The 1,125,681-nt window shown below is 39.9% G+C and overlaps 3 protein-coding genes, 7 long non-coding RNA genes and 4 pseudogenes across 36 annotated transcripts; 5 read left to right on the top strand and 9 right to left on the bottom strand.

Moving 5' to 3' along the window:
- The first annotated feature begins 46,022 nt into the window (after positions 1–46,022).
- On the top strand, positions 46,023–55,560 carry LOC105475222 (uncharacterized). 2 transcript variants are annotated; one of them, XR_983221.2, is made up of 4 exons: positions 46,023–46,132; positions 51,234–51,353; positions 54,979–55,259; positions 55,392–55,560. It is a non-coding gene; the product is annotated as an uncharacterized lncRNA (long non-coding RNA). The 2 variants fall into 2 exon arrangements; XR_011624279.1 differs by lacking the exons at positions 54,979–55,259; positions 55,392–55,560 and adding an exon at positions 54,256–54,810.
- A 39,406-nt stretch (positions 55,561–94,966) lies between these two features.
- LOC105475221 (uncharacterized) lies at positions 94,967–108,457 on the top strand. Its single transcript, XR_011624278.1, has 3 exons — positions 94,967–95,477; positions 96,969–97,083; positions 108,302–108,457. It is a non-coding gene; the product is annotated as an uncharacterized lncRNA (long non-coding RNA).
- A 2,830-nt stretch (positions 108,458–111,287) lies between these two features.
- Positions 111,288–113,261, bottom strand: LOC105475243 (tyrosine-protein kinase Yes pseudogene; annotated as a pseudogene).
- A 57,606-nt stretch (positions 113,262–170,867) lies between these two features.
- LOC105475220 (large ribosomal subunit protein eL31-like) lies at positions 170,868–171,267 on the bottom strand (annotated as a pseudogene).
- A 75,813-nt stretch (positions 171,268–247,080) lies between these two features.
- Positions 247,081–251,080, bottom strand: LOC139363605 (uncharacterized). The gene is made up of 3 exons (XR_011624277.1): positions 251,033–251,080; positions 248,280–248,452; positions 247,081–247,519 (listed from the first exon to the last, which is right to left on the bottom strand). It is a non-coding gene; the product is annotated as an uncharacterized lncRNA (long non-coding RNA).
- A 65,062-nt stretch (positions 251,081–316,142) lies between these two features.
- LOC105475218 (peptidyl-prolyl cis-trans isomerase A pseudogene) lies at positions 316,143–316,635 on the top strand (annotated as a pseudogene).
- A 14,911-nt stretch (positions 316,636–331,546) lies between these two features.
- On the bottom strand, positions 331,547–342,675 carry LOC105475212 (uncharacterized). Of its 2 annotated transcripts, none has more exons than XR_003016513.2 (6): positions 342,471–342,675; positions 337,181–337,386; positions 333,943–333,971; positions 333,160–333,332; positions 332,665–332,699; positions 331,547–332,560 (listed from the first exon to the last, which is right to left on the bottom strand). It is a non-coding gene; the product is annotated as an uncharacterized lncRNA (long non-coding RNA). The 2 variants fall into 2 exon arrangements; XR_983213.3 differs by lacking the exon at positions 342,471–342,675 and adding an exon at positions 338,726–340,080.
- LOC105475214 (microtubule associated serine/threonine kinase family member 4) lies at positions 341,101–918,392 on the top strand. 25 transcript variants are annotated; one of them, XM_024790800.2, is made up of 32 exons: positions 432,838–434,857; positions 481,617–483,152; positions 500,966–501,119; positions 529,354–529,478; positions 612,104–612,178; positions 640,498–640,529; positions 658,468–658,503; positions 800,953–801,041; positions 836,315–836,384; positions 841,610–841,688; positions 846,431–846,588; positions 848,535–848,610; positions 850,355–850,564; positions 856,736–856,837; positions 860,330–860,462; positions 865,226–865,293; positions 867,630–867,715; positions 876,865–877,073; positions 878,473–878,611; positions 880,519–880,651; positions 881,528–881,693; positions 883,569–883,670; positions 889,118–889,240; positions 889,429–889,541; positions 891,560–891,687; positions 892,035–892,270; positions 896,255–896,455; positions 899,469–899,698; positions 900,295–900,417; positions 908,932–909,068; positions 911,426–911,607; positions 911,958–918,392. In XM_024790800.2, exons 3-32 carry the CDS (start codon positions 500,993–500,995, stop codon positions 915,860–915,862), a joined length of 7,593 nt encoding a protein of 2,530 aa, XP_024646568.2. In that variant the 5' UTR covers positions 432,838–434,857; positions 481,617–483,152; positions 500,966–500,992; the 3' UTR covers positions 915,863–918,392. The 25 variants fall into 25 exon arrangements, with proteins under 25 accessions (XP_011728618.1, XP_011728597.2, XP_011728598.2 ...); XM_011730295.2 differs by lacking the exons at positions 432,838–434,857; positions 481,617–483,152 and adding an exon at positions 341,119–341,791; XM_024790799.2 differs by lacking the exons at positions 432,838–434,857; positions 481,617–483,152 and adding an exon at positions 342,673–350,226.
- On the top strand, positions 373,522–373,673 carry LOC112425457 (U2 spliceosomal RNA; annotated as a pseudogene).
- LOC112425453 (uncharacterized) lies at positions 697,614–701,659 on the bottom strand. Its single transcript, XR_003016515.2, has 4 exons — positions 701,595–701,659; positions 699,463–699,668; positions 698,285–698,329; positions 697,614–697,748 (listed from the first exon to the last, which is right to left on the bottom strand). It is a non-coding gene; the product is annotated as an uncharacterized lncRNA (long non-coding RNA).
- LOC105475217 (mitochondrial import receptor subunit TOM6 homolog) lies at positions 854,873–855,399 on the bottom strand. Its single transcript, XM_011730317.3, has one exon. The coding sequence runs from the start codon at positions 855,367–855,369 to the stop codon at positions 855,145–855,147; it is 225 nt and encodes a 74-aa protein (XP_011728619.1). The 5' UTR covers positions 855,370–855,399; the 3' UTR covers positions 854,873–855,144.
- A 10,216-nt stretch (positions 918,393–928,608) lies between the features above and the next one.
- LOC105475211 (CD180 molecule) lies at positions 928,609–946,135 on the bottom strand. Its single transcript, XM_011730293.3, has 3 exons — positions 945,804–946,135; positions 933,424–933,590; positions 928,609–932,141 (listed from the first exon to the last, which is right to left on the bottom strand). The coding sequence occupies exons 1-3, from the start codon at positions 945,891–945,893 to the stop codon at positions 930,413–930,415; spliced, it is 1,986 nt and encodes a 661-aa protein (XP_011728595.1). The 5' UTR covers positions 945,894–946,135; the 3' UTR covers positions 928,609–930,412.
- An 8,712-nt stretch (positions 946,136–954,847) lies between these two features.
- On the bottom strand, positions 954,848–964,074 carry LOC105475208 (uncharacterized). The gene is made up of 3 exons (XR_983209.3): positions 963,934–964,074; positions 958,373–958,454; positions 954,848–955,894 (listed from the first exon to the last, which is right to left on the bottom strand). It is a non-coding gene; the product is annotated as an uncharacterized lncRNA (long non-coding RNA).
- Positions 964,075–1,013,530: 49,456 nt separating this feature from the next.
- Positions 1,013,531–1,102,910, bottom strand: LOC139363863 (uncharacterized). The gene is made up of 3 exons (XR_011624955.1): positions 1,102,683–1,102,910; positions 1,047,586–1,047,748; positions 1,013,531–1,013,939 (listed from the first exon to the last, which is right to left on the bottom strand). It is a non-coding gene; the product is annotated as an uncharacterized lncRNA (long non-coding RNA).
- Positions 1,102,911–1,125,681: the final 22,771 nt, after the last annotated feature.

Genomic DNA, 1,125,681 nt, shown 5'->3' with positions numbered 1-1,125,681 from the left:
AGTAGTCTCCCTAACGGTCTCCAAGAGTGTGACTTTCGATGTGGAACCCACAGTGATACTGGCCAGTGGCTCCCACAGTGGCTCTTGGTAAGGCTCTCCCAGTGACTGCATGTCCCAGCTTTTCCTTCTCCGGGCCCAGTGGTTTTTGACATCTTCCCAAGGAAGATGGGAAGCATGATCAGTAACAGTGGCTTCAGTCACAGCACCTGCAGTTCTCAATAACTATTCCTTCCAGAAACCCTCTTTGGGGTTCCTGACATCTCTCATGTGTCTCCAGCCTTCTCTAACAGGTGCCAGGTTTCTCTGTAGCTGGGCAGCCATCTGTTAGCATCAAATACACAAATATGTATATTCTTATAATAACCACATCGACAAATGAAACCTGGGTCCCATCATCACTTCTATTCCTAGTCACATATACTCCTTTTGCATTGGACATAGAAGTACCAGTGAATATCACAACCCAGAAAGATCTAACAAATTCTTAACCTATGTTCAGTCAGACTATAGGTTGCATTCTTGTTCACATAGCTGCTTGCTTATTCAAATAGTTGATCCATTCTCCAACCACCCTGATATTTATTGAGCATCTAGTATGTGCCAGGTACCATAACATGGGGGATTAGACCCAATCCTCCAGGTCAAGGTGCTCACGGTCTGGTAGTAATAATGATAATGATAATGATAATAATAATAATACTGGCAAATACTGATAGAATGTTTAGTATGCACCGTTCCTCAGTAGCATGAGATAAATACTATTATTCTACCTGCTTTACAGATGAGATAAGCAAGGCTCAGAGAACTTGAGTTGTCCATATTCACACAGCTAGGCAAGTAAATAGACGACGTTTCATGTCATCAGCCCATAATACAGGGAAGCCCCACGTGCATGGAGCATACTCAGATTAAGGTGTGATTCAAACCTACCATGCTAATATACCCGCATTTAATTCTAATTATCTATGTACTATATACAGACATCTAATTCCAGGATTTTTCAGAGGTAATTAAATGTTAAAAAGAAGGAATACTTGTTTTAAAGAGAACGCCACAGGGAGGCACTAACAATAAAAATGAAGTGTTCATTTCACATGAGAAAAATGTTCAGTTTTAGGGTTAGTGTGACCTGTAATTTACATGTGTCTTCTAGTGCTTCTGGCAAAACTCATCCCTCTTTCTGGAGAAGTGGTCTTTACAGTGATGAATTAGAAAGGGCCAGAAAGATTTGTGATTGCTAAAGAACTCTCAGGAAACCTCTTCAAAATAGGAAAGACCAGACGCTTGGAACCAATTTCCTTCCATGTGGAAGAAGGTCTGCAGACACAGACAGGGGAGAGTCTTGAAGCAGCCGAGCCGCTGTCGACACTGTGGTGCCTGCTGAATGTCACCTCCCTCTGTTATGCTAACACTGGCCGTTTTATTCACCCAAAGGGATGCCAGGTCTCCTTACACTGATCTTTCCATAACTGACAGAGGGCATTTGAACCTAATCGTAGGACCAGCAGCTTGAGATGCTTAATAAATACACACTCTGGCTATAGCCAGATGATGAGGGATGATACCAAATCCCTCATCAGCTCTCTCAATTCAGAGAAGAAGAAAAATCAATACGCTGCAAACCCCCCCAGGTTTCATGGGATTGAAAGAAGTTCTTCTGCTGACATATTCGGCCGTTTGTTGTGCTGTCCTGGAGAGGCAGTCCACGGTTTGCTTTCCGTCGTCTTTTGATATTCCGCTTTGGCGATCAGCTAAGAATCCTCACCATGATGAGAGCTGAATCCTCCTCGTGGTGTTCTTCCACACGCGTTTGGGACATGACAGAAGTTTTTCCTGTCAGAAGGAACAGAGGATGGTGCCAAAAGGAAGCAGCTTCATGAGCTATTGGCAACGATTCCACACTTATCTCTAGAAGAAAAGACTTAGCTTCCAAATGTGCTTTTGCAAAGCAGTAATTCTTCATTGACATCTTCCCAATCATACTTTCCTTAACTACAAATAGTTAACCTTTTTAAGTAATAAAGGACATTTCACTAAAATAATACTTTGTTTGATGCTAAGAGATTTTGGGGCTTTTGTCAATCTGTTTGAACTGAAGTATGAACCACTGTCTCACTTTGGCTTTAATTATAATTCCTTGCCTTCCTGGCCTCTGGCAGATAACGAGGCATTTTCACATATATTTTGCTATTTTATTCTTCAGACAACTCAATCAAGTGATTAGGTCAGGCATTATATTCCTTAGTTTGAAGATAAGAAACTGATGCTCAGAAGGGTTAGGTATATCTGAACCCCCCAAGTGGCAGAGCTGGGATTGGAATCCATGTTTTCTTTGCAGCACATGCAGATATGCAAACGTGTTTGTTTGAGACAGGGCCTCACTCTCTTGCTCAGGCTGGAGTGCAGTGACACAAACACAACTCACTGCGGCTTCGCCCTCCAGAGTGCAAGAGATCCTCCCACATCATCCTCCCATGTAGCTGGGACCACAGGCATGCACCACCATGCCTGGCTATTAAAAACAATTTTTTTTTTTGGAGGAACAGAGTCTCACTTTGTTGCTCAGACTGGTCTCGAACTTGTGGGCTCAGGTGATCCTCCTGCCTTGGTGTCCCAAAGTGCTGGGATTGCAGGCATGAACCACCACACCTGGCCTCAAGCGTGGTTTTTTTTGTATCATATATTCTGATATTTATTTTATTGTATTGGACATATATTTTATTGCTTAGGGTTTCCTATGATTCTCTGAAGATTTCACAATATAGGTATGACCTCCTCAACAAGATTATGAATTTTCTACATGTGGGGATCCAGTCTTGTGAGTACGTGGAGTTCTGTACAGGAATGATGAGGGTGTGGTACATACGACATAGGGAAAGGCACTAGACCAAGAATCCGCAGACTGAGGTTTAACCTTGATGATCCTGCAGACTGGCTCTGGGACAAAAGACAAACTGCTCACCCTCTTTGTGCCTATGAAGTGGGGATCACAAATACTCAATATACAATACAATACACAACAGCGAAAACACAGCTAGACACATAAAATGTTTAATAAACATGCAGTACATTAAATTGTTGTAAGAAGTGGGAACTCACCATGCACATATGAGGTATAATTTGTTAAAAAATTTTCACTATATAAACTTTAAAACACATTCAAAAGTAGGGAGAATAGCATAATGAACCCTCCACACTCCATCTCCTAGGTACAATGATCAACTCAAGGCTTAACTTCTTTCATTTCTACCCCCATCCGTTCCCCACCCACGCTGGGTGACCTTGAAGCAAATCCGAGGCATCATATCTGTATGTTTCCTAGGGCTGCCATAACAGGCGGCTCAAAACAACAGGCATTTATGTCTCCCATCCCTGGAGGCTAGAAGTCTGAGATCAAGGTGTCATAATAGTTGGTTCCTTCTGGGTGCACTGAGGAAGCATCTGCTCACACCTCTCTCCGAGTTTCTTATGGTTGTTGGCAGTCCTTGGGGTTCCTAGGCTTGTAGATGCATCACAACCTGTGTCTTCATGTAGCATTTTCCTTGTGCTGTTGCTGTGTCTCTTCTCTTCTTACAAGATGCCTGTCACAATGCATTAAGGGCCTATTCTACTCCAGTGTGATCTCATCTTAACTAATTATGTCCGTGATGACCTTATTTCCAAATAAGGTCACATTCTAAGGATCCAAGGAAGATGTGAATTTTGAGGGTTACTATTCAGTCCTCTTCAGCTAGAAATATCTCTGCACATGTCTCTAAAAGAAGACTATTGCAATAAAATAAAGCCACAATACAATGATCACACCTCAAAAAAGAGCAACAATTCCCTAATATCATCAGATATCTAATCAGACATACATTTTTCTGAGTTTGTTTAAGTTAGGATCCTCATTATTTGATACATGTCCTAAAGATCTTTTGATCTGCATCACACCTACTTTTGTTTTTCCTTTGCTATACGTTTTGTTGAATAAACTGGATTGTTCATCATAGAGTTTCCCATTTGACTTTTGCTGCTTGCTTTCCAGTGATAACTTCTCAAGGTGATTGATGGCTGATATGGTTTGGTAGTGTCCCCACCCAAATCTCATGTTGAATTGTGATCCCCAGTGTTGGAGGTGGCCCTGGTGGGAGGTGACTGGATCATGGGAGTGGTTTCTAATGGTTTAGCACCATCCCCCTAGTGCTGTTTCGTGCTTGAGTTCTCAGGAGACCTGGTTGTTGGAAAGTGTGTAGCACTTTCCCCTTTCATCTCTCTCTTTCTCTCTCTCCTGCTCTACCATGTGAAGATGTGCCTGCTTCCCCTTTGCCTTCTGCCACGATTGTAAGTTTCCTGAGGCCTCCCCAGTCATGCTTCCTGTACAGCCTGCATAACTGTGAGTCAAACCTCTTTTCTTCATAAATTGTCTGGTCTCAGATAGTTCTTTATAGCAATGTGCAGACTAACACAATGGAGTTTTAAAAAGTCATATGCTAGGTGCAGTTGCTCACACTGTAATCCCAGCACTTTTGGAGGTAGAGGAAGGTGGATCACTTAAGGCCAAGAGTTCCAGACCAGGCTGGCCAACATGGTGAAACGCTGTCTCTAATAAAAATACAAAAATTAGCTGGGCATAGTGGTGTGCACCTGTAAACTCAACTACTTGGGAGGCTGAGGCATGAGAATCACTTGAACCCAGGAGATGGAGGTTGTAGTGAGCTGAGATTGCATCACTGCACTCCTGCCTGGGTGACAGAGTGAGATTCTGTCTCAAAAAAAAAATCATATAAATTCATGGATTTAATAATATTTGATATGTTTTAATACATTGCAATTATTAACCTATTAATACTCAAATAGATCCATCTTTAGCCAGTTGGGCCTTCAGAATGACTCCCGAAGTATTTATTTCTGTCTTTGACATGACCTTAATAATCTTTGGTAGCAGCTCTCTTACTTTGTGGTATGACAAGATGTTCTAGGCTGTCTTATGTTTCCTCCTCCAGACTCAGACTTAGAAATTTAAGAAACCTTTGTTCCTTTTTGTGAGAAAAGATACTTAGAGACCATAATCTGGGCCCTAGGTATGCTGAGCACACTGAGTTAGTCATTGCTTCTAGGCCTCGTCAGAAGATAGAGCTAGGGATTTTTATTTCAGATAAAATACATTATTAGTTCTGCCAGGCATGGTGTCTCACACTTTTAATCCCAGCACTTTGGGAGGCTGAGACTTCAAGTGGGTGGATCACTTGAAGTAAGGAGTTCAAGACCAGTCTGGCCAACATGGTGAAACCCCAATTCTACTAAAAATACAAAAGTTAGCTGGGCATGGTGGCAGGCACCTGTAATCCCAGCTAATCGGGAGGCTGAGGCAGGAGGATCACTTGAACCCGGGAGGCAGAGGTTGCAGTGAGCTGAGACTGCATTGCTGCACTCCAGCCTGGGCGACAGAGTGAGACTTTGTCTCAAGTAAAAAGATATATATATATATATATATATATATATATATATATATATATATACGATCTATCTATCTAATACATAGAAATATATCAAGAAATATATCAAGACAATGGATATATATATCTAAAATTTCTAAAACATACTGTTAATATACATATATATTAGTTCATAGTAATAGTTAAAATTAAAATTTAGAATAAGGGGCTTTTTATTTTTATTTTTATTATTTATTTATTTATTTATTATTATACTTTAAGTTCTAGGGTACATGTGCATAACGTGCAGGTTTGTTACATATGTATACTTGTGCCATGTTGGTGTGCTGCACCCATCAACTCGTCAGCACCCATCAACTCGTCATTTACATCAGGTATAACTCCCAATGCAATCCCTCCCCCCTCCCCCCTCCCCATGATAGGCCCCGGTGTGTGATGTCCGCCTTCCCGAGTCCAAGTGATCTCATTGTTCAGTTCCCACCTATGAGTGAGGACATGCAGTGTTTGGTTTTCTGTTCTTGTGATAGTTTGCTAAGAATGATGGTTTCCAGCTGCATCCATGTCCCTACAAAGGACACAAACTCATCCTTTTTGATGGCTGCATAGTATTCCATGGTGTATATGTGCCACATTTTCTTAATCCAGTCTGTCACTGATGGACATTTGGGTTGATTCCAAGTCTTTGCTATTGTGAATAGTGCCGCAATAAACATACGTGTGCATGTGTCTTTATAGCAGCATGATTTATAATCCTTTGGGTATATACCCAGTAATGGGATGGCTGGGTCATATGGTACATCTAGTTCTAGATCCTTGAGGAATTGCCATACTGTTTTCCATAATGGTTGAACTACTTTACAATCCCACCAACAGTGTAAAAGTGTTCCTATTTCTCCACATCCTCTCCAGCACCTGTTGTTTCCTGACTTTTTAATGATCGCCATTCTAACTGGTGTGAGATGGTATCTCATTGTGGTTGTGATTTGCATTTCTCTGATGGCCAGTGATGATGAGCATTTTTTCATGTGTCTGTTGGCTGTATGAATGTCTTCTTTTGAGAAATGTCTGTTCATATCCTTTGCCCACTTTTTGATGGGGTTGTTTGTTTTTTTCTTGTAAATTTGTTTGAGTTCTTTGTAGGTTCTTGATATTAGCCCTTTGTCAGATGAGTCAAAATTTTTCTCCCATTCTGTAAGTTGCCTGTTCACTCTGATGGTAGTTTCTTTTGCTTTGCAGAAGCTCTTTAGTTTAATTAGATCCCATTTGTCAATTTTGGCTTTTGTTGCTATTGCTTTTGGTGTTTTAGACATGAAGTCTTTGCCCATGCCTATGTCCTGAATGGTACTACCTAGGTTTTCCTCTAGGGTTTTTATGGTATTAGGTCTAACATTTAAGTCTCTAATCCATCTTGAATTAATTTTCGTATAAGGAGTAAGGAAAGGATCCAGTTTCAGCTTTCTACTTATGGCTAGCCAATTTTCCCAGCACCATTTATTAAATAGGGAATCCTTTCCGCATTTCTTGTTTCTCTCAGGTTTGTCAAAGATCAGATGGCTGTAGATGTGTGGTATTATTTCTGAGGACTCTGTTCTGTTCCATTGGTCTATATCTCTGTTTCGGTACCAGTACCATGCTGTTTTGGTTACTGTAGCCTTGTAGTATAGTTTGAAGTCAGGTAGCATGATGCCTCCAGCTTTGTTCTTTTGACTTAGGATTGTCTTGGAGATGCGGGCTCTTTTTTGGTTCCATATGAACTTTAAAGCAGTTTTTTCCAATTCTGTGAAGAAACTCATTGGTAGCTTGATGGGGATGGCATTGAATCTATAAATTACCTTGGGCAGTATGGCCATTTTCACGATATTGATTCTTCCTATCCATGAGCATGGTATGTTCTTCCATTTGTTTGTGTCCTCTTTTATTTCACTGAGCAGTGGTTTGTAGTTCTCCTTGAAGAGGTCCTTTACATCCCTTGTCAGTTGGATTCCTAGGTATTTTATTCTCTTTGAAGCAATTGTGAATGGAAGTTCATTCATGATTTGGCTCTCTGTTTGTCTGTTACTGGTGTATAAGAATGCTTGTGATTTTTGCACATTAATTTTGTATCCTGAGACTTTGCTGAAGTTGATTATCAGCTTAAGGAGATTTTGGGCTGAGACAATGGGGTTTTCTAAATATACAATCATGTCATCTGCAAACAGGGACAATTTGACTTCTTCTTTTCCTAACTGAATACCCTTGATTTCTTTCTCTTGCCTGATTGCCCTAGCCAGAACTTCCAACACTATGTTGAATAGGAGTGGTGAGAGAGGGCATCCCTGTCTTGTGCCAGTTTTCAAAGGGAATTTTTCCAGTTTTTGCCCATTCAGTATGATATTGGCTGTGGGTTTGTCATAAATAGCTCTTATTATTTTGAAGTACGTTCCATCAATACTGAATTTATTGAGAGTTTTTAGCATGAAGGGCTGTTGAATTTTGTCAAAGGCCTTTTCTGCATCTATTGAGATAATCCTGTGGTTCTTGTCTTTGGTTCTGTTTATATGCTGGATTATGTTTATTGATTTGCAAATGTTGAACCAGCCTTGCATCCCAGGGATGAAGCCCACTTGATCATGGTGGATAAACTTTTTGATGTGCTGCTGAATCCGGTTTGCCAGTATTTTATTGAGGATTTTTGCATCAATGTTCATCAGGGATACTAGTCTAAAATTCTCTTTTTTTATTGTGTCTCCACCAGGCTTTGGTATCAGGATGATGTTGGCCTCATAAAATGAGTTAGGGAGGATTCCCTCTTTTTCTATTGATTGGAATAGTTTCAGAAGGAATGGTACCAGCTCCTCCTTGTACCTCTGGTAGAATTCAGCTGTGAATCCATCTGGTCCTGGACTTTTTTTGGTTGGTAGGCTATTAATTATTGCCTCAATTTCAGAGCCTGCTATTGATCTATTCAGGGATTCAACTTCTTCCTGGTTTAGTCTTGGAAGAGTGTAAGGGTCCAGGAAATTATCCATTTCTTCTAGATTTTCTAGTTTATTTGCATAGAGGTGTTTATAGTATTCTCTGATGGTAGTTTGTATTTCTGTGGGGTCAGTGGTGATATCCCCTTTATCATTTTTTATTGCGTCTATTTGATTCTTCTCTCTTTTCTTCTTTATTAGCCTTGCTAGCGGTCTGTCAATTTTGTTGATCTTTTCAAAAAACCAACTCCTGAATTCATTGATTTTTTGGAGGGTTTTTTTGTGTCTCTATCTCCTTCAGTTCTGCTCTGATCTTAGTTATTTCTTGCCTTCTGCTAGCTTTCGAATGTGTTTGCTCTTGCTTCTCTAGTTCTTTTAATTGTGATGTTAGGGTGTCAATTTTAGATCTTTCCTGCTTTCTCTTGTGGGCAGTTAGTGCTATAAATTTCCCTCTACACACTGCTTTAAATGTGTCCCAGAGATTCCGGTATGTTGTATCTTGGTTCTCATTGGTTTCAAAGAACATCTTTATTTCTGCCTTCGTTTCGTTATGTACCCAGTAGTCATTCAGGAGCAGGTTATTCAGTTTCCATGTAGTTGAGCGGTTTTGATTGAATTTCTTAGTCCTGAGTTCTAGTTTGATTGCACTGTGGTCTGAGAGACCGTTTGTTATAATTTCTGTTCTTCTACATTTGCTGAAGAGTGCTTTACTTCCAATTATGTGGTCAATTTTGGAATAAGTGCGATGTGGTGCTGAGAAGAATGTATATTCTGTTGATTTGGGGTGGAGAGTTCTATAGATGTCTATTAGGTCTGCTTGCTGCAGAGATGAGTTTAATTCCTGGATATCCTTGTTAACTTTGTCTCGTTGATCTGTCTAATGTTGACAGTGGAGTGTTGAAGTCTCCCATTATTATTGTATGGGAGTCTATGTCTCTTTGTAAGTCTCTAAGGACTTGCTTTATGAATCTGGGTGCTCCTGTATTGGGTGCGTATATATTTAGGATAGTTAGCTTTTCCTATTGAATTGATCCCTTTACCATTATGTAATGGCCTTCTTTGTCTCTTTTGATCTTTGATGGTTTAAAGTCTGTTTTATCAGAGACTAGTATTGCAATCCCTGCCTTTTTTTGTTCTCCATTTGCTTGGTAAATCTTCCTCCATCCCTTTATTTTGAGCCTATGTATGTCTCTGCATGTGAGATGGGTCTCCTGAATACAGCAGACTGATGGGTCTTGACTCTTTATCCAGTTTGCCAGTCTGTGTCTTTTAATTGGAGCATTTAGTCCATTTACATTTAAGGTTAATATTGTTATGTGTGAACTTGATCCGGCCATTATGATATTAACTGGTTATTTTGCTCGTTAGTTGATGCAGTTTCTTCCTAGCCTCGATGATCTTTACATTTAGGCATGTTTTTGCAATGGCTGGTACCGGTTGTTCCTTTCCATGTTTAGTGCTTCCTTCAGGGTCTCTTGTAAGGCAGGCCTAGTGGTGACAAAATCTCTAAGCATTTGCTTATCTGTAAAGGATTTTATTTCTCCTTCACTTATGAAACTTAGTTTGGCTGGATATGAAATTCTGGGTTGAAAATTCTTTTCTTTCAGAATGTTGAATATTGGCCCCCACTCTCTTCTGGCTTGCAGAGTTTCTGCTGAGAGATCTGCTGTTAGTCTGATGGGCTTCCCTTTGTGGGTAACCCGACCTTTCTCTCTGGCTGCCCTTAAGATTTTTTCCTTCATTTCAACTTTGGTGAATCTGGCAATTATGTGTCTTGGAGTTGCTCTTCTAGAGGAGTATCTTTGTGGTGTTCTCTGTATTTCCTGGATTTGAATGTTGGCCTGCCCTACTAGGTTGGGGAAGTTCTCCTGGATGATATCCTGAAGAGTGTTTTCCAACTTGGTTCCATTTCCCCCCCTCACTTTCAGGCACCCCAATCAGACGTAGATTTGGTCTTTTTACATAATCCCATACTTCTTGCAGGCTTTGTTCATTTCTTTTTCTTCTTGTTTCTTTTGGTTTCTCTTCTCGCTTCATTTCATTCATTTGATCCTCAATTGCTGATACTCTTTCTTCCAGTTGATCGAGTCAGTTACTGAAGCTTGTGCATTTGTCACGTATTTCTCATGTCATGGTTTTCATCTCTTTCATTTCGTTTATGACCTTCTCTGCATTAATTACTCTTGCTATCAATTCTTCCACTTTTTTTTTCAAGATTTTTAGTTTCTTTGTGCTGGGTATGTAATTCCTCCTTTAGCTCTGAGAAATTTGATGGACTGAAGCCTTCTTCTCTCATCTCGTCAAAGTCATTCTCCGTCCAGCTTTGATCTGTTGCTGGCGATGAGCTGCGCTCCTTTGCCGGGGGAGATGTGCTCTTATTTTTTGAATTTCCAGCTTTTCTGCCCTGCTTTTTCCCCATCTTTGTGGTTTTATCTGCCTCTGGTCTTTGATGATGGTGACGTACTGATGGGGTTTTGGTGTAGGTGTCCTTCCTGTTTGATAGTTTTCCTTCTAACGGTCAGGGCCCTCAGTTGTAGGTCTGTTGGAGATTGTTTGAGGTCCACTCCAGGACCTGTTTTCCTGGGTATCAGCAGCAGAGGCTGCAGAAGATAGAATATTGCTGAACAGTGAGTGTACCTGTCTGATTCTTGCTTTGGAAGCTTCCTCTCAGGGGTGTACTCCACCCTGTGAGGTGTGGGGTGTCAGACTGCCCCTAGTGGGGGATGTCTCCCAGTTAGGCTACTCCCAGTTGAGCAGGCAGTCTGTCCCTTCTCAGATCTCAACCTCCATGTTGGGAGATCCACTGCTCTCTTCAAAGCTGTCAGACAGAGTCATTTGTGTCTGCAGAGGTTTCTGCTGCTTTTGTTGTTTAGCTGTGCCCTGTCCCCAGAGGTGGAGTCTACAGAGACAGGCAGGTTTCCTTGAGCTGCTGTGAGCTCCACCCAGTTCAAGCTTCCCAGCGGCTTTGTTTACCTACTTAAGCCTCAGCAATGGCAGATGCCCCTCCCCCAGCCTCGCTGCTGCCTTGCAGTTAGATCGCAGACTGCTGTGCTAGCAATGAGGGAGGCTCCGTGGGCATGGGACCCTCCCGGCCAGGTGTGGGATATAATCTCCTGGTGTGCCCGTTTGCTTTAAGCGCAGTATTTGGGTGGGAGTTACCCGATTTTCCAGGTGTTGTGTGTCTCAGTTCCCCTGGCTAGGAAAAGAGATTCCCTCCCCCTTGCGCTTCCCAGGTGAGGCGATGCCTCACCCTGCTTCAGCTCTCGCTGGTCGGGCTGCAGCAGCTGACCAGCACCGATTGTCCTTGCACTCCCTAGTGAGATGATCCCAGTACCTCAGTTGAAAATGCAGAAATCACCGGTCTTCTGTGTCATTCGCGCTGGAAGTTGGAGACTGGAGCTGTTCCTATTCGGCCATCTTGCTCCATAAAGATAAGGGGCTTTTTTAAAAAACACCAATTGTACATCAATATCTCCTTTCTTTCAAGCTAAAAATCTTGCTTCTTCATGACAACAAAATACCCATCTGTTTTTTTCCCCACAATATGTAAATAATAGTCTTAGAAAAACTATACCAACACCACAACAATCAATAATTTGATTACAGAAAAAGTATGAGATTATTTTTCAGTTCTTTTGTCATTCATTAGGATATGTCCCACCAGAGATGTATGGCCAAATAGCTGGGTTGTAAAGTCAGTTGTGAATCCTCACCTGCCATTTCACTCACTTTCTTTTTCTTTGAGTGATCATAGATATCATTTTTCTGTAAAGAGGCATTGCCCAGTGAGTGTTTTCTACCACCAGGGCAGGCTACCTGACCTACAGACCCAATTCTTCAGCCATCATCAGTATTACTTAAAAAAAAAAGAAGATATTATAATCAAAGAAAGTTGGCAAAGTCTTATGATGGGCTATTTTGTAGCCATTCAGTGTGGTATTTATGAAGAGATTGTGTTGATGTTTGAAAGTGCGTATGATAAAAATGGGGAGAGTGGGTTGTAAAAGTATATACCCTGAAAATGAACTCTGAAATCTGCTATCCATACAATGAAACAAAGACTAGGCATACCTTTGTAAAACATAATATTTTAACATTAAATCTACATGTTTTGCTACTAAAAAAAAAAAAAAAAGCCAATTGTAAAGGTACTTTCATTGCTATTATGCCACCAACTGGATACACATTTAGGTTCATTCATTTCACTTCACTTTTGACTTTTATGTTTTATAAATTTTCATTTTGTTTTATGATTATATGAAATGTATATTTGGTCTGAAAGTGACATCCACAAAATAAGTCCCATTCAATGAAGTCCAAATTCTGTCTCTTCCCTCTCTCTTGTATCCCTTTCTCCTCTTTCCCGTAAGTAACATTTTATTCGTTTTATTTATGGCTGCTGCACCATTTAGATAATACAAGAAACACTTATAAACTATCATTCTCTTTTCTTTATAAAAATATAAATCTTTTAATATTCATCTAGTTTTTTTACTACATTGTTTTTAGTTTGGTCTCTCTCTCTCACTGCTCCGCTCCCCTGACCAGTACATATTTGGTATTTAGGAAAGTTTGAAATTGTATGTTAATGGTTACCTTTATATGAGTACCTTTATATAAAACCCTTTGTTACACCTTTTTTTGCCTATTGTCTGTTGGTTGTCTAGTAAGAGTGATGTTGATATTAGATAGTGATAACTTCATCCTATACACTTCCACCTCCTGATCTGAAGTCCTATCTTTTTACTCCTAGTTAATACCTAAATGTAATTAGTGAGTTTATCCTCCTTTTCATACATGATCCTCATTCTCCCTCCACAGTTGAGAGATGTACATTACTTATGTTGTCAGAGTGTATAGCCATTATGTACTACACTGTCTTCTTTACAGCCACCAATCCTTACGTTGATGTCTTTCCATATATTTAGTAGATGCCTTAGGAATGTTTTAATAGAAACACATTCCTTGAGTTCTTGAATGTTTGTAATTTTTCTATGGCCTTTGTATTTGTGCATCAGTTTGTTCAGATTTCAAATCTATGACAAGATATAAAATCATTACATTTTCTTTCCTTGTGTTGCTTAAATATGTAATTACTTTTTTGCATAAAGCATTATTGTCAAAACGTCTGATGATATTTTGATTTTTCCTTCCCTCAGAAGTGACTTGGTTCTTTGGCCTGGATGCCCAAAGATACTTGTCTTTTCTTTTTTAAAGACAAATTTTACTAGAATACATCATTCTAGGCCAGTATTCCTAGGTATATAGTGATATCTCATTAAGCAGTTTTGTAGTTTCAGGAAAGTTTTATTTTTTTTTTATTTTCACAAAGCTTTACTGAATGGTAGTTTTTAGTATTTGATCTGTTTCATTGCTTTGATTTTGTTTTTCAAGGACTTATACAGTCTTGGGTCTTGTCTGTCTTCTCTAATTGTCAATTTTCTCAAATTTCTTTTACCTCTTCATTTCTTTTTTATTTAAAAAATGTCCTGCCTTCCTTCTTACATTTCCGTTAAGGCATGCTTTTGTGTTACTTATGGCTTAGTCTTTATTTCTGAAATAAACTTTTCTTTTGTTTCTAAGTACTAATCACCTCCTTTTTAAATCTTTTCTTTTCTCATCACCTAATTTATGTGTTTTTCTAATTCTTACTTGTTTCATAGATTCTATTATTTTCTTCCTTTTCGTTTTTAAAATAGTAGGTTACAGTTCACTCTAATTGCCCAAAGGGATGTTGTTCTGATCCTTATTCATATTTTCCTTAGAATAACTTTGAATGGAATCAACTATAATCCCCCCTCCTCAAGTTTTTTTGGTCATTTCTTTAAGTGAAATGAGTTTCCTTGTACTTTGGCAAAAGAAGTGAGGGGCGACTGGGCCAGAATAGTATTTTTAGAACCATAGCTTTGGAGCTTTCTCTTGTGTTGTATTTGTGAAGTGATCAAAACCTTCTGAGATCTGAGACCCCCCACACCCGCTTTTACCTGGGCTTTGTCTTTGCATTTCCCTATTGTTGTTATTCTGTTTGATTTGGACTCTGCTCTCAGCAGTTTCACTTCAGAGTGGGACTTTCTCTTGGAAGGGAATTTTAGTTTATTATTTTTGAGAGTTTACAGAACCCAGACTGTTTAAGCACATCCAAATTTTAAATCTCACTGTGGTCTCCTTGGACATACTGGCAAATTGTAGCTTTGCAGAAACCCTTTCCAGTTTTGGTTACCAATCTCAGGATTTTGGTATTGCTCTTCTTGTTGTTTTGTATGTTCTTATGGATGATTAACAAAAAAATTTCTAAAACATACTGTTAGGACTGCCATCGCTCTATAATCCCCTCACTATAGCTTAGCATTCCTCTTATTATAAATTGAGTACATTTTCTATATATTTAAGAGCCATTTTGCATTCCTTTCACTGTGAACTATGTGTTTATATAGCTTTAGAGCTATTTTTCTTTTTTAAAAATTCAGATAAAATTCACATAAAATATAATTGTTTTCTTAATCTTATTGTAAATTTGTTCCTTGCTAGTGTATAGAAACACAGTTGCTTTTTATATATTCATCTTGTATCAAGGATTTTTAATATGAGATCACCTCATCGCTGAACAGAGAGATAGCTTTAATTCTTTTCTAAAGTGAATGCCTTTTATTCACTTTTCTTGCTCAATTGCCCTGGCTAGAACTTCCATTACAGTACCGTATTAAATGTAGATATGGCTATCCCTATCTTCTTTCTGATTATAGGGGGAAGTTTTCAGTCTTTTACCACTAAGTGTGATGATGGTGTAGGTTTTTATAGATGTCATTTATTAGGTTGAGGAAGTTCTTATCTATTTCTAGTTTATTGAGTGTTTTTTTTTTTTTTAATCATGAAAGGGTGCTGGATTTTGTCAAATGCTTTTTCTGAATTCATTGATATGGTTATGTTATTTTTATTTTTTATTCAATTGATATAATGTATAACAATTATATATTACAATTTATCAATTTATTCAATTGATATTAATTAATTAATTTATTTATTTTTTGAATGTTGAACCAACCTTTATTCCTGCGATACATCCCACTTGACCATGGTGTATAATCCTTTCCATATGCTGTTGGATTCAGCTTTCCAATATTTCACTGAGGATTTTTGTATATTCATAATAGACACTGGTCTGTAGTTATCTTTTTTTTTGTTGTGTCTTTGTCTGTCTTTGTTACTTTGGCCTTATAGAATGAGCTGGAAAGTGTTCCATCCTCTTCTATTTTTTGGAAGAGTTTGAAAAAGATTGGTGCTAATTCTTCTTAAACATTTGGTAGAATTAATCAGTGAAGACATTTAGTCCTGACCTTGTTGGAAATCCTTTGATTACTGATTAAATGTCTTTACTTATTATAGGTCTATTCAGATTTTCTATTTCTTCTAGAGTTAGTTATGGTAGTTTGTGTGTTTCTAGAAATTTTTTCATTTATCTAATTTGCCGACATACAATTATTCATAATATTATTTTATAGTCCTTTTTATTTCTGTAAGGTTGATAGCAATGTGTCCTCTTTCATTCTTGATTTTAGTTTTCTCTTTTTCTTCATCAGTCTAACTAAAAGTTTTTCAATTTCTTGGTATTTTTAAAGAACTAATTTTTGGTCATTGATTGTCTCTGTTGTTTTTCTATGTTCTACTTTGTTTATGCCTGATTTAATCTTTATTATTGGCTTCCTTCTTGCTTTGGGCTTATTTTGCTTTTCTTTTTCTAGTTTCTTAAAATAGAAAATTAAGCTATTCATTTGAGATCTTACCCTTTTTAAAAGCAGGCCTTTAAAGCCATGAATTACCCTCTGAGCACTGCTTCTGCTGCATCTCATAGGTTTTGCTATGTCGTATTTTGGTTTTCATTCATCTCAATTTATTTTCTAATTTTTCTTGAGATTTCTTCCTTGACTCATTGGTTCTTTAGAAGTGTGGTGTTTAATTTCCACATATTTGTGAATTCTTCAAATTTCCTTCTATTGTTGATTTTCAATTTTATTCCATTGTGTTTAGGGAGTATATTTTGTATAATTTCAATATTTTAAAATTTCCTGAGTCTGTTTTGTGGCTTCAAATATAGTCTATCCTGAGAATAATCCAAGTGCTCTTGAGAAAAATGTGTATTTTGCTATTTCTGAGTGAAGTGTTTCATAGATATCAGTTTAAATCTAGTTGATTTATACTGTTGTTCTAGTCATTTTTTTTCTCTGTTGATCTTCTGTCAAGTTGTTCTATTATTAAAAGTGAGTTAGGAAAGCTTCCAACGATTATTGTTGAACTATTGATTTTTCCTTTTAATTCTGTCAATTTTTGTTTTTTTTTTGTGTGTGTTTTAGGGCACCATTGTTGTACACATATATGTTTATAATTGTTACATTGTATTGATGTATTGATCATATTCCCATTATATAAAGTCCTTTGTCACTGTGACACTTTTGGTCTTGAAGTCTATTCTGCCTGATACTAGTATACTCATTTTAACTCTGTTTGCAAGGAGTATGTTTTTCTGTCTTTTAACTTTCAACCTGTGTTTGCCTTTCAAACTAAGTGAATCTCTTGTATATAGCAAATAGGTGGATCATGCTTTTTAGTATCCATTCTGCCAACCTCTGCCTTTCCATTCCATAGTTTAATTTTTACATTTAATGTAATTATTAATAAGGAAAGATTCCCTTCTGCCATTTTTCCATTTGCTTTCTAGTTGGATTATCTATTTTTATTCCTTAATTCCTCCATTATGGCTGTTTTGTGTGTTAAATATATATTTTCTAGAGCACCATTTAGGAATATCCTAATTTTTCTTTTCTTTTTGAAAGATAGTTTGGCTAGAATTCTTGGTTGACATTTTTTTCTTTTAGTACTTTGAATACGTCATACCACTGCCTTCTGGCCTCCATGATCTAATGAGAAATTGTTTTATTTAGAGCACCTTGTATGTGGTGAGTTGCTTCTTTCTTGTTTTCAAAATTTACTCTTCAACTTTCAACAATGATGTGTTTGATTTGTGTCTTGGTATATATCTCTTTGAGTTTATCTTAATTGGACTTTGTTGGCTTCTTAGATGTGGAGATCAATGCTTCTCATCAAATTTAGGAAGTTTTTGGCCAATATTTTTTCAATTATTCTGTCTTTCCTTTTCTCTTCTCTCCTTCTGATACTACTATTATGCATTTACTGGTCTGATTGATGGTGTCCAAAATGTTTCTCAGACTCTTTCCTTTTTCTTTATTTTTTCTTTCTGTTCTTCAGATTGGGTAATCTCAATTGACCTATCTTTCAGTTTACTGAGTTTTTCTTTTGTTTGAAATAATTTGCTGTTGAACCTTTGTTGTAAAACTTCAAGTTTTGTTATTGTACTTTTTAATTCCAGAATTTCTATCTGGTTCCTTTTAATCACTTCTATCTCTTTATTGATATTCTAATTGGCAAGATATTGTTTACATGCTTTCATTTAGTTCTTTATGCATGGTTTTCCTTAGCGCCTTAAACATATTTAAACAGCTGATTCAAAATCTTTTTCTAGGTACTGAGCTACCTCAGAGACAATTTCTACTGATATAGTCCCTCCTGTGTATGGACCATACTTTGTTTCTTTGCATACTTCATAATTTTTTTGTTGGACACTGGAAAATTTTAATATTATAATGTGCAGATTCTGGAAATCAGACTCTTCATCTTTTCCATGTTTTCTTGTTTCTACATGTTGCAGTTATTGTTTTTAGTGGTTTTCCTCAACTAATTTTTTAAAAGTCTGTATTTTTGTCACCTGAGACCACAAAAGTGTATGTTCTGTTACCTTAGTGCTCAGCTAATGGTTGGATACAGAGTTCCTTACATGTTTTGAAATAAAAAAATCGTCCAGTCTTTGTAGAGGAGCACTATGTGTGTGTTGGGGTACAACTTCAATAAACAGCTTTGTTTTAGTCCTCACTTTCTGCTTCTGCAGAGAGTAAAGTCAGTCAGAGGCAAGAGCTTAAGGTATGCTTAGGTCTTTCCGAAACATGTGCCCCGTCCTGTTTGTGTGTGGTCTTCCAGATTACCAGAAATATGTAGGAGTTTTTTGAAGACCTTATTCCCCAATACATATAATTCCTCAGCCTTTTCTTCTAAGTTTTTTTTTGTTAGTCTATTGTTTGCCCCAACTGTTATCCATTGATTCGCATAGCAGCAACTAAAACATTTGCCTGTAAATGTTTTTGATAAATGTCCTTTGGGTAGCAGTTATAGTGCTCAGTGGGTACCAGTTGGGTGATCAATCTGTTCTCTCACTTGTTTCTGGATTTTGAGTCACAGTGAGAAAAATTTTCCCTGTCTGTAATTCTAGAGCAATTTACCAATGCTTTCTTATGGCGTTTGTATAGATTTGCTTTACATTTAAGCCTTTAATCCATTTGGGTTTTAACGTAGTGTGTGGTGAGAGAAATTTATCCAATTTTGTGTCTTTCATATGGCTATCCAGTTATCCTCTCTGCACTTACTATCTTTTCCTACTGATTTGAGATGCCTACTTTATAATGTACCAAATTCCCATGTGCAGTTAGTTCCATGTCTTGGTTTTCTATTCTGTTCCATTGGTTTCTCTAGTCTTGTGCCAATACGACACTGTTTTCCATTATAGAAGCTTTATAATGAAAAAAGTACTGTACTCCCCAAATTGTGTTACTTTTTTAGTTTTTTTTCTTCTTCTTCTGGTTATTCTTGCTTGTTTGCTTTCCAAATGAACCTTGTAATAAACTTGCTTTGTGCCAGAAAAAAATTATGATGATACAGATGGTCGCTGGCTCACAGTGGTTCAACTTACATTTTTTTGACTTTACAATGGTGTGAAAGCAATACACATTCACTAGAAACCATACTTCTAACTTTGAATTTTGATCTCCTAGACTAGCAATATGCAATGAGCTGAAGCTCCCAGTCAGCCATGTGATCATGAGGGCAAACACTCCACACTCTACGAGGTACTACTGTGTTGCCAGTGTTTTTTGGATATTGTGATTTGTGTTTTTGCATCCCATGATGTCTACAAAACATTCATTTTTATTTTTGTTTTGTTTTCCCTCCATTTCCTGGTGATGAGACAAAATATCCATTTTTGACTTACAATATTTTCAAATTACAATAGGTTTATCTGGATGAAACCCCATCCTAAGTCAAGTCTGTATTTTGTACTGGGAGTGTGTTTTGTGTATATATTATCTTCATAAGATCTGATATGCCAAAATGTATGTCTCTGAATTTCTTCAAGTATGCTTTTGAAACTTTAAGGGGTGTTTTGTAGTTTTCCTCATAGAGGTTTTGGGCATTTCTTATTACATTTGCACATAAGTATTTTATTTCATATTTTGATGTCATAGACGGGGGCATTTTCTTCCACTTAACTGATTTTTGTGTCCATATATGAAATCTCTTAATTTTATAATCTGCTGTTTTACTGCGATTTCTAGTAGTTTTTCCATTGATTCTTGGGGTTTTCCAGATATAAAAAATATCAGCTGTTGGGATATATATTTGGTAACTTTGTCAGAATTGTGAAAACCCCATGTTAACAAAGTTCTGGGAGTTAATATTCAGTAATAAGACCCATTAATCAAGTTATTCTCTCATATGCTTCAACATTTTCTAAGATGTTACTTTGATTTTAGGCCTAGATCAGCCTCTTGCAAATATAATTTGTTTTCTCTTTTGCGACAAAGTCTCACTCTGTGACCCAGGCTGGAGTGCAGTGGTGTGATCACAGCTCACAGAAGCCTAGACCTCCCAGACTCAGGTGATCCTCTTACCTCAGCCTCCCGAGTAGCTGGGACTACAGGTGTGCACCACAACACCCAGCTAATTTTTGTATTTTTTGTAGACATAGGTTTCACCATGTTGCCCAGGCTGGTTTTGAACTCCTGGGCTCAAGTGATCTGCCTGTCTCAGCCTTTCAAAGTGCTAGGATTATAGGCGTGCAACATTGTGCCTGGCTGCAAATAGAATTTTTAGAGTAGCATTATCACAACTATCTTAGTCTGTTTGGGTTGCTATAATAAAATACCATAAATTGGTGGCTTATAAACAACAGAAGTTTATTTCTCACAGTTCTTCAAGCCAGGAAGTCCAAGGTCAAGGCTCTGGCATTTTCAGCGTCTGATAAGGGACTTTTTTCTGGTTTGTAGAAGGTGCCTTCAAGTTGTGTCCTCACATGGTGGGTGGGGCAAGGCAGTTATCAGGGGCCTCTTCCCCGCCCCCCGTCAATCCCCCCTTCCACCCCCGAGATGGAGTCTTGCTCTGTCACCCAAGCTAGAGTGCAGTGGCACAATCTCGGCTCAATGCAACCTCTGCCTCCCAGGTTCAAGGAATTCTCCTACCTCAGCCTCCCGAGTAGCTGGGATTACAGGTGCCTGCCACCACACTTGGCTAATTTTTGTATTTTCAGTAGAGATGGAGTTCCACCACGTTGGCCAGGTTGGTCTCAAACTCCTGACCTTGTGATCCACCCGCCTTGGCCTCCCAAAGTGCTGGGATTCACGGGCCTCTTTTATAAGGGCACTAGTTCCACTCATGAGGGCTCTGCCCTTGTGATTTGATTACCTCCCCAAAGCTCCACCTCCTAATGCCATTATATTGGTGACTGGGTTTCAATGTATAAATTTTGGGGGCACTCAAACATTCAGAGCATAGCAATGACCCTTTATATCCTCAAAGACACATATAGACACAATCATACATCATCATCTGTTTTGCTTTTGAGAAATAAATGTATGTATGGGGCTGAATATATTCTACCCAATGAGGTCACCAGGCAAGTTAGTGCAGTATTTTTGAAAATGCTATCAAACCCATCACCTATAATTTGTCAAAGCTGAGGTAATAGTTCCTTAAATTTTGCTAACATTCTTTTAAATGCAATTTTGTGCCTATCATTGCTTTTTAATCATAGTAATCCTATGTCACTACATGCGAGTTTGCTATCCCATTCTAATTCTGAGAAAACAGAGGCTCAGAGGCTAGTCACCTAGCTAGGAGTGGAGCAGAAATCAGAACTCAAATTTCCTAAGTCTTAATGTTCATTCTTTCCAACATACTCAAATACCTGCAAATCCTGCTGCTGCTCTTACAGCCCATTTCTTAGCTGTCCTCAGAGGAATCAGGAAACAGCTGCTCAGCATCCTCTATTGTAATATTCCTTCATATGCATGAATTCTGCGATTTTGTTCCCTTCCAGCTTCCCCTTCAGCAGGTTAAATAGCCCTGATTCTGTTCCTTGTAGAGTTTATCTTCCAACTCTTTTGTCAGTTTTAACAAAGAGGTTGTGACCCTTGGGTTCCTGCTCAACAGAGATCTTCCTCATTATTTTGTAACCTTTATACCTCCTTCCAGGGAGAGTTAAATAAAGCCTGTGGATTTTTGATCTGAATGTCTGGCAGGCGCACGCTCACACAGAAAGGTTTCCAGCAGGGCTTGCTGATGAAAGCCTTACTCCAACTATGGAGTCTCATTCATGGCAAATGAAAGGTGGTGGCACCTCTGCTCATCCCCAAACCCACAAATGGGAACGCTGAAGGTCCAAATTCCAGAGCAAGTCCCATTTTGGCAGGAAGAGAGGTTTTAATGAGAATATTTAGAAACTAGGAACCGCTGGCTAATTACTCCGGGTGAACCATTCTTCTTTGGAAAGGCACCATCCTTTCGGCTTGCTAATCATGAGTAAAAATTACCTCTGACCCAGAATTTCATTACTGCACCTGAGCCAGCCTGAAAACTGGAGAAATTAAATGGCATAAAATAGAAGCAATAAAAGGGAGAATAAACCTTGCATGTTAACAGCTACACGGTGTTCTAGATGCTAAAGCACAAAGCATGTCAAGCACACTTCAGTGGATTTTAAGAAATCCACCAGATGCCACTTGTCCTTCAGCATCCTAGGGCTCTCTTCCTAGCCTCTTCTCTCTGTACCCACAAAAAAGGTGCCCAATTTGGATAATGACAGGGTGCTTTTTATCTTCCATAAACTACTACTTGCTTTTTCTCCTTCAGGGAGTGACACGTGGCTGATATCACTGTCCTTCAGAGGAAATGGATTCAAGAGTCAGAGAAATGGGTTCAAATCAACCTTTCTTGGATGACACCAACATCTGTTATGAAGGGAACCTGCATAGACCTTTGATAAAAGGAAGCTGTGGTACAGTGGAGAAAGCAGTGTTTGGGAATAAAAGGACCTTAGCTGGAATTTTTGCTCTGCCATGAAATAGCTGGATACCTCAAGAAGCACTTCTCTGAGCCTCTAAATAAGAGTTGCAAACTGGATCTGGCCTGTGCATCAGTTTTCACCTGCAGACATCTTTATTTTGGCTAAATGTTTTATTTATTTTGCATAGTCCCCACCACTCCCTGGAGGTCAGACTTAGCTGGCTTCCCACTTTGACATCACCCACCTGGCTCCCCTAGTGTGCTGTCGCTCGTCATTGTGGTAAATCTTCTTAGAATAAGTGTATCTATGTTTCCCTAGTTTGCCGTTGCTCACTTGAGGTTATAATTTCCTAAAGTCGGGAAACTATTTAACTTATTTTCTTCTAGCACAATATTAGGGCCAATTAGTACTTAATAATTACTCATTGATAATATTTGTGTGTGCTAACATATACCCTCCTTTTTTCCCCTTGCCCTTTCTCGCCTTTCTGGGAAAACCTAATGGGGTTAGAAAGCATGTTTGGGGACTGGGCGCAGTGGCTCACGCCTGTAATCCCAGCCCTGTGGGAGGCCGAGGCAGGTGGATCACGAGGTCAGGAGATCGAGACCATCGTAACTAACACGGTGAAACCTGTCTCTACTAAAAGTACAAAAAATTAACTGGGTGTGGTGGCACATGCCTATAGTCCCAGCTACTCAGGAGGCTGAGGTAGGAGAATCGCTTGAACATGGGAGGCGGAGATTGCAGTGAGCCGAGATCATGTCACTGCACTCCAGCCTGGGCAAGACTCTGTCTAAAAAAAAAAGAAAAGAAAAGAAAAAAAAGGAAGAACGCATGTTTGGGGAATGGTCATAAGGTCAGATTTTATTTTACTTGGACTTTCCCTGCTCCAATTTGGACCTTCCGTATATTTAGAGCCACAAATGCACAGGTGTCTGTGTTTGGAAGGAAATTGTTCTGGGTTCTTTTTGTTAATTTATGCTAGCACATTGGGGATTGTGATGAAAGGAGACTAGATGTACAAGTAGAGCAGAGATGATCCCGGAGGTTATCTTGCTCAACACCTTTGTTTTGCAGAGGGAACAACTGAGCCCCAGATAGGGCAAGTGCCTGGTTTCGAACCCCACCCCGAGGGCTAGAGCCCAGTACTCCCTCTGCTGAGCTCCAGCTTCTATGTCTCATCCACTCCAAAGAGGCTGCATTCTGCTTGGGTCTTGGCTCAACGCATTCATGTAAAGCTAATTAAATATTTTAAATTGAATACCTATACTGAGTTGCTAAAATTGCATTTTTAAAAATGGAGGTAGTGATGTGTTCTTGTAGAACTAAAAATCTGTTGGCTAAGTTTATTTTCTCAAAAGATTTATGAGTCAAGTCACAGAAACCAGATGATTAAAGAATGTAACGATTCATTCAATTATCATAAAATTTCTGAGTATTTAATCACATTTTGAGATAATCATTTAGTTATGGTAAATGCTTTTTGCTTACATTTTTCTTTATTTTATTTAGTATGAATTGTTTTATTGTTCCCAAGAGGTTATAACTTTACAATGAGTTAAAATGTTACATTGCATTTTCTTTTATAACATGGAATTCAATTGTGTTGCATCTAATTCACTTGGGTTCACTTAAAGGCTGGATTTTTTAGGTGTTTTTCAAGTTACTAGAAGTATAACTTCTCTTTTTCCTCATTCTCTTTTCCTTTCCTTTTTCTCCTCTTTTTCTTCACCCTTCTTCTTTCTCCTAAATTAAATCCTTTAGCATTCTCTCCTGCTGGTAAAGGTCTACAAAGTTGTAGCATATGACAGCCAGAAGGGGCTGTAGAGATTCTCTTGTCAGGGGTTCCTGACCTGTGGTTCACCCACACGTGTGAAGTCTTAGGTGGGCTTTGGTGAGGAGCCCAAGAACTTTGAAATTGTATGCAAAATTGTGTGTTCATATGCACTTCTCTGGGAAGAGGGTCTATTGGCTTCATCACATTCTCAGAGGGGTCCTTAACCCCAAAGGATAGGTAAGAGTCACTGATGAGTACAACAATGCCTCTAGAAATCCAGATAACTCATTCAGGACCACATGACTATTTAGTGACAGAACCAGGAGTAGAAACTAAGTCCTTTGGATTCCAATACAAGGTTTATTCTGCTACACCAAGAAAGCTGTTTTAATGAAGTTTTATATATAGTTGTTATGGCTCCTTAAATCCATATTTCACGAATGGTCTAGTAATTAGAAACAAATTACTTATAAAATCAGATTAATTAAAACATCTTAACCAACACAGACAAAAATGCTTTCTAAATTCCAGGGGCTTTAATTCCTTTCATATAAAATTTCACACATCTGAGTATGTCTGATATTATATGTAACTGCATACAAATAGAGAGAGTGTGTATGTTGGAGTGGGAAAAGGAGAGAAACCTTCCAAATTAGCAAGTGTTTTCTCCTTCTAACTCATGGGAGTTACTCTTCCTTGGGAGTACCCAGGCTTTCTTGAAATCCCCAGGGTATACATTCTGCTATGTCTTTCTCTTCTATTCAAACAAGTGTAACTGAATGCAAGGGAGAATGAAGCCCTTAACAATTGTGACACCCCTGATAACTGACTGTGAAGCCATAAGGATGCTGAGCACCATTGCCAGGAACCGCAGTCCCATGGAGCACTCTCTTGTGAAGCCTGCAGCCACCAATCCCCTGGTCTCATAAGCCAGAAGAAGACAGTGCTTTCTGCAGTACTTTCTATCAACTCCCTTCTACCACTCCTGATGGACACCTAATCCTGCCTGGGCGCTATGAGCCCTCCCTGTGGGCTGCGTGACCAGGAAGGATCTATGATCCTAGTCTTCACACTCCATTTTCGCAGTTTCATCAGGTAGTAGAGATTTCCAGCTTCATTGTCCACATTAATGTAAATTGTCTTCTTTTCAGGCACAAAGATCAACTCCTTCCCAAATGTTCAGCTCATGGCCAGCTCATTGATTGTTAATGACTATGAATGGATATTAAGATTCGCCTCTCAACCTCTATTTAGTCCTCAGTATGCAGAGAGAAGCTTTTTTTCCCCCTCCACTGGTAATAAAGATGATGATTTAATCTTTTTTTCTCATGCTCTAATAGGATGGAGATGAATCATGCTGAGGCAGTTTAATCACATTTGTTATAATAGAGGCTGTCATTCTTTGGATTCTGTTTTATTAGCAGCATTTAAATATCGACAGTAACTCAAATTGCTGCTCAGTTGGCCTAACAGCATGACATCTGTTTCCAAAAAAAAAAAAAAAAAAAAAAAAAAAAAAAAAAAAAGGATGAAAATAAAGGAAAGAAAGGAAAGAAGGAAAGTAGGAAGAAAGGAAGAAAGAAAAAGTTAACTAAGCCTGTGACAGAGGCCGTTTGAAGCACTGAGCCAGGCTGGGGTCTGCTTGAGAGGGTGCCAGGAGCCAAGGGGCCCAGAGAGGAGTGGCAGGGGGAGGCTGCCTTTGAGGCTGAGTCACTGACCACACACCCTGAGTGATGGGCTCCTGAGACCTTAGGTGTGTGTGCCTCAGGGAGGACACTGAAGTTAGGTCTTCTCTAGAGCTTTTAAGTCTGGCCTTTTTCCTGCTGTGGTTTCCCCTCTGCCCACATAGATCCCAGGGTTATTGGATCTCCATGACTGATGTTTTGAGTGGGTCTTGACACTGCTGAGCTCCTCAGATCCACCCTTTCCCTCAACAATGAGATGATCAGGTGATTTTGCTGCTGCATTTTCCCCACTGGATTCACCATCCCTCTCTGGGCTGTCAGGAGCAGGCAGTGAGTTTTGGCAAGATTAAGACCTCAGCAGCCCACAGAGGTGTGTCTTTCAACTGTCTGGATAGGAAAATTCACTAAGCCTCAGGCTATGGTGGCAACCGTGTGGCATCATGTTCTGGAGCACACAGCACTTGGTGGCAGCCCACTATTCTCAGAGGGTAGAAGGGATGAGTTTTTAATACATCATGACCATTATTTGGTCTGTGAGAAAGACCATCTGCTAGGATCCATTTCCTAGGTGGAGGGAGGAAGAAGGATGCTACGTAGCAGGCAAGTTTCACAGTTGTATTTCCTCGGCCATTAACTTAGAGTCTGAGTTCGAAAATTAGGTATCACTCTGTGAGCCTCCCAGTATGTGAGTGGCCATTATAATATATGAATAAATCTAAGCCCCTCATGGTAGAAACTTCTTTGACTGACTTTTATACATTTTTTGGCAGAAGCATCTTTAAGTGCTTTTCAGACTTTTTTTTTCATTAAGACGGAAAAAATTTTAGATTATCTAGTAGCAATGGTGTGTGTGCGTGTGTGTGTGTGTGTGTGTGTGTGTGTGTAGAGTTTTGGATCTTGATATTGAAAGAGGGACAGTCCTACAGTCTTTCAGGGGCAGTGGTTGGGAGGAAGGCTTGTAAATAAAAGAGACTTCTAGTTTATTTCTTACTAAACCATCTGTACAAACACCCATGGACCTTCATATGATACGAACATTCATATCAGCACCCAAAACTAGACAACCCATGTTAGTCCATTCAGGCTGCTGTAATGTAAATATCAAACAAAATACTGGATGGCTTTATAAACAACTGAAATTTATTTCTCACAGTCTTGGAGGCCGGGAAGTCCAAGGTCAAGGTGCCAGCAGATTCAGTGTCTGATTAGGGTTTATTTCCTAATTTGTAGAGGGTGCCTTCTCACTAGGTCTTCGCATGGTGGAAGGGACAAGGGGCTTCCTGGGCCTCTTTTATAAGGGTGCTAATCCATTCATGATGGCTCTGTCCTCATGACCTAATGACCTCCCAAAGGCCCCACCTCCTAATACCATCACTTTGTGGGTTAGGATTTCAACATGAATTTTGAGGAGATATAAACAATCAGTCCACTACACAACCCAATGGAAGAATCTGGAAGGGACTCGCGGTGCTTTTAAGGCAGATGGGATTGGACTAGAAAAAATCTACTAAAGCTTCAGGTTTTTTTTCCAAAGTAGACTGAAAAAAAAAAGTGTCAAGAGATATTGCCTGTCTCCCTACAATTTGTCCTCTCACTGAAAGAACAGGTCCTATATGAATTGAAAATGATCAGTTTTACCTTTTGGGTACCCCTCTTTGAGGCTGGAAAAAAGATTTTTTCCTCCCAGGTACCTCCCTTACCATCTTTCTACATCTAGGCAGAGACTAAAAAAAAATCTCAAAATCATTTGAGCATATGTGTGAGTGCATGTGTGTGAGAGAGCATGAACATGTAGGTACAATAGCACTATACATTCTGGGAGATGTCATCTTCATGAATAAAGCACTAGGTTAGGAGCAGAGATATGAAGACATTAGCAGAATTCCAGTCGCTCATGAACTCTGTTAGTTCAACTATAAGGGAACAAGCAAGAAGATGTATGTAGATACCTCCACAGTCAGTGAAAGGATTATTAACGAAAACCTTCATGGAACTGAGAATTAGCCTGGGAAACGGGCATATGACACTGTCTTTTGACAAACTCTGTTTAGAGAGATGCTTCATTCAAGGAAGACAGAATGATAACATGGGGCACATAAAAATATTGTGGCTAGCAAAGGAAGGGATATAACATCTGGGCAATTCAGAGGACAATCATACCTTTAAAATCATCACAGGCCGGGCGCGGTGGCTCACGCCTGTAATCCTAGCACTTTGGGAGGCCGAGGTGGGCGGATCACTAGGTCAGGAGATGGAGACCATCCTAGCTAACACGGTGAAACTCCGTCTCTATTAAAAATACAAAAAATTAGCCGGGCGAGGTGGCGGGCGTCTGTAGTCCCAGCTACTCGGGGAGGCTGAGGCAGGAGAATGGCGTGAACCCGGGAGGCGGAGCTTGCAGTGAGCCGAGATCGCGTCACCGCACTCCAGCCCGGGCGACAGAAGAAGACTCCGTCTCAAAAAAAAAAAAAAAAAAAAAAAAGGCGTCGCAGAACACAGCACAGAAGAAAATTTCTCAAAGATTTTGAACTTTCTTAAAATATGCATCAGGGGAGGAAGTCAAAAGTAAAAAACAGCTGGAACAAAGAGGCCGTTGGACAAGATGAAAAAGGAGTTAGATGAATCAAGAGATTGGCTCGTAGCTAGAAGGCAACTGCAGAATTAACGACTAAATTAAAGGCAGCAAAAGCAGAATTGGGGTGAAAAAAAGCAGAGTGCAAATGTCCTACAATCGCCTTTAAAGATATTTTATTAATAATCTAGATTTTACACTTCAGATAAATGAGAAAATTAAAGTGGATAGAAGAGAAGGAGAATGTACTTAATTCTTTATCTCTAATAGGTGAAACTGAAAAAAATACAATTATCTATTAGTTCTGAAAGAGATCTATGGTTAAAGAATTATTTCAGAAGCTTGAAGTTATTTGGTGGCATTAAAAAGCTGATTTTCAAAACCCTGGATAATATAAAAACCAATCAAATAAACATAACACTAAAAAAAAAATAATAATCTAGAGAGTAAAACATAAGATATAGAATAGGAAATAAATTATCCTTACTTAAAGAAATAGGTTCCATGTTCTCATGCTAGGTCGAAAAACATAATCCAACTTTGTATTGCTGAGAAGCAATAGATCTAAAACAAAGTGAAGCAAATGTTTAAATATAAAAGGATAGGTATGTAATGATAATATAAAAACAGGGAAGGAATGTAAATATGAGGTAGAATATAAGGAACAAATTAAACAAGATTATGAGGCATTTTATATTGATAAAATAATATTTTTGACAAAATATGTAACTGTCTTGAACCTTTATGAACTAAATAATATTACTTTAAAATACACACAACAATTGCTTTTGGAAGTAGAAAGAGAATTCAAACATCAATAATAAAAGTTACTTTGTAACATATATAATTGCTATTGTAGAATTTACAATGAATAATTCTGGAATTTATGTATAAAATTTGGTTTGTGAATATAAATAAAAAAACCTTTTCCAGCATCCATGAAAACATAATTAAAACTATTTCAAATAGATCAAGAAAAGTAAGCAAATTTTCCAAAAACTAAGAATTAATAAAACAGAAAATTTAAACAATTATAGAAATTATAAAACACTTCTCTAAATAACTTTTGAGTCTAAATGGAAATAAAAACTGCAAGTACAGATGGAGGAAATAAACATCATCCCAGAGCCTCATTATACCCTTAATTAGAATGTTCCATTTAGGAATTTATGGAATCTTTTCTCTGCATATCATTAAGAAAATACTAGAACAACTATTTTTAGAATGGATTATGTAAGATTTCTTATAGGCAATGGTTATTCTGAGGTTTCTAAATATATCTTCTTCTTCTTTTTTTTTTTGAGGTGGGGCCTCACTCTGTCTCCCAGGCTGGAGTGCAGTGATGCCACCATGGCTCACTGCAGCCTCAACATCCTGGGCTCAGGCGATACTCCCACCTCAGCCTCCTGAGTAGTTTGCACTACAGGCATGCACCACCACATTTGGCTAATTTTTGCTTTGTATATTTCATAGAGACAGGGTTTCACCATGTTGCCCAGGCTGGTCTCAAACTCCTGTGCTCACGGGATCCTTCTGTCTTGGCCTCTCAAAGTGCTGGGATTACAGGTGTGAGCCACCATGCCTGGCTCTAAATAGATCTTCTATGAGGTAGAATAGAGGAGGCAGAGTCGCCCCCTCCCCCAATTAAAAAATTATTTATTTCAATGTGAAAGCAAAATAAGAAACAAAATTTAATTTCCAAAATAAGCAAAAGCAAAAAAAAAAAAAAAAAAAAAAAAAAAAAAGCCCAACAATAAAACAAAATAAAACACTCAATTAAAAAAAAAAGGCCACACACACAACAAACTGAAACAAAACAAGATACCACCACCACCAGCAATATCCTTGTGATCTGGCACAGTGCAAGAACATTTTCCAATCCACACCCTCTCCAAGTCTCCAGTTTGTCATTGTCCCACCACTCTGATTGTTTCACTCATTTAAATGACCTGTGTGGCTCTGTGCATTTGCATTTGCAATCCTTGATAAAGGCTAAGAGTTGAAGAACTTAGATTCTTATTATCTTCTTTTGGGTTAACAGCTATTATGGAGGAGTTTGCACTCACTGAGCCTGCTGGTGGCAAGGCTGGGGCAATCACCCCAGGTGCAAAATAAGTTCAGATGAAGTCTGTATTGGGAAGGCTGTATTTGACAGCAGGGCTCTGTCAAAATGCTAAGGAAAGATCACTGTCCAATCTTGATTGTGAGAAGAGTTAACTACATCTTCCTAAAGCAAAATAGAGAAATGGAAAAATGATTAAGAAATGATTGATAGTAGTTGTAGATTTATTAGAATAGTTTAAATAAGATTTCTTATAGGCCATGGCATTCTAAGTTTCTGAATATATTTTCTAGGTCTACTTCGTTCCTAGGTGTTTTGCATTCATTCATTTATACTTGTCTCATTCGAAAAAGGATTTGAGGCAGTTCCTAAGGCTGTGGCATATTAATAGATGGGAATAGTCAGCCCCAGGGACAAGCAAAAGAGAAGTTTAAGATCAATAATAAGACCGGCTAAATGTCAGTCTGCTTTTTATTATCACAGGCACTGGCAATTCTAAACAATGTCAGTGATAAAATATTCCTCCTTGCTGAGATAGACCACTTCACTATATGTTTTAAATACAGATCATATTTGTATCTATTTAAAATAGGTGTTTGTATTTATTTTAAACTGCATTTCAAAATTGTGTATCATTTCATATAAATTGGAATATAGTTTGTATCACTTCTTCATTTATAATAAAAATTTATTTCCAGTGAAAAATATATGTGATATGCCTAAAGGATAACTGGTTGGATTTGTATAGTACCCAGCCCATGACTTGCTTAGATACATTAAGCTGCCTTTCTCTTCAGAGCATTGATCAACCACCACCATTAGCCTAGCCCCATTTGTGCAGTTTAAGGTTGAGGAAGTAGGAAAAAATAAGATTTTTGGCATATGCCAGTGTTTCAATCCTGCATTTAAAAAATGTCAGGAAATATCACTCTAATTTCTGTTTTTGAAACAGTTGTCATGTATATCTAGTGATTAGCAGGACTGACGTTGTGCCACATTTAGACTCTTAGTAAACTATTTGTTGGATGAATCTTTTCCTAAAACAGTGCATTTCTATAACTTATACCCATATGCATTTAATCCGCTTTAATTTATAACTCAGGCCATTCCAAGTATCTTCTCATTGGTTCTTCTTCATCAGATTAGGATGTTTACCGTCCCTTGTGGTAAGCAAATGTCACCTTCTTCTTCAGGAAGTATTTGCATAGTGTTTCATTTGTGCTCTCTTGCTCCATGAGAGGAAGGGGAGGTCTGCAAACTAAAAACCTTTTCACTCCTTGGTGTCTTGCCACTTTTCAGTTGTTAGGAAGCAGGCCGCACACAGGCAGGTCAATGTCTCCACTTGACGTGGAAATATTAGCAATCTGCTTATGTGACTTTCCTAAGAAGGTGTTAGGCCCGTGACTGTTCTTTGAGAAAACTAAGATAAAGCAACTGTATTTTAACAAAATGTAGTGCTTTCTGCCCACCATTCTCTTCATTTTCAATTATGGACTCCAGTGACACCTTGTTCCTTAAGAAAATTACTCTCCATTACTCAATTTTCAGGTACAAAATGATCTCCATCTAGGTGGGTGTCTCCCGATTCCTTTTGGCAGTGGTGTGTGCCTGACATGGTGGGATGGTGAGGAGGGATGCCAGTGCAGGTTGAAGATGTGGCTCCTGCCAGCTGTAAACCCGCAGAGGTGTATTCTTTTGCTGCAATTCGGTCTTCTTGTAAGTTGTCTGTCACTATCAGGCTCATGAGGAAAGGGACCGAAGAGAAAACAGAAACCAGTCTGAGCCCTCGAGGGTCTTATGTGTGGCGTAGTTCAGGCTAGTGTTACCAGGAGGGGTGAAATTGTTTGCTATTGCCCAGACTCAGAGGGCAAAGACAAGTGTGGCCCAGATTGAGAGGAGTGCAGGAGGGCTGTGGGCTGTGCCCAGGCTCACCCCTGACAATGCTACCTGTTGGATTTATCATGCTGGCCACAGGTTTGGGCAACCAAGCCCAGGTGTTAACATGTAACTTGCATAAATTGTTCAAAGGAGCTTTGGAAAGCATCAGACAAAAGTGTTGCAAGAACAACAACACAACTGAGATAGGAGATAGACAGGGCTACAATATCCTATTTTACAAACCTTCCTGTTCCCTTCTTTACATTTTCAGAGGAAAAAAAAAAAGCACAGAATGCAATTGTTTTATAGCTTGCAGAGGAGTGACTTTGACAAGCTGTGGAAGGCCCACAAAGGACTGGCACTGGGGGATAGAAAGTCCTAATTATCAGAAGGAGAAACAGGTCTAAAGGTTTTTAGACACCTCTTTAGGGGGTAATTATGAATATTACTTGGAATATCTAATATATTCTTGCAGATGTATTCAAATCCACACAATTTTTCTTTGGCCATCTCTCCTTTATTTATGCTCATGTCAGAGTCCTTGAAAACTTGGTTCCCTAGTGTTATCACATAGCCATGGTCCAATAAGGTTATATTAAAGCTATTTAACAACTGGCAGGGCAAACACCAACCAGTCAAATGGCACCCCAGTGAATCAATACAGATGCACACAACTGGCACAACTGTCTTAGTACATGCTGGCTGAGTATCAGCCCTGGGGATGACAAGGTGAGCTGACCTTGGGAACTTCAGAATGTCTTCATGAGCTGCCGCACCTCATCGGAAAACAGGTGTGCTGCTCTTTCCCTGACCATGTCTGTCTATTTCTCTCTCATACAAGAGAAATGAGATTTATCGGAACCAGATTAAGGGTCAGGCATACCAAGGCAACAATCTATAAAAAGCACTAAAACATCACTGGAATAAAAGAGAAATCTTATGCCAGTTAGCTTAGGGCTTCTTAAAAAACTGGTGAAGTATAAATTTCTCTCTTATTGAAATAACCAGTAACCTGAAGTGGAAATATAAGGCACTAATCTATTTTGATATGTGTCTCTGTATGGAGCAAGATTCATGTGCAAACGCAGATTGCACCACCACATCTGAGACCTGCCAGCTGATGATTGCCTGAAGTCTGGGTCAAGTTCAGCTGAGAAATTGGAAGTAAACAAACTATGGTGTATTGCTGTATCCTAGACTTTGTAACAATGGTCGTAGAATTTAGAGATTCCCAATAGTTTGTCACTGGCACACTGAGATGTCACAGATGGGTACACATGTGCTACAAGATATTGTTCCTTTCAGCCCTCAAGGTGGCTGGGCAGGGCCTGCAGCGGCAGAGCTCCTGAGCAGCCTCATATGGGGCTCCTTGGAGGGCAGCCTGAGTGGAGCAGAGTCTGTGGCTGCTCTTTGGTGGCCCTGGGTGACAAGGGAGTTGAGCAACGGCCAGCACTCATGGCTCTAGGTTGATGTGTTGTGGGAGGTCATGGTGCTCCACCACTCAGAGAGCACTTGAGCAGCCGCCTGCTGCAGAGAACATTGATGCTGCCTGTTGTGGGCAAGGGTCCCGCGGAGCTGTTGGAGATTTTGCAGTTTTGGTGCCTAAGGAGTGGATGATTGGATGTGGGGAGGGGTAGAGGTTGTATACAGTTCCTGTGGGCCCAGCTCCAGGTCCTGTTTTAGAGTTAGTCACTCTCTCTATGTATTTTAGTCCCTCTTTTTCTGCATTAGTTGTCTATTGCTGCTGTAACACTACCATAAATTTAGTGGCTTTTAAGAACATAGATTTACTATCATATGGTTCTAGAGGTCAGAGTCTGTAATGGGCTTCACTAGACCAAAATCAAGGTATTGGCCAGGTTGCATTCCTTCTGGAGGCTCTAGGGAAGAAACCATTCCCTTTCCTTTTATAGCTTTTAGAGGACACTTGCATTTGTCGGCTCATGGCCTCTTCCTCTAGCGTCAAAGCCAGCAACCCACCATCTTCAAGTCTCTCTCTGACCCTGCCCTCTGTTTCTGTTGTTGTATCTTCTCTGCGTGACTCTCCTGCCTACCACTTTTCCTTAGAAGGACCTTTGTAGTGACATTGGGTCCACACAGATAATCAGGATAATCTCCCCAGCTTGAGATCCTTAATTTAATCACATCCGTAGGGTCCCTTGCCGTGTGAAACAACATATTCACAGGTCTCGGGGACTGCAGCAGACATCTTTACTGGGCTATTATTCCACCTCTCGCACATGTGATGGCTGCCCTTGTCTGATCTGCAGCTGATTCACCCTGAAGGATGATATTCATGCCCTCTGTTTGAGTGTTATCATTATTTCAAAATACTTGATGTGAATAAGTTTATTGGATTATAAATCTATTCTCATCATTAAAAATATTTCATTATGATATTGGCCAATGGGAAAAAAAGAGTGGTTACATTTTTAAAATATAATTTGAACTGTTATAAATTTTTCAAAAGTTATAAAAATGACTTAAAATTTTGTATTATCATAATTAAGAGAACAAAATTTCTCATTGACGTGACTCACAGACTTGAAGGATCATCATTAAAAACTCTTGATCACAATGCAGCCATTTCAGCTTTAAAATCTGGTATAGGAAAGTTATGTTTGTTACGTTCATGGAAGTAAACTTGAGTTTCTAATTCTAATTTTAAAAAATGTAAAAATTACTGGGAAAGTAATATTCAAATTCAATATTTAACATCTTTCTTAATATTTTATATTTAATTTTTTATCATGATAGCATATAAAACAAAAAAAGTAATGAGGTGTTTTACACCAGGCTCCAAAGAGATATACCCATACCTCCCCAGATTACCTCAGTGTACTCTACAAATATTATCATTTTCTATGTGTGGATAATGTGAAAAAAGGTTGGAGAGAATGGATGTGAGTGACATCATCCTTTGTGACTGTGTAGGACCAACTCATAGCCGTTTTAAAGAAAATTCTACAAAATGATAGACTATTTCAATATAAGATTGATTGCTATGTTTAGAACACATAATAGATCCCTTATTTTGACCATAAAGAAAGAAGTCTATAGCTTTTATTCATAGAATATTAGCCTTTCCTCATGCCTATCAGGAAATGTTGAACAAATTCTTATCACGTGAAGAGGTTCCCAACTATTAGTCTTCTGTGGGTACCCCATGTTTTGGTCTTTCCAAATTATTTCTGAAAGTTTCCTTAGGTCCTTTTTCTTTTTTGGAGACAGGGTCTCACTCTGTTGCCCAGGCTGGAGCGCAGTGGTGGGATCATGGCTCACTGCAGCCTTGAACTCCTGGGCTCAAGTGATCCTCCCACCTCAGCCTCCCAAGCAGCTGGGGCTGTAGGTGTGCACCACCACGCCTGGCTAATTTTAAAATTTTCTGTAGAGATGAGGTCTCCCTATGTTGCTCAGGCTGGTCTTGAATTCCTGTGCTCAAATAATCCTCTCACCTTAGTGTCCCAAAGTGTTGGGATTACAGGAGTGGGCCACTGCACCCAGCCCATCTTTGATTGTAAAATAAATCTATAAATTTCAAATAATTTGAGTCAAAATGTCTGAAGAAATAATATTTTAGGTCAGGCACGGTGGCTCACACCTATAATTCTAAAACTTTGGGAGGCCGAAGCAGGCAGATTGTTTGAGCCCAAAAGTTCAAGACCAGCCCGGGAAACATGGCAAAACTCTGTCTCTATCAAAAAAATACAAAAGTAGCTGGGCATGATAATGTGCACCTATAGTCCTAACCACTTGGGAGGCTGAGGTGGGAGGATGTCTTGAGCCTGGGAGGTGGAGGTTGCAGTGAGCTGAGATTGTGCCACTGTAGTCTAGCCTGGGCAACAGAGCCAGACTCTGTCTCATTAAAAAATAATTTTGTTCTACTACGGATTGCAGTGGACACATTTATGTTTATTAAGAAAGCCAGCAGAAATGACCTCGTAAGCCCATGTCCTATAATGGGGTCCCTGTTCTACTGTGCATGGACACGGAGGAAGGGAAGCGGGTGCTGAAAGTCAGTTTCACGCAGTCCTGGCCACATAACAATGGACCTTGGGGCATGAACAGACACTTCAAAAGAAGGCATACAAGTTACCAACAAGCACATGAAAGAATGCTCAACTTCACTGATCATCAGAGAAATGAAGATAGCCACAGATACCATCTCATACCAGTCAGAATGACTTTTATTAAAAAGTTAAAAAAAAAATACCCAAACAGATATTGGCAGGGATGCAGAGTAAAGGGAACACTTACACACTGCTGGTGACAATGTAAATTAGTTCAACCACTGTGGAAAGCAATTTGGAGATTTCTTGAAGAACTAAGAGTTGAACTACCATTTGACTCAGCAATCCCATTACTGGGTATATATCAAAAAGAAAATAGATCTACCAAAAAGACATTTGCATTCATATGCACATTGCAGCCCTATTCACAATAGCAAAGACATGGAATCAAGTCAAGTGCCCATCGGTGGTGGATTGGATAAAGAAAATGTGTTACATATATACGATGGAATATGATGCAGTTGTGAAAAAGAATGAAGTCATGTCCTTTGCAGCAACATGGATGGAGCTGGAGGCCATTATCCTAAGTGCATTAAAAAAGAAACAGAAAATCAAATACTGCATGTTCTCACTTACAAGTGGGAGCTAAAAATTGGGTATATATTGACATAAAGATGGGAACAATAGACACTGGGGAATGTGACTGTGGCAGGAGGGAGAGGAGAAATGGTTGAAAAATGACTTATTGGGTACTGTGCTTGCTACCTGGATAACAGGTTCAATTGTACTCCAACCCTCAGCATCATACAATGCACCAGATAACAAACCTACACATGAACCCCCTGAATCTAAAATAAAAGTTTAAAATAAAATATCTTTGTAAAGCAAAACAGAACAAACCTTGGTGCTGGAACACTTTCCTACCAAAAGATAAAGAGCCTGCATGGCCTGCGCTGGGCGTATTGGCTTGTGCGGAAATATCTTTCCCTGTTGCAAGCCCAGTGTACGCTCCTTTGTTCATCCTAGGCAGGTGCATCATATGGCACTGAGCCAACCCCGTCGCTGTATGTTTCCTCCGCAGGGAGGGGACCAGGTCCTTCTACTGCGGCAGGGGTGCACATAGCCAGTTGCTCTGTGTGGGCAGTCCGGAGAGATCTGCTGGCCATGGGGGACTGGCACACATTGCTGAAGCAGCTCTTGCTGTGTCTCTTCTCTGTGTAAGTCAAGTGTTGCTCCATCCAGTGCTTGACTGCATCATATTTTCCTTGGCGACTCCAGCACCATAATGCAATGGGCAGAGTGTTAGGACTTGTCTTCCTGGTGGTTGGTATAGTGATCGTCTTTGTTATCTTCTTGGTCTTAGAAATCCTTCTCTGGGATTGGTAACCAGTGCATGGGATTCTCCTCCCCTGGGATTGATAATGGTGAATGACATTCTGCTTAACGTGGGGCACAGTGAGAGCCTCTTTGCTCCCCAAGGAACCCTTGGAAAGAGAGGCCAAGAGGAGCTTCCACAGCAGCACATGAGGATAGGTTGTAGGGAAGGAAGACAGGAGTTACTTGGGTAACCTGTGGCCTTCGTCTGTTCCAGGCATCTGTCCTCTGGTTGGCCACTTCCCAAGCCTACATCTCTCTTCCAGCCCTGTCATTCCTCTGCTCCAGGACCGAGAAGCTAGTGGTCCACACCGAGCTTCTGGCCCCATTTCATCTTGTATATGTGAAGACAAAATTGTGTCCAAGTAGTCTTTCCCTGCTGAAGCTAATGCAAATTTGTTCTCTGCTCTCGATACCTTGTACTCACTGCCCAATGTTGTACCACCTCCCACGCCAGGTCAATGGTTCTGATACCTCTGTTTATGACATAGGGTGACATGCATAATAACTACCTCTTTCATTCTCCTCCTCTGATTTAGAAGGTCAGAATCCCTAAGCAGGGGTCACTTTAGTACTTGGTATGTATTGACAGTAAGTGTTCAACAAATACTCATTGAATGAGTGAATGTATAATGAATGAAGAAATGAATTTTATGGAACAGATGAGATTGCATACTAAATGTTTTAGGGAAAATTGTCAGGAACAGGAATTTACCAAGGACAAAATCTTTGGGTCCCATTTTTCTGATGTGCCCTTTTTAGCTTATATTCTTAGAAGTTAATTATTTATTGAAAAAGTAGTTTATAGTCATTGCATCTATTTTTTTAAAGTTACAGAGAAGTATAAAGAATAAAATAAGAACTATTTATAATCTCTTGTCTTGTCTCAGAGATAATCACTCCTAGTGTTGCTGTATATTTTTCTAGACTTGGTTTTCTAGTCATATATGTGTGTGTGTGTGTGTGTGTGTGTGTGTGTGTGTCTGTTCCTGTGTTGCAATAAAGAAATACCTCAGGCTGGGTAATTTATAAAGAAAAAGGGTTTAATTGGTTCACAATTCTGCAGGCTATACAGGAAGAATGACGCTGGCATCTGTTTGGGTTCTGGTGAGGCCTCAGGAAGCTTTTACTCACAGCAGAAGGCGACAGGGAGCAATGTCACATGTTGACAGTGGGAGCAAGAGAGAGAGCAGGGGAAGGTCCCAGACTCTTTTAAACAACCAAATCTCATGTGAACTAACTGTGCCAGAGCTCACTTATCACCCCCAGGAGATGGTGCTAACCATTCATGAAGGGTCTGCCCCCGTAATCCAATCACCTCCTGCCAGGTCCCACCCCCAACATTGGGAGTCACATTTCAACAGGAGATCTGGAGGGACAAACATCCAAACCATATCAATATGTAGTATATATATGCTTTTTACAAAAACAAAATTCTGCGGTCTTGTTTTATAAGATGTAACCCTTAGCAGTACAAATAAAACAGTGTATTTAAATGTTATGTTAATGTAGATCATCATCCTTCCTATATATTTAGAGTTTATGTATGTATTCACATGAGTGCGTGTGTTTGTGTATATATACACGTGTGTGTGTGTATATATAAATATATATGTATATATGTATGTATATGAAGAATCTTATATGTCAAGATCCCATAACTCTGGCCTCTGGCCAGGCTTCCCTGAGGCAAGGCAGTCAGACAGGCTGGGGCATGTCTTGGCCTCCCTCCCATATGGGCCCTTGAGTGGGTTGGTCACTTAACTTGTAGACTGCCTGTTTTTACCTTGCACCTTTTGTCTGCCTTATAGGATTATTGTAAAGTTAAAGGAGATGAGATACTTTCTGCTTCTCATCTACAACTCCTGATGCCAATAATGATCATCCAGTAAATAAACGTTAATATCCTTCTCCTTTAAACTTTTGTTTTCTTTTTGAGACAGGGTCTCGCTCTGTTACCCAGAGGCTGGAATGCAGTGGCATGATCCTGGCTTACTGCAGCCTTGACTTTCCAGGCTCAAGGAACCTCCCACCTCAGCCTCCAGAGTAGCTGAGACTATAGGCTCACATCACCAGGCTTGGCTAATTTTTGTATTTTTTGTGGAGACAGGGTTTCACCATGTTGCCCAGGCTGGTCTTGAACTCCTAAGCTCAAGCGATCTGCCCACCTTGGCCTCCCAAAATGCTGGGATTATAGGTGTAAACTCTTTGTGAAGAAAACGATTCATGCTTCTAAGTTACGCCTCCTGGCTTTTTTTCTTAAGTAAAAAAGATCCATTTTATGAAGAGATGAACTGAAATTACCATTATTTTGATAGCTATGTCAGAATGTCTCACCACTGCACCTTCACAATTTGCATGAATTACTGGTGCCGCCCAAGGCTAGCTGTCAGGGAACTCAGTACAGCAGCAAGGCGGTTTGTCACATCTTTATGTCTTTCTTCTTTCCCACACAGACACAGGCAGTCAGTTCCAAACACACCATTTTCTAATATGGAGGGCAGCAAACAATAATGGCTAAAAGCAGTTTCAGTACCTTTTCTCCACTACCTGATCATGCACCACCTCCCACCCTCAGGTCAATGGTTCTGATTCCTGTTTACGACCACAGGCTGCTGAGGGAGCCCCATCTTCCGCCTTTCTTATTATGTTAAAGGCCTGTAGTGCTGCTGGGGCAGAGAAGCCCACCAGAAGAATGAATAGTGGCCCAATTTTTCTCAAAGGCCCAGCAGTACGTAATTATTCCAGTAATCCCATGGGCATTCGGATTGAAGTTGTCATCATCCATGACAAATAATTATGAAGTCCCACTTAGGGTTTGGTTTCTAGGTATAACGAATGAGGTGGCAGAAGGTTTTTTGGTAAAAAGGACTGAAATCCATTTAATGCCTGGATGGACATCAGAATTAGGTGAAAGATGAATCATGTGACAGTCAAGGCAAGAAATGATCTTTTCCAAAGTGGATATAAGCACTAGGTTGACAGTCTCCTGATCATTCCTTAGACTTTCTAGGTCCCACAGCCTTGGGACTCTGCAGGTGCCTACTGGGTAAGTGCATGTTAATTTATTGTGTTTAGTATTTTACAATGATAGAAACTGTTCTCTACTTTGGAAATGTGCAAAATAAGTTTAAATGTTGATAGTGTCTAACAATGTCTACATTCGCAGGTGGGGAAGAATTTAGATAATTAAAAACAAATGTGTGAGCAGCCTCTTTAGATGAGCAAGGGTGGCTGTTCAGGTGTCCACCTGTGGACAAAGTATAATAATTTGTCCTCAGGCATAGTTGCTTTGGTGTCCTCTGAATGCATCCATGTCTGGTGGGGAGGGAGAATATTACCTAGCTTCAGTTTAGGCATAAATGAATGAGAACAAAAATGCATAGGCTTTAGCATAGTTTTCAGAAAAGATCAGTGCCTGTTAAGATTTCTAGACTCTTTGATCCTGGGAGGCAGTGGACAGAGAGTGTTGGATAGATAACAATGACACTGCTGCCTCTGTAAATGTCCTCATCTGCAAAATGTCTGGGTTGGACTGTCCAGCTTGAGCTCAGTGCTCCTTTCCTTCCTTGTCCATGGTTACTTCCTCCTTTGGCTCTTTCCCATTTATTTATTCATTTAATATTTACATAGTAAAGAACTGTGGGGCAAGACAGCCCCTGTCCCCCACCCCTCACCCATGTGACTCCAGGGAGTAAGAGAGACAGATAAATGAGCAGATGGTTGCAATCTAGTGGGGTAGGTGACATGCAGCCTGAGAAGGACGGCTGGAAAAAGGCAGGCAAAGGCATTGGGTGTTAGGAGGTAGGAGGAAGGAGATCCTGACGTGATAGGAGAACTTGAGAAGGGTGGAGAGGGAGTATCCCAGGAGAGGCCTGGAAGTGAGGGAACAAGCGAGGTATGTGCTATCAGGGGCACAAAGTCCTTCTATTCTCTAACTGGGGGTCTGCAAAAAGCAGGAAAGTGTATCGTGGAGAGTAGTAAAGAGGTCAGGAAAAGGCAGGACACTGGAGGTTCTTTTCCTTTCTTTTTCTTACTTTTCTTTCTTACTTTGAAACCTCTCCTCTGGCATGGAAATATGGGGACAAATAAATCCCTCCCTCATCCACACCCCCCACCATCCGAGTGCTCTCAGACACGCGGGTCAGGTGGTAGGAGAAGTGATGGTGGGCTTCATTGTCCAGCAGAGCGGTTCTCAAGTGCTTGCAGACATCAGAATTGCCTGGAGAGCTTGCTGAAACACAGACCCCGCAGACCCTCACCCTTGAGTTGCAGTTTCAGCACATCTGGGGTGAGGCCCCCAAATCAGCATTTCTTCCAAGTTCCCAGGGGGTGTGGCTGCTGCCGATGGGTGGCCTTCACTCTAAGACCTGCTCTCGACCCTCCTTGCTCAACCTGTAGTCCCAGAACCAGCAGCATCAGCATGGCCTAGGAGCTTGTTAGAAATGCAGCATCTTGGACTTTACCCCAGACCTCCTGAAACGGAACCTGCACCAAGAAGCTCCCCGGTGGCTCCCATGCACGCGACAGTCGGAGAACACTGCCCTAGATGTCCAGAGCCTTTAGTCCGGCACTTTGAGATGCTTCCCCCAAGCACAAAGCCTTCCAAGAGCTCCTGCTCAAGTCCTGGGCCTGTGGTGCTGAGACAGGACAGTGGCATCTTGGTGCTCAGGCCTCGGGTGTTAGGAGGTAGGAGGAAGGAGATCCTGACGATGAGAGAGAGACCTCCATGGCCACAGACTGCGGGTGACATGTAGCAGGAAACACTTTCTCTTCTTAGGTGCATTCCCACAGCCAGTGAGGGCTCAACAGCACTGGCTGAGCCACATCCTCCTGAGCACACAGAGAGGCAGAGGGCAGGACCCTATTCTGGTTGTAGACCCCACAGCACCAGGCTGGAGAGTCTGCCAGCTTAGGTCCTCCCTGTCTGTCTGGCCCTCTCAGAAATGTGCAGTGTTGGATCTAAAATAATAGAAAGAATGTTTACAGATCAAAAGTAAGAAGACAAACCACCCAATTAGGAAATGGGCAAAAGGTTTGAATAGACATGACAGAGAAGATATATCAAATGCCAATAAGCCCATGATTATATGCTCAATACCACTAGCAGTAAGCAAACATGAATAGAACCATAGTAGTGGGATACCCCTATACTACACCCATTAGAATGGCAAACAAATAAAACAACAGAACAAAATGTTGATCCTAACAAGCATTGGAGAGGAGTCTCAGCAGCATAAAACACCCGAAAGCTTAATAAGAAGGCTACAGTCAGAATCTGTGTGTCTGTTGACTGTGTCAGGACCCCGAATAGACTCAGGTAATTTGCCAGACCTTTATTGGCCCTGTGCTGGTTTCAGAGATGGAGAACAAGAGCAAGACATACATAAGAATTATTAGGCTGGGCACAGTGACTCACGTCTGTAATCTAAGCACTTTGAGAGGCGGAGGTGAGTGGATTACTTGAGGCCAGGAGTTAGAGACCAGCTTGGTCAACATGGCGTTTCTACTAAAAATGAAAAAATTAACCAGTTGTGGTGGCACATGCCTGTAATCTCAGCTTCTCAGAAGGCTGAGGCATGAGAATTGCGTCAGCCTGGGAGATAGAGGCTGCTGTGAGCTGAGATTGCATCACTGCATTCCAGCCTGGGTGACAGAGTGACACTCTGTCTCAAAAAAAAAAAAAAAAAAAAAAAATTAAATGGAGAAATAGAGAGAAATAGAGACATGCAGAAGAACGATGAAAGGGCAGGCATTCATTGTTGGCTGGTGTGGTGACACAGAGCATTTGTGCGAGAGAGAGAGAGAGAGAGAGAGAGAGAGAGTGTGGGAGCGCTCTGCCTGCCCCCTGCATCCTCAGCAGGAAGTGAGGGTGAGAACAGAAGCTCCTTCATTTGCTACCTGGAGCTGCCATTGTTTAGTAGTGTTGTATCATCTTGGTTATTTACGCCTCTACCTCAGTTTCCTTACCTGTAAAATGGGGATAATGCCTATCCCATAGAGTTATAAAATTTTCTGTTAATAAGCTTTATTTTTTAGAGCAGTTGTAGGTTTGTGAAGAAATTTTGCAGAAAGTACAATTTCCCATATACCCCTTCTCTCCCTTTCCTATTTCATATTTCCTCTGGGTTTCGACAAATGCATGTCATGTATTCATCGTCACAGTATCTTACAGAACAGTTTCACCACTCTAAAAATCCCCTGTTCTCCATCTCTTCATTCTTCCCTTCCTTCTTCCCCCACAACTCCTGGCAACCACTGATCTTTTTACCGTCTCTGTAGTTTTGTCTTTTCCAGAACGGCATATAGTTGGAATCACAGTAGGTAGCCTTTTTAGACTGGCTTCTTTCACTTAGAATATGCATTTAAAATTCCTCTATGTCTTTTCATTGCTTGAAAGCTCATTTCTGAATAATACTTCATTATAGATATGGACCAGTTTGCTTATCCATTAATCTACTGAAGGGTGTCTTGGTTACTTCCGGTTTTTTTTGACAATTATGAATAAAGGTACTATAAACACTTGTGTGGAGGTTTTTGTGTCGATATAAGTTTTCAATTCATGGGGGTAAATACCCTAGGAACTTGATTGCTGGAAAGTACAAGCCTATTTTAGCTTTGTAAGAAACTACCAAACTGTCTTCCCAAGTGGCTGTGCCATTTTGCATCCCCACTAGCAATGAATAAGAATGCCTGTTGTTTCACATCCTCACCAGCATTTGGTATTGTCAATGTTTTGGATCTCAGCCATCCGTAGGGTTTCCATAAGCACTGAATAAAATGATGGATGTAAATCTCTGATCACAGGACCTGGTACAGAGGCATTGCTTGATATCCAGCAGCTGTTGTTACTATCTTTGGGTACCTTTTCTCCTTTCTCCATGCCCTTCCTCCTCTCCTTCACCTGCTTTAATCCTCTCTTTTATTTGGGGCACAGTTTTCAGTTTTTAGTCTTTGAAAACTCTTTATCCTCCTCTCTGCCAGCCTCTTCCCCTGAAATCCTTGTCACTTCTAATTAGACTTGTGACATGCATAGTTCAAGAATCACTTGCAGTATTAGTCAGGATTCTACAGAGAAACAGACCAATAGGAGATTATTTATTATCTATCTGTCTGTCTGTCTGTCTATCTATCTATCTATCTATCTATCTATCTATCTATCTATCTATCTATCATCTATCTAGAAATAATTTGTTTTAAGGAATTGGCTGCTCACATGGTGATGGAGACTGGCAGGTCTAAAATCTGCAGTTTGGGCTGCAGACCCAGGGCAGACCTAGGGGAGAGCAGATATACAGTTCAAGTCTGAAGGCTCTATGATGGCAGAATGTCTTCTTGGTCAGGGGAGATCAATCTTTTGTTGTATTCAGGCCTTCAACTGACTGGATGAGGCCCACCCACATTATGGAGGGTTACTGCTTTACTGAAAGCCCACCAATTGAAATATTAATCTCATCAAAAACGCCCTTACAAAAACATCCAGAATAATATTCGACCAAATATGTGGGCATTGTGGCCCAGCTAAATCACATAAAATCGACCATTGCAAGTATGTGGATAGTGTTTTGACATTAAATTAAGAGCAAGAACCTTGTTCTGAACTTTTTCCATCCCAGCCAGCTCTAGCACTGAGGCAGATTCTAAACGGGCATGATAAATATTGGCTGAAAGAAAGCTTGAGGGAAAGAGTCCCTTAGCAACATGGTTTCAGATGTAGTATGGGGAGGGATAAGGTGACTGCCGTATTACCAGATTGATCATTTACATTAAGGCATTCTTGCTTGAAGGAATTCACTACAGAGAATAATTTTGAATTATGTGAAAAATTTACAGAAACTTTAAAGATAATGGTAATTCCAAATGAATTAGGGAGGCAAATTATTAACCTTCGTGATTTTGACTACCTGCCTCCTCTCCTTTTATTCCTTCTTCACTTTGAAAGGATATAAAATAAGAATGAACTGAAACTATACTTGCAGGTGTCCAAGGTTTCTATGGAGACAGATCTTTATAATTATTACTTTGGGGGTTGTTAGGAACTCACCTGTGAGGTACAGCAAGTGGAAAGTTCTGAGATTCTGTGGCTCAGCCAACATGACTATGTAACCAGTCTTGGTCGGTGGCCCAAGGTCTCTCTCCTTTTAGGGTTCAACCTCCAACCTTATTTCCGCTTCCTTCATGTTGGAATTCAAACTGTGAGGTAAATACACCATAGTACAGCTGAAGAAATAAGCAAGCAAAGGCCAAGGGGATCAAAATACACAGGGTAGTGACGGTGGTCAGGCAGATGTTAGCTCACAAGGACAAGAGAACAGAGGCATTTGGATAAATCCAGCCAACAGGAGCAACAACTGCTGTAAATATTGTTGAATCACACACTTTCAGAACTGCGAGGGTTTTTGAGGGAATAAGATATAGCTGGAAGGAACACAAGATCGAAAGTCAGAAATTCTGGGTTCAGAACTTCAATCTGCCATACTTATGTGCAATCTTAGCTAATCCAAGTGGCCTCTCTGAATTTCAGCATGTTCATTTCTATATTTGGAAAATGAGATTTTATAATTATATTTTATCTTCATAGGCTGTTGGAGCAATTGAATGAGCTACCATTTGTGAAGGCTCTATGCCAATATTATTATTGAGCTACCCTCTTTCGTTTTACTAGTGGGGAAGCCGAGATTCAGAGTGGTTAAGTAATTTTTCCAAGGTAGGATATTGATGCTGTAAAGCTTTGTCTTTTCTGTCAGTGCCTTGTTGTTGACTCATGGATGATGAGAATCGCTAACATTCACTGAGCAGTTACTGTGTGCCACAAACTGTGCTAAATGCTTTATGTGTATTTTTTTCTCAGCAAAACCTTATGAATTTGGTACTTGCATCAGTTTCTTACTACTGCATAATAAACCCCCATGTTGAGTGGTTTAAACCAATGCCCATTTATTATCTTACACTTTTGTAGCTTAGAAGTCTGGGCATGGCATGACTGAGTCCTCTGCTCAGGCTCTGATGAGGCTGAAATCAAGATGTTAGCCAAGCTGTGTTTCTTCTTTCTTGGGGTTTTGGGGAGAATCCACTTTGAAGCTCATTCATATTGTTGGTTGAATTTAGTTCCTTGCAGTTATAGGGGTAAGATTTCCATTTCCTTGTTGGCTGTCAGCTCAGTCTTGGAGGCCTCCCACACTTCTTGCCACTGGGCCCCTGTAGGCAGTTAACAACCTGGTCGTTGCTATTTCTTTCAGGCCAGCAGGAGTTCATCACTCAGGCTTTTTTCCTCTGTGTCCAGTTGAAAATGCTCTGCTTTGAAGGAGCTCACCTGATTAGGTCAGACCCACACAGACAATCTCCCTTTCCTAAAGCCAGTCAGTGCCGTATAACATAACCTAATCAAATGAGTGAAATCTATACTATTTATAGTCCTGGAAATTATACACCAGGGAGTATGCATCTTGGGGCCATCTTAGAATCTACCTACCTTGGCACTATTATTAACATGTCCATTTTACAGGTGAAGAAACTGAGAACAGAAGGGTTAAGTAAACTGCCTGAGGCCACACAGTAGTAAATGAAACAGACAGGGATCAAAACTAGGACTGGCTGCTTCCAGAATCCATGCTCTTAGGCCCTCTGTTATGTTATCTCTTGCTGCTGCCAAGACCCATGGGGCTCTTGAGAAGACCCTTTTCTTCGGATCAGGAGAGAATGATAGTGCTCGATCTGACAAATAAATCTCTGTTGGAGATGGCCGTTTACCCATAGGCAGCAAAGTTTACCCATAGTCACCACAGTTTACCCAGTGGCAATGGGGGCCATGAGTATGTTTCTTCTGGTTACTATGCTGCCCTAGGCCAGCAAAAACATTCTGGGGTCCTTAAGTGATGCATGAATCCAGTTTCAGCCAACCTGTTGGGCTACTGCAAGAGCTGGTTATGTCAAATGTCCGTTTCAATGTCTCTAAAGAGGTGTCTTGCAGGTGCTAGTCTCTTTTGCTTCCACCCAGGTAAAGCACATGCACCCCTGTGTACACAGTTCTCTCTCTTTTTCTCCCCCACCCTTTTGAAAGAGGCATCATGTGTGAAGACAACAGGTGTCCGGACATAGTCATAGCACCACCTATAGATGCAGAGGGGAGACGCCCAAGCAGAGCCCATGCTTCATGATGCCCCCCATCACGTAGCCACACACCTGCCATCTCCTCCTTCATGGTCTCTGTGCCTCCCTTCTGATGAGGTGGATCTGGACCTGAATGCTGGGGCTTGGGGGAAGTGGGAGGCTGGCCAAGGAGTGTTTTATTTCTGCAAGGTGGTTCCCTTACTGCTCAGAGGTGAAATAAGCAGGGGAGATACCATGCTTGCGTTTTATAGCCCTTACTGTTGACCACGGGAGAGATTTTGGGGTTGAATGAAATATTCACAGTCACCCACACGTTGGTTTTAGTATTCATCTCCATAGATGTAATCCTTTAAAAACACAACTTAAATTCCTTGGCTTGAATTCCTAAGCTTCTTTACAGAAATCAGGAAGAGAGGGTGTTCTTTGGTTGGAACTCACCGCTGATTAGGGACATGGTATTTGTGTAAGGGTGGGGAGGAGTGGGATTCTTCCATGGAGGCAAGTTCTGGAACCCTCAAAGCAGCACATTCGCAAGCCCAGTGTATAATTTGGAGCTTCCATGTATGCTCTTGACATCTTTCCAAACGAGGTTTGGTAAACTTCTCCAGGATGTTCTTCCTTATTCCTTGGAAGGTGGTTGATATGGTTTGGCTGTCTCCTCACCCAAATCTCACCTTTAATTGTAATGCCCATAATCCTTATGTGTCAAGTGAGGGAACCTGGTGGGAGGTGACTGAATCATGGGGGCAGTTCCCCCATGCGGTTCTCCTGATAGTGAGTGAGTTCTCATGAGATCTGATGGCATTATACGGCAGTTTTCCCTGCTCTGGCTTGCTCTCTCTCACCTGCTGCCATGTAAGACGTGCCTGCTTCACCTTCTGCCATGATTGTAAGTTTCCAGAGGTCTCTCCAGCCATGCAGAACTGTGAGTCAATTAAATCTCTTTTCTTTATAAATTACCCAGTCTCAGGTATGTCTTTAAAGTAGTGTGAACAAGACTAATACAGTGGTCTCAGGAAGATGAGGAGAAAAGACAGGAACTCTGGTAGCATAGTAACAGTTTGTACTTTTGTGGCAAGCATGGTAAATAGTAACAAGAGGAACAATTATTTAATTTGTTTGCTAGGGAGGCTCAAAACAACCAACTAGTCCCTCTAGCTTCATTGAGGGGGTCCACTGGGGAGGCCTCAGGAGACTGGAGACTGGTTAAAAACACTGAGGGGGATGGGCACAGTGACTTACACCTGTAATCCCAGGCTGAGGATGGGTAGATCACCTGAGGTCAGGAGTTCATGACCAGCCTGGGCAACATGGCAAAACTCTGTCTCTAAAAAAAATACTAAAATTAGCCTGGCATGGTGGCACATGCCTGTGGTCCCAGCTACTCCAGAGGCTGAAGCATGAGAATCACTTGAACTCTGGAGGTGGAGGTTGCAGTGAGCTGAGATCTCACCACTGCACTCCAACCTGGGTGACACAGAGAGACTCCATCTCAAACAAACAAACAAAAAACATAAAAAGATGCCGGGTTGGGTAATGGGAAGAAAATGGAAGGAAGGCAAGCAAGTGTAAGGAAGAAAGATGTGGCCTGTGTGTGAACTGGTAGGCAAGGCAAGGGGAAAAGGGACAAACTCCTGTGAGTTGTCCTTTGACCCCATGTGAATGTGTGACCACCAGACAGTAAGTGATGGACTGTGGTATCTTGCCCTTGCAGGGGTTGCCTGTATAACCTGACTCTTGCCTCCTTACACTTCTCTGAGCTCCTCTATTGGATTATAGGAGTTTCTTGCACAAATACTTGAAATAATCTTGAGCATTACACACCCTATGTTATTCTCAAAGACATCATGTGGTCTATATGAACTTGACCTTGGTGGCAGGGGCAGAAAAGCTCCACCCTCAGCCTTCCATGCTCTCTTCTCTTCCCTGGGGGCTTGAAATCCGCAAACCGCCCTCCCTTCCTGTTAGGTCTGCCGGTACTCCCACAGTGGAGGGCATTCACTGGGAGCAGGCAGGGAGCCATTGAACCTGCCTTAGTGAGGCTGCTGGCAGCAGCGAGTGGCTAAGGACAGCCGTGGGCAGCTGCATCATGGCGGCTTTGGTGGCACCAGGCGGGCCTGTAGGCTCCTTGGCTCCCCATGGGCAGCAGCAGCTCCTCCAGCAGGAGCACTGTGTGCAGGTTCTCGTCCACAGGCAGCAGCCACCTGCAGACAGTTGGGTAACCCCTTCACCTTGGTGCTCCTAAGCCCACACCAAACCTTTTCTTTCTCGTGTGTTCTTCCAGGCCTTCTACCACTTCTATAACTAAACATCTGTTTATATCCTTTTCTCCTCAAAATATCCCCAGGGGTTTCATTTTCCTGAGTGAACACCGACCCAGTCAGCAATCTTGCCTGAGTCTAAGATCATTCCCAAAGGGGGCCCAGACTCGCCTGTTTTTGTTCTCTTAGCTTTCAGGTTCGGTGTGACAGCTCCGTGGAGCCTTGCACCTATGGTTAAGAATTGTTAATATCATTGCCTTTTTTGTTTTTTTTTTTCTTAAAGGCAACCAACCAGGAGATTGATGGACATATCAATACACTGTAGTGACTAAAGCTAGGGAAAGTATAGGACAATGTACAGTGATAGAAATTTGGAGCTGAACTCCTCTTGACAGCCTCTGTCCTTCTACTCATCAGGATGTTAGCTGTTACACAAGCTTTGTCAAAAGGTGACAGAATTGTCAGTCAATGATGTGTGATGAACTTGGGCTGACACTGGTTGCTCTACTGATTTTTCTTAAGCTATACTACAGCAGGTCCTCAGATGACGTCGTTTCATTCAGCATCATTTTGTTATAACATTGGTGAGAAAAAAGATCACTTCCTAGCTGAGGCCATTGTCTATGTGGAGTTTGCATGGTCCCCCATGTCTGTGTGGGTTTTCTCTGTGTACTCCGGTTTCTTCCCACATCCTGAAGATGTGTGCATTAGGTGCACCGATGTGTCTAAATAGTCTCAGCTGGAGTGAGTGTAGGTGTGTGTCAGTGCACCCCGTGATGGGATGATGTCCTGGCCAGGGATGGGTCCAATCTTGCAGCCTGAGCTGTTAGGATAGGCTCTGACCATCCGTAACCCTGAAGTGGTATAAGTGGGTGAATAATTATCTTACTCGTTTGTGTTAATATTTCTTTCTTCTTTTTTTTTTTTTAGATGGAGTTTCACTCTTGTTGCCCAGGCTGAAGTGTAGAGCCATGATCTTGGCTCACTGCAACCTCCACTTCCCAGGTTCAAGCAATTCTCCTGCCAGCCTCCTGAGTACTGGGATTACAGGTGCACACCACCACGCCTGGCTAGTTTTTGTATGTTTGGTAGAGACAGGGTTTCACCATGTTGGCCAGACTGGTCTCAAACTCCTGACTTCAAGTAATTCGCCTGCCTTGGCCTCCCAAAGTGCTGGGATTACAGGAATGAGCCACCGTGCCCGGCCTATTAATATTTCTTAAATGGATGTATAGCTCACATTTATTTCCATGTTTAACACTGGAAATGTTTCGGTCTTTATTTAGAAGTTTGGTGATGTTTTTGCAACCAGAAATGTGCCATAGGAATTTAACTCTTGTCTATATCAAATAATCAATGGAAAGTTGTTATCTTTTCTCTTTTTTTTTTAGTGGTGGTTGTTTTTGTTTTGTTTGTTTTGTTTTGTTTAGAGACAAGGTCTCCGTCTGTGGCCCAGGCTGGACTGCAGTGGCATGATCATAACTCACTGTAACCTCAAACTTTTGGGCTTAAGCAATCCTCTTGTCTCAGCCTCCCAAGTGGCTAGGAGGACAGGCGTGTACCACCATGCCCAGCTGATTAATTTTTTTTTTTGAGACGGAGTCTTGCTCTGTCACCCAGGCTGGAGTGCAGTGGCCGGATCTCAGCTCACTGCAAGCTCCGCCTCCCGGGTTCACGCCATTCTCCTGCCTCAGCCTCCAGAGTAGCTGGGACTACAGGCGCCCGCCACCTCGCCTGGCTAGTTTTTTTTGTATTTCTTAATAGAGACGGGGTTTCACTGTGTTAGCCAGGATGGTCTCGATCTCCTGACCTCGTGATCCGCCCGTCTCGGCCTCCCAAAGTGCTGGGATTACAGGCTTGAGCCACCGCGCCCGGCCTAATTTTTTTTTTTTTTGGTAGAAATAGGGTCTTGCTATATTGCCCAGGCTGGTCTTGAACTCCTGACCTCAAGCCATCCTTCTGTGTTGGCCTCCCAAAGCACAGGGGTTAGAGGCAAGATTGGTTTCATTTTAAGGTGCAGTTTCCAAGAACCCACTGATGACATTAAGTGAGGACTTACCACATATTTCACAAAGGGGATGGGTGATATGAATATGATTTACTTTTAGAGAATGAAGCAGGGCATGAGTGATTAAGTGATTTTTTCAAATACATATTTATTTATGTATATTATTTTGAATATATGTTTCAGATGAGGTGATTTTAATTATGAGTGAGACTAATGGCATAAAGACCTTAAAAGGACTTAAGCAAAAAGAGATTTATTGGGCTCACATGATGAGAAGTCCAGAGATGGGTAGGCATCAGTGCTGGCTTAATCCAGGGGCTCTTGCCCCATTTTTGTAAGATGTTCTTGGCTCTGCTGGCTTCTTCTTCCTGGGCTTGTAGCAATGCCTAGAGAAAGAGTTGAAGGGTTGTTTCTACAAGCTTGAGAAGCCCTCAGAAAATCTTTTCTCGTGTCTCCTAGGTCCAAATTCAGTCATTTGCTCTTCTGAAACCAATTACTGGGAAGGCATTGGAATGGTATTACCTTTGGAACATTCTGGAACTGGAAATGAGATTAATTTTCCCATATGGGCTGCATGGAGGAGGATGTTTCCCTGAAGGAAATCAGGGCTTGGTTGGGGTAAAAGAAGATAAAAAGGGGTACCTGGATAATTAAGGCTGTGGAAGAGCAAAGTCCCTTTGCTGTTCTGACTCCAAAAAGCTCCCCATGTTATCTATGTAACTGATGGCTTACAATTTTTATTCATTCAACAAACATTTATTGAGCTGTTAAATCTGTGCTCAGTACAATGCTAAATGCTAGAGATACAAAGAATAATGAAAATATTGTCCTATCCCTCGGGGATTTTACAGTCTAGTGGAGGAGACATATCGGTGAAAAGGTTATTACGAGAAATAGATGAGACAGCTGTTGGATAGAGATAAAGTGAAGTGTTATGAAAACTCAGAGGAAGAAGCAACTAAATCCATGGGTAAGGGGGCTGAGGAGCAGAGGTCTGGGAAGATGGGGGAGGCTGTTCCACTCAGAGGGAACAGCATGTGCAAGGGCATAGAGGCATGGAAGAGGGTGGAATGTTCCAAAAAATAGGACTACCTGTGTGAACATGACACAAGGTGAGCACGTGGGGAATGGTGAGAGATGAACCCTAGGATGCAGGTTATAAAGAGACTTAGACTTCATCCTGTACATGATGGGGAGGGGAAACTTGGCAGGTAGGGAGCCACAGAATAGGACTAGAAAGTGTGTTGTGGTTTCGGTGTGGACAATGAATTATGGGAGGTAAGCCCGAAGGCAGGGAGATTATTTCAATGGCCACGTGAGAAATAAGAGGCAGTGAGGACCTGAACTGAGGGACAGAGGGACTGGAGCAGAGGGGACAAATCCAAGGGAAATTTAGTGGGAAGAACCAGCTGGTCCTGATAACTGCCTGAATAGGGGAGAAGGGGGAGGTTGGGAGGGAGTTGAGAGAGAAGAAGGGATGACGTGAGTCTGGAATGTCTGTTTGAGTGGCCAGATGGTGATGGTGTCAGTAATTGAGGTGGGGACCCCAGGAGGAGGAGGAACAGGTCTAGGGGATGAAGACAAGTTCAGTTGTGGACAATTGAGGACAAAATGCTGCAGCCATTGGTAGCGCTGGATTCCATCTAGGTGGCAGTTCCAGTGGCATCCAGAACTACCAGTCTAGAGATCAGGAGACAGCTCTGGTAGCAAGCAGGGCAGGGTGGGATATTTGAAATAGAGGGCTAGGAAAGACCATTATAAAGAGGAATCATTCAAACAGACACTTGGATGAAATTATGAAGCAAGCCATGCAAATATTTCACACAGGTAGCTAGCCAGCTCTCCAAGCTGCTCTTCCTAATGGCATTAGAGCCGTGGAACGGAGTGTTGGTGGGAAGATGCTCACTGACCAGTAAAGGCATATCCTCCTCTCTCCTCCTCCAGGTCCATGGGGCAGGAGGCTGTTCATCTGTGAACTCCAGTGAGGCTACTGGCCTTGCTGTTGAGTGTGCGGAGGACTACAGGATTCCCCAGACTCCAGCTATGCCCTCTTCTTCCCCCTTCCCACCCCTGATTTTTGAATCCGGCATTAGAACATCCCAGGTCTTCCCTTTAGGGCTTGACTGTAGCCTGTATCTAGCTGCAATGAGCTCCTCTTGGTGCAGATACTGCTTCTGAGCACTAGAGGACTCTCCTGAGCACCCATTAGCCTGGATGAGATCCAAGAAAACATGTCCTCTGAGGATGATTTCTTGTAGGATTGTGGTACAATGGATTAAGCAGGGGTGTCCACTCTTTTGGCTTCCCTGGACCACATTGGAAGAAGAAGAATCGTCTTGGGCCACACATAAAATATGCTAACGTTAACGATACCCAATGAGCTAAAAAAAAAAAAAAAATTACAAAAAAAATTCATAATGTTTTGAATTTGTGTTATCTCATAAATTTATGAATTTGTGTTGGGCTGCATTCAAAGCTGTCCTGGGGGTTGGACAAGCTTGTATTAAAGCATCATACAGCTTATGCAAGCTCAAATTAGATTCTAATTTGGGCTTCAAAACCACCTTATCTGGTAAATGCAATGACTAAGACAAGAAACTCTCACGAAAGTCTTATTTCTTTTGTTGAATGAATGAATGAATGATGAGTACTTTTGCAAAATTCCAGGAGAATTTCCAAAAAGGGATGTGAATAGGAAGTAAAGCAATTGCTGTTTTCCTATACTCAAGGCAAGCCCCATCTGAGTGTTACTTCCTGATGACCCTTCCTGCTGTTACTACTGATTTGGGCAGAGACTTTTACTGGCTTCCTGATAATAAAGCCTCATAGGAGGGAATCTCTCAACAGCAGAAGGCTGTGGCTACTGGAACGCTGAGTTCTCTAAGACACATTGAAAAGATGCTGTCTTGCTACAGTGAAGCCTTACTGTCATGGAATACACTAGACTGGTAAGATAGAGTTTATGCTAGCCAGGTCTGAATGGTACAGTACTAAAAAACAGCAAATTCACTGGGTAAAAAGGGAGAATGTCTACCTTTTTTGGATAAAAAGCATTTTTAAAAATCTTTTTATTTCAAAAGGGAACATGCTGTTCATTCTTCAACGAGGTTATTCTTCAGTGTCATACCGTCTGCTAAGTTGGGTCCGTACCAGGCAATATATCTTAGATTTTTGACCCACAAATGCCATATTCTTGCCGCTACAATTATCTACCGTGTCTAAAGGAAGCAGGTTTATGGTAAGAACCAATTTAAATAAAAATGAAAAATACAGCAGGCCTGAAGATATTCTGTTCTTTTCTGTTACTGCTGCTACCATATTCTGCATTGGATGTGAGTTCTCAAGTTCTGGCCCATGGGGAATGGGCAAACTATACTATGACCAATAGGCGAGTTTGGTGAATTCATTGTTTTTGCCATCCTAAAAATAATAGCCGCGAAGGCTTTCATATCTGCCACCACTAGATGTCACTAGATATCAAGCTTCTTAGAACAACTGCGTTACAGGCTTGAACAACTGCTCCCCTCATTCTATTAATACAGTATTTTAAAACTGTATCTGTACTGTATACATTTTCCACATTGAATCTAGTACATTTAATGTGACATTCATTCCTAGGAATGGAGCTTCATTCTGACCATAAGGCAGCTTACTTTTTGGATAGGAATAACTCCTCTAGCCTCTCCTTAATATGGCAAGTGAATTCAGATTTCCTTCGCTGTTAAAATATCCTGGTAAAGATGTGCATGATTCTGTTTTCACGTTGGCAAAATACTTGTCCTCTGATGGGTTTTGGCTGACTCAGTGCAACGTGACAAAAGTAGAAGCTTGATTGCCTTGCTTGCGATTTAGACTCCTCAGACAGTGTGATATTTTCATAGAGGTCATTTCAGCCATCTGGGGCCTTCAAACAGGGCCACCATGTAAACCATCTGGGATGGGTGAAAAGCCTGTACTGGTTTAGAGACCTCTATAGAAAAGGTCTTTGCTAAAACAAAACCCCTTTCTTTGAAGCCCCTAATCCCTTTATCTTTCTCTAGGCTTCCTTGTCATATTTTCTATGACAGCTCTCAGGGGACTAAAGCCAGCAGAATTTTCTATGCCTGGGGAATATCTATCTCCATCAGTAATTCAGACAGTGGGAAGGAGAACTTGTCGTGTATTCCCAAAGGGGCCCTTCAATTGTGCATTTGATGTTGACGACTTTCTTTGTCATGAAGAATGGAATTCAGGGGTGCACAGATCACACAGTCTAATGCTAAAACTTTGGAGCTTTATGAGGCTTCACAATTTCCAGAGCCCTTTCACATCTACCACCTCACTTCATTCTCACAACAATCTATTAAGGGAGACGGGGTGGGATTTTTATTTCCATTTCACAGGAGAGGAAACAGCAGCTCAGAAAAGTTAAATGGCTTGCCTTAGGTCCCTCAGCTACAAAAGGTGGTGTCATGACCCCCGCTTGCATCTCCAGGCTCCCGGGCTTTGAGACTTTCCTCCTACCATGACACCAAGTGGCTTCCTCTGGTGGAACTGTTAAGGGCCACAAGAAGCGGGCCTCTAGCAAGGCTGCTTCCTCAAAGCTGGTGAAGGATCAGGGATCTGTGGTGGGAGAATTCAGGGCAAGAGCAGAGGAGTCCCTGGTCTCTCTGCTGCCAGCTGCCCATCTTCTCATGGTATCCACCCAAGGCAGACTAAATGATTCGGATAATTGCTTGAATGGCACTGCTTGCTGAAACTGTTATTTAAAAGATGTGAAAAAGATGGAAAGTACAGAGGAAGCCTATAAAAATACCTCAACAATTGCCAGACATTTTGGGTAGAAAAAGTGTTCAAGATATAAAGCTTGTTTCATTTAAAAAAGAATAATTGAGAAGGAGAATTTGAATATTGTTGTCAAGTCAAAATCCAGAGATTATCCTGACCTTGGAGTGGAAGAGAAGATGGACAGGATGGAGTAGACTGAGGCAATGGGAGCAACGGTGCCAGGTGGGATGAACTGCCTACCTTCCCCAACCCTGAGAGTCAGGTGTGGGTGTGGGAGAGTGCTGGGAGAATTCTTTTGTCAATATCAGGAGCTACTGTTTGACTGAACTATATCTATAAAGCATTTTGCTAACCTGATGAAAACCACTAGCTAATCACTAAAATAACCCGTTAATCTGTTGAATGGGATCCCTTTCCTGATGAATAGAGACTTTGAAAAATACTGCTTAATCAATGATGACGACTGAACTAATTTTCCACCACAGCCAATATTTGATTGGATGGAGCTGAAATTTCCTACTTACCAGCCATGGCTGTTGGAAGTAAAGGCACTGGTCTGGTGTTATTTCTGAAAGAGGCCCTACCAGCAAAATCCATGTTTGTGAAATCCTACGCAGCTTGCTTTTCAGGCATATTCTGAAATACAGGTCTTTTCACCAGATGCCTAATTATTTCTTATGTCCAGCCCAAGTGTCGTTTGAAAAACAGGCAGTAATGTTTGCCTTTGATTTCGGCGGTTTGTTTTGTAAGACTAGCCCTTCAGTTTTCATTAGAGCCAGTGGCTCTCAACTTTGGCTGCACCTGAAAATTGCTTGGTGAGCTTTTAAAAATTGCTGACACTTGGGCTTCACTCCTGGATGTTCAGATTTAACTGGTTTGGGGTAGAGCCCAGGCACTGCTTTTTTTTTTTTTTTTTTTTTTTTTTTTTTTTTGCCTTCTACCTAATTTTATTATTATTATTATTATTATTTTACTTTAAGTTCTAGGGTGCATGTGCACAACATGCAGGTTTGATACATAGGTATACATGTGGAATGTTGGTTTGCTGCACACATTAACTCGTCATTTACATTAGGTGTTTCTCCTAATGCTATTCCTTCCCCATTCCCCCATCCCATGACGGGCCCCGGTGTGTGATGTTCCCAGCCCTGTATCCAAGTGATCTCATTGTTCAGTTCCCACCTGTGAGTGAGAACATGCAGTGTTTGGTTTTCTGTCCTTGTGATAGTTTGCTGAGAATGATGGTTTCCAGCTTCCTCCATGTCCCTGCAAAGGACATGAACTCATCCTTTTTTATGGCTGCATGGTATTCCATGGTGTATATATGCTACATTTTTAATCCAATCTATCATTGATGGACATTTGGGTTGGTACCAAGTCTTTGTTATTGTGAAGAGTGCTGCAATAAACATGTGTGTACATGTGTCTTTATAGTAGCATGATTTATAATCCTTTGGGTATATACCCAGTAATGGGATTGCTGGGTCAAATGGTATTTCTAGTTCTAGATCCTTGAGGGATCACCACACTGTCTTCAACAACAATTGAACTAATTTACACTCCCACCAACAGTGTAAAAGCATTCCTATTTCTCCACATCCTCTCCAGCATCTGTTGTTTCCTGACTTTTTAATGATCGCCATTCTAACTGGTGTGAGATGGTATCTCATTGTGGTTTTGATTTGCATTTCTCGGATGGCGAGTGATGATGAGCATCTTTTCATGTGTCTGTTGGCTGCATAGATGTCTTCTTTTGAGAAATGTCTGTTCATATCCTTTGCCCACTTTTTGATGGGGTTATTTTTTTCTTATAAATTTGAGTTCTTTGTAGGTTCTGGATATTAGCCCTTTGTTAGATGGGTAGATTGCAAAAATTTTCTTCCATTCTGCAGGTTTTCTGTTCACTCTAATGGTAGGTTTTTTTTTTTTTTTTTTTTCTTTTGCTATGCAGAAGCTCTTTAGTTTAATTAGATCCTGTTTGTCTATTTTGGCTTTTGTTGCCATTGCTTTTGGTGTTTTAGTCATGAAGTCTTTGCCCATGCCTATGTCCTGGATGGTATTGCCTAGGTTTTCTTCTAGGATTTTTATGGTTTTAGGTCTAACATTTAAGTTTTAATCCATCTTGAATTAATTTTTGTATAAAGTGTAAGGAAGGGATCCCGTTTCAGCTTTCTACATATGGCTAGCCAGTTTTCCCAGCACCATTTATTAATAGGGAATTCTTTCCCCATTTCTTATTTTTGTCAGGTTTGTCAAAGATCAGATGGTTGTAGGTGTGTGGTGTTATTTTTGAGGCCTCTGTTCTGTTCCATTGGTCTATATATCTATTTTGGTACCAGTAGCATGCTGTTTTTGTTACTGTAGCCTTGTAGTATAGTTTGAAGTCAAGTAGCATGATGCCTCCAGCTTTGTTCTTTTTGCTTAGGATTGTCTTGGCAATGTGGGCTCTTTTTTTGGTTCCGTATGAACTTCAAAGTAGTTTTTTCCAATTCTGTGAAGAAAATCATTGGTAGCTTGATGGGGATGGCATTGAATCTATAAACTACCTTGGGCAGTATGGCCATTTTCACAATATTGATTCTTCCTATCCATGAGCATGGAATATTCTTCCATTTGTTTGTGTCCTCTTTTATTTTGTTGAGTAGTGCTTTGTAGTTCTCCTTGAAGTGGTCCCTTACATCCCTTGTAAATTGGATTCCTAGGTATTTTATTCGCTTAATAGCAATTATGAATGTGAGTTCACTCATGATTTGGCTCTCTGTTTGTCTGTTATTGGTGTATAGGAATGCTTGTGATTTTTGCACCTTGATTTTGTATCCTGAGACTTTGCTGAAGTTGCTTATCAGCTTAAGGAGATTTTGGGCTGAGACGATGGGGTTTTCTAAATATACAATCATGTCATCTGCAAACAGGGACAATTTGACTTCCTCTTTTCCTAATTGGATACCCTTTACTTCTTTCTCCTGCCTGATTGCCCTGGCCAGAACTTCCAACACTATGTTGAATAGGAGTGATGAGAGAGGGCATCCTTGTCTTGGGGCACTGGTATTTTTAATAAGCGTCCTAGATGATCTAATGTGCAGTCAGGATTGAGAACCACTGCATTAGAGCAGCTACACTAGGTGAGCTGCTTTAGAGGATGCCCTTCTCACAGGTGTGGGTAACGGAGAAACCCGGTTAGCGTACCTTTCCACTCTAGTTTTCTGTTTCCGTGAAAGAAACTTTATTCAAATAACTTAGTGCAAACATCTACCAATCAATACTTATTTTATTTGAGAGGTAAATCACATTTTAGCACCAAATTGAAATATCTACCATCACTAGATATAATTTGCATGACAATTTAATCCAATGTTTCTCACTGTGGTTTTTTGAGCATTCCTATCAGAATCCTATCAGAATCTGAATGCTTATTAAAATGCAGATTTCTGAGCCCCATTCCAGACCTACCGAATCAATTACCGTGGGTGGAAGCTCAGGAATCTGCATGATAGCAGTTGTTCCAGGAGAGTCAACACTAATGCTTAACTGGTTTTCAGTTAGTATTAACTGTCTTTGTCTTGAGGCAATAGTAAATCTTAGTACTTTTAGCGTTTTCTTTTGTTGTTGCAATTACAAGACTTCTAGCCCTGTGGTCCCCACCATTTCTCCTTCAGAACCATACACTTTTATTTTTTTCCGTATAGGCTGTTGGCTACTGAGAGAGTTGGCCTGATTTTAACCTTTCTGGCATCCTTAACCAACTAAAATGTTCCTTGTATCTTCTCTCAGTTCTGTCACAAAGCAGAAAAAAAAAAAAGAAAAATGAAGTAGCAGCATGATATCACTGATCTGCTTAAGAACCCCGTGATTGTCTATTTTCAATTAGCAGTTTCCCTGCCAGCTGGCCTCTAAGTCGCTCCAAGCTTGCCCTGGTAGCAGGTATCCAGCTGCTTAGTGTTTGCTGATTTATTTGCGTCAAATTGTCCCTTAATAACTGTCTCTCACAGGATCAAACACCTCTGCTTTTGGCACAGTTTTCTCTCAAAAGTTTGGAGTTACAAAGCCAAGCTCTAGCCATGATGTTGAAAACCTATCATTAGAGAGCATGATGTAATTGTGAAGTAGCTGTAAAATGGTTTCTCTATGCATATGAAATATTTCAGATTCCTGCTTTACTATTGTCTGTCTCCTGGTTCTGGCCTAACAGTAAAAAGATTCTGGGTGCCTTTCTCATAATTCTACTATTATATCTTCTTAAAATCAAGTTGCCTTGAATTCAACTCCCAGCCACACTAAAGGATCAATGTGATGACTTTTGAGTGAAAAGACCAATTGAGCATATGCTAAGAGACCGTGTTTCCACACCAAACACATAGCAATGCCAGAAATATTAATAAATTATTCAAAGTAAAATTTAAAAGAACTAAGTTGAAATCTTAAAAATGAGAAACAGTCATTGAAATAAAAAGCTCAGTAGATGGGTTACAGTATAGGTTAGACACAGATAAAGAGAGAATTAATGATTTGGAAGATGGAACTGACACAGTTTTTCATTTGTAATATAGAGAGATCAAGAGATAGAAATATGGCATAAATTAGGAGTCATGGAGGATAGAATGAGAAACTCCAATGTATGTCTAATAGAAACTCTAGGAGCAAAGAATAGAGCTCTGTAAGGAGAGAATAGCAATAATGATAAAAAGCCAAGACTCAAAGAGGCAGTGGCAGAATATCGTCTAAACATGGAGACATGGGTTTCTAGAAAGAAAAATTCAGAATGTCAAGAAGAATTGGAAGAGAAAAAAAAAATCTTTTGGTGAGTTCCATTGTGGTAGAACGGCAGAATATAAAATCCTAAAATCCACCAGAGTTAGCTATGAGCCAACAGCAATCAGACTGACAGCAGACTTTTCATCGGTAATTGTCAGAAGACAATAGATACTACTCTGAAACACTCTAATCCTAGAATTTCATATTCAGCTGTTAGGAACTAACCTAAGCCTAGTCAATCACTGCCTTAGTTTTTGGGTAAATTTTGGTGGCCTACAGTGATTAGTAGTGAGTGAGATTTCCTTCTGCACAATCTTGCCACCAGGTAGGATATTTATAATGAAAGCAAGTATCAGGGTGAATTCTACCATGGTCACAAACATTTTTTGGTAAGCAGGCACACATAATAGTCATGCTTGCTCTTATAAGGTCAATTAAATTATATTTCTCCATTCTTTAGGCATTTCTACTAATGCCTTGCATAAATGACTCTCTAGAGGCAGATGTGATAATATTCTAGAGGCAGGATCAGCTGACTTTCCTGTTGGAAATTAACAGAGTCCTCTATGAAATGGTAGAATGTGTAGAAAGAGAGCCCATTGCTTTGCAGGGAGTTCAGCTGCTGGCTGGACCTAATATTACACCCTGTTCATGTAGAAGTGAAGGAGGTACCTGTACAATATTTCTAACCAATCTGCATAGCTTGACCACCAATTATTTCAACAATGAAAAAATATTTCTAAATCATCATGCCGATTAATGCTGTTCTGTGGTTTCAGACAGCAGTATTTAATGGGCTTGCAGAAGTTGCCTCTGAGGAGTCTCATCTTGAATGGGATCTTTCAATTCTAGTTAACTAACCTTGGAGTGTTTATCATTGATTAGGTGCTTCCAATCTTTACCAACCACAACCATGGATTACAACTAGCATACATTCAGAAATATATGTCATGCTACTTCTTCTGAAATATTTTAAGACAAATTGTAGACTATATAACACCAGCTGGATGATATTTTAAAAGTGATGGAAAAATGAAGATACTTTAGATATGAAAGAACTTGAAAAGTTTACCACTCACAGATAGAAATAATAAAGGATGTGTAAAGCTGGAATAAAAATGAACCAAAAAAAGGGTATGGGATGCAAGAAGCAAACAATAACTTATTTATATGTTTAAAAGCAAAATATTACTAAAATTCTGACATAAAAATAACATAGGTTTATTTAGGAAGGGAGTTAAAGCAAGCTAAAGTTTAGGAGATAGATACAGATACCAAATAACTTTAGACTCAGTTAAAAAAATATCGTTAAGTATGTATTTTAAAATCTAAGGAGTAACCACTAAAAGAGTATACATAGAAAGTGAAACTTTTATTTATTATTTAAAAATATTAAATTGCAAGTTTTATTACTTCAATAACAAATAGATTTAACAAAATAGATTTAATGTTACTAAGGAACAATTCACCCACCTATTTATTGTGCCATAATAAACTTTTATTTTAGATTCAGGGGGTATATGTGCAGGTTTGTTACCTGGGTATATTGCATGAGACTGAGGTTTGGGGTATGAACGATCCTGTCACCCAGGTACTGAGCATATTACCCAATAGTTAGTTTTTCAGTCCTTCCCCCTCCCCAAGTAATCCCCAGTTTCTATTGTTGTCAATCTTTATGTCCCTGAGTACCCAATATTTAGCTCCTACTTAAAAGTAAGAATATGTAGTATTTGGTTTTCTGTTTCTGTGTCAATTTGCTTAGGATAATGACCTCCAGATGCATCCATGTTACTGCAAAGGACATGATTTTTTCTTCTTTCAGCTGCATAGTATTCCTAGTGTATATGTACTGCATTTTATTTATTGAATTCACCATTGATGGGCAACGAGGTTGATTTCATGTCCTTGCTATTGTGAATAGTGCTATGATAAACAAACAAGTGCATATGTCTTTTTGGTAGAGTGATTTGTTTTCTTTATACCCAGTAATGGGATTTGCTGAGTTGAATAGTAGTGCTGTTTTAAATTCTTTGAGAAATCTCCAAACTGCTTTCCACAGTGTCTGAACTCATTTACATTCCCATTAGCAGTGAATAAGCATTCCCTTTTCTCCACAGCCTTGCTGGCATCTGTCATCTTTTTACTTTTTGACAAAAGCTATTCTCACTGGTGTGATATGGTATCTCATTGTGGTTTTGATTTACATTTCTTTAATGCTTAGTGAGGTGGAACATTTTTTCATATGTTTGTGCCTGCATGTATGTTGTCTTTGAGAAGTGTCTGTTCATACCTTTTGCCCATTTTTAAATAGGGTTATTGGTTTTTTGCTTGTTGAGTTGTTTACATTCTTTATAGATTCTGGATGTTAGACCTTTGTTAGTTGATGCATAGTTTGTGAATATTTTCTCCTGTTCTGTAGGATGTCTGCTTACTTTGTTGATAGTTTCTTTTGCTGTGCAGATGCTCTTTAGTTTAATTAGGTCCTACTTGTTAATTTTTGTTCTTGTCGCAATTGCTTTTGAGGGCTTAGTCATAAATTTTTTCCCAAGGCCAATGTTCAGAATGGTGTTTTCTAGGTTTTCTTCTACGATCTTTATAGTTTGAGGTCTTACATTTTTATCTGTAATCCATCTTTAGTTAATTGTTGTATATGGTGACAGGTGGGGGTCCAGTTTCATTCCTCTGCATATGGTTAACCAACAATACTAGCACCATTTGTTAAATAGGAAGTCCTTTCCAATTGCTTTTTTTTTTTTTTTTTTTGGTGACCCAGTCTTGCTCTGTTACCCAGACTGGAGTGTGGTAGCGTGATCTCAGCTCACTGCAGCCTCTGCCTCCTGGGTGCCAGTGATTTTCCTGCCTCAGCTGGGATTACAGGCATGTGCCACCATGCCTGGCTGATTTTTGTCTTTTTAGTAGAGACAGGGTTTCACCATGTTGGACAGGCTGGTCTTGAACTCCTGACCTCAGGAGTAAGTGCTAGGATTACAGGTGTGAGCCACTGTGCCTGGTCCCATTGCTTATTTTTGTCAACTTTGTCAAAGAAAGATCAGATGGCTGTAGTGTGTGCCTTTATTTCTGGGTTCTCTGTTCCATTCCATTGATTTATGTGTTTGTTTTTGCATCAGTACCATGTTTGGTTACTTATGGTGTAGTTTGAAGTCAGGTAATATGATGCTTCCAGCTTTGTTCTTTCTGCTTAGGATTACTTTGACTATTCAGGGTCTTTTTTGGTTCCCTATGAATTGTGTGTATATATATATATATATATATATATTTTTTTTTTTAGTTCTGTGAAAACAACATTGGTAATTTGATAAGAATAGCATTCAGTCTGTAGATTGCTTGGGCAGTATGGCCATTTTAGTGATATTGATTCTCCCAATCCATGCACATGGAGTGTTTTTCCATTTGTTTGTGTCACTGTGATTTCCTTCAGCAGTGTTTTGTAGTTTTCCTTGTAAAACTCTTTTACCAATTTGGTTAGATGTATTCCTAGGTGTTTTATTTTTCTGTGTGGCAATTGTAAAGGGGATTGTGTTCTTTATTTGGCTCTCAGCTTGAACATTATAGGTGTACAGAAATGCTACTAGTATTTGTACATTGATTTCGTATCCTGAAACTTTACTGAAGTAGAACGTAAAACTTCTAAATCAGGGGTAGAAAATAAAGGATTATGAATGTAAAATTACAGAAGAAATGGACTGAAAGACACATGCTAAACTCAGGGCAGTGATTTTCTGGAAGTGAAAGCTTGGGGGTGAAAGTGAAAAAGGAGGGATGAGGCTCATGAATAGACAGCAAATAAAATTGTTAATTCTGCATCATGGTGATATGGAATTCCAAAATATTAATCTTTGCGATTGTTTTTGCATTGTTCAAAAAAAAAAGTCTTAAGGAAACCACATGTTGCAACTGTGGATCAGTTTAAGTGCAGCAGCTTGGAGGAAATCAAAGGCTTGGATAAAAGGCACATGGAATGAGTGCCTTAAAAGCAAGAACCAGCTGTTTCAGTTGTTGTATTAAGTAGGGACTCAATAAACTCTTGTAGGTAGAGGTTCGACTCTGAACATGCATCTACTTTCTTCCTGGGACTCCCAACCCCTGCAAACAGCTATCTTTCTCTGAAGGGTCAAGACCTGTCTTGGGATTCTCTGTTGTTGTCTCCCTTGATCTACTCCTTCTGAGGGCAAGCCCCAGTAGACCCAAAAGTAATTATGGCTCCCTGGCCTAACCTCGGAATGTCTAGCCTTTAGGTATTTTCAAGTCATTTGGGCTCACTGAACCTTATAAACCCTTCTGTTGAAGACTGTTGAATAAATTCCTGGGAATATTTGAGGAAACATCCTCAAAACAATTCCTTAGCACTGCTGGCCTATGCCTGGGATGAGAGTATGCATGCTTCACCTTTGCTACGTGGGGGTGAGCTTCTTGCTCTACTGGGTGTTTGTGGCAGCCTTTCACCTCTTTGTAGAATTGTTGTCATCCTTTCTTTATGACTCCAAGAAAAACTTTACTACTGGAGGAAGAATATTCTACCACTTTGGGATGCTTCCCAAGAAATGGGATACCAAAGGAGTGAACTTCAGGTCACTGGAAGTGGCCAAGCTGGAGGGCAACCTATGGAGACATGGTGAGACTGAAAGGCCTCTCAGGTCCCTTGTACCTCTGAGATTCAAGGATTTTGGGATCATTAGTGCTAACCCCTAGAATCAGGTTAAACCCTAGAAAACATGCTTGGATAGGAGGCCTCTAAGCAACTAACAAATGTTTCATGCAAAGAAGTAACACTATTGATAGAGATTCTGAAGTCAGTTACCTTGTTAGATTAGCAAGGTATTTTCTAATGTGTCTGCGAGGCACCCATTACAGACTATTATACATTTCATCTGTGAATAAAGCTCTGATGCTGCTGCTTCCCCTGCAGTGCAGAACTGACCAGGGGCTCCTCTGATGGAAAGCTATTTGCTTTGCAGTTAGCAAAGGGAATGAAATTCTTTTTGAACTCTTTGATGGGATATCCAGAAATTAAACTTATTCTACTGTCCCTTGAAATGTAAAGTTGCATGGCATCCATTTGGTATTTAGTGTATGCAATCTTGCTTGATGAGTTGTTAGGCACGCAGGTTTTGTTTCCTCAATTTACGTATTACCTTCCAGGGGAGGAGCTGTGTCTTATACTTTGTGTCATTCACAGTGTCTAGCAGGGTATTCTACACATATTGGTGCTCAATGATTGTTTATTAAATCGTTAACATGAGCCAATATAGAGCTTGATAGAAATGATTGAGGTAAGTTTGTTTTAAGGATGATAATCAATGTGTCTCTTCAATAAAGATAACACTTGTCATTGTTTTTGCTCCTTTATCTTCACAGTCCACTTCCATATGTTCTCCTGTGGGTCACAGGACTGTCTATACATCCATACAAAATGAAAAACAGGGGATGACATCCTAGAATGAATTATGGCAAAACAGCTTCAAACCAGCCAAGAAGACCAACAAAATATGGAGGGAAAACTGAATAAAATTAAATACCCAGAGTAATGCCTCCCAAGGCAGACCCCAAAACAAGGATTTGAGCGCATGTAACTCAACTGAGAGTTCACTCCAGAAGCCACTGGTAGTTGGGTGGGGAAGGGAGATGAGAAAGGACACCAGTAAAGGGTGTGTGAAAGCCGGGCACCTGGAGCTGGGGCGTGTGGGAGAACGCTGGGAGACAGTGTGGGACATCCCCTGGGGTCATCGCAGCTGGATATTGATTCAGTGCTTTTATCACTGGTTCAGGATACCTCTGGGGTCGTTAACTCCTTGGCTCTTCCACCTTGCCCTGTGTGTCAGCTGAGTATGTTCCCAAAATCAGAAAAAGAGCCCTCCTCGGTCAGACAGTCACGGGGTTCCCAGTAAGCAGTGTTTGTCATGTTGTGTGGAAGGAGAGCCGGGAGGATGGACAAGTTTCAGGGTGTCACTACAAGTGGCACATATGCGTGCCATGAGGTAATGCTCTGTGCAGCCCGGGAGGGGACTCCTGTGGTGGCAGCCCACATTTCTCCTCCCCTTGGGAACTTGTTTGTCCGTGTATCACTGTACCTGACCATGGCAATTCAGCCTTGGCTCTGAGGTCAGCTTCCTCTGCCACCCTCTTTCCTAAGCATTAGGCCAGGGCCCCCAGCGTTGCTCCTGATGGCCAGGGAGAGCCATTTCTGGGCTTAGCACACTGGGACAACCGAGAGGCGAACAGTGAAAGAAAGGCTGTGTGGCTCTGACCATTTGTTACCTCTGCTGAAATGGTATTTAAGGAGATTCAGCTCCCAGAGGTGTTTGCATTTTAATAGGTGGCTCTCAGTCTAGAAGTCTACAGGTTTCAAAAGAACAGGTGTGATTTGGGCACTATGGCAGTCTATTTGTGGCAGGGCCTCAGGAACATCACACACAAGCAGGAGATCCTGGCTCAGTTCCCTCCCCGATCCTGGCTCCACAGCCTCTACTCAGAGCAGGAGACTGTAGGAAACCCCATTCCCAGGCCACAGAGATGCAATAGTCCCTGTCCCACTGGCCCGTATCCTATCCCATCAACACTGCCTGTCCTCTACTGGGAGGAGGGATCCAGGGGAGAGGGAATTCCCTTCTGGGAGGAGCTGGGCTGGGTGGAAGCCATATAACTTGAAGGGTCTCGGACTACCTGGGTTTGCATCCCTGTCCACTCAGCAGCTGTAGGCCTTTGGAAAAGTTATCTAAACTCCCTATGTCTCAGTTTCTGCATCTGTGAAATGGGATAATAATCGTACCTACCTCACAGGGTATGTGAGGATGAAATGAGTTTTTTTGTGAGAAGTGCTAAGAACTGCTAAGAAGTCCTGGCATAGTAAGTGTTGTGAAATATACAGGCAGGAGTGTGGAGCTGAATAACAGGGGATAGGGGCTCTAACCAGTGGTGGAGTTGACAAGCTGGGTGGCCTTGGAAGGGCCGTTTAACCCGTTAGAATCTCATTTTCTCTTTGTAATATTTATACAAAGTCGTTGTGAGAATTAAGTGAGGTAAGGATGTGAGCTATTGAGCACAGGGTTTGTCCCACATAAAACACCTTGGATCAGTATTGAACTGTAGTAGAAGGTCTCACTGAGGATTTACCCTGTCTTTTGCACAAGAGATGAAGTCACTGTGGTGAAACTGAAAAGGAAACTTTGTCCTTTTTGGATGAGGGTAGGAAGGAGAGAAGATGAGGTAGGCGTGTGGATGGAGTGGAGAGGGAAGGATGAGGGGGGAAGGGGACAAAGGGGAGCTGTAGGAACTTATCCAAAGGAAAAGACATCATTATAATGAAGGGCCATCTGAACCCCTGTGTTTATTGCAGCACTATTCACAATAGCCAACACCTGCAATCAACCTAGGTGTCCAACAACAGATGAGCAGATAAAGAAAATGTGATACATACACACACAATGGACTATTAATCAGCCATGAAAAGAATGAAGTCCTGTCATTTGTGGCACCATGGAGAGAACTGGAGGACATTATGTTAAGTGAAATAAGATAGGAACAGAAAGTTAAACACTGCATATTCTCACTCATATGTGAAAGCTAAAAAAAGTTGATCTTACAGAAATAAGAAGTAGAATAGAGGATACTAGAGGTTGGGAAGGGTTGGGGGAAGAGGGGGATAGGGAGAGATTTGTTAAAGGACACAAAATTATGGCTAGATGAGTTCTAGTGTTCTATACTACTGTAGGATGACTGCAGTTAACAACAACATATAAATAGTTTCAATTAGCTAGAAGCAGGGATATTGAACAGGAGGAGAACCACTGGATTTCAAAGGCTGAAAAGAAAGATCTGCTTGCTTTCTAGGGGTTGGAGGCACAGGGATGTGAATTACAGGGAATTGAAAGAGTCAAAGAGTTCTTGCTATGAAAAACAATTCTGACAGAGAATCCCTGGAATCCTGACACTGGAGGATGACTGAGGAGGGAGGGAGGGAGTATCAGCTAAGAACTGCTGTCCTAGAGCCCTTGCTGGGGAGAGGGGTGCACAGCTTTCACTGAGCTGAGCATTAACGTTGACCATCCTCCCTCAGAGGACCAAAGGTATAGGGCCAGCACAGGGTGGAGGGAACATCTCAGGCTGTGGGGAGTCAGAGTTCAACAGCCATGTTGGTGGCAGCAAGGAACCAGGCAGGAGTGGATTGTTCAGAGACCAGTGCTCTCCTGGCTGAATGTGGGAGGCAGGCTGGCCATTACTATGGGGCTGTGGTTATTAGGAAAATACTGGACTTATTGCTTTATGGTAGGTTGGTGACTGAGGCAGTTTTATTTTATTTTATTTTTTTAGCGAGGCCGGGGGGTAGTGGAGAGAGAGAGAGAGAGAGACAGATTGAGAGATGGATGCATGCTAGCTGTGGCCTGAATTAATGGAGCAAGTCTTTGCTTTGTGTCTTATTGGTAAAGACAGGAGAATTCTTTAGTGCTCTAGAGTTACCTCTTCCCACTGGGGCCTTTGGTCAGGAAAGGCAGCCATTCGAGAAACGCAGACGCTGGACCTGTGGCCCTCCTCACACAGGATACCTACTAACAGGCATTTGTAATGACTTTGAAATTCATGCACTACTTTTCTCATTTAATTCTCATAATAACCCTGCAAATAGGCATTTCTCTCCATTTTAGAGATGAGAAAATTGAAGCCTAGAGAGGTGCAGTCGTTTGCCCGGTCTCAGGATGGAGGAGGTGCTCAAACCCAGGCTGATTCCAAATTCCAGTTTGCTTTCCATATCCCATTCTCCCCCATAGGTTTCACAGTGCCTGTGTGAAGTGCTCCAGCTGTCGGGATTGAATACAATGGCAGTTCTATTGCACACATTTTTCTTTCTTGCCGGGAGTCTAGGCTTCTTTAAGTGCATAAATAATACATAAATTAGTATGTTGAGCTGATTCCCACACTTTTTCAACAGACCTTCAGTTCTTCCTGAGATCAATAAAGCTTAAAAGAAAAAGAAAAAGCCAAGTCAGCTTGTGCGTGGATCCTGGACCTTGCTCTAATACAGACCCCGCTCCTGGAGTGTAAGCCATGCTTGACGGCTCAGCTTTCTTGTCACTAATGAGGTGGGATGTGGTTGTGCATTCAAAATCTAGCAAGGACGAAGTGAGTGCACCACTGATGAAACATGGAGAGAAATTTCTTTCCAAAGGGCTGTGTAAGAGGAGAAGCAGGAGAGGTATGTAAGATTTCTCCTTTGTGCAATGCATCCTCTGAACCACTGTGATGCCACGGGCTGCTGGACTTTCCACAGGGCCCATTAGGGATGATATCACACCGATGGAATGAAAGGGAAAATAACCAAAGACAACAGCAACAGCTCAAAACACCAGAAAAAGCAGCAGCACTCTATCTATCCATCATTGGCCCAACTTGACATCTGGAAAAGAATCCAGAGTAGCTGCCAACCAGATGGCCCCTTGGTCTAAGTGGGAGGAGGTACCTGTCCAGGCACATGCAGCCCTCCACAGGCTGAATTTCAGGCCCCCTTGTGCAGGGAACCCTCTTCCCAGCTGTACATGGTCCTCTGAGCATTTGCATGTAATTCTCTCATCTTTCCAGCCATTCTTCTCTTATTTTCCTTTTTTTAAAGGCTCAGTAGCTACGTTTTTTTTTTTTTTTTTTAGGACCATGAAGCTGCAGCCTCTGACATGATATGTAGATAAAAGATGTCACGGGGATAAGAGCTAGAGAAAGCTTTAACGAGAAGAGCTTAGACCATTTTCAAAGCTCCTCCACAGTGCACGGAGGGGCCCAAAGCTGGCGGAGTGCTGGGTGACACGCTCCCGCTCGCACCAAGGCCTCGCTCTGATGAGCTGGGCAATTGGGAGACTGTTTGAACAGACCAAAGAAAAATATCAAAAGGCAAATTGGAGTCAGGGAGAAAATGAATAGCCCATGATCTCCAAGGGAGATTACAGAGGTAATGACAAAGCAGGCAGGTTTTTAGAGGGGCTGTTATTCCAAGAAAGGTAATTTTGTTCAACTTATGTTTTTTAACGGAAAAGGGGATGAAGAGATCAGCACTAGCTAAATCATCACTGTCAGATAAAAGATAAATCTTTCATTAGGAACCATATCTTTGCATGTCCTTTTGACATTGAAGGATATATTTGATGTAAGGATTTGGGGCTTTATCAAAACTATAGTATTCTAGAATAAACAAAACCACAATGTCAAGTTTTATTGGAGAACGGCCATAAAAAATGAAAAGAACTTTTAAGATTAATAGCACATTTTCCCTATAGGAGCTTTGCTCTTTTTGGTAGTTTTTTAAGATCCATACTCACAGAATGTTTGCATATACAGCAAACATAGGCTTAGATAACAAGAGGAGCTGCCTTTAACCCCTAGAGATTCAGACTCCATCCAGTCTTCCAGTGCCTGCCAAGCTCGAGAAAAGATAAAAGAAAACCTAACCAAGAAAAGACCCTCATGAAACTGTCCTGCTGCTCTGCCTCCTGGGACTTGGTGCTTCCACCAGGTCCCTCCTTGCTTCCTCTATCCCCCCTTCTCATCCGTCCCCTCTCTTACCTGGCCTGGACTAGGCACCTGCCAAGTCTCCCTGGGACTGGCATTGTGCCTATGGCATGGTTCTTGCCTTTGACTTCCCTAAGCCTGTGCCACATCACCACGCAGTCTGTTCCCATCCCCCTGGGGAGAGCTCTGCCACCTGGCTGGTCTCCCAACTCATTACCATCGGCTGCAATTCCCGAGTTTCTTGCCTTTCATCAACCCCTAGCTTCTCTGGACATGATCTTCTGACCAGCCAAGTCTCCTCCTCTTGCCTGTAGCTGTGTTCCCACCTTAATATCTGTCCTACTCTGGTAGACAAATACTTTCCCCAGGTTTCCAAACTCTTGGTCTGGCTTATAAAATGCCACTTATTTAGGAAGAGTTCATGGATCTTCATTTTTGAGCTCTGCCATTAATAGACTCAGAGACCCCCCTCTCCACCCCGTGTTTCTGCTCCATTCTCTGGTGACTTAGACTCCTCATCCTCCACCCAGTGTTTTTTCTCTACCAAGAGTCAGTTCATGCTCCCTTAGAATGTCAGCTTCTATGTGGCCCATTTAGCCACTTTGTCTTCTCTCTCTCTCTCTCTCTTTCCTTCCCCTGCTCTCTCTCTATCTCCCTATCAGTTATAGGTTTACCTTTCAGCTTCCCTTAATTATCGCCTCACTCTCTGATATTTCTGAGAAATTTTATTTCGCAGCTTACACCTTTTATGTATTTATTTTGCATGAGGTTCAAAACATACAAACAAAGCAAAAGACAGAATTCTCCTATGAATTGCTTGTTCATGGGACGGGCGCCTACTTCTACTCTAATCAGTCTGGCTGCAGGTTGTCCATTTACAGAAAGTACTGTGGATGTGACATGGTTTCTACGAAGGTCTTGGGGTGAAGCAGGCACCAGGACATGTCTAGCATTTACCATTTACTATAAAGTAAATAAAGTTCAAATTGAAAAATAATTAAAAGGATCTAGCTATTCCAGGTGGATTAAAAAATGGCCTCAGATCTTTCCAGATTATCCGAGTTCACCAAGTCATCCAATCCTCAGGGAAATAAAATCAATGAAATCAGATTCTGAAATTCTGGAAAAAGAAAACGCACAAACTCAAAACACAAAACAAAACAAAAAACTCTGAAGAGGCAGCTTTGTGCAGTAGAAGGAGTAGTGAATGAGACCCAGAAAACTTGAGTTGGGGTTATCTGTGGCACATTGCATGGGGCATTTTTCTGGGACTGTAGTAGACACTGTGACCCTGCCCTGATCCCAATCACAGGCCCAGGGACCCATCTCCCAGATGCTGTGGGCACTGAGATCTAACAGCTCACAGCTGTTCCTTTCTCTGGGAACCATCCACTTCTGATAACAGCTCCCCACTTTTTGGGGGAAAGCCTACAGCCAGAGCCCTTCAGGCCAAGACTGAACTTTCTCGAGGTCATATCCTTAACCAGCACTTGCTTCTTCCTTATGCTGCTTCTCTTACTCCCTCAGATGTTTTTCCTGAAGAACACTCCCTCAATAAATCATGGGCACCCGAATCCCTGTCTCAGGCTCTGCTTTTAGGGAATGTGTGACCTAAGATAGCAACTCAGTTTACTTCTCTGTGGAGTGAAGTGGGAGGCTGGGTTGATTAGCTCTGAGGTCCCTTCCTACTCCGATATTCCTTGGTTCTTTTTTGTGCATTATCTCACTTCTATTTCCAAAATAGACCAAGCTTAGAAGAAAACTGGTGATAGTATTGGAATAGCTGCATTTCCATGTAGCTTACTACATAACTGACATAAGCTAAGGGTGTCTTAGCTAATCAGATCTCAACACTTCCTTCGGTTACCCCTGGCAATGGGATTTGGAAGTGTTGCAGGGGTGACCACTGTGGCGTGATTTTTATCAGTGTGCTTTATTATACACACACAAAGTTCCTGGCTTTCTGAACCATGCAGACATTTCAGAGTGCTGAGTTCCCGGAATGTGAACCTATTCAGTCACTTCTATCAGCCTGACTTGGTACTTGTCAACACCTAGGCAGATATTTGGAAGTCTCACATGGTGTTCTTCACATAGAACAATTTGTAAGTCATTTACAGCAATAGGCAGACTGTGTTCCAAGTTATTTGTATCTAAAAAATGTTGGTTGCACATGATTGTATTATTTTCAGTCTTGGCTTGGGTCATGGAAAAACTGAAGATGCATTAGATCATCAAAGTTAATGGCACAAACAACCTTGCAAAAGAAAAGATCTTCTCCTAAATTAAATCTTTTATAATTCCTCTATTGGATGGTTAATTCTAACTATCCAGTGTCTCCCCTTTTTTTGTCTTTAAAAGTTACCAGCCTGGGCAACATGGTGAAACCCCACTTCAACAAAAAATACAAAAAAAATTAGCCGGGGGTGGTGGCACGCGCCTATAGTCCTAGCTACTCAGGAGGCTGAGCCTGGGAGGTCAAGGCTGCAGTGAGCCGTGATCATGCCACTGTACTCTAGCCTGGGCGACAGAATGAGACCCGTCTCAAAAAAAAAAAAAAAAGTTAACAGCCTTTGCCAGAACTTTCTCATATGACCATTGCCAAGTAGCCATTAGTGACTTTCATTTAGGAAACCGTATTAAATGAACCGACTGAACATGCAGTTCTTGGTGTGGAACTCAAGATCTGACTGCTTTCTCTTCTACTCACTTCACCTTGTTAGCATAACAAGGCACTCAACACTCCTGTGGCTGAATGAGTTTTGCCATCAGTGGGAGACAATTATTCCCAAAGGGTTCTCTGATTGTTGCTTAGGGAATACTTAGAAATACTTAGAAAGTGCACCCCCAGCAGGGCTCCAAGTCAGCTCACAGTGTTCCTTCCAAACACACAGAACTAGCTGGGGATCATAGCAACGATGAATTCCGAAGTAAGTGGCTTTCTGCTGTTTGTGTCCCCAGATCTGAACAGTCCCGAGCAGAGACCCCTTAGGGAGCTCCCTCTGCCTTGGGCTTTGCTTTGAGCTCTGAATGGGGTCTATGGTGGGAGAAGAAAGGAGGGTGAAGGATTGGCATCTACTTATGGGCTTTGTACTAAGGGCCCTGCCTTATGCCAAAGGGACTGATGGAGTGGACTCAGGGCTCCTTTTACTGTGTGCTGTGTGTCCTCTTCAGTTCATTTTCCTAAAATCCAGCGCTATCCAGCTTCCAGGGTTCAGGAGAGGAATGGTTCGATGGGGACAGGACTGGGAGACAGAAGACCAGGCTCTAAAGACCAGTGTGAGCTTGGCCAAATCAGTTAACCAGCCAGGACTTAGATTTCTTCAACTGAAACAGAAGGGGCCGAGGACAAAATGCCTCTTTCAATCATAGAATTGTGCCATTTTAGACATGATAAAGTATCAGAAATCATCAAGACCAACCTACCAACCTCCTCAATGATGGATGAAGAAATGGGATTGGAAGAGTCACTTCTGCATCTGCCAGGTCTGTGCTCAGAGTCACTCAGCATGGGAACTCTAATCACTGTGACTTCTGACTGTGCACCTGCCAGGTTTGGTGCCCACCCCAAGCTTTGATGATGTTGGTGACCCAGAGTCAGTTTCAGGGTTTAGTTTGAAAGTAAACTTTGGGACTCTCTGGACAGTTTCTGGCACCTAATTTGCATGTACTCTTCTATCCAGTGTAGGTAAAGTGGGTGTATAAGGGGAAATTTTAAAAATGTAGGTTATTGTCAATTTCCTTACATATATGATGTAATTTGAATGTCTCCTTCAAAATTTGAGTATTGAAATTTAATGGCCAATGTGACAGAATTAAGAGATGAGGCCTTGAAGAAGTGATTAGGTCAGCAGGGCTCCTCCCACATAAATGGGATTAAGGCCATTTAAAGAGGCCTCACACAGCAGTGTTAGGCTGTCTTGCCCTTCTGCCTTCCACACGGGAAGATGCAGCATTCTTCCCCTCAGGAGGACACAGCAACAAAGTGCCATCTTGCAAGAAGAGAGATAGGGCCCTCACCAGCTGGCACTTTGAACTGGGACTTCCCAGGCTCTAGGACCATGATAAATAAGTTTGTTCTTTATAAGTTACACAGTTCCAGGTATTTTGTTAAACCAGCACAAAACTGACTAAGACTCCTGAGAAGAAGGTGAGGGGTTCATTGGTACAATACTCGGTTGGGTAGTGGTGGGAGTGGGCACTGGGTGTGTGTCCTACTCAGAGCATAGCACAGTGGAGGTGGAGAGAAGATGAGGAGCATGATGCCTGGTTGGTGATAGAAGGGTATGGGTATTCCTCAGCATACTTCCTGGTGTTACTGATTAAAAGGCTATGGACTACTTCCGTAAAAGAGCTCAGACCTTGGACAGGTTCACTAATTCAATAAGCAGGGACACTACTGTGAGTTGTTTTCCAGGGCTGAGCTGAAAGAACACTTGATTGTCCTACAATGATGGAGTTACAGAGTATGGAGACCCAAGATTAACCTTTCCAAAGCATGCACTGGGAATTACTCTGGGTGTGGCTGTGGAGAAAGGAGAGAAAAACTGAGAAACTCAGAGACAGAGTTTGAAGAGGACTTTGTAAGTGAAGGTTTCTACCATCCCTTGGTAAGTGTGCCACTTTAAGGAAGAAAGGGGCTGGCTCCCATTTGGATCTACACATCCCTGGGGAAGATATCAGAATTTTCCGCTAAAAAACTTAGGAGTTTTAAGATCCATAAAGTCTATGTGGGGAATTGAGTTGGTAGCCAAACCCTTGAATTAAAGCTTGATTTCAGAGTCTCAGTAGGTGTGGGTGAGGTGAGGTGAGGATGGCATGGGTGCCTCACCTAAACAAATGAATCATGGAAAATACCTTGAATCACCTAGCCCCACCTTCCTCCCACTGCAGGAATCCCTCACACAACAGCTCAAACAGATGATCCTGTAGCTTCTGTTTTGGTTCGTCCATTGACAGGAAACTAACAAACCTCTTAACAATGATAGGCTTCAACAACCCACTGTGGGCTGACGTTAATTGTTAGAGGTTGCTTCCTTGCATGAAATTAAATATGCCTCCCCTTGGCCATAGTTCTGCTCTCTAAACAATTATACTGACTTTCAACATACTGTCATTCCAAAGAGAGCTATTCATCCCCCACCTTACTCTTCCCCCACTGTTTTCTTTTCAGGCTAAATCTCCTCAGTTCATCCCCTCGTTGATCACAGAACACACTTCTAGATGTCTCTGGGCGCCTTTGGATGTCTTCTGATTTGTCAACATGAGCTATGACCTGGCCTCTTTCTTCTCTCTGTAAGCCAAGAGGACCATCGCACTGGGCTTTCCTGCATGTGGCAGTTAGGAGTTTTCTGAGCCTTCTTGAATGATTTTTTTTTTGGCAGTCTGGCCTGCCCTGTGCCTAGTGACCATTTGAGGCTGCCCAAAGGTTGGGGGACTTTGCCCAGGTGGGAATAGTCTGACCTGCAAAGCTTCTTTCCCCAAGAAATATAGGGGAACTAGGTTGGAAAAGCCTTGCCTGTCCTCTTCAGGGATCTGTCTATTCCTTAGAATAGTCTGCTCCTCTAATTTTCTCAAACATCATGGCCCCCCTAAGGCCCAAGGCCACAGCACAGAATTAATTTTAGTCCTAAAGAAGAGTAGATAATGATCTGGCATTTCTGATCTCCATCCATCCATCCATCCATCCATCCATCCATCCATCCATCCTAACATCAATCATTTATCAGCATGCACTGAGCACTGACTTTTTCATAGGCAATGAACTAGGAGGGGAAATAGGATCTGTGAGATGCAGTTTCCTGCTGAGGAATCTCTCTTCTCTTCCTGAGCCCCACCCCTCTGTAAGTAGTCAGAGACTCAAAGAAGACTTAAGAAGATCCACGAAGATTAAGGCAGAGCCTCAAGAAAGTCACAATCTAAAGTAAGTTTATAATGAAACATTTTAATGAGAGGTGATATGGTTTGGCTGTGTCCTCACTGAAATCTCATCCTGAATTGTAGTTCTCATAATCCCCACATGTCATGGGAGGGACCCAGTGGAAGGTAATTGAATCATGGGGGCAGTTACCCCCATGCTGCTGTTCTTGTGATAGTGAGTTCTCACAAGATCTGATGGTTTTATAAGGGGCTTCCTCCTTCACTGGGTACTCATTCTCTCTCCTGCTGCCCTGTGAAGAAGTGCCTTCCCCCATGATTGTAAGTTTCCTGAGGCCTCTCCAGCCATGTGGAACTGTGAATCAATTAAACCTGTTTTCTTTATAAATTACCCAGTCTCAGGTATTTCTTTATAGCAGCATGAGAATGGACTAATACAGTAAATTGGTACTGAGGAAGTGATGCGCTGCTATAAGGACACCCAAAAATGTGGAAATGACTTTGAAACTGGGTAACAGGCAGAGGTTGGAACAGCTTGTAGGGCTCAGAAGAAGACAGGAAGATGTGGGAAAGTTTGGAACTTCCTAGAGACTTGTTGAATGGCTTTGACTAGAATGCTGACAGTGATATGGACAATGAAGTCCAGGCGGAGGTGGTCTCAGATGGAGATGAAGAACTTGTTGGGAACTAGAGCAAAGGTGTCTCTTGCTATGCCTTAGCAACAAGTCTGGTGACATTTTGCCCCTGCCCTAGAGATTTGTTAAACTTTGAACTTGAGAGAGATGACATAAGGTAGCTGGTGGAAGAAATTTCTAAGCAGCAAAGCATTCAAGAGGTGACAGAGCATGAGAGTTGGGAAAATTTGCTACCTCATGATGCAATAGAAAAGAAAAACCCATTTTCTGGGGAGAAATTCAAGCCTGCTGCAGAAATTTGCATAAGTAACAAGGAGCTAAATATTAATCACCAAGACAATGTGGAAAATATCCCTAGGGAATGTCAGAGACCTTCACGGCAGCCCCTCCCATCACAGGCCCAGAGGCCTAGGAGCTAAAAATGGTTTCCAGTCCCAGGACCCCACTGCTGTGTGCAGCCTAGGGACTTGGTGCCCTGTGTCCCAGCTGCTTTAGCAATGGCTAAAACAGGCCAAGGTACAGCTTGGGCCATGGCTTCAGATGGTTCAAGCCCCAACCATGGCAGCTTCCACGTGGTGTTGAGCCTGCAGGTGCACAGAAGTCAAGAATTGAGTTTTGGGAACCTCCATCTAGATTTCAGAGGATGTATGGAAATGCTTGGATGACCAGGCAGCAGTTTGCTAGAGAGGAGAGCCCTCATGGAGAACCTCAGCTGTGGCAATGTGGAAGGGAAATGTAGGGTTGAGTCCCCACAGGGAGTCCCCACTGGGTCATTGGCTAGTGGATCTGTGAGAAGAAGGCCATTGTCCTCCAGACCCCAGTATGGTAGATCCACCAACTGCTGGCACCATGTTCCTGGAAAAGCTGCAGACACTCAATGCCAGCCTGTGAAAGCAGCCAGGAGGGGGGTGTACCCTGCAAAGCCACAGGGATGGAGCTGCCTAAGGCCATGGGAGCCCACCACGTGGAGCCCACCATATTTAGAGCATCCACATGACCTGGATGTAAGATATGGAGTCAAAGGAGATTATTTCAGAGCTTTAAGATTTAATTACTGCCTCTTTGGATCTTGGACTTGCATGGGGACTGTAGCCCCTTCATTTTGGCTAATTACTCCCGTTTGGCTAATTACTCCCATTATTTATCCATGCCTGTACCTCCATTGTATCTAGGAAGTAACTAACTTACTTTTGATTTTACAGGCTCTTAGGTGGAAGGGACTTGCCTCATCTCAGATGAGACTTTGGACTTGGACTTTTAGTTTAATGCTGGAATGAGTTAAGACTTTGAGGGAATGTTGGAAGGGCATAATGATGTTTTGAAATGTGAGGACATGAGATTTGGCGGGGGGATCAGGGGTGGAATGATATGGTTTAGCTGTGTCCCCACCCAAATCTCATCTTGAGTTGTAGTTCCTATAATCCCCATGTGTCATGGGAGGGACCCAGTGGAAGGTGATTGAATCATGGGGTCAGTTACCCCCATGCTGCTGCTCTCATCATAGCGAGTTAGTTCTCATGAGATCTGATGGTTTTATAAGGGGCTTCCCTCTTCACTGGGCACTTATTTTCTCTCCTGTCTTCTTGTGAAGAAGTGTCTTCCACTGTGATTATAAGTTTCCTGAGGCCTCTCCAGTCATGCAGAGCTCTGAGTCAATTAAACCTGTGTTCTTTATAAATTAACCAGTCTCAGGTACTTCTTTATAACAGCGTGAGAATGAACTGATACACGGGGGCAAAAGGGAATATCCCCATTACAGCATATACTAAAGGAGATGTAAGAATCTCAGGCAGTAGTATAGGAAAACTGGGGTGGTAGGAAGAAATAGCAAGCTTAGTTCAAAAAGCATTACTTAGATCACCATTATGCCTTTTGTTTAATTGAAGTTTATATACTTAATTTGCTGAAAATTTATACAACTCTAAAAGAGAGTAGGATGTTTTCATATTTATGACAAAGGGGCATGGATTTTTAAAAACGCCAGGAATCCCTGGCTTGGAGCTTATTGGGAAGGGTTGGGCCCCCTTCCCTCACTGCTTCTGTTCTCCCTTTCTCCTGAGATGGATGTAGCTATTTTTACTCTCACTGCTTATGGCTTACAGTTCACTGATTCTGAAGAATGGGGAATCTTTTCTTGACACACCCTATAGATCACCTTCTGGGACATTTTCTACTTCAAGTCTAGCTGCCCATGGTGTGGGGAAGCTGAGGAATAGAAGACAGGTTAGTCAGCAGGAATTGGCATTTTGTTGCTGTGTCCCCTACCCACTGTCTGGCTTCTCTGCAGGCCTTGCCACTTCTGTGCCTGCAAACACCTTGCTTCCTGGACCACCTCAAACCCTTTCCCTTAGTGAAACTGAGTCCAAGCCAAAGGTGGCAGATAGTCTACCCCCACTGCATACCACTGGGATGGTGCTGACATCCCAGAGGATGGTGCCCGTGGATGCAGAACAGTCAGTAGTAATGAAACTCACAGTTGGCTAGGAACTTATTAATAGCAGGCAGGGTTTGCAGCATCTCATTCAACTGCCTTGCACCAGCTGCTGTAGAGGTAACACAGCCCTACCTCTACAGTCCCATCCCTGCTCCCAGAATTTGCTCTATCTTCCAGGCAAAACTTTCCCAGGTCAAATTGCCCAAAGATTTGTCTTATCTAGGTCCTGGGGGACTTTGTTCCTTTAGCGCTGTTTGCTCTAGTCAAGCACCTATCAGTTCCAGGTGGGGTTTTCCTGTGTATATAGTAGGTGCTCAATAAATGTTTGTTGAATAAAAGATATGTTGGGCTGTTAAAAGAAAGCTGTATTGGGCTGATGGCAGGAATGGTTTTTGCCAGGTAGAATTCTTGAATCTCGGAAATGATTTTCATGGCGGGAAATGTTCCCGTGTGTATTAAGAGTGATGAGCTGGTGTAGTTTTACTACTCGGTTCCCTGCAGAGAAGCTGGCAGATCATGTGCATTAGAAAGTCTGGAGGTTGAGAAGGAGAGCCTAGCATGCTGAGTGTGTCCACAAAGAGAGATATTAGTGAGGCATCTGGGTCTGACCAGCTCAGGAACCTCGGAGAAGCAGGTGGGCTGCCTCAGGGGAGGTATCTCACCAACAAAACCCCATCAGTCTCAGTAAGTGGGAGCAGGGCTGGCTCCATAATTTTCAGGGCCCAGTTAAAATGAAAATGCTGAATGCCTTGTTCAAAAATTATAGAATTTCAAGATCGTGATGGCAGATCATTAAACTAATCACAAACTCTTCTAAGTGCAAGGCTTAGTGCAACGGGTCGGGTTACATGGCCCTGGGTGGGAGTCATTGCCTGTCCATATTTCCACTGTAAAGGTAGACCAGTGGTAGTGTTTTGGGAACGTATTTTCAGTCAGCTCCTCTCTGATGCATTCCCTTTTTACTCTTTCCTTGGCCTATTAGCATGAAGCCCGCTTTGCTCTGGTTGCAAACTCACTGTTTGTTCGGCATTATCTCCTTGCTCTGCTATTAGCAGCTAGCAAGTCTGAGGTCCTCCACGGTGAATAACATTATCTGTAATCCTTTCAGAAATGCTTAGCGGTATTTTTACCTCCATTTTACAAATAAGAAAACATATGGTCAGAGACACAAAGTGATTTGGCGAAGGCCACACAATTTGTAAGTGACAGAACCATGATCAGGATGGCTTCAAAAACCCATAGTCTTTCTATTCCCTACCTGTTCTTTGAGGGTACAATTGTGTCTTAATTTCTGTGTCATCTGCAGGGCCTCACACATAGCAGGCTCTCAATACTTTTTCTTATGATAAGAGAAGCAGTCAAAGGTGAAACTTGAAAGAGAGATTTAGGGATCTTGACTCCCAGGTAGCACTCTGTTCACCTGACTGGGGTACCATCCTGTCTATTTCTGAGCATCCTAAAATAAAGATAGTTGCTGTATGTTAGGGGTTTCCTGGATTATGGACCTCCATTGATGTTAAGGGTTTCCTTGCTTGGGCTTGATTTGCACATCTTCCTGCCTCTCATAGGCACTGACCTCATTCCAGCCAACCACATTGTCCTGGGTGTGTTCTCTGACTAAACCTATCTCCTCTCCTGCCCTGGGGAGCTGGGCTGATCATGCAGAAACTTAAGCAATTTGCTCTACTCTCTTTTCCCAAAGACTCAGCCAGAGCAGGTCCCCATCAGCTAGCTCTTTGCTCCCTTTCCCCAGGCTTCACCCTGACCCCCTCAGCTTTCCCAAAGCCCTTCCCAAACAGAAAGTAAGTACAATTGCTATCATCTCTCCAGGAAAGAGAGGAGAGAGCAAGTGAGCACACAAGAAAGGAGACCATTTTTAAATGATGCCAACGAGTCTACTTCCCATTCTTGCAGGGTAGGAGGAACATGGAGGTGAGCAGTATTCCAGGTAAAGTCATTGTGTGTGGCTATGACTCATTTTATGCCTAATCAGAACCCGTTCTAGGTGCCTGCAGGATGTTGGAAGAGCAGGTTTCACCAACATTGTAGATTCATGTAAAATAAAGCTTAATTGCCTTCCTGCTTTCACATGTGCAAGACACACATGTACAGGTGTTTCTTGGCTTATATGTATTAGTCCTTTTTCATGCTGCTGGTAAAGACACACCCAAAACTGGGCAATTTACAAAAGAAAGAGATTTAATTGGACTCACAATTCCATGTGGCTGAGGAAGCCTCACAATCATGGCAGAAGGCAAGGAGGAGCAAGTCACATCTTACATGGATGGCAGCAGGCAAAAAGACAGAATGAGAGCCAAGCAAAACAGATTTCCCCTTATCAAACTATTAGCTCTTGTGAGACTCATTCACTACCATGAGAACAGTATGGGGGAAACTGCTCCCATGATTCAACCATCTCCCACTGGGTCCCTCCCACAGCACGTGGGAATTCAAGATGAGATTTGGGTGGGGACACAGCCAAACCATATCAGCTTATGAAGGGGTTACATCCTGATAAACCCATCATGAGTTGAAAATATTGTAAGTCAAAGTGCAATCAATACACCTAACCTACCAAATATCATAACTTACCCTTGCCTACTTTATACATTCTGGGAACACTTACATTAGCCTACAGTTGGGCAACGTCATTTAACATAAAACTAATTTTATAGTAAAGTGTTGAATATCTCATGTAGTTTATTGAATATCTCCTGAAAGTGAAAAGTAGAATGGTTTTATAGGTACTCAAAGTAGAGTTTCTACTGAACGCATATTGCTTTTGCACCATTGTAAAGTTGAAAAATTGTACATCAAAGCAGCATAAGTCAGACACCTTCTGTACGCTTCGCTGTGCTTGACACACCCACTGTGCCATGGACAGGTCATGTGACCCAGAGCCTTTGCCCTGAAAGATTGTCTACCATTCCCTGCAGCCTGGGACCCTTCATTAGAGTGTCTACCATACCCTGCAGCCTGGACCCTTCATTAGAGCCACCTCTCTCTAAATTATTGCTGCCTTGCCTACATAAAATTCCCCTGAGTCTCTGAGTGTGCCCAATAATTTAAGACTCTCCAATTCAAACTCTTCTCTCATTTTCCTTTGAGTGTGATTAGGTTAGTGCTTTGTGCAGCTTGGGATCTCACTTTGCTGAATTCCTTTTCCACTGGCTTCTGATGAAGAATAAATTGAGAGGGCTGATAGGGATGTTCTGCTGACTCTTGTTGTTTGGGACAAGGGGGTGTGTTGGCAAGTCTCATTTTGAAACTGTCACTTCTTCCAGAATATGCAATAGGACAGATTTTTACATAAATAATGTGGAAAATTGATTGTATGTGCCTGCTGGGCCATAGGGAATTTCCCTTTTGGAATCAAAATTTAAGAGATGCAATTCTGAGAACACTGCAGCTAACTGAAACGTCCATTTGGAAGAGCATATTCTCTTGAGTCCTTCTGTGTGAGCCGGTTCAGGTTTCATGCTATTTTGCCCCCTCTGTTGCTATATTTTGTAACAACAGAGGAAGCGGGGAAAAACCCTGATCTTCTGATGTTTATTTGACTATTGAGGCTAATTGTTCATTTGCTGAAAAAAATAAGAGACCAAGGGTCTCTAAAATACTACATTGTCTGTGTGTGTGTGTGTGCGTGCACATGTGCATATATGAGTATTTTTGCGTGTACATGAGTATATTCTTTGTCCGTGTGTGTTAGAAAGTGAGATGTGAGCATCAAGTTTAAAAATAAAGACAAGAACATTTTATAAAGAATATTCCCCCACCTCTTTTTTTGTCTTTTCTCCCACAAGGCACTGCCTTCCAGCTGTAATTACACCCTGTATTTAACACTTGCGGAGAATCACTTATACATGTCCCTGCATACTCTTGCATCTTCATGTTTATCTTTCAATATATAATTGCGGTAGAAAAACGAAACGGATGATCAGATTTCAGGAGTAAGAAGCAAGCTGAAATCTGAGATCACAGCTCTTTATAAATGTTTGACTCAGGAAAGAGAATTCTATCTGCCAGACTTGGTGCTCAGACAAAGCCTCAAAACACAGGCAGACCTCCGCAGGCCATTAGAAAAACCATTTCTCTGGAATATGTGTCCGTGTAGAGAGGACGAGGAAAAGGTGGTAAAAGCCTGCCTGAGATTGTAGCCACTGGAGACTGCTGATGAAAATTGTGCATAGCTGAAAGAGCAAATCGCTCTAGTTTTTCAGTGATTGCGTTGGATTTTGAAATTAAACCCAGCGGGGCGAACGTACCTGCCTGAGCTTCAAGAGATGTGGCGGGCTGGTGGACTTGTGGGCTTGTGAGCTACGAGCGTCTATGTTTCAAGCTGTGGAGCTCTGTGCCTGTCCCGCTGCAGCATCCGTGTGACTAGAGTCTCAGGACTGGTGATCTCTTTTTAGCTTACAGTAGTAGGCAGAAAGGAAGCAGATTTTACCTGGAGAGTGTGGTGGGGGAAGCTAAGGGCGGTGGCTTAGGTAGTAAATCACAGTTCCTTCTTTTGTTTTTTTCCACATCAGGGAGGCTTTAATCCTACTCTTCAGGCTAAGCTTAGGGGCGATTTAAACTGTTCAAAGTAAAGACCAGCTCTCAGAAGCCTTCAAGATTTCTAATTTGGTTAGAATTTACTTGGTGCTAGGCGGACAGAGGTGCTGGAGTGTCTTCTTTTTAGCAAGAGTTAGGTTTTAAAGTTGGCTTGTGGGGTGAAAATTGCAGGTAGTCACAATTAGGCTTGAAAATCCTTTAACAAAGTATCCGTCAAGCTGCTTAGACTGGGGAAGCGTGGGGAAATTTGTGTGGTTGGAGGGGAGTGCCTGTTCTCCCTCTCCTCCAGACTCACTTGGGGCATTTGCTCTCAGAAAATAGAGTAGGACTGGCAGTATCTAAGTTATTTTTCTCCCAGTCTCATCCAGCCAGCTGGGCATTCTTGAATTTGCTTAAGTTAAATCTATGTAGGATGCAGTTTTACTGCACCAATGGTGGACCAAAGCGAATGTGCATTTGCCTTATTTGGAAGAGGAGTGGGGTGGGCAGAAAACCTGGGATTTCATATCCTCAGCCTGACCCAGGGACCTCTGGCTTCACTGCGACACATTTTCAGGACCTCTAGCTAACAATTAATAGTTAATATATAATACTGAAAATGTGCTAGACATTGGTGAAAAGCACTTATATATATCAACCCATTCGATACCTATGATAATGCTATAACATAAAACTTTATTATCCCATTTTACAGATGAGGAAACCACATTTTAGAGCTCATTCACAGTTTTGTGCCTGAAGTAGCCTATGAAGAAGATGAGTGTCAGGAGTGTGGGTAGAGGCTGTGGAGAGGAACTGGAAATTTCAGCCTCTTTCTTGGGGTCCAATAGGGATGTTGTAAGTGGGAGGATCTTGCACTGCTCATCCACTGGGGCGTGGTGATGCCAGATTCAGCTGCCTTGCTCTCTGTCTCTGGGCTTTTGCACAGGCTGCTCCCTCTGCCTAGCATATTTGTTCCCCCAGTTTCACCCCGGTAACTCTTATTCATCTTGTAATTGCCCTGTGGGTTCTTCTGGTCTGCTGACAGACAAAACCAGTTCACCCAAACCATGGTATAGCAGTAAAGAAAGAGTTTCATTGACGTGAGGTCAACCACATGGGAGACAGAGTTATTACTTAAATCAATCTCCCTAAAAGCTCCGAGGCTAGAGGTTTTCAAGGATAGTTTGGTGGGCAAGGGGCGAGGGAATGGGGAATGTTGATTGGTTGGGGATGAAATCGTAGGAGTGTGGAAAATGGTCGTTATGCACTGAGCCCCCTCTGGGTGGAGGGGGTCACAAGACCAGTTGAGTCATAAGTTGCTGGTCCAGGTGGAGTCAGCCAGTAGTCAGAAATGCAGAAGTCTAAAAAGACATCTCAAAAAGCCAATCATAGATTCTACAATAGTTATGTTATCTACAAGAGTGATGGGAAAGTTACAAATCTTGTGACCTCCAGAACAATGGCTAGTGGTCATTTAACTATGCCTATGTCTTAGCAGAATTATGGCCTTTCATTAGTTTCACAAAGGCAGTTTAGTTTTGGGAAGGGCTGATATCATTCTTTCTTTAAGGTTAAACTATAAACTAAATTGCTTCCGAAGTTGGTTGGTCTATGCTCTGGAATGACCAAGGAGAGCTTAGAGGTTAGAAGCAAGATGGAGTCAACTATGTCAGATTTCTCCTACTGTCATGATTTTGCAAAGTTAGTTTCAGTCTCTCCTGGGCTCCTGTAGCTGGATTAGTGTCTGCCATGCCCCCTTTCACAACCCTCACTCTGTCTCTTTTATTAGACCAGATCCTTTTAGCCAAGGATAAAGACTTTCCACTGCTGTCTCCTCAGCACTCAGCACAATGCCTGGCTCACTGTAGTACTCAGTGAATGCTTGCTAAATGGATGTTGAGTAAGTAAAGAGGACATAATTTCCTGTCCAATTTCTAAAACACAGACACCTCCCACTTGATATCAGTCATCCCCTCCTAAAATCAGATGTTGGACACAAAAATGCTAACCGTAACCTATTTCTTATTATTTGAAATGGGAAAAATTACAAAATGGTACACATCAACCCCCAAATCTTTAGCCAATTTCTGAAAACATAGAAAAATGCCTATATGTAACTAAAAAACTTATATTAGGGTGTAAAATACTTAAAACATTCCTTCATGATCCCAGACCACTAATGTGGTTATTGACAAACAACTGCTTTGAGGGCAGTAAAATCTTCTCTTCCTATGTCATGGCTTTCCTCTCTGGTTTTACTTGCTTCTACAAGTTTTTTTTCCCCTATACTTTCTCAAATTTTGGGGACGTTTTACAATACTAAGCAAAAATCAAGGTAAATTATCCAAGTCTGTGGAAATACGTTTGGAGCAAGCATAGCACAGGCAGAGCGTGGCTTGCAGTGAATATGAAATCCTACCAATTGAATGTGGAATTTGCCTTGTCTTTTCCATACATTGTTTGGTTAAAAATAATGCCCTAGTATGTATGGGTATGTAAATGTATTTTTTTTCCTAAAATTCATACATCACCTGAAAAATGTTCTATCATAGCCAGTGCCTTCCTTTCTTCCTTCTGTTTTTCCTTTCTTCTTTCCCTTTTTCCTTCCTTTCTTTTTTCTTTCAAAGTAATTGAGTCCATAAAATTTGGTTATGACCAAGGAAGGGATCAGAATATGCCATATGACATAAAGATTATTTTGAGTAAAAGGCATTTGAGAATCAACAGATGCAGGAAGAGACTTTCTCTGCACTCCCTCATCTGTCTAAAAGCAGAACCTTCCAAAAATTCTGCTATCATAAATCCTGCTTTAAGGAAGTACCAGGGGGAAAGCTCCCGTCACCAGAGATGAGAAGTTGACACTGGATGCATAAACACACCTTGTTAAAATAAGCCTTATTGTACTATGAGGAATTGATTGATGTGATTGTGGAGGCTGAGAAATCCCATGATCTGCTGTCTGCAAGCTGGGATAGCTGGTAGTATAGTTCTAGTCAGAGGCCACGTCATGCCAGACTCCTATTGACTCCGATAGAAATGGCAACATGTCTGAGAGGCCAAGGAAGAGACCTAGAGACAGAGAACAAGACATAGGGTTTACTGGCATGACTTACATACAGGGATGGTCCAGGGGTGGTGGGCTGGACAGGAGAACAACTACCATTTGTAAAAAGCATGCAGTTTATATAGCATTTTCACTTAGCACCCTCCACCTAGCCACCTTCACCTAGCAACCTCCATTTAACCCAAAACAAAGGGCCTCAGTTCTTTATACAGCTTGTATTCCAAGGGATAGGCCAGGGGTTCAGATGTCCTTTATACATAAGGAGTGAGTCTTTACATTGAATTCCTTAGCTTGAGACTCTGAACACATATTCTTCTTAGACCGTAGGGTCATTCTTAGGGCATGCTTCCCTCTGCCGTAAAGCCCAAAGGCCTGAGCATCAGGAGAACTGATGGCTCTAGCCTAAATTTGAAGGCCTGAGAACTAGAGGAGCTGATGGTGTAAGTCCTAGTCTGCGGGAAGGAGATGAATATTCAGTTCAAGTAGCCAGGTAGAGAGAGTAAATTCTCCTTTCCTCTGCCTTTTTGTTTGGTCCAGACCTTCACCAGATTGCAGGGTGCCCACTTCTGTTGGGAAGGACAGTCTGCTTTACTGAGTCCACTGATTCAAATGCTAATCTCATCTGGAAACACCCTCACAGACACACCCAGAAATGACGTGCAACCAATTATCTAGGTACCCTGTGACCCAGTCAAGTTGACACATAAAATTTACCACTTCACTTGCCTTCCGTTGGTTTCTTTATATATTTCTCAGTCATTTCCCACCATTTGTTGTCCCTTGAAACCCTAACCACTTCTCTTCGTTAAAATGGTATATAAACTCCAAGTTCTAACAGCTTCTTTGAGCCGCTTTCTTTGTGAGCTCTCAAGTACATACATGAATAAACACTGTCTTTTGTTTTATTTTCTTTTGCCAGTCTGTCTTTTGTTGGTTTAATTCACAGATCCCCAAATCACTGAACCTAAGAGGACAGAAGAAAAGTTTTTCTTCCCTGATACTTTAAAAAGGTCCACTTATTTTGAAACAGGACAGGGAACTGTCTTTTGTGAAGATTTATGAATGGTGATGCCAACATGGATCACCTGTCAGTTCTTTAAGGGCCAGAGACCTGTCCCTAACTCTGAAGCCCTGGCCCTGAAGTGGGCTTGGATCCCATTTGAGAAATCTGCCTACATGGCTCTTGGCTCCTGTGGCCATTCCTCCATCTCTCTGGTCTATGGAGATGCCCAAAATTCTTGACTCATCAGTGTGATGAAGACACTACATCTTTTGTTATAAAAGCAAATATCTTACAAAAGCAGAGACATTTAATATTGGTTTTTCCCTTCTTTCACATGGTAACAGAACCCCTGAATTTTAGCTGAACATAGAATGAAGACTACATTTTCCAGTCTCCCTGTCAGTTGGTGTGGCCACATGACTGGTTCTCACCCATGGAATATGAATGGAAGTGATATGTATCATATCTGGGTTATTGATCTTTTTGGAAGCCTGGGGATCAACAAAGATCCCCAACATTGTCATAAAGCAGTTTTTTTCCATCTAGACCTTGTGCAAATTGCTAGAGCTCAAGATTGCACAGCTCACATTTAGTGAAATCGGGAACATGTTCAGCACAGTCCCTGGCATGAAGGAGAAATTCAACGAATACATGTGTTGAGTGAATGAATGGATGAATAAAAGATGTTAGAGATCTAGGTGTTCATGCTGAATGTTGGTCTTCTTTCATTTTTCAGGATGGATGACTTATGAGTCAAAGACAGTCTTAGATCTATTTTCAGTGCCTTCAGGCTGCTGATTGCTGTCACCTGCACCTCTCCATTACCTGTATGAGATCCCTCTAGGTGGTAGCACCCTCCTTATTTTGTGTGTCCACACATGACCCCAATCCTCTCATAGGAGTTTCGCTAATTTGTTGGGGCCTAAAAAGGAACAGACTTGAAACTAAAGCATGTTGTTTTATGGAATTTGCCAACCTGTCTTATATCGTAGCTAGTTTCTTTCTTTTAAAAATGTATTCCATTAATTCAAGCATAGATTATCAAATAAAGGAAGAGAAACTCTCTCCTTGTGTAGCAGGAAGAGGATACAGTGCCTTGGGTATGACAACCTTTTCCCATACAAGGTAAAGTAGAAAGGGCCCATTTGAAGCCTTCCAGAGCTCAGTTACCAAGAAGTGCTGGAGTTCTCAGAGCTTAATTTCCTTGTACCTGGTGTGGCTGCCTTGAACTTTGCTCTCAATTGAATCAGGCCTTAGGGTGCACTAACCCTCTTGCACAATAGATCTAGCCACACAGGGAGAGAGATAAGCCTGATGCTAGCTAACAGAGGCTTTCTAAGCAGCCTATATCCTTAGCACTGCGCCCTTGAATTTTTATCTTTTTTATTTGGAAAAATCTATCACAAGGACATGGGGCTTAATAGCATTGATTGTCTTGATAGTTTGTTGATTAAGTCCAGGAGATGCTGGCATCTGCAAATACATCTTATTAGGTATGATCAGGCAAGTAAATTGTCCCTGCCATCCAGCATGCTGCAATAATTAACTCTAATACCAACAACTAAAAGTTAATCACAGCAGGTGTAAAGCCAGGCTCTCTTTGTCTGCCTGCAAAACCTGTTTCCCACCATGGCTTCATAAGGTATAAGCTCTGAGACTTGGAACAGGTTCTTTATAAAAGAGCCTTACCTTTCTGTAAAGGCATTCCACATAGTATTATTTTAATTTAATTAGGTTTTAAAAAGGTTAACCATGACATTTTAATAGCTTAAGTTTCACATTAATATTCTGAGAACACGGTTTAGGCCAGCCACTTGTGATTCAAAAAGATGTTTTTCTAGAAAATGAATTGACTTTTAGGACAATTACAGAAAAACAGCTTTCATTTGATTAAGATGGGTATCCTGCTATTAAAACGTGTTGTTGAAATGAAATACATATAAGACATTGAAAAACATTAAAACTTTAACTTGATACAATTCATCTTTGAGAGAGGGAGATGGGGCAGTATGTTTATGGAGATTATCTCAAAGGTGGCTAATGTCCTTCAGCAATAGGCAAATTAGTGGACTGTGCTTGTGATGTGCTGTGTGTTGTCAACCTAATGTTTTATTTATTTGCCTGAGAGCCACTGTCTTCATTAGGGAGTTTAGAGAGCAAAGCAAGATGATATTTACTAGCCTGGCAAAGGAACAAGCTCTGTTCATGTTTCTTCTTTTCCTATCATGGCTAATCATTGTTTTTTAAAAATAGCTATTCAATATGCTAATGGATCCTGTGGAAACAGGAATAAACCATAACTTCCCTATAGAGGGAGGAAGGAATAATTCAGTCGTACATGCACATATGGCTACTATGTGCCAAGCATTGTGCTAGCTTTGGGGGCACAGACGCGATGAAGCCAGGGGCCTGCCCTCCAGATACTCCTGACGAGCAGGGAGCTGGCATCGATTATACAATTAACCCTCATTATATAGTGTAATAGGTGTTTCTCTTGCCCCAAAGAAACACAGGGGACAAGTAATTAGTTCAGTCTGGTGTGATTGGAGATGGCTGCAAAAAGCAGGGAGGAGCTGGGACTTGAAAGACTAGATGATTTTGCCAGAGGTAGACTGTTGCTTAAACCAGTGATTCTCAAAGTCGGTGGAAGGTGTGGTGTGTGTGCTTTTGTGTGTGTGTGTGTGTGTGGCACGCACAGAGGTGTGTGTTTTAACCAGCTTTCCAGGTGATTCCGGTCCTAACTAAAGCTCAGAACATGCTCATTCATGGCCCCTTTGGTCAACTGTGAGACATTTGACTTGACAGAGCTTTGGGATTGATGGGGGTGTGGAGGGATGGGATACCAGGCTATGAAGCTGGAAATGTCAAATGAGGTCAAGTTTGAAGCAAGGGAAGGGAAGATATTAATATTTATATTAGCTATCTGTATGTGGGCCTTTGTAATGATGGTTCTGGTGCCAGGTAACAGGAACCAGCTGGAATGAGCTTAAACAAATAGGAAATTTATGAGAAAGATACCATGATATCTCATTGCTATCCAAGGGAGAACTGAACAACCAGGCCCCAGGAAGATTTTTTTTTTTTCTTTCTCTAGTTCAGTATTTCCTTAGGATAGATTTCCAGATGTAAGATTACTGGTTCAGAGAGTATGAACAATTCATGGCTCTTGAGGCATGTGGCCAAATAGCTTCTAAAAGTTTGTAGCAGTATACAAGGCCACCAGCATTGAACATAAACACTGGTTTTACCACATCCTTATCAACATTAATTTTATTGTTTCTAATTTGATAGGGGGAAATGATACATCATTGTTGCTGTTTCAATTGATTGATGACTAATGAAGTCATTAAAATTGTGATTACTGACCAATTGTGTAGTCTTCCTTTCCTGAAAAGGATTTTTTTTTTTTTTTTTTTTTTTAATGAGGAGAGGACCTACTCTACTCTCCAGGGATTCCGAATAACCATAATTCTAGTGAAATAAAGAGGAAATCATATTGGTTTGGGTGGTTCCAGAGCTATCAGCTTAACGATGGTAGCATCATCACTACTATCTTCATTAGCAGCTGAAAAAGGCAAGGTGCCAAGAGGACCTGCCCAAATCCCAGCTCTGCTACTTACAGGCCTCATGATTTGGTGTACGTTTCTGCACTCCTCTGAGCCCCAGTTTCTTCATCTGTAAAATAGGGTTAATGCGTCCTACCTACTTATGTGATATTTTGAAGATCAGAATGAGGTCAGATATTTGAAAATGCTTGATAAACTATAAAGAACTATAAAAATGTAAGCTATTGCTACTGTTATATTGGCTTGTGCAAATGAACAGTCTCCGCGATGTTGCATCAGGTCAGGACTTTTACCTTTGATTGAAAAGTGGAAACTTCAGCCTTTTCACTTCTCACACAGATGGGATTCAATTCATAGACGTAAATTCAGGAGGAGATATTTACTGTGTTTGAGATATTTTTACTCCTGCCAGCAGATGATGGGCTTCGCAAATATGTGGAAGGACCTGACATTTCAGACCTTTTGGGTGCACTATTTTCTCCCCCTGTCCCTCCCTCCCTTTCTTCCTTCCACATGCTGAGCACTGGGAGCAAATAGCGAGCAAGAGGTGAGCCAACCCCCGCTCTCATGGAGCTTATGCGCTTGTTCAGAAGGACATGCTGCCCAGATGTCCTTAGGTTTGGCATGGGTCTTTAGTTGACTGAACAGTGCTTTATAGTTTATGAGGTATGTTCATAGCAATCAATATATTGAGTCTTCCAACTTCATCATGAGGACGACTAAGAGGCATCATATTTTGGAGTCAGAAAGGTCAGGTGTCTTCCCTAAAATCCCATGGCAGAGTCAGTTGTGGGGCCGGGACCTGTGTCCAGTTCCCTGGTGACTAATTTGGTGCCTTTTCCATGACAATACACTCCTCTGTCCTTTTCATTCTCATATTCGCAAGGGGTTAAACTTAGCCCTGCTTTGATGAGGGAATCAAAATGATGGGATTCCCCTGCAGAATCCTAACTCAACTTAAAAGTGGCATGGCTTTTGTGATGTGTGAAATGCTGCTCCAAACGTAATTAAGAAAAGAAAGCCTGGCAGCCAGAAATTAAAAAGCTAAAATAAAAGAGATACCGTCTGAAAAGTCCCCACTGACCTAAAAAGCCAGGTAGCGGGTCCGCTGGGGTCGGAGGGGCGGTTGCTGGGAGGTGGCCATGGCACTGCAGCAACTCAGCTCTGCTCTCTGCTGGAAACATGTCCTACCAGTCAATGGAATTACTGGAGATGCTTCTGAGGGATAAAGGGAGATAAGTGAGCCAGATAGAAAGCTTGCAGAAAATTGAACAAAGCCAGGAGAAGATGAGATGGGCTAAAAAAAGCAGTTCAGGGAACATGGGTAAGAGAAGCCTGCATTCCTTAGCCTGTATTCACTGAGGAGGGAGAGAAGAGGTGCAGTCTACACTACTCGCTGGAGGGGAAGGGTTGGTCTGAGACGTGGGCCTGGGAATGGCAGTTTCGCTCACTCCTCTGAGTCCTCTGCACATCGTGGCTGTACAATAGAATGATTTACTCACCTGACAATCTCCTCCACTGGGCTGTGAACCCTTGCAGGGAAGAACTACCGTGTTCAGCTTTTGTGTCCAGCATCTGGTAGGGTGCCCTGGGCATATCCATGCTAGCAAGCTGGCATCACGGGATTGTGCAAAGCAATGTCTGCTAAATTTCTGTTTAATACGTTACAATTTTCAAGCCTTTGAGATATTTTGAACATGAAATAATAAATGCTACTACCTACCAATATTCCCTGACTTAAGTCAGGGCAGGAGCATGGAGCTAGACTTGGGAAATAATTCTGTCCCATGCATCTGCAGGTGAAACATAGATATGGGACAATTACCCTGTAACCCAGGCTGGGGTGATTTTTTAAAGACCCAAATTTCTGGGAAATGGCTTCATTCTCTGCTTTGGTCTCAGGGAAGAATGGAGTGACTGTTGACTTCTGAATCAGATATGAGCTGTACCATCCTGCTTTCCCATGGACAGAAACAGTCTGCTCTCTGGCTTCACCTTCTGAAGGCTGCAATAGAGGAAGGTAATAATGAGTCTCTTTTCTGTACCTGCCTCCCTACTCTCTTCCTCCATCTTTTACCTTCTCCAGCCTCATCCATACATGAATGCCTGTAACCAAGACAGCAGCTGCCTGAGTGCCTCCAATTTCTCCAGCTTTTTGGGACCACCTTCCAGTTGACAGTGCAATAGAATGGCTTGAATCTTTTTCTTGGGAAGCCTGGTATTCCCTCAATATCTCCAAGAATTATAGATAGTCTTTTGTTGCTTCTCTAGCTCCAAGTCCTTGCTTTTAGTGAATTCTTCATCTTTTCTCCTTGTCTTTCCTCCTGTGTATACTGTCCATTTCTGCACATCATCTCCCCTACAGGGGCACAGCCCCTTCCTTCTCCTTTAATTCTCAGACAACCATACACACAAAGCCATGACCGCTGGCCGAATTTTGGGGTACTGGCTTTACCATTGATTACATTGTCGTATCACATAACAAATGGTTTTCACAAAGTCAGATTAAAAAATACAGATATTAATGGAGCTTCCTCATTTTCATTAGCTCTACTAACCACCATGTTGTTTTGGGTTTTCCACTTTCTTTCCTTCTTCACATCTCTTTTTTTCCTCCCCCAGTTGCTTTTCCCTCCCTTGCAGATTGCCTTTGGAAACAGACTCAGGAGAAGGAAGGGGAGGAACTGAACTGAGCCAACCCCAGTTATTGTTCTGAAATTTACCAATCATGGGGTACATTTGGGAAAAATAACTTCCAAGAAGAGGGATAAAAACCAACATGGCACGTGTGTACATATGTATCAAACCTACACATTGTGCACATGTACCCTAGAACTTAAAGTATTTAAAAAAAAAAAAAAACAGGGTGGAGAGAGGCCAGGAAAATTCTTCACTGGGAAACTATTCTAAACCTGTTGAAATGTGTTAGTTTGTCATTGTCTATTCTCAGCCCAGCCTGACAAGCTTTCATGTCTAAATGTAAAACAGTAGCCAAAAGGAGACTGTGATTTCCAGTGCTTCACTGCTCAGATAGTTTCATAAAGTGGATTCCTTCTGCGCTTTAGCTGCCACTATCACTCTTTAGATGTTAAGTGTCACATGCCAGCCAGCAAGCAGCGCAAACCTTCACTGTTGGCTTTTGTTTTCATTTATTTCATGACAGCTGTCATTTAAAATCAACATTTATTGAGCACCTAATAATAGGCCTGGGGTAGGAATGGTGGAATACACACATTTGATTAAGACATGCTCCCAGCCCTCAAGGGAGTCATGCTGTAGCAGAAAATAAACGTAAGATTGTGTTATGTCCTCTAAATGGCTTTTGAAAAGATTACCCTGCACTACCTGTGAAGTAGGGAAGGCAGATGATGACCTGACTTGAAGAATGACAAAACAGAAACTCAGAGCTAGGAAGTCACTGGTCTAGACTCTCACAGCTAAGAAATGATAGAACCAGAACTAGGACCTGTGGTTTTTGACTTCTGATCTACTCTCCTTCCTTGTATCATAGGTCCACATTGGGTATATCACATTACCAGAAAGAGAAAAGAATGTTCCAAACGTTATTGGATTGGTGCCACATATGGAAGAAACTTACCAGCTCTTGGGAAAAAGAATATGTTGTGGTAGGCAGTAGCTTTCCTCTTCATCTTTTTTCTTAAAAGCCAGTGTCCAAATGCATCAGCCTCCATAAACCACATTGGGATGATTTCCAGGGGAATTGTACTCCAAGGGGTGTTTAGCTTTTTCAGATTAGGTAGGGATAAATTCTTGTTTTATTAAAGTTGTTATCCTATTCATGGGTAGATTTCTAAGCAAATATTACTTATGAGACCTGAATAATTGTTGACACCCCAGAGTTCAATAAACACTTACTGAAGGTACATAATTAGGCAAATTACATGATAAAGTCTATTTCGATATAATTTACTATTTCTTAAAGCTTATTTATCTTCTCCTGGTTAAAGAAAGCACAGTGAGGAAGATGTGAACCATGAGTGTACAAAGTCTGTGAGGTGGTGAAATCCTAGAAAACAGAGAGGAAGAGCAGACAGTAAATCTATTTTCAACATCATCTGAATCAGATTTTCATAGTGAACTGTCATTTTCTTTATGCAAGGCTTTATACATTCCGGAACTGCTGTCAGCCATATTGAAATGTATATGGACTCTGTCTCCAGAGCCACAAAGCAGAGAAAAGAAGCAAACCTTCATGGCTGAGCTGCTGAACAAACAGCTCTGGAAGACTGCCTGCTTCTGACTTGCTGCCTTATTGTTGGGTCAGGTTGATTTGAGGTTTTTGAGTACTTGTAAAACAAAACAACAAAACGAAACAAAACACATTTACCATTTTAATTGTCTCTTTTACTTTACTCTTTCATTAGCACAAACAATTGAGCGTTGGACTATTCTGAGATTTCTGTCTCTGATAGTGTCAAAGTTCTTCTGTAGGACTGTACACAGATTATCCAAACATGTGTAGGTCTTTGCTATGATCACAGAAAAATATATGACGGTTGTGTGTGAGTTGGTGGGAAAAAATTCATGGTGATTTATGTAAATTAATCAGCCCCTAGCATGGTTCCTGGCTTGGATGCTTGATAGTACTTGTTGACTATAGATAAATACTTATTGACTATTGGGCTATAGACCTCTGATAAATGTAGAATAAATTCTTATCTCTCTCTTGAAACCATCACTATGATATTAAACACTTGTCTGCATACGCTTTGTGTGTCTTAAATATGTCTTGTCATATTACTCAGTATTGTTTGATAAATAATTAGGATTGTTTGAGAATAATAATAATCATTACCATCTATTGTTTTGTAGGTGTTAGGATCTGTGCTAAGTATTTTGTATATGTTGCTTCATTTCATCTTATTAGAATTCGATAAGGTAGGCATCATTATCCTCAGCTTAAAAAAGAGGAAATAGAGGCTTTCTTTTGGTGGAAAAGTTCTTAAGAGAATATATTCAAATGTACCAGTCTTATTGTTTGTAATAAATCCTGTAAGCGTCTTCTTTAAGAAATGTTTCTCTACCTTAAGGTCTAAAATATATTCACCTCAATTTTCTTCTAAAAGTTTCAAGTGTTTTGGACATATAAGACTTTAATTCATCTGGGGTTGACTTGAACATGTGGGACCTTTGATCTTATTCCATATGGACAATTATTTTATTTCCAGCTCTATTTAGCTAAGAGCTTCTCCTTTCTCTTCTGACATATCTTGCCAGCTCTGACATACAGCAGTGATCCACATGTGCATCCACACAATGAGATATGCTACAGAAGGTCAAAGCAGCCTACATGCAGAGATATGAATGAATTGGTGCAATATGTGATGGACTAATGAGGAGAGGGTATGAAGAACCAAGAAATGTGATGGATCAAATTCTGTCCATCTGAGGTCCTAGGGGAAAAAACACAACCCCAGATTAAAACAAATTAAATGATTTGCCCAGGCTCACTCGGCTGGGAAAACAGTAGAGCTTCAAAACTGTAAAACCAGTTCATCTGAGTCCAAACGCCAAGGTTTTCCACCCGACAGTGCAGCACAGTCCATTTTATAACCTTCCTTGAAGAGATAACATCTATACTTCCTACTGGTAAACAGAAGACTATGCAGAGTTAGAAGGCTCTAGAAGGTGCCTCCCTCTTGGATCCCTGAGGTCCTCGATCCATTAGCTATCTCCTCTCTCCCCTGCGTCTCCCACCCCCATCTCTTCTAGGCTCCTTTCCACTAACTGATATGCTTGAATTCTTGATTATGCTTGCATATACTTGCATCTTTGTATATACTTGCATCTTGAAGAGAGAAGAACAAACCTTCCTTTGACTGCTTCCCCCTCCCCTCTCAGCACTTGGTATATCTTGTCACATTTCTCACTTGCTTATCCCCCTCTTACACAGAATCCCTGAAGGGCAGGGTCAGCTTTCTTATTCACTGTTGTACATACTACCTAACACAGGACTGGCTTGTAGTAGGCTCTTAATAAATATTTCTCTAATTAATGAATAAAGGTGGTATACTTACATGTTTCGAATCCCCTATTTCTAGTTTTGCCTCATCCTAGACTCTCGAAAGAGTCCTGTTCTGGGACAAGGGAATGTGAAATTGTTCTAGATGGGGAACTGATGATTTAGTAGGCCAGTATTGTGTTCCAGCACACTGCTACCACGTGTTCCAGTTCTAGTAACCACATTCTTGCTTCATTCCTGGTCAATAAGCTTCTTAGCTCAGTGCCAGTAAATAGATCCCTGCTCAGTACCTCTGGCAGCCCAAATACATGGTCCTGCAATGAGTCTTAGTCTTCTTGACTGAGTCCCCTCACCACATGCCCCAACACAGTTTTTCCTCCAGCCTGCAGCCCGTGTACTTCTCCCCAACACACCAACTTCATTCTGCTTTGTGCCTCTTGCAGGGGCCTTCCAGAGAGCTGCCATATCTTATATACCTCCAGAATCCATCTGCTCACTTTTCTTCATGCAAGTGCCCATTCTAACATGTTGCTGAGCCCCAGAAGAATCCAGCCACTGTCCAGGAGGTCCTTAGGATCATTTCAGGCAGAACCACTAAGCCCCAGATTCTTGCTATCCATGAAGGATGGAAAGGTTGTGGGGTGAGTGGGAGGAGTAGGACAGGAAGGCAGAAGGGTAGAAGAAAGGAGAGCCCCAGGAAACTAGTAGTGGTCACAGTCTTGCTGTAGGTCCCACACCCTGTCCGAAGAAGAGACTCTATCACAGGGGGAGTGGGTGGCCCAAGCTGAGGAGGAAGCGTATGTTATTTGTCTTCTATTTCCAGTACCTACTTGGTATAAAAAGCCTGACATAAACAGGTAGTCAGCAGACGTTAGTGGAATGGCAGGAACATATTCTATGTGCAGGCCATATCCCTAACACCCTATGTGACTTTGGACTAATCAATTCACCCTGAGCCTCAAATTTCCCATCTGTTAACTATGGATCATCATGACTCTCATGTCATTTCAAGGGTGAAATTATTTAATGCACTTGGGAATGTGACATCAATAGCCTCCAATATTTGTTCAGCATGTTGCCCTATCAGTAGGAGGTTTTAAATGTACGTATTCCAATGTAAGTATATTTATATATTTTAAAATTACATATTCATTCCACTATATATTTACATAATACATATTTTTAAAGGATTATGCAAAAATAAATAGAAGTTCTAATGTATTCTTCTCATAACATAATGAATGATCTTGTGCACCTCTGGGTTGCATTTATCTTACTTTGGAGATCATGACTTTAACGTCTGATATACACATAAAGGGGAAGACAAAATATTAAACTGTTTTTACTCACAACACTTCTGACTCTGAATGCATGGTCTTTTCCAATGCCACTTTAACTCTCAGGCACAAGCTGGGTGTCCTACAACTCAATTCAGTTTTGACATTATCTACCTTGGGTCATCATCAGATTCCACAAATTAAGGATTTAGTCCCACAAGATTGTCCCCACATTCAGATGCCAGTCACAAGTCCCAGGTTGTCACTGGCACTTCTGACCAATTGGCTGTAAATTCAGAGGGTTCCCACAATACACTCTGCAGGTTCAATAATTTGCTAGAATGACTCACAGAATTCAGGAAAGCACTTTACTTAGTATTAATGGTTTATTATAAAGGACACGATGCATGAACAGCCAAATGGAAGAGAGGCATAGGCCAAAGTATGGGGGAGGGCATGGGCTTTCCATGCCTTCTCCAGGTATGCCACCATCCCAGCACCTCCTTGTGTTCACCAAATCCAAAGATCTCCAAACCTATTTGTTTAGAGGGCTTTTTTTTTTTTTTTTTTTAATGGAGGCATGATTGATTAAATCATTGGCCATTGATGATTGAATCTAACTGTATTAGTCCATTCTCATGCTGCTATAAAGGACTGTCCCAGACTGGATAATTTATAAAGGAAAGAGGTTTAATTGACTCACAGTTCTGCATAGCTGGGGAGGCCTCAGGAAACATACAATCATGGTGGAAGGGGAAGCAAACACGTCCTTCTTCACATGATGATAGGAAGAAGTGCAGAGCAAAAGGGGGAGAAGCCCCTTATAAAACCATCAGATCTCACGAGCACTCATTCATTATCACGAAAAGAGCAGCATGGGGGTAACTGCCCTCAAGATTCAGTTACTTCCCACTGGGTCACTCCTGTGAAGCATGGCGATTATGGGAATTACAATTCAAGATGAGATTGGGTGGGGAGAGAGCCAAACCATATCACCAATCTCCAGCCCTATCCCCTCTCCTAAGGTTCCCAGGTAGGACTGATAGTTTCAACTGTCTAATCCCATGGTTGATTCCTCTGGCAATCAGCCTTCATCCTGAAGCTATTTAGGGGCCCACCAAGAGTCACCTTATTAGCATAAACTCAGGTACAGTTGAAAGGGGCTTGTTATGACTAATAAAAGATATTTCTATTACCCCTATCACTAGGAAATTCAGGGTTTTAGAAGCTCTGTGTCAGGAACCTGGGACAAAGACCAAATATTTATTTCTTATTGTTTCACAGATGTCTACGGATTGCTGCTTATATTAGCATTTTAGTGACAAAACAGTAATGCCACTAAAGTATTGCTCACTGATATTTTTCTAATCAATAAAGTACATTGTATCAATGGTAAAAATATACACCACTCCCTCCATTTCATAGGATTCAGTAAAGTTACTTTCACATTAAATGTTAAAATGCTGATCATAAACATTTATGTTTTTCCTGAGTTGGCTCTCAGCCAGAAAGGGTGGCTCACCACCAGTTTAATGTCACTAGTAGCCACATGTGTTTCCTGGAAATGTAAATTCTTGCACTTATTAAAGCAAAATTCTCCTTAGGGTACTATAAACAGATGTTGTGGAGGCATTACCCACATCAGCAGAGAAAACTTTCCTCTTCTTGCTCCATCAAAGAAGTTACATTGGCGATAAGCTGGGGTTCATTTATTCCTTCACTTAACAAATACTTATGAGTACACGGCACTGGGATAGTCCTTGGAAATAAGAGATTAAACAGGAGTGATATGGTCTTTACCCTTGTTAAAAGAAAAACCTTCAGATAAACATGACAGAGTTTAATTGAACAAAGAATGATTTGTGAATTGGGCATCGCCAAACCAGAACAGGTTCAGAGACATTCTGGCATTGCCACATGGTTGAAGAAGAGTTATAAACAGAAAAAGGAAAGTGACATATAGAAAACAGAAATGAGGTACATAAACAGCTAAATTGGTTACAGCTTGGTGTTTGCATATTTGAACATGATTTAAACAGTTGGCCATCTTTGATTGGCCAAAACTAGGTGATTGGTACAAGAGTAGGTTACAGCCTGTTTACACATCCAGTTGGGTTACAGTTCACTATGTAGGCAGAGACCTTTAGTCTGAAATTAAAATATGTAAGGAGGAAGCTTTAGGTTAAATTTAATTTAACACCTTCAGGGACTTTACACACTGAGGTGAAAGACAACAACATACAAATGAAACAATTACAGATAGAGTTAGTCTATGAAGGAAACACTCTCAGTGCTGAGATAGTGAACTGTGGGGGTAGGCATGGAATCACCTGATGGTCAAGGAAATCTTTTCTGAAGAGGTGACATTTCAGCCTGATCTGAAGGAGGGGAAGCCTTATGAGGAGTATATAATCAGGCCCTGGGACAGAGTGTTGGAAAGCATGAGGTGGGAGAGGGAAAGGTTGGAGAGTGGTAAGCTAAAGGGAGAGAGGCACAATGCACAGCTGAAGAAGAAGATAGAGACCATCCATGCAGGAAGGCAGGGGCCATATGATGCAGGAAGGCAGAGACCATCCAGGCAGGAAGGCAGAGATCATTCAGACAGGAAGGTAGAGCCATCCATGCAGGAAGTTGGAGATCATCTATGCAGGAAGGTAGAGACCACAGGCAGGAGGGTAGAGACCATCCATGCAGGAAGCCAAAGACCATATGATGCAGGAAGGCAGAGACCATCGAGGCACAAAAGCAGAGACCATCCAGGCAGGAAGACAGAGACCGTATGATGCAGGAAGGCAGACAATCCACACAGGAAGGCAGAGGCCATCCATTCAGGAAGGTAGAGACCATCCAGGCACAAAAGCAGAGATCATCCATGCAGGATGGCAGAGACCATCCATGCAGGAAGCCAAAGACCATATGATGCAGGAAGGCAGAGACCATCGAGGTACAAAAGCAGAGACCATCCAGGCAGGAAGACTTTACCTTGTTAAGTCATGGTAAGGAATTGTGAAGACTTTACCTTGTTAAGTCATGATAAGGAATCGTGATTTTTAAGTACAATAAGAGATCATTAAAATGCAGGGAAGGACACTGTTTAGGGAATATGCTGTGAATAATGGGCTGCAAGCCTGGAATTGGGATGGGTGGTTTAGTGGTATAATGGATGTGAATCACACCTCAAGTATGCAGCAGAAATGTAACTCAGAATCTTTTCTCTGAAAATTTAGCTTCCGCATTCTTCTGGGTAGTAGAAACTTTATCTAGAGTTTAGCTTGTATAGATTCTAGACAATTGAAGACAAATGCAGTTACTTCAGTGTTTACTTTATCATTTTAGGGCTTCACTGTTCCTCCTTCTCCTCTTTCCCCGAGGGCTAGTCGGGGTTTTGGGGTTTATTTACACACCCTCAGGGCCCTGGGGAGCTGGATTCTGCTCCATGGACAGCATCAGGAAGCCCAGCAGCTTCCCTGAGATGAAGTCTCTGTTGGATTTTTATCATATTTTCTTCCTCTCGCCAGGTTCTTGCAAATCAATAGACCTTAGATTATTGAGACTACCAACTCTATTATGAATTTAAAACTGTCTGCTAAGAAACTCAGTTGAATTTTGTCTTTTCTCTGCATTGAGGTAGGTACAAATGCAGGTCACTATGCGACAAACTGCAACAAGAAAAAAACATTGCAAATTATTCCAAATGTTATCTCTGTACACTTTTTTTTTTTTTTCCTGGTGAAGCGTTGAATATTTTCTTATGCTGTCTCCCAGTCAACTGCTCACCTCCCACCTCATTGTCTGGCAGCAGGGAGCTGGGGCAGAAAAATAGCAAATCTATTCTTTTTGTGGATACGTTCTTTTCATGGACATGCTCATGAGGCATCCATTGCATCAGGGAAGATTAGGACATCATAGCAGGGAATGCAAAGAGGAAGAAGCTTCTTCGTTCTGCTTTGAAGTATTAAAATAAGATCTTAAATATCAAAACAATAGCAATGTCTTGAGAGAAAATGATGCTCTGAACCTCTATGAGCTAAGGCCCTGGACTAAACAGTAGGCAAAGACGACGGGTCAGCAGAAGCTTTCTCCACCCCTAGAAAGCGGGTAAGGATTTCCCAGGCTACAAGGGCAGAGGCAAAGGGAAGAATGGCACCCAGGACCCATCGCAGAAGGTGGAGAGTTGTTGCTTCCAGAAGGGAGTGAGGGAAGGAGCAAAGAGTGAGGCCTGGTTTTCTGTCAGGGGAAATAGTACTCCCCCGTGTGCACCCCTCACACCTTGAAGTACCAGGGGGTGGGGAAAGACAGAATGCAGATGAAGACAGGAGATCCTCAGGTCAGAGTAAGGTTTCAGTTACAGCTTGGAGGCAGGGCAGGCATTTAGTTAAAAGGGTGAGGGCTGGGGACTTTGTTTTTCCTGGAATGTGAGTTTCAGGAAAGCCTGGGTGTCAGTGTTGTATGAGAAGATCAGGTCAGGAGAAATGAAGTGCATGGTTGGTAGAGAAGACAGATAATCAGAGGGACTTAGGTCTTGGGCAGGAACAGGGAACAGGACTGGGAGGCTTTGTAGGCTTACGTGACCCCAAGGGTTCCACTTCCAGTCACCTGGGAAGGACCTGGGTCTCCAGAGGAGCCTGATGACTCCTAGCAGCAGCCTCCTGTGACTGAGAGGGCACGAACGAGCTTATGGGCTCTAAGATGAGAATAACAGTCATGGGCAATGAGTAGTTCCACATCCTCAGAGTGCCTTGTGCTTTGCCTGGTGCCTACAAGGTACATGGGAAATGGATAATGAGTGAAGAAAAATGTGGCTTCCCATTGAATTAGTTTGCTAGGGCTGCCATAACAAAGTACCCCAAACTGGGTGGCCTGAACAACAGAAAGTTATTGTCTCACATTTCTGGAGGCTGGACATCTGAGGTCAAGGTGTTGGAGGGTTGGTTCCTTCTGAGGGCTGTAAGGGAGACACTGTTCCCTGCCTCGCTGCTTAGCTTCTGGTAGGTGGCTGTCACTTTGCGTTTGTTAGCTTGTAGGCACATCACCCCGCTCTCTGCCTTTGTGTTTAGTGCATTCTCTCTGTGTCTCCATCTTCATAAGGTCTCCCACCATATTGGATTGGGAGCCCATCCTGCCCCTGTGAGACCACGGCTTAACAAATTACATCTGCCATGACCCTGTCTGATGGGTCATATTCTGAGGAAGTGAGGGTGAAGACTTCAGCATCTGAGTTTTTTCAGGGACACAATTTAACCTGTGACACTTGTCTCCAGCTCCTTTTCTGCTGTATGGTCTGAACATCATCATTTGAACTACTGCTATCATGTATGGAGTTAGTTTCACACTCTCATGTGTAAAAATGTAGCTTTTTAAGTTTCCCTTTAGCTTTACTAGATTTCTACCACTAGTCACTACGGTAACTGGTACAGGAAGCCCAATCTAGTCATGCCCAGGTCAACTCAGTCCAATTCAGTAATTTCTCAATCTGTTTGGGTTTAAGCTCAGTCACATTCAGGTATTTCCCACTCCCCTCCACTCCTTGGTGGGGCAAGACTGTTCTTCCCTTTGTGGGGACATTACAATGCAGTGGCACTGAGGACATGCTTGGATTTATGGTCATTTGAGCTGACTTTCATGTTCTGTGTGCTGTCTGGTCTTCATCATCGGCTTCTGGTGAAGACCCCCCACAAGCATTTGCTGAAGCAGGTTGGGCCCACATGTTGGGACCACGCTGCCAGCCATAGCTGCATCTCACACTGACGTCCGTAAGACTCCATCAAGCTCTTTCCCTGGAGCATGGCCAGGATTTGCTCTCCCCACAACTGTTGGGATGTACGGGATCCTGGAAAGGTGCTCTGTAGCCCAGTGTTCTCGACTCTTCAAATGGTAATTGATCCTCTGTGGGTTTATCTGCAGGGCTTTCCAATGTGCCAGAGCTCCAAGTAGAAAGTCACCACCTGCCTCTTTTATTCCTGGATTTCCTGAAACATACTTGAGAGTTCAGCTGTCTGTTTTCACAGGATTCATTGTTTACAGACTGTTATTTCTTAGTCTACCTTTAGTGAGCTGTAAGCCTCCTGTTCACCTTTGCGTCCTCTCTACCCAGCACAGTGTCTGACACATTGAAAATGTTTATTAAAAATCTGTTGAATGAATGATGCTGGAAAGCTACCTTCTGGAGAGAATATGTGACATCTGCGGTGGATGCTATGTCTTAGAAGTTACAATGCAGTGGATAAATCATGGGCCCTGGAAGCAGAGTGGATCTTCATTTAGATGCCAGCCCTGCCGTCTGCTCACTGCACGACCGCGGGCAAGTGACTTGAGCTCTCTAAGCCTTAGCTTTCTTATAGATGGGAAACAACTTCATAGGTTGGGATCGGGTGTAAATTATATAATGTATATAAAGTACTTAGCATGCCTCCTGCTGCTTAAGTAAGTACACTGTAAAAGGATGCTTTTATTATTACATGACAGTGCTTTCTTTAGCTTTTGGTAACTCCTCAGAGCTTACAGATAAAATGGTTACCATGAGCTCCAATGAGAGACCAATGTTGCTTTGCCTTAAGTCCATGCTTGGCTAGTAGTTGAGTTGGGTGGATCAAGCTGAACTCTTGCAGACTCTGGAAAGGAGGAGTGAGAGTAGCCATGGCTGACACCTCCATGTCGGGTCCCCTGAGAGCCATGGCCATCTTGGGTTTGACACTTGCAGGTCAGCCTAAAGGATGCACGATCCTGGCAGCTGCTCATGTGTTCAGAGAGGGAGAACAAAGTTGCTATGGTTGAAAAACAAAACCACCTTTTTTTTTTTTCTTAGAAGGTATCAGAAGGTGGATCTGGACTTCAAGTTCCAGAAGCATCAGAGATAGACTGGAAGATTCTAGGCTGTTGGGGAGGAAAAAGATGTATTTTCCTGGCAGGAGTTCCTTTTGGGATGTAGGGTATAAACTACTCTATGGTCACATGCTCTTATCACGTAATGAAACAGTGGAATCTCGTTCTCTTCTGTCCATTTTTCTTTTCTTTGCCAACTATGTACAGAAAGGCCTGGGTGGGGTGGGGAGCGATGACATCACTATATTCTGTCTCTAGGTTGAGCAGAAGCCAAGTTGAAGGCTGGCTCCTATTTTCCGCAATTAGGTCTCACTTCATTGGGGAAATTTTCCAATGTCATTCTATTCTGTGCGCCATGCTTTTATTTTTATGGAGGAAACTGAAAGGAGTCTATCAAGTCTGAAGTGGTAGGTGAGTTGTCATAGAATACTGACCTCCTTGTTTCTGAAATGCACCAGGGGAAAATAAAGCTATTCACAACGGGTACCCACACACCAAAAATCAATCTTATGTTCAGAGTGGAGTTTAATGGAATAAGCAGCTAAACAGAAGGCTGCTTCTGCAGCCAACTCCTGCAACAACTTGCTGCCTCGGTTTTCTTGATTGTAAAATGGGGATGAGAATAACAATCCCAATTAAATTACCGTTAGTTATTTCAACTCCTAATAGCAGTAACTGACAGCATTTTTTCGAGTGTGATGTGCCAGGTGCTGTCCTTCATAGCCATCCTCAGAGGTAGGTTTTATCATTTTCATTTTACAGGTAGAAGAAACTGAAACAAAGAGAAGTTAACTAACCTAAGTTTGCATAGCCAGGAAGTGCAGGACCAGGACTTGGACTCAGGCAGTCTGACCCAGGTCAGCCTGTCCCTAATCATACTTTCATCTGGGCTCAATAATGAAGACCTGCAAAGACTGCTTGCTGGTGAGTAGTATGAGGTCATCTTCTGTAGAAGTGAAATGATACAGGAAAAGTGAATTTTCCTAATAAGGGAAGCTTTATTCTAATATTAGCCAGTTGACAAAATATTTTCATGAACACCTCTTTTCATCTTTTTTTTTTTTTTTTTAAGACAGTCTCGCTATGTTGCCCAGGCTGGAGTGCAGTGGCCCAATCTCGACTCACTGCAAGCTCCGCCTCCTGGGTTCATGCCATTCTCCTGCCTCAGCTCCCGAGTAGCTGGGACTACAGGCCCACCACCACCACACTCGGCTAATTTTTTTGTATTTTTAGTAGAGATGGGGTTTCACTGTGTTAGCCAGGATGGTCTCGATCTCCTGACCTCGTGATCTGCCCGCCTTGGCCTCCCAAAGTGCTGGGATTACAGGTGTCAGCCACTGCACCCGGCCTTTTCCTCTATTCCTAAACAGGGTGTGCAAAAAGTGACAGCCATTTATACCCTGACGTATGTAACCTATCCTGTGAACCATATGCCAAACCTGTTCCTATGTCTTGCCGGCACCCCCAGGCACTTCCATTTCCTACTAACCAATGTTAAAAGGGGGGCAGGAAACCCTCAGCGAGTTAAGTTTAGCAGAGTTTAATTGAGAAAAAACCAATTTGCAAATTGGGCAGCTCTCAAAACCAGAACAGGTTCTAAGAACTCTGGCCAGCAACACGGTCAGGCAGTATTTATGGATGGAAAGCGGAAGTGAGGTGTACAGCTTAATTGGTTACAGCTTGTGCTTGCCTTATTTGAATCCGTTGGTTGCCTGTGAATGACTGAAACTCAGCTGCTGTAATGGTCTGAGACTCAGCTGTTTGTTACAAAAGTATATTCCTTTTTTTTTTTTCCCCCAAATTTACAAAGTTATTTATTTTTCTTGGCAATTTAAAAATACAGAACAATTTAAAATGAATACACATTAAGTTAGTGTTTTATCCCTACTATGCAATTGTTATTACATAAGGAACTGCTCCATTCAGTTAAAACCTAATGAATACCATCAACTTTTCCTGGCTTACTTTCCTGATTAGATTTAGTACATAAACATAATTTTGTTACCCTTTTGAATATGCTCAGAAAAATTACAATATCATAGTTCACATAAAGCCCTTAAAAAAATCTTGTGTCACAAGTTGTTGAAGACAAGAGGAAATAATGACAGCACTCTTCTTAGGAAGACCCTCTTGGTAGAGAGTGTCAATACTAAGCAGGTTACGTAAACAGAAAAAAACAACCACAATTTTTAGTACCAGAACTATTGCCAACTTGCATGAAGTCCACCTGTCACATTTTAAAATGGTTTGAATTTGAACATATATGACATGGCAAAGAACTTCAAATTTGATGATTAAAATCAGGTAAATAATGATAGTTAAGAATTATATCCTGAAAATAGAGGGGCCTAATATAAGATTAAGGTGTGACTATATGAGAGTATTTTAAAACATATACACCAGATCTTCATTTTATCAGATTCAATTTTTCCTCTGCTAGACACTTAAACCACTAATGCTGCCATTCAAATCTGTATTTTGAAATTACTGAGTTACTCTTAAAAATCAGTCTTATTTTGTATGTTTCACTTTTGCACTTTAGGGTAAAAACTGTTCCCTTTTCACCGCTGTTAATATTCAGACTAAGTTTTCCTCCCCAAATCAACCATTTAATGTATTCTAAAAGGGAAAAAATGACCACCATTATGTAGACTTTAAAAGCGAAAGTAGATTCAAACATGATTTGAAAACTGGAGTCCTAAAAATGTTTTACATTAAAGTCATATCCCACAGGAATGAATGTGAAACCGTAACTTCACTATTCTGAACAAATACCCATTTAGTGTGTAAGAAAAATTAGTTTTATAGTTATACCTTATAACTCTTAAAAGTCTCAGAACATAGCTAAGTGAGGAGCTTTGAGTGCCAGCAAAGCCATTTTGTCACTCCATGACATCAACATTAAACATTACATTCCATCCCTCTACTTGTAAAACTTTCACATTTTCTTTTCTCGTATTTCTTTTAAATACATTTTCCTCTCTGTTCATCTATATTCACCATGAGCAAAAGTGCATTCAAATCCCTGATCTGGTCATATTTTCTATTTGTGGCACCCATCCCCATAAGGACATATTAGCAATATCTCACAGTACCAAATCTATTTTTTAAAAAGGGCTTTTTAAATGCTGGGTCTTACTTAGAATGCTATCTAAAGATTAAAACATTTCCCCTTTCATTGGACAGTAGTTTCAATTATATATTGCCTTAAAAGATCAATGCAACCTCATACAATATTAACTCACTTTCTAGTTACCGTCATTATTCTAAGACAAACTCCTCAGAAAAGGACTGAAGTGGAAAACTTCTTATTCTTTCAGTTCCATGAATATGAACATTAATGTACTGCATTATACTTTCAAATTCCACTTCTGTGGTCTAACATTTAATCAAGTTTGAGATTCTGTTTATATTCCTTTTGAAAAACCTGGCCCATGTCCATGCAAAAGAAAGCATATATTAAGATTGCATATTGACTGTTTAACTTAGAAAAAAACTTGTGAGAATAATACATGCAAGAAACTTTAAAAACTGGAATGGAATCATTTGGTCCCATGTACTCCTTAATTTTAGATTTTATTACAGTATAGCTTTTTATCTCTCAAGTTTTATCTGTAACAATAAATAATTTTCTTTGAGCAATTCTAACTGTGGGGAAAAAAAGAAAGGAAATGATTTATAAGCAGTAGCCTTATTGCCCTTCATTACCATGCTATCACCCACACTGTCATCAGTATCTTAGCTCTATTTTCTTTGGACCCTGAAATACGTTGGAAAATTAATCATTGGTACATTAGAGTTTAATACTTGGGGGAAAAAAAGTGGTTTTGTGCAACCATATCTGGGATTCCAGTTTACATTAAAAACATGCAGAGTAAAGAAGATTTTCTTCTTTTGATTCCTGTAGAAACTCTACACAAGTTCTTTACATTTTGGCAGATTTGTGCATATAAAATAGGCTACTTGAATTATAAATTTTCTCCTGGCTGGTACTGTGGCTCTGTAGCAGTGAAGTAGTCTTCCAAGAAGGACTGAATATATTCAAATGTTGGTCTTTCATCAGGGTCCTTCTTCCAACACAGATTCATCAATTCATGGAGGGATTCTGGACAGCCCTGAGGGCAGGGCATCCTGTATCCTCACTCCACTTGTTCCAGTACTTCACGGTTCACCATACCTGGATATGGCACTCTGCCCTTTGTTACCAGCTCTGTCTGCAGAATTCCAAATGACCAGACATCAGACTTTATTGTAAACCGACCATACAGTGCAGCTTCAGGAGCTGTCCATTTGATTGGAAATTTTGCACCTTGTCTTGCTGTGTATTCATTGTCTTCAATTAACCTTGCTAAACCAAAATCTGCTATTTTGCACACAAGATTTTCTCCTACAAGAATATTAGCAGCCCGAAGATCTCGGTGAATATAGTTCATTCTTTCAATATATGCCATACCATCAGCAATCTGAGCAGCCATATCAACCAGCTGTGGAAGCTTCAAATACTTTCCATCTCCTTCCTTAAGGAAATCTAACAAGCTTCCTTTTGACATAAATTCAGTGACAATGTAAATTGGCTCTTCAGAAACAACAGCACATAGTGGGACAAGTTTATCATGTCTTAATTTTTTCATTATCTGAGCTTCTTGAAGGAAAGCTTCTGGCATCATTGGACCTGGTTTTAGTGTTTTGATTGCTACTTTTGTGGTTCCATTCCATGTTCCCATCCACACTTCGCCAAAACATCCTCGTCCTAGTTTAATCTCTAGTTGCAAAGATTCTCGAGGGATTTCCCAAGCATCTTTTGCTAGACCTTGAGTCTGAGGTTTCACCGTTGGACACACAGTTGTTAACTTGTGGCATAAACCATCAGCATGTTCTGTGTAGTGTTTCACCAATTTCTGCAGAGTATCAAATTGTGCTCTGGTTGTGATATAGTATCCACCATTGTCAAGCTTCCTAATTTTGTAGTGTTTCACATTGTCACCCCTTACCTCATCCCAATCACGAATAGAGAGGGAATAAGCACCTTTAGTAGTTTCACTCTCTCTTACTAAGAAAATACCTCGTTGATTTCCAGGATTCAGAAGTAATCTTTCAGCATGTTTTCTCCCCATTTTGCCAAAATACCATTCTTCTGCCTGAATGGAATCTGCAGGCGCTACATAATTGCTTGGGATATAACCATTCTTTCCTGTAGCGATTGATCTTGCTTCCCACCAATCTCCTTCCGTATTGTTAATTATTTGAAATCTTTCACCCTTCTTAAATGAAAGGTCTTCTGTAGTTCTAGCTTCATAATCATATAAGGCCACAAATATAGTAACACCACCTGTTAAACCAGCAGGATATGAACTTGGCACCACTGAGAATGAGGAAGATGCACCTCCAAAAGGTGTTACCCCTGAGGATCCTCCAAATGGTGTCATGGAAAGACTGCTGAAATTAACTGCTGTTCCCTTTGCTGAAGATGATGGACATGGTGACGCTGTAGTGGGTTCTGCTCCATAATGGCTCACACTTGTACTGACAGGCTCTGGAGTATTTTCAGGTCTGTATTTAATGGCTGGACTTTTGTTTTCTTTACTTTTAATGCAGCCCATTATCAAATTTTCAAAGATCATTCCTATTTGTATAGTTTTTCCCTTTCTATGACATTCAAAAGGAAGTAGGTGAGTGATGGCCGCCTCATAAATTCTGAAAGACTGTAGCCCCAGCTACTCGGGAGGCTGAGGCAGAAGAATCGCTTGAACCCGGGAGGCGGAGGTTGTAGTAAGTCAAGATTGTGCCACTGTACTCCAGCCTGGGTGAAAGACTGAGACTCTGTCTGTAGTCCCGGCTACTCAGAAGGCTGAGGTGGGAGGACAGCTCGAGCCTGGGAGGTCAAGGCTGCAGTTAGCTACGATCGCACCACTGCACTCCAGCCTGGGCGACAGAGACCCTGCTACTTGGGAGGCTGAGGCAGGAGAATCGCTTGAACCAGGGTGGTGGGAGTCACAGTTAGCCAAGATCATGCCACTGCAATCTGCACTCCAGCTTGGGCGACAAAATGAGACTTTGTCTGTCCTCCGGCCGCGCTCTCATGAGTCGCTGCTGCCGCAGCTCGAGGTGGCGGGAGGGGACGGAGGGCGGAGGCGAGGCCCGCGGGCCCTCTCCCTCCTCCACCTCCTCGTCCCTGGGCGCCCTGCTGCAGCAACCACGGCAGAGCCGGCCCGGGACGCGTTGCTTCAGGACGAGGGAGTTCCCTGGCTCAAAAGTATATTCCTAAATTAGGCTTTCAGTTAGTTTCCACACTAAGCCAGGCTGCAGTTCCTTGCTCTTTATGAAGGACCCAATTGCAGAGGCAAGCTCAGGCTAAATTTAGATCAATTTAACATGAAGGAGACAGGTATTGATATTGACCCATTTTTCTGTTTATATAACTGTGGCCCAGAGAGGTTAAACAACTGGCTCTGGGTCACAGAGCCTGGATCGAGCCTGGACTTTCACTTAAGCATTTTGGCTCCAGGGCCCTGTGCTCTTCCTGACCGACATTCTGAATTATGTCACTGTGGCATCTCCATGGCGTTCTAGTGGCAATGACTACCTTGATCGTTGGCTCTGTGCCAAATACTGTGCTAGAAATGCTAGAACGAGCTTGTCCAACCCCTAGCCTGTGGGCCGCATGCAGCCTAGGATGGCTTTGAATGTGGCCCAACACAAATTCGTAAACTTTCTTAAAACATTATGACATTTTTTTTTTCTTTTTAGGTCATCAGCTATCATTAGTGTTAGTGTATTTTACGTGTGGTCCAAGACAACTCTTCTTCTTCCAATGTGGCCCAGAGAAGCCAAAAGATTGGACATCACTGTGCTAGAAGCCCGATGTGCTGCATCTCACTCAACCCATTCCACAATTCCTCTGAATTAGGTACTGCTGTAATCCTGTTTTAGAGCTCAGGGAACAAAGACTTAGAGAAGTTAACTAACTTGCCCAACGGCACATAGCTAATGAGTGGCAGAGTTAAGGTTCAAGTTAATAGATACAGCACCAAAACTTGTGCTCTTTCAGCTACGCAACCCTGCTTCTCCATACTGGCCTAAATAAAACAGATGTTCATGATTGCTGGTGATTCACATGAGGTTTGCCCTCCCGGGGGGCTGGGCATAAGCTCCTTTGCTACCTTCTTTCTGCTCAGCTGCGTCTACCTTCTCCAGAGTTCCAAGTCTTGGTCTCTCTTGCTCAGCAGTTCCCTTGCCTGGTGGGATGCATAGAGACTGAGCTGTGCTGGTCAGTGCCGGTTATATCCAGTTCACCCTCAGGCTGAGTCTGTCATTCAGTAATTTTGCAAGATGACCTAAGACCTGGTCCCTATCCCCACCTCTGTTCTTTCACTGGGGCAGCAATTTAGTATTTTTAAAAAATCTGTTGGGAACCATCATTAGATAGTGCAATTCACAGATACACAGGGACCCAGAGTGTAGTCACGTGCTCCTTTGCGCAGTAGCACTAGGGTTATTGTTTCTATGAGGAACGGGGTCAAATTCATGCTAATGGAGGATATGCCTTCTTCATATGGAATCAGACAATGTTGTCTTCATAGAAAAATTAGTCCTCATGCAGCAGGCATAAACCTTTAAGTTTGAATTAGGGTGTTGAAGAATGCAGGCTCATTTGGTCCTGGGAGCCCACCCAGGTCGGGTTCATTGTGAACACGGTCATCCTGGTTCCCATGGTTCTTAGGTGTGGTGATTCTCTGCTGCCTCTGGGCTATGCTTGACACATAGACAACTTTGGCTTTGATTCTAGTCCAACTTGCCATGATGCACTATGCAGTCATTTTTCTCTGGAGTCTTTTTGCTTTTCCATTGTGGCTGCCAGGACTTGGCTCATTTTTGCTTTTATAACCCATAGAACAATTGATCTCTGTTCCTTCCTTTTCTTCCTTCTTTCTTTGTCCTGCCTTCTCTCCTTCCCTTTCACCCTTTTCTTCCTTCTCTCTTTCCCTTCCACTCTTCAACACAAACCTGAAGGAAAATATCTAAAAATAAGGAAATTCTGATCCCTTTACATTTTTTGTAGAAACCCTATTTATATTTACCAAATATGACTTCTCTACGGGCTTAGGCTTTTAAGACAAAAGGCAGACATATTTGCAGGCCACTTCTGTTTTCTACTCTGCCACATGTTTCCTACTGACTATAGATGTACTTTGGAGATATTGCAGATTTGGTTCCAGACCGCTGCAATAAGGCAAATATCTCAATACAGGGAGTACATGATTTATTTTTGCTTTTCCAGCGCATGTAAGTTATGTTTATACTATGCTGTAGTCTATTAAGTGTGTAAGAGCATTATGTTTAAAAAACAATGTACATACCTGGATTAAAAAATATTTTGTTGCTAAAAAATACTAACAATCATCTGAACATTCAGCGAGTCACAATCATTTTGCTGGTGGAGGGTTTTGCCTGCTTGTTGATGGCTGCTAACTGATTGGGGTGGTGGTTGCTGAAGGTTGGGTGGCTATGGAAAGTCCTCAAAATAAGACAGCAATGAGGTCTGTCATGTTGACTGACTCTCTTTCATAAAAGATTTCTCTGTAGCTTGTGATGTATTTAATAGCATTTTAACCACATAGTAGAACTTCTTTCAAAATTGCAGTCAGTCCTCTCAAATCCTGCCACAGCTTTATCAATTACCTTTAAGTAATATTTGAAAATTTTTGTTGTCATTTCAGCAACATTCACAGCATCTTCAGGAATAGATTTCATCTCAAGAAGCTACTTTCTTTGTTCATCCATAAAAAGCAACTCCTCGTCCTTTCAAGTTTGATCATAAGATTGCAATTCATTTTATGGGTCTAATTCTAGTTCTTTTGCTATTTCTACCACATCTTCAGTTATTTCCTCCACTGAGGTTCTGAACCCTTCCAAGTAATCCGTGAGGGTTAGAATCAACTTCTTCCAAACTCCTGTTAATGTTGATATTTTGACCTGTTTTTGTGAATCACAAATGTTCTTTATGGCATGTAGGATGGTGAATCCTTTTCAGAAGGTTTTCAATATACTTTACCCAGATCCACAAGAGGAATCACTATGGCAGCTATGGCCTTACAAAATGTATTTCTTAAATAATAAAACTTGAAAGTCAAAATTACTCCTTGATCCATGGGCTACAGAATGTTATATTGGCAGGCAATAAAGCAACATTAATCTCCTGGTACATCTCCATCAGAGCTCTTGCATGACCAGGCGCATTGTCAATGAGAAGCAATATTTTGAAAGGAATCTTTCCATTCTGAGAAATAGGTCTCAACCAGGGGCTTAAAATAGTAAACCATGCTGTAAAGAGAAGTGCTGTCATCCAGGCCTTGTTTTTCTATTTATAGGGCACAGGCAAATTAGATTCAGCATAATTCTTAAGGGCCTTAGGATTTTTAGAATGGTAAATGAGTCTTGGCTTCAACTTAAAGTCACCAGTTGCATAGCCCCTAACAAGAGAGTCAGTTTGTTCTTTGAAGCTCTGAAACCAAGCATTGACTTCACCTCTCTAACTAGGCAAGTCCTAGATGGCATCTTCTTCCAATATAAGGCTGTTTCATCTACATGAAAGATCTGTTGTTTAGGGTAACTACTGTCATCAATAATCTTAGCTAGACCTTCTGGTTAACTCTCTGCAGTTTCTGCATCGGCACTTACTGCCTCACCTTGCACTTTTATGTTGTGGAGACAGCTTCTTTTCTTAAACCTTGTGAATCAATCTCTGCTAGCGTCACACTTTTCTTTTGTAGCTTTCTCACTTTTCTCAGTCTTCACAGAATTGAAGAGTGTTAGGGCCTTGCTCTGGGCGAGGCTTTGGTTTAAGGCAGTGTTGTGGCTGACTTGATCTTCTTTCTAGACCACTTAAACTTTCCCATCTCAGCAGTAAGGCTGTTTTGCCTTGTTATCATTTATGTTTTCACTGGAGTCACACTTTTAATTTCCTTCCAGAACTTTTCCTTTGCATTCAAAACTTGGCTGTTTGGCCCAAGATGCCTAGCTTTTTGCTCATCTTAGCTTTCAACATGCCTCCCTCAAGAAGCTTAATCATTTCTAACTTTTGATTTTGATGCCTGTAATCCCAGCACTTTGGGAGGCCAAGGAGAATGGATCACTTGAGGTCAGGAGTTCAAGACCAGCCTGTCCAACATGGTGAAATCCCGTCTCTACCAAAAATACAAAAATTAGTCAGGTGTGGTGGTGCACGCCTATGGTTCAATCACTTGAACCCAGGAGGTGAAGGTTGCAGTGAGCTGAGATCACATCACTGCACTCCAGCCTGGGCGAGAGACTGAGAATCTCTTTCAAAAAATAAATAAAAAGAAAAATAAATAAAGTGAGATATGTGCAACTCTTCCTTTAACTTGAACAACTAGAAGCCATTATAGGATATTCATTGGCTTAATTTCAGTATTGTTGTGTCTCAGGGAATAGGGAGACCAGAGGAGAGGGGAGAGAGGGGGGAATTGCCAGTCGGTGAAACAGTCAGAACACAGACAACTACTGAGTAAGTTCACCATCTTCTATCATAGGTACAGTTTGTGGTGCCCCAAAATAATGACAATAGTAACATCAAAGATCGCTGGGCGCGGATTACCATTGTGGGAGGGGAAGAAGGTGACAGCGTCCCAGTCACTTCATGAGATTCAGCCAAGACAGTTAGAAGGACCTTGGTTATCTTGGGATGCCAGCAGATGTGGAGGGAATCTACAGACCAGCTGTGGCCAAGAGGATTTCTCATCCCTTCAGACCTCATTAGCACTGAGGTCTGAAAGTACATAGCACTTACCTCCCTCCCATAGGTGGGCAAATAGCCTAAAGGACAGGAGAGACAGATTTGTCCAGCCAGATCTATCGAATAAGCCTATGTGGCAGCCAGGACATTTTTTTTTTTCATTTTCCTTTTATACAAAAATGAATGAGATAGTTATTGCTCTTGAAAAGCTCAAAGTCCAGCATAAGAAACAGAATTTTATGCAGAAAATTATAGTCCTTAGGGCTATGTGCATGTGTACGTGTGTATGTGTGTGTTGACTATTTTCTTACATTTCTTTTTTTTTTTTTTTTTTTTTTTTTTTTTTTGAGACGGAGTCTCGCTGTGTCTCCCAGGCTGGAGTGCAGTGGCGTGATCTCGGCTCACTGCAAGCTCCGCCTCCCGGGTTCACGCCATTCTCCCGCCTCAGCCTCCCAAGTAGCTGAGACTACAGGCACCCGCCACCACGCCCGGCTAGTTTTTTGTATTTTTAGTAGAGACGGGGTTTCACCATGTTAGCCAGGATAGTCTCGATCTCCTGACCTCGTGATCCACCCGCCTCGGCCTCCCAAAGTGCTGGGATTACAGGCTTGAGCCACCGCGGTCTAATGTCTCTGCCCCAGCCTTCTTGAGGATACTGGAAATATTCTGCCCTGCTTGCCACCTCTCACCTCCTCTTTCCTGGAGCGGGAGCAGTGACTTACCTGTTTGCTGGGAAGGGGAGAAATTAACATCCACTGCTCCACATGGGAAAGAAGGATGTGTTAAGTTCAAGGTCCCCATTCTCAAATGGCTCTTTTTCTTTCTCTTTGAAAACAGCTTCCTCTTAGCAGGTACGCACGCATGCATTCTCTGTGTGACAAGAGATTTACTCTGTCACGGGAGGCCTGAAGTGCTCCAGCAGCTCTGGGTGGCCAGGTGAGTAAGTCAGGACAAAGACAGGATGAGTGTACTGGGGGTGTGTGGCATATTAGGAAGCTCGTTTGGCTGCAGGTGCATCGCTTTTCCGCATCCAGCATCATCTGTTATGTAATGAAGCTGATATTGTGAGCTCCATCTCTCAGACTCATGCGCATTTCTCAATTGATTCCAAAAGCACAGGGGAAGGGTGTCATTTGTAGTTTCCCTTAAATCCTATCACAGGATGAGCACGATAACAGAAATATGAACAGAGGGCTATGGGGTCAAAGAGGAGGGAGTACTAGTCAAGAAAGCCTTCACAGAAAAGGTGACAATTGAACTGGGACTTGAATGGAAGGCATTAGCCTGATGTGACCCAGGAGCCTGACAGCCCATCTGATTGTTTTTTTGTCCCCACCTCAGCCTTAGTGCAGAGCAGGGGACCCAGCAGGGGCTTCATAGCTGTCTGTGGAATACAGAGATGACAACCCCTGGAGAACGTTCTCTGAGAGGGATGGAGGAGTCCTGGGAAACATGGGAGGTCCACCCTTCTGTCACACAGAACCTACCACCTCCGATGGCCTGAGGGCCATGTGAATGGTGCATAGCAAGAAGCACAGGGCCCTGCCCCATGACTGACCTCACAGGAGGATAGCATCAAAGCTCTGGGTGGAAGAAACTCAGAAGGCAGAGACAGCGGGGTGGAGTGTGAGGAAAATCTAGGACTGAAAGTTCCGAAGTCAAGAAAATGCAGGAGCTTAACATGAAGGGCTTTGAAAGAAGTTGTGTGCTTGGAAGAGAGACCAAGGAGAGCAATTCAGGTGACACGGAGTCAAGACTTTTCTTGATACAGAATGCCAACTTTGTTAGAGGATTTCTCCTGGGAATTGGCGGTGGGTGAAACATTAAAGAACTCAAGGAAAACCCAGTGCACAGACAGACAACTAACTTTCGTGGAAAACCAAGGACTAGAAAATTATTATCGAAAATTTGTTTTCTTGTGGTTAATCATTCCACATTTGAGAGCTGGTGGTTTTGCATGGATGTAATTAGGGATTACATTTTCTAGAGGACATTTTTCATGTCAAGCTGACAGTGACTTCAAAGACTAGGGAGGATGGAACTTCATGGAGAGAAAAAGAAGTGCCATGCTGACACAGTGAAGGGGATTTGACAAAAGCACCCTCCTGCATCATCAGCTTAAAAGTATCAGTAAACATGAGCTAATTTTTGAAATATAGTTGCAACTCTGTGATAACACAGAGTTATCTTTGGGATCTCCAAGTGACTTGGCTGTGTGGAACTTTGCTGGTTCAGTCCAAGTTCACCTAATCTCTCTCTCTCCTCCGGTACATACTGGTATTAAAAATGGTCTCTACCCTAACAGGGGAAGAGGACGATAACAATACAGTGTGGCAAGTGTTGCAGAAGGGGTAAGAATAGGATGCTAGAGAAAGGGGGCCTAACCAAGCCCAGAGGAAGGTCACTGAAGGCTTTCAAAGAGGCCACAATGTCTGAGACGAGCTACAAGAGGAGTTACTGAGATTTATTACTTGGTGGTGGCTGCTAAAGTCTTCCTTGGAGCTAATGCTTTGAATCTGCCCTTCTGTTTATGTCACTCCTAGCTCTTGACTTTTGACCACCTGCCTTACACATCTGTTTGGGACTATTAATATCATCAGTATTAGCAGCGTCCCAGCTCCACTTCCTCACCCTTGATTGTCTCAGCTGGCCCTCGTGATGCCTGTGTGACAACTGACCATGGGTACCTGGTATGACCCACAGCCTTGTTCCGTTTAGGCCCCTTGTGTATTAATTAGGCTCTCCTAGACTTGAGGACCAAAGCCATGCTCCAGGATCGGAAGGCTATGTGAAAGTCAGTGGAATTAAGAGGACAGCAGATGTCTCAGCAGCTGTGCAGTCAAGACTCCTGGAGATCTGGGACATGGTTCTGCAGCGATCAGCTTGGCATTTCCTTATAATAGAGGCTCTGGCTCCTGGCTCCAGTGACTCTCTTGTGCTTGACGCTTAGCCTGTCAGTCTTGGAGCTGTCACTGCCTCTGCTGCTGCTGTTTTCCTCTGCTGTGGCTGTTTTCCCCTGCTCCTTCTTCCCCCCATCTCTTGCATTTGAGCATCCTCAAGGAATTGTTTCCCCAAAATCTTGGTCTAGTTGGCATTGCTTGAGTAGCAGCTTTTCTTTTCTTTTATTTATTTTTTTGTTATATTATTTTACCAACGTCTATATTAAAGACACAGAGTAGCAGCTTTTCTTGATACAAATATGACAGTGTATGTGCCAGGAGCCACCCCATGTCTGTTTTGCCTAGAAGGGGACCCGGGGCATGGCAGCATCCTAGGTCTCCACCTAGGACTGTCTGGTCCTGGGGAAGAGTTTCCATTCCTGACCACACCCTTGGTGCCAGAATGTCCAAGTATTCTGATCACAGCTCACAGAGTTTAGCCTGTACTAGGATTTCGACAAGATTCTCTACCTTGCATCCCCAGTCTTGATTTCATCCTCATTGTGACATCATAGCTCACTGCCATGAACATTTTATTAGGTTGGTGCAAAAGTAATTACGGTTTTTGCCATTAAAAGTAAAACCTAATACCTTCTCAAGCTATTATTCTTCTAAAACAACACAATCATGCCTTAGGATGGACTACGAGGGCTACTTTTTTCTAGGCTTGGTGATTGACCAGCCCTGCCTCAAAGACTCTCAGCCTGCCCATCCATGGCTCAGCTTTGACTCCTCACATGCTCTGGGCACTTACTTACTTGCTGGGCTTCCTTTCACTTCAGCAGACTTCATCTTACTCCTATCACTCTATTTGTCACAGTTCTATGTTATATTTCTTTTTAAAAATTTACATCACATCTTTTTCTTTTTAATTTTTATGAATATTTTACTTGGAGACAGAGTCTCACTATGTTGCCCAGGCTGATCTCAAACTCCTGTATGCACATGATCCTCCTGCTTTGGCCTCCCAAAGTGTTGGGATTATAAGCATGAACCACTCCACCCAGATAATTTTTATATTTTAAAATGGGAAATAGAAAGCCCCAAGCTAAGGGTGTAGCCCCGGGTCTATCCCAGGCATAGACAAGGTAGGCCAACTCCAAAGAGCCCAGATCCCCCATACAATCCATACGATCTTCCATCCTGTTCCTGGAAAGCCTTCTTCTAGGTTGCAAAGCCAGCCATCTGGGACAGCCACACCACCTGACACTCTTTTGGAAACTCTGCACAGATGAAGAATAAAGATTCCATCCTGAGGGCAATAAGTCCAGCCTCAAAAGTAACTCAGTAGAGCTACTGGATGTGACTGAGTCTTTAAAGGCCATTCAGGGTCTACGCTAAGGTGATTTTTGACCATCATAGGAGGTCTCCAACTTTCTGCTATTGGCCAGGTCTGCAAGCAGCATACACTATGAACTGAAGGGGATATGGCAGTGTTTTTCTAATTTCAGTCTTTCATAGGCTCATCTTCATCATTTTGACTTTACATCACCTAGACTATGATTTATATTTATTATTATGCTATTATTATTAACTTGTTTAAATCTACTGAAACAACTATAAGATAATTTTCACTTTAATCTTATTATAGTAAGTAGTATCTGTGAAATCATATTTTTGATATATTACTTATATTTTTTCTAATTAATATTAAATAAATTCAGAACAATTATAATAAAATATTTGCTTGTGTACACGTTAAGCATTAAGTCCTCTTGTATACCTACATGGGGACACATACCACACTTTGTAAAACACAGCCATAGAGGGCCTTTAAGTGACTGGAATGGAACACTTTTTATGTCAGCAGACTCCATTCTATGCAACTGATTCACCTCCACTTGAGAGGACTTCCAGGGGATTCTCCTTGATGCAGCTATTCCTGATGCTTTGTCATTGTGGAAACCAAGGTCACTTTCACCAGGAACTTTAGTTCTTTACATGTGACAGACTTCAAACTCTCTTAGCTCAACAAGTATTCGCTTGCTCACTATATGCAAGGTGCCATGCAAGGTGCTATGGATGGAGCATTCACTCATGGCCCTACCTCTAAGCAGCTCCCTTCCTTTGTGACGTTACAAGGAAAGCATATTTCCAGAGGACGATGGCAAAGGAATTCAAGTTCCAGTTACTATGATATGATGCTGTGCCAGAGACCCCACTGAGGAAGTCTGTGGCTTAGGCTGGAGGTCTAAAGGGAACCTCTCCCTCCCCTAAAACCCAAACCTTCTGACCACTCTTCAGCCCATCAAAGGATAGAAAATGAAACAGAGCAGAGGAGAGAAGAGGAGAGAGAGATAGATGGCTAGACCTCCTCAGGTCCATTTACATCTGCCACAAGGTCTAGTCATGTCCTAGAATTTCTAGTTCAGAGTCTCCCACCACCATCCCTGCGTGGGGAGCAAGAAGAAGGGATGACGGAGAAGCCTATCTGGAGAAAGTGGCATTGAAACAGATCCCTCAAGGAGGGTAATGTTTCCAAATTCATAAGTGGATTTAAAGCCCCCTTTAAGGACAGAAATGTTAGCTCTTTCTGCCATTACCTCTCTGGTCAGCCTCCATTCATCTGGTATCTAAGTAGAAATTAAGTCCATAAATATCCACAACAGATAATTATTATGGTAGGGATCCCTGGAACAATCTCCCCTATGACCTGGGTAGCTCTATGAAAATGCCGCTGTGCAATGAGACTTCCTGTCTTTGGTCACCAGTCTGTCTTGTAGAGTAGGAAAATATGTAGCCTTTGATATGACCCTGGTTAATGCAGATTGGAATACTGCAGTTTGATTTTGTGCCAATGCCATGATAAGCATATTACTGCATGACTGTCTCCTAGCTGTATATGTATGTTTTGTAAGCCTGTATTTGAAAGTGTCTCTCAGCAACAGTCAGAACCATACTCAGGTGGTCTCATTTGAGGAGAAGACCAATGCCCATCTCTTGGGGTCAGCTTAAACCAACAGAATCTGTGTTGGGTCCATGTCACTGCTGTTCCATCTGCTGGGACTCCATGAAATGTTAAGATGGCATCACCTGTCCCTTTCTGCCATCAGTGTGAGCATAACTCTGCCTAGGTGGTAAGAAATTATAACCCTGAACTCCTAACTTCATCTGGGGACACTTCTTTTTCCTCTCCTCTGGGTCTGGGGAGAATAGGAAGTAGAATGAAAGCTTAATTGGTTTTTTGCCTGCACTGTGAGTCTGGCTCTTTTTGTAAACTCCCATTAGATAGAAGAAAAAGAACCTACTTTATTTCTGCCACAGGAATGAGCAAATTAGTCCTTAAGCAGATGAATGCAACATCGACTCTGTCACCAGCTCACCAGCTGTCTAAAGAGAATGGATGATTCTTTAGACAACAACAACAAACACAGCACTTCATACACTTGTGAGAGACTCAACTGGAAGTTGTCTGCAACCTAGCAATTGCTAAAGGCTACTTGAGACATCTGTCACTTGAAAGAGATAGTCTAAGGGACACGCTCCACATCACTTTCACTGAATCCTCTAAGTACCATTTGTATATTAATTTAGGAAGCAGCAAGTGAATGCTTTTGAGGTCCTTAAAGAAAAGCCTAGCAGGAGTTAAGACTGAATATTACGCTTTTGAAAATCTTGAGAGCTGATGGAAAAAGGGTCATTTTGCAAGTGCCTTTGTATTTTTTGTATGTTTATTTTTGAAAGCATTACTGGTTATACGAGTCGTTACATTTCCTAAAATTCATTGATAGGAAAAAAAATCTTTGACCAGATTAATGTATTAATTCTCCCCACAAACCGTCACGGAATGTTTTTTTGTGCACCAGGCTCTGGGCTAGGTATTGGAAAATGGGTGAAAAAGTATGTTTTCTTTTATCTGAAATAAGCTCTGGGTAACCCAAGCTGCATTCGTTTTTGCTATATCTGGCAGGAACACCAAACTAAATTTAGTGTTCAAGTACATTAACTACTACTTCCCATGCACAACTATTTTATTTTTGTTATTAATAAAATGAATTCTTATTTTTCTTATAGAAAAAGCTATAATGTAAAGAGTCATTTCCCAATGTAAAATTTTTATATAGTACAGAAAAGTTTGTCAGCTCTCTCTCCTTTATATATATCCTCTAATTGTGCTCCTTAGTGACACCATTAACTGGGTGTCATGCATGAGTCCAGCTGTGAAATACACATACACATTCACTCTCACACACACTTGTGTTTTACGCCAGACATTTTACACACACACACACACACACACACACACACACACACACACACACACATGCACATCCTCCAAGAGAAAGGAGGTTGAAATGGAGTATCCCAGGTGCAGGCAATAAGGAAATGCATTATTATAAGAGAATTGTAAAAAATAACACAGCCTTCTAAAAGTAAATATGCTTTTTTTTTTCAGATGGCATCTCGCTCTGTTGCCCAGTCTGGAGTGCAGTGGTGCGATCTCACTGCAACCTCCACCTCCCTGGTTCAAGCGATTCTCCTGCCTCGGCTTCCAGAGTAGCTAGGATTACAGGTGTCTGCCACCATGCCCAGCTAATTTTTGTATTTTTAGTAGAGATGGGGTTTCACCATGTTGGTCAGGCTGGTCTTGAACTCCTGACCTCGTGATCTGCCCACCTCAGCCTCCCAAAGTGCTGGGATTACAGGTGTGAGCCACCACACCCGGCCGTAAATATGCTTTTTATTAGCACCATGTACCAGTAATTCTAAACAATGTCAGGGATAAAATACTCCTCCTTATGAGATAAACTTCTGTCACAGTCCCCCTCCCCTGCTGCTAAACCTCTGAACATACACACATTTATACATAGGCAAACACATTTATATAGGCAAATCTATAAAAATATATGTGCACAACATATCTTTTGTAAAATGCAATTGGAATAATATGTATTATTCTTGAAATATTTTTCTATTAACTTATATTGGACTTTTTTCTACATCATTTCTAATATATCAAATTCTTTCTTAATGACTGTCATATATTCTATCATATGAATGTACCATAAATTTTCTGTCCAAGTCCCCTATGTATATATATATTTACTATTACCATGAAAGATAGATGAGTTTTGTTAATCCAGACTGATAGTCTTTTTCTTTTAGTAGGTAAGTTTACCTCATTTACATATTTTTAAATAACAGATGTATCTGTTACATCTAATTTTGTCACACTATTTGGTTACAGTATATTTATATTTTCTGTTTATATTTTTTCCTTACTTTTTTTTTTTTTTGCTATTTGTTCTGTGCTTTCTTTTTCCTTGTCTTCTAATAATATTTGAAATTTTGATATAAACTTCTAATTTTTGTTTTGTCAATCTTGGACAGTTTTTATACCACATCATAAAGGAAGAGGAAAAGTTATATTTCATATTTTCTTCCAGCTCCTTCCCCTCATCTTACTTTTTATTATTTTTTTATACTACTGAGATTTACAAAGTATACCAAGCTGAGCTCTGGGAGCATTATTATACACTCCGTGGTCACCAACAGTTCTTTCATCCATGACTTTCCCATTCATGACATGACTTTAAACACTTTTTACTTATCTTTGGGTTGGGTTGGCTAGATTTTGTCATAAGGTGTCTTTTTTTTTTTTTTTTTAAGGACTTGTATATGTGCTATGTTATTAGAATTTTGCATTATTAAAATGATTTTTCTGCTACTTTTAAACATAAAACGTATGTTTCTTGGGCCACACATTTTTTCCCCCATCAGAATTCTGTAGAAATTGTTTCACCCACTTTTTGCAGTGACAGTTGCCATCGAGAAGACTGAGGTCAGGGATCTTCTCTTTTTGGGGAACATGTTTTTCATTTTTGAATGCCTGTAGGACTCTTTCTTTTTTCTTAACTTCAGGGTCCCCACTAAGATAGGGTTCAAACTTGAGACTGTATTTTTCCTTGAACAAAATTTCTATGTTCTAAAGATTTTAGTCAGTAGATTTTTATATTTTTCTGTATTTCAGGTTTTCTTTTTTTTTTTTTTTTTTTTGAGACTGAGTCTCACTCTGTCGCCCAGGCTGGAGTGCGGTGGTGCTATCTTGGCTCACTGCAAGCTCTGCCTCCCAGGTTCACGCCATTCTCCTGCCTCAGCCTCCCAAGCAGCTGGGACTACAGGCACCTGCCATCACGCCCGGCTAATTTTTTTTTTTTTTTTGTATTTTTAGTAGAGATGGGGTTTCACTGTGTTAGCCAGGATGGTCTTGATCTCCTGACCTCGTGATCCGCCTGCCTCGGCCTCCCAAAGTGCTGGGATTAGAGGCGTGAGCCACCACGCCCAGCCAATATCTTTGAATATTTGTTTGTTTCTCCACATTAGGAAGATCGTAGACATGAAGAACATCCTTACACTGACTATATTTTCAGTATCATCTATTCTTCTGGTTACTTCTAATGCAGTATCTTCTCTATAATCTCTTTTATTATCTGTTCTTTTCCATTTAATTTTGTATGAATTTCTTGAGCTGTACCTCCATATTCCTGTTTTCAGTATTATATTTTCTTCTCGCTACCTCTAATGTGATTGATTTTTATTCCTATGTTTGTATTATTTTAAGTTTCTTCCAATACTTCTTCAGTTCATTTTAAAATTTCTTTTTATTCTTTCATCCTGTAATCTTTGATTCTATGGTTTTTCTTCTTTACTTTCCCCAAAGAACCTAAGTTCTGTTTCTTTATAAATAGAGTAAAAGAATATAAAATGTCCTTTTCTGAAATGATTCTTTTTTGGAATAGGGTTTTTTTTTTTTTTTTTTTAAATCTGCAGCTTTCTTTTTGGTAGGTTTGTTTCTTACTTTTTAGGTACTCTTTTTACATTTTGCATCCTTTGTGCTAATATGTTAAGAGGACAAGTCTTTACAGGAGGATGTGGTCAGGGAAAGCCATGGATGTTAATCTGGGAAATGTCTTATCAGAACTCTTTTTAGATTTCTCTTTCTCTACCCTGAGGTCACATCTTTCCCCAGTTTTCTGATCTTCCGCAGTTGGGGAGAGCAGATTATCCAGATAGGAGGTCATTGCTGTTCTCAATGCAGACTCCAACTTACAACTGATTGCTTAAGCCTTCTTTATAATAAAAATTCAAAACTACCAAATGATATAGGTTGAAAAACAAGTCTGCCCCTACACTTAACGCCTTCCCCTGAGGTAACCACTTTTTTAGTTTGTGTGTATTCTTCTGGACAAAGAGTCTATGGATGTACAACTCTATTGTTCAAATAGTAGCACTGTATATATATGGTTGAGTTTTCTCACTTAACAGTATGTGCTAGCAATTGTTCCATATTAGCATATGTGCTATCTGTCCAGTCTTGTTAATGCCACAGGGTATTCTTTTGGACTCACACTCAGGGCTCACTGTGCAAGTTCAGGCGTTCTTGGCCAGCACAAGGTTTCCAAATGATGAGGAGGAAAATCTTCATTCGTTTTAACTTTTTCCATGTATTTTCCCACCTCATGAGAGGCTGGAGTTGCCAGGACCCCCGGGAGGCCTAGTGAGGGCCAAGGGACAGAGCCAGCAGTCCTCTTGTTTGCAGAAGATAAAAGGACAATCAGTAATCCCTGCTCATAACTATGCTTGTCCAAGCTTAAAATGCTAGACTAGGAGAAACTTGACTGTGATAGCTTGGTGTAACAGGTATTAAGTGGGAAAGAAGATTATGTAAGTAAATACGGTACTCTAGAGAGTTTTGTTTTCTCTCTAGTTCTCTTTCCTACAAGAGGGGATGAAAACCTCTGGATAGCAAAATGTGTTTTGTTTTAGCATGTCAGAAGCTTGGCTTATACAGCTGGCTTCACTCTGTACCTAAAATGTTTTTCATGAAAACAATATAGCTGTATCTGAAACTGGGACAAAAAACAAGTTAACAATATCAGATTGATGAAACAAATAGATTTAAGAAGGGCTGAGATAAGCCATCTGAAGTTTTAACCTCTACAGGAGAGGTGTCTTTTTTTTTTTTTTTTTTAGACGGAGTCCCGCTCTGTCACCCAGGCTGTAGTGTAGTGGCGTGAACTCGGCTTACTGCAACTTCTGACTCCCAGGTTCAAGTGATCCTCTTGCTTCAGCCTCCCAAATAGCTGGGATTGTGGGTGCGTACCACCATGCCCGGCTAATTTTTTTGTATTTTTAGTAGAGATGGGGTTTCACCATGTTGGCCAGGCTGGTCTTGAACTTCTGACCTCAGGTGATCTGCCCATCTCTGCCATCCAAAGTGCTGGGATTACAGGCATGAACCACTGCGCCCAACCGGGAGATTTTTAAAGCAAATCTTGGGTCTGATTTCCCAACTTCCATCCATTCATGAGGATAGATAGAAATTTCTCCAGGGGGCTATTTGGAATGCATTTCCTGGTGAGGTGGAACTCTTCTTGTGGTGCTTTCAGCTGCAGGAGAATTCAGTATATTGTCTCCACACAAACCTTCTACATAGCCATTGGTAACTCTTGTTGATCTGTTGGTTGTTGTGAAAATGGAAATACGGTTGGACATTCTTATATAAAAGGATCTTTTGGCTAGGCACAGTGACTCACACCTGTAATCCCAGCAGTTTGGGAGGCTGAGGCTGGTGGATCACTTGAGATCAGAAGTTCGAGACCCGCCTGGCCAACATGGTGAAACGTCTCTACTAAAATACAAAAATTAGCTGGGCACGGTGGCAGGTGCCTGTAATCCTAGCTACTTGGGAGGCTGAGGCAGGAGAATTGCTTGAACCCAGGAGGCAGAGGTTGCAGTGAGCTGAGATTGTGCCACTGCACTCCAGCCTGGGTGACAAAGTGAGACTCTGTCTCAAAAAATAAAAATAAGAATAAAAAACAAATAAAATAAAAAAGGATCTTTTATTTCATGTATAATATGTGCTTTTTATATTCCTGGCATTGTGCTAAGCATTTTATATGAATTATCTCATTTAACTTTCACAAACAACATGATTAGATAGAGTCAGACACCTGGGATCAAGTTTTGACTCTGCCAGCCCTAATTCTTGGCAAGATTGTTTGACTTCTCTGACTTTCTTTTCACCTGTATAAGGTGGGGCTAGTGATAGCAGTCACCTGGATGGTTGAGAAAATTAAATGAGGTAATGTGTGAAAAGCTGCCAGCAGAGTGAGTGCCTGGCACCCAGTCAGCACTCATAAAATGTCTTTTTATATTTGTATTATTACTCTTATTACTCCCATTTTATAAATGAAGAAACTGGGGCCCACACAAAGGGTGTCTTTTGCCATGTCACCGAGCCAGTAAAGCGGATCTAGGACCCAGATGCTGGTCTGGTAGAGACTGACCTTTTACAGATGATACTGCCTGTCCTCCTCCACATATCCAACATCACCTCTCTGGGGCTCAAAGCTTTTTGGGGATACCCTGTGCCCTAACAAGACAACATGCATTTGAATCTCCTCATGCAATAGATGCATTCTCAAAGACCGTATTCACGTTGAGTCCTGTTTTTCCTTGGCCTTCATTATATGAATACTTTTATGATTGTGCCTTTCTTTCTTGCTCAATATTTTCATTCAAAGACTCATGAACACATTCAAGCCCTAGTTTACTCTCTGGAATCTTAATTATTCTTTCAGAGTTTTTATCTATTTACTGCAGAATTGCCCCTTAGCTAGAGTTATTCATAGGAGGAGCTCAGGAGCCATTTATTCAATGTGACTAAGAGTCTTACATGTGTCCCTCCACCAATTAGTTATTGCATTCCTAAAATGTTTTGCTTAGAACAAAAGATTGTTTTATGTAAGACCAAGTGGGTATTTACGTGAGAGAGTTATTTTTGTTTTGACTTTTTTGAAGTATGCAACTAATTATATCTGGAGACAAGAAGACAGCTTTTGTTATTTTAATGTCCTTTTTAGAAGATAACTCTCAAAATAAATGAAAGTATAGCTGATACTCATTATCCATGGGAATTATGTCCTATAAAGTCACTATGAACGCAAAATTAGTGAGTACTAAACAAGGGGAAATGCAGGGTTAAATTCCTGAGCGTCTCTGGTCATAACATTTTTTGTCAATCAATCAGTACATAACTCTATTTTAGGTGTGTGTCTGTTTAAAGATATCTTATTTAATATATAGTTGATTCATTAACATTGAACTCATGGCCAATAGCACTAACTCATGCCTGAAGGAAGCTTATCTAACACTGTATTTTCTCCTTAAGGCACATCACAGGCTTGCTGCACTCAGCAACAATAGCACTACATTTGAGGACCATTTTAAACAGAGAAATCACCAACACAAAGCACAAAAATGCAAAAAGTGTTTTTTTCCATGAAGACAAATAGAAAGCAGTGCCAGCATGCCTCTCCCACTATGAAGGGCAGGCAGTGTGTGGAGACTCTCATTGCGAACTTTTGTTCCAAGAATCACCATAGAACTTACCAGGAAAACCAAAATAATAAACAGATCCTTTGAAAGAAGTGGCAAACTCCATGAGACAGGCAAAAAACTTCAAGTTCCCAGAGTGGGAGAGGGGGACAGCCATCTGTGATCAAACATCCCCACTGGGGAAATCAAAAAATCTAGATCACAGGAGGAGGTTTTAACCCTACTTAGAGCCAGAACAGATTTGGGGGGCAGTATGATACATAAAAGCAGAAGGAGCAGCAGGAAGATCCTGGTAGGCACTCCCAGTCTCCAGCTTGAGCCCAGGGAAGCCATCCCTGACTGTATCTGACAAAAGTCCATGGGGAAGGCAGCCTTGAACTCAGGGAGGGGTTGCAGGTGAAAGAAACTTCCAAATGAATTTTGTGACATAATTTTGAGTAGGCACAAACTCCCTTGAACAGAGTCTGGGGGACAAGTGGGAAGTGCTGCAGATATGCCTGCAGGAGCTGACTGCCCAGCATTGCAGGCAGAAGGAGAGGGGCAGGGCCTAAAAGCCATGTGCTTGCTTTCTCAGTGGGGTAGCTTATGGCGTGGGGTAAGGTGTGAGTTCCATGTGCACAGTCTGCCTGGACCTAAACTTGGTGCCATTAGCAAGGCACTGCAAGAGCAAGACCAGACTCACTGTCTGCATGGGAGCTGGGTGAGGCCTAGAGCTACCGGCTATTCCCCACTCTCCTTGCAAACTCTACTACACAGCAGAGGCAGCCATACTCCCCTCTGGGACATAATTCTATTGGCCTGAGAACCATCCCTTCATCCCCCACAGTGGCTGTGGCAGGCCCCACCCAAGGAGAGTCTGAGATCAGACCCACCTAACCCTGCCCCCACCTGATGGTATTTCTCTACCTGCCCTGGTAGGTGAACACAAAAGACATAAACTCATGGGAGCTTTATGGCTCCACTCACTCCCTGAGAAACCAGAAGACCTCCCCTGGCCAACTTAGGGAGAGCTCAAATTCCATTACTACTACTGCAGCTGGTGCTCTCTTGCAAGCGCCACTTCCCTGGCTGGAGGCAAACCAACTCAGGCCATTACAGCAACTCATGATAGAGTAGCCCTGCTCCCAGAAAGGAGAAAACAACAGCTAACACCACTGCCTGGTTAGCCAGCTAACACCCTGGTTAACCAGAGGTCCTGAGTCTGTCCATGTGACAACTTTACTGCCAGCATAACCAGCATTCAAGAAAGCCAGCACACTAAGCCAATCCACAACCGAGGACTCTCACAGAGTCTACATCACTCTCCTGCCACCTCCATCAGAACAGGTGATGGTATCCATGGCTAGGAGACCTGAAGATGGATCACATCATTGGACTCTTTGCACACATTCCCTAGCAACAGCTTGGAGCCTATTAGCCCCGCTGGGTGGCTCAACCCAGAAGAGCAATAATAATCATTGCAGTCAAGCTGTCAGGAAGCCCCATTCCTAGGAGAAGGGACAGAGCACCACATCAAGGGATCACCCCATGGGACAAAAGACTCTGAACAGCAGGCCTTGAGTCCAGATCTTTCCACTGATGAGAAGTTTCTCATTACAGAGACACAATGGGAGTGCTGGGCGCACCAGGGGAAAGTCTGCACATCTCCCCCAACAGGCAGGCAGCCTCTGTGATCATGAAGGGACTTGGAAAAGGAGCCTTTGTTCCCCACTGGCACTCCACTGCAGACACAGCTGGGGTTCCCCCGACAGGAATGCAGCATGGATGCACCTGTAGACAGCCCTCCTGGAAAAATCCAAGGTGAGCACAGTCCCACAGGAGGAGAACTCCACAGATTCAGGCCTGCATGAGCAGCAGAGTTATAATTCCTCCCTACTTGGAACATCAACATTCCTATAGATTGAAAAACTCCCTGTCCGATCTGAATAGCTGAAACACTGGAACAGGAGTAAGGTTGTGAGGTGAATAGCTTAACTGTTTGCCTGGCAGGAGAACTGAGGTAGCCCCCACTCTTCACCCTGATAAAACCTTAGCACATCTAATTGAGAGCTCCTCCAGCCACCCTTATCAAGGCTGGGACCTCAGCCCACCATTAGGTGTTATATCTATTTACCTACCTTAGCAATAACTGGTGCCTCCCCAGGTTTACTTCTCCTACAGGCCTGAAGTCTGAATCATCAACTCAGTAAATAAAATACTGGAGGAAAATTAAATAAACAAAGTGTACACCATGAGAAAAAGATAAGTTTCAAGACATCCCTGCCATTCCAACTCCATAGGAGACAATGAACTTGCCCACACACCAAGAACACAAATACAACAACCAGCACTGGGGAAAGCCAGTGCACCAATACACTCTATAACTAAGGAACTCATACAAAGTCTTCACCCCTACAATCATCAAGAAACAAATTAGGCTAAAATAAACACTAAAGTCTGATCCTGAAGAGGGAAACACAAGAAATAAAAAAACCACACATTCCAATCAAAAATAAATTCAAAAACAACTTGAAGAAATAGTCTACCCAAATGAGAAGGAACCAGAAAAGTAATTCTGGTAATTTGGCAGAAAAGGGTTCTATAACACCCCTAAAATGTCACACTAGCTCCCCAGCAATGGATTCAAACCAAGAAGAAATCTCTGACTTGCCAAATAAAAAATTCACAAGGTTGATGATTAAGCTAATCAAGGAGATACCAGAGAAAGGTGAAAACCAGCTTAAAGAAATTGAAAAACAATACAGGATATGGTTGAAAGATTTTCCAGAGAAATAAATATCACAAAGAAAAAACAATCACTATTTCTGGAAATAAGAGACACACTTAGGGAAATACAAGCTGCAGTGGAAAGTTTCAACAATAGACTAGAACAAGTGGAAGAAAGAAATTCAGAGTTTGAAGACCAGGCTTTTGAATTAACACAAACAGACAAAGACAGATAAAAAAGAATTTAAGAAATGAGCAGTCTCCAAGAAATATGGGATTATGGTAAATGGCCAAACCTAAGAATAATTTGTGTTCCTGAGGAAGAAGAGAAATCTAAAAGTTTGGAAAACCTATTGAGGGGATAATTGAGGAAAGCTTTCCTGGCCTTGCTAGAGATCTAGACATCCAAATACAAGAAGCTCAAAGAATTCCCAGGAAATTCATCACAAAAAGATCATCACCAAACACATAGTTACCTCGGCTTATCTAAAGTCAAGATGAAGCAAAGAATCTTAAGAGGTCTGAGGCAAAAGCATTGGGTAACCTATAAAGAAAAACCTATCAGATCAACAGAAGATTTTGATTGGGGTCCTATCTTTAAACAAAATAATTGTCAGCCAAGAATTTTGTATCCAGCAAAATGATGCTTCATAAATGAAGAAGAGACAAAGTCTTTTTCAGACAAACAAATGCTGAGAGAATATGCCACTACCAAACCAACACTGTAAGAAACGCACTGTAAGAAAGGAGTTCTAAATCTTGAAATAAAACCTTGAAATACACCAAAATAGAACTTCCTTAAAGCATAAATCTCACAGGGCCTCTAAAACAGTAGCACAATAAAAAACCAAGGTATTTAGGCAACAAGTAACGTGATGAATAGAACAGTACCTCACATCTCATTACTGACATTGAATGTAAATGGTGTAAATGTTCCACTTAAAAGATACAGAATGGCAAAATGAATAAAAATCTACCAAACAAATATCTGTGATCTTCAAGAGATTCACCTAACATGTCAGGACTCACATAAACTTAAGGTAAAGGGGTAGAAAAAGATATTCCATGCAAACAGAAACCAAAAGCGAGCAGAAGTATCTATACTTATATCAGACAAAACAGACTTTAAAGCAACAACAGTAAAAAAAAAAAAAAAAAAAAAAGACACAAAAGGACATTATATAATGATAAAATGATTAGTCCAACAAGAAGATATTACAAAACTAAATATATATGCACCTAATACTAGAGGTTCCAAATTTATAAAATGATGACTACTAGACCTAAGACAGGAGACAGCAACACAATAATAGTGGAACACTTCAATACTCCACTGATAGCACTTGACAGATCAAGACAGAAAGTCATCAAAGATACAATGGACTTAAACTACACCCTAGAATAAACTTAACGGATATTTACAGAAAATTCTGCGCAACAACTGTGGAATATACATTCTTTTCACCAGTACGTGGAACATCCTCCAAGACAGACCATATGATAGGTCACAAAACAAGTCTCAATAAATTTAAGAAAATCAAAATCATATTAAATATCTTCTCAAACCAAAGTGGAATAAAACTGGAAATTAACTCCAAATAGATCCCTTAAAATTACACAAGTACATGGAAATTAAATAATCTGCTCTTGAATGATCTTTGGGTTAACAATGAAATCAAGGTGGAAATTAAAAAATTCTTGAACTGAAGGATAATAGTGACACAACTTATCAAAACCTCTAGGATACAGCAAAAGCAGTGCTAAGAGGAAACTTCATAGCATTAAATGCCTACATTAAAAAGTCTGAAAAAGCACAAATAGACAACCTAATGTCACACCTCAAGGAACTAGAGAAACAAGAACAAACTAAACCCAACCCCAACAGAAGAAAAAATATAACAAAGATTGGAGCAGCACTAAATAAAATTGAAACAAAAAAATGCAAAAGATAAATGAAACAAAAAACTGATTCTTTGAAAAGATAAATAAAATTGATAGACCATTAGTGAGATTAACCAAGAAGAGAAGAGAGAAGATCCAAATAAGCTCAATTAGAAGGGAAACAGGAGCTATTACAATCAATACTACAGAAATACCAAAGATCAGTCAAGGCTACTATGAATACCTTTACACACACAAACTAGAAAATCTAGAGGAGATGGATAAATTCCTGGAAATATATAACCTTCCTAGATTAAGTCAGGAAAAAATAAAAACTCTGAACAGAACAGTAGCAAGTAGTAAGATTGAATCAGTAATAAAAAAAAATTTTGTCAGCAAAAAAAGTTGAGGACCCGATAGATCCACAGCTGAATTCTATCAGACATTCAAAGAATTGGTACCAGTCCTACTGAAACTATTCCAGAAGATAGAGAAAGAGGGAATCCTCCCAAAATCATTTTACGAAACCAGCATCATCCTAATATCAAAACCAGAAAAGGACATAACAAAAAAAGAAAACTGTAGACCGATATCCCCGAGGAACATAGATGCAAAAATCTTCCATAAAATACTAGTTAACTGAATCCAACAGCATATCAAAAAGATAATACATCATGATCAACTGGGTTTCATACCAGGGATGCAGGGCTGGTTTAACACACATAAATCAATAAATGTGACACATTGCATAAACAAAGTTAAAAACAAAAATCATATGGTCATTTCAATAGAAGCAGAAAAATCATTTGACAAAATCCAATATCCCTTTATGATAAAAACTCTCAGCAAAATTGGCACACAAGACATACCTCAAAGTAATAAAAGCCATCTATGACAAACCCACAGCTAACATTATATTGAATGGAGAAAAGTTGAAAGCATTCCCCCTGAGACCTGGAACAAGACAAGGATGCCCACTTTCACCATTCTATTCAATATAATTCTGAAAGTTCTAGCCAGAGCCATCAGACAAGACAAATAAATAAAGGGCATCCAAATTGGAAAAGAAGAAGTCAAACTATTGCTGTTTGCTGATATGATTGTATACCTAGAAAACCCTAAAGACTCATCCGAAAGGCTCCTAGATATGACAAATGAATGCAGTAAAATCTAAGGATACAAAATCAATATACATAATAAATGAGTAGCACTGCTATACACCGAACAATGCCCAAGCCGAGAATCAAATCAAGAACTCAATCTTTTTTTACAACAGCTGCAAAAAGACAAACAAACAAACAAAACCAACTTAGGAATGTACTCAACCAAGGAGATGAAAGATGTCTGCAAGGAAAGCTACAAAACACTGCTGAAAGAAATCATAGATGACACAAATGTAAACACATCCCATGTTCATAAGTGGGTAGAATCAATATTGTGAAAATGACGATACTGCCAAAAGCAATCTACAGATTCAATGACACTCCCATTAAAACACCATCACCATTCTTCACAGAACTAGAAAAAAAATCCTCAAATGTGTATGGAGCAAAAGACAGCCCACATAGCCAATACTAAGTAAAAAGAACAAATCTGGAGGCATCACATTACCCGACTTCAAATTATACTACAAGCCTATAGTTACCAAAACAACATGGTACTGGTATAAAAATAGGCATGTAGACCAATGAAACAGAATAGGGAACCCAGAAATAAAGCCAAATACTTAACAGCCAACTGATCTTCGACAAAGCAAACAAAAACATAAACTGGGGAAAGGACACTCTATTCAACAAATGGTGCTAGTATAACAGGCAATCCATATGCAGAAGAATGAAACTGGATCCTCATCTCTCACCTTATACAAAAATCAACTCAAGATAGATCAAAGACTTAAATCTAAGACCTGAAACAATTCTAGAAGATAATTGAAAAATTCTTCTAGACATTGACTCAGGCAACGAATTCATGACTAAGAACCCAAAAGCAAATGCAACAAAATGAAAATAAATACACTGGCCCTAATTAAACTAAAACACTTCTGCGCAGCAAAAAGAACAGTCAGCAGAATAAACAGCAACCCATAGAGTGGGAGAAAATACTCATAAACTATGCGTCTGACAAAGGACTAATATTCAGAATCTATCAGGAACTCAAATCAGCACGGAAAAAAAAATCCCATTAAAAAGTGGGCTAAGGACATGGATAGGCAATTCTCAAAAGAAGATATAAAAACAGCCAACAAACATGAAAAAATGCTCAACATCACTAATTGTCAGGGAAATGCAAATTAACATCACAATGAGATACCACCTTACTTCTGCAAGAATGGCCATAATTAAAAAAATCAAAAATTACAGAATTGATGTGGATGTGGTGAAAAGGGAACTCTTCTACACTGCTGGTGGGAATGCAAACTAGTACAACCACAATGGAAAACAGTATGGAGATTCCTTAAAGAACTAAAAATAGAACTACCATTTGATTCAGCAACCCCACTACTGGGTATCTACCCAGAGGAAAAGAAGTCTTTATATGAAAAAGACACATGCACATGCATGTTTATAGCAGCACAATTCACAGTTGCAAAAATATGGAACCAACCTTAATGCTCATTAACCAAGTGGATAAAGAAAATGTGAGATATACACACACACCCACACACACGCACACACACACCATGGAATACTACGCAGCCATAAAACAGAAGGAAATAATGGCCGTTGCAGCATATTGGATGGAGTTGGAAGCCATTATTCTGAAGTAACTCAGAAATGGAAAACCAAATATTTTATGTTCTCACTTATAAGTGGGAGTTAAGGTATAAGGATGCAAAGGCATCAGAATTATGTAATAAACTTTGGGGACTTTGGGGAAGGGTAGGAGTGGGGTGAGGGATAAAAGACTACATATTGGGTACAATGTACACTGCTCGGGTGATGGGTGCACCAAAATCTCAGAATCACCACTAAAGAACTTATTCATGTAACTGAAAACCACCTGTTCCCCCAAAAGCTATTTAAATAATATTTAAAAACTGTAAAAAAATGCAAAAAAATGTGGTACCAAACACACTGCAAAAAGAACACTTGTCTACAGTGTGAAAGGAAAATAAGAACTTGAGACCCCAAACTCATGTTGCCAAAGGGAAAAGTTAAGCTCAGAAACTGAGTCACGCAAAAAGACTGCCTTTTTTTGTTGTTCCTAAACAGATGGCTGTAAGACAGACGGCCACACATTTCCCCAGGCAGCCTCCCTCACTCTGACAATGTAAATTAACAGCACATCTTCACAGGTACAGGACAAAGACAAGGCTAGAAATTGTCCCTCTGCCTACCCAGGAGACAAATGCATATTTGACTTCTTCCACTACCCTATGTTTATCTTATCTTATGTAAAATGCACATTCACGAGAATGTGACCACTCACCTCACTACATTTCTCTTTTTTTTCTTTTCTCTTTCCCCTCCTGCCCATTTCCCCCCCTTTAAATATTGAAACCTTCAAAACCCTCTTTGGAAAAAGTAGGGGCCACAGATCCCACTGTGACTTGTGTCTCTTTTTCCTGGGTGCATCCTTAACCTTGGCAAAATCAACCTCTACATTGATTGAGACCTATCTCAGACACTTTTTTGGTTTACAACATTATGAGAGTTGAGACAGGAAAGCCTTGTGGACCTCAGCTTGGGACCTGTGCATTGGGTAGCTCAAATTTTTCACTGTTCTGCACATGCCCATGAATGACTGTGAAAGCCCCCAATCTTGATTCTGAGGTCACAAGCAGATTTTAGTAAGTAGGCAAACTGGCAAAGTTGGAATCCATCAATGATGTGGATCAACTGTATTTTGCTTTTGAAATATCCCTTTTTGCCCAGCTTTAACTTGTGGACTTTGGTAGATTGATCTCACCAATGGCCTTCATATTGATCTCCCTCCCAGTGTCAGACACCACCCTGCAACTCTTGGTTCCCTCCCACTTTGATACCAGGCTTGGATAATAAACCTGGTATGAACAGAAGCTTGAAAAGCACATGTGCATTTTCTCTTTCTCTCTTGGACCTCAGCCATCACCGGAAGAACATGCCGGGCTCACCTGAAACAAGGGTAAGAGAGACAAATGGAGAGCAGAGTTGTCCCATCCGAGACCTTGTCTTCTAGACAAGACAACCATGAGCAGCCCACTGGCTGCCCACAGAAGAATGAGAGAGCCCAGCTGAGATCACTCCAGCCCCGTTCTGGATCTGGAGACCATGAGAAATAATCAGTCATTTTTTATTTAAGCCACTATGTATTGGATGGTTTGCTGTACATCAGTGACGAACTGATATGAGACTTGAGCATCTCTAGCTTCAGTTTAGGGATGTTAGCCTTCAAGATCTTCTGGAAGAGCACCAGGCAGCTATTGATACTATTGCTACGGGTCAATGTCTCTGCCTTTGCATCATGTGGAAGGTGGAAAAGGAGCTCAACCATTTCAACATAGACCAGGGCTGGGGTAGAACTGAGAGTATGGTGTTTCACATCTAGTTTCCCAGGCCTTGATGGGGCCCTTCCTTCCTTCCTTCCTTCCTTCCTTCCTTCCTTCCTTCCTTCCTTCCTTCCTTCCTTCCTTCCTTCCTTCTTTCCTTCCTTCCTTCCTCCCTCCCTCCCTCCCTCCCTCCCTCTCTCTCTTTCTTTCTTTCTTTCTCTTTTTTTTTGATGTAGTCTCACTCTGTCACCCAGACTGAAGTGCAGTGCTGTGACCTTGGCTCACTGCAACCTCTGCCTCCCCTGTTAAAGCAATTCTCCTGCCTCAGCCCCTGAGCAGCTGGGACTACAGGTGAGCCCCATGACACCCAGCTTATTTTTGTATTTTTGGTAGAGATGGGGTCAGGCTGGTCTTGAACTCCCGGCTTCAAGTGATCCACTTGCCTTGGTGCCTCCCAAAGTCCTGGGATTACAGGTGTGAACCACCACGCCCTGCTGGTGCTGATTCTTTTAATTGAGCTTTAGCTTGATTAGAACACAAGAAGTTATTTTTTAAAATTCCACTGATAATGGTAGTTATTTTATTTATTTTGCACTGAAAGAAAAATCTCAGGCAGGAAAAAGGAGGGGTGGAGGTGGAAAAAAGGGATGGAAATAGTTTCTCATGTTCCAGCCTCAGAACATGAAGGGAAATTCACAAGGGGCACAATACATCAATAACTACAGTATATTTCTCTAGAAAAGCTGCCGGCCCCAAGGCATAATAAAAGTTACACTTAAGAAGACCATAAAACTTTTAAAAGTCGCATTTTGAATCAAAATAATTTTGTTATAAAATATTAATTCTCAAAATGAGTCGTGAAATATGAACACAAAATGGCTTAGGCTATTTTTATTTCTGGCAATAAAGCTAAAAATTCTTAGAGAAAATGACAGCTACTAGAATGTAATTCTCAGAGTCAATGAGTGAAAATGTGAGTCTGAAATTCACTGAGATTTGATTGATTCGTGGAGTGCACAGTTAGTGAGCAGCAGCAGGCTCTGTGCTAGGCACTGTAGGGCTCACCCATCCAGGCTGTCAGAGAAACCTCAAAATACAACTGGAGCTCAAAATAAAATTTCAAGGAAACTCATCACGTTTGGTTGCTCTGAATTTATTTTCTGGAAACTGAATTTTAAAAATGAAAAGGTAGATATGAACTAAAGACACAAACTAGAGGTAATTATTTAAAAACAGAAAAAAACCAAACTCACTTAATAAAGAACAGCTTTCAGTGGAACTGAAAATTCTTTAATTAACTGAAAATTACCTTATGAAAATTTATGCAAATATGATACTTTTCAGTTAATGCCAAAAGGATCAGTTCCCTGGCTTATGAATTTTACTATTGAGGTTTTGGGTACAACAAATATTCATATTTTGATGCAGTCCTGTAACAGTATGGGTCCCTGAAGTCAGACTCTCTGGGCTCAAATCTTAACTTTACCATTTATAAAATCTCTTAACTGCTCTGGGCATCAATTTCCTAATATGTTAAATAGAGATATTAATATCACCTGCTTGATATCTTTGCAATGTGCATTAAATGAGATGATATATGTAAGTGTTCATTCTATGTCAACTATTAATAAGTATACATTAGCCGCAACCAAGAACAAGGCCTTTGTCTGACATTTTCCAAATCCATTCTCTGACCCATCCCTAGTGTTGATTCCAGTTCCAGCCATGTTAATGCCTTCCTCTTCTTTTCCCCAGTAGTAAATCAATTTCAGGTATTACTATGAGAATCCCACCAGGTACGCTTCCCTCCCTAGAATACGTGAAATTGAACACTAGTCCTTCCAGGTTTGGCTGACTACACCTAAATCAGCTTCTTGGAGTGGGAGACTAGAGGAAATGGGGACCAATGGTCTCAAGACTGTTCAGAGAACCTGTTCCCAGGCTGCTGCTGAACCCCATAATGCCACTCTCCTGTCCTCCCAAACCCTGACCATCTTTTCCTGCCTCAACTTCCCTGCTTATCTGCCTCAACCTAGAAATCCCCCTGGTTGTTGGATCTGCGAAATCCCTGCCCAGGGATGGGCCCTATTGATGACAGTCTCTAAAGCTATTTAAAGTATTTGGTTACACCTTTGTTGGATTTCCATGTGCTGTATTTGAAAGTAACCGAACTTTAATTCTTTACAAATTCGTTCATTCATATTTTTTCTATGTTGAAATAATCTACTTGCTTATGGCCCCAAATTTCTGGGGATTTTTCACCCAACCCTAGGAAATCCTGTGCACCTGGTAGACTCTGAGGCCAAAATGTACCTGAGTAAACTGAATGTACATCCTTGTTCTCCTCCTAACACCTTTTCAAATCTATTTAAGTGCAATTCCAGTCCAGAGCCTCTGGCAACTCCCTGTCAGACTTGCTGAGCTGACCTCCTGATTGACTGTCAATAGATCAATCCTCATCTTGCCTTATTTAACGTATATGCTCTCTTGAGCTCCTGTTACACAAGCAACATAAAGTCTGGGGGGTTACCAGGGGTAAGAAGTAATTTAGAGTTGTAAGATGAGGTACAATTTGGAAAGGCCTGACTTCAGCTGACCCAGCCTCCGGCGATAATTCCACGTCGCCATCCACACTGACTGTCATCAATCTTTCCTCTTCCAATTAGCCCCCTTCCCTGAAGAACAGTGACTCACCCACAGTTACATGGCATCCAGTACCAAAGCTAATTAGAAGTTAGGTCTCCAAGCAGTTCCTTCCTTTCCTTACCAAAAATTCCTCGTGTTTTCAGAAACTGGAGTTTAAAACAAAGCAAAACAAAAAATGCTGTGATAGAGAATAATGACGCCCCTTTGTGAAATGGAATCTGTATTTGCATGCCAGCATGTTTGTTTGGGATTAATAAAAGAACAAAGGAAGACTGAGGCAGGCTGTAATATTATTTAAATCATCCTAATAACAATAATGGCTAACATTTATTCAGCATGTACAATAAGTCACACATTGTGGCAAGAGCTTTCCATATTTTATTTCATTTTGACCCCCACCACCCTCACAACAACCCTATTATTCATTTAAAAGACCTATAGTAGTGCTGACCATGCACTTGATAAATAAAGAAGAATACAGATGTGACAGGGATAATATTTTCCAAATATTAAGCCAGTGCATTGGAATTTTTCTCCTCTATAGTCCCTGGTAGCCATTTTCTCCCTTATTTTGTCCCTGGGAAAGGGGCAGGATTGTTTGATGTGACATAGGAAAGTCAAGGATAGAAAGAAAGAGGAAGAGGAAATTCTTTTCTCTCCATCCCCGGGGGCTGTGGGAAGAAGAAGGGGATCATACGGGAGAACAAAGTGATAGAAACATGAGGCCTCTGACTGTGCTTCCTCTGGCTGGAGTCCAGGGGAATGTGTGTTTGTGGTGGGACGAAGGAACACTGTTAGTTGCGGTAAAACTTGAAATCAGAGGAGAACTGGTGAGACATCCTGTTTGGGACTCAGGGTGAAAACTAACTTGCTGAATGAATGACAACCTGAGCAGCCAGGCTGTAAGGCGGAGAGAATGACTGGACCCTGAATGGCATGAAACAGGTCAGCAGTGATGACTGAATAGCTCCCTACTGTTCATGCCTTTGTCTTCCTAAGTAACAGAATCCCAATTTGGGGGTAATCACTGACTCAGTTAAAAGACTACATTTCCCAGTCACCATTGCAGCTGGAGTGGCCATAGAAGTAAGTTACGGACAATGGAATGTAAGCAAAATTTGAGTGGAATTTCTGGGAAGGCCTTTTAAAGGAAGCCAGCCTGGTAGGGAGATCCTTCCCATCCTTATTTCTATTATGTCCTATAAATTTCTATTGCATTATGCCCACAAAACCAGACATAATGGCTGGAGCGACAGCTGCCATCTTGTCCTACGAGTTGATCTTGAGGACAGAAACAAAGCAAACAAAGAGAAAGCCTGGCTCCATGAGGGCTTCATGGACCCACCACACAAACCCTGGATTATCACCCTCTAGATTTTTTAAAGTAAGAGACTTAAGCCTCATGCTTTAACCCATCACTATTTTATTTTCTTGTTAGGTAGAGCTGAATGTGATCCTAAGAGATAGAGTCTCCTTCGTGTTAGGCTGAAGAGATTGTGGAGCAGGTGGGCACGCGGAGGTAAGTTCACAGTGATTGAGGTGAAGTGAAACTGCAGCTAAGGGCTGAGAGGCTGGCTGCTTAATCTGGGGATTGAATGGGAGCCACAGCAGATTCCAGGAATTCACAGTTCCAGCAAGGGCCCGACTGAGGCCAAGTCCACAGAGAAGGTTCACCAGGCTCTGATTTAGCCAAGGGAATGGACAACATGAGAGACAGACACCACCATTGAATAGCAGTGGCCACCCTGCACCCAGGTGAAGAAGGGGGATCAGACGAGTCAGTAGACAGCACAAGGGTAAGCTGGGGTGGATCATATTTCCCCAGAAAGCTCCCCAAAGGCCAGCTGTTACCACGAGAAGGAGAAACAGGAGGGAGAGAAATGGTGAAAGATTTGGTGTTAATCTGAGAGAAACTGAATTAACTAAAGAAACTGCTATAAATGTTGGACTGGGCTTATTCTCACTGGATTGGATTAAATTGGTTTTCTTCCCCTACTATCCAGTTGGCAGTGAAGGGTATGAAAAGGATCAGTTCAGACACAGAAAAAACAAATACTAGATACATTTGTTTTGCAGATCTGAGCATGGTGCCTAAATTGGCTTCACCATGACAAAGGTATTTTTGCCTCCATTTCACAGACGAGGAAACGGAAACCTGGAGTTCGGTAAATTTAAAGTCACACAGCTATTAATCATGCCCATACTTAGTATTCCTATGTTTAACAACTTTTAGGTATGGGGGCCCAACCTGCTTCAGTCCAAGAGAAGAAGGATTGGGTAGTTTGCACAGCCAGAGTTTACTTGCTTTGTGTGTTCAGTGTTGGGTAGTGGATTGAATTAGAATTCACTTTCAGTGCCTCTCCAAATTCTAAACTCCTTTCTGCTAGATTATGCAGTATTTAGGAACTCAGTGATCTTGATCTTACTCCAAAATATATCAGCATATGGATATAAACCTATCATTCTTGTCCACTGAGATTGTCAACATATACCTGATTTTTAAATGAAAGTCAACAGCCTATAGATCGGCGCCATACATAAAGCAGCAAAACTGAGTCTAATAGATTTAAGGGGTACTGATTTATCAGGGTATAGCTAAAAGGAAGTGAGAATGGCAAATCCTAAAACATTGGCCTTGGGTCCTTGAGCAAGTCCCAGAGCTATGTTTTTCATTTTTCATGCATTTATTCATTCATCAAAATTTTTTTGCCTCCAATAAGACAGGCACAGATTGGGTGGGGAAGAAAATAACTAGGAATAGCTGGGTAGAGGCTGATGTCTCCATGCTCTATTATCTTTTTATCATTTCTGCAACTTTTCCTACCTCAAATATTCCAATTATTCCAGAAAATTATGTTCAAGCCCTCAAAATAGAGAATATCTAAAACACAAAGATCTTGTAAATTAAATGCCTAAGGTAAGAGAAAAGGTGTGAGAAATGAATACGTAACACCACCCAAAGGAGGATTGCTCTCACTTAAATTCTAGACTTCAGTTTTACAAGTTATCAGTAATACCTGTATTTATGATTTATATACTTGATTTGTGTATTTATAATTATGATTTATGTATATTTATCTATAAAATGTTAAATTATTAATAGTATGCCCTTTGACCTAACAATCCCAATCCTAGGAATTCTTTTTTTTTTTTTTGGCGATAGAGTCTTGCTCTGTTTCCCAGGCTGGAATGCAGTGGCATGACCTTGGCTCACTGTAACCTCTGCCTCCCAGGTTCAAGTGATTGTCCTGCCTCGGCACCCCGAGTAGCTGTGATTACAGGATTGTGCCACCACATCCGGCTAACTTTTGTACTTTTAGTGGAGATGGGGTTTCATGATTGGTCAGGCTATTGCTGGTCTCAAACTCCTGACCTTGTGATCCATCTGCCTCAGCCTCCCAAAGTGCTGGGATTACAGGAGGAATTCATATTTTATTACAATTATTATTATTATACTTTAAGTTCTGGAGTACATGTGCAGAACGTGTAGTTTGTTACATAGCTATACATGTGCCATGGTGGTTTGCTGCACCCATCAACCTGTCATTTACATTAGGTATTTCTCCTAATGCTATCCCTCCCCTAGCCCCCAACTCCTGACAGGCCCTGATGTGTGATGTTCCCCTCCCTGTGTTCATGTGTTCTCATTGTTCAACTCCCACTTATAAGTGAGAACATGCGGTGTTTGGTTTTCTTTTCCTGTGTTAGTTTGCTGAGGATGATGGTTTCCAGCTTCATCCATGTCCCTGCAAAGGACATGAACTCATCCTTTTTATGGCTACATAATATTCCATGGTATATATGTGCCACATTTTCTTTATCCAGTCTATCATTGATGGGAATTTGGGTTGGTTCCAAGTCTTTGCTATGGTGAACAGTGCCACAATAAACATATGTGTGCATGTGTCTTTGTAGTAGAATGATCTATAATCCTTTCGGTATACAACCAGTAATGGGTTTGCTGAGTCAAATGTTATTTCTAGTTCTAGATGCTTGAGGAATCGCCATACTGTCTTCCACAATGGTTGAACTAATTTGCACTCCCACCAACAGTGTAAAAGCATCCCTATTTCTCCATATCCTCTCCAACACCTGTTGTTTCCTGACTTTTTAATGATTGCCATTCTAACTGGTGTGAGATAGTATCTCATTGTGGTTTTGATTTGCATTTCTCTGATGACCAGTGATGATGAGCATTTTTTCATGTGTCTGTTGGCTGCATAAATGTCTTCTTTTGAGAAGTGTCTGTTCATATCCTTCATCCACTTTTTGGTGGGGTTGTTTTTTCTTGTAAATTTGTTTAAGTTCTTTGTAGAATCTGGATATTAGCCATATGTCAGATGGATAGATTGCAAAAATTTTCTCCCATTCTGTAGGTTGCCTGTTCACTCTTGTCGATAGTTTCTTTTGCTGTGCAGAAGCTCTTTAGTTTAATTAGATCTCATTTGTCAATTTTGGCTTCTGTTGCCATTGCTTTTGGTGTGTTAGTCATGAAGTCTTTGCCCATGTCTATTTCCTGAATTGTATTGTCTATGTTTTCTTCTAGGATTTTTATGGTTTTAGGTCTAACATTTAAGTCTTTAATCCATCTTGAGTTGATTTTTGTATAAGGTGTAAGGAAGGGATCCAGATTCAGCTTTCTGCATATGGCTAGCCAATTTTACCAACACCATTTATTACATAAGGGAATCCTTTCCCCATTTCTTGTTTTTGTCAGGTTTGTCAAAGATCAGATGGTTGTAGATGTGTGGTGTTATTTCTGAGGCCTCTGTTCTGTTCCATTGGTCTATATATATGTTTCAGTACCAGTATCATGCTATTTTTGTTACTGTAGCCTTGTCGTATAGTTTGAAGTTAGGTAGTGTGATGCCTCTAGCTTTGTTCTTTTTGTTTGGATTGTCTTACCTATACAGGCTCTTTTTTGGTTCCACATGAAATTTAAAGTAATTTTTTTCCAATTCTGTGAAGAAAGTCAATGGTTGCTTGATAGGGATAGCATTGAATCTATAAATTACTTTGGGCAGTATGGCCATTTTCACGATATTGATTCTTCCTATCCATGAGCATGGAGTGTTTTTGCATTTGTTTGTGTCCTCTCTTATTTCCTTGAGCAGTGGCTTGTAGTTCTCTTTAAAGAGGTCCTTCACATTGTTGTATTCCTAGGTATTTTATTCTCTTTGTAGCAATTGTGAATAGGAGTTCACTCATGATTTGGCTGTCTGTCTGTTATTGGTGTATAGGAATTCTTGTGATTTTTGCACATTGATTTTGTATCCTGACAGTTTGCGGAAGTTGCTTATCAGCTTAAGGAGATTTTGGGCTGAGATGATGGGGTTTTCTAAATATACAATTATGTCATCTGCAAACAGAGACAATTTGACTTCCTCTTTCCCTAATTGAATACCTTTTACTTCTTTCTCTTGCCTAATTGCCCTGGCCAGAACTTCCAATACTATGTGGAATAGGAATGGTGAAAGAGGGCATCCTTGTCTTGTGCTAGTTTTCAAAGGGAACACTTCCAGTTTTTGCCTATTCAGTATGATATTGGTTGTGGGTTTGTCATAAATAGCTCTTATTATTTTGAGATATGTTCCATCAACACCTAGTTTATTGAGAGGTTTTACCATGAAGGGCTGTTGAATTTGTTGAAGGCCTTTTCTGCATCTATTGAGATAATCGTGGTTTTTGTCATTGGTTTTGTTTATGTGATGGGTTACATTTATTGATTTCCATATGTTGAACCAACCTTGCATCTCAGGGATGAAGCCGACTTGATCCTGGTGGATAAGCTTTCTAATGTGCTGCCGGATTTGGTTTGCCAGTATTTTATTGAGGATTTTCGCATCAGTGTTCATCAGGGATATTGGCCTGAAATTTTCTTTTATTGTTGTGTATCTGCCAGGTTTTGGTATTAGGATGATGCTGGCCTCATAAAATGAGTTAGGGAGGATTCCCTCTTTTTCCATTGTTTGGAATAATTTCAGAAGGAATGGGACCAGCTCCTCTTTGTACCTCTGGTAGAATTCAGCTGTAAATTCATCTGGTCCTGGACTTTTTTTTTTGGTTGGTAGGCTATTAATTACTGCCTCAATTTCAGATCTTGTTATTGGTCTATTCAGGGATTTGATTTCTTCCTAGTTTAGTCTTGGGAGGACATATGTGTCCAGGAGTATATCCATTTCTTCTAGATTTTCTAGTTTATTTGCATAGAGGTGTTTATAGTATTCTCTGATGGTAGTTTGTATTTCTGTAGGATTGGTGGTGATATCTGCTTTATCATTTTTTATTGCATCTGTTTGATTCTTCTCTCTTTTCTTCTTTATTAGTCTTGCTAGTGGTCTCTTTTGTTGATCTTTTCAAGAAAACAACTCCTGGAATCATTGAGTTTTTGGAGGGTTTTTCATGTCCCTGTCTCCTTCAGTTCTGCTCTGATCTCAGTTATTTCTTGTCTTCCACTAGCTTTTGAATTTGTTTGCTCTTGCTTCTCTAGTTCTTTTAATGTGATGTTAGGATGTTGATTTTCGATCTTTCCTGCTTTCTCTTGTGGGCATTTAGTGCTGTAAATTTCCCTTTACACACTGCTTTAAATGTGTCCCAGAGATTCTGGTACATGTGTCTTTGTTTCTCATTGTTTCCAAAGAACATCTTTATTTCTGCCTTAATTTTGTTATTTACCCAGTAGTCATTCAGGAGCAGGTTGTTCAGTTTTCATGTAGTTGTGAGGTTTTGGGTGAGTTTCTTAATCCTGAGTTCTAATTTGATTGCACTGTGATCTGAGAGACTGTTTGTTGTGATTTCCATTATTTTGCATTTACTGAGGAGTGTTTTACTTCCAATTATGGGGTCAATTTCAGCATAAGTGTGATGTAGTGCTGAGAAGAATGTATATTCTGTTGATTTGGGGTGGAGAGTTCTGTGGATGTCTGTTAGGTCCACTTGGTCTAGAGCTGAGTTCAAGTCCTAGATATCCTTGTTAATTATGTCTCTCGTTGATGTGTCTAATATTGACAGTGAGGTGTTAAATCTCCCACTATTATTGCATGGGAGTCTAAGTCTCTTTGTAGGTCTCTAAGAACTTGCTGTATGAATCTGGGCACTCCTGTATTGGGTGCATATATATTTAAGATACTTAGATACCTAGCCCTTCTTGTTGCATTGATCCCTTTACCATTATGTAATGGCCTTCTTTGTCTCTTTTGATCTTTGTTGGTCTAAAGTCTGTTTTATCAAAGACTAGGATTGCAGCCCCTGCTTTTTTTTTTTTTTTTCTTTCCATTTGCTTGGTAAATCTTCCTTCATCCTTTTATTTTGAGCCTATGTGTGTCTTTGCACGTGAGATGGGTCCCCTGAATACAGCACACCCATGGGTCTTGACTCTTTATCCAATTTGCCAGTCTGTGTCCTTTAACTGGGGTATTTAGCCCACTTACATTTAAGGTTAATATTGTTATGTGTGAATCTGATCCTGTCATTATGATACTAGCTGGTTATTTTGCCCATTATTTGATGCAGTTTCTTATAGTATCAAGGGTCTTTACAATTTGGTATGCTTTTGCAGTGGCTGGTACCAGTTGTTCCTTCCCCTGTTTAGTGCTTCCTTCAGGAGCTCTTGTAAGTCTGGCCTGGTGGTGACAAAATCTCTCAGCATTTTCTTGTCTGTAAAGGATTTTATTTCTCCTTTGTTTATGAAGTTTAGTTTGGCTGGATATGAAATTCTGGGTTGAAAATTCTTTTCCTTAAGAATGTTGAATATTGGCCTCCACTCTCTTTTGGCTTCTAGGGTTTCTGCTGAGAGATCCACTGTTTGTCTGATGGGCTTCCCTTTGTGGGTAACCCGACCTTTCTCTCTGGCTGCCCTTAACATTTTTTCCTTCATTTCAACCTTGACGAATCTGACAATTACGTGTCTTGGGGTTGTTCTTCTTGAGGAATATGTTTGTGGTGTTCCCTGTATTTCCTGAATTTGAATGTTGGCCTGCCTTGCTAGGTTGGGGAAGTTCTCCTGGATAATATAGTGAACAGTGTTTTCCAGCTTGGTTCCATTCTCCCCGTCACTTTCAGGTACACCAATCAAACATAGATTTGGTCTTTTCACATAGACCTATATTTCCTGGAGGCTTCGTTCATTTCTTTTCACTCTTTGTTCTCTAATCTTGTCTTCTCACTTTATTTCATTGAATTGATCTTTAATCTCTGATACCCTTTCTTCTGCTTGATCGATTTGGCTACTGATACTTGTGTATGCTTCACGAAGTTCTTGTGCTGTGTTTTTCAGCTCTATCAGTTCATTTATGTTCTTCTCTAACCTGGTAATTCTGGTTAGCAATTCCTCTAACCTTTTTTCAGGTTCTCAGCTTCTTTGCATTGGGTTAGAACATGCTCCTTTAGCTGGGAGGAGTTCGTTATTATCCACCTTGTGAAGCCGACTTCTGTCAATTTGTCAAACTCATTCTCCATCCAGTTTTGTTCCCTTGCTGGCAAGGAGTTGTGATCCTTTGGAGGAGGAGAGGCATTCTAGTTTTTGGAATTTTCAGCCATTTGCGCTGGTTTCTCCCCATCTTCTTGGATTTATCTGCCTTGGTCTTTGATGTTGGTGACCTTCAGATGGTGTCTCTGAGTGGGTGTTCTTTTTGATGATGTTGATACTATTCCTTTCTGTTTATTAGTTTTTCTTGTAACAGTCAGGCCCCTCTGCCACAGGTCTGCTGGAGTTTGCTGGAGATCCACTCCAGCCCCTGTTTGCCTGGGTATCACCAGTGGTGGCTGCAGAACAGGAAAGATTGCTGCCTTTTCCTTCCTCTGGAAGCTTTGTCCCAGAAGGGTACCTGCCAGATGCCAGTGAGAGCTCTCCTGTATGAGGTGTCTGTTGGCCCCTATTGGGAGGCGTCTCCCAGTCAGGATATACGGGAGTCAGGGACCTGCTTGAGGAGGCAGCCTGTCCCTTATCAGAGCTCAAATGCTGTGCTGGAAGGTCCACTGCTCTCTTCAGAGCTGTCAGGCAGGGTCGTTTAAGTCTGCTGAAGCTGCGCCCACAGCTGCCCCTTCCCCCAGGTGCTCCGTCCCAGGGAGATGGGAATTTTATCTATAAGTCCCTTACTGCGGCTGCTGCCTTTTTTTCAGAGATGCCCTTCCCAGAGAGGAGGAATTTAGAGAGAAAGTCTGCCTTGCTGAGCTGCGGTGGGCTCCGCCCAGTTTGAACTTCCCTGTGGCTTTGTTTACATTGTGAGGGTAAAACCACCTACTCAAGCCTCAGCAATGGCGGACGCCCCTCCCCCGACCAAGCTGGAGCATCCCAGGTCAACCTCAGACTGCTGTGCTAGCAGTGAGAATTTCAAGCCAGTGGATCTTAGCTTGGTGGGCTTTGTGGGGTGGGACCCACTGAGCCAGACACCAGAGGGAATCTCCTGGTCTGCTGGGAATACTGTGGGAAAAGCACAGTATCAGTAAGACTGAAGTAGAACTAGAGATCGACTTTTACAGATCTTACGTGGAACTATTTTCTCACTTTGTTAAGTGAGAAAATTCAAGGGTCTTCCGTATGTCAATATGATGCTCTTATTTGATAATAGCCCATGAGGAGAGAAAATTTATAAAGGAAACAAAGAAAAGAAAGAAATGTTTATTTCTTGTTATTAAAAAGCACTTGCCAGATGAAAAACCCTGAATTTGTGCTGTATGCCCTGAATGTGAGTCTAAAAGGCAAATTGGTTCCTTATATTAATATAGATCTCTACAGTCAGCTAAATGTTTTAATGCTTATGATGTGACTGAGATAAGCAGGGGCATAAATCAGGAGTCAGACTGCCTGTGGGTTCCCGCCAGGTACTGTCCTTGCTTTTTCTCTGGGTGAAGCAGGAAGGAGTGTTAGGAAAGCAGAAGAGAGTTCACAAAAATCTGGTGGAAACGAAGCAGGGAAGGGCAGTAGAAAGCATGAGACAAGGGCGCTACACACCTTTGTCTCTCCATCTGATCTCTGTCTGGTCTCTCTATCTGATCTTCTCTTAACAGGAACACCTCCCAGTCTGGAGATGCTGCCCCATGGCCCATATTTGGAGCTGATGTGCTGAAGGATAGAGAGGAAGAGAAAGCTGTAGTTCCTCACCAGAGCCAAGCAGCCCGTCTGAGAGGGCGAGTCAATCAGGCATCCCCACAGCCTGTCCCACCAACTTTATGTGCCTGGCATTTAGGATTCATTAATCATTCAGTGGGACAGATTCATCGTGGCCAAACAGCTCTGTGTCACCATTTCCCTTGTGAATAGAATGTGAACATAATTAAATATTTGCAAAAGGTGGGCGACAGATGGGCCGTTTAGAATAGCCTCATTTACGGTCATTAAATCGGACTTTTTGAGACAGAGCACCTGGAATGGTGACGGTCTCCTTCCGGGAAGGAATTGTAAACCCCACACTATCTGGTGTCCGGTTCCACGAACTTTCCCAGAATCCCAAGCGACTTTCCTACAGTCCCCTGCCCAGGTCCACAGGTCTCCCCTCCCTAACCCAGATGCCACTATGGATCCTGCTTTCTTTCTCTCCCTGTCTCAGTACACGGGGACTCATCCAATACCGCTCAGGTCCTTCACTGCAGAGGAGCAGTTTTCAGCTCTTAGAGAGCAGACAGTGGGGGGATATGGGCCCTTACCTCTGGTGGCATGATGCATAGTCACCTCTGCTTTAGCTTCGCCCGTTCCTGAATCTTCTTCCTTTCCTAAGTGTGCTTGGGAGTGAGGTACTAAACTACAAATATTGGTATACAGCTCATTTGTGGAAGTAATAAACAGCTCTCATGAGAAGGCTGATATGCATTAGGCTCTGCAGGCATGGAGATGTCCCAGAGTCCTGGAATCTGCATGTCTGAACTGCAAGGGCTGATGGAGGCCTAACTCCTCCTTTGGCATGTTTGGGTCCCAAGTTCAAGGGCTGTGAAGTGCTGTCTAAGGATGCACAGCTGGTCCTCAACACAGCTGCTCTGGAAGCCAGTTTGTTCAATTTCAGAGGTGTGCTTAGACACAGTGATTTGATATGTGGGTGGAGTGGGAGGAGGTTAATTTTCCAAGGAAAAGGGGAGGGTCTACTTTGTGGTTTCTTTTATTCTATGGTAACATTAGAGCCCTACAGGAGTCAGGCCCAAGGACATTAAATTCCTGCGTTAAACTCTGAAGGCTCATGCATTCCTTCACACTCTCATCCTAAGGTGCCCAGTCTCCTCTAGAGCTTCAGCCACAGATGCTCCTGTGCCACCCTCCCTACTTCCCTCACGCATCCAGTCATCCCTCCTGAAGGCCCAGGGCCTCTTTCTCTTCGAAGTCCTCCCAGCAGCTCCCCCAGCTTCCACCACTCCTGAGGAGCTTTTTTTTTTTTTTTTTGATGGAATCCTGCTCTGTTGCCCAGGCTAGAGTGCAGTGGGGCAATCTTGGCTCACCGCAACCTCTGCCTCCTGGGATCAAGCGATTCTCCTGCCTCAGCCTCCCAGGTAGCTGGGATTACAGGCGTGTGCCACCACACTGAGCTAATTTTTGTATTTTTAGTCGAGACAGGGTTTCGCCATGTTGGCCAGGCTGGTTTCGAACTCCTGACCTCAGGTGATCCGTTCACCTTGGCCTCCCAAAGTGCTGGGATTACAGGCATGAGCCACTGAGGAGGTTTTTATACTCTGATGGAAGTGTTGGTAGATTCCGCATGTCTATCCTCTCCTGAACCTGCTTTGAGGAACTTGCGAGCCATATTTGAAAAGTACAATGAAGGCTGGTGAGGCACAAGTACCACGAGCTTCATAGGGGCCTCATGGGGCCTAGAATCCCTGCAAATTTGACCTCCTGCTCCATGGCACATGCTTTTCCTCAGGCTCCAGCAGAGGAAAAGTCATGTGGGTCAGACCCTGCAGCAGGTGGCTCAGGGGAAAGCTTGAGTGGAAACAGGCCGGCTCATGCTCCCATTCTCTTCTTGATTTGCTTCTTTTCTTCGTTGTCCATGTCTGACTTGCAGCCTTTAGCTCCAAGCTGCTTTCTGCTGCACCATCCAGGAGTGTGGCATTAGAGGAGATGGGCTACTGGAAGGTCTGAAGTTCCTACTTCTGCCACTATCAAGTATAGGCCAAAATATTGAGGAAAAACATAGAATAAGATGAGAGATTTTGGTGAGATGTGGGAAAGAACCTCTTAATCATTCTGGTACCTACAGCCATCAGCACACTCAGAATTTTTGAAACTCTACCCAGAAAGCCTTAAGGATGGCACAGGAGGAATCTGTATCATTTAGTTTAGGTGTGATTCTGTTCTGAGGTGGAAGGATATACTAGAGCTGTGTTTTCCAAACATGGTATTGTATGCATCCAGTGAATCATATATGTATTAGTCTGTTCTCACACTGCTGATAAATACATACCTGAGACTGGATAACTTACAAAGAAAAAGAGGTTTAATGGACTCACAGTTCCACGTGGCTGGAGAGGCCTCACAATCATGGTGGAAGGCAAAAGGCATGGCTTACATGGCGGCAGGTGAGAGCCAGTGAGAACCAAGTGAAAGGGGAAACCCCTTCTAAAACCATCAGATCTCGTGAGACTTATTCACTACCATGAGAACAGTATGGGGGGAGTTGCCCCCATGATGCAATTATCTCTCACCTCACCCCTCCCATAACACATGGGAATTATGGGAGCTACAATTTAAGATGAGACATGGGTGGGGACACAGCCAAACCATATCAATATACAAAATGTTAGATGGTATGTGGATTAACATTGCTTATTTTAATACTAAATATCCTAATTTTAATTAATCAAATAAATATCCTAATTTTAATATGCATTAGAAAAAAGTATAACTAGCACGACTAAATTCTAATTTTATGGTTATTATAACCTAGGATGAGGCTAAAGAAAGGTGATTCAATATATAGTTGATTTAGGAAAAAATATTAAATGAATAGAATTATAGGCATGATGCAGGAATGGCAAAAACCACAGAGGTGGCACACAGAGGGCAGAAGCCAGGGAAATGGTGGACTCCGTGACAGAGCTCCCACCCTGGTTTCTCACTCCCACAACCTTTGTAAGAGTCTCAGCATCATTTAGATACTGAAGGTCTCCTTCTTTCACCCACTGTCAGTGTTTAAGGCATCGTGACAAGAGAGATTTCGCCTGGCTACTGTGAATTTCAGGTGTTTGGTGAGGAGGCCCCTCAGCCTGACCTGGGTAATGAAGAGCTCTTCTCCCTGGCAGCGGAGGCTGCTCATCATCCGCCATGCAGTGTTGGGTGAATGCCCACTGATGAAGATAGAATGACCAGGCCTGCAGCATTATTAATGCCAGCATCGAATCTTTGAGCATCTGTAAGTGAAACAGTGACATGCCCTTCACTTAAGCCCAGGAGGACAATGAAAGCTAGTGTGCAGCTTGGATGGGAGCCAGAATCAGGCCTGTTGTCAGAGTAAAGAAATTCATTAAAGAAGATCTCATAGCAAGGGCTGAAGAAAGGAAAAAAAGAGGGGGTGGGTGCTGATGGAGAAGCAGCACATTAAAACTTTGTCCCTTGCGATAGGATGCACAAATGTCCCTGCCGCTTGAGGAGATTTATGACACAGAGGCCTGGGAGGGATTTGTGAATGCTGCTGATTACCTAGCCACACATCTGTCAGCCCTCCTACTCCCAAGTCATAGGCCCATTTGCCTTCTAGAATCAGAAGAAAGGGCTATCATGACATCTCTGTACAGACAGTAAGATGGTAGAATTCCCATCAGGAGGGTGTGCACCCAACAAAGAATGAAGGCATCTCAAGTCCAGTACAGATAGTAAAATGATAGTTTGGGATCCAGACGTTAGTATGCCTGGTACAAGTTTGCAAACTTAAAGGGACAAGGCAAGTCACATAACTTGAAGTGTGCCAGGAGTACAGGTGATGGGAAGTGCCAGAGATCATGCCACCCACCTGGAGGGCTCTGTGCCCCATTTAAAGGGGCAGCCACTGCTTAGCACCAGCCAATTGTTTCAATAAGGGAATTCAGGCCCTTGTTCCTAGACCTCCTGAGGTTTCAGGAAAAGCTAGACATAGGTGTTTTTAAAATATATAAAATCTTCCAATTTGAAAACATTTAATTTACAGTTTAATTTTTTTTTTTTTGAAATCTTAAAAAAAAAGAGAAAATACTAGGTGGATCAAACAAAACACATCCATGGACTGAATTTGGCCTGTGGCCCTCTGTGATAGGCAGAATAATGGTCACCCGAAGATGGCCATGTCCTAATCCTCAGGATCTGTGGATATGTTATGTTACACGGCAAAGGAAAATTAAGGTTATAGATGGAATTCAGTTGCTAGCCAGCTGACCTTGAGATGGAGAGTTCCCTGGATCACACAGGTGGGCCCCATGTAATCACAAGGATCCTTCAAGTGGATGAGAGAGACAGAAGAATCAGAGACAAAGTGAGTTGATGTGAAGAAGATGCAGTGCAACATTGCAAGGGGGCCGTGAGCCAAGGAATGCAGGAAGCACTGGAAGCTGGCAAGGGCAGGGAAACAGATTCTCCCCTCCAGCCTCCAGAGAAGATCACAGCCCTGTTGACATGTTGATTTTAGCCCAGGAAAACCTGTTTTGGGCTTTTCCACTACAGAACTATAAGGTGATGAGTTTGTGTTGTTTAAGTCACCAAATTTGCATGAATTTGTTATGGCAGCAATAGGAAACTAGTACAGTCTCTATTTTCAAACTCTAATCTAGAGATTGAGAGGGGGAATGGTAAATACAGTGAAAACAGAGGAATACTGTAAAACTCTATTTATCTTTTCTATTAATGAGGGATAAATGGAGAGGATAAATGCTAGGCTTGCAGCTTAAGTTCCTTAGTGGCCATTTTGATTAAAAAATACCTGCCCAGTTAAGCAGATGCATCTGAACTTTTAACTATGAGACACCAAGGCAATACCAGGGGCAGTTTTTGGATCAATGGCTCAGAGGATCTCTAAGTTAATAGTACCCAGTTTACAGTGGCAGAGATCCTTAGTGTTTACCACTATCTGTGAGATGTGCTGCATTTCTCTGCCTCTCCTGTGGTTGGGTTGGGGCCATATGGCCAAAGGGGTGTGGGCAAAAGTGACATAGGCTACTTTGAGGCCTGGTCCTTCAATTATCCCATATGATTTTCTCACTCTTTCCCCTCCATGGTCACCCTGGAGGCCTTGTATTCCAGATGATTAAGCTACAAGACAGAGGAGGGCTGTCCCACCTGTGCCATGAGGAAGAAATATACTTTTGTTTTGTTGAACCACTAAGATTCTGGGACTGTCTGTGGAAACATTATTTACTCATTAGTTACTGAGTGTAGAAAATGAACAAAACAAGATGGCAGAGTGGATGTGGAGAGACAAGGGAGTTGAAAACCCAGGAGAGATGTGTAAAATGGTTCAGAGTAGGACTATGTTTTGCCAAGCGTGATCCGTAAACCTCTAATGAAGACTGAACGCAGGTAGGTGGCAAACAGAGCATTAAAAAAAGTGCATAGGCGTGCACTTATTTGACTATGTGTTAGAAAATATTTTATCCAGTCTATATATCCACCCTGTAATTTCACAGATATTTTTTGCCTAGGAGTCAACTAGGAGTTTTATATTTTAGATTAAAAAATTATGAAATAAAAATATACAAGCGGTATATAGGTATGGAAGAAAAATGTGAAGGTGGCATTTGAATGACTGAAATTTGGGGACGATGGGAGTAGGCATAGGAAAATAAAGGTGGGTTGCAGTATATCACTGGACAGAAAAGACAGCCACCATGGCTTTTGCTATAGGTCAAACACACTTTTTAGCTCTAAAATTCTAGGACTTAAAGGAGACCTAAAACTACCAGCTCCTTGTTGCCTTTAAAATCATGTCCAACTTCTTACGTCTGGCATTCAAGACATTCTAGATATCTGAAATCTAACAATAGCTTATTTTGCCAGTTTAATTTCTACTGATCTGTGTACATGATTTTACCACCGAATTCCACCCAACTTGTAAGGCACAGCTCAAATCCCGTTTCCTCCATGAAGCTTTATGGTATTGCCCCCAAATAAAAGTGATTTCACCCTCTTTAAAAGTCTTAGGGCACCTATTCCTGGTACCACCCAGATATTTGGCCTTTAAGTAGAGTTACTTGGGTAAGCATCTTGCCTTCCCATTTAAATTTTAAGCTCCTGAACAAGATTAATTTCATTAAATTTTTCATACTTCCTGATAATGTTTAGGAACATCAACATATTCGTTGTTACTTTTTGTTGTTAAAACATCTGTTTCTCATACTTCAGAGGTTTTCAAAACACAAGCCAAGAATTGCTAGATATAGCAGAATTGAGCTCTCCTATGACATAAAGGTAATTTATTAAGCTTTATGTTTGAAGAAATTTCTAGGCTTTAATGAAGATAGCTGTTGGGAATGTCACGAGGTTTGCTGTTCTGTAGTTTATTAAAATGGTCAGACTGTTGGTGAAATGTTTTCAGGCAGGGTATTCAAAATAATAGCAACTGCTTGAACAAATAGACCTCAAGTTTAAATAACAGAATTTTATTTCTCACTTATCTAATAGTCAAAGTAAGTCAACTTTCCTTGACTGACTGGAATGTGGTCGTCCAGGAACCAAGGTTCCTTCTGTCTCATGGAAGATAGTGGCTTAGCCATTCTCTAAGACCTTGTCATGTGTATCCAGCTGGCAAAGATAAAACAGAATGTCAGGAGATGACAACAGGGTTGCATCTCACAGCCCATGGGTGAAAACTAGTTACATGGCCACAGCTAGATGCTATAGGGATAGGAAATGTAATCCCTGGGTGCTTTTTTTTCATCACAATTTTAAATTGTGCATGCTCTCTAGTTCATAGTTAAGAATGAGGACAGCCCACCAGCTGTCTTCCAGGTTTACCCACCACTTAATTTGACTTACAAAGAAATGTGGAGGGGTTTGGGAAATAATTGGAGCAATAGAGGAAAACACGGTGGAATAAGATGACCTGAGAACCAGATGAAACATAAACAAAGCCCACCTGGAGCCTTAAATTGCTCTATTAATATTTTTAGGAGATGAAGAAAGCTCAGGTACTGGAGCGCAGGTATGCTGAGTTCTGGAATGGGAGAAGCACGGAGGGAGTGTGGCTTCTTTAATCTGTGTGTTTCTAAGAAGATTTATTTTGGGATTCCCATCAAGTGGAGGAGTAGAGTTGCCAGGCACTTCCATCTGGACAGCTTGCCAGCATATGCTGCTTCTGTGATTGTAACTACTGGATACGGGAGAGAAGAGCAAATAGCACTGGCACTCAGGTAGAACACTATTTTCTTTCATTGCATTTTCACCTGTTCTTTTATTTGAACTTTAAAATAATTTGGTGTAATGGGGAATGTTACCATTTAACAGATTAGAAAAGTGAGGCATGGAAATGACCCAAGACCTCTCATTAATGTCTGAGTCAGGACTAGACCCTAAATTTCCCAACTCTACGTTCAAGGCCAATTCTATTACAACACAGTCTACTCTCTGGGAAATGGTTGGTTTAGGCAAACATGAGAAATAAGTCAATTCTGTTCTCCAATTTTCCAGATTTTCTCTTCTATATGCTTTTGCTGTCTCAAAGATCAGTTCCCTAGTTTTAGTCAACACTTGCTCTTATTCCTTTGGTTGTGCTAACTTGTCCCTCTCCTATGGCCATTGGCTTTTTTTCCTAGGCTAAATCTAAAGAGATGTGTCTCTATGAGTGGGCCTCCTGTGGGAGGATCTTGGGAGCATGAGGGCCTGTTCCAGCACCTGTGAAATGTAATTAGACAATCACATGCTCCATAAAGCCAGTTCTGCCTTCAGCCAGCATTGTCAGAACCATTACTTCTTGCCAAAGTATAAATCGCACAAGTCAAATTTTATAGCTGTGAAGAATTTTAGAAATCAGCCAGTCTAGCCATTTATGTTTTGGCAATAAATATATGAGTACTTGAAAAGACATTCAATTCCACTAGTGATCAGAACAATGCAATTAAAATGAGAAGATAGTTTTTCCCTGTCAGATTGGCAAAACCAAAAATTTATCCAGTGTTAGAAGGGGTTTGGGAAAATTGGCTTTCTTTTTATGTTGTTTTATGTGTAGATTAGTACATTGTTTTGGGGGGGTGGTACTTTGACACATTTCAAAGCAAAAATTTAAATATCGGTGGCCATAGCAATTTTATAGCCAAGAATCCCTATACCTATGGAGGTGCATAAAGTTATTTATGTTCATAAATAATTGTGGTTAATTATAATGAAAAAATGGAGAAAACCTAAATGTATTTCAATAGAGGAAGGGTTAAATTAATTATGGAATGTTCATATTGCCATATTGTGAAATTATTGAAAAGAATGAGTTAAAAATGTAAAATGGTACAATTGCTTTGGAAAACACTTGGCAGTTCCTCAAAAAGTTAAAGAGTTACCATATGACTCAGCAGAATATACCCAAGAGTACTGAAACCATATGCCCACATAAAAACTTGTGCATGAATATTCACACAGCATTATTCATAATAGCCAACAAATAGAAACAACCCAAATGTCCATCAATTGATGAATGAATAAGGAAATGTGGTATATTCATAAAAAGACATATTATTTAGCCATAAGAATAAGTATTGATGTATGCTACAATGTGGATCAACCTTGAAAATAGTAAAGAAACCAGGAACAAAAGGCCACATATTGTATGATTCTATTTATTTGAAATGTCTAGAAGAGGCAAATCCATAGAGACAAAACATAGATTGATAGGTTCCAGGGACTGGGGAGAGGAAGAGAATGAGGAGTGACTGCTAATTGGTATAGGGTTTCTTTTGATGATGATTAAAATATTCTGGAATTAGATAGTGGTAATGTTTGTACAACTTTGTGAACAATATACTAAAAACTAATGAACTATATACTTTAAAAGGGCAAATTTTATGGTATTTGAATTATAGAAATCTCAATAAAAAAGAATGAATTAGATTTAGTTATCTGAAATTGAGAGATGTCCCTGGTCCATTGCAGGGTTAAGGAACAACTTGTGGAACAGTATGTAGCCTATTCTTATAACAAAACAAACTATATCAGTCATGATCCAACCAGAAAAGTAGAAAACCCTCTAAATACTTAAAACAGAGGAAATTTAATTCAGGGAACTGATTGAAAAGGTAAAATGTACCCTACAAACTTAGGAGATAATATTATCAGAGCCCAGATGCTGAGGTCGCTTATCGTAAGCAGGAACCACCGAGTGTCTTTCCGATGGGAGCTGAAGCCACAGAAAAATTGCAGCTACTACCAGAGATGCCACAACAACCAGTGTGACGGGGAGAAAGATGTTTGGCTTCTCTATTCTTCCCACCCTCCAGTCTTACCCTATCACCCCACCTCTGCCTCCCTGCCACACACACATACACACACACACGTTGGTCATATCTACTTGGAAGCCAGAGGGAAAGAGAACTTGAGAAAGCAGTTCCCAGAATAGAGAAAATGTGGACCAGAGCATGGATATAAAAACAAACAGGCAGTTGCCCTACATGATCAACCCCTTTTGCAACCTGGCATTCATTCTTATTGGCCGAACAAGAGGCATTTGTCATACAAATCAAAATGTTCTCACTCTCTCCCAACAAGGGGAGACCCAAGGTCCCACTAGTTTTCATATCCATTTCAAGCGCATGATTTCCAAGTGAAATTGTCCTTCCCAAAGGTCTGGATGCTGTTTCTCTTAGTCTAGATGCCTGTTGACATAGCTGTAAAGTTAAATATCACCAACAATCATCATAAAAAAAGGGAAAAGGAAAGTAAAAGGAAATAATTGAATAATATAAACCTAACAAAAATATTTATAGCTGCTAGAGTCCTCATTTCTGTAACTGGTCATGAGACAACAGTTAATTTTTATAACTTCCTCTTTCTGTCACCCATTCTCTGTCACCTTGCCTTACTCAGCACTCTACCTGGTTGGGGTCCTTGACGTGGTGGGGCGACTGAAAACACAATTCCTAGAGGCTCCGAGTCTTTAGTGGCCATGCCTTTGTTGGATTGTTGTAGTCTTCTGTTGATCTTTACTTGGAAGTAATAAGAGGCATCTCAGCGTATCTTCTGGCTCCAGTGATGGCCTCTTTACCTCCATTGTGTAGTAGCAACCCAATTTCCCCCCTGTTAATTTAAATCGACTTCATTTTCTGTGTTTTGGTGCAGTGACATGAGGAAATCAAAATAGCTAGATGGCAGTTTCCCCTTCCACTTCCTGTTGAAGCAGTCCTCACCTGGAGACAACTCCAAGATTGCGGGAACAGGAAGCAAATCTCTAAGAGTAGGTATAATAGTTAATGGGGTCAGTTCTCATTCCTTGGTTCCCAGACTCATGTTTTCTAGCTACAGAAGAAAGATCACCAACGATTTGTTGCAGTTAAAAGCATGTATTGCATTCTACAGCATGGTACCAAACCTCACAGGGTGTTGTCTTTCATTTCGCACTGTAACTGAGTCTGCCATGAGCCATTTCATCAGGCCAGCTGCTTCTGGGCAATTGAGGAATATGGTAAGGCTGGTAAATTCCATGAGTATGAAGCCATTCCTGTACTTCCTTCACTATAAAGTATATTACTTGCTCAGAATGTTACATGAGATACCATGATGATAAATGAAGAACTCCCTAAGACAGTTCCCTAAGAACTCCATGGACAGTGGAGCTGACAGAGGAATGCAGAGCTCGTTATCCCAGGGAAGTTTTGGCATCCTGATGTAATTGAATGTAGGCAGTTAAATCCAAGTTTCAGTCAACCAATCAAGAAAACTGTGGAAACTGTTTCCAGCTGCATGAGCTAGAACATTGTTTGGAATCTTGAGTAAGTGAATCCTTATTGATAAATTCAGCCTCATCTCATGTTATTTTCTATTCTTGGACTCTCATCCTTCCAATTTACTTGCACAGCTGTTCTCCAGGTTCCTGCTCATATGAATTAGCATGGTCCTACATTTCCTTTGGTGCATCAAATATTTTTTCCCAGAACAGATCTTGTTATTCTTCCCTGAGAGTACAGTGGTATCTAATTCTATTTATCCATCCAGAGCAATGAGAACTCATAGGAGTAGCTCTGGAGGAGAATAATATCCCATTGCAGGAAGCTGCCTGAGATATGATCATTACATTAGAGACTTTAAACAAGGGAAGGCTAGCTTCCACAGACAGGAGAAGTTGGTCTGGCTCCACAAAAGGGGGCCAAGAGGGATTTGTCAGTTCAAGCTTCTAAACATTGGCAAATTACCCAAATGTCCTCTCAAGACTCGGGATCCCATGTCTTCTCAACTAATGTCCTAATATTAGCCTATGAGACATGGCTAGGTTTTGTGTTAGTTCACATTGTAATTTGCAACATACACAATTAGATTTTGGGCCAAATCTTCAGCTTTCCACTCAGTCGTTACTAGAAACAAGAGATTATTTTAAGGATGCTAAAGAAGCCCATTGGTTCTATACTTGTGCCTGAGTTGATAGTTTCTTTTCTGTAAGTGTTTGGCACCTTTAGAAGCAGAAGCCCACCCAACAGCTTATACCCATTGAATGAACAAGTTACAGTTGTTGTTTAATGAAAAGGACATGCTCTGAGAAATGTGTCCTTAGGTGTACTTTCACAAACTTAGATCTTACGGCCAACTGCTCCAACTACCATGGTATATGAGGTCTGTTGTTGACAGAAACATTGTTATGTAGCACATGACTGTATTTGATCTTCCAAAGCCCTGTCTTAACTGGCACATTATCCCAATCAACCTTTAGGTGACAATTTAAGTAAATGTGTTGCCACTGCCTGCCACATTTTACTTCCATTTGCAAGGAGGTAATCATTATATTTATGCTCTACCAGGTGAGCAACCCAAACCAGAATCTGTCTCTTCCTCTATCTTTCCCCTCCCTCCTCCTCCCTCCTCCATCTCTTCCTCCTCCTCCTCCCCCTCTTTCTTCTTCCTCCTCCTCTTTCTTCTCTTCCTCTTCTCTTATTTCCTCTTCCTCTTCCTCCTCTTCTTTCAATAGTTTTTGGGGAAACAGGTGGTGTTTGTTTATATAGATAAGTCCTTTAGGTGTGATTTCTGAGACTTTGATGCACCCATCACTCAAGCAGTGTACACTGCACCCTGTGTATTACTTTATGCCCCACCCCCTCCCACCCTTCCTCCCAAGTCTCCAGAGTCCATAATATTATTCTTATGCCTTTGCATCCTTATAGCTTATGAGAATATACGATGTTTGGTTTTCCATTCCCGAGTTACTGCACTTAGAATAATGGTCTCCAGCTCCATCCAGGTTGATGTGAATGCCATTATTTCATTTCTTTTTATGGCTGAGTAGTATCCCATGGTATGTGTGTGTGTGTGTGTGTGTGTGTGTGTGTATGTGTCTGTGTATATATATATATCACATTTTCTTTATCCACTCGTTGGTTGATGGGCATTTGGGCTGGTTCCACATTTTTGCAATTGTGAATTGTGCTGCTATAAGCATGCATGTACAAGTGTTTTTTCATATAATGACTTATTATCCTCTGGATAGATACCTAGTAGTGTGATTGCTGGATCAAATGGTATAAATAGTTCTACTTTTAGTTCTTTAAGGAATCTCCATACTATTTTCCATTGTGGTTGTATTAGTTTACATTCCCACCAGCAGTGTAAGAATGTTCCCTTTTCACCACATCCATGCCAACATCTATTATTTTTTATTTTTAAATTATGGCCATTCTTGCAGGAGTAAGGTAGTGTCGCATTGTAGTTTTGATTTGCATTTCCCTGATAATTAGTGATGTTGACTATGTTTTCATATGTTTGTTGGCCATTTATATATCTTCTTTTGAAAGTTGTTTATTCATGTCCTTAGCCCACTTTTTGATGGGATTATTTGTTTTTTCTTGCTGATTTCTTTGAGTTCATTGTAGATTCTGGATATTAGTCCTTTGTTGGATGTATAGATTGCAAAGATTTCCTCTCACTTCCTGGGTAGCCTGTTTACTCTGCTGATTATTTCTTTTGCTGTGTAGAAGCCTTTTGGTTAAATTAAGTCCCATCTATTTATTTTTGTTTTTGTTGCATTTGCTTTTGGGTTCTTAGTCATGAACTCTTTGCCTAGGCCAATGTCTATGAGAGGTTTTCTAATGCTATCTTCTATAATACAGTTTTTATGGTTTCAGGTCTTAGATGTAAGTCTTTGATCCATCTTGAGTTGATTTTTGTATAAGGTGAGAGATGAGGATCCAGTTTCATTCTTCTACATGTGGTGTGCCAATTATCCCAGCACCATTTGTTGAATAGGGTATCCTTTCCCCACTTTATGCTTTTGTTTGCTTTGGTCAGAGATCAGTTGGCTGTATTTGGCTTTATTTCTGGGCTCTCTGTTCTGTTCCATTGGTCTATGTGCATGTTTTTATACCAGTTCCATGCTGTTTTGCTAACTATAGACTTGTAATATAGTTGGAGGTTAGGTAATGTGATGTCTCCAGATTTGCTCTTTTTGCTTAGTCTTGGTTTGGCTATACAGGCTCTTTTTTTGTTCCATATAAATTTTAGAATTTTTTTTTTTTTAGTTCTGTGAAAAATGATGATGGTATTTTGACGAGAATTGCATTAAGTTTATAGATTGCTTTTGACAGTATGGTCATTTTCACAATATTGATTCTACCCATCCATGAGCATAGGATGTGTTTCCATTTGTTTGTGTCATCTATGATTTCTTTTAGCAGTTTTTTGTAGATTTGCTTGTAGGGATCTTTCACCTCTTTGGGTAGGTATGTTCCTAACTATTTTATTTTATTTTTTGCAGCTGTTGTAAAAGAGGTTGAATTCTTGATTTGATTCTCAGCCTGATTGCTGTTGGTGTATAGCCGTGCTACTGATTTGTGTATATTGATTTTGTATCCTGAAACTTTACTGAAGAATTTGTTTCTTAATTGAGAATCTGTTTCTTACAACTTGTGCAAGAACTATATCATCCAGCAAAGTAGAAACTTTTCTGGTGTTTAAAACAAAGACTCCGTCTCAAAAAAAAAAAAAAAACAAAAAAAAAAAAACAAAGTGAATCTGCAATAAGGTGAATACACTTAACATTACTGAACTGTACACTTAGAAATGGGGAAGATGGTAAATTTTATGTTATGTGTCTTTTAATCACAATTTTAAAAACTAGTGTGAGTCTAGTATACAGAATTGGTTTCATTCATGAGTAGGAAGTGAAAGAAGCAAATAGGAGAGAAACCATCCAGCAATTAGCAGGAAACCACTCCTGTCCCTCTACCGGAGGGACCGAGGGAGGGGGTCATGTTTCTGGACCTTCAAATCAAGGTCATCCTCTGGGAGGTGGAACCTGGTGGGCCTGTCATATGGGTTCTGAAGCTGAAGAAGAGGTGCCAGAAAAAGCAGAGAGAAGCTCTTCCTCCCTCCTACCCTCCAATCTTGTGTCAGTGCCTTCCATTGGCAGAGCTGGCCAAGAGCCCATACAAAAGCAGAGCAGGAGAAGGGCAATGAGTCACTTGACCTGTATGTTAATCTCTTTGTAGATAGATATAAATGCATAGAAGTAGTCTCCAACAACAAACTTGTGAAAAATAATACATAAAATATTCACTAACAATAGTATATTACTAGCCACTGCAGAGGCAACCTATAGTCCCTGCCCACAAGAAAATTATCATTTGGGTTAGGGGTTGAGGGAAGAAACAGAGTTATGAAAAAATATAACACAAATAGGTTTTTGAGGTATATACAGCATTGAAAGAGCACAGTGAAGATAACTGTGCTCTCTTGGGGGTTAGGGGTCATCAATGAACATATCATAGAGTGAGTAAATTCTGACTGGGCTTTAAGGCCTGAATAAGAAGTTTCCAGGCAGAAAAGGGGAGAAGATATATTCCAGGCAAAGGAATCATCATGATCGTGTGCAATAGTTGTATAAAGATTGAACTGAGTTATTATTGACTAGCTATTCTAAATATGAGGCTCTATCTTTGATTAAATACTTTGTATTAATTTCATCAGATTTCTCTTTTGATTTTGGAATTATCTTTTGTTCTCAAGTCTCAGACATTTTCAATGGTCCTTAAAAATCCAATGGACTATAGCACTACGCCTGTGGTGTCTGATGGTTAAAACAGCCCTATCTGGCCCCAAAGAGAAGAAGCTATAACCATGTCAACAGGCTGTTCCATTCTTCTGTGCCAGGACATGTGGCAGCCCAGTACCTAAGAGGGCATACAAAAGGCCATCTTCCTGCCTCTGCTGATCTTCCACAGACTCCTCTGTAGCCCATCTCAGGCCCTTTTCAGGCTGCACACATAAAGCAGAGGCCCTAGGAACTATGCCTTTTATTTTGGAAGACAGGATGGTCAGTAACCAAAAATGACTGCTAAGCAGTCAACTGATCCCATGCATGACCCACTTCACTTCTCCACCTGCACATTGGAAGGCTCCAGGCAACTGCTGGTGATATCAGGGGTAAAGCAGGGAGCAAAGGGTCCTAGCCCTTCCATTTACAAGTTGACACATGCACACACTCCCAAAGAATGTTTTATCCAATCTGTGTGTTATAGACTGAATCATGTCACCTACAAATGTGTATGTTGAAGTCTTAACCTATAATGTGACTATATTTGAAGATAGAGCCTACAAGGAAGTAATACAGGTTAAGTCATAATGGTGGGGCTTTAATGTGATAAACTGGTTTCCTTATAAGAAGAGGAAGAGACACCAGATCTCTAAACCTCTTCCCTGTACCAGCACAAAGAAGACGCCATATAAGGGCACAGTGACAAGGTGGCCAACTACAAGCCAAGAAACAAACCCTTGCCAGAAATCAACCCTGACAGCAGCACTGCCCAGTCAGTGTTGGTTGTTATGGCAGCCTGAGCTGACTAATACACTGTTCTTTAGATGTAAGTGATGTATTCTAAATGACATATAAAGTCCAAAGGGTGTTAGGGAATTGGAAGTCAGATCTGTAAACCTTGCAACCTATTATAGTCTTTCTAGTTTCTAGGGGTGATCATGAGACAGAAAATAGAAAAAATAAAACAAAAAAGACAAATTACTGTAAATGAAAATCACAAAACTCATAGGAATCAAATGCTAAAAAAAGAGTACAGTGAACAATTAGGAAAAAATTCACCTAAAATTTAATTTTATAAAACAATCTTATAAGCTATTTATAATAATGCTTAAAATATTCAAAGAGCTAAATTTTAAAAGAATCCATAATAAAACGTAAAACTGTGAAACAGCAACAACAAAGGAGAAATGAAACAATAAGTGAAGGTGAGAAAATATTAAATTAGAATATTGAAAATAAAAAAATTTGATAATTGAACACTTAAAACCCAATAGATAAGATAAACTCTAGGCTGGTCACAATCAAAGATGGAATTAATGGATTAGAATGTAGTGTTGAAGAATTCATCAGGATGCAACATAGAGATTGAAGATAACTTTTTTTTAAAACCTGAAAGCACATTTAGGAGACAAAATAGATATATTAAGAAACTGTAACAGATATCTAAATAGGGTTTCCAGAAGAAGAAAGGAATAACAAAGAGCCATCTTTGAAAATAAAATCACTGAGGATATTCCTGAATTGAAGAAAGACATGGTTTTGATTGAAAGTGCACCCTGAGATACAAATAGGATAAATAAAAGTAAGCCAACACTGAGACACATTATGGTGAAACTAAAAAATACCAAGGATAAAGCCAAAAATGCTCTTACAAGTGACCAGAAAGAAAAGACACTTTATCTACAAGGAGAAACCAGTAAGACTGACAGCAGACTTCTCATCAGCAACAATATAAGCCAGAAGACAGAAGATTAGTTTCCTGAAAGCACAGGGAGGAATTAACAGTCAACTTAATATTTTACAGTCATTTAAGCTATTATTCAAGAGTGAGAGAAAAATAATAAAATTGTTAGAAACTCTGCATCTAAAAGAGTTTTACCATTCTCAGAAATAAATCATTACTTTTTTTTTGAGACAGGATCTCACTGTCATTCAGGCTAGAGTGCAGTGGCATGATCTATAGCTCACTGCAGCCTTGATCTCCCAGGCTCAAGTGATCCTCCCACCTCAGCCTCCCCAGTAGCTGGGACTACAAGCACGTACCACCAGGCCTAGCTAACTTTTTTGATTTTTTAGTAGATATGAGGTCTTGCTATATTGCCCAGGCTGGTCTTGAACTCCTGAGCTCAAGCAATCCTACCTCCTCAGCTTCCCAAAGTGCTGAGATTACAGGCATGAACCAAAGTACCCTGCTAAAAAAAAAACAAAAAACAAACAAACAAACAAACAAAACTTCTTTAAGATGAAAGCAAGCCCAGAGAAAAGGCTGAATTACAGTAAACAATTGTGTACATACAAATAAATAAGTCTATTTTAGAATTTTTTTTGAAATTTATTTTCTTATTTCAATAAGTTTTTGGGGGAACAGGTGGTATTTGGTTACATTCATAAGTTATTTAGTGGTGGTTTCTGAGATGTTGGTGCACCCATCACTCAAGCAGTGCACACAGTATCCAATGTGTAGTCTTTTCTTTTTTCAATTTTATAACTTTATTTGATGTATTTGACGATCAGCGATTAGTTCTCATCCACATTGACTGTCTGTAGATTTTTGAAAGTGGTAACAGGTACATAGGTAACCAAAGTATAGAGCTTATTTGGTGAATCTTCATCCTCATTACGTTTTCTGGACAGCCGCACATGGATTTGATGTGGGACATTCCTTATTCCTTTGGCCCAGACAGCTTTGTTGAGCCTGTTATCAATGCACACACCTGGAGTTCCCATCTCCTTCATGGCAAATTTCCAAATCTCTTTGAATGCCCGAGGGGCACACTTCTTGAAGCCCGCTCCATGGATGCACTTGTGAATGCTGATGTGTATTCTTGGGTCACCACCTCATTGATGGCAGAATGGCCCTTTTTCTTCTCGCCACCCTTCTTTGCGGGAGCCATTCTGCCAGGTCCAAGTTGGAAAAGCCCAGTGTGTAGTCTTTTTATCCCTTGCCATCCCCCACCCTTTCCCCCGAGTCTCCGAAGTCCAAAGTATATGTACCATTCTTTGCCTTTGTGTCTCATAGCTTAGCTGCCACATATGAGTGAGAACATACGATGTTTGGTTTTCCATTCCTGAGTTATTTCGCCTAGAATAATAGTCTCCAATTCCATCCAGGTTGCTGTGAATGTCATTATTTCATTCCTTTTTATGGCTGAATAGTATTCCATGTTACGTATATACCACATTTTCTTTATCCACTCATTGATTGATGGGCATTTGGGCTGGTTCCATATTTTTGCAATTGCAAATTTGTATGTCCACAATTGTTTCTTGTAGCTCTTTATTTCTTTTTATGTACACAATTTATTACCACTGAGATGGTTCTTTCATAACAAGATGGTTCTTTCTTTTAAAAAGTTGGTAAATTTAACAATTTGTTTAAAAATAATTAAAATTTTTGTGTGTGTTGAAAATTTGAGGGTTAAAAAAGGATAAATAACCAGATGGGGAAAGGGGGTAGTCATTGTTTAGTTAAAATGCGCTGAGTCCTTCTCATGTTCTAGAGGAGGATAGAAATAAGGAACAAATTTAGACTTTGTGAGAAAATTCATGGCTAAACATTTATGTTAAAAATTTAAAGATAACTGCCAAAGAAGATAAACACAATTTATAGATTGCAAGCCAGCTGAGGCAGGCAAAGCAGAAATATAGACAAATGTTATCAATCCAACAGAAGGCAGTAAAAAGGATAGGAAATAAAGATAAAGGATGGTAAGCAGAAACACAAAATGTAGTAGTAAAAATAACTCCAACTCTGTCAGTGACCAGAATAAATGTAAGGAGATTAAATTCACCTATTAAAAGATAGATTATCTGATTGGATTTTAAAAAGAGAAAGACACGTTATATGCTGCACACAAGAACTACACTTGAACAAAGGCTGAAAAGAAAGCATGGGAAAAGATATGGCAGGCAGAAACTACGCAGAAGAAAGCTGGGATTTCAGACTAACTTGAATTTAAGGTGGAAAGCAGATGATTCTAAAATCTCAGATTTTCTCTTTGATTTTTCTTGAGTATTCCACCATGACCTACTGCATATCTATTCAGGGTCTCACAGTTATCTCCAACTCAGTTTTGCAAAACTGACATCATTTTCATTTCTAGGCTGTCTCTGAAGCAATTATGGGCCCTACTCTCCACATAGTTGCCCAGGTACCTTTGGTCCTCAGGCCTGCCACTTTTTTCATGGTCTTGCGTTGATTATTAGGGCAACAGAAATATAGACTGTATTTCTCACCAGGGCCCGGAGGCTTCCTGGAAAAGGCATGAACTCATGTCTTTGAGGAGAGTGCCCCACTGGAGTGCCCAGAGCGGAGGCAGGCGGCTCCCTGCAGGCAGATGCAGTCAGCAGCAAGAAATTGGGACTGAACTTTCCTGTCAAAATTGGGTCCTGTCACCCCTGTCTTCTTCATCTGATTCAGCTCTCTCCAAGAGGGAGCAGAGTGAAGCAGTAATGCTGACAAAGCCAACAGCAGAAAAGAAAGCTCTGCTGAGTGATGAGAAGTAGCTTAAGGGGGACAGAGGCTGGGAGAACAGCGAGTACTGTAAGGGTAGTGGGTGGGTGGTAGGGAAGGAAACTGCCGGATACAGACCCACCACTGTCAGTGTGTCAAATCCTAGCCCATCTGCACGCCTGCCTCAGAGAAGACAGGAAGGGGGAAGCGGGGGCAGGAAGTGTGGAAGCCTCAGAATATTTTGGCCCTGCTTGTATTTGACTATGTCAGTTCCAAGATGTTCACCTCAATCTGGCAGTCGACAGTGTCTTTTACAGCAACACAAATCAAATATTCTATTGGGTCAATGCAGACCAGTCATTAAGTGACCCACCTCGGGGAACTGGATGCATCATTGTCGTCAAACCGGTACTTTGCTGTCAAGCAGGCACACGTCCGACCACTAAGGCATGGTTATTTCATGACCCAGACTCGAACACGGGGACAGTAGCTGCAGCACCCTTGTAAACCCCAGGCTTCGTTCGGCATATATCAGCATTCTGCCTTAATTGAATTACGTAAATATTCAATTTTTAAAATGCAACAATGAGGCAATTCCTTAAACAGAATACATGCATTTTTGGTGGCTGTTTCTCTTCTGTACTTAAGTGATCAAAGGCAAGGCAGCCCTCAAATAGTTTGCAATGCTGGGAGTGGCCAGAACATAGAAAAGTGTCTGAAGAGCAAGGAGGAAGCCCCTCACTTTGACAGGCCTGTAGGATTCCCCCAAGGGCTTAATTACTCTGCTGTCATGATCCTCTATTGCTGGCCAGAGACTGAGGCGTGGACAGACACTTGCACAGTCCGAACACAAGCCTTCCCATCCTGGCCCCCGTTTGAAGGGGAAGCAGTCAGGGCCCTGGGCTCCAGGAAGACCAGAGGAGGTAGGGCTCTGCCTCCTCCAAGCCCCCAGTGATGGGCCACTGAGGCCTGCCCATCTGCCACACTGACTTGGTTTTAATGAAAACTGTCCATGTGCTGCTACTCACTCCTAATTATCTGTGCTCTGGCCTGGCTGGCTGACGTGTTTATTTTGTGGCTGCCAGACTGGTGGAGATGGTTCTTTCATAAAGAATCACACCGCTTTCAAGTTGAGTTTTCTTTTTGCCCATCATTTGTTTTTGCAAACATTTCAGGATTAATTGAACACTGTTCCCCCTTCCAACCAAAACACATGCTCGCCTTCCCTGCACAATATGGCCATCTTGGCATTTGATCATCTCTGCACACTTTCATTTCTGAGTCCCCAGTGCTGACAAAAGACCAGTCTCAAGTAACCCCAGGCCGCTGCGTGGGAGAAAATTGAGTTTCATTTCAGATTAGCCTCTTCAGTTTCTGTCTCTGAAAAGCTCATTTTCTATAAATCTAGGTTTGGATATCTTCAGGCCCACCTTGAGCATGCAGCTGCATATCTTTTGCTCGTCTTTTTAATTATCACTATGGGTTTGGAAGCTTCTACAATATGTCATGTTTTGAGTAAGGGAAAAAGGAAGAAAAGAGTTAGCTCGGGGCAGACATTAGAAAGTGTCAAATAAAAATTGTTCTTCTCTAACATAATTTCACTATTAAGACATCACTGAAAAAAAGTAGCTAGAGATTAAAATGACTGTCTCCTTTATTTCTACTATTGCACACCTCATTTTGTAAAACAAAACCAAAAAACTTTCTATCAACCTCATTATCACCCCTTCTCTCTTTCTAGTGTTGCTTAATCCCACTCGCACAGAAGAATCATCTGGGTGTTTTAAAATGTACCAATGTGTGGTAGACAGAATAAAGGCATTCCAAAGATGTTCCCATTCTAACCTCCAGGACCCGCTACCTTTCCTGTGATTAAATTAAGCATCTTAGGTGGGAATATTATCCTGAATTATCCAGGTGGGCTCCAAAAGTAATCACAAATGTTCTTAAAAATAGAAAAAGGAAGTAGAAGAAGAGAGTCAGAGTGAGATGTCACCATGGAAAAAAGGCACAAAGAGATGCAACTTTGTTGGCTTTGAAGATGGAAGAAGGAGGTCTTTGGAGGTTTGAAAGGGCAAAGAGACCAGGCGCAGTGGCTCACGCCTATAATCCCAGCACTTTGGGAGGCAGAGGTGGGAGGGTCACTTGAGGCCAGGAGTTCGAGACCAGCCTGGGCCACATATGGAGACCCCTTCTCTACAAAAAATAAAAACATTACTTGGGTGTGGTGGCATGCACCTGTAGTCCCAGCTACTTGGGGGGCTGAGGTGGGAGGATGGGAGGATTGCTTGAGGGTAGGAGATTGAGGCTGCAGTGAGCCATGATCGTGTCACTCCAGCAGCTTGGGTGATGAGGTGAGACCGTGTACAAAAAACAAAAAAGGCAAGGAAACAGATTCTTAGAGTCTCTGGAAAGGTCTGTAGCCCTTCTGACTTACTGAATTTAGCCCAGTGAGACCTGTGTTGAACTTGTGACCTAGAGAATTAGAAGATAATAAAATTGCATTGTGCTAAGCCACTAAGTTTGTGGTAATTCATTTCAGCAACTATAGGAAACTAATACATCATATACATTTTCTCTAGACTACCTAAGCAGCAGGACTGGGCACCACTGGGTTGCACTGTTTCCAGGTCCTCATTCCTCCCTGCTCCTCAGCCCCTTATAATCTGCTGCTGGGACCCCAAACACCTCCGAAGCTCTTCTCACACACTAGTTGCCTCCTTGCTGACAAATCCCCTGGAAACTTCTCCCTTCTTACTTTACTTAACACTGGACACTTGACCATTTCCCCATCCTGAAGCAGTCCCCTGCTTCAGCTTCCCAGACACCGTGCATCTGCCTTTTCCTTGGACGCTCTAGTCATCCTTGTGATTCTCTGGCTGCTGCTTTTTCTTGGACCAATACTTAAGTGTCGATGCTGGGAAGGCTGCATGTTAGGGTCTGTTCTCTTCTCACTCTGTATACTTTTCCCAGGATGTTTCATCTATCCCTTTGGCTTCTATGTAGTGATGGATACCTACCCTAAATATTTTGCTCTGATCTCTTTCCTGCCTTTCACAGCCATATATTCAACCATTTATCTCAAGCCCAGTATGTCTAATGCTGAACCCATTTTCTCTACCATAATTTCCTTCCTGTCTATGATGTTGTTATCCATGTGGCAACTCAAGCCAGAAACCTGGAAAGCATCCTGTCTCCTTCCACTCCCTTGCCTGTTCCTCACTCAAATCTGATGAATCACTTCTCTCCATTCACTCACTACCATCTTGGTTCAGGCTACCTTCATCTCTACCTGAATTATTGCAAGAGCCAAAGCCATCACTCAAAGACAAAAATGCCATGACTCTGTGTAAAACACTTTAACATCTCTCTCATTCCTTAGATGATGAGCTTTTCACTTGTCTTCAAGTCATAGTGGCACTTTGCTCCTATTTTCCTGTCCTGTGGCACCTCCTCCCATGCTGGCCTCTATCCTCACCCCACCCTCTCTCCAAACTCTATGCCCAGGCCATTATGCACCACCGTACTTTAGTCATCTAAATTCACTATGCTTCCTCCTACCTCAGGCTTTGTACATGCCAGTCTCTCTTCCTAAACATATTCTTGTCCCACTCTGGGACTAGCTAAGTCATCTCAGGCATTGATCATAACCTAGCTGCTGCCATGGACTTTTGTCATTCTTTTAGCTGCTTAGCATCCATTCATCCTTCCTTCAATATCCTGATTTCTTTCTGGAGAATTAACCATTTTTTCCTTTGCGTCCCCTTGGTTGAATGGTAAATCCGTGTGTCAGGCCCCTGTTGCAGAAGCTAAAGGGTGTAAACTCATTTCTCTCATGGCCCTGGTACAAGGAGGTGGATGAGCTGTGACCTAAGCTGGTCAATTAGATGCTTTCCTCCAGGACTTTGAATCTTATACAAATAGCACAAGGATGAATGAAATTGAAATCCCTCCACATTAGTGGCAGGGCTCTGACCAGATTGTTCTGGCTCAGAGATACTCCCTGGGTTCCTGCTTCCTAACCCTTCAAAGCTGCTTTTCTTTCTGCCCTTTATAAGCCTGTTTCTCCAGATTTTCTGTTTGTACTCAGTATCCTTCCATTAAATTCTTTTGTATTTAAGTTAGGAAAACTTGGTTTCTGTTAGCTCTTTAACTGTATTTTCTCTGGCTTCGTAGCCTGGATTAAAAACCTCTCCTGTGGGCTTATCCTTCTCAAGGTAGTTATTTTTATTTATTTATTTATTTTTTATGGTGACAGAGTCTCACTCTATCACCCAGGCTGGAGTGCAATGGTGCAGTCTCAGCTCACTGCAACCTCTGCCTCCTGGGTTCAAGCAATTCTCCTACCTCAGCCTCCCCAGTAGCTGGGACTATAGGCGCATGCTGCCACGCCTAGCTAATTTTTTGTATTTTAGTAGAGATGGGGTTTCACCATGTTGCCCAGGCTGGTCTCAACCTCCTAAGCTCAGGCAATCCTCCTGCCTCAGCCTCCCAAAGTGCTAGGATTACAGGTGTGAGCAACTGCACCCAACCCTCATGGTAGACATTACAGCGTATTAAAATGGCACTTACTTCTCTTTCTCTCCCACTAGACATAAACTTTTTGAGAGCAGGGACAATACCTTGTTTGTTATTGTATATCCAGTGCCAAGGACTGTGACTGAGATATAGTAAGCATTCAACAAGCCTTTGAGAACAGTGTGAATGCAGTTTCATCTTTTGATGTCACAGAATAAATGCAGAAAAGGCTCATAGTCTGTTGGTTCCAATGTTTCCAAACAAGCTATTGCCAGCTTATTTACATTATTGCCAAAAGTTTTCATTAAGGCTTCCTCTGCCCATGGGCAAAGCATGTAGACAATTGTGCAAAGTGTAAAGCAAACCAAATCAAACCCAAACTGAAAATATCAAAATAGAAACTTCCACTTCAAGGAAAATGAGTAGACATACTTTTCCCTATTCCAATCCCTAAATGCAGCAAAACTTCCTGGATGTATATAAAACAAACATAAGAAGATTCTGAAAGATGGAGAGAAGGCAGACCAATGAGGGACTTCAGAACTCATGCAGTGATGTGGTGGTGAGTTCCCTGAGTTTTATTTTTGCTTCATATGTCTCAGACTCAGAGCGGAAGAAGCTAGCAGCCTGGAAACACTAATGTACACTAATGTATAGACAGAAAGAACTCCACCAAAAACCTGTTCTGTCTAGGTAAAGGACCAAAAAAGGGATAGCCTAGCAATAGCTGCCCTATTCCAGTCAAACACCATAGAAAACTACGGCCCCATCCCAACCAACACTAGAGAAAGTTGAGCGGGGAGCCTAGGATGTCAAGAGGTAGCCAACTTCACTCCTGCTAGGGTGGTGTCAGAGAAGGCTGAGTGGGGAGCCAGGACTTTCATCCCCGATGGGTGGTAACAAGCACCTTCTTTTCTCCACATGGTATTAGTGGGAACCACCCAGGGAACCCGGACTTTCATCTCCACATGACTGTAACAAGGTGTGTATTTCCCCTTCCAGCTGGGGAGGATTTGTGGAGGCCTACTGGGGATGCGGAATTCCCATCCCACCTAACAATAATGAGTAGCTCCCTTCTCCAACCAAATGGAGCCTGTACGGAGAACACAGACTTAAACGCCCACTTGGAATTAATAGAGTGATGCCCTTTTGTATCCTGCCAGAGTAGTGTTAGAGCAAGCCAACTAAAACAAGGCTTAAATAAGATTCCAAACCACAGTACATATTGTTTAAACTATCTAGGTTTTTTTGTTTATTTGTTTGTTCGAGACGGAATTTTGGTCTTGTTGCCCAGGCTAAAGTGCAATGGTGTGATCTCAGCTCACTGCAACCTCCGCTCCCAGGAGCCTGCCTCAGCCTCCCAAGTAGCTGGGATTACAGGCATGCACCACCACATGCGGTTAATTTTGTATTTTTAGTAGAGATGGGCTTTCTCCATGTTGGTCAGCCTGGTCTTGAACTCCCGACCTCAGGTGATCTGCCCACCTCAGCCTCCCAAAGTGCTGGGATTACAGGCGTGAGCCACCGCACCCAGCCAAAATATCTAGGTTTTAATAGAGAAAAAATAGATTTTTAAATAGAAATTTTATTAAATTTATTAAAAATAGATATTTAATAGATTAATTATCACAAGAACCAGTGAGATCTGAAATAAAGAAACACAATCATCAAGATGACACAGTTGTTAGAATTATATGACAAAGATTTTAAAGGAGATATCATAAAAATGCCTCAACTATCAATTACAAATGCCCATGAAACAGATGAAAAAACAAAACATCTTATTAAAGAAATATAAAACCTCAGCAAAGAAAGAGAAGCTATAAAGAAGAACTAAATTGAAATTTTAGAAGTGAAAAGTATAATAACCAAAATGAAAAGCTCAGTTGATGGACTAAACAGCAGAATAAAGAGGAGAGAGGAAAGAGTCAGTAAATTGACAATAATAGGAATATCCAATTTTTAAGAATTGATGCAAAATAGATGTACATAGTTTCAGGGTACAACTGATGATATACTACACTCATATAATTTGTAAGGATCAATTCAGTGCACTTAGGATATCCATCTCCTTAAGTATTTGTCTTTTCTTTATACTGGAACCATTTAAATTTTTCTCTTATAGCTATTTTGAAATATACAATAGATTAGTGTAAACTATAGTCATCCTCTTTAGGACAGACCTAAAGAAGCAAAGTAAATCTTTGCTTTAGAAACTGAACCAATAATTACCATCCAAAGAAGGTGTATTAGTCCATTCTCACACTGCTATAAAGAACCACCTGAGACTGGGTAACTTATGAAGAAAAGAAGTTTAATTGACTCACAGTTCTGCGGGCTGCATAGGAAGCAGGGCTGGGAGGCCTCAGGAAACTTACAATCATGGTGGAAGATGAAGGGGAAGCAAGCACATCTTACTGTCGGGGAGCAGGAAAGAGAGAGCTAAGGGGGAAGTACCACACACTTATAAATCACCAGATTTTGTGAGAACTTACTCACTATCATGAGAGCAGCAAGGGGGAAATCCGCCCCCATAATCCAATCACCTCTCACCAGATCCCTCCCCCAACATTGGGAATTACAATTCAACATGAGATTGGTGGAGGAACACAGAGCCACACCATATCAGAAGGTGAGACAGTATTTGCAGTCTGAACCTAACCAGATTGATGACCTGCTAAAATAACAACAGCAGCAGCAAAATCAACACGCTACATAGGATTTTAACTGGAATGAAAGTCTACACAAGAAAACATCACATTGTCAGGATGCAATCCCAAATTACTCAATAAACAAAGAACCCAGAAACGTGACCAATTCTCAAGGGAAAAAACAATCAATAAATGCCAACCCATGCAAAACAGACATTCGATTTATCAGACAAAGACTTTGAAGTGTGAGTATGCTCTAATGAGGGAACATAAGCATGCCTGAAATGAGAGGAAAGACAGACATCCTCAGCAGAGAAAGAGAAACTATTAAAAGAGCAAAATTGGATATTTTCAAACTGAAAAATATAATCTGAAATTAAAAATGCACTGGATTGGCTCAGTAATAAAATGGAGAGTATAGAAAAGTCAGTTAGTGGGAAGCTAAATCTACAGAAATTATCCAATCTAAATGACAGAGGAAAAAATTGTTCTCTTCAGTTCATTAAAATGTGTATGACTACTGAAAGGAAAAACTATAACGTTGTCCGGTGGGATTTTCAACATATGCATATATAATACATATGTATATAATACATATGACAACTATGATATAAAGGTCAGCGCTGGAGGCTAAAAGGATCTGTGTGGTTTTAAGACACCTACATTTTACTTGATGTAAAATATTAATTTAAAATAGAGTGTGACAAGTCAGGCAGGTATGTTGTAATTCCCAGAGGAACCACTAAAAAATAATAATTTAGAGATATATGCAAAATGCCAATAAATGAATTAAAGTGAAATTTAAACTAAAACATTTAAATTAAACTAAACTCAAATAACCCCACAGAAGGCAGGAATGAAGAAAAAGAGGAATAAAAACAGATGACCTACACAGAAAACAAATAATGAAATGAAGACCTAAATCCAACCATATCAAAAGTTAAATGAAGTATAAATGTTAGCACACCAAGAAATTCACTTTAAGTATAAAGGCATAAACTAAGAAGATAGTAAAAGATGCATCAAACAATAATAGAAGGCTCAAGTGGCTATATTAATATTAGACAAAGCAGACTTGGAAATGGAATATTACCAGCAGTAAAGGGGGGCATTAAATAATGAAAAAGGTATATAAGGAGATATAACACTTCCAAATACATATTCAGGAGTTGTATTAATAGTTTGATTAAAAAAAACTAGTTGATTTTATATATATAATTATATTATAATATATATATATAAATTATATATAAATATATATATATATTTGAGATGTAGTCTCACTCTGTTGCCCAGGCTGGAGTGCAATGGCATGAACTTGGCTCACTGCAACCTCCGCCTCCCGGATCCAAGACACTCTCCTGCCTCAGTCTTCCAAGTAGCTGGGACTACAGGTGCACACCACTACACCCAGCTAATTTTTGTATTTTTAGTAGAGAATACAAAATACAGGTTTCACCATGTTGGCCAGGCTGGTCTTGAACTCTTGACCTCAAGTGATCTGCCTGCCTAGACCTCCCAAAGTGTGGGATTACAGGCATGAGTCACTGAGTCTGGCCTGATTAGAATTTTTAACAGCTTATCTTGGCATTGTAGGCAGAGTCTAAAAAGAATGAGCGTAGTCTTTACTGGAAATTTAAAAATAGTAATTATGGTATGCCATCAGTTGTTTCCCAGTCTGTGAAACATCCTGTGGAAGAGCTTGTTCTGCCATCATACAGGGTAGGAATCTTGAGCCAATGTAGCAAATGGGTTCTGATAGGCTGACTCCTCATTTCTTACCCTAACAGGTGTGAGTGTTTGACACTATAACTTTGACCTGGCGTGAGTAATCGTAAATGATCCTACATGCTAACAATATTCTACTTATTGCCCTCAGTCCTAGTTTGCAGAATGCTTTCTACCTACCAACTTACTGAGAGAGATACTGCCGGAAACCAAAGCCATGGCCTTGGAGATTCTCTCATCTCCCAACTTGCCTGACCCCCTGCTTCTTGACGGCAGGAGACCATGATGGGTGTGTCTGGCCTGACATGCCACTAGCACGTGTTTCTTGAGTGTTCTTCTTTCCTGGGTTGGAGAGTCATGATCTGATTCTGATTCTTTCTATATTTTCTCACAAGGTAAGGGAGTGATTATGGGCCAGCCTATCTACTAGCTTTTGACCCCTTTGCCAACTGTTCTTCAAGTCACAGTATAGAATCTACCAAGGGAAGTCAGGAATCAAAAAGATGTTGGTGGATTGCTGCAATTAAATAAAACCATGAGGGAATTATAAGAAATAACTATCAAGTCCAGGTTTATGTTTATTCTTTTCTTATCTTTTTTCTTCCACCCCAAAGATATTATAGGTTTATGTTTAAAAGATCAATTTCATTATAATCAGCATATAGGAGGCCACTGTAAGAAACCCTGAGAAAATTGGTAGCAAGGTCACCAAGAGTGAAGCTAGCAAAAATCAACTTTAAATGGATGAGGACAAAGAACACACACATACCAACACACACACATAAACCTATGGACTATTCTCAGTCATGACGATCATTGCCACAACCCTCAATAAAATGTGTGCAAACAGATAGCATATTAAAAGATTAATATTACATGACCAAAGGAATTTATTCCATGAATGTAAGGGTGTTTCAATATTTGTATGTTTATTAATATATTTCACATTAATGGATTCAAATATTATAGAAAGATTTCCATCAATTTTTTAAGAAAAATTCAACATCTATTCTTGATTTTTTAAAAAAGCGTGCATAAAATGGGATTTAATAGATATTACTCTGTTATGCAAAACCCAGTATTATGCCTGTCAGGAAAAGGTAGAAGCATTCCCATTAAAATTCGGAACAAGGAAAGAACACATCATCACTAGTGTAATTTATCACGGCCTGGTGGAGTTTTTCAGCACAATTAGAGAAGAGAAAGAAATGGATGGTTCAAAAGTGGGGATATAGGACATAAGTTATAATTATTAGCAGATTTATTTGCCTCAAAAAATCCAAGAGACAATATTGAAATACTTTTATAGTCAGGGAATGTAGCAAGGTAACTGAATAAAGGTAGTGTATGGAAATCAGTAGTCTTCATATATGCAAATTATAATCAATAAGAACAAGAGGCCCCCAAGGGCAAATACCAAATATGTGAAATACTTAAGAATAAACTTAAGAAATGTACAAGGTTTATAGAATGAAATCTTTAAATATTAATGAGGATCACAAAAGGATACTTGAACAAATAACATACTAAACTGATAGAAAATTATATCCTTATAAAGATATTAATTCTCTTTAAGTTAAACTAAATTTATAACATACTGTCAACAAAATACAAACTGCAGTGTTTTTTTTGGAACTAGACAAGCTAATTCTAAAACTTATATGGCCCTGATTGCTTAACGGATAAGGCTTTGGCCTCCTAAAATTTATATGGAAAAAATAAACAATCCAGGAAAACTAGGAAAGTTATGAAAAAAAATGAGGGAACTGTTTCTACTAGATATGAAAACAATATTCAAAACAATGCGACACTGAATATTAAGTAGATAAATATACTAATGGAAAAAGATTAGAAAGTCTAGGAATAGATCCTCAAGCATTGAGGAATTTATTTTGTGATTTTCAAAGCAGTGGGTGAGCTGATTATATGTTGGCATTTACCCCCATTCCCAACCTTCCATGCTCCCCTCTGTCACAAATATGCTGGCTGGAAGCCACATTTCTGGATTTTCTTGTCAGCTGCCTATGGTAAGGTTCTGCAACTGAGGGCCACTCACTGGTTGGGATTGAGGAACAAGAGGTGAGACGGAGCCATTTTTCTGCTTCTGGTGCCTCTTCTGGCCACAGGAGTAGCATCAACAGCAGGTAACTTGGGCTCCACCAGCATTAGTAAGAATGGTGGTAGTTTGAGCAGCATCCTTAGAAAGTAAGTTCCTGGGTTCCTGGTCAATGTCTACGGGAATGTTCCAAAAAAGCAATGACCCCGCAGCCAGCAGCTCAGCAGTGAAAATAAACTGCTGGTTTCCAGCCCGGGGTCACTAGCAGCATCATGATCACAGACTGATATCCCTTTCACCTGTTGCTTCTTTAGCCCTTCCAATTCTTTGTCACAAATTGTTTGCATTAATTTATTCTCTGCTGGGAATATCTAGAGTACTTCCACATTTCCTAATAGGACACTAGCTGATCAAAGGAGAACATAGCAATTATTCAACAAATGATATTGGTGAAACTAGGTAGAGTAACTCCTCACTTAACATTGTCTATAGCAGGGGTCCCCAACCCCTGCTATCAGTCTGTGGTCTGTTAGGAACCAGGCCACACAGCAGGAGATGAGTGGCGGGTGAGCATTACAGCCTAAGCTCCACCTCCTGTCAGATCAGCTGCAGCATTAGATTCTCACAGGACCATGAACCCTGTTGTGAACTGCACATGCGAGGGATCTAGGTTGCATACTCCTTATGAGAATCTAATGCCTGATAATCTGAGGTGGACGAGTTTCATGTTTAAACCATCCCCCGCCACCCTGGTCCATGGAAAAATTGTCTTTCATGAAACTGGTCCCTGGTGCCAACAAAATTGGGGGACTGCTGGTCTATAGGTAATTGGAAACTGGACACATAATGAAACTAACTTTACCATAGGCTAATTAGGAGAAACAAGAACTGAGTTCCTATGGCATATTTCTGGCACAAAAAAATCACCAAACTTCTAAATAAATATCCCCAACAGTTCTAATCTTAAACACTGAAATAAATATGAGCTATACAAACATTTAAGAAAGATTAATAAAAGCTGGTAAATGACTAGCCAATTTGTGGTGAGTCAGTGAGTAATGGCAGGTGTAGTGGTGGTGGGTTAAATGAAGGAATAAATGTTTGCAAAGTGAAAATTGTGAGGAGCACCTCTTACCACTAGGCAATTCAAAAGTGTGGTAGGCTTGCTGAGCAGTCATAAGTGTGGTAGGCTTGCTGAGTGCTTTTGTACCTTATCGTTTATTGTTGTGCATTTGCATGATTATTGAATACTTTATGAATTTTTTACTTTACAATAATCTGTATTCATTCGTTCCTTCTCCAGCCTGCTTATTTCAGTTCAAGGTCAGGGTGTCCAGAGCCTATCTTGGCATCTCAGGGCATAAGAGGGGAACCAACTTTGGATAGGATGTCATCCCATCACAAGGCACACTCCCACGCACTCAGTCTTACTCACACTGGGACAATTTAGACACGCCAATAAACCTAAGGTGCATATCTTTGGGATGTGGGTAGAAACTAAAGTACCTGGAGAAAGCCATGCAGATGTGGGGAGAATGTGTGAAATCCACATAGAGAGTGGCTCTGGCTGGAAAGCAATTTATTTTTCTCAGCAATATTACGAAGAAATCGTGAACTAAACAATGTTATTCAAGGATCTGCAGTCAACTTCTGGAACTAAAAAAAATATTTGATTCTTTACCCCACAGCTTATACCAAAATATATTTTAGGTGAATCAAAGATTTGAATATAAAAAAATACACCACAAAAATATAGAAGAAAACAGACCAGGCGCAGCAGTTCAGGCCTGTAATCCCAGCACTTTGGGAGGCCAACAAGGTAGGATCACTTGAGCCCAAGAGTGTGAGACCACTCTGGGCAACACAGTGAGACCTGTCTCCACAAAAATTACAAAATTAGTTGAACGTGGTGGTATGCAACTGTAGTCCCAGCTACTCAGGAGGCTGAAGTGGGAGGATTGCTTCAGTCTCAGCTACTCAGGAGGCTGAAGTGGGAGGATTGCAGTGAGCCATGATCATGCCACTACACTGCAGTCTGGGTGACAAAGCAAGACCTTGTTCCCCCAACAAAAAAGAAAACACGCACACACACACACACAGACACATGCACGTATGTGTATATATATGAACACATGGCAGATTGTTAACCATATGCTCAGAGAGCTGAAGGTATTTCTTTTTTTTGAGATGGAGTTTTGCTCTTGTTGCCCAGGCTGGAGTGCAATGACACAATCTTGGCTCACTGCAACCTCTGCCTCCCGGGATCAAGCGATTCTCCTGCCTCTGCCTCCCCAGTAGCTGGGATTGCAGGCATGCACCACCACATCCAGCTAATTTTGCATTTTCAGTAGAGATGGGGTTTCGCCATGTTGGTCAGGCTGCTTTTGAACTCCTGACCTCAGGTGATCCGCCCACCTTGGCCTCCCAAAATACTGGGACTACAGATGTGAGCCACCGCACCTGGCCCTAAAGGTCTTTCTAAGATGCTCCAAATAATATAAACATCTGAAAATTTAATTTCATAAGAAAGTTGGCATGAAAAAAATCCCACCACAGAGGAAGTTAACAGACAAACAGGGAAAATATTTGCAATGCATATCCACAGACAAACCTCAAAATCCCAATAGAAAACTCAACAAAGGTAATGGACAGACAGTTTACAGAAAGGAAATATGAATGGTTTTCTTTTTCTTAAAAAAATATCAGAATTAATGAATGAAGCCATCCCCTTCTGAGCTTTACTTTGCTGGGAATTTTTAAATTAATGATTAGATCTCCTTACTCATTATTGATCTGTTCAGATTTTCTATTTATTCATGATTCAGTGTTGGTAGGTTGTATGTATCTAGAAATTTATCTGCTGCTTCCAGGTTATCCAATTTGTTGTGATATCATTTTCCGTACTACTCTCTTATGATCCTTTTCATTTCTGTGACATCAGTTGTAAGGTCTCCTCTTTTGTTTCTGATTTTATTAACTTGAGTTGTCTCCCTCTTTTTCTTAATCTAGCTAAAGATTAGTCAATTTTGTTTGACTCATCTTGGAAGGTGTTGGATGTCTATTACCTTGATTGTGGTGATGAGATCATGGGCGTTTGCATATGTTCTAACTCATCAAATTGTACACATTAAATATGTGCAGTTTTCATATATCAATTATACCTCAATAAAGCTGTTTAAAAAACTCACAATAAGGAAACTGCACATTAAAATCACAATAGATACCATTTCCACCTGTCATATTGGCAAAGATAAAAACAAGTTTGATAACTCACTGTGGCAGTTTTAAAATATATCTACAAATTTTTTTGTACTCCTTTCCTTTAAGAGGTAGAGCTGAATTTGCCTCCCTGTGAATGTGGTTGGACTCAGCGACTCACTTCTAATGAATAAAACATAGCAGACATGGTGGTTTGTGGCTTCTGAGACTGTCATGAAAAGCACAGCTATATCCTACTTGCTCTCAGTTTTGGATCACTCTCTCTGGCAAAGGCCAATTGCTGTCAGGAGGACACTCAAGAAGTCCTGCAGAGAAGTCCACATTGCAAGGAACTGAGGCTTTCTCCCAGTAGTCATTTGAGTGAGACGTGTTGGAAGTGGATCCTCCCACTCTGGATGACTGCAGCGCTGTCCAACCTCATAAGAGTCAGCGAGGCAGAACCACCCAACTAAGTTCCTTTAAATTCCTGACTCACAGAAACAGAGATGAGATACTACATGCTATTTTAAGCTATTAAGCATTGTGGTAATTTTTTTTTTCTCTGTGGCCCAGGCTGGAGTACAGTGATCTCGGCTCGCTGCAACCTCCACCTCCTGGGTTCAAGCAATCCTCCCCTTTCAGCCTCCCAAGTAGCTGGGAGCACAGGCACAAGCCACTACATCCAGCTGATTTTTTGTGTTTTTGTAGAGATGGGGGTTTCACCATGTTGCCCAAGCTGGTCTCAAACTCCTGGGCTCAAGCGATCGCCCACCTTGGCCTCCCAGAGTGCTGGGATTATAGGCAGAGCCAGTGTGCACAGCCTATTGTTACTTTTTACACAGCAATAGATAACTAATGAACTCTTTCTGTAGTGGGGTGTGTGGGAATAGGCACCCTCATAAATTGCTAGTAAAAATATAAATCAGATCAACACTATAGAGACGTATTAGACAATATCTGTTACAGTAAAAATATAATTCCACATTTAGGAATTGCTTCATTAATATTTCACACCTGTGCAAGTGTATCATCCAAAAATACACTTGCACAGGTGTGAAATATTAATTAAACATTGTTATTTATTGTAGCAGTCTTTGTAATGACCAAAGACTGAAAACAATCTAAATGTGTATCGTTACTAGGACTAGTTAAATAAATATGGTACACCTATATGATGAAATTCTATGCAGCTATTACAGAGAATAATGTAATTCTATAAACAAAGACCAAAACCATGTGCCCAGTATACTACCATTATATTATACAAAAGAAAAGACCGTGTATAGATTATCTTTGGATAGATACACAAGAGACTGATAGTGGAAAAGATGGGACTCAGGAGTGGGAGAGAACTTTTCACTGTATATCTTTTTTTGATACTTTCTGGAAGACAATTATTTTATTATGTGTGTATATTAACTATTCCAAAAATGAAAGAATTAGAAAACTAAAATAGATGAAAAGTCACTCATATTAAAGAGTGTTTATAATGTGTTGCCTGGAAAGCATTCTACTACAATCACGATAGCTAGGAGAGTATCTTCACGCATGGAATATAACTTAAGAAAGTTATGACCTAAGCCATTGTATTTTCTTCTGTCTAGAGGAAGAATAGATTTATAGGTGGTGGATGGTCTGCTTAGAGTCTAGATAAAGAGAAATCCAATAGGAAGGATTTGTTGGTGTTTACACAGACCATGGGATAAAGGCAGTATTTAGCAGATGTAAGTACTTTAATACTAGGGCAGTATACTTTATGTGATTCAAGAACATTCTGGTTTTTGTTGTTTTTTGTTTAGGTTCTGTGCTCAGTAAACTTTTAATTACTAATTGTTTCCCTAGGTTTTTTTTTTCTTTACAAGCAATCTGCTTAATATTAGACACAAGTATCAGTCACTGCAAAAATACAGATCTCATTACAAATTTTTAAAAGGCATTTTCCTTTATACATCAATCTTTTGGAGTTGGATTTGTGTGAATCAGGCCAAAGAGCCAGAACAGCAATGACTGGTGTAATATGATGGAGTTTCTAGACACATAACACTTAGGAGGAGAATCCACTCAGATTCCATCTCCCTCTGAGGCCTAGTGGAGTAGCCAGCCAATCTCTCTTGGAGAGTTTACTCTCAACTTCTAAAATGCAATAAGCATAATAGAGCACAAAGGAGAGCATGCTGAATAGCAGTTCATCTGAAAAATCCCCATGTGGTTTGATGATGTGATCCAGCTAAGAAGGCTGATGAAAGCTCAGGACTCGTCATTACATAGGGACCACATAATTGAAAATCATCATCTCACCGGGTTCTTTGTCTATTTGGAAAATCTTTGACCTTTATAATTTGAGAGGGGTGTAACCTAAGATCCTTACTAATTTCCAGAGTTTCTGATACCATTATAGGACATCATTGGCACTATGAAATACATGCATAATAGTAGTCAAATTAAGATTTGGATATGGCGAAGTCAGCTAGGCTCACTCACTAGCTGGATGATTTAAATGACTTAACTGTTACACTAACCTGGTAGCATCAGTTACGTTTTGTTTTGTTTGTTTGTTCCATAACCATAAATGACTACATTGGATAGGCCTTTAGAATCACTCACAAATAAGTGAAACTGCAAATGTTAACTTGGTGATTGTCAAAAGCCAACTCTACTGAACCTAGCTCTCGGCACCTCACTGAAAGGAATCATTGACTAACTTGAGAGGTTGAGCAGGGGAATATTTGTGTTTCCCTATACAGTATCCATTCACTTACTCATTTGTTTAACTTATATTTATTGAACATCTCTTTGCCAAGAGCTATAGTATGTTTTTGGTAATCTGCTACTAGAAATAGCAGAGGGAACTTCAGATGCATGGCCAAAAAGATTTAAAGGGGACATGACAGCTGTTTTCAATCATGTAAAGAGGGAGAAGGCTTATCTCTGTTTTTCCAGAGGGCACAATTAGGGAAAGTGAGTAGCAGCGATAAGAGGAGTCAGACTTGGGCATAAATTGCAGAAGAATATTTGCCTTTGTGAGCTGACCAACAATGGAATCCACTGCGTTGCAAAACCATCTTTAGGCAGGTCAAGAAAACTGCCAAAGCACAGATAAGGAAGATGGGGCCCAGAAAGATTTAGTGACCTGGACAAGGGCACATGGCCAGTGAATGGAGGGCCTGGCTTGGAACCCAGAATGCAAGGCAGTCCAGGTCATTCAACCCTTGGCAGGTAATGATTTTAACTTTTGCTTTTTCAACCACAAAGCTTCATGATGGATTGTAATTTTGATGAAGTACATGCTCCAAGGCGAATGTGTGGGAGTGAGTCCCTGAGCTAGCAAGTAAATACCCACATCTCAAACAGACTTTGAATTTCCATGCATGTGGAATACACAATAATTCTTGTGATGTATAATAATTTCCTTTTGCTTCATTATGAAAAGCAGTTAATGCTTATGGTAATGAACAAAAAGTAAAGAAATCTAAGAAAGTGAAGGTTCTTACCAGAAATATGAAGGTTTGCATTAATTAGAGTGGCATGTTAAATTCAATGATGATATGCCTCTGTGAGGTGCAATTGTTTCATTGAATGTTCCATAGTTTTGGCTATCTGCCACAGGAGTATTTGAAGTGTTCAAGGCAATGATCAAGAAGAAAAACAGTATTCTGTACTCATTCCATTGTTTTCCACAAGTTCCCTTGTTCTTCTGCTCTAAATAATTTGAACACTAGTTGTAGGGAGAGAGAAAAGATCCCTAATCAATTCTTACGGAGTGTGGGGAGGTATTGCACACAAATGTCTCATGACATGTGGCTTCCCTGCAGGTCCACACAACCCATGAAAGTCCCTGGCTCCTCTGACTTGTCAGATGTTCCAGGTTGGTGTGACTCCAAATACAGTCTCAAGGACAGACACCAAGTCCAAGATGTTTCTGCCTTTCCCTTTAAGGAATAGGCCTATTCTTGTCAGCTCTAGGCCTGAAGGCATTGTTTCAGAGTCAATCACTTTAAATATTTTCCCCAGGACAGCAGAGGCAATTCAAGCTTAAACACTGAAGCCATAGCAGGACTTTTCTGGAACTTCCCAGCCCTCCATGTTTCCCTAACATAGTAGTTCTCAGAGAGCAGGCTGCAGATCACCACTACCAGCAGCAGTATTAGGGAACTTGTTAGAAATGCCAATTTTCAATCCCCACCCCTGAGGCACTGCATCATAAACTCTAGGAGAGGCCTCAGCGATCTGTATTGTAATAAGCCCTCCTAGTGATACTGATGCAAGCTGGAATTGGAGAGCTGCTAGAAGACCTTCAGGAGTAGAAAGAGTGACTTGGGTTTAATGGTTGGTTTGATGTCCAATCTTGGCCAGCCAGCTTTTTCTCCCCCAAAGGAGTGCTCATGGAAGCCAAAAATGATCTGAACATCTTTGTGTGCATCAAGAATCTACAGGGTTTGTCTGGGATTTCCCGGAACACAGGGCAGTAAGTAGAAAATGCTGTTAGATGCCTTCTGTTTGGCTCCCTGTGGTCCTGCCAAGGTTTAAGTGGCACCCAGATTTTTCATCAATGGAAATAGAGATGTCAGCACACCCATGATGAACCACGAAGAGTGATCCAGCTTGTATAAGCTGTGCCGAGACCCCCAAACCAGCTGCTTTTTGTATATTTCTACCTACAAAGCTGTCAATGCAGCAATTTTGCCAGCTCCAATTTTACATGAGAAAGCCAAAACCCAACCATTTATATGATTCATATCTTTTATTACCAGAACCTTACCAAATTAAATGTTCAATAACTAAAATAACAAATTCTCTGCCTCTCTGTATGTTGTTCACCTAGGAAATACTTCAATCTCCATCATTTCCCTCCTCCCTTCCTCACTTGGTCCTTGTTTTTCTTCTTTATGGCAGGCTGTGTTTATGTGACAGCTGGTTTACATTGATATAAACATGCACCCCACTCCAACTGAATAAATGTCAAGAGAACAGTGGGAAGCCTATTTCTTCCTGTTACATTCTATCCCTGCTATCAATGTGTGTGCCCGCTAATGACAAGCAACATTTGCAGAGGCCACACCTGGAAGGTTGTCCACATTCCAAGAAGAGACCAGGGATAAGAGAGGTCTGAGTTATAAACCCAGAGTGGACTTTCCTCAGCAATACTTGGTCACACCTGCTCCCGGTGTGTATTGTCAGTGTGTTCACCAAGGCCAAGGTAAAAAGCCAGAGACTGCTGAGAGGGGAGGAGACACGGAGGAATAGAGTGGTGGAAGGGAAAGACCTGAACTCGCATCAGCAACCCTGAAGCAATGTCTCCATAATTCAGTGGTTTGTGATTTGGAGAGAGACCACCAACACTTCTGGATTTTTTAAACAAAAAACATGATATTGGTCTGAAGTGTCATATTTCCAGGTGGTGCTCGGGTGAGCAGAGGGTTAACTGTTTAATAAAGTCTTTCTCTTTTCATTGAAGGCAGTTGATTTCAGACTTTAACCCTGAAATATCTGCTTTTTTTTCCCTGTGATGTGGAGGAAAGAAAGAGGGAAGGAAGGGGGAAAATACTATAATTAAGATATTCATATTCCTATTCATTTTGATATTCTCTCTCAAAGAGAGTCCTGAACACATGTTCTCACTGAAAAATTAACACTAAAACCTTGAGATGTGGTTCCCTCCAGCTGGCAAGGGCTTGGGAGGCTCTCCTGTGGATTTCCTCTCAATTCCTGGCCGGGGGGCCTGGGGCCAAATAAGGAACCAGTCCTTGTTCCATGGCTTAAGTGATGCCTGTTAACAGCCTGTGTGACATAAATTTTGGGTTTGTTGATGAAAATGGGCCTCTTCCTATAAACCTCTCCCTGGTAGTTAAAGAAAAGGCGATCTGTTATGAATAGACCAATCTGGTTTGGCCTTTACCCGGATGGCAGAATTCATTTTCTAGTGTACTTGTGTGTGTGTGTGTGTGTGTGTGTGTGTGTGTGTGTGTGTTTTTAACCAAACTCCATGTGCTAAATAAAGGTCAGTGGAACAGTAGGCAACCTGTTTCATCCTATTATGTCTCTGTCTTGCTACAAACCAGTTTAGCCTCCAAACCTTCCTGACAATACGAGGCTTTAAGGGTGGTGCTGCCACAGAACTCTGCATGGCAGGGCTGTCCTGCTGTTCTATTAAGAGTCAAGTTCCTGAACAGCATCAGGATCCCATGGAAACGGGGGTGGGTGAGATTGCAGCTAAACTGTGGGGCAGGGTCTGACTCAAGCTCTTGGAGGGTCTTGTGCCCCCACAGGCATCCCCAACATGGAAACTTCCCCCCTAAACAAAATTCTGGGGCTGGGAGTTGTGGGTTGGCAGGGGGTTGTTTGGGAGAAAATATCCAGTACATGGTTAATGTAAAGATGGTACATAAGTTATGAAATGGAGGGCATTCCTAAAGAAATGGGGGCCCCAGAGCAAATCAGTGTGCTGTTTCCCCAAACAGTTTACCATGTACAATTAATTACATTACAGTGAATTACAGGAGCCCTGAAGGTAACATATATAGAGCACATGCTATGTGCCTAGGCATTGTTCATAATATACATGCGAATTGTCTCTTCTGTCCTTAATACCGTGGATTCTCTCATTTGATCCTCTTAATAATCCTCTCATGCAGACACTCTTATTGTCCCCAATTTCACAGATGAGTGAATGAAGTTTAAGTAATGTGCCTGGGTCACATGAGTAATTTAAGTGGAAAACCGGGGGATTCTAAATCAGGTGCTGTAAACCTAGCCTTTATGCTTAACCACTGTTAAGAATGAGTCTCAAACTTTAATGGGCAACGAATCATCCAGATATCTTGTTAATAGCAGAAATGGATTCCTAAGGTCTGAGGTAGGACCTGGGATTGTGCATTTCTATCAGGCTCTCAGGAGCTGCTGGTGCTGCTAAGCTGCTCTAGGCTTCTGGCCACCTCTGGGTAGGAGGAAAACAATTGGCCCAAGGGCCCGGGGCCTGGCCTCCTCTCTCAGAGCAGTGTGTTTCCCTTGCACCGCTTGTCCTCCCCTTCCTGAAACCCAGGAAGGAGACAGGGAAAGGAACATCTGGAGTTTTCACTGTGACATTTACTCCTAGGCTTGGGAGAAGGCTCTGCATCTACGGCCATGCATCCTACCCTCTTCCTGTCTTCATGACCCTAGGGGCCAGAGTGTCCAGCAGCAAGAACATCAAAGCTGTACCACATAAGGCTGTTGATTTCCCAGCCCCAACCCCTACCCTTGTCTCTGTTCTGATAATTTAAACTACATCTTACAACCACAAGAAAACATTTTTGTGCATTTCCCTTTTGTACTACTAGTCTAATGAAAACCACCCTGGATTAGAAGGCAGGGGCTTGAGTTCCATCCCTAGTTCACATCATTTTTTGCTCAGAGGCTAGAAGCTTAACCTTTCTAGGCCTTTGTTTTCTCTATTTTTAAATGGAGCTGGTAAAACTCATATGGCTTGGGTCTGTGGCCCCACCCAAATCTCATGTCAAATTGTAATCCTCAATGTTGGAGATAGGGCCTGGTGGGAAGTGATTGAATCATGGGAGTGGATTACCCTTTTGGTGCTGTTCTCATAATAGAGAGTGAGTTATCGCGAGATCTGATTGTTTAAAAGTGTGTAGCACCTCCCCGCTCTTTTTCTTCTGCTCTGGCCATGTGAAGACATTCTGCTTCCTCTTTACCGTCTGCCATGATTGTAAGTTTCCTGAGGCCTCCCCAGCCATGCTTCCTGTACAGCCTGCAGAAGCATGAGCCAATTAAATCTCTTTTCTTTATAAATTACCCAGTTTCAGGTAGTTCTTTACAGCAGTGTGAGAATGGACTAATACAAAAACTAATCCCCAATGTGTGGCCTAGGGATACTCTAAGGACTAAGAAACCTGCATTTATGAAACAATTTGAACTTCCTTGGAAATAAGTACTCATTATGGAAATGCGTAAATAATAATACAGGTATCGCCAAAGTCTATGAATGCCTTCTGTGGCATTCAGCAACTTATTAGGCTTGATGAACAGTTCTCCTTCTGTTTGGTTTTAAAAACCTCTACTCATTACAGCGTTTCCCTGAAGTAGTCAAAGGAAGTGGCTTGCTTGAAATTCACATTTGATTTCATCATCAGTCAAATCCCACTGAAGTGCCAGGACACTGCATTTCTAGAGACCGAATTCCCTATCGCCAACTCAAGCTGTAGTATCAGTGAGTGGCCGGACTTCTATACATAAACAGGCAAAAACAGGACAATTCCGTCAGCTGTATTAGAAGCAGACACCCTGCAATGGAACTCAAACTGCTTCTTTGTTTCCCTAAAAATAGCCAGTCATTTGGTGAGTTCCAGACAGGTTCATATTCCCATCGCCAGTTTGGGGGAGGTGGAGCTGGATTCGTTGGAACAGCAAGAAAAAATTTTCCCAGCATTCTGGGAAGGAATGTAGGCTGAAGAATATGTGTGACAGGCACTTTCAATCCCTATCCAAAGTTCCAGTTCTTGCTTTCTCTACAATGTGTGGGAAAATTGTTTTTGTCTTAGGGAACGATTGCTTTATTCAGAAAAGGAGACATTCACCTGGAGCATTGTCTGCCTGGGAGTTGGGCAATCACATTGTTGAGACGGTGATTTCTCTTGTACATGGAATGTCTTAACAGTCTTTCTATGACTTCATTACAAAGTTATGTTTTTATTTCCCCTGTCTCTTGGCATACAGCATAGAGTTCTCCTCCCTTTCCCATTTGATTTTCATTTGTTCTCCTGCCGAATGCATTGCAAAGTGAAGGGTTCACATTGCTGGTGACAAGGCTGTGGAATCAGAAATCATTGATAAGCATGGGGCAGGGCTGCACAAATCTAAATACACTAAGAGATCTGAAGGGTTGGTTGGTTTGTTTCTTGCCACACAGATTATCTTTCAATTTCATGTGAAAAGATGAAATGGTATGTGTTTACAATTCACCAAACGCCCCTCAATCCAATCAGTCACCCCTCACAGACCATCCCCTAAAGGCTGGTATATCTGGCTGCTCTGGTCTGCTTCTCTCATTTGTTGTTTTAGTTCTGCCCACCTTTTCTAGGTTTCCTCTATTTCTTCTTCACTCCACTTCCTCTTCTTTTCTCCTTTTAAGTCTTTACTTTGTGTCTGGGGCAGCCTCCTACTTTCCTCCCCACCTCACTTAAGACTGAAGTCAAGATGTTCTCCTCTAGTAAATCTGACCACTAGTCAGATTTATATCTAGATGTAATCCACTATGCAATCCCAGCATGCCCACCTTAATTTTCCTTTCCCCTCTAGTTTCTGATTATCTTTAAAAAAAAAGTCAGAATTGACTATTACCTCTCTTGATAGGTGTGAATCCAATATAGTGTTCCAAATATGAAAATATGCCTCTTTTCTATAATCCCAGCACTCTGAGAGACTAAGGCAGGTGGATTCCTTGAGCCTAGAATTTCAAGACCAGTCTGGGCAACATAGTGAGACCCTGTTTCTACAAAAATACCAGAATACTGGGCATGATAGTGTGTGCCTGTGGTGCCAACTACTTGGGAGGCTAAGGTGGAATGAGCTGTGATTGCGCCCGTGCACTCTAGCCTGGGTGACCTGTCTTAAAAAACAGGGGTGAGGGGATGGAGAAAGAAAATACGCTTCCAGTTGTTGTGAAAACAAAACCAATTCCTTATAATGTACACAAGTATTCCCTGCACCCAGGTTGTGTTTTGGTTCTGTCTAAATTGACCAGTGCTGTCTTCTACCAAGTTCCCTTTTTGCTCTCTCCAGAGAGCAACACACTTAAGGGCCCAGGATTTATTTCAAAGTTCAAGTTGCCCCATCCTTTATGGTCAGCCAGAATTGGACTCTTTCTGGTGTAGCTTTCTCAAGTTGCTGGCTACTGCAGGGGAGCATGGGTTTCACCACCCGCTTCTTGATGACTGTTTGACCTTGAGCTGAATATCCCCATCTGCAAAACAGGAATGATAGTATATACCATGTGGGATTGTTGTTAAGGCTAAGATAAAATAATTTATGTAAAATATTTAGCATGGAGTCTGGCATATATTAATGGAAACAAAAATTTGTTCTTTCGTTTGTCAAATACCTACAAAGCATGGAAAGAAGTTCCATTTATGACATGAAAATGCCTTTGCCCACTCTTCCCCACCACGAAGAGACCCTCCTCACTCTATAGGGAATGATTTCGATTCACAAATCAATTCTCCCTTCTCCACTCTTAACTTTCATTTTTGGCCCTGAAGGCCAATATGTTCCAGTATCCTAGCTAGAGCTGGCTATGACTCTATACCAGGGAAGAACCATAATAATCATTGTTGTTATGAGATGGACAAAAGTCCCCTCCTGACTTTTGGGGAAGACTTTGTCTATATGGCTTTGGAATGCTCTGTTTCTATGTTTCCACCCACAAAGAGTTAGTTGACATAAAGCATGCAAAATAGTTTTCATTTCCTTCACATTAAAAGATCTTCTCTCACTTATCAACTCAGGGCATTTGGTAAAGTATATTTTTAAGAAGACTTTTCCAACAGTGGAGACAGCTGCTGCAAAGTTTTCTTTTTTTTTTCTTCCCCCATCCTAACAAAAACACTGAGGACGCTGCCCTGGTCTCTCATGTATGTGTTCTCGCTGGTAATATACTTTGGAGGCACTGTTTTACTTTCATTTTAAGTGCTTTGGACTTTAGGGAATTGAGTCCTATTTACTTTTGATTTGTTTTAGTTTAGGTGTGTGTGTGTATTTGGCGGGGGGTGGTGGGGGTATTTCATTGCCTGCCAGCCAACCTGTCCTCTTCCCACTTTCTCACCTTTACTCTTTTCTATCTATATTTTCTTAAGGCTTCTTTTCCCAAAGGAATGAATGATATCTATATGCTTCTCAAACACTCAGTAAGACTCAGCCCCTATCAAACTCTAGAACATCCTTCTTGGTAATTTAATATAAGAATGCAGAGAGCATAGTCTCACATAGTGAGCCCTGTCCAAGTTCTAAATCAGTTAATTCAATGGTCAATATACTGACCACATGCAGGTCGATTGCTCCATGATCACTAGCCCTTGATGTGATTTGATTTACCTAGATTGACCATTTTGGCTCAACAACTTAATTCTTCTGCAATTTAATATATTGTTTTTCTGTTATTTATTATGACTGTGGAAATAGCCAATTAGAGAAGAAAATATTGAATAGGGATACCAGAAGGACACTTCTAATCTCTCTGTCAAAATCACTTTCAGCTGGAACAAGTGTACACTAAGGCTCTGGACAAAATTCCTGGGCCGATCACTTTTGATTGATTTGACCGCTTAATTTAGTCAAAATACCTACCAATTTGATCAGGTGGCCAATTTGACTGATAATGTATATCTGACACTGCATGTACCCAACAGTGCATTCAAAATGGTCTCTATAGCAACTGTTTTCATTTATTCATTTACTCATTAATCCAATATGTATTTATCAAACATCCTACTATATTCCAGGGGTTCTGAAAACTGGGGCCACAATAAGAAACAAAGTAGTCCTTGCCCTCATGGAGTTATGTTCTAGTGGGGAAATAGACCATAATCAGGAGAGCAAATAATCCATATAGTAATTTTATTAATTTTTAACTAGTTCATTATTTATTTTTGAGTCAGGGTATTGCTTTGTCACCCAGGGTTGAGTGCAGTGGCACTATCACAGCTCAATGCAGCCTCAACTTCCTGGGCTCCAGCAATTCTCCCACCTCAGCCTCCCAAGTAGCTGGGACTGTAAGTACAGGCCACCACGCCTGGCTAATTTTTACATTTTCTGTAGAGACAGGGTCTTACTATGTTGCCAGGCTGGTCTCAAACTCCTGGGCTCAAGCAACCGATTCTCCTGCCTTAACCTCCCGAAGTGCTAGGATTGCAGGTGTGAGTCACCACACTCAGCCCATACAGTGATTTTAACAGAGAGAGGTGCTCTAACGAAAAAGAAGGCAAAGGGTTGGAGAACAATAAAGAAGATCATTTTATATTAAGTGATGACAGTGAGCCAGTCTGCAAAAGTGACATTTGAGTCAGTATGGCAAACCCACTATGTTGATCTCTTCCTGTCTGTCTGCCCATTCTCTTCTGGGAGAAAGTCTGGAAAATTTTAGTTTTAAATCAATTTCCCTAATATCTACAAAAATTACTTTTAAGCTGGCACACCATGGCTGTTTCTAGAGCTTTCATTTCTGCAGGTTTTACAAATTGTAGAAGATAGTGTAGACGAGCAGATTTTTCTGAAAGCCAGTTTATGATCTCTTCTTTGTCCATTCAAACATGTCTTCTCTAATTTTTGCTTTCATTTGTGATTTAAGAGCCTTTATCTTCCCACAAAATAACAGATATTTAAACAGAACTTAAGCAAGTGCTCAGGCAAAAGTCCATTTCAGTATGTAGGGATGAAACAATTATACCACAAATAAAGCGTCTCTTCCTTAACAATCCTACTTCTTAAATAACATTTTAGTCAAATCTCACAAACCTTATTCCAAAAAAGAAAATGTCTTTGAAATTCCTGTAGTTCCAACCATGAAATGTGTCTGTTGTGAGTTTTTGGTTTCCTGTCAAAGGTGTTTTCTTCCTTACTGAAATCATCTAAATAAAGTATCTGAAGCAACTGGGATTTGTCCAGAGTTTGTTTAGTTGAACTGAGAGGCTAATTGGATTTAGGAGTTTTTCCAAGGGGAGATCATGGTTTCATGAATGAATCATTGCCTACCCATGTGGATTCAACATGTATAAAGGAGAAAGACGCAGTTCTGTGCGTTTGTGGAAGCAGATACTCCCAGGGCCATTCTTCAGAAATAATAATAACTAGCATTTATTAGTGCTCTCTAAGTGCCAGTTATTGTTCTAAAACTTTTAAAAACTTATTTTTCCAACTCTTTGATTATCTTCATTTTATAGATAAGGAAACTGAGACGCAGAGAAGTTTAGTAACCATTCCAAGATCACATAGCTAGAATGGGCAGAACCAGGAATAGAACCTAAGTTGACCGTATCTGGAACTCACCCTCTTTACCTCTCCTTATGCAACCGCTCAGTGGCAATCAATGGGAGTTGCATATGCAGCCAGTGTATGCAAGTGTGACATCATGAGTTGCTAATGTCCTGGCATCCTTCCTGGTTAGTTGGTGGCCCATTCTGATTGGTAGGTACCCATGCCATACTGATTGCTAAAAATTTTGATTCTATGGCAGCTTTAATCCACTTCCCACATCTGCAAGCTCTGGTTCTATGTCCTATATCTTATTTGCTGCAGAAGCCAACAGGGTATCAATTTTGCTGCTCAAGTGTAGCAGAAATACAGTACAGAAACTGAAAGTGTTCTTTGTATTCTTTAAAGATCTGCTGTTTCAACTTATTCACTTGATACATGAGGAAACTGGGGCTCAAAGGTGAGAAGAGGTCCCCAGATACACTCAACTCTGTCCTTGGTCTAGAACCCAGGTTTCCTAATCACTAGACATCCTATTGTATACACTTTCTCCCTCCCCTCAACTCCTTCCATGAACTGTGGCCTCAGAAAAGCTCAGAGCATAGACAGAGATTAGGGAGGGAGTTCAAGAAGGGTAAAGAAAGGTGGAGAAGGAAAGTAACATACTTGCGACATAATATCCCATCAAAGCATTTTGAGATATTGCCAAAATGATTGATTGCCATGCAACTGCTCTACCTGGTCCTGCTGATCACTCCTCTCTGGTCTCCTGTGTGGCTTCATTACCCCTCCCCCAATATATAATATTGATGCTCTCCAGGGGTCTCTTTCAAAGAATACATTCAAGCCTATTCTCCTGGCCAACTTTTAACTGATATCACTTTACTTACCAATGACACATCAATGATTTATATATATTTCTAGGCTCCTCTCAAGATATTTCAAGCTGTCTATGGCCTCGGTGGCTCCAGCTCAACACATCAAAAAACAAAACCCATTATTTCCTCCCCAATCTAATCTTCCTCCATTATCCCTCCTCCATGACCCCTGTCTTGGTTACCACTAACACTATGAACCTGGCATTTGAAACACTATTGCTCCCTAACTCACCTTCTATTAATTGTCAAGACCTATTGATTATACTGATGAAATCTCTCAAATCTATCTTCTTTCACCCATACATTAATGCAGACCTCCTTATCTTTCTCCTGCATTGAAAAACAATGTTGAATTAAGTCTAATATACATATACATTTAGTATACAAATAATTGTACACCTGAACATACCCATATGACCAACACCCAGAATCAAGAATCATAGTATTACCTGAACTACATCGAAGTCCTACTTTCTCAAAGACTGGTGGCTGAAATTCCACTGCTGATGTTTGTTCATTTTCAGGTTCCAATAGTTACCAAAATTCAGATATCCAAGGTGGAGTAGTATTTCCAGCTATCATCAGTTAATGTATAGCTAAGGGTGTGAACGATTTAAGAGCACAGTTAATAAATACAGGGAGAAAGAGCATGGGCCACTGGGGAATTGAGAGACAGAAATTTACCCAAGGGTTAGAGAATTTTGCAAGAAGTGGTTGGAGATGCTGATCTACACTACCAAAGACAAAACACCTGCCTGACTGTTTCACTGAGCACAGGCTCCTGTGGTAATGAAATAGGGTAATGATATCCCCTTGCCCCCAAATGTTCTGTTCATTATTTGGATTCAGCGATTTGTTGTAGAACTTGAAGGAGTCACAAATAATAACAGCAGAAATAAAAGTGAGGGTGAAACTCCTGAGGCCTTTGAAGTTACAGTAGGTGAGACCTGAGGCCTTCGAAGTCAGAGTAGGTAAGACCAAATAATTGAAAATCCATTTATGAGAGTTTACCTAACTCATGTTATATCAATTTCATTCTCTGCCTCATGATAGATCAAAGTAAAATTCTCTGTGTTGAACTGCATTTCAGAGAAGATCTTAAACAGTACATTACTTATCCGTAATTTGGTCCACAGGAAGGAGCACCTTGCAGTAAGGCTTGTATAGATAGCTTTCTTGTTCCTTTTCTGCAGGGCCTCTTTCTCTAACCTTAAGATTGCAATTTTACCCTCAACTATATGCTTTTGGCTACTACTGCTACAATCCTACCTATTTAAATAGCTATTTGTGTAGAAAAACTCTTTAGTTTTCTTTATAGTCATTAAAAGAACACTCAGATTTATTTTTGGTGACTTGAATATTGATTAATATTACTGGTTAAAGATTTTGAAAAAAGGGTCTTCTTTAGGCTGGCTCTCATGCCAGGAAGAATTGATACATGCCATGGAGTTATGTCAGAATAATTTTTAAGCCCAATTGAATAGTGAGAAAAAATTTTCAAATGCAATTGAGTTGCTCCCAATTCTATCAGACACTATTCAATTGCCCCCGAAGATATAAACAGGCAACTCAATTCCATTTGATTTCTTCAGAAATGACGGGATGGCTGCTGAGTAATTCAACTGATTCTCACCTTCTCAAGCAGAGCTCAGTTATATTAAAAAAAAAAAAAAAAGAAGGACATGTGGTTAAAGGAATACTTAGTGGATGCCAGTTAACGATTAATCAGATGCCTCTTTGCCCTGCAAAAGTTGGGCTATAGTGATGAAAGGAAATACTTAGGATATAGTAGCACTCATATACCACACATTTATTCCTTCATTAAGAAGTCTATGCAGTGCCAGGCACTGTGCTAGGTGCTAAGGCTCTAGAGGCCAGGCAGAAAGACTACAGTCATTTATCTCCCCAGCTCTGTTCTCTTTTTTCTGGTGACGGTCCCTGATTTGGGGATGGGGAATCCACCCTCCATGCTGAATCTGTGCAATCTAAAGACTTTTATACCAAAATTTAGGGGCAGAACGTGTCATCTTGGCTTAAGCCAATTACTGCATTACATTCCTCTGGCCACAATAATTGATTTAAGAGATGCCACATAGCTTAAACTGGTCTAATCAGTGTGAACCTCAGACTTTTAGGAGAGCTTTCCACAACAAATCTTGCTCTTTCTGCTACCTGAAAGAATGGTTGCTCTTTTTTCCACCTGAAAGTTGTTGGCCAATAAGTTCATTTCACCAGCAGAAAGAGAGAGCTCAAAGAAGTTAGGGCTCATCATGGAGCTTAAGCATTAAGCCACCGAAGCAGAAGGCTCAGCCAAGGGATGGTGAAAAGTGGTTACAGTGAATTATTTGAGCTCAGAATTTAATTGTAGTGGAAGCTAATCCTAAACCCCTATACCTTGTAGCCCCATATCCAACTTTTTGGGTAAGAGATCAGCATGAATTGCTCAGTGGATCTAGACAGAAAAAAAAAAAAAAAAAAGCCTGAGCTGAGTCTATCTTCAATCTGTATTAACTTAGGATCAAGACAACTGAGGTTGGTAGAAAGAGAGCAATAGAAATATAATAATATTTATGGGGGGGAAAGGAGTGGTTGGATTCTTTCCCTCCCTTTATATGCTCTTCATCTTCAGGATGATACTGACTCAACTGAATGAAAAGTGAAAAAAACAGTTAAGATTTCTAAATGTGTGACTGTAAGTAACCAGTACAGTACCCAGATTTTTAGTGAATTGATTTGCTGTCTGAGTGACCTGGGCAAATCAAAGACAAACAGCCTTAATATAAGACTTTAGAGTGTAAAATACATTGAAAGTAACCAACAACTCGGAAAGATCTTAATGTGACACTATGGAATGAAGTGGAGATCCCCCTAGTTTACTCAAAATGCATAGTCTTCTGTGAAATACAAACTGAAGCCGAAGGTGGAGGGCTTGGTTACTGAGAACAGCCTGGAGAGACAGTAGGTAGTGGCTGACTCTTAGATGCAATTTGAGGGACACAAAGAAAGTCACTTCTCTGACCTCATGATTTTGTTAGGAATTTGGGTCCATTTAATATAACAGGAGAAATGTACTGCCTAATAACAATCTAAGAGGAGGCATGAAATCACATAACCACATCATATGGCTTCAAATGGTGCTAGATCATGTATGTGGCAATGACAGCTGCTATCCCTTGTATATAAATTTTAACATTGTTATCATCACTTTCATCATGATGGCAAATATGAGAAAAATGGGGCATGGGCACTCAACTTCTAGCTTCCTATCTGGTATGCCTTCCTATTCTTCAGAGACTGGAGAGCTAAAAGAAGCATTTGCTAAATACCCTTGCAGCTAGAGTTCTTGATGACATTAGGTTTCTTTAACTAGATTCACCCAAAGGAGATTTGAAAGGCAGAAGTGAGGCATTGAACATCTTTCTACTGTTTTTGCAATATTTTTCTGGCAAGCACACTTGTGACGGTGCTTCACAGCACCTTCTGTGGAGGATTTTCTGCAGAAAGATTTCAGTGTCCAGTCACTGATTTCATGGGCATCAAGAGGTGAGGTGTGGAGCACCTTTTTTTTTTTTTTTTTTTTTTTTGCCAGTGCACATCTAGCAGGCAAGGGTGTAATCTTGGAGCTTCCAGTTGCAGCATCAGTAACGTCCTGATCCCTGGATCACAGCAAGGATACCATTGGGAAGTTAGCAATTCTAGTGGGAACCTAATGAGTAGCTACTTTCCTGCTTGAGGCCAAGGTAGCAGTTCCCCCTGATGACCAGTTATGTAGGGTTGTTCTTCGAGGCCCAATCCAGCTCCCTATTCTAGCCTTTCTCATGAATTTGCAAGTGCCCATGACTCTCTACTAAATCTGCTTTCACTTAAGGTAACTAGAGTTACCTTAAGTGAATGCCGATCGACACAATTATCATGATTCAAAAGATACACATTGAAAAGGTAGAAAATAGTGGGCAGGTGGTGAGAGGAAGAGAATACATGAAGTGACTGAGTTTTGTGCTCAAACTTAGTACAGTGAGGAGAAATAATTAAAATCAGAAAATCTTCAAACAAAAAAGAAAAATGAAGTTAGATCCCAACCTTACAGCATATACAGAAATTTATTTATTTATTTATTTATTTATTTATTTATTTATTTATTTATTTTTTATTTTTTATTTTTTGAGTTGGAGTCTTGCTGTGTTGCCCACGCTGGAGTGCAGTGGTGCAATCTCGGTTCACTGCAACCTCCGCCCCTCCGGGTTCAAGCAATTCTCTACCTCAGCCTCTGGAGTAGCTGGGATCACAGGAGTGTGCCACCATTCCCAGCTAATTTTTTAGCATACACAGAAATTAACTCAAAATCTATCAAAGACATTAATGTAAGACTAAAATTGTAAAACTCTTAGAGGAAAACAGAGGGGTAAAGTGTCACAATATTGGATTTGGCAATGATTTTTTCTTGAATATGACACCAAAGAAAGGTAACAATAGAAAAACTAGGTAAGTTGGACTTCATCAAAATTTAAAACTTGCGCATCAAAGGACAATGCCAATAGACTGAAAAGGCAACCCACAGGCTGGGAGAAAATATCTTCAAGTCATATATGTGATAGGGTTTAATATCTATAATATGTATTTTTAAAACTCCTACAATTCAACAACAAAAACAAACAACCTGATTCAAAAATTGGTAAGGAACTTGAACAGACATTTCTTCAAAGAAGATATACAAATGTCCAATAAGCACATGAAAAGATGCTCCATGTCACCAGTTCATTGAGGAAATGCAATGTAAACCATAAGGAAATATCACTTCACACACATTATGATGACTATTATAAAAAGCCATCATAATCAGAATAAATCTGATTATTTGAAACTGAATAATCAGGAAATAACAAGTGTTGGTGAGGTTATGGAGAAATTGGAACACTTGTGTACTATTGGTGAGAATGTGAAGTGGTTCAGCCCCTGTGGAAAATGATATGGTGGTTCCTCAAAAAATTAAAAATAGAAATCACAATATGATCCACCAATTCCACTTCTGGGTATATATCCAAAAGAAACGAAAGCAGGGTCTTGAACACATATTTGTATGCCCATGTTCATTGCAACATTATTCAAAATAGCTAAATGGTGGAAGCAATTCAAGGATTCTTCAGGGGATAAATGTATAAACAAACTGTGACATATACATGCTATGGAATATTACTCAGCCTTAAAAAGAAAGGAAATTCTGGCCGGGTGCAGTGGTTCATGCCTGTAATCCCAGCACTTTGGGAGGCCAAGGTGGGCAGATCATGAGGTCAGAAGATTGAGACCATCCTGGCCAACATGGTGAAACCCCATCTCTACTAAAAATACAAAAATTAACTGGGCGTGGTGGCACACCCCTGTAGTCCCAGCTACTTGGGAGACTGAGGCAGTCTGAGAATCACTTGAACCCATGAGGCAGAGGTTTCAGTGAGCCGAGATCACACTACTGCAATCCAGCCTGGGGACAGAGTGAGACTCCATCTCAAAAAAAAAAAAAAAAAAAAAGAAAAGAAAGGAAATTCTAACTTGTGCTACAACATGGAAGAATCTTGAAGACATTATACTAGGTGAAATAAGCCAGGATAAATTACATACTTCCACTTTTATGAGGTATCTGGAGAAGTCAAATTCATAGAGGCAGAAAGTAGAATGGAGTGTGAACCCCAACTATCTGAGACAGGTCTCAGTTAATTTAGAAAGTTTATTTTGCCAAGGTTGAGGATGCACTCCCATGACACAGCCTTAGGAGGAGGTCCTGATGACACATGCCCAAGGTAGTCAGAGCACAGTGGTTTTATACATTTTAAAGAGACATGAGACATCAATCAACATATGTAAGATGAACATTGGTTTGGTCCAGAAAGGCGGGACCACTGGAAGCAAAAGGTGGGAAAACTTGAAGCAGGGAGGAGGCTTCTAGGTCATAAGGAGATAAGAGATGAATGCTTGAATTCATTTGAATTTCTGATTAGCCTCTCCAAAGGAGGCAATCAGATATGCATTTATCTTAGTGAGCAAGGGGTGACTGAATAGAATGTGAGGCAGGTTTGCCTTGAGCAGTTCCCAGATTGACTTTTCCCTTTAGCTTAATGATTTTGGGGCCCCAATATTTATTTTCCTTGCACATTTCCCCCTTTTTCTTTTTAAAAATCTTTTGAAGAAAGAATTTTAGAATAAAATGAGTCTCTGGTCCCAGGTTTAGTCTGATCTGTCTTGGCTAGAATGGTTTATTCCTAAACAGTAGTCCTGAGTTATAAGGAAACTTCATTTTTAGCAGGTTGTGAAGTCTCATGTCCTATGAAGAGAAAATAGGGGGAGGAAGGGAGAAGAACAATAACAGACAAAAGAAAAATCCTGGAAAATCAATAGGCCACATTACTCTGAAATTCACACATCAGCAGGAAGGTATGAAAATTGCAGTTCTGTTCTTTTCTTTGTTTTCTTTCTTTTCTTTTTTTTTTGTTTTGTTTTGTTTTGAGACAGAGTCTCACTCTGTCACCTAGGCTGGAGCGCAGTAGCACAGTCTTGGCTCACTGCAACCTCTGCTTCCCAGGTTTAAGAGATTCTCCTGCCTCAGCCTGCTGAGTAGCTGGATTACAGGCACACACCACCACATCCGGCTAATTTTTGTATTTTTAGTAGAGACGGAGTTTCACCATGTTGGTTAGACGGTCTCAAACTCCTGATCTTTTGATCCACCCACTTCAGCCTTCCAAAGTGCTGAGATTACAGGCATGAGCCACTGCGCCTGGACAGGTTCCTGTTATTTTTTTCTGAAGTTTGAGTTGCCTAGTTTCAGTTCCCAGAGCTTTACAAAAGCACAGCTTAGTTTTCAGTGACTCCAAATTAGGAAAAATGGAGGAAAAAGAAGGAAAAAAATCGACAACATTATTTTGAAGCCTTGTAGCAAAAAAAATTAGAATTTGGTCCAAACTGTAGAAAATAATAAAAATGGAAAAACATTAGGCAAGACTAGAATCTAATTTTTCTCTTTCCAGTTTACCATTTTTATTAAAAACAAATCATGGTAAGACTGATTTGCTTTATTATACTTGGCCTGATTATATATGGTGTAGAAAGAATAATTATTTTTTACATGGGCTTTTAAATTGTCTTTGATGGAACTTTGTTCCACAGAAGGAATCTCAGATAAGACTTTTTTAAAGCTGAGCCCAGCCATGGATTTTTACCATCAAATACCTGTGAGTTGGGTGAATTCTTCTCCTCTTGAGTCTCCAAGATAAACATGGGGGCTCCTGGGCCTGTCAGAAAGTGACATTCTTTACTTACCGCAGGTCAGGAACCCTGCATAGGGACTGTAGAGACAAGGTATGAGGCCAGTTTTCCCAAGGGGCTTTTATTGGCTCCATAAATCAAGTTTGATTCTTTAAAGGAAAGCACACCATTCCAGTCAAAGCCTTGGTAAAATAACCAGTTTCTCCAGTTGCGCCCTGTTATAAGGAAAACAGATTCTTATTGCACTTACGCAAATAACTATATTGCCATAAGTTAAGAATACTCACAAATAGTTTCCAAATTCTAGAGAAATCAGGTACAAAGGAACAAATATGTTCTAATTTTTGTTCATAGCATTTGTTCATACTGGATCATAGCATACTGAATAGCTCAAAAGAAACGTTTCCTTGACTCTGAGTGAACAAAACAAAGGATCAGCAACGTTTTAAGCAAAAAGTCAAAAAGATTACTTCAGTCTTCTACTAGTTCAGTCCATGTAGTTAGTTCCTGTTCTGCTTGATAATCATGAATATTTAGTTCTCCATGAACCCTGAAAGTTTTTCTTTTATTCTGACGTCATAATCTACAAAGTTTTCAAAAACTTGTATTCAAGAGCACCTGTTAGAGTTTTATAGCAGATTATAAAACGACCTTCTAAAGAGGACCAAAACAAGATAACAATTGTCTGTGAATGGCAAAAACTATTAGGGCAGCCATAATCAAAGACACGATTGAAAAGTAAATTTGTTACCTCAGTGGCACACAATAATTTAACATGACAATTATAATTATTACTGATAATGTACACTAAGTCATACCAGAATTATAGGAGTTTGCCATAATTTCAGAATGCATACAAATAACATATTTATATAAATACAGCTCAAAGAAAACAAACACCACTTCATATTTGACAATGTTTCCTGTGTAATTTTTATACCAAATAAGCCAAATTATATCATTTTTGGACTCTAGGAAACCTAAAATCTTAAAGGATTAAGTCCATCAGAAAAAGACAATTTATAATTTAATTTTGTAAAGTTTGTCAAATATCAAAGATTTAAAACACTTGATATTACAGGTCATTGTAAAATAAGTCATTCATTTGAACAAAGTAATAATGCAAGGATTTCAAAAAAAGGGTGAAAACCTTAATTCTTTGAGAGAGGAGACTTAATTTTCCAAACAATAAGCCCTAATAAAACAGCATGAATCCAAATTAAATTTGTTTTGCAAAAATTTATAAATAATGTATAAAATTTTAATCTTGATCATAAGATATAACTTCTATAAGCCTTTTATAACCATTATACACTTGATTAAGGAGTCAGCTAATGCTTCAAGAAAACCTTGTTAATCTGACACAGAGATCCATATGCTGGTCTTGCATCAGTGTGCCTTTGATATTAATGATTAGTTTATAGAGAAACTGAACTTATTTTATCTCTCAAAATTGGTCCTTACAATTGCACATGCCCACCTCTTCTGTGATAGTCCCTGGGCCTTGAGGAGTTGAATAGCTTTAATTTCTGGCCCTATGTCTTAGGAATGCAGTTTATTTTGATTGGCATTCTTCTACCAGGCCTGAAGATGAGGCTTTAATTGCTGTCAGTGTTTAAAATTTAGCAGGACTTGGTGTCCTTTTTAGACCTAGGAGTCAAAACCCTGTAACTCAATGTCACAAGTACTTTAAAAGCACATACAGAAAGATACACAGATGTAATAACCTTAACTTAAAAAAAAAATTTTAATATCAGTTTTTTCCCTAAGCAAACCAAAACTTAATAATAATGGCATAGGAATTGTTACAATAAACTGTAAAATCTGTTAGTTACCAAAAGGCAAAAGGAAAGATCTGGACTGTACAGAATATTATGTTGAAAGAAAACAATTCCTTTAGACCTTTAAGAAAACATTGTTAGCATTAGGTCACTACAAACAGAACTCGAGGACAGAATTTATACGAGCTGAAAGTGAGTTGAAGGAGAACGTCACTATTTCACATCCTTTAAAAGGAGAGAAAAGCCAGATATGGTGACTCATGCCTGTAATCCAAGCACTTCGGGAGGCTGAGGCAGGTGTATCACTTGAGGTCAGGAGTTTGAGACCAGCCTGGCCAACGTGGTGAAACACCATCTCTACTAAAAATACAAAAATTAGCCTGGCATGGTAGTGCACACCTGTAGTCCCAGTTACTTGGGAGGCTGAGGCAGGAGAATTGCTTGAACCTGGGAGGCAGAGATTGCAGTGAGCTGAATTCATGCTACTGCACTCCAGCCTGGGTGAAAGAACTAGAGATGGTCTCAAAAAAAAAAAAAAAAAAAAAAAAAAAAAAAAAAAAAAAAGGAGAGAGAAACCAAAATAGTGGAACTTTAGGTTAAAAAAATTAAAATCTCACATAATTTATTAAGAATAAATCAATCCCTTAAGAAAATTTCATTGTTCTAACCAAATATTTAGTGTTTAAGTGTTTTTTTACATCATGCCCAGTCTCTAGAAAGACCATTATAATTTCCCTTTAGTTATAGACAGCATGACCTTATAAAAGTTTTTAAAATAAATCTTCTTATTGTTCTTTTTATTGTGACTTACACAGACCATACACAATATGCTTGGACTTTCTAGTTTGTCCTAACATTCCTCTTCTTTAAACAACCAGTCATTTTATTCTAAGACTAAATTTACCATACAAGATTCTTCCTCTATAAAGTTATTTCTCTTAAGCTTCTTACAGAAAAGAAGACCTTTATTTTTATAGCTTTCTTTACATCTGTCTTATTTCCTGGTTCCTTTTACCTCATTTTATACATAACCTTTAAATAAGCTTTGAATTAGATAAAAATTGTTCACCTTTTTAAAAATGAAGCACATTTTTTGAAAGAATGTTTTCCTACAAATACATTTGTACTGGAAAATACCCAAATAATGAAATATCTATTATTTATTTATTTATTTTTGAGACAGAGTCTTGCTCTGTCACCCAGGTTGGAGTGGAGTGCAGTGGCACAATCTCAGCTCACTTCAACCTCCGTCTCCTGGGTTCAAGTGATTCTCCTGCCTCAGCCTTCAGAGTAACTGGGATTATAGGCATGTACCACCATGCTCCACTAATTTTTGTATTTTTAGTACAGGAGGGTTTTTGCAATGTTGGCCAGACTGGTCTCAAATGCCTGACCTCATTCGATCACCTTGGCCACCCACCTTGGCCTCCCACAGTGTTGGGATTACAAGTGTGAGCCACTGCACCCAACCTGAAATATCTATTATTTAATTTAATATAACTTTAGATTCTAAATTATGATGAGTTTGTCTACAAGTATTTATCCAATTACATTTACTCAATTATTTTATTTTGATCATTTACCTAGATTATTTATGAAAACTGAGATTGTCATTATATAAAGTTATGGAACCACCATTGCAAAATTATAACTGAGACAATGAAAAAGATCTGATCTATGATTCCATCTTGCTTTTAACCTCTGAACTGTCCTTGTTCATTCATGGGTGTAGGCCAGACTAACTTTGGGAGGAACTTAGTTTGTACTTTAGCTTTTTTATGGTTTTTTAAACCATATACCAAATGTTGACACCTTATAGTGTTTGGCAGGGATAAGTATGAAACTGCTTAAGTAATAAATGCAAACAAAAATATATGCTGGCAATTCTTAAGACATTTCTAATATTATTATACTTTACCAATGATTTTTAAAATAGCTTGTTTATTAAAAATTGTACTTAAGTTACATAAACTTGAAAAAGCATTTGACTACTTTTTCTATTTTCCTGATAATAATTAGAGCTCTTTTATATATTTTCAGTAGTGAAATATTGTGTACACAACACATAAACACATAGATGTATTAGGCATGCCAATAGAAGTACATGTTATAGATTCATAAAAACCTTTTTGTCCAACTTATACTTTCAAATTCTTGTTAACCTGTTTCAATAGGTAACCTGTATCCATTCTTGATAACCCTAGGCAGTTGTCAGCTAAATAGTTTTAAATTTGCATATTAAAGGAAACAACTCAGGTGAAAATAAAATAGTAAGATTTACATCACAAGGTATGGAGAGAAAAAGTCTGGTGTACTAGAGAGAAATGAAAATGGATTTAATTGCCAATAAAACATAAAATTACATGCATTATAAAGGCCTTTTAAATACACACACACACACACACACACACACACACACCCTATAGCTTTTACTTCAGAACTGTAGCCATGAGATAAATACAAATTCACTGGCTTGCAAACAGAAAAAACTATAGGATCCAAACTGGTTTTTTATCATAATAGAAAAATAACAGCAGATTTAAATAGGCAGAAAAGAAAATAGAGAAAAAGGAGAACTTAGGAACTCTATAGTTTGCAGGTTGACCTTAGGGTTCTTTTTCTTTAATGTAAATGTGCACAAAGACAATATTACTTCCATTTTACATAAACTCTGGCAAGTAGAGGTGCCATAAAACCTACAGAGTGTTCACAAGAGGGTCATTCTTCTTGTTTTCTCCTCATTCTTAGATTATTTGTTTCACACTGTTTTTTTTCCTAAGAGAAAAAACTGAGCTGTAGCCTAGGGTTTTTGTGTGGTGGATTGACGTGTGCTACTTGTAAACAGGACTCCACAGTGTGTCACCAGTGAGTTGTTTCTGCCCTCTTATGTATCTCACTTTCTCTCTCCAGAGGTCTATGACCTCTGAGAGGGCTCCAAACACCAGGTGATCAGCCCTTATATGCATTTCCTAGACGAGGTTTTCTTTTTTTTTTAATTATTTTTTGTTGGGGATTACCCTTCAGGGCTGCTGCATGTTGCAGGGAGTCAAACCCACAGACACTCCCATGAGGACCCTGATCACCCAGAGTGCCTTTCAGCTGGGAGGAGGAAAATGCCCTTTCTCTTCAGAGCTGAGAAAATTCAGTCTCTCATTTACCTATGGAAAGAACAGTTTAGTTCCTCATGCAAATGTGCACAGACAAGCTGAATCGATATTAATTTTGGGACAAAAAGCAAATAGAGAAGACCCTTTAGAATGCATCATCAAACTAGAATAAGGATCTTTAAACAGTAACTTCCTAGGAGGAAAAAAAACAACAGCCAAGACTACTTCCTGTAAACTATGCTCAACCAGCCCTACTTTGTAGCTCTCGTTCACCATTACACACGCCAAGGTCAAATCCTCTCACAGTACGAGGTAATCTCTGGTATCCCCAAAGCCAAAGAGGTCAGGTCATGCAATATGGGAAAATAGAGCTTTAGACCTAAGAAGAATCTGTCCATGACTCTTGAAACTCCACAAAGGAGATAGAACACCCCAAAAGGGGTGAGTGGCACCTTTGTTCGGAATTCTTTAAAGAAGTTCAAGTCATTAGAAGCCTTCTCTAGATTTTTGGTACTGTAGATGGCAAAAGAGGGGAAGGACATATAGAGTGAAAGAAAACAAATGAAAGAACATTTTTTTTTTTGAAGACAGGAAGGCAAACACAGAAACCAAGTGCATTTTTTTTGGGTTTTTTGAGTCTCCCCCCTTTGCAGCTGGGAGGAATTTTAGCTAAATTAGAGAGGCTTTGTTGACCAGTAATTTGGAATTCTCACTTGGATTTGACCAAGTCAGGTAGAGTTGGTCAAATCTGATGGGAGAAAGACCAGAACAAACAACAACAACAAAAACCCCCAACAATATGATCACTGAGCGCTCTAATGGTAAGGAGAAATTAAGACCAGCTGGTTGTTAAACTTTAGCCAAGACAAAACCCCAATTCTGCTACTTACCTAAGGATGGGTCTCAGGCTGAAGACTGCCCTCTACCATTCTAGAAGCAGAAAAAAACACAAACTTGTCCTCTCTGCTGGGAGCAAGCTCAAACTTGATAAAGAAGTTACCTGCCTTCCATCATCATGGAAACCAGAAATCTTGCCTTCCTTGTTGGAAGCAAGTAAAACTGAAAAAAAAAAAAAAAATGGGGTTGGGGGAGTTATACAGCAAAATAAACTTTAGATCTTGATCAAATTTTGGGAGATCAGGAATTCTCTGGAGGGTGTGCTCCCAGATCTCAGCAAATTGTCCTATTGGCTTGAGCCATAAAGTTAACTCAGGCTGGTACCAAGCACCAATAGGAGATTTGTCAGAATCCCTTCATGGTTACCAAAAATGTGAACCCCGAGTATCTGAGACAGGTCTCAGTTAATTTAGAAAGTTTATTTTGCCAAGGTTGAGGGCACATGCCTGTGACACAGCCTCAGGAAGTCCTGATGACATGTGCCCAAGATGGTCAGAGCATAGTTTGGTTTTATACATTTTGGGGAGCCGTGAGACATCAACCAACATATGTAAAATGAACATTGATTAGGTCCTGAAAGGTGGGACCACTCAAAGCTAAGGCGGGATGATTTGAAGCAGGGAGAGGACTTCCAGGTCATAGATAGATATGATAAGATGGTTACATTCTTTTGAGTTTCTGATTAGCCTCTCCAAAGGAGGCAATCAGATATGCATTTTTTTTTCTTTTGAGATGGAGTCTTGCTCTGCCATCCAGGCTGGAGTGCAGTGGTGCAATCTTGGCTCACTGCAACCTCTGCCTTCCAGGTTCAAGCAATTCTCCTGCCTCAGCCTCCCGAGTAGCTGGGATTACAGGCACCCACCACCATGCCTGGCTAATATTTGTTTTTGTTTTTGTTTTTGAGTAGAGATGGGGTTTCATCATGTTGGTCTCCTGACCTCATGATCTGCCTGCCTCAGCCTCCCAAAGTGCTGGGATTACAGGCGTGAGTATCTCAGTTGAGAAAGGGGTGACTTTGAATAGAATGAGAGGCAGGTTTGCCCTGAACAGTTCCCTGCTTGACGTTTCCCTTCAGCTTAGTGATTTTGGGGCCCCAAGATTGATTTTCCTTTCACAGGTGGTTGCTGAGTGGGAAGCAGATGGGAAGTAATTGTTTAATAGGTACAAAGTTTTAGTTGGAGAAGATGAAAAAAAATTGGAGATGAATGGTGGTGATGGTTTCATGACAATGTGAATATACTGAATGTCACAGAACTGTACCCTTAAATTGTTAAAATGGTAAATTATAGTTATGTATCTTTTACCACCATTTCAAAAAAATGAGACGAAAAATCTAGGCGATAGGTTTTCATTAGGAAATACTAAAAAAGGCCTTGGTAGGAAGTGGAGAAAGAAAGAATTAAGAGGCAAAATACAAAATAATGGGAGAGAAGTTTTTGGGTAGCTTGGACAACAGATTTCATTATTTGAGAGTCACCTATCTCTAAACTTTTAGAAGAGCAATACATAAATATATTTCAGTTAGTAGTATTATATTTTAAATGAGAAGTAATATACATTTGTATAATGTTGATGTATGTTACACTAAAGACAGAATTTCATGGATCCCATATGTCCATATTTAGATCTCAGACTTAATTCTCCAGTAGGACATTTTAATCTATTTACAATGTAAAATAATAATGATAATAATGTAATTTGAGAATTGGCATGGAGTAATTGTCCAGGTTAACTTGTAATAGTACACCATGTATTTGCTCTAACTCTTCTGTGTGACATCATAGTGAAGATTTGATTCAATTATGGAAGATAATCTGTTGGGAAGAAGTGCCAATGATGTTTTTAAAGGAAGCTGTGAGTCCTGGAATACTTCGATTTCAAAGTAATTAATTCCAAGGGGGACCTTTCTGAGATGAAGTAGTGAGGTTATTTGGCTATGAGAGCTTTCGTAGTCATGAAGAAAAAAGAAAGCACAATTCTTTTATTAAATTAGCATTGCATCACAAAAAAGATCTAAAAAATGATTGATTGCAAATATAATGTAGGGAATAGAAGCATCTGGTTCAGCCATAAATAATGAGGCTCTTCAACATATGGCACTAATTTGCGTTTAAGCCTCTGTAATCTCACCTTTTCAAATTGCTATGCCTTTCTCAAGATGGGCTACTCTGGGTATCAGTGTGGAGCAGATAGCACAGGGGAGAGCAAGTGTTTTTCTGGTCTGTCTCTGTGAGGAAGAGGTGTTCAGTATTAATAAAGGGCTTGGGGCAAGTGTGTGTCTCTGGCTCCAATTCACCCACAATCACAGCTGAGACCCAAGAATGAAATGGCATTAAGTCCAGTCAGAAGGCTTTAAAGGTTTCAATTCTCCCCGTTTCTAATGCAAAACTGAAAACCTAGCTTTTGCAAAGCACAAAAAGATAACTTGTTTTTTTTTTTGTTTTTTGTTTTTGTTTGTTTGTTTTTAAGTCCTGCATCTCCATACCAAAGAGAGGTAGACTACATTTAGAGTCTAACTTTAACGAAACCAGAGAGGACTAAACAGCCCCTTCAAAGTTGGTGGTATCAAATGGATCTTCCTTTTCTTGCTCCTTGAAGAAGAGTTGCAGCAACATTCCTTCCAACTGTGGTGTGTCTGCCTTCAGGCTTTCTTAACCTCCAGGCAGCCACACGAACGCTGGACACTGGGCGTCTGCACTCTGCTTCTAACAACTCACAGAATAAGAAACTGGGAAAAAATACATTTGCAGAGAAGGCTGTAGATGCCCAGTGTTTCTGAGGTCATATAGGGTAATGTTTCCTTTGAATTTAACTATTGAGAAAAATGTCTCTTTGGGAGACATTTCTCCTCGGGTAATGCCACATTTAGGCCTAGCATCCCTCGATTTTCTGAAGAAAGGGTTCTAACCCATGACAGGGTCCTGCCTGCTTCACTCTCAACCTGACCCTGACTCAAGGCAGCTCGGTTACTCAACCAGCTGCAGTCATGATCTTTGGCATCATAATGCATGTTATGTCCTTTTTCTAATCTTTGGGAACAAGTCCTGTTCTTATAAACAACCATCCTGTCTTCTCATAGGAGAAACTGTGCAACTTTTCATGACACTTTCTCATAAATCTAATTTTTAAATTGATTTTTTAAAAAATAATTTTAAAAAGTTGTTCTCTGAGCTGACTGTCTGTCTGTCTCCCTCTGGTCCGCCCCCTACCACTCCTGAGAAGGAGTCTCACACAAAGTCCCAAGTGCCCAGGGCTAAAAATGAAGCTTTACTAACTCTAAACCTTTTCGTATAGATTATCTCTAATGGTTAAGATAAATATTTGTCTTTTCATTTTTTACTTCATTGCTGACACGCTTGAATTTTCCTGACAGTAGAATGCCAAGTCTTATCTCTTATCTCTTTGTTGGGGCAGTAGCTTTTGTTTTATGTTCTGCTCCAGGGAAACACAAGCAACTGATTTTGTAGAATTTTTCTCCCTCAGAAATGATTCATGTAATTGAGGGTTTTGAGGCCATGTAGACATAGCATATGCTTTCTCCACTTTTCTAATACTTGAAAAACCTCATATTGGTGTCCGATAAATTTTTAATTACTGATTTTAGCTTAGATTTTCAAACTGGAAAGCTCTTCTCATATTCTAAAGTTATCTCTCAAAGATTTATAATCTTTGCTGGGTGTGGTGGCTCCTGCCTGTAATCCCAGCACTTTGGGGGGCCAAGGTGGGCAGATCACCTGAGGTCAGGAGTTCAAGACCAGCCTGGCCAACATAATGAAATCCCATCTCTACTAAAAATGCAAAAAATTTAGCCGGTTGTGGTGGTGGGCCCCTGTAATCCCAGCTACTCCGGACCTCAGGCATGAGAATTGCTTGAACCTGGGAGGTGGAGGTTACAGTGAGCCAAGATCACACCACTGTACTCCAGCCTGGGTGACAGAGCAAGACTCCATCTCAAAAAAAAAAAAAAGGTTTATTATCTCCATGAAAATCTATTAACTGAATTCAATTGAATAGTAGATGAAAATAAAAGTTTTGGATCCATAAGAATTCCCTGCTACAGTAAATACAAATGACCAACTGAAATATAAACAAACAACACCCTCTTGTCCAATTTATTTTTTCCTGTATATGTGATGGCTGCTAAACATGTTCATTTCCCCAGTAAACTGCTCTTCTTAAAGAGCATATCCCAATAGACTGGGGGAGGAGATAATTTAGAGGACACAAGATGAATGAAGGTGTATCTGTGTTAAACTCCATGTGATTACTCCTATTCTGGAAACTGAATTATGTTTACCCAAATTACAAAAATTAATTATTTGCACACATTTCTGGCAAAACTTTGGAAATGTCAAATTATACCAGTTGGGACTTTCAGATTATAGGTCAAAAGCATGGTCAAATATATTTGGTAAACATAACAGCTACTTGTTGTCTCTGTGGCAGCAAAAGCTCTGGAAAAATCTGCAACTGGTAAGGCGATGAAAGGCTCTGGGCATTTGGTGCTTTCTCGAATGGAGCTGTGGCTCTGTACAGCAGCACTTCAGAAAGCCAGAAGCAGCTGTCAGCTTGGGCAGGCTGGAAAAGTACATGATATCAGATCAGTCTGAGCTTCTCTCATTATTATGCTTGAAAACTAAGCTCTGATTTTTTCTTATCTTGCCCAAATTCCTATCTAAGGGGTCTGGGGAGTCATGCACTACAAACCATAAATTCTCATCAGATGGGTTTTATGAATCCTACACATTGTGACGTACTTTCCAATCTGACTCTGGCATAATATTATGTGACAAAGAAGAAAATCAAAATATTTTACCCCAAAACATGTTTCTTTGCCATACTTTGAAATGACCCTGCAAAACTGTCCTTTGTGGAGAAAAATTTGCATCTGTAAAAACTTCTATTAAGATAGTTAGATCTTTTTCTTCCAGGTCCTCTCAGTCCTGAAGAGATTAACTGAGAGTCTAGCACCTTTTAAAGATCTGAATGGAAACATGTGTCATCTGTTGTCTCTAAGGGCAGCCACTATGAGACTTCAAAAGAACCTGGGTATCCACAATCTCACAATCTTTTATTTCAACCAGAACATTTCCTTTCTATTGATCCCAGGTCTTTTTTTTTTTTTTTTTTTTTTTGAGATGGAGTCTCACTCTTGCCCAGGCTGGAGTGCAGTGGGGTGATCTCGGCTCACTGCAACCTCTGCCTCCCAGGTTCAAGCAATTCTCCTGCCTCAGCCTCCTGAGTAGCTGGGATTACAGGTGTGCACCATCACACCCGGCTAATTTTTTTTTTTTTTGTATTTTTAGTAGAGATGGGGGTCTAACCATGTTGGCTAGCCTGGTCTTGAACTCCTGACCTCAGGTTATCCACCCGCCTCAGCCTCTCAAAGTGCTGGGATTACAGGCGTGAGCCACCCTGCCCAGCCGATCCCTGGTCTTTACAAAATTCAACCAATTGTCAATCAGTCAACCCGAAAATGTTTACATTTACCTATAGCCTGGAAGCCCCACCTCTATTGACCAAACTAATGTATATCTTAAATGTATTTGATTGATGTCCCATGCCACTCTAAAATGTATAAAACCAAGCTGCACCCCAGCCACCTTGGGAACATGTTCTCAGGATCTCCTAAGGGCTATGTCATGGGCCATAGTCTTCATATCTGGCTCAGAATAAATCTCTTCAAATATTTTACAGCATTTGACTCTTCATCGACATGCTTCATCTAGGTGCTAAATCTGATTAAATCTAATGAAACTTAAAAAAAAATCCACCTCTATGTTTTAACAGGAGTTATAACAATTATCCATAGCAGAAATAGTTATTCATGTAAAATTTTGGGAGACTTTGCATGTTTACTGTAAGATTGAGAAAGTGAGTCTGCTTTTGCAAGCTATTTAATTCTTTTTCTATTTATTTTCTTCTTCACTTTATTATAGAAAGAAGAGGCACTATGCCAGAAGTTAGCTAATGTGAGCAATATCTAGGCATAGTTTGAATATGGGAAATATAGGTAATTAAATGAAAACATTACTTTTATAAATACTCAGTAACAAATGAACCCCATGGGAAACTTCTGCTTTGTTTGTTCCCTTCTAAATTCACCTTTTGCTTTCCTGCCCCTTTTCCATTTGTCCCAGCTTGTACTTTCTCCCTGTCTTTACCTGTTAATATTACACAATATTATTACAGCACAAAACACCATCCTTTATGAGGCAAGATATGATCTCCACCTTTGACCTTCGTACAACTTAATTTCTGTTCCAGGCACTTGACACTTAACCTGAGAAATGGCTTGCATTAGAGTTAACACAACAAAGGTCTTGATTTGACTGGGGCAGTCCAGATTTACCTCAGTTCCTGGCATCACTTCTTATTTACCATTTGCCCTCAATTTTTTTTTAACAAAGATTTACTAATAATGTCATTAAAATGCACCAGCTTGGGTTTCATAGATCTCTACTTTGCACTACCACTTTATGCCACAATGTCATCTAGCAGTTTGGGGGATTCACACACTGAACAGAGTTCTCGCTTGAACATGTAGTTAATTATAAAGATGACTAGGGGTAGTCTCTCTCTTTCCCCAACATTTAAAAATTTTTTTAAAAATTATACTTTAAGTTCTAGGGTACATGTGCACAATGTGCAGGTTTGTTGCATATGTATACATGTGCCATGTTGGTTTGCTGCACCCATTAACTTGTCATTTACATTAGGTATTTCTCCTAATGCTATCCCTTCCCCATCCCCCCACCCCACAACAGGCCCCGGTGTGTGATGTTCCTCACCCTATGTCCAAGTGTTCTCATTGTTCAATTCTCACCTATAAGCAAGAACATGCGATGTTTGGTTTTCTATCCTTGCAATAGTTTGCTCAGAATGATGGTTTCCAGCTTCATCCATGTCCTTACAAAGGGCATGAACTCATCCTTTTTTACGGCTGCATAGTATTCCATAGTGTATATGTGCCACATTTTCTTAATCCAGTGTATCACTGATGGACATTTGGGTTGGTTCCAAGTCTTTGCTATTGTGAAGAGTGCTGCAGTAAACATTACGTGTTTATTACATGTGTCTTTATAGTAGAATGATTTACAATCCTTTGAGTATATACTCAGTAATGGGATCACTAGGTCAAATGGTATTTCTTTTTATTTATTTATTTATTTTTTGAGACGGAGGCTCGCTCTGTTGCCCACGCTGGAGTGCAGTGGTGTGATCTCCACTCACTGCAAGCTCCACCTCCCAGGTTCACGCCATTCTCCTGCCTCAGCCTCCCATGTAGCTGGGATTACAGGTGCCCGCCACCGCCCCCGGCTAATTTTTGTATTTTTAGTAGAGACGGGATTTCACCATGTTAGCCAGGGTGGTCTCGATCTCCTGACCTCGTGACCCACCCATCTCGGCCTCCCAAAGTGCTGGGATTACAGGCGTGAGCCACCACGCCCAGCCAAATGGTATTTCTAGTTCTGAATCCTTGAGGAATCACCACATTGTCTTCCACAATGGTTGAACTAGTTTACACTCCCACCAACAGTGTAAAAGCGTTCCTATTTCTCCACATCCTCTCCAGCACCTGTTGTTTCCTGACTTTTTAATGATTGCCATTCTAACTGGTGTGAGATGGTATCTTATTGTGGTTTTGATTTGCATTTCTCTGATGACCAGTGATGATGAGCATTTTGTCATGTGTCTGTCGGCTGCATAAATGTCTTCTTTTGAGAAGTGTCTGTTCATATCCTTTGCCCACTTTTTGATGGGGTTGTTTGATTTTTTTTCTTGTAAATTTGTTTAAGTTCTTTGTAGATTCTGGATATCAACCCTTTGTCAGATGGGTAGATTGCAAAAATTTTCTCCCATTCTGTAGGTTTCCTGTTCACTCTGATGGTAGTTTCTTTTGCTGTGCAGAAGCTCTTTAGTTTAATTAGATCTCATTTGTCAATTGTGGCTTTTGTTGCCATTGCTCTTGGTGTTTTAGTCATGAAGTCCTTGCCCATGTCTGTGTCCTGAATGGTATTGCCTAGGTTTTCTTCTAGAGTTTTTATGGTTTTAGATCTAACATTTAAGTCTTTAATCTATCTTGAATTAATATTTGTATAAGGTGTAACGAAGGGATCCCGTTTCAGCTTTCTACGTATGACTAGCCAGTTTTCCCAGCACCATTTATTAAATAGGGAATCTTTTCCCATTTCTTGTTTTTGTCAGGTCTGTCAAAGATCAGATGGTTGTAGATGTGTGGTGTAATTTTCTGAGGCCTCTGTTCTGTTCCATTGGTCTATATCTCTGTTTTGGTACCAGTACCATGCTGTTTTGATTACTGTAGCCTTGTAGTATAGTTTGAAATCAGGTAGCATGATGCCTCCAGCTTTGTTCTTTTGGCTTAGAATTGTGTTGGCAATGTGGGCTCTTTTTTGGTTCCATATGAACTTTAAAGTAGTTTTTCCAATTCTGTGAAGAAAGTCATTGGTAGCCTGATGGGGATGGCCTTGAATCTATAAATTACCTTGGGCAGTATGGCCATTTTCACGATATTGATTCTTCCTACCCATGAGTGTGGAATGTTCTTCCATTTGTTTGTGTCCTCTTTTATTTCGTTGAGCAGTGGTTTGTAGTTCTCCTTGAAGAGATCCGTCACTTCCCTTGTAAGTTGGATTCCTAGGTATTTTATTCTCTTTCTAGCAATAGTGAATGTGAGTTCACTCATGATTTGGCTTTCTGTTTGTCTGTTATTGGTGTATAGGAATGCTTGTGATTTTTGCACATTAATTTTGTATCCTGAGACCAAGATGGCTGAATAGGAACAGCTCTGGTCTGCAACTCCCAGTGTGATCGACGCAGAAGACGGGTGATTTCTGCATTTTCCACTGAGGTACCTGGTTCATCTCATTGGGACTGGTTGGACAGTGGGTGCAGCTCACGGAGGGCGAGCTGAAGCAGGGCGGGGCATCGCCTCACCCAGGAAGCACAAGCGGTCCTGGGATTTCCCTTTCCTAGCCAAGGGAAGCCATGACAGACTGTACCAGGAAAATTGGGACGCTGCCCCCAAATACTGTGCTTTTCCAGCACTCTTAGCAAATGGCACACTAGGAGATTATTTCCCCAACATTTTTAAGATGTAGTGTCAACTAACATTTTCCTTTCAAGGACAGCTGGCAGGACACTCACTGATAATAGCAAGTGTTTGAAATGTAGGCAATGGAGGACAGCCTGCTCCTGCCAGCTTCAGGTGGTGGTGGGAGGAACTGACATTGTCGCTCCAGCTGGACACTTGGGTGCTCCAGCTGCACAGTCTTAACGTCCATTGTGCACAGAGAGAAGGTTGTTGAAATGCTCTTGCTGGAGCGGATGTCTCCTTTACCATATGGTGCACACAAGTACTGATTTATTTTATTGTTTGGTAATACTTTTTTATTTCACAAAAAGCCCTATCATCAGCATGAGCTTTATTATTATTATTAAGATAAAACCCATAAACAAAAAACATCCACTATTTTAACCAATTTGAAATGTAAAACTCAGTAGTTTTTTAGTGTATCTGCAACTTTATGTAACCACCACCACTGTCTAATTTCACATTTCCATCATGCCAAAAAAAAGAAAAAAAGAAGCCTTGTACCTGTTAACAGTCACTCCCCACCTCCCTCTTCGCCTGTTCTCTAACAATCACCAGTCCCTTTTCTGTCTTCAGGGACTTGCTTATTCTGGATATTCCATAGAAATAGAATAACAAAATATGCAGCCTTTTGTGTCTGGCTTCTTTCACTTAGCATAATGTTTTCCAGGTTCGTCCATGTTGTAGCATATACTAGTACTTCGTCCCTTATTATGGTTGAATAATATTCCCCCATATGGTTATATCATATTTTGTTTATCCGCTCATCAAGGAGTGAACATTTATGTTATTTCTACTTTTTTATTATTATGAATAATGCATCTATGAACATTTGTGTATCCAACATGTTTTCCATTCTGTTGAGTAGATACCTAGGAATGGAATTATTGAATCATAGGGTAACTATGTCTAACTTTTTGAGAAACTACAGAAGTATTTTCCAAAGGGGATATACCATTTTATATTCCTACCAGGAATGGAATGTATGAGGATTCCAATGTCTGTACATCCATGTCAATACTTGTTAATGTCTGCCTATTTGATTATAGCCATCCTAGTGGGTGTGAAGTGATATCTCATTTGGCTTTGATTTAAATTTACTTAATGACAAATGATGCTAAAAGTCTTTTCATGTGCATGTTGAACATTTGTGTATCTTCTTTGGAGAAATGTTCATCCAAATACCTTGCCCATTTTTTAACTTAGGTGGCTTGTCTTTTTATTATTTAATTGTAAGATGTCGTTATATGTTTGGATCATAGACACTTATCAGATACATGATTTGCAAATAATTTCTCCCACCAGTGGGCTGTCTTTTCATTCTCTTGATAGTTTTTTTTTTTTTTTTGAAGTACAAATGCTCTTGATTTTGGTGAAGTCCAATTTGCCTATTTTCTCTTTTGTTGTTTGTGATTTTGGTGTCATATTTCAGAAATCATTGCCTAATTCAAGGTCATTAAGACTTATACCCATGTTTTTTTCTAAGAGTCTTACAGTTTTATCTTTTACATTTAGGTTTTTTTGTTTGTTTGTTTGTTTGTTTGTTTTTGTCCTTTTTGAGTTAATGTTTCTATATGGTGTCAGGTAAGTGTCCAAATGTATTCTTTTCTTATGGATATTCAGTTGTTCCAGCATCATTTGTTGAAAAGACTATTCTTCCTCCAATGAATGGTCTTGGCATCCACAGTTATAGGATATTGCTGGACTCTCAATTCTATTCCATTGATCTATGTATCTGTCTATCTTTATGCCAGTAGCACAGTTTTGAATACTGTAATTTTGTAGTAAGTTTTGAAATCAGGAAGTATGAATCCTCTGATTTTGCTCTTCTTTTTCATAACTGTTTTTGGGGTATTCAAGGTCCCTACTTTGCCTTAGCTTAATGTTCAGTTAGTGATTAAATAAAGATTGCTTTCAATGCCTGGAACCAAAAAAAATTCCCAATCTTTTCAGAGGGGCTCTGTTTGTGTGTCAGGTTTGCCTTCAACACAGCCAGGATGTTTATTCCCCTGCTTTAGTCTGTACTTCCCACTTCTACAGAGGTCTTTCCTGGGCATGGACGTAGCTCTGGGCATACATGTAATCTGCTAGATTCCTAGGATTATGTCAGAGCTTTTCAAAGACCTTATTCCCTAAAGCATGTCACTCCCAACACTTTTCTCTCAAGTAATTTGGTTCATCTATTATTTGCCCCAGCTGTTATTAATATGTATTGCATCAGCAGGGACTGAAACATTTGCCCATGAATGTTTTTGATAAAAGCTTTCTGCTCTTGTATCAGCTTTATCACAAGGGGAGTATCAGTCAGATGAGATCAAGGTAAGCCATTTGAGCAGGTCTTCCAGGGAGCCAAGAGACAGATCAACTAAGGACAATTTGCAGATGGTGTGTGTTCTGCATGCTCCTTTCCTGGTAAGGTACAGGGAATGTAAGCTATTACTATTAAGGCTACCGTTGAGATGGGGAATGGAGGATTGGACTAGGGTAGGGGAACATGCCACAAAACTTACTGAGATCCAGCTCATTTTTCTTGAATAAGTCCTCTCTGTGTTGCTGCAAGCTTTTAGTTAGTTTTCAAAGTTCCAAAAAATTTGTGATAGTTTTTGCCAGTTTTTTTCCATTGCTTTTATGGGGGAATGGGCTTTGGGAGTTCCTTATCCATCATCAATTTTCTCTCAGCAATGAACTTTTCAAGAACACATGTTGAATTAAAAAATTAAGAACTGAATTTTAATTTCTCAAGAAAATAAATGGTAGATGTCTAATCTCAGCAAAAAACAATTCATTTTTACCAGTCACCATAGAGGTAGTGATGACATTCCTGACCACTTGAATGCAGGAGATACAAATTTGCTGAAGAATTATCAAGATCTACTTTAAAAGTAGGTATTCTATGAAGACTGTATCTGAGACAATTTCATATGTATCGCTGCAGAAGTTTATTTACATATCACAATCTGAAATACAACTTTTTAAAAATAAAATGATTGCTATTCTAAATTAACTTCTCTCATTTTGACTCCTAAGTTCTCTTGTGTATGTACAAAAAATAGAATGATAACTGTCAATGTGTTGGGTCCATTAGCAAAAGAAGAAACTTACAAACAGGCAACTGAGGTGTGTTTTATATTTGTGACATCAGATGCATCAGAGAGAAAAATCAGTCAAATTGATACAAATGGTGGTTCATTTTTTTCATTAAATTCATGGAGTCAAAGTAAATCTTTTGAAAGTTCATTGCATTGAATTTGAAATGTTTGACATCAATGTAGATATTATTGTAAATACAGTTCAAAAGTTTAACACTGAAAATAAAATAATTTGTTTTTATAGTGTTAATATAAATACAAATTTTGGTAGAACACAGACAGCATTGCAGCAATAACAATGTTCTTACTAAATTAGGAAACAGAGCAGAAATGTATTCAAAATTGGTTGTGTGCAAGCACAGTTGATAATTGTGTGTTCAAACAAGCTGCAGTTTTCTACCAATCAAAATAGAAGTTTTAGTTATCAAGATTTACAAATATTTTTATACATGCACAGAGTAACAGAACTGTGAAATTTTCTGACAAAGCTGATGCTGAATACAGAAAAATAGTTCAATTTGGCTGTAAAATATTTTCTCTCTTCATTGTCCTTCATCAGTTGGAATTTAGAAAATGTTGTGCCTTTGGAGAACTACTTTGTAAATTTACCTAAGTGACCTAACATGGTAGTATGTTATTTTGTAAACAAATCCTTCAAATTTTGACTGCATTTTGTTCAAAAGCTAGCATTTACTAATACACAGAAGCAACATCCTTGACAAATTTTATCCTGTAAAATTAATTGCCAAAGAAAATTAGTCTGAATAGAGACAGAAAGGCAGTGCTTATGAAAATACTGAACTCAAATATTTATACATTTTAATTTTTAAAGGTAGAATTGAGGCTATCCTCCATTTAGTAGAATTTACTTTGAGCTTCCGGTGTACCTCAGCTCCTGTAAGAGTGTATTTTCTAATCTAAAATATTGTAGCTGGGCCAGGTGTGGTGGCTCACACCTACAATCCCAGCACTTTGGGAGACCAAAGCTGGTGGATGACTTGAGCCCAGGAGTTCAAGACCAGCCTGGGCAACATGGCAAAACCCTGTCTTTACTAAAAATACAAAAATTAGCCAGGCATGGTGGCACATGCCTGTAGTCCCAGCTACTTGGGAGGCTGAAGTGGGAGGATCACTTAAGACTGGGAGGTTGAGGCTACACTGAATTGTGATCATGCCACTGCACTCTAGACTGGGTGACAGAGAGTGATCCTGTTTAAAAAAAAGAAAAAGAAATATATATATATATAGTCTATCAAGAGAATTCAGTTTAAGATATCAACAATATCAAATTTAGTAATTATAAATGCAACTTTGAAAATATTAGAATAAATTTTATGAAAAATAAGGAAAAATCATACAAAATATACTTCAAAAACTATATGGGTCAGAAAAATAACAATTATATACCATTAGAAAACAGATATAAATTTGAAAATTAATTAAAATACATGAATATGTTCCAGGAATCATTATTCTGTTGTTTAATGTTCAAATAATCAATGTAAGAAACTTTTGAAAATTTCACTTTAATATACATGGACATGTAATTTTGTTTGTGAATATATTCATTTAAATTTTCTAGAAAGTTTTATATTTGAAAATAGTTTGAAAGAACTGTTTTGTTGATCCAGTTATATCATGATACCAATTTGTTAGTTAATAAGAAAAAGTCTGTAAAAATTATGTAACTGTAGATATTCTTAGTGCCTTTTTACTCTCAATGATATCCTGGTTTGGATGATAAATTACCCTAGTTATAATTATTTGCCATGTACTCAGAATGTCTGGACTTCTGGGTAATAGCAATAAATTGATATTAAGTTCTCTCTCCTATAAAGCCCACCAAAATGACTTAAGGGAATAAAATGCTTTAAGTCCATAAAGCCAAAGAGTAGAGGCATGGAAACAAATAATGCAAAATGGCAAAAACTGCTGTCAGATTTAAGGCAGATGGATGGGGGTAACTTATTAAACAGAGCCTCTGGCTTCAACCCACCTTTGTGCCTACAGAGGGGAAAGCCCATCACTCCAAAAAACCCCAGCAGCTTCAGGACATGTAGAAAAGCATGGGTGAGGCATGAGGGTGAAAACCAGGGGTGTTACTGAGACAGCCTGGGTGATGTAGATTACCAGCCTTTCTCAACTGGGGATTCTGCAGAGGATTAAACCCTGCAGAAAATGCTTTGGGTTACTAATCTCTCAATTCTCCCAAGGATGGCACAAACTTACTGCCACTCTCCATGTATTGGAGAGAAGTTTATTCATTCTCTATAATGGATGCCTTAACACATCAGAGCTGAATCCTCTTGCAGCACCCCAGCTTAGAAGGACCAGTTGGAACCTTCAGGGCCACCTGCCACTCTGAGTAGATACTGTTGAAAACACTGAATTCTGAAGCCCTTGGGCCCCTTCCTCCACCTTGCTTCCTGAATGCCAGCAACCGGATTTATACTCTGCTGCAGCAGATTAAAAGATTCTTCCCTGAGAAGATTGAAGAACTACAGAGAAAAGACCTACAAATGCTGATAGTGAAACCCTCCGGTTGACAAGCCCTGCCCAGATTCCAAGTTTTCAATAAACATTTTAGAGTCTCCCCCTTACATATGAGCATCAACAGATTGCCAGAGGTTTGAAGGAGCCATGGGTGTAAAGACAAAGGCCAATATCAGCAAATAGAAGAAAATAAATTCCGAGGCAGCAGAGACAATGAGAAATTGCAAGCTTTAAAGTAACCGTTAACTAAAAGCCTCAGAGATACACTGCATCCATGAAACAAAAAGAGTCAGAAATGTGTTAGATATAAACGTTTCTGAAGAACCTTTTGCAGATAAAGTTGAGGAAATCTGCTAGAAAACAACAGGAAAAAAAGGAAAATAGGAGAAAAAAAGAAGAAAATTAAAGAATGAATTGAGGATCTAAAAAGAATTTTAGAGCTAAAACATAAAATGGAGAGGAAAGTATAAGATCCCCTAGACTGAAGGACTCACATCTCCAGACATAGAAGGTTCTATCAAGTTCTCTGCACAAATAATAATTTCAAAAAGATCCATATTAATGCATGTTAAAGAGGGAATAACACAGGTCACATACAAAGGATGAGGAATCAGCCAGGCCTGTGACTAATACCTGTACTCCCAGCACTTTGGGAGGCCACGGCAGAAGGATTGCTTGAGCCCAGGAGTTTGAGACCACCCTGTGCAACATGGCAAGACCCCATCTCTATACAAAATTTCAAAATTAGTTGGGCATGGTAACATGTGCCTGCAGTACCAGCTACTTGAGAGGCTGAGGCGTGAGGATCACTTGAGCCTGGGAGGTTGAAGTCGCAGTGAGCTATGATTGCCCCAATGCCCTTCAGCCTGAGCAACAGAGAGGCTATCTCAAAAAAAAAAAAGGAGGGGGGAGGGGGAATCAAAGTGACAACAGGCATCTCATTGTCACCACAGAAAGCTTGAAGGCAAGGGAGCAAGGCCTTCAATGTCGGAGAAAAATATTTTATATTTAGTTTCTATAGGGGAGCCAAACATACTATTATTCTAATCTCCTTGGCTATTGTTTTAAGCTACTATTAACCTCTTGCTCATCAAGTTGCTTATTTACTTCTCAGGGCTAGCAGGTATCTGGAGTTTCCCTTGAAAGAACCCAAGATTTTCCCTTATTTCCATGCTTGGGTGGCCTGCAGGCCCCTAAGAGGCATCCCTGCTCCATCTTAATTCCCAACCTAAAATTCTTAACCCAGATAAATTATCAATAAAATATGAGGGAAGAATAAAAACATTTTCAGATACTTACCTCCCATACATCCTTAAAGAGTAACTAGAAGATGTTATTTAGCAAAACAAAATGAGACGAAATAGTTCCCTTGACCCCTTTGCAGGACTCATGAAGGGATGGCTCACTTGCTCAGCCCACAGTGCTCAAGCCCCTTGCAGGAAGAGGAGCATGCAGGTGAGCAGGTGCAGGAGCTGGGGTGAGTGCCTTTGGGAACTAGCAAGGACAAACACTGTACTGGTCTGTGGCAGTGTCTAGGGATTGCCTGTGACCTCTAAAGTCCCAGAGGGCATGTGTTACAGTGTACTCTTTTGGCTTTGCTGTCCAAGGATGGCTTACATGTTAAACAGCTCAGTGGAGAGTCAGTGTGACAGCCTCTTGCACCCGCACCTGGGTACTTATCCCGTGCCCAAGAAGAAGGAGGTCATATGGACTTGAAGGATGATGAATGTGGAGATTTTATTGAGCAGGGGAAGTGACTTTCAGCGGGTGGGGAGCTGGAAAGGGGATGGAGTGGGAAGGCGGTCTTCTCCTGACCATAGTCTTTGACCATACTACTTCCCCAATCATAGTTTCTGATGTCCAGCTGCTGCTTCTCCTCTCAATGGTCAGATGCTTCCCTCTTCTGTGTGTATGTCCTTCTCTGCCACGCTGCTCTGCTCCTCTGCTCCTCTGCCAGTGGAGCTTAGGTTTTTTTTTTGTTTGTTTTTTGTTTTTTTTTTTTTTTTGAGACGGAGTCTCGCTGTGTCGCCCAGGCTGGAGTGCAGTGGCCGGATCTCAGCTCACTGCAAGGAGCTTAGGGTTTTTATGGGAACAGCTTAGGGTTTTTATGGGCAGACCAAAAGGCAACATTTGGGTAGGAAAACAGAAATGTGAAGTTCTCATTTAGGGCCATGAGTTCAGGCTTGAGGGCAGAGCCCTTGCCAGGGACCCTGCCCTTTTCTACTCCTTCTACTCAGTATTTCCCTGCCTCCTGTCTGTATCAAAGGGACTAAATCAAGAAAAGAAGAGTCAAGAGATCCAGAAATGAAAATCCAAAATCAGTGAAGAGAAGTCCCAGGATACTTGTGTGCAGCAGCCTGGGTGTCAGTCAGCTCCCAATGGGACAGAAGGATCAGGGATGCCAGGAGGGAGGTCTCCAGGAATGAATTACGACCAACAGATGATGTAATAAGTCTGACTAATGAAAAGTAGTGTCAAGAGCAGTTTTATAGAGCTGTTGGAACTGTAGGAAGAATCAGCAAAGGCACACAGAAAATTAAGCAAATGAGAAAACAATAAGATTAAAGAAAGAAAATCATAAACATTACTTGGCTTAGCAATACACAACATTTATTCAACCATAATTGTATACGCCTTAGTATTAAGTAAACCAAAAATTGCGATTTAATAACTTTGGGAGATTGACAGTAGAGGAACCAAAGTTATAAATGAATCTGTTTGTAAAAACACTTTCAACAAAACTTTACCAGGCTCCTGTTGTGTGTCCAGCTTTGTGCTAGGCTGAGAGAGCAAGGTGATGAAGACGCGTCTGTAAGGATTGCACAGATGATGGGAGAGATTGCAAATTAATTTGTGTTAATAAGTTGTTTCCAGCAAATTCCCTGAGGCCTTGGTTACAGGTGTGCCCATTCCTTTCTGAAAGCTCGAATCCTGTGAATGGATGGCAATTTACAGTTAAAAAAGGGTTCTTAAGTTATCAATATTTTCACTGCAGGGACCTTTTCATTGTGAGCTTTTGGTACATTTAGTATTTATTTACACACAGTTAAGTGTTGTATAAAGTTAGAGACAGGCTGCAATCCTAAATTTCCCTTCCCAACCAGGTAGAGTGTTACATCTTGGATCTCAAATATACTCAAGAAATTGCATAACTTTCTCCTCACTACTCTCTATTTATCTCTTGGCGGGGGACTAAGCTCCACTAGGCTTGCCCATTTCCTTGGGCCTCTATGAGTAGTATAGTTCCCTGAGGATTCATTGTATTATGGAACACTTACATGATTCACTTGATTCAGAAACAGGATGATTATCCTGCTTTAACATACCATTGGGAGGAGGTCTGGCAAGGTCTGGCAAGGTCTGAAGGTGAACAACCTCTTTGACAAGAAAGGAGGACATTTCCTGATAGAAAAATGTGATTTTAAAAAAATTAAGCCATTGGACCTCTCCATCAGAAAATGAAATCTTGAATCTTTGAAATCTCTATCCAATAGAATGTTCTGTGATATGGGAATATTCTGTGCTGTCTAATACCTTAGCCCCTATGGAACTGGATTTGTGTGACTATATAGCACATCGGACCATGAGGATATTTCGTTTTTAAAATGTGGTTAGTGAGAACAAGAAACAGAAGTTTTAATTTCATTTAACTTTAATTAATTTTATAATTATATGGCCACATGTGGCTAGTAGCTACCATGTGGGACAATGCAGGTCTAGAGAGAAGCTGTGTTAGCTGGTTCAATAAGTCACTAGAAAATTTTTTAGGATTTTCTGAACCTCTTATTTTCTCTTATTTAGGAACTAATAATAAGAACCTAGAACTATAAGGGCCTGATTGATTATTTTAGAGAGAATGTAAAAAGGGAGAAGTAGAGATAGGCTTAGGGAATAAAATAATGCAAGGTGGAGGCTGAGGTAGCAGCTAGACATAAGAAAGACAAAAGTACTGTCTTTGAAAGATGAGAGTGATGGGGTAGGTGAGGGAAGGAAAGGGAGGGAGGTTGGGGGGAGAGAGGAGAGAGAAAGGAAAGAAGAAAAGAAGGAAAGGAAGGAAGGAAGAAGGAAGGAAGGAAGGAAGGAAGGAACGAAGGAAGGAAGGAAGAAAGGAAGGAAGGAAGGAAGGAAGGACCCAGTGGTCTTTCCTTGCCTGCTGCCTAGACAGAGACAATTTATCAAGACAAGGGAGTTGCAGTAGAGAAAGAGTTTTAATTTATGCAGAGCTGACTGTAGGGGAGACCATGGTTTTATTATTACCCACTCAAATCAGTCTCTCCAATAATTCAGGGATCAAGGTTTTTAAGGACAATTTGGTGAGTAGGGGCCAGTGAGTCAGGAGTACTGATTGGTTGAGTTGGAGATGAAGTCATGGGAGTTGAAGCTGTCTCCTTGCACTGAGTCAGTTCCTGAGTGAGGGCCCACAAGACCAGATGAGCCAGTTCATCCATCTGGGTGGTGTCAACTGATCCACTGGGCCTGCAAAATATCTAAGCACTCATCTTAGATTTTTCAATAGTGATGTTATCCCCAGGAGCCTCCAGCTACATGACTCCTAAACTATAACTTCTAATCTTGTAGCTAATTTGTTAGACCTACAAAGGCAGTCTAATCCTCAGGCAGGAAGGGGGTTTGTGTTGGGAAAGGGCTGTTACCATCTTTGTTTCAAAGTTAAAGTATAAACTAAATTTCTCCCAAAGTTAGTTTGGCCTGTGCACATGAATGAACAAGGACATCATGGAGGTTAGAAGCAAGATGGAGTCAGTTAGGTCAGATCTCTTTCACCGTAATAATTTCCTCAGTTATAATTTTTGCAAACACAGTTTCAGAATGAAGGAAGGAACCAAGGAAGAAAGCTTAGAAAACACATCATTGATGAATAACTGAGCCTGGGGGCTACCGGCTGCTAGGAGAACCCAGCCTACTGTCAGACCACACTACAAATAGTGTGAACTCAATTTTTTTATTCATCTTATCAAATTAGCCACTCATTTATCTAAGTAATGTCTTCCAGTTTAAACATTTACATTGCCATGAATAAATGAAAATGTATTTCACCTTGGTTAGCATAATCAAAGCTATAATTTTCTTTAAAATTAATAGATGAAGTCCAATATATACATTTACTAATTAGCTATTTGAACACCATGTGCACAATGGTACATGTACACAAACACACACTGATAATCTTACCTTACCTCATTTCTGTAAATTACCTAAATCCTTCCTTAATTTATTGAGTGAAGAAATATGAGCAAAGAGCCCAAGGAATTTCCTGTCATTTCTCTAGAATGCATTATGTCTTCTCCTCAGCGTGGCAATAAGGGGCCCTAACCTGAAACGTACAACTTGAAAATTTTTCACACACACACACATGCGTGCACGCGTGTGTGCTGCTTAGTTTTTAAATAAGTCTTTGGGTAAATGAATAGATGACCAGAATCATCTGGGAGCTTACATTCTATCAGAAGAAATAGCAAGTTTCTTTGGTCCAGATTTGGTCCAATGCCTTTTGTCTTCAGAAAAGTATTAAAATTTATCCTAAATTATCATAGATCTGTAAATCTAGGCTCCAAAAGATACTCCCTTTTGAAAGTTAAATGTAATAAAATTTTAAATAATTCAAGTTTGACTCACAACATTATTACCAGGGCTCACTGCCTCAGAGAAACAATTACTACATCAAAGGGGATTGTGGGAAGAATTAGTTAAAACTCTGTAGGTTGATGAAAAAGAATTGATTCAATGGTGTTTATTTATAATGAAGACAAATATCTGTATCAATACTGGAAGTAATATGCTTAATTATATTTAGAACTATATACTGGGTTCTAAAACACTTTTTGACTTCTTTCAAAAGTCAAGACTTGCTCAACGAGTCTTTATTTAAAGAGCTTAAGAGATTGGCAGGGCAGCAAATTTCAGCAGATTAGTGGGGAAAGAAACAGAGCACTGTTCAGGAAAAGAAAAAACAGACATTTTGGATAAATACGCTTCAGAGAGGCTGAAATGTTAGCACCTTTTCTTTCTCAGCTTCTTCAGTTCTTACACTAGAAAAGTATAAGGGTACAGATACATTCACAGTGACATACATTTGTCAATCAGTGACATTTATTGGGTCTGCCCTCTGTAGAAACGTGAACTGACATAGAGTGCGGGATTTAAAAGAACTGCAAGACCAGATCTTCCTCTCAAGAAATTGCACCTGAAAATAAATGAAAAGCATATTCATAGAATAACACAGCAAGAGCATATGAATAGAGTAAAATCTCTAGGTACATAATCAATGAAGGCTCATTGAGTAGAGGAATTAAGAGAATTGAGTCAAGTTAATCAGGAAAAGTTCTCAAGGAGTGATTTTAAAGCCAGATTTGAAAGGTGAGAAAGAGTTTAATGGAATGGGATGAGAGGATACATCCCTCATTGCTTGCCTATCCCCGCTTACAGATGAGTGTAATTTGGGGCTTGTGCAGTCAGTGTCATTCTTCATGTTGGCTAATGGTGTGACTGAAGCAAGGCAGCGTTGCACTGAAAATGCTGCTCAAGTGCCATGTTACAGGGCAGGCAGGGGGCAGGTTGGTATTCTATGATCCTCCTCTCTGAATGGCAACTTCCAAGCTAACCTCAGATAAAAAGAAATAACAAGAGTACAGAGGCTTCTTAAGAAGAGGCAACTCAAGTCAGGAAAGCATGCTGCCCATTTTGAAACAAAAGAGTTGCTAAGCAGAGCTGACTGGAGGCACCATAAAGGAAGGAGGGCCCATAGGGGAGTGCGCCCCTTGTGGACCACGGGGGTGGCAATAGAGCGAAAGGAAGCCCAGGTGTTCCCCACAAGTAGGGAGGAAGTGTGTTGCTAACTACCAGGTGCCAAATACCTATTTCTGCTCAGGTAAGGTGATTGCCCTCTCAAGGAGCAGGGATGGGCTGGGGGCGGTGGGCAGCAGGAAAGGTTTTGAGTTCAGGCACTTATGATGTGGTGTAGCAAATGTTATCCTAGAGGGGAATGAGAACACAGTTAGGACCCAGGGACATGTGCTGCCTGGGAGATGTCTGAAGACCACAGAGCTTGTGAGTGACATTTGATTTTTGAATCAGGCTGTGAAGACTCAGTAGTCATTTTCTAGGTAAAGAAGGTGGGGAGGTCATTTCAGGCAGGGGAACAAGCTGGTAAGAAAATATAGAAGCATGAAAGGGATGTTTCATGTTTAAGCTATACATTTATTTTGTGAGATTTTTCTGCGTCTAAAAAGGCACAGTCTGCACCTTGGAGGAAAGACCCCTACCTTCTGGGCAAGGGAGAGAGAAGGAAGAAATATTGGTCAGCACACTTGTGAAAAGCCAAGCAGTCTCATGAATCCGGCTGCTCATTTGTAGGAAATCCCAAAGTCAGAAGAACACATTGGACGGCACCATCAGGGAGCTGTCAGCAAAATCCAGACTGTGGCAACTCAGCCGACCCCACTTGTGCTGTAAGGCAAAGAAACGGACTGTGGAGGTGTCTGTAGGTCAAAAGAGATTTAAAACACATTAGTGAAAAACTGGGCCAGACAGAACTATAGTTTGTGTCACTTGGTGAAAAGGAAAAACATAAAGGAACACAAGAAAGACTTCTATAGGGGAATTTGGGACCAGGGCACGTGATGGGATTTTTCCAGTGACTGGAAAGTTCTTTTCTTGGTCTGAATGGTGGAATTGTTCATTAAGTTTAACATTTATTTTGTGAGGTTTTCTGTAGAAAAAAATTTTAAATAAAATTGTAAGTAAAGTTTTTCCAAGGGTGAACTGAGTTCCATGCAGAGATGAGTCTTATTTGTAGTCTTACTTGCTGGAGCCAAACCCAGCACTATCTTAATTGAGCCAGAGAAAGGCTGACAGGAAAGATTGAACCTGCTGAAGGCAGCAGAGATCAGCTCTGCCTTACTCTGGCTGTGAGAGCACCGATGCTGGAGGCACACTGACCCGCCTGGTGAGCCATCCGCTTCCACACTTGCTTTTCCCAAGGCAGAAGTTTGTATCAAAAAACAGCCAGATAACAAGCTATATGCATTACCCTAGGTTCTCCTTGCTAGAATGCTGCAGATAGTCGATTCCTCCATTTGCTGGGTAACTTTTAATTTTAGGTAAGTTGGCTGAAAGCATATTCATTAACTCTTCAGTTTGCCTTTTAAGATGGAGACCAATGTGGGTCTAGGGCCAAAAATAAAAAATAAAAAATAAAAGCGTGTGCATGAAAACCCCCATGCCTTTCTCTGTTACCAATAATCTATGCATTGTGCAGGCCTGGTGTTGACTTTCAGATCACATCTCCCAGTCCCTGAGACAGTCGCACATGTTTGTTTTGTACTAAGGAGTTAAGCATCTCAAACGGTGTGTGTCAGCATTCAGTGTAGACGAGTGCAGCCAGACATTAAGCAGGATAATAATAAAGCAATAAGTAATATGGTTAAACAAATACATTCCCAATTGCCCTTGTCTTCTTCAAACATCTAATGCAGATGTTTCCGTCTTTATTAGCTCAGTGCTTTGGTCTCTCTCTGTTTTTCCCCTGGCATGGTGGAAGCAGTGTGTCTCGAAAAGAGCTTTCATATACAGAAGGCTGTTAGCCTCTCTTAAATATAAGCAAGTAAAAGTAACTAAGGACTGTTTGTGTGTGTCTGATGCTTTTGATACTGGTCCCCGTAGTCATTCTGGCTTGCTCGTTTTAATGAGTAAGGTTTGGTCCTTGTTGTCTTTGTATGTATTATTAACACCACACACAGAGGCAGGAAGGATACGGTGGGAATAACAAATCAAGGATCAGCTGCTTCAGGTCAACAGGACATTCACAAACATACACTTTTCAATGTCATGACCAAGGTCAGTTGAAACTGTAATACCACTTGGCAGAGGAAGAAGAGACATAGGAAGAGCCTTCAAAGTTTAGAGGGAATGAACCAGCAAAAGTTAGCCAGCATGTGTTAGTTATTCATATGAGAGAGAGCTCACTTTAAATACTAGTTCTGATCTTTTGTACAGAATTTGTGGGAGGCTAAAACCTCAGCTTCCTGGTATCCTTTTGAAATTAGTTATTCTGGATAGCTGAGCATAATGAAAAGCCAGAAATTCCTCTAATTAAGCACAAAATATTTTTAAAAGCTTATTGGGTGAAACTTTCTGGAAAATGTTTTATGTACTCTTCTGAATGGCCAATACAAAGAGTGCACACTTTAAAAAACCAAGAAAGCTGGAATACTCACAGCCCTATTTACTAATTGAATGTCCTTTGGTAAATTAATTATCTTACTGAGCTTCTGTTTCTTAACCCTGGAAAATGGGCACAACTGCATTATAGAGTTAAGTATCAAGTAAATATTGGTTAATTGTGAGAACTCTTCGTTACTGACCTCTCTTAGGCTACCAGCCTGGCTCCAGTCTTTCACATTTTAGAAAGACATTGTCAGCAGGGCACAGTGGCTCACACCTCTAACCCCAACACTTTGAGAGGCCAAGGCAGGCGGATTACCTGAGGTCAGGAGTGCAAGAGTAGCCTAGCCAACATGGTGAAACCCTGTCTCTTCTGAAAATACAAAAATTAGCCAGGCGTGGTGGCGGGCACCTGTAATCCCAACTACTCGGGAGGCTAAGGCAGGAGAATTGCTTGAACCTGGGAGGCGGAGGCTGCAGTGAGCTGAGATTGTACCACTGCACTCCAGCCTGGGTGACAGATGGAGACCCTCTCTCCAAAACAAACAAACAAACAAAAACAAAAAAAGAAAGACATTGTCTGGAAAAATGCTAATGTCTCACCTGGAAGGTCACAGAAAGGGTGGAAGCATACACTTGACGAAGTTGGAAGATTCACGGTTTGAGGGGTTCTGGAAGGAACTGGGATGTTTGCATAGAGCTGGTTCTTAGGGCTGAGTAAGCAGCATCTGTGTGATATGGTTGAGAACTGAAAGTTTCCCCTGCCATCTAGCTATCATCATAGGATGCCACTTTGGGTGAGACATTATTAGTCCTTTAGAACTTTTTTATTACACAGAGTCTTAGAAGGTGGCAGGACAACACACGGATCCCTCTTCAAGGAAGGTCACGCTGCCCAACTGCAAGGCGTGTGCTTAGCCACAGCTTCCAGCTGTTACTGAGGTCAGCCTCAGCTTACTGACCAAGGTCACACTCTTTTTGGAACATCTGCCAGCCAGTGTCTGAGCAAGGGGATGATAGCTGAGGGCACTGAGAACATGCTTTTTTCTTCGTGGTTTTCAGCCAATGATTTTGGAAGACAGTGGTGCTAGGCCCTGGCCATTTTGGCCCAACTTTGGAGCCCTCTACTGGGCAGTAGTTCCCATTGGAATGGCAGAGACTGTCATGTCTGTATCACCGTCTGGGGTTCTTCCTGCCCCATCTTGTTTTCTCCTCTTTCCTTTCATAGTGTTACTTGTCTCAGCATCTGTCTGCTTCCCTGCACAGAATGGGTCTCACATCAGCTAGGGCGGGGAGGAAGCATTAGCACAGCTTAGACCAGTGAGTCAGGGACCAAGAATGGGGCAGACCTCCGCACAGTTTAAAGAGGACGAAGAAAGTTGTGAGGGCACATTAGGGGAGACTCCAGGCAGCCAGGAGACAGCTGCAAGAGTTGGGGTTAGGGAAGAGGGCAGTGCTGTCTTCTTCACCACGAGCTGAGGACCGGACATGGAGGCGGATCCACTCAGGGTCATGGCGATCACCCAGGAACGGGGACAGACGCAAGGCAGGCAGGGAAGTTGCTGAACTGTGCTTTACACAGGTGATCTTCAGCCTCACAATAACTCTGCCAAGTTCGACACCATAAGAAAAAATGAGACCCAGACAGGTTTGATATTCGTTTAAGCTGGTAAATGCTGAGAGTCAGCCTGTAGCTCCCTTGAGCCGAGATGCCTCTGGAAAGGAGACGAATATTGCACGCTTTTTTGGGTCCACTCAGCATCTTTTGCCTTTGGGAATGGGTGGTATTCATGCCTTTCTCATGGTGAAGGGTGGGCGGGCAGGGAGTGGCAGAACGCAGGCTGACCAATCAGATTACTCAAAATCCCTGGACTTAAGTAACGATCTGGGGAGAGCATGTGACCCAAAGGGGCCAATCAATGTATTACCCTGCCTAGGAAATGATTTGCTAGTGCAGGACTGCTAGCTAGGTCTAGGGTGTTTTGAAATGTTCTGAAGGGATTTTGGGTGACTTCCTTCAAGGAAGATGTCAACTTAAGTGTAATTACTATGGGTCGGCAGATACTCTAGAATCTTAGAAAGGGGAGATATAAGGACAAGTTTTAATTGTTCAGTATGTAATATTTAAAAAGGAAGAGCCGGGAGCAGTGGCTCAGGTCTATAATCCCAGCTACTCTGGAGGCTGAAGTGGGAGGATCACTTGAGCCTGTAGGAGTTTGAGGCCAGCCTGGGCAACATAGCAAGACCTCCATCTTAAGAAAACAAAATAACTTAAAGGGAGGGTTGTTGAGTATTATTCCAGACTTGTATGTGGAAAATAGATACTGTCTAGGCCTGAAATCCCAGACTCCAATGGCTGGTTTAACACCTGTCCCATCGTCAGGCTCCACTGAGCTGCTGTTTCCTGCCTCATTGGTTTTATGAAACACTTGCATTAGCTAGTGGTTGTGGTTGTTCTACCCTCAGGGAAAGTGCTGTTGCTTCTTCTCTGGTTCTAAGATGATATGTCTGACAGGGTCCTTGAAAGTACCTCTAGCGCTCCTTGTTTCAAAGATTGTGAGTCATATTGTACACAGTTACTCCTCCGCCAACTCTGCCCCCAGGGTTTGGTTTGAGAGACACATTCAGTATTCAGCCCATCACCCTCAACCGCTGACTTGCTGGCTTCCCCAGCTCTCTATTTCACTGTCTCTCACCCTCCACCACATCATAGTATTCAACAGCTCATTAATATACGTAGTAATTAATTATACATTAATTATTATATGTAATAATAAACAGAGCCAATGGACTTGGCCCTGTTTTAGGTATTGAGGGTACAATGGTGCACAAGACAAACAAGTATTTGCTGCATTTTATCCTTTATTGTGTGTCATTAATCAGATTTCCAGAACCCTTTTTGAATGAAAAAAATTAAACTCTTGACAAATAGTGGTCTCACAAAGATGCTACCAACTGGTAAAGTCTTTCTGAAATAATTAGCTCTTCCCATTTTCTGATAATTCTGTCTAAATGTGCTTTATATATATTGAGACTATTTAGTTAGATACATACAAATCCAAAATTTTTTTAAAAATTTTTTTGGTTAATTTCTTCCAATTAGCAGAGCATAATGGCCTGTTTTATGCCTAGTTATTGCCTTAAAGTTTATTTTTTCTGGCAATATTATCACAAATCTCTTTTATTATTCCCTTATAATATCACTGCTGTCTCCTTATGTTTAAACATTCTGTGTTGCAAGTTGGAAAAAACTACTTTAAAGTTCATATGGAACCAAAAAAGAGCCCACATTGCCAAGACAATCCTAAGCCAAAAGAACAAAGCTGGAGGCATCATGCTACCTGATTTCAAACTATACTACAAGGCTACAGTAACCAAAACAGCATGGTACTGGTACCAAAACAGTAATATAGACCAATAGAACAGAACACAGCCCTCAGAAATAATGCCACGCATCTACAAACATCTGATCTTTGACAAACCTCACAAAAACAAGAAATGGGGAAAGGATTCCCTATTTAATAAATGGTGCTGGGAAAACTGGCTAGCCATAAGTAGAAAGCTGAAACGGGATCCCTTCCTTACACCTTATACAAAAATTAATTCAAGATGGATTAGAGACTTAAATGTTAGACATGAAACCATAAAAACTCTAGAAGAAAACCTAGGTAATACCATTCAGGATATTGCATGGGTAAGGACTTCATGTCTAAAACACCAAGAGCAATGGCAACAAAAGCCAAAATTGACAAATGGGATCTAATTAAACTAAAGAGCTTCTGCACAGCAAAAGAAACTACTATCAGAGTGAATAGGCAACCTACAGAATGAGAGAACATTTTTGCAATCTACTCATCTGAAAAAGGGCTAATATCAAGACCCTACAAAGAACTCAAACAAATTTACAAGAAAAAAAAAAAACCCATCAAAAAGTGGGCAAAAGATATGAATAGACACTTCTCAAAAGAAGACATTTATGCAGCCAACAGACACATGACAAAATGCTCATCATCACTGGCCATCAGAGAAATGCAAATCAAAACCACAATGAGATACCATCTCACACCAGTTAGAATGGCAATCATTAAAAAGTCAGGAAACAACAGGTGCTGGAGAGGATGTGGAGAAATAGGAACACTTTTACACTGTTGGTGGGACTGTAAACCAGTTCAGCCATTGTGGAAGACAGTGTGACGATTCCTCAAGGATCTAGAACTAGAAATACCATTTGACCCAGCCATCCAATTACTGGGTATATACCCAAAGGATTATAAATCATGCTGCTATAAAGACACATGCACACGTATGTTTATTGCGGCACTATTCACAATAGCAAAGACTTGGAACCAACCCAAATGTCCATCAATGACAGACTAGATTAAGAAAATGTGGCACATATACACCATGGAATACTATGCAGCCATCAAAAAGGATGAGTTCATGTCCTTTGTAGGGATGTGGATGTAGCTGGAAACCATCATTCTCAGCAGACTATCACAAGAACAGAAAACCAAACACCACATGTTCTCACTCATAGGTGGGAATTCAACAATGAGAACACTTGGACACAGGAAGGGGAGCATCACACACCAGGGCCTGTTGTGGGTGGGGGGAAGGGGTGAGGGATAGCATTAGGAGATGTACCTAATGTAAATGACAAGTTAATGGGTGCAGCACACCAACATGACTCATGTATACTTATGTAACAAACCTGCAGGTTGTGCACATGTACCCTAGAACATAAGTATAATAAAAAAAACAAACATTCTGTGTTTCAGATGTGACTCTTTTAAATAGCTTATAATTTGATTTAGTTTAGTTTAAAAAAAAAAACTACACTAAACACCAGAGCCCCGTCTTTTAAAGACGTTGAATTCATCTACATTTGATGCAATTTCTGAGGTATTTGAATTTATTCTGCCTTTTATGTTGTATTTTCCATGTATCATTGTTTGTATTTCTCTTTCGTTTCCTTTTCTGACTTCTATTAGGTTTAAACTTTTAAAAAAATCAACTTTTAATCCTTTTACTAGTTTGGAAGTTACACCTTTCATTTCTATTTTTGTGAGATTTTTCTTTAAAAATTTTAACATGTACAGCTAACAACAAAATCTAAATTATTGTTACCTAGTGTTTTAGTTCCATCTTATTTTCAAAACCTTCAACATCAGAAATTATTATTAAAGCATATTGAATTTACCCACAGAAAAGAGGCCTCTTTACTCAACATTGCACCCAACTTCTTCCTTCTTGGTTAAATTTCCTTTTTTTTCTGAATTACGCTTTATACTAGTTCTTTCAGTTGAGGGTATGTGGTTTGTAAACTCTTTCAGTATTTGTCTCAAAATGTCTTTATTTTGGCCTTATTCTTGAATAATAACTTTGCAGGGCATAAAATTGTAAGTTGCCTTTTATTTTCTGTGAAGATTTGATTCTATTGTTGTTGTTGTTGTTGTTGTTTTTACATCCCTCTATAGATACTCTGTCTTCTCTGGTTGTTTATAAAATTTTTCTCTTGATCTTTGCATGCCGAAGTTTTGCTACAATATGACTCAGTGTGGATTTATTTACATTTACCTTGCTTGGGGCTTGGTATGCTTCTTTAACCTAAAGATCAAGCATGTAAAATTCAGGAAAATTCTCTACCATTTTCTTAAATATTGCTTGTCACTCGTTTTCTCTGGACCAGGGGTCAGTAAACTATGACTCACTGGCCAAACTCGTCCACTACTTGTTTTTGCAAATAAAATTTTCCTGGAACGTAGCCACACACATTTATTCATATAATGTTTATGGCTGCTTTTGCACTACAACTGCAGACTTGAATAGTTTGACAGATTATATGGCCCATGAAGCCTAAAATATTTACTGCTTATTTCTTTACAGAAAAAGTTTGACAACCTCTGCTCTAGACCCTCATTCTGAAACTTCTATTAGACATAAGTGAACTTCATTCTATACTTTGTATCTTCAATCACTAGTTTTCATTTTTTTATAATTTTATCTCTCTGCGCTGCATTCTGGGTAATTTTCTCTGAAGCATGTTTTAGTTAATCCATTCCTTTAAAATTATGTGTAATCTAATATTTAGTCCATCAATGGAATTATTTATTCAGTTCTATTTTTTTATTTCTGGAAACTTTTAAATTAAATTTTAAAATCTCTTTGTTCTTTGCTCATTATGGCATCTATTTTCCACCTCCATTGCCCATTTTGAATGTTTTTAAATTGATTCATCACCTTGAGTTTTTATGGTAGTTAACCTTTTTGTATCTGCTGGCTCTTGTTATGGTGTGTCATTTCCTTTAGTGGCATGTTATTTTTGTTTGTGAGCTCATCTTCAGTGAAGGTTTGATTTTTCTTCCTATAGTATTTTAGTGTGTCCCTGGGTTTTGGACATATCTCACTAGAGAAGGTTTAATTTTGCTTTTTTTCAGATACCTCAGGGATTCACTGCTCTGGAATCAATGTTTACATTACTTTCTTGGCTTAATAACTCCTGCACCTGTGAGCAATGAAAATTTGCCCTGCATGTTGGTACATGGTATAGGCTTGGGATTTGGATTTTTTTTTTTTTAAACTGTAGACTTTTATCTCTCTATTCAGACCCCGTAATAGAGATAAGCATCCTGTGCCTTACCATTTACTTTTCTGAGCCTGTGGCAAGAAGTTTGAAGTTTGTTGGGACACCTTTTCATCAAGGAGGCAACTCTTCCAGGATTCCAATTTTGGCTGAAATCTCATTTTCATGATTTTACTTTGAGGAGCACAAGGACACATTTCCTGTTCTCTATTATGACCCCTAGGAATAGTGCCCTATCCAGGTTTGATTTTCCACCATGTCCACTCACAAGTATAGCACTCTGGCTTCTGTTCCTCATGATTTCCTTAAAAAACACAAATAAACCCCTAACATATAGTAAAGTTGGCATGTTTGAGGTTAGAGTTCTATGAATTTTAATACATACAAATTTATGTAATTAGGATACAGAACATTTTCATCATGGCAAATTTCCTCATTGTTTCTTGCAGCTAGAGATTTATTTTAAGTTCAGCATTGTATTCACTTTTTATGTTGTAATTTATGTATTATTTCTATGTATGTGTTTTAGGAATGGGGGCCGGTTAACTCAGTTTGCCATGTTTTCAGGACCACAAGTCGGCCTGTGCCCATTCTAACCAAAACGCTCATGGCAGTCATCAACAAATAATCCAACCATCTCATGTATTATTCAGGGTTCTCCAGAGAAACAGGCCTATAGGATGTGCAAATGAATATATACAAAGACATTTTCTTTAAGAAATTGGCTTATTCAATTACAGAGGCTGGTAAGTCCAAAATCTTTAAAGTAGGCTGTCCGGTTGGAGACCCAGGGAGGAGCTGATGTTGCAGTTCAAGTCCGAAGGCCATCTGTTTCAGAAGTCTCTTTCCTCAGGGAGGTCGGGCTTTTGTTCTATTCAGGTCTAAAACTGATGGGATGAGGCCCATCCACGTAAGGCAGGGAAATCTGATTTACTCAAAGTTATCCAATTTAAATGTTAATCTCATCCCAAAACACTCTCGCCCAAACATCCAGAATAATGTTTGATCACATATTTAGGCACCAAGGCACAGTCAAGTTGACAGATGAAATTAAGCATCACAACTCTGTCCCTTGTCAACTTGGCACCCATATGCGTCTTCTTAAACCATACTTAATCATAAAAATAAAGACAATAACAGAGTCAGATTTCCACCTAACATGATACAACTATCTCTTTTTTTGTTTGTTTTTTGAGATGGAGTCTCACTGTGTTGCCCAGGCTGGAGTGCACTGACACGATCTCGGCTCACTGCAACCTCCACCAAACAGTTGAAGTGATTCTCCTGCCTCAGCCTCCCAAGTAGCTGGGATTACAGGTGCCCACCACCACACCTGGCTAATGTTTTTTGGTATTTTTAGTAAAGGCAGGGTTTCACCATGTTGGCCAGGCTAGTCTTAAACTCCTGACCTCAGGTGATCCTCCTGCCTTGACCTCCCACAGTGCTGGGATTATAGGTGTGAGATACAACTATCTTACATATAAGTGAAAATGTACTACTCCTTTCCCCAGAAGAGGATTCAAAGTCCCTGCGTGTTGCCTACTCCTCTTCTTGATATCTCAGAACTTAAAAACTTTGATAAAGACAAGCTAAATACTATGATATATATCTTATGTTAGGTGATAAAGGGATAAGAGTAGGAAGAAAACAAAGATGTTTGATACACACATACACATATAACAAAATAAGGAAGAAATGCTCACGAGAATGACAGTCCTTATTTCTGTAACGGGTCATGTGGTTGTAGCTGGTATTTATAACTGCCTACTTCCACTACCTATTCCATGTTCCCTTTGTTCTCATCAAGCACCTTAGCCTGTTATAGTTCTTTACCTGAAAACAGGGGGTTGGGGATGACACCCAAATCCTTCATTCCTGAAGAGTCTGGGTCATTCGTAGCCCAGCCCAGATTGGATTATAGTAGTTTTTCTGTTGACTTTAATCTTGTAATACCAAGAGATGCCTTAAGGGAACTCCTATATTCTCGATGTAATCTTCATTACCTCCATCGTGGGATAGCAGTCTTATTTCTCCCTGGTAGTCCGAATCAACCACCCTAGCCAGTGCAGCAACACCCTTCATTGTCTGTTGATTTAGAGGCATGAGGAGCCCAAAATGGCTGCATGGCAGAATCATTACTATGATCCTGGTTGAACTAAAACCTCTAGGCTAGCAGAGCATAAGGTCACAGGGACAGAAAACATTTTGCTAGTGGGTCACCAGGAGTAATAATGATGCCACTCCATTACCATCCCTTGATTCCTGGACCCACGAATCTTGGCTGTGAGTACTATATACCCAGTAGTACTATATATTGGAAACTACAAGGTATTTCCACCTAGATGGCATGAAGCTGTAAGGCCTACCTGTAACAGAAGGCCATACCACTGTTCCAGCAAGCCAGCTTCTTAAGAATGATGGGAGACATGGTAAGACCAGTGAATTTCATGAGCATGGGCCCACTGCCACATTTGATTTGCTGTGAAGTAATTTCCTGGATCAGAAGCAATGCTGTGTGGAATACCATGATGGTGGATAAGGCATTCTGTAAGTTCACAGATGGTAGTTTTGGCAGAAGCATTGCATACAGGGAAAGCAAATCTGTATCCCTAGTGGTGTCTTTTTATTTTTCCTAACACATAATGTTCTGGGTCAATCCTCCTTTCTAAAACAGTATACAAACATAAACACAGCTGATTACTTGTTGCAGGTACCATTAAAAAAAAAAAAAACTGGCAGTGTGGAAAGCCCATGAAAGAATTAACAGTATTTAAAAACCAGAACAAATTTAATAACGCTTTATATAAATTTGCTGCATCCACAAAAGTATGGAAACATTCACATTCCAGGAATCAACCTGAGTTACAGAAATTAAAACCTCTCCAAATACATCCTCAATTTTCCCTGGTATTAAACACAGCCATCTTCTAGAAAGAAACACCAGTGACCCATATTTTAAACTAAAGCACACACTGCTTTTTGTAAAAAAGCAAAGTCATTTAAAGCAGCTAATTAAAATACCATTTAAGCAATTGCAATGGGTAACAGGATCGTAAAATTATTAGCGAAGTAGGAGTTTGTCACTGAAGCTTCCACATGATCTTATAGACTAGAAGTAGACTGGTCAGGCTTCATAGACATCAGCTAAGTGAAGGCACCAAACTCCATTAAGTCCTCAAATTTCAGTGTCTTGTTTTTCTGAGCATCACTAGAACAAGAAAAGAAAAAGCAATGCTAAGAGAAATATACCAAGACCTATAATAGGGATTAGTTTGAAATTTTAGCCATAAAAGCTTAGTGTTGGTTTTTACATATATAAGCCATCTAGGTCAAGTACTTACTGAATACTTATATATGCTTGTGCTTTGCTGGCCATTCTGGGGAAGGATAAAAGAGGTATTAAATGCTATGAGATGCTTCAGCCTAATTGAAAAGACTTGGACAATTAAAGCTCAGGGCAGTGAGTATGACAGAGTACCAATTAGATGTGAGAGGTAGTGACTGCAGCGAATCTCAGGGAACTGTGAGACACTGACCAATAGCACCCTAACCTTAGCAGATATTCACAGCAAGGATGAATTCACAACCACATATAAATTATGTATTGTTTGGTTCTAATTTGGATAAAATATTTTTATAACTTAAACTACCCAGTCATCTGTGTTGCCTGGAACAAGAACTTCCCAGGAGGCCTAGCGATTCTGCTCAGCTTCAATTATAAATTCCATGCCCCATGGAGTTCTTATTTTTAAACCTGCAAGGCCTGGCCTAGGCACTCCCAGGCAGGTAGTGAACAGTGTGAAAGGACAGGCTAGCAAAGAGCCTCTGCCCTGGGAGCAGCACATATCTTGGTGCATTCTTCTTGGCAGTGCTATACTCCCTAACTGTGAACTTCCAAAGTCCCTCTGCCTAGGTGTTCCAGCTATACCCGATCCTTTTACATTTCCTGTTCTCTAGATGGTACTTGCCTGACTGCTGGGGTTGGCCTCCTGCTTCCAGTTCCATCTACTTCCCTCCATGTCCTTCATGGCTTCTCTGACCTGTCATGCCAGCAGATTGCTCATATTGGTAGAACTCTGATCCCAAACAGCCACTCGGAAACCCGAATTCACTCTACTCTGGATGATTTCACTCTTTTGACCTGGAAGAGGAAGAAAATCCTTTAAGTGACTGTCCTCAGAGATACTGTGTTGGCGTTCTGCTTCCCTTATGCTTTCCATGTGGCTGTGCCTCAGGCTCCCAGCCGCAGCCCATTTCTTTTCTCACTTCCACTCTCTCCCCCTGGACAATCGCATTCCCCTATGCCTGTGAGCTTCATCTTTCCTCTGATGAATCCCCTGTCCCTCCTCCAGGTTTTAGAGTATCTGAGCTGGCCAGGGACCTAAGCTGCAAGCCGCAGAGGCTAACTCAAGCACTAAAGTAAATTATCAAAGAGATGTTGTGTAGCTCCCAGAGTTGTTAGAAAAACTGAAGAACAAGACATGGAAAATAGGCCGGAAGAAAGGGGGCAAAGCTAAGCCACAGCATTTGTCCAGGGGGGTCCCATCTGCCCCAGACACTGGACGCTGCAGCTTGTTCTGCCAGTGTTGCTCCTTGGGAAATGGGTGTTGTTGCCACCTCCAGAATGAATTCTCCACTGAACTTGCTTCTTTGAGCAACTTGCTCCTAATTCAGACTCTCAGATGGGTGCATCTGATTGGCCAAACCTAGATCATGTGTACATATCCTAGCTGCAAGGGGGCTAGGAAAACAAAAATCTAACCTTTTAAGACTTTATATTGGGATATGGGCTGTCCCTCATCCGGATGCATTCAGTGGGGAATTTTCCACCTATCCAAAGCAGATGACATTGGGCAATAGAAATAAGTGAGAGAGAAAGGGAAAGCAAAGAATGGAAAGGAAAGGAAAAAAAAACAAATGTCCACCACAGAGACATGTTTTCAATTGCCCACTGTACAGCTTTACTAGATCTCCTACAAACACCTCAAACTGTGTGTCCAAAAGCAAACCCTCCATCATTTACCCCCAATGTATTCCTCCTCCTCTCTTTTCTTTCTTGATATCTGATTGTTTCCTCATTCATCCAGTCACTCAAGCCCCTAAACTCAGTTATTCTCTCTCCCTTCTAATGCTTCTGGTCATCAAATGCTTTGGATTACATATACTTTATGTTTCTAAAATACATTTCTTTTTCTGAAAGGTCACTGCCATTCCTTCAGGTCCAACACTCATCAACTTTCATCTAGATGAGCACAGGAGCTCCCTACTATTCTCCCAGCCTCTGACATTTCTCCATGGCACTGGTCACAGTTGCCATTGCATTTGTTATGGGATTGTTTAATTGTCTATTACCCATCATCCTCTTGTTCTACTTGATTCTGCCCTCTTAATGCCAACTCTGTGGTTATCTAACAGTAGAACAGTGAGAGAACCATCTCTAAATAAATGGAATTAGGCTTTTTTATTAGAATCTCAGATGACTACCTTCTGCCTTTTCTCACCCTGAGAATTGTGACTATGGAGTCACAATGTTCCCCTGTAAACCTGACTCCTAGAAAAAAAGTAAACTGAAAGGAAACAAATGAGAGGCTAAGTACATCAAATTTCTGAGTTCACTAGACCTGGAATGGAGCATGGTGCTTATTCTCATTGTTGAGTTAGAAGTGTAGTAACTAGTCTGCTAGATGGTGCCCAGTGGGCCACATGTCTTAGTATGTATCCTTTTCTCTTCTCTCTCGCGTTGAACCTGGACTGGACCTGTGACTCTCTTTAACCAACAGAACTTTGCGGAATCTAGTGCTGGTCCTGGAACTAAGTCTTGAGAAGACCTGGAAGCTTCCACTTCTGTGCTTTTGGAAATTCTGAGCTTCTGTGTTAGAAGAGTAGCTACACTTCTGGAGACACCACATGGAAAGACCTCATGAAAAGGCCATATGGAAAGGGAGAGGCCTTGTCCAACCATCTCCACCAAAGCCCCAGGCATATGAGAGAGCCAACTTGGACAATGTGGTCCTGTTGAGCCCCCAGATGCCCACAGTCTCAGTTGACAACATGTGGAACAGAAGAACTGCCCAGATGAGCTCAGGCAACCCAGTGAATCATGAGAATAAGGAAATGGTTTTTGTTTAAAGCTTTTGTTTTGAAGTGGTTTCTTATGCAGCAGTAGATATCTGCAACAGGGGGCATTGATTAGGTGTGTGGTCTTCTTTAATTATTCATTTAACTGAACTCCACTTCCAGGCATTTAGTATGTTCTTCTGTGGGTTGATATTAGCTATTGAATGCAAAACCCCTCTAGTTCACAATCAGCACAAGTCTTTGATTTTTTTAAAAAAAGATGAACTCATTTGATGGCCCTTATCAACATTTGAAGCCCAGAAAAGCACACACATAACAAAACCAGAGCTTCAGGCTATAAATGGAATTGGCTCGATTATTCTTGCTCTTTTCTCCATCAGCCTTAGCATGGCACCATTACTGTGGTCCATGAGATAGCTGTTTAGGGCCCTGAAATAGATGGATCTGAAGTTCCTTTGGCAAGGAATAAAGACAATAATAGGTAGAAGGATGAAGAAGTTTTAATTTAGATAAATTTTACGAAGTAAGAAGGAAAATAAAAGAAAGCCACCAAATTGAATAATGTCCATCATGTTTAAAGATGCTAATTCGACCCACTGTCACCAGGGAATGAACCTTATCTTGTGTTGACATTTCCCCTTACATAAAGTAGATTTGTCACTGGGAAGCAGCTGTCTGTCCAGGAACTGTGTCTCCCAGCACCTTCTGCATCTAGGTGTGGCCATATGACTAGTACTTACCAATGGAATGTCAGTGGAAGTGACATGTGTCACAATAAGCCACGGCTTTTAAGAAGTCATTATTTCTTTTCCACGCTCCCTTTCCCATTATGCTGGCTGGATATAAGTGACATCAAGGCCCTAGGGGATAGGAGAACTCCCAGATGGAAGAAAGCTGGATGTCTGAGTCATGGCAAGGAGAGCCATTCACCAACTAGGAAACCACCTAGAAATATTCCATAGGAGAAATAAACTTTTGTTGTATTTGAGCATCTCAAAATTTGAGGTTTATTTGTGTAGCAGCTAGCATTTCCCTAATGAATATAGTTGTTCACTTATTTGAAAATTCACATAGATTTTTTCATAGATGAGATCATTACTAGTTTTGAAATTAGGGGGGAAGTTCATTCATTTTCCTTAGCCTCTGTTCTTACATCTATAAAAATGGGGCTAATGCTCTGGATCCCCAAGGATTGTTCTCATACCAAATGAGATACTATAGTATTCGCAATAAATGAGATACTATAGTATACTATACTATAGTATATATAGTATAGTTTATACTATAATTTATATATAGTATATATAGTCATATATAGTATAGTTTATACTATAATTTATATATAGTATATATAGTCATATATAGTATAGTTTATACTATAATTTATATATAGTATATATAGTCATATATAGTATAGTTTATACTATAATTTATATATACTATAGTATACTATACTATAGTATCTCTTTTATTGAACGTTATCATAAACCAGGCCCTATATAAAGCACTTTACATGCCTTATCTCATTGAATCATCCCAATAACCCTATGAAGTAATTTCAGTTAGCCTCCATATTTCACACAAGAGAAAACAGAAGCTTAGAGAGGTGAAGTACTTGCCCCATGTTGCACAGCTAGTCATGGCAAAGCTAGTATTTGAACACAGGCAGCCTGACTTCAGAGGCCACACGCCCAGCACCAGGCCTCTCTGACTAGGACAATATAGAGCACCCAGCATGGAGCCTAATACATAATAAATGAACAATAAACATGAATTTTATTTTCCCTCCACTTTGAAGAAAGAGACAATACAAAACCTAAGTATAAACATACACATTTTTGGTTAAGTGCACAAAATACACACATATGCAAATTTACACAACCTTTGCTTTATTCACACTCATATTCAGCTTAGTATGTTTAAACTAGAATTTCCTGGAGTTCATGGACAGTACTGCTGTATAACATATACAGGTCATCCCAACCAAGAAGGTTATTTCGCGCTCATAGCCCAGCTGCAGCTGCATGCTTCAAAGAAGCAGCAAGAACACTGAAGAAATGAATCCCAACATGACGAATGCATTTTAAAGTTGCTTGTGAAACATTCATGTTATTGATCTGCTGGAGGAAAACTGGCAGAAAACCTAGCTCAGGATGGACATTACTGCAGGAAGTGCAATAACGCTGGGTCCCTAAAGTCCTTCTCATTTCATTTAATATACCACATATTTTTTGAAGCAAACTAGTTTAAACACCTAGTCTGAAGTATATCTTAGAAATAGACTGAACTTTATAGTTTTGGTCATGCAGCACTTTGTATACCTGAAGTACTTTTTAAAAAATTACAAAACCATAATGGGAATGCTAGTGCTTTCTCTAAAGTCCTATCAACTATTATTAGATTGTCTATAGAACCCAAGCTCGGAGTGCTTTTTCAAAGAAGGTGCAGCAATTTTCCCCATTCTAATTGCCATACCAAGAGTAATCTGTCTTCTGGGCTTTGGAGCTGCTGAACCACTTTATTCTTTTGCCTAAAGTTTCATCAAGGCAATATGCTTAATCAATGTTTGCTGATGTTTATGGTCTAATGCCTACTGACAGCAGGTGCAAAAAGAAAAAAAACGCAAAGTGTATCCCCATTTGCATAAAAACCTTCCTTAAATTCACCAGCATGCTGTTTTGCTGTAATTTTAGTAGACAGGTGATTTTTCATGGCACCTTCATGAGTTGCTTTCTCCCCTGTCACTGGCTCCATTTCTCTACCTGCTGTTCCCAGAAGCTGTGGTCTTATTTACGCCACATGTAGTAGTCCCTTTCAGACTATCTACTTGGCTCATTGATCAACTCTCCTTAGTGCTTGATTTTCATATTCTGATCCAGGAAATAGACTCTATCCCTGAGTAACTTAGAAGCTGTTACTAACTTATGTGTTAAGCCATGCCAAAGGTGGGCTACGGGATTGTACAGGCATATCCCAGAGATAGGCATGTTTGGTTCCAGACCACCACAATAAAGTGAGTCACATGAATATTTTTGTTTCCCAGTGCATATAAAAATTATGTTTACATTCTATTGTAGTTTATTAAGTGTGCAATAGCATTATGTCCAAAAATATATATTTACACCTTAATTTAAAATACTTCATTGATTAAAAAATGCTAACAATCTGAGCCTTCAGTGAATCACATAATCTTTTTGCTAGTGCAGGGTCTTGTCTCTATGTTGATGGCTGCTGACTGATCAGGTTGGTGGTTGCTGAAGATTGGCATAGCTGTGCCAATTTCTTAAAATAAGAAGACAATAAAGTTTGCCACACCAGTTGGCTCTTCTTTCCATGAAATATTTTTCAGTAGTATGTGATGCTGTTTGATAACATTTTACCCACAACAGAATTTTTTCAAAACTGGAGTCAATCTCTTCAAACCCTGCCACTGCTTTTTCAACTAAGTTTAGATAATATTCTGAATCCTTTGTTGTCATCTCAACAATGTGCACAGCATCTTCACCAGGAGTAGATTCCATCTCAAGACACCATTTTCTTTGCTCATCCATAAGAAGCAACTCCTCATCTATTGAAGTTTGGTCATGAGATTGCAGCAATTCAGTCACATCTTCAGGATCCTCTTCTCATTCTAGTTCTCTTGCTATTTCCACTGCATCTGCAGTTACTTCCTCCACTGGTCTTGGGCTCCTCACAGTCATCCACAAGGATAGAAATCAACTTCTTCCTAACTCCTATAACTCCTATTAGTGTTGATATTTTGACCTCCTCCCATGAATCATGCATGTTCTTCATGACATCTAGAACTGTGAATCCTTTCCAAAAGGTTTTCAATGTACTTTGCCAAGATTCATCAGTGGGATCACTACCTGTGGAAGCTATAACCTTACAAAATCTATTTCTTAAGTAATAAGACTTGAAAGTTGAAATTTCTCCTTTCAACTGGGCTACAGAACGGTTGCTATGTTGGCAGGCTTGAAAAAAACATTAGTCGCTTTGTACATCTCCATCAGGGCTCTTGGGTGACCAGGTGCGTCGTCAATGAGAAGTAATATTTTGAAAGAAATCTTTTTTTCTGAGTACTAGGCTCAACATGGACTTAAAATAGTCAGTAAACCATGCTGTAAACAGATGTGCTGTCATCCAGGCCCTGTTGTTCCATTTATAGGGCACAGGCAGAGTAGATTCAGCATAATTCTTAAGGGCCCTACAATTTTCAGAATGGATTTTCAGAATGGTAAATTGGCTTCAACTTAATGTCACCAGCTGCATTACTCTCTTAACAGGAGAGTAAGCCTGTCCTTTGAAGCCAAGCATTTACTTCTCTCTAGCAATGAAAATTTTCGATGGCATCTTCTTCCATTAAAAGGTTATTTCATTTACACTGAAAATGTGTTTAGCGGTAGCCACCTTCATCAATGATCTCAGCTAGATCTTCTGGATAACTTGCTGCACCTTCTACATCAGCCCTTGTTGCTTTACCTTGCACTTTTATGTTGTGGCCACAGCTTCTTTCCTTAAATCCCTTGAACCAAGCTCAGCTAGCTTCCAACTTTTCCTCTGCAGTTTCCTCACCTCTCTCAGCCTTCATTGAACTGAAGAGTGTTAGGACCTTGCTTGGGTTAGGCTTTGGCTTAATAGAATATTGTGGTTGGTTTGATCAGGTTTCCAGAGTACTCAAACTTTCTCCATCTCAGCAATAAGCCTGTTTCACTTTCTTATATCGCATGTGTTCGCTTTTGACTTCATTCACGAACATTTCCTTTGCATTCACAACTTGGCTAACTGGCACGGAGGCCTAGTTTTTGGCCTAGCCCAGCTTGCCACATGCCTTCCTCATCAAGCTTCATTGTTTCTAGCTTTTGATTTAAAGTGACAGATATATGACTCTTCCTTTCACTTGAACACTTAGAGGCCACTTGTAGGGTTGTTACCACTTGTAGGGTTATTAACTGTCCTAATTTTAATAATGTATCTCAGAGAATAGGGAGACTTGAAGAAAGGGGGAGAGATGGGGAAACAGGAGAGAGACAGGGAAGCATACACAGAATTTATCAATTAAGTTAGTTCACTATCTTTGGCGCTTGGTTGAAGGCACTCCAAAAGTATTACAACAGTAAAATCAAATGTCCCTGATCATAGATCAGCATAACACATATAATAACAATGTAAAAATGTGAAATATGCCAAGAACTACCAAAATGTGACACAGACATGAAGTGAGCACATGCTGTTGGAAAAGTAGTGCCAACAGCTAGATGCAAGGTTGCCACAAACCTTCAATTTGTTAAAAAAAAAAAAAAAGCGATATCTGCAAAGTACAATAAAATGAAAATGAAGCACAATAAAACAAGGTATGCCTGTATCTTTTCAGAGACCTCAGAATAGCTTCACTGACCCAAACAATCTATTTCCAATGGTATAAGGTGAAAGGGAACTTAGCCTAGGGAAGTCCATTAACCTTAATGATAATCACTTAGTTAATTACCCTTCAATGTGCATCTAACTATAGCCTTTTCCTCATTATTATTATTATTATTATTTTTGCTGCAGCAAGGGAGATAAGTGGCTCACCTTTCTGCTCTCCATTAGGGAAGGGTACCTGATAAACTGAAGACAGTGTTCAGCGTTCCAGGCAGGCATTTTTTTCACTTTGGCTTCTTTATTTCAGTTGACCTTAGATTCTTTTAGGCTAAGGTGACAGTTTATTATCCATTTCTGTTAAAGGAGGGAAAAGGAGACAAGCTTGGCCTCTTAGAAAAACTCTTACTGATTCTCTAGGTTATTAGTGTTTCCATGTCTACTCCTGTCCTGCCAATATGCAGGGTTGCATTGAAGATCATGCAAACTCAAACGTCGGTTTTAAACATTAGAGTAGTGTTCAAAGTTAAGGCATTACTTTATCATGCTGAACTCATAAAATTTTGGTAGCACCACGCATTGATAGCAGACTGCTTTGAATCTCAGGGAGCTACAATTAAGGCAGCAAAATAGAACCACAACATTAAATGACTGTTTAGTTCGCTCTTTCTTGAGGAGGGGAAAACACACCAACTTCCTTAAACAGAAGCACTTCACAGACTCCCTGAAGACATGATACACATTTGAAAACAACTAAGTTGTGAATGTACCACTGCTTCTCCACCTGTGTGGCTTCTCCTTCTACCACACATTATTTCTAAAACACTACAGGAAGATCTTGCTAAATCAGCTTTAAAAAATAATTTGTAAAAGAGAAAAAGAGATGGGGGTGGAAACTAAGTCCTTCAGGGGGTTCAAAGGCTAGGCACAGAATGACAAGGAAGAGAGAATTAAACAAAGCCATGCTAGGGAAATCTCAAAACAAGATGCATCAGAACCAATAGAAATTCAAGATCAATTGTGTCAGCAGATCAAAGACAAGACCCAGCATAGTGAAGAGTATTAACTATCACCAGGGGAGACGCATCCTACTTACTAGAGTGAAACAGACACTTTGTTCCTCTAAGGTGATAAGGCTGGCTTTTGAGTAAAGATCAACCAAACTGAGCAAAGCAGTTACATTTTCCCAGAAGACTGTGGTTAGGAACTGAAGAAAAGGTAAATTTGCTTTATAAAAAGCATTCTAGACAGCTTAGTTACCAGAAAATTTAGAGGCAAGAGTTCAGCCTCCCTGTTAGAGGAGCTATTGTACCTAAACAGGTTCTACATCCCCTTGGCAGGTATTTTGTAGGAAGATTTCCTCTGACTGTGCTTTAGTGAGTAACCCTTGCTGTTTATCTGGCAGGTATGCAAAAAACCTGTTCCTCGATTTTAATTTAGCAGACTTAAATAAATGTATTGTTGGCTAAGAATCAGGAGCATGGCGCGATGGTAACAGTAAAGGTAGAAAGACTTGGCAGGAGCTACTGGACAGATTTGTCCAGACTCTATTTAGAGACCTGCAGGAGATGGAGAGTGATAGCCTGCCAGTGCTCTGTCTAGCTACCAGGAGTCTGTATTCATCCCAGTACTGGAATACTTAAAACAATGCTTGAAATGAACCATACTGTTCATGCGTACCTAGAAAAGTAAAAAGGGAACCAAGTATAACTAAAATTGAAGTCTTCTGAATGTCTATCTTTTTGGTTAAGATAAGAAAGAGTGCTCTCTTACCAAGATATGATAAGTACCCATATTCCTGATGGTCCATAGTCAATAGTAAAATAATTCTCAATTCTAAGGAGCAGATGGGGTAAACAGAGATAAAGTATCATGAACGGCAAGTGTGATTAAGCAAATGATTCAAAATGCAACGAAACTGTCATATAGTGGTTATCAATGTTGATATTCACTACATAGCAGTTCCATTAGACGAAGATAGAATAATGGGACAATTTGGCTATTAATTGAATATTTGTGTGGGCTGGGAAATGATGATTATTGTGAAGTAAATTATCATTGCCATGTGGTACATGAGAAAATGGAACCACAGAGGAATCAGTTCAACCGATTTGTTCTAAGGAATGGGTGCCTGGAATGATAATCCAGCTCGGATTTTTTGATTACCTCATTGTAACATAGTGCCTACCACTGCTAAGTCCATGTCAGGAATGCTTTTCACAGACACAGTCTCATAAGTTCATGAGTTCAGGTTGATTTGGAAAATTATCTCTATGAGATTCCAGACAGCTTGTCCTTCCTGATCCTCTCCCCAAATCTCTCAGTTGATAGAGTTTAGGCAGAGGTTGGATGAAAAACCTTAAGATTTCTGATTAAACTTGGCATTCACCTTAATTTCTTTGGCTTGAATGATCACTTGGAACAATTTCTTTCATAGATTTTGTATTCTCCTCAGAGCAAAACATTTAGCATACTTCTTACCTGTTGAATGAAGATGCCAAAGAGATTAAATGAACTGATAAGTTAATTTACTTACTCTCAAAGTATTTTTAAATCTCCCAGTTGGATTGTGGATGCATCCACTGCTTCTTGAAGTGCTTTATATTTTTGCTCTATATTCTAAGACTATATTATTATATGTGAACAAACTGAGTGAGCCGGCACCTCTAGACTGTGAACTTCACAAGTGCTTCTCAGTGCCAACTGTGGGACAAGACAGCTAAAGCAGGCTGGAGTTAGGCACTTCCCTTCCCCCAGGTTAACTTCCGATAAAACCCCAGCAGGTTAGAGTCTGGTTAGAGTTTCTCCTGAGAGTAGGCCTTGTTAAGAACAGAGTGCCCAGCGTGGTGGCTCACACCTGTAATCCCAGCACTTTGGGAGGCCGAGGCGGGCAGATCACGAGGTCAGGAGATCGAGACCATCCTGGCTAACACGGTGAAACCCCGTCTCTACTAAAAATACAGAAAATTAGCCAGGCGTCGTGGCGGGTGCCTGTAGTCCCAGCTACTTGGGAGGCTGAGGCAGAATGGCGTGAACCCAGGAGGTTGCAGTGAGCTGAGATCGCGCCACTGCACTTCAGCCTGGGTGACAGAGTGAGACTCCGTCTCAAAAAAGAAAAAAAAAAGAAAGAAAGTACAAAAAGAACAGAGTGCTTCTGGCATATTTCCAAAGCGTTCCTTTTCTCCTCCCGTCACCAGAAGCGTGAGGGGGATTTTCCTTTGATACTTACTATGAGAACCCGGTCAAGCTCCGGGAGATAAAACGCACAAAAGTATGAGAACTTCCCTAGGACTGGGTCTCTCTGGAATTGTTTTTAACTCTCAGACTTGTCCACACACAGCCTCCAGCAATTTGACAATTACAGTTCAGGATTTCCTACCCCAGGACTGGTTTCTGAGGCAGTTGCCACCAAGTCTTTGCTCTGGTAAGTCTTGAGTACGCACGCACATTTAAAATAATTTTTTCTTTCTGGTGAATGGAATATTTAATCATTATAAAGTATCCCTCTTTATCTTTAATAATGCTTTTGCCTTAAATTTTACCTTTTCTAATGCAGTCACAGTATTTTCATTTTGGTTAGTGTTTGGACGTTATATTTTTTCCGTTGTTTTGCTTTCAATCTTTCTATATGCTGATTTTTTTGTATTTCTTGTAATCTTTTTTTTTTTTTTGTAAATTCTAGCTGCTGACCTTTGTCTTTTAATTGAAACATTCTGTTCATTTAATGTAATTGTTGCTGTGTTAGGAATTAAATCTACCATATTATTATATTCTTGTTATTTCCATCTTTCTTGCCATGTTTTAGATTGATTAGAGTAGTTTTTATTATTCCATTTCTCACCCTGCCCCTGGCTTGGTGGTTGTTCTGATTATCTGTTGTTACATAACAAACCACCCCAAAACTTAATAACTTATAACAACTATTTTAGTTTGGTCATAATTTCGTAAGTTAGGAACTCAAGGAAGGATTTGGTTGGGCAGGTGATTTCTGATCCACATGGCATGGCTATGGAATGAACTTCTAAGGTGGCTTCTTTATATATATATATATATCTCATATATATATCTTTTTATATATATATCTCTCATATATATATCTTTATATATATATACTCATATATCCAGGCCACGGTGCTCTTTGGCCAGTCTCTCACTCCCTACCTTCCACTCACTCCACATTGTGACTCATTTTGTAGAGTCTCCCCATGTGGCTTGTTCTTCTCACTTCACAGTTATTCAAAATACAGTCATCCCTTGGTAGCTATTGGGGATTGTTTCTAGGACCCTTTGCAGATAGCAAAATCCAAGGATGCCTAAGTCCCTTTTATAAAATGACACAGTAGGATATGGATATATCCTAAGCACAACCTATCATATACTTTAAATCATCTCTAGATTATTTATAATACCTAATACCATGTAAATGCTGTGTAAATAGTTGTTATATTGTGTTGGGAATAATGAACAAAAAAAGTTTTTACTTGTTCAGTACAGGTGCAACAATTTAGATTTTTTTTCAAATATTTCTGATTTGCAGTTTGTTGAATCCATGGATGTGGACCCCACAGATACAGAGGGCTGACTGTAGCCACATTTACATGAAGGCTGGCTTCCATGAGGCAGAAGCAGAAGCTGTCAGACTAGTTTATGGATTTCTTGGAATTGACACAGCATCACTTTTGTCATACTCTTTGTCATACACTTTGTCACAAAGAAGTGACAGAGCCTACCCAAATTCAGGAGAGTAGAAAAATAGAGTCCATCTCTTTTTAGGAGAGAGGCAAAATCACATTGCCAAAAAACATGTGGGAAGATAGATGTTGCTGTGGCCATACATCTGCCACTGATTATACATATAAAAAATTATACATTTCTAAAATGTTTTTGTTTTGTTTTGTTTTGCTGCTTGCCTAGAGGTGGAAACGTATGTACTGATTTATTATGGTTTAGCATACATTAATACTTTACCTCTTACTGGCCAATGAAAAGATCTTAGAACACTTTAATCTCTCCATTCCCACATTTATGCCATTGTTTTTATGTATTTTAATTCTGCATTTAATTACAATCACACCAGAAATTATTACCGCTGTTTCATACATCAATATTCATTTAGATTTTTCCACGTATTTGCCCTTTGGTTGCTTTTCATTCTTTCCTATATTTTTGAGCTTCCAACAGGAATCATTTTCATTGTTATGTCCTTTAGTGTTTCTTATAATGTGTGTCTGTCAGTAACAATTTAAGTTTGTATCTTCTTTTTTGTATATTTCAGTTTCATTTTTGAAATTATTTTTACTGATTACAGATTTATATTTTGCAGGTATTTTGAGGATATCATTCTATCATTCTATTGTCTGTTGACAGACTGTTGACTGTCTCTGTAGAGAAGTGTGATGTTAATCTAATTGTTGCTTTGAAGCTCCTTTGGCTGCTTTTAAGATTTTTCTTTCTTTCTCTTCCTTCCTTTGTGATTGTTTGTTTGCTTGCTTGCTTTTAGTAATTTTGCCATTATATGTCTTGTGATTTTATATTGACTTATTCTGCTTGACATTTTTGGAGCTTCTTGAAAAGGCGGCTTCACTATTTTCACTATTTTTTGGAAAATTAACAGCAATTATCTCTTTAAATATGGTTTGTATCCTTTTCCCTTTATCTTATCTTTCTGGTACTTCCATTACATGTATTTTAGATATTTTTCACTGAACTCCTGTTTATTACACTCTTTCTTATATTTTCTATCCTTTTTTGTTTCTGTGTTTCATTCTGGATATATTCTTCTTCCAGTTCATGAATTCCCTCTTCAACTCTATCTAGTGTAAAATTAAGCATGTAATGAGTTTTTAGTTTTAATTATTATATTTTCCCATTTCTATATTTTACATTTTATTCTTTTAAAATATAGTATCCAGGTCCAACATGGGACTATTTATAATGTCTATTATTTCTATTGGTTTTAAATTGCATGTTCTTGTGGTTCATGTGCCTGATTATTTTTTGCCATCTTCTAGTGATTATATATTTTAAGACACAGAAATAACTTGAAGCGTAAGAAGATTTACCTTTATTCTTGGAAGGCAACAAGGGACATGGGTATTCCTTAACCTTAATATAGGGATTGATATTATTTAAAGCTAATCTTCAGTCCCAGTGAGGGCCAGATTATTTTAATTTACCTCTGTTTCTAAGTTATAGCTTCTAGGGGTTCCAACAAAAATCATGGAAGTTTATTTGGGACCTTCCTCTTTCATGGGGCCTGGATTCCAATTTTTATTTACTTGATGAGGCTGACAAAAATCTCTGCTTGGCTGGGCATGGTGGCTCACACCTGTAATCCCAGCACTTTGAGAGGCCAAGGCTGGTGGATCACCTGAGGTCAGGAGTTCAAGACTAGCCTGGCAAATGTTAAAACCTGTCTCTACTAAAAATACAAAAATTAGCCAGGCATAGTGGTACACACCTGTAATCCCAGCTACTTGGAAGGCTGGGGCAGGAGAACCACTTGAACCTAGGAGGTGGAAGTTGCAGTGAGCCAAGATTGTGCCACTGCACTCCAGCCTGGGCAACAGAGTGAGAATATATATATATATATATATATATATATATATATATATATATATGCTTAACTTCTCAGTTTCTCAGATGACTTATTAAATTGTCAGTGCTCCCAGAAGATAAGCAGATTTAAGTGCTGAGCTTACCTCTCTGGTCTTTCTTTCTTCTGTATCTTTGCCTCATAATTTTTCATTGTTTTACTAGTTCCCCTGTATTTTCAATTTTCCTCATTAGTGGAATGTTCCACATTACCCAGTCCAACACTGACAGAAACAGGAAGCCTAGTCTCAAATAATTTAATTATAAAACAAGTTTTAAATTTTACCTAATCCTCATTAGAACTGGGATTGATTCAGAAAAGAATGCTAATATTGAAATATATGCCAGTTTCCAGTTATTTTTTAAACATAATAGAATGTGTGAGGCTTAACTTTTCACAAAATTCAAAGCAATCAAAAAGTGTTAAATAATAAATTGCCCCATTTTAAGTTCTTATACCATTCTCACCTACCCATGTTAAACCTTCCAATTTACATGAAGAAATCACCCTCTATTTCAAAATGAACATTGATGCTTGCAGAGAGAAGCGGAAAATCACTTTGATAATCCAGAAAAGGTCAATTTGGCACCACAAATGGAAAGGACAATAATTGATAACTGCTTATAATGCTCACAGCCCAAGTGAAAAGAATATCTAAAGAAAATATTTTATGTAGTTTTAAACACCTACTGAGCAATTCCTGGCTGTAAGAGAGTATGCTAAGTTCTACAGTTGATTCACAAAGATGAATGAGTCATAGTCTTTCCTGTAGACAAAAGTTTTTCAGAAATTTATAATTATTTATTATTCAAAGCAGAGTCCTACTTGATATTAAGATATATATTATAAAGGGATAGTACAATACAGAAGTGTGCTGCTTGTCAGGAACAGGCAGATCACCCAATGAAACAAAAGAGAAAGCCCATTAAAAGACTCATAGGTGGCCGGGCGCGGTGGCTCAAGCCTGTAATCCCAGCACTTTGGGAGGCCGAGACGGGCGGATCACGAGGTCAGGAGATCGAGACCATCCTGGCTGACACGGTGAAACCCCGTCTCTACTTTAAAAAAAATACAAAAAACTAGCCGGGCGAGGTGGCGGCGCCTGTAGTCCCAGCTACTCGGGAGGCTGAGGCAGGAGAATGGCGTGAACCCGGGAGGTGGAGCTTGCAGTGAGCTGAGATCCGGCCACTGCACTCCAGCCTGGGCGGCAGAGCGAGACTCCGTCTCAAAAAAAAAAAAAAAAAAAAAAAAAAAAAAAAAAAAAAAAAAAAAAAAAAAAAAGACTCATAGGTACCTGAAAACTTAGTATATAATGAGGTGACATCCCAAATCAATCTAGAAAGAAGGGTTTAGTCAATAAATTATCCTGGGACAAATGGCTTTCCACCTGAAAAGCTGAAATTGATCTTGGACATCAAATAGAATATATAAACCAAATGTAAAAAGTAAAATCACAAAGTTAATGAAAAAAAATGAGAGAGAATGCCTTTGTGACTTAAATTAAGAATCTCTTAAATAAGACTTAAGAAAGCATAAACCCCCTCAAAAAATTAATGGGCTTGTATCAATATTAAAGATTTCTGTATAACAACAGAAACCATCAATATAGTTAACAGATGAGTAACCTTCTGCGAAAAGATATTTATGGCATCTAAAATGGACAAATGGTTAATAAACAGCATATATGAGTAATCCCTTATTCAGGTCTCTACCCAAATATTACCACCTCAGAGAAGACTTCCTTGAGTTTCTGAATACTGCTGCCTCCTTACTGTCTATTCCTTTACCTTACTTTATTTTTCTACATAATACCAATCAAACCCAACATTATATTATATAATTATTTGTTCATTGTTCTTTCCCTTCCCTAATAAATTCTAAGTTCTATGAGGTCAAGGTTTTTTATCTGTTTAGCTGAATTTATTGTCTTAGCACCTAGAACAATGCCTGACACACAGTATATGCTCAATAAAAATTTGTTAAAAATGAGTGAACAAACTTCTGAAAATGGACAATCCCCCAGATAAGCGTCAAAGGACAAGTATAGACAATTCCAGGAAGGGGAAATCTCAATGGCAAATATATGAGGAGATGGTTAGTCTGACATCAAAAAGTGTAAATAAAAAGAAGCTTGAGAAAGCATTCTATGTCCACCAGATGGGCAAAAATTCAAAAGTTAGAAAATAAAAAGGGAAGTGGGCAAGTGGAACCTCCTAAACACTGCTAGTGGGAATGTAAATTGGTACAGCCATTCTGGAGAGTCATCTGAAAGCATTCAGTAAAACTAAGTGTTTCCTTATTACCCCACTCCTGGATGTATAACCAGAATAATTCTCACACTGATCCAAGAGGGGTAATGTATGAAGATGTCTATGGAAACATTGTTTGAGGTAGCAAAACACAGGAAACACTATATGTCCTTTAGTAAAAGACTGAAACAATATAATATAGCAAGTGTATTCAGTGGAATATTATGCATCAGTCAGATGTAACAAACTAAATTTACACATAACACCATGGAAAGAGATTTTCGTTCCTCTTTTCTAATTAAAATAAAGTAATAGAATATTTTAAATGCAGTGTATTATCTAAAAGCAGGTAGACAAAATACATGGCTCTCTGATGATTACATAATTTTTCTGAGTCTGTGGCTCTTGGTAGGAAAAAGATTCCTTATTTCTCATAAATACTTTTTTTTTTAAGCAATTTTGGGAGCCTAATATCCACTCATTCTTATTAGTTTGTTTATATTCAGAAGAGTCATTTTCATCTGCAATTTCTGGTCAGTTTTAGAATCTGTTTAATATCTACCTTAGGGAATGAAGGGCTATCCAGTGCTGTTTCTGGATCTTAATTCACATCATAGCTTTGAAATTGAACAAAATTTACTACTTCAAGGTCTCTCCAACTGGGAATGTTAAAATGCAAATTTAGATTCATTAGATCTGGGAGGACCTGAGTTTCCACATTTCTGAAAAGCTCTAAAGTATGGTTAATGCCATGGATTCTCGGACCGCACTTTATGGAAGGGGTTGTTCTTAGGGAATCTGAGATCTCACCCAGGGTCCAGGACAATTGCTAGATTTATGTACATTTAGCAGAAGATTGCTGAAGGGGCATCTGGGGAACTGTAATGTATAGCTTGCTCCCCAAAGTCAGACTGGAGAAAGATGAACATGTTACTCTAAAGAGCTCCTGTGTAGGAAGTACTGATGCTGGCTCACACCTGAGCCAACTGCATGCATCTCATCCCAACTCCATGTTTAGTGACATTCTATTGGTATTAATAGCTTGAATTAATATTATTAATATTAATAGCTTGAAATCAGTCTTGGGGTCAGTATTTACACTATGAAGATTGGCAAATGCTACAATTTAGGGCTCTCTTCCCGACCCTGCAGAGAGCCAGTCTGCCAGTCCACCACTCTGACCAGTATTCAATAGGAAGACTACTACAGTCTTCCTATGGGGTGGACCCTGAACAGCACAGGTGGGAACTATAATTTCCCACCATGGTTTCTGGTTGGGATAAGAGTCCAATTTTAGAAGAATCAAATAATAACCACCTCAAACGGTGTGACGGAGAAACATACAGAGTTACATGGAAAAATAGAAAATAGGGCTTTAAAAAGAAAGTTCATTCCCCTACATCCATGTTCCTCACTCCAAGCATGTGTAGGCCAACAGTAAAGGAACATTACACTTGCATCAAGGGGTCTGCAGCAGGAGCTGATGAACTCTTAAAAACAAATTTATCATTTCAAGTATTCATACATATTAAAGTCAGGGAGGGAAAATAGAGAAAATATATTATTTAGAACCAGGAACACTTTCATTAAAGAATTAGTAAGTCTTTAGTGTTAGCAAAGAGCACGGAGGAATCAGTGCAGTAACTGGGGAGTTGAGTTCCTATTAAGAAACTCCTGCTAAGAAATTGCTTCAACCTATATTTAATGGCTTTAGACAAATTCTGTGCATTTTGGGGGGCCATATTTTCCTAGCTTGTAAAGTAAGACTAAAAATAGCTTTCACCCATCTCGCCTCCTCACAAGCTCCATAGCATGTTGGGATAATAAATTAGGTTGAAATGAAAGTTAGGAAATATCTGAAAATGACTTTTATTTAGAAATAAATGCCTATGTACGAGTTATTATTACCTGCAGTCAGAGACTCATGTCTTCCTTGGGTAGATTCAGTCCTAATAAAGCCCAGTTGGAAAGTATAGTAAGTACGTAAAAGAAGTAAAAGCTATGGAAAATCTCAGTGAGCCACCGCAGGAATGAGCAAAGAGACTGACTAACATCCCTCATCCCAACAATGTGTTGTCATCATTGTTACACTCCTGTATTACACAAAAAAGTCCTGTATTATAACCACTAGCTGTGTAATTAATGTCTGTTCAGTGGCCAACTCAGGGCTTTCATTGCTTCTTCTAGGCGTTTATTAAATTAATATTTGCAAACATTTTTAGGAGGTTGAACTTTGAAATGCCTTTTCAAGGAACCAGTCTTGTCACATGTAATTTATATTCAGATTCAAAATCATACAAAAACAGCCGTTACAAGAGGTATAAAATATAATCTTAAGTTTGCTAAAAAGTAAAATAAATGGTAATCATATGTACCTTCAACAATATGGAAGACTATTTACCAAATTATTTCTATGGCTATCTCAGGATGTTAGGATTATGGATGATACTGATTTTCCTTTCTATATTTTGCTTCTTTCTCTAAATTTTTAAAAATAAAGATTTATTATCAGAACAAATACCCACACTCTTTTTTGGGGGGGTTCAGTTTTCCACGCTTAAGTCTGATACTTTCAACAACATTTCGTAAGACCTCGGATTTATAAGGCAACATCTTCAGAAAGAGTTAGGGCATGTAATTTGATTGTTCTTCAGCATTGCCAGATAATTTTATATCTGGGATATATTTTGAAGCATCAACTAAAGCTTGTAAAGCCCCATAGCTCTACAAGAAGCTTTTGCTTAGCTGATGAATTGACATTTTACAAAAAGCTGATTTGTCGAGTCACAGTTGAAAGTGAAGATTTCCTATGTCACTCTCCAGCACATCTTCTGGTTCATTCTGCTTCTTTCTGTTCCTAAAATCCTTTAACTTGCACAGGCACGGCTTGCCAGCTGGAACTAGAGTTATGGCAAACTAAGCATTGACATCATCTGGTCAAACCCAGAGCCAAGGAAACGAACATGCCTGATATATGTGTATCCTGATTTACTTTGGAACACTATTCTATGGCTCAGAGAAAGTCAGTTGTACTTTTCCGCATTACATCCCAAAACCCACATACCACTGGCTAAAGATGAGAGTGTTACAAATGGCAAGGAAAGACAGGAAAATCCACCATATCATATGTACTCTGAACTGTCTGATTAGGGAAAGATTATGTCTTTGGTGTTATGTTTAGAATATTTTAACTCCAGAATTTCCATTCTAGACTATGTGACTTCACCTGCTTGTAATTTGCATTTTACGAAAAGAATCTGTAGCCCCTTAGGAGACATTACCTCATCAATCCTCCCTATGGTCCTCCGGGAGAGATGGGGTCAGGCATGTTAGGGAAGAGAAAGCAGAAATTAGGCTTTCTCTTAGGAACTCTATTTAGAGGCTTAGACCCCAGTTCAGAAGGGAATGGGAGCTCCTGAGTCCATTGCTGGGGTTCCTGCACCGGGGAACCCCTCAGGGAAGTAGCTGTTTACTTCAGCACACTCCGTCTCTGATCCATACAGTGGATTTAAGGGACCTGCTGGTAAAAGCTCCACTCTTCATCAGTCTCTTTTCTCACAATTTCTTTACCTTCCCAATGTATTCTCAAATCCCTTTTGAATTGAGCTCAAACATATAAACTGCTTTGTTTGATCCCCTAGTGTTGACTTGTGATTTTCAGGCTCTTCATTCAAATTGCAAAAAAATAAAAAATGAAGAATAAAAAATATAAATAAATAAAATTGTTTAACACAGGGATGGTATTTTATGATTTCTGCCATTATTCACAGCACCCGCCCAGCACAACATAACATACACCCTGTCCTCCACCTATCTCATCCTCCACCTTCTCATATCTCCACCTATCTAATCCTTCCCCTTCTCATACCTCCACGTGTCTCATCCTTCTCTTCTCCTTCACCCAGCATTATTTTCTGATTTGTACTTATTGCTTATTGAGTGTCTTCCCCCACTAAAATGTAACTTCCTTGAGGCAGGGGCTTTCTCTGTTTGGTTCATTGCTGAATCCCCAATGCCTAGCCTAGAATAGGGCCTGGTACCGTGGAGGTCTTCAACAAATATTCACTGAAGGAAAAAACTAATGCTCAAAGGAGGTGTTCAGTAAATGCAGTATGTAGGATGTATATTTTTGTTATAACTGATTGTTGGGAGGTGGTTCTCCAGTTACTCTGCTCTGATGTCTTTATTTTTTTAAATTTTGTTCACAGAGTAACAAAGCAAAAGATCACAATTGACAGCTTTGGGGTTTACAGAGATGATGAGCCCATTTTTAATGGAGACTAGATGAAGGAGGGCAGAGGAAAGTCAGTTGAATTTCGTATTTAGAGGAGACACGTTTCCTGGCATTGAAGAAAGCTGTCAGCCCAAACAATTCAGAAAAATATACCACCTAATAGAGGGGTCAGAGGGAGGTGCTACTGAGATGCAAATAGAGAATCAAGCACTTTGCATTTCCTCAGGTTTAAAGAACCTCAGCACAGGCTGCACCTGCAGGATACTTGAGGTGAAGAAACTGGAGTGCAGAGAGATGAATTTACTCATCGTTGCACAGCGACATAACATCGGAGCTGACTTCCAGTCAATGCAGTATACAAAATACTTTCTAGGAAGTATTAATTTAAAAATAAATCTATTGGTATCCCACACCTAAGAAAGCTTCTGTGGTTTCTCTTAATCCCAAAAGTATCTTAGCTAGTTTTACAGAGTCATTGATCATGTAGAATTGAGTGCAGCATTTTGTATAAGCTTCTGGTTGCATCAGCTCAAACTAGGTTATACCTTGGTTTAGGTAAGTGAAGCAAACCTCCTAGGAAGACAAAAGTTCCTAATCTCACAGAACACTTAAGTAGAAATCAATCTGTTCCAGCAGATACTTCAATTGCCTACAGCCTGTGAGTACACGAATAATCACCACGCAGGAGTGCTCTTCAGGGTCCCAGCTTTGAGCCTCTTCTCAAAAAGCTGAGCAGGGTTGAATCTGTCACTTCCTACCAGGCTGACAGCTTGAGGGCTGCTTACTGACAAGGAGCAGGATGGTAATGCTGTGCAGGTGACCTGCACAAGCCTTGAATTAAGGGTGAATTCTCTATTGAGAGCTCACGGTAATCCTTGTCCTTAGAATGGCTCTCTGACCACCTTTCCTCTTAGGCTGTGCATGTGATCAGAAAACACCGTGAATCCAAGTGGCTTAGAAACAAATTAAAACTTCCTTTCCTACAACTTGAATCAAATTAATACTCTTTGTGGGTAACTGTATTATGGAAATATAGACTTTGACATTATCAGTTCCTTCAGGATAAGACTGCCTAGAAATGTGTCTACCTTGAAATTTGGAACAACAGTTAGCAGCCGGGTACTGCTCACTGTCACCTAAATGTTCTTTGTCTCCTCCACGTATACTCTTGTTATCCATCCTTTTATCTTTATTTCATTTCCCTTCTGCCCTTCCTTTCTCCCTCCCATCCTTACTTTCTCCCTTCCTGCCTCCCTTCTTGCCTTTCTTCCTCCCTCCCTCTCTCCCTCATCCTCTTTTTTCTCCTCTCCTCCCCGGATCCTAGGCCTGCCAATGACACTCGCAATCATTGCTTAGTTCTCTCCTGGGCAGGCATGGCTGAAAGAAGTTCCTGAGCCCTTCCCTAGCACAGTTCTCAAGATGTTCTTCAACAGGTAATTTCTTTATTCAAATGAAGAGAATATTTAAGGCTATTGTATCAGTCCCCTATTGCTGCTCTAACCAATTACCATAAACTTGATGACTTAAAACAATACAAATTGATGATTTTATTTCTGAAAGAAGTCCTAGAAGTCAAGATATCAGCAGGGCTGAGCTCTTTCTGGAGACTCTGTTTCCTTGCTATATTAATCTATTCTCACATTGCTATAAAGAAATAGCTGAGACTGGGCAATTTATAAAGAAATGAGGTTTAATTGGCTCATGATCCTGCAGGCTGTAGAGAAATCATGATGCTGGCATCTGCTAAGTTTCTGGGGGCACCTCAGGAAACTTACAGTCATGACAGAAGGTGAAGGTGGGGCCAGCACTTCACATGGCCAGAGTGGAGGAAAAGAAGATGGGGGAGGTGCTACAGACTTTTAAACAACAAGATCTCCTGAGAACTCACTATCCCTAGAACAGCACTAAGGGGATGGTGCTAAATCATACATGAAGGATCCACCCGCCATGATCCAATCAACTCCTCCAGTCCCCACCTCCAATGCTGGTGATTACAATTCAGTGAGAGATTTGGGTGGTGACAACATCTGAACCAAATCACTTACCTTTTTCAGCTTCTGGTGGCCATCAGCATTCCTGGCTCATAGTCCCTTCATTCATGTTAAAAGTCAGTGAAGCAGCATCTTCAAACCTCTTCTCTCTCTGGCCTCTGCTTCCATCGTCACATCTCTTCTGACTCTGACCCTCCTGCCTCCTCCTTATAGAGACCACTGTGATTACATTGGGGCCACCCAGATAATCCAGGAAATTTCATCTCAATTCCTTACCTGAATTACACAGGAAAAATCCCTTTTGCCATGCCCTGTGGACATTTTTAGGAGCCATTATTCTTGGGTTTGGTTTTTTTGGTTTTTTTTTTTTTGAGACAGAGTCTCGCTCTGTCACCCAGGCTGGAATGCAGTGGCACGATCTCGGCTCACTGCAACTTCTGCCTCCTGAGTTCAAGGGATTCTACTACCTCAGCCTCATGAGTAGATATGATTACAGGCACCTGCCACCATGCCCAGATAATTTTTGTATTTTTAGTAGAAATGGGGTTTCACCATGTTGGCCAAGCTGGTCTCCAACTCCTGACCTCAAATGATCCACCCACCTTGGCCTCCCAAGGTGCTGGGATTACAGGCATGAACCACTGCGCCCAGCCCATTATTCTTTATACCACAGCTGTGAAGCCAGTGATCCCAGAAGCAAGTTACTGGCTTGAACATTCTCATTCAAAGAACAATCAGCCTTAGGTCCTCTTGTGGGAATGAGCTCAGTTTCCCAAAACAAAACTAATCAATACACTGGCACGGTCTTGCTTCCGGGTGATTTGTAGTCTAAAAATGATTTGGTTTGGAGAAAGTTGGAGCAGTGGCATGGTCAAGCAGAGCTTCAGCATACACCAGACTCAGGGTTTAAAGCCCAGCTGTCACACTTGCTATAGGACCTTGGGTATGTTTGTTTAATTATAAGCAAACGTTTGTTTTCTTAGTTATAAGATGGGATTAATAACTCTTCCCTCATAGGGTTATAGGATTAAATAAAATTATATATACAATAATACTTAATATGATGCCTGGTCCATAGATAATGCTTCATTAGAGTTATTTCTTTTAATTCCTTCCTTAGTGATTAGACTGAAGGTCAAGAATGTAATTACAGTATGGCCAAAAGTAACTAGGTTGAGAGTAGTAAAATAGACGTTGAGCAATGATATTTTAAGATAAACTCAGAGGACACACCCACACAATCCAATGGGGACTGACAAAATCTATTTCTTCTCATCTGGCTTTAGTCTAATTACATTTTATGTGTCTAAATTGAATGAGGCTGTGTAAAGGAAAACCTGACCTGTCTCATGCTTAAGCTTGAAGAATTGTAGAAACCAGTTGGAATTTCTGCCATTCCCAAATTTGATTGAAACATATGATCTCAGGATTCAATCAGTCTTTAGGCATTATCCAGAACAATCTTCCAACAATGTCAGCATTCTTTGCTTGTCTTTGCTCAAACATTTTCCACAATGAGAATTTCTCTGCCTTTTGAATCATTGCATTGTTGGCCAGTTCTCACTAGAAAGTTTCTCCTTATTTTTAGCCAAAAAACTAATTTCCTAAAGTTTCTATATTTTGATTCTAATTCTGCCCTCTAAATTTATAAAAACTTAATACAATTTTCATATAACAATTTTACAGATGTATCCACTCTGACTCTTTTCGTCTCTAAGTTAAAATTCCAAACTTTCTTCAACCATTTGTTATTTACTATTGTTTTCAGGTCTTTCTAAATCTCCTAGTTGCCCTTCTCTTATTGTTCTCTGATTTATCAATGTCCCTCCCAAACTGGGTCACCCAGAGATAAACAGAGTGTTCAAGATGTGATTATATTGATGCACAATATGTGAAATATTTGTTTTTTTTGGATCTGGATTATATGTCGATTGATGAATTCTGATTGCATCAGTTTCATTCAAAGTAGTCACATAAGACTGTCATTTGGCTAATGACAAGCTGATAGTCAATCAAATCCCCAGGTTCTTTGTAAATAAGCATTTGTTTCCCCCATTCTTATCTATTCAATTGATCTATTATAATGTTTGTTGTACAAAACAGTATTCCAAAATGATAGATAACAAGGAAATAAGTGACCCAGAATCTTACGAACATGACATCAGCAATTTTCAGTTGTCCATGTTCTCACACATATGCTTATATAAATTTTATATAATTTTCATCATAACCTAGATAACATTTCATATCCTCACTTTAAAGTGTAATATATTAACATTTTCCCAAACTACTACACTATTTTTTATAATTATATCTACCCAGGCTGGAGTGCAGTGGCATGCCCATAGCTCATTGCAGCCTTGAACTCTGGGTTCAGGCAATCCTCCCACCTTAGCCTCCTGAGTAGCTAGGACTATAGGTGCATGCCACCATGCCCAGCTAATTTTTTGATGTTTTGAGGAGACAGGGTTTCACTATGTTGCTCAAGCTGGTCTCAAACTCCTGGCCTCAGGCAATCCTCCTGCCTTGGCCTCCCAAAGCACTGAGATTACAGATGTGAGCCATTGCATCTGGCCCTGTAATTATATATTAAAATAGCTGCATTAAATTCCATAGTAAGATGTATCATATTTATCCAACCATTCCCTGTCTCAGACAGGGAATTGAGGTTGTTCTATCATTTTACATAAAATTTTTTCCTTTGGGGGATTTTAATATGTTCCTTTGAAGTTAAATGACTCCTTGGCCCAAAATCTTAATTTTATATTACTCTGTTTTAAATTTCCTCCATTTTAGTTTTATTCCTGGTCCAGATTTCTATGAGATGGCTTCTCGAATCCCCTTCCTCCTTTTCACCTAACATCATCTTTCAATTCAGAACAAATATAATAGAGAGTAAGTAAAACAAGACCCTGAGACTTTAAGCTTTATTACCCACTTTAATTCCTTCAGGGAGCTTGTGACTATCTCATACTCATGTAACAACCTCTGTCAGTGTCAGCCTAAGAGCTCCTATTTCAGGGGTAGTTAGGAAAGCCATCCCTATCGCAAACATTCCTTTCATACTCACTAGCTGATGCCTGCAATTAGTGGAGGCCAAATTTTGTAAGTTAGTTGGAGGCAGGCTGTGTGTGGCTTTCATGTACTGTATTCCCAGTTAGAGTATCTCAGTGAATATTTATTAGTAGAAGGAATGAAAGAATACAGTATAATTAAAGATAAGACTTAACAATTTAAATTAGCCTGGGGAAGATACCACTTCATTCACACTGTTGAGTAAATTGTTGGTATTAGTTTTTTTCCCTGGGAACAGGTTTTACTATAAGGAAGAAAGTATAGGAAGCACTCCAGTTCTGCTTGAGAGAAGAAAATGATGGGCTTGGGACACCTAAAAAAAAGTACATTATAATTTTGCCTATGGCCAGCCTTGTACTTTATAAACCTATCTATTAGTGCTATTACTAATCATAGAGACTTGTAACTTGTAGGACCTGCAGATTCTACATTATAAAATGTATGAGATGCTTTTGTAGACTTCTATGTATGATTTCTGACTGGCCTTTTTAACTGGGCTAATGTTATTAACTGAACCTGCCTTTGATGTTACTACAGAAATGTCTGGGGGTGGAGGTAAGACAATGGGTAAAAGTAAACACTTGACAGTGTGTATGTATATAGAGCTCTACTACTTCTTGCTAAAGATCCAGCAGGGTGTAGATGGTAGATTGGTATCCTTTCCTGACATTCTTCACTCAAGTCAGGATCTGACCTAGGTAGGAAGAATATTAGGGTGACCAATTGTCTGAATTTGCCCAGGATTCTCCAAGTTTTAATACTGAAAGTTCCACGTCCAGGAGCCCCTCAGTCCTGGGATAACAGAGATAATTACCCAGTCCAGGAGCTGTTGGCAGTTTGATTCTCTGAGAATTAAATTGAAAAGGGGCAAAATATCCCCAGATTTTTAGATTGTATGGCCACGCCCCTTGGCATGGTCTATGGAGGGACCATGCTACTGCACATTCACTCATTTTTATTTCCATTCATATTTGCAGGAGTATATTCACCAAACCATCGCTTAGAACTGTGTTCTGAAATTAGAGGACAGCTGATAGGAATATTCTGATGGGTCCAGGGAAGTACGTATATGTCTGGGAGTGATGCTCTAGTGGGTACCTCAGTGGCACTTTCTGTCCAACCAGAGCAGTAAGAGACAATAGGTCCCTTGAAAAAGAATGGAAAGGCACCCATTATTTATAATTCAACTTATGATTTGTTGATTCATCTTTAGATTCCAGAATAGAGACACTCTCCAAGTTACTTAGACTTTCAACATTCATATAAATAGTGGGACACTGCTTTTCCTCTTGACTCAGCACAGCCACACTGCCCCAACATTTGGGTCTCATTTATTAGAGCATCACAAGCTGTGCTGGGTTGGAAACATCTCCTGGTGGTGGATTCATTGTCTTTATCCTCTTTTTCTGTTGTCTTTTGTTTTTTGATATCCACAGATTAACTCATTACCTCTTCTATACACACATGTTGTTTTTAACTTTCCCTTCTTCCCCTAATTTTCTAGTCATCTCAGGAAAAATTTTCTTTTGCTATATTATCCTCTTTTTCCTATCCTGTTTGCCTTTTACAAGTATCTATATTCATATGTGTGTGTTTATATGTATGAATATGTGTGTATACACACACAGATATCTATATCCTCATAGCCTGCTTAGATACACCTGTTTCAAGGAAAAAGGAGGGGCAGAGATTTGAGTTAAATGTATTACAGTAAAAGGCCAATTGTGGTGGCTCACACCTGTAATCTCAGTACTTTGTGAGGCCAAGGCAGGCAGATCACCTGAGGTCAGGAGTTCGAGACCAGCCTAGCCAACATGGTGAAACTCCATATCTAGTAAAAATACAAAAAATTAGCTGGGTGTAGTGGTGCTCACCTGTAATCCCAGATACTCAGGAGGCTGAGGCAGGAGAATTGCTTGAGGCCAGGAAGTGGAGGTTGCAGTGAGCTGAAATCGTGCCACTGTACTCCAGTGTGGGCGACAGAACAAGACTGTCTCAAAAAACAAAAAACAAAAAAAAAACTGTATTATATTAAAAGCTCAGGATCTTCAATTTCTAGAGCACTTGGAAGTGCTTGAAAGATTTCTTTCATAATTTTTACAAAAATTTTACAAAAAAAAATTATTCATCGGCTCCTTTGCTTTCTACTAATTTAACCATCCCTTTCTCATACATGGTATTCAAAATGATAGAAGAAAATAATTTCCTACTCATATTTTCTTGTTTTCTTTTTAGAAAATGATAGCATTGTAGTAGCACCATTTTCTTATTTTTTGTTCTAAATCTAAGGCATATGCATCAATATTAGGTGTTAATTGAGGCTTTATGCAGTATATGAAAATGTAAGCACTATTTTATTAGGAATCATTAGAAACAGAGGGAAAACAGGTGTTGAGGTGGTCTATAGAATGCTTCTAGATGTTTGGGGAAATAACAGGGACAAGCACGTCAGGATTTTGTGCTATGGTCCTTTATTTGTTATGAGACAGGCCTCAGAAGTCTTTAAAAAAGAGACCTGCAACCTCAGATGTGCTTGGAAATACAGCAGAGTCCCAGTATGTTCCAGCAAGTTTTATTATACTCCAGTGGGTTCTGGCCTGAGACCGTCACTGAGGTTGCTACTAAGAGGGTATCAGTCCTGCGTGAGCAAGAAGTGATCAGAATTGTGGATCTGTCCTGCAAGTGCAACATCTCCTGGCCCATAAAGAAGGAAGGGGCATTTGTCTTGCCCTTCCAGCTGAATCTGCTTTCCTGGGATCCTGACTGATGGAATGAGGAGGGCAGTTCTAGGCCATCTGAGTTCCAAACAAAGACTTAAATTACATTTGTATGCCAGAGACTTCTTGTGTTTTATGAAGGTCTTTTCATTAAATCACATAGCAAACCTGTAAAACACAGCTATTATCACTATTTTATAGATGCTGAGTAATTTGCCCAAGTTAATAGTGTATTTGACTTCTCTCTCTCCCTCAGCTCCAAAGAATCAAAGTCCTGTTGATTTTTCCTTCAATATGCTATGCACACTCATTGCTCCCCTGTCATTGTCACACCATCAAACCTATTCCCAGCCAGTGTCACTTCATGCCTCCTCCCTGCAATCACCTCCTAACCACTCTCCTCTCTCCAGCCTGCCTTGGCATCAGGACATCCGAATAGCCAAACATTGCTGCTAGGGTTCAATGCTAGAGTCAGTGTCATGAAACAGCTTTAGCTATGTCACTTCCCTATTCAAATTGTTCAATGACACCTCCGCCACCATCCCTCTACAGGATAAGGAACAAACTCTTCACCTTGACATCCACCGTCTTCCATGATATTTCCTCAGCCTACTTTTTCAGCTTTAGTTCCTCTCACCCTGCATGACAGTCAAGCTCTTTGTACCTCAAACAAGTCTTACCCTCCATGTCCACACTTCTGCTTATCATGCTTCCCCACCGGAAATCCCACCTCTCCTTGCAGATATCCTCATGTTTCCCTGAAAAACCACACTTAGGGTCTCTACCACCCCACTGCTATTAATGTATAGAGCCAGGTAACATCTCTTTTGTTTCTGTTTAATGTTGTTACTTTATCCTTTATGGTTATTAACTTTTCATGAATGTCCTTATTTTTCATGTTTTCTCAGTTATATAGGCAGCTTGGAGGCAAAAACCATGTTTTCAACTATTTTGATGTAGAAAGATAATATCTTGAAATATTAATCTTTGTGCTTTTGTTTTCTTCTTGTCCTTGTAAGTGACTTTCCTCCTCTCAGGCAGAGGCATCCACACTGCCTCAAGCAGAAAGATGAGAGCAAAAGAAAAGCAAGAGATTGTCAATGTTCTTGGTGTGTTTTTTGTTTTTTACACTTTTAAAAAATTTGTTTAGATTAAACAGATTAATTGTTTAATCTAACAATTAATTGTTAAAAACAGATTAATTGTTTAATCTGTTTATACGGATTGATTTTTAAGAATTAATGGGGAAAGTATGAGGGTTTACACCATACCCAGAGTTTGTACCATAAAAATGGAACGGGAAAGAGGATGTGGCTTTCTAGAGGCCTGCATATTACTCATGGCGCACTCAGCCAAGGAGACCTCTGTCTGTCTCAAGATTGTACTGACACCTATTCAAAATGATCCACAAAGACACCTACTGCTAGTACTATGGTCCAAGACACTCATGACAGCACCAACAACCCTCAAAGACAATGAAGGCTTTGATGCCCTGGGGGAGATGGAAACAGGAAGAAAAAGTCCAGCACTACGACTTGGGTAGGACCTTGTATTCTACTCTCCTTGTATCTGTGGTGTCCCAACCAGTGGTCACTAGCAACATGTGGCTATTGAGCACTTGAAAGGGGACAAGTGTGACTAAGGAACTGAATTAAATAGCCACGTGTGGCTAGTGGCTACTGTGTTGGATAGAGAGGCTTTAGACAGCCTGACCCAGTCTATCTGATTCCAATGACTATCAGCGTCCAGCATAATTCCTGACACATAGTAGTCACTCAGTAAATATGTCTGGAATGAATTGATGATTCACACTATACAAATACCAAATACATGTTGACCACTGTTCAAGATGGACGTGAAGCCTGTCAGCTTCAATGTTCTCTATCTACTGCTCTTAGTGTCCCAGATGTCTGTGGATAGAGACAAGGTCACATTAATATTGAAATCACAGCGCTGCAGTAGTTCAGCATCTCTTCTTGTCTCTCTGGTATTCTTACATTATTTCTGCTACTACTGCTTTGTAATAGAACACTCTCTAACTGGACATAGCCTCCTTGTTCTGGGAGTCTCCCCAAGCCCTCAGATGGCCCAGACTTCAAGAACACCCTCAGCCCAAGGCTGAGCTCCATTTCACTTCCTAGGCCCTGAAGCAGCTGTCTATGTTCCAAGTCTCATTACAGGTTTTACGTTTCTTTGTTTCATTTCATTTTGCTTTGCCTTAATGAAGAAATAAACCTTTGAGCTTCTGGCTCACCCCAGTCTTTTGAAGCTCAAAAGCAGTTCATCAAGCCAGAAGACTAGGCTGAATCAAGTAATCAACAAATACTTGTGGGCTCTACCATGTGTAAAACTTCTATTTTTTCAACCAGTAGATACTGAATCCACATCATAACACTTAATATCTAGACATCTTGCCATACTCCTACCTTCCATGTCCCGTTCCTTCATCTTGAAAGCCTGAAACTCCTGTGCATCTCAGTCCTTGGAGATACAGACCCATCCGGGATCACCAGTTACACAAGCAAACAGATGCCAAACCAGATTGGGTTTGGTACTCAGATGAGTACCAGGTGGTATCAGGTGGTACTCATCTGAGAAAAACACTTGGAAAACCATTGCCTTAATTATTTGGTGGCTAGCCTTCTGGGAGGGGGAAAAAAAGAAGCATATTTGGATTGGATGTATGATAGCCCTCCAACTTCCTCTTAGCTTTCATATGCCCTAAAATATTCCTCAGTAAAGATCTTCCTTGCCTTAATCCAAGAAGACAACAAGTTTGAAATATGAGAATTCTTAATACCTTCATTCTCAGCTCTAAAAAAAAAAATCAGCTCATTTAGGGTTTCTGTAAGCTCTTGGGCAACTTGGTTTGTAGGTGGTAGAAAGCAGTGATTCACTGCTTTCTGTCAAGACATTGTCACTGTCAAGACATTGAATCATTTAAGTAAATCCCACTGTAAAGACTTGACTAATTAGGTGGAGCTCTATCTACCACGTGAGCGCATAAGAGTCCACTGTCAGATGGAGAGTGTTATTCCAATGATATATCATAAATTACTGCAAAACAATGTAAAACAGAAAACAACTCATTTTCTTTTCATCATTTGGATAAAATTTCCCAAAAGCCATGAAACATTTACTTAGTTCAGTTAATCCATTAACAAATCCAGTTATAATACAGATGTTTTATCCACAGGACAGTCAGCTGGATGAAATGTTCACTATCACCAGATGTTTTGCTGTCAGGAAGATACAGTGTCACTTGAAATGTTTTAAGAACCTGGATTTTTATCTGTATTTAATCACTCTTCTGGTCAATAAATTCTACTTTCAGTGCGACAAAACTTCACTATGGCAATTTAAACTGCTTTCTCCTCATTTCTATCTTGTGTATCAGTAATAAGCAATAGTGTTAATTATCTATCAGTAATTATTCTTAATTTATTTGAAGACAGTCACTCTTTATCTTTTTCATGCAAAATTACCTCCAACCCCTTTTTAAATTTCCCTCATAGATCCTAATTTCAACCCTTAATTTGTTCATAACTGTTCTCTAGGCTCTATTTCTCCCAGGCCCTTCCTTGAAATCTCAGATGCAAATTGGGAATCCCTTGCTCCTAACTGATGTGCCCTCATCACATGGGTCCTGATGTGAGGGCTGCTACTCCAGGCTCTTCAAGGAGCCTCTGGAATTCCTGGATGCCCCAGCCTTGTTCTGCTAAACCTCCCACCCATGATTTGGCAAAACACTGCATCTGCATCTCCTCAGGTTTGAGGAACATGGTGATGTTGCAGGGTTTTGTTTTTAATAGTTACTTTTAAAAATATCAATGAATTCAAAGAGGCTACTAGTTTTATACAAATTGATTCAGTTCAGAGTTAAGTAAAACTGACATTGGGTCCAATTAATGAATGCAGCTCTGCTTGGTTCATTTTCATTTGGGGTACACTTTATTTTAAGGTGAGTTTTACATAAATGAAATTTAAGACAGCTCTCACAGATATGTGATGAAAATAATAATTATCTTTTTAACTGTGAGAAACCTAGGCTTTAGGCTACCCCTAGGGAAGAATCAAGCTGTAGATAACAACGGCAGTGTCCTTCATTCTAATCCTCACCTACCCACTTAGTTACTGAAGCCTGAGGCCCTCCAGTCCTTTCTTCCAGCAGATTCTCAAATCTCTGGACAGCAGTTATCATTTTTAAAAAATGGTTCTGCTAGTTATGATAGAAGAGGATGAAGTTCTGTCCTCACAAATCACACTTAGATCAGCAATTATCAGCCTTGGCTGCTGCGTCAGTTATTGCTGAATAGCAAATTTCCCCACAACTCAGTGGCTTCAATCACCCTTTGTTACCTCACAGGTTTTGTGGGTCAAGAATCTAAGCACAGCTTAGATTGTGGATCCTCTAGCTGTGGGTCTCTCGCAAGGCTACAATCACTGAAGACTCTCCACTTCCCAGTTCACTCACATGATTGTTGGCAGAATTTAGTTTCTCGTGGGTTGTTGGTCTGAGGTCTCAGTTCCTACTGATGTTTTGGCTGGAGAGCCCCACTTAGTTCCTTACCGTATGGCCTCTCCATAGAGTACCTTACATCATGGGGGCCAGCTTCAAGGGCCAGAAGCAACAGGGCAGGAAACAGGGTCAGCAGGACACAACAGTACCAGTCACATGACCGCTGCAGTCTTTAGAAATGTAATTACAGAAGTGGTATCCCATCACTGATGCTGATTTCTGTTTGTTAGAAGCAAGTCACTAGGTCCAGCCCACATTCAAAGAGGGGATTACACAAGAGCAAGAAAAACCAGAGTCAGGGACTACCGGGGTTCTGCCTACCACTACTGCACATTAGAATCACGTGGGAGAGGAGCACTTAAACACCCATGCCCATGCTGTACCCTAGACTATTTAAATTAGTTTTTATCCATGAATGAGGTATAACTTAGATATAGTAACAAAAGTACACAGTTAATTACCACCACAATCATAAAATAGATTATTTCAATAACCCAGATAATTCCCTTGTACGTTTTTATAGTCAATCCACTTCCCTACTCCAGCCCCTGGTAACCACTGATCTACTTTCAGTCACCACAGTTTTGCCTTTTCTAGAATTTCATGGAAGTAGAATCATATAGTACATAGTCTTTTGTGGTTTTTACTTAAAAGAATGCTTTTGAGATTCATCGATGTGGTTGCCAGTATCAGTAGTTTGTTCCTTTTTTGTTGTTGAGTAGTATTTCATTGCATGCATCTATGATCATTTCTTCGTCCATAAAATCAGTTGATGGACTTTGGATTGGTGTTTGGCTGTCATAAATAATGCTGCTGTGAACATATGAATACAAGTCTTTGTGCGAACATACATTTTTGTTTCTCTTGAATAAATACCTAAGGGTAATTGTGGGTCACATGGTAAGTGTATGTTTAACTTTACACAAAAGTACCGAACTGTCTTCCAAAGTGGCTACTGCATTTTGCATTCTGACCAGTAATGTATGTGAGTTCCAGTTAATCCACACCCTCACCAATACTTGGCAGGCTTTTAAACTTTAGCCATTCTGATGAGTGTGAAATGGTATTTCACTGTTGTTTTAATTTGCATTTCCCTAATGACTAATGATATTGAGCATCTTTTCATGTCCTGGTTTTTTTTTTTGCAAATATTTTGCCCATTCTTAAAAAATTTGGAGTGTTTGTCTTCTTATTACTGAATTGTAAGTGTTCTCTCTATATTATCTGGATACAAGGCATTTAACAGATCTATGTTTAACAAACATGTTTTCCAAGTCTGTGTCTTGCCTTTTCATTTGCAGCACAGTGTCTTTTAAAGCATGGGTCCCCAATCCCCAAGGCCATGCTCCTATCAGGAACCAGGCCACACAGCAGGAGGTGAGCAGCAGGCAGACAAGGGAAGCTTCGTCTGTGTTTATACCCGCTCCCCATCACTTGTGTTACCACATTACCGCCTGAGCTCCACCTCCTGTCAGATCAGTGTTGGCATTAGATTCTCACAGGAGCACAAACCCTATGGTGAACTGTGCATGCGAGGGATCTAGGTTGCATGCTCCTTATGAGAATCTAATGCCTGATGATGTGTTACTGTGTCCCATTGTCCCCAGATGGGACCATCTAGTTTCAGGGAAACAAACTCGGGGCTCCCACTGATTCTACATTATGGTGAGTTGTATAATTATTTCATTATATATCACAACATAATAATAGAAATGAAGTGCACAATAAATGTACTGCACTTGAATCATCCCAAAACCATCTCCACCATCCCCTCAACTCCCAGTCTGTTTGTCTTCCACGAAACTGGTTCCTGGTGACAAAAAGGTTGGGGATCACTGTTTTAAAGAGCAGTTTTTTTATTTTAATGGAGTCAAATTTACTTTTTTTTTTCCTTTATGTTTGTGCTTTTTGTGTCCTAAGAAATCTTTACCCAATGTGAAGTCACAAATATTTTTCCTATGTTTTCTTTGAGAAGTTTTATAGTTTTAGCTCTTACATTAAGGTTTATGATCCATTCTGAGTTACTTTTTATGGGTGACCTAAGGTAAGGGCCAAGTTTCTTTTCTTTCCTTATGAATGTCCAATTGTCCTACATGATTATTTCACTACTGAATTCCTTTTGGTACTTTTACTGAAAACCGGTTGACCATAACATTAGTGAGTGTATTTGTGGACTCTGCTATGATCCATTGATTTAAATGCCTATTCTTATATAAATATCATACTGTCTTATTGTAGCTTTGTAGTAAGTCTTAAAATCACTTAGTGTAAGGTGTCCAACTTTGATCTTTCTTTACAAAATGTTTTGTTTGGTACAAGCCACTTGCATTGCCTTATAAATTTTAGAAAGAGCTTGTGTATTTCTACAAAAAGACTGCAGAGAGTTTGATTGGGAATGCATTGAATCTATAGAGCAATTTGGAAAGAATTGGCATCTGTACAATATTAAATGTTCTAATGCATAAGCATGGTATACCTCTCCATTTTACATCTTTTTAAATTTCTTGCTACAATGTTTTACAGTTTTCATTGTACAAATATTGTACATATTTTGTTAAATTAATCTGTAAGTCTTTCATCTGTTAGTGCTATTATAAATGCTGTTGGATTTTTTAAGTTTAATTTCCAAATGTTCCTTAATAGTGTTTAGAATTGGCCGGGCACAGTGGCTCACGCCTGTAATCCCAGCATTTCTGGAGGCCAAGGTGGGCAGATCACGAGGTCAAGAGATCGAGACCATCCTGGTTAACATGGTGAAACCCCACTTCCACTAAAAATACGAAAAATTAGGCGTGGTGGCGGATGCCTGTAGTCCCAGCTACTGGGGAGGCTGAGGCAGGAGAACAGCATCAACCCAGGAGGCAGAGCTTGCAGTGAGCTGAGATTGTGCCACTGCACTCCAGCCTGGGTGAAAGTGCAAGATTTTGTCTAAAAAAAAAAAAAAAAAAAAAATAGTGTTTAGAATTACAATTGATTTTGTATATTAGCTTTGTATTCTATAACCTGGTAAAAATCACTTATATTACTAGCTATCCTTTTACATTTTTTAGGACTTTTTACATAGCATGTTTCACTACTTCCTTCCTAATGCAAATTTTATTTCTTTCTACTGTCTATTGTAATTTTACTGCTTTCTTTCCAATCTATATGCCCTTTATTTCTTTTCTTGCCTTTCTGCATGATTTTAAGCATGATTTTAGCTGTAGAGTTTTTTGTACATGCCCTTTATCAGGCTAAGGAAATTCCTTTCTATTTCTAGTTGACTGTGAGTTATCATTCTTAGATGCTGGATTATGTCAGATCTTTTCCTGACATCTATTGAGATCATCATATGTTTGTTTTTTCATTTTGTTTTTACTTTTGCTAATATTGTGGGTTACATTAATTGATTTTCAAAGTTAAACTAACCTTGCATTCTTGGAATGATATCCACATGGTCATGATATATTACACATTGTATATATAGCTGGGTTTAATTTGCTAAAATCTTATTAAAATTTTATTATTGTTGGACCTTTATTTAAAAGGGATATTAGTTCTGTTGCTTTCCTTTCTTTGAATTTTTTTCTTTTGGTATTAAAATTAAAACAATGCTGACCTCTTAAAAATGGAAGTACTTGAATAGAATCAGTATTATTTCTTTCTTAAGTGTTTGGTAGAGTTCATCAATGAAACAGTCTAGGTTTGACATTTTCTCTGTGAGAAGGTCAAATTACAAATTCAGTTACTTTTCTAGATATGAGACTGTTCAAGTGGTCTACCTCTTGGGTGAGCTTTGATTATTTTTATCTTTCAAGGAATTGATCCTACTAATCTAAGTTGTCAAAATTATTGGTAAAAAGTTATTCATAACATTTTCTTATTATCCCTTTAACATTCACAGGATCACTCTTGATATTGGTAATTTGTGTTATATATTTTTAAAGTAATCAGTCTGGCTAGAGTCTTATCAATTTTATTGATCTTTTCAATAATCAGATTTTTGTTTCACAGATTTTTCTCCAGTCTTTTTTCTTTTTGTTTCATTTATTTCTGCTCTTGTCTTTTTATTTCTTTTATTCTACTCATGTTAGTTGCAATTTGCTCTTATTTTTCTTGTTTATTAAGATGAGAAGCTTAGATAATTAAATTGAGATCTTTTCTCTTTTCTAACATAAGCATTTAATGCTATAAATTCCCTCCAAGGACATTTTAAACTGCATCCCACACATTTTGATATTTTTGTTTTCATTTTTATTCCATTTATTTCTCATTTCTCTTGTAGTTTCTTCTTTGTCCTTATTTGTTATTTAGAAGTATTGTATAATTTCCAAATATTTGACCACTTCCCAGATATCTTTTTGGTATTCATCTCTAGTTTCATTCTTTTGTGGTCAGAAAACACATGTCATGTGACTTCAATTTATTAAAGACTTGTTTGGGCTCAGAATATTATCTATTTTGGTGAATTTCAATGTGTGCTTTAAAAATATGTATTCTGCTATTATTGGATGAACTATTAAACATAGTTTCAAACAGAATCAATTATATTAATTGGTTGATGGTGTCAATTAAGTCTTCTATATCTTTATTATTTCCTGTTTACTTGTTTTACCAATGACTAAGATTAGAATTTTTAAATCTCCAATATAATTTTGGTTGTATCTATTTCTTCTTTTGGTTTTATCAGTTTTATTATGCTTCATTTATTTTGAAGGTCTATTATTATATGCATATACCTTTAGAATTTTCATGTCTTTCTGTGAAATATCCTCTCATTACTATGAAACGTATTATTTCTTGCTCTAAAGTAGGACTGTCCAATCTTTTGTCTTCCCTAGGCCACACTGGAAGAAGAATTGTCTTGGGCGACATATAAAATACACTAACAGTAACAATAGCTGATGAACTGAAAAAAGAAATAGCAAATAAAAAAAAAAATCTCATAATGTTTTAAGAAAGTTTACAAATTTGTGTTGGGTTGCATTCAAAGCTGTCCTAGGCTGCATGTGGCCCATAGGCCATGATTTTGACAAGCTTGCTCTAAAGTCTATTTTGTCTGATACTAACACAGCTATTCTGGTTTTTTGTACTTAGTGTTTGCATCATAAATATTTTTCGATTCTTTTACTCTTAACCTATCTTTGTCTGTACATTTAAAGCTAGTTTCTTTTTTTTTTGTAAAGGCATCATACAGTTGGGTCTTGCTCTTACTTTTTTCTTAAAATCTCTGCCTTTTAATTAAGGTACTTAGTCTATTTACATTTAATGTAATTATTTCTATGGCTGGGCTTAAATATAATATTTGACTATTTGTTTTATGTTTGTTCTATCTACTCATTTCTTTTCTATTTCCAGTCTTCTTTTAGAGTAATACTTTTTAAATGATTTCATCTTATTTCTACTCTTGGCTTATTAGTGATACCTGTTTGTTTTATTTATTTTTAATGGTTACTCTAATGTTTACAATATACATTTTTATTTTATCAAAGACCAATGTCAAATAATATTAATATTATACCATTTTACCTACAGTTTATGCACCTTGTACCTGTTACTTGCACTTCTGTACTTTCACTGTGTGTAATTGTTGCTATAAATTTTATTTCTTCATATGGTTTGTTTTACATGTTTAGAATATATACTTTTTTACTTTAAGCCATCAATATTTTTTGTATATGATTTTTAAATAGAGATAGAAGCAATATTTTATATTTACTCAAATATTTACCATTTCTGGCTCTCTTTAGTACTTTATGCATTTCCATCTGGTATCATTGAACTTCCTTTAATTTTGCTTATAATTCACGTTGGTTGGTAATGAATTTTGGTTGTTTAAAATATCTCTAGTATGCTTTCAAATTTGAAGATATTTTTATGGGGAAAGATTTTTTAATTTTTATTTAAATTATTTTATTTTTAATTTTTGTGGCTACATAGTAAGTGTATATATTTATGGGGTACATGAGATGTTTTAATATAGGCATGCAATGCGTAACAATCACATCATGGAGAATGGGGTATCCATCCCCTCAGGGGTTTGTTTTTTGTGTTACAAACAATCCAATTACATTCTTTTTAGTTATTTTTAAATGTACAATTAAATTATTATCAACTATAGTCACCCTGTTGTGGTATTAAATAGTAGGTCTTATTCATTCATTCTAACTATTTTTTTATACTCATTAACCATCCCCACCTCCCCAGTAAAGATTTTTAGATTGGTATTTTGTTCTTTTCATATGTTAAAGATGGTTTACCATTGTCTTCTGACTTGCATAGTTTCTTGTAAGAAGCTTAATATAATTCTTGTCATTATCCCTTTTTTCATATAATATCTTTCTTCTCCAGCTACTTTTATCAATTGATTTTAGTAATTTAATTTTAATGTGGCAAAGTACAGTTTCTTTATTTCATTCTGCCTGAATTCGTTGAGCTTCTTGAATCTGAAAGTTTATAGGTTTTATTAAATTTGGAAAATTTTGACCCTTGTTTAAATGTTTTTTGTTCCCTCCCCTCTTTTTTTCTGAGGCTCTAATTACACATATATTGGCCCACTTGATAGTGTCCCACAGGTCACTATTACCCTCTTCTTAGTTTTTCAGTTGTTTTTCTGTTTCATTTTGGTTATTTCCATTATTATGCTTTCATATTTATTGCTCTTTCCTTTTCAGTGTCTATTTACTATTAATTCTACACAGTGTATTTTTTATTTAAGATGTTAGATTTTTTTTCTTCAGTAGTTTATTTGGATCTGTTTTATATAATTATTTTTTTCTCCATGCCATGGTCATGTTTTCCTTTATCTTCTTAAACATATAGAGCATATTTATAATAGCTACTCTAACTTTTTTTTCAGATTCTTGTCTGCTAGTTCCACCATCTCTGTCATTTCAGACTGCTTCTGTTAACTGAGTTTTCTCATGCATTTAGTTCTTATTTTCCTACTTTATTGTAAGCCTGTTAATTGGTTATTGATTGCTAGATGTTGTGAATTTTACATTGTTGATTACTGGATTTTGTGGTATTCTTTTTAATAGTGTTGGGTTTTTGTCCTGGTATACAACTAATTTATTTGGAATCAGTTGAATCTTTTAAAGACTTCCTTTCAAGTTTTGTTAAATTAAAAGAGTGGCCTTTAGTAGTATGGGGCTAAAGAATATCTGATTCCATCCTACACCTTATAGATTATGATTACTTTCCACTCTTGCTCTGTATAAACTCTGGAAATTGTTCTGCCTAAATATCCTGATGGTTATTTTCCTGGCCTCAGATAGTTTCTGCTCAGACACACACAGATCAGTATGCAGGCAAAGACTCAAGAGGACCCCTCTATAGATCTCGAAGCTTTTTCTCTGGGCAACTAGTAATTTGACCAACAATATTTTACTGCCTCAGCCTCCCTGAACTCCTCTTCCTGTATTTTTACCTCAAAGAGACTACTGAACTTTGATTTCCTCATCTCTGAACTGCAATCTAAACTGCCTCCTAAGCAATAAACTGGTACAATTATTCAGCTGACCTTATTTGTTTACCCTCTGTCAGGAATCACAGTCTCTTGATATCTGCTGTTCAACATCTGTGTAGTAGGCGCCTTCTAAGATGGACCCTAATGATCCCAGCTGTTATGGTTTGGCTCTGTGTCCCTACCCAAAACTCATCTCAAATTATGATCCCCACAGATCAAGGGAGGGACCTGTAATCTCCATGTGTTGAGGAATGTTAGTGATTGGATTATGGGGGTAGTTTCCTGCATGCTGTTCTCATGATAGTGAGTGAATTCTCACAAGAACTGATGGTTTTATAAATAGTAGTTTTCTTGCACACTCACATTCTCTCCTGCCACCATGTGAGAAGTCCCAGCTTGCCTCCCCTTCACCATCCACTATTACTGTAAGTTTCCTGAGGCCTCCCCAGCCATGAGGAACTGTGAGTCAACTAAATCTCTTTTCTTTATAAATCACCCAGTCTTGGGTATTTCCTTAGAGCAGTGTGAGAACAGACTAATACACCAGCCTACTGGCATTTGTACTTATATAACCCCCTCCTCTTGAGATCTAGCAACTAACAAATAGAATAAAGCAAGTGTGATAGGATGTTACTTCTATGATTAGGTTACAGAAGGCTATGACTTCTAACTTGCAGCAGACTCATGCTGGCTTTTGATGAGGCAAGCTGCCATGTTGTAGAGATCCAGATGGCAAGGAACTGAGGGTAGCCTTTGGCAAATAGCCAGTGAGTAACAGAGGACCTCAGTCCAATGGCCCACAAGGAACTGAATCCTGCCAACAACCAGCTGAGTGAGCTTAGAAATGGATCCTTTTCCAGTTGAGCATTCAGATGAGACCACAGCACTGAATGCCCTGATTGCAGCCTTATGAGAGATCCTGAGCCCAAGGACCCAGTTAAAACATGTCTGGATTCCTGAACCACAAGAATGGTGAGACAAAAAATTGTGTGTTGTTTTAAGCTGCTAAGTTTTGGAGTAACTTTTTACTCAGCAGTGGATAACTAATTCCATCTGAAAATCATTATTTTATATATTCTGTCTGTTTTTGTTCTGTCATTTAAGATATAAGGATAAATGAGGTCTTTCTTACTCTATCTAGGTCAGAAAGAAGTCCCAAACCATTCAAATTAATATATCTAAAGACAGGACCAACATATTAATAGTTTGTAGAGCTTTTCAGATGACTTCAATATATAGTCAACTACAAAAGCCACTGTCTTAATTAAATCAGTGACTCATAACCTTTAATGTTTATGTGAATCACCTGGGAATCTTGTTAAACTAAAAATCCTGTAATCCCAGCACTTTGGGAGGCCGAGGTGGACGGATCACCTGAGGTCAGGAGTTTGAGACCAGCCTGACCAACATGGTGAAACCCCGTCTCTACTAAAAACACAAAATTAGCCAGGTATGGTGACAGACACCTGTAATCCCAACTACTTATGAGGCTGAGGCAGGAGAATTGCTTGAACCCAGGAGACAGAGGTTGCAGTGAGCCAAGGTTGTGCCATTGCACTCTAGCCTGGGCAACAGGAGTGAAACTGCTTCTCAAAAATAAATAAATAAATAAATAAAAATTTAAAAATCCTGATTCAGTAGGTCTGTAATAGGACCTGGGATTTTGCATTTGCAACAAACTCCCAGATCATGCCGATGCTGCTGGTTTGTGGACCACATCTTGAAGAGCAAGGATTTAGAGTATTGAGTGCCTTCTGTTTATTTCATCAGTTGAGAAACTTTAAGTTTCTTAACATCTATACCAAAGGATATTTGAGTAGCTTTACTCTCTAATTCAAAAACACAACTCTCCATTACTGAGTGCCTCATTTATTAAGTTATTAATTCAGCAAATATGTTTTTTTATTTCTTGTTTCACAACCTCTTTGCTAGATGAATGAGACACAGCCCCCTATCCCTTGTAATCTGCAGCCATTCTCAGCTTAATGGCTAAGGCAGACATGTAAGGAAGTACTTTATAATGCAGGCAGATAAGTGCAAAACTAGAAGCACAAACTAATTATGAACTCTGTTAGGATGCAATGATCAGGGAGTCTTCTGAAGAGGTGATGTATAAGTTAGGTTTGGAGATATGAATGGCCTTCCCAATGTGTGAGTTGGAGAGCAATGTTTGAAGAGAGTAAATACTAGGGCTTCCAGCTCTGCTTCCTCTCACTGCTGGAGAGCCTTAATCTTGGTGTCTCAGGCCTGGATTTTCAGGCCTCAGGCCCAGATAACTGTTTGCTGTCATGCAAATTGGATTCTTGGTGGTCTTCACTGAGGTCTTAGAACCTGGAGATAGGTATGCAGATTACACCTCTCTGTCTTCACCCTCTGTGTTTAAGCAAACACATTTAAGAGATATTATCTTACTTTTAGTCTCAAGTTGGTTTTGTTATCAAAAAGTTTCAACTGTCAAAAATTAACATTTTTATCTCTACTCTTTTTATCAGAGTGGAGTGTAGGGGCGGGGAGTGGAACAGAGAGACAACGCATGCTTCACATTTATTTTATACTTATCAGTGTTCCTGACTGTTCCTATCAGGAGAAATATATGTTGTGAAACTTCTTTCAACGCCCTTCCAAAATATTTCAGATTAACAAATGCCAGTAATAGATGACCCTAACTATGCAGAAAGCAAAGCAGAAAAGTTTAAGCTTTTCCCTACTGGGACCATAGGTAACTGTTAGCTTCCTTTGTGCAATGTAGGCTTATGAACTGACAATAACCTAGAGTTTTTCCCCTTGAGGTGGAAAAATCAGTCCCTCTGTATCTCTCCACAATTTCTTAATAAAGATTGGAGAGAAGAACAATACTAGATCCTCCCTACAGTTAGAACCTGAGGCCTCTTTGCTGTTACTACACTGAGCCTAAACTAACTCAGTGTGGCTAAGGTAATAAAATGTATAATTTCTAACTATTCTGTGAAGTTTGTGGGCACTTCCCATCTAGACTAGCTTAGCTGAGTCCAGATTATTTGCATTGGCATCACTCATACACGTCTGTATTATTTAGGAATGGCTGGGACAGGGCTTCTGTCTGATAGGTCTTTCATCCTCCAAAAGGCTAGCCCAGGCTTATTCACACAGTGGTGGAAGAATTCCCAGAGAGCAGCAGGAGATGGCAAACGCCAATGTGCAAGCAGTTTTCAAGCTTCTGCTTGCATCGCATTTGCAAATGACCCACTTGCTAAAGCTAGTTATGTGATTACAGATCCAAGTGATGAAATCTACTCCACCTCTTGACGAGAAGGCAGCAAAGTCAAGTCGAAAAGGATATGCATATAAGGAATTGCAGGCCACCATAGGCAGCCACATCTTGCTTCTATTGTCAACACTCAGGTTAAATCATCCCGCACATCAGTTATTCCTAGCCAGTCAAGTAAGTACGGGCTGGTCACTAATTGTAACCTTCAGAATTACTTGTTTATTCATCTGCAAGCTTGCCCCACTTCTTATTCATCTCCCACCACACAGCCACTTAAGTGGCTGCTCCTTTGAAATCTCGTCTTGTCTCTTGTCTTGTTCACTCTCACTTGTCTTTTACCCCAAACACCTAGCAACTCTGGCCTCTGCACATGTAGTTTCTTCAGGCTGGAATGTCCTTCTACAGTTTATTCCTCTAGTGAATGCCAATGTGTACGCTAATCCATAACTCAAGTATTACTGCCGTTCAATCCTTTCATGGCCTCCTCAGTTGGATCTAGATAAGCTCTTACACCTATGCTCTCAGGTCACCTCAGGTATAACACTAGGGTTGCACTGTAACATCACATCAAAATCCATTATCACTCCCACTGGTCTATAAATCTCCTAGGTCAAAGAAAGCTTTTGGTCCTTTTCATCTTTCTGTTCCTGGTGCCTAGCCCAGTGTCTGGCTTGCAGTAGATGCCCAGTAATTATTGATTGAGAACATATGGTACAGAGTAAATAAGACATAAGTAATGCCATACTCAGGTAGGTTATATGGTCTGGTTGGAAAGACAATATATTTGCCTGTGAAACATCTGGAGAACAATATAAATTATTTGCTGCAAGAAATAAGCAAGGGAAAAAATATTTCCTGATTCAGTTTCTGGCATCTTATCTACCTTAAGTTCTTCCCTTTCCATCCTATCTTTTTGTTTCTCTCCACCACCAAATCTAGTCTGTCATCATTTTTCTGCAGCTCCCGTAACAGGCCTTTGGGTTCCAATCCCGGTCACTTTTGACCTCATACAAGTTACAGGTTATCCTCTGAAAATCTCCTTTTCTTCATCTGTTTTCTGAGGATCTGTGAGGATTAAATAAATCAAGACACCTAAAAGCACTTGGCCCAGTTCTTGATTCACAGGAGTGCTCAGTAAATATTAGTGTTTCTTAAGGTGCACAACATCATTATTGTTGTTACGTTTCCAGGTCACTTCTACTGCTTTCATTCTGTCCCTAGTCATTCCTTTCCTGAGTTATTATAATCACATTCTGGAGACTCTTCCCCCTAACCCATCCTGCAACTTTTACCTGTTTGGCTTGTCTAAAAGAAATCTGACCACATCTTTTGCATGCTTCAAAACCTTCCTTGTTTCCCATTGCCTGCAGAATTCAATTGGAATTCTGGCTAAGGAGGCCAGAACTAGGCTAAGGAGGCCAGAACCTGAAGGGGATGGGTTCCTAGAGCCAGAGCCCCTGGCAGGAGATACTCACCCAACTATCACATCCCTGCTCCAGTGAAAGAGGACGGCCACTCAAGAGGGCTCATTTCTGGAGTGTTTACTGTATGCCAGGACTGTACTGAACACTGTACCTGCCTGTACCTCCTTTAATCCCCTCAGTACCCCATGATGGCAATGCTATTGCTATCCTTATGTTATAAATGAGGAAACAGGCTCACAGGGCTTAAGTAATTTGCCCAAAGTTGCAGGTAAGAAAAAAAAAAAAGGTGCTAGGGTATTTTAAACCCTTGAACTCAACCAGTACTTCTCTTCAATCATCTAAAACCATGTTAGGGTCTATTTATTTTAAGACATTATTAACAAAAAATTGCCTATAGTAATATTTAGTGCTTAAAAATATCACAAATTCTACCAAAGTGGCAGAGAGGCTTCATTCACTCTTGTTAGCTCATTTAGCACCAAGATTTGCTTAGTTTTATCTTTTGTTCCCATGCCAAACCACAGTTAAATCTTGGTGTTTGGTGGAGGCTTTTCCTGAGCACCACGTTGCTTATAATTTAAATCTCTGTAGAACTGTTTGTGTTCCTGTAGGGAGATCACTTTACCTGGAGTTTTCTGTAGTTGGCTCTGGGAATGCTGAGAGTGCATGCTTCATCCTAAGTATGCGCATACACTGCTTCTCTCTGGCCAAATTGTGCTTACCCATAGCTATGTTGTACCTGGTTTCATTTCCCCAAGTATGTGGTTTTCTGCCCTCGTCAAAGCCAAGGATGAGTGGAGCAGTGAGTCACATGTGTGATCGTCACTGTTTTCTCTACATTTTATAAGAGAACCCACAGAGACTTACATGTTTCCGTTCTTTTACCTGCTCCTTCTTAGATGTAATAAGAGATCAGAGAAAAGTGCTGTGAATCACTTGGCAATGATGAACAATGGCCTACGGCAGAGAAATGAATATGTCAGGTGTGTGGTTTTTCCAAACCTAAAATATTTGCTTTTGATGCACTTAGCAAAGTTTTAATTACAGGGTGTTAAACCCTTGGAAGTGTCATGGTTACTCAGCACTCAATTTGATGATCCTATGTAAAATAATAATAGCTTTATTGAGATGCAATTTACATATATTCACAAAGTTGTGTGACCATCACCACTATCTAATTTCGGAACATTCTCATACTCCAGTAACAAGCTCTGTATTCATCAGCTATCATTTTTATTATTCCCCTCCTCCAGCTCCTGGCAACTGTCTACTTTTTGTCTCTATGAATTTGCCCATTCTGGTCATTTTATAGAAATAAAATCATACAGCATGTGGTCTTTTGTGATTGGATTCTTTCACTTAGCATAATGAGTTCAAGGTCCATTCATGTTGTAGCACGTATCTGTACTGCATTCCTTTTTATTACCAAATAACATTCCATTGTATGGATATACCACATTTAGTTTATCCTCTCATCAATTAATGGATATCTGGGTTCTTTTCACTTTGGGGATATCATGAGTAATGCTACAGTTAACACTAATATACAGTTTTCTGTGTGAACATATGCTTTCTGCTGTCTTAGATATAGACCTAGGAATGCAATTGCTGGGTCATATGGCAACTCTGTTTAGCTGTTTGAGAAACTGCCAGACTACTTTCGTAAGTGGCTGCATCATTTTACATTCCCACCAACCGTGTATGAGGGTTCCAATTTCTCCACATTCTTGCTGACATTTATAATTTATTATTTTGATTATAACCACCTAGTGGCTATGAAGTAGCATATCTTTCTGGTTTTTAATTTTTATTTTTTGCAGTGGACTGAATGTTTGTCTCTCTCCTGTCTTTCTCCTCCACCTGCCATGTGAGGAAATCAGGAAGAGGGCTCTCACCAGAACCTCACCATGTTGGCCCCAATCTCAGACTTCCCAGCCTCCAGAACTATGAGAAATAAATGGCTGTTACTTAAACCACTCAGTCTATGTTATTCTTGTTATAGGAGCCCAAACTGACTAAGACATCATGGTAAAATAGACATAAGATAAAGTTTATAATTTAACCATTTATAGTGTACAATTCAATGGTATTAAGGGCATTCAAAATGTTGTGCAACCATCACCACTATCCATTTCCAGAACTGTTTCTGTTTCCCAAACAGAAACTGTATACTCAATGAACAATAAATTCCCCATGTCCTTCTTTCCCCATTGAGGTTTTGACTTGCGTTTTGCTAATGGCTAACGCTATTAAACATCTTTTCATGTGCTTATCGACCATTTATATATATCTTCTTTGGAAATATGTCTGTTCAAATCTTGGATCACTGCAACCTCCGCCTCCCAGGTTAAAGTGATTCTCCTGCTTCAGCCTCCCAAGTAGCCAGTTTCACAGGCACCCACCAGCACACCCAGCTAATTTTTGTATTTTTAATAAAGACAGGGTTCCACCATTTTGGCCAGGCTAGTCTTGAACTCCTGACCTCAAGTGATCTGCCCACCTCAGCCTCCCAAAGTGCTAGGATTACAGGTGTGAGCCACTTAGCCTGGCCCCTTTGACCATTTTTAAATTGGGTCATTTCTCCTTTTATTGTTGAGTTATATATTCTGACTACAAGCCTACTATCAGGTATATTATTTACAAATATTTTCCCTGATTCCATGGTTTCACTTTCTTGGTAAAGAAAGCACACGTTATTAATTTTGATAAAGTTTCATTTAGCTATTTTTGTTGTTGTTTGCTTGTGCTTTTGGTATCATATCTGACAAGCGATTGTGTAACCCAAGGTCACAAAAATTTACCCCCATATTGTCTCTGAGAGTTTTGTAATTTTACTTCTTATATTTAGCTCTATGATCCATTTTGAGTAATTTTTGTATATGGTGTGATGTAGGGATCCAACTTTATTTTTGCATGTGAATGTTTAGTTGTCACAGCACCATTTGTTGGAAAGACTATTCTTTCCCCCATTGACTTGTCTGGCACCATGACTAAAAATTAATTAACTGCAAATGGACTTTCACATGTATTCCATTGATCTGTATGTCTTTCTTTATGCAGGAACCACACTGGCTTGATTACTGCAGTTTGTAGTAAGTTTTAAAACTGGAAAGTGTGAGTCCTCCAACTTTATTCTTATCTTTCAAGATTGACTTGGCTCTTTTGGGTCTCTTACATTTCCATATGAATTTCATGATCAGCTTGTCAATTTCTGCAAAAAAGCCAGTTGGGATTTTTTGGAGATTGTATTGAATTTATAGATCAGTGTTAGTAGTTTTCACATCTTAATAATGCTATGTCTTCACACCCATGACAATACTTTTCCATTTATTTAGGTCTTTTTAGTTTATTTAAACGTTGTTTTATAGTTTTCAGCATATAAGTCTTGCGCTACTTTTGTTAAATTTATTCCTATTTTATTCTTTTGATGCTATTATAACTGTAATTATTTTCTTAATTTCATATTTGGGTTGTTTACTGCTAGAAATACAATTGATTTTTGAATATTGGCCTTCTATCCTGAAATCTTGCTAAAAGCGTTTATTTGTTCTAATAGTGGTTTTTGGTGGAATCTTCAAGATTTTCTAAATATGAGATCATGTCATCTGCCACAGAGATAATTTTACTTCTTCCTGTCCAATCTAAATGCATTTATTTCTTTTATTTTCTTTCTTTCCTTTTCCTTGACTAATTTATTTTGTTTTAATTTTTTTAGATATGGGGGGTCTTATTCTGTTGCCCAGGCTATAGTGCAGTGGAGCCATCATAGCTCACTGCAGCTTCAAACCTGGGCTCAAGTGATCTTCCCATCTCAGCCTTCTGAGTAGCTGATACTACAGGCATGTACCACCATGCCTGGCTAATTTTTTCTCATTTTTATATTTTGTAGAGACGGGGTCTCACTATGGCTCAGGCTGGTCTTGAACTCTGACTGTCAAGTGATTCTCCCACCTCGGCTTCCCAAAGTGCTGAGATTACAGGCATGAGCCACTGCAACTGGTCTAGAATTTCTTTTGTCAGAAGAGAAAAAGTCAAGAAGGGCAAGGCCAAGAATATCTAGGAGCCCAGTATCTTGCAAATAAATCTATTTGTTGATATTTTATTTTCTCATTCCCTGATTAAGAGATCTCTCTTCTCTGATTCCCCCATTTAGGAAGGAATGCGTAACTTAAGGCAGAGTACTTCTTTTAAAACCTGTTCTTGGACATTACCCAGTGATCAATCAACCAGCATTCAACCAGTTTTCTTTTACCTCCAATCTCCTGTCTTATCCTAAACCACCATGCTGAGCACAAAGGGTAGAAAATATAAAATTTAAACAATAGAAACCAATGCACTTAGGTTGCTATTCATTTGTGTACCCCAACCACCAGATTACGCTTATCAGGTTTTTCTTTTTGGCATCCTCACCCTAGCTTGCGATATCTGATATAGTTTTTTTCTGTATACTCATCTATGTCGGTGTTGGGAAATAAATGTCCCAACTTTGGAGGCTATGTTTATCATCTGGCCTCTGCTGCACATGTGTTACTTAGTCTCCTTATTACCTGACCAATGTAGAGAATGTAAAGTGTCTTCATAAATCTAAATTTAATTTTCTCTCAATAAGAACTGGAAAATATGTCTATAAGGATGCTATAGACTACAATAGAAGAATATTCAATTCCTACTAATAACCCTGAGAAGTATGAAATAATGTGTTATTTTTGTAATTACTATGTTACATTTTAGGCTGGCACAGCTATTTCTCAGGGAAGCGGCTGGAAAATAATAGAAAGAACAGTATGTTATGAGTGCAGTCCTGGGTTCTGGTTCTTCTGCATTTAGCTTGGTGTGTAGCCTTGGCTAAGTTGTCACTTGAGCTCTCTGGGCCTGAAATGAAAAGTCTGAACTAAAGAATCCCTCAAGCACTGATATTCCATGATCCTGTGATATGTATGAGAGGTGCTGTCTGTAAGCCTGGTAAAGCGGGTCTGTATGCAAACCAGTGCAAGAAGGCCATAACTTTCAGGAAGCATACTGCAGAAATGATGTCACCATAGCTACCAGGGCAGCAGAGTCTCTTGAAGAAGGACTGGCATGAGTTTCAATTTCACATCCCAACAAACTAGCTTGCATTGTCTTTCCCTCCAAAGACCAGAAAGCAGAAGGGGAAGCATATGACGACATATGGTACTGGAGCATGTATTCTGGATGAGATAATTCTTAAGAACAGTGTTCATCTAAGCAGAAGGCAATGCAAATTCACAATCTCTGAAGATTGTGAGTGTACAGCCTAGGGAGTTTCCTCTTTGATGCTCCTCCCACTCTAGCCTAATGGCCATCCTGAAGTACGGTCAGAGGAAGGCCTGGAAAGGGTCCCCTAGTTATATGCTTGGAACCATTGCTCACCAATATATCACATGTCCTAGTTTGCCCAAGGTAGAGTCTGTTTACACTTGTTATATTAGTCTATTCTTGCACTGCTATAAATACCTGAGACTGGATAATTTATAAAGAAAAGAGGTTTAATTGGCTCACCGTTCTGCAGGCTCTATAGGAAGCATAGTGGCTTCTGCTTCTGGGGAGGCCTCAGGAAGCTTCCAATCATAGCAGAAGGCAAAGCAGGAATAAGGTGTTTCACATAATGGGAGCAGTGCAAGGGGGCATGGGAGGTGCCACACACTTTTTTTTTTTTTTTTAAACAGAGTCTTGCTCTGTCGCCCAGGCTGGAGTGAGTGCAGTGGTGTGATCTTGGCTCACTGCAACCTCCACCTCCCATGTTCAAGTGATTCTCCTGCCTCAGCTTCCCGAGTAGCTGGGATTACAGGCGCACGCCACCATGCCCGTCTAATTTTTGTATTTTCAGTAAAGGCGGGGTTTCACCATGTTGGCCAGGCTGGTCTTGAAATCCTGACCTCAGGTGATCCACCTGCCTCAGCCTCCCAAAGTGCTGGGATTACAGACGTGAGCCACAGTGCCTGGCCCTTGTGCCACACACTTTTAAACAACCAGAACTCACTCGCTATCACAAGGACGGCACCAACTGGGGGATGCCACTAAACCGTTCATGAGAACTCCACCCCCATGATCCAGTCACCTCCCACCAGGCCCGACCTCCAACACTGGGGACTATAACTCGACATGCGATTTACTGGGGACACAGATCCGAACCATATCACCTATTATCCCAGATTATTATTATTATTATTATTATTATTTTGAGATGGTGTCTCACGCTGTTGCCCAGGCTGGAGTGCAGTGGCATGATCTCGGCTCACTGCAACCTCTGCCTCCTGGGTTCAAGCCATTCTCCTGCCTCAGCCTCCCAAGTAGCTGGGATTACAGGTACCTGCCACCACACCTGGCTAAGTTTTGTATTTTTAGTAACACGGGATTTCACCATGTTGGCCAGGCTAGCCTCAAACTCCTGATCTCAGGTGATCCGCCCATCTCGGCCTCCGAAAGTGCTGGGATTACAGGCATGAGCCACTGTGCCCAGCCTCAGATAATTATTAATAGGACCCTTCTCCTCTTTAAAGTCTCCTGGCTTAGACAATAGATTAAATAATCACCATAAGAGCATGCTTATTCCTAGGTCCAACCATTTGTTTTTTTAAGAAATGAAATAAAATATTGTTCAATTAAATCCCTTCACTTGTTTCATTTTCTAACAGTATCAGCTTCCATCTATTGTGTACCCACTTGCAGCATGCTCTGGGCCAAGGTTTTAGACAGGAAATCTTATTCACAGCACCTTAGAGGGTATCATTAGTCCCCTTTAAATATGAGGAAACTGAGGCTCTGAGAGGAGAAAAATAGCAGATCCAGAATTTGAACCTAGGTCTGTTGGCATCAGAAGCCTTTTGTCATTATGCTGCTCTGTGTTAAAAAAAAAAAAAGAAAAGAAAAGAAAAGAAAGAAAAGAGAAAAAAGGAAAAAAAAAAACAGAGCAAAGTATTTTTAACCTTCAAGAAAGGTATACTGTCTCATTTGTATTTTTAGATTTAGAATCCTGATGAGTGAAGCACTTCAGATCCTGGCATCGACACCCATTGTGTCTTCTCTCTGTTCCTCAGTTTCCTCTTCAAGAATATGGGACTAATAGTAGTTTCTATCTCATGGCAGTGTTGTAAGGATTAAGAGCTAATATACATAGAGTGCTTAGAACAGTGCCTGGTGCACTGCACTCTTCTTAACTGCTGGTGTTATTGTCATCATCACCTCCACCATCATCACGTGATCGTTTATACTTGAACGAGGTGCCCTCACTACGCATGCTTCACTAATCAGCTCCTGCTCCGGCACCCTCAGCTCTTCCCAACTGCTGCACCTCAGCCCGCCTGCCAGTTTCCACTTACCTCGCCATCTGTCTCTGGTTGTATTGATTCCTCATTAACATCCTTTTTCTGTTATAATTTCAGTAAGTACAAAATATGTAAGAATTTTATGTTTTTACTGCAGAAACATAGTTTTTCTCCTTCTATCTACCACTTGATTCATCCAGCTTTGAAAAACTGCAGGGCTCTGCGGCAATACTTGAAACATTATAACTTGAAGAAGTGAGAAAACTGGGGTCTCTGTGACCGCTTCTCAATTTTGCGATAATTCACAGTATCACTTCTCCCCCAGTCTCTTTAGCTCTGAAATGGAAAGAACAACATTTAGTTTTGAGATTCTTATATGGAAGTTATAGTCTTAAGGTAAAGAATTGGTAGGTAACTATTGACTTAGGCATCATAATGGTTGAAAAATGTAAAATGTTGAGGATGTCATAGAAAAAATATTTTTAAAATTAAATATAATCTTTTTCTTATTACTCAAAAGAATAAAATGTTCATTGTTGCATCTAATTTTCATGTATGTGTATTTCTAAATCATGTGTATATAAATAAACAAAAATAAGATCAAACTGAAGTACTGTTTTACAGTCTGCTTTTTTCCTGTTACAAAGTACTGTAAACATCTTTCTATTCTAATAATATTCAGTACTTTTTCAACTATTTTTGGTAGCAGAACTAATTTTCTGAAAGGAACCGTTCTGCATAAGACATAAAATTGAAGCTTTTGAGGTTAAAAAAGGAACGTGAGAGCCAGGGCATCATCCGCTGTGTCTCCCACTGGTTTATTTTTCTTCCCTACCCTTCAGTCGTTGCCCCTGCTATGGTTTGGATATGGGTTGTTTGTCCTCACCAAAGCTCATGTTGAAATTTGATCCCCAGTGTGATGGTGTCAGGAGCCTAGTAGGAGACTCCTGGGGCCTAGTAGGAGATGTTTAAGTCGCGAAGGCAGAGCCCTCATTAATAGGGCTCTTTTGGTAGTGAATGTGTTCTCATTCTAGAGAGACTGGTTTAGTTCAGGGGAATGGATGCGTTGTTATAAAACCAGGAGGCCCTTATGTTTCTCTCTTAACATGTGTCTGCTTCCCCTTGAGCTTCTCCACCATGTTGTAACACAGCATGAAATGCCTGCCAGAAGCCAGGGCCATGACGTTGAACTTCTCAGCCTGCAGAACTCTGAGCCAAAAAAACCTCTTTGCCTTAGAAATTACCCAGTTTCAGGTGTTCTTTCATTGCAACACAGAATGAACTATGACATCTGAGACACCACCAAAGAACCCTGTGGGTCCAAGGATCATTATAGCATGCCCTTATATATGTAATCAGTATCTCTTCATTTAGGTTATTTCCAATTTTTTTCTGTCATAAACAACACTGCAGTGAACATCCTTTTAGCTAATCTTGGCATGTGTTATTTATTTATTTATATCCTCAGGACAACTTTTTAGAAGCAGAACTTCTGAGTCACAGTACATGTATAAATTTTTAAAAATCAATATTGCAAGAAAAGGTCTTTTTAGAAAGTCTGTACAAATTAACCTACTAACCTTGGGTATTTTCATTACAAAAAAAATCTTGGCCAAATGTTTTGGTTAATGGCAAAACCAGAAAATTCAGAGGAAACACCAGATACCATTAAACAGAGGAAGAGAGACAACAATCTGTCATTTCACCCTCTCCTTCCCCCCATACTCCCTCTTTCCCTCAGTCTCCACTTCCCTCCCAAAGGAATTTTGTTCTTTAATGTTTGCAGAGATCTCAAAAGCAAAGGCCCTACCCTCTAGGAGCTTGCATTTTAAGGTTAAAAGATGATAAAATGTGGAGAAAACTTGCCCATTCCTATCAACTGGGCTTAGGACAAATTCTAACATAGAAAACACTCTTGAAGTAGGAATTCAACATGTGCCATGTTGGTGTGCTGCACCCATTAACTCATCATTTACATTAGATATATCTCCCAGTGCTATCCCTCCCCACTCCACCCTCCCCACAATAGGCCCTGGTGTGTGATGTTCCCCTTCCTGTGTCCAAGTGATCTCATTGTTCAGTTCCCACCTATGAGTGAGAACATGCGGTGTTTGGTTTTCTGTTCTTGCAATAGTTTGCTGAGAATGAGCAGCTACATCCATGTCCCTACAAAGGACACAAACTCATCCTTTTTTATGGCTGCATAGTATTCCATGGTGTATATGTGCCACATTTTCTTAATCCAGTCTGTCACTGATGGATATTTGGGTTGATTCCAAGTCTTTGCTATTGTGAATAGTGCCACAATAAACATACGTGTGCATGTGTCTTTACAGCAGCATGATTTATAATCCTTTGGGTATATACCCAGTAATGGGATGGCTGGGTCAACTGGTATTTCTAGTTCTAGATCCTTGAGGAATCGCTACACTGTTTTCCAGAATGGTTGAACTAGTTTACGTCCCACTAACAGTGTAAAAGTGTTCCTATTTCTCCACATCCTCTCCAGCACCTGTTGTTTCCTGATTTTTTAATGATTGCCATTCTAACTGGTGTGAGATGGTATCTCACTGTGGTTTTGATTTGCATTTCTCTGATGGTCAGTGATGAGCATTTTTTCATGTGTCTGTTGGCTGTATGGATGTCTTCTTTTGTGAAATGTCTGTTCATATCCTTTGCCCACTTTTTGATGGAGTTGTTTTTTTCTTGTAAATTTGTTTGAGTTCTTTGTAGGTTCTGGATATTAGCCCTTTGTCAGATGAGTAGATTGCAAAAATGTTCTCCCATTCTGTAGGTTTCCTGTTCACTCTGATGGTAGTTTCTTTTGCTGTGCAGAAGCTCTTTAGTTTAATTAGATCCCATTTGTCAATTTTGGCTTTTGTTGCCATTGCTTTTGGTGTTTTAGACATGAAGTCCTTGCCCATGCCTATCTCTTGAATAGTATTACCTAGGTTTTCTCCTACGATTTTTATGGTTTTAGGTCTAACATTTAAGTCTCTAATCCAGCTTGAATTAATTTTCATATAATGAGTAAGGAAAGCCTCCAGTTTCAGCTTTCTGCTTATCGCTAGCCAATTTTCCCCACACCATTTATTAAATAGGGAATCCTTTCCCCATTTCTTGTTTTTGTCAGGTTTGTCAAAGATCAGATGGCTGTAGATGTGTGGTATTATTTCTGAGGACTCTGTTCTGTTCCATTGGTCTATATCTCGGTTTTGGTACGAGTACCATGCTGTTTTGGTTACTGTAGCCTTGTACTATAGTTTGAAGTCAGGTAGCATGATGCCTCCAGCTTTGTTCTTTTGGCTTAGGATTGTCTTGGCAATGCGGAGTCTTTGTTGGTTCCATATGAACTTTAAAGCAGTTTTTTCCAATTCTGTGAAGAAAGTCATTGGTAGCTTAATGGGGATGGCATTGAATCTATAAATTACCTTGGGCAGTATGGCCATTTTCACAATATTGATTCTTCCTATCGATGAGCATGGTATGTTCTTCCATTTGTTTGTGTCTTCTTTTATTTCACTGAGCAGTGGTTTGTAGTTCTCCTTGAAGAGGTCCTTTACATCCCTTGTAAGTTGGATTCCTAGGTATTTTATTCTCTTTGAAGCAATTGTGAATGGGAGTTCATTCATGATTTGGCTCTCTGTTTGTCTGTTACTGGTGTTTAAGAATGCTTGTGATTTTTGCACATTGATTTTGTATCCTGAGACTTTGCTGAAGTTGCTTATCAGCTTAAGGAGATTTTGGGCTGAGACAATGGGGTTTTCTAAATATACAATCATGTCATCTGCAAACAGGGACAATTTGACTTCTTCTTATCCTAACTGAATACGCTTTATTTCTTTCTCTTGCCTGATTGCCCTAGCCAGAACTTCCAAAACTATGTTGAATAGGAGTGGTGAGAGAGGGCATCCCTGTCTTGTGCCAGTTTCAAAGGGAATGCTTCCAGTTTTTGCCCATTCAGTATGATATTGGCTGTGGGTTTGTCATAAATAGCTCTTATGATTTTGAGATACGTTCCATCAATACCGAATTTATTGAGAGTTTTTAGCATGAAGGGCTGTTGAATTTTGTCAAAGGCCTTTTCTGCATCTATTGAGATAATCATGTTGTTTTTGTCTTTGGTTCTGTTTATATGCTGGATTACATTTATTGATTTGCATATGTTGAAACAGCCTTGCATCCCAAGGATGAAGCCCACTTGATCATAGTGGATAAGCTTTTTGATGTGCTGCTGGATTCGGTTTGCCAGTATTTTATTGAGGATTTTTGCATCGATATTCATCAGGGATATTGGCCTAAAATTCTCTTTTTTTGTTGTGTCTCTGCCAGGCTTTGGTATCAGGATGATGTTGGCCTCATAAAATGAGTTAGGGAGGATTCCCTCTTTTTCTATTGATTGGAATAATTTCAGAAGGAATGGTACCAGCTCCTCCTTGTACCTCTGGTAGAATTCAGCTGTGAATCCTTCTGGTCCTGGACTTTTTTTGGTTGGTAGGCTATTAAGTATTGCCTCAATTTCACAGCCTGCTATTGGTCTATTCAGGGATTCAACTTCTTCCTGGTTTAGTCTCGGGAGAGTGTAAGTGTCCAGGAAATTATCCATTTCTTCTAGGTTTTCTAGTTTATTTGCATAGAGGTGTTTATAGTATTCTCTGATGGTAGTTTGTATTTCTGTGGGGTCAGTGGTGATATCCCCTTTATCATTTTTTATTGCATCTTTTTATTCTTCTCTCTTTTCTTCTTTATTAGTCTCGCTAGCAGTCTATCAATTTTGTTGATCTTTTCCAAAAACCAGTTCCTGGATTCATTGATTTTTTGGAGGGTTTTTTGTGTCTCTATCTCCTTCAATTCTGCTCTGATCTTAGTTATTTCTTGCCTTCTGCTAGCTTTTGAATGTGTTTGCTCTTGCTTCTCTAGTTCTTTTAATTGTGATGTTAAGGTGTCAATTTTAGATCTTTCCTGCTTTCTCTTGTGGGCATTTAGTGCTATAAATTTCCCTCTACACACTGCTTCAAATGTGTCCTAGAGATTCTGGTACATTGTCTTTGTTCTCATTGGTTTCAAAGAACATCTTTATTTCTTCCTTCATTTCATTATGTACCCAGTAGTCATTCAGGAGCAGGTTGTTCAGTTTCTATGTAGTTCAGCGGTTTTGATTGAGTTTCTTAGTCCTGAGTTCTAGTTTGATTGCACTGTGGTCTGAGAGACAGTTTGTTATAAATTCTGTTCTTTTACATTTGCTGAGGAGTGCTTTACTTCCAACTCTGTGGTCAATTTTGAAATAAGTGCAACGTGGTGCTGAGAAGAATGTATATTCTGTTGATTTGGGGTGGAGAGCTCTGTAGATGTCTATTAGGTCCGCTTGATGCAGAGTTGAGTTCAATTCCTGGATATCCTTATTAACTTCCTGTCTCATTGATCTGTCTGATGTGGGGTGTTAAAGTCTCCCATTATTATTGTATGGGAGTCTAAGTCTCTTTGTAAGTCTCTAAGGACTGGCTTTATGAATCTGGGTGGTCCTGTATTGGGTGCATATATATTTAGGATAGTTATTTCTTCCTGTTGAATTGATCCCTTTACCATTATGTAATGGCCTTCTTTGTCTCTTTTGATCTTTGATGGTTTAAAGTCTGTTTTATCAGAGACTAGGATTGCAACCCCTGCTTTTTTTTTGTTTTCCATTTGCTTGGTAGATCTTCCTCTATCCTTTTATTTTGAGCCTATGTGTGTCTCTGCATGTGAGATGGCTCTCCTGAATACAGGAAACTGATGGGTCTTGACTCTTTATCCAATTTGCCAGTCTGTGCAGTCTGTGTCTTTTAATTGGACCATTTAGTCCCTTTACATTTAAGGTTAATATTGTTATGTGTGAACTTGATCCTGTCATTATATTAGCTGGTTATTTTGCTCGCTAGTTGATGCAGTTTCTTCCTAGCATCAATAGACTTTACATTTTGGCATGTTTTTGCAATGGCTGGTACCGGTTGTTCCTTTCCATGTTTAGGGCTTCCTTTAGGATCTCTTGTAGGGCAGGCCTGGTAGTGACAAAATCTCTAAGTATTTGCTTGTCTGTAAAGGATTTTATTTCTCCTTCACTTATGAAACCTAGTTTGGTTGGATATGAAATTCTGGGTTGAAAATTCTTTTCTTTAAGAATGTTGAATATTTGCCTGCACTCTCTTCTGGCTTGTAGAGTTTCTGCCGAGAGATCTGCTGTTAGTCTGATGGGCTTCCCTTTGTGGGTAACCCGACTTTTCTCTCTGGCTGCCCTTAACATTTTTTCCTTCATTTCAACTTTGGTGAATCTGACAATTATGTGTCTTGGAGTTGCTCTTCTCGAGGAGTATCTTTGTGGCGTTCTCTGTATTTCCTGAATTTAAATGTTGGCCTGCCTTACTAGGTTGGGGATGTTCCCCTGGATAATATCCTGCAGAGTGTTTTCCAACTTGGTTCCATTTTCCCCGTCACTTTCAGGCACACCAATCAGACGTAGATTTAGTCTTTTCACATAATTCCGTATTTTTTGGAGGCTTTGTTCATTTTGTTTTACTCTTTTTTCTCTACACTTCTCCTCTAGCTTCATTTCTTCATTTCATTCATTTGATCTTTAATCACTGATACTCTTTCTTCCAGTTGATCGAGTTGGTTACCGAAGCTTGTGCATTTGTCACGTAGTTCTCATGTCATGGTTTTCATCTCTATCAGTCCTTTTAAGGTCTTCTCTGCATTGATTATTCTAGTTATCTGTTCATCCATTCTTTTTTCAAGGTTTTTAGTTTCTTTGCACTGGTTACGTAGTTCCTCCTTTAGCTCTGAGAAGTTTGATCGACTGAAGCCTTCTTCTCTCAACTCGTTAAAGTTATTCTCCGTCCAGCTTTGTTCCGTTGCTGGCGATGAGCTGCGTTCCTTTGGAGGGGGAGATGTGCTCTGATTTTTTGAATTTCCAGCTTTTCTGCCCTGCTTTTTCTCTATCTTTGTGGTTTTATCTGCCTTTGGTCTTTGATGATGGTGATGTACTGATGGGGTTTTGGTGTGGGTGTCCTTTCTGTTTGTTAGTTTTCCATCTAACAGTCGGGACCCTCATCTTATAGGTCTGTTGGAGTTTGCTTGAGGTCCACTCCAGACCCTGTTTGCCTGGGTATCCAGCGGAGGCAGCAGAAGATAGAATATTGCTGAATAGTGAGTGTTGCTGTCTGATTCTTGCTCTGGAAGCTTCGTCTCAGGGGTATACCCAGTCGTGTGAGGTGTGAGGTGTGGGTCTGCACCTAATGGGGGATGTCTCCCATTTAGGCTCCTCAGGGGTCAGGGACCCACTTGAGCAGGCAATCTGTCCGTTCTTAGATCTCAACCTCCGTGCTGGGAGAACCACTGCTCTCTTCAAAGCTCAGTTGAAAATGCAGAAATCACCCATCTTCTGTGTCGCTCATGCTGGGAGCTGGAGGCTGGACCTGTTCCTATGTGGCCATCTTGGGCGCTCCCCCTCTTTTATTTCTTTACTTCCCTAATAAACTTGCTTTCACTTTACTCTATGGACTCGCCCTGAATTCTTTCTTGCATGAGATCCAAGAACTCTCTCGGGGTCTGGATGGGGATCCCTTTCCTGTAGTAATTTCTGTTAAGAATCTTGAACGTTACCAAGTACTTCTCTAATTTCATCTTTGTGTCTAAGAATTGGGTTGAATTTAAAGTAGTCACTTTAAGGAAGTTAGGAAAAATAAAGAGAAAGATTAGAAGAGAAAAATTTCTCCATTTTAACAATGCGTTTCACTCTCCTAAAATAAAGCATAAATATTAGGGCAAGGTCATTAACCTGGAGGAAGGCCAAGCACTGGGGCAAGGACATGGAAAGTGTGGGAGGAGACAATATGAAATTAAGATTGGTTTAACATATGAAACACCTTCTTATAGTGTCACTGCTAAGTAGCTGGAATGGTTAAGAGCAATCACTCCAAGCCAAGTTCTTGGTGCTTCAGAAGGCTGCCACACTTTTTCCTCTGGATCAAGCGCTTAATTACTTCATTTGTCTGAGATCTCATCGTGGAACTCATTTCTAAATCCATCAGGACCTAGACGGTGTCAGGATGATGTAGCAGTCTTATAAATTTCTTTATATTATCTAGTAATTCTTATTGTACGTTAAATGCTTCAGAATGACAGGAAGATGTAACTTATCATTGTGACTGGGAATGACTTTGAAAACATCTTTTTCTCCTTTTAAGAGGAGAAAAGAGCAATAGAAAGAGTCTTTCAAATCTCCAAATTAGTATTTAACTAAGTTAGCATGAAACCTGTTCTCTTTCAAGCCCTTGATTGCTTTATTAGAAGTAATTGCTTATCTCGGTTTAAGAAAATTGATTGAGACGGGTTACTTGCTTTCATGTCTCATTTATATCCACTTTATATTAAGTATTTTGAATGCATTTTTAACCCTTAATGTTTTGCAGACTAGACAGTAACCTACAGAAGGAAGAGATATGTTCTTTTAACATCAATATATTACTCTTATTAAAAATATCATTCTCACTAATGTCAAATGGTCTTTTGGTACCTAATGATCTTGACAAGAACAACCACGTGGATTTGGAATCAGGAGAGAATAAGGTCATTTATCTGTCGTGCTGTGGGAGAGACATTTTCTTTTTCCATTTTCTTTCTCCGTTTTCTTATTACAATTACTGTTTGGGTTCATTATGACAACTCCCATCATTATGACTGTTCCAGCTCACAAGCTGGAGAAAGATTAATGGTAGAAGAAAATACAATCTTTGGCATCAGAGCTACATCTAGCTGTTAATATAACAGAGTAGAAATACACGAAATCCATTTATAAGATTTATGCTTGTGATGGAGAAAGTAGTACAAAGTATAAAATGTTAAGATGTAGAACCTGAAGTGTTGGCAGGTAGCATGTGAATTTCAATCATTTATTCATTCACTCATTCTTTCAACAAATCTTGAGCATTAATTATGTGTGCATCTTGTACACTGAGCTTGAAATAAACTCTAATAAGACCCAGCCTCATAAGGGATGTGGGATGGGAAGTATGAGCACAGTGGCAGTTGGAGATAGAGGGCTTACGTCTCTGATTTTGACCATTCTGAAGACTTGAGTTTTGATTCTGATTATCTGGTGGGAAGCTCTGGCTCTAGGTGTCTATTATAATGACAACTAGTTTGTTTGTTTGTTTGCTTTTTAACACAAAGCTTTGTGGTGAATAACCAAATCTACAAATGAAAACTGTATATTTACTAATTCATTCTGTAGTACAGAAACAATAAAAGCTCCACAGTGAGTCAATACAAGCCTGTAATTTCTCCTCACCTAAGAAATCAGTAATTCTTCCTTAACTGTTGTAACAATGAGAAAAGTTTGGTGCAGGCTGGGTTACTTTCTTCCAACATAGTAGTGTATCCATGTTGTTGCCTCCTTTGATGTTTTCAGAGATGCTTTCCTTATTGCAGGTCCCTTGTAACTAACTTCAGAGAGTTAGACTTCGTTTTTTTAACCTTGGGAAGGTCTGCTGTAGGTCTTGTTTATGGGAGCACTCCAAATGTTCCCTCTGTGGGGTTTTCTTTCTCAGCTCTATAGCTTTGGGTGGGGTGTTCTAAAAACCTTTGAAGCAGAAGAGTCATTTCCTGTTTGGAGGCCTAAGTGTAAAGAAAGCCCTTTGTCATTGCTCAGAAATGGGGAGTCCATGACAATTGTTGTGCAAGAGCATTCAGCACTCTCCCAGGTAGAAACGGGTAGATCGGGTGTTGCCCTTTAATCACTTCTTGCTCAACATCATGTAGGTTATAATCAGCACTGTTCTAGGCACTGGAGATGCAACAAAAGGCAGTGTTCCTATCCCCGAGGAGCTTATAGTCTGGTGAGGGAGTCAGACAATTATGGAACCATGTGACTAGTGCTATGATAGAGGTATGCAGGCAGGGGGTGGGTGCTATGGGATCATAGAGAAAAGTTACTTAATCCAGAGAAGTTCAAAGCATTTAAAGTTTTGTTAAGTAGCACAATTTTTTGAAAGTTGATTACTCCAAAATAATCTGGGAACTTTCTCTAAGATATTTTGTAGCTCTATATTAAAATATATACATATATATGTAAATATCTTCATAAAATAACGAATAAGTTTTGTACTATGTTCGTTATGGTAGCATTTTGTTATTATTCAATTTCATTAACTTTTAAAATGTGAGATATATCAGGAGGCAGTCAGGGAAATTTTCCTACGAAGGTCTTACCAAAGCTGAGACCTACAGAACAAGTGTCAGTAAGCCAGAGAAAGCCAAGAAGGGGAGAGGGTGTGTTCTGTAAAGGGAAACAGCACATACAAAGACTGGGAGAGGTAGGGCGTGGTAATCCCAGCAATTTGGGAGGCCAAGCGGGGTGGATCACCTGAGGTCAGGAGTTTGAGACCAGCTTGGCTAACGTCGTGAAACCCCATCTCTACTAAAAATACAAAAATCAGCTGGCGTGGTGGTGCATGCCTGTAATTCCAGCTACTCAGGAGGCAGAGGCAGGGGAATTACTTGAACCCGGGAGGCGGAGGTTGCAGTGAGCCGAGGTGGCGCCACTGCACTCTAGCCAGGGTGACAGAGCAAGACTGCATCTCAAAACAAAACAAAAAAGGCTGAGAGACAAGAAGCAATGGGTTGGGAAAGTTGGGTTAGTTCTTCCCATCCTGCATTGAAGAGGGAAGCCTAGAAGTAGGATGGAAGGGGGTGGAAGAGTAAGCAGGGGTATGACAGTGGAGAACTTTACATGTTCAATAAGGAGTCCAGGCTTTATCCTGAAGTCAATGGAAGAAGAGGGGATAATAAAGGACTTTGAACAGGACTGAGACAAGATTAGATTTTTGGAGGATGAATTGGAAGAAAAAGACTGGAGGCAGGAAGACCAAGGGGATGCTGATGTAATAAACCAGGGAAGAGAAGATGGCAATGTGAACTTAGGCAAGGGTCATGGAGAACTGAAAGAGATGATGGATTAGATGGTTACTTGGATTGGATTTGGTGACTGGCCAATGAGGGGATGAGAAAGAGGGGAGAATACTATTCCACCTTGGCCACAGCCTGTGGGTCCAGAATGTTTTGTAGGTAGAAATGAGTTTTAGATATATCAGTCTAATTATACATATTTTTGGTAAATTTGCTGTAGAGACCAAGATAGCTTTTCCTTTCAAATCTCTACTGCATGAAATCACCTTCTAGCTTAGACATCTTAAAATGCAAATCTCAGAAGTCTTACTTCCTCAGGGAGGTACATCTGTTCTTTCTACCAATTGGCGTGGGTTTTGGACCTTGTTATTTTTGAATCAGTTACAGTCTCCCTGCCAGCTGAGGGCACACAACATTTCATTACTGGCAATACTGGAGTCAAGGAGCCCTGCCTATCCTAACTCTAGGTCTGGAATTAGAGCCCATTGAGCCTATGGTAGTTCCTTTTGCTTTTGATATTTAGTTAGTAGGAAAACTGAGAGGATATTGAATTTCATTAACACTTCCTTAGAAGCACATTTCCTTAGAAGCATGAATATTGCTTGGATTCTGAACACTTTGAATCTTTACCAGGAGAAGAAACAAAATGCCATGGCAAAAGGGTAGGAGTTGTCTTTGGTTCTCCTTTAGCTCCAGTCCATTTCTTGACATAAGCTACCTCCATCCTTGCAGACCTGCCTCCTATTTGGTATCTATTAACCTTCACTATGCCCTAACCTGCCTTCCCCTCCTCTTTTACTTGACAATTTTACATATTTTGCCTTTCCACATTGAACTATGTGTATCCCCTTCCTCCCTGGCCCTCCCCACCATAATTGTGCTGTTGTATTTCATCCGTAAGACAGGCACTCTGCCCTATTCCAGCTCTTAAACCTTGGTGTGCTTCAGAATCACTGGAGATGCTTGTTCAACTCCTGGGCCACTCATCGTGTGTTTCTGAGTCAGGAGAGCTGGGCCAGGGCCTAGGAATCTGCTTTTTAACAGAAGGTACCCTTCCCTGCTCCAGGTGATTCTGACTTGGTAAGGAGACCACTCTTTGAGGAAACCCACACTCTGCTGTAGCAGAACAGCCCTGCTTTTTGGTCAGGAGACCTGGGATTAGTTCCAGTGATGACTCCACCAGTCCTATGGCTTTGGGGAAGTCACTTCAACTCCCTGGGCTTCTATTTCCTCATCTAAATCCTGGAGAAGCAGGGAGATACATTACGCTAGAGACCTAAACTCCCTTCCCTTCTTTCCTGGCTGGCAAACCCCAAATCTGGATGGCTCTACTCTCTGCCTTCTCTTCTCTGCACCCAGGCTGCTGAATGTGCTGAGAGAAAGTCACGGGTCAGTGGTGCTGCCCAGATGAGCTTTCAACACCATGCAAAGGATCATGGCCCTCCTCCCGTCAGCAACCTCTCCCCTGCCTTTCCAAATGCTCTTCTTTCTCCTCAAATGCCAGGCCCAGCCATTCCTCCTGCATCTTAACATGTGAACTTACCTTTCAACCTATAGAGAAAGTAGAAGCCACGACAGGAAATCCCTTAACTTCCTACCACCACACCTGCAAATGCAGCGGCTTCCATACCTGTCCTTTCCTGCTTCCTTCTATTGCATTGTCTCTCCTCTGGGATATACCATTTTTATCTCAGATGCTCTGGATCTTGCTCTTTCAGGTTCCTCTGTCTGTCCTGTATCTTCCACCTCTTCCTCTCTTCAGTTATATTCCTACCACCCAGAGATTTGTGCTGTTAATATTGGTATGATCCTTTCAGGTTTTGTTTTGTTTTGTTTTGTTAATGTATAAGAGTACATTTTATTATCCCTCATTGGAATTTTTATCAATTAAAGTTCAAAATGAAGCAGGGGGAGCTGAGTTACTATGTTATGGGACTTACAGGAATTGGGCCTTACAGTTGTGGGAAGAGAGAAGTGAAGGCCCAAGACGAGAAAATTAGAGGAAGAGAGCAGTCATTTGTCAGTCATCTGAGAAACCAAGCGCTCCCTCCTGGATTATCCAGGTGGGCCCAATGTGACAACAAGCATCCTTATAAGAGGGAGGCAGAAGGATGTGACTACAGTAGTAGGAAATGTGATGACAACTGGAGCCACACGAGGGTGGCGGCCTGAGCCAACACATGCAGGTGGCCTCCAGAACTTAGAAAAAGCAAGGGAATGAATTCTCCCCTAGAGCCTCCAGAAGATACCAGCCCTGCTGACACCTTGCCGTTAGCCCAGAGAAACTGATTTCAGACATCTAGACTCCAGAACTGTAAGAAAATAAGTGTGCCTCGTTTTAGGCCACCAAGTTTGTGGTCATTTGTTGTAAGAACCCTAGGAAACAAATGCACATATCCAGCCACAAAGGGAGACCACCACGGGAGCATCTCTGGAGACGTCTGTTGAAAGCTGCTGCCTCTGTAGTTACGTGCTCTAAGGATCTGCAGGCATCTGGTGCTGGGCCTGGGATCACTGTTTGTTGGTCAGCAGGGCTAGAAACAAGAAGACCTGGACACAGAGTGGAGGAGAGCTGGACTCCACTAGACACTCCTTTGTCTGTCCTTACTACATCTGATGGAAAATAACTGCAGAAAGCAATGGCCACTTGGTCATCTCTAAATTTCAACAAGCTCCTCTTGAGCCAGCCTTAGCCCATATAGGGAACAGAACCCTGGGACCCACAGCTTCCACCTTAACCAAGTTGACACAGCACATTCCAGCATAGGATCATATGGGCTTATTGGTTTCCCACCATACTGAACATTATGGCAAGAGCAGTTTACTATGTTGTGGGAGATTCTTCCAAACTAATTTAGAAGAAATTCTGATGAACCATTATTTATTTAACTTTCCTTCTATTATTATTAACTTAAGATGTTTTCCATTTTTCTCTATCACAAACAGTGCTGCAGCAACTCTCTGTTCATACAAATATTTGTCAGTATCTCTGACATTTCCTGGGAATGGATTCCTAGAAAGGAGATTACTAAATTAAAGGAAGTGAATTTCTACGGAGCTTGATGCTTCCTGCCAAACTGCTTTCCAGAAGTGATGTATCAGTTTTCATTCCTATTAACATTGGGCTCAGACCAGCATTGAATATTATATTTTAAATCTTTTCAAAGAGGCATTTCTTGACTATCTCTGATACTGGTGATCATTACTGGCTCAGGAATTGGATGTGAGCTAGCTGGACTGGTTACACCTTCCCTTTACCTCCGTGGGTTCCTACACCTTCAGAAGCTGCACCCTTGATGAAAGGGGACAACCTGTTCTGGTGAGGAATCTAGCATCTTTCAGTCAAGAACCTGGGGGAAGTATGTTGCTTAAAAATTAAATACATCCTCAGTAAACATGCACAAGAAAAACTGCTGTTCCTATATCAGAAATACAGAAACGGAAATAGAAAGCAAGTGATTTTCCCAGGTATAGCTAGCAAGTCCCTAGCAGGGTCACACTTAGGATTTACTTTCCTGAAATTTTCCATCATGATTTAAAACATTTCAAAGCATCTATATTGTGCCAAAAATTAGATTCTGCATCACACATAGGAAAGCACAATTTTCGGCTTATTGCTTAAATACTAAATCACATTAATTGGCTGTTTCCCATTGCAAATATTTGAATTAATAAGGATCTTTTTATCACACATAATTTTAAATGATCTTTTTGATTTTCAGCTTTGCTGCAACACAGATGGAACTAAAACAAAATTGTATAATGCTGAAGTGACCCAAGGAGAAAACTTCTCACGTAGATAATTTTGTGCAGAGAGTGAGTAAGCAGTCTATGCCACATCTTTCTCCAAATTTATATTTTCGCTGAAATGTAATGGGTAGACAGATAGTCAGTAATTGGTACAGTGAGAAATTAGTTCTGACTTATCTTCTCTCCAAACTGCAAAGTGTATTTTTATATACAATTTCAGAATGATAATAAAATGATCTGGTTTCCATTTATCAAAATGAGCGATGCTGAATGTCTGATGACTGGCTTGCTTTTTGAAATCTTATTTTAGAGTTATCAGACTGTCTGAGATCTTTGGGAAACTTCTGCATTAAGTGAGCCAATTGGCAAATAAACATCTACTTACCATGTACAAACTGTGCAAGGCTGAGCTACAGGGGATGTGGCAGAGATTATCACTGGTTATCTCAAAATGGTCTCTGAACCAGCAGCATCAGCAGCATCTTGGAACTCATCAGAAATGCCTACCTTACACGTAATGGATCGGAAACTGAGGAGAGGCTGGGCAGTTGTGTTTTAACAAGCCCCATGGTGTATGCTAAAGTTTATTTAAGAACTCTGATCCCAAGAAACAACTTAAAACACACACACACTCACAGGAGTCAGCTCTGGAAAAGAAATGTTGTGCCATTAGCATATCAGAAAATTTGAAGAAACCTTGAAAGAGCAAAGTTGATGTGATCACATTGGCAGAGGAAACCATAGCCCAAATCATGCAGAAAAAAATACGTTAGTAAGGGAATGAGAATGTTTTAGGAGGAACTCCAGAATAGGAGAATACTAAAAATGGCAGGGGCAAAAAAAAAAAAAAAAAAAAAAAAAATCAAGAAAAATTCCTGGCGGAAGCCCCAGCTGTGAGGAGCCTGGTACTCTCAGCCATGGTGAACCCCACCATGTTCCTCCACATTCCAGTGGACGGCGAGCCCTTGGGCTGCGTCTCCTTCGAGCTGTTCGCAGACAAGTTTCCAAAGACAGCAGAAAACTTTCATGCTCTGAGCACTGGAGAGAAATGATTTGGTTATAAGGGTTCTTGTTTTCACAGAATTATCAAGGTTTATGTGTCAGGGTGGTGACTTCACATGCCATAATGGCACTGGTGGCAAGTCCGTCTACAGGGAGAAATTTGATGATAAGAACTTCATCCTAAAGCATACAGGTCTTGGCATCTTGTCTGTGGCAAATGCTGGACCCAACAAAAATGGTTCCCAGTTTTTCATCTGCAATGCCAAGACTGACAGGTTGGTTGGCATGCATGTGGTCTTTGGCAAGGTGAAAGAAGGCATGAATATTTTGGAGGCCATGGAGCTCTTTGGGTCCAGGAATGGCAAGACCAGCAAGAAGATCACCATTGTTGACTGTGGACAACTCTAATAAATTTGATGTGTGTTTTATCTTCACCACCAGACCATTCCTTCTGTAGTTCAGGAGAGCACCCCTCCACCCCATTTGCTCACAGTATCCTAGAATCTTTGGGCTCTCGCTGCAGTTCCCTTTGGGTTCCATGTTTTCCTTGTTCCCTTCCATGACTAGTTAGATTGCAGAGTTGAATTAAGTTTATGATTATGAAATAAAAACTAAATAGCAGAAAGAAAAATTCCCAGAGCTGAACAATGACATGTTTTCAGATTAAAAGTACCCACAAAATGCTAAGCAGGTTGGAATAGACACATCTAGATGAAATTTTAGACACTAAGGATGAAGAGAAAGTTTCTAGAGAGAGAGGGGGAAAAAAAGATTACTTAAACAGGAGAATCAGTTTGGCATCAGACTTCTCATCAAAAACGCTGAAGACTGACAGGCACTAAGGAATCAAAGTTTTAAGAAAAAATTATTTTGAACAAGGTATTGGGTTCCTGGAAAAACTAACATTCAAGTTAGAGGGCAAAAAGAAAATGACAATTTTAAGCACAAGAAAGTCTTGTTGCATTAAAAAATTTACAAAGGGATTAAAGTTAAAAATATTGAGCCAGTTGGGAAACTGTATTTCAGTTTGAAAGAAAGAAATATTTGGATTACTGTCAGAATAATTCTCAAGAGGACATTTAGCAAAATTACACATTTTAAAAAACAAAAGCAAGAATAAAAGAGAAAGAGAGAAAGAGGAAGAGGAAGGAAAGATGGAAAGGGAGGGAGGGAGGAAAAGAAGGAAGGAAGGAAGGAAGGAAGGAAGGAAGGAAGGAAGGAAGGAAGGAAGGAAAGGGAAGGAAAGAAGGAAGGGAAGGAGGGAGGGAGGAAGGAGGGAGGGAGGAAAGAGAAAAGGAAGGGAGGAGAAAAGGGAGGGAGGGAGGAGAAAAAGGAGGGAGGGAGGGAGGAAGGAAGGAAGGAAGGAAGGAAGGAAGGAAGGAAGGAAGGAAGGAAGGAAGGAAGGAAGGAAGGAAGGAAGGAAAATTTAGGAACAAGTTCAGATTCAGCAGCTTAGTTAAGTGGCAGAGAAAAGCTATTACTCTCTGATATCCACTTAGTGGCTTATATGAAATGAACCAGTTTTGAAGTTCAGTTTCTTCCACTTGGAATTTTGGCTTTTACATGCACAGCAAGTGTGGCTAGTACTGCATCATTGTCCTCCCTTCCATGGCAAGGGCAAAGGACAAAAAACAGATGGACTTCCCTAAAGATTCATCATTGTCACCAGAAGAATAGCTGGGTTTCCTATGAGAGACTATATATGGTCTTCCTTCATCTATGCAATTGGGGGGCAGGAAAGGTATTATTTGTCCTATGCATTAGTAGAGCACTGGTTTCCTCGCATACCCATGTAGAACAGCTGGTTGTGCTCGCTTTGTCTCCCTTATTCTGGCATACAGAGAGTGTACAACTCAGCCATTCATTGACAGTTTTTTGACCCTGAAATATGTAAACAGAAGGACGGTCCAAAGGAATCACAATGTAATCCTCTCATAAAAGTAGTAACAGCTAGCTTTGTGTACCGACAGATTTCACATAATTCTGATGCAAGCTTCACAAACAGTCCCATGAGGTGAGAAAGAGATATAATTATTTTATATATATTTTTTTACAGAAGAATAATTTGAGGCTCAGAGGATTAAAGAAAACATCCAAGAACATGTAGCAAGTTAGTCAGTCTGTCTCACTTAGTGAGGACTTTCTGTGTGTCAGAACTTGCTGTTCTGAACACGTCTTTTAAAAAGGGAGGTAAGTCCCTCAATGGGGAATTTATGGGCTAGCAGAGGGAGATAGGTGGTGGTAAACATGTAAGGACATAGCCATAAAGATAATTTTAGTTATGGGAGATTGCCACGAAGAGGATAAAATAAGTCAAGTCGCAGGGGATGACTTGAGTTGCGGTGGGAGAGGGGCTGCTGCTTCAGCGTGGGTGGAGTTGGGGAAATTCTCTGGATTGAGACTTGAATGTTGAGAAGAAGGCAAAAGAGGATTGGGAAAGGACAACCCTCGCAGAGGAATAAGCCCCTTGAGACAGCAATGAACTTGGCATGTACAAGGGGTACAAAAACAGACCAGTGTAGCTGGAACGCAGTGAACAAAGACAAGGCTGGTAGGAGACAGGGTCCGAGAGGTAGGAAGAAGCCAATCATGTAGAACTTTGTGGGCCATGGTAAGGAGTTTCAGTTTGGGTTTTATGCTAAGTGTAATGAGAAGTTTTATCTATTTGTTTTCTTAAACATCTTTACTAAGGTATATTTTATATATCACAAAATTCAACTGTTTTGAGAGTGCAATTCAATGATTTTTATAATTGAATTAATTTACAATTATAAAATATAATTATAATTATATATTAATTAATTATAATTCAGGAGAGCAACCATCAACATAAATCAGTTTTAGGACATTCTTATTCTTCCAATAAGATCCCTCAGCCCACTGACAGTCATTCCTTTTTCCATGCAACTGCTAATCTACATTCTGCCTCTCTAAATTTGTCTTTTCTGGGCATTGCTGTAAATAGAATCATACAATATATGGACTCTGGTGCCTGGCTTCTTTCACCAGGCATAATGGTTTTGAGGTTAGGTAGGATGCGTTAGTAGTCTGCTATTTTTTATTGCTAAACAGTGTTCCATTGTATGGATATGCCACAATTTGTTTATCCATTATTCTGTTGATGAACAGGAAGGTTGTTTCCAGTTTCTGACTATTGTGAATAATGAATGCTGCTATGAACAGTTGTGTACAAGTCTTTATGTGGACATGTTTTCTTTCATTCCTCTTGAATACATACCTACAAATGGAATTGCTGGGCTATATAGGAATTTCAGACATTGCCAAAGAGTTTTCAAAAGTGACTGCACCATTTTATATTCTCACCAGGAATGTATGAAGCTTCTCATTTCTCAACTCACCAACATTTTTTGTCGTCTGTGTTATTTATGGTAACCATTCTACTGAGTATGCAACTATATCTCATTGTGGACTGAATTTGCATTTCCTTAATAGTCGACTGATGAGGTTGATCGTCTTTTCATGTCCTACATTACCAATGGAAGAGTTATAAGCAAGGGAAAAGATATGATATGATTTGTGCTTTGAAGACCAATCTGGTTACTAAATGGCAAGTAGACTATGGGCAGTTGTCCAGTTAGGAGATGGTTGCTATAATCCAGAGGGAGATAATAGTGTCTTAGACTTGGGTTATAATAATGTAGGTGAAGAGAAGGAGTTTGAATACATTATGAAGGTAGAGCCAATGGAAGTGACTGATGGATTGGATATGGGATATGGGAAAGAGAGGTATTTAGGTAAACAACTGGGTAGGTAGTGGTGCCATTTTTTTTTGCCAAGGGGAAGCCTGATGGAGGAGTAAATATGGTGGTGATACTGGGGGGTTGGTCATAAACAATAACTATTTTGACCACACTACATTTTTGGCATCTATTAGACATCCGAGAGGAAATGTTGAATATGGAATCAGGAGCTCAGGGGAGAGTTCTGGGCGAGAGATAGAAATTTGAGTCATCAGCATATAGAGGGAATTTAAAGCTTTAGGACCCAGGGAGAGAGTGTGGATAAAAGAGAATGGAGTGGAGAATGAAACCCCAGGGCATTTTGCAAAAGTTCCTTATGGAGATCAGCAGGTAAGGATGAAAATTTGAAAATTAGGATTGAGGTAAGGTTAGGCTAAGGGAAGCATCAAGAAATATGTTAATTGACTGTAGTGTCCATGACATAGCCACTAACCCATGTGGTTCAGTGAGCACTTGAAATGTGGCTTGTTGAATTGAGATGTAAGTACAAAATACATATTGAATTTTGAATACTTAGACAAAAACAGAAGAGTCAAGTCTCAGTAGTAATTGTTGAAATGATATTTTAGATATACTGGGTTTGATAAACTGTTATTAAAATTAATTTCACCTATTTGTGCTTTTAAAAATGTGGGTACTAGAACATTTAAAATCGCATATGTGGCTCCCATTATATATACATTTTTTGAGGCAGTGCTAGTCTATAATGTTCTACCCACAGTCTCATCCTGGTTTTCCAGAAATGTCACTGTGGCACTTTAAGGACTGCGTAGGAACTTGAATTTATATAAGAATTCTGTATTTCCCCCTTCTCACTACTGCACTTGACTATTAAAAAAATGTTTTTTAAATAATTCTATAGATATTTCCTACAAAGCTTTCTTAAGGTGCTACTAGGCATAGATGACATCCACAGACTAAAAGAAGAGTGTTAATGTCTTGGGTATTTTGAGTATGTGTTTACATTGTGCAGATAGACCAATATTTTAGCAAAGACAAAGCCACATGGATCATTTGATCTTTGTTGAGCTGGGAAACTACAGTTAAAATGGACTTACTGGCTGGGTGTGGTGGCTCACGCCTGTAATCCCAGCACTTTGGGATGGTGAGGTGGGCGGATCACCTGAGGTCAGGAGTTCGAGACCAGCCTGGACAACATGGTGAATCCCCATCTCTACTAAAAATACAAAAATTAGCCAGGCGTGGTGGTACGCACCTGTAATCCCAGCTACTCGGGGGGCTGAGGCATGAGAATCACTTGAACCCGGGAGGTGGAGGCTGCAGTTAGCCAAGATTGCACCATTGAATTCCAGCCTGGGCAAAAAGAGTGAAACTCCGTCTCAAAAAAAAAAAAAAAAAAAAAAAAAAAAGAAAAGAAAAAAAATGGAGATACCATATCCTTGATATTTGTAAGACTAACATGTCCTCGATGGCTACAAAAAAGTTCAATAAAATAAATTCTTTCTTCCATCTGGTTAAATTCAACTTGATTAAAGGAAGAGAAACTTGTTTAATAAGGTCACTATATGAGTTAGAAATGACTTGATTTTTTTTCTTTTCATTATCATCTTTGAAATTCTTTACATACAATAAAAATCAGTTTTTCATCAAGTTCTTGTCCTATTGCTATTACGGCAAGAGTTTCCCTTTAGAAATAAGAAGAATTCCCTTTGGCTGGAAATCATAGAGGCAAACTGTGCAGATACAAGGTGGTTAGACTTCTTCACTCTTTTCCCTTGCCCCAGTGAATGAGGTCATATGAACAAAGTAATTCCCTCAAAGGGATAGAGTTACACAGTTTTTATGTTTTACATGACAGATGACTGGGCAGATTTCATACATAACCCCGTGGGAGCTTTTGCAGTCTCAATATAGAAATTTCTCTAGTGCTTCTGATTAAAATACAGAATCAAGAGCTATAGTAATAGCTCATCCATTCAGTTCAATGAAGGATTGGAGGCGAGTTTTGTATAGGTTGTTAGAAAACGGGAGCTAGGGCCGGGCACAGTGCCTCACACCTGTAATCTCAGCACTTTGGGAGGCCAAGGCAGGAGGATTGCTTGAGCCCAGGAGCTCAAGACCTGACTGGGCAACATAGTGAGATGCTGTTTCTACAAAAAATATTTAAAAATTATCTGGATATGGTGGCACACACCTGTAGTCCCAGCTACATGGGAGGCCGAAGCAGGAAGCTCACCTGAGCCCAGGAGGTCAAGGCTGCAGTCAGTAATCTATGATTGCACCATTGCACTCCAGCTTCAGTGACAGAGTGAGACCCTGTCTCAAAAAAAAAAAAAAAAAAAAAAAAAAAAAAAAAAAGAAAAAAAGGAAAAAGAAAAAAATGGGAGTTAGAAAATATTATTAATCTGCCATATTGATCCAGGTTTCCAGGTGGTCATTTCTATAAGGCTATATCCTGCCTGTCCTACATGTGGAAGTTCTCTGAGATTTCACAGTACCTTCCTCAGACAAACTTTTGGAAGAAGTATGACTTTTCTGGATGTAAAATACAAAAATTGTTCATTTACTGCTTTGGTTCCATGTATGATGATCTTTTCCATTTTAGTTTGCTGTAGCCCTTTTAGAGTTCTATTTTTTGTTAATATTTGTAACGGCTCTTAATATTCTATTATTTTGTATGTTATATAAACACAGTTAACATAAGGAGGAGAGGGTTCAAATCTCTATCACTTAATTTTTGAAGATCTTGAAAAGAGATGGTTCTTTTATTTAGTTCAGGACTGAAGGTAAGGGGGTTTTAAAAACATGCTGCCGGACTCCTGAGAGTAAACCTTTTGTCAGCAACACCTTTATATGTTCGATACATTTTAAGAGGAAGAGAGACCATTAAAGAAAGAAAGTGGTCATGCATGCTCTTCAACTCTGTAGTTTGGGGAACCAGTCACAGGAATAATAGTGTTCCAGCCAGGGTAATCAGAGCAGATATGGCTAATAGATTTCAACCTGAGTTGAAATAATAAATGATTGATAGGAGCTGCCTGCAGCGCAGCTGTGTTAGAAAGGATTTTGAGGCCACATCTGGGTTCATAGGACAAAGTGTGATTAATGATGTCTGCCATGGTTGTGAGAGGAGGTAGTGGTGGTAGCCATGCCATGGATTTTTAATCCCTGAATGATAATCTTCTGATGAATAGAACTATTCATCCATGAGGTTTCCAGATTGCAGTTGGAAGATTATGGGCATATTCGGACAGCATGGAGATAAGATGCTAATTCTATTTGGGCTGATTTTATTCAACTTGTAGTCAGAATGATTTCCTGACTTGCCAGAGCCAGTAAATTGGAGAATAAAGTATGTAATATCTGTATTCCCACTGCTTGGCTTAAACTTAAACACAGGACCATAATGCATCCCAATACAGGTGCAAATAGGATGTTACACAGAAAATGGGATATCAGGCTGTTTGAATTATCATTTTAATAAAAATCTTGTGTTCTAGAAGGTAGGGATGGATTCCTATTTACTTGCCTTATTTTATGCTTTGTTTAGTCAACACAGAAAAATGTAAAGAAGAGAGTAATATTTACCCATAATGCCTCTGCCAGAGATAAATATTGCTAATATTTTGGTGTGGAACCTTCTAGAGTCTTTGCTATGTATACGTTTAAATCTCTTGGGATTATATCATAGATCCTGTTTATAGCCTAAAGTTTTCATGTAACAGCATTTAGACTTCCTTCTAAGTTAATAAATACGACTGCATTATAGTATTTAATGGATCAATAATACTGTCACTTTGATGAATACCCTTGTATATAAATATTTGTGCACTAATTATTTCCTTAGCATAATTTTCTAGAAAAGCATTTGCTAGGTCAAATTTATAAATTTTTGTTTTTATTTTAAGGGCTCTGATACTGTTTTCCAAGAAAGTATTAGCAATATACTTGATAATTCTTGAAGAGTATGACATAAAAAGCCCAATGCATTTTCTAAGATTGCTACTCTGAGAGGACAAGACAGCCCGAACTGCCCCATCCACACAGCCACACAGTTTCTTTCTCTACTCGATGATACTATATATCTTGATTGTAGAGACCATAATAATTCAAAACTGCAGCAGCCAATTCAGAAGCAGGTATGTGCACTTGGAGCCTATGGAGTGGAATCAGGTAAGATCACAGCGGGTTGCTTGGTTCTACAGACTAAGCATAGTTCCAGCTGTCCCAAGACTGCTGAGCTCTCCCAAGGAACCAAGCAATTCTGCCTTGTACTTCCCAGGACTTGCTGGGCTCATGTAGATGGATTATGCAGATCCCCTGCTTCCTTCTGTTGATTAATCTTTGAGGTTACCTGCAAGCCTGTGGAGTTGGAGAGGCTGGGGAATGGAGAGCTGAAGTCTAGAGGAAGACTGGACTTCAATTTCCTGGGAGTGCTTCCCCTCAGAATGAACACTCTAAGGAGGGTGGAGTTAGTGACCTCCTTCAAGGAAGGCTCCCACTGTCGGTGGGTCAGTTTTATTTTATCTAAATGTCTTTTCTTTTCTTTCTTTCTTTTTTATTTGTATAAATTTAAAGGGTACAAGTACAGTTTATTCCTCCTGAGACATATCTAACTTTATCCCATTCCATCACTTTATTTTTCCTTACAGGACTTTTTGACCTTCAAAAAGTCCCCTTTGTCATTTGTGGCATCTGAACAAGTGTTCAGTGTTGTGTATAAACATCAAAATAAATGACTCATACATCATAGTTAACAGTATCTATAAAAAGTAGGAAATTAAACCTTAAATAATCTATGCCCACACAATTTAGGGGAAAAAGTTGTCACTGTTTCACTTTCAAATAATAGAATCAGTATTTAGTGATTCTAACTTCAGATGTTTCATTCTCCCTATAAACGGTTGTGTTGGTACCTTTTTAAAACTAGTAACCAGAGCAACTAGAGCTACCTCTGCAGATTGGAATGAAGAGTGAGCTAGAAGGCATGATAGAAGACTGTGAGCTCATGATTTGCTGGGCGAGTTTCCAAACACACCCAGCCTGGAATGAACAGTCATTATCAGTGATAACGGAGTTTATTTTCTGACCTAGAAAATTTATTGTGGAAACACACACACACACACACACACACACACACACACACACACACACACCCTTCCCAAGAGACTAGAAAAAGAGTGCAATTTTTTCAAATTCCATTTGTTTTCTTTTTTCTTTCTTTTCTTTCTTTTATTTATTTATTTAATTTTTGTTTTTTTTTTTTGAGACGGAGTCTTTCTCTATTGCCCAGGCTGGAGTGCAGTGGTGCGATCTTGGCTCACCGAAAACGTCGCCTCCTGGGTTCAAGCGATTCTCATGCCTCGGCTTCCCAAGTGCTGGGATTACAGGCGCCTGCCACCATGCCTGGCTAATTTTTGTATTTTTAGTAGAGATGGGGTTTCACCATGTTGACCAGACTGGTCTTGAACTCCTGACCTCAAGTAATCCACCTGCCTCAGTCTCCCAAAGTGGTGGGATTACAGGCGTCAGCCACCGTGCCTGGCCCCATTTGTTGTCTAAAAACAAATTTTAAAACTTTTAATTCCTTATTATCAGGCTATAAATAATTTGATTCCTTAATATGTGTGGACTATGCTATATTGTTTGGAATTGTGGCATTTAACTTGATGTCTTTTTACAAACATTTTTTAGTTTCATTAAATATTTTTCAAAATAAATGACTGTATAGTTTTCCACAAAATAGATATCAGATTAATTTGACCAATTTCCAAATTAGTTCTTTTTTTATTATAATAAATTATATAATAAACATCTGTATACATAAATCTTTCTATGCATTTCTGATTCTTTTCTTAGGATAAAAATTAGAATTGAGCCAGTCTGAAGAATTTTATCCCATTTATATTTTAACTTATTTTTAAAAATTGAGATTATATTGTCTAAATAGACTGCCACTCAGATTTTTTGCTTGGCAAGTTGTGGGCATTGTTCCACGTCATTAAATATTTATTGAAAACATGACAGTCTGTTTTAGGGGCCACATGATAATGTACCTTTTGAATATACCGTTACTGATCCCTTTTTAAAATCATTTTCCTATTATTGAATAATCCAATTGTTTCTACTTTTTTGATGTTATAAATATTACTATTATGGACATCCTTGTACTTTATTTCATTAAGAAAATGTTCTATCGCCGAGATTCAACAATTATTGGCACATGGCTAATAATTGTTTTGCCTATAACTTCCAAATCTCCATTTCCCAGTGGATTATTTTGAAGAAAATAGCCCAGGACATATTTGTTTCATAAAGTACAATAGGAAAGTGATCATTTGGCAGTAAATAACAGCATTACAGGGTCTTTTTGTTGGACATATCTAAGTTTTTAACTTGGTAATTTCTTAGAAAAGACTTAGAAGATTCACAAGAAGTAGAAAACCACATTGTTAAAAAATGTGGTTTTCAAGTAAACACACTGTTCTTAATTTTATATTAGTAAATTTTAGGTTTTGCCAGATTGTCTGAAAACAAAGGAGTCATCATTAGGATATTCTGTCCAAAGACTGAGATAGAGAAAGTAATTGCTGCCCTTCCTAAATAAGCAAATGTTACCTTCTGAATATCCATAAATGGTAAAAAGAGAAAATGTTAAATATAACTAGAAGACATATTTACTTTATAAATTTTATAAAATGTTCTGTAATTTCACTTAATGCTTTTAGTGCTGCATGTAGGAAGAAAGAGCGAATGTGTGGTTCATAGGAGAAAAACTGTTCATTATGCTTCTCTAGAAATGCAGTAGCAGGCTTTTTCGAGTGTGATGTATCATGTACCCACCCACTCTGAGCTGTGTGAGGGAGACTAAAACTATAAACACATCCCTAAAATATTTAAGTACGTCAGAGATCAGGTTTCAGTAACAGACACTCCCCGTCCTTAGAATCCAGCCATATTATCGCTGCACAGAAAATTGTCAGCCCCTTTCTCACCCACACTCGCCAGCTTCCTCACAGAAGCTCCTTCCCCAGTTAGTCAACAAATATGTATTCATTACTCACAGAGGATCCAACAAGATGCTAGGTCTTGCTTTTACATCTTTCCATTCACAATACTATTAGATCAAAATTATTTTTTCCAAACATAGGACAAATATTTCCTTAGTTCTGTTTTTGAAACCATCTGTCTGCATCTTCTCTTCTTCCCTCACTAACTTTGAGCCCTTTGGTCTCTCTTTGAAGCAGTCATATTCAGTCTTCTTTTCTTCTCTTGTTTTCTTTAGTAGCTTTTTGTGTTTTCTTATTTATCCCACCATATTTTTTTTTTAATTTTCATTATTATTTTCCCAACTTTGCTCTATTTTCAGGCTGCCACCTAAGATTTGATTGACTCTTACCTTATCAACTGCTCTCCCTGTATATCCTGGTTAAAAAGAAAAAAGCAAAGTGAAAACAATAAAAACGACATCAAGGCCAAGCATTCACCTCCTAAAATGACTGCCTTGTTTTTCTGCTAGTGGAAAGTTAGCCCTACTCAGGTACACTTACTTTATATATCTTTATTAAAAATCATAAGTTCTAATTAGAAAAAGTAACTTTGGAAAAGCTTTGCTTTGTAACCCCAGACCATTTGGAAAGCAATTTTACATACAAAATCGTGATGCAGGATTGATTGCTCAAAAGAGAATGAGAGACTTGAAGAGACGGTAAGAACTTCTAGTTTGGGAAAGAGAATGTCCTAGAACACTCATGCTGTAATTGCAGAGGAAATAGCAATTTCCACTAAGATTTGTGGAAATTTGGAAAGTGGGTGGGGAGGGAGAGGAAGAAGGATGTGTTCTAAAAGGAAGAGAGCTAGAACTTGTGGAGAATTGCTTTATCAATAGCCTAGAAAAATAAGTAGTTACAGGAATGTTTCATAATCAGAATTAGACAAAGATGTATCAATAAGGGAAAGTGATCCAGAAATTTAAGATTTGATTCTTAGGAGGATAAAGGGTAAGTTAATCCTATTTAAACTCAGGATAAACCCAGGATTAAATTAAACAGTGATTAATTATAAGAATTATGAGAAAGGAAGATGCAATTGTATCAAGTATCTGACATTTCTTTAAATCATATACTAATTATATGTCCTATGTAAACAGAGCAATTTGTCATACTAATAATTATTTGTGCTTGTCTGTTTTAATAAAGAATTTTACTTTCATGGACAGAAGCATAATTACAGGAGAAAACATACTGATCTCTCTCACTTAATAATGCTTATGGGACATCATTTCTGGGAACAACAAAACCATAACTACCACTAACACTATGACAGCTAACACTATTTATAGTTTAAATGTTTATAGTCCAAGTCCTAGTGATGGAATAGAGTTCCTTAAGGACTGACCTTAGAAACCCAAATTTACAAAATGATAGCAAATGCGAGGCCAACTAAGAAATAAGTAAGTTGCCTTTTTCCTAACAAATAATCATCAGCAAACATTTTAAATTATGTAATTTGATCACTTATTATGTGCCTAACCAATGTACTTTTATAATACCTTTGAAATATTATCGAACGTATTTTTTTGGTTCCCGTAAAGTCTTAGTTGCCCTGTTTCCTCCCCATTATATCAAAGGTATTTATTGTCTAAGAAATGTTGTATACTGTCTAGAATAAAGCAATTTTTACATTCAAGAAAGTTTTCAAAGTCCAAAGCAAAGAATATAGGACTGGGAGTTCAGGAAGAGAATGTGTGGAGTGTTCTAATTACAATTATTGCATAACAAATCACCCCCAGACTTAGTAACTTAAAACAACCATTTAGTTTGCTCATGATTTGGGAGTCAGGAGTTTGGGAAGGGCTTGGTGGAGGGATCCTGAGATATTGATGAGGGCTCCTGTCATCAGAAGGCCTGACTGGGCTGAATGTCCAAGGCATCTTCCTCCTTGAAAAGCAATTATAGTAGAGCTCACCTGGGCTCACCAGTATGTCTACATGTGGTCTCTCCAGCACAGTAGTCTCAGGATGTTTGGACTTCTTCTATGGTGCCTCGCTTCCCCTAGAGCAACATTACAAGAAAAACAGGTGGAAGCTACATGGCCGCTTCTGACAGGAACTTCCAACTTATGCAGCAATCCTTCCTTTGGTTAAGAGCATTCCATTAACTAATAGAGCATTCTGTTGGTTAAGAGCAAATCCCTAAGGTCAATCCAGATTTAAGCAGAGAGGACCTAAATCCCACCTTTCAGTGGAAGGAGTATCAAAGAATTGGAGGACATGTTTAAACTGCCCCCCCCCAAGGGACTGGATCTTAGTTCAGTTTTGTCAGATCTATAGACTTTGAGTAGTTGTCAAATTGTCACGGTGGAGAGAAAGGCTAAACAGGATTCTAAGTATATAGACACTTGTGGGAGAGAGACTGGAATAGAGTCCAGTGAATAATCTAGTTGGCAAGAGTGCAAGGTTTGTGGAGAGAGGTCGAGAAAGTGAACCTGAAAAGATTATGGGGACTTGCATGCTGGGCTAAGAATTTTGGTATTTACCTTATTTTCAGTGGGTAGCCCTTGACACACAGGAGAGTGGCATGATCAAGACAGTGTTTCCAAAAGATTGATCTGGCATGGAGGTACAAGATCATTGGAAGGGTCAGACTGTAGGAAGGGAAGTCATTTATAAGGCTGTTGGAGTAATCTTAGAGGTAATGGGGCTTACTTGAGAAAGAAGGGATGATTGGAGAGTTATGGGAAGGAAAAGTCAACAGACTTGATGACCAATTGGTTATGGAAAAAATCTTGTCCACTGGAGAGTTAGTTGCATCCTATGGAGGCAACATGATGTAGCTCAGGTTTCCTGTGCGGACAGCAATGTAAACAATTCTTCAACTCTTGAGGAGGTAACTCCTGTTCTTACACTAGACATCTGATTAAATAAGTACAATTAATCTTCATCCAAGCAATATAATCTGTAAGATCATGGTTTTAAATTAGGAACTGCAACAGGTCACCATAATTGTGAATTTCTTCATATTTTTGTCTATAGAAAGCACTCAAGAAAACTTAATAATAACATTGAGAACAATAGCAACCAACAATTGAACTTCATACTATCTGGAATTTTACCCTATTCAAGAAGAGCTCTTGGCTTCCCCTGTTGGTAATCCATATTTCCACTGGTATGAACAGTCTAAGAATGGATATCACTCACTGTTTTTATTTATGGTCCATTCTACAGCTTTGAAATTAAGTTTGCATTGGGTGTTAGCAGATATTCATTACCTTTCTAAAATGCTACTTAAAAAAACTGATTGTTTGGGGAGTAGGTGGCAAAGGAGAAATCTCATATTCAGCTGGTTGATCCCATTCATAAAAGGCTACATTTAGAAATTCTCCTGTATTTATGGTGTATGCTGTTACTTCTACTAGTGGGCCAGGCTGACTCTCCTGGGCTTCTTTGCATCTTTTCTGTTTTAAAATAATCTTTATCTTGTTTCTGGAGTAAAGTTTTTGTGTTCTGTAAAATATTATGCAAGTCGACAGCAAGATATAAATAATGAACCATCTAAAGCAACATTCCAGCTAGCTAACACAATTTGAGAGGCTGATTTATACTGGAATTTTCAAAAAAAGCACAACAAATGAAAAGGAGGGAAGAGACAACCCACTAGAAATGAAAAAATAAGATATAAACAAATCTTTCTTCACAAAGAACATCCCACATATGGATGCCTGTGAGACTCAGAAATTATGCAGTCCTAGAAGTTGTGAGCCAAGTCTTCTCTGAGGTGCTTTTCTTTCCCCCCAAAGAAGTCATAACAGGTATATATAGAGAGATCTATAATGCCTTTCTGTTGGGGAAATGAAAGTACTTTCAAAACAATCTCATAACATTGTGATGGAGGAAATGATGGCAGGTTTTGTATTACCCCATCATACAGGTGATGGAGGCCCTGATAAATGGAGTCAGTGGCAAAGTCACAAATAGCAGCCAGGCCTTCTGAGGTACAGCTAAGACTTCAGTAGTTAAATGAAAAATATGTTCCTGGTTTGTTCAGCCCTTTCTCATCTTTCAGACAGAATCTTTCTCATTGGTTTTAACCCATGTTCATTCCAGCACAGAAATGCATTCCCCCCACTTCCAAGAGACAGGGCTCCTGACTCTAATTTTAAATTTGAATCTTATATTACAAAATGATATCACAAACAATAAATGCTAAGATCAAACATCAAAAATATAGTTGGAGAGTCAAACTCATAAAAGCATAAAATAAAATGTTGGTTGCCTGGGTCTAAGGGGAGGGGAGATGGGAAGTTGCTGTTCAATGTGTATTGTTTCAGTTATATGAAAGAGTTCTAGAGATCTGCTGCTGTAAAACATTGTGCCTATAGTTAATGATAATGTTCTGTAAACAAAAATTTGTTAAGAGGCTGACTTCATGTCATCTGGGTTTTTTAACCCCAATTAAAAAATATAATTGGAATGTACCCCCGCCCCAACAATAATAGCTTTATGACCATATGACCATAAACTGATCTACTACAACTTTGGGGAGTGCAGCGATACTTTACTGTTTGGGGAGTTATACACCCCTTTTGAATCTGACAAAAGCTGTGCATGATCTCCCCAGAAAGATACACATCCACAATCACACGGGCTCCTGAAGCCACTTCCATGGTTCCATGAAAATCTTGGTTAAGAACCCAATACAGAAGGGAGAGCATGGACTTGAGAGAGACCTTGGATTAAATCTTTGCCCCATCTTACTGTGTGACTTTGAGAAAAACTATTTAATTTCTCAGCACTTATTTTTCTACTTGTAAAATGGGAATTATGCCCTTGAAGTGGGGTTATTGAGGAGATTAAATACATAATGCACATAAAGCATTTAGTACAGTGTCTAGCATATAGAATGTGTTTAGTACGTGATAATTCTTTTCCCTGATGAGATATTTAGTGGAGAAATGACTAATGTTTGGAGCAGGCATGCTGAAGCTGATGCTCAGGCCCACATCTACCTGATGGCTGAAAACATTATGCTAAGGGCAGATTGGTACAATTAATCAAGGGTTGGAGCCTTTTAAAGTCAAATCATTTTAGTTTACCCTGTTCGCCAAATCTTTTAATACTCCTTCTACATTATGATGGTTCCCTGTGGTGTGAATCCCATCTTCCCAAGATAGCAAGCAAAGCTCCCACATTTCTCAGTTTCTTTGCCGCCAGGGTGCAGTCATGTGACTTGGGTTCTGCTAATCAGATGCATATACAGAGATGCAGATACAGAAGTGATGCATATGAAGAAGCAGGTGGGGTGCAGGACATCAATTCTGCAGGCACAGATGGTGGGAAAGCCAACATGGTTTTGGAATTGTGAGGAAGAGCCATCTCCTTCCCTGCCACTTCTGCATTGAGGTTCTGCGGACTGTGGAAGCTCACTCCAGAGCCTGTTTCTTCACTTCTTCCAAAGACTCAGTGAGCGTTCTAATGTCTTTTAATAATCCACTTCCTATTTAAACCAAATAGAATAGATTCCATGACTGGCAATGAAGAACCCTGACTTTCATAATGCTGATGTCCGACCATTTCATTTGATCTTCCTCCTGCCACAATTCCCTTGTTAATTCTGCAACAAGAATAAGTGTAATAAGGGATCCCAATATTCTTACATGAGTGAAATTTACATAAGAATGGGGCTTTCTATAAACAAGGGGCATAGACTTTTCCCACCTTGATCAATGTCCTGAGTGATGTCTTTGGGATGCCTGCAAGAAGAATTTTGCAGCTTTAGTCTTGAGAGCTCCTTAAGTGTTCCTTCTACCCTATTCACCATATTCATGCAAGCAGTGCCTACTAATTTGGATGTTTTAGGAAGGCAAATAGTTGCAAAGAAACTACTATAAGCATGACAGAATAATAGTGGTTTGAAGGGAAGCGTTCTATGCAATTATTATTTTTATTAAAATGAAGGACTATTCAGGAATGAGGCCACTTTACTAAACAGGTGCTTTTTTCCTCCTAAAATATTTTGGGTTCATTTGATCAGCCTATACAATGCTTAAACTTTTTATTTTTTGATAAACACAGACTTTTAATAAAGCTGGTTTAAAGTTGCATGGTAGCGATTGTCTCAATTCCTTCAATAAGTATTTATCATGAACTACCATATGCCATATGTAGCGCAAATAAGATGCTGAATCAGTAAGATGCAATATGCTCTCTTACCCTCAAGACTCTTATAACCTAGTAGGAAGACAGACAGACAACTCCAACATAGTGTGGTGCTCGGATCTGTTTCTTCCAGAAGAAATGGTCTTTTTTTCTGCCAGGGCACTCTTTTTCTTTTTTTTTTTTTTTTAAGTAGTTTAACCTCCAGTAAGAGGGATTTCTTCTTATACCTGAAACGTTAATAAGATTGCTAAAATTTGGTGGAAACGGCACTCTTACCAAGGTCAGGAATACATCATTAAGTTTAATATTATTAACAGCTTTTGGATTGCATTCACATGTCTTATTTCCACCTGGACTGGGTGGAAATACAGGTCAGCACAGCTGTATTTCTTAGGGTTCCTTGGTGGCAAACAACTGCTGACTTTAGCTAATTCAATCAGAAGGAAGTTTAATGGTAGTTCAGAAAATTAAAGGAAAAGCTGGAGAACATGACTTGGAAAAGTACTGGAACCACAGCCGCTCTGGATCTGGTTAATGGGAACTAATTGATAGTCTTGTCTGGATACCACTGATCTTGTGTTATTTTTCTCAAGATTCAAAGTCCAAAGATAGCCCAATCCTGGGTTGAAAGGTTGAAGACTGCTCAAAAGGAAATATGTAATTCCTTAAAAATAAACTGGAAAGTTCTCACCAAAAGAAAACAGAATGGATATAGGCAGCCAGATTCCAAATATGTCTACCATTATGTTTATGCTTTGAGTATGAGGTTCTCATGGTGCTATCCATGGACATTTCCCTGGGTGGATATTGGCTTTGAACAGTGATGTTGCTACTTACAATGTTGTTCTCGACCCAAGCTTGGCCACCTGGTGAAGGCAAGATAGGAAAAAAAATTATTTTCCTTGTGTAAGGAGAAAGGAGGAAGGGAGGAATGGGGTCACTGAGGGCTGAAGTGGTAGTTCTCAATCTTGGCTACCATCAGCATTACCGAGGGACTTTTGCATTTTAATTATTTATTTTAAACTAAATTAGACTTCAGAAAAGTTGTTAAAAAAAAAAAAAAAAGGAGTTCCCTAGTACCCTTTACCCTGCTTCTCCTACTAACATAATTATAATAACAATATAATTATCAAGAACAGGCAATTAGCATTGGTACAATATTATTTAGTAAACTACAGATTTTTTGCTGTTTTTTTCCTCATGTACTTTTTTTTTTTTAATTCCAGGATCTTATCCAAGATCCCAAATTGTATTTAGGTGTTACTTTTTAGTTCTTGAAATGGTTCATCACACTTTAATTATCTTTCACAACCCTGATACTTCTGAAGACTAAGAACAGTCATTCTGTACGATGCCCCTCAATTTGGGTTTGCTGTGTTTTCTCATGATTGAAGTTATGTATTTTTGTCAAGAATACCACAAAGGTGAGCTTGTGCATCATAGTAAGGGGCTCAGGATGTTGATATGTATTAATAGTGATGTTTCTATGGTTAAGTTGCTGTTTCCTAAGGTTTTCATTGTAAAGTGACTATCTTTGTATTGGTATGTTAGGGAAGCATTTTAAGTCTATGCAAATCCTTTTCTTCTCAGACTTTTGCCCTCAAATTTTGATGTACATTTTTGGGTTCCATCAACCCAAAACAATGATGGCTGTGGTGTTCTCCTAATGGTGGTTCTCTATTTCCCTCTTTTCTATGTTTATTAATTGGAACTCTATTGTGAGGAAGAGCTGTCTCTGCTCCCTCTGCTTACTTTAAAATCTATTTCATTATTTATTTATATGAGTGTGGACTCATGGATATTTATTTTAGTCTATGACTTAAAACCCAATGCTATCATTATTTGTTTGTTATTATAATTTGAATTTATTATTTAAATTGCTCCAGCTCTGGCCATTGAGTGCTCCCTTAGACTGGTGTCTGCTTTCTTTCAGTAAGATCCCATCTTTTGTTGAGCATTCCCTTAATTTGTGCACCATGAGTTATTCGAGGCTTATCTTGTATTTTACCTGCTTCAGCCCTAAAAGCAACCACTTCCCACCTGGGGAAGTCATTAAATCCTAGTGTCCATACCCCAAGTCAAGCCAATCAAATCAGAAGAGCTTCGAGGTGGGACCCAGGTGGAGGTAGTTTTAAAAGTTCCACCGGTGATTCTAATGTGCAGCTGAGTTTAAAAATCACTAGACTAGAGTGGTTCTCTGCTAACATTAATGTGTCTATGAAGCCCCTGGGAATCTTATTAAGACTGATTGAGTAGGTCTGGGGCAGGGACCAGGTTTCTGCACTTCTAACAAGCTCCCACGTCTGCTCATTGTCAGATCGCACACTGAGGAAAAAGGGGCTAGAAGATGGTATTTCTTCAAGTACCAAAAGCCTTAAAAAGTATTCCTAGTGTTGCAAAGTGGCTTGTGGCTGCAGAGAAACTCACTATTTGCTAGCTAACTATTCAGCATCATTTTATTTTCTAATTAGTTGGCATTAGTGGTAGAAAGAACTACTTGCCATATAGCATAGATAGTCAAGGAGATTGCTCTAAGAATTGAAAATAGAAAATGACTCAGAAAGCAAACCTCCTTAATGAATAAAAGCTAGTAAATGTATTTGCCTGTCTTCTATTTCCTCAACAGGCAAAGAGTACTGAATACATCTTTCGGAAAAATGAAAAGTGATAAAAGAACATTTCATGCTGAAAGCATAGCAAGAAAATCCCAGATGTGAGTATCCATTTTGGAAAGACAAATGCAAAAGATTGGAGTCTTCTGTGGGAAATAGGTCACCATTTTGTATTTTGTTTAAACAGAATCCCAAGGGAACATGATCCTCAGTTCTTTTTGTGTATTAGCTCAGTTTTTCCAGCTGTTTTTACAGCATGCATATTCCTGTCCAGCTGCTAAGCTGTCTTTGTCTCCTCAAGGTGGTTGGTCTCTAGGAGAATAAGAAACAGGTCTGAAGAGACACAAGGTGCAGTCAAGATCATTCCAACCACCTTCTTTCTATAGAGCCAGGCACATTTGTCCCATAAAATGTCTCTTTGATCTCCAAATTAGGCTCATCTTCAGTAATACTCAAGGCTCAGAATACTTGATACTTCTTTGGGGTAGTCTTTTAAAAACACAGATTCCCAGATCTTTGGGTGGGGCCAGGAAACCAGCATCTCCCACTCCCCTGGCCATCTGATGCAAGTGTTCCACATACAACGCATTCAGAAACTTTGATCAGAGAGGTCAGATCAGCAGCATATTCCTCTTTGGTTCATTACAGGCTTGTTTTAATTTGCTAACGTAGCTTAGTTTCCCATCCTTCTCAACGCCTAGGTCAGAGAACCCAACAGTGGCAATTCACATGATTCCTCTTTCTCCCCTGTTCTTTTTGACCATCATTTAAACATTCTTCTACTTATCTTCCGGAGTTTTGTACTGTAACCCTTCCTTTCCTTAGATACAAACAAAAGCTTGAGAGGCTCGGGGGCTTTTCCTCCTGGCTGGATGATCAGAAACTTCCTGGTCTGTATCATGCTACACCCTCGGGTATAAATCAGAAACCCCAATCTAGCACACCTCAACAGCCACCTTTTGATAGATGTTTACTTTGTCTTGAAATTGTACTTTATTAGTCATAGGGGAGTAGGCAAATCCATCATTAATAATGATAATAAAAATAGCCTACCAAAGTTGGATAATATCATCATCTTCATAATTCAAAGATACTCTGATATTCAGGATTTTTAGTGCATTAAGTAGAAACATATTTACTTGTGATTTTGCAAAAATGTTCGTTCTGAGTTCATGATGTTCTAATTTCATCTATGTAAGAAAGAAGGACAACTGATCTTCCTCCCAACCTAATGTTTGGGAGAAAGGTCATGACACTGGGAGTAGACTTAAGGGTATGATGACTTGTGCTGGAACATCCTCCATCTGGCAGAGACAGCCTGACATTCACAACAGGCCTCACCCACATGGCAGAGACTGGCAGAGACAACAGAGACTCCCAGAGGAAATGTCTCCCATTGCTTCTGAGAACAACATAGAAACCAGAGGGGGGGCATTCAATCACAAAACACAATGAATACTTACCAGATTCCCAGGGGTGCTGTCCTTGTATCAAACCCATTGGGAGCATGTCTCACAGAACACATGGAAACTGATTGCCTTGGAGTGCACTGACCTTGTCTCTCCTTGCCTTAGGCTAGTCTGGTTCTGTCATGTGAAGCTACACGATTGGCTTTTCAGGAGTTGTGATGATGTTGTTTTTATTTTTCTGGCTCCTGCCTATGGTGACGCTGCAGAGAAAAAGCTGTGCTTTCACACTCACCTCTGGTCCCACAGTCTTCAACACTAGACACATGTATAAAAAGGTCTCTTGGAGGAGGCACATTTCTGACACCCGAGGAAAATATTTATTATTTAATTAACAAGATAGGAAAGTTGAACTTCAGGATTTAGATAAATCAAAACTGACTTTGGTCCAGTGGTTTGGCCACACTCCAGGAAATTTATCCATGGGTCTAACTAGGATACTTTTGGGGAACTATCCTGACTCTCTGGTCATCTTCTATTTATAGTTATCCTCTGAGTTGGCCCAGTTCTGGTCTGGATACTCTTAGCCTGAACTACAGTTTATTTCCCTCACAGGAGGGTGTGGAGATGAACAAGTACACTTTTAAACTTTAAATTTTGAAGTAGAGTTTGAAATTTATTTAGTGGACTACAACTAGCGTCTTCATTTTCAATAAAATATGAATTTCAGGATACATGGCTTAAAGGATGGGTAAGTAATGTCTCATGACATTTTATTTGTATTTGTACGTATGCATGTGTCATGAGTTCCCGTGTGAAACATAGTTATTTGAGGTTCAGATTTAAAAAGTTCAAGAAATACTGATCTAGTACTCGACTTTGATCTGTAGAGGTTAAGAGCATAAATGCTGGGACCAAATGTTCAAATCTGAATCCTGGGTCTATCGCTTCTAGCTGTGTGACTTCAGCTGAATTACTTAACTTCTCTGTCACAGTTTTCAAACATTTCACAAATATGATATAAGAATAGTAATAGTAGCTACCTCATTGGGCTGATACGAGAATTGAGTACATTAACATTTTAAAGTGCTTAAAATTCTGCCTGACACATAGTAAGTGCCTTAAAAATGCTTGTGGGACACCGCATGTTCTCACTCATAGGTGGGGATTGAACAATGAGAACACTTGGACACCGGAAGGGGAACATCACACACAGGGGCCTGTCGTGGGGTGGGGGGAGTGGGGAGGGATAGCATTAGGAGATATACCTAAAGTAAATGACGAGTTAATGGGTGCAGCACACCAACACGGCACATGTATACATATGTAACAAACCTGCACATTGTGCACATGTATCCTAGAACTTAAAGTATAATAAAAAAATGTTTGTGAGAAAAACAAATATGTTCCTCAAGTATTTTCTTTTACATATTGAATCAATACAGCAAAGTTTCTTCCCCATGGATATTTATAATATAGTATATAAATATATATTTGAAAAAACTGTCTGTTTTGAATGGCATTGTATTAATACTAGAATGCCTAGGAAAGAGAGCCTTGGAACCAGACTGCTGGGTTCCAAACCACAGCTCCACTGCTTACTTGCCGTGTGACCTTTGCAGATCCTCAGTTTCTTAATCAATAAAGCGGGACTAATAGAATCTGTTTCGCAAGGTTGTTGCCAGGATTAAATAAGACCATCCAGAGAAGATGCAGAGGACTCAGGCGATAATAACTATTGTCATTCTTGCTGTCGATTATTCAGATCATGACCTTGCTTCTTATTTCCCTATGTACTGAAAAGCAACTCCTCCTCTTCTTTTATGTGCATGGCTGAAATTGTCATTTCAGTTCAGCTCTGGTGAATCAACCATGTAAGGGCTCAGATGAAGACCAGAACTCCTAAATAGGAAAGTAATTGTGAGGCCCGGGTTAAATTCGGACTGCCCCACTGTGCTCTCTCTTCAGCCTTGCTCTCACAACTTAGCTGCCACTAGACTTGACCTTTTGCCTCAGTAGGTCTTCATATCCCTGTGGACAATTCAGAAGCATCACACATGACAGCTGGGTTCCATTTTGCAGTATGGCTGTCTGAAGCAAGATAGACATATTTCCTTCCCCTTCATCTTGAGGGGAGGAAACTGATCAGGACAAACGTTGCTGTCCAATATGACGAAGCCCTCCGTGTGATGTATCACTTGTAAATACTATGATAGCATGAAAGGCTCACTAGCTGAAGGGGCTTTCAATTAGGGTCCTCCAGTTCTTAAGGACCTTTGGCAAGGCTGCGCTGACAAAGAGCAATCTAAGATGCTCAAGGACCTGCTACTGTTTTTCTGTAACTCTTTCCTCTTCTCCCACACGCATTTTTCCTGTATCACTTATCACAGGTTCTAAAATGGAGAATGGAGCTATATAACGCAGTATCAATCTCTCGCTTGACCATAAGCTGCTCAAGGGCAGGGGACCTGACTTACTAATCTTTGTATCCCCTGCACCTGGCACACATCTCAATCAACATACATGGAACTAAGGCGGTTGAATTTATATCCTAGGTCACTGTGCCAGAGCTCAGAATGGGACTACAGCTGAGGGCAAGCGGGGAATCATTTATTTCCCACTGCTGAGCTGAGAGCTGGCTTCCAAGGAAATTCCAGTCACCGGACAAGCAGCATCCTCCAGCCCCAGGGAAGGCCTTAAGGGTATTCTACTGGTACCTTTAGTAAAGTTCTTTCTCCTGGTTCTTAGAAGTAAGGAAAATGAAGCAACCTGCCTTCTATCCTGTTGGTTTACAACCCAGGGCTAGGAGAACGTACATTGGAAGGTGAATCCTTTTCATCCTCTGCTTAGCTGATCATACTGAGACAGACAATGAGTAGGACCACAGAGCTTGGTCCTAATTAAATACAAGAACATACTTTGTTATTTTCCTCCCTATCAAAAGGTTCAAGTCTCAGACTTAACTTTTTAGTTTACAAACAGAAATAAAGACAGGAAATAGTCTTTTTTTTTTTTTTTTGAGACGGAGTCTCGCGCTGTCGCCCAGGCTGGAGTGCAGTGACGGGATCTCGGCTCACTGCAACCTCCGCCTCCCGGGTTCATGCCATTCTCCTGCCTCAGCCTCCCGAGTAGCTGGGACTACAGGCGCCCGCCACCTCGCCCGGCTAGTTTTTTTTTTTTTTTTTTTTGTATTTTTCAGTAGAGACGGGGTTTCACCGTGTTAGCCAGGATGGTCTCGATCTCCTGACCTCGTGATCCGCCCGTCTCGGCCTCCCAAAGTGCTGGGATTACAGGCTTGAGCCACCGCGCCCGCCCTAGGAAATAGTCTTTTAAAAACTCTCCGTGTATCCAAGCCAGGCACTCTGCTGATGCATCAAATATATTTGCTCTAAGCCTGCCCATAGCCAGACAAGAGCAGCAGTAATGTAGCCATTTACAGTTGAGGAAATTGAGGTCTAAAGAGCTTAAACGGAAAAGCAGAGATTAGAGGTCACCCCCCTTTGGGTCCGCTCACTATACCAAGAAGTTTCTGCCCTTTTCCTCCAACACGCTGGTGAGTCCGTGTGCGTGCGTGACTGTGTGTGTGTGGTTCCTTTTTTTCCTATACAGCCCCCCTTCTTCTGGTCCGTTTTCTTGATTCCGCTTTTTGGAGACAAAGTCCAGTTCTTCTCCAAGGTCTCACCATCCGCTCGCCGTCTCCCTCTGACGTCCCAAGGACGGTCAGTCACTCCTCGGCTAAGTTCGGAGTCTCAGCCCTTGGCTCTGATTCTGGGCTCCGCCCCCACCCTCCGGGTACCCCCGCCCGGTCCCTGCCCCCGCGCCCAGGCGTTCCAGCCGGACCACAGCCCGCTCCGGGTCCCGCCTGCCCTACCTGAGGCCCGCATGGCCGGGGGCGTCGCAGCCTCCGCCCATCGGCGCGCCTGCCCTGCCATTGGCTCCGCGTGCTGCCAGTCTCCTCGCTCCGTCCCGGAGGCAGGTTTTGCAGAAGCCGCAGTCCCGGCGGCTCGGGCGCGGAGCTGGAGTACCGTGGAGCGCAGATCGCGGACCCGAGCGGGCATGTCCCCGTGCGCGGTAGCCCCCGTTTGCCCCCAGGCCCGGGCGGCTGTGAACTTAGCAGCGGGCTCGTGCGGCCCCGTCGCTGCCATGTAGTCGCCGGCGGGGCTCCCTGAAGTCCGGGAGCGGCAGTGCCAGTGAGCCTGAGCCCAGGAAGGAACCCGCGTCTTCCCCGGGAGGCGCTGAGTGCGCGCCGCGCCCCCGCCGCTCGGGAGGCACTTTGGGCCAGACATGGAAATGGGGGAGAAAGTTTCGGAGGCGCCGGAGCCGGTGCCCCGCGGCTGCAGTGGCCACGGCAGCCGGACTCCAGCCTCTGCGCTGGGCGCCGCGTCCTCTCCGGGTGCTTCCTCGGCCGAGTCCTCCTCGGGCTCAGAAACTCTGTCGGAGGAAGGGGAGCCCGGCGGCTTCTCCAGAAAGCAGCAGCAGCCGCCGCCGCCGCAGCCGCCGCCGCCGTTGTCGGGAGGCGCCCTGGGCGCCCGGCCGCCAGCCGCGTGGGCTCCGGCACGCGTGCTGCTCGAGCGCGGAGTCCCTGCGCTGCCGCCGCCGCCCCCCGGAGGAGCTGTGCCGCCCGCGCCCCGGGGCAGCAGCGCGTCCCAGGAGGAGCAGGACGAGGAGGTGGGCCCTGCCTTTCCCAAGCTCGTCCCCTCTGGGTCCCGGCAGCCGGGCGACCCCAGCTTCCCATCCCGCGCGCAGGCGGTGGTCGGGAGAGCGCTGTGGCCGGAAGATAGGGAGGGACCCCAAGCGCTCTGCCCCGAGCCCGGGGCAACGACAGTTAAGGAGCCCCGCTGTGGGTTATTGACTTCCCTGTGGTTGTTACCCCCGTGTGTGTGTCTCCATGTGCTGCCGATGGTGTGTTTTTAAAATGTCAGAGAAGCAAACTCCTTCGCGTCTGTCATCTGCCTTGGTCGATCTGTGAGTGGATGCGATCTGGACACCTGGCGTGTCCCCACAACTCAGCTCCGATTCTCCAAAGTGGGCGTTGTTTTCCACCAAAGCACTTGGGCCGAGGGGCAGGGAGTTGAGGGGGAGAAATGGTGCCTTGGGGACAGGAGCTGGTGGTGGTGGGGAGCAGTGGTAGCCGCGGAGTTGCACGCGGGGGTTTCAGTGGCGCCAGCCCCCTGGGATCACCCGCGGGTGATTTTGGCGCGTCCCCACAGCGTCGGTCCTCTGGGAGAAGAGGACTACCCGCGCTCCCTCTGCGGCGCGGGCGTGCGCGCCTGCAGCTCCCGTTCAGACTTGTTTCCAGCGTGTCCAGATGAACGCTTGTCACCAAACCGAGTACGGATCGTCTTACCTTTTGCGGGGCGGAGCGGTGTGGGGGATCTGTATCTGCCCAGTTTCCTGGAAGGATGTTCCTCCAGAACTTGTGGGTCGCTTCCTGACACACTAAGCATAGGACTCTGGCTTATTTTCTGCTTTTAAAGGACAGTTAAAGAAGCGTACAATTTCATGTCTCAGAGCCAGACTCAGTCTCAAAAAAAAGTTTGCTTTGGACGTTTCTTGTGGGGAAGTCATCTTGATCAAGCAGGGCCACAAATAAAACATCACCCTAACATAGACTTATTGTGAAATTAATTCCTGAGTGCCAGTGTTGTATTTTCCTCATCTTGGATGGGTTTAGCTTTAGTAAATATTTGCCTTTGTCCCTTAGAGTAAGCAATCAGAGGCCAATGCCCTGGCAGTAGTCCCCAGGGCCCCCAGCCTGGAAGCAAAAACTGGATCTGGCACAAGGTTGAGAGGAGACGAGTCCTAGCCTGGCAGAGATGGAACAAGCCTTGGCTGCTTAGCTGGTTCTTGGCCAAGCCACTTGCAGTAACCATGACCCATTCCCTAATTCCTCTAAGCCCCCATTGCAAGGATCCTGGATAAGTGTCTGCAGGCCTGCTCTCTAGAACTGCCTCTGCTACTGAACTGTGAGACCTTGGGTATATTGTTTCACTCCTCTGAGGTTCAGTTTTATAATCTGTAAAAGGAGGAACTTCAAGGTAAAGTTCATTTTTACACTCATACTCCTGTTTCGAATCAGGAATTTCAGATGAATCGTTGGTTCCAAATCGATCCTAGCGGTGGGATGTCAGGAGTTTGCTGCGTGCCTCACCCACCACAGAGCTACATCCTAGCAGAGATGATCAAACTCTGTACTGTCCCAGCGTTCCTCCCTGATTACATCTCCCTTTCAAGATGCGAGGCATGTGCCACGTGTTTGCCCCTTAACTTCTGCCTCCACTTCTAGAGATGGGCACACTGGCACTGGGAAGCTGGGGGTGTACCCTAACTTAATGATTCACCAGTAGATCCGGATTCAGTATTGCTGCTGGTAGACAAGAGAGTAGTTAGTTGCTTTATGTTTTCTATTTAGCTAGGAGGGTGCTCCATGGTAAATGACATGGTCTTGCAGGTGGAGGGGAGGGATGTCGGGGAACTTCTGATCCCCATTCTGTCGCTGATTTATTGCCTGACCTCAGGGTGACAGTGCTTTGCTTTGTTGGAAGTGGATATGATAACTTATTTCACAGGCAGTGCAGTGAGAATTGGTTGATTGAAACACATTTTGGAAAGTGGAATGATTAAATAACATGGGTCACTATTTGTGAAATCTCAGAATTGCATGTAAACTGATACAGTATTGCAATTTATTATGTAACTTAACCTGTGGCATGGGATGCTGGAAATTGCCTAGGAGCAAAATCTTGACTTGCTCTGATAATTTTAAAGTGCAATGAAAACCAAACCATGTAGTTTTTCCCCCTCTTGTGTAGTAGAGGAGTGATAGTCTTAGCGAAAGGGGCTGAGGTCCAGTGTGCATTTTCTGGTTCTTACACTGGCGATGGTATGGGGCAGGGGGTCTTCACTGTTTGTGGGCTTGTGGGTCTCTTTAAGGAGCAAACGAAAACTCTTTTGCCCCTCTCCTCAAAAAGCACCAGAGGATTCGGGAATGCCAGGTGATAAGCACTCAGTTTAGTGGAAAGACGTGGGTTTGATTTCTAGCTCTGCCACCTTGACAGTTGTGGGATTGTGGACCATTCAACTTCTGCAAATCTCAGCTTTCCTGCCTTCAGTGGGAATAATAGCAATAGAGTTAGGCATTTTACACATGCTATCTAATTTAATCCTAGCACAGTAACTGACATATAGCATCAAATGCCAAGTAACTGTTAGTCAGTATTTTTAAAGTTCACTTTCGATGACATTTTGCAAAGTAGGAATACAAAGTTGGGTTATCCTGTTATTTTACTGATGCATAACTTATGTGCTACCTACTTTCAGAGAATCGGAGGCTATGTCTACTTAGCTTATACTCATAAAATGGGAATAAACCGGGAAACAGTTTTTATTTGTCTCCAGTTGTTTTGTGACAAGGCAATGTGAGTGTAATGTTATACTGTAGAAAGGCACTGAGTATAAAGCATTAAAAGACTTGTGCACAACTCAAAAAATGGAATGAGGTTCATTTAAAATTGTTATACCTAGCTTGGGGAATTGATTATTTCCAAAGGTTTTTTTTTTTTTTTTTTTTTTTTACCATAACTTATTGTATCACATTTTGAAGAGCAGCAAAATTCAAGTTTCTAGTATATTATGGCAGTGCTAATTTCTTTGGCAAACTTGTTAAAACTGTTTTGAATGTATTTAGTAATGTCAACAGAGTTTGACCTATTTTTTACTTTATCTTACTGTCAACAATTGTATAAACTTACGAAGTCTCACACACTTAAGTCTGCCCTTTAAGCTTTTGGTGTCTTAAAAACAGTAGTTTAATGTGACAGTAATGGTAGCTTTTATGTCAAACACATGACAGCTAGACATACAGCATGACTTTTGTTTAAGAAAACTGTATCTGACTTCTTCTCTTTCCCCAAGCCTTTGAATTTGGGGTCCGTGTGTGTTGAGGAGGTAGCACACTCATTTCTGAGAGTTAACACTGTCTGGATTGAAGGACTGTTCCCCTGACAACATCTCTGAGATTTGCCTTTAGGCATTCTGCCTTGTCCTTTCCCAAAACACCCTGTGAAGACTTTAAGAAAGTACTTGGGTGCTGTTTGGTAACTGTCTCCACAAACTGGCCAAGGGCAGGAATTTTGTCTTTGCGTGCCTAGCATGGTACGGTTAATATATTAGTAGGGGCTCAGTAAATATTTGTCGAATGAATGAGAAAAAATGGCATCTATGAAAATAGTTGCACATTTGATTGAAGGGTGTGTATGTGTATTCATTTATTTTGTCTGTTGTGAATTACGATATACAAACCTCTAGATCTCTTATCAAGAGAAACCTTGTGGATCACAGTGAGAAACGAATGGTTTTTCCAGGTAAATTTTGAACCAAGTCAAATCACTGAGGTTCCACTCAGAATTCTTTTGAAGAGACTTGTATATTAACTGTTACTGACTCTCCTTTTCACTGTGTTTATTAGAACTTGAAACATGCAGGGAGCCTTAGAATGGCAGAAAAGGGCTTAGTAATTAAAAGGATTTCCAAGTCAACAAGAGACAACCTATTTATACTCTGCTACACTAAGGGACTTATTTTGTTGGTATAAGATGGGAAACGGTTTCTCTTATTAACATAGGCTTACAGTGATAGGATAACTTTAAATTGTTCTATTAAGTGGTATATGAGCATGAGGACTGCTTTTAATATTTTGGATGTGTGTATGGGGTGGGGGTTTCCCATGTGGTACTAATGCAGTAGATGAGTTTCTGGTGTTTGTTGGTTAAGACATTAAATAGCAAAAAGCAAGCAGGAATTCAGCAAAGCTTTTCATTGAATTTATATTTTATTAATCACAGAAGCTACATAATTCTAAAAGAGAAGTAGTGCATAAATCTTGGCATATTTATTATTTAGTCTACTTTTGGACCAAATTCAGTAAGAGCCACAGGATCAGAAAATCAGTCAACCAAAATGTATTGAGTCTGACTCTGAGACATTGTCCTGGGCACAGAGATGGTTTTGACCCCAGGAAGCTTCAACTCTAGTAAGGGCGATAGTAACTAAATACATGACTATGAATTAATTGGCTTCAAAAAGTGGCAAATAGGGAACAGGCTGTGAGGTAGCATGTGGCCACACTTGTAACTCACTGAGTCTAGTGTTCAGGACTGAGTCACTGAGGAAGTGATCTGTAAGCTGAGACCCCCAGGATGAGCAGGAGTTAGGTGGGGGAGGGCAAGGGAAGGGATAGGTGTGATCCAGGTAGCAGGAGGCCCTGAAGCGGGAGAGAGCATGGGTCCATAGCTCTGAGAGGATTCTGAGTTGTTAGATGTGGAGGAGAGAAGAGCATGACATCTCATGACATTTGATAGAGAAGCAGCAGCCGGGTCATACAGAGCTGTCTGGACTTTATTCCAAAGGCAGTGGGAACCATTGAAGGATTTGAAGCAAGGAAGTGACATGATCAGATTTGTATTTTGGGAGGGTCAGGAAGTATGAAGCCCACCTGCTGGTAGCTGTTGATATAGCCTAATTGTTCCAGAGTTGGAATTGATAACCTGAGAAGATGTCCCTTTAGTAAATTGTATGGGGGTGAGATGGGGTCATCCCTAGTAGCTTAGGTACTCCAAGTATATACATATACCTATGAAATACATACATATGAATACATATGAAATACAATATGAAAATACATACATATGAAATACTTTTGATCTGTTGAAGAGAACATCTTAGTGTTAATATTAATGTTACTTTTCACTGCAATGCCATTGTAACTCTAGTATTGAAGGAAAAACTTCATTGCCATGATGGGAGAGTGAGGAGAGGGCCTTGCAAATGCTCATTTCCAGAGTAAACTTCAGGGACAGATTTACCTGGGGTGAGCATGAGGGGAGGAGGTCTGAGGTTGTACCTCTCTGTTGACAGGAAGTGTGGGGTTTGTGTACTAACACGCATTACCAGAGTCTTTCTTGGATTTTCCTAAAGAGGAAAGGGTCACTACCAAAGAACGAAGGCTTTTACCCTTTCCACCTCTGGTCTGAGGTACTCCAGGGAATGTCACATACTTACATTTTGCCAGTGTTTTAGAGCCTGTGACAAAGGCTATCCACTCAGACCTAGTGGATACAGTGCAGGAATCCAGGTGAATTTTTTTTTTTCTAGTTTGGCTCTGTAAGGAAGGGCATGGAAGTGGGGCATAAAGATGATAAACTGGAAAAAGAATCCTTATAGGATGTGGCCCACAGTGAGAAGGATCCATGACCTGGTGGCTTGGCCTTAGAGAAAGCTGAGTGAGGGCCAAGGGGTGTGCATCTTAGAAGAGATGATTGTATGTTTTAGATGCAAACCACCCTGTGTGTTTTCTGATTATGTGCTTACCTTCTATAGTGTTGCCAGAAAGGGCTTGTGTTCTTTTCTGTCATCCCTTTAGAGCTAGCAGCCAGTGTTTCCCTGCTCGGAGGTCAGGGTCTGTAGTGACTAAGGGCACAGACTTTTGATCCTGGTTCAGCCACTTAGAGGCTGGATGACTTTGGCTAGGTTCTTATTGCTGAGGCTGTTTCCTCATCTGTAAAATGGGCATGTAGTTTTTATTTGTGAGGGTCAGTCATTATGAGGATTAATGAGATGTTTTATGTAGAGTACCCAGCATGATGCCTGGTGCATAGTAAGCACTCCATAATGGTATCTGCTACTATTACTGAGTGTGGAAAACCTGGTTTAGGCAGAGTATTGGTACCATCAGCACCATAGGCAGGTACATAATAAGCAGGAAACCTACAAGTCCCTTCCCTGATGGATTATGCTTCTAGCATATTTTGTTGGTAGTCCTGACAGGCTCTTTCATTCATGAGTAGGTAGATATGTAACAGTTATCCCTTTTAATTTCATGGGCAGAGCATTCCTTATGAGATACTAACAGCAAAGCTTTATGGTATATGATTCATTAACCCTTCTATTAAGACACCGTTTCTCTTTTGCTCATGGAACCTGTTCTTAGTGATCAGTTATTAAATAATATTCTGCAAGACTTTATGAACATGTAAATTACTAGCTGCACCCAGAGATTTAGTCAGAAGGCAGTGTGTCAACCATGTGCTGGGGCTGGTGACATGACCATGTACTTCATGTCAGCTTCCTAGAATAATGATTTGGGGGATGAGAAAGGAGTAGGAAGGAAAGCAGGGGATTGTCTGGAAGTCAACCTTGGTTCATATAAGTGTGAAAGATGGGGCAAGGCAGATGGTGTGCAGCCATCCCAACTTCTCAGAAGGGAAATCTGTTAGGAATGCAATAGAACTTTCAAAAATGCAAGGACTCCTCTATGCAGATTACCCAACACAAATTCTGTTTTGTCCCCTTCGAACAGTATAAACATTTTGGTTTTTAAGACAAAAATGCAAATAACCTAGTAGCCCTTTTGATATAACTCAAGCTGGTGCAGTGATTGCAGTTCACTTCTCTTCCAGACAACTGGTGTTCTGCTCTGTGCACTTGTTCAGGCTGACGTTTACACAACTTTGAATCATTTCGTTCAAAGGATCTTGTTCTCTTTCATGTGTCCAGTATTTTGTCTGGCTTCTTATTTGGTGATGTTATTTTAGGTTAAAGCATACCAAAATACAAAATTAAGCAGAAGTCGGTTTCACCAACAGCTTCTGTGCATTTGTGTTTCTCCCTTTCTCCACCCTTCTCTCATCGCCCTCTCACCTGGTTCAGAATTCCTTGGAGGGATTGGATATAGTCACCTGTGCTTCCAGGGTTAGGAGAGAAAGCCAGGCCCTAAATGTAAAATGCTGGTTCAGGACTGTGGTCCTTGGTACAGACACATACTCTGAAGTCACATTTAAGTTTATGGAACTTGTGCGAAATTCCTGGTGGCTGTTCCAGCCTCCCTTAATGAAAAACGGTCACTGCTTATTTAATGATTTGAATTCATAACTAGACACGTGTCTGCGAGACAGCTTATAAATTTGTATCCTAGGCCTGTACTCTTGCCAGCCCATCAATTCCCCTCTCAGACACAGTCGATATAATTTTGATTATGATACTTACTTCCACTGAACCTTTCAGTCCAAATGCTTTGTAATGATACTGGGGAAGGGGGAATGATGGTAGGTGGGAGGGAAGATGGAATACTGACAAATTGAACTTCTTTTCTTAACTAATTTTCTAGGCTATCATGTGGAAAATGAAGATTTAATTTTAATGTTCTTGGTTTGTGCTTTTGCAGTGTTTTCAGTGGTCAGCAAGATCGCAAGTGCACCCAATTTAGTGTGGGTGGATGACTGTCCGTTAAACTCACATCAGATGTTGGTCTTTTGGCATCTTCCTTAGAACTTGGCTAGCTCTTTTTTTTTTTTTTTTTTTTTTTTTTTTTAAATAAGCTGAGAAGTTAGGTGTGTTGCTTTCCGGCTGGTGATTTTGTGCCTTTTTGTGTTTGTCTAACAAAAATAATCTCAGATTTCTTTCTTAACATTTTTCTTTTCAGGCATTTCTTCATACAGAGATAGATGTACCTGCTGTAATGCAGGAAGGGCCCCAGGGCCTCATCAGTGGTAGGGAAACTCAGTTAAATTGGGTTAAAATTGGAAGCTAAACTATTATGTTGGTGTACACAGTCACCGAGACTGACATTCACAAAATCCTCACATTTGAAATCACTTCTTAGGGCAGTCATAGGCAGCGAAATTGCATTGTGGTATTGAAATGGAATGAAGTTGTGATGAAATCTGTTCTGTGTATAAAAGTTCAATGACTAATTCCACAAATTAGTTTATGAAATAAATTAGTTCCCTGTAAGTATATCTAGCTCCCACACAAGACAAACTCACAAAATTTGCTTTTTACTCACATACTTTTAGCTGGAGTGGCTTTATTGAAATAACCTGAGCCCTCACCTAGGCTTCGTCTTAAGAGTGGCTCTGAGGATACTTAGACGCAGCCAAGAAGAGGAGGGGAGGATTGCTCTAGAGGAAAACTCAGCCCCAGAGAAAGAAATACAGAAAGGTTTTACTTCAGGAGAAGGGTTTCAGACATCCTAAATGAGTAGAATATATACCTGGAAAACCCAAGAAAATGTTGACTTTCCTGTCCTTGTGGCTCTTAGCAGACTGGTAAGTAGAAGCGTCCTGTTAAGTCTGTGCAACCTGAGCTTAAAAACTGAGGGTGCCTGAGCAGGAGAGCGAATGAGAGGAAAATTACTTGTCAAGTAAGACTCCCTTTGCCTTACATTTTGGTACTTTACTGTTCAAAATACTACATTGGTAAATTTTAATTCACGTACTTTTTTCTTTCCTTGGAATTACTTGGTTATTTGTTCTACAGTCATTGATCAAGTTTCCCTAAATGGCTGCCCTGGGTTATTGTTGCTTGGGGAGTGAGATAGTCCCCAAAGAGCCTGTAAGAGCTCTGAGGGTCAGCTTTAATCCACGGTGATGGGTGGGTTCTCGCCACGGTGCAGGTTCCCTTTTCAGAGGACAAGGGATTAAAGGGAAATTACAGCTTTGAACTCTCTTGATTTTTCTCCTTAGAAACTTCAATTTTATTTTTGTTTTCAAGATTTCCACTTTTGACATTAAAACATTTCTACCTAGAGAAAGCTTAGCCTAAGTGTGTGAGCAGCCTGAGGGCAACAGTTTTAGAATTATCAGGTAAGACTACTTGGGAAGAGTTATGCTAGTAGAGTAACAACAATGACAATTTTGTAACCTGCTAAAATCATACCGTTTTATATTCTTTTAATATTATTTCTGAATCACCAGTTTCTGTTTATCAGGTTACCTGTCATTCCTTGTTCTTATTCTTGTTCTTGTTCTTATTCATGTTAAAAGGAATTATTTTGATTTCTGATGAAGTATTGATAGCAGGCTTTAATGTGTTAATAGTAATTATTAACACTTTAATAATTACTGTACTCAGTTCTCAGGGTAATGCTGCTGTGAGTGGAAATGGATTGCAGGAATTTCATCAGTAGTGAAAGTGTTGACCTGGAAATTGGGAAATCTGAACTCCTGCCTTGGCTTCTTGCTAGGCAAGTTATTAGCATCTCTGATCCTTATCTGTGATGAAATAAGAGGTCCTTCTTAGCTCCAGTTTTTTTGTTTGCCTCTTGCTATAAAATATAACCTTTAAAACTTAGTTTTCATCACTCTACACTTTTTTAGAAACTGTTGATTGACATTTTTCTTTTGACAGACTTGATAATTGGTGGTTTTCTGATTTGTCAATAGGCACCTATTCTTCCTGTCCCCCCAGCTTTATTAAAGTATAATCGACAAAAATGTATATATTTATGGTATACAACACGATATTCTGATATGTATACATTGTGAAATGAAATGATTAAGTCAAGCAAATTATATCCATCACCTCACATGTTTACCATTTTTTTTTTTTTTCGAGACAGAGTCTCTGTCACCCAGGCTGGAGTGCAGTGGCACGATCTCGGCTCACTGCAACCTCTGCCTCCCTGGTTCAAGTGATTCTCATGCCTCAGCCTCCTGAGTAGCTGGGATTACAGGCATGTGCCACCATGCCTGGCTAATTTTTGTATTTTTAGTAGAGACGGGGCTTCACCATGTTGACCAGGCTGGTCTCGAGCTCCTGACCTCAGGTGATCTGCCTGCCTTGGTCTCCCAATAGTGCTGGGATTACAGGCATGAACCACTGTGCCTGGCTCCCCCCCCCCCTTTTTTTTTTTTTGGTGGAGATAACATTAAGGTCTATATATATATTCTTGACAGGAATTCTCACAAGGACCCTTACTCATGAATTCTACCTTTCAGATAATGCTTATGTAGGAAAATATGGATTACTTATACGTTCTGCTTTAATTCCTTCACAATTATTTGGTATGTCTCTGTCAGTATCCCTAGCAAGTGTTGAGGGTACTGTCTCACCTCCCAATCCCTGCGGAGGAGTTGGGACTCCAGAGAACACCGTCAGTTCTGTGTTTGTCTTGATGCTGGAGCACTCTGCTGTGTCATCTCACCCATTCAAATGCTCAGGCTTCTGTGTGGCTTTTGAAATACTTAGATTCTTTGGATAGTCATTTTGAGCATGGCATGTCAGTTTTAGAATAAGTCTTTTAATAGAAGACTGATAGAAGCAGCAGGGGAAAGCAGGGGGAGAATGTGAGTCTTCTTTTCAGTACAGGGTAACTTTAGAACCTATGAGTTAGGATCTTAACTGTCTGGCCTCGGACTGTCCTTTAGAAAATGCTCTGGTGTGGCTATCTGTTGAGTTGTTTTTGAAGTAATCTTAACACTAGAAGATACTGTTCTAGATGGAATCACAAAGGATGGTTTTTGGTGCTAGCCCCTGGAGACTGCGGAATTGGATCTTTCTCCTTTAGATTTTTTTTTTTCCTGCAAATCCTTGGATCAGTGGCAGAGTCTGCAGGCTCCAAACAGAAAGACTTGGGTTTGGATTTTCCCTGCTGCTGGGGATGATTTTTTTGGGCTACATGTCACAAGTCTATCACTCCTGTGTCCTAGACCAACTACTTCTGATTTTTAAGAATTAATCTTTTAATTAAAAAGTTTTGTAGGATCTTCATTGCCCTAGGCAGCCAGGGCTTTCCTGTATGTTCTGGACATTAGCTGCCCAGCCCTTGAAGTGGACTGAAAGTCTATTTACACAGCTAAATTGAAATCTATCAAAACTTGTTTTTGACCAATGCACTGATTTTTTTTTTGTTTTGTTTTTCAGACAGGTTCTGGCTCTGTTTCCTGGGTTGAAGTGCAGTGGCACCATCTTAGCAAACTGCAGCCTCTGCCTCCCAGGCTCAAGCCATCCTCCCACCTTAGCCTCCCAAGTAACTGGGGCTACAGGTGTGTACCACCATGCCCAGCCTTTTTTTTTTTTTTGAATACTGGGTTTTGCCATGCTGCCCAGGCTGGTTTTGAATTCCTGGGCTCAAGTGATCCGCCCACCCTAGCCTCCCAAAGTACAAGAATAACAGGAGTAAGCCACTGTGCCCAGCCTGATTTTTTTTTTTTTTAAACAAAGGCAGACAGTTCTCAGTTCTGGACTAAGCTATTGGTGAGTTGTTTCATAAGTTTGTTTGAAAGTCAGTTGTTTGGAACTTGGAGTGTGTAGTACCATAGAAACTAATGGATGTGAAGCCAACCAAAAGAAACCACCATCTTGGCAAGCATCTGTGCTTTAGTTTCCTTGAGTGCCACTACAAAGTACCACAGATTTGGTGGCTGAAACAACATAAATTTATTGTCTCACAGTTCTGGTGGTTAAAAGTCCAAAATCAAGGTGTTGGCAGGGTTTTATTGGGTTGGTGCAAAAGTAATTGCAGTTTTTGCCCTTTTGATGGTAAAAATCACCATTAAAATGAATGGTTTTGGCCGGGTGCGGTGGCTCAAGCCTGTAATCCCAGCACTTTGGGAGGCCGAGGCGGGCGGATCACAAGGTCAGGAGATCGAGACCACAGTGAAACCCCGTCTCTACTAAAAATACAAAAAAAAAAAAAAAAAATTAGCCGGGCGCGGTGGCGGGCGCCTGTAGTCCCAGCTACTCAGGAGGCTGAGGCAGGAGAATGGCGGGAACCCGGGAGGCGGAGCTTGCAGTGAGCCGAGATCGCGCCACTGCACTCCAGCCTGGGCAACAGCGTGAGACTCCGTCTCAAAAAAAAAAAAAAAAAAAAAAATGAATGGTTTTAAATCACCATTTAAATGAATGATGATCTGTTCCATGCCTCTTTGTCAGCTTCCAGTAGCCTCGGGTGCTCCTTGGTTTGCTGATAGCCACCTTCTCCCGGTGTCCTCACATTTTCTGTCTGTACATGTCTGTCTCTGTCCACATTTCCCCTTTTTTTATAAGGACACCAGTCATTTTGGATTAGGGCTTACTCTAGAGACCCAGCTTGATTACTTCTGTAATCTTTGTCTACCTCCACATAGTTTTAAATGGTGATTCACCTTCTAGATCAGCCTACAAAAGCTTAATTAGTTCCCAGGATGATAAATTCCTAGGAATGGGATAATAGTGCTAGAAATGGTGAAGACAGTAGAATTTTGAACCTGAAAAGCCAAAGGCTGTTTTACACCCTGTTTTGCCCAGAGAGGTTGAGTGAATACCTGGCCTGAGCATCGCCAGGGCCCTGTGCCTCTGTGAGTCCCTCCTGCCCCTTGGTGCAGCGCTGCCTCTAGCTTTTTGTTAGAACATGATTTCCATTGGGGCTGCTGAAGACAGGTCTGTCTTCTCTGTAGTGTTGGGCAGTAGAGCAGCTTCTGGGATGGATGACTGTGCACAGGTAATTCTCAACATCTGCACACCTGCAGGAGCAGGGCCCTACCCTCCTAGGTGTTCTGAATGAGGGAACAGGTAAGCTAGAAGAAGGAACTCACACATTCAGCCTTTACTCCCAGCCACGTTGTGGCTCTGGGGAGCCTCTTGGAGACATGGCCATGACCTTTCTTTGTCTTTAGGACATCTTCATTGGATGCCCAAGACTCCTTCACTAATGGGAGCAAGTAATTTTAACACAAAACTAAATGTCTCCTACTGCTTTTCAGCTCACTTCTAACAGGAGATGCCAGTGAAGGCTCAGAATTTAAGAGACAAAGTAGTCACTTCAGAAAATCCATCAGAATGTCTTTAAAAATAAACCAACTGCTATCACTAGAAATAGTTACAGCCAAGGGCCCTGTGTCCATAACATTTTTTTCTTTGTGTAACAGAATTTCTTTATGCAACACGTTCTAATTTGCGTGTTCTGTCTCCTGCTCACCAGCAGACTTTAAGACTTTAAATTATCTCATGGTTTTTCTTTTAGTTTAAATTCAGATAGTAGGATAGCTCCTGTAGATGAGGCTTTAAATAATTGCTACATGCCCTTGTCCCAATGAGGACCTTACACGCAAATGTGTGTTTTTAGGGGACTCTTTGTTTTTGGAACCCAAACCCACAGAGTTTGTGGAAGGACATCTGCATCGTTTCAATGTTTTTATTTATTATGCTGCAAGCTGCTTGTTTATTCTCCTCTTTTCCCTTCCTCCTTCTGTCCTCCTCTCATGAGAGGGTTAATGCTGCATTGTGGAATTAGTGCAATTTGTTCTAAGACATGGCAAAGGCCCCATCAAAGTAGTCGATAGTCAAGTTCTAGCAATGAGAGTGATACCTTCAGAGCCTCTCTTGATTCTCTTTAGGGATTTTCTGTGGCATTTAAAAGGAAAGTGAAATATGGGTTTTAAAAAACGATAAATACAGTCTTTCCAGTTGATTTCATAATGAGAGGTATAAGCCATTGCTGGGATACATTGGAAGGTGCTCGCTTTGTACTCCTGAAAAACCTATAATCAGATGGTCACTGTCTTGAATTGTTAAAATACTGTTACCTGCAGTTTTTAGAAATTTATTTTGATATTTAAGGACATCTAAGGATGTATATTTAATTACTGCTGCTTTCTTTTCATTTGAATGAAAAGTGGTGGATTATATAACAGTTGCCACTAAGGTATAGTTTTCTTAAACATGAGTTTCATGGATGTTCAAAATTTTGTTTCTGAATGTGTAATACAGATTAATAACTTAAGTCATTACTCTTAGATCTTGGGCAGTCAGAATAATTTGAATTTTGAGGGGCAGCTTTAACAGCTTCCCACTTAGGATGTCCTAGAAAATGAGGGCTTGATTACAGCAAGGTTTTGTGTGTATGGCTTGTTTTAACCCAAATTCGCAGGCTGGAGCTATATCTCTGGCAGTGTTTAAAGTACTGTGGAGGTGAGTGGGTTGAGCCAACTCAACTTCTGAGGTTTAGGTTTCTTTTTTGCAGTGTTTGTTTTTCTTTCCCTTGCCTGCTCACTTGACCTTCTAAAGGGCAGAAAAGGAGAAAATATTGTTAGAGTACTGGGTGGGTGAAATGTAGGGTCCTGGAGAGCAAGGGTGTTATCTTTGCACTGTTTCACATAATGAGTGCTGGTGAAGACTCCCTTATTGGTGATGAGGTTTGGGACTCCCCCGAGTACCCTGGCTGCTGCTATCTCGGCTTGCTGTGGGGGTAGAGCTGGTGTGAAACGGCCAGTTCTTTTTCTTTGTCGAGTCTACAGGTATTGAACCTTTCTACTTGCAAAGGGCCGTAGGAGTTGGTGGGTGGGGAGGGAAGGAAGATGCAAAAGCAATAATCGATCTGGTCAGTGCCTAAAGCAACCTGTAGTTGGGTTAGGAGACAGAGCACACACAGTGACTTGACCTGAATGTGCACGATGCACTATCAAGTGAACAATGTGAGTTAAGCTGAAAGTGCCTATGGGGAGGGAACCAACCTGATGGATTTATCTGTAAGTGGATTTTCCATGGTGCCTTGACGATTTTAAGCATTGGAAAGAAGAAAAGGAGGAGGTCGTGTCAGATTTAAATTATTTGGCCTATCAGATATCTTTGCTATAAATAGTTATAGTCTTAAGAAAGCCTTCTGCTTTTTTCTTTAAAAGTCATATTTAGGAGGAATATAATTGACAGATTGTGTTTTACATATTTTATAGGTAATTTTGTATCTAATTAAAAATTACTGAAACAACATACTATGAGGATTGCAGTGTTTTCTCTATTACCAGCTTATTTATGGCTTTGTATCTTGTCAAGAGTACTATTTTTTTAAAAAAAGATTTGTATCTTGCTAGGTAATTAAACAATGTTTACAATTAATATATGTATATTTAAATAGAGACAGGGTCTCGCTGTGTAGCCCAGGCATTCTTGAACTCCTGGCCTCAAGCAGTCTTCCTGCCTCTGCCTCCCAAAGTGCTAAGATTACCGTTGTGAGCCACTGTGCCCAGCCCAATTAATACCATCTAAGGCATTGTCTGAGGAACTTTCATTTTTGTTTGTTGTGGGGCCAGACTTTGGGAAGAAAGTATGTTTGATAAGAATTTATCAGATAACCCATTTATTTATTTTTTTGGGATAGCATTTTCTTCCCCTGCTTTGGGATGTCTTTTGGTTACTCATTACTTGAAATTTGCCAAATTTAGGGCGGTGATGATTTTGGCCTAGTTAGAATTTCAAACACCACTTCTGTCTCGCCTAAAGTACAGTTGGAAAAACTTCTTCAAGGAGAAATTCTCAGCCCCTGAGTTCTTGGCAGGAATTGTGGCCCCCATCACAGTGTAGCCCCCCACATGGGTGAGGTCTTGATGTCCTGTGGCCAGGCTGCCCCAGGCTCCAGGAGCTTTCTGATTCCTCTGAGCTGTGTGGATTGGCTGACGTTCTCAGCAGCTGCAAAGTAACTGGTCTTATAAAGCAGAACCTGACAGGATGGCTAATTCTTGACGTTTACAGGTGGAGAGGGAAGTGAACCTACTGAGGAAAAACCTAATCTGTTAAAAAAAAATAAAAAAAACCAAAAAACCCGAAAGTCTGGATTGTATATGTCTCTGTCAGTATTCTGTAAGCACAGGGGAAAAATTCCTTCCTCACAGGGTTTGTGGATGCCAGTCATAGTTTACTGGTATAGGGCCATCTGTGGCAGCTCCCAAAGCCGTGCAAATTTATAAAGCAAGGCAGCCAAGGGGACTGGTGAAAATGAGTTTATAGCATGAATGGGGACCACTTAAAGGAGAAGGTGCTAGGTGTAAATGTCTAAGCCAGGATGGAACAATTAGGGCAGTTCAACTTTTATAATTAACATTAAACTCCCAACGGAACTTCTCTTTCACCCTACTTACCTTCCCTGGCCCAGCACATCTTATCCTTCACCTTTCCCTCAGGAAAAATAACTATGAAAGCAGTCTGTGAGGCCCTGTGTGGGTGTCTGGCCAGTTCCACTACTTCAAAGATTCTCTGTCTCAGTTATTTTTATTATAACCACAGTGTGTACTCTGGACTTTTGAAATTTGTAGCTACAACCATGCTATTAATCTTAACTTTAAAAACTCAATATTCACCCTCTCTACCTGGAGCTCACAGACAACCTAGTCCATGCAGGACATGATAGAATAGAAGCTACTCCTGAAGACTTTAGTCTTGGGGCATGTGAAGCCAAGGAGTTTATTGGCCCTTATTGAATTGATATTTGGAATCTCTAGAATTCTTTGAGTCTTGATAAGGGCCATGAGATCCCAATCTTGGATTAAGTTTTGAGAAGAATTCTATTGGAGATTTTCTGTGTTGCAGAAGAGAAGACCATTCAAGGGACTCCCAATTTTCTCATTCCCTGGAGAGTAAGTTCCCGCTTGTCATTTGAACTGGCAGATTTCTTTTGTGCCAAAAAGAGATAAAAAGACGTGGTATTTCCTACACCTCCCAACGTGATGGGGCTGCCAGGATGTAGGTTTGGGGAGAGCAGGGACCTCATGGGACACATGCAGGGAGAGATCTGTAGTCCCCTCGTGTTGGGAGGTGGTGGGGTTCTCCTGCTGGAGATGTTTCTGTCTGCAGTGAAAAACAAGGCATCCTTTCTGATGCTTTGTCTGGGGTAGGGCACATGTGGCAAAATAATCTTTTTTGAGCTGTTAAATCTGAGTCTTTTACTTTGTGTCTTCTTTTTCTGGTATTTCACACAGGAACCAGGATGCTTGTAAGGCCTTGCCTTGGGGATATTTGCCTGGCAGGAAACTGAAGCTGTTTGAAGTTGAGGCTCCTCTCAGTTGCTTTGTAAAAAGTTGAAACCTACAGAAGAGAGAATGCTGTGTGTCCTGGTGTGGAGAGTGGTTTGTTTGTTTTGAGGGAAGAGGGAGAAAGTGAGCAGATTTCCCTGGCCCAGGAAGGGAGTCAAGATTAGTGGGTCCTGGGTTACAGGGGTTGCGGCCTAGTAAACCTTTTGGTGGCAGCATGGGGCAACAGAGGACACTGGCTACTTGGTGGGCCTGGGGAGGCTGGACTTTAGACACCGAGTTTCCTGCCTGGCAGAGGTTCAGGTGCCATAGAAGCACAGATATGCTGATTTTACGGGCCTGTGGGTGACCATGAGGATTTTGGCAGCAAGCACAAAAGGCTAGAGGCCCTTTGCTTTCTGTGATATCCCAGGAATAGCTCTGAGGGATCAGTTTCTACCATAGCCCTTGGAATCAGAATGAGTTTGATCTCAAGAGAAAAGTGGCCAGGCATGGTGGCTCATGCTTGTAATCCAAGCACTTTTGGAGGCTGAGGCGGGAGGATCATTTGAGGCCCAGGAGTTCAAGACCAGCTGGGCAACATAGTATGACCCAGTCTCCCTAAAAAAAAAAAGAAAAAAAAATTAGCTGAGTATGGTGGTGCATGCCTGTAGTCCCAGCTACTTGGAAGGTTGAGACGGAGGATTGAGCCCAGGAATTCGAGGCTACAGTGGGCTGTGATAGCACCACTGCACTGCAATCTGGGCAACAGAGCAAGATCCTTGACTCAAAGAAAGAAAGTGTTGAGATCCAGACAGACTGAAAAGGATCTCTTATCTCAAAGGCCATGTTTTTCCTTCTATCCCTCCCATTTGCCTGCCCTCAGCAAGGTAGTTGCTTCTTGCATTTGGCATTACCCAAAGGTCTGTTAATGAACTTACCCTTGCCGTGTTGTGGTGTTTTCTCCCCTCTCCAGACTGCAAGCTACATGAGAGCAGAGCCCTTGCTTCTCTTATTCATCTTCATAGTCACAGCAGTTGCCTCCCAGTATGCAATAAATCTTTGTTGAACAAATAAATGCACAGAGGAAAACTTTATTCTGCAACTTAAGGGAAGTTGAAGCTCTGAAATGAATGCCAGCCACTCAGAGACTGATAGAAGAAGAACTCTAGGAAAGGGGTCCCTCACTTTACCACATGGATCACAGGCAGGTGCGGTGCATACATTTTTCACATTCAGTCCATGTGACCCCCCCCACCCACCGACCAGCCCCTATCAAGGTGAGCAGTTCAGAGCTGGATTCAAAGAAGAGATGTTTTAAATTTTTCCCCTTAAATTTTAAGTATTATATGTTCAAATAATACATAGGAATTAGTTTCTAGACGTCTGGCGTTCTAGCTGGTCAGTTGTCACCCATTAGGCAGAACTGTCTGGAATAAGACCAGCTCAGGCTGGCTGGACATCTGGGGCAGGTGTCTCAGGGCTCCTGGTTCTCTTCCCCAGGGCCTTCTCAGAGTGCTGGTTGAGGAGGGTGAAGCCCAGAGCAGGCCTCTTTGGAGGTGAAGGGCTTCTCTTTTGGATTGACAAGTTCTGTAAAATCCCCAAGAAGCCAGGGTTTTGCTTTCTCAGGCTCCTGAGTGGCAGCTGGCAGGGACCTCTGTGTGAAGGGACAGCTTAAGAGAGTGCCTGGACACTGCACACTCTATCTTCTGAATAGCCACACATTTCAAAATGTTTGCAAAAGCAAATTCTGGACAAGAAGAGTAAGACTTCCTTGCGTAAATAATAAGTGCTGCCCCTTTCTCTCCTTTTACTAATAAGTTTCCCTGATAGCACTGCTTGCTGGCAGCTCTTCTCTACATTTGGTTGCTGAATTGCAGTGCTCTATTATCTGTGTAATAACATGCTATAAAAACATAGAAAGCCAGGAAAAAATGGTTTTAACTAAAGTGGTTGAGCCTTGAAAAGAGACACCTTGCACATTCACATCTGGACTGAAAGGAGAACATTAAATCTGTCATTAATGATTTAATTGACTGGATTTTTTTCTAAAAGGTAAAGGAAAGCATTAAAATGGAGTATGAGGCACTCAAATTACCTTCCAATACAACCAGGAGCAGTATCTCATTAAAATGTTTGGGTTTTCTGATGCCATTAATGAGAAGTGATTCTCTGTGGCTGTTTAGCTTTTGAAAATGTGGCTAGTGCATCACAGCATGCAGTAGGCCTCCAAGAAGGCCAATGCTGGGCACTGCACAGGTGCTTTTTGTACATTATGGCATTTAATTCCATCCTCAATCTTGCCAGTAAGGTGGGGGATATCGCCATTTCCTGGTTAAGAAAAGTGAAACTTACAGAGATTAAATTTACTCATGATTCACATGATTTCAAAACCAGTGCTCTTTCACATTTCGGGTCAGTAAAAGCAGAGAGGGGTTATTATTATTTTTTTTCTGTTTAAAAGTTTCTCATGAATGGACATACCGATTTATTGACAGTTACTTTTAAAAATGTAAAAGATTATGTAGAGCGTAATTGCTGAGCTGTGCCTGAATTCCTGGCTCACAAAATTGTGAGTTAAAATGAAACAGTAGCGGTTTTAAGCCTCTAAACTTTGGGACAGTCTGTAGCACCCAGTAGATAACCATACCCTTTGTTCTTTCTGTTCCTCTTGTCCACATGCATGCTCACCCTTTCTCTACAGTCCACCCCTCCCCGTGGTACACCCTTGCGGAGCTTACCATAGAAGCACGGATTTGGAAAGGCCAGTGACCATGAACAAAGTAAAACATGAACGCATACTAATAAAGGGAGAAAGACAGTGCTCAGGAAGGCCAGGAATGCAATAAGCAGAATATTTTAGCCTATGTACCTGGCAGCTGGGCTTGGATAGGGAACTAGGTGCTAGGGCAGTATTTTTGGTCCCTGCTTTGACTCCATTTGAATCCCCTATGGAGCTTTGACATTGTCTATACTGGGAGACCCTGATTCTGGGAGGAATCGGGGAGACCCCTGACTCCGTGTGTCTATGTGTGTTAAAGGCCTGCCAGGTGGTTCTGTGAGTTACCAGGGTTGTAGGAGCACTGGCCTCCTGCCTGTTGGCTTGTGGAGAAAGAGAATCTTTACTGCCGAGTGCTCTTTCCTGCCCACGGCCTTTTCTGTGCAGGACCTATGCTAGATGCTTGCACGCATCAGACCTTTGATCCTCACAGCAAGTCGGTGAGGGTGCAGGGTAGTAGCCCTGTTTTATAGGTGAGGAAACAGGGATTTCAGAGAACTCAAGTCACTGAGTCTTCCAGTAAGTGAGAAGGACAGGATTTGAACCTGTCTGTTTTCCTTTCAAGTGTCTGACTTTGTTACTGTCTGATTTTCCCTGACCTTCTCCCTCAGTGTAACAAAGGATTTTGGACACTTGATTCTACTTGCATTGTTCGTGACTATTTTTGTAACATGTAGAAGACTCTAGATTTTAGTGTGCATGTTTTCTCTTAAAAGCATACTTACAAATTTATGTCACCACCCCAGCCTAACCTGTTGGATGAACATTAATGTCTCATTACAGAACTAAACACTTCCCTCTGTATTGAGGGGAGACAGACACGCTGGTTTAAAAGGCCTCAGATTAACTAGATGTGACTTTTGATGTTTACCCTGATCATTTTTGAGTGGCTCCTCAAATAGCAAGGCAGCTATTAAAAGTGTTATTCCCATTAGGAATATTGTGCTTTTCATTTCTTTTAGTAGTCTGAGAATTGCTAGTGCACGTTTTATAAAAAGAAAATGATTTTTTTTTTCTGACTTAATTTTGCTGAACTGATGGATATTTGAGTATGTGAAGAGAGAGGAGACAAAGAAGGAAGCCTGCCTATCTCCCTTTCTAGGGCATGAGTGTCTTTCTGTGGTCTGTAAGCCTGGAAAAGAGTGTTTTCCAACAAAAGCACCATTTTATAAATATAGTATTCTTTTCTTGGCAATGCACTGAATGCTGGCCTGTCACCCCAAGTCTTGTGGAGGGCAGTAGGGACAGTGGAAATAAAAGAAATTAGCAGGTGAAGAGAACACTTGTCTATCTAACACTTTTTTGTCATTTGTTAGTACTTGGTTCCTCAAATAGAAGTATGGCCATTGTGAGAGAGTAACTTTTCGCAGGAGTAACTATAGTAGACAGTTTTGCATTTGGGGATTTACCGGGGGTTCTGCTCCTGAACCTTTGAGCTCTAAACACATCAGGGGCTTGCTGGGTACCGAATTATGTGTGTGCCACCCTCAGAGTAGGGACTTGGTGAGTGAGAGCCCCAGGGTATATGTATTTCATTCACTCGGAGCTGTCAGGTCTTATCAACCTTCGTTAGGAATATTTTTCTCCCTGAAAACTCATAAAAATTCACGTTGTAATATCAATGCCTGCAGGATCCTGTGGAATTTTGTTGAGCTGCTTATACCCTTTTCTCCTAATAGAGATATAGAGAATGATACATTCTCCTCATATACACGGGTGCAGATGTGTGCTTGTGAATCTATACAGGAAGCTCATGTATGTGACAAAGTAAGTTTGTTGAGGGGAATGAAATAAACTAATTTTCCCCCCACTGAGTCAATATGACTAAGATATTTCTGTGCATAGTCTCAGAATACTCCATTCTGCGGAATATTTTAAATTTTATTAACCTTGTACATATTTTGCCAGATTCCTATTCAGCATACTTCTTTATTTTATTACCATAGTGATGCTCTGTTTACTCATATATCTGGAAAGAAAATAATTTAGTAGATTTAATTAAAAAAATTTATATCAAGGTCACCTTTTTGTTGTTTGAAACAATAGATTTGTAAATTCTTACCAACACTGTATATGTACTTAGCCCTATAAAGAAAAAAGTATTTTATATATATGTAAATATATATATAAAATATCTGAAAGTAGGATATATACAAGATATATAGATACAAGATATATAGACTTTATAGGATATATATTATACCAGAATTTTAGTATTTTAAATATAGGTCTTGAATGAAAGACTTAGGTTGCTTTCTTTTTTTTCATGGAGTAAGGAAAATGGTAGTACTTAAAAATAGTTGTTACCTGATGATAATAGTTCATTGTTAGCAAAATATTCTACAGGACACATCATATCCCATTATGCTGAAGGTGAAACCCTGGTATAGTAGAAGGTGGATGCTTGTGTTTTCTTTAGCACTTTCACAACAAAGCAATTATATTGTATTACATGTAAATATTTGTGAGTGGGGAAAATAGATAGAAGTCTACAATACTACTTTCCCTTCACATTAAAACCATATGAAGTTATGCCTACAAATTAAAAATATTGTAAAAGCTCAGTACAGTTTTAAATTTTCAACAAAGTTCTGTAGTACTTCTTTATTCGTAATAATGAAAAGTATCATTGTGTGAAATTGGTATGGGCACATTATCTCTAATATTTGCTGTTAATAATGGCATTCAACCCTAACTGATGGCTTTTAAAAAAAACAACAAAGTATGGCCTTTAGTAAAACAAAACAATATGTCACATGTCTGTAGAAATGCTGTAGTAGAGAAAAATTTAGCTCTGTGAGCAGTAGTCTCATTTATGGGAATGGTAATTATCTGTAAGTTGAGACTTAACATTTTTGTAGATTTTATGAGAAAATATTTGCTAGTCCTTGTTTTTTACATCTTTTTTTCTCCTACCTCTGTGTCTGTCTATCTTTTCTCCACCTCATATGGGGACAATTCTGTTTTTACAGGTCCTGATTTTTTTTTTTTTATGTCTCACCGGAAGTGATAACTCATTTTGTTAGAATGGTAGGGAGCTCAAAAGTGGAAGATTGTGACTTTAGTTGTGGCTTAATCAGCCCAAGCAGGTGCATTCTAAGTAAAAGAGATACTGTTTTAATGCAAATGTCCCCCCTAATTCAGAGAAAGGGAGACATGTATAGGAAATGACACAGCCGTTAAGTCAGAATTGTTTCTCAATAGATTGGTTTTTTTTTTCCCCTGAATTCTCTGTGCACCAGCAGCAGTGTCCTGTTAAAGTGAAGAGAGAGATAAATGAAGAGGAGTTGAGGATGACTGTGTTAATTTTTTGTTCTGAGGGATCAGAAATACTTAAGAAAAACGAAGTCAGAGATTTACATAAATAGGTGGTAACCTCAGTAGTGTCATGTTCATTTTAGAGTAGAATTTGATTCTGGGGACCTCAAATAACAGAAGATGATTATATTCAAAATGTCCAAAGCCCTACTGTAAAGCAACTTTAACTTAAATGGCATGTGCCTTAACAGAGTGGCTTTATAGTGAAGTTCTGGAATTTTTCTCATTCTTTTGTCTCGCGGTGCTATTGTATGAGTAGCAGCGAGAAAATGTTTGGATAGCATGTCTAAGAACCAGAGCATGCAGAGAAAACAGGGCTCTTATTCTACTTTGCATCTTAGTTAATTTGGTTTTTAGAGAAGCACAATATTTTGGCTTGAAAGGCATTAGCCATATCTTCTTATTTACTTGAGTGGTGGTTACAAGAGTATTCTATATTTATTTATTATACTTTGCTTTTATGTTTTAGGTGCTTTCTGCATATTTCACAATAAAAATGGTTTAAAAAGATCACTAGTGTGTTCTAGACCTTTCAAGTCAACCATACCAATTTATTCATTCTTCCATCTACCCAACAAATACTAATTGAGCACCTACTGTGCATCGGGTACTGTTACTGGCACTGGGAATACAGTGATGAACAAAGCAAGCAAAAGTCCCTGGTCTCATGGGGTTTATATTGCATAGAAAAGAGACAGATAATATGTTAGGCAATGGGTTAGAGCAGGAGTTGACAATTGTTTTCTATAGAGGGCCAAATAGTAAATACTTCAGGCTTTGTGGGCCAGATGGTTTCTGTTCCAACTACTCAACCCTGCCACTGTAGTGTGAGAGCAGCTATAGCCAATGTGTCTGTGAAAGGGTATAGCTGTGTTCCAACAACACTATTTACAGAATCATGCTGCAGGCCAGATTTGGCCCACAGTCTCCATAGTTTGCAGACCCCTGTGTTAGATGGTAGTACACCCTAAGAAGAAAAATAAAATGGAATATGGAGTGCTGGGGTGTGGGGTGAGGGATATTTATAGTTTTTGACAGCATGGTCAAGGAAGATGTTTCCGTGAAAGTGACTTGTGTGAAGATTTGAACAAGATGATGTGTTTGGACAAGTGTCTGTCTGGAGAGAAGGGGAAACAGCAAGTGCAAAGGCCCTGAGGTGGAACATATCTCAAGAATTCAAGGTGTGGTAAGAAGGCCAGAGCGGAGCAGAATGAGTGTGGGAAAGAGTTGTAGGAGCTGAGATCAAAGGCTAGGAATGAAGTGTAAGGCCATGTCATGTCACCTTGTAGGTCCTTGTAAGGCTCCCCCCTTTTTTTTTTTAAAGCTTGGAAGTCAGTTGCATAGTCACTGGAAGGTTTTTAGTAGAAGGGTCACATGACCTAATTTTTAACAGGCTCACTGGCTTCTGTATAGATAATAGAATAAAGAGGTTGGAGTGAAAACAGAGAATCAGTTAAGAGGTTACTGCAGTCATCAGGTGAGAGGTGATGGTGCTTGGAGCAGGTTGACAGTAGAGGTGGTAAGAAGCAAACAGTCTCCAGATGTGTACTGAACATAAACTTGACAGAGTTTGCTCACAGAGTGAAAATGGGAGATAAGAACTGGAAAAATCAAAGAAGACTTCTAAGTTTTTGGCCAGGTGAACTCAAAAGGGTAGTGTGCCATTTATGGAGTGGGGAAGATGTAGGGCAACCAGCCTAACGACAACCTTGCTGCACAGAATCCCAGACCCAATAAAGCACCCTAGTGAGATGTCAAGCTAACCAAAGTTATGGCATCTTCTGAGTTTGTGTTTGCGCTGGTGGCCATAGGTGTCCTGTTCCTAAGGCTGCAGCTTGTGCTGTCCGTGGTGGGGTTTGCTCATAGCCTTCAGTCTGGGGCTAAGTTATGAACTTTGTGCTACTATGGGTCCCTGAGAGTACTGAATTCCTATGGGACAGGTGAAGATGACACAGATCCTTTGGGTGAATCCCTTTTGATCCATAAAGTTATCAAAAGAAACTCTGATATCCAGTGGGTCACCAGGGAAGCTCTCAAACACAGAGAGATGTGTGGGCTGTCATCTGGTGGCTACAAGGGTTATGGCCTTATAAGAACCATGGTTCAAAAAACTAATACCAAGACCTCTTAAATGCTTTTCAAAAAGTAGAAGAGGGAACATTCCCAGACTCATTTTATGAGGCCAGTGTCGCCCTGATTCTAAAGCCAGACAAAGACACCAAAAGAAAAGAAAACTACAGGCTCTAATCCCTGATAAACATAGATGCAGAAATCCTCAATAAAGTACTAGCAGACAACATTCAGTAGTACATTTTAAGGATCATACATCGTGACCAAGTGGGATTTATCCCTGGGATGCAAGGATGGTTCAATGTACATACAATGTGATATGCCACATTGACAGCATAGAAGATAAAAACATTTCAGCAGATGCAGAAAAAATATTTGACAAAATTTAACATTATTTTATGATTAAAAACTCTGAACCAAATAGGCATAGGAGGAACTTAGTAAAAGCCGTATATGAAGAACCCACAACTAATGCTATAATCAGTGGGCGAAAACTTAGTTTTTCCTCTAAGATTTAGAGAAAGGTAAGGATGCCATATGTCATCACTTCTCTTCAACATTGTACTGGAAGTCCTAGGCAGAGAAAACAGACAAGAAAAAGAAAAGGCATTCAAATTGGAAGGGAAGAGGCAAAATTATCTGTTTGTAGATGTCATGATCATATATACATAGAAAATCCTAAAGACTCCACAAAAACTGTTAGAACTGATCAGTGAATTCAGTAAAGTAAGATTAAAAATCAACACAAAAACAGTGGCATATCTATACATCAACGATAAAGTCTCTAAAAGGAAAATTAAGAAAATCTCATAAGAAAAAGAATAAAATACTTAGGAATCAAGGAGGTGAGAGACTTGTACATTTAATTATAAAATATTGATGAAGGAAATTTAAAACATAAATGGAAAGGTCTCATGTTCACAGATTGGAAGAATTAATATAAATTTTTTTTTTTTTTTTGAGACAGAGTCTTGCTCTGTCACCCAGGCTGGAGTGTAGTTACACGATCTCGGCTCACTGCAAGCTCCGCCTCCCAGTTTCATGCCATTCTCCTGCCTCAGCCTCCCCAGTAACTGGGACTACAGGTGCCCACCACCAGGCCCGGCTAATGTTTATGTATTTTTAGTAGAGATGGGGTTTCACCATGTTAGTCAGGATGGTCTCGATCTCCTGACCTTGTGATCCGTCTGCCTTGGCCTTCCAAAGTGCTGGGATTATAGGCGTGAGCCACCACGCCCGGCCTGTTAAAATGTTTATACTACCCCAAACTACAGATTAAAAGTAATTCCTATCAAACTCTCAATGGTACCTTTTACAGGAAAAGAAAAACTACCCCTAAAGTTTATATGGGACCACAAAAGACCCTGAATAGCAAAAACAATCTTGAGCAAGAAGAACAAAGCTGGAGGCATCAAACTTCCTGACTTCAAATTATATTACAATACTATAGTAATCACAACAGCATGGTACTGCTATAAAAGCAGAGATATTGGCCAATGGAACAGAATAGAGAGCCCAGAAATAAACCTACATATTTATGGTCAACAATTTCTACAAGTGTGCCAAGTGTGCAATGGGGGAAGGATAACCTTTTTAGCAAAAGAATAAAATTGGACCCCTGTTTCACACCGGTCACAAAAATCAACTCAAAATGGATCAAAGACTTTAACATAAGACTTGCAATTGTAAAACTCCTAGAATAAAACAGGGAAACCTTCATGACCTTGGTCTTGGCAGTAATTTTTCGGATATGGCAACAAAAGCAAAAATGATACTACATAAAACTAAAAAGCTTCAGCATAGCAAAGGAAATAATCAAAATGAAGTGGTTTTTTTTTTTGTACATGCAAAGCTCTAGAGCACTACCTAGCATACAAAAAACATTAATTCTCCTAATCCTGGTGGTCTCCCTCAGCTCACTGTGACACTTGGCCATATTGTTCCTTTCCTTCGTGTGTGTGTGTGTGTGTGTGTGTGTGTGTGTGTGTGTGTGTATCTGTCTTCTCCAGCAAGATTGTATTGAATATGGGATTTAGGTTGAGATAAATGAAAAGACAACCTACAGAATGGGAGAAGACTAACCTCTCTTGCATTCAGTTTCCTTCTGGGGTCTTTAAGCCTGCAGAAGGATGTTTTCCAACAAAAGCACTATTGATAAATACAGTATTCCTCATGGCAACACTATAAATGCTGGCCTGTCACCCCCATGACAAGGATATAACCCTTGTTGAGTAAAATATTAGCAAACTGTATATCTGATAAGGGATTAACATCCAAAATATATAAAGAGCGAATACAACTCAACACCAAAAATACAAATAATTCAATTAAATGGGCAAAGTACCTAAATAGGTACTTGTCAAAAGAAAAAATTTAAATGGCTAACAGGTATATTTAAAGGTGCTCAACATCTTTCTTCATCAGGAAAAAGAGTCAAAACCATAAAAAGACAACAGATAAATGTTGGTGAGGATATGGAGAAAAGGGAATCTTGGTACACAATTGGGAATGTAAATTAGTATAGCCATTATGGAAAACAGTATGGAAATTCATGAGAAAATTAAAAAAGGAAGCACCATAGGGCCCAGAAATCCTACTTCTGGTTATATATCCAAACGAACTGAAATAAGGATCATAAAGAGATACTTGCACCCATGTTCTTAGCATTATTCACAGAAACAAAGATGTAGAAACAATCTAAATGTCACTCAAGAGATGAGTAAAGAAAATGTGCTATATGTGTATATAATGGAATATTATTCTGCCTTTAAAAAGAAGGAAATCCTATTTGCAACAACATGGATGGAGCCAGAGGATATTATGCAAAGCAAAATGAGACACAGAAAAATACTGCATGATATAATGTAACGTAGAATCTAAAATATAAATAATATAAAATCTGAAACTTACAGAAGCAGAGAGGAGAGTGGTTATGGGATGATATTAGTCAAAGGGTACAAAGTTTCAGTTATGGTAGATGAAGTTCTGAAGATCTGATGTACAGCATGGTGAAGCTAATATTGTATTATATACTTAGAATTTGCTAAAAGGGTAGATCTTAAATCTTCTCACATACACACGTGCACAAATGGTAACTAGAGGTAATAGAGATGCGTTTCACAATATATATGTATTCCAAAGCATCAAGTTGTACCTCTTAGATACATACAGTTTTCATGTTCACAATGTCTAAATAGAGCTGTTAAAGAAAAATCATGGGTTCCATGCACTACTGATGGTTCTCACTGTATATCTTGAAGAAGGTGCAGTACTCTTCCACTGCACTGTTAGTACGTTTAAGTAACATGTAAAATACAGCACCAGTAAGCAATTTATGACAGTAATGTCTGCTTAAAATGTTCTGTAAATTCTCAGCTAGAACATTTGCAAATTGTTTCCCAAATGCATTGCAAATTTGTGACAGTTAAAGTGCAGTAATGATTTAAAGACTGTAAGCAGTGTTTCCTGTTTCTCATAAGACAAATGCTGTGGTCTTACCTTTGTCTTATTAGAGAGTTTTGTGCCAGTGCTGAAAATGCCATGCTGTAAGGTATAAAAGGTATAAAATCCTTTCAAGGGGTGAGGGTTGAGATTTCTGTTAAACACCTAAGTGGAGATGTGAGAAAAAAAGCTGGATAAAAACCTGGAAGTCAGGAAGGGACACCCAAGCGAGGGATGTTTGGGGAGTCCGCTGGTAGAGAAAGCTGTGGGACCAATGGGATCACTGGGATAGTTAGCAATGCCCAAGGCACTTCATGGCTTACAGGTCAGGGAGATATGAAGTAACTAGCAAAGGATACTAGGTCAAATGACCAAAGATAGGAGGTTTGTTTTAGTCTGTTCTCATGCTGCTAATAAAGACAAGTGACACTGGGTAATTTATAAAGGAAAGCAGCTTAATTGACTCAGTTCAGCAGGGCTGGGGAGGCCTTAAGAAACTTACAATTAGGGCAGAAGGGGAAGCAAACACGTCCTTCTTCACATGCGGCAGCAAGGAGAAGTGCCAAGCAAAAGGGGGAAAAGACCCTTATAAAGCCATCAGATCTTGTGAGAACTCACTATCACGAGAAAAGCAGCATGGGGATAACTGCCCCCATTCTTCAATTACCTCCCACCAGGTCCTTCCCATGACACGTGGAGATTATGGGAACTAAAAGATGAGATTTGGGTGGGTTCATAGCCAAACCATATGAAGGTTTAAAAGGAAAATGGTGGTGTCCTGGAAGGCAAGTAAAATGGTGTTTTGAGGAAGAGGATGTGATCAACCATGTTCAATGCTACTGAAAGGAAGGCAAGACTGAGAAGTAAGACTTCGCCAGGGTAGCAGTCATGGATGACTTGGTTTAGAACATTGTAGATAGAGGAGTGGTGTGTTCACGTGAGAATTTTTAGATGCTGCAATGGCTGCAAATAATTAAACTCAGCATATGCAATTTGGGCATCTGTGACCTGCATTAATGACTGCCATCTTTCTACTAACCATTTATCACAGTCATTATCATTTTAGTATTATTAAAGAAAAAACTTCTTATAGCAAAAACTAGAGTTTATCTGTTTTTTAAAAAAAGCTGAAATAGGGAGCTATAAAGCTGCTTTTACAACATTTTCATTGGTTTAATCCCAGTTAAGTCATGTGACTGTGGGATCTTGCATATTGTCACCCCAGTTTCACTGGGTTCACACCATGCTCTTTCAGACTTATTGGAAGTTTGAACAGATTAAGTACCTTTCAGCTCCTCTGGACAAAATGCTGTCTGTGCTCTGCCCCCCACCCTGTCCCCACCAATTGCTGTTTTATGTTGCTAAAAACAAAACTTTCTTTGATTTTTAAAATTTTTAAAAATTGGTTTTTAAGTGTTTTTTTTTGTTTTTGTTTTTGTTTTTTTCTTTTTTTAGAGGCAGAGTTTTGCTCTGTTGCCCAGACTATATAGTGCAGTGGTGTAATCATAGCTCACTGTAACCTCGAATCTCCTGAGCTCAGGTGATCCTCCCACTCTAGCCTTCCAAGTAGCTAGGAGTATAGGCACACACCACCACGCTGGCTAAATATTTTTTATTTTTTGTAGAGGTGGAGTTTCACTATGTTACCTAGGCTAGTCTTAAACTCCTAGGTTCAAGCGTTCCTCCTGCCTTGACCTTCCAAAGTGCTGGGGTGGCAAGCATGAGCCACGGTGCCTGGCTTTTTTTTTTCTTTTTCAAGTAGGCTCCAGAACTACTTAAAAATAAGGTCATTGTGAGTAGACCAAAGATGTAGGGGGAAATTGCTGCTTATCTATTTAGCTAAAATGACAACGTTGATTATTTACAGTGATTTCATCTAACGCAGTCATGTTGAATTCCTTCCTATTGATTATAGAGGGAATTCTACTTGTGCTCAGAGGATAAAATTAATAGATTGGGAAATTGGAGCAAAGGAAAAATTATTATTATTATTATTTTTTACCTTCAATCAACTTGCCCCAGCAAAGGGAAAATTAAAGATAGAGGGGCAGGGGGAAAGTCATGGTGAAGTTAGCATACAAGAATGTATGACAGCAGATCCTATGTATTTGCTGGAAGAGGAGGGCCAAACTTGCTTCTGGATTTCGTAGCATTATAACAGCCTTGGCAAAGAAGGAAACATGATTATGTGATTCAGTGTTCTGAAAGCAAAAGCAAAGCAGTTACTCAGGAGAAGCAGAGCTTTTCTTGGTGTTGAGGTCTGATAAAATTTTTCATAACATAGGAGATATTGAATAGTGAATGTACAGTGTCCTTAGCAGTGTCCCTGCAATAGATAGTCCAGAGTTACCTAGAATTGTATAATATCTTACACTGAGAGATCATGCTAAAAGCATGATTACATTAGGGATGCAAACAATGTTTTTATTTTTTGGAGAAAAACCTTCTCAGCAGATACCGGTGTTGTCCGCTTAAGGTCATCTTCATGTGCTTTGAACGCTGAGAGAGAGAGTTCAGGCTGAGATCTTTTGGAAATTGAGCCTGCATTGATAATCACCAATATCCAGGGACAGGGTGCCAAGGAAGGCTGGGATTCTTACTGGAATCCCTTTAGATAAAAAAACATACTTGGCATATAAAATATGTTCTCCTTGCACCCAGATTCCTGAAGAAGGCTTGTTGCAAATTCTGGTTTTGACACTGGTAGTGTTACTGCAAACTAGAAGAGGTAAGCATATTTTCAGGGAGATCTGCATTTGATACCTGTGCTGTTAGCTCTATGATGAGCCTGGCAGACTTGTGCCTTGGCCTCTCCCTTTGGAAGCCTTTTTCTTTCCCATCCCAGCTGTCCTGCTCTGCTCAAGTTTTAGCAAATTACTGAGAGCATTTCATATTTAAGATTTTGAACCATTTCCACCTGGGCCCACACATATCTCCATTTATCTCAGTGAAGGAATTTCAAGTGGAGCTTCAGTGTGTTTTTACCACATTTATAGCAGCTGCTGTCTGCCTATCTCCCGTTCCATTGGTATAAATTGAAATGTGATGGAATACTCTTGAGATATTATCAGACCACAAGGAATTGTCTGCCCATGGCCTCTGGCTGCTGGGAGCTGATGAAAGAATGGGAACTTGTGGACTAATATGAAAACAACTTATTAACAAGTTATTATTAGTGCTCAATAATTTTAACCAACTGAAAAGATGTCTATGAGTAGCTAATATTCACATTTGAATAGGAATATAGTTTTATTATCGCTTCTTGGCCTTTTGGCTAAGATCAAGTGTAGGAATATAGTTTTATTTTGAAACTTTGAAATATTTGCCTTAACTATTAACTTGTAAGTAACAAGGATAGAGTGATGGGCTTTTTCAGAATGGGGTAAAATGTTTAATAACAATTTTTAACTTTGTTAGGTCGGATCTTTATAGATAAGAAAGGACCATACTAGGGAGTGGTTCTCAACACTGGGTGCATATTAGAATCATTAGAGGAACCTGGAAAAAAAAAATCCTTGGCCCCACTGTCTAGACCAATCAAATCAGACTCCTGGGAATGGGGCCTAGGTATTGCTGAAGTTCCCCAGGTGCTTCTGATGTGCAACCAGGGTGAAAACCACTGCTCTAGGATGTTACAGACTCTGGCCGTCAGAATGCAGTGATGTCAAACCGTAACTTTTTGGTTATAAAGAGTTAGTAAAGTCTTTAAAACTTGATCACTTTTGTTCTGCAGCATTATCATGTCAACTCCGCATCCTGTTTTCATCATTTTGGGAAAATGATGACTCTTTAAATACAGTGGGGAATAGTTATAATTTTGGATTTTGTGATTTGGGGGGAGGTGACTTGGGTAGCATCTAGACTGAAGTTTATCCTTGTTCTGTCTTGAAAAGGAGACTTTGTTATAGACAGCATAAACAAAGTTGTAAGGGGAGTTTAATATAGGTGAGAAAACAAATTTACAAACACTTTAGAGTTATTGAAATTTAAAGTATTCACATATTATATTTATTATTTTCTCTAAAGGTTCTGTAAGGTTCCACCTGGCAAATCTCATTAACTGGTTTTTATCACAGTATGTATAGTTAAACTCAGACTATTTAGAGCTCTTTGGGAAAACATTATTTCATTATCTCAGTTTTCTCAGATAGCTTATCCCAGCAGAGAACATTAGTACTTAAAAATAAAGAAGTGGTTCCATAGAGCGATCTCTCTGAATCTCAGGTGCCTTATAGATTTCTAGATAATTAAACTGTTTAACATTGGCTCAGGAGTAACATTACAGACACATGTGCTAGGCCGTAAAGGTGTTGCATTCAGGAGCAATTGGCAAGGCTGCTGTTTGTCCTTTTTCTGAGTGCCTTCAGACTACTGAGGTTTGGGTTCTACTTTATTTTTACTTTTTTTAATTTGAGCCTTGGTCTGGCTCATACCTTATTTTTATCATTTTTTTTTTCTATAGTAGCCTCCATGTTTTTTTCTGTCAATTTGTTGATTCTAATCTGCCATGGATCTGGAAACCAGGTGATCAGATTAGTTAGTATTGTGGGTTAGTTAGAATTGTGGATCAAATAAGAATGAATAGTTTGTCAGTAAAGGCCTAAGGACTTCAACAAATAAAATCTGTGAGTTGCCATAAATGGACTGAACAGACTTTTTGTTTGCTGTCTTCTGGTCCTTTACTTGTGTCCTAGAAAGCTGTGCTTGATGGTAATTTCTAAGTAGGGGGTAAGGAGTTGCTATACATAAAGCAGTGAATGAGGTGTTAAATGAAAAACATTCTGGAATTTGGAGTTTCTGTGTTTTGTGTATGCTTTTATTTCAAAATCCGAATCTCTTATTTCAGTACTGGGTCTTGCTGAGGAGGTAAGACACATACACACATGAAGGAAAGAAGCCACAGTAGGGCTGAGTGTCACAGTGAGCTGTGGGAAAACAGAGTTGGGAGACTGAATCATTACGTAATGCCTTTTGTGTGCTAGGTAATACTTTGTATGTACAATAAGCTCCCCAGCAGCACCGCCAAATAATGTAACTTTGGTCATAAAGCCGTTGGTGATTGCTGGGTGCTTTGGAGCCAGGCTAACAGCACAAGCTTGCCCTAGATATAACCTCACAAGAAGAAGATTTTACATTTTGCGTGATTTAACATCTTGGACCCTTTATATAGTGTTGTGATGATATTTTATTGTATTCATTTAATTCTTGAAAAAAACCTATGAAGTAGATATTGCCATCCCCATTTTACCAAAGGGGAAATTGAACCAAAGAGAATTTAAATAATCTGCCAAGAGTTGTTCATTAATAATTGGCAGAGCTGGGATTTGAACTGAACCTAGGCAGTCTGACTTGAGACCCCCACACTCCTGCAAGCTATGCTCTGTTGTGTTGGGAGATGCTTGAGAGTGTTCTATTCATCAGTTGGTTTTGGGTTTTTATTACAGTGATATGCTTGACATCATAAAATTTTTCTCCTTTGGGTTATTTTCCTGGGAAAAATCCTTAAAATCTAGGTGTCATGGGTTAGATTGTAATTGCCTAAAATTTATATGTTGGAGTCCTAAGTCCCACCACTTCAGAATATGGTGCTATTGATAGTTCTACTGTTGTCAGCTTCTGAATAAAGCTGTTAGAAGTAATGTAGTTATTTCCTTAGTGTTTTTCATTTGTTCTTTTGCAAAGTAACTACTGGAGTGGTAGAAATGTGGGGAGTGTTTTTTAAATGCCAGCCCTAACGATGGGATTCATGTTATTAATACAAATTGAGTAGGGCCTTTAAAAAAGTCATCTGGGCTAAAATCCCAACTGTGAAATGGGAATGGCAGTGTTTGTCTCATGTGGTGCTTATTTAGTAGGTAAAGGATATTAGCCATTATTTGCCCCTACATTTGTGTACAGTGCACCCCTCTGCACACTGTCTGCAACCTAGAGATCTCGTTTCTAGTTTATCAGGTAGTTCATTACAAAGTTCTACTGCGTAAGTTATTTTGATAAAGTGAGTTCTCTCTGTGTATATGTATATAGGTGTGTTTTATGACTGATGTAGATACTTGGTAATACTCTATAAAATATTTTCAAGACTAAAAATTATTTTGGCTTCGATATATAGAAGAATTTCTTATGTAATTCAGGAATTGTTGATAAGTATGAAAGGAAATGTTTTATAGATAGACAGGCAAAATACACATATACATGTGTATATAGATAAAACACATATAAATAGAATGATAAATCTAAAATAACAGGTAAAATACACAGATACACATAATATACACACCCATGTAAATTTAGTGCAAATGAGTTTGAATTTTTTTCTTTTCATTCATTAACCAGTAATTTATGTTAATTTTCTGGTAGTCTATTCAAATATCCTGAATTTAAATGACTACTTACCACTGTAAAAGGGATGCTTTAGAAAACTGTACCACCTTTCTTCTGTGGCTTACATATTCACATCACCAGTCATATATTCCTTGAGGCTCAAATACCCCAGTTTGAGGGTCTGATTCTGGGGCCTTCATTGCCCCTTTACCCTGTGTCTGAAAAGACCTTCAAGTTAATTTTTGAAGACAATCTGGTCATGCCTGTAGCAGTTTCATTGAATGACTTTTCTACAAAGGTGAGAATGTCATCTTTTCAGGAAAAGGTTCCTCAGCACTACCACCTCCAGGTTGTATGAGCTGTAAAACATTTGAATGTGTACCTTACTGGCACCTGAAAGATAAGCATTAGATATGTTACAGGGTGTACAACTGGGAATTCATAGACATGCAGTGATATAACCAGATTGGGAGGGGAATAGTTATGGAGACTTGTCTGCAGGTTATACAGTCAATCCAATGTTTTTTAATTAAAAATATTTTATCACCATGCTTTCTTTGCCTGTCATTTGGTCCATTTGTATAGCAATATCAGGGCCTTCCAAAAGTCCTTCTGGCATCCTATTGGATTCTGTTGCTGGGAATGTTAGATTTTTAGTAATTAAAAACTTTTTTTTTTTGAGACGGAGTGTCGCTCTGTCACCCAGGCTGGAGTGCAGTGGCGCGATCTTGGCTCATTGCAAGCTCCACCTCTCAGATTCACGCCGTTCTCCTGCCTCAGCCTCCTGAGCAGCTGGGACTACAGGCGTCCGCCACCAAGCCCGGCTAATTTTTTGTATTTTTAGTAGAGACGGGGTTTCCCCATGTTGGCCAGGATGGTCTCGATCTCCTGACTTCGTAATCCGCCCACCTTGGCCTCTCAAAGTGCTGAGATTACAGGCGTGAGCTACCGCGCCCGGCCATTAAAAACTTTTGAAGATAGTTTCAAGAATTCAAATATTTTGTCAAAGCATTCACTGGGGGCTGGGTTGGTTGGTTTTCCAACTAGGTTACCCGCCTTTGTGGCTCAGTTTATTTTTTTAAATATATGCCTATCGTCTTCATTTTTTCCTATATGCTAAAATTTGTTGCTGGATCAGTTCAGCCTACCAGACAGCTGATTCCTGAAAACTAGTTTTAGACTTGGTTCTTCTGGTGTTTTGGTGCAAGACCATCAGCTTGCACTGTGGCACGCTCCTGAGAAAAATCCCCGTGGAAACCCTTATTTACCATGAGGAATCATATTACACAGCTGCCTCATTATGAGGACACAGGGGAGACCTTCCCCCTGCTCTCAGTACTGAAAAGAGTTGTGGTGTTCTAGAGTAACTGCTTTATTTTTTTCTTTTTTTTCATTCATTCATTCATTCATTCATTCATTCATTCATCCATTCATTCAAGAAGGAGTTTTGCTCTTGTTGCCCAGGCTACAGTCTAGTGATGCAATCTTGGCTTACCGCAACCTCTGCCTCCTGCGTTCAAGCGATTCTCCTGCCTCAGCTTCCTGAGTAGCTGGGATTACAGGCATGCACCACCATGCCTGGCTAATTTTGTATTTTTAGTAGAGATGGGGTTTCCTCATGTTGGTGAGGCTGGTCTTGAACTCCTGACCTCAGGTGATCCGCCCACCTCAGCCTCCCATCGTGCTGGGATTACAGGTGTGAGCCACTGCACCTGGCCATGGCTTTTTTTTTTTCTTAGGAATATTGTTTTTCATGCAACTCATCCTGTTTCTTCTTCACATTGCCCATGACCACACAGCCACAAGGCCTCGCTGTAGTGCCTAGAACTTCATATCATGGATTTTTGTTGTTGTTTTGATTCTTTAAAAAAAAATAAATTTTGTCTTGTGCTCATCTTTTTTAAATTTTAAAAGATTTCTTTTTCCTGCTGATTTCTTCCCTTATAGAAAAAAATGCCCCCCTTTTTGGGGACTGCTGTAGGTGCTTTTTGGGACGTGTTAGGGAGCAAATAATCATAATAGGCGCTCCATGAATGTTGAAGCCAATTTCATGTGGTCTTCTCGGCAATGAGCAATGGAAGTTGTTTATACTTTGTTGCAGCTACCTGAACCTTGGGGTTGTTGTGAGGACGTTGGGCTGGGCCCAGAGTAGGGCCTGAGTGGTGGAATCAGCTATACCCCAGTTACTCTGTGCGGCCCAACCGGACCAAATATTCTGAAGCCCAGTGTGAGCCTTCTGCAACCTTCTCTTAGGACAGTTTTCTTCGGGGCTCCCTGGTGGTCCTGCCCCATCAGTGCTCCAGATGTGCAGAAAACTCAATCCTGCCTCTGGGATGCAGGTCCTGCCATCCTAGTATTGTCTTTGAAAAACTTTGGGCCTTTATTCACAAGTGACAGAGGTCTATAGCTTCTCATTGTTGTACATAATTCCTGTTAGGCTAGGTTATACTGCACACCTAAAGAGCACCAAATCTTCCTGGTTTAAAACAGCATTATGTTGCCTATCGCAGGTCTATAGGGGACGCAGGTTCCCTGAGCAGCCGCCATTTCCAACCTTGCTGGTAACCGTGAAGAGTGAAGGAGCTCTGAGAAGTTTCTATCAGCAGTTAAATGTCCTGGTCTGGAAATGACATGTTAGTTTTGTTTGCAGCTTATTTGCTAGAACTTGATACCTGTTCCAGGCAATTCTGTTATGTTCCTGGAAAAGGAGAGAACCAGAAATACTTGGTTCATCACACGAATGACTAGATTTTGTAATTAGCATTATGTTTTGTTTTATTGTTTATACTTACCTTCCTACTTTTGTTCTAGAAAAATGTTTTCTAGGATATTTGAACTTCAGAAAAACAAGAAAGTTTGGGGCAGAAATTAGTACAGGAATATGAACTGGAATCAGGTGTGCAGCTGTTGCAATGTATGCATCAAAACCAACTGTGTTTGTTGAAGGTGGACATTGAAAGCTAAACTTTCCAGCAACCCATGTGAAAAGGAAACTTGTGAGATACAAACTTCACCCATAAGATTGTGGATTTTCTCTTTTTCTTTTCTTTTCTTTTCTTTTTTTTTTTTTTTTTTTTGAGACAGAGTTGCCCAGGCTGAAGTGCAGTGGTGTGATCTTGGCTCACTGCAGCCTCTGCCAAGATTGGGGATTCTTAACATGGAGACGGGAGTTGTCTCTGACTTCCCTGAAATTGTATGCGAAGTCTGGCATGTGTACATGGAGAGAGAGGAGTCATAGCTTTTTCTCAGGGTTATATATGACCACACTCCCCACCCAAGGTGAAAAATCAATGCATAAGATAAATATAGACTTTTTTTTTTTTTTTTTTTTTTTGAGACAGAGTCTCCCTCTGTTGCCAGGCTAGAGTGCAGTGGCGTGATCTCAGCTCATTGCAGCCTCCACCTCCTGGGTTCAAGTGATTCTTCTGCTTCAGCCTCCCGAGTAGCTGAGAGTATAGGCACACACCACCACGCCCAGCTAGTTTTTGTATTTTTAGTAGAGATGGGGTTTCACCATGTTGGCCAGGATGGTCTTGATCTCTTGACCTCGTGATCTGCCTGCCTCGGCCTCCCAAAGTGCTAGGATTACAGGCCTGAGCCACCGTGCCTGGCCAAATATAGACCTTTGAATCAGAAGATGCACCCTTGACTTGTGATGCTTAGCCCAAGCAAGAATTCCTCCCCGGGGTAAGTTTAGGAGATGGCCATGTAACAAGTATCTCCCGCACTTACAGTAGACATGAGGAATTTAACAGGCACGCTTACAACAGTGCTTCGCAATATAAGCTGATGGGATTCCACAGAAGCTAGTTCAATAAAAGCAAATATGTGAGGGAGGGGAAGGGTCGATACTCATTGGTGGTGGTGGTTAGAACAGTGAGAGATGAGGCCAAACTGCTTTTCTGCTGATCTGCCTAATCTAGATGCAGATTTAGAGAAGAAAAGGCAGATTCCATAATCCTGTGGGCTATGATCCCTAAACCCAGTTTTTGGTAAGTCTCTGGTGGTAATGACATTGAGATTGTAGTTACCAATAGTACCTGGGGTGTAGCTTTCCTGTGTTGCATGTTTTGTATGGCACAAATGGCCAGGATATACAGTATACTAAGAGAATGTTGTGCTGCCTCTACTTGGAGATGAGCTGAAAGTGTGTCTGGAGAAGTGCTGAGATTGTCCTTAGAAATCTTTCTCTTGCTTAAGAGGATGGTTAGCTTCCATCTTTTTCTATGTCCCAGAACATTTTAAACATGCAGATTATATTTTTTGAAAGGGTTATATTTTATTACTGTATTAAAGTAATGTGTCATTATTGTTAAAATCTCAGAAACTTAAAATATAAAAAAAAAATCGTTTGTATATACCAGTGATGTAGGGATAACCCCACTGTGGAAATGTTGGTAGCCTTCTAGACTTTCCGTACATGCATACACTTTTTATAAAACTAAAATGTGAATCATAAAACACATATGATTTAGCAATCTAGTTTTTTTCCCCCACTTAAGCATTCTTCCATATTAGAAAAGCTAGACTTGTAAAAAGTGATTTTGTATTGTATAGATATACTAAAATGTAACTAATTTTCTACTGGGCATAGGATTATTTCCATTCATTTTTAGTTGCAAACCATATTTTGATTACACTTTCACATAAGTGTTCCTGTTTGATCCTCTCTTTAGGATAAATTCCTGCAAGTCAAATTGGTGGGACAAAGAGTAGATACGTTTTTAAAATGTTGGATATATATTGTCACATCATCTTTTTAAAAAAGAATACAATGTAGGCGGGACACGGTGGCTCACTCCTGTGATCCCAGCACTTTAGGAGGCCAAGGCGGGTGAATCACGAGGTCAGGAGATCGAGACCATCCTGGCTAACATGGTGAAACTCTGTCTCTACTAAAAAACACAAAAAATTAGCCGGGTGTGGCGGCGGGCGCCTGTAGTCCCAGCTACTCGGGAGGCTGAGGCAGGAGAATGGTGTGAACCTGGGAGATGGAGCTTGCAGTGAGCCGAGATTGCGCCACCGCAATCCAGGCTGGGCAACAGAGTGAGTCTCCGTCTCAAAAAAAAAAAAGTAATATAATGTATATTAGTATTTTTCTCATACTTTTACCTGTATCAAGTGGTATTATCCTTTTAGAAAAGTATTGCTCTGATTAAATGATTAAAATGAAACTATTTAAACATTTATGATTAATAATGAAAATATTATCTTGTTTTAATTTGTACTTCTTTGATAGCTAGTGAAGTTGAAAATTGTTATGTTTGTAGGTAGCTTGCTTTTCTTTCTCCAACTTGCTTGTGTCCTTGGACATTTTTCTATTAGGCAATCGATCTTTCTCTTACTGATTTGTAAGAGCTGCAAATATTTTTAGAGTAGCAATGTATTGATCCCTTCCTATCAAAGTTAGAAATTGTTATATTGGGGAAATTTTTCCGGGTTTTTTTGTAGCTTGAAAATTTTATTTTTTTTTTATTTTAAAACTTTCTTCTGTTACAGATAGAAAGTTTTGATATATCTTATTTTTCTTTCTTTTTTTTCTTTCGAGACAGGGTCTCTGCCTCCCAGGCTGGAGTACAGTGGTGCGCTCACAGCTGACCATAGCCTTGACTTCCTAGGCTCGAGCTATCTGCTCCTCCCACCTCAGACTCCCTAGTAGCTGGTACCACAGGCACATGCCACCACACCCAGCTAACTTTTGTATTTTTTGTAGAGGCAGGGTCTCACCATGTTACCCAGGCTGGTCTCAAGTTCAAGTGATCTGCCTGTCTTGGCCTCCCAAAGTGCTGGGATTACAGACGTGAGCCACCATGCCCAGCCTTTTGATGTATCTTTTTTAGTTGTAATTTATTCCTCAGTTTTCTGAATTAAATTTTTATGTTTTTTGTTTCTGTATCAAATACTTCAAATTAAATTAGCTCCCTAATCACTGTTAGGAAGTGTCAGGAGTTCCTTACTCTTACACTTGCGGCAGCTCCCACTCAGGGGTTCCTACCCTTCTTTGTGTCCTGAATTCCTTTGGCAGTCTGGGCAGGTCTTTGGCAGTGGTGTTCCCAAACAGGAGTGGTGGGAGTGATCCCTGCTGTGTGTAGGCAAAATGCGGATTCATGGCCTGGAGAGAATTTAAGGACAATATTAAAACTGACAAACAGCTGGATTCCTTTTCTGTGCTGGCAATCCTAAGTAAGTCAACGATAGAATGCCTCTCTCATCCTGGGTCACTCCTGCCTTTCTCCCCTCATTACACCTCTGTAGGTGAGTATCCCTTATCTGAAATGCTTGGGACCAGCAGTGTTTTGGATTTTTAAAAAAGATTTTCTTTCCATATACATAATGAGATATCTTGGGGATAGGACCCAAGTCTAAGCAGAAAATTCATTTTTGTTTCTTATATACCTTATACACATAGCCTGAAGGTAATTTATACCATGCTTTCAATAATTTTGTGTAGCAAACAAAATTTATGGACTTTGAACTATTGGAAAGCAAAGGTATCACTCTCCCACCCATCTCTGTGGACAGTCTGTGGTGGTTTGGCATCGCCATCATTCCTGACTCTGAATCTATGTGCCTACTGATAAGCAGTTATTTTCTTACACTTGTACTGTGACCTGTCTTGTGAGGTTGGGTGTAGGATTTTCTACTTGTGATGTCCTGTCGGTGCTCAAAAGTTTCAAGGATGATGCTTGGGTTTTTGGTGTAATTGGGTGCCATTTACTGAGATGGGGGAAACGAAGAACACTTTTGTGGGGAAAGCAGTAGTTAAGGGTTCTGTTTTGTACATGTTAAGTTTGGGATAGTTATTAGATCACTAAGTACCAAAGTTTAGTGGATGATTGGGTACTTGAGTTGGAAGCTCAGATAGCATGTAGATGATGTTTAATGGCATAGGAATTGATGAATTGTATAGAGAGAAGAGAATGGGTCTTGGCTTAATCCCGAGGAGCTCTAATATCTAATAGGTAGGGGTTTGGAGGAAGGGAACAATTAGGAGACTAAGAAGGAAAAGCCAGGGAACTGAAGAAAAACCTGGGTGGAATGATGTCATGGGAACCAGGAGAGGGGAGTATTTCAAGGAGGAAGTGGTCAGTGTGTTGATTACTACTGAGAGGCAGCTTGTGTGTGTGTGTGTTTTAAGAAGAAACAGAAAAGTGGACAACAACAAAAAATTAGTTGGAGAAGGAAACATAGAAGAGGAAACACACACCGTGTTTTGTACATTTGATTTTTGAAATTAAGTAAGTGTTTTACATAATCGTAAAGCAAAATTAAGATTTAATCCTTCAAAAGCAACATGCAACAAATGCACATAATTTTGTTGAGAAAGTGGTGTAACTATGTTCGGTGAAACTGTATCAAATGACTTTAAGCATGGTGTTTTAGTATATGCCTAAGGACAAAAAACAGCCCAAAAATGTTTCAAGTGCTTTTAATAATCATATTGTTGATAATAGTGTTAGTTTCACTATTCTGAGACTGTTATATGTGTATGTGGGATAAAACAAATGAACTATTTTGGTGTTGTTCAGAACTGGGATTTTTGATGTGTTTATGAAAGGAGATAAAAATGTAAGATTAAAGCTAAGTAAGAACCTTGTAATCTTGAATTTAAATCAGTATTATTAGTGTGAATTCATGATTTATTTTTTAAAATTATTGTATATATTTAAAGCACATGACATGTTTTTATATTCATAGTGAAGTGATTACTACAGTGAAGCCAATTGATATATCTATCATGTCACGTGGTTACCTTTTTTGTGTGTGGTAAGAGCATCTAAACACTATTCTCAATAAATTTCCAATACATAATACAATTATGATTATAGTCCCCATGCTGTACATTTGATCTCTAGACTAATTCATCCTACAAAACTGCAACTTTGTATCCTTTGACCTACATCTCCCCATTCCCCCTACCTCTGTTCTGCTTCCTTTTTCTATGTATACAACAACTATTTTTAGATTCCACATATGAGATAATGCAGTATTTTTCATCCTGTGCCTGGCTTTCTTCATTTAGCATAATGTCCTCCTGGTTTATCCATATTGTCACAAATGGCAGGATCTCTTTCTTGAGGGCTAATATTCCACTATTTGTGTAGATAGATGGATATCCCACAATTTTTTTTTTTTTTTTTGAAATGGAGTCTCTCTCAGTCGCCCAGGCTGGAGTGCAGTGGCGCGATCTCGGCTCACTGCAAGCTCCACCTCCCGGGTTCACACCATTCTCCTGCCTCAGCCTCTCAAGTAGCTGGGACTACAGGCGCCCGCCACCACGACCGGCTAATTTTTTTGTATTTTTAGTAGAGATGGGCTTTCACCATGTTAGCCAGGATGGTCTCGATCTCCTGACCTCGTGATCTGCCAGCCTTGGCCTCCCAAAGTGCTGGGATTACAGGCATGAACCACCGCGCCTGACCCACAATTTCTTTATCCAGATGTCTGTTGATGAACACTCAGGTTATTTCCGTATCTTGGCTATTGTGAATAATCCTGCCATGAACGTGGAAGTGACAGTATCTCTATGAGGTGCTGATATCATTTCCTTTGGGTGTGTACCTAGAGAGGAGATTGCTGGACCATATGGTGGTTCTATGTTTAATTTTTTGAGGAACTCCCATACTGTTTTTCATAATGGCTGTACTTTATGGTCCATTAGCGATGTACTAGGGTTCCCTTTTCTCTACACCCTCTCCAGCACTGTAGTTTCTTGGTATTTTTGATAATAACCATCCTAACGTGTGTAAGATAATATCTTGTGGTTTTGATTTACATTTTCCTTGAATCTCCTCTTTTGAGAAGTGTCTCTTTTGGTCCTTCGCCCATTTTTAAATTGGATTATTCAGTTTTTTTGGCATTGACTTGTGTGAGTTTTTTATATATTTTGGATATTGAGCTCTTACCAGATATATGGTGTGCTCATTATTTATTTTTTATTTGTTGAGACAGGGTCTCACTCTGTCACCCAGGCTGAAGTGTGGTGGTGTGATCTCGGCTCATTGCAACTTTTGCAACACAATTCTTGTGCCTCAGCCTCTTGAGTCGCTGGGACTATAGGCATGTGCTACCATGCCCGGCTAATTTTTTTTTTTTTTTTTTTTAAGTAGAGATAGGATTTCGCTATGTTGGCTAGCTGGTCTTGAACTCCTGGCCTCAAATGATCTGCCTGCCTCAGTCTCCCAAAGTGCTGGGATTACAGGCGTAAGCCACCACGCCTGGCCTCATGATATATTTTAAAAATGTGTTTGCTTGTTCCTCCACTAAAAAGGCTTAGAAATAATGTTCAGTCCAGTGGCAATGAGCATCCCTAGTGCTCAGATTGTGGTCTCTAAATATTACTTCCCAGCAAGAGGAACTAGGCTTTCTGGGATAAATGGCTGACTCCAGGAAAATAGAAATGATGAATCAGAAATAGCTTGTCAAACCAGAAAACAAGGAAGCTGTCAAAGACTAGTGAGTTTGTATTAAAAAGGATTCAGGAATCTCTCATTAGCTATAAATGTGACAGTTTGGAGATCAATAAATATAATAACCATAGAGGGTTGAAGCATTCAATATATTAAAATCTATGACTTCAAAATTATACAAAAAAACCTAATTAGTCACCTTTGAAGGATTGGCTTGTTACTTTGAAAATGATAAATAGGAAAAAATAACCAGTCTGCCTTTCCAATCGGAATTGCACCTCAGGATGATGAATAATTAATACATTTCTCTTTATAGAAGTATTTTAGCTAATAAATGAAGAATTGATAGATTTAGAGTATTACCATTTTGCACACCCTGATAAAATAATGGATTCAGGCAACGATCATTAATAACTCCTAATATCACACAGAGCTAGACATTATGTATTTCCTGATGCAAGTAGACAGCACCACCTAGGATATATTCTTAAAAAAAATTGAATCTAATTCTGTTCAAGTCTCTGGATCTAACTGCCAATTTATAAGAAATATAGTGGAAAGGGGAACATGTTTAATGATACCATGTGGATGCAGTCAGAAAAAGCTGAACCAGGGGAAACTGTGCATAGGACAAATTACAGAGTTTCTTCAAATAAATCACAAATGATGAGAACATGGAAGGAGGAACCTCAACATTATAAAAGGCTTAAGTGTATCAGTTGTATGAACATTATTTTCATCTTGGTTCATACAGACCAACAACATCTTCAGACAATTAGGGAAATTGGACAGTGACTGGATATTTGATATTAAGGAATTACTATTCCTTTTTTTAGGTGTGATAATGATATTATGTTTAAAAAGAGTTATCTTTTAGAGAGACGTACAGAAAGTTGATGATATGATGTCTGGGGGAGTGGGCAAGGACAGAGGAAACAAGAATGACTGCAGATTTATAATGGAAGCTGGATTTCTCTACTTGAAGTTGTTTCTTTTAAAAATGACTCTTATTCTCACCCCCATCAAGAATAGCTAAATATAATTATGATGATATTACTCATGATTATACACACTGAGAATACTCAGTTCCGAGACTATTCAAACAAAATTGGTGGCTGAGCATTTTGTCAAATATTGGTTCTGAATTGTGTATTATACTCTCTTACAACACCTGGTGTTTTTCCTCTGGGAGTTTAGGATGGGTGTGGCGTTAATAATACCTTGGAGTATTATTTGCTGTGGTTTCTATATTGTTATTTCTTATATAGCTGGAAAGCTGGGAAGAAGGGGTGCCATGCCATTGGTCTAAATTGAACCATACCTTTTGAACATAAACCATCATGTAAATGTGAATTTCAGAACATGGGCCATTTAATTTCTCTTTCAATAGACTGAATGATTGTTTAAAAAATATATATGGCTGACATGCTCAGATCTGTATTCTAGGGCAGAAATGTTTCTTGCTTGAGTCGGTTCTCTGACATTATAGAATTAAACATAAAAACTACTTGCAGGATAGACTTAGAAAAAATCTACTTGACATGTTTGTGTTTGCTTCCCATAAAATGTTGGGAACCATATTTTCTCAGAAGAAGGGACTCTTTGGACTTCCAGGAGTGCTGACTTCAGGAAATCTGTGTGGAACTTCCCTTATTATTGAGTTGAAGCTCAGTAATAGTATCTGTTGAAGCTATTGCTGTGTCCCTGTGATATGAAAGAGACTATATATTATAATGCCCACATTTGTCTTCTATTTAAAAAATTTTGTTTTTCAGCATTACAGTCACATGTAAAGTTCAAGGTAGCAAAAAGAATGAAAAAGAGCCACAATTTAAAACTGAAAGTAAGCAAAATGGATATTTGAGAGGATTTTAGTGAGAGTGGTTTTCAGTAATTTATTGTTGTGCAGAGGACAGCTACCCTATATTGCATCACCTGCAGACTCGGCCTCAGGCTGTATGTTTAAATTTCTCTTTGGTTTTGGCTGTTTTTTTCTATGCCAGATTTTCCCTTTTGACATGCTTTTTGTTTTGATAGTCAAAATGAATTTCTTTTCTTTCAAGCATCATACTCCTTTTGGTTCAATCTACCTCTGAAAAATTAAACTATATTCATTCTGTTTAAGTCATGATTAAATTTAAATGCAAATGGAAAATCCATTTACAATCCTAAATTGTTGCTGATGTTTCTGATTCTAAGGGATTTATTGAGCAGGAAAGAAGAGCCATAGCTTTTTTTTTTTTTTTTTTTTTTTTTTTTTTCCTTTAAATTACATTTGGGTGACCCAAATAGCCTTCAGAAGTATAAAATGAATTTTGACAAAGAGTTATATTAGTCATTATTGGCTATATGGCTTAATAATATGTCCTATATTCTAGAGTCCTCTTATAAATAAAAGTGTTCGTCTGTAAGCTTTTTTTAAAAAAAAAATGTGTTCTTAGATTGTTAGTACCTACTGTATTTTAGTAGTCAATAAACTGTTGGAGGAAAGTCCAGTTTGACTTGATTTTTTTTTTTCAGATTTAGAAAGAAAATTAAGATTCTACTAGATGTATTTATGAACAATATCCATAGCTTGTCAAATCTTAAATTCTTGGAATAGTAGCAAACAACTTTATGTAATAGGGATTTACTTACCAGACCTTCATTTCTCTGGGGATTATATTCAAGGGACATTTAGGAGATTTTTGGCTTTATGGCCAGTTTGCATTTAGGCAGAGGAAAGGATGAAAATACTAATTATTGTGCCAATCAAAGTCTATGCTTTAGGTAACTTGTTCATACATTCCCACCATTTTTCTCTAGTTGCTTTGTTTCTTCATTCAACTCAGAGAGAAATCTCATTGGCTCAGCTTAGAGATTGAATTTCCCTGAGAGAGGTACCTACACCTTGTGGAATTATTATCGTTCCAGAACAGTAGTATTCCATCTGGTATGGTTGGCCTCCAAAGGATACAAGTAGGAATGGTCAAGCCTATAGAAACTGGAATCCAAACTGACACTATACAGTCTCCCAAATAGGGATCTGGAAGAGATGATCATGAGGGCACAGTTCTGATGCATTATGATTCTTTGTTTTGGACAGCTACATTTGAAGTAGTTTTTTTTTTTTTGTTTTTGTAAATGAAAATTGGATAAGATGTCATGTATAGGATATTCTTAGGTCTTTGAAATGTACTTGTCCATTGTCATAGCCAGACTCTGACTATGGTGGGTATGGCCCAGTCTTTTAATTTTGAGAGGTAATTTATCAAGGGGTGATACCCTGATGACAGTATCAGAGTATCAGAACTAAGTGGAACCTTATGAATATTCCAATAGAAGGATTAGAGGTGGAGTCAATGGATGAGCTTCTTGGGGGTGGGGGCTTGGAGGTTGGGGGAACTGGTCTGTGTGCCTGGAGTCAAATAGAAAGTGTTGAGGTGTGTCTGTTTTTTTGGAAGTGGGATGGGGAGGGGAGACACTGGGTCTTTAATCCAAATGATGGCACCTGTGCCCAGGAAATATTAGAACCACTAAAGCAAACTCTTTCATTTTGCAGATGATAAAACTAAGGCCCAGAGGGATGAAGAGCTGTACTTCAAGTCATTTTTCTGAGTCATTGGACAAATCTAGATGATGATCTAAGTTTCTGTTGCTCTGTCTGTTGTTTGTATAGGCACACTGATTCTTATAGACAGTTATCTAAAATGTGGCATAAATTTCGTTCTTGCAGACTGTAAAGCGGATGGGGAAAAAGTTATTCCAGTTATTTCTCAGAATTACGTGCAAAGATGACGCTAGGCCGATGTTATTTTAATAATATAATTAAAAACTCAGCTGGGGCTTTGGGGAAGTGGTAGTGGTGTTAGAAAGTTGAAAGTTGTGGAACATTTCTTTCACTTTTATTTTCAAGCACATATGTTGACCATTCTTAACCAGTGGAACATAGAGAAGGTATTTTATGCTTTAATTAATTTAGCGAATGTCTACATATAGAGGGACTTTTAACACACTTTGTTCTCCCAACCACTTAAATATCTTGAAATCACACATAGTATTTGTTTAGCAGCCCTTTTATTATTAAAAGAGTAAAGGTAAATTAGGTTTAAAGTTATGTGCTTTTATTAAAAAAACAGTTTGAACTGCAGCATTTACAATTTTAGTTTTCACTTTTCAAATGCTGAAAAGTTTTTGTCCTTCAAATTCTAGTCCATTCCACCTTTCTTTCCTTTTCCCCCTTTTCTCATATATGGAACATTCTTCCCAGATTTGAAATTTTTTCCATCTTTGGTTTTAAAACATTTTAGACAGAAATATTTTCTTCACATAAGACTTAAAATAGTTGTCTTTTGTCCTATATTGCTAATGTTCTGATTTCACTATAACAGGTTAAAATGTTCTGGAATTGAGATTGAGAGGACAGGAAATTATAGGACATTTGCCAATAATTGAAACGAGATTTTTTTGTAGTTGAATTCCCCCTTCGCCATTTCATAGTCATCCACGCTACAACATGCAGTAGGTAAATGTTATAAACACTTTTTGTTGTTCAATCAAATATCAAGATTAGAGAATATTTTGGTTATTAATCATTATTAATGGATATATTTTAAAAAATGTTTTATGATAAATCATTTTTATTGTTTTTAGAGCCCAACATTTATAAGGGATGCCACTGATTATTGGCAGACGTCAGAAATTGAACTGTGACAGCAACATAGCAACATATCTCTTAAATCCCAATTATAGGCTCTGATTTTAACCCTTCTTACAGAAGCCTTGAGCTTCTCTTAAGTGCTAAAAATTCTCTTCAATTGCTAGGCTTAAAAAAGTGACGTTCTGTCCCTACTTGTCATTTTGGTTTATGTAGGAATAACAAAAACACGGTGATAAAGTATAAACCTAATATAATTTTTCCAGGAAGCTAGTATTGTAAGGAAGAATATAGCATTTATTACCAATATTCATAGAGATATTAATTTTTAAATTCTGCTTTAACACCATGTATAAGAAAATCATTGTACCCTCTACTTCCTACTTAACTCTCATTCATGTTTAACTTATTCCTCAGCTTCAGTGGATGATAACAGATGTGTCAAGAGCACTTTATGAAACCATTTATCATGACTGTGTAAGAATAGGCCAAATAACTCCAGAGTGCTGTAGCCCCAAGCAGCTCTGCTCTGGCTGACAGAGCAAATGTCAGATTCAAGATAGACATCAGGTTTCTTTGTAACGCTGGGCTATATAACTTTAAAAGCTTATTGTTATCAATGTGATTGAAAATTTAAATGACTTAAAATAACCTTTAAATAAGGTGTCTTTCTTAGCTGTTTGTCTAAGTCATTCCTGTTGATTTCCTTTTTGGAGATATGCCCTCTGCTTCCAAATATAATATAACATCCATTGGTTTTTTCCTGGCATACTTAACTGGCCATAATATTATAGGATTACGATTTGGGGTTACGAATGTTAGTGCTTTGTATACTGAATTTCTGGCCAAGTCAACTGCCTCTTCGTAGCCTGTGTCCCCATTCTCTCCTAAACACTTGGGATGTTTTTCTAAAGTTTGGCTCCAGGATCACTGATTGGGCCATCATTTAAATATTTTATACTTCTAAAACAAATCTTCAAATGTTTAAAGAAATGGTGAAGTAGGAGAGCCCTCTCTAACACTAGTCATTCTGACCTCTGATTCACCTCTCCTCCCACTCCCCAGTGATTACCCCGTATCCTTGAGTACAACATCAAAACATTTTTTTTTCGTTTTCATTGCAAAATATCTAAGAAGTTGTTTTTACCAAGTGACACTGGGTATTGAATAAAAAATCAGTAGTGTGTACTGGAGGTTCAAAGTTATTACCCAATGCTTTATATAAATGAATCAAATCTAAAAAATTTTTATCTAGAATTATCTGCATTATTTCAAATAAGGAAAAAAAAGGAAGTTAAAATGTCCTAAATAATCTAACTGTGGCATAAGTGGTTTGTAGTTTGATTGAAGCCTTAGTATTGGTATAACCAAACAAAATTCCTGCGGTATGGGAGTGACGTGGGGTTCCCGGCTCCTGAACATAGCACAGGAAGTAAATGCCCAATTATATACTCACACCTGGCCAGCTCCTACCTCTTTTGCCACTGGTGGGCCATAAATGCTTCTTGAGGATTTACTACACCATTCACTTTTCATGCCTCTACTCTTATTGCCTTAAACATAAAGGAAAATATCTGTTTTTTTTTTAGTTGAGCTTTAGAAATGCAGAGGGAAAGGTGGGAATTAAACCTAATTCTAACTATCTGTACTTTAATTACATCTGATAAGTCATTTACACTATTGATGCTATACAACTTGAGGGAAATTCCTGACTTCATTTGAGTGGTTAATGTAGGCCTGTGTGTGTGTGTGTGTGTGTGTGAGAGAGAGAGAGAGAGAGAGACAGAGAGAGAGAGATTTTGTATTTCCTCTTTATTTTCAGGCTTTGTGGCAATGTGGTAATTTGGGCCATAATATATAAAAAAAAAATCACAATTCTGAAGCTGCTTTTTGCTATAGATACCAGTCATTTTAGGGAAGCTTTACTCAGTTATTTTTACTGGAGTTTTCTGTGCTATGATTAGAACAAGAAGATTTGGGAAAGTTTAACTTGGCATGGCAAAGAAGGAGCTGAGCAGAAAAATATTTGGTGAAAAAAGAATCAAATGAACAGGATGCTCAAGAGTGAAGTTCAGCAGAAGCAGGAAAATAAAACAGGGCACCTGTGTTACGTCTCTTCCATAATTTATATTTTGGTTTTTATACTGGAAATGCCTTAGGTTATATTTAATGGTAGCAGAGAAAGACAGTAGTGGCTTGGTGACTTTTTTTTTTCTTAAATGAAATTATTCTGTTTTGTCTTTGGCATTCCTATTGAGTTTTTTACCCAAGACTCCAAAGAAAATGGCCTTATTAATTTTAATATTTCATTGCAGAGTAACAGTCTCAAAAGAATAGATTGGTGCTCGGTTGAACTGTATCCTGAGATGTTTCTAAATGAAAGCCTTGTCAAATATTCTATTTTTCTTTTGTGTTTCAATATTTGAATTGTCATCTCGTAGAATGACTTTAGTATGCTTGATTTACCAGTGCTGCCAAAATGAAGTCGGTTTTTACATTATTTGCAGGGTAGTCATACTTGTAGAATTAGTTCTTGAAGTAAAAATCTTACAGTAAGACTTGATGTTTTATGTTTATGACCATTCATTATGAATTGGGGCTGCTTAAATTAAAAATATTTACATTTAAAAACCCTTTAGATTTCATTTTTCTATTTAGAATTGCTTAGCTGGGTGTCTGGACATACCTTCAGAAGTATAATAGGTGTATGCTTTAGATTTCAAAAAGTATGTAAAGAATGTGGTGGTCTCCAAATGCCTGTGTTCTCTCCCTTGGTTGGGAGTTCAGACTCTTTCAGCTTTTGTGATTCAGTGTTTCATGGAAGCCATTTCCCTAACACTGAATCAATCAACTTGGTTGTCTTGCCACTTGTAGAGAGTACTTGTGTATAGATGCTCTTATTTAATATGGGCCAAATTTGAGCTGTTGAGTTTTGTTCCTCAGACATACTCAGGGTTGTCTGTCAGGTAAATGGATAAAGCATCAAATGAGAGGTGACAACAATTGCTGTAATCAGTGCCTGAACACGTGTGTTGGGCCAGGTTCTGTGCATGTCTCTCTGGTAAGTAGATGCACAGGAGTCTTCTATGAGTGGCCTCCACCTGATGTAGAGGAGCAGAAGTGGGCTATACCCTCACCCTTTTGATGTTCACAGCCATCTGTGATGCCTTTGATCGAATCATCTGTCAAGTCCAGCCCATGTCTTATCTCTTCTTTTCATTGTGGTAGCTCTTCATGTTTTAGCCTTTAGTTATTTTGATTGAACTCTTGGAGCATTCTCTGCTCAGAGATCATTTCCACTGGGAGGACTTCCCTGGTCCCATGAACTGGGTCACATCCTCTCCTGTGTGCTTCTGTAACACCCTGCCTTTGTTCTTTCTGCTGCCTCTTAGCACGCTGGACCATACTGGCCTCTGTAATGACTGTTTCTCCCTCCTCTGTGAAGACCTTGACTATAAGCACTCCCTCTTTCACCCTGAATCCACAGTGTCCACTATAATCCCAGCACTTTGGGAGTCTGAGGTGGGTGGATTGCAGGAGCCCAGGATTTCGAGATCAGTTAGTCAATACTGCCATCTCATACACTGTGCTATTTGGGGCATGACATTTTATGAATTTTTCAGTGATTGTCCATTGGCTTCTCACTTTCAGGGCCTATACCAATTCACCTTTTTTTTTTTCCCCCCAAATGTCAGTCTTACCACTTCTTATAGGCTAATTGACCATGCTCCAACTTGGACCACGTATTTCAGTCAACCATTGCCACGATAATGTTGAATAACACTGTCCCTAAGTCAGCCTATTCAATAAACATTTATTCTCAGACTCATGGTCCTGCTAGTTGGATATGGACTGACAGATCTAGTCTCAGCTTGGCTGGTGGCTCTGCTTCAAGCTGTGGTCTGGCCAAACTTGTCTCCTTGCTCTGGCTTGGGCTCATCTGCTCCATATATGATCCTTCTCAGGTGCCCCAGGATGAAAGAGCAAGACTACTAGGAATCATTTCTCATGGTGATAGAAGCCTACCTGGCTCTATGGAAGAAAAGATAAGGCCTGATTTGTAGCATTTACCCATTTCTGTGAAGTAAATACTCCCACCACAGCCTATTTCAAGCTACCGATATGACATCACTGGAAAGAACAGCACAGTAGCATATCATTGGGTAATATTTTCATCATACAGCTAAAATACACAACCTCAAAAGCATAAGTAATAGTAAAATGTAGTAAAATAATTAAGTTATGAATTTTGAGTATCATTGTTTTTCTATAATTTAATTCTAAGCTAATGTAATTTTTATTAGTATGTTTAGCCACCTGCCCTGTAAGTTCCTGAAAATTTAATCAGCATCATGAGCTGGTGCAAACTGGCTCCAGTACATCAGTGGGTTAGCCCAAATACACACATGGAATACTCTAATACAGCAGTACTCCAGAACATCACTGGGTTAACCCAACTACATAACATGGAATACCCCACTTTAATACATCAGAATTCTAATACATCACTAGGTTAACCCAAATACATGCAGTAAAACCTAGGCTCCAAACTGGCACATTGTCACTTCTGTTCATATCTCATTGGTCAAAACAAGTCTCATGGTAGAGCTCAAAGTAATTGCATGGGCAAGCACACTCTGACTCTAGGAGGAGGAGCTGCAGTCACATGGCAAAGGGTGTGGCTACATGGAGGGTGAAGAATTGGGGCCAGTGATTCAGTGAATCACTCCTGCTACATACTGGCTGTGTCACATAGTAGAGCAAAATCTCTGTTATGTTAACTGCACGTAACCCCATCTTTGAAGTGCTTAAATCATAATTCTGTGGGAGTACCCATGGCTATAAGTTCTGTTAGCAGATATGATTGAGAATCTTTTTTTGAAAAAAGTATGTCTCATGCAGTGTAATAGCTGCTATTCAGGAAAGATTTAGGGGTAAAAAATTAAGTCTGAATTTTTACTCCATGTTGTGAGGCTTTCTCAGGAATAATAGATGCAGATTGTCATTTCCTAGTGGATTGCTACTTTATCATTTGATCTTTTTATACTTTTTCCCCTGAGGACCTTTGTCTGATATTACATACTCAGTCTTTTTCTCCCATGTTTTAACTTTGTGTGTCTTAAGTAGCATTGATATCTTCAAAAAAATTTGTCAAAATTCCTTTTTTGATAGTTTTTAATTCATTTCTAATTTGGGACAGCAACCAGTAGTGATTGCTACCAGTAGCAACTTAATTAGATAAATTTCAGATATATTAGATGACAGTGGATAAAAGATAGATTACTTCATTTCTGTGTGACAAATTCCTCCAAAATATAGCAGCTTAAAACAGCATTGTCTGCTGATTTCTGGTGATCAGGAATCTGGATGTGGCTTAGCTGGGTGCCTTGGCCTTAACTCTTTCACAGCACTACACTCTAGGTATCAAGCCAGGCCTGAAGTCTCATCTGAAAGCTCAGCTGGGGGAAGACCTACTTCCTAACTCACTCATGCACTTACTGCTAAGATTCACTTCCTCACTGCTGTGGGACTGATGGCCTCAGTTCCTCGCTGGCTGTTGGCCAGAGAACTCCCTCAGTTCTGTGCTATGTGGACCTCTCCATGGAGTGAGCAAAACAAGTCACAGTTTCTTTGTATGTTTCTAATGTTGGAAGTGATAGACTATAATTTTGCCATGTTCTGGTAATCTGAAGCAAGTCACTAGGTCCAGCCCACATTTAAGGGGAGGGGATTGCCTAGGGACATCAATCTGAGGATGTGGTTATTATTGGGGGCCATTTTAGTTGTTGCCTACCATAATTATATTGTTGTATACTGGGTAAAATTGTTTCGCTTTTACAGATTAGGAAGTGAGGAAGCAAAGAAGTTAAATTATTTGTTTCAAAGCCTGGGCACTAGCATACAATGTAACTAGTTTTTCAGCTTGGATCTTCTTCATCCAAGAAGACTATTTGAAACTTTGAGGTCAAAGCAAATGCTAGAATGTAAGCTGCATAAAGGAGATGTTCATTGTAATCATATCACCCTGCATAGTGACAGGAATGTAATAAGTATTTCATAAGTGCTTGTAGTGAATGAATGATTAAATGTCAATGAGAGTATGACTTTCTTAGCTGTTCCTATTCTCGTTTTCTTTGTGTTTATTTCCCTGACAACAGAAAAAGAGATGGTGCAAAGTAACAAACACATTTAAATTTTAGAAGTTCATTAGCTTGCTTATTTATATTACTGCAACTTGTTTAAAAATGGTTGCTTTGTTTTCCTAAGACTCAAGACTAATGTAACACATTTGACAAAGTAGTTATAATTAAAATTTGTTCTTTATTTCTGAAAAAGATGTAAAAAACAATGTATCTAGCTAAATATCCATGTTGCCTAAGAAATAGAATTCAATTTTTAATGCAAGCTGAGAGAGAATAACATCATTTTCCTAATTTATTTTTGTTACCAGTTCTTAGCTTATAGTAGGTCTTAAGAATTCAGTTGCCTAAATGTTGTATGTCTGTTTATTTCCTTTTAGCAATATGCCTGGCTTTGAGAATTGTCTTTGGAGTTTGGGCATAAACTAATATTATGTTTAGCTTTCCTTAGGTTCCTCTTTTTATTTGAGGGAAAAAAAAATTGTTTGCTGTCTTTGAGGCAAGCGCTGTCATTGCTTCTCCCCACTAAGTACCAACCTTGAGTGTTTGAATCAGTGTGATCTTGATCTTTGCCTTGTTAGTGTGGTTGTTGATACCTTTGTCAGGCCACACGGCTCTGTCTGTAGGGAGTAGTTCATATCATAGCCTGTGATGTCATAACTTTTCAAAAGGGCAGAACTGTGCTAGATCCATAGTAGACTTTCTATAGTTCATTCTTGCCATCAACCTCATTTAGCTAGTCTTAAGTGTTACCAGTTGGTATAAAGACTTAAATATTCGTTAATAGCACTATGCTGTCTCATCTCCCAGGGCGTGGTAGTGTACATTCCTCTGATGCAAATGATGCATGTTAATTCTTACTCCCACTAAAACCACATCATTTCTCCCTTTCTGCTTTTATCCCCTTTTACCGACCAAGAGGTGGCAGTTGTGGGAACTTGCACAGTCTTCAGTGTTTGTTACTTCTCTCTTTACCTTGTCAATACCTGAGCGACCATTCCACCTTTGTTGGCCTGCTTGCCTCCAGTCTTTTCTTACTTGGTGGGTCCGGTAGCTGCTGGGCCAGCCCCCTTCCAGTGCAAGCATGCCATTTCCTACTCAACCTGTGGAGGTTTCCCTTTGATGATGTCACATGTAAGTACTTCAGTGTTGCATTCAAGGCCCTTTCTAATCTGGCCCTTCATAATCTGTTGCCCTGCTTCCCAGCTTGCTCTCTGTTCAGCAGCATGAGTCTCACATGTGTCATTTCCAGATGGGCCAGGGTGATTCACATCTCCTTCCTTGGCATCTGCTTTGCTGGCCTCCTCTCACTGTGCAAGGCCATCTGAACTCATCTCTAGCCCTAATTTAATTCCTCCACTAAACTCCAGCGTAAGTCTGGCTTTCTCCATGTATCCTCTGATGGCTACGGTCATTCATTTGTCTCTTTCTTCCTAGGTGCTCGGAATCCATACCATACCTTTTGACAGTGTGCATTTTTATCTAGCTAGTGTGTCTTGTTTCTTCAATAAAGTTGTAAGTTCTGTAAAGGAGGAGCATACCTATTACTTTTTTCCCTAGAGCCTGGCATAGTGCAGAACCACATACATGTCCCAGAATTCATTGTTCAACAATTATATATTGAATAGTTGTGTGTTAAGAAACAGTGTACCAGACATTCAGCCTCCATTGTTAAATGGATCAGATAAAGTCCTTGTCCTCATGGGGCTTACAGATTACGGAAGGAAGCAGACATTAAATAAACACATGCTGTGAAAAGTGCTGTCAAGGAATTGGTGTGTTGCGATAAAGAATAGGGACTACAGAGGGGATGGCCAAGGGAGACTCCTCTGAGGAGTAATGTTTAATAATGTCCTGATGCTAAAGTTTAGTGTCTGGGAGATAGAAGTGATACAGAATAATCCTCCCTTAAGCAGTCAGAAGGGAGAGTGGTATCCATCACACATCCTTCACCCCAATCGTTTTTATAAGGCAACCAAAAGTGGTTTGGTTCTAAAGGACTGTGGTTGCTGTGGAGTAAGTAGATCTTTCCAGGAGCTTCATAAAAGGACTGGGAGCCCAGAGGTAGAGATGGAGTGGTCAGAGAAGAGACTGGAAGGGAGCTTGAAGATGAGGACAGAGCTACAGAAGGTGCTGTCTTGCAATTCTTGATTTGGAGGAGAAATGAGATAAGGGAAAGGTTCAGGTGCTCAGAGGAAATAGGAGAAAATTAAAGATTTAACTGTTAAAGTTTCTTTTAAATACAAATTAAGTATCATACAAATTAAGAAATGAAGTTCAGAGGAAAGAATAATTTACTGCACCAATAGAACCATTTTAATAGAACAAATAATTTTTCATTTTATTGGTAGGTGGCTTTATTCAGAATTATGTTAAGATTATTTTTAAGCAGGAAACAAACAAGATTCAGCTCAAAGATGAGAGAATCACACAAAATTAAATATGGAAATTCTAGGTTGCTGGGATATGCTTTCTGTGATTATGTTTGGTTAGTGGCCAACAAGTGAATGCATCATTTCTTTTTTTTTAGGGAATTTAGGAATAGACTGAGTTCTGTTAACTTATTTACATTGAAATTGTAGGTTTTAATGAAAATCTAGAGACCTAGGTTCAATTATATTTGTTTCAATATTATAAATAATAATAATAGCTAATATTTATTGAGTGCTTTACTAAATGCCCAACATTGAACTAAATGTTTTGCATTCATTCCTTGGTTATACCTTCACCACAGCAGCAACATTGTGAAGTAGGCACTGATTTTAGCTCCTGTGATCAGCTCAGACATGTTGCATTGTGATGGGAGTCTTAGAACTTTGGTGTTAAGTGCTTCATAACTGTCTTTAGGGTATTGATGCTTGCATGTTAGAAGATTGCTACACATTAAAAAAATTGAGGTTCATGGGATTTTCATAGATGAATAGGTTTAAGCATATTGTAGTTGAAGGAGTCAAAAGAAATGGAAGTGATTTACCCAAGTTAATGTAACTGGATAGTAGCAGAGCTAGAACCAGAACCCAGATATTTGGTTCCTGGTCAGTAAAAAAAGAAGACAAAGAGCCAATTTTAGAAACTGAGAGTTACTAGGAAGAACAGTACTCTCGATGTTAAGAGATTTCAGTTCTAGGAGTGAATTTGCCAGAGACCAATGATCTCGATGCAACGCAACCTTTTGTCCCAAGTTTCTTTGGCAGGAAAGCAATCTCAGGGTGGGTCCAGCCTGATTTGCCAGCAAATACGTAAACCTAGGGCTCCCTGAGGAGAGGAGAAAATACAAAGACAGCTCTTTGTTACAAATAAAGCAGCTAGAGTAGTTTCTCTCTCAAGTTTACACCTCAATTTGGGAAACAAGATGCATCACTTTGTAATTATTCTACACTTACTCATGCATCATAATGTGTGAAGTGCATGTGTGTTAACATTCATACTGTGGAAATTGCCTCATTAGTAAACAGGCCAACCTGGCTGAAGCATGGTAGGTAGTATCTATTGTGAGGACAAAAAATGGCCTGCTGCAGAACTTTTAATATGTTTAAAAAATTGCAATCCACAAACTATTAGCAGTGTCTCCCCCCGTATTTATTTTTTTAACTTGGAAAATATTTATTGAAAATGTAAGCCCTTAGAAATTTAATGGCTTTGAAAGTTCAATAGTAGTGTATAAAAGCTGGGAATGGCATCTTGAAGGAGATGAACCAAGAATCTGGGAATGAAGAAAGCAGGGCATGTGACTTCCCAGAGGATTTGAGAAAGGCAGGCTTGGTGGAGGCAACCACAGGTGGGCCAGAGGCGTGAGTGGGGGCTGGTGCAGCAGAGGGGGGATGGAAGACCTTTCTGCTTTGTACTTGTCTTAATAATGGACTGACCACTGCATGTCAAATATTGCTCAGGGTTAGAGTTTGCTTAACTTTTTACAACCCTGAAATAATATAAATGTTGTCTCCACATTATCTTTCATAAGATTGCCTTCTCTAGCATGTTTTCCTCAGAAATTGCCTGTTTGCTTGCTGATGAGGTTGGGAATGTTGTTAAATCCTGTTTCATTAAATTCTACATTTAACCCTTTTCCATTTAGACGGTAATTGCAATAGCTTCCCTGGGTACGTTAACTCCATTTAACAGGGAAAAATAGGCTTGTGTGTCTCAGCCATCAGTCACAGGGTTATCCGGTCTTTTGTAATTGGGCAAGAGGAAGCATTGAGGAATATTGATGAGAAGACTGTGGGGGTAGGACTCTAGATTCGATTTAAAAAACTCTGATGTCCTCTCTTGATTAAGTTCACTGGTTTTTCCATGCAATGCAGGGACAATTCTAAGGTAGCTCACTTTATTGGCTAAAAGAATGCTTTTTGCGTTGCAAGCGCACCTGCTTTCTGCTGTGTCTTGACTTTATGAAGTAAGAATACCTCCCAGTTTTAAAGTACTCTAAAGTGTTAGGCCCACATATATTTTATAAATTACTAAGTGAAATGTTTTTCTTCTCTAGCGCCTTGGAAAGGAAAAATGCCTTTGTTTATACCTGTGAGACATAATTCTTGGGTATGTAATGCATGTAAGTTCAGATATTGCTTGTATTGGTTTCATTTTTCCCAAGCAGAATTGTATTTTGAGAGCTCATATGTCTTACTTTGCCCAGTAGTATCAAATCTGTTTCTCCTTTATCTATTTATTTTTGCAGTTACCGAGTAAATATTATTCACCCTGTTTCTGAGAAGATTCAGTAAAGGTAGGAAACTTAAAAATGTTCATTCCAGAGGTTTTATGAATTATTTCTACTTCATGGATTGATTGCTGATCAGCTGAATAAATCATCTGTCTTTGCCTTCTTTTAATGACTGAATCTAGTCACCATTCATTGTCGTTTGGGTATTTGGATGTCCAGCCTAAATCAATAGCCTATCTAGTTTACTGAGAGACAAGTATAGATAAAAATTATCATTGTTTTAACAGAGGACACTGTCTTATCACCAAGGAGAATATCTTCAGAGTCTCTAATAGTTTAGCAATCTGCAAACTGATTACAATTGGACAATACCCAGAGACCCCTTAACATTCTAATTGTATCCTCATGGAATAAATTTATTTCTATCCTAATATTGCTTAGAAAAGAAATTGCATATTCTGTGTTAATGTGCTGATATTCCATCCACCTCCCCCATTCAGTAGTAATATTTTTCTTCAGCATTTTACAAATGAAGGTAAAATTGGTATTTGTAGTATAATTTCCTGTACACATTTCCAGTTAATTGAATTTTGCTTCGGTAATGTATGGCTCTGAATGAAAGATACATGTGTGAGTAATATCAGCAAGGGAAGTTTAATTTCCATTCAGCTTGAGTTCTGCTTATTTCTATGTGTTCTTTCTTCCTACTTTGCTGCCTGTCATTTCCCTTATCCATGAAGATGACTGGAAAATGTGCCATGGTTACTGATGGTTGTACAGGTTCCTTCGTTCTAATGGAATGTGACAAAACATAGAAACGGTTAGATGGACTCCACCTATACAGGTTGGGAGATGGCAAAGCAGAAAATAAATGAGGAAAGTAAAAAGTTGAAACATACTTCTTAAAATCTTCCATAGTGCTTTTATGTGGGGGAATATGTTTGTGTTAAACTATATGAAGAATATGTACAAGTTTAGTGTATGCATGTATTTATTTATGTTATGGATACTAGTGAACTTTGGATGATCGGTTTGCATTTTCCAGTCCAAGGTAACCTGGTGCTGCCACTTCAGGACCTGCTGGTCATGCTGAAGAGAAGCATTAATTGGAATATATTCAGCATATAAAGAGAGCTGAGGAATAGGAGTAATTGAATACAGGCTATGTTTTTCTGCTTTTAAAAATTTGTATCATGAAACTATATAGGTTACACAGTTGGCTTTTAGGCATAATTGTGGACATACCTTTGATTCTTCAGCTAAACATTTTAGGTTGGCCTGTCCAGACTAAAAAGGAATGCAGTTCCATTCTCGAGAAAAACAAAGTGTTACAAAGACTGGCCTATTTCCAGCCAAGTTTTATGTGAGCTTAAATGTGTTAATTGTAGAACTGTTAAGGGTTTTTTCCCCTGCTTTCCTTTTAAATCAATATCAAATTAAACCTAAGTAAGTGGAATTGTCAAGGCAACAACTAGCATATAGTTTTTCAAGGAAAACACTTGACTGAGGAAAGAATAACCAGTATTGTTAAAATGAATTTGCAGAAAAGCAGCATTTTGTAAAATAAGCATTATGAGCTTGCAGGGTGTGGTGGGAAAAAAGCCTAGTCTTTGAGTTCGAGCACTGCCTAATGGTTCCTTCATTAGTGACATTTGCATGCATCCTGGGGCCAGACATTGTACTCTGGTTTAGGAATGCAGTAACAAATATATTTAGCTGGCAGAATGGCTCACACTTGTAATCCCAGCAGATTAGGAGGCCAAGGTGGGAGGATCACTTTAGCCTAGGAGTTCCAGACTAGGCTGGGCAACATAGTGAGACCTAGTCTCTACAGAAAATTAAAGAATTAGCTGGGCATGGTGTTGCACACCTGTAGTCCCAGCTACTTGAGAGGCAGAGGCAGGAGGATTGCTTGAGCCCAGGAGTTCAAGGCTGCAGTGAGCTATGATTGTACCACTGCACTCCAGCCTGAGCGACAGAGCAAGACTCTGTTAAAAAAATAAATAATTAAAAATTCTCACAACAGCTTGCAAGGTAGGTGGGGAAACTACCTTGCAAGTAGCCTGGATGCCATTGATGGCATGTTGATGGTGGCAGGAGGCAGACAAGTTCCTGGGTGGGAAGGGGTGGGTCCCTGTTAAAACCCTTCCTTCAAGCCAGGAGCAGCCTGAAGCCTGGGGACTGGGCTGCTAGTTCTGGGGGAAGTCCACAGCCTGGAGTGAGAACTTCCCTGATGGCTATTCAGCCAGTCAGATGGTGGGAAATATAGCTTCCTTGTTTGATAGATGGGAAGTAGCAGGACTGGGACTTGAATGTGGTTCATCTGATTTCGAATCTGTTTTCACTGATGTATCGCATGGCCATATGTATCCATCTCAACTGGATGCTGTAGCCAATGAGACAATGGATTTGTAAACACATGTTAAAGTGTTTTTAATCTAAAAGCTGGCCTTAATATCCAGAGTTTTAAAAGATTTGTAGGCCAAATGGTGAGCTAAGCAACCCTGCATTTTCCTTTAAAGATTGTTACAAGTCAGTTTAGCTTTATGTAGACCCTATAAGTCATAACTTAAATTCTGATGCATTTTTTGTCATCACGTATTCATTGAATCATTCCTTTTGTCATTTGGCCAACATTGATCGATATTGTTCCATGTCTTTCATAGACTCTAGAGATGCAAAGATGAAGAAAGCATAGTCTTCACAAGCAGCTTACAGCCAAACAAGAGATCCATAAATAAATAATGATAATGCTGTGCAGCGCATGTGCCAGCAGAGGTGTGAATAACGTACTGAGGGGATGACCTCACAAAGAGAACGAGACATTTGTTCTGGGTGTCTTAGGATGAGTAGGAGTTTGCTGGGTGGGAAAGTGGAAGAGTGGCACATGAAAGTGCTACATGCGTGGCCGGGCGTGGTGGCTCATGCCTGTAATCCCAGCACTTTGGGAGGCCGAGGTGGGGGGATCACCTGAGGTCAGGAGTTTGAGACCAGCCTGACCAACATGGAGAAACCCCATCTCTACTAAAAATACAAAATTAGCTGGGCATGGTGCATGCCTGTAATCCCAGCTACTCAGGAGGCTGAGGCACGAGAATCGCTTGAACCTGGGTAGCGGAGGTTGCGGTCAGCCGAGATCGCGACATAGCACTCCAGCCTGGGCAACAAGAGTGAAACTCCGTCTCAAAATAAAAGAAAGTGGCATATGCTTGTGAAGACATTGAGATGTGGCTCACTGCTAAACATTATCCACAGATGGGTATTTAGCCTCTTTCTTCTTCAAAACCAGAGGATATGGGATTATAAAAGTCAAGTCTCACATCATCTCCAACCTGACCATAACCAGGACTTACTTAGAGAACATCTGTAAGTATTTAGTGAAACTTCACTCCATGTTGTCTGCAGTATCTTGAAATTTGTGGTAAATACAATAAAGCTGGTATGACTTGCCTGACCACGGTCTAGGAAACATTGTCTTCATTTGCAAGTCTGTAGTTTTTGTAAGCCTCGGGAAGGATATTAATTTGGGAGATTAAACTATTTTTTTGATGGTAGCAAATATTTTAGAAACATTATATACAAATAATTATCTTGCTAATTACTAAAATAAAAGTAATATAATTAAATTCTGTAATTCAGACTTGTCAGTAATGGTGATTGGATTTCCCAACTCCTGTGTGCATTTCTAAAGTTAATTTCATTTAATAAAAGAATGTGTCTTCTTGAAAGCTTAATTTCTCTTAGCACCAGACTATTGCAGTCAGACTTTCAATATTACTGCTTTGCTAAAATGTGAAAAATCACATGTTAGCATGTAGCATTTTTTTTTTTATTGCAGTAAATATGCTGAGTTAATAAGTTTTGGGAGAGTAGTATTTCCTCTGATCCTCTAGTCATCCCTAATGTATATCAGCCAGGATTAGATTCAGTGGCAAGAAATGCAACGTGAACATAGTGGCTTTACCCTAATAGAGGTTCTCTGTATTCTCATTGAAGGAAGCATGAGGTGGGCAGTCCGCAGCTGGTACAGTGATTCCGATGTTCCTTTGGGAAATTCAGACCCTTCTCTCCTGACATTCACTCATCCTTGGCATGTGCGTGTTCCCTCTTGGACTTCAGATGATTGCTCCAGTTCTAGTAATTGCATCTGCCTTCCATGCGGGGTGAAGGGGGAAGGGAAAAGACATGCTCCCGCTGTCTGCTTGGCTAGAAGCCCCTCTGGCCACTGTTTAAATTCCTGTCACTGGCCAGGACTGTTTTGTGGCTACTCATAGTTACAAAGGAGTCCAGGGAATGTAGATTTATGTTTTTTCCTTTAGTTTTTTGCCAGGCAAGTTGCTCTTCTGAAATAACTCTGAACTCGGCTAATGAGAAAGAAAAGGAGGATATTTGGTGACTGCCTATAGTATTTGTTGCACTACCCGCCCCATCTAAGGGTTTTCAGATCTGCCTGTTCAGAGCCTAGGTCTTTCATGCATTTACCACATCACCTTTGGAGATGGCATTAATATTTCATCTGGCAAGAGAAAGACCAAAAAAGAAAACTCAAAGCCAAAGTGGACACCTGTATTTGCCCTTCATAAGTTAGGAAATGAAATGTGCTACAAAAAAGAATTTAATATTTTTAACCAAAGGTTACACTCTGAAATATTTAGCAGTGATTGAATTCCAAGAACTGTGGTCAATTTTATTAATAGGTCCACCTAAGTTTTTGTTTTGAAAGAAACAGTGGGATGTCATAATATTCTCTGTTATAAGCTAATATACTTTTTGGATGCTAACCAAACCAAAAGAGAGTCATGCATTATAGGTGATACTTCTTTGGTGGTAATAATCAAAACAAGTAGGTTTGCCCTATACTGTGCCCAGTATTCAGTGTACTAGTTAATCCTTTTTTTTTTTTTTTTTAAATGAGCACTTAGCCACTATTCTAGGCTCTGGGGATATAGCAGTGAAGAAAACAGACATTTCTGCCTTCATAGACCTTGAAATGTAGACTGTTGAGTGGATTCTATATTATCTGATCATTGGGGCTATTTAAAAAAAACACACAACACTCTTTGGACTATTCTTATTGCCCTTCCATTTTGCTTTCCTGTCTTTCAGAGTTTTGTTGGCTATATGTGAGACATACTGGTTAATTAAGTTATAGTCTTCCATTTCAGAGAGGCAATCAAAAGTTTTGAGAGAAAGACTTGTCTTTAGAGTCTGTCAAATCATTTCATTTTAAGCTCTTCATTTCACATTTCCGTCATGTAAAGTATCTTAATTACAGAATCTTTTTTATTTTCTAATTAAATATTGTAATACAGTTAAGGAGTTTAGTTATGTAGACACTTCATAATATGCTTAAGAACACTTAGTATTCTGAACTTCGAGCAATCCACAAACAGTTTGTTTTAAAGATAAAGGGGCAGTAGTATTTTAAAAGCTATAGTTTAGTAATTAGAGTGGGAAGCATGTCGGGTGCCTTTTATTGTTTCCATCTGTTTAAAGATAGTGAAAATAAGAAATTGAAAAAAAAAATCTTCCAGGAGACTATAGATTATTAGCCACAGAATATTCCCTTCTTTTTTTTTTTGTTTTTGAGACAGAGTCTCTGTTGCCCAGGCTGGAGTGCAGTGGCTCAGTCTTGGCTCACTGCAACCTCAGCCTCCCAGGTTCAAGTGATTCTTCTGCCTCAACCTCCCAAGTAGCTAGGATTACAGGTGCCCACCATCACACCCAGCTAATTTTTGTATTTCTAGTAGAGACAGGGTTTTACCATGTTGGTCAGGCTAGTCTCGAACTCCTGACCTCAGGTGATCCACCCGCCTTGGCTTCCCACAGTGCTGGGAGCCACCGTGCCTGACCTCTTTGGTAATTGTGGTCTTTGCTTGCTGGGCCCTCAGGATTGTGTATTTGTGCTTATGCTGTATGCCACCCACCTCAGTGCATGTATGTATACATGGATTGTTTTAGTATCCTAATCACAAACTCCTTTTTAGGAATGGTCTTCTTTGTGACACATTTATTTTTTAGGAGTGGTCTTCATCTATTACTGATTTCTTAGCAGTGAACAAAACAGACAAAATTCCTGCCTTCATGGAATTTCAAATGTAAAAAGGAGACAATTAAACTTAATTTAAAAAATTGATGTGAAATGGAGAAAAATAAAGCAGGTTAAGGGAGATAGGGAGTGATGAGAAAAGTTGCTGTCTTTTACTGGTCAGTTATGGGAAGTATCCTTGAGATGATAGCATTTGAATAAAGAGCTGGAGGAAGTGAGGGGTGATTCACATGGATGTCAGGGGAAAGGGTGTTCAAGGCAGAGGCAGCAGAAGGTGCATAGCCCTGAAAGGGGCATGTCTGACTTCTGACTTATTCAAAGAACAGCAGTGGAAGCCACTGTGGCTGGAATAGAGTGGGCAAGGGACATTATCAGAGCAGTAATGGGACCGATTCTATAGGACCTGTGGGCCATTGTAAGAACTTTGCTTTTTATACTGGTTAAGAAGAAAAGTCAGTGGAAGGTTTTGAGCAAAGGAATGAAAGACATTTCTTGAGTCTTAAAACAAAGATCACTCTGGCTACCATGTTGAGGATCGATTGTGGGAGGCCAAGGTGGAAGGAGGAGACCAGCTGGAGTTACTGCAGTGATACCCAGGAGTGGGGATGGTGTTTGAGCCAGGGTGGTGGTGGTGGAGGTGGTGAGAAGTAACCACAGTTGCATCCCATATGCATTTTGAAGATGAATTCAAAGATTCACTGATGGACTGGATGTGTAGGGTGTAAGAAAGAGAGGAGGTAACAAGAGTTTCTGGTATGAGAATAGAATTGGCATTTACTGAGCTGTGGAAGATTGCTAGAAGAGAAGGTGCTGAAAATCAGGAGTTTGAGGCTGGGAGCGGTGGCTCATGCCTGTAATCCCAGCCCTTTGGGAGGCCAAGGCAGGTGAATCACCTGAGGTCAGGAGTTCAAGACCAGACTGGCCAACATGGTGAAACCCCATCTCTAATAAAAATACAAAATTAGCCGGACGTGGTGACGGGTGATCCCAACTATTTGTGAGGCTGAGGTAGGACAATCGCTTGAACCCGGGAGACAGAGGTTGCAGTGAGCTGAGATGGCATCACTGCATTCCAGCCCAGGCAACAATAGCGAAACTCCATTTCAAAAAAGAAAAGAAAGAAAGAAAATAGAAAATCAGGAGTTTGATTTTGGCGATATTAACTTTGATGATGGGCTTACAAGACAGCCAAGTGTAGATATCTAGTAGGCAGAGGGATCTAAGAATCTGAAGTTAAGGGAAAAGGGCTGGAAATAGTACTTTGGGAATTATTAGCATAAAGAAGTTATTTAAAGCTACAAGACTGGATGAGGCCATGAACTTGTAGTATAAATAGAGAAGAACAAGGAGAGGATAAGACTTGCTCAAAAACCAAGAGAAGAAAAAACCCAGAATAGAAACATACAATGCAGAAAATGGGCACAGATTTTAAAATAAACTATCAGTATGTTCAAGGAATTAAGAGGTGAGACTGTGAATTTTGATAGGAGAACTGGAAATTTAAAAACAAATGGAAACATTACAACCAGAAAGTGAAATAATCAAAATAAAGAACTTAATGGAAGATTAGACTCACCTGAAAAGAGAGTTAACTGGAAGGCAAGTCAGATGGACAACTTCAGACTGAAGCACAGATAAGAGCTGAAGAGGTATGTGCAATGTGGGTGGAAGTTCTGACATACATGTCAGTGGAGTCTGGAAGAAGAGGAAAGGTGGAATAGAACAGAGCACTATTAGAAGAAGTAGTGGGTGAGAATTCCTCAAAGCCACTTGAAGAGGAATGGGAGGAGAACTTGATATAGTGCATATAGAGAATATTTTTGAAGAGTTTTGTGTGAAAGGGAGAAATGAGGTAATAGCTATTGGGACGTGGGGACAAGCAAGTCTTTGATTGTTTGTTTCTTTTTAGGTATTAGAGCATGCTTATATGCTGATAGGAACGATCCAGGAGGGAGACCAGTGGAACGGGAGAGAGTGGGGACAGTTGCCTGTCATCTGCTATGTCTTTTAACGGGTAACAATGGCTGGGATCCAATGGCAAGAACAAGACGAACATTTCTTCATGACCATCTCCAAATCCCTATTTGCCTTTAAATTAAATAATTAATGAAGAAAGTAGATCTGCTGTAAGAATACTGTTTCTTAGAAAGCAGAGAAGTATTTTAAATGGTGTAATTCTTACTGTCTTTTATTTGCTCTAGTTTTAATAACATATTTAATAGCAACATTTCTCTCATGCCCTCACTCTGGTGATCACCTAACCCCCAACCCCTACAGATTTCTTCAGTATGGAGGCACTTAGGACATCTCGGGATGTCTTTAGTGGTAGTATTTGAAATACAGAGTCATTGTTAAGACGGGCAACTGGGGAGACTGATTGCTGAGGTTTGAATCACATTTTCTTACTTATTAGGTGTGGAATTTTGGGCAGTTTATGTCATCCTTCTGAACCTCAGTTTCTTCAATGGTAAAATGTGATGGGATGGTATATTAGTATCTATTCTATGAGGTTATTGTGAGTATTGAACAAGATAATAAGTATATGTTCCTATAGCAGTGCCTAGCACATAGAAAATAGTCCATACATGCTTCTTGCAGCAATCTCTGGTTCTGGAAAAACCTGTTGGAAGTAGAAGGGTAGCTCTCACATTGGGTGTACATTAGAGCCCCACTGGGGCTTTTCAAAAATACCAGTACGTGGGTACTCCCCTTTGAAATTCTAGTTTAATTGGTTTAGGTCAGATCCGAACACTTCAGTTTTTCTGATTTGCAACCAGGGTTGCAGTGGTCCAGGAAGGTTATTCATTTAGTTATTCAGTATATTCCTGCCCCCAAGAATATTTGTATTAGTCTTATATTTGCCAAGACCACGTTTACAAAGGTACTTTTGATTGAGCCTTTAAACCTTGGCTCATATTTTTATTCTGGATGACTTGGAAATGTCTGTGATGGTAATGATGTTTTCAGACCCCTCTCTGATGGTAATGATGTTTATACCTCCAGACTTCCAGTCAGCTAGAAGTGTACCGTTCTTGCTTCCCATGTGATATCTGGTCATCTGTATTCTGCTGTATGATTCTCTTTCATGGAACTTGTAGTCTAATAAAAATTGCACAAATCACACCAAATGAATTGTGTGGTATGCCCCAAATAAAATGGAGTATTCATTGTTGCACATTTGCTTTTGTCATTTGACTTAAAATATACAGCCTTTGGGACAGTTGTTATCACATTAACTCTACTATGGCAAGGAAAGCTAATTTAGTAGAGAAATTGACTGGAGTGTCTCATCTAATAGAAATAAGCATGAAACCACTTTGGTGTCCCTTCTTTTCAAGGACTGCTGTTTTTCCATAAAATTTATAAGCCCACAGTTTGATACTGAAGCCCCTATAATTCATGTGGCTGTGACTTTATCATTTTAAATGTTAATTTCCTATAAATTAATAGTCCTGAGAAATGTGAGGCCATTTAAAAATCACAGCTTGCAAATGAAATTTTGGAATAAACTTTTGGCATAGCTAGCAAAGGGGCCAGGTGAGTAAACAGATGCTTATAATGAAGTGTTGCCAATGCTAGGGTAAGAATAAGGGTTGGTTTGTGTGCAACCAGGTAGCAGGGCAGTCACTGGGGCTTGACTGGCAGTCTGCCAGAAAGAGGCAGCGTCTGTAGTGAGAGCTGCAGGATGAGGAGGCACAGCCAGATGCAAGGGGAAGGAAAGAGGTGAACATCATGCTTTGGGCTACGGGGAAGAGCATATGGGGGTCAGAAAACTGTGTGGTCAAAGGAAAGTTTGACCATACCCATGTGTGCCTGTCTTGCATAATTATTAATAGCCCCTTTTTACTCAGGAAAATGAACTGCTCTAGACCATGAGTTATGTATCTAGTCTCTCTACCCATGGTTGAAATTGAAACTTGTACAAAGGAATGCTACAAGAAAACGTATGGACATTTGATTCGTTAGTTGCTCTTCTTTCAGATGGCCCCTCATTCACACCCAGCTAATTACTCCATTTAGAAATAGTAGGTTGTACTTAATACACTACTGTACTATAACTGCCAGTATCTTCTTCCTCTGGGAGAAACCTTCTTTATCTTGTTTTTCTTTTTCATGAGATTCAGTCGCATTTTAGGATATGTGATGATGTTTTCTGCTTATTATATTTCTCTCATCTTTTTGTGTGGCCAGAACTAGGTCCCCAAATGCTGCTGGCAGAATTATTGAACGCAGTGATATCCAGTTAACAACCCCAGAGTCGCAGTTTATCGCCAATTCTCACCTAGTTAATTCTCTGTCCTTGTTGATGCTGAGTTCCTACTCCACCACTTATGGTCACTGAATTTTAATCTGTTCTTCATTTTACTGCAGACAGACTGATATCTTAGGAACACTACCTATTTGCTTAATACGTTAGTCTATGGAATGGGACTGCCGCTACTAATAGCATCTCTAACAAATTATCATTGATTTCTTTTTGTTCTTCAGCAAGTGGTGAAGAAATCTGGTATTCAACTTGTCAAAATGCAATCCGTTTTCATGTATTCATCGTAAATTACAAATGTTAAGGGCCAGGTCCAGTATTTATCTATAGTGAGCCTAGCTTTTAAAAGAATTGCATTTTGAAGTTTGCCTTATTTATTGAATCATTTCCTATTCACTATATGGTAAGGAAAATCTTCCATTTGAATTTAAATGAGGAAGTAATTCCATGGGATCAGTGAGCTGGTGCACAGCTTTGTACCAAATGCCAGATCACTCAGAGTACAATCAAAGCTGTGCTAATTTGGAACAGTTTTATTTTATGATAACAACTGGAGATGTAAAGAAAGAATTAAGAGTTATACTTTCTATCTTTGGCTTAATATGCTGTAGTTAGATGTCAGTACCTATGGTCAGGAGGCCTAATATAGGGAACTCTAATTTCGGAGTGGATTTTATACAGAATTTTTTATCCTGAGAGTCTTGTTTACAGGCTTTCTGAGTGTTAGTATCTCTTCTGCTTAATTACTTGCTTTGACTTTTAGTCTCCTTGCTTGTAGCAGATACGTGTAAGATGTTTGAAACTTAATCTGCAGGCTTTTTACTGACTTTATAGAAAGGGTTTGAAAAATCACTTTTCTGCCTCGGTTGGTAATTTGTATCCATTTAAGAAGGGAGTCTGGAGTGGGTTGTGGAGAGATGCTGAATCGGGGGTATGTTAGAGGGAACTAAGCAGATTTGCCACCTGTCCTAGTTAGATTTCCCCAAGAGGAAGACGACTCTTCTCTGTAAAATGGGGACAACAATAGTACCAACCCCACAAGGTGATTGTGAGGTCTAAGTGTTAATTCATGTAAAGTGCTTAGAATAGTGCCTGGGACATAGTAAGTGCTGGAATGTTAATTGTTGGTTTGGTATAATTTTGTTTAAGAGAATTAAGAGAATCTTCAGGACATCAGACTTTCTCAAGAGAACTGTCCATGTTTGTGAAATATGATTTGCTTAGTATTCAGAGGTAGTAGGAGGAAGCCGGAGGTGGGAGGAAACCTGGCTTTGACCGAACTTGATCGACAGCTCGTGGTTGCTGAGAGGCTAGCAACAGTGGGACGTAGCAGATCTGCTTTGGCACAGTGGAAGGATCCAGCGCGGGAGGATCTGAAAACTACCCTAGACTCGCAGAGGCAAACAAGTACCCAGGAAGTATCCAGAGCTCTAAAAATAGGGAGCTTACTGGATATCGCGAGACTGCAGCATCATTAGTACATGTTCCTTTTTCTAAATCTCAGTCTAGTGCCTGTATAAGAATTCAGTTAGAGGAAAACTGTAGAATCAGCATGAGAATTTCCTTCTCCAGCATCTACCACATCTCAGGCTTAGCTTTCAGGGAAGCTGGTCTTAAAGAGATAGAAGGGTGATCTTCTCAACCTCTAGGTGGATGTGCTCTGGGGCAGGGATGCTGCTAGAAAACTCACAATCTCGAAATGTGCCATGGCTTCTACAGAGTGGGCGCTCCTGGTAGAGAAGGGGGTGTACCCTATGCGTATTTATTTAAAATGAGAAGAGATCAGTGGGTGTAGTGAAAAGTACCAGTTTCCACACAGCTCCTTTTCTTTGCAACACTGCATGGGTAAAACACATCTGAGGCTATTTGAGGATGGTTGCTGTGGGAGGAAGCAGGTGAGGATCACATACAAAGGACTGTAGAGTGTTGCAACCCAGTGGAGATTCTCCCTCCTGGGCTCAGCAGCAGTGGGAGAGGCAGGGAGCAGATACCAGGAAGGCAGGGTAGAGCTAAGGCTGCCTGGCGTTGGGCTGGGAAGTTGGACAGGTGAGGAGGGTCTGAACTTGAAGCTGCTGGCTAAAGAAGGTGTTTGAAGTGCTGCTCTCAGTGCCTGCACTGGAGAAAAGGAAATTGTTGAGGGCCTGGAGAGCTTGCAAGAGCCAAGGGGCACTGTTTCTGGAATGAGAGAGCGAGAAGTACAGTGGGGGTTTGGGCTGGGTTACTACTGGGTGTCGACATTTGAAAGGTGACATTTGAGGTAAGCCTTGAATGAAGAATAGGTTTGCCAGGAAGAAAGGGGACAAAGGCCAAGTCTGAGGACAAAGCTTATCTCCTTAGTGTGAAGCTGAATGTCTGTCTGGCGTTCAGGTAGTAGGAAGAAATGACAAGAGGTGAGCCTGGGAAGTCAGATGACTGCTGGGACGTGCAGGGTTTTCTAATGCCTTGCTCAAATTTGTTTGTTTACACTGCAGAATTAGGGTGAGTTCCAGTGAAGGTGTGGCAATTAACCTTTTGCACTGCCTGGTTATAATTTTTGTGAGGCTGTTATGGAAAGTGACAGTCCTGTGCATCTTCATCTTATTCAAAGGAAGCATAGGAGCAAATACGCCAAGGTCAAATATAAATGGCTCTTGGAGTTACTGTGATTTTTGGATTAGTCGTAGCTCTTGCAGACTCTTCTCCAGTGGTACAAATAACCACTCCTTAGTTGTGTATGTGTCTCAGTTTTAAGAAACATATAATTAAAATATTTTAATTTTTAATACAATCATACTAATTTGCAATACTTTACCAACTTCTAACCATTGATTTACTTTTCTCTTAGGTGAATTGATTCCTTCCAGAGTTTATTACAAATCAGGATTGTGGAAGCCATTTAATTATGTTACTTGGTGAACACAAACTGTATTATATTTTGGATAAAATATACCACTTGACATGAAAGTTTTGGCTGGGGAATTTCTCAGAAAAACGTTTTAATTGAAGGCATAAAGAAAAATATTAAGCAAGAAATTTTCTTTTCCTTGAGGATGCCTGGCAGTGTATCTCAGTAGAACTATTTTGCACTGACCTCCCTATAAGAACAAACACAGAATGGGTTCCCAAGAAGATGAAGGGCTATGATTAGGCAGTCATCTAGAAAAAGTAAGCATGATTTTTTTTTTTTTTTGCCCTTTTGTAACTCAAAAGGTGAGATAAGGACATTACTTGAAAGTTTTTGAACAAACTAAAAACGTTACTCACATATTATAGCTTGCTTGGGACAATCTCTATTTACACTTACCTCAGCATAATTATTAATAGCACCCTTTCGCTCTGAAGTGTCCCGATGTGGAAAGATAAATCATTTTGTCACTTTACCCATCCATAGGCCTACCTCCTTGACACATCCATTTTTGCACTGATGTTGTATTTTAATCTTTTACCATTGCATTAGTTTTTTCTTATATAGTTGCTGTGATAGTGTGTGTGCCGTTTCATAGTCTTTTTCATTTAATCTGTTATAAGCATTTTCTACTTTGCTGCACAGTTTTTGTATTTTTCTAAATTGCTGCTGTGTCAGTTAAAAATGCATTTAGGTAAAACCCAACTGATAGTATCTTAACCAATAAGAAGTTTGTCTATTTCTATTTTACTTGGCAAGAGCTGGTGCAGTTGCTCTAGGACGTTACCAAGGAAGGAGACCTCATCTTCCCATTCTTTCATTCTTTGGGGCCTTTTATCCTCCTGCTGTGTTTCCAGCATCACATTTGTGTTCCAGTGTGAAGAGGGTACAAGAGTGAAGGGTAAAAGGGAACCTGCCAGCTAAGTCTGTCCCTTGGCAGAAATCTTTCCCTAAGACCTATCTGGCAACTTCTCTGAATGTTTTCTTGGTTGGAACTGACTCCTGTGTTTACCTTAAACTGCAATAGTATCTGGGAAAATTTCCAATTCTGCACTGGAGGATGACCAGGAAGAAGGGGCTGTTAATAGCTTTTTGGTAGCCAGTCCACAGAGTCTGCCACAGCCATAAAATATGGTTTTGCCTTAATGAGGGAATATGGTTTTGGAGAGAGTAATTTTCCTTCAAGAGTTAACCGCTGCCTTACCACTACAAAACTCTGTAACAGCCGTGACTGAGCAAGAGTGATGAGAGGTTAATGTAAGCTCTTTCAAGTGAGGTGCAGTGATCTTACACAAAGTCCAAGTTAATTTTTTTTCCTAATATAATTCTGAAAATAAAACCAACTAATTCACCCACTCTTTAAAGAGTGTGTGTTTCATTATCCTAGATTGTGGTGAGCCCGACCAACTTTAGAAGATCATTAAAAATGTGAAAAAAAAAAGCTGTTTAATTTTTAAAAGCATCTTGTAATATCAGTGTCTTACATTGGCAAACTATAATGTCTCCCATTTTTAGCTCAGTTAGAAACTCACCAATGATGAGCATGAATATTTTAACTTGTTCAAATCCTTCTAAGTGTCTTAATTTTGTTTGATTTAAACATGCAGTGTATTTTATTTAATATCTGTTGCTGCTGTGAATCCAAACCATGTTCAGTAAATTTTGGATACAAATAATGAAATACAATTGATTTAGACAGAGACACATGTGGGTTTTAGCTTACCATGTTTACCCAGATCCTGTGTGCCTATGTGCATAACTCCTTGCCCCGAAGAAAAACTGCCCCTATCTATTGACACGTGGGAAACATCATCTTTTCGTCAGTTAAAAGCTTTATTAAGTGAAATGTCCTTCCCTTTTCCCTGCCTCTCCTTTTATCCCATAGTCAATTTTTATTCTCTCCCATCCCCCACAGGCAATCATTTTAATGTACATCTTTTTATTTCAATGAGTGACTGCACAACCAGTATTGTTTCATTTGAATGTATTTTTGTCTTCTATCTTACATTGCTTATATTATTTGCATTTCAAAAAAGTATATATCCCCAAGGATTTTGGAAGAAATCAGGAGAGAGAAAGGATATGTAGTATCTTAAATTACATATTACGTAAATCACCGTGTTTCTCAGGCCCCTTTTTTATTGGCCTGTGTGCATAGAGTTCCTGTCTCTTTCTGCCACCTGTGATGCATTCTCCGCAGTTTACTCACCACTTTCTCATTGATGGGTTGCTTTTAACTTCTGGCCACCACGAAGGGTGCTCCAGTGAACATTTCTGTCCTTGTTGGCTTCTGGACCCGAGTGAGGAATTCCATGGGATTTATACCCAGGGGCAGGGCTGTTGAGTCGTAGAATAATTACATACAGTACATCATTTTATAATACTTAATGCCTGATCTCTCTAGTGGCCTATCAGGTACGTATCCCCCAGCCCTTACATGAGGGGTCCTCTGTCCCCCACATCCCTTGGTATCTTTAGCTTCCAGATATCTGCTGATCTGATTGGTGTAAAGTAGTAACTTTTTGTTTTAATTAGCTTTTCTCTAATTACCACTGTTTGAGCATGCCATCAAGTGCATATTATTTTGTGTGTGTGTGTGAGTGTTTTTCTCTTCAGTACATTGCCTTTCATATCCTTTGGCCATTTTTTTTTAACTGGAGTTATTTTTTGTTGATCTGTAGGGGTTTCTTGGGTATTGTAGAATTTAATCTTTTGTCAGTTTTATACATTTAAATTATCTGCTTACACTTTCTCAGCTGTTTATTAACTTTGTTCATAGTAGTCTTCTTTAGATAGAAATTCTAAATTTTAGTGTTATTATGGTCATCATTTTTGTGTGTGTGGTTTTTTTTTGCAGATTCCTAGCCAATTACCTGTCTCCTTTCTTCTTTTGTTGTTAGATGTTCTAAAAGTATTTATCATATCTTAATTTTGAAGAAACATGATTTTTACTTAGCATCTTATGAAGTTACCATCCCTTTCTGAAACTTAAATTGCTATATATTTATCTATTGGGACTACAATAGGCTAGATTTTTTTGTTTTTGTTTTGAGACAGAGTCTTGCTCTGTCACCCAGGCTGGAGTGCAGTGGCACCATCTCAGCTCACTGCAACTTCCACCTCCTGAGTAGCTGGGATTACAGGCGTGCACCGCCACACCCTGCTAATTTTTTGTATTTTTAATAGAGACGGGGTTTCACCATGTTGATCAGGCTGGTCTCAAACCTGACCTCTGCCTGCCTCAGCCTCCCAGAGTGCTGGGATTATAGGCATGAGCCACTGCACCCTGCCTAGGCTAGATTTTTTTTTTTTTTTTTTGAAAGATCTCTAGATGGAGTAGCTAAAACTTAATAGAAATGGAAAGCTTTAATTTCCTTCATGGCTTTTGAGCCTTCATCTTTCTTTAGCCTAACAAACTGGTCATCTATATGAAACTATACCTTGTATTTTTATGTTAGTTAAAAATTTAAAAACAGCATTATATAATGTAAGGCTCTTAGGATTACGTAAAGTCTGAAAAAGTGATGAGTTGGAAAAGTCTATTCAACTTTGTTTCTCCAGAAGAGAACTTAGATACATAATGCGAAAGTTAAAACTTGACAAGAATATGGCTAATCATTGGGTCATACAACCTGATATTCCCTTAAAAATAGGAATGGTTATACTGCCTCGGAATTTTGAGAATATAAACTTAGGAAGGATGACTTGGCAATTAAATGCTTTATTGACCTATGCTGGAATGAAGTGTGATGACTAAGTTTTTTGGGGAGGAAAAAGGTAGTAAGGCATGAGAGAGTAACTGTCTTTCTTTTAAATATATCCAGAGGCCAACCACCTGCTGTTTGCTGTAAGAAAGTTTCTGGACCGTTGTGGGCAAAGACCACTTAGCTCTTCAAAGAAAAAAGCACAGGGATACAAGACTACGACTTGGAGTTCTGGATCCATTACGAAGGAAAAATACTAAATTTCTTGTTTGTTTTGTATTCTTGTTAAAGAGACTGATAAGATGGTTGGAAACGGTGGAAACAAGCCTTGGTAAGAGGGATTAGAAACAAAAGACAAGTGAAAAGATTAGACAGATAGCACCTTTCAGTCTATATAAGTTCAGAGTCTCTCTTTTGGATGAATTGCATCCCAGTGTCCTGAGAAAACCTGTAGATGGAATTGCTGAGCTTACAGCTGAAAGAATTCTGAATTCTTTCAGAATTCCTGGGGAGTGAGAACAGTGCCAGAAGCGGAGATAGTGTCTTCTCGTTTTCAAAAGGGGTAAGGGTGGATTCTGCTGTGTTGCTATGGACCCCGGGCAGAATTCTAGAGTGATTAATCAATAGATCTGTGGCTGTTGTCAGAGTCCTTGGTTGCAAATGACAGAAACCAAATCTGAATAACTTAAGTACAAATGAATATTTTTAGAAGCATATTGGATATCTTGATGGAAAAACTAGAGAGCCAGTCTCAGAAAATGGCAGGCACCAGGAGAGGCCAGGCAGCTAAGAACACAGCCAGCCTGTGCTGAGGGAATGGAGGCATTAGAAGGCTGCCACAGTGCCCCTGTTATAGGACGGTCGCTGCTGCCTGCTGGACTCTTGACTCTGCCTGCCATATGCATTCTGAACTGCCTTCGCCTTCTGTGCCGTGCACTTCAAACGCGGTCCTACACAGGCACACCTATTTGCTGAGCCTGGGTAAATTGTCTGTGCTCTAGCTGCCTGTGTTCTGTGAGACTATACATGTATTTAGCTTCCTTTTTACCTTACTTAGTAGAAGGTGGAGTTCCCTCATCCCCATTAGGTCTCTCTCATTGGCAGAACCCTCAAACATAGGAAGGGTGTTCAGAAACTACATCCAAAAGGAATGGCAAACCTTCACTGCAGTAGTCCGGAAGAAGGGAAAGAGATTGCCACTGGAAACCAGTGTGGTTAATGATGAGCCATTCATATCAGATGAAATTCATCCTTTTGGATAGGGTTTCTCAGGAAATGGTTGTGCTGAATTTTAGAAAGGCCTTTCCTGAACTCCCCCACAAGTCTCATGTCTCAAGTCTCATGTACAAGTCATAACTGATTGAGCATCTGAATCCAAAGACTGTTGGGTAATGTGAGGGATGCCTGGAGGCATCTCCAGGGAGTGATCCTGGGCTCCTTGATGGTTTGGCCAAGAACATCAGGGGGAGGCTCATCAAATCCGCTTTTGAAGTTAAGCTGGAAGGGCTAGGGAGTGCATTGACGAAGAGAATTAGGATCCAAAAAGATCCCTGTGAGCTGGAACAAAGAGCCGAATCTAACGGAATGAAATTTAATGGGGAATAAATATTACATCTTGTTCTGATGTTCAGGAAACCAGCTGCGTCTACGTGATGAATAAAGAAGGAGCCACTTTACAGCATCACATGTGAAAATGCCTTTAACATTTTAGTTGAATGGAAGTATATGAGTCAAAAGTTTGACGTCTTTTTAAAAACAAAAATCTCTAGTAGGAATCACGCGCATCCATCACAAGGTAGAGATTTGCCTTATTTATGTGGCTTAGGTGACACATGAAATCTTCATTGATTTTTGGACACACTCAAGAATGCTTGTTTGGGCAGAGAGTGACCAAATGCAAGTGGATATAAAAGTTTGGCATGTGCAGGGCCATTAAAACAGTGAGTTGTTACCCTTGAGACCTGGGAGACAGGTTAGCTATCTACAAATACAGGCAAGTGTCTGGAAGGAAGCACATGTGGTGTGACCATGGAGGGGAAGAGTTAAACCAGTGCATGTCAGTTGCAAAGAGGGAGGTTTACAATACTATGCCCTGACTGTGCCTTGATGGAAAGTAGTAACTTGCACGTCACTTGTGACCACTACTTGTGGCCAACTATGCTCTTGGGGGATATTAAAATATTTCATGAGCGTATTTGCCCATGTTACTTTCACAGGTCTTAAGTCTCCCTGAATGTTGAACTTCCCCAAGACTCTTTTCCTCACGAGGCTATTGAAAATTTTAATATCTGCATGGGGTTAGTGAAAGACTCAGAATAACTTTCAAACCTGGGAATACGAATTCATCATAAAGCTGGAAGAGAAAGTCTTAATAGAGAGCAACATGAGACAGTAAATATTTGATTTGAAAAGATGGGATCATAAACCAATCAGCGGAGCACTTGCTGAAAATGAAGTTTTTTTCTTAATTGGCGCCAGGCTGCCATAACACAAGTGGCCGCTCTTTAGGAGCTTGTAGTTTTCACATTAAAGGCATTTTATTTTAAATGTATTTTCATCCTAAGATGTCAGTATGTAGAATTGCCTGGCTGATCAAGGAAATTCTAAAGGTAATTGCTATGGGAGTTTAACGTGCTAGAGACCTAGAGAAGTCTCTTTCATGCTTTAAAAGATGTAAACAAGTTGCAAAATAATGGTTCTGTCAAGAAAATCACACATTGATTCATCATCCAGTATTGGGAGTTGGGCTAAAGGGTTTATAAAATATCTCCTTTTTGAAGGTCATCTGGTGGAGTGGTGGCTTTAGGACTTTGTAGATTTGTAGCCTGCGTGATCACCTTTCTCAATGGACATTTACTGAGTGCATCCTGCAACCATTATTGCAACAGAGGAAAATCTTGGCACAAATACCCAGAATGGAAGTTAAAAGTTTTAAAAGTGGTATTTTCAAGGTTTTTGGCCTTTACAGTGCAAACAAGTACATGTATCTTCTCTAGCAATAGTATTTATTGACAGAGATTAGCATAAAAGTAGTTAGCTTGCAGCAGATTTGGAAATTATAGCCTTGTAAAGGATCCCCAAGTTACAACAGCAATCACCAGAAACTGCATTGTAAAAGTCTGTGCTGGTGTCTGGACTAATTTTATTCCTTTGGCATTTCTCCTCCCTGTTCTCTAACCTCTCTTTTAGTTTATTGTTCTGGAATAATGAAAAACTGTCTGAGGGCAAACACTGCCAGATATCCATTTTGCATTTGCTCAAAGTTTACGTGTTTGTTCATTTATTCAAAATTTGGTCAGTAACATTTATTGGGTGCCTACTGAGTATCAGGGTACTAGTGGTGATTTTAAAAAATCACTCTCTCCTGCAGCTCTGAGACTAGTAAGAGAGATAGAAAAGGAGATCTCCTGTGTTGTGTCTGCTATGCAAAGGGAGCTTGGGATGCCCAGAGCAGAGGTGTGTGTCTGAGGAAGTGTTCCCAAAGAAGTGATGCTTAAACCATGTCTGGAAAACTGGGTAGAAATGGGCCAGGCATACTTACAGCAGGGTGACTCCAGTAGCGAGACTAGAATAGCATCTGCAGAGGTTTGGAGGAGGAGGAGGTGGTGGGCCTGGAGATGGATTTGGAAAGCGTGAACTTCAGGGCAGGGCTCTTGCGATGTAGCTCTCTACCAGAATCACCCGATGAACTTGTTGAAAATGCAGATTCCTGTATCCAATCCCTCTCCCTCCCCTTGAGATCGGTTTTTCTGGAAGTGGGACCGGGCATATCTGATTGTGAAGTCAGGCAGAGTTTGAGAACCTTCTATGGGAATTGGAAGCATTGAAGAATCTAAAACTTTAAGTGCCATGGTCAGGTGAGATTTTTAGGAAGATTTTTCTAATGTAATTTGCTGCAACATGGATGAACCTGGAGGACGTTATGTTAACTGAAATAAGCCAGGCACAGAAAGACACATACTGCATGATTTCACTTACTTGTGGAATCTAAAATAGTTGAACTCATAGAAGCAGAGAGTAGAATGGTGGCTGTTTGGGACTGGTGGGGGTGTGTACAGGGGGAATGGGGAGAAGTTGGTCAAAGGGTACAAAGTTAGGATGGATAAGTTCCGAAGATCTATTGTACCACAGTGACTATAGTTAACAATCATACTTAAAAATTGCTAAGTAGATCCTAAATATTCTTATCACAAAAAAATGACAAGTGTGTGAGGCAAGTATGTTCATTAGCTTGAGTTAAGCATTTCACAAGGTGTATACGTATCAACGATAATTTTTTTTTTTTTTTTTTTTTGAGATGGAGTCTTGTTCTGTTGCCAGGCTGGACTGCAGTGACATGATCTTGGCTCCCTGCAACTTCTGCCTCCCGGGTCAAGTGATTCTCCTGCCTCAACCTGTTGAGTAGCTGGGACTACAGGTGTGCGCCACCACACCCAGCTAATTTTTGTATTTTTAGTAGAGATAGGGTTTCACCATGTTGGGCAGGATGGTCTCAATTTCTTGACCTTGTGATCTGCCCGCCTTGGCCTCCCAAAGTGCTGGATTACAGGTGTGAACCACTGTGCCCAGCCCCCAATTTTTTTTTTTTTTTTTTGAGACGGAGCCTCACTCTGTCGCCCAGGCTGGAGTGCAATAATGGCATGATCTCTGCCCACTGCAACCTCCGCCTCCTGGGTTTAAGCAATTCTGCCTCAGCCACCCAAGTAACTGGGATTACAGGCGTGCACCACCATATCCTGGTCATTTTTGTAGTTTTAGTAGAGACAGGGTTTTGCCATGTTGGCCAGGCTGGTCTCAAACTCCTGACCTCAGGTGATCCGCCTGCCTCGGCCTCCTGAAGTGCCGGGATTACAGGTGTGAGCTACTGCACGTAGTCTCAACTACAATTTTTATTTGTCAATTATATCTTAATAAAGCTGGGGAGGGGGATGGTAAGAAAAGATTGCTCTGACATGAAGTCAGGTGAAAATGATGTGAGCCCGGAAGCAGAGGGGATATTGAGATAGTTCACAGGAGAGGTAAGGGCAGGGATTAAAGCTCTAGTAGGGGTTGATGAGGAAAGCAACAAATGTAAATCATGTGGAAGATAGAATTGGCCAGATTTAGTGGTCAATTGCATGTGGTTGAGTGGGGACAACTCAGTTTCTGGTAGAAATCAAAGACACCTTATGCTCAGAGAGACCTCGGGAGCACTGTTGTGGGAGCTGCCCTGGTGGCAGGTGTAGGCTCGGAGCCACTTGGGTGTCAGCGTATTTTGCCCTCTTTCATTTCCTAACTGGGCAAAAAAGATGGTATGTATATAAACTCCTCTGAAGAGGAGACCTGGTGAGATTTTTCTCTTCTTTATTTGCATACTCTTACTTCTCTTGCTTCCCCACTAAATATCAGTGTATTTGGCAATTCTGAAGTGAATGTGTTGCATGGAAATCACCCATAGTTACACCATTCCAATGATTCTGAAGAGGTGGAAGCTGTAGGCTTCTCGGTGGGGGTGTGGGGTTGCAGGCTCTCCAGCTGGGGAGGCACTTACCTCTGTATTCTGAGCATATACACTTTGCATATGTCCTTCACAGCAGGCACTCAGCCTGCCACACGCACGACTATTATTTGGCTGTAACCGGGCTGATGGTGGAATTCATCATCCTTCGAAACCCATATTCTGAATTACTGAGCTCAGTGTACAGTTTTTTCTTTATGTTAGTCAATATTACTTGTATTATTTTTCTATTACACATAGACTTACAAATGCTCTGCATGTAAATTGGCTCCTTCCATCCCCTTTGGGTAAAGACTGACCATGAGCAGCTTGAAGAAAAAAGGAGAGCCTTCTATCCTTAGCAGAGAACCCAGTTTTATTTGTTTGAATTGGGCCTCTGGCCTAAGTTTGAAAAGATACACTTAAATTGGAGGTGAGCTGGGGAAAGGCTGAGAATACACTTTGTTCTGAACTGGGGTCCCTCTTAATTTACTAGTTCCTGGCTCCTTTCATACTGGAAGGATGTGCTAAATTGAGGCAGAGTTCTGTTGACTTTCTTTTTTAGAGGATTCACTGGTTTGTAATCTAATTTATTTGGTTGTCTTAGAAGAAAATAAGGGAAGAGCCACGCAGCAGTTGCTAACCCTGTATCTGTGCTGTCATTCATTGTCTTTCCTGACTCCCTTTGTCCTCCAGGGTACTTCCTAACCTCATTGACAGTCCCCTCCGCGTCTGCCGCCGGTGCCCCTCCTCCCTTAGTAATTAAAGAGGGAATGAGAATGTCAATTCAACTTCTCACTGAGGGCTGGCGCTAACCACAGATCTTATTTTAGGGCAAGGCCTTTCCCCTCTAGCTTCTTTAAATCCCCTATTAATTCAGATGCTTTATTTACTGAACAAACAAGCTGTGATTTCACAGAGAACAGTGAACAGGGGCTATACTTCTGGGGGAGAGAAAAATAAAGCTCTTTGTGCTGTTCTGCTCATGCTGAAGCATGGGAGAGGTTTTCCCCGTTCTTTGTGGTGTCACCCCCCGAAAACGGCAAACCCGAGGGAGAAAGAGTAAAGAGTGCAGCAATGTCCTGGTGGTTTTGATAAAAGTTCTTTTTATGGGCAAGATCTTTCAGGAGCCTCTTCCAGAGGAGGAGTCACCTTGATCTGGAGCAAGCACACCTGAAGACATGCCACTTGGTCTGAATGCCCAAGGGCTTGGGCCTCCCTGCCACCTAGGCTGGTTGTTGACACTCTTCTGGGCACAGTCCTCTGACCGCCCAGTCATGGTGGCGCATGCCTTTGGCCACAAGGGGGACGAAGGCAGAGTATGATTCCACTCCAGAAGGTATTAACAATGTGATGCCACTCCCAAATCCAGAAGGTGTTAACAGTGTGATGCCACTCCCAGATCCAGAAAATGTTAACAATGTGATGCCACTCCCAAATCCAGAAGGTGTTAACCATGTGATACCACTCCCAAATCCAGAAGGTGTTAACAATGTGATGCCACTCCCAAATCCAGCTTTACATTACCTCTCATACCTGGGCTGTGCGTGTGCATACCAAAGGCATTAACTTTGCAAGTTTGTGAAGGAAAAATATATCAGGCTATCAGATTTAGTCTCAAAAGCACTTTTCACAGTGACAGTGTTTCAGAGCTAGAAGAGACCCTTAGAGAGCATTTCCATTCTCCTTATTTAACAGAAAAAGACCCAGAAATACTAAATGATTTGCCTCAGGCCCTGTAACTTCTAAGCACTTATAAGTAACTGAGTCACAATGTGAATCCAGGTCTCCCAGTACTACTTCTAGATTTGCTTCCCCAGCTGCTGGGCAGGGATGACTTGAGTCAGAGTTTGAGCCAGTGTGGTCCAGGCCACCTACATCAGATCACCGGGGTCCATTGAGAATGCAGGTTCCTGGGCCCTACTCCAGAGGGACTGAGTCAGCATCCTGGTGGGGGTGACTCGGCAACCTGCATTTGAAACAAACTTCCCAGGTGCCTATCACCACACTGGTGTTGAAAATTGTTGATGGAAGTCCTCAGACTGAATTTGGGCTCTGCCCTTGTTCAGCTGCAGGCTTCTTTCTCCCTGAATGTGCTTCTTTGGCCCTAATTCTTTATATTGGTGCTTCTCATACAAAAAGGCACAGCTTGACTGATGAGAGGGCATTGCAGGAGGATCTGGGTGTTTTGGAAATGAACTGTGGTGGGGATAGTGCAGTTAGTGCTTACGCACCTATATCTCTGCTGTCTTCTCTGTCCTCCAAGCTGCCTCTTCATTAAACGACAAACTTATTTTTCATTGTCATTGTTTTTCTGCACATCTTTCCTCTAAGGGGCACTGGGCTCCCCTAGGTAGTTTTAGCATCATAAACTCAAGTTGGGCTCATTTGGGGGGATGGGTGATGATGCCTGGAGCATCAGTTAAGGTGACTGGTTACTCCAGAGAAGGCAGGAGGACTGGACAGCCAGACAGTCTATCGTGTGTGTGTGCTAACTGCTTAAATGTGTACACAGGTGTCCAGGCTTTATTTCACATCATAAACACATGTGCTCCCTGACCTATATGAAGGCATCTAGCTTGGACAGGCCTGCCGCCACTCTCTGGTATGAAGCTTCACATAGAAGTTATAAGGCTGCCCTGTAGGTCAAGACCAAGAGCTGTCGTGAGTGGCCCCACACCCTAGAAATGGATTAGAGTCCACACTTGCCTTTGACTCCTCGGTGCCTGAACTGCAAAGGCACTGAGGTTAATATCATCAGCATTTTCATGAATACAAATTGCAGTTTACGTGCCTTCTTGTTTTTAGGAATTCTCAAAGAACAATGTGAGGAATCGCCTAGACATTAAATGTTTTCACACATGAAAGATGCTGTGTCAGTGCTGCTAACAGTGAATTGAGTTCAGAGCAGAGCTGAAATTAAAGGTGGGGTCGTTGAATTAGGGCTGTGGAGTCAGATCTGCTTTGAATTCTGGGTCTACTGTGTGCCTAGCATTATAACTGGGAAAAGAGGACAGTAGTAGGGACTATCCTTAGAACTGTTATGTTAGATAATGCATAATAGCATCTACTATAGTACCTGGCAAAGAGTAAGGAGAGAAGTGAGCATTATGTATTGTTGCCTTAGAGAGTGCCATTGGTAGCCATCTACTCATCTGAAGAGGTGAAGGGGTAGGGAACAAGTAACTGCATAAGTAAGTGAAGCAGACCATTTTTTTTTCCCCTATGAGAAAGAGGTCTTGCTATGTTGCCCAGGCTGACCTCAGACTCCTGGGCTCATATGATCCTCAGCCTCCTGAGTAGCTGAGACTATAGGCCTATGCCAATGTACCCCGCTTCATCTGGATTTTAATTCCTCAAAGGCCCATCTTTGAGAAGGCTTTTTGTTGTATTGTAGATGGTTCTTTGGCTGTCCTCTTGGCTGGTGGTAATGGGGAACCCTGGAGAGAATAAAGGGCAAGCAAAGGGGTGGTGGAGCCTTTGGAGGAAAGGGAGACTCACTGGAGCAGTCCTACTCCCAGGGCCTCCCTCCATCAGGGACAACACCCTGAATTTTAGTGTTGGTATGCAGTCCCTTCTGATTCATCAGCATCTACCTCACTGTCCCAAAACATAAGCTCCTCTTACCTTGAGGTCTCATCGCATCATTTTGGCTGCTACATAAAAATTCCTTAATTAAACTTCCAATTCTAAATATGGAGGTTAGTCCTCTGACATCACTTCGTGAGAAGCAAGAATACCATTAAGAGCTAACTCTTGGATGCCCCTTTGCAGTTTACTTACTTTGATTTTTATTCTGGTCCACTGGACTGTTGAATGCTTTCTGCAGGTTGGTGACCCTTTGTATTTAAAAGGTACATGTATTTAAAACATGTAGTGATGTTTCCCAGATTAACCTAGCATTTAGCACCTGACCAGAGGTAGTAAACATCTGTCTCCATAGTGCTGTTCTTACACGTACTGTCCTGTCTTCTCTTAGATGTCTTGCCTTCAAGGCCTTTTCAAGCTAGGATCAAGGTTGATAGTTTACCAAAAGTAATGTAAGATGAAGGTCTCAAAGGTAACTTTGTTGTCATGCTGGCATTCCTGGGGCAGATATCCCTGAGCAGCCGTGCCTACCTAAAAACCACTCCGGATACATGCAGATGACCTGCCTTGGGGTTGTTAAAATTTGTGTGCCCCCAGAGGATGACCTGAGACTGGGATTTGGTTTGCCCCAGGATAGGTAAGCTAGACCCCTGGGATCCATCCTCCAGCCTGCTTTTCTAGCTTGGAAATAACCAGTAGGCCAAAAATTAAACATCAGTGTTCCCCTTGGTACTATGAGGCAGGCTGATAGATGCTGCAGAGACTGGTATTCCCATCCACCTGGCACCCAAGCGTGTTCTTCAGGATGAAAGAAAAGTTGGAGTGGAGGGCGGGGGATTGTGCTGTGAAAGTAGGTATGACGCCTTAGAAATGACAGTGTCAGATCACACGAGTCATGTGTTTTTCACCATAATCTCTTAGATGTTGGAGAACAAGCTTTGCGGCATTAAGTACTAATGTGGCCATCTATTTTAAAAGACATAGTAGAGTGAGAGGATGTTTAAGGAAGTCAGCGGGTTGTGTTCCTCACTTCTGATGAAAGCTGGGGCAGTGCTTGCTCTGCAGAACCTTTTTAAAACATCTTTCCATCCAAATAGGGCACAGATCTAAGTGGCCCTCTCCCTGCATGGCCATCCCGGCTAGCCTGCCACAGCACTTAAAGACTGACAGTGAAATTGGAGGAAAGGGAGGGAATCTATTGTACAGTTGTTGGAGGGAAAATGTAGTTGCTTCTTTTCTTCCAGCTATACCAGGAGCTTTTTTTCTCTTTTCTTTTTTATGTTCTGTTCTCAAAGAGTACTAGTTAATAATTCACATGCAGTTACCAATTAGGTAGAAATTTCATTCGAAGCTACAGTAGGTTCAATTAAATGTGTTTGGAAATCAGGTGCCTAAATTGCTCTGGAAGAAATCTGAATATTTATGTATACATGCATTGTGAATGTGGGTGTATTTAGGTGCATGTATGTTTTATACATACACATTTGGCTAAAAGTCAGGGTTGAAAACCGGCCTAAAGGGCTAATTGCCAGTTACATGTCTAATTAATCACAGATGTAAGATGTAACCCTTGCTTTGTGGGTTATAAGCAGAGAGATTTTCATTTTCATCCCAGTGTTCCTGGAAAGAGTAATGCTAGTAATTTTGGGGGGCTTACAATGTAAAAGTTGGGGAAAGAGGACGAGGGGTCACTGTCTCAGTTTAGAAATGCTGCAGAGAGCCAGCAGTTGCTGGTTATTGAGTCAGCACCTGCTGCTCAGTGCTTGCGGGAGGTAAAAGGGCGTGATGCTGACTGCTACAATTCTAGTAAGTTTTTCTGGCATAAGAGCAAGAACAAATGGATATCCGGTTGGGCACGAGTATTTGTAAAAAGAATAACTGGCCAGGTGGGGTGGCTCATGCCTGTAACCCCAGCACTGTGGGAGGCAGAGGCAGGCAGATTGCTTGAGCTCAGGAGTTCAAGACCAGCCTGGGCAACATGACGAAACCCTGTCTCTACAAAAAATACAAAAATTAGCTGGGTGCGGTGGTGCACAGTTGTAGTCCCAACTACTTGGGGAGGCTGAGGTGGGAGGATCGCTTGAGACTGGGAGGCAGTGGTTGCAGTGAGCTGAGATCACACCACTGCACTCCAGCCTGGGTGACAGAGTAAGACCTTGTCTCAAAAAAAAAAAAAACAAAACCAAAAAAACAAAAGAAGTCCCAAAAGAATAGCTAAACACACAGTCAAATTAGTTCTTCACAGATGATTTGGTTTATTTTAAAGGACCAGAATATAAAAGAGCTGGAAGAAATTCATAGGGATTAACAAAACATTTGCAGAATTGTTTTAATAGAGACACAGTTGACAATTTTACTTTCTTCCTAGAGAATTTTTTCCTAAAAGAAATCATTGATAAAATAAGGAAAGAAAAAAAAAGTAATTGATCAAACTTGGGAACAAAATTCCCCCACAGAATGGTAGTGGTTAAGTAGATGTTTCATAGAAACAACTAGGTTGACTGTCAGTTTGTCGTTTGAGTCGCTTTGGGGAACCATGTTTAGGAGAGAGCTTATTACCACATCCATTGCTGTAGGAAGAGATGTGCTTTCTACTAAAGTTTGCTTCAGAAGAAAGGGTAATGCTTGATCCTGTCACTTAACATAGAGGTTAAAAATGTGCACTTTAGAGCAGTGGTCCCCAATATTTTCGGCACCAGGAACCAGTTTTGTGGAAGACAGTTTTTCCATGGACTGGGAGGAGGGGTTGTGGGGGATGGTTTCAGGATGAAACTGTTCCACCTCAAATCATTAGGCATTAGATTCTCAAAAGGAGCACACAACCTATGAGAATTTATTGCCACCACTGATCTGACAGGAGGTGGAGTTCAGACGGTAATGCTTGCTCACCTGTCGCTCACCTCCTGCTGTGGGGCTCACTTCCTAACAGGCCATGGACGAGTCTATGGCCTGGGTGTTGCAGACCTCTGCTCTAGAGTCACACCACCCACATTAAAATCTTGGCTCTGACAATATCTTTGTGACCTTAGGGTAGTATTAACCTCTCTAAGCCTCGGTTTCTTTATCGGTAAATGAGGGTAACATTATTCACCTCATAGGTGGCTGTAAGATTAACTGCATTATGTAGAACAGTACCCAACACAATAATCTGTTTAACAAATGTTAACCATTAGTAGTTATTACTACTATTATTATTGTATCATTATGACGGTGTGCACTTCCAAAAGTAGATGAAAAGTTTACAGAAAAGCCTTTCTGAGTAAGCAAACTAAAGAGTCTTAACAAATTTGCTAATTTTGAAATTTAAAAATGGGATCAAAAAACTGCCATGAAACTAAAGCTTAAAGAATTGTTCCTTAACATTACTCAGCCATTCCTCATGAGGACAGGATTTTTCTTCATTAACTCTGCTTCCAGGTTGGCATTTAAAAGTAGCACATTTTCTGGTATCAGGATTCCAGTTGGATGCTTCGGATTGGATTGCTTCCTCATTAGCCCATAACCAGCTCTTCCCCTGTGATTCTTCCCTGCCCTCCAACCTACATCATATACTCTTTTAAAAAATTACTTTGTACATTTCAGTGTCTCCCGGGAGTTGCCCCGCCCCACTGTCTTGTAAGAGTTTGTGAGCTCAGAGGGTAGGGACTGCAGCTTATACATCTTCGGTATCACCAGATACCTAAGTTGGTGCCATGTACATAAAAGGCATTTATACAAAATTTAAAAATTAAGAGTATAGCCATTGTATGTCGGTATTTAGCTAATTTAAAAAATTTATTTCTAGGGTTTTTCAACTGTTGTCATTTGTAAGACTGAAAGTCAAGTGTGCAAAGAATGTTCTTTTAAAATTTTTTTTCAGTGGATTAGTGGAAATCCTAATTTCAACTAGTTGTTTGATTTTGTAGATTTCTTATTTCTAGCAGCTTTTTTTGTTGTTATTTTAGATTCAGCGGGTATGTGCACAGGTTTGCTACATGGATATATTTTTTAATGGTGAGGTTTGGATTTCTAGTGAACCCATCACCCAAATAGTGAACATTGTACCCAATAGGTAGTTTTTAAACCTTCACCCCCTTCTTTTCCCTCATCCTTATGGGGTCCACAGTATCTGTCATTGCCATCTTTGTGCACACCCATTGTTTAGCTCCCACTTATAAATGAGAACATGCAGTATTTGATTTTCTGTTTCTGAGTTATTTCACTTAGGATAAAGGTCTTTGACTCCATCCATGTTGCTGTAAAGGGCGTGATTTCATTCATTTTTATGGCTGCATAGTATTCCACAGTATGTATATGTGTGTGTATGTATACATATATACACACATATGTGTGTATGTATACATATATACACACATATGTGTGTATGTATACATATATACACATGTGTGCATGTATACATATATAGACATAATGTGTGTATGTATAAATATATACATGTGTGTATGTATACATATACATATATGTGCATGTATACATATATACATATATGTGTATGTATATGCGTGTGTGTGTGTGTGTGTGTATGCGCCACATTTTCATTATCCAGTCAACTGTTGATGGACACTTTGGTTGAATCCATGACTTTGCTATTGTGAATAGTGCTATGATAAACATAAGAGTGCAGGGATCTTTTTGATAAAATAATTTCTTTTCCTTTGAGTAAATACTCAATAGTGGGATTTCTAGCAGCAGTTTTATTTTTAAGGATGAAGTTTACCTTAAAAAATGACTTGATGTTAAGTTCAACTGATGTTTTTGTTTGAAGATGATGTGGCAGTTTTTCAGGTGCAGAGGTGTGGCACACAGTGTTAGCTCATGATCAAGTCATTGCATAAGTAGTTGGACTCTCCTTATGTCCAAATCTTATATCCATGAAAATTGTTGAGCATGTTCTCTGTTGGGTAAACCTTTAGCTTGGTTTGGACATTAATATGGACTGGCCCACTCTCCATCTATGGTCATGACAGCTTTTAGATTTGGCTTTTTAGCACAATTCCCAGTAGGTTCACAAGTCTCTGCCTTGGAGCATGTTGATGTCAAGTCTACCAAAACGAATGGCCTGTTTTCCAAGACTGCTGTGCCACACTGGTGTCAACTGGGCATATCAGTAAGGATGCCTGCAGTGATTTGACACGCTCACTCAAATGGATATGAAGTAACCTTAGGAATGTCCTGGCAGTCGTATCTCCTGAAATGCTGTCTGCATCTGATTCAGTCATATCTCCTGAAGTGCTATATGGAAGTGCTATAATGGTTTCAGACCAAGTTTGGATGAACTGAGCCTTACTGGGCAGGCTAATTTCCACAGTTGCCATTTTGGAGGGCTGAATTCTGCAGAAGTTGAACCAGACGGGGTGACTGGGACCCTGACCTATGTTGAGAAGAGGGTGCTGTCTCTTTTTTTTTTTTTTTTTTTTTTGAGACGGAGTCTTGCTCTGTCACCCAGGCTGGAGTGCAGTGGCCGGATCTCAGCTCACTGCAAGCTCTGCCTCCCGGGTTTACGCCGTTCTCCTGCCTCAGCCTCCCGAGTAGCTGGGACTACAGGCGCCCGCCACCTCGCCCGGCTAGTTTTTTTGTATTTTTTTAGTAGAGACGGGGTTTCACCGTGTTAGCCGGGATCGTCTCTCGATCTCCTGGCCTCGTGATCCGCCCGTCTCGGCCTCCCAAAGTGCTGGGATTACAGGCTTGAGCCACCGCGCCCGGCCTTAGGGTGCTGTCTCTTTATATCTCTTATTCTGTTTCCTTGGACAAGAAAAGTGCCAGTCTTTCCAGAGACTCTCTTGGATCATTGGTGAGTAGAGTGCTATCTTTTTTAGTACTTCTGGAATAAGACAGAGGGAAGTATGATTTCTGTATGGTACCAAATTTACTTAGGGAAAAATGATTTCCATTCTAGTTTCAGTGAGTTCAGGAGCTGAGAGCTAGGGTGACTTTGTGGACTCTTAGGCTATGGGAGGGATGGGGAAGAACTTTGCTTATACCAAGACTGGCTGCTAAAGCCAGTAGGACAGAGCCTGTGAGGACCTTCCCATGGCAGCCCTAATTGTATGTTGGGACCAGGGATGTAGTTAGCTGAAGAGGAACATTATGTGAAATTTAGCTGAAAAGCCCTACATTTACAAGTATGTCTCTACCTCTCCTCATCAGAATAGAACCTCAAAGGGGCTTTTTTCCAAGCTTTTCAATGTTTTTTCTATCCTTAGGAAAAAGTTTTAAAAGGAGGATCTGAGGGTCTCTTAGTAACAATGTCTTCAGTGTCAGTAAATGTCTTGCTTAAACAGTTCCTTTTTTTGCAATTTAAGCTTTAGTGAAAATTAAAACAGTGGGTTACTTTGATCTTTAGAAAATTTCTTCATATTTGTGAAGACCATTAATTGGCACTTAATATTCTTGTCTTCAGGCTATCTGACTTCATGTTGCTTTATCATTCTATCTTCTGAAACATCTTATGAGCTCTTAGAAGAGAGACCAGGGTCAGGTGCAATCTCTACTGTCCCCTAATCAGAGTTTCTTCAAATCCAGGAAGAGGAGAAGATTTATTTCCTTGGAGTACTCACTTAAACTGAGCCCTCATCCACAATTTAGTGCTTTTGCCTACTCTTGTCATTCCTGTCTATTGGCTTTTATCGTTTTTACGTGAGCGTTTCCCTTCCCAGGTGTTTCTCTTTCTCTTACTTTGCTTTCCTTCCTAAACCTACCAGCACTCTGTCTTCCCTGTTAAACTTCAGCCCACTGCCTTGTTGTTTATTTGACCTACCTTGATCTGAAATATCCAGTGACTTTGAAAGTCATTTGGAGTTCTAAGCCTGCCCTTGTCCAGTGTACGCTGGTTACCTTTTGGAGTTTGTCTGTCCCCAGAGTTGATAAATAACATCTCCAGTGACTATGTAACTTTAACTCAGCATTTCTGAATAAACCATTTACTGTTTACCCCAACAGTCATTAAAATGTACAGTGCCTGGGAGTGTGTTGCACAGTGCTGACCATATGGAAAGCGTAAGGAGTGTGAGAAGGTGATGCCATCTGCAGTTATATTTTTTGAGTATCCTGCTAAACTTACTGAGTAGTAGTAACCATAGGTCTTTTGGGCTTTTTTCCCACATGAATTGGGCACACCTAGACTTGGCCTCCTCTATTGGAAAGCTGTAAGTGTATCATAGGCCGTGCTGTGGAAATTTTGAACAGCTAGTATCCTTTCAGTTGCATTAATCACCATAAGTAATGATTAATCTGTGTGAGACGATGGAAAAGCTCTGACTTAGGGAAACTCCACTCCCATTCCCTCACTCAATGGGCATGTGAGCTTGGACAAGTCATTAGCTTTTTATATCTCAGTTTTGTCATTCAGCAAATAAGAACCACCATACTTGCCTTGTTTGCCGCAGAGAATTGTTAATTTGAGGGTCAAATAATGACTGTAGAAGCACTTGAAGAACTTTGGAGACTTTTGTCAGGGTAAGATATTATGTGTTGCTATTTAATAAGTATTATAGGATTCTGAAATCTGGGAAGGGGATTAATTTATATGCTTCTCTTATTTTAGAAACTCCACAACCCTTATTGAGGAATTGCCAAAGTTTGTTTTCATTGTCCAGGATTAGAAAGGGCTTGTTGTATTTTTCTTCTAGTTATTGCTTCCCAGCCATGGGCTAAAATTTCAAATGCCACTGGCTAGCAGTTTTTGGAAGATTTTCAACTCCCTTTTCTTCAAATACAAGAATGTTCTCAATGACCCTTATGTTCCTTTCTCTTCCCTTGATTACAGTCACTTCATCCAAGCAGTTCTAGCCTTTCTTCAGATACTTGTTTTTAGTTCTGAGAGAAAAAAAAAAAAAAAAGAACAGTCATTTAAAGAACTTATCTAGCACTGTTGAAAAATTGAGGAGGTGATTTTTAAGAGAGCCAGAGCAGTGGAAGTTTTGGTAAAGGTGTCATCTGTACTTTGATAACCTCATTCCTGTTTTTCTGGAATATGAATGTGTTCACTGGCGATTCTGCTGACGGCACCTTTACAGGGGTGGCTACTCTTTTCTCCAGCGATAGGTGTCCTGTGGGTCATCTTGAAGTAGAATGTTGATAATTGCTTTCAATTTTAGACTGGTAAATAAGAATTGGGCATTTGAATTTCAGTATACTCACTGTGTAACTGCTATTGAGTATGCTTTAAGTGACCTATAATACTGATTCATTTAACTTTGTTTTATCATCCTAATAACTCTTAGAATGACAATAACTTAGGTTAGCCACTTTCCTAGGGTTCTAAAACCAAGTAAATGGTGGAGCTGGAATTGCTGTTGTTGTCAGTCATTAGACTAGATAGGTTTTCTTCTTCCTACAAATTTTATCTACTAAAAAATTTTGAAAAAAGATGTTTTTCTATGGGAAAAATCAGGAATGTCAGATCCCTTTGGAGATGGTTTATTAAGAATTCATTACCTTTTCAGTACCTATTGGTTATGATAGCTTAATTTTAAATTACTACTTTTTCAAGTGTCTTAACTCCCCTAGGATTTTTGCCAACTCCAAAGGAATATCTCATATGACATTAATGCCATTTTTTGATGTGCAAAGACTAAATTGAGTAAAACACTTTTCAGAGTAGATGGATTACAGTAAATAAAATGGCTACATAAAAAATGAACTTGGTGTCCGTTTAGGTTCCTATAACAGAATGCTATAGACTGGGTGACTTATAAACAACAGAAAATTTATTTTCCACAATTGTGGAGGTTGGGAAGTTCAAGTTAAGGTGCCAGCAGATTCAGCGTCTTGTTAGGGCCCACGTTCTGGTTCATGGATGGCTGACTTCTTGCTGTGTCACCTGGTGGAAGGGGCAAGGGACCTCCCTGAGATATCTTTTATAAGGGCATTAATCCTATTGTGAGAGGATCTGCTTTCATGACCCAATCCCCCCCTCCACAAAGTCCTGCCTCCTAATACTGTCACATTGGAGGTTAGGATTTCAATATGAATTTTGGCAGAACACAGACATTCAGTCTATTGTTCTTAGTGATGACCATCTCTTCATTCTCTATGGTAGTGATTTTGAGTGTCCTAGGCTGAGAGTTTATTAAGAATTTACAGTGAATGCTGCACAATTTTATTTTGACTCTCTCCAGGGCAAGCATTTTACGTGTGTATGTATAAAAATTATAGGAACCCAAGGATATATATAAAAAGTCTCCAGTGAAAGTCATCTTTTGTTTTTGTGTAGCCGTGAAAGATGCTAAAAGTTACACTGCACTCTCAGGTATGTTATATGAAGTATGCTTCTTGCATTTTTGCACTGTCTCTCGCACTCACGCTTGTGTGCTCTGTGTCTCTTAGTTAGGTGTTCAATCGCATGGTAAGAGAAACATCCCAAGAGTTGCAAGAACATTTAACCTCAGTTCTAACTTCACTGGGCCTGAGGCTTGAGCACACTTATTCTTTTTGTTGCTTTTCTGTATCCCCTGTCTTCCTATATAAGCTCTTTTGTGCTCATATTTTGCTCTTTGTTCAAATCCACGTCTCTTTTGATGAGTCTCTCCTCTCTCTCTGTTTTTTTTTTTTTTTTAACCTTATTGTAGGGCTTTCCTGATTCACATAGGCTAGACCCAGCTTGGGGAATAGCCCTGGTTCATCTCCCAGTGATGGAAGATGAACATGGGCTATTCTGCAAGCTGGGCTTCCATCCTTTGAATATTTGAGGCAATAGGTGTTCCACCATCAGAACACTTAAGCTAGTCTTTTACTTCTGCAGTGGACTCATTAAATCATTTTGCTAGGGATCCTACTATAGAACACAACCAACTTGTTTGCATATCATTTATCACCTTTTGATTCCCTTACCGTTCTGCAGTCATCCCATTGTGAGGGCTCTGGTCAGAGCTCTGGTCTAACTCATTGCTGACTTTCTTGCTATGTCCTCACTTGGTGGAAGGGGCAAGGGAGTATGTATTCCAGTGTGCTTTGAAGTAGTAGGTCGGTGGTAACTGTCAGCCATCTAAGAAGAAAAGAGAAGGAGTGTGCTTACACAGTCGTCTGTCAGTTGAATAATGAAATCTATTGCTCATGTAAAGATATTTCTCTGATTTTAAAATTTGTTGGTTATTTTTTTTTTTTTGCTTCACTAACATGCTTCCAGGTGAACTGTAACAATGAATATCCACAATAGTACAAAGGTTACAAAATTTTACAAGATATTTTCTAGGGATCAGCAGGTCTCTTGCTCTATTTAATATGTTATTGGAACTGAAAATTTGAAAGTCTGAATTTAGCAGCCAATCCCTTGGGAACACGTTACTAATGTTTCTTGTCATGCTTTGCCTTGCTTTCAACAAGTCATTAAAGATCAGTGTTGTAATCACGTGAATTATAAATGTTTTACAAATGTTGACTGCATTTCATACAGTTTACATTTGTAAGGCATCTAAAAAAAATCTAAGAATAAAATATTCCAAAAAGTGTGGAAGTTTTCTAGGTATAACAAAAGCTGCAAAGTAAAGACTTTATTATTTATCTTTGTATTCTTTTAGTAAGTTAAGCTCTTTTGGAAAACCATGATTGGGAAATGAAATTGTTGAACTACCAAGTGTGTGTTTTATTTTCACTTCACCACAAGAAAATGAAAGAAATGCATTTGCCACAATTCACTAACAAGATGAGCAAGATGTGATTTTAGGAAGATTTATTAAATGCCTACTATTATGAAACACAATGCTAGATGCTATCAAATGTCTTAAGATTATAAAACAAAGTGCTAGATGCTACCAAATCTCTTAAGATTATTAAACAGTGCTAGAGGCTATCAAATGTCTTAAGATTACAAAACAAAGTGCTAGATGCTATCAAATCTCTTAAGATGTGGTCCTTACTCTCCTAGAATTTTTAATCTAGATGGGGTGCCTTTAGAGAACAAGAAAACTATAAGTGTACAAATGTGGAAAGAGAAACAAGCTATCAAGTACTTTGGGAGGAGTAGGAAGTTCTTATCCAAAGTCGTGGTGATCACACAAAAAAAGCTTTATACAAGGGGAGGGATTTGTTCCAACATTGAAGTATGGAAAAGGCTTAGGTAGCTAAGGATAGAATATTTTAGGCAAAGGGAATGGTACATGAACATACTTGAGGGGAAAACTCAAGCTAGATTTAAGTTGGCTAGACTAGAGGCTTACAGAGAAGATTAAGTTCAAATTCACGGTGGCTGGGACTGATTTTCAAGATGGACTAAGCTTCAGAATCGTCAGGGAGCACATTGAAAGAATAAGATACACAGGACCCACCCTGGACATCTTGAATTTGAATTTCTTGGAATAGAGCCTGGAGCTTGGGTGTTTTTTCAAAAGTTCCCCAGCTGAGTCTGAGGTGTGGGCCTGTCTGAGAACCATGCCACTGGCATGAGAAGCCAGTAAAAGTGTGCTGAAGGTCCACCCCTTTCAGTGATTTCTGGCAGCCAAGAGTCCCTCTCCCTTAGCTCGTATAAGTCAGCTTAGAAGTGGGGAGGTATTCTCCCTGCTGCTGTTGCCATTTCCAAGCTGCTGTTCTTTCTCATTTTAAAATTTGTATTCCTCTAATGATCAGTGATGTTGAGCTTTTTTTTTTTTCTTTTCTTTTTTTGAGATGGGAGTCTCACTCTGTTGACCAGGCCAGAGTGCAGTGGCGCGATCTCGGCTCACTGCAACCTCTGCCTCCTGGGTTCAAGTGATTCTCCTGCCTCAACCTTCTGAGTAGCTGGGACTACAGGCGTGTGCCACCATGCCCAGCTATTTTTGTATTTTTAGTAGAGATGGGGTTTCACCATGTTGGCCAGGCTGGTCTTGAACTCCTGATTTCGGGTGATCCACCTGCCTCGACCTTCCAAAGTGATGGGATTACAGGCGTGAGCCACTGTGCCCAGCCAATCTTGAGCTTTTTGTCATGTTTGCTGGCTGCATAAATGTCTTATTTTGAGAAATGTCCATGTCCTTTGCTCATTTTTAATGGCTTTTTTTTTCTTGTAAATTGTTGAAGTTCCTTGTAGATTCTGAATATTAGACCTTTGTTGGATAGATTGCAAAAATTTTCTCCCATTCTGTAGCTTGTCTGTTCACTCTGATGGTAGTTTCTTTTGCTGTGGAGAAGCTTTTTAGTTTAATTAGGTCCCTTTTGTCAATTTTGCTTTTGTTGCAATTGCTTTTAATGCTTTTGTCATGAAATCTTTGCCCGTGCCTATGTCCTGAATGGCATTGTCTAGATTTTCTTCTGGTGTTTTTATAGTTTTGTGTTTTATATTTAAGTCTTTAATCCATCTTGAGTTAATTGTCTAAGATGTAAGGAAGGGGTTCAGTTTTAATTTTCTGCATATGGTTAGCCAGTTTTCCCAGCACCATTTTTAAATAGGGAATCCTTTCCCCATTGCTTGTTTTTGTAAGGTTTGCCAAAGATCAGATGGTTGTAGATGTGCAGTCTTGTTTCTGAGACCCCTATTCTGTTCCATTGGTCTGTGTGTCTGTTTTTGTACCAGTACTATGCTGTTTTGGTAACTGTCACCTTGTAGTATAGTTTGAAGTCAGGTAGCATGATGTCTCTGTCTTTGTTCTTTTTGCTTAGGATTGTCTTGGCTATATGGGCTCTTTTTTGGTTCCATATGAATTTCAAAGTAGTTTGTTTCTAATTATGTGAAGAATATCAATGGTAGTTTAATGTGAATAGCATTGAATCTGTAAATTACTTTGGGCAGTCTGGCCATTTTCATGATATTGATTCTCCCAAACCACAATGAGATACCATCTCATGCTAGTCAGAATGGTGATTATTAAAAAGTCAAGAAACAACAGATGCTGGCAAGGCTGTGGAGAAATAGGAATGCTTTTACACTATTGGTGGGGATGTAAATTAGTTCAACTATTGTGGAAGACAGTGTGGCAATTCTTCGAAGACCTAGAACCAGAAATATCATTTGACCTAGCAATCCCATTATCAGTTATATGCCCAAAGGAATATAAATCATTCTGTTATAAAGATACATGCACACATATGTTTATTGCGGTACTATTCACAATTGCAAAGACATGGAATCAACCCAAATGCCCATCGATGATAGAATGGATAAAGAAAATGTGGTACATATACACCATGGAATACTATGCAGCCATAAAAAGGAATGAGATCATGTTTTTTGCATGGATGGAGGTGGAAGCCATTATCCTCAGCAACTAACACAGGAACAGAAAACCAAACAGTGCATATTCTCACTTATAAGTGGGAGCTGAACAATGAGAACACATGGGGATAAGGAGGGGAAAAACACACACTGGGGCCTGTCACAGTGGGGAGTGGGAGGAGGGAGAGCACCAGGATAAATAGCTAAAGCATGCAGGGCTTAATACTTAGGTGATGGATTGATAGGTGCAGCAAACCACCATAACACACATTTGCCTATGTAACAAACCTACATGTCCTCCACGTGTATCCCAGAACTTAAAAAAAACAAAAAACAAAAAAACAAAACAAACAAAAAAAACTATACTCATTGAAGTACTTGTCTTTAGGCTTTAGCACCTCCTACAGGCTTTAGCATCAACCTCCTAGTCACACCCACTCATTCACTGATGTCATTCCTTCCTCCTTCACCTTCTACCCCTTTTCCTGAATACTTCTATCATTCTCATAACTTGAGCATCAACATGATGGTCAAGTCAACATTCTGACCTCTCTGATGCTTGGCTTCCTCAGTTCAACTGTTTTCTTCTCCCAACTTCAGCTGCACCCATGCATTCGTGGCCACACTCTGTGCTAGCAATTGGTTCTCAAAGTGTGGTGGGTCACCCACTGGATCCTTTCAAGAATCTGCAAGATTAAAATTGTTTTTATTATAATACCAAGACATCATCTGCAGTTTTTTTACTACATTTACATTTGCACTGATGGGCAAAAGTAATGGTGAGTAAAATTGCTAGCACTCTAGTGTCCAACAACAGTACTAGCAGTTATTGTATCCTTTTGTCACTCACTTGCAGTAAATAATGACACTTTCACTTAATATCCTGATGAAGCAGTAAAAAAAAAAAAAAAAAAAAAAAATCTTACTTTTATTGTATCTCAACCCTTGAGAGTACTTTAAAAAAATATTCTGTGTGATGAAATGGGAAGTATGCAGACAGCATTTCTGCACAATGAAACATGGTTGTCTCAAGGAAAAGCTCTTGTGCGATTGGTGGACAGACTATGGTTATCAGATGTAGACATTTGGCAGACATTTTCTTGAATGGAAAGAAGTCAGCTTCTCACTTCAAGGAAAACAACTGTATTTGTTGCCAGTGATTTTAAGTCTTCAAGTGAAAATTAGAATTTTGGAAAACTTATATCCGCTACCCTGAACTTGAGAGCTTCCCAATATTTAAATACTTTTTTCATGTGTCTGTTTTTGGAACATCTGTATAACTTAGGGAACCAGTATTTTCCAAATGTCTGATGTACGATGTTTCAAAATTATGCATGGATAAAAGATCCATTCAAAATGCAAGTAGACTAATACGTTAATGATATGGAAAACAGAAAGTTCATTGATATGATTGCGAATTTTAATTACAAATAACCTGTAAGAAACTAGCACTTGTTGAGTTTTAGTGTAGTGTTGAAGAATATCCACAATTATCTGAAAGTCTGTTACAATAGTCCTTACTTCTTGCAACCACATGTACCTGTGCAAGGGCAAATTTTCTTCAGGCAGTTGAACCAAAATAAGATACCACAATAGATTGAGTGCAGAAGCAGATATGAGACTGCAGCTGTCTTTTAAGCTGGACATACAAGAGATTTACAAAAAGGTAAAAACAATGGCACTCTTTCACCACTTTTTGAATATAGTTATTTGTTCATAAGGATATTACTTTTGCTGACATGTAATAGATTTATTTTTAAAATAATTATTGTTATTCTCTGGTGCTTGAATCAGGGTGAACTAATATTTTTAAAATGTCTGCTTTAATTTCTAATATGGTAAATATCAACAGATATAATCACAAGAATTTATCATAGATATGACACCTAATAACATTTATGAGTACGATGGGGGCCCGAAACCAAAGTCTTCAGGAATAGCTGCTGTCCTAAGCTAAGTGAACACCCATAAACTACAGCACCTCCCAACTCGATTCCCAACATTCCATGACCCAACCATTGCTTTCTATCGTTCCACTTGTGTGTACTTCATTTCTCCTTGGGAACCTCTGCTTCAGTGGTTCTACTTGTTTCGCTATCCACCACCCATCTCGTGGCCTGGCTTCCCTCCTAACCCAGTTTAGAGTATGTAGTCTGGACTCCTGCAAAATCCCTTGCCTCTCCCTTGCCTGATGGACTGGGCTTAACACACTTCTGACTTTGTAAATCCATGCACCCCCACTTTCAGTTGCCACAGCTGAGTATCCTGGAGACAGCTGAGTAATCAGTCTCACTGGTGTAACCTCAGCTCTGCTGTCCCATCTTACTCATTCTCATTCCCTCTTCTCTCCTTGTCTCAACCCTACTCTCAGCTGCCTTACCCACCCCTTTCTATCAATCCCCACTCCTGCCCCCTCCCTTCTTAGGCTACTGTGTCCCTATCTGTTCCTGACTCTCCTCTCCCCTTGATGGCTGCTTTTTCTCTATCTCTTTTACAGGTACCTCTTTCTCTGCCAAGTCTACAGAGGTTGGAGTAGTTTGAGGTTTTATCCTTGGCTCTCTCCTCCATCTAGACATTTGCTTTAAGTGATGCAGCTATCCAGCCCTCAACTCTAAATACCGCCTGTAAGGAGTGTCTCCTGTACCTCTGGCTCCAGCACTGTTCTCTCACAGGATCTCCAGATTCCTGGTCCATCTGTCTGCCTGGCGTCTCCACTTGGATATCTGCTGGGCATCTTAGTAAGCATGACAGAGCTTTTTCTCCCCATCTGATAAATGGCACCACAACATACCCTTAGACTCCCAAGATGTGAATTGTTCTTCATTCCCCTAATATTCTTCACATCCTCCACACAAGTTCTGTGAGTTCTGTGGCCACTGCCTTTAAGCTCTCCCTCCTTTTGGGGGACACCCCTGTTCTCACTTGAACTCTTGGACTTCCTTGGTCTCTCCGCTTCCACTTTTACCTCCCTATAGTCCAATCTCTGTCTGTCAGCTTTTATCTCATTTAAAGTATAAACCAGTTTACATCATTTCTCTGCTTAAAATCTACTGATGGCATCTTAGTACAACTAGGATACTAGTTTACCACCTCCAGGCCCTATGTGATCCAGTCCCCATCTTCCACTCTGACCCTCCCTCCAGCACAGTCTTCCCCAGCCACATTGGTCCTCCGTCTTCCTTGCTGGTATCCTGTACTCATCTCAGAGTCCTTGGGTTTGCTGTTATTTCTTCCTCAAATGTTCCCTTCCTTAGATCTTACAGCCACACCATCTTATCATTTCATTCTCAGTCAAATGTGACCTTTCTCAGAAGTTTCCTGACTGCCCCAGCAGCACACCCTCCCTCAAGCCCTGGAATTCTTTAGCACATTGCCCTATTTTATTTTTTCTTCAGAGAACTGCAGGCCCTAAGGGGTGGAACTGTTTTTGTTGATGTTCATCCATTTCACTTTGAGCAGAAGTTCCAGAGGGATTTTTTCTTAGTCACCAATCCATTAATACTGTTTTTCTCATGGAACCAACCCAAATGCCCATCAATGATAGACTGGTTAAAGAAAATATGGTACATATATATCATGGAATACTATGCAGCCACGAAAAGGAATGAGATCATGTCCTTTGTAGAGTCATGGATGAAGCTGGAAACCATAATTCTCAGCAAACTAACACAGGAACAGAAAACCAAACACCACATGTTCTCAGTCATAAATGGGAGCTGAACAATGAGAACACATAGACACAGGGAGGGGAACAACACCAGGGCCTGTCGGTGGGGTGGGGGTGGGGCAAAGGGAGGGAGAACATCAGGATAAATAGCTAATGCATGCAGGACTTAATACCTAGGTGATGGGTTGATGGGTGCAGCAAACCACCATGGCACACGTTTGCTTATGTAACAAACCTGCACGGTCTGCACATGTATCCTGGAACTTAAAAAAAAACAAAACTCTTTGTCTCATAGTAGGTGTACAACACATTTTTCTTGCATGAATGAATCAATTATTAACAGTGCAGCTGTGATTGTGAAACTAGATGTATGATAGAAACTGCATGGTTGCTGTTACAGACATTTGTGGTGTTGACGGCAGCCCAGTGTCTTCTGCTCTGTGGCTTTGCCTCTATCTCCCTCCTTTCCTCCCTTGAGGCATAATAAGGGTTTTATGGCCAAAATGGAAACTGATAATTTTGTTTCCTCTGTTGACAGCAAAGAGAATAATTAACTGTAGTTCGAAAAGCAGAATTACATTACCTTTGCATTTCTTAGCAAGGTATTTTATAGAAATGATTCTATTATTTCATGATGGAAAATTGTGATGATTTATCATTCCATTGTAACCCCATACAAATTTTTGTTCTCTCTTTTTTTTTTCATATTCAAAATATCTTTAATCTTGGTAAAATCCTTTAAGCCTTAAATTTTGATATGATATGCTTTAATGTTTTGAATTTTATGTTAACCTTGTGTGTATGTATGTGTGTGTGTGTGTGTGTGTGTGTGTTTTGAGATGGAGCCTCACTCTGTCACACAGGCTGGAGTGCAGTGGCGCAATCTTGGCTCACTGCAAGCTCTGCCTCCCAGGTTCATGCCATTCTCCTGCCTCAGCCTCCCAAGTAGTTGGGACTACAGGTGCCCACCACCACGCCTGGCTAATTTTTGGTATTTTTAGAAGAGACGGGGTTTCACCGTGTTAGCCAGGATGGTCTTGATCTCCTGACCTCATGATCCACCCATCTCGGCCTCCCAAAGTGCTGGGATTACAGGCGTGAGCCACTGGGCCCGGCTGACTATGTTAGCCTTTTTAGAACTTGTTAAAATTAGGTAGACTATCAGAATTTTATAAGCTACAAAGTCACACAGAAACAGAAAAACATTGCCTATTGGAAGCCTTTATTAATAGTTAAAACATTTGCTACTTTTAAAAAACTTCCCAGTGCAATGCTCCTGTGGACCATTTAACAGTTTAAACCATTTAAAAGTATGGCTTTTAGTCAGTTTTTCCCAAAGACTCTCCTGCATGGATGTGTATCTTCTCCAAGTGACCTTTTGACTGAATATTCACCTGTTATGATGTGATGCAAAACTGACTGGGCCGGGTGCAGTGGCTCATGCCTGTAATCCCAGCACTTTGGGAGGCCAAGGCGGGTGGATCGCCTGAGGTCAGGAGTTCAAGACCAGCCTGGCCAACATGGCAAAACCCCATCTCTACTAAAAATATGAAAACTAGCCGGGCTAGTGGTAGTGGGCACCTGTAATTCCAGCTAACTGGGAGGCTGAGGCACAAGAATTGCTTGAACCCAGGAGGCAGAGGTTGCAGTGAGCTGAGATCATGCCATTGCACTCCAGCCTGGGCAGCAGAGTGAGACTCCGTCTCTCAAACAAAACAAAACAAAACAAAACAAAACAAAAACAAAAAGCAACAGCTGACTCTGAGCAAGTCCTTTCTCTGTATGGAAATGAGGCTGTGAGATTAAAAAAAATGTAGATACATCACTGTATTAGAACTTCTGGATAACACATTCAAGTGTCCTTTTATTTGTATAAAATGGATTGCTTATGGCTCTTTAGATCTTTTAATATTAATATACTGAGATCATCTTGGGAATTATTTAAGACTGATTTGCAAATATGTTTTTAATCTTTTGCATTGCTTTATAAGTTCTATTTACATTTCCTAATAAAGCACATTTATTAATCATGAATATAATCATTAATATAATTAATTACGAAAATAATTATTGTTGTCATTACTATTTTATTGAAGTCATTACTAGTGCATTTTTGAACCTGTTTCAACAAATCATGATTAATTAAGGTTTGCATTCTGGGAAGTGACCAAAACTTGAGTGTTTCTCTTTATTGGTTGTATGGCATGCAGTGATTCCCAAGACCTTTGAGATAAACCATACAACTTGCTTTTTAATGAATTTACTATAAATACGTTTTCAGAGATTATGGAACTGCTACTCAATGTCTTATAGTACCCCGCTGTGTTTTCTTTGTTGCTCTGCCTGGTTCTTTATAATTAGTAAGGTGCGTCCCCGTGTCTCTCCTCACAGAGAGGGATCTGTAGCTCTTATGTCTAATTTTCTCTTTCACTTCCTTGCTTATCTGTATTTCAAGCCTAGATGTGTTTACCTGTCTAGTTTTTGTGGTACATTAGGCCTTAGTTTTCTGATGTAGCACATTGAGTTTCTCAAGAGTTCAAAGCCATTACTATTTGAATTTGGATGCTTCTTTAGTTAAGTCTTCATTTCAAAGATTACTTTTTCTGTTTTCTGAACTTGGTTTTCTGTAAACACAACATAAATCATGGAAAAAGTAGTGCATTTGAAATAAAAAATAAGGTCAGGTCCTGATGCTGGAATTTAACTGCCTTGAGCGAGTTGCTTAAGCTTTCTTAACCTTCATCTGTTCTTTTATCAAATGGAAGTGGTGATCATATCAACCTTACAGGTTATAGGGTTTTTTTCTTTTTAAATGAAAATTCCCTATGAGAATTAGTTTTCACCTTTTAGAGAACTCTACTTTACCTAAAAACCTGAACTTTGCAAGTTAAAAACTTTAGAAAATTAAATTCATATACAGTTCAAAATATACTAGACTTTTACATTCACTTTTGTCTCTATTCTTGTTACTGAAAAAATATTTTTCCCTGTGGAAGTGTTTTGGGATATAATAGCTTTTGCTCAGATAATTGTGAGTCTTCAATGAGTGCTACTCCCAGGAGCAGACTTCGAAGTTTCATGATAGAAAAAGTCTCTAATGTTGATTGACTCCTTGGCCCTTTCCTCTTTCTCCCATCAGGGACGGGAGCATTGGCTGCTGGGTCTCCTGGCCCAGGAGTGGGTAACTGCCTTATGGCAGAGCAGAGGATCCTCATCCCAGTGGTCCCTTGACTGCCATGGAGTTCACTCTTGTTTTTATTCACTTACTACCAACAATTATTTATTTAGAACTTTCTATGGGCAGGCTGCATTCCACGCTCTGAAGATAGTCTTTCCTCTCATGGAGCTGACATTAGGGGTAGAGGGAATGTGGAGATGGACAACACACAAATAGTTACGTTATGTCAGTTGTCCAGTGGTGTGCTAAGATAAAAATAAAGCAGGGTAGGAGGGCCATGGATGGATGCTGTGCGTGTATGTGGGGAGTGATATTTTAGATAAGTTGGTCAGAGAAGGCCTTTTGGTTAGGGTAACATTTGGGTAGAGGCCAGAATGAAATGAGACAGCCAACTTTTAAGGGAGTCTGCAGCGGGAGGCTTCCAGGCAGAGAAGCAGCAAGTGCAAAGACCCTGAGGCAGGACTGTGTTTGAAGATAAAGAGGTGAGTGTGGCTGGAGCAGAACAGGCAAGAAAGGAAGGACAGGTTGACAGAGGAAATCAGAAAGTTACCAGAGACCTAATCAGGTAGGACCTTGAGGCCACTGTTAAGTCTTGGCCTTTTGTAATGAGTGAATGCAAAACCACTGGACGGTTTCAGTGTGAGGAGTAACATAATTCAACTTAAAGTTCTGAGAGGATCACTCTGGCTGCTGTGTTGAGAATAGACCATAGGAAAGTAGGTGGAAGCGGGGAGATCAGTGAAGATGCCCTTGTAGGAGTTCAGAAGGGGGATGACAATGGCTTTACAAGGAAGTGACCAGATGTGACCAGAACCTGGACCTATTTGAAGGGTGGGCCTATCAGGATTCGTTATGGATTAAATGCACATCCTTGTGGCTCCCTGACAAGGTGGCTGGCATAGCACTGCTAGTGCATTCTCCATCCTTCATGAGTGTGTTCCTCATGTGGGGAGGGAAGTGGGGGGAAGGAGGCTCTCAGCTTCTCAAGAATTCCTTTGGCACTTTGAGAAAGAAAGGCTTGATTCCCAGCAAACAGATTCAGGAAGAAAATGATGCTGACATGATAAGAGTTCTTAAGTTTTAATCTTACTTTATGCAGCATTTATGGCATAAGCAGTCTGAAAAATGATGCCTTTACTGAGTCATATAAAAACAATAATATTGACCATCTTATATGTATGCATGGATGATCATTGTCATAAAAATCACTTTACATTTTGAGTAATATCTAGGTTTATTAGTTGAATCGGTGGGAGTGTGGGGGTGTAGGGATACGGAATGGGAGTAGCAAGATCAGCACTTTCTCTCCAGAGCCAGTGACCCAGCTTCTGCAGGGTGAACTCTACAGGGGTGCAGCAATGAATGAAGCAATGGAGTGTTGTTTTTTAACAGCTTTATTGGGATATACTTTATACACATAAGATGTGCTCATCTTGCCGGGTGCAGTGGCTCATGCCTGTAATCCCAGCACTTTGGGAGGCCAAGATGGGTGGATCACGAGGTCAGGAGATCGAGACCATTCTGGCTAACACGGTGAAACCCCATCTCTACTAAAAATACAAAAAATTAGCCGGGCGTGGTGGCAGGCGCCTGTAGTCCCAGCTACACGGGAGGCTGAGGCAGGAGAATGGCGTGAACCCAGGAGGCGGAGCTTGCAGTGAGTGGAGATCACGCCACTGCACTCCAGCCTGGGTGACAAAGCGAGACTCTGTCTCAAAAAAAAAAAAAAAAAAAAAGAGAAGTGCTCATCTTGTGTGTACCGTTCCATGATTTTTAGTAAACATACAGAGTTGTTGCCCTCACGCTTATTGACTGTCACTCCCTGTTCCCTCCAGAAGAGTGGTTTTGTTATTCTTAGGCATGTCCAAGGTTTGGAAATAGTCATTAAGCTAGTATACAGGAGATCAAATCAGGAGGAAAGGAGTATGTTTATCTGTGCTCCAGTTTGATCTCTTTAGGCAGTCAGAAAATGTGAGCTGTCTTGGAAACACAAAGATCGTAACATTTTGAGTCACAAACTTTTATAGGAATCTGAAGCATTAACACGTGCAGACACCACTACCTTGTCCATATTTTACATAAAATACAAGATCGTTGTAGGTGGATGATGTTGGTCAGTGTGTTTTTAGTGATTGCCAGGGTAGAGGAAGGCCAAATAGACCAGTTTTCATCAACATTATGTTCCTAGGTTAGTGTGTTCCAGAGTTTTATGACTAAGAAACACACTTCTTAAGTACCTGAGGTTTTTTTTCCCCTGTAACCATTTACATCTCATTTTTTTATACCACATCTATTTGGAGGGCTCAAATCACCCTTGCAGAAGTACGCACGGTTGGGTTGACTCATTTGTTCCTCAGAAAAATAACTGTAGTGTATGAAATACGTACTAAGTGCCAAGTGTTCAGCATCAGTTTCCTTATCTGTGAAATGGGGATCCTGAGAACTACCTCATGGGTTGCATATAAATCAGTTAATAAGTTACTCCTATCTATGTAACGTGCCTCAGTTTTGAGCTACAGGCTAGACTTGGTTGACCATAGAGCTGCCGTTCCATCCTTCATCTCTGTTGAAAGCTCCTTTCTTCTGCATCCTCCCTATTGCTTGTTGCTCTGCTCTTCCACTCCTAAAAGCTTGCTGCTAATCACTGTTGTTCTTGCTCCTTCACTTTCCTCTTTCTTGTCTTTTGTGTATTCTTTCATACGTAAGAATCTTGAGCTCGCTTCCCAGGAAGCAGTCAGGGAGAAGTTTCAGCTGTTTTAGAGGGCTAAGTAGTCCTAGAGGTGGAGTCACTCAACCCAGCATGAGAGTTTTGGTGCTTCCTGACCTGGGATCAAGCTGTGAATGTTTGGTGCCCACCAAGTCACAGAAATTGTTGCTCCACAGTCATCCATACTTCCTCTGCTGACCTAGTTCTTGCACGGAAATTCATTCCAGAAATGTCCCGTAAGCCATCTCTAGAGAGCGGAAATTGGAGGATCAGGTTTCCTGCTTTTTATTTACATGCAGTAGTTTGGAATTCTGCTTGCACAAATTCACTTGAGATTATCTAAAGATTAAACTTACTGTGGTGCTGTCTGCATTTCCCTGTAGCTTCCTTTTTTCTGTTTTTAATGGGTATAGCGTGAGCATGTTCAGAATGATAACACCAGAAACCTCACCGTAATTAAATACATGTGCTGCTTCAGTTCTAGAAAACTCTCAGGTGTGTTTCTAATCTCTGCTGTATATAGGGATTTTTTTAAAAAGATAAAAACAAAAGATATAAATGATAAAAGGAAATCTGAGCCAAATATATAATTATACAGATGAATGTTGTGGTGTTATATTGGACAGCAGAGTCAAATAATGTTTCACAGGAACAGTTTCAGGTTCCTCTGAGTCTGCTTTGACACCTCCATTTAAAATGCTGTGAAATGAAAACCCAGTTGACTGCAAAACTGCATTTTCAGAATGTATTTTTGTAGCCATACGCCTGGCACTTACCATTAACTATTATTTAAAAACGGAGCACTCAAAGCTTCATGATTTTTTAATCAGAAGATATGTTTCCCTGATTCCCTTACCATATATATTTATTTTGCTGTAATAAAGGGTTAATCAGTCATGCAACCAAAATTAATAAATTCAAAATTCTTTTGCATATCATATGAATAGCTAGCATTTTTGAATACTTGCTATATGTTGGGCAGTGTTTGAAGATTTTATGTATGTTATTTTGTGTCATTCTTTAATACCTCTTGGAGGTAGGTACTGTTATTATCCCCAATATTTAGGTAGGGAATCAAGGCTTAGTAAGGCGAAGTAACTTTCCCATGGTTACACATGATGTAAATAACAATGTTGTATTCTAAGCCAGTGGCCTTAGCAGGTTCTCTATGCTGCTTTGCATCTTAAAATATACTCAGAAAAAGAATCGATTGTGGAGTTTTATTACTGTGAAGATTCCTAGGCTCTACTTTAAGTCACAAAATCTAGCCCCCCAGATGATGCTAGTTAAGTTGATCCAGGGATATATCTTTGAGAAATATTGCCATACTGTCCCCAAAATATTTTTTATCCATCAACAGGACAAAGGACATAAGGGAAATGCAGAGACCTTAGATGAGCGAATCCATGCATTTGATGATGGCTGTAATCCACACCAGGGGCAGAGAGGATTCAGTAATGTCACAAAATCAGTTGTAAGACAAAGCCAAGCCCCAAACCCACCATTATTCATAATGCCATATGAAATGGGAGGGCAACTTAAAATTTAAAATTAAATTCATGAGAAGAAGAGGCAGTATTTGAGCTTCATAAGACACGTTATCCTATATGTTCTTTTAAGGAACATTTAGTACTTGTTATAATGAGTACTGTTCATAACTTCCTTTTGCTGAATGATATTCCACAAAAAATGTAGAATTTTCCAAGAATGTGTGTGTTCTGAGTAATGATGAAAGAAATAGTAATTTTTTTGTTAAAGTGATCAGGTAAAACCCTCAAACTAACGATTCATAGACATTCTTCATCTTCAGTTAGTCCATTTTATTCTCTATACCTGGCTGTTTTGAGTAGTTGCCATTATATGAAAAAGAGACTTAGCTCCCTGGTGTTGATCCAAAGGTTTTGGCTTCGATTGACACATAGCTGTTGCAAAATTACTCATTGTTTATATTAAATATTTTGATTATCAGAAACTTTGTTTTTAGGCCTCATTAGAATGTTTAATAGTAAAATTTCTTCATACTCTGATGTATGTTAGAGTTCATAGTCAAGATGTATGTCAGATATGTAGTCAAGAAACTACAGATGCCATGCTAGCCTTTCAGAGTTGCTATAATTTTAACTTGGAGTTATACTCACAGGAACTTTGAAAGCTTTGTGGTGGTCTTGGAAATTCAGAGTGTGGGGTGCTGCCTTCTGTCCATTAATCTGCTTTCCTGCAGAGAGGCCCTCCCCGTGAAGAGAGCCCATCATCTTAATAAGATTCCAGTGTGAGGCTCCTGAATGCCAGTCCCTCCTTGGGGAGTCCTGTCAACTAGCCAGTGATGTTGAAAATGCTGGAAGATGTTGCCCTTTTGTGGACTGAAAATATGTCACAAACGGGCTTCCGGCTCACCATTCATTTGTTTCCAGCCATTGTTTCCAGCCAGGATTCTGGCACCTAGGTGCTGTGATAGTAGAGCCACAGCTGTGTGTTCCTCCTCCCTGGGTTGGGCTGCCATTCAGAGAAGAGGTCACTTGGTGGGTATACCAGTTTGCTAAATCTGCTGTAACAAAGTCCCACCAACAGGGGGCTTAAAAACAGAAATGAATTTTCTCACAGTTCTGGAGGCTGGAAGTTCAAGATCAAGGTGCCAGCAGAGTTGGTTTCATTATGAGTCCTTGCTTCTTGCTTGTGGTTGGCTCTCTTCTCTCTTTATCTTAACATATCCCTCTTTATCTTCCATGCCTGGCTGTCCTAATTTCCTCTTCTTATAAGAACACCTGTCATATTGGATTAGGTACTTAACCTAAATACCTCTCTAAAGATCCTATCTCCAAATACAGTGAATTCTGAAGTTCTGGGGGTTAGGACGTCAACATGATTTTGGGGTATGGTGGTGGGGGAGAGCAGAATGTAATTCAGCTAATAACAGTGGGAAAATGTAAGCTCATAGACTGATGGAAACCGAGGGCAGGGGTGTGTGCTGTGGTAATGAACAATAGCTTCACTCTGGAACCCCGGTTGATTTCTTTTGGTAGCATATGCTCAGGAGTGCTTTACGAAAGAGTTACCATGAAGACGGAGCCTATATTACCATTGACGACAGTTACAGCTACCGTTTGAGTGCCTGTTTGTACCAGACTCTTTACACGTCAACTCTGGTCCCCACAAGGACAAGGATGTTGCTGGTAGGTCCGTTTTAGAGAAGACTGAAATTCAGAATAATTAAATGACTTTTCTGAGTGTGCGACGCCAACCTAGATTCAAACCCAAGTCTGCAAAGTTAGTCCTAGTTTCACTACACTGTGTGGCCTCTGTGTCTTGCTTACTTTTATTTGTGGAAAGAGCGCAGGACTTGGAGTTGGAAGATGAGGTTCGTGCCTTAGCTTAACCATCGAAGTCTGACTACCTTGGGGCAAATTTAACTCTGTCTGAACTTTACTTTCTTGACTTGTCACATGGTATTGGTGATAATATCTCTATCACTGGAAGTAAAAGCATTACACTAGAGTGTGAACAAACCTCTCGTAAGCTCTAGGTCATGTTGAATTTTGTTGTTAAAGGAGCAGTCCATAATTATACAGAGAATCTGGTAGTGGAACCCATCATATCTAACAGACTCTGGGTGAGCCACTCTGAGCTTTAGTTACCTTTTCTTTAAAAAGGAAAGTAGTACCTGGCATGTGGTAGCCCATGTAGACTGTTCTGACCTCCTTATCTGAATCGAGTTTGCTGTTGGTTTCTGTTTTGTCTAAACTTAGCCTTCCATTTTCTGTTATTATGAGCATCAAGCATTCATTTTCCCCTGGTGATAGTGAGCTGCATGCTTGGCTATTAAGGTTTTAGATGGGCAGGCTGTTGCAAACCCGTTTAGTAGCCATTAATCATTTAAAACAACAAAAGTACTATCCGGAAAGTGGAGTTTCAGTTTTCCATGCATTACCTTTGACCATAAGTGAATTTATTTCCTGGGTGGTAGCAGTGTTTCTAAAAATATAAATGATCGGGGGAAAAAGCATTAAATGCTAAAATTTCTTAATGATGGGCAAATGGGATAGAAAATGGGTTGGTAATAAGAAGTTTATCTTGAGAGATAATTACATCCTGTGCAGGCATAATGCATGTAACTTTCTTTACTAGGACCACAACTAGTTTTCCAACTTGGTGTTCTCTTTCCTCCATGTCTGTCACTTCTTTATTCCAAAGGCATTTGAAGTATTTTCTTTTTTGCAGGTGGCTGTATTATAGAAATATTCAGTGACATTAATTTTTTTCTTCTTCTGTTGAAGTTATGAAATACTACCCATTTTCAGGAAAGCACCAAGAATATTGCAGATACCATCTAGCTTTTGCTATTGCTGATATTTTGCTTTGTTTGAAATTTAAAAAAAAAATTCTGAAGCTTAAAATTTACTGCCCTACTTTATAGGCACCAGGGAATTTGTTGTGTTCAGGAATACTGAAGCATCAAAATGATTTTTTTTTGAGATAGGATCTTGCTCTGTTGCCCAGGCTGGAGTATAGAGGTGCAATCATAGCTTACTGTAACCTCAAACTTCAGGGCTCAAGCAATCCCCTGACTCAGCCTGCCAACTAGCGGAGACTACAGGCATGTACCACTGTGCCTGTAATTTTTTTCGTTTTTTGTAGAGATGGGATCTTGCTATGTTGTCCTCGGTGGTCTTGAACTCTGGGCCTCAAGCAGTCCTCCCATCTCAGCCTCCCAAAGTGTTGGGGTTATAAGCATGAGCCACCATGTAGAGCCCCCAAAATGAATGTTTAAGACCAAATTGGCATTCTGGCTGTTTGTTTCTTTTTATAATTGTTATAAAACTTATATCAATTATATAAATTCAGTTAAGTTATATGTAATACTTACTTTGGTCAAATATTGTAAAAAATAATCACAAGACTGTTGGAATCCCCACTTTATAACTTACTAGCTTTGTGATTCCTAACCTCTCGGAGCCTCCTATGGCACCTGTGGGTATTAAGGAGATTTGAAGCTTTAGAAAATGAATTATTCAACTCAAATTTGGTGCCATACAGGCAAGTGGGCTGTGAGCCATTTTAATGTCAGGACTGGCTATCTCCTTTTCCAGCCAGTGTTTTCTAGTGGCCCACCATATAGCTTGATACCCTTGACTCTCACAGTAAAAGGGGAGAAGAGTTCTGGTCTCCACTGCCTCTCTGCTTACTTTCCTGAAGTCATCCCTTGCCATCTGTGGAGTTGGTGTGATCCATTTCTGCTTTGATCCTACTGACAGTGCTGCAAGTTTAGCTGCTTCCATTTCTCTCCTGGATTTAGTAATTTTTAGTTATAGAAGTGATGTGACTGCATTGAGAGTCATCCTGATCTGATTTGCCAGAGGAAGCAAGCAGTATTTGGTTTTTCAGGTGGAGAAATATTGTGTGTTTTTTTAAACTCTCCCTGCAATAGGCAGTGTCTGTTTTATAATATATGTTATACCATGTCAAGGTCAGACTATTTAGACTTTTATGCTTCTATTACTTGATAAATGGACAAAAGAGAAGGGTACTTTAGTAACATCTTGACCTTGTTAGGTGGCTGGGGTTTTTCTCACTGATCATTTTCCTTCCCCTTCATCTTTTTTCCTTAGATGTGGGTCTACAGACACATGTTACATCTTCCGTAGCCCAGGGAATTCCCTGGACTTGCCTACTAAATTCTTATTCTACTTTTGTTATATAAAATAATAGGCTGTTTTTTGGGGGAAAAATCTAGGTTATGGGGTCTTTTTCATTCACAAATAGGTATCTTCCTTCTGTGAAAAGCATTGGTTGGTTGGTTTGCCAGGAATGTAATTCCTTCTCTTATGGACTCACTGTCTGGGTTGTCAGTGGTCTTGTCTTTCCCTTACTGTGTGCGAATGGCCAAGCTCCAGCATTGCTCCCGCGAGGTGCTTCCCCAAAAAGGATTTATTCTATGAGTCATTTGAATCTAATAATTAAAACAAAACAAAATAACATGTAGCTTTTAAAAAACATTGTTATTTATGTATAATATATAGAGAGAACAGTAGGTACATTATGTGCATACAATTTTGTGAATTTTCTCAAAGTGAATATGCCCATGTAACCAGCACCCATATTAAGAAAGCGGTTATTCCAAAAGTACCCTCACCTCCTTCAAGTCAATGCTTCTTCCCTGAGATGAGCACTAACCTCTAACACTGTGGATTAGTTTCGCTAGTCTTTGAACTCTATATAAATGTCATCATACAGGATGTTCCATTGTGTCTTGCTTCATCTACCAAATGCTGCATCCATGAGGATCATCCTAGTTGGGTGTAGCAATAGTTTATTCTTTCTCATTTCTGCATGGTTATGCCATTCTATTATTATTTACCTATTGTGATTGTGACAAATTATCACAAACTTAATGGCTTAAGGTAATACAAGTTACTTCTTTTATGGTTCTAGAGGTCAGAAGTCCAAAATCAGTTTCACTGGACAAAAATCAAGGTATTGGCAGGGCTTATTCCTTTTGCAGGCTCTGGGGGAAGAATCAATTTCCTTGACTTTTCCAGCTTCTGATGGCTGCCAAGATTCTTTGGCATGTGGCCCCTTCATCCTCAAAGCATATAATTCCAATATCTGTTGCCTTTTTATATCACTTTCTCCTCTTCAGTCATCACATCTTCCTGCCTCCTCCTTATAAAGATGCTTTTGAGGCTGGGAGCAGTGGCTCACGCTTGTAATCCCAGCAATTTGGGAGGCCGAGGCAGCTGGATTACTTGAGGTCAGGAGTTTGAGACCAGCCTGGCCAACATGGTGAAACCCCATCTCCACTGAAAATACAAGAATTAGCTGGGCATGGTGGTGGGTGCCTGTAATCCCAGCTACTCAGGAGGTTGAGGCAGAATTGCTTGAACCTGGGAGGCAGAGGTTGCAGTGTGCCAAGATCACGCCATTGCACTTTAGCCTGGGTTACAGAGTGAGACTCTGCCTCAAAAAAAAAAAAAAAAAAAAAAAAAAAACACTTTGGATTATATTTGAGGCCTACCTGGATGATCTTGGATAATCTCCCCATCGCAAGACCCTTAATTTAATCACATCTGTGAAGTCCCTTGGCATGTAGAATAATGTTCACCAGTTCAGGAGATTAGGATGTAGATATTTTGGGGGGCCAGTTTTCATATTGCCATGCCCATTGTGTGAAAGTACTATCATTTATTTACCCATTCTACTGTTGATGGACTTTTTGTGTTGTTTTCATTTTGGAGCTATTATGAATCATGCTGCATGAGTATTCTCAGTATTCTTGTGTATGTTGTTCTGTGACTGTTATACACATGTGCTAGTGTGTACGTGCACATACACAATGCACACTTATGTGGTATGTATATATTTAGGAACCAGTCACATGGTAAATGTAAGTTTAACCTTAAAACATAATGTCAAACAGTTTTCCAAAGTGGTTGTACCAACTTCTGTCCCTGCTAGTAGTATATGAGATTGCCAGATGTCTTTTATAAAGAATAGAGCATAGTTTGGACCTGGCAGTTTTGTTCCAGAATTACACGCATTGTTAGCCCCCATTTTAGACCCTGTGTATATATTCCAGGGTTTTCCAAAGTGTGTTTAGATGAATAGGAATCTGCAGAGACTGTCGGAGAAAAGATTTATTGGTCTTATTTTGTCAAATTAATTCCTGGACCTTACTGGGAGCCTCACACTGTAGAAGAACACATTAAAGGTTTTAATCTTACTTAACTGTTTATTTGTTTGCTTTATGTCTGCCAAAGTGGATGGAACTTTGACTCAGTTTCCCTTTTGATAGCTCAAAGAAATAGAGTTCCAAGAAATACCCTTTGAAAATTCTGGGATGAATCATAACTCAGAATGTTCTTTGCTGAAAAGGTAATGAGAAATTTCCTTCTAGAAGGAAAAAATAAACCCACTAGTATGTCTTTGAGTGTTCACTCCGCAAAGACCTATCTATGGAGAAATAAAAACTATCAGAAAATGGGTTGAATTTGCCCCTATTTGGTTTTGTTTTAGTGAAACCCATACATTAGGGAAAGTTGATTTGCAATACTACAGTCTTAAATTTCACATCAAGGAACCCAATATGAAAAATGGTTTCTGGTAACTGAGAACAGTGTCAGTGGGATTCATCCAAAAATGTTTGTCCCTGATGTACTTATTTTCCATCTGGTTCTCTCCACCTATTCCCCCACACCTACCCCTGCTCTTACCTTTTTTTACTTCTCTAAATCAGCATGTAACAAGAACAATCTGCTTCTTGTTTCTTCTTTTGGTCTTTGTTTTTTTTTTGTTGTTGTTGTTGTTGTTTATTTAAATTCTAATCTTGTTTGTATGGGTGATGGTTCTCCTTGTACCATATAAAGGTCAAGATCCTTGCTCTGGGGCACACAGCCCACCTGGAAGATACCCAACTCTCCTTCCTCAAACAGCCCTGTACGTTTCCTGGGTCACACAGTAATCTGCTGATGGTGATCTGGGGAGGACAGGCTGAGACTGATGGGACCATAGAATATGAGTAGAAACAGCACTGAGAGTGGCTGAAATTTAGTTTTGAGGTTAAAATAACCAGTGTATGGATACCACTGAGCATGAGCTCTATAATTACTTCACCTTTCTTCCTTGGCTTACGTTGAGTGTCAAGCTAGACATGAATGTATTACTCAAATATTAAGAAATACATTACTCAAATAATATATTACACTATGCAGTTTGGGCTTGTTTACCTTCCTCCATTTCCTTTGCATTTCTTCTTCAATTGAATCAACATCTTTACTAGAACTTTTAAAAAAGGTTTTAGTTTGTGCGTTACTTATTGCAAACGTTTCCTAATGTGCCCTTTTGTGGGGTATGTTGTGATGCTTTCATTAGTAGATTAGTTGTCAGTATTTATCTCTTTCTACAGTGGCTGGTGAGACAAGTGGAGAATTAGAGTTGAGGTTCTAATCTAGTTTGGTGATTTCAGCTTTAGATCTGAAGACTTAGAAATGAGGCCTGGACCAGATGGCCTCTTATTTTTTTCAGGATGGTCTAGTTCTCTCTCAGCAATGACAATCACAATAGCTGAAATGTATTTCCGTGTGCCTGATACTCATAAATACCTTATATATATCTCAACTCATTTAATCCTGATGATAATTCCATGAGGAAAGTCCTTTTGTATTCCCATTTTACAGATAGGAAAGTTAGGAAGGAAAACACAGAGCTTTGTTTAAGATCACCCAGATGGTAAGTGGGGGAGCCACCATTCACCCACAGGTGTCTGACACCAAGTCCCTCTTCTTAGTCTTTCTGCTAGACTGCCTCTCTCTGGCTACACAGATGAGTCACCCAAGCTGCTCTTTAGTCTCCAGTCTTTTTCAACTGCTTAATATACAAGGGGAGGACATGAGTCACCTGAGGGTGTGCAAATCAGGCCCTTTGCTAGTTGCGCATGGATATATTCTTGGTGGTCTTGGAGACTACACTAGCCACCAGTCTCTGTGCCTGTGCCTGTATCATCAAAACTGTCCACTAGGTTTTGGTGTTTTCTCCTTAGAGAACATAAGAGTGATGCTCTCTGACTTTAAAAATCCAGCAACTGAGAAGAACGGACCTCCCATTTATGAAGATAACATTGAGCATCTCTCTCTTGATGTACCAGTGTCTGGACAGGCCTGGATGAATCCTGCAGCACGGTGATTCGAGTCATTCATTGTCTTCCTTCCTTCATCTGCATCTTACTTTGGTCCTGTGCTCATACTTGGCAAATCCTGTTTCTCCACTGAAAGTGAATTCCTTGAATTTTCTTAAATCCATATCTGAATATAATGCCTACAACTTTCTTCCATAGCTTTTTCTGCTGTTACTGCTTTTTGTCTTTTTTAAACAATACCACTTTTTGGATAATGAATTGTTGCTTTGCTGCACACTGAATGGGAGCCCCTGCTCATGTCCGGTCACTGGAGAGACGGTCCCTTCTGTCTGTTGTACTTTGTGGTCCCCACAGGTCCTACCTGTGGTTTTTCTGGACTTGTTTGGCCTTCTGCCCTGCTAAAGCATTGGCTTCTCTCATGTACATTCTCTCCTTCCATTGTATTTGAATCTGTTTCCCCTACCTAAGGACAGACCTCTGGCAGACTGGTCTTTGAAGTGAACAGATATGGGTTTATGTTACCCCTGGGGTCCATGATGACTTTCCAAGAGGCACTGGGCACATGGAGAGTAACAAGGAAATTATTTCAGATGTTCAGCTTCCCTATATACTCTTTCCCAAAACAGATCCACTTGGGGCACAACTGGACTAATGGGTTGTCTGGCTTTACCTCTCCCAAATCTCATCACGTCATATAGTCACATGAAGTAACCCCCACTCCTCAGGGTGCCAGAAAAAGGAACAATGAGAAGATTGTTGTATAGAGGGCATGAATCTAATGTCTTAGAAGTTAGTCCTTTTGCAAATCAAATGTCTTCTAATTTTTTTAAAGAAAACTGAACATGACCCTGAACAGTTTGTCAAAAAATGATGATTATCATGTAATTTTGTGTTTATGATTTTTTTTTGGCATAAATCTCAGGGATTTAAAGAATTAAGGGCCACAGCTATCACAACACTTCTTTCATTCCCATCAACTTATTTACATGAACAAGGCTTTTACTTTAACACCCAAAAATGGAGTGGAATCACTGTTGAAATATTTCTTCTTCTGACAATAAAAATATTCATTTATGGATACAGGTATCAAATTGTCCTATCCAGCTCATTGAGGAATGCATTTCCAATAAAAATTTACTTTAATGCTTTAATTTTTAATCATTATAAAATTATACATTTGTTCTGTCAAATTGCATTCTACTAATAGTTTTAATGATAATCAAGATTAAATTTTTAACATTTAGAACCATTTGGTCACAGGAAGTAAAAAATACATTCGAATTTTCATAACTATTTTTGTCGCAGAAGGAGTAGGATAGTATGATAAATGAAAAACCCTAAAACATAAAAGTGGTTTATTAAGATAAAATTCTGTGGGAGAAATGGAATGGAAATACAAATTTAAGGAAAAAAAAGGAACTATAAAAATTTAAGCGTAAAAGGAAAGGTTGTGCAGGTATTTTAAATAACAATGGATACATTTAAAAACTTGAATAAAAGCAGTTTCATTTTAAAATTTCAATATTTACAGTGTGCAAGAAATGATATACCATGCCAGAATTTAAACCTAGGATGAACAATTTTAGATTTGATCTCTCTCTCTGTGTGTGTGTGTGTGTGTGTGTGTGTGTGTGTGTGTGTGTATTTAGAGAGGGGGTCTTACTCTGTTGCTCAGCCTAGAGTGCAATGGTGTAATCACACTTACTTTGAACTCATCAGCTCAAGCAATCCTCCTATGTCAGCTTCCCAAGTAGCTGGGACTACAGGTCCACATCACTGTGCCCAGCTAATTAAAAAAAAATTTTTTTTTTTTCTGTAGAAACAGGGTCTCCCTATGTTACCCAGGCTGGTCTTGAACTCCTGGCCTCAAGCAGTCCTCCCACCTTGACCTCCCAAAGTGCTGGGATTACAGGCATGAGCCATTGTGCCCTGCCTAGATTTTGACTTTAAATTGTGTTAGAACATATATGTATTTTAATATTCTTTGTAGACCACTTTTCCAGGGCATCTGACCTGGACAGATAGGGCTCATGATACAAGCATACATCCCTTGTTTGTTGTGTTTTTTGGCTATCACCTTGACCACATAAACCATTGTAGTAGACTCCCATGACTAGAACTGATGTCACCTTTATCAGTTATATTTTTCCCTTCTGTTTTGACTTAATTCCCAATAAGCCAAGCGATATCCATTCAACAAACACATGTCTCCCGGTGCATTATGCGTGGGTCTCACAGGTGAAGAGGACAAAATTCTCCCTCAAGGAGTTCATTCTGTAGGGGGAGACCAGCCCTTCAGGTCCCAGATGATGAGTATTAAGCTGGAGGGAAGCAAGGCTTTCCATGGCACACTGGACCCTGAAGAGGAGGCTTTCCTAGAGGAGCCTGGACTTCAGGCTAAGCAGAGCCCTGGAGGATGGGGACCCAGGATGGGCCCAGGACTATCCAGCCAGGTGAGGGAGGAGGCTACCCTATACTCTGTGGCTTGGAAGTGGAGAGGAGGGATTCATTCTTGGCAAAAGTGCTGCTATTAAGATAGAAAGATAGCCATGATTCTTGAATTAGGAGTCAAGGGGGCAGGGAGATGCCTATTTCTATGGTTTTTAAAACATTTCTTCTCTAATTTTCTATGTAGGCAAAGGTCAAAATGGATATTTTTACTATTTTAAATTAGTAGCTATGCCTATATTCATAAAGAAAAGCCTCCTTTGGCACTTTTAGTTTTGACTGTTTTCTAGCAAATTGTGGGTGAGTACCATATCCAGTATATTAATTTTTACATATGGTCACTCCCAGTGCAGCCTCAGCCAAGCAGTCCCTTGGGGTTACAAAGGCATAGAGTTAAATTTCCCAAGTTGGAAAAAGGCTTTCAGAAATGAGTTTCGCACTCCACTTGAAGTGGCTTTGCTACCGTTTCCCTGGGGAGGTTGCTAGGCATTTAATAGATCTCCATGTTAGGAAAATAAAAATTCTTTCTAGCATTGCAGCCTAAGGTGTTTTTCCCCCACCCCTTGGCCTCAGATTTGTGTGGTGGAGGCTGCAGCTAATCTCCTTTATGTTTATATTCATAAAACGTTTCCAGATGATTATCTTTTCCCTGGTGTCATTTGGCTAGTCCCAGGTATTCATTGTCTCAGTCATTCCCAGTTAGGCATAGCCCTGCTTACTGCCTGAGGGAAGGAAGGAGGCCGTGGGACCGCTGGGTCTAAGCCTGGTTCCCACCACCTCCCCACAGCTGTTAGCCTTCCTCCATCCCTGAGCTCTCACTGGGACATGAGGGACTGCATTTCAGCTGTGACAGTGTTTTGTTGCTCTTGGCCATCGCACAGTGGCTTACATCCTGTGTGTTTTAGGAAAATGTCTCTTTCAAAGGCTCTTTTCAGAGTCCATGGGATGAGATGCAGAGACAGACTATATATATTTAAAACTAGTGGTTGGTTTTTTTTTTTTTTTTTTTTTTTTTTTTTTTGCTTTGCTAAGAAAATAAAGCATAAACAAATGAGAGGGACTCTATTTGAAAGTTTTTTTTTTTTTGAAAGCACCTTTTAACAGCTTGTCTTTCAGTATAAATGATATAAATGATTAAGTTATGATGTCGTCTTGCTCGTTAGACGTACGGCTTCTTCTACATGCTGCCATTTTGGTATGATGAAGGCTATTTTGGTGTCTCCTGAGCCTGAGGACCCCATGAGGGCCTGGGCCAGTTCAGGTGCCCAGGAGAGACTGATAAGAGAGTGAGTGTGCTTGGCCCCATGTGTGGCGGTGTCTGTCTCAGGGCCCCTGGCTCTGACAAGGTCATGTGGTACATAGCCTTTTCAGAGAAAGGGCCGGAGGGTTTTGTGGACAGCCTTAAAGATATCTATTACAGTGTTGTTTTGTCTCTTTGAAAATAAGAAAACTGAGCTGTTTTGAGAAATATCACTGAGTTTTTTACTAATGCCTAATCTCCCCAAGTTTATCTGGATGTTCTCTGTTCCGGTAAAGCCAAGTTCCTGTAAAGCTTCGTTATCCTCCTTGAATCTTCTTCCTCATTTGTATCATGCATTCAAGGTCTTGTTCCCTCTTGAGCTATTCCATTTCTCTTCTGTGCTTCTTGCTTGACTTCGAGTATAGTTTGTGAGTGCAGCTCTGCATTTTGAAAGCATGACCTGGCGTCATCCTTAGTAATAGCTTTGTAAATTCACATGCTTAACCATGTAGACTGTAACTTCCCTCTCCTTTGGTCTTTAACACCAAGCAGAGTTATACACTAGCATTACCTAAGCAACATCCAATTTCCAGAAGTGTCTAGAGGAGAAGTGGCAGGTATTTCAAATGCAGAATCGTTGGGGTGAGTTATGGAAGTGAACTCCATATGTTTGGGAATTATTTTCCTTTTGGGGACTAAGAATCCAACGACAGTGGACCAGCATGAGGTTGCATTGCTGTAGGGCTCACCACCACCAAAGGCACCGCCTTGGGTACTTCATCTTGCTTGGCTATTTTAAAAGCTTTCTCAAACCTAATGAATTGTAAGAAAAGATGTAACTATTGCTTTTCGGAGGAAATATAAACTAGGTTTTTTCCTTATGAGTCTTCTTCCCAATGGGAAATCACAGAGAAACAGGGCGGGGAAGGAGGAATAAGAGTTTTAAAAGTTTTCTTCCCTAGGCTGAAGAATTTCCTATTTGTGAACTATCAGCTGAGTAAACACTAAGACCAAGTGTTAATGGGTTATACATTCTTGTAAATTGTTTACAAAATGAGATGAAATCTTGTCCCATTGTTCAGTGTTTTACAGACTTGCTTTTCTTTTTCTTTTTTTTTTGATTTATTTTACTTTAAGTTCTGGGATACATGTGCTGAATGTGCAGGTTTGTTACATAGGTATACAAGTGCCATGGTGGTTTGCTGCACCCATCAACCTGTCACCTAGGTTTTAAGCCCCACATGCATTAGGTATTTATCCTAATGCTGTCCCTCCCCTTGTTCCCCACCCCTGCATTTCTTAATTCATTGAAATTGGGCAAACACTAAGATCTAATACATTGTTGAAACAAAATGCAATTAAACCAGACTTTATTTTCCTTAAAGTATTTGTGTTTTGTTTCAGAAAGATTTGTAATTACTTTGCCTGAATTTATGCTTGAGAATTTTTAAGCAGTTGTCATAGTCATTGTACCATTACCTCCTTTGAGGAGAGGGAAGAGTTATCCTCATAGAGAGTTATGTATCAGCGGTAGGAACAGATATTCTTGGTCAAATGTAATAATAGTAATACCATTAATATTGCAGCTAGTGCTTATTAAGCACTTACATATTTCTGAGGTTAATGCAAAGGCCTTTGGTAGTTCATTGTGAAATAGGGTCTCAGATGTTGGTTAGTGATAAATATTGTTTAACATGAGTTTATTAAAATTTTTTATCAGAAATGATAATTTTTTTTTTCAAATGGAATGTTGGTATTTAACAATATGGTCACATATTTCTTGTGCAATTTTTTGAAGTTTTGATATCAAGGTTATGCTGACTTCTATAAAATGAAATGGGAAAACTTTCCTTGATTTTTCTGTACCATGTAACATTTTCAATAGCATAAAAATTCCATTAAAAAAAGATTTAATAGTGTTCCCCTTTAAATCATTGTCAGCATTGTCTATTTCCATATAGTTATTGAATTTTTTAGAGTCTACTTTGTGAATCAATTTTTGATAATTTATATTTTCTTAGGAATCGTCTCTTTCAATGTATTTTAATTTTCAGCATAAAATTGTATATATTCTGTATACTTGTATTACATTTCCTTTGTCTCTTTGGCTCTATCCATTTTCTTACTTCCTATGTTGTATAATAGTATTTTCTCTCTTCCTTGATGAGCCTCGCAAGAGGTTTGTGTATTTTATTGATCTTTTCAAAGAACCAGCTGTTCCACTGTTTATATTCTAATCCTTTAATTTCTGCTTTTATCTTTTTAATGATTCTTTCTTTTGTTTCCCTGAAGTTTATTTGGCAGGAGGTTTTTCAGCTTGTTGAGTGGAATAATTTTTTATTTTCTTGTTAAATAATTTGTAAGGTGACTTTTTCTCATTTTCTCTCTCCTCAAACTTTAAACACCTGTCCTTTCAGCTTTGCTTTTAGCCGATGACCTTGAAGCCTGCATTGGTGAGAAAATGGAAACAGAAGAGAGCGTCCAGAGACTCCCCCATCCCATTTCCCCACTGTCAGCATCGCCACTCCCACTCTCTCTTCCTGCTTGTTTTCTTAGGTAACTATTCACGCTTCTGCCTAGAGCCAGTCCTTTCCTGTGTTCCCCATCCTGTCTCCTCTCGCCTAGTCGAAAGAAACCTCCCAGCCTTTCTCCCCACCTCTTACGTCATCAGACTTTCCTTCTCTCCTGCATTGTGCATGTCCACACACAAGTATGCTGTCATTGTTTCATCTTCCATTAAGCTTCTCTTGTCCCCACTTTCTCACCAGATGGCTGCAATTTTATTGCTCTGCTGTGCAGTCAGATTCCTCTGGAGTTATACTTGTCTCAAATTCACCTCCCCCTACTCTCTCTTGAACTCCATCTATAAGGCTTTCATCCCTTGTTCCATAAAGACTACTCTTGTTAATGTCATAATCACCGATCTCCACTGGTCATTGAAACATAATGGTCAGTTCTCAGGCCTCATCTGGCATGACACAGTGAGTTCTCACTCTTTTGTAATGTGTGGTCCTCACTTGGCCTCTGGGACACCTCCAACTCTTAGTTGTCTTCCTAACCCACTAGTTGCTCCTTCTCACTCTCCTTTGCTGGTTCTTCCTTTTCTCCTTGACCTCTTAATGTTAGAGTCCCAGAGTGTAGTTGTAGTCCTTCTCTCTGATCTGTTTTTACCCTTCCTTTGTGATCTCATCTAGTATAATGGCTACCACCTATAAACTTATAGCCCCCAAATTAATATCTCTAGCTCTGAGATCTCTCACAAACTCCAGATGTGCACATCTAACTGCCTACTCAATATCTCTACTCGAATGCCTGGTAGGTACCTCCAGCTTAACCTGTGTCCTGAACTGAACTTCTCGTCTACCCACCAGTCCTGTTCTGCTGGACTCCTCCATCCCAGGAAATGCCTGCTTCATCTTGCTAGTTGCAGAGGCTACAATGAAATCATTCTTTACTATTTATACTCCATATCTAGGCTATTGGGCAACTGTTTTTGCTTCACCTTCAAATATATCCAGAATCTCATCACTTCTCACCTTCTGCACTGCTGCTACCCTGGTCTAAAAGCAGCCATTTCTCATTGCAAGTACTGCTGTAGTCTCCTAAGTGGTCTCTTTGCTTCCATCCCTGCCCTCTGCCCCCTGCCCCACCCCCATGGCGTGTGCTCAACAGAGTAGCCAGAGTGATCCTTTTGAGATGTCAACCAGACCACTCTTGTGCTCAAACCTCTGAAGTTGTGAGTAAAAACCAAATTCTTACATGTGACTTGGCCCCTGTTACTCCTCAGACCTTACCAACTCCTACTTTTTTATCCCTCATTCCGCGCCAGCCATGTGCTTTCCTTGTTTTTGAGATGTGCCATGCTCTTGCCTCCTGTCTATTTTGGGCCTCTGTGTAGAAATGTTTCCCCTATCTAGGGGTTAATTCCCTTAGCTCCTTTAAGTCTTCACCAAATGTTATCTTCTCTGTAGGGCTTAGAGTGATCACTCGATTTAAACTGTAGTCCTTCCCCTTACTCATTTACCTGGTCCTTTTTTTTTTTTTTACATAGTATTTTAAATGATCTATCAAATTATATAATTTATATTTATTTATTGTCCACCTCCCTCATCAAAATGTGAATTCCAGCAGGGTTGGGATCTGTGTCTCTGTTTTTCACTAATGTGACCCAAGCACAAAGAACAGTGCCTGGAACATTGCGGGAACTCAATGAATATTTGTCAAATAAATGAGTGAATTAAGGCTATGATTTTGCTGCGAGAAATATTGGCTGCAGCTCATAAAATTTTATATCCAGCATCTTCATTGTACTTAGTTTCTAACTAGTTTTCTGGGGTTTGTAATCTGATTCTGAGCGAAGAGAGATGACTGGTTAGGGAAGCAATCATAGCTGCATAGCGAGGGAGAGGTGTCTGGGGAGCGATACCCTCCTTACTTCCGAGTCGGAGTCTAAGGCAGAGAACGGGACACCTGCCACATCGTTGAAAAGGGATGTGTCTGAGTCAAGGAAGTGGTGGAATTATGAAGCAACTTCCCACCATTTTAAATAAAGTCAATTAATGGAGTGAAGTGAGGGTGTTATCAGCAGAAGTGTGGGTATATTTCTGCCTTCTCATCACAGTGGGTACTTTTCAGATTCTGACAGTAATCTGTGTTTTCAGCAGCCTTGGTTTTTGGAGGTAATATGAATATTCACTCCTAAGTCTTCAGTGGCACTTCAGTGAGAAATTGGGAGAAGTAGCACCAGGAACTTAGATACCATTTTAAATCAGGAATCTGTTAAGGTATCAGTTATTGGAAGCCCTCGTCCAGAATGTTAGTTGACCATTTCTCAGTCCTAAAGGGTTCTTCTTTCTATTGGTAATTGAAATGATTCTTCCTAAACACAATGGGATCTATTTCAGATTCTAGACTCTTGCCTATTTATTAAGCCCTATTTATTAAATGTCATGAGAAATAGCCTAGAACTAAGTTTGTTCCACTGCTATGGAAATGGCAGTGCTGGAGACTATAATTGCTGAAAGAAGGGTTAGCTTTGGAACTGCTGACTTTGCCCTTTCAGAAGGTTTCCTTCTGGAATTTTAAAACAATGGCATCAAACTTTATTGATAAGAAAGATGCTAATTATTTTTTATTTTTGATCACATATTGAGATGTGAATAATTTATTAATGGAAAGTGCCTGTTCCCTTATGAAAAATTTGAGCTTTCATTATGGCTTTATGAATCCATGAAAATGGGAATCTTTGGAGATGCTACTTGTGTGCTTTTTCAAGGAATGATCTTAAGTGAATTCTTCCTTTTTACTTTTTAATCATAGATTCTTGTATAAAATTTTTCTCACCCAGATGGTTTAAGAGGAAAGACCAAATTACTTAAAACAAAATTACATTTTTATTAAAACATTACAGACTATGACTTCCTAGTTCGTTTCAGTCTCATTTGTAGGAAGAACATTTGGTGATGGTGAAATTTACGTCAGGCAGATTCTCCCCTAAGCAGTTGCTGGACTACCTCCCTATACCCCCACCCCTCTTTGCCAAATACGTGGCCAGGATATTTCTGGGGATGGTGAGTTGAAGGGAAACAAGGGGGATATTTTAAAAGTTTGACTCAAGAATATAAAATATAAAATTGTCACTCTTAGTGGAATTATTCTCATTTTATTTCTAAGCAAACATGCTGATTGCATGTTGGCCCACTTTACCAAGCAAGGTATTAATTTTCTTTCCTAGCAGAGGAAAGAGCTCAGTTCACTGTGTTCTCTTTCCTTTTACAACAGTTATAACAACATTTGATTTGTGATATTTTAGTTGTAAGTTGTTGATTTAAACATACACTTAGAAGGTGTGGAGCACAGGGGAATACAGGGCATGGTTTTGGGTATTGACCTGTCAACCCTGGTTAACTAGGATGTCACAGAGCAAGTTTTAAACTCAAACACAGTAAATTATCCAGGTGGGATTCTGGCCACTTGTGATGAGTTATGGATTTGGATTTGGATCATTCTTGCCCTAGCTTGGTAACAGGGGAGTATATTTATGTATTATGAAATGTAAGACCTTTTTGAATTATGGTCATGTGTCACTCATGGATGGGAATACGTTCTGAGAAGGATGTCATTAAGCAATTTTGTCATTTCGCAAACATCATAGAGTGTACTTCTACAAACTTAGATGGTGTAGCCTACTACACACCTGGGCTATATGGTATAGCCTATTGCTACTGGGCTACAAACCTGTATAGTTTGTTACTGTACTGAATACTATAAGCAGTTGTAACACAATCATAAGTATTTTTATATCTAAATGTATCTAAACTTAGAAAAGGTACAGCAAAATTATGGTATTATAATCTTTTATAATATATAATATATGTGGTCTGTGGTTGGTTGAAACATTATATAGCGCTGACTGTATCTTAAATGGTCAATAATTTTTGCTTAAAGAATCTTACTAGTTGATGGCTTCAAAGATTAGGCTCCCTCTATAGGCCACAACCAACCCTTTGTTTCTCTTTGAATGTTCTTTTCTTTTTGAGAATGCTTGAAATTATTATTTCCTTATTTTTCAGCTAATCCTGCTTTGTTCTTAATGAAATATTATTTCATTTTAAAGAAATAGTGGTGTTTCTGGTCATGATTTTTCTGTTTTTTTTTAATTTTTAAATTTCTGACAATTTTGTTCAATTGATATCTTAAGGACAAAGTAATACTGTATACTTTTTTTAAAAAATCAAAACACATATTTTTTTTCTCAGAAAGTTTAAAAGATGGCTTTATGCTTTTTTTAATTGTAAGTATTGTTTACAAATTTGTGTTTTACTAAAAATTACTTAATACATATGAGATTTGAACTTAAAGAACATATGCATATTTTATCCTTCTCCTTACGTTTTTGATTTTTAAAATGATCATAAATATTGGATGTGCCTGTGACTTATTGTCAAATAAAAGCCTCCTGCCCCCAAAGAGTCACTTGCTTCAGCTACTGTCTGAGCTTTAATGGTTCTATTATTAACAAATATGAATGCTCAAAATATGGATACTAAAAGCCCTGTCCTTTGTACCTTCATGCCAAAAAGGAGAATGTCTTTCAAAATAGTGTTCACTTCTTTGATTTCTAAAACTTCTTAGATGGCCTGCCTGTACTACAGGTGTGCGATCTTATAACATTTCTGCTTTCTTTTGGTCAGATAGCTGGTCTGTCTAGCCTTATATTTCTTTCCATTCTGTGTCTATTGAATGAGAAAGAATATGAGGCAAAAAGAATGCATCCTGTGTGAGTTTCCATTTTCACTTTTAAAAATGCAAATATTTATTTATTGTGTAGCAACTCTGCAGGAGGCACTATGGTATGTGCCAGGGATTCAAAGTTGAAATAGGTGTAATCTCTGATGTTGATGATATTCACTCATTTATTCATTGAGCAAGTAGTTTTTGAGTGCCTCTTATGTAACAGTAATAAAACAGACAAATAATTGAGTTGGCATTCCTAGTTGTGGAGATACACATAAACTAGATAATGTTAAAATCTGTATACATATACGAACATTTTGTGTGTGTGTGTGTAGATGTACACATAAGTTAGATTATAGTAATAAGGGGAAAAAAGAGAAACCAGTGGAGGGAACTAGGAAGGGGGTGGGGAGGCAATGATAGATTGAAAATTTAGATAAGGTGGTCAGGGAAGGGAGGGAGGGTCTCACTGAAGTGATGTTTAAGACTTGGAGGAAGTAAGATAAAATCCTTCTTGCCTAGTGGAAGTGGCAGGCATATAGGTAATCTAATTTTCATGGGGACATGAGAGCAGACAGATATAGAAATAGAGTATGCTGGAGTCCATAGTAGATTCACTTAACCACATTCCAAGGTTCCAGCAAGCCTCTCTAGAAGAAAAGACTCCTGAGTGGAATCTCAAAGGACGAGCAAGAGCACAGAGGCAAGGAAATGATAAGATAGCTGCTTGAGTGTTCCCACTGAGCAGTTACTGAGGCTGGAGTTGCAGTTGAATTTGGAAGGTGCTTGGGGTCAGTTTGTGAAGTGCCTGGTACACCATGCTAAAGGAATTTTGATTTGATTCTATAGACACTGAAGGCCTTTAAGCTGGGGACTGACAGAGTCAGGTCTGCATTTCAAATACATCAGGGGCCCCTAACCCCTGATCTAAGGTTCTTACTGGTCCATGGCCTCTTAGGACCTAGGTCGTACAGTAGGAGGTAAGTGATGGGCAAACGAGCATTACCACCTGAGCTCTGCCTCCTGTCAGATCAGTGGCATTAGATTATCATAGGAGCGTGAACCCTATTATGAACTGCGCATACGAGGGATCTAGGTTGTGTGCTCCTTATGATAATCTAATCCTGCCCCCACCCCCCATCCATGGAAAAATTGTCTTCCATGAAACTGGTCCCTGGTGCCAAAAAGGTTGAGGAGTATTGAAATAGATTATTTGGCAGAGAGGTAGAGGCTGATTTAACGGGACCATACAATATAGTAGAGAAGGGTTTGGAGACTGTTCCAGTGGTTTTGGTGAGAGATATTGACCTTCGTTAGGAAGTGGTGTGCACAGGGAGGGAGACATAGTGGCCAGGATAGATTTAGGAAGAAAAGTCAGCAGAACTTGGTGGTTGCATGTAAGGGATGAAGATGAAGAAGACTCAAGTATTGTTTAAACTTATAGCAAAAAATACATTTATATCACAACCTGGTACACATGCTACGAATACACACATAACTAACTGCTCATAGAATATGTTGCTGAAACAAAGTTTCATGAAACAATATTTTACCTTACTGTAGCATACTCTGATATTTTCTCTTCCATTCTATTTCAATTTCTGCAAAATGCTAGCATTCATTCTGCATTGATTCCACTAATGGGTCAAGACCCCCAGTCTGAAATTCACCTGCACAGGCTTTTCCAGGTTATCCTGCATGGACAGCATGTTTCTTCCTCCTTGGATTTCTTTGTGGTCCAGTGTGTCCAGACACCTTTCACTCAGGGGAGAGAGGAGGAGGGCAGTAAAAAGTATTGTTTCCAAGTTCAGTGCATTATAGAAACATTTGAGGCAAAATTGTGCTGACCACTTGGTGAGCCAACTGATGGCCACATGGTGAGACAGTTAAAGAGCTGCACACAAGGATGCGTCACGGCACGTCTGCCAAGAGGATGGTTATTTGTGTTGCAGATGTCATTTATGTGGATTTTTTGGAGGGACGGGAGAGGATTATCATTTTTTCCTACTCCCTTTGCTGCCAGAATGCCTGTTCTTAGAATACAAAGTTGGTAGAGTTTTGGGTGCCAGAAGGGCCTCAGAGGTCATGAGTCCACAGGTCCCTTGTCCAAAACTAGTGACTACTTGGTGTTGCCTGTGGTCATGGGTCACTGCCAACTCCTTGTGACTCACTTCGATCACTCTTTATAATGTTGCAGTGGAAAGCCCCCTGCAGCTGCGGTGTTTGCTTCTGGGACTCTGGATTGGGTTCATGTTGAAAACTATTGTCGGTTTTCTCTGATCAAATAACTCAGGTTTTTAAGCTCTAAAATGGGGGGTAATACCATATACTCGGTTTGATTGTTTCATGAGGATTAAATGAGACAACTTGCAGAAAGTATAGTGTCTGAGGCACAGGAAACATTTAAAATAAATGGCTACTGTTATTTTCTTCCTGTAACTAAAATATTATGGACATTGGCCTACTTTGCTCATTTTAATTTGCACTAGGAAAGATGTGGAGCCTTTCTCACTTTCATATATAGAATGAGCTAAAATTAAAGTTCTTCTGTTGGTGTATGCTGAAATTTTTAACAGCATAGAAATTTCCATGGAAAATAAAAATGCATTTGAATTCAGGAAGAAGGATACTAAAATACATCCAAGTTGAGATGGTTCCGTAGGTAGCTTCTTAAGGACCTCAGTTTTGAATTTGCTTAGGGTGAACAAAGCTGTTCAACAGTGCTGGCTTTATGCCTGTGAATGACATATACATATCTATAATATGGATTATTTTAATTTATTTTTGCTATAGTCCTTTGCATCCTAGGTCTACAGTGCATGTCAAATGACTAAACTTAAAATTTTAAACGTGAGATTTATTTAAATGATGGAAATGTCATGACTAAGAGATTGATTTCTTCTGACTAGTGCAAGTTAGAGTATAGCTCAAATCATTAGTACAAGTCTATGGAAAAAGGTAACAAAAGACACTTTCATTGGAAGAATTTTATTGGGACCAGTTTTTATGTTCCCTTTAAGTCATATGTGGAAGACAAAATGAAGGAATATTATTTTCCTTTGGAAGAACATGGCAAAAAGCTCCTTAATAGAAGTTGTGATGGCTTTCTTTATACCAGTAGGTGATATGTATAAGTTTCTAAGAAAATAACACCAAAAGTCTGTCCCTTCTGTTTGGGTCCTGTGGAGGGGATAGAGGCTTACACTGAGAGGAGGAGGGAGAGAAGATTGTTGAATGCTATTTGGTGTCTGGGTTCCTTGGCTACCATCAGCTTTTTGATAATTTTTCTCTGTTTTGTAAACAAAATACTGTGTTCTCAGGGAAGCTAATCGAAGCAAAACCACATAATATTGAGCTCTTAAATTTGCATTTTAGAAAAGGGAAAGAAGTGGAACAGCACTTAATTGACCCGTTTGAATGGAAGGATAAGATAAGTGTGTGCAATGATTATGCAATTAGGAATATTTAGGTATGAATTTTGTACTGTGATTTGAGTAAGAATAGTATAGCTTTTATTAATGCTAGGCTTTGAAAGGGGATATCTGCTAAATGATGGAGTACATTAGAAATCAGGTATTGGGGGGTATATGTGTTAATATGAACATTTACATTACAAATGAAATATCTGAATGGGCTTTGTTAGATAAATGATACTGTTGATTAGCTTTACGCTTTGAAATTCTATATATTTAAACAACTTGGTACTTGTTTTGCTTCTGTTCAGCAGTGTGCCCACACATTTGGTCTGACTACAGCATTCTTTTTTCATAATGAAATGTGTATTAACTGTGCAGCCCTTCATAGAGCAGTGTTTTAATCATTCTCTATTGATTTATACATCACATCAATGCTGCATATTGAGGGCCTCTTATTCTAAGTCTGCTTTACTGGGATTCTCATTCTGTCTACCTGACTTGCATACTGTTCTGGGACCCTCTTAATTTCTCCCCCCCACTGTGGGAAGCCGTCGTGATTAGGAAGGCACAAAAGATTAGACGTATTGTTGCTTTCTCTCAGCTTTCTGAGGTGCATAGGAGAAATAATGAGCTTAGAGAAATATTGTCGTTGTCCATAACTGATAATAGGTATCAGAACTTATTTAAAATTAATAAATGCTAAGTTTCAAGCTTTGGCATGAGCCTGAATGATTTATTGCAAGCTGCAGATGCCAAGAGAACGTTTTGCATTTACCAAAGCAGTGAGGTAATGACGAGAGGACTGTCAGGGAGCAGCCTCATGAACAGTGGTTGTTCTTTGAAGCTAGGGTTGTTGCTACAAGCTGGCCAATACGAATGGGAATATTTTAGTTTTTTTTCTTTTGTCTTAATGTTAATTTTAGAGAGAGGAAGTATAGATCTGGTGGATGTGGATGAAGGATGCCTACATGGGCTTGAATGAATAAATCAAATCCCCTGACCTCAGCCTGCAACTTAAAATCTCATTTGGATTGAAAGACTAGAGCTAGATTTTACACATGAAGAAAACTCTGCCCACTTCATTATTATTCATGGTGAAATCCCCAAATCTCCTCCCTGAAGAGATGTATTCTTCCCAGCAAATTAAAACATCCTCTGTTTTTAGAGGCCAAATGATGATGGTGTCAACTATTGATGAAGATGAATAGGTAATTCTTTTCTCAATTTATACATTCCCCCCAACCCCCTCTACTGTTCAGGATGGGATTTACTCATTTAAACCAAGATCCAGTATTTCATTTACTGTACTCTCAGTAGGTTGTTCGCATTGTGTAAATCTCCTGGTCAGGTAATGGAGGAAAATGTTTGAAAATGTGATAGCTCATTATAAGGGCATTTGACATAAGCATACTTGCTGGTGATGGATTGCTGATCAGTGGTAATTTAAAGGGATTCTGAGCAGTAGTTAAGGCAGAACATTTTCCTCAAATTAATCAGTTAAGATCAGGATAGCTTAAATTACAAACAGCTTTCAAAGTCTATAAGGAAAATGTGGATTTTGGAAGCGGATCATCCTATGAATATACATACCCCTTATGCCTACCTACTGTGTGTGTGTGTGTGTGTGTGTGTGTGTGTGTGTGTGTGTGTGTTTCCTCTACTTAATTCAATTATGAAAGAAAACTTTGGTTGACAACATGCCATTTTGCTTTATGGATCCACATATACCATCCCCACCCCTCCACCAAAAAAAAAAAAAAAAAATAGGGAAAAGAGTACTTTACACAAGTGTTGGAAAATGAGAAACTGGGACTAGAGTGGGAGAGTTGGCTTTTAAAGTTGTCTAGATATTGGCAATAGAAATAGATATCAAGTCCTACCTAAGTAGGTATTGGAACTTTAATCAAGTATGTCTTTTCCAGTTCAATCTAGTTATACATACTGTATAAAATAAGTATTAGCCCACCTCTGAAAATTATTTCAGTTTTTGTTTATGAAAAAACTTAGATGGGCCACAGGTGAGTCATTGTTGTTTAGAGGCATTTTGGAGCTCCCATAGGGATACACAATTGAATAATAACACTTCAGTTTAATCATGACATGCTTTATGATAAAGTAGCATTGGGTGCAGCTTAGCAATATCCAAAGATTAGAACATCTGTTATCTGTGGAGACACTGGGGTATATCTGTCAGACGTTTGCATATAGAACAAGGTGTTTCAGTTAATGTGTCATGATAGTTTAATTACATCACCTTTCTTGGGAGTTTGCTTGATTCCAGGTTCAAGAGCATCCAATGAGATGGCAACCTATCAATTTTTCTTTCTTCACCAGCCTTCACTTATGCTATTGCTTAGTTAGGTTATATCTGCTTATTTCTAAAACATACATGTAGGAAAAGAAAAAATAGGTGCCCATCATTCTATTCGGCTTTTCTATGGCATTTAATCTTGGTTTTGAAAACCACTTTGTCCTTTTTCTCTTCCAACTTTTTTGTTTGTTAACAAAAGGCAATCCTTTCCTCTGGCTTATAGTCTTCTAGCTATCCTCCCTCCTTAAAGAGTGGTGGTCTCGCCTTTGTCTCCGCTCTCATTTCTCTGTGGTTTCTATATTGCAGCTCCCAAACTGATCGCTTCTGCTTGCTGTCTCTCCTGCTCCTCTTAGCTGGATTTTCACCTGCTTTCTTGATAAATCCATTAGGGTGTCTCAGAGGCAACCTGAATTCAACATGTGCAAGAACAAATTTCCTCTCTTTCCTCCTCAAGGCCAGCCACCTTTGCTCCCCACAAGTAAGAACCCCATGGAGATCTGTGACTCTGTCCTCCTTCACCTTCCCTTCAGGTAGGCAGAAAGACTGCTCACTTTACTTTCCAAGTGTCTGCCCAAGTGTTCTCCCTTCCTGTGATGCCAGTCTCACGCAGGCCCTTATGTCTCAACAGCTTCCTCACTGGCCTCTTTTCCTAGCTCATCTCCTCTATCCAGTTCACTTCCTAGACTACTGCTTGTGTGGTCTTTCTGAAGCATGTGCCTGATTTGTACTATTTCTTAGCTTTACAATGTCCGGTTTCCATTGCCTTTCAGATACTGCTGGTCATTCTCAGCACTGGTTAGAGGACTAGTTCATAAACTCATCCCAACTTCCTCTCTGGCAGACTTTCCTTCCTACTGCCCTTTCTCCCACCTTCTCCATCTCTCCCCCAAGCCTCATTTTCTGGCCCCATTCATCATTTCTTCCACATACCACCCACTTTTCAGGCTTCCCCGGTTTGCCTACGCTGTTGCCTCTGATAGAAAAGCTTTTCTTAACATTGCCTCTTCTTCCTGGAAGCCTTTGCTGACCCAGGCAGAACCACTCGCTGCATCTTCTGTGTTCTTCTAGCACTTTGGGCACACCACTCTCCTAGCACTGATCACTTTGTGCTGTAGCTGTTTGCTTAGGAAGCTGGCTTCTGACTGTGGTTTCTTAAGGGCAAGGACAATGCTTTGTGAACTTTATACATCTGGTGCCTGCGATGTGTCGGCAGTCAACATTTGTTCTTTGAATGAAAAACTGAACAGATGCATACTCCATCTGCAGATGCTCAGCATCTGGATGTGCTGGGGACTGGGGACAGAGATTGTCCCTTTTTCCACTTGAGCCTTGGGCTATTCTAGCTGGTGAGGAAAATATGTAGATTGGGTGGGACCCATGTGGTTGTGGAGTGGGTTGATCCACTTGCTTCTGTCTCTTACTCAGCTGCATGTTTTCTGTAGCTTTCTTAGTATTTCGCCATTCGATCTCTAAAGCCCTGCTTGTTTTGGAAGGTATGAGAATTATTTTTTCTGGTCCAATTTGAAAGTCCTGCTGTTCTCTGACTGCACCACACTCCCCCTTTTTCTCAGCATCATAATCCAGGTCTTCCCTTCATTGTGTCTGTTTTTTATGCTTCAACCTCCATGGCTGGACTTCCAACTCCAAGTCTCGTTCCAAGGCCACATTCTCCGGAGCTACCAGGCAAATGTGTCCCAACCTTTGCTTTAAACAAAAATGGGTTCCTTTTGCCTTTCAAATACAGGCATTACATATAAGACTTTCCTCAAACACCCCCCTCCAATTGTCCTCTCTCTGTCTCCCTCCAACTCTTCTCTCTCTTCCTCTGACTATTCCTCTCCCGCTCCCTCTAACTTTTTCCCCATTTCCCCTCCCTCTTCCCCCCACCACACACATGCACACACAGTTTTCTAATCCTATTTTTACAGATATGGTTTCCTTTCTTCAGATAGATAATTTACTAATTCCTACCACAGAAATTCATCTTATAGATATCTTTCATTCTGTGGGTTGGAACCCATGAATAGAAAATTGGCTTAATGGGTCATTAAGAGATGGGGTCGCCCAGGCTGGAGTGCAGTGGCACGATCTCAGCTCACTGCAACCTCTGCCTCCTGGGTTCAAGCGATTCTTCTGCCTCAGCCTCCCACCTGCCACCACACCCAGCTAATTTTTTGTATTTTTAGTAGAGAGGGGGTTTTACCAGTTGGGCAGGCTGGTCTTGAACTCCTGACCTCAGGTGATCCACCCACCTTGGCCTCCCAAAGTGCTGGGATTACAGGCATGAGCCACTGTGCCCGGCCAACTTGTGTTTTTTTTTTTCTAAAGTGAAATTATAATAGAATATATCATAAAATGTACATTGTAGTATGGCTAAATTATTGCTTTGTGAAATGTTTACTTAGTGGTATATGCCTACTGGGTAATAATATAAAATGTCTTAGTATGGTTTGTAGTTAAATAATCTTGAAAGTTACTGACATACAGTAATACAACACCATTCGTTTCTTCAATATTTAACTAAAAGCTTACTTTCTTCATGAGCCCTTTTGTGACAAGATAATAGGCTGTATGTATCCCTGTCATCTAAGCTTTTCTGTCACCTTCCTTTTTACCAAATTTTAAACAATTTTATGGCTCAAACTTTGCCTTTCTCCTCCGGTACTATGTCACCTCTGCATTTTCAATGAAAAGTTGTGGTTCTGTGACCTTGTATGTATCTACGTATTTTGTAATTCTCCCATAGTTACTGTGTGAGGCTTCTAAAACTCCCCAGTTAGATTGCAGACTTTTGGGGGGCCTTTAGAGAATTCTGGGCACCAAGTTGGATAATAGATATTAGGAACTTGGTACATACTGTTATTGGCTGGCAAGGAAGAATAATCCATAGAACTTCCACTGGTTTGGAAGTTCCTGAACTTGAATCTCAGATGGGTTCTAGGGTATCATAGACTATATTGTGTAATGTGGGTCATTTATCCATTGCACTCAAAATTCTTAATCTTAACTGTTTTCTACCTCATTTGCATCAATTTACCTTCCTTTATAAATAGAAGAACTTAGCTGAAAATGATGTACCTGTGAATCTGTGTACTTTCTGTTCAAGACTAAGTAACTTCTTAATGTTTTCTGGGCTCTCACTTTATAGAGTATTGCTGTCCAATAGAGCTTTCTGAGAGGATAGAAATGTTCTATATTCTGCAGTGTCCAGTATGGAAGCCGTTAGCCGCATGTGGCTTTTGAGCTCTGAAAACAGGTAGTGCAACTGAGGAAATGAATTCTTAGTTTAAATTAAATCTAAATAGCCACATGTGGTTAGTGGCCACTGTATTGGACGGCACAGTGTTGGAAGCTTGAAAATACATCACTTTGTATTTCTTTTTCTGTATTTTCTAGCTGTCGGACTCTCTCCACCCCTTGCAGTGTCATTCTTTCTCTTTGTTCTGTTATTCCTTAATTCTTCCACTGGACAGTTGTTAGCGTTCCATGCTCCACCCTTAAAAATATCCTATGCCCTGTATCCAAGAGCCTGTCTTGGAAGACACTGCAGAAACTATGAGAGGAGATTTTATTTTTATATTTTTAAAATCCTTGGTACCTAATTCACTTGTCATTCCTGTTTTCTTTCTGACAGCATAAATGCAGTTTATGTAGAGAAACTAGCTTTTTTAAAAAGGGAAACATTCAGGTGAATCTTTTTTTCTACCAGTATTATAGCCCCAAATTATTTAAACCATTGAAACTAATGAGAAGTGCTCAGCTTGCTATCTTGGAACTACAGAAAATGTTTTATATTCAGAATTAATCTTACAAAATAATTATACTTAGTATAAGGATGAGGTTAAAAATGTAGATCTCACAAATTTAGGTTTCATGCAGATTTCATTTTAGTTCAGTTACTATTGCTTGTAAAAAGTGATGCCAGAAATATTAGTAAATGTTAATTTTATATGTTACTTTTAAATGAACATATATATTTTGTCCTCTGTGATATTTGGTATACAATAAGATGGAAGGTGGTATTTTCAGCTACTTGGAAGAGAGGCTAGGCTAATATCTAATGTTACATATTATATGATACTTGCTTATTAAATAAAATCTTGTATTTTTTTCTCCTGGTAGAGCAAGATATACTTATCCTAGGATCCATGCACTTTGACAATCTATGGATAACCTGAATTTGTTAGCAAAATTTTGTTTTTATCTGTATATATTTTTATTTGGAGAGAAGTATAGGATTTACAAAGGGATCTGCGACTCTTAAAGGTTAAAAGTTACTTGTTAGGTTGAGAGATTCTTGACTGTAGGAGCTATGTTTATCACTGTACCCCCACCCCCATTCATAGTGTAATGTCATAACACAGAGCAATTACTCAAGAAATGCTTTTGAAATGGAATTGGAAACCATTTCTTTCACAGGTGACACACTGCCTTTCTTTTTAAGCAGAAGGAATCTATGAAGACCTTTATTGTTTCATGCTTCTGATGTTAGGTTTCCATTATTGCTATAAGATAGGGTGATATGGAACATTTAATCTTAGAGCAAATAGCTGTGGGATTTGGGGGATCTGGAGAAGTTATCTTTCCCATTTCTATCACTTGTTTTCAGATATCCTGTTTCAAAGCGGCCTCCATGGCAGACCCTAGCACCATCTTGTTTGTTAACCTTACCCGCATACCATTACCCGCATACCATTGATCCTTCCTTTCCATCCTTATTCATAAACATTGTTACAGAAGTTAAACCAAACCTTGGGCTGCTTAATGATCATCTCCCTGCTACCACTTATACTACAACTAAGAAAGAGGCAAAAGATGCAGAATGCTAGGAGATGGAGAATACTTTGGCAACCATGTAGTGAGGGATTTTTTTTTTTTGTTTTTTTGTTTTGGTGCTTGTATGTGTATGCCTTGCCTTATATATGCCTCTTAGCCTGCTGACACACACACACAACTGGAGCTGTAGGTTGGCTCTGGGTCAGTCACTGAATTACTATTTAATAAAATAGCAAATTACTTAGAGAATGAAATGCAAGTTCTTGGGCAGGGAAGAAAGGTAGCAACAATGATTCAGCTGCTGAAGATGGCAATGGGTCAGTGTCACGGAAAGTGATTCCTACTAGGGCTATTTTACTAAGTTCTTTAAGTCTTTTTTTTCAGGCAAAGGTAGAGCATGAGGACATAAGGATTAAAGTAGTTTTTCTGCAGTCCTGCATTCAGGTACTGTTAACAGTGGTCTATTCTTTTCTTTGCTCTTTTGCAGTTCTTCAAGAGTTTGAGTCATGAAATGTGAAGCCGAGAGAGAGATGAAACTATTTTTCACAGGTGATAGATGGAAGGCTGTTTTCAAAAGATCAAGGCAGCAATGAAGGGTACTACTCTTGTACACTTACATATGATGCATAGGAAAACCTAGGGTTAGGAACTAGAGAATGCTATACTTGGTTGAACATGTTTGCATCCCCTCAGTTATATCCGAGTCATGTGGGCTGGTGTATAGTACATTCTGTAAAGTCACTATGAACACATCATTTGTATAACACATGCACATACTCCGGCTAGAGGACACTTAATATAGCAGTTACCTTTTCCTGTGTAAGAAATTATCCCCCACATTGAGTAGCTTAAAAAAAGTTTTATCCCAGTTTTTTGAGTTAGGAAGTCAGGAGTAGTTTAGCTGGTTGGGTGGCTCTGGGTAATTCAGGAAGGTGCAGCCAGGACTGCAGTCCTCTGATGGTTTGACTGGGGCTGGGGGATCCACTTCCAAGACAGTTCCTTTATGTTGCTGGCACATTGGTGTGGGCTGTTGTCAGGAAGCCTCAGTTCCTCACCATGTGGACCTGTCCATTGGGCTGCTGAGTGTCCTTGTGTTGTCCTTATCAATAAAAGAAAATACAAAGAGGAAGCCACAATACCTCTTACAGTCGAGCCTCAGAAATTACACACCATTATTTATGTTGTGTTTTGTTTTTCAAAAGTAAGCCACTAAGTAGAGCCTGCACTCAAGGGGAGGGTACTACCTCTTGAAAGGAGGAGTACAAAGGAATTTGTCTGCCTATTATAAGATCACCGTGCCTGGGCAGCTGAGAGTCCGTCTTTGACCTCGTATCTCTCTGTGTACTTTGATCCCTTCTGTCTTCTACTTCTGGATTCTTTCTGTGTCTAGGGTACATACTGAAGAGGCTGCTTCATCCTTTGAGGTCCTGTGCTTTTATGGAAGGAGCTTTAGGCTCATTAGAGGTTTCTGAGTGATACCTCTACAAGACAAGCCTTTCTTTTGCTAATATTGATCACTCCTTATAGCATAATTTCCAAGTCACTCTCTCGACTTGGATCAATCAGAGAATTCCTTAGGACCGCTTGAGGAAGATATGAAAAGAAGAGAGTGAGGCTGATTAGGAAAGAAAAAACCAAAAAGTCCCGCCTGTACCCTGACCTGCCATTTGTATTCTTCAAGAACACAGTTTTTGACTTAGTACCAGGAAGGACATGTGAGTTGTTCTAAATTAGAATGGGGTGCATTGTGAGCAAATAGGTCCCCTCAGAACTCATTATGCTGTATGACCTCTGCAAGGAGAGCTGACAAATTCAACCACAGATTTTTACTGAATGCCTACCCTATCAGTTGGGAAGGGTGATGACAACCCTTGACCCTCAGTGACATAAAGCACAAAGGGGTATACTCATGCTTTATATCCATTGTTTGTTGACTGAGGCTCTACCTGGCAGGGTCCTCACTCTGGGATAGACTGACAGAGCAGCCCCCATTTGGAGCAAGCAGTCACTGAAGCAGAGCGAGGTAAGAGTGTTCTGGAGAATCTCACACCCACAATTTAGTGCTTTAGCCTGGACAGGACACACCCTGCCTTTTCTTACACTCACTGGTCAGATTTTGTCACCCGGCCCTGTCCAACCACAAGGGCCCAGATAGTACAATATTATTGTCTGCCCAGAAGGTGGAGAGCACAAAAGAGTCTACTTGGCCTTGGCCCTATTGGCTTTCATACTTGCTATGTGCCAGGCCCCTCTTCTAGCCTCTGGGGATTCATCAGGGAGCAAAACAGACCCTGCCTTCATGAAGCTTATGTTCTAACGGCGGAGGGAGACAATAAGCCAACAAGTACAACGTGCAGTGTGTTAGATGCTAGGTACGGCGGAGGAGAACATAGGAGGAGCAGGTGCAGAATGGGTTCTGTGTTCCAAACATGTTTAATGGAGGCCAGCCATAGATGGTCACGATGCCTTCCTCCCGGTTGAAAATGTTCCGATGCAGGTCTGCTTTCTCAGATCTTGATTGTGCTGAATACTTAGCTACTGCCAGACCTTTTGCACTGTGAACCACACCATACTTTTAGTCTGTTCATAAATCCCTTTCTTCTTCTTTGACATTTTATTTCTAACTTAAGTACCATTGTTGTTTAAATTTTTGTTACGAGATATTGTGACTATGTAAGACTGAATTGTAAGAAACTTTAGAAGGTTTTTGGTCGATTACTTCCCTCTTTTAGAGCAGTTATTGAAGTCTTAAATTATTGATACCTGCATTGCCATTGCCATTTTCCTATAGATCTTTTTTTTTTTTTTTTGCTTAATTAGCTACCGTGATGAAGACTGCTTTATTATCAAGCAAAAAGGGCCGTTACTTAAATGCATTTGTGTGATTTATGTAACAATCATTCCTAAGTTTTCAAAAGTAATTTTTTATAGTTGAATTTCTTGCTTTTTCCTATATTCTCATTCATTGTGAAAATGGGGAAATGGCACATAGTTCTCATTTTTAGTGAAATATCATTTATGTAACATAAAGTGTAAAATTATGATATGTTTCCTTCCTCAGAGGATATCCAGTTGTTTAGTCTCATCTTTCTCGGGCTGTGGGGGCAGCAGTCCTTCTTGCTTAGTTTCCTTGACCTCTGTATTTCCTGGGGCAGGAATTCTCAGGAGAAAAAAAGGAGATGAGTAGCACTGGTTTCCCTTAATCACAAAGGGGTAGAAATAGATGGTAGAGAATGACTGGGACCCTTCTTGACCCTGCTCCAAGGAATATTTAGAAATAGCCAGCCCTCCTCTCTTTTCACATATATAGAGGCATTTCGACTTTATTTCAGTCATCTCTTCACTCCCCCTCAACAGCACATCTCTTAACGCCCTGGGGTAGTTGTCATCTAATAACGTCAAGTATAAGTAAATGTTTATTCCTATGACACATATGCCAGGTGTTAAGTATATCAAGCCTTTTGCTCAGTGTTGGGGGCCGCACATGAGACACCGGGATTCAGAGCAGGCAGCGACCTATTAAGGAAGAATGGGATTATGTTTTCCCACGGCAAATGCTAAAACAGAAGAATCAGCTAAGCATTTTTTGTACATTTTTTTTTCCTGCCAAGCAGGATGTTATTTTCCATCACTCTTGTTTTTTTTTTTTTTTTTTTTTTTTTCCTACTTTTTGTAGGTGACATTTATTGAGGAATACTTCCTCTCCAAGACATGCTGCTGTTGAAGTTTGTCGTGAAGGATTTTTAGGTTTCTTAGTGGTATTATGTTTGGGGCTGTACTGGGGAATTAATCCATATCCTTGTCTGGGGAATGTTGGGAGGTAGTGAGAAGTCACCAAGAGGCATAACTGCCTGAGGGCTGCTAGGCCTGTGGGAGGAACTGAGTCTGGATGTGGGTGGGTGGCTGCTGGAGGACTCCTCAGTTGTGCCCTAATTAAAGTCGAAAGGCCATCTCTTCACTTGAGGAAAGCATTAGAGGCTGATGTAAACTCTTAAAAGAGACAGAGGAGGCTGGTGGAAGGCAGCAGAGAACATGTTGTGAGGCAGGAAAGATGAGGAAGTTGCTGTATGTCTTGGCTCAGAACACTGGCTGATGATTGATCTTGAGGAACACAGTGAAAACGTGCTGTCTCTTCAATTTAAATTATGTTTGCTGTGGAGGCTCCTCAAGCATTTCCTGCTTGTGGAATGCACAGGTCCACATGGAAAATGCTGTATTTTTCTACCTTAATATTCTCATTAACTGTCATCTCCCAGAAAGAAGGTCCACGGAGTGCTTGTTACATCTGTGCCTGGCTCACAGAAGGCCTGCAAATATTCGTTCTGTTTCTCCTTTCTTCTCTCCCATCCATCAATCTTCCATAGCTGGGCTGTTTGTTTTGGAGGTGATCTTAGGAGGCTTACATAAATGTGGAGTTGGAGGAAGTAGAGAAATTCAGTGAGAACATGATTCAAAAAAGCAGAGTGGAAAAGGAAGCAGGCCCAGTGGAGCCTCTTCCACCTGTGCAACTTGGATCAGGTACAGTCGTTGCTCAAGCTGTTGGTCTGTGGCTGGGTGACAGTGCTGGTGCTGCCTGCGGGAATATGGAATGGGAAACAGTTTGGGAACAGCCTGTGTTTGACAGCTAACTGTGGGTCTCTGATACCTTGGGCAAGTCAAAGTAAGCTTCGAAAACCTCAGTTTCCTTATCTTTGAAATGGGGGTGATAATAATACCACATCAGAGGGTTGTTTTAAAGATCAAATGCGATAATATTCTGAAAACACTTAAGATGGTGCCTGGTCTGTGTGGGAGAGGGCTGCTAGATTGTGACCATGGAGAAAGGGGACATTGCTCACCCACCTTGCTTGCTTTTTCTCAAACACACTGAATGCACACTTTGACTTCAGGGCCTTGATACTTGCCATTTCCTTGGCCTGGAAGCTTCCACTCCCTGTGCAGCTCATGCCTGCCTTCCTTTGGGTCTTTGTTCAAATGCCCCTCTCTTCAGAGTGGTCTTCTCTGGTCACTAATATGATAGACTAACCCTCGTTCTCTGTCGCATCTCCTGCTTTCTTCTTCACAGCCCTTATCACCACCTGAAGAAAGGAACTTCGTTCTGGTCACTGCTATCTGCACAGTGGCCAAACCACACTTGGCACATAGTAGATGTTCAGTGAATTTATATAAATCAAGCACCCACAAACCTGTTCTATAAAGGGCCAGATAGTAAATATTTTAGGCTTTGTGGGCTATATGGTCTCTGCGGCAGCTGCTCGACTCTGCTATAGTAGGCAGCATGTAGACACGACATAAATGAATGAGTGTGGCTGTCATCCAATAAAATTTTATTTGGCACACAGGCTGTGTTTGCCAATCCCTGGAATGTCAATAACAGTGAAGGTCAGGAATGTACCTTTAGTGGATATATTGGCTTGAGCTTGGTGGGAATAGGACCTCTCAACACTGGACTCTAAAGGTGACTGTAACCTTTAGAGAAATATGTGGGATTGGAGGAAAAAGAACCCCATAGCCCTGGTGGCAAGGTGGCCTGGCTTCTGGCAGCTGTGATGATACTCATGGTCAGCTGATCGGTGTGCTTCACCAGCCAGGCCAGTCAGACGGGCACATCCTCCTAAATCAGAGCTGTTCTTTCATTTATTTTGAAATGATTTTTGTTAATTCTTAAACACTTACATGGCAGGGGAATTCACTGCTTAAAATCCCTGTATAAGGAGAGGAAATCGAGTTGATCTACTGTAAGTTCAGATGGTTATATACTAGAGCCTTGGATTTATTGAAAGGATGAGCATCTGCACCCCCAGAGCGGAGTGCTGCGTTCTCAAGCAAATTTCAAGCTCGCACTTAGAAGCTTCCCCTTAGCTTGTCTCTCGTTTCCAGTCTTTCAATCCACGCGCCTTCACTGCAGAGCTGGTCTACCAGCGAGGTGCAGGCAGGAATGGGAAAATAGACACTTGGAGCGTGGGAGAAGGAGCTGGGTCAGATGCTGACCGTACAGTTGCTCTCGCGGTTCATGTGCCCGAGTCTATTTTCAGAGTTCTTCAGATGCCAGTGTGTTCACGCTTCCCAAGGCAGCGGCGGGTTGGCACTCCAGCTCGTTAAGTTGTTCCCTGGGGTTCTTGTGTATTCGTGTAAATTGTTTTTGCCCTTTAGGGGGAAAGGAAACAGAATTGCTACTCTTATTGGCTAAGATTGGTTGTAATTTTATTAATAATTTTAGAATACATTTGTTTATAGATATGGTTAAGAAAACAAAAAGGAATGTGATACAACTCTCAAAGCGCCTGAGTGCTCCTCCAGCCGCTGCCGTGGCCTTGTTTAGGCAACCCCACCCAATCCTCGGGGGCTGCCTGGAAGACTCAAGGGACTCTTGACAATAAATTATTTTCTGTTTTTACTACACTGTGGCTTCTGTTGAATACTTCTTGGTTTTTATTTTTTTATTCATTTTTTTTTTTTTTTTTTTGAGATGGAGTCTCGCTCTGTCGCCCATGCTGGAGTGCAGGGGCGCGATCTTAGCTCACTGCAAGCTCCGCCCTCTAGGTTCACGCCATTCTTCTGCTTCCGCCTCCTGAGTAGCTGGGACTACAGGCGCCCGCTACTGCGCCCCACTAATTTTTTGTATTTTTTAGACGGGGTTTCACAGTGGTCTTGATCTGACCTCGTGATCCGCCTGCCTCGGCCTCCTAAAGTGCTGGGATTACAGGCGTGAGCACCGCACCCGACCGAATACTTCTTTTAGTGGAGTTGTGAACCTGTACCCAAAGGTGAAATCTTTTCCTTTCCTGATTGCATGTGAACGTGGGAACGTCTTGAGTAACTTTGTGCTCTTGTAACCTACAGGAGAGTTTTCTTCCGGCAGGCAGAGGGTTCAGGCCTGTTGGGAGCCAGATTATCATCAAGAACAAATACATGGAGGAGGTTTGAGGAATGGTTGGTCAGCTAATCATAATTCAGAGTACAGTGTAATCAAGTGGCTCACATGCTCATAACCGGGATGAATAGTAGAATAGGAAGAAACGTTCAAGTAGATTTGTTTTCTGGGGAATCTGTCAAGCTATTAATTGTGAATAGTAGCTTGCACTTGGAATTCTGTCTAACTTTAGGACCTTGATATTTGCCAATTTCCTGGCCTGGAAGCTTCCACTCCCTGTGCGGCTCACCCGCTTCCTTCCTCTGGGTCTTTGTTCGAATGCCGCCTCTTCAGAGCAGCCTTCTCTAATCACTCATGTAATAGGGTAGCCCTAGTTCTCTGTCCCATCTCCTGCTTTCTTCTTGTTCACAGCCCTTTCTTCTTTTTCTTCTGTTTTTCTCATTGCATTTCCCACGTCCCCTCTTCCTCCTCATGTATGTGTTTCTGTCATTTTATCCTTCCCCCTTTTCTCTAGTTCATGTTCCCTTGGGAGGTTGGCAGGTTAGACCTGGCCTGTCTCTTGGGGACTGGGAATCCAGGTGGGGAAGGTTGCCTTGGGATTCAGCCCTGGGATGGCGTGACCTGGGAAGAGAGAAGCTGGGGTGTCAGTGCCATTACCCAAAGTTTTAAAGCAAGCCCTAAGTTCCTGTGTGCCTCCCACAGAGGTGGGGCGGGCATTTGGAAGTGTTTTGGGCAGACTGGCAGCACAGGTCTGGCACTGGGTCAGAGTCCAGGCCTCCACAGGCTGCGTTTCAGAGGCAGGAGTCAGTCAATGCAGGACACTGGGCACAAGGTGGCTCCCAGACCTGGAGTTCTGGGGACATAGGGCAGGGAGACTAGTAATGGAGAGGCAGAGACTCAGCCCAGGAAAACAAGGAGGATAGCAGGGCAGAAACCCAGTCAGATAGAATTCAGGGGTAAGACGGATCTGTGCTGAGCCAGGGGGGCTGCTGTTTTAAGGTCTTGGAATTTTAAAATTTGTTCTTGTGGATTATACTTATAATTATTTATTAATAAATATTTATTAAAATTGCATATTATGCATCATTTTGGCTAAGAGAGAGATGATTGGTCTTTGGTTCTACAGTGGGACACATCTTCAAGTAGAAGGGGGAGAGGACACAGCTCTGGGGAACTCGGGAGCTAAGCAGGGCATTGCGTGTTTTGAGTATCTCTTATTTGGCCACTTTCTTCTCTTTTCCTCTTCCTCTGTCTCTTCTTTATCCCTTAGTCATTTCCTTTTCTTTCTTCACCATTCCCTTCACGTTTTTTGGTTATTTTTTCGCTTTAAGAAGAAATAAAGCTGACAAGATAGTTCAGATGGCCCAGTGCCCCTCCATCCCCCAGAGCCATTTCACCCTCTTACCATTTGCCAGTTACTCAGTGGTTGTCTTTCTGAATGATTTCCATTTTAACCACGTGGGGCCCCTCAGCTGCTAAGAATTCACAACTCATGTTTCTTAAGAATGCTTTTCTTAAAACGTTTATTTTGCCTCTTGGGTCAGAGCTATCCACTGTAGAGTTCCTGAAACAGCTCGTTTTTCCTCTTAATATGAAGTCATGAAATGAATATTAATATTTAGCATTTGTCCAATTAAAGAACTTAAACATTATTTTATAAGAAGTATGTATTAGTTCTTGCACTGCTATAAAGAAATACCTGAGTGAGTACTTTATAAGGAAAAGAGGTTTCATTGGCTTATGGTTCTGCAGACTGTACAGGAAACATGGCAGCTTCTGCTTCTGGTGAGGCCTCAGGAAACTTACAATCCTGATGGAAGGTGAAGGGAAAGCAATGCACGTCTTAGATGGCAGGAACAGGACCAAGGGGGTGCTATATACTTTCAAACAACCAGATCTCAGGGTAATTTACTCACTATCACCAGAACAGCACCTGGAGAATGGCGCTAACCCATTCATGAAGGGTCCACCCCCATGATCCAATCCCCTCCCACCAGGCTCCTCCTCCAACATTGGGGATTACAATTCGACATGAGATTTGGTTGGGGATACAGACTCAAGCAATATCAAAGAGTTTATTGTAAAGCTTTTTCCAGAAACTTGTATAAAGTTTATTTTTGGCTTCAATGCATGTTATTGAACAGAAGGTCAGCAATTGATTGTTTCCCTTTATAGTTCTGAAAAAACGTACTAGGCTAAGAAAGGGTAGGGAAGGGGAAGAGAATAAACAGTTGAGAGCCTTTTTGGTGTCAGGTATGATCCCAGCTGCATATTGATCATTAATTGACTGAGATCCTGTGAGGAGGATATAGTTATCCTTATTTTATAGATGAAATTAAAACTTGTTCACCTTAAATTTATATGGCTGATAAGTGGCTGGATGAAGTTCCAACTGTGGGCTTGCCTCAAACCACTGCCTTCCTCCTCACCATTGTTTTCTGATCCTTTTGGGTGGTGGAATGTAATGAGTTGCACGATGCCTTCAGCATCTGGTCATAGGAAGCAGTTGCTGCCTAAAGAAGGGTAGATGTTTAGGATCTTAAAGGCCCATATTATGATCTGTTGTGACCATGGGGTGGGAGAGACTGCTCTTTCTCTCTTACCTCTTAGAACATGGTGGATGGATTTGAAAAGCCCCCAATCAGAAGGAAAATTATTATAGCATGTGTTTAGATGCTGCTAATTATCAATTAATCGATCATTGATTAATGATCAATATACAGCTCCGTACTGCTCTGTGCTCCTTCCTGGACTGGCTTCTGGGTACCTGAGAAGACTGTAACCTATATGAGTAGATGCATTTGAAGGCATTAAGCAATACCAGCATTGCCCAGCAAACAAGGTAAGGAAAATAATTTATTAGGTGCTGGACCATAGCTCTGCTCAAAGCTGTAGAATTGCTTGTACCTGACTCTGTCCTGACATTTGCCATGTTGTAATGGTTGTGGTTTTGTGTCTGTGGACTTGCATGGAAGTGTCCCAAGGAAGATGACTGTGTCTTTTCTGTTTTCTAGCTTTAACCCTTAGCACAGTGTCTAGTCCATAGTAGACATTTGGGTAAACAATTTTTTTAAAAAACAATTCTGGGTTGATAGAGTATGTAGGAATAGAAAACCAGAGGAAATCATATACTTCATTGTAACAGAGTGATGAATACTGTGGGACTGCAGGAAGCACAGCGCATAGACAGTAGATCGTGGGTGTAGAAATTTGGGTTCTGGTCTGCGTTCGTGCACCAGTCATCTTTCTAAATCTGGGCAGTTCATTTGACTTGTCTGGGCCTCCATCTTCCAGTAAAACCAGGAAATGCGACTACAGATGATTTTTAGGTCCTTTCCACTGCTTAATGTTTTGTGATTCTGTAATTCTCACTTAAAAATTGCTACTATAGAAACCCTAGAAACTACTTGTGTAGCCAGCCAATTAGGATTGAACTGGATCTTTTGGAGTGGTTGACATCAGGTTCTAAGAATCCTGTCTTTGTGGAGTCTTCTCAGACTGGGGATGTAAGAGGAGGTTAAGGTTGACTTTCCAAGGCTTTGGGCACCTTGCCACAGTGAGCTTTTCTGTGGAACACAGTCTGGAACAGAGGAAGAAATGTGGGCTTTGTAGTAGGGAATCTTGGGCTTGATTTCTCATAGTACCTCCTAATGAGCTGAGAGCTGTGAAGGATTCATCTTTCTGAATCCATTTACTCTTTGGTAAAATGGGAATAATACTGCCTAGTAGGGAGTCTACTTTCTCTGCCAAAACTTTGGAAGCAGGCACATAACGTCAGGTTTTGTGGCATCGTGTGGGAATATTCCCCTCTGACTTTAAATGGAAGGAAGATGACTGGTGAGCAGTGTATTCTGTTTCTGCTTGTTAAGCATGGTCAGACTCTTTAGTTATGTTGCTGATGGGGACATGATGGTATCAGGGCAATTTAATGACTTCAGATAGGTAAACAACTTCAGGCATAGATCAAACACCTAAATAAAGGTCAAGGGAACATCTAGAATATTAAAGTGACAGGAAAACAGGTGATGTATATGCAAAGTCAAATTAGTATTTTCCATGTTCTCCCAGCGTCATTGTTCCTAAAGTAAACTTTGAGAAATGATTCATAATTTGAAAACTATGCACAAAGTGTGCCATGTTTTAAAAAACTATAAAATGATACTAGCTTTATTTATTTATTTTTTTACATCTTTAGACTGTTGAATTTATTGCTTAATCACAGTCAGTTGCAATTAAATGCCTACAGTGTGGTGCTCTGTCCTTGGGGCTCTGATGAAATTGTCTTGCTGTTGGTGGATGTGTGCATGCTCATTGTGTGTGGATGTGTGCATGCTCATTTTGTGTGTGTGTGTGTGTGTGTGTATGTGTAGAGAAAAGGCATCGACTTTCTTGAAGTTGAGTTGACAGACAGTCGTGAGATGGCAATATCAAAGTGCTAATTTACATATTTCTCTTGGAAGGGAACAAAGAAAATCAATTCTCTTAAGAAATGAAACTAGTGATACAGCTCTGTTTATGTGAATGCCACTGTAGTTTGATCTAATACTGTATTTGGGGATGCTTCTGAAACACTTTTTATATTTCTATTGAAGTTTGTGATTCAGAGAATTAATTATAAAACCAAAGATGGAAAACGATATTGGTATCTAGTACATCTTCCAGTTTAAACACATTCTATTGATGCATTCTTTAAAAATATGGACATTCTTTGAGAAAGTGAATTGCAGTGAACAGTTAAATAGTTTGGGTAAATTGATGTTGCTTAGCAAATTATTTGCTTACCAAATCTTTGGTGACATGAACAATTTTTGCTGAGATTCTATCTGTGCTCTTCCTCTGTCCCCCTTCCTGTTCTCAGAAGGCTTTAGGATGACCTACAACTACACATAACTGAGCAAGGTGACACACTCAGAAATAGGTGAAGAGAGACAAAAAGGAAAGCGAGTGTAAGGCAAGGGTTCTCAACAATGGCATTGCTGATGCTTTGAGCTGGATAATTCTTTGTTGTGGGAAGCTGCCCTGTGCCTTGCAGGAAATTTAGTTAACCTCCCTGGCCTGTAGCCACCCCAAGTTGTGACCACCAAAAATGGGTTCAGATACTGCCCCATGTATTCTGAAGGGTGAGGGGGTGGAGGGAAAATCACTCTGAGTTCAGAACTGCTGGTTTAGAGGATAAGGTGAAATCTGGACCAAGGTTAGCACAGCACATGGACCTGTGAAGTCTCAATTGGACATAGGACACGCTATGCTTGTTGGCAGTGGGGTGTGGGCTTTGCCAGGGGATTTCTAGGGACTGAAGTAGAGAAACATAGAAGGTATGTGGGTCACGGGGTTCCCAGGATAAAAACAGTCTTAATGCAAAGAACCAAAAGGATTTTCTCCAGATGTTCCTCTCCCCAACTCCAATGAAGCTCCCAGTGGGTAGGGATTTTTGTCTGTTTCATTCTTTGCCCTTTTGCCAACTGCTGTACTCAGAGCAATACCTGACATACAGCCACTTAATAAATGTCTATAAAAAGAGATGAGTCTTCACAAGGAAAGATACTATGAAATGTAGGCCCTTCTTTACTTGTTTATAAGAAAAGAGCAGCAAGATTTATAGGACCCCTCCCTCCCTCCCTCCTTTCCTTCTCTTCCTGTTCTTCCTTTTCTTCTTCTTAGATGACATCTCATTGTGTCGCCAGGCTGGAGTGCAGTGGTGCGACCTCAGCTCACTGCGACCTCTGCCTCTCGGGTTCAAGCAGTTCTCCTGCCTCAGCCTCCCAAGTAGCTGGGATTACAGGCATGTGCCACCACACCCAGCTAATTTTTGTTGTTTTTAGTAGAGATGGGGATTTCACCATGTTGGCCAAGATGGTCTCGATCTCTTGACCTCATGATCCACCTGCCTCAGCCTCCCAAAGTTCTGGGATTACAGGTGTAAGCCACCATGCCTGGCTGGGACCATTTCTTATAGTATCATTAAATGGAAGAATGCATTCTGGGTGGTATAATCCAATATGAATGTCAGCAAAATCAATTAATAGGTCCCAGGATGGTGTGGTCTAGGACCGTAGAGATCTTGTTGGTCTAACTCAATCTATAGTTTTTAAGATGCTAGGGAAGGGGCCTTGCATATTCTTCAGGCACTGCAGAGAATAATACATGTTTTTCTATTCTTTGAGTGGTATAAAACAGAGATAAGAGTGCCTGAGAGGTGTCACTCAGGAGGGCCCGTTAAGTAGAGCTGCAGGTTGTAGCAGACATCAGGCCAAGGGAAGGGGAGGGAGACTTGAGCTGAGCCTAGGGTGATAGTGACATTTATCAGTATCACTTGTTACTGAGTGTGTCTGTGTGCCAGCTCTTTTCATGCCTCATCTCTCTACATCCTCACTGCATCTCTGAGGTCTGGTCTCAGAGAGAGGTAGCTTGTCCAGGACATGGCATTGGGATTCTGTTCCTGGCAGTTCCCACTGGGGCTAGGTCCCTCACCACTGTACTGCTCTGCTTCATGCCAAAAACATAGCTGCAGATGCCCATAGCACAGGTGATCATGCCCTAGAATTCTGTGCTCTGGAATACAGGTATGAGCTTTACAGCCTGAAATAATGCAAATGCAGTTTAAATCAAATTCTCACGTGAGCCATAAAAACAAAACACAAACCAAAACCTTGGTACAATTGTAAAGAGTTTAATTTCCTTGTGAACCATTGATGATGATGTACACTCACAGAGATGTTTGCCTAGACAACCAAGTGACTTAGTACAGGACAATGATATTAATAACCATAGCTGACATTCATGGTGCACTTCCTTTGTGCCAAGGACTGTCTTAGGTGCTTTACATATATGTACTGTCTTCATCCTTACTGCCACCCCAGGAGATAGATATTTGTTGTTACTAACATCTTGTGGTTGAGGAAACAGGTGCAGAAATAGTTAAATATCTTCATTAGGATAGTAAGTGTTGGCTCTCATCTGGGCTCCTAACCACTGTGGAATTAGTATGAAACCAATAATGAGTGTTTTAACTGTAGAAGCCTGTTCTATCAAATTTTAAAATATTGATTATAGGCTTTGGTTTGAAAGTAAATAAGATCCAATTTTGAAATAAAGTCATTTCAGGTTGCCAATTCGATTCTTTATTGGGTGGCAGGGATGAGAGAGAGCAGTTAATTAGGATTACAAGCATAGTCTCTGCAGTTTTATAATCATCTATTTTCATATCTTTGGTTTCTTAAGGTATTTAATATCAAGAAACAGAATAACTGAACAATGTCTTCATAATCTATGTTACTAATCAGTCTCATTCTCTTTGTCTAAGCATAAAAAGGACTTTACTGGTGAGCCTCTCATTATGTATGCAGATGACATTGGTGATCCCTTTGAACGAATGAACTTTGGCCTTAGGGCACATGCATTCTGGATGAGTCTTTAAAATGCATGTGCTACATCTTGGGGATGAATGCAGGATTACAGAAAAGAGGAGTGGAGTAGGAAAAGGTTGGAATGATTTGGACAAATATATATGCTAGCAGGGATACAGTTAAAGAATTGAGTAGTTATTTAGGAATTACCTTTGGAGTTAGCCCTGTTCAAAACTTAGCACATTAATTTGGTATATGGAACAGATTCTTTCAAATGATGTGGTTTGCCATAACCTAAGAGTCTTTTCCATACATGAAGTGTTCAGTTTGTCAAAACACTAGAGACTCACTTTAGTTTCCAGTATGTCACCTTGAATAACATTTAATATAATTTCATTCTATTTTTTCAATAATTAAAGCCCTTTATATTAAAAATATTTCTATTTTTTTCCTGTTATATTTTAAAGTAAGAATCAGAGATTTGCAATTCATTTGCTTTTTCCACAAATATTCACAGGTGCTTTTTATGTAGTTTGCAGTGTTCTAGGGATCCAGCAGTGGACAAAACAACATAGTGCATAATTTCGTGTAACTTTAATTTTAGCAGGGGGAGAACAGCGAGAAACAAGTACCAAAGATCTCGTATGTCATGTGGTGATAGATGCTCTGAAGAAAAATAGGAACAAGGAATAAAGGTTGAGCGTGCTGTTTTACATAGGCATTTACAGAGGGCATCCCAGGAAGAGTGACATTTGAATAGAGACCCAGAGGACAGAGGGGGCACAATAGCTAATATCTGGAATGTGTCGCAGGTAGAGGAGAAGATAAATATAAGGTCCTGGGTGGGAAGATGCTTGGGGCATCCAAGGTCTGGCAAGAGACCAAGGTGGATCAAGTGGAGTGGCAGGAGCTGGGACTAGAGAGGAGGACTCCAGCAGTGGAATTGGAGCATCTGGCTTCGTGTTTTAGAAGGGTCACTGCTGTGGTGCTGAGAGGATGGAAGCACAGAGACCTCTTGAGATGCTATTGCAAGAGAGAAGGGGGTGGCAGGGACAAGGCTGGTAGGCATAGAAATGGTGAAGTATCATGGATGTATTTTGGAAGTTGAGCCTGGAGGATTTACTGGTTGGATATGGAGTGTGAAAGAGGAGTTAAGAACAACTGAAAGGTTTTGTGACATGAGTAGCTAGAGAAAACAGAATTGCCATTTACTAAAATTGGAAAAAGTTTTCTCTTTCTGCTTATATGACCACTATTAATATTTAAAAACTATGAATTACAGAACCCATGTGCTTGGGAGTAGACGTGTCTGAAAATGAGGTCGGAGAAAATTGTCATTTAAGAGGCTGAAAGTTCTGTGTTTGTGGACAGTTCTAAAATGCCTTTTATAGACGGATGGTATTACTAGGGCATACAGCCGTAGATAAAGAAATCTGTGGTCCATACTTGCAGATGGTGGTGATGGTGATGGCGGAGACACTAAGCAAAATTAGATCGAGGCTTGTAAATGATGTGCCTTCATTTTTACTTTTTAAAATTTATTCTTTTAATTGAAAAATAAAAATTCTACATATGTATATGCATTGTAATGTCTTAAAATATGTATGTATTATGGAATGGCCAAATCAAGCTAATGAACATATGTATTACCTCACATGCTTAGCATTTTTGGGGAGTGAGAACACTTAAACCTACTCTGTGAGTTTTAAGAATACAATACATTGCTATTAAATATTAACTGTGTGCTTTTAGTTCATCTTCATTGATATGGCCAAGCCACAGTGTCATCGTGGAGGATCTGTTTTTTCCGCAGCCTGATAATTTGTAAAACAGCATATAATGGGTGAGGGCAGTAAATATAGAAAATATAGGTATGGAATTCTGGTAATCAGCATTTCTATAGAACTGACAGTTTTGGAAACTTTCTTTGAATTCTGCATCACACTTACCTTGGTTATACACCTTTTGTCCTTAAGATGCTAAATGTTTCCTGTGATAAACTGCTAGCAAGAGCGGGTATACATCCCTCACTTGAAGGTGGTATGCTGTGCCCCTGTCCGACTTCTGCATTCAGTAATATTAAAGGAACCTCTTCCAGCTTTTCTTTGGCACTTGTTGGAGGTTGTAAGAACTAACGTAGGAAATTTTAAGCAAATCCAGTCACTACAAATCAGTATTTATTATTGGTGCATGAGGTAAGGACATGTTGCTGTTTCAATCCAGGATACTTTGTGGCCAGCAGCATGTAGGTGACCACGGAGTAGGACCTGGCCCTCTAGGAGTACACAGCCTGCTTAGGGAGAGGAACCACAAGTATTTGAAGCAAGGGTGTCATGCCCAGGCTTAGATGCCCTTGAACATCAGCGAAAGTTTCAAGACAACCTATGTCTTTTAGTTCAACTCTTTGTAGTATGAAGACTTTGGGAGTCTGGTTGGAAAACATTAAAATGGAATCATTTAAAGGACAAAGTCCAAACTGGCATGTTTGATGTCTACCATAAGCTCTAGGGTGTGATGAAGTGTAAAAGGGATAATGAGTATTTGATTCAGTATAAAAAATGAAAAATAAATTGCAGGCTGCAGTGGACCATTTTTGAGAAGCTTTGACTAACTGTAGAAAGAATAGTAAAGCCACTGACAACAGAGCAAATTTTGAAAAATGATCTATTTAGAGAGAACCCTGTTGGGAGTGTGATTGGATGTGAAGAGGAAATGGGATCTTGGAGCATTGCATTGTGCTTATAGGTTTTCTGCTCATACTGTGCCTGAAACATTTGCAGCCCTCACAGTTCACTGCCTCAATTTTCCCAGATTTAAAATAATACTCCCTTCTTGGGGTTGTGATTTTGATTAAAAACCTTGGCTTGTGGACTAATAGCTCATGTCTATATATGTGTGATATGTGATGAATTAGGTTTTTTTTTCTGTTTTCTCCTTGATTTCCTTCTCTTTCTTCCACATTTGTTCACGTCTTTTATGGCTTTGTTGGAAATATGTACGAAAATTACCTAATTCCTATGTAGGAATTATCTTCTTTCCTCTGCTTGCTTTTCTACCCTTTGTGAATTTGTGATACAACAGTCTTCCCCAGAGTAATTAACTGTGATTTTACAAGCTGAAAAAATTTAACTTCAGGTGAAAAATAAGTAGCAGATGCTGATGAACCTTAAATGAGAAATATTTGTATTTTATGCAGCTGTCACTCATAATTAAGAGAAAATAACTAAGTAGAATGGACCCTAACTTGCTTGATTGCTTCAAAGGGTGGGCATCCATTCTTAGTGCATTTACTGGGACTATTAAATAGTAGCTATTATGGGACATTTTGTTCAATGTCTATGGCACATTGCCACCTTGTGGCTGCAAATTTGTCTTGTAACGTAAAAGTAAATTTTTTAATGTTAAGTCTACCTGACATAATCTTAATGTTACATTTTTCCTAGTATTTATACTTCACTTTGCTCACAAAAGCTTTGAGACACCTTATAAGACTACCTGGAGTATAGGATAGGAGAACTTAAGAGAATATTCTTGTTCTTAGAAGAGGCATGTTGAAGTATTTGTGGGCAGGGGGCAGTGAAGAATCATACTGCCTGCAACCAACAGTCACCATGCATGTGTGAAGAGAGGGAGAGAGAGCAAAAGCAGTGTGGCAAGAGGTTAACAACTCGCCATTGAGAATATGGGTGTTTACTGTTCCTGTAACTTTTCTGTAGTTGCAAATGCTTTTCTGAAAAGTTTGAAATTTAAAAATTGGCAGAAAAAATAATTGGGGTATTGAGCACAAAATTAAGCCAAAAAGGAGGCAAAAATAACCTCTACATTCTTTAATGATCTGACTCTAGATGAACTCAGTGATTTGGTTCTGCATTTTCTAGAGGCTATATGGAAACTTCTCCTTGGAGGCCCTCCTAAATAGGACACTGATATAATGAACAGCAGCCCTTGGCAAATACCTTGTGAGAAGTTCAGCTCTTCATTTGAAAGGGTGTGGGGTTTTTTTTTTCCTTTTTCCCAAGTGTACTCTGGAGTCCCTTTTTCCTACTGATCTGGCTTTGATCTTGGAGTGGATGGGCTGCCAGTTTTTCAAGGGCCTCTCACTAAAATACTGACCGGCAATGAGTGTGAGATGGTACTTACAGAGAAGTGCTTGAAATCCAGATGTTAGGTCTTACTAATTAATACAGTTATGCTTAGGGGACTCTCTCAGTAGCTGAGCAGATGCACTCTGTTCTATCTCAACTAACTTGGGAAGGGTTGCTCATAAACAGGATCAAATTTCCTTTTGTGCAATAGTTTTTATTTTATTTCTATTTAATTATTTTTTATTATTTATTTTTTGAGGCAGGGTCTTGTTCAGTTGCTCAGGCTGGAGTGCAGTGCTTCAATCATGGCTCACTGTATGTAGCCTTGACCTCCTGGGCTCAAGAGAGTCTCCTGCCTCAGCTTCCCAAAATGCTAGGACTATTGATATGAGCCACTGTGCTCAGCCTGTGCAATGACTTTGAATATGATGCAGTGCATAGACAGACAAAATGGATGACCTAGTCTCCAGATTTCTATTTCTTATAAATAACATCCATGATAATCTTAACCTGAAAAAATTCAACAGCTATAACCAGGTGATCACCTCTTTTCCCCACGAAAACAAAACAAATCTCAGTGAAACGGCTCTTAAAATGCCCAGCTTTGAATGTGACTTGGCTTTTCTGTTTTCAAATTTCTGCAGAGTTAACCTTTTTATGTACTTTTTTGAGGGATCTTTAATAACGAACTGGACTTATGTAGGTGTACATGAAAATTTTTGTCCTTTGCAACTATCTTAGACACATATTCATATGTACTTACTTGAAGGTGAACATTTTAGATGGTATGGCTCTATTAAGTATGAGAGGCTTTCTTATAAAAACAGGCAGATCTTGAAATAAGTGTTGTGACACAAGGGATTTTTTTGTAGAATGCTGTCTCTTGAAGTGACTTTGGTTTCTCTGATTCTTGTGACAGGTTTTCTTTTAAAAAGCTATAAAGTGATGTAGGGATGTATTGATTTCCATTAAGGGCTAGGGTGCTTAGAAATTTCTCTCCTGCACAACATATATTTGTGAGCAATATGTGAATTTTCTTTTGTAACCAACTAAAGAGAGTGATCTATTGCTTCTCTATAGAGCAACAATCTTCAGTTTTGGGGGAGACCATGTACAGAAAGACATGTTTTATATAGTGACCTAGGATACACACACATACACACATAACTGAATAAAAGATTTCATGAAACAATACTTTCCCTTTGTTCATTGGCCGCTGATAATTTCTATTCTATTGCATTAAAAAACAACAGTCACAATCTACCAAACTTGACTTCATGACCCACTAATGTGCTGTGACCCACAGTTTGAAAATCACTGCTGTTGAGATTTTTGCAGCAAGCCAGACTCTCTTTCGGATGGAAATGTGACAATGAAATTCTGAATTCTCTAAGGTAGCAAAATTGAACACGGGATTGGGAGAATGGGTTTGAGAAGGAAAAGAAAGGAAGAAAAAGTGTGAATGACTGGTCTTTCATTCTAGGCTGTGTTGATGCCCTAGCCAGTGATGCCATTCTTCCTCTTTCTGCAGCTTGACCACATATTATCCCCTCCACCCATGCCGTTTCGGAAATGCAGCAACCCAGATGTGGCTTCTGGCCCTGGAAAATCACTGAAGTATAAAAGACAGCTGAGTGAGGATGGAAGACAGCTAAGGCGAGGGAGTCTGGGAGGAGCCCTGACTGGTGAGTCGTGGTGGCTTGGATGAGAGAAGGAATTGCGTTTCTTTACAGGGTCCTGCGTGGCCCCAGAGTTCCACATGTAATCAGCCTGCTTAAGAATGGGCCTGCCTCTGCAGACCATTTCATAAAAATGTTGTCCAATCCAGAAAGCAGTTAAATTGAAAATTTTGTTAATAAACTTTGCTGAAATATAATTTACACGCAATGACAATATCCCCAATTTTTTTATTATTATTATTATTTTTTTTGAGACAGAATCTTGCTCCGTTGCTAGGCTGGAGGGCGGTGGTATGGCGTGATCTCGGCTCACTGCAAACTCTGCCTTCCAGGTTCAAGCGATTCTCCTGCCTCAGCCTCCTGAGTAGCTGGGACTGCAGGACACGCCACCACACCCAGCTAATTTTTGTATTTTTAGTAGAGACGAGGTTTCACCATGTTGGCCAAGATGGTCTTGATCTCTTGACCTGGTGATCTGCCTGCCTCGGCCTCCCAAAGTGCGGGGATTACAGGTGTGAGCCACCGTGCCGGGCCAGTATCCCCAATTTTAAGTTTCCATTTGGATGGATTTTTGCAAATATATGCCTCAGTTTACTGCCGTGATCAGGATATAAAATGTTTCCCATGCTCTTCCTCGTCAAACTAACCCTCTACTGCCACCCTCAATGCCAAATCCTTGGCCCTAGGCAGCCATCGATCTTCTCTGTCATTATCGATTAGATGTACTTTCTCAAGGGGTTTATATTAAAGGAAGCAGAGTGTCTACTCCTTTGTGTCTGACTTCTTTTGCTCAGTGTGATGTTTCTAAGATTCACCTAAACTGCTGCATGTATTAGTAGCATATGTTTAACTTTGTCAGAATAGGTTCTAGTGTTCTATACTACTATAGGATAACTGTAGTTAACAATTATATATAATTTCAAATAGCTAGAGGGAGGATATTGAATGTTCCCAACACAAAGAAATGATAAATGTTTGAGATGATGGATATGCTAATTACCCTGATCTGATCGCTATACATTATATGATTGAAACATCACTAGTACCTCATGAATATGTATAAATTATTCTTTGTTAATAAAAATAAAATTAGAAAAGAAATTGCCGAATGGTTTTCTAAAATTGTACCATTTTACATTCCTGATATGGATGAACGATCCAATTGCTGTGCATTCTTGCTAACCTGTGGTATTGCCAGTTTTAAAAATTTTAGCCATTTTCAGTGTTATATGGATGTATCACATTGTGGTTTTTATTTATGTTTCCTTCGTGACTGGATAATGTAGAACACCTTTTCATGTGCTTATTGGACAATTATTTGTATTTTGTGAAGTATTGGTTCAATTCTTTCACCCCTTTTTAAATTTCATTGTTAAAATTGAGAAATTTTCAAATCCAGAAAACTCACAAATTATTTTTTACTGCAAAATAGCCAAATTAAATTAAAATTGAGCTTTTAAAAAGTAACTCACCACTTAAAAATTGTACGTTATTAACTATATCACTGAAAGGTAGATTTCTGCTATTTCATCAGAGTGCTTTTTCCTCTAGATAGAAATATTTTCAGGGAACTTTGTTTCTTAACATCCCCAGAGTTTTCTTTCCATGTGATGGTCTTGTCTGCCAGTTTAAAGATGGCCTGGAAAATAAGTTGAATTACTCATTTTTTTTCTTGGAGAACTATGGACTTTGGCCTTTTGAAGATGAAATTTCTGAGAACAGAAGTGCTACTGCCACATGATTAGTGGAGTCTGGGACATCTGACGCAGTGTGCCACTCTGCTGGAACAAAGGGCCAAACTACCTCAGGGCACGGGGGAGAAATTCATCAAAAAAATTGCTGCAGTTTAAGGCAAATCTTTTCCCTTGAGTTTACTGATGCTCTTCTAATGCTTGTTAGGATATTTTTCTTTGCTTTCATTTGGTAAATGCAGATTATTTGCTTTTTAAAGTAAGAGATCCCAAAGATTATTGTAACTCTTATAGGTAAGAAAATTAAATCTTAAAGGTTAAAAGACTCATCCTCTTATTTATTAATTGCACTTAGGAAATTGACTTACCTTGATTCAACTATTTTTGACAGATAGGAGGGGCAGTAATTGTTCTATCCACTTTTGCTAAAGCAGTTTACATAAAGCTTTAAAATCATGCATGGGTGTGGCTGTTGATGCAGATATATGATCTTAAACATGAAATTTGGCCTTTAGCTTTGAAAATAAATAGATGGACTTGATTCTTTTGTCATAATTTTAACAGCTCTAGCAAGTCTATCCTTAGACAATTAGTTTGCTACACAATTATTTTTGGTAACTAAATCTTTGGTCAGATAATTTTTAAAAATGTTTAATAGTACTTAGAAGAGCTTAAAAAAATCCACTGAACCTCAACCTGTTTTTGAAGACAGTTCCTTGAAAATTATATTAGAATATTAAAAAAACAATTTTTAATTGTTCCTCTATGTAGTTTAGCTGAAGATTTAATGAAATAATACATACAAAGCAGCTAGCCCAGGCAGCTGTTAGTATTATGTGCATAACCAATTGAATTTGGGGGGATTTAGAGTTGACGGGTGGCATGGACTCATGGAAATGAGTTTGGTACCCTTATTGACTGGCTTGCTACTTTGTGTTAGGCACTGTGTTCATGTCGGGCTAGTGTCAGGTGTTGGAGCACAGAGAAGACAGCATCTTCCCTGATCTTTAAAAAATGTGTTTTCCACTAGTTTTAAGTAACTAAATAATCACGTGTGTTCTCATCTTGGGACATACCCTGTTGCTAAACTTAAAATAAGCCATACTGGTTTTTCCATCACAGGCCCATGCCTGATCTAATCTGTTACTTAATGACTGACCACCTTCTCATGGTTTTAGTTTGTTTTAATCCAAGGATCTTTTCTTTGGTAGTATTCTACTTTCCTTAAAACAAAGATTTTTAGTTTATAGTTGGACAGTTTTGCCAACCAATTATCCTTGATAAGGTTCACTAAACTTTTAGCTTTTTGAAAGGAAGATCTGTGATCAATTTATATATTTATCCCTAATAATGATAGCTAATAGTAAAAGCTTACTGTGTAGCAGGCATTATGTTTAGGGAATTATATTTACTGACTTATTTAATCCTTACAGCATCTCTGTGTGTCTGTGAGGGAGACACTGTTAGCCCATTTTACACATGAGAACGCTGAGTCACAGGCAGGTTGAGTAACTTCCTTGAGGTCACAGTTCTCACAACAGCAAAGCCAGGATTTGAACTCAGGCATCGTGGCTCCAGAGTTCATGCTCACAACTGCTACACTGTTCCTAGCATATTCAGTACCTAGGTTTTAAATAAATTCTTAATTCCAGCAGTATTAATTGGAGTGAATCTTAGATGGGAAAATTATTCACTCAGTTGGAATTTGTGGCTAACTCAATCTGTAGGGCTCCCAGTCATTTAATTGTAAAAATAAAGTAAAACCAGGCAATTAGTACATATTTAACACCTTAAAATTCACACATTGGTTAACCCAGAAATTCGACTTCTCAGAATTCATCACAAGGAAATAGTCATATGTCAAGAGAATTAACCTTAGTTATATTTAAAGCAGCACCATTTATAATAATTAAAATTTCATATTATCTAAATAGCTGGCAAATGAATACTGATTAAACATTATGGTATGCATATAAAATGGGAAACAACTGTAAACATTAAAAGTCATGTTATAAAAATATGTTTTAATATTGAAAGAGACTCACAATATATTAATGTGAAATCCCATTGTTAAATGGTCTCATAGTGTCTCATACTTCCTAAGACTTACTATATTTGTAATTAAATATATACAGATGGTCCCCCACTTACTGTGGTTTGGCTTTTGACTTATCAACTTTATGCTGAGTTTAGTGGGGTATGAAATACATTATTGACTTAGGATATTTTTTACTTCTGATGGGTTTATCAGGATGTAACCCCACTGTAAGATGAGGAGCATCTGTCTTTAATGAGGAGGAGGAAAACAATTACTTTCTGCTAAGGAATTTTCTCAAACTGGAGTGATGGTTGAGTAGGCTGTCTTTAAAAATGGGCAAGTGAAGGATGCTATGGCCTTTTTTATACCCTGCAGCTTAATCCATGGGATAGTTTTTGAGCCCGAGTTTTTCTGTGGCATTTGGTGGTGTATCAGTCAACAACAGTAATGTTGTATAACTGCAAATATCTCAGTGGTAGACAGCAATAAGTATTTTTTTCTTGTTCAGATGGCTATAGGTCAGTTGGGGGTTGGCTGTAGGTCACTCTGGGCCCTGCTGGGCTTGGTCCCAGGATGCAGTTTGGGGCCAGATTTGCTCTATGTGTCTATCTTCTTCTTTAGACCAGCAGGTACCAAAGGCATCATCTCCTTATGAACGACAGGAGCAGGAGAGGGCAAGTTCTCCTGTACAGGCACATTTCAAGGTTCTGCTGGTGTTATGTCTGCTAATTTCATATTGGCTAAAGCAAATGGTATGGTCAAGCCCAGAGTCAAGGGGTAGAAGCACACTTCCCTTTGATACCTTGGCCAGGATGCAGGTACAGTCATGTGCCACATAAAGTTATTCTGGTCAGTGATGGGCCGTGTATGTGACAGTGGTCCCATGAGATTATAACGGAACTGAAAAACTCCCATTATATGGTAATGTCTAGATGATCCTGATTCATCTAGCCTAGGCCTAGGCTAAGGTGTTTGTGTCTTAGTTTTTAAACAAAAGAGTTTAAAAAGGAAAAGAAAAAATAGAAAAAAAAAAAGCTTATAGAATAAGGATATAAAGAAGAAAATGTTTTTGTACAGCTCTACAATGTATTTGTATTTTAAGCTAAGTGTTATTACAAAAGTCAAAGTTTAAAATTAAGAAGTTTATAAAGTAAAAGTTACAGTAGGGTAAGGTTAATTTATTATTAAAGAAAAATATTTTTTAAAAATCAGCGTAGCTTAAGTATACAGTGTTTCTAAAGCCTACAGTGATGTCCTAGGCCTTCCTATTCACTCACCACTCACTGACTCACCCATAGCAACTTCTGTTCCTGCAAGCTATTCATGGCAAGTACCCTATACAGGCATACCACTTTTTATCTTTGATTCTGTGTTTTTAAGGTAGCTTTCCATGTTTAGATATGCACATACTGATCACTGTGTTGCAGTTGCATACAGTATTAGGTGCAGTTGCATGCTCTACACGTTTGTAGCCTAGGAGTAATAGGCTATATACCCTGTAGTTTGGTTGCATAGTAGGTTACACCAGCTGAGTTTGGGAAGGTACACCCTATGATGTTTGCACAATGACAGAACTGCCTAAGGAAGCATTTCTCAGAATGTGTCCTTTTTGCTCAGCAATGCATGACTATATGTACAGTTGTCCCTCAGTATCCACAGATTCCAGGTTCCAGGATACCGAAGTTCGTAGTTGCTCAAGTCACTTATATAAGATGGTGTAGTATTTGCATGTAACCTATGCATATCCTTCTGTAAGCTTTAAATAATCTCTAGATGATTTATTTCACCTAATACAGTGTAAATATTAATATTCTGTAAATAGTTGCTGCACCGTATTTTAACATTTGTAGTATTTTTATCATATCACTATTTATATTTTTCCAGATATTTTTGATCTACAGTTAGTTGAATCTGGATGTGAGAGCTGACTTTAATGTTACTCCAGAGGAGTAAAGAATTGGAACTGATAATTCAGTCTATCCTAGTTAGCTTCTTTTAAAAAAATCTTTTACAGTAAAATATCTTATTTAACTATTTTTAAGTTTCAACATAATATGTATTCAATGTAGACAATTTAGAAAATACAAAACACTATAATGAAAAAGCCCAAAACCCCATAATTTCACTATGCATAGACACTCATGATTGAAATGTTCACATTTTCCTCCCTAACTAAACTTTTGAATCACTAAGGGCATTAGATTAAAGACGAGAAAATAACCAGTGCGTTTTTTGCAGGACTGGCATTTAAACAATAGACCCGGAGCTTACTATGCACATTACTGCCTGGATTTTTATTTTGGAGGCTGATGTGTTTCCTGTCTTGAAGGTCCACAGTTTGCTAAATAGGCACCTAGAAGCCTCATGTAAACATTGACTGAGCTTTGGAGCCCCCTGAGGAGGAAGTGGAGCATTATTCTAATTATTACACAGACCCTTAAGTCTGGGCATGGATATTGTTGGTAATATGCCTGACAGCTCACAGTGAGGAAGCTGCAGAATGAAGGACAGAAGCTCGGGATCTTGAATCCTGGCTTCTTGATATGCAAATGCATGCCCCAAATCTTTGTCCTGCATTCTACAGCTGTGATGTATGTTGCAGCCTTAATAGCCAGAAAATGAGTGCTGCTTCTCCCCATGAAGAGAGGTTTTTTTTTTTTTCCCCCAAATGTTTGGGTTGGTTGGAATGTAAAAGAAAGACAAAAATCTATATATGTGTATAACATGCACATAATAATAAGAAATCAGCTTTGCAGACAATATAAACTAGAATTTTAAAGCTGTTAGAATCATGACGTTCTATCTTGGGAAGAAAGTTAAGAGAGTTTTCTTTTTTGGACTATGGAAATCAATTTGGAATAACGTCTGAAAATTTTTAAAAAGGCATTTTTTAGTGTTACTTTTTTACTTAAAGAGAGAAAGGAACAACACAATCCCAGAAAACATTCTTTCCTTTAAAATTAACCTGGAAGCTATTGCTTTTAATTACTGTGTAGTACCCAATGGGTTTCTCATCCTAAAGGCCTCCTTAGCTTAGTGGGCAAGTCTGAAATAATTCAGATTCAAGATAATTTATATAAAGTATGGCTGTTTTATGGGTAGCTTCGGTATTTACTAAATGTCACACTTAAATACAACTTAAACTTTCCTATACACTCTAGATTTCTTCAGTTTTGTAACACCATCAAAAGAATGCCTATATAAAAATGGTGTGTGTTAAGATAATGCTACATGCTATGATGAGCAAACTAGAAAATATCAGTGGCTTAACACAATAGTAGTTTATTTCTTGCTCCATGTAGAGTTCAAAGTAAATGTTTGGGTTCATAGGCAACACTCCTCCCATGGTGACTCAGGGACCCACATTCCATCTTCTGGTTTTGCTCTTCTTAATAGCCTTGAGGTACACCGTTTCCAGTTGGTAGAAGTGGAAAGAGAGAGGAGAAACCCTTCTGACTTCTTAAAAGTCCCAGCCTGGAAGAGACATGCTAATTTCCGTTCCTATTCTTTTAGAAAGATCTAATTACCTGGTCACAGATGAATGTAAAGTGCACGTGTGTGTGTGTGTGTGTGTGTGTGTGTGTGTGTGTGTGTTGGGGGGGGGTGCTAGGGAAATATGGCCTCTGCTGGCCTTGCGTCATCATTCAGCTAGATAAGAGATAGGGGGAGCAGGGCACTTACTAAGTCAGGAAAGACTAGGAGAGAAACAGATTTTAACAAAGACACAGGATGTCATGAATTCTGTTTTGAGTATGTTTGAAATGCCCGATGAGACATACTAAATAGGCATGTCAAGTAGGACTATGGAATCACAGAAGGAGAGAAGCATCTTCAGAGGAGGAAATGATAAAATTATAGAACTGGAGGACTGATTTGTGGTTGCCAGGGATTAAGGAGGGGATGAGGTAGGAGGGAAGTAGGTATGGCTATAAAAGGGCAACACGAGGGATCCTTGTGATGATGGAAATGTTCTTTGACAGTGTCAATATCCGTTCTTGGGTTGTGATACTGTACTAAGGTTTTTCAAGATGTTATCATTGGGGAAACTGGGTAAAGAGAAGTACTTGGGATCTTTCTGTATTATTTCTTGTAACTGCATGTATATCTATAATTGTATCAAAATGAGATAATTAAAAAAGTTATATCAGTAATCTTAATACATTTGCTTAAAAGAAAAGCAGAGAGTTACTGGATTTAGTGGCTTCATTTTTCTCAGTGCATTATGAGAGACCATGGGGGGAAGGGTTGCAGTTGGGAGGGTTATATGGGAATTGAGAAGAGAAGGAGGTATAACATAGTCTTGAAGAATAAGAAGGGAAGCTATAAATGTAGTAGGATTTCTTGAAAGCATTGACAGCCCATTAAAAGTCTGAGATCATGAATTGAAAGTGAAGCCGGTCTACGTGTTTGTGCAAAAGGTTAAAGCACCAGGAAAATTCATGTACTGGGTACACTGGTTCCAGAAAACAGAGAGAGGCCTGGTCAAGGGTCATTCATAAGAGTGGTGAGGAGGGTGGACCTGAGCTATACAGGAATGAGAGGCAGTTTTAGTGCCCATGGTGCGATATTTCTGGGGCTCGAGCCAAAGCCAGTGGGAATTTGGAAAGAGGACTAGAAGCTGGGACTTGGGTGCATGGTGGGGCTGGGAAACGAGCAGTGGGTGAACTGAGTTTGACTTAACCAGCCCCTGAAGGGTGACTGAAATGTTAATATAGTCATGCATCGCTTAATGACAGGGATACATTTTGAGAATGTGATTTCCTAATGCAAACATCATAGAGTATACTTACACAAACCTACCTGGTTTAGCCTACTGTAACCTATTGCTCTTGGGCTACACATCTTTACAGCATGTTACTGTACTGCATACCGTAGGTAACTGTAACACAATGGTAAGTATTTATGTATCAGACATACCTAAGGTAAAAAAGGTCCAGTAAAAATACAATATTATACTGTTACAGGACCACCCTCCTATGTGTAGTCCATTGTTGACCAAAACATTACGCAGTACATGATGATGTTTTGAAATTTGGCACCATTTGAAATTTTTAAAGGGCAAAGAATCTTTATAATTCTCATGATGTGCTCTCTTGTGATACTCCCAATTTGGGTTCTTGGCTCTTGGCCAACCAGAAAAAGCCCAGATCCACAAAGAATTGACACTTAAGGTTTTACTGACTTAAAAACATCCTGCTGGTATTTGTTTCACTAGTTCTTAATGTTTATAAAATCGCTGTGCTGAAGGCACATAACTAAGGACAAGAATTCTCTTGAGTCGGTCTAGTGTTGTTTTAGAACTTAAAAAATTGTGTAGTTCATCAGTAATAGCTTTTTAAGCTGAGGAATGTCTCTATGTAATTTCTTTGAGTCACCAGGCAATGAACAGGCAATTCTGTTAGCATCTTCTTCCCAGTGACAATGCATGATTTTAAGAAGCTTTAAAACCATTTATTGTCTTTACTGCTCCTATGACAGTTTATATCCTGGATATTTTGTTTGCTATCTAGGTGTTCTAGATAGAAGGTGTGACTATTTTGATGTATTTTTGTAAGTGTTGCAATTCCTCCTTGTCAGGAGTGGGAAGGTCTCATGAGACCTAGACTTAATGGGACGCGCAGCTGCCAGCGAGTTCCTTTGGCAGATGCTGCCTCCCAGTGGCTCTCTGTCAGGGAGCCTTCTGCTGGAGCTCATCTCCCATGCAGATGGTCTATCGATGAGTCATTGCCCCTCTAACGGGCTCACGTGGTGGTTCCCAGACCCAGGTCACCTGCCACTTAGAAACTGCCAAGTGGCCACCACCTTGTTCAGAGTCAGGCTGCAGCCTCTTGGGAGCCCAAGTCTCTCCTTCAGGCATTTTGCACCAGGGAAGCCTTCCCAGGAGGTGACAAGACAGGCATGAGGGGAAAATTAAGGAAAGAACCTGAATGAGGACTTTAAGAATGAAAAGCATTTCTCTTATACCCAGGGGCAGATGAGAGACTGGGCTGTTTGCTTTGATGTGTACCTGAGCTCTGGATAGTGTTGGGAGCCGTGCTTTGTCAGCAAATCGGGCACTTCAGAAATCAGTTTTACAGTTCTGTACCTGATAGTTTGAAAAACTTAACACTTGGTCCTGAGTGTTAGTTAATGTTTTCCATAGGAGGCCCAGTTTCTCTTAAGATGCTTGAAGCCCCCTTTCCTTTGCAGAGCAAAAGGTAACGTGGGCTTTCAATCACTGTTGACATAGAATTTCAAGATTACTCGGGCAGGAAAATACTCAGATACAGCTAAACCATTATCAGCTGCAAAATATGTTGGCTATCTGGACCTTTGGCTGGGTGTGTTAAATGTGGCAAACCAAACCCAGTAACTGGAATTCTTCAACATATACCAGAGAGGAGGATGTCCGGTAGTCCTTTAAAGTTTTTGCTGGCATGATTTTAAAACTCGTATGTGTGTAAATTTTTTTTTTTTTTTTTTTTTTGAGGTGGAGTCTGCTCTGTCGCCCAGGCTGGAGTGCAGTGGCGCGATCTCAGCTCACTCCAAGCTCCACCTCCCAGGTTCACGCCCATTCTCCTGCCTCAGCCTCCCAAGTAGCTGGGATTACAGGCACCTGCCACCACGCTCGGCTAATTATTTTATATTTTTAGTAGAGACGGAGTTTCACCGTGTTAGCCAGGATGGTCTTGATATCCTGACCTCATGATCCGCCCGCCCTCGGCCTCCCAAAGTGCTGGGATTACAGGCATAAGCCACTGTGCCAGGCCTGTGTGTAAATATATTTCTATCAGGAGGCTCTGTATGCCAGTTAGGCTAATGAAGAAACTTAAACCAAAAATGTACAGAATAACAGGATCCGTGAACAGAAGGCTTCCTCCCCCCACTCCCGTGCTCATTTCTTAGGTTCTAGTGTGATTCTACAAATAATGGGCTTTGGTCCTTCCCTAGGAAACAAGCTTAATTTTTTGAATCCATATCTTAAAAATTTAAGTTACTTTCTTCTTAGAATTCCCTTTAGAATAAGAAACTGATTTCAGGGCTTTTTTTTAAAGCCTGTTATCAAGGTGTTGAGCTTTTTGGGTGAGGCGTAATCATATTCCTTTTTCTTTCCACTGCTTTTTAGTTTTGTCTTTTAGTACTTCCCTGGAACTCTCTTTCTGACAGGATGGACTGTGGCCCAGGCACGTCTGGGTGTGGCTTTCCTATCCTTCATGCACTGTGCTCTTTCAGGGTCTGAAAAGCACACTGATCCAAGCTTATCTTCTCAGTTCCTTATATTTGTAGACCCTCAGAGATGAAGTGGCTTTAGCTCCTCTGTGAGTCTTTAGTAGAGATGAGGAAGCCACAAACAGTGACTTGATTATATTACAGTTAACAGTGTGAAAGATTTATTGAAATACTGGAAAATTAGTATGAACTAGTAAATCTCACACTTTGTGCCCTTGAGTTGCTGGGGGAGGAGGAAGTAAGGTTGGGAAAGGTAAGAAGATGGTGAGTGGTGCCATTTCACACCACACTGGAACCCATTTACAGAGTTGGACCTAGGTAACTGGCTCTTCTGGTGATGTTTCAGTTTCTATTTTATACTTTTTCCCTTTCTTCATGTTTCAATTTTTTTTTTTTTTTTTTTTTAAGATTTTACCCTCTTATAGGAAACGTGGGGAAAGGCTATGTGGCTTGACATACACTACTGGGTTCCAAAGTAAAAGGCCAGTGACATCTTATTTCATACAAACTGCAGTACTAATGAGGTGCTAACTGCTCATGTACTGGAATTAGTAAACTGCACTATACATGAATCCCCTGGACAACAGAGGCAGAGAGTAGTAGGGTGCGATGCACTAGGGAGTGGGGAGATGTAGATCAGAGAGAGAATGGGATCACTGAATTAAATGAAACAGAATTTAAAGAAAGCAAGTGATTTGCCTGGGTAGAGACAGCATCTTGCCATCTTATACTACTGTTTCAGGGTGTAAATGGAAGAACGTGAACTGGAGATCTAAGGTCCAGATTCTAGTCCCAAGTCAACTTCTAAGTAGCCTTTATTGCTGGCTCTTAGTTTCTTCATCTGTCAAGTGGGCGGGTTGGATCCTATACTCTCAAGGTCCCTTTGAGTTAAGTAGTAAATAATTTTAGCTACAGTGGTGAGGGAGGGAAAGTCTTTGTAGAAAATGGGTTTTCTTCATTTTCCAGCCCCTGCACCCTCCCTTGAACCCCTGTGCACGCACACAGGCTTTATTTGTTGCTGCGCGAGGAAGCCCACCTTTGCCTCTATTAGAGCTGCTAGTAGGTGTCCTGTCACTTGAGCACACCCAGGCCATTCATCTCTTGCTTACAGCTCATTTTTTGGTGGCCAATCAAAGCCACTGGGAATGTAGAAGTTTTTTTAACTTCCCAGATAGAAACTGAAAATGATGCTGACTTTATGTCAGTTCCACAGGAAAAAGAGTAGGTAAAGAAATGCAAATGCCACCAACCGGGAAGTTGAAAGATTTATAAAAATTAGTGTTTCTGATATATTAATGACTTTGGTGGTGGTAGCCCGCATTTGTCATTGTCATGTTCCATTGTCATTCAAGTACTTAATCACCACACATTGTGAGGGCTAAATTTATTTTCTTGTGTCTGCCTAGACAGATAATTTCTCTATTCTTTGACAGTATTGTCTCAGGCATCTGAATCAGACCTAAGCCTGAAGGGAGAGCAGAGGTTAAGTCCCCTCCTTGCATTTAACTCATTGCTGACTTGTAAAAGAGAGAATGATATTACTTAAATGTCTGTTTCCTTCTTTGAGTAAGAACACAGGGGCAATCGTGTCACGGTTTGTGTCCTCTCTAAAATTCGAGTGTTGCCAGTTTGATAGTATTTAGAAGTAGGACTTTTAAGAGATGATTAGGCTATCCTAGGGCTGCTCCCTCATGAGTGGGACTGAGACCCTTTTAAAAGAGGCTTCTTTTACACAGCAGTATTTGGTGAGCTTGCCATTCATTCTCCTTCTGCCATGCGAGGATGCAGCAAGAAGGCCCTCACCAGACCACATGCCAGCACCTTGATCTTGAACTTCCAGCCTCCAGAGCTGTGAGAAATAAATTTCTGTTCTTTATAAATTACCCAGTCTCTGTTATTTTGTTGTAGAGGCACAAACTAAAACAAATTGTGACTGCTGTAAATTATTAATGCTGCACCCAATTCAGCTTTAAGAAGGATTTTGCATAAGGTTGTGCAGCTCCCAGTTTCCCAGTCTGTGTAAAGAAGAGGCATGTATGTATGTAAGTAACATACATGGGCATTTGTGTGTTTACATGTATGCATGCACACACTGCATTGCACCCTTGGTTTTTATTTAGTTCCAATAATGTAGGATGGCCTGTATTTTTGCCCTAAGCTACTCTGAAGGAGAGTTAATAATTATGTATGTCATTGATCTTTTATTAAAACTTCTGAAACAAGTTTATTTGTGCTCAGATCAAGAAAAAAGGTTTAGATTGGTCTCATAATTTGAATTCTTTCTTTTGTTAAATAATGACAGCTGAGTAAACCCACTGTTTCTCTTTTTGTCTTGGTTGCCAGGAATCTCAGTGCAAAGTGTTTTATTTTGGTTTTGCTCCATTTTGCTAGCTTTTGGCTGCGGTGGTGTATATGTAAATAACACTAAACAAAGTGGGGAATAATACATCACGCACATACCTGTGGCTATGAGTGTTGTTGTACCCCTACCCTCTTAGGTGTATAAACTGATAATGAAGCATGTAATCTTTAAGGCCTTTTTCTACATTCAGATTCCATTCCAAATACTGTCATGTTACTTTTGCTGACTCTTCCACCTCTCTCTCCTTTGATACCATCTTACATTGTTCTTTTCTTAAAAGAGAGATTACTTTTAATTTTTTTATTTGTGTACCTATCATTCTGTTTGCTAGTTTATAAATTTATTGAGGACTTTTTCCTTGTATCCTCAAAGCAAAGCCTTGTGCATTTCTAATTCTCATATTGCCAGATAAAATATGGGGTATCCAATTAAATTTTAATTCAGATAAGCAACTAATATTTTTTTTTATTATACTTTAAGTTCTAGGGTACATGTGCACAATGTGCAGGTTTGTTACATATGTATACATGTGCCATGTTGGTGTGCTGCACCCATTAACTTGTCATTTACATTAGGTATATCTCCTAATGCTATCCCTCCCCCCTCCCCCTACCCCATGACGGGCACCAGTGTGTGATGTTCCCCTTCCTGTGTCCAAGTGTTCTCATTGTTCAATTCCCATCTATGAGTGAGAACATGCAGTGTTTGATTTTCTGTTCTTGCAATAGTTTGCTGAGAATGATGGTTTCCAGCTGCATCCATGTCACTACAAAGGACATGAACTCATCCTGTTTTATGGCTGCATAGTATTCCATGGTGTATGTGTGCCACGTTTTCTTAATCCAGTCTGTCACTGATGGACATTTGGGTTGATTCCAAGTCTTTGCTATTGTGCATAGTGCTGCAATAAACATACGTGTGCATGTGTCTTTATAGCAGCATGATTTATAATCCTTTGGGTATATACCCAGTAGCAACTAATAATATTTTTAGTATCCAGTGCTATGTTAGGAGCATACATATTCAAATTTACTTGAATTTAAATATTGGTATGCATCCTGTATTCTTATTCGCTAAATCTGGCCATCTTATCAATAAATACTGGAATGGTTCTGTGCCTAGGCGTTATCAGACATAGTCTCATAGGTACAGGCATGGTATGAATGGCAAGTGTTTAGAGGCATTATACATAGACATTCATTCAATCTCCTTTTCGTGCACGTGTGTTGTGTGTGTCTGTGTGTGTGTGTGTGTTTTCCCCCCGTAGCTGCTTAGTCACATGGGAGTCAGGATCATCTTTGCAGACAACCCCAAGCAGCTCTGATACATGATATACTGTACTCTTTGATGTCTAAAAGTTTGTGTGCATTTGCCCTATTACAATGCCTTCAATAGTCACAGTGCTTTCTTTGTGGATCAAATAATGGGAGATGTAATGCATTTAATGAAATGTCTAGAAGAAAATGACCTGGCTTTCAAGCTTGAGAGATGACCATTTGGAGGGTGATTGGAGCAACCAAAAGACTACCTTCCCCCAACTCAGCCCACTGATTCCCCATAAGCATGGCTGAATTCTCTAAGAAGGAATGCTAAGTAGCTGGCAAAACTATTACCGTAAAACATGAAGCATTGACCCTGGAGTTCAGGGCTACTTCATGTCATCTGAGCTTTCAGAAGTTGTCAGTGGCAACTGACAACTGATAGACCAGAAATGGAAACGATGATTCCAACCCTACACCTACCATTAATTTTCAAGCAGTGCAGAGGCAGTCATGATGCTAATCTTGGCTTTGACTTTTCTTATCTTAAAAACAAGGGCATTGTTTTGTGAAGCAATTGGTGTTTTGTTAGGATTTAATTCAGCATGCAGGGTTGGATAACAATGGTTCTTAGATCCTTTTGCTTTGAAACCAGGCAGAGTGGGCTTTAACTTTCCTCATAAGGGAGGAGGGAGAGCAGGTTACCCAGTTCCTAATTGAGATCTCTCACTTCAGAAGTAGGAACCTTTAACAAATGGCCATTTGAAGGCGCTGGGGGAGATGCACTCTATGGTATTTTTGAGGAAATATTTTATAGTTATGCTCTAGATTTCTTATTCATTGATCGATATTGACAAGCATTTCTTAAGACATAAATATTACATTCTTCAGGTAACATACATAGATATTGTTGTTGAGAAAGAATTTGAAATCTATTGGAATAGACCTAGCATGGAACTAGCAAGTATTCCAAAGAAATAGATGTGATTACCTGATTATGAAATACACAGTTATGTGAATTAGACCATATGTAAGAGTTTCCATGTAAAAATAGAGAACCTGTTAGGAAATTTAGACTTGTCTGTAAGTTTCTGCATAGGTTGTGATATGGAGTTTATTTTGTCACCTCTATGGCGACTTTTGTTCTTTTTGTTTCTCTTGTAAAACTACTGGTCCCCAACTCCTTATCCTCTGTCATAACTGTTTAGATGTAGGGTGGTTGTCAGAAATGTTCTGTGTCTCAGGGTTGCCAGTGACATTTGAGGGCATCCATCAAAGCATCTTGGTGAGCAAAAGAGTGTCACTGAGTAGGATTCATAATTTCTTCAAGAAGTAAGATATCAAATATAAGTTGTCCTCTGGGGTATTGAAGTTAATTAGCTTACCTTGAAAATATACATTATATTGTGGAGATGGTAGCCTCTTTTTGAGATGGTTTTTTGAAGAGAAAATCACAGCTGTAAAAAGTGACACAGTCTCCTCCATATCAAGTTTAAGGCCTCTGAGTTTTCTTCATTATTGTTGTCATTATAAAACAAACACTTGAGCCAAACTTAAATATTCTTCTAGGCAATGTGTAACTAAATAATAATGAAAAATATGATCCTTGGGAGAAATATAAATGAGAGACAGATGGAAAGTCAGCACACACAGACTTATGCATCTGGTTCTGTAAAGCCTAGTGTGTTTCACATGCAGGATATTGAGCTAGGTGTGATGTGGGGCTACAAAAACAGATGAGATGCAGAAGTTACAGTGTAGTAGAACACACTGCATTCATAAATAAATGGCACTCTGTACATGTGCACCCACACATAGCAGTGGGTGTTGTGAAGGGGGAAGGTAAGGGTAGTAGCCTTCCTGGTTGGCACCATTGGCATTGAATCCTACTTGTGGATTCCCTTCCAGTGGTGCCAGAATGGGTAAAAGCATCCTGGAGGGGGACCTGAAGCACTGAGCACAAATTGTGTGTTCAGTTTTGTGCTGGGCACTTTAACATGTGTTACCTACTATCATCATCATTAGAGATAAGGAAATCGAAGCTCAGAGAGGTCAAGTTGTTTATCTGGGGCTCTCTAGCTACTAAATGGTGAAAGGAGGATGCAAACTGATATCTGACTGCTTTTCCATTCTGCACTCCTGAGTCCACCTGGTGGATGGAACAAGAACCAGGTATGCTCCAAGTTCCCAGTGCTGGAGAGAATTTGATCTGATCTGAAGACGACAAGGAGGAGGACCGTTGCCAGGAGGAGCTGTTTAACAGTGAAAAGTAGAGTGGATAAAAAGTAATAATTTAGTTTGGACCTTTTGTCAGATGGTATGATAGGTTCTTTGTTTACATTCTAAATTAGTTCTCATCACCTCATAAGATTGGTATCATCATCATTGTACAGCATGTTTATGGCAACTGAGACTTAGAAGGTTAAGCCTATCCAAAGTCACATGGTGGATATATGATAGTAGTCAGGGTTTGATTTTACGATTTAAACCTCATGCCTGGGACCTTTGGTGATAGACTTGAAATCAACAGTTTGATTTTACAAGGTTAGAAATGAAGGGTCTTTCAAGGATCTGGAGGGGCAGTGAACACATTTAGATGGAGTGAAATCTTAGGGTTGCACTGACTGGATTGAGAAGTCACAGTGTGATGCGGAGGAGGAAGAGATGACTCTTATTCATTTGATTATTATTTTAAAGAGGGCCAGGTACTGGTCCTCAGGGAGGTTTTAGAAAGGTGTAGATAAGGCAGCTGGGGAGAGGGAGGACGGAGAGGAAGACAGAAGAGGGAGCTGACAAGTAGTTTAACAGCTGTTCCACATATCCACAAAATGACTCTGAGAAAAAATGGTTCTATTTATTTGCCGTTTCCTTCCATATATCTTGCCAGCAGCATTCATCAATATCTGTCATTTCCCAGGGGGGTTAGACATGTCTAGCAATTCATTCTACTGAATTATATTTCAATACGTGAATTGAGGGAGACCAGATTGCAGATGTTAACACTGACCTCTGCCCAGCATTGCACAGACACCGCCACCACCCACCTCTTTGGGTGCCCTCACTCAGGCAGACATTCATTCTAAGCAACGCTGCTTGATGTCAGAATCTTGTTACCATGTTCTCATTAGTGTAGGCTCTATTTAATACTTCTTTAAAAATCAATTTTAGTTGTCACATTAGTCTTTGGTCTCTGCAACTGGAGTTTGGGGCCAAACCATTATTTATTTTTTGATAAGAATTTTAAATCCAGAAAAATGCCACCTGAAGGACAACTGCCTTGGTGGTCTGGGTAAAACAGGCAGTTGGTGGCCAGGGCCGGGCCTCATTGCAGAATGGGAGAATTTGCTGGGTGTTGGTAAGCCCAAAGGCAGTGATATGCTTGTAATAATAGAAACATTATAGCTTGCCAAGCTTTATCGCATGTATTAATTTGGTTCTAATATCTGCCCTTATTAGAATTTGACTGAGAGTGATAATCTTGGTAGATAAGAAGAAATATTGTTTTTTTTTTTTTAGGAACAAGTTAAGGGAAAGTAAAAGAAAGGTCAAATATATTTCTCTTTAAGTCTGACTTTAATGTGTTTCCATTTAAAAATAAACTATGTGTTAGCATTTTTGCTCTTTTATCATATCATGGCAAGAGTAACAGGCTGGCTATCTATGATTGAGGGTGAAAAGATGACTTTATCTTTGAATCACCTTGCCATATTACCCACACCAAAAATTATTCTGAACACTGCAGCTCTGGTTCACAGTGGCAGTGGCAGCTTGAGTTTCTGCTCCATAGCCTCATGGTTTGTTCAAAGACTTTGATTTCTGTATTGTAGACATGTATGTTCTATCGTTTTTCACCCGTCCCTAGTTCTCTCACAGCATGGAATTGGGCTTTTTAGTGACTCCTTAAAACATTTGTCAGGTACTTAGTCTGTCTGGGCTTGCCTGAAAGAAAAACTTCTGATACCCGTACCCCTTGCTAGGAGCTTCCTTTCACAGTGATGCTCTGACTTGCTCACCAGGCAAATTTTATAGTTAGCAATGTGGTGTTGGCATTCTATGTTAAGTATGGAATGCTGGTGATAATATTCTAAAAAGTGAAATTGGGCATCTCTGGTGGATTTGAGTCTTGTGGAAAAACAGTTTAGCAAAAAAATTTGAGTCTTACAATCTTGATTAAGACGTTGATGCCCTCTTGGCATCACCCTACTCCCAGTACCAGCCTTCCAAAAGACTTGCAGGTGCTCTTGGTCCAGCTTTCAGTTTCCTTGTCAGTTGGAGATCATTGGTCAGTAGTCAGTGATGTCTTTAAGCACTTAGAGTCAAGGCTCTGCTTTGGACTTCCCTTGTGTGAGTGAACACACAGCACTTTTTTTTTTTTTTAAAGCTAGAATAGCAGTTCAATATAGGAGTCAGTGAACTTCTGCACTTTCTGGTCACAGATCTGTTGGTTTCTCAAATTGTATTCATTTATGCCATTAAGAAGAGTGATTTAGCAGCATTGTTGATGCTGTCTAGGTACGGTCATTCTTTTGCAGTGAGGACAAGAAATTGGAAGTCAGTCACCCATGTGAGTGGAAGATGAAGGGAACCATGTCTCTGTTGTGGGAGCACAGCTGAAGATGAATAAGGGAAGCTGTAATTGCCCGTGAGGATGACAGTCATGACGATGAGGGAACAAATGTTTAGGAGTGAGCAATGGGGCAGAGAAGAAGAATCTTTTGATGGCAATGGAATTAGGGTGATGGCTGCTGAGTCATGAATTCTGCCCAGATTTAGACAGTGACTCTTTGCGGTCTTTGCCCCTTCTTCATTTCTTAAGTTTGACAGGTTCTTTAAAAGCTCATTTCCTCTAACTTAAAATGATTGGGAGGGCTTATGTTATAAAGTATAATTTGCAAAAGCAGGTGGTGGTATAGTTAATGTGGATACATCCTTTTGGACAACAAAAAGGATCCCCTTATTTTTTCCTCTATAAGGTACAGTGGTATTGGCCAAGCAAGGGATTAGGGGGCAGGTTAAACACTGTGGTTATATATATATATATATATATATATATATATATATATATATATATATATATATAAAAATTTACCATTTAACTATTTTTACATGTATAATTTAATGGCATTAAGTACAACCATCAGCACTCTCCATCTCTAGAATATTTTCATCATCCCAAACTGAAACCTTGTACCCATTAAACAGGAACTCCCCATTCCTCACTCCCACCAGCCCCTGTAAACCACTGTTATATACTTTCTGTGAAAGAATGCATTTGATTATTCTGGATACTTCACATAAATGGAATCATACTGTGTTCAGAATTGGTTCCTTCTGGTAGTTTCTTGGTCTCGCTGACTTCAAGAAGGAAGCCGCGGACCTTCGCGGTGAGTGTTACAGCTCTTAAAGATGGTGTGTCCGGAGTTTGTTCCTTCAGATGTGTCCAGAGTTTCTTCCTTCCGGTGGGTTCGTGGTCTGGCTGACTTCAAGAATGAAGCTGCGGACCTTCGTGGCGAGTGTTACAACTCTTAAAGGGGGTGTGGACCCAAAGAGTGAACAGCAGCAAGATTTATTGTGAAGAGAGAAAGAACAAAGCTTCCAGTGTGGAAGGGGACCCCAGTCGGTTGCTGCTGCTGGCTTGGGTGGCCACCTTTTATTCCCTTATTTGGCCCCGCTTGTGTTCTGCTGATTGGTCCGTTTTACAGAGCACTGATTGGTCCATTTTACAGAGTGCTGATTGGTGCGTTTACAATCCTTTAACTAGACACAGAGTGCTGATTTGGTGCGTTTTTACAGAGTGCTGATTGGTGCACTTACAATCCTTTAACTAGATGCAGAGCACTGATTGGTGCATTTACAATCCTCTAGCTAGACAGAAAAGTTCTCCAAGTCCCCACTAAACCCAGGAAGTCCAGCTGGCTTCACCTCTCAATACAATGTCTGACCTTTTGTGACTGGTTTATTTCTTTCAGCATGTCTCCAAGGTTCATCCATGTTGTAACACAAGTCAGAGTTACCTTCCTTTTTGAGGCTGAGTAATATTCCATTGATATATATATATATGTGTGTGTGTGTGTGTGTGTGTATATGTGTGTGTGTGTGTGTGTGTATATATATATAACATTTTGTTTATCCATTCATCCCTCAATGAATACTTGAGTTGTTTCCTCCTTTTGGCTATTGTGACTAATGCTGCTATGAATATGGGAGTACAGATATCTATTTGAGCCCCTACTTTTACTTCCTTTGTGTATTTACCCAGAAGTGAGATTAAGCAAGAGAGATTTTACTAGATACAGGGGAAGGTAAAATGGTGAGAATGTCCCTCCTTCCAGGTTAGTGGTGGGTGTAAACTTTCTGGCAGCTGCTTTGAGAGCTTCAGTAGAAATGTCTAGGCAAAGAAAGGCTGTTAGCCAAAACCTATTAACCTATATACCTGTAAAGATATAGGATGAGAGAACAATGTTTGGCAACAGAGCCTGTGCCCTGTCTGCCTGCTCATGGCACCAATTCAGTGCCAGCTTGCCATTGTTCTTTTTGTTTCTATTCCCTTAACTTCTGCAGTGCTACCCCTGTTCTTCCTGCCTTCCTTTTATAGCCGTCCTTAAAATCTCCCCAAAACCCTTGATAGCAATATCTGGGCCACTTCAGCTTCCCCTTTTCCCGGTTGGTACCTTAGAGGGATGTACACATTTTTTTCAGAGTTCTCCTGTATGATTGAGAACCAGAGATCATATCAAGAGAGAGCTTTGTTATGTAGTTACTAGGTCTTATTTTCTCTTTGATGTCCTGCTTGTAGTCCAAGAAAAATAACCTAAAATGTAAGACTATGGACTGGCTAATAAATATATGTTGCACTTCAGGTGGTACGGAACTTTTTTAATGGAAGCTTTCAAATCTAGTCAGGTACCATTATTCCCTAGTGATAAAGTATGGCCATTCTGCTAAAATTATTGCAGACTTGGTATTTTTCTACTTCAGAGGGATACTTTCAGCTTTGGGGTGCTTTGAAAGCATGTATCGTGGCTGGGCACAGTGGCTAATACCTGTAACACTCCCAGCATTTTGGGAGACCGAGGTGGGTGGATCACTTGAGGTCAGGAGTTCGAAGCCAGCCTGGCCAACATGGTGAAACCCTGTCTCTACTAAAAATACAAAAATTAGGCAGGTCTGGTGGTGGGCACCTGTAGTCCTAGCTACTCGGGAGGCTGAGGTAGGAAAATCGCTTGAACTGGGGAGGTGGAGGTTGTAGTGAGCCGAGATCGTGCCACTGTACTCCAGCCTGGGGGGACAAGAGTGAGACTTTGTCTCAAAAAAAAAAAAAAAGAAAAGAAAACACATTCCAGGAGAGGTAATATGTAGGCTTGATAGAGCCAAGGCATGATCTGAGTCTAGATTCAGTAATGTATTTATTTTAATATACATATAACCATACAAGGCTACAGAACTTTCCACTCTGTTAACTAGGGGCCCTGTGGCTCAAACAGCAAAAATAACCAGTACAAAAAGTCCATTCAAACAACCCACACCTCTGTGGTTGAGATTTGACAAGCTCTTGTATCAATCCGTCCAACTGAATCCAGCTTTAATACAGACTTTTATTTATTGCCTCTAAATTTCTAGTCATGCCAGTAGAAAACATTTGATATATGTTTCAATAAGCATAGTAGAATTTTAGAAACATTTTCCCAAAGAACACAGAGCTAATCCAGCTCCAGTTGTAACAACAAGTTCAATTTGGTATTAAAATAGAGCAACCAGATTGCTAGGCAAGCTCACCTCTCTTACGACAAATTAGAAATGGTATTATCCATTAATTTCCACCCTGTGCAGCTGAATAATGCCATTGACAGATGCTAATTTTCTTAAATTGTAGGCAGCAAATGATGCATGAATACGACAGCAACACACTTTTTAGAGGCTCTTGATAGTCATCAAAAAGTGAATTTATGTAAAGTTCGATGTAATCACTATCAACTATGGTATCATGTTAGTGCCTTCTAATGACTGTCTTAAATCCATCTGTTGTCCTCTTTTCTCTATTAACACTAATGGGGGTCTAGGCAGGAATAAAATATCCCATGTGTTGTATTAACAGACCGTCCAATTTATAACATTCATATGATTCCTCAGGACAAGACCTATGCAAATAACGACATCTAAAATCTTACCCATCATTGCATTAGAAGCATTTCATTCTATATGTATATAAGTGCTTCCTAATCTTTTCCAGTGGTTTAACAAAATTTTATTTCTGCTCACTTTATAATTTAATGTGTGTTGGGTAGCTCTTGGTGTTTCTTATTTTTTAAGCTTATATTTATTGAGTGTTCATTCTATATTTTCTATTTTTAGATTTTACAACAGCCGTAAAGTTTGGCTCTGTTCTACGCAGGAACCTGAGGTTTAGAGAAATTCATGTTATAAGTGATAGGCATTTAGAACAGGAACTCAGCAGTCTGACATTAAAGTCAACCATGACTAGAGCAATTAATTTTTTACCATTACTGGCAAAAATCTTTCTGTCCTGTTGGATTTGAAGAAGGTGTTATATAAAAATATGGGCTAAGGACAGATCAGTTATTGGATGTCAAAATCTTGTCTTTTGGGTTAGGCTGTTGAGGTAACAAAGGAATTGAAGGCACACCTTTGGTCTTGTTACCAAGATTGGACTTAAACGAGATAGCCATAAATGTACATAATGTTAAATTGAGTGATTTCAGAGAAGGACGAGATGGTATACATGCTTGTTCTCAGTGGTCTCTGCTTGCTTTACAGTATCCTGTGAGATGTAACAAAACTGCAGTATTCAAAGCATGGCTCAGAGTGTGCGGAGAGAAAGGGCATGGCTCAGGTGTTCCTTTCTTTGTGTTCCCCAGCACTGGGTGCTGGTTCTGGATTCTGTTCAGAGTCCAGCTTCTCATTGAACCATGCTTAGTCTCATTGAGCCAGGGTCCTAGCTTATGAATTTCCTGTACTGAGGCCTTACCTGGGAGTTATGCCTGCTTTTGTTTCGCCCTCTCACTGGCAGAGAGAGAGAGCCTTTCCCAGTCCCTGTTGCTGTGACTTTGATGTTGAGATTCCTCATGGTACCTCTCTGCTACCATTCCCCATCAAATCTCTCCCCTGGCTCCTTGCTTTTCAACCTAGGACCTAGGAGTCCTCCACGATCACCCAGACCTCTGGGGTCCCTGACCTGGGCCATAGGAACTACCATCTTGAGGAGTTGAGGGAAGATGCTCCTAGCTAGTTTGCCATGCAAGAATACAAAATGCATTTTTTTTGCTATGAATTATTAAAAGTAATATTATAAAATATGTACAGAAATTAATAGAGAATAATTCTGTACAACTCTGTATACCTATCAGCCAGCTTTATCAAAGCTTAGTATTTGCTACATTCTCCAGATACATTAAAAAATTTCATATTAAATTTATTAAAACCACAAGTCAAAAACTTAATTCCTCATTTACACTTTTAAGTTGAAGTAGCAAACCCTATTATTCCCTGCTGGTAATTTTTAAAACAATAAAATATTACAGATCCAAAATACTCCTCCCTGCACCCACCCCTCATTTTCTCTGCCAGAGATGGCTACAATTCTGAATTTGCTGTTTATCACTTACAAGAAGAAATATTATTTGTTTCAATATCTTTCAATATGATTCTTTTGTGTGTGTGTGACCTGGCCTAAGTACCCCGTTACCGTGTTTTATTCTGTTGCTATGGTGGTGGTGGAGGATGCAGGTCTTATGATAATATGAAGTGTGATAGTATATTGACTGCTTTTCCATGTCCTAGGTCGAGTGACTAAGTGTATTATCTCCTTTAATCTTATCTACCACTTTGTAAGTTATTATCCCCCTTTTAGAGATGGGAATATTGGGGGCTTGGAATTAAATAAGTTGCTCAACTGCATGTGACTGTAAAAACTGGGTTGCAGACTATGCAAGGTGGCTCATGCCTGTAATCCCAGCACTTTGGGAGGCTGAGGCGGGCGGATTGCTTGAGGCCAGGAGGCGGAGGTTGCAGTGAGCCAAGATTGTGCCATTGTACAACATGGTAAAACCCCGTCTCTGCTAGAAACAAAAATTATCTGGGCATGGTGGTGCGTGCCTGTAATCCTATCTACTCGGGAGGCTGAGGCAGGAGAACTGCTTGAACCTGGGAGGTGGAGGTTGCAGTGAGCCGAGACTGCACCATTGTACTCCAGCCTGAGTGAAATAAACCCTGTCTCAAAAAACAAAACAAAACAAAAAACCCTAGGTTGCAGACCCATTTGTGCCTGATTCCAAGCCTGTGGTTTGAATCACTCTGCTCCCATCTTTCCAGGTGCTTTTCTCTCTTAATATATGTTATTTTTGTATAAATATAGAATCATTCTATTTTAATTTATAACTTGTTCTTCACCGAAGCATATGTGATGAATATTTTCCTGGAGTAGATTGGGCTTTGGAGTCAGAATCCTGATTTTTGCCCATTTGTGTAGCTGTATCCCCTTGCCTAGTTATGTACCTCTCTGGGTTTAAACTGGAGATAATAGTACCTATCCCATATGATTGTTAGGATGTGGCAGTGCCTGGTATATAATAAGGCCTCAATGTATTTTAGCTATTATGTTATACTTGTAAAGGAAATTTAAGAAAATTATCTGTTCAGTGGTTTTCTTCCTGTTGAGACTTCACTAATTATTTTTCTAATAGTATGGTTTCCCTGCCTTTCAGTCAACAAACATTTATTGAACATTTACTAAGTGCCAGGCCCTATAACAGGTACTGGGGATACAGAAAAGAATAAACTTATTTCCTCACATCAGGGGAATTATACAGAGACAGTCTAATAATTATTTATTGTCTTGTATTGTTATTATTATTATTTTATTTGTTGAGATGGGGTCTCACTCTGTCACCCAGGCTGGAGTGCAGTGGTGTGATCTTGGCTCACTGCAACCTTCACCTCCTAGGCTCAAGCTGTCCTCCCATCTCAGCTTCCTGAATAGCTGGGACCACAGATTTGGCTACCACAACTGGCTAACTGTTTAATTTTTTGTAGAGATGGGGCCTCACTATGTTGCCCAGGTTGGTCTTGAACCCTTAGGCTCAAGGGAACTGCTCACCTCAGCCTTCCAAAGTGTTGGTATTACAGGCATGAGCCACTGCACCCAGCCTAATAATTATTTTCTACTAAAGGAAAAAAAGATTTGTTGAATTCTTCACTGAATAAAAATACTTTGCCTTTAATTTTTTCTATTTTACATTAAATTCTCCCAAGTTTTTTTTTTTTTTTTTTTAAATCTACCCTCAGTTTTCTTTAACATGAAGCATATGGAGGCAGAACAACAGTGAGGCTATAGTGGGTTCTCTCCATCATGTAAACCTTGGCATCATATAGCTTCTGTACCTCTTATCATTCCCTTTCCAAAACATGAACAAAGAAAATGCAAAGAAACTACAAATAAATAAATACAAATAATATATAGAAAATGACATAGGAGGGAGAAAAAAATGGATTCAGATTATTAGAGGTTTATATATTTTTAACAAGTGAGCCCTTCAAATACTGAGTGATTTCTGTATTAAAGAAACCATTTATCCCTGTAATATTAATGCAACATTCCTAAATGCAATCTATAGTTTTCCTGCTCTTCCTCATTAATTACTTGCTTTTGGGCCTACAGGGGACCTGTTTCTCAAAGCCATTCTTAGTTCAGCTTTTAGTTCACATTTTGAAATAAGGCAAGGAAAAAATTAAAATTCTAGACATCAAATGCAGCATACCTTGTCCAAAAATATGTCTGAATGTTTTCGAGATGGTGATCAGAACCACAGAGGTTCACTATCACGGAATCTTCAATGATAGTGTTTAAATTAATTGACATTTGCTGCATTTATTTGCTTGGAAAAGGTCAATCTATTATGTGGAGTTGGCAGGAAGCAGGTGACAAAAATCAGTATCACATTTTGTTTTTGTAAGAATATATAGGTTGTAGAAAGAAAGTCTAGAGGAAAATCACTAAATTGTTGATCGTGGTTTTCTTTGGTGTGATGATAGGTAATTTTTGTTCCTTTGTATATATTTGCATTTTCTTCTTGTGAATGAAAAGCTCATCCCAAATAAAGAGGATACTTTTCATTTTTACTGCTGTTATGGCTAAATAGTTAACATTTACTGAGTACTGTACTTACAAACTGTACTTACAAATTTCTCTAATGCCCTCAATAACTACATAGTCAAGTCTATCGCCCCCATTTTAGAGATGGAAAAAACCAAGTCCAAGAGAGACTAAGTTTCCCAGTGTCATTCGGCTACAGAGCAGGATTTCAAAAGAAGATCTAATTTATCTCCAGAGCCTGTGCTTTCACTCTATAATAAAAGAGTGGAAAAGCAATTTTGGCAAAAGAAGCCATTTTTTCCTCTGCAACTAAAATACAAATTTTTGAAAGCACTTGGCTTAAATAAAGCAATGGACTTCTTCACATGGACAATTGATGGGAGATGCCCCTAGCTCCTGTGCTTTGACAGTGCTGGTAGTTAGCATGTACAGTAATGGTAAACCAGTTAATATACTACGATCGTTATTAACCAGTGCAATATGCTTGTGGGATGCACGCCTGAGGGAAGAATGAGGAACAGATGTTACCTGTGCTACAGGGCCACCAGCTATGCATGCTGTAATCCCTCATGATTCTGGAGAGGAATGAGGCTGGAGTCCCCAACACATGGCCCTCAAATGAGATTCTCTGTGTGGTCTGCCATCTTGTCATTGTCTGTTTTTATGGAAGAAAATGTCTACAAGCCCTTTCATCGTTTAGTAAATATTTATTGAGCAGCTATTATGGCCAGTAATTATGCTAATATTGGGGCAAAACAGATGAAAATTGAACGCAGTCTCGACTTTTACTGACCTTTATTGCTATGTGAATATTCATGTCCATCCTAACTTTCCTGAAGTCAAAAACCATTTCTTGTGTGTTAATATTAGTCAAGTCCATGCACCAAGGAAGTAACACAGTGTGAGTTGGTTCAGCTGTTTGACTTTGAAAAACATATATGTATATATTAGAGTTCAAGGTTGATGGAAATTGCTCCGTGTACCTAGACTGACATTGATGTCCTGATTTATGCAAATAGATATGATTATGTATCCCACAGACAAGGTTGGATGGCCACCTGCACTTCAGAGAAAAAGGGCTGGGGGAGAGGCACCAGCCCCATTTCATCTTGAAAGAATTCTGCTTCCTTTTGTTGGCCATGATCTCCACTTTGTAGATTATTTTATAATTGAGTCCTAGATCACTTTCCATATTAGATTTTTTCAAAAAACACTTACAAATGCACACACTTGCTTCTGTGATGCTAAGAATGCTTTGTGTACTTATACATATTCTCAACGCATTCCCTTGGTATAGGCAGATGGGAAAAAAAACACCTCATCCTACCTTGATGAGGCTACACTCATGCAGGAGATGATGTTGGAGGTCAGGGCCAGACCCTGCCACTGGATCTCCTGACTGAATTAGAACACGTTTTCCCAGGTTGCTATTAATAAATGTTATTACTGGGTATGGCAGAAGTAATACAGAACAAGGTTGGCCAGGAATAGACACCCAACCCTCACCCCCATTGCAATAAGACTACTGCCGTCTGCCTGTCACTTACATTTTCTTCTCTTTAACTCCAACAGGGAGATACCTCCTTCCAAACCCGGTGGCGGGACAGGCCTGGCCGGCCTCTGCGGAGACGTCCAACCTCGTGCGCATGCGCAGCCAGGCCCTGGGCCAGTCGGCGCCCTCGCTCACCGCCAGCCTGGTGAGTGTCCGCGGGCGCCGGTGGAGGCTGCTCTAGCTCACCACCCCCCTGGGGACAATTTAAGTTAATTGAGTTTAACTATATTTAAACGTACCCACATGTGACGTTAAGCACAGATTTGGCAATGTGAAATTCCTTGCTTTCAATGTGCTAATTTCTACGCCTGTACCCGGTTTGGAGGATTTCTCTCAATTTTGGCCTCATCTCTACCCTTCTCCCAAAAGAAATGAAAGTATTTCTAGGCCTTTTTGTAGCTTTTTATTTGGAAATAATATAAAACTTATGGAAAAGTTGCAAGAATAAGAAAAATTCTTAGAATACCAGTTTATCCTTTATCTAGATTTGACTAATTAACGCCTTGCCAAATTAGCTTCTTAATTTCCTTTCTCTTTGTGTGTATGTGTATGTATGTGTGTATATGTACATACACACATGATTTTTGAGCTATCTGAGAGTGCATAATCTATATATCATAGACCTTTCTTATCACGGTTATCAACTGGAGTAAATTTATGACTGATACAATCCAGTTATCTACTCTGTCACCTGTATTTCAGTTTTATCAATTGGCTCATTAATGTCCTTTATAGCATTTTCCTTCTTCCAGTGTAGGATCCAGTCTAGGGTCATGTCTTGCATGAAATTGTCCCTCTCTTTAGTCCCCAAACATCTGGGATGTTTCCACAGCCTTTGTCTTTTATGACATTTGACATTTTTGAAGAATTGTTTAATGGCTTATTTTTAAGGGAATATTTCTCGTATTTGTTTGCTCTCTCCTCATGGTGAGATTCAGGGTTTTACATTCCAGGCAAGAATACGACACTGGTGATGTCATATCCTCTTAAGGAATGAGCTCTGGAGGCCCATCACATCCATCTGCCCCTCTCTGTGATGTTAATTGTGATCATCCAGTCAAAGTGTTGCCTGATTTCTCTCTGTAGTTACCACTTTCTCTCTCCCAATCTATGAGGGAGGTACTTTTAAGCAATGCAGATACGCTTTTCATCAAAATTTCCCCAAGAATCCATAGGTGATTCTTGCCTGGATCACTCTTTTCTGTGTTTGAAAATGGTGATTTTTCCAACTTCAGCACTCTCCATAAATACACGTGTATTTGTTAGCAGCATGGACTCACACATTTCTATTTTTTCCCCAGTGTAGACCTTTATATTTAACATGCTTATTAGATTTTTTTTTTTTTTTTTTTTGTGCTGGTGGCCCTTTCCTAGTTTTGGCCTTTGACTCAACTTAGAAGTCTGTACAAGTTACTTTTGCATGGCTGGTAGGGTTGTATGATATGGAAATAGATTTTTAAACATTTTTTATTGATGAAGATGCAAATGATATATAAATCAACGTATTGTGTCTTCTAATTTTATGCATTGGTAATAAATTATGTTGGATATTTGGAAATAATGCAGTAATGGATAGAGATTTTGTTCAGGTCTAGCCTCTAGTCCTGCTTTTGCCATTAGATAGCTGTATAAACTTGGACAAGTCCGTCTCTCAAATTCTCTCACCTCATTTGTACCTGTAAGGTGAAAAGAGGCACTAAACAGTCTATAAAGTCCCTTTCTTCTCTAGAATTCCCTGATTCTTCTTTCAGAATAATTTTGAATGTGTGAAATAATTATTTGTAAAGAAATTTCTTTCAGGATAGTTTATGACTTCAAAATTGACTAAACCAAAATTCATCTTTTTTCTCTCATGAAAATACTGGGACTTTTAATTCATTTTTATTTTCATTTTTAGGGACAAATCTTGCTTTTTTGCCCAGGCTGGAATACAGTGGCGCCATCATAGCTCACTGCCACCTCAAACTCCTGGGCCAAGGGATCCTCCTGCCTCAGCCTCCTGATTAGCTGGGACTACAGGCGCGTGCTACTGTGCCTGACTGGGGCTTATTTTTAAAAGATACAATTAACGTGATGGTAGAGAGCATTTTCCTCCATCCTACCCCCAAGTCCAAAGGGACTTTTTCTCCTTAGGGAATTTTATTAAAAGCTTATTTTACTCTGATTATTTACTTTTTAAGGAAAGAGGAAAATACTTCACAATTCATGATTTTTTTTTGACGGAAGTGCTTTCTTAGCCACTGCAACTTTATTCTTCACACCTAAATAGTAATCCTGTATGCTTATTGTCAAGTCAATCATTGTGATTCAAACAACACTGTCACAAATATGTGACAGTGATAATATGTCCTCTTAAGTAATATATCTTCTTTTTGTTTGTTTGTTTGTTTTTTGAGACGGAGTTCTCTCTTGGTGCCCAGGCTGGAGTGCAGTGGCGCAATCTTGGCTCACGTTCAGGCAGTTCTCCTGCCTCAGCCCCCGAGTAGCTGGGATTACAGAAGTGCACCACCATGCCTGACTAATTTTTGCATTTTTAGTAGAGACGGCGTTTTGCCATGTTGGCCAGGCTGGTCATGAACTCCTGATCTCAGGTGATACTCCTGCCATGGCTTCCCAAGGTGCTGGGATTACAGGCATTAGCCACCATGTCCAGCCATTCTTAAGTAATATATCTTTTTACTAATACTAATGGTCACATACCAAGAACCAGAAACTGACTTATTCATTGATGAAATGCATGTCACGTGACCTAAGATATTTGGGAAGAGGATGCAATAAGAACTATCAGTAGAAAACATGAGAAGAGTACCTCCCAAAATCTATCAGATGATATTGTTATCAAGGAATCACTTAAATTATTAGCTTGTTTACCTGCAGGTTTTTGTGTTTATAGTGTTTGCTTAATATAACACTGGGGAAAATGCTGAAATACCATGTAGAAAAACCTTATAATAGTACCTGGCATATAACAAGTCACAAATGTTAGCAATATTATCATTTCTGTTGTTGTTATTATATTGTAGGTAAGCTTGGGCACAGAAGCCAGAATGTGATTAGTCATTTACTACTAGATAGTGAAGATTTAAAATTTAACCCTTATCTTTCCCTTCAGAGAGTTCATTAGTTCCTAATTGTAGTCTATGGAAAACTACTTGCCCCTCACCTTCTGCTGTATTAAGAGCAGCAGCCAGAGAAGAGCTGCCAGACGGACGACCATCTTGATTTCCTTATTACTCTGCTGCCATGTGCCCAGATTTCGATGCCCTATCACTTATGTTGACATGTCACTCGAGTACATGTTAGTGACCTTTTCTGCTTTTGGTACCCCTTGTCAAACCACACAGTTAAAGGGGCATTAAAGTTGATCTGCTTTGTTTCTGCCTCATTTAGATTGGATTATATCAAAAGTTCTCTGCCAATTACAGCTAATAGATCTGAGAGAGAATTGTGCTGAAGAGGTGGGCATGTACACCTTGTAGAATTTTGTTCTTTGTGTTTATGCCAAATATCTCTCTGCTAGACTGCAAGCCCCTTGAGAGCAGAATTCTTGTCTGATTTTTACTTTTTACTTTTCACTGCTCTCAGCACAAGGCCTTGCACATAGAAGGTGTTCAATAAATAATGTTGAAGGAACAAATAATTATTTATGGAAAAGCGACATTTTTTTTAGTTGCAAAGTGAGCATGATGGTGTGATTCTTCATGCTGTAATGGGTGGCCTAATAAGATCATCCATCTAAAATCTCTATGGCTTTGCTATTCAGTGTGCATCTTACAATTGTGATTGGCCTTAAAGCCCATGTTACAGGCTAAATCCCATTTAGTGTCACATCAGCCGCTCAAAAAAATATGGTGACAAAATTCGTGAAGAGATTATTAGTGTCTGCATTCAAGGAAATTTCATTAATCTGCTTTTAAGCAATCATCTAGTCACATTTGTTTATATATTTTGTTGATTCATTGACTAAATTGAAGTGATATGTGTGTTCAAGTATGGTGGGGACTGGAAAAACAAGGAACCAAATTGGCTTATGTCCAGATGATAGCATTACACTCGATATAACAGTTCCATGCCCAGTTGCAACAACATACATTTCAGAAAAGTATAGGCCCTCAACGTGAGAAGTATTAATATGTTAGTAAGATATAAATGAAGGCCCTGAGTTTTGGTAGGTATGAATTTTAATAAATGCATGACCTTTAGTGATTTAAATGCCATAGGCAAGCTTGAAGGTATTGCTAACTACCTTCTCAAGGAAGAGATTAATTCCTAGCCTGAAGTATCTAGTTTTCCTTGGCAATGCTAAATGTAGTTGTGTTCCCTTTCCCAGACACATTGGGCATTTCAGATAAATGGCATGTTGCCAATTCATCCTAAGTAGCCTGGTAGCTGGCAGAATACATGCTCAGCCAGTGTCCGCCTGCTGGGACACCAGCCGGGAGTTCTGATGAAGTGTCAGATGTATACTTCATATACATTAATCTGAAGAGGGGAAAACTCATTTTCCCATTTGCTTCCTCCATCTTTCTGTCCCTCCCCACACACATGGGTAGTTTATCACAGAAGTCATAGTCGTCAAAAGCTGGGGGATTTATACAGATGCTGCTTTCTGGCAAGAAAGATGGAAATTTCAGGAGGCAAAAGCAGGACCAGTGGCAACTTATTTCTTTGTAGGAAAATAAGGTTGTAAGCCTTGATGCTGGAAGTTTAAAATGGCTTCTGTGGCCATCACCAGAAATATTCACTCCATTTGTACTTGGAAGTAATAGATAGATGGCAGAAGCATCATGAACATTAGTTTCCGGTATTTTTCTCCAGTTTTCTGTTTGGTTGGAATCCTGTGCCTCATCTTTTTTGTGTGAAGGTTTCATTCACATTCTTCCCATTGAGGTCTTCCTTGGCCATCCTGTTTCAAACTGTTCCCTATATTGCTTGCCACGTATTTCATTTCCTTCATTCATTTTTCTCCATAGCTTATCACTGTCCAGTATACCATATCGTTTGCTTATTTTATTATATATCTCTTACTACCCTAATGTAAATTTCATGAAGGCAGAGATAATTCTGTTTTCCCAGCTGTCTCCTCAGTGCCTAGAATAGTGCCTGGCACATAGTAGGGTGCTCAGTGAACTTGTTGAATGCATAAACATATGTTTCTTTTCTGTACATTTTCAGTGCTATAGAACAGACTCTTGTATATTTATGGTTTTGTTTTTAATCTGTGATCAGTTTCTTGCTTACATTATGTAGCCTTTCCAAGAAGCTGTTCTTCAAGCCAGAGAGAAATTAGTTATGGAAACCTTATTCAGGAATTAAGCTGTAATCATTTAGTTAGAAAATGAGAATGAAAGGGAAAAGCAGAGTGGTTGAGAGCATGGGCTGCCTGAGCTCAACTCCAGCTTCTACCATTTATTAGCCTCAGTTAGGGCTAACTGTGTGGACTTCAGTTTCTTCCTTTGTGAAGTGGGACTAATGGTTGTAATAACCTCATAAGGTTATTGTGACAATTAAATGAATTAACTCTTGTGCGGTACTTTGCATAGTGCCTGTTACTCAAGAAATGCTGTCATCGATGTTCTTGGGGTTGGTAGAAAAAGTGTTTCTTGGAGGTTGTGAGGTAGCTTTAGGTGGGATGGTATTATCCAGAAGGGAAGAAAACAAGCACTTTTCCCTTAGATCAATTGAATTGAGGTAGGAATTTAACCTTTTTGTCCTTACTTGCATGATGTGGGAGTAGCTTGTTTCTTTTTTTCTTATCTTTACTCAAAATGTGCCAACCAAACTGAAAAATATCTTTGTAGAATCCTTAACATTTTTGAAGGGACAAGGTGCTTTCAAATGCTATATTTTAACTTTTAAATATTAGGTTAAGTGGCATAATTTTGTTTCTTCAGTGGCTGTCTTTTGACATCGTATACATTTATTTTAATGGAGAAATTATATTTCATGATGTTCTATAAATATTAAAACCAAACTATTTAAACTGTAATATATTCAGAGAGCCTTGATGAATATTCATCTTTTCCATTTGCAAAAAAAAAAAAATGCATTATAAGAAGTCAGGGAAAATTTACTAAATGTATGCAAAAGTGTATTTTTCCTTTTTAATTCATTCAGAATGTAGAGACATAATGTCAGCATTTATTTAGGGTGCAGACTTTATTTGCAGTCGTTTAATATTATATCAATACTTCATTAGCCTTATAGCTCAAAAACAAAAACCTGATCCGAAGTCCAATTAGTTAACTCTGAGAGAGTATCTGTTAAATATTGATGTAGGAACAATTTGAATGCCCTTGAATAAATTGCTTAACCAAAGTTGTAGAATTCATCTATGAATTAACATTTCTCTATTGCTGTCATGACTCAATTTAAAGGCTGCATAATATTCCAATATATGGATTTATCATAATTTACTAATCTGTTCCCTTTAGGTTATTTCCAAGTTTTTCCTACTGCAAATAATGGTGATGAGTAGATGTAAAATAAGTCCTTATTCACCTCTAATGATTTCTTCAGGTAGATTCTTGGGGTGGGATTACTGGGGCAAAGAATATAAGCATTGTTGACATTCTCCATAGTCCTTGCTAAGCTGTTTTCTAGGAATGCTGTACAAATTTATACTTTTAGATTGGTAAAGTGCATCTCACTATGCCCTGGTCAGCAGTCAATACTGTTATCTTTAAAACTTTGTTGGTTTGGTTATAAAATTATTCTTTTAAATTTATGCTTTAGTGAAATTTATATGGTTATTGGACCTGTTGAACTCTTGTGCTAAAGCCAGTAGATAAAGCGAATGTGAAATTAGGGTTATCTGTGCTGCCTCCTGTAACATCTTTCTTTTATTCCCTAAATCAGCTTACCAAACCAACTGTTGGTAACCTGTATTGCTCTTGGGATACAGGAACTGCTGAGTGTGATTACAGTGTGTGTAGCTGAAGGCATTATTCCACAGCTCAGAATTTTTTTCATCTGGAAAGTAGTAATCTCAATTGTGAAATAGTGCCTTCAGCTGTGGACATTATAATCAGAGTCTCTGGAGTGCTTGTATTCCAGGAGTAATACATCTCATAGTTATTACCCTCTGAGCTAGGTTCTGTTTATAGTGAAGGGATGAATTTTCATAACTCAGTGCTGAAATAGCGGTGGGGAGCCCTGAGCAGATTATTATAGGACAGGCCTAATCCATGAAGATCCATCTCATTATAGGCTCACCTGGGCCCATCCACCGAGTAGCTGCTTTAACATGAGTCCGTAAATCAAAGATCAGCTTACAATGAAGTCTGAAATCCTCTCTGTAATCCAACTACTGTCTCTGTGAAAAGATACTGTAAATGTGTGTTCTTATTGTAAACACGGCTGGGTGCCCAATGGGTAATGAGCAGGCATGTGAAGGGCATTGCGATTCGGTCTATGAAATATGTAGTGAAGACCTACATATTTGGGGGAGAAGTTTGTTTTTCCTAAAATGAAATTCCACTCAGAGCAGTCACTTAAAATGTCCACATGTCTTAGTTTTTTTCTTCTTTTCATTTTGCAGAGGTTAAAAAATGTTCATTACCTTCTTTAGGTATTGTCCTTCCTAGAAAGGATTGGGCACCAGCTGGAGCAGCTCTCTAAGTGGGTCTCTGCGTGGGTTTGCCTGGACAGACCAGTCAAGTGTGACTTCTTGTTATCAAAGGCCCATTTGACAGCCAGTGAGGCGAACGGTGCCCATATACATTATGTGGGTTTTAAAGAATAGAAACACATGCCCTCTTTTAATTATTTACCATCACAGAGGGGAGAAAAACGAATTTGGAACAGCAGTACTACACATATAGGTACAGAGACTTCTATGTGTTGGAGATTATTTATTACCTGTTTACCCACTTAGGTCAGCTTGTCCACCAAGCATAAAGAGATGATCCATAGGGTGGTAAATGCCTGCACCTAGCTGTCCTATTCCTTACTGTATCTGTAGCACCAAGGGCAGTGCCTGGTCTGTACTTAGTACTTAGAAAATAGTTGTTTATGAAAGGAGCACTGAAGAGATGTTAATTCTGTTTCTGTCATTTTTGGAGGTTCCTGGTGCCCAGACTAGCTGAATGGTCAGGCTGTTCAGGGTTTTACTGGTTTCCATGTTTGAAGAAACGATTAAAATAATGTGGCAAAGCAGTGACGGCCACTGTTATGGAAATGCTCACTGGTGTGGACAGGTTCCCCTCTGGTGGACTGCTGAGGTGGCACAGCTTGTCCTTTCTGGCATCCTATTTCCCCCCATGGCAAAATACCAGCATTGACCTGTTTGCTGTCTTATTCTCAAAAGAAACCAAGAAACCCATAATAATTAGCTGTGCCGGGCGCCGTGGCTCACGCCTGTAATCCCAGCACTTTGGGAGGCCGAGGCGGGCGGATCACAAGGTCAGGAGATCGAGACCACGGTGAAACCCTGTCTCTACTAAAAATACACACACACACACACACACACACACAATTAGCGGGGTGCGGTGGCGGGCACCTGTAGTCCCAGCTACTCAGGAGGCTGAAGCAGGAGAATGGCTTGAATCCGGGAGGCGGAGCTTGCAGTGAGCCGAGATCACGCCACTGCACTCCAGCCTGGGCGACAGAGCGAGACTCCGTCTCAAAAAATAATAATAATAATAATTAGCGGTTTGTTGGGGGAAAGGTATTGGGATGTAGCATTTCCTGTCTTGGGAAAAAATGGAAAATTATCCTTTTACTTCAGAGGCTTCTTAGGAAATTCCTGGTTATTGTGACTCTGGGAAAACATGCCTCAATATGTTTCCAACTTTGCTTTTTCTAGATATAGTTTTGTGGTTAGTATAATGAGTAGTAGTGGTAATTATACTTATTCCTGGTTCATTGGCACCTGAAGCTTCAATCTACTCTGGGATTCTGAATCAGTGTATTCCCCAGGATGCTTATTGATCATTTAATTGGCTATTAATGGATTCCCTCTTATCTGACTAGTATGAAAAGCTGCATGACACGTGGTCTTGCTTTTAAGGAGCCTATAAACTAGTTGGAAGAAGACTTCTGGGAAATCTGAGATCAAGGTAGAAGATAACAACATGCTGGAGAGTTCGGCCATGAGAATTCACAGAAGCAGAAGAATGACTTGACCTGCAGGTGTCTGGGAAAACTTTGCAACTTGAACTGAGTGTTAAACATTGAGTAGGTTTTGGTTAGGCAAGCTTCAAGGCCAAGTGGAAATTGTATACAGTGTGATGGGGAGGGGGAGTGGTAGGTAAAGGTAGACAGTGCAGTGGACAATAATGTTTCTTCCTAATGTGATATTTCTAGGATAGTTGAGAAGGCAGAGGAACCACCTGAAAACTCAGAGTCTCATGGATATCAGTGATGAAATGAGTTCCGACTTAATCTGCACCCTAGAATACCACCACCACCACTCATGGTCGTGCCATATAAGGTGGATGGTGAGCCTTCACTTTCCTAAGTTAAGCGAGTGTCTTCAATTTAGGAATTCTCCAAAGTGGAAAGCATGGTATTTTCTGGTACTTTAGCCAAAAGGAAGTAAGTCTGTGCATTTGTTAGATTCAGTGGCTACATATTCATCATGGCCTACTGGATTGTGAGGTCTTTGTGATCTGACACTGGTAATTTGTTTTTAAGTGTAATGTGGAGCAGTGTGGTAATGTCCAACTTAGCTACTTGGGATCTACTAAATCTTTTATAGTTCACGGTACATCAGCTTCCATTAAAAAAAAAAAGTCTTCAACAATGAGTGCTAAGTAGTGGCAAGCATTTTTACAAACAATATGTAGAGGCATAAAGCCCTTGCTCAAGTTTTGATAATTCTGACCCCATACCTAGGACTGGTTGTCATTCCAAGCCCTAGTGCTGCTTCAGGTTTGTTTCCTCAGATCCCAGACTTCTCTTCCTTCTGTCTGTCATTTACTTATTTGTCTCTGTATCTTTCTTTCCAAGATGATCCACCAACCAAACTTGAATTCTTCTCTGGATGGTGTATATTCTAGATAGTCTATGAATTGAAGGTACATTACTGTTTTCACAGTAGAATTCTGTATTTACTGAGTAATAATTGGGTTCTAGTATGTCATGGATGAATATGTAACCCCAAGAAAACAGGGGCATACATTTGTCTTTCTTTTCACAAGAATTAATGCCTTTTCTAGTACTCTTAAGTAGGAAGTATCTCTTCATTGCCTGTAACCACCTTGTTTTTCTTTAATTAGAGATGCCTTCTGCTTTGTTTATAAGGGTGCTTCATTAGGTTTGTATGGGTATTTCTTTCCTTGTTTGTCTGTATAAGTGTAAGTTGGCATTTTTCCCCCTTTGGTCCCTAAATACAGTGATGAAGTTTAGCTTTATAAATATGTTGAACAAGTGATACTTTGTACCCCCTTTTTATAAAGCTGTGATTTAAAAGTCATTAATTAAACTTTAAAAAAACTCTGAGTGTTGTTCCTGTTTTCTGGATACATTCATCTCCTTGACAGATTCACATGATGGAGGGTTGAGGTTTCTCATCTTTAAGGGCTTCTGGAGTTTGTCAGAATAATGGGGGGTAGTGAACCACCTGCCATTCATTCCTCCGACCTCAGACTCCTCTTCCCAACCTCTTGCTTATTCCAGAAAGAAAACTCTTCTCTACACAACTCTCTTCTCTGCCTAGACAATACCTGTTTGTACTTTAGCGTATGCACTGCCTCTTCCTTGCCCTCTTTACCCACCCTCACCCCAACCCAGGGTACATGACCCTCCTTGGAATAGTGCATATCGGAACCAAAGCAATTATTATATAAATAGGTAGGACTGGAAGCATCTCTTCCTGCCTTCTCCCCCTTTTCTCATCGTCCCCAGAATGGCCTGAATGCCTAAAGAGCCCAAGAAAATGAGCTGCAGCTGTTGAAGATGCGAATCTAGGGTATTTCCTTGGGTGGGCTCTTTTAAATGACATCAGATGAAATATCATGGACTTATATTTGGTTGTGCCCATAGTACCTCTGTGTTTTAATTGAACTTTGATAGCTCTGCTTTTGAATATGAACCCTGTTATTGGAGAATTTCGTGGATGGAACAGATAGACCTTGGCTCACCCCTTTCCCATTGTCCAGAGAGATCATGCTTTGCTGTGGCTCTAACCTCAACTGTGATCAGTTGTGTAAGTACTTGATTTAGAATTTAATTGTTATAGGCAGTTTAGAGTAATGTTTAAGAGCATGGGCTCCAGTGCCTGGCTGCCTGGGTTGGAGTCTTGACCTTACTACTTATTGGATATGTGACCTTGACCAGAGAATATAACCTTCCTGTGCATCTGGAAAATGGGAATATTAATAGTACCTATCTCATGTCATTGTTACTGGAGTCAAGTGAGATCATACAACTGAGGATATCCACTTGGAACACATAAGAACACAAAAAATATTAACTATTATTGTCATCTCAGACAAGAGGAGCTGATGTATTATTAGATTATGGAATTTAAGTTTCATTAAATGTACATCCAAAGTTTATGATTTATAGAACTGATTAAGCTAGCCTTGTGACGATAAGCTTTTCTATTATTCTTTTCAGATAACTGCAGATCTGCCATGTTTTCTGCGGGATGACTTGTCAGACATGAGGCTTGTTTGAAATTAGAAGTTATGGAGGAAGGATAATATAACATTTTTGACATGAGTAGACTTTAAGAGATGATGCCTTTAAAAGAAGGCATTCTTTCAGTTGCATTTTGGTAGATGGGATAAATAAAATGGGTGCAGATACACCATGGAATATTATGCAGCCATAGCAATGAACAAGATCATGTCCTTTGCAGGAATATGGATGGAGCTGGAGACCATTATCCTCAGCAAATTATCGCAGGAACAGAAAACCAAATACCGCATGTTCTAACGTATAAGTGGGAGCTAAATGATGAGAACACGTGGGCACAAAGTGGGGAACACCAGACACTGGGGCCTGTTTGAGGGTGGAGGATAGGAGAAGGGAGAGGATCAGGAAAAAGAACTAATGGGTGTACTAGGCTTAATACCTGGATGATGAAATAATCTGTACAACAAACCCCCATGACACAGGTTTACCTATGTAACCTGCGTTTGTACCCCTGAACTTAAAAGTTAAAAAACACTAAATAAATAAATTTTTAAAAAGGCAACTAGAAAAAAGAAACCCAACTCATTTCTTTTCATTCTTGTCATTGGATTACACAGAAGATTACAGAAAAGATCAGGATCCTGCTCTTCATGAATTTTCTTTTGGTATAAAAAATATGACTTGTGGGTGTTCACCATATACAACAAAAATGTGACTTGAACAGATGTCTTGCTTTCTTTTGAATTAACATTTTGTATACTACTATCATACTACCTGTATATTTGGACCTTTAGAATATTAACAGTTTTTTACTGAAAGTATTATTAATATTCCCATCTTTTTTTGCCTTTGCCAAATTTGGCTATCATTTGCCCAGGTGTAACAAAGTTAGAAGATGCCTGTTGGGCCTCTAACATTTTTTCTGGCTCAGCCCATCAGTAAAAACATTTTTTAGTAAGCATCCCTAATATGTAAATGTATTTTAAAGTGTTATGTGCTTAGAGGAGGTACTGAAAGTATTTTTACAGGCCTGTGTATCTCCACTAGGAAACCGTTAGAGAGGACATTTACTGTAGAATTTCAGAAGGGACCTGGGGCAAATTTGGTTGCCACTATCATCGAGAGGATTGGAGAATCCTGGGGTAGGTGATAGGGAGGTTAGGGTGTACTTGGAGTGTTTGCAGCTGTGACTGTCCGCCAACCTGTAAGGAAGTGTGTTAGCTATCAGTACTGGTACATACCAGCTATCAGCTTGAATATCAACATATGAAATGTTCTAAAACCAATAAAAAGAGATGTTAAAAAATGAAAAATGATGTTCTAATATTTGTTTTCTAAACCCCAGTTAATTATATTGTGCACCACGATGTTTAGACCCCTGGAATAAACCACAAGATCTGCTTTTTAAATCATCTGGAATAGAGCTTTACTGATTAAAAAGAGTTTTAAATATTCAGTGAGGCTGCCTGTCTTTTCTTTTTGGAAAGGTTTATTTTATTTTTAAGTGGAAAAAATAGCAGATCTTTGTTACAGATGTCATTAACTGCCACTAAATTGACACAAGTGTTGACAGCTATTGTGAGAACTATTTCAAAGCTAATTATGTTAATTAGAATGTAACATACCAGAAATTGCATGTATTCAAACATCATACCATCACTTTTTGTGTTTTCTTTTCCAGATGTAAGACATTCATTTGTTGCTTGAAAAGCTGCAGAATTATAACTAAGATAACAAATAATTGTCAGCAAATAAAATTGGTTCCGTAGAAATATACTCTAATTGGTTAGCTATGTAAAAGACAGAAACAAATGTTAGCATGTTAAGAATATAAATTAGGAACATTGCTTATGAAATCCTTAGTTTTGGGCTTTTCATTTAAATAAGCCCTCTTATTGCTCAATTAATATTATCGTTTGGTTTATGACCCTTAAAAATATATTCCCTTTCAGCATTTCTTGGGGTTCTAATTTAGCTTTCTTATACATGTTAGACGATTTGCAATTTAGATTTTAATTTGATTTCTATTCTTTCAAATACCATTTTTCTTGTATTTCATTTTTATTTAAAGCATGATTCTCTCTGTATTCATGGAAGCTGGGCATAAACAAATTGCTAGAAAAATCAAGCTATTAAGTGAGCTGAGAACATAAAACATTTAAATAGGAATTTCATATAACTAAACTAAGTATTTGAGAGCCCAACCAGAGAATTGTGGCTCTTTGAAAACAAACTTTAGGGGACTTAGTGTTCCTAGTCTACCCTCTGTTACAGTTCTTTTTTTAAAAAATGCATTTCTATTGTCGACTTTAAATCTTTGTCACTTCTTGCATATGTAAAGGGTTAAATGTGTCTCTGCTTAATGACTTGGGGGCCATATCTGTCAGAAGACTGAGTTTTGGTCTCTTAGGTCTTTAGAGTTTTGAGTCTGTTTTTATCTATCGAGAGTCTTAGCGTGAATATCTCTCTTCTAATTTGGGAGTATGGGGGATTGTTTTGCTTTTCCAGTTGTGATCCTCATAAATCACCCCAACACTTTCAGTGTCATGACCTTAATTCTCTAGGACATGCAATATACCTTTCCCAATTAAGCGGACTCATGGTTTGGCTCAAGAGTGATATTCTCAGAACGGAAGAGCACTTCTTCTTGGCCCCTCTGAGAATGACCACTGTGTAATTCTGCTTACCTATTCTGGGTTCTGCCTACGTTTCTGCTAAGATTTGTATTCAGTGTTTTGGAGGCTGCTCTCATCCTTAGCATATAGGCTCTTTGCTTTGCTTTATTAACTGTTCTTCAAAACATAGCAGATGATGAAAAAGACTGGTACGTTTGAGGCTGAGAAACTTAGTACTGAATTCTAGTACTGACACATCTTGGCTCTGTAATTTTGGATATCTGTCCCTTAACCTCGTGAGGCCTGGGGGTGTCCATTAGTAAAACAGGAATGATTAACCTGGCAACATTGTTGTAACAATTGAAGGACATAATTCATATCAGAGCCGATTGCTAAGTATTGGGTGTATTTCTCTATATACATGAGTCTGTTTCTGGACTCCATTTTGTAGTTGGTCAATCCATCTGTCCCTGTGCCAATGTCACACTTTTTTAATTACTGTAACCTTTAACAAGCTTAAATAACTGGTCAAGAAAGTTCCCTCATGCCATGGTTGTTCTTCAAGAGCGTTGGCTGTTTTTGGCAGGTTTATCTTCTGTTTAAATTTGCTCATGAAATTCTGTAAGCTGATTGAGATTTTGATTAAAATTACATTAAATGTGTAGATCAATTTGGGGAAATTGACATTTTTATTATGCTGACTTTTACTATTCTAGAGCATGGTATATTGCTCTGTTTACTTAGGACTTTAATGTTTTTCAATAAGGTTTTATTTTTTACAGAAAGAAGTTGTACATCCTTTGTTAGATTTATTCTTTGTAACCTTAATATCCTTTAAAAATAAACATTCTAGCTGTTTGCTAATGTATGGGAATTCAGTTGGCTTTATTAAATGAAGATTACTAATTTATAATGATTCTTATCTGTAGATTTGAAGGGGGGTAATTTTGCATATAATAATCTGCAAGTAATAAAAGCTGTGCTTTTTCCTTTTCCAATCTTTGTAGCTTTTCTTTCTTTTTTCTTATTTTCATTAATTAGGACTTCCAGGATTAAGTTGAATAGACATGGTGATACTACACATCCTTGTCTTAATCATAAAGAGAATGCTTTCCACATTGCATACTAAGTATGATAAATGCTATGGGCTTTTTTTTTTTTTTTTAAAAGCTCTGTATCAGGTGAAGAATACCCCTTTTCTTGTTTCTTAAATTTTTCTTTTGCTATTAAGTGCTTTTGTTACATTTGTTGATGGCCATTAATCTTACATTTTCAGAAAAAATACGACATTGTCATGACAAATACGTTTATACAATATTCTCGTGCATTTGGTTTATTAGTAATTTGCTTAGGATTTTTCTATGTTTATAAGTAGCATTAACCTGTAGTTTTCATTTTTTGGACTATCTTTGTCTAGTTTTAATATCAAGGTTATGGTAGCTGAACAAAGTAGGAATGTATATCAGCCAGCTATTACTGTAATAGGGCTGCATAATAAATCACAATTCCCCAGTGGCTTGCATTAATAAGGATTTCTTGCTGTGGGTCTGTGTGTTGGCTGGGTTAACTCTGCTTTGGCCACGGATCTGTGGTTGGCGTAGCTTCCATCCAGACTGCAGGTCCGATGTCTGTCTGGTCTACATGTCTTCCCGTGGGACCCAGGTGGAAGGGCAGCACTTATCTGTGGTATGTTCTTCACATGCTGAAGGTTGGAAACTCCTAGAGTGGTGAGCAGAAACAAGGACTAGACTTGGAACTGCCACAGTGTCACTTCTGCCCACTGACCAAAGCAAGCCACATGATTAAATCTGGCATCAGTGGAGTGGGGAAGTCTGTCCTTCCAATGGAAGCAGAGAGTGGGAAGGGTGTATTTGCTAAACAGTGATTTGATCTACCACAAGGAAACTTCCATCTTTTTCTAATCTCTGGAAGGGTTTAAGAATGGACTCTTCTGTATGTTGCCTATAAAGGCATCTGGACTTGATATTTCCTTTGTGGGGGGACTTTTAATTGATCCAAATGGTTAATGGTTATAGGACTATTCTGATTTTTAAATTTCTTCTTAATTTGGTGTTTTGTGATTTTATGGAAATTTGATTATTTAACTTTGAAGATTATCTGTTTATGCATTCTATGTGGCATCTTCAGTTTTAAGTCTTTCTTCATTCTTAATATTGTTTAGTTTTGCCTTCTCTCTCTCACTTTGTTAGTTTTTCCAGAGGTTTGTCTACTTCATTAATTTGAAGTGGCTTCTGAATTTCATGTCATGCTTAGAAAGATACTTTGTCATCTTCAATTCTAACAATACTGTCTCATACTTTGTCTTCATATCTTTAAGGGTTAATATTTAGTGTTTAACCTATTTGGAACTCATTTTTTAAAGGAGTAAAGGAGTGGTTCGTCTTCTTCCTCTTTTTCCGGAGATAGCCAGTTATTCCGGCATTATTACTGGGCACCTTACTAATCTATAATACCACTTTTCGCATATACTACATTCCTAAGTACATTATAGATCTGTTTCTTGACTCTGTTCTATTCCTTTGATTTGTCCTCCTGTATTTGTATCACTCATCAAATTCTTCTCATTTCATAGTATATTTAGCCTCTAGGTAGGACTGGTAGAGGAGCCTTATCATGCTTGCAGTTAAATTTATTTTCACTTACATTTAAAAGACTTCTCCTCATTTTAACATTTTTCTATCCCTGGCAATATCTGTATCATCTTCTTTGAAAACCAGTGAGACAAAAATCATCCCTTGTGAAAATATTGAACTGCAGCTGCTTTTATATAGTCATAGTCCTTTTGGGTTGTCACTGGGGAGAGAAACTGTAGTTTTGTCAGTTTTCCTTGTTCAGCTCCTAGCCTGGGCACTGCACAGTGTTGAAAGGCCATCCCTGAGGCTGATGTGACTAGTTCTCTTGGAGTTCTATGACACATAACCCCGAACCTCGTTGCTTCCTGGAGCAGGACTCAACGATGACTGCAGCCATCAGCCTGAGAAGCTGGACCTAGGTGGTGGCAGGTGTCCAAAGACTGGGGATATTTTCAGAGACAGGCGTTGAGATTGTGAGGTCCAGGTCTTCTTTTCGACTTGGACATTTGCTTCCATTGCCAATCTCAGGGGCTACTGCTTTGATTTTTTGAAGGGAGAGACCAAGCTTCCTTTTAATTTGCAGTTGTGAAATTACAAATATCTCCAACTGCCATGCTAGCTGTAGAGGTGTTCTCTGCTATGGAAACTTTTTCTTGCTGGCAATGTCCCAGGAGCCAACAAAAGGAGAAGCGAAATGTTAATGACTGTACCACTTTGCTGGGCATGAGCTTTTTCCCTAAACTGTCCCTACCCTGAGAACATCCTCTGCCTCTTGTGCTGATGAGAAGGATGTGCTCGAAGGGGGATGGGTGCTGACAGCACATCAGGAATAATTCCCCTCATCCATCAAGCCTGACAACCCTTGGATTCCTTACCCTGTCAAAGCAGGGAGAGGCTTGGGCAGGACTGAATGGTCCCCACTTGTCTGGCATTTTAAACAAATCTGCATCTGATATGAAATTAACTAGATGCAGCTGAAGTTGCTGATGGCAACAGTTTTCACTAAAGTCGGAAGCTTCTAACCTGTCCCACAGGCTGTGGAGTGTCACACACTTGCATCTAAATTATGAGCATCATCTGTGCCCTGTCTGTGCTGAAAGCTCTTCATTAAGAGGGAAAGACTGGGAGTCCTACACTAGGGCAAATAAAATCCTGTTGTTGATCAGGTAGAACTCAATTTAGCTTCCTCTCTCAGGATCATAGATCCACTTGATCAGTTGGGAAATGCAGGATTAGATTACTTCTGCGTCCTTTATTGAATATTTTCTATCATAAGTTGAAAAATTCCCATAGACAGTTTTAAAAAATGTTCTTAAACTGGAGAAAAATCGTGCATAATATACAACCATTCTTAACATCTTTAAACATACATTTTCCTTTTGTGCATCCTAGTAACGTGATAGAAAATGTGCACTTTTTAAAAAAAATTACATCTCCTGTTTTCCCCAAGATGCCAGTCTTGGGCTGAATTTCATATCTCCTTGGTTTTCTTGCCTGTGTGATTCTAATTTCTGCCTTTGGCTTTCTCTCTAACCCCGTTTTCCTTTCCTGTGGTTCATAATCTGGCAGTGGAACTCTGAGAGCTTCCATGTGGTAGCAGGTACTAACCCTTTGTCCTGGGTACCATGTCTCACATCATTCTTATCTTCATTAAATGTTTAAAAAGCTTTTAATTTTTGTGGGTACATAGTAGGTACATATAGTCATGGGATACATGAGATGTTTTGATAGAGACATGCAGTGCGTAATAATCACATCATGGAGAAAGAGTATCCATCCCCTCAAGCGTTTATCCTTCATGTTAAAACTCCAGTTATACTCTTTTAGTTATTTAAAAATGTACAATTAAATTATTACGGACTGTAGTCACTCTGTTGTGCTTTCATATAGTAGGTCTTATTCATTCTTTCTATTTTTATGTGTATCCATTAACCGTTCCCACATTTGATCTCTTCCTACTCATTCCTCTAATTCCCTGTGCCCCACTTTCCCTGCTTGGAGGAGTTTGCATTCTCATGCTCATGGGAACCGTGGGGCTGAAGGTGCCCTGTCTGTTGGGCATTTCCTCCTCTCCCTCTCCCTAAACCTGGCGAGGACCTGGTTCTGGAAAGAATGTGTCCCTCAGGCAGCCGCTTCCCTAAGACTGTGCCGTCTTCCACTTCCACCCCCATCAGTGCTTTTGTGTTGGCTGCATTGATATCAAAGCTGATATTCCTGGATATCTCTAGATGGCAGCATCCACCTCCCTCTGCCTTGAGGCTATGATGGAAAAGAACAGTTGACTCGCTCCAAGGATAATGTTTACTATGCCGCCCTGGTCTTCACTGCACATGTTTTTCCTTGCCCTTTCTTCTACTTCCACGTGTGTTTGAAACTCTGCAGACAGTCTTGAGGTGGAATATCCAGTACACTCTTTACCCGGCTTCCCTGTCACAGTCTTCAACTCGCCAAGTCAGAGACATGAATCTAATCATTCTATCGTGTTCAGTCCAGCGGAATTTTGTTGGGAAGAGCATTGCTTGACACCGCAGCCTGAGTTTGTTAGGTAGTTTCTTACAGGACTGCTCAGGGGGACTCGTGGGTAGTGCTGCTGTCTCATGAAGGAGGTGAGGTGTTAAATGGCCGGTCCTGTTCTCGTAGGCATGCCCTGTGCAGGCTGGGCAGCCCCTCTGGCTTGTGAAGCTCTGTTTTGGTTTTCTAAGCAATTCAGTTTAACATTCATGTCAAATAGCCCCTATTAACTAAATTAAGTTGTTTTTTTGGTTCAGAATACTTTACATTTAAAGATAATGCAGAGGTCAAATCAAGCACAGAAGAATGTTCTGTTTTTAAAAGTAGTATTGTGTTGGAATTTTAGGCTAATTATACTTTTTGTTAACCTACCTGTTCCCCCGTGAAACTTTGGACTCCTTGAAGCCCAGCCAAGGTTGTGTCTCTGTGTCCTCTGCCGTTGCCAGATCAGGGCCGGGACACAGAGAGTGCTTCAGAAACACCTCTGCATTCACAGCATCCTTTTGCCCTGCATTTGGTAGTGCCTGATCCTGTAGCACAGACATTTATCTCAGAATATTTAAACACGTATTTTCTCTGCCTTACCTTCTGTGTTCTGGTGGAATCGTGTTCAGGTGATTTAAACAAAATCTGGAGCAGCTCAGGAGGCACCTGTGTTCTACTGGAGGCGGTGCCTGTGTCCCAGGCCAGCCTTTTCCCTGCCTTCGTGGAAATCAAGCCCACGCAATAGAGATGAGCCAGACTCTGAATTGTAAGAAGCATTTTTGTATAGCACTTCTTTGGGAGCTGTAGAGGTAGAAGAGGTATTTATTTTCTGAGGGTATTTTAAAAATGAGACCTAGAATTTCTCCTTGGATCGGAGGGATCATTCCTAACTGTTGACTACACCGTGGCTGCCTGTCAGCAGGTATACATCCCCCCTCGTTCTACGTTTTTCTTTCTTGATGCCTTTCTCTACATAGTTTGAAGCAGAACTTCCCCCCAGCCCCCAAAATGTGGTGTTCAGACAGTTGGCTTTGGACTCAGAGGGAAAGACGTATGAATTCATCTGGGAGAAAACTTACATGGAGCTGGCCCTTAAGGCATTTCTACAGTGATCACTAATTAGAAATGTTCTTGCTACGTGTCACTTTTCTAATCAACTAGAGGAGCCTTAATCGTCACCCATGTCACCATTACAAATTCAGAACTGTCTAGTTGTGATTGGCAGTCGATCAACAACAACTTGTAGCATCCTCATTTGGGGGATAATCTTCCTGGGGGGAAGAGGTTCAGTCATCCTGTTGTCGTGTTCCTTCCTTCATCGCTGCTGATTTACATTTTCACAGTAGCTTTTTAAATACAGGGATGTATGAGAAAGAAAAAAGTAGCCCACAGTGTTGCTACTCCATTGACATTTTTATAAGAAGTAAATATGTACAATATTAGAAAATCCCAAGATTACAGAAAGGTATAAAATAAAAAATGATTCCTTTCTCTCTTTCTTCTCCCTATGAGTAATTATCACTATTTGTTTCTTGTTTCAGAAAAAAATTATGTACAGTTAAAATATATGACTTTTTGTTTGTTTTCTGAGACAGAGTCTCGCTCTGTCGCCAGGCTGGAGTGCAGTGGTGCAATATCGGCTCACTGCAACTTCCAACTCCCTGGTTCAAGCGATTCTCCTGCCTCAGCCTCCCGAGTAGCTGGGATTACAGGCACACACCACCACACCCAGGTAATTTTTGTATTTTTAGTAGAGATGGGGTATACACAGTTTGAGACTTGCTTTTGAACTTAATCTGAAGATCTCTTATAGTAGTACATACAACTTTCCTGTGTCCTTTTTAATAGTGGAAGAGTCATTGCATAGATGCACCATTGTATAAATTGTCTGGCCAGTCCCTGGAGGGTGGACTCTCAACAGTTTTAAAGCCTGTGAGTTCTGTGATGCCCAGTGTGAGAATGCTTGGCACACCATTACTTTTAGTTGTAAAGGGATTTGTAGTTGGTGAGGTAAGTCTTCTCCTGGTGTTTAATCAGAATGCCTTAGAGTGTGTTGTGTTGTATTAAATGATGGGTGGTGTAACAAATACACTTGAAGTTCTCACTGGCTTAATATAAAGAATTTGTTTCTTCCTTACCTACAGGCCATTTTTGCAGGCCCATGCTCCATTCCCTATGGTCACTCAGGGACTCAGGCTGACAGACATTCTGCCATCTTTATGTCACTTCCAAGGTCCCTCTGGGTGTTGACACCCTGATTGGGATATGGGAGAAGGAGTGCATGGGAAGTGTTAATGGGCCAGATCTTGAAGAGTGGCACACATCTACCCATATTCCATTGTCTGGAACTCATTCTCGTGACCACACCTACTGCAAGGGAGGCTGGGAAATTTATTCTAGCTGTGTCCTCAGATGAACAAGTAAGTAGCCAGTTAATATGGCCAAAAGCATGAATAGGAGTGCTACCAAAGCATCTGTTGCCCTGAGGAGTGGTGTGTCTGGGCTGTCTGCCGCCTTCTCCAGTGTGGCCAGCATTGGGCCTACTGGCAACAGTTCTGGAAGGGCTGCTACCCCCACTCCTCTCTGCAATTCTTTCTGCCTTCCCTGCACCATCATAGGCTTTACTGACTGTCATAGGGTATTGGCCATATGTAGAGATTTTGATACATACGTGTGGCTGAACTTGAGCAGAGAAGGGGGGTAGCAAAGTAGGATGGGAAAGTGTCTGCTGAGTCCCCCAGAGGACTTCCTTGGGAAAGCAGAAGTTCTGATAATGCTGCTATCACTTTGCAAAATGACCACATCCTTTCCCTCTATTCTTTTAAGTGGAGACTGTTTGCAGGAAAAACATCACTGGGGGCTTTTCGGGCAATGGCATTCTGGAATAGAGCAGAGCCAGGCATGCACAGGAGCCGGACAGAGGCTTGGAGGATCTGCCAGGCAGAAGTGGCTCATGTTGGCCTCTCCTGTGCGGCCACCTGGGCTCCCTCACAGTTGGCCTCTGAGCACTGCAGAGAGAGATGTCAGTAACGCTCTGCTGCCTCTCAGCTCTGCTGCTGAGGAATCCTAGCCTGGCTGTGGCCGGGAATAAACAGCTTATGGCCACATGCAGCTTGATTGTTTGCATATTAGTGAAGGTAATACATTACTCTGCGACAGCACTCTGCTTTTTGTTTTTAATGACATCATTTTTGGGTAGGAGGGAAAAATAAAAAGCAGCCTATATTCATGAAAAAAATACCTAAAGGACAGACTCATGTAAACACATGAGAACTTTAACTGAGAAAATGATCCAGGAAAGACTGGTAAATAGGTTCTTGGTCCCTCTACCCAGTCCCCTTCTTTGCCACTTTTCTTTGTTTTTATTCAAATAAATTGGTTGCATTTCCTAGCTGGGGAAAGCCTAGGAATATTTCTGATGTCTTGATAGAACATATGATACATTCTGGGTAGGCTAACATCTGTTATCTTAAGCTTTTTAGTAGTCAGTCATGTCAAGAAAGTCTAATCTGGTAAACATCTTGATTTAGCCATCTGTTGGGTCCTAGCGCACTCGCATTTAAAGGGAGCAAACGGGCAATGAAAATGAGTTTGACCTGTTACTCTCAAACAATGAAGGCAGTGCACACTCTAAATAATGGTACCTGTCAGGTTTTCGGATGCTTTCCTCAGAAAGGAGAAAAGATATTTAAAGGATAGCTGCAAATGCAGCAGGGGTGGGTAGAGAACCTGGTGACTTTAGGAATCAATACTGGAATTGTGTACCTTGGCTATAATTTATCAAAACATCTCCAAGTATTTTACAGAGGAGTACATGAGTGCCCTAATTTTACAAATGAAGCAATTGATGGCTGTAAACTGCTTCTTAGCCGTGGTCTAGGGCCGTGTTTGGGTCAGGAGGGAGAGAACCACAAACAACATGATGCAAGGCTGGCACGGGCAAGTTGGATAATGGTGAAATCGTATGCATTAGAAGGCCATCGATAAGTCTCATTATCACACAGCCATTGGGTACAGAGCTGACCGCTGAGCCACACCAGACCAGGAAGTATGCCAAGGAAATAATCAATAGAAGATACATTACTGAAAATTAATATTCTGCTGCTGAATTATTTTTATCGATTTAAGGATTGTGAAAATGGCCTTAGATAGTTTTATGAACAAAAAGCCTTTGCATTTCTTGAGTAGAAGACCAAAATAACAGAGGAAATCCCATCGCTAACACAAAACCTTGAAACATGGCCCAGGAAACAGAACACTTACTGTCTGTCCTCAGGAGAGCCCCTGCCTGTGTTTACTTAGAAAGGTGGGTTACCTTGCAGAACCACACGGGTACAGCTTCATTGCTGTGGTCAAATCTTGGCTCCGATAGAACCTGTGTTAGGAAATAATCAGAAGAAACATTAATAGCATAATCTACAAAGTGGATAAAGAGCAATGCTTGCATTGTGTGAAGTGGGTCAGACTGTTGAATTAGGGAGATGTAGGACTGAGGGGGAATGTGTGAATTTTGAACATTTGGGAGTGGAGTAGAAGGCTGTGGTTTGCTGAGACGGACAGCTCTTCTGCATTGCCCTTGGTACGTAGTAATGCTGTGTACTGTGGGGCGCTGTCTGTGGGTTTTGGGAGCTGCTGCTCTTGACCACGTGTGGTTACCTCTTCCTGCTCCCTTCCGTTCCCATCTTCCCTATTCTCTCCTTTTCATTCTGAAGTCCCCACCTCTCTTGTAGTTTAGAAGTGTATTATTTATGGGAAATAAAAAGTTAGCTGATAAGAAGCAGCATCACTGGGGCTCAGTTTACACATCACTAAAATGGAGCATTTGAAACCCATGGTTTCCAGCGCCGAAGTGGAATGTTTCTAGGATTCAGCTAAGACCAGCCTTTCTTATGGAAGCATTTCCTGGAAAGTGTTAATGAGAATGCTGTTGCATTCCAGGAGCTTTTAAGGAAATCTAATTCCTGACAAAAATATTCTTAGGAAATCTTGCTCAATATATAGTTATTAATCTTTTATCACCTTCTTTTGGGGAGCTTTTCATCTCAAGACTTTTCTATTAAATTGAAAAAATGTGTTTGGGGTGTATTTTCACAAATATGTATCGCAATTTTAGAGGAATATTCACATTTGCTGAATCTAGGTATAAGCATGTTTATTCTTCCAACTTTACTGGAGGTTTGAAAATTTTTAAACTAAAATATTGGAGAGTAAAACCAGACAAGTATATTTTTCCCTCCTTCAAGGAAACTAAGACAAATGAAAGGAAACAGTTTATTAACTGAGTTTTCCATGGTCATACAAGAGTGTAGCGGAAGAACCAGAAAGAGATTCCAGCTGTTCAGTTGCCTTTCTTGTACTTTTTGGCCTTCTCTGCTCCCTTAGGAAAGGCAGATGCAGGAGAGTTTCCTCCAGGTGCAGCTTCTGAACAAAATCTCTCTTAGTCTTGCAACATTGCCGTGTATTTTTACTTATAAATTATCCAAATGGGAGAAGCAGGAGATTGGTACTCAAGTGTCAGTTTTATAAAACTGCTAATTACATGGCATTGAGTAGATATTTCACCTACTGAGAAGAAATAGGTGGTTTTAGCTCTGAACCTGGAATTTTTATTTCTGACAGCTTGAAACAGAAAAATGAGACCATAGGAAATAGTATTTAGTTGTGAAAGAAGGAATGTTAGATGCAAATCTAGTAGTTTGATGGGGAGACAAAATAAGAAATGTATTCTGCACTCTTACATTGCTTTCAGAATTGTTTTGTTGGAAGGTTACTGGGAACATGAGATAGTGTGATAAGGTCTTTAATTATCCTGCTTGTCTGTTCATCTCTGGAAAGTTAGGAGAGAGGAGTTGAACACTTTCTGCTTCACCCAATCCCAGGGACCTGTGTGGGTTAAGAAGAGGAATGGGCCTCCAGGGGCCACTTCTCAGGAGTAGACTATGCTGTTTGGCTCCTTCTCTCTCCCCTGGGACCTTAGGGAAGGCGATATTTTTCAGTTTTGTGATATTACCTGTCCTAGTAATAAATTATGAAATCAGAATAACCTGTTTATGATCAACATGTACTTCAAACTTATGGCATTGGGAAAAAGTAAAGGATTGCTTACTGTGCCTCCTTAGTGCTAGGGAGCTCTTCGGTGCTTGGTCATCAACATGAGAGGGAGGTGATCACTTTCATCCTGGCCTCAGGCAAGCATTGTCCTGTTGTGGGGCTTTTTTCACCTTTGGCTACCTCCCTCGCACCTAATCAAGCATGAGGAGCAGCCACAGGTGTGCAAAAGAGGCCAGCACTCCCTTCTGGCTCATTCAGAGCATCACCTTCTAGAGCACCTTTGATGGGACAGGCTCCGCATTTCTCATTCGATGATCCTCTGAAATATATTTCTTCTGATCTTCAGCTCCAGAGACAAGGTGAAGTGCACTGATGGAGGTGGTATTTTGTCCACTAGGTGGCACATCAGCAAATCTTCTTTGCAAGGGATGGAGGTAAAAATGTTGGGGATTTTTTAAAAGATGGATCCGTCAAGCGTGTGAGATAAAGGTATGCCCTGTGTGCAAGGTGATTCACTAATTCAACTGGAGGAAGAAAACCTTCTAATTCTCTCATTGTAACAAAATTGCGAGGAAGAACTTTTTAAATGCTAATAGACTGGTTAAAATTAAAAAGCTTTATGATGTTTCCCGGAGATTTTTTTTTTCCCCACAAAAGTTGGGCTGTAGATCACTGCCACAAGTAAGAGAATGCTGTTAATTTTGCTAGCATTCTGAGTATATAGAATAATGCATGGAAGACGTTCAGACATCCTAGGTTTATATATTTGAATTATGTTCTGAAAATGGTGCATACTTGAGCTAGAGGGATTCCTACCAGTAACTTTTAAAAAAAGTAGTGGAATGGGTTAGGTATAACTTACATTTGAAGGAATAGACTTCATGTTGCTAGAATGCATTATCAGTAATTCTTATTGCATGCACAACTAAACATAGCTAAAGGAATAACTCCATGCTGAGCACGTATTAGTTATGATTTTTATACCAAAATGTTTAAAGATACTTCTTTAGAAGCATATATAGGAAGCAACATTTCTACTTCTTAATCCAAGTATCCCTTCTGAAAACTGAGTAGTGAAATTTGGAACACAGTTCCCCCTTATCTGAGGCTTGACTTTCTGTGGTTTAAATAGGTGAATACAGTACAATATTTTGAGAGATTACATTCACATGACTTTTATTACAGCATAGTTATAATTGTTCTATTTTATTGTTGTTAATCTCTTACTGTACCTAATTTATAAATTAAATTTTATCACACATATATATTTTAATAGAAAAAAAGCAGTATATATGGGGTTTGGTACTATCTGTGGTTTCAGGCATTCACTGGGCATCCTGGAACTTACCCCTAGAGCGGAAGGGGGACTGCTTTACTTGTATTTCAGAAGACAAATAACGTTTTTAAAAAATTCTGCTTTCTGGTGAAGTATTCATATTTTATTATATTTTTTCCCCCTAAAGAAATTGGTATTATTTCTGATGACTTAGGGTATCGCTTTACCAATAAGAATCAGATTTAATTTATTAGGTTTGTCTGTAGGTAAAACAGAATACATCCATCCTTTTGAATCCAGTTTTCTTTAGAGGACAGTTGAAGTATACAATTAACAGGCTCCTCACAAACGTCCTTACCTGCTGTCCCAGAGGAGAGTGGTGACACATTTTCAGGGTTGTCAGGTAAAGTCTGGAATCATCACCAGTGTTCAGGTGGCATTAGAGAAACCTCAAGGAGGAAAAGAAGGAGGAACCTGTTTGCTTTTAATAATTGAGTCATGTAATGTGTTTAGTAAAGCCAATATAGATAGGACTTATCCAGTTCATCGAACTTCAATTTTAGAGGAAGATTAAGGAAAAGTGCCTTGCCTTTCCATGCAAATGCTAGTCTTTGGTGAAAAGAGATTAAAGTCATATTATTTTATGGCATGCTCATCTAACTCGCAGCCCAGGACAGCTCTGAATGCAGCCTAACACAAATTTGTAAACTTTCTTAAAACATTATGAGATTTTTTTGTGTGATTTTTTCTTTTTTCTTAAGCTCATCAGTTATTGTTAGTGTTAGTGTATTTTATGTGTGGTCCAAGACAATTCTTCTTCTTCCGGTGTGGCTTAGGGAAGCCAAAAGATTGGACACCCCTGTTCACGGCCACAGGAATCAGTGCTTCCTTTCCCTTCTGTTTCTCATCAGTCACCTCTCTCATCCCCTCACCTTTCCTCAAGTTTTATAATCATTTATGATAAATATTATAGGAACATAGTAGGAAAGTCTTTTAGGTATTTGAGCTGTTTTATTTAAGAGTGTAGTAAGCAGAAGGAAGTTACACTCTGCGAACCTGGAAAGAAGGAAATGGACAGAATTTGTGGGGTCTGGTTTTGTAGACCTGTACGGGTATCAAAGTCCAGGATGGTTTGAGGTTGGAGAGAATGGCTGCCTTAAGGAGCCAGGCCCACTGTACCCTGGCTGCCATCACACTGCATTTTCAGCTCCATTACTCGTGTTTGCCTTTGCACATGCTGCTCTCCGGGCTTGGCATGCTTCCCCTAGCTCCCCATCGTCTTCTAGCCCACTTAGAATTTCTGCTTCCATTAGACTTGGGATTTCTAAACTTGTCTCCACTTGGGGATCACCTGGCGTGACTTCAGAAACCACTTACTTCCAGAGATTGTGATTTAATTGGCCTGTTTGTGGCCTTAGTTTTTTTTTGAAATTTATAAAATACCCTCCAGTGATTCTAATGTGCAGATAAATTTGAGAACTGCTGTTTTGGACTCTGTTCACCTCCTCTCTCAAACGTGCCCTTACTCTTTACCCACCCTTCTGAGTTATTCCCTTCCTCAGTGCTTCTGCCCCACCAGCACCTGGAGGATCTTGTCCCCGCGTCTCCACTTATCTCCTTGTATTTTGTTTGTTTATCTATGTGTCTTGCGACCCCATGACTGCATTCTGGTCGGACTGAGCCGTTTTCTTCTTTCTATTCTCAACATCCGTCGTAATGCCTGATTCATAGTAGATATTTAATGATTGGTTTTTGAATCAAGGGGATAAAACAAAATAGTGATACAGTGATTTAAACAAATCGATTCATGTATTTCTGACTTAAGGCATTTTTATTGCCCAGGTAGATATTTCTCCCTTACTTGAAAAACATTGACTCCCTAATCTCCTGTCATTGCTTAAAGCAATGATAAGTATATAAAATTAAAGAGGAATATGTTCTGTTGTGTGGTATTAGCTTGAGTCACAAAAGCCAGCTTTAGATAAGGGGACAAAGAGGGCTAAGCCTATATTCAATAAAGCCGAAGGAAGTGAGAGTAAAGTGCTGTCAATTTCTTACAAAATTATTCCCCATTGCCTTACTTAAAGAAAAGTATTTGTCTAATTGATGATAATCTGCTCAATTTATTATAGCATTAAAAATGCAAATCAGTTAATATACCAAAATATTCATTGACGTGCCTGAGAGTTTTTAAATTTTATTTTATTAGGTGATAATGGGAGGCATAATTGTGAATGTTTGATTCTGGCAAAATACAATTAGTTTCTGTGAAACACATTGTGCATTAATGGTATCATTAAGATTAATGAATATAAATGAATGAGCTGGGGATTTCTAACAGAACAGAGGGACTTTATATCAGTGTATAAAACTTGAGATAGATTGCCTTGATTTTTAAGGATAATGTGCTAGAGCCCCTATTAAATTCTTGTATAAGCTAGAGAAACAATAAATCCAAGAAGTTAAATCAACTTCCAGAAAGATCAAACTTCTTAAAACATCTACTGTCATTTTTTGAAAGTCTGTTGTAAATGGATTTCGGTTAAAGAAAGCCATCCTTAAATTTTACTTTAAGAGCTATTTTAAAGATAACTTTTAATAGAAGTTTCCAGGTCCTGTATACGTAAGAGTGCATGAACATTTTGGTTATAAATCATTGCTCATTTAAATTAGATATGACTTTAGGGTGTTCTTGTATCTTCCAGATGTTCTGCCGTAGACATCTATTACTTTCATAATTTTAAAATGTTATTAAGAAAACTAGACATATGTTTGTTTTTCTTGAACTAAGAGATGGAGAAAGGCAAAGGAGAGAGCAGCTGCTCATCAGGGTCTTGGGGAAGAGCCATGGGCTCAATGTATACCCTGACCCCAAGAATCATATGGTATTTTGAGTATTGATGCTCGACTCTGTGGTTTTGTAGTATAAAGAGGAACTTTGCTACTAAAAATTTAAAAAAAAGAACAGATTTCACTGTGGTCTGTGCCCTTGTAGTTTAAGCATTGTAATTTCCACATCCTTTTGCTCAACTAGATAAATACAAATCCTGTGTCCTCAGGTGGTGCTTAATGTGACTTCTTCCTATGTATATATCTCCTTGGTCTGATCTTCGCTTAATGCTTCTGTTTCTCCCACTATATGCATATGTATGCGTGGGTACGGGCACATTTGGTTTTTTATTCGTTTGTGTGTCTATCTGAAAGTTCTACAGGGCAGCGCTTGCCCTTGGATTGCTGCTGCAGTGGTGATGAGGAGGACGACCAAAGTGCAGGAAGAAGGGGAGGTGTTCAGGAACATGGCGGCCGCCTCGGCCCTGCGTTCTGTCCTACGAAGCCTGAATTCTCTTGTCAGCTCTGCCTTTTTTACTGTTTTCATGACCTTGGGCTCTTCTTGGAACCTCATTGTCTCATTTTCCTCATTGGTAAATTGGACTGATCTCTTCTCTTTCCACTTCTCAAGAAGCTGATGAGGATTAATGAGATAGAATCTGGAGCCCATTTTGTGTTACAAAGAGTCCACTTAAGGGATGCTAGAAGACAGAGTTAATGTCGTAGAGAAAGGGAACACACATTGCTTACCGTGTTCTGTGATAGACTCTCAGGGAGCACTTCTCTTTCAACTGTTAACTAGTTGGCAGGTGGCAGCCTCATTTCTGTTTGTGTCTGAAATGGATGGCATGTTAGCACAGGATGATAGGAAGTCAAACCAAATGTAGGGAGTAGTGGAATGGCGAGCAAGATACATGGGGGAACATCTAGCCTTCTGCATTGCTACCTGAAAGAAACTTAGCTATTAAGAAAAAAATTATATATACCTCTCAAACCTATTTGGCCTCTCAGTGTCTGTGAAAGTCACCAGAAGTGCTTGGCTATGTGTGTGTAATGCAAACAAGATCAGAGTGAAGCTTGTGGTCAAAATCTTAGAATTAGTTTAAGGTGATGCCTCTAGGTAGACTAAGGCTGAAAACATGATCTTAAACTTAGGGTTTAAAATAGTCAGCTTGCACAGTCACTTCAGATCTAAGTTGTAATGCCTGTCTAATATAAAAACACAGATGTAAGAAAGAATGCTTGATTCACACGAGGGATCCCATACTAATTTTAGTTAACATGTATGTCTTTGGTCAATCATATTTTAAATTCCAGGGTGACAAGCTTGGTTTTTTGCCTTAGAAAATTTTCCAGAGTCTTTTCCATTTCGTGTTTACTTTTTTTTTTTTTTTTTTTTTTTGAGAAGTTTGGCTAGGCAACAGTGCATTTAATCTAGAACTTAGCTTCTCCTCACTGTGGGATTTTCTTTTTTTCTTTTTTTTTTCCAACAGGGTCTCACTCTGTCCCCCAAGCTGGAGTGCACTGGTGCAATCTCAGCTTACTGCTGCTTAGATCTCCCAGGCTCAATTGATCCTCCCACCTCAGCCTCCCAAGTAGCTGGGACTACAGGCACACAGCACCATACCCAGATAATTTTTGTGGGATTTTTTTTTTTTCCTTTTTAGAGATGGGGTTTCACACTTCTTAAACATTACAAACTATGTTGCCCAGGCCTGTCTTGAACTCCTGGGCTAAAGCAGTCCACCTGCCTTGGTCCCTCAAAGTGCTGGGATTATAGGTATGTGTCACTGCGCTCAGCCACTGTGGGATTTTTAAATACATATATAGCCTGAACGTGCTTTTTCTAATCTCTGATGTAGTAGCTATACTTGGAATATAGAGTCCAAAGTTTAAAAAATAATAATTTTCCTTGATCTTTTATCTCTAGGTGCATCTTTTCACTTTAGGGATAATTGTAGGAATCTCTGTTTCAGAAGCTCATAAAATGCTTAGATGATGCCGTTAGTATTATCTTCAGTAAATATACATGTTGACATATGAGTTTCTAAAGCTTCTGCAATGGATAGTTATCATACAATGGCAATACTGCCAACATCACTTCACTCATCTAGTTCCTTCTTAATCTGTATATTAATATGACATATGGGACTTTGCTAAATATTAGTTCATGGTCCCAGTGTTAGCTGTGCATCATTTAGACAGGAAGGGACATAATTGAAAAAATATATATTGGAGCTATTTCCAATCATCAGATCTTCATAAACACTCTCGTATGAAAAAAAATGAAGTTCTATTACCCAGTTTTATTAGAAATGCTATATTTTGTTGGATTCGTGTGTTTGCAAAGTAGAGAATATTTTCCTGCTGTGATTGATGTTAGGGCATTTATGAGGATAGTCTGCTATATTTCATATGTATATGAGGGTATCATTGTTAAAATGTTCAAAAGAAAATTATGTATGTGATTTATATTTTATTATTTCTTCCTAGGATGTAATTTTTTCAATACCATGATTCCTGTCATATTGTCAGTAGTGATTTGATGGCTAATATGCCAGAAATAATTAGATAAAAAAAGATGATGCAAACGTCAAGGCAATATAGCTTTCTTGTGAAAAGACTTAAGCAAAATCATGCATGTTACCTTGTAGAAATCACCAATTGCATACATTTAAGAAGTCTTCAGGATTGCAGGTGGGAAGGAAAACAGAGCTGAACGCAGGCAACATGGGATGTGGCTTATTTCATAGGCATATGCTCGCTACTGACCCCACCTGCAATTTTTGCTAAATGAAACGTGTTTTAGAAAATGCTCCTCTTTGGATAAATTCAGACTTTGTTGTATTATCAGTGGGAAGGTATGAGACACTCTCTTTTCTTTGGAGTGGAAAAAATTCCTTCTTTCCCTGGAAGGCAGACTGCCCTTTGTTTTAGTCTTTCTGGCAGGTTCAAAGTCTGTTTTATTTGGTGAGAAAAAGACATATACAGTACGTGTCTGCTGTGTCTTTACCTTTGTTAACTTTAGAGGTTAGAACTTTATTTAAAATTTCAAATGACTATTTTAAAGTATAGGGAGAGAAAATTTGTGGCTTTGGTATTTGTTCCTGAGTGTAATATCACCTGGCACTTTAAATAGTGTGGAACCTGTTTCCAGGTGTCATTTTACTTTTGAGTTTTGATGACACGGTAATTAATATCTGGTTCATTTGTATGTTACTTTAATGAATAGTAAATATTCCTAAAGATTAGCCATTAATAACAGCAGGCAGTAATATTGTAATGTTATGGCATTAATTTTATATGGTAATAAAGATTCATGTCAACGTTAGCTGAGGAATTAACCTGTTCTCAGTGTGAACATTAATGCTGTAGTGTGTGTTTTAGGCATGTGAGGCTCAGCTCATCACTGGTTTCTGAACTCTGCTGTCTGACTTGGGAGACTGGTGTTGAGGAGGGGCTGATGGGAAACCTCGGTGCCCTCCTCAGCCTTGAGCATGTTCAGAGCAGGATCCTTAAAGCCAGGAAGGTAGCTGAGCAGCTGTGTGAAGCAGACGCTTGGTGAGACAGTAATGGCCTGGAGGAGGATAGAGGGTTAGGAGACAGGACTGTGGGTTCAGTAGGGAGGCACCAGGTGTCCACAGTGAGGGGCATGGGCTGCCTTTTTACCTTGAGGGCAGTGAAACCAGTTTCTCAATTTCCCAGAAGGTTGCCTCTTCACTTCCCCAGCTTCCTGATGATAAGCCCATAATATTTTCATTTTACAGATGAGAAACCAAAGCTCAAGGAAGTTCAGGGACTTGCCCAGCCTACCAGCTTTCTCTTTGGCAAAGCCTGCACAGGGACTGGCTCTCAGCACCTGGTACTTATAAGTACACTGGGGAGGCACGGCTTCCAGGAAATCAAGGCAGATGTCAGAGTTGGGGTTTTTCCTCCTTTCTTCCCAGCACTGCTCAGAACAGAGTGAGTGGCCTTGCCCTGAGTCATTTCACCTAAAAGGAAAGAGAATTAAGGAGTTGCCTTCCATGGTAAATTCCAGAAAAACCATCAGACTAGAAAATGAAGAGCTGTCAGAACCCCTGCAAGTTAGCAGGGATGTGTGTTATGCCTGGCATGGCAATGGGAAGGGTGCTCTTGGTTTTGTGGAATACACTTGATTGTAAATAAATGTGTTATATTTAGGACTGTATAATTTTGAAGTCAGAAGGATGAAGAGTTGTTCAAGCTCAGAGTGGGGGCCCAGAGACATTTAGGAGGAAAATAGAAAGAAGCCTGTTTCTGACCAGCCCTCTTCCTCCACCCCTCCTGCCCAGGGGAGTATCTCTAATTTCCCCTCTAAAGTAGCTGGGGGCCCTGCTGCTTGTCTCTTTTATAGGCACATGGCTCAGAGAATTGGGGATTGGAATGCTCTTTCTGGTGTGCTCTGACCATTGACAACTTATGATGTGCTCATTTTTTCTCAGGAGCTAAAGGATCTGACACCTTTCACATTATTAATTCACTTTGAAATCACTGTTTCCTTCTCTGTTTAAACTCCAAGAGGCAGTAGAGCATGGTGTTAGGAGCTCAAACTCTGGAGTCAACCTGATCAAGGTTGGTATCCTATCCCAGCTGATATGGTTTGGCTTTGTGTCCCCACCCAAATCTCATCTTGAATTACAATCTTCATAATCCCCATGTGTCAAGAGAGAGACCAGATAGAGGTAACTGGATCATGGAGTCCGTTTCCCCCCTGCTGTTCTCATGAGATCTGATGGTTTTATAAGGGACTCTCCCCCTCTTCACTTGACACTTCTCCTTCCTGCCATGTCGTGAAGAAGGTGGCTTGCTTCCCCTTCACCTTCTGCTGTGATTGTAAGTTTCCTGAGGCCTCCCCAGCCATGCTGAACTGTGAGTCAGTTAAACCTCTTTCCTTTATAAATTTCCCAGTCTCATGCAGTTTTTTTAGGTAGTATGAAAATGGACTAATACACCACCCCTACCTTGGCTTGGCTGTGGAATCGAAGGAAATTATTTAACTTCTCTGAGTGTTGATTCTTCATCTGTGAAATGGGAATTATAATGGCTTCTCACTCATGTTGTGAGGGTTTGATGAGATGATACATATAAAGCACTTATAGCAATGACTGGCACGTAATGTGATCAACAAATGTTGGCCATTTTTTTTTTTTTTTTAGATGGAGTCTTGCTCTGTTACCCAGGCAGAAGTGCAGTGGTGCAATCTCGGCTCACTGCAACCTCCACCCCCTGGGTTTAAGAGATTCTCATGCTTCAGCCCCCTGAGTAACTGGGATTACAGGTGTGTGCCACTACACCCTGCTAATTTTTATAGTTTTAGTAGAGATGGGGTTTCACCATATTGGCTAGGCTGGTCTCGAACTCCTGACCTCAGGTGATCCACCTGCCTTGGCCTCTCAAAGTGTTGGGATTACAGGCATGAACCATGGCACCCGGCTGGCCATTGTTATTAATATTTAGAAGTGAGACATTAGGGAAAGTAAAGTACAAAAATTAAGAAGGAATTTAAATGTAGACACTAATCTCACAGCTGTGTTGCTCTTTGGCATTCAAGATATTATAATCACAATAATGGATGTATGTATTTTCATGAATCATCTGTTTCTCCTTTGTAATCTTTTATGATCTAATACAACATATTCATTGGCCACTGGCAGTTATCTATGAATGGAAAGAAGTAATCAGTGAATGAATGGAGATATTCATCCACTTGGCCATATTGACTTACCTCTGAATGAACATGTAGAAAGACATATGAACCCTTGGTCTGTTGTCTACAAGTAACCAATGGGATATCTATTTTATGGCTGTCTGCCTTGTTGAGAAGTAGTGATCATGGTCACACTTAACGCAAGATGGTGTTCAGGAGAGATCCCACCCCAAACTGTAGTGATGGTATTGGAAATCACATTCCTAGCACACCCAGAACTCTGACTGGTGGGATGAGGGACAGGGCAACACAGTGGTACTCCTCTCTATCACTCCTCTGTCACTCTTCCTTCTGGCTAGTGTGGTGGGAGAAACAACATCTTTACCAGAGGACGATCCTCTCCACTGCCCTCCAACTTCGGCTCCCATGACTTTTGGGTAGGCAGTTCAGTGAGAGCTGCCAGATGGGGCTGGATTAGGCCAGTGGAGTGGAGTGGAGTGGGAACGCCTCCACTGTTCCTCACAGTACTTCCTCGATGAACATTTCAGTTGCTGAAGAATGGGTAACATCAGAAGATTTGTTTACTTTGGGGTAACCAACACAGAACTAGTGAAAAGAGATAACTTATTTCTAAGTACAGACATGTGTCACTTAACAGGGACATGTTCTGAGAAATGTGTTGCTAGGTGATTTCATTGTTGTGTGAACATCACTGACTGTACTTACACAAACCTAGATGGTATAGCCTATTGCTCCTAGTCTACAAACCTATACAGCATGTTATTGTACTGAATACGTAGTCAGTTGCAATACAATGGCAAGTATTTGTATATCTAAACATAGAAAATGTACCTTAAAAATACAATATAAAAGATATTTCATATCTGTATAGGGCACTTATGAATGGAGCTTGCAGGATTGGAAGTTGCTGTGGGTGAGTCAATGAGTGAGTGGTGAGTGAATGTGAAGGCCTCATACATTGCAGTGTACTACTGTAGACTTTACAAATAATGTACACTTAGGCTACACTGAATTTATTAATAATATTTTTCTTTATTCAATAATAAATTATCCTTAGCTTACTGTAACCTTTTTACTTTATAAACTTTTTAATATTAAAAACTTTTGAATTATTTTGCAATATGATAGCTTAGCTTAAAACACACATTATGTGGCTGTACCAAAATATTTTTCTGTCTTTATATTCTTATTCTTTAAGCTTTTTTCTGTTTAAAAATGTATTTTTTAACTTTGCAAACTTTTTTGTTAAAAATTAAGACACACACACACACACACACACACACACACACACACACACACACACTGGCCTAGTCCTACACAGAGTCAGGATCATCAAGATGTCATTAGGCAATAGGATTTTTTCAGCCCTATTATAATCTTATGGGACCACCATCATATATGTGGCCCATCATTGGCTGAAATGTCAGTATGTAGCACATGACTGCACGTGAAAGATATCTGGCCGTGTAAATCGAGGACAAACCCATATCCTTGTACCAAACATCACTGTGGACAATATTACAAAATCTTAATGTACGCTTTTTTGAAATATGTTCAACCAGACGTTTTCTTTCCCACTGGTTTTTCTCAGTTGGTATTTGGAGTTGTTACTGTTTCTGTAAACCATTTAATTGCAATAATTCTTAAAATTTAAATTTGACCTTTATGACAGTGACCATGGATTTTGAGTATTCCAGGAAGTAAATTATGCCTATAATAGAGTGGGCATGTGGTGTATCCATACAAATAATTTTATTTTAAAGAAATACTACAAAGCCCTGGCTTTAGATTACAATTAATGACAAAGCCTACCAGATTTTATGATTTGAATACACATGTAAAAGCAATACATATTGAGGCTGGTACTTTGTGAATTGACTTACAATATTGTGAACATATTCCATGAAGGTATAAAATTGCAGGAAAAATGAGTTTATTAATGGAAATTAGGCTAGATCCTAATTATTACCTGTGAATAGTGTCATCATTTGAAGTTTTTATTGCATTTTAACACATGGCTTATCTTGATGAGAAAATATATAGCAAAGGGTAAATGTAGCAATTTTCCTTTTACTATTCCCTCCGCTAAGCCATTATTGCTTGATGTTATTTTTCAGCAGCCTTTCATTTTTGTCCCAAATGTTTTTGCCTCTGGCTGGTTTTATTTCTTTAAAATGTATGTGTATCACTTCTCAAAATGATACATTTTGACAGGTAATCGATATTTTTTCATACTAGATTTGATGGTATGATGGTCATAATCCTCATTTTAGACTTAGTTAATGGTGGAACACTCACTTAGACTTTATCTCAGAATATTCCTTTGTTAAGAAACATACTTTTTGTCCTTAGCCAGATTCCCGTTTGTCACTTCCACCACCTCCCAAACACCTCGAGCCGCAGAGTGCCTAAGATGCACGCACGTCAGCTGACATTTTGACAGTGTGTCCTCGAAATGTCTTCTGATAGTGCTTCCAACAAGCTTACACGATTGGTCACAGAAAAGATACTTCTGGGCTCTCTCTCTACCTGTTTTGTTTTGTTCTCCTGATGACCTAATTTGTGTTTCAAGGGGGAAATTGGTTTGTCCCCCCATGACCCCTCCATCCCCCATCTCTTTCTCTGTAGTGGGAACTTGGTGTCCTTCTCTAGACCCCGGTTTTTCTTTTTTTTTTCTTTTTTTTTTTTTTTTTGAGACAGAGTCTTGCTCTGTCACCCAGGCTGGAGTGCAGTGGCCGGATCTCAGCTCACTGCAGCCTCCGCCTCCCGGGTTCACGCCATTCTCCTGCCTCAGCCTCCCGAGTAGCTGGGACTACAGGCGCCCGCCACCTCGCCCGGCTAGTTTTTTGTATTTTTTAGTAGAGACGGGGTTTCACCGTGTTAGCCAGGATGGTCTCGATCTCCTGACCTTGTGATCCGCCCGCCTCGGCCTCCCAAAGTGCTGGGATTACAGGCTTGAGCCACCGCGCCCGGCGACCCCGGTTTTTCTAGAAGGACCAGCACAATGAAGATGGTTGTCCTCAGAGTAGAAGAGTATGTGTGTACACCATGCTTGACTTTTGCTTATAAAAATTGAGCTTCTTGGGTCAAGATATTTTCCAAAATCAGTCAGAACTTCCTTTTGCGTCTGTGGGCAGATAGCAATGACACTGTAAGTTGGTAAATATATTTGGAGCTGCTGCCAAGGCTTTGTCTAAAACAGCTCTTGACATTCAGGGAACTTTTTGTGCTCCTCCCTCAGGAGGGTGACTTGAGGGAGAAAGCAGGCAACAACTATCATTCCCTTTGTTTTCACTGAAGAGCCAGATTTTTTCTTTGCAGGAACAGATTCAAGTGCAGGTGAGCCTGTGAAGGTTGGGGTCTGTTCTCCACCAGCATTACAGATTGCCAAAAGATATAACAAGGCTGGCCCTTTCTCCCTCTCTTAGGTGGTTTTTGTTTATTTTGTCCTTTGATTTAAACAAAAACATAGTTTTAAAAATCTTTTTAAAAAATTCATTTGTGCTAGAATTTGTTGATACACTTTGACTTGAAGAACGACTAGTTTTTGTGCTGTGTTTTGCATTAGAGATGCTATTACTCCTCCACATATAAGCAAGAGCTAAAATCTCTCTGGGGCTTTCTTACTTAAGTGGTATGAAATGAACATGCCTAAGTGGAAAAATACGCTGACACCTTTCTCTGCTAGGTGTGGCATTTCTTGACAGGCTTCTCTTTGTATGTCTGGAGATGTACGCAAAGACCTTTTGGGAACATAAAATGCAATTAGTTTTCCTCAGTGGTTAGATTCATAAATCCCTGAGCTATTTTTAATGACATAATCTAATCAATTGATAGCAAGCCTAATAGTGTGTTGACAGACAGAAAGAGATGGAAAACGAGTGGAATAGCAGGTGAATGGGTAGGGAACAGCTAGACACTTCCTTCCCCTCTCCCACATTTAAACATCACTAGATAACTGGGTTAAGTAAAATCCAGGAGTTAGTGATTTAAAAAAATGTTTATACCTGTCTTCCTAACTTTCAAGAAAAATAATTATTCTGATGGATAGAGTGAAAGAGGTAGTTCTTAGACAAAGTACTGTTAGTCCTTGTATCTCTCTCAGGATCAAACTATTCTCTCAATTTACATATCTTTAGAATAGACACCAAGGAGGAATAATTTATTGTAAATTGGTAGTGTCGTATGTTGTTACTCCTGTGCCATGCCAGTAATGAAAACTTAATATTCATCTCTTGGTTGCTTTCAATTGAAATAAGATGAGGATGAGCGGAGTAAACAAGCTGAAACAGACTGTGAAATTGCACATGATGGGAATTTTTTTTTTTTTTAGCTGCTTATAGACTATACATAGGTTAAATATTCCAACTAATGATGGCTCTTAGAATCCTCCCCCACCCCCCATTTTTACATTTTGATCAGGTATCAGCAGAACTAAGTTATTATCATGAGGGAAATTAAAATCTAAACTGTTTCTGTCTTTGGGCTAGGAATTGACTGGCAGGTATTTATGTAAATGAATGGGCTTTCACGCTGGGAGGTGTAAAGGGTTCGGTGGCTGGAGAGCAGCTGCCTTGAGCCCTCCGTTTTCGGGTTTGCAGGCAGCATGTGTGTTCTGCTACATTTTTGTTTTCTTTGATGCCTTCAGAAGAGATGAGCGCCAGGCATAGTGGTGCTGCTTGGCTGACCAGCTGTGCCCTAGTTTTTCACCATCCCAATCAGCGGCTGTCTTTTACAGAGGTGTCTGTCACCACTGATTTACTTAGCCACTGTGACCTTATAGTTGCTTCAGATGGGGCTTGACCCAAAGCTACTGCCAAAAGCCATTTAGTGGTCTCCTGGAATACTACAGCCAGCATTTTGAAGAAGAGAAAACAAGGATCTCACAATTTCCTGTCTAATAGCAAGAGCCTCCTCTGCCTGGATAAATGCATTAGGTGTCTGAGCCCACTTGCTGCTCTCTCCCACCGAACTGCAAGCATCCGTGATCTCCGAAGTTGCTGGAGTGAATAACTAAGCTGGACCAGCTGACTCTGGGCTCCAATCAGCTAGAGCGTGATGTAAGTGTTTAGCAGCTGCTGGGCTCTGAATTAGCGTGCCGAAGTAGAGGTAGTACAGCATGGCTAGACTGTTGTGAGAGGCTCAGAGAAAGCAGAGGGTGAGATGGATGAGTCCAGCATTCTAAGACGAAGAGGGCTCCAGGTAGGAGACTGCTCCATTCTTGACATGTAGCATTGTCAGTGGCCAGCCATTGAGAATTTCAAAGTTCCCTTGTCATTCCTTTACTGGGCACGAATATGTGCATAGTTCTTAGTATCTACATGGCAACGCTATATGGAGTTTCTAGTTACAGGTATGACACATCACAGGGTTCAATGAGGAAGCTGCTTTTGTCAGAGACAATAGATACGACTTTTAGTTTGACACTTTGGTGGTTTGTTTTTCTATTGTTTATTCAAGAATAGTTAAATCGTGGCTGGCAGTGACAGCTGATGCACTGATCTGGCATGCTGTCAAGTGTCTGGGAAGTCTGTCGAGGGGTAGCAACTCCTTTCAATTCTGGGAACACAGGACTCAGTTTTGTGTCGGGATCAACCTCCACTCGGCGGCATCTGTCTGATCGCCTTGCAGTTGTGTGCAGCTGCTGGGAATTTTCCCCGTCAGTGAAATGAAAGTTTTTGCTGGCAGTTCAATCAAAGTTTGCTGTAATTTGTTTATGTTGAGAGAAGAAAAGATATGTATCTCACTGCCTTGCTTTTTTTGTGCCCAAGTTTCTCTAATGAAATTACTTTGACTTTATTGTACAAATACATTCTGAGTTAAAACTTGGCAAATGAGAAAACTTGGGAAAAAAAAGAAACAACGAAACATCTGCTTGGCAGTTAATAAGTTTAAGGAAGCCAGAACATCAGTATGTTCACCATTAGTATGGTTAACTCCTGCATAACTCTTTGTCCTGTGTGGAAGTGATATTTTTTCTTTGTGAAAGAATCTAATCATTAGCCATTGTTAAACTCATATATTATTTTCATATTAAAAAAATGCTTGCGAATACAGAATATACAGCACATTTAGAAATATTTCCTTAATATTAAGTCTTTGAATCTCAGCTCTCTGCTTTTTGTTCTAAGTATCAATTATTAATACTAATAGTCACATTACTATAATATTAATATTATAATATAGGCAACTAAAGGATTATTTGAAGCTAAACAAAAGAGGGATTAGAGAAGTTGGGGTTACATACCATCTATTGTTCAAACCTAAGTAAACAGACTACCTCCTTAATGAATTTCAGTGTGGTCATTGTTTTTGAATGCACAGTGTGGTTAGTCACTGCTGTGGATTTCCTTTTCTTTGTTTTCATCACCTCTATAAAGTTCTGGTAATGCACAGCTGTTTGTGTCCACGTCCTCCTCGGGGTCACTTGTTAAATATGGAAAGGCTCTTTGTTAAAAAGATGATTAACTCTATTAAACTCTGAATAGTTCAGATTATTAGTGACTGGATAGTAATTCTTCTGTGAGTTTTCTCTTTCCGTTAATTCATTTTAAATGATCTGAAAATGTGTTTTTCAGAAGAAATTCCTTTTTGAGTTTTTGTCATTTCTGTAATATGTCTATTATCACAACTTCAGAGGAGATGGTTGAAGCATATGGTGCTTGTGAGGGGCATGAATTTCATGGGCCTTTAATTTTAGAAATAAAGGAATCATTATTTTTCATTAATTAAAATAATGGAGCTGTTTTCTATTTAAAAGATTTGCTACAAAACAAAGGAATATTTACTAATATATTATTAGAGTGCTAGGTTTTTATTGTACTTAATATATTTTTACTACACCTGCTGTCCTCTGTATAATGGATAAAGAATATTTCTCTTCTGGATGAGATGAGTCTTCATGCTGTGAAAAATAACAACATAAAAGTGCTTAAAAGTTCTGCCACTTCATGGTTACAACTTTACCCTGGCTTAATACAAAACCTAATTTGCTTTTACTCCCATTGCATCTAACATTTAAAGAAAGACGTTACATAGAGTAGCTGTTTTTAGAAATTCCAATGTAAGGAGACTACTTACAGAGTACACATTTTATGTATTTATATTACCACAGATGTCACTGTAGAGTTCATAAGAGTAACGCCACCTAGTGAATTTAAGAATTAAGTTAATTTACAAATATAGATACTATGTGGAACATTTGAACCTGCCAATGAGGTATATTTGTATTAGTAAAGCTAGGCTGAAACCTGCATATCTCCATTCCTGGCTCCAACCCTATGTTGCAAGGTAATCCTGAGCAGGTCACACACCCTCTTGGTGTCTGCGTATTCTTCTGTAAAATGCACACTGTAATATGTGAGTTTTGAGAGTACTAAATAAGTAGATGGGTATAGTTGAGTTATTTAAAATTAAAGGTCATATAACAAATGTACTAGCATCTAGGAGGAACTCAATAAATATTGTTGAAAACCAAGGGATGATTTCTATTCTTTATAATATTCCATATCATTGCTCATGAAATGAACTTGTTGTATTCATACACCATGTTTGTTGTCTGAATTTGTCCTTAAGTTAGAACAGTTATCAATAAAGCTAGTAAACACATATTTACAGGGATCATTATGACAGGCTAATATAGGGGAGTTTATATTATTTTAAAAAGCGTCTGTGCATTGAATAGATACATAGTATGTGAGACAAACCAGCTCTTTAACTTAAAGCCCAGTGTAAAAAATCTGGAGTATACACTATTCTAACTATTAAATCTAATTGTACAATAATGTATTATGTGTTTAGTATAAAATGATGCAGTATGTATTTAGGACCAATTTTAAAAAGTTCAGTACCTCTAGCTTTTAAAACACAAGACTATTAGTGGTGTTTTTAAAATTTGGACTTTGAAAAATTATTTTTAGTCAGAACATATAATTTCTCAAAGCATGACAACCTCATAAAATGGCAGCACAACTGAGTTGTTCATCTTAAGTGACTGCACTTTTCCATCTTTTCTATGGACTGTATTAATATTTCCATACTACTGATAGCACTTTAATCACTGCCTTTGAAATGAGAATGAGAGAAAGCGGCCCCAGTGATTCCCAGTGTTCGAATCTAGGAAACTTTTCAGATTGTATCTCAAAACATAGGGAATTCTGATGGATGAATGGGCTTGGGCAGACCTTGTACTTGGGGCAATTTGAATTTCTAGACAGGTCTAATTCATCAAGGGATAACTGGCTCCTTTTGGGCCTAATATTCCTCATACGTGGATCATATTTTTTAACTGTCAGGGAAATTAATTGTTTCAGTGATTTCTGTTATATGTTTCTCTTTATTTGTTTTAATGAAAGTGTCCCTACCCCTAATGTGATGGATTCTAAGGCTGGAGAACAATGAACAACAGGCATCATAAGGCAGGCATGACTTACTAAAAGAGAGGGGCATCCCAGAGTGGCTGATGATGCCTTTCCTGCCATCCTCTGGTGCTTTGCTCTGCCTGGCGTAATCTCCTGATCACACCCCTCTCACACCTCCTCCCCGCAATTAAATATTACCATTTCCATCCACTTCCAGACTCTCACATTCAACTAGAATGTGAAAAAATGTTTTCCCCAAATTTCCTATATGATGCAGTTAAACATCAACAAAAAGCGATGAAATGTTTATTATTTAGACTTCTAGATCTGTGAGTGTGTTTAGTTTTGTTTGTTTGTTTGTTTTGTTTGCTTCTCTTTCTTCTAAACCAGACCTCACAACCCCTACCCCTGTCCCCTGCCCTTCCCACCTTATTTGAAACAACAACAAAAAGATAACATTCTTACCCTGGCTTAGGCTCTGATTTTCCACTGGCCTTGGTCTAGAATTCAATTTTAGAAAACAAAAAAGCAGATAGATTCTTATGTTCTAACTGAGCATCAAACTGCCTCTGTCTCATGGTGCATGAATGTATATTCAAGTCACAACATCTTAATGTTTCTTCTGTGTCAACTTTGATGTAATTATGGGTATGTTTAAACTTTACCTGAAATTCAATAGTAGGATCATTACATGGGTGTATTACTCTGTCTATATTCATTTGAAGAATCTGGGTGGCTATAGGGAAGAAGTCTAGTTGGAGGATTATAATAGAAACATTTATGATAATATTAATTCATCTTTGGGATAAAGCACTTTTGTTCTTCAGCAATTCCAGAAAGACACTGAGACTTCTTTGGGTCAGGAAATATCCGGATGGCAAATGAACTTTTTGCAGTTGTGGGTCCTTAGTTTATTAGACAAATCAATGCCATATCCGAGTGGTGTTTCTTATCCATTGAAGTCGTTCAATTTCTGCCTCTGAAATAGATATAGTACTATAGTTTCTATTTCCTGATCCTTAGGGGGATAAAAATGGTATGTCCTCAAAATCTTGTGTTCAGAAAAAATTCTATTTTATACTCTAAGAATTGATTTTAACTGTAAAATAAACAAATTTGTTTACTAGCTCCTCTTTTGCACCTTCTGGCTGTCTGGTATAATTGTTAATAAACTACAACTTTGTCATCTCTGTATTTTGGTCAATGAAACAGCAATTCTCCAAGTCATTCTAGTTCCCACTTTTGATTTCTCCATCTCTTGACTCCTGTCATCAAACCCTGTCAATTCTACCATCAAAGTATGTCTAGAGGCTAGGCCTAACTTCTCCCACACCTGGATTGTGGAAATGTCTGGTACCCCACTGAACCCAGACCCATCTCCAATCCATCCTGCTTTTTAGCCCACAGCTCACATCACTGCACTGGTGTAAGATCCTCCTATGACTTTCCCTGATCTACTCCAGGATAGGCCAAAAATGCATACTGTGAGTTTAGCCACAGTCTTCCTTTCAGGTCTCATCTCTAAATCTTTGCCTTCCAGATGCCTGTTTCATAACCTGTTCTCCCAGTGTTTGGAATCTCCAAACTACATGCATCCCCTTTACCTACAATGTCCTTGCTTTATTTTGTACAAATTCTTCCTGCTTATTAGCCATTAATGTGAATTTTAATTTTCATGAAATGTTCTATATTTACTGCATTCCGTTCTGAACTTGATAATAGTCATGATTTTATTTGCAATCTAATCCTATAACATGCATTATTTTAAATAATTTAAAATTATTTAATGTAGGAGCATCTTACACTGAAACTGTAAAACCATTGAGAATTACTGGTTTTAGAGTCAGATATGTGTTCAGTGACATTGAATAGCTCTGTAACTTGTGTTAAGTTTCTTGACCACTCTGAATCTCCACATCCACATCTGTAATATGGAGATAACTAAATGAGGCATTTAAAGATTAAAGGAGATTGTAAATCTTTTTAGCACAGTGCCTGGCACATTGTAGTTAGTTAATCTTGGCTCTCTTCCCTCTATCACCACAAAGACTTGCACAGCAATTTTAAGTAATTAAATATAGGTGTCAGGCAGGGTCCAGGCAATGAAAAGATGGCATACATGTCTTACATAATTTGAGAAGAACTTAATAGAGAGATTGTTGTAAGAAGGATAGGCAGGAATTGGGAAAATTTAAGGGATGGTGCAGTACCAGGAGCTAGAAGTGACAGGGAGCCATTACCACCTCTAGGCCTAAAGGGGTGAGAGAGGGAACAGTTACAGAACCCGGAGACAGCGAAGACGTGAGACAGGACCTGTGACCTTAGATAAAAGGACACAGCCAGTCATATCTGCAGGGAGGTACCAGGGGATATCTCAACCTTATTTTCTGAACTCTTGTTGTGCTTCCCATTAGCAGAAGCCAGCTTAGACACCAGAGGGCAAGGGAGCCCATGGATGTTGTCCATGCAGGCCAGACTCTGGGGCCCAGTATGGGGCGGGGAGTAGATTCAGATGGGCAAATGAAGTACACCTAACGTTGTTTTATAAGGAACACATGCTGAGCTGCCCCTTGCTCTTAGCATTTTGCAAGCCAAAGTCAGTGTTCAGGTGTTCATGGCCTACATCACTGGGGCCTGAACAGTTCAGGAATTCGAACAGATTCAAAGCTGCTTTTCATGAAAAGCCATGGCCCCCAGCCATTGCCCACTGTTGTGTGAGATAACATAGACTCTCCAGTCAGGCTCCTAATCCTCATGGGAAAATTTTAGTTCATCCCCTTCCATTTTAGTATCTGAAGCACATGGCACTCCTTTGAATCAATAATGCAGCATACCTGTGCTGCAGGTCCTGTAGGCAGTCTCAATTTTAAATTGCTCTGCTCTACAGATCCTGTGATAGCTTGGCTCAGAGAAGTGATGTGTGAGAGGAATAGCCCAGGAGACCTCTTGCCATTTATCTCCTGGTTTCCCAGGGGTCTGCCCCGCAGCAGGTCCTATCACCAGAATGCAATGCACCTACACCACCCATCTCTGCTCCCCTTGAAATCCCTTTACAGAATTACAACTTCACATTATGTCCTTGGCTTTTATTGAGTGTTGCTAAAAGGAATGACTGTGAGAAAACATCTTTGCGCTTTTTGTAAATCTCCCTTTGAAGTCTCATCCATTATGTTGTGCCCTGTCTCTTATATTAGGCCCACATGATAAATTAGCTTGGAGCTCAGCACTAAAAAAGTTTCTCCCTCTCTAGGTGAACCAGTTTACTTCTTTTAATCACATAATGAGAGCTGTGATCTATCCTGTGTCTTTCCATTCTTGCCTTAGCTGTCCAGACCTGTTTCATGCTCAGTTGCAATAGCTTTCTAGATAAAATTAGCCACCACTTCATTATTAATATTATGGTTCCTTTTTAAGAGTTGTGTGGTTTTATTTATTATATAAAAAATTAAGTTGCCTCAAAAGATTTCTTATGATGACCAAAAATTTTTGATATTGCATTTAAAACAATAAAATCATTTGAAAGAATGACAAAAGATAAAGGAGACTGAAAGCCCAGCTAATCAATAAATGAGATAAACTATAAAAATTGAGAATTACATGAACATAGGAAGATCAATATGCATGCAACCACCAGTCATTTTGTTGTTAGCACTAGAGCATAACCAAATAAGATGTTTGAATTTATTTGAAACTTATATTTCAAATAAATTATCCGTAACCACAGAGCTTTTTAAAGTGTCCTAGAAATCACTTTTTTATTTTTGGAAGCAATCAAAATCCTGGAGATTGGCAGGTAACATGAGATACACATGTTGGAGAACCACATTGCCATTAAAATCATGCTTTTGGACTGGGTGCAGTGGCTCACGCCTGTAATCCCAACATTTTGGGAAGCTGAGGTGGGCGAATTGCTTGAGCCCAGGAGTTTGAGATCAGCCTGGGCAACATAGTGAAAACTTATCTCTACAAAAAAATACAAAAATTAGCCAGATGTGGTGGTGTGCGCCTGTAGTCCCAATTACCTGGGAGACTGAGGCCAGAGGATGGCTTGAGCCTGGGAGGTTGAAGCTGCAGTGAACTGTTCGTGCCACTGCACTCCAGCCTTGCTGACAAAGTGAGACCCTGTCTGAAAAAAAAAAAAAAAAATCATGCTTTTGACAAATATTTAATGATATGGGGAAAAGCTGAAAATAGTGTCAAGTGAAAAAGCAGGCTAACTGTCTATGTATGTATGTACAGATCATTTAAAATGTGCATTATATGTTGGTGAGGTGCAGAGAAAAGGCAATGCTTATACACTGCGGGTGGGAACATAAATTAGTTTGGCCACTGTGGAAAGCAGTTTGGCAGTTTCTTTAAGAATTTAAAATAGAACTACCATTTGACCCAGCAATCCCATTATTCGGGATGTATCCAAGGGAATATGAATTGTTCTGTCGTAAAGACACATGCACGCATGTGTTCATTGTAGTGCTATTTACAATAGCAACGACATGGAATCAACCTAAATGCCTATCAATGGCAGACTGGATAAAGAAACTGTGGTACATATACAATTTGGAATACTGTGCAGCTGTAAAAATGAATGAGATCATGTCCTTTGCAGCAACATGGATGGACCTGGAGGCTGTTATCCTAAGCATACTAACAAAGGAACAGAAAACCAAATACTGCATGTTCTCACTTTCAAATGGGAGCTAAAAACTGAGTACCTGTGGACAAAAACAAGGGAACTTAAGACACCAGAACCTACTTGATGGTGGGAGGAGGATGAGGACAAAAAAATGACATATGGGGTGCTATGCTTATTACCTGGGTTATGGAATAATCTGTACACTAAACCCTCATAACACACAATTTACCTGTAAAACAAGCCACATGTACCCCAGAACCTAAAATAAAAGTTAAGAAAGCAAGTGAAGTGTGCATCCTACACAGATATATAGACACACATACATGTATCTGGGTAAAAGGTCATGCAGGAACACGTGTGTGTGTGTGTATGTGTATACTGTAGCCTAGTGGGGTAGAAGGAAAGAGCATTCATAAACTTTTGAGTGTTAACATTGTCTCTAACTCTTACTGCGTGATGTTGGCTAGGCTATTTAATTCCTCACCAATAAAATACTAGCACTTAATTTTAGCAGAGTTGCTGAGTATGAATTCAAATGAGGTATAGAAAGCTTAAAAGTATTTATTGTAGCTAACATTGAGAACCTGTTTTCTTTTTCTTCATTATCTAAAATAACATGAAAATGTACCAAAATGTTAATATTCATTATATCTTAGTGGGATATAAGAATTTTTCTTTGAACCATCCAACAGTAAGCATGTTTTACTTTATAATCAGTTAAATAAGTGGGTTTTGGGTGCCTGTTTTTAACTTTGCTTTCCTTCATTGTCTAAGAAAAGCCTTTATGTAGTATTTAGCACCATCAATGAAAGGTCCTTAAAGGCTCTTTTCTATTTTGTGCAGTCTTTTGGAATTGAGCAAGATAAATCAACTTTAATTTGGTGCATGTCTCTAAACCTTAGGACATGGTTCGCCTGTAGCTGGCTGCCCTATTGAACCATCTGGAAAGCTTTCTAAAGCCTATAGTCTAGATACAATCACAGCAATTCAATTAGCATCTCTCAGTGGTGTGCAGCCAGAGTTGAAAACTCCTGCTCTTAGGGGATCAGGAGTCCAAGTAACTCCCAAGTCATCAAACCTACAACTTCTCAGTATCCAGATGTAAGGTTTGACAGCCTTTAAAATGTATGTCAGTGCTTTGGTCTCCTTTCTTCAAGTGAGACTTGATAATATATATGTTTTTTAATGTGGAGGTGTATGGAAGGTGGATATACTCACCATATTTGTTTTTTGAGCTTCCAAATAACAACAATGATAGTAACATGAGAGCTCAAACCATTAACCAACCTGCCTTGGGGGGGCAATTATCATAGTGGGGTAGCTGGAGGCAGCTCTAGACCATTACCTCGAAGGGACCCATGGCACTGGCAGTGTCCAGGTGCAGTTTTATGTTTTTAAAATTGCTGGCACGTGCTCAATAGTTTGCATTAGAAAACCACCTCCAGGGCATGATAAGACAGTTGCTTTGTCCCTTGATATGTTTTCCTAATGCTAGATACAATAATGCCTGTGCTTTGGAAATCTTTATCATAGATACTCTTCAATAATGTACATGTTTGAGTTCTCAAAACATTGGCTGTTTTACTTAGATTGTGAATGTATGTGCTTTTTTGATGAGGCAGTCAAGGGCAGAACCCCATTCTTTACTTTTCTCTCAATAAATGTTTAATAATAATAATAGCATATATTGAACTGTTCGTGTCAGAGAACCGTGTGCTGTACCTTAAACTTACACTATTGTACTTTTATCTTAGACTCTAGCAGTACAAAAATGGGTGGAATATGACACTGACCTGTGAGGGGTTTCTATTATGGTAGGTAAGACAGACAACAGTTTCTGAAATAGCAAGTGCTACAACTGTCATCAGTCAAGATACAGGGGCCCTGAGCATGGTGCCCTGCTTTGCTGAAGGAGGCTGGGAAGGCTTCATGGAGGTGGAGATATTTCTGCCAGATGGTGAAGGATGAACAGGCGCTGATTAGGCAAGATGAGGATTCTAGGCGGAGGAAGCAACAGTATGTGCAAGGTGTGGTGGCTGAACAGGGTGCACCTTTTTCAAGGAATTGCAAATAGTGCATGTGGGAAGCAGGAAGTAATGAGCAGAGTCCCAAGAATGATGCTGTCCGTGTTCAGGGATTTGGGCTTCATAGTCTAGCAACAGGAAGCCATTGAAAGACTGTAAGCAGGCATAGAAATATTTTATCAACTGTGAACTATTCTGTCAACTATTAATGAAGAATGCTTGGGAAGAGGCCAAGAATAGAAGCAAGATAAACAGCTAGGAATTTAGAAATGAGGAGGTGGTAGATGATGCTGCTGGACCGCGTTGGTGACAGCGGAATGGAGAAAAGGCAACTAAAGGTAGAATTAACAGGACATGGTGACCTGTTGATGGTTGGCAAAAGAGAGGTGGAAGAAGCTTGAGGTGACTCTATGGTTTCAGGAGTTAGGGATTAGAAACAAGAGCAAGAGATAAATGTGACTTGGATGCTGAGAAGAGAATTAGTTCCTTCTGTGAATCTTGAGTTTGAAGCACCTGTGGAAGCCATCTAGGTGCAGATGTTCAGTAAGCAGTTGGATATGTAGTTTTAGACTTCTAAAGAGAGGTCAAGCCTGGAGAGAGACTCTAAAATTATCAACTTTAATAATTAATTGAACTAGACCATGAATAAGGAGAGAATGCAATTTTACCCAGACTCATAGATTTCTGTTAGAAGAGTTTTCAAGAATTGTACCATAATGTGTATCTTAACATTTATTTTGCAGGAATGGTTAAAATTACATGGTGCACAAAGTAGTTCTGTGGTTTAGTATCAGGTCTTGAAAATAATATGTCCAGTTTTGAAGATGTGTAGGGTTTTTTTTTTTTTCCCCCCAAATTGCTTCCAACTTTGACAACTTGCCTACAAGTCTCATTCCAATACAGTTTTTAAAAGGCAGAATGAAACATCTCAAACTAGGGGCTGTAATGGAAAAAGCAATTTATTTTTAAATGAAGATGATGAGGTTGGTGTACTGTATTGCTTGAACACTGAATGAATTTAAAAGAGTGAGATTACATCAGATTCAGCCAAGACTTTTGTTCCATTTGAATGGAGTATCTGTAATTGAAGATGGGGATTCAACTAAGAAAAACACATGACATGTACATTTTTATCAGTTTTCTTGCACGCTGTTTCCAGTTTCTTTGTGCACATGTGTGTGTGTTCACAAAGCCATTACATCATATTGATAATTAAAAAAAAAAAAAAAACGGATGCGTTCTTTTGCAACAAATGAGAATACAAGCTTAATTTTACCAGCATCACTTTCTTTTTGAGCTTCAACCTAGTAGTTTAATACGTTGAGAACATGCAATCCTCAGGAAAGTGGTAGGAATTCAGAGGTAGAATCTGTAACAATGAGCTCAAAATGATTAGAGAAAACATTAAATATTTTCTAATTGGAAATTTTAAAATGAAAAATTTTTAGCTTTGTGCTAAAATTTAAAACCTAGGTCTAGAAATATTTCATTTTATATTTTTATCTTAACATTTTTCATGATGAGATAGTGATTATTTAATATTTTTAAATTACCTGTTTTCTCAATTTTAGCATCGTTGTGAATGAAGGTAAACATTGAATTATATTGATTAAAGATTGATTTGACTATATTTTTTCATTAATAATATATTCCAAATATAGATCATTAAGCTCACAGATTCATTTTCCATTTCTGTTTAGCAATCAAGCTAAGAGACAATATGGTTACTATGAATCAAATTTGGATAGTGTGATAGGTTCAATCCTCTTAATTTTTTACTTCTGTAATAGACGTGTACATGCATTCCCTTGCTTGGCCTCATGATAGGCAGAGATACTCCCGCCCTCCACCTCTTGACTTTGGGCTCAGCCATGTGACTGTTCATTGGCCAATGAGCTATTAGTGGATGTGTCATGAGCAGAGGCTTAAAATACACTTCTGCAGGTTCAAAGTCTTGTACTTTGATCATCTACCTTGAGAAGAACATGCCCAGGGTAGCTACTGCCTGTTTACTCTGGGTCCCAGAGCAAACCCCTGTGGAGCTGGCATATGTAAACCTGCAGCTTGGAGTCAAGACCAACAGACCCACATTCTCCCTCTAGACCTACAAATGTGAGAATAAGCCACCAAGTTTTGTAATGAGTTGTTACCCAGCTTTATGATGACAAAGATGGCTAATGTGGGGAACAAGCATATGTTGTGGTTAAGAACACTGAAGCATACTACTAGGAGCACTGAAGTCTATTACATTTCTGTTTGAATGTTGGCCCACCACTTACTGGCTTTATTTTCTTGGGCATGCTATTTTCTTCTAAACTTTATTTTGCCATCAATAAGATATATCACTTAGCTCCCAGGAACATGGTAAAACTAAATAAGATGTGTGCATGTAAATTACTTAAAGCAGTGTGAAGCAGAAAGTAAAATTACTACAAGTTCATAATAAGTTGTGGCTGCTGTTACTGTTGTATCTGTAGACAGCTGAGCCTCTTCTTCTCCTTCCCTTGCATCATATTGCTTTCCCGAATTCTACCTTTATGACTCTGGAGCAGGTTAAAACTTTTCTGAGGCTTAGTTTCCTTTTCTGTGATATGAAGATATTAAAAATTAGCTGACAGGATTATTACGATGACCATACCAATGGTAAGCAAATATCTAACTGTCTTAGTCAGTTCTGCCTGCCCTAACAGAATGTCATAGACTGTGTGGTGTGAACAGCTGACGTTTGTTGCCCACAGCTCTGGAGACTCAGAAGTCTGAAATCAAGGTGCCAGCAGATTTGGATTCTGGGGAGGGCCCTCTTCCTGGTTTGCAGACAGTTGCTTTCTTGCTGTATGGTGAGAAGAGATACCATGTCTTTTCTGTTTTTAATAAGGGCATTAATCCCATCATGAGGGCCCCACCTGCATAACCTAATTTAACCCTAATTACCTCCCAAAGCCCCCATCTCTAAATGTTCATACCACCACTTTGTGGATTAGGACATCAACATGTGAACTTTGGGGAGGGGGATTCAAACATTCAGACCACAGGGTTAGCTCTGGCTAGGCGAATGGGTACTAATAAAAATAGCTTTGTTATGTTCACTATCCATATATTCCTTCATTCCCTTATTTATTCATTTCTTTAAACTTAGTTTTTCATTCCTAGTTTCTGAGTTTCTATTATGAGCCGTATGTAAGGCCTTGTACTTTTGACTTAATTCTTGGTTTCTAGCAATCCCTGTTCTCATTACAATGAAGTAAGAAAGACTGTGGAAGGCAGAAATTGAAGGAACAAAAGTGCTGCAATTAGGAAGGCATGATATATTAATAAGGTCATTCAAATAGTACTTGTGTATTTGTTGTACTATCCTTTTTCTCCTGTGGGCTTTACAACAGTAACTCTTCGGAATAAGGGGATTTATAAATGGCAAGGAGTTGCTAATGTGAAACCAGTAAAGGTTTTTGATTGTAGAATTACAAAATGCAAATTAGTAGAGATTCAGCATTAGAGGGCATGGTGAATGGGGTGGGGTGTGGAATCACGGGGGACCTCATACGTATAGCATGTCTCTATTAATCAGTGTAGCAGAGATGGCATCTAAAATGCTTTTGTTTTAAACGGACAAAATTTGCCAAACACCTTTTTGCCTTTCTACCTGGAAAAATGTTTTGATGTGTTGGCTTTCCATCTCCTGATTCTTCCTCCCACCCCCACCCCCGCCGCACCGTGGCACCACCCCACCGCCCCGCCAAGTGTTGTTGTACACTGCCTTGTCTGTTTCATTTCCACGTGTGGAAATGACCACATTAGCTAGTAGCTCCTGGTATTGTATGCTTCCTATCCAGAATTTGTTCCCTGGAAAACCTGTGTCTTCAACATACTTGCTTTGAAATTATTTTGATCTGTATCAGCGGGAATAGGTTTTGAGATCCTGGATATTAACTTCTGTATGCCACTCTCTCTAGAAGCTAATTGACTGATTTGAGGTGGAGGCGAGATGAGAGTCTATACATTTGACCAATTTCACAGAGCTTACTTTGCAAGCTATTGAAATGCAAATACAGACTAGCCTAGAGATTCTAAGAATTCACACATTCAGTTGTTTTCTTCTGAAAAATAAGCATTCAAAATTCATGCACATTCTATTATTCATGTGCCTTATATTTAGGTTCCGCTTGTATGTCTAGATAAATCTTATCACCATTATTTAAAATTTCATGAATGAAACTTTGCATCTCTAATACCAACACTAGCCTAGACCAATCAAAATAATTTGAAATGCAGCCCTTAAATGAACTCCTCCATGTGTCTATATATATACATTTACATATACACCTTTGCCATTGCCTTATCTACAACTGTCTTTTAAATCTACCCCATGTAAAATGGGTAACAATTCAAAACCTCTTTTGTATTGTTTTGCCTCAGAAAAAAATGGAATCTTTGGAATGTGCTGCTTAAAAGACTTCTATGAGATAGAGCATTAATGTCAAAGCACGTTTTCTTTGTTTGATAGTTGTCACATTAGTGGTCCTGAAACAGAATACTCTTTTCTGTGCTGTCCATTCATTTGTATTTTTAAGTCACCCACCACTTTTCATTTGTCAAGCACATTAAAAAGAATATTGTGTGTCAGCAAGACAGTTCCTCTGTCATTTGATCTGCAAGTTAGCCTTCCTGAACAGTTAATGCCTTCAGAATCCCTTTTTTCCCTAAGCCATGGTCACTTAACAGAGGGGAGAGTGACTTTCTTAGCCAGATCCAAGACTCCCCCAGCTGAGTCTCCTGCCTAATGCCTGTTGGTGCTAGCACTAACATTTTCTGATCCAGTCTTCGATATGTGATGAGGCTGAGTATATGGCATTAAGTTTGGAAGAAGGAACATAGACTTAAATGAAGTTCTTTGTTAAGCTTTATGTCCCTGTAAGAGTGTTGATGGTGGTTTGAACTGAGTCACTTCCTGTCACTTTCTGGGAGCTATATCAGAAAAGACTTTATCAGTTCTCTTTGCTGCCTTTGAAGTTCTGTAATGTCTAGGTAGGGTCAGGTTTCTGGGAAAATAACAAAAATTCATGGAAATTTTGATACACAGCCAGGGTGTATTAGTGGCTCATACTTGGAGCACAAAGGGGTTGCACAAAGTAATGGAATTGGACCCTCTTTCCTAGTTTCATCTATTATCTCAGGTTTTAGCTCCCCTCACCCCCAGGCTTTCAGATTTGCGCAGATGGATGTGCTGGCGGGGATAGTGGTGGTGGTGCCCGGTGGCTGCATCATTTCCTGCCTCCTCATGCAAGAAGGGTGTCTTTCATTATACTAGCCCTTCCCGTCATTGTCAGACACTTTCCTTAAGTTGTTCTAAACTGAAAGCTGGTGTGAAGTCTGGCATTCATCTTTAACAGCTGGTTCCAGTCAGTCGTGTGTGTGTGTGTGTGTGTGTGTGTGTGTGTGTGTGTGTGTGTGTGTTGGGGCAGGGGTGGTTATGGATTCTTGGTTTCTGCTATCCACAATTCCTCCTACCTCCTGGGTTTTCTTAGTTATGGACTCCTATGACCTTTTCAGCTTTCAAATGCAGGCACACATTTATATTCTTTTCAGTATTAATGGAATCACTTCGGACATAGTATAAGAATGTTGATTTTTGGAGCATCTTTGGATTTTTTCTGTATGCTGAAAACAGTAATCAGCTACATTCTTCCTAGTACTGTCATCTCTTGGTATTAACTTGTGATCTACGGGAAGGTTTTAGCTCTATGGGGTCATCATTGGACCAGTCTCATGAGAACATTCATTCACTCACCCAATGGATATTTGTTGTGCATTTTTGCTTTGTGCAAGACTGGTTAAACAAGGACAAATAAGACCCAATTCTGGTTGTCTTCTGGGAGCTTATGGCCAGAAATGGAGATGGCAGACTGGTAACTAGACAATGCAGAGTGAGTTCTATGATGGTTAGCCTGACGTGACGCATAGTAGGTGCTCCAGAAAGGGATAAGTAGATGAGTGTAAAGAGTGCTGTAAGAGTACCTGAAAGGATGCTCGTCCAGCTATGGAGTTATCAGAAGCCTGGCATCAGTGGTTGAGTTTGGCAATGATTACTGTTCCGTTCACCTTACATTTTGGGTCCTATTGAGAAATTCAAAGGGAGAGATCCAATAGACAAGAAGGATATATATGAGCTTGGAGAGATGAGGATGCAAATGGCCTAGAGATAACAATCTAGGTGTCATTATCTTATGGGTGCTAAATGAAGCCATGGGAGTGGAGATTATCCAGGGAAAGCCTGAGGCACAAGAAGAAAGGAGGAGCTAGAAAGTAACACTGACCCATTAAGGTCACTCATCTTTTTTTTTTTTTTTTAATTATACTTCAAGTTCTAGGGTACATGTGCACAACGTGCAGGTTTGTTACATATGTATACATGTGCCATGTTGGTTTGCTGCACCCATTAACATGTCATTTTCATTAGGTATTTCTCCTAATGCTATCCCTCACCCCTCTCCCTACCCCACAACAGGCCCCAGTGTGTGATATTCCCTGCCCTGTGTCCAAGTGTTCTCATTCTTCAATTTCCACCTATAAGTGAGAAAATGTGGTGTTTGGTTTTCTGTCCTTGCTATAGTTTGCTCAGAATGATGGTTTCCAGCTTCCTCCATGTCGCTATAAAGGACATGAACTCATCCTTTTTTATGGCTGCATAGTATTCCATGGTGTATATGTGCCACATTTTCTTAATCCAGTCTATCATTGATGGACATTTGGGTTGGTTCCAAGTCTTTGCTATTGTGAATAGCGCTGCAATAAACATACGTGTGCATGTGTCTTTATAGTAGCATGATTTATAATCCTTTGGGTATATTCCCAGTAATAGGATGGCTGGGTCAAATGATATTTCTGGTTCTAGATCCTTGAGGAATTGCCACACTGTCTTCCACAATGGTTGAACTAGTTTACACTCCCACAAACAGTGTAAAAGCGTTCCTATTTCTCCACATCCTCTCCAGCACCTGTTGTTTCCTAATAAGGTTGCTAATCTTTAGAAATATTTTAAGATTAGTGGACCAAATGAATGAATAAATAGACATTTATTTACTGGATGGTATATATTTGGCCCTCTTCTGTGCTGGGACTTCAAGGATACTCTTGAAAATTGTACCCTATGAAAGAATCATAAACATAACATTTATTGAACTTCTAAGTGCCACGTGCCATTCTGAGTGCTTTACATGTGTCAGTTCATTTCATTTCTGTGACATACCCTTGGAGGAGGTGCTGCTATCCTCAGGTGCTGCTATCCTCAGTTTTTAGAGAAGAAAACTGGAGAGTTACCTGACCTTTAGTGAATTCATAGAATTAATAAGTGACAGAGTCTGGCTTCAAACCTAGATACCTGGATTCAAATCCAGGGAGTTTGGCCACATTCTTAATGGTCTTATGCTTTTTTGCCTCTCTGAAGTAGGCCAGACTGATGGCCCCACTTACAGTTATCATCCACTGTGACAAGTTCAGTAGAAGTTGTATCCAGGATAACATGGAAACTCAGAGATAGGTGTGGTTAGGGTATCTATGCGGAGGTGGTTAGTTGGGTAGAGGAAATCGTGATGAGTTCCACACATGCATACTTCTCCAATAGCCTTGAGGAGCTAAAGTTATGATGTATTTTTTTCAATTGTAGGCTTAGAGGGGGATATTAGTTCTTGATATTTTATCCGTGAGAGGCAGGATGAGATAATGTCCATTATACTAACAGGCAGGCTTTCCTGGTCTACGGAGGTACAGCTAGTTTGTTGCTAGAGATTAATGACGAGTCCTGGAGAAAATAGAGTTAATCTATGACTGTAAATTATAAAGTATATAATTGTATCAGAAGAGGTATGTTATGGTATAAAATTTCTGGAACATTCTCTTGAAGGCTGAATTCCATAAACTAGTTGGTATGTAGAGAGTCAGGCTGGTAAACAGAGAAATGAATAAGGCCGGAAAATGGAGATTTAAAATTTTAGTTGCTGTTTAGGTTAATTTTAGTTCTTATAAGAGAGGATGAAAGACATCTAAGGGGCTCATGGAGATAAAATGGTGTCTGGAACATTTATTAATTTTATTATGGAAAATAATTTTGAGTTGTATATAATTTGCCTATAACTTTGTATGACTTAACTAAATTTAGATATTCCTGCATTAGAACGTGTGGTTCCCTGGTGGTGTCTACCTCCCTGGCACTCATTTCCCCAGTGTCTTCTTTATCAGCCCGTATTTTTCCATTTGGGAAAGATTTTCTGTCTTACTGGACATTAATTAGGAAATACATAGCCTCAACAATAACTCAGAGCTATTTTGAGTGTTTAAAGAAAGCTTGTTTAGGAAGATGGCAGTGCCATGAAAAGTAGGGCCAAAAGATGGTTCTGGAAAAGTTGACACTGATCCAGATCTAGGGGAGCATGTGATGTAGATCTGTCTTAGTTCTGTCCCACGGACCGCAAGGATGGCATGTGACCTACACTGAGTCTAGCAGAGTGAGTTTCTGTCCCGTTACTGGGACTGCTGAGGCAAAGATGCTTTTTCTTGTTGGACATTAATTGGGAGATACAAAACCGTAACACAGCCAGGCATAGTGGCTCACACCTGTAATCCCAGCACTTTGGGAAGCCGAGGTGGGAGAATCTCTTGAGCCCAGGAGTTTGAGACAAGACTGGCCAACATGGCGAAACGTTGTCTCTAATAAAAATACAAAAATTAGACTGGGCACCGTGGCTCACGCCTGTAATCCCAGCATTTTGGGAGGCCAAGGCAGGCGAATCACCTGAGATCAGGAGTTCAAGACCAGCCTTGCCAACATGGCAAAACCCCATCTCTTCTAAATAATACAAAAATTAGCCAGGCATGGTAGTGGATGCCTATAATCCCAGATACTCGGGAAGCTGAGGCAGGGAGAATTGCTTGAACCTAGGAGTCAGAGGTTGCAGTGAGCTGAGGTCATGCCACTGCATTACAGCCTGGGTGACAGAGACGCCATCTCAAAAAATAAAATGAAACAAAACAACAATAACAACCAAAACACAAAAATTAGCCGGGTGTGGTGGCGGGAGCCTGTAATCCCAGCTACTTGGGAGGCTGAGGCACTAGAATCACTTGAACCCGGGAGGCGGAAGTTGCAGTGAGCTGAGATTGTGCGACTATTCTCCAGCCTGGGCGCTGGAACAAGACTCCTTCTCAATAAAAAAAAAGAAAAACCTTAACAGTTGCTCAGAGCTACTCTGGGTGTATGAAGAAAGATTGTTTTAGGAAAATGGCAATGCCGTGAAAGGTGAGACCAAGACTTGGAAAGAAACCAAGTTCTTACAGCCACTGTAAGGCCACTGGATCAAATGTTGTCCTAAGCAAAACCTCTTGCTGGATTTTTGTGTTGCACCAGTGGATAAATCCTTTATATTGTTTAAGTTACTGTGATTTGGGTATTTTGTTACTTGGAACAAAAAGTATCCTACTGTTTTGGGGTTTTAATTTGCTTACTGTTTGCTTAAGACACAGATTTTTTTTCTTTTGAATATTCAGAAATTTTCGTTTTGGTGTCAAAGTAAATTTAGTGTATCCCCTTTCTAAAATGCCTTGCTTTTTCCTTCTACAAAGTTTTCTTATCCTTTGTTATTTTACAATTAAAACATGTTTTATATATAAATAATTTGTTTATGACAAGATTAGAAGAGGCAGAAAAAAGGTGATAACTTAAGGAATGCAAATTTATTTCAGTAACATTTGTCATACAATATTAATTTTTTTTCTTCTTTGAAGGATTAGTATGTTTGTGCTTTTACTCTGCTAACCTCTTAAAAGCAGGCAGGTGGTTTTTTTGTTTGTTTACTAGAATTACTAGGCTTGACTTCACCAATGATCAGTTAGCCTCCGTTACTACAATTTTTAACCTAAATGATTTGACAGTGATAAACAGCTGATGTGGCAAGTCTGCGAAAAGCTTTATATTGTTATTGCCTTTTATCACTTGTGCTCTAAATAATTGTCCTCATCTGTTGGCTGTTAGATGCAGTTTTGTGAGGATTAGGATGTATGGAACAGAAAATCCTGCCTAGTGATTTTTTTAAATTCTCTATTTCTTTTCCTTCTTTTCTCCCTAGTTTTCTTCCTCTTCTCTCCAGTGTGTTTACTTATGAAAGCTGTACTCGTGATTGAAGATCCAGTTCCATAGACCCTCTTGCCAGACCACATGTATGTCTGTAGCTGCAGCATTTACACACACGGCACGAGCAGCTGGGATGTCTGGTGTGCTCATATCAGAAAACTCTGTCAAACATGTGGGGATGATTGCCTTTTATGCTGCCTTCCCCAACGTTATGCTCTTCCTGCATCATGGGTTGAAGCGATGGAATTTTGTTGAGGGTCAGAGCCTCTGCAAAACAGGAAACCTGTTGCACTCAGTGAAATAATGACTCTCAGTATTCCCATTATGGATAATTGTGGGTGTCCCTGCTCTAGGTTTCCTTGGCTCCTTTATGCATCTTTGTATTGTGATGAGGGGGTCATAAGCCAAACTGGGGTTCCATGTCTAGAGACTGCTCCTGCAACATTCTTGCAGAGCTGATGGAAATTTTGGGGGGTTCCGTCTAGTTTTGTCTGGTTTGTTCTTTTCTGGTTCATACCCCAATTCGAAGCTGAGGGAGCAGCCAGAAACTAGACTCTGTCAAGTCTTCACTAAGGTAACGTCTGTGCCCTCCTCCTGAGGAGTGTCTCTCCGTTTGTTGGCTGGCTCTCCCTCCTTCTGCATCCAATTCCCTCCTCCTGCATCCAATTCCCTCCTCCTGTCTATTCTCCCCTCCACCTCCCCTTTCCCCTCTCTCTTTCCCCTACTCCTCTTCTGCTTTGCTCCCTGCTTTTCTCTCCTCCTGTCCTTTTTCATGTACTCCATCTGCTCCTTTCCTGGAGTTCACTTGGGCAGTTTTTTGCCCAGAGAAGTAAGCCAGGGTAAGGCATTCCTTTTGCAGACCCCCTCACCTAGCCGAGCTCTGGTGAGAGTCTGTGGAACTGCCTCTTGCCTGTCTCTTTCCACCCCTTGGGTCTGTAAACTTCTTAAGATCCAGAAAATTGTCTTGCCCCTGTTATACCCCCAACACATGGTCAATAAATATTTGTTATTTTCAAGGGCTGCAGTTAGCAGTTGATTTTAATTCTCTTTGTGTTTTTGAGCTATTCCATTAAGAATTTATGTTATGTATTATTTTTATAATCAGGGCAGAAAGTTTGAAAAGAAATAGAATTTGATAAAAGCTGTGTGCACAATAGAGGAATCTCTCTCGAGGTCTGCTCAGATGTTAATGGGGTCCTTGGCAAAAGCATATTACCTCACAGGCATGAGGTCATTATTTACAGTGGTTACATCAGCCAGAATAAAGATGATGAATTCTGGATTCTTGTCCCTTCACATCCTCTGACTCACTGCAGAATTCCAGGTAAAGAATTTGCCTGATTTGCCTTTTATTGCCTCTGTAACTCCTCCAGGGTTCAAGTTTAGAGCTTTTCTGTTAAAAAATAAAAAATAAAGCATTCTTTTGCCTCAACAGCTAAAGCTTGAAGTGCTTTAGAATTAGAGAATTGTAGAATTTTAAGTCTAGGAGAGAAAACTTTGATTTAATCTAGCTTCATGACTTCATCTTTCAGCTAAGAACACTGAATTTCAGAGAAATAAAATGAACTGAAGTTATCAAAATAGTGTATGTCAAAATCAAGGTGGTGGTGTTCACAGTCGTCAAACATTCCTTTGTTTGTTCGCTTTGTACACGTAGCCGATGCTTGAGTTCTTCTGTGTGGCCGCATTGAACTACAGGTGGAGCATCTCTTATTTGAAAATCCAAAATTTGAAATGCTGTGAAACTGGAAACTTTTTGAATGCCAACATGATGCTACAAGTAGAAAATTCCACACATGAGGTCAGGAATTTGTGGAATTTTCATGTGTGGATGGGTCACAGTCAAATCACAGTCAACCTTGTTTCATGCACAAGATGATGATGATGATGATGATGATGATTATTATTATTATTATGAGATGGAGTTTTGCTCTTGTCGCTGAGGCTGGAATGCGATGGCGCGATATCGGCTCACTGCAACCTCCGCCTCCCAGGTTCAAGCAATTCTCCTGCCTCAGCCTCCCAAGTAGCTGGGATTACAGGCATGTGCCACCATGCCCAGCTAATTTTTTCTATTTTTAGTAGAGACGGTGTTTCTCCATGTTGGTCAGTCTGGTCTCGAACTCCCGACATCAGGTGATCCACTCACCTCAGCCTCCCAAAATGCTGGGATTACAGGGGTGAGCCACCGCGCCCGGCTCATGCACAAGATTATTAAAATTACCTTCAGGATATGCGTATAAGGTGTGTAAGAAACACCAATGAATTTCATGTATAGACTTGGGTCTTATCTCCAAGATGTCTCATTATATGCAGATATTCCCAAATCTCCCCAAATTTGAAACACTTCTGGTTCTAAGCATTTTAGAGGATTACTTAACCTGTATGCCTCTTTTTTTTTTTTTTAAAGAAACTAGTTCTTGCCTAACAGAAATTACTCCATTTCAGAGTGTTCATTAATATCCTTCAGTGTGTCTTCTGATTCAATTTAAATTGCAAAACCCTGTCCCAAGATGTTGCCACCATTTTAAGCCTTTTTTTTTTTTTTGAAGAAAAAAAGTGCATACATGTGAGAAATGTGTTCTCTTATAATGGAGAGAGGGTTTCTCCTGCAAGTACAGGCTGCTTAGGCAGTACTTATACTCGGTGCATGCCCAGCAACATTTCCCCATGGATGATAATGTCTTATGTAATTTCGAATGGTTTCAAATCATTCTCAAATCCAATGGGATTTTAGCACAATATTTCATCTTGTCCCTGTTTATTGTAAGAGCCATAATCTAATCTTATCTGTCTGTCTGTCTATTATGTCCAAACATTCTGTAATATTTCCCAAATTGACTACTTTGAAGTCTACATTCTCAATTTCCTGCCTGTCTTTGTACCTATGTATTCCACGCCTCAGCAAAAAGGCTCAGAGAAGAGAAAAAGAATTGGGTAGAGAATCTCCTTAACCGGGGTTTAATAGGAGGGTGGGCAGGAGCAGCAGTCTAATTGATTAGGCTGCTAGGCAATTCGAGGCAACCTCTTAGTAACAAATTTTTGTTACACAAAATTTAACACCTATGGCGAGAGCCATGAGGATGCTTTGAGTAGCCTCAGATGCATTCTTTTTGTGTTGGCCGTTGTTCTTAAAGGACAGTTTAATTTGTGTGAGCTACTGTTGTGTCTTGCTGTCACTTTTATTCCTTGGGAAATGACTCTTCAGAGTCACCGTTTTCTTAATGTTTTAAAAACCTGTGCTACATATCTAAATCCCTTTTTATTTTTATTAACACCACATATCACTGGATTAATGTAGTGCCTGCGCTTCTCTTAGTGGAGCCCCTGTTTGTATCAGCGTTTCCTTGGTGTAAACTTCCTTCTGAAAATGAGCAGTAGCTAATTGTAGAATCATTCTTTTTGGGAACATTTTTGTCTATACCCTTTCTTTTGACTGTTTTCGGACTTCCTAAGTGTGCCTAATTTCATCGTGTTATTTATTGTAGAGCTAGATAGGTTTTGGAGGTTCCTTTAGTTTGATCCCCTTATTGTATCATCCAGTGAGGTTATCTGACATTAGTAAACTCCCAGTATATTTAATGAATAGTCATTTCCATGAACAGTTTTAGTACTGGGCTCAATGTGGTGGACTATTTTGAAAATATATTATAACATACCATGTTATAATGAAAGTTTACTAAATAGTAAATGTGTTAGACACTGTGTGTGTGTGTATTTTATATATATATGTGTGTGTCTGTATATATATATATATACACACACAAATCCTCAAAATGGCTAGGCATTATTAAGTCCATTTTTTTTTTTTTTTTTTTTTTTTTTTTTGAGATGAGGTCTCATTCTGTCGCCCAGGCTGGAGTGCAGTGGTGCGATCATGGCTTACTGCAGCCTCGACCTCCCAGGTTCAGGTGATCCACCATAGCCTCCTGAGTAGCTGGGACTACACGTGTGCACCACCATGCCCAGCTAATTTTTGTACTTTTTGTTGAGATGGGGTTTCGCCGTGTTGCCCAGGGTGGTCTCAAACTCCTGGGCTCAAGCAGATCTGCCTGCCTTGGCCTTCCAAAAGGCTGATATTACAGGCATGAGCCACCATGCCTGGCCTATTAACTCCATTTTACAGAAGAGGAAACTGAGGCTCAGAGATGTTTGACAAATTGCCTGGACACCATAACACTTGTCTGTGTGGATACAAATCTGTATCTCTTTGGTTTCCAATTTGTGCCACGGTCTGGCCCTTTCTTACTGCAAAATAATTTTGAAGGAGAAGTTGGGCTGAATTTTTGCACAACTGAAATTCATTTAGACTATACTTTTGGCTACATTTCTTCCCCCAAATTAGAAACACAGATAAATCTTTTGTATAGAAAATACCATTGCAGTGCAAGTTCTCAGAGCTCCATTGTGTCAGTGGGTTGAAGTAAGTTACAGAGATAGTTGTCAGTAATCTTCAAAGGATATCCTAATGAAATGTAAATTATCTTCCTTCTCTAAATAGAATTCTCATTATATTCCCTTTGGTGAGTGAAGAAAGAGATATGCAGAAAATATGATGAGCTGAAGAAGAAGACTGTAGGATCCTGTTTGAAAGTGGAAAACAGATGACATACTCTTCTCAACAGTGTCATAGTGGATGGTACACCCTGGTCAAAGCCCAGAGTGAGTCTTAAGAGGAGGGTGGTTAATAAATCTCAAGTCCCTTTGTGATTTTCCTCCCATATATTCTCATGTCTATTCCTTAGTTCATGACCTCATGCCATGATTGGTAGAGAGTCAAGTTATTGCTTGTAATGAAAGTGAACTTTTGTTCAAGTCATGTTGGTTAAAGTGGATTCTATTAATGGGAGGAAAATAGAGGCATGTTCGAGAAGCCTGCATAAGCAGGGTGATAATTTAATCTACCTGGAGTAAGTGTAACTGTTCTAGTCATAGGTTTAATAGATCCCAAGTGTGTGTGTGTGTGTGTGTGTGTGTGTGTGTGTGTGTGTGTGTGTGTAGGTCACTGAAAAATCATTTCCCCATATCTTTGTTTTCTATTTATTCTAAATGATCATATTTATTTAAGTAGGATGGTTAGGTTAGGATTCTGTGGAAAAGCTGATGGTATTTTAAAAAATAAATAGTATTAAACAAGTGTTTTATGAATAAGTGAGAAAGAACCCTCCTGTTTTTATGAGTCTGTCCTTTCTTGTTAGTATATGGTGAGAGGGAAAAGTTATATCGCAGAAGATGGAAGTCTCACATAAATAATCTTGTTTAGTAATGATTACATGTGTTTATTCTGAGTTTGTGAAGAAGTTACTAAGTCTCATCAGAAAGAGGAGAATGTAGACTTCAAAACAGTTGATTTGAAAAATATTACAGAATGTTTGGACATAAAGTTTTTCAATTCACTGCTTCATGGGTTTTCTGCCTGTGGGAATAGTTTTTTGAATGAATGGAAGGAAAAGACCTAATTCCTGCTAGGATTTTTTGTGGAAAAGGAAATCAGAATTCTTTTCTAAATATATAACTTATGTTTCAAACAGATTGAATAAACCTTTAAGTATCTTGCATCAAACATAAAGTGCATTTAATTTAGCAAAGCTATTTTAATTATATATTTAATAAATTACTTAAAGGGTCAGTAGAAATTAAACATTTATAACAAATCATAGTTTAAAATAAGTTAGGGAAGTTGCATAGATTTGCTACAAATTTTGCAAATTTGCCTTTTCCACAAAGGCAGGGACTGACTTATTTATTTATTTATTTATTTATTATTTTTATAAAAGATGGTGTCTCCCCATGTTGCCCAGGCTGGTCTTAACCTCCCCAGTAGCAGGATTGCAGGTGTGCACCACTGCCCCTGGCCAGTGTCATTTTTAAAAGTTAAGCTTTGTGCCTATACTGCCTAGCACATAGTAGATGCTTATTGAATGAGCATGTGAAAGAACAAGAATCAGACATCAGACACTCTCTGCCTAGAATATTTATCCATATTCTTGTTGATTTAAAATCATGATTAGTGTGTATACTGGTTATCTATGGAGTTGTGACAAATGACTCCAAAACACATCTGCTTCAAACAGCAAATATTTACCATGTCATAGTTTTTGTGAATCAGGAATCCAGATGCAACTTAGCCGGGTGATCTGGTGCCAGGTCTGTTACAAGGCTAATATCAAGGTATCGGCTGGGGCTGTAGCCACTTCAAGGCTGGACTGGGGCACCACCTGCTTTCCAAGCCCACTCAGATCCTTGTTATGTTGTCCTCCTCATAGGACAGCTCATAGCGTGACAACTCACTTCCATCAGACAGAGAGAGCATGGGAGAGAGCAAGAGAGGGCAGGCAAGTGACCCCTTCTTGGGAGGAGAAGTTACAGTCTTGTAACCTAATCTGGGAAGTGACACCTCCTCACTTTTGTTGTATTCTAGTCCTTAGAAGTGAACCACTAAATCCCATACTCAAGGACAGACTAAAAAAAGGTATGAAGACCGGGAGCCAAGGATGTTTAGAAACCATTGTAAAAGCTGCCCCATCAGTTAGAAGAGGAAAAAGACGTGAGCTGGGAGCATCTCCACAAGCAGAAGCAGTCACCCTTTCCTCAGTGCTTTGGTATATTTTGTACCTGCCTTGACATTAGCCATTGTCACATTTTATGACATGTGTGTGTAAATTCTGCCTTGCTAGATTTGTGAGTTCCTTGACGACAGAGACTTCATCCTGTTTATTTTTGCGTCTTTGTTCACATGCTGTTTGACCCTCAAGTATTTAGAAAATAGTAGAGCTATGGTTTGGGTCTGTGGCCCTGATCTCATGTTGAGATGTAATCCGCAGAGTTGGAGGTGGGCCCTGGTGGGAGATGTTGGATTGCAGGGTGGGATCCCTCATGAATGGCTTAGAGCCATTCGTTGAATGAGCTTTTGTGGGATCTGATGGTTAAAAGTGTGTGGCACCTTCCACACCTGCCTCTCTCTTGCTCCCGCTCTTGCCATGTGAGACTCCTGCTCCTCCTTCACGTTCTGCCATGATTAAAAGCTCCCTGAGGCTTCCCCAGAAGCTGAGCAGATGCCAGCACCAACCTCTTTTCTTTATAAATTACCCAGTCTCAGATACTTCTTTATAGCAATGCAAGAATGGCCTAATGCAAGTAGAATCCACAATTAAGAAAAATACATTTAGAGCTGGACTAGGTGATGTTTGCTCGCTTCATTTGCGTTCTCTTGAGAACAGAGCTGGAGATGAGGATTTGAGGGCAAGTAGCTTTGGGATGTTGTCAAGAAGCAGGGATGAGGGAGGTGAGATAAGGAAGCAATGCCAGTATAAGGGTGCTGTGATGGGCAACGGGAATGTCATTTGACTGACACCTCCTGAGACACACTGAAAGAAACACTCTGGAATTGGCTACCTGAAGGACTCTTATTGGAAACCAGAGCATTTGTCCACCACCAACTCCTGTGTTCTTTGGTTAATGGTTGTTCTCCCAGGGGAATGGACTTTGTTTCACTTCTGGGCCTTAATGGGCTTACATGGTTTTGGAGAATGCCTGGGGCAGAAGAAGAAAAGTGTGTCTATTTGAGATGGGATACTTGGCCAGGCCTGGTGGCTCATGCCTGTAATCCCAGCACTTTGGGAGGCTGAGTTGGGAGGATCACTTGATCCCAGGAGTTTGAGACCAGTCTGGGCAACATAGCAAGACCCTATCTGTAGAAAAAAGTATTTAAAATTATTAGGCGTGGTGGTATGCACCTGTGGTCCCACTTGGGAGGCGCAGGTGGGAGGATTGCTTGAGCTTAGGAGTCTGAGGCTGCAGTGAGCCATGATTGCACCACTGCACTCCAGCCTGGGTGACAGAGCAAGACCCTGTTTCAAAAACCAAAACAAAAGAGAGAGAGAGAGAGAGAGAGAGATAGGACACTCTGCATGAGGTTAGTCCGAGCTTGCACTGAGTCCCCACTGTGGCTAAGGCTGATGTCAAAGGGTGCAGGGAGAACCTGTGGGGTGTGATGCAGGCCTCCCCAACCCCCGATTGTGTGGTGTAGGTGTCAGCTGCACTTGCAGACAGAGCACTAAGGCCTGATCCCAGGTAGGACCCTCATGGTTTGGATGGGAAAATGTGGGAGATCAGAGATATTGTTAGCCTTCACCTGGAACTTAAATGGCGAAATCCTTTTGTATAGTAGTTATGGGAAGATTTAAGTTGATTTATTTACTGTTTCCACTTGAACAGAAAGAAAAGTGAGATATTGGTCTCAGTTTTGAAGAGTTATTAATTGCCCTCACATGTGCCAGTCAATGTCAGTGCTGTCTGGAGGAAAAGATTAGAAGATCCTGTGTGTTGCCTTTATCAGGAAGACACGTACTGACTGATTGCCTTCCTGATTTTGAATCTGATTTTGCTTATATCTGATTTTGAGTCAAATACTGTGCATTTGCACAAAGACAGCCCTTATGCCCGTATTACTGTAGGAAGATCTTTTGATTGTGCTTTTTATTAAATTAGACTGTCCTCTTGTTTTAAATATTGACCTAGACAAGAATTATGGTGATGTGGCTACATGTCCAGCTGTTAAATGTGGTCTTTAAAATAATTGGAAAAGGTTGTGAAATGCTGAATAACATAGAGAATTATATAACAAACACCTCTCTATCTGACATCTAAAATTAAAGTTTATATTTTGTCATTTTTCTTCAGAGAGTATTTTTCATAAAAGCAACTGGACATTATAAAAAGAAGAAAACTTAAAACATAAAGGAAATGTGACAGGACCAAAAACCCCTCCTCAGTCTTCTGTTCCCTTCTCTGTTCTCCCTCCCAGAAGCAAACACTGTTGTAGATTTGATATGCTCATTTCTAGTTTGTGTTTTTATTTGCTCATGTACATTTTGGAACTTTTTTTCCCCCAATTAGAATAGGTTTTTAGATGTCTACATTGATTCATACAGATTTAGTTCATTCATTTTAAGTGCCAGTTACTATTTCATCTCATGAATATACCAGAGTTTATCCTTTCCCCTAACAATAAACATGTTTGGTGTGTCTAGTTTGGATTTTTGTTTTCACTATTACAAACAATGGTTCAGTGGACATCCATATGTGGATTGCTTGCTGTCTGTAGGTGAGTATGATTGTAGGATCTATGCCAAGAAGCAGAATTGCTGGGTTCTGTAGTATACACATTTTTAAACTTAATGGATATTGCAATAAACTTGTCAAAGTTCTGAATCATTGTATATTTCTACCAGCAGATCTGTTTTCTTTTACACCAACATTTTGAGACTTTTGGATTTTCACTATTCTGATGGGTGTGAAGTGACAACTTTGTTGTTTTACTTTAGTTTTTACTAAATCACACCAAAGAGTTTATGTATCTTTTTATATGTTTAGTGGTCATTTTGAGTTTCATCTATTCTAATTTGTTGGGTCATATATTTTGCCCACTAATTTTATTATTTCCCTTTTTCTATTAACATATATATTTTAGATATTAGAAATATCTTATTTCAGTCTGCTATTTTCTTTAAAATTTACTTATGGTGTCATTTGTCATGTAGAGGATCGAATTTTAATGCAGTTCAATTTGTCAGTCCTTTTTTATGAGTTTTACTTTCTCTACCTATTTAAGAAATATTTTCCTATTTACAGGTCATAAAATATCTTTTTTTCTGAATTTATTTTTTCATTTTTTTTATTTTTTTGAGATGGAGTCTCACTCTCTCACCCAGGCTGGAGTGCAATGGTGCAGTCTCAGCTCACTGCAACCTCCGCCTCCTGGGTTCAACTGATTCTTCTGCTTCAGCCTCATAAGTAGCTGGGACTGCAGGTGCCTGCCACCATGCCTGGCTAATTTTTATATTTTTCACATATTGTAAATACTTTTGTGTTTTGTATTTTTAGTAGAGACAGATTTTACCATCTCAGCTAAAGATAGTTGGCCAGGCTGGTCTCAAACTCCTGGGCTCAAGTGATCCTCCCACCTCAGCCTCCCAGTGTGCTGGGATTACAGATGTGAGCCACCATGCCTAGCCTTTTTTTTCTAAAATTTTAAAGTTGTGTTTTGACATTGTTTTTAATTCATCTGATTTTTGTTTTGAGTATGGTATGAGGTATGGATCAAATTTATTTTTCCAGGCAGAGAGTGAATCTTTGGCGTATCATTTACTTAGTGTGTCTTTTTTTCTTGTTTGTTTCACCACCTACAGTTTATACTACATTCACATTGGTGTTAGGGTCTGTTTTTCAGTTCTCTACTTGCCCCAATCTATTTATTTATGAGTGAATCCCACATGATTTAACAACTGCAGTTTTGTAATCAATCTTGACTTTTGTAGGGCACATCTCTTATTTTTGTTCTTCTTTTATTTAGAATTGATTTAGATATTTTTGGCTATTTATGCTTTTAAGTAAATTTTTAAAATTGTTTCATTTCACCAAAACAAATCTACTTATAATTTTGGTTAGAATTATGGTGGCTCTTGAAATTGGTTTGGGGAGTATTTGAGCCTTTCCTTCTATGTATATGGTATATGTTTCTGTTAATTCTGTATTCATTTGTGCCTATTAAGCTGTTTTACATTTTTCACTATATAGATGTTCTTCATCCTTTTTGATAGATATATCTCTAGATGCCTTATGATTTTTATTGCTATTGTGAATTATATCATTTTTTCTTTAATGTTTTCTAATTGGTTATTACTAGTATATGTAAATACTATTTATTTTTGTTTGTTGATCTCGTATCTAAAATCTCTGAGCTCTTTTAATCAAAAAATAATACATATATTAATAGAATCTCATATTTTAGTAGAGATATTTTATCAACTGCAAATAGAATAGCTTTCTAATTATTTGCTTCTTAATTTTTCTTCTATTATTGCATTAGTGAGGACTTTTAGTATCTTGATAAATCACAGCAATATTATAACGCTTCTTATTTTGTTGTGCAGCATGAGAATTAAATACTGCCTCTTTTTCTTGACTCTAATCTTCCTTCCTGTAATCTGTTAGGCATACATTAAGATTTCTTATTCTGTCCTCTCTGTTGGTAATTACCATTCTACCTTTTTGGTATTTTGACATTCCTTAATATTATACTATATTTAAGTATTAAAATACTGGAGTTTTTGTTGGTGTTAGTACTTTTATTTAAGACACAGGTCAGTGTCTTCATTGGTTCTCTCTCCAATCCCATCACCCCTGTCCTTCCTTGCCTCCCCGTTGCCTTAAACCTGTTACCTTTCCCATAAACCCTCCTTGTTGCACCACCAACAGGACTGGATTGGAGAGTTTTCTTTTGACTAACTCTTCAATTCATTGACATCTTTAGACTATGTAACAGTTTAAGGGGCATCTATATCTTACCACCGATTTTTATCAAATTCAAAGATAGTTAGAAAGCAGTGACACTGAGGAATGAATTAAATGTAGCCCCTGGTTTTGAGGAAGCTGGGTGAAGGCTTGTCACTGAGTGCAATATCACATGAGATAAGTGATTTAAATACAAGAGGAAGAATAACTTAATGAAGACAGTACAGTCCGTGAGCATCTCACATCCTCGGAGTGTGAGTGACAGCAGTGATGGCAGAAGAGAGTGCCATGCTGCCTAAGGGCCCATCATCCTAAAAGTTAGGGAGGCATGCCTGAGACTGTAGGTCATATTGTTTATGGCTCTTTTAGAATTGGGCTTTTAATAGAGCAATAGATTTTGGTTGAAGTAGGTATTTGGAAGTCCCCAAAACATCTCAGCATAGTTAAGGTCACTGAACTTAAACTGATAACTCAGTACCACCTTAAGGAAATGATTTGATGTATTTTATTAATCAGTTAGGACTAAGGAGAGGCTCTTTGGGGTGGTGGTTAAGAGCACAGACCCTGGCCAAATTAGATTTGAATTCCAGCTCCACTTATCAGCTCTGTGACCTCAGACACCTTTTTAAACCTTTTACACATTTATTTTCTCATCTGTAAAATGGGCCTAAAAAAAGCATTTCCTAGGGCTGTTATAAAGAATACAGTAGTTGATACGTGTAATACACAACAGAGTGTAACACATAGGAACTGCTATATGTAACTGCTAACTATCTGAAAAATCATAGATCCACAAGGATATTTGCTCTTTTAGAGAGCAAATTATTGCCTTGCCATTTTATTGAGGCAATAAAAAATGCTATCCTGGCATTTTATTTTTGCCCATTACAGAGGTTCACAATTATGAGAAGTGGTGCTCACAGCTGTAGGTCATGGAATACTCCTTATTCCTTTGTGAGTGTTTCAGGATTAAGAATTAAGGAGTTAAAGACAGAAATCTTACAATGTTTCTTTAAATATCTTTCAGCTGCATAAGATTAGCACATTTTTCTTGGCAAAGATCACCTTTTTAGTTTTTTTTTCTGGAGTATTTTTCGTCAGCAGCCTTTCTTGTTTTTCCTTCCAAACACTTCCTGTGCTTCTATCTTTCTGTCATCTGCCCTTATTCTATTCCCCATGCCTCAGCACTTCCCTCCCACCTCTTCCCAGCCTGAACTTAAAAAAAAAAAAAAAAAGGAAAAAAAAAAACCCAAAAAACAAGTTTGTTCATTGATTGTTTAGCATGCTTCCTTCCTACTTGGCATGCCACTAGGCGTCTAGGACAATCAGGGTGGAAGTGTGCTGACAGCATGGGAAAGGCGCTGTGGATGGCGGCGGCACTTTCATGATGGAGTGGGGATCCCTGGCTGGTGGGCAACAAAATGCAGTGCCTGAGTCTGGTGCTAGGAAGGTCAGCTATGGGGCCATCTGCTCCTAGTCTGGAGTCACTGCTCAGTTATTTTCTAAGAGTTTTGCTCAGGATTTGCCTTATAATTGGGTCACAGTAACTGGAGGCACCTATTACATCCATCTGCTACATGTGATTTATTTAGGTGAAGACAGGGGATCTGAGATATCAACAGTCCCACAAAGTCTGGAGCTCATGGGGACCTGAAGCCCCTATCTAGGCTCTAGTGCTTTCATTCAAAAATGTAAAAAATGCTCAAAATCCCCATGAAATCTATTATGTGGAGTTTATAACTGGAAGTGAATCGGGTCAGTGTTAGAGGTGATAGAAATCAGCAGGTGCTGAGAGCCTTCTCTGTGCCACTAATAACCAATATTTATTAAGTGTTTACTCATGCCAGGGACGTGCTGAATATGGCATAGGCATAATGTATCTCACGGCCCTGTGGAGGTAGCTGTTATCCCCATTTTACAGATGGGGAAGCTGAGGCTCTGCTAGGCATGTAGAGCCAGAATATAAACATCTGTGGATCATTTAGACCTTTTTCACTATGATAGAGTGCCTTCCACACATGCTGTGTGAACCCAACAGGGCAAAGCCTAGCAGTAAACCACTGTGGGGAGCCAAAATGCTGTGTTTTACATTCTCCTGTTAAAAGTAGGTGTTAAAGAGTGCAGAATGACATTATGGCAATGTGACCTAAACATGAATGAGGATGATTTCATTTTCATTTGTTTGAAATATGCAGAGTTCATGTCTTCTGAGCCTCGGGGCTTTTATTAATAAGAGGGAGGGATAAGATGACCTTTCATCCATATACCCCACCCTAGAATTTATAGTGATTACACCCCTAGTAGAAGATGTGATTATTGTTGTGTTATAGATTAACACTGTTCTATTAGGTGTTCAGTATTGTAATGATGATTAGTGTGTATGTGGGCTCTTCATCTGTTTCACATAGGAATCTATGTGGTAAGAAACTGCCAGAAGAGAGAGAGTTGCGATAAATGCTATCCTACCCCAATCTGCAAAGCCAGGCTGCTTCTCCTTTCCTGGTTACCCTGGCCATTCTCTTCATGCCTGCTAGGACAAATGAAACAAGTCAAAACAGCTTTGAGGAGTACAGCACATCCCCTGCTTAATTTAAACACCAATGAAGTCTAATTTTCAGAGCCATATTACTTCCTGGCAATAATTTGCTTTGGGTACAACTTACAGCTATGTTGAAAATTTTATTTTGCCTTCAGAAAACTGGTTTACCTTTAGATTTCCACCCCCCCCCCACCCCACATTTCCCTGTGGAAAATTGGTTCTCTTAATTTAGGTACCTTGTAATTTCACTCATTAAAAAATGTGTGCCATGTGATATCATTAGATTTTTTTTCTACACTGAAGGGACATAGTGGGCTGACATATGTGCTGCAGTATAATTGTGCTGTGTTTTTGGAGCTCCGGTCAGTAATTACATCCATAAACTTATTGTCTATGGTAAAATATGTTAACTGGTCTTTGACATAAAATTCATTAATTTGAATCAATATGTAATGTTTCAAAATGCTCTAACAGAAGATCATTGACCGACGGATGTAATATAGTCTGAGACCACACATTTCTCTGTGAACAGCAGTCAAGGTAAATGTTTTCTAAATAGTTTGTCAATGCCATGATTTCCAAAACACACATATTATCAAGGCTACAAGAAATTTGAACTATGACATGAGCCCAATAATTGAATTTACTCATCTATAAAACAGAGTATCTTAGATATTTTTGATCTTTGTAAAATTGAACTAGCTTTCAGGCAGGGTCTTGGAATTTCAGACTTCAGATCCCCGCGCCTGATTACCGATATGGATTCTGAGGTCCAGGAAGGCTGAGTGACTTGGCCCTGTATATACCACCAGTTTGTGGCCAGGGGGAGAATTGCATCAGTTTCTCTTCCCACTATCCCTCGGAGAACTTCCTTCTCCGTGGAATCTGAGTGGATTCTGTACAAAATGGCTTTTCTACTTTCCTCATGTTGAATAACTTTAAAAGGTAAATTGAAGTATAACAGGGTTGGGAAGTAAATTTGAACTCAAGGTAAGAATTGCATCAGGAATCCAATCCCAGGGTTTTCTTTTGACTTGAGACTGCAGACCTACAAAAATTACAGTAATGTGAAACCTTGACAAAAGAAAAATCCCAGTGATTAGATATGTGGGCTTCACAGATAATATCTAGTTCACCCCTTCAGCATTTCTGGGAAGTGAGAGCCAGAGGATAAAAACTACTGTGCAGCTTCCCTGCTCAAAGTGTTTGCCTCTCCTCCCATCAGACCCATAGGCACGTCCACAGTGTTTGTTTCTAAAATAGCACATTTTTGAAGGTGAAAAACACTTGCTCTTTAAGAAACTGGGACTGGGCAGAGAAGGAACAAGGGAAGGAGTCACTGTGGTTGCAGCTGCCTTTGACCCAGTGGTTGTGCAGGTGCCTTCTGGCTTCGGTCTGACCTGCAGATCGCTTTGTACCTTTCCCCATATCTCCCTCCTCCTTGTTTCTCTCTTTCTCCTCCCACCCGTACCTCTTTCCCTTTTCCTTTTCCTCTCCCCATTTTTCATGCTTTCTTTTCTTCCCTCTGTACCCTTCCTTCTTCCTTTTTCTTTCTCCCACCTCCTCAGCTGCCACACGTCAGCCCTCTGGTGTCTGGTTGGGTTCAGCCCCACGGGGAGTCCTGGCAGGAGACAGGAGACGAGAAGGAGGTAGAATAAGAGAATGTGATCGAAATCATTGCTCCCTGGCTCCCTGCTGGTGACTTTAGCATTGGATGGCTGAATGCTTTACTGAAAAAGGAAGGACACCTGTCAGGTGACCTCTTCTCTTTTAGGTTCTGGAAGCAGCTTCCTCTCTTTTCCTCTTCAGGCCTTGGGGTGGAAAAAGAGCCCCACTCCTTTTTAAGTAATCCCTTCATCAAATTATTCTCAAGCCACCCAATGTGAGAGTTTGATCTGTGTTTTGCAGGAATCGTGACTGAAACACTGAGTACGGTTGAGCTGATGATGAGTAACTATGCATCCCACACACACATACACTCTTGCTTCACTGATTGGTTTAATAAATATTTATTGAACACCTACTAAGTGCCAGGTAGAGAACAGATGAGACAAAGTTCCTGGCTTTGTGGAGCTTACAGAAAGACAAACACATACATATACAGTATTACGTCAGGTGATAATAAATGTTATGGTGTAAAGGAAGATGGAGAAAAGGAGCGATGGGTGCATCCCTCTTTTAGAGGAGGGGACATTTGAGCATTCCTGAATGAAGCATGGGCATTCTTTGCAAAATACTTAAGGGAATGTTTTCCAGTGAAGGGAATCCCAGAGATCCTGAGTTGAGAACGTGCTGGGAGGGCTCTGGGAACAGCACAAAGACGAGTGTGGCTGCAGTGAAGTAAGAGCTGGGAGCCGGTGAGCCATAGGAATCCAGACAGGCCGCCAGGCTGGACCCAGAGAGTAGAGGGAAGGGCAGGGGAGGTTTGGGAGGAAAGTGACATGGGTTATCTTATGAGGGCATCTTTGCATATTACGGCATCTGCCCTTGGTGGAATACAGAAAGCAAAAGTAACAGAAGAGAGAGATGAGGCTATTGCTGGAATCTGCATGACTCAGATGGCGTTGTGGGTTGAATTATGTCCCCCCGAAAATACATGGAATTCCTTACCCCCAATACTGCTGATGGGATGAAGACACAAGGAGAAGACAGCCATCTAGAGGCCAAAATGAGGCTTGGAACAGTTTCTTCCCTCAGCCAGCAGAAGAACCAACCCTGCCAACATCTTCATGTTAGACTTCTGGCCTCCAGAGCTGTAAGACAGTTTCTGTTGTTGAAGTTCTCCAGTTTATGGTACTGTGTTACAGCAGCCCCAGCAAACTGACACAGATGGCTTAGATGAGGTTGAGGACAGTAGAAGTAAGAAAGGGCTGAATTAGTAATATATTATGAAGTTAAAACCAGTAGGATTTGCTGAGGCATTAGACATAGGAGCAGTGCTAATTGTTTGGCTCATGAGAGAGAACAGGAGAGAGAAACTGAGATCAAGGGTGAGACAGTAATGTTGACCGCTGAGTCATTAGAGCCACTGGGTAGATGGTAGTTCTCTTTGCTGGAGATGACAAACACTGAGGAAGGTGGATTTGGTGGGCAAAGGTCAAGAATTGGCAAGGGACATGTAAAATTTGCAATCCCTGTTTGACATCTCAGATAGTTGGAGATGTCAAGGAGATGTGACGGAGTCATACATGCCAGCTATGGTGACCATCACACTCTACCGTTGCTGCCTCTGAAACTATAAAGCTTGGACCACTCATTGCCACTGAGGGCCATGCTTTAGAACTGGTTTTTCAGAGGTAGGGTGGGCACCACTGGTTGCACACAGGATTACACTAGTTAATACACAAATAGTTTTAATTTAGCATTTAATATTTTTAAATATGTATAAGGAAAAATGCATATTACAAAGACACATTTTCAAGATATCATTACATAGGCCATCATTAAAATGAAAGTATTTAAGTTTTTTTTAAAAGTCATCTACTTAAATAAAACTATTAAGAAAATAGCACATGTACTATATGTAATAGTACTTGTAGTGCTGCATGGATATGGGAAAAATTAATAAATGATTGAAAGTTTGGGACACAACTTAAAGCATTTATAATGATGAATTTTCTAGCCCTGTCTCATCACAATCTAAAGACCACTTTCTTAGGGCTGTTTTTAACTACAAGTCACATCATCAATTCAGTAAGTAAAGATGAGCATTTGTTTGAAAAATCTGGAAATAGGCCGGGCGCAGTGACTCACGCTTGTAATCCCAGCACTTTGGGAGGCCGAGGCGGGCGGATCACTTGAGGTCAGGAGTTCAAGACCGGCCTGGCCAACGTGGTGAAACCCCATCTTTACTAAAAATAAGAAAATTAACCGAGCATAGGTGGCGCATGCCTGTAATCCCAGCTGCTTGGGAGACTGAGGCAGGAGAATCGCATGAACCCTGGGGGTGGAGGTTGCAGTGAGCCTAGATCGCACCACTGCACTCCCGCCTAGGTGACAGAGTGAAACTCCATCTCAAAAAAAAAAAAAAAAAAAAAAGGAAATAGAGTACATTGCTGGTAATTGCTGCCAAAAGTATTGGCAAGTATTGTTTCATGATGTAAAATATGAACGTTACGGTGAAAAAAAGTAGCTGCTGTCTTAGGGTCTGCATTTCAGTGATGGTGGTATCCCATTTTGGTGACTCACTTCTCAAGCTAATTTGAAAAGTCTGAGTTTAACCGGACTTTTCTGGAGATGAAGGAAAATGATCTCTTCTCCTTACAAGGTTATTAATAATAGAAATTTCATAAATTGTGATTAGTTTTATGGGTTTTTAGAAGCCTATGATGTCATAATTGAAAATGTGCTCTACTTCTAAACGGCACATTTCTTTGATGTTCATTTGGGTTTCTGATCCCTATTTTGATATGCTTGATAATGGTTAAATCTCCCTGTCTTACAGATTCTATCAATTGATTTATTTTCATGGAATATTTTTGACTTTGCATAATCCTATATGGCTTTATTTATGTTCAGGGGTCCCTTTAATAGTGCCTATTTGTAATAGCTTTGTTACATTTAAGTATAGTGTTTAGTAAGAGCTTTGGTTGGGGGTGAGATATAAACTATCTCAGAGGTGAGTAGATAAATTTATTCTTCTCTGAAAATGCATGTGATTCTTTTCAGAATTAAAACTCTTTTTTTTGTTTGTTTTTGTTTTTTCTTTTGAGCCAGGGTCTCACCCCATCATCCAGGCTGGAGTGCAGTGCGTGATCACGGCTCACTGCAGCCTTGAATTCCTGGGCCCAAGTGATTCTCCTGTCTCAGCCTCTCGAGTAGCCAGGACTATAGGCGTGGGTTACCACGACAGGCTAGCTTTTTTTTTTTTTTTTTAAGTAGGTCTTCTCATGTTGCCCAGGCTGGTCTCAAACTCCTGAGTTGAAGACATCCCCCGACTTCAGCCTTCCGAAGTGCTAGGGTTACAGGCGTGAGCCACTATGCCCAGCTAATTTGAATGAATCTTTTGAATGGACTTTTAAGAAGCAGGCTGGTGGGCCTTCAAATACTTGTATGCTCCGATATATGATTTTCTGGTTTTCTAGGCTAGAAATGCCTAATGAAAGATTTTTTTTTTAATGGAACTAGTGCTAAAATTATAGATATACTTAGTTTTAAATTTTCCTTATGCTTCTCATTTTGATATAGAATAACTTATACCTGATTTAAAGAATTAGGCTTTTATAAATTGTCTGATGTTAGCAACTAAATTCACTGGGCACCCATTATTTCATGCCTGATACATTGTTTTCCATAGAGCATTCTTGTAAATATGTTTACACGATGCAAATTAAGCTAAAGTACTAAGCTATCAGATCTGTAATGTTAGGGGAACAATAATTTATTTAAAAAGTATGATGTGTAGTATTAAGGAATATTTATAATTTCTAAAATGACTTAATAGGAGAAGGCTTGGTAAAAGCAATTAGCATAGAGATGAAATATGTCTCATTAAGTTTCTTCATTATGCACATGTCAACTCTTCTTTTATTAGTCTCTAAGAGTTTATTTACATAACTGAGGGTTGCTTCTTTTATTAATGATAGTTATCCCAGCAAAATGATTTTGGTTGGGTTCACCTAAGCAATAGAATGTGCTTCTCTTTCCACAAAACTAATGGTGAGGAATCCACCCCTTCCTCAGCCAGCTCCCCTTGCAGTGAAGAGCCCTATTGGCATATGCAAATAAGCCATTCAGTTTAGAGCCCTGTGGGGCTTGCCCAGGTCTAATTTGTTATTTTGCTGATGTTGATGGCATTAACCAGGAGGTAAGTGATAGCAGGAGACTGATGTCTCAGTCTGGAATGACAGTACCAGAGTCTGAAGGCTGTCATTTAGAAAGAGAAACGGATTCTTAAAATTTGGGAAAATGAAGTCACAGATTTTGCCTTTAGTGTTGAGTGACATAATTTAATGTTCTCCTGAACACGGAAAGCTGTGTGAACAAATCTGTTATATGGGATCGTGAATTCCTTATGATATCACTTATGAGAGCCCTGTTTGCTTTTTCAAAACTGTATAAAGTATTACATAATCAAACTGATACAGCTGTACTTAAATGACTAAGTTCAAAGGTTTAGAATTTGTACCTTTCTTGGATGTGTCATAGGATCTGGTAGGTAGCAAGACTGGGAATAGGGAAAGAAAAATATTTTCAGGTAGTATCTCCCTAAAGTGAAGAAGCAGGCATGTTCAACTTCTAAGGAATTAAATTCTTCTCAAAGGTTACCATCTTGGATCTAACTATGTGCACCTTTCCACAAAGTCTCAGTGTCACCAAACTAACTAACTAACTCTCTCCCTCTCTCTATATATGCATACAAATAACCATCACAAACCTTTTTTTTTTTTTTTAAGCAATAGAATACCAAGTGACTAGTTCATTGAAAATTAAGGTTAGTTTAAGGTATGAGTCACATGGAGAAAAACTTGTGGTGAGCTGTTTACAGTTCCTTTATTTTCACTCCATATGTAATTTATTAAATGACTTTAATCCTCCAGGCTCTTCCTTGTTTCTATGAAGATGTATTACTGGAATCTCTGTGTAAATACATTGATTATTTCATGGCCCTATTTGTTCATTGCGAGCAGACTATTGTTACAGATTTATTGTACTTGAAAATAAATTAGATAAAATGGACACTGGGTTTCAAAAACCTAACCCTTGAAGGATGTGCTTGCTCTCTTTAAACCAGTCTCCTACCTACTGGGAGTTTAAGATTCAGATCCTGGGTTTAATATCAACATCTGCCCCCTGCTGAGTTCATGGCACAATTAGCTAATTAAAAAATAAAGTAACATTTTCATCTTGGAGTCAGAAGAAGAACAATAAACCACAGGCCCAGGATTTAGTTAATTTGCACATTGACTGTAATTGTGTATTTAATGCTGAGGTTAATTTTTTCCCGATGAGTGGGAGCCTGGCACTGTGCTTTGGAACTCTTAAATCAGTTGTAACCATTCCATAGGGAAGGTTAATAAGGGTGATTAGTTATTCAGATAGATTAATGAGGATAATTATTTATTTACATTTGATAACTTTTAGGTGGGGAAAAAGCTTTAAAACCACCTTCTGATAAACCATTAAGTTGAAAGGAGCACTTTCACATCAAACTAAATAAATAATCCACAATGCTTTTTTTCAAACACTGTATTTCTCATGTGAAAACTCCTGATTCTATGGACATGGGAAGACATGCTCGGGTTTTTGCTTGGTTTTGTTTTGTCCAATAGTCAGTAAGTCAATGGAAAGATTCTCTGTTCTTAAAGCTTTGGTACATTTTCTAGGTCAGCAGAGTTTCAAGACTGTTTCCTTGTATTTTTTTCCCAGAGAGGGTAGAGAAAGAATGCATGTTGGCAGGGCGGTTACTAGGAAAAACATAATCCTGACTGGCAATCTGCTACTTAGAACATTTCCTTTTTGAAAGGTAAGCATTATACTGTGAATGCCGAAGCAGTGATTGTTGGCAACTCAAGTGGGTGTGATTGATACACGTCTTAAAAGTAATAGAGCTGTTATTCCTAGAAGAAGAAGAAAAAGAATACTTAAGTATTGTAATATAGAAATTGCATTTTTATCTAAGGAGGTCTTTTCACCCTCCTCTGTTAAGAGAGCTGAGCAAATGCTAGCCCTCATATGAGGGTCATTTCGCTGCTGATGTTGGCTCTCACTTGCATGGGGCCTTTAAGCCCAGGGATTTTGTGAGACCATCTCCTGGTTGCTTTCATCTCCCTTTCCCTGGAGTTGATGCTCACAGTGGGTGGTACTTGCTTCTTAAGTTCTTGTTCACTGTTGTCCAGCTCTGAGAGATGGAGAAGTAAAACTCTATACCATTAATGAGGCCCCATTCCAGACTTCCCTTTTAAATATAGTACCTTGGGTTGTATGTTTGTGTGTTTGGCATGGAATGAATAATAGGAAGGTGTTACGCCTTTCCATGTGACCCATATGTCCAATATGTATACGAGGACGTTAACAGGATTGGTCTTTGGAGAGACTACTCTTTTACATAGGTTTAAATTACAAACGTAATGCTAAATCTCTGTTTCAGCCAATAAAATATAATATGCATTTAGGGGCAGAGTTTATGGTGGCTGTCAGACACCATGAATTCTGCCAGGATGACAGAGAGAGAAGCTTCTCAGGCAGGACACTTGTCATGGTTTGGAGGAAGATTGTGATTTCCACATCATTTTGTTCATATCTAAATGGGTGGCAATTCTAACCCTAAGAAGGCTCTGCAGTACTTTCTGTTATTTCAGAAAGATGGACTTCATATTCAGAGAAATCATGTTTCAGTTTCCCTTAGTGTTTTTGAAATAGAGACAACTATCAAATAATAGAAAAATGAAGATCTGATGGGAAATATCTTAATACTGGGTTGTGTTTGTGACTTTATTACACACATGCTCATACAAGTTTGTTTATAACAAAATAACTTGCACATCACATGTGCTTTTGTGGGGTAGAATGTGTCTTGTGTTTTTGTTGTTGATGTTTAGCTGAAACAAAATACAGTGCCGTTAAACACTGTCCCTCTCCCTTTTCTGACCATTTCTCCATCATCCCACACCCCACCTTCTCCCTTCCCACCTCTCGTTCACTCCCCATCTTCCATTCACTGTCAGGAAGGGCAGCCTCCGAAGAGCCATTTCAACTCAGCCCGACATCGCCAGAGACTAGTGGACCCAGCTACTTCAAAAGTGAGTGTGTCCCGTTGCCCTGGGCAGCGGGTGTGCATGGCGGCACGGTCCCGCTGTGGTAAACAGGGTGTGGGGTTTTATTTATGCTGGTATATTCCAGGGTTTTAGAATATGGATATTGAGAGGAGTCAAAGTCTTCTCTATCAAATCAAGACCATGCACATCAGTGGTATTCTGGTAAGTGTTTAACAACCAGTCCTGAAAACAAAGTAAATCCCTGATGGTAGCATCTGCTGGTTTCCCTGGTGTAGATACTCCCACCCTGGCCAATTTCCAGTACCAGTGTGACATCACTGAACTCAGAGCTGGAAAGAGAGGCCCAGTGGAACACTGTTGTGTAGTTGTATTATGTGGTTTTCCCACCGTATAAATACAATTGACGTAAACCGTCGTAAAACATAGCAAACTACATAGGAAGTGTATCAGTTTTAAGTATCTGTTACCCTTGTTTTCAATATAAGATATTTACTTTAAATTTAGACATTTTTAATTCACAATAATGGCAATTTTTAACAAGTGGCTTGGAAAGCTCCTGAAAATTTACCAGGCTGGGATGGGTTGTCTTCAGGGCAGCAGTTATATATTTTACATACATGTTGAGAATAGTCTTAAGCCAATTATTGGTCATGCCCAATTCTTTTTAATAGTTAGCAGTAGCCAAAGAAAAGTGGCTGAAGTTTTGTGTGAGGATTTGCTCATCCCACGCAGCTCAACTAAGTCTCAGGCCAGTTCTGTGTAACAGACTTTTATTAAACAGTTATTAGCAAATAGGTTTGAAGCATTCATGAAGCCTGTCCCATAAACTCAATGAAGTTCCAGCTTTCTGGCTTTTTTAAGTGCTCCAGTCAAATTTTTCTGGACAGTTCCACTCCAGGTCAACGTGTCAACTTTCCAGAGGCAGGATTCTCTCACCTTTTTAGTGGGCACCAGGGAGTGGGCATCCTGTGACCCAGCTGCTGGACATAAGGCTATTTAGCAACTGAACATCAGATGTCCTGAGGGTACGAACTGTAGACATCCCTAGATTCTCATGCTCTGTTCATACAAGGGTGGAAAATTTTGCCAATTCACTTATCTTAAACACCACTAGTTTCATTGATGGAAACCTGTTATTAAACATCTGCCACGTGAGCAGCAAGCCACTGATTTTGATTTCACCAATGAAAATCCATTTGAGTATGCCAATTAGCAAAATCTCTGGTATTGACTAAGACACAGATGCCTCTGATACAATGCTAGTTTACCACCCTGGGGAAGTCAATTCTGATTAGGACCACTGACTGTGTATAGGATATAAATTTTTTTTTTTTTTTTTTGAGTCAGAGTCTCACTCTGTCACCCAGGCTGGAGTGCAGTGGCGTGATTTCGGCTCACTGCAACCTCCACCCCCTGGGTTCAAGTGATTCTGCTGCCTCAGTCTCCCAAGTAGCTGGAACTACAGGCGCCTGCCACCATGCCTGGCTAATTTTTGTATTTTTAGTAGAGATGGGGTTTCACCATATTGACCAGGCTGGTCTAGAACTCCTGACTTCAAGTGATCCACCTGCCTCAGCCTCCCAAAGTACTGGGATTACAGGTGTGAGCCACCACACCTGGCCAGGATGTAATTTTAATCCATAAATATATTACATTGCCTATGCTGAAGTGTTTGAAACTAGACTGCAGATGTCATAGCTCTTTGTCACATTTATTAAGTGTCTAGGGCTTCCCTTCCCGCCGAGCCCCAGACAACTCGCTGTAGCTCAGTAGCGTTGAGATGAAGTCATGGGAGTTCTGTTGATACATGAAGGAAAAAACAGACTAGCTTTGAATAAGTCATATGGTTTCATCATGTAACATGTGAATTTTGCTAACGTAGAGCACAACTCAGAGTACGGCGGGGCCTTCTTGGACCCTGCCTAAGATTTTTCACTAATGAGGCACTAAAATACTGGGTGCATTAAGTACATCTACTGTTACACACAGCGTGCACCTCTTGATTGGTGGTATTTTAAGGACTCAGCTCAGCATGTGCTTTTGCTCCCCCTCTTTCTTTTGTCCTGTATTCGTTTCATTCTGTTTTGGCATTTGCAGAAATACCGTGCCTCACCGTGCAGTGTGTTCTATAGTACACTGTAAATTAGCTAACTTTCTTCTACTGGTGGTGAGAGTCTTTTTGTTGTTCCATTTTGTTTTGAGCAAGAATCATGGCTTCTTTTTCTAGGCAGACTTTAAGAGGAACTCATTAAACTGTCATAGAGAAGATGTCTGTTGCCTTAATGTGCTTTGTGAATTGGTTCAGCCACATTACCAAATAGGTTTAAAAGGTCACATTCTTTCCTCCTCAAAACACTGCAGTGGTAGAAATTTGAGGAGGGCCTAAAAATGTTTTCTAACATTAGGAAGCCATAGGAGAAGCCACGGTTTGCTGTGTGGATGCATTACTTGGACAGTAAATGGCAAATGGAAATGTGCATGTGTGTAGCCAGTGACCTTTTTTTATAAGCACACTTTGCTTAGATTCTGCACTATGTCATTTTCAACTCAATAACCTGAGCCGTAGTAAAGAATTCTTACAAATTACAGGTTCCTATATTCTGGGGGTCAGTAACAAATTACGGTAAACCAGCTGCCAAATCTTTTGAGAACATTGATTTTATCGTGAGTCTATGTCGAAGTGTGTTCAGATAGAAATGTTTAGCTTTACAATGGCAATATGATATGGTGCAAATAATATACTGGACTGGATTGTATGTTAGGCTTTGTCATTAACCAGCTCTGTGGACTTGGGTGATCATTTAACACTGAGCCCCATTGCTCTAGATTTTCTCATCTGTGAGGAGAGTATAAGAAATCTTCCGTTAATCAAATACGGAATTGTTGCTTTTTTCCACTAAGGCTACTTATAACTAGATATATTACCATTTAGTCTGAGGTTTTCGCCTGGTGTTTCTCAATCCTAAAATCTTTCTACAAATGTCATTTCTTATTCCTTGCACAATATTATTATTAGGCAGTCTTCTCTCAGTATCTTCAGAGGAAGTTAATTTTTAAGAGAGAAATTACTTTAAAGCTATAGGGGAAATATGGAGCAGAAATAAGGGACTCATTGTTTTACTCAAGGAGTTGGCTTTTTTTTAGCCTGGTTTTTTTCTTTGTCTTAGAAAGCCTTTTGTGCTTTGAGTATAGAAAAACAAGCTTTTAAATCTGTTTTATTTGAATAAGAGTAAAGGGTTAGGGGAAAACAAAGATAAGTATTATGCCTCTGATTGGCTAAGCTTGTCTGCTGGGAATTTCTAAAGTGCCTTTCACTTTGAGAATATGCTCACCTGTCTGTCCCTCAGTATGAGCGCTGTAATACAGCAAATGAACAAAGAATGAAGCAAAACGGGCAATAGGAATAGTAGTTCAAAGACCATGGAGCAGTTATTTGTGGAGCTGGTAAAGGCCTCTGTTAAATAAAAATCTATTTGATATGGGAGCATCAGGGACATGATCTGGTGGACAGATGAGAACACGAGAGTGTACAGAGGATTAGTTTTCAAATCTCCTGGCATTTCAGCACAAAAGAATGATGAAGATTTATTCTACATGGGCTGTCATTTTACATTGGAAGCTTTGCTGATCCAGAATAAACAGGTTCATAAAGATGGTATGAGATTTTGAGTATGTGAGAGCAAATAGTGGTAGGCATAGCATCTGATCAATTTCAGAACCCGAAAGTGTTATAACAGTCTACCCTTCTTTAAAAAACAAACCATACTACCCAAATTCACAGATAATCCAACTACCAAAAACCTTCATATAATTCTAAAATACATTATTTCTGTCTGCTGTAGGGCTTGAAAATCTTTTATCCTAATTCTCAGCAATTTCTTTACTTTTCTCTAATGATAACAAGGTTTCTAAAACCTGGGCTTTCCTGCTGGGAAAATCCGCCCAGAGCTATCTCAGAGCAGATGGTCTTCTTTTCTCACTACTGTAAACCTTTTAGGATTGATCCTTTTTTTTCATTTTTACCTATCTGAAGAATAAGTGTCTTTGAGACCTTAGAAACCCACTGTTCACAGGGAACAAGAAGCTGTCTTGGCCGGGGTTCATAGTTGCATAGATGATATAATATAAAGGTAATGGAAAATCAAGGAATTGTGTTTCTGTCTGTAGCATCAAAAAAATAGGTTGATTTTTAAGCACTAAGGGGATAGGCTTTAAAATATCTACATTTTTGAGCCTTATTATGCATTGAGTTTCTGGATGGTAATTAACACCTTCCTAGTCTTAGGAATTTCAAGTGTTAAAGAATAATTTCTTTTTCAGAGGGTGCAATACTTGTTACTATATTTAAGGACATAGAAAGATGAGGAAGGGATTGGAAGACTGGTTGCCATAATTATTCTGGGAATATTTTAGTCACATAAAATGTACTTTGTAAACTTTTTATAAAGGCCTTTAGGGATGATAAATTTCTAATAGAAAATTCTGAGGCAGCTTATAGTTTTTTTGTGTTTTTACATCAGTCATTTATAAATTATCTTTGGTCCCAACTAAAATGAGCATGAATCTCATTTCTGAAACTTATTAACCATGACTTTGAGTCAATTACTTAATCACCCTGAGAAAATCACAGCTTCCTCATCTGAAAAATAGGGAACAAAATAATCTCAATCTCATCAGGTTATTTTGAGGATTAAATGAGATAATGCATAAACAGTTTTTACCACATGGTCAGGCACTTAATGAGTACCAAACTATAACAATCTTTTAAGTTATGATTACTGTTACCATAGTTATTTGGTAATCATTTTTTCCCCTCATTTGTAAATAAGTGGTTAGGACCACATGATTGTTGAGGTAAAATGTCTGCATTATTAAAAGTCTATACAGTTCTATGTATTTTTATTTTTTTAATAAAAATAATTGTAGAGACAGGGTCTCACTTTGTCACTCAGGCTGGAGTGCGGTAGCACAGTCATAGCTCAGTGTGATCTCTAAGTCTTGGGTTCAGGTGATCCTCATGCCTCAGACTCCCAAGTAGCTAGGACTACAGGTACACACCATCACACCCAGCTCACATTTTTATTTTTATTTCGGTAAAAACAGGGTCTTGCTATGTTGCCCAGGCTGGTCTCAAACTCTGGGGCTCAAGCGATCCTCCTGCCTTGGCCACCCAAAGTTCTGGGATCAGAGGTGTGAGCCACTGTGCCTAGCCCCAGTTCTACTATACGTTTCTAAAAATTGCTTATTGTATACTCAGCAGTGTGTTAGCCATGGAGGAATATAAATTGCAGTATTTAATTCTTACCCCCTCAAGTGTCATTTAACTGGCACAAATAAATAAATGAAGCAGAGACAGTAATGAATTGCCTGGTAAACACTCTCAGTGCAATGTTGATTTTGAGTGGAAGGAGATCTGAGTGGCAGCCAGAGAAGGTGTCCTTGAGGTGGTGGTTTTCCATGTGGGCCTGGAAGGTGGGATGGGACTTTTTAAACAGCATGAGCTTAGGCATATCCATTATGGGAATGCATGCAGTAGTCATTGGTCGGGCCAGGAGACAGGGGATGTGACACAGGCCGAGATGAGATGGAAGGTATGCTCCTGTCGTGGCCCTCTGTGGTGGGAGACACTGCAGCTCTGAGGTCATGTGCCCTATTTTCAAATTCTGTATAGCAGCTATGAAGCAAAGGGAAAATCTTTTATCTTATCAGTACAACGGGGGAAGTCACACCATGTACCTCATTAGGAATGTTATAATTAGATGATCTGGTGAAGCCATTCCACAGAGTGATCAGGCTGTTTTGGCCTAAGTACAGCCAGTACTGAGTTAAATGAGAAATAGTCTGCCCTATGGCCCAGCAGCCTCAATCCTAAAGAGGACGTGTTTGTGTGAGAACATGTACCCAGGTGTCTTTTGGAGCATTGTTGTGACAGAAAGTCAGAGGTTTTGTGGGCGTTGACAGTTGAGGGTGGTTGGGTAAATGGGGGAATGTCATAGAGTACCATTTAGCCATTGGAAGCAACAGCCCGAAGGAACACGCAGCAATGCGGATAGAGCCTAAAACATATCACTGTGTAGAACCAAGCTTAAAACATCAATTCTTCAGTATCATACTTTTAATGTCAGTCAATTAAAAGTACACACCACACAATGTACATTTTATAGGAGCATGTGCAAATAGCTGAATGTCCATCAGATATAGAGAAAGATTGCTTGGAGGCAGGAGGGAAGGGCCTAGGACTGGAAAGTAGCCTTGCAGATAAGTAAACGGATGAGTGATTGAGGAGTAGGAGTCAGCCTACTCTCTCCTCTACACTTGGACCTCCACAAGGAGAAATTGGTAGGCAAAGAAATATGACATAAGGGAGGCTTAAATGCTTGAGAAGTGGATGCAGCCACCTGTAAGGTAAGTACTGCTATGGGGAGCAATGGGGTAGCTAATACCGACATAGTACTCACGTGGGCCCAGCATACTCCCAGCTGCTTTACACACGTGTGAACCACTTTCATCTGCACAGCAACCTGAGGATTTTGGGTACTGTTAACACCATGTTGCAGATGAGGAAACTGAAGCATGGTGAAGTTCAGTAACTTGCACAGGGTCACACAGCTGGTCAAAGTGAAGCCGGGATTCAAGCCTGATTAGTCTGGCTTTAAGCCCCTGTTCTTAACCACTAAGCCTTGCTGACTCCTGATGGATGTAACTAAAGTGGAGATGAGAGGTAAAAATGCCTTCCACAGGTGGTACCACTGGCACAGGCCTGGCATTCGCAACTACTTCCTCTCTGTGGAGGCTGACCATTTTCTTTCAGTGTGTGCACATGTATATAAAACTTCTTATTGAAATATAATATAGACTCATTAGTGTACAGTTTGATGAATTTCCACACACTGAACAAGATCAAGCAACGCAGAACAAGATGGACAGCCCTGAAAAACTAAGGAAAACAAAAACGTCTGTCATCTGTACTAGGCACTAAATTATGATGCTGGAAAACAACGTCGTGAAAAACATAAGCCTTTAAAAGTAAAAACAATAGAAATGTAAAACTTTCTGAAATTGCTAGAGATATCAGGCGTTCCTAAGGCATAGAAAAAGCCCCTCTACCTTTTCATTGATTTTTTTTTTACTACAGTTAGTTGCTTCTGTTATGACTGGCCGGGAGGCATGGATGACTCATGAAGGAAAGCAGAAAAATCTCTCAATGAATTTAAAGGCAGCCTCCTGTTATCAAACGATAAAGCAGTTTGAGCTGCAAGCGTTAGTTAGACATAAATAAATAGATAAATACCTATCATGATTGGATCATAAGGAAGACCTTGCAGTGGCCAGATAAATGAATTTTCTTCTCTCCTGGTCATTGTTTAACTCTGTAGGACAACTATCTTAGATGTTCAATGTCGATTCCTGTGGGCCACATTTGCCAGTTTGCAGGACAAAGCTATGACAATGTGTATCACACTAAAAGGATAATGTTTTCCCATATTTCAAATGGTCAATTCTATGTCCAGAAAAAGTGTCATGTTGTGTTTTGGGGCTACTCTTAACACAGCTTCTACCTACCTGGCAAATTTGTACACAACAATTTCAGAACCTTTGGGCAGTGAGGTTAAATAACTCACACAAGATCCCAGAGCTAGTAAAAGGTGAAGCTAGGATTCAGACCAGTTAATCTCTGTACTTTGCCGTCATAGCCTAGTCGTTGCCACCAACACCTAGGAAGGACTGGGCCTCTTTCCTGGGGCACAGACTGTGCTAGGCAATGCAAGATTTCTCAGGGTTCAAGAGGAAGGCAACCACTATACCATCATTTTTTCTCTTTTAGCCTGAAGTAATCATGATGTTCTTTATACCTAAATGCCAGAGAAATCTTGTCCTAGATACCGCTCTTCTGGCCCCTGGCTCCTATGGACCTAGGTAAAGCTGCAAAGCTGATGGAAGAGTGTGCATTCTCCTTATGGTTCCCAGCCCAGTTTACAAGGATTTTTTTTTGTCTCCGTTGGCTTTAACAAGAACTGCAGACCCCTAACAATTCTATTGAAAAATGGGCGAAGCAAACAAATGAACAGTTCACAGAAAATCAAATACGAATAAATGGCTCATATGCATAGGAAATGATTCTCAACTGCCTTTATAAGAAAAGTACAAATTAAAAATTGTACTGATATATATATATAATGTTTAAAATAAATATAAGTTTAAAATATATATACACATGCACACATATATATAAACACACACATATATATATACACACACACACATATACACACACACACATATATATTAATTACCTGTTGGTTTGGCAAAAATCTAAAACTGGGAGTATTTCTGGTTTCTAAAACTGGAAATCTAAAACTAAAAGTATTTTGCAGCTATACTTTCTGGGAAAATAGCTTGCTTTCTTTGTTTTGTTTTGTTTTTTGAGACAGTCTCACTCTCTCACCAAGGCTAGAGTGCAATGGTGCCATCACTCACGACTCACTGTAGCCTCGACCTCCCTAGGCTCAGGTGATCCTCCCACCTCAGCCTCCTGAGTAGCTAGGAAAACAGGCGCACATCACCACACCCAGATAATTTTTGTATTTTTTGTAGAGATGGGATTTTGCCATGATGCCCAGGCTAGTCTCAAACTCCTGGGCTGAATTGATCCACCAGCCTTGGCCTCCCAAAGTTCTGGGATTACACTGGTCTGGGAAATAGCTTTCTTATAATTCTGGTAGGAATGTAAGTTAGAACAACTTCTGCAGATGGCAAATTGTCAGTGTTAATCAAAATACATGTACCCTTTGACCCACCAGTTCCTCTTTGGGGAGTAAAGCCTTCCGATAGGCCAGTGTACATGCTGAATGAGTCCTGGAAAAGATTATTTATTATAGCATCCTTTTTAATACCAAAAGATTGGAAACAACCCAAATATCTTTTAGTAGTTAAGTGGATAAACAAATTATGTTTCCTTTGTGCTATGGAATACCATACAGCTATATAAAAGACTGAGGGCTTTGCACTGATATAAAAGGATCTCCTGATCAGAGGGAGAAGTCAAAGGGCTGAATAGTAGGCTTAATATGTTTCATTTGCTGTAAAAGTAGGAGGAGAATAAGACTATGTACTCATTGGCTCATGTAGTCAGATGTTACATATTTGTGCATAAATTCTGGACAAGTTCATACAAAACTTAGAACAGTGGTTCTCTCTGGGAGAGTAATATGGGAATTGGGTGAATGGGGGACTAGGATGGAAAGGAGTTTTTTAAAAACTAAATGCTTCTCTATACTTTATAGACTGTGGTAATCTATTAACCTTTCCAAAAAATGTGGGTTTTTTTTTAAACATAAAGAAATCCAGAGCTCTTGACCCAGAGTTTCTTCCTTTCATTCTTTGCCAGCTGCTAAACCTCCCTGGTCCCTTTTAACTTCTACTGGATTCCTCCTGAATTGCCTAGCTTCCCCTTAACAATGGACCATTTGAGGAAATTCACAATCCTCTAAAGTTTATTGCAACAAAAGGTAGAGAAGAAGAAGTAGAAGACGAGAAGGAGAAGTAGAAGACGAGAAGGAGAAGTAGAAGAGGATAGAGCTTATCTCGTTTGTTTTCAGCCTAACATCTCTCTACTCAGACCCATACAAGTAATTCTAAGGAGAGTGGATTCCACTTATTTTCCATGATGCTATATATAAGGTATGATAGAAACACAGTATTAAAGCACCCAAAAATACCAAAGATAAAAAATATCTTTGAAACTCAGTTCCACTAATGCAGTATATACTGACATTCACTTTGTGGCCAAGCACTGTGCTAAGTGCTGGAAATTTAGTACTTAGACTGGAAGGTGAGTGTAGCCAGCTGCCTTTTGAAGAATCACTCCTTCCCATAGATCTTGAACACCGTTTTATTTCTGTTGTAAGAGTAACACATATCCAGAAAAATGCAAGTATTAATGAACTTTCACAAATTGACTCTACTCATGTAATCAGCACCAAGATTGAAAACAAAACAGCATCACCAGCCCCCAGAAGATCCTCTTGTACTATCTTTGTAGCAAATTTTATATTCTATTTTGAATTTTCTATTGTTTTGAAGTTTTGTTTTTGTTTTCAAAATATTGTATTTTTCATGATACTGCTTCCCAACATTATAATTTATTATCCAGCAAAATGACAGCTGTTTTGGTTTTTCTATGTTTTTACGGAAAGGATGGGATTGAATTTCAGAACATGGGTAAAATAATATGTGTAAAGATCATACTCACTATGGCTATTAAGATTTCAATTGCTGGAATTTCTATGTTAAGTCCACTTGAATATTGTGACCAAAAACATCTGGGAGGAAAATTATATTTAGTCCATTTCTCTTTCCTAACACAGGAATGCAGTTATTTTTCTCCTGTTTTGCAGCTGGCAAAAGTTGAGTAGGCATAGGCGAATTGTTACAGTCCCACCTCTCCTATCCTTATGGGGACTTTTATTTTTAAAGACTTTAAAAAATTGGTGAATTATAATTTGTTGACTTTTCCCAGTCATCAGAGTTGTGCTTGCCAAAGACTGTGTAACAGGAAATTTGCCAAGATGGGATTAGCAATTTGTTTGGAGAAAGGGTGTAGGAAATATTTTAAATTTAAAGGTGAAAAGATCACAGATGAGGTTAAGTACAAGTTACTCAATTTGGCTTCTATTTACGAAGAACTACCGAAATTATCCCTTTACCTTTAGGGACTTCTGTGTTTCATTTGCCCCCAAGTCCCCTTACCCGTCAGGCAACAAAAACGAGTCAAAACATAACCAGCAACTCTTTAAAAAAAATTAAGCATTTAACCGGGCAAGTTTTATCAAGTTTTGTCCTGCTTCTGTGGCTTCTGGAAGGAGTCTGTTTCCTGGTAGTGCTTGAGAAGAGAAACCTGGCATAGGTTTTGCTGGCCAGTGCTCAGAGGCCAGTGATAACTTTTTGTAACTGGTTTCAGTGTCTTGATAACTCTGTTGCCTGTTTTAACATTTTTCAGGTGAATGTGTTTTGAGTTTTTAAAATTTTATTTTATAGATACTCCCTTTCCATTACCTCACACACCTTTATCTATTTCCTGCCTGAAAAAAGAGATTTGACTCTGATGTGCCCAAGTATGGTTTTCCTTGAATTTATTCTGCCTAGGATTTGCTGAGCCTCTAGGGTATGTGGATTAATGATATTCATCAAATTTGGGGACGTCCTTGGACATTATCTACTTAAATATATCTTTTAAAGCACTTTCTCTTCTCTCCTGGGACTCCATTTATATCTATACTAGGAAGTTTAATATTGTCCCACAGATCTTAGGCATTCTTTTTATTTTTGTTTTGTTTGTGCTTTTTTTTTTTTTTTTTCTTGGCAATTCATTTGGGATAATTTCTATTATTTTGACTTAACTTTGCTGATCATTTATTGTGCTTTACTCTGCCAGTTAGTAAGCCCATTTCATTGTGAGGAAGCCCATTTCATTCTAATATATTCTTCAGGCTAGATTTTTCTTTTTTGTTTTTATAATTCAATCTCTCTGCTAAAAATTCCCACATCTTCTTTATGTTGCCATACATTTGCCACTGTATCCTTTAGCATACTTTTTAGTCTGTCTGACAGCACCAGCATCTTGACTATCTCTGTATCTGTGTGTCTTCTCTTGACCATGGGTCATAACAATATCCAAACCTAGCTCAAGCAGGGAGCAGAATGACTCAGCACCCTACTACAGTGTATGACGCAGAAGAGGCATACCTTTTTCTGAAACTAAGTAGTATTTACCTCAGCGTCGGTTTCTACCGAGATTTAAAATGTTTAGCACCTACTTGAAAAATTACCGATACGAGAAGAAGCAAAAACTCCTATTTCTGAGATTTCCTTTACCACTTAGGAGGTAGACTATAACCAGGGACCATTGCTCTCACTCCTACAGTCAAAATAAGCTAAGTAAGTAATAAAAATCATAGTTTAAAAAAATTGTAAAAAATGCTAAGAACATAAATCTTGAAAAAGTAAATTCCAGAAATTGGCAAACTCTTCAAAGGAAAGAAGAGGCCCATGGTTTCTTTCACCCCGGTGGATTGGCAGGAAGAGGAGGAATCTGCCATGAATGGGGTAAGAAGGAATCAGCCAAATTGAAAACCTACTTCTCACTTCTAGCTTTTCTTTCTGTCTTCACTCATGTTGTGAGCAGTGGTCTCTTGTGATTATTTACGTCCTATGTGGAAGTCTCAGAAATAGGAAATTTGTTCAAGAAGACTAGGAAATTTGCCAGTAGGGAAAAGAGAACAGAGATAAGCCTTGGCCATTCATAAATAGGGCACAGTTATGTTGTCCTGTCACTGTTATAAACTCATGGACATGGTAACACTCCTTATTTTCTGGATTTATCTTTCATGTGAGCTGCAGGCCTACCTATGGTATGGTAGTCATGTATTTTTATGCCTTGTGTTTATTTCTTTAGAGATTTGATCACTGTAGTACACAAGGGACTTGTTTCTGTAGCTCTTGCTTTTAGTCTTTTTTTGGGGGGGATTTGTTGCTGCAATCTTGCAATTGTCCAAAGGGACACTTTATTGAATTACAGCGTAGGCCACCGCCTCTTTCATCATAGCACAATTCAAGACTGAAATTCTAAGTTACTAAGTACAATAACTGGTACATCGTGTGGCAATAACAGTCCCCATTTTCCTTGTGGTCATTCTATGATTGCACTAAAATTAGGGCTCATTTAAACCCCCATTTTTCAAAGTGTATTCTTTCAGAAGCACATCCTATGTTTTCCCAAAAAGTGTTTCATATTAAATTTGGGTAGCACCAGAGATTATGTTCCTTGCTCTTAGAAAATAAAATGCTAATGATTGTAAAAAGTCTTGGGGAAATCTTAAAATAAGTAAATCCTTTAAGCTATGTTTAATTAGGTGTTTCTCAAACTTACTTGAACACAGAACCTTTTAGCAAAGGAACCTTAAGTTTTTCTTGTCAAATAAAGCCATTCACAAAGTGCAGAACATTCTTTGGAAAATATTGAGTTAAATGGACTCTGTTGCTCTGTATTTTGGGGAGTATGAATAATTCATATTGGACTGTCATTCTGTATACCTGGAAACATCTTCTCCACTGTCTCCTGAGAAGAACCCAGGAAGCTTGCATTTGGAGGAAGGAAGAGCTCTACCCCAGAAGCCTGTTTGGTTGCAGCATTGTGGCTTAGGTCTCCTCATTATAAGTGTTAATGTAGTAATGCTCTGCTACTGTAGGAGTATCCTGGTCTCGGCTGCCTGACTTCTCCAAGGACTGTCCTAGTTTGCTAGTCCAGGAAAATAAGCTAGGTCAGCTGTCATATCCCCCCAAATGAAAAAAGACAGTTAGCTGCCTAGACTGCAATTGGAAGGAAAGGTCAACCAATATATCACCTTTCTTTCCATGTGTTCCTTGGCCGCCGGCAGAGTTGTGCCTTCTCACTAGTGGTGGTAATCTCTTCTGCTAAATTTTATTTTAACCTTGCAAATAGGTGAAAGGAAGGGCACAGTTAATAACGTCTTCCCCCATATACCTCTGAGCATATTATTTGGGCTGAATCTTGCCCCTCCTTCCCCTAGCAGTAAGGCCTGCACAGTCCTGCTTCGACAGAGTGTTATGCAAGTAGCTGGTTTTATTTATTGTGGGAATTTCTCCTAGAGCTCTGTCATGCTCTTGCATAGACAGAATGCAAACATTTTTGTGATTCTTGACAGTAGCTGGGATCTATGTGGAATGGGGGTTTTCAAAACATTTCTCAGTCAATATGTTTACTCTACTTCATCAGCCATGCAGTGTGATACGGTGCATCACCAATACTTGAAATAGACTGCAACAGGAGGTCAGAATGGAGCATAGATTTTCTAACACAGCATGTTAGATGAAATGATTTTGTGTACTTTGAAGTGGAAAATTCAATCAGAATTTTCCACACTTTTTAGTTAAAGCAACACTGTTATTTATTGATGAAAGGTAGACTGAGAAAAATACAAAATGCAGAGTCTAGCATATTATTCCTGGTCATAGCAAGAAATACTTTTGCAATTTAATGAAAGCTATGCAAGATAAAAAGGATCTGCTTAAAATATACAGCTATGGAATGCTTGGAACATATGCCAATATGTTTAGCATGTGGGTGGATAAAAATGGAATCCAGCTTTGCAAGAAGTTTGTTTTTCATTAAGAAATGGACATCATGCTTGATAAATGACAATTACAATTGCCCAGGTAATCCATTTTGGCTTAGTTTTAAAGTAACCAAGTTCATTTAAAAGCACCTGGGAGTATCAATAATAAATTCAAGGATAGATTCTCTAAGTTTTCATCGAAGTAGGCTTAGATAATATTTAAATTTATTACTAGTTTTCGTCTGTCCTTTGGTGCACTGAAGATACATCAGCATAACTACCTATTATGTAGATGAATAATTTATACTTCCAAATTGCAAAACCTTAGGGTTGCAATGTCAGATTTGTGCATGAATATTTAAGATAGAATAATAATCTAATATTAGAGTGCTCAGTGTGTGCCGGTTACTCTAGGTGCTTTACATATATTATTTCATTTAGTCCTCACGACAACTCTGACTTCTCAAATCTACAATATCCAGCGACGCAAGAAAGCCACAGAAAGGGTAGGTAGTTTACCCAAGGCCATATGGAAAGATGGGGCTGGCACTCACTTTGGCATGCAGACTCCCAAGCCAGACTTCTGAGACACTCTACCAGGCCATGTACCTGAAGCTCTGCCACCTCAAGATTTTCATCCTGGTGGTCCTAAGTAGGGGTGAGTAAGCCACTTAATTCAATTAGCATATAAGACTTGTTTTTAGATTCTTTCTTTAAAAGAGGCATAATTCTTCAAGAGTTTCTTTTACTCTAGATACTGTTATTTTTTTTTTCTGGTTGATATACAGTTCAACTCAGTGTAATTCAGTTTTCTTTTTTAAACTAGCATTTAAAGTGACAGAACCGTTTAAAAGTATTAGTGCAAATTCATCAACTTGTCCAAATAGTGTAGCTTCAAATGATAGTTTAGGCTGCCTAAAACTTTGTGTTGTTCAAAGTTCCTTTGTTCTAACGTGGATTCTCCCCACCTCCTTTGTTCGAACTATTTTATATCATCAGTTTTTGTTGTTGCTGTGTGTGTGTGTGTGTGTGTTTAAACTTTTATTCTGAAGAAAGTGTGTCCAGAATCAACTATCAGTTTCATGTTTCCAAGGCAATCCAGTGTAATTCTGTGTAAAAACACATACCTTCTGTGTAATTCAGTAGGCATGCCAATCCAATACGATCTAGTATGCTTTTTATTTTTCAAAAGAAGAACCTAGTTAGTATAATAGAAACTAAAGTGAAAACCCCCTAAACTCATTCATACATTGCAGATGGCTGCATTCACGTGTAACTAGGGTAGGGTCTTCTTGCTTGGAAATGACTTGATTTTTTGGTTAACAAAAATAAGAGGCCACTTTATGAACATTTTCTTAAGTCTCAAAAATAAGTGTCCACTCAGTTGTATAGTCTTTGTGATCCCAAAAAACCACAGGGGATCATTTTGACTTTGAGGGAAGGATTCTGTCTTTGTAGCGAGAACAAAATTCAGTCTTTAGGAAGAAGCAATTAAAACCCCAGAGCCTTTTATTGCTTTAAAAAAAAAAAAAACTCACTGCACTGAAATATTTTCTGCTAATTAGCTGTCACAAATATGATGCCATTAAACTTGGACTCTCTTTGGTTAACTTCAAAGTCACTAACACGCACTGTACAGGCCTCCCAAATATATTTTGGAAAAGGGAAACAACTTGACAGATCTGTAATCAATGTTTTCAAGGCTTTTGTTTCTCATAGAACCTAATCCTGATTTAAGAACATTTGTTCATTTTCTTTGGGTAACATACGCCAGCCTTTATGATGCCAGGGCTGTGTTGATGTCTGGTGTGTATTTGGAAACACTATGCCAGAGCTAATTTGCAAAGTTTATTTAGTACTAGTATTAGCCAGGAATGTACTTAGCTACAGGTAACAGAAAACCCAACTAATAGTAGCTTCAATAAATAGGGATTTATTTTTCTCATATAAGAATATTTGTTGGTAGAATGTCCAGGGCTGGTGCCATATGGAAACAGTATCATCGAGGACCCTGGCTACTTTTGTCTTTGCTCTTCTTTTTTTAATGTGAGGACCCTGACCTTGGGCAAATCATGACATAACTTTCCTAATACTCAATTTCCGCATCTGAAAAAATACTGAACATTCTTCCTATAGTTGCAGGATAGGGTAAGGCTTGCATGAAATCCTATATGAGAATATGTCCCTTTCAGGAATAAAGTTGATGTTTAACGCTGCAATGGCAACCACAGCTGTACTAGTTTTCATAGTGGTGATGGGGAGGGAGGATATGAAGTGGGGAATAGGGGATCTTACCTTAACCCATGGTCTTCATTCTCAAAGTTCTCGATTCCTACATACTTTCAGATGATGTTATTTAAAATAGTACGTTGGAGAAAAAACTTTAAAAAATGGCAGGTACTGTACCCTGTAACAAATAGAATCTATTACTGATTAAGTGATATATATCTTCTATAAACTAATTGTTGATTCTGTGACCTCTTTACAATAAATTTCAGTACCATTAAAGGCTTAAGTTTACATTATTGATTATTTGAATATGTGTGTCATTAATCTTCCATTGTGCTCATACATTTTATATGTACATTTTAAGTGTCGTTTTTGCATTTAGATGGAGAGGAATGGCCAGAAGAAAGTAGACTTGTGGATATTAGCTTCATATAGCACTTCAAGAGGTCCCTTGAGCTGATTTGCCAGTAAATTTCTACACTGAAATAGGCTTTCAGAATAGGGACTGCTAGATAAACCACAAGGTGTCCGTAGTAAATAAAAATGATTAATCTCAGCAGAGTAAATTCACTATCACTGGTCAAATAGTCTCATCCAATTCTGTTTCCTGGTTCTATAAAAAGCCTTTTTCTTTTTGTATTAAGGTTGTCTATAATTTTAATAGAACACTTGAATTATTACCTGATTTAAAAAAATTGGTTCATAAAAGGATATTGATTCTTCAAATTAGGGGCAGTTGAAATGTACGTTTATTAGCAAACTGGTCCCTTGATGGGTCCTGGAAAGTCCTGTCAAGAAAACTCATCTTAAATCTATGTGAGAGACACCTTCTTAGAAATGATCACAATTCTTAATGATTGGCTGTGGATTGGACAGTGAGGTTGGTGTGGAAATGCAAGTGAACTGAAAAGCGAAAGTGGAAATCTGTTAAGCAGGGTTCTTTCTAGTTGCTGAGTTTTTATTCCACATCATTGATATTCACTTCTTTCCCAGGGCATTTTCCTGGGTAATGAGAAGACTCTAAAATCAAATAAAGCTTTTGAACATTGAAGATATTTGCCACTGTTCTGTTGAAGAATCCCATAGATTTATAGTGATTCTAAAAGATGTCTCATATCCACTATATTAACTAGCTTTTTAGAAGCTTATGAACATTGTAGCTTTTATTGATTCTAGGGAATTGGACCCAACAATAAGCAATAAAAGTCGATGGTAACTTTCTTCCCATATAGGGCTGTGCAGATCAATACCCTGAATTTACTGTAATTTGCTGGTAATGGGTAGAAGAACGGAAAACATTGCGGAGACTTGTGGGGCACAGCTGTGCAGTGTTGCCTTTTTATCTAAGCTCACTGGAGGTCACAGGCTTTCCCAAGAAACAAGAAACATAGTTAAGTGGCAGGGCTGATACGCATATTTATCAAGAGCCTTCATAAGTCATTCTAAGGAAAAAAAGGAAATCACAAAAGTTGTCCACAGTAACTTTAATTTTATAGAGATCCTGAAGGACCTTGAAATCTGCACTATCTTAAAGACAATTAAAATTCTAAATATGTAACTAGCATTGGTGTTTGATCTCCTGCTAAAGTAATTTTCCTACTGATTAATAGCAGGGTGTGTGATTTCACGGAAGTCTAATTTGCTTCGAATCTTCAAATGTATTCACAGCCCTGTGCCCAGGTGATTTAGAAGTGGAGAAGATGTGTGGGTCACACACCCTTGCTCTTTTATTGAGTCCTTGCTGTCTCTTTACCATAGCTCTGTAGTTGTGCCCTAGGTTCCTTCTTCTAATTCAAGTAGTGCACTTAAATAGTCATAGCTGACACTAAGGGTGCTCTTAGGTTTAGGAGCTGTGCCACGTGCAGGACATGTGTCAGCATTAATCTTCTCAACACCCTATAAGATAAGCTGTATTATCTTCATTTTGTAATTTTGGAAATTGAATCTTAGGGAAGTTAAAGTTTCTGAAGGATGCTTCCTGGCATTGACTTGGATTATAGAATATGGGCATGTCTGAATCCTGATCCTATTTGTTTAATTACTAGGAAACATACAATTGACTTAAATGAGGATTGTTTTAAGCTTTGAGTTCAATTGATATAATATGTGTTTTATATTTTAGCTTTTGTTAAGAAGGACTGTGCCTTCTCTAATTTGATCAAAACTAGTTTCTTTAATTTTAAAAACGATGCAGAAACTTTTGCTTGAAAGAGACAGTTCTTTTGTTCTTTGAAAACAAAGTGAGCACACAAAGTACAATATGACTGTGGGCTGGAAGCTATTAACCTTGATATAATAATGCACTTCACTTAATATATAATAAACAATAATCTAGAGCTGTTATTCATGTAAGTGTTGGCTACTACTCAGCAAAACCCTGCAGAGAAGCATGTAAACTTTGACTTAGGAGACAGATTCCCCCTAGGTCATACTGACTTGGAAGACCGTATGTGTACAGATGTCTGATTCTCAAGCTTGATTTTGACATCAAGGGTATAACGTGTTAGGAAGCATCAAAACCCATAGTAATTGGCTAGAAAGGAAGCTTGTTTCATTTGTCCATTTACTTGAGGTTAGCTGATTATTTGACTTGTTACGCTTCTTCTGCTTTAAAAGGTCTGTGTTAAAAGTAACATATTCACAGGGCTTTGCTTCAAATAAAATCAGAGTCTATAAAAGTAAGTGTGAAATTTGCTTAGAAAGAATTGCCAAGATCTGTGTTTTTTCTCTCCTAAGAGTAACTGACAGTGTGTTACCAACTATGAATGCAGCTTGATAGCCCATACGAGGAGTCTGTGGTGCAAATGTATCAAGTCATTACTTGGTGATGAAAAATAATTAACAAACTCTGGACTTGGGCAGATGTGGATTCAGAGACAAGCTAAGCCTTTTACCGGCTCTATGACCTTGTGTGAGTTACTTAGCCTGTCTGTACCTCAGTTCTCTCATCTGTAAAATGAGAATAATAGTGAAGTTTAAGATAATGTATGTCACTGTGCAGTAAATGTGAGATGCCATTATTAAGGTAGTAAAGGTAGATGAGTTTAGTAAAGAAAGACAGTTCCCACTGTTTGTGTAAAAAATTTAAAGGTGGAAAAGGTGGTTGTCATGAATGATGTTTAACTTTTCATCTAAGCAAAATCTGGGATTTTATCTTACAATTTGTCTCATATTCCTGCTCATCAGGGACACGCTGGTATAACTTAAATGGTTTTACCATCTTTTCATCCACTTTCAGATTTTCATTACGTTTAACTTCCGAAGGGCCCTCAGTGCTTTTAGACAGTCTTTTTTCCTCATCTCTGGATGGTACCCTGTCCTGAGCTCCCACGACTGTTCTAAACCAGCCCAGGAGTTGAGCATTTCCTCTCAACTCCTGTGGATCCCGTACACACAATTTTCTCTTGACTCTGCCCCTCCTCCTCCTCCTCCTCCTCCTCCTCCACCTCCTCCTCCTCCTCCTCCTCCTCACTGCCTCTTCCTTGTTCCTGGCCCTCAGCCATGCTTCCTGGATAATTAAAGAAGTGTCCTAACTTCTTTCCCATGTTGCCCTCCCAGAGCAATGTGACATGCTAATGCCAGAGTTATCTTTTTTAACATGTTGATTAGGTCAGCTTATTTTCTTCTTCAAAATGTTCCACGAGCTCCCCATTGCCTATAAGATAAAGGCAGCCACTTCCAAAACCCTTCCCTGCCTCTATACTCCTGTCCTGCTGATTTTTCCTTCCTGCTCTCTGTTCCAGCCATGTTGTTTCATGAGTGTGTTCTGTTTCACTCCACCCTACCTGACTACGTCTGTTCTCTTTACTAGAATTCCCCTTCCTCACCTACTCCCAAGGCTGCCTGGCTAATTCCCAGACATTGCAAAAGAAAGACCAGGCTCCAGTATTGTGTCACTTAGGAATTTTTGAATTACAAAGACTAGAAAATGCAAGTTAAACTGGTTTAAACAATAAAGAGACTCAATTGGCTCATATACCAGAGAAGTCCAAACACACGCAAGGGTAGATGTGTTTCAGAGATTTCACCCAAGTCCCAGTTTCTACCAGGCTTTCTTGTCTGCCACCTGTGATGCCTATTCTTGTGGCTGTCATTAGCTTCATGGGTTTAATGCTACTTCTTTCCCATTCGATCTCTCGGACAAGGGAGGAAGTTCTTTCCCAGAAACCCTGAGCAAACATCATTTTGCATCTTACTTGCTCAGGTTGAGTCACATGTCATCTTTAAACCAATTACTTTGACCAAAACAGTGAGTTTTGTCATTAGTTTAATTGGAGCTTATCCTTGACATTGAAGGTAGTATCATTTCCACTGTATTTTGTTAGCATGAATAACAAGAAATGTTGGGGAAGAAACAGTCCTGACCCTCCTCAAAGAAACTGATCACCCCCCTCCCTTTTGTATTACTGCATACTTTGAAAAGACCTCTATTCCAGGCCTTTTCACACTGTATTTTACAGTGAGTAAAGTCCTTTATCCCCAGGGTCTGGCACAGCACCGGCCATATCCACGTTTACTAAAAAGTGTGTGATTGAATAAAGGAAACCCATTTTGTTTGCTTTAATCCCCAAATGTGCCCTTGCCTTTGCCCTTGGTAGAAGAGTTTTGCCTTCTGTATTACTGAAATTACAGAACTTCAAGTGAATTGCTCCAGTTTTACTTTGCTCTATCTTTGAAAACTACCTGTTTTCACCTGTTCCTTTATTCCTCGTTAGGGGAAAGAGTGCCCTCTTTATTATCAGTACTAGCCCTCCCTGCTTGTGTATTTATTCAAACCTCTCCTTTCAGTACCTCACATCACCACTGTCTCCCACTCTCTGGCATTTCCATGGTGGAGTGTAGGGGAAAAAATTGGAACTGGATGATATAGGTTCATTTGATTCCACTATCTCATGGCTTTGCAACTCTGGTCAATTGCTGATCTCCTCTGGACTTTCCATGGGAAGACTTGTGTGTCCTATCCAGGCAGCCAGCTGATTTTGTGATGAAGCTTATAGACTCAGTTTATGATAAAATCTTAATAAGCCACACTAGACAGTGACTTTGTCTGTATAAAGAGCTTATGAGAACTGATATCACAGTCTTGTTCATTTAGGTTCATGGCAGAAAAAGCCAACTTGGAAAGAAAGGAATAAGGTAGCAAATTTCTTTATTTTTCAAAGAAAGTGACTGTTGTGGTTTTGATCAAATAAAATTTACATATAAATCCAGCAAGCATTTTGTTTTAGCCTTTTGTGGTTTATTTATTTATTTTTTTTGATGTTGTTGTTTTTTTAAGTCGGAGTCTTGCTCTTTAGCCCAGGCTGAAGTGCTGTGGCGCCATCTCGGCTCACTGCAACCCCCACCTTCTGGGTTCAAGCGATTCTCCTGCCTCAGCCTCCTGAGTAACTGGGACTACAGGCACATGCCACCACACCCAGCTAATTTTTTTGTTGTTGTTGTTTGTTTGTTTGTTTGTTTTTTAGTAGAGACGGGTTTTGCCATGTTGGCCAGGCTGGTCTTGAACTCCTGACCTCAAGTGATCCACCCGTCTCTGCCTCCCAAAATCCTGAGAGATTATAGGCATAAGCCACTGTGCCTGGCCGGTTTATTTTGCTTAATTTTACTAGCACAAATAAATATATGAAAGTGCATTATGATTATAGATACAAAAAGAAAATGAAATAAAATCTGTGAAAAGAGAAAGATAATTTAGGATTCTCCATCCATGTCACATTTCCCACAAGGATTTTACTGTTATTTTACAGGTTGGGTGGTTTGACTCTTCAGGCATTTCTATGGGGATCTCCCTACTGGTTTTCCAGCTTGACTACTGTCTTCATTTAGGAAAACATGTATTTATGAGCAACTTACTGGATTTTTCAAGTGTTGTTAGAATGTAGACCATTTTTACCTTCTAATGATTTACAGCTAAGTCCTGTGTAAGATCTGGTTCTATGGTATGAACTTTTTTGTCCTCTGCTTCTGCCTTCACAAGTGACTCTCAGAAATGCAGACCAGAAAAATGGCACCCAAAGCATTTCTTTAGGAGATCCTATGCTTTGTCAAGTAGTGAGAGCTCCATTTTGAGTACCTTTCCTTGCCTCACACTTCTTCTCCCTTGCAAAGGAAATAAGTAAAAACCTGAAGCTTTACCTTTGTAATGACAGCCCAGAAAATTAATATTCCCTAAAGAGAAAAACAATCCAAAGGCAAATGGTTTATGCAAACCAATAGTCCTTAGGGGGACTTAACTACCAACCTCTAATAAACAACATACGCAAACCACTCTCTAGATCTCTAGGGGTGGGGCTCAGGCGTTAGTATTTTTAAAAACTCCCTGGGTGACATTAATGTGTTACCAGGCTTCAGAATCACTACTTGAGCTGAATTATCTCATTCCTTTTTATTTTTTCTCCTCTGTTAGCATTTACACATTTAAGTAATACTGAATAATCTTGCACCTGGTGATAACTCTTTTGTTTTATATGTGTGTGTGTATGTTGCCCCAACTAGCTTTTAAATGTGTTTTGTTTTTCCTTATGTGTCCCTAAAAGCACCTGATATACTGCCTTACACATCTCGGCTTCTTTGAACTCTTTTCGTAAATTAATTGTTAGTGCAGAGTACTTGCAGTAACTCAGTCATAGGATGAGGCCACCAATGACTAATGAAAGAAAGATGATGATGGGGAAGTGCATGCACTTGAAATTCATTGGTGTCAGGAAAGGGGTGAGGGAATGGTGTGTGCTGGACATTGCCACTCTGTTTCTATGTGGGGTTTGGGAGTCATGGTGCAGAAGGCAAGTTGCTCAACTTCCAAATTCCCTTTGTTTTTTGGAGGAACTCCCAAAGTGTGGATCTTGGTAGACTTGGCCCCACCTCCCACTATACTAGTGAGGGAGCCAATATTCCTTTTTCCTGCCCACTTGGAAGCTGGGGCAGAGACCCAGGTGTGATCATGTAACCCTCACAGGACACCTGCGAGGACAGATGAAGTGAAGGTGTGTGGGGGCAGTTAGGGATTCTTCCTGGAGGCTGAGCTCCCACTCAAGGTTCAGCTGCAGAGGTGTCCTAACTGGGCTTTTCCCTGGGTGTGGTCATACTTTCTGGGTTTAATTTTTTGGTTCCTGCCCACTTTCTGACCTTGTCTGCCCAATCATCCTATTGCCTTCAGGGGTGCCAGTAGTCGTCCATACATTGATTGTTTACTTGCCAGTCTCATTCAATTTCTGTTGCTTTCAAGAACCCCAGCTGCTGGATAGAGCAATAGGTTAGTTAACAATGTATAGCACAATCCTCCCTTCTTCTTTATTTTAAATGGCAAAGCCCCCATGGCTTTGTAACCAGGTGTGTCTGTTTTCCTTTTTCTATCAATTCTCTCCATTTCATCCAGTCCCATGGCTTACATGCAATCTTAGTGTTAATGACTCCAAAATCTACCTCCAGCCTTAACCTTTTTCTTGCACCCAGATTCATTTGTCTAGTTGCCTGTTTGGAATCTTCTACTTGGAATTCTTACAGACAGACATCCTGAATGTAGCATGTCAAAGCTAAACCGGTTTTCCATCTAACTATTTGCTCAGGCCAAAAACTTATGACTTCTCCTTGCTTTGTCTTTCATGCTTCACATCCAGTTTCTGTGTAAATCTTATGAAAATGTATCTCAAATCTGACTGCTCCTTCCCATCTTCATTGCTGGTCCTAGCCAGAATCTCTCTCACCTACAGTATTTCTATAGCTTCCTAAAAAATTGGTATAAATATTACCTTAAAGTAAGCTTTGAATATTTAGATATTTATGTGTTCATTTCTTCTGTTCTCCTGCCCCACACCAGCCTTCCCTTCTCCCCGTCTCCCCGTTTTGATACGCTTTCTTTAATATTTTGGAATAATTTTAAAATTTACAGAACATTTACAAGATAGCTCAGAAAATTATTGTATTCCCTTCTTCCAGTCCCTCAAAATGTTGACCTCATATGTAACCTTAATACATTTGTCAAAATCATGACTTTAACATTGAGACATTGTTATCATCTAAACTACAAGCTTTATTTAGCTATCACCAAGTTTTCCACTAATGTCCTTTTTCTGATTGAGAATCCAATTCAAGATTCTTCGTTTTTTCGAGATTCTTCATTGCCTTTAGCTACCCTTAGTCCTCTCTCATCTGTGACAGTTGGTCAATTTATTCTTGTTTTTCACAGCCTTGACAGCTTTCAGGGGCACTGGTCACATGTTTTTAGAAGGTTCCTCCCTTTGGGTTCGCCTGAGGCTTTTTCACGATTAGAATGGGGTTCTGGATTTTGGAGAGAATACCACAGGCATGAAGTGTTCTTCTCATCACATCATATCAGAGGATGGCAGCGTGATGTCAACGTGGCTTACCACTGATGACGTTAACCTTGATCACTCAGTTATGGTGGTATCTGCAGGTCTCCCCACTATAATGTTGCTATTGTTCCCTTTCTGTATTCTGTTATTTGGAAGTGAGTCACTGGGTCTCAGCCCACTCTCAAAGAGAGGAGATTTAAGCTCTACGGCTTGAAGAAGGGAGTATCTACATATATTATTTGGGCTTCTGTAAATGTCCTCTTTCAAATCATAAATTTACCCTTAGTTAGGAAAGAAGAGTTCAGAGATTTTCTAAACACGTGCAGCATGTATAGCAGTATTGTTTTGTTTGTCTATGAGTAGCTGTTAAATACTAAAAATTATAAATAGTTTTAAAATTACCACTGTGGTGATTGCTCGTACCTGTAAAACATTGCAGTTTTCTCCCCTGTCTTCATGAATGAAACAGTTGCCTTCTCTTTTTGAAGCTAAGGATGGCTGGGAGAAAGGAGCAGAATCATTTACCCTTCTTTCTTGTCAGACTCTCCATGAGTTTTCTTCCAGGATTGGAGGGATCTTTTGGTATCCTCGGGTACGTTGAGAGATCTCAAAAATAACAGGATTCTCAGACAAGATTAATTTTATTTAATCTTTATCTTTAATGCAAATATTTGCTAGTTAACACATAAAAGTCCGGGGGGAGGATAAAATATCAAGCAAGTAATGATAAACAGGAACTCTCAACAATGTTAAATGTCATTGAATCATCAATATCAATGAAAATCTAGAAATTTTTAATCTTAAGAATTTCTTTAATCCAGTGTCAACAATTAGCAAATTGTTTAGTTCAAATGGATACTTCTTGCTGTTTTTTCTTTTTTCCCTTTTTCTTTCCTCCTCCAATTCTTACCTGACAGTAAATTTTTAACACACACTCCACATATGTCAAGCACAAGCTTAGGTTTATGACTCAGACCAATTCCACGTCTTATCTAATTATCTGAGTATGTGTTAGTGACCTTATCCTGACATTAAGAAAATAAAATGAGAACACATACACAAAGTACCGCAGGGACTTTGGCGATAAAATGCCTTGATGCCGTTCATTTACGTCTGACGGGTGCAGATTTATCAGCATGTGGCCCTCATCCATTAGGGCAGGAGCTGCTTCCTGCTCAAGCTGCAATTGCTTAGCCCTCCTGGTATTTGCAGACTTTTGCAGCTACTGTTCACAAGGTCTTGGCCACAGCACATTCATTTCTCTCACTTTATTACCATCACATGTGATTCCAATTTGCTACCAAATTGAGTTTCCAGTCCTGAGCCTGACATTCAAGCCATCAGGTGGATTAGCTCCTTCAGCTTGGTTAGCGTGGTAGCTTTAGGTCAGTTGACAGTGGCCTATTAAATGTCCTTTGCTCCTCATCTTGGAATCTCGGCTGCCATCCTGTGGAGCAGCAGTGCTGGGTTACCCACTGTAACCTTCCTCCTTGTTTAGAACTCATAATTCTAGACCTACTGGAAAGACTTCTGATTAAAAGCAGAGTTGGTTTTTATCCCTTATCTTGCTGTTTCAGCAGCTTTTTCTCAGAGCAAAGCAGCCAGTTTATGCTCGGGTCATTTGGTGGAATATGATTGATGGAACTGTTCGGGTCATTCATTTGGTCCCTTTCCTCTTATGTCTTCTGAATGATCTATTTGCATATATAGTTGAAATAACATCTGATTTATTATTTTGTTGTTATTAATGATAATACCTCAGGTACCTTTTATGCGGCTGTCAGATCAACTTACTGGACAGAGCAGTATTATTCATTTGGTCTCTAGACCTTTTGCTCTGCAGTAGTATCAATTTCTTTCTAGGAGAAATGGCCTGGGTCTGGTACAGTGTGGTGTACTTTGTAATCTTGGCTACTCAGGAGGCTGAGGCAAGTGGATGCTTGAACCCAGGAGTTTGAGATCAGCTTGGGCAATGTAGTGAGACCTCATCCTAAAAATAAATAAAAATTAAAAAATAAAAAATATAGTGTGTTGAGCTATTACATCTAGGAAGTTCTTTTTCTTTTCTTTAACCTGAATACAACACAGATTTCTCAATGCTTGTTGTAACCAAAGATCCATGTATAGAAAATTACTCATTGGTTTTCTATTTATGTTTTGGTTCCCAAGGAAAACGGTCTTGGTCAGAGACTTTTCTCTTGTCATTAGAGGTTTTAGTAAATGAAGGTATATTTATGTTTTAGAATCAGGGAGCCAAGTTCAGCAAACACTATAATTTCTTGGAGCTAATCAAGGATTAAAGAAAAAAGCAAAGCAAAACAAAACAAAAAGGCACTTTACCACTGAACCCTAGAGCCCTTGAAAAGAAAACATTTGCTATTGGGAGAAAGAAGATGACAATTCATTCCTAAAGTTGCTGATTGTTTTTCTTGCTTTTAAACAGTTATGTGATTACTATATCTGTATGGAAATATATTTGCCAGTTAATAAGTAAGGCCTGCTGTGTTTAAAGCAGCAGCCACAGAGCTCTCCTCTGCTCTGGTCTGACACTGTTGTGGCCACTTTCTGTAAGCTGTGCTGGAGTAAGTTGTGCTGTGGAAAAGTGATAGCTGAGCCTGCTGTCCATGACAAACATTGAAATAGTCAATAAAAATAAGAGACAGGAAAGGTGAGTTTGAAGCTGATGGGGAAATACCTTTCAAAGGATAATGTTCAAGCACCTGAAAGGCAGAAAAATAAATGAGAATTATGGGCATGAATAACCAAGTTTAGTCATAGTGGGCTTCAGTTTGAGTTTAAATAGCCAAATGACTCATCGCTTCCTATTCTTCAATAATTGACAGCAAGTAATTATTCTTGAGCTTTGAAAACTTCATTAGTGGATAGAGGTATTTCTGAATCTATTTTTGTTTATTTCTTTGGTTGGCTTGTTTTCTTGCGTGTTTTTTTTTTTTTTTTTTTTTGGTTTTCCACAGCCTCTTGATGATTAGGTAGATAAGAATCTCAAATTGAGAGAAGTGTGAAGGCACCCTTTTAAAACTATGAAGCACTCTAATAATTGTCATGGCTGTCTGATTACCTTTTAGAAGTTGATTAAGCTGCTTTTAAATATCCCAATGAATAAATGGATGTTTTGAGAAATAACACCAAAAGGAAATCTTTTCCATTATCATTTAAAAAATAGAAAGTGCAATCTTTGGTATGCATAATGTTTTGCATGAATATGTTTCTGTTGAGGGCAAATAGTTCGATTTAATTGTCCCTTTCATTGCACCTTTCATTTAATTATAATCCTGCAAAATGTCTCCTACTTCTTATAGCTAAATCCTGTTTGGATAAATTCTTTGCTTGCTCAGATTTTCCGTATGCTCAATTGTAGGGCCATGTAACTCAACTCAGTATTTTACTGTAGTTGCTTTGGGAAGATTGATGGTTTTTCTGCTCTGGAATTCAGATAAGCTGTGTTTGTACCTTAAACACAGTGTGTAAAGAGAACCGTGTAAGAAGGGATCCAGCATAAAATTATGACATTAAAATGTTTTCAGTATAGGAAATGCCAAATCAAGCATAATGAGGGATGATACGTTCTTTGTTATCCGTTTGGTATCATAGTAATCTAAGGTTAATGCAGCATCACTTATATATGTTTTTTTTTTTTCTTTTGCAGAAGGAGCTGAGTCTCCCCAGAAGAGGAAGTTTGTAAGTAGTAGGATTTTGTTTCCTTGTTTTCTTTTTATTAATATATAGTTTATAGTTTGATTCTTCTCTGAGTCATTAGTGGCAATTGTAAAATGAATGATAATCAACTGAAGAAAACAAAAAACTGAATTTACTTATAAAAGTCAAACAGTAATAATTTCATAATTTTCAGGGTTTGTTCCATATGGGCATTGTAAACCTAAATGCATATTTATTCCTTGGAGAATCTTAATTTTTTAAAATGCTGTTATATAATCAAGCAAAAACATTATTTGGTCAGGAGATAGTGTAAATTGATCTGAATCAAGAATGAGTGTTCTTTATGATCTGAAATCCATGATTTTTTTATACTATGGATTTTATATGGAGTAAATTATGTACTTTTGAATCTGAATTGGAGACTTTGAATCAGTTGAACTTTCCATTATTAGATCTAGATCTTACTGAACTGATTCATGTCATGCTCTTGTATTAAAATAATGGATTTATGAACTTTGACTTGATTTCTTTATAGTGTGTTTTAATCTTTTATTTTTAAGACCATTAATATATTTGCACAAATCATAGTTTTTTTTCCATTAGCAAGTTGCAGAATGAAATTGAGGACAGAATTAACTACCCTCAATATTTGACCACATTTAAAGTCAGATTTGTTATCCGATAGTACTGTGTAAGGGCTGGTCTGGAAACATTTACATTTGATGTCTGATTTAAGTTGAAGAAGTTAGTAGATGGAGCACCTCCTTTAAAAAAATAGTATTTAAGATAAGTTTTTACAACTCTCCTCTTGGAGGATTAGAAAAAAATTTGGTAACTGTTGAAATATAGGGTTTATTCTAGGCTAAATTTTGGAAAATTTCAGCCTTTGCATCTAAGAACCAAAAATTCATCAGCTGTGAACATTTTATTACTGTCCATTTTGCTTCCTGTCTTTTGTACAAGTTTAGGCTGCCAGGCAGATACTGGATTATTATTTTTGGAGAATGTGCCAAGATAAATTGTCACTAGCTTTTAGCTTCCATCTCTCTGTGCTAGAGTTTAACAGAAAATAGTTTGCTATAGGAAATGGACTTAGAATTAAACTCTTTCCTCTTCTGCATCATGATTAGGACTCTGTTGCCTAAACTTGGAAAAGTCCAAACTTTTTGATATTTCCCATCATGACAAGACAAAAGAAAAATAGAAAACTACATGAAATACTTTTATAGAAAAAAATCTCATTTGCTTTTTTGCACTTTTCTTTAAGGCTTAAACACCCTTTCTCTTTTATTTGAAAGCTTCAGAACTTAAGTCAAATCTTGCTTTTAGTCTTTTTAATAGATTGCACATGGGTTTTGTTTTTTGTTTCTTGTTTTATCACATTAGTGTTTCCAATAATATTATAAAGATCATGTTAATTACAGAATTAGATTTCATGTTTCTATTTAAGGGTAATTTCCTCTTTTGCACTTAAGTCAATTCTGTTAATGTTAGCTGATAGCCATGAGTTGATGTGAAAATACGTGATAAGGAAAGTATTTTAAGTTTCTTTATTTGAGAAAATGGGATCTTTAATGAAAAAAGAATAATGACATAAGTTGTTTGGAGCCCATCTTTTGGAAACATAGTAAGAGAAAGTTTGATTTACATCAGAGCCATTTAAACTCCCCTCCCTGTTAAAAGTCAATTGAGCATTCAGATGATGAGCATGAAGCACACTATTTATGTATATGTGAACACAAATCTACTTTTTTCGTGAATTCTGGGAAAATTAGTACTTTCAAGTGAGATAAACTAAAAATAAACATGCTATTTTGTATTTTCTGTTAAACACGAATATTCCCCAGAGAATTAACGATGCCTGATATAGCTGTGCTAGAACCCATTGTCACTCAGCGTTTTTAGTGAATACTGTACAGAATGCCAGTAATTACTTTCCTCGTGCAAGGTTCTTTTATGACTTTGAGAAAGGGAAAATGCTTTTTAAAATAAATGCTAGAGTAATTTTATACAAATCTAATGAAGAAAGGCACAAATGTATCTTTATTAGTATCAGCTAGCCAACGTAATAGTACCTGATAATTAAACCTGTTAACACTTTGTTTATTTACTGCGTACATGACTCCTCCATTTGAAATCTTTTTATATCTTCTCCCAGAAAGATTAGAGATTTGCTCCTGCTGTTCTTTTCAGTCTCTTTTTTGTTGTTGTTGTTCCATATTAACATAAGCAACTGCACACAGTGTGATGTATTTCTTTTTTTTTTTTTTTTTTTTTTTTGAGACGGAGTCTCGCTCTGTCACCCAGGCTGGAGTGCAGTGGCCGGATCTCAGCTCACTGCAAGCTCCGCCTCCCGGGTTCACGCCATTCTCCGGCCTCAGCCTCCCGAGTAGCTGGGACTACAGGCGCCCGCCACCTCGCCCGGCTAGTTTTTTTTTTGTATTTCTTAATAGAGACGGGGTTTCACCGTGTTAGCCAGGATGGTCTCGATCTCCTGACCTCGTGATCCGCCCGTCTCAGCCTCCCAAAGTGCTGGGATTACAGGCTTGAGCCACCGCGCCCGGCCAAAGGAGGAAGGATGAATGGCTTTCCAGAAGAGAAAGCACAGTTTTCTTTTTTTTTTTTTTTTTTTTTTTTTTTTGAGGCGGAGTCTCGCTCTGTCGCCCAGACTGGAGTGCAGTGGCGCGATCTCGGCTCACTGCAAGCTCCGCCTCCCGGGTTCCCGCCATTCTCCTGCCTCAGCCTCCCGAGTAGCTGGGACTACAGGCGCCCGCCACCGCGCCCGGCTAATTTTTTTTTGTATTTTTAGTGGAGACGGGGTTTCATTGTGTTAGCCAGGATGGTCTCGATCTCCTGACCTCGTGATCCGCCCGTCTCGGCCTCCCAAAGTGCTGGGATTACAGGCTTGAGCCACCGCGCCCGGCCTGTATTTCTTATTGTCTTTGGTTATATAGCAATGTGATCCAACTTGTTAGAGAGTGTGTACCTTGATAAAGACTGAAAAGGCCTCTTTTGATATATCTACTGCTTCAAATCTGTATGTCTTGAAAGATAGCAGTTTTAAAATTGCATTTTCAGCATTCTGAAACTTACGGGGTTTTCCACATTTTTTTGAAAATTTTGAATATTGCTTTAAATAAGCTTAAAGATAACTTTTATATCCAGAATCATGGTAAAAACATATATTACATTGAAAGCTTTCAGAAATGAAAGACCTCAGGAAATTTTTTTTGTTATTAATTGAAAGTATAAAAAAGCAAACTATTCTGTCTAGAAAAAGAAATTCAGATCCTCACTAATTTATTATTTATGATCATTTTAATGAGAACTAACTTGAAGACTCTCTTGTTTTATAAACATTTTTAAAAGGTGTAGAAGCAATGATTGTGACTGGGTAATAGACAAGAGAAGCGAGGGAAACAGCTTTCTAGGCAAGATGCTGTTATGAGATAATCAAGTAACTCCAGATCACTTTTCCAGAGGCATTACAGCTTCCTAGACAGCTGGATTTTAGCTATTTCTCTTCTTTTTCCATTCAATGAATAGCCATTTGCCAAGGCTGCTTCTGATCCCAGATACTTCCTGTACTTTCCCCCTCATTCTCCTTGGAACTAAAGTTATCACATTGCCTTATCCCTCTCCTTCCAGCTACCTGTCAAAATCATAATATAGTCAGATAGTGAAATATTATACAGCAGGTAAAGTAACTGGACAAGATTATACATATCAGCAGGTATAATTATCAAGAATAGAATGATAAGTGCTAAAAGCAAATTCCAGGTACAAGATGGCATTTATATTATAAAACTTAAAAGTATGCAAAACAATATGTTGTTTCTGAATACAGGCATTTACAGTAAAGGTATAAAAGATGCATGGAAAGCAAGTTTATGATAAAGGTCACTTACTAGTGGAGAAAATGAAGTAAATTGGATTTGAGAGGCCTCTGCAAGGAGTTTCACGTATATCATTAATGTGGTAGTGTGTATATGGGTGTTTATATTATACCCTCTGTATTTTTGGTATTCTTGAAATATTTTATGTAAAATACTCAGTGATTGTATGGAAGTAGGATTAAAATTGCTTTAACCAAGTATTTATGTAGATTTTTAAGTAATTTGAATAACAATTATGTAAACATTCTATTTTGAATAAGAAAATATATCACACCTGTATTTGTGTGTGTGTGTGTGTGTGTGTGTGTGTGTGTATTTGGTTAATTTTGTCTCATAATAAAGATTGCTCCAAATAAATATGATTTGACAGTAACTAAAATATCTACAGTGGCAGATACCAATTGGTTAATGCCAGAACATCATAGAAAAAATTATGATGATAAATTGTAATAATCTTGAAATGCTTTAGTATATACTACCTGAAGCCAGGGGATGAAGCAAATGAGATAATAGTATTTATGATGGCATATTATTACACTTAGTTTCAGAACTAGATTTGTTGCTTTAGATTTTTATCCCATCAAAGAGATGTGACTCTGAATGCCTGTTCTTTGTGTTCAGCAAGGTGCCTGGTATAATAACTACATAGTGCAGACATTTGTGGAGTCTGTACAAATCTGTCTCCCCCTCCTAGATTGGGAGCCTCCAAGCAATGGACCTGCCCTGTTCTCTTAGGTTCTGTCACTGTGCCTGCGCCATGAGGACAAGTGGTGATGCCACGGCCGGATGGCTGATGCCAGATCCTTCATGGTTTCAATTCAGTATGGAACACATCAACCTTCTGCGTGTTGTTTGATTTAGATTTTTCTAATAACTAATTTGTACTGTCTGTATTTATGAAAGCGCCATTATTGTTGTGGTACTTTTTTCCTAAAATCCACCCATATTTTGCATGTAAGTCCTGAAATCACATTTCTAAGTGGAAAAATTCACAGGGAAATGTTTGTTTTCAGGCAAGGAAAGTGCAAAAAGTGGAAAAGCCCAAGATGTGAGCCCACGATGGTTAGGAGCCAAACCAAGGTGTCCCTGGCAGCCATTATTTATTTTTAAAGGACTCCTTTGTGTTTTGTTAATTGCCTAAATAAACAGCTCTCCAGGACAGAGAGGCTTCTTTTTTCATGGAATTCCCTAGAGTGCCTTGATGGTGTTTATACCCTGGAGAGAGGAGCAGGAAATCTGCTCAGGCCAGCTCCTGTGCCGCCTCCTGCTTTTAACTGGTCTTTCAGATGTCTTCGTACAGAGTAGAAGGAAACTGTGTTATCTATTCTTAGCAAATAGGTTCTCCCCGCTACTTAAAATGACCTTTCCTCCACCTTGTTTAATTATAAGCCTTGGTGCATTGTTTCATGGCTTTGTAGGTCTGGGATCTATAAAATTATCTGCAATTATCACTTCATTTTAGTAGAAGCAGTGACTGACACTTGGCAGTTTCTTAGCTTTAAGTTCTCTGGCCACACATGCTTGCTTGCTTGATTGATGGATTGGTTTATGATATTTGATTGCGACAGCTGTTTTAAATGTATTTTTATTTATAAAATTTTTCCAACTCTTTCGAAAAATAATTTCAACTTTTAGGTTCAGGAAGTACATGTGTAGATTTGCTACAGGAGTATATTGCATGACACTAAGGTTTGGGGTAAAAATGATCCTGACACCCAGGTAGTGAGTGAATATAGTACCCAAACTGTAGTTTTCCAGCCCTTTCCCCTTTGTCTCCCTGCACTAGTAGACCTAGTAGACCCTAGTGTCTATTATTCCCATCTTTATGTCCACAGACATGCTTTAAGGATGCTTTTAAAGGAATATCCAAGGCCAGGCGTGGTGGCTCATGCCTGTAATCCTAGCACTTTGGGAGGCCGAGGCAGGTGGATCATCTGAGGTCAGGAGTTCAAGACCAGCCTAGCCAACATGACAAAAATCCCATGTCTACTGAAAAATACAAAAATTAACCAGGCTTGGAGGTGCATGCCTGTAATCCCAGCTACTTCAGAGGCTGAGGCAGGAGAATCATTTGAACCTAGGAGGTGGAGGTTGCAGTGAGCTGAGATCATGCCCATGCCAACCTGGGCAACAGAGTGAGACTCTGTCTCAAAAAAAAAAAGGCTGGGTGCAATGGCTCACATCTGTAATGCCAGTACGTTGGGAGGCCAAGGCAGGCAGATCACAAGGTCAGGAGATCGAGACCATCCTGGCTAACACAGTGAAACCCCATCTCTACTAAAAAATATAAAAAATTAGCTGGGCATGGTGGCGGGTGCCTGTAGTCGCAGCTACTTGGGAGACTGAGGCAGGAGAATGGCATGAACCTGGGAGGCAGAGCTTGCAGTGAGCTGAGATCACACCACTGCACTCCAGCCTGGGCGACAGAGCGAGACTTCATCTCCAAAAAAAAAAAAAAAGAATATCCAGCAGCAGGAACCCAAAGCAGAAGCAGCTCCTAATATGTATAATAGTCCTGGAAAAGTATGTCTCTGCATGCTGAGGAGTTGCTGAGTATTCAAATTATCCCAGAGGCAATTTAAAAGGTTTTACTTATTTTAATTAACTGTTCTAGCACCAATACTAGTAGCTGGTAACAATATTCCTCTTTATAGGGTTTGTGAATGAAAAATAGTCAAACTCTGTAAAATATTTGAAGGGATTTATTCTGAGCTCAATATGAACGACCAAGGCCTGAGGCATCATCCCAAGAGGTCCTGAGAACATGTGCCCAAGATGGTTGGGTTACACTTGGTATTATACATTTTCAGGAAACATAAGACACCTGTCAATACATGTAAATTATGCATTGGTTTGGTGTGGAAAGTTGGGATAGCTGGGTGGGTGGTGCTTACAGATCATAGGTGGATTCAAAGATTTTCTGATATTGGCAGTTGGTTGAAAGAGTTATTATCTAAGACCTGGAATCAGTAGAAAGGAGTGTCCGGGTTAAGATAAGTGATTGTGGAAACCAGGGTTCTTATTATGTAGAACAGATGGTAAATGTCTCTTGTCAGGCCTTAAAAGGTGTCAGACTCTTAATCTCTCCTGGATCAGGAAAAGTTCTGGAAAGGGAAGAGAGTCTCTACAGAGTGTAGATTTTCTCCACAAGAGACAGATTTGCAGAGCCATTTAAAAATCTATCAAAAAATATATTTTGGGGTAAAGTACTTTAATTTCTTTCAGGGCCTGCTATCTGTCATGTGATGCTATACTAGAGTCACATTGGAATTTGGTCTCTTACTACAAAGAGCCTGTTTTGTCAGTCTTAAGATCTCTGTTTTAATGTCAGCTGGTCAGTTGTGCTGAATTCCAGAGGGAAGGAGGGTATCATGAGGCATGTCCGACCCTCTCTTCTTATCATGGCCTGAACAAGTTTTTCAGGTTTGCTTTGGAATGCCATTGGCTGAGAGGGGGATTCATTCACTCAGATGGGGGACTTAGAATTTTGTATTTCGTTTATATGTTTTTATGATTTTTCTCCATTCACCCTTTCGTTATTCCTCTGAGAGTGGTTGGAGTCTATTAGGGCTGGCCTTGGAATAAGTGGGCTAGGTATCTACTGGCATTTGATAGTTTCAGGTCTGCTAGGAGGTCCACCCCCTCTGACCGCAAAGGGGATTTGCATCTTAAACACATCTGCCACATGTCAAACATTCCAGCTAGAAATTCATCTGCCAGATCTTAGAGATGCCTTTGGTACCTCACTGAAATGTATGTACCTTTGGTTAGGACAGGTTGTCACCCAAACTAAATTTATCACAGCAGAAGACGATTCATTAATGGGATGCTTCTGGTGAACTGGCAAGAAACAAGGCTAGCAGAAAGTTGAGCAGGTATTGAGAACCATTTTACCATATGAATGCATTAATAAATGTATGAAAAGAATAATGAACTTATTTTACCGCTTCCTAATTTTGCCTTTCTTGGTTAGGGACAGTAGAGGGCATCCAGAGATGAAATGAAAGATGAGAGTGACCAACAGAGGGAGAGAATATTGTCAAAAAGTAGTTAGGACTACAAAGCAGGGGAACTTGATGGTAGCTTCTGGGTGGAGCTGGGCCTGCTAGACTTCTGAGATAGTTTGTCTTACAGTAGATATATTTGTTGGAGAACTTTCTCCTTAGTTCAGCTAAAACTGGGCTCTTTTCACACGGCCACGAAAGATTAGGCTCGTGGACATACAGAAGGGTGGGGAAAATGGAATTTACGGGGTGAAAAGGAAAAATAACTCTCAGCAAAGTGAAAGAGAGAGTCCTGCTAGGAGGTTTCCCACCTCACAGATAGAATTCCAGGTCACCACACAGGAACAGAAGAGGCCAGGCTCCTCCCCTTTGCAAAGGGTGCAAACTTCCCGAGGCTCTACCTCGTCCTCCCGGGGTGCAGGTGGGCATTACTCCGAAAGAATCAGCTGAAAAAGGGAGGGCTTCATCCAGGACCTGCAGTCTGGTATTTCAGCCTTCAGGCTCTTTTAGGCTTGAAAGTGGGATTTTGTCAGGGACCCTTGGCTGTCTCCTGTCTCAATCATATTGAATTGTATGTATTGGATTAGGGTATTTCTAAAATTGGAATTCCTAATTTTGACACAAGATATGAAGTGAACTTCTGTATAATTGAATGGGCATAGGTCGATTGTGTGTGTGTGTGTGTGTGTGTGTGTGTGTGTGTGTGTGTGTCTGTGTGTGTGTGTGTGTATTTTTTAAAAAGACTTACATTCAGGCCTGTTATATATCAGAAAATACTGCCTTGACTGCCTGTTTAGAAAAGTAGTTTGAGTAAAATGAGATTATTTCTAGCAGGCAAGGAAAGGGAATCAGCTTGGTTTTCAACTTACTTGAATTACATTTGTGAGATTTTCAGCAAAGTAAAGGCAATATTTCCTGAAAGAGAGGGAAAGAGTTTAATTCAAACAAAATAAAGGACATGTAAACCATATTTGAATAAGTTTTAAAATAAATTTAGGTTTCTTAGCACTTTCTGTCCTCCCACTCCCACAGATATTGAAGCAAGAATTCAAAATATCTATTGTCAAAGCCACATGGAAGTCCAGTGTCATTTTGAATGTTAGAAACCCAAAAACAAAACGAAGAAAAAAATCGAGTGTCACATCTGAATTAGCATTTAAAGTGGCATGTTTATATAAAAAGAAAACAGTGTAATCTATCCTGAGAGTAAAGAGAGGATTTCAGACTGTAGAAGAATGTCAATTGCATTTATATATTCATCGAATAGCCGGTTTGGTATTTGGTACGTATTTGCAGCTTTCCTTATCACACATGCATTTGTCTTCTGTGAAGTGGGTAGGGAAGAGATTTGGGAGATAGAAACAATGTAGGATTGATCTTCTTACCTTTGAAAATTATACGAAGACCTTACTTTTGTCCCAGGGGAGAGGATTAGGTTACCTGTGGGAGGTTTGTCAAAAATCTGTGTGCATTGCCAAACACCCTCGGGAATGCAAATCAGAGTCTCGTGTGTATTGAGGGCAGGGTGAGGTAGAGGCTTGAGTACTTTTAACCAGTTTTCAAGGTAAATCTAAAATGCCACTCCCAGTTGAGAATTAATGTTCTTAGCGTTTTGGTGGGTGTGCATAGCTTTTGGATAGCCAAAGGCAGGAGCAGAAATTCCCTATTTCATATTTACTGGAATAACTTTTTAGCAACTCAGAATCAAGTAGGATTGGGGGAAAGTTTTTTAGTGAGCAGTGCTTTTCAGCAACGCTTATTTAGAGGCACCCATTGAGAGAGGCGGGTATCTGTGCTGTCTCACTAAAAGCCACCTTCTCACATCTGTTAATCAATAGGTAATCACTGAGTAGCATTTCAGAGCATGGACTCAGAAGTCACACTGCCTAGGTTTGAATCCTGTCTCTGCCATTTAGCCGACTGTGTGACCTTAACCTCTATGTGCCTTAGTTTCCTAAAGTAGAATGATAATGTCATTGTGTCCTCAAATTATTTAGAGGATTAAATTAGTATTTGTAAAGTGTTTATAACAGTACCTGGCATACAATAAGTACTGTATGTTTTCTTAAATAAATAAATAAAATATATTGGGAATTACGCCCTTCTTTCTCTCTCCCCATATCATTTATTTTTGTCCTGTTGAATTAGGCAAAAGACCACAAAGTAGGCTGGGGAAATCCCCTTAAAGCTAGCTCATTGGAGTAGCATTTTCTCAGGGGCTGTTCTGTTTCCATGAAGAGGTGTGAAAGGGGCAGTTGACCCCATGTCCTTGGATAGCTCTTTCACTTGTACTCTGTGTTGGTCAACCCTAAGGACACAAGCTCTCTGCACAGATGTGGGGACAGATCCCACAGGTGTTCCGGCTCAGTATCATTAGGCTTTGAGGGAACTCACTCCCTGTCCTCAGTGGCCCCTCTATCAGATTTAAGCCATCTCTTCTCAGCAGGGTAATCAGGGCACTCCTTGAAATTGTGTTTTGGGACTGACAGGTGTTGAGAGAATAATATGGTATATTATAGCAGTCTATATGGAAAATTTTAATCATAGAATTTCAGAGCTGGAAGAAGCCTTAAGAGAAGTCTGACTGAAAATATCTTTATTTAGTAAACAAGGAACTAATGACTCAGAAGATTTGAGACTTGCTTGTGCTCAGGGAGTATATATGTTGATTGCAAACCATGACCAGAATTTAGGGTTCCTAACTCCCAGGGACTGGCAAGCAGCCTTTCCTTTTTGAGGTCAACATGCTTGGGTTAGAAAAACAGATATCAGCAAGGGAGTGGGTACTGATATGGTTTGGCTGTGTCCCCACCCAAATCTCACCTTGAATGGTAAAAATCCCCACGTGTCAAGGGTAGTGCCAGGTGGAGATAATTGAATGATGGCGATAGCTTCCCCCACACTGTTCTCATGGTGGTGAATAAGTCTCACAAGATCAAATGGTTTTATAAATGGGAGTTCCTCTGCACAAACTCTCTTGCCTGCCACCATGTAAGACATGACTTGCTCCTCCTTCACCTTCCGCCATGATTGTTGGGACTCTCCAGCCTTGTGGACCTATGAGTCTATTGAACCTCTTTCCTCCATAAATTACTCAGTCTCGGGTGTGTCTTTATTAGCAGCATGAGAGCAGACTAATGCAGGTATGTTTTGTTTTATAAAGAAATGCGAGCATCAACACCCACAGTATGGACCCAGTAAAGGGTAGACCTCATAGAGTTTGCTTGACTTCACCATGTTTGTCATAGTTTCTTTGAACATTTTGGAAAGTAAAGCCTCAAACTTGCCTTAAGAGTGTCCCCTTAACACTGTTGCTGAAGGGGAAACCTGCAGCCACACACCCGGCACTACCAGGATGCTGAGTTTATCTCAGACTGTAAAGAGAATAGTGACAGCCACACTGGTGTGGTGTAATGGTCCCAGCTGCAGTAACTGGCAGTCCCCAAATATATTCATTATCCAATTAGCCATGTGAGCAGAGCAGCTGAATTCTGTATTGTTCTCTCTTTACCCCTGTTGTGTGGTAGCAAGTTGGGCCCTGGTAGCTCTAACAGGGAACTGTGGAAAGGTAGGACTTCTCTTGTGTCCTGGTGTTTCTTGGAATCTGTGCCATCTCCTCTGCCATTTTGACTCTTAAGATTTAAATTCTTCTTTTACTCCTTGTGGCAGTAGACTATCAGACCTGAGTAACTAGAGGGAAAAACCACACCAAAAGGTTTTCAGGGTTTCTTTCTCTACTTTTCTGAGTTAGGGACCTCACCCTCTGAGGATTTTGGTGGTCCATTTATTTTCATCTGAATACACATGTGTTTTCTTTTCTTTCTCTCTCTCCTTTTTTTTTTTTTTTTTTTTGGAGACAGTCTCACTCTGTCACCAGGCTGGAGTGCAGTGGTGCAATCTTGGCTCACTGCAACCTCCGCCTCCCTTCAAGCGATTCTCCTGCCTCAGCCTCCCAAGTAGCTGGGACTACAGGTGCACGCCACCATGACCAGCTATTTTTTGTATTTTTAGTAGAGACAGGGTTTCACCATGTTGGCCAGGATGGTCTCGATCTCTTGACCTCGTGATCTGCCCACCTCGGCCTCCTAAAGTGTTAGGATTACAGGCGTGAGCCACTGCACCAGGCCCATGTTTTCTTTTAATAGGTTGTTTTATGACATCGCCTCTTTTGGGATGATGTTGAGGGCTTTCCCATGCTTAAGTACAGTAACATGAGACAAACCCATGGAAATACCAGTAACTGCACACTTCCTCCCAGTGACCGTGTGAGCTCTGCTTCATCCCACACATCACTCACTTAACTTTTGACCAGCACCATAAGGAAATTCTCTGCAGATAGTTTTGTGAACACATTTGCATGAGAGGAAAAAGTTTTACTGATTACAATCTATGTGTTTGATTTGCATGTGGAAATGGGTGGCAGGAATCTGACCTAGCATAGACAGACACATTTAAAACTTTTTTTAGATTGCAAATTCTAATAATAAATTCAGGCCGGGTGCAGTGGCTCATTCCTATAATGCCAGCACTTGTAGAGGCCAAGACAGGGGGATTGCTTGAAGTCTGGAGTTGGAAACCAGCCTGGGCAAAATAACGAGACCCTGTCTCTACAAAAAAAGACAAAACAAAACAAAAAAACCCAAAACAAACAACAACAGCAACTACAAAAAAAAAAACAATAAAAGTTAGCTAGGCATGTATCTATAGTGCTAGCTACTAGGGAGGCTGATGCGGGAGGATTGCTTGAACCCAGGAGTTTGAGGTGCTATGATCATGCGCCTGCACTTTAGCCTAGGTAACAGAGTGGGACCCTGTCTCTAAAAAATAAATAAATGAATGAATTTAAACATGTATATTGTAGAAATATAAAGTAATCTTTCAAGAAATATTTACATATTTTGTAGATGTTTATGTGAAGATGTTCTTTGTCAGAAAATACTAATTTAGCTTATGCTTTGTGCTCTTTATTGTGCAGAAAAAACGATTTTTAACTTTTGGTGTGTCATAGAGATCAATGGGATTAACCTTTTGGTAACATTAGCATCGAGTGCCTAACTCTTCCCAAACCCTGATTTTCCAGTGCAGTCTTTTATTGTTTTGGGGGGTGATGGTATATGCTTCTACTTAGAGGGGTCAGCTTTGAGGCAGAGATTATCTTCTAGATTTATTTTGTTTTTAGGAAATTGAGGAGGGCATTTGATTTGAGAAATTGGTACTGTGTGCCTTCCATGTGCGGCTGCTGTGGAACAAGTGGTAATGTTAATTGCAGGGAGAGTAGGACCTTCCCACTGTACTAGCAGCAGGACAAAGTAAGGGAGAGTTCTGCTCCTTTCTCAGCTCCTTTTGACCTCTCTCCCTAGGCAATAAACTTTCAAGTTTGCTTTGTATGGGGCACATGAGTGGGTTTACCAAGGGTTTTGTATTTCAGCACATAAACCATAGTGTTTAGTACCTTAACAAATCAAGAATCAATTATCTGCAAGAATAAGCAGAAGGTTTTTTTATGTCTAGAATAAATTAGCTTAAATGCTAAAACCAGTCCTTGTGAATTAAAGAAGCACTGGAAGCAATGAAGTATATTTTTAAAATGCACTTGACATCATACACTGGAATGAAATTAATAGATCACTACACAGGTTTCATGTCTTAGAGGAATAGTGGTGGCTTTTTAAGGTGGATTTCTAAGGCACTACCAATATGTATGTAGAGGTAGTTGAATTTGATAGAATCATGGGGAGAAATGCCATCAAACTCCTGGTTAAAAGCATATTATTTGATTATTATCTTTGAGAATTCAGGCCACTTAGCTTTATTCTCTTTTTTCTTTCTTTCTTTCTTTCTTTTCTTTTTTTTTTTTTTTTTTTTTTTTTTGCTGAAAGATGTTGGTCAGACATACCTTTAAGATGATGGTGGTGACTGTCTTGGGAGTCTCTTAAAAGGAGAATTAAAGCAGAGACACTTTAAATTGGTTTTCATAAGGGTCTAAGTCTTTCCCTCCCAACACACACCACATCTACTATTTAATATCATCTAGGCTGTATTATGTTCATGTACCCAAGAATTGTGAATTCTGTTTGTGTTAACTCACAGAGGAATTTAAAACCACAAAATAAAACCTCTAAAACTGCTTCCTTTCATGGATTCCCAAGTAGCATGAACCAATTTCAGCTGTCCCTACATGGTATGGTAGTGAGATTTTCCCCAATAGCTAGCATTGCATTTCTCTCTTTAAAAAGGATTATTGAGACATAATTGGCTTATAATAAACTGTACATAATTTAAAGTGCACAGTTTCATAAATTGATATGTGTATACACTCGTGAAACCACCAGCACAGTCAAGATAATAAAATACCCATCTCCCCCAGAAGTTTTCTCCTGCCCCTTTGTCATTGCTTCCCCACCCCCACATCCCCAACCAGACAGCTACTAATGCTTTCCATCCCTAGAAACTAGTTTGCATTTTTTTTAATTTTACATAACTAGAGTGATATTGTATGCACCCTTGTTTTAGGCCTGGCTTCTCACTCAGCGTAATTATTTTGAGATTCATCCATGTCATAGCATATGTCGATCATTTATTAGGATTTTTTTGCTAAGTAATATCCTATTGAATGACTATGTCAGTTTCGTTAGTCTCTTGCTGCTGGACATTTGGCTTATTTATAGCTTTTGGCCATTATAAATAAACCTTATATATGTGATCTTTAAATGTTTTCTCCCAGCCTGTGGCTTGTGTTTTTATTCTCTTTATAGCATCTATTGAAGAGCAAAAGCTTTATTCGTTCTTTAAATGCTTTTGGTGTTGGATCTAAGCCATCTTTGCCTAATCCAAGGTCACAAAGGTTTTTCCTATGTTTTCTTCCAAAAGTTTTATAGTTTTAGATTGTACATTAGGTCTATGATTAATGTGTTGATTTTTATACATGGGGGGCAGATATGGATTGAAGTTGATTTCTGCATACACGTCTCTAATTGTTCCCGCACCATTTATTGAACAGGCTGTTTTTTCTCCACTGAAATGCTTTGAACTTTTGTCAAAAATGAGTTGTCTGTGTATTTGTGTTTCCATTTGCAGACTTTATATTTCATTGATTTGTCTTCATATCAATCTACTGTCTTGATTATTGTAGCTTTATAATAAGTCTTGATCTCAGAAGCATTAGTATTCCAACTTTGTTCATCTTTTTTCAAAGTTGTTTTGGCTCTTCTAGTTGTTTTAATTGTAGAATCAGTTTGTCAGCTTCTACAAAAAAAAGCCTGTTGATATTTTTATTGAAATCATATTGAATCCATAGATCAACCTGAGGAGCTTTGGAAAGTTGACCAGTATTTATACTGAAATTCTAGTCTTAGAGATGGATTAAAGAGGACAGTGTGTAAGCTGATACAGTGTGGAAAGATGGGATGGAATGGCCCCCAGGTGTGTTGATGGAGGAGAAGGACCAGGTGGGGAGTTTGAGTTGAGGAATGAGTGATCATAAATTAGCAAGTACTTTGTCCAAAAAGCCTCTCAGAGAAGTGCAAGGGATGTAGTTGGGTGGGTGGTTCAGGGAGTAGCTCAAGTAATGATTTGAAGCTGAAGTCAGAAGAACTAGCCACATTTCTTCTAGAAAGAACTATAATGGAGAGCTCACGCTTAGCATAGAGAGGAGGTAGAAGAGGAAGAGTGTGACCAGAGGAGGTTCCGTGGCTGGGAAGAGGACCATCGGTCCAAAATGTTGTGATGCAGGGGACACTGAGGGTGACATCATGCTTTAATGATTGCTACAATGCCTGAGTCTGATACAACAATGAAGGTCAGTTATACACTTGAACTGATTGCTTGTCTAGGACAGTGGGTCTCAACTGGGGGTGATTTTACCCCCAAAGATGACATTTGACAATATCTAGAGACCTTTTTGGTTGTCACAACTATTTGGGGACCAGGGTTTCTCCCACTATCTTCTAGTGGAGAGAGGTCAGGGATACTTCTAAACACCTACAGTGAACAAGACAACCCCAAAGAATTATCTGCCCAAAATGTCAGTAGTGCTGAGGATGAGAAACTCTGGTCTGGAGAGTGAGAATCAGAAAAGAAGGCGGAGGCCCGGCGAGGTGGCTCACACCTGTAATCCCAGCACTTTGGGAGGCAGAGGTGGGTGGATCACTTGAGGTCAGGAGTTGGAAACCAGCCTGTCTCACCTAAAAATACAGAAATTAGCCGGGCATGGGGTGGCGCACACTTGTAATCCCAGAGATTCAGGAGGCTGATGCGGGAGAATCACTTGAACCCGGGAGGCAGAGGTAGCAGTGAGCTGAGATCGTGCCACTGCATTCCAGCCTGGGCTTCAGAGTGAGACTCCATCTCAAAAAAAGAAAAAAAGAAAAAAAAAGGAAGGTGGAATGAGAGCTGATTGGTTGCTCTGAGATTTCATGTTTTCTTCTCAGGAGAAATATTTGTTCTCTTGTATAGTGACTGGGATGTTTCCCTGGATGATAAGAAATTAGTCTGTGGGACTCTTCTTTGGGAATATTTTCAGAAGATTTCTAAAAAGGTTATCAAATAAAGCTAGTTTAACAAAAGAATAGCTTGACTAAAAGTAATTGGAGGAAAATTTTAGCATTTGAACTAGTGTACTTAAGAAAATTATTCTCTTTGGATGTGACGTTGTCCATAGATGAGTTTGTCAATGAGTGTACTTTTCGATACAAGTAATAGAAAATGTAACTCAAAGTGATTGGAGGAAAAAAATTGCTAGCTGTGTAACTAAACAGTGGAGGCTGCACGCGGACGCTGGTCCCGAGGCTCAGTGCTGTCTCAGGGACACAGGTCCTCCTGCACTGGGGGGCTGGTCCCGAGGCTCACTGCTGTCTTAGGGACACGGGTCCTTCTGCACTGGCTGCAGGCTTCCTTCCTGACTTATCCCTCAGTGTCTGCCCACAGTTTCCAGAGTTAATGGAAGAAGAAGAAGAAATTTTCGTCTCCTACCATAATGGGTTTTTCTTCAATTGGACCATTTTAAATTATGTGTTTAATCCTGAACATGGGAGTGTTTCTAGCATTGCCATCATTAGCTTAGACCTGCGCTGTCCAGTGCAGTAGCCGCTAGCCACATGTGGCTCTCAAGCTCTTACAATGCGGATAGTCAAAACTGAGATCCAGAAAAAGAATGAGAAATATCTCATTAGTAATTCTTATGTTAATAGCATGCTGAAATGATAGTATTTGTGGATATATTGGGTTAAATGTTATTAAAATTATGTTAACCTGTTAATGTGACTACTAGAAAATTTTAAATTGTATAAGTGGCTCTGAATTGTATTTCTGGTGTAGAACAGTAGCTTAGCGCGTTCAGGAGTCCTTGGAAATGGAGTGTAGTCAGTTCCACCCAAACTACATGGCTGATACACAGAGGGGAGAGAGAGAGATAGAATGGATATTAAGCAAGTAGCCCCAACTGAACACAATTGGTGAGACTCGCATAGGCAAAAAATGTTTGTTCATTTACTACTGTTTTACTAAAGATGAATGTATAGAAATACTACTGTACTACCATTTATAAAAGTTAATAACATAGTTTTGAAAATTATGAAATTACTATTGTGATCATGGTAACTAGTGAAACAGCACAAAGATATACAAAGAGAAAGTAAATAATCCCTATCCCTTCCAATCCCTGTATTTATCCACAACCTTAGGTAGTCATTGTTAGACTGGTGTGTATTCTTCCATTCTTCACTTCATGTGCATACAGGTGCAGGTACATTTGCATACATTGATTCGTTGCAGTTGTTGCTACTACGTGTCTTAAACAAGAATGTTAAACACTCACTCCTTGATTTTCTTTTGTCACCTTATCAGTCTGCCAAGTCAGTAGACACAAATTTATCAGATTTATTTTAATAATTATATTATGTTCTACATTATAGATATGCCACATTTTATTTAACCATTTTCCTATTAACTGACATTCTTGTTGTTTTCAGTACTCCCTTTCTCCCCTCCCCACAACAAACAATGCTGCAATAAACATTTTTGTACCTATATCCTTACGTACTGGTCCTTTTTTTCCTATAGGATAGATTCCCAGAAGTGGAATTGCTTGGTCAAACGGTAGGTGTATTTCTAATTTTAATAGCTATCACTTTACCCAAAAGAATAGCAAATCACCTTCACACATAAGAATGCCCATTTCCTACATTCTCACCAGCACTGGATGTCACTGCCCTTAATTCTTTCCAACCTTATTACGCCTGGTCATTACTTTAAATTGCATTTCCTTCACTATCACTGATGTTGAGTATATTTTCATATGTTTACTGTTCATTTACATTTCTCTTTTCTTCATTTCATGCTCATTTTCACTGCCCATTTTTCCATTTAGTAGTGTTTTTCAGTTTCTACAAACTCTTACATGAAAGTATTAATCTGTTGTTGTATGCATGCAAATGTCTTTGCAGTTTTTATCTGTTTATGATGTCTTTTGCCAAATGAAATTGTTAATTATTGTTTAATCAAATATGTCTTTTTCTTTATTGCTTCTGAATTATTTGTTTTGCTCAGAGTGGTATTGTCCATCCCAAGGTCATGCAGATATTCTCTTAAATTTTCTCACCATTTTAAAAAACATTCAATCTTCAACTTAAAATTTTGTACACGAGGTGAGGTAGGATTCTCTTTCTTTTTTTTTCCCTAGATGGATGACCAGTTACTTAAGTCCTAGTTAACACAAGAAACTTTATTTTTCATGGGATTGAATTGTTGTCCTTGTCACATATAAAGATGCCATATATATTTGGAACTGTTTCTGGACTCTCTATTCTGCTCCTATCTGTCTGTTTCTGTGCCAACACCATTCTGTTTTGAATACACTGGCTTTTCTAGTGACTTATAATTTCTGGTAAGTTCTCCTTCACTCTCCTTTCATACTTTCATGACTTTTTTTAGTCAGTTATTTTTCCACATTGTTCTGGTTCAACTAAAAATTTTAAATTGAAGGAATTTTATCCTAAATGCTTTTAAAATGAAAGGTAATACAACACTACTCAATAAATAGAACCAAATATTTAATATTTCTCAGTGTGGGGATCTCTTTACCTGATGCCACTGATTAGAAGAATATTTACTGAGAAACTAAAGATTACTTCTGTCAGTTTTAATTCTTTAAATGTGATTTACTTTATCTCTGTGATGATTGCACAGTTATGCCAAGATGCAAATATTGGGATACAGCCATAACTTTTTAATTATCCAATAATTAAATTATTGCATTAAAGCTTAAGGGGTTCGAGTTTTCAATGAATGTAAGTTTCTAGTTTTGTATGTCTGTTTATGTACCAAATTATGAAGTATACCCATATCTGGACTGGTTGAGAGATTTGCAAATATGATGTGAACAAAGAACTATAACTGAAGTGTACAATAAACCATGTACTTTGGAATCTTTTGTGATTTAATGCTTTTTAAGCTTAATGTTGAATATTACATGGACTTCAGAAATTTTCACACTTGAAACTATGGACGAAGTTTCCTAGTATTTGATAGCTTTTGACCATTCTTTTAAATTTACACTGTATTAATATAATATTAACTTAATTGTTTTTACTGACATTCTTAATTTCTTTTTGGAATTCATTAGCTGGTATAATACTAAAGTAATAAATACCTTGTGTTTTTCTAAAGGCATCTGAAATATTGGAGCTAAATACTAAAACTGGGATTAAAAATAATGGTAATTTTAGCTTACAAATGAAGACAAACAAATGTGAGGTCTCTATTTTACTTATGGAAGTAGAAGGACATCCCCATGTAGGTTCTACCTATGTTTACTTGATGAAGTAGAAAAAATTATTAGTTTATTCTGTAGCCAAAAATAAAATGGTGAAATGATTGGTATCTATTAATGAATGGTATATATATATAACGAGTGGTATATATTAATTACATACTTAGATAAAATAAAATTGTTTTAAAAATTGAGATTTTGTTCATGATCAGCCTGGGCAACATGGTGAAACCCCGTCTCTATTAAAAACATAAAAATTAGCCAGGCATGGTGACACGTGCCTGTAATCCCAGCTACTTGGGAGGCTGAGATGGGAGAGTTGCTTAAATCTGGGAGGTGGAGGTTGCAGTGAGCCGAGATCATGTCACTGCACTCCAGCCTGGGCGACAGAGCAAGACGCTGTCTCAAAAAGAAAAAAAAAATGGAGATTCCTTCTAATTTTAATAGTAGTATAATTCACAGAAATAGATTGATGTAGCACTTTCTTGCATGTATATGAATATTAAAGATGATAATTAGAAAAGAAGGGGAAATTAAGTTATTTGCATTAAGGCCAAAAAAGGACAGTCAACATAGAGTTAAACTGAAATCTTCCATATGAATTTATCATCTTTACTAAATCAAAACAATTTTTCCATCTCATTCAAAAGAAGGTAATAAACAGGCTGGGCATGGTGGCTCACACCTGTAATCCCAGAACTTTGGGAGGCCAAGGTGGGCAGATCACTTAAGGTCGGGAATTCGTGACCAGCCTGCCCAACGTGTTGAACCCTGTCTCTACTAAAAATACAAAAAACTAGCTAGGCATGGTGGCACATGCCTGTAATCTCAGCTACTTGGGAGGCTGAGGCAGGAGAATTGCTTGAACCCAGGAAGCGGAGGTTGCAGTGCACCGAGATCAAGCCCCTGCACTCCAGCCTGGGCAACAGAGCAAGACTCCATCACAGAAAAAAAAAAAAGGTGATAACAGTTACCTTCTCTAGTAGTCATATAAAAAACTAATAGTCACTTTATTTACCCTGATTTTGGTCTCTGATATTATTCTCCACTAAAGGTCTTCAGGACTGTTTTTGGAACATAACCGGATGTCATGGTTGAAATAGGCAGAATTTTGTTGGAACATTTTCTTTTTTTGGAACTCTTTCTCTCTCTCTCTCTCTCTCTCTCTCTCTCTCTCTCTCTCTTTCTCTCTCTCTGTTTCTCACTCTCTCTGTCTCTCTCTCTGTTTCTCTCTCTCTCTCTCTCTCTAACAAGGGTGCTTTCAAGGATGTGTGGCGGTTCAGCAGATGAACCAAATTGAGGTAACTTCTGCTGGCCAGTAGTGAAAATTTAAGTAGCAAAGAGGAAATGGTAATTATAAGCCATTTTAACAAGTTGAACCTCTCAAAAGCCAAGAGTCAATCATGATATATTCAGAGGTGACAAATGATACAAACCATTGCTAAATAAAAGTCATATTGTGCTTCCAGTGTTTTCAAATAAGCTGCATTTTGAGCAACTCAAATTGTGTTTCCCACACTCATTTTAATCATTATCAAAATTGACAGTTGATAAATATAAAAAAAGAGTATATTTTAAATATAACTCTGTGTATCTGTGTAAATTCCACATTGTTAATTTTAAAGTAAAATTGTTTTAAAATAAAAGTAGAACCAGATTTAAAAACAGTAAAAATCACTATATAACAAGTATCATAAGATTAACACCTGTTTCTTTTATAATACCTGCATTTAAGTGTTATAAATGTGTTTCTCTTATAATACCTACATTGAAACATTGAATGTTTCTTTTCTTTTCTTTTCTTTTCTTTTTTTTTTTATTTTTTTGAGATGGAGTTTCGCTCTTGTTGCCCAGGCTGGAGTGCAATGGCGTGATCTTGGCTCACCGCAACCTCCGCCTTCCGAGTTCAAGCAATTCTCCTGCCTCAGCCTCCCGAGTAGCTGGGATTACAGGCGTGCACCGCCACACCCGGCTAGTTTTTGTGTTTTTAGTGGAGACGGGGTTTCTCTGTATTGGTCAGGCTGGCCTCGAACTCCCTACCTGAGGTGATCCACCCGCCTCAGCCTCCCAAAGTGCTGGGATTACAGGCGTGAAAATCTTTCTTTTATAATACTTATATTTAACCCTTGAATTTGTTCCAGGGCTGCTTAATTTCTAATGACTCTGGAAGATAGAGTTATTTACATTAGAATAGAGAACTTTTCTGTTTTTGTGAAACAAGTGAACATAAACAACCAGAAAGCCTGGGGGTTGGAGTGAGGATTGGAGTGCGCAGACAGTGCTGTGACTGTGGAGTTTATTATTACCAAAGCCAGAAAAATCACAGCAGCTGCAGTGGACCAAGATGCCCAAAAAGCTACTTATGATTAGAGGGTACAAAGTGATAAGCTGGGATGCACTAGAATAATAAAATAATGTTCACATGACTTAAAGAATAAGGTGGGGTGGCAGGGGGGTTGCCCTAAAACTGCAGCATTGGGTTAAAAAAATATCATGTATGTTGATTTAAATGAATCAACTAAGGTTAGGTTAGAGCCCCTAAGTCTGACATAAGGATACTAAGCAAATGAGTATTCTGTGCTGACTAGAAAACAATAATATACCTCCAAAAATTTTCAGGTCTCATGTTCAAAGCAGCACTCCGTAAAGGCCAGGGAAATCACTCCTGGACCTAATGAGGTGAGGTAAACTGCAGCCCACCTTCGTCAGAGGCATTCTTAATTTATATCAAACTGAAATAAAACCCTTCTGTGACATTGTAAAAGATGAAAAAATAGTACAACTAAAAATTAAAAGTGCGGCCGGGAACGGTGGCTCACACCTGAAATCCCAGCACTTTGGAAGGCTGAGTTGGGCAAATCACTTGAGCTCAGGAATTCAAGACCAGCCTGGCCAACATGGTGAAACCTCATCTCTACTAAAAAATACAAAAAATTAGCTGGGATGGTGGTGCACGCCTGTAATCCCAGCTACTCAGGAGGCTGAGGTGGGAGGATGGCTTGAGTCTGGGAGGCAAAGGTTGCAGTGATCCTAGATCATTCCACTGCACTTCAGCCTGAGTGACAGAGTGAGACCCCATCTCAAAAGAAAACAACGAATCAAGATTAATGTTTTGCATACATTAATTATCAATTTAAGACTTGTAAAGTTTGTGTACAAATGGCCAAGATAAAATGTAACTTCATGTAACATTCTAATTAAATAATAATATCTTCTCGTGAAAATGTTGCCTTTATTCAATACTACCTTCAAGTATTTGGTACCATCTTAAATTGTCTTAGAATGAAATGCCACCAGTCTTTCATCTTTATTTTGCCTTAGTCCACTGGTAGAGTATGTTAAGCCTCCTACACGCAAGAGGTAGCAAACTACTGACACAGCAGATTCAGTGCCTGTGCGGAACTCCCATATTGCTGAAATTTTAAACGGCTCTGTCAGTGGGAAAGTGTAGCATCCCAAGAGAGGATGCAGTTCTTTTGGAGTACGGACCCACTCTGTTTCTGGGCTCGCTGTGGAAATTGTAAATTAGCTGTAATTGTGACCTGAGTGCTCGTCTTCCCTGCTATCATGTCTTCTTGCTATTAAGAGATGAGTTGAGACTGCTCCATTTATTGAGATGAAGCCAATGGGTCAGCAGTCAGTGACCCTTATTCTCTGTGCCTTAAAGAGAAATAGCAGCCTCTTTCCTTTGGGAACCTATTGTGAGCTGGTGACATGTACTACCAGCTGCATGTAACTTCCAGGTTAGGTCATGTCAAAGGACTATCTTTTAAAGCGACACATTGAATTTGGTCCCTAGTTATGAATCCTCCAATACTTGTATACATCTAAATGTTTAAATGTCATCCTTTTCTCCGTTTTCTGCTGTCATTTCTGCTAAAAATGTCACAAATTCTAATGAATGAAATAACTGCTTGCAAAAAATATATACTGTCTCTTCTAGTATTGCCTTTGTTAAAGGCCAGCTTACTATTGCTTCTAAAGGGATAGGACTATTGAGATGTATGAATAGAAAACTTCAAAAGTGAAGCCATCAAAGTAATAGAAAATAAAGATATTTTAAATATAATTGCAGTTGAATTCAGTAGTGAAAAAAACGTCAAAGGATTTCTTCTTAATGCCATCCTGAGGTGTGGAACATTTTGTAAGAATGAGTAGGATATTCACAGGAAGAAGAGCACCTCAGCATTCTCCAATTTAGGGCGGCACATGTTCCCCAACCTCCAATTTATCTGACCAGGTCTCCACCGTATCTGTTAAGGCCCCTTCATTTTCATCTTCTCAGACGTCCAGCCGTGGAGCAGAAGATCACATTTGTTGGGGGCACTGTGACTGAACAAATATTTTCTTTTACATGGTGCTTTCAGAAGAATTCTTTTATCTCCTAGATGGCCAGGCTCCTTGGAAGCCTGAACAATGAAAAATCTGAGCGATCTATTTCAGCGCCAGAATCCTGTGAGCTCAACAGACTTTGAAGTGGATTGCTCCCCATTGTGGGGCCACAATAAAAAGTGGGGTTTTTCATAGTCCTTGTATTAATGTCTGCAAAGCCAGATGGCTTTGTAAAATGGGCGCAAAAGCAGTATAACTGATTAAAAGAAATGCTGGGTAGTGAAAGGCTTTCATACCCAATGTGAGTCTGACAGAAAGCATTGTCCTCTGGGGATATGTTAATATTGGGGAATCTCACTCTCCCGTCTTCAAGGGTCAGCCGAAGACAATCCAGACAGGTGTTGGTCACAGGAGCCTTCAACATGAAGGCTGAAAAAGTACGTCTAGCCGGCCATTGAGAGAATTGCCACAAAACAAAATAATGCAACTGACTGGTGAGGGAAGTGCTTTCTGTAGGTAGAACTTTCTGAGGTTGTGGCTATCATGTTCTCTTTTTCCTGGCTTTTTGTGATCATAAATCTGCATCCTCCTGTAACCCCCAGATTCCATTGTCTCACACCTAAGGGTAGCCAAACTCATGCTTCTTCTCAGTATAGTCTAAATGACTCTTGAGGTTGCAAAGATCTTGCCTGTTGGTTGCTGCTCTAGAAATCATCCTGCCTTTGTTTGTAACCCTGCCTGCTGACCTTAACCTCACAACACAGTCATATATTTCAAGTTATTTGGGGAGAAGGGGGTTGGTGAAACTTGGCCTTGTACATAAAGGGATTCAGAGATGTGGCAAATTGTTCTCTGGCTTCATAAGCTGTCATTCAATTATTGGGAAATGGCGTTCAGGACCGAAGGAGCAAAAAGCTCATCTTAAGATGCGTTTTAAAAACCTGTCATAAAAGAGTTAGGTGGCCCCTGGTTTAGGTGCTTTTCTATCATCAGGAAACCCTTTAATCCTTCAATAGATGACATACGATAGGATTTTAAAAACCACGCCACGTTGCTGTTCCATTTTCTCCTTGCTGCCATCTCATCTCCCTGACTCATCAGATTTGGTACTGATCTGCTTACAAAGTAGGAAAGACAGAGGGCCTGGCACCTGTCTATTCAGTTGAAATAGCCAATTTCAGAAGAGTTTGTACATTTTGACCTTTTTGAACTTCTATGGATCCTTTTGAAGATGGAAGTAATTCTAACCCGGAGGCATGCCCAAGAATTATTTTGGAGAATAAACTGATACGTGTATCCCTATTATTGTGGTCTATCTTTTGAGTAAAAATATAGAATTTATAATATTTTAATAGGACTAGTTGGTCTTTGTAGAAAATAAATATTTCAATTGATCATGTAGGTGGTCATTTTAGAAAAACTAGAAAATACAGAGAAGAAAAAATGCATTTAAAATTACCCCATATTTTATCACTTAGGGAAAAGATAGTTTACAAAGCAGAGAACTGAGTTTTACTTCCATCTTTTGATGCATTAAATAATTTTTCTTTAAGTACTTTCAGCGTTACAGTCTCAGCATTTAAGAAACAGGATAACATTTTATTTTACTGTGAAAATTCTTAGATCATAAAGCATGGATCATTTTTTCTGAGTATTTATATTGTAGAAAAATACAGAAATGTGAAGAATAAGATAGTTTTTACCCATAATCTGACCATGTAGGATAGTCGGCACAAATGTTTTTCTATGTGCTTTTAGACTATTTTTCTAACTTCTTATTTGATAATTATTGATTCTTGGCATTTGTTTTCTTTCTAGCTGGGAAGTGCTTTCTGTAACTGACCCGTTGTGTATTAGTTGAGTGCTCTGCTTGCCCACAAAATTTGCTGCATCTTTAAACAGAAACAGCCGGGAGAGCAAAGTGTTAGACAGTTTTTAGTGGTCATGTATAGTTGTTTAGGGTACTGAGGCAGTTTCAATAATTCATTTTATGAAATTCCAAAAGGTAACATTTTTCCTTCAGCTGTTGGTGATATTTGTTTAGGTTCAAGAAAACTTTTACATTTTATGTGCAGGAAATCACTCTAAGCAACACATTTAATAAGTTCCAGTAGTCAACAGAGATGCTATATTCATTTAGGGAATATAACAGATTTTCTTTGTTTTGCCTTAACACTTGGGGCTTTATAAGATTTCCCCAGAAACCAGCACTGTAGCCATTCTTAGCCAAGTTATGATTTATAGAGTGATTTATTGATCATGGAGGATTTCCCAGAGTTCCTCAGGATATATCATTAATGTAACTTTGTATATACTGTCCTGCTGGAGGGGAGGCTCCCTGGGGTAAGGAGTTTTGTTCCCTGCACTGTGCCTAGCATGTAACAGGTGTTCCATAAATATTTGTAGAATATTGTTTTGTGTGATTTTTAAATCGTGTGTCTCCCTTACTGCCTAGCACTCTCATTGACTAACCCTTTAATTGGTCAAGTAATTATTGAATTCCCACATTAAATTGCTCCAACTTTTAATAAGAACATGCTATGCTCCAAATATAATGGTGACTGTTGAGTCCTCCATTTAATGAGCTTCCAGCCTAGTACATTTTTTTTTTTTTGGATTTAAGTCTTTTATGAGAACAGATGAGTGATGGATTCACTACTGATTAATGTTTTACCAGTGTTCTATATAAAGGAATGCAATTTAATTCTCATCCATTTGGGATTTTTGTCAAGGAGAGATTTTGGCATAGGTGATGTAGGCTCCCATTTACTGGTATGAATTAAGGAGTTCCAGAAATAGATAACTATGCAAATTATTTCCCATTAGTCTGGCTTGAATTCCTTATATCACAGCCTTATTGGTGGTGGTGATGGTGAGATAATACAGGTGAAAAATAGATATCAGCTGATAAGAATAAAATTAAATTATGTTCCGGCTGGGCGCGGTGGCTCATGCCTGTAATCCCAGCACTTTGGGAAGCCGAGATGGGTCAATCACCTGAGGTCAGGAGTTCAAATATAGTGAAACACCATCTCTACTAAAAATACAAAAATTAGCCGGCATGGTGGCGTGCACCTGTAGGTAGTCTCAGCTACGTGGGAGCCTGAGCCAGGAGAATTGCTTGAACCTGGGAGGCAGAGGCTGCAGTTAGCTGAGAATGCGCCACTGGACAGAGCAAGACACCATCTCTCTCTCTCTCTCTCTCTCTCTCTCTCTCTCTCTCTCTATATATATATATATATATATATATATATATATATATATATGTGTGTGTGTGTGTGTGTGTGTGTGTGTGTGTGTGTGTGTGTATAGCATTGTTCCTATGGCTTGAATACATTGATAGATTTTTTGTTGTTTTTTTATTTTGGGTTTTTTTTTTGCTATATGAAGGGAAAAAAGGAAAGAGTTAAAACAAATGAAAGTAGTAGGACTGTGGTAGGACTGTGGCCAAGGAGCACCATCATTTTGGGTGGGTTTTCTTTGTACTAAAAGTATAAAGACATGCTAGAGAATAATCACCAAATTTACATCAGTGATTACATCTGAGGGGAGAGAGGGGAACTGAGATGAGAGAGAGTTCCAGAGCCTTCAACTGTGTTTATGTATGATTTATCAAGTTGGGTAGTTAATATGTAGGTAAGTATTCATTATGTGATTCCCTTCCTATGTTTTTTAATTAAAAAAAATAAAATCTGGAGAATGGATATGCATGGAAGTGAGATTTCCTCCTGTTCTCTTTTATCATTAAAGGGTTTGGGTTTCTTCTCCAGCTCTTATAGCCTCTTCTATTTCCTATGTCTTCCAGACAGATCCTGTGGCAAGATGGCCAGGAGAAGGAAAGAAAGAGAGATGTTATGGAAGCAGAGAATTACATTTAATAGACAGTGACCCATAGAATACACTGAGATATTTGGCCTTGTAGAATCGTCAGAAGTGGGCAGTTGTAATACCTCCAGATGTGGAATTATTTACTTGTACTGTTCTTTCACTCGGTTGGTTTCTATTTCTGCATAAGCCTTTGACAGCTACATATCCAGGTGTTAGTATCACATGTGCAGGCTTTGAAATTTAGGTACCCAATTTAGCAGCATCTGACTTCTCATTTTCTTGCTCATAGTAGTATATGATCCCTGTCAGGATGGAGGGGCCCTGTACCTGCCGCTTACTCTCAACCAGTGAATATTCCTGGAAACACTCCTGAAGTCTGCATGGCTGGAGCCCCATGTGTATAAATGACGGTGGCTGAAGGGGCTTGAGAAGTAACTTGGTGGAGACAGAGAGTGGGCAATGATGTGGCCGGACACTTGAGAGGAAAGGAAGCAATGTGCTGGACCCAGAAAGGTGCTCGAAGATGCTCCATCTGCCTTGTGTATCAGTTTGCAAGGGCTGCCATGACAAAGTATCACAAATCACGTGGCTTGAACAATAGAAATTTATTATCTCACATTCCAGAAGCTAGAAATCCGAGATCATAGTGTTTGCAGGTTTGATTCCTACTGAGGACTATGAGGGAGAACCTGTTCCATGCCTCTCTCCTAGCTTCTGGTGGTTTGTGGGCAATCTTTGGCTTTCTTTGGCTTGCAGAAGCATCACCTCCATCTCTGCTTTTATCTTTACATGACATTTCTCTGGTCTGTATGTCTATCCCTGTGTCAAAATTCCACTTTTTTTATAAGGACACAGTTATATTGATTTAGTGTCCACCCTAATGACCCCATCTGACCTAGATCATCAGCAAAGACCCTATCTCCAAATAAGGTCAAATTCAAAGGTACCAGGTGTTAGGACTTCAACAACTTTCCAGGGACACAATTCAATGCATAATACCCCTCCATTCCCATCCCTACTGCTCAATCCTAGAAGGCAGATTCCACCTGCCAGGTGACATGGCCCAATTGAGCATGTTGTGGTTTGTGGGATGTCTCCTCTTTTCTTACTGAGTTCTTCAGAATGGGGTCCATAGTCCCACTGATAGACAGTGAAAGGACTTGGAAAAACACAGGGATAAGACAAATTACTTGTTGGAGAGAGGACAGTTGAAGAGTGCATTTGCCAGATTGCAAAGTCAGGAAGAGGGATAAGTTGCTCTTTGCTATTGCTTCTTTCACGCTCGATCCGGGCTTTTCTCCACAGCTCATTAAGGCAAAATCTAATTTATCAAAATCCAAACAATCCCACTTTCAATATAATGGCAAATAAATACCATCTCTACTACATTATCTGTTAAATTGGCCTTTGTGGGTAAACCTAGAAACCTCCCGGCTGTTTTATAACGTTGTTTCTCTAAGAATGTGGTCTGGTTTCTCAAACTTATAGATGCACCTTCAGAGCACAGCTTTGTATGTTGTGGAGATTAGCTGGGGAAACAGGAGTTGGTGAGGACTGGGGTCATGCCAGCCTGAATTCTTTTTCCATGTTGAGTGCTTCTGGAAAGATGCAGAGGGATGCTTTGGGCAAGGGTGCTCTTCCGTGGTAGAAGGCCATTGCCCGCTCAGTAGTCGTGTCTCCTTGGTGAATGGTGATTCCCCTGAGGTGGAGGAGATCATGCTCAGGCCCAGAATTAAAACTGACTGGGTGACTGGGAGAAGCATCAGCTAACCCAGAGTCTGTGTGTATTAGCTGTGTTCTCCAGAGAGAACCAATAGGGGATGGATGAATGGATAAGAGGGGATTGATTAGGGAAATCTGTTTACATGATTATGGAGCTTGAGAAGTCCCACAACAAGCTGTCTACAAGCTAGAAACCCTGGAATGACAGTATCATGGTTCAGCACAATACAAGTCTGAAAGCTTCAGATGTAGGGAAACTAATGGTGTAAATACCAGTCTGAGGCAGAAGGCCTAAGAACCTTGGGGGCCATTAGGGTAAGTCCTGGATTCCAAAGGCCGGAGAGTCTGGAGCTCTGATGTTCAAGGGCAGGAGAAGATACATGTCCCACCTCTAGGAAATGGAGAGGAGACAATCACCTTTCCTCTGTCTTTTTTGTTCTATCTGGGCCACCATCTGATTGGGTAGTGCCTCCCCACATTGAGAGAAAATCTTCTTCACTTAGTTCATGGACTCACATGTCAATCAGTCTCCTCTGGAAACACCCGCAAAGACACACTTAGAAATAATGTTTTACCAGTTCTCCAGATGTTTCTTAATCCAGTCAAGTTGACAACTAAAATGAACCATCACACTGTACTTCCCCTTTGCCTTAATGATAAAACTCTGCTTTTTGTCAGGCTGGTGATGTTTTCAGCTAAAAGGATATACCTATCAGCCTCCCTCTTCCACAGCTAGATACATTATGTTACTACATTCTGGCTGATGAGATGTTTTCAGCTAAAAGGATATACCTATCAGCCTCCCTCTCCCACAGCTAGATACAGTTATGTTACTACATTCTGGCTGATGAGATGTAAGCAGAGGGAATTAAATTAGAGGGATAGACCTTTAAAGGTGGGGACCTTTTTCCTTTTCTCCTTTATCTGGAATGAATTCGTATTGGCCAGAGCTCCAGCAGCCATATTGGTCCATGAAATAAACATGAAGGTAGACTCTACATGCTAAGGATGATGGAACTGCAAGGTAGAAGTAGCTTGAGTCTGATTACTTGGTAGCTACCAAAACACCTCTGCTTCTGAAATTCTTTTACCTAATGAAGCAATAAACTATTTTGCTTAATCACTTATTTGACTTTCCAGTTATCTGCAGCCACAGCTAATTCTAACCCATAGAGAGACGCTTTCCATAGGAACCCCAATCACTATCCTATAGAGGATATAGTATGTTCAAAAAGAAAGGTCAACCAAGTGGAATGAAGAAAAGAGAATTACTTTCCAAGACCCTAAGAACAACAGGTCTGCTGCGTGCCATGGTATCTTTTCCCTAAAGCATCTTGAATGTGAGCAGGAAGAGAAGACTGAAACTGTACCCCCTTTAGCTACTTCCTTATTTCATCAAATTTCACTTTTATCTAATACCATAGATGGTGTTGGCCATTACCATTTTCTGCTAGCTCACATTGAGTTACAGCAGCAACAACATTTTGGCAGTAAAACACTGTTTTGAGTACTTCATTGCTTTTTACTGTTGTTTCAGAAAGGTGAGTAGAAAACGGAAGTATGTGCTGATTATCTGGTAAAAAGTGTAGTTCCCGTAAACTAAATGGAGCTGACACCACAGGGAAATTATCTGGCTTTCCAAAAAGGTCTAATCTTTAGCTTCAATAAGACATTCATTGTATTTGGACCAGTGGTGTGTGTATATGATTGTGAATGAGAAGAACAAAGGTAAAGGATGTGGACAGATCAGAAGTATATCAATGAGTATATGAGGAAGAATTAGGAAGTTTGAAATGTTTTATGTCTCAAGGAATAAAAACTTCCCTGACAATACATATTTGACCCTTTGACATGCTTTCAGGAATGTATGAAGCAGGAAAGTAGAGAGCTGCCTTTATACCATTCTATCTGAGTTCACTGTCTTGCAGCAACTGAACCATTCTCTGAAAGAACATCGTGGATTGAGAGGAAATAAGGATGGGTGTGCCTGCTTTAGATCACACAGTGCTGGACCTTTGAGGAAGGAGAAGCAGAGATGGATAGAATTGTTGTGGCAGAACTGAGCTTGTATACTTGGTCCTGTGGAGGGTATCCACTCTCCTTCTAGCTGTGGAGAGTAAATAAAGGTTCCTGTAAAGCTTCTTTGTCCGTCTTGAATGATTCATGTTTCTCTGCATCTTTGGATTTACAACCAACCCTCAGAGATGAAGATTTTCATGGAGGACCAGACTTAGGGGAAACATAGCTTCTGAGAACTTATTTTATCTGTAACAAGGCCAGTCAGTTTCTAAGTGTCTCATTCTAAAGTCACAATGATATGAGACCCTAAGTAGTAGCTACTGCTTGGGGAACTGAGAAGGCAATTCATGCTATCCATTTATACTTACCTGAGTATATAAAATGACATATTTTCTCACTGAATGTGTTTATACTTATTTTTATGGAGTTTCAGACATTTACAAGGGTTTTCTAAAGGTTTAATTCTAATCGCAGGTCCTAGTACCCTGTTTTTCCCTCAAGCTATTAATTTTTCCAATTGTGAGTTTACTTTTCTTGGTGCTTATCGGGAACCTAATTCTTTGTTGTGAGGGTGGAATTTCTGTACTGGGTTTGTGGAAATCTCTTCTTTCTGTATCTTTTTTTGGGAGGGAGAGATGTTGCAATGAGGTTGGTGAAAGGAGCCGAGCCAACTCTGATTCTAACAGTTTTCTTAATATATTTCTAATGAAGTTATTATAGTTGTCACTTGCTGATGAAACAAGATTGAGCTAGACATTATGTTGGATTTCATTTATTGATGTCTAGTTTTTCCATGGCAATCCAGAAAGTTTGGAAATGGTGTTTTCTTTATTCATGCAATACCTGGCCTCCATCACAAAAAATATTTAGTTCATATTGAAGACAGCGTTGTTGCCTGAAAGGCATGTATATATTAGTACACTGCGTTAAAAAAAAAAAAAAAAAGGAAATAGCATCCAGTTCCCCAATACAGGATGATAATAGTTTCCCACTGAAATTACAACCAGAATAATACTGACACCTGGTGATCCCGTGGCGTGGTCTCACCAAAGCTTTAAAAGTACATGGAAGGAGCCCTGAAACCATGTTATCTTCAGGAAATTATAGTTTGTATCCAGTTTCGTTTTTTCAGGGGTGAGGAGGAGTGGTATGGAGTATATCTTCAATAGCTCAGCTGGTAAGAAACATCACATTGACTTCCTCCTTCAGTGAACTATCCCTTCTGAATTGCTCTACATAAAATCTTAATGAGGGCTTTTTATGCATAATCTGTTTGTCAAACTGTGATTTGAATTATTTGAGAGGTTTCTGGAGATGAGTAGGTAAAAAGTCTTCATCAGGTCTGTCACCATTATCAGAAACATGCCAAAACCTTATCAGTTTATATGAGGTTGGCCTTTTCATTGGGAATTATTGGGCATGGAGAGGGGGGTTCAGTCCTATAAATGAATGCCTTGTTTTATCTTCTAGTTTACTTACTCAAACAGTAAATTCATAAGATGGCTTTTCCAAAGAAGACTCCAGTTTCTTTAGTTTATTTTAGCTGGATAACATGTGATTTTGGAAGTGGAGGTTACTGAGATCTCAAGGCTACCCCACAGGTTGTATATTTCAAGAAATAACACAGTTTGTTTTCTCATGAAAATAAAAAGGGACAAGTAGAGAAAAAACGATATGAGATAAATGCGTGTTGAAATTGTGCTTATGCTTTGAATTAAATTCCTTGCATGGCTGATTCTTATTTAAGGCCAGAAATGATGAAACCTTGATCTGAAAGCTGCATTACAGACTAAAGAGGTGATAAAAGTTTTCTCCATATTGGGGTTGGTAATTAGCTATGCGTGGGTCATGGGCTGATGATTAGTTCTGTTCCTCAGAGCATGTCTGCAATCTTTGATATCTACTTAAGCTATGTAAATAATTTACACAGTTTTTGTTATGATTTTTCTATTAGTCTTTGATAGAATGAAACCTGGTATTTTCTCTGACAAACCATGAAATTTCACAATTAAATCCTTTTATTCATCTAAAGTTGGTACTTGGTGAAAATAAGTCTCAACAAAACATTGTGTTGGGGCTTTCAAAATATTAGTTAGTGGTTCTTTGGCATCTAGTAAACATAGCTTTTCATAATTATTTGTAATCTCCTCATAGTTATAGCCTTTAATTCTGACCTAAATAAGAATCATATTTTGAAACCCATAGCCATTGGGAAACCAGAGATTTTTTGCTCTTCAAGACCTGACTTTTGCATATCTCAAGTTTATTATTTTTTACTACATTTAGTCCACCATAGATTCTGTTCATATCTCTTTAACTGAAGTAAACTAAGTACTTATAGTTGTGATAAACTCCATATGCCTTCATTGTACTTGTATGCCCCTTTTATATGGAAAAATCTCTAGTAAATATTTCAGTGGTGATGAGCTATTTTCATAATTTGACTCACTGGAAGTGAGATTGTGAGATTTGGAATTGCGGATACATGTGTTTAAGCTTCCATCAGCAAAACCTATTAATAATTGTTCCACGTTCTTTTATTGCTGCAGAAAAAAAATATTTTTGGTCCCAACTTATTTTTCTCTTGATTGCATGCCAGCATCTTCTCCTTATTAATTAAATAATGCACCTCTTACAGACTATTCTTGTTCTATCTTGTTTGGGTATTCTTATCTTGGAATCAGTGGATAGCTTTCTGGAGTCTGTGAATTCCCTGAAATTGTATATGAACATGTGTGCATGTTGCTCTCTCATGGACCTTCTCTCTCTCCCTAAATCTTAGGCTTCTTGTGGTACCGTGATCTGCCTGACACTTGTTCATTATGGAGTACCTAATGGCAAAGTGGCTGCATGTGGAGACTGCTGAGTTCAGTGCTTCCCAAGCCAAGTGGTAGTAGGTTTGTCTTTATATTTAGAGGTATTCTTCTAATTTAAATAATGTATGAATGTCTTTAAAAGAAAAAAATCCATACCCACAATATTGACTTAAATAGTTGTTATTTTAATGATACTTTTTTTTGCTTTTATTTATTTTTTTGAGATGAGGTCTTGCTGTGTTGCCCTGGATGGTCTCGAACTCCTGGTTTCAAGTCATCCTCCAACCTCAGCCTCCTGAGTAGCTGGGATTGCAGGTGTGAACCACCACACCTGACATTAATGCTACTTTGTTTATAAAGAAAAAAGTCAGATATAAACTTCTTTGTTTAACAGTTTTTCTGCTAAAACAATTTACAATAAATACAACATAATTGCAGAAAAGTAGCATATAAAGTAACAATATGAATTTAATATTGCATATTAATGTGATACTCTGCTGAGACTAAATCACACTTTACAATATGAATATACTATTGACTACTCTGACAAAGGCTTCCTTTATTTTATTTTATTTTTTTGAGTTGGTATATTTATCATAGACAATCTCAATTCTCCTATAACTTTTCTGATACAAAGCCTTTAGTGACGATTCCATGATATTCCATAATATAATTTGGTCTTCACTTCATTTGTGTATTAGACCTCTGATCTTTTCTCATTAGCTCAGGAAAATTGAAGCAGCAGTATTTAGCCAACTTGATTATTAGTACATATGAAATATGGCACTGAAATCATGGGGCAGTCTGAAATTAAAGGATAGTAATCACACATTTCCTGTTTTGTAAGACTGTTAATGACATGGCAACAAAAATTTTAAAAATGTATTAAGTATTAATATATCCCTGAAAATTTTTTTTCAGATTGCAGTTTGAGGAAGACTGGCATAGCATATACTAAGAGTAAGAATTGGTGCAAATTACTTTTAGTGGATTAACTGCATAAACCTAAGCTTTGCATTTTTTGGTATTTGGCTTTGGCTGTCTCTTTGTCTAAACCCAGCCTTGCTCTTAGCTATCTCATCTGCTACAGGTAAGCTAACCTGGCAGCAAAGGAGGAATTCAAAGGGTGAGATGGCAGAGAATGTTGTCCAACCACGAGCTCTGATGAGTAAAAAGGTCTCTGCCATCAGTGGTAACATGGAACTCTTTACTGGGTGATTCTATATTTTCTGTAAATATGTTTCCCAAAGACATATGCATTTGAAAGCGATAATTACTATAGTTAGGATCATGTCCACAGTGTTTTTTCAGGAGGTAAGGCTGTCTTCCAATCTAGTTCTGCCACTTAGCTGCTGTATGACTTTGCCTCTGCTAAAATGGGAATGGTGGAAATAGGACCAATCACAGGCTTTCGTGAGAGAGTGTATCAAAAATGCTTTTCACAGTCGTTGGCTTACGCTTGGCACCAGTGGATGTTTGCTGACTCCTAATGCCACTACCAGTACTACAAGAAAAATATTCCCAGTAACAACTCTTTGAATTCATTTCACATACAGAGAATACAAGTAAAGGTCTGAGACAGGCATCCCCATTTCTCAACTTGCGGTTAGTCATTAGATTTTGATACTGTGTGGTATGATGTTTTTAGCATAGAAGGTGGTGTATTATCATTAGCTTTTTTATGAGAGTAATTACCATCTTCTAGGGTACTAATGGAGGCCAATTATAATGGAACCTTGCAACCTCATTACTACCCTCTGAATCTGCCCTTTTGCCCTTTTCCAACCTGGTTATCCCTCCTTTAAATTCCCTCAGCTGTCGTTCTATTGTGTCCTTTTTTCCCTTTCTGTCCAGGGAAGCCTAAGGGAAGCTTTGTCAGCTCCGTACTCAGTGTGCCACTTATTGCCAAAGAAGTTGTAGCTGCATTTGCCACCATTGTTCTAACTTTGTGCTCCTCAGTTGTCAGATGCATCTCCATAGACACTTTTCTCCCTGAGTCTTTCTTTCTTCTTCTTCCTTTTTCCCCTTTCCTTTCCTTTCCCTTCCCTTCCCTTCCTTCCCCTCCCCTCCCCTCCCCTCCCCTCCCCTCCCCTCCCCTTCCCTCCCCCCACCTTTTTTTTTTTACAGTCTCGACCTGTCACCCAGGCTGGAGTGCAGTGGCATGATCTCAGCTCACTGCAACCTCTGCCTCCCGGGTTCAAGCAATTCTTCTGCCTCAGCCTCCCGAGTAGCTGGGATTACAGGTGCCCGCCACCACACCTGGCTAATTTTTGTATTTTTAGTAGAGACGGGGTTTCATCATGTTCGCCAGGCTGGTCTCGAACTCTTGACCTCAAATGATCCACCTACCTCTGCTTCCCAAAGTGCTGGGATTACAGGCATGAGCCACGGCGCCCGGCCCCAAGTCTTTAATTCTAAAGTCAGGTTGCTTTGTCTCCACTTAACTGATGTGAACACCAAGGCCCAGAATGATTATTTAGCCTGCCTGGGGTCTGAAAGCTATTAACTGACAGAGGATCCAAGCTCCAGTCTTTATCACTTCTCTGACAGTTCCCCTGTTTTCTTGTCTTTGTGTTATTCTGGTATCAAAACGAGAAAGTGTGCATTTGCATTGGGCAGGGTCATGTGTTTCAAATGGACTCTCTCAATGGGAACATATTTATAATAGTCTGAGTTTAATGCCTGGCTTTTGCCATGTAATAGTTGCATGATCTTGGACAAGTTACTTAACATCTCTGGTCCTTCCTGTCTTCACTTGTGCGATGGAGATAGTCATAATGGCATGCTTATCATGGGTTGTTACAATGATTAAATGAAGTGGTATTTGTAAATGCACCTGAAACAGTTCCTGACGAATATTAACCTTTATGTGGGTATGTTAAATAACAATGAAAATGACTTCAAATTACAAATCAATGAAAAAGTCGTTTTAAAATTTCTTTTCCCAGAGTCATCTTTTTCTTAGATAACCTTCAGTGCTGAACTCCTTATGCGGCCCAAATCTTTGATTTTAGAAAGTCCTGAGACTGATGTGTCTGGGACCTCGCTTATATGCTCTTTATCTTTAGCAATATATTCTCTGCTACTCAGAAGCTCTTGTACCCATTTCTTAATTACTCAACGCTTTCTCCTGGATGCCCTCTCTCCTCCTCACTACAGGGCAGCTTTAATTACATCTCCCACTTCTTTCTTTCTCTTTAATCACTCTGCAACGGACAAATTCCGGTAAGCTTTCACTCATTGGAGGTGGGAGGACAAGAATCCAGGCTTTACCATGTGAATCACAGAGAGGCACTCATGTTATTTTTAAAGCACTTATGGTACTTTACTATTTAATAAATATTTGAACCCCTACTGTATGTCAAGCACTGTACATTTAGGTGTGAAAAATATTGGGGAGGCACAGTGAACAGAACGGACATGGCCCCTTCTAAACTTCATAAGTACTCATTCAAATTAGGAGAACAAAATCCCTCTCACCAGAAAGGCTAAGGGGTACCTCAGTGCACACTCATATGTACTGCTTTATTTATTGCACTACCAGACTGTCTTCCCATCTTTGAATCTCCAAGACCTAAAAGTATATGGCACCTAGTAGGCCTGGAACAAATGTAAATGGTCTAATGGATCGGGCATTTATTTTGGTGCATAGTAGGATAACATTTTCTTCCCCTTTTGCTAACCACTTTCTCCTCCAATTACTTAGTAATTCTCCTCTCCTCACAGAAATTCTTTCAGGTTTTGTGATCTGTATTTTCTTTAGCCATTACTACACTATTTTTAACAAGGGTTGACATATGTTTCTATGTTTGCTCTTCTTTTACAGGTTTTTATGAGTACATTCATCTCATTTTTTTCAACTATTCATTTTTTTCTAGATAAGTTAGAATCATGGTTGAGGTTCTCCTTCTATGCTGTATTTCCCTAAGGCACATATTAAAAGTATACATTTTATTTAGGAGAAAGTGTCATCCTGTGGCATCTAATTTTTTCTTCTAGAAACATTTTTTATATTCAGTCTAATGACACTGGTATTAGTTTCTCTTTCTAAAGTGTTTTGTTCCCCCTTGTAGTTAACCCATTTTTTTTTATGATTATACCTTTTATTTTAGTTTTGTTTTTATGTTAATAGTTTCTTCTTTTATACCACCTTTTCTTGTTGTCATTGGTAGCAAAATTGGAATTTTACGTTTCTATGGGATCCATTCAGGGCACTTAATTTTTATATTTATATTAATTCCAATAGTTTTTCAGTTGAGTCTGTTTGGTTTTTTAGATATAAAATTATGTACAAATAATGATCATTTTTCTCCTTTTTCAATATGTTTACCTCTTTTAGAATTGTCATATTGCATTGAATCTTATTCCAAATCAGCATTACATAATGATTATGGTAGATGGTTTTTTCTTATAATACTTTTAGTGCCTTATTAAGATAAATCTAGACTGTTAGTGTAAAATATGCTGTCTAGTATAAGAAATATTAAAATTTTAAATGCCATATAACTGAAAATTTGTTTTTAGTTACATGGTAATTTTGTCACATGGTGCCTTATTCATATTTCAGTGAAAGCTTCTTGCTATCCAGAAAGGAAAATGGTTTCAAGATAAGAAAAAATTGCCTGAATTTAATGGACCTGTCTTTTAATCAGAAGAACACTATCTTCTTGGCTTTATAATGACAATGATTGTGTTCTATTCATGAGGTTAAAGAAGAGTTGGGCAAAGGCCCCCAGGCTGTCCGTTGAAAACTCAGGGGGACCTTCACCCTGGGAACAGGGCTGAATCTGAGATACACCAAATTATACCTAAACCATAACCAGCCTTGACTCAGCTCAGCCATGATTGCACTAAGGTGATTAATTCTCTATCTGCCTATATGAGGAAGAGTAACACCCTCTTGTAGAAAATAACATCCTTTAGTGCATGTGTTCTCAGTAGGTACAAGATTGGTTCCTCCAATGTGAAACAAATATTAAATGTTACAGTGATTTGTGCACCTTCAAAAACCCACAACATATAAAGAGATAAAACTGGCAGGTTGCAGAAATTAGTAACAAAAAGTCTAATAGAATTCTTTATGGAGATAATAGTGAAAAAATAAAGGTTGGGGAACACTGATCTAGAGCCTTTTCAGTTTTTTAGTACACTACCTGATAATTAAAAGTTATAGATATTCTAAAAGACAAAAATATGTGACCAAAAGACAGTAGACAGACAATATAATGTGCATTTGCAATTTTGCTTCAGAGATTGGAGTTAGAACATATGGACTTAAAAATACATAATTAATGTTAACATATTAATCAGTTAACAAAATATGTAAAAGAAAAACAGATGGAAATTTGGAAAATTTCATCAGAGAATTGAAATTTGTGAAGAGAGAAACAGAAAACTGAAAAGCATAATATCTGAAATTAAGAACTCTCTGGATGCGTTTAACAGTTGATTAAACACAGTGGAAGACAGGATTAGTAAAATGGAAAACAGGTAAATAGAAAATAATCAAACTAAACCAGAGAGGAAATAATATGTAAATGTATTCCACTTGCAAACTGTTTGCAAAGTACCATCTTTTTCCATATCCTTGCCAAAAATATGTATTTTAACAATATTTATATTTTGCCAGTTTCTGTGTAAAGTGGTATCTCGTTAATTTGAATTTCATTCAGTAACAACATTTTACCTTTTTGTTGTATTTTGCTAGTTAGGTGTTCTTTTCTGAGAAATATCAATTCATATTTTGCCATTATGTATCTGGGGTCATTTGTAACAATTTGTAATTTTTTTCTGAGGTAATAATCTTTTGTCATTTCTGTTACAGATAAATTTTCTAGATCGATATAACATTTGTGGTGAATATACTGTTTTATTTTACAACAAAAATCTGGATTTATTTGTATACAAGATAACTCAGAGATATTCCTGGGTTTTTTTTTTTTTTTCCCAGACCACTGCAGTAAAGTGACTGCAATAAAATAAATATCACAATAAAGCAGCACACAACTGTTTTGATTTCCTAGTGCACATAAAAGTTATGTATACACTATACTGTAGTCTATTAAGTGTGCACTAGCATTCTGTCTACAAAAACAATGTACATTAGCCAGGTTGTGGTGGCTCATACCTGCAATCCCAGCTACACAGTAGTCTAGGGCAGGAGGATACCTTGAGCCTAGGACTACAAGGCTGCAATGAGCTATGATCACGCTCCTACACTTCAGTCTGAGCAACAGAGCAAGACCCTGTCTCATAAATGTATATTTAGCCTTAAGCGAGTCACAATCTTTTTGCTGATGGAGGCTCTTGCCTTGATGTTGATGGCTGTTGATTCATCAGGGTGGTGGTTACTGAAGATTGGGGTGACTGTGCCAATTTCTTGAAATAATTCAACAATGAGGTTGCCACAGCAATGGACTCTTTCTTTCACAAAAGATTATCTGTAGCAGTCAATGCTATTTGGTAGCATTTTATCCATAGTAGAACTTCTTTCAAAATTGGAGTCAACCTTCTCAAACCCTGCTATTGCTTTATCAACTAAGTTTATGTAATATTCTAAATCCTTTGGTTTTATTTCAACAATGTTTACAGTGTCTTCATTAGGAGTAAATTCTACCTCAAGAAATAACTTTCTTTCTCATCCATAAGAAGCAACTCTTCATCCGTTCAAGTTTTATCATTAAAATTTAACAATTCAGTCCCATCTTCAGGCTCCATTTCTAATTCTAATTTTCTTTCTATTTCTACTACATCTGCAGTTCCTTTTTTCACTGAAGTCTTGAAACTCTCCCAGTCATCTGTGAGAGTTGGAATCAACTTCTTCCACACTTCTGTTTAGGTTGCTGTTTTGACCTCTTTTTATGACCTTTTTAGAAGGTTTTCAATGTACTTTGCCCAGATTCATTAGAGGAATCATTATAGCTGCCATAGACTTAGGAAAAATATTTCTTAAATAACCCAACTTGGAAGTCAGAATTACTCCTTAATCCATGGGTTGCAGAGTGGATGTTTTGTTAGAAGGCGTGAAAACAACATCAATTTCTTTGTACCTCTTCAACAGAGCTCTTGGGTTACAAGGTGCATTGCCAAAGAGCAGTAATACCTTGAGAGGAATCTTTTTTTCCGAGCACTAGGTCTCAACAGTGAGCCTAAAATATTTCATAAACTGTGCTGTGAACAGATATGCTGTCATCTAGGCTTTGTTGCTCTATGTATATAGCACAGGCAGAGCAGATTTACCATAATTTTGAAGGGCCTTGGGATTTTCAGAATGGTAAATGAGCATTGGCATCAACTTAAAGTTACTAGATGCATTAGTTCCTAAAGAGGGAGTCAGGCTGTCCTTTGAAGCTTTGAAGTCAGGCATTGACTTCTCCTCTCTAGCTATGAAAGTCCCAGAAGGCTGTATTGTCTATATTGTAATCTGTAGTTAGATCTGGATAACTTGCTGCAGCTTCTACATCAGCACGTGCTGCTTCTCCTTGCACTTTTATGGTATGGAGATGGCTTCTTTCCTTAAACCTCTGCTAGCTTCCATCTTCTGCAGCTTCCTCACCCCTCTTGGCTCTCATAGAATTGAAGAGAGTTAAGACTTTGCTCTAGGTTAGGCTTTGGCTTAAGGAAATGTTGTGGCCGGTATAATCCTCTATTCAGACCACCAAAACTTTCTTCATATCAGCAAGAAGGCTGTTTTGCTTTCTTATTGTTTGTGTGTTCACTGGAGTAGCACTTTTAATTTCCTTCAAGAACTTTTCCTTTGCATTTACAACTTGGCTACTGTTTGGTGCAGAAGGTCTAGTTTTCCATCTGTCTTCACTTTTGACATGCCTTCCTCATGAAACATAATCGTTTTTAGCTTTTGATTGAAAATTAGAGATGTGTGTCCCTTCCATTTTCACTTGAACACTTAGAAGCCATTGTAGGGTTACTAAGTGGCCAAATTTAATATTGTGGTGTCTCAGGAAACAGAGGCCCATGGAGAAGGAAAGAGGTCGGGGAATGGCTGGTCAATCAAACAGTCAGAACACATACAACAATTATCAGTTAAGTTCATTGTCTTATATGGACACGGTTTGTGGTGCCCCAAAATGGTGATAATAACAACATCAAAGATCATTGATCATAGATTACCATAAAAGACGTAATAATAATGAAAACAGTAGAAACATTGGAAGAAGTACCAAAATGTGACATAGAGGCATGAAGTAAGTACATGCTGTTGGAAAGATAGTGCTGATAGATTTGCTGTATGCAGGGTTGCTATACACCCTCAATTTGTTAAAAAATGCAATTTTCTGCAAAGCGCAATAAAACTAGGTATGTGTATTCTGAAAATTATACTGGAAGACTATATAAGGTGATAAAAGATTAGCCTTCACAACATATTCTAAACAACATTGATAAGCGTATTGTTATTATATTCTGTATTCCAGAGTGTCATACATGTTTTTATGTGCATGTTTCTGATAGTTACCCACGGTAATTTAGCTTGATGACAAAAGCTGTTGGGGAATCTCAGTTAGGTTTCTTCATGACCACCTTCTTGGTCTTGGATTAATTATATCAGGTTACTTTATGCTTAAAAATTAATTAATGTGGCCGGGCGCGGTGGCTCAAGCCTGTAATCCCAGCACTTTGGGAGGCCGAGACGGGCGGATCACCAGGTCAGGAGTTTGAGACCAGCCTGGCTAACACGGTGAAACCCCGTCTCTACTAAAAAATACAAAAAACTAGCCGGGCGCGGTGGCGGGCGCCTGTAGTCCCAGCTACTCGGGAGGCTGAGGCAGGAGAATGGTGTGAAACCGGGAGGCGGAGCTTGCAGTGAGCTGAGATCCGGCCACTGCACTCCAGCCTGGGCGACAGAGCGAGACTCCGTCTAAAAAAAAAAAAAAAAAAAAAAATTAATTAATGTAACCATTGTCCAACTTGCAAATTTAAAAGTTATTTAGGTATAATTAGCTAGTGGCTGTCATGCAGTGTGAAATATCACTCCGTTGATGCTGGTATGAGAATGTGGGTAAAAGTGAGAGAGAGTGAGCATGTTGTACCCTTGCAGATCTAAAACTGTTTGATTATTGGCATACATGTGTAGAAAAATGTTTATTGATCTCTTCCTGTCATGATAAAGTAACCATGATCTATGTCATACTTCCAATGTTTGAATAAGGGTAGTTATGTCAGGAATGATAGTGTAACATAAGGATTACTTATTTTGTCTTTGGAAGTTGACTTTCTTAGTCCATTCAGGCAGGTATAACAAAATATATAAGCTGGGTGGCTTATAAACAGAAATGTATTTCTTACATTTCTGGTGACTGAGAAGTCCAATATCAAGGTGCTGGAAGATTCTGGTGAGGGACTCTTTCCTGTTCATAGATGGCCATCTTCTTCCTGTGTCTTCTTCATATGGCTGTAGGTAGAAAGCGGTGTGGCAGCTCTCTGGGGCCTCTTTTATTAGGTACCGATGCCATTTATGAGGGTCCTGCCGCATGACCTAATCACCTTCCCCTTCCAAATACCATCGTATTGGGGGGTAGGGTTTTGGTGAAATGCAAACATTCAAACCATAGCACTGGCCATCTCCATTCTACCTCTTATCACCCCACTTAATGTTAGAAAAGTTAAATACCCCTTCTATGTCTTAATTTCATTTCATTACCAGTGAAATGAGGTTGATAGTAGTATGTACCTCACTGCATTAAATATGATAATGCACATTGGGTGCTAGCCCAGAGCAACCATTTATAAATGGAAGCTATGGTTAGTATTTCTAGCAAAAATTCATGTTCTCATTGTGTTTAGCATACAGGATGTTAAACAAGACTCTGAGATAAAAGAATATTTAAAGGTGCTTCCCCATTTTATAAAGTTAATTTTTTTTTTTTAAGCAAGCAGTAAGTGCAGGGAAGTCTCAGGAACCTAAATAGCTCTTGTTTTCTTTTCTTTTTTTTTTTTGTCCAAGTTATTTATTTATTTATTTTATTATTATACTTTAAGTTCTAGGGTACATGTGCACAACGTGCAGGTTTGTTACATTTGTATACATGTGCCATGTTGGTGTACTGCACCCATTAACTCATCATTTACATTAGGTATATCTCCTAATGCTAGCCCTCCCCCATCACCATCCCCCTCCCCACAATAGGACCTGGTGTGTGATGTTCCCCTTCCTGTGTCCAACTGATCTCATTGTTCAATTCCTACCTATGAGTGAGAACATGTGGTATTTCGTTTTCTGTTCTTGCAATAGTTTGCTGAGAATGATGGTTTCCAGCTGCATCCATGTCCCTACAAAGGACACGAACTCATCCTTTTTTATGGCTGCGTAGTATTCCATGGAGTATATGTGCCACATTTTCTTAATCCAGTCTGTCACTGATGGACATTTGGGTTGGTTCCAAGTCTTTGCTATTGTGAATAGTGCTGCAATAAACATATGTGTGCATGTGTCTTTATAGCAGCATGACTTATAATCCTTTGGGTATATACCCAGTAATGAGATGGCTGGGTCAAATGATATTTCTAGTTCTAGATCCTTGAGGAATTGCCACACTGTTTTCCACAATGGCTGAACTAGTTTACAGTCCCACTAACAGTGTAAAAGTGTTCCTGTTTCTCCACATCCTCTCCAGCACCTGTTGTGTCCTGATTTTTTAATGATTGCCAATTTAACTGGTGTGAGATGGTATCTCATTGTGGTTTTGATCTGCATTTCTCTGATGGCGAGTGATGATGAGCATCTTTTCATGTGTCTGTTGGCTGTATGAATGTCTTCTTTTGAGAAGCGTCTGTTCATATCCTTTGCCCACTTTTTGACGGGGTTGTTTGTTTTTTTCTTGTAAATTTGATTGAGTTCTTTGTAGGTTCTGGATATTAGCCCTTCGTCAGATGAGTAGATTGCAAAAATGTTCTCCCATTCTGTAGGTTGCCTGTTCACTCTGATGGCAGTTTCTTTTGCTGTGCAGAAGTCTTTAGTTTAATTAGATCCCATTTGTCAATTTTGGCTTTTGTTGCTGTTGCTGTTGCTTTTGGTGTTTTCGACGTGAAGTCCTCGCCCATGCCTATGTCCTGAATGGTATTACCTAGGTTTTCTTCTAGGGTTTTTATGGTTTTATGGCTAACATTTATGTCTCTAATCCATCTTGAATTAATTTTCATATAAGGAGTAAGGAAAGGATCCAGTTTCAGCTTTCTGCTTATCGCTAGCCAATTTTCCCAGCACCATTTATTAAATAGGGAATCCTTTCCCCATTTCTTGTTTTTGTCAGGTTTGTCAAAGATCAGATGGCTGTAGATGTGTGGTATTATTTCTGAGGGTTCTGTTCTGTTCCATTGGTCTATATTTCTATTTTGGTACCAGTACCATGCTGTTTTGGTTACTGTAGCCTTGTAGTATACTTTGAAGTCAGGTAGCGTGATGCCTCCAGCTTTGTTCTTTTGGCTTAGGATTATCTTGGCAATGTGGGGTCTTTTTTGGTTGTATATGAACTTTAATGTAGTTTTTTCCAATTCTGTGAAGCAAGTCATTGGTAGCTTGATGGGGATGGCATTGAATCTATAAATTACCTTGGGCAATATGGCCATTTTCACAATATTGATTCTTCCTATCCATAAGCATAGTATGTTCTTCCATTGTTTGTATCCTCTTTTATTTCACTGAGCAGTGGTTTGTAGATCTCCTTGAAGAGGTCCTTTACATCCCTTGTAAGTTGGATTCCTAGGTATTTTATTCTCATTGAAGCGATTGTGAATGGGAGTTCATTCATGATTTGGTTCTCTGTTTGTCTGTTACTGGTGTATAAGAATGCTTGTGATTTTTGCACATTAATTTTGTATCCTGAGACTTTGCTGAAGTTGATTATCAGCTTAAGGAGATTTTAGGCTGAGACAATAGGGTTTTCTAAATATACAATCATGTCATCTGCAAACAGGGACAATTTGACTTCTTCTTTTCCTAACTGAATACCCTTTATTTCTTTCTCTTGCCTGATTACCCTAGCCAGAACTTCCAACACTATGTTGAATAGGTGTGGTGAGAGAGGGCATCCCTGTCTTGTGCCAGTTTTCAAAGGGAATGCTTCCAGTTTTTGCCCATTCAATATGATATTGGCTGTGGGTTTGGCATAAATAGTTCTTCTTATTTTGAGATGCGTTCCATCAATACCGAATTTACTGAGAGTTTTTAGCATGAAGGGCTGTTGAATTTTGTCAAAGGCCTTTTCTTCATCTATTGAGATAATCATGTGGTTTTTGTCTTTGGTTCTGTTTATATGCTGGATTAAGTTTATTGATTTGCATATGTTGAACCAGCCTTGCATCCCAGGGATGAAGCCCACTTAATCATGGTGGATAAGCTTTTTGATGTGCTTGGATTGGTTTTGGATTTGGGCTTGGATTTGGATTTGGTTGGATTTGGTTTGCCAGTATTTTAATGAAGATTTTTGCATCGATGTTCATCAGGGATATTGGTCTAAAATTCTCTTTTTTTGTTGTATCTCTGTCAGGCTTTGGTATCAGGATGACACTGGCCTTGTAAAATGAGTTAGGGAGGATTCCCTCTTTTTCTATTGATTGGAATAGTTTCAGAAGGAATGGTACCAACTCCTCCTTGTACCTCTGGTAGAATTCGGCTGTGAATCTGTCTGGTCCTGGACTTTTTTTGGTTGGTAGGCTATTAAGTATTACCTCAATTTCAGAGCCTACTATTGGTCTATTCAGGGTTTCAACTTTTTCCTGGTTTAGTCTTGGGAGAGTGTAAGTGTCCAGGAAATTATCCATTTCTTCTAGGTTTTCTAGTTTATTTGCGTAGAGGTGTTTATAGTATTCTCTGATGGTAGTTTGTATTTCCGTGGGGTCAGTGGTGATATCCCCTTTATCATTTTTTATTGCATCTATTTGATTCTTCTCTCTTTTCTTCTTTATTAGTCTTGCTAGCGGTCTATCAATTTTGTTGATCTTTTCAAAAAAACAGCTCCTGGATTCATTGATCTTTTGGAGGGTTTTTTGTGTCTCTGTCTCCTTCAGTTCTGCTCTGATCTTAGTTATTTCTTGCCTTCTGCTGGCTTTTGAATGTGTTTGCTCTTGCTTCTCTAGTTCTTTTAATTGTGATGTTAGGGTGTCAATTTTAGATCTTTCCAGCTTTCTCTTGTGGGCATTTAGTGCTATAAATTTCCTTCTACACACTGCTTTAAATGTGTACCAGAGATTCTGGTACATTGTGTCTTTGTTCTCATTGGTTTCAAAGAACATCTTTATTTCTTCCTTCATTTCATTATGTACCCAGTAGTCCTTCAGGAGCAGGTTGTTCAGTTTCCATGTAGTTGAGCGGTTTTGATTGGATTGCTTAGTCCTCAGTTCTAGTTTGGTTGCACTGTGGTCTGAGAGACAGTTTGTTATAATTTCTGTTCTTTTACATTTGCTGAGGAGTGCTTTACTTGCAACTACATGGTCAATTTTGGAATAAGTGTGATGTGGTGCTAAGAAGAATGTGTATTCTGTTGATTTGAGGTGGAGAGTTCTGTAGATGTCTATTAGATCTGCTTGGTGCAGAGCTGAGTTCAATTCCTGGATATCCTTGTTGACTTTCTGTCTCGTAGATCTGTCTAATGCTCTTGTTTTCATTATACCATGTACTCTATAGCATACAGTTGAAATATATTTATATAAAGTTAAGATAGTAGCAAATTTCAAGAGGCTCATTTGTTTAATGGAACTGCTTGGTGAATGCATTTCTCCAAGTTTTGTGTTTAAGCAAGAATTATTACTAATAGTACTTAAAACTTTTTAGTATTTATTTGAATAATTTTATTTTCTCCCCTGGAACACTAGGATATCAATTACAGTGCTGGAAAATGTGTGCTTAGAGAAAAAAAGTGCTGCCTTTTCCCTGTGCTAGCATTCTGAAAGGTTTTGAGGCTACGCTTGATGAGCATGCCTTTTTTTCCCCAAAGAATCAAAGTTAGAGCACGACAAATGAAAGAAATTTCAAAATCATTATGCAAAGTGTGTTTTGTATTCACTGATGTTCTCTGATATGTCAATTTCTGTTTTTAAGGAATCTTAAGCATTCTTATAACATTAATCTTGTGTTTGACATAGAGACTGAGACTTCTTAAAGTACAAGTAACCATCTCCCCATTCTTTGCTCTATTGGTTTGTTAGAGTTGATGTGTAAAATTCCTAGTTTTAAAACATTTCGAAGGTATTTTCTGATTTTGCTATTTTTAAAAAATAGTTTACAATTCCTGTTTCCTTCTGAATATCTTTGGTGCAGCTATTTGCTTTCTGCATGGCCACATGAGTTGCATTGCATCTGTTTCTAAAATAATGTGTTTAATATTCCACCAGTACTGAGAGTTGGTCCTGAATTGCCTTATATGATAAACAAATGGGTTTGTAAAGTTGCTTCAAAGGTCATCATCTTCTACCCTTTGGTGGTTGTTCTGAGTACTTTTAAAATGAAAATCTTCAAAGCCATCTTTAGATGGTACCCTTGCTTTCAATCATGATAATGAAATTAAAAATGTTATTAAAATGGTAGTAACTTGGCTTTAAATTGAAACTCTATATTAGCATAATAGAAGGCTTTAGAACTTCTTTCTAAATAAGACTTTCCTTGCAGGAGATAACATTTGTAAAGCATCTACCAGAGTGGCATAATAAATCTCAAATATCTTGCCTTGTTTTTCTTTTTCTCTTTCTAATATGTGTTTTGTATTACTTCTGATGTCTCATCTCCCTGTAGTTATAGAAACACATAGACTTATACCTAGGTTCTGTTATTAGTTTCTTATTGCTGTGTAACAATTTATCATAAACTTAATGGCTTAAAACATCCATGTATTATCTCACAGTTCTGTCAATCAGAAGCCTAGACAGGGCTCAGCGGGTCCTCTTCCAAGCTCTCCTGGCTGTTGGCAGAATTCATTTCCTTGCAAGAGTAGAACTCATGGCTCTTCCATGTTCTTTGAGGTTGGCAGTTCTCTGATGCTTCCCCTTCTTTTAAAGGACTTACCTGATTAGGTTAGACCCACCTACTATAATCTCCTTTTTGATTTAGTCACAGATGATTGACTGATGGCCTCATGATGGGAGTCATATCCCATCCTTTCTACAGGCTCTGCCCACAGTCCACAGGACCATGGGGATTATACAGAGTGTCAGTCATTGGGGAGGTCTTAGAATTCTGCCTGTCATATCCTGGGTTTTAAAACTTTTATATGGGGAAAGTCATTTAAGGAAGAAAGTAAATGAACGTCTGTTGACTAGGTTGCTAGGTACAATGGTATGACTTCCATTTTATAAATGAGTAAAACTTAAATTTGCGGAGACTGATTGACTCGAGATATCACTGACTTAAAAGGGCCAAACAGACATTCTTAGAGGCAAAAGCTCCAGTTGAGTGAGAGCCTGGTTTTTAGTTGCTTTTTCCTAAGCAGTTCAAGTTTCAAATGAACTCTTTCTAAACAGTTCACATTCAGGGGTTGTTTAAAACCTATGAACATATTTCCCCAAGGAAATCATGCTATAAATGATAAGTTCCCAATTGGCTCCACAAAATCCAACTTTAGTCTCAGGAAAATTGTCTTCAGAGTCATCCAGAACCTCTTGGGGCCTAATCCCTGTGCCCCATGAAGGTAGTTGAGGCCTTATGGCTGCCTTGTGTGGGGAATGCCCCTCAGAGATGAAAGTTAACTGTGGCTCATCCAGCGACAAGGAGAAGCCCATTCCGTGCCCTTAGCTGTCTCTGTGTCTGCTGGAAGTAGGTGAAGGCACTGGCTGCATCCACTCTGTTTTGGTAGGGAAAGCTTCCAACACTGAGTATTGGGATCATATTTAATTTGTCAGTTAGGTAATTATGGTATACCCTATATTCGGAATCTTACTGGCTGAATGATCTTTTATAGAGAATCATTATGTAGTGATAGTAGGTTTGTTAATGGTTCCCATTAAACTTGCACATAACTTGCACAGCAGTTTATGTGTTAAACTACTTAACAAGCATTTTCGTCCTTCAGCTAGTTTCTTCAACTATGTTTCTTTGAATCCGTATAAAGAGATGGCTTATAAGGTTTATTTCAAACAGATATTTACGTGTTAGGTAGAAGCATTTCAAAATAATGCAGCCTGTCTTTTTCTCTTCTTCCCATCTTGACTTCTCTCACGTTCTTCCTGTCTTTAAAATGTGCTTGAGAAAAGAGGGAGAAACATGAACAATTCCCAGGGAATCCCCACAGGAAGGAGGAACCACTCTCAAACTGAAATTACTGAAGAGAACCAATGTGCTGCTCATGACTGGAATACAGAGGAGCTGTGTGTGTGGAAGGTCAGGCAGAAGGTGACTGAGAAGGAAAAAATTAGAGGAAGGAATATCTGGTTTTATTTTTCTTTAACTCTTTTTGTTGCTTTGGTCTCTATTTTTATACCTCAGTGTCATGCTTTGTGACTTAGATGAAATTATTGAACTTCTTTGTAGCTCTTATAAGCAAGATATTGATGTTTGCCTAAATTTAGACCTTTCGTAATTCTAAATTTTACTTTCATTCACCGCCTCAGGTAAAATAAATAAATAAATGAATTCTATTCCCTTTTGATCTTCATTTCAGGTTATTCAAAATGTATGGCTGACAGCCTTCAAAGGAATGATACAGGCATTGGATGTTTTATTCAGTATATTGCTGCTCTGCCCTTTTGTGCAGCTATTCCAATTGCTATAGAAGTACCTGAAAGGTTGTCATGGATTTTGCCAACAGTAAACGACAAGCGGTAATATATATGGTGAATGTTCCAGGTGTATTGGAAATTACCATTGCAGCTTCTATTTCATGGAAGTTTGTTTTTCACGTAATGCTAAAAGTTCAGTCTAAATTCTTTAGTCAGATAGATTCAGGTCTTACCTCATACGTAATATGTGGAGTAAAAATAATTCAGAATGCAATTACGAGTCGGGAATGCATAAAAGCACATGGTAACTTTTTAAACAGATTGTCTTTAATAATTCTGTGCCTTTGGGACAAATGACATTCTTTTTTTATGCCCTCCCCACTTTAGACATCCACTTTCTTTTTCATTGGCCGCAGTGAAACTTTGGAAGATCATTACCTTACTGCCCCCTAATGAGATGTAAATAAAATGAATGATTACAGCTTGATTATGGTCCAGTATTTATGAGGCTCCTGGTAACTTGCTGCATAAATTTAAGTATGTGAGTAAATTCTCTTAGGGACCGTCAATGTGAGAGTATTTTATTTTTCTTTCTTATTTTTTATGATGTACTAATTCTTTTCACCTCTGGATTCTTTATTGTTGTTTCTGCCCTAGAAGAAGTAGGACCGTGGAAAATGAGTATATTTTTTCTGCATGACTTTTATGGTCCCTGTAGGGTTTGGACCAGACCTGAGTTGCTGCCTGATCCTGATCTGTCAAGGAACAGTGAAATAAAGGAATATGGTTTGGTTTTTTTTCTTCCTGTGCCCTATCCATCTCCCTACAAAGAAAAATGTATGAACATTTCTCTCTTCTGCTTTTTCTTATAAAGCACATCAAGTTTCAAGTCTGAGCTTTTGTGGAAATCACAGTATAATGGGTTAACAGTCTTCTCTGATTCTTCGAGGTTTTAAGTATTTTAAGCTTCTTACTTTACCATCTAGATATTGGAAGCTAACCTCCCACTCACTTTACTACTCAATGCTGCTTCTCTGTGCAGCCTCTTCTTTCTAGAATTGTTATTATAGTGAAATATCCATAGGAGTATCTTCCTTGCCTTATATAATCCTCCTCCAACCTGCAAAGCGTTTCCCCATGGCAGGAGACAGCTTTTTTCCTAAAGCTTGCATATATTGGCAAAGCCTGGTTGGGTAGGGTATCCTGGACCCCATGGGAAAAGTAAGTTGATTTTTTATTTAGATTTGAGATCATGGGTATATTTTAATTCTTAATGTTGGGTCTCAAGAATTTCCCCTCTACAGTCAGTAGCTGATGATGTGAGGAGGCAGCATGAGCCTGACATTGGTAAAGATACATTAATACTTATTTAATAATCTCATGTCACCTGGAGACTGTAAAAAATCTAATCTCTTTCCCCTGCAAAATACAAAGGAAAATAGAGTGTCTAGATGACAGAGTTCTCGTGTAAAGTGGACTGTCTCGCTTATGCACAAGGCAAGTGTCACAGGTTCCATTCCATCCTGCATACCCTGCGTATAAAGAAGGGGTAGGTGACGAAGGAGGCTGGCAGCTTAAAGACTTAAACAGGCTGAGGGACTAAGTTCCCAAGTTGGCTGGGCAGACAGAAAAGGAAAGGCAAGACGAGAACCTGTGCCATATTCCAAATTAGATTACCTGTTACAGAGCCAAAGACTGAGTTCCAAAGAGCCAAAGTTGGAGTGTGAGGAGGATAAGATACGTGTGCAATCGGATTCCAGGTTTTAGATTATCTAGAGAGGGGGAAGGCATTACTGGCGTTCATATGTAGTCTCTGTGTAATGTTACCAGAGATTGTTCTTCAGTAGCTCTCTGCTTGTTTGGTTACAGAATTATCCAAACATATGCTTTTATACTTCTTTTCCACCTCCTGATACCCAGAGCCTTTTGTTGTCCCCCTGCTCCCCAAGCTTAGGTAGGGCACAGCAAAATCCCTCAGCCTGTCCTTTTCAGGGCAGCTTGCACCATTCCTCCACAGCACTTTCCAAGCTATGTAACTACTCTTGGTACTCACAAGCCATGTCGCTGGGCTTTAAAATGCCATCAGTGTCCACTGGTGTGGCTGGAACTGAGTAAAACATGGCAAGCTGAACTTCTTAAGATGGCCCAGAGTAATTTGAATTTCTCTAGTCAAGAATGGGTAAATAAGCCATCTGGAAATAGTCTCCCAGTTGAATTTAACACCCCTTATGACTCTACTTTTCGTAATCTTTGTTAACTAATTAGCTCTTTGCTTTGTCAGGTGCCCACTGTGTGTGCGAGCATGGTGTTAAGCACTTAATATAAAACAGTGACTATAAAGGCATGTGACTCCTGCCTTCATGGGGCTTCTAATTCACACCCCCCAACAAGTTTTTAATAGCACTTTTGAAAACATTGCATAAAGTCAGATATACACACACACACACACACACACACACACATATATATGATACACATGCCAAAAGGTAAGCTGGAGGTACTTGTCAAAGAACTATGAATGCAAACAATAGCAAAGAGACAAAAATATTACATTAATGAATACATTACCTGGGAAAATACTACTGGAATCATTTTGTCAAACAACTCGCCCATACTATGATATGGAAAAGTGTAGCTTACTACAGTAGAAAGAATGCAGTAGTTGGAGTCAGAACTGATTTCAAGTCCCAGCTCAATCACTTATTAACTATTGATGTTGGGCAATGATATGGTTTTGCCGTGTGTCCCCACCCAGATCTCACCTTGAATTGTAATGATCCCTCCATGTCAAGGGCAGGACCAGGTGGAGATAATTGAATCATGGTGGTAGTTTACCTCATGCTGTTCTCATGGTAGTGAGTGAGTTCTCATGAGATCTGATGGTTTTATTATATAAGAGGCTTCTGCCTTCGCTCGGCACTTCTTTTTCCTGCTGCCATGTGAAGCAGAATGTGTTTGCTTCCCCTTCCACCATGATTGTAAGTTTCCTGAGGCCTCCCAAGCCATGCTGAACTGTGAGTCACTTAAACCTCTTGTCTTTATAAATTACCCAGTCTCAGGTATGTCTATTAGCAGAGTGAGAACAGACTAATACAGGCAAGTAATTAATTATTTTGGTCACAGATAGCTCTGTAAAATTTATCCCTTTAAGATTCTGTGTTTTCTGTTATACTTAGGGTTCTATGTTTTCCCATGGATTTGTCTTTTAATCCTATTTTTTGTGGTTCTGATTTAATTTACTTTTAATTTTCTACTTTGTTTCATTTGTTGGTTTAACAAAAAGTTACTGAGTAGTCTGTGTATGTGTGTATTCTTATGTATTGCCTCAAATCCTAGATGGAATGACGCTGAGTATAAATAACTTTTTTAAAGAGGGAGTGTATTTGAGAAGTGTCTGAAAGCTGTAAAACCTCTAAAATAGATTCTTTGCTTTACGAGAGCTGCAGCTTGAGACTTTGAGGAATCCCCAAATTCACAAGCTTGGAGAATTTTCACAAACTGCAACCAGCACATAGGAAAAAGAACATGATTCTTGCCTTGGAACTCCCCTTTGAAAATCCTGCCACTACCTTGCCCCACCCTACGCCATATTCCACCACCTTAACCACTATCCTGACTCTGATAGCATAGGTTGCCTATGCCAGAAATTTGAAGTTACATATATAAGTAGAGTCATAGGGTAAGTATAGTAGTATACTGTTTTTTTCTTAGTTGTGGAGAATATACCTAACATAAAATTTTTGTTTTAGCCATTTTTAAGCATTCAATTCTGCGCCATTAAGTACATTCACAGAGTTGTGCAAGTATCACTGCCATGCATCTCGAGAACTTCTTCATCTTTCCCAACTGAAACTTTTTCCATTAAACACTAACTTCCCATTTCTCCTTCCCCTAGTCTCTGACAATATTCATTCCACTTTCTGTCTCTATGAATTTAACTACAGGATGTGCCAATATAGAGTAGTAGCTACCTAGAGCAGCCTCATAACAATATTTGTCCTTTTGTGTCTGACTTATTTCACTTAGTGTAATGTCTTTATAGTTCATCCATGTTGTAATGTGTGTCAGAACTTCTTTTTAAGGCTGAATAATATCTATTGTATGGATATTACCACATTTTGCTCATCTATTCATCTGTCAATCAATGCCTGGCTTGCTTCCACTTTTGGCTATTGTGAATCATGCTGCTGTGAAAATGGGTATATACATATCTTAGTTCTTGCCTTCATTTCTTTGGGTATATACCCAGAAGTGGAATTGCCAGATCATATGCTAATTCTGTGTTTAAGTTTCTGAGAAGCTGCCATACCATTTTCTGCATCGGCTGCACCGTTTTACATTTCCACAGTTATACTTCTTTTTGCTCAACATTATGCTTAACTTGATGTTTGCAAGGTTCATCCACATTACTGCTTGCAGTTGTGGGCCATTCAGTCTCATTGCTGTGTGGTGTTTCATCATGTGAATGTGCCATAATGTACTTAGCCATTTTGCTATTGATAAGCACTTGGGTAATTTTCAGTTTTGGGTTATTACAAGCAGAGCTACTATTAGAGGGCATTTAAAAATTAGGCCTTAAGGTTCCATAGCCTTGTTATTTTCTTATGAAAAGGAAAGCATTAAATCGAAGACATTATTTGAACAACAACTCATAAAACTTTCCGGTTGTATCACTTGGTAATTTTTGTAGCACAAGTGATGGAATAGCCAACCCATGTTATCCTAAGAAAAGGGGACGTGGCTTATCCATGACTGGAAAGTTTAGGTGTCCAGCTTCCAGCAACACTGACCTATTCCTTGCCTCCTGGCCACATCAGTCCAACCTCTGCTTTTGTCACATCTCCTCTAACTGTATCTCTTGTATCCCTCTTTTATCTTATAGGAAATCATGATTACATTATATTACAGATAATACAGAATAATCTCTTCATCTCAAGACTCTTTTTTTTTTTTTTTTTTTTGAGACGGAGTCTCGCTCTGTCGCCCAGGCTGGAGTGCAGTGGCCGGATCTCAGCTCACTGCAAGCTCCGCCTCTCGGGTTCACGCCATTCTCCTGCCTCAGCCTCCCGAGTAGCTGGGACTACAGGCGCCCGCTACCTCGCCCGGCTAGTTTTTTGTATTTTTTAGTGGAGACGGGGTTTCACCATGTTAGCCCATGTTGGGATGGTCTCGATCTCCTGACCTCGTGATCCGCCCGTCTCGGCCTCCCAAAGTGCTGGGATTACAGGCTTGAGCCACCGCGCCCGGCCCATCTCAAGACTCTTAATCACATCAGCAAAGCCCCTTTTGTCATGTAAAATAATATATTCACAGGTTCTGAGGATTGCTACATCTTTAGAGAGGCCATTATTTTGCCTCCCATGGTGTGTGTGTGTGTGTGTGTGTGTGTGTGTGTGTGTGTGTGTGTATGTGTATTTTTTCCCACTGATGAACCAATGATAATGTTCCTCTCCTTTATAACTTTGTGCTTTTCTTTGGAGTTAGTAATTGGGGTGTTTTTCTTCTCTTTAGGTTTTATGTAGCTGTCATGAATCCTTTCCACATTGTTCAGTAGAACTATAAAACTCTTGTTTGCACTTTCCGTGTTATCAAACATATCAGATAACCTGTAAGTTTTTTTTCTCAAAGCCTCCTTCCTGGACACTCCATTTTTTCTGTTCTAAGCTAGATGGTGTGCTATCCACGTCTACTGCATGGCGGCAGTTTTTGGTGATTTTCCTCACCCTTATTAACATCATGGTAATTCCCTTTGCTTCTCTCCATGTACCACCCTTTCTTTGATCTCATCCATTTCTCTTCAATGGTTTCTGTCATTGTTCATGTGGAGCACATCCTGCAGGAGCTTCTTGAGGTGTATAGGTGGCAAACTTGACAACTTAGGTAACAATGATGAACCCTCTCTGATTGGGGAGAAATGGGCCCATGTTGTCTGGGGAAGGAAGAGAAGCAGGAGAGAAGGATGAGAGAGAGACGGATGAGGAAGAGAGGAAGATGTTTCCACCCTGGTCTTTTCTCGTAATGCCTCTGTAGACCAGAGTCATGTCTTAGTCATTTTGCTTCTTTAATGCCTTGCCCACAGTGAACACTTAAGATATGTTCTTCAGTGAATGAACACATACAGATAGACTCATATTTCCTGCTCTTTGAAGTGGTAGAGAGTCCTGAGAAGCCATTAGCCAGCTTCTTACAAAGACCTGCTCGAAAAATGAACTCCCGTTATTAAACGATGCCACCAAAATCAAACCTGTTTCTTACCTCCTCATCATATAGAACATAAATCTGATCCCCTCTGTTAACTTTTATTCTACTCTCCCTGCTTCACCAGATGATACAATCCTTGAGACCCAAACTTACATATGGATCATCTTTGCATCCCTGATAATGCCATGCATTGTATAATGCTCACTAAAGGTTTGTTCAATGACTCTTCATCACAAACATGGCCTTTCTGTTGTGCATTGAATGAGCCTGCCTTGTTCCAATGTCAGAGACTTTGCAATTGCTGCTCCCTCTGCCCGCAGCACTCTCCCCGACTCTCATGACCTGGCAATTTTAATCCTGCAGATGAAGCTTGCCCATCATCTCATCTTCCCAGCCTGATCTAAAGATACTGTCTGTTCCCTGACTCACTGCCCATCATCATGTGATGGGAGTACCTGTCATTATCAGAAATGACCTTATGTGTGTCTTTATTTATTTTCCCTGATAAATGGAGACTTTATAGATGTACCTTTCTGTCTCATCCACTGCTGTATCTCCACACCTAGAACAGGGGCTGCAGAATAAAAGTGTATTAAATGAATGATATGAGCTGTTGAGAGAATGACAATGTTAATAACTTCATGTAACCTTTACTGGATTACGTGAGTGGTTAGAGAGCACATACACATTCACCTTCTTTGAAAGTTTTCCTCAACTGTGCACATCTTTTAAGAATATAGAAATAATTGAACGTTCAGGGAACACGATTGCCCTAAGATTTTGTGTATTCCTTATGGCTGCCTTGGATCTAGAAAGGAAAAAGGTGAGAAAATATTGCATTGGGGAGATCTGTCCCTTGAATTTCATCTGAGAAGTCAAAACTCTTAGTTTAAATCCTGTCTGCCCAGGTGCCTCAGACACATGCAAGTGGCTTTACTCTTGAGTCAGCCTATTTAACTATGGCCTCAAAATAAGCAGTGGTGAAGCTTATTTTGTATGTAGTTTGGGTCATATTGCTTTTAAGAATTCCATATCTAGGTTGCTGTTCCTGTATGGCATGGAGACCCTGATAATTAGGTTTCTGTGACTTAGAGACAGTCTGAGGCTCTGTCTATAAAAAGCCATTCCTCCTGAAAATGGGGCAGAAGTATATACATACACTGAAGTAATATTCCCAGAGGAGAAATGTGGCATGAGAAGCCAAACAGTTCGAGTGCTCCTCCCTCACCCCATTTGAGTGCAATGAAATCAGAACCGACATGTTAAAAGTAGTCAGTGATGCCGAGGGTCCTGCAGAAATTGACCCTTGTCTCTAAAGCAAGGTTTCTAGAATAGCACTTTTGATTTGAGTCTGGATAATTCTTTGTTGTGGGGCAATATCTGTGTGCTATAGGATGTTTAGCAGCATCCCTGGCCTCTACTCACTAGATGCCAATAGCAGTAACCCCCTCTTTCCCTGCTGCTAAGGGTAATACCAAAAATGTCTTCAGACATTGCAAAACCTGGTTGAGAACCACCACTCTAGAAAATGCATAGAAGTATCTAGCTTTAAACCATGCCTCTGGGTTCGTTTAAACCCCATATTTCCACCATTAATGCAGCAGTGGTAGGGAAGACTCCTTAACTTCCATCTTGTCATATAGATATGTCTTCTTAGTCATATCAAAGTACTGTGGTTTAAACCAATGTCCCCCCCACCCAACCCACCTCTACACACGACTCTAGTGTAGCCTTAGGCTCTTCTTCTGCACGCACGTGTGTACAGCTAGTCCATAATGTATGCCTCCGAGCCAGCAAAGGTCTTTTCTGGGTCTTCATGTGGTATCTGAACATGTCCCAATTCTCCAGTTTCTTAAGACTACTCTTTGAGGTCATTGCTCTGACACTGTTTAGTTATGTAGTACTGTGGTGAGCTACCATTATTTAAAAAATGAAAAATCTCCTGAATTGGTGGTTTCTGCAATATAGGGAGGGTCATTCATTCATTTTCAGCACATATTTATTGAATACGTACGTGGCTGCTGTTGGCACTGGGAATAAACAGCTATAAACAACACACAACACACACTTGCCTTCTTGGAGCCTACACTCTGATAGGGGAAGACAGACAATAAATAAATATAACGTATGTTAGGTGAAAAATACATCAAGATGAGAAGAAAAGCTGGGCATGGCATCTCACGCATGTAATCCCAGCACTTTGGGAGGCTGAGGAGGGAGGATCACATAAGCCCAGGAGTTCAAGACAACCCTGGCCAACATGGTGAAACCCCATCTCTACTGAAAATACAAAAATTAGCTGGATGTGATGGCATGTGCTTGTAGTTCCAGCTACTCGGGAGGCTGAGGCAGAAGAATCGCTTGAACCCCGGAGATGGAGGTTGCAGTGAGCCGAGATCACACTACTGCACTCCAGCCTGGGCAACAGAGAAAGACTCTGTCAAAAAAAAAAAAAAAAAAAGGAGAAAGGGCAGATGTGGTTGCTTATGCCTGTAATCCCAGCACTTTGGGAGGCTGAGGTGGCTGGATCACTTGAGTCCAGGAGTTTGAGACCAGCCTGGGCAACATAGTGAAACCCATCTCTACAAAAAATACACACACAAAAATTAGCCGGGCCTGGTGGAATGTGTCTGTGGTCCCAGTTGCTCAGGAGGCTGAGGTGAGAGGATTGTTTGAATCCAGGAGGTGGAGGCAGAGGTTGCAGTGAGTCATAATTGTGCCATTGGACTCCAGCCCTCCAGCCTGGGAAACAGAGTGAAACCTTGTCTCAAAAAAAAAAAAAAAAAAAAAAAGAGAGAGAGAGGAGAAGGAACACTGGATGAGGGAGTCTTGTGTTTTCAAATAGGGTCAAGCAAGATGTAAAGGAAGTTCGGGAGCAGGATGTTTGGACATCTCAGGGGAGAAGAATTCTAGGCAGTGGGAACGGTGAGTGCAAAGGATGAGGCAGGAGTGTGCTTGGTACATGTGAAGGGTAGTGAGGGGTGTCAAGGAGGGAGCTGTAGAAGAGCGGGTGTGGAGGTGTGGCATGGACATACCATATGGAGCTTTAGACTCCTGGTGAGACTCTTCTTCAATTTTTTATAAGACAAAATTTCAAACATACACTGAAGTGCAGAGAATAGTATAATGAACCCCTTATTTGCCTATTACCCAAGTTTAATAAATAGTAACCAAAGCCACTTTAATTTTATATAATCTTCCCCTCCCCAGATCATCTGGAAGCAAACTCTACATGTATTATTTCATCTGTAAATATTTTTGTATGTATCTATAAAAGATAGGGAATTAAAGGTAATCATGATCCAATATTATACTTTAAAATGATTGGCTAGTTTTATCAGATATCCAAACCACGTGTGTATAGATAGGCACACACGTATATACATATACTCAATATATATTTCAGGCTGAAGTGTGTACATATATAATATCATGCTGATTATTTCCTAAATGCCTGATTATGTGCGTGTTTGTTTATAGTTTGATTAGTTTGATATCAGGACCCATTAAAAAGTTCATATATTACAATTAGTTGATAGTCTCTTAAGGTTTTTTGTTTGTTTGTTTGTTTTTTGTGAAAACAGGGTCTTGCTATGTTTCCCATGCTGGTCTCGAGCACCTGGCCTCAAGTAATCTTCCCACCTCAGCCCTCCAAAGTGCTGGAATTACAGGCATGAGCCACTGTGCTTGGCCTTCTTTTAAACTTTGGGCTCCCCTTCCATCTCTTTTTTCCCCCCATTAAAATTTTAAGAAACCAGGTCATTTGTTCTGACTTCCGTATCTGGCTTTTGCTGCTCACGTCTCTGAGATATTGTTTAACATATCCCCTTGTTTCTAACCTGTAACTTGATATTTTGATGTAGAGACTTGGTTGTATCCGGGGTGCTGGAGTCTTTTTGGTAAGATTACTTCGTGTGTGTTGTCTTGAGAGGCTCCCGTTGTCCAGGGTTTCTCTCTTTGTGATGTCAGCAGACATTGATGATCATGGCTTAGATTCCCTGGTTCTTTAGAGTCTGAAAAATTGTGATATTTTACGACCGCAATTCCCCCTTTATTTACCAATTGGAATGCATCTACGAAGTAAATGATTTCCCCATCTGTGAAGTATAACTCATAGGGAATGCAGGGGATGTGCTTGATTCTTTCCCTTTATCAGTTTTCAAGATGACTGCAGTAGTTCTCTAGCATCCTCTCAAGGTGACGTAACTTTCTCTTCTTGAACTCATGACTTTAAACATTTGATATGTTGTAATACATTACCATTGTTGTTCCTATTGATGCTTGATTATCCCGTTTGGGGCCAAATGTCCTAAATTTATGGCTTTTAATCACAGGGAAACTGTTGGAGGATTTTGAACAGAAGAGCAACATATTCTGAAAGAGATCACTCTGGAGTTCGTGTGTGGCCACCAAAGTGTGGAGGGTGCCGGGGAGGAAGTAGACCAGTTAGAAGGAATAATCTAGCCAAGATACAATGTATTTTGGATCAATGTATTTTGACATTAGGTGGAAATAATGGTGGCATTCTGGATCTTTTACATTGGAAGGAGGCTTATTTTGGGGTTTTGGAGGGCAGGATGGTGAGTTTTCTTTTGGGTATGTTAAATTAAGGGTAGTAAAAGGAAACTGAAGCAAAAATGTATTGTAGTCCATTGGCTATATGGAACTGAAGTTTACTTCAGAAGATCTGTGTGTAGAAGCCTATGGAATAATATTCTAATGTGTTTCCTGAGATGAATGTCTACCTTAAAAGTTAAAGAATTTGGGGATTTTGCTTTATTTTTTGGTATAGGGTGGTAACTGATTTTTTTCTTTTCTTTGTTTGTCATAATCTGGCTGTGACACCCATGCTTTCGAACTTTCCCCGAACAACTTTCCTAAGGAATGTTGAGTCCTCTTTTTTGTGTTCTATTATATCTTGTTTGTTTGTTTGAGATGGAATCCTGCTGTGTTGCTCAGGCTGGTCTCAAAACTGCTGGACTCAAGCAGTCTTCCCGCCTCAACCTTCTGAGTAGCTGGGATCCATTATATCTTTAGTATTTCCTTTTGTGATGCTTTTTTCTCTACTAAATTACAATTACTTTTTACATCTCTAGCTGCCTGTCTATGGAGTCAGTGACTATATTTCAGGTATGGATTTGTTACCTCCAAAGGGTAAGAGGATTGGTTGGTTCTGTGAGCTCACACTGAGAAATAAGTTGGTACCTAGTTAACATTAACAAATGCCCCAGAGCAAGTTGATAGCTAAGGATGTAGAAAACATTCTGAGAGTATCTTATAAACCTCCACTGGCCCATATGTACCTTTGTGGAGTTAGAGACAGGTAGCCTTCCAGAAGGGCACAGAGCTGAGGGAGACTTCGTGAAAATGAGAAAGATGGGGTGGAAGCAGCCCAGAGCCAGGTGCAGGCATAAAACCATGGAAAGCAGACTAGATGTTGGTTCCACCTCCTTCCTTGCCCAGGGCACAACCCGAACAGCTGCCCGTGGCATCCCTGCTTAGACAGGCCTCTGGGATAAGAGTAAATTTACAGACCAGGATCTAATCCTAGTATAGCCGCCAACTGTGTGCCCTCAGTTTCTTCATCTGTAAAAAGACCGAGTTTGAATTCATAGCCTTTGAAATATAACTGCTTGAATATACTTGCTATTTCTCCGCAGTTTGGTGCGCTGTCTCTCTCTTTGAGTGTGTGTGTATGTATGTGTGTGTGTGTGTGTGTGTGTGTGTGTGTGTGTGTGTGTGTGTGAGAGAGAGAGAGAGAGAGAGAGAGAGAGAGACGGAAAGAGATGCCTTGTAGTACTTGAAAATTAGAGTTCTTGATAAAATAAAGCTTTAATTTGCTCTAGTGTTTCTTCTCAACAAACCAGAGGTTGCCAAGTTTTAAAACATTTTAAAATGCATTAGAGGAAGTGAGTCAGTTACGTTCTTCATACACTACAATGGAAGTACACTTAGTTCCAAGTTATGAATGCTGTCAAAAATTAGGTTCTTTGAAGAAATACAAGATGAAACTTTCAGGCTTTCAAAATTCGTGTTCTCTCTTTCCCTCCTTATTCATATTAGATTGCTTTTGTAAAGTATACAGCACTGCGATCTTAAAAATGAGCTTTTCGAAAATAAAAATCCAAGTGCCAAGAAAAATCTCTTGCATTTCCAGTTGGTAGTTTCCTATCGTCGGGTTTGCCTGTTCACACAAGTCTCTGCCGCACAACAGAGTCAGACTTCCCCCAAATTAATGCAGTTAGTTTATTCCTCGTTCTGATGATTGCCATATATAGAGAAAGATCTAATTATTTTTATGTGGCACTATTCCTCATTTCTTTCTCGGGGACTATGAGTGATTTAGTTAACTCCACCAAGGGAAGTGTAAGACGAGCCTCCTCAGGGTGGCTGAATTCTATTCGAGAGCATCACAGGGAGGTGGGGAATAGTTGACGTGTGCTGAGATAAACTCTTTTACAAGTGTGACACTGTTGCTTTATTTTTTTTGCCCCAGTCTGCAGGGTGAAAAGGACTTTTCATTTCACTGAGGTGAAAAGTGGGTCTGTGAGTAAAGCGACTTTCTTTAAAAAAAAAAAAAAATCAGAAACCAATTACTTGATATGCAGAGCTGCAAGCCTCGTTCCTTTAACAAAATCAGTGCAGTGTGCACTGCCGTTAACCTGAGGAAAGCAGCTGACATCTCTTGATTACGGCTAGAGGTGGAAGGACCCAAACTTGCAGCCTCCCCCTCCCCCTCGAGAGAGTGTTAGTCCAGTCCTTTAGAGAGGTTCGGTTTGGCTCTCTGTCATCACCGGGACGCTGGCAGGGAGTGTGTGTCATGGTTACAATAGAGTGTGCTAACATATAACAACCATGAAAGCCCAGCGGGAAAGGCTACAGATTCCGGGGCTGACCTTGGAGTAAGTATTGTCTGTCTTTAATATTTTAATGCTTTCTGCATGGCACTCGCTTTCCGGCGACCAATAGCTATTTAGCATTTGTTTGTACTGACAGCCTCAGAGCACTGCAGTGTGAGGTAGAGGAACATGTCTTAAATGCATGGTATTTGGTTTCAGCTAATGTGGACACCCAGACCAGCGTTTTGCATTGCAGTCAGGGGAAAAGCATTGCTGCATATTTAAAGTTACTAAACCCCAGTTCTGGAAACATCTTAACAGCTCATTGTGAAAGAATGTATCAGTAGGCCATGGTGTATCTGTCTTTTTCTCCTTCTCTCTTACTGTTTGTTTATCCCCATGTTGCCTTTTTCTAAAGAAAGGCCTCTGTCTGCATTGAATAATAGAAGACATTACAATGGATTAGAGTGCAAGAGAAGGGTTATTTGTGACGTTCATTAGATGTGATCCATGTTTTATCTGTGCAACAGAATATTAATGAACTGTGGTACATTTAGAATCCTCTCTGCAGAATCTCCAGCCACTGCATGCAATGTGTTTACCTAGTTGAGCTGTGTGTTTGCTTAGCTGTTTTTTTTTTTAACCCATTAACTCATCTGACTACTGCCTTCTGATGTAATGTAGCTATGTGAACATGTCCACATCTAATTTGTGGCGCAGAAGTTAGACATCTGTGATGCAGGAAGTGTCAGCAAATTTTTATTTTAAATCTGTTAGTCAAAGATGCAGAAGCTGTGAGTTAGTCTGTGCTGGCACACTTAAAATAATAAACAGTAAAATATAAATCCGGTAGAAAAAATATAAATATCCCTCTTTCTAACTTACAACACAGATATAAAATTACATTTTAGTGAAATCTGTACAGTCCCAATAATCTCATACTGGGCTGTCTCCAGAAAGAGACTGCAGGATGAGAACTGTGCTTGGTTCTGGAGATTTATTATTCATTTTGAATTTTGTAGATGCATCATACAAGAGAAATAATTTTCCTTAATTGATAAAAGCATGACATTCTGAAGTGAATACTTTTCTAATCAGTCCTTGCTCTAAAATCGTGCCCTGATTTTATACTAACGAGCAGCTCACTTACAAAAAGTTAGAGGGCTCTTCCAACCTTCTTGCTAGCTGTGACATTCTTCATATTAGAGGTTTGAATAGTATTTACCCATTGCCCTAATATTTCTCCCATCTCCACCCCCACCCTAACATTCAACTCTCACCATCTGTGTGGAATATTTTAGTGGCATGCACTTATTCTTCTACTTAACCCTCCGCTCTCTAGCATTCTGGAAATGCATAACTAAGCCATAGCTCTATGTTTAAAACCCAGGGGCATTAACCTCCAGCTTTGCTTTTGCCTCTGTTTTCTGTTGTGCTGTTTCCTGGTTGTTTTCTTTGGACTTAGTAGAGATCATTTCACATTAGGCTTTTTCTTTCTTTCCTCTTCTTCCTTTACTTTCTTTTTGTTTCTTTCTTTTTTCAATTTTGTCTACATTAAGAGGAGACACTTCAAAGTAACTTTTTAAAAACATGAACTCAGTTGTATCAAACATTCCATTTTATGATTAGAAGGACTGAACTATGTCACGAGTTTTATGACCTTGCCAACGTTGACACAGGACATAACAGTCACCTAAACACAGGGAATCTTTGGATGTTGTTTTGGTATCAGGCCACGCCCCCTCCTTCTATCCTCTTATCTTGGTAAATATTACCATGAATTTAAAATAGATAATTCTGTTTGCCTAGGGAGTGTGAGAGTGAAATAGAGAATCACTCTTAAATATCATCATAGTATTAGTATGTGATTTACTTTGAACATTTCGTTTACCTTGAAATGCAAAATTACTCTAAAATAGACATAGCTAACTTTACATTCATTCATGGAGAAAGCTAATTCTGCAGTCTTTGAGTAAATTCAACTTCTAGCCACTGCAGAGGAATGTTACAATGGAAAGTCTTATCACTGATTCTATTAAAAGCAGATTTAATGTATATAAATTTAATTATTTGGCAATCTTATAGTCTTAACTCACACAGCAAATGTGTAGAACAGCTCTCGAACTTTCGTTCATGAGACATTACTGTTTTTCTTTCAGAAGTGTTTATTCCATAAGCACTGCAGCTGTGGAGTATTACATGAGCCTATTTTATGCTCTGTAGACGCAATCTAGAATATTCCATCGGATTTATCAATACACACAGGGCAGTTTCTGATTCCTGTTTCAGGTATTGAAATCTTAGGTGTTAGACATCAAATATATATTTCAGAAATTAATAAGTTGTTAATGTATAAGAAATTTATGATGCCTAAATAGCCTATGCATGGCTTTCCAGTTTCTGAGAAAGGCAGATTTTTTTATTTTTTCTTTTTTCATTGTAAGTATAGAATTGAGTACATAGACACTTCATAGCAGTCATCATGTGTGTTTCCACATGGAGACAGGGAGCAGCTTTAGTGCCTATGCATGCCGATTTTAGGACCAGAAGGAATAGATAAGACTGTTCTTAGACAAAATGATGGACATATCAGGGGACATTCCCGAGAGCTTTCCAATGAGCTGCTAAGTTAGAGTACAGCATGTTTAAGAGCAGCAGCTTTTGAATATGTTCTGAGTGTATAAGGAAAATAATTCCGTACTAATTCCAAGTACTGGTACCAAATCAGAGAATGGTCTTAGAAGATATAAAACTTTACTCTGTTGAAACATTATATTTTTAAAATTAGAGCATTTTGAGCAATAATTTTATATTTTAGTTTAAGACCAACACAGCCAAGTCTCAATTATCCATATAATGGGAGACAAGGATGGTATTTAGAATTTGCAAACCATGGTAAGCCCGTATCTGACTTTAGCCATCGTTGCCAACTCTCTGTGCCAATGAAGAGCACAACCAGCTTGAATCAACTGAAATACAGCTTTGTTTCAAGACCTCATTCTCTAAGATAGGAAAACATGATACAGTGTAGAGCCATCGTCCAGCGGAGAGGCAAAGTAACATTCTTTAAGAAACTCTCTGCACTAGCCAGGCACGGTGGTGCGTGCCTATAGTTCTTGCTACTCAGGAGGCTGAGATGGAAAGCTCTCTTGAGCCCAGCAGTTCAAGTTCGGCCCAGGAGGTATATCAAGACCCCATCTCTAAAAAAGGAAAAAGGCAGCCACGGTGGCTTACGCCTATTATCCCAGCACTTTGAGAGGCTGAAGCGGGAGAATCACTTGAGCCCAGGTGTTTGAGAACAGGCTGAGCAACATGGGGAAACCCCATCTCTACAAAAAAATTCGAAAATTACCCTGGTGTGGTGGTGTGTGCTTATAGTCCCGGCTACTTGGGAGGCCGAGGTGGGAGGATCACATTGAGCTCAGGAGGTGGAGGCTGCAGTAAGCCACTACACTCCAGCCTGGGTGACTAGAGTGAGACCCTGTCTCAAAAAGAACAAAAAAAAAAAAAAAAGAAGAAGAAGAAAGGAAAGGAAAGAAACTCGTTGCACTTTGGCAGGAGTTTCTGTTGCTCACTTCAGTCTGAGAGTTGGGGCCAGAATACCTACAGAATACTTAGCTAATTTTTACTTTGATTTTGCCATGTAAAAATACTTGGTAACTGACTAGCATCAACTTCATGCTTTAATATCTGTTGGTTAAATTGTTGTACTATATCTAATTTAAGTTTTATCTCTCTAAAAATAGAGACATGAGGCCAGAAAGAAAAAAAGATAAATGAACTCTATTCCAACCACACTGTGATGAATATTTGAGAACTGGCTGGAATAATCGTGGTGGTTTGGACGGTTGGGTGGGGAGTCGGGGGGCAGGGATTATAATGGTTCATTGACAGTTGGATTTGAGAAGACCTTTCTGGAAGGTAAAATAATGTATAACTACCTGTAATAATTTTTGAAATTGTTTATTTTGAATATACGCATAGGAACACTTTTTCTCATTGCCCCTGAGGATTAGATAAAATATTGAGTCTTTGTTATAAGGAAGACTTGTTTTTCCTTGCAAAAGTGCTTAAAAACATATCTTCCTATATGGAAATGTTAATTGCCTTGCTTTTTAAAAACTATGGTATTTCACCTAAATTTTTATTTGCATTCTTAATCTGGAATAAAATATACTCAGTATAAAATGGCACTGGATTTTCTTTGATGCAAAAATCACATGTCAAAGATATCTGCCAAGTTGCTTTGTGACAAAGAAAAGGCTCAAATAAAAATGGCAGCTGTAGTTTTTAAAATGTAAATTTCAGCAGGAAGCATTTTACTTGTTCTGTCTTTTAGAGCTGAAAAGGGCAAGTGATTAGATGATTACCTAGTGGTGTTGATAAGCTTGCCGTAGTGATTCTGGCCTAAAGGGAACACAGTCCCTTAACTGAGCTATGCTATTTTTACTGCAATCAATTCTCCCACTTGGAATGACATTATTTTAACTTTCAGTCTCACTCCCAGGAGCCTGAGTCCAACCCCATCCAGCCCAGGCAGTCCTTGTAGTCCTCTCTTGGCCTTTCACTTTTGGAGGTAAGCATGCTCCAGGGCCTGCCCAGGGCTGCTTTGTCTTTCTATTGCCCCATTTCCCACCACCAGCATTTGATGACTTCAGACTCTGCAATCCACAATAAACCATTTCTTCTTAATTGTTGCCCTAGCGTTAACATACAGGGCGAGGAAACTGGTCGAATTGTTTACTTGGTGACTTACTTGATCACTGACTCCATGTAGCATATTTACTCATATTTCACTTGGTGTCTCTTGACTCATTGTTCAATGTGTGTGTATATATGACAGTTTTTCATTTTGCTTTCTTAGGAAATGATCTGCACTGAATTCTGTAAGTTTTGATCAATATAAAGATATAATGTATTAGTTTCTGGAAAACATTTCATAATTCCTATGAGAGTATCACAATACCTGTTGCCTGAAACTGTTTTATACCCTATTATTTACAGGATAATGTATTTAAATTGTCTAAAGGGTTAATATTTTTTAAATCATTTTTTAGAACTCCAAGATATATACTCCTCCCCCCTCACTCATAGGCTGATTATATTCACTTTTCTCTGTTAGAGAAATATCCCCAAGGAACTCTTACATTTTAGCATAGTTTGTTACAAGAATACATGATAGAAAATACTGCTACTATAGTGTCTATAGTATGTATATTCTAATAGACTTTTCATGAATTCACTACTTACGGATATAGTGAATCTAACCGTATCTAATCAGAAGACATACATAGAGTACCCAGCATCCCTTTCCCCTTTTTAAAAATCCTACGGGGCTGGGTGCGGTGGCTCACGCCTGTAATCCCAGCACTTTGGGAGGTTGAGACGGGTGGATCATGAGGTCAGGAGATCGAGACCATCCTGGCTAACACGGTGAAACCCTGTCTCTACTAAACACACAAAAAACTAGCTGGGCATGGTGGTGGGCGCCTTAGTCCCAGCTACCCGTTGGCCGGCTGAGGCAGGAGAATGCTGTAAACCCGGGAGGCGGAGCTTGCAGTGAGCCCAGATCCGGCCACTGCACTCCAGCCTGGATGAAAGAGGGAGACTCCGTCTCAAAAAAATAAAATAAAATAAAAAATAAAATATCCTACGGAAGAAAGTAGAATCAAATTATCCGTTGATGCAAAGGACAACTTAAATTTTTTAATGAATGCTTTTTATTTCATAAATGCAAATGAATGATGAATCTGCCACTTATGACCACTTCCTGAAAAATATTAACTTACAAGCCTTAGATGATGTGAGTGGGACAATTTAACACTTTTGTTTCTTTCATATTTCTAAAGTAAGGCTGAACTGAAATCTGCAAAGAATAATTGACTAGGGAAACAAATTAATGACTTGGAACTTTAGTTCTACTCTTCTGCTGATGGGATTATATTTATTATTGTAAAAGTGACTTTCAACATGAGAGTTGCTTGTAATAGCTTTTATAAAGCATCCTCTAAATTTAATAGATCCTAAAACATAAGAGTAGTTTTTTTTTTGTTTTTTTTTCCCACCCTATCTGGAGAATTCCTTTGCTCTTCTAATGTGTCCATTTTGGTTATCCAACTGCACGAAATTGAACTGTGTCCTGAACTTTTTTTCTTCAGTGTAATATGTTTTCATTAAATACAATACTCGTATTTCCTTTTCTTTATTCTTCCTAAAGGCAATAGGCTACTCAATATGAAGATGCCATCATTAGTAGAAGAGAAAAGAGAATTAGATTCAGTGCTAAGGTACTGCAGAGGAGGATGAGGTTCTGAAGAGTGTTTTTGGGGAAAAGTTTTAGGGAACTGGTTGCGTTTGAGCTGGACCTTGAAAAATCTTGGAGGTTCAGTGGGGAGGGATTGGTGGGGGCAGGGCAGGGGGTGAAGGATAAAACCAGACAGAGAAAAAAAAATCTAGGATGTTAGAAAGCATAGTATATGGTAGAAATAATGTGTGTCACTAGGACATAGGATAGGTGAAATAGAAGAAAAGTTTGGAACTGTATAGAGATTGATATAAACTTGAAAATTAATTTGGAGTCATGCATGCTATGTAAGGCCTTGAATACTAAAGCTAAAAAGTTTGACTTTCATTTTGTAAGTGTTCAGGAGTCAGAAGATGTTTTGAATAAGGAAATGACCAATCTGAGTTCAAACTGAGGAAACGTACCTTACCAATGTTAAGAATAGATTGTATTTTAGGCAGAAGCTCCAATGAGGATTCTAGTACAATATATCATGAGTAATAGGTCTGGGATTAGGACAATTGCAATAAACTAAATTAAAATTTGCAAAGTACTTTATAGTTGGCCAACTGGTTTTATATACTTGGCTTCATTCCATTTAATCCACCCAACACTACATGAGACAGAAATGAATATTGCCTTTGTTTACGGATGAAAATGCTAACACATACAGAGTTTAAATAGTAGCCTAGGACTCAAAATGAAGTCTCAGATCTTTCCACTGTGACTAAAGACATACACATGCTGCTCTGAGATCATTTATATTGAGTTTTAATTATCTGGTTTAGGTAGACCTTGTGACCTTCTTTAGTCATTTTTATTTCCCCAGTGCCTCACTCTATATATGGAATGTACTAAGTGTTTGAAAAATGCTTATTAAAGAATGAATAAATGAATGAATAAGAAATAGAAGATGTATTGGTTATAGTGCTGCTAATATATCAACCACCAAATAAACATACAATGGCTCAAATACAATGGAATTGGATTGTTCACTCATAGATGAAGGGTTTGCGGGAGGATCTGCTCCATAGAGTCATTAAGGGATCCAGGGGGATCTTTAACCCATGGCCTTCAAGGATGCCTTGGGCATCGACATTTAGCTGGTGGAAAGGGAAAGAGCATGAAGGATGATGCACTGACAGACCTGAAGGTGGCACACATCACTTCCATTCACATTTCATGGCCTGGAATGTGGTATTCTGACTGTATCTGACCCGCAGGGAAGCCTGGGAAATATGGCTTGCTGGTGTCCAGGAAAAGGAGGAAATAAGTTTTGTTAAATAGTTAGCAATCTTTGTTGTAGAAGTTGATGAAATAAAGGTGCCCCATAGCAGGTGTTCAGTAGATAATTTTCAATGAATGACTGACTTACACTGCGATTTCTAGCATTTAAACCCCAAAAAACAGAGTTGGGGAGGGAGGAAAATGTTGTAATAATGAGTCTGGTCATAAACACGGTGAGAAAGTTCTAGGTAGAGATATCTAGTTGGCAACTTGGAATTGGGTATCTCTGATAGTGTGCCCCAAAATGATGGTCTGATATTATAAATTGCAAGACTCCATGTTCATGCTATTACCACACAAAAAAGCATGTATTATGTCCCTGCACAGATTTTGTTTTCCTACCATTGATTGTGAAGGGTCAGATTTGTTCTTTATTCCTTTCTCATGAGTGGGGCTTGAAGGTCTAGGAGAGAGTGGTGGTGGTGAGTATCACAGTGTCTGTGCCCTTTTGAGGTGCTGACACACAGAGTTTCTAAATATGGCAATAGAAGATTCTATTCTTTTCATAGTAAAACCCTGGAGGCAGGCTATGCAGAGACATGAGTCAGCTCTCCATCTCCAGCGGAACTCCAGGGGCTTCTCCAGGCCAGGCTTCCTGAAGGTTGGCCAGAAGTAAGACATCTGCAGCTTCCAGGACAGCTCAGTTGCTAAATAGGACTTACGTTTTGTTTGGTATGTCTGGGTAATAAGACCTTGCACTGCCGTATGGAGGTTATGGTAAGACAAATTTGGGCTCAGTATGAAATTTTGTCATAGAATTTTGTCAAGAATTTTCTAAGGAAGCTTTCTGAACTTTTAATGGGCTGCCTCATCAGACCATCAGGAAAGCCAGGCACCCAGTGAGCTGGAAAGATGCAGACTGTATTCCTGCACTGAGCAGAGGGTTAGACTACGTTATTCTCAAAAGCCCTTCCATCTTGAAAATCTCACACTTCTTAAAAAAAAAAATCTTCCATCAGGGCTGGAGAAATAGGCAAAATACACACTTTGTCTACAAACTAAATATATATATATATATATATGGCCCTAAATATCAGTTTATGAGTTACCAGTGTGACAGAGAGCATCTTTAAGACCTTAAGTGGAATTTATGTACAACTTTCCTTTCCTCCTTCTGAGGCTACCATAACTACTCAGAATTTCTCATGACCTCCAGTACTTAATAAATTGGCTACCACTTAGGGGCTGTTTGTATAAGGGTGACATCAATGCCTCCTGAGTAATATAGATGTGACTTGTGCCAGCTCCTAGTCTGGACTGTGATTAGATAGCAAGATTCCAGAAGAAACTATCTCATTTCACATTCTCAGTGTCTTTCTTGGCACCGAGCATGCCTTGCCGTCAATAGGGACCCAGTAAGTAGATGTAGGCTGGAACACCATTACTCAGTGGCCAAGTTTTTATTATGCCATAGTGATGTTATTTTGTACTTCTGTTTCATCCTCCAACATCTTCCTGGATGATAACCACTCGAGAACCTGCTGGCTGCATGTCCTGTGTTCCTTGTATTTTACTTCTTCCATCCTTTTCTTTGCATCTCCATTTAGTTTCTGGAGTCTCAGGGTGGTAAACACACAGTCAGCTATGCCAGAGTTGGCAGTAGAGGAGGTACGCTGTTTCTTCTCCTTCCATCTCCCAAATCTCTCTCTCCCTGTTTCAGCTGTGACTGAAAACACACATGCCATGTTGCTGGTAGGAAATAGTACTACTTCCAGAGAAGAATATTATCACTGTGCTATCAGCTCCACAAAGACAACCATTTTTGTCTACTTTTTCACACGTGTATCCACAAAACCTAAAATAGTTCCTGACATACATAGGAGAGTCTCCGTAAATATGTACTGATTTAATGAATGAATGTGTTATTCCCTGGGATTCAAGCCTGTTCTGATGTTTTCACCTGTGCTTAAACATGAGATCGAGTTATATAGTAGGTATGTTTTGAGAGCAGTGCTGGCACCTTGAGAGAAAGGGTTTATTTTTTATTCTTCTATAAATAGTAAGTTATAGCCATCAAAATGTAAAAACTGAGTAGATATCAGTTATCTAGGACAAAGTAGAAAGGCATGGTTAATTAAAGTTAAACCCCAGCGTATATTAGCAGATATGCCTGGCTATGGTGAGGGACAGAGAAAATGATACAGAAGTCATGGCAGATCACACACGGAAGAGGATAAGTTACTCTAAGGAACAGTAGTAGAATAGAAGCGCTGGAGGGCAAGGCCTGTCTATCTTACATACTGCTGTCTCCCTAGCCCATGTAGCATAATGTGGTACTAAATAACTAGGTACTAAATAAATTATTTAGTTGTTGTCATTAAATGTGCTTTGAAGCAGTAAGAGAATTGTGAATTGGGGACTGCTTTTAAAAACCCAAAGCCCTTTAGCGAGTCTGTGTTCTTTTGCAGCCACGTTCTGTCTGTGGCTGGGACCCTGCGGCAGCTTTTAAAGCTGCCATTCTCTGTTTCAGCACAGACCCCACCTAGCTGGCTTCATTCATTCACGGTACCTGACTGGCCCTGGAGACTCTTGAGTTTGAGACTCCACAGACTAGGAGTCATAGTGCTTGAGTCTTCCTCACAGACCTCACCACATACGAGCTTTGTGACCTTAGGCAGGTGTTAAACTTCTTGGACGCTTGTTGTCTTTATGAATCCCTTACGTCGTTGGCAATGTAAGAACAGTAGCTTATAGATTTTTAGTGCAATAACTTTTTGTGAGCAAGAATGGAGCATATGGTGGTCCTAAGAGTGATGGGCAGGAAAGGTAGACAGCACCTTAACAGGGAGGGCATTCAGCATAATTCTCACCTAGTCCCATTTGCCAAGAGCTGGCCCATTTGTCCTGTTGCTGCTTGGAAAGGTTACTGGGTATCCATGGCTGCCTGAATCCCCCTCACTTCACTTGTTGCCATGGTGAGGGGCAGACATCATAGCCATTTACCAAACACATGGCAATATGTTGTGATTTTGTGTCTCCTTTTCACAGGGAACCTGTAAGACTGGGAAAGTCACCCGATGGCTACACCGCTAAACCCTTTTAGTTTATTTTGCCTTTTCGGATGAGAGGGCCCATTTGTCTTTTTTATTCTGTTTTTCCCCCTTTCACTTTGTGGAGAACATTGGAAAAATCTGAAGATGCTCGTACCAGATGGTAATTTCTTTGTACTCTACAGACACCAGTTCCTGTGCTTTTGTGAATGTGATGGTTTAATGAAGTCCCGGAATTTTGTTTCTGAATTGTCATGTAGGATCGAATCTGTGTCATGCAGGCACTCTTAGGAATGGCTCAGCCAAGCAGAGATGAGCTTGATTATGAACGCGGTGCCAGCCCTGTGGGTGTGGGGCTGGGCAGCGATGAGGAAGGCTGGCAGTCTCAGCTGTCACTGGGGTGGTGTGGACAAGCCACTTAGCACTTCCCTCCACCCCACCCTTGCTGGTTTCTGCCAGTGCCACCACCTGTAGACTTCTCTTGCTTAGTAAGAAAGAGGATGTGTGTGCGGTGCTCCAGAGGAGGAGAGGGTAAGGGTTGGGAGACTTCACGTGGGTAGCAGTAATGGGGAAGGGCAAGCATAATAAACTTACTTTAGAAAGGTTGTTTCCGTTGATTTTTCTGAAATATGGTGTTTTTAAAATGGATGTAAGCTCATCTGCTGTAAACTTGCAGAACGTAGGGGATGAAGTCTTGTGAGGTCAGATGGCAAGCAGAGCTTTCAGGTCCATGGGGTCCTGGCACAGCTGAGTCCTTGCAGCGTCTTCACTCATCCATGTGTAGACACCTACATGTTCCAGGTCCAGACAGCCATTCCAGGGCCATGGTTTTTGTCATGATTATTTGTGGTTTTTTTCTCTATGCACTCACCTTTTCACATTAACTTTTCTGTTTTGTCTACTGTCTTGAGTTAAAGGCCCAAATTACTAAGCTGGATATTTGCATATGCAGCGGGTTAGTGTCCAGCATTGATGGGAGCTTGCGACATGCCTGGCACTGTTCTTAGTGCTGCACGTATGTTAACTCACACAGTTTTCACCCTGTGGCTGGGAGGCAGGTACTGTCTTCATTTTACAGATGTGAAAACTGAGGCACAGAGACAGACTTATCTGTGGGGCCCACACATCTCAGTTTGCCCAGATGCAGATTGATGTATGCCTTATTTTTTCGCAGTGGGATGCTCAAAAGCACCCCCCTTTCACTTTCGAAACCTCCAGGTTTGACCAACAGATTATGCCCTGTTCCCAGTGTCTAGAAAGTTACCTGGTCTGATTCAAGCTCAAGTCTCTGGCTGGAGAGCCTGTGCCCCTGTTTCTTCAGGACTTCAATTTGTGGTCATTTTCATTTGCATTCACAGTGTAAGATTCCATTTACTGGCAGGTGGATTTGTTACTGTGTCTGGAGTTTTCTTGCTTGGTTGCCTAGATGTTTTAGTCCTCTGTTGAGAGTGCACTCATGGGTATGAGGAGCATGTTTTGACTTATGAAGCCCGATATTACTTCTTTAAAATTTTATTTTGGACAGAGCCTAGGTGATGGAAAGAAGGGTAAATTGGGTTTGCTTTGGAAATCAGGCCATGGGCCCCAGCAACTCCAGTCTGAGCAGCCTGTGCCTTGTTCCCTCAGCCCAGGCCAGCCTGCTACGGCCCTGGGGGTGACAAGTGTTCTCACCATTGCTGTGTTATTCAGAGGGCTCCGGGAGCCCTTTTAGGAGACCAGCCACTTCAGGCCTGAGTAAGAATTCCTCACCCCATTTGCAAGGAGCCCGGACACTTTCTTGATACTATGCACTCTTAAACATTTCTTTGGACCTCGTAGCTCAAGATGATTCGTTACCGTGTGGTCTTTTCTGGGCCAAATATTGTGACTACTTAAGTAACTTTTTAAATTTTGGTTTTTGAATATATTGAAATTATTCTATGGAGGCTTAACAGTTATCTTTTTTAGTAGATCTTCTTGGGGTGAATAAAAATTTACTTTGCTCTGTGTGTGTGTGTGTGCACGTGCATGTGTATGTTGAGGGGAAGTTAAGTCCTATGTTCCATTTTGTTAAGGCATTTCTTTGTCACAGGAGAAAAAGACATTTCACATCATTTTAAAAAACCTATTTCCAACATTTAAAATATGGATACAGCCATTAACACCCACCCTGTTGATATGAGAATTAAGTTGTGATGTTCTTTGAAAGCGTACGATGGTGATGATAATGTGAAACTCAGAGATGCCTCAGTAAAAGGAGTAATACAAATGCAAAAACCTTAAAAAAGTGTCATGTTTCTCCAGCAGGAACATAGATAATAATGCCTCTTGGAGGTGGTGTAAGAATTAATTAGGTAATGTACGTGAAATGTTCCAAGAAGAGTGTTCTGTTTTGTTATTATTAGTGTCATATTGTTCTTGGAACCCAGCATTCAAAATGAACTACAAAACCCAACCTTTGTATCAAGGATGTTGCGTATTCTAATTGAAGTGATAGTGAATGATGAGACATTATGAAACTGGGAGAGCTGTACTAATGGTCTGGGGTGAAAAGGAGATGAGCTAAATTTCATGGTTTCTTACACTTTTCTACTTATCTATCTGACAATTTGTTTAGCTGAATCATTACTGGCTCTAGTTAATAAAACATTATGGAGATACCCCATGTTGAGAAGAACATGTATTTTCTTGCAGTGGTGGTGTTTATTTCTCTCCTCTTTATATAAAATACAAATTGGGCTCAACTTTAATCAAGCTCTGAGTCAAAAGCCATCTGTTATTCTTCCCTTTTAAAAATCTTTACAGTGTGCACATGTGTGGATTTGGGGGCATGTGCACATCATCCACTAGGAAGTCCTGTTGATTCTGCCTTCGCAATATGCGATGCTGACCACCTCTCCTATCCCACCTTAGTCTGAGCCACTGCCATTTATCCCTAGATTTGTGTAGTAGTAGCCTCCTAGCATGTCTTCCTGCTTTAGTTCAACCTTTGCCCTCCTGTGATCCGTCTCCATCCAGCTCTCAGAGTGATCTTTGTGAAGTGAGAGCTGCTCCTGCTCAGAACCTTCCAGTGGATGCCCACTGTCTTCCATGATCTGGCTTCCTGCCATGTCTCACCCATTCCCTCTGGCCTCATTGGACTCTGCCTTTTCTTGAGCACTTCAGGCATGTTCCTGTGTCAGGGCTGATTATTCCATGTTTCTAAATACTCTCTTCCTACCCCTTCATCTTTCTTTTTTAAATCCCAAACCTGTTTTTTAAAAGTTGAAAAAATTGTACGACCATGTTCATCTTGATTCACCGGTTAACACTTGCCACATTAGATCTTTCTCCCTGTCTTCCTCTCTTAGCCCCTAGATGTATTCAAACTTTTTTTTTCTGCTGGACCATTTGAGAGTAATTTGCAGACATTCAGACACTTCACCCCTAAATACTTAAGCATGTATCTCCTAAGAATAAGTATATTCTCCTATATAACTATATTATTATAATAGCCTTAAAATTGAACATTATTATATGGGCTATGTCAGCTTTCTCCTGTTGTTTCAAAAAATGTGTCTGTAAAAGTTTTTTTTTTTTAATTTCAGGATCCAGTTAAAGATCAGATGTTCCATTGAATTGTCGTATCTCTTTCTTTACTCTCCTTTAATTTAGAAAGTTATACTATCTTTCATCATCCCTCAGTACTAGACAACTTTTCTGTTGAACATCCCACAATTTCAATTTGTCTGATGGCTTTGTCATCTTTAGGTTCAGGTTAAATCTATTTGCCAAGAAAAGGCGATGATGTCCTCCTCATAGCATCACACCAGGAAGTCCAAAAGCTGGTGTCTGCCACATTTTCCCTTCATGGTGATTATGCCTTTACCTTATTAAGTAATCTCTGGGGTCAAATTTTTAGTCCATATGTATATACTCTTCCCAACAAGATTTCACCCAGTGGTTTTTGCATTCATTGATGACCTTGCTTTAATCATTTATTACATTGCTGTTTGTCACAATTTTTTATTTCTATTATTCGTTGGTGTTCCTCAGTTGAAGAATATTCCCTGTTTTCTCTCCCTTCATTTTAAGGAATATTGACTCATACATTTTTCTATAGAAGAAAATGGAAGACAAATATATATTTGATGTGTAATAATCTATAACCAGCATTCCTCTTTTTGTTGGTCAAGTTGTCCTAAAATTCATCAGTGGGAAGCAGAAGCCATTTAAGCTGGCTCCTGGGTCCTTTTAACATGATGCTGTTAATCTTTGAGCACCTCCTCACTTTCTGGCACAAGATGTTCTAGCAGCCCAGAACAGCTGAAGGAACACTGAAATGATACCTGAATGGTGCTCTCCTTCACTTCCTTAGCATCTGTACTAAATGTTATTGTATCAAAGGCCTTCCCTGGCCTCTCTGTGACAGCATCACCACCACCTTTTGGACTGCTTCATGATATTTCTTATAGTGAATATCTCACCTGATACAACATTTATTTATTTGTTTGTTATTTATCTTACCCAACTAGCATGAAACCTACAAATTACAAGGGATTTGCCTATTTTGGCTATCATTGAGTCCCTAGTATCTGGCACATAATATGTCCTCAACAACCACTTGTTATAGAAATGAATGAATGAATGAATTTATCCCCACCTTGAGCCTACATCAAGCTTTTCCAGATGAGCTACTGCTGCTTTTCTATTTCATGACACTGAGATGAATCAGACTGACTGCAAGGGGTTTATAGATGTTTGTCTGGAGTTCATTGCAATTTTGCTTCTAGTAGCTTTCCTGCGTTTGGGTTCTGGTAGTATTTGGAAGTATTACTAACAATGCATTACAAATGACACTTCACTGCAAGGCACTTGCCATGGACCGTGGAAACATGTTACGATGCATTTCTTTCTTCTCCAGCTTCTCTGAACAGAAAGTTTGATCATTTTAGAAATAAAAAATGAAACACTTGACTATGTTAGAACTTTTTACCATGGAATATAATGCTGGCAACTAAAAATTGAATAGAGTAAGGGTTTTATTTTCTAAATGGAAAAAAAATAACTATTTGTTCTGTACTTAATACCTTGAAAGCTTTCATGGGACTTTCAAAGTATAAGAGTTGCTTCTTATCTTCAAAGAATTTCTATTCTAGCTGAGATTGTAAGAATTAAGAATATGGGGTGGGAATTATGCATTAACACTTAATATAGCTGATGCATGTCATGGGCTGAATGGTGGCCCCAAAGATATCAGGTTCTAACCTCTGAAACCTGTAAACATTACCTTAGGAAAAAAGGAGTCTTTGCAGATGTGATTAATTTAAGGATTTCAAGATGGAGGGATTATCCTGGATTATCTCAATAGTCCCTAAATTCAATCATAAGTGTCCTTGTAAGAGAGGCCAAGGGGGATTTGGCCCACAGAGAAGCCAGAAGATGCAAGGAGCAGATTCTCCCTGAGAGCCTTACAGGGAGCCTGGCCTATTGACACCTTGATTTTGGCCCTTTGACACTGATTTCAGATTTCTGGCCTCCAGACTGGGAGAATCTCTCTCTATTGTTTTAACCCACCAAGTTTGTTGTCATTTGTTAAACAGCTGCTGCAGGAAACAAATGCAATGGTAAACTGCATTCTGTTGTTTTTCCTGGGACCCCGAAGTGATGAAGTGAGGGCAGTGTGGTGGGCACTTCCGCATTCATGTTACAGAAGAAGGAGCCCCGGGATAAGGGAGCCCAGTGACTTAAACCAGCTGTTCCAACTCTGAGCCCAGTGCCCCTTTCACTGTGGCCCCCAGCCTCCTCCTAGTGACTGGAACCAGTGCTCACAGAGTGCTCATCATGATAGTTTAAAAAAGACAGACCACTGTGGCTGGAGAGACTAAGGACAAATGTGTGTAAGGTGGAAATACAAAGGTATCCTTAAAGGAGAAAAGTATTGAGAGAGTCAGAAGGTGACCAGTCCTGCTTCCCACAGTCCAGGGATGTAGTCCCTGCTTAAATGCTGTTTAGGCCAGGCACGGTGGCTCACGTCTGTAATCCCAGTGCTTTGGGAGGCCGAAGTGGGTGGGTCACCTGAGGTCAGGAGTTCGAGACCAACCTGGCCAACATAGTGAAAACCCTTCTCTACTAAAAATACAAAAATTAGCTGGGCTTGGTGGCACATACCTATAATTCCAGCTACTCGGGAGACTGAGGCACAAGAATTGTTTGAGCCCAGGAGGCAGATGAGGTTGCAGTGAGCTGAGATCACACCACTGCACTCCAGTCTGGGTGACAGAGCTAGACTCTGTCTAAAAAAAAAAAAAAAAAATGCTGTTTAACCTTCCAGGTGTTGGATGCCTCTGAGCATTATATTCATGTGTCTTTCTGTGCATGGAGAAGAGAATCCCTTGCCATGTAGTTGACAGCACATTTTAGCTTTACCTCATGGGATCTTTGCCTCTGCTGTTGCCATGTGCATGTACCATGTACATGTGGGTAACACCAACATGAGACTCCAAGAGAAAGCCACGGGATGAACTGGATGGTTCCAGCCCTCCGAGGCATTACCCCTTTCTGGAAGGCACTCAGATGGGCTCACTCCTTCTTCCTGGCAACCATCAGAGTTCTCCTGCTACAGGCCCTGCTGTGAACTGCTCCAGCCCTCTTGATCCACACTGCTGCCACCGCTGCATATATGATGGGTCCTTTCTGTTCTCTAGTTTACTAAACAGTCATTTTGCTTCTGTAAGCCAAGCACAATACTGGGGAGATGAAGATTAAAAAGGATTCCATCCCTCCCCTCAGGGAGCTCTCAGACTTGTATGGGGAACAGAAAGGGAACTAGCTTGACTGAAGTGTGGTAGCAGAAGTATGGAGACAGTAATCTCATGCTCTCCCTCTGCCCACAAGTGCGGAGAAAAGAACAATGTGTTTAATGCACAGGTCTCTGCAGGCTCATCCTGGAACCAGGAGATAGAAGGGATTCCATAGGCTGTGGCATTCAGAAGAGAGATCTGGACAATTAACATCCCCACAATGTCGATCTGGGGATTTTGGTGTGATGATTATAATGTGTTGTAATTCTTTACCCATTACCTTTATGAAACTTGTAAACTACCTGGGAGCCTTGATCCTGTGGGCTTCCTATTTAGCTCAGTTTGAGATTAAATAGAATATGGATAACTGAGTACCCTTTTTAACACTTTTAATAGCCACTGACCCCTATCCTCAACTTCTTTGCATCTATAGTTTTCTATTGATAATGATTGGAAATATAAAAGGAACTAAATTGTATAGACATCATGTAGAGAGTGGCAGGCCAAGAGCTTTAAACCAAGCTACAGATCTCTGTGGCATTGGGGTGTAGGGTCAGCATCAGGGCTGATATAGATAGTCTCACCTTCATGAATATGAGGATCCTTTCTATTATCAGACTTTTTTTTTTTTTTTTTTTTAGACAGAGTTTCACTCTTTTTGCCCAGACTGGAGTGCAATGGTGCGATGTCCGCTCACTGTAACCTCCGCCTCCTGGGTTCAAGTGATTCTCCTGCCCCAGCCTCCCTAGTAGCTGGGGTTACAGGCATGTGCCACCATGCCTGGCTAATTTTGTATTTTTAGTAGATACGGTGTTTGTCAGGCTGGTCTCAAACTCCCAACCTCAGGTGATCTGCCCGCCTCAGCCTCCCAAAGTGCTGGGATTACAGGAGTGAGCCACCACGCCTGGCTATCAGACATTTTTAGAACACCCCACATGATCTCTTGATTGAGAAAGTAGAAAAAGCAGAAAATAACTGCAACCTCAGAGCATTTACTTTTTTAAATTTTATTTTATTGATCATAACAGCAGCTGTACACATTTGCAGGGGGCGGGGCCGGGAACCTCCTGCCCCTATGCATGATCTTGTTTATTCAGTCTATTGTCAGTGTTTAGACCCATAAATCCCTCATAATAGCTTCTCAGGCATGAGTCGCTGTTCCTCACCTTGATGTCCGCATCAAGTTCTGCTCTTTGGTTTACATTGGCTGTTGTTTCCTTCCAAAAGGAAAAAAGATTACATATGACTACAGTTACAGAAATAAATGAAATGTCATTTGATTCTGTATTCTTTTGTGAAAACAATCGAAAGGCTTTGGCATAAAATGTAGGGTTTTTTTTGTTTGTTTTTTGATTTTTTTTGGTCAGTTCTGTGTATAGGTTTGTGCATTCCAGTGACATCTTAGAAAATACTGTCAACTACAGAGGATTCGAACTCAGAACCTAGAACCCAGTGATCATCCTGTCTCCAAAAGCATTTTTATTTCCATTCTCTGCTTCTTTGAAGTTTCAAAGTAGATTTTCTTTTTCAGTGTAAAATCAGCTGCCTAAAGTACTGTTGCTGTAAAATCACATGCATACATTTTTATATTGGTTGCTTATTTTGAGGCACTGTTTTGTTATATGCACAAGTTTATGAATTTGACTATGAATGAACATGAAAGAGGATATACTTTGAAGTCGTTGTGGTCATTTTAACACAGAATTAAAAACTAAAATCAGAGATCTTTCTAGTAGAGTAAAATGCACTCCTCTATTCTCCCCTTCACTTTATGAGTTTTACAGTTTTTTAAGTACATCCAAGGTTGGGTGAGTTGTAGTAAAGAGAGGAGGGTTTACTAAAGGAAGTAAAGACCTAAGATGTTCCTATTATAGTTATTCTGTGTTTTAAAATCAGTCTTTAGGAAGTCTTCTTAAAACTCTTTATAAGCTATGGCATGTCAGCAAATATAACCCACTTTCGTTAGGTTGCTGTACTAATGCTGTGGGAAGGATACCAAGATGAGAAGACTTCTTATTTTAGTTTTAAGTGACAATTTAGTTAAGCTAGACACCTGAAAAAATGTGCAGAGCTATGAATGCTACATGAGTGGTACGACCAGAGGCCATGAGAATTTAGGACCAGGATTTAAACTGGACTACGAAGGTGGATTCAGGGCTAAGTACGTGGAAAGGAGGAGAGAAGATCACTGGGGATGAGCAGAAGGATAGGAGTGAAAGGGATAATGTAGACATGTTCAAGGATGCTGGGTAAGTCAGCTTGCCTGAGAGCTTACATAAAGTGAGCATGGGGACAGAAGGGATTTTTGTGGAAGAGGAACATTGGGAATAGACTATAATGTTTCACATGCTAGTCTTGAGTTTTCTTTTCGCCGTGTAGGACATGTCTGGAGGTTTTCTAATTAGGAAAATAGAATAACATGATAGCTTAGTAAGATTTCTGCCTGGGAGAGACTTGGTCTGAATAGAGGAGAAGGAAAGTGCAGAAAAGGAATGATGAAGAGCTGAAGAAAGGCAGGCTTGAGCAGGGAAAGAAAGAACAGAAGACATCGTGAAAGAAGAGTTGACAGGACCTGCTGAAGGATGGGAGGCTTTTTACGCAGATTGGGAGAATTGTGATATCTCAGATAGAAGCAAGGTTAACAGTCCATTTTGAAGATAACAGTTTCATTTTTAGCTATGTTTAGTAATATTGAACCTGAAAATGATGGCACAGCAGCCAAGTAGAAAGGTCCAGCCTGCTGTTGGAGATGCACCCCAGGGAGAATGTTCAGAACTTCATATGTAATGTAGATGAAGGTGTAGGAGGTGTTAATGGAGACACTGAGGCCTCTTTAAAATTGCGAGTAGTGGGGGCGGATGCTCTGCAAAATCCACCTTGCTCCTTGTTCCTGTGGTTTCGGTGTGGACTCAGAAAAAAATATACTGATTAGTTTGGGGAAGCATGTTCAGCTGCAACCTACGACTGAGATTTCTTGAGTTCAGTTGACTAGGGAGTAAGCCTGGTGTTCTGCTTTGGAGAAACACCTGAATGGCCTTAAGTTCCAATTTGGGTTCACCCTCTAGATCCACTAGAGATGCCCCAGAAGCTAGAGAGTGATCCTTGGTTGTGGGGACAGGGACACATTTGTTTGTTCTTTCTACTACTAGGATTGGGCTGCTGGAATTGAATGTCATTAATACATCAAACTAGCTGTCAAGAGACCAAATGAGCTTGCTTTTGAGGTCCTTTTCACACTCCAGATACTGAAATTTCAGGCAATAATTTGTCCAGCTTGCAGGTGTTCTATATATATTATTAGAAAATGTCATTGAACTTTGTGAGAAACAATGGTTATTGGAGCTCTTTTAGCCCCATGGCTCACAGTCATTAAGTGTGTAGTTCACATATGTATAGAATACATTTAACTCAGAACTGTCTGCCTATTACGAGTATAGACAGTTGTTATGGATCTGACCAAGTTTTGCAGAACAATTCTGAATGATGTCATCTTTAATTTGTCAGGGGAAAATCATTGTCAGGCACCACTATTATTGCAAGATTTTTGGTGTGCAGAAGTTATCTGAGGAAGAATATATGCCTTCCTAACTTCAAGCTACTTGCTGGATGCAAAATTCTGTTTGGATATAAAGAAATGTTTTATCAGTTCTGAATAGCTGGGTTGTGGGGAGTAGATGAAATTTACTGTCTCTTGCAGTGGCTGAAATGTACATATCTGGCCAGAGATAAGTCCCTCAAGGGTCAAGGATGGCCTGGTAAGTAGAGCCAGCGGCAGCCACAATGCTAGATGCATGACAACGCCTCACACTTGGCTGTGTGTTCGTCACTTATACCTACTTCCTTTGAAAAGGATTTAAGGTAGTTTACAACAAAAACATACATGTGAAATTAGTTAAAAAGGATAAGCAAGTACTCAAACTCTAAGATACTTTTATGTGGCACTTGAGTAAAATAACTAATCTAATTGAGGTCTGAATTTAACTTAGTTTCCTAGTAGTCAAAGCTAAAAGGGAAACAGACTAAAGAAACCATGTGTGGTTTTGGAGCTCTATGACTTGTCCTCATGTGGAATTTTACAAGAAGTCTTTCACGAAATGGCTAATGACCTCAATTCATCAGAAAGGGTGAAAATGTATTTTAAACGAGTCCTTTTTAGTATGGTTCAACAAAGAATGTTGTAAGTTCTGTATTTGTTGCAAGAATATTGCTTCCCAGCAGTGATCTAATTCATCTAGGGCCAGAACTGAGAGATACATTTACATAGCGTGTCTCTCTTTGCCTTTCAGTTGTCACTCTTCTCCACCTAATTTCGATCATTTCCAAGGAGTCTTTAGTTTTAGAATAAATGCTCCGGCTGGGCCTAGAAAGTGTAGGTATTCTGGGGCAGTCAAGAAGAGAGCCTTCTGCTTTTGATGCTGGTGAAGAGCCTGAGGCCTGACAGTAACACGCTTCCCCCTCTTACCCAAGGAAGCAAACTACAGGGATGTTTGCTGATCAGGATATTTTCTTTCTCATGAAAGAGTAAAGACTATGCTAAAGAAATACTAGTGCTGAACTGAGACTCCAAAGCTCTGCACAGGGGAGTATGGGAGAGATCGTTTGGGCCTAGAAATTTTAAAGTCAAAAGTTTGTAATCCTGTACCTTTCCCATTTACCTCATAATATGGTAAAACATGTGACTTTGAGTGGCATCACTTATTTTTAAGCCTACAAGTGGGAAATTTTTTGCAAAATGTTACCTAGAATAGCTGAATATATTGATTTGATGAATACAGCTATTTAATAATGTTTTTATTTGCTGGAAATTATCAGCTCAAAATAGCAATTTTATTTTGGAAAGGCTTTGGACTCTGCAGTCAATTGTTCATTTCTCTACTTTAGGAATGGCTAATAATAGATATTTTCTGACGACATCCACTCAGAAGTTTGTGTTGAGAAAGATTCTGAGGCTCCGTCTGGGACTTAGTGGCTGAAAACTGTATAATCAATCGGCAGTATTTACTGTGGCGATGGAGGGATGGGGGTGGGGATGGCAGCACCTGCGCCAGGGATTTGCCAATGGAAATTGTGTTCAGAAACTGGCAGAGTTGCATTGAATTTATTTTGTCAGAAATTGGCCAGAAGCTTCAGATGCTTCTAAAAACATCCTTAGTTTGTTGTTCTTGGAGAACATGGATTTCATAGCCCTATAAACAGATTTGGGTTTTTGAGAGAGAATGCAGACTAGGGCCAAGCTTATTTTTGCCCCATTTAAATTTGAGATTTCATTTTTCAAGAGAGGCTCTGACCCACTTTGATTCTGAGGGCTGTAGAGTAGTATTGCTTCTGGAGGAGCATTAAAAACTCAGTGTCTCTGCCAAGATAAATTGGCTCAGTAATTGTTAAGTGCTCTCTAATTTGAGGACACTTCTCACACACAAACTCTTGCTTGATTCTCATAAAAACCCAATGAGATCATTCTTACCCTTTGTTTATTTGAACTTTATCCCATGATTTTTTTATTGTGTTTGAGGCAGCCATAAAATGATTTGAGGCCTCAATTTTGTGGGACTAGGTAGAATAGGTGGAGTTGTTTGATGGTGTTATTCTTATTTTAAAGATGAGGAAGTCAGGATTTACAGAGAGAGGTGAACTTGTCCTGAGTCTTACAAACTAGGAGGTGGCAAGGCCAGGATCTGGTCTGCTCCTGTATAATGGCCTTGCACATCTCAGCTTTCTGCAGGTGACATGTTCTTTTATCTTTTAACATCATTGGCCTTATCCCATTCTGAACCATGAGCATCCTGTGTTTGAGAGTGTGTGCTTTCTTTTAACTTCTCCATTTTTCCTTACTTCAGGAGACTAAAGTCGATTCTAATAACAATTTGGTAAAGTGTCTCACTTGGCATGGAGGGTCACTTAGAGATGTCATATCGAGTGATCTGAATGTGTCTGGACACCATGACCTGCCTAACTAGGAAAATGATGTCATAAAAGAGTATTTATTTATTAAAGTGTGTATTTCTGAAGCCACCGTGACAATCTATTTGAATCTCCTATTGGTAGTCAGGGAGAACTAGCACATCCTAACAAAATGACATCAATAAAAAGCACTTAAAGAGCTGACATTAGAAACAAAACTCATGTTCCCCTTGAGAATGTCATATTGCAGCTTAAGCCCATACCCTGGGCTGTCTGGCTTAGTAACAGCATCTTGCTTTGACAGCCTTTTGTTCTCCCTAGCTGATATTTTGGCGGTGGATATCAGCACATCAGTTAATGTGCTTTCCCTCCTGTAGGAACTGATTTGACTACAGTTATGTTAGCTCATATTTTCTCCCTCATTAAAGTGCCTATTTGCAATTTGTTCGAAGGAGGTTGCCAGCCTGCAACCACTGTTGGAGTGTGGTGCCCTTTTACTGGTGATTAATTTGCACAACTATACAGGGTTCATTGTCTAGCTGGATTTAGTTTTCATATCAATCTGAATTCCACTAAAATAGATATCAAGGAATGCTGCCCCATTCATCAGAGAGTTATAGCTTTTATTGAACACATAGCATTTATATCACATTTTTATTTAGGAAGCTAAGGGGTGAGTATTGCCTTCACTATGTAGCTGGCTTCATTTCGTGGAGGTAGATACACGGTTTAAATTTCCAATCTTTTGCTGCCACGGAGCTTTTCTTGTGTTCTTCATACCTGTGTGTACCTTCTTCATTAAGAGGATATGAAATGTCAGAAGTAGTCAGTTTCTCCTCCAGGCAGCATTTGTGGGTGAGATCCCTGGTCAAACCAATGCATTGATTTAGTTTTGGAGACAATAGTTAATGCCACTTATCTCTGAGGAGCTACTTTTCCACGATCACAGATGGCCATACCTTAGCTTTGTTCCAGAATCTGTCTCTGTGACTTTGGAGCTGATCATTTTCATGATTTTGGTAGAAGCTAGACTTTGGGATTCTGCTTTAATGGTGAAGAGAAGGTTATTTCCATATACCTGGTTCTCCCTCTGAGATATTTTAACCTACCATTTGCATGATACTTGCTTTAAGGGACTTGGGGCTATTTGCGTAGTGTCTCTTAAGTGCCAGTTTCGTCATCTATATATTGGGGAAATTAACATTAATCTTTCCATGTTTGAGGATCATTAAGTACCAGGCACAGGGGAAATGATTAGTAAATAGTTGCTACAAAACTGAGGAGGAGGGGAAGGAGGAGGGATTAGAGGTATTTGCTTATGTCATGTTGTGATTTGGTTATTTCATTATGTAATGTTGTGGTTTGTCAACAGAGGGTTTATGCCAGTGTTATGACTTTATACAAAGCCTTAGTAGAGTGGAGCTCCTGAAGGAATACAGAGATGTAACCTATGACATCAGATCGTGGAGCTTACAGAGTGAAATATTGTTCAATTCAAACAGAGGAGGACGGAGAAAGAAGTCGTGGACCATGCATCTCAAAATATTTTGGCCGACAGTGTTTAGCGGTAACACAGAGGAGGCACTGTGTTCATTCACACAATCTTCGTGTCAGCAGGTGTTTTTGAGAAGCTACCACCAGCCAGGCTGTGTTCTAGGCTTTAGGGATACAGTAACCGACAGGATAGAGAAAATCGCTGCTCTCATGGAGCTTGTATCCTAGTGGGGTGCAGGGATTGGGAGAAGAGGATGTAACATAAACCAGAAAAACACTGCAGAGTGACAAGTGAGCTTCAGAGAAATAAAACCGGGGAGCCGTGGCTTCTTTCTTCCTGAAGGAGTGGTATGCAAGCTGGAACTAAATGACCAGAAGGCAACAGCCATGAGAAAACCAAAGCAAAAGCCTCACAAGTAAAGAGACCACCCAGGGCAGGAGCAACCTAAAGAAGAGTGGTGTGGGCACAGGGCACACATGTGGATGAGTGGGCAGAGAGTCAGGGCCAGGTCCACAGGACTTCATAAGTTGGAGTAAGGAGATCGGGCTTTCCTTTAAGCAGGATGGAAAGAAAGCACTTGATATTTTTATTTTAAGTTCCGGGCTGTAAGTGCAGAAAGTGTGGGTTTGTTACATACGTACGTAGAAAACACTTGATATTTTAAAGTAGGGCAATAACATAATCTCATTTGCCTCTTTAAAGTTACCCTGGTTTCTGTGTAGAGGGTGGATTGAGCTCAAAAAGTAGTTTAGAATGAGAGAGAATGTTGCTTTGGACTACAGGGGTAAATAGTGAAATTGGAGAGAAGTAGATGGATTCAGGCTGTATTCTGAAGGGGAAATGTGTAGGGCTTGCCAAGGGATGAGTTGGAGGATGGGGGCGGGACGGGGGACATTAAGGGAAACAGCAAAAACAAGGATGGGTCCTAGATTGTCCACTGGACTAACAGAAGATCACGGTTCTGTTTACACAGGTGGGGAAGACTTGAGAGGGTGGGGAGCAGGATCGTGGAAGAAAATTAGAAGTTTTGTTTTGTTTGTGTTGAATTTGAGATCCTTATCTGATACCCTTGTGAAGTCTGGAATTCCAAGGAGAAGTTAGGTCTGGAGAAGTAAATTTGGGACTTTTAGGTAAGTAGGTGGTGTACAGGGTCAGGGGACTGGATGAAGTCAATTAGTGAGAAGTAGCTTCAGGACAGATTCCTGAGACACTGCAGATTGAAATGTCATACTGAGGATCTGGAGAAGGCATGGCCAGAGATTAGGAGGAAGACCAGGCAGGTGATTTCAAAGAAGCAGAATGAAGGAGGAGTTTCACACAGGAGAGTGGTCTCCTGTATGGAGTGATGCTGATCCTTCATTAGGAGGATATGAAATGCCAGATGCTGAAAGGTCTATGCCCATCTGTGCACAGGCCATGGAATTAAAGGACCATTTTGGGGAGGGTTCAGGAGAGGTAGGTGAGTAGAAGGTAGAATGCAGGTGCTGGAAGAAATGTTCGACCAAAGACAAAAGCCTTTAACATGTCAGCAGGTTGAGGGACCCTAGATTTTCCTGCTGGGCAAATTGGAGTTCTGGATCTTTGAAAGGTACCGAAGAATGATCCTTTTTGATCGTTTATTTGATCTTTGTTACCAAATCAGGTTTATTTTTAGTGCCAGCCTTATCTGGGTAGTAGGCCTGGAATGATTTTATAACCTACCTATTTATTTTCCTTTAACCTGTAGCCTGCTTGTGTGTGTCTGTGTAGCTGAAAGAGACTTTGGAGTAGCTAAGATACAAGGTTGGGCTTAGAGGAAGGATTAGGTTTTGGGGTAAGTGGAGCAAGGGTATATGGGATGGGAAGGGGAATCAAAACAAAGACAAAGAAGGTAAAAATAACTTTAATATGTGGGGCTGCTTCCTATGTCATTGAATTAGAAAAATAAAATGGCAATATATTTAGCATAGTAGCAAAAACTTTAGCAGGTGGTACAGCAACAAGGGAAACCTAGCTTCATTGATTCCTTGCATCTCACCTACTTCTAAAAAAGATTCAAGTCACCTACATGTAGACGGCACAGTGTAGAACCACTCATTCATCCTGTAAACATATATTGATTGCCGATAATGATCCCACAATAGAGGCTGTGCTACCAAGATGGGTGACCCATGACCTTCCCTCAAGGAAAACAGACAAAAACAACTGTAATATAGTAACAGACCAGAGGAAAGGGATTAATTCTGTCTAATTCTGTTTCAGCAGGATGTAGAAGGATGAAAAGTTGTCTATGAGGAAGAGAGGAGGAGCTAGCGAGGCATCCTGTGCTGGGCAGGGCAGGGTCACAGCGGGAGCAGAGTGCAGGGCAGGTTCCCTGGAGAGCACAGTGCTGGGAAGGGCAAGGGAGAAGCGTTAAGTGCGGAGTCTGGAAAGGGAAACTGAGCCCAAGAGGGACTTGACTTTTGTAGAGAGTATGGATCCGTATGTTTTTACACAGAGAAATACTTGCTCTTCATTTTAGAAAGAAAATCCGTAAATGTGCATCATATCACTCTGTCTTTTTCTCTGTTTATTTTTAGCCCTGTGCGTCCAAATGCTGGGACAACATCACCCCTTGGATGAATTGCCACCACATTAAATAAAACATATCCAAAGCTCATATTCTTCCTTTCCAGTACTTTATCTCTGTCTCTCCAAATAGACATATATTAAAAATATATATGTATAAATTTAAATATATATATATTTATTTTGAGTCAGGGTCTCACTCTGTTGCTCAGACTGGAGGGCAGTGGCATGATCATAGCTCACTGCAGCCTCAAACTCCTGGGTTCAGTTGATCCTCCCACCTCCTGAGTAGCTGGGACTACAGGTGCACATCACCATGCCTGGCTAATTTTTTATTTTTTAGAGATAGGGTCTTGCTATGTTGGTCAGACTGATCTTGACCTCCTGGCCTCAAGCAATGCTCCCACCTCAGCCACCTGAGAAACTAGGATTATAGGCATAAGTCACCACGTCCAGCTAAACCTGTCTATATTTTGTTTCAAACAAATGTGCATGTAACACATGTATGCTCTTACCTCTCAAAATCTTAAAGAAGTGTGAGATTATATAAACTTACTAGATTCTTCATGGTGTTGCATGTGTTAGAGTGAATCTTCCTCAATGCTTGTGTATTTAATAGCCTGAAAGAATAAATTTTTTTCTAATGGGCATATTTTCGCTGTGGTTTTTTTAAGTTAAATATGTATATAAGTGTGTATAAAGTTTATGTGAAAGAAACGAGAGCCTTGTTTTCGGAAGCTCTTCTGTGTCTTGAAGGTGACAGGTTTTTGCTTTCTTAAGTGACTTTACAGATGAAAAAGGAGTCACACTTTTACAGTTGATTTGGTGTAACCCTCCTTCATCAGTGTCTAGCATATAGAGTATGCTGATGAGTCATGTGCAATGTGTTTTGAAAATCAGAACTTTTCAGATGAGCTGGAGGCCTAGATGCCTGAAATGGCTTAGGACATAAACTGCTCAAAAATAATTTTAATACTCTTTTTTTTGTGATTTTTTTTTCTACTTTGTTTTTAGGTGCTCTGCAGGTTCAGAGAAACTTCTCTAGTAACAGACTGTAGAAATGATCCCTAAAGTATGTTGTTTAATTTCAATACTCTTAAAGAAAATCCAGTTTCCTTTGTAAAATGTTCCTTATGTAACAAAACTGTACTGAAAACATGTGGTGTTTTTCTATCTCTTTATTTTGTCTGCCTATACCACTGAGAAGTTAATGGTTTCAGGAAAATATTTCAAGCCCTACAGATCATGTCAAATATTTGGCTTGGTAGGATTAATATTTTACTGCGGAGTGACAGTGCTAGTGCTGTCCTAGTTTTAGGGATGATTATGTAAACTAATGAGCCATCCATTAAAAAACTTAGGGAAACAAAAAGCTATTTATTATGTGGATTACACTGACTATAGTTAGGATTACACTGACTATAGTTAGGACATGGAACTATGAAACAGTTACAACGTGGTTGCATTTAATTAAAGTTGCTCTTTTTGTGATGCTAAGGTTAATAATTATGACACTGTGCAAATGTTTAATATTGCTTTATTAAAAAAAAAAAAAAAACTCAATGGTTTGTTGTTTTGTGCCTAGTTCTCCACTGGCTTAAAGCTGACTTTTCACTTAAGTTTACCATCCTCTGAATTATTTCCATTACAACAGACCCTAAGAATGCAGTCGGCTGGGCGTGTTGTAATTGTATACTTCAACCACTAGAGGGAAGAGACTGTAGTATTATTCTGGGGAAAGAAAAGGTGCTTAGTCGCTCTGATTCCGTCACTAACCTTTAACCTGAAGGGGGTTATCCTTAGCATTGGGATTACCCTTCTTCCTCTTTTAGAGAAGAAACTTTGGGAAGGAAAAGGTAAAATTAAGGATATTGGACCAGGGCTTGGTATATGGATATATCTGCCTGAAATTTGGGGTTCATTCCGTTCCTTCAAGACAGCTTCCAATGGGTGAGCCGCTTTGTTAGGGGAAGTGAGTGATTCTTCCGGAACTATTTTATCTGTTAGGTGTAAAATAACAGTAACATGACTAACATTTCTGGAATATCAGACACTGTTTTAAATACTTTAAAAATACTAACTATCCTGGCAACAGTCCCATGAGTTAAGTACCATTATTCCCATTGTACAGAATAGGAAACGAAGGTACTTAGAGGTTAAGTAACTTATCCAAGATCACAGAACTAGAAACTACTGATATTGTAGTTAAAAACATGGGCAGTGGCTCCAGGATTTATGTTCTCAAGCACTGTACAATACTGCCTTTCCACTTACACCCAGTTTCTCAAGCACGAAGAGACGTTCACAGAATTTTGACAAGTTTGAGTCTACAAAGAAGAGAGAGATTTTGGTTGAAAAGCACAACAAGAAAACTGTAGAATCAAAATTTATACCATAATTTACCTAGGAACACATACATTGTTCCCATTTTAACGTTTCTAGAATCAGGTTGTGGCTTATAGCTTTATTCAGGAAAATAAGACATATTTGTAAACATAATATATCAACTTCAATAATTGTTAAATTTAATGCTCACAAAAACGTTGTATTTGAAAACGATTTCTATTTTAGATCTTTGTACTTCATGAGAATTTCCAAGTGTGTGTGAGGATTACTGAGATATGAAGCGAAAATATAAAATAGTTATATTTTACAGGAAAAAAAGGTCATGTGGGGGTGTTGGTGTGTTTTAATTTGTTTGACAATATGTCAGATGGGGCTTCCAAAGGTAAGAGTTTCTAGGACCCTGACGTTGTTAAATGGCCTTGGATCTCGCCTCTTCTCTAGGATCCACAGAAGCATTTTCAAACTGCACCTGCCTCTCCTTGTACCTCCTTGCTCGTAATTGGGTTTAGGCTCTTTACTTTCCCTTCAGGAAGCCAGTTATTCTCATCAAGGCTTCAGAAATAGTCCTAGTGTTGAGCACCTGGGAGAGCTGCTTGTCTTCAGAGTGGTTTGACCTAGTCATTGATGAGTTGAAGTTTTCACTGTCTCACTGAGGCATGTGGCAGCTCAGAATTCATTCAAGCAAACTGGGCAGAGTCTGTGGTATTCAGGAATGGAGGCACAGCAGGAATGCAGGTCTGTGGCTTTGATCAAAACCCCTATCTGCAAACAAGCAGAACTCTGTGAATGTGGTGAAGCATAATTTTTTCCCCACTGACATTTTGAAATCAGCTCCCTTACAGAAAGAAACACAGTTTTGGACAAACTTAGGGAGTTTCCAAGAATTTTCAATAAACAACACAGTCACACTAAGCAAAAATTCTTTACAACCCAAGAAGAATAAAACATTTTTCTAGAATATATAAAATATGGTAGTTTTATTTAGTAAAAATATAAAGGAACTTTAGACTATCTTAAATCTCTGTTTTAAAGGATTTTTATTTCATCCTCATATTCTTTAAATTTTTTAAATTTGTAATCAATGGCAGACTATTCGGAGACCAGACACATAAATAAATGAGCTGAGAAATGTGCTTTTGTAGCTTTATTCTTGATCTCCACCTTAGGGCATTTCTGTGCTCTCCAGCAAGCCTTCACAGGTTTCATAGGGAGACACAGAGGATTGAGACTTAGAATTTGCCAGCTGTTGACAGATCTATGGAAGAGTCAGTGTGGTAAGAAGTTAATTTCATAAAGTAAAATTTATGAATTATCAATGGATTTCTATTATTCATGCTTGTTTTCTTTTAAAGACCTCTTTAAAAATGTATATGGCCTTAGAAACTATTGATTTTGTTTGGAAATCAGTAATAAACCTCAGAAATATAGTCTAGGTTCGGTATGGTGGCTCACATCCGTAATCCCAACACTTTGAGAGACTGAGGCAGGAGGATCACTTGAGCCCAGGAGTTCAAGACCACCCTGGGAAAACATAGGGAGACCTCGTCTCTACACAGAATTTTTTAAAATTAATCAGATGTGGTGGCATATGCCTGTGGTCCCAGCTACTAGGGAGGCTGAGGTGGGAAGATTGCTTAAGCCAGGGAGATCGAGGCTGCAGTGAGCTACGATTATGCCACTGAACTCCAGCCTGGGAGACAGAGGCCTTGTCTCTCCATCACAAAAAAACCTATTAGTTTATATTGAAATTTAAAGAGTCATATGAGCATTCTGTATTACTTGTCTCAGGTGTTAATAAACTTACCTGGTCATGTTTCTCTATGAGACTTTTTCTTAAGTTACTTGATTTGTAAGCTTCTAGGTATAAATCTCTAGAGTTTCCTGGAATCTGACAGATTAGAGTACATGTGATTTCTTTGGGGAAACAGATATTATTTTTGTTTTGTTTCTCTATTACTACTATTAATAGACGCAAAGACTAAATATCAATAAAGGCCAAAACAAGCAAAGAAACTGGCAACCCTTTTATTTGCAAATATGCACGCACTCTCCGGCGAGGTTCACTGGTCCACGGGAAACGGCCAGGGAAGTCGCGCTGGCGCTAGCTCTCGGGTGAGGTTCTCCAGTCCACTAGTGCGGGGGCGAAGAAGTCACACCCGCGCTTACCAGCGGCGGACTTTTATGCCTGGGAGCTGGAAGGGGAGGAGTTTGGGGCGTGTGTGTAGGCGTGGCTTCTTGAATTTCGGTGTCCCCGGCTTGACGTCACTCTGCGCATGCTCAGTTGATTTGGCTCTTCCCCCGGGCATGGGAATTTTTCCCTGGCGCGGGAAAATCTGTGATGAAGAACCCGGAAACAACAGGGACTGCTCCATCTTGTTCACCTTCCTCCATCTTGTCCCTTCTCCCTCACCCAAACAATTTTATTTATTGGACTATTTCTTACAGAAATAGTTACGAATTTAGGTATTCCCTATTGAAATGCTGATTCTTTGGATAAAAAAATAGGTTCAGAATTATTTGAGTGAAAGCTTCTCAAAAATAGTGACTCTGAAATTTAGGACTTTAAATTGCTACCTCACTCAAAGAAGAAATTGTGTCCTAAACTGCTCTGAAGTATCAGTGGGTTGAGAGAAGGGATGTTACAGAGACTACAGGCATGAAACAGTCTTCTGCTACTTTGTGACTATAAAAACTGGCTGGCTGGTTTGCAGATTCTGGTCTATTCATTTCTTCACTGTTTCCCACTTGTTCTTTCATTTGCTTCCCTTGGAGAGTAGCAAGTTGAAAAAAATTCAGTAGTTTTGGCATGGCTCATATTTAGGAAATGCCACCAAGAGTTCTTTTTTGTTTCTCCTCGAAAATTGCCCTTGTTTGGATATTTACATGTTATATCATGGGCATAACCCCTGGGTCCCGTGTTGACAGAGGAGTATTAGACTCACCCAGAATATTACCTGTCTTCTATCTTTAAAGCACATATGAAATAGCCTTTGTGATTTGAGTGACTGGGCCAGTGTTCTCCATTATGTGCAGCAGGCTTCACTCCCCAATAAAGCTGAAAGTAACAGACAATACCTCAAGTTTTAGGTACTTTACAGATACCTGGCAGCTCTCTGAAGTATATCCAATCCTGTTTGTGGGACAAAATCACTGGATGGATCTTTCTGAGTCATGATTTTTGCAGTAATGTTTCTGAAGCTATAGCACTAGATACAAAGGATAAATAGAAAAATGATTATTTTGAAAGGGGAGAGAAAGGACTCTGGCAGTATCTGATGCCACTCTAGATGTTAAATGTGGTTATGTTTATCTTTTAGCCCCAGGCAGTTTATAGTTTAGGATTTTTGAATGATTGAAGGATGTGCCTCTATGAGCCCTCACCAGAGACAGCCTGGGCCTTACTGCTTTTTTCTGTGTGTTTTGCATCAAGCAGTGTTATTTGAAGGTAGCTGTGGTTCCTTCAGGGAAGATGAGTTGGCAGCAAGGCAGACGGATATAGTCATGGAGCAAGTCACTAAAGATTTGTAAATCATTCTCAAAATATATGATGTGATTTAATATATATTAAAACAATGATAGCAGAAATAAATAATAAATCACGTAGGATGAACTGTTTTCAGTTTCCTGTGATGCCTACAAATCTTCTTCTGTATGCATACATGACTTTATGATTGCAATCATAACACAGGTGTACTTTTTTCTGTTGTTTTTTCATGTAACATATTACCATGCTGCTATATAATCTTCATAATGATCATTTTTGGTGTCTGCATAATTAGTAAATAAATCATCTACTCTTGATAACCATGAAGAAAATAAAAGAGATAGTGTCTATATCAAGGACTGATGTCCTTTTCAGTGTTTCGCATCTTCACTTCTGGTTTTCTCTAATGAAAATAAATAGAGAGATGGAGTGATAGCTACCACTCCTTGGGAAGCCTGTCTCTAAATTCTGATGGGCAGCATCACCTACTAAACTCAGAAAACTCAGACTTCCAAAGTCATGGGCGGACTCTCCCCATCACCTTTATCTTGTATTTTCATCTAAAAGTTTCTAAACTGTAAAGCCAGCTAGATGTTCACATCTTCTACGTTATCAACTAAACATTACTTCTTAGTTATCAGTCTCATCTAAAGCCTTAGGTGAGATTGTCTGTGCAATACAGGCAAGAACAAGATGTAGGAAAGGGCAGTTGTGAAAGAGGAAGAAGTGTGCTAGGAGAGGAGATGAACAGAGGCAGCCGATTGTGAAACATTACTCAGATGAGCTGATCAGAATTCTGTTCAACTTTGTAACTCCTCCTAAGTGCGATGGAAGGTTTCACTGTGTAAGCTGACATTTCTGAGCCAGGAGCCCCATACTGTGAGGTGGTGGCCAGCAGATTGCAAACCTTGAGCACTGTTGATGTAGCACTCTTGATTCTCATCTGTTCTCTGCTATGGCTGTATGTGTTGATCATGTTTCCAGCAGGATTGAGTTTCTACCTTGGAAAAAGGTCACCCTGCTCAAGTTCCTGTTTTTATTCATCTTTTTAGAGGAGACAAAATAACACTTTACTTCAGCCATACTTATTGGGAAGGAAAGTAAAAACCCAATAGTGGTGCTTGGATCATTTATTAATAAACCTTTTAAATATGCCTGAATATCATGGACTTTTTATTGATCATTCTATTACTCATTACGGAGATTGTCAATAATGGCAGTGCTTTAAAAGAAAAATCATCCAGCCAATTGACAACAGTAACCTGATTCTGGAAGCATCCCTTAGGGCTTATCTGTAGAAGTTGGAAAAATAGAAAAATAACTGTTTTTGTTTTTAATTAACCTTAGAAAAAAATGTGTGTGCAACCATTCATTCAGCTGAGTGTCTGCTGTGTATTCTGAGACATACACAGATGAATAGAAACTGTCCTTATACTTGGAGAGCTTTAAGCATAGTAGGGAATTAGACCTGTAAAGACATAATTGTGTTGCAGTGGAATGACTGATATAAAAGAGACACGCATATGAATAAAATTCACTGGGGAGCCAGGAGAAAAACCATTTATGTCTGCAGGAAAAAGTCAGGACCACTTTGCTGGAGAGGTGACCTTACAGCTCATGCTTGAAAGATGTCCTGGTTTCCAGGCAGAGGAGCTGGAAATTCTAGGAAGAGGGAACAGGATGTGCAAAGGCAGTGAGGTGTGGCAGAGCTTACAGTGTCTGAGGAGCTTAAAGTAATTCGGTATTTCTGACAGGTACATAAACAACAGAGGGCACATGTTAAGGGATGAGGCAGGAGAAATAACAAGGGATTATAGCATAAAATATTCCGTTAAAAAAGATTTGATATTTTGGTGGAGTACCTCTCAAACTTTAAGAATCACCTGGACATTTTAGTAGAATGCAGATTTCTGGGCTGTACTTCCAGAATTACAGAATCAATGGGTGTGCAAAAGACGCCCCCCCCCCCCAAAATCTGCATTTCTAACAAGCATTCCAGATGATTCAATGATGGTAAGACAGAAACCATGTGTGGAGAAACATTGCTGTAGAACAATGGGGACCCATTCAACTTTGTTTCATGGGAGAGTGATACGACTGTGTGCACCTGTTTGAGCTGAGCAGTTTCGGAAGAATGGTTTCACATTGACAGTGACGAGCACCAAGAGGAAGGAACGGTAGTGCATTAATCTACACAAGAGATCGCAGAAGCCATGACCAGGGTCATGGGAAGTGAGGAGAAGACGTGAAAATCTATTGTTCCTTTATCATTTTATATGGAGCGAAAACTCGTACCCAATTTTCTTTTATTTTCCAATTTTCCAATCTAGTGTATTTTTCAGCCACTTTTAAATGGGATTTGCTTTTCTTTTCAGTTTTCTATTACTGCTGTGTACATGTCATCTGGCCTTGTTTTTCTTTCTCCTTCGTATATGAGCATTCTTAATTCTGTATGTACTTCATTTCCTAAAAGCTACTTATAAAGACAATTCTTGTTTCACATTCATTCATTCATCATTCATCTGTCACTATATTGGGTGACTTGACTGACTGTTGTTCTCATTCCTATTAACTGGAGTAACTTCTCTTTGAAAGTTTTTTGATCACCAGGAACTTTTAATACAGTTGTCTTCTATAACATGTATGACAGTACATTGAATACAAGAATATTTCTGTGGTTGGCAGCAGGAACATCGTCTTTACCTTTCAGTACTCTCAGTCTAACTATATAAAGACAGTTAAAGCTGAATTATCTAGTCTCATGGGAAATAACAAGTTTGTGTGTTTTGGAGAAAGGAGGAAGTAATCCCAAATTATAGTTATTTAATTCTTTGAAATGAAGAGCATCATTTTTTATTATATACATGTCTTGATAATGTTAAAAGTAAGTTTGCTTCTCAAGAGTTCATTTTTTTTTTTTTTTTTGAACAGTGAAAGAAGGCTTTCATTGTACAACACGACAGAGGGAAGCAGGTCTGGAATTCAAAACTGTTCACATAAATGAACAGCCTCAGCAATCTGCAAATAATGACACATATATTCAAACAAAAGCAAAGCCCTGCACGGATTTAAAGCCCAGTCGGCTTTGAAAATACCTGTTTGCCCAGTTGCCATAGATAAGGTAGTAAGGATTTATATCTAGAAAACAGAGATATTTTTTCATTTTCATATTATAAAATTCCTGGGAGTAGGAAAGACTTATTTTTAAAAGCAATTTTAGTATTTATTTCCAAGACTTATAGATCTTTTATTAATACATATGCATTATTTAGTGTGTGAAAAATTATCAATCAAATTTTATGAAAATACCAGAGTAAAAGTGTGTATTGTTTCTTAATTTGTAAACTCTTCAAAATATTCTAAAATTCTCAGAAACTTGAACTTTCAGGTCATGATAATAGGACTGTCAAATGTGTGGCTCCTGGAAATCAGAAATTTTTGTTTGTTTGTTTGTTTTTGAGATGGAGTCTCTCTCTCTGTCTCCCAGGCTGGAGTGCAGTGGTGTGATCTTGACTCACTGCAAACTCCACCTCCGGGTTCAAGTGATTCTCCTGCCGCAGCCTCCCAATAGCTGGGACTACAGGCACCTGCCACCATGCCCGGCTAATTTTGGTATTTTTAGCAGAGACGGGGTTTCACCATGTTGGCCAGGATGGTCTCAAACTCCTGACCTCAAGTAATCCAGCTGCCTCCCAAAGTGCTGCGATTACAGGCGTGAGCCACTGTGCCCAGCCAAAAATTTTTTAAATTTAAAACAACCTGGGCACAGCACAGTGGCTCACATGTGTGATCCCAACACTTTGGGAGGCTGAGACAGGAGGACTGCACAAGCCCTGGAATTGTAGCTTGCAGTGAGCCATGATTTCACCACTGCACTCCAGCCTGAGAAACACAGCAAGATGCTCTCTCAACACACACACACACACACTTACACACACACACACGCACACAAACTTGTAAAAAAAAAAAAGTATAAAAAAGGAATAAATCATAATTCTGTACTTGTAGATGTTCATTAAAAATACTTTGTTGGCCGGGAGTTGTGGCTCAAGCCTATAATCCCAGCACTTTGGGAGGCAGAGATAGGTGGATTGCCTGAGGTCAGGAGTTTGAGACCAGCCTGGCCAGCATAGTCAAACCCCGTCTCTACTAAAAATACAAAAAATTAGCTGGGCATGGTGGCAGGCACCTGTAACCCCAGCTACTTGGGAGGATCACCTGAGGTTGGGAGTTTGAGACCAGCCTGACCAACATGGAGAAACCCTGTCTCTACTAAAAATACAAAATTAGCTGGGTGTGGTGGCACATACGTGTAATCCCAGCTACTCAGGAGGCTGAGGCAGGAGAATCACTTGAACCTGGGAAGTGGAGGTTGCAGTGAGCCAGAGATCGCGCCATTGCACTCCAGCTTGGGCAACAAGAGCGAAACCCCATCTCAAAAAAAAAAAAAGAAAAAATCATTGTTTTAATTTCCTCTGGTTACTATAACAAATTATAACAAACTAGCTTAAAACTAGCTTATATTTATTTATTCTCTTAGAATTTTAAAGGTCAGAAGTCTGAAATCAATTTCCCTGTGCTGAAATCAAGGTGTCAAGTGGGCTGAGCTCCCTCTAGAAGCACTGAGGTGGAATCTGTTTCCCTGCCTTCTCCAGCTCCTAGAGCTGCATTCCTTGCATTTTTTTGGCTCTTGGCCCCTTCCTCCATCTTCAGGCCCAGCAGCCTACCATCCCGTTTCAGTGCCACATTGCTGCCTTCTTCAAATATCCCTCTGCCTCACTTTCATAGAGACACTTGTGATTATATTAAGGCCCACCTGGATAGCCTAGGATGATCTCCGCAAGATTCTTAATTCCATCTGCAAAACTCTTCATGCTATGTAAGGTAACATATTCACAGGTTCCAGAGATTAGAACCTGGGTATCTTTGGAATCTATTATTCAGCCTACTGTAATTCTAATTCTTTACTGGTTTTCTAAAATTCTATTTTGTGACTGCTTTAGGATTTATTAACAATTGCCCTTGTCTTGTACCTTTGGCTTTTTCCCCAATATTATGCTATTATAAGCAATTCTGAGATTTCCATATTCACAAATCTTTGTGTGCATACTTGATTGTATCTTTTGTATAAATTTTGCATATGAAATTATAATTCAAATATATGTGTGTATATATTATATGTACGTGTATATATGGACACATACATTTATACATGTGTTTGGACACATATAATGTGTTTGGACACATATATGTGCCTACTACATGTATGTATATGTATGTGACCATATATGGGTCTATGTGTGTATATGTTTTCATTCTCCAAATTTTTTTCCAGAAAGTTAGTAGAGAGTACTTATCTTCCCCATGCCCTCACCAACATTGAGTATTATCTTTTTTTAATCTTTACCAATGAAACAGGTAAAATTGATACCTAATTGATGTGTTTCTTTTTTCTTTTTCTTTTCTTTTCTTTTTTTTTTTTTTTTTTTTTTTTTTTTGAGATAGAGTTTCGCTCTGTTGCCCAGGCTGGAGTGCAGTGGCGTGATCTTGGCTCACTGCAACCTCCATCTCCTGTGTTCAAGCAATTCTCCTGTCTCAACCTCCCAGCTAGCTGGGATTACAGGCACCTGCCACCATGCTAATTTTTTGTATTTTTAGTAGAGACGGGGTTTCTCCATGTTGGCCAGGCTGGTTTTTAACTCCTGACCTCAGATGCGCCACGTGCCTCTGCCTCCGAAAGTGCTGGGATTATAGGTGTGAGCCACCGTGCCCAGCCTGATTGATGTTTTAATTACATTTTATGATAACTAGTAAGAGTTAACTCTTGTCAAGCCTGACATTATATTTATGCCCCTATGAATGAACATTTCTTTTAACCTTTTTGTTGGTATAGAAGTGATATAACTTAATAGAACTCCTTGACTAAATAACTTCATGTCCTCCCTGACATACTATCTTCTGATGTGTGGAATAATTGGAATTGATCTTAGCAATGGAAGGAAATTCTGATTGTTACAGAAGCATGTGATTTCTACCTCTCTATATGCTCCCTGTATGGTACTTTGATGAAAACTCATACTTCTCATTTTAATGACATAATTTTCCATAACTTTAGATGTATGACCTGGAAAAAATATTCAAGAAAAGAAGAACAGATAAATTAACCTTAATCTTAAATTACCGAAAGGTCTTAGTGTCAGCTACTAAAGGGCTAAATATAACCATGCTGACCCACTTAAACCAAATTGACACTTCTTATAATTGCACTATAATTCATGCTCAAGAGCTGTATAAGAAATGATGCACCTTAGACCCAAGCTTCTGGATCAAGAAGCACCTTGTCCTTGAAGTTAATTCCAGATTGAGCATCTAATGCAATTATCAGTAACTGGGGTTCACTGTTACCATCTAAAAGCATTTAGCACTTCATACACAACTAGTTGTATATTTATGCTTAAACGCAATTCGTTACATATCGTGGTCTCTGTTGAGATTTTGAAATTTGAAACAATAGACCTGCCTAATAGTTACAGCTTATATAGATAATGGAATGGACTCATGAACCCATGAAACTGAAATTGAAATAGACAGGAAAAGGTTTTTAAAACATGTATAGGGTCAGTCTAAAATATTAGGCAGGTGGCCCTAACTTTGTTATCACACATCTTTCTAACCTGTAGCAAATCCATCCTCACTCTCTTCTTTCCCCTGCCCACCCCTTCACCCCCAATCCTTTCTCTATCTTTTCTTCCCTTTCTCCCTTTATTTAATATTCATCCCAATGGTGGTAGTGATGGTTTAAAGATGAGGGGATAAAGCCCCTGCCCTCAAGGAGCTCTTACTCTAATAGGGATTGATAATGTACACAAACTGATTTGGATTTTGATACAGTGGAAGAACCCTGTCATGCAGGAGCTCTCAAGAGCAGAGCCCAGTAGAGGGATATCTAATTCATTAGAGATGGGGGACTCCCATGAAGGCTGCCTAAAGTGACAACAAGGTTGATCTTAAAACAAGATAGGAGTTAGGAGTTGTTGGGTGATGCATTGATCTCCAAGTGTTGCTGTCTACTTCATAATTGGATTGCTGGCTTGGCTGGAGGCCAGTGCTCCATGTGGTTTATTGATAGATCTTCCAGACAGCTGTTTTAGAATGGAGAGATACACTCATCTCTGGATCTCGCCCAGTAGTCTCCTTCTTTTGCACGACCCCTTCATCCCTGTAAGGATGCCATGCGTTTTTCTGGCAGTGTGTTCAGCTCTTCTCCCATGGGGAGGAACTCTGTTGGGACTAAGCTATGGAACTTCCGCTGCTTGAAAGTCAGAAGGTAGAATGCTGGAATGTGCTTGCAAGACGTGATTCTGCACCTTCCCCAGTCCTATGGGCTGTGCGCCATATGTGTATTCTACTCTACTTATCAATCATACATATCAAGGAGTCACTCACTGCCTTGGGAGGTAAGTGCTTCATTTCCCATATCTATGCACTGTCTTCTCTTCTATTTTGTTAGCTTATAGGTTATCTGCTAACCTTTTCTGTGTCTGATTTTCCTGGGATCCAGAGAATGCCTGAGAAAGACCTTGCATTCTCTTCCCATTCTGGCCAGTCTTCAGCCTGTACTTTACTTGCTTTGGACTATATACTTTACACCACTTTTGGAGATTGTGTAGTTCTTTGCTCAGCCTATCAGGAAATAGAATTCTTATGTTGTTTCCTTTGTTTCGGGGTTTTTTGGGTTTTTTTCTTTTCCTTTTTTGCTTCTGGGTTAATGTTTCTTTCATTTTACTCATTCACTTTAAAAATCTGAAACTCTCTTACCTTGTGGTATTATTTTAAAGTATTTTTTGGTATTTTCCAGGATGATACAACCTTGCGTATTATCTGTCTTAGTTTTCAGCATTCAGACCTATCCCTACAAGTTAATTTTTGTCTATCTTTTTATCTTCCTCCATATTTTAGCACTGTAGTGCAAATTTGTTTAATAATACTAGAAGCGCTTTCTTTCAACCTGTTCCTCATTGATGTAACTTTCTTCCCATTTCTATCCTGGTATTAAGCTTTATTTCTTGGGATGTACAAAATGATTACAAGGATTGCTCATTCAGGACAGCCAGTTTGCTGTTCACACTTCTAGCCTCAAACTCTCAAGACTACATTTAGAAGGTATCCAAAGTGGACTTGAAGTTGAAGGTGTGGACAGCCCTGGGGAACTAGTCACTTCTAGGTGCTCTGAAAAGGGGCATGGGAAAAGGTCAAAGTTAGTTTAGGACACAATCCTTAGAATAGGCTAGGATCAGGTAGAGTGCTTATGAAATCTCGACTTAGTGTCTTATTGGGCATGGCGTCATGTCTCGAATGTCCTGCACAGGTAGCTGACAGCTTTGCAGACTTCACATCTCCACATTAGAAAACTGAGTCTTTTCATAGAGTCTAAGTTCAAGATAAGACTCCGGGCATATTCTCTCTTAATATTGTTCTATGTGGACTGGAGAAAACCCCTTCTTAAAGGGCATATGTTGCTGGGCGTGGTGACTCATGCCTGTAAGCAGTTTGGGAGGCTGAGGCGGGTGGATTGCCTGCAGTCAGGAGTTCGAGACCAGCCTGCCCAACATGGTGAAATCCCATCCCTAGTAAAAACACAAAAAATTAGCCAGGCATGGTGGCGGGCGCCTGTAATCCTAGCTACTCAGGAGGCTGAGGCAGGAGAATCGCTTGAACCCGAGAGGCGGAGGTTTCAGTGAGCCAAGATCACACCACTGTACTCCAGCCTGGGCGACAAGAGGGAAACTCGATCTTAAAAAAAAAAAAGGTGGGGGGCTTGTGTCAACAGGTGGGCAGTAAACAGAATTCAAGTCAGTAAAAAGGACCTGGCATTTTTTGTATGTAGGAGGGGAGGTAATAGTGAAGGATTTGACCCTTTCTTAACTACTTATTTCTTCCTAAGCTTGCATTTTAGTAGGATGAGAAACTTATTTTTCAGTTTCATTTACCTTATAAAACCAAGGGCTGACAATATCATTCTGATTAAATGAATGAAAGTTCTGAATCACAAAGTTTGTCCATTGTTGTATAGGCTTCATTGTTACACAATAGAAAATCTTGCTGAATATCTGTATATTGACCTAGACCAGCTATAGTCTTAAGACTTTCCAATAATCTCAGTTCCCTTTTTGTTCTGCAGTTGAGTTTTACTGTAGTCGCAACGATAGTTTCTGCCCATATAATGATTTTGTAGGAAAATGTCAGTAGTTTTGACAATTTTAATTCTTGTGTTTACCGACTGCTCTACCTTCTGAATCATACGTAACCAAATCAAGTCAAACAGGTTAGAAGACAAGTCATACTTCAATGTCACATCTACTCTTATCTTCATGAGTGTGGGAATGTGCCATCCACTTTCACTCACTATATTAATTCATTCTGGCTCCTCATGTACTTAACCTATTTTTATTTTTTCAGTTTGGATACAACCCAAATCCTCCTAAGCCTTTTAAATGCAAAAAAAAAAAAAAAAAATTAAAGTATATGTAGTTAAAAATACTCATGTCTTTACCCATCTTTACCCATTCCTTTGAGAATTTCTGTAGAGGCTTTCTCAAAATGCAGAGAGTGGAAGTAGTAATAACATCTGATGCCTGGAGATTGGGGTATCTGTCATTTAATCAAGAGAAGAAATAAACATTTTATGTCATTGATATATCTGTTTTAGTTGCTACCATCTTTATAGGTTATGCCCCATCTTTATAGGTTATAGGTTATGGGCTTTTCTAGAAAAACTATTGAGAATATGAGAGTTGGGAGGTACTGAGGTCCTCAGGTCTTCAGACCACCTAGAGGTTGTGTTCTACTCACTGTATCTCCTTCAAGTTTTCTCTGCTCCAACAGCTCTCAAAAAATTCACTCTTGTGTCAGCTCTTTTCATCTTTAGATCCAAACCCTCTTTCACATAGTTCTTATAGTTTCACATAGCTGTATTCAACTACTACTTGTTCCCTAAATTTTTTCTTCTTTATTTTCCACACAGAGTTCTTCAAGCCAAAACGTGTATAGCACAAGTTCATGTCCACCTTGATTACTCTTCTCCGTGCAGCTTATAATATGTAATTATCCCTCTTGATCTTGGATACCTACAAGTGAGCACAAAAAGTTATTCTCTGGGCTTGCCTTTGAGGAGGGGACATGGGACTCAAAAGGAGTTCCCCTTGAGTTTGATTGTGACATTTCTTAGAGCCATGTAAAGACCTGAGGAATGTTAGCACTGATATCTTTCCAGCTACATGATATAGATAAAAATAAGAGAAAGTCTTTAGAATTTAACAGCATCTTCATGGGATTCTTAAAAATTCAGTATTCTTTGAGAAAATCAATGGATCTACTAGTACTAATAGTTTCAGTGCATCTTAAGAGAAATAAGAGATACTTGGGCTTCTGAAGTATCCATTCAAAAAGGATTTACTAATATTAAATGCCTATATAAACCCAGGAGCTGTCAGGTTCTGAAAATATGAAGATCAGTAAAATGTGGCTTTAGCCTTGAGAAACTCAGACTAATAGGAAAGACAGCAGTAAACAGTCAATTATACACAGTGTGATCAGCAGCCCAGTAGAGACATGTTGAAGACCCTAGAGAGTAGAAAGAAGCACATTGTGGGTGTCCTCTGCTCCAGTCTTATGTCTTTCCGCATAGTATTCTTTCAGCTTCTGTATACTGCCTACATTTATGTGCAGTGTGTGTAGTCACTGCATGAAAGGGCTTATGTATGCCATCTTCTCTTCATTTATATATGTCAGCCTCTTAGAGGTTGGTCCTATTACGGACCCCATATTGCAGTTGGGGAAAATGGGAAGAGATTTAAGGTCATAGTAAGTGTCTATCCAGAATTCAGACCCAAAATTTTGCTCTTAACCAGTGCTCTGTATCACCCCTCTCAGATAAGCCTTTATCTGGAAAAATGGTTCCCAACCAGGGGTGATTTTACCTCCCAAGGGACATTTGGCAATGTCCTCAGACATTTTTAATTGTTAGCACTGGCATCTAGTAGGTCAAGGTCAGCAATGCTGCTAAACACCCTCCAATGCACAAGAAAGCTCCTCAGACAAAGAATTATCCAGACTATGTCAACAGTGCGGAGGTCTAGAAACTGCTCCGGAGCTCAGGGACTATCTTTTGTGTCAGCCTTCAAAACGTACTTTGCAATACTTAGAAATACTTTTTAAAATAAGAGCATGGGGCAAAAATGCTGGACCAAGCTCATTAATATCTGTTGAAGTGTGTTTTGTCATTTAATGTCCCTGAATGTTTGGGATAAAGTCCCAAATGTAAAATTGAGAAAATAATACCTTCTTTGTCTACCTCTGGGTTGCAAGGATCTGTGGAGGCTCTGTAAGAATGTGAGGCAATAATGCATACAAAAGCCTTGGACACGAAATATCATCTAAAACTCTTGGAGCCCTTGGTGTGAAAATATTAATGTGGCCACAAGAACTAGATACAGAAGGTCCCACTGCAGGCTTCTTTTTGTTTACCCCGCCTACCTTGTCAGCTTACACCCCCTCTACCTTCTCTTTATCCTCCCATCTTTGTAAGCGAGTTTGTTCCTAGTATTTACTGCATGGATTAAGCCATTTTTAGAGGTAATTTTTGCTGAATATATACTTTTTTGATTTAGTATTTCTTCCCATATTACACCAGACTTAAGGCAGCTAATTTAAATTATATTTTTTCTTTATGTACTTTATACAAACATTCATGGATGGGGAAGATACTTAAATACCACGCCTTTCTTCAAAATGACTAACAAGAACATTCAGCCCCCTTCATGCCGTCCTTTCAAGGTCTAACGTTCTTGAAGGGGCAATACTTGTAGCATTTGCCACATAAATGCCAGGTTGTGTCTTTCCACGTCGGGGCTGATCATTACCTAGATCTGTAGTTGCCAGCCATGAAGAAAAACAGGTGTGCACCGTGGTCATTGATAGAACAGATGTAAACTCATCAATTTAGTATACTGAGGTTTTCGGTGAGTGTGGCTTCCCGTCCGCGTGCTTTTCCTATACAACCAGCGGCGTCCCGGCAGAGGAGTCACTGTGGACTTCCCTAGAGCGTTGTCAACGGCCATCCCTCCCGCGGTGAATCACAGGTCGGCCTCAGGTGCGCGCAGCACACACCCGGAGCAGCCGCGGGTTTATTTATTTATTTATTTCCGGGACGGATCCATTCCGGGCTCGGGGGAGGGGGAGCAGTGGCCGAGGCTGCGGGGCTGTCCCGGCACTGGCTGGGGTCGCACAGTGGCCGCCTGCTCCTTCTCCCGTGAGCCCCCGCTCCCCAGGCACGGCCGGGGCTGGTGGGGGGAGCGGGGACGCTGGGGGTGGGGGGCCGGGAGAAGCTGGGGGCGCGGCCACCAGGCTGTCCAAGGACAGGGCCCTGCCGCCGCCTCCTTCCAGCCGGACCCTGGAAGGGTCCACAAAGGTGTCAGGTTCAAGTCCTCCAATAGGCCCATTTTTAAAAAGTGCTTTCAAGTTTTCGTTTTTTTCAGGAGGGGAGGGCAAGAGCAGCTTTTTCTATTCAAATTCTTTTCCTTGTATGTAGATACCAAAAGGAAACTCGGCACTGGGCATGTTCGGATGTGAATGGTTTTGCTGATAAGCAACAGCCTCCGGAACCAAAGCCTCAAAATAGTCATCTCCCCCGCCCCCCGCAGAAGCTGCGAATGGTATCTGCCAAACAGATGACAAAGTACCTCGGACTGAATCCCACAGACAGCGTTTTGAGCAGAACGCACGGCTCAACTCTTGTAATTACTGTTTATAGCTGGCCGAGCCTGACTAGGAGAGGGCAGACCCGAGAGGAAATCAGTTTCCTGGACCTTTGAGAGGAGGCTGTGTGTTAATTAAAGACTAGGACGGGACGGGTACTTCTCAGACATGCTCCAAGTTGTTCTTGAGATCACAGTTCCCACCACGTTTTCTCTGGAGGGAGTGAGTAGATAATTGGGATTTTTTTTTTTTTTTTTTTGGTCTTGTCTTTCTTCCTTTTTTTTTTTCTTCTTTTTCTTTTTCCTCTCCCCATTTTAGTCATATGGCCTTGAACCCACAGTGAATTGAAGAGAGAAAGAAATGGATATGTCTGACCCCAATTTTTGGACTGTGCTCTCAAACTTTACTTTGCCTCATTTGAGGAGTGGGAACAGGCTTCGGCGAACACAAAGGTAAAAACGCGGGGATCTCTGCCTGGAGAGGGAATGCTTTCACTTCCCAGAGGCCCACAGGCCCAGCTGCCTGTGGGTTTTGTGTATTGGGTGACACTTTGAAAAGTTTCTGCCCTGTAAGGGGAGGAGGCACTGTTTCAGGTATTTCATCGTCCTTGTGGTTTCCTGGGTAACCCTGATAAATGTACTTCTCGTAGTTTTTCTCCTTTTGAAATGTGGATAATAAGACATTTCCTTGTGAGAGGTGGGGAGAGAAAAAGGGAAGGAGGAGGAGGTACTTTGTCTAAGTCTGTCCTTTGATCTGATCATGTTTATCCATTTCATTCACCCAGTCATTGAGGCTTCTGGTACTTCTCGTTGAGCCCTTCAGATGTTCTTATTAAATATTTGACCTTTATAAGATGCAGATGTACAATGAAAAGATAGCCCAGGTTAGCTATTTCATACTATCTGTGGAGAGGCAGATCTACATAACTTTGTCATTTTGATTTTTCAATGGTTTGCTGACATTTATTACTAATACAGGACTGGCCTTTTCATTTTGTAACATATATTTGACAGAAAAGATGGGGAAAGAAAAAGAATTTTAAACTCAAGATGAAACTCATGCCACAAGTGACAGGCAGTTCCAAGAGTTTGCTGACACTTGTTTTGAGAGACTATGATTTTAAAGGAGGCATTTCTCGCCACATTTGTGTCCAGCACAGAAAAGTAGGATTGTTGTGCTTTTAGAGGGGCACACCCTCTGAGTTGTGTTAATACTGATTCTTTGTTTTCCTTCAAAACTTGCCTTGCATGTACATGTGAACATGCATGAGAGCAACTTTGCAGTCAAATAAACAGGATGCAGGCTATCAGATTTGGAGCTTCACAATCTCTATGCTTCGGTGTTCAAAGAACCCAAGTAAATGGTCTGTTCTTTTTGATTATACCTGTAACTTTTTGTAGTATAAATGTGGATGTGTGATACTTTAGAAAACTTAGTTTTTCCTTTTGAAGTTTTTCATTGTGTTTCTTACATTTCAGAAACATCCTGGAATACTCACATACACTGTTTATATACACAGGGGCACACACAAATCACATGTGCACCTGCGTGTATGAGAGAGCCATCCGGCAGGTTTCAAAGTCATATTTGCTTTTTGATGCAGTTTGAAGTATTGAAACTACTAAACTATGTTGGATTCTGAAGTTGTGCCTTTTAAATAACGTGACTGTGTTTTTCTCATTCTGCCATATGTGGTCAGAGACCCTCTCTTGTAGTATTGCTCATTTTTGTTCAAGTTGTGTCAACCATGCATCAAACCTCCAAGAAACTGATAGAGTTGAAGGAGATACATGCTACACATGAACTAGGCCATTGCTGATTATGCAGATAATTCGTATAATTTCTTACCATTTCAACTTGACAGAATCCCTTAAATATTTCTGAGTTGTGTAGTCCTGGCTGCGGTACAGCTTCTACTCTTCCCTGGAACCAGTTCTTAGAGAGAGAAGTCTGTTCTGGCATCGTATGTGTGTGTCTGAACCTTGTAGAGCAGTTGGAGCCTTTCTTCTTCCTACCTACCTGTTGACGGTATTATTGGAGAGAGTCAGATGCAGGAGGATTCTCAGGCTGCTCTGAGCCTGGCTTTAGGGCAGTACCTATCCCACCTGAACACTCCAATTCGGACAGCTCACACTGACAGAGAGCCTAGGTTCTAAGGTAACCTGAATTCTTCCCAGTAAAATGGGAGAGCATTGGGTGAGCTGTTTCCACCCCAAGTCATGAACCCGTATCTTCAGTTCGGCAAAATAGAGATGGAAGTGGATTTTCTTCTCCCCGTTTTAAGAGTAGAGGTTATGATAGCCTTTTTGTTGCTGGAGATTTTCAGGTTTTGCAGTTTGGAAATAAACATCCCAAAGATCATCTCTACATCCATCGAGTCATTATCTGTCTCAAAGGACTAGCATTGCTTTATATTTATTATGTAGATTCGGAAGGCCAGGTGTCCTCATCTCCAGGGCAGCGTGTGTGGCTATTGCATCCTGTTATTATACAGTGATCAATTCTGGCTCCATGTCCTTCCCTAAGGACGTGAAACATGTGCTTACATTATGACTTCCACTTTTGGGATGCCCCTTAACTGTTCTAAATCCTGTTTCCTTTTCCAAGTCTAACCCCATACCTTACCTGGCTGAGTAGTTTGTCTCCTTTCCAAAGGAACTTTCTGTTCCCAAGTTGTCCTGTTTTGCCATCCTTGATAAGGGTGTCCCCAGTGTCCAGGTGAGGACGCCTTGCTCTCACCATCAATCAGATATGCCTTAACCCTTGAGATATCTCTCATTCCCAAAGTTAGTTCCTTTCCTGCACACTTGCTGACTTGTGTGACAGATTGTTCATTTTGAATATTTTATACTAGCTATTTGTTCGGACTCACATTGTATTCTGGAGGACTTTATCTTAGCTTTTTTTTAAATATCAGCTTCTTGCTTCTATCAAAGGGTGAAATTCAGCTTTGAGCCTGTGAATGAGCATCTTAGAACTCATAAGGATAGAATGTTTGTAACACTTAAATGAGAGCTTGAATGGTTTCAGACTCTTACCTTAAACCTTCATTATAGTAGAAATTGTCATCATGGATACTTTTGGTTTGCTACATTACAGTTGCCTTATAGTTCAATGTGTTGCTGGTTTGTTAGTTAATTTACTCTCGGAGAAAAATATTGAAGGTTTTTCTTATAACTCACAGCCCTACTTTTGCCTGTAACTCTTGGGGTTCCTGGGGAAAGAAGCCTACAGACGTACTCTCAGGCCTAGATTCTCAAAGATGACACGGTACTGATGAACTGAAAGACTCTGTCTCTTGTTCTATGTCCCAAGGACAGTATCTTATGCCCTTCATTCTTTTTTGTCTTGACCATGGCAGACATGAGATTGTTGGAATGCACGCTGGCTTTTGTCTACTGTTTTGCCGTACAGCTTACATGTTCCATTGGAAATAGTTCCTTCTATATAACTGGCTTTGTCCTTCTCTCCCTTCCCCTCATTTCCTCAAGGTAGTCTCAGTACAGCCATTCACCTGCTGCTTTGAGGGACAGAAACCTAGGCTTAAATGAAGAGACTTTTTATACCAAAATGTGTTGGTTTAGACTGAAGTAATGATTGCATGTTTTAGAGATTTTCAGTTTCATAGGTCTGTGGCTATTCCATTCATTGAGGATCCTCTCACAGCTCAGAATGGAAATGAGTTGGCCTGTATTCACGTCGCTGCTTATGTTTATAGCATCTTTTCTTTGCCCATTGGATTAAAAACTTTTGGGGGGAAACAAATCAAGCTTCTCTTTTAATTATATCTGCTCTCTGTCACACCTTAAAGGGCTACAATTGATTTCTAAATGTTGCTGCGAAGTTTTGAGTTGGACCTTTAGTCTTGCTGAAGTGCACTCTTGAGACTCCAGAAGATGCTTGTGTTTTAACCTTAATGTTCAGAAATCTGTCGTGTTTTCATTTTGTTTAAGTGATAATCTCTCAACCTTCATGACGCCTAAATCAATAAAACCATTATCCATGCCAATGGGTAGTTTGTGACTCAGTTCATCACTTTCAGCAAGTTTCCAAATTATTTTTCTGAGAACCAAAAAATAAGTTTTTGGGGTTTTTATTTTGGTAGGTTTTTTTTTGCAGAATTCACATTACTCAGCAATTGCTACGAACAGCAGGTACCTTCAGGGATCTTAAGCTAAATCCTGTAGTTGTCAGGATGTATTGAATTTTTTATGCGTTCGGCATCTTCCCTTCAGAAACATCTGTAGTGTCTGATGAGATTTTCCTTTGTTTTGCTCATGAATGTATGTCATGACTATGAGAACTATGGAGAATCCTCTTCCCTCTGGCCCTGGTATTCCAGGTGTTAGTAAACCTGTACTCACCCCTTTTACCCAAATCTCAACTCCACATTTATTAAGCACCTAATTGTGTACCTGGGCACTGTGACCCAATTCTGAAAGCCATAGGCTTGCTGTCAATGAAGACAAGTAAATGAATCATTGCAAACCAGGATAATCCAGAAGTATTTACAAGGTACATATAAGCCATAGGAGTGGTCAGTGGGTAACAGAGAATTTGGTCTCAGGGAGCCAGAAGAGACACCACATAGAAAAGGTTTTGAAAGATATTTTGGTGTTGACGAAAGTGAAGAACAGGGCCTTTCCAAGGGGCAGGAGAAATGGTGTGTACGAAGGCTTGGTGACCTTGGCAACGCAGAGTCCCAGGAACTAGACATGGCTTAGCATGGCTGAAGCAGAGAGTTGGAAGGGGCAGTACTACACAGTGGTTAAGAGGGTCGTTCTGAAGCCCATTCACCTGAGTTAACATCTTGACTATATGAGATTGGTTATGTTAACTTTGGACTTCAGTTGCTCCGTCTATAAAATAGGGATAAGTATTTATCTTATAGGATTGTTGTGAAGATTAAAATGCATTCATATGTGTAAAATGTTTAATGAAATGACTGGCATATACAAATTCTCAATAAATTTTAGCTGTTAATATTATTGCTGTCATTACAAATGAAAATGAGTAGTGGGTGATGAAGCTGGAGTGGAGAGCTGAGGCGCTTGGCATTTGAAGGAGTTTGGTTTTGATCCTGTGCTGAGGAGACATGTCTAGCCATACTAGGGTTTAGGTCTGGGACTGGGGGTGAGACTTGGAAGCCAGTTAATAAGTTCTTGGGGTAGTCTATTTAAAAGATTTTGCAGGGCTAGATAAAGAATGAAGTGAGATTGTGCCTTTGAGAGATATGAAGGATATGACTTTGAGAGAAGTCGGTGAGCCATTGGCTCTGAGGGAAGAAGAAATATTCCATGATGGCCCTGGGGTTTTTGACACTGGGAATCAAGGAGAGGGAGGAACCACCTGTACTTATGAGAGTGAGGCAGGGGAAAACACAAGAGCCTATATTATACTTGTCCCTTTTGTCCCCTGAAGCTCAGTTATTCACATTTATTGAAGATCTTTTGTGCACTGAACACCATGGGATATTTATTCCTTCATTCAGCCAATATCCCAACCCTGTATCCCATGCTGGTCAAGGGACACAGTGATAAATGAGATAGACAGAGTGCTTAGGCCTCACCAAGAAACAAATATCTAACTAAGTCAATTGCCAAATTGTGGTCAGTGTTCCCATGGCTGTAAGCAAGAACTGAGATGAGAACATAACCCTGTGGGATGGTGATGGGAGTTACTTCAGATAACATGGTTAGGGAAGGTCTTTCGAGAAGGTGATTTTTAAGGGAGCCCTAAAGGATGAGAAAGAGCCATCGTGGGAGGAGTTTGGGGACAGGCATCTGGGAACATCAAAGGCACTGAGACTGGGAAGAAAGAGCCCCCTAGGCAGGCAGCTGAGTACATAAATCCAGAGCACTCAGACAGGCTGTGCCAAAATAATAAACATGGGACTCACCATTAAGGCCATCTGAGAAATATATCAGATTAATACATGGGAGAATTAAAGATACCCCACTTAAGGTGTGGGCAGAAATTCAGCGAGGTACGGGAAAAGAGACTTAGTTGGAAAAAGTCCCCTAAGAAGGGAGGGGACCAGGAGGGCGCTGTCCTGGAAATCCCAAGAGGAAAATGGTCAACACCCCCAGCACTCCACAGAGAGTTGAAGTGAAGGTGTGTGTTGTATCTGGCAACTGGAAACTCATGGATGACTTGAGCATGAACAGGCGCCCCAGGGTAGGGGTGTCATAACCCAGAAAAGAGTGAAGCAAGGACTTGGAGAACATGGGTGGTGGCCACTCTCTGTGGGCAGCTAAATACAGCAGCAGCCCAGCTATGATGGCCTTGCCTCTGCACGTTCGTGACTGGCCCGCCAGCCCTCCTCCCTGAATCATATCCCCTTACTCACTGTTGCTCACTTTGTTGTCAGCTTCATTGCCCAAATTGGCAATGACAGTTTCCTTTTCACCTCCCTCTGGAAGTTCAAATTTCTTCCACAGCCTTATGACTGTTCCCTTCTGACATGTTTATGTTTGGAGTTTCTGTTACTGTAAAGCCCTGACCGAGTGTCTCTGGCTCCCACACACCACCTTTTGCTCTCCTCCTGAGGCCCTGGTACTCCAGCCCCTCCCCTGCAGCCTAGTCCACAGGAGACTGAAGTCTGGCCCCACTTGTTGCTCCTCTCCTCCTCTCCACGCCTGACCTGCAGGCTCTGCCCCTCCCTGAGTCCCTGCGCCCATTTCCTCCTACTCCTTGCTTTGCCCAGGCCTGTTTTATAGTTGCTTCCTTTCATCCTTGTACTTTCTTTATGCTCTTGACTGTGTCTTCGGCAGGCAGGACAGGCTTACAAATCATGCAGGGCTCGCCCCTTCAGTACTTCTCTCATTTCTAGTTAGCTCTCACGTTGCTAATATTCCATGACGCCGTCCAGCAACCTGGGCTGCCCTTGCTCTTGACCCTCCCCCGCCCCAGCCTGGTCAGGGATACCCCTAGAGCAAAGGAGAAAACTGAGCTCCAAGCCCAGAGCTTCCAGCAGCTGAGTGGCTCCTGTTGACAGCCTGGCTGTCCCAACTGTGGCAGCATTCTGCAGATTCTGGGCATCTAAGGCTTACCAGATACAAAGGATGGAAGCAGAAATATGCACAGTTCAAAAATGTTGCTTTTAGCTTCTAGTGTGAAACTTACAATAGGAAATCACAGACTGTTTTGCCCCTGTAATATGTAGGTCTTTTGTGAGACAAGCGGGAGTGAGGAAGCGAAGAAAAGAGTGAGAGAGAAGGGGAGAGAGAAATGTGTGAGAGTGTAAAAACTAGATTTCAAAAGAAATTCATTAAAAATAAAACATGAGAATTACGGAGCATATGCTGCATGGGGAGACATGGACTATTCACTGCTATTGTGTGTGTGAGAGAGAGTGTTTCTGTGTGTGTGTTCTTCACTCAAGGCAGTGGTGCGAGTAGTATATTGATGAGTGCACAGTGATGGGTAGAACATTATATTCCTTAATGGTTTTGCTTGCTTCTCTTTACGTATCTCTCCTATTATCAGAAGGCCAAGTGATGATACCTTTAAACAGGAATCGTAAGCTTCAAGATAGAGACCATTTGCCTTCTGGGTTAAAGATTGACAGGTGTTAGGGTCAAGGAATCATTTGAGTTCCTGTATGGAGATGGCCCATAGAAGAGGAAGCTTGGAATAGAATTCAGTCTGAATAATTTGGGAAAGTCCTCCTTCTGTTGGTTGAAATGGAAATAGCTGGCCTCTCACAGAGATGGAAACTGGAGGCCCTGGACCCCAGCCTCACCCTCCATACACACCCATCTCTAGTGTGAGTAAGCATGCACAAAGCTATGTTAATCTGAGCTGTCTTCACTACCTGTAACTAGTCATTTGGGAGTGACATCATGGTAACTGAGTAATCCTTTTGAAACTTAAATAGTAGAGCCAAGATATTAAAATGGTCCTGGGGCTACCCGGATGAAAGTAGGTACAAAGTGTGCATTAAATTGTCTACTAAAAGTAAGAGTCTCTATCAGTAGGAACTTGTTTTTTGTGATAATGTGGCTCATTTTGTAACTAGATAGATCTCAAAAGTTCATACATTTGTTAATACTTGTAGTTCTGGTACTCTTCTTATTTCCAGGCAGACAGAAGAAAAGAAAAGGAAAAATTCCACTAGGAACTTGGTTATAATTTCTGAAAATGTTGACCTTAAACCTTATTAATAGAATAAAAGGACCTGTGGGAATTTTAGCTACATGAATGTCTATTGGACATGCCTATTTGAGAAGGTAATCATACTAATATCACAAGTGACATATCATATGGTTTTATTTTAAAGAAAAAAGACCATAGCAGAGAATTTAGGCTTTGATCAGTACTTGAAGGTAAAATAGATTGGTAAGAAGAATAGGCAGTCATTAATGTATGTCTCTTATCTGAAGCACCCCATTGCTTACTTTATTATAGAATCCTGGAAATTTTTACATTCTGCTTTGTGGTCCCACATTTATCAGTGACTGATTTTGTCAGAGTTTGAGAGCTCTTAGCAAATTGTAATTGCAGGCGCTAGTATAAGCAAAATGCAGATCTTGACATCTGGTAGGCCAACCACCATTTTTATTCTGAAGTTCTTGAATAAACTTTTAGCTGTTCAAAGTAAGTACCGGCACCCTGTGCCCCTGGAAAATTTCTAACCTGACATGGAAGTTCAAGTGGCAGTGTCTTTTAGAGGTAGTATATTAGGTTCCAAGTGAATCACCTAGGTGGAGGGAATGAGAAACTGAAAATTGGTGAAATTGGCTGAGGTCTCCTAGGGTCATAGAATTCGAAGGGGAAGAAAGCTGATAGATTTACCAGGCCCATTTTGCCATATGAGTGTTTATTGAAGCTGTCAAACAAAACAAAAGCTGTAAAGAGGTATGCTTTATTCTATCTAATTTTAAATGTTACAGTGTATGTATATGTCTCACACTTTACTGGGTTTCTTAAGAGTCATTATTGGAATATTATCTAGTCATTGACAAATTTCTCAGCTATGAAATCTATAGAAAGTCACTGAATCCATAGCTTATATAAAAATCACTTATGCCTCTGTCACATTAATGTCTTCTAAAATGCAATATGATTAATATATTTAAATTGGGAATTATAATAATTAAATATTTTACTTTTATAGATTTATGGAAGGGTTGAGGGAAAAAAATTATGTTTGGCATGGGAAAAACTACCAGCTGAATAAAGTACTCGAGGAAATATGGTAAATGAAGCCTTTGTTACTGTAAAACAATAGCCACTAAGTGGCTATTATGTAATGTTATTTCTTATGTCTGATTTGAGTGGCTTGTTGATCTTGGAACTTGAGATATAATTCCTGTAAAAATATTACTTTCACTTGGCTAATCTCAAGACTTTTGATACAAAAATCAAAGACTTTTCCAAATAGATTACCTAGATCAGGAACTAAGCACTGGAGCTACTGAAGCTATATCAGAATTTTTTTTTTTTTTTTTTTTTTTGTCCATATAAGGACTGATTTTATCTACTTACTATTCCCTATCCTAGTACCCATCCAGATAAACACAAGTAATTTGCTAACCCCAAAACTGGTGTATTGTAAAATTAACCTAGGCTTGTTCAACCACTGCAAAGGGCAGGCATGTGGCAAAACAATTGATAGGCACATCAGCTGCCTTGGCAAGTTGAATGGATGATTGTAAGTTCGCATTTCCATAGTGGGTCCCTAAGCAGAAGGATTTCTCATCTTTGATCTCAAATGGCCTTAGTGACCAGTGGAGCTAAACAGATGTGGGATAATTTGGGTGCTTTAGGTAATAGTTCTTGTTATGGATTCTGCAAAATAAGCCTCTAAGCTTATGAATCATAATTTCCTATATGTTTTAGGATTTGATGTCTGGGGTTATGTATTTGAACCATGGAATAAAAGTTGCCATGTTTTTACTGTGTGGCCTGTAAAGCTTATATGTAGCGTTCTTTCTCAGTAGATGCCTTCTCTCCTGTCAAGTTCAGGCAAGTTAGCCTTTGAAATCAAGGATTTTTAAAGTGAAAAATCAATAGTGGTTTTGTTAACATTGGATCCCAGGCTTGAGATCGGAGACCTGCCCTCTTCAGTCCAGTTATTGGATCTCGGTGCTTTTTAATGCTATTTTACCAGCATAGCCATGGCCAAAATGCCATTTTAGCAGGTAGACTTCATTTTTCTATAACACTGTGATTGATTATATATTATTTGATGGCTTCTTATAGAGGAAGCTCTTTAATCAAGAGCAATCGTGGCTTTTCTTACCTTTTGAGATTTAGCCTTCCAATTGTCTACCTTCTCACATCAGATCTAGGGTGATTTGGGGGCCAAAAGGTACAGATACTGAACTGATTAGATATTAATATGATACAACATTTTTATGCCATTTCTAGGATATAGAAACATTCCATGGAATGGGTCCCAGGTTGGAAATCCATGAGGGAAAAGCGTTCTGACTCTTGGCGCTGATAAACATATTCAGAAATGTTGTATTCCAGCCAGAGTAAATATATATGCCCTTTATACTTTTTTTCAGTTAGCAGAAGTTACTTCTAAACACTTATTTTGGCATTAAGGAAGCTCGTCATGACCTATTGTTCCAGAAAGATTATAGTCCTCGTTTTAAGCCAGTTCTTTAGTTCCCATGTAAGTGACTTGCCCGGCCTGGAGCTGAAGAAACAACCCCTGCTTTTCAAACCTTCCATTCTTATATGTGTGCCCAGCAGGCAGTGGCTTGTAGCTGTTCCTTCAGCCACTTAACAGGTTTGATTTCAAAGCTTTTAATAGAGAAACTAACATGTTTGGAGGGGATTCATGGCCCAACATTTATGGATTTTGTTGGGAAGTCTCAGGTGTGTATTTATCTTAAAGTATATGTTAAGGCCTATTAGATGAAAGTAATTGTTTGTGCTTTGTTCTGTTTTGGTTTTGTCTTCTAGTCCTAGACTGAATTTCTTAAGATTATTTTAGGGATTGGATTGGGAGGGAGTAGTTCTGAGTCCCGAAGGCTATATACCTTCTCTTGCAGTTCCTTTTCTTTGGCTTCCTGGAAGCACTAAAGAGGAGTCAAGTGACTGTAAATTCGGCCAAAAGACAGAGAAACCAAGAGCTGGAAATTAACCTCTGAAACATGGGAAGTTAATTCATTTACAAACACTTGGAGGGGTTATTTATGAGCCATGCATCTCTCTGACCCTTTTACTGCTTTGGGAGCTTGTGGATGAGGCTGAATCACTCTCTGAAACCTGATAACCTGATAACCTAGTTTGGCTAAGTTTGGCTTCTGAGAACAGGGTCTGAGGATTTATCACATCACCTCATTTTTTCATTTGTATGACAAATATTTATTGAGTTCCTTTTATGTGACCAGGGCTATGATTATCACCTGGGAAATGAAGATATGTATAGCATGATCCTTTTCTTCAAGTAGCTCAATCTAGTGGGCTTTAGACAGTAATACAGACAAGGAATTAGAGTGACGTGCAGTAACTGGTAGATCTACCAACATCAGCCCAGGAGGAGGGAGGGGGAGAATATCTGTGGAGACAGTTTGATATAGTCTCATTTAATCCTCACAACAACTCCATGAAGGATATGTTATTATATTTATTATACAGATGAAAAAATTGAGGATTAGAGAAATTACCTAACTGTCCCCAAATCTCACCAGTAGTAAGTAGTGAATTTGGATAAAAACTTTACTATCTTATGGCCAAAAGAAATATAGCTCCAACAACATTCTAATTACTGAAAATAATATTTGTAAAGCAAGATTTTAGTACCTTTTTAATTTTATAGGACAATTCAGAAGATATTTGTGGAATATAGAGCTCTGATAATTTTGATCTTTCATTTAGAAAATGCTGCCCACTGTCTGAGGGAAGAGAGTGAAAAACAGAAATAGGTTTTACTTTGTTTTAAGATTGCCACCTGCTGATTCTCTTTCCTGTTAATGGAAATTGTAAATGTATTCTGCTGTAATTTCCTCATCTTAAAGTATCACAGTTTATGATGGTGTTTAAATGGGTTTGTGCTTTTAAATTGAAGCTTTACTTACGGTGTAGCTCTGCACAGCTGCTGTCTTCCAGGCCTTTGAATGAGTAACACCCCACGCACTGAGGCTTATTTTCCTGAGCTTTCCCTCTATGTTTTATAAAATCCTGCACATTCACATAAGTGTATATGTTATCCACACATTTCAAAATCCATGCCGATCTTCTAATAATGCATGTAGTTCATCCCTTAGAAAGGACAACAATTCTTTCTGCTTATATGGATGGCAATACAATGGGTATGCCAGAAAATATCTGTTGGGAGATTTTAGAGATGAATTACTTATAGTCTTCTTTCCTTTTAAAAAATGTAATAATTTGGCTTGAAGGTGCTATTGCTAACTGTTTTTAAGGAGGAGATGACTCGATGGCATTCAAATACACCTTTTCCTTTGAGAAAATTACTGTGTTTAGAGAACGGAAAAGTAACTGCTTTGTAATACATAAAACAATTGCATAAGAATAGACTATAAATAATCTACAACACACAAAGGACACAAATATTGTGTCCAGAATTCTCTAAACCACACACACACAAACTTTACTGGCCATCTCTTAGCTTTTGATAATACAATACGTGAGCTGTTTTTGGGGAATAGCTGCCCCTACCTAAAGACGGAAAGAAGTCTTCCCTCTAGGGACTTTGTTAAAGGTTAAAGAAAGTGTGTTTTATTACTACTAACCTAGACCCAAGACTTACTCAGATTTGTACTGACGCAGGGTTTACCACTTGTATTTACTCCAGGCAACTAGGTGTTAGTTTTGTTGAGACAGGTTTATTGAGATAACGTTTATATACAGTAAAATCATCCTTTTTCAGGTATGTAGTTCAATAAATTTTAACAAATAAATTTATGTAGCTAACATGCAAGTAAAGGTATAGAGTGTTTCTTTTTTAATTTTTTTTATTTTTATTTTTTTGAGACAGAGTCTCACCCTGTCACCCAGGCTGGAGTGTGGTGGTGTGATCTCAGCTCAGTGCAACCTCTGCCTCCTGGGTTCAAGCGATTCTCCTGCCTCAGCCTCCCGTGTAGCTGGGATTACAGGTGTGCACCACTATGCCCAGTTAATTTTTGTGTTTTTAGTAGAGATGGGGTTTCTCCATGTTGGTCAGGCTGGTCTGGAACTGCTGCCCTCGTGATCCGCCCATCTCAGCCTCCCAAAGTGCAGGGATTGCAGGTGTGAGCCACCGCACCCGGCCGAGTATTTCTATTACCTCAAAAAATTTTATGTAGATTTAGCAGTTTGATGATGCTAATATACGATTAGAATAAGACATTTGTTTTGCTCTCCTTTCCTATTTTATAATTATGTTTTACATTTTATTAATATTTCACAATTTTTTCTTAATATCCTTTTTCTATTCCATCCAGGATACTATGGTACACTGTGTCATCCTCTTTAAAAATCATTTTTATTAGGAAGTGATTAACACATAGTTAGATTACATGGTGATATTGTCAAGTGAAAAATGCATCAGAATGAAATACCTGAAAGATAAGCAAACTAAATTGTGTGGTCTACTATTAATATGTAATAGCTCTTTTGGACAGACAACAGTTGCTTATGCCTGTAATCCCAGCACTTTGAGAGGCAGAAGGGTCACTTGAGCGCTGGAGTTCAAGACCAGCCTGGGCAATGTAGGGAGAGCATTGTCTCCATAAAAATTTTTTAAACGGCCAGGCGCGGTGGCTCACGCCTGTAATCCCAGCACTTTGGGAGGCCGAGGTGGGCAGATCATGAGGTCAGGAGATTGAGACCATCCTGGCTAACACAGTAAAACCCCGTCTCTACTAAAAATACAAAAAAAAAGAAACAAAATTAGCCGGGCATGGTGGCAGGCGCCTATAGTCCCAGCTACTCAGGAGGCTGAGGCAGGAGAATGGCTTGAACCCGGGAGGTGGAGCTTTCAGTGAGCCGAGATCGTGCCACTGCACTCCAGCCTGGGTGGCACAGGGAGACTCCATCTCAAAAAAAAAAAAAAAAAAAATTTAAACATGCATACCTGTGGTCCCAGCTACTCCGGAGACTGAGGTTGGAGGATTGCTTGAGCCCGGGAGGTCGCAGCTGCAGCGAGCAATGGTCGTGCCACTGCACTTCAGCCTGGGTGACAGAGCAAGACCTTGTCTCAAAAAAAAAAGTCCCTTTGATACTACATAGATGAAAAAACTTATAGGAAACCAGATAAACAGATATGACTAGCAGGAAATTGTTAAGAATAATTTGGGGATGTTTACTGGGGACGGAAACGGCCTTGACAGTGGAGGACTTGGAAGGTGTATAATTTAAGATATAGATTATGATTGTTGGAAAGTAAGCATGGAGATCCAGAAGGAATCGTAGAGTTTTTCTATGCAGGTGAAGATGGAAGAAAATATGTATTTTACAAAAGATAAATTACAAGGATGTTATTTGCTTTGTAAAATAACTTATCAAGTCCTTCTACTATTTTTATTATATTTTAATTTTAATGAACCTTATATAACCTTTAAATTTTAAACTAATACATGCTCAAGACAAAAAATGGGGAAAATATTTTTTTAAAAATCACCCCAAATTCTAGTACTCAGATATAACCACTCTTACAAACTTGGCAGAGTAATATTTTTCCTCTCTGCGTATGTGCACACATGTTGCATGCATACCACAATGCAGATATTTTATTGTACCTCCTGGTTTATTATCTGCTGTTTTCCCTTAATGAGATTCTTTTAAATGCCCAACTTTGCAATGGTAAGATTTCTAGAAATTTTAAAAAATACCTATAGTATACAAGAAGACTGGGGCGGGTTGATGGTAAGTCCTGGGGCACACTGGAAAGGAGTCCAGAGGCTGCTGTGCTAGTTAATGCGCAGCTGCACCCATTGTGGGCGTGTCCACAACCAGCTTCCTGGTATGCAGTGGAGATGGGCCCATTGACACTAGTGAAGGCACCCTGGATGGGCTCACATTTCAGGTCCTGTTTTTCTCCTTCTGTATTCGGATCTCTCTTGAAATGCTTCCTTTAAAAATACTAATCCTAGCTGAGAAAGACTCCAATTACCATCTCCCCACAGGCTTAAATGTTGAACCTCAAGATCTAAACTTTATCCCTTATGTATGTGAGCAGGCTTGCCAGATGGCAGGCCAATTAATATATTTTTGCAAGGTGTAGAAATGTTTTTTCTCCATAGGGGAACAATGAATCCATCTGCTCCTCATCTTCCTTTCCCCTCTGTCTTTTGGGGAAAATCATATTTAATTTTCAGACATAAGTTATGCAACTTTGTAAGTGATAGTTTCTGCTTTTTAAGGGAAATAGTTTTAATAACTGAAACTTTTTTTTAACTATAAAGATGTGAAGAACCCTATCATGGACTAAAATATATGGACATCTAAGTTCTATCCAGGGAATTACTGTTTTTGAAAGTTGAGTATATAGAGTTGTATGTTGAAAATTTGATTCATGGAGATATAATCTGGAATAGACTTTCAGAAACGTCTAGTTGAACCCCCTCATTGTAAGGTAGGAAACTAATGTTTAGGTAACAAAATTTCAAGCTGATAAACAACAGAGATGGTCTGGGAATCTTGTCTTCAGGTTCCAAAGTAGGACAACCATGGTGAAAATAGAATCTTTAATCTCTTGAGGCGAAAACCTAGTTAAGATTCAACTAGGAGAAGTATGCTCATATTTATGCCTATTCTCCCTTGAGTTTCAGGCACTGAACTGTACATGTCACCTCTACAGTGTCTTTTTGCCCTCAAGTGGCAATTCAGATCAGCAGGTAATTAACTATTTAGTGACTATGCCTTGCCTCCCAGTTCTGTTGAAAGTTCCTGAAGGATAATTGCCACATCCTCTTTTAAAGTACTTATGGATGGTGTACTACCTGGTCATGGAATGAATGAATTACTGAATATATAGATATCAATGAGGTTATTTTACAAAATTCTCTCAGAGAGTGTTGGAATTCTAGGAGCATGACCACATTATAGCCTTCCCACAATCTGCCACATTATCATACAGAATTTGGTTTCTTTTCCCTTTGGTATGAAGGAATTTACCACTGACTATTCCAGAAGCTTCTCTTAGAAGGATTGCTTCACCTACTTACCATCATGTTTGATGTCCTCCATATTTTGGTATAGATGGGCTTGTATCAGTTACTGTTAAACAAGAAGGAAGGATTTAGACTTGGCATTATTTATTTTATTCAAGTTGACACCTCTTCCTCTGTATTCTTGCTAAGAGGCCCTTCTCATACAGTAGAAAGGGTTTAGACTTTGGATTTGGACAGACGGTTGGAATCCTGAGTTAGACTGTGACCTTGGCAGGCCATCTCATGTATGATGCTTGGTTTCCTCATCTTTCAGTATGGAAAATAATCAGCAAGCCTTTTTTGTACCATAAGTAAAATGGATTGTGAAGCACTTAGAGCAGGTGTCGACAGACTACAGCCTATAGGCCCAATCTGGCTACTGCCTGGTTTTGTGTACTGACCTTTATTAGAACACAGCTACACTGATTCCCATGGGATGGTCTGTGGCTCTTTGTGCTATAATGACAGAATCGAGTAGTTGCCACAGAAACTCTGGCCTGCAATTATCTGGCCCTTGACAGAAAGACTTTGCTAGCCTCTTACCTAGGACAATCCCTGGCAAATATAGAGACTCAATAAATTGTAATTTTACTCTTTTTCCATTGGTTGTTTCAAGTTCAGTCTTTCCTTTAGGCACTTTTTCAAGAAAGTGAGTTCAGGCATGGCCTTCTCTGGTAACCCTTCTACAGCCCCACCCCACTTCTGGAGTATAGCCAAGGCCTTGAGCCGTGGTACAGGACAGAACATGTTGAAAGAGGTATCTTCATGGCCCCCACACCCTGATATGTATCATGTCCTGACTTGAATTGAATGTTGTGCATGTTACAGAAATAGAATTTTCTCTTATCTAAGTGTAAATACAGGCATGCTGTATAGATTGCAACATATCCCAATTTAGCTTAGATTATTTCTTACTATATATTGCAAGGTGAGTCCAGTCTATGCTCCTTCAAAAACTTCTAAACACATTTGAAAATCCACTAAAAAAATTATTACAAATTACAAATACCATATTTAGCAAGGGACCTTCTGAAATCTTAAACCAGGAATTTCTGAAGCAACTCTGAGCCATTTGAACAAAAAAGTTGTCAAAGGAGCAATAAGATTTTTTTGGTGTGTTTATTTTGCTTTGTTTTTTAAGCAAAGTGAATTCACAGTTTCTTAGCAGTTTTGATTAGGGACACCCTGGTGTCTGGTAGAAGACTAAGACTGAGAATAGACTGTGGTAGAATGTGCCAGGTGAGGACTTACTGCTTGATTACCACACTCTAACTCCCACACACAGTGGAGAGAAAGATGAGAACTTTTGAGAGCTGCTAAAGGCAGTTATGTTTGCTTGGTATTTTTTATTTTAAAAAATGTATTGAGGAGTCATTTTTCAGGATACTAAAAGGATTTATTTGTTCAGTATTTTAACATTTCCTTGTGTCTTAAAAAATACTGAAGAAATTATAAGAGCATTACCCAAAATTTTGTAAAGTTCTCCTTGATTCTCTCTGTCCCCTACTTCCTGCATATTTTAATATTTCCTTTGCCTTCACACAGTCCTCAGCTAGCATTCATTCCAACATGTTGTAATTCTGTATATACTTATCTGAATTCCAAGCTGACTGCGAGTGTCTTGAGGCACAGACTTTATGCCAGCATAGTGCCTGGCACATAATAGACACTTAATAAAGGTTTATTGAATGAAAGCACCACACAGCATATTTGTGCGTATAGCGTTTTCTATCTTTTGGACTATGTCCTTAGGATAATTTCCCAGAATAGAGATTGTTATGCCAAAGTGACGTGAACATGTTTATGAATTTTAATACATCATGCCAAGTAGCTTTTTGTCTACTTGAGGTGCCTTCCAAGTTTGTGACTCTCATATTGCTTGGTACATTATTGCTAGAATGTCAGTCTGGTGTTCCATATTTTCTCTACCAAAAAAAAAAAAATGACAGTAGGGTACATTATTGCCAAATTCAAGTTTGGAATGAACATTGCATATACTTTAGGATGAAGAGCTTCTAAGGAATAAAATTCCCTCATGTGGAACTTGGGAAACAGGGAGGCAGGCAGCAGTGGCAAGGTACTGGATAAAAGATACTGTTATGGGGCAAAGAACTTCTGGAGTTTCATTACTACTATGAACCTTTACTGAATTGTCATCAGTATTTCAAGGAAACAATTGAATATTTTTGTTTACTTTTCCCCTTTAACACATTTAATGTTCAAATATGAAACATCACTAAATGCAAATTGCTGTTAATGCATATTCTAAGTTCTGCTTTTAACAAAGTCTGAAACTGTTTGTGTAATGTATAATGCATTTCCATCTTCAATAGATCTGATCTGTGTGTGTGAAATAAGATGGAGCCTCCATGCTGTGACCTTGAGCAACAGTAGCTTTTTTTTTGAGTTTGATATTTCCCCTCCCATACGCCTAGAATATGGCAGGCCCATAAATTACCAATGATAAATAGCCATATCTACCTTTTGGTGCAAGCATGTAATTGATGAATACATAGAATCACCCAAGTGATACTTTATAAGATGGCATGTAAAGTTTGTGGGATCTAAGCTAAATAGAGCAAGAACAATGTTCTATTAGAAGTATCCTGTGGAGATTGATTATTTTAATGAATAGGAAGGTTCAACAGATATTCTAAATAACTATGATTTATGATTACTCTAAGTTACATATTCCATTGTATATATATTATCGTCCAGCTTAGCTTTAACCCACATTAAGCCATGACTTCAATTTCTGGGGAGACAGTGACATAAAGGAATGAGAAAAAGTTCTTACATTGTAGGTCTGGCTTTCAGATAATATCCCTCATCTTTTCTAGCAATCTAGAGTCTGTGGGCCTTGACCTACTTAGACATTTTTAGGAGAATCTTTGAGGAGCCAATAATTACATGGTAGCACATGATCATGCATTGGTCATTCCAAGCCATAGCAGCTGAAAAGGACTCTATGAACAATGATGTCACTGTTTCCAGAGCCCATTGCTTTAAGACCTTAAAGATACATCTAGGTGGCTTGCGGAGAATCAAAGTTAGAAAGTCTTTCTGTGGACCCTGTGTCCTATTATTTAGACAGTGCCAAATGAATCTTCATTATGTGGATCAGAGTGAACATGCTGGAGGACTAAGAACAGATCCTCCTAACCCAATGGCTTTAACTCTGTTAAGATGGGTACTTTTATTCTGAGTTATTTGCAAACTTATGGGTGGAGGGCAGGATGGTGGGGTAATTATGACATGATATTTTGAGTGTTTGAAAGACTGGCAAATGTAGGATAAATATGCCTCCTTAGCTTATTCATATTCTGCACTCAGTTTTTTTAAAAATTTTTGTCTAATTATTGCTCCATCTCTTCTCCATTCTGTTCATGTCTTTTATTTTTTAGAATAGAAAAAAATGTTTAATTGTGTGCACATACAATTTACCATCTTGGCCATTTTTAAGTGTACACTTTAGTAGTGTTAAGTACATTTACAGTGCTGTGCAACCACAAAACTCCTTTCATCCTGCAAACCAAACTCTACTCATTAAAGAGCAACTCCCCATTCCCCCTCCCCCAACCCCTGACAGCCCCCATTCTAACTTTCTGTCTCTGTGAATTTGACTACTCTAGGTACCTCATTTAACTGGACTTATGTAGTATTTGTCTTTTTGTGGCTTGCTTATTTCACTTAGCACAATGTCCTCAAGGTTCACCCATGTTGTAGAATGTGTTGGAATTTTCTTCCTTGTTTCAGGCTGAACAGTATTTCATTGTGTATATACATATCTATATATATACATGCACATACAGATAGCTATATATGTACACACGATATATATCTATATATACACATACATAATCGTACAAGCATATATATGGAGGGTACACTGTTGTGCTCAAAATGTGGGGTGTGTATATATATATATATCTATATATACACACATTCAAAAGACTTTTGAATCTTTTTTCTAGAAAGGATTGTGTTATCTTTATCCGAAATAATGTTTAAGTACTATTTGCAGTCATTGAGGATAATCTTCTTTGGTGGTAAATAGGTAAACTGATTTTCTGTTTCTTAGATATTTGAGCTTTAACACTTAATATCTCAACTTGCTTTTGAATACCTTGAACGAAGAAACTGATAGGTCCACACGTACTGATGATGATGAAAGATTGTAAGAAGGAAAGGGATGATGCTTGTGAGAACCCAGGGCCTCATTCAGTGCCTAGAACATGCTTCCATTTTATGTTCGTTCTTTTGGGGATCCCGTGTGTTTTTTCATTTTTAGCTAAGGTCATCTGGAATGAAACAGTGTAATGAGATGAGCCCTGAAGTGTGACTCCAGAGATCTTGTTTTGTATAACTGTGTACTCCACGAATATGTACAATTATTATTTGTCCATTGAAAATAAGAATTTAAAAAGGGATCTTGTTTCTATTCACATTTCTGCCACTAACTAGTTGTGTGACATTGGCAAGACATTGTAGAATCACTATTCTTACCTGGTTTTTTTTTTTTAATTACAGATTCCATTGGTAGTATAGTAAAGCCTATGGATGTAATTTCAGAATAATATTTTTAAATGTATAACATAAAATACCTAATATTATAAAGGAAACCAATTATAATGAAATAGTCATGAACACATTAAAATATTTGTGATATATGTGGTTCTTTATTAGCACATAAGATACCAAGATCTAGAGGCATGTCTAGTAACTACCGTAACTTTGAAGTGATAATGAATACAAATAAATTTTTTTTTTTTTTTTTTTTGAGACAGAGTCTTGCTCTGTCACCCAGGCTGGAGTGCAGTGGCACGATCTCGGCTCACTGCAACCTCTGCTTCCTGGGTTCCAGCGATTCTCCTGCCTCAGCCTCCCGAGTAGCTGGGACTACAGGCGCCCGCCACCATGCCCGGTTAATTTTTGCATTTTTAATAGAGACGGGGTTTCGCCATGTTGGCCAGGGTGGTTTCGATCTCCTGACCTCAAGTGATCCACCCGCCTCTGCTTCACAAAGTGCTGAGATTACAGGTGTGAGCCACTGCGCCCGGCCATAATTTTTTAATATATCTGCAACAACTGTTAATGTGATATGGAAAAGTACGTGGCTAATACTGTGATGAGAGATGCATAAATGAAGGCAATGTTACATTTCAGTTTCTGGTTAGTGAAAATCATAATTTTTTTAAACAACCCAAGTTCATGGACACAGTGAGTTCTATTCATAGGCATCTTAAAAGTCCACAGACTCCAGGTCAGAAGTTCTCTGGTGTCTCCGGTGGCTTAAACACTAGTAGTGGAGTGAAAAGCTGACCCAGGTGGCCTCTGGAGTTTGTCATGAAACTTGATTATCAGGGGCCTGGCATAAATGAGGGGACGTTATACCAAAAAAGTAACCTTTGATTTACCTGGTCAGCACTCCAGTCAGAAGAGTGCTGGCTTTCATCAGTTACATTTACCTAGCATGTAGCTAGGAAAGCCCAGGAGTATATTAAAACAAAGAAGAACTATATGAAAGGAGTAGAGTAATTACCACCAGGATCATTTGCCTCTGGAGGGCCCCAAGGCCAGGACTTGCGGAAATGTGACTGTGTCCCCTGCACTTGTGTAGTACTTTAAAGGAGCCTGTATCTCTCAGCATCTCACCATTCCTTTGTCATAACTGCATGCTTTTCCCTAATTAAATGTGGCCACGAATGTATAAAGATTGTGTACTGCACCTACCTACTTGTCAGGCTTGAATTGGTATTGCTCAGCTGGACGTAAAATCTTTGAAATACAAAAAAGCTAAGGAATAATAATGATAAAGCTCTTCGCATCTGTTAGTCTTAAAGCAGTTTTGTTTTCTAGAGTTTGTAAATGTTTTAATGATCAAGGTCTAAGTATGTAATGAATAAGAGAAGTGGTGAGCAAAATTTATCCTAACCTTTTCAGAGGAGTGAAGACATTTCTTCTCATTACCTACATACCTACCACCTTCAATGCTACATTTTAGAGGGGAAAGAAATACTTTAAGAGGCAAAGCCTCAAATGCTTTTAAATGCCGTGCCACTTGCCTACTACAACAGCATCTCACAATAGTTTCTAATGGAGAGGAGCATTCTTTTTGGCTTTACAGTTACTGCATTAATGCTTCTGTGTTAATCTGGGTACAAACTCACAGCCTGATAGAATGGGGAGTAGAGCAAAGTACAGAGATTGATTTGTCTATCTGCTTGTGAAATATAATTCATGCAACCATCAGCAGAATGCTTTGTAAACATGGAATTATTTTCAGGTTATGAGATCCTCTACTAAATTAGATCGGAAGCTTGAAGCATAGACTGTAAGCAATTTTTCCTCCTTTAGTTGCTGCTATGGATCAATACATTTTATTGACTCTTCTAGGGTTTGCATACAATTTTCTATCATGGTCATTTATGCTAATCAGCATGAGACAGAATAATTGTAAATCATAGCCCCTTAGGCATACTTCTGGAATATTTGAGACCACAGTTAAAGAGATGGAAAAAACAATTCATCATTTTTTAATCACTCATGGAGGCTGACACAGATGTGGAGGGCAGAGACTCCCTCCCTCCTTATCTTTGGGTCTCACCTTATATTAATGTTTTAATTCTTAATGCAGATGAAAAAGAAACTCTTTGAAAATAAATCAAGTTTAAATTAGCCACTTAGGCCGGGCGCGGTGGCTCACGCCTGTAATCCCAGTGCTTTGGGAGGTCGAGGCGGGTGGATCACGAGGTCAGGCTATCGAGACCATCCTGGCTAACACGGTGAAACCCCATCTCTACTAAAAATACAAAAAAAAATATTAGCTGGGCGTAGTGGTAGGCGCCTGTTGTCCCAGCTACTTGGGAGGCTGAGGCAGGAGAATGGCATGAACCCAGGAGGCAGAGCTTGCAGTGAGCGGAGATCATGCCACTACACTCCAGCCTGGGCAATAGAGCGAGACTCCATCTCAAAAAAAACAAAAAAGCTAGTTATCTTTATTTGTGAAAATCCAAATATACCATGTTAAATATGGAAGGTAGAATATAATATATCCTATTTTTAATGATTTTACATAAGATTATTAAGTTATCTTCAAGAACGCTTATTTATATAATTATTGTAAAATATCAGAGTTATTGCTAGAAAATATATAAGGATATTTATCTACATTTTTAATGATATAATTCAGAGAATTAGTGTAGAAGACAGCAGTTTTATACTTTAATGTTGTACTAAGAAAGGTGATTTGAGTGCTGTTCACATTTATTGGCAGTACTGAACTCATTGAAATATGTAATCATTACAAAAAGAAAATAAAATGTATCTGTCTTGAGCAGTAGTTCATACAGATGTTCTTTATTCTCATCAGATTCCCAACTATGCTGTGGAAGGAAAGTTTAATCTAGCCACATACCATATCTCTGTATGCACTCACAGATGAATGTAAATATATGTTGTGCACATAAGGATCTGGAGGGGCTATTGATACCTCCTGGTACAACTGCAAAAAGAAACACAGTTTAGTGATGGAGTCTTAGACATGGTTCCTGGATGCACAGTTGTTTCTAACCATAGAACTGCATCAAAGATGGCAGAACTTCCTTCTAGTTTTCTTTTGATAATTCCAAATAAAAACTTTACCTGTCAGAATAAAAAGTAGAAGCTGTGCATTTTACAAGAATAAGCCTTTTCACCATAAGGGTTTTCAGTCTAAAAATATATTTGTGGATTGTTAATGAATAGAGTTGGATGAATACGGAATATTTTGACTTTTAGTCTGTATTAAGCAATTCAGATATGAAATATCCTTACTTCTCTGGAAGCTACTCTTTAGGGTAGGATCTGTTGTTATAACCACCTCTAAGTTTAAGATATGTAGAGGAGATTTCACTTGGAGATGAAGCTTGGAATTTGGAGCTGAGCGTAGTTGACTCTCCATCCTCTGCATTTATTTGTTCATTAATTCAGTAATATTAGTTGAGCACCTTCCATGTGTTAGGGATTGTGCTGGAGAGGCAGTGGTGAAGGAGACAGATGAGTCTCTACCTTCTTGAAAGCTTGCAGCTTTATAGGAGATGCTGTGGAGTTGGGTGTAGAGACAGGAAAACACAAAGAAGTAACAGAATTTACAGTATCGTGTGTGAGTACATGTCTGTCTTACGCGTCTCAGCCATGCCATGGTGAGGAATATTGTAGACTTTGAGGGCATCCAGGAGACACAAAACAAGTGGTCTGTAAAAGAAGTAAACAACCCTGATGGGTAAGAGATCATTGAAATGTGGAAGACTATAATCCAGGCAAAACACAACAACAACACCACCACAAAACAAATAGCTGTAGTAGAAAGAGACTCTGGAGTGAGAGTTGAGGAGAAATTCCATTAGAGTGACAAACAGGAAATGTACTCTGAGGGTAGGACGTGCCACTGAAGGGTTTTGTACAGGACAATAAGATCACATTTGCCCATAGGAAAGATTTCTAGTAATGAGGGATTGAACTGGAGTTGTGCAAGGAGTCCAGGATCTGAGTTAGAGCAAGCATCATGGGCTTCTGGGGCAGATGGTGATGATGCCACAAGCAGGTTGGTGGCTGTGAGAATGAAGGGAGATGCTCAGGAAGTGGATTCTGCAAGACTGGATGACTAACTGAATGATTAGAGTGAAGAAGAGCTAAAGTGGAGGTTGTGCTCATAGTTCTGCTTTAGCCTGTTAGATAATGGTGCCAGTTGCTGAAATGGGGAACACAGAAGTAAGACATGTTGGATGAACATGATAACTTCAGTTTGGGATTCATTGGATTGGAGCTTCTATAGACACACTCAAGTGGAGATGCTGGATATGTGGATCTGGATGGAAGGCAAGAGAGTTCCAGATTGGGGATTAAGAGTCATCCACCACCGGGCATGGTAACTTATGCCTGTAATCTCAGCACATTAGAAGGCCAAAGTGAGTGAATCGCTTGAGCCAAGGAATTTAAGACCAGCCTAGGCAACATGGCAAAACCCCATCTCTACAAAAATAAAAGATAAATTAGCTAGGCATGGTGTCATGTGCCTGTAGTGCTCGCTACCTGGGATGCTGAAGTGGGAAGATCACTTGAGCCTGGGAGGTTGAGGCAACAGGCAGCCATGATCACGTAACTGCACCCAGCCTGGGCAACAGAACAAGACCCTGTCTCAAAAAACAAACAAACAAACAAACAAACAAAAAGTCATATAAATAAAGATTAATGAAGAGCGCCAAAGTTATTTAGTGTTGAATATTCCTTTTCCAGGAGCTTCAAGTATTTATGGTTTGCTTAGACCCAGGTCAGAGTCTAATGTTTCTGGCCCTCTGCATTCCCAAGAGAAATGGAGGTGGGGATGGGGAGACAATTGGTTTGTTATTTAAAAAGTGTTTTCTAGGAAGGACAAGCCATAGAGCCTTCCATATACTTATCTTTCCCATAGGCATATATGTTTTGTTTTACTTTGGAGTAATATTTGGGATGTAAACATCTTTGCTTGTAGGAGGATCGGATATCTACTGAAATTTCATCAAACTGCTAGCATGTTTCTTTTAGTTAAGTATATTGAGGGACCTCACCATTCTGTGTATTTCATCTCTAAGAAAAAAGAAATAAGGCTGGAGAGGTTTGAAAGAAATTGAGCAGGAAATTGGGGTTGCAGAATTCCATGGCAAGGTGAAGGTGTTTTTTGATTGTTGGGTTTTGTTTGTTTCTTTCTTTCTTTTTTGATAAGAACAAAAAGTGTTTGCTACTTAGAAAACCTTTATTGGCAGCATTTCTGTGTCCATGAAGAACAAAAGTGAGGTGGACAGAATAGTAGGAGTTTTAGAAGGAAAGTACATTTCCTCATGGGAAAAAGGTAGGAGAAAGGAAAATGCAAACTCATTACTGTTGACTTTATAATTTAATATTAACATTATTGAAATGGCTGTGGACCTGAAAAATTTGTCCTGTTTACGAGTTTGTACAAAGTTAATCCTAATTATTCTGAAACTAAGACTCATTTTTTTCTACATTTGGACTTCTCTAAATTATATACTTAAATTTTGTTTAATGAAATTTTTTCAATTAAATAAAAATGTATTATATGTTTAAGGTTGGAATATACTAATATTTTACATGATTCCTTGTTGAGTGTTATATATATTTAGGAGCATCTAGGAAATTGTAAAACCAAATTTCAAATTAAATGTATATTTTTCTTATCTAAATATTTTGTATACATATGAGTCATTCACATCCTTATAGGTTTTTATTTAATGAATCATTTCTCAGGGCAATACAACATAAAGGCTCTATAGTTAATTTAGTAATAGCATAGCATGATACCTCTATTCTGTATCTCTTTTGTTTTATAGTCTTAGAAGCAATATTTGATGGCTTAGGGTTGTTTTCTTTTTAAACTTTGGCTTGAATCAGGTTAGCACTGAATGAGAGCTCTGAGATGACCATCTGATGTTTATTAGATAGCTGTGGTAAAATGGCATAATCATCATTTTGGTTTTGAAGAGGTAACCATAGCACTGGTGGCAAAAATGGGTCATCTGAGTGACATTTTAACTCAGAAAATAAATACGTTTTCATTTCTGTACATCACCATTCCAGAGCAGGCCTGGGACAAATTGGTCAGAGTCCCAAGGGGTGATATTTAGAATAAGATCTGTTTTGTATTAGTAATGAGGTTGTGGTTTTAAGCCCTTCCATTCTGTTTTGTAGTTTCAAGGGAGTTTAGTTTAAAACATTAAAACCATACAAACATTGTATATTTGGAACACCTCACGTCTTCTAAGTGTTCTGTACCTCAGCAGTTTTTTATCTTGGGTGTTTGTGTCACTCTCTTACAATGTCTCCTTTTATAAAGCCTTGGGTATCTCAATCGCTATGTTTTTATTTAGTATTTTAGTTCAGTAGAACATTGTGCTAAAGAGGCCAAGGTCATGGATGTTGATTCTATGCCAGTTAACTGTTATGGTGAAAGTTTTTTCCTATAGCTTTAGCTGGTATTTTAGAACTTGCTGGAATTTGACTATTTTTGTTCAAAGTGTGGATAATGCTGCCTAACTCATTCACTGTCCTGTAAAAAGTAAAATTGATGTCTATTGGGTATAACACTTCCACATAGAATATTTTTTTTTTCTGTGGGAAAGAAAGCATTTACTTTCATCTGTGGATGATCTCTGACTAGAGTAAAATGTATGCATTTATTAAATAGATTAATATCAGTTCCTGGTGGGTGGAGATTATCAGTCTTTAAATTACTACCCTTTGCTGCTGTCCTCTGCATAGATACAGAGAATCTGTCAGCTCCCTGGCTAGTCCAGCAGAAAGCACTGGACATTTCCCAGAGTTGATGGCAGAGGAGGGTCGTCTCTTGTCACGTTTTTAGCCTGATTTATTGCCCTTGAATTTTTTAGTAAGGACATATTTTAAGTTCTGTCTGGGGACTAAGGGCTTGGATCATTCATGCAGTGAACTTTGAATAAGTTGGAAAGATTGGCTGGGCCCTATTATCATAATGGATGGCGACTATTTGACATTTACAGTGGTATGCTCCATTTGCACTAAAATAAATGAATTTGTATTTAGAAATGATTTGCAAAATTTTTCCCTATCACACTTAATGTAGAGGTTATTTGCATTCAAAGTTAAACACTGAAAAACTGCATGCAGACTTAGTGAAGATTTGTAAAATACATGTTAATTGGTATATAACACCATTAAACCTGATTGTGCTGATCTGTTAGCTGGAGAATGAGCAGGAATCATCTTGTTCCCATATCCCTACAGTCTAAATTGTTAGAGTTTCTAAAGACGGGGGACTTCTCTGAAGTGAATATTCCTGTCAGGCCTGTTGACCTTACTGCCTAGTGACCTATTTATAGGTCAGGATGGCAGTTCTCCCTGCTGGGTCAGTTTTTATTCTACCTTCTTTTGTTAGAGAACTAATTTGTACAGCTCTTACAGGTGGAGAACTAGATCACTGGCGTCCTTTACTGCCTCTGATATATGTGGAAATGAGTCAGTGGAAAATTCAGTTACTCATCATGACCTACTTCTGTCACTTGCGTTGAAGGGGTGCTTATTTGTCAGAAGCAATCTGCCCCCCTTCCAAAAACTCTTGCTCCACGGCTGCTTTAACTCATTTAACCCATAGATTCTTTCAGAATGTTTGCAGTTGCCTGAATCTTTCTGTGAATTATCCTGCTGTACCTGAAATGCATTTTAGATTGAGCCTCTGGAGGCCAGTGAAAAACTCTGACTTTGTATAGCTCTCAGCGCAGCCTGACCCACAGTCTCTGCTTTCTAATGAAAATTCTAGGATCTTTAGGAGAAACTGTAAAATGGAAACTTCCACTAATTTAAGAAGGGGGAGATTTAAGAAAGGTTAGGGTTTATTATGACTAAACTTCCCCACCCACGGTTTCAGCAAAATTGATCTTTTCTCATTTTTATTAGCTTATTCTTTTAAAATATTCATTTATTCAGCAAAGTTTAATTAAGCGTGCCTCTGTGCAAGGTATTGCATTAGGGTCACAGAAAGAACAAGATATATGCTTGCTGTAGTGCCTAGTAGGAGAGCTATAAGGTATCATGTTAGAATAAGTAAGACCAGTTTTAAACACCATTTTTATTTTGGGGGAGTACAGAATTATTTTACATCAAGACCAAAATAAGGGTTACTTCTTACCTGACTTGATGATTTTCAGCAACATAGTCTGGTCCGTCTGGAACAGTGGGTTTACCTATTTCATATGGTCACATGTGTCGGTATGTACAATGGTTATTTACCATAGACTTTTAGGTAAATGATGAGAGGATTATTGAGAACAACAGAATTCAAAACTCTTGAAAAAGAAAATGATGTGTATCATATATTTTAAGCAGAAATACACAGACACACTTATAGTAACTACAAATGACATCTAGTAGCTCAGACCTATTGCCATTTATTTCATGTCCAGTGTTGTACTAAGTATGAAAAGTGATACACCGTATTTATACGCATACAAGGTGAATTTCAATCCAACATTAAGATAATTACTTTATGTTGTAGAATAATATATAAATACTTTTTGCCCTGTTCTAACCATGCTCACAAATACTTTCAGATTAAGAATGAATGGTCATACTTAAAATAAATAGAAACTAGTATTTGATGAGGAGAATGGTATTCCTTTGGAAAACCATCTCATTCTTGGCAGTTAATTAGTTCTTACTGTGAACATCTAACCCTTTAAAAAAAAGAAAAAGAAAAACACTCTTGCTGACTTGATAACACTTTTTAAAAAGTGGCAGCTAGTAACATTAAAGTAACAGTGAAATTTTTCTCTCAGCTAACTGATCGAGTTGTAAGGATTACTTTTTTGGGTTTTCATTTCTTTGTGGGTGTGTGTGTGTATGTGTGTGTTTTTTTTTTTTTTTCAGATTGTTGCAGATACTTCTCCTTTTTGAAGAAACTACACAAAAGAAAAAAAAAAGCAGTCAAGCTGAGCTAGTTTGGCATAGTATATTGCAACATAGGCATAGTCAGGATTTATATTCTAAAAAATATTCTGTGTTTTTTGGCCAAGGAACAGAAACTCCTGGTCAAAGTCATAAATAAAGCAGCCGATTCAAAAGTAACTGAGTGTTAGTTTGCATTAGTGAAACAGTCACAATGCTAAAGCAGTGATGTGTGGTGCCCTGTGAATTTTGTTACATTATAGTGATCTAGATTCCCTAATATGATAAGTTGATTAACTTTGACTCTCCTGTGGAAAGACAGTCTGCCTGTGGGTTTTGTTTGTTTCTCATTACCATTGCCACCTTGACCCTGGCTTTTGTAACCACATTCAGTGATAAGCAAAATAAGTTTAGATTTCAAAGAAAAGTATCAGTTTATTGTCAAATAATATGGCGTTGTGAATCCGCATCTACATATGCCATCCATCTGCAGATGGATGTAAACAATGAAGTATGAGAATAAATTTTTTAACTCTTATTTTATTTCACTTTAGATGTGTAACCCTGTTTATCTATTTGATCTTAAATGAAAGAAGCACTTCACAGCAGCTTACTCTTTACAGCAGACCACATTTCAAATAAGAGATTAGAGCATAAACCAGTTGGCTGGTGACTTAAGTACAAAATGTCTTATCTAGCTTTGTACAGTCTATCCATTTAAACAACTTGCCTAAAAGGCTTATATCTTTTGTTGTGGTGTCATCACAAGCCACACCTAGAGAGTTTGTAATTGTTCCTTAGAGCTTATTCAGATGTTTTCTGCTAAGTTGCCTTTATGTAAGATGCTGAAAGCCACCTGGACCCTGAACTCCTGACATAATTGAAATGCTCTTTGTCACCACAGAAGCATGGCATTTCTGCAACCTATATGGAAAGGGCTCAGAAAGGAAATGGACGGGATCCATGTCAAGTGATACTTGTGGGCCGGTTTAGGCTGGGTAGAGATAGGGGTAGGGGTTACGTAACAATGATTTCAAACCCACAACATCCCTTCATTCTCTCTGGTGCTAGATTCCTAACTTATGTGTTTGCTCCATCAGTTCTCTAGCCAGAAGTTCAATAGCGAAAGTCAGGTGACCTTCCTGAAATGTCAGACACTGCAGTAACAGATAATTCAGTCAATCTCACTAACCCCAGGACTGTGAGCTTTATGCTTTAACAAGTGACTGTATGATTCTAGTTAGATTTGGCATTGCAGCTTTGACTTTGTAAGTTTTCCGCAAATTGGATGTGAGACACTTTATATTCCAATGCAATATGATAATCACTGCCCAAATATAAATTCAGTAATTAAAGCTCCAAAAGGAGTGAATATATTTAACAATAAAAGCTGGGAAAAGATGACGTCTGTGGAGTTCTTTATTATTTTAGAGTAGCTGGTTATGTCTAGCACTATAAAAATTGTGTGCTCTATAGGATTTTCTAAAATGATAGTATCTTCATTGATGAGTGCACCCCTGTAACTCAGAGGGTTAATTTATAAACCAAAAAGAAAGTTCCCCTATAGGACTGCTGGTTTAGAGTGAACCATAGAGACATAGAGATAACCTGCATTCACTTTCAAACCCCTGCAACTCAATTTGTGTTTTTTTCAAATCTCTGCAACTCAAGTTCTGTTTGTGCTTTTTGCATTTTAAGTAAAGGAGTCCTTTTTCTTTTGGCTTTGCTATTTCTGAAATTCACCAAACCTGCCAAAGTCTGGCTGGGTCTCTCCCACATCATCAATAACTATTAGAATGGGCCTGGCCTGGCTTGGCTTTGATTAGCATTGCTGTGACTACTTAAGGAACAGCCATTGGATTGTAATTTAAGGGGTGCAAACAATTCCTTTCATTAGCAAACTGTACGGTCAGCATTCTGTGCTTTGTTTTTGTTTTCACATTTTAAGTCAGGTTCTGAGGAGGGACAGACTTTGGCTAAAAAAAAAAAAAAAAAAAAGGCATACAGAATGTTGATAATTTCCTGAAAAAGACAGTTTGCTGGTATTGTGGGTTGCCGTTGAGTAAGTTAGGACTGGCTGGTACTTCTCAAGAAAGCTGGATCTACTATGTCAAGTTTTCTACTGTAAATGCTTGCTGTAGCCTTTCTGATGTGGCCAAGTGACACAGAAACCAGGAATCATCAGATTCTTCCTGCTCATCAGAGTTACTTATTGTCCAAGCCCACATGGAGTGATGTGGCCTGTTTTAAGCTGGGATGTGGTCCTCCTTGATGCCCGTGGTGGACAGGAACATCTGTAACTGGCACTTACAAAGTAAGCTTGGCTTCCTTTCTTCACGGTGTGTTGCTCACCTCTATCCCCAAGCCACACAATACCCACCATGGGGCCTGTCATCTTCCACCCTTGTAGTCCTTCAGTGGAAAGGAGTAACAGGTCTTTGTTACTCACATGGTTAGCTACACAATCAGACACTACTGTGTTTAAATCATATCTAGGGTACTTGTAACACCTAATACAATGTAAACGCTATGGGGAGGCCAGACACCACTGCCTCCCTCATTCCCCACCCCAGTCTCAGGAAAGCAGACCCCTCTAGGCTTGAGAAGCTTACCCATTGCCCTCCCTGTGGGAGTGTCTCAGGAAAGAGCCTGGGTTGGGGCATGCTTTTAGCATGCCTCCCAACATCCACTCCCTTTCCTGGGACCAAAACGCATGAAATACCCTTCAAGGCCCAGGAGGCCAGACTCTGAATACAAAGACTTGGTACAGAGGAAGGAAAAAATACTTTCATTCCCTTCCTGCAGAAAGAATACCACAAATTAGTATCTCAATAAAGTATCCTGTGGCGGGACCCATTGCCCGCCCTCTCTAGCTTCTGCCTTTCTGCTTAGAAATTGTGGCTAGCAATATTTAAAAGGACATCAACTTTTCTTTATAAAACTCACATTTTCCAGGTTAAGAGGTTAAAATATTCATGATTAAAAATTTTTGAAAACCAGAGCACAAGCATATATACATTCATCCTCCCATATTCCTGCCACTGAGAAGTAATCACTATTATGATTCATGTACATTTTCTTCATATTCATTTTCTTTGCATTCTCTATGCAGTAGTCCCTCAGTGTCCCGAGGAGTTTTTTCCAGAACCTCTCTTGGAAACCAAAATCTGAGGATGTTCAAAATTTGAGGATGTTCAAAATCTGACATAAGATGGCATAGTATTTCATATAACCTACCCATATCCTCCTATATACTTTAAAATATCTGAGGGTTCCTATAACACCTAATGCAATGTAAATGCTTTGTAAATAGATCTTATACTGTATTGTGTAGGGAATAATGACAAGAAAAAATGTGTTCAGTACTGATGCAGTTTTTTTCACCAAGTGTTTTCTGTCTGAATTTCGGTTGAGTCTGTGAATGCATGGCTCACAGATACAGAGACTGATGTTTAATATCAGCCTTTGGATGCTATATATTTTCTCCTATGTCTTTGTAAGCATTTTTGGAGTAATCCCATCTTGTGGTTGTAGTATAGCTTAACTACATTTTATTCAGGATTTTTAGGAGAAAGAGACTAATCATTTGTCCTACACTGTCTTTTGTTCATTGTCATCCCAGAAAAAGGCCAAAAAAGGATGTATGTATAGGAGAGATTGGTTGTTAATTGGCTGGATTAGAAACAAAACCCTGCCACATAAAAGAGGCAGTTAATTCTAGGGTGGTTGTTGAGTGGTCTCCAGTAAAAAGGAAAGGTTGGGTGCAGTGACTCAGGCTTGTAATCCCAGCACTTTGGGAGGCGGAGGTAGGAGAATCACTTGAGCCCAGGTGTTCAAGACCAGCCAGGCAACATAGCAACACCCCATCTCTATAAAATAAAAAGAAGAAATGAGAAAGTTAGTGGCTAAGCAGAGAGGTGATTGTTGAGGGTTCCAGCTTCCCAGTTCTTGGAGGGCAAGCCAGTTCTGTGTCAGGCTTAGTCCTTGTTCTCTTTTGAAATGCCCTCTCTTCCCTCAGTTCTAGACTTTGTCATCATTTGATTTTAGGCTAGCGTGACTCAGACAGAACTAGATCTGTATTGTGGGGTAGAGTATTAAAAATACATAGCTCATTTAGTACATAAAAAGCATTTGGAGGACAGGAGAACCAAAAAATGAGCTATCCTGAGAAGCGTTGTCAACCCTATTTCTATTCCTGGATCTTATCAATTTTTAATAAAACATTTAAAAAAGATCAGGGAAGCAGTTTTCTTCATTTCTGTACAAATTGATTAACTCTTTCTCCTGGATGAGCTAGAGATTAATCTTTTTGAGGTAAAATCATCTCTTAGAAGAGAGAGTAGAAAACTAATCAGTGTTCTTTCTCTAAGAGGAAGTTTTAACAGTTGAAAAATGACCCATCTCTGAAGCAAGGCTTTGACAACAAGAGCCAGGAGAATTTGGAAGATAGAGTTATCATCTATAATTAATATATCATTAATTCTTTCTAACTATGGTGCTACACTCATTGCCCAGGGGTTTTTTTTTTTTTTCTTCTTCTTCTTTGAAACTAGAACACAAACATTAATTGTTGGTTCTTCTGGTGTTTGCTGTGATACAATAATCCAAAAAAATTATTTCATAGATGGAATTATGTTTTGTTTAACAATATATTATGGACACATTAATCTTCCCAGAGACCTCTTCCATCAACCTGTTTCATATTTCTTAATGATAAAAAAAAATTGCTTCTTTGTTAAATATCTTCTCTTTCTACAGCACTTATTTCAGAAAATGCCTTAACCTAAGATGGGGTACACTTTGTCTACCTGGCTATTGAAATCTTTCTCTAACAGTTGCATTTCTAGTTTAGATGACTTTATATGCTGCTTTATCTTTATTTTTGCCTTTAGTTTCTCTCTTTTTTTTTTTTTTAACATAGCTTTTGTCAAATCTTAGGTAGACTGATTTTTATTATTTATTTTTGTCCTCCCAGTTATACAAAGTCACTTAACTGAACAATGGATCTATTTAATAATGCAAGGAAAAGTCACCCTCCCTAGATTTCCTGATTACAAACTCCTTATAAGCACTTGTCTTGGGCCCTGGTACCAGTCCTGTGCCTGGGGCAAGATACTCTAAAAAATGTTGGAGGATTTTTGGTGGAGTAACATGGCTACTTACACATCAGAAAAACAAGTTGACTTAGAAGAAGTAAACCAAATTGATGATGGTGTTGATGGAGTGGAGTGGGAGTTAACTTTGTCCTGTGAAACTATTTATCTCCAAGTGCTAGTCTTCAATTTGTAGAAAGACAGCATAACCTCATGCTTACCACTTATCTGCCTTCTTATACATTATTTTAAAGTATTGAGACATTTAGATATAAAAATAGGTGCTCAGTGATTTTTTTTAAAAAAAAGTAAGACGAAAATGATTTCTTCTTATTTGAAATACATAGCATCAATTTTTTGGTGTACTGCCCGGGAGGCAAGCTAATAGTACAAAGTGTTTTCGCTCCTTGCCATATACTTTTGTGAGTTCCGAAAACACTGCAGCCTACTGTAATAAGCAGTCGCTGAAGCTAGTATCTGAAGACCCAGGCCTCTGGAGAGAGATCTTTAATTTAAGGATGTAGAGAACACTGTTTCTTTTATATAAGCGAGCTCCACAATTTTATGATTATACTTGAATGAAAATATGTTATGACCACAAAGCCAAAGGAGTGACTTGCTTGGTAGCTATTGACAGGTTTTATTTTCAAGATGGATTTAACTGCATTGTTGTTTTCAGACGTATTTTACCCTTTCAATAGGATTTAGGGTCTATTTAGAGAAATCGTAAGTGGAAGTAAGCAATAGAAGAGTTCATGTTTATTTCTTTCATAGTACCATTGATTTCTTTTCAGTAAGTTGAGACATCCTAATTCTGGTCTTGATATACAGTTTAATTTCATGTGGGTGAATTATTCGAGATCCCTTTCAATACGGAAAGTTGACACAGTGGGGTCCCATCTGTCTATACTATTGAATTTCTGCTTAGAAATACTTCCATGTGAAGGTCAGGGATTCCATAGCTTTCATAAACAGGAATCCAGGGACACAATGAACAGGAACTCTCTGAGTCACTGCAGGGAATGCAGAATGAGTTTAGGTTGGGTGTCTGGTGAATATGGTGAGGAGGAATTGATGTGTTATCCTGGAGCTTGGAGTACTTACTAATAAGGACCAAATCTCCGACTAGGGACAAATGAGTTCATCTCATTAAACAGAAGGCTGGACCTGTGAGAAACAAGTGGTCATACCCAGAAGAAGCAGGCCGGAGATCTGAAAGTGACTGAAACCATGGTTAAACTTTTCCTTATTAACTGAAGCACTCTGTCTCATCCCATCTCCTGCCATAGTTTTAATCTAATCCACACAATTTAGTGAGGCCTCTTTCTACACACAGATCCGTCTCCTATCTGCTTTCTTCGAGTCTAGGGAGTTCTTGGAGGACGGTAATGGTGGAAGGTACCCGACGAAAGGAATGACATCTTGAAAGAATTAAGTACCACAGAAGAATCTAAAATTTGAGGTTACAAGGCTATAAGATTTGCAAATATAAGATTTTTTACTGTTGACTTTGCTTTATTTTGAGATATCTATATATATCTCATATATATATATATATATATCAGATATATATATATATGCAGTCAGTATATCTTATTCTGATTTGCTGGCCAGATTTGCTTTCTGATGCATGTTATAATGTGGACATTAGTTCTTTTCCCCAAAACCAGTGCTGTACAAGGATGCTTCATATCATAAATCTGATTTCTGGGTTCTCTTGAACACTGAGAGTGAGTTATCTAGAAATAAAAAACCAAAAAGGTCATATAAAAGGAGGCATGATCCAGAAATATGGATTTGATTTTGAAATCCACGAGAAAACAGTAGGACAAAAAAAATCTGCTACATGTGTAAACACAGTTCTCTCCAGAGAGTTGTGTCTGGCTGGATCTGTTGGTTTGGGCAGGGATAAGGAAGGAAGTGCCTGCTTGACACGGGTAATTCGTGTGTTGGATCACCTACCTATGGATCTTTGAGAATACACTGTGTGGGAAGGAGTGTCCACATTGTGTCCACATCTCACCTGTCTACCATGAGCCCGAAAAATCTGTACACAAGTGTATCCTGGGATAAAAATCATGCTCCACTTGGTAATATTGGACTGTCTGTCCACCAGGGTCAGACTTACTGCCTCCAGAAAAACCTCACAATCTGATGTAAAGCTCCATAGCTTGAGCCATCTCTTGTACCTGACCCTCATGCTATAGACTCAAAAGTCTGGTTTGATTGGTATCCCAAGTACCAGCTCCATCTTTTAGTTGTGGATTCCTAGTTACCAAGCTCATGTGATTTCTATGTATGACCAGAATGCTGAGATATTAATTTTTAAGTGTACATATAATCATTATTGGGCCTAGGCCCTTCAAAAGTCTTATTCTCTGCTTTGTAGACTGTGTAGCAAGATTGTTAAAAGCGCAGGTTCTGAAGGCAGACTGCCTGGGTTTAGATCCCGGTTCTCCCACTTACTAGTTCTATGATCTTGGACAAGTTACTGAACTTCTCGGTTCTTCACTTTTTCACATCTATAAAGATGTGGATAAAAATAAGTCCTACCTTATAGGATTGTCATGAAAATTAAACCATTGCTCGGAGTGTGTTAAATGCTTTGTCAATGTTAGCAGTTATTATTATTTTTGTTCTTTTTAATCACTTTTGGGCAGACCTCTCCATGAAGCTAATCAGAAGGTTGTCTGGGGACTATGGTAGTAGAGGAAGATTGGGCTGATGTGCGTGGTTTTGACAGTGTTCCAAATCACTGCAGTCTGTTGAGTACAGTCCTTTGCATGTTGCTCCAGCTTGATGTTGACAATTAGAAGCCCTTGGCCAGTGTTTGAGTGAATCCTTTGAACTTGTGGTTCTGAAGTTTTTGTTTTTCTATATTTCTAAAGGCCACCAATTATACTTCTTACTGATACATTCTTTCTATAACTAGGACAATGTTTACATTTACCATCAAGCCTTGCTGCTGTAGAACTAACCTCTTTTATAAAAACAAATATGCCTGAGAGAATGTATACCAGGGAGAAAGACCAAATATTTTATTTTGTTCTTTTTTCTTCCACAACATCAAGTACTCTAGAATTATTTTAATGGCCAAGATTTATAAAGCACTTGTGACTTTATAAATTAAAAAATTATAAAAAAAAAAAGTGTGTGACAGGCACTATGATAATTTCTTTACATACATTATCTCAGTTAATCAAAAGAATATCGTTGCCCTCTGTGGTCATTGATATTCTTTTGGTTTTTGTGACAGAGTCTTGCTCTGTCACCCAGACTGGAGTGCAGTGGTGCAATCTCAGCTCACTGCAACCTCCGTCTCCCAGGTTCAAGTGATCCTTCTGCCTCAGCCTCCTGAGTAGCTGGAATTACAGGCATGTGCCACCATACCCAGCTAATTTTTGTATTTTTAATATAGACAAGATTTCGCCATGTTGGTCAGGCTGGTCTCGAACTACTGACCTCAAGTGATCTGCCTGCCTCGGCCTCCCAAAGTGCTGGAATTACAGGCGTGAGCCACTGTGCCTAGCCATGGTTATTGATATTATTATCCCTGTTTTACAGATCAGTAAATTGAGGCTTATCGGGTTTGGAATTTGACACTAGATCTACTAATGTCAAGTCCTTGTATTTGATGGTTGCATTCTCCTAAGAAACTGAGTCCATTTAATTTAAAACAGAACTATCTCTTCCTTTGTAGAACAGAGTTACTGTATGTTCACATAAGAAGTAGTCGAGTATATCCATGTCTCATGCAGATTTCTACCTTCCAATGTACCCTGGTTGTGGGAGCCACTTATCATCCCTTCTTAGGCTCTGTTTGCCACTAATTGGTGGTGCTACGTTGGCAAGTCACTTCATTGTCTTCCAGACCTAAAATTCTGTTACTTACCCCACAAATAACAACAGCAAGGAACACTCATTACCCAGACTGAATACTGAGCATCTTAAAGGCCAGCATCTTCTGGTAATTCCCCAGCCCTCCTGTCTTTAGCAACAGAATTGGTTCCTTGTGGCCAATTTCATCTTTGCAAAATGAGAGAATGACTAAGAAAACATTAGTGGATGCAAATGAGGAAAAGAAAAGACATCTGTCAAGTTAATTAAGGGAAAACATTCCTTTGACCTCTTTTTTTTTTCCCTGCGCTTTTCACCAAGGTGGGCTATTCTTCCTTCCTTAGAGACTACTTCCCTTTTCATGTTAGAAACAAATAGTAAGGACCAAGCACGAAACTATGGGATAAACACACAACTAATTTTAATATCCATTTGGCAGTTTTCCTGTTGCTTCTCCATTTAGGAAACATTTTCTTCTACTTCTGCCCATTATCACAGCTTTGACATTCATGTCATTAACAGAATGTCATTTTGCAAGATACTGAATTAGGAGCAGCTAGCAACAAAACATGCTGAACAGAAAGACACTGGCTTTTTGCCACATGACTTCTCACAAAAAAGAACAAAGTGGAGCTCTGGTGTCGGTTTCTTATATTTGTATGTTTGTGTTCTGATTGTGGAGGCACATGAAATCAGGGACAGTTCACTTGTGGGCAGAACATTATGCCAAACTGCTATCTAAAAGCCAAATGCTGTAGAGCTGGGAGGTGTTAAATAGTCATGCTGTTCATTCTGGGCTTGAAATAAATTTCTGTTGAGTGTCATAAAAGGAGATTTGGTGGTCATGGAAGTAAGCCCCCTTCCCTTTTGTGGGTCAAAAATAAGCAGTCTTTGGGTCCTCTGAAGCAGAAGGAAGGATATTTTTATGGTTAGTGATTAGCTATGTAGCTAAATTATAGACTAAAATATATTTACCAAATTAAATAGTTCTAGTGGTAGCAAGTTAAACTGAGATTTAATTTCTGTATAGAGAAGGCTGAAATGGGTAAAACTATATTATAATAATTCAGTTGCTATGTATATATTCAAATAAGTTTTCGATATAAGGACATCTCCCAATCAAGCTTTCTAAAGCCAATGACCATTTCATAAAAGCAGTGCAAGTGGGACATGAGGTACAGGAGAAAAAAGTTAATAGTAGAATTTTACTGTGTTATTTCCCAAAAGGAAGACTGGAACATTAGATTTAAGTTATTGTATTAACTCTGGCTTGAGACTGCCCCCACTGTCTAAGGTCTTTTTAAGAGTTACTTCCTTATCCCTGGCCAATTGAGAATAATCTAATGACATTAAGTTAATTGAGTGAAGTAATTTTAACAGTAGGACTTTGAACTTAGTTTTTCTGCTACTTGGAAAAAGATATATCAAATTGTGACATTAATATACTTATATTGAGTACAAAACACGGAAGTTAAAAACAAAAAACAACTTGTTTATGTCACACACATCTTCCCTACCCCCAGCACACACTTGTAAAGTAGATGTTTAGAAAACCATTATTTTGTGTTTTGTGTATCTTTTCTTTTTTGCCCAGTATGCCTGTTGACTTCTCTTTGGTCCCTATAATAACTGAAGTATGGACAGCCAACCATTTGGATGTCTGTCTCATAGGTATTTGATCTGACCTTTCCCCCTGTTATAAAACTGGCTCCACCACCTCCACTTTCCCCCAATTTTGCTACTTTGATAACCCAGCTCTAGGTAGGGCCAGCCTGGTCATAGCCGCTCTTTGTCCTTGGCAGGCTAGATTAGACCATGTGAGTTTTAAATGACTTTATACTACGTTTCAGGTAACATCAGCCCCTGGAGAAGTTTCCCAAGTTACAGCACATGTCCTTTAGCTCTTAGAGATAATTACCTGGCCTTTCCAGTACTCTCTTTCCATCTTCATCTCAAATGGTAACATTCTTTATTGTGTGTCTTTGATCTTTGGACTGTTGTACTAATCTTAAATCCAAAAGCCGGCTCCATCATTGACTCTCCCAGCCCTTGAGGTCCTTCCTGTAAATAGATGACCTGCCCCGATGACCTAGAATCCCTGGGGTGGGTATGCAGACCAGGTATCTTTTATGACTCATGTTGCAGATAAATTGCACTAAAAAATTAATAGGCAATGAGATATAGGCCCTTCTCACATTAATTACTTTTTACTTCTAACATTTAAAAAAGTTGGATTTATTCTGCTACTATAAATCCTTCCTTCTTCCCCACCTTTTTTTTTTTTTTTAAAAAATTAGAGAGGGTCTTGCTCTGTTGTCCAGGCTGGAATGCAGTGGAGTGATCATGGCTCACTGCAATCTCAAACTCCTAGGCTCAAGTTATCCTCCAGCCTCAACCACCTGAGTAGCTGGGACTAAGGCACACACTACCATGCCTAGCTATTTTTTAAAATATTTTATAGAGATGGGGTTTCCCTATGTTAACCAATCTGGTTTCAGACTCCCGGCCTCAATGAGCCCTCCTGCCTTGGCCACCCAAAGTGTTGGGATTACTGGCGTGAGCCATACAAATCCCATGATATCCAGCTTCTACTTGACTTTGATCATTGTGTCTTGCTCCCTCTTTTAATTAGACTGATGATCCCATTGCGGTTTTATTCAGAATGATATGTAAGTCGATTGTTCCAGTAGGATGTTTGATACCATACATCCAGTACCACAGACTTCATCAGCTCTTTGTGTTTTCTTAGCTATGTACATTGCCTTGATCAATCCAGTAGTATTGGACTATAATATGACATTTTAGATCAGTTTAGTCTTATAAATTGGACTATATGTTTGTCCTCCAAGTTAAATTATAAACTTCTGGAAGGCAGGGACCACATTTAGCCAGTCATTCAAAAGTATTTAATGTATATCTATTCAAGTAATTTTTTTCTGTGTTCTTCTGGGTATCCAAAGGGATTCAGTGTTACATAAAATATAATCCTTGTTCTCAAAAAATTTATAGCCCACTCCTAGGCTGTAAGCTTCATGTACAATCCCAGGTTATGTGTTATGTTATTGAGTAAATGACCACCAAGTGATACTGTGTTTGCCAGGTTTACTGCAATACGACGAGGTGAATGTCAGCCACCAATGACACGTGCTAATACTGTGACGTCAGAGCCCTCCATGTTAGCCCCGTAGAAATAACTATGCTGATATGTCCAACTTTGAAATAGAGCCACAAAATGGAGAATAACTCAGGAGAAATGAGTTGTTAAAAATGTACATTCATGCACAGTGTAACATTTCAGTCAACAACAGACCACATATATGAAGGACCGCATATACACAGGTGGTCCCACATGATTGCAATGCCGTATTTTTACTGTACATCTGTGTTTAGATCCTGTCAACCTGAAAGGAGAAGTTCAAGGCAAAATTAAGATACGTAGAGAGTTTCACTGGGGCTAAGTTTGAGGATTGCAACCCTGAGCAGAGATTCAAGTTGCTGTGCATATGCACTCCAATTAGCACCAGTTACAGGTAGATTTTTAAAGGGAAAGAAGAGGTAGTTCCTAAATTGTTTACCAAGAATTTATGTTAAAATAACACAAGCTATTAATTGTGTATCCATTGTCATTTCTGTCGTAAATTCCAGGAACATGAAGATAATGAGTGAAGCAACTAGTCAGAAACAAAATGCCTTTAAACGGTTTTCCCCCAGGCAAGGTGAGGACGTGACTGAAGTCCCTACTCCTGCCTCTCTGGGCCTGATAGATTTTGCATATTTCACGTAGCTCTGACTGCTCTGAGCTATTTTTCTTTTCTCAATACACAAATACCATTGTGTTGCAGTTGCCTCCAGTGTTCAGTACAGTAACATGCTACACAGGTTTGTAGCCTGGGGTCCATAGACTATCCCGTATAGCCTCAGTGTGCAGTAGGCTTTACCATCTAGGTTTGTGTAAGTGCACTCTGTGATGTTTGCACAAGGACAAAATAACCTAATGAGGCATTTCTCTAAATGTATCTCTGCTAAGCAACAGGTGACTGTATTTTCGTCAGGCAGATCACTGAAATTATGAGATTATTTAGGGAAGTTATATGAAATGGATAGATAATCTGCAATGCATAGTATGTTCTGTAAAATTCTAGTGTATATTGTTTATGAAAATGTGTTTAAAAGCTGAATGGGAATTTATCTCACACTTCAGCAAATTTTTATCTCTTTTCCAGATTCTGCCTTAGAGTCTAGTTATCTGTGAATCAGTCTTGTCTCTCCTTTTATACTTTAAACACTTTGAAACAGCTTCGTTTTCTTATCTCACACAGTACTTTGTACATGGGAATAGACATTCCAGAAATACTTGTTATATTGGATAGTGCCTTTTCTAATATCTACATGTTCAGCTGTTTCTCTTTTCTTCTATGAAGACAGAGAATTGGGCCAGAACTCACTGTGGATTTATCGTAATGGATTAGATATATTTCCAGGAAGTACTATATAAGGTAATATCTATTTTCCTATTGACTTTCTTCAGAATTTTTGAAAGCTTATCCCTTTCTCTAGCTATTGAAATTAGCCTAATTTTTGGTTCATAGGTGAAAGCAGTGTAGGCAACCATTCATTCCCATTTAGTTAATACCTTTAGAAGAGGTTTTCTGCTAATAGAAAAGTTAAGTTCAAGTATCAAGCCAGTAATGTCAATAATTACATCCCCCTGATCACTATGACCTGAATCATTACATTGATACAAATATGGAAAGGCCTGAGGCACTCAGGCTTGAGTCGCCTCAGCATCATCACTTGCTATTTCTCCAAGTTTTTTGAGGCTGTACAAAAGAGCACAGACTGATGTAACACATTGAATTTTGGGGCTGTGTTTGTACAAACTAATTTTTAAAGTACTATAGTATATTTGAAAGCAGAATCACAGGCGATAAGAGTGCATTCAATATGCACATCAATTCGACATCCTAACTGGTCCTCCTGCTTCCTCCTTTTAATCTAGCAGCCAGAATGATTCTCTAAAAACAAAAGTCAGGTTATGTTCAGAACCTTCCAACAGCTTCCCTTGTCACTCAGGCTAAAAACCTGACTCTGCACTGTGGGCTGCCGGCTGCTGCAGACCTGCCTCCTGCCATGGCTCTACCATCCTCTGCTGGCACTCTTCCCTGGCTCTCTGCACACCTGCCGTGCTCACCTGCCTGCTGCTCCTAGAACACTCCGGCCTCAGGGCCTCTGCTTTTGCTGAATGCTCACTTCCTTGCTTTCTGATCTTATCCTCTCTTACCTCCCCAGTGAGGCCTTTCCTGACCACCTGTTTGAAATTGTGAACTCCCACCCCTGCACTCTCTGTCTACTTTGTGCATTATTTTTCCTCCATCGCTATCTCATGTACCACAGATTTTACAAATTCGTTATGTTCATTTTCTGCTTTTCCCTCCAAAATGTAAGCTTCCTTGAGAACAGAGACTTTTGTTTGTTTAGAATAGTGCCTAGCATCTTAGGCGCTCAGAAAGTAATTTATTGAAGGAATTAATGAAAGCTTGGGAGGAGCCGTGATTTCATGGGCCATAAGGAAGATGATCCCAGCGAGTTTCTTAACTTCTTAACTTCACATTAGTAGCAAAAGGTGTGTGACAAAGGCAGAGAACAGCTTTGTTCTCTGCTGCCTTCTAAGGAGTAATAGTGCTTATCCAGCCAGCACAGGTGTGGCCTTGTGCTATTCAGAAAAAGTGGTGGAGATGTAGACTTGAGGATGCCTAGAAAGAAAGGGTCGACTGATTTACATGAGAAAGACAGTTATTTCTGGGAGAAGACAACAGAATGTAGGCAAAAGTAGAGATATCCAGGTGAAGCAGCAATAAGCAGGATTTGGGGAAGAAGTGTCCAAAGAAGATTTTAAGAAATGTTTGCTTTATGTTGCATGATATAACATGATATAATTTTTCTTTCAAATATAGCCTCTTGTCAAAGACATTTTTCAAAGCTTTTTCAATCAAATGCACAGAGTTCTAGATCTTTAATGTTGCAAAGAGGAAACAGAAATGTCCATGATATATAATTTTAGTGCATTTAGGAATCCTAAAATTTGCTTCAAAGGAATAATCTAAAAAAGGAATGAATTAGATCCATATTTATGTTGCCATGGTTAAACCTCAAAAACATAATGTTGAGTGAAAAAAAAGTAAGTTACAGAATATCTAATTCTGTATAGATATTCATCCAAAATTATAATTCATCCAAAAGTCAAAAACATGACCGTCATACAAATATGAAACGAACATGTATCAAATATTTTGTTTAACATATCAGTGAGGTCAACAGTAACATATTAAAACAGGTTCAAAGAGATTTTTTAAAATCAAACACATATGAATATATATACATATATAGTCAGGAATTATGAAACAAATTTGCTCATAGATGCAAAATTAGTATCTTATAGGACATTGATAGTAAATATTTGAGTTCATCTTTCCTTGGGGTGGACATTAATTGTATCTTCACCAGATAAAATTCATTCACATTATTATGGATGAGAATCATTTGCATTACTCCCAGTTTTCTACTTAACTTAAGCATCTACAGAGTTTTAAAATCACCTAGTCAATAGAACAACAATGTGTATACCTTTACAGAATCAAATAATTCCCAGGGATCGTCTACTATACAAAGCCCAACAAGCCACTAAAAGGTAACTCTTAATTTCTTTTGTACAATTTCAAGTCTCTGTTTTTCCTGTTATGTGATACTACTAGTGAAAAGTGGAACCACACACATGTAGTGTGGTTATACATATAGTATGTGTATGTAGTATCATACAAATAGGACAAATGATACAGTTGCTTGTTCCAGTGTGGTAGGAATTGTTGGATTATTTTTCTATTTTTTTAAATTTTTGAGACCAAAAAAAAATAAGTTTATGACTATTTCTCTCATCTGTTTCAACCTCTTCATTGTGAAGAGATGGAGATAGAAACCTGCTTAGTTTATAACATTTATTCTGCAGTACCACATTAGCTAGACAATTTCTGCCTTCCAGTCATGCCCTATTTCTTCCATTTCAGACTTCTTCTTTGTTTAAGAAATATTCATATGATCATCTTCTCTTAAGGTGTGAGGAAACAGTTAGCAGATGTTCATGGACAGTAAAGCTCTGGTCTATGATTGGTCTCCTGTGCAAATTTATCACATTTTCATCAGGACAAAGTAATAATTCTAGCTTTCCAGAATTACCGGGGCCCCTCTTACTCAATTCACTATATTATTACTGCCCCTCAATGGTGGTTAGTCTTATGTTTTACTGAATGTTGACCTTTCAAGTCAGCTGTGAATGTAAAAATCACGGCCTGTTGGGGTTTCCTCTCTTCATTGTTCTTGCCATGGTCAGAAATGATCAGAATTTATGTCTCAAAGTGAATGTAATTTAAAATTAAGTTAGATTTCAGCTACTCAGAGTAATTGGAAAAGGCCACAACCTGGTGGGCCTCGCAGTTTTTAGAGACCTGATGGGGGATGGCTAACAGGTTCTTCTGCCAAGAAACAAGTGGCAGACCCAGATGTGAAACTTTTACAGGTCCCACCAAGCCTTTCTTATGGAGCACGGAGCATAAGGACAACTTCTGCAGAAATGGAATGGGGTACTTGGAACCAAAAATACATACACCTCCTTCCCCACCCGCCTCCATCTTAGTAGCCCATAGTCCTCTTTGTCCCTCACACTGAGCCAGGCCTGACTTAGATGATGAAATGCATGGCCTGTCTCTTTATCTTCCTAGCAAATGGGAGGTGCTTTTGGCAGCAGTTAGGAAATTGAGAAGCTCCTTGTGAAACTGTTTTGGCGATGGTAACAGTGAACTCAGGGAGCAGGTGTGGTGCCTTGTTCAATCCTCATTTCGCCTGCCTGAGCAAAAACCATGCAGACAAATAAAACACTTCCTGGTGGTGACCTCATGTCACTCCAAAGCATCTCCACCCAAGCACCCATTCAGCTGTGACATTCTTACACACAGTATTCTGTCCATGCCTGCTCACCTCCTACCCCTCAGGGGCAGCCAGTCCTTCTCCCTCAAGGTCCTATCATCAGAACATCTTTCCCCCTTCCCATTCTTCTCAGATTCTATAGTCAGCAAGGTGCGTTTCTTGTGCTCTAAGTTAACTTTCTGTGCCTCATAGTTGCCCCTAGGAGGAGCTTCCCAAGGAGGTTCCAGATAAATGAAGAAAGTAAAAATAAATGCTTACTTGTGATCATCAGCTCCTGTCCTAATCCATTGTTTATGCCATTGTCTCAAGTTGTTATATGACTGTTTTCTCAGCCTAAATTCTGAATTTGCAAGTAGTGACTCTGTGCCATTATGTTAATACAACAATATTTGTCACCTTCTAAATTCAGAGAACAAACTGTGCATCTTATCCACAGGAAAGTAAGTTTTTCCATGTGCTGCTTCAACTGGAGAACTGAGAGAGGAGGTACTTTGTGGGAAATGGTTAGTCTCATATTGAGCTTTCAGATTGCAGTATGCGCATGGTGGATGGCTTCTAGCTGTTGAAGAATGAAGTCAAAAGAATGCATTTAGGGATGGAATAGTTGCAACTTGAGTTCATAACTTTTGTTTAGTTTCATTTTTGCGGGCGTGTCCCTGTGTCCCTAAGGATGAAAACTGGAGATAACTCTTTACAAGCTCAAATGCTTGGATAAGGGTGAATAATAAAGAAGAGATTCCTGCTACAGGAGAAGTAGTATTCATGTTTAATCTGGTCACACATCACCTGTTTTTGCCTTGGGTGACTTTGCTTGAAAAAAAAATAGCAAGGCAGAATTGACTTAGTTGTGCTGGTGAAAAGGAAGGAGGCTTTAATTTGTCTGAGTGGAGATGTTTCCACTATTTTATCACTTAATGGATTAAATGAGTAGGCGTGGCCGTGAACACCTGGAGAGGCTGCCTGACATGCAGGTGCCATAAACCTCTGCTTTCATGGGCAGAAAAGTATGTGATACCTGGAGAACAGGGGTCAGCTCAGCGTTTTGCACCAATGTTATTATTAGTGTGGGCATTGCCAGGTGCTGTGGCAACCTAGGTGGCAGATACAGTTCCAACTCAATTGGAGTTTTCTTACTGTTGGGGTTAAGTGCAGATTTTAATTCATTTATTGGGAACCAGATACTTAGAGTAATAAGATTGGGTGACTGTCAGATATACCAGAAGCAGGTAGTATTGAGATTGGATGACTTTTCCCTCCTGTACCCTGGAAAGGTTTTCTACAGAATATCTCAGTAGGGTCCTAGGATTTTAAAAGTATTTAGATATATATATATAAAGGCCTAGGTATTTGGGAATGAAATGCAATGTAAAGTGTCCCTCTACCCTTGAAAATTTTAGCAACAAATTCATTCATAAGGCTAAGACCCCATTTCATAAGTATAGAGATTTATCTCCTGTACATATAGAAATATATCTTAGCCTATACTATATAAACACTGGCTTTGCTACTTTGGGAACATTTGATGTTTAAAAGCTTTCTATTTCATTGTCGAGAGAGATTCCGGAAAGTTCCAAGTCTGTTGTAATTTTAATATCATCTCTAGCTTCATTTTGAAAGGAAAAAAGGTTAGAGGAGACTCTTTCAGTGATGAGTTATGCTTTGGTTATTCATGGCATTTATCAATAAGATATACCTTCGATAATTTGTTTTGTGTAACATATACCTATACCTTAAATATGGTAAACTGTTCAAATTCTGAGGTAGTTTGTTTTTAACTTCTCTTCTTTTAACTTGCTCATGTATTCATAGATGAAGTAGCCTGTTTTCTTTCACTCTACATTGCATTCATAATGAATCATCTATTTATAAAGATTAGAAATCTGTATAGAGAAGTAGACGCACCCAGGATGACTGTAATGTAAATCTGTTAGTATATTGACCAAACAAGTATATTTTATTTGCGGGTTTTATTTAGACATTTCTTTTTGAGATTTTTTTTGAATCACATTTTTGAAATCACTTTTCTAGCCCTTTTTGATAGACTTGAAATAACTAATACAATTTTGAGGGTTTGTTGTTTGTATTTTCATTTTTTTTTAAATCTAAATTGTTCACTATTTTGCCTGTTGTGGTAGTATATGTACATTAGTGTGTATGGTAATATACATTTCTTAGAAAATTTTTAAGTTTTTCTTTAAGAAATAACATTTTCTAAATTTAGTTTTAAGTATATCAGTATATTTTATACCTAGTTAAGATATTCATTAGATTACTATTTGCACTGATACACATTTCTTATTAATTTTATTTATACATATAAACAATAAATATGTTGAAAAGATTTTTATACATGATGTAGATCAAGTGCTAAACATGAAAAAATATAGCCATTTTTATAACAACCTGAATTTCAGTTAATTTGCTGAAAGAAGTTTGCTGACATTTCCAGGACATAAATCTGTCATTTATAATTTCTTCTATTAGCAACAGCAAGTTAATATATTTAATATTTCTGTATTGGAATGAAAGGAGACATTAATTTGAATTAACACTAAATATACAGTATCTTTTAAAAACAATCAGACTGTCTGATTTAATGATTGTGAATTTAATAGGTTGAATACATACATTTCTTGATAGATGAGTTGATAATATCCAACCCACCTTCATAATTAAATATCAAAAGTCTATTCTTATTAACAACTGCTTTAAGGCTGAGTAAACATGATCTTAATTAAACTCACAGATAATACTAGGGAATGCTGATTGCTGCACTAAGGAAAACAAAGTGATGCAGCCCGACCTTAAGAAATTATAAATATGGGACTGTTGACAAATGATAATAAGCAGCAAACATCTAAGAGAAGATAACTCCGAAGTTCGTATTGGTGAAAGAAATTGGGTTTGGTTTTGAAATGTATTATTTGAATATTTAGAAATGTTATCTCACTGTACCTAAATTAGAAGTCCAGTGAAAATTCCTGTTTCAGGAATCTGGTATAACAGAGGTCTGTCCTGCATTAAGAAGGTATTGCAATAAACTCTTAATGGTGGTTGAGGGCAGCATAGTGTAGGAGGGTAGAGGCACAGAGCCCTGAACCTTGTTATAGGTGAATTAAATGAGGTAACTTGCTGAGTTTTATCACCCTCCTCTGACTACTGTATTGCTAATAGAGAATGAAGTGCCCATCTATTTTGAAGAAAAGCAAATGAAAATAAGATAATGTCCACTTCACCATCCGCCAGTTTTGTATTTGTCTTATTCTTTAAGGCTTGTGAAAGTTACTTTGAAATCAAATTAGCCATTTTATAACTTCCTACTAGCAGAAACAGGAACAAATTGTTGCCCTGTGCTCATGTGTAGTAATTTATTTCTAAGCTCTGGGTATTCACGATCAAATCAGTAGCTAGCATGCTTGTGAAAGAGGACCATCACTGTTGTTTTTATACACTGGGATCTGATTTTATGATTCCAGAACATTTACCTTAATAAAGAATTTGTGAATGCCATATACAAGATGAAAAATGAATGAGTGGTGAGATACATTTATCTTAGGCATCAGCTATTCTGTTGACAAAAGGCACAAATAAGAAATTTTGTCTAAATAATTAGATTTTTAATTAGTACATCATTATATGATTAACGTCATTGCGCTTCATTGCATGTAATTTTGTATTAGAAATTTTGTGTCAACAAAGACGCTACCTGTGGTTTGCTGATTTGAATCCTTAATTTATCACTTGTGTGTATGGCATGTTGCATATTTGCAGTCAAGCGCTGGAAGAAGGTATTTGATTATTGCTCCACTGGTGGTGAGGAATATTGATGGTGTTGTGCTTTATGAATACATTATATTTTCTGATATTCAAGAGGCAGCCACCCCTCAAATATTAGTGAATGCATAATTGTAATAATTTTAACAATAACACGAGCAGATAGGTTGTTCAACCTGGTCCATGTCTACCTGGAACATGCTTAAACATTATCGATGCTGTATTCTTTTTAAACGTTGTTTTTTCTTTCATTTTGATAGTTGCCGAACAAGCAACCGGAAAAGCTTAATAGGCAATGGGCAGTCACCAGCATTGCCTCGACCACACTCACCTCTCTCTGCTCATGCAGGTAATTGGTTACCATTTCTTGAGTTTTGTTTGATTTCTTTATTTGTTGGTTTTTAAAATAATTAATGCATTTTGAGATTTGGTGTGTCTTCACATGTTATCTTTGTTTTCCCGTTGTTTTATCCCTAAGTTGTTCTTTGCGACATGTTAGCCCAAATCTTATCCTTTCTATTTAACTGTTTGGACTCTAAAATATAGAATTCGTTTTTATATGGGGTCCCTTTTTAATTATTTCTTTCTCCATTTCTAAATGCCTGGATGATACAAGACATGGTTTTCATGTTAGGAATATCCTTGGGAAATGTAAACATGATAACTCATATGAAAAGTACTAATGTTAAGAACTGTTCAGCATATTTCTCCCTAAAATTGAACTTGTCTAATATATTGTGATGGTCATTTTAGGGACAATGAAGATTTAAGAGACAAAGCCTTTGGCCTCAAGTACATTATAGAATTATAAGGAAGGTTAGAGCAGTACTGTAAAAACTAGACAATGATAACTGCTTTATATGCTGGGTTTTTGTTTTTGTTTTTGTTTCTTTCAAAGTTCTATCCATGGTGATGCAAAGAAGAGAAGGGATAATTCCAATAAAGAAAGTCTGGAAGCCTTTAAAGGAGCCATTTGCCCAAGATGTTGAAAGATGAGCAAGACTTTGTTGGCTGGTAGAGATGGAGTGAGAGAAAGGGAATTCTCAGTGTATGGCTAGAGTGTGGGATGTGTGTACTTCATTAAGAGAACATAAGGATGGAAAGGCAGAGGAAGGTCAGGAAGTGGGAGGAAGTTTGACTTTGAAGCCCTTTTAAGGGTTTTAAGGAGGATCTGTGTTATAGGAAGGTATCTTCAGGATTGTGAAGGATGAAGGTTAGAAGAATGAGCTCTTAGCCCTACTTCACTGTACTCTTGTGAAAACTCTTAATTTGACTCTCATGTGATCTCAGATGATCTTGACTTCATATTTAAATGCAGGGCTATCACTCTCACCCAAAAAGCAGTTCTTAAGCTCAAGGGGCCTTTCAAGTTCAGATTGGGAGTTGTCTGTTATATCACTGGGGAGAAGAAGGGAGAGAAAAGTAGTTGCTCCTTTGGAGTGAAATTTTATTTTCTCTGTAGAAATAATTAAAGGAATTAAAGGTGGTAAAGTAAAAAGGTGAAAGATAAACAGATAAAATTATGACACTGTAAAATGACCAGTAACATCTAGAAAGGCCTCTGCCAGGTAAAACCTTAGAGTTGGAGAAGCTCTTACACAGATGAAGACAAGTTCTAGACCACTCATTGCAGCATTATCTGTAATAGCTAAACATTTGAAGTAACCTAAGGATCTATGACTTGGAAAATGGATAAATGAATTGTGGCATAGTTATATCCAAAACACACTGTGCACATAGAAGACAAATGAACACTACTCAGATTTGCTTGGATGAAGCTCAAATATATTGTTGAACAACAAAAGCAAGTCACAAAAGAATATTATGTAAGCCTTTCATATGAAGTTAATATGCTACATACAATATTTTGTTCAGGGATATATTTTTATATATATATGTATACATGATATATATTTATCCTACAATATGATTATATTCTATACATTCATTGTATTATATTTTATGTATTTTTATAATATAAGAGCCTAAAGGAAAACATGATAATGTTAAAGACCAATTTCATGATAGTAGTTACCTCTGAGAGGGCATGAGAGGGATATAATTAGGGAGTGGGTGTAAGCAGTGGTAACATTATATTTCCAAGGCTACATGATGAGGATACATTACTTCTATTACTACCATTTCTGTTTTTGAGCTTGATATTACACCACTGTCATTAAAATCCTACAGAGGGTCAAACAATGCCAAATACCTTACTTGGGACATCACTCTGGCACCCAGCACAGTAGTGTATGCTAGATGCTAAGTGAATGATGGATTCTGTTTTTTACTATATAATTCTGTGATTTAAAGATTTTAATTTCACTCCTCCTTATAGTATTTATAGCAATTTCACCATCCTTTATATGCCTGTTGATTAGTCTTTTATAGCTGTGATTTTCTTCACTTCTAATATTGAGAAGACAGAACATGTGGCTAAGACTTTAATGATCCTTTTAATTATTTTTCTTTTCTCTCACAGACTTAGCTTAAGTTATTTCTCCGTAAATATTAATTTAGAATTTAATCAGAGGAGTGGGCAGAGGGAAGCCTGTCATTCAGGTTCCAAGAGTGTTTTGTTTTTGTTGTTTTTGAGACAAAATCTCCCTCTGTTGCCCAGGCTGGAGTGCAGTGGCACAATCTCAGCTAACTGCAACTTCTACCTCCCAGGTTCAAGAGATTCTCGTGCCTCAGCCTCCCGAGTAGCTGGCATTATAGGCCATGCCACCATGCCCGGCTAATTTTTTTTTTTTTTTTTTTTTTTTGTATTTTTAGTAGAGATACGGTTTCGCCCTGTTGGCCAGGCTGGTCTCAAACTCCTGGGCTCAAGCATTCCTCCTGCCTCAGCCACCCAAAGTACTGGGATTATAGGCGTGAGCCACCGCACCTCACTCAGCATTGTTTTTCTTTATGTTATGGAGCCAACAGGTTATTGTTCTCTCAGAGGCAGTAGAAGCCTGTCAGACTTTCTGTGAGAAGTGGCATTTATCACTGTCTGATAGATTCCTATTTCTGTATAAAAGGAAGAACATGTGAATACGATACAGGACTAGGCCTCACATCTTGATAACGTGCAGCGCCTCTTCACCGGCCACTCCTTTTGCCTCACCCTTTCTATTGCTACGTTCTCTATCCTGCGTTGGACACAGAGTGCCAGCGAGGTTTTCTAGGCATCTCCATCAAAATGAGATGGAAGAACCTCCATCTTTCAGCACTTATTAACCTAAAAGATGAAGCTGCACTTTCTACTTTTCTTAGGTGGGGATTACATGAACCAGGCCAGTCATCACGGACACATCGTTTGTACCTATCAAATGTATCAGTAGAGAGTGCTCTGGGGAGAAAGGGATACTGGCATACACAGTGCTCCGAAGCGTGTCTTCACAAAATAGTGTTTGTGGGGAGCCGGAGATTCCTAAAAGAACAGTGAATAGGACAGTCTCATTGAAAGAAAAAAAAAATAAAAAGAAAGAAAAGGCATAGAAAATCACAGGCTCTCACGTCCAGGAAGATTCTAAGCATGAAAAGTAATCCAGAAGTCCCAAAGGGAAAAGACTAGTGTATCTCTCTTACAATGAAAATTTCTATATCAAAAACAAACTCAGACGAAATCAAAGTACAAAAAATGTTTGTGCCCATGACTGATTGCCAGTTTACATGAAGAAATTGTGTAAATTGATATGAAATATTGAATGCATCAATAGAAAAATGGGCAAAAGATGCAAATAGCATGACATAAGGAAAAAATGGCCAACAAAACATGAAATGATATGTCATTGCAATTATTTACAAAAGTGGCCAGGCACAGTGGTCACACTTATTATTGCAGCACTGTGGGAGACTGAGGCAGGTGGATTGCTTGAGCCCAGGAGTTTGAGCCTAGATGACATAGCAAGACTTCATCTCTACAAAGTTTCTCAAAATTACCCAGGCATGGTGGCACATGCCTGTGGTTCCCAGCTACTCAGGAGGCTGAGGTGGGAGGATCGCCTGAGCTGGGGAGATCAAGGCTGCCGTGAGCTATAATGGTGCCACTGAACTCCACCCTAGGTGAAAGAGATAGTGTCATTCACCTAGCATGCGGTCAAAAACCTTTCTTAATTGATAAAATTCAGTGACAGCAAAGATGTGGGAAAGCAGTCCCTTTCCCATGATCTAAGGGTTGATGTGAATTAGTGTAACCATTTTGGCTAGTGGTTTTCAGTATTGGTGAATATTTCAAATGTGTTACCCTTCTGCCCAGCAAATTCATGTAAAGGAATTTATCTTATTGATATTCTCATAAAATAACAGAAAATTTTAAGTATAACATGGCTTTTGTACCCACCAAATGGAAAGGTACCAGTTTTTTCTTATTTAAATTGTTCTTCAATAATGGACTAGTTAAGTGAATAATGATTCAGGGGTATAACCCAGCACTAAATAGTTGTTACAAAGAGCAAGGTGGGCTTTTGTGTGCTGGTACTGGAAGGATACATCAGATACATTATTAGGTGAAAACATTGCATGTTGTCATTTCATGTGCATCTGTGTTTTAGAGTGTGTACATACAGATGAAAGCACACTTGTATATTCATGCATAGTCATAGAAATTTGTGGAAAAGGAAAGGAGAAACTGTTAAGTGTTTAGGGAATAAGAAAGTAGGGAAATTAGCACATAGTGCCTTTCTGATAAAAATAAGGCTCTAAAAATAAAACCCATAAGAAAACAATCTAATATCTGCAGTAGTTTTCTATTGCTGAGTAACAAATTACTCATAATTTACTGGTTTAAACAACATGCATTTATTAATCTTACAGTTCTTCAGGGCAGAAGTCTGGGCAGGCTTACCTGGGTTCTCAATGCTCAGGGTATTATAAGGCCAAAATCAATGTGTTGGTTGAGCTGGGCTCTTATCTGGAGACTGGGAAAGAACTCACTCCCAAGCTCATGCAGTTGTGGACAGATTTAGATCATTGCCTTTGTAGAACTGAGTTCCCTGCTTCACCTTGGCTATCAGCAAGAGGCTGCTTTTCAGCTCCTAGAGGCTGGCTGCCCTCTGCGATCTCGTAGCCAGCAGGGGCACATCCGGTCATTCTCACACTTCAAATCTGACTGTTCCTCCTTCCATCAACCAGAGAAAACTCTTGCTTTTAAAAGGCTCACTTGGCTGGGTGAGGCCCCACTCAGATAATCTCTATACTTGAAGGTCAACTGACTTCAGACAATTACAGCTTAAAAATCTCTTCATAGTAGTATTCATTTTTGATTGAATAACTAGGGGACTGGAATTTTGAGGAGACCATGGTTAGAATTCTGCCTACCACAGTAACACTTCATATTGTATTTTGATTTAGATGGGTAGAAGTGGGAGCTCTAAAAGTGATACTTAAGAGGATGAGCCACAGAGGAAAAGGAGACAAATAACTGAGACACAGTGACTACAGGCTTTGAAAGTGCTTAGGTAGCAAATGTAGCCCTGTTGGCCAAAATACCTATTTTCTGTATCTTCAAAAGTTGTTTTACTGTGAATTTGCAGGTGGCTACTTTGATGTATTTTAAAAAGTGATTCTATAAGGAAGGATGGAAAGGAGTTTCACTTTTCTGTTGGGCAACTTTAGGAGTTATTGAAGATAGGAAATATCCCTAAATCTCTGTCTATGTGTATATATAGATTTAGGTTACAAAGAGACTTCATTTCTTAAGGGTTAGTCACCACTGTACTTATGCAGCTGTGTTCTGCTTGTTTGTTTAGGGTAGGCACATGGGGTTTAGGCAACAAAACACAACATTCCGAATCCCACTCTTCAAAATGAATCACATGAACATTTTCATGCACATCCCTTCATTATCTTCTCTGCCTCCCACCCCACAATCACCCATGGGGCTTTGACTTAACAAATAAAACTCAGCTTATAACTTAGAGGGTTTCCAAGGAGAAACTATATGACATCATGTACATTTTTAAACATAGTATCTTCATTATCTCGGAAACCTCTTAAGGACCTTTCTCTTTTTGATTTAGAGTCTCTCTTTTTGAGCCACACATGAGAATTGTTTGCAACTTGCTCACCTTGCACTTCAGCTATATCAGTTCCACTCCCCTCAATCTTGCAACTCGTTCATTAGATGAGATACTAAATTGGATGGTGATAAAGGCAATGGTTTTATAAACAGGCATGTTAATGCAAAGAATTGAAAGTTAATAGTCTGGCAATAAGGTAGATAGGGAAAAATAAACAAAGCGGACTAGTGAATTCAGAGAAGACAGTCTGGGGTAGAACGGGCTAAGTAGATATTCCAGTGTGCCGGAGATACTCCTGGGAGTATCACTGATACAACCCAGTGCCATCCTTGATATCAGCATGAAAGTTTGTAACATTCTACTGCCCCAGGACTTTAACCTTGGAAGATGTGTAGTTGGGCCGTAAGGGATTTAGTAAAACCTGAAATTTTGGCACACAATGCCAACCAAGCACTTATCTGTTTACTAATATGCATATGACTGTTTCATTTTAAAATTTCTAGAGATTTCATAGGCTATGTTGCCATGACTCTGATCTTCAAGGCTTGGTTTGCTTTAAAAGCATGAGTTTCTGATAATAACAGTAAAGCTAATAATTTGTAAGAAATATGAGAAATCATCTGGGAAATATAAATCCTCTATCAACCCATTACTCAGAGATAACCCCTGTTACCAGTTTATTGTATCTCTTCAGTCTTTTTTCCTGTATATACTCTGTGTGTGTGTGTGTGTCTGTCCATCGGAACATGTGACTGAAATGCCTATGCTGAAACTTTTATTCTCCCCTTATCATCACCAAATAGTACAGTGTTTAAGAGTCTATCAATACAAGCCAAATATAACATCTTAGTATTTGTAATGTACATGGTTTATTTCTATGGAATTTAGACATTTTCCATACTCATTAACCATCAGTATCTCCTTTTATTATTTACCTTTATTTTTATCCTCAGTCCCTCTCTTTTGTTTAATTTTTATTTTATTGGTTTATAAGACATGAGAATTGATATTAATCTTTTATAATCTCATCAGTATCCTTTTTCAGTTTGCCGTTTCCCTTTTTATAACAGTGAGGTTTTTTGTTTTTTTTTTTTACTAATAGAAGTTATTATTTTTCTTATTTTTCATACTGTGCGTGTGTGTGGTCCAATCTGTCAATCTTTTTTTTTTTTTTCTGATTTCTTCCATGTTTGTTGTTACGTATAGTTGTATAGAGTTTTGCTTTTTTAACAAGACTGGTCTTGCTCTCAGCATCACCTGCTCTGATCTCATTGCTTCCCCTCCCTCTTTCTGCTTGACAAGTTCAGTATCAGTGATGCGTTTCTTTACCTTTTCATACTCTTAGTCTGTCAGTATAGGGCAAAAAAAAAAAAAAATCTGAATTCTTTCTAAACTGTATTGGTGAGCCTACAATGAAAGGACGTCTGTAAGCCAAATGGGCATTACAACTGTTTTTCACCTCCCCAGACTCCTGGAGTTGACTTACACACACACCTTTCTGCTCAGGTATTTGTGGTACCATCAGATTTTCATGCAGTGCTCAAAGGAGAGGCTATTACTTATGAATTTTAGGTTGCTGGTGAGAACAGTTTAGTCATTAGAGATGAATGATCTTTAGGTGCCCGTGAAAAAATTCTCTTTATAAGATGAGGCTGGGCTGGGCACAGTGGCTCACGCCTGTGATCCCAGCACTTTGGGAGGCTGAGGCGAGTGGATCATGGGGTCGGGAGATCCAGATCATCCTGGCCAACATGGTGAAACCCTGTCTCTACTAAAAATACAAAAATTAGCCGGCGTGGTGGTGCACACCTGTAGTCCCAGCTACTCAGGAGGCTGAGGCAGGAGAATTGCTTGAACCCAGGAGGTGGAGGCTGCAGTGGGTCAAGATCATGCCACTGCACTCCAGCCTGGGTGACAGAGCGAGACTGTCTCAAAAAAAAAAAGAAAAAAGAAAAAAAAAAGTGAGACTGGAGACATGGCCCTGAGTGAAATATTGCCTTTGTTGTGTTTATTTTGTGACTTTCATTCAGAAGCCTTCAGCAGATTTTCCATGCTTGAAATATTGTTCCCCAAATGGTTGAACCTGCTTTATAGATCTTTAATAAAAATGTTCATTCAGCAAGGCAATGACCTCCTTTGGCTGCATAGACATGATAGTACAAGACAAATAGTTCCCTTGCCTCTTTAAATTTGGGGAATAGGACAAAGGAAAATTATGTGCTCACAGAGATGTAGCAAATTAATTGTTAGCCTTAATAGGAATTAAGTTTCCTGGTGCCCCACATAACCACTGTTTCTTTAAAATAATATTAACTTTCTTTTTTGTTTTTTTCAAAGGGATTTCTGACATCATACATTTCCTTTTTTAAAAAAATTTATGTCAGTCTCAACAAAATCAACTTGTAAAACCTTATCTTCAATTTAGAGCACCTTGCTGTCCTCCTTGTAGAGTGCCATTTTATGTTGGTAAAATAGGCAAATCATGTGGCTAAACTTTATCCAGGTGATTCCTTTAGTCAGCCATGGGTAGAGCATCACCTTGGAATCATCTAATTTTATTAAAACCTTTTTCACTGAGTCCCAAGATCAGATTTCTTATAGTGTGTATGTCCAAGCTATATCATTTCACAGTGTATCTATTCTGTGATTTCAAGTCATTTCATTAATAAGTTTCTCTGCATTAGGGAGAATACCATCTTTATGTTCCATGCTGCTCTCACTTTTTTTTTTTTGTCCTTAGCCTTTGTGTAATTGCCAATTGTTACTTAAGTAATGACACATCTTGCCCTTCCTGCTTAGGGAAAAGAATGATAAAATCAGATGGACTGACGTCAGTCAATGTGTTTTCCTAGTCTGGGGTACTGCTTTGTGTTGAGTCAATAATCGGGCGTATATACCAACATCGTTAGTCTTTGTTAATTCCTTTATGCAGATCCATCTGCCCTGTGCCCTTCATTTATCATTTTGGCCCTTAAGAAGTCGGTAATGTTGATGTATAATCTATTCCTAATAATAATTCAATGACATTGTTCGTATTTCCCTAATCTCTGGGTATAAGAGAATTTAATCTGAATGGTCTTTGATTTAGATTTTTATTCTCTCCTTTATTATAAATCAAAGCTGTTGGAAACTGATGCCTACATTTAATTTTAAAGCTCCTCCATGTTAACAAAAGTGGTAGCAACATTTTTTTTTTTTTTTTTGTAAGAACATGAGTCATCCTGGGCAGCCACCCATAGGGCAGGTTTTTCATTCTGTTTAATTTTGCTTTTTAATAAAAATTTCGCAGCATTTTTGTTGTATTTATGTATCCACGGGGGACTTTGTTTAGCTAGGGTTGGCTGCTGAAGTCCCAGCTGGATCTTAATTACATATTTTCCATGTTAGAATTGACAATCCTTAAAGAAATATTGGGTGTGGGGTGAGAGAGAGTTGATCAAAGGTGACTTCCAGCTTGCTGAGAATATGGAAGACTGGACGGGGCATTTCTCAAGATGGAAGAAATAAGAAAAATGAATCAGAGGTCATACTTAAGAGTTCACTTTGCTGCATATTGGGCCAACTTGCTCATGACATCCAAGTGATGTAAATAGGCAGTTGTTGTTACATAGGTCTGAAACTCAGAGGTTGTCTCTGTATTGACGATGTCAGTTGGAAGCCATTAATTCACTGATGGTGTTTAAAACCATGAGAGGGGAGGAAATCATTGAAGGGAGAGTTGGAGTGAGAAGAAGCCAAAGCCTGGCTCTACAATGCTAACATTTTAAGGTCCTGAGAGGACACATGGCCAGCGGGAGACTGAGAAGCAGAAACCTGAGAGGCAGAGGGAAGGTGGAGAATGCAGTCCATAGAATCCAAAAGCAGACAGGTGCCCAGAATGAGGGAGGCATCCATCTTAACATCAAGTCAGCCAGCCCTATCAGGCGCTCCACAGATGTTCACTGAAATAATAAATAATTGTTTATAGATAAATGGCCAAAGCCTCATTTGACTCTTAGGACCAAAATTCAGCATGTGCCCTAATGCAAGTCAAGCATTACTTCCCCCAAAAGAGAGAGTCTTCCTTAACACTGAAGTGCCTACAAAGCCCCATACATCATACATGATCTTAATTACTTTATTTTGAAAGTAGTTTTAGCAAATCTTTTATTTGCCTTGTCCATAATATAATCCGTTTCAACCATTGCTAAGCTGAATGGAGGCTGTTGCCTTTCAAACTCTCCCATAATTTAGTTGCCAAGGTGAGGCTGATATACAACCTCCCAAGTCCACAAAGCAACCAAACAGGGCAGTGCTTCACCTAAAGCAAAGAAATCTAAAACTTTGTTTTTTTTGTTTTTTTGTTTTTTTGTTTTTTTGTTTTTGAGACGGTGTCTCGCGCTGTCACCCAGGCTAGAGTGCAGTGGTGCACTCTTGGCTCACTGTAAGCTCCACCTCCTGGGTTCACGCCATTCTCCTGCCTCAGCCTCCCAAGTAGCTGGGACTACAAGCGCCCGCCACCACCTCTGGCTAATTTTTTGTATTTTTAGTAGAGACAGAGTTTCACCATTCACAGGATGGTCTTGATCTCCTGACCTTGTGATCTGCCTGCCTTGGCCTCCCAAAGTGCTGGGATTACGGGCATGAGCCACCGCGCCCGGCCTAAAACTTTCTATTTTTGACAGAAAATTGACATTGGGAATTCTTGAGGTTACTTTTTCTATGAGAAGAGATTCTTATAAATTTTAGAGAGGGGAAGAACTCTTGAAAAACTAGAGTCTCAAAATAGTCAACTTCTTGAAAGTTACTGAGATAGGATAATCTTTTTAATAACAAATTTTGTAAAAAAAAAAAAAAATACAGTTGGAAATTAAAATAATTGGTTTATCTGCTTTGTCCATTTTTGTATTTGATGTTTTCAGATTTAAATCTGGTGCAGCATATAATTACATATTTTATTGCTTAAAATGTCTAAATAAATAGTATAAATGGCAATGTATTAGTATATATATTCTAAGTCCCTAAAAGTTTATATATTCAAACTGGGAAAAATAATTTTCTCATCTGCTAGTTGAAAATGAGAAATTGCCTTGTCTCTAGGGTTGCTTTTGTTCTAAGGTATGATCAGCGACCACCTAGAAAGTAAAAGGTACATTTAAAATTCTTACTAAGTCACCTCTCACTCTTGTGGTTTTGCGAACATGGTGGTCTCTGACGGGACAGTTTCAGTGACCGTCACAGTGATTTCTGTGGCTTTGGCTTTTCTGTTCCTAGCTCACTCGTCAGAAGTTTACTCTCAGGTTTATCTCTGAATTCGAGTTAGAAATCCTCAGCTGTGTGTAAATAGAGACTGTCTTCCTCCCGGCATTAGCTGGTGAGAGAGTGTGGATTTGTATCACAGGCAAACTAACTGTTCCACAGAAACAAAAGGACTTGAGGCAGGGGCCCTGTTAGCGTGGGGATCAGCCAGCTGTCTTCATTAAGTGCTCACTGCCATAGACAGAAGGCTGAATGCCCAACACAGCCACAGTGGCCTGTACCCATCAGGCAACCAGTAAGGGAAGTTTAAAAGTCTGTATCTTAAAATCAAGTATATATGCTAAAAAGCATTTTCTTTTTTTGGCACATTTAAATATCATATACAGGAATGATGTCTCTATCTTTGAACTTATTCATTCTGGCATAATTGCAGCTTCAACTTTATGATGCTTTAATGCAGATTTTTGAAATTGACTGCAGCAATGTGTGAGTACTTCTCTACAAAAGCCATGTAAACTGCAGACTTTCAAGTTCTAAGCTTTCATGTTTGGAGTAACAGTGGGTAATTGCAGAGCTTGTCATGAAGTGTTTAGGTGTGCACACACTGTGGTAACCCAGAAGTTTAGAGGGTTCAACCCTGGGGAGGAGGAGCCCATCAACAGTCTGTACTGGAGTTGGTAGCATATTTTGGTTTCCCTAGTCAAGGGAGGAGAGAGGTGGATAAAATTTAGAAGTGTGTAAATACAAGAACAGTCATATAGTTTTAGGGGGGAGAGATGAATTTTGATGGAAAAAAATCTGAGCTATTTTAGATGTTTTAAAAAATATTTTTAAAAACTTCTTCTATTTACAAAAGCTGTGTATATTCAGTATAGAAAACTTGGAAAATACAAGAACAAAGAAGAATTGAAAAATCATCTATATTGTTCCCCTTAAAAGAAACATACAGATAAAAGAAAATAGAAATAAGTAAATATAAATCTATATTCTTATCCATTACTCAGAATTAACTACTTAACATTTGAATGTATGTCTAGATATTTTATATATCTATATTATAATAGTTATAACATGTTTACATAAATTTCTATATATAAACATGATTTATATATATACATTTGTATGTACATGTATAAATGTATGATTGTAAATATAATTTTATGTCTATATCATTTTCTTTCAGTGTTATGTTTTGACTGTTTTTATATGTCATTAAATATCTTTTTTCCCCTAATAGTTGGTTTCAAAAGATACAAAATACTATATTTTATGAAAGTGCCATAATTGCCTCCCGCTAATGGACATTCTGGCTGTTCCCAGTATTTTTGTTCTTATAGGTAATGTTGTGGTGGATAGCATTATTCATGAATCTTTGCGATCAACTCTGATTAGTTACTCAGTTTAATCCAAGAAAAATGTTCTTTCAAGTGTTGGCCTTTTATTGTCTTGTGTTTGTGTTGTTGGGCTTTCCATTATTTCCTTACTTAGATTTTTGAGGCCTTAGAAGCCAGAGATTGTATCCACAGGAAATGCTCTTTAATGCTTGCTGCAAATGACATTTAATAAGCATCAAGAATGTGTTGTATAGGCACCAAAATAACTTTACACATATCTAAGTACCTCTCAAGTATGTTCTCCCTAGCTGAAACAATAGCTAGTTGTGTTAAACTTCCAGGAACTTTGTACCCAGTGACATCATGATGACCTGATGGTGTCAGTGAGATGAACGAGGAAGGAACTATTGCAGGAGACTACAGAACCTGTCACACTTTTGTTCCTCCCAGACATTGAGGACTAGACTTTAGTGTAGAAACCCCCATCTACTATGTAACTCAGAAAATCTGCTACCCGAACCCCTTTGATTTTGAGATGGCTGACAATTAACGATACACTAAATGGTGTACATAATAAATACTGGACCTCAGGGTAAAAGATCTGGTCTTTACCTAGCCCTCCCAGTTAGTAGCAGTGCTACTTTGGGCAGTTCACTCTCTGGGTCTCAACCTCCTCATCTATCAAATGGAAGTAGTCAAACTTGCTCTTGGAATCTCATATGATTGTTTAAATGGGAAAGTATTCTCAGTATTATAAAGTACAGCAACAGTGTCAAGTTTTTAGAAACTACTAAAGGATTATTACAACCAATCTGAATTTATAGCTAGAAATTTATAGCTAGAAATGATAGGACATCGTAGTGTGTAAATACAAAACAAATTAGGACACAGGCTTATGGCATCTCCAAGTGGATTATTGACAAAGGCATGTGTCATCCATGTAACACTGTCTGCTGGGACACACTTTCAGTAGTCTGTGATATTTTCATTTTGTATACCAACCCTTGGAGGTCCCTTTGCTAGTACAGTTACTCTCGTTGAGAGCTGATTTGGGAAATTAATGGCATTAAAAAAAAAATCAACTCCAGTGGATCAGAACCACGGCAGTTCCAGAGAGGCTGCCTCAGGGATAGGGAGTGGCAAGGGTGATCTGGTAGTGGGATTCACAGCCTCTACCCCACCTTTGCCTCATTCAACCAGAGAAGCTCAACCATTTGGACTAAGGAGTAATCTTTTGTTTGAGCTATAGAATCGGTATACAAACACATACATGTGGGCTTGAAACCATTCTAAGAAACAAGAGACCCAGTGCACCTAGTGTCCAGGATCCTGTGACTTGCTGGTGTCTGAGTCAGCTCTGGAGCCCTGCTCCCCAGATCTCTGCATCTTGCACTCCTCCCAGTGAGACCCTGGAATCTGTCCCTGAAGATGCCTTCTAGAAGAATCAGGAAAGACCTGGGACATCTCCAGAGTGAGCGTGAGCCTTGATTCACTCTTCTCTCTGGGTCCTGAACACAGTGTTTGGATGAATGGTTTTCTTCATTTATGTTTCATCTGTCCTATTCTGTTATATTAGTCTGCTCTCATGCTGCTATGAAGAAATACTCAAGACTGGGTAGTTTATAAAGGAAAGAAGTTTAATTGACTCACAATTCTACATGATTGGGAAGGCCTCAGGAAACTTACAATCATGGCAGAAGGTGAAGGGGAAGAAAGGCACCTTATTCCCAGGGCGGCAGGAAAGACTGAGAGCAAGCAGGGGAAATGCCAGATGATTATAAGGCCATCAGATCTTGTGAGACTCACTTCCTATCCTGAGAATAGCACGGGATCCAATCACTTTCCCCTGGGTCCCTCCCACAACACGTGGAGATTATAGGAAATACAATTCAAAATGAGATTTTGGGTGGGGACATAGCCAAACCACACTATCTGTCAAAGAACTTGGGTCTCCCATTTAAATAGATAGTGGTGGTGGGGTGGGAAGAAACCTCACTTTTCCAAAAAGAAATACAGGCATTTTTTTGTTTGTTTACAGGCATTTTGTTGTGATAGTTATCATTTATGGGATGTTTTAAGTATAGAAAAAAATTCTAGTATTATTTTAGAAATGAATTATATTGCTGTGGTACATTAAAATAGTAGTCAAGAGATAAGCAAGATAATAGTAAGCTAACAGGTCCCATGCAACTAAATCAAGTCAAGAATAGTCAGCAGGAGATGGCACCTACCTGAGAAACACGTGGGCTGAGAGAGGAAAACTTACTAACCATTGTAATAAACACCGTGCATTTCCTAAGTATTCTGCTGACCCTCCTGCTGACACCCTTCTCATTGGTGGAGAGTCGCTGATACACGTACACCTAAGGACGTCCCCAAAGCATGAGCATTCTAAAGTGGTCTGTGTATTAAAGTATCAGATGTTGATGAACAGAGAGACTGGCATTTAATTACTTGGACTCTGCTCATCTTTTATCCTTGGATGTAAAGAAGTTATATTTCACGTTAATTTTCTTAAAGTTTTATCATGGTCTGCTAACAATCAAATATGACTTTGAACAATTCTCTTAACTTGGCTTTAATTTCCTTTTCTGTTAAAGGAAGAGATTGGAGATATATATACATATACATATATATATAATTTTTTAATATTCCTTCTAAGGCTGTACCTTCATATTTCTAGTTTTTTGCCTTTAAAGAAGATTTTCTTTCACCCTGTTGTCTCAGGATTAATTTGTATCTGCCTTGTGTTCTCCATTGGAGGCATGCTTTTAATATTCCAGGTCTGATGACAAATGATACTCTCAGCGTCTAAAATATTAAAGAGAAGAGAATGGGTTAGCAGGTTGGGCCCAACAGACATAAGATGTGAGGGCATGTCCAAGTGACCCCCAGCATGTTCTGGATATGTACTCCACATTTCATTAGCATCTGAGGATGGATGTGCCCTTTGGAAGGAACTTTGAGAGGAAAACAGGTTATCCTGTGGACCGTGCCTCCCAGGAACTTTGAAGGCCAGGCATCCCCTTGTTTATCTGGAGAAGCAACACATCCCAGTTTGTGGTAATTATATCTATCAGCTGGACCAATTAGGCCTAAAGCCTATTTTTGCACATGTGGGAATGTACTGGAAGTTCTCCAATAGTTACCAGAGTGACCGGCCAGTGTCTGAAGGAATGAACGTAGTTTTGAAGGCTTTGAGAGAGAGAAAATGTGTGTGTGTGTGTGTGTGTGTGTGTGTGTGTGTGTGTGTGTGTGTGTTCCTCAGCAAAAGAACATGCCCTACTTCAGTGTTTAGAGATGCAAATCATCTTAAATAGGCCAAATGCAGGAAATGAAACAAGTTCCTTAATTGGTTAAAAAAAAAAAGCCCACTTCCTTGTGGGATCAGTAATGTGGCTTGGGAATGAACACATTCTAGCATCCTTGAAATTGAAAGAAAAAAAAATAGGTGAATTGGTTCACATTTGGTGCTCTTATGCCATTATTTCAGTAGGAAATGTGAGTTTTAAGCTTATCATTTCATTTGACAGTTTTGATTTCCAAAAGAGAGGGATCAAATGCAAATTTTTCTCCCTTCTCTGGAGACATAGGCAGACTTTTAACATCAAGAGATGTACATACCTCCCCTGACAACACATTTCACATAAGCAGTATCGGTCTGCCCCGTCAGTGGTCCTGTGAAGCTGTTTCATTTCATCCTACTGTTCTTATTGTTGACAAAAATGAGGGATGTTCATTTCTTCTAGTGATGTGGGCTTTTACTGTTTCTGTCATGAGTGCAGTGTGCCTATCTAACCTGAATCCTACTTACCATTCATTTCCTGAAATTGTCTTTACTAGCAGGGTAGAAGTTACAATATCTAAATTTAAGTTGCTGACCTTTATATACTTCAGAATGAGCAGTTGACTTGTGAGTTTATGTTTGATAGCTAATCATGCATTCTGCTTTTTATTAAAATACCCATAACATCTGCCACCACCCCTTATTTATAAAACTACTATAATACTGGAAACTAAGAACATACCAATGATCATTCATATCTTGAGTAGGAATGAATCCTGTTACCTGTGTCAATATAAAATCTCGTGTCAGTAATCAGCTCATGGCTAGACCACAGAAACAGTATGATAGTGAGATAGGCAGGAGACAGAAGGTAGATTTCACCTTCCTGGACTACATACCCTAATATCAGAGACTATATACCTGTCCCCACAATCAGAATAGTTGGCAGTCACCACCCAACCCCACACCACAAAGAAGTCGCATTTTGTGCTGATCAGAGCCATCCATTGCCCTCCCAACAGTATTATCTTTCTGCAGGAGATTTAAGAAACTATACTTTCCAGTATTAAACATCCCACATCAGATAAATTGGAGATTCATTTATTAATCTGTAATAATATGCCTTTTTGGTGGGGGAGCCAGATTAATGAAACAAAATCAATGATCAAAAATAGTATCAATGAAGACTTTTATAAGTCAGAAAACAGTAAAATGGGTACAAATAGTGGAAACAAACAAAACTCTGCTCTAGAGATAGTCTTGTGACTTTTAAATTTTTAAGCAAAGAAGGCAAGAGACCTACAAACAACTGAAATTATCTGAACAGGATAAAAAATAAAATAATTGCTAACAAAGGAATAAAATGCATGCTGACCTCAGTCATACCTTTCACTGCTAGATAATGATGTAATGGCCAGAGAACTCTATTTGCTAAGAAGATGTAGGTAAGTAGGGAGGGAGGTAGGTAGATAGATAAAATCATATATTTAAGAACACACAAAATAACAGTCCATGGATCTTTCCTGGAAAAGTCACTTAAAGATATACAGAAGATGGCTGGGCGCAGTGACTCACGCCTGTAATCCCAGCACTTTGGAAGACCAAGGTGGGTGGACCACCTGAGGTCAGGAGTTCACGACCAGCCTGACCAATATGGCAAAACGCCGTCTCTACTAAAAATACAAAAATTAGCCTGGCATGGTGGCATGCACCTGTAGCCCCAGCTACCCAGGAGACTGAGGCAGGAGAATTGCTTGAACCCAGGAGGCGGAGGTTGCAGTGAGCCGAGATCATGCCGCTGTACTCCAGCCTGGGCAACAGAGCGAGACTCCATCTCAAAAAAAAAAAAAAAAAAAAAAAAAAAAAAGATATACAGAAGATGACTGAAAAATCAAAATGAACTTAAATTGGAAAGATGAGTTATAAAAGTACTATAATATTGATAGGAAAATGAAAGTTTAAAAAGATAATTTAAAATGTAGTATAAATGATAATCCACTAATAGCAATATAGATCTAGAAATCATATTAACTAAGATCAGAGACAAGGGTCACAAAAGCACACATGTGCGAAGTTCCTTAACTTACTTTGAGGCATGGGGGAGGAAATAAGAATAAATATTGTATTTCTTTTCAACTCATTAATTAAAATATGCATGCAGGTGTGTTTTTTAAACATTTTGGAATAAAACTTACTAGCATGTAAAGCAATTATTTCCTTTTATGTTACTGAAGAAAAAGAAAAATAACCAGCAAGGAATAAGAAAATTATCAACTTTACTTTGAAATATAAATGTTATGCTTTGGTAGAACAGTGTAAGAATTATTTACTGTGAATTTTTGGGATTATAAGAGTGCTGATTAGTTTAATATTATAAACACTGTTAATACATCATAGCAGCGTGTCAAATGTTCATCTGAATAGACATTGAAAAAGCCCTTGATAAAATTAAACATCCATTTCTGCTAAAAATTATTTAGAAAATGAGAATGAATTGAGAAATCCATAATGTAGAAAGACGTCTAATTTAGACTAATGGCCAGTGTCTTACTTTAGTGAAATACCAGAAGCATTCTGTTAAAATCTTTCTCCATTAATATAACACTTTATTCTACACATTCTTTGCAGTCAGATAATACATAAAATGGAAACAAAATGTATAATTCAAAGATGGTAAAATTTGTTATGTTCATATGACATAAAGAACCTAGAAAATCCAAGAGAATACAGTGAATAAGTTTTAAAATTAATAATGAAGTAGGTTGTATACAAGATGGATATATAGAAGTTAATGCTGTTGTATATTACCAACTGTGACAAGTTAGAAATGATAGTAGGAGAAAGGGATGATATTCTGTGACAGCATTCCATGCCCTTTTCCCATAACCCCACCCCCACTGCCCACCCTCCCAAAGGGCAGAAAATACCATGCTTTGAAATAACCAGAAGACTTGAAAGGGATTGCTGTGAAAACACAACAAACTTTATTTGAAAACTAAACTGTTATGAATAATGGAAAGATATGTCCTGTTCATTGGAGAAAAGGCTAAATATTGTTATTTTCCCCAAATTATAGTTCTGATGTACTTTCAATTAGACTTTTCATGAGTATGTATATGTGTGGTTAACTGTTTTCTTTATTGCAAATACTGAATGCATTCTGTCTAGTTTAAGTAGAGGAGGAATTTATTAAATTAGGTAGCTCACAGAATTAGTAGTAGTATCAGAGAGTGAGCATTGAAGGCCAAATACCCTAAAAGAACACCCAGTCCACACCATGGCACTGTGCCAGAGCAGGTCCAGCTCCTGCTGCTTCTGATCTCTGGGGTGCAGAAACTCTTGACACTGATGCTCCCCAAAAGGAATGACTCTGCTGCCACTTTTGTCACCAAAATTTATTTCTTTGGCAGGTCGTCTTCTTATTGCGTTGTTTCAAGCCAAAGTTGAGTTTAGCTTAAAAACTCAAAAAAAAGCCTAGCCTGTATTCTAACTGCAAGCAAAGTTGGAAAAGTGGGTGATGGCATCAGCCCTGCAGAGGCAGGACTCAGCTCATGATATGGGAAATTCCTCTTACATAGGGAGGTTGCTTAGAAGATAACTGGGGGACCATAAAGATGACAAATGCTTACAGTGGTAACTTGATGTAATGACTCCAGGGTACATCTAGAAAACTCAGTAGATAAAATTAGCCAAATAAATCAGTGAGTTGGACCTGACCTACCTGAGATTAACACATATCAGGAAGTGACAATACAAGCATTCATATATGAATAAGAACTGGAAGGAATGGATGAAGATATGTTGAAGAAAACATCACAAACCACTGCAAAGGAAATAGTTTAATCAGCAAATGGTACTGGGAAAAGTATATGAAAAATACTTAAGGTGAGCTTCTTTCATACTGTATACTAAAATGATTCTCATATGGCTTTTAAATTACCTGTAAAAATTAAATGCTAAAAAGTAAAATTAATATATAGTTGAACATTTACTGTATTTAGGATGGAGAAATAATTTCTGAGTATGAAAAAGTAGAAGAAATCACTGAAAGGAAAAGATTTATAATAGAAGTTTAAAATTCTGTAAGTTAAGAAATACTGTGAACAAAATTAATACACTAACAAATAACTTAGGACATATCTACGAGAAGTATAATGGGCAGAAGATCAATATTGTTAAGTCATAAAGAGCTTTTTTTAATGAACGTATGAAAATATTACCCCACTAAATAAATAGGCAAATGACATGAACGGACATCTCACAAAAGAAATAGAAATGACAGATAAACAGATGAAAAGTTCAGACCTCTCATTAATCAAATAAACGTACATCAAAATGATGAGACATCAGTTTTCACCTGATTTGCAAATATTAAACAGCAAACATGGTAATATTCATTTCTGATGATGGTATACTGAAATGGATATTTTCACTACATTAATGTAAATTTACAACAGTTTTAAGAGAGCAGCTTGATATTTTATGTCAAGAACCCTAAAAATAGTTCACATCACTTGAACTATTATTTGCATTTTAGGAAATATAATTTAAGGAAATAATCAGAAAAGTACTCAAATGTATATTTTAGGGTGTTAATTGCAGCATTAATATGTAATAGTACAAAATTAGAAACACCCTAAACATTAAATACTAAGAAGAGTGATGGTTAAATTGTAGTCCATCTGTATAATGGAATAATTTGTAGCTATTTAAAAATCACATTTTAGAAAAATATTTAATAGCATAGGAAGATTGTAATTATAATCTAATTATAAAGAGCAGGACACAAAACTGAGTATGGTTTGTGATCTAATTTGAAAGTATATTTGTGTATACATATGTACACTGTAAAAAAAGACACTACAATATTACATTAGTAGGGTTACCAATTTCATTTTTATACTTTAATGCATTTTGCAGATCCTTTGCCATGATCATGTGTTAGAGTCAGATTTTTAAAAGTTATTTTAAAGGTGAGCAGTTCTTTTCCTATAGATTTTAAACGTTTCACTAGAAAAATTCATGTGCATATTGCTTTCACCCTCACCATCTGCCTCAGTCTAAAACAGTTAAACAGTTTTATGTGTAGCATTTTCCAATATTAGTAGCAGTACTAAAGTTATCCCCTCAGTCCAATTTGTCCTTAGTCAGCCCCATGGTAGTGATGGGCATACGTTACTATCTTCTACCTAACATCCACCTAGAAAGGTATACGTCTGCTGGAGGTTAGTGTAGGATCTGAATGAAGATTGGAATGGGTTTGTTGTTGTTGTTGTTGTTGTTCCTTTTTAGAGAGGGTTTTGCTCTGTCACCTAAGCTGGAGTACAATGGCATGATCATGGCTCCCTACAGACTTGAACTCCCCAGGCTCAGGTGATCCTCCCATCTCAGCCTCCTAAGTAACTGAGAACTACAGGCATGCACCACCGTGCCTCGCTAAGTTTTTGTATTTTTTGTAGAAACAGAGTTTCTCCATGTTACCCAGGCTGGTCTTGAACCTCCTGGGCTCAAGTGATCCACCGGCCTCAGCCTTCCAAAGTGCTGGGATTACAGACGTGAGCCACCACACCTGGCGTTGGAGTGTTTTTTTATGACATGTGTTGCTGAATAAAAATGTCATTGGTGGGGACTTGAGTTCATTGATGTTGAAAATATTACAAAATATTTAGCAGAAGTTTGTCATCTTTATCTTTTAGTTTAAAAAAGTAAATAAAAAACAGCCTAAGAAATATTGTTCTTCATTAGGATTCCAAAATGATAAATCTGCTAGCCTATAGGGGAAAGGTCAAAATTTTGTTTTGCTGTAACTGTAGGTCATAATATATAAAAGCTAAGCACTCCCTTAGGCATTATCTCACACATTTTTCCACCTGATAGCACATTTTTAAGTTGTAAAATCATGCTATGAAATGATTAGCTATTATAACATTGGAGGTTTTTTATTTTTGAAATTATAATTTAATTAATTTAATAACCAAATATAGATCTTGTTATTTATTATCTTTATTACACGTCTAGGTAAAACAGAGCCAGGAATTCCTACTGTAGTAGCCCTGGGAAACTAGTCCAGGTGTAACATTGCCCGTGATTAATTGGTGATGTACTCAGCCTGACACCATTCCACTCTACTGCTTCACTGTGGGAGATGCACCTTGATTGCCCAGTGGCCTAATCTGATCCAATGACCTCTTTCTGGGAAAGAAAAAAAAAATTGAACCTGAGCACCCTGCAGTATTTAATACCAGGAACCATCTCCAATTTCTTGAGTAGTTGTCTTCTCTTGCTTCCTATGGTGCTTGCTTCTGTATTTCTGTTCTTGTTGGCTCCTTTTGCTTCTTCTGCTATTTTAACTATTGGAATCCCTTGGATCACATTCTCTGTCACACTTACTTGTGGCGTAAACTCTTTTACCAAGGTCCTCTCTTTCATGCATGTGCTGATTTTTCCCACAGCTTTATCTTGGATCTGGACATTTCTCCTGAACACAGATGCATGTGTCTGTTTACTAACACTCTGTCCATCTGATTGTGTCCCACCAGCACCTCAAATCCAGCTGTTACCCAATACCAAATTGATTTTCTCCAATTTGTTTATTCTCTCTGTTATTAGCAACATCATCCACCTTGTCACTCAAACTAGAAATCTCAGCATCATCCTTTGTTACACCCTCCTCCCTCTTTCCCTCTGAAAAGTGTTTTACACCTGACCCCCCTCCCCAGTGCCACAGCCACTGGGATGTTGCAGTGACAGAGAACTGGGAGCCTGCTTTGGCACTTCCTGGGCTCCACCTCCTTCAGATCTGTCTCAGACACTGAAGCCCATTTTTCTGAAAGACAAGAACTTAGTTATGTCTTTTACCTAATGTAAAACATTTCATGGTTCATCATGACATACAGGAGTATGGTGGTTATTAAAGTGATTCCCAGAACAGCAGCAGCATCTGCCGCCACCGCCAGACTAGTTAGCAATACAAACTCTGAGGCTCCAACCCAGATCTACTAAGTAAGTAGCTGTGGGGGGTGGTGCCCAGCACTCTGTGATCTAACACATTTTCAAGGTGATTCTGATACACTCTCTAGTTGGAAAATTACTGCCCTGTAGGTTCTAAAGCCTGGCAGTGCATTTGAGTCACATGTGGAACTTAAAGACATACCCAGACCCAAGGCCAATTAAGTCAGAAACTTAAGGTGTCTGGCCTGGCCTGGCCTATATCTTTTTAAAAGCTCCCCAGAGATTTTGATACAGAGCAATGGTAGAGAACAACTTAAACTGTAAAGTTCACTTTTTTTTTTTTCCAGCAGAATCTAAAGTAGTGTTTCGGAAACCTGAATGCACACTGGAGTCACCTGGGAAGCTTTAAAAATGACTGATGATTGCCCTCCACCTCCCTCCCTGTTCTGATTTAATTGGTTTGCAGTGTGACTTGGGCTTTGGGGTTTTTTAAGTTCCCTAGGCTATTTTAATGTGAAGCCAAGGTTAAGATCACTGTTCTAAAGCTAGGATTCAGAAACACTATTGTGCCTAAGAAGCACCTGGAGTACTTGATAAAAATAAGGGCCCCACTCAGGTGACGAATCACCTGTAGTACTGCCGTAAAGAATATTTCCAACTGGCCCCCGACTGTTGTAGTTATGCTTTCAACCATCCACTTTGCTCCTCGCCATTCACTCTCTGCCTTAATTTCCTACAACTCCCCGTCCATGGCATCAGATTACTTCACTTTACTTAAATGTGTCTTGCTTAAATCATTGGAAGAAAGTGTAGGTTATTCAAGCCAATAAATTGTCCTAAATCAATTAATTAGCCATTTGGAAAAGAGGTAAGCTGGACTGCTATCTCACTCCTTCCAAGAAATAAGCCCCATATAGATTTTAAAAAATGAATTAAATAATAAAAGTACTAGAAAAAGGCCAGGTGCAGTGGCTTACGCCTGTAATCCCAACATTTTGGGAGGCTGCGGCAGGTGGATCACCTGAGGTCGGGAGTTCGAGACCAGCCTGACCAACATGGTGAAACCCCATCTCTACTAAATACAACAAAATAGCTGGGCGTGGAGGTGGGTGCCTGTATTCTCAGCTGCTGGGGAGGCTGAGGCAGGAGAATCGCTTGAACCTGGGAAGCAGAGGTTGCAGTGAGCCGAGATTACACCATTGCACTCCAGCCTGGGCAACGAGGGCAAAACTCTCTCTCAAAAATAAATAAATACATAAATAAATAGAAAAAAAGTATGGATACATTTGGAAAATAATTTGGGATTGGAGAAGGCCTTTCCAAACAAGATAAAACACTAAAAGCCATAAAGGAAAGTGGTTGACAAATTTGATTAGATAAAAACTTTTCCACAGAAAAGTTACCATAAGCAACATTAAAAGGTAAACATAGATGAGAAAACCAGTCTTCAATATATTGACAGTGTTGCCTTGATGTGAAAACAAAAACAAAAACAAAAAAAACAATAAAAGACTAACAGAAGAACTCAGTGGAATAAAGTATGAACTCTGCGTAGTTTGTACAAAAAGAAACACAAATCGTCAGTTAACATTAAAAGATGCTCAGCTTAACTCATAATCATCTGAAGAAACATGATAATTAGCTTGTTAATTGGCTTGATTGTGGTAATTATTTTATAATATATTTGTATAGCAAAACATTACATTGTACACCTTAAATATGTACAATTTTTGTCAATTATACTTCAATAAAACTGGAAATATAGATCGACAGATAGATAGATATCTCAAGCAATCTGATGTTATCTATCAAATTGCCAAAATCTGAAAAAATTTAGTATTGGCAAGGTGGAAGGTAGACAGCATCCTGTGTGTCACTAGTGAAAATACCAGTGCCATGTCTTTGGGGAGCAATTTAGCGAGAAGGACCGAAGTGCAAAGTGCACTGTACTCAACTGTACCCACCAGTTTTGCTCATAGGAATTTAGCTCTTGGAAGTAAGTTTGTAAATATTTAGAAGATATTCACTGAATCTTCAAAACACTAAAATCAGTATAAATATTCATTCATAAAATACTAAGTAAATGATGCTAACTGAAATATTGGAATATTATTTGGTGCTGAAAGATAATAGAGATTTAGATGGGCTAACTCAGAAGGTTATAGATAATTAAAAAATAGCAAATATAGAACTTTAAGCTATATAAATATAGAGCATTATATTTGATGTATTATTTTGGGAGGAATTTTTATACACATAATATATGCTTGTGAATATACACATATTTCTAGATAGGTACATACCCTATCAAAAGAGGTCACTTCTGAATTGTAGGACTGGGGATGGGGAGGTGGAGGTGGAGACGCAAAGTTTGGTACAGAGCCTGACACAAAAGTGTTTGAATGAACCAGTGAGTAACAGAGGTTGAGAGAGGTTTTTTGACTTTATCGTATGTCTACTTGAATCATTTAAATTTTTTTCCATGTATATATAATTGCTTTTGTAATAAAAATTTAAACATGTAAAAACATACAGTTCATTTTTGGGACTCTGTCCCTTCATTTTCCTCTGCCTCAAAGCCTCCTTTCCTTTCACTTTTTCCTCTAGATGCAGATCGAAGGTTGTCCCTGCAAAGCTATCCATTATTGTCTCTTCCGAATTCACATCTTCCCTATTTTATTGTTACCACCGTGAACACAGTTCCACATGCTGGGTCTCTCTTCCTTGCCTTGTGGTTTAGAGGCTTGTGGTCAGGGATGGTCTGATTCAGCCTTCTTTCTCCAAAGGCTACCAGGGGTCTGCAAAAAGGGAGGGAAAAGTGGCAGTGCTTTACTGTCCAGCTTCTTAGCACTAGTCTGCCTTATCGTCACACCTGACCTGACACGCAAAATAATTCACCATTTCTGACCCCTTGAGTATTCTCAGAATACAAAGCTTTGGCTTCGTTAAACACAGCCTTCAGAATGGTCATTGTTCCATTGCATCCATTGTCACTGCCAGCATAACTTGAAGGAAGCCCTGAGTATCATTTGTCTTTGACCTTCTGGCCCCAGCAAAGTGTCCTGCATATATTAACTCTGCATAAGTGCTTGCCAAATGATTTAAAATTTTTAAATATGTGCCTTTTTATGTACTTACTTTTTCATTCAAAGACGGACTTAAAGACCCTGCCATGTCCTTTAAGAGAATAATCCCCACTTTTTTTCTCCCATCTCAGTGCACCTCAGAATACCTGAAGGATTCAACACCTTGCAGTAGTAACTGTGGCTGTGTAAGGTAGTGATTCTCTGAAGGTTGACATTTGTGCATACAGAATCTCAAGAGTCGCGTGTGGCTTGAAACAAACTCCACTAGTCACACTTATCAATTATTTTCAGATTATCTACTAAAGATATCATGGATACATGTACAGAACGTAATGAAAGGATCCGAATGACCATGTTCCTATTATGGATAAAGGCAAATTATGTTTTTATGCAAGAGGGAATGATAAGAAGAATTAGAGTAAATACTCTTAGTTTTGCTTCTGATAATCAGTTGTTGAATCTAGATCCCATGCCTTGATTTTAACTGTCCTAATAATTTTAAATAGTCTAATATTACATGGACCGTATAATAGGCATTCTGCCTCTTATAAAAATGAAAGCAAGCACGAGATGCACAGATTTTAAGTCAAATATTCATGTTTGTTAGGTACTGATTAAAATGAAAACTGGTTTGAACAAACATGAGTAGTTGATAGTGAAAATGTAAATATTATGGTTAATTAATGTTTTCTTTATATATTATATATAAATATATAATAAATAAAAATATATATTTTACAGAGGTTTTTAAATCTTAGCCTAGGAACACAGGAGCAATAGAAGCTTAGCATGTGGGGAGGGGTTCCTATTTTAGAGGGAAGGGAAAACTCTTCATATAATTGGGTAAGAGTAGCAATAGGATTTGGGGTGGGGGAGGTTATGTACCTGCTTAATCCAGGAGGATACCTGTGGGCATTTGGGATTTCTGGATTATTGACATGGTACGATATACTACTTGTTTGGTGTGATAGGGAAGGAATTTCAGGTCTTAATGCTGTTTTGACAATACTTAGAGGTCGAAGTGAGGTGAATGTATAAAACAGACATCGAACTAGTATGATTGAGACAAGGAAGAAGAGATGCTGAATTATGGGAGAAAATAGGGAAGTGAGAAAAAATTTTAAGACTTCCTGGTTAAGAACTCTCAGGGACAAGTGGAAGCTTAGAACATGATCTACAGTATACAAGGAATTCTAAGGCTGTGGTTCTCCACCCTGGCTGCACATTAGAATTATCTCATTTAAAAGGGGTTGGCCAACTTCACCACTATGTAATATATCTCTGTAACACAACTGCACTTGCGCCTTTAAAACTATAAAAATAATTTTTTTCAAATGTTGACATATATGGCATTTGATTTTTAAAATATTCTAGTGTGATAAAGCATACTTTTTGTGAAAATAAAATTTCTATGCTCCAGATATAGAGAAAGCTAATGTTGTATGAATAAGATGTCAGTTTTTCTATTATTTGTAATGACATTTTAAATGTGTTTCAGCAAGTGCCTGGGATTAATCACAAAGGGAAAAATAATAACTTTACAATGAAGAACTGGTGGACACCACCTTAGCCACGTGACCAAAGTTATCAATAACAGGATAAATCAATCTCATGTATCTCTGGATATGTTACACTGAGAAAGATAATTCATTACTTACATGATATTGCTCCCCTGCAAATTTCATAACCTAAATCTAGTTATAAGGAAATACTACACGACCCAAATTGAGGGACATTCTGCAAAACAACTACCTGCAGTCTTTTTTTTTTTTTTTTTTTTTTTTTTGTGACGGAGTCTCACTCTGTTGTCAGGCTGGAGTACAGTGGTGGGATCTCAGCTCACTGCAGCCTCTGCCTCCAGGGTGCAAGTGATTCTCCTGCCTCAGCTTCCCGAGTAGCTGGTACTACAGGCACGTGCCACCATGCCCAGCATTTTTAACGGGGTTTCACCATGTTGGCCAGGATGGTCTCCATCTCTTGACCTTGTGATCCTCCCAAAGTGCTGAGATTACAGGTGTCAGCACCATGCCCAGCCTACCTGCAGTGTTTAAAAGTGTCAAGGTCTTTAAGGCAGAGGTACAATTGAGGAACTGTTTCAGACTGAATGAAACCAGAGAGACATAGCAACTAAATGCAATGCGAAATGCTGGATCAGATACTAAAGCAAGAGAAGAGAATAGCCCTAAAGCACATTATTTGGACAATTGGTGAGATTAAATTTAAATATGGAGTACAGATTACATAATAACGTATCAATATTATATTTCCTAATTTTGAAAATCAAACTGTGGGCATGTAAGAGAATGTCTTTGGTCATAGGACATATATACAAAAATTTAGAGTTATAAGACCATGTTTCTGACTTATTTAAAAATATGGAGAGAAATAGTAATAAAGTAATTGTAAATGTTAAACAGGTGAATCTGAGTAAAGAGAGCAGAAGCTGTCTCTACTATTGTTACAACTTTCCCCTAAATTTGAAATGTAAAAAGTGTCACCAAAAAGGGAAGTTGGGATAGGGGCTGGATGTCATTTTTAAAGCTTCAAAGGTGATTCTCATATGCAGTTCCCATTGACACCTGTTTATTGATCTAAGGAAATGGAGGAAGTGAGTGTGAGAAAAATATTAGAGGAATAAATATCTACAGGCCAAGAGTTTCCAAGATTTCCTGTATGGTTTATGGGAACTGAAAAGTCAGAATTCTGATTTGATAGATTCTTGGCACATCACATACTATTTTATTATGAAGCAACAGGGTTAAATGCCTTTGATCCTTTAAGTCTGAACACACTTCTGAAGTTAGAAATTGAAAAATGATTAACTTAAAAGGAAAAGGAAAACATCTTTTCACATATTTTGCTTCTTCCAGATAGAATTCATGTGTACCAGAGGCAAACAAAACGTTTAGCATTTGTTAAATGGGGCCACATTAAAGTTAGTGTTTATTTTTTAACTAAGAGCCAAAAGAAAGAGATTTATAATAGAGAATACCTTTAGATGGAATTTAGAAAGTTATATGGATATGTGTTTCATTTAAATACTTTCTGTTTGACTAGAAATTACTCAGCAGTTGAAACAAACAGTCTGAGAAAAACCCATTTCCTGATAACATCCACCCTTCTTCTAGGAAAAAGGGGAAATTCTTTGTATCTAATTATGTTAAAGAATTAAATCCCTTCATGTAAGATAGAAAAAAAAAAATAGGTACGCATTAGGTTACATTCTTTAACTCAGAGTCTTATCCAGGTTCAGTCTATAATTAATTATGTAAGATTAATAGAATGAATCAAGTTTCATGAAATTGCACGAAGCTTAGGAATATCTGTTACAGTGGCTATGTTCTTACCTCCCTTCCTTGACCTTACAAATGCTATTCAGTAACTTTAAACAAGGAGTAAAAGTCATCTCTTCTCTGTTGCTAGGAAGATGAATTACTGTAGATGGGAGGAAAACATACAACTAAAAATCAACTTTCTTCATCACTCTTGACATTCAGCAGTCTTTACTCGGGATCACCTTGAGATGTGACATCAATTCAGAGTAATAAGGAAGGGTCAATGAAAAGCTAAAACATTCTCAAGAACCCATTATAACACATCTCCAAGGGATTCCTGTCAATGCCACGGCATTTCAAATACAGTACACAAGTTCCAGAGAAACAGCTTCATGAAATGGAGACAATGGGTATCTGTGTGAGTCTTATGACAAGAAATTGACCTCTTATTGGGTCTCTCTTCCACTCCCTACATGTTTGTCTCTTTATAACCTCGTCAGTCATTCCTTAGAAAACATTACATGTCCATTTATCAACAGTCTATTGTGAAACAGTTTTCTTAAAAAGTAAATATATTTAAGGGCTTTGATTTAAGAAAGTTTCTATGTCGCATGGATAAGGATCCAGAATTGATTTCACAAAGTAAGTCTGGAGTTGGATATACACATCTGTATCTATCAGTAGACGTTTAGCTCTTTACATTGTGTTCACCTATAATCGGTTCTAGCAGATAGCTCAAAGCCCTGTGCATAAAAAGAACTTATAAATAATTATTAAAGTAGAAAAAAACTGTTTTCAGCTTGCTATATAACAGGGATGAGATTAGACACTGAGAACTCAAAGTACACTTTTTGTGTATCTAGATGTATAACTGGAGTTTATCCCTTACCATCACTTACAATTATAAATTATTTAGAGAAAGAAGTGGAATATTGTCTACCTATTGTTATATCCATTTAGTTTTACTTATGGGGACAGGAGACGGAATGATTAAAATGAGCATTATCCAAACTTTAATATTTAGCCTGTAGAATTTTCCTTCTCTACAAATATTTTACTTAGCATTGTTGACTGGTTTGAATGTCTGAAATAGATTAGGACCATTAAATTCATTATGCACTGAATAATGAGATTAAAAAATGTTATTTAATATACAATAAGAAAATTGTAACAGGATTCTTCAATGTTTAGGTACTCTAAATGTTACATTTGAGAACTGCAAGTAAATGTAACATCGTTATATATGATTGCAGAATTGTGGACTATGTGAACACATTTAATATATTTGAAATTATTTTATGTGGAGCCTCCATAAGTAAAAAAAAAAAAAAGACTAAAGCTTGCCCAGGTGTTCAAGTTTTGCCCTTAATTCTCTCTCACACTGATAAATCATATTCTCCCTCAGTCTTCTCCATCTCAATTAATGCCATCATATACTCACTTGCTTCTAAAATCTTTTAACTCTTCTTTGCATTCTTTTTCCCTTTATTCCACGCAATCCTATTTTCCAGCAAATCCCATTGGCTCTGCTGCCAAAACATAACAGCTCTTCAATCACCCTATCTAAATCAACATCTCTCTTACCTTGTCTGTGCTGGTAGCCTCCTAACTCATCCCCCTGCTTCCACTCTTGCCTGCTTAAAGCCCACTGGCCACAGAACAGCTAGAAGGGTCTTTCTAAAATGTAAATCAAATCATGTTATCCCTCTCTATAGAGTAGATGTTTAGTAAATACTTGTTGGCTCAATCAGTCAAGCAGTGAGTAATGGTGCTATAGCTATGGAAGGGTCTATAAGACAGGGACAGGAAAAAACAAAGATTCAGAGAGCCCAGATTATAAGAAAGCCTTGATTCATTGTGTATAATTCTGTCTTTACTTGAAACTTAAGCATATGAGTCTGCTTCTATTCATTGGCCTGCCTATGAACACTTGACAACTTACCCAGAGAATTCCACTGACGGCCAATGAAGGTTTTTTCTTGGCCACTTAGAATCAAAACAGCTGCCCAGGTTTAATTAATATTCTACAATGATATCTGGAGAGGAGCCAGTTGGAGACAGGTGTCTAAATGAAAGGGAGATTCCTAGCTCTTTTCATGAGTCACCTGTCTGGGTCTGGTGAGATGGACTCAAAGTTCTCGGGGGAACAGAACTGTTATTTTACAGAGTTCACTCTGGTTGAGGTTCCTGCATCGTGTTCCAGTGCCCACTTTATCTGCTGGTGTTCATCATACAAGGAGATCCTAGGTTTGATTCTGTGAAGTTTGGTTTTAGGATTTTTAAGCAGTGTCCATTTGCCAGGAATCTCCAACACAGCAATAAGAAACACAGCACTGATTGTTATGGTGCAAATGTCACAACTCATTTAAGGGGATCATCAAGTAATGGCAACAGGGATTCAAATGGGGGCTTACTCTTTGATCCACCAGGAGTTTAAATGGCAATTATCATTCATTCTTGGATTCCCTCAGTCCTGATAGAAATTCAAGTCATCAGAAACTATCATTTCGCAAACAGACAGCTATTAAAAGCACGTTAATAATCTATAGAGGGCATAGCATATGCCTTTTAAAAAGATTTGCAGCTTGCCTCTCGTAGCGAAGACACAGGACTTCTCCAGTCTAATTACAAAGCAATCAAACAATTTAATTAATCTGGAAATCACGTTCTTAACAATAGCTGCCACTAAAATGAGGCACCCTGTGTAGTGCCGTTAGGTAAAGTATGTTTTTCCTACACTGCTTATGTATTAGCCATGCTAGTTCCCCCATGGGGATCATGGAGTTAATTACCTACCTAATGCCTGACCACTACTAAGGTTTACTTTACCAGGTCAGAAACAGCAGCAGCGATGCCAGCAGTCTATAAAGTATCCTAGCCCTCAAACATCCAAGAGCCAGCAAATCCCTGGGAGCAGCAGGATTTTAGTTATAAGCAAGTGCTGCACATATGGGCAGAGAATTAACTGGCACCAGTTTTCATTTGGGAGTCTCTCAGGTATTGCTTTGCAGATGGGTGGATGAATTCAGAGAGCAGTGCTATGAGGAGTGAAGGTCATGTATAGGACTCAGGTTTCACTCCTTGCTCTCATCCTGGGAAAGCACTGTGCATATGCACAGCAGCCAAGTCCTCATTGCTGAGTTTGGAATGTATAGTATGTGCTTTATAATTTGGCCTGTTCTAAATTAGCAGTATTTTGATCACTGCATAACAAAATAGTATTGCTAAGTCTTCAGAGACTGAGTAGGAATTAATTTTTATTTCAAATAAGAACAAAGACTTCAAAGATTGACTTCTACCTGCCAAATCTGCTAGTCTTATAATTCCTCCCTAAGGCAAATGGAGGAATTTCTGTAATACGTAACACAGAAATCTATAGAATGCTCATTTACCCTTTTCTTCTGTTACCACCACCACTCCATTGTCTCTCCCCAAATTTCCTATTAGGGGATCAGTCATTTTCCCAATCTACCCACATTGGAAACATCAGTCACTTTTTTAGCCTGTATCCTTTTTCACTTGTTTCTAATCCGCTAATGACTATGCTTGGTTTGCGCACCAGAATATCCTTTCTATTGGCCTTCCATGTGCTTGTCTAGGTCCCTCCTCCTCTGCTACTCCCTTGGCCACCCACACCAAGTACTCTCAGGCCAGCTTAGAATCTCTGGCATCTCTCTCTTGCCTCCAAGTATTTCTTAAAGCCTCTAACTAATCAGCACCAATAAACAGCTCACTGGCTTTTCCAGTCCCAATTCCCTTCAGCCGGAGAAACTGTCTTGATTGCTTTGCCCTACTGTGTTTGAGTTGTTTCTGACTCCTTCCTGAAGTCGCCTTCTGTTTCTCCTCTTACCTAAAACCTACTAAACTGCCCTCAAATTGAGCTAGAGTCCCTTGTCCTTAAGGAATTATCAGTTTCTCTAGCCCACATCGTTCTCATTTTCTCTAATATCCTCTGACAGTTAAGAGCCTTAATGATAATTCATGTGTGTATGTATATGTGTGTGTATATATGTGTGTGTGTGTGTATAAAGATAGGTATGTATATATATTTGCATTTTAATTTAGCTTTTTGGCCTGATATGAAACAGAAACATCTGTGATTAGTAAGCTAGAACCAACACCTCTATAGTCTTGAAGTTGAAGATGTGGGAATTTAAGTTAGATTTTACAGCAGTGTAGTAGATGAGAAGAAAATGAGGCAAATGTTCAAGCGATGGACCTAGAAACGCAGCCTAAGATGCGAGGGCAAAATCTGAATATGCGAAATGGTTAATGGCAGCCTTGTTTTTTTGTTTTTTTTTTTTGTTTTTTAAGAGCAGAGTTAAATTCACCTCTTTATCTATGTCTCTGCCTGTTCATCCTGAAGATGATGGGTCAGCATGGGAACCATTCACTAATATCCCGAAAAGTGAAAAGGGTTTTAAGTCAATTCCTTGTTTCTTCCTTCTTCAGATTAAAAAATATATATTAATATGCTCTCTATTGTTCTAGTTGATCACATTAGAATCTCCAGATATAGTGTTTTCTTTACAAAGCACACAGGGTTAAGAATTTGGTGCCAGGTTTCATTAGCCTTATGATTTCATTTTAAGTGAATAGGTGTAGCAGGGATTGTTCTTAGAATGTCTTGGCTTCAGATAATCAGTTGTTGTGTTACGCCTAATTATTTACTGATAGTTTGCTCTATATGGTGTGTGAGCAAATTGAACACTTTTCCCAAATGAAAAACAAAATTTATGTGAATATTTCTGGCATTAGATTATTTCCTTTAGGAAACAAAATTTTTAGCCATCTTGAAATTTGAGATTTTTAAAGGAATATGAAGATAAATATACAAGCTAAATTAGGGGTGTCAGGAGAGGGGATGAAGGCTGTTGAGAGAAGTTGAAAGAACTTAATTTAGCTGTGTAGATAAATGGACAAAATGAATCCTGGATTACTGGATGGCAAAAGCAGAATTCATTTCTCCAGGGGCCCAAGGAATAACAGATGCAAAGCCATGATAAATTTCATTGCAGCAGGGGGAAAAATGCTTCATGATTCTCTATCCATAAAGAAATGGGCTTCTCAGTGCTTCCCAGTTAAATGGCTGTGATTGTGCTGTCTGTCATAAAGTTAATGGCATTTGTTGAAGACATCACTATAAAATTTGCAACCTTAAGTTAATTGAAGAATTTCAGTGGAGATATAGTCAGTCCAAACGTCCTCAAGGTAACACTAAATGTATCCTCCTTAATGTGTTAGTCTATTCTTTCTGCACACTGGTAATAAATTGTTTACCTTTACAGCCAGGTACTGACTTTGACGTAAAATCTTGTATTCCTTACACCCAATTACAGTAGTCACTTTCATTAAGAAACCAGTAATGTGGCAATTGACTTGCTGTTAGGGATTAAACGTAGCTTCCTGATTTATTTTTCCTTTTTCTTTTTTCTAAAAGGTACAGGATTGCTTTGCAGCCTTTCCTTGCCCACTTATTTAAACCAGCTACAGTTCCATGTGGTCCTCAGACAATTCTGCCAATCTAATTAAACATGCAGAGGGAAGCAGGGTGGTCTGGAGCGTCCTGAACTTGCCCTCGCCAGCTGCTGGCCAAGCTTTCTCAATGATCAGCAGCAGGTTGAGTGGGCTAATGGAGAAAGTAACAAGCCCCAGAGGAGCTGCCCTCCTTCCAACGAGCAATCACTGCTCCACACCACCCCTGAAGGCCTGGGGAAGATGAGCTCTGCCAGCCTTTGTGTGGCTGTGGCTTTTTGAGGCTGCCTGGTCAGTCACAGTCCAGCTGCTTAGGAGCAGAGGGATTGTTGAGGAAAATATTGACAAGGGGTAATCTTGCTGAGCCACTTGGCAATGCTGAGCTAGATCTGGGTCATTGAGAAATAGGTCCAAACTGCTGTGGTCTTCCCAGTGTTTTACAACTAGTTCTGACACATCCACCTTTAAAATATGTGCTTCAGAATATGAGGATTCATCTTCAGGAACTCAGACTCATTCAGTCTACTGTAAACAAAAAGTACTAAGGCTGCCTGCTAAAATGGAAAACACCTCCAGTTGAAGCATATGCTTACCCTTGCATCCTGCTCACTGAAATGTTCGCACCTGGAGGGTCACAACCAAGACTTGTATATATTCATTACTCTATCAGATTGAAATATTTGTATTGTTATATCCATGCAGGACTCCTGGTTGGTGATATAGCTGAATGTGTTTATTCATGTGTCTCGCACACTTAAGAAAGCTGTGCTGGAACTCATGCTCCCCCATTCCCATCTCCTCCCCCGGCCCACCCCACCATCCCTGGTCCAGGTAAAACTAAAGCATTATTGGAGGAAAGGATGTTCTACAGAAATGTAAATAACCTTATTTCTAAGGAGAGGATTCTTGAGGTGGAAATGATACAAAAACAAAATCGTGTAGTAAAATTTTCTCTTTTCTCTCTCTCTCTAGGAAATAGCCCTCAAGATAGTCCAAGAAATTTCTCCCCCAGTGCCTCAGCCCATTTTTCATTTGCACGGAGGTAAGGACTTTATGTGAGTGGAGGCATAAAGTCTTATAGAGAGAATCCCATTTTCCTCTCCCACTCCCCACTTTTCCCCCTGCCCACTTCTCCCCCTCCCCGCGTCTTCCCGTCCCCGCTTCTCCCCCTCCCCTGCTCCGTGCCCTGCGAGGTCCTGCTCATTATTCTGTAAGGCCTTCTCCAAAGCCCCACTGGCCAGAGGAGCTTAGGCTGCCACAAAGCTTTGTTTTAACACACCTGCTTTAGCAGTTTCAAGCCAGCAATTTAGTGATCCCAGTGAGAAAAAGCCATGCATGGGCTATAGGATGTTTTCTCCTTTCTCTTCCTATCATGTTTGCAATTGGGCACCAGACGTCAAAGATAGATGTCTTATAACTGGACCACTGAGTCAAGAGGAAGTGTTTTCGTTGTTCAGAGGATAGCAGGCGCACAATGTCATGTCACACCATGTTCATTGTGGATTTTCTACTCTGACGTAGCCAAGTCAGAGGAGTGTGCACAGTCATGTCTTCTGTGTTCTGCATGTGGAATTCATCTGCCTCGCCCTGTCAGATGCAGTCCTTCACCTTCCTGGGCTCCTTCATCCCTCTCACGTGCATAGCTTGTCCTCTTCTGCCCAGGAAAAACACCAAGAAAACAAAATGGCACCTTCAGCCAAGTTTCTGAATATTCAGGAGAAACTCGGTTTATGATCTGAATGTCCTAGATATTTGCTCAGTTTTCCTCAGAGACCTGACTATATCCTGAAGTGGATTAAGGTAGCACTTAATAAAGACACATAGGTAGGTTAAAAAAAAATACTTGTTCTTACACACATGAGTAACCAGCAAAACTTGGAGCGCCCTCACGACCGTTTGTCAGCGTGTCATGCATTTTACATTACTAAGTCTAAAAAAAATAGTTGCCGCATTTTCAGAATTCTGTGTAATTAAGATTTCATTATAAATCTGCTGTGAAAATGTTTGTTCTTTCATAGTTAAGTTGTTTCCCATCATGTGTTAAATGCCTTTATATATCTCACCATGGGGACAATAAAGAGTGATAAAAACATCATCTCCAGGGAACTTATGGAGACCCATACGCTGTTTTTACCCCCAGCTCCAACTTCTCTTTTTTTAGCTTCTTAAGTACTGTAAGAAAATGTACTGGTCCCAGAAAGCCTGTTTGCCCAATGAATATTAATTCATAATAGTGCTACTATTCCAAGTGGAAAAAAATCCTATAAAAATTAATAAGTGTTTACTATAGTCTTTAAAACCTATCTCTATAAAGGGGAGAATGCATTTATTATAAGTAATAAGAAAAATGGAAAGCTCATGGAGTGCATTTAAACATGACAGAAATCACAGTATCTTAATCCTGGCAGATTTATACAAATGAAGAGAATCTAATAAATAGGTGACTGAAGGACACGTGAATCTGGTTTCCATGCTATTAAAAAAATACATAAACCCCCCAGGCATGTTAATTTTTGACGAATAAACCATAAACCGTGACAGGAGATTATCACAGGGGACCTCTAGTTCATTTGCATGAATTTCCGAATGGAACTCCCTCCACACTCTTCAAAAAGTATTAATTTAGATTAAGACATGAGTGATCATCATTTTAAACTGTTATTCAAGTAAACAGAACCCTGTGTCATGAAAACTCAAATTGGTGTATTTTTATGTAACATCTGGGATATTTCTCTCCATTTTAGAGTTGATTTTTCCTCAGGCAACGTGGAGATTCCACTCCTAGGTCTCTGTTACCTTCCTTTTGGTGCACATTGCTGAGCCTTTAAGAAGTAATGTCATTTTGAGACTCCCACATTTTTTTGTTTTGTAAAATTTAGTCCAATTGAGGAAATATTGCTCGTTTTTAAAAGTAGTCTTGGGTAAAGGGATAAAAGTCTGGCTTATTAATCTTTTCTGATCTTTCTTACCTAATGTGGTAATACTTCCCTAGTAGCCATCCCCTGTAACAAAATAGTCCAAGTATAGAGTACAAAGTATGATGGCACAGACTTGCTTTCTGTATTTTCAAATGCAGATTAGAGAGTGAAATAATCGAATTAATTTTTTACTACTAAGTAAAATAAAAGATGAAAGTGAGAACCATAGTATAGATGTTGTCTGGAGCAAGGAAACATTTTCACATTGCTAATTGTGGTATTAATTTACAATCCGCCTGATTGTGGACCTACTTAATCCTTTTTTCCCTGGTGGTAAAATGGAGGTAAAAATACTCTCCTGCCATTCCCGGAAGTTGTGGAAGTTTATGTATTGCAGATTGCTTTCACTTTTGTAGGAAACATAGAGCCTTCCAAGAAATGCTGTGGGTCTCTCCTAGTTGCCTAGTTATTATGCACTAGGTTGAATCTCCAAGTGTATTTCTATAAGCCAATTACTACTACAAACTTCCCTGCTGAGTTCAGGTCATCAGACAATTGTTGAGTACTGGGCTGGAAGTCAGGCCTACTAAAGATCATTGGCTCTTGTTATCAGTTTCCAGATGAGAGTGTTTTTCCTGCTCCGTTTCTGTTTTTATGCATTTGAATCTGCTGAGTCTGATCATTGTAACCTCTCAGTTACACCTTCAGAACTCTGGAGTAGATTTGAGTTAACTATATTGGCATAGTTCAACTTTTTCCAACATCAACTGGAATATTCGGTGTATCACTCCAGGTAACTATAACAATAAATCTGCTTCCTCTTCATACAGTTAGAATAGCCAGGTTGATATTGGAACTGTTTATTCTTTCTTTGTTGTGTACCATATTAATCTAAATTTTTGTGAGTGGTATTGAAATAAAGGTTGTTATTTTTTTGCTGATCTTTTTTGTGTCCCGTGTTCCCATCAGATGTTTTTCTCTTCTTACTTTTTCACGTAATGTAACACCAAGATTCCCACCCACAAGGGAAAAGACTCTTTTCAAAAAAGGCTTGTTGCATTGGCAAGAATGTAGTCTTGTCTTCCTATAACATTTCAATGGTAGCTACTGCAAAGAAAAGACAACATTGTTAGCAGGATCCAAATTGCACTTGTGTGATAGCTTTCTTGAAAAAAGGGCATGTTCTCTCAAGTACTGTATATAGCATGTATAGTAACTTCTGATGTGCAGTTGTCATGGTAATGAAAATGCAGTGGTCCTTTGTGCTCCATTTGAGTAAATAGACACAGACAACTTAGGGAACTTTATGAGTTGTAAATTATTTCTGGTCCGTGGCTGTACAGAGTACTGAGCACATTCATGTTTAAACATATTTCTAGTTGTGTGTTTTCCGGAGCAAGCAAATGTAATTTATGCTTCAGAACTAATAAGAACATGTCTTCTCTTGGAATTGCTCATTCATCTGAAATATGTTCATTGATACCTGAGGGGAAGGAGAGTTAATGAATCACAAAACAAAATCATAGTGGGGGGAAATTGTGTCCCTCACTCTTTCCAGAGACTAGTTTCTGATAATTGTTATTAAATGGACTAAATAATTCTTTTAAAATCATATCCTTTTCTTACTTTATCAAATTGGAGGTGCTTAAAATATATAGTGCAGGTATGGATTCTTAACTCTTTAATAAGTGTCCATTTAGCAATCAAGTATCTTTATAAACATGTTATATAATTACTTTCTTCTTAAATCATTAACATTTTCAGTTGATTAAAAGTATTTCAAAAGAACATATAACTTATCTCAATTTATTTTATCTGGTATATTTACATACATCTTATTTTGCTTCTTTTTTTTTTTTTTTTTTTAACATACTTGATTCAATTGTACTCCAATCATGGTACAGAAATGACAGGTAAATTTTACTAAAATCTTAACATTGTGGTAGTTCTGTGATTTGTCCACTTGACTTTTTCCATTTGTCTTTGTGGACCGTTTGCATCTATTGGAGGTTATATCCATGGCAGCCTATAATTTTATTTTCCCATGAATATAAATTTAGGCTAAAATGTCAGTTTTTTACATTAACATCTAACGGTGACATTTCTCAAATTCAAGCCTGATGCTGTTGAATTCCCTAACTTCAACTTATTGTGAATGTGTCTCTGGTAAATTTTGTCCACTCTTGTCACTTGGCAAGTTAACATAATTACAAACGTAATAACACAAATTACGAAATGTCCATATATGACACTGCAGTCTTATTGATCTAAGAAGGCAATGTTGCTGTTTTTAAAGTGTGTGTTTCCTTTTTTGCCCCTTGGCAGATTTGCATAGAACATTCAAAATGTTCTGTGGCTTTTAAGGCACAATCTTATTCAAAATTGCATTTAAAGTAATAGCCTGGAATGCCAGAGATTTCAGAAAATTTGCTTTCTGGTGTCCCCTTCCCTTTGCAGCAGTATTGTTTCTACTGCTGCATTCACTCATCTGAGACCCTTGTAATGACCCTTAGTCACAGCCAAACTCCAACTGAGAAACCACCCATTCTGTCATCACTTGAAGATAAAAACCACCCTCTTCATGGCTCCTCCCAGCTTTGCCTCTAAGACTGAGGCAAACAACTTAGTCTTTGCATTAAGTTCTATCACTGATGGAGAAGGTTTCTTTCTGCCCCGACTGTTAACCAGCCAGAGCTGGGCTGCATGCTCAGACTCGGCAGGAGGCTTTGCTGTAACAAGCCAGGTCATGTCCGAAGGCAGTAACTCTTAAGAGATTCTAAGCATAAGGTCAGTTACTTACTTAATGCTAAAGTTATTTGACACTTCAGGCCTGAGCCAGCCATGAGCCCAATGATCCCTTCTTCCCTAAGCATGATGAGTAAAACTGTTCCCTTGAAAATCATAAGCAGAAAGTGTTTCAGATGCAAAGAAAGTCCCCACAGGCTCTTGTGCCATGCTGGAAATCAGCCCCTTCCAAAGATCATTTGCTCTGGTTATCAGTTTCCAGATGAGAGTGTTTTCCTCCTCCCTTTCTGTTCTTATTCATTTGAATCTGCTGAGTCTGACCATTGTAATTATCCCTGGTATTCATTTTGTCAGAGTATATTAGTGAGACATCAATAATATGGATCAACCCATTCACTTTCTACTTGTTTGGTTGTATTGATTCAGTTTAAATAAAAGTCAACCTACTGTATAATGTTTGTTTACCCTTACCCTTGCTGAGCATTTCCACATCCTCACAGACTATGTTTGTGTCATTTGTTTGACTAAAAATACTTAGTTTCCCTGGAGTTCCCATGTGACAGTGTGCCAACGTTGGCCTAAGCTAAACTCATTTTCTCAATAGGACTGATGGACGCCGCTGGTCGTTGGCTTCTCTCCCTTCCTCTGGCTATGGGACAAACACACCCAGCTCTACGGTCTCTGTAAGTGCCTGACTTTTTTTTTTTTTCTCTTCCTCACAACAACAAAGCTATTACACAGGCAGTGTTTTCTCTGGGTGTTTCCTGGTAGGGAGGAGAAGATAAATTCTGCATGTCTGCCACTCTGAGTAAGCGACGCATCAAATGATGGCCTGACAGACATAAAAAGGACATACTTTCACTGCAAGCTTTTAAACTGTAGTGCATAAATTGAGTAAGTTCCAGGATCACACGTTTGGAGGAGACTGGAAGCTTTCATTTTAATAACGTTTGGTGTAGTTTGGGGGGAAAAAACACAATCTAGTTTTATTGCTTTGGTTCCATGCCAGTGACATTAGTGCTAAAAATGCCATTGAACTTTCACAGACTGGGTCTTTCTTCCTGTGTGGCTTAGATAGAGGTTTGTTTTGTTTTGTTTTTTTCTCTCTTTCAAAGAAAGAAAAGGCAAGTCTTAATTTATGCCTTCTAGGTAAGAACTTTGTTTTAAGAAGAAATTAAAACAACTTGGAAGAAGGTTAAGATAAATAGAGATATGGTGGAATTATGAAAATAGGATAGAGGAAAATGGATACTCTTGCCCCAAACTTAACATTTCAGCAAGAGACCTAGCCATTACTGGAAACTGTAGGTTAGATCTATGTTTTTTTAGTTTACATTAGTAATCATGTGGGATAACTGTATCTGCAGGGCTGTAGAAACAAGGTGGTCATTTAGAAAGGCCTAGTAGGTTGCAGGTGTTCAATATATGGAGTGATCTAGCTCTATTTGTACCAGCGAGGAATGTGGACCTAGAGCCTCATTTTGTCAAAATCTCTGGTTTATTGTTTAGGGATATCCATCTACTGTATTTTTTAGAGCCCCCAGCACTCCATTAAGCACATAGATTTAGCCACTTAATAACACTTGAATGACAAGAAACTACAGTTAAATAGACAAATTCTAACTGGTATCACCTCTGCCTTATACTAATGTATTTCCAGAATTCCAAGTATAATAATATAGCGTAGATTTTCTGGTGTCCCTTTAAAACCAAATTGTTAAAAACTGTTGCGTTATTTTTACCATCTCTTTTTGATATTTCATTGAGCAAAGGTAATTTATTTTTCTATCCATTATTCCACTTTGTTGTGATATATGAGTCTATTGTCCATTAGATCATATTTTTAGAAACATGCTAACAACCTTGAGTGATTTCAGAGGCACATCAGCATCAGTAAAGGATGCTTAAAAATCCTGAAGAGCATGAATGAATAAAATTGTCAGTAAATAATAGTGAAGTCATCCTTGATTCTTATGGCAGTCACTATCAGTGGTTATTGGCCAGTATTTTAGACGTGTCTTTTAACTCCAATTTTTTTTTTTTTATTTCAACTCTATCACCTTGCATTGCCTTCAGTCAAGTTTTATTATAACTTGGACATAGAAATCTCTCTTTTGCAAGAAAAATAGGGCAGAGTTCAGGATTTGTATTCTTTCCATCTTTAGTAAGTCATTCATTTTTAAAAGTGAATCCATAATAAAAGGTGAGCTACATAAAATCGGACCCTGTTTGGTAGAAATAATTTTTAAAATAATTTTATTTTATAAATACTTGTTATATGCCAGGCCCTGGTCTAAATTCTTAAAATGCATTGGCTCATTTAATCTTAGCAACATCCCCTATCAGGCAATTGCTGTTGTTTTTTTCATTGTATGGGCCAGAAATCTGAGGCACAGAGAGACTGTTTAACTGAGGGACTGTTTACTGTTCCAATGTTTTCTCAATAAGAATATGGTGAGCAGTTTTAGAACCCAGTCTCTTGGCTCTTTAAAAGGAATTTACATGGCATTTCTTCAGATAAACCTTGTAATTAATAAAGCTGACCTGGTCATCAGTCAAAATGGAATCGTTGCTGTCTCTAAATTCTGTATGTGCCTACGGAAGACACCCCCAAGACCGTTTTTAGTCTACACACATACTTTGTGTTTCTAACAGCTCTTCTCTGAAGTGTTTATTTTATTGAAGACATTAGTATCATATAATTATTGGGCTCAATATTCCTATTTTTTCCTCCCAAATGAAATTTGAGCTTCCAGAATTATTCCTTTTGCCAACAGACAGAAGGGACTATTTAGATTATGAACTGCAGGTGCTGTAGTGTGAAAGTTCAATTATTTTTTCTCTTTATTGGTTATTGATAAAAGTGATGAGTGAAAACTAGAAAAGCTACTTCTCTATTTTTCTCAGTTTCTTTGTGGTCCTACTCTTTAAATATTAGGGCAGAAAGTGTGTAAAACTTCTTAGTAGTTGCAAGTTTTTCTTTTCTAAAGCTAATCTGAATCACTCTTAGATTCTCATTTCCCTGGGTTAACTGTTAGTCATTTAGCCAATCAGAAATGTACTTCAACTATTTAAAAAATCAGATGTAGAATATATACAAATAAAATTTCAAGCACTTTGAAAATATAGTTTAAACTTTACAGATAATTTCAGCTGTTGTCTGAATGCCAGACTGAAATGTAAACATTATAATATCTGTATCCTTTGGTTATTATGGAAACTGCAAAATTGCTAAATGTTAAAAATGCTATATTCTGAAATTGGAAAGATTTAGCCAGATGAAGTAAATCAGTCCTCCCAGAGAATATTCAGTGTTGCAATTTCTTCTAACATCACAGTTTGCAGTTAAAATTAATTTGTGGAGCTTTTCCAATATGATATTCAGATAATTCTTAATTTTGAAATAAGTACTATAGAATTGTAGCAGTCAGAAGACATTCTCCCGTATGTTTCTTACCAGATAAATTATTTTCTGCTGAGTGAAAGTACAGAAATAAGAATATAAGTACTAATAAAAATATGAGGTATGTCTATAAAATGATACGATTTAATAAAAAGTAGAAACTTGTATGTGCATATGAATACTATCCTTTGCAAAATGGTTACCTGCAGAGACTAAATGCTTATTGAATGATATCATGACTTAGAACATGGTTTTGGAACTCTAATTGCCTTAAGAACTAGCAGCATAATTTTTTTTGTACTTCTTCATTCTTTGGACCCTTCTCTGAAGTCAATAGATACTGTTCCTGTGCAAGTGCAGTTGCATAATATCTTGAGCCTGGTGTGTTTTGGAATTTTCACTTTGAGAAAGGTAACATCCCTGTTCTGTACATAACAGACCAGCAACAGTGGGGCCAGCCGCTCATAATCAAATATATTAATATTTCTGCAGCAGCTTGAATCAACATTCATACTAAGTAGATTAAATAAATATTTTAAACAGCTTCACATCAGTTCAGTTGGTGCTTTGCCACCAAAAGAGATTACTGTAAACTTAGGAACAAACTTCTGAGTTTGTGGGTTTTGAAATCTTGGATACAGGATTGTGGACATTGATTTACCTTTGAGAAGTATCTATAGATTCTTAATTCTGTTTTTCTGTTTGCTAATTTCCTTATCTTTCCTCTGATCACCACTGCTTATCTCCTGCTTGCATTGATTTTTTTTTTTTTTTTCTTGATTTCTTGACTGGATTTAGTTCATGTGTTTTATTTCTTTTTTCTTAGTGAAAAGTGTTTAAGGCCATGACTGTACTTACTGAATAGAACTTTGATTTATCTCATAAGTCTTTCTAGTAGTGTTCTCATTTTTTTATTGCTTGTAAAATAATCTCATTACATTATAAAAATTCCTCTTTGTCTCAATATGTACTAAGATGTTTTATAATTTCAAGTTATAGGAATAATTTTTAGGCTTTAGGCGTTAATTTCTAGTTTTGCTACATTACAGTGTTTTAGTATTTATGAAGGGTACTCTTAATATAATGATTTTTTTAAAAATGCTTACAAGAACTGACATTTTAAAATAAGTAATATCTTTCAAAATGTGCTTATTCTAACCATGTTTCCATTTACTAAAAAATTTCTCAGTCTCTTTTATTAGAATTACTTAGGAGTTTACCTCCAACTAAAAATGAAAACAATAGTTTCTTTGCTTTTTAGTTAAATGTTTCAGATTGATTAAAAGCAGGGTTATTTAGCTGTTCACCTTTCCTGTCTTTCCTTGTTCCAAATGTTGAATGACGATTTCTAAAAAGCAAATCTACAGGCATGTAACAAAAAACTCAACACGACTTGAAAGTTTTTTTTTTATTTTAAGTTATAGTCTCAACCCTTCACTTTCTCTGAGAAAAAAGAATAAAGAAAATTCAATTCCAGATTTTAAAACAGTGGCTTTATTGAGAAAAGTATCTTCTTTAATCCTTCCCCTATTTTACTCATGGCACACTCTGATGCATTATAAAGAGAGGTTTCGTTGCCTTATTGACCATCTCATATCATATCATTTATTTTATGTTATTTACCTAAAAGTCAGTATTTGATTTTGAGCAGCAGTAAACTCGGGGGTGCCATGTTCAACTGAAAGCTAATCTGCGATACAGTGCTCCCTAATGTCACTCCAGTGGTTGCTTTCTTACTTTGGCTTTGACTGGTTCCGATCCATTTTCACAGCCTGGATTTTCTCCAGAGAGAAAACTACCTTTTGGGAAATTATAAACAAATGAGGCAAAATAGGGAAAGCATTTTGAACTCTGAGAGAGAACATCAAGTTATACATTTAGGCAGTAGTTCTTACAACTTTAACCTGAAAAAGAAACAATAAAAATGGTAGTATTACCCAAGTTTAACTCATCGATCTCTCCTATTCTTTTGAAGAGTTTCTTTCTGAGATAGTTATGTGACCTCACTTTGGTTTGTTTCAGTCATCCTGTTCCTCCCAGGAGAAGTTGCATCAGTTACCATACCAACCAACACCGGACGAGTTACACTTCTTGTCGAAACATTTCTGTACCACCGAAAGCATCGCCACTGAGAACAGATGCAGGAACACGCCGATGCGCCCCCGTTCCCGAAGTCTGAGGTATGTGGGCCTGGCTGAAAACCATTACTTAATTGGATTCTCTATTTTCAAACATTTTGAGTGAAGACTTTAGTCCTTTAGTTCATATGTGTGTGAACTGACTTGCAAACTATTACAAATATAGCATAATGTTTCCATGTACACATAATATTGTTAATGACCACTGAAAGGCATCTTATAATTTTCCTTTTCAGTTCTCACAATTTGCTGATTGCAGCAGTAGTAGTAATCATGATGGTCTCAGGACTACCTATGAAAACGTCTAGCCACTGGAAATTTCAAGGCAGTGCAAAAGCAGTTAATGTTGTTATGTTAAGAGGTAACAGCTTGGTGGAAATAGAACGACAACAAGAATAGGAGGATTTTTTTTAATTCCAGATTTCATATTACAAAATATCCTTTTATTCTTTCTTCCTGTCATAAGTCTTACTTTCTCTAAGACTGTGAGCACATTTTTAGGAGTTTGTGTCACCTGAAGTTTGTGGATGCCAAATGTAGTCCACTTGACACTGAATAGGGCCAGTTTTACTGTGAGTTTGTTTCTTCAGGAAGCAGAATCTAAAACAGAGCTTCTTGTTCAGGATGTTTCTCCGGGAGTGCTTTTGAAATTAGCACCTGTGGGAGGGAAGGGGGAGGCAGGATTGGGCAGAGGGAGAAGTCCAGCAGCTTTAGCCAACTCCACAGAGAGCTCGGGAATGACAGGACTCAGCAGAGTTGCTCCCTTGGCCCAATTGTGCCTTCGTTTATATCCCTACCTCAGTCATTGTGTCCCTCACTGGATGTGGCACCCTGGGAAAGACCCAGCCTCAGGCGAGATGACTTCTTGCAGCTGATGCCATCCCTGCAGGGACTGACAGCTGAAGGTTTCTGTGGACAGCACTCCCAGCAGCCGGGCAACAGGTCCTTCTTTGAAGGAGGGATCAGGACAGGGCATCACCTTGTCCACTGCAGCATGAGATCTTGATGCTATAGAATTAGTGAACTTTGATATCTTAAGGTTTTATTATATTAAAAAATAGCTTGTTTATTAGGTGGTCAGTTGAATATCAAAGTTTAATGAGAAGCAATTTGCCTTTGTACTTTTTGTCTTCACTTAGACTCATAAGCTAATAGTAAATATAGCCACACTGGATAATTGTGAGACATGTTAGATTATTCTGAGATATGGAATTAACAACTGGTTTTACTATTTCATCTACAGGCACCATGTTTTACCACATGGGTGCCATTTTTTGTTTTATTAAAGGAATTCCTAAGATGCGTAGTATAAGCTGTATCCCTTTAGGAATATAAACACACTGAAGTTGCACAACTATATACCACTAGGAAGGAAGATGAACCTACTATTGAAAGAGTAAAGAAGAATGCACAACAGTTGTATGCCTCTGTTTCATATTATACATAATGCCTACCTCAGCATCCCAGATAAATATTTGCTAGGCTAGAAAATGAATTTCAATTATGACACCTGTGCCATGGAAGACTCAGACCTTTTCAGTGATGTGTGGCAGACCGCAGGTGTATGATAAAAGTGTGAAATTACACTGTTAAACGTGTCCTAGATGTTGCTGTTTGTAGCTACCCTATTTTGTTTTATTTTGCAGTTTGTTAATTGTTTTCCAGATCTTATGCAAGCTCACACTACGTGCAGAATATAATTTCAATTTACAAACACTTTCTGAACTAGTATTGTATTGTAACTATGATGATTTTGTGGCATTCCACTTCTTCAGCTTTCTTTTTCAGTCCTATTCAGAGTGTTTCTGTGTTTGTGGGAATGTATGTGTGCATGTGTACTAATGACTGATTTTGTACTTTATTATCTAATATACTTTTCTTACAAAGGTTGCATAGTACTTTTGATGCAGCTGACTGTTTATAAATAAAAAGCTTATTTTCATTTCATGCTGTGGCAAGTTTAAAAGGGTAATTTGCTTTGCTTGCAGCCCTGGACGTTCTCCCGCCTGCTGTGACCATGAAATAATTATGATGAACCATGTCTACAAAGAAAGGTTCCCAAAGGTAATGAATTGAATTGAAGATGCCTTACATCTAAACGAACAGGCAGCATAGGTTTAGAGTCTGTAAGGTGGTTTTGTTATGGGAAGTAAGGGTCCAATCTAGTAATGATTTGCATAAAACAGCTCCATAGTCTTCTTAGAAAGAGAAAATAACTTTAAAAAAAATGTTAAGCTAACAACTGCTGAGAACTAACTGTGCTCTCTGTATGCTGAGCTGGCTCTAAAGTGAACCTGCCACTTGTGCACCACACATGGGGCAGGCCTGGTGAGGTGCCATAGGGAGGGTCTACTTTGAAAGGCCTCTAGACTGTGCACTTTGTACCCATGTTCTGGTCCTACACCATATTGTTAAGTAGAGACTGTTTTTCTCCATTAGAAGCCTGTAGATTGGTGTGTCATGAGAGGTTTTTTTTCCCACATTACTTTTCTGTGATTTCCCATCTCTTTAGACATTGTATTTCTAACCCTATTAATTTAGAAGAGAAGGCACAGTTGTCGTGTTCTCCAGTTAGACTGGTAAAAGAACATGAATTGAGAGAGCAGCTGTGAAGAGTTGCTGCCAAGCCCTTGGCTGCAAGGACCTGCTCTCAGATGGTCCCATTAACTCACCTTGTTTCCACATCTTTCCCGCCAAAGCATTTCTGCACATTTGAGAAAAGGCCACTCTCCATGTTTTTCCTGATCTGCCCCCACAGCCTGTGTTGCCCTAAGCTGGAGAACAAATGAAAATCTTTGGTTTCATAAATCAAGAGTAGAGTACTTATTATTTGCAACTAACCCAGCATTGATGTCATTGATTAAAGCTGTTTTAGCTATTTATCACATGTCACTTGCTCACCAGGGAAACAGATACTGACTGTTACCTAGTTAATGCAGGTTAGGATATTAGAGGGGAGGAGGAGAGAGGAAGGAGAGGGAGTCTCCCTGCATATATAATTAATGTAAGTAAGGAATATGGATTAGGCAGTGGGTGACCAGAGAGAATGAAATGAAAGTTGGAAAGGAAATTTTAGGTTTATTTTACCAAGAGAGTCCCCTGGACTTTTGCATAGGATGTAGCTTTTTGGGAAAAGAAGATGATATAAGATGTGTGCTCCTGGCACATTAAAACCTAGCCAAAAAAGATACATTTTTAGCTTAGGTCATGGAACTCTAGCAACATCCTGATGTTTAAGTACAAAAACATAAAGAAAATTTGATATTTTGGACAATCCATCTGAAAGAGCCCAAGATCTTAAATGAAAGCATAACAATTCACAGATACAATTTGAGTTACTTGAAGAAGCTTACAGGCACCATTTTACATTTGATAGAACACAGAAAAGGGAGATTATCATTCTGAAATATTGATTTCACTTATGTATCCTCAGATCTTTATTTCACATGCTGAGGCGGCTGCTTTTTTTAAGCAACTTTTTAAGAACAGTTTTAGCTTCACAACAAAATTGAGCAGAAGGTACAAAGATTTCCCATGTACCTGGAAAGGCTATGTATGAACACCCCCCACATGCATTAGGGTTCATTCACCCTTTGTGTTGTACAATCAGTGGGTTCGGACAAATGTCTGATGACGTGTATGTACCATTATTTTATCATTAGCGAGGCTTCTTTTAAATTTGATTTCTAGAATCCCATTTAATGACTTATGGAGGTCTCTGAAAATGCTATAAAAAATGTGATGGTCGAATTGTTTACATGTGTGTTTCCTCGTATTACATCTGTGTATGTGTGTCTTCTCTATATAGGCTACAGCTCAGATGGAAGAACGTCTAAAGGAAATTATCACCAGCTACTCTCCTGACAACGTTCTACCCCTAGCAGATGGAGTGCTTAGTTTCACTCACCACCAGATTATTGAACTGGCTCGAGATTGCTTGGATAAATCCCACCAGGGCCTCATCACCTCACGATACTTCCTTGAATTACAGCACAAATTAGATAAGTTGCTACAGGAGGTAAGAACCATGCACCGTATAGTTTTCTGATTCATTTTGCTTTTCCCTGAAAAAAAATTCTTTTTTTTTTTTTTTTTTGCTTACAAGTTATAACCATGAAATGGAGTTCACATTCCAGAGAAGCAAAGAAGAAGGAAGAAAAAAAAAGAAACTCACCTGATTGCTACTTGCTATAAATTGATTCTGGTCAGCATTTATAGTAATAGAAAATTAATGTAATAACCTTTACAGGAACCTTGGTACCCAACAATCTATGCCTCTAGGATAAGTGGATTGTGAAGGATTTTGAAGCAGTGATTTCTTCCCCCTTTAACCATAAAGTTATAAATTGCCTGAGCGTATGTGTGTTATTTGATGATGCTATCTAGTTCTAATATCTGAAAAAGCTAAATGGAAAATTGCTGGCTTCTTCCAGGCTGTGTGTTCTATTAATTAACCTGCACGTGGTGCTGGGTAGTAAATGGCAACTTATATTTTCATTAGTGTCAGTTCTTTTTCTAACAAAATATCCAGTTTCCAAAATGACAGATAAACACAGGTCCTGTCTAGGCCTAACACTTGCATGCCTAGCACCTGATAACACCCAGGACAGGAAGACAGTCTGTATGGGGGAATGGAATGCATGTATAATATTGCTCTTCTGACTGAAATTGACCAGCCACAGCCTACAATGAAACCTATTTAGCCTATGTGTTTGTATATATTGTGTTTCTGTATCTCACAAGGCACAAATTATGCCTGTGTAAACATAATTATAGACACTTTTCTCTAAAACATGAATATGTAAATAATTGCAGAAAACTGAAGGAAAATATTAGCATCCTAATTTTTGAGAACTCTAACTGTCGTTGCCCCTGCAGAATTTAGCTGGCCAGATAAGATCCTTCTCTGGCTGGCAGCTGCTGCTTTTCTCCCCTTTGCCATCTAGGCCTTCTATACTCTTTCCCAATTTCTCACATTGCAACTGACTGCAGTCCACTGAAGCAGTCCCTTTCAGACTATCCTTAGGGGTGAACACATTGTTTTTGGGGTTTTTCTGTTAATTTCTTACTTGGCTTGGACCTGTTCTCTCCCGTAAACTAAAAGGAAAATGAATTTTACAGGAAAATGATCATATACTTGAGTTTCCTGGCGATGTAAAATTGCTAAATGAGTTACATTACAATATAAAATTGCTGTAAGAGTTGCCACATGCTTACGCTTAAAATTGTACTTAGATATCTCATCACGCACAGGTAACAGTCAGGGACTGGTCCCAGTCCACAGGCTGCCCTTTGACTGCTCTACACTAGAGTATAAAGTCTCTGTGGGCAGGGATATTATTTGCTTTGTTCACCTAGGATGGTGTATGACACATAGAAGGACTTTAATATTTTTTGAGTGAATGGCTTCTGATACCCCTCAACTCACTGACATCCTCCTTATTGTCATATCCACTGGACATTTTACTGGAATATTACTGCATTCAGCAGTGTTAAAACCCTCCTTTTCTCTGTCTTCCTTTTAATTTATTATTTTTGGGACACCTCTGACCGTTTCTTCTCTGCCTCTTCCAGGGGTTTCTCTTCCAACACCTGTTTTCTATAAGTTTTCCCACAATCACATCCTTAGTCTACTCCTCCTTCTCTCCTAGTCATCTTGTTGGCTGTCTTGGATTAAAGACCTATAGACTCTAATGGCTTCAAATCCTTATCTCAGACCAGTAGTCATCTTTCACATTTCAGAATCATGGATCCACCTGCCTGCTGAATCTCTTTCTACCTGGACAGCCCACTGAAGCAGCAGTCCCAACCTATGTAAAACTAGACAGCATTTCCTCAATCACACATGCTTCTCCCACATTCTTTTCATCTGTCATTGGCACTGCCATCTACCCAGTCAACTGCTGGAACTCTGAGAATACTAGACTCCCTCTCTCCCTTCGTCAAGCAACCCATTAGACCTCATAGTTTACTTCCTAAATATTTCTACAACCCTTCTTTCCTGTTCTATAATCACTACCTGGCTCAGACCCTCATCCAGCTCAAATCCTCATCCTCACCAATCTGCCTCCCTCCAGTCTTAACTCTTCAAATTCATACTTTTATGCAGCTGCAAGAGTATCTATCTAAAACTCTTTATTGGCTCTATTCTGCCCATAGGTATAAACCATAACATGGCCCGTTGCTGTGACCTTCGTCTTAATGCATTTAGCCGTAATGAGTTGTACTGACTTCTGCAGTCTCACTTTACCAACAGACAGGGGGCTCTTTGAGGAACAGGAGTCATCTCTAACTCTCTGGTGCTGAATTCAGTGCCTGGTGTTTATCAGTTCCTCAGAAACCGTGGAAGTGGGGAAGGAAGAAAATAGATACGACTGCATACCAAAATATTCAGCCTATTAGGATGTATCAAGTAATCTAATTCTGCTGTTGCTTTAATCAAATCAGAGTCCAGAAAATGCTGGAAACACTATGCATATTACTATTTATGAGAATATTTTGAAAGTATGTTTGCTAAATAGTGCACTTTTGAACAGAAGAGGCAGACACAGGAATTCTGTAGTCAGCCTCTGTGAGATACTCCTAATTCTGCAATTCTGTCCCAGGATATTACCATAGTTACCAGCTTAGTCCTGTGTTTTTCATTCCTTTATAGGCATGCCCTGAAAAGGGTAGGATTGCTATCCAAAGCTATTTACACTGAAATCCCCTACTTAATTTTGTTTCTGTGACAGACGCAGCAGATTGTTTCATGACAATTAAAATAAAATTTTAGGGTTTCACAGATCACGTGATGGGTCCTATCATTATTTTTAAAATGCTGATTTTTAAAGAAATTTCTTTTTTGGCCAGAGAAGCATGTATACTTGTGGCATAAAGGTCTTGTTGGGTATAAATAAGAATGGTTTCTTGTTTAGCTTTATAGATAAAGAGCTTCCTTCAGTCCTTTTGTAAAAATTTAAACTATTTGCCTAATCACATTTACAGTATTTTTCCAGAACATGGAGCTAATCCACTGCAGGGGGGCCTGCCCTTTTTAGATAGAGCCAAATTGTGGAACTTGCCTTGGTTTCCCCAGGATGCAGTTGTCAGTTCCCAACTGTGACATTCTGTGCTCTGTAGGCCTATCTCCCAGCCATTTTTCTCATTGTCTGTCTTTTCCATAACCCAAGTAAAATCCATGTTTCAGCAGCTTAATGCCTTTTTAAAGCCCTGAGGCCTAAGACAATTCCAGATGAATGCTTTTATGTCTCCATTCTTTTTTGCACTTACAGAAGTTTAGCCAAAGACAATAAAATACATAGGAAGCTCTAACCTACTCTCAAATCAGGGTCATGGTTATGTTTTATAGTGGCCAACCCTTAAAATACAGACACAGGGTATCCGTTAGTGTTTCCCCTTTGGAGCTTGGTGGTAACAGCCAGGAACCAATTTCTCTTCACGGGCTAATTGTGTCTTTATTTTGTGTTGTTTTAACAGGGCTCCTTCTCCCCACTTAAGTTAGTAGATAAAATACTGTTTGAGTTAATGTAAATTATATGTTTTATCCTTGGCTATGACTGATAATTCTTAGAACTAAGAAGTTAGAATGAACTGATTATGATTTTTGAAATTGAATTTATTTAATCTAAACTGACTTTTTTTAAGTTTATTAAGATAAAAAATTCTCATTTCTCTTTGAAGAGACAACCCAAAATGTATTTAGGCTTTTCAGATTTTCTTTATATTCCTGAATTTATAAAGCAAAAATTATTATAGTAAGAAGAAAGCTCTGTATCCTGCCCAAAGTGTTAACTAAGAAGTTAGGTGTTTTGGTTTTTTGTTTTTTGGTTTTTTTGCTTCATCTTTAAAGTTTTCTGTTTAGTTTGGTTGAGGATAAACCATAAAGAAGATGTAACCATATTTTTTGTCATTCACTGGATCTTCCAAAAATCTATTTTTGTTGCAAAGCAAAAATTGGGAAGAAAATGTAAAGGCAGTTTCAATATTTGAGATGCATATATATGTGCATCGTTATATATGTCCTAGCATCCTTCCTGGGTACTAGGACCTGTTGTTATAGTTACTAGTTGGTTTTCTTTGAACGCATTCTATTCTACAATTATTCACCGATGGTCATTTTTCCTTTTCTTTTAATGTCAAAAGCTAACTGTTTTACTTTTGCCGGTATATGGTTTTTGTGCCTGTGTTTTGGAAAATGACTTTGGGTTTGATGGTTTAAATTCAGCAGACATATTACTTCTGAGTACGATCATATTTTTGTGTGTGTGTGTGCGGTATTTATTTCAAATGTTTGTTAAAACAGCACTGTTATTTCTCAGGACAAGAGCAAAGATCACCCCCTGCAGAAGCTTGGGCACTATGTACAGAACTTTATAGAACAGAGGCCATACTTTAGCTTAAGCCTGTCTGCTGACCAGAGAATGGAATTCTGCGTGGACTCAAGGAACAAAAGGAAACTAGGCAGGGAGAGGGAAGAAAAGTGCCCATCTGAATCAAACTTCAGCTGCCATCAGGGCACATCTTGTGGTGGTCACAGATTGTAGGCTGTTTTTTGGAAGATTCGGGTTCAGCACAGGATTCCATTTGTCTACTTGGCTACACCCCTGGCTGAGGTGCCATGAGGTCAATGTCACTCACATTCCTGGCCAGCCAAACTCCCGCAGCAAAGAGTCCCAAATTTAGTATCAAGTTCCTCCGGAAGTCATTCCTATCTGTGGCAAAGCGGTAGACGCCCCGAAGCCAATCTCCCACGTTGTCCGGTATTTCGGGAGTTTCATTAGCCGAGCCAGCAGCGCTCACCGTGACCCCGCTGGAAGCCATAGTAGGAACCTTCGCATGGGCTGCGGTGGAGAAACCCCGATCATTTTTTATAAATTTGATCTCTGCCAGTTCTTTTCATGTGGGTAGGGGATTGGTCCTTGTCATGGTAAAGCACCTTCAAGAATGACTGTAAATGTTTATTACCGTGTCTGTGAAATTATATTGTACCAGCATCACAATGAAATGGTACTTTTTAATCCTTAGAGGAAAGTAAATCATAAAAACCAAGATTAAGAAAGTCTAAAAGTGAACGTAACAGAGAAGTTTACATTAAAACCTCTAAACTTGTTTTGTGCCTGTCTTGATATAGATTTATCTGATTTTTTTCAAGAAAATATTATTGAAAATTTAAATGACTATTAACAAACAGCTTTGCTCTCAGAATATTTATTGTGCTTGGGCAATATATAAAATAAAAATTTTAAAGATTTTAAGTTAAATTTTACTAAGTTAAGTGCCTAGGTATTATTTATTCAATGTGTGAAACTGAATTCACATTTATATACCCAGGTATAGGTTGAGCATTCAAATTCCAAAATGCTCCAGAATATGAAACTTTTTAAGCACCAACATGATAACACAAGTGGAAATTATCTTACTTGACCTCATGTGATGAGTGCACAAAATTCTTTAAAAATATTGTATAAATTTACCTTCAGGTTATATGTATTAGGTGTACATGAAATGTAAGTGAATTTTTGTGTTGAGACTTAGATCCCCTCCTCAAGATATCTCATTATGTATATGCAAATATTCCACAATTTGAAAAAAATCCAAAAACTTGTGGTCCCAAGCATTTTGGATAAAGGATACTCAACTGGTATATACTTTATCCAGCTAACACTTGAAAAATGCATTGTACGCTTTTTATGTGTGATAATATAATTAATATATAGGCGAATCATATTGTATATGTGAAATATACTTCAAGAATGTGTTAAGTGTCCAGGATAAAAGCAGTCCTTCACTATATTAGTCATTTCTTATGTCTAAGATGTTCTTAACTGGAAAATCAGGGTTCTTGATCAGCTTCCCACTCTACTTGTACCGTGTGCTTAATGTGTCATAAACTTTTAATGTCTCCTTCATTCATGGTTCACATTCAGCGCCCTTTGATTTTTAGCACAGATAATATATCAGAGTTTTGCAATTAAGATTTAGCTAATAGAAAGATTTTGTAGATATAGGAGTTTAATAGTGTCCATTTATATACAGATAATGTCTGTTTATCAATCTTTTAACAGCATTTTCTAAATCACTTGATTTTTGAACATTTGCAGTGATCTAATTAGCCTGCTTTGCTGATTTTCTTTTCCATTTAATGAAACAACTCTGCATCATCACTCTCTTTATTGCTTTTTCCTAGGCTCATGATCGTTCAGAAAGTGGAGAACTGGCATTTATTAAACAACTAGTTCGAAAGATTCTAATTGTTATTGCCCGCCCTGCTCGGTTATTAGAGTGCCTGGTAAGTTGCCCCTCGATGTGACTACATTATTTATTGTTAACTGGGAAAGCAGTTACCATCAGAAAGCTCCAGCTTCATTTGGTTTCCAACACCAGAGCTAAATGGAAAAAGTCAAAGGGAATTACAAGTTGTGAATGTTTATGACGTCGATATGTGACTTGTCCTTTCTGATTTTAAAGAGACTTCTAGACTTTTGCTCTACTAAGTGATAGTCATACGATATTCTAGGCAAACTTGAAGTAGAATCATAAAATAATGTGCTTGACCTTTTCTCAGCATAATTACTTTATGTCACAGCTAATTTAAAACTCTTGCTGTACCTCACTTTTTTGGAGTTGCCAAGATTCAGAGAAGGAATAGAGATAAATGCAGGGGTAAATAGTAACCTGTGATTTATAATTATTCTTTGTTTTAAAATGTGGCAAGTTAGAAAATAAGATGCTAACCATCCCATTTGGGAAAATACAGTAGAGCCTCATGCAGACCTGAAAGAATGAGACTTCTAGAGATGATTAGTTCATTTTAACAATTATATGTTTTTGGCTGGGCGTGGTGGCTCACGCCTGTAATCCCAGCACTTTGGGAGGCTGAGGCAGGCAGATCACCTGAGGTCAGGAGTTCCGGACCAGCCTGGCCAACATGGTGACACTCCGTCTCTACTAAAAATACAAAAATTAGCCAGGTGTGGTGGCGCACGCCTGTAATCCCAGCTACTTGGGAGGCTGAGGCAGGAGAATTACTTGAACCCAGGAGATGGAGGTTGCAGTGAGCTGAGATCACGCCACTGCACTCCAGCATGAGCGACAGAAAGAGACTCTGTCTCAAAAAGTAAAAATAAATAAAATTAAAAATAAATACAATTATATATTTTTGGCCAGTGATCATTTTCCTGTTGAGAAGTTTTTGTTTTATGGAATTTTGATTTGAGGTTTCAGTTAAAACTGTGAACAAATATTAAGCTGTGAACATAAGAATTATTTTAAGGATCTACTAATATAGCATCAAAACTCACTTTTAAGTTCCACTGGCTATTAAAGTAATTATAACACCACATACAATACAGCTTTTCAGAAATACACACATACATACCTACATAATACACATATGGTTGCAGTGCTTCGGTCTTGCCCTTATTTTAACTATCATCCATAATAATTTATAATAGTGAAATATTCACAGCACCAAAAATATATACTAGTGCCTTGTCAGACACAGAGGGAAAATCTTGAGGAGAAAGGTAAGGAGTTGGGAGGTGTAGGGAAGGGCTTTCTATCAATGGTGAGGACCCTTAGAATCATAGAATCAAACACGCCATTTGGCATTGAGTGTCTCTGGAAGGCTAAAAGGAAAAAAACTTGGATACTTCAGCGAGAACTGGGTGACTGGTAAATCCAGGTAGAAGGGTTAGTTAACTTTTTACTGCCTCTCCTGTTGTAGCTTTTGAATTACGGACCACATGTTTGTACTTCCCACAATTGTTTAATTTAGGGGAAAGTTTCATTTAGCATTAAAACTTGTTTTTCTGGACAATAGATATGCTAAGAGCAGATCTTGCTTTAAAGGAGGAAATCAACTTTTTACAGTAATCACTCATAATCAGAAGAGAAAAAGTATAGCTTCTCAAAGATAGAAACAAGTGAACTTAGAAGTAGCTTGGAAATATTGCTGCTTTCAGAGTACTCTTTAAAGCTTAGATGAAACTGGAGTTTCATAGTATTAGGGGATGCTTCCCCCAAGCTATCATCTTATCCCTATAGGCTCTGTCAGTCATTGTAGTAGGTGTGTATGTAAAAGACTCTGAGTATTTACATTGGTTTAACTTTACTCCATTTACAGCAAGTTTTTTTTTTTTTTTTTAATGACCTTTAGAAACTCCAGAAAAAATCCAGGAAATATAACTGAAATTAATAACTGGGCTTAGGCAATAAGCATAATTGTTTACAACACATAAATCCATGGCATCCCTTTGGGCACAGAGGAAAAACCAAACTTGGTTTCTCCTGCTGTGCTCTCACAACATGATTCTGACACCAGTTATGTGGGAGCCCCACACAACAAGCAAGCAAGCAGTTCTGCAGCAGACGCCAGCTGGGTGTCCTCCAATTCCATTCCAACACTGTCTACCCAGAGATAGCATCAGATCCCACCGGTTGAGGGGTCAATTCCACAAGAGTGCCCCTACTTTCAGTGTCAGTCGCGAGCTCCAGGTGGTTTGCCTGTGCCCCTCACTGTCTTGCTGTAAACCGAGGTTCCTATGACCCCCTCTCTGAGTTTCATTAGTTTGCTAGAGTGGTTCACAGGACTCAGGGAAACACTGAAGTTGACCAATTTATTATGAAATACATTAAAAACTCTACAGATGATGAGATGCATAGGGTAAAGCATGAGGAAAGGAGTGCAAAGCTCCCTGGCTGCACTGCCTTCCAGAAAACTCCACACGTTCAGCTATCCGGAAGCTCCCCAAATGCGGTCCTTTTGGGTTTTTATGGAAGCTTCATTACATAGGCATGTTTGATGACATCATTGGCCATTCATGATCCACTTAACCTTCAGCTCCTCTCTGAAGTGGAGGTGAGGATGGAGCTGCAACTCCCAACCCTCTCATCATATGATAGGCTCCCCTGACAACCAGCCCTCTTCCAGAGGCTGCCCAGAAGTGCCCAGCCACCCGTCAACTCACTAGAATACAGAAAGCCACTTATTACTTTGGAGATTCCAAGGGTTTCAGGAGTGGTATTTCAGAAAACAGGGATGAAGACGAAACATACATTTGATAGTATCACAGCATCCATCTAGAGTGTGGTGATCCTGAAGATATTTATTACACACTAGAAGCAACAGGCAGCCACATATACACAACAAATTAAATAGATAGGAAAATATATTCTCAAAGTTTTATAAGAGACAGAGGCTTTAATTTCCCATTTTTCTTTCTTGGTCTTTATGTGAATAGTGGTAACTTAATTTTATAGTTAACTAATAAAAAAATGGTAACTTTGAAGTTTTTCTTTCTAATGTTTTTGGATACTTCTATATTAAGAGAGTTTCCTGCAGCATTTTTGAGTAAGTGCATTCTAACATTCCTTTTGTTGCTGGTTGAGTGGAGAGAGAAATTGAATCTCAAATCTTCTGGATGGAAATTCCCAGATTTTATAACTTTGCCAGAAAGGCACAATTAAAAATCAGACCTGTTCATTTCCGATGAGCGAGATCTTAAGTGGAGCGTAGTACCTTCGTATTTACATTACAAGCAAATTGGAAATGATCATTATCTTTGGGTTACCATGTGCATAAATGTGTTGGCTTAGAATATGAATAGGCTTCAAATATGAAGTGAGAATTACATACTTTTAAAATCCATTTGCCTCCTTTCTGCATAAGTAACTTACAGCCATGTATATCCAGCAGTTTTATTGTGAATGGGATTTATGTAATAAAACCTCAGACAATTTTGGCTCAAAGAAGTATCCATCTGTGTTTGTCTTCTGCTAGGAATTTGATCCGGAAGAATTTTACTACCTATTGGAAGCAGCAGAAGGCCATGCCAAAGAAGGACAGGGTATTAAAACTGACATTCCCAGGTACATCATTAGCCAACTGGGACTCAATAAGGATCCCTTGGAAGGTGAGTCCCTGGGTTGCTCCTACCTTTGACTTTGTTTATGCACCGCCGCCTCATAGAGGAAATCTTAAGTGGCAAATCTTTATTTTTTCCTCATGTTTTGGTTCTATCTATTGAAAAGTCCATATCTGGGGACTGGTTGCTATTTGAAGGAAATAGCCATAAATTGGGTCCTGAGACGCGACTGAGCATGACCCATTTTGTGTCTACCTAGAGTGTGGGTCAAGGCCTTGACATCTTTAGAAGCCTGTCAGCCTGAAAATGCCAGAGTGTCCCAGAGGGTTTTGATTTCAGTCTTCACTGAGTAGTTTTTCTCCTGCAGAGCTCAGTTGGGCTCTTTTTGAGAGTGCTTCTAATTTTTAAAATGTTGCTAAAGACCTTATCATTAATTAAACTGACATTTAAATTTGCAGTTGACATAAAAATGCGGTTGATGGTAGATTACTTTAAATTGAGTACAGTATTCATAGGGTATATTCTTGTTTACTTAAAGTATAAAACATAGTAATATACAGGAGAACCAATAAAAATGTTTTTTTAAGCTTATAAAAGGATTTATGGGCTGGGCGCAGTGGCTCACGCCTGTAATCCCAGCACTTTGGGAGGCTGAGGTGGGTGGATCACGAGGTCAGGAGTTCCAGACCAGCCAGGCCAATATGGTGAAACCTTGTCTCTACTAAAAATGCAAAAATTAGCTGGGCATAGTGGCGTGTGCCTCTAGTCCTAGCTACTCGGGCGGCTAAGGCAGAAGAATCGCTTAAACCCAGGAGGTGGAGGTTGCAGTTAACCTAGATCGCGTCACTGCACTCCAGCCTGGGCGACAGAGTAAGACTGTCTCAAAAAAAAAAAAAAAAAAAAAAGAAGTTGATTCACATTTTAAAATAATATTATTAAATTAAATACAGAAAATAGGAAGCATCCTGCAAGTGAACTTTAAAAAATCTGATATTGGTAAACCACTCCCCTGACAACCTGTTCCTGTTCATGATTCTTTAGGATTGTTATTTATAACATTTAGTTATACACTCCCCTCCCCCAAAAGACAAAAACTATCATTGACTCCTTCATTCAAAATTGTCTTCCCGGTTCATTAAATTGAATTTGCAAACAGTGTTTATCTTGTTAAATTGTTTGTAATGGTAAATGTTGGCACAGAGATTTTCCCATCTGAAGCCAGGGAACCTGCTGCTCTCTGCCCTGCTCTCCTGTTTCCCTGCTTTGTTTGCTCCTATGGCCATCGTATCTTTGCTTCCAGTGAAATGATGCATGCATTACTGTGAGATAATGCCAGATAAATTTATACTGTACTGAAAGCAATTCCACAACAGATTCATCACTTATCAGAGACTGGTGGCTGCTTTTCTGAAAAGTTCCCTGGGGAGAGATTTTTCCCCATGGCTTTTAAATTACCATCTTTACCTTTTTGAATCATGAGTCTTCAGAAATGGTTTAAATCAATGAAATAAAAAGGGCAGATGTTTAATGGTATTTAGATGAGTTTTAAAAATCACTTCAGGCATTACAAAATGATGCCTTAGCTTCCTGCTTCAAAAGCTGACTCTTGGTTCCATTCCATTACTACCCACTGCTTACAAATAATATGTATTTCTCAGATAATAGTTATTTAGCAGAAATTCTATTTAAAACAGAACCATCTTTTAATTTTTTTTTTATGAAAATAGTTGAAGTTGGGGAGACTGTCAAAGTAGATTATAGTGACTCTTCACGCTGGTATAGTTAAGATTGCGTCAGCTCTTGAATTGTGGACCAAGTGAGTTCTTTAGTTTTCTTACCTGGCAGTCACTGTAGGCTGAACTTTGGTAGGTGAATAATCTGAGGCCCTTGTAGAAACTAGCTTTCTAGAGGCTCTAAAGAAAACATGAATAGTGATCTTTAACAAGTTTGGAGTTTAATCACTGGGAGTTGTGTTTTTAACTCTTGACACTTAATTTAAGATCTGAGGCTAGTTTTTGTTTGTTTTTTTTGGGTGGTTTTTTTTTTGGGGGGGGCGGGGGTTTGGAGACGAAGTCTTGCTTCGTTGCCCAGGCTGGAGTGCAGTGGTATGATCTCGGCTCACTGCAACCTCTGCCTCCTCAGTTCAAGTGATTCTCCTGCCTCAGCCTCCTGAGTATCTGGGACTACAGACGTGTGTCACCATGCCCAGCTAATTTTTGTATTTTTAGTAGAGACAAGGTTTTACCATGTTGGCCAGGCTGGTCTCGAACTCCTAACCTCAGGTGATCTGCCTGCCTCGGCCTCCCAAAGTGCTGGGATTACAGGCATGAGCCAGGGTACCTGGCCCTGAGGCTAGTTTTTAATCTATTTGTTAACATTTGAAATATGACTTCTCCAGGTAATTTAATAAACAATTGCACCACGGTGAGTGGATCAACTGAGGTCAGGAGTTTGGGAGGAGCCTGGCCAACATGGTGAAACCCGTCTCTACTAAAAATACAAAAATTAGCTGGGCGTGGTGGCGGGTGCCTATAGTCCCAGCTACTCGGGAGGCTGAGGCAGGAGAATCGCATGAACCCAGGAGGCGGAGGTTGCAGTGAGCCGAGATGGCGCCATTGCACTATAGTCTGAGTGACAGAACAAGACTCCCTCTCAAGAAATAAAAAATAAATGATTACAAACCCTGATTGTTCTACATTTGTTTCCCTTTCCTGTCAGCGTCTAAATTAACATACCTTAGACCTGTCCTTTGAAGGTTAGGAATTGGGAGTTCTGGAGCTGGGCTGCCAGGTCGGCACCGTAAGCCAGCACTGCACACTGTGTGAACCTTGACTATCCAAAGTGATGCACCTCTTTGTGCCTCAGTTACTTCCATAAAAATGAGATAATAGGCCGGGCGCGGTGGCTCACGCCTCTAATCCCAGCACTTTGGGAAGCCGAGGCGGGCAGATCACGAGGTCAGGAGATCAACACCATCCTGGCTAATCTGGTGAAACCCAGTCTCTACTAAAAATACAAAAAATTAGCCGGGCGTGGTGTTGGGCGCCTGTAGTCCCAGCTACTCGGGAGGCTGAGGCAGAAGAATGGCGTGAACCCGGGAGGCGGAGCTTGCAGTGAGCCGAGATCGCACCACTGCACTCCAGCCACGCTGACTCCGTCTTAAAAAAAAAAAAAAAGAGAGATAATAATAGCATCTACTTATAGGATTGTTTTGAGGATTATATGTTTATATTTGTAATTGCTTAACATAGTAAGTGTTTAATAGATGTTAGCTGCTGTTGCTGTTTTATTTAAACACTATTAATATTTGTCCCTTTCCTTGAGAGCCCTTCCAACTAGATGCATTTTAGTTCACCTCCAAGTCCACAAATCTAAGGTGCTAGTCATATTGGACATTGACATCATTTGAATGAGACCAAGAAAGTACATAGTTTGCGCTGAACTCATTTTTATTCTGGAATTTCCCCTATAGGTAAACTGAGACGGTTGTTGTCAATGTCCACTTATTCCAGAATCTAGAATTTATAAATTTTTATCTAAAGGTAATACTCCAATGTTGTTTTGCTTCATATCTCTTATGCATAATATCTGCCCAGAAGGGATGATCATATTTATGAGAACGTAAATACAGAAAATAAGAACCTAAGAAATTTTTAATTATTTAATTTTAAATAAAATTAAGTTTATTTAAATTGAAAACTTTAAATATATTTAGATGCACACAAAAATATGTAACTAAAAACTGACTTTTATTGTGCATGTTCAATTTTGAAAAATTGGAAAGTACAAGTAAAAGAAGAAAATATTATCTCTGATCCTGTCACTGAGCTAACCTAAACCTATCATAGTTTTAGAGAAAATTATTTCATGTTTTTTAAATAAAAATGATTTTTTAAAAGTTTAAAAAAATGAACAGTAAAAGAATTTGATTTTCTCATCTACTTCTATAAATTCAAGGATGTATTCCAATGCGAATTGATCAATTTAGACACTTTTGTCTCTTAACTAAATCATCAGGGTAGTACTTAAAGCTGGTGTCAAGCATGTGAAACCCAATCCAAGGCTGATTACACAATATAATTAATAATAAATAACAGTCAACATTTAGTAAGCATTTAATTTTTGTTAGTATGCTAAGAGCTTTACATGCATTATCACATACAGTACTCACAAAAAGCTCTAAGAAGTAAGTAATATTGTTTACGTTTTACAGCAGAAGAGCTTGAAGTTAAAAGGTCAGTCAGTAAATGCAGATAGTAGTGGTAACCTAAGTCTTTTAATATCCAAATCCCTCTTAACCACCATTATTACTTCCTCTCTGACAAATTTCAAACTCTTAGTGTCTTTGGCAGGGTATTTCTCAGTGGATATGAAGGAATGGAACAAGAGATATGCACCACAACTTAAGAATCGTTCCCTAGCTGTAGTCAGTGCTGCTTTGATGCCCGCCAGAGCCTGGAAAGACTTGCCTCTCTCGGATACCTGATTCTAAGCAGAGTTGTTGACCCACCAAAGCCTTTCCAAGCTATGGTGATTGCATCAGCCAATGAGTTCCTATGCCCAGCCTCTAAAGTTCCTATGTCTAGGTGTTTGCAAGAAACGGGGTTCTGGGGAGGGGCGTGTAGTGAACAATTTCAAAATACCAGTTGCTGCCTTTTTTTAGATTTAAGATTTTCCCATAGGCACATTGGAATCTAGAGCAATTTTTTTAATATTGGAGAAACTATTTTTCTTTTGTTTCAGCTTAGTATTCTTATCCAATTGCAATATTTTTATTAAGCTTACCTTTTTTTTTTTTTTTTTTAACTTAGAAATGGCTCAATTGGGAAACTACGACAGTGGGACAGCAGAAACTCCAGAAACAGATGAATCAGTGAGTGTAAGTATATTTCTTGATGAAATATGATGGTTTTTCTGTTTAGCATCTGGAGACTTTGGCTGTGTTCGTTTATTTATTCAACAAATGTTTATTGTGCTTCTGTGTGCAAGGCACTGTGCCAGGCACTAAGCATACAATTTTAGCCCCTTCTTTCAAAAAGAAATGAAACTTAATAAAAAATCACATGCAAAAAATAGAAATGATAAATATGAATGAGATCTATGAAGAAAAAAAACCATGTGCTACCATAACGTAAAGATATTTCCCATAGTCTGTCCAGTCCCAAAAGATTTCCCAAGGAAATGGCACTTGAGCTAAACATAACAAATTACTAGGGTGTGAAGGGGCAAAAGGAACATTCCAGACACAGGCTACGTCAGAGGACTAAGCCAGGGAGACGGCAGAAACTAGAGCACTTGAGTAAAAACTGGATACTTAGGTCCCTGTTGTTCATGTTTGTCAGGTTTTTTGTTTTTGTTTTTTAAGAGCAATGGGACTGAACTTTGGAGGAGATGTATGGGTATATGAGGGTGGGAGGAGTGGACAGGGAGATAACCCAATCAGAGTTATGACTTGAAAAAAATCACACTGACTGCAGTGCAGAAAGCAGTGGGGTGGGAGGAGGAGGGAGGGGTGACCACGTGGAAGCCAGTTCAGAGGCTGCTGCCGTGGCACAGGTGAGAGGCCCTGGATGCTGGTGCCGTTCTCCTCAATTGTGAACACCAAAAGAGGAACCAGGATGCATCAGATTAGGGATTAGGAAAGCAGGAGCAGGCTGTGTAGCCTAGGGGATAAGAACCCAGGCTCTGGAGTTAGGTTGCCTAGATTTGAAAACACTGCTTTCTACCAGCTGGGGTTTGGGGGAAATTTCTGTGTGCCTCAGTTTCCCTGTTTGTAAAAGATTAAATGAGATTTTTATGTAAAACGGTTGGGACAGTATCACATAGTAAGTGCTGAATAAATGATAGCTGTTTTATTAATTTTATTATCTGACTCATAATTTTGAATGTATCGAGACTAAAGTTCCTTTGAAACATTCAAGAAGATCCATCAAACTGGCAGCTGTATATAAGGTCTGGTATATTCTGGCACTCAGAGGGAGAGTTTCTGGTGGAGGTGGAAGTGACTTAGGAGTCATCCATGAACATAAATGAGATCACTCATGTAGGGAAGAGTTAATGAGATTAGCGAGCCTTGGACAGAGCCTTGCAGCCCAAAGCCATGAAAGAGCAGTAATAGTGAGTGAATTACCTTCTGAGCCAGTGCAAAGTAGATAAGAAAATAAAAAAAGAATAAAAAAGTTAAAAGAGTAATAGTGAGTGACTAAACAAGTAAGTGGTCCTAGTCTTGAAGTCTGTTTTCTGTGATGGAGCATTGGCAGGTGATGACTAGATAGATCCAGATCTTGGCCAGAGGCCAAGGGGGAGAAGAGGAGACAGATGGTTCAAGTTGAAGAGGTCAAGTAGTCTGGAGGCCAGAGTGTTGGGTCGGTTATATGTGTAGACACTGAAGTCACCCTGGATGGTGAGAGAGCTCTTGGGCGGAGCGGAAGGTGGGTAGCCAAGTCTTCCAAAGATGAGTGGGGATGACGGGGTCAGTGATGACAGTGCTGAGTTGAGGATGATGGCGCCCACACAGGGTTTCTTCCAAAACAATAGGAAGGGAATTCTGGACTCTTGCAGAGGGCAGCAAAGAGCTGGTAACTCCCTCTCCATGCTAAGATAAATGGGGCATGAGAGAATTTCTTTTAAGCATTTTTTTCTATTCCCATCGTTTGAGCTAAACTTTTAAAGAGCTGTCTTTTTGAAACTTGTTTTGTAAGCCATGTTAGATTTCTAGCATGGAAGTGAAGAAAGGCAGGCATTCTGTACTTGGGTGTTCCACGTGTTGCCTACTACTTTTCTGAGCAATGAAGATTGCCGCAGGAATGAAAGAGACATGCTCTGTCAGGAATACAGCCCCATGTAGAGCCACTCCGGCCCATTCTTTTTTGGCCAACAGAAACCAAAGGGAAAGCTTGGCATTATGGAGTTCAATCCCAAAATGTTAAAAGACTAGGACAAGGCCAACCTGAGTAGTTTACAAAAAGAAATAAATATCAGGAATTGTCCTTGATTGCCTGGAAATGTGGATTCGCTTCAGTGACAGTGTCACAGGGAGTTTGTCAGCATTGCTGTGGATGATGGCTCTGTAAAGCTATGCCTCAGGTTCCTGTGGCTGGAATACTGTACTTCCACATATTATATAACAGCATATAACTCAAATTTTATCTATTTGCTGATAAAATACTTTTCTTAATTCTAAACTACTTTTAACTTCCATATTTTGTTTCCAAGAGCTCTAATGCCTCCCTGAAACTTCGAAGGAAACCTCGGGAAAGTGATTTTGAAACGATTAAATTGATTAGCAACGGAGCCTATGGGTGAGTAATTCAAGAAAAGCTCTCTATTGTATTTCTGCACACTCAAGTAATACATTTATTCTTCACATTTATCTAAGGCCAAATAGATGCTGTATAAGGACTTGACTTTTCAGATCACTGCTTCTTCCCTGAGACTTGTACTGTACAGCCAAAATCGCTTCTTACTGGACACCTCATTAGAAAACATGCCAAGTGACCAAGTGGTTACTTAAGAGGGTTGGAGAGAAAGACTTTCAAGGAAAAATTTTATTTACTCTTGTTTCTGCCTCCTTCATTTTTGCCCTTCTGGGTTAAAAGAAGTACCTGACTCTTGATTGAGATATATATGTATATATTAAATAGTATATTATATATAATCATATATTTATAATTTTCTGTATAGTATTACTACATGACAAATAGCCTGTATTTCATGTCTGACCAGCAGACAACCTTAAGATAAATGTCTTTAAATAAGTCTGGTTGAAGGTTTAGAGCAGGAGTGTCTAATCTTTTGGCTTCCCTGGGCCACATTGGAAGAAGAACTGTCTTGGGCCACACATAAAATACATTAACATGAACAACAGCTGATAACTGGAAAAAAAAAATCACAAAAAACTCATAATGTTTTAAGCAAGTTTACGAATTTGTGTTGGTCTGCATTCAAAGCCATCCTGGGCTGCGTGCGGCCCACGGGCTGTGGGTTGGATAAGTTTGATTTAGAGTAATATGTTTGTTTTAGTCTTTATTACACCAGGATTTTTTTTTATTTCGTTTTGTTTTAAATTTATTTATTTATTTATTTTTGAGACAAGATGTTGCTCTGTCCCTCAGGTTGGAGTGCAGTGGTGCAATCATAGCTCACTCACTGCAGCCTCAAACTCCTACACCGGGATTTTCAAAATTGAGCTGTATACTATAATCTAATGATATTAATAGTGTTCCTTCCTTGATCCCTTTTTATAGACACACAATTTTCTCCTTGTGGCGGTAAACAGTGACAGGATTCTTCTGAGTTACTAATAGTTTAGAAGCGTAATTAATGCACAAACTATAACCTGATCCAGTTTAGACAGCCCAAGAATTCTAGTTTAATTAAATATTAATTCCAATTCTATCTGTATATAAAGAGCAATAAACAATCTCATAGACATTTATTGCTGTTTATCACGCAAATGAGCAGATGAAATAAAAGAGGTTTTTGTTGTGCCACAAGGGATGTTTCTGTTACCATTTTTTCGCCTCGAATATTTTCCACACCATTAACTTAAGAACTTAAATATTTGTGAGTCCCTTCTATGCTTCACTGATTTGTTTTCAGGATATGTCAAATGCCATTTTTCCTGTTGTGGCTCATAAATGCTTTCTGATGTATTTTTGCAATATTTTATTTTTCAAGGACCTCATTGAAACTTTTCTACCTAGGAAGATGGTTCTAGCATGCATTTATTTGTGGTTTCTAGTTGCTTATCATTTGTTTTTTAGTTCTTTACACTTTTGGAAATGACCTGAAGATTTCTTTCTTCATTAGGGAGAAGATTAAACTTTGATTTAATGGGTATATGGGTTTGAGCACTGCTAGATTTTATTAGCAGTGGAATTCTGGAATAAGATTATCTGTGAAGCACCACTTTTAAAAATGCGGGCATATATCTTAGCAGTATTTGGAGTTCTAACTGGTTGAGTAAACTCATTTGTAGTGCGATTAAACCACTGTATAGTAGATGAGGTATATCACACTTTGGGGAATAGTTGGGAATATACAAGAAGTTAAACAAGCTGTGAATCAGTAAACACCCAGGATGCAGGCCAAGTCATTAATGCACTCACAAGCTGCCTGTGGGAGTCTCTGCTGATCAGCCAAAACTCTTTTTTTATTTTTCTCATCTCAGATTTAATCTCTCATTTTATTTCTGATAGATTTTCTCCACATTTTAATAATCTTTAATTTGAAATTTGAATGGAACCACCCCTATTGGTTCACCCAGTCAGTGAGGGTGATTGCAGGCTTATGGGAACTGGCTGAACAAATGTATCCCCCTGTGGGTGGCTGAACTGGCCCTTCTAGAGGCTTCCTTAGGTATCCACGCACAGGATCTACCACTCACATCAGTGACTCAGAAAGGCACCGATTCCGTGACTCCTCAAAAACTGGTGGAGCTGGGAACTAACCCTGTCATTAGGAAGGGCTTCTATCTGCAGTGCTAAAACACACATGGCTTTCTCAGCATTATGCTTGGTGAAAATTCATGTTATAAAGCCAAGTTGATAAACATCTGATTTCCTTCTCTGTTTAACACACTTCTGATCCCTGACTGGAAGTTAAACGTGTCTTTTTGCCAACTTAGTGCTTTATAGAAAGCTGGGGCTATGTTCCTGGCACTGTGCTGGTTTCTTTATATATGTTCTCTTCTCACAAGAGCCCTTGTGTGGTAGTTGATATTATTTCCACTCACATGTAGGCAAGGAGAGGTGCAGAGACAGAGTCACGGATATCCTGATTTCTAAGTGGAACTCGCTTCTCTCTATAAGGTATCCATTTGTTAAAATGTTTAGCCATCCTAATTGGAGTTGTAGAGGTACTGCTTCTTCCAGTGAACACTTCCACCAGGATCTTTAAGTCATAACTTCAGATGTTTTCAAAGTAAAAGAATAAAATTGACTTAAAATTTTTAAAAGTAAAAAACTAATTTTGAAAGGCGCACCATTTCTCGCCCACTTTGCCTTTCCTTCTAATCTTGATGCACATGATTCTCTTTTACCTGTGAAGGGGCCTGGGACATGTCTCAAAGAGGCACATGTGCACAAGCGGCATACGCCCTGTCTCCCACATGCTCTCCCTGTAGTCTTTCCTCTCAACTTTCCTCTGGCACACGCACCCTCATTCCCACATGGAGATTTGCTAGCACGGAGTCACGTATTGGGCTCTCAGAGTCGTGCATAATTTTATACACGCTAGACATTCATGCTCGCAATAAGGGCTGATTCATTCTGCTCTAGATCCTGTCAGCTTCTAGTTCCACTTCTCCCCACCCTCCCATACCTCAGTTCTGCATGGGTGGGGAGAAGCTTGGCTCAGAGAGAACTAAGGTCTTTGGTTACGTCTTCCCCGCCCCCCACCTTCTACCCTTGGGTTTTCCTGTTTCACAGGGAGGTCAGTGTAGGAAGAGAGACCGAAGCAGCCTCTTCAAAGAAAGCACAATCTCTGGGACCGGAAGGCAGAGAAGAAATGTGGAGCCATATCAGTCAGTTCAGTACAACTTTTAACACTGGGAGGTGTACCATCCACTCAACAGTGTTATGTATCTGGCTGTCGGTGGCTGTCGTATCTCTCCTTGTTTCTCTCTGTCTCTCTCTCTTTGCTAGCTTTAGGCACATTTGGAACATCAACTTAAAAGAGAAAAGGTATACATACATATATATATGTATATATATACACAACAATTATTACTAAATAAACAAATTTCAACATGATGAGTAACATTCCCAAAGCAATACAGAAATGTAAAAACCCAAGAACAGAAAACAAACAAAAAATCCACCCACAACTAATTCTAATAAGGAAGTCTGTTTGACCCTTGTGACTTCATCAAGATATGCATGTCCTCAGGCGGCGATATCTCAAGCTACTTATAGGATTCTTTTAAATTGGTTTAGGTCAGTTTTCCCAAGGATTAACTGATTATTGTAAGTACATCATAGCAAGGGAAAGCAGAAAGTCAAACAAAGTTTTATGAACTGATAATCTGAGAATAAAGACTAAAGCCATTTTTTATACAGTGCCACAGAGAGACCCAGTAAGGATGCTGGTCATACTGGGCTGGAGGCATATTTGTCTTTTATTTTTTCATAAAATCATGGATAAGTCCATTCTTCCTTCACTCCTATTCTCAAACATATTGCAGAGTAGTTATTTATGTAAGAAATGGTGATTCTTGATTGAAAATCAGAATGGCCACCTTGTGGTCATCTGTGAAATTCATAATATACGTCTAAGGCTCCTCAGCACTAAACTTACTCAAAACCAAATATTGAAGGAAGAGATAATAAGCTGTATGTCACTTTACTCTCCAGAATAGGCAAACTATAATACAAAGATACTGGTTTCTCCCTGTCAGTATTTAAAATTCTAACTTTCATTTTGAAATATATATTTCCTGTTTGAAAACCCCCTGTTTTGGTTCTTTTTTTTTTTTTTTTTTTCATTATTATACTTTAAGTTCTGGGGTACATGTGCAGAACGTGCAGGTTTGTTACATAGGTATACATGTGCCATGGTGGTTTGCTGCACCCATCAACCCGTCATCTACATTAGGTATTTCTCCTAATGCTATCCCTACCCTAGCCCCCAACCCCTCTTCAGGCCCCGGTGTGTGATGATCCCCTCCCTGTGTCCATGTGTTCTCATTGTTCAACTTCCACTTATGAGTGAGAACGTGTGGTGTTTGATTTTCTGTTTCTGTGTTAGTTTGCTGAGAATGATGGTTTCCAGCTTCATCCATGTCCCTGTAAAGGACATGAACTCATCCTTTTTTATAGCTGCATAGTATTCCATGATGTATATATGCCACATTTTCTTTATCCAGTCTATCATTGATGGGCATTTGGGTTGGTTCCAAGTCTTTGCTATTGTGAACAGTGCCGCAGGAAACATACGTGTGCATGTGTCTTCATAGTAGAATGATTTATAATCCTTTGAGTATATACCCAGTAATGGGATTGCTGGGCCAAATGGTGTTTCTAGTTCTAGATCCTTGAGGAATCGCCACACTGTCTTCCACAATGGTTGAACTAATTTACACTCCCACCAACAGTGTAAAAGCGTTCCTGTTTCTCCATATCTTCTCCAGCATGTGTTGTTTCCTGACTTTTTAAGGATCGCCATTCTAACTGGTGTGAGATGGTATCTCATTGTGGTTTTGATTTGCATTTCTCTAATGACCAGTGATGATGAGCTTGTTTTCATATGTGTTGGCTGCATAAATGTCTTCTTTTGAGAAGGGTCTGTTCATATCCTTTGCCCACTTTTTGATGCAGTTGTTTGTTTTTTTCTTGTAAATTTGTTTAGGATCTTTATAGATTCTGGATATTAGCCCTTTATCAGATTGATAGATTGCAAAATTTTCTCCCATTCTGTAGGTTGCCTGTTCACTCTGATGATCGTTTCTTTTGCAGTGCAGAAGCTCTTTAGTTTAATTAGATCCCAATTGTCTATTTTGGCTTTTGTTGCCATTGCTTTTAGTGTTTAATCATGAAGTCTTTGCCCATGCCTATGTCCTGAATGGTATTGCCTAGGTTTTCCTCTAGGGCTTTTATGGTTTTAGGTCTTGCATTTAAGTCTTTAATCCATCTTAATTTTTGTATAAGGTGTAAGGAAGGGATCCAGTTTCAGCTTTCTGCATATGGCTAGCCAGTTTTCCCAACACCATTTTAAACAGGGAATCCTTTCCCCATTTCTTGTTTTTGTCAGGTTTGTCAAAGATCAGATGGTTGTAGATGTATGGCATTGTTTCTGAGGCCTCTATTCTGTTCCATTGGTCTACATATCTATTTTGGTAGCAGTACCATGCTGTTTTGGTTACTGTAGCCTTGTAGTATAGTTTGAAGTCAGGTAGCATGATGCCTCCAGCATCCTTCTTTTTGCTTAGGATTGTCTTTGCAATGCAGGCTCTTTTTTGGTTCCATATGAAATTTAAAGAAGTTTTCCAATTCTGTGAAGAAAGTCAATGGTAGCTTGATGGGGATAATATTGAATCTATAAATTACTTTGGGCAGTATGGCCATTTTCATGATATTGATTATTCCTATCCATGAGCATGGAATGTTTTTCCATTTGTTTGTGTCCTCTCTTATTTCCTTGAGCAGTGGTTTGTAGTTCTCTTTGAAGAGTTCCTTTACATCCCTTGTGAGTTGTATTCCTAGGTATTTTATTCTCTTTGTAGCAGTTGTGAATGGGAGTTCATTCATGATTTGGCTCTCTGTTTGTCTATTAATTGTGTATAGGAATACTTGTGATGTTTGCACATTGACTTTGTATCCTGAAACTGCTGAAGTTGCTTATCAGCTTAAGGAGATTTTGGGCTGAGATGATGGGGTTTTCTAAATATACAATCATGTAATCTGCAAACAGAGACAATTTGACTTCTTCTTTTCCTAATTGAATACAGTTTATTTCTTTCTCTTGTCTGATTGCCCTGGCCAGAACTTCCAATGCTGTGTTGAATAGGAGTGGTGAGGTTGGGCATCCTTGTCTGGTGCAGGTTTGCAAAGGGAATGCTTCCAGTTTTTGCTCATTCAGTATGATATTGGCTGTGGGTTTGTCATACATAACTCTTATGATTTTGAGATACGTTCTGTCAATGCCTAGTTTATTGAGAGTTTTTAGCATGAAGTGCTGTTGAATTTTGTTGAAGGCCTTTTCTGCATCTGAGATAATCAAGTGTTTTTTGTGGTTGGTTCTGTTTATGTGATGCATTACATTTATTGATTTGCATATGTTGAACTAGCCTTGCATCCCAGGGATGAAGCTGACTTGACCATGGTGGATCAAATGACAACATTTGTATATCAATACTTATCTTCTATTTGAGGGATGGCCAAGTTATTTTCTGTGCTCCTTTGTATTTCTGTCCTGCTACCATCATCTGATTAGGAGCAACTCAAGTTATCTGTGGATTCTTGATAGTAGCTGATCAGTAGTTGAAGAAAGAAAAATATACTAAAAGCCTTTAATCTGATACAAAAAGAACTAGTAGTTGGTTGTTTAATTTAAAAGATAGTCAAAGTAGAAAATAATTTAAAAAGATACATGTTTTAAACATTTTAATTTAGCCTAAATATACATAAATTTCCTAGTCTGTTGATGGAAGGCCTTTTCAAGAAAGTCAGTGTAAACCAGACTTACAATACATTGTTTCTGTTTTCCAATTTTACCTTCATTAATGGTGAAACAAGAACTCGAAGCAATATGAATGTAGGAATCTAGATTTTTGTTATTTTTTCAACTTTTGCCAATCTTGTCACCCACATTAAATCAACAGGAATTTAATTTAGTAACTCACATTTATTAAGATTTTCTAAAACATTTGTTTAGTTTTCTGATAAACAATAGTGCTTACCCTTTTTACACTCATGTTTCATTAGTTTAAATATTTGTTTAAATTAGTTAACCTTAATATCAAATCTAGCCAGCAAAACAGGTGTGGGAATCACTCAGAATGGTGGGAGCCCAAGGCTTTGATCATACTGAAGAGTACCACCAGTTGGTGTGGAAAGCGCTGGGCACCCAGCTGGCTGGTTTACAGTGAGAGTGACAGCACTAGATCATTTGGTGCATTGATTATGGGAGGTATGGTGAAGAAGCTTTTTACTATTCAGTGAAGGAAGAACTAGAAAAACAGAAATGAGAAGAGAAGAAAAATATGAGCAAAGCAAAAATAATAATAATAATGTTTAAAAATATAGATGTGTGATTTGCTGAATAAAGGAAAAAGATGAGCAGGATGAGAAGACAGAGATAAAGATACACATACATGAAAGAAAAAGTAATTCCTAGCTGAACATTTAAGGGAAAAATGTTAACGTTGATTAAACTGGGATTGAATATAGTGGAAATTTATGTCAGTAAATCACCCTGATATATTGATTGAGCGGGAGCATAGGGTGTCCTAGGCCCCCTTGCAGTCATTGTTCAGGGACAGTTAAGTAACTAGTGGAAAATCCATTTCAGATCACATACCACCTGTTTTATAAGGTGGGCACTGGACATGCTTTACTGTGATTGATGGCTCTTCAGGTAAATGATTTCTTGTTTGATTATTGGAGATTTCAAACTTGTTCTCCCATGATATTGACAAGTGAGGAGGACTTGTGACAAAGGAGCCCATCCAAGACATGTTCCTTGTTGCTCATCATTTCCAGATGAACTGTTAAGACTCCTCCTTCTAATTCTCTTATTTCCTTTATCCCAAGCCTCAGTGGGTCTCTTGTCTTTACCTAGACATAATTGGCTCTATGAAGTATTTGGGGGAGGCTTTAGGCAGAAATTGAGTGCAGCCTGGTCTGGTTGTAAAGTTCTCTGACACCTTGACCATGAATTTGAGAGAACAGAAATATAGCTCCATCGTTGGCCCGCTCTTATGCTGAGAAATGCATTTCCTGTTGAAACGGCCATGGGGTAGCACATGCTGAGGATTGCAGTGAGGAAATATGCTACCCTTTGTTGCAAGACACCCCCATATAATGTGTTAAACACGTACTTCTCATTTATCTGGAAATTTCTTCGGAAGTAAATGTCTCTGAATTGGAAGCCAGATACTCTAAGAAGCTGTGGAGTTTTTTGCAGATCCCAAGGGTATAATTTAGAAAATTATTGCTTTAGGGTCTGGGCACAGCGGTACATGCCTGTAGTCCTAGTACTTTGGGAGGCCAAGGAGGTCAGGAGTTTGAGACCAGCCTGGCCAACATGGTGAAACTCTGTCTCTACCAAAAAACACACACTAAATTAACTGGGCATGGTGGCATGCAACTGTAATCCCATCTACTCAGGAGGCTGAGGCACAAGAATCGTATGAACCCAGGAGTCAGAGGTTGCAGTGAGCCAAGAGCGTACCACTGCACTCTGGCCTGGGAGACAGAGCAAGACTCTGTCGCAAAAAAAAAAAAAAAAAAAAAAAAAAAAAAAAAAAAAAAAAAAAAAAAAAAAAAGGAAAAAAAAGAAAATCATTGCTTTAGTTGGTTGAGAAAAAGTGTGTAATATATATATAATGCTAGAAAGGATCTAGTTTGTTATATGTGTGTAATTTTGTTAATTCTTTCCTGTTCTGACATATATCAGATTTTGATGTGTTTGTGGAAAAACTGAAAATGTCAGCTAGCTATTAGGAAATAGCTCACTTTGGGAACTGCTCATTTCCTTCCTTCAGCAGTGAAGATGAATCTGATGCCTGAATATGACCCTTGGCCTTTAACTGAAAGAATTAAAAAAAAATCAATCTAGCCAAAGGCGTTTAGCCTGGGATGGGATGTTTGTAGCTGCCACCTTGTGGGAGCTACATTCCACCTGCCGTGTGAACTTTTAAAAAGTTGATGATTTATATGGTTTACTGTATCCCCAGAACATCCTTACTTTCTCTCTTCCTGTCAACCCCAATACTTCTGCTCCCTTTCAGGGCAGTCTACTTTGTTCGGCATAAAGAATCCCGGCAGAGGTTTGCCATGAAGAAGATTAATAAACAGAACCTCATCCTTCGAAACCAGATCCAGCAGGCCTTTGTGGAGCGGGATATCCTGACTTTTGCAGAAAACCCCTTTGTTGTCAGCATGTATTGCTCCTTTGAAACAAGGCGCCACTTGTGCATGGTCATGGAATATGTGGAAGGTATATCAGTATCTGACATGGAGAACATGACACCTGTACCCAGAAATTCCTTGCTCATTTGTGTTGTTGAAGCTTTCTGTATTTGTGCCACATAATGGCTGTATCCACCTAGGAACTAAAGCCCAGGCAAATGAGATGGCTGTATTCCCAGTCATTATCTTCTGATAATTGCTTGTAAAGTGCCTGCTCTACTATAACAAAGGGAAAATTAGTGCTATCTGGAAAAAGGTTGTTTATCTTTTTTAATAGTTTTTAATCCTAACTACCTCCTCTCAGTTGGTCATTAAAGTTGGAATATAGGTGATGGGATTTTTTTCTACTTATTTTTATTACGTATCATAAAAGTACTCATCACAATTAGTCTTACAGAAAGAAATATATATTCTTTTCAGTCTATGGTATGAAATAAAATGGAAAAGGAGGTACATTCAAGAAAATGAAGCCAGTCTTCCTGATTTTTAGCTTTTTTTCTTTCTTTCTTTAAGAGGTTTGTGGACTACCTTTTCAGTGCTCCAAGTAATCTTATTTCCATCAATTTTACATTAACTTTCTGAGTTCAAGTGACCATGACTTGTTGACATAAAGTTAATAAGATGAATAGATCAGTAGCAATTTCAAGGCATCTAATTTAAGCTGTTGTCATTGAACAGAATCCCAAAACTATAAAACTCAAACATTAGATATCCTTTTAGTTTAACCTTTCCATTTCATAGATGAGCGAAATAAAGTCCAAGAAAGGAAGACTTACTAGATAGAGTGGTAGATAAAAGACAAAAACGTAGCTTGCCTTATTTTCATCTAATGTTCTTTCTACCACACCAATATTTTGCTTTTTTAACCTCTGTTGTGGTTATCTTAACAAAAACAATAACTAACATGTATCACACATTTAGTATGTGATATGTGTTGGGCAATATCCTAAGTTCTTTATATAGATTATCTCATTTAACTCTCATAAGAATTCTAACAAAGATGACATTGTTACCATCCTCGTATTACGGATGAAGGAACCAAGAGTAGTTTGCCTAGGATGTCTCAGCTTATAAGAGGCAGAGATAGAATTTGGACTCAGGTAGCCTGATTCTAGAATCCATGTTTTATGATATTTTAAAATGTTAACATGATCCTAAAATTGTGCTAGCAGTTCTTTAAAGTACAGTTTCACTTCAGAGCCAAACCTTCTCTCTTATGAATACTACTTCTTAAATAAAAATCTGTATTTTCTGCATACCATGTCTTAGTTAGAAACATGACAGGTTCACACACAGACTCCAGTTGTGACTATGATATGCTGTGTCTATGGGTAGAAATGATTTCACCTTGAAATTCTGCAGTCTAAACTGATTTTCTCCATTAAGCCTTGATCCTATAGCTACTAACTCTTTTTCCTGTGTTATAGGGGGAGACTGTGCTACTTTAATGAAAAACATGGGTCCTCTCCCTGTTGATATGGCCAGAATGTACTTTGCCGAGACGGTCTTGGCCTTGGAATATTTACATAATTATGGAATTGTACACAGGGATTTGAAACCAGACAAGTATGTACACAAATGAAATATATATCTTCTTTTGCCCAATACAAAGTTCTTGTATGTTTATAAAGATGTTTACTTTTAATGCAATGTTCATTTTTAAATTCTTCCATAATGTCCAAAATAAGTTGTTTTAACAGTATATATGGTAATTTGTATGTAAATCTTTAAAGGATATGCTTATGTGAAGTTCAGGAAACTCATAGAAAAGAGGATACAATGCGTGTGTGTGTGTGTGTGTATGTATATAAATATATATATATAAATACTTTAAGTTCTGGGATACATATGCAGAATGTGCAGGTTTGTTACATAGGTATACACATGCCATGGTGGTTTGCTGCACCCATCAACCCATCATCTACATTAGGTATTTCTCGTAATGTTATCCCTCCCCTAGTTCCCCACCTCCCACAATGCTTATATTAATAATTTATCAGTCGGGCGCAGTGGCTCACGTCTGTAATCCTAGCACTGTGGAAGGCTGAAGCGGGCAGATCACGAGGTTAGGAGATCGAGATCATCCTGGCTAACGTGGTGAAACCCCATCTCTACTAAAAATATAAAATAATTAGCCGGACGTGATGGTGGGCCTGTAGTCCCAGCTACTCGGGAGGCTGAGGCAGGAGAATGGCGTGAACCCAGGAGGCAGAGGTTACAGTGAGCCAAGATCATGCCACTGCACTCCAGCCTGGGCGACAGAATGAGACCCCGTCTCAAAAAAAAAAAACAAACAAACAAACTTACCAGCAACAAGAGAAAAAGATAATCATAAAGCCAGAGTTAATTTTTTTAAGTTTTTTTTTTTTTAATGATGTAAATGTGATAATGGCTTCATAGAATGCTACTAGTTGTTTTCTGGATAGTTTCTTTATTTGGTGCCATACTTAGATTACCTTTTCCTACTCCAAGATGAAGTGCTTGATATTACATTCTGTTTTACTCACAATTTAATTTTTTAGTAATTTTTAATTTACGTGGAATTGATTTTGGTGTCTGATCTGAGATACAGATAGACTTTTTTTCCCAGATGACTAGCTATTCATCTTGACACCATTTATTAAATATTTCATGCTTTATCCACTAATTTGAGATGCCTCTAAAAACATTACATATTAATATGTAAAGACTTTAAGTGTGCTGAAAAGTTTATGGTAAAGTTGACTCATGCTTATTCTACAAAATTTGAAAAATTCAGGGAAAAAAAAGAGAAAAAAATTCATCCACAATATTACCAAAGACAACTATAACATTTTGGGATATTTCCATCCAGTAGCTTTTTAAAAAAAATCCCTCTATTCTTTTAATTTTTAAATTACTATAATACTGTATATACTATTTAAACTTTTTATTTTCCCACTTAAAATGAAAAGTTTTAAATATATTTAATTGCAGATTCTTTGCATGTGTAGGAAATACAGGTTTTGTGCTTAATGAGTAGAAATTTAAATTAGAGATGGAAGTTGAAATCTGAAACAATGTTTTTCTGGTTTTTTTGTTTTGTTTTGTTTTGTTTTATCTTGTGTCTCATTTGTATCACAAATGGGTTGCTTAGTTCCTGGTATATGCCCTTTCTTTTTCAGTTTCTTAATGTGAAAATGGAAAGGGATCAGAGTTTCATACTCAAATTTTTCCAGAAGTTTCAAAGTGTTATAAATGATGCTGTATGTGGCTGCTCCAACAAAGATTAGCTACGCCTTGTCTCTAGCCCTCCCTTATGAATTACACTCAGCTGCTAGATGGAAGTATTTGACATCTTTGTGTGACTTCATCTCTTTCCAGGCTGGGTTTTGTAATAAGCTTGATGCCCATATATTAAATAGTCTTAGAAATTGATGGGGGTAGGGGGCAAATGAAAATAGATAACCAGCTTATAAAGTGATTATTGTGTTATATGTCCTTCTGCCTCATAGCTTGTTGGTTACCTCCATGGGGCACATAAAGCTGACAGATTTTGGATTATCTAAGGTGGGACTAATGAGCATGACTACCAACCTTTATGAGGGTCATATTGAGAAGGATGCTCGAGAGTTCCTGGATAAACAGGTAAGCTTGGGTGCCATTTAGTTTATTGAGAAATACAAAGTATGGTATTGCCAGTGAAGTTCAGAATCAACTTGTGTGGGCCATCTTCACATTAGTGCTGGTGGTTTAGATGTCTGTATAAACCTTACATTTAATAAAGTGCAAATTGCTTCCATTTTTCTCCCTGGGCCTCTTTGAACTGTCTGCTCCCTCTACATTCCTCTCCCAACATTATGGTCTATTAGCAAGACGAAGGATCTAATTGCACACAAGTGAGAGCGTGAGAGAGACAAATGGAAAACTGTTTTTATAAGGAATTCAGGAGTCTCAGTAGAGTACTTGTGAAACTCATGATGCATTGTACCATCACGGGTGCTAAATCCAAGCCACGGCCCATTTCCCTTTAAGCATGCCTCATTACCATGTGCCCACAATCTGTTCATTGTAAAGTTACTTAAGGTAAACACAGCTCAACTGTCATTGCTTTTATGAAATAACCTGTGTGTGAATGTATTTTGGTCATATAGATACTAAAACTCTCTCTGACAATGACAAAGTTAAAAATGCATTATTATTTTAAATTTAAGGATTGTAAGTGGTTTTAATATTGTATAATAGGTAAAACTACCAAACAGGGTCAGATTCTCAATTTGAAAGTAAACATTACATATAATTTAACATTAGAGCAGAACTGTAAACTTCCCATCTTTGGTAATAATTCTTTGCCTTGGTATTTTAAATACTTTATTATACTTGTTGCTCTTAAGTTCTTTGTCCATGTGATTCCATGTGGTTGAGCAGGTGCATTCTGGGCAAAATAATTGGTGACTAGCCATCTTGCTCATTTTAATTCATGTCTAATATTCCAATTATTCAAATATTGCAATTATCTTTTAGGTCTGCGGCACACCTGAATACATTGCACCAGAAGTGATTCTGAGGCAGGGTTATGGAAAGCCGGTGGATTGGTGGGCCATGGGGATTATCCTCTATGAATTTCTGGTTGGATGCGTGCCCTTCTTTGGGGATACTCCAGAAGAGCTATTTGGACAAGTCATCAGTGGTAAATATCATCAGGAGTTATCTTTAAGTCACTATTGGGAAGCAGCTATTTAATGTAAATCTGTTGAGTGTCACAGTTTTTACTACTAAAATGTTAACCTTTATCAAACAGTTGAACCAACCAATTAAAAGAACTGACTCATCAAAGCATATAACTGACATTCTTAATCTCAAGAGAGCAGTTTTTGTTGAAAATTGATCTGAAGAAATTATGTTAACATAGAATTTGGAAATGTACTAGCAACAAAACCATTTTTTATCGTGTGCTTTTTCTGCAAAGGAAATTGGTGTGGGATTTACAGGCAATTTAATTGCCGTCCAGTCTTCCTTTCCATGATAGGAAAGTTGCACCATGGAAGAAAAGGTTAATGTGGGGAACATTTACATAAATGGGGAAAATGGCTAATGGCATAATGAAGAAATTAACAAAAATGTAATAAACCCTAAAACAAATGTCTACCAAATAATAAATGATGAGAATGGGAAAGCAGCAAATTGAATCCACAGATTGTTAATGATTTCATTGGTAGTTGTTATGGTGTAATGTTATTTCTGTAACAGCTGTTCATCTTTCATTTAAAATTCAATAACTTTCAGATCTTAACCTGCAAGCTGACCCTAACTGTTGTATGTGGCCTGTGGCAAAACTAAATGATAATTAAATAGGGTGTATCACTACCCTACCTGCCGATTTTATAAATTTCCCTGGAACAGATCAGAAAGGTCTCTCTTCTTGAAAGTTTGTCAGGTGTCACTGACATCTTTATCAGCCACCTTCGGTCTATTTGGACTGTGTTTACAAGGTCCAGCATGGAAGTGGGGGAAAAAATCATTTTGCATGTGAGGCCGCTTTATCACAGCAATCTTTTCTGTCATTGACTTTGCAAGCCAGGCATATTTGTAAACTTTAACAAAGCAGATTTGTGAGTTGCCTGCAGTGTATGACCCCTTTATACAATATCTGAGCTGTTTATGGATTTATAACTAGGCTGTTTTCTGATATACTAAGGCCTGAATGGCAAAGGGAATCAACTGTTTAATTAACACAAACAGCAAATGCTGGCTTTGTTCTTGATGCCTTACGGCTCAGATGCATATTCATGTTGTATTTTCCAAATCAGATTTAAACTGCAGCAGAGGAAGCTAGAGGCAGGCACACACAGAAATAACTCATGTTTTTATTGCATTTCCGTACACACAAGCACGCACACCTATCTTCAGGCAAACTCCTTCAGAATGAGAATGTATTCTTAATATTTATGACAGATTTTAAATACTTCCATTACTATGATTACTTTGTGTTGTTTTTTTTTTTTCTTCTTCTTCTTCAGTCTTAGCACTTTGACCTTTTTTGTTTATTTGTTTCCGGAAATAGTTATTTTTGCAAAATTACTTCTTGTTTCTTAGAGCTGAAGAACTCTATGGCTGTGGCCAAATTGTCAGTTGAGGAAATTAAGAGAGAAAAATCTTACCCTGAGATAATCCCTGGATGGATATATTACCCACCTGAAATGGAAGTGTTTAGAGTTTCTATTATTTTAAGTCTTTTAATAACTAGAGAGGCAACTTTTTGGAAGCCAATTCTTTGAAAGAAAAATGAATTTAAAAAGCAAATGAAAGATCTGCTTATTGAAATATTCTCTTCCTACCTTGTAAAAAATCTGTGCTACTTATGTCTTATAAAATAATGCTTCTCAAACATGACTGTGTTTAGGAATCGACTGAAGATCTTGTTGAAATGCAGACTCTGATTTAGTAGGTCTGGAGTGGGCCTGACATTCTGCCTTTCTGACAAATTCCCAGGTGATGACCATGTTGCTGGGACCTGGACCCTCTTGTGAACAATACGGTTATAAACAACTTTTCTTCCTTCTAGATGAGATCAACTGGCCTGAGAAGGATGAGGCACCCCCACCTGATGCCCAGGATCTGATTACCTTACTCCTCAGGCAGAATCCCCTGGAGAGGCTGGGAACAGGTTAGAGCCCATGTGTTTTAATTTTGCTAATAAATGTCTACACGGAGCGCTCTGAAGCTTTTGTTGTTTTGCTTTTGCATAGGCAACATCTGTTAGTTGATGTAGAACATGACTGCAACACTTTATAGCAATAATATTTTGGATTTTGTTTCCTGATTCAAAGCAGTGTGTACACTAAGAGGGTTGGTTGGTTGTCTTTGTTTTTTGTTGTTTTTGTGTTTGGCAAAGCAGAAATTATGCTTAATTTGTTTCAATAAATAAAGCTTCTCTGGAAGAAAACCTCAAAGGCACATGTAACTCTTCTGTCCTGAAAAGCATGCATCTTAAATAACTTGAAACAGAGGATTCGCTATTTGGAACTCTTTTTGTTTTTGTCTTTAAATATACATCCCCATACGGATTTGACCCAGCATGTTACTATCCACAGGCTTTGAAATGGGTTATCAGTACTTGGACTAATTACTAGAAATGAGTGCCTGGGGTTGAACCATGCTGTCCTGTCACAGTGATCAGCACAGTGATGAGCACCATGACCCAAGAAAGCGAATTAAAAACCACTGCCTTTCAGGATTAACAAGATAGTAGATTTGCTTTTTGCTGATAATTTTTTCTGACTGTTCTGCCAGCATTTTATTCCCTTTTCTTCTCTGTATTCTGAATAGACAGACGTAGCGATCCCAGTATAGAGTCCCAGTCTGCCCAAGTATGTGAATTTATGTAGATGAGACTAAATATTAAATATAAATGCACATAGTCTAGCCAGCCTCCATAATTTTCATCAGTGAAAAGTGTTGGCTTGATGGATTATTTACTCTGAGCTGTTTCATTCTACCCCCATTTTAATAGAAATAACAGAAAATACTGAAGAAATCATTTTCTCCCCCATTTTTTTCCAAGACAAAAATTTGAAACAGCTACAAATATTTATTGTATTCTCCACATTCACCTACCGATTCTCCTATTGGAGGTCTCTGTTCTTACCTAAGTGTAGACGAATGCAGTGCTACTAGAGTTTATGATAATGCGTTATAGCAAGGGTCAGCAAGCTACAGCCAGATTTGTCCCACAGCCTGGTATTGTAAATAAAGCTTTACTGAAACACCTCCACGTCCCACTCATTTAGGTATTGTATGGCTGCTTTCATGCTATAAGGACGGAGTTAGGTAGTCATGACAGACCGTATGCCATGCAAAGACTAAAATGTGTACTGTTTTGCCTTTTACACAAAAGCTTCGCAGACCCTGCATTAGAGAATCCAAAAAGGCTTAAAATTAGGGCTTCACTAGAAAACTTCTTTTAGTTGAGCCTCTCACTAGAGCACCTTGTGCCTTTTTTTACTTTTTTCAGTGGGTGAGTGGACTTTTAACCTGAAAACCCAATATAAATTGAGGTTGAGGGCATAAACTCCACAGTCAGCTAACCTGAGTTTAAATCTCAGCTGTATGACCCTGCACAGGTTACTTCTTTTTCTAGTGCTCATCTCCTCATTTGTGAAAAGGAAATGTTTGAAGTGCTACCTCATAGGATTATTATAAAGATAAAAACAGATCATTCTAGGGAAGAGGAGGCATTCTGCTGGATGGCTTTTTAAAACATTTCCTCCAGAGTCATCTGCCTCATTAACAACAGTTTTATCTTAAAATTATTTTCTAAGTTCATAAACTGACATGATTTCTTATTCTGTTATGAATGCATACTGCCCTAGTCCTTCAATCAGCCCATAATATGTGTTTTTTGTTTGGTTTTTGGTTGGTGGGTGGGTGGGGTGGTTTGTTTGTTCATTTATTTAGAGATGGCATCTCACTCTGTCACCCCGGCTGGAGTGCAGTGGTGTGATCTTGGCCCACTGCAACCTCCACCTCCCAGGTTCAAGCGATTCTCATGCCTAAGCCTCCCGAGTAGCTGGGACCACAGGTGCATGCCACCATGCCCAGCTACTTTTTGTATTTTTAGTAGAGATGGGGTTTTGCCATGTTGGCCAGGCTGGTCTTGAACTCCTGGCCTCAACTGATCCACCCACCTTGGCCTCCCAAAGTGCTGAGATTACAGCCTTATGAGCCAACGTGCCTGGCTCCATCATATATGTTTTAATCCCTGTTACCTGAGGTCAGGTGTAGAATTTTCCACTTGTGGTGTCATATTGGTGCTCAAAAAGTTTCAGATTTTGGAGCATTTCAGATTTAAAATTTTCAGACCAAGGATGTTCAGCCTGTATTCTGCCCCGTATTTACCCTCCAGGAAAACTTGGATTCTTGTTTGGGCTTCATTTAACTAGACAAGGATGTGATAATGATCAGCATCTCTGTGTTTATAAATCATAGGCTGCAAGTTACTTCTCTGCACATTTTCTCGTTGACTGCTACTTTCAGTCTTTTTAGGGTTTGACAGTTTGAAGAACGAATCTCCTAACAGAAACCCAGAAGAGACATTTAAAAGACCCTACCCAAGCTCTTAGAATTGTCAAGTGCTTGCCAAACAGGCCAGTCCAACATGACAGGTCCCAGTAGGGCCCAGAGCCTGAGGCTGAGAATCCCGCAGGCCTGCCATGCTGCTCCCAATGACAGCATTTTGTATTTAATGCATATTTAGTGGGCAAAATAATGCACCGTGAAAATGTGCGAATGCACATTTGCCCAAGAGATTAGAGAGGCTGAGAAAAAGGGTGTGAAGAACATAATGGATGTTTAAGAAACTTCCATGAAAGGAGAGAAAAGGGAAAGTGTTAGTGTCAAAGCATAACTTGCAATTTGGGAGCTTGTCCTACTGGAACTATACTTTTGAACTTGTAGAATATTGAGTGGCAGCCTGACTCATTGGACTTCAGAGCTGCTCAGATGTCACTGCTACCCATGTCTTGAATAGTTTCTTCATTGCCCTGAGTCTCAGTTTCCTAGTCTATGGAAATGGGCGTTGTATATACTTCACAGGATTATTGTGAGGAGTAAATGCAAAAATGTTCATGAAGGTATCTAGTTCATTTACTAAGTACCTAGCAAGAGCTCAAGGAATAATGTTTCCTTTCCCTTCATGATGAATTCTTACAATGAGAACTATCATTTGCATGAGTGATTTGTTTTTAGCTCACGATGCTATCACCCATATTTTACCAAAAATTTAGCCCGGAGTCATTTTCCCCCAATTCCCCCCCACCCCGCTTTCTTTTCTTCCTTATCTCTCCATAAGTGCATGAGAAACTGGACCAACTAATACCAGCTTCTCATAAGTGAGGCACAAAGGCCAAAGGGTGAGAAATGTGAGCTAAATCAACCATGGGCTGTGAGTCCTTGAGGAGGACCCATTTGTCATTGTCTACAGGGATGAAATGAAGGCTCTCACCAGCTTGGGTCCCAGAGGATAGCAGGTGGTGGGGTAAAACCCCCGACACTGGCTGCAGTCTGGTTGAGCTCTTGGCCCTAGAGAAACTGCTTTTCTGATAAAGTTGAGCAACCCAAAATGTGAGGGCTGGACCGTTGATATGGCCCCATGAGCAGCAGCTGAAGTGATAGTCATTGTGGTCTAGTGGAACCATCACTGCACTAGGAGTTCAGAGATGTGTGTTGTGGACCACTAACTAGGGCTTCCCCTATCCGACATCCTCACCGTGCTGACGACCTCCATGTTGGGTAGGGAAACAGTTAAGCCCTCTTAGCTTTCGTATTCTGTTTCTCCAAGTAAAAGAGCGCTAGAAGAAAATGAGATGGGCACTTGTGTATACGGGCATTGATTAGGGATAGGTGAGAGCAAGGATGCATGGTTGGCTGGAATGAGACTCTGCAGAGGTGCTGTAGAACAGACACATGAGTTGGCTGTTAGGCTCAGGTCCCCAGTATTGGCAGTTCTGAATCTGTTTGCAAAGCGATGCAAGAGAGATGGTGGAGTAGGAACAAATTAAAGCATGCCTCCGCCTTATATGTGGCACTGAGGTTGGGCCTGGGTGTTTTTAGGCAGGCCTAGGTTCAGCCTTGAATCTTTACCCTCTGGGGGATCATGGTCCATGGTGTTTTATTGCTTATGCTTCATTTCCACATCCACAAAAGGTGTTGTAATGCCCACTTCGTGTGGTTATATTTGATGATTTAATTAAAGGAAACAAGATACCTGTCCCATAGCATCTAGTGCAATACTTGTCACAAGTTGACTCTCAGTCGTAGCTGCTCATGCTTATTGTCAGATTTCAGTATTTTGCTAGAAATGTGGAAACCACCTGGATAGAATAAGGTAAAGATTCTAATTAAATGTTTTATAAAGAAGAATCCATTTCCCCCTTTTTTGGGTAATTTCCTCACTTTGATGTTTTCACTCCATTCCATCATTTTCAGAACACCAATTTGCCCTGGCTGGATTCAGAGCTAGGGCTGACACTATGCCTTATGCTAGAGGGGTCCAGTGAGGACAGAGTCCAATCTTTGATCCACAGACAGCAACCCCCAACCAAGATTCACAGCCCATTTTGTATTCAACTTGGCATTTCTCATCCTATTCTTTTTGTACCCCACAGAGGACAGGATGAGAGGCCTGGGTGACAATTACAAGAACGAGGCATTTACTTGCACCTAGCAGAGATCTTTTGGCAGGGAGGCTGATTAGACCCTTTATTAACGTCTCAGATATCTCTCAGAGTTTTTTCAGGGTTGATTCTTTGTTATCTCTCCAACAATATGTGTGCTGGTGGCAGGGCGGGGGTCTGATTCTTATGCTATGATATTATATCGTGTACCTTTTTCTCTTTATATGGGATACAGTATTCATATTTTTGATGGCCTGTCCTTTAAAATCACTCTTTAAAATTATGAACTGAATTGAAAACATTTCACTGAATTATGCTATCATGCTGACTTGGCAAAAAGAAGCCTAAAACTTGGAAATGGTGATTGATATTTTAGAGGCATTAAAAGTCTTTAAAACAGATTTGTCAGTTTCCTACCTACGAATCTGTAGTTCACAGAATCTAATTCTTATCTATGTTAATGAGCAATCCAATAAAATTGAATGGTAACCCCTATAAATAATATTTAGGAAAAATTTATCAATATTCACTTCTCCTCCAGAGGAAATGTTGCTGTGAACACATTTTGCACCTTGTTAGAATTTCTCTGGGTTTTTATTGAGTGAGTCTGCTGTGGGCCAATATTTATCCACATCTCCAGGTTCAGCATAATGTGATTTTAAGTGTCCACAACATTAACCTTTGAAAAATGGAGGAAGTCATGGAAAAAACTAACAAAGAAAAACAGTGCCATAGCAACTGCTGTTAGCAACATCACATCTCCTACTGACAAATTATCAGAAAAATTTTTGGGGCTTTGGTTGTAGAATGAAAAAGTATGATTTTCATGTCTGTATTTCTTTGCTGATATGTTTTCAAAATTGTTAAAAACTGATGTTTGCCTTTGCTTAGTGGGGATAGTTTAACACTTTCCTCTCTGTCTCTACCTGCCCACTTCCAGGTGGTGCATATGAAGTCAAACAGCATCGATTCTTCCGTTCTTTAGACTGGAACAGTTTACTGAGACAGAAGGCAGAATTTATTCCCCAACTGGAATCTGAGGATGACACAAGTTATTTTGATAGTATGTGCTTTATCTGACATAAAATATTGTTTGGCCTTTACTCGATAAATAATTACCTTTGCTTTTGAAACTCTTCATATCTCTGAGTTCTTAAACATAATGCTGATTCGATACAGAAACTCATAATTAAAATATCTAAACACTGAAAATCTGAGTAATTGGACCTGTTCCCAAACATTTCACTGCAGCTCGGTCTGAGAAGTATCATCATATGGAAACGGAGGAAGAAGACGACACAAATGATGAAGATTTTAATGTGGAAATAAGGCAGTTTTCTTCATGTTCACATAGGTTTTCAAAAGTAAGTGAAATGTGGCATAAACATACAGAGTCTCTCTGGGAGGATCTCCCGCTGGCCAGATAGTATCCCCGAACAGCTGGACACTTACTCTTTTCCAGGGTTTGAGGTCTCCTATGCCCAAACTTCCTTTTTTGTTGAAGAAAAGTGATCCCCTCAACTTATAGTCTGTCCGTATGCTACTGTGAAAATGTATTTCTCTCTCCATGAATTAAGATCTTGTTTTCTTAGGGGCATAGCCTTGCACCCAAAGTCTTGTTTTTGAAGTGTGTAACTGCTACTTATATGATGACTTTGCCTTGAATGTCTCACCTGGCTCAATGCCAGGCTGTAGAGGCACCACTCGTTGCTTTTAACTTAGGATGACGAGCGCCAGCTTCACTGTGTGCAGAGTCATCTCCTAGGGATTACACAGAGTACAACAAAAGGAGAAGGCTCAGTCCTTGACATAAGCAAAGATACCTGGGGACAGTTGACTGTAAGATTGTAAAGTCTCGTAACTGCTGGGCATGGTGGCTCACACCTATAATTCCAGCACTTAGAGAGGCAGAGGCAGGAAGATAGCTTGAACCCAGGAGTTCGAGACCGGCCTGGGCAATATAGCGAGTTCCTGTTCTCCACAAAAAGGAAAAAAAAAAAAAAGACTCGTAACCAGTAAACAGAAATTATAAGCCATATTGAAAAGGCAGTAGGAAGCCAAGCTAGAATCATGAAAATGGTAGAAGATAATAAAGCTGATGATTGAGAAAAGATGCCTTTTTACCAGAAGAGGTAAGATTAAAAAAATAATTAATCAAAACAAAACTGATAGTTCTGAGACAGAACAGGGCCCTAGGAAAAATGGAAATCAACATGAGGGTACGCTACCTCCCTTTTGCTATTTTCAGTAGCTACATATTTTCTGTTGCCATGGCATTTTGCATGATTGTCATTTAGCTTTTCTATAACATTTAGTGATTTTAAAGTGCTCTGTAGCTTTTTCTAAATGATTACCTAGATGCACCTGCAAATTGGCCAGCACTACCCTCCCTGTTTATGGGAATGGCATTGAGGTAAGGATTTCCCTGGAGAAGGTGGTAGCCAGTCTGTCCTAGAGCCAGGACAGAAGCTTTGCTAAGTGTGGACTCAGACCAGGACTGTTCTCTGGGTCATCAAAGACAACAAAGCCAACCCCTAAACACTGCTTCCTTCTTTGCCTTGGTGGGTATTGCATTTTCCCACTGTCTCCTGTTCTTTAGCCACTTTCCTGCTATTCCTAGTAGATTACAGGAGGCCTCAGGACCATTCCCATGAGAGCAGCAAGTGTCTGAGCAGGGCAGTAGGGAGTGCTTCCTACCCTAGGCTCTTAGACCCCCATTTTACCTTCTCTCTTTCCTATGAGACAACAGAGGTTCAGAGATAGCTGAGACCTTGGGCTTACCTGAGATCCGATCCCCTTCAGGAACCCCGGCACCAACATAGGAAACTGCCTGTCTGTAGATGTGATTTGTAAGCGAAACAAATACCTCTGGCTCTTACAACAAAATATGTACTGCATCCCTGCCACACCACCACCCAGTCTTGAAACAGATAGTTTATTCTTCTGTTGGCACTCAATTCCAATTCATTTTTCTTCTTCCTACCCCTGACTGGTGGCCATTAAATCTTTTTCTCTGTTATTTTCTTTTTCCAGTTGACTTCATGGTTAAAAAGTAATCAAGATGTGCATTGATCCCGAGGCCTAGAACTCCACTGCATCTGTGGATTTTGTTTGCAGATACAAAGTCCGCAACAAGATATGATGAGAGGATGATGAATTCATAGCTCCCTATTTGTATATATGTACACACTCACACTCACACTCACTCACTCTGACCCTTCCTCTCAGGATTCTGGTCAACAACACTGGAAAGTACTTTCTGAATACACAATTTCAGTTCAGAATTTAGTTATCCTCTCAGGTTTTCCTCCCAAGACTTGGAGTGTTTTTCTGACAAACTCTTTTTAGTAGATATTAATAGCACCAATTATTTGCCTTCCAGGTTTTCAGCAGTATAGATCGAATCACTCAGAATTCAGCAGAAGAGAAGGAAGACTCTGGGGACAAAACCAAAAGCACAACCTTGCCATCCACAGAAACACTGAGCTGGAGTTCAGAATATTCTGAAATGTATGTGAAATGCCTCTTAAGTAATATAAGCAGTAGCTACTAGAGCAGAGTTTCTTAAACTTCAGTGAGCACCAGAATACCTGGGAGACTTGTTAAAACACAGATCTCCCACCTCCAGAGTTTCTGATCCAGTAGATCTCGGGTGGGGCCTGAAAATGTGCATTTCTGACAAGTACCCAGATTATGCAGATGTTGCTGCTCTGGGTACCACACATTAAGAACCACTGTGCTAGACATCTCTTGGTTAGGCTTATCTAAGTCCGATTTTCACCTGGTTTCTTCCAAAATTCACCTTTAACACAGTTTTCTAGTATGTGTATATGACTTTGTTTTTGCTTTTAATTAAGGCAACAGCTATCAACATCCAACTCTTCAGATACCGAAAGCAACAGACATAAACTCAGTTCTGGCCTACTTCCCAAACTGGCTATTTCAACAGAGGGAGAACAAGATGAAGCTGCCTCCCGCCCTGGAGACCCCCATGAGGAGCCAGGAAAGCCAGCCCTTCCCCCTGAAGAGAGTGCCCAGGAGGAGCCCGAGGTCACCACTCCAGCCAGCACCATCAGCAGCTCCACCCTGTCAGGTAAGCCTCGGGCCATAGTGCCTGCTGTCCTCCTCACCACACTAAGTGACTCCTAGCGCTCGGTCCCAGGGATGGCCTTGCCAGGCAGTAAAGATGGGTGTTTTACGCTGCTAGACTTTCTCCATGACCTCAGTCCTTAGGCTTGGGACACGATCTTCTGAGATCTAAGATGAGATATCTCAGACTGCTCCTCAGTGCTCAGCCATGCAGCAAACTGTTATTGCTTCGGTTTGACCTTGGGGCCAAATTTCACCTTCTCAGCCAGGTGGCAGGGAATCTTTTGAGGGAAATAAGTCAGAATATGCTAAGGGAGTGTGTTCTCAGTTGTTGATGCACAGGTATGTCTTATGCAGTTGCATCTAACTCAAAGTTCAGTGTGAGAGCCAGTATCCAGTAGTCAGCTTGTCAAAATTACCCTTGAAGATGTCTTGAATCACCCGTAAGGCACAGTATAAACCCAGGTTTCTCTCTAGCATTGAAATAGATGGTTGTTTCTTTGATGGAGTTGGCTTTTGTTAAAGGGTTATGTTGTACCAAATAATTTCTCTCTCCACACTAGACTCAGGCTCAGTGCAGCGTAACACTTAATGCTGTCCTGGTCCATCTAGGACTAAGGAGGGGAAAGGGGAGTCAGAAATACCAACATGATTTAAATTGGTATGTTACGTGCATATGAAATAACTCCACTGAAGACAAAAGTTACCTTCCCCATCTCTGGGTAATTGGAGTAAGAAACTCCTGAGACATCTTTGCATGTTTGAGAGGCAGTTAAGTGGGCTTGGGCCTTTGAAAGCACTTTTTTAATGTTACGTTTGTGTGATGTAACCTTCCTGACAAGAGGAACAGTGTCTTCACAGATTTTTTAAGGAGCTTAATATATCGTGGATACTTGCTGGTCATTAATAATGGAGGTATCCTCACTAGATAATCAAACTTGCAATTAACTGCCCCAGAACAAGCCTCTTAAGTTCATTTAAAGTATCATTTGGTTTATGAAAATTTTATGCACAGCATGTTCTTCTATAGAGTATGTGCATTTATGCTTTTTCAAAAAGTAAAAGATGTATATGGCTTAGAATTGCTATAATGAATGTTTTCATTAAGCTACATTCAATATGCTGTATTGATAACCATGAATGATTCCAAGATTTTTCATCAACGTTTTTTAAACTAAGTGAATATTCATAGTGTAAGCTTTTTTTTTTTAATCATTTCAAGAAAAACAAATTTTATGGACTGGATTTATTTCAACCTCACTAAGAAGTTTGGATCTGTGAAGCTTCACATGTGCTTATAGTTTATTGTGGAGGAAAATAATGTTAGATTTTCTTCTCTCTCTTCACTTCAGTTCTGTTTTCATTTTGCATAATTCCACTTATCCTAACCATAAAGCCAAGAGAACAGCAATGAGGAAGTAGTGTAAAGGCAACGTGTTAGACTAAGATTCCTGAGCATCTCTAGCTCATGTTGATGCTCAGATCACATGTAGATATCTTGGTACTTTCTGTTCCTGGTTACAAAAGCCTTTATCTGGTTCTTAGTTACCTTACTCTGAATAGTGTATATTCACCTCGATTTAAAATTTATGCTGAATATAGTGAACTGTTTACTATCTCTTAGTCTCCTCAGCCTACTCACTACTGGAAGAGTAGGAGGGGAAGGGAGGGGAATCGTGTCTAAGCATTTGATTGATTACTTTCATAATTAAAAAAAAATCCACCTAGGTCCTGCCATGCATTTTGATTAATAGATTCACACCATCTTTCTCTCTCTCTTTCTCTCTCCCCCATACACACACTAAAAATAATCAAAGGCCTTGGGGGCTGTGCAGAATAGAGAGATGAGCTGATTTGCTTATAGCCAAGGGTAATTAGGGAGTCTGAAAACCGTGACTGTAGTAAAATTAAATTTGTTGATTTTTATATTGCTCCACCACCAAAAAGAAGGAACCCTTGACATTTAGAGAACATTAAAGTGACATTATCTACCATTGGTAGAAAAGAAGCTCACGCTTATATGCAGTGCTGCAAAATGAGATGGCAGAGGCAAGGGGGAGAGGTGACACACGGTTGTATATCCACACTCTGGCATTTAGGGAAGTACAACTTTATACCTGTTTCTCTTTTATCATGACTACATTGTGTTTGAAGCCATGCAAAATAAATGTCTTGAAGTCTTAGATGTAGGGGTCGAATGTATCCAACAATTACTCATTGTAAAGAGATTCAACTTTTCATTTTAGACTTGTCAGTGATCCCATCCAAACCAAATTACAAAGAAGCAAGTGTGTACCTTACTCAAAGGGAAGCTTCAGTTTTGTGAGATGAGATTTATTACTTGCGAAGTAGTTTTTATCAAGACCTTCAGTAGTTGATTTCTGTAACAGAATGGAATATACTGTTAAATGAGAATGATCTTATCTTATAGGAGTAAAAAGATTGATATTTGCCTTAACGTTATCTCCCTTTGTTGGTCAGATGGGTGTTATGTGTAAGTCCATGAGTATTTTCCTGTACATACGCACAGTAGATGACCACAAAGTGTGTCATGCCTAAAGCCGCCGTCCAAATTCCCAGCTTCCCTTAGCTAGACCACAGCTGTAAGGTCTGAACTTTGTCCATGAGCTTGGGCCAAACTACAACCGTACCACTAAGTGGTGTATAGACGGCAATGTAAGAGAAATGCTGGTTAAGTCTAAGTCTAATTCTTTCCTAGGCAAACAGTGTCATATGGTCAGCACTTCAAAATATGCTGGCTGCTCTTTCAAAAGATCGTTTATAGTGGTGTGAAATACTCTGCATGGATTGTATCTCTAAAGGTGATGAGGCAGTTGAAGATTTTTAAGCATGGGGCTTATAATATAGCATTTAGAAGTAAAAATGAGATGAGCATTGTCTCTCCTGGATGGACGAAAATGTGCTATCAATGATGTTTTTAAAGAAAAGCAAGATAGAAGATCAATAACCTGGGAAAGAAAGAGTGAGACAAATCAAAAGGAATAGCTGTCCAGCTTCCTTCTGGGGGACTCAACATGTCACCCTGCTGCAGAGCTTTCTTTACTCTCGGCCTCTGCATTCACTGGACCAGCATCAGTGATGTTCCATTTCTGCACCCACCTCCATATTTATCCTCTCTTATGCTCCATTGTTGAGGGAAGTCCTCATTTTTTTAAGTTAAAAATAACTCCAGTTTATATTAAAGATTAACAAAATTAAAAGTAAAGAAGGTGTGGTTTAGAGGGGAGAGGAAATAGCATGAGGGAGGATCAGCATTTGATACGCTGGATTAAAAGCCAGGAGGATGAAGTGAGCTTGAGTAATGAAGAGAGTAATATCCCCTTTGTCTTGCTTGTCGTTTGAAATGTACAGGGAGCTTAGAATGGAGGCATACAGCCTGAGAAGCGAGAAGAGACACGTTAGGCACTTTTCTATCAGTTACTTGCCTCAGTCTAGTATGAGGTGTGTTCTAAGAGCACAGGCATAAGCCTACGGGGAGTGATGAAACAATGTCCACGTGTCAAAATTATGATTAACAGCATTGATAAGGATAATCAGTATCATAAGGTAATCACCGTATGAAGTGGGTGGCCATGGTGTTTGGGAGGTAATCTTTGATTCATAGCACAGCCTTTCATGGTATGGGTGGTAGGGGCACCAGAATTGTCTCTGCAAGGTTTCAAAAATATAGATTGTTGAAAGAAACTAATTCCTTTGGTTAAATGGAGTCATGGATTGAGAATTAGCAGACATGTGTACAGGTAGAATGAAGCCTGAATAGACGCCTCTTCCATCTCTTCCTTCTCCACGTCACCTTTCTCAAACCAATCACATGTTGTTAATGTTCGCCTGACACTGTCGGGACTTACCGGCCACATAGGATTATGTTCTCCAGCATTTACTCTTCCTGCTGTCTCTCTCTTCCCCTCTTCCCACCTCTCCTATCCTAGATTTTCCTGAACGTGTTTATCCCTTCTTCTTTGTGCAGTTGGCAGTTTTTCAGAGCACTTGGATCAGATAAATGGACGAAGCGAGTGTGTGGACAGTACAGATAATTCCTCAAAGCCATCCAGTGAACCCGCTTCTCACATGGCTCGGCAGCGATTAGAAAGCACAGAAAAAAAGAAAATCTCTGGGAAAGTCACAAAGTCCCTCTCTGCCAGTGCTCTGTCCCTCATGATCCCAGGAGGTAGAGAGATACTACTTGCATGAAACTGTGTGATTTGTGCATGTGGTCCCGTCCCTCCTCTCCCAATTTGGAATGCTGAACGAGATGCAAGATTGCTTGAAGTAATAACGGGTCATGTCCCAGGACAGCTCTTGAGAGCTTCTGCCTGCAGACTCTGAATTCTTCCTGCAGGATTTGTAGGGCCCCCAAGGAGCATTTTGGCCTATTTCATCTCACTTTCTGCATCAGGGGTACAAGAGAGGCTTCCTTCCCATGAAAGCTTGTTTCTGTTTTGTTTCCTTTCCTTTTCTTTTCTCCCTCCAAGTTAAATGATAAATTTTCCTTCCTTAAATAATTTTTTTTTTCTCTAGACTGTATACTTTATACACTTTATAGATCTGTTTACAGCATTTGTGTTGGAAAGCTAAGTATATAGTTTTTCTCATCTAATGAATGAGAAAAATAGTTACAGAATATAAGCTTTTCATTCTGGAGATAGAGTCACAGACAGCATTGAAATTCTAGGTTTTCCCAACCCTGTCGGTTGAGCTATGCTTCCTCCTACTGGTAGCAAACCATCTTCTGCCCTGTTTTGGAAAACTGGGCTTAATTGAAGTTTTGTTGAACTGTAGTATTTTCCCACAAACTGGTTTTGCCTCTACTGATCTCTAAGTCTGTAGTAATCCCACTGGTAGAAATGAAATATACACCCTGATGGTTGTGATATCACTCCAAATGACAGCAAGAGACTCGAGTTATATTGCAGATGGCTTGTTTTTGGAAGAATACAGATCATGTACAAAAGGGATTGTTTTTGTTTTTAAAATTTCATATTTGTGCAAAAAGCAATTTGACAGAAACAAATGCTCATTTGGGAGTAGTGCTCAGTCTAGCAGATTCAGTTTCTGGGAGGTGTCCCGTTTAGCTCCATAAAACAAACACCTGTATCCCTAGTCTGTATGACTCTTCATAACCTGAAGATGATGGTCCCGGTGCAGCTGCACAGACAGGAAGGTAAGTGGGATATGGGCCAGTGTAGTTTTGAAAGCTGGTGAGGAAGTCTATACTTTGGTAGAATAAGGAAATCATTCAATTTGGGGAGATAAGGGAGACCATCAGAAGGTAAAGAAGAGGGGGCCTGGCCTTTCAGCAGTTTGGATCTGTGTGTGTCCACAGTGCCCTACTCCCACCTGCATGTCTTGAAGTTCCCTGCCTGCCAGCATGCATCTCTTCACCTGTCCTTTGATTAGACAGAAGGGATCCAGCAGAAAAGAACCAAGATGCTACATGAAGTCAGAGAGGGAAGGAGCATGGGTTGTGGTACAGTTGGCTTTGCTCTTCTTTGAACAAGCATAAGAATTGAAATAGTGGGTAGTATGGATACTTTCAGCTTATGGTAGCCACAGTGGAACTCACCACACCCTGGTGAGCCTTCAGTAGCACTGGGAACTTTGTAGCCTGGCTCCAACTGAGCTCCTGTGTAAACCTCAGTATGTTTTGTAGATTATTCTGCCTTTTCTCAAGTGCACACACACACACTGACAGTCTCACATAACTGGTTAAGGTCTGTTTAGATTCATGTAGATGAAACAGGGATATGAACTAAAAATAAAAGTGTTCATTTCTGCTGCTATAACAAAATACTTTAGACTGGGCAAGGTAATAACAGAATTTGTTGATCACAGTTCTGGAGCCTGGGAAGTCCAAGATCAAGGTGCCGACAGTTTCAGCATCTGACGAGGGCTTGTTCCTCATGGACAGCACCTTCTCTGTGTCCTCACATGGCAGAAGGAAAGAACGAACTTTCTCCAGTCTGTTGTATAAGGGCACTAATTCACTTATGAGGGGCAGAGCCCTCATGACCTAATCACCTCCCAGAGGTCCCACCTCTTAAAACCATTACTTTGGGGGTTAGGTTTCAACATAGGAATTTTAGGGGGACACAAACATTCAGAGCATAGCAGTTTGCTTCTAAAACAAAGAAAGCAGTAGATTTGGTGTTTTGGAATACGCACTGAGATTCTCTTCAGGTTTCTCTATCTCACCTTCATTATCCTCTCAGAGACCTTATTAGAATTGCAAGTAATATGTGAAGAGAATCAGTTGTCACCACAGTAATGGTATTCGTTTATAGAGAAGTCACCACTTCATTGTTTTCCTGATTAAAATTTCTTTCCTTTTTTTTTTTTTTTTTTTTTTTTTTTTTTTTTGTGAGACAGGGTCTTGCTCTGTCGCCCAGGCTGAAGCGCCGTGGCACAATCACGGCTCACTGCAGCCTCAACCTCCCAGACTCAGTTGATCCTCTCACCTCAGTCTCCCAGGTAGCTGGAACTATAGGCACATGCCACCTTTCCTGGCTAATTTTTTTGTATTGTTTGTAGAGACAGGGTTTAGCCATATCACCTGAGTGGTCTTGAACTCCTGGGCTCAAGCCACCAGCCCACCTTGGCCTCTCAAAAGTGCTGGGATTACAGGTGTGAGCCACTACACCCGGCCAGTTAAAATTCTTTAATCAGTATTCATTCAATAGCATTGTAGAAATCAGCTGGTAAATTGATAAACTGCTTTCCTGGCCATGTGTGTTGAAAAGGACCATGTTAAAATTGTTTAGTGAAGAATTTGGAATCCAGTATCTGTTAATATAATACATACAGTCTTCACATGAAAACACACTTGAAATACATGCATCTATGATTTATTTCTTTACTTAAAATAAAACATTAAAATGTCACAGCCAGAAGGTAATCTTTGTGCTGTCTTTTAATAAGCATAGAAACTAAAAATTTTTTTTCTCTTTCCTAACTGAAAAATTAGTTAAAATAGCAACACTCTTGAAGTTTGACAGTTTTGGAATTCATCCTCATTACTGATAGAAACATTTTTATATTACTTTGTCTTCATTTGGCTATTGGAAACAAATGGATTTGTGTTGTGACTGTGCCCCCAGTCCTGGCAGGGCTCATGGGGTGAGGGTTGCCTGCATGGATGCTTGTGTGAGCCACATGGGCTTTGATGACTGGCTTCTTCGTTACAGATATGTTTGCTGTTTCCCCTCTGGGAAGTCCAATGTCTCCCCATTCCCTGTCCTCGGACCCTTCCTCTTCACGAGATTCCTCTCCCAGCCGAGATTCCTCAGCAGCTTCTGCCAGTCCACATCAGCCGATTGTGATCCACAGTTCAGGGAAGAACTACGGCTTTACCATCCGAGCCATCCGGGTGTATGTGGGAGACAGTGACATCTATACAGTGCACCATATCGTCTGGGTAAAACCTGCATGTCTCACACTTGGGATTTTTCATTTCCAGCCATGCTGGAGAGTGGATAGGTTGGCTGATAAATAGCAAATGTATTTACTTTTAAGTTTGCATTTGGGACCTGTTTCATTTTCCTTTTAGAACTCCATCCGTGAATGTATACGGTGGAATTGAATTTAGCAAAAACGAGTATCTCATAATTCTGTCCAGTTTTCGTATTTGATTGTTCTTTCTTACATACCAAGCTGGTAGACATAGTCAAAGGCAATCCTATTTCCATCCTTCTTTTATTTTTTCTTTTTTTTTCCGAGCCTTCTTTTTAAAAATTACCTTCTCAAATCACATGAAATGTTTTGGTCATTCATTTTTATTTTTTCTTTTTGACTCTGGTACTTTCAGTCTGAATCACCTGAAAATTTCTGAGTACCATAGAAAGTTTCATATTTTAGAATAACGATAGAACAGGAATAGTAACCATACCTGTTAGATTTTCTATTAGAAGCTTAGGACATTTGCTAATTAGCTCATTATTCTTCCAGAAGACACAGTAGGTGTTAGAGTTGTCATTTGTTTGCCTACAAATATCCTCTCCTCTCGGACTTTAGAACGTAGAAGAAGGAAGTCCAGCGTGCCAGGCAGGACTGAAGGCTGGAGACCTTATCACACACATCAATGGAGAACCGGTGCATGGACTCGTCCACACAGAAGTTATAGAGCTCCTACTGAAGGTATTGTATTTTTTTATGTCAGGGCCATGCTGATGAGACAGCATGATGGTACAGCCCCAAAGGGGCTAGTACCAGGAGATTGATTACCCTGTGGCACACCCATGTCTGATTACTGAGGAAGTATTCAGTAATCTCAAGTTTAAAGACAAAGATATTATGAACTCTCTGGTTTTATGTAATGAAATGATGTCTTTATTTCTGCATACTCATTCCGTAATTTAATTTTGCTTCTCATTCTAAATTGTAAGTAGTAAGAATTCTCTTTGTTTATATACCTTACACGGTGACATCTCTTTGGGAGTCACCTGTCCTAAAGGTGACTTTCTTCAGGAACTTCTAACAGGTTTCATTCTAGTATACAAGAAGACAAAATTGTATTAAACTGTGAGGTTCGATCTGAAGGTTTAGTCTGAGAATTAGAGTTCCTTTGAAAAACAAAATTGTAAATATATACACATGTACTATAAATTATAAAAAATAAGTGGTAGTGAAAGAAGAGGTTCTAGCAATTATTAGGCCTCCCTCCCCTCCATACAAATTAACTTAAATAGGGATCAATTTATATTTAAAATGTAAGCTGAATAGAGCCTATGGAGTAAGAAGGTCACAGGAAGCATAACTGTAAATGGAGAGAAAGGACACACACTGATCCTGTCAGACTGTTCTGTTTAGTTATTTGATTTGCTACTTGCTGACTCTAGAATATAAAGTTATGGTTCAAAATATGGATCTGGTTAAAACAAATAAAGATGAATGTATGGGTTTGAGTTAAAATTTTCACAGAAAATGAAGGCTAATTAGTCTATGATGAGAAATGGAGTCCCTACTTAGAGAATTATTTTACAGATCAACAGATTTATGGACGACCTCTTGTTTCTTAAGCACTGTGCTTTGGACTCTGGAAGGGGCAATGAGCCAGAGAAATGTGAGCATAGCTGCAAAGAACCTACAGACTATTTAGGGAGACAAAGCATAAATACATATAAACATAAATACTTGCACATCATTTAAATATAACGTTTATTCAGACTGTTTCTAGCACACTTGCTCTGAAGCAGGTGCTGTTGTAGACATTGGTTACATGGGGACTGAGGTGTGGTCTCTGACCTTGAGAAGTATGGGAGATGTAAGTGAGCAAAAACCACAACAACAACAACAAAAGAAAACACAATTTAATTAAGGCTGTAGGAGAGAGAGGAATGTCATACTTTTGGAGAGAACATTCTATAAGTGGGGAGAGGCCTCACAGGGAAGTGACATTGAACTGGAATTTGGAAGGCACTGTAGAGAAGTGGGTGTGCACATCTTTCAAACATGCAGTTAAATGACTTTTCTCCTCTCTTCTCTGCCCTTTCCCCAGACCACATAAGTGTATCTTCCAACAATTCAGAGTCTGGCCTAGGTCCCAGGAAGAGTAAATATTGTGTATATCCAAAGGTCCAGTGTGTAGTAGTAGATGGGAACATTATTGCCATTGATTAGTTCACAGTATTAATGAGATTTTGGTCTTGGGCTCAGACCTTGGGCTCAGGGGCTGGGGGCTCAATAATTTTGTGGAATTAAGGTAAACCATGAAGTTTTCCTTTCCTTGCTGTCCAAAAGTTACTATAAAAGGAGCCAAGTTCCCTGTGGCCACTTTTATTATTTCCTGATTCATGTTTTGCTGTACATGTCCTTCAGTTTGGTAGCAAAAGCCTTAAGATGACTGGAGTTAGCCTACCCTTTTGGTACATATGGCCACTGCTTAGAAACAAATGCCACTTCTGGCACCTATGTGGATAAGACCTGAGGTTTTTCGATGAGCATCTGTCTCTGATAATATTTTTTGTCCAACTGGGATGGAACAATGATTTCAGAGTGAGCGTCCAAGAAATGGGAGGCAGAGCAGGATTGCTGACTGAGATCCCTGGACTGTGAAACTCACCTGCAGTGACCATACACTCCTCAAGACAGAAGTCAAGATGAGACACAAAGTTCATGAGTCTCACCAGCTGCTTCTCTCACAATCCTGAATCCTGTGGTCCATGGTGGTCCCTTTCAGTTCAGAACCACCTGTTGTGGACAAGAACCCAGGGAATTGTTTGGTTTTTTTATCCTTTGTTTTCAGTTCGTAAGGATTGCAAAGATAGGCTGACTAAGGTGCTTACTCTTTAAAGTGCTGCCTGAACTTTTCTAGGCGCTCGCCTTGACCCTTTGTATTAGAGAGTAAGTCTGTGTTCTGTGGAGGAGCTTCACTCAGTGTCACTCATCCCACTACACGTTTTCCAAATCTTCTTATCAGTGATTTAAAAATGGCTAAAGGGATTTCAAATAGTAATATGTGTTTTGTCTTCTACATTCTTTATAGCAGCGTTATATTTTATGCAGAACAGCTCCTGCGACAGCGTATCTTCAGATAGTATCATATGTCTGTTCACAACATCAGAATAAGAAATAATATACTGAAATATATATATTGAGAAATATACATTGGCTTATTTCGCTGAGACATAATTGATCACTTTCGTGATTTACTTTGTAAAGTATTTTAATAGAATTTTGTATTTTAAAACTTATCTTCCTGCTTCTATGAAATTTGAATGTGTATTTCCCCTAGAGGACTCTGGCAAGGTCTCTTAGCAGACTCAGATGATCCCATTTCTATTATCTTGCCCTCTTCTGGTTATGGAGCACCTTGCACAACCCAAAGCCTTCATTTCTGGATGCAGTCAATGTGTGTCACTGAAACTGCTTAAACACAGTGGAGTGGAGAGCCATTGGCACCCTTTGAAGCCATGGTGTACTCTGTCACAAATCCAAAGAGCATCCTGCCTGTGTTCATAAAGGAAGCACTCAAGAGGAGTAAGCAATGTCATGAAACCAAGAGGATACAAGGGATTTAATTATCTTCCCAGTGAACTGTGTAATCATGCTGCTTCCTTCCAAATTTAACCAGTGACTCTTGAAATCAGAGTATTAAGTGACTAGTGTCAGTGCTGGGCTCCTGTGTGCCATCATTGGTTTAACAGCAGGGAAGTTGGCTGTATTATGGTACTCTCAAATGCTGTTTACACAGTGTTTTATACTTGCAGAGGACTTTACGGAATGTCATGGCACTCTTAGAGAAAGGGGGAGAAGTCCTGACAGAGGGCTGTAGGTGTATGTTTAGAACTGCATGACTACCTGTACAGTGTTTGTCTTTTGGATTATGAATATAGTAAGCATTTTCCATGTTTCATAGAATCACATTTGGTCTTGTTTACCTTCACAACTTCAGAGTGAACCTGCTATGGGAGCACTATCTTCCATGCATAGACAAACTTGTCTAAAATCACTCAGCATCCTCGATCCATGGAATTATAAAATGTCATGGTTATCCAGTTCAGCTCCCCACTGGCTATGTGAATCCCTGACAGTGTCCTCCTTCAGCTTCACCTCAAAGCTTTCCTGCCATGAGGAAAGCTTGTAGACAGCATCAGTCTTTCTAAAAACAACTTTACAAGTAGACCGAGGTCATTCTTCACCCACTAGTGTTACAGATGGAGATGATACTTGGCCCAGTCCTATTACCTGTTCCAATTAGCCAGGCTTAACTTCTGTGATCCAAGAAACTTTCTTCTCAACCAAGCTGCTTTTTAAGTATAGCATTAGTTTAAATCCCCAATGCATAGGAGAAGCCGTAAAACTTTACCAGCCTCTACTTCAGAAATTTCCTTTCCATGGGCACTGGGGAGCTTCTGTGTACTAAAATGGGGGCCATCAAATAGCTTGATTACCATCCACCCATATCTGTCAAGCCCCTCATATGCACAGAGCCTTGTGCAAAATACCACAAGGGCCACACAAAAATGACACGTAAGAGCTGGGCACAGTGGCTCATGCCTGTAATCCCAGCACTTTGGGAGGCTGAGGTGGGTGGATCACGAGGTCAGGAGTTCAAGACCAGCCTGGCCAAGATGGTGAAACCCCGTCTCTACTAAAAATACAAAAATTAGTTGGGCATGGTGGTAGGCTCCTGTAATCCCAGTGAGACAGAGAATTGCTTGAACCCGGGAGGAAGAGGTTGCAGCGAGCCGAGATAGCGCCACTGCACTCCAGCCTGGGCAACAGAGTGAGATTCCGTCTCAAGAAAAAAAAAAAAAGACACATAAGGATGATAGTTAATGGGGCAAGAGCGCTTGATGCCTGCCACACTCTTGTCAGTGGTTTTACAGGAATAAATGCATGTAATCCAAACAGTTACCCTCTGAGGCAGGTGCTATAAATATAAATGTTCCCATTTCACAAATGAAAAAAAACAAAAGCAGAAGATAACAAAGCAGCCTAAGCTTATCTGCTGGAAAGGAGCATAACGTGATTTGCACCCAGGCGGTGTAGCTCCAGAGCCTGCACTTTCCACCACAGCACACTGCTCTACATATGAAGTCTCCAGTTGCCAGTAACTTAGAGTCTAATGGTCACAGGGGGCAACAGTGGCAATGCCAGGCTAAAATCAAAATGTTCAACTTAAGTAACAGACTATAAACATGGCAGAAGTTCCAAAAGAGGGATGGCTTTTCTCCAGTGTGGACAGGAATAGCGTCAAAGAATTGAGGGTTATCTATGCAAGGCTTTGATGGATGAGTGGCGATTCAGTTAGTCAGGGGTGCACAATAGTCTAGGCCAAATAATGAGATGTGTAAACACGAGGACAGGAGATATCAAGATTTATGAGGTATACAAGTGAACCATCAGGCCGAAGCCTGGGTTAATGTGAGGATACAGTGTGCAAGATGGCCAAGATTGGGTAGTGAAGGCGTTGAGGACGCAGGGATGCAGGGGGCCCATCCCCCATCTGTACTTTCCAGAGAAGGAAATGCAAAAGCGGTCGTTCGGTGAGTTACCCAGGGCCAAACTGATAAGCTAACTTAGAGCCAGACCGAGAGAAGAAATTGGACAGCCTGACTTCTGCTATTGTATTCAATTCCAGCAACTTGAAATAATTTTCTTCATACTGTGCACCAGTCATGAAAATAGTTTAAAGTAAAAGTGAATTAATTGAACATTCAACAGTCTGCCAGCTGCATTTTTGTTATTTTTTTCAACAAGTGCTACAGAAATTCTCCTATATGAGGTCAGTCATTAATCAGGAGAAGTTGATTGTGGGTGAAGCGACCTAGTAAGCCACCTTGAGCAGTTCAGGTAGCACTCGCTGTAGCTGACTGGATCCACCAGGTGGCAGGCTTCACAAATCTCGCCTATCACTTTTCCAATCATTTACCATTTTTGTAACCATTAATACTTCCAACCTAATTATTGTACTCTGCATCCTTTGTGTCTGTATTTCCCCTTAGAGAAGTTGTCTTTGACATATGCCTGTAAGTTAAATTAATTTTCCTCTGGAACAGCCGTGTGTGGAGACAAGAAACAGAACCGGGCTTGGTCTTTATAATGGTAGGAGCATTTGTACTGAGTCTAGTGATGTGCTGTCATTTAGCAAGCCCTGGTCTTCACTATTTTCTGATGATAAGTATGTTGAGGATTTATATGTGTCTCATACAATTTTATATGTTGATGGCTCCTTCATTTTATCTTGACAGTCTTATACTTTGACCATGCCACAAGTCAATCAAGTGCCTGTTTCCCTCACCACCACTCATTAAGTACCAGCTACGCACTGTGCCAGGCTCAGGAGAGGTGGAGAGGACTGGGGGGCATTCCCTTCCTACAGGGAGCGGGGTTTGGTAGGAGGAGCATTGGGGGTGAGCAGCAAGAGAGCCAGTCTTCCACTGGACTCTCAGTGACCTTGGGAAACAAGAGCCTCGTTGTCTCAGAACCCGTTTTCTTCATCTGCAAAGGAAGGATGACAAACTCTTCCAGGCCATGAGGGTAAAACAAACAAACCTTATGACTTGTTTATGAAAATACATTTAGAGAATATATATGAAAATGGTTTAAAAATAAATATATGCTTTTAAAATGCCGGGTAGCATTGTTAGTCTCTTATGGCTAGAGATATAGAAGTCAATCCTGAATTGTATTAGAAAAGAGCAGAACTGGATTCCAGCTCAAGTGGCACACATGATAGAATAGCCCCAGCGATCATTGTGGTTCTGCGCGTCCACTCTCTGCATATGGAAGAAGACTGAAGGAACATCAGTGACACAGGAGCTCGCCATGCTTGTTGCCCCTTTCCTTCACCATAGGAAATACTAAAATTTCAGCATAGCCTCAATTTGTGAAGAGAAGACCCCACTCCAAAAAACCTTCAATAGTAGACCTTACATACTTACAAAATGATTTTTCTCATTAAAGAACAAATAAAATGCAATCTCTACTATCAGATAAAGGTTTATTTTTAATGTTTTGGGGCTTGCATAAAGAATGTTTATTATTTTGCAATAGAAAACAAAATAAACTGTTTTCTCTTGTTGAAGTTAAAGCCCTCTTTCCCTAAAATATTTTCTGCAAATATGACATTAAGTATGAAAGTACATTATCTTAAACATACACAGAATTCTAAGTCAGCCGTGGTTGTGCGCTCCTATAATCCCAGCTACTCAGAGGGTGAGGCAGGAGGATTGCTTGAGCCCAGGAGTTCGAGGCTGCGGTGAGCTGTGATCACACCACTGCACTCCAACCTGGGCAACAGAGCAAGATCCCATCTCAAAAAAATTTTTTTAATTAAAAAAAATTAAAGAACTCTAAAACAAATAATAAAATACTAAGACCTTCCAATATTAAACTGGATGTAAGACTGAATAAATCATTTCTTAAAGAAATACAAATAACCAAACTAAATAAGGGACAACATCAAACCGTATAAGAATTTAAACATAAGAAATCATCGGCTGGGCATGGTAGCTCACACCTGTAATCCCAGCACTTTGGGAGGCCAAGGCAGGCAGATTGCCTGAGGTCAGGAGTTCGAGACCAGCCTGACCAACATGGAGAAAGCCCGTCTTTACCAAAAATACAAAATTAGCCAGGCCTGGTGGCACATGCCTGTAATCCCAGCTACCTGGGAGGCTGAGGCAGGAGAATCGCTTGAACCTGGGAGGCAGAGGTTGCAGTGAGCCGAGATCGTGCCATTACACTCCAGCCTGGGCAACAAGAGCGAAACTGTGTTTCAAAAAACAAGCAAGCAAAAAAGAGAACAATAGCAGTAAGGAAATATTACATAATTTTGATTCACCCATCTGATAGGATATATTGCGCAGCCAGTAAAAATCATGTTTTTAAAGGTTATTTAATGATAAAGGGAAACTTTTTCCAAATTATATAATACACAATGAAAAAGCAACATAAAGCTGTAAATAAACTGAGATTTAAATTAGTTATAAAGCATGTGTACATGTGTACCTATTTACACATGTATGAGAAAAGACGAACAGGAAATATACTGAAATATGACTAGTGGTTGGGTGGTAAGCTTCTCAATGTTTTTTTTATACTTCCCTGTTGTCTTCTTACTGTAGCATGGATTACTTCCCAAATCAAGGGGGAAAGTAGATGCTATCTTTAAGACAGTCATTCCCTGTCTTTTCCGTCCTCTGCTGCCACCATACCTAACTCCCCCTAACTCCCCTTCACTTGGTACCACGTTGAACTGAGCTCTAGGTATCTTCCATGCATGGGCCTTTAGAAAGATCCTTTTCCTTGTACCTCTTGTACTTTCGTGGTAATTGGGGCCATCTGTGACCTTGAAAAGACAGGTTTACCCCCTGGTTATTATGAAATTCAAGAAGGGTAATTAATGCCAGGGACTACTCACCTACCCTGGGCCCCCCCTCGGCCTGACTGCTGACTCTGTGCTCAGTTGCCCTAGAGGCTGCCCAGCAAGCCTCTTCCCAGGATTGAGAGAAAGGACACCGAAACTCACCAGAAATTACCTTACCCTGTATGACCTGGTTAAAAAGATGTTTCCCACTGGCTGGCATAAATGTTTCAGTTCTGCAAACTGACAGGTTTTATGGTGATAGAAAAGAAGCCTTTTAAAATAATTCAAATTAAAAGTCTCATTTGGTTTTGTTACTCTACAATTTTTAGGCCAAAGGAAAAACACAAAAAGGAGAAAAAAGAAAAATCAACCAAGAGCAGCCAGCCACTGGGCACATTACTACTTAACACTTGTGGAAGAAGTAGTTATCTTGTTTATAGTGTTCTTTCCTTGTGTTGCACTGGGTGCAAAAGGCTTTACAGACTTGCTCTCATGTGGTCCTCAAATGAGCCCCAGGAGATAGGTAGGATTATATTGTTAATTGGTATAGGAAGTTGAGGTGTAGGGAGGGTAGCAGGCTGCTAAGGGCACAGAGCTTGGATTTGAACTCAGATCTGTGGACCCCAGAGCTCACCCTCTTAAAGAACCTTCATATTTTGCCTTCCACCCAGTTTGTATTCTGACAGGACTTCTTTGATTGAAGGGTTATATAGAAACAGAAGGCCTTTTATATGTATGCTCCTTTCTATTTGTATTTGTCTACGAATCTCTCATCTCTGTTCTGATCTTGCTTCATCACAGCATTTCCCTTTAATACCACCTCATCTTTTCTATAGAGTGGGAATAAGGTGTCAATCACTACTACCCCATTTGAAAACACATCCATCAAAACTGGACCAGCCAGGAGAAACAGCTATAAGAGCCGGATGGTGAGGCGGAGCAAGAAATCCAAGAAGAAGGAAAGTCTCGAAAGGTTAGTAAAATCAGTATTCTTTTTAAGTTTGGTGTATACCTATGTTGGGGAAAAGTTACCCCTTAATTAAATGCTTACATATGAAGAAGATCTATTTTTCTGTGAGAAATTTTATGTTATGGTTCACATATATGTATACATTAAAGTCCATATTCATAATAGCATTAATTTCCATGGTAAAAGGATTTACATATTTACATTGTAGAAGGATTCAGATTGTTTTTTATCATGTGTGAATGTCAGGAAAAGCCCTTTGCTGTTTTTTAAGCCTCTTCACTTGATTTCAGTTGAGTTGGATTGAGGAACTGGATCTTCAGGTAGTTTTTAACATGAAATCTACATTTAAAATGTCCTTTACATTATCAAAAAACAAACAGTTGCTATTTTTAAAATGTCAGATATTCTAAAATAACCATATCTTTAAAGATTCCAAATAAGCCTAGAAATAAAAGGGCTTTGTTTTACTCACTGAAAAATGAACTAGCTTATATACTTCTGTAGCCTGGAAAGCACTGATCAGTATCTTTTTGTGCTGCTTGCAGACACTAGCAAGATGTATGTGTTTCTGGCAGGGCTGTTTCTTTCTAGACAGCTCTCTGGATGTGCCTCCTTTGCAATGCCACAGCATTTCTTCTTTACCTAATTGGACCTGATGAGTCACATCATATTAAAAAGATTTTTGATGATACAAATGTAGAAAAACAAGCAAATGAAAAACCATGTATTGGCCGGGCGCAGTGGCTCAAGCCTGTAATCCCAGCACTTTGGGAGGCCGAGACGGGCGGATCACGAGGTCAGGAGATCGAGACCATCCTGGCTAACACGGTGAAACCCCGTCTCTATTAAGAAATACAAAAAAAACTAGCCGGGCGAGGTGGCGGGCGCCTGTAGTCCCAGCTACTTGGGAGGCTGAGGCCGGAGAATGGCGTGAACCCGGGAGGCGGAGCTTGCAGTGAGCTGAGATCCGGCCACTGCACTCCAGCCTGGGTGACAGAGCGAGACTCCGTCTCAAAAAAAAAAAAAAAAAAAAAAAAAAAAAAACGAAAAACCATGTATTAACTCTGGGGGGAAACAATAATGTTATACAAGAAAGGAACAGAATTATGTTTCATATGGCCCAGCTGTGAACAATATTTATACTATAAAATGCAATATTGGCCAATTTTCTAACCAAAAATTTTGTTTTCACTATATTGGGAAGAGTCGAAAAGGGGAAATACATTTGGTTGCAAGGTAGAAGGGTGTTGTGTAAGAGCTTAATTATCATCTTTCATAGTAGGAAATCAACAGATAATTTCTAAAACTGAAAAACTAAAAAATAGCAGTGTACAAACATTTAGCAATATGTAGACAAATGGAAGAGAAAAAACAGGTAAAAGAATACAAAGCGACTTCTTTGGGGAGTAGAGAAAAACTCCAGTAGAGGAGTTGCTGTTTTTCATTGTACATTTATAAAACTATTTGACTTTTTCACCCAAATACACTTACTACTTTGATTAAAGTTACACACACACTAGTTCTTCTCTTTATTATTATGCTTTACATTTTGGCTGTGCTTTAAATCATTTAGAACAAATTGTTTCAAGGGCTGGCAACCAGAAACTTTCTGTTTTAAGCTCACATGGAGTGGGTTAGATCTTACCATATATAGGCTTATATGGTAAAAGAACTCTGCACAGCCTGATGCCCTACTAAGCTGTCATAAGCTGTGCTTTTTGCCTTAAGATGTGCTCGTTGAGTACCAAGTCTACATTTGCTTCTGCTGCAGTACAGTGTCTGCTGCCCTGCTGATACGATACGCTTCAGCTTCGCCTTTCTCGGGTTTTCTATGTCATTGTACAGCCTGCATTGTTGTTAGGAATATTCAAGAGCCCACAGTGGAATAAGCACAGCAAATAGCCCTTCATTGGCCTCTGCCTAGCCTATCACCATTAAATAATTTGATTTCCAGTACAATGGTTTTGCTTCCAGAGGTTTCCTTTGTATTACCTCTTAGTTAAATTGTGTCCACATATTTAGGGGTAGGTACTCAGAAGCTTTCAAGCAAAGAACATCCTCCTCATAAACCTAACAAGTAAATGAATGTATTTTAAACACATTTTATATTTTTCCTATTTTCCCAACTCTTCTTAAGTGTTTGGAATTGAGAGAGCCTCCACTGTCTACTATCAAATGCTCTTCCTTTACATGCCAAGAAAGTTTCTAATAGGGAAGTGGTGTTCCGCTCTTTAACAGGATCTACTGTTGTATGCCTGTCCCTCACACGGAGTTATTGAACTAAGCACACTGGTATTTTGGGGAGGCAGGAGTAGTTCTGAAAGAAGACTCTGAACAATTTTTTCCTGTTTTTGCTCTAGGAGGAGATCTCTTTTCAAAAAGCTAGCCAAGCAGCCTTCCCCTTTACTCCACACCAGCCGAAGTTTCTCCTGCTTGAACAGATCCCTGTCGTCGGGCGAGAGCCTCCCAGGTTCCCCCACTCATAGCTTGTCTCCCCGGTCTCCAACACCAAGCTACCGCTCCACCCCTGACTTCCCATCTGGTGAGTGAGTCTCCTGGTCTAAACAGCAGAGGGGAGGAGGTAAAGTCATGTGAGGTCCCAAAAAACATGAAGCTTGTTCCAGCTGAAAGAAAGCAGGCTGAAGGTATAAATTATAAAGACAGATTTATAGAGAGGTCATAAGATGTGGCTATTCTGACCAATCAAATAAGAAGTTGGGGACTAAACCTTGGTGTGGAGAGGTTTATCTGAAAAGTGTTTATCCACTAGTTAAACGCTGAGACAATTTGCTGACCTTACCTGGCCTTACCTAATACAGTCTGGGCTACAACCGTGGAAAAAAAGGGGAAAATGACCATGGATGCTCACAGCCTTCTGTTTTCCACCCACAGGTACTAATTCCTCCCAGAGCAGCTCCCCTAGTTCTAGTGCCCCTAATTCTCCGGCAGGGTCCGGGCACATCCGGCCCAGCACTCTCCACGGTCTGGCACCCAAACTCGGCGGGCAGCGGTACCGGTCCGGAAGGCGAAAGTCGGCTGGCAACATCCCACTGTCCCCGCTGGCCCGGACGCCCTCTCCAACCCCGCAACCCACCTCCCCGCAGCGGTCACCATCCCCTCTTCTGGGACACTCACTGGGCAATTCCAAGATCGCGCAAGCCTTTCCCAGCAAGATGCACTCCCCGCCCACCATCGTCAGACACATCGTGAGGCCCAAGAGTGCGGAGCCGCCCAGGTCCCCGCTGCTCAAGCGCGTGCAGTCCGAGGAGAAGCTGTCGCCCTCTTACGGCAGTGACAAGAAACACCTGTGCTCCCGCAAGCATAGCCTGGAGGTGACCCAAGAGGAGGTACAGCGGGAGCAGTCCCAGCGGGAGGCGCAGCTGCAGAGCCTGGATGAGAATGTGTGCGACGCGCCGCCACTGAGCCGCGCCCGGCCCGTGGAGCAAGGCTGCCTGAAACGCCCGGTCTCCCGGAAGCTGGGCCGCCAGGAGTCTGTGGATGACCTGGACCGCGACAAGCTGAAGGCCAAGGTGGTGGTGAAGAAGCCAGATGGCTTCCCAGAGAAACAGGAATCCCACCAGAAATCCCATGGACCCGGGAGTGATTTGGAAAACCTTGCTCTGTTTAAGCTGGAAGAGAGAGAGAAGAAAATCTATCCGAAGGCTGTGGAAAGGTCAAGTCTCTTTGAAAACAAAGCGGCTATGCAGGAGGCGCCACCGCTGGGCAGCCTGCTGAAGGACGCTCTTCACAAGCAGGCCAGCGTGCGTGCCAGCGAGGGTGCGACCTCGGATGGCCCGGTGCCTGTGGAGCACGGCCAGGGTGGCGGGGACTTCAGACGGGCCCCTGCTCCTGGCACCCTCCAGGATGGTCTTTGCCACTCCCTCGACAGGGGCATCTCCGGGAAGGGGGAAGGCACGGAGAAGGCCCCCCAGGCCAAGGAGCTTCTCCGATGTGAGAAGTTAGACAGCAAGCTGGCCAACATCGATTACCTCCGAAAGAAAATGTCACTTGAGGACAAAGAGGACAACCACTGCCCTGTGCTGAAGCCCAAGATGACAACTAGCACCCACGAATGCCTGCCAGGGAACCCCGTCCGACCCATGGGTGGGCAGCAGGAGCCCCCACCAGCTTCTGAGAGCCGAGCTTTTGTTGGCAGCACCCATGCAGCTCAGATGAGTGCCGTCTCTTTCGTTCCCCTCAAGGCCTTAACAGGCCGGGTGGACAGTGGAACGGAGAAGCCTGGCTTGGTTGCTCCTGAGTCCCCTGTTAGGAAGAGCCCCTCCGAGTATAAGCTGGAAGGTAGGTCTGTCTCATGCCTGAAGCCGATTGAGGGCACTCTGGACATTGCTCTCCTGTCCGGACCTCAGGCCTCCAAGACAGAACTGCTTTCCCCGGAGTCTGCACAGAGCCCTAGCCCAAGTGGTGACGTGAGGCCCTCTGTGCCACCAGCTCTCCCCAACAGCAGTGGGAAAAGGAGTGATACCACCAGTGCGAGAGAGCTTTCTCCTTCCAGCTTAAAGATGAATAAATCCTACCTGCTCGAGCCTCGGTTCCTGCCCCCCAGCCGGGGTCTCCAGAATTCACCAGCAGTTTCCCTGCCTGACCCAGAGTTAAAGAGGGACAGGAAAGGTCCCCATCCTACTGCCAGGAGCCCCGCAACAGTCATGGAAAGCAATCCCCAACAGAGAGAGAGCAGCTCCCCCAGATGCCAAGACCACACGACCGACCCCAAGCTTCTGACCTGCCTGGGGCAGAACCTCCACAGCGTTGACCTGGCCAGGCCACGCTGCCCGCTCCCACCTGAAGCTTCCCCCTCAAGGGAGAAGCCAGGCCTGAGGGAATCGTCTGAAAGAGGCCCTTCCACAGTCAGAAGCGAGCGCTCTGCTGCGAGGACTGACGTACGCAGAGAGCCCTCCGTGGAACTGTGCTCTTCAGAAACTGTGAAAACCAGTGACAACTCCAAAAACCTCCTCTCTCTGGGCAGGACCCACCCAGATTTCTATACACAGACCCAGGCCATGGAGAAAGCATGGGCGCCGGGTGGGAAAACGAACCGCAAAGATGGCCCAGATGAAGCGAGGCCCCCGCCCAGAGATGACAACTCTCTGCACTCAGCTGGAATTCCCTGTGAGAAGGAGCTAGGCAAGGTGAGGCGTGGCGTGGAACCCAAGCCCGAAGCCCTTCCTGCCAGGCGGTCTCTGCAGCCACCTGGAATTGAGAGTGAGAAGAGTGAAAAGCTCTCCAGTTTCCCATCTTTGCAGAAAGATGGTGCCAAGGAACCTGAAAGGAAGGAGCAGCCTCTACAAAGGCATCCCAGCAGTATCCCTCCGCCCCCTCTGACCTCCAAAGACCTGCCCAGCCCGGCTGCCAGGCAGCATTGCAGTTCCCCAAGCCACACTTCTGGCAGAGAGCCGGGGGCCAAGCCCAGCACTGCAGAGCCCAGCCCGAGCCCCCAGGACCCTCCCAAGCCTGTTCCTGCGCACAGTGAAAATAGCAGCCACAAGCCCCGGCCTGGCCCTGACCCGGGCCCTCCAAAGTCTAAGCACCCCGACCGGTCCCTCTCCTCTCAGAAGCCAAGTGTTGGGGCCACAAAGGGCAAAGAGCCTGCCACTCAGTCCCTCGGCGGCGGTAGCAGAGAAGGGAAGGGCCACAGTAAGAGTGGGCTGGATGTGTTTCCTGCCACCCCAGGCTCCCAGAACAAAGCCAGCGATGGAATTGGCCAGGGACAAAGTGGGCCCTCTGTCCCACTGCACACTGACAGGAGTCCTCTAGACACCAAGCCACAATCCACCAGTGGTGGGCGGCCCCTCGAGGTGCTGGAGAAGCCCGTGCATTTGCCAAGGTCGGGACACCCAGGGCCTAGTGAGCCAGCGGACCAGAAACTGTCCACTGTCGGTGAAAAGCAAACCCTGTCTCCAAAGCACTCCAAACCATCCACTGTGAAAGACTGCCCCACCCTGAGCAAACAGACAGACAACAGACAGACAGACAAAAGCCTGAGTCAGCCGGCCGCCACCACCGACAGAAGGGCGGAAGGGAACAAATGCACCGAAGCACTTTATGCTCCCGCAGAGGGCGACAAGCTCAAGGCCGACCTTTCCTTTGCGCAAAGCGAGGCCCGGTTGAAAGGCGCGGAGCGGCCAGCCGCGGCGGTGGGGAAGGGCTTCCCTGAGGCCAGAGGGAAAGGGTCCGGTCCCCAGAAGCCACCGACGGAGGCAGACAAGCCCAGCGGCATGAAACGCTCCCCCTCAGCCACCGGGCAGAGTTCTTTCCGATCCACGGCCCTCCCTGAAAAGTCTCTGAGCTGCTCCTCCAGCTTCCCTGAAACCAGGACCGGAGTTAGAGAGGCCTCTACAGCCAGCAGCGACACCTCTTCTGCCAAGGCTGCCGGGGGCGCGCTGGAGCCTCCAGCCCCCAGCAACAGGGACCATAGGAAGGCTCAGCCTGCGGGGGAGGGCCGAACCCACATGACAAAGAGTGACTCCCTGCCCTCCTTCCGGGTCTCCACCCTGGCTCTGGAGTCACACCACCCCGACCCAAACACCGTGGGCGGAGCCAGCCACCGGGACAGGGCGCTCTCGGTGACTGCCACCGTAGGGGAAACCAAAGGGAAGGACCCTGCCCCAGCCCAGCCTCCCCCAACTAGGAAACAGAACGTGGGCAGAGACGTGACCAAGCCATCCCCAGCCCCAAACACTGACCGCCCCATCTCCCTTTCTAATGAGAAGGACTTCGTGGTACGGCAGAGGCGGGGGAAAGAGAGTTTGCGTAGCAGCCCTCACAAAAAGGCCTTGTAACGGGGCAGGCCCCGGGGCAGGACTGTGGAGACCCGTCCTGAACGGGCGACTGTCTTGACTACCTTTCAAAACCAGCACTGTGTGGGAATGTCCGCCAGGCAGAGCTCGGAGCCTCATTGAGAAAGGGGAGAGAGAAAGACAAAGAGAGGACCTTCTTCCAGATGCCTTCCCAGTTGTAACCGGTAAAACTGTTACCAGATAGTGTTTGTACAAAAGCAACAACAACAAAAAAATTACCTTTACAGTTGAGGGTTGTTGAGGAAAAAGATTTTCTCTGTAAATACATACACCGTGTTTGGTTTGGGATGTAGAGTCTATACCTGGCTGCTGATTGCGTCGTTTACTACAGCTTTTTTTAAATAAGATTTTTGATTTACCATTTATCATAATGTAGTAATGAAGCAAAGTGGTCAAAACTGGGTGTGTGTGACCAGAGATACACCCATATTCGTGTATATACACATCCACCTACATGTTTTGGTCTGTGGTTTAAGAGACTATTTCAAGGTTCCATTTTTATAAGCTAAAACATTCTAAGTAAAGATGGAAGAAAGCCCTAAACACAGTAGATTGTGAGTTTTTATGTGTATTTTAACCAGAGTTTCTGATAAGTACTGTGTCTGGCTACCTATATTTCCAGATCTAAAGCAAGAACTACTCTAAGTACTGCATTTGGAATCCTCCTCCATTAGGAATGGCCAGGACAAGTGGAGCTAGCCATTTTCATTACATGGCCATCCCAATGGACACTGGATCCCTGGTCCAACTGTCTAAAAGGCCAGTCGTGCCTGTCTGTGGATGTGGATGTCTGGCCTTCACCTGAGGTAGAGCGGGGACTATAAACACACATCAACTTTCTTTCTATTTGCTTTCTTTTCCTTCTTTTCAAACTCTTAAACTTAGGCCTTTATGCTGTGAGTGACTAGTCCAAGAAGCACACATTTAGTAGTAGTCCTGCACCAGCCCTGCTCTTGAATAAAAAGGAATATTACTGGCTGCACCCAAATCTTCTAGTACTTAAGTCGAGTAATAAGCATCAGGCATTGGAAGAGGTTTTAAATTTGCTTTTTTGAGGAAAAGAACTGGGGGTAGATTTTGGCATCGTAGCATATCGATTAAGGAATAATCAGGACATCAGATACATTTTAATACATAGCTGGGGCCTTACGTTGTAGATGAAGCTTGCTGTTTTTAGCAAGTTCCTGGGTTTCACATTCATTTCTGATGCATCTAGTAGCTCCATACATTTCATAACCTGATCTCTTTATTTGTATGCAAAAAATACTGTCTTAATACAGAGCAGCATTTTTGTAACAAAGAGACTGGCTGGAGCTATTTGGTGCTTGAATGTGACCATCCTTTTTACTTTTGCTAAGCCTTATTTAAATTTTGTATACCGTGGAATACGTAGAATTTGTCAAATCATTTTAGTGCTGAAGGTTTTTGATTTTTGTTTTTGTTTTTGTTGTTGCAGTTTCTTTGGTGGCTTGTTTTGTATTGTAAGATGGCACTTGCTGATATAAGTACTAAGGCACTAAGAGAAAATACAGATAAGTATTTATAAGATGCTTGGGAACCATAGCAGAATTTTTTGTTTGGTTTTGCAAGAGAAAAAAATTACCAATAAATAATTAATCTACCACCCAAACTCTCTTGGGGATGTCTTAGTATCTTCAGACTATAAAATTGTTCATCTAAGCACAGCATCATCTTACGGCCCTATGGATTGTAAATCTTCTAGTGAGGCTGTAAACTCCACTCTGAAAACAAAGGCATAACTTAACCAACTGCTCAGTTGTCCTTCATTGTAAAATGAATTGGCATTGGGAAAAAGGAAAAAAACAAACAACAAAAGAAAAAAGCCTCCTCCTTGCCCCTAATTTTTTTTTCCATATGGTTTTAGCCATTCCCCATCACTACATGGTGAAGCTATAAAAAATACATATATATACTTTAAAAGAGTTTAAATGAATTTCAAAACTGGTCTCAACGTTTATAATACGTATCTGTGTTTGGCAATTGTCATAACCCAATCCTACACTCAGCCATCGGGACAGGTCTATCGGGGAGATAGTTCATGGTTTACAAGCCTTTGCTTTTTAACTGTTCAATTTCCTTTAAAGCACAACTAGCTATTTGTTTACAAATGATATTTTTATGTATATTTTGTATAGCGTATCATCATTTTGCCAAATACGTTTTTCATTATGAATGAGTAAAGAGTACTTAAGGTTGCATTCATGTATTACATGTTTGTTGTTGTAAACCTCTCCAATCAGCTGGTAGAAATTCTCCTCATTGTGTTCTATTTGGTCGGTCTCTGTATGATTGTAGGATGTGCTCCTTGGTAGTACTCCCAGCTGTAGATTTACCAGCTTAAAAGTTTGTTAGGATCTGTGCAATAAAGTGTTTGCAGTCTTATTTTCTCTAAGAAATTCCTTATGGATGTCATAATTGTTGTATATTGAACAAAGTATTTATACTTATGCAGTTGCATAACATTGAAATAAAAATTTAGCATGAAAGATAATGACTTGTAAGTTTTTTTCTAATATATACATTCCACCTCCAAAAAATATTACTGATTATTACTCTGGTATTATGGAAAGGATGGGCTTTTGCAGATTACTTTTTGCTGAGTGGAACAGTTTGCCGCCTTTTTTTTTTAAATGTACACAAATATTCTTCAACATTAAGTCCTTTAACTGGGCATAATGTTGAAGAACATTATGCTCACCTGTAGTCCTAGCTACTTGGGAGTCTTAAGGCAGAAAGATGGCTTCAGCTGAGGAGCTGGAGACCAACTTGGGCGACATAGACCCTATCTCTACAAAAACTTGAAAAATTAGCTGGGTGTGGTGGTATGCGCCTATTGTCCCAGCTACTCAGGATGCTGATGTAGGAGGATTACTTGAACCCAGAAGTTCAAGGTTGCAATGAACAAGCTGTAATTGTGCCATTGCACTCCAGCCTGGGCAACAGAGCGAGACCCTGTCTCTTAAAAAAAAAAAAAAAAAAGATTAAGTCCTCCTTTAACTTCTTCCTATTTTTTTCTACCAATCTTCTTCCTTTCCTGCAGAACTTACCAACTTCTACACCCACACTCGCCATCTTCCCACACTCAGAGGGTCTTAATTCTCCCTTCTCTGTGACACCACCACCACCTCCTCTCATTCTCTCATGAACTTGCTCCATCTATTACCATACTCTGCCTCAGCTTTCTCGTTTTCCTCCCCACCTGTCTCTTTCCTCTCAGAAAACCCCTTTCTTTGCCTGGCCTTTTCCCTCTGTCCCTTCTCAGGTAACGTTCTATAAGAGGAGTCTGCACTTAGTATTTTTGGGTCTTTACCCCTTTTAAACCTGGCTCTGTCCCCCATGCTATCAACATTGCTGTGGCAGAGGTCACCAGTGACAGCTGACTCTAAAGCCCTCTTGTCAAGACATCACTTCAGTAGACCATCTTGAGAACTGGTCTGTCCCTGACAGCCCTCTCTCCTAGTTGTCTTCAACCTGTTCTTTTTCTCTCTTTACATAATTTCTTCCTTGTCCTCTTGTCCCTTTAAATACTGGTGTTCCCTGGGTTCATCCTTGGTCTCTGAGCATTTCACCTTGGCTCAGGCACCTCACACTCAAAATGTCCAAAAATGTGCTTATTCTGTGCCCCTTCTCTCAAAGCTCACTGTATTCCCCATCTTTTCTCCAAGTCAGATCCTAGATTTCTACCTAAACTCTTTTTTCTTTCCTTACATCTAAAAAAAAAAAAAAATGTTTCACTGATTTCACAATATACTCTTCCTTGCAATCCATGTCCCATCTCTATTGTGCTACTGGCAGCCTTAGTTTGGTCTCTATCATAGTCTCTCTCCAGATGACCTCAACAGCCTCCTAACTGGTTTTCTTGCCTTCGCTCTTACCCCTTCTAGTCTGTTCTTTACCATGTCCCTAGAGTGATGTTGCTCAAGTGTAAGCACACCATGTTACTATCCTGCTTTAAACTTTTAAATAGCACCCATATTCTTTGGGTAAAGGCCAGTTCCTTAAGTGTATCCTTACTCTAGAGGACTCCAGCTTAGCATGTGTGCTGGACTCAGACATCTGGAGGAAGCCTTTTGGAAAGGCCTGGACTGACCTGTGGACCCTCTTTGCTTCACTGTGTATCTGCCTCATGGCACTCACTGCATTATTTTGGAGTTATCTTTCTACACGTGTATCTTCTTTGCTAGACTTCAAGCTCCCTGGTTGTCTTGTTTTTTACTTCTAGGACAAAGCACATAGGAGACATCAATAAATATTTGCTGATATGGTTAGGCTTTGTGTCTCCGCCCATATTTCATCTTGAATTGTAAGCCCCATAATTCCCACGTGTCAAGGGAGAGACGAGGTAGAGTAACTGAATCATGGGGGTGGTTTCCCTCATGCTGTTCTCATGATAGTAAGTTCTCATGAGAACTGATGGTTTTATAAGGGGCTCTTCCCCACCCTTCGCTCAGCACTTCTCCTTCCTGCCGCCGTCTGAAGAAGGTGCTTGCTTCCCCTTTGCCTTCCACCATGATTGTCAGTTTCCTGAGGCCTCCCCAGCCATGCTGAACTATGAGTCAATTAAACCTCTCTCCTTTATAAATTACCCAGTCTTGAGCAGTTCCTTATAGTAGTGTGGGAATGGACTAATACATTTGCTGAACCGAATTGAACAGGAAAGGAAGTATTAGTAGTCGCTACTGTTTGTAGCACATTTACTAGGAGCCAAGTAACACACTAAATACTTTATTTGCATCTTCTCATTTAATTTCCATGCCATTTGAACTATACATTGCTTCATTTTATAAATTAGGAAGCCAAAACTCGGAAAGAGGTTAAGTGACTAACCCTCATGATTGGCAGGACTGAGGCTTGAACTCAAGCAATCTGACTAGACAGCCCATACATTTAACCTCTACCATTAGACAAGACCTGCCTCCTCCCACACACTCTTCTACTACAATATAAATTGCAAGATGAAATGGGACAGAATCATGACACAATGTTTTTCACTGCCTGAATGATGTAGTTTTCCCTGCTTAGAGGAACCCACTCTGCTAAGAATCACAGTTTTAAAAGTAAGTATGGAAATGGTCATTTTAATGGGACTGTGTATCATGCTATGCAGAAAAGTCACTCTTCATCATAAAAGAAAAAACCCACAAAGGATATTAAGTACACACATCACAGAGCCAATAATGGCCATAGCAAGAGCTGTTAAATGAGCAACCAGGTTAGAGCGAATACATAAACTAAATGAAAAGCAAGAGAATGAAATTTTAAAGGTATTTACCTTGAGCTAGACCAGGTAAAACTAATGAGGGTCATTAAAGGGCAAACAATTAGACATGCTCTTGTAGGTCTGGCCAGTCTGGGGCACAATTTCTTGTACTGTATTTTCAGCATCCACATAGTGTTATCTTATTTGGGATTTTAAAAATTTGAAATGTAGCTAAATATGTGTTTGGGTGTATAATATTTCCCTAATAAACTGAGGGCTACCTCTTTTAAGCCCAAGGCATTTTTTTTTTTTTTTTTTTGAAGAGACATTGGTTGCTCATGCTGGCCTCAAACCCCTGGGCTCAAGGGATCCTCCCCGCTCAGCCTCTCAAGTACCTGGGACTACAGGGGTGCCCAGCTCTTCAAGGCATTATTTTTCCTTCTTTATAACAATGCAAGCAGAATGTGATGCAGCCTACAAAAATTACAAGTTCTCCCTTTTGGAGGAGGCATGATGTGGGGACATGGGGCAAGACTATGAAGAGGACCAGATAATTCATGAACTAGAGATAGGAATTAAGGAGAAATCACTTCTAAAAATCGTACCAACCCTCCCACAGGGGGCAATGGCAGCTTCCCTTGGTTGTTGAGCACTGAACTGCCAAGCATTTACAAGAGGAAAAGGGGCTGGCTTGAAGACTTCAGGTGAGGTAGCACATCTCAGCTCTAACATGCACGTGATTCATGTGGGGATCTTGCGAATTCCGCCTCAGAAGGCCCATGGAAGGGTAGAAAATTCTAACAAGCTCTTCTCAAATGACTCAGATGCTGCCTGCCTGTTGACCACATGAATGCCCTGCCTGGCTACGCCAGGGAGTTAGAATCTCTGAAGACTGGGCCTAGGCATCTGTAATTAAAAAATAATAAAATAACTTCCACAGGTGGTTCTAATGTGCATTCCAGGTTGAAAAGCAAAAACAAATTTCCCAGTTAGATGATGACACTTGACTCATTCTACCACAACATGAAATCATCATGATCAGAGCTTAAAGACATTTCCCATATAACTGCCGTTCCAGTTGAGCCCTAAGGACCCTTTCCACTCAAAGTGGAACATCGGTGTGATGTGGGAGTGTGTTACGAATGCAGAATCTCAGTCCCCTGACCCCCTGGCCTTCCCCACCCCTGGACCTGCTGATTTTCTGCATTTCCATGATAGCCAAGTAATTTGCTTGCCCTTCAAAATTTGAGAAGCATTGTTATCACTACTCCCCAAACTTCCTAGAAGATGAGAATTACTTGGAATATTTGTTAAAAATACAAGTTTCTAGACCTCATCGCTGATCCACTCACTCAAAAATCTCTAGGGCAAGGCGTGAGAAACTGGGTTTATAATCAGTGGACATGAGGGGTAGGTGATTCTTCTCAGGGAGGCATGGGAAATAGTAATATAAGAGTATATTTACCATCTGTGCTCAAATTTGTCTCCAGCTAAAGTCTACTATGATGATTATTAGTGGTTTTTAAGCCTTTGGGCATAGAAAACTCAGAAACCATTGAAACCATCAGGAAGGCAGCAACCTAAATTTATTGTCCACCTACTGTGTGTATGTGTGTGTGTATACATATATACATACTCAGTACTAAGCATGTGTGTATACACACACACATATATATGCTTAGTACTGAGCAAGATGCTTTTCATCTGCCCTCCAACTTAAACATCAACACAATTCTCAAACCCGGTGGTGCCATTCCCGTTTTATAGATGAGAAATCAGGCCCAGCCAGGATACGCCGTTTGCTTAACATACACCCTGGAAAGAGAGCTTGGATTAGAATCTGAATTTTTCTGGTTCCGAAGCTCTTAACCTTTCTAAGTATTACCAGGTGCCATGTAACTGAATTCAGGTTCAGGCCCCTCTATGAATAATCTAAGCTATCTTATTTCCTCTTTGCATGTAGAAAAATCATATGGTGCTAAATTATGAATTTGATGATTGGTGGGAAACGGTAAGTGAAGGAAGCTAATAGTTCTCTGTAATAGGGCTTCTTTATCAGTTCTAATTAATCAGACAATTTCTCATCTAGCATTTTCGGTTCACAACGCAAATGTAACATGAAAAAGTGTAGCTATAATAACTACAGAAATTTGCTTCCTTCATTCTAGGCCAGGCATTAAGAAAATCTATGGTAGGGCAGTTCTCTAAATTTCATTTCCCTCCTACCAGGATGCTTTTATTCCTCAAAGCAATCATTTTGTGTTATTCCTTTCTTTCTCTACCCCCTATATGTCTCATATATCTAGAAAATTTGGAAATGACCAAGGCTTTGCCAACCTTGGTTTGATTACATTTCGTGATGCTGAAAGCCAATCCCCCTGACCCATGTTCAAGTTATCTGGCAGTTGAGACACCTCAGACCCTGAACTGAAGTCATTAGTGCTATTCCTTATAGGAAAACACTCAGCAACATCTCACTGATTTCTGAGACCCAGCATTTCAAAAGACAAGATCACTATCTCTTACAATATCACTGGCTGATGGTGGGGCTGTCAATTCCAATACTTGTATGCAGGCAAGCATTTGAAAAGGGGGATGGGTCCCAAGACTGAAGTTCTCTGTACACTCTGTGAAATGCCAGTTTAGTATGTCCAGACGTGGGAAAAAGATCTGTTGCATATGGTTACAAGTTATCACCCCACACAGCTTGATGAAATGTCTATTGCTCTTGTAAAGCTGAAAGCCTCTAACGAATAGTCATCTGCCATTTCATTAAGCACTGCCAGGAGATGGCTGTCAGCATCTGGGAAAGGAAGAATGAAAAGTTGTTTGCAAGGCCTGCAGCAAGTATGTTGCAGCTACAAAGTCTGCATATGTCAGGCTGGCATCACCATATCCTCCAGCCTTAACCTGTCTAAATAAAACTCATTTGCCTAAAAGTTCTGAATCTTTGGAATATGTATGCTGTGTTAAGCAATGCTGTACTGAAATAATTTTCCCGAGTTGGAGACATATCTACTTCTGTTGGGGCTGGAGGCAGTTCTGTGGACATTCCCTGTAATGCATGTCCTACTGCCCCATTCAAATGGGGATCCTTAGAACAGCTATGGCTCCCTCTGTTCCCTCAGAAAGAGGTAAGAGCAACACACAAAGCTTCAGCTTTACCATTTGCATTTGAAAACACAAAGGCTTAGAAAAACATTGCCTCCTTTTCAGTACCTGTACATTCTCACAACCGATGGATGATCTCTTTGTTTTTTATCTTTTTAAAAGCAAAAGTCTTCCTTAAAAAAATAATTCCTTTTTCTCCTTATTGCCCAGACCTGGTCATTGAAGGCATGTTGGAAATATAAATGAGAAGAAAGCATTTGAATCCCTGAAATCCTACCAGTCACTCTGTTTCTTTAACTTATAGGTATTTTTTTGTTTTGCTGAATAATGAAATAACAGTGGGCATGCTCTTTAGCCCACTCTTCTACTCTTCCACTTGTGTCACCAAAACACCAGGGATTTGGTCTAGGTCCTGCTGCTCACTGCACAAAAAGCCAACCACTGAGATGACAGGTATCACCAAGGAAGAAGCCATTAATTGGGTGATGCAGCAGAGGAGAGGAAAGCTCAGTCTCAAATCCATCTCCCTGACCAACTAAAACCAATGGTTTATATAGCACGCAAAAAAAAATGTAACAGTGTGTAAGAAAACAGGAACTTGGGAGGGGCAAGGAAGCAGTCATAGTGAATGAGGAGTGCAGCATCTGGTGTGGCAATCTGGTTTCAGTTCTTCGATACTTTTTGTGAGAGTCCTGAAGGTCATTTCCTGAGAAAGGAACTCAGATAAAACAGAAGTTTCAAGCTTTAACAGCAGAAGGGTACATATCTATGTTTATCCAAAAGCAGCTGTCTATGAAACTCTTGGGCCAGTTTCACTTGAATATTAAAACAAATATATTTCAATGTTTATAAGCAAACTTCTGCAATATATATAATGACTGCATGATGTTTCATTATACGTTTGAGCCATACTACTTTCTTTCCCGTGGTATGGCTTTCTTTCAATAAATGTTTTTCCTTTCTTTCAATAAATGTGTTAGAGAGCCTCAGGTACAGACCATGGAGGCCATCTTACTCTTCTGTTCCTGGCACATCAACCTTGGCCTATTCTAAGGTTCATTTAATTATTCCAACAGTCCCTTCCATTCTCCACCACCACCCCATAAGCAATTATGTTAATGGTTTATCTTTTTGTTTTTGTTCCTGAAAAATGTATGTATCATTGTTTTTATGCATGCTTTTTTTAAGTTATGTGGATGGCCATGTTAATATATTATTTTGTTGGCCAGGTGCGGTGGCTCATGCTGTAATCCCAACACTTTGGGAGGCTGAGGCAGGTATTACAAGGTCAAGAGATCAAGACCATCCTGGCCAACATGGTGAAACCCTGTCTCTACTAAAAATACAAAAATTAAACTGGGCATGGTGGTGTACGCCTATAGTCCCAGCTACTCGGGAGGCTGAGGCAGGAGAATCACTTGAACCTGGGAGGCAGAGGTTGCAGTGAGCCAAGATGGTGCCACTGAACTCCAGCCTGATGACAGAGTGAGACTCTGTCTCAAAAAAAAAAAAAAAATCTATATCATAATCTATATGTTTATGATTCAACTACATTGCTATGGCTACATCTAATACACTGCTTCTAACTACTGTCTAGTGCTCCCTGTCTTGAGCATCTTCCCCATTTTACTCACCTACTTCTTAGTGCAGAACACTCAAATTGCTGTGAACTTTCCCCTCCACAAATAATGCTGCAATGAATATCTTTGTGGACATATGATGCTTTCTTGAGAAAAAACCCCAGAGCAGTTTGTGGGTAATACATTTAATTTGATTAATTGTTGCCAGATGGTCCTAGAATGGCTGTACCAGTCTACATCCCCATAATCAGGGCATGTAGTTTCTAAAACTCCACAGCCCCAACTAGACTATCATCTGGCTTTCTCTTTGCCAGTCCAATAGATATAAACATTTATCTCATTTTAACTTGTATTTCTCTGGCTGCTAATAGAATGAACATGTTTTTAATGTTAAGATGTTCCAACTAAGAGCATGGAGTATCTCCTCATTTATTCAGATCATCTAATATCCGTAATCATTTATCTATTGTTGCACATTTAGGTTCCCTCCAAGGAAGAGAGAAAGAGAAAAAGGGAGACCCAATTTATTTAGAAAGCCCATTAATCACCTTGGAGGGCGGAGGAGGAGATGGAATGGATGTTCTGGTGGCGACTTGTCCTCTGCTTACCTTTGCAGGATCCAGCCAAGTGCTAGAACATTAACAAAAGATGGGGAGGATTGGAGGATGGTGTTCAATGAACTTCACTGCTTAATAGTTCATGAGCAATAACAGCTTTTAAACAGAATATGTAGATTAATTCTTACCTTTATCAAGTTCCACAGTATTCAACAAATGATTTCAAATTGTCAATAGCTAGGATAAAGTAGAATGGGTGGGAGTGGGTGGGAGAGCAGGGTGGCGTTAGGAGCAGGGTCTTAGAGTATGGTGGTGACGGCAGAAGGGACTAACAAGCTGCCGGACCAGGACGTTTCACCCTTGGATTTGAGGGTTCCTTAGCGCTTTTTCCCCATTTTGTTAAGAAATTTCCTCTTATGGGATAAGGAGCAATTCTCCAGCTCATTTGACTCATGGGGCCTAACATATACTTGTGCTATTGGTTGATAACATTAAGATAAGGGAAGGATTTTACATGGCCAAGAGTCCAAGACCAATCCCAGTCTAACAGAATCCCAGTATCTAGGGATGAAGCACAGGAATCTGTTTTGTAAAGAAGTCCCCCGATTATTCTGGTGTTAAACTAGAAAAGCCCACTGGGCTCATTCATTCCTCCACAGCCTTCAAGCTAACTCCCACCATGTTACACCTTCATACTCAGCATGTCAGGCAATCAGCTCCAGCCCAACACTTGGGACCCCCCAGTCATGACTTGCTAAGAAACAATCACATCCCTCTTGCTATAATTCAAGCTTCTATTCAGCATTCAGGGCCAATGTCAGCTACCCGTCTTGCACACTATACTAATATAGGAAAACATACAGAGCCATTTGTTTCATACTTTTATAAACATCAAAATTGCAAACAACCCTGATTGGAGAGTTGGACAAATAAGAATGGTATGACAGTTTTCTGTCTTGGAATTTTACAGATAATGCCTGTGTTCAAGGGCTGTGCTGTACTAAGCAGTGGCTGCTGGCACAGGGAAAGGTGTAATTCTCTCCTGGATTGTAGGAGTTGCAGCTCACACAGAGAGACCTTTATGATGTAGGCCAGTCAGCTTTTATGGACTTCGATGCTATTTGCTTCAGTACCCTTTGAAATGCAGGGTCAGCTCACTGAGCTACATCATGCAATAATAACACATTTTTATAGGAGTAGCTTGTCAGAGCAGCAACAACATGCAATACATAAAACCAATAAACACACCGTGTTACAGATTCTATCCTAGTAAACAGGATAAAGCAATAAAATTGACAGCAGCCATCAAAAAGCTCCCTTTCTGACTTTGTGGGGGTGAATTTACTGTTGCTTAAAACAGAGCAGCTGTCACAAAGCCTTAGATCAGTTATGGAGCAGCAAGCTGCATCGCATGGAAGGGAGCGGGCCTGAGAAGGGAAAGCAGGATGGGCAATTATGCTTTGCTAAGGCTTGGGCCCCTTCACTGTTAGTGTGATGCAATTCACATCAGAGATTTTCTACAGAATGGTTTCATTTTTCCAAGTTACATATTAAATATTATGGAGGACAGTATGTCTATGGGTTGGTAAATCAGCAATTAGTATTTCCCATCTGCAGCTTAAATCCCTAAGGCAAGAAAGGGCTTACCTATGACAGAATATGCAGGGACTCAATGGGTTGGTGCTATCTAAGACTGGATTCTTAGAGTGTGGACCTTCCACATTTTACATGGAATCATTTGACTGGGAACCCAGAGCCAAACTTAGTCCAACAGCATCTCAGAATCTGGTGGTGAGGCCTGGGAATCCATTTTGTAAAAACTTCCCTTTGAGATGCCAGTGAAAAACATGTGGGAGGCCCAGGAAACTGTGGCGAGGTCAGGAGCTAAAAGTCAGCGGCATGGGCATGGTGACAGAACTAGGAGCTAATAAAGGCTCAGGGATCAGCATATATTAAAAACATATTGAGTCTTGGCTGGGCACGATGGCTCACACCTGTAATCCCAGCGCTTTGGGAGGCCAAGGCGGGCAGATCACTTGAGGTCAGGAGTTTAAGACTAGCCTGACCAACATGGTGAAACCCCATCTCTACTAAAAATACAAAAATTAGCCAGGTGTGGTGGTGGGCGCCTGTAATTCCAGCTACTCGGGAGGCTAAGGCAGGAGAATCGCTGGAACCTGGGAGGCGGAGGTTAGAGTGATATATATATATATATATATATATATATATATATATATAGAGAGAGAGAGAGAGAGAGAGAGAGAGAGAGAGAGAGAGAGAGAGAGAGAGAAAGACTCATTACTATGTCCCCGGCATGTTCTAGGGTATCCTTGGGCAAAGACCCTCTCATAGAGCTTGTATTTGGGAGAAACAAGACAGGACAGACTAATTAAAACAAATGAAGAAGATAATTCCAAATACGGATAAGCATTATAAAGATAATAAAACCAGGTGAGGCATAGAGGTTACTTTGGATTAGCTAGGTCAGAGAAGAACTCCCTGAGAGGAGAAAATATTAGCACTAAAATCTCAAGGAGATGAAGAAACAAGCCATTTGGAGGTCAATGGCAGCGTCTTCCAGGCAAAGGAAAGAGCAAGTGTGAAGGCCTGAAATCCCTGAGCCGGGAAGAGGTTCACCCACTGCTATTCCCTGCCTTTCCTGCTTTTCCTGGGGGTGAAAAGACAAAAAGGATGACCCCCAAGTTTCCACTCTGTTATGATGTCCCACTAGTATGCCCTCAACTTAAGGGCTAATATATTCTGATTGGTTTGATACATTTTTACTTTGTTAGCCTACCAGAATTTTATAACTACAAGTTACCATCTCTATCTCTACCCTAAAACTGGTTATGGAACAGAATCCAGGCCTTGTTAACGCACCACTTGAGTCCAGGAGCTCCCGCCCAGCTTGTCTGGCAATCAACTTCAGAAGATAGAGGCCTGCGTGAGTATGGCCCTTTAGGTCTAAGTCATGACATTGCTCTTTGTCTATCTGCATTCAGTGGTCCAGGCCGCTGTCCATTGCTGATATGACCTTTACTGACATCCCCAGCCTCAACAGAAACCACTTCTCACTCATCCAGCTTTACTGTGTTCCCAACAGCTAGCATGCAGGGCTGTCTTCTTCCTCATTTTCATGTAAATATGCTATTTCAAATGCTCTCCAAAACAAATAGGCTTTTAAGGGCTAGTCTGAGAACCAAACCACTATTTATTTCACAGATCTTCTGGGAAAGAGGCTTCTAAGAACCAGATGAGAAGAGCATTTTGGATCACAGCCCACCTGCAAGTTAGGATCTGTAACGTAAGAGCCAGAACACCAGATAGGCAGAGAGAGCCTGCCTGGTTTCTGAACTGAGTGAGACAAACATGGAAGAAATTCTAAAGCTTGGGGATGGGTTCTTTTCTTTATAGCCATTCACACCCTAGGGGCATTACAGAGACCTTAAGGATTAAGAAGATTAATGGAGTCTATTTGATACCAAGTTTCATTTCTCAGCCTTTTCTGTTAAATTCATTATGCTTTTCTTTTTTCATTTAAAATAAGCATTGAGACTTTGTCCCCAACTAAGTTTCCCAAATGGCTACATGACTGAGAACCCAGACCCAAGCACAATGCTGTGGCTGGGGTGGGTAGCGGGCTGGCTTCAGTTCTGCCAAATTGTGGGGGCTGATGATCTCCTTTCAGGGGAGGGGTGTGGGGTGCTGGGAGGGATGTCGGTGAGTAGAAGGGGAACGGCCTCCCTGTGGGTGACTCTGGAGCTGGCAGTCCTTGCCCAGCCCCTCCCGCTGCTTCCTCCCACTCTTCCACATGCGGAAAGGGTTCTGTGCCTCTCACAGCAGCATCTGGCCCTCTGGCCTGAGTCGGTTCGGTGTACTTGCCTAGAAGGTTATTTAGCTCTGGAACTCACAGGAGTAAGAAGCTCAGAAAAGCACAGTGAGTCCCTGCCCAGCTCCAGGACCAATCTGAAAATTCTGGTCTGGTCACCAGCAGATGACAGTTCCTTCGCTTACAGCAATTTTGCTAAGCACATTTATTTGCTTTCTCTGGAAACCTTCAGCACTAAATGTGTCGGTATTTACACCTGAGAAGGTTTTTAACTGCAAAAAAGAGCAGAATGGTGAACAATAATAAAAATACTGTGAGAAAGAAAACGCCTATGGCTGTAATCCCACAGGACAGCTTGACATCGGATAGCTTAACTCCCCTTAGAGACGGCGGGTTTGCACACGTGGTCTCCTCCGAGCCTTCAAGTTTGTGCAGGTTTTCTTTGTACCATGTTAAGAAATGAATATTCGAGCAAGTGCAGTCCAGGGGATTGTGACTGAAATTAATGGTGCTCTGCTGGGACAAGATGGGGAGGAGATGGGGTGGGATGATGTTAATGCTGTTGGCGGCCAGATTGAGGTAAATTCCCTTAAAATGACTAACAGAAGCAATGCTGTCACATGTCAGGCTGTTGTGGCTTAAGTCTACATGGCTCATTTTTCCCAAGCCGTGGAATGCTTGCTGGTCTATAGAGAGGAGACCACAGGAGGATAAAATCAGAATCTCCAAGCTGCCCACGGTCTGAAGTAGGTTGGTCTTCATGATAGTCCCATCTTGAAAGTGATTGCCTTTCAAGTTGAGATGCCGGAGATCTGGTAGGCCTGCTAGAAGATGCTGATTGCTGGTATCAAGGAAGCAGTAAGTGAGATTCAGAACCTGCAGGAAATGGAGGTTTTGGAAGGGACTTTGTGGAGCATTAATGTGTAAGCGGGTAAACGCCAAATCCAGGAGTTCTAGCCGAGGACATTCTTTGAATGCCTGACTCTGGAGACCAAGAAGCTCATTGTGGCTCAGGTTTAAGGTTTGCAAGTGGGACAGGTTTCTGAGTTGCAGATTGCAGCAGTCAGAAGCCTCTATGTCATTATGGCTTAAATCAAGTGTCTGAAGGTTTCCTAGTTTCTCCAAACAGCCAACACCAAGGTGAAGTTTCTTCACGTTGCCTCTGACGTAGAGGTGTGTAAGGGAGGGGAAATTGGCAGCACTGATTTGACACAATTGGTCAAAATGATTTACACTAAGAACTAATTTCTTGAGCAAGTTCAGACCCTTAATCCCAGAGGGTAACCCTGCCAAGTGAGTTGCTGTCAGATCCAATTCCTGGATTTGGGTGAAGCACTGAAATGTGGTGGATGAGAAGTCAGAGAAGTGGTGTTTCTGCAGGTTGAGGCTCTCAACAGACATTTCACAGAGTCCCTTGAGCATGGCTGAACTAATGTCTTCGTCATCAATGTCCTCAAATGTTCCTAGCCAGAGAGACTGAGTAGTAGAGTTCTGCAGACCATTGAATATAACAGACAAATTTAGAGTCCCTCCAAAGTTCAAACTTTGGAAGACTATTGAACCAAAAGCCCCAAGCTCAATACCTTTAACATCATTGCCATTGAAGTTCAGGCTTAAGTTGGTGGCCTGCTCCAGAGACCTCATGTCTTCTCTAGAGAGGTAGTGTATAGCATTATTCTGAAAATCCAGTACTTTCAGATTCCGTGCTGGGAAGTCTTTGGGGAACTTAATGGAGGAAATATGGTTGCTTCCAAGATACAAGCTTTCCAAGTTTTCCAGATTGTGCACTGGAATAAACTCGAGATTGGATATTCCCGTTTGGATTAAGAAAAGATGCTTCAGTGACTTGGGCCCATTAAGCGATGTTTCTGCCATGAATATCAAGGGATTTCCAGTTAACACAAGTGTGTTCAATTGATGATGGCTTTGAAAAGTGTCTTCATGTATCCAATTAATCTGGCACCTTGAAAAGATAATTGTATTTAACAATAATTCATTTGCAAAAAGGAAAAATAAAAACCTATACAGTGACACACATTAACAAAGTCATCTTTTGTATCATTCAAAATCAAACATAAGAACTTTCTTCAGTATCAACAGATGGCCTATTGAAGGAATTAATGAGTAGCCTCACTTCTGAACACTCCAATCTAGATTTTTTTCCGGGTATCTCACCCCTTAGATTGAACCCTCAGAGGTTTGTGCCTGTATTCTAATGAACCACACATCATTTGATTGTGGGCAAAAATCAAACTATTATTTACTGTTTTAAGTAATACAAAATATGTCATGTAGAATGCATAATAGATAATATATACTATAAATACGTGTATATATATATATATATACACACACAAAAATCTGTGTCATCCCGGGCAAGTTACAACTTTTCTCAACCTCTGTATTTTCATCTGAGAAAACCATCCTGGTATTGCACCTAAAAATACTGGATTACACACACACACACACACACACAGATGGTCTCCTCCTCTAACCATAAGTTGGATGATAATATGCACCATGGAACCTCACAGTGCTGGTTTTAAAGATGAAGCGGTACTATGGATGTGGACATTCTGTCCACAGAAGCTGAAGTTGAAGGACAAAATAGAAGAAGCAGAACTGCCACAAGGGGTGCAGACTGAAGGTCCACACAGAGCCTGTCCCCTCTTTCTTACACACACACACACACACACACACACACACACACACACACACAGAGTACAGTCCTTTCATTTTCTTCCCTTATTTTCTTGTAATACTTCTGTCTACTGGTTCTCAAACACTGGCTCAGCATGTGGAATCCCAATTCCACCACTATAACAAAATAATGGAACTCATTTTCCAATTTCTTGGGGCAGGGGGGAAGTAGATGGTGTGCTTTTCTCCTAGAAATTTTTCTTAAATGTCATTACCCAAAAATAAACTATGCCAAAATTCAGCATAGTTTGGCATCTGATTTAATATAAGATTATTTTCATTTTTGCTATCAGTATTCTTTAGAACTGCTCAAACAGTACTGTTGTTGCAACTAGTTTGAGAGCAATCCACTTTCCTCTCCATTGGTTGATGTTTATTTAAATTACATTTCACCCACACAGAAGTATTTCATAGGGAGGTATAAACATGTAGTATAAGCAGATTGTCCCTGGGCCTCCAAAAAAGGTCCTGCAAATAAATTGAGCACATAGTGTACTTTAACTTAGGTAAAATATCAAAAGCACACATACAACTTAGATACATACCTAGTTAAATCCAAAAAGGTAAGATTCATGAGTCTGCTGAAGGTTCCATTGTGAATTGTAGGCAAAAAATTAAAGCTGAATTCCAAAAATTCTGTTGTGTTTGGTAGAGTGTCAGGGATTTCACTGAGACCTAAATTTTCACAGTTATATGTTTTGTTGGCTTCTTTCTGATTGGAGAAACAAAGTAAATTAATATTCGACTTAATAATTTGATTGACTATCTAGCAAAATTATATATGTTTTACCTTCCGAGCAGCAATCGTACTTCTAGTAATCTTTACCAAATATACACTTGCCAAAAACAAGATGATGAATGCACATTATTAACTGTAGTAATTGTTTTGTAATAGCGAGATTGACAATAACCAGACTGTTCATCAATATAGGACTACTTGAACAAAACATGGTACATTCACAAAATGGAATCCTTTAAAACTGAAAAAAAAAACAAAACTCCATATATTGATATGGAGTGATACCCAGGCTATATTTCAAGGTGAAAAAAGCAAACTGCAGAACAATATATATAGTGTATATAGTATACAGTATGTAGTATAATGTACAGAGTATGCCTTTTGTGTAAGAAAGGTATGTGTGAATTTTCTGATATTTGTTAAAACAAACCATGCAAAAAAACCCAACGACTGATTGCCTTTAAGAAGAGGGAAGAGACCAGACAGAAGAGCAGGGATAGATGTGAGACTTCTCTGAATGCACTTTGTTTTACAGTTTTGATTTGGTTGAATGGAAATGTTTAATTTCAGTTTGAAACAAACAAATCAACCTTAGATAAGTATCACCAAAATGAGACAATCAAACATTACATACTTTCGGATGTGAGACAATGTGAGGTACGCAGCATTGTCTATGAAGTATTCTTGCCAAGAAAAAAATTAAACTTGAAACTCATTAAGATTTTAGGTTTAACTTCACATCTCAAAGTGATATGTTGGGTTTAAGTGGGACATTCTATAGAACAACTGACTTTGTTTTCTCTCTCTCTCTCTCTCTCTCTGTGTGTGTGTGTGTGTGTGTGTGTGTGAGAGAGAGAGAGAGAGAGAGAGAGAGAGAATGAGAGAGGAGATAGTGCTTGTTAAAAGACACAGAGATATAAAATTTACTTAAGAGACATAACCATCAAATAATAGAGTAGCCCTCATTTAGAACCTGATCCAAATAAAGCAGTTCAAAAAGGCATTTTATAGACTGTTAGGGAACTTTGAATGAGGACAGAATTCAATGATATTAAGGAATTCTGGATTTTGTTAATGACAGTGGACTTGTGGTTATGTAAAATAAATGTTCTTAGTCTTTTGAGATGCATATTTAAATATTTAGGAGTAAAACGGCATGATGTTGGAATTGGCTTTACAATACTCTGGCAAAAAAGGATGAGAGGAATGTAGAGATGAAGTGAGTAGGCCAAATGCTTATGATTGTTGCATTTTTAGGTTCTTTGTTACTATTTTTGTATATGCTTAACATGTTTTCTTAACTCAATGCTTAAAAAAACTAGCAGGGTGGCATAGACCTGAGGCCTTGCAATCTTGAAATATGAATTAATTTTAGATCTCTGGATTTGTAGGCTGCTGATACCAGACGGTAGGCTTTTGGGCACGACCCTATACATAAGTTCCTACACATGAGGTTGTTCCTCATCCTGTGCCCCAGGGTAGTCATGGATTCTGAAGCCTGCCAATCATGTCCTAACACAAGTTATGTGTTGAACTAAGTAGGTAAAAAATGGGAAGTGGTTGTTTAGAAGCCTGTAGAACTGTGGGGTCATTATTTATCTGGCTAATGCTTTAAGACGAAGGGTAGTAGGGCAAATAGAAAGGTCTGACAGGGCAGGTATGAAAGTCTGATGGAGTATATTTTGCCTGTGGAGTATCCTTGGAAAGATATAAATGATCTCTAGGGAAAGTTCCTGTTATGCTTTGAATATGTCCTTCAAAGTTCATGTGTCAAAAACTCAATTGCCATTGTAATACTAAGAGGTGAGGCCTTTGGGAGGTGATTGGATCATGAAGTTTCCACACTCATGAATGAATTAATGCTATTATTGCAGAGTGGGTTAGTTATCACGGGACTGGACTCCTGATAAAGGGAGTAAGTTATTGGGAGGCCAAGGCGGGCAGATCACAAGGTCAGGAGTTCGAGACCATCCTGGCCAACATGCTGAAACCCGTCTCTACCAAAAACACAAAAATTAGCTGGGCATGGTGGCGCATGCCTGTAATCCCAGTTACTCGGGAGGCTGAGGCAGGAAAATCACTTGAACCAGGGAGTTGGAGGTTGCAGTGAGCCAAGATCGCGCCACTGCACTCCAGCCTGGCTGCAAAGTGAGACTTCGTCTCAAAAAAAAAGGAGGTGGGGGGGTAAGTTAGGCCTCCATTTGCTCTGTCCACATGCTTGCTTTCACCTTCCTCCATAGAATCATGCAGCACGAAGGCCCTCACCAGATACCAGAGCCAGGATCTTGGGCTTCCCAGCTCCCAGCTATGAGAAATAAATTACTTTTCTATACAAATTACCCAGGCTGTGCCATTCTGTGATAGCAGCAGGAAACCGACTAAGACAGTGACCTTGGGGGCACAAGAACAAGGACATCCCAGGACCTTGGGCCAGCTCTCAGATCATCTCAGGCTCCAGGTGAGTTAATCCAACCTTCCAGCCCCTGCCTTTCCCTGACACATAGTGGCTCACTAGAAGCCCCACTGAGACTTCCCTGGCCTGGAAAAGATCTACTCTGGTACGGACTCCAGATCAGTGGCTTTTCTCATGCTGAGTTACAAACAGATCTGCTTAGTGGGAAACAGAACTGCACACATCCTGCTTTGCTCTGAAGCAGGAGGCTCTTGAGATGTCACCATTATAACCTCATTTTCTTTCATTCCAATTTCTGTTTAGTGATGCACTTTTTTGTAGCCACAGAACATGCTCATCACAGAAAGTCACCAGTTGTCTTCGATATTGTGACAACATTATGACTGTCACTGATGAAAATGCTTTATTTATATGTCCTTGTAATTTATTCTTCGTTTTATAGACCGAAAGTCCTCCAGGCACTGCCACAAATCCACATAATGTCCTTGAAATGCACACTTTGCATTTAAAACTTAGATTTAGCTGACTGGTGGGGAAAAAAACCACGTGTTGCCAGACCTATCCTCGGTGCCCATGAATATGGACGACCCAGAGAGAATATGCATGTGCAGCTGCTGCCCCAATAGTTGCAAAGGTGCTGATCAGCTTAGAGGAGACATTTTTCTTTTCTGGTCTCCTTTGGCATAACTCATGTCACATACGGTTGGAGAAAAGGGACTTCCTCAGTTTGTCTCACTCTATTCTGGCCCTACAGCAAAAGGCTCAATGCTGTCATTTCCCTCCTTCTCCTGAATATGTAAGTGCCCATGATACCTAAATTATTCTGTGCCTCAGCCTTTTGTGTGCTTTACTAAGCACTTTACTGCACTAATGTGATGCAGAAGATTGAGAATCCAGGAGGAGTTCTACTAAACCAGTGGCCTGAGTGAGCTCCTTGAAAATAGAAAGCAGGTAAATGAAGCAGCTTGGTTTCAATCCAGTGAAAAACTGATAATGAGTGGACGACGCTACCAAGAGGATCAAGAAGGCCACCATGAGCCTGTGCCATAATATTGAATCATCTCTGATTAGGTGGAAATGGCAATAGATCCTGTGCCTTTGATTTTTAGGAGAAAGAGGCAAGTGACAAGAAATACAACTGATACGAGAATTTAGAAACCAAACACATTTTAGAGAATGTCTAGGGCTCAGCATACACGTAGCCCTTCCCTTATAGCTTTTATAATCACAATTGTATCATCCAAATGGCCACGATGATAGAGGCACCAAAGCACCACATGCTCTGGAATTATCTAGGAAGCATTAGATTGTTTTCAGACTATTGTAAGACAGAAAGTACACACACATGCATACACACACACACACTATTATTCACATTCTTTTTGATTGAGAGTACACTACTGCTATCATGACCCTTAAACCCTAAACACCAAGGTTTATATATCCTAAAATCAAGGATATTATATGACTACAGTGCCATTATGAAATTCAGGATATTTAACATTGATACAATGTTATTATCCAACGTATTGTCTATATCCAAATTTTGACAATTGTCCCATTATTATTCTTTACAGTAATATTTGTTTTTCCAATCCAGGATCACACATTGCATTTAGTTGTTGTATCTCCTTAGACTCCTTTAATCTGAGACAGTTCCTCAGCCTTTGTCTTTCATGACATGAATGCCTTTTGAAGAATGCAGGCTCATATTTTACAGAATGTCCCAGTTATAGGTTTGTATGTTCCTCATGATTTGACCCTGGTTGTACATTTTTGGTAGAAATATTGCATTAGTAAGGGTGTGTCATTCTCCCTATCAATGTTCAAATGAAACTTTTTGAGCATGAGTTCTGATAGCCAGGGTCCCAGAACAGTAGAATGGTAATGCAACAGAGAGTCAAAGGACAAGATGCAGAGAAGGAACACTGGGCCCCAGCAGACAGCATGGCCACCGCCAGGACCATGTGCTTCTGTTACTTTTTCTGGGCAGACACCCACTACCATTGCAGTTTCTCTGATCTCCACATGACCATTTCCTATAAATCCAGCCTTTTCTTCCTAGAGAAGTCTAGAAATGTGGTCAATTTCCAAAGTCCCTTTCTCACCTCTCTGCTTCTGCTGGCTCCACTGCAGAAGGGACTTCTTGATGTGAATTCACACAGTGAGCAGAGCTCTGGCAAGGCCACGTGGTATTCATGACAATTGCCTCATGTCCATCACTATTCTAAGTCAAGGGGCATTCGCTTGGGACCCACTGTGCACTGGGACCTGTGTCATCTGCTTTGTCTCGAGCTCTGTCTCAGAGCTGTGCTCCCAGAGCTACATCAGTATTTGCAATCCCTTTTCCCGCTAGGTATTCATTTGCATTTTTTCAATCAGGCTCTTATTTTCCTCCCTTCTGCTGTATATCTAACTCCGTCTCATCCCGCTGTATTTTCTTTCCTTGCAAGTGTTGAAACATTTTCTAATTTGGAACTCTTTGAATTTCACTCAAGTGTTTATTCTCACCTTTTCGAATTTCTCATCTGCACTTGACACACACAGCAGCCAGCCTCCCATGCATGAGAAGTCTGGGACATTGACCTCTAACCCTTCCTCATTAATCATGCCTCCATCCAAGACAGAGCAATTGACTGAGTCAAATCCCAGAGCAACAATTACCTTCTGAAAACAAAACAAACACTCCCTAGAGAGCACATCCCTATAACTTCGTTGTCAATCTCATTCCTCCAGGCAAAGGGCATTCCAGTTGCATACACTTTATTTCCTGTTTGTAAAGTCAGACTGCTTGGGTTCAAATCCTAGCTCTCAACCACCAAGCTGTGTTATCTGAGCCTCCCTTTTCCTCAACTGTAGATTGAGGTTAGGAACTTCACCTTGCAAGTTTACTGTGAGGATTAATGCGATAATGTGTGCCAGCACTAAACAAGAAGTTAGTGTTTAACTGGATCATCACAACCTCACATCACTATCGAAAGCTATTGGGAACCCCTTGTGTCTATGAACTTGGAGTTCCTTTCAAAAAAGAGCTCTGCAAAACAGTCCCCATCCCACACCTAGGGACTGAAGGGCTCACGTCTATCACAGTTTTGAGGGAAAAGGATGGCCAAGCTGAGCTCACTTGAAAAGGGGAGGCATGCCCGCATTCTCAAGTAAATATTTCAAGAGTGCATCTAAAATGATACCACAATCCAAATCACAGAACACTGAATTCTAGCTGCTCTTTGCATAGTTATCAGCTTCCAAAGACTTGATATGGGTCCTAATATTTTTGTTTAAGTCACACATATACAGGGACACAAACATTCAGAGAGAGAGACAGAGAGAGAAAACATGTAGCATTTGACAATGGAATAATCTATGTAGACTATAGGTGTTCATTGTAATAGTCTTAGAACTTGTAGGTAGGTTTGGATATTTTTCCAAACAAAAAGTTTTTTTTAAAAATTAATCTTGACTCCTACTTGTATGCAAAAAACAAAAACAATTTTGATAGATCTAAATGTGAAACCTAGAAATAGAAAATAAATACAAAACAATAAAGCTTCTAGAAGAAACATGGGATAATATCACAGTCTTAAGGTAGGCAAAGATTTCTTAAACAGGACAGAAATGTACTGAAAATACAGGAAAAATAATAAGTCGAGGTATATTAAAAATAAGAACTTTGGGGCTGGGTGCAGTGGCTCATACCTGTAATCCCAGCTCTTTGAGAGGTCGAGGCAGGCGGATCAGGAGGTCAGGAGATTGAGATCATCCTGGCTAACATAGTGAAACCCCATCTCTACTAAAAATACAAAAAATTAGCCAGGCATGGTGGAGGGTGCCTGAAGTCCCAGCTACTCGGGAGGCTGAGGCAGGAGAATGGCGTGACCCTGGGAGGCGGAGCTTGCAGTGAGCTGAGATTGTGCCATTGCACTCCAGCCTGGGCGACAGAGTGAGACTCCATCTCAAAAAAAAAAAAAAAAAGCTTTGGTTCAGCAAATGATACCATTAGGAGAGTGGAAAGGCAAGCCACAGAGTGGGAGAAGGTATTTGCAATCTGATGGAGGACTTATATCTACATTACATAAAGAACTCCTACAAATGAATAAAAAAGAGGCAACCCATGTGAAAATGGGCAAAACACTTCAACAGGCATTTCACACACATAAAAAAGAATATGCAAATGACTGATTAATTGAACAATTTAATTTTTCACCAGGAAAATAAAAATTAACTCCTAGTGAAGTACCAATACCCACCCATCAGCATTGCTAACATTTTAAAAACAAACAATACAAAATTTTAGTGAGGCTGTGGAGCAGTTAGAACTTATGCACATTGCCACAGAGTATAAACTGATAGTAACACTTTGCAAAACTGGCAATATCTATTAAAGTTTGAACATAATGTTTACCCATGATCAAATGATCCTAGGTATACACCTAATAAACATTTGTACATCTGTTTACTAAAGACATAGACAAGAATGTCCAAAGCAGCATCATTCATAATAGCCAAAAAATTGGAATCAATGCAAATGTCCATTAACAGCAGAATGGATAAATAAATGGTGGCTCACTAATACAACAGAGTAACATTAAGCAATAAAAATGAACAAATGATTGCTGCACACACCAATAAGTCTCACAAATTTAATGTTGAGCAAAAAAAAGGCAGACACAAAAGAGTACACACTGTATGGTCCCATGCACATAAAGTTTAAGACCAGGCAAAACCAGTTCCTGGTGATGTAAACTAGAATACCGGATGGTTTCAGGGGTTAGTGCCAGGGAGCAGGCATGAGATGAGGAGGGCTTCTGAGGTGCTGAGAATGTTCTACATCTTGATCTGTGTGCTAGTTACATGGATGTGCTCACGTGGTGAAAACTCGTTTAACTGCACACCTATGACTTGTGAACTTTTCTATATGTATGTTTTACTTCAACAAAAAGTTTATTAAGCTCAAAACAAAGCCAGACAAAAACTAGTTTTAGGCTAGGGCTTATAAACAAGTGTGAACTGAAAGAGCCAGCCAATCCTTCCAACTGAACCCTTTGTTAGGCCTTTCTTGCATTGTTATAAAGAAATACCCAGCATTGGCTGGGAGCTGTGGCTCACGCCTGTAATCCCAGCACTTTGGGAGGCCAAGGCAGGCAGATCACGAGGTCAGGAAATCGAGACCACCCTGGCTGACACAGTGAAACCCCGTCTCTACTAAAACTACAAAAAATTAGCCCAGCGTGGTGGTGGGTGCCTGCAGTTCCAGCTGCTTGAGAGGCTGAGGCAGGAGAATGGCATGAACCCGGGAGGCGGAGCTTGCAGTGAGCCGAGATCGGGCCACTGCACTCCAGCCTGGGCGACAGAGTAAGACTCCGTCTAAAAAAATAAAAAAAATAAAAAATGAAAAAATAAAAATTTAAAAAAGGAAGAAAAAAATACCTGGTACTGCGTAATTTATAAAGAAAACAGGTCTAAATTGGCTCATTGTCTGCAGGCTCTACAGGAAGCACGGTGCTGGTATCTGCTTGGCTTCTGGGGAGGATTTGAGACACAATCAGAGCAGAAGGCGGAGGCGGAGCAGGCACGCTGCATGGTGAAAGCAGGAGAAAGAGAATGACAGGGGAGGTGTCACTCTTTTCAATGACCATATCTCAGGAGAACTCATTACCACCAAGAAAGCACCAAGCTGTGACGGAGCTGCCCCCACACGCCTCCCACCAGGCCCTACCTCCACCACTGGGGATTACAGTTCAACATGAGATCTGGGCAGGGACACAGATCCAAACTATATCAGATCCCAAGTGGCGAACTGGGCCTAAATTTTAAATAGAGCCAAGAAGCCACTTGCTGCCTAGAGGTCACACATGTACTCTGGATTTCTGAAAATTTCCATCTCTGTTTAATTTTGGAACATTCAGATCTCATCTGAACCAACCAATCAGGGCTCAGCTTTATTAACCAGTCAGGACCGAGCTGCACCAACAGATCAGAACTAAGCAAATTTGAATCCTTCCGCTGCATAAATGAATCTGACTGGGAACCTGAGTGGCAAGTTTCTCTCTATGGAAGCCAAGTTCCTCATTTGTTCTATGGAATGCACCATACAAAAGCTACGTGTCAAAGGCCGTGTCTCTCCACTTTTCGAACTGTTCATTGGAATACAGTCTCGTTCCTCAGATTCCTCTTCAGAGAACTTTTGTTCACAGGCTTAATAGGGTAATGGTGGTCACAAGAACATGCAGACGCTGTGTGGTTAACAATGCATGACCTGAAGGGGGAAGAAGAAAAGAGGAAACAAAAGCAGCTGGGAAGGGTGAGTAAAGTTCGGGGTAATTTACGTTTGAAAAAGGGCCAAACCCTTAAGTCAAAGGCAAGAGTTTATTCTTTTAGCCAGCCCTCCTTTTATCCCTTGCCAGCAGCCTGGAAAGTTCCGGACTCTCAGGAATAAGTTCCATGTGTCTTTGCATCCCCCAGCTCCCTCCTTGGTATCCACACAGTAGCAAGAGCTTCCTAAACAGCCTTAGAGTCTTGTTCTTGAGAACTCACACATGATAGATGAAACAAAAGAAAATACAGATCTGATCCTAACTGAATAGTTCACAAGGTCGTTTAAAATCAGACTTCTTTCAGAGGGAGGGCTGCAGGAAGGTTGTTGTATTGGAAGGTTTCAGTTTCATCTGGCTTATCCAAAAAGGAAAGCCTTCGCTGCGGCTTGCAGGCCCTAGAACCCTGAGCACCACTCCTGAGACATGAATAGCACTGAAGGCCCCAGAACAGGAAGCCAAAGGACTCGGGGGCCTCCCCCTGATGCAAGGATTTCAGAGTTAAACGTATAGGTATATAAGAGTGGGGCATTTAAAAGAGCCTGCTTCCCAATGAGCTGAAAATAAATGGTGATGTTATTCTATCGGAGGCTGTTGCCTGGAAGTGATAACCTGTGTTCCTGATCACTGAGGGGATGGTGTCCTCATTCCTACCCACTTGTCATGCCTCCCAAAGGTCTGTATGACATTGACCTGAAACCACCTTTGCAAAATTATGACAGCAGGAGAAATATGACATAGGTGACTCCATCTTTCTTCTAACCTCCAATTTCTCCTTGGTCATTCCTGGGTATAGAACAAGCTGAATTTGGGACAAATTTAGTTTATAGTTTAACCTTAAAGCAAGGATGATAATAACCCTTCCTAAAACAAAAGCACATTTTTAAAGCTAAAGAAAGGTTAGGATTTTTAGAGGGGCTTGAATTTGCCTAAGGCGTTGGCATAGTTACTCCTTACTGTGCAGGAGTCGTGTGGCCAAAGATCACGAGATTTGTGACTTCCCCAATTACTCCTATAGATAACATCACTATTATAGAATCTAAGACTTTTTTTGAGATATCTTTCAGACTAACCCCACCCAGACTTCTGACCCAACCCATCCTGTGGCCTCACCCAGAGGTGGACTCAGAACTGAGGACCGTTTTCCAAAACCTTATGACTTCTTCCCCAACCAGTCAACATTTGCCATTCCTGTGTGCCCTGCCCACCAAACTATCCTTGAAACTCCTAATCTCCAAAACTTTGGAGTGATTGATTTGAGTAATAGCTCTGTCTCCCACCTGGCGTGGCCAGTCTCGCATCAATTAAACTTTCTTTACTTCAGTGCCATAGTCTCAGTGGATTGATTTTGTCTGTGTAGTGGGCAGGAAGAACTCGTCGGCAATTACAGACCTTCCAACCTGAAAGATGAGGGCACAGCCTTCTGGGGCTGATAGAAACGTCTTACTCTTCCCCATCTGTTATGAGCTGGATTTTCTCTCCCCCACCACCAAATTCATGTTGAAATCCTAACCTCCAGGACCTCAGAATGTGACTGTATTTAGAGACATGGCCTTTAAAGAGGTCATTAAGGGAAGCTGAGGTCATGTAGGTGGGCCCTGATCCAATCTGACTGGAGACCTTAAAAGATGAGGAAATTTGGACAAACAAAAAGATACCAGGGACACTCATGCACACAGGAAAGGCCATGAGAGGACAAAGAGAGGAGATGGCCATCTGCATCCCAGGGAGCAAGGGTGCAGAAGAAGCAAACTCCGCCAACACCTTGATCTTGAAATTCCAGCCTCCAGAACTGTGAGATAATCAATTTCTCCTGTTTAAGTCACTCAGTCTATGGTATTCGGGTTTTTTGGTTTGTTTTTGTTTTTTGGTGTATTTGTTTGTTTTGAGACAGAGTCTTGCTCTGTGACTCAGGCTGGAGTGCAGTGGCACAATCACGGCTCACTGCAACCTCTGCCTCCCGGGTTTGAGTGATTCTCCTGCCTCAGCCTCCCAAGTAGTTGGGATTACAGGCATCTGCCACTACGCCCAGCTAATATTTGTATTTTTGGTACAGTGGGGTTTTGCCATGTTGCCCAGGCTGGTCTTGAACTCCCAGTTTCAAGGCATCCACCAACCTTGGCCTCCCAGAGTGCTGGGATTATAGGCGTGAGCCACCACACCCTGCCCAGTCTGTGGCATTTGTTATGACAGCCCGATCTAACCAACATGCACCTTCCCAGCCTTCGTTTCTCGTGGGCATGATGCCTCCTCTTGGCCTGCTGCTAATTCCATCCTAATGCCAGACTAACAAGGCTCTGCTCACCCAGCTCTGAGCCTTACCCCAGCGCTGGCTTTGCTCTGCTCTTCTGATCCTCTGACCTCCTTCTAGTCCTTCCCCAGGGCACCTCCACATCTGGCTACTCCTGGCTCTCTTGTTCTTCTTCTTCTTCTATTTTTTTAGACAGAGTCTCGCTCTGTCGCCCAAGCTGGAGTGCTGTGGCGCGATCTCAGCTCACTGCGAGCCACAGGCGCCCGCCACCACGCCCGGCTAATTTTTTGTGTTTTTAGTAGAGACGGAGTTTCACCGTGTTAGCCAGGATGGTCTTGATCTCTTGACCTCGTGATCCACCCCACTCGGACTCCCAAAGTGCTGGGATTACAGGGCTGAGCCACCACGCCCGACCATGGCTCTTACTCTTCTTTTAACCTCAACCCAGACCAGCAGCTCACCAAGCCACCAAGACTCACGGTCCCTCCTGTATGTAGCCCTTGTCTGACAGACCATGTGGTATTGGACACTTGTGGGGTCAGAGAAAGCAGGAGGAAGTTTGAAGAATCTCAGAGGATGGCAAGAGACGGAGGTCCTTCTCCTTTCTCTCTCACCACCCCCTCCAAGAACTTCCCACAGGTTGATAAATATTGCTGTGGTCCAAAACAGAAGGTGCAATTTGGCTCTATTCTCAGATTTTCCTCCTGTGGGTTAGTAAAACAGATGGAGGGCTGTCCAAGTCGAGGAGAAAGCCAGACTCATTCAGAGTGATCTTTTCAATGCTCAAAAACCTGGCACAGGCCTGTCTTTACTAATTCTCACCCTGAGAGCCAGGAGACCAAAGGACTCATTGGGATAGTGGCCATGTGAGCGTGGGGATGTTAAACCAACAACTCCCCAAGGCTGAGGCAGGTTTAGGGTCTGCTTTGTGCACAGAGACCCTATTAATATCTTATGACTCACTTGGGATTATTTGGGTGGAATTGTTTGAAGAGGAGAAAAATTCTCATTGCTTCCTATTAAGATGCCACCAGATGATCCCCTGGCTGAGTTCTTTGGCACCTTTCTCACAATAATGAAAAAATTATATATATACCTCATTTCCTTTTTAAAGACCCTGGATATTGGGATGCCAAGGTTCAGATTGAACTGCATGCTAACTCTCAAAATTTTCAGTTTAATCTGCATGAAGACAAACAGTTTGGACTCACCTCAATGCACATCTGATCCAAGGAGGTGATGACTTTACAGCCGGCAGAAAACAGCACCACCCAAAAGAAGCAGCTGACGTCAAACGCCATCACAGGACTGGTGCAATCCCAGCTTGGTGGGTTTACCCAACGCTTGGAGCTGAGAAATGGAATCAAACTATGAAGGCCCTGGCAATTTGGCAGCCAGAGAGGTACTCAGAAGGGTGATCTTGGAACAAGAAATGCTGTTGACTGCTCAGCATTCTGTGGCTCTGTGCTGAAAAAAAAAAAGGAAGTCCCTTTTGCATACCACCCATCTTTGCCAAAAATAACTGAGGACCCAGCCCCAGAATGGCCCATTGCATTTCCTGGCACTGAACATGAATCAGTTGTGCAGTCCTTTTGGGCTGATCACACAGACTTTCGTTGTGATGGTTCCAATTGACTTTATGCCAACTTCAAGTATTTGGCCAACTCCAACAGCTTCTGGTCCTTTTCCCCGAGAGAGGCTGTGGAAGCTCTACTCACCAAGGAGGCCACTTTCTCAGTTGTCCTAGGTGAGTGAATAGAAGAGGTGTCAGAGAACATGGAAAGGCAGAGCACTCTGTGGGGGCAGGTTGAAGAAATGAGCCCTTCAGTGGCACCTGCTGACCTGGGAACTGGAGCAGGAGGGAGCAGGCTTGAGAGTATATCTGTTCCTTGAGCCTCAGCTGCTGCCTTGGCCACCTCGTCCATTCCCACCTCTGGTCTTCATATAGGAGGAAGATTACTTCATCTCTTGACCTGGCGGTTCAGACTTGTTGAAGCAGTTGGGGTGAACTCCTCTCTTGTTCCCTCCTAACCTGGTCTGGGGAAGTAGGGGACACTGCCATAGATAGAGCAGCCTGGCTAAAGGAGGGCAGAGTTAGGGATGCCAGCCTTGGCACTATTCTTAGAAATATCTTTGAAGCAGGATTGCAATTACTCTTATTATGGAGCAAGATGTGGCAATGATTAAAGAAAGCCAAAGTTCAAACATTCCTCAATAGGCTGCATTTAGTTACCTGTTCTGTCTGTTCTTCAGCCCTCTGGTATGCAGGATATATTTGGTGTTGCTGTTCTCCCACTCCATTTCCAAGAGCCCAGTTCTTAGTATCAGAGTTCACAATGACTTGACTACTACTACTACTACTACTACTACTACTACTATTACTACCACCACCACCACCTCTACTGTATTACTATGATGAAGCAAATGACTATAGTATCTGCCACTTATTGAGCCCTTACTGTGTGTCATATACTGGGTCAGGTTTAATTTTTTGTTGTTGTTGTTGCTGCATTTTCCTATCCTTGACTGTTTCCACATGTTCTATAAAAGAGATGTTATTGTTTCCCTCATTTTATAGATATAGAAACTGATGCTTAAGAGAAATTAAATGATCTCTCCAAGTCACACAATTAGAGAGTGGTGGATTAGGGCTTCAGATCCAGAAAATCTCACTGCAGAGATTGTGCTACCACTCTTCATGGTTTAAGAAAGGACTTTGCCTCCTGAAGGAGCTGAAGAGTAGATGAGGTGAAGAATGTTGTTCATCTGGAGATTTCAGAGAAGATGCTAAAAAGCAGAGGGGATTGGAGGAAATATGTACTTGGCACTCTGCTAGGCCTGCTACGCATATTTGGGCTTTCCCTGGTCACCGTTAAAATGCCATCTTCATCAACAAAATCATCTCTGAAGATGCTATCAGCAAGACACAGTCTTAAGCAAACCCAGACCAATGACAGACCACTTTGCTTCAAATAAGACATCCATCAGTGTGCAATGGGAAGAGCTGAGGACTGGGAAGGGTCTAGTGCTAGACCACAGATCCTTGCTTACCAACTGAGTGACCTTGGGCAAGTCATTTCACTTCTCTAAGTCTGTTTTCCCATCTGAAAAACAAGAATTATAATTCCTGTTCTGCTTACATCACAGGGTAATTATGAGGATCAAATAGGATCATGTATGTGAAAATGCTTTCCTTACCTTAAAGTCCCACATAAACATGCAGAATGTGAGGCAAAGATTGAGTAACGAATTCTGATGTCATGTAAATATCACTCTCAGGAAATTATCTCCTGCCCCAGAGATGTTGAAAGGCATATTACTTTCCTTCTTAAAGAAAGGTCTGGTGGCTCAGTTAAGGCCATCAGATTTTGTCATTTTCTGAGGCTATATCATTTGCATATGATTTGCAAGTGTTTGCATAATGAATTCAAAAGACTCACTGCAAGTATATAAGAGTAAAATAAAATGAATGAATATGAGTGACCTTCTGCCACAGCATTCAAATCACATATTCAGGGCATACTACCCTGAAATATGAAATAGATTAAAATTTAAACTATTGCAAACAGATGAGAAGATAGGTTTTAGAGTTTAGAGGCAAGAATGAAACTCTTATTTGGATATATCCAGAATTTGGATATAAAGAATCACATTCTCTTACAGGTCACCCCATCCAAATGATTTTCATGCCTGAATTCTCTCCTATACACCCCTTAAATCACCCCTCTCTGTAGACAAAAACATACTCTCTGAATTATTTTTCAGTCTATTCTGAAATGCTTCAGGTGACAGAAAACTCATTGTCCCTCACCCCCCAATGGTTTTGGCCAATTTTGACTGTTTAAAAGGTTTTATTTTATATTGAACTGTTAAAGTCTCCTTTGGCCAACAGAGTAAGTTCAAGGCCTTTTCTACCTTCAAGTATTTGAAAATAGCTACCATGTCCCTGAATCTTTCCCTTTCTAGGTTAAAAATCTCTAGTTCCTCAAACTATGTAATAAATTCATGTATTACAACCCCTAGCAGGCTGTTTATCTAAATGTTTTCCCAATTGCCCAAGAAAAGCACTGACTTGAATTTTAATCCTAGCTTTGCCACTCACTGGTTGTGTGTCACTGGGACAGTCTCTCAGTCTCAATTTACTTATCTGCAAAATGATGGAGTTGAACTAGCTTATCAACAAGGTACTTCTTTATTTAAAACTCCATTACTCTATTTCAAAACTATGATTTCCAATTTAGTTTTGTAACAGAGTTTTTGGCTTGAGCCAATAATATTGAGTTACACTTAATTTTTGTTAATAATCTGCTCTTTCTTTTTTCCAAGTAGTCTCACATCTTCTTGGCAAACAAAAATTACAGAGAGAAGTTTGGCTGGGTGATGGACACCGTGATTTCTGCAATCCCAGTTGACTCACAATGCCATTAAGGGATTAAACTGCCATCACCCATGCTGAGAAACAGTTCTTGCAGAGATATGAAGAGGGAGAAGAGAACATGAGAAAAGGCACCAGAAATGTGCCTTTTATTTCTACTGATCAGCATCCATGTCAGTGAGGAAACAACAGACTGTGGACCCCAGAAATTTTCAAAAGTTCAAGCATCCTTATATTAGGTATTAACATATATTACATACAAATCCCAAAACATTGTTTTTGTTGTTGTGCTATCTTTTATTCTAGTACATTTGCATGCAGTTCATCCCCTGTGGTCAGCTGTCTCCCTATGGGTGACCCCATAGAACTACCCAATTTCCTGTCTGGTAAGGCCCATACATTCCCTTCCTTTTTGCCATGTATTTATAATCTGGGAGTGATTTGGGATTCTAGGATACCTTATTTGGCTCTTCAAGCTCTTTCCTGGTGATAACTCAAAGGCTAATGTACTTTCTTTTTTTTTTTTTTTTTGAGACGGAGTCTCGTTCTGTCACCTAGGCTGGAGTGCAGTGGTGCGATCTTGGCTCACTGCAAGCTCCGCCTCCCGGGTTCATGCCATTCTCCTGCCTCAGCATCCCCAGCAGCTGGGACTACAGGCACACGGCGCCAAGCCTGGCTAATTTTCTGTATTTTTAGTAGAGATGGGGTTTTACCATTCACAGCATGGTCTTGATCTCCTGACCTTGTGATCCACCCGCCTCGGCCTCCCAAAGTGCTGGGATTACAGGCGTGAGCCCCTGCACCCAGCCAACTAATGTACTTTCTTTCAAGGACGTGCAAACCAGAATATGCTTTTGTGATCTAAGTTTAGCAAAAAGCTAGATGTTTTTAAAATAATTTCATTAGGGAATTAAAACAATAATTTATATTATATCTTATGGGCACCAGTTGGTAGTAAAATGACCTATATTTTTCCCCTCTGTACGTTTAGTTGTAGTTCTGCTTTTTGTTCAAGCCTACTTTAGTACATTCCTGCCTCCAGATGGTTAAGTTTATTTGCATCTAAAATTTAACGTGAATATTTTAAATATTGTATGGCCAATTTTACTCTTTATTGTTATATTTCCCAATGTATGTTTGTTTATTTTATTTTATTATTGTTATTTTTTCAGACGAAGTCTTGCTCTGTCACCCCGGCTGGAGTGCATTTGTTCAATCTCAGCTCACTGAAACCTTGCCTCCCAGGTTCAAGTGATTCTCCTGCCTCAGCCTTCTGAGTAGCTGGGATTACAGGTGTGTGCCACCATGCCCAGCTAATTTTTGTATTTTTAGTACAGATGGGGTTTCACTATGTTGGCCAGGCTGGTCTTGAACTTCTGACCTCAGGTGATCCACCTGCCCAAGCCTCCCAAAATGCTGGGATTACAGGTGTGAGCCACCATGCCCGTCCTGTTTTTTTTAATCAAATTATTATAGCCCAAGGTTCAGAGCCATAAGGGCCCAAAGTCAAGCCCATCTCTCTCTGAGGGTTATTGTTGTGTGCTTCATGAGTGCACCAGAACAAAGCCATCTGTTCCTCTACTCTTGCCTTCTTGTCATGCTGCTTATGCTTCTGTCTTTGTGGTTAATGATACTTGTGAGGCCACCAAGCTAGAGAGAGCAAGTGATGGTGATGCTCCTCTCACACCTTGAGAGGAAACAGGGCTCTCCTCATGTCTAGCTTGAATTTATAGGGGAAGAAAGACTTTTCCTCTACCCTCTTTGGTTCTCAGACTGGAGCCTGTGAATTGAACTGACAAAAGACAGATTAACAGGAGAAAAAGCATAATAATTTTATTTGATGTTAATATTTTTATGTGGCACAAGGGCTTCCTAGAAAGACAGGAAGATCCCAAAGAGGCGGTTAGACCCAGAGGATTACATACCATTTTAACAAAGAGCAATCAATTGTGGAGATGTCACAAGAAAAGGAAAAAGGGATTTGAGCTAGGAGCAGTAAATTGTGGGAAAGTGACTGGGAAATATATGGGGAAATTAATGAAAGGTAAGGGTTAAGTAAGGTCTGTTTTGACTCCTTGTCTCTAGTGATAAGAATATTCTCTTATTCCTGGTACAGGAATAGCACCTGTCTCATGGGAAAGTTATGTCCTGTTTTTATGTAAAAATGGGGAGGGCAGGAAGTCTCCCCTGCATCTGCAGTTTCTCAGTTATGTTCAGGTCAGAGTAATCAACACATCAAAGTGGTGTATTTTGGGGTGTTATGTTCTGTTCCCCTTCAATTTCGAGCTCAACTGTGTACTTTTGAAGCTGGACAGGCTTGTGATGCTGACTCTCATCCAGAATTTGACTATTTCTCTGCACTTTTTTGTTTGTTTGTTTGTTTGTTTGAGATAGAGTTTCGCTCTTGTTGCCCAGGCTGGAGTATGATGGTGCAATCTTGGCTCACTGCAACCTCTGCTACCTGGGTTCAGGCAATTCTCCTGCCTCAGTCTCACAAGTAGCTGGGATTATAGGTGCCCACCATCATGCCCAACTAATTTTTTGTATTTTTAGTAGATACAGGGTTTCACCATGTTGGCCAGGCTGGTCTTGAACCCCTGACCTCAGGTGATCTGCCCGCCTCGAGCTCCCAAAGTGCTGGTTTTACCAGCGTGAGCCACCACTCCCAGTCCTCTCTGCACTATTATTGGTGCTGCTGCCAATGCCACCACCAACAGTGCAAGCATAGTATCTTCACATTGACATAGAGATTTTTTTTGTGACAGAGGTGAGCTGTCTAAGTCCTTTCATGCCTCTGAGCCCAAATTTTCTTGGCTTCTGTACTCAGGGGAAGGGGAGGTCTTTACTTGTCTGATCCAAGGACGTTTGCACTCCCTGCCCCAGGATTTACCTCTTTCCAAGATGAGTGATATTGGAAATATTCGTTCTCTGGGCTTTCATTATAGCAATTTGAAAACTATCTGATGTTGGAACATTCCCCAAATCTGGGTTTCAGTATTTTTTTGTGGTCATCCAGTTACATATATATAGTTCTGAAAATATGTGTAGCATGTTAGAATATTTGTCAGGCTTTAACTTTCAATTAACCATAACATCAGTGCCATTCACTAACTTCTCTTTCATCTGATGCATTTTTTGAAGGCAGAAATGTTAAAGGCATTCTTAGGGTTTTTCTCTCAAACTGTAAATGAATGTAATATTAACAGGAACTGAGATACAGGGACTAGAGTGAGTATAGGGCTGGGAATTGGGATTCTGAGATAAACTCTCAACTCTGAAATAAAGTAGCTTCGATAGTGGTGCATTAAAATCAGAAATTTTAAGCTAAAAATAAGTTTTAAAATAATCTAATCCAACCCTATCATTTTTTCATTAAGAATGTAAATGAACAACCTATCAGTCTTAACAGTCCCAATAGTTGAGATTACTTATATTATTATTCAACTTACTTATATTATTATTTACTTTTAGCCCTTCAGGAACATTTTTCACATCTTGTCTTATGTCAGGCTTTTTACTGTAAGCATTGTATTAGATTAAATTCCCACGGCCCTTTACAGTGAGCGTGGGAGGAAAGGATTGCCCAATCTAGCTAAGAGTAGGCAACAACTTCCGTAAATGGCAATGTGGCATCCTTCCTTCATTCTAGTGAACCTCAGATATGTCCCATCAGTATGACTGGGAGCATTTGTTGCAGGCAGGATGGGGTAAGGGAACCTTTTGTTTGTTCCTCTGCTCGGTGTGCAGCCCTGTCTTCCACTCGTGAGCAGGATTAGCAGCAGACAAGAGTTCAACAGCCTTTATGGGTTTCCATCTTCAGACACAGATACCTATTTGACCTTGGACATGTCATTAGACTCTAAGTGTTTCAACTTCTTCTACAAAAGAGAAATACTATCTCCCCTGCTTACCTCTGAAGAGTGCTCGTGAAAGAAAGGACTATAGAGAATAATCCGTAAAGGACTATAAAGAATTATTTTTATTTTATTTACTAAAATTTTTTTTTTGTTTTTTGGCTGGGCATAGTAGCTCATGCCTGTAATCCCAGCACTTTGGGAGGCTGAAACAGGCAGATTGCCTGAGTTCAGGAGTCCCAGACCAGTCTGGGCACCATGGCAAAACCCTGTCTCTACAAAAAATACAAGAATTAGCCAGGCGTGGAGGCGAATGCCTGTGGTCCCAGCTACTTGGGGGGCTGAAGCAAGAGGATCGCCTGAGCCCAGGAGGTCGAGGCTGCAGTGAGCTGGGATTGCACCACTGCACTCCAGCCTGAGTGACAGAGTGAGCTCCTGTCTCTAAAAAAAAAAAAAAAAAAAAAAAAATTACAAGATTAGTAATTTAAAAAAATTTTTTTAGAGGTAGAGTTCTTGCTGTGTTTCAGACTGGTCTTGAACTCCTGGCCTCAGGTGATCCTCCTGCCTCGGCCTCCTGAGTAGTTGGGATTACGGGCATGAGCCACCATGCTTGGCAAGAATTACATGTTATTTCTAGCATAAAGCATGTGTGAGTGACCAGGCTGATTTATTGTCCATATTCAGTTTGTGATTTTAAGGAGCAGCTCCTCAGGAGGCAAAGTAAAAGGAAGAGCAAAAATAAAATGTATGTAGGGAATACATACTATATGCCAGGTACTCTTGTAGACACTTGATTTGCATTATCACAAGTAATTTCAGAACTACTTGTTGATGTAGGTCCTATTTTTATCCCATATCTATAGATGAGTACACCAAGGTTAGGGTGGTTCAGAAATACACGCAAGGTCGCAGGTCAGAAAGTGGAAGTTCCAGGGCTCCTAACTCTCTCTGTCTGATCCCAGACTCACTCTTGCTCCCCACCATACTGCTTCTCAAGAAATCCCCTTGCTTGTAGCAGAAAGAATCCCAGAACCCCAGCCATATGGCAGGAAATGTGTTCAGCGCGGACTTCTCAAGCGCTCAGGTTTGCATTCAGGCCCTCCCAGTTTGCGGTCCTCTGTGGGGATTCTTTCTGGCACTTATCTGACAACCACATTTCATAGGATGGAGAGGGTATTTGGAAGAGATGTCAGCCTTAGAAATTTAATCAGCTGGGCCAAAAGCAATCAAGATGCCATCTGGACAGGCTCTGACTTCCTGCCCAGAAGATAAAGACATCTGGACTTAGTAAATGCCAAGGACATGCTGACTTGGTCCCCAGGCCCGTGGGCCACTCCTTGCTTCATGCAGATGTATTTTCTTAATTGCACAGAATCTACGGACTCTGAGCTACTGCCGGGATCACTGAGTGCCTATTGCTGTTGACCACCAAAGTAAACACTGCAAGCTGTAGTGACTTTCCAGTGCTAAGGAGACGGAGTGACTGCAAAGGCCACAGTAAATAGGACTCTTTAATGACAGGGCAGGAGGAGGCTGCCCCAGGCCCAATTTATTGTTGATACAGAGTCTCGGAATTAGGGCACATGATGACTGCTGATCGTTAAGTAGGGCTGCGAGGAAATGTTTGTACATATGAAGAAGCTAATTAAGGTGGCTTGCCAGGTCTGCATACTCAATCTCTGCTTATTGAGGCTTCTTCCTTCGGTGAGGGAGGCTCTCTCCAATCACGTAAGATCTCCAGCAGTCAGCCTGCATGTGAGTGCCCTGGGCAGAATATGAAGGGACTTGGGGACGAGCTTGGGAACTAGAAGTAAATGGTTAAGATTTTGCAGAGGGCTTTTATTGTGGCAATATCTGAACATTTGCACATATTTTCTAAACATCTTTCTAGAGATGACTTGAATCTCACATACCTGTTTCTGTCTATCTTAAAGCAGTTTGGGTCCTTCCAATAAGCGCCCAAAGCCACCAAATTTGGTATAGCTGGGACCAAAATGCTTTGCTTTTCCCCAATAACTTCCCCAGAGAAAAGTGCTACTTGCTCTAAGTAGACTTGTGAGATTTCTGTTTTATAAATAACACTGATCAAAACTATTGTAAATAGTTCTCTTTCAGCTCCTGCATGGCTGGAACATATGTAAGATTTTTAGGTTTTTGAGATTTGCTAGTTTGGGTCAATTTACATTTGGGAGTTTTAATTTCAAAATAATAAAAAATACTGTGTCTCTGAATGTTTTCCATGTTTTCAATTCCAGCCTAAGTTCTGGAAACAACTATCATTTCTGACTTAAGAACAAAACCAAAGCAGCGCCCAATCGCAGAAATGTATCACTTTATTATATGGAGATTGATGGAGAGTTGGTCAAAACCTTGCTCAATCCCCCTGACATCCGTGCTCAGGAAAACACATCTTCATTATTTTTCTTTGATTTTTATAGGTTGCATTTGTTTCTTTACCTGTCATTCATTTCATTCGATTGCATTTTCTTTCTGAAAGTCTTTTTCCTGTAAGGCCGGTTTGGTCAGCATTCAGTTCTTGCTTTAATTGGGCCTATCTCTTTAAGTTTTCGTCCCTTCAGATTTTTATATTCCTTTTTATTGTTGAATCGCACTTTAAGCTGTGGCTTTACATTGTCGTACCTTCCCATTTGTTCCTCATTCACCAGAACTTTGTTTCTGTGGGATCATCATCTTTCTTGGTCTGTGGAAGGCCCAGGTAGCACCCATTTGTTTTCTTCCCTCAGTGTCTCGTTGGGGCCCACTCTTCTGAGTCCCTGGGGTTGCTCAGATGCCTGATCATCTCTGCAGCCAGCACCATCAAAGAGGAAACCTGCCTGAGATCCCGGCTCTGAGCTTATTCCAGTTCAGGGTCTGGGACCTAGTGGCCAGCGGAGGCACCATGGGATGTGTTTGTAGGAGGTAAGTCAGGGAGTGGTGGGCTCCAGCCCCCTGAGATGTGACATGCCCCACAGCCCTGACATTGGCCAAGGCGGTAGGCAGTTCACCTCTGAGGTGGGGCAATTCTAGCTTTTTGACCTTTTTTTTCCCCCAAATGAGATGCGAGATATGGAGCCTGTAGAGAAGAAAATAAGAAACTAAGAACTGGTGTGTCTCGGGTTTTCAACCAGAGAAAAAATCCAGTTTATAGTGCAGAATAAGCGTATACCATGATAAGACCAGCCATAAACAGACATCAAGGTAGAGAAAAAGTCCTTACAGAGAGAGACCATCAGCAATGGCCAAGTATGGTGATATTCTAACATTCTAGTTTCAAATTCTAGCATAGTTTTTCTCGTTGGAACATAATTACTGTAGTTCCTGTTGCAGTCTATAATTAATAAACGAACAAAAAAAGAAGTAAAAAGAGGAAATTCTAAAATTCCTCTTTTTCCTGTTCCCACCTTCTAAGTATGGTTTAATATGCTTTAAACAAATCTACCATAACAATTTTAATTTGTAGAACTGGTAAACATTATTCTATCAAAGGACTCATATTATTTGTGACTGTGCTCACAGAATAGAGTTCCTTGTAGAATTTCTTTAAACTGTAACAAACCTGGTGCAGGTTTTTGATGACTTGATTTTTAAAAATGTAACTACCCATATCTTGGCTGTATAAAGCAAGGCTGACTTGTAATTTTGAAACATGCACATTAAATAGCCAAGAGTCAATAAAGAAACTGAACAAATGACAAAAAATGTTTGCTTCAAGTGAGTCAGTCGTGTCAAAACTACTCTCAGAATTGATTTGGAGATAGCCTAGGCTGTGGTTTTCAGAGAAACCTGTATAGCCGGGTGGGGCACTGTGGTTCGGTAGTTTCTAGAGAGGTCAAAATGTGAAGTCAAAATGCTGTGCTCATATGGGAAATGACTGAGCTCCATTGCAATTCAGACCTATGACAGGGGGTTAAGGCACCTGCTAGCCCCAGGCCTCAAGCTCTGTGTGGATGCAGTGGAACTGGATACTTGAAGAGCTGGTTGTTTTCCAGGGCAGGAGATGGCCTGCTCCCAATCCAGAATTCTACCAAGAAAATAGCCTGGCCATGGCCTACACTTCCCAAATAGGTGCACCTTTCTTTTTGGATTGTCACCTTTTGGAAAAAAAAATACATACTTTCATCAGCAGAATTGAATTTGGAAGGTTGCTGATGTTTTTTAAATTCGTAGAATATGAAGCATTTACCATCTTCATAAGAAAGTTCATTAAAATACTACCTTTTATCCCCCTCTCGTCTGAGAAATGAATATCTAGCACATAGTGCTTATTATTGCCAGGTACTGTTCTAAGTATTTCAGAGATGCAAACTAATGCAACCCTATGCCTAGACTCTGAGTAGTCTTTTCTAGGCAAATAAACACAAGGAAGCTAAGTAAATTGCCCAAGGTCATTCACTATGTGGATGGACTGGGGCTTGAACCTAGGGAGTCTGGCCCCAGAGATCAAACAAGAGAAAGAAGGCATCAGGGAAGCCTGAAGAAGGGGGAAAAAACCCACCAGAACGACCAGTTTTGCCCAATGCTTTGAAGAAAACTTTGAATTCTGTCTCCTTCCTTGCCGATGAAAAATGTCCATTTATTTATACTCGGGGTCAAGGGCAGAGCAAGGTGGGAGAGTGCCAGCCTGATGCTCTGTGACCCCACCCCAGCCTCGTCCCCTAGGCTTTCTCTTATGCAGTGCTCTCCCAGGCTCTGTCATCTCCTTAAACATGGGTCTCCTTGCCTGGGCGAACCCTGCACATCCTTCTGAGCAGCGCCACCCAATAGAAATGGGAGCCGCATATGCAACTGTAAGTTTTCTATTAGCCCACCTTAAAAATGTAGAAAGAAAAAAAAATCACCAAACAAATCTGTCTTTGCTTTCTTCTTCCACATTTTGCTTTTTAAACTTGTGTTTTAAGTTTTTTACTTTAAAAAAAATTCCCAAAAAGTAGATAGAAAACAGCTCCTGGAAGAATTTACAACCAACTGCATCGGGGTCTGGGAAACTGGACCAGGGTGGGGATGAGTGGACGGGAAGGGGTCCACTGTAGTCACTGCAGCCTCACTGGAAGATCAAGAGAGCGGGGTTTCTTCAGTCAAAAGGGAGACAGGGAGGGGAAGTGGGAGGAGGGAGATGAGGTGGGAGTAGGGTGGTTGGAGGAGACGAACAGAAAATAAAATGTCATTGTTGTCTGCTTGAATCCAGAGAAAAATACCTGACCATGTATGGAGGGAGGATGCCCCAAGGGGAGGGAGGTGGTCTGGAGGGATGCAGGGTATGGAGGCTGCCCTGAGACCCTGGGCAGGCCCTGGTGGAGGAAGCGGGCAGGGGCCTCTGGGATTGTGGGACACAGTAGCTATTGTGTTCTTGTGCCATCGCCCTGTGTGTTCCCAGAGCAGCTCCTTGCTTCATTTTGCTTTCTCTTAATAGATGATATGGCAGTCCTCCCTGCCCCAAAGTGAAAAATTAATTAATTTCAGGAATATATTTTATTTAACTCAATATATCAAAATATTATTGCAATCATATAAAATCAATGTAACTGATGTGAAATATTAATGAGATGTTTACCTTCTGACTTCATATTGTGTCTTCAAAACCCAGGGCTTGTTTTCCATTTCCATCACATCTCAATGTTGGCACTATGCTGACACTGGAAATATTTGATCTGTATTTAGATTTCATAAAATTCATAGCTAAAATACTAGATTCACATAACCAAGTTGTTCTAGGCACACTTAAAAGTTTTTCAATCACTGAATCAAGTACTAATTTTTAATGTTTGAACAAGTTAAAATGAAATAAAATGTAATATTCAGTTTCTCAGTCTCCATTTCAAGTGTTCGAGAGGCACACGTGAGCTGGAGAGAAATGAAACCAAATAAACACGGGTCAGTGAGTTCAGATTAAACAGCCACCTGAAATCATTATTGACTGATGGCTCTTCTTGCTGGCTACCTCGGCACGGCAAACTGTAGGCAGGCCTGAAGTTTGGGTTTTCCGCGTGGAGCGTTGTCAGGTTCATTCCTCTACGGTAGGCAGTGACAGGAGTTAGTTTGCAAATGCTAACCCTGCCACCTAGTGACCACTTTCTGAATGTCACTTGGAGATTACCACCTGAAAATTCGTGGTGACCTCAGCCTTGCGGCCCTTCCAGACATCTCTGAGACTTTCTCCTCCTCGGAGGCCCCATGTGGCATGGTGCTGCTGATGTGTCATAACTGTTTTGGGGCTGCATTAGCGATCCCTGGAGAATATGCACTGAGTTATATCTCCCTTTGTTTTCCCACAAGAGTAAGGTGCTTGGAGAAAAAGGGACATGTCTCAGGAGCATCCTATGTGCTGAGGAGATGGCTTCTGTCCCCCCCCACAAATTTGGAACTAGAGTTCCAAATTTCTCTTGTGCCTGATTCGATTGTAGCACCTGAATCTTCTGTTTGTTAATATGTGTCCCTCCTCCATTGAACTGCGAAATCTGTGAGTTCAGGGACAATGTCTTTCTCATGCTTGAGCCCCATCCCGTAGTTTGGTGTCTGCCTGACAACTGTCAGGGGAATGAATGGCTGGATGGCATGGCTATAAACTCCCAGTCTGCCCAGCATTCTTGCCGTCGTTCTCCAGATGGGGCATCTTCCCTTTTCCACTCTCAAGATGAACTGTGTCATCTTTAGGTTTCTTCACCCCTTAGCCTCCCCCTTCTTCCATTACATGCTCAGCACATGCTTAGTAGATGACCTTGCCTTGAACTTTGGAAATAGAAAGCTGAAGTTAGGAACTCCTTGATTTACACCCAGCAAACCTTTTAACCTACCTATCTGTGTGCCTACACATGCACCTGATCCTCCCTGGATACACTGCCATGCCTTCCAGGTGTGCTCCGAATCCCCGGAACCACTCATCGGGATCACCTGGGGAGCTTTGACAGTGATTGATGCCTGGGTCCCAAATCAAAAAGTCTGATGTCATTCGTCTTGGGTTTAGGCTGGGCATGGGGAGTCTAGAAAATGTCCCCAGGGAGGCCGGGCGCGGTGGCTCACGCCTGTAATCCCAGCACTTTGGGAGGCCGAGGCGGGCGGATCACAAGGTCAGGAGATCGAGACCACGGTGAAACCCCATCTCTACTAAAAATACAAAAAATTAGCCGGGCGCGGTTGTGGGCGCCTGTAGTCCCAGCTACTCGGGAGGCTGAGGCAGGAGAATGGCGTGAACCCGGGAGGCGGACCTTGCAGTGAGCCGAGATCGCGCCACTGCACTCCAGCCTGGGCGACAGAGCGAGACTCCGTCTCAAAAAAAAAAAAAAAAGAAAAGAAAAGAAAATGTCCCCAGGGGATCCTAAACTGCAGTCAGGATTGAGACCTGCTCTCTGCATCCTCTGTTTCTGCCTTCTCAGGCTTCAGCAAGTAGCCCCACTCTTACCTGCGTTTCCAACCATTCCGGTTTTGGATCATTTTCCAAATCATGTGCAATTGCCCTAAACTCTGCCACATGAAAATAAGAATAAAAAAATCTTTCCTGGATCCAATATTTATAGCAACTATCTACTTTCTTTATGCACTTTCCAGGCCAAACTTCAAGAATAAGTCACCCACACAGGCTGTTTCTGCTTCCTCCTCATCCTTATCATAAGATGTACTCCAGATTGGATTCTGTTCCAGGGATGATCACCCTGTCATTCAAAACGACTCACCTCCCTTGGCCTCCAAGACCCCATGTTCTCCTAGTTTCTTTCTCAGGCTACCTTTCCACCTGATCTCCCAATGTTGAGAGTCAGGACACGTGCTTGGCTGTCTTTCTTTCTCACTTCACTTCCCATGGCTTTTCAGTCCCTGGGACTTTGGAACTTCAAGCCTGTGCTCAGACCATTCTGTCAGTCCCATACCTGCATATCCAAATCCCTATTTGGCCTTCCTTTCCAGAGGTGTGTGCTAGACATCTCAGATTTCATGTTCCAAATGGAATTTTAAAAAAGTATTTTAATTTTTATTATTTTTTATTATTATTATTTTTGAGACAGAGTCTCACTCTGTCACCCAGGCTGGAGTGTGGTGGCACGATCTTGGATTACTGCAACCTCCACCTCCTGGGTTCAAGCGATTCTCCTGCCTCAGCCTCCTGAGTAGCAGGGATTACAGGTGCATACCGCCACACCCAGCTAATTTTTGTATTTTTAGGTAGAGACGAGGTTTTGCCATGTTGGCCAGGCAGGTCTTGAACTCCTCACCTCAGGTAATCCACCTGCCTCGGCCTCCCAAAATGCTGGGATTACAGGCATGAACCACCACACCTGGCCCCAGATGGAATCTTGATACACCACCCCCTGAGAACTATTGTATAAGAGTTCCTATTGTATTAATTTCCTATGGCTTCTGTAATAAATTACTAAAAATGAGCTGACTTAAACCAGCACACATTTATTTTCTCATAGTCCTGAAGGCCAGAAATCTAAAATCAATTCCTCTGGGTTGAAATCAAGGCGTTGGCAGGGGTGCACTCCCTCTGGCGCCTTAGGGGTGAATGTGTTCCTTGCCTCTTACTGCTCCTGTTGGCTGCTGGTATTCTTTGGTGTATTAGTCAGTGTTCTCCTAAGAAACAGAACCAATAGGATCAACCTATCTCTCTAGAGAAGACCAGTGCTCCAGCTCATGCAGTCACATAGGAGAAATTCCCTCTTACTCGGCCTTTTTCTTTGACTCAGATCTTCAGTTGATTGAATAAGGCCGGCCCACTTTGGTGAGGGCAATCTACTTTACTCAGTCTATTCATTTAAATGTTGATCTCAACGAGAAACACCTTCACAGTCACATTAAAAATAATGTTTGGTCAAATGTCTGGGCACTCCATGGCCCAGTCAAGTTGACACATAAAATTGTCACACTTGGCTTGTGGTGGCATCACTCCAATCTTGGAGGCCAGCATGTTCAATTCTCTTTCTGCCCTGTCTTTACATGGCCTTCTCCTCTGTATATGTGTATATGTTTTAATCTCCTTCTGCCTCTTTTTTATAAGGATACACGTGACCACATTTAGGTTCCACCCAGATAATCCAAGATCATCTCCCCATCTGAAGGTCCTCAGTCACATCTACAAAGACTATGTTTTTCCAAATAAGAGAACATTTACAGGTCCCAGGGATTAGGACATGAATTTCTTCGGAGGACTATTATTCAGCCTATTACATCAATTCATACAACAGCAATTTTATCCACCCAATGTCTTAAACCAGAAATTTGGAACTCACGTTTGTCATAAAATTCTCCTCAACACCATTTAATCCATCCATAATTCCTGTATTTTCTTTTTAAAAATCTTTTTTTTTCAAGATCACCATGTTCTCGTTAATAAATCTTAAATTTCCTCAGTAATTTCCCTCTCCTCTGCCACCAACCTAACCGAAAACATAATATCTTTCCCATTCTTTTTTTTTTTTTTTTTTTTGAGACGGAGTCTTGCTCTGATACCCAGGCTGGACCGCAGTGGCCTGATCTTGGCTCACTGCAGCCTCTGCCTTCTGAGTTCAAGTGATTCTCTGCCTCAGCCTCCCGAGTAGCTGGGATTACAGGTGCCCGCCACCACACCTGTCTAATTTTTGTATTTTTAGTAGAAACGGAGTTTCACCATCTTGGCCAGGCTGGTCTTGAACTCTTGACCTCGTGATCCACCGGCCTTGGCCTCGTAAAGTGCTGGGATTACAGGCTTGAGCCACCGCACCTGGTCCTCATTCTTATTTTAATAGTTCATTGATGCCCATTGTAATTTTCTCTTTATTTGTGATGTTATTTGTTAAGTGTCTGTCTCTAGTCACTAGATTATTGGCATTGTGAAGGCAGGACCATACATGTTTTGTTCATCATTATATTTTAGGTCTCAGCATATAGTGCTTAGTACAGAGTAGATGCTCAATAAATATTTAATATATATGTGAATAGATGGATGGCACCTTTTCCACCACGAGGAAGCTCCCAGTCTGGTAAAGGGACCATTAAATATATTTTTTAAACCCCAAATTACTTTGTTGATTTCAACTGTTCCTATAAGAACCATCTATATGCCAGGCATTGTATTAAGCTCACAGGATCCACTGATTAACACATAATATGAAATTCCTTGTTTTCACAGAGCTTTACCTTCTAGCTTGAGAGAAGACAAAGGCATAATTAATACATAATAAATGCATTTTATGTATGTATATGTGCTTAACTATAACCTTAGAAAGGGATAAGTGATATGAGAAAAATAGAGCAGTTTAGAGAAGGGTTGTATGCATTTGCAATTTTTAGATGGTGCAGAGCTTCTTGAGAAGTTGAAATTTGAGAAAAGGCCTGAAGGAGCTGAGGAGGTGGGTGAGTCATGAATGCATCTCAGAAAGGAGTTCCCCAGGCTGAGGGAGCTGCACCTGAGGAAACCCAGGAGGCAAAGGTGGTCCTGGTCAGGACGGATGAGGAGGCCGCGTGGCTGGAGCACGTGAGCTAGGTGGAAAGAGGCCATAGATGAAGGCAGAGCTGCCGGGGGAGCCAAACGTGTAGGGTCTTTTTAGGGCAGTGAAAGGACATTGGTTTCTTGCAGCAGAGAAGGGCCATCATCTGACATATTTTAAAAGTATCTCTCCAGCTCCCTTGTGGACTGTAAGGGACCGAGAGTTGAAACAGGCACCCAGGAGGAGTCCTTCCAGCAACTGAGGTGAGAGATGATGGCGGCTTGGACCAGGGTGACAGCAACGGAGGTTCTGAGAAAATAATTAGATTTTGGATACATTTTGAAAACAGGGCCAACAGGAATTTCTGACAAATTGGATACGGAGGGGTGGGGGTTTGGGGGAAGAGAGAGAGAGAAGAGAGAGGTCAAGAATATCACCAAGGTTTTTGGTTCATGTAACTGAAAGCTAGCCTAAATTCAGAGTTTTGTCTGGAACTTCTACCCCAAACATTTTAATTCCCTAAAGTCACTGCAATGGCTCAACAGCGCTGAACTTTCCAGACAGCTGCATGGAGTTGTCATCCATCCTTCTCTGAACTTACGCCCTGCTCCTCTCCCCTATCTGCGCACAGAGGGCTTGGTCCGATTCCTCCTCCAGAACAATGCTCGGCCCACAGCCCTCATTCCCTCCGTGATGAGCAGTCACTGTGGACCCTTACCTTCCTCTTGAGGTTGGTCTGAGTCTCGGCATTTACACCCACAGCTCTAGGTAAGGACGTGCTTTGGGGTGTCGTTCTGGCCCTTGCCTTTGCGTTTGCGCATAGGGCTCTAGTGGCCCAATTATGTTGCTGCAGCAAAGTTTCTCCTTGTTCCGGTCTGGAGCAGTTGAGGTCATTCAGCCCCTGGATCTCTGTTGGCACAGGTGGCTTGGCTGAGTGCCACTTTAGGTAACTGTGACCTGTTTACTCAACTTCTTCCTGGAGTTTTGATATTCTGGTTGTCAGGGCCTCTGGGAAAGTTTATACGAGGGGCTCAGTGAAGAAGCCGCAGCTGTTCTGAAATTAGGCTCCTTTCCCTGTGAATGTGCAGCTATGCTGGTGTGTGGATCGGGTGCACAGGGCTTTGAGGAATGTGGCGGAGACTCAGTGGCAAGAACAGTTGTCTGTGATTGCTGGGCCTTGTTTTGACCCAGTCCCTCACCCCACATAAGCCTCTCAGCCAGGAACGTGGAAGGGTCAGGCCTCTCACGTTTCCTCCCCTGTGAGATCGGATCGCCACTGTGATGGCATTTCTCCCCATCTTCAGTTGCCGGGCAGACCCTGTGTGTGTGCGCGCACGTCCTTGAGCCCACAAACCTTGTGTATTTGCAACGAAAGTCTCTGGGGAGAATGAATTTAAATGGACTCTCAACTATTTGTTCTGGAGCGGCATGGCTCGTGTTTACTTAAGTCACCAGCCTCCTTCCTAAATGCAGTCACGAGCTCTCCGAAACTCCACAGACACCCAAACGACCAAATATTCAGAGAACCCGTGCCCTTCCCCTGCTCTAGCCCCACAGGCCGGTCTGGGTTGCTGGTCTGACCAGGAGCCGGCTGGGCAGGGTGGCTGTGAGCTGCCGGTGTGGCCCCAGGCTAGTGAAAGGGTCCTCGGTGTTCAAAACCAGGAAGTGCTGGCAGGCTTCCCTCACTGGGGAACTGAAAGTGGTGAAAACAGAGGATGCGTTCCTCAGCCTATCACAGAAAGCCCTCTGCACTGAAAACTGCTTCCGAAGAGAAACAGAGACTTCACTGGTCTCTTCCCCATGACTTGCCCTTGCCCTAATTAACTTCTGAATTTACATCACCTGTGAGTTCTGTCCTAATTCAGGGACTTGGGTGGGTAGGTTTGGGACAGTGGCCAAAACCAAGGGACTGTCCGCATAACCCTTTAGAAACAGCCATGACCTGGTGCAGAGCTGAGCCAGCTTTGGCCACACTCTTTGGGATGCTGACTCAACACAGCTCATTATATCTGATTGAATTTATCTTTCATTACCGCGCAATCAAATTAAAGGACAAGAAGGCATTTTTCTCCGTGTTCTGAAAGTGGTTGCAGCAAAACCCACTATGAAGCGTTTATTCTTTCTTGTATTCTTTAGGCTTGGCAGAATCAGAGGGAGGTAGGTGTGTGTCTTCATTTAGGGGAAGGTGAGCTCTGATTGCAATATTTTCTCCAAATGCCACACATGAAGTGGGAGACGTGACAGCCAAGCCTGCAGGGACCCTATCTCTGAAAATGTGAGTGGAACAAAGCACCTCTGGGCTCTGGATCATTTTCTTGTGTGCTCCTAGGGTCTAGTTGGTTTAAACTCTTGAAGGCTGCAGTATGTTTTTTGATATGCCCCATGTGAAGGGACATTTATTTAGCATTAACTGTGGACTGGGCACTGTTCTAATGGCTTTGCATGTATTCACTTAGGTTTACAAATTACTGAATATTGTTAACAAAATCTAAGGAGCACAGGAGTGTGCACTGTGTTCTTTTGTTCCTGTAAAAACAGCAATCATTACATTGCAAGTGAGGGAAAAGTGGAAGGGTACCCGAGAAAATGGTAGACTGGTTGTCTTTGAGGAGATGAACTCAGGGACTGTGGTGTGGGAGGGAGACTTTTCATTGAACATACACTGTGCTCTGTTTGAATTATGTTTGACCATGTGGGATGCATTCTTATTTCAATATAAAAATACTGCATTTATTTTTAAAGGGAACAAAATGAAAACTTTGTAGGCCCAGGCAACTTTATGGGTCAGATCCTGAATCCTGGAGTAGGGCAAGTCCAAGGCAATACTGTATGTAGAATGGCAGAATGGGAGGGGGAACTTTGAGAATTATTTTTCTTCAGACAAAAAGACACAAAAGAGCTTGCTATCCTGGTGACTGAGGAACAGTTCTAATCTCAAATTGGAAGCTAGAAATTTAGGAAGGAGAACTCGAAATAGCAGTAAAGTCCACTTGATGTGAACCAGTGTCAAGGTAAAATGAGAAATGCGAGCCCACCCCTGTAACTCACCCACTATGTATGTGTTGTTCTAATTCCAAGATTTCCTCACTCTGCAAGTCAGGCAGGCCTCGCTTTCCCATCCTACCAGACTCAGACCCAGCTGATGAAAACCTACGATGTGCCTATTATACATACAGTCAGAACGCTGGCCCAGTCATCTGGTCCTCAAGTGTATGTATTATAGATGGAGGTTACTGTGCTAGGGTTGTGTGGAAGCCAAGACAGCTGGGACTCAAAGTCTGCCATTCCTGGAAACCACTCTCTACAAGGATAACACATACATCAAAAACTCTAACTGAGAACTGACTGTGATTAGGACCACCAGAGGAATAGGTAGAGGGGCATAGGGTTTCAGAGAAGAGAAGGATTACATTAATCAAGAGGCAATTGGGGCATTCCAAAAGGGCTTTGCTTGCCATTGGAATTTTGGTAGAGGGAAGGAAGGATACTTCATGCAGAGAGAGTGGCTTAAGCAGGGAGAGCCAGGTGTGTTTAGGGAACAGGTACAGAAGTGGTTGAAATGCATTGGAAAGGGAGTGGAGGGAGAACAGCCTGGAAAGATAGGGAAGGGTAAGCTTACAGGGAGTCTTGAAGTTATACAGTCTATGTAAGCAAGGGGAAGTCATTTCGTTGTTCCAAGCAGAGGAGTGGCAGGATTTGAGCTGCAGTGCAGCAGAGGGAAAGAGGTAAGAATGAGGGTTTGGGAAATGGTCCAGCTGAGAGCCAGTGAGAGTAGAAGCAGAAGGAATGAAAAGAAGCCATTAATGACAGATTTTTTCAAAAAGCAGAAAAGAGAAATGACAATTGATGGGGTGTTAGAATAGAGGGAGCAAGGGGTGAACTTTTGCACCTGGTTTATCAGGAAGAAAGGGCTGGAATAAACAAGTTTGGAGGCAGTGGTGCCAAGGAGGATGATGAGTTAGCACAGGGATTTTGGGGGTCTTGCACACAACACAGAAAAGTGAGACTGGAGCTGAGCAGAGGAGCTAGAGATATTTTTGGGAGTGACCTCTGTAGCTGAAACAGTCCAAGCCCAAAGAATAGATGATCTTTGCAATTAAAGATTTTTGAAAGGAGAAAACAGGACATGATCTGGCAAGGTAAGCCAAAGAAAGAGGAGACAAGATAGAATAAGAAGTGGAAGGTGGAATCATGGAATCATCATAGTTCTGGCAGTGCAACACAGGAGTTTGTGATACAACTTGCTACATGCACAGAAGTTTGAGGAGGATGAGATGAGAAAGGCCACTGTTTAAGGCAGCTCAGAGGTCACTGGTGACCTTTAAGAGAACTGATTTTGGAGAGCATTGGGTGAAGGAAGCAGAAGGTTTAAAGCATAGTTTGCAAATTTCAGCACCATAGGTTGAATTTGACAAGTAGTATTTAATTTGATCCTCAATACTTAAAACATCAAATAAATGTATAGCATTTAAAAATTGGTAGCTTTCACATAAAAATTCATAGTTCCAAACCCACGTGATCTGGTCCCTCAGATCACGTGGGTTTGGAATTCACGCTCTCATTCCTCTGTAGCTGGGTGTTGGCTGGAGCTCTTCTAGCAGAGGCGTGGGTTGGGGAGGTAAGTGGAGTTGCCCCCTCTGTAAATGCAGGACCAGCCAAAACTGGGCCTACTCTATTGATAATGGAATGTCAAGTTACCTTGTAGGTAGAACAGAGACAAACTGCAAGTCATATAGCCTGGGCTGGCGCAATAGAAAAACACCTAACAACACCTGGAACCAACAATTCCTCCCCATGGAACCAGGAAGACTGTGACATGACTCGAACCTGAATACTGGAACCCTTTCAAAAGTGAAGGGGCCATTGGCCCAGGAGATTTGGGTATAAAATCCACCTCAACCTACTTTACTGTAAATGGTCAAATTTGAATCTGTCCAATCAGACCCTTCCAAGCCAACATTCCGAAATCCTTTCCCTTGCTCTATCACCACTTAAATCTTGCTCTAGACCCCAGATTGAGGAGGCAGATTTGAGCATCTCCTGTCTCCTTGCTGGCTAGTCTTGCAATCAACCTTTCTTTTCTCAAAAGCTGATGCCACAATATTGGTTTTTTGTGCATCTGGCAGTGAGCCCCTTTGCTCTATGACACCTCCAGTGTGCCCCATCTGGTCTGGCTCTCTCAACTCCACTGCCTGTCTGTTTGCACTTCTGGTGAAAGCATGTGAAGGTGGTGAGGGAATACAGGTTATTTACACAGACGATGCCTTTGAAAGTTTGGAGATGATGTGCAGAAAAGAAAGAGGATAGTAAATCAGGGTGCTGGGGAGGAGAAAATGGGTGTGTTTGGGTAAGGCAGACTCAAGCCCTTTCTGGTGTTGCCCAAGGGGAAGGACTTAAGTAAAGAACAGGGGACAGAGAGGTGAGAGAGAAAATGACTGATAAACTCATAATTCGATGTGGGAACTAAGAAAGAAGCAGCTTTGGAAAGGAAGAGGAACCTCTGCTTTTGAAGTAGGAAAGAGAGCAAAGAACAGAAATGGCTCAGGTTGGGGCAACTTTAAGAAGGAGAGGAGGGGAGTCAGGCACGGGAGGTTCATGCCTGTGATCCCAGGACTTTGGGAGGCTGAGGCGGGCGAATCACCTGAGGTCAGGAGTTTGACACCAGCCTGGCCAACATGGCAAAACCCAGTCTCTGCTAAAAATAGAAAATTAGCTGGGCGTGGTGGCAGGCACCTATAATCCCAGCTACTAGGGAGGCTGAGGCAGGATAATTGCTTGAACCCGAGAGGGAGATGTTGCAGTGGGCAGAGATTGTCCTGCTCCACTCCAGCCTGTGGGATAGAGCGAGACTCTGTCTCAAAAAAAAAAAAAAAGAGGAGAGGAGGGAGGGGAGGAAGGAGAAGAGCTGGGATAATGTTCCTTGCTGGGCATGCTAATAAAATGGGGCTTCGGTCAAGGTGAATCAGCACATGTGGGGTGGATTCTAGGGCAGAGCAGTAATTTGGTGGCCCTCAAGTGGATCTTCTTTAAGTATTTGTCCAATAGCCATTTTGTGATGGCAAAGAGATACCAATTTTCTCTTTAAAACATTGCATACCTATGTTTATATTTTGAAATTTAGGCTTATTACATAAACTGAATATAGTATATCACTTAGGTGAAATTGTCTTTCATCTCACTTTTTTCTGTAGTGTTAGGCGCTCCCGTTTACTAAGTATGGAGAAAGTTACATGGACAGTTAGTAACATTTTTTTCAAAGTGTATTTAATGGCTATTTTGTAAAATCTCACATCCATGATAACAAAACATCTTCTTTATTTCTTTGGTCCACTCTCTTTTTTCTTTTTTTTGAGACTCAGTCTCGCTCTGTCGCCAGGCTGGAATGAAGTGGCATGATCTCATCTCACTGCAACCTCTGCCTCCTGGGTTCAAGCAATTCTTGTGCCTCAGCCTCCTGAGTAGCTGGAATTACAGACATGTGCCACCACGCCCAGCTAATGTTTTTAGTTTTAGTAGAGATGGGGTTTTACCATGTTTGGTGAAACACCAGGATGTTTCACTAGGAGATCATCAGGATGGTCTCGATCTCCTGACCTCGTAATCCACCCAGCTTGGCCTTCCAAAGTGCTGGGATTACAGGTGTGAGCCACTGTGCCTGGCCTTTTTTTTTTTTTTTTTTTTTTTTTTCTGAGCCAGAGAACTTCCTAGGAGACTTATTAGAGTAATTGCATTGAGATAATAAAGTGAACAACTGTGACTAGTGAATCAGACTGCAGCCTGCATTGTGCAGTGTCTGTATTTCCTTAGCTCCTCAAGTGTGCCAGGATCTCCAGATCTAATCCCAAGATCTGGGATTCTGTCTGCACTGAACCATCCAAGGTGCTGGAGTGTGCCACAGAGAAAGATCGTGTCGTGCAGAATGCTTTTTAACTTTACACATTGGTGGGAACCAGGAGTGGACTTTCTTTTGGCCGGCAATGTGAAAAGTGTCATGTGGAGAGCTGAAGCCACTGACAACATATTGCAGATTTACTTCCCTGTTGGTTTAGTTCCCCTTTCTGATAAATTGGCAGCTGTAGTAGCTGGCCCACTCCTTCATCTGATTTTGGATGGGGTTTGGGCTCAATATGGAATTGGTTTGCTGTCAGTATTGCTGAGGATACAAAAGGAGGTCTCTTCAAGGTAAATAAAAGGACCACAAAGCCTCAGACAGGAGGCTGCAGGTCTGTGGCAAAGGCAGAGAATAGAATGATTGTCTCAAGAGGCTAGTAGGGTGAGCGTGACTGAAATGACAGGCCTTGCAGGCTCTTCCTGGGGCCAGACTTGCATGTGGACTGAGGGTGGCTGGAGGTGGGGGGTGGCTGGGAAGGGAAAGAGAGGAAACTAGAAGTATAGAAGTACAGGAAGCTGTAATCAGATTTTGGAATTCTAGTCTCTATTATTGTTGTGAAATCTTTTCAAAGTCTCTTTTTTTAAAGTACAGTTTGGAGGCTGGGTGACTCACACTTGTAATCTCAGCACCTTTGGAGGGTAAGGCAAGAGGATTTATTGAGACCAAGGGTTTGAGACTAGCCTGGGCAACATACAGAGACCCCATCTCTAAAAAAATAAAAAATTAGCTGGCTGTGGTGGTGCAGCTGTAGCTACTCAGGAGGCTGAGAGGGGAGGATCACTTTAGCCCAGGAGTTTGAGCTATGACCATGCCACTGCACTCCAGCCTGGGTGAGGAAAGAAGACCCTGTCTCTAAAAAAGCAAAAAAACAAACAGCAAAGTACAGTCCTATAAAATGATAATTTCAAAAACACTTGGTCTATGATATGTGAATTGCTTCGAGGACCGTCACCATAAAAGTTTCATGTCACGAAAACACTTCCTGTTTCCAAATTGCCTTTGGTCTGAACATCCAAATTGTAATACATTTGTGGCAACCTCCAAAATAATGCATTTCTCACGTGATGGAACATGGCACATCACTTTACCTGTCATTTTACTTTTAATCATAACTGAGTAGCATTGGTCACTTACACCTATTGACGAGAGAGGCAGCCTTCCTGGATATATTTACGTCTTATTAAAATCATGTAATTAGCATTTGAAGAGGGAGGAGACACATCATGGTGATGATGGCCATGGGTTACGCTCCCTGGGTCTTGGTTTCCTTATTGTAAACTCTGGAGGGCTGATGGTGGCGTGGGCTGGAGAGTTCCTAAAGCACCTTCCTCCTTTTTAAATGTCTGAAAACATGACAAAAGCTAAGATGGTGTTTAGGACTGAGTTTGAATGTTTCTGATAAGCAGGCAGCAGCGCAAATGTCTCAGGTTGGGATTTGCATTTGCTTGTTTTTTTAGGAAAATAGGCCATTTGTATCATTGCCTCAAAAAACTGTTTTGAACTGCATGAAGGCAATTACTGTCCATTACGTGTTTAAAGCTCCCCATAGCTAGGATGTACATTTGCAGGCTGAATACAATAGAGCTCTTTAGAGAACACAGGGAGGCCTTATATAATCAGTGTGAACAATATATTTACTCTCATTTTTGTAGGATTTAGGATATGGCATTGCTACTTTCAGTGATTCTGGAGACTGTGGGTTTTGCTTCTTTGTTTGCTATGGATTGTGTGATGCTACTGATGTCCAAGATCTGGTGCAAGGACCAATGAATAGCGTGTGTCTTTCCTGAAATGATTCCACTCTACGGCCCCCGCAAGAATGGAAACTTTCCCAGGGAACTTTTTAAGGAATGTTTCAGGTCCCAATTTCTGTGGTTTTACTTATTTCCCCTTTTTGAAGCAGTCAACTTTCAAGCATTGCCCTTCTGCTAGTGATCACTGGCATATCGCTGGCCAACACGGATGAACCCTGAGAGTAAGAAAACCTTGCCACCTCCAACTGGATACCCCCTTTAATGGTCAGAATCCCACACTTGCCAAATCAGCATATTGATCTTATCCACAGAAATGGTGTGGTAGCCCAATTTTTCTTCTGTCTCCTTCCACCTCGGAAACTGCATTGGAATGTGTCCCCCGCTGGTTGCACTTACTGAAGGTCATAAGAAATAGTTGATGAATTCTGTTTACCTGATATTTAGTTACCAGGTCCCCTAAAACTTCATTTCTGGTGGGCAAGTCATCTGAATCCCATAGCACAATATGCTGTCATTTAATCAACCACTTCGTTACCACATAGTGTGAACAGCTGGCTTCTCATCCTGGACTAAGGAAGTCCTTAGTGCAGTCCACTTTGAAAATGGGAACTAAGGCCAGGAGTGGTGACTCATGCCTTTAATCCCAGCACTTTGGGAGGCTGGGGTGGGTGCATCACCTGAGCTCAGGAGTTTGAGATCAGCTTGGCCAACATGGTGAAACTCCATCTCTACTAAAAATAAAAACTTAGCTGGGTGTGGTGGCACGTGCCTGTAGTCCCAGCTGCCGGGGAGGCTGAGGCAGGAGAATCACTTGAACTCAGGAGGTGGAGGTTGCAGTGAGCCGAGATTGTGCCACTGCAGTCCAGCCTGGGCAACACAGCGACTCTGTCTCAAAAAGAAAAAAAAGAAAAAAGAAAATGGGGACTAGAAATCAAACAGAATTCTCTTTAACTCTGTGGGTCTGGGGTTCGATACCCTGAGAATTTTTGGTACCTAGTGATGTCAAAGTTTAAGTTTTGAAGGTATGGGCTATGAGTGGCAAGTAAACAACAGGATAGGTGTAGGTATGTATATATATATGTGTGTGTGTGTGTGTGTGAGAGAGAGAGAGAGAGAGAGAGAGATTTGAAAAGATAGGGCTATGAAAAGACTTTCTTTTGGCCATTTTGTTGAGTTTCTCTATAGAAGGCATGGTTTAGAAATCATTGCACTGTATTCTCATTGATTGCTTTATTAATCATATATTAGGGGCTATTGTGGAGGTACATGGTCCTGCATTGTTTTTATACAGCTTCCAGGTAGGGTCTAAGCCAGGAGGAGAGTGACATACTTTTCCTCCCAGAGTCTCTCTAACAAGTATATGGCGCATGATAGAAGTGCCTCACTATAGTTGGGAAAGCAAGATTATTATCCTTGTCTCCAACACTAGCATAATGGTGGAAATCCTGCTGCAAATTTCTATGACATGTATTTTTGACTACTTTATTTAAATACATTTGGAAGTGGTACATCCTTTTTACTTTCTGCTAGAATTGTGAGTGTGTTAATCATTCCATTCAGGTTTGACTTCTGAATCTAAATATAATGATGTCTTAGACTCTAGGCAGAGTGACTAGGAAGGTGGAAGGTCAACATGGCACCAGGAAGACCTGGGTTTGACTTTCTCTCCCCCTGGTCATTGATTGAATGACCTTCAGCAAGGTACTTGGCCTCTTTGGTATCTATTCACCTGGGAAAATGGTGCCTACCCTTAAAAAAATTCACAACAAGGTAAGTTCAAATAGGGGTATCTGTAGGGAGTTGCTTTTACATGAGTGGAATTGTAGATATAATTACTATTATTCCTTCTCCTCTCCCAAAGACTGATTTGTCAACTGACTTCAGATGTTTTAGCTGCTTCTCATGAGGATGGACTGACCAACAAGGCAGGGCATGATGTTGTTCTTGAGTGCAATGATTTCTAAACTAGAAGTGGTGTGAATGAACATCCCTGTCTTGTTCCTGATTATGGAGGGGAGCACATTCAATATTTTAACGTGAAGTATGATGTTAGCTGGAGATTTTTCATAGATGCCCTTTGTCTTAATGAGGAGGCTCCTTTCTATTCTGCTGATAGAGTTTGTTATGAATGCATGTGGAATCTTGTCACAAGTTTCGCTGCATCTGTGGTGATGATTCTATGGTTTTCTCCTTTGTTCTGTTAATGTGGCAAATTGCATTGGATAATTTTTGAATATTGAACTGATCTTGCATTCCTAGGATGATACTCATTTGGTCATGAGGTATTATCTCTTTTATTTGTTGCAGATTTTTATTTACTAATATTTAAAGACCTTTGAATCTATGTTCATAAGTGATATCAATCTGCAAATTTCTTTTTGTAATGTCTGTCAGATTTCCATATCGGGGTTAGTCTGGCTTTAGATTTTCTGAAAGACTGTGTAAGATTGATATATATATATTTTTTTCTCGAATGTTTGATGAAACTCATTAGTAAAAGTTATCTGGGCCATTGGCTTTCTTGGTGGTAAGGTTTTTAATCACAAATTTAATTTCCTTAATAGGTAAACTAGATAATAGATTAATAAACTCAAAGTAAATTTAATAAATAGATATATTTAGATTTTTGTATTTATTCTTGTTCTTTCATAAATCGCCTTTTCCAGGAATTTGTTCATTTCCCTTAAATTGTCAAATTGATTAGTGTAATTTTTAAAATAATATGCCAGTATTATCTTTTAATAACAGCTGTAGTAACTATACTGACAGACCTTTAAGTCTGTTATTGATAATTTGTATTTTCTGGTTTTTTCCTTGATCAATCTTTCTAGGAATTTTTCAGTTTAATGAACATTTTAAAACACAGTGTTTTCTGTTTGTTGTTTGTTTGCTAGCTCGTCAGTGTCTGTGGCTGAATGGTTGGCTAGTTTTAATTTGTTATGTTAAGAGATCCTCTTCACAGTGCTGTTAGGGGATTATAATAGCAAATGGTAACTAACAGTTAATAATCAGCTACTTATTAAACTTCCTAGGGGGGCAGGTTACCATGTTATGTACTTTACAGAGATCATCTCTAATATTCCATGCTAAGTTAGGTATTACTTTACCAATTTTGCCAGGATGAAATGGTAGTTTGGAAAGGTCACATGCCTTGCCCAGGGTCACACAACTAGTAGTGGCTGACCAGGAGCTGGGAACCTGCTGCCTGCTAAGCCTGTGAGATTTCCTCTCTACCTTGTTGTTTCTCTGCAGGGCTTGGAGGGATTCTGGTTGAGTTGATGGCTTTGATTTCTCTTGTCTCCAGCTCTTTCCTAGCCTTTCACTCTCACTCATGTGCTCCTCAGACAGAATGTCCTCTCCCCTCTGTCAGGACATATCCCTATTAATTTAAACCAGGTTAAACACTCAACTCCTCTTCAAAGCAAGCACTGACTCAACCTCACCTGACTGTGACAAAACTGTCCAAGTGCAGGTGTTCTCGTTTGAAGTCTGCAGATGAGGCCTGAGAGCGTGATTTTATCCTTAAAGATTATTCAGTTAAGTAATACAAATGTGTTAAAAGTTAATTTATCATGGTTTTTAATGATTTATACCTGTCTAATTCCAAAAACTATACCAGACAGTTTAAAACAGCATGCGTAACATTGTGCTAGACTTTATTTATATTAGTCCTTGTCCCCACAAAAATCCCATGAGGAAGCGATTATTATTCTTTTCCAAGTTCATGTAATGAGAAAGGAGCAGGTTCAAATTCATGCCTCCTTTCTCCAGTGCCTATGCTTTTTATCACACCCTCCTGCCTATTTACTATTTATACCATAGAGCAAGAAAGATAATTATAAATCATGCAAAAGTTGTTTATAATATTGAAACTGTCTTTGCAAAAGTATGACTGAGACAGTGAAAGAGATCTAACTTAACCGACTCCATCTTGCTTTTAACCTCCAAGCTGTCTTTGTTCATTCCTGGGCTTAGGCCAAACTAATTTTGGGAGAAACTTAGTTTATAGTTTAAACAAAGACAGTAACAGCCCTTTCCCGAAGCAGACTTCCTTCTTGCCTGGGGACTAGATTGGCTTTGTACGACTTAGCTAGAAGATTAGAAATTATGGTTTAGGAGTCATGTAGCTGGAGGCTACAAGATTCTGACCCTCCCTGAACTGCTTCTAAAATCAGTATGCTTGAGATATTTCGCAAACTCTCCACTTGATGGACCAGCTGGCCCCACCCAGACTGATAAACTGGCCCATCTGATCTTTTGGTCCCCACTCAGGAACTGACTCAGAGCAAGAGGACAGCTTCAATTCCCTCTGATTTCATCTCTGACCAATCAGCACTCCTGGCCCACTGGCTTCCCTCTACCCACCGAGTTATCCTTAAAAACTCTGCTCCCCAAACGCTCTCGGGGAGACTGATTTGGATAATAATAAAACTCTGGTCTCTCGCAGAGCCAGCTGTGGTGAGTTTTTCTTTCTCTATTACAATTCCCCTGTCTTGATGAATCGGCTCTGTCTAGGCAGGGGGCAAGGTGAACCCCTTGGGCGGTTTCAATATTGGTGACCAGATTCTACCTCTGTTACATTAATGTTTGGAGATTAGCACAAAAACTTGCTCTGAGCTTCCTGGTAGGAAGGAAAAAAAAAAAAAGAGAGAGAAAGAGAGAGAGAGAGAGAGAGAGAGAGAAAAACCTATGTGCTTACACATTTAAACATATTTAAACATACATTTATGGTGGTAAATTTGATGAGGAAGTTTACACTTAATTAAAAAGTCAGACTGTAGTTCAATAAAAAATATTTGAAGTCACTGTTAGTTCCAAAATGTTTTAAAAGTAGATTGTTTAAATCATAATCCTGAATAACACAGTTTGCTAGAAGTCCAGAGCTCAAATTAATAAGAAGCAGCCAAATTTCTACTCACTTTATGCTCTGTAGGCCCTGCTAGTCCCCTGTGCCTATTCAAGAAGCTGTGGTGGAAATATGGGCATTAGAGAGAAAAGACCTGGGTTTTCCTCCTGGAACCATCACCTACCACCAGATGGGCATGTGGCACGTTACTTGCTGCCAAATCTCCTTTGCTTCGAGGGTCCTCTACCTGTGTCTCCAACCCCTTGCAAGAGTATCTTCTCTGAGCATCTCAGATTGGAGTTTCCTTCTTCAGTCTGATTCTGTTTTTCCTCTTTCCAGGATTCCTTACAGTGTATGGTCCATGGGAAGATTCCTATTCTCGTCTCTGAATACATATACATATATATGTATATGTATGTACATGTGTGCATATAAGTATACATATGCATGTGTGTGTTTGTTTCTATCATTTCTAAGGACCTGGAACAGGAGAACATTCTGTGTGCTTAGTCCACCTTCTTGGACCTTTCAAAACCTACTTTCAAATAGTGACATAAAGGAGCTGGGCAAATAGAAAGCAAATAAAAGGCTTATAAAAAAATAGATTGTTTAAAGCACTGAATGAAATCCCATGCCACCCCTGCTCCTTTAATGGACAAGTTCTAGATGCCAATCTGTAGATGATGTCACCTATTTGCAGAAAAGCCTGTTGATCACAAGGTCCCTAATAAGTATGTGTATACAATAATTGTATATCACCATTTTGTTTATTGTTATACATTTTTTTGTCTTCACCTCTGGATTATAAGCTCCTTATGGGTAGAGACCCCTTTCCTAGGTCTCTCAGATCCTTTTGGGAACCATATCAGAAGCAGACCCAGGAAATTCTCACTAAATACTGGTAGACTCTAGTCTAAAGTACTTTGAGGCCATGACAGGAGACATTTAGTAAACAGGGGGGAAAAAGATGACTTAGACGCCTGGTGGGAGACAAATCGTGCAAGAGGGAAATTGGCTCGGCAGTCTCGCTGTCTGCTTGCAGGGCTTCTTATTTAGGCTTCAGCAACCTCAGATGGGGAGATTACAGTGCTTCATGCTGTTCCCCTACCCTGCTCGGTGGAAGGGATACTTGGTGGGGTCATTAGGCAGCTGTGATCTGCCATGACTCTAGGTTGGGTGGATATGCAGGCAGATATTTGTTTTTCGAACAACCAGACAGGCTGTCTCCTGAGATCTGACCAAAACTGGAACTTGGAGGAGATTCAACTGGCTTTGGTTCAAACCAGAAAAACTGAAACAATGCTAATAGCCCGGGAAGCTATTAGTGAGAAATGCTTACTCACCTTCAGCCCATCGTCTATAAACTCTTAGCATGAGGATTTGAGTAGCCTGGGGTCCCCTGTAGATACCCTCACTATGCAGAATTATGAATTCAGTTTCCCTTATGGGGAAGAATGATAGCTAAAAAATTATAATAATAACATTAAGTGATATTGTAGCTGTGTGAACATGTCATGGCCACAGGTAAAAATGATAGAAGCGCATTCACAACGTGGAAGGTTCTTAGGCTGTAGACAATTAGACTAAACGCCTTCAGGAAATCCTAACGATGCCAGGTATTGAGTGTTGATCATGACCGAAATGTCAGGCACATCTAACCATCTGGACTCAAGTGGGTGAAAAAGAAAATGTCTCCTAAGATGGAAATAAAATGGAGGGGCGAATTGGCAAGAAGGTTGTTTGTTTGTCAGTGCTTTGGAAGCAGGTGGCCTGTTCAAGCTAGTGTCAGCCTGCTGTGGCCCTGTGAACCTGGTGCCTAATCCTCGTGCATTGTACAGTCTTCCATTTGTGTCAGAAGATTTCCAGCTTGTGCTAGCTTGTGCTAGCTTGAAACATAGCAGCCAGGCAAATTCTACGGCTTCTATGTCTTTCTGTGTCTGTCTCTCTCTGTTTCTATCTCTCTCTCTCACACACACACTCACACACATACACCCACACACGTACACACGTATGAGGGAGAGCAAGGTGGAACAGAGAATGTGGTTTAACTTTCACAGCCTTAAATGAGAACTTCTTTGTTAGTAAAAAGCAAACAGAACAAACTGCACACGGGGTCAGCGTGCTCTGGAATGCAGAATTGTTTGTCCCTAGTCAAACAGCCGCCTGATGTTGAGTTTACATGATGTTTCAGCAAACCGAAACAATGAGGACGTTTACCATTAACTCCAGGCCTTAGCCATAAAGTCAGGATGTGGAAGATCAGGGTCACTAACTCTGATCCTTAAGGCTCTCAGCAAACAGCTCTACCCAGGGCAAAACAGCTACTTAGACCAAGTCATCCAAGTTTATTAAACACCTAGGCTTTTGCCACAGAGTCTGTGGATGCAAAGCTGGACAGTCCCAAGCTTCTTCATAGGACATGCCTTTAAGGACCCTGTTGAGGTCCAGCTGAAGACAGAAAAGCAAACAATGGTGATGTGATTTTTGTTAAAGTGATATTCATTTTAAACACAATGTCCAGTTTGACTATAGCAGAAGGAAGTTCAGAAAAGTTTCCAAGGGGAGGTAGCATTTGAGTTGAAACTTGAAGGAACAGTAGAAGTTTGCCAGGACGGCACACTGGAGGCGATGGGGTAGGAGCGGAGGTGCATGCTGGACAGAAGGTGAAGTAAGTTCGAGGTGTGAGGAGCACAGTCATCCCAGAAACTACTACACATAATTTAGCATTGTCAGGGTGGAGGTGGGGATGGCAGGGGATGGGGTTGGGAAGGTGGTGGCTGGATCAGGACGAGTCTTCTGCGTAGATCAGCGTGGGTGCTCCCCCTGTGGAAGGAGGGATGCCAGTGAAATATTTTGAGCAGAAGGAAAGGCTTGGCCATCTTTGCTTCTTAGAAATATCGGTGGCCTCAGGAGGAAAGGTTGCAGGGTGGATGGCTAGAGGAGGTGGTGTGGTTCTATAGGGAAAGGGAGGGCAAGTTTGCAGTGGACATTGGCTGGGAGCCTCTGAGGCCCAGTTGAATGATCAGAGACTGACACAGGTAGCTATGGGGATTGCGAGTAGGAGGGTGGGAGAGTGGGAGTGGGATGTTGGTCAGCCCTGGCTCTGAGCTGCCCCAGGGCCTTACCTCTGCCTGGCTTCTGACAGCTGTTCTCCCTGCTGGACAGTGGCTTCACCACTGGCCTGGGGCAGCAGGGGCTGGATAACCAGATCATGTCAGCTTCGAGAGGGGCATCTGATATATGCTTCTCTGCAGTGTCTGGAGTTCAATAGTAGGTTTTAATAAATATTTGCTAATTCAATGGAGTCAAGCACTGGTATATGAACATGAACCAGGGGTGCAGTCATGAAGAAATCACAGCAAAACCCTGTCCTTGGAGAACACATATTCCAGGTGATGAGACAGGAAATCAGCAATAGAAATAAAATACATAGAAAGCTAGGTGGTGAAATGTGCCATGAAGAAAAAGTAAGGTTGGGAAGGTGGTTTGCAATTTTAGATGAGGTGGCAAAGGAAGGCTTCTCTGAGCAAAGACCTTTAGGATGGAAGGGGCCATGGTTTTGAGATGTGAGAGAGAAGCATTTCAAGAAAAGGGGAGAATTTGTGCCAAGATCTCGAGCTGGGTTTGCACTTAGCATATTGGGGAACAGCAAAAAGGCCGGTATGGCTGCAGGGGGAGTCTGTGGGGGCTGAGAAGTGGGGTGCTGGGCACATTGTGTAGGGCTGAGTGGACTCAGCCCTCCACTCCGCGTGAGATGTAAAGTGAAATGTATTCTCCCGCTGACCCTCGCTGTGCACAACTGTCTTCTCCTACCCGTCTAGTTGCAACTCACCCATGCTCGGTGTGGGACATTTTGTAAGACAACTGGCCTGGACACATGTAAAAAGTCCCTGTCATTAAAATAAGAGGTAAGAGGACTGGTCTTTATTAAAAGGGCCTAAAGAGCTATAGTAATCAAACACAATGCTTGAGTTATTGGGATAAGGAAAGCCATTGGGATATAAAGCTATTGGAATATGGCTAACAGCAGATGATATGAATTACTCTTAATTTGTTAGGTGTGATAATGGTATTAAAGTCTTGTAGGAGAATGTCCTTATTCTGAGAAAACAAATGCTGTGATATTTAGGGTTGAAATGTCATAATATCGGCAACTTACTTTCAAAGGGTGAGGCCAACACACGGCCACACACACACATAAGATCAAATGGATACATAGGTAGATAAAGCAAAAAATGCCACAATATGAGCACTTGGTGAGTGTGGGTGATGGGTGTGTATGTATTTGTTGTACTAGTCTATTGCCTTTCATTTTTGAACATTTTCATATTAAAAAGTTGGGGGAAAATCATCTATGCTATGGTCTGTTTCTTTTGGGCCTGTTTTTGGTTGCTGTTATTTATTCTCATGAGCTTCTGGCCAGCCCCCTAGGCCATTTATTTACTCCAGATGGGAAACGTTTGCCGTAGGAGACTCAAAGGAGACACTGACTGCAAGAATTTGGGTGAGGTGTCGGAATGGGTGGCATTCCAAACCCTTTTGGGCTGGTCCCTAACAGGACAGGACTGGGAATGAAAGGATGGTGGATGCCTCACAATTTTACAAGCCACTTTCAGGACAAGGAGAAGGCAAAGGAGAGATGCAGCCTTGGAGAGCCTAATTCCTCTCTGGAGTGCGTGCTTTTCCCTGATGTCAAGATTCTAAATTATTCCACTGTTTACCTGCTGCGTGACTTGACAAAAGGGTAATGTGATTTAGAAACTCAGCGGTCGTCCAGAAAGTCTATTTTCAGCCAGGCGGTTACCAGGCAATGTCAGGGGATTGGACTCTGCTGTATTAAATCCCAGATTTAATCCAGGAGCCGATGTATCTGTGAATATCAGAAAAGCACAACAGCCTTTTGCATGGGTCGTATCAATTCCATACAGTATTTTCCTTGCGGAAGTAAGAATTAACACATCCAGAAAGCTAGGCTTAGCACCTTTGGATGTCCTGATGAAAATTTCAGCCTATTGTTAGGATGTGAGCATTTATATACATACCCTGCTCTGCCTGCTACACAAGACAGAAAAATAAAAAATTACCCTGGAAGAATAACTTAGATCTTGGGGAAAAGAAGAATGCAGGTGGTAATATATAAAGAATTCCCTGAAGATACAGCTTGCAGCCTTTTACTTTGTTTTAAAAAGTCTTTTGTTTTGCTGCAGCAATAGAAATAAAAGATAAAAATAATTTGAAAGTAAAAGAAGCAGAAAGATAGTCTTTGTAGGTTTGTCTGTTCTTGAGATGGTAATCATAATGGCAAACCCAAGGACAGCTAACATTTATTGAGTGCTTACTATGTGCCAGGCATAGTAAGCACTTTATACCCTTAACTAATTTAATCCCTGTGACAAACCTATTAGGAAGCTTTTATTATGATCCTCATGTTAAGGGAGCTGAGAACCAGAGAAATTAAACAACTTGTACGAGGTCACATGGCCAGTAATTAACAGAGATAGTATTCAAACTGTCTCTTGAGTAAGCTAAATAAAACGCTATCCTATTTTTTGTAGAGCCATATATCTTTATTCTCTCCTTTCTCTATGGTAAAGTTTGTTCTGGTCCCTCTGTAGGATTACAATAGGTTGCAAACGCAGGTCCCACGTAATTCTAACAAGTCTGATCACTAAGTAGCATTGTCAGGGGAGTGGTTCCCAATCCGTGACTCTGGGCCTTGGGGCATCAATGATTTATTATTATCACTAACAATAGCTCGCTATGTGTCATGTCTTCTGCTACATATTTTATGTTTTATTTCAGCATCTAAAAAGATTTGCATGATTCATGATTGTTGTAAAGCAGGACTGACTATATATACATATTTGAAATGAAAGTTTCACAAAACATCATTTACCTTTACTATGTGTGACACACTTTGCTATTTTTCATTTAATCTATTTCATTTAAACATGCTGACTGTGGCCACGGGCAGTAGCTCACGCCTGTAATCTCAGCACTTTGGGAGGCTGAGGCGGGTGCATCACCTGAGGTCTGAAGTTCAAGATCAGCCTGGCCAACATGGTGAAACCCTGTCTCTACTAAAAATAAAAAATTAGCCGGGTGTGGTGGCATGCACCTGTAGTCCCAGCTACTTGGGAGGCTGAGGCAGGAGAATCGCTTGAACCCGGGAGGCAGAGTTTGCAGTGAGCTGAGATGGTGCCACTGCACTCCAGCCTGGGCGCCAAGAGCAAAACTCTGTCTCAAAAAAAAAAAAAAAAAAAAAAAAAAAACTGGCTGTGACATGCTAATTGATTTCGTGTCCTCCTAAATGGTTTAGGAAAATGCTTCTCCTTTAGTTCATTTTGGTTTTCACAAGAATCTTATAAAGTCAATATGATTTTAATACCCATTTTACAGATCAGAAAACTGAGTTAATTTGCTCAGAGTCATGCAGAGAAACCAAAGTCCATAGCTTATAATTTGCATTGTACTCCTTTTTCAAAACAGATTTAGTTATGTTAAAGAAACAGCTTTCCAGATTCTTACGTACTTAGTGCATTGCCGGTGGACTGAATAAATACAAGATCTCGCACATGTGTATGTATGGGTACTGTTCTAGATCTAAAATATGCAGATGATGTTGTGATTTACAAAAATAAAATATTCCTAAGTACATTTAAATTTACTGTAGGTTTAGTTATGCATGTTTTCAATCAAATGATTAAAAATTACAGCTTCTAATACACAACAATCTAAGAAATTATTAGAAATTAGAATTTCTTTTTTTCCCTAGGAAATGGATTGAAAGACAGAGGCCACGCTTCAGCAGAAGTAGGCTTAACCAGGGATTTATGAGTTACATTTTTAGTTTCATCAAACTTAGCATATGCATCAATTATTAGTAGACAACTACAGCAGTATTAGAATATAGGAATTTGTCATCAATAGAAATTACTGATATTTTCATATCATCTCACAATGTTGCAAATATTCCAAAATATCCATGCTCGTTATCACATCAAAATTACACCAGTTATCAGATCTACCATTAGATATTAATATTTAGTGCATTGGTAAAGAAACCATTTGCATCAGTATATCACAAAATTTGTTTTGTAATATTTTGATTGATAATTAAATTTCAATATAATTTTATGCATTCAAATACATTATAATTTAGAAAATAGGAATGTAAAAAGGATTCCCTGGCCTCTCCAGATGACCAAAGTAGGACATGGCTCCAAAACAGATGAAGGCTTTAGCTAGAGCAGGGGGAGGGGCTTCAATGTAGCTGATGGTCTATGGATTGCCTCTTTAGAACTGGGTCATCTTCCTAGCTACCCAACAGCAACATCGATTATTGTGAACCATCTGGCAAAGGGGCAAATCGGGTGCCATTTCTAGGAGAGGTGGGAATTGATAAGGCACAGTGAGTTGTTTGGTCCTTTAAGCCTTTCTCTGGTCTCTAGTCTGCCCCTCCTGTTTCAGTGTCACATCTTTGTCGTCTTATTCCCCATGATGTGCCTCTGCCTCTTGCATTTACCACACAAACTCATGTAAGGAACTTAGAATTAATTACTGTGTTTTGCTGAATTTCAGTTGAGAAAGTCACCATGGCTTACTGGATGCTCATTGTTCCTGGTCTCAACAAGAAACCGACATGACTGATGTTCTTCAGAATAGGGTGGCAAAACCTACATTTCTGGACTGAGTCCTGGCATTAGTCTTCCTAAATTATCATATTGCCTCACAGAAATAAAAGGCTGGGGAAGTGACCAGTGGTTTAAATTATTTCTAGGCCAGCATTGTAAAGTTCTGTGAACACTAAATAATAAATAACAGACCTACATGCTCACAAAAGTCTCTGCTTTGATGAAGCCTTGTGCTGGTTTTCATTTGTGGTGTTAAATTTAGCCATAATGTTCTGTACATTTACAGAAAAACAGATTATTATATGATCTATGAATTTAAATGGTTGACAGAGCAGAATTATTTTTATCTTGGGATCATAAAAATACACTAGCTTTAATTTACCTCTGAAACTCCTTTGAGATGGTATAAACTACATGATTTTATCACAGTGATCTTTCTTAAAAGCAAACTGAATTACTCTCTTCTCCTTTACAGTCTTCATGTTCCTCTACTGTCGATAGGTTGGAGTTCAAGGTTTTTAGGATGGAATCCAGTGTTCATGGATCTGCCTACCTCTTCCACTTCATGGTTGGCCATTTCCCCACATATATTTCTATTTTAACCTTACTAATGGTATTTTGCATTTTCCTGCACACATTTTGACTTCTCCGACTTGCATGACTCTGCACAGGCTGTTCAATCTTGCTTCCTGCTTTACTTCCTAGAAAACACCTATTGGTCCTTCGAAACAACTCTCAGGTTTTACCTTCATTGTGAAGATTTCCTTTATGTTGACCTCCATTCACTGCTACCCATCCATTGTAAGTAGGAGAATCTGTCTGTGTTCTCCTGTTAACGGACAGTGTTGATCTGAATGCATTAAAATGGTCAATTAGCACAAGAACAGTGTCTTCATCTCTTTTCCAGGTGCCTAGCATATGGCAGAGGCATATATGATGTTGAAGGAATATTGGAGTTACACTTACCTAACTGATGGCATGTTGGGAGGATGGAGTAGTACAATTTAAGGATTTCATGCTGTATGGATCACTTCCTGTACCCTTTCTTACATCCTCTTAGCCTACCTTTGACTCCAGGCGTTGCTGTGCTGACTGCGTGGTTGTAACCTATCAGCCTCTCTCTTCAGCTGCACCACCAAACTCTAACTTTCTGACCTGGGGCTTCTCTGAGACTGTTGCTGACTTTGCAGAAACCAGGTTAGCCATTCTGCCCTATGCACACACCGGAAGTGGGAATGAATGAAAACCCCACAGGGCAATGATGGAAGCCGAAGATGGTGCTTCCCTCGGCATCCCTTAGAAAGACATACCCGGGACTCATTCTGCAAGGCAACCCAAAGCATCCCAAGAGGGGCACGCCTCACTTGCCCATACCAGTGGTCAGCTCAGTGAAAGACCTCCGCATTGGTTTACCCTCCCCCTGTTTCAACCTGCCTTGTTCTTTCCTCCTGCTCTTTGGAATCATTTCCCCAAATAAACTCCCTTGTCTCAGGCTCAGCTTTTGGGGAGAACCCAGACTAAGACAGCTTATTTAAAATCAGTTTTACTCAGCCAGGCATGGTGGCTCACACCTGAAATCCCAGCACTTTAGGAGGCTGAGGCAGGCGGATCATGAGGTCAGGAGATGGAGACCGTCCTGGCTAACACAGGGAAACCTTGTCTCTACTAAACACACACACACAAAAAAAAGCCGGGCATGGTGGTGGGCACCTGTAGTCCCAGCTACTCAGGAGGCTGAGGCAGGAGAATGGCGTGAACCTGGGAGGTGGAGCTTGCAGTGAGCCGAGATTGCACCATTGCACTCCAGCCTGGGCAACAGAGTGACTCTCCATCTCAAAAAAAAAAAAAAGAAAAAAAAAAAAAGAAAATTTAACTTTACTCAGTTAACTTTTTCTTAGATTTAGAGATGTTTGGAAACTATTTGCAAGACTCATAAAATAAACACTAAATAAAGATGGTATAGAAAACAAGTAAATAGGGTGGCATCCATTATATTGTATGTAAATGTGCTATAAAGTATGAAGTGTTGTGAATTAGGCATTCTTTCTTCAGTCAAAAGACAGACTCAGACAATTGCTTAGTTTTGTTAAAACATTTCTCCATAATTCTACAGCTGTGTCTTAGATGGTAACTGAATAGTAATGTTTTGATTACAGCTTTGCAGATGTTGAGGCCCTAGACACAGCAGCTTTCTTCAATCAAGTGGTGAGGCCTTAGAAGACACATGTCTTTCCCGTAGGTCAGTGCAAGGATCTTGAGCATGAAACCCTATGCTCAGAGCAGTGGGCTGGAAGGCTTGCTCCCATGTGTGTGTGTATGTTTGCATGTGTGTGAGTGTGTGTGCGTGTGTCTGTGCCTGCACGTGTGTGTTTCTTTCTGTGTAAGCACAAAGTATGGATTCCAGTGTCATTATTTTGTATACCACAATTTTTGGATTACAAATAGAAAAATGACATTTCTTTTGGGAATGGAGAGTATTGGACAGTAAAATTGATATCTGAAACCCTGTGCATTTCCAATCGCTTAAACCACAGAATTTTTGTATCTTTTGCAGCTAGAAGAGACATTCAAGTGCACTCAGTGCTACAGACCTAGATCGTTTCTAACAGAGAGCAGCACTAGAACCGGAGCCTTTGGAGGCCCCTTCTCGCATATCACATAGCCTTCTCTTAATGATCCTGCTTTTAAACCAGAGGTCAGCAACTTTTTCCTGTAAAGGGCAAGATAGTAAATTATTTTGACTTTGCAGGCCCGTGGTCTCTGTTGCAGTTGCTCGGCTCTGCCGTTGTTGTGTGAAAGCAGTGGTAAAGGATACTTAAATAAATGAGTGTGGCTGTGTTCTAATAAAGGTTTATTTACAAACATAAGTATAGGTCTGACTTGGCCCACAAGCTGTGGTTTCCTGACCCCAGTTTTATACTGTTGAAGTCATGACAATTTCTGTTTGATGGTCACTAAAAGGCTATTGAGTCTTAGAAAGGCAAAGCTACCACCTAGCCTGGTGGTAAGGTGAGCTGTTGCATCACAGTCCCCATGACTTGGCTTCTTTCCAGGCCTGCATGTGCTCAGATCTCCAGCAGCCAGAAAAGTGGGCCTGGCTCCCACAGTGCTCCAGTTTCCAAAAGGAATCACACATTCCCTTCCTGTGCAGATAAAAGAACAATTGTACCATGGGAGAACTTACTGGAAAGTAATGCGAGGTCACCAGGAAGGAACAGGAATTCACTCCTCGGTCACAGTCTTCATAGTCTGGTTGGGAGTCAATCAGATCTAAAAAGGTCAGTGAGAATGCATGTCTGACTTTGGAAGGCCTCCAGCGCCTTACAGTCATGGAATAGTGTGTTGGGTTGTTATTTCCAGAGCCTATTCAGAGCTTCCTTTGGCTGCTCTAGCCATGTCGTCTTCCTCACAGGCGGGTATATAATTCCCCCCGCCACGCCACCCTTCTTTTCCCCTCACTTATCATCTGTCAATGCAAAGCTATTGTTCATGTTAACTAAAATCACCAATAAACAAAGATTTTTTTTCTCTTCAGTTCACCCTCCATAAAACTTGACTTTCAGGTCCTTTCCTCTGTCCCCTTGTCTCTGGGAGCTGGTCCCAGGTCTCAGGCCCGAGAAAGCAAACATCTTCCATAAAAGGTCAGTGCAGGGAGTTTCGGTGAAACCTTATGCTGATGCAAATGGGCTAGACGATTGCTCTGGTGATTGTGTAGATTCACGTGTGTACACGTGTGTGCGTACATGTGTGTCTGTGTATCTGATTCTGACCTTTAAATTAAGCTTCTTGAGTCCCTGCTGAAGGAAGTTCTTTCAGCAGTGTGGGTGCCCTTGGTTAGCTTCCGGGTGGACATACTCTCTTCATTATTGTCAAGTCTTCATTCTGTCCCTCCCATTTTTCACCACGTGAATCCACCTTATGGTCTGTTTCAAAGTTGAACGAGACAAGAACTTTCAAAAGCTGGATAAAGGATGGAATTTTCAATGAATTTAATGACCTAATTCTCAAAAAGGTACATGCAAAAAAAAAAAAAAAAATTAAAAAGATATCTGCAGTTACCTGTTCTCTTGTCTTTTTTTCCCCCCCTGATTGCATCATCTCTAAAGTTGCCTTTCTTGATGATCAACTGACCAGCTCTGTAAAGGGGCATAAGTTGCTAATGGGTCCTTGGAGTTGAAGTGATTTAGGGGAAAAAAATCATACATTATTATTATTTTCCCCAAGTAGTATTCTGATGCCTGGGGAGAGGGATGCTGGAGTTGTGTGAGGAGTGGCAGAAATGAGGAGGAAGGAAGGAAGGAAGGAAGGAATATTTGATTATTTCTTCATAAACAACCAGTTCCTTTAGCACCTGCTATGGTTCCTGCTGCTGTGAGACGAATATCAATGGCTTCAATATTCCATTGTTTGTGACTGAGAAGCATTTGCCTGCTGTTCTGGGCTGCTTAGTTTTCAGATTGGCCACAAGGCAGAAAATGTGGCAGATATAAAAGGAAAATGTTGGCCAACATGCCCTACATCAGGTGAGTTTTCTCTCTAAAGCCCATTTCGGAGTTACTGCTTCTGCCCTTTTTGTTTCTTCACAGCCTTTGGTTGATTTTTAGTTACATTTCTTTTCCCTGACGAGTGGCGCACCCTTAAGTGTGCAGGTTCTACTGTTCTGCTCACATTAACACTTTTGTTAGTTTTTTTTTGTAATAGCCTACTTTGTTTTGATAAAATCATTACTTTCTTCAGCAACACTAATGCAAAGGAATGATTCATGAATACAAATGAAAGAAAGAGCTCACAAATCACAGAGGAGAAAAGGTGAGGAAAGAAATTATGTTGGGTACTTGAAATGGATCATTACCACCAGGTGGCGCTATTAAAACACCTCATTTTAAAATCCTAAAAAAGGGTTGCAAATAAGGAAAATGCAAAATTAGAGTCTTTCACACAGAAAATACTTTTTATCAAAGAGAGAGAGAGAGTGAGTGAGTGTGTGTGTGTGTGTGTTTAGAACATAATTGTTTTTGGAAGAAGTAAATATTATGGGAAGTGGTGATACTTTGTTTTTAGAAAGATGGCTCACAATTAATATTCTTGTAAGTTAAACACTAAAGCTTTTGAATATAAATATATTTAATCCCAACTAGACCTTTTCTAGAATCTTCTGAAGCATGATGTTGTAGACATCAGAAAGATGGTTTACGTTTACCATTCCTCAACCCACTTTGATTCTACATAGAGAGCTTGCACAGTGGGGGCATTTATGTGAAAGCAATTAGTATCCCATTAGGGGAAACATGAAGCCTGCAGGTCTCAGATGTTCTTGACTGCTTTGGGAACTTGGCGTGTAGAAAGCTGGTAAATTAATACTCGGTGGAAGAGAATTCTTTACTTTAAAACCTGTTGTCTATTATGTGACTCCTTGCTGCTGGTACCATTGTTATTTAAAGTGGACATTTTCATGTTTGTGCATTCTGTATGTGCATAGGGTATCCATTTACTGACAGAGAGCTGAAAAGTTGATAATTCACATGTTTGTACATCAAAGATAGGGTGTTGATATAATGGTCCAGATAATCTTACACTTGAAGAGAGGCCAGAAGTAGAAAGTGATCTAACACAAAAAAGCATTAATGCCCCGAATTTTACGTTGATTCTCCCTTATTTCAGCCCCAGAGCAACTCTCTGAATCAGATGATGTTGATAACTCCATTCTTAAGGCGAGGCTCCAAGAAGTTAAATAACTTGTCAGTTATCACAAAGCCACACTATATGACAGAATCAGGAGTTAAGCTCAGAAATTATTCTAGGGAGAAAAAAATGCAAGAAAATGAAAGGGAAAAGGCCTATGTTGTTTTGCAATTTGTATTTAGATAAAATAATGTGGATAGCCTTGAAAGAAAGTGGAAAGACATATATATATATGTGTGTGTGTGTATATATATTCTACTTATGTAATTTTTATCAATTCTATCTCAGTATACTATAACATATTCCATCATCCACAAAGCAGGAAGCCTGGGAAAACTGCTGGGTTTTTCTATACCTGGGGAAGACAATACAAGTTGCTCATGAAAGTTGTAGCTGTGATAGCTCCCACATAATTCACACTACAGAGGCATTGACCCAGCTGGAAATGCAATGCATTATATAGAAATCAGCTCATCCCTATCTGGAAAAATATATGTTAATGGGTATATGTGACTCCAAGGAGAGTGCCTGGTATATACTAGACACTCAACATGTTGGCAGGATCTGAGCCTACAGCAATATAAAACCGACAACTTTATATTGTTTGGAAGTATCTGATGAACTCTGTATTTCTTGTTAGAGTTTCTAATTGAATTGTATTTAGGGTAGTAGCAGTTCTTAGCCACATTTTGCAGAGACGCTTCTGTGTCCACCTAGGAAGTTATATGGGGGAAAGATCGTGTATAGGGGGCAGTGGTGTGTGTGGTGGGGGAGTGGGCTTTGGCATCCACCCTAGCTTATGTTAGAGCAGGTGGGCTATTTCTGATACATGTGACATTTCTAATACTGTGCTTGCATATTTTGAATACTTAGCTTTGATGTCAAGTCCTATAGTACATCAGGGATTTGTGATTTATTTGAAACAATTCATCACTTAAAATATTATACTTAAAAGATTCAGAACCTTTATGATTTTTATAAAATGATAAAAGATCCCCTGTGTTCTATGGTTATCAGAATTGAAGGTGACACAATATCTGAAAAGAAAAAAAAAATCATTATATGTCTCAGAGAGATGCGTCACAAAGGAATTTAATTCCTAATTTGGTAAAAATGAAAAGAATCTGATTCTTTGATGATAAATCTTGAATCAGCTGGAGGCTGATTAACATATATAGAAGTAAGAGCAACTCAGAAGTGTTTTGACAGAAGCAGACGACCTGGGGCTTATGTTGAAGTTTCTGATTATGTCCTCTAATGGTTCTGAAGCATGGCCAGAAATGCCATTTATTTATTTGTTTCTTTGTTCACTTATTCATTCATACGTATTCTGAGGGTGACTCTTTTTTTTTTTTTTTTTTTTTTTTTTTTTTTTGGAGACAGGGTCTTGTTCTGTTGCTGAGGCTGGAGTGTTGTGAAGCAATCACAGCTCACCGCAGCCCCAACCTCCTGGACTCAAGTGATCCTCCCACCTCAGCCTCCCACATAGCTGGGACTACAGGCACACACCATCACGTTTGACTAATTTTTACATTTTTTGTAGAGACCGGGTCTTGCTATGAGGCCCAGGCTGAACTTGAACTCCTGGGCTAAGGGGGTCTTAAAAGGTGTGCTGTTCATATTCTAGCCTAGTAATTGTGTTTTCAGTCATTGGTGTCACAGAAGTGCCACCTGCCTGTTGTTCCAATTGAGCTTTTACCACTTGTCTATTTTGCTAATGATTTGCTACAGTTGAAACATAGTGTGATTTGGTCTAGCTCCCAGCTCCCAGAGACCACAGGAAACACAGACAGGTACCTGCTTGATCCTCCCAAGCTGCAAACATTCTTGGGCGTGTGTTGGGCAGTACACACTGTACTTCCTGTGTCATGCCCACATCCAGCTGTCAGGCCCTCACCCCTGAGGGCCTGGGGGATACATGGGAGAAGTTTGTTGATTTGGGCTCAAGGTCAAGCAGTCTATTTTAGATACCTTAGGAGACTTAGTTTAAAGAATATTAAAAGGTCTCATAAAAGAGATTTGTAAGGTTGACTAGCAGTTGATTTGTTATGAGATGGAAGAGTCATACATTATCTTGGTATTTAATCAGTTAATAAATCGTTTCAATATGGTATATCTTTTTTTTCTTAAAGCAGTTTTTTTCATAATAGCAAAGGATGCCAAGATTATTGCAATCTTTGGTAATCTCCTGTGAAATATGCCCTTTGCATTTCTTTTCATGAGTTTCCACCCTTCCCGGTGTCAAGAAACAACAGAGGAGGGGAAAAAAACATTCAGGGAAAATCACCAAATGCAGAGTCAGGAATCAAATTGAGATTTTTGGGCTCCAAGTCCAGAATACCATGTTGACATTATAAATAGCCAACTAGGTATTTAATAGCTTATCTCTAAGAGCTTGAGATTGTGGCTTCGATTTTGAGACTCACATAAAAGCCAACTCTTAGGGAGCGACCCCTAAGGTGCACATGTATTACTGATTTATTTACACAAAACCTCGTTCCATAAAGGAAATAAAGTGGTCTGCAACAATAACACGTACTGTATAATAATGGTAAAATGTCATACTGAGGAACCAAAAGATAAAGATCAGGATAAAATGCTGATACGAGCTTAACCAAAGGACTTCAAGTATGTTATGAGGGCTCAGACAGCTGTTACAATCCAGCCTCATATCTGGAAGCAAGCCAAACTGAATCCAAGTGTGACGGGGGTCATAAGACAAAAAGTAAGAAGCACAGAGCTTTCTCTGACAAAACATTTCATCTCTGAGTACTCAGAATTTTCATTGCTCCTTAAATCACTCATTTCACTGCACACTAGACAGCAAAATAGTTTAATCCTACTAATTTGTCTCTGTATCAAATCACCACTTATTATTAGAGAGAGGGCCCTATGCAGGTAAGTTTTGTTGGCCAAAGAAGGTCAGGTCAGGAGCTTAGCACCTGGAAGCTGAGATCCAGGTAGGCAACCCGAAAGGCTTGGAACCTGGTCAGGGAGACAGAAGTATGAAGCCAAAGAGCTCTGACGACAAAATGTGATCTACATCACAGTTTTTGTCTTTGTCTTCTAGCATTAGTCCTGGTGTAATTGATTACAAAGTAAAAGTAAGGAAGGGATTTATAATTGCTTTGTAGAGAAATAGTTCTAAGAAAAGAAAGAAAGTAGTCAAGAGTTGCTCTCTTTCTACACAGGAAGACATAGAAAAGTTTTGTTTGATGTTAGCTATAACAGAATCATTCTAATAAGGCCAAGTTAAGACCCAGGGAAGCAAAGAATTCAGGTGAGCATGATTTTATTTCCCAGTGATACAGTTTGGTTCTGTGTCCTCACCCAAATCTCATCGGCAATTGTAATCTCCGTGCAGGGAGTGAGGACTTTTCATCCCCACGTGTCAAAGGAGGGAGGTGATTAGATCATGGGGGTGGTTTACCCCATGCCGTTCTCATGATAGTGAGTTCTCACAAGATCTGATGGTTTTATAAGGGGATCTTCACCCTTCGCTTTCTCCTCTCTCTCCTGCTACCATGTGAGACATGCCTGCTTCCCCTTCTGCCATGATTGTAAGTTTTCTGAGGCTTCCCCAGCTATGCAGAATTGTGAGCTAATTAAACCTCTTTTCTTTATAAATTACCCACTGTGAAAATGGACTAATACACCCTGTCCTTCCCAAACTTTCATGTGTCAAATTGTGATGCAAGGAACAGGTATCTGCAAATGAGCTCAGGTGCCCACTTTGGGTTGCCTTGACAAAGATTCACTGTACTGAGGGCTTACCCTCTACTAGCGGGAGGTGCTGTGCCCAAGCCCAGCTTCTCTCATCTGGCATCTATGCCCAGCCCACCTAGCATGCAGGAGTCTCTCTGTACTCCCTGCAAGAAGGCCACTTTCTCATGTATACCCTTAACAAAGGTATAGAGACAGGGGCGTGGGTTCCTTTAGTGGAATGTAAGCCATGCTGCTTGTCCAGCAGAGTGCCTTGGCCCACAACTCCATGGGGACAGTGGGTGACCCCAGCCTCCTCTGCTGTTGTGGAGCCTAGCTGTGCAAGTCTCCATTTTCTGCACTAAAGCCCTTTCCTTAACTCATACTTCGAGACTTCATGGCGTTCTCTCTAAACTCCACACATGACAGGTTGCAATCCATGAGAGACTCAAATTTAGAACAATTGTTCTGAAGCCAACAGAAATGGGAATCTTTTAGAGCCTAGGTTTACATTGTGACCTAGAGGTCTGTTGAATAACAGCAAAATGGCATTTTATTTATTATTAAAAGTCATCTTGTGTTCAGGGTTAATTCTCATCATGAAGCTAATTGACTCTTCTTAGGCACCATGATTTAGCCTCACAGGGTAAAATGCTCCCTCTACTTAAATTCTCATCTCATTACTGTTAATTGTGTTTTTCTCTGTAGGTAAGTACTAACTAGGCTGTAAAAAGAAGTGCTTCTGGTCAGATTTCATAGACTCTCAAGTGAATGATGTGGCACACTGTAGAGGCCTTGTCAACGCAATCACTGTCACTAATGATTATTTCTCTAGCTCAGGGAGGTACACTGCAGGTCTGGCTGCATGCTGAGTGAATTCTTGCGTTGGTGACAAACACAGGCTCTAATGTCATGAAAACAGTACAGTCTTATGCAAGTGTAAGTCATCACTGGGTTAGTATTCTTTTTATTGTTGTTGGAACATTGGTTAATTCAATTCTGTCTCTGAATTGAACTTTAGGATTTGTTTTTATGACAACTAAGAGCATTGCTCATAAATGAGGGAAAATGAGGATTGAATTGGTTTTCACAAGTCTTTCTTTTAACCTTGTGTCTGAATATAGTAGAATTGTGTAGTCCTTGTTGTTTTAGCATAGGTTACTATGTAGGTTCCAATAGCTCCTGAGTCCATAATGTCCCCGAAAATAGAACTATCTGCTTATACGAAGCCTTATATTGCATATTAAGCCCACTTAGGTGTATTCAGTTCTATATATCTACCACTTTCAACATTAACAAAGGATTTTGAGTTTTAGACAAAAATCTAAGTCATTAAGTGGAATAAAAAACAGTGCTATTTAAGTTGAAGTGCTATAAACGTAAATATGATAATAGATTGAGGATTATACATTGCAGGAAGATTTTCTCTATTTTTTTACCCCTAGGTGCACAGAATTTTATTGCTATTCATCATAATCTTTGTTTCAAGCAATATGTGGTTCAATATTTTTAATAATATAATGAACATCCAGGGACCAACTGCCCAACCCCAGAGCAAGAACATCACCAAAAGTAAAATCTACCGTTACTATTACTCTTTATTAACTTGTATTGTCCCCTACTGGTTGTTTTAATTATCATCATTATCATCGTTTTATTGAGGCTGAGCAACATCAGCACATAGATTTTTAAAATATATCAACTGTTAAATTTTACTCCCACAAGCTATGTAAATTGCGTGCTGCAGAAGATTAAGCAAATACAACCAATACTGCACACTTTTGGTCAATCAAAAAATATGCTCCTTTGGGAGTTCTCTATTTGCAATTGCAGCCTAAACTGCAGACCTCGTGAGAGAATTCTACTCCTAGCTGGTATCAATATCCCACATCCCTGAGCCTATGTGACTATGTAGTTGCAATCTTGGTTCTTCCACCTATTCATTTATCCAGAGGAAATTTTCTGAGCATCAGACACTGGGCTTTTTACCAGGGTTTCAAACACAAAATGAGGGAGGCCAAGTTGTGGAGAGATCATTGTAATTTGAAGTAAGAAGTGTGAGAAAAGCTCTGTACTAAGGAGGTGGTTTGAGCAGGAGAAAGGAAGTGTACTTCTTTCTGTTCTGGGAGTGTTAGGGAAGACAACCAGAGAAGGTGATGTTGACATGAGGATTTCCCTGATGAAGAAGAGGGGGGAAGTTTAACACAACACCAAACAAAGTTACTTTAATGGAGAATGGGGAGGGAGATTTGAGACAACTCTTCTTCATCATCTGAAAGCCTGCTAGCTTTGTCCAGTTGTTTTCACCTGCCACTAGTCAGAGAAGGAAAGGCTTCAAACTACTCTGAGACCCCATCCCTTAGTTGGGGTTTCTACTGTGCAGATGCTATTGGAGCTCAGGTGTTTTTGAACAAATGGAAAGATATACTTGTACTGTCTCAGAATGTGCCATGCATAAATATAATGAGCAGCAAGCATATAGTTGGGAGAAGCCATTGTGGATCCAACATCTTTACTAAACCCAAGGACAAAAGGCTGTCTTCTAATTATCAGTGATATTACAGTGCCATTCTGGAAGTAGCTGCCCTTCTGTCTCTTAAACAGGTACACAGTTTGGTCTTTTCTCCAATAGAAGTACAAAATGCATTTGGAAAACTCCCAAGAACCAAACAGAGCCATGTCCCCTGAGGCTCCTACTTCACCAGCTTGCTGGAGATAATGTGGGAAAGACTAGTAACCAAGGATTAGAAAATCACATTTGGGGTGTACAGTCTATATAATGATGCCGTGGCAACAATTCTTTGTTTCTTATAATAATTGAGTCAAAGGCTTATAGTATTATGATTCTACAGCCAGAGCTGACAGCAGATTTCTGTGGACCTTACTCTCTCAATTAGATTTCTGTGGCTTAGCCACAGGAAGCCATCAGAGGTTAAAGATTTAATTTTTCTCAATGGTGTGTCCTGAAGAAAAATGATCAGTATGCAGTTTTCCTACTGCCTCTATGTCTTGTAACATTTTAGTTTATCTTCACTTTCCCGCCATTGTCATTATGGCTATTTATTATTATGGTTGTGATAAATGGGCTGATGGCGTCCTTATTCTCACTTTCTGGGATTATGCTCTAGTTTGAAGAGTCTGCCCTGTGTGCTGGGAGACACACAGTTCATCCAGACTGACCCCAAATCTTCTTTAATGGGCATGGGTTAGATTCACAAAGTTAATTTTCTCTTCCCCTTCATAAACCTTAGTTTTAAAATCATCCTCATCTAGTGGTAAAGAAATTCATTCGGAAGATTCATTTAAATTTCCTCTCAGCAGATGGAAACAATGGACTTTTGTGGACTGTGCTGAAAGTTATTTTCAGGTTTCAAAAATACCAACTAGTACTCGTGGGCAAGGGTAAGATATGACAAGGCAATGAGTGGTAAGGTATAGGGCATGATCTAGTTGATACTTGGAAGATGCTTGGAGGGTTCTTTTTCATGCTTTATAATCTCGAGAGCATTAGAATGATGTTATCTTATTTTCCTTCTTCTGACTCCATGGGGGCCCTCTAAGGTGAAGATTTGGATATTCTGCATTTTGCCAAGCAGTGAAAACTTACCATCAGGAGCTGTGTCCTGAGAACAGGTCATGATTTGTAATGACACCTGCAGAAAGTCACAGGGAGGGCTGGAAACCAGAAAACCATGATTCAATTTGTGCATCTCCCTTTGATTCTAAAGGCAAATAGCACTGGATTTTTAAAATTCATTTCACTTATTGTGATGATTAATTTTATGTGTCTACTTGACTGCCCAGAGAGCTGGTAAAAACATTATTTCTGGGTGTCTGTGAGGGTGTTTCTGGAAGAGATTAGCACTGGAATTCTAGTAAAGAGGATCTGTCCTCATCAATGTGGGTGGACATCATCCAATTCATTGGAGGCCCAAATAGAACAAAAAGGTAGAGGAAGGATGAATTCACTCTCCCTTCTCCAGCAGAGACATCCATCTTCTCCTGCCCTCAGACATCAGAGTTCCTAATTCTTGGGCTTTTGGACTGCAGGACTTAACAGCAATTCTCAGGCCTTTGGCTTGGACAGGGAGTTACACCATGATCTCACCTGGTTTTTGAGCCTTTGGACTTAGACTGAATCACACTCGTGACTTTCTTGGTTTTCTACCTTGCAAATGGCAGGTGGTAGAATTTTCTACCCTCCACGATCTGCTGAGCTAATTCCCATGATAAATCTCCTTTGAGATATATCCCGCTCTCTTTCTCTCTTTTTTTTTCTTTCTCTCTTTCTCTTTTCTTGTTGGTTCTGTTTCTCTAGAAAATCCTTACGAATACACTTATGCCAGTTTTTTGTTTATTTATGGAAGTGAGTGGATGACTCAGGTTTACCTCTTCTATCTTGTGAGACAAGGTACAGAAAGTCCCTGTTCATCACACCCACTAAGGGTGGGGAAAGACGTTTATTGCTATCTCTTCCCTTCCTTCTTAGGACACAAGTTTACAGAAAAAAATAACATGAAAAATCTCCCATGAGTTATCTCTGAGTTACATAAGAGCTTCAATAAACTTTCCTGAGTTCCTTACAAATCCTCACTTATTGTATTCTCTTTGCAACACTATGATGTAGGTGTGATTATCATTCCCAGTTTTTGGACAAGAATACTGAGGCACAGAAGGGTAAAGTAACTTTCTTAAGTGCACACAGCTAGTGAGATGTGGAACAGGGATTCAAACTAAATAGTTTATTCTGGATACCCCACCCTCAGTCTCTACACGTGGCTGGTTCTTCTCTAGTATTTCTTAGATAAATATATGCCACATGTCTGTTTAAAAAGCAAAGAAGCAGACATGCACATACAACTTCTTTATTATCAGAGGCGACTAGTAATTTTGTGCCCACCATTTTCCAAGTACAGCGAGCTCTGATCCTAACTAAGGCTACTGACAATTTGGAGGGTGCCACAAACAGGATTGTTGGCCGTTTTGGTGACCAGCCTACCCTTCCTAAGATTTAGGAAAATTATGTCCATAAGCTCAAACCCCAAAAGTGTTAATGAATCAAAACAAAATGAATGGGCTTCTCAACTGTAAACTCCAAATGAAAGTGTAGAATAAGGCATGGCAGTGTTTTGATAGTCAAGGTCAAAGAATTCATTTCCTTTTTCAGAATGAACCACTTTTACTGTGTCAGACTTTTATAGTCTTGTATAATTTATGTACTCCCCTGATGTTGGAGGTTCATGGAAATTCAATGAAATTGCTCTAGGAAACCATAATCATCGATTTATTGAATTTTGGATCCTCCTCTGGGGATTATGGTTAATGCCCCCTTTTATAATTCCAATGTTCTATGTGACATCTGAGCAATGAGTGTTTTCCCCTAATGTGGTATTAAGATTACGGACCCAAATTGTGTTGATTTGTAGCAAAATGGCAGTTATTTGTTGACTCGTTTGACTGTCCTTGTCTTGGACTCTATGTTCCAGTATAGGGTAGGGAATAAATTGCTGAAATGTCTATTCTCTCTGAATTTCAGAAAACAAATTGCAACAGAGACCTATCCCAAATTAAGTGTACTTCCTGTTTTCCACTTAATTTGGAAGTTTCATTTAATCTAATAATAATGCTTTCTGGGCATTACATTTCACAGCTCCCTGCTGTAAAAGACAACATAGGTAAAGATGCTAGCTGGTGAGTGAAAATAGCTCAGGAATGGGTAAAAAACTAACATATCGTGAGTACTGTGTGCCAGGAATGATACTAGTGCTTTATAGTATAAAGCCAATTCTCAAACCAATCCTTTAGACGGTTACTAATCACATCATTTTATGACTAAAGAAAGCAATATTCTAAGACTTTGAGTATTTTTCCCATAGGTTCAAGTTAAATAAGGACTGAGGCTGAGATGCAATATGGGTCGACCTGTTGTAACGTGTGCTTCTTCCATCAAACAGTGCCCACCACGAGTCAGAAGATCTGGATTTGTTCATTCATCCATTTGTTCCACAGATTTTTTCTTGAGCACCTACTGTGTGCTAGTTACTCTTCCAGTCTCAGCAGTTCAACAGTATTCAAGATAGAAATTCTGACTTCTCTAAATCCTTGCCTTCAAGGTGGTGATGAGGGGCAGGTTGAGGGGAGATGATACACAAGACACAAATAAATAAAATGTATAATATACATTTTTATGAAAATAAAACAATGAGATTTCCTCTAGATTGAATGGTCAGGGAGCACCTTGTTGAACAGGTAGCATGGCGAATTTGATCAGAAGGAGCAGCTATCAGGGAGAAGAGCTTCCAGGTAGAGGGCATAGCTTGTATAAAAATACCCTAAGGAGGAAATGTGTACATGGGCAACTGAAAGAAGGAAAGGGTGGTGAAGCACGCTGAGCAAGGGGAGAGCAGGCAGGAAATGCAGCTGGAAAGGTATGTGGCGCTCACATCACGTGCAGCCTCACTGGCCAGAGAAAGATGTTTGGACTTTTAATTTGTTACAGGAAGCACCTGGAGAGTGCTAAACAGGGGATTGATATAACTTGTTCATTTCTGAAATCCAAAGAATCGGTGAAAGCAGGAAGTGTGGAATTGAGAGGACCAGTTAGGTAGTTATAATACTAACAAGACAGGCAAAAGTTGCTGGTGCCTCCACCAGGGTGGTGGCAATGGAGATGGGGAAAAGTGGACTATTTAGAAAGGAATCCTGGAGACAGACTCGTCAGGACTAGGTGGTGCCTCTATATGCTAAGTGTTGTTGCACAGGAAATGGGGGACTTTTCAAAATAGTATCGCTGGGCATCAACCTTGTAAAAATGAAGACTAGTTGTATTCCAGTTGTTTAAGTCTAAGTTTCACAATAAGCAGTTGTAAAATATAACAGGGATGAGGTTCCATTCACATAACAGCAGACATTGTAATACATATGAAGAAGTGAATGCATTATTGAGAGAAGTCAAAACTCGAATCTATAGACACACCTTGCTTTTCCTGGAAGGAACAATTTACTCAAATTATATGGCTATCAATTATTTCAAAATTATACCAATAGTGTAACAAAATTCTAACCATACAAACATTTTTTTGGAAACAGAATAATTTTTAAATGCATTTAAGTGAATAAACAGTTGGTAATAATGAAGAGAAAACTGCCATCTGAGACATTAATATGGCTTATAAAGCTATAATAATGAAAATAGATAATAGTGGCATAGGAATCAGGACAAAAGTTTGTGAAATGGAGCACTAATTCAAGATATAAACAGAATTATATATAATGTTTTGGTATAAAATACAGATCTAATTTTAAATGAGTTATGGATTGACAGATTGTATAGTAAATATTGTTGTGACATTTGGCTTAATAAATAAAGTACATCTTACATCAAAAAATGCTGCATAATTTAAACATTTCAATGTAAAAAATAGTTTGGAAGAACAAGAAGAAAATTTAGGTGAGTACTTTTATAACTTTGAAGTAGAGAGAAATTCTCTTTAAAGAGATCAACAATTGAAACCAAAGAAGAAAGACACAAATTTAAGTTCTCTGCAATTAAAATAATTAAAAATTAAAAGCAAATGAAATAATTTGAAGAAATATATTGAACACATTATTTTAGCAAGCAATTACTATACAATGAGCCCTGAAAGAAAAATAAGCTATTGACATGAGTAGGGATTTCACAAAAGGTGTGATACTAATCCCAAAGAACATAGGAAAAATGTTTCACTCAGTGATAATTAAGGAAGTCAAATAAAGCATCGGTGAGATCTTATTATTACCCCATTCAAATTGGCAAAGATGATAAAATGCCTATGTCCAATGTTGATAATGGTGTGCAGAAAAGGAGGGTTTAATACATTGCTGAGCGAGGGAGCATTCATAAACTTTCCCCAGGCAATTTGGCAATATGTGAAAAATGTGCATTTTGTTTCTAGGAATTTATCCTAAAGAGATAAAAGAGTGTGTAAGAATGTACCTATTAGAATATTTATCACAGTACTCTGTATAAGACCCATGATGTCCAATAATTGCTTACATACATTATGGTATAGGGATAACCATGGAAACCAGTATTAAATATGATGTGGTGGAAATGTATTTATTGATGTAAAAAGACCTCCACAAAGTAGTTTGCATGAAAATACAAAGCTATTTTCAATGGTACATGAAGCATGATCTCCATCCTCCGTTTTCATTAAATTGTGAATATATGTAGAGTGTATGTTTGTAGAATAGGTTTTGTAAAGTTATCCCTGAACAAATATGGATATACAGTTGACCTTGAATAACACAGAGGGTAAAGGAGCCGAGCCCAACCACAGTTGAAAATCCTAGTATAACTTTTGATTCCTTCCAAATTTACTAAGTCTACTGTTGACTGGAAGCCTTACTGTAGCATAAACAATTGATTAACACATATTTTGTATGCTATATGTATTATATACTACATTCTTATAATAAAGTAAGCTAAAGAAAAGAAAATGTTAAGAAAATCATAAGGAAGAGAAAATATATTTACCATTCACTAAGTGGAAGTGGGCCATCATAGAGGTCTTTATCCTCATCATCATCTTGTTGAATGGGCTCAGGAGGAGGAGGAAGGGGAAGGGTTTGGGCGTGCTGTCTCTGGAGTGGCAGAGCTGAAAGAAAATCCACTTATAAGTGAGCCCATGCAGTTCAAACCATGTTGTTCAAGGGTCAGCTATAGTTGTTTCTGTTCTCCTTTTGAATGTGTCTAATAAAAAAAATTTCTATTATCAACCTATTTGAAAGTGTGGGCTCTGGATTCAGGTGGACCTGTGTATATCTTGACACCAGGAGAGTTAACTAACATAACCTCAGGCTTTCACCTATAAAACATATATGCAGTTGTACACCACATAATGACATTTTGATTAATGACAAAATGCTTATACATGGGTGTATCATATGCTTATACATAAGATTATAAAGGAGTTGAAAAATTTCTATCACAAATATTTACCATTGTGTTACTATTTCCTTACACTGTTTAGTACAGTAACATGCTGTGCAGGTTTTCAGTCTAGGAGCAATAGGCTGTACCATATAGCCTAGGTGTGTAGTAGGCTATACCGTCTAGGTTTGTGTAAGTATATTCCACAATGTTTGCATGACAACAAAATTGCCTAACAATGCATTTCTCAGAACATATCCCTGTCATGAACTGACTTGTGATTATATTTTTTATTTCTCACTTGTGTCAAAGAGTGTCACAACGCAGGTTGCCAACAGCCAGGGCAATGCAATGATCACTTTGGGAGGATGATAAAACTACCCTGAAATTACTGTTTCAGGGTGTAATTCCTGAGAGTGCCACATCCTCTACAGTTTCAGTTGATCAGCTGTGAAACTAGTTGATTTTGGAGAAAAATAGGCTAGGAATAGCATCTGTAAACACTTTTAAGTAGTTTTAATGTTTTCCTACCTGATGGATAAGCAAGATATAGCATATTAAAGCAACAGTGAGAGAATTTAAAAGTTTGGTTTGCTTCAAAGGGTTTGTGATACAAACACAGTGCATGTGATTCCTTCTGAAATATGCCCTGAGAGGGGCAGGGACCAGTCTGTGGGTTATTTATCCCCAAAGGAGTCTTTGTTCAGACCCGTGGTCATGCCATTCATGTTTCAAGAAATAATATTTTCCAAAGTGGTGCCTCTTAAGCTTTTGTTTAGTTATACTTCCAGTTCTCTGGGGCTGAAGGTAAGAAGGGAGGATTAATTATGCCTCACATGAATGTTCTTTTGTCATTAAACTCTTGACTCCTTACTCTGCTTTTCTTCTCTTGCTCAATTTCTTCTTTCTTCACCTTATCTGTGAAACACGTTAATCTCCTATTCTCAGTTTTTCATCCAGGAATAGATAGACTTAACTGTTATAGAGGAATGCTTTATCCACACTTTTTTCATATTTTTCATGTGCATGACTGCAGTCTTCCATCGGAAGGTTGCAGGGAGTAGGGTGATCATGAGTTATAGAACCTCTTTGTCTAGTCAAGGAATGCCACCAGAAGTTTTAAAGGAGCTTCCCATCTAGTCCTTTATGCTAAGAAAGTGGGTGAGTCTGGGAATGGCCTGTGGATATTTTTTTTCCAACAGGCATTCATTTTAGTTGCAAGAGAAGAACTGGAGCCAATGAAATATATACAGGCTGACAAGTGGCTTGAGTTAATATGGAAAAAATACAAAATAATGGGAACTAGGTCAAAAATGGCAAAAGGGATTATAGCTTAAATGGAGACAGGCTTCCAGACAATGAAGGGAAGAGGGTCTGGTAGTAATAGTGTCTATAAACCCATACCCATCAACTTCACATCTGGTGGTAAGTAGGAGGCCAAAGGAATACTGTGATGAATTGACAGATGACAAAAATGAAAATGAGAAAGAGTTGTTAGGCTCTGTGGAGCTGGACTGACGTACAGAGGATGAGGAGGGCTTGAGTTAGGAGAATGCAGGGGAGCTTCTTTTCCAGTCTCTTCATGGGTGACCAGGTGATTGACTCACAGGAGATGAGAGGAAGGCAGGATGGTAGATGGAAGGAATGGTGAGAAGATGGGCATGGGATTTCCTGTTGCAGTGACCTGCTGGGACTTCAGGTGTCACCACCTGTGACTTCTTCAGATACTCCAGCTTTTCCCCTTGTGAGCCTTGTGGCTTTTCTGTCACTGTTAATTTGCAGCAGTCTCCTTGAAACCAGACTCCAGGAAGAAGTCAACTACTAAGTAAGTCCTTCTTAGCTAGGACCCCTGCATCTTCCCTAACATCCTGTTACTCAGTCTTTTTCCCTCCAGCCTCCTGCCTCCCAGGGAGGCCATGCATGCTCAGACATGACAGCCTTTTGGACTTTAGCACTGATTCTCCAAGCTTTGCCAGTCTCTTCCATTACTGAACCAGGACACATATGAGCTGGGTTTAAGAGAGCAGCTGGATGCCTTTCAAGACTCATCTGAACTTCAGCTGCAGTGTATTTTTTGTGTGTTTGTCTACATTAGGGATGTCTGTTCATGCTGGGAAGCTGAGCAGGAATCCTTTCTTTTCTACTTGCTCTGCAGAACGCCATGTGAAGGAGGTGTCCAGTCAATACTCCAAGGTAGTTAGGATTCCTACAGAAACAAGGGAATGGACTGTACAAAAATAACCAATGGCTCAGATAGACATGCTGAGCTCTGGAATATGAATTCAAATGTGGCTCTTTGACATTTGAAACAAATATGATGTCTTAGGAGGATGGGGAAAACACAATCTGTAGAGTGCTTTCATCAAGTCAGTCCCCAGCAGGGTTGGGTTGATGCTCTGAGGCCTCTTAAGGTGTAAGAGAAATATCAAACAGGTAAGCTTAGCAAGGTCCATCCTAAGGGAGCGGCGTGAACTCTCATGGATCAACTGAAATGCTCATAGTTCCTTTACCAGTAATGACTTAGGCACTGGCCCCCAAATGTAAGGATAATCAGATGGCTCACATGGACTGTGTCTCCTGATAAGCCTTCATGACAGTTTGATGCCTGGTTGTATGACAATGGATGTTGTGATTCTGAGATTTCTTTCATTTTTGTCTGTCAGAGTGCTTCCTAGTTACCCAGATATCAGCCAATCCTTTAAAAACTAAAGTTAATTTATTCAATTGGAAATAAGTACCGTCTAGGGCATTGGGAGATACAGCCATGAAGAAAAGCCCCATAGATGATTACTTTCAAGGCTCAGACATTCTTGTAGGTGGTGAGGGGAAATGCATAATTAATAAGTTATTGCCTAGATAGTATAATAAATGGTGATAAATACTAGGAAAAGGAAAGGCAAGAAGGGCTTAGAAAGTGTAAGGAGAGTTGACTTTGATTGTCTTAAAATATTCAGGTGTTTAGCAGTACAAAGATACAATTTTTGATGTCTGGGTGATTATTTTCAAGTTATATTCAGTTTAGGTGAATAATATGAGATTTGTATAACATAATTTTCAGAGAACTTTCATGTTTATCATTTCCACAAACTTTGCCTTCACCAATCTCATGTAGATAACTATCTTGCTCCATTCAGGCTCAGATTTGAACTATATTAAAGGTAGTCTTTACAATGTATTTAGGTGATTACTGAAAAAATGCTGTGTTCCACCTTATGACTGTCTCATAGTGAACTGCATCAAGCATTCCTTCAGGAAGCCTAAGAATGAGACATCTCCCCAGTGGCCTGGTGGACTGTTAAGAAGCTCTGGTTTAGGGGGTTGTTGTTGAACACATCTGCTGCATGTCAGTGTTCTGTTGCATGGTCTGGGATATTTGTGAGGATAATCTTCCTCCTTCATGGATTTGGATCATGTAAGTGACAGAGAGACCCTGCAGACCATCACAGTCACATATGTGTGGACATTTCACAGTGATTGTCATGCCCAGCCTCTGATATTCCAGCTCAGCTGTGCATTTCTCCTTGGTTGTCCTACTTTTCATATCAAATTCAGCTTGTCTAAATGAAGCTCATTCTCCTCTGCTGGACCCTTCCCATCTGGCTTTTCCTTCTGAATCTTAAATCTTGGAGGATTCTTTATACCCCTACCACACCTCCCCACCAACCCAATTAGAAATCTGCTCATTTTCCTGTCCTTTCTTCTAATTGCCTGTGGGCCAGTTCAGGACTTCCAAACTCTGAACACACATGTAGCAAATGGTGATAGTCTTCCCCTCTCTGGTCACCTCAATGTCAGTTTCGATCTTCTCTTCCTTCTCTTTGGACTCCCATCCTTTGTGGGCACAAACCTCATGCCCTAATTAGACCAATCTGAAAATGCCTGGCAGGTTTCCATTTACTGTTCACTTTGCTTATCACCCCTCCCACTGGTCCCCAGTTAGGAGAACAAGTTTCCCTTCTCTCTGTCCTCTCTAAATTTGACTCATCTTTCAAGATCTTGCTCAAATGCAGCCTTCTCAAAGATAGGGTTGCTAGATAAAGTACAGAACACTCAGTGACATGTGAATTTCAGATAAACAAATACTTTTTTTTTTTTAACTATAAGTATTTCTTAAACATTGCATGGGGCATGTACTAAGAAAGTATTTGTTGCTTATCTAAAATTGAAATTTAACTAGGCATCTTATATTGTAATTTGCTATATCTGGCAACTCTTCTCCATAAAGTTCTCTTTGACTACCCTGTCCTTCACGGAGCTTGGTTTTGGTCTTGGTGCAGGGCCTGTAGCACTTACAACCTTGAATCTTTTTACAAGAGAGTGTAACTATAACATTAAAAATGAGCACTGGAGCCAGGTGCAGTAGCTTACGCCTATAATCCCAGCACTTTGGGAGGCTGAGGTGGGAGGATCTCTTGACTCCAGGAGTTTGAGACCAGCTTGGGCAACACAGGGAGAACCTGTCTCTACAAAAAATAAAAAATCAGCCAAGCATGATATGCATGCCTGTGGTTTCAACTACTTGGGAGGTTGAGATGGGAAGATCATTTGAGCCCAGGAGGTCGAGGTTGCAGTGTGACATGATCATGCCACTGCACTCCAGCCTGGACAACAGAGTGAGATCCTGTCTCAAAATAAATAAATAAATAAATAAATAAATAGCACTGTTTTTATTCTTTAATTCAGATGTTACTGAAAATCTATGTGTCAGGAAGGGCGTAAGGCAGTGTGGACACAAGAATAAAACATGGTCTCTGTTCTCAAGAATCACCGAGTGCAGGAGGTCCCACCAGCACACAATTATGTGGTAGCATATTGGTAGCCACTGGTGTTCACTATGCTTGCATGAGCTTGAACTTGACGGATGGCTAGATGTGGGGGAGCCAGGAAGCAGGTCATTTGGGGCAGAGAGAGAAAGATGTGCAAAGAAATTATGGAATGACCAGGAATTTGAAAGAAGTTCATTGTCACTTGAGGGGGAGTGTGAGTCGTATAAGGTAAAGCAGTGGTATGTCTGCAGGTGTGCTTGTTAAACATTTACCAGCATATTCCTGAAGATGAGGTTTGGAAGGTGGACAAAAGCCAGATCATGAAGATTTTGCATGTCATGCTCAGGAGGCTGAGTTTTATCCTGAAAGCCATGGAGAGCTATTGGACCACTTAGGGTAGAGGCATGCTCAGATTTAGGTTTTAGAAAGATAACTCAGAGAATGGACAAGATTGGCATCAGGGAGACAAACTGATAGGCAGCTGTGGTGGTCATGCTAGAGCTATGGAGGGTAGTGGTATTGGGGTGGGGCAAAACATTCAAGAGATGCTAAGGGTGTATCATCAACAGGGCCCGGTGGCCAAGTTGGATATGTATGGTGATAGAGGGGGAGACCTGGTCATTTCTGGCTTGGACAACTGTAGGGATAGCAGACACATACCTCAAGTTAGAGGATACGGAAAGATAAGCAGGCTTTGGGGGTGAGGATTATGAGGAGCTCTGTCTAAACTTGTTTTGTCTCATATTTGGCATTTACTATGTTTTTTGTTGTATTTTGTTGCTCATCTTTTTAGGTGGACTCTGATCCTTCTGAGGTCCTGGATCAGATTAACCAACGTGGGTGTGCCCCGCACCTTTCACTCATTACCACCCCTCAAAAGGTCACTTTGCCAAACATGAGTACATGAGCCCCCATGCTAAGCCTGTGAGCAGCTGCAAGCCATATCATCTGCACAATTGAGCACGGCAGGAACTTTGAACCAGGACCCAATTTCACCCCAAGGATGTGCTTCTCCTCTGAGGGGAGCAAAGCCCCTGGCTTGACCTGGCTCCCTTCTGGGAGGGAGGACCATGTCTCAATTTGACAGCAGGAGGCTGTAGGTCAGTGGGGTGATGACCTGGCCCTGGGAGACCTGCTCTTTCTCTCAGCAGAACCCCATAAATCCTTCAAAAGGAAGTAAGTAATTCCCTCGGGATCAAGAGAGCCCTCCACATTCTTGAAATAAATGAAGGCAAAATGCACAGGGATTTCTGAGAAAAGTAAATGTGGTGTGAGCATGATCCCTGGGTGTTACTATGCACAGAAAAGGCTTTTTTTTTTTTTTTTTTTTCTCCCTCCCCTGAATAGTGTTCTTTGCTCTCAAGTTAACTCATGCACTGGATTTGGTCCAAGTACATTTTGTTTCTTGATTTCCAGCCAGGCTTCTCTCAGTTGTGATGCATTCTCTTCTTTGCTTCCCTCCTTCCCCAGTCCTGTTCTCTCTTTTTATAATGCTTTCAACTTTTCCATGTGACTGAACGAACACAGAGGAAAACCCACCGGCTTAGGTAGGGCTTCCACCAGAGTGGGGCCAAAGGGACTTCTTTGTGAACGGCCAGCCCCTCACTCAGCCCCGGCCTGCACGGCGAGGTTTGTCTGAGGCAGCTGAAGCAGAAAGCATTTGAACTCTGCCCTCTACCAAACGATTTCCAGATGTGTAAACCCAGCCTCCCGCTGCACTCTGACTGTAGCCCTGCCAACGTACATCTGCAGATTCCTAGTGCACAGGAAACTTGAAAGAGTATCTTTTACAACATCTGCTGTCTTTTCCCAGCTCTCCCTCTCTGCCTTCTCGGACTTTGCCCCATATTTTATATCCTCTCTTCAACAAATCCATTAGAGAACCACTGCACAGCCCTTCTTGGCTCACAGATGCCAGCTGTCTGTTTCACCCCAGAGCCTGTTCTTGGCTCTCTGAAGCACCACTAGAATCATTGATCGAAGCATCACTAGAATCATTAAAGAAGCCTATTGGGCTCGTGGAGGGGAAAAAAGGACCAAGTTTTCTCCATTGGATTGGTGCCAGTCCACAAGCTGCAAAGGGAGATTTAGCCATAAGGAGGTCAGAGCAGAGCCCTAAAGATGGAAACACGAGTTCACATGGAGAGTTTGCCTGCTATACTGGAGAGAAGATGAGGTCTACTTAGAGGGGAAGCCTTTTTCCATGGACATTCAGTTTCTTGGAACAAACAAGGCAGGCTTCTGTGAAATGGGAAGTATTGATGTACAGAATGAGTTCCTTGCCTTCCCCTTCCCTAGGGCCTGCTACACATCAAGCTAAGAGGCCAGAAGGGGATCTTTTTATAATGTAACTCAAAGGAGGGGAGAAAAGAGCCAGAGACCCTTTTAGCAAATGGAGCAGATGATTTTTACTGAGGTGTGCACTCTCACTAGGGAAATGGCTTGATTGCTGTGTAAATAGATACTTGACCTTCATCCTGCCCTTCATCCATATGGACCCTAAATGCTCTCCAGCTCCATCCTAGGGACATGGAATGGAGGCAAGTGTCAAAATCTTGGTAAGGAAAAGAGGGTGCACTATAGAAGGGAGCAGAGAATTGAATGGGCCTATGAGCTCAGGAGCCTCAGGGAGGAATAGTTACAAGTGAGAGGTCCCCACCTACATGGGACCTATGCCCTAAGCATGCAGGCTACCTGGGAGGCAGTGAGCTAGCTGGGTTAGGGAAAACTGTTACTGATTGCCACCCATGGTGGGTCTAATGTGGCTTAAGAGGTGACTTTCTGGTTCCTGGCAAGACCATCTCACCCTCTTATCTGCAGGACGTAATAGTAAGTGGGTGACATTTATATTTTCTGCTTCAATAGTCCCAAACACTTTAGACAGACTGAGGCTCTCAGATGAAGCCCTATGACTTGGCTGACTTGGTGCACAGTAGCCTCCCTATTTACAAAAACAAAAACAAAATCCACCAAAACACATTGGCCTTGTACTTCAAGCAGGAAATACAAGAAAAACAAGGGGAAGAGATAAAGCAGGTTTTGGAATTCCTTTCCTTCACCCATATCTTTCCTTACAGGTTTTCCAAAGACATTGGAACACCCCTGTAGCCATAGTAGCTCTTTTTTGAAGAGGAGAGGAATCTGTAGATTCTTTCATATGAGGGTGGGTGAGTAAAAGTTAAGCAAACCATTTCCTTGTGCATGATTATTTAACTTATGGTTAACCTATGGTTAACTGTGGAGCTCTGATACTCTGGCAACCTCCTGAAGGTAGAATGCAAACTCCATTTCTAGGCAGCATTGCTGATGATAAAAATGACCCCTGATTGGTAGATTGCAACTGGCCTGGGAGGAGCCATAAATAAATCGTAATATCTGCCAGGGACGCGATGCTTTGTGCTTCCCTTAATGTGGTTAGGTTTTTAAGGTGCATCTTGGGGCAATTAAATCAATGTCTAGGGAGTTGTCACAGGAGCTATTGGCTCCTTTGAAGAGTGAGCTTTTTAATCAGGTTAGCCTTCACATCTGCCCAATGTGGAATTCATCCCTCATACCTGAACTGCCTCTGGGTAGAAGAAAATGCTAGACGGCTGCGAGTTCAGAGAATTTGAAATGGAACACAAAGTGTATTTGATATACCTAAGCCCAGGGTCAGACAGATTCTAAGCTAGTCCTGGGTGATGATCTCTACCTCCTAGTATGTATAATCCTTCCCCTTGAGTAACTTGTTTCTAACAAATAGAATATGCAATATTGAAGGTGTGACGTCTGTTACTAGGTTACAAAAAATTGTGATTTCTGTCTTGTTAGCAAATTCTTTCTCTTATTGACTTTGATGAAGTAAGTTGCTATGTTAGACAGGTCTACATGGCAAAGAACTGAGGGCACCGTATCGTTCACAGTTAGCAAGCAACCAGAGTTTTCATTCCAGAGTCTTTGAGGAACAAAATCCTGCCAACAACCACATAAGTGAGTTTGGAAGCAAATCTTCCTTTAGTCACACCTTCAGATGAGATCTCAGCCCTATCTGACACCTCGGTCATAGTCTTGTGAGAGTCTTAAAGGAGAAGTCTAGCTAAGCTCTCCCTGCATTCTCGACTCTCAGGAACTGTGAGAGAGATATATATATATATTATTTTAAGGTGATAAATTTTAGGGTAGTTTGCTAGTAGGATGACCAACAGTATTGGTTTGCTTAAGACTAACTCAAGACTGTTCCAGTTCTAGCACTGATAATCCTGAGTTCCAGTAAATCCCTCAGCCTTGGACAAACTGGAACAGTTTTTACTCTATTTGTGATAGACAATTAGTACATGTATGCATATGTTATTTCTCACTTAAGCAAGTGTATCTTCAAGATAGACTCCTAGAAATGGGTTCTTGGGGTCTAAACAGTAAAGTCACCTGGAATTTTATGTTTCTAAATTCCCCTTCATAAGGTTTGTACCATTTTGTACTCCCATCTGCAAGGTGAAAATGCTTGCTTCTCCATGGTCTCCTGTTTTCATTACCGGTCTATTTGATAATTAAAGCAATTTAATCTTTTATTATCTAAGTATAAGCTGATTCATAGTCTCTTAGAATAAAGAAATACATTCAAACATTAATTAACACTTGTAGAATTGAACTGTATGATTTATACTTTATTTCGATGAACTCATTTCACTGAATATACTAAGAGAAACACAAATTTAACTGAATGTAGTCAGACTGTCACTGTGTATGTGTGCATGTGCATGTCTCCTCCACCTTCTTCCGCCATAACTTGGTCTCATATAACTGATTGTCTGGTCTTTCCATTTCATAATCATTCTCTTGCTCTATCATGAGTATAATTAGCCCAAATGGCATGTTTACCTTCAGTAGCGTACTGGGCACCAAAAGAACATGTGATGTGGTGGAAGAAAAGGTAGTGATTTGAGTGGACCCCTCTGTGATTGCTAGCAGAGTTGGCAAGTTCAAATGTCTATATCGTCAGGCAGATAACTCAAGGAAATGAGCATGGCTGGGTTGGGAAGCCCGTGAGCTGTATAGCATATGCCCTGTCTAAGCAATCAGTTCCAGCCATCCTGTGGCCAGGGAGGGATGCAGCTGAGTTTGCTATTGCAGTTTTTCAAGTTAAACTGGAACTAGAGTTTTAGGAAATCTTTAATTGTGATGCCTTACAGTAGAAAAAGAAGAACACAAGATTCAGCAAAAACCATATTTATAGGCCGGCACTGACCTGCAGGCTGCCAGTCTGGAGATGTGGAAATGTGGAAAAGTGAAAAATAAATCAGCATTTACTGAGCACCTGTGGGCCACTGTTTCTCACCTAATGCTGGGATACATGCATTATTAACCAATTTTCTGATCAGGACACTGAAGCTCATGGAAGTTAAATAACTAGTCTAAGATGATCTAGCAAAACAGTGGCAGATCCGTGGCCAAGTCTTTAGATCCCTAAATCTATTCTTTTCACTCTCCCAAGTCATGGTTGGCACCCTCTCTGGTGTACGTGATCTCTCAGTTTTCTTTAGAAAGCATGTTCCAGAGCTGAAATAAAGAAAGCAATATCCCCCTTCCTCTTAACTCTGTTACCCAGTGGCATAAACCACACAGATACCGTCACGTTTGCAATTGTTTGGGAAGTGTTCTCGGGTGGTTCCCGGAGCAAGACTCCATGGAGTGTCATCTTCGGTGTGTGTGTACAGTGGCTTCCTTTCAGCTGGAAGGGCAAGGAACAAAAACCTTTCAGTTTTTATTTCCCCTGTACTGGTTTGAACCCCCTTCTAAGAACCATTATGGGGATGAAGGAAACGCAAACGCAGGTAAAATTAGATTCTAAGCTCAGCGTAGATGAGTGGTTCTGCCTTAGGTCCTGTGCCTGGCAGGGCTTGCGATCTTGTTTATTAGCCTCCTGTTTATAGTCCCTGCATTCCCCACATTGCTTCCCCAGTCAGTTTGGGAGGTGGTGTGAGTGGAGGATTTGTGAAATGGTGTAAATGGGGCTCTTGTAAACAGAAATGATGCTGAGAAGGTTCAGACACAGTGGCAATCAGTTATGCTAGCTGCTGGTCCTCTGCATTTTATAACCTAAAGAGGCTCTTTTATTATTATTTTTATCATTTCTTTTAGTTTTTTTTTCATAAATCTGCTTTTGAGCTCTTCAATCAGCAATCCTCCCTATTCTTTCCACTCATCTGGGGCCTCATTATTTTTTTTAAGGTTTTGGAACTTGTACCTTTATCCCTGTTTTGTAGATTTAATTATGTTTGCAATGATTTGGAGAAAATTGTCTGCATTCTTTATAGTCCAAATAGGTCAGCCTCTATAAAATGCATAGTTTTGTAGTTTACTAGGATATGTTTTGATGTTCTTTGAGTACATTGAGTATTCATATAAGAGGATGAGTGAAGTTAGTACTTTGGCTGCTAAGGTAACTTTTTCCTGGTTTGCAGCAAGTAACAGAGCTGGGTACTCTTTTCATGCAGTTCTGGAGACACGGAGAAGTGTGACTTGTAACTTGTATGATTGTCTTCATTTTCCATTTAACTGAAAAAGAAAAATGAGATCAGCAAAGTAAAATAATAGAAATATCCAATGACATCAGCAAATGTGTTTTCTGAAAGCTAAACCAGGCGAAAAATCATGCTATCAACAACTTTTCGTTTTTAACGTTCTCTCTCTAGTTTTCAGTATCATTTGCTAAAGTTAATTAGATCCTAGAATAAGTTAGGAATTGCTTTGAATTGCTACTGAGACATTAACAAAATAAGGCCTCGTGTGTTGTCTCTCATGTGAAACAGAAGCACGGAGTCCAGGACTGTGAAAGCAGCTCTGCAATCATTGGGAGCCCAGGCTCCTTCTGGGTGTTTTGCTTCTCTGTCCTCAGTGCTTGTTTGCTATGTTTGAAGTTACCTCACTGCCTAGAGATGGCTGCTGCTGGAGCTCATTCCATGATTTCTGCCTTGCAGACATTGGGACAAAGGAAGGGAGATGGAGATAGGCACTGGTGACCCACTGGAATCAATTTCTTTTGAAACATTCAAAATGTTTCCTTGAAGCATTCATTGATAACTTCTGCTTCATTTGCCAGCAACCTGCATCTATAAGAGGGGTTTGGGAATGTCGTTTTCAGCTGGGCACACTGCAAGGCCGAATCATGCAGGTGGCGGTTACTAAGAAGAAGGTGGAACAACTGGTGGGTGGGGAAGTAGCAGCTTCTGCTGCAATCCCAGTGCCTGACTCCTGGCTTTCCTGCCCATTCAGGGATAGGCCTAGCACTCTGGGGATGATGGTGATGCTAGGGAGAACAATGCAAGCAACAGGCTACCGTGACCAGTACAGTATGAGATGAACTCACACAAGGCCTGCTTCTGTGGCCAAATTAGCCATGTATATCCATGTCCTTGTATTACCATGCTGTTACCATGTGGTGTATTAGTTTCCTATGGCTTATGGCTGCTGTCACAAATTAGCACAAATTTGGTGGTTAAAAGCAACAGAAATTTTTTCTTTTGCAATTCTGAAGGCTAGAAGTCCAAAGGCAGTTTCACTGAGCTGAAATCAAGGCATGTACAAGGCTGTGCTCCCTCTGGGGAATAATATAGAGGAGAACTATTTCTTGCCTCTTTCAGCTTCTTGCACCTGCCAGCAGTATTGGGCTTGTGGCTACATCACTCCAACCTCTTTCTCTGTCTTCACATTCTTCTCTGTGTCTCAAAACTCCTTTCCATATAAAGATACACGTGATTATGTACAGGACAGACCCAGATAATTCAGGAGAAGAATGCCTCTCAAGACTCCTAACTTAATCACACCTTTTGCCATAAGGTAATATTCACAGGTTCTGAGGATTAGGATTTAAGCATGTCCTTTTGGGGCCACCATTGAGCCCACTACATATGAAGAATAGTTTGTACACTAAAATGTCTTGTCTGGCATCTAAGTAAAATTTTTTTTTCTCACTGATAACCCTAAGGCTAGTTGGTTTTCTTCCAAGTATATGAAAATATGTTATACATATATGATCAAAATCATACAAAGAACCATATATTTATCTTTTTGTATATGTTATAGACATCAGGTAGTGTTAAATTGACTTGTCAGTTAGTATGACCTTGGATTTTTGGTTCTGATTGTTTTGTTATTTTGTGTATTTTTTATTAGTTTTTTTTTTCTAATAAGGTTTATCAAAGTATAGTTTACACACAATAAAATCACTCATTTTAGGCATACAGTTTTATGAGTTTTGAGAAATGTATACAGTTAAATAGTCCCACCAAAACCAAGCTATAGAGTATTTCCATCATCCCAAAAAGTTTCCCCATGCTCCTGTATAATTCATCCCTACCCTCCCTGGAAACCACTGGTCTGATTTTACTTCCTACAGCTTTTGCCTTTTCAGTAATGTCATAAAAATGGAATAATAGAGTACATGGCCTTTTGTATCTCATTTCTTTCACTGAAAATGATACTTTTGAAATCCATCCAGGTTGTTGCACATATCAGTAGTTTGTTTGTCCCTTTTCACTGCTGAGTAGTATTCCAATGTATATATGTACCACAATTTATCTATTTCCTAGTTGATATTCACAAGTGTTGTTTCCAGTTTTTGACAATTATGAATAAAGATGCTATAAACATTTTTATATAGTTTTCTGCATGAAAATATATTTTCATTTCTTTGTGATAAATGCCTAGGAGTGGGATATTGCTAGGTTGTATGGAAAATGTATGTTTGACTTTCTAAGAAACTGCGTAAGAGTTTTCCAAAATGGCTGTACCTTTTTGTGTGTCACTGGTAAAATATGAGAGTTCTAGGGCTTTGCATTCCTGCCAGTCTGTGGTAATGACAGCTTTTCATTGTTTGCTTAAATTCTAAGAAGTGTGTAGTGTTATCTTGCTATGATTTTAATGTACATGTCCCTAATGACTAACAATTTCGTGCATCTTTTTATTTGCTTATCTGCCCTCTATCTCTGTGATGAAGTGTCTCTTCAAATGTTTTTCTCATTTTTCAATAAGATGGTTTATTTTCTTTTTATTATGTTGTGAGAGATCTTTATGTATTCCGAATAGCAGTCCATTATCAGATACGTGTTTTGTAAGTATTCTTTTACAGTCTTCACTTGTTTCCATTTTCTCAACTATCTTTTATGCAGCAGAAACTTAATTTTGGTGAAGTTCAGTTTTTTCTTTTATGATTCTTACTTTTCTGTCCTATCAGAGAAACCTTTGCCTAACCCGATTTTACATAGATTTTCTCCAATGTTTTCTTCTAGAAATTTTGTAGACTTAAGATTTTATTCTGAGGTATATGACCTATTTAGAGTTAATTTTTGTATGTAGTATGAGGTATGAGTTGAGGTTTTTTTTTTTGCATATGGATGTTCAAATTTTCCAGCATCGCTTGTTGGAAAGACTATCCTTTCTCCTTACCTCTGCACCTTTGTCAAAAAAACAATTGACCATATATCTGTGGGTCTTCTGTTTCTTTGTGTGTATTTATCCTTTTGCCAGTAACACACCGTCTTGATATTGTCTTGATAAGAAATCTTGAAGTTAGGTAGTGATAGTTTTCCATCTTTCGTTTTCAAAAGTGTTTTGGTATTTCCAAAACACTTTATTTTTTTTTTTTTACTTTTTTTTTTTTCTTTCTTTTCCATAAAACTTTTAGAATCAGCTTGTCAATTTCTTCGAATAAGCCTTCTGGGATTTTCATTGGGTTTGCAATGAAACTATAGATTAATTCAGAGAGAATTGACTTCTTAACTATATATGCATATATACACACGTGTGTATATATGCATATATGTGTGTATATATGCATATATAGTTAAGATGCCAATTGTGTGAGTGTGTGTATGTGTGTGTGTGTGTACATATATATATATATATATATATATATATATATATATATATATATATGAGATAGGATCTCATTCTGTTGCCAAGATGGAGTGCTTGATGAGATCACGGCTCATTGCAGCCTAGACCTACTGGGCTCAAGTGATCCTCATACCTCAGCCTCCTGAGTAGCTGGGACCACAGGCGAGCACCACCCACCCAGCTAATTTTAAAACTTTATGTAGTGACAAGATCTCCCTATGTTGGTCAGGCTGGTCTTGAACTCCAGGGCTCAAGGAATCCTCCCACTTCGGCCTCCCAGAGTGGATTAACAGATGTGAGCCACTGTGCCTGGCCATCTTTACAATATTGAGTCTTCCAATTTCTGAACATGTTAGGCTCTCTATTTATTTAGGTCTTTTTGTAAATCTACTTAAAAACATTTCAATTTGTAATTGTTTATTTTTTGTGTGTAAAATTACAAATAAAAATATTGGCCACTATTCTAAGACCTTGGTAAAGTCACTTATTCTTGCAGGTTTTTGTGTGAATTTCTTAGGATTTTCTATGTAGGAATCACATTTTTCTGGATATAGAGGCAGTTTTATTCCTTGTGCTGCGATCTGGATACCTTTTATTTCTTTTGGTGCCTTATTGCACTGGCCAGGACCTCTAGTAATATGTTAAATAGGAGTGGTGGGAGTGGATATTCTTGCTTGTTCCCAACTTTAGGGGAGAAGTATTCATTCTCATAACATGAAGTATGCTATTAGCTGTAGGCTTTCCATAGATATCCCTTATTAATATGAGGAAGTTCTTTTCTAAGTTTTCTGTAAGTATGTCTCATAAATGTGTGCTAAAATTTATCAATTCTATTTCTGCATCTGTTGAGATGATGATATGGTTTTTCTTTTTTAGCCTGTGATATGGTGATTTTTGAATGTTGAGCCAGTTTTTCATTTCTTGGATAAATCCCACATGGTGATAACATATTATTCTATTCATATATTGCTAGTTCAGTTTGTTCATGTTTTGTTAAGGATTCATGTTTTGTTACTTTCCCGAGGGATATTGGTCTGTAGTTTTCTTGTAATATCTATGTGAGTTTTGGTATCAGAATACTGCTATTTTCTCCTCTGCATATTGTTAATTCTACTTGTTTGGGAGGTTTCTCAAACTGGCTTTTGTATTCTGTTTTATTCTCCATCACTTTTAATCTTTAGGTCACCAGGACTCCTTCCCCAAGTTGATCTTTCTATATATGTTTTTTTTCTAATATGAATATTAAACATATACCATAAATAAACATGTTGAAAATATATTATCATTTACTCTCCTATTTGTAAACCCTAATATCCCTAAAAATATCAGTAGCAAAGGGAGGAATGGTGTAGGGGGAGAAACAGTGTTTGTGTAAGAGCATAGGGCTTCTGTCCTGGTTTTGCTTCTACCTTTCTATTTGCCCCACTGATTGTATGAGATCTGTGTTCTAGAAACTGTGTTTAAATATACTTTATGTACATTGCCTCATATTGTTCCTTACAATATTCATATAAAGAATTCGTATTTTTCCACTTAACGGATGAGGAAACCAAGGGCTAGATGCGTTAGCTTGTCCAAAATTATCCTCTCAGTAGGGATTTGAAGCAAGTCTGCTCCATCCCTCCCAGCTTTGGCATTTGAAGACAGAGGGGGCCGCCCTCACTGGTGACCACTGACTTGTGACTGACACTCTTCCCTCCATGCAGTGAGACTGAGGAGGCCTGGCCCAACTTTCCCTACCACATCTTTTTTCTGGCATTCAGTGACATGTAAAAGTTTTCAAGAAGAGTACTTTGTAAAACAGATGGCAGAATATTTCTCTTTTTGTACTCTTCTCCTCGTTTAGACCCAGCAGGTGAAGCTCCATAACAGGAGAGGAGAGATCCCTGTGGGATGGTAGAGCTCATGAAGAAGAAACCTGTGACCCACAGAGCTGAGGAAACCTCCCCCAACACACACACTTGAGGCCAACAGTAAGGACAGAGAATCAGGGGCAAGGAGTATGAGAGAGGGAAGGATGAAGTGATCCAAAAGTATGCAACAGCTCAGTGGGTAGAAAAGGGGCTAGGGAGAGGCATGTCTGAGATACAAGGGCATTTGGTGCATTTCCTTCTTCCAGGTCTCCGTTGTGCAGAATGTGTGGCCCAGAGACATAGAAGCCATGGGGCATCTTTCCAGGCACTCAGGGGTGTGTCCAGCATGCTCCCCCTCCACAGGGAAATTAACAGAGCCTTAATGAGTAGAAAGCATTTTTTTTTTTTTTTTTTTTTTTTTGAGACGGAGTCTCGCTTTGTCGCCCAGGCTGGAGTGCAGTGGCCGGATCTCAGTTCACTGCAAGCTCCGCCTCCCGGGTTCACGCCATTCTCCTGCCTCAGCCTCCCGAGTAGCTGGGACTACAGGCGCCCACCACCTCGCCCGGCTAGTTTTTTGTATTTTTAGTAGAGACGGGGTTTCACCATATTAGCCAGGATGGTCTCGATCTCCTGACCTCGTGATCCGCCCGTCTCGGCCTCCCAAAGTGCTGGGATTACAGGCTTGAGCCACCGCGCCCGGCCTAGAAAGCATCTTTAATGAGAAAAACTTGGAATTATATTAAGAAAACATTCCCCCAACCGCAAGGGATACCAAGAAACCAAAGAATGACTCAGATAAGTCCAGCTTGGCAAGTAGGTGAGATTATTAGGACTTACATATGAGGCGCTCCCGGATGGCAGCAGGGCAGCTATGCTTATCCATGCCACCTCCCATTCCTAAGCTGCTTTGAAGCTAATTTTCTGACTCTTTGCCAATTTGTGTGTGTGTGTGTGAGGTCAGGAGTTCAAGACCACATCTCTACTAAATATACAAAAATTAGCCGGGTGGTAGTGCACACCTGTAATGCCACCTACTCAAGAGGTTGAGGCAGGAGAATCGCTTGAACCCGGGAGACAGAGGTTGCAGTGAGCCGAGATTGTGCCATTGTCCTCCAGTCTGGATGACAGAGCGAGACTCTGTCAAAAAAAGAAAAAAAAAAATTCCTCTTTCTTTAAATATCACTTGAAGATAAATTTTAAATGGCTACAGAATATTCTATTGTATAGATGCAAAATAATTTAGTCTACTATTGTTGGATATTTGTATTGCTTACAGGATAGATACTCAGAGTTGGGATTATTGGGAAAAATAGAATATTTTAAAGATATGTATTGCCAAGTTTCTTTATAGAGAGGTTGTCCCAATGTATACCCAGAGTAGAGGTACGTGGGATGCACATCTAGCCACAACAGCCAAGGATTCGGTTCTGTGCTTGCCAGTTGTATAGATAATTAACAGCAATCCCTTGAATCAGTCAGTTCATTAGTCAACCTGTGTGCTTATGGCTGAGCTCTCCCAGTTACTGTTTGGATGACCTTTGGCATCTGGCCTTTCTATCTATAACAGCAAAATGGAGAATTTTAAAAACAGGTAGAGTCTTTATAGTTTCTTTGCTTTCATTTCAGAGAGTTTGATAAATAAAATAAAAATTGAAAAATATTTTATAAATCATAAAGCATCATCCGAACATAGTAAGCACTGCTGCATGGCCAGTAATCTTTTTGACCTTGGGGGAGAAGGGATGTAAGGAATATATGGAATGTCAGTCTTATAATTCAAGAGCTTTAAAAATTGGTAATATTCTACATGTGGCATCATTACAACAACCTGTGTCCAGGATTTCCTGGAACTGTCCTCCCTCTCCCTGAAAATTCCATGTGCCAGACATTGTGTCTCAATTTTTGGTTCCAAAATATATTAATTATAGACATCATGTCTATTTTATAGGAAAGTTTATAAACCTCACTGAAGTTAATAGGTTTAAGGATGATTTCTGTAAAAATGTAAATTTCTGTTAGTTTTGAAAGACAAAAAAGGCTAGTTGCATAAATATATTACTTCCTTTGCTTTTGATGAGTCTGAAACATTGTGTGTGTGTGTGTATCTGTGTCTGCATGTAAATATGTACATACACATATTTTTTTTAATTGGCAAAAGTTCTCTCCTTTCAGATTTGTAGTACATGATTAGTTTCATTTTCCTTCCTTTAATATAAAGTTGATTTCAAATCAACTAAGCAAAAAGGAGTGTCTTCACTCAAGCGTCCTTCCTTTCCCTTCCCTTTCCCCTCCTCCCTCCCCCTTTCTCCTTTTCACTTCCCTTTTCCTTCCCTTTTTCCTTTCCTTTCCTTTCCTTTCCTTTTTCCTCTCCTTTCTCCTTTCCTTTAATAACTTGATCCAGCCAAGTGAAAATCATCCATCTCGGCCAAAAGTTTGTTGGCAAACTGATATTATCCTACAGTGCCATCCTGAAGGGAACAGTTTTTGCTGAAGGTAAAAGTTTTATAAAAGAAAGCATTTTCATAAAGAAAATAAGTCCTGTTTTACTTTGTTTCTGTGGCATTGCTGAGTTGGACAGCAGGTTTAGATCACTGATGTCCACACAAATAGGGTCACCGAGGAACAAATGTTATTCTCATGATGACTCCAGCAGCTGTGATCATGGTGAGCTCTTATGGTCAACAACGCGGTTCAAGATTTTGATAGGAAATGTGTGCATCATGTCTTCTCACAAGCAAAAATTTTAAATGACTGAATCATTAAAAACATCCCACTCATCTGTTTCTTCCTGGTCTTTTCTGAACTAAAACCTAAGCAGAAACCTCCTAAATTAGTTGTGTTTTCGAGGAGTTATTGCTCTAACTGTACCTGACACAAACATATACAAAGTCAAACACATAAGTTCCTAGCCTCAGGGATCTCCACCTGGATTCTGGGGCTTCTTTGGATACAGATTCTGGAAATTAGATGAAGAGGTTGAAAGAAATTGGGCTCCTCTCATCCCTGCCCACCTACTCCCCTCATTTATCCTACTCCTCTACCATCAAGGGCCCCTTGCATCCTTCCCTAGGGAACCTGAACATCCTGGGAGGAGCTGGTTTTGAAGGCCAGACACTCCCCACACCCCATGTCCTCCAACTCTCCTCCAAGCCCAGATGGGAGTGGTTGGACCTAGATTATCTCAATACAGATAAAAGGCTTTCAACAGATAATTTACTGAGTAGGTAAGTCAAGGAGTATCCCTTGGTTAGGCCTAATCATTCCTGCCAAAGTGCTGGAAGTGGGAACATCAGGGAAACCTTGTGTGGAATCAAGATCTGGTGGCCTGGGACCACTCAATCATTGCCAGATTCTGGCATTCTCCTACCCGAATACACCTTTGGACTAGAACAAGGCCAAGGAAAGAAACGAGATTCAAGTGCCCCAGCCTACGCCACAGAGGTCCTTCATTGCGGGGATTGTCAGCTGTGGTGTGGGAGGACAGCAGAAACTTTATGAACCATACATTCCTACAGAGTTTATATATATGTTTAATTGGTAAAAATTAAAAATATATTAAAATCATATATTAAAAGTTAAAAATATATTTTGCTCCAGCCCCAACTAACTCCTTTGTTAATATGGCCCTGCTGAGCAATGTTTTTGATTAAAAGGTGTCACATCCCTTAGGTGAGTTGGAGATGAAAAAAAGTTGAGAACAACTTTGCTAGTGGACTTCGTAATGCCATAGGCTTGTGACCTTTGTCCATTCCCAAATCACTCTAGGCTGAGCTGCTAAGTCCGGGAGCACGATAGGCAAGGACTTATGTAACAGGAGAACAAAGCACCAAACACTCAGAAGGATGACTTTAATATGGAAACCTCTCCTTTCCACAAATCTGTGCCCATGCAGCCACCACAACAAACGGGGATATAAACAATGCCAATTGTGCAGACTTCACAGCACCCATAGATTGCAGCCACTTCTCAGATTCATTTTAACAAAGGCATAAATCGAACTTGTTGTCGGCTAACAATCCCACATTGTCTTCTCTCTTGCTACATTCTCAGAGCTCTAAGAAGCACTGAATGCTTGGACACAAAACCCCATGTGACAGTAGATACGTGCCAACTACCCCAAGATCCAGACTTGCTTGACACTTGATCTGAACATGACCATAACAGCAGCATTACAGCCTTTAATCCAAGTAATTTTCATCTATGGAGGGTCTTTTTATCAACAAGCCTAGTCCAAGGGCTGCCCTGGCGGGCATGTGGAATGTCTAACAGATTACTCAGCCCAGTGCCTCAAACTGGGGGACCATTTTCCTCTTTCTTCCTCCTCAGTGTTTAGCAGATATAATTACACGTTTGTGTGATTACAGTGTGTCATTTACCATGAGATAATAGGGTGGCCAAAGCAGCTTGAGTGCAGGAATTGAAAATGCACAGATCATTTACTTTAATGGCTGCGCAACCTTGGAAATTGTCAGAGGGTCAGAATTTCATGACAGAGTAACTTATCTCAGGTCTCAACATCCAAGAGGAACATGGCCTCTGGGTTCTCTGCCTTGGTGAAGGAATCTTTAATGGGGAAAACAAACCTCTCCCCTTGTGGTGCCTGGGAAGGCACCCAGAAGTCTCCCTTTTCTTATCTGTCCCTCTCCTGCGATGCTGCAGAGAAATGGACAACTTTTTGTAAAGAGCCAGGTCTTAGGCTTTGTGAGTCATAAGCTCTATGTTCAATTCTTCCAATGTAGCACACAAGTAGCCATAGAAAACACAATACACGAATGAGGGGGGCTGTGTTCCAGTAACATTTTATTTATAGACACTAGAATCTTTGAATTTCACATAATTTTTCAACGTGACAAAATGTCCTTCTTTTGATTTTTCAGCCACTTAGAGATGTAAAAACCATTCTTAGCTTACCGTTTATACTAAAATAGGTAGCAGACTGGTTTGGCCTGCAGGCTGTGGTTTGCTGACCATTGTCTTAGAGCATCTCAAGATGCAACATGGAATTTGGAAAGGAAAGCTCCTGTAGGGCTCCTTCCAGCCATGCGGATCTGACATTTGGGTAGAAAAGCTTTATGCTTGGCCTGAAGGAGCTTGGCCTTAGCGTTCTCATCTTCTCTCTTGGGCTACCCTTATTTCCCTAGCAGTCTGATTCAGGAATAAACTAATGATAATGAAGTCCTCAAAGGAACATGAATTCATGTTCAAACATCTTTTATGTTGTGACTTCCTTTTTTCTCAAATTCATTGTGCTTTTGAAACATTTTATTCCTCTTTAGCCAACTGTTCTGAGAGTGTTGTTGGCTTTGAAGATTGTAGTAGTTTCAATGAGATAAGCTTGTCAGATTTTTGAAGCAAAGAAAGGTGTGAAAAGTCACTGAACGTCAACACGCCAATGGGGCCACTTTAGGTTCTGCTGAGTGCCCAGTGGAGCCCACTGAAAAGCTTTATCTCTTGTCCATTTCTCTGTTCTTGTGTCTGCATAGAAAAAAACCTTTCCTCAGATATCTTTTGGTTTTCAGTGATATATTGCTTTTGTGAAGCTTTCAATGAAAGAAATAGTTTTGAACATCTATGTGTCAGGTTCTATACTTGAAAATATAACAGACCCTTTGGATAAGATTCCTTGTGAGAACTTAACAACGACTTATAATTTTCTTTTGTAGAGCTGAACAACCTTTAATATGCCTTTAATTTTGTTACCTCTGAGGATTTCAGGCTCCCTGACCTTAGATAAAAGACCAATATATGGGAATAAGAAAAGGTGAGTGGATCACAAAAGGCCCCTCTTGCCTTTGCCTGCACTGAATCTGTCCTTACAAAGGAGCTAAGAGAGATAAGCGTACAAGATGCTGTCATCCTTCTGTCAGAGACTAGGGTTATACCAACACAGGCCCCTCTCTCTGACTTTTTTGGCAAAGAAAGACAGAAGGCAATAATTCTGTCCTTTTTAATGCACATAGGTTTGAAAAGGATTTTGAAGCACAGTTTAGTACAATTAGACTGAAAGTCTTAATGTCGTTCTTCATAAAAATGTTGCATGGCTTCTGAAAATGCTGAATAGCTTTATCAGCCACATTCAAAACTTCAGCAAGCAAGCAAGGCCTTCTCTCTCAGCCTGCCTGGGTCAGACACACCGAAGGGCCCAGTGCTGAGCTGAGTAGCCCTGGGCCAGGTAGCAGTCAGTGGACCCAGACAGAGTCCAACCCTGGACGATTGTTAATGGATGTTACCTGTTTCAGGTATATTCTCAGCAAAAGGTGAGCAGCTTTTCTATGCCCCTACCCTCAGGTGGGTGCAGGCAGCCTTGAGTGCAGACAGTTGTTCCCAGCCTAGAGGGAGGGAATGTTCCCGGGACTTGGACATTTTAAGGCAGTGACTAAGAATTTGCTCTTCCTCAGTTTCAATTTTACCTGTAAATGTGACAGGATGATTCCTGCCAACAGTGCCTGGCACAGAGGAACTTGGAAACACAGGAACTTCAGACATCAACACATACTTCCTGGTTCGTTCTGACAACCTCTTGTCCCAACCTGAGAGTTAGTCCTTATGTTTTCTTCTGTGTCCCCATCTCTCTCTCTCCCTACCTCACATGCATGAACACACACACATACACACACATGCACACACAAATTTCCTACTTGAGACCTGTGGCTAGATATAGTGGTCATCCACAAACTACACAACGCATTGACCATGTGTAGGTGGTGGGAAGGCCAACCTTCAATACTAAACCAAGCAAGTGCACCCTCTAAGCCCTGAGTACTGTTCCTCTCATTGGCTGCCACACAAATACTATTAAAGGTGGCTTGCATTTCTATTCCCTATTCCACTTCCTATCAAGAAATAGAAAGATTGGTTCCCCATAAGATGTGAAAAGCATTCCTATTACATCCAATACTAAGTGATTACTACCTGCCAGGCACTGAGTTAGAGATAAGGATTTGAGTGATGAGACAAAAAAGATTTGCCACTCTCTGGGCCACAGATTATGTGCGTAACCTTCTTGAGCAATTCTCTGAACTTCTCCGGACTGAATCTCTAGGATTGGCGCCTGCTCTGATAGTCTGAGAATTCAACAGAAATGGGGAAGCAGGAGGGAAGGATAGCTTTGGTGGCAGGAGCAGAAATGACTCCTGGACAAATGTTTGTTCAGTGACAATACTATCAAGAGGAAAGAATGAGAAAATAGTAAATGAGGTAACAGTCACCTGGACACGAGGAGACAGCAGCCCATTGTCGAGGGAATTAACCAGAATTTGGAGATCCCCTTCAGAAATGGATCATTTGCCTCTTTGAAAACAAGGAGCTCTTTCACCTGCACAGGTTGCTTACAAGGGGAAGGAGAGTTTTCCTCTTCTTTGGCTGGTTGTTGACTTGGTCCTCTGTCCCTTCTTTGAATAGACCAAGGGATCTAAGTAACTTTCAGCAAGTGGATGCTCCTTGAGTATGGAGGGTTTGGAATGGAAATGAAGCATAGGAAGAAAAGCACAAGTCTTGAAGCCACTAAAAGCAGCCTTCAGCCACACACTTTAATGACTTCTTGGACCATCCTAGGCAAACTTTTAAGTCTCTATTTGTCTTTGTTTCCTCCTTTTTACAAAGGGGGCTAATAGGAATTCTTCCTGTTTGGATAAGAATTTACAGTTTTCATGTGTGCTCATTTAACTTCATGTGGGAGGTAGGTGGGAAGGAAGACGGATACTAATTTGCTCAAATCCTTTGATAATAGGCTGTCCTGTGAACAGTTAGCTATAAGAAGCATTTGAGCTAGAGTTCTAGTCTATCTGGAGTAACTTTTAAATTGATCTTTTAGGAGCCTTTCAACCGTGAGTTTCCCTTGAACTTACAGCCATTCTAAGAGTGTTATTATAAGTGTAATTACCCACACATAACACAAGATTCCAACTCTGCACACAACAAGAGCTAGACTTATCTCTAAGAAGTGTGTCACTGTATTTCTTCCAGCTGGCACAATACGCTCTTGGAAGAATTCAACACTACTGAGGCAGGCATGGGGGATTCTAGATGCATTCAGCTTGTACTTCCCAGGTTGTTGGCTTTGTAGATAAAGCACCTAGCACAGCATAAGTGGTTGGTTCTTCCATCTAGTTTGTCTCTAACCCTTCAGGATGAACTTGAGAATGAAACAGCAATTTCTTTATTCTCCATCCCAATAGAATTTTGAAGGATTCTTGCTGTATTGTGCATAGAAAGCCCTCATTAGCAATGCAAGCACTTCAGAAGGCAATGAGTGACTCATACAAGGTCCAGAAATAGCACTGAGGAAAATTGCTTTTATGTAATTTTTTCCCCAGAATGTCATGCTGTGAATACTTATCATCACAGCAGAAACACGTGGGAAAGATCACATCTTCCTGGGCCTGCAGGGATGTTCTGTCTCTCAGAGTCATGTCACTGCCTTACAGGCCTCCAGGAGCCACCAGAAATTTGAAGGAAGCTGTTTAAGCACAACAGGGGAGTGAATAAATGCAGGGTATATGTAAGCAGTAACTCCTGTCTTTAGTTTTAATAGTAATGCATTCAGCACATTTGATTTGGTTTATGTTTTGTTGGTCTTGCTTTTGCTCCCTGAGGTAGACTTCAACATTTCAGAAAAAAATTGTGTTAAAACATAAATGATACAAAATTTACCATTTTAATAATTTTTAAGTGCACTTTTCAGTGACATTAAGTACATACACTTTTTTTTTTTTTTTTTTGAGATGGAGTCTTTCTCTGTCACCCAGGCTGGAGTGCAGTGGTATGATCTTGGCTCACTGCAACATCTGCCTCCTGCGTTTAAACGATTCTCCTGCCTCAGCCTCTCGAGTAGCATGGAATTATAAGTGTGTGCCACCACACCCAGCTAATTTTTGTAGTTTTAGTAGAGTTGGGGTTTCACCGTGTTAGCCAGGATGGTATTGATCTCCTGACCTCGTGATCTGCCCCCCTTGACCTCCCAAAGTGCTGGGATTACAGGCGTGAGCCACCGCACCTGGCCAAGTACATACACATTTTTGTGACGCCATCACCAACACCCGTCTCCAGAGCTTTTTCATCTTCACAAACTGAAAGTCTATACCCACTAAGCAGTAACTTCCCATTTCCCTCCCCTCAGTCCCTGACAACCACCATTTTGCTTTCTGTTTCTGTAAATGTGACTATTTTCAGGTACCTTATATGAGGGGAATCACATGATATTTGTCCTTTTGTGATTTGCTTATTTCACTTAGCATAATGTCTGCACGGTTTAGCCATGTTGTAGCATGTATAGGACTTTCATTTCATTTTAGTCTGAATGATGATCTCTCATATGCATGTAACACATTTTGTTTATCCGTTCACTCATCAAAGGACACTTAAGTTGCTTCCACTTTTTGGCTACTGTGAAGAATGCTGCTATGAACAAGAGTGTAGAAGTATCTGAGCCTCTGCTTTTACTTTGGGGAGTATATACCCTGTGGAATTGCCAAAAATAGATTTTTGAAAATGAAATGGGAAGATCCTGAGGGAAGTAGGTGATACAATTTTTACTCCATCAATAAATTAGAAAGAGAAAGGGCAGAAGTATATGATCCAGGACTCTGAACCTAGTGAGATGGATGGAGGTGGTCACCCAGGCAGGGTAGGGAAGGAGAGAGGGGCAGGCTTGATCTAAAAGGAGGTCAAGCTATTGGCAGGTTGAGATTTAGGCCTTAAAACATTCCTTGGAGAGGCTGTAGCCAGGTTAGAAGGAGCTCTTGAAAGTTGAGCCAGGGTCAGCACATCCAGGGGCCATTTGAATGGATACCACCAGGTGCTCATTCAGAAGACTGACACCAGATCTCTCTCCTTCACTGCTGAGTGAGGTCCTGTCACGGACAGCTCTGCCCATAGCCCAGTGATTACCTAGCAGCAGGATGTCTGCTGGTTTTCCCTAAGCAAGTAAAAGGTGTGACCTCAAAGTGTTCTGAGTTGAAAGCTGTCTTGGAGTGGAAGGGATGGACACATTTCCTGCAGCTTCCTTGATTCAATTGGCCATTGGGAGCCAAATCAGACTCTGGAGCTTAACACATGGTTTCTAAGGAGTCCCCAAAGGGTGACTCTGCTGTGTGCAGCATTCCCAGCTGTGAAGATCATGTGGGTTGGAAGGCAGATGAGATGGGGATAAGCATGGAACTTATAGCAAAAGCTTAGGATGGTCACCCTTGGTGGACTGGACTAGTCTGACCTGGCACTAGTATCTGTCCTCCCTAGGACAGGCCCAGCCGGTGCCCCAAGGACTTGCATTTTGTTCCATGCAGCCTCTAGCATTAGGCAATGATCGTAGCACCCTGGATAATGACCACTCTTGGAAAGATTAGCATTCTACATACTTAGTTTTGAAAAAATTTACGTAACTGGTGTTCTACTTTTTCCTAGAATCTTTGCCTCTTTAAGGACAAGTCTTTGCTCTTGTAAAGGGAGAAAGGGATCCAAGAAAATATTGGTATGCAGTAATTTTTGATTAGCATCCCTAGCCAAGTGATAAAGATACATTACATGCTCCGAAATTCTATAAGAGTCCACCCAAATCCCTGATTCATTGCCTAAAGGGGCCCTTTGCAACACAATAGCTTACACTTCAGGCCCAGATTTCAAGAGGACTCATTAATCAGTGATGTGAGTTGGTGAGTGAGAGGGTTTGGCCCCATGACAACTTGGAAAGTTTGCCATGATTTGGAAAGAACGGCAGCCCACATTCTGAATAGAGAAAGGGAAAAGGGGACAGAATTCTGTGCTGAACAATAATGAGAATAACGTGGAACTGCTTCAAAAAGATGTCCAGCCAGCAGTAGAGGAGTACACCTGTGCATATGGCGAATGTTGGGGTCCAGGCTTGCTCATGGTCACGTCTGGGAACAGACTGACAGGGATCAATGGGATGCTCACTTTAAGAGTATCTAGGCAACTGTCATAAGAATGTGTTTTATTCAGAATAAAAAAAAAATCACTGTGTTTGTAAAAACAAGGATGTTCTTGTTTAATTGTCTAGGTTTCTGACATTTTGACTTGTGGCTCCTTGAGACTTGAGTGGCAGCGGAGATACTAATTTTTATGCATGTTGGGCATGAGATATAAACAAAGTAGATATTTCCTTTATGATTCACAAAGTAGTGGGAAGGATTCTGCTTTAGGAATCAGGGGCAATGGAGCTAATTCTGCTGCCCTGCTGCAACTCTATTTGAAAGTATGATGTATTATTTTACCCATCAGGCCCTCTGCTTCCTCACATCATTATGGAGTGGGAGTGGATGGAAGGTAGCTGGGTTAGATGTCTTTTACTCACGACCCAGAGGGCTTCAGAGATCTTGCCAGTCCTTTGGAATAGTTTATAATATGTTATATCTTTGTGGATATAAGTATTTTTTTCTCAAAAGAAGGCTTATTGCTTTTATCACATTTTCTAAAGTGGTCTGTGGCTCCCCAAATGTTAAGAACTCTTGTACTAGATCGCTAAACATCTCCTCTAACTCTTACAGTCCTTGAATATGCTGTTGCACATCTGTGACTCTAAGGTTTATCCAGTTTATTATGAAAGGTGACTGTGATGGTATCTTCCCTAAATCTGTTTTGTTTCATTGTAACGTGAGAAAAGTTGCAGGTATGTGAACTTTCCTAGTTCATTCTCATTTTCTGGACTCAGCTGGGGTTTCTTGGGAAAAATAATTGAAAAGTAGGAAATGGGCATCTTTAATCCCTTTAATCTTTACAACTCCTGATTGTGTCTGCTCATCCCACCTTGCAGGGTCTCACACAGCCCCACTGTGAAGCCCAAGCAGATTTCTGCTCTCAGCTCCTTTCTCGTTGATCCCTTTCTGCCTTCACCCCACCCTCACTCCAGTCTTCCACCCAAAGACAGATGCTCCTTGACTTATGATGGAACTGCATCCTGATAAGTTAGTAGTAGATGTTCCTTTACCAGACACAGAGGGGATCCTGGAGGTATTAAAAGGTTGATCCACTGAAGGTTGAAAAATACGTTTAATACACCTGACCCATCAAACATGAAAGCTTAGCCTGGTCCACTTTAAATGCACTCAGAACATGAATTTACAGTTGGACAATAATCATCTAGCAACCCCGTACACTGCAGAGTATCAGTGTTTACTCTTGTGACTGGAAGCTGTGGCTCGCTGCCACCGCTCAGCATCATGAGAGAGAATTCTACTGCATGTAGCAAGCCAGAGAAAAGAAGAAAATTCAACACTCAATGATTTCTATGAACGCATATTCCTTTTGCGTTGACATAAAGTCAAAAAATTGTTAAGTTGAAGCATTGTAAATCAGGGGCCATCTTAATGCCCATTCTCCATCTGTTCTTTAAACAACTGACTTTAATTGAAAAGCTAAATGGGGAATGATCTTCGAGCAGGTGAATCTTTTAATACCTCCAGAATCCCCTCTGCATCTGGTAAAGGAACATCTACTACTAACTTACTGACCTCTGCACATGCAAAAGCAAGTGGATATGGAGGGATGTGTTCTTTCTGAAGGGGAGAGTTCCTGGTGCAGATTTCTTACTGGCTAAACTTGCTGGAAACACCCACAGAAGTGGCACATCAGATCATTCTGCCCACAAGCATTTTAAAATAAAAATGAAATCAAATGATCCTCTGTTCGACATACACAAAATTCACTGTTTCAAAAACACTTTCAAGATGATTTTTGTTCCTTTAGATTTCTCATTCCAAGGATTTTGCCCCACCCAGCAGGGGAATTACTGAGTATTCTGAGAACTGTGTCTTCTGCCCTGAGAGTGACCTTCTCAGTGTAAAGCCATGCCTCAGAGATGGTCACAGACAGAGCATGTGTCTTTCTAATGGAAGTGAGAGAGTATGCATGGTGGGGGGAGGGTGGAGAGAGAGTTTTGCCAATACTACTATCCTGTTCATTAGCAATATTCACAGCTTTGCTTTCTTTGATTTGTGGGAAAACTCTTTTAGTGAAATGACACCTGAGACTGTCCAATTCTAAGGCAAGGGTGAAGTAAACTGATAGAGAAGTTGATAGGGCACTGCTGTTACAGGTTACTTTGTACCTGTTTTGCAAAACTTGCTGAAGTATGAGCTGGATGGTGCAATAGTGAGATCTTCCTATGTTCTCTCACAGGCACTCCGATTTTGTTTTCAGAGGATAAAAGTTCATTTTAAGCCATTTGAAATTCTGAAAACCATGGAATTTCATTTTTCTTCTCCTTTTTAAAACAAAAGTTATTCTCCATGTAAGACACATTAAATGTACAATTTTTTTTAAAGGAATTACTTTGTGAAAACAAGTCCATGGATTCAATTTTAGACTTCTTATTCTTAAATGTTTCCAGCACCTATCAACAGGAACACATGTGGCCCCACAATTCCCCATTTATGCAGGCTATATTTCAATGTAGGGGGCAGTTAACCTTTTCCCTTCCATTTGGTGATTCTCTTTACCAGCTATCTTTATTTTCTGTAGAATATTTTAAAAAAGAAAATGTAGGAGATATTTCTATTCACATCACATGTTGTCAAAGCCCTCTTGTGGGATGTGGTTTAACTCTTTAACAGTGGCCCTTTGATAGCTGAAAATTTGATGTTCAGCAATTACTGCTTTTTGAGAACTCCAAGTACATCCAGCATTGCAGTTTTTTTAAACAATTGGCTCTTTTTTTCTGGGTCCATTTCTCATCTCACTTGGCTCCCCATAGAGATATGAGACAGGCCCTCTGTTTCTATTGAAGTAGAACAACTGACATTTATGGCTCAGCTGGAAGTAGAGAGGTGGATTGACTGATTCAGGCTTTCATTTTTTTTTCTCCAACTGAAAATGTGATATGGGTTTGTTATGTTTGCTTAATCTTATTTCAGGCTCCCCTATAAAAATCCTGGTGGGAGAAAGAAAGCAGAGCATCAGCATATGTGTTGAACTTGGAATAAGAAACTTTAATCCTTGGAAAAATGGTATTGTGTAAATTACAAGTTGTAACTCGTCCCAATATATTCAGACAGTGGCAGGAACGTTTTATTTTTTGTTTTAATGCTCAGTTCACACAATAGTGCATTAAAGTGGCCTTTTGAATGCTGATTTCCCTTAACTTTTCTTTAGGCCTATATTTATTTTATTTGAGAGAAACCCTACGCCTTGAAGTAAAACGATGTTTTGCATTTACGGATGGTGCACCTGACAGTCAGAGGTTGAGCAGGTTTGCTAGTGGCCAGCTGTTTGCTCGTGCCCTCACCATCGGTATATATTTTGACTGCAGAGAACAAATAAAAGGCTCCATTGATTGGGCACTTATGTGCTGAGCCTTGTGCTGCATGCTTCAGGTTCATTGGTGAATTTAGGACTTACAAGATCCTATGAGGCAGGTCTTCTTACCAGCCTACCACTTTATTGATGAGGAAACTGTGGATCAGAGAAGAGAAATAGCTTTTCCAAGGTCACATTTGAAGTTAGGAAGAAAAGGGGAGTATCTGAGTACAAATCAGTACGACGTTATATCACTTTGACTCAAATGTCAGATGCAGCCCCTCTTGCCACTTCAAAACAAGATTGCCTTGATATCTACCCCCATCCAAAAATCTGAGAAAAAGTTCAATAGCATTGCGTGTGTTCATGGGATGAATCATCTTCGGGAGAGGTGGTTCAGCTGAGTGATAAAGAGCCTGGGGTCTGGACTATGTTACTCAACCTCCCAAGCTTCACCTCCCCCATCTAGAACATGGAGGTCAGAATAGCTTCTACATCAGGTGGTTGAAATGAGGATGAAACTGGTTCTTTCATGCCACAGATGTTGTGCCTCAGGGCAGTCCTTAGCCCATGGGTGTGCTTGGGCATCAGTCTTGTTGATTATTATGGATGTTACTTCTCGACCGGCTCTCCTGCCTCCGCTTCAGGGTATGAATGGTCTCGTCCTTGGTACCTGGGTCTCACCTGTGTCAACCCTGACAAAGAGCTTAGCCCTTTTGATTTCCATAAAACTACCCCTATTTCTCCAGGCCTCTCTCTCTCTCTCTCTCTCTCTCTCTCTCTCTCTCTCTCTGTGTGTGTGTGTGTGTTAGGTGTTACCAAGGGTTTGAGAGAATCAGAGAAGAATGTTACATTTTCATGTCTCAGTAAAGCACATGACCTCAGTTGGGAGTTAGATACACTTTTTCTTAAAGGTCCACATTGCTCATGCTGTATTTTTGATTGCCTTGTCTCCTGCTAACCCTTGTCCTCACATTCTCCTATTCTACCTTCTTAAGTTGTTTTCATAAAGAAACAGTTTTCTAAAGAGAATTTTGGAGCTATCTGTTAAGGTAATTGAAACTCTAACACTGACTTCAGGAAAGGGAAGCCTTTTTGTCGTCGTTGCTGGTTCTTTCCTTCTTTTCTTTTCCCCTCCCCTTCCCTTCCTTTCTTCCTCCCTCCCTTCCTTCTTTCTTTTCATCTTCCAAAACATAAGGAAAGTGCAAAAGTAACTGATTGGGTATTTTCTAATATCAAGAAAAATATGTCTCTTGAAATGTGATTTTATCCCTTTCTAGTGCTATTGAATTTTCAGAGATTTTTTTTTCCTTTTTCTGCTAATTACCTCTTGGAAGAGTGTATTTATCATACTCATAGCTCAACACAGACTGATGGTGGAGCCACTGCAGAGCTGTTGTCTGAGAGCAAGTTGCTCCTCTCAGCGGGACATCCTCAGTGTGCCCCCCATGCACAATTTCATCTTCCCACTGACTCCGTGGTGCTAAAGCAGGATGGCTGGTGAGGGATGGGATGCTCTTTCTAGATGGCCTCCCTCCCCTCAAGATAGGAGCCCACTCCCTTGGGGAAGAGAAGCAAGGAAAAAGTGAAAAGATGCTGGTGGCTTAAAGTGTGGAGGGAAGAGCCTGGGCAAAGAAGAGAGGAACTGACTATAGCTGGACTGACCTAGCAGAAGTGTGGTTAATATACAATGTATGTATGTGTATGTGTGTATGTGTATATGTGTGTGTGCATGCAAGCACATAGTTATGTAACTATTTTTCTGATTGCATAATTAATATATGTAAAATAAATTGGTTAGGAAAACATGAAAAAAAAACCCAAAAGAGATCAATAAAAATATTCATAGTTTCACCACCCAGAGAAATCTCTGCTGAAATGTTGCAATATTTTTTTGCGGTTGTCTTTTGGTGACTATACACACACAAATATAACATATATTTTAGATCAGAAATGAACATCTGTTCACTATCGATAACATTATTTAAGATAAAGCAGAATAAATATGTCTTTTGCCTGACAAAGGGAGCTTGCTCCCTGCTCATCACAATGTTGTGGGAGCCTCTGCTTCTTTCGAGTGAGCTCACCATTTTGTAGAATTCACTCAGCTCAATCATGTGTATCTCATCGTTTGCTTCCCTACTCATCCTCTTGCATCCACTTTCTTCACCTTTTAGTTAATTCTAAATATCCTCAACTCTCTGTGCATCATTTGGCCCCATCTGGAGCTTCACAGATTGAAATGCCTATTTGCAAAAGTTTTTACACATGGATGATCTGCAAGAGACACCTACTGTTTTTTCATAGGCGCCTGTGAAATGTATCATTTCAACATTCAAAAGTAAAGCAGGATAATATCCAGTTTGGAGGTACAGTCTCTGAAGGCAGGCAGACGTAGGTTTGGGTTCCTTTTTTTTAGCCACAGTTTTATCATCAGCAAAATGGTAAATTAAAAGTGAGAACTTTACTCTGAATTATTATAAAGATTCAATGAGATAACCTGGGACATGTGCTCAGTACAGCATGTGGAGAGTACACAATTTGTGAACATAATGGTTCAGCTGCAAAATCGTAGAGCAAAGTAATGGGCGGTATTTGTATGATATTTTCCCAAGGTGAGCCAGACAAGATTGAACTTCCCTGCAAGTAACTGACATCGAGGTGAGCTGAAGTAGTCGTAACAGTGCAATATGATAGGAGCAATAGCTACTTGAGTACTTCCTACAACCCCAGCACTTCACAAAATTTCATTTCATTTTTGCTGCAATCCTATGAAAAGGTTACCAGCATTTTGTCAGTTAGGATATTTGAACCAGTTAGGAAGCTGGTTTAAGTGATGAGAAACCATGACAAGAAGTCTAGAATTAGATCAGTCTGCAGAGTTGGTTGATTCAATAATCCAAAATGTCAAGTGCAGTCCTCATCCTTTCTCTCCGTTCTGCCATCTCCTCCACTGGCTTCACTCTAAGACTAGAAGCAAGATGGCGGCAGCCGTTTCAGACATCACAGCCAAACATAGCAAAGTCCAGAGTGAGACCATCTGTTCGTGTGCCTCTCTCTTAGAAGTGAGAAATATTTCTCCAAATGTCTGCAGCAGATTTTTATTTCTGTTTTATTGTTTAGAGTTTTGCCCATTTCTGAACCAATCATTGGGAAAGCAAATGGAATTACTCTTAGATCAATCAGATCTACTCCCTTCTGGAGTTAAGGGTGGGATAAGCTCCTCTGGGGCTCATGGCTATATGAAAAGGGGCAGATACCTGGCAAAACTGGAGTTTTGTTATGAAAGCAGAATGAAAGCAGTATTGGCACCCAACTTAAAGGATGAACCCTATTTTTTAAATGAGGAAATGGCAGTCAAAAATCTTAAGTAGAGTGTCCGAAATCCTGTGGCTAGCTAGGGACAGAGACAAAATTCTAATCCATGGTTCATCTGACTCCAATGATTACACATATCTCTAAAACAGGTAAACCTATAGTTTGTCCTGTGTCTTTTGAAAATATTCAAGCCATGAGACTGCATTAAGCAAGATTATTTTAAGAGGTTGTAAAAGCTTATGGACCAATTGAAGCTAACACTTTGCAATGTAGGATGCTGAGAAGCCATGTGCAGCCAGGGTGATCTGGCATGGAGCCAGAAAGGGAGTAGCGCCTCTGGAGAAGCTGTGGAGGTGAAAAGGTGGATCCTTCTACAGTGACAGGTCATACAAAGAACGTGTGTGGTCTTGTCCCAGAGTCCAAGCTGTGGCAAGGATAGTGAGAGAGGAAGTAGTGTTCCCATTACCCATCAGTGATGTTTCCAATACCAGCTTCCAGGCTCTCTCTTCTTCACAGATGTTTACTGAGCTACTTAACAAGAGAGCCAATAGAGAGAAGCAGTCTTCTCATCAATATGCTTGGTGAAAAGGGGAGTCAAATGTTAACATGAGGTCCGAGTTAGAACCAGAATCCGCTGGCGGAGTGCTCTAACCACATTCCCGTCTCTCTCACAGCTCCATCAGCTGCCCTACTTTGAGTTCCCTGGGATTACATCCTTGACCTTTCCTTGACTTTGTGTGCCCTCGCCAACTATCTTCAAAGGCAACCCGGATGCCAGTGACATTTAGTGACGTGTTGCAGACTCCTGTCTTTTGCGTAAACTCTAAGGCTTGGTCCCACCTATCTTTGTGTGCCTTCATCTGATTACTTCATAGGATTTTCAGACTCAGTATGTCCAAATACGTCTGTATCTGTCACCACTCCCATCCAAAACACAATAGAAATGTTTGTTTCTATTCCTTCTGGCTGTTGGTCCAAGAATAGAATCCTTGGGCTCATTTTGACTCTGAAGTCCTAACAGACATCTCAGTAGCTGACATGTCCTGGTCCTATTCAGCCATCTCCATCTTTCCACCTGTCGACTCCATCCTAATTCAGGCTTCATCCTTTCATACTTAGGCTATTTCAGTAGTTTTTGCCTTGTCATCCCTCCTTTGATCTTTCTGCCCTATCAAACCCATATCCCACACTGTCACTAAAGGTATCTTTCTGAAACATAGACATGGGTCCACTACCTCACTGAGTAAACTCTGGAAGTGTTCTCCAGTGTCTACAGGGTAAAGTTAATCCTCTTTGGAATATCATATAAGGCCATTCACAGTATTGTCCCACTTTATCCTTAGAGAATTTTCTTATCCTTTAAAGAACTCATACCTATCTTTTAAGATCCAGCACACATATTCCTCCAGATTTCCCAGGTAGAACTAATCATTCCTTTTCTGTGCTCCTCCAGTGCTTTGTGCATACCCTGGGGTCCTGACACTGCGCTTGGAGCATTATATTGTAATGCCTCATTTTTAGACTGCGCCACTGTGAGGCTCATGTTTCTCTTTATATTTGCATCTCCCATTTTGCTAGTGGTATTTGGAAGACAAGTGTTGATGGAAAGGAATTAACTTTTTTCAGTTATGTGCAGTGAATGTTCATAGTGAAACACTAAACTAACCAATGCCTGTATTTCAGTTTTTCTTTTACTTGTTTTTTAACCTTCACATTGTTCATGTAGGAAACACATAACCTTTGTAATAACTTTAATTTTTTGGTAGTGATCCTCACTCTTAGACAAGAGGGTAGATGGAGGTACTCTTCCTCCTTCCTCCTTGTTTCTAGAACATTACTGCGCTATGCTACTATAGATATGTTTAAAATGTTAAAAGCTATCAGTTTTAAGTTCACATCACGTGCCAGACTTAGTTCTTCATTGTTGTACATGTATTACTTCATTTATTTTAATTATTTCAGTAATTCAATGACCATAGTACTACTCTTTCCCCGATTTACAAACGAGGAAACTAACGCACAGAGAGGTTAAGTAACTTGACCAAGATCACACACTCAATAAGTAATGAAACAGGGATGTGAGTCCAGCCTGTCCTGTGCCAGAACCAATGATCTTGACCACTAATGGCCTCTGGAACCACTAATGACAGCCTTGTTTTTATCTTATAGTCACAGTTAATCATTTGTTTTCACAAAAGATGTGACACCTCAATTAAAATCATTAGTGGTCAGGAGCAAATGTGAATATGTTTGAATTTCTTGCCTTTGGCATCTTCTAGCTGGGACTCTGTTCTAATCAACACATTCTTCTACTGATACATGGAATCAAGACATTTCATCTCTCACTTAAGTTAACAAATGATCACTTCTCACGGATGTGGGCAACAAAAGATCTGAGTCATTAATTTGCTAAAATGTTTTCCCCCTTGTGAACTTTAAATCTTTTCTCTTTTATCCTCATAATAACACACATATTTTTACCCCATATACACTGATAAATAGTAGAATCTTGCTACAGACTAGAAATTCACTGACTCGGACCTCAAGGAGGAAAGAAAAGGGAATGCACTCCCAACCAACAACCATTAAAGGTGAAGGGCTCTAATTATTCTGCTGGAACTGGAACCCATGGTTACAGGGGTCTGAGCATTTGAAACCCTCAGGCTGAAAACTCACTTAACTTTCTGCTATGTGTGTGTGCATTGTGGGGCTGGGTTGTGTGGAAGGAAAGGAATAAAATAAAATCCATTTCAAACTCGGAGTTCACCATCATTTTGCTTACACTCTGGAGAGAAGAAAAATGATCCTGTCACTTTAAATATAGCATAGACTGCCATATAGATCTTATGTTTTGTTCTTTCTTATTTTCTTCCTTTTCCCTCCTACCATCCCTCCCTCTCTTTCTTTGCCGCCCTCTCCCTGTCTTTGTATGTCCTTAGCCCACAGTTTCTCCTTGTTCTGCTCTTGAAGTCACTTTGCTGTTTCTTTGCATTTGTTTTGGGATCATTCTGCATGTTTGTGTGCTCTCTCCTTATCTAGAAAGTCCACCCTTCATCTTGGTATCTGCTGGTTTCCTCTCCACACTACCCACTTAGAATACAATTTTGGGTATGAAAATGTGTGCTAAGCAGTGGCTTGGAAACAAATTCCCTCTGCAGATGGCCAAAGCCCTGCACTCCTGGGTCAGTGGTTGAAGAATTCTCCTTTCATTGTGTATAGCCTTCCTTGTTTTGTGGGTTTGCATTTTTGCCTCTAATCGAGTGTCTCTGTTTAAAATCAGTAAGACTAATTCTTACTGGGCACTGGGATGGAAAAAGTCATAAATGTGTAGGGCTGGGCAGCCCAAGGTCTGATTTGTTCAAATTAAGTGAGATAAACCCCATGGAATACTTAGAAGAGAAATCGGCATATTCAGGCACTGACCAATGTTTTCTTCCCTTCTTTTAATTGCTCCCTCAATTATTTTTCTCCATAAACACTTAATATCTGCTCAAGCTTTCCAGGGGGAACAGTGCTTTTTGGGGGGCAGATGGGGGTATAAGGATGGGATAGCTTACACAATGCATAGATAGAAACTTGTTCAAGTCCACTTGGTGATGTGATATTGTTTGTTGGATTCTACATTGACAAGTTTTCTTTTCTACTCCACATCATGGGCTGATTTTGGGATATTTAAATCTCATTCTTTCTGTGGTATTTAAGTCTCAGTCGTTCCACCTGGGGAGGTGGAAGGACAGAGAACTTACAAAACATACACACACAAAAAAACCCTCTCATGAACACAGGTAGAATGCCATGTAAAAACCAAGGCAGAGATATGGGTGATGCTTGTGTAAGCCAAGAAATGTCAAAGATTGCCAGCAAACCACCGGCATCTGGGAGCGAGGCATGGAACAGATTTCTCCTCACAGTCTTCAGAAGGAACCAACCTTCTGACACCTTGATCTCAGGATCCTAGCCTCTAGAACAGTAAGAAAATGTATTTCTGTTGTTTAAGTCAAAAAAATAAAAAATAGAAAACAAAAATAATCCTCTCATGATTTACTGTTCTGTGGAGCTTGAAGGGGAAGAGACACCACATGTTAAAATTCCCAGCCCAGTGGTCATGAGTTTCTCACATGCTGGGTTGCACAGGCCTTCCCTATATGCTCGAGGCCTGTTGAGAAATTCTGAGCGTTGGAGGCCTTTCCAGGGCCGCCCTCAGGAGAGAGAAATCCTGCTGCAGGGTAACTCCCTAAGATTAGAAAAATGTAGCTTTGCTGGCCAACTGAAGCAAGGAATGATTCATTTCCTGTCATTAACAGAGTGAGAAAGATGTCGTTCACAAAGTTCTTTAAGCTGGAAAAGCACATTATGTGAAATACTCAATTTCCTGCTGGATGGCACCAGCTCTCCAACTTGCCTTTCAGCAGCAGCATTGCTTCTGGACAGTTCCAGATTCTGGGGGCTGCTGGGCCACATGCTAAGTGGCTCAGGTGCCTGATGTGCAATTAGCTGGGGGAGAAAGGACATTACGCTAACTCAACCCTGGGTTAAAATAATAACCTTGGCTATCCCCTGGATGATGTATCGATGTTTAATCCTCAAGTTGCTATAGAACATTTCTAAATATTTAGCAACTGGATTGCAAGTTAAAACTTTCATGTTCAGGCTCTTCTGGTTAAAAATCAGCTAAAACAAAACCAAACAATCTGAAAAAACTAAAGACCAAAACTCAACCTCGCATTTAAAATTGTGCTGGTTATTATTTGCAGATAATCCCTTCTTGACGAACTAATCTTTTGCCTCGAAAAACAAGTTTACATCTTATAGTCTATTTAGCTTACTTTCTGATATTGCCAGATTATATAATCATAGGTTTGAATTGATAGAACATTCCTTTTTAAGGAGCTGAGAGAATTTAATCTTCTTTCCTATTTAGTTGCAGAATGCCCACAGGAGAAACAAGATGGCAACTAAATTTCCTTTTTTACAGGCGCCAAACAGCCTATAGTTACAGAGAGGATATGTAATTTGCCTAGGATCATACAGCTAGAATTGGGATCTGGTATAAAAACCTTGGTGCTGTTTGCAGTCTAATGCTGCCAGCACTTGGCACTGATACCCCATCTTGAATGACTAATAACCTCTGTGTATGAAGTACCAGAAGAATATGGCCTAGGTTGTCTATCCCTGGGGCTTCCAAATGATACCTTACTTCATCACCACAGAGTTTTATGATGCTGGCATTTTTATCCCCATTTCACAGGTGAGAAAATTGAGGCTCAGGGTCATATAGTGGAGAGAAGTAGAGATAGGGTTTGAACTCCGATCTACCTGACCACGTTATCCACTGCCTCTGGAACATATATAAGAAAAGATATGTGGACAGGAAACATACAACAATCAGTGGTTCAATGACATCCAGGAGTCAGTGTTCTGGGAGAAACTGAAAAGTAAATATTTTAAATAAATGTTTATTTTCTGGCTCCTGGTTATAATAAAATTGTTAGTTTGTGTTTCCTTTCAGTCAGAGTTAATACTCTAAAAGAAAGTGAGAGTTGCAGCTAACAGAGTTTTTATGTAAGAGGGGAAGTAAGAGGAGCACAAAAAGGAAAGGAGGGTACTTGAAGACAACTTCTGTGCAGTGTGGCATTGGCCAGTCCTGAATGGCTTTGGAGAGATCTGATTTTGAGCAAGGACACTGGACAGAGAGGGAGAAGGGGCAGGAAAGGCATCACTGGCAAGATATAACTAGACTTCACGAGCCTCAGGGCCCTCCTCACCTCAGTCAGAAGTATTTAGGCAGTATTTAATTAGACAGTATTTAGCAATACTGCCTACATGCCAAAATCCCAGAGGGGAAACAGTAAAAACCCAAGACACTCAAGGAGAGAAGGATTTTGGAAATGCCAACAGGAGAAAAAAAGATTTTCCTGGCTCAGGCCCTCTTTGATGACCTAGGAAAACTGGCTTGGGAATCAAAGTCGGGTGAAGTATGGTCCTGGTATCAGCATCACTTGGGAGCTTCTTAGAAACCAAATGCTCAGGCCTTACCCCAGACCTACCAAATCGGGAATGCTGTGTGGGGCCCTGCTGTTCAGGTTTTAGTCAGCCCTGCAGGTTTTGGATGTGCCTAATCTTTGAGAACCACTGCTCTGGAACATACAGAGGTGAGCCCTGGGCAAAAGGGTGAGAGAGAAGCTTGTCCCAGGTACACCTTTACATTTATTAAAGTGATTATTTGATTCATAGCCATGTGCCCTTCTAGGCTGTAAGTCAGACTGTGTGGCACACAGGAAGATACATTACTCAGCTTCCTTTGCAGTCAGATTGGAGCCATGTGATTGGGTTCTGGCCAATGGAATGTCATGGAAGTGAGGTCATCCATGTCAAAGCCGGGGTCCTGGTTGGTATACAGCCAGCCTGTATGGGGACTCTGAGAAATAAACTTATATGATGCAACTACGATCTGGAGGTTGTTTTTCACAGCAGCTTCATTTCCCTGATTAATACAGGCTATGAACAAAAAAGTAGGCAAGGTCTGATCTGTTTTTGCTTGTGATTATATTCAGGGTGATCGTCGAAATGTTAACCGATGCTGTGTCAGTGGGCCAGTCACTCTACACAGACACTGACTGCAGGGCTTATAGGGGCCTGCAGGCCCTCTGCATTCCCAGAGTTAACCCTTTAGATCAGGGATCCGGGCGAGCTCCAGAGGTTCAGAGGGAGAGGGCATTGGCTGGGACAGTACAGAAGAACTTCAGTATTTTAATGACCCATACAGCTGTACTGGTGCATGCCAATTGTATCACTAATATTCAGTACATTCATGATACAAGTAGGCAGACAACAAATAGTTTTTTGAATCAAAACCACATAATTTGAACATAATATAGTTAGGGTCCTATTGAGCATTGAAGATAACAATTGCAGACATCCGTTAGGAGTCTCCCCTGGAATAAATTGTCTATGGAATCTACAGGCATCCCTCTGGGCTCCATTTGAGCCACTTCCTTACTCTAAAAGATGGATGGAGACCTCCCATTAGAATGGAAGTCCTTGACTTTGTTGGGTTTCTGAATCCCTTTGGCGTTTAATTTGAGCTCCTTTCCTAAACAAATGCACGTAAATATAAGGATGTGGATACTGTTTTAGGGGGTTCATATGTCCTTTGGGCTCCATCTCCAGGAATGAAAAGTAAAACAAGGAGGAAAAAATTTCTGGAAGTGGCTAAGTGTGAACCAGGACCTATTTGCCTTTTAGCATAGAATATGTGTAAACTGCAAAACCAGGACTTAACGAGATTTCTGGAGCATCTGTAACTTTCATGACATTTTATTTTCTTGGTTCCTGTCTTCTCATCTGTAGTGAATAGCAATATAAACTCTTAAAAAAAAAACGCAACAGGAAAGAGTGTTGCAGCTTTGTGTAGAAATGAGTATTAGCATTCATGTCATAATTTGTAAATTGAGTTTATCAAGGCAATGTATTAAAATGCTGCACGGGGTCCTCAGGCACTTCCTTCTCTGTCTCAGCTGCTTAGAGCTACAAGAGGTTCTTCGTGCTTCCAGAACCTGTTTATTTTAACACCCACCAGAGGGGACCCGTCTTCCTGTTTCCCCACTGGATATAAAAACCGTTGGATGGTGAATCCTGCAGATCTGACGGGAGGAATTTCTGGCTAGTGGGAGGTGGAATGATTCACTTGCTGATGTTAGTGCAGTGAGAAAAATCTCATTCATAAATGTTCTCTCACTTGCAGCAACTTTAACTTTACTATGTTTTTATTACTGGATCATTCCAGACCCTGATGAGTCTTCAGCATGATCTAGAAGGATGTGAGGACACTCGCTATTCCACAATGGCCTCTTTAAGGAATAGTGGGCACTCCAGGGGCCAGAGGTAGACAGTCATCCTGAAACAGAGGTCAAGGTTATGCTTGACAAAACAAAGCATCAGTTTTTTTGTTTTTTTTTTTTTTTGGATGATGTAAGTCAAAAATCAACTCCCATTGAGGTTAAAAATGTTCTGGCTGCCTAGCCCTGTTGCTGTCAAAGGAGCCCTCATTTTCTCAAGCCTGAGAATTGAATATTTTAGGGAAAGAACTTTAGAGGCCTTCTGCAATTTGCAGATGAGCTTGAAGTCCTGGGGGATGAAAGAACTTGCTGAAGTCCAGTGGCTGTCCAGGGGATGAAAATACTGCCACTTGGCAAGGGCAGTGTTTTTTTGTGGAGATGTGTGATAGGGAAAAGGTGAAGCGTGGCCAAAGGAAGGGGTGCGGGTAGGTTTGGAAAGCCTTTGCAAGGATTTGTGCTTAATCCTGGGAATCATAAAACATTACTCAAGATCTCTGAGAGTGAGGGAACCATTGCCAGGATTTGTCCATGAGATAAGTTGAGAGGGGAACAGAGAGGGCACATGTGGTGAGTGTGTGGAAACAAATCACCTGATTAGCAATTTTTGCCTTGAGCCTACTATGAGTGTGGTGCTTAAACTCGGGGCAGTCCTCACCCACACACCCCAGAGGGATTCCCTCCACACATGATGGGCTGGCGGGGCTGAGCCAAGGACAGGAGTGATCAGGGAAGGAGGACATGGTGCCAGGAATAAGGGAAGCAAAGTAGAGGCCAGGGGTGAGGGAATTAAAAAACTGGAACAAGGAAGGATGCCAGAGTTCCTAGAATCGTGATCCCTCAGGAGCTGAGGAGCTTGTGGGATTTGGAGATCCTCACAGTGTAGCTCATCAAAGCCAGGGCACAAAGGCAGACCACCAGTCTCCGGAGAAAAAAGGTGCTGGGTCTGGGGCTCGGGCATGGTGTTCTGTGCCCACTGACTCATTTCCTGCTGAGTCTCAGGGAGGTTTGGTTATTTACACTCAATTACACATCTTAACTCTGCAAATGTTGGCACTAGGATGTAGGCACCTCTTCCATTGCTTTTAGTTGCAATCAGATAGGAAAAGGAACAGATTAGTGCCTGACTTAGAGTTAAGTCCTCAAAAATGTTTAGATGTGAGCACCTTGTTGGTAATGATGTTGGTAGCTCGTTGCTATCCATTTTCACATTAGCCAAGAGTCGTTTCTCATGTTCACCTGGGAAGGTGGCTCTGAGTAGAGATATCTTGGTGGGGACAGAGCTTACAAAGAGAGAATTTTGATGGGGCTCCCTGGAGGAGTGAGAGTGTACCACGCCTGAAAAATTGCTTCTTAGCTGGTGAAATAAATGCTCTTGGATTACTCAGTGCAGGAAGTGAGTTGCACAGTAGATAATGAGGCGGAATTTCCTCCCCAGCTGTGGCCTGGTGAAAATGTAGACCAAGCCTCAGTAGTCAAGGTGGTAAAGGGGCGAAGTGAAGGGAGAAAGACGAAGAGGGGTGGGATGGATGCTCTCAGCTAGAAGCAGAGTGGAACCTCATCTCAAACAGGAGGTAGAACATGGACTGGCATTAAAAGTCCCTCTTAGAGGCTCTATGTGAAACCCCATGAAAAAGCTTATCACCTAGATGTGACATTTTAATGAGATTAAAATGAGCCTTGACGAAGTTGAGTCAGATGGGAGTGAGGGAATGAGGATTATCTGTGCACTCCAGCTTTTTGTGAAGTGAAGAGTGTATATAAATTATCTAAAAACCCTCAGCAGACCAGTAACTGCAGATTTTGTGTAGTTCTAATGAGAAAGCATTTTAGTTTGGCAAACACATCAGTGCTGTGTGTCCCCAACGCCCAGTGGTATTTGCCTGCTTAGCTTTTGAACTCCGAGAAGTGGTATAGCAATCTCCAGTGATCACAGGAGATTTCAGATCACCAATACATTTATACAAGGAACATCTTAGCACATGGCTTAAGAAAACCTCACACTCTAATTACACGCTGAAAAAGGTCATTGCGCAGAATTTCCTAAGAAGAATTCCAGTGTTTCCTACAGAGAGGCTTGCAGGCTGAGGCTATTGTGACATCCTGCTGTAAAGCCAGTTTTTTGTGCAATTTCCATGGAAAAGTGGGGAAGAACTCTACAGCCATGAAGTCTATGTGAATTTGGAAGGCTTCTTCTTCTAGCAGAAGCTCTTTGGTAAAGAGATTCTAAGGGAGTGATGTATATGGAAAAAGTGGGTGGATTCTGAAGATTTAAAAATAATCAACACATTCTTGGGGTTCATGTGACTACAACTCTATTGTGTGGTTTCTTTGAAGTGCTGGGTCTTTGGACTGAAATTTTAAACTCATCTCACTGTGGCCTTTGGAAACAGAGCATTAAACCTCCGTCATGCATGTTAATGCTGGGGCAGAAGAGGACAGAAGATAATTGTATTCCTCAGTATTCACACTATCTTTAGATTAGGGAGGGTGAGCGCTCGTTGGAGAGGGTGTATGTTTGTGTCACTTTTCTGAATCTTATACAGGATGCAGCAGTCATGTGATGATTGCCAGGTTGCACAAGATCACTAAGGCCACAAGAGGCAGTGGATGAAAACTTCAGGTGGGTTTGGTTTCAGGTATCTAGGGTATCGACAGGCAGCAAACCTATACATGTCTCTAGGGCAAGGGTCTAATTGTATGTGCATGTTAGTGAGAGGGTGAATCTTATTTCAGTACATTTTATCCTGTGGTTATGTAGGGCTGAAGTTACCTGTGTAGGCAGACTTATCTGGCAGGGCAATAGCTCTAGAAGGTTTGAAGTAGGCAGATTCTGTGTCAGAGCAAAGACCGTTTCTAGAGGCAGTCACCAGTGAAGGTGTTTTCTAAAATAACATTAAGACTTCTCACTTACTGTGTTGATATCTACTAGGGTTTCTGTTACTACTATAATTGGACTTCTTAGATCCAGGGTCCAAAGCCCTGAGTGCCCTGGGAACTGACTTCCAGCTTTGAGCATGCCATTACTCCTCTTCAGCCAGCCATACCTCTTACCTTCCTTCTACTGTTGACAGAACAATTATTGATCACCCATTGGGTGTTTCTTATCATATTCTCTGGTTGCTTTATTCCTGGTAGTGCCTCAGCTTTTCTAGGATGGAAGGTGAAAGGCTTGTTGCTTGGTCCCATGGAGGGTTTTTCTATTTGCTGGTGCAGCCTGTAGAGTATAGAACATAGCACAAAAACATAAGTGCTATTTATCAAATACTTCCAGTTCTTCTCTCTCATGGGTACTTGTGTGGGCTGCATATCTCAGACCCCTTGTGGTTGGGAGGGGTCATCTAAATAGGTCTGGCCAATGAGTTGTGAGCAAAGCAACATACATCATCTCTGAGTTGGAATATGTCATTGTCAATGTGAGACCCTCCAGAGCTCTCCCTTACTTCTGGGAAATGCTTAAGATAGTGACCTATTATAAACAGCCCTTCTGCTGACCCATGATAAGATATCTGCAATGCTTAAAGTCACTAAAATGTTGGGATGTTATTGCAGCATAACCTGACCATTCTTGACCAATTTAGACAGTTCCCTTTTATGAGATTCAGGATCTTCTTCCCTGTTGGGGAGTAGCCTGTTGTGATTTTAGAGGTTCCAGAAAGGCTATTCTGCTTCAGAATATCACCACCTCTACATATCTCCTATACCAGCCCCTGAGCTTACCACACCTGCCTGAAGCTATGTGACTTAGGGCAACTCATTCTTTGTCTTTCTGAGCCTTTGCATTCCAGAATGAAAGATTGGAGGAGATGACCTCCAGGGCCACACACAGCTGACTTTCTCTCAAAGGCAAATTGTTCTCCTAGGCACTTATTCTGGTAAGACTAATAGCCTGAGAGGGGCTTTGCAGAGTTTATGGATCCTTCTTTAAGGCCACAAATGTTTCTGCCCTTTGTTCATTCTAACATCAAGGTCTTTGCATGTTTTATTTCTTCTGCCTTAATTACTCAGGCTCAGGGATCTCAACTGTCATCTCCCAAGAGACACCCAATGTGACACAAGTTACTCATTCATATTACCCAATTTCATTTTCTTTCTTTATTTATTTTTTTTGAGATGGAGTCTCACTCTGTCACCCAGGCTGGAGTGCTGTGGCCGGATCTCAGCTCACTGCAAGCTCCGCCTCCTGGGTTTATGCCATTCTCCTGCCTCAGCCTCCTGAGTAGCTGGGACTACAGGTGCCCACCACCTTGCTTGGCTAGTTTTTTGTATTTTTTTAGTAGAGACGGGGTTTCACCGCATTAGCCAGGATGGTCTCGATCTCCTGACCTCATGATCCGCCCGTCTCAGCCTCCCAAAGTGCTGGGATTACAGGCTTGAGCCACCGTGCCCAGCCCCCAATTTCATTTTCACCAAGGCCCTTAACAGTGCTTGCAATAGTCATATCTGTAGATTATTTTATTGTGTAGAAAATAAACTACGCTAGAACAAGGAACTTGTCTTTCTCATTCGTGGCTATATTTTCAGTACTTACGACTGAGCCTGGCACATGGTGGCCCTCAGTTAATACTGTTTGAATTAATGACTCCCGTGCTAGGGGCTGGATAAACTAAAGGGAACAACAGCCTGAACCATGTGTGAGCAGGCCCAGAAGTCACAATAAGCAAGCTGCCATCCATGTGCTTGCTCTTTTGGGCAGAGTCTGCACACAAGAACTGGTTTGTTGGGAGCCTGATAAAAACAAATAGAAGCATTTCTGCTGGTGATTCCTATACCTGGAGAACCAAATTCATAGAAGGTATTCCTGTTAAGATAGAGTTTGGGTATTTGACAGAAAAAAAGGCACAGTCTATCTGCTTGTGAGGAGCAGGGCAGAAAATTGGAGACAAGGAGAGCTGGCCTAGGACCCCAGGAGCACCAGCACCATCTGTGGTTCTCTGCCTCTGGCCGCAGATGAGACCAGGAGTGAATGTTGCTTTATTTATTTGCTTATAATGATTATAACACTTTCAAGGAAGAGTTTTTAAAGAAATTTCTTTATTCCCAAGACTCCTACTGTGTATACTTTGCAGTGAATTTCTAAGCGGGCATTTGAATATTGGTGTCATAAAATCTTGGTCTTCTTTTCATTGTTCATTATCTCATTTCTCTACATTTGTCTATTTAGTAATAGCCAATGAAATAAAAACTGACAACAGAATCTCATTTGATTTTGTTTGGGAGAGCAGACTGGCTCTTTAAGTAGCATCCATATTGCTCCTCAGTGAATTAGCAGGGGTCAGTTTGGAAGCAGGCAGCTCTGTCTTATTCTGTTGATTTCAGCTGGTATAGGTGTTAGAACACTGAAGAGCCCCTGCCACCTCCACTGCCAGTACGACTGTATGCATGGATGCCCCATGCCTGCTGATGCGCAGGTTCCCCGCCATGCCACCACCACTGCCACAAGTGTGTATATAGACATCCCCACCCACCCCCACTGGCACCCCACATAGCTGATGCATGTGTACCCCACTGCACTCCCACAGCTGCAGCTGCTGGCACATACAAGTTAGTATGGATTCTGCTGCTACTGCCCATATGAAGCACTTTGGCCAGCACCCCCAGTTGGAGCACTGGGGCCAGCAGACCAGGAACACCTCAGTCCCTCCAGTGCATCAGGGTTCTAATCTTGAGGGGCCAGAGAACAAAGCCAGGGGCCTGGTACCAGCCCCTGAGGGTTAGAGCACACACCCAGAAGTGCTGAACTGAGATTTGGTCCCCTGAAATCTTTCATAATTGAAGCCTGTCAGCTGAACCCAACTTATACCACACACAAACCCCCAAGACCATCAAAGAAGATAAAAGCAAAAAACCCTAAAGTACAACAACTTCAAAAATTAAAGGAACATCAGCCCACACAGATGAGAAAGAACCAGCACAAGAACTCTGGCAACTCACAAAGCCAGAGCATCTTCTTACCTCCAAGCAACTGCACTAGTTCTCCAGCAATGGTTCTTAACCAGGAAGAAATGGCTGAAATGACTGAAATGACAGTCATAGAATTCAGAATATGGATAGGAATGAAGATCATCGAGATTTAGGTGAAAGTTGAAACCTAATCTAATGAATCAAAGGAGTATGATAAAATGATACATGAGCTGAAAGATGAAATGACCATTTGAAGAAAGAACCAAACTGATCTGATAGAGCTGAAAAACACACTAATTTCATAATACAATCACAAGTATTAACAGCAGAATAGACCAAGCTGAGGAAAGAATCTCAGAGTTTGAAGAAAGGTTCTCTGAATTAACTCAGCCATAAAAAAGAAGAAACAATAAAAAGAATGAACCAAAACCTCCAGGAAATATGGGATTATGTAGAGATCAAATCTGTGACTCACTGGCATCCCTAAAAGAGAGGGAGAGAAAGTGAGCAACTTGGAAAACATTTGAGGATATTGTCACTAAAAAATTTGCCCAACCTCACTAGAGAGGCCAACATTCAAATTCAGAAAATGCAGAGAACCCCTGCAAGATACTATCAATATACAAGACAACTATCCCCAAGACACATAGTCATCAAATTCTCTAAGGTTGACATGAAGGAAAAAATATTAAAAGCAGCTAGAGAGAAGGGGCAGGTCACCTACAAAGAGAGTTCCATCAGGCTAACAGCAGATGTTTCAGCAGAAACCCTATAGGCCAGAAGAGAATGGGGGCCTATATTCAACATTTGTTTTCCAAGAGGGAGTCTCGCTCTGTCGCCCTGGCTGGAGTGCAGTGGCACGATCTCGGCTCACTGCAAGCTCCACCTCCCAGGTTCACGCCATTATCCTGCCTCAGCCTCCCGAGTAGCTGGGATTACAGGTGCCCGCCACCACACCGGGCTAATTTTTTGTGTTTTTAGTAGAGATGGGGTTTCACCATGTTAGCCAGGATGGTCTCGATCTCCTGACCTCCTGACGTTGTGTTCTGCCTGCCTTGGCTTCCCAAAGTGCTGGGATTATAGGCATGAGCCACCACACCTGGCCTATATTCAACATTCTTAAAGAAAAGAAACTCCAACCAAGAATTTCATATCCAGTCAAACTAAACTTTATAAGTGAAAGAGAAATAAGATCCTCTTTCAGACAAGCAAATGCTAGGAGAGTTCATCAGTACTAGACATGCATTATAAGAAGTCCTTAAGAGAATGTTAAATATGTAAACAAAAGACTATTATCAGCCGCCACAAAACACACTTAAGTACATGGACCATTGACACTATGAAGCAACTACACAATCACGTCTTCATAATGATCAGCTGACAACATGATGACATGATTAAATCCACACATATTAATATTAACCTTAAATGTAAGTGTGCTAAACATGCAAATTAAAAGGCACAGAGTTGCAGGTTGGATAAAGAAGCAAGACCCAGTGGTATGCTGTCTTCAAGAGATCCATCTCACATCTCACATGCAATGACACCCATAGGCTCAAAGTAAAAGGATGGGGAAATATCTTTTAAGAAACCAAAAAATAAAAGCAGCAGTTGCTATTCTAATTGTAGACAAAACAGACTCATTATTTTGTAAAGGGTTCAATTCAACAAGAAGACTTAACTATCCTAAATATATATGCATCCAACACAGGAACACTAAGATTCATATAACAAATTCTTAGAGACCTATGTAGAGACTTAGATAACCACACAATAATAGTGGGAGACTTCAATACCCCATTGACAGTGTTAGACAAATCATCAAGGTAGAAAAATAACAAAAATATTCAGGACTTAAACTGATTGACTAAATGGACCTAATAGACATGTACAGAACTCTCCAACCAAACCCAGCAGAATATACATTCTTCTCATCTGCACTTGGCACATAGTCTAAAATCAACCACATAATAGGCCACAAAACAATTCTCAGCAAGTAAAACAAACAAACAAACAAACAAACAAACAAACTGAAATCATACCAACCACATTCTCAGACCACAGTGCCTGTGGTCCTAATAAAAATAGAACTTATGAACACAAAGAAACAAACAACAGACATTGGGCTGTACTTCATGGGGGAGGGTAGGAGGAGAGGGGAGAGGAGCAGAAAAGATAACTATTGGGTACTGGGCTTAATACCTGAGTGATGAAATAATGTGCACAACAAACTCCCATGACATGTGTTTACCTATATAACACACTTTCATATGTACCCCCACACCTAAAATAAAAGTTAAAAAAATAAAGAAAATCAATACTAAGAAAACCATACAATTCCACGGAAATCAAACAACCAGTTCTTGAATGACTTCTGGGTAAAAAATGAAATTAAGGCAGAAATCAAGAAATTATTTGAAGTGAATAAGGACAAAGATACAACATATCAGAATCTTTGGGACACAGCTAAAACACTGTAAAGAGGAAACCTTATAATGCTAAACACCCACGTTAAAAAGCTAGAAAGATCTCTAATTAACAACTAGCATCACACTTTGAAAAACTAGAAAAAGAAGTGCAAACCAACCCCAAAGTTAGCAGAAGAAAAGAAATAACAAAAATCAGAGCTTAATGGAATAAAATTGAGATGTAAAAAACCAGAGGAAATATCAACAAAACCAGAAGTTGGCTTTTTGAAAGATTAAATGAGATTGATAGATTGTTGTCTAGACCACTAAAGAAAAAAAGAGAAGATTCAAATAAACACAATCAGAAATGACCAAAGGGACATTACCACCCACCTCACAGAAATGCAAATACCACTCAGAGACTATAACATACACCTTTATGTGCACAAACTAAAAAACATATTAGAAATGGAAAATTTCCCGAGATTGAACCAGGAAGAAATAGAAAGTCTGAACAGACTAATTCTACCAGATGTATAAAGAAAAACTGGCACCATTCCTACTGAAAGTATTCAAAAAAATTGAGGAGGAAGGACTCATTCTCAGCTCTTTCTATGAGATCAGCATCATCCTGATACTAAAGCCTGTCAGAGATGCAACAAAAAGGAAAACTTCAGGCCAATATTCTTGTTGATAGATGCAAATATCTTCAACAAAACACTAGCAAACCGATCCCCAGCATATGAAAAAGCTGATTCATAATGATCGAGTAGGCTTTATTCCTGGGATACAAGGTTGATTTAACATATGTAAATCAGTAAAGGTGATTTGTCACATAAACAGAACTAAAACAAAAACCATGTGATCTCAATGGATGTGGAAAAGACTTTCAATAAAATTCAGGATTCCTTTATGTTAAAAATGCTCAACAAGGCCTAGCGAGGTGGCTCATGCCTGTAATCCCAGCACTTTGTGAGGCTGAGGTGGATAGATCTTTTGAGGTAAGGAGTTTGAGACCAGCTTGGCCAACATGTGAAACCCATCTCGACTAAAAATACAAAAATTAGCCAGGTGTGGTGATGCACACCTGTAGTCCCAGCTACTCTATCTGGGAGGCTGAGGCAGGAGAATTGCTTGCACCCAGCAGGTGGAGGTTGCAGTGAGCCGAGATCGTGCCACTGCACTCCAGCCTGGGTGACAGAGCAAGACTCCATCTCGAATGAATGAATGAATGAATGAATAAAACCCTCAACAAACTAGAGATTGAAGGAACATACCTCAAAATAATAACAGCCATCTATGACAAACCCACAGCCAACATCATACTGAATGGGCGGACGCTGGAAGCATTAACCACTGATCACAAGAACGAGGCGAAGAGACCACTCTCACCACTCCTATTCAACATAGTAGTGGAAGTCCTAGCCAGAGCAATCAAGCAAAGAAAGAAAGAAAAGGCATCCAAATAAGAGAGGAAGTCAAACTGTCCCTGTTTGCAGACAACATGATTGTATATCTAGAAAACCCATAGTCTTGGCCCAAAAGCTCATTCAACTGATAAACAACTTGAGCAAAGTTTCAGGATACAAAATTAACATACAGAAAATCACTAGCATTCCTATACATGAATGACAGCCAAACCAAGAGTCAAATCAGGAACAGAATCCTATTCACAATTGCCACAAAAATAATGAAGTACCTAGGAATTCAGTTAACCAGGGAGGTGAATGATGTCAACATTGAAAATTACAAAATACTGCTGAAAGAAATCAGAGATGACACAAATGAAAAAACATTCCATGTTCATGGATAGGAAGAATCGATATTGTTAAAATGGCAATACTGCTCAAAGCAATTTACAGACTCAATGGTATTCTTCTCAGAATTAGAAAAAAATTCTAAAATTCATATGGAATGAAACAAGAGGCCAAATAGCCAAAGCAATCCTAAGGAAAAAGGATAAAGCTGGAGGCATCATGTTACCTGACTTCAAACTATACTACAAGGCTATGGTAACTGCAACAGCATGGCACTGGTACAAAAACAGACACATAGACCAATGAAATAGAATAGAGAGTCCAGAAATATTGCTATACAACCATATGATCTTTGATACAGTCAACAACAACAAGCAATGGGAAAAGGACTCCCTATTCAATAAATGTTGCTGGGATGACTGGCTAACCATATACAGAATAATAAAACTTCATCCCTTGCTTATGCCATATACAAAAATCAACTCAAGATGGATTAAAGACTTAAATGTGAACTTAAACTATAAAAACTCTTGAAGAAAACCTAGAAAATACCATTCTGGACATAGACCCTGGCAAAGATTTCATGATGAAGATTCCAAAAGCAATTGCAACCAAAACAACATTGACAAATAGGACCTAATTAAACTAAAGAGCTTCTGCACAGCAAAAGAAACTATCAACAACAGAGTAATCAGATAACCTACAGAATTGGAGAAAATATTTGCAAACTGTGCATCTGACAAAAGTCTAATATCCAGAATCTATAAGGAACTTAAACAAATTTACAAGCAAAAACCAAACAACCCCAGTAAAAAGTGGGTAAAGAACATGAACACTTTTCAAAACAGGACAGACATGTAGCCAACAAGCATATGAACAAATGCTCAATATCACTAATCATTAGAGAAATGCAAATCAAAACCACAATGAGATGTAATCTCACATCAGTTAGAATGGTTATTATTAAAATGTAACAGATGCTGGCAAGGCTGTAGAGAAAAGGGAATGCTTACACATTTTCTAGTGGGAATATAAATTAGTTCAGCCACTATGGAAAGCAGTTTGGAGATTTCTGAAAGTACTTAAAGCAGGCCAACCATTTGACCCAGCAATCCCATTGTTAAGTATATACCCCAAGGAATATAAATCATTGTACTATAAAGACACATGCATGTGGAAGTTCATTGCAGCACTATTCACAATAGCAAAACATGAAATTAACCTAAATGCCCATCAATGGTAGACTGGATAAAGAATTTGTGGTACATACACACCATGGAATACTATACAGCCATAAAGAAGAACAAGATCTTGTTCTTTGCAGCAATACAATGGAGCTGGAGGCCATTATCCTAAGCAAACTAATGCAGGAATAGAAACCAAATACCACATGTTCTTACCTATAAGTGGGAGATAAACATTGAGTACACATGGACACAAAGAAGAAAACAATAGACACTGGGGCCTACTTGAAGGTGGAGGTTGGGAGGAGAGTGAGGATCAAAAAACTACTTATTGGGTACTATGCTTATTACCTGGGTGATGAAACAATGTGTACACCAATCCCCTATGACATACAATTTATCTGTATAACAAACCTGCATATGTACCCCTAAAACTAATATAAAAGTTGAAAAACATTAAAAAAAACCCGGATTTTTAGTGTCTAGCTTCTTTAGAAAACATCCATTCATTGTCAAATGTCTATCAGTCTGTTGGGTACTAATAGTATAGTCTTATAACTTATAAGGACGTCAGGCAAAAAGCTGGCTAAGCAACTAGGGGATCAGCTCAATTGACAGATGTGTTCATACTGCCTATAAGCCTCTGAAAAGTCAATGAATCCAATATGTGATTCAGAAATTAGAATTAATTTTTTTTAAAATGTGGCTTTTATGCACAATGCATTTTTCATTTTCTTCTTCTGGAACACGGAGGGAATGGACAACCTAATGACTCCCCCTTTCATACCCAAGCCATCTCTAGCTACGTTGGAGGACTTTTCACCAGCCAGGGAATTTGGTTTGCATGTGATATGGCTGGTGAGCCTGTTGAGGCTGCTCTCAGCTTGGTGCAGAGGATTGGGTTCTGTATACTCTCAGCACAAGGGCCAGTTATCCAGTCCTCACTATTGGCAAAGTAGCAAATTGCTCTTTTGTGGGGCTTGGGGAAGTCACAATTGGTTGTCTGTTTCTTGATGGACACAATAAAGAGGCAGAGCAGCTCCATCTCCCTGAGCCCAGCACAAGAATTCAGGCACTTTGCCTCCTGCCTCCAGCTCTCCCACTAACGGGCTCTTCCTGCAGAGTCAGTCAGGCAACCCTCTGTGACTCAGCTCCTTCCTTTGCAAAGTGGGGATGGTCAGATTTATTCAGGATTTGTGAGGCATGCTTAAAAAGGCCTTCAAAAATGCCGGCTCCCGCAGATGATTCTGTGATTTGTGAACTGGCAAAGAGGTTGGGGAATTTCCCTTCGTTGGGTGTAGGTCTTGGCTTTCTGTGTGGAAGTTGGGCTGGCCAGCATAGAATTCCCTTGATTTCTTCTGCTTCCTCTTGGGACATGGGTCACACGGAAGGCGGCCCTATCCTTGGCTGTCAGAACCACATAAGCCGTACCGTATCCTAGGCCTCTCCTTGTCTCCTCCTATTTCTCATAGAAACTCACTTCTAACTCTCAAAGGATTTGAACAGATGGTTTACATGGAAGGAAATGTAGTAAATGAAGCATCATATGGAAGAAATACGTAGCCTTGAAAATAATTGAGGAAATGAAAATGAAAGCAACTTGAATTACCAATAATGATAACTGATCCAACCCGATAGACTAAAGGGACACATGCCCATTAATTGCTTTGTTAGAGGCTCTCTATTGTTCTAGTCTTCTGAGCAGTCATCCGCCATGGTCTAATAAAAGTTACATACACTTTGAGGAGTATATTCCAAAAATAAAAAAGGGTGATTATTAAAAAATGCCCATAGCAATGAGGTGTACTGATTAATACATTAAAAAGAGATCAGGCCTAGTGGCTCATTTCCTATAATCCTAGCACTTTGGGAGGCTGAGGAAGGAGGATAGCTTGAACCCAGGAGTTCAAGACCAGCCTGGGCAAGAGAGTGAGATCCCATCTCTACAAAAATTTAAAAAATTAGCCAGGCATGTTGGTGCTTAACTGTAATCCTAGCTTGGAAGACTGAGGCAGGAGGATAGCTTGAACCCAGAAAGTCAAGGCTGCAGTGAACTATGGTTATACCACTGCACTCCAGCCTGGGCAACAGAGTGAGATTCTATCTGAAAACAAAACAAAACAAAACATACACTAAAAAAAAGGAACAATAACCCAATGTACCATTGTCTCTGGTAGGAGGCTGTCACCTTCATAAGATATAGCGAAACACAAAAACAGATAAAATTACTATTACATACAATTACTGAAATGTTAACATATAAGTTCAGGGAATTACATGATATATATGACATAATATTTATTGAAAAATATTTTGTCCACATTAATTATAACTGTGTAAAAAGGCATTTATGTGTTCTTATGACTATCCAAAATGCACTCAGAATGATATACAATGATATAAATTTGTTTCAGTATTTACTCATTAAAAATATAGAATTTTAGAAAAAAAATTAATAATAACCAAACACAAAACAAGCACAATTTTCCAATGTATTTCTCTCCTGGAAAGAGGCATGAATTTTTGCTTCTCCTTTCCCCAGCACATGGTACAGTGCCTGGCACTTAGTAGATGCTCAGTGTACATTGGCCAAAAGTTGTCAAATGACAGTCAATTACTTTAGGACCAGGCTTTCTCCCAATGAATCTATGCAAGTGTATTGACTAGCTAATATATAACCATTTCTGTTGCTGTCTTCCCCACTTAATGGTTTTATTCAGACTAGATTCACGTGTATTCAGAGGATTTTTTTTTTTTTTTTTTTTTTGAGACGGAGTTTCTCACTTGTTAACCCAGGCTGGACAACTCCAGCAACCTCTGCCTCCCGGGTTCAAGCGATTCTCCTGTCTCAGCCTCCCGAGTAGCTGGGATTATAGGCATGTGCCACCACGCCCAGCTAAGTTTTGTATTTTTAGTAGAGATAGGTTTCACCATGTTGGCCAGGCTGGTCTTGAACTCTCGACCTCAGGTGATCCACCCGCCTCAGCCTCCCAAAGTGCTGAGATTACAGCCGTGAGCCACTATATATATATATATATATATATATATATATATATATATATATATATATATATATATATTCATATATAAGAAATGAGCTCAATGCCAGGAAGGGAGAAAGGTCTGAATGGTTTTGGTGAGAAATTCCTTAATTTTCCATTCAAATAACTAAATTTAAGAAGTCCTCCAGTAGGCCTTGTTCTGGCAAAACAATAATGAGGGGAGAATGATATCTCCTTGTCATGATCCGTCTTGTGATGCTCTTTGGTGCCACACAAGGAAATGGAGAGGAATATAACGAGTTTAATTGTTCAGTTGAAACAGACTTCTGAATACTTAGGATTTCCTCATCTTCATAGAATGCACTGAGGTTTTCCCTGAAAGAAGAATCACTGCTCTTTAAGACAGGAAATAAGGTGGCTCTTGAGATTAGAGGAGGGAGATGCTTTCTCCTCTACTCTCAAAAGTGACACCAATGTCATGGGGTTGGTGGGGAGGGGACATCAGAACACAGTATGGTTAATGATTGAAGCTCCTCTGTCCTAGCTCTTCTGGCCCTGAGGTGGGGATGTGCTATGTTCTTGGTGATAATGTGACTGTGTATGTGTGTGTGTGTGTGTGTGTGTGTGTGTGTGTGTGTGTGTGTGTGTGTGTGTATCTGTGTACTGAAAGTCCAGTGTAACTAACTGCAGTAGCATTGGGAGTGCAGGCTACAATGATACAGAATAAATAGAATTGCAATAGAAATTTTCTCCATTTACTAGAAATCTGGGGCTCCTCATCTTAATAACAGAGATGCACTCTTAGCCTAGGTTCACTAGGAAACAGCCCGAGGCAAAAGCTAATGTGCTTTTCTGTACTTTATGGAGGGAGTACCATTCCACGGAAGCAAGAGTGAGGAAGAAAAAACGATGTGAGACAGGGAAGGAGGGAGAGAAAATACAGTGAGGCTCATGTTACTGCATGGACTACAGCTTCGTACCATGTCCAGCTGACTACTCAGCCACTGTGATGTCTTTGTAGAGGCCACATGAAGAGGCAGCTCAGAACCACCCATACCCGCTGCACTTCTGGGTTGTGTAACTAGTCGCTCTGGGAAACAGTTGGGGAAGTCAAGGCCTCTGTGGGTCCAGCCAGCCAGTGCACAGTTTCTCCTTGTCAGTTGTGGATTGAGGGTCGACTGGTCAATATAGTGGCAATGGTGGCAGTAGCACCAGTGGCAGCAGAAGTCTCAGCTTTCTTCTATGGGAACACCTTGAGCCGTTGCTAGGGCTTCTGTGGCCTACGTATAAAAGACCTGTCGAAGGCTGAGGGGGTCCAAGCAGCACGCACCGTGTCTAGTGCAGGTGGGCATGTGCTGATATGGCCACAGTTCCTCTAGCTCTTTATTCAGTACATAGAACTGAAGCAGGCTGTTAGAATGCCAGTGTCAGTGGAGGGAGGGACATGCCTAGTTCATTGCATGTTTCCCAGCAGTGGACAGTGATTCTGCTGAGCTGCCGGATCACTTATTTTCAACAACACCAATGGCTCTGGATATGACAGCAGCAGAAGCTATGTCCCTATACATGGTGGATGCTGAGATTGATTTTGTGTTTTTCTCTATGAGACATCATGAGGACTGATTCCCTGCTGTGTCCACTCTGAGGTGTTGGACTTATCAGTGGAAGGGAAAGAAAGTTACTCATCCTTGATAAGGAAGCTTGGAATCATTTAATTAGAATAGTTAAAAAATATGACCTAATTTGTATATTTCAACTTAATAAAAAGGGACCTACCCATGGTCCATAATCATCCACGTATCTTGGTTACATTTTGAGGCATGAGTGAGTTACTTTGTTAGGGTAGAAAGTGAGAAAGCAGAAGGTGGAAGAATAGAAGAGGACTTAGTATTTAAATGTTCCTTGGTAGTGATTTTGTTTAAGTTAGTACAGATGTAATGGCACCAATGGCATTCTAATTATAACTTGGTAGGGCTCGGCACATGGATTGAGACATACACATTCCAAGAATTCAGCTTTTAGCAGCATGTGGAATACACCTTAGTCACTTAGTCAAGAGACTGGAATCCATACGCTTTCCCATATGTAATGTGTTAGTTTATATGTGTCGTGCTATTTTGGAGAATAAATAATAATTGCCTGTGGGAAACCCGAATGATAAAATATATTACGTGAATAGCAATTTTATTTTTTCAGTAACCAATAAATACTTACTAAGTACTTAATTGAGTTTTAAATGGTCTTTGGTTAGGCCCAAAATAGGGCTTTTTTATCTTGATGTTATGTATTTTTAAACATTGAGGTTAGAGTCGATCAATGAACTTTCCGTTTAGAGGGTCTGGCATTTCTCCCATGAGTCCTGTCGGTTAAATAAAAGATAACAAGATTAAAATTCCTATAATGTCAAACACTTACTGTCTTGAGGACTTGGTTTGTCTTCTGGGTATATGATGCCACCAGAACATCTCATTCCCATTCTTACTGTCCTCATGATCTTGCTGAATTTATAGCTGTGGCTACTTAAGAGTGATAGCATTAGACCACACAATGAATTGTTGATTTTAAATGAGTATTGATTAGAGCCCAATCAATGAAGAATAAGAAAAAATATATCTATATATATTTTCCGTGTAGAAGGAGTTTAGTGTTATTTCAGAATGGAATAATAAGTCTCTGGGTTTTCTTTTATTTCTATGTCTGGACAAGACTGAGACTTCTATTCGCAGTGTCCTGTGGCATCAATCACATTCTGCTTTGTACTGAGGCTGTTTTGCAACACTCACTGAAATAGTTTGGCTCTGTGTCCCCACCCGAATCTCATCTCAAACTGTAACCTCCACGAATTTTAATCCCCACGTGTTAGGGCGGAGACCTTGTGGGATGTGATTGGATCATGGGGATGGTTTCCCCCATGCTGTTCTCATGATAGTGAGTGAGTTGTCATGAGAGATGATGGTTTTAAAAGTGTTTGGCAGGTCTCCCTTTGCTCTCTGTCTCTCCTGCCGCCATGTGAGATGTGCCATGCTTCCCCTTTGTTTTCTGCTGTGATTGTAAGTTTCCTGAGGCCTCCTCAGGCACGTGGAACTGTGAGTAATTAAACCCCCTTTTAAAATAAATTACTCTGTCTCAGGTAGTATCTTTAGAGCAGTGTAAAAATGGAGTAACACACCTGCTTTTTTTTTTTTTTTTTTTTTTTTTGACATAGAGTCTCTCTCTGTTGCCCAGGCTGGAGTGCAGTGGTGGAATCCCAGCTCACTGCAACCTCTGCCTCTCAGGTTCAAGCAATTCTCCTGCCTTAGACTTCTGAGTAGCTGACACTACAGGCATGCACCACCACATCTGGCTAATTTTTGTATATTTAGTAGAGATGGGGATTCACGACGTTAGCCAGGCTGGTCTTGAACTCTTGGACTGAAGTGATCCACCCACCTCGGCCTTCCAAAATGCTGGGATTATAGGGATAAGCCACTGTGCCTAGCCTACGCTCATTTTTTCACCTAGATTTTAATCTGCTTGAGGTCAGCGATGGTTTGTAGTATCCCTTACAGAGTCTTGAATTTAGTAATTCATGCTCTTGATTGTACAAGAACTGAAATTTCTAGTAAATTATCTAAGGCTAGCTAAGGGTACATTTCAATTGCCTCAGGACTCTGAAGCTTTGCAGAAGCATTCTGACACATTGCCTTGAATCACATTTCAATAAAGGTTCTTATAAACTATTTCCAAGCAGGTGAACTTTTTCGAATGTCATATGTAAGGAACCATATGGGCGTAACATTGGCACCCCCAGTGACACTAAAGATATGTTCCAAGCATGCCTGATTACAAAGCCCATTGATTATGTCTGCAAATGTCCTGGATCTTTGAAGAAAGTATAACCACTTATATACTTGCTTCCTTTGAGCAGAATCCTTTATTTGCTTGGAAAACACTGGTTTATGTGCTACTCTGAAAATAGGGTTAAGACTAGGGAATTGACAGGGAGGATTCAGAATTGCTTCTGGAAGGAAAGACAGGCATCCAAATTCTCTTGGAATGAAGTTTTAGTTAAATCACAACTCTTTATTTGATCCTGCATAGTCAGCACCCAGGTTTCTTTTGAAGTATAGTCCTAGGAGCTGTTAGTACCAGTGACCTTCTAAAGTCATGCCACGGCTTAGCAGAGAGACAGTACCGGAGCTCAGACTAAAGATTCTGAGAAGCTTGAACATATTCTGAGGAGCCATCTTTGTCTGGTTCTGTTTTTTATGGTTGCTTTGAGCCATGAGCCCCCAGAGGTTCAGCTGAGCCTTGAAGATAGTGGTGTTTGAATCGAGGACTCCATTGGTTACCCCCAGCCCAAAGGAGTCTTCAGTGTAAACCAGGTGGGGGACTATATTACCACTAACACACACAACATTTACTTCTTTTTATACCTTTGGAGGTTACATCTTTCCTCTTCATTTCAAAATATTGGATTCAAAGGGCATGTGTCTGTTTTTATGTTTCTTTGGTGATGGGGTAGAGATATGTGTGATCACACATATTGTTTTTCTTCTTCAAATCTTGAACTTTCAAACCCTTTCTAAGGATATCACAATGAGTCCAGGCTGCCTAATACTTCTTCCCTGGACCCTCTCCAGGATTTTGAGCCAAGTGTCCTCAGGGGAACTGTGTACCCATCATGCCTGAATGGAGGAGAGAAAAATGTGCCCTCTAGACACTGCAGTGGATGTCGTGAATGTTCAGAACAGCAGCCTTTGCATCAATCTTGCTTAGTGCTTAAAGAGTGAAATTGGAATCTTCCTAACACAAATAAATGACAAATGCTTGTGGTGATGAATACCCCTATTGCCTTGATTTAATCATTACTCATCATATGCTTGCATCAAAATATCATGTGTACCCCATAAATATGTATAGCTTTTATGTTTCTATAATAATTACAAATAAAAAATTTAAAAATCTTGTTTAGTGCTTCCATTAGGGGAAACTGCCCTTGCAAGTGGTCTAATGCATAGAGGTTCCTCTCCACCCCTCCCTGTCCAAGGCTAGATATGAATATGCATGAATTTGACTATAATTAGGTCACAGAAGAGATGCTGTGAATCATATCATTACCAGGGGAAATGATATATGGTACTGCTTTTGACAGAAACAATGTTTCATCCACATTTGGAGCTTCTTGCTTTCATTTACCAGGCGATTGTAAAGGAAACTCTAGCATAAGGCAGAAGTACCTACTTTCTCTTGAAAATAGGTCTCTCTCAGGGACAGACATTATCTGGCATGGGAGGACTTGCTTTCTTGTGCCAATGGTGATTAAACAACAGCAACTAGAAAATAGCCTTGGTACGTAGTGCCTGTTGCCATTTCTCATTATTGTCAGAATGTCTTAAATTGCCAGGGGTGCTTTTTCCTTGTTGTTATTGGTTTAATTATGGCAATGCCATCCTATGGGAGAGAACTAATTAACCTTCTGTCAAGATACCAACTCTGCTATATTGCATATGACATTAATGGCTCGGAGTGTTTCAGGGCAACTTTTTAAAGCTACTTTTCTGTTTTGTTATTGTTGACACCTTCAAAAAAAAGGTATTTTTTTCTTTTTTCTTTTTTTTTTTTTTTAGCAAATACAGTTGTATGCAACCTTTTGAAATTGATATGGATATTGTATTGCTGCTGATAATTATTATTTAAAAAGATGACAAATAAAGGTCAATTTAGTGAACTGCAAGAATTTCTCACAGGAGTATTTACCACCTGAAATAAATGGAAAGGAGATATCGAAGTGAGGAAAGATAGGGGAAGGAAGATGACATTCTGCAGATGCCCACCGAACACATGATACTTCATATCTCCACAACCCTGCAAAGTAGGATTTATTATCTTCTTTGTATAGATGAGAAAAGTCAAAGTTCTGAGAGGTTGTAAAAGTAAACTACAGAACCAGTGGTCACATACAATCAGCATGATTTGTCTCTATGAGATGAAATAAGTTAGCTTCATTCTGAATTCCATTTTATGTCCTGTCTTGTTTTTTTTCTGTCTTTCCTTAGTTCCATTTCTTGTATCATCCTATATTCTTACATATTCATGTCAGCTGTCTTAGCTCCTTTCTGAAAAAATCATAAGGTATGAATAAATAAAAATAATTTTCTCAATGATCCAGTAAGGTAAACATAACCATTACTGTTACTTTATAAAGGGTAAAGAGGTGAGACAGCTCCTTCTAGGAAGAAACAGCTTGCCAGCCTTGGAGAAAATGCCTGGTACTAATGGTTATTTCCCGTTCCAAGAGGAAACTATACTGAAATAGCCAGGTCAGATTTCAGGACACTCATGGGGGCCACATTTTCCAGTGGGAGAAGTCCCACTCGTGAATATGGATCTCCCTGCTGCTTCCTCCATCTAAACAAATGATTAGAATAAGAACTTGGCTCAGACCTGTTTTTTCTTCCCCTTCTTGATGGCTAGGTAGCCAGGTTCTTCTCAAAAACACATTTTTGTATTTGGGAGTTCTCATCACATTTAACTTGGTGATTGAAAGGAAAATACCACACTGAGGTCTTAAGCTTATGTCAAGGACTCTTGTCCAATTTGCCAGAAAACTCTGGTTTGCAGGTGATATGCTTCTGGCAAATAGTAAAGTGCACTCTTATTTCCCAGTTCTCATTGTCCTATGTATATATATACCCCATAGGAAACCACAAAGTTGGAGGGATGCAGATGGTGGTGAGGATATAGAGCAACGCTTACTGGGCCAAGGCAGAATTTAGACCTTTTGGCATCCTGGCTGTATTGCCACTTTACTATCTCAGCCCAATTTCTTTTTCTTTTTTTTTTTTTATGTGTATAAATGACAGTGACTCTGTGTTTTTTCTTATGTTTTATTTTCTTTTTAATTGACAAATAGTAATTGTGTATATTCATGGAGTATACTGTGATGTTATAGAATATAGTGTGGATTTACAGATTTATGGAGTACAGTGTGATTCTACATGTATACTTAGTGGAATGATCAATTAGGCTAATTCACATATCCATCACCTCAAATATTTAACATTTCCTTCTGGTGAGAACATATAAAATTCTCTTTTAGTAGCTTTGAAATCTACATCATTATTTACTATAGTCATCATTCTGTGTAGTAGATCACCAGAACTTATTCTTCTTGCCTACTGAAACTTTGTACCCATTGACCATTGTCTCCCCTTTCTTCCTCTATCCCCTATCCCCCAGCTTCTGGGAATCACCATTTTTCTCTGTATAAGTTTGACTTTTCCTAGATTCTACAAATAAATGAGATTATATGGTATTTGTCTCTCTGTGCCTGGCTTATTTCACTTAGTATAATGTCTTCTAGGTTCACCCATGTTGTTGCAAATGACAGAATTTCCTGCTCTTTGAAGGCTGAATAGTCTTTCACTGTGTATACACATTACATTTAAAAACTCCATTCATCTGTTCATGTGCACTTTGGTAGTTTACATGTCTTGGCTATTGTGAATAAGGCTACAATGAATATGAGGGTGCAGACATCTCTTTGACATACTGATGTCAATTCCTTTGGTTACATACCCAGAAGTGGGATTGCTGTATTATATGGTAATTTTGCTTTTAGTTTTTTTGAGAAACTTTCATACTGTTTTTCAAAGAGGCTGTATTAATTTATAATACCACTAGCTGTAAGTGTTCCTTTTTCTTCTCATCTTCTCCAACACTTATCTTTTATCTTTTGGATAATAGCCAGTCTAACGGGTTTGAGGTGATATCTCATTATTGTTTTAATTTGCATTTCTCTGATGATTAAAGATGTTGAGCATTCTTTATATATCTGTTGGCCATTTGTATATCTTCTTTTGATTAATGTCTATTCTGGACCTTTGCACATTTTTTATAGGATTTTTTGTTTTCCTTTTATTGAGTAGTTTGAGTTCCTTGTTTATTTGGGGTATTAGCCCCTAATTCAATAGATGATTTGCAAATATTTTCCCCCATTTGTGAGTTGTTTCTTCATTCTGTCAATGGTTTCCTTTGTTGTGCTGTGTTGTTTCCATTTTTAGTTTGATCAAATCCAGTTTGTCTGTTTTTGCTTTCATTGCCTGTGTTTTGGGGTCTTACCTAACAAATCGCTGCTGAGACCAATGTTTTAGAGCTTTCACCTATGTTTTCTTCTAGTAGTTCTACAGTTTCAAGTCTTACATTTAAGTTTTTAATCCATTTTAATTCTTATATAAGAGGTAAGATAAAGGCCTATTTTTACTCTTCTGCCTGTGGATATCCAGTTTTCTTGATACTATTAATTAAAGGCTGTCCTTTCCCCACTGTGTGTTCTTGATACGTGTGTAAAAAATCAGTTGATCATAAATGTGCAGGGCTATTTCTGGGCTCTCCATCCTAGTCCATTGGTTAGTATGTCTGTTTTTATGCCAGTACCATGCTGTTTTGACTACCATAGCTTTGTAATGTATTTTGAAATCTGGTAATGTGGTGCTTCCAGCTTTGTTATTTTGCTTAAAATGGCTTTGGTTATTTGGGGCCTTTTGTGGTTCCATATATATTTTGTAAATGTTTTGATCTATTTTTGTGAATAATGTTATTGAAATTTTGAAGTGATTTCATTGAATTTGTAGCTTGTTTGGGTAGTATGGGCATTTTAGCAATATTAATTCTTCTAATCCGTGAACCTGGGATATCTTTCCATTTATTTGTGTCTTCTTCAATTTCTTTTATCAATGTTTTATACTTTTAAGTATACAGATCTTTAACCTCCTTTGTTAAATTTACTTATAAGTATTTAATTTTTTGATACTATTCTAAATGAGATTTTCTTAATTTCTTTTTTAGATAGTTTATTGTTATGTAAAAATGCTACTGATTTTTATAAGTTGATTGTTTATCTTGACACTTTACTGAATTCCTTTATTCAGTAAAGGAATAAAGTACTAAAAATACAATTTGGCTTTGTAACACATTCCTGAATATATTACAAAGCTATGGTAGTTCCAACTTTGTGTGTGTGTGTGTGTGTGTGTGTGTGTGTGTGTGAAGTCTTTAGAGTTTTCTAAATATAAGAAGAGGCCATCAACAGAGACAATCACTTCTTTCTTTCCTATTTGAATGTCTTTCATTTCTCTTCTTTTGCCTAATTGCTCTGGCTGCTAGAACTTTCAGTACTGTGGTGAATAGAAGAGGTAAAAATAGGCATCTTTGTCTTATCCCTGATCTTAGAGGCAACGCCTTCAACTTTTCACCATTGAGTATGATGTTAGCTGTGGGCTTGTCATGTGTGACCTTTATTATGTTGAAGAATATTCCTTCTATACATAATTTTTGAGAGTTCTTGATTATGAAAGAATGTTGAATTTTGTCACAATGCATTTTTTTGGCATCTATTGAGATAATCATATGGTTTTTGACCTTTATTCTGTTAATATAGTGAATCACATTTATTGATTTGCTTATGTTGGATCATCCTTGAATCCCAGGGGTAAATACCACTTGATCATGGTGAAGGATCATTTTGAATCTTTTTAAATCATTTTGAAGGGTAGTGGAATACAGTTTTATAGTATTCTGTTGAGGATTTTTGCATCTATGTTCATCAGGGATATTGGCTTGTAGTTTTCTTGAAGTATCTTTGTCTGGCTTTGTTATCAAGGTAATACAGGCCTCATAAAATGAGTTTGGAAGTATCCTCTCCTCTTCACTTTTTTGAAAGAATTTGAAAATGGTTGATATTTATTCTTTAAATGATTGGTAGAATTTATCCTTGAAGGCATCTGGTCCTGGGATTTTCTTTGATGGGAGATTTTAATTACTAATTTAATCTCCTTACTTGCTTTGATTTGTTCAGATTTTCTATTTCTTTGTAATTCAGCCTTGGTAGGTTTATGATTCTAGGAATTTGGACAAATTCCATTTCTTCCAGGGTGTCCAATTTGTTGGCATGTAGTTGTTCATAGTAGTCTCTTATGATCCTTTATATGTCTGTGTTATCAGTTGTAATGTTTCCTCTTTCATTTCTGATTTTATTTGTTTGAGTCTTCTGTCGTTTTTCCTTAGTCTGGCTAAGGATTTGTCAATTTTATTCAGCTTTTCAAAAAACCAACCCTTAGTTTCACTGATCTTTTCTATTGTTTTTCTAGTCTCTATTTCATTTATTTCTGTGCTGATCTTTGTTTTATCTGTTAATATTGGGCTTTCTATGTTGGGCTTAACATGTCCTCCCCACCCCCAGGTTCCTTGAGGTATAAAGTTAGGTTGCTTATTTGGGACTTTTTATCTTTTTTGATATAGGTCTTTATTACTATAAACTTCCCTCTTGAAGCTGCTTTTGCTGCATCCCATAATTTTTCTTAATTCCTCTTGTTATTGATTTCTAGTTTCATACCACTGTGATCAGAAAAAAATGTTTGATATTGTTTTGATCTTCCTAAATTTGTTTAGACCTGTTTTGTGACCTAACATATGGTCTATTGTGGAGAATGTTCCCAGTGCACTTGAAAAGAATATGCATTCTATTGTTGTTAAGTGGAATGTTCTATATATGTCTGTATATGTATATGTCTGTTAGGTCCATTTGGTCTAAGTTCAAGTCCAGTGTTTCCTTATTGAATTTATTTATTTATTGTTTTGGAACAGAGTCTCGCTCTGTCACCCAGGCTGGAGTGCAGTGCCGCGATCTTGGCTCACTGCAACCTCCGCTTCCCAGGTTCAAGTGATTCTCCTGCTTTAGCCTCTCGAGTAACTGGGATTACAGGTGCACCACCATGCCTGGCTAATTTTGTATGTTTAGTAGAAATGGGGTTTTGTCATGTTGGCCGGGCTGGTCTCAAACTCCTGACCTCAAGTGATCCACCTGCTTCAGCCCCACAAAGTGCTGGGATTACAAGCATGAGCCACCATGCCCAGCCTCCTTATTGAATTTTGCCTAGATGATTCGCCTGTTGTTGAAAGTGGGGTATTTAATCCCTTATAATTATTGTGCTGCAGTCTATGTCTCCCTTCAAATCTCTTCATGTTTGCTTTATATATTTAGATACTCATCCAAATCTCTTCATGTCTGCTTTATATATTTAGATACTCATCCCAATTTCCTTTTTTTTTTTTTTTTTTTGGCAGAGAAATAATTTACTATAAGAGAAGTTTGCTGAGTTCAACACTTTCCCAATGTGTGGTCTAGAATAAAATTGCTAAATGCCTGGAGAAAGGATAACCCTCCTCCCTTCTGCATTTTACAACAAACACTGAAAACAGTTCCCCTATTTTCTGCTAAACTTCACGTGGCTTCACAATCCCAGTCTATATCCTTATTCTGTCCGTCATTACCTATTGATGAGAGATGGCATACATTAGAAATATAGTCACCAATTTGGATGAATTAACCAGGGCTCTTGTCTTATAAAATACTTAAATTCTGGCTCCAGAGTGTAAAAGGTTGGGGGAAAGTATCAAAGACCTGTAGATTACCTTGCTAATCTGTGTTCCATCCGTACAATCATCAATCGATTAATATATATACATATATATATTAAAAACACATGAATATATATCTTATTTTCTCTCCTTACCCTCCTTTATTATTCTTACTCAGTATGTGCCTAAAATTAAAGTCTATATTTATTCACTTGATTCTGTCTTTCTTGTAATAATTAAAACTTTACTGTGCAGAGGTCTGCTTGTGTACTACTCCATCTTTAGCCTTTAGAACTGCAGTTGGCTCATAATATATGCTTATAAATATTTGTGGAATAAATGAATAAGTATATGAATGAGTGTAAATGAGGCTCATTACTTTTTACATTTATTTTTAATGAATCCAGAAAGAAAAAAACCTCGGTTCCACTGAATGCCAATTAGGAAGCATTCATCCGTGGGCGCTGCATTGGGAAAATCCACTCTGAGAATGGAGGCACCACTGAGAATATGGAAAAAAATTTAGGGACAAAACAAGCCTCAGTCCTATTGCTTGAGCCCAAGATAGAGAGACTGGTTCAAAACCTGCCCTACATCTGTATTTTCTATTAATTGATCTTTAAAAAACCTCCTGTATTATCTAAGGTGCTTTGAGCTGGAATCTTTGTTAATTGCAACTGAGGTTATTATTTATCTGCAGGGATGATGTCTGTGACAAGAAAGTTTGGATTCAGAGAGGAAAGAAGGGCAAAGCAGGAGCTCAGAGTAGGGCCAGCTAAGTAGAAGCTGTAGGTACTTCAAAATTTTGTCTACAGTAGGCTTGATCTCTCTTGCCTCCTCCTCCTCCCCAATGTTTTCTTGAAGGCAGTAGGAGCTCTGATAGGAGGTGATGCTGAGCTCAAATCCCTTATCTAGCACTCTCAGGAGTGTGACCTTATCTCAGACCTAAGCTGCTTTGTATGGAAAAGGAGGATAACACCTGATTACAGGGGTTGGAGGAAATTAATAAAATAAGCACATATCATTCCTAGCACATAGACTGTGCTCAGTGATGTAAATGTTCTCTTGCTTTGGTGATCTGACAAAGGAAACTTGAACAATTATGTCCCAGATGGATGCTGAAATATTTATTCAAAAGTAGTTAATCCTATGTAAATGGTGTTTCTAAATTGCTGCCAGTTTTTGAAGGCCTAGAGTTTCATATAATTAATTAATGACTTTCAAAACAACTTCTCTACAGTAATAATCCCAGTGAGAAGAACAAAAGCTTCTTTTGGAGGAGAAACTGGAAAATTTCCTGCTTTTTATTTGGAACAGCTATGGGGCAATTCCTTTTACATGCTTTTGCTCCCCTAAAACATAGTGGGGCTGATTGAAGGATACATACATTAATTAGGAAAGACCTCCTATTGTTGCCTGGAGCAAATTTATAACTACAGAAGATACTTGAAGTCATGTGTTTTATTCACTATAATGTTCAACAAGTTTATGTGTATGAGCTCAACATGTTTTTTTTTTTTTTTTTTTCCTGGACCTTTGAGTGAATGGAACCTTGTATACGGCAAGATCTAGGTGCTGTGCTACTTTCCCATGACAAACCGAATGCTTTCCCTAAAAATAGTTGATCTATTGAGCTTAATGCCAATTTCCAACATTTCCTCTTTAACATTATATTCAGGTGATCGTGCATGTTGCAATTCATCTCATTTTTGATCAGTTTTGTGGAATGCCTACTGTGTGCTTGCTAGAAGGAGGTTTTACAGCGGAATGCTCTACTCCAGAGCACTATAGTCTCTGTGGTCTATTTTGGAATTTCTCCTTAAGTTTATTACAGGAGTTTTATTTATGACATTTGTTTTGTATTTTATGTTGTTCCAAGTTGTAAACATGCCACAAGTAATTTCCCTTTCTCTTCTTCTAGGCTTTATTTATGTTCTTTGGAATTCATACAGATACATCTTGATGTTCTGAGGAGCTGTTACTAATGTGCCCCTCTGGGATCAGACTGATTTTGACTGTGAGAACTGGCATCTTTGAGATCTCATGAAAAAGAACCCCACATCAGAACTCCAGGCCTGGGAAGTGCCATCCCATTGTTCCATTGAGCGAATGCAGGCCAGACTGAGACAGAATGATAGATATACTACAATTCTTTGAGGCTGTGGATGAACTTTTTAAAAAAATACATTTTTATTTTGGAATAGTGCTAGATTCAGAGAAAAGTTTCAAAGAAAATACAGAGTGTTCCCGAATATTCCTCACCCAGTTTTTCCCATTGTTAGTATGTTTCCTTACCATGATATGTTTGTCAAATCTAACAAACCAACATTGTTCTAGTACTATTATTAACTAAACTCAATTTTTTGTTTTTCACAGATTTCCACATTAATATTCCTTTTCTGTGCCGTGATTGAATCCAGGGTACCATGTTGCATTTCGTTCTCATGTCTCCATAATCTCTGGTGTGTGACAGTTTCTCACACAGTTCCTTGACAGTCTTGAAGAGGCCTGGTCAGGTATTTTGTAGATGTTCCTCATTTTGGATTTGTTTTATGTTTTTCTCCTAGTTAGACTGGAGTTACAAGAAAGAGAAGAAGTTCCTAATCAATAATCTGTCAATGTGAAATGTTATCAGGGAACATGTTATTGGCATGATTTATCACTGATAGGTTAACCTTGATCATTGGGTTAAGGTAGTGTTTTCCAGGTTTCTCCACTGTGAAGTTATTATTTTTCCCTTTCATAGTCTATTCTTTGGAGGCAAATCACTGAGTCCAGCTCATGTTCAAGGTGGGAGGGGGTCTAAGCTCCACTTTCTGGAGGGAGGATTATCTACATATAGTAGATGGAATTCTTCTGTAAGAAAGAATTGTCCCTTCTCTTCCAAATTTTTTTCCTTTTTTGAGATACTGATGGGATGGATGTCTTCGAAATCAGTAAGAGGCCTAGTGCTATTTTTTTGAGAGATGTGTAAACGTTGATTCTCCCACCTGTTTCTTTGAGAGCATCAGGAGACTTGAGAAAATTCCTGGAGCAAGTATTTCTGCTTCACACAGACAAAAGCAGGCTTGCCCTGGGCCCACGCTTCAGCTCCCCTTCAGCAATTTTTTTTTTTTTTAGACGGAGTCTTGCTCTGTCGCCAGGCTGGAGTGCAGTGGTGGGATATCGGCTCACTGCAACCTCCGTGTCCTGGGTTCAAGCGATTCTCCTGCCTCAGCCTCCTGAGTAGCTGGGGCAACAGGTGTGTGCCACCACACCTGACTGATTTTTGTATTTTGGGTAGAGATGGGGTTTCACTATGTTGGCCAGGATTGTCTCGATCTCTTGATCTCGTCATCCGTCCGCCTCAGCCTCCCAAAGTGCTGGGATTATAGGCATGAGCCACTGTGCCCAGCCCCCAGCAGCATCTATCTGGGCCTGCTTTTCCCTAAGTGCTCACCAGGAGCCAGCAGCACCCTTTGAAGACCATCCCCCAGGTACCCAGGACCTTGGAATTGTCTTAGCCCGAATGGCTCTGAGCCTACTTCAAGAATCTCCATGGTCTTCTTCTGTGGGCCTTTTCTTCAAAATGAAGACTGGGCCACTGATGTGCATACTCCTTGGCCTGATGGGTAGTCAGATGGCTGCTGTGGATGGAGTCTGGATATGCAGTCTGGGATATGTGGAGGAAGAAAAGTCCCCTCCTCATCAACACGCCACATTATTCAGGAAGATGATATCAACATGATTTATCATGGATGAGGTTAACCTTGATCGTTTGATCAAGGTAGTTTTTCAAATGAAAAGCAAACATCAGAAAATTGACCAGTGCCTCTTTTAAAAGCTTTTTCACTGGGATTCTTACTGCTCAGAAGTTGTTTTGAAAGTGATTAATCAATTACATGAAACTCTAGGCCTTCCAAAATTCTGAAGCAGTTTAGAAACAACATTTATGTAGGATAGAGGTGTAGAATAGAGCCGAATTTAGGGGGGGAGAAAAGGACAGTGGTCAGGTCAGAGACTGGCATTGGTTCTCCTCTAGATGCCATGTTCTGAGGTCACATTCTGGTGCAAATTCTAGTAATTTGGAATTTGGACATCCGGGTTGTTTGAAGGAGCGTATTTGTTAAGGTAGGAGAAAAGATCACATTGTATTTAGCAGTTTGTTTGCTTGATTTATAATTTAGACATATGGTGTATGGGCTTGCCATAGGCCCTGACAATTTGAGGCAGGCCTGTTTCTGTGAGCAAAGTTAAATGAAGAAAATGTCAGGGCTGTTGACCGTAATCTGTTCCCCAACTCCAGCCCTGTGGAATGTAATGCCCTCAAGACAACAGCTGTCACTGGGTGTCTGTGGACTTCCCTTGTGGCACACAATTTTCTTCAGATTCCTTGAGAGGCCTGAGTGGAGGGCTTTGCCACTGACACAATAGAGGGCTTGTCTTTGTATTTGTCTACTGAGAATTTCCTTTATTCACCTAGAATGCCATGCTCACTCTTCTCTACCTACCCAACCCTCCACTATCTGGAATTCTACTTCTTCCATGAAGTTTTCCTTAATTCCACAAATCCCCTTCATAGAAATGTGATAAGGTCACTTAGTAGCAGTTGTGGGTTTCCACAGATGGCTGCCTCTTTCCTCTAGGCACTTGGAATGCAGTGCTGGTAGGAGGCCATAAGGGGAATAGCGGCTCCAAGATCAGAGGGCTGTGTGGCCCCAACCTCTCCGTCCTCCTCAGGCACACTCAGCGTGGCTTTATACTCAAGGGGCTGAATATAAATGTGCTATTTTAAAATCTATTTAAATAAGATGTATATTAGAGCAAGGCTGAGATAAATGCTTACGAATAGGTACAAATTGATGATTATTCACTAGTTACTATTGATACACTCATCATGATTTTCTCCTAGGTTTATTAAAATGTTTTTTATAAGTCATCTGCAATTAATTACTTGAGTCAAAATCTCTTTCGGGGGAATATGTGGAACTCTAGGATTTCAAGTAACTCTAGGAGGTGCCAAAACCCTGTGGTCATATCCTAATCAAAATGACTTATTGGCTCTTGAGGATCATTTTTCTTTCCCAGCCATGCGTGGGACTTCAGCTGTCCTCTTTCTCTTCATCTTTATCTCTCTCTCTCTTTTTTTCAATGGGTATATGGGAACACTTTTTGTTTTTAGGGCTGAACAAAAATACACAGAGAATAACATCCAGGTTGGAAGGAACTCTTCCTTTTCTTGTTCCTCCCAACACTGACTTTCTTCAGTAAAGTACTAAAGGTATGTTGTTTTTACTACTTGTTTTCACAGCTTAGTTTCTCTAAAGATAATATGTTCCTCTTTTTCTTTTTTTTTAAAAGCTTTATTGAGCTATAATTGATAAATATAGATATTTAATATGTATAATTTAGTGACTCTGAACATGTAAAAACACCCATGATACTATCACCACAATCCAGGGAAGACATATTCAACATCTCCCTTTATTGGGACACCAAAAAGAGAGATCCCTCCTTCCCTGTCTCTTCCTCCCTCCCTCCCTCCTTGTGTCTTCCTTCCTTCCTCTCTCTCTCCTTTCTCCCTTTCCTTTCCTTTCCTTTCCTTTCCTTTCCTTTCCTTTCCTTTCCTTTCCTTTCCTTTCCTTTCCTTTCCTTTCCTTTCCTTTCCCTTCTTTCTTTCTTTCTTTCTTTCTTTCTTTCTTTCTTTCTTTCTTTCTTTCTTTCTTTCTTTCTTTCTTTCTTTCTTTCTTTCTTTCTTTTCTTTCTTTTCTTTCTTTTCTTTCTTTTCTTTCCTTCCTTCCTTTCCCTCCCTTCCTCCCTCCCTCCCTCCCTCCCTCCCTCCCTCCCTCCCTCCCTTCCTTCCTTCCTTCCTTCCTTCCTTCCTTCCTTCCTTCCTTCCTTCCTTCCTTCTTTCCTTCCTTCCTTCCTTCCTTCCTTCCTTCCTTCCTTCCTTCCTTCCTTCCTTCCTTCCTTCCTTCCTTCCCCTCTTTCTGTAGAAGGACTTAATATGAGACCTACCCTCTTAACAAGTTTTGAAGTGCACAATATTATATGGTTAATTATAGGCAGTATGTTTTACAGCAGATTTCTAAAACTTACCCATCTAGCACAACTGAAACTTTAAACCCATTGAACAATGAGTTTTTCAATATATTCCTCTTCTGTGCTTACTAATCTTTGTTTTTGAAAATAAGGTCACTGTGACTATAAGAGAACATACCTAAAAGGTAGCAAAATGTATCAAGGTTTTAAAATAGAGATATAAAATGTACTCATTGTAAAACTCCCATTACATATGTTTTTGATTTCACATCATTTAATTATATTCTATCTTTCACTGTCCTTCACTTGTTTTATTCATTCATGTATCAAATATATATTAAGCACCTATTATTCTAGGTCCTAAGGATATAGCAGTGAACATACAGACAAAAATTGTCAGTGTTATGAAGAAAAATAGAATAAGAAACAAGGATAAGAAGTGCTGGAGTGAGAGTGGAAAGTTGTAGTTTAAACAAGATGATCATGGAAGGTCTTACATAAAGGGGATACTTAAGCAAAGGTTGATGGAGATGAGGGTTCAAGGCATTTGAATCTGGGAGAAAAGGCAAGGGAAATAGCAAGTGCAAAGTCCCTGAGGGAGCAGGCCTGGTGTGTTTGAATAGGGAGGAAGCTAGGGGAGAGCAGGGTGAGTAAAGAGGGTCAGAGAAGAAGAGGCTGGGCGTCAAGTGGGACCACTTGCATAAGATCTTGTTGGATATTTAGCACCATCCCTGGCCCTACACACAAGAGACCAGTAGTATTTCCTCACTAGCTGTAGAAACCAGAACCATCCCCTATGTGGCAAAAGCACTGCCATTAGAAAAATGCTGCCTCAAGAGAACATGTGGCAACTATGACTGTGGTCCCTTCCAGGTCTAAAACGCAATCATTTTGAACCTACTGTATATGCGATCCTTCACTCATGTATATACACAATCTTTTAAATTCCATCTAACACCAGACTCACTAAACTTAGGATCACTTACATTTTTCTTCCTCTCTTCTATTTTTTCTCCCCTTCTTTTTTTATCTGTGAGCCATAGAACGATGACACTTGTGGGAAATAAGTGTAAGAATTGAGGCAAAGTTACATCTTTTGTGAGAAAAAGAAAAATAAGAAGTTTTAACTTAAAAACACCATAAAGAATCAATGCTCTCCATTTTAAAGCCCTAACAAATATATAAAAGCCAGGTTCTGCAATATCTTCTGTTCCTACCAAATAGTCTTTTGATTCAAACTCTCCCTTAGGCACCAACATTCAACCTTAAGCATCAGGTTGAATAAAAATCCACCTGGATTTAATATTTCATGGTCATAGTTAATTAGTAACATTATAAGAATATGACTTCCCACTCCGAAGGTCTACCTTGGGAACAGAGCTACCACTGAAGGAATCATATTAGGATAATACACACTTGGAGTTCCAATAAATGGCTTTGAAATGAACTTTTGAAAATGATTTATAAGCATAGGACAGCATCTGCTTTTTATGATTGACTTATAGAATAGACTTAGTGCATGGTTCTGTGGAACTTAGTGTGTCCCAGTGTGGCTTTAAAAAAATTTGGTTTCTGGCTCATGAAATAGAGAATTGAGATGAACAGTGCCAAGAATGGTTCCTGATACCACCCAGTGACATCCATCACCTTCTCCAGTAAGTGCTTCTTTGCTAGGTATTGTGAGGAGTTAAACAAACTGTCATGGTCCCTAAGTATGTTTTGTCTATAGAGCAGGCAAGAAAAATAGAAAAATGTACAGAAAATGCAGATATGCATAATGCCATCTATATTTCCATCATCCTGAGAGTTAAATAACTGTGGCTGGTGGGAATAGAATAAATAACAGGGGCCAAGTGGGGTCAGTCAATAACCACCCAGAATAAATTGCTAATCAGAAGCGGAGCTAGCACAGGCTGATAAATAACAAGGTTACTTTATCTGAGGAAAGAACCTGCTTTTCCTCATGTTGGTAATTATATCAATACAGAGAAAGAGACAATTTGGCGTTCACTGGGTTACTGCCAGATGATGTTCTAAATTGATGACATGTTCTCAGGCATCCTCTCCTCCAGTTGCCTGGCTCAAATATAAGTGGCAGCTAATTCCAGTTTGCATTACCTGAGTAGCTTGATAATCGCCTTTGTGCCTAGTGTGTGTGTGTCCTGAAAACTTGGGCTCAAGTCCATGCAGAGCAGTGCTTTCAGACTTCACCATGTATGCTAATTACATGGGGATCTTGTTAAAATGCAAATTCTAATTCAATAGGTCTGGGTAGAGGCTTGAGATTCTGAGTTTCTAATAAGCTCCCAGGTGAAGCCAATGCTGCTGATTTGTGGAACACAATTTCTCTTTTAAGCATCCACACTGAGCATGAGCCCCAAGCAGTGGGTGTACGGGGGTGCACCGCCTGTGTAACTTGAAGAGCTGACAGGTGACACCCCCACCACATTTGATCAGAGGAGTATTGGGCTGAAGAGTTCATCAAGGGGAGGGAGAGAGAATTTGAAAGCAGTGGCAATAGAAGTAAGAAGTGTGGATTTAGGGTGATGTCAACAAGACAGCTGACTAGAAGTGCCTAATGCTCATGCCCCCTAACAAAAAAAGACCCAAAACAACAAACACACAACTACATCTTAACTAGAGTGACTGAAAGAGAGTGCTGGAGTACAGCAAGAGAGTGATGGAAACCCTGGGAAGCATAGAAACTCAGGGCAGACACATAGAGAAGGGAAGAAAATGCCTTGCCTCTGGCACCCTATCCCCCAGTCAGGAGCAGCTCCGAAACATAAGGGGCTTATCTCTGCTGGAAGATAAGCAGGAGGCCCTCGGAGGCCACTGTCACTGCTGTGTATACCTGCAGTTTTGGATACTGGAGAATCCTGAAATCCTCACAGGCCCTGAACCTAGCTTTGGGAGATGCTTGGAGTTCACACAGCTGTACTACTCCAGAGAAGGCTTCCACTTGTGCCCCCATGGCCCAAGCTGCTATTGTGCTGCAACATCTCAAACTAGAGCCACTGCTAGGGTGTGTCCTGCTCCAGGGCCCCGTAGCCACTACATCTCTTCATCTCTGAGGCTCTACCACCATTGCACCATGCTCGCATCCGTGGTAGCATGTTGTACCCCAGCCAAGCCGCTGTAGCTCCCTACTGCCTGGGAACAAGCCACCTAGGAGGCAGTTCATCTCTCTAATCCCAACGGCTGCCACACCCTGGCTACTTGGAGACTGGGTCCAGTGGAGCAGCCACATCCCCTGGACACCTGAACCAACCTGGTGCCCTACACTGAGGGAACTGGAACTCCAGCCTAGGGGATCAGCCTCATCCCCAGTGCCTAAGCTCACACAATGCCTTGCCTTTTGGGGACCAAGTGCACTCGTCCAATGGAGAAGCCACACCAGAAAGGCAGAGCCATACCCCTCACTGCCTGAACCAACCTGGTACCCTGACCTGCTGGGAACCAGCATCTAGGGGTCTCTTGCTTATTTTTTTCCCACAAGGAGAAGCCCCTCCTAGTTTTGAGCTGATCCTAACTGGGGGATAGGGTGGCAAAGAGGCATGGCATTTCCTTCCCTTCTGTATGTGACTGCCCTGAGTTTCTGTGCTTCACAGGGTTGCCACCACACCCTTGCTGTATTCCAGCACTCTCTTAGGCACTCTAGTCAAGACATAGTTGAGTATTTATTTTGATTCTTTTTTTGTTGGGGTTGGGGATGAGCGTCATGCACCTCAGTCAGCTGTCTTGTTGACATCACTCTAACTCCCCACACTTCTTTCTTTTATTCCCAGTTATTTCTAATTTCACTTCTTCCTCTCCTTGATAGACTCTTCTTCAGCTCATTATTCTTCTAAAAACATGTGTTCAATTGGAGAAGCTGTACCCCCCAGTGCTTGAGCCAAAGTGATACCCCACCCTGTGAGGAACTGGGGCCCTGGCCCAGCAGAGTATCTGTCCCTCCAGACACCTGAACTGATGTGGCACCCTGCATCCCAGGAAGACAAAAGCTTGTTTGAACTGTGCCACCACACGCTCTGGATCAAAAAGCCACAGCACCCCTTCTTGCTGGATCTGGATCAGCCCTCTAGAGTCAAATTACTGAGGTGCTATACCTCCCTGGGGCATGGAGCCATTGTTGCACTGCTGCTTCTTCCCTGTAGCCCAAGCCACTGCTGTGTCCTGTCATTCCTGGGTCCTTGTTGACACCACACCTGGCCTTGCAGAGCCGGGGTTACTTCTGTGTCCCACCACTTCAGGGTTCAGAGGCACCACTACACAATGCCCCTTCTCCTGGTGCCCAAGTTGCCACTCTTCAGGAACCAAGCATCTTGAACACCCTGTCTTCCTTGGAGCCATGCCAGGGCTACACCCTGATTCCCAAGATCAGAGTTACAGCTACATTCTTGTCCTCCTGGGCCTTAGCTACTGGGGAGTGTGTCAGAGTCACAGTCCTTAGCTTGGTGGAAGAGCTGCATCACCTGTGTTTCAGAGAGTGAACCCATTCAGAGAGTCTTTCCCTATGAAAGCCACTATAAATTTGGAATAGGCGACTGTTCCATCAGATGTGCAGATATCAGCACAAGAACACAAAAAACATGAGAAATCAAGAAAACATGATGCCACCAAAGGAACACAATAATTCTCCAGTAACTGACACCAAAGAAATGAAAATTATGAGTTGCCTGGAAAGGAATTCAAAATAATAATCTCTAGGAAACTCAGTGAGATACATAAGAATACAGATAGACAATTCAATAAAATTAGGAAAACAATCCATGATCTGAATGAGAAATTCAACAGAGATAGAATCTTAAAAAAGAAGTAAATATTAATAGCATTCTTAGAGCTGAAGAACTCAGTGAAAAAATTACAGCTAAGAACTTCAACAGAAGACTAGCTCGAGTAGAAGAAAGACCCTCTGAACTTGAAAAATAGGTCTTTTGAAATAACCTAGTCAAAGGGGAAAAAAGAAAAATAATGGAACAAAGTGAAGAAAGCCCACAGAACTTATAAGACATCCTTAAGTGAGCAAGTTTTTGCATAAGGGAGTTCCAGATGGAGAAGAGATGAAGAAAGGCACAAAAAAATTAATAAAATAATGACTGAGAATTTCCCAAACCTTAGGAAAGATATTGACATCCAGATTGATGAAATACAAAGGTTCCAAAATAGGATCAAAGAAGTCCTCACCAAGGCATAGTATAATAAAAATGTCAAAGTCAAAGACAGAATTTTAAAAGTATTGAGAGAAAAGTGTCAAAGGGCATACAAGGGAATCTTCATTAGACTGTAAATGGATCTTTCTTTCTTTCTTTCTTTCTTTCTTTCTTTCTTTCTTTCTTTCTTTCTTTCTTTCTTTCTTTCTCTCTCTCTCTCTTTCTTTCTTTCTTTCTTTTTCTTTCTTTCTCTCTCTCTTTTCCTCTTTCTCTCTCTGTTTGTTTTGTTTTGTTTTCTGAGATGGAGTCTCACTCTGTTGCCCAGGCTGAAGTGCAGTGGCATGATCTTGGTTGACTGCAAACTTTGCCTCCTGGGTTCAAGCGATTCTCCTGCCTCAGCCTCCTGAGTAACTGGGATTATAGGCATGCACCATCACACCTGACTAATCTTTATAGTTTTAGTAAAGACTGGGTTTTATAGGCATGCACCATCACACCTGACTAATCTTTACAGTTTTAGTAAAGACAGGGTTTTGCCATGTCTTTACCATGCTGGGCTGGTCTTGAACTCTTGATCTTAGGTGATCTGCCTGCCTTGGCCTCCCAAAGTGCTGGGATTACAGGTGTGAGCTACTGTGCTCAGCCCAAAACTATCAGTGGATTTCTAAGCAGAAAACTTGCAGGCCAGGAGACAATGGTGTGACATAGTCAAAGTAATCAAAGAAAAAAAAAACTTGGCAGCCAACAGTAGAATAACCGCAAGTCTGTTCTTCAGAAATGATGGCAAAATGAAGTGTTTTTCAGAAAAGCAAAAGCTGAGGAAATTTATCACCACTAGACCTACCTTACAAGAAATGTTTAAAGGAGTTCTTCAGCTGTAAACAATGAAAACATATTGTTATCATCATGAAAACATATGAAAGTATAAAACTCACTAGTAGAGGTAAATACATAGTCAAATTTAGAATGCTCCATTAGTGTAATGGTGGTGTGTAAACCTTTCAAACTTCTAATGTGAAGGTTAAAAGTTGAAATAATTAAAAATATACCTATAATAAATTGTGCAGGAATATACAATATAAGAAGATGTAAATTCTGACAACAAAATTATAAATTATGGATGGAAGGGTAAAAGTCTGGAGTATTTGTAAGTGATCAAAGTTAGGTCATTATCAGTTAAAAGTGTCTATTATAACTGTAAGATGTTTTGCATAAGGCCCATGGTAACCACAAAGCAAAACAACAACAACAAAAAAAACAACAACAAAAAAGCAAAACTACAGCAGATACACAAAGGGGAAAGAGAAGGGAATAAAATCTTAGCACTATAGAAAATCATCAAATCACAAAAGAGGACAAATGAGAAGGAAGGGAACAAAGGATCTACAAAACAATCAGAAAACAGCAAAATGGCAGCAGTTAAGTTCTTACCTATCAATACTAACCTTGAATGTAAGTAGATTAAATTTTTAATCAAAATACATACTGGCTTAATGAATAAAAAAAAAGATTCAACTATATGTTGCCAATAAGACACCCATTTTAGCTTTAAGGACACCCATAGGCTGAAAGTGAATAAATGAAAGAAGATATTCCATGCAACTGGTAAATAAAAGAGAGAAGGAGTGGTTAGACTTTTATCAGACAAAATAGAATTCAAGCAAAAAAACATTACAAAAGAAAAAAGTCATTATTTAATGATAAATGAGTCAACTCATCAAGAGAAACAACAATTATAAACATTCATGTACCTAATATCTGAGCAGCTAAATATATAAATTGAACATTACCAAATATGAAGGGAAAAATAGATAGCAATGCAGTAATAATAGAGGATGCCAATAGATCCACTTTCAACAATGGATAGACCAACTAGACAGAAAATTAATAAATATTGGATTTGAACTGTGCTTTATACCAAATGACCTAACAGACATATATAAAACTTTCAGTCCAAGAGCAGTAGAATGTACATTCTTCTCTTATGCAGATGAAACATTCTCCAGGATAGACCATTTATTAGACCACAAAACAAGTCTCAGCAAATTCAAGAGGATTGAAATCATATCTAGTAATGCTTCTGACTACAACAATATGAAACCAGAAATCAATAACAGGAGGAATCTTGGAACATTAAAAAAATAAGTGGAACTTAAACCATATGCTGGTGAACAACCAATGAGTCAAAGAAGAAGTCAAAAAGGAAATAAAGAGTATCTTGAGACAAACAACAATGAAAACAGAACATATCAAAACCTATGAGATGCAACAAAAGTAGTTCGAAGAGGGTAGTAGCAACAAATGCCTACATTAAAAAAGAAAGATTCCTAAATAAGTAGCCAAAGATTATACCTCAAGGAGAAAGAAAAATAGCATACTAAATTCAAAGTTAGCAGAAGGAAGGAAATAATAAAGATCAGAACAGAGATAAATAGAGAATAGAAGTACCATAGAAAGAATGAATAAAATCAAGAATTGGTTCTTGATAAAATAAAGAAAATTGACAAAACCCCTAGCTAGGCTAATAGACTAAGAAAAAAGAGAATAGACTCAAATAAAATCAGAAATGAAAATGGAGATATTACAACATTTGCCTCAGAAATTAAAAGGATCCTAAGGGACTATTCTGAACAATGACATGCCAACAAATTGGATAACTCTGAGGAAATGGATAAATTCCTAGAAAAATATTACCTACCATGATTGAATTAGGAAGAAATAGAAAGCTTAAATAGACCAATAGCAAATAAAGATACTCAAGATGTAATTAAAAACCTTCCAACAAAGAATAGCATAAGACCAGATGGCTTTGCGGCTGAATTCTACCAAACATTCAGAGAAAAATTACCAATACTTCTTAAACTTTTTCTGAAAAAATAGAGCTAAAAAGAATGCTTCCAAATACATTTTATGAAGTCAGCATTACCTTAATACCTAAGCCAAACTAAGAAAGACACTGTAAGAAAATAAAAGTACAGATGAATTTTTTGTGATGAACATTGATGTAGAAATCTTCAGTAGAATATTAGCAAACTGAATTCAACAGCACATCAAAACAATTATACATAATGACCAACTGGGATTTATCCCTGGCAATTAAAGCTGGCCTAACATATGCAAATAAATCAATGTGATACATCACATTAACAGAATGAAAGATAAAAACCACATGATCATCTCAATTGGCATGAAAAAAGCATTTGCCTTTCTTGATAAAAGCTCTTTACGGTTTAGGCATAGAAGGAAAGTTCCTCAACATAATAAAGGCCATTAAAAAAAAAAAACCCACAGTTAAAATTTCAATGAACACGGAACAACTGAAAGCTTTTCCACTAAGATCTGGCACAAAGCAGGAATGCCTGCTCTTGCCACTTCTATTAAATGTGGTACCGGAAGTACAAGAGCAATCAGACAATAAAAATCAATCAAAGATATCCAAATCAGAAAGGAAGAAGTGAAATTATCTCTATTTGCAGATGACATAATCCTATATGTAGAAAACCTTAAAGATAACACAGAAAAATTATTAAAACTAATAAGTGAAATCAGTAAAATTGCAGGATACAAAATCAACATACAAATATTTGTAGCTTTTCTATACACAGATAGTGACCTAGCTGAAAAAGAAATCAAGACAATAATCCAATTCAAAATAGCATAAAAAATAGGAAAATTTTAATCACATAGGTGAATAATTTATACACTGAAAACTCTAAAACATTGCTGGAAAAATTGAGAGTCACAAATAAATGGAAAGATGTCTGTGTTCATGGATTGAAAGAATTAATATTGTTAAAATGTCCATACTATCCAAAGCAATATACAAATTCACCACAACCCTTACCAAAACTCCAATGGCAATCTTTACAGAAATAGAAAAGAAATCTTAAAATGTACATGCAATCACAAAAAACCTTGAGTAGCCAAAGTAATACTGATAAAAAAGTTGGAGGCATCACACTTCCTTCCTGATTTAAAATTATAAAGCTACAGTAATCAAAACAGTATGGCATGGGCATATAAACAGTAACATAGACCAATAGAATATAATAGTTCAGATATAAATCCAAGCATATCCAGCCAATAAATTTTGGACAAGGGCACCAAAAGGACACAGTGGGGAAAGAATGGTCTTTTTAATAAATGGTGCTGGGAAAACTGGATTTTCCTACATGTAAAAGAATGAAATTGGACCCTTACCTTACGACATACACAAAAAGCAACTCAAAATGGATAAAGAACCTATATGTAATGCTTGAAACTATAAACTCCTAGATGAGAACATTGGGGAAATGCTCTATGACATTGACCTTAGTTAGACATGAGGTTTTTGATATTATACCAAACTCTGAAGCTAGGAAAGCAAAAACAAATGAATGTAACTACCTCAAACTAAAAAACTTCTACACAACAAAGGAAACAATCAACAAAATGAAAAGTCAACCTATGGACTAGGAAAATATACTTACAAGCCACATATCTGATAAGGGATTAATATCTAAAATGTATAAAGAACCCTTACAACTCAATAGCAGATTTTTGTTTAAATGAGCAAAGAATCTGAATAAACATTTCTCCAAAGAAGACGTAAAAATGGCCAACAGGTATATGAAAAGGTGCTTATCATCACTAATTGGCAACATATAGTTCCTTTATCCATATGCAAGGTGCAAGGTGAAGACTATAGTTAATAAAATTGTACTGTATTAGGAATTTTTGTTAAGCAAATTTTAGCTGCTCTTGTCATGAAAAAGTAACAATGTGAGATGTCAGATAAGTTAATTTGTGTCACTATAGTAACTATTTTATTCTCTGTATGTATCCTATAACATCACGTTGTAAACCTCAAATATACTCAAAAAAACTTACTTAAGAAGTTGTGGATTTAATTCTTCTCTCCATCTAGTCCCTCTTTTTTTATTTTTCTCTTTCCTCTCTTTAGGACTGCATGCTGCTTCTCTTCCCTCCTGCCCAGCCCCTTACACACACTAGACCAAGAGAACTGATTTAATTGCTCTGGGTTGGGGCCCAGGCATTCTCATTGCTAACTCCTCACTAGATGATTATGACATGCATATCTACTTGAGATATACTGATTTATCATCTTTAAAAAATACTTTATTTTTGAAATAGTCTTAATTCAACACCTAGAATTGCTATATGCAATTAAATTCATAATGTTGATTCTTGTTGATGATAACCAAGATCTCACATGTAACAAAGTTGATCCTATTCCACACCGCTGCAGAATGTAGCATCCTTGTCACCTGGACTCTTAGGCGAAAGCCTCCTAGCTGGACTCCTTCTCCACAGCCCTTGCTCACCCCATGGCCGGTTCTCTAGGTTCTAGAGAACCTGTGGCACTGGTATCACTGGCCTTGAGACGCAAAATTCTAGGCCTTGTCCCAGACCTAGTGAACTCAAATCTGCACTTTAACAAGGGTCCTACTTTCACATTTCTGGGTCAATATTTTAAAACACAGTTCTTTCCAGTGACTCTCTGGGTATCCCCTGTGTTGCACTCCTTATTGTGTGAGTCTGGAGTCCAGCTCAGGGCTCCCATGTCTGCTGAGGACAATGGAGGGAGGGACCTGCTTTCCTTCCCAACAATGCCCATTCTGCAGTTTTCAGTCTGCCAGATGGTGGCATGACTTCCTTCCTCGTATGAAACTGTGCACTGGTGGGTGGAAATTTTTCCCTGAAGAGGTGAAATTCTGACTAAATTAATTTGCTTTTGGGTCTGCACTGATTTCTGAATGTCAGGACAGGCAGCGCGGGTCAGCGTGGTCCTGAAATTCTCATTAAAGTTGCCTCAATGGGTATGGCGGCTTGTGATCCCCATGGAGCATCTTGCATTCTAGGTGTCAGCCTTCTGCTCACAGATGGCCTCTTCAGCACAGCACTCGGGCCATGACGGACCTCTGTTGCTCCTTTCTAGAATATCTTCTTGACAGTCCAGGTTTCATAAATGTCCTCATCGATGAATGGAAGTATCTGTATTCAAAAATGAACATGCCAAAGGCAGCTTAGACTATTTTTCCCCCTGTAGCTTCCTGTCATTTGTGGTGTTCTCTTCATAAACCGCAGGGCTCGGCAGTAACGAGTGGCTGTTTACAGAGCTCTGGCTGTAATTAAGTAAAATTGGGTCTGCTCTCTGAGTATGGTGAGGAAATACACTGACATCCATTATGCACAAGCTGGATGGGGGAACAACACAATTCTTGTCGGTTTTGATTCATGTTCAAGCTGGAGGACATGTGAAGGAAGAAAAACTTTTGTGGATCAAAATAATGTGTTATATTAGAAGCAGAGCTGCCAAGGAGCTCCTGGCATTGAGGTCAGGAAGAGAAGGGAGGAAGGGCCAGCTTTCTGTGGCTGGGAGGAGAAGAACAAGACAGTAGAAGGGACTCTGGAGTGACATGGTTGGACTGGAGAGAAGGTTAGTAGGTAGTATCAATATTTTCCGTGCGAATGTCCCAGAAACATCTCATCCTAAAAGTTGATATTGCCTTGGATTCTACCCCGGTCACTCTTTGTCACATAACTCTGTTTTTCTTTTTCATAGAATTGATCACAATCTGAAGTCATCATCCTGATTTATTTGGTGACTTACTTATTGTTTGTCTTCTCCTCTAGAAAATTTAAGCTACACGAGAATAGAGACCTTACGTGTCGTGCTATTGCTATACTCAATGCTGGGTATTGTGACTAGAAAATACTAGGAGCTGTATTCGTTTTCTATGGCTGCCATAACAAATTACTAAAAACTAGGTGGCTGGAAACAACAGACACTTGCTCTCTTGCAGTTCAGGAGGCCAGAAGTCCAAACAACGTGTTGGCAGGGTTGGTTCCTTCTGGAGACTCCGAGGCACAATCTGTTCCAGGCCTCCCTTCTAGTCTCTGGTGGTTACTGCCAATCCATGGGGTTAACTCCTTGGCCTGTAGCTGTATCACTCTAATCTCTGCCTCCACCATCATGTGGCCTTCTTCCTGGTATGTATCTCTGTGTATCATCTCCTTTTCTTATAATGACATCAGTCATTGGACTTAGAATCTACCCTACTTCAGTATGACTTCATCTTAACTTAATAATTACATTTGTAAGGACCCTCTATCCAAATCGGGTCACATTCTGAGGTTTGAGGTAAACACTATTCAATGCACTGTAGATGCTCAAGAAACATTTGTTGAATAAATGAGCCATGTGAAGTTTCCTGTGACCTTTGGGTTTAAACTCAAGGGCAAATAGAGGACAAAAGAAAGGAAGAGGCTACTTTTGGTTCTAAATAATCTAGAGGGCAGCTCAACCTTGTTTGCTGAGTACAAAAATCCCATTGTTCTCAGAAATACTCTAGTAGGAAGACATTGAGTAGTAGACAGTGTTCTTTACTATGGGAAGGTCGGTGGGTTTCTAAGCAGAGGCAGCTATAATGTTAGCAAGGCTCTTGGACTAATTTACTCATGTATAACTGGAGGCTCTGACACTGGACCCAGAGCTGGAGTTCCCCTCAAGCTGTGTGGGCTTGGGGCACCAGCAAATAAAGATGTCAAAAAAAAAAATGACAGCATCTTGAGAAAGTATTTGAATTAAAAATTTGTTTGAGAAAACACCAAAATCATCATGATAAAAATGATAATTTAATTAGATTACTTTATACTTATTCTTTAAACCTGTTTAATTTTGAATCCCACATGATTTAGGGACACTGTAATATTCTCAGTGCTCTCCAATGGTTTTAATCCAGGCCTTATTGAACCCCCATACTTCTGAAACCTCCATCAGAATAAAGCAGGGGCCAGGGAAGATAGCTGCTCTTTGTAAGCTGCTGTCAGTTTCTGTTTAGCTGGAGGTTTAAGTTGACTAATCAAGTCTGTAAATCAGTGCATGTGGGATAAAGCCAAAATCAGATTCTGGACCATGGGAAGTCAAGAGGCTGTGCCTGCTAATATGGAAGTCACCCTTCTTTTTTTTTTTTTTTTTTTGGAAGTCACCCTTCTTGAAGTCAGCATGGTATCTCTGAGAGATGATGACCAGAAGGCCAACCAGTGACCAAGGGCAAAGAGGAAACTGTGTTTTAACAGAGATGCTCAGGGGTCCTGGGCTCCCTGAAGTTCAACCAGAGTAAAGTACGATCTCCCTTCTGTCACCCACAACAGTTGGGTGGCCTGAGAAGATTGAGGCATAAGCTGATCACACCATCTATGGAATGGCCTGGTTTGTGGATCCGTTGTTGTGAAATGTTCTGTTTAAGCCTTTTATTCTACATGGTTATTCCCTTGAGTATCCCCTGAATTATCTATTCTTAGACATCATATACTAGTTTCAGTCATTTTTGAGATTGCTAATGCTTAGGAAGAAGTAATTCAGGGAAAAAGATAACAGCCTGGACAGCTGTTGTGGGTTGGCAAGAATTGACCCACTGGAAGGGAAGAGTCACTGAGAACAAGATGGCTCATTGAGGTGGCAAGTGACAGCTAGGACTGATTTGTGTAATATGTAAGTATCTCCAGAGAGATTGAAGGAATAAACTTTTCAAAAGACTGCACTTGATTTCTTGAAGTTCTGCAGAATGGGTTCTCAGACTACTGGGTATTAAAGGCAGAAATGACTTGTGACAACTAAAGTGATGGGAAACCTGGATTGCACACTCTAATTCAAATTCTTCCAAAGTTACTGGGTTTTCATATATCTTGATTCAACTTGTCTGATGTTGGCATTTTTTTTTTTTTTCTCAACTACCATTATTCGTTGACCACAACTAATTCATTTCTCCAATTGATCTGTGTGTTGCCAATAAATTGCCACATCAACAACCATTGTACCAGCGAAGTGAGGCTTAGCTGTTGAGGTCTGACAGCTAGCTTAAACAACGCTGTGTGTGGGACTCCTGGGGGACTGGGACTTTGCCAAGTCCTGAAAGGCAGTAAATGATGTTTACTCACAGACGTGTTGGCTGTGGTAAGGTATTGCAAGGAAGAATAATTAGCATATGATTTTTAAAGAGTTTCTTAATTCAGAGGAGCTGTATTTGTTTTTATGTAAATAACAGAGAATGTCCTGTTCAGCGGACGCCGGAAATGAATGCTTCAAAGCATGCAACCTCTTAGAAAAGAACTGGAAATTTGCACACATTTGCATTGCATGATTATCATACTTATGAGTAAAATAGGAACATGGACAACTGTAGTGCCTGACCCGTCGCACCCTCCCCTTATGGTGAGGAGAGCTGCTCTGTTCTAGGGTGACTGAGGTTCCTGCACATGCAGAGCCTCTTTGGGCACTTAATCTCAAGGACCCCATTTGTTTTTGAGTCAATAACATCTTTGGTTCCCAGCAGAAGGCTGAGTGTGAACTTTCTATGGGCCCTGACAACAGCTGGGGATTCCTTTCCTTCCCCTTCTGTTTTCCTGCCTCCCACAACCTCCCAGGAGGCAGGATAAAAGTGTACGGCATTGCTTTTCCTTTTTTCTCTAGCTTTGATTTCCTCTTCTTCCTTTGTGTTTCTGAATACTTTAAAACAAGCAAACAAGTAAAGTATAACTCATCCCCTCCTAAGCCTTGCTCTCTTTCCTGGTGTTTTCCCCCTTTATTGTCCTACCTTACTTCCCTGCTGACTTGTTTCTCAGTTCCTCAATTCTCTTCTCTCTCTTCGTATTAGTTAGGATTTGGGTTTGGCTGCTTCAAAGTAGAATAAATAACAGTGGCTCAAACTAGATCAAAGTGGATTTCTCTCTCATATAACAATATGAGCTGGTAGGTGATCAGAGGGGTGGGGCAGTTGGCTCTGCATGGGGGTCTAGGAACCCGGGCTCCTCGTAGCTTGTCCTGCCATCCTGTAGGGGGATTGCTCTCATGCTCTTGGTCAATGTTGACACTCCATGACCCCTATTTCTGATTTCTAAAGAAAGGTTCTTATTAAATTCTCTTCTGAAGAAAGGAAGAGGGAAGATGTGGAGGTAAAGGGCAACCTGGTAGGTCCTGGAAATTGTATTTAGCACTTCCACTGGCATGCTTTTGGTTATGTTTAGGCACAAGAGAGTTTAGAAGAAGTCTCCAGGTGATGGCCAAGCACTCAGTTAAAACTCATGGGGCTCTATTATTAAAGAGAAGAAGTAGAGAATGATGTGAGGAGACACGAAATAGGAGGTTAGCTTATCAAAATACTAGCTTATGCAGTTGGAAGGAGAAGAGAAGTAAATACAAAGTATTTCAGAAGGCTGTCTCAGCAAAACAGCCCCAGTCTTAGCGTGTGGTTGTAGTCAGGCTGCATCTTTCATTTATGCTGAGCATTCTGTGTAGAAGACCAGCCTTTCAATTTACTTTAAAAACATAAATGTATCTGAAAGGTCCCCCTCCTATTGAGTAAAATCAGAGTGCAGATCGATAACGGCTTTCCGGTCAGTCTGCCTGAATCTTGTCAGAGCTGGGTCCACCTAGGAATGTTGCCAAGTAGTTTTAATTTCGTGGCTCTTTTTGCTAAGCTGTCAGTATGAGTCTCAGTGGGGAGAGCAAGTCATAGTACATGGATGTATTTCCAATTGGTTAGCTCAATATTTAAACCCTTTTATACAGACTGGTAAATAGCCCTCCAATGGTAGTGACTTGTAATTGTAGCTGACGAGGAGAAAACAATAATGGAGCCAGTTATTTAGATTACATCTCTTCAATCCCTTGGAGCAATCTGGTCATTTAGAAGAGTCTGCCATCCACGATGCATAATTGCTAAACTAAAGGTTCTTATTAAATTTGCACTGGGCGACTCTGGTGAATGAATGCATTGGTAAAAATCCTTTGATGTTCTGGATGCTTTTTAGCAACTGGTTAGTCCCCGTGGTTTCTCTCCTATAATTGTGCACAGCAGGCTGACATGAAGAGCATAACCTTTTTTTTGAGGTGTGAAAAAGCATTAACTTGTGCTATTATTTTGAAGTCGTGGCTACTGTTGGGGTGAGCAATATGGAATAAATATACACCCCTGAGTTTTCACTGTCAAGAGCTTTTGTAGCCTCTTCTTTTCTCCCTATTCCTGAAAATACTCTTGCAATGACTTCTTTTTAGGCTTTAAAGAAAAGATTTTGGGTGATAATATATATCAGAGTAAAACGTCAACTTTATTTTCAGGATTACATTCATTTATGTATTAAGCATTGATTGAACAGTGACTGCATGCTGAGCCCTGTGCTGAGTATAAGTAAATGAAGACAAATAAGACACAAACCATGCTCTTAGGAAACTCACACATTATGAGTAAGATAAATTAATGTTACCATATTGCATGGTTTCTTGAGTGTAATAAAGAAGGAAAAAGCACCCCTTCAAAACACTAGTTGCACATAAAATCTTTTACTGTCATGCACGCTTGCTTTGCATGATAAAGATATTAAAGAGAAAATCTGCTTTTACTATAGGCATCAATATTCAAACTCTAAATTATTCTGCTAAAGGCCTGCAACACCAAATTTGATTTATTTGAATTGCATCTGGGGCATTTCGAAAGTCTGAGAACTGTTGCTACCGACACTGTAGGCTTACCTGCATTGCCTTTATTCCTCCCTTTTCACCTTATTTTGCAGTGAGAAAGGTGTCTGTCTTCCTATCCAAGGTTAATTTTTGTCCACTTTTTTCTTAGTCCAATCTTTTCCTACTGCTTCAAGATGTCTATCTTGAGTCCTTGTCCACCTTTCTGCTTCTATAGGAGGTTCTTTGCCTCCTAGGGTAAATTCTACCAACATGTCAGTGTACCAGAAACTCTCCATAATAAAATATTATCTTCCTCAACCTCATGCCCCCTCTGGTAATTGCCCTATCTTCATATTCAATCTTCTAGAATGAGCTATTTACACAGATTTTCTCCTTTTTTATTTTTCCTATGTCATTGCTATCATCCACAAACCCAGTCTTATCTCTTTGCTGAAGATTTCTTTTCTTTTTTATTTTTCGACACAAGGTCTGGCTCTGTTGCTCAGGTTGGAGTGCAGTGGTGAAATCTTGGTTTACCAGATGCAACCTCTGCCTCCCAGGCTTAAGCCATCGTCCTGTTGCAGTCTCCCATGTAGCTGGAACTACAGGCACATGCCACCACACTCAGCTAAGTTTTGTATTTTTTCTAGGGACTAGTTTCCCCATGTTGCCCAGGCTGGTCTTGAACTCCTGAACACATGCAATCCACCTGCCTCAGCTTTCCAAAGTGTTGGGATCACAGGCATGAGCCACAACGCCCGCCACTGAAAAGATTTCTATTAATTCACTAATGACCTCCTTGTTGCAAAGCTAGTTAATATTTTTCAGTTTGCTTTTACTTTATTTATCTGCAGTGCTAATACAACAATTATCTTTCTTTTTAATTAACTTAGAAACTACACAAACGCAAGATACACTCAAGGTAAAATACTCTACCAATATTGGAGGTATATTAAGTAGTAATTTGCAGCCCCTTTTTCTCTGTGACTCTCAAGTCTTATTTCTTAAGGACCTATTTTTTGCCATCTCTTCTGTATTTCTCCAGAAATATTCATTCAGATTCAATATTTAAAAATTTACAATGAGATCATACCACACATATTGTTCTTCAACCTGCTCTTTTTATGCAATGTATTTTGAACGTCTTCACATTATCTGCACATACAGAATCGATTCTTGATAATTGCAGCATATTGTTGTAAACTACTACTCCTGAAAAGCTCCTGCTCTCCAGACCACTGCAGTGTCCCTCCTTCCCTCTGCGAGCATTTTCTGTCTCCTCTGCAAGATCCAGTTCCTGTTCCTGTGTGAGTTTGCTGAGGATAATGGCTCACTTATAAGTGGGAGCTGAACAATGAGAACACATGGACACAGGGAGGGGAACGACACACACTGGGGCCTTTTGGGGGTTGGGGGGCAGTAGGAGGGAGAGCATCAGGTTAAACAGCTAATGCATGTGGAGCTTAATACCTAGGTGATGGGTTGATAGGTGCAGCAAACCACCATGGCACACATTTACCTATGTAACAAACCTGTACATCCTGCACATGTATCCTGAAACTTAAAAATTAAAAAGTAAAAAAAAAAAGAAATCCAGTTCCTGTTCTAAGTCTCAACTGCTTTCATCTTCTCCATGGTAGATGTCATCTACTCCCATTGTCACTATTATGTGCTGTTGACTCTCTGATGTTTATCCTTTGTTCAGATCCCTCTTCTAACCTCCATACTCAACTGTCCATGCATATTTCCACTTGTGTATACTGCAAAAATCTAGAACTGAAAACATCAGGAACTCAACTCATTATCCTCCTTTGATCCCGTTCCCCAAACCTACTTCTCTCTAGTTTCCTATCACAATGAATGCTATTCCCATCCAACAAACTGCTAATGTCAGACACATGGGGTCCTTCTTAATTTTGCTGTCTCCTCAGTCTTCCTGTTATCACCATTCTTTCTGTTTTTAAAAATTTTTATTTATTTTTAGATTTCAATAGCTTTAGGGGTACAGGTGGGTTTTGGTTACATGGATGAATTATATAGTGGTGAATTCTGAGATTTTAGTGCACCTGTCACCTGAGTAGTGTATATTATACTCAATATGTAGATTTTTTCCCTTTACTCCTTCCCATCCTTCGCCTTCTGAGTCTCCAAAGTTCATTATATCACTCTGTATGCCTTTGCTTACTCATAGTTTAGCTCCCACTTACAAGCAAGAACATATGGTATTCAGTTTTCCATTCCTGAGTTACTTCACTTAAAATAATGGCCTCCAGCTCCATCCAAGTTGCTGAAAAGGACATTTCATTCCTTTTTATGGCTGAGTAGTTCCATGGTGTATATATACCATGTTTTCTTTTATCTACTCATTGGTCAATGGGCACTGAAGTTTGTTCCATGTCTTTGCAACTGTAGATTGGTAATCACCAATTCTTATTGAGTTGAATTCCTAAATATTTTTTAACAAAACCACTTATTTACATCCTCATTGTTATTTCCCTAACAAAAGCCAACATAATTCCTCATATGAATTATTGGAATGAACCTGCTAATCAATAACCCTTCCTCTAGTCTTCTCCCTTTTAATCCATTCTTTTCACTATGAGTGACATTTCTAAGACACAAGACATGGCAAAGTCTTAATTTCTCCATGCAGCCAATAAGAGTCTTCAAGTTCAAACTTGTCTGTTTTTCTGGTCTTACATCTCATCACTTTGTGTATCAGTTCTACACAAGCTAGGATAAACTTCTTTTGCAGTCCTAAATGGGCCCGACCATCTCCCATATCTGGGCCTTTGCCCACGCTGTTGCTTTCTCCCAGAACCCATCTCCTCCATGCATATTCTCTTTCTGCAACTTGACCGACTTTTGTTCAACTTCTGGTCTCGGCTTGGATATAATTTCCTGAAGCAATATTTTTTTCACTCCCCCCTAAATCTAGTTGGCTGTCCATTTCACATGTCCTCCCTTCACACACGTTACAAGTCGAATGACATTGCTTTGTAAGTTCTTGTTTCCATGACTTCATCTCTTGCTATACTGTAAGCTTGCCGAGACAACAATCATGACAATGTTATTTGCAGCTCTATCTGCCCTTATTGCTTAGGCCGGGTAGATTATTAAATATTTATAGAGTAATTCAGTTTCATGAAATAATGTCTTAACTTCATGAGAATTGACAGTCCTTTTCTAATTTTCTTTCTGTTGATTGGGTTACTTTATTTAAAAATGGAGATGTACTAGGCTGTATCCTTTTTTTCTCCCAGTCTCTGCTTATCCTGAAATGGTGCATATTTTTATTTCTTTAGAGAACTCAAGTAGAAACTAGGCTCCCAGATTCTTAATAGAATCAGGAAATGACTGATAACCGCTTCCAGCTTTTCCCAAGTTGATATGCGTATCTCTTCTGTGATAGTGTCCTCCCAAGGCACAGAGGGCCCAACATCACGCCTGCTCTTGGCATTGGAAACTTCTGTGGGTACCACTTGTCACAGTCATGAGGCTGCAGGACAGCTCTGACTCTCAGGGTCCCCTTCTCTATAGCAAATAGACAATGATGGCATTGGTCTGGCCAAGATATGAATCTTAAGATTCTTACGAGTTAATTACCTGCTAAAAGAAAGCTAGAAGAATGATAAGAATGTAAAGTTTCAGGAAAAAATTAAAATGTCCAGCACTTTCCTACAAGGTAAACAATAATTTCTGTAAGAAAAAAATGTGTGGCCAGAAAGGTGATATTTTTATAGAATTCTTTTCATGGAATGCCACCATGGAGTCCTGTGTATTCTGGATTTAATTACTGCTGTTAGCCTGGGGCCATGTTGGAGCTGCTTTTCGAATATTTTGCTGCCTTGACTTAGAGATGGAGAAGTATAATAAATTCATAAAATATCTGGAATGCAAAATTTATGGGACTTGTGATTGAATTTGAGAAATGAGTGGGAGACATTGGGAATAGGTTTCTAACATGGATAACTAGATAGATGGGGGCTCCACAAAAAGTGTAGGAAATAGAATGAGAAGTAGGTTTGAAGGCAGGAAAGGAATAATATGATTTTAGACATTTTCCGTTTCACTTTTCTGTGGACCGTTCAGGGGAAGATGGCAATTAAGATAAAGAGTTGAGAAGCTCATGAGAAATACTGTGCTACAGATAGAGATTTCGGGATTCCTCAGCATAGAAATGGGAGCTGAAACCACAGCAACAGAAAAAATTGGCTCTTAATTTTCTCTAAGTGGTCATTTAGGCAAGGGTCCCCTATTCAACTCTGGTACCCCTTTACTTGAAATTTCCAAACTAGGTCCTCTCCATTCCTGCATCCAGTAACACCTTCTGAAATCCCAGCACATTTGTGATTCACTTTCTGATCTCCTGGTGCTTCTTTCCGCCCGGGGTGGAGAATGTGAGAGCGAGTATGTGTAGCATGAGGAAAGAAGAATTAGGCAGGGACAGGGGAACTCACCAAGGAAACAGAAAAGAATCCATCATAAAAGCAGGAACAACTCCAGGAAACTGAGTGGAGAGAGCTTCAAGAAGGAGGGAGTGGTTAGAAAATAGCTCCTTTGGATTTTCTTCTGAGCTGGTAAAATCTGAGTTTCCTTCTCCCAGAAGACAGTGACCACAATTGCCCATTGCTTGCTGCTTGCTATGATGTTTTTCATTTTTAAGAACATTTCTAGAAGGAGCCAGAGTGAGTTAAGATGAAAGGTCTCCCTTGGAAAAGTGTGATACATGGGAGAACTAATTACTTTGGGAAATTACATTTAAAGTGATCCCCATACTAATTTATTCTATGGGTGGGAGGCTTGACTGGTTCCTTCTCAGACATGCATCCCCTAGCAAGTTGCTTCATTGGCTTTCTACCTTGAGCAAGGCTGCTTCACTCGATGTGACTCGGCATCTGAGAGTACCTCACTTGGTTGTCACTGGGTTTCCCTGTCAACCACAAAGGGTGCATGTTACTTTGAGAGGAATCTTCACCCATATGTTTCAACTAGGTTACGAAAGTGAAAAGTGAGCATTGAATTTTCAGCTTAGCAAAACTCTCAAGGAATGTGGGAAATAGCTATCCTCAATCTTTCTCTTGGGAAAGGGGTTCAGGGTTGAGGTGAGGATCATGGATAAAGTAGAAGTTTGGCAACGTCTGCCTTGCACATCACTTTGTAATTTTTTTTTTTTTTCTTGAGACAGAGTCTCACTCTGCTGCCCAGGCTGGAGTGCAGTGGTGTAATCTCGACTCACTGCAACCTCTGCCTCCCAGGTTCAAGCAATTCTTGTGCCTCAGCCTCTGGAGTAGCTAGGATTACAGGCATGTACTACCATACCTGGCTAATTTTTTGTATTTTTAGTAGAGACAGGGTTTTGCCATGTTGTCCAGGCTGGTCTTGAACTCCTGAACTCAGGAAATCTGCATGCCTCGGCCTCCCAAAGTGCTAGGATTACAGGCCTGAGCCATTTTTTAAAGTCATTTTTCACTTTGCTCATAGTAGTTTTGATGAGACTATGTTCTAATATTCTCTTCAAATAAACAGTTTAGTCTAAATGCCCTGCTTTGGTAAAATAGATCCCAAGTACATGCCTTACAAATTGGAGAGGGACTGGGCGATTGGGATGGGATAGGACAGACAGCAGTGGCAGCAGTTCTTTCAATGTGGAACAGACATTTAAGCTACTTGTGGCTGTGTATGTTTTAAGGGCAATGGGAAAGGAGTTATTGAATATCACTGTGTTGGACGCTTCCCACACACATGTTATTGTGTAGGTATTACTGTTCCCATTTTACCTGAAAGGGAAATGACAGAGAGATGAACTTGTCCAAGGCCACACTGTAGATTACAAACATTCTGACTCATGAAGTTCCCAATGTAGGAAGATTTCTTATGAAAAAGATGAGGCATACACTTGATTTGGGTAACACAATACCTTGATCAGAGCATTATTTTTGTTTCAGTGCCAATGACCATGTATTTTTCCAGTGAGATACTGATGTTTGTCTTTTATCCTCACTTGCTCAAATGAGTCAGAGTTACAGACTTTTAAAAGCTTAAAAAGGTAATTGAATAAACTGTCCTTGTAAAAGCACTCTGGGCTTAAGGAGGTTTGACTGTTCTGGCTTATGTTAAAGACAGAGAATTATATTTTAAAGATAATTGCCTGCTCTTTTTGATAAACCAAAACATTCACAAACACAGGCACAGTGTCAGCCTCATTTGCTGAGCCAGCTGATGGCTGTGATTAGCTTGGTGGTAATGACTCTTCAATTCCCTAGGAGAAGAGAGTCCTGCAGGATCTTAGTGGGTGAAGGGAGAACAGACTGGCTCAGTGGGCCAGCCTTCACATGTAACTCAACACTGCTTTCAGAATCCAATACATTAATTCAGAAGGCTGTGAGTGAACACTACACTACACACTGACAGTTAAGTTGTACAAGAGGCCCTAGGAAATGACACACAACTAAAGTAACACAGCTACTTGCAGTCTATTATTTAATATCTCTAATTGCTTCCATGATATGTATTGAACTAATACTCACTGATTGCTCCTTCTCTGTGTCCTTTGCTAGTTTGTCCATATCTTCCAGATCTCCATGCTTTCCAGGGCTGGAATCCTCTTCTCTCTATCTGATTCACTTACTTAGCTATCTTATCACAGCTTACCAAATGCCATCTGGAAGCTGGTGACTTCCAAAGGTAAATCTTCAACCCAACTTCTCCTCCAAACTCCAGGCTCATATCTAATGCCTCCTTGACATTTCCTCTTGATTTCTAATAGACTTTCTAAACCCAATATGTTCAAAGTGGACTGACTTCCTAATCATCAACCTTCCCAACCTATTTTTTTTCTGTATCTTAGTAAAAATCTGTCCAGTTCCTCAGACTAAATAAATTTTGAATTATCCTTGACTTCTCTCTTTTTCTTACTCTCCACATCTAAACCATCAGCACATTATATTAGTTCTATCTGTAGAATATATCTGGAATCCAACCACTTTTCACCATGTATTTCTGTATCATCTGAGTCCAAGCCACTGTCATCTCTCATCACCCTTACTCAGCAGTCAGAGTGATCCCTTTGAATGAGATTTAAAAGACATTATGTTCTGCTCAGAACCCTCCAGTGGATTCCTTATCACTTGGAACATAAGTCAAAATTCTTACAGTGGCCAACGATACTCTCTGCTCCTACCACCACCCTATCTTTTCTTTGACCGTATCTCTTCCTATTCTTCATCTGACTCTTTTCGCTCCACCCACACTCATCTCCCTGCTAGTCACTGAACATATTAGGCACACTCACTAAGAGGCTTTGTTAAAACACAAATTTCTTCCATGCAGCAGGTCTGGGGTGTGACTGGTTAATTTGCATTTTTAGGAATGCAAATTGTTAGAAATACAAACCTAGAAAGGTTCTAGGTGATGTAACTATGTGATGCTATGGTGATGAACCAAATCTCTGGATGAGTGGATGGAAGCTCTGACTTAACAGTGTTTGCTGATTTCTGTGATGTGAATGCTTCCACCACAGCCAGTATCAAAATGATGAACTGGCTCACACAATTCCTGAAGATTTAACAATCAGCTATCACGAGTGCACCACCACAGCCTCTGGTCCAGAAGAGCTCTCCAGGGCCTACATGGGGGAAAGAGTGAGGAAGTGAGCAATTATGTATTGAGCATTTATGATATGCCAGTCACTGTTCTGGTCCTTGACATAAAGTGTTTCACTTGGTCCTCATAACAAATGTATGAGATTATGTTTTGCAATTTTAGTTTTTTAGAATAGGAAACTAAGAAGTAAAATTACTTGAGTCACACAACTGAGATTTGAAACTGGAAACCCAAATTCCTTCTCCTTCTAAAACAAAACACAACAAAACAATACCTTGGGCCTCTTTGGGTGGCACCATATCACTGGGGACATCACTGTAGGGCTGGGGGATGAAAGATGTGAGAAGCTGAAGGTAACCTATGGCATACATAGAGTCTGACCTTAAAGGAGACAAAATGTTATCCAATTGAGTTTCTGGAATGGAGCTGTGAAGAGTAAACCTATACTTGAAGTAAGTTAACCACGTGGGGGCTGCAGCCAACAAGCCAAGTGCAGCTAGAGAACATGTGCCCTTCCCTGATTACTGCCTGATAATCCAGGAACTAGTAAGTGCAGATCAAAGGAGACTGCAAAGCTCATATATTGAGAATTCTGATGCCAGGTGCTAAAATAACCTTCCTTTGAGGGCAAGTAAATACCTTCAATTGATGGAACAGAAGTTGCTCCAGGCAAAGGTCCCACTTGTTCCTCTGCTTAATTGCCTTGCTACCCTCCTTCTGGATGGAGCTTCAATCACTGTACTTTCTAAGCTTGGAACCCCTGGGACAGGTTTCCACTGGCATGCTTTGTAAGCAACTGGGGTGATTATCCAGGCATCAAAATTGCTTTCCTCGGGCTTTTTTTAAAAGCCAAGTTTAGTTTCTGCTCTTCTGAATTATCTGGAACATTGCCCTTGGCCTCACCATCCTGTGCCAGTGGAGACCTGGGCTCAGGCTGGGTAGTTGAGCTACCTGGCCCAAACAAAAAGGCTCCAGGCCCTAAAGGTTACAGACCTTATGCTGACCCAAGAATCCAAGGCAACGCAAAGCAAAGTCCAGGGTGATGAAAATGAAGTTGCATATTCTGGGCTGCCTTGTTCTTCACAGTTTTTATTAGGTTATTTTATGGAGAGCTCTGGACTCTTGCAGCCCCTGAGGCATTTCGATGGAGCTTAAAGTGGCAGAGGAAAAGTAACCCTGAAGAGGAACAGGGAAGGCTCCATCTCTTCTGTAGATGGGCAAGCAAAGGATATTTCATTTCTTTCATCATTACACATTCATTCATTTATTCATTCACTCACTCATTCACTCATTCAAATGCCGTTAGAGCAAGTACGGTGGAAAACTAGAGGAAGGAGACATTACTGTGTAGATGAGAGAACACTTCTTGGAAAGCTTTAAGAATAGCTTTTGGAGATACAGTTATGAGGACATGCTAGGTGGGAGGAAGGGAGAGACCCAAGGCTCAGAACCTGCAAATGTCAGAATGCGTGTGTGTGTGTGTGTGTGTGTGTGTGTGTGTGTGTGTGTGTGTGTGTGTTTTAACCCACTCTAAAGGACAAGAATCAAGTTAAAGCCACCAAAATGTGGAATTCTTTTAATTTGTTATGTTTCATCTAAGCCTTCTTATAGTCCTCAGGACGGCCTGAGAAATGTACTGCCCTTTCCTTTTCTCCTGGTAAGGCCTCCTATACCTCAAAGCCAAAAAGCAGAAAGGAATATAAGGTTTTGTCTGATATGAATCTGCTTAGAGTGAAGGCTAATTTTTGGAGTTCATATGACTACTGCTTACTTGCAGGGGGTACTTTGAGAGGACCTAATAACAGAGAACTGAAATGTCACCTTAGTGACTAGATGACCAAGGGATGCTGGGCTGAGACTGAGCACACTCACCACCCAAGCCCTGACGGGAGGAGCGGTGGGGGCGTAGCCCCTGGTGTGAAAGAAGCAAGGTGCTGGGAGAAGCAGCCTATGTTTATTCTTCCCATTACCTCCTTACCACTCCACTTCCACTGGGAGAGTGCAAAAAGGCAGGGTTGGTGGCAGGGAGCCAGGCCAACAGTGGGGTCCCCTCCACCAGGACAATGGGAGTGAGGAAGAAGTATTTAACCCTAGTATCATGCACTGGTTAGAGAAAGGAAACGTGGCTGGAGGTTATGGTTGTCCTCAAAAGAGGCAAGGCAAACTTCTTCCACAAATCAGGGTCATCACAAAACATCTCCAGCAGAGCATTTCTTTTTTCTTCTTCCATGAGATGTAGAGATGGGAAAAGCTTACCTTACAGAAACTAGTCCCAGGCAGGCAGCTGACCCTCAGTGGGTTCTGTTGACAGTGATTCCTGGCAGGCAAAAGAGGAGTGAGAAGAAGAGTAAGAAGGGTCAAGAGAGAAAGGACCTGGTGCAGCAAGAGATGGGCCTCGGGAGCCTTTGAGGCTTTGGGAATAATGCAGATGTACCTTGACTCTATCTCTCCAGGACTTTATAAAAGAAAAAAGGATGATGGCAATTTTGTAAGGCAAGAGTAGAATAAGGCTGAGTTTGTACTTTCTTATGCGTTCAAAAGAGAAAGAAGGAAAGAAGGACCAAATATGGAATTGGACTTCATTTCTAAGCGTGAACCTTCATCACTTTCATCAGTAGCCATCTGGCATGCTGTGTTCCATGGCATTTCTCTAAAATGACTGGCAACCTCCAACAGTTTCCTTGGCACCGCCACTGAGAAGCCTCCGTCCTTAGCGATGTGCTGGAAATAGTCAAAGCTCAACACACACAGGTGATGATACTTCGATTATCAGCACCTTATTCAACCCCAATAGAGTGAAACCCTCCCCTCTGTGTGATACTTCCAGATGCAGATTCAGTACTTCTTTGTTTTTGTCTCCTTCTCATGAGGCTTCTAGAAAGAGTGCCAGTAATGGAGAAGAATAGCAACTCACAGATACATATAAAAATCCTCCCCTCCTTTAGGTTTCCATTTCACTGTATTCACATATCTTTACAGCACTTATTATATGGTACTATAATTATCTGTTTATATGTCTGTATCTTCCAGTAGATTTTAGCACTTAGAGGAGTGAAAATACATCCATTTCATCTGTGCATCCTCCTCACTGAGCACAGATGCTCAAGGAAGGCTTGGATGGACAAATTTTTCAGCTTTATGCTTTCTACCCTTAGTACAACTGGTTCGCAACAGGCAAAGCAGTCACCCATTTTCAGAATATAAATGAAACTCTTAATTTTTCCAAAAATAGATAATTCCGAAGAAGATTTTCTTTTGTTTTCTAAGAAGCATGAGCCTTTCTCCAGGTGCTATGAGAGGAATCAAGCCAACACCCAAAGCAGCCCTGACCAAGAAAACCAGGACATTTTCCACAAGCACAAAAGTGTTCTGGTATTCCAGCCAACATTTGGATTTGGCAATTGATTTGACTGACTTGGTCCAAGAATTTATTCAGGCTTTCAAGACACCAAACTGAATCTCTCAGCATTTTGGAAGAGAGAAAAAAATATATACACACACAGAAAGATCACACACACGAAGATTTGACAGACCGATAAAAGTTTACAATAATTGTGTCATAAGAAGTTTACTTTATGCTAGAGGGAAGAGAAAACATACAGAACCAAGATTTGGACAGAACTAAGTTCTCTGAAGAACGGAGCCCATAGATTGGCAAGTCCTTGTAACATTTTATGAAAAAAGGTTTGATGGAGCAAATAGCTTTTATTGATTCAATTTGCACATCCAAATGAAACGCTGCTTGTTTTATGTTACAGTTGGTTTCTAAACTTGCTGCTTTATGCTTGTGTCTGTGGGTGCACATGCATACTATCTACTCAGTAATATTCAGTGATGTCAAATGCCTTGCTGAAAAAAATGGATGTGTCTCTAAACCTCAGGTGATGGCTAAATTATGTGTAACAATGTTTGACACAACAAAAATTCCTGAGCAAGTTAAGAACTTGGGGTATATCTTGAAGATATCACTATGGTTTTTGACTTGCAATCAAATTTTCTTTTTTTTTTTTTTTTTTTTTTTTTTTGAGACGGAGTCTTGCTCTGTCGCCCAGGCTGGAGTGCAGTGGCCGGATCTCAGCTCACTGCAAGCTCCGCCTCCCGGGTTCACGCCATTCTCCTGCCTCAGCCTCCCAAGTAGCTGGGACTACAGGCGCCCCCCACCTCGCCCGGCTAGTGTTTTGTATTTTTTTTTAGTAGAGACGGGGTTTCACCAGGTTAGCCAGGATGGTCTCGATCTCCTGACCTTGCGATCCGCCCATCTCGGCCTCCCAAAGTGCTGGGATTACAGGCTTGAGCCACCGCGCCCGGCCCAAATTTTCTTATAAGAGTTTTCAGACTATTAATTATCTGATGTGAAGTAGCTTCTCTAGTTGACAATACTTTCTGAAACTGTCTAAGCTCTGATGATACTTATTTGTGGTGGCATTTGGATAGCCTCCTCCAGGATCTACTTTGCAGAAATTTCACTAGTGAAATGCACATGTAAATACCCAAAACACTGGAATATCTGTACCGAGCATGCATTTTCCATTTTATTACCTCCCAAACAACAAGGACTGGTTTGTTAAACCAGCTAGATATCACTTCCTGAAAGCAATATTTCTCAAGTTCTGAAACAAAATAGGCTTCTTTAAACCATTTAAAAACAATAATTTCAACTTTTATTTTAGATTCAGTAAGTACATGTGCAGGTTTTCTACCTGGGTAGAGTGTGTGGTTCTGAGGATTAGGGTAGTGAGCCTAGTACCCAATAGCTAGTTTTTCAACACGTGTTCCTCTCCCTCACACCCCCCTCTGGTAGTCCCCAGTATTTATTGTTGCCGTCTTTATGTTCATGAGTACCCAGTGTTTAGCTCCCACTTATAAGTGAGAATATGTGGTATTTGGTTTTCTGTTGCTGTGTTAATTTGCTTAGAATAATGGCCTCCAGCTGCATCCATGTTGCTGCAAATGACATAATTTGGTTATTTCTTGTGGCTGTGTAGTGTCCATGATATATATGTACCATATTTTCTTTATAAGTCACTATTGACAGGTACTTAGGTTGAGTCTATGTCTTTGCTGTTGTGACTAGTGCTGTAATGGACATACAAGTACTTGTGTCATTTTGGTGCAACAATTTATTTTTGTAACAGAAATATCTGTTCCTGTCGTTTGCCTGCTTTTTAATGGTTTTTGTTTTGTTCTGTTGCTTGTTGAATTATTTAAGTTCCTTACAGATTCTGGATATTAGACCTTTGTCAGATGCGTAGTTTGCAATTATTTTCTCCTATTCAAAACGTTGTCTGTTTACTCTGTGGATAGTTTCTTTTGCTGTGCAGCAGCTCTTTAATTAGGTGCTACTTTTTTCATTTTTCATTTTTTTTTTTAGAGACAGGGTCTCACTTTGTCACCCAGGTTGGAGTGCAGTGGTACAACCATAGTTTACTGTAAACTTGTTCGGGAGATTATCTTGTCTCAGTCTCCTGAGCAGCTGGGACTACGGGTGCACACCACAGTGCCTGGCTAATATTTTAAATTTTTTGTAGAGATGGGGTCTCACTGTGTTGCCCAGGCTTGTCTCAAACTCCTGGCCTCAAGTGATCCTCTTTTCTCGGCCTCCCAAAATGCTGGGATTACAGGTGGGAGCCACTGCACCCTGCTTCTTTTAAAAGCAAAAGAAAATTATTGAAGATTCCCTTGGGGGTCCTTGAATCCCAGTTGGATTGACACTGATTTAAGAAATTAGAGTTCCAACTCATGAAAATATCTTTTCAAAGAGAATCTCAAAGATATATTTTCCTCTGATATTCAAATAAGGAAACATATAGTAATCATTTGATATATTTTTACAATCAGAGTTATGAAAAATGCTGAGAACAAAGGGTGCACCTACAAATAAAAGACTGTCTCCGAAAGTCTTCGTATTTTGAATCTCAGCTAAGTAAATGATGGAAAAGAACTAATGATTTATTACTTTGAAGATGTAAAGATTAAAGAGAAGTGAATAAGCTTTTGAATTGTATGTAGACAGTTATTTAAACCTTCTTTCAGAGATTTAGAGTCCATTATTGGGCTTCTATTGTTGATAGTTCTAGAGTAGAGTAAGAGTGTGAATTTTAGAGTTAGACACATGCAGGAGTAGATGTATAGCTTGCTGTCTGAGAAATTAGTGGTGAGATCTTAGGCAAGTTATTTAACCACTCTTAGTCTCATTTTTCTCAAGGTAAAATGGGATTAACCACTGTTTATGAATTTTGTGAGGTCTAGAAAAATAATACACGGTATGTTTCTTATCATAAACAGTAAGTGGTTATGATTATTTTTACTGTATATGTGTTTGTTTCTCGTTGTACTTTGACCTACTTGAGGTTAGAGACAGTCTTACCCACAATTAATGTGTTCAGCATGTCAAAATTCAGAGCAGGGTAGTGGTTTAATAAAGGTAACTGAAAGAATGAATGAAAGAGTGGAGAAGTATCAGAGAGAAAGTAAAACTGCCTCCTAATTACTCAGCTTACAGCCTACACTTGTAAATAATGAGAAGGCTTCATGGCCATTCCCAAAGCCTGTTTTAATAAAAAAAAAAAAAATCAGGTTATTCAATTAGAGCCTAATGCTAAAAAACTTGGGGCCTTTGATTCCTAAATGAAAAAAAAAAAAGTAAATATGTCCCCGACATCACTGGAAATATTGTTAACTACAGATAATTATTTCAAAATGTGCCATTACTCTTCTGGTGATTTGGGTGAGACACACACGCACGCATGCACACATACACACACACACACACACACACAGAAAGAGAAAGAGAGGGAGAACGAGAGGGTGAGGGTTATGATCAACTCAACAACTTTAAAAAATAGTCAACAGTCAATCAGTTTGTTTGCCTACTAAAGGTAGGAATTTTACTTTAGAAGTTATATCCTAGAGGTGGCACTACAACTAGAGAACTGATGAATCAGATAATCAGAGGGTTATAGGATTATACCCATGACCCTTGAATCTTGGCCTGAATCTTAACTGGGTACTCTGACTGCAATGGTTAATTTTCTGTATCAATTCGGCTGAGTCTTAGTGCCCAGATATTCAGTCAAACATTATTATGAATATTTTTGTGAGGACATTTTTGGATAAGATTTACATTTAAATTAGTGGACTTTGAGTAAGGCAGAGAATCCTCCATAATGTGGGTGGGTCTCATCTAGTCAGCTGAAAGCTTGAATAGAATATAAGGATGATCTTCCCTGAGCAGGAGGGAATTCTGTAGCAACAGCCTTTGGACCTTTATGGGCTCTTCCTGGTTCCACAGCAGACTGCCTTTAAACTTGAACTACAACTGTTTTCTGAGCCACCAGCCTGCCAATCTCCCCCATTAGATCTTGGACTCCCCAAGCCTCCAGAATCATCCAATTTCTTAAAATGCATCTCTTTCTATATATCTGCACATCCTATTGGTTCTGTTCCTCTGGAGAGCCCTAATACACTAACCAATGAGATCTATAAGTTTAGTAATTGATGATGATTATGTTACTTTTTTCTGGCTGTATCATTAAGAAAACTCAGTCCAACTTTTGTCCAATGCTTTTCAGAGTGCTTCCCAAACGGCCCTAACTCATTGGATTCTACACATGTCCAGTGGACTGCCTATCTCAGATTACCTGGGGGCTTGGGAAAATTCATATTTCTAGGTTCTACTTCAGATATATTGAATTAGAATATCTATGGTGGGACTTGGCAATCTGTGTTTTTGACAAATTCTTCTTCTAATTCTTGTGCATATAAAGTTTGAGAACTACTGGTCCACTGGGTCCTATGGTTTATGTTTCTGATTTTGTATGTACAGTGAAATTACTGGGAAAGAGACTAGTATAATTAAGACCAAAACTAGTAGCTGAAGAAGGATTCAGCAGTGGGAATAACGAGCATTTAGATAATACATTCTATTTGGATATACATTGCTTTCTACATGTGGGTTATGGTTGGGTTATACATTTAATTTAAATGTGGAATCTAATTGTTATTAGACAGGATTATATGACAGATTCAAATTGAAAACATCACAGAAATAGCCCACAATTCTTTGATTTAAAGGAAAATTGGGAAAACATTAAGGGAATGTACAAAGATGCAAAAGAGAGTGACACTGAGGGCCATGAAGAAGATACAGATAGTTATGTAGAATGGCAGGAAAAGACTGTCCTCTGGGCCCTGGTTTAGAAATGCACCTGCTGGAACTGATGGAGCACATGTAGTATCCACCTTCTGGCTGTGGCCAATTCTTAATTCTGTAAAGGAAGGTAAGGGAAGGGAGAGAGGGATGGACCTTATCTCCATGGTGTCGATGCAAATTGTGTAATGCACAACACATGGGATATGCTTTTCATCAATACTGTGCCAGAAAGATTTGACTCACCTGATCATTGAAATGAGTAGGTTTGCAAAACAATTAGCATATGGAATAGATTACAAAGCTGGTTATCTTAGCGTCTGGCTTACTGGTACTCCACATTTCCTATAACTCTAGAACATAAGAACAGCTATTCCCATAACAGATGCAGGCCAATAACATGAAGAATGACTTATTTTCACCCAGGATGACCCTCGTAGTTATTAACATGGCATTGATTTCCTGTTTGCCTTTTCTGAATTGACACGGAAAATGATCTTTAACCCCTAAAAAAGTCATGAAGACTAAATAGTCAGACAAGTGAATGTTGATGAAAGAACCTAATTCTTTATATTCACTTTGACTTTTCTGTGAGCTATTCATATGGACTGATTAATTTTTCAGAGAAAGACTCACTGGTTAAGTTCAAAGTGATGACAAGTAATAAAGTTCAGCTTAAAATGCTCAAAAGTCCCATTTTCTCTCCCTTTTATATCCAGAAATATTTGGAAACAAGGACACCATGCAAAATCCTTGGAAATTTAGACTACCTAAGATATTTTTAAGTTAAAGGAATTAGACTGAATGTTTTCTCTTCATAGAAATACAGTCAAACTATTTAGTTATTTTTAGGCAGACCTGTTTGTTCTGGGACTTATAAATTCTAAATTTATTTTTAAAACCTTTGGGAAGAGAATTGACTATGAAGAAAGAATCCAAATTCCTATGGTTACCACTACTGAACAAAGAAACAAACACCACCCACTCCTCATCTCTGTAATCAAAAACAAAAGCTAGTTATAAAACCTGAAGGCATTTTAAATTTGGTTTACAGAACAGGGTGAAAAATAAAATGCAAATAATGGATCAGCAAAATTGTTCTAGTTCAGGGGTCGACGAACTCTGGCCTGCAGGCAAATCCAACCCACTGCCTGTTTTTAATATGGCATGTGATCTAAGAATTATTTTTATGTTCTTTAGAGATTGTGAAAAATATAAAGAAGAATACGCAACAGAAGCCATATGTGGCCCACAAAGACTAAAATATTTATTATCTTTCCTTTTTTAGAAAACATTTACTGACCCCAATCTAGTCTAAATAAGAAAATATTTAGAACCATTCCGTTATCTCTGTGATCCCCGACAATCTGCAAGTCTCCTCTGAGCCTGCTCCCTTATCTGTGACTTTGGGATGATTAAATCTGATCAAACTTACAAATAATAATTAAAAAAACCTACCTGTTTACCAACCTCTCCTACTCCCCCCATCCTCCTCCCCAGCCTCTGCCAACCACGATTCTCTATTTTTGCTTCTGTGAGGGTTTGGTGGTCTATTGTACAGTAAGGTGACTATCGTTGACGATAATGTATTATATGTCTTAAAACAGCTAGAAGAGAGGATTTTGAATATTCCCACCACAAGGAAATGACAAGTGTTTAAGGTAATGAATAGGCTAATTATCTTGACTTGATCATTACACAGTGTATACATGTATCAAAATATCATGGTCTACATAAATATATACAATTATTATGTCTCAATTAAAGACAAAATAAAACTTAAAAGTGGAAAAAAAGAAAATGGAGGGAATTTGAAAACCATTACTTGCCACTAGGCATTGGTCAGTAACATTACCTAAAACGTGCAGCCTCTGTTCATCGAAAAATAAAGGTTTTGATAGAATTGCTTTTGCACTGGGGGGAGGGAATTGGGGAAGATGAACTTTTATTTTTGAGGGGCTTTATTTTAGGGACATTGCTTTTCATCAAATAATTTGCTTTGAGGACACATTGGATATTTATCCCAAACCAAACTCTGATACTTTGGACCAAGTCAAGCAGTGGTTTATCTTTGTTGGGTAAATGAAGTCATCCTTCATAGACTGTGCCAATCATCACCACAGGAAAAGTGCCTGTGTGAGTGGGGGAAGGGGAGAAGAATAGTAAACATACTTGAAAACAAAATCCTTTGGAGCACCCTCACTTTGGAGGTGTGAAGATGATACAGGGTCCTGGATGTTGGGGAATTACTGAGACCCAGACACATGTGAAATGACAATGTCTGGAACAGGGAAAAGGTGGACATTAACTTTCTAGTGAGAACTGAGAAAGTTAAGAGGAGACTCAAAGCCCTGGCAAACAGGGTGAGAATATCTATTGGCATGGAGGAAGCGGAGTGAGGCAATAAATTTATTCACAAATTGAAATAATGAAAATGATCATATACTCAATGCCACACTCCAGAAACTGGGTTAGCTAACCACTTTATTATCTCATTTAATTGTCACAACCACATTGTAGGTAGGCAAAATTATCATCCTTTTATAGGTAAATAGGCTGAGAAAGGCCACAGAGAACTGAAGAAGCTTGTTAAGGTCAAACTAGACAAGAGTACCCAGGAAGTCCCAGGAAGAGAAGAGTAGGAGAAAAGAGATAACTGGCTGACACTCTGAAACCTCAATTTTGATCATGAAATGTCTGGATTTTACTGTGTTGTTTTAATCTGTCATCCTGATGATACCCTATCCTAAATGGTATAAGTGAAGGCCCCTACTGGTGGTGATAATAAACCTGATTAAGTAGTGAATTTGAGGCAGGGAGAAGAGGAAGTAGTTTAGGCTTTAAATAATTTTTAAATTATTTAATTTTTCAATTTTTAAATAATCAATTCATATGAAAATTAGTGAAGTGAGAAAAACTGTTTTATCTCTTGACTAAGGTAGGTTCTTTACTAGGCAATAATTTGTAAGCCTACAAATTGAGTAACAGTGGTATACTTAAAAGTAACACAACTTCTTTCAAGTCTTTCACAATTTAGATTGTTGTGAATGTATGCCAATTCTCCATAGAACATGCTAATTCAAATAATTCAAGTGAGGGCTTGCTGCGCATAGACTCAAGGTTACAGGAACACCACATCCCTATTCACTAATATCCCAAATCTTTGTATAATAGTATTACATGGTGCTGGACACAGAAGAAATTTCAGGGGCATTGAGTCAAACCCTCCTTATTATTCATAAAAGGAAACTAAGGTACATAGAGGTCATGTGATTAGCCCAAGGTCATGCAGTGCATATAGGTAGTGTAGGTGGAGTGGCAGATGTGAACTGTGCATGACTTAGATGTAGCCTCTGCTGTCTCTGAATGGTCTACCTGTCTGAAAGAGAGCTAAATCTGAGCCCTTAATATAGGATATTCTTTGAGGAGTCCAACTGGCCAGTTGGTGGCAAGGTGTCTACATTGGGTCCATCTGGAAGGGGCAAGTGGTTCATTTTCATAGGGATGGATATCTACTCTGGGTATGTGGATGACTTTCCTGTTTGCAGACTCTCAGCCATCATAACTATCTGGGAATCCATAGAGTCTCAGCCAGCACTACTGTCTAGCCTGACCTACCAAGTGTGAATCCAACCAGGAATCTAACTTCACAGCAAAGGAGGAGTAAGAGGAATCACCATAGGATCCACTGATTTTATCACATACTTTGTTACCTACCATCCAGAAGGAGCTAACCTCAAAAAGCCATGGAATGGCCATCTGAAGGTCTGGTTGAAGCATTAGCTCAGAGGCAACTCTCTGAAAGGATGGGGTGCTGTCTTTCAAGAGACAGTATATGCATTAAATCAGAGACCTCGCTATGACACCATGTCCCCAACAGAAATAATGTATTGGTCTGGGAACTAAGAGGTGAAAGCAGAAATGGCTTAACTTAGCATCATTCCCAGTGATCCATTGGAGATTTTGTGCTTCCTGTTCCTGAAACTCTGGGCTCTCTGAATTGGAGGTCCTGGACCCCAGAGAGGATAGCCTCCTTCCAGGGGATATAGTCAGGTCCTATTGAAGTCCAGGGTACCCCTTTTGCCAAAACACTCTGGACAACTTTGTGAGGGACTGGTAGGCAAGAAGAAACATCACCATCCTGTCAGGGGCAATGGCTCCTGACCAGCAGGGGCATAGGGCTGCCTTTGCACTATGGGGGCAGGGAGGAATGTATGTGGAACCTTCTGATCTACTTTGGCATCTGCTGACACTCTCTACACTGTTAGACCTGTGAGTGGATATGATAGCACCTCCAAGCCCAGAAGGGTATGCCTGTCAAGAGTTCAGATCATTTAGGAATGAACGATGATAGTGAGGGTGGTGGAATTTAGAATGGATAGTGGAGGTGGGAAAGGATAAGAACCTGTAGTGACTGTCAGGCCAACTAATATCCTTAAGTAAGAGGGGCTTCAAGGAGCCATGGAGCAGCTGCTCCTAAGGCTGTGTGCAGAATAGATCTGTGCAGTACAAGAGGAGTGTGGTGGCCATAAAAAGGAACTCTCAGATATCCTGCTGTGGGTGCATTATTGGCTAATGGCCCCATCTGCCATCAGTTCCCACTGAGTACTGGCCTGTTCCCACTGATGCCACACTTCCCACAGGCTTCTCTCAGCCCATGACTGAGCACTGCAGGGATTAATGCAAGCTCTTCCCTGCAGTATGAGAGCCCCCTCTGATGGGTGACTTGGCTTGAGGATTTCCTACTAGCTTGGCCAAGACTTCCCTGGAGGTGAACTGAAATCTGAGACCCCTTCTTCCCAACCCTCTTTCCTTCCCCATCTCCTTCACAGGGCTCAGACCCACATCACAGTCTGAATGGTTGCTGCACATAACCATTCCCAGATCATTTGTCTCCCCTGCCTTATCTGAATTCCCTTCCCTTTTTCCTTCACAAGTGTTTCCTCCATAAATCTCCTGCATATAAAATCCAATCTTGGTTTCTGCTTCTCAGAGGACTTGAACTAACACAGCAGTCCTGTTAACACTTCTCACTGAGTCTTTCGTCACTGATTTTGGTGTGTGAGATATTTTCCAGCCTGCATCTTCTTCCTCCTTCTCCTCCTAACATTTCTCAATTCTCCCAACCCAAAGTTTTTTTTCCCCAGTGGAGTGGACAACTCCTGAAGGTTCTTTTATTCCTCCTTATTTCATACCACCACCAGCTCAGATTTTTATATCCAAATTCTTGAGTTAAAGTCTTTCTTCAGTAAACTATATGCTACCATCAGCCTCTTTCCTTGAAGGTCCTACTCTAGGACCTTCTGCTTTGCAGTGAGTCCCACATCAATGAGGAACGTTCTCAAAATGTGGTGGCCACTCCTATCCTGCAGACATGTGCAGACCCAGACTTGCCATGGTCTCTTAGTGCTGCTCATCAGTTCAGCATTCTTTATAGGTATTTAGTTAATCCTTGCAAAAATCCATGAGGTATGTGCTATCATTATTCTCTTTTTTTCAGATGGTGAAATAAAGGGCAGAGTATTTAAATAACTTGCCGTGAATCTACAGCTAGTAAATTCTATGGATGCCAGATCTGAACCAAAGCACTGTATGGAAGAGAGAAAGGAGATGACAATTAGAGAAGGAGATTGGATCAATGAAAGCCTTTTTTTTTTCTTTCTTTCTTTAAATCAGAGATTTGAGTTCCCCTCTTGTCTTCCCAGTTCTGGACCTACTGTAATTAATTAATTATAATTCACTAAATCATTCATTTATTTGTATTTTTATTTAGCAAAATGCATGTGTTGAGCACAACAATTTCTGATTTATTCATTGCTGCTTACTTGCTTGTTTGTTTGATGATCGAAAAAGATCCACTGAGCTGCAGAATTCTCTGAGACTCTTAGTCTTTCTTGCCTTGTCTACTCTTGGCTCTTCTTGCATTGATACTGCAAAGAATATAGTTTCTGGACATTCTCAATTTGCAGATGTACCAGCTTCAACCAAAACCTCTTGATACAAAAATCTGGTTGTTTACTCTTTGTTGTTCTTTGTCTTTAAACAAAAATAAAGAGTATCCAAGAACTCTTATAGGATCCTACACAATAGAATGCTGTGACAGATGGATGTCTTTCTCACATGAGTTTCTGGACACCATGCGTGAGCCCTCTGGCAGTGCCGCCTGTGTGCATGGAAGGGGTGGTGATGAGAATTCTCAGGAAAGTCCCTCATGTCACTAGCCTGGGGCCCTCCCAATACCCGGCACATTGGAGCAGGGTTAAATGGAACTTCAAGGATTTGTGCAGGTGGAGTGGAACAAAAGGACAGAAACAGCTGATCAGCTTTAAATGTCTAGGCGGCTAAATCAGGATTAACCTTTCTGGCTTTTGTGCTGATGAGATTTAGAGAGCCCTGCACGTTGTCCAGCTTAGAAGCAGATTTTTCACTCAATAAGATTTGTACTGTTTTATAAATATCAGCCACTAGATAACTCGATTCATACCACTAGTTAAAGAATAATAATGCCCCTGAGTTGAAATCTATATGTTAATTTTATATTCTATTTAAATTAATTGAATTGATATGAGGATAAAAATATTTGTCAATGTATGTTTCAAGCTGTGCATTACTGGGAAAGGTTACAAAAACCACAGACATTTTATCCAACCTCATTTTTCAATTTGTCTATGGATGATGTTATCTTTCTTTCAGCCAAATAATTAAGTACTTGATGGCACTTGTTCATCCATTGTCTAACATGCAGCAAGTCTTGAAAATATATGTCAGGACTGTCTCCTTCTTCATCCAAATGAATGAAAATTATGTCAGGGGAAGTCATATTCATAAACTGACTATATGCCAGACACTTCTTTTCTATGTAACCTGTTTAATTCTTAAAACATCCTATGTTAAAATGAAGACTCAGAGATTCAAAGATGTTAAGTAATTTGCTTGCAGTAGGTGGCAGAGCCAGCTTGAGACTCACATATTGGGACTCCAGACCCAGTGATTTATTCTCTCACTGTGTTCTTATTTTGCTGTGGAGACTCCATAGAAAAGTATAGAAAACCATGGGCTCTGGAGCCAGAAAAACTCATGATCAAAAGGCGCGTCTGCTACTATTTTATTTGTAAGACCTTTGGAAGTCATTTAGTCTCTCTAAGACTCTATTTCCATATCTGTAACATGGAGATACTTTTTAACATAGTTGTTTTAGTGATGACATGACATAGTATAGGTAAAACGTTTAGCATGCTGTATGGTACATCATTAGCTATATCATTCAATGGTACTGATATCCAGTTTTTTTTTTTTTAAGTCCATTGGATATTCTTGGCATTTAACAACCCATAGGAAATAATATTTCATCTTATTTTTAAAAATAACATGCTTTTTTGAAATGTCTTCAAACCTCTCAGATTTTACATTTTACCATATCTCCCCTTGTAATGGAGTTCTATATACACAAGGTGTTATGGGAAAGGGAAATAAAGTTGATACTGAGCTGGTTAGATCTTAACATTATTAATTGTAGGGCACTGGGGTTTGGTTAATGGCCTCAGTTACAGCACCAACTGGATTCACCTAGCCTTTGTACATTTATTGAAGGATGCTTTCTGTTCCAGTTTCTCTGCAGACCAGATCAGAAGGCTTAGGTCAAAGTTGAAATCCTGTAGTATTAGGATTCGGATATTTGGAGAGCTAAGCTAAGGGATGAGATCTCAAAGATAACTTAAAAAGACTGACTCCACTTCCAATGACAAACTGTGACCTGTGCCATCAGAGAGAACCTCATCAGGAAGGACTTTGAGCTCTGAATTAACCTACCCCTTGGAGAGGTTCTACACGGACCCATCAAATTCCAATCTGTAGGAAAAAAGGTATGGCCAATTTTCAGGCTACTTTCAAATACTACATGAGCTAGTTTGGTGTCTAATGTAACAATTGTACATGTTTTAGTGGCTCCACAGTTAGACTTGTTGGACACTGAGGAAGCCATCTATCAGCGAGTTGGTGAGTTCATAATTTAATGAAAACCCTTCCTTTTACCACTCTTAACATTATTGTGCATTTTCTTAAGCTGTATTTATTTGGATGATTCTAGCTACCTGTTGTCCTGAGAGACTACAACTTTTATTTCCTACAAAATAGTTATTCCTTCTTACTTTTATCATCTTCCTTTTAGAGATGCTTAAGCAATGTGTGTTGTTTGTTTAGAGAAAACTTATGAATATTTATGGTTTTCTAACATTACGATCTGACCTTCAGGGCAAATCATGCTTACAATGTCCTTTGTTCTCTGAATCAAGCCATATAATTTCCATCACTGTCAATGCTGCCCAACTGTAAGTGGAGACAGAGACTACTACAATGTGCTGATTTGATTTCATAAACATTTGGTTCTACTCACATCACGTGCATATTATGTGAAATATATTATATACAAAGGCTTAGGCCCTCATAACCTGAGGATTTATTCTGTCTGTCCCCTTTATTCATCTTTGTCTTGCTGCTTGGAGGTTGGCATTTGTGCACAGATTGCTGCGAAAATGCCCATTGACGCCTAGAGAATATGAAAAATGGCTTGGGCAGATGTAGGCAGCTGGTGCCGATTTGGGTTAACAGCTCCTTTATGTCAGTGCCCACATTCTGGAGCTGATTAAAAATGAGACTTTTCCATCACTCAGAACTTATCAGCAATGTGCATATGTATTTTTGTGTCAGCACCTATGAACCTGGAGAGAGATGTAGAATACAGTTAACTTTTAACATGGGTTATCACAGCTGGCTAGGATGGGGGTGATTATTAACTTTGTATGTATACAATTTTTTTGTTTGATGTATTACATCAGACATATAGTGCTTTAAGAAAAACCCTGTAAAATGAAACAAAACACGAAGTACAATTCTACAAGAAAAAAAGTTATAAACGAAATCAGTGATTCTCCAAATTGTATGTGCATACCTGTGGATCTTGTTAAACTGCACATTCTGATTCAGTCAGTGTCGTCGAGAGGAGCCTCTGTTACAGTATTTCTGGCAAGCTCCCTGGTGATGGCAATTCCATGGACCAATCTAGGGACCACACTTCCAATAGCACGGAATTAAAACTGGAGGAAGATAACAGAACTTGTTCTCTTCAGTAAAAACCAGATGGAAGTAGTGTTGTCATTTTTTCTATTTCTGTTCCTCCTTAAAAATATTCTAGTAACTTCTAAAATCTAGATAAAATTTAAAATACTTCTTCAAACCAGACTAGAGAAATGGTTTAATAGGCAGTTGATTTCTGCAGCACAGTGCTAGCAGAGTAAGCATCCTGTATAAACAATTATATTTAATTCAGTCAAGCATACATTTACTAGAAAAGCATTTGCTTTAGGAGAATTCAATGCCGTCTGTTTTCCCCCAGAATTTATGTTCTCGTCATAAAAATAAGACTTGAAAATTACTCTTGGCTGGAAGAGAGTAGCATTGTTTGTAGGAAAATGGTAGACATAACAGTTTAAAGTCAAGTATAAGGTTAGTACAAGGAGCATGCAGAGAAGGCTGGGATCACCCAGACGAGCAGCTTAACTTGGACTAAGTTTACAGGCCCAGTACGGCTGGATGGTATAAAGAGCCCAGCTTGCCTCTTTAGATGAAGTCATTGTCTCTAGAAGGTGACTCTTGGATGCTTGAGAGAGAGAAGCTTAAGAGTTTTTCCTAGGTTCAGGTTTCATGCAGCCAATGTGGGATTAGCTGCTGATTAGCCAGGAATTGCTGACTAGGATCAGCTCTGTTCAGCAAAATCTCATTCTCCCCATCACATCCTCATATTCAATTACTCTGACTAAAATAAGTATTTGGGTTATGTCTGCCAGATGGTCAGCTTTCTTTTCCCTAGAAGAGCTGTTCATTAAAGTGGATTAGGGAGAAAAATACTTGGTAGAAAATGTATAAATAAATGAATTACTTATTATATCTTTGTTCTGTAATTTGAAGATCCCATAAGGGAAATAGAAAAGAACAGAAATACTGTTCAGCTCGAATTCCTGCTGCCCCCAAAGCAGATTAGGCAGACAGTATGCCAGACTGCCTGTATCTTTTGATACCACACTGCAAGCATGGCTTATGGTGCATACAGTTCATGACTTATTGCAGTATGGATTTGTTAGTAATGTTGTGTCCATTGTCATTATTGAAATGGATAGCTTTTAAAAAATGTTATCATTCTCATTTGATATTTGAAAGTACATTTTGTTTGTACATGACTTTATTTCATTTAGGGACCTATTTTTTTTCACAATGAAAGATAAAATGTAATTTGTATGAAATCCAGTGAGAAGAAAGAACTTCTACCACAGAAATTGGAATTTAAATCTGTTTTTCACAATTGTGCTAATGGTATTAAGTTGAGGCTACTGATATTACCATATGCAATTAAAATAAAATGAGTTCTGTAGCATAGAAGAGATTTCCAATTAGCAGTGGTGAATTGGTGACAATTTCATTCAGTGATCCAGTCAAGTCTGCGACCAGTGACAGTGAGTATAGCGGGTATGTCAATATGTGAACATTTGCAAATTAATGCTCACCTTACAAAATCAAGTAAATTTGGAATTACTTGAATTTGCTTTGGGTAAAGAATTTTGATGAACTGTATTTACTGATTCTATTTTCAGACCTAGCCTTTTGTGTCTTATTTATTTTCATTTTGTTGTCTTCATTTTGAAAGTTCTACTAGTAGAATGTAAAGCTGCTTTTTAATACAGAGTTGTGAGATTCTAAGCATTTTTATCTGTATTTAAAAATATAAATGAACCCATACTTCATTGCTGAGGGATCTCTTATGTCAAATTAACTTCCATTTGCTACCCATTAAAATAATGTGTTTCCTTAGGTACATCTGGCAGAGTTGTTTGCTCTTTTCTTTCTTCATTTCTGCCCTCACACTCCCTATCCATTTCTGATCTCACACTGCCTATCCATTTCTGATCTCACACTGCCTATCCATTTCTGATCTCACACTGCCTATCCATTTCTGATGTGACCGCCACCTCTATGTGGGAGACTTACACAACTATCCTCTGAGCATGGTTCTTTCCTAAGCTTCAATTTCACTTCTCTTTCTTCCTGATGACTTGGTAGTCTTCCCACTTAAAATTGAACTCATCTTTTGCTCTTAAAATTATATCCTACTCTAGATTTCCATGTTTTTTTTCAATGTGCCGCCACTCTTACTGCAACTCAAAACTTTAGTCTTCATGCCTTCATGTCTTCCTTTCCTTCTCATCCTTAACATACATCCCTATCATTCAGGCCCTATCCCACTGACCTCATTCTCATTTGTTATTTCCCACCACCACCACCCACAGACCCTACCCTTCTCATGCCTGGATTATAGCAAAGCTTGCTTGACTGATCTCCCCATTTGTTCCCACTCACCACTCTTTCCTCATTTGCCGTCTGGTTAATATGTGCATTAAGGACAGGGCTATCCCTTAGAATTCTTGTATCCTCAGAAGAGAAATTCCCACAATATAGTGTTCAAATCTTGTTTTTTCGAAAGGACAAGAGGTCATTTCTGATATTCACCATATGCCTCTGGTTAGAAATTTGTAACTAAATATGGTACAGACTTCATTTTAAAAACGTTATGCAGAACAGTTAATTTTCTGTGATTATCAGTTGGCTTGGAAGATCTCTACGTTTTTTCTCAACTTCTAAATTTCTCAACCCTAAATTTTCATAATGGTAGTATAAGCAGGATCTCTATGTGCAGCCCAGTGTAGAAAAATCTATAATTTAATATACATTTTTATTTGATAAAATATATAAATTTAGCAAGAGCATATTTTTCTCCTATATTTTTCTAGTTACTTAAAGATTTTTAATTTATAATGGTAGATTCAACTGTAAAAAGAAAAAATAGACTTATAAAGTATGGATTTTAAACAACTAACCATAAGAAGAAAAAAATCAATCTGTCAAATGGTCTTTTAAAAAAAATCAGAGAGGAAATGCCTGAAATTGACCAATAGTGATTCTTAGTTAGTGTAGGATGCAAAATATTTGCTCTGAGAAAAAATAATCATAATTTGTTTAATCTTTCCTCTTCAGTGAGAAGAACTTGAGAACATAGCACATGTATCTGAAACTGTTTTCCTAGAAACATGACACCTATGCTTTAGAGAAAAAATAGTACATTTTACTATGCCAGTTATAGACGGACTTAGTTTTAAAAGATCATTTTATTCATTAGCAAAGCAAATGACAATGATAACAAAACAACAAAACCCACCATCACTGCCCTATAGCCAGCAAACAAGAAACTCCGTATCTGTTTTACACTGTTTTAAATCCAGTGCTTTCTCACACTTCTCTGACTGGTAAAATCAATGTTATGTGATGATTTATCAGAATTTTCTCCTCCACCCTATCTCCTAATTGCACATATCCATTGTGAAAGGAGCCCTGTGAAGGTTGCTGGATAATATGTCTTCGAAGATCACTCATTATTTATTTATTGTACTCAATGGAAGTTTTAAACTTTTTCTTAGCTGAAGGATGTATAAATCGCATGAGAATGCAGCTCATTCCAAGAACATAAATTCCTACATATTTGTGGCAGATATCACATGTGACCCTTTGTATCAATTAACTGAACAAATCCTCAAGAGATCCAGGCCATCTTGGTGGCCTGAGTTTATATTCAAAAGCAGAGGAATCGTGTGGTAGGATCATTCTCTGTACCTCAGTTCCAACCCAGAAACATTTTTCACTAAAGTTATCAATAACTTCCCAAGTTGCTAAATCCAGTGGACATTTTAGTCATTTTCTATGACCTCTCAATGGTTACCTATTCCCTTTCTTCGAATTTTTTTTCTCTGTCTTCATAATGCCACTCTTTTTCGAATCCTTCCTTGTCTTCTGACTGCTCTTTCCCAGTCTCCTTTGGTGGTGCCTCCTTTCCTTACCAGTCAATAACTGGAGCTACAGACTGAGTCCTGGGCCCCTTTCTGGTTCAACTCATACTCTTCCTCTAGGCATTTTCATCTATATCATTGTTTAAATACTAGCTCTATATAGATAAATCCCAAATTTCAATTTCAGGTTCAAACGGAGACCAGACCACATATTCATAAGTCTATTCTAAAATTCATTTGAAGGTACCATGGGCATCTCAAACATAATCTTTTCTCCAAAGATGCTCCATAGCTTTCCTTCTCTCCATAGATGGCACTTCTATCAACCCAGTTGTATAAGCCAGAAGTTGGAAGTCATCTTTGACATCTATTTCTCCCTCAATCCCCATATCCTGATGATTTCTTTAAGCATATTTTGAATCTCTTTGTGTCTCTCCATCTTTTACATCCCTATACTGGCTCAACTCACAGTCACATTTCTCCTGCAAATATTTTCACAGCTTCCTGCCTTGAGCATCCTAATTGTTCCTTATTTTTCTAATAATTCTTCATCGTCCTTACTTTTGTTCTAAATTCTTTTTCCACACTGCAGAAGGGAATTTCTCTTCTGTTTGAAGTTTGCAATGACGTCTTATTGAACTTAGAATCAAATCCAAACTTGTTCATGTCGCTGGTGCACGAGGTTCTGTGGGATCTGACTCTCACCTGCTTCTCTGGCCTCATGTTTTGCTTCTTTCTTTGCTCATGATAGGTTCTTAGTTCTTAATTTTTGAAAAATGCTTTTTGCCCATCTCATGGGCCTAGTATTTCAATTCCTGGGACACCTTTCCCCACCTTTGACTGAAAATACCTGCTCATTCTTTAGTAATCAGCCCAAAAGTCACCTCTTCAAAAATGTCCCTTAACTAGGTTTCCATGTGATAGTCTCTTTTTATAAATTCTTATAAATCTCTTATTATTTATTTTTCACTCCTAGATTTTATATTGTCCTGTATTTGAGAGATTGTATCTCTCACATCTCATTTCCTATAAAACTCAAGCCCTGAAGTTTCTCTCTCACTCACTCTAGCTTTTGTTTTCTCCTTTCCTAATGCTAGATAGTGCTCTGAATATGCCCATCTCTTCCTAGCAACCTGCTTAACAAAATTATATTGGGAGCTTGGAATAGTAAGATAATTTAAACCATGTAAATTAGTAAATGTTATAAATCAGATACCCCTGTCCCCAGCTAGTTATTAAACATTTGCTACCAAATCACGGTACATGTATAAATGCATATACAGTTTACTGAGCAATTGTGTTAAGCACCTAACTGGTACGCATATTTTCTTATTTAATAGAGTAATCATGTGGTAGATATTGTTGAATCTCCATTTTACAGGTAAGGATATAACTTTGGAATTGCCAGATGTTCATCACCTCATATAGCATATAGTTGGCATTGAATAAATATTTTTATACAGTTGAATGAATAACTTGGGGAAGATATGGGTGCAAAAAATTATGTTTTCTATTCTCTTTAATAAGATTCTGTTGCTGCCCACCTGCAAATTTTAGTAATGTTTATCTTCTGTTTTAAACATTTTTAAATTATAGAAGATATTTATGTTTTTTTTTAGTATCCTAATTCCAAATACCTTCTCCATAGCAGTAATAAGTAATATAAGACAGTTTAATATTCTCTAGAAAGTTCAAGGGAAATGAGTAAGAAGTAAAATTCATGTATCAGATCAAATTGTCTTTCAGGTCTAAAGGCAACAGACTGACCTCCTTGAAAATAAAATAATTCAGGAAAATAGAGTTCTTCTTGAATAATATTCTATACTATGAAATTCAGCCAACCAAGAGGTGAATCAAACAAAGAACAAATGGAAAGGTTGTTGTAATAGAACTAACATTATGCTTTAAATCTTTTTCACTTTTAAACTGGCAACAATTGTGAGAATTTTGATTGTAGAACTGAATCAAGATGGTAGAAACATTGAGCATATAAAAATAATGTAACTAACGAAAAACAAGATGTGAAGGAAGATAAGGAGGAAAAAATGTGAGATTAAAACTTTTTCTCTTACAGGGTGTCAATGAGTATTGACTAAAGTTAAAATTTTTCTAATTCTTAAAGGTTTTACGTATTACATTTTTAATTGGAAGAATCTGTCTGAAGTGTAGCTATTTCTTCAGTCTTTGTTTTCTTCTGTTACATTCAAGTAAAATCAAATTCAAGTTTTTATTCAAAAGTATACTATATAATATGGATCTAGTTTAATAAAATGTTCTTTGTCTGTAAATCCCATCTGCCCATTTTTTTTTTCTGCTTTCATGAAGCTGATTTTTGAGAGAGAGGAGGCAAGCTCCATCCCCAGACCCTAATATTGGCTTACAGTCATGAGTCCTCAGTAAATAGTAATGGTGGCAATGGAGATAGAACGGTGGTGGAGGTGGTGGTTGACATGGAAGTAGTGGTGGTAGTGACGCTGTTTTGCATCAAGGTATGTGCATTAAAGATCACTAACCAACGACGATCTCATCATTAATTATTCATGCTACATAGAGTACTGTAGGGAGGCTATAGAGGAAAATTGTTAACAGCCCACGATTTAAAATTAGATTTGAATCCTGGCTTCTTCACTGAATTGACTGATAACTAGGGATACCTCTAAACTTCTGCTTCATTAACTTTAAAATATTATCTTCATCTTGGGACTCTTCTTAGAATTAAATGAGATAACGTGTTTCCCTGGCATCAATATGAAGTGTTCAATGCATGCTGATTGGTGTAGCTGTCATTTCTGCTGCTGCTCTTATTCCCTATTAAAATAAATCACATTTTTCTTGTTAGTAAATTGATATTTATAAGTATAATTTGCTTCTAGCTAGCAAGGCCGTAGAAATTCAAACACATTCTGATTTCCTGGACATTAAAAACTCTAATGACTAATGAAGGGGAAAACTTAGTTTGAAACAAAACAAAAGATTAGATTTGGACTTACTGACTTCCAGTCCATTTGGCTTCCTAAGTTCACACCTTAACATCCCTCCTCTACTTCAAACATGTAGCAATGATAGATAGAAAGTTTAAAGAAGAAAACCAACCAGACATAGCTGTCATTCAAAACAAGAGGAGTATCTCCTTGACCCCCACATGTATAGAGATGAATGAGAATCAGTGCATGAGGCTGAAGCCACATCTTTCTGAATTCTACTTTGGAAGCAGGAAGTGGCAACCTGGAGTTCACCTCCTCTGGCATACTGGGGCCCTAAATTGTCCTGCCAAGAAGAAACACCAAAACCAGTCTCATTACTTGAAAACTGATTTTCACCTGGGGATGATTTTACTCCTCAGGGGATGTTTGACTATGTTTGGAGACATTTTTGTTTGTCATAACTTGGCAGGGGTGTGAGGGTGCTACTGACATCTAGTGGGCAGAATCTAGGGATGCTGCTAAACATCCTGAAAAGCACAGGACAACCCCCACAACAAAGAATTATCCAGTTCAAAATAGCCTTGGTACCAAGGTGAAAAAGCCCCCACTAAAGGGTGAGCCCTCCTACTCAAAGGTGGGCCCTCCTACTCAAAGGAGACTGATAAAGCTGTCATGGGCCACAGCCCAAAACTACATCTTTTAAAAATTATTTATTTTTGCTAATTGACAAGTAAAAGAGTGTGTGTATGTGTGTGTGTGTGTGTGTGTGTGTGTATACATATATATGGTGTATGACATGATGTTTATGTAATATACACATATACACACAGACACATTGTGGAATAGTTATATTAAGCTATTTAACATATGGATTACCTCACATGCTTGTTTCTTTGTAGTGAGAACACTTAAAATCTACTCTTTTGGCAATTTTCAAATATATAATATATTGTAATTAAATCTAGTTACCATGATGTACAATAGATCTCTTGAACTTATTTCTTCTAACTGAAATTTGGTGTCCTTTTACTTCCATCCCCCAGCCTCTAGTAATCTCCATTTTACTGTTTCTATGAGTTTGACTTTTTTAACACTCCACACGTAAGATTCTATGATATTTGTCTTTCTATGCCTGGTTTATTTCACTTAACATGATGTCCTCCAAGTTCATCAGTGTTGTTGCAAATGGCAAGATTTTCTTCTTTTGTAATGCAGAATAGTATTTGTGTGTGTGTGTGTGTGTGTGTGTGTGTGTGTGTGTGTGTGTGTGTATCACATTTTCTTTGTTTATTCCT

Source organism: Macaca nemestrina, chromosome 6 (genome assembly GCF_043159975.1).
Source record: "Macaca nemestrina isolate mMacNem1 chromosome 6, mMacNem.hap1, whole genome shotgun sequence".
Classification (NCBI taxonomy): Eukaryota; Metazoa; Chordata; class Mammalia; order Primates; family Cercopithecidae; genus Macaca; species Macaca nemestrina.
The sequence above is the reverse complement of the archived record's forward strand: the minus strand, read 5'-3'. Positions and strand labels throughout refer to the sequence as shown.

What these genes read in the sequence shown, in the direction of transcription:
- LOC105475217 (XM_011730317.3), bottom strand. Translation starts at nt 855,369, where the DNA reads ATGGCTTCCAGCGGGGTCACGGTGAGCGCTGCTGGCTCGGCTAATGAA.
- LOC105475211 (XM_011730293.3), bottom strand. Translation starts at nt 945,893, where the DNA reads ATGGCGTTTGACGTCAGCTGCTTCTTTTGGGTGGTGCTGTTTTCTGCC. An exon ending in TGGATCAGATGTGCATTGAG is followed by an intron (nt 933,591 to 945,803) that starts GTGAGTCCAAAC and finishes TTCTCCAATCAG; the next exon opens with AAAGAAGCCAACAAAACATA. An exon ending in ACCTTTTTGGATTTAACTAG is followed by an intron (nt 932,142 to 933,423) that starts GTATGTATCTAA and finishes TATCTTTTCAAG; the next exon opens with GTGCCAGATTAATTGGATAC.
- LOC105475214 (XM_011730295.2), top strand. Translation starts at nt 341,408, where the DNA reads ATGGAAATGGGGGAGAAAGTTTCGGAGGCGCCGGAGCCGGTGCCCCGC. An exon ending in CACCCAGCTCTACGGTCTCT is followed by an intron (nt 841,689 to 846,430) that starts GTAAGTGCCTGA and finishes GGTTTGTTTCAG; the next exon opens with TCATCCTGTTCCTCCCAGGA. An exon ending in ATTTGGACAAGTCATCAGTG is followed by an intron (nt 881,694 to 883,568) that starts GTAAATATCATC and finishes TCTTCCTTCTAG; the next exon opens with ATGAGATCAACTGGCCTGAG.